Genomic DNA, 1,153,433 nt, shown 5'->3' with positions numbered 1-1,153,433 from the left:
TCCATCAGCAAGGGCATTGAAGATGAAACGTGGCTGGGTCTTTCAACATGACAATGATCCAAAGCACACCGCCAGGGCAACGAAGGAGTGGCTTCGTAAGAAGCATTTCAAGGTCCTGGAGTGGCCTAGCCAGTCTCCAGATCTCAACCCTATAGAAAACCTTTGGAGGGAGTTGAAAGTCCGTGTTGCCAAGCGAAAAGCCAAAAACATCACTGCTCTAGAGGAGATCTGCATGGAGGAATGGGCCAACATACCAACAACAGTGTGTGGCAACCTTGTGAAGACTTACAGAAAACGTTTGACCTCTGCCATTGCCAACAAAGGATATATCACAAAGTATTGAGATGAAATTTTGTTTCTGACCAAATACTTATTTTCCACCATAATATGCAAATAAAATGGAAAAAAAACAGACAATGTGATTTTCTGGATTTTTTTTTCTCAGTTTGTCTCCCATAGTTGAGGTCTACCTATGATGTAAATTACAGACGCCTCTCATCTTTTTAAGTGGTGGAACTTGCACTATTGCTGACTGACTAAATACTTTTTTTCCCCACTGTATACACTGCACAGTACCACTTTTCATGTCCTGTATTCTGGGTGTAAGTCTCAGTATCTGTATTATTCTGTATGTACACTGCGCAGTACCACTTCTTCTGTCCTGTATGCTGAGTGTAATTCTCAATATCTGTATAATTCTGTATATACACTGCGCTGTACCACTTCTCCTGTCCTGTATACTGAGTGTAATTCTCATTATCTGTATTATTCAGTATATATACACTGCACATTACCACTTCTCCTGTCCTGTATACTGGGTGTAGTTCTCAGTATCTGTATTATTCTGTATATATACACTGCGCAGTACCACTTCTCCTGTCCTGTATACTGGATGTAATTCTCAGTATCTGTATTATTCTGTATGTATACACTACACAGTACCACTTCTCCTGCCCTGTATAGTGGGTGTAGTTCTCAATATCTGTATTATTCTGTATATACACTGCACATTACCACTTCTCCTGTCCTGTATACTGAGTGTAATTCTCAGTATCTGTATTATTCTGTATATATACACTGCGCAGTACCACTTCTTCTGTCCTGTATACTGAGTGTAATTCTCAGTATCTGTATTATTCTGTATGTATACACTACACAGTACCACTTCTCCTGCCCTGTATACTGGGTGTAGTTCTCAATATCTGTATTATTCTGTATATACACTGCACATTACCACTTCTCCGGTCCTGTATACTGAGTGTAATTCTCAGTATCTGTATTATTCTGTATATACACTGCGCAGTACCACTTCTCCTGTCCTGTATACTGGGTGTAATTCTCAGTATCTGTATTATTCAGTATATATACACTACACAGTACCACTTCTCCTGTCCTGTATACTGGGTGTATTTCTCAATATCTGTATTATTCTGTATATACACTGCACATTACCACTTCTCCTGCCCTGTATACTGGGTGTAACTCTCAGTATCTGTATTATTCTGTATATAAACTGCGCAGTACCACTTCTTCTGTCCTGTATGCTGAGTGTAATTCTCAATATCTGTATTATTCTGTATATACACTGCGCAGTACCACTTCTCCTGTCCTGTATACTGGGTGTAATTCTCAGTATCTGTATTATCCTGTATATATACACTGCACAGTACGACTTCTCCTGTCCTGTATACTGAGTGTAATTCTCAATATCTGTATTATTCTGTATATACACTGCGCAGTACCACTTCTCCTGTCCTGTATACTGAGTGTAATTCTCAGTATCTGTATTATTCAGTATATATACACTACATAGTACCACTTCTCCTGTCCTGTATACTGGGTGTAGTTCTCAACATCTGTATTATTCTGTATATATACACTACACAGTACCACTTCTCCTGTCCTGTATACTGGGTGTAATTCTCAGTATCTGTATTATCCTGTATATATACACTGCACAGTACCACTTCTCCTGCCCTGTATACTGGGTGTAGTTCTCAATATCTGTATTATTATGTATATACACTGCACAGTACCACTTCTCCTGTCCTGTATACTGGGTGTAATTCTCAGTATCTGTATTATTCTGTATATATACACTGCACAGTACCACTTCTCCTGCCCTGTATACTGGGTGTAATTCTCAGTATCTGTATTATTCTGTATATACACTGCGCAGTACCACTTCTCCTGTCCTGTATACTGAGTGTAATTCTCATTATCTGTATTATTCAATATATATACACTGCACATTACCACTTCTCCTGTCCTGTATACTGGGTGTAGTTCTCAGTATCTGTATTATTCTGTATATATACACTGCGCAGTACCACTTCTCCTGTCCTGTATACTGGGTGTAGTTCTCAGTATCTGTATTATTCTGTATATACACTGCACAGTACCACTTCTCCTGTCCTGTATACTGGGTGTAATTCTCAGTATCTGTATTATTCAGTATATATACACTACACAGTACCACTTCTCCTGTCCTGTATACTGGGTGTAGTTCTCAACATCTGTATTATTCTGTATATATACACTGCACAGTACCACTTGTCCTGTATACTGGGTGTAATTCTCAGTATCTACACTATTCTGTATATACACTGCACAGTACCATTTTCCCTATGTTGCATACAGTATATCCGCTGCTCAGTACCACTTCTTCTGTCCTGTATACTGAGTGTAATTCTCAATATCTGTATTATTCTGTATATATACACTCCACAGTACCACTTTTCATGTCCTGTATTCTGGGTGTAAGTCTCAGTATCTGTATTATTCTGTATGTACACTGCGCAGTACCACTTGTCCTGTCCTGTATACTGGGTGTAATTCTCAGTATCTGTATTATTCAGTATATATACACTCCACAGTACCACTTCTCCTGTCCTGTATACTGGGTGTAGTTCTCAACATCTGTATTATTCTGTATATATACACTGCACAGTACCACTTTTCATGTCCTGTATTCTTGGTGTAAGTCTTAGTATCTGTACTATTCTGTATATACACTGCGCAGTACCACTTCTCCTGTCCTGTATACTGGGTGTAATTCTCAGTATCTGTATTATTCTGTATATATACACTGCACAGTACCACTTCTCCTGTCCTGTATTCTTGGTGTAATTCTCAGTATCTGTATTATTCTGTATGTACACTGCACATTACCACTTCTCCTGTCCTGTATACTGGGTGTAATTCTCAGTATCTGTATTATTCTGTATATACACTGCGCAGTACCACTTCTTCTGTCCTGTATACTGAGTGTAATTCTCAGTATCTGTATTATTCTGTATATATACACTGCACAGTACCACTTTTCATGTCCTGTATTCTGGGTGTAAGTCTCAGTATCTGTATTATTCTGTGTATACACTGCACAGTACCACTTCTCCTGTCCTGTATACTGGATGTAATTCTCAGTATCTGTATTATTCTGTATATATACACTGCACAGTACCACTTCTTCTGTCCTGTATACTGGGTGTAACTCTCAGTATCTGTATTATTCTGTATATACACTGCACAGTACCACTTCTCCTGTCCTGTATACTGAGTGTAATTCTCAGTATCTGTATTATTCAGTAGATATACACTACACAGTACCACTTCTCCTGTCCTGTATACTGGGTGTAGTTCTCAACATCTGTATTATTCTGTATACTGTATATACACTACACAGTACCACTTCTCCTGCCCTGTATACTGGGTGTAGTTCTCAATATCTGTATTATTCTGTATATACACTGCGCAGTACCACTTCCTCTGTCCTGTATACTGAGTGTAATTCTCAATATCTGTATTATTCTGTATATACACTGCACAGTACCACTTTTCATGTCCTGTGTGTGTGTGTGTGTATATATATATATATATATATATATATATATATATATACACACACACTCACACTCACACACGCACTGCACAGTCCCACTTCTCCTGTCCTGTATACTGGGTGTAATTCTCAGTATCTGTATTATTCTGTATATATACACTACACAGTACCATTTTTCCTGTCCTGTATACTGAGTGTAATTCTCAATATCTGTATTACTCTGTATATATACACTGCACAGTACCACTTTCCATGTCCTTTGTGTGTGTGTGTGTGTGTGTGTGTATATATATATATATATATATATATTATACGTACACACTGCACAGTATCACTTCTCCTGTCCTGTATACTGGGTGTAATTCTGAGTATCTATACTATTCTGTATAAACACTGCACAGTACCACTTTTCATGTCCTGTATACTGGGTGCAATTCTCAGTATCTGTATTATTCTGCATATTTACACTGTACAGTACCACTTCTCCTGTCCTGTATACTGAGTGTAATTCTCAATATCTGTATTACTCTGTATGTACACTGCACAGTACCATTTTTCCTGTCCTGTATACTGAGTGTAATTCTCAATATCTGTATTACTCTGTATATATACACTGCGCAGTACCACTTCTCCTGTCCTGTATACTGAGTGTAATTCTCAATATCTGTATTATTCTGTATATACACTGCGCAGTACCACTTCTCCTGTCCTGTATACTGGGTGTAATTCTCAGTATCTGTATTATTCAGTATATATACACTCCACAGTACCACTTCTCCTGTCCTGTATACTGGGTGTAGTTCTCAACATCTGTATTATTCTGTATATACAGTGGGGAAAAAAAGTATTTAGTCAGTCAGCAATAGTGCAAGTTCCACCACTTAAAAAGATGAGAGGCGTCTGTAATTTACATCATAGGTAGACCTCAACTATGGGAGACAAACTGAGAAAAAAAAATCCAGAAAATCACATTGTCTGTCTGTTTTTTTTTTCATTTTATTTGCATATTATGGTGGAAAATAAGTATTTGGTCAGAAACAAGCAATTAAGATTTCTGGCTCTCACAGACCTGTAACTTCTTCTTTAAGAGTCTCCTCTTTCCTCCACTCATTACCTGTAGTAATGGCACCTGTTTAAACTTGTTATCAGTATAAAAAGACACCTGTGCACACCCTCAAACAGTCTGACTCCAAACTCCACTATGGTGAAGACCAAAGAGCTGTCAAAGGACACCAGAAACAAAATTGTAGCCCTGCACCAGGCTGGGAAGACTGAATCTGCAATAGCCAACCAGCTTGGAGTGAAGAAATCAACTGTGGGAGCAATAATTAGAAAATGGAAGACATACAAGACCACTGATAATCTCCCTCGATCTGGTGCTCCACGCAAAATCCCACCCCGTGGGGTCAGAATGATCACAAGAACGGTGAGCAAAAATCCCAGAACCACGCGGGGGGACCTAGTGAATGAACTGCAAAGAGCTGGGACCAATGTAACAAGGCCTACCATAAGTAACACACTACGCCACCATGGACTCAGATCCTGCAGTGCCAGACGTGTCCCACTGCTTAAGCCTGTACATGTCCGGGCCCGTCTGAAGTTTGCTAGAGAGCATTTGGATGATCCAGAGGAGTTTTGGGAGAATGTCCTATGGTCTGATGAAACCAAACTGGAACTGTTTGGTAGAAACACAACTTGTCGTGTTTGGAGGAAAAAGAATACTGAGTTGCATCCATCAAACATCATACCTACTGTAAAGCATGGTGGTGGAAACATCATGCTTTGGGGCTGTTTCTCTGCAAAGGGGCCAGGACGACTGATCCGGGTACATGAAAGAATGAATGGGGCCATGTATTGTGAGATTTTGAGTGCAAACCTCCATCCATCAGCAAGGGCATTGAAGATGAAACGTGGCTGGGTCTTTCAACATGACAATGATCCAAAGCACACCGCCAGGGCAACGAAGGAGTGGCTTCGTAAGAAGCATTTCAAGGTCCTGGAGTGGCCTAGCCAGTCTCCAGATCTCAACCCTATAGAAAACCTTTGGAGGGAGTTGAAAGTCCGTGTTGCCAAGCGAAAAGCCAAAAACATCACTGCTCTAGAGGAGATCTGCATGGAGGAATGGGCCAACATACCAACAACAGTGTGTGGCAACCTTGTGAAGACTTACAGAAAACGTTTGACCTCTGTCATTGCCAACAAAGGATATATCACAAAGTATTGAGATGAAATTTTGTTTCTGACCAAATACTTATTTTCCACCACAATATGCAAATAAAATGGAAAAAAACAGACAATGTGATTTTCTGGATTTTTTTTCTCAGTTTGTCTCCCATAGTTGAGGTCTACCTATGATGTAAATTACAGACGCCTCTCATCTTTTTAAGTGGTGGAACTTGCACTATTGCTGACTGACTAAATACTTTTTTTCCCCACTGTATACACTGCACAGTACCACTTTTCATGTCCTGTATTCTGGGTGTAAGTCTCAGTATCTGTATTATTCTGTATGTACACTGCGCAGTACCACTTCTTCTGTCCTGTATGCTGAGTGTAATTCTCAATATCTGTATTATTCTGTATATACTCTGCGCAGTACCACTTCTCCTGTCCTGTATACTGAGTGTAATTCTCAGTATCTGTATTATTCAGTATATATACACTACACAGTACCACTTCTCCTGTCCTGTATACTGGGTGTAGTTCTCAACATCTGTATTATTCTGTATATATACACTACACAGTACCACTTCTCCTGCCCTGTATACTGGGTGTAGTTCTCAATATCTGTATTATTCTGTATATACACTGCACATTACCACTTCTCCTGTCCTGTATACTGGGTGTAATTCTCAGTATCTGTATAATTCTGTATATACACTGTGCAGTACCACTTCTCCTGTCCTGTATACTGAGTGTAATTCTCATTATCTGTATTATTCAGTATATATACACTGCACATTACCACTTCTCCTGTCCTGTATACTGGGTGTAGTTCTCAGTATCTGTATTATTCTGTATATATACACTGCGCAGTACCACTTCTCCTGTCCTGTATACTGAGTGTAATTCTCAGTATCTGTATTATTCTGTATATATACACTGCACAGTACCACTTTTCATGTCCTGTATTCTGGGTGTAAGTCTCAGTATCTGTATTATTCTGTATGTACACTGCGCAGTACCACTTGTCCTGTCCTGTATACTGGGTGTAATTCTCAGTATCTGTATTATTCAGTATATATACACTCCACAGTACCACTTCTCCTGTCCTGTATACTGGGTGTAGTTCTCAACATCTGTATTATTCTGTATATATACACTCCACAGTACCACTTTTCATGTCCTGTATTCTTGGTGTAAGTCTCAGTATCTGTACTATTCTGTATATACACTGCGCAGTACCACTTCTCCTGTCCTGTATACTGGGTGTAATTCTCAGTATCTGTATTATTCTGTATATATACACTGCACAGTACCACTTCTCCTGTCCTGTATTCTTGGTGTAATTCTCAGTATCTGTATTATTCTGTATGTACACTGCGCAGTACCACTTCTTCTGTCCTGTATACTGAGTGTAATTCTCAGTATCTGTATTATTCTGTATATATAAACTGCGCAGTACCACTTCTTCTGTCCTGTATACTGAGTGTAATTCTCAATATCTGTATTATTCTGTATATACACTGCACAATACCACTTCTCCTGTCCTGTATACTGGGTGTAATTCTCAGTATCTGTATTATTCTGTATGTACACTGCGCAGTACCACTTCTTCTGTCCTGTATACTGAGTGTAATTCTCAGTATCTGTATTATTCTGTATATATAAACTGCGCAGTACCACTTCTTCTGTCCTGTATACTGAGTGTAATTCTCAATATCTGTATTATTCTGTATATACACTGCACAATACCACTTCTCCTGTCCTGTATACTGAGTGTAATTCTCAGTATCTGTATATACACTGCGCAGTACCACTTCTCCTGTCCTGTATGCTGGGTGTAAGTCTCAGTATCTGTATTATTCTGTATATACACTGCGCAGTACCACTTCTCCTGTCCTGTATACTGAGTGTAATTCTCAATATCTATATTATTCTGTATATACACCACGCAGAACCACTTCTCATGTCCTGTATACTGGGTGTAATTCTCAGTATCTGTATTATTCTGTATATATACACTGCACAGTACCACTTCTCCTGTCCTGTATACTGGGTGTAACTCTCAGTATCTGTATTATTCTGTATATACACTGCACATTACCACTTCTCCTGTCCTGTATACTGAGTGTAATTCTCAATATCTGTATTATTCTGTATATACACTGCGCAGTACCACTTCTCATGTCCTGTATACTGGGTGTAATTCTCAGTATCTGTATTATTCTGTATATACACTGCGCAGTACTACTTCTTCTGTCCTGTATACTGAGTGTAATTCTCAGTATCTGTATTATTCTGTATATATACACTGCACAGTACCACTTTTCATGTCCTGTATTCTGGGTGTAACTCTCAGTATCTGTATTATTCTGTGTATACACTGCGCAATACCACTTCTTCTGTCCTGTATACTGGGTGTAACTCTCAGTATCTGTATTATTCTGTATATACACTGCACATTACCACTTCTTCTGTCCTGTATACTGGGTGTAACTCTCAGTATCTGTATTATTCTGTATATACACTGCGCAGTACCACTTCTCCTGTCCTGTATACTGGATGTAATTCTCAGTATCTGTATTATTCTGTATATATACACTGCACAGTACCACTTCTCCTGTCCTGTATACTGAGTGTAATTCTCAATATCTGTATTATTCTGTATATACACTGCGCAGAACCACTTCTCATGTCCTGTATACTGGGTGTAATTCTCAGTATCTGTATTATTCTGTATATACACTGCACAGTACCACTTCTCCTGTCCTGTATACTGGGTGTAATTCTCAATATCTGTATTATTCTGTATATACACTGCGCAGTACCACTTCTCATGTCCTGTATACTGGGTGTAATTCTCAGTATCTGTATTATTCTGTATATATACACTGCGCAGTACCACTTTTCCTGTCCTGTATACTTGGTGTAATTCTCAGTCTCTGTATTATTCTGTATATACACTGCACAGTACCACTTCTCCTGTCCTGTATACTGAGTGTAATTCTCAATATCTGTATTATTCTGTATATACACTGCACAGTACCACTTTTCATGTCCTGTATTCTGGGTGTAAGTCTCAGTATCTGTATTATTCTGTATATACACTGCGCAGTACCACTTCTTCTGTCCTGTATACTGAGTGTAATTCTCAACATCTGTATTATTCCGTATATATACACTGCACAGTACCACTTTTCATGTCCTGTATTCTGGGTGTAAGTCTCAGTATCTGTATTATTCTGTGTATACACTGCGCAATACCACTTCTTCTGTCCTGTATACTGGGTGTAACTCTCAGTATCTGTATTATTCTGTATATACACTGCGCAGTACCACTTCTCCTGTCCTGTATACTGAGTGTAATTCTCAATATCTGTATTATTCTGTATATACACTGCGCAGTACCACTTCTCCTGCCCTGTATACTGGGTGTAGTTCTCAATATCTGTATATACACTGCGCAGTACCACTTCTCCTGTCCTGTATACTGAGTGTAATTCTCAATATCTGTATTATTCTGTATATACACTGCACAGTACCACTTTTCATGTCCTGTATTCTGGGTGTAATTCTCAGTATCTGTATTATTCTGTATGTACACTGCACAGTACCATTTTTCCTGTCCTGTATACTGAGTGTAATTCTCAATATCTGTATTACTCTGTATATATACACTGCACAGTACCAGTTTTCATGTCCTTTGTGTGTGTGTATGTGTGTGTGTGTATATATATATATTATACATACACACTGCACAGTATCACTTCTCCTGTCCTGTATACTGGGTGTAATTCTGAGTATCTATACTATTCTGTATAAACACTGCACAGTACCACTTTTCATGTCCTGTGTGTATATATATATATATATATATATATATATATATATATATACACACACACACTGCACAGTACCACTTCTCCTGTCCTGTATGCTGGGTGTAATTCTCAGTATCTGTATTATTCTGCATATTTACACTGTACAGTACCACTTCTCCTGTCCTGTATACTGAGTGTAATTCTCAATATCTGTATTACTCTGTACACTGCACAGTACCACTTCTCCTGTCCTGTATACTGAGTGTAATTCTCAATATCTGTATTATTCTGTATATACACTGCGCAGTACCACTTCTCATGTCCTGTATACTGGGTGTAATTCTCAGTATCTGTATTATTCTGTATATATACACTGCGCAGTACCACTTTTCCTGTCCTGTATACTTGGTGTAATTCTCAGTATCTGTATTATTCTGTATATACACTGCACAGTACCACTTCTCCTGTCCTGTATACTGAGTGTAATTCTCAATATCTGTATTATTCTGTATATACACTGCACAGTACCACTTTTCATGTCCTGTATTCTGGGTGTAACTCTCAGTATCTGTATTATTCTGTATATACACTGCGCAGTACCACTTCTCCTGTCCTGTATACTGAGTGTAATTCTCAATATCTGTATTATTCTGTATATACACTGCACAGTACCACTTTTCATGTCCTGTATTCTGGGTGTAACTCTCAGTATCTGTATTATTCTGTATATATACACTGCACATTACCACTTCTCCTGTCCTGTATACTGAGTGTAATTCTCAACATCTGTATTATTCCGTATATATACACTGCACAGTACCACTTTTCATGTCCTGTATTCTGGGTGTAAGTCTCAGTATCTGTATTATTCTGTGTATACACTGCGCAATACCACTTCTTCTGTCCTGTATACTGGGTGTAACTCTCAGTATCTGTATTATTCTGTATATACACTGCGCAGTACCACTTCTCCTGTCCTGTATACTGAGTGTAATTCTCAGTATCTGTATTATTCTGTATATATACACTGCACATTACCACTTCTCCTGTCCTGTATACTGAGTGTAATTCTCAATATCTGTATTATTCTGTATATACACTGCGCAGTACCACTTCTCATGTCCTGTATACTGGGTGTAGTTCTCAACATCTGTATTATTCTGTATATATACACTACACAGTACCACTTCTCATGTCCTGTATACTGAGTGTAATTCTCAATATCTGTATTATTCTGTATATACACTGCACAGTACCACTTTTCATGTCCTGTATTCTGGGTGTAATTCTCAGTATCTGTATTATTCTGTATGTACACTGCACAGTACCATTTTTCCTGTCCTGTATACTGAGTGTAATTCTCAATATCTGTATTACTCTGTATATTTACACTGCACAGTACCAGTTTTCATGTCCTTTGTGTGTGTGTATGTGTGTGTGTATATATATATATTATACATACACACTGCACAGTATCACTTCTCCTGTCCTGTATACTGGGTGTAATTCTGAGTATCTATACTATTCTGTATAAACACTGCACAGTACCACTTTTCATGTCCTGTGTGTGTGTATATATATATATATATATATATATATATATATATATACACACACACTGCACAGTACCACTTCTCCTGTCCTGTATGCTGGGTGTAATTCTCAGTATCTGTATTATTCTGCATATTTACACTGCACAGTACCACTTCTCCTGTCCTGTATACTGAGTGTAATTCTCAATATCTGTATTACTCTGTATATATACACTGCACAGCAGAGGCGTATCTAGGCTTTCTGTCACCCGGGGCAAGAATTCGGTTCGGCGCCCCCCCCCCCCCCCCCAAGTACATATGCGGCTTGCACACTTAGCCATGTACCCACGAGCTGCTCTTCCTAATGCTCTCAATGTTCAGTAAAAAAACTGAGAGAAGCAGGAAGAGAGGCTCGTTGTGACAGGACCATACCTATGAAAATCGCATATGAGTGAAGTGTCCATGTGATGACTACTGGAACCTGCAGAGCTGAATCCTGACATTGCAGCTTCTGAATTCTCACAACGAATGCACTGCACACTTTTAGGATTCTCCCTTGCCGATGTACAGTCATGTCAGCACAAGTATGTGATTTATATACTTCTGGCCACATTCCAACTAGACGTGCCCGGCCTCGCTCTGTTCATTTTCATTGAGTGAGGCCACACATGTCTAGTCAGCATGTGACCACATGTATGTAAATTACCGGCATGAGAGAATCCTAGCAGCGTTCAGTGAGCACTGTGAGAATTCAGAAGTCTGCAGTCACATAGAATGACTGCAGACTCAGCACAAACCTGGACAAACCCTTTAATGTTCCTAACAAATAAAAACATGAGAATTAGTCAGTGTCACAAATAATATTTACATCCAGGTACCTTATAGATGACGTCGTCTCTGCAGTCGTTCTCCTTTTCTTCTTCTTGTCCAGACCCCATGATGAGTTTTCTCATCCACATCTAGTCTCTGTAGACTTCCATCTTCTCCGGTCTTCTGCAGCAAATCTCCACACGATGCCCTTAAAGATAGAAGTGTCATTATAATGCTCCTGAATAAAAATGTCTGCAATATACTGTCTCCTCACACTATTCCCCTCTAGCATCCCACCTGTTCACCATACTGTCTCCTCATATATTTACCCCCTTACTCTCTATACTGTCTGCTCACACATACCCCTGACTCCCCATACTGTGTCCACATACATTAACCCATTCGCTCCCCATACTGTCTGCACCAATCCCCCATACTGTTTCCTCATATATACTCTTTATTTTGTGTCCTCAAATCTCCCCACACATTAAATCCCCCCCATCCTCAATCCCCCACACACATTAAGTACCCCCCATCCCCACTCCAAATCCCCCCACACATTAAATAACCCCCCATCCCCACTCCAAATCCCCCCACACATTAACCCAATCCCCACTCATTAACCCCCATCAGCACTCCAAATCCCCCCACCCCCACTCCAAATACCCCCACATTAACCCCCATCGACATTCATTAACCCCCACACACATTGACCCCATCCCCACTCATTAACCCCATCCCCACATTAACCCCCATCCCCACTCATTAACCCCCCCACACATTAACCCCCATCCCCATTCATTAACCCCCACACACATTAACCCCCATCCCCATTCATTAACCCCCATCCCCACTCATTAACGCCCCCACACATTAACCCTCATCCCCATTCATTAACCCCCACACACATTAACCCCATCCCCATTCATTAACCCCCACATATTTACCCCATCCCCACTCATTAACCCCATCCCCACATTAACCCCCATCCCCACTCATTAACGCCCCCACACATTAACCCCCATCCCCATTCATTAACCCCCGCACACATTAACCCAATCCCCACTCATTAACCCCCATCACATTAAATAACCCCCATACATTAACCCCATGGCATCCCCACTCATTAACCCCCACACACATTAACCCCCATCCCCACTCTAAATACCCCCACACTTTAACCGCCATCCCCTCTACAAATCCCCCCCATCTCCACTCATTAAGTCCCCCTCATCTCCCATCTTCGGTGGTTCTTCAGCTCCAAAGTGGAGCACACTTACCACCAGCGTTTGCTTTGGGCGCCGGGGAGTGACGTCAGCAGCGTGATCACATGACCTGATCACGATGCTGACGTCGCTCTGGCCCGGCGGTCAGAGCTTCATTTGTACTGGCGTCTGCATAGACGCCAGTACAATTGCTCCCTGGGAGCCGGCACGCGCTCCATCTCTGCGCCGGCTGTCAGCTTGACAGCCGACACAGAGAACCGCCGACTCCCAGGCCAGAGGGGAGGCAGAACGCAGCCGCCGGGGGGAGACACTGCGGACCGCTGCATTAGGCGGCCCGACTGCGCCCCCCTGCTGGCTGCGCCCGGGGCAACTGCCCCGGCTGCCCCCCCCCTAGATACGGCCCTGCTGCACAGTACCACTTTTCATGTCCTTTGTGTGTGTATATATATATATATATATATATATATATATATATATACATATATACATACAGTGGGGAAAAAAAGTATTTAGTCAGTCAGCAATAGTGCAAGTTCCACCACTTAAAAAGATGAGAGGCGTCTGTAATTTACATCATAGGTAGACCTCAACTATGGGAGACAAACTGAGAAAAAAAAATCCAGAAAATCACACATACACACTGCACAGTACCACTTCTCCTGTCCTGTATACTGGGTGTAATTCTGAGTATCTATACTATTCTGTATAAACACTGCACAGTACCACTTCCCCTGTCCTGAATATATACAATGCATAGTACCACTTCTCTTGTCCTGTGTACTGAGTTTAATTCTCAATATCTGTATTATTCTGGATAGATACTGTATACTACACAGTAACACTTTTCACATGCTGTTTATCTACACTGCACAGTACCACTTCTCCTGTCCTGTATATATACACATTACACAGTACCACTGTTCCTGTCCTGTATACATGGTGCAATTCTCAGTATCTGAGAAAACAAAAAGCAAAAAACACAAATATCCCGAAGTAAAAAATATACTGCAAATAATGCATAAAGGTAATAATAAGGGTATTTAGTAAACACGATTTTGATCAAAATAATGTGCAAGCCATCCCGCCACGTCACGGCAACCCTTGTGGGACAGTCCCTACTCTAGTATTTAAAACCTTTTCACTTGCCAAGTGACGTGAATGTGAATAAGGGTCGAGCGGCTGAACCACTAGTAACAGCTTAGGCCAGACTGGATGGCTTTCCCAGCTCAGAAAGAGGGCGGTCACACCCCTATATGCACTGAATGCACAATGAAATGAATAAAAAACAAATCTGAACTGAGAAAAGTAAGTTAATGTGTATGCACAATGTAAGTGCATATTAAGACAATGCATTATTTTGATCAAAATTGTGTTTACTAAATACCCTTATTATTATTATTATTACCTTTATGCATTATTTGCAGTATATTTTTTACTTTTTAGTTCGGGATATTTGTGTTTTTTGCTTTTTGTTTTCTCTGGTTAATGGTCATGTGTTAATATGCACTTACATTGTGCATACACATTAACTTACTTTTCTCAGTTCAGATTTGTTTTTTATTCATTTCATTGTGCATTCAGTGCATATATGGGTGTGACCGCCCTCTTTCTGAGCTGGGAAAGCCATCCAGTCTGGCCTAAGCTTTTACTAGTGGTTCAGCCGCTCGACCCTTATTCACATTCACGCCACTTGGCAAGTGAAAAGGTTTTAAATACTAGAGTAGGAACCTGAAGAATAAAAACTGCCTTATCAATTTTACCAACACACAGAACGGTATAAAGTATAAACCCCCCCATCCCCCCCAAAAAAAAAAAAATTGTTTTTGTACATTCTACCTCCCAAAAATTGGAATAGAAGGCAATCAAAAAATGTCATGTGCCCGAAAATAGTACCAATAAAAACGTCAACTCGTCCCGGAAAAAAAGAATGCCTCACATGATATGTGGGCCAAAATATGGAAAACTTATAGCTTTCAGAATATGGTGATGCAAAAACTATTTTTTTGCAATAAAAAGTGCCTTTTGGTGTGTGACAGCTGCCAAACAAAAACCCAATATAAATCTGGTATCGCTGTAAGCACACTGTGTAAATCTCTGAAATACGTAATTCAGACGGAACCTCTGATGGAAGATTCCCTATAATGAGGCAGATGGAGGCACAGTAACAATCATAGCGTAACACTCAGGAACCTCTTGCATTGAGACAATGAGTAAACTGAACAGAAGTACGGTAGCAAGTCTGTATTTGCACAAATAAACGTAGGTGCAACAAGTGAGCAACACAAAACACAGCAAACAAGGGGATAGTGATACTAAAAGGCCTGTCCATACTGGGACTCCATGCTTTTACATTTATTTTCCTGAGCGTCCATTCGAGTACTCAGATCCTGCAGAGTCTGTTCAAACACCTGCTGATTATGTTCCAAGCCTCCAACCTTACTCTGCAGATTGCCCATCTCTTTTTGCAGAGATCTCGTCATAGCAAACAACTGTTCAATCTTGGGTTCAGTAGCCATTGTCTCAGCAGATTCCTTATATGGCTTGTGTATCCTGTAACAATTAGGCTAAATGCCCATGTTGCAGAAATGTGGAAATATCCGCAGCATTTCCGCAACTCCCTGCCACGGGTAAAACGCAAGCGGAATTCACATGCGTTTTCCCACAAAGCACAAGCGTTTTGCAAGCGATTTTGAAAAGTGATTGACAGGTTGGTCACACTTGTCAAGCATAGTGCTGGACAAGTGTGACCAACTTTTTACGATTGATGCTGCCTACGCAGCATCAATAGTAAAAGATAGAATGTTAAAAATCCTAGGCTATGCGTGACTGCTACCGTCTGGTGTCAGCCACTAAGCAGCTTGAAGCCGGCCAGAGACCAATCTCAAGTCCGGGGTCAATTGTTTTTCCAATTTTTCCCATCTTTGCCTTCTGAGTTTTTTTCCACAGAGGTGCTGAGCTTGTGCCACTGACCCCTGTAGGCTGTGCGTGACTACTCCCAACAGGTGTCAACTGCTAAGCAGCTTCAAGCAGGGTGGGGACCAGAATGGGAGACCAGCGGTCAAATTGACAAGTTTGGGGGCATGCATCTTTCCCTTCTGAGTTTTTTCCTCTTGAAAAGATCCACAGAGGTGCTGAGCTTGTGCCACCAGCCTTTGTAGGCTGTGCATGACTGCTTCCGTCAGGTGTCAATTGCAAAGCAGCCTCAAGCAGGGCAGAGACCAGTGGTCAAATCGACAGATCTGGGGTCATGCATTTTTCCATTCTGAGTTTTTTTCCTCTTTGAAAGACCCACAGAGGTGTTGAGCTTGTGCCACAGGCCTTTGTAGGCTGTGCGTGGCTGTTCCCGTCAGGTGTCAATTGCTAAGCAACGTTCAAGCAGGGCTGGGACCAGAATGGAACATCAGCGGTCAAATCGACAGTTCCAGGGTCATAGCTTTATCCCATCTTTCACTTCTCAGTCTTTTCCTCTTCAAAAGACCCACAGAGGTGGTAAGCTTGTGCCACTAGCCTTTGTAGGCTGTGAGTGCTTGCTTCTGTCAGGTGTCACTTGCTAAGCAGCGTCAAGTAGGGCCGGGACCAGAATGGGAGACCAGCGGTCACATCGACAAGTCTGTGGTCATGCTCTTTCCCTTCTGAGTTTTTTTCTTCTTAAAAAGATCCACCGAAGTGCTGCTTGTGCCACCAGCCCTTGTAGGCTGCGTGTGACTGCTCCCATCAGGTGTTACTTGCTAAGCAGCTTTAAGCAGGGCTGAGACCAGTGGTCAAATCAACAGGTCTGGGGGTCATGCATTTTTCCAATTTTTCACATCATTCCCTTCTGAAATTTTATCCTCTTGAAAAGATTCACAGAGGTGCTGAGCCTTTGCCACCGGCCCTTGAAAGCTGTGCATGACTGCTCCCATCAGGTGTCAATTGCTGAGCAGCTTCAAGCAGGGCCGAGACCAGCAGTCAGATTGGGGGTCATGCATTTTTTTCCTCTTGAAAAGATCCGCAGAGGTGCTGAGCTTGTGCCACCGGCCCTTGTAGGCTGTGCGTGACTGCTCCTGTCAGGTGTCAATTGCTAAGCAGCCTCAAGCAGAGCTTGGTCCAGAATGGGGCACCAGCAGTCAAATCAACAGGTCCAGGGTCATGCATCTTTCCCTTCTGAGTTTTTTTTTCCTCTTGAAAAGATCCACAGAGGTGCTCGGCTTGTGCCACCGGCACTTGTAGGCTGTGCATGACTGCTCCCGTCAGGTGTCGATTGCTAAACAGCTTCAAGCAGGACTGAGACCAGTGGTCAAATCGACAGGTCTGGGGTCATGAATTTCTCCCATCTTTCCTTTCTGAGTTTTTTTTCTCTTGAAAATACCCACAGAGGTGTTGCTCTAGTGCCACCAGCCCTTGTAGGCTGTGTGTGATTGCTCCCTTCAGGTGTCAATTGCTAACCAGCGTCAGGCAGGGCAGGGACTAGAATGGGAGGCCAGCAGTCAAATCAACATGTCTGGGGTCATGCACTTTTCCAATCTTTCCCTTCTGAGTTTTTTTCCTCTTGAAAAGATCCACAGAGGTGCTGAGGTTATGCCTCTGGCACTTGTAGGCTGTGCATGACTGCTACTGTCAGGTGTCAATTGCTAAGCAGCTTCAAGCAGGGGTGGGACCAGGATGGGAGACCAGCAGGCAAATCAACAGATCCAGGTCATGCATATTTTCATATCTTTCCCTTATGAGCTTTTTTCCTCTTGAAAAGATCCACAGAGGTGCTGAGATTGTGCCACTGACCCTTGTAGGCTGTGTGTGACTGCTCCCGTCAGGTGTCAATTGCTTATCAGCGTCAAGCAGGGCCGAGACCAGTGGTCAAATCGACAGCTTCTGTGTGATGCATTTTGCCAATTTCTCCCATCTTTCCTGTCTGAGTTTTTTTCCTCTTGAAAAGATCCACAGAGGTGTTGAGCTTGAGCCCCTGGCCCTTGAAGGCTGTGCATGAGTGCTCCCATCAGGTGTCAATTGCTAAGCAGCTTCAAGCTGAGATGAGACCAGCGGTCAAATCAACAGTTCCGGGGTCATGACTTTCTCTAATTTTTTAACATCTTTCCCTTCTGAGTTTTTTTTATCTTGAAAAGACCCAGAGAGGTGCTGAGCTCATGCAACTGTCCATTGTAGGCTGTGCATGACTACTCCCATCAATTGCTAAGCAGCATCAAGCAGGGCCAGGACCAGAATGGGTGACCAGTGGTCAAATTGAGAAGTCTGGGGTTCTTACATCTTTCCCTCCTGAGTTTTTTTTCCTTTTGAAAAGACCCACAGAGGTGCTGAGCTTGTGCCACCAGCTCTTGTAGGCTGTGCGTGGTTGCACCCATCTGGTGTCAATTGCTAATCAGCGTCAAGCAGGGCTGAGACCAGGGGTCAAATCGACAGGTTTGCGGTCACGCATTTTTCCCTTCTGAGTTTTTTCCTCTTGAAAAGATCCACAGAGGTGCTGCTTGTGCTACCAGCCCTTGTAGGCTGTGTGTGAATGCTCCCATCAGGTGTCAATTGCTAATCAGCTTTAAGCATGGCTGGGGACAGAATGAGAGACCAGCAGTCAAATCATCAGGTCTGGGGTCATGCATCTTTCCCTTCTGAGTTTTTTTCCTCTTGTAAAGATCCACAGAGGTGAGCTTGTGCCAACAGCCTTTGAAGGTTGTGCATGACTGCTCCCTTCTGGTGTCAATTGCTTGCTAAGCAACTTCAAACAAGGCCGAGACCAGTGGTCAAATCAACAGTACTGGGGTCATGTATTTTTTCAATTTTTCCCATCTTTCCCTTCTGAGTTTTTTTCCTCTTGAAAAGATCCACAGAGGTGCTGATCTTCCATCATCACCCCTTGTAGGCTGTGTGTGACTGCTTCTGTCACATGTCAATTGCTAAGCAGCTTCAAGCATGGCTGGGACCAGAAAGGGAGACCAGTGGTCAAATCAACATGTCTGGGTTCATGCATTTTTCCTATCTTTCCCTTCTGAGTTTTTTCCTCTTGAAAAGACCCACAGAGGTGCTGAGCTTGTTCCACAGGCCCTTGTAGGCTGTGCTTGACTGCTCCCATCAAGTGTCAATTGCTAAGTAGATTTAAGCAGTGCTGAGACCAGCGGTCAAGTCGACCGCTCCTGGGTCATATGTTTTTCCCTTCTGAGTTTTTTTCTCTTGAAAAGACCCTCAGAGGTGCTGAGCTTGAACCACCAGCCCTTGTAGGCTGTGCATGATTTCTCCCATCAGGTTTCAGTTGCTAAACAGCTTCAAGCATGGCCAGGAACTGAATGAGAGACCAGCAGTCAAATCGACAAATCTGGAGTCATGCATTTTTCCAATCTTTCCCTTCTGAGTTTTTTTCTCTTGAAAAGACCCTCAGAGGTGCTGCACTTGAACCACCAGCCCTTGTAGGCTGTGCATGATTGCTCCCATCAGGTTTCAATTGCTAAACAGCTTCAAGCATGGCCAGGAACAGAATGAGAGACCAGCAGTCAAATCGACAAATCCAGGGTCATGCATTTTTCCAATCTTTCCCTTCTGAGTTTTTTCCTCTTGAAAAGATCCACAGAGGTGCTACTTGTGTCATTGGCTGTTGTAGGCTGTGTGTGACTGCTGCCATCAGGTGTCAATTGCTAAGTAGTATCAAGCAGGGCTGGGACCAGAATGGGAGATCAGCTTGCAAATTGGCAGATCTGTGGTAATGCCTCTTTCACATCTGAGTTTTTTTTCCTCTTGAAAAGACCCACAGAGGTGCTGAGCTTGTGCCACCGGCCCTTGTAGGCTGTGCGTGACTGCTGCCGTCAGGTGTCAATTGCTGAGCAGCTTCAAGCAGGGCCGAGACCAGAGGTCAAATCGACAGGTCCGGGGTAATGCATTTTTCCCATCTTTCCCTTCTGAGTTTTTTTCATCTTGAAAAGATCCACAGAGGTGCTGATTGTGCCACCGGCCCTTGTAGGCTGTGCGTGACTGCCCCCTTCAGGTGTCAAATGCTCAGCAGCATTGAGCAGGGCCGAGACCAGCGGTCAAATCGACAGGTCTTGGGTAGTGAATTTTTCCCATCTTTCCCTTCTGAGTTTTTTCCTCTTGAAATGACCGACAGAGGTGCTGAGCTTGTGCCATCGGCCCTTCTAGGCTGTGCGTGACTGTCAGATGCCAGCAGCTTGAAGCTGGGCCAGGACCAGTATGGGAGACCAGTGGGCAAATCGACATGTCTGGGGTAATGTGTTATTCCAACTTCTCCCATGTTTCCCTTCTTAGATTTTTTTCCTCTTGAAAAGACCCACAGAGGTGTTGAGCTTGTGGCAGTGGCCCTTCTAGGCTGTGTGTGACTGCTCCCGTCAGGTGTCAGCCGCTAACCTGCTTGAAGCCGGGCCAAGACCAGAGGGCAAATTGACTGGTCAAGTATTTTTCCTGTCTTTTCCTTCTGAGTTTTTTACCTCTTGAAAAGACCCACAGAGGTGCTGAGCTTGTGCCAGCGCCCCTTCTAGGCTGTGCGTTACTGCTCCCATGAGGTGTAAGCCACCAAGTAGCTTGAAGCTGGGCTGGGATGAGAATGGGAGACAAGCGGGCCAATTTACAGGTCCAAGGACATGAGTTTCTCCCATCTTTCCTTCTGAGTTTTTTTCCTCTTGAAAAGACCCAGAGAGGTACTGAGCTTGTGCCATCGGCCTTTCTAGGCTTTGCTTGACTGCTCCCGTCAGGTGTCAGCAGCTTGAAGCCGTACCGTGACCAGAATGTGGAATGGCAGACCAGTGGGCAAATCAACTGGTCTGTGGTAATGTTTTATTCACATCTTTCACTTCTCAGTTTTTTTCCTCTTGAAAAGACTCACAGAGGTGCTTAGCTTGTGCCAGTAGCCCTTCTAGGCTGTGCATGACTGCTTTTGTCAGGTGTCAACCGCTAAGCAGCTTGAAGCTGGGCTGAGACCAGTGGGCAAATCGACATGTCTGGGGTCGCATGTTTTTCCCATCTTTCCCTTCTGAGTCTTTTTCCTCTTGAAAAGACCCACAGAGGTGCTGAGCTTGTACCAGCAACCCTTCGAGGCTGTGCGTGACTGCTCCCATCAGGTGTAAGTCACCAAGCAGCTTTGAATGGGTGATCAGCGGGCAAATTGTCATGTCGGGTCCCAACCAAGGCTCAAGCGGGCGCCACCTGAAGAATGCAGTCACGTTCAGCCTAGAATGGCCTGTGGCACTTGCCCAGCACCTCTTTGGGTCTTTTCAAGACAAAAAAAAAGTCTGAAGTGAAATTGGGCAGAATGCATGAGCCTGGACCTGCTAGCACGGGATGGTCTCCCAGTCGGGTCCCAGTCCAGGATCATGCTGCTTAGCGGCTGCCACCTGACAAATGCAGTCACTCTCAGTCTAGAGTAGCTGGTGGCACAAGCCAGGCTTCTCTTTGGGTCTTTTCAATACAAAAAAAATCGGAAGTGAAATTGGGCAAAATGCATGTCCCTGGACCTGCTAGCGTGGGATGGTCTCCCATTCGGGTCCCAGCCCAGGCTCAAGCTGCTTAGCAGCCACCACCTGACAAATGCAGTCATGCTCAGACTAGAATGGCTGGTGACACAAACCCAGCACCTCTTTGGGTCTTTTCAAGACAAAAAAAATCCAAAGTGATATTGGGCAAGATGTATGACCCTGGACCTGTGAGCGCAGGCTGGTCTCCCATTCGGGTCCCAGCCCGGGATCAAGCCGCTTAGCAGCCGCCACCTGATGAATACAGTAACGTTCAGCCTAGAAAGGCTGGTGGCGCTAGCCCAGCACCTCTTTGGGTCTTTTCGAGACACAGAAAATCGGAAGTGAAATTGGACAAAACACATGACGCTGGTCCTGCGAGCACTGGCTGGTCTCCCATTCGGGTCCCAGCCCAGTCTCAATCTGCTTAGCAGCCACTAGCTGACAAATGCAGTCACACTCAGCCTAGAATGGCTGGTGGCACTAGACCAGCACCTCTTTGGGTCTTTTCAAGACAAAAAAATCAGAAGTGAAACTGGACAAAACGCTTGACCCCAGAGCTTCGAGCACGGGCTGGTCTCCTAATCGGGTCCCAGCCCAGGCTCAGTGGTCGCTACCTGACGAATGCAGTCACACTCAGCCTAGAATGGCCAGTGGCACTAGCCCAGCACCTCTTTGGGTCTTTTCAAGACAAAAAAAATCAGAAGTGAAATTGGGCAAAATGCTTAACCCCGGACTTTGCAAGTGTGGGCTGGTCTCCCATTTGGGTCCCAGGCCAGGCTCAAGCTGTTTAGCAGCCACCACCTGATGATTGCAGTCACGCTCGGACTAGAACAGATGGTGGCGCAAAGTCAGCACCTCTTTGAGTGTTTTCAAGAAAAAAAAATCAAAAGGGAAATTTGGCAAAATGCATAACACCAGTCACAAACTGGTCTCCAATTCAGGTTCCGGTCCAGGCTCAGGCTCAGGCTCAGGCTCAGGCTGCTTAGCGGCCACCACCTAACGAATGCTGTCACTCTCGCCCTTGAATGACCAGTGGCACAAATCCAGCACCTCTTTGGGTATTTTCAAGAAAAGAAAATCGGAATGGAAATTGGGCAAAATGCATAACCTCGGACCTGCGAGCGCGGGCTGGTCTCCCCTTTGGGTCCCAGCCCAAGCTCAAGCTGCTGCCATTTGACGAATGCTGTCACGCTTGCCCTAGAATGGCCGGTGGCACTAGCCAGGCTTCTCTTTGGTTCTTTTCAATACAAAAAAAATCGGAAGTGAAATTGGGCAAAATGCATGACCCTGGACCTGCTAGCGTGGGATGGTCTCCCATTCGGGTGCCAGCCCAGGCTCAAGCTGCTTAGTAGCCACCACCTGACAAATGCAGTCATGCTCAGACTAGAATGGCTGGTGACACAAACCCAGCACCTCTTTGGGTCTTTTCAAGACAAAAAAAATCCAAAGTGATATTGGGCAAGATGTATGACCCCGGACCTGTGAGCGCAGGCTGGTCTCCCATTCGGGTCCCAGCCCAGGATCAAGCCGCTTAGCAGCCGCCACCTGATGAATACAGTAACGTTCAGCCTAGAAAGGCTGGTGGCGCTAGCCCAGCACCACTTTGGGTCTTTTCGAGACACAGAAAATCGGAAGTGAAATTGGACAAAACACATGACACTGGTCCTGCGAGCACTGGCTGGTCTCCCATTCAGGTCCCAGCCCAGGCTCAATCTGCTTAGCAGCCACCAGCTGACAAATGCAGTCACACTCAGCCTAGAATGGCTGGTGGCACTAGACCAGCACCTCTTTGGGTCTTTTCAAGACAAAAAAATCAGAAGTGAAACTGGACAAAACACTTGACCCCAGAGCTTCGAGCACGGGCTGGTCTCTTAATCGGGTCCCAGCCCAGGCTCAGTGGTTGCTACCTGACGAATGCAGTCACACTCAGCCTAGAATGGCCAGTGGCACTAGCCCAGCACCTCTTTGGGTCTTTTCAAGACAAAAAAAATCAGAAGTGAAATTGGGCAAATTGCTCAACCCCGGACTTTGCAAGTGTGGGCTGGTCTCCCATTTGGGTCCCAGGCCAGGCTCAAGCTGTTTAGCAGCCACCACCTGATGATTGCAGTCACGCTCGGACTAGAACAGATGGTGGCGCAAAGTCAGCACCTCTTTGAGTGTTTTCAAGAAAAAAAAAATCAAAAGGGAAATTTGGCAAAACGCATAACACCAGTCACAAACTGGTCTCCAATTCAGGTTCCGGTACAGGCTCAGGCTCAGGCTGCTTAGCGGCCACCACCTAACGAATGCTGTCACTCTTGCCCTTGAATGATCAGTGGCACAAATCCAGCACCTCTTTGGGTATTTTCAAGAAAAGAAAATCGGAATGGAAATTGGGCAAAACGCATAACCTCGGACCTGCGAGCGCAGGCTGGTCTCCCATTTGGGTCCCAGCCCAAGCTCAAGCTGCTGCCATTTGACGAATGCTGTCACGCTTGGCCTAGAATGGCCGGTGGCACAAAGCCAACACCTCCTTGGGTGTTTTCAAGAAAAAAAAATCGGAAGTGAAATTGGGCAAAATGCAAGACCCCAGACCTGCGAGCATAGGCTGGTCTCCCATTTGGGTCCCGGCCCAGGCTGCTTAGCGGCTGCCACCTGACGAATGCAGTCACACTCAGCCTAGACTGGCCGGTGGTGCAATGCCAGCACCTCTTTGGGTGTTTTCAAGAAAAAAAAAAACAGAAGTGAAATTGGGCAAGATGCCTCACCCCCAGACCTGCAAGTGCAGGCTGTTCTTCCATTCGGGTCGCAGCCCAGGCACAGGCTGCTTAGCAGCCGCCAAATGAAGATTGCAGTCACGCTCAGCCTAGAATGACCAGTGGTACTAGCACAGCACCTCTTTGGGTCTGTTCAAGACAAAAAAATCGGAAGTGAAATTGGGCAAAACGCAAGACTCCGGACCTGCGAGCGCAGGCTGGTCTCCCATTCGGGTCCCAGCTCAGGCTGCTTAGCTGCCACCACATGATGAATGCAGTCACGCTCACCCTTGAATGCCCAGTGGCACAAGTTCAGCACCTCTTTGGGTGTTTTCAAGAAAAAAAAAAATCAGAAGGGAAATTGGGCAAGGTGCATGGGCAAGGTGCATGGCCGCAGGCATGCGAGCACAGGCTGGTCTCCCATTTGGGTCACGGGCTGGGCTCAGGATGCTTAGCAATTGATACTTGACAGGAGCAGTCATGGACAGCATACAAGGGCCGGTGGCACAAGCTCTGCACCTCTGTGGGTCTTTTCAAGAGGAAAAATACTCAGAAGGGAAAGAATGCATGACCCCAAACCTGTTGATTTGCTCGCTGGTCACCCATTCTGGTCCCAGCCCAGCTTCAAGCTGCTTAGCAATTGACACCTAACGAGAGTAGTCACGTACGGCCTACAAGGGCCGGTGGCAACAGCTCAGCACCTTTCTGGGTCTTTTCAAGAGGAAAAAAACTCAGAAGGGAAAAAATGGAAAAATGCATGACCCTGGACCTGCTTGCTTGTCACACATTCAGGTCGCAACACGGTTTCAAGCTGCTTAGCAATAGACTCCTGACAGGAGCAGTCATGCACAGCCTACAGGGGCCGGTAGCATGAGGGCTGGTGGCACAGGCTCAGCACCTCTGTGGGTCTTTTCAAGAGGAAAAAAAACTCAGAAGGGAAAGATGGCAGATATACATGACCCCAAAGACCTATCGATTTCCCTGCTGGACTCCCATTCTGGTCACTGCCCAGCTTCAAAAGCTGCTTAGCAACTGACACCTAACGACAGCAGTCATGCACGGCCTAGGAGGGCCGGTGGCGCAAGCTCAGCACCTCTGTGGGTCTTTTCAAGAGGAAAAAAACTCAGAGGGGAAAGCTGGGAGAAATGCATTACCCCAGACGTGTCGATTTGCCCACTGGTCTCCCATTCTGTTCCTGACCGAGCTTCAAGCTGTTAAGTGACTGACACCTGATGGGAGCTGTCACACACAGCCTAGAAGGCTGTGGGTCTTTTCAAGAGGGAAAAAAACTCAGAAGGGAAAGATGGTAAAAATTGGATAAATGCACGACCTGGGACCTGTCGATTTGCCCTCTCTTCTCCCAGCCCGACTTCAAGCTGCTTAGCAGCTGACACTTGACAGGAGCAGTCTTGAAAAGACCCACAGAGGTGCTGAGCTTGTGTCACCAACCCTTCTAAGCTGATTGTGACTGCTCCCATCAGGTGTCAGCTGCTAAGCAGCTTGAGGTCAGGCTGTGGCCAGAATGGGAGACCAGCGGGCAAATCGACAGGTCCCGGTCATGCGTTTACCAAATTCTCCCAGTGCTGCTGCTGACACTCAGACTGGAGTGTGTGTCTGCAAAGAAATACATGCCGTCGCACACTTTGGTCCCAGCCCTGGCGGCAATGCCAGTTTTTGATGCAAAAGACTTGCGCGAGTTTCTCATATTGCGCTCGCAAGTGTGCCCCTGGCCTAAGGGAACAAGAGGTAATATATACATGGTAATTGTTCTTACCTATCTTCTCCATTTTAGGACACTGTACATGCAGCCCCAATGAGCGTTTCGCATGGGGTTCCTAGGGGGACTTCTTATCTTCTATGCTTAATATGCTTTTGAATAAACTTTGATTCATTATTATTTGGGACTTTTTGTGCTCTATTTTTCTTGTGTTTTCATAGCTATATCTTATGTGTATTAACTGTCACGGTTCCACCCCACAGTGTGTCTGGGATGCAGTTACTGACAGCTCAGCCATCCAATCTGATCCGCTACTCTGTTGGTATTGTGACCTCGGAACAATACTTGACTACTCCTTTGTCTCCTCCTTCTGTTTATGAAGTACCCTCCTGATTTTTGACCTTGCACTCCTTAACTATACCGTTTCACAGCTTGGCTGTGAGAAGTGACTCAGTGTCACAGTAACGTATTTTCCTCTTATTCCCTAATTATGACATTATTAGTCCTATGGATAGCTGCTGCTAATAATTATTTATTGTATAAAGTGACTTTAGATAATGGGCTTACTATTACTAGGTTAAAAGCATATGTAAGGAGGCCAGGGTGGTAGTCGTGGCGAGGAGCTGCTGCGTCACCACACCCTGGCTCCCCACAAAGGAAACATAGAGTAGAACACTCACTTTAGATTCTAGGGTTCTTTCTGCTTCAGCCATCTCTTCCCCAGACTCCCTGTTCTCACAAACGACTCCAGAATCTATGTCCATGTTTAACAGTTTAACTTGACATTCCTGGAGCTTTCTCTAGCAATATCTGCTTCTCCCTGCAATCTCCATTTCTCCCTACAATCTGTCTCACCTGGCAATCTCTGCCTCACCTGGCAATCTATGCCTCGCTGGACAATCCCTGTCCTGTCTGCGACGTCCATGTCTATAGGTCCACCAGCTTCCTCTCATTCCCCTTGTCTGGTTTCAATAGGAAAAGGTAAAATGCTCACCATCTCAGCTCTGCCTAATCCCTACCGTAGGCCTCGGATCCTCCTTGAATGGTTACTGTTTAAGATGATGACTAGAGATGAGCAAATTTGCCTTTTTTCGGGTCGAGTCGGGTTTCGAACGAAATCGGCCGACTATAGGGAAAAGTCGGATGCCGACTGAAATACGAAACCCAATGCAAGTCAATGGGGAAGCAAAGTCGGCAGGGAGTGGAAGACAGTAAACACACCTACAGTTCCCATTTCAATGCCAAAAACATCAATTCTTATAACTGAAGTTTGTCAACCTTAATTTGCTTCCAAATAATAATTACGCATTGAAAACTGGGGGTTATTTTGCTAAATTTGTGGGGGGTTGGGCTGGCTCCAGGTTTTCGTGTGCCCTGGGCCAAAGAGTGTCAGTGCGCCCCTTTAACACATACCACAACTCATAATGCTCCGATACGCCACAGAAATATAGGTATAGCACAATGACACATACTTCACTGCTTACATGACATGACTGATCTATTTTAAATTGTACAATAGCTCAAAAACAGGACAGCATATTACTCCATACAGTATTATGGCCACCACATTGAGCGCCATACAGAATAATGAGCCCCATATATTTCTCCATACCAAATAATTATATGATGAGCTCCACATAATGCTCCAGTGTATAATGGGCCCCATTTGTAATGCTCCAGTGTATAATGGACCCCTTAGATGCTGCTCCAGTGTCTGATCTGCCCCATTTACAATGCTCCAGTACATGATGGGCCTCATGGATGATGCTCCAGTGTATGATGGGTCCTAATAATGCTCCATATATAATGTGCCCCATTTGTAATGCTCCAGTATATAATGTACCCCTTAGATGCTGCTCCAGTGTTTGATCTGCCCCATTTACAATGCTCCAGTACATGATGGGCCTCATGTATAATGCTCCAGTGTATAATATGCCCCATTTGTAATGCTACAGTGTATAATGTGCCCCTTAGATGCTGCTCCAGTGTCTGATCTGCCCCATTTACAATGCTCCAGTACATGATGGGCCTCATGTATAATTCTCCAGTGTATGATGGGTGCTAATAATGCTCCATATATAATGTGCCCCATTTGTAATGCTCCAGTGTATAATGGTCCCCTTAGATGCTGCTCCAGTGTCTGATCTGCCCCATTTACAATGCTCCAGTACATGATGGGCCTCATGGATGATGCTCCAGTGTATCATGGGCCCTAATAATGCTCCATATGTAATGGGCCCCATTTGTATAATGCTTCAGTGTATAATGGGCCCCTTAGATGCTGCTCCAGTGTCTGATCTGCCCCATTTACATTGCTCCAGCACATGATGGGCCCTATTTTTAATTAACCCAGGCATGGTATGTGAAAAGAGCTCCATGGAGTAATCTGAGGTGTGTGCTTCCACATCCTTCACTTTTGGTGTGGGTGAAGGACACAAGGAAAGGGGTTGCTCCTGACCAGAAGCCTGCAGTTACGACTCAGTGCTTGCATTAATTACAACTTCAGAAGAGGAGGCGCTAGAGCTGGAGGCTGTTTCAGCAATGTAAGTCACAAACAGTTCCTGATACTCTGGCTTTAAAAGCAGTCTACCTATTCCCAGAAAAGGGAGCCTTACAGGCCTTCCAGAGCTACACCATGATGCTGACTCAATGCTTCCTGCCTTAGCTGCTATTGTGTTTTTGGCACTACCAGCAGATGCACCACCACCACCATCAGTACCAGGTGACCCTCCACTCCCACATCCGCATCCTCTTCCACCATACTTCCTCATGTTTTGGAAAATGGACCCAAAATACCAGTAGATTTATGGTACTGTATCAGAAGCGTACAGCTCTATAACAGTAAATCTCATTATATATTTCATGAGGTATACACAGATGCTCACAGGCTCAGTATGGATTACCCAATAAAATAACAAGTTGAAAAAGGGTACAGTATCACCAGATACAAGGTATATATAGTATAGTGTAAACATTCTGATTCTCCGTATACATTTCAGGAGGCAGACACAAACGCTCTCAGGCCCAGTATGCATTACACAAGAATATGAAAAGCTGTAAATGTGTTATGTATCACAAGCATACAGCTGTATACAGTGTTGGGGTAATCTTAATGTTCCAAATATATTGCCGGAGTAACAGACAGACGTTTACAGGCTCATTATGGATTACACCAGAATCTAAATAGCTAAAAAGGTTACTGTATCAGAAGCGTTCTGCTGTATACAGTGTTGTCCAAATTAAAAATATCGGTATATATTTCCGTAGTCACTCTCAGACGCTCACTCAGTTTGGTATTGACCATAATAAAAAATGTTGTAAAAAAGGTCCTGGATAACAAGATAGCAAGTATGTCTTTTTTAGGGTACAATTGAAATCTCCATATAAATAGTCCTGTAGTCACTCTCAGACGCTTACACAGTATGGATTTGACCATAATGCTAGATGTCGAACAAAGGTACTGTATAACAAGATACAAGCTGTATCGAGTAGAGTGTAAAAATTTGTTTCTCCGATTCACCGTATATATAGAAGGCGTAACCCACACACACTCACTCAGTATGGATGATGTAGGGAAGGTGGACTGACAGACAAACCAGCCTGTAGTGAGTAGCAGAGGTGTAGCGTAGTGTAGGTGTGAAACAGCTAAGATAAAGAGAAAGGGTGCAGTGTTTTAGCTTGCCCATTGGAGGGCAGTGGAGAGTGTAGGAGTGGGACTAAATAACTACCATTGGTCAGAGAAACTGTTAGGTGATGGTGGGCGGAGTTACCAGACCTGGAAGTATAAAAGGCTGAGGGAAGGTTCTGGAAGAGTCAGTCAGCGAAGGGAGCACAGTAAAGAGGAAGTTCTGCTGAGGAAATAGAGACATTGGAAAGGCTCCAGAGAGGACTGACAGTTGAGGCGGTCACGCGGGGATGTCCCAGAGGACGGTAGCCACAGATGAAGATGGCCTGGGGCTATCATACGGACGGTGTGCTCAGACTGGTGCAGCGCTGTGGTGGTTGGGCCTAGGTTAGCCACAGTGGAAGAGCCACAGAGGATGCCACGATTATAGTTACAAAGGAAGTGAAGGTCCTGGGGCCTGTGTACAGAGAAATGTGAAACGGTTGTGGTGAATTGCTGTTGTCGACAGAAGGATGGGCACTAAAAACTGACCCGTTTAATACAAACTCTGTCTCAGTCTCGTGTTTATCTGCGGCAAGAAGAGGGTCCCCCCCACAGTTAGTTATCCTATAGATGACACCTTAATACAAATTTTTGAAACAAGGTACTGTATCAGCACATACCAGGTGTGTCCAGTCTAGGGTTAAATTTCCGTCTATACTTCCGGAGTCAGACACAGACACTCACAGGCTCACTATGTATGACACCAGAATTAAAAAAGTAGAAAAAGGAAAAGTATTCATAGCGTACACCAGTATACAGTGTTGTTGTTTTTTTTTAATCTTCGTATATATTTCAATCTCAGTAAGCCAGTCCAGAATCTCCGCTACTGGAAACTACATGGATACAAGTATAGATGCAAAGTCGAGTGTTAGCAGAAATTTTGGAATTACTCATCGCAGGAAAACCTCCCAGTAGATGTTGCAGAGGCGATGCAGACCCTCAATTACTGTGTCTGTGGAGAAAGTGAAAAAGGTTCTTTGTGAAGAAAGGATTGCTTTATCGCAGTAGCATGGATCTGTGACGAGGTCAGCTTACGCTGAGTCGACTTTTCTTTAGAGTGGACCCTCTGGGTCGTGGCACCCACCCACCTAGGGTGAGCTGATCTTGTGAGGAACCACCGCGTATACAGGGATTGTCAGGGGCAAGACCAAGGGGGTGAGCCACCACGACTGCTGGCACCAGACGGCCGGCTCAAGTAGACACTAGGTACGAGTGTCTGACGGCAAGGACGAGCAGGAAGCAAGACAAGACAATACGTAAGTTCAAGGTATCTTCATTAAGACAACTTCAGGATAACATTCAGTGCAAAAACGTGAGAACAAGCTGACTGTTTTAGTGCATGGACAATGCGGTCTTTCACATGCCGGTGGAGGGCAGGGATAGCTTTTCGAGAAAAAAAGTGTCGACTGGGTAGGTCATAGCGTGGGACAGCGTAGGCCATGAGGTTGCAGAAAGCTTCGCTTTCAACCAAACGGTAGGGCATCATCTCTAATGAGCTTAGTTTGGCAATGTAGGTGTTCAAACACAGTGTATGCAGATGAGAGGATGAGTACTTTCTTGTCCTACTCAGAGTGTCTGGTAGTGTGAGCTGGACTGGAGAGCTGCATATGGGGGAAGTAGCGGTGGACCGGATGGAGTGAGAGGGGGTTGGTGATGGTATTGGTGGTGATGGCCTAGATTCAGTGTTGTGTTGCAAAACTATTGCATTGTGATCCCTGAGTGCTTTGGCCTTGCGACGACACCTACACATTTAGTGCTGGTGGTGTGCTTAATGGTGTCAGTGATCTTACAGTGGGGGTAGCGATGGAGCGTTGTTGGCTACCTTCAGTCGGAGCAGGTGCACATGTGCTACCTGAGGTTTTGTAGTCCGTCCACGCTTGCAAGTGCATGTTGATTAAATGTCTAAGCATGCAACTGGTATTCAAATTGTTAGGAGTCAGGTTCCTGCATCTGCTCTGCAGGAATCCAGACCCTTACATTCTGCGGTCTCTTGCTCTTTATCCACCGCAGAGGAGATTGCTTTGCAGCAAATCTCTCCAGGGGCTAAGTCTCTCTGTCCCCCTCATGCTGCTATAAAAAGCACGCATGGCTGTTCCGCCATGTGCTAGTATAGACTATACTGCTCTGTGTGAATGGTGACGGATGTATGATTCTGGTGACTGACTTATTATGAAACCCCTTCCCTCTGATATTACGCATGTGGTTAGGGAATTAGTTCAGTAGTCTGCGCCAGTCTGTGGCAAGCCTTAGGCCACTGTGCACAGCGCACCTCTGCGCTAGCGTTCGACATAGCGCCTGCTTTGTAGCTGTGTCGTTCAGCGGCAGTGTCCTGCGCCGTGCTGCAGTTGCAGCCCTTCTTGGTGTTCGCAGTAGCGACGCCGCACACACGGTAGGTCTAGACGGACGCAGCCCCTCTGTCTTAGTTCCTGCTCCTGTGACCTTATACCGTGTGTGCATTTACCTGAGGCCTGTGACTCTAACAGGCCCAGCCTCTTTGTATGTTTTTGCTGCGGCGCCTCTGTGTGTGAACAGAGCCCGCTCTGCGCACTTCGGGTGAAGTTGAACCCATGCGCGTTATATCGCCATATTGCTCGTCTGCCATTACTCAGCAGCGGTTGTAACATCTACTGCACGGTGGACCCCGAGCGGCGAACGCACTTTATTATTATTATTTTTATTTAGTGCGTTCTGCCATTCCTAACATTATACTAGTGCCAGGATCTGGCTAGTGATGGCAGATCAGCAGCAACTCCTTCAGTGCATTCGCCAGCTAGAGGGCCGGTTGGCTACACTTGAGAGTGTTATCGCAGTGTTATCGGAGGCTGCTGTACAGGCGATCGCAGAGGCGGTTTCTCGTATGTCCACGTCCTCCCATTAGCCGACAGTTACCGGCCTCCCGTTGCCCGATAAATTTTCTGGTGATGGCGCCTCCTGTAGGGGTTTCGTCAGCCAGTGCTCTATCCAGCTGGAGTTACTGGCTGCACGATTCCCTACGGAGCGGGCCAAGGTGGGGTTTATTGTTTCCCTTCTGTCGGGCAAGGCGTTGGAGTGGGCTACGCCACTATGGGAGCGTGGTGACCCAGAGGTTCGGACAGCTGCTCAGTTTTTAACAGCTATTAAGCAGGTCTTCCTGGGACCACGGGTCATGCACAACACCACTCTACAGCTACTGGCTTTGACTCAGGGATCCCTCTCGGTTAGTCAGCATGCCGTTCATTTTCGGACACTGGCTTCCGAGCTGGAGTGGTCTGACAAAGCCCTCATCCCTGTGTTTTGGAGAGGTTTAGCTGAGCATGTTAAGGATGCTTTTTCTACCAGAGAGGTTCCTGCAAGTTTGGAGGAGCTGATTGCCATTGCCACCCGTATTGATCTCCGTTTTTCGGAGCGTGGGCTGGAGCGTGCTCAATCCAGACGGAAGGTCACTCCGGCTCCCAACCTCGTTGAACCTCTGGAATCACCTGAGCCAGAGTGTTCACTCCCAGAGCCCATGAAGGTGTCTCGCGCCAGTCTCGAGACGTATCCGACACAAAGTTCCACTTGCGGCTGCCACTGTCAGCACTCTGTTCACCAGGATAACGGGGCCTCGCAATGGCCAAACTCTGTGCTGCTGGGCAAGACCTTTGTCCCCCCTCGCCTTCGGCCGAAGGTCCTCGCGTGGGCACACGCGTCCAGGGCGGGTGGTCACTGTGGCTACATGCAGACCACAAAACTCCTGGCAGCTTCGTATTGGTGGCCGCACAGGGCTCGGGACATTAAGAAATATATTCAGGCATGCGCCTCGTGTGCTCGGGTAAGCTTCCTTCAACAGAGTGGAGACGTTCGTCGACACACCGTGGCGCCCCACTTCAACTTATGCTCTGGGCGGTTTTGCCGCTCCCGTTGTCTCCCACGTGTCCCTTCTTAAACCTGGCGATCTTGCCGCCACTGATACCTTCCACGTGTCCTGGTTTTCCGTGTCACCTACCGGGACATCAGACTTGCCTTCAGACGAGTCTGAAGCTTATACCTCTGATGGGCACAGGGTGGTGGATTGGAAGGCTCAGAGAGGAGGGGGCCCTAGGGGGGGTAATGTTAGGAGTCAGGTTCCTGCGTCGGCTATGCAGGAATCCAGACCCTTACATTCTGCGGTCTCTTGCTCTTTATCTACCACAGAGAAGATTGCCTTGCAGCAAATCTTTCCAGGGGCTAAGTCTCTCTGTCCTCCTACTGAGCATGCTCATGAGACGGTTTCCCATTGGAGATCGGGAGTCATGTGCTCAGGTCCTGCTCCAGATCTCATTGGTCCATCTCGGAGATCTGGAAGCTTCCGGAAGGTCCTGGCTGCTATAAAGAGTGCGCATGGCCGTTCCGCCATGCGCTAGTATAGACTATACTGCTATGTGTGAATGGTGACGGATGTACGATTCTGGTGACTGACTTATTATGAAACCCCTTCCCTCTGATATTATGCATGTGGTTAGGGAATTAGTTCAGTAGTCTGCGCCAGTCAGTGGCAAGCTTAAGGCCACTGTGCACACTGCACCTCTGCGCTAGCGTCCGACATAGCGCCTGCTTTGTAGCTGTGTCGTCCAGCGGCAGGGTCCTGCGCCGCGCTGCAGTTGCAGCCCTTCTTGGCGTTCGCAGTAGCGACGCCGCACACACGGTAGGTCTAGACGGACGCAGCCCCTCTGTCTTAGTTCCTGCTCCTGTGACCTTATACCGTGTGTGCATGTGTACCTGAGGCCTGTGACTCTAACAGGCCCAGCCTTTTTGTATGTTTTTGTTGCGGTGCCTCTGTGTGTGAACAGAGCCCGCTCTGCGCACTTCGGGTGAAGTTGAACCCGTGCGCATTAAATCGTCTCTGTCATACAGCTCCCGAAGCTGGCATGGGCGTTGTCTCGAGGTGGCCGAGCCCTACTTGAGAACAGTCTAGTCCTGCAAGGACAACTACAGCTCCAGGTCGGAGCTTTGTATACGAAGAAGTTCATCTTCCACTTGCTGTCTGGTATGCCCATGGGTCATTCTGATCAAGAGATTCTAATACCCGTTTATGTCTGGAAACCTAGCAGGGCACCGCAATTGAAACAATCAAGTGACAAGAGGTGTCTGGTTCCCTTGCGTCTGAGTCGGTCAGCAAGGTCACCTTCTTCATCTGGTCTGCTAGTCATCGAGTTAAGGGGTGATGACGTCTCCGAAGAAGGGGAAGCGGTGTCAGTCTCCTCACACGTCTCTAGCGACTATACCAGTGATCTGCTCCCAGGAGCATCCCTGTCTCTTGATTGTCCTCCCCTGGATTACGGGCTGAAGATGGGTCCTAAATATATGCCTTCAACCCCCGTGTGGCCAGTGAGTGAAGATACTGAGACAGAGATTTTCTCACCCTCTAACCTGGTAGAGGAGGCCCAGTTTTTTCAGGGTAACAGGCTGAAGTGGCTCCCTGTATGTATGCCTCCAGCTTCCATTTGGCAGGTGGGTGAAGAGGTTGGAACAGTGACCCACGTATCTCCGTTTCTCACCAACCGGGGGGAGGAGGTCCAATTTTTCTGGCATGTCGGGCTGAAGTCGGACTCAGTGAAGGTGTTTTCTGTTTCTAGCTGGCCAGCGGATGTAGGGGCGAAGTCTGAAGCTGCCTGGTCCCCGCCTTTTGCCACTTTGGAGGAAGAAGTCTTTGTACCCTCTGTGTTGGAAACTGACTCCCTTGGGCACCAAGAAACCGGGAAATCTGGGATTCCTGATGGCACACATACTCCACCCTACCTGAAGGATGTCGTGTCAACCTGGACTGTGTGTGGTCCCATACTCCTTCTTCTGGTCATTCTGGCAGGCTTGAGGAAGAGGGGCCGTAAAGGGGGGGTACTGTAACAACCCTGCTGGCATCACTGCATGGCCTCCCATCCCTCGCACACCAACTTACTTTCTGCTTCAAGCCATGCTGTGAATTCTGTCTGTTGCCAGCCCTGAGCTCCATGTGCAATGCCTCTTGTTTTCCTGCTTGCTCTCCATGTTTCCTAACTGTGTGTATAGGGGGGCGGCGCCTGAACTCTCTGGTTCTTATGCAGTCAGGGTGCACCTGGCTAATGGGTCCCTGACCAATTACCTAGAGCCCTGGACTATTTAACCCTGCCACTCCCACTGAAACATTGCCTGTGCAATGTCTAAACTCAGTTAGCTCCTTGCTGCTGCTGAGCCAGCCAGGCCCTGTCCTATGTCTTGCCTTCTCTGAAGGCTCTTACTGCGTATTCCTGTGTCTTGGTACCTTGCCTAGCATTTCTCTGTCCGCCTGCAAGGATGCAGAATATCCTGGCCCTTGAGTCTTGTTCCCAGTGCCGTCTGTTTTCTGTCCGCCTGCCAGGAGGTAGAATATCCTGGTCCTTGTGTCTTTGTCCCTGTGTCTCTGTCTGAACTCAGTCTTACCTCTGTCAGTCTCCTTGTTTGTGGTTCCTTCTCTGCCATGTCTTTCCTTGTGTTCTCCGTGTCTGTGCATCTGCACCCTAGCCGCTCTGCCTGCACAGCTCCCTAGCCGCTCTGCCTGCACGGCTCTCTAGCCGCTCTGCCTGCACGGCTCTCTAGCCGCACTGCCTGCACGGCTCTCTAGCCGCTCTGCCTGCACGGCTCTCTAGCCGCTCTGCCTGCACCACACTCCAGCCTATATCCGTACCTGCACCTCCTGTGTGAACAGGTCCAAATCCTGTTCCAACATACACCACTCCTTCCTGCCTACACCTGCTGTGTGAACAGGTCCTTACCTGTCACTTCTCATACCACGCCCGCCTGTCCTGTGTCTCCAAGCCGTGCCCACCTGTCCTGTGTCTCCAAGCCGTGCCCGCCTGTCCTGTGTCTCCAAGCCGTGCCCGCCTGTCCTGTGTCTCCAAGCCGTGCCCGCCTGTCCTGTGTCTCCAAGCTGTGCCCGCCTGTCCTGTGTCTCCTAGCCGTGCCTGCTTGCCCTGTGTCCCAGCCGTGTCCGCTTGCCCTGTGTCTCAGCCTGCTTGTGACTCACACCTGTCCAGGTGTCCTGTTCCCGAGTGGGATCAGCAGCCACAGCCAGACCCCACCCTGGAGTGGCACCCGGCAGCTACCTGCCGCGCAAGCCTGACCTCACCATCAGAGGCTCCAGCGAAGACCGAGGTAGCTGCTGTAGTTACGCCCCTTCCAGGGTAGCCTGGTTTGTGGCACAGTGGGGCCACAACCCCCCGGCTCACGCCATTCAGCCACGGCGTGAGCGTGACTGAGCGTACACCGTTAGACGGTGTGTGAAAAAATGAACGCTCAGTAACTCACCAGGACAAAATAATACAATTTGGAGTGCTTTGAAAAAAGCAGTTTGAACAGCAGTGTGCACACAGCAATGCAGCTAGCAGGTAGCCTTAAAAGGCAGCCTAATCACCACCAGCGCTGCTGCACCCAACAAAAATCCTCCCCTTTCACTGCACACTAACTTTACAGTGAAAAGCGCTATCAGCAGAAACAGTTTTTTTTTTTCGTCTTCCCTGCCTAACGCTCTCCCTGTTCAGAATCAGCAGCAGCAGCACCTCTCCCTATTGTAAGATCGGCAGAAGTAAGATGGCGGTCGGCGGTTCACAGCCTTTTATACCCACTGTGACGCCACACAAAGCCAGCCAATCACTTCAATGCCCTTCTCTAAGATGGTGCTGGCCGCTGCGCATGTCATCGCGTTGCCCACAGTGTGCGTCCTCCATCATTAGGTGAGAAAAGGCGCTGAAAGCATCAATTGAATCGCGACTTTGGAGCGCTGATCGGCGACCTGATGGCCGACCTCACGCTAGGGTCGGGTTTCGATCGGCGTATCACAACTGGCAAAAGTCGGCGATTTTTGAATCTGACCGACCTGTTTCGCTCAACTCTAATGATGACCACTTGCACGCACTTTGCCTGGGGTCCCTTCCCGCCTCAGCGACTTCACCCCCATGGCTATCTCACTGTCCTCTTTCACTGCTGCATCACTACTAATTACTAACGAGGAAGTCCCTCACGATATCCCACTGCTCTGCACTACACCCCTTTTTTGCTTCTCCCAGCCTGGAAAACCCCTTATACTAACTATGCTATTCTAACACTCATTATCTCTAGTATGCCCCACTATTCTAGTCCCATTATTATCCTATGCTATCCCTAATCCTATGCACAATATATGTCAAGCACACACACACATTACAGTAACAGTAAATTAATACATTAACAATCATAAACACTATGGAACCGCACACATCAATGTGAATACTGTCTAAAAAGGGGAGGCATTTGACAACCTCTGTAATTTCCTTACACATACATTCATTGCCACATAGGTGATGGGCATGTCCATTTTACTTTACCCACAGGGGCAACTTTTACACATGGTAAAGAAGTTATAATGGAAGGAACGTCCTGCTGAAATTATAGCATCAGCTGCAGCTATGCTGGGGAAATGGCAGATAACGCTTGGTGAACTGTTGGAGTTTGTCTTTACTGTATGACCTTTCATTATTGTTTGTATAGTTCTTTTGTGTTCTCTGCCATTTTGTGGTAGTTTTACTCGAGACATCAAACAAGCAATTGTCCCACAATTTCTGAGTGCTGAATAATTTTGCTGAAAGTAGCAATCTGCAACACAAACTACCAAACATCAACCCCTATAAGTTACAACAGGATTGAATGTAAAGTGAGACCTGAACACTCGAGTGTCGTTACGGAGAACAACTTGCTTGTTTCCTATTCCTGCACATAAACATCTGGCTCCTATTCCCTATCCTTGACTTGATGTCTATGTAGTAAGTGTGCATAATAAATAATAGGGATTCAAGTGCGCTATAGACGCAGCCTCTTGTAAAGATGGATCCATCCGGTCAACTTTCCGCCTGACACGGAATAGTAGCTGCAGCTTCTGATTATTGATTGTGATCCCGCACACATTACAGTGTTTTGCTCCCTGTCATTCCACAGAACAAAATTAAGCTCGGGAACTCTAATTAATTCTGATGAGAGGCTTAGCCGCTAATCAGCACCACAGTTTGAAGACAATGACAGCCTCCCCATAAAGCAGGCGGGAGGCATAACAAGTACAGATCCGCTTAATTAGATTTTAATTATTGCCAGTTAGAAACTGCCGTGTTTTGCCATCTGCATTCTGATTGCAATGGGAAAGTGGACTTTTCATTTGCTTATGCAGTGCTGAATAAGTGGAGCAATAAAGCGTTCGCTGGCTCTCTGTACACTGGTTTATAGCGCTCATTGTCCTAATTGAGTACATCTGTTAGTTAAGATAGTATTGTAAACGGGAATTTCAGATTTTTTCTTCCTTTTTGGTGGAGCAAGAATTTACATGGTTGTGTTCTTCCTATAATCTGTTGTCTGGACAGAGATGGAAGTCATTTACAGCCAGCCAGGTACAGACTGGAGCTGAAATTTAGTCCTGGCATTTGAAATCACACAGGCCCATGTTGTCACTGTCCCCATGAACCAGATGGGATATATTACTAATATTACCCTGGATGGAGGAAAGGAAGATTTTCTACAAGACCAATATTTCTAATGATACCCGTGGCCGGCTGGGGAAAGTGACGGAGTCAGCAACTTTGTGCTCTATCACAAATCTTAACTGTATGGGTATCTTGAGATCACCAATTATGTTACAACATAGCAGACAAGGCAGACCATGACCAGACAAGCCCTTCTGGCATTTGCCAGAATTGCAAGATGGCCAGCCTGCAGCCAACCACTAGTAGTGATGGGAAGCCGCATCAGGGCAAGACAAGTATTTTTAGTAAAATAAGCAATAAGGGATAGTGCAGGAGCAGAAATGATGGGTACTAGTTTCGCAAAATAGTAATAGCCCAGCAGGTTCATCAGAGATAACTTATGTGTAGACAACCTCTTGCACAGCAGGTTTAATGAGGACCTTTCAGAAGTGGCGTAACTAGAGTCAGATGGGCTCCGGTGAAATATTTGGACTCCCCCCCCCCACATGTTGGTTGGTTAGATATATGGGCCTTTGTAGCTTTCTAAATCGTATAAAGTTACACTTGTTGTCCCTCCCCTCAGTTCACAATGTAGTAATGTCTCCCATTCTGGGCCTCTTCCAGGTATATATCTCCCATTCTGGGGCCCTTCCAGGTATATATTTCTCCCATTCTGGGCCCCTTCCAGGTATATATGTCTCCCATTCTGGGCATATATGTCCCCCGTTCTGCCTCCGCATAAAAGCCCCATTTTACTCACCTTCCACTGTTCGCACAATGTGTGGCATCCTCTTGAATACCTCAGTGCATAGGCTAGCAGCTGAGATCGGCATGTCTGCTATGGCGATGCATGACGTCACTGCCATGCAATGCCAGTGCCTGTCACACCAATGTCAGCTGCCAACCTCTGATAGGTCGTTGACGTGTATTGCAGTGCAGGGACTTGACAGGTCTCTGCGCCAGAATATACTTACAGATAAAATATGCGCTGGGGTCGGCAGGCCCCCGTTCCGAACAGGCCTGCCATTGGTGCGACAGCGATCATTATGCCCCTGCCTATCAGATGTCTTGATATACAGTATTATGTGAAATGTACTACAATGATTTTCCCTAGGAGGGGAAAAGAGAAAGCAGTTTTGTGGGCGTAGTAGAAGAGTACTAATATCACCATTAAAAGAAAAGCCACTCACCTGCTAGGGTTGTGCAGGTAGGGCACAACTCCATACACGTCTTATACAAGGATCAAATGGGTACAGCCAATCTGATTGGTGTGTGATAATTCTCTAGGGAGAGTTCCAACAGAGCATGATTGGGGTAAGAAAATCCAAGTGACAGACTCTTTAAGGGAAAAAAGTAAATAAGTCGCTAAAAATAATAAAAACATTTGTGTTATGAATAGGTCACCGAGGCGGATGGCAGGAATAGGCTAGGCCACCAGGAAACCAGAAAGGTTGGTAACTTAGCAGATTGCAGACCCCTAATCCTAACAACACAACTAGCAGTAGCCGTGGGGCGTACCTACGACGCCCTAGATGCCTCGGCACAGCCGGAGAGTTAACTAAGCCTAAAGCAAGAAATGTGAAATCTAAACTGCCCCGGAGTAGAACCCCAAAGGAATAGATAGCCCCAAACATATATTGTCAGTGAGACAAGATGAGGCACAAGCACAGGCAGAAAATAGACTGAGCAAATGATGGGGCCTAAACTGTCTAGATAGGATAGAACAGGAAAGACACTGTCTGCAATCACGCAAAAACCCTAAAAAATCCAACACGTCTGATGTGCAAAAATCACTCACGACCTCTCCCCCACTATATCAGCATTCTGGTATAAACTGGCAGCAAAGCAAAAGAGACTAATATAACAAGGGACAGAACAAACTGACACAAGCTGTAACATATGGAGTGGGGTCCAGCACTGCCCCAGCAGGGAGCATGCTGAACCCTCACAGCAAAGCAGAAAAAGCAAAACCAAATCAGATGCAAAGGATTAGCAAATGAACAACTTAACTGAAAAATGCAGGATCAGGCAGGAGACAGCAATCCTCAAAATGCATAGGAAGAAACCAAATCACCAGCAGCAACTGAGGGAAGCTTGTTCACTTAAATACTCCCAGTCAGTAACCCCTGACTTCCAATCATCGTCTTCGGCTGGCAAACTTCTATCAACTCGGCCAGCTCCACTACCCGCAGTGCCACCAGAGGGAGCCCCGACTCAGAAGTCAGATCAAGAGAGTTCACAACACATTTGATTAAAACCATAGCGCGTTCGGCTCTATCCAGCCTTCCTCAGATGTCTAGGATGATGTAGGATACCTCCTTAAAAAATAACAGTCACTACTGCCTTGCGGTTGGGAGATAACTCACAGATAAAATTCATCAGTAGGAAAAAACACTAAAGATAAGCTTCTGCATCCAGCTTCCCTGTTTGTTTGTTTGCAGGGCGGCACGGTGGCTCAGTGGTTAGCCCTGGGTTCGAATGCCACCAAGGACAACATCTGCAAGGAGTTTGTATGTTCTCACCGTGTTTGCGTGGGTTTCCTCCCACATTCCAAAGACATACTGATAGGGAATTTAGATTGTGAGCCTTATCGGGGACAGTGATGATAATGTGTGCAAAATGTAAAGCGTTGCGGACTATGTTAGCGCTATATAAAAATAAAGATTATTATTATATTTGTTTGTTTTTTTATTTGTAAAAGACACCAGTTCAGCTTTGAAGAGCATTGTTAAATTAAAAAACTGTTCATCCTCGCAGCTTCTCTTTAAAAAGTATTTTATTTCTACTGGTGAATTAACATAGTAAGGCTAGTTTCACACTTGCTTTTTTTTGCAGCGCGTTTTTCCCGCAAAAAAACGCATTAAAAAAACGCATACAAATGCATACAAACGCTGCGTTTTTTTCCAGCATTTTAATGCGCATGCAGGAAAAAAACGCAGCGTTTTTGCGCGTTTGTATGCGTTTTTTGTGCGTTTGCGTTTTTTTACAGATTTTGGAAAAACCCCACAAAAAAGAAAATACAACCATTCAACAACACACAAGACCAATGGGACTTCATTGTGGGTGTGGTATGTTAATATATATAGACCTTGTCTACAGTATTCTTCACATTTGCTTGATTCTTTTCGTGACCATGGATCTGCGCTGGAAGAGTTTTCACTTCAACTTGGATTTGGACATCGCGATGGCTCAGGCGTATGCAGTTGCTTGCCATGAACAAAGGAAGAGAGAGAGGCAGCGAAGACGGCGGCGTATGTGGATACATCCGATTGTTGAACTCCGGGAGAGCCGTGGGGCATACCACACCCTCTACAGCGAGCTACGTGCAAACCCGGAGAAATTTAATGATTATATCCGGATGTCCCACGAAAGTTTCATGGATTTGCTTGCTCGTGTCCAACAATCCATCCGGAGACAGGACACACAGCTCCGTCGTGCGATTCCTCCTGAGGAACGGCTACTGGTGACATTACGGTATGTTTTAAAAACAAAGGGGTGTGGTCTGATGTTTTTTTTTGGAAATTTAGTATTCAAAACCTTGGGTAATTAGTTTTCGTGAATGTACTAATATCTTATTTTATAGTTTTTAAAAATAATATACATAAATATTAATTTTACTTCTTTGTCTGTTCACAGATTCCTGGCGACTGGAGAAACCCTATCCTCACTACACTTCCAGTACCGTATTGGAATCTCTACCTTGTCTGGAATTGTTGCTGACACCTGCCGGGCTCTCTGGAATGTTCTTTGCCCAGAATTTATGCCCCTGCCCACCGCTGAAAAGTGGATGGAAATTGCTGACAAATTCTGGACAGTATGCAATTTTCCCAACTGTTTGGGAGCTGTTGATGGGAAACACATACGGATCATTAAACCCCAAAGAACGGGATCTGAGTACTATAATTACAAAAAGTACTTTTCAATAGTACTCATTGCAATTGCGGATGCCGGATGTATGTTTGTAGCAGTGGACATTGGAGCATTTGGCCGTGGTAATGACTCGCAGGCTTTTAAAAACTCAGACATGGGCCGGAGGTTGTATGGCAACCAATTTAATTTCCCTATGCCACGGCCTCTTCCTCACACCGAAGCTCCGCCACTGCCCTTTGTAATGGTTGGCGATGAGGCTTTTCAAATGTGCGGAAACTTACTGAAACCCTACTCCAGCCGGGACTTGGACCACACCAAAAAAATATTTAATTACAGGCTGACCAGGGCCAGAAGAACTGTCGAGTGTGCTTTTGGGATTCTTGTTTCCAGATGGCGAATTCTGGGCACGGCCATTAATCTTAAACTTGAAACAGTCGATGAGGTGGTGAAGGCCTGTGTGGTTCTACATAACTTTGTGATGGCTAAAGAGCACCCGACCTTTGAACTGGACGATGATGCTCCTAACCCATTGCCTGAATTCACTCAGCACACTCTCAGGTCATCCGTTGAAGTTGGCCAAATGAGGGACAAATTTGCGGCCTACTTTATTTCTGATGTAGGACGGGTGCACTGGCAAGATGAAATGGTGTAATGTTGTTGTTTATGGTAATAAAAATCCTTATTTGATACCATTACTGAGTGCACTATATTTTTTAAACTCCAATTAATTAAAAAACTTCCCATGTATAACTGAATTTTTTTATGTTCACACACCTGGGCAGGTAAATACACATATGAGTTAAAATTCAGCATTGCTAGTCTGCGTGAAATATATTGGAATGAGCAAAGCTGCAGGCCATGAATCATGAAACAATTTTTTTTTCAATCGAAAATTGTGCAACTAGTTTAAAACAAAGTATGTGATTTTCTTAAAACACAACCCTCAAAACCCAACCCCAATGAAAGTCCATGGGGAATACAAGTAAGTTACACTAGGCCTTGGAATGACTATACTAGGCCGTGGTATTTCAAATATGAGTATATTAGGCCTTGTGCCTACTAGTATATTCATATGTGAAATACCACGGCCTAGTATAGTCATAACAAGGCCACAAGGCCTACTCGATTTTGGCAAACTAGTATCTTGTTTCACAAAACTTGACAAGTTTCAACAGTTTGAAAATAGATTCTATTTGGTAAAACTAGAGTTATTACACTAGGCCTTGTAATGACTATACTAGGCCGTGGTATTTCAAATATGAGTATAGTAGGCCTTGGGGCTAGTAGTATAGTAATATGTGAAATACCACGGCCTAGTATAGTCATACCAAGGCCTACTGTAATAACTCGATTTTTAACAACTAGCATCTTGTTTCACAAAAAACAAACTGGTGAAACTAGAAAGAAACTTATTTTTTAGACAAGTTTCAACAGTTTGTTTTTCATGAAACCAGATTCTATTTGGTAAAAATAGAGTTATTACACTAGGCCTTGGAATGACTATACTAGGCCGTGGTATTTCAAATATGAGTATAGTAGGCCTTGGTGCTAGTAGTATAGTAATATGTGAAATACCACGGCCTAGTATAGTCATACCAAGGCCTACTGTAATAACTCGATTTTAAACAACTAGCATCTTGTTTCACAAAAAACAAACTGGTGAAACTAGAAATAAACTTATTTTTTAGACAAGTTTCAACAGTTTGTTTTTCATGAAACCAGATTATATTTGGTAAAACTAGAGTTATTACACTAGGCCTTGTAATGACTATACTAGGCCGTGGTATTTCAAATATGAGTATAGTAGGCCTTGGGGCTAGTAGTATAGTAATATGTGAAATACCACGGCCTAGTATAGTCATACCAAGGCCTACTGTAATAACTCGATTTTTAACAACTAGCATCTTGTTTCACAAAAAACAAACTGGTGAAACTAGAAAGAAACTTATTTTTTAGACAAGTTTCCACAGTTTGTTTTTCATGAAACCAGATTCTATTTGGTAAAAATAGAGTTATTACACTAGGCCTTGGAATGACTATACTAGTCCATGTTATTTCACATATGACTATACTAGCCCTTGGGTTTGTTTTTAACATGTATTTACCCATCAGTGTGTGTGAGCGGCGCAAACAACATTAATGAAACTTATTAATGGTGAACCACAAATGTAAATTTATTTTTTATCACAAAAATAAAACTAATTATTTTTTACGGCGTTTGGGGGCAGATGGTTTCAATTTGGGGGTGTGCAGGGAATATGCAACACTTGCAGTTGAAGACGGTGTTTGAGGGGAAGGGGCAACAAAACTTGTGGGGGAAGGTAGTCCAGTTAAGGGAATTAAAGTAGGAACACTTGTAGGAGAGGAAATCTGTTCAGGTACATTAGTTGTAATGGCATGTCGCCGTAGGCTTGTGTGCCTGGACCGACTTTGGCCCAATGCCCGCCTTGATTGATTTCGCCTTGAACTAGGGGCAAATATGGAATGCAGGTCCCCCGTCTGCTGGTATGGCTGCTGCTGCTGAGGTGGCGGCTGCTGCTGAGGTGGCGGCTGCTGCTGAGGTGGCTGCTGCTGCTGAGGTGGCGGCTGCTGCTGAGGTGGCTGCTGCTGCTGAGGTGGCTGCTGCTGCTGAGGTGGCGGCTGCTGCTGAGGTGGCTGCTGCTGCTGAGGTGGTTGCTGCTGCTGCTGAGGTGGCGGCTGCTGCTGAGGTGGCTGCTGCTGAGGTGGCTGCTGCTGCTGAGGTGGCTGCTGCTGCTCTTCGTTGTCAGTGCTCGTCCTTGCAGGAGGACTGGTGGCGGCAGTGATGGTCCAGGTTTGCAGAGTGGTGGTGGCAGGGCTACTACATGTTGTTGTAGCGGCAGGGCTGTTCCATGTTTGCCTAGTGGTGGCTGAGCTCCACGCATGCATGGGATTGGCGGTGGTGCTCCAGACAGGAGCAGCGCTTGCCATGGTGGTGTCGGTGAAGTGACCAGCTGCACTCAGACTTGTGGTGGTGTAACGGTGGGTGTCCTGGCTTTGAAGAGAGGTGTCCGTGCAGTGGTATGCAGCACAAGTCGGTAGTGAGGTGAAGCGAGTCAATGGTGGCACAGGTGGAAAGGACACCACTGACTGCTGACCGTACCGATTATGCTGCATAGCCTGCAAGAAAGCATTGTTGCAGGCCTGCAGCACATTCAGCTGTTGATCAGGACTAAGGTGTTCCGCCATGCCCTTTTCAATCTTACTAAAAAAATGGTGTGCTGGTCTGTTGAGGTCGGCCTCCAGACGGTCAAGGCGCTGTTCTACAGAATTGAAGCGGTGTTCAAAGTGGTTAAAACCACGTTCCATCAGTGCAAAACCGCTTTCAACTCTGTCAGACAGTGACTTGAGGCTGGAATTAAATGTCTCGCTCAAATGCATAAACTCGGGCAAGACATTCCTGTCCAAGGCCCTCTGCCGCTGGCGGGTAGTGCCCGCATAACCAGTGGCAGAGACCTGGGACAGGGGAACACCTGATGGCCCAGCTTCCTGGTCACCAGCTGTGTGTGTGTGGGACCTGCAAGGTGCTTCCTGGCTGTCGGATGGCTGGGACGGGTCAGAGGACGTCCGAGGAAGGACCGCTCCAGGGCCAGGTTGCAGGGTGCTGCTCCAGGTGCTGTGGAAGAAAGGAAAATCATTACTACCATGCCTTTACAAGAAGCATCAGCTGTGGATTAGAAAAACACAGATTAATAAAAATAAAAACCCAAAATGTATAATACTTACGATCTTGTGGCAAGGACCGGTCTTAGGAACTGCAACGCGTGATAGTGACGGTATCTAGTTCTGGTCCTTGACGCAGATCCACTGCGAACCTGGCCCTCAGCACGAACATCACTGTTGAAGCGGTCCTTGATCGAACGCCAACGTGTTCGGACTTTGTCCACTGTTGATAAAAAAAAACAGTGCCGTCAAGGACAACAGTCACTGCGGCACAATGTAGCAATACAATACTCAAAGCAGTCACTGTAGACCCCGATGACACTGTTGGGTTTCCTGCTAGAATACGCCTAGCACGAAACCCAACAGTGCCGTCAAGGACAACAGTCACTGCGGCACAATGTAGCAATACAATACTCAAAGCAGTCACTGTAGACCCCGATGACACTGTTGGGTTTCCTGCTAGAATACGCCTAGCACGAAACCCAACAGTGCCGTCAAGGACAACAGTCACTGCGGCACAATGTAGCAATACAATACTCAAAGCAGTCACTGTAGACCCCGATGACACTGTTGGGTTTCCTGCTAGAATACGCCTAGCACGAAACCCAACAGTGCCGTCAAGGACAACAGTCACTGCGGCACAATGTAGCAATACAATACTCAAAGCAGTCACTGTAGACCCCAATGACACTGTTGGGTTTCCTGCTAGAATACGCCTAGCACGAAACCCAACAGTGCCGTCAAGGACAACAGTCACTGCGGCACAATGTAGCAATACAATACTCAAAGCAGTCACTGTAGACCCCGATGACACTGTTGGGTTTCCTGCTAGAATACGCCTAGCACGAAACCCAACAGTGCCGTCAAGGACAACAGTCACTGCGGCACAATGTAGCAATACAATACTCAAAGCAGTCACTGTAGACCCCGATGACACTGTTGGGTTTCCTGCTAGAATACACCTAGCACGAAACCCAACAGTGCCGTCAAGGACAACAGTCACTGCGTCACAATGTAGCAATACAATACTCAAAGCAGTCACTGTAGACCACGATGACACTGTTGGGTTTCCTGCTAGAATACGCCTAGCACAAAACCCAACAGTGCCGTCAAGGACAACAGTCACTGCGGCACAATACAGAGCAGGGAAATACTCACTAAACGCCTTTTTGGCGGATGCTGTGGCGCTGTCCCAGCCATCCATCAACGCTGCGGCCACCTCATTCCATAGCCGCCGGGTCACCACATTGTCCTTGTACAGCCGGTCACGGCTGTCCCACAACGGCGAACGCTCCTGGACCAGGCTGATGAGCTGCTCATTATCCAGGTAGACGTCTTCATCCCGTTGTGGAACCTAGACAAAACACATTCATTAGAATAATCAAATTTAAATTGACTAAAAAGTTACAAAAAAAGAAACAAAAAAAAGAGTAAAAATAGAAGATAAAAAAAAAACAAAGAACATTACAAATCATTTGATACTTACATTCCGTATCACCACCGGGACTTGGCTTCGCTGCTCCTGCTCTTCGCCCTCACTATTCCCGTCCACAGATGATGATGACGATGTCTGAAAGTTGAAAAAAACGTAAGAGATTTGGAGAAGCAGCAGATATACTTACCAGATGCACGAAAATAATCACCTCACGGTCTGCTTGCGCCAATTCCTGCCGCGATGGGGAATACTCAGATTCTGAAGACATACTGCATGTAAAAATAATAAAAATCATTAGTACATACATAATTTAAAAGGACAGGCATATAATGTAATATACTCACATTCTTCGCTGATATAATGGGTTCTTGGTTGAATGTCTGCTCTTCAATCTGTCTAGTGTAGTAGTGGCAGAGTTTTGGCAGGCACCTCCTTTATATAGACTTTTTTTTTTTGACTTTAGAAGATTCTAACTAGGATAAAAAGTGGACACCACCCAAAAAACGCAGCGCTAAAAAATCGCATACCTGCGCATGCCAGTGCGCACGTATGCGCATCCATAGGCTATAATGGCCATTTTTAGCGCAAAACGTGCGCATACGTGCGCATGCGATTTTTTCAAGGACCAAAAAATGCAACATGCAGCGTCTGGAAAATACCAACGCACACCCCAAAAAACCGCAGCGCATGAAAATCGCATACATGCGCTTACAAGCGCGCAGGTATGCGCACCCATGTTAAATATAGGGGAAAAATCGCATGCGCATGTATGCGTTTTTTTCCAGCGCTAAAAAACGCAAATGTGAAACCAGCCTAACATAGTAACATAGTTTTGAAAGCTGAAGGAAGACCTTATGTCCATCTAGTTCAGCCCATTTCTAGTGCAGCTGTTCTGCATTGTTGATCCTGGGGAAGGCAAAAAACCCACAGAGTAGAAGCCAATTTTCTCCATAGGGAAAAAAATTCCTTCCCCTATGCTGGGTCAACCATCTACCTATAATATTCTGTTATTGGTAACCTTCTATACTGTTACTCACAAGAAAAGCATCCATTCCTTTCTTAAATTCATTCAGTGAGTTGGCCATCACCACATCCTCAGGAAGAGAATTCCAGAGCCTCACTGCTCTTACCGTGAAGAAACCTCTTCTATGCTGGTGCAGAAATTGTCTTTCCTCCAAACGAAGAGAATGCCTCCTTGTTCTTGTCACAGTCCTTGGTACAAACAGTTCATTGGAGAGATCTCTGTATTGCCCCGGCGTCCAAAATTGCACACAATACTCCAAGTGTGGTCTGACGAGTGATTTGTACAGAGGGAGAATTATGTTTTCATCTCGTATCCCCAGACGTCTTCTAATGCATCCCATGACCCTATTTGCTTTGGTGGCAGCTGCCTGACACTGGGCACTCCAATTTAGCTTCTTATTGACTAAGATGCCTAAGTCTTTTTCCATGTCTGATTTCCCCAGCAGTTTCCCATTTAGTAAGTAATTATAGCATCTGTTTCTCCTTCCCATGTGCATAACCTTACACTTATCTGTGTTAAACCTCATTTGCCATTTTTCAGCCCAATTCTCCAATTTACTCAAATCTGTCTGTAGTTGCAAACTGTCCTCCTTTGTGTTAACTACCTTACATAGTTTTGTATCATCTGCAAATACTGATATTTTACTGTGTAAGCCATCCACTAGATCATTAATAAATATATTAAATAGTAGGGGGCCCAATACAAAACCCTGTGGTACCCCACTAGTAACCCTCGTCCAATCTGAGTATGCACCATTAATAACCACTCTTTGTTTTCTATCACTAAGCCAGCTACCTACCCATCTACACACATTTTCCCCTAGCCCAAGCTTTCTCATCTTACTTCCCAATCTTTTATGTGGGACAGTGTCAAATGCTTTAGAGAAGTCGAGATAAATGACATCCAATGATTCTCCTTGGTCCATTTGAGAGCTTACATCCTCATAGAAGCTGATCAGGTTAGTTTGACAGGAACGATCCTTCATAAATCCATGTTGATATGGAGTTAAACATTTATTAACATTGAGATATTCCATAATGGTATCCCTTAGAAACCCTTCAAACATTTTACCCACAACAGATGTTAAGCTTACCGGTCTATAGTTTCCAGGTTCCCTTTTACACCCCATTTTGAATATTGGTACCACGTTTGCTTGCCGCCAATCAAAAGGAACAGACCCTGTTTCTATAGAGTCTTTAAATATAAGGAATAGAGGCCTGTCTATCACATTACTTAACTCCCTTAATACCCGAGGGTGAATGCCATCAGGGCCTGGTGATTTGTCAATTTTAATCTTACTAAGGCGGTTCTGCACTTCTTCCTGGGTTAGGCAGGTAATACTTAATGGGGAGTTTACATTATCACTCTGCATTTCCCCTGGCAAATCCTTTTCCTGTGTGAACACTGTTGAGAACAAAGTATTTAAAACATTTGCTTTTCCCACATCGCTCTCTATGATTTCACCCTCATTGTTCTTTAAAGGGCCGACACCATCAATTTTAATCTTTTTACTGATATATATATATATATATATGTATATATAATTAAAGAATAGTTTGGGGTTTGTTTTACTTTCCTTAGCAATGAGCCTCTCAGTTTCCACTTTTGCTAAATGTATTTGTTTTTTTACACATTTTATTTTTTTCTCTATAACTTTTTAATGCTTCTTCATTGCCTTCTTGTTTTAGCTTCCTAAATGCCTTGTTCTTGTTTGCCCTTTTTACATCCTTATTTAGCCACATTGGTGTTCTCCTGTTCCTAGCCCTTTTATTTCTGTACGGTATGGCTAGCTCGCAGTGGGTGTGTAAAACTGATTTAAATATTTCCCATTTATTTTCTGTGCTCCTATTTTTGAGGACATTGTCCCAATCAATTCGGCGAAGGTCCTCTCTAAGCTGATCAAACTTTGCTTTCCTGAAATTCAGCGTTTTCGTAACCCCCTTCCAGGGCACCTTACTGAAGGACAAGTGGAATTTTATTATATTGTGGTCACTGTTCCCTAGGTGCCCATCAACTCATACTTCTGTTATTCTATCTGGCCTGTTGCTTAAAATTAAGTCCAGAAGGGCTGTCCCTCTAGTTGGGCCCTGCACAAGTTGTGACAGATAATTATCCTTGGTTACTGACAGAAATTGGTTTCCTTTCTGAGATACGCAGGTTTCAGTTTCCCAGTCTATGTCGGGGTAGTTAAAGTCCCCCATAATAATCACCTCATTGTGATTTGCTGGTTTGTCTATTTGTTTCAATAATACATTTTCAGTGGTTTCTGTTATATTTGGTGGCTTATAACAAACCCCTATGAGGATTTTATTACTTTTCTCTCCTTGTATCTCCACCCATAGAGACTCCACCTTTTCATTTCCCTCTTGTATATCTTCTCTTAGAGTGGGCTTTAAAGTGGACTTTATATAGACAGACTCCACCCCCTTTCCTTTTTTTACGATCCCTCCTAAACAAATCATATCCTTGCAAGTTAGCCGCCCAGTCATAGCTGTCGTCTAACCATGTCTCAGTTATTCCTACTATGTCGTATTTTTCCTCATACATTACCAACTCCAGATATTCAATCTTATTGGTCAGGCTTCTTGCGTTGGTCAGCATGCAGGAAAGAAGTTTTGCTTCATTTTTCTTAGCTTCCTTCTGAGTACCCTGTCTTGGGTCCTCTTTACCGCATCTAATATCCTTGACTAGTTTGTCCTTCTGCTGCATGTTCTTGTCTGCTGTTTTTCCTCCCATCCCCTCTTCTTCTAGTTTAAAGCCCTCCTGATGAGTGTGGGAAGTCTTCTGGCGATTGTGTGTTTCCCAGGTTTTGTGAGGTGTATCCCATCTCTTGCGAGAAGTCCATCATAGAGGTAATTCACGCCATGGTCCAAGAATCCAAATCCTTGCTGCCTGCACCACCGTCGTAGCCAGTTGTTCACCTCTAGTATCCTATTCCATCTTCTGATGCCATGGCCATCGACTGGGAGGATTGATGAGAAAACAACCTGTACGTTCCATTCCGTTATTTTCTTCCCCAGAATTTCAAAGTCTTCGTAGATAGTTGGTAGGTCATTTCTTGCCGTGTCGTTTGTACCTACATGTATCAGCAGGAAAGGGTAGACGTCCTTGGATTTGAGGATAGTTGGTATCCTGTTGGCCACATCCTTGATATTTGCTCCTGGGAGGCAGCATACTTCTCGTGTAGTTATGTCCGGCCTGCAGATAGTTGCCTCCGTGCCTCTTAGTAGTGAGTCGACCACAACTACCACTCTTCTTTTCTTTCCGGATGCACTGCTTGTTGCTCGTGACTGTTTTTGAGTGTCATTTGTTTCCGCTTTTGTTGACAGAGTAACTTTTGTTGATAGTGTGTCTTCTCTTGTAGATACGGTATCATCCTGAGCTGTGCCTTTTTCGTTCTCCAGCATGAGAGCTTCATATTGGTTGCTAAGCTGTGTGGGTGGTGATGACCACTTGATCCGTTTGCTTCTTTTCGTCACATGGCTCCACTTTTCAGCCTCTGTATGTGGTCTTAAGCTTTTCTCACTTTCCAAATCTTGAATGGTTGCTTCTGCTTCATCCAAGAAGTCCTCATGTTCTTTAATTACCTTCAATGTTGCTATTCTTTCTTCCAGTCCCTGCACCTTTTCCTCTAAGAGGGCAACAAGTTTGCACTTCTGACAGGTAAAGTTGAGTTTTTGGGCCGGAAGATCCGTAAACATGTAGCATGTGTTGCAGGTGACCATGTGGATTTTCTTCTCTTCCATATTGCTGATGCAGGCTATGATGGGTGGAAACTCGGCGCGCGGTTTTGCGATGTTCTCAAACAGCGAGACCCGGCAAGTCCCAGCGATCGATCAGCTTAAAGCGACTCTTCTCCTCTTCCCAGAATGCACCGGAAATATGCAGATGAGCTTCCTGCTTCTCCAATCCCAATCTCCAATTGTATCTGGGAGTTAACTCCCAGCCACAAGACAGCAGAGACTGTTTGTAAAGAATTGTCCCATATCCTCAAATACACCTGAGGAAGGCTGGATATAGTCAAAACGCGTTGTGGTTTTAATGACTGTTTTTCTTTAAATTATTTTTACATCTTTATTGGTGATTTATCTACTTATTCCCTTGTGAGAACCTGTCATCTGGATCTTCTCACATATTATGGGGAATGTATGTACTGTTAAGTTAGATATGACAATTGTCTTATAACATTTTAACGTTTCTCTTTTATTCCTCCTAGAAATGCAATAATTTGCAACTAGGTATTACCTTTCTCCTAGTAGAAAGTGAATGTCACTGAAAATTTTTATGTTGTTACCATTGATTGGAATATGACAGTGTCTGAAGGGATACCCCCTCAACTGGTAACATCCTGTTATAAGGGGGTATACTGTACATTAATTTATTATTGTCATGCTTGACTACCAAATAACCAATCTCTGGCTGATACTTCATGCCTTAACATTCTCTGGTTCCTTTGCTATATAATATATGAACAGCGGTCACTAACTGAGACGAAAACGTGTATCAAGTCTACAGTTATTATACTGTTAAATTACCACACTAACACCGTATACAATAATAGCACACAATAATAATATACAATTAAACCCACAGTTACCTAACTATATTTCCCACCCACATTACCTAAAAACTATACACATGATATGAATACAGTCCGACCAAACCCTAACTTTCCCTACAGAGATTAAGGGGTTAATAGCAGTGATAGTTGAGTATGACTTTAGCTAAAGTCGGGTTTCGCTGATCGAAACCTGACCATAGCGTGAGGCTGGCCATGAGGTCACCAATCAGAGCACCAAAGTCGCGTTTCAAATAATGCTTCCAGCGCCTTTTCTCAGCCAATGATGGAGGACGCACACTGTGGGCAACACGATAACATGCGCAGCGGCCACCACCATCTTAGAGAAGGGCATTGAAGTGATTGGCTGGCTTTGTGTGGCATCACAGTGGGTATAAAAGGCCGTGACCGCCGACCGCCATCTTACTTCTGCCAATCTTACAATAGGGAGAGGTGCTGCTGCTGCTGCTGATTCTGAATAGGGAGAGCGTTAGGCAGGGAAGAAGAAAAAAAATTGCTTCTGCTGCTAGCGCTTTTCACTGTACATTTAGTGTACAGTGAAAGGGGAGGATTTTTGTTCTGTGCAGCAGCGCTGGTGGTGATTAGGCTGCCTTTTAAGGCTACTTGCTAGCTGCATTGCTGTGTGCACACTGCTGTTCAAACTGCTTTTTTCAAAGCACTCTAAATTTTATTATTTTGTTCTGGTGAGTTACTGAGCGTTCATTTTTTCACATCGTATAGCGAGGAGTTTTTCCATTTTTCCAGACCTACACCTTATAGAGCTGTCCGCTTTTCAAACAGTTTCGTATATCTGCTGTTTGATGACAGTCAAAACTAGACAGAGACAGCGTGTGTCAGTCCGTATACAAATAGACGGAGATTGACAATTTTCCATGCAGACACCGTATAGCGGTGTATGTTCCTCACACACTACCATGTACCGCCTTGTATCACAGACAAAGAGAAGCTATCTGGGTGTGACTCTGGAAAAACAAGCCGAGGAGTTTTTCCATTTTTCCAGACCTACACCTTATAGAGCTGTCCGCTTTTCAAACTGTTTCGTATATCTGCTGTTTGTTAACGGTCAAAACTAGACAGAGACAGCATGTGTCAGTCCATATAAAAATAGACGGAGATTGACAATTTTCCATACACACACCGTATAGCGGTGTACGCTCCTCACACACTACCGTGTACCGGCTGGTATCACGGACAAATAGAAGCTATCTGGGTGTGACTCTGGAAAAACAAGCCGAGTAGTTTTTCTATTTTTCCAGACCTACACCTTACAGAGCTGTCCGCTTTTCAAACAGTTTCGTATATCTGCTGTTTGTTAACGGTCAAAACTAGACAGAGACAGCGTGTGTCAGTCCGTATAAAAATAGACGGAGATTGACAATTTTCCATACAGACACCGCATAGAGCTGTCCGATTCTCAAACAGTATTGTATATCTGCCATTCGCATTACAGTCACATCTATACAGAGTCAGCGTATGTGTGTGTGACATTCCGTAAATACATATACGGAGACTGCTAGTTACACAAAAAAAGTATGCAGCTGTACACTTCTGATACAGTTCCATATATCTGCTTGTTGGATTACGGTCAAATACATACTATGAGAGCGTCTGTGACTAACAAAATATATACGTAGATTTAATTTTTTTAATACACCTTACACAGGTGGATGCTCCTCATACAGTACCATCTCTCTGCTGGTATTTTTGGTACATTTTCCCAAACATGAGGAAGTATGGTGGAAGAGGCTGTGGACGTGGGTGGGCGCAGCTGGTACTGATGGTGGTGGTGCATCGGCTGGTTCTGGCAAAATCACAATAGCAGCTAAGGCAGGAGGTGTTGAGCCTGCGTCATCCTCTGGCCCAAGAAGGCCTGTAAGGTTGCCTTTTCTTGGAGTAGGCAAACCGCTTTTAAAGCCGGAGCATCAGGAACAGGTTTTGGCGTACATTGCCGAAACAGCCACCAGCTCTATTGCCTCCTCTTCTGAACGTTCGAAATCTGCAAGCACGGAGTCGTCAGTGCAGGGTTCTGGTCAGGAAAAACCCCTTTCCTTGTGTCCTTCACCTCCACCAAATGTTAAGGATGCGGCAGCCCACACTTCAGATTACTCTATGGAGCTTTTTTCACATACCATGCCTAGGTTATCCAGTCATATCCTGAATTCCCCAGTCCAAAATGTATCTGACATGGAGTGCACTGATGCACAGCCACTGCTAGATGATTCTGCTGGTACATTGACCCAGAGCACTACATTGCCCTCGCAGTCTATTGAGCCAGAATCTGACCCTGATGAAACTCAGGTGCCCCTTCCCGCATAATATACCACCTTACACGGTGACACAAAGGAAGGTAAAGAGAAAGGTGCAGATGACTTTGAAGAGGAGGTGATGGATGACCCAGTTCTTGACCCGAATTCGCATCCATTGGGGGAGGAGGGTGGCGCTGGCAATAGTTCAGATAAGGAGAAGGATCCGCAGCAGGCATTGACATCGCAGCAGCGGTTATCTGGCAGGCCCGTAGCTGTCCAAAAACGTGGACCAAAAACTAAAAGAGTTGCAGGACAGCTTGGCCAGATGGTCAACTTAGCATAGCGTGTAAGGCCAAAAAATGTATACCACAGTAGGAAGAGTGCAGTGTGGCACTTCTTTGTCCAAAATCCTACTGATGAGGCAAAGGTTACCTGTAAGAAGTGCGGAAGGACCTTTAGCCGAGGTAAACAACTCAGAAATTTGAATATCAGTTGCATGCTTAGACATTTAATCAACATGCACTTGAAAGCCTGGACGGACTACAAAACCTCAGGTAGCACATGTGCATCTGCTCCGACTGAAGGTAGCCAGCAACGCTCCATCGCTTCCCCCACTGTAAGACCACCGCCACCGTTAAGCACACCACCAGCACTAAATGTGGAGGTGTCGTCGCAAGGACAAAGCACTCAGGGAATCACAATGGTTTTGCAACACAACACTGAATCTAGGCCATCACCACCAATGTTGTTAAAGATGATGTCTTTGGGCGACAACATACACACCGCGGAGGTACTGGCCGACTACTTGCAGCGACAAACTGAGTCATGGCTGGGCAGTCTACATCTTGAGGCAGGCAAGGTAGTCAGTTACATGTATAACGGCCGTAATTTTGTGGCAGCCATAGCCCGTGCAAAGCTCACACCTTGTCTGGCTCACACTTTGAACCTGGTGGTGCAGTGCTTCCTTAATAATTATCCGGAGTTAACATCCCTGCTACATAAGGTGCGAAGACTGTGCTCGCACATCCGTTGCTCAAACATCCACTCCACTCGTATGCAGAAGCTGCAGCGATTGCTCCACCTCCTAATCATAGACGTTGCAACAAGGTGGAACTCCACCCTGCACATGGTTGAGAGGCTGTGCGAACAGAGGCAGGCTGTAATGCATTTGTGGGAGGATACACGGGCAGCAGTTTGAGGGAAGACATGGAATTGTCGGGTGTGTAGTGGTCAAAGCTCAATAAAATGCACTATAGGAAACAGAGAAGCGCAATAGGGTCTTATCTGATGACAATGTTATGAAGATATATAAAATCCACTCACCCACTGAAGGAGAGATCAGGAATATAGAGATCGTCAGCTGCTGCACGTCCAAATGGTCAGACAAGTGACCGCCAGTATAACACTTCTAATGGAACTTAGTTTTTTGGACTTTCATGCGCTGCTTGACATAATAGACAATCCAGTTATATTGAAAGATCAATCTTTTATTCCCATTTAATCCCAACGCGGTTCAAAGTGAAACGCGTTGGGACTAAATGGGAATAAAAGATTGATCTTTCAATATAACTGGATTGTCTATTATGTCAAGCAGCGCATGAAAGTCCAAAAAACGAAGTTCCATTAGAAGTGTTATAGTGGTCAAAGCTGAAAGACCTCTGTAAAGACCTTCAGTGTTTTGAGGAATTTACACAGCTGGTTAGCGCAGACGTTGAATCATAAGCATGAGTATCCCACTTATGCGTCTGCTCATGCAAAGTTTGACGCACATTAAGGATCAGGCGTCTGCAGCGGAGGAGGAGGGAAGCCTTGATAACAGTCAGCCATTGTCTGGTCAGGGAACTGTCCTGGACGAGGTGGTGGAAGAGGAAGAGGAGGAGGAGGAGGATGAGGGGGATGATTATTTTGGGCAGGAGGATGCTTCTCAGGGGGCAAGAGAACATGTGGGCGTGCCAAGGTCAGGTACAGTGTACTGTAGGGATGTGGATTTGCCAGAATGTGCTCCTCCACCCAGCAGTGGCAGTGCATCATTGACACCTGGAACATTGGCCCACATGTGCGATTATGCCTTGCGGATCCTAAAAAGGGACCCCCGCATTGCCAAAATGATGAGAGATGATGACTACTGGCTGGCCAGCATCCTCGATCCACGCTACAAAGGCAAATTATACAACATCATGCCACAGGAGAACCTAGAGATAATATTGGCTAACAAACAAGCAACTCTGGTAAACCATTTGCTTGAGGCTTTCCCAGCACACAGCAGTGGTGCTGGTTCTCCCACGAGCCGTAGTGGGCAGAATGGAAGAGGTGTTCGTGGTGCACACAGCCGAAGTGGCGTTGGAGACAGGGGTTTAATGACCATGTTGTGGAATGATTTCTCAAGTCCCGCCCACACGACTGCTAGTACTGCATCGATTAAAAGTGACAGGAGACAGCAGTTGTCAACTATGGTTACAAACTACTTCTCCTCCCATATCAATATTCTCCCTCACAGGTTATTCCCCTTTGATTATTGGGCCTCTAAACTGGACACCTGGCCTGAATTGGCACAATATGCCTTACAGGAGCTTGCTTGCCCTGCTGCTAGAGGCAAGCCCGGACGCCTGCCCCAAAGGGGCTACAGGGAGGGCGCACATGACTAAGGAGGGATGCTAGGCCTGAGGGTTAGTGAAGGGTAAGGTGTAGTGCTTTTGTGTTTGTGGGGAAGGTGTGGGTTGGAGCTATGGGGCTTATGGTGCAATGTGAGTTGGCAGGGAGTGGTCAGTAGTGCTTTGTGCTTGTGGGGAAGGTGTGGGTTGGAGCTATGGGGCTTATTGTGCAATGTGAGTTGGCAGGGAGTGGTCAGTAGTGGGATGGATATATAGGGAAGAACTGTGGGGGGATGGTCATTCCTTACCTTGCAGACGTCCGGAATCGTCAGCTCCTCACAACTGGGACTTCAGCTTGAATCTTTGGATCCAGAAGATGGAATACCTCGTGGCACAGATGAAGAGGATGATGGAGCAGCGCGGCCAGCAGTGGATGAAGGAACAGCTGCAGCGATGGTCTGGTGATGGCGACGGCGGAGAAGATGGGACCCTTCTGCCTCCGAAGCGGCAGCGACGATCACGGCCTCCTGAGCACCTCAGCCCGGAGTTAAGTTTGCAGCGGAGGATGAGCCCCATTAGCAGACCTCTTGCAGAAGACATCGCGGGGCCGGAGCCAGAAGTCGAGAAGCAGGCAGCAAAGTAACGGGGCGGTGAGTGACGTGGCCGGCCTCCCCTCCATTTCGGATCGCGTCACACAGTGATGACGCACACGTCGCGGCCACGTTACCCAGCGTGGTCACCTGACCCGGCGCGGTCATCGGCATCGGTGGACGGCGGTGACGTGACGCGGCAAGGAGCCCGGTGGCGAGGTGGTGTGTGACTTCACCAGCCTCATTTCCTTTCTCGCGGCGCTGGGGGGAAGCGGGCGGTGGCTCGGTCATGTGGCCACCCTTCAGCTGCCAGGGGCCACAGGTCATGTGGTCCGGCGTCGCGTTCCCCCGGCGTTGGGTGCCAGATTCAGGAGGTGTTGCCTGCGGCTGGAGCGCCAACCTCCCCCCCCTGTTTGAGACTCCGAGCCAGTGACTTTTTGCCATGCGTTCCCGGACGGACAGTCGGTCTGGGCGCTGGCGCTGCGGCGCAGGAGGGCTGCAGTCGGCGTAGATCCATGGAGAAGATCGCAGTTGCGGTGCTCGACGCGGAGGACACGTGACGGCTGTTCCGTGGGGTTCCGCGGAGTCAGCCTAGTAAGTAAGGCTCACTTAAACCTTTATTAATGTCTACATTATATTGGTTGGGAAGGGTGTTGCTACGTATGGTTTCGGGTGTTTGTCTGGGGGGTTCGGAAAGATGCGCGGCTGGTCCATGTGGACAGCGTTCGAATCTGTGAGGGAATGGTTGCTTTGTGGTCCAGGAGGCTGTTTTGTGCACTTCATGAGTGTTGGGAGGTATTTTTTAATTTCATGCTAGTTTGCTTTTATGATAGTGGGTATATCTATAGGTGACGACATCATTTTATTTTGGTTAGTATAATTGTGCTTGCATTCTCTGGGTGGTTGTGTATGACTGGTGGTGATTCCATGGCGGTTTGTGAGTAATTCAGGTGGTGATACGGATATTGGCAGAGCAGTGGTGGATAGCCATATCCATGCCAGTTTTATGGTTTATTGTTATAGGCATGGGGTCTTTGGGCTGGAGGATTATCGCCGCGCCAAGTATTTGATATTGGTTGGATGGCAGTTCACTGACGTGGTGATCTGTTTGGGTAGTGCATCGGGCGGCTTAATCTTTCACGTTACAGTGGGGTGTGTTCTATTGCTGGTCAGAGGTGAGGGGGTAGGTGGTCGAGTTTTCATTAGGGTGTGTTTTATTTATATGCCGGGTTCGGTTCTCCAATAGGGGCTTTGAGTGTACTAAGGGTTTTCATGTTCACTAGGGGCATTTTGTTTTGTTGCGGCAGACGTTCTGGTGAGGTCGAGATGCTTGGGACGGCAGATCTTTCGGGAACCTGCCTTTCTGGCAGCAATGGATGACATTTCCCCCGGGGGGCTTGGAGTTGACCTTTTACCGGATTTGTTTTCCTGGTTAATTTCTGGGGATACGTAGATATGGCGTGGAGCTGGGGTTATGGTTGGTCAATGTCCGGTTGTTGAGGTCCGTGGTTTGGTTTCTGTGTGGTAGTCGGGGATTATCTGGTATTAGGTATGGTGCAGTGCTTATTTTCTGTTCATGGTCCAACCTGGAACTACTATCTGGTATTAGGGAAGGTGGTGTGCTTATTTCTGTTCATGGTCCAACCCTTGACTACTTTGGGTTTCTTCATGCTCAGGGCGTTGTTGCGGTTATCATGTGTTTGGATAAGTCAAAGTGTTTGATTCACCTGGGGCCCTATGTCTAAGTCAGGTTAGGTTAACGAGTACATCGTGTCAGGTCGGGGGTCGTTATTAGGTTCCCGTGTATATCGCGCTGCTGTTTTGGGGGGTTGATTTTGGTTATTGAATACGTGGGGCTACGATCCACTGGGGGTTTTTGCATGATCTGCAGTCATATGGCGTTCTTACGGTAATTTGCTGGTCGTGGCTGCCCTGGGGCAGTTTTAACAACTTTTGTACGTAAGGACTGGTGGGTTCTCACTGCGGTTCTTTAGGGTTGCCGATTGAGCTTTTGGCAGACTGTATCGGGTGGTATTTGTTACAGCCGTTGATTGTAGCTACGTAGGAGTTTATTATACAGAGTGGATAGTTTTTCGTTACAATGGGCTAGGAGGTTTATTGTGGGTGCAGCTGGTCCTGCTTTGCCTTCTGGGTATACAGCTCTCCTTAGAGTCTTTTCTTTTTGGGTGCCCCCGGACGGGGGGGCCAGGGTGAAGTGTTGCGCAAGGATGATGCAACATTTGAGTTGGGTAACCCAGCGTGTGCTTTACTGGTCTCGGGGGTCCTGGTTGGTGAACGGTTTGTTTATCCAGCGGGTGTTGTTCCATTTGTCAGGAATTCTGTATAGAGCATGAGGCAGGACATGTTGTTTCGATGGCCGTGTGAATGGTCTCCCGCGTGGGTGTAGCCCGTCCGGCAATACATGGCTATGTCATTTATTCCGTTATGCGCACTTGTCAGGACCGGCTGGTATTATGGGGACACGGTTGTGGTGCAGCGCTGCTGCGGGGGAGGTGTACTTTAGGTAGTGGGTTAGCAGGTTGCAGCTATAACATTACTTTCATTAATGTTGGGCTGGTGGTACGCTGTGGCAGGGGAAGCTAGTGGGATATGCATTGACTTTTAATGATTCTAAGGACCTGGTAATCATCTGGGGCTGTGCTCCGTTTGGGGGTGCTTTTTGCGGTGCTTTAAGGCTGAGTGGTGGACAAGCATCGGGCACCGGTGAGTGCAATGTTTTGACGGATGGCTCGGGTTTATGGTGTCTGGGGTTTTCGGGAGACGTGATGTGTGTCTGAGTTTTCCTGGACTTCAGGTGGTGTGGAGTCGCTTTTCTTTCTTTTGTGAGTAGTGTCGAATCCGCAGTTCAGCGGGGAATGGGTTCGGAGTACATCTCACTTTTGGTAAGAGGGTGGCAACAATAGTGTTGTGATTCTGGGTTCGAAGTGCACGGGTGATGCACACAATTAATTCGTTCCGGGTCGTGATGATTACGGGGTGGATTGGTTTATGTTTTCTAGTTGGGTGGATATTTTAAGATAGATGCTATCACGCAGGGTTGACGGGACCAACAGCGTTTTGGTACTGCACGTGTGTGGTGGAGACTTGGTCGCTGGGGCGTCAAGGAGTTTGATCTGAGACATCGGGCCTGAATGCTCCTGCCTGGGAGCCATGCTCGTGTTGTTGTTCATGACTATATAGTGGGGCACGTTTTCAAGAATCTGTCGGAGGTTAGGGAACCAGTGTAGGTTCTGTTGTTACGTCTATAATGGTTGGCTTTGATTATTATCAGGTGGAGTGCAATTTTCTGCCTGGGAGCCGTGCTCATGTTGGTGTCCATAGGGGCTCCTGTTTGGAATGACTACATAGTGGGTTTTACTGGGCACATTTTCAAGAATCTATCGGAGGTTTGGGGAACCAATGTAGGTTCTTTTGTTCACGGCAATAATGGTTGGCTTTGATTAATTATTAGGTGAAGTATAATTTTCGGAGGCGCCTGCAATGTTGCGGTCTCAACGAGGCAGAGGCGGCGGCTCAGGTTGGGGACTGGTCGCGCAGGCGGTGCATAGGATTGGACGATGCGGTTGGCTAGTTGCAGGTCTTGGGTGTGGCTGACCTTGTTGTACTGGTATTTTGGTGTAGGTTGGCATTGTGAGGTCTAATGGGGATCAGTTTTGATTGATTGGTCTTGGTACAGAAACATTGGTTACTCGAGCCGCAGAGTCGGCTCGGGTTGGGTTTTTGGTGGTGGTACTCGCACGTACAAGGTGTCATACGTGCTCGCGGTGGCGGAAAGGAGGGGGGTATTTGAAGTCGGTGGATTGCACAAAGAGCGGGGGGGTGAACCCAGTGCAGGAGCGGGTTACCCCTGGTGGTGCAATGGTATACTTGGTTAAGGTGGGTCCCAGCTGTGCTGGGTCACAGCGGGACATGTTAACGTGGGACCCTGCTGTGCTCGGTCACAGCGGGGCATGTTAACGTGGGTCCCTGCTGGGCTGGGTCCCAGCAGGACATTGGTTGGGCAACACTCGGCTGGGTGTCCTCGAGCCGGTGTGGTGCGGCTGAGGGCACGTGGTGGAGCTGGTGTTGCAATCATGTACAATGGGTTTTCCAACACTCGGCTGGGTGTCCTCGAGCCGGTGTGGTGCGGCTGAGGGCACGTGGTGGAGCTGGTGTTGCAATCATGTACAATGGACTCTTCATTTACCCCCCCTCCTTTTGCTGGTGGTTATGTTTATGGAATATTTCTACGTTTATGGATAAAATGTTATTGCTTGTTTGGTGTTAATAAACGGGGCTGCTGTGGCCTTTTACATCCAATGTCACGCCGTCGTGTCTTATTTAAGTTAAGAAGGGGTAAGTGTGGGTTTTGGGAGGGGTCATTACAGTGAAGCCGTCAGTCAGACTTTCCTAAGTCAAGGCAAGCCTGGACGCCTGCCCCAAAGGGGCTACAGGGAGGGCGCACATGACTAAGGAGGGATGCTAGGCCTGAGGGTTAGTGAAGGGTAAGGTGTAGTGCTTTTGTGTTTGTGGGGAAGGTGTGGGTTGGAGCTATGGGGCTTATGGTGCAATGTGAGTTGGCAGGGAGTGGTCAGTAGTGCTTTGTGCTTGTGGGGAAGGTGTGGGTTGGAGCTATGGGGCTTATTGTGCAATGTGAGTTGGCAGGGAGTGGTCAGTAGTGGGATGGATATATAGGGCAGAACTGTGGGGGGATGGTCATTCCTTACCTTGCAGACGTCCGGAATCGTCCCGCCCTAATTTTAGGATCTTCTGGAGATCGACATGGTGAAGAGAAGAAGAGGTTTGACGTTGTCGCAGCAGTCGGCTGAAAGGAGGGGGGTATTTGAAGTCGGTGGATTGCACAAAGAGCGGGGGGGTGAACCCAGTGCAGGAGCGGGTTACCCCTGGTGGTGCAATGGTATACTTGGTTAAGGTGGGTCCCAGCTGTGCTGGGTCACAGCGGGACATGTTAACGTGGGACCCTGCTGTGCTCGGTCACAGCGGGGCATGTTAACGTGGGTCCCTGCTGGGCTGGGTCCCAGCAGGACATTGGTTGGGCAACACTCGGCTGGGTGTCCTCGAGCCGGTGTGGTGCGGCTGAGGGCACGTGGTGGAGCTGGTGTTGCAATCATGTACAATGGACTCTTCATTTACCCCCCCTCCTTTTGCTGGTGGTTATGTTTATGGAATATTTCTACGTTTATGGATAAAATGTTATTGCTTGTTTTGTGTTAATAAACGGGGCTGCTGTGGCCTTTTACATCCAATGTCACGCAGTCGTGTCTTATTTAAGTTAAGAAGGGGTAAGTGTGGGTTTTGGGAGGGGTCATTACAGTGAAGCCGTCAGTCAGACTTTCCTAAGTCATGTGGTATCTGAAAGAGTCTTCAGTACTGCTGGATCAATCCTGACAGAAAAAAGGACCCGTCTGTTGACCCAAAATGTTGATGATCTAACCTTCATTAAAATGAACCATGCATGGGTTTCAAAGGATTTTGTCCCACCTTCCCCTGATGACACATAGGTTGCCAGAAAACTGCCTCGCTTTTGTCCTCTTCCTCGGACTTACCCAATTCCGCCCTTTGCAGCTGCTGAATGTCCAGCCAACACATCAACATATGCCATTTTTTAAACCTCCCTAAATGGGCTGCCCACCCCCCCAAGGGCTGGGGTCAACACCTGGCGCACCCACGCAAGTGCTGTTGCTCTGAACAGGTGGATGGGCCCGCCGACGGCACTGGCACAGGGCCCCTCATAGTACAATACAGTGTCTCTGACGGTGGGGGGGCCTACTCGCCATCAGACACACCAGCGTACTATGAGGGGCCCTGTGCCAGTACCGTCGACCACGAGTGTGCCCCCCCTGCTTGGTCATGGCCACAGCACTTGCAAGTTGCAATACTTACCTATCCCTGCTCCACCGCTGTGTAGTCTGGACAGTTAAATCCTTCACAGGGACGGCCACTAGAAATTTGGAGTATTGATCGAGGATGGTTAAGATGTAGCTATGGCCTGTCCTGCTGGCCTCTACCTTCAGATGATCAATGGCTACCATTTGTAATGGACATCAACTTACAAGCGGATGCATTGGTGCTTTATGATCACCTTTCACAGTTGTGATAGTCACAGACGTGTGACATTCCTGCCACCATTTTTCAATGTCTCCTCTCATGCCAATCCAATAGAATCACCTACGGCCTGTGGCTTCTGTCTTTTGCACTCCAAAATGACCAGACACATCATGATAGGCAGTGAGGACCATGTCTACATCTCTCCCTGTGATCACAATTTGATGGAGAAGAGTAATGGTGATGTGATCCACGCTACTGCGATAAAGCAATCCTTTCCTCACAAAGAACCGTTTTCGCTGTCACCACAGACACAGTAATTGAGGGTCTGCATCGCCTCTGCGACATCTACCGGGAGGTTTTCCCGTGATGAGTAATTCCCAAATTTCTGCTAACACTCGACTTTCCGTCTGTACTTGTATCCATGTAGTTTCCAGTTGCGGAGAGTCTGGACGGGCTTACTGAGATTGAAATATATACGAAGATTTAAAAGTACCACAACACTGTATGCTGTTGTACGCTTCGACTACCTTTCCCTTTTTCTACTTTTTAAATTCTGGTGTAATACATAGTGAGCCTGTGAGTGTCTGTGTCTGACGCCGGAAGTATAGACGGAAATTTACAATTACCCCTAGACTGGATACACCTGCTATGTGCTGATACAGTACCTTTGTTCCAAATTTTGTATTATGGTATCATCCATAGTGAGTGAGCGTGTGTGGTTTACGCCTTCTATATATACGGTGAATCGGAGATACCAATTTTTACCCTATAGTCGATACAGCTCGTATCTTGTTATACTGTACCTTTGTTCGACATTTAGTATTACGGTCAAATCCATACTGAGTAAGCGTCTGAGAGTGACAACGGGACTATGTATATACTTGCTATCTTGTTATCCAGGACCTTTTTTACAACATTTTTTAATATGGTCAAACCCAGACTGAGTGAGCATCTGAGGGTGACTCCGGAAATATATACCGAGATTTCAAATTTGGCCAACACTGTATACAGCTGTACGCTTCTGATACAGTAACCTTTTTAGCTATTTAGATTCTGGTGTAATCCATAATGAGCCTGTGAACGTCTGTCTGTTACTCCGGCAATATATTAGGAGCTTTAAGATTACCCCAACACTGTATACAGCTGTACGCTTGTGTTACATTACCCATTTACAGCTTTTCATATTCTTGTGTAATCCATACTGGGCCTGAGAGCGTTTGTGTCTGCCTCCTGAAATGTATACAGAGATTCAGAATGTTTACACTATACCATATATACCTTGTATCTGGTGATACTGTACTCTTTTTCAACTTTTTATTTTATTGGGTAATCCATACTGAGCCTGTGAGCATCTGTGTATGAATCATGAAATATATACGGAGATTTACTGTTATCCCTAGACTGTATAGAGCTGTACGCTTCTGATACAGTACCATATATCTGCTGGTATTTTAGGTCCATTTTCCAAAACATGAGGAAGTATGGTGGAAGAGGATGCGGACGTGGGCATGGGGGGCCACCAGGTACTGATGGTGGTGGTGATGCATCTGCTGGTAGTGCCAAAAACACAATAGCAGCTAAGGCAGAAGGTGTTGAGTCTGCATCATGGTGTAGCTCTGGAAGGCCTGTAAGGCTCCGTTTTCTGGGAGTAGGTAAACTGCTGCTTTTAAAGCCGGAGCATCAGGAATTGTTTTTGGCTTACATTGCTGAAACAGCCTCCAGCTCTATCGCCTCCTCTTCTGAAGTTTAACAAAATGCAAGCACTGAGTCGTAAGTCAGGAGCAACCCCTTTCCTTGTGTCCTTCACCCACACCAAAAGTGAAGGATGCGGCAGCACACACTTCAGATTACTCCATGGAGCTCTTTTCACATACCATGCCTGGGTTAGTTAAAATGGGGCTCATCATATACTGGAGCATTCCAAATGGGGGACATCAGACACTGGAGCAGCATTTACGGGGCCCATTATACACTGGAGCATTAGAAATGGGGCCCATTATATATGGAGCATTCTTAGGGCCCATCATACACTGGAGCATCATCCATGAGGCCCATCATATACTGGAGCATTCCAGATTGGGGACATCAGACACTGGAGCAGTATTTACGGGGCCCGTTATACACTGGAGCATGAGAAATGGGACCCATTATATATGGAGCATTATTAGGGCCCATCATACAACACTGGAGCATCATCCATGAGGCCCATCATATACTGGAGCATTCTAGATTGGGGACATCAGACGCTGGAGCAGCATTTATGGAGCCCATTATACACTGGAGCATGAGAAATGGGGCCCATTATATATGGAGCATTATTAGGGCCCATCATACACTGGAGCATCATCCATGAGGCCCATCATATACTGGAGCATTATGTGGAGCTCATCATATACTGTATGGAACATTATATGTGACCAATTATTCTGTATGGAGAAATATATGGGGCTCATTATTCTGTATGGTGCACAATGTGGTGGCCATAATGCTGTATGGAGTAATATACTGTCCTTTTTTTGAGCTATTGTACAATTTAAAATAGATCAGTCATGTCATGTAAGCAGTGAAGTATTTGTCATTCTACTATACCTATATTTCTGTGCCGTATCGGAGCATCATGAGTTGTGGTATGTGTTAAAGGGGCGCACTGACACTCTTTGGCCCAGGGCACACGAAAACCTGGAGCCAGCCCTACCCCCCACAACATTAGCCAAATAAGTCTCTGTTTTTAATGCGTAACTATTTCAGTCGGCCTCCAACTTTTCCCTATAGTCGGCCGATTTCGTTCGGCCCGACTTTTGCGAAAGTCTGGTTTCATAAAACCCGACTCGACCCTAAAACAGAGGAGCACAAGGGGGCAGAGGGGACTCTGCAGTCAGAGGGTGGTCAGGGGACAGCAGGACTTAATGATAAGGCTGTGTGGGAGAAGAGGGAGAGACAGGGCAGAAGCAGAACCAGAGGGCGAAGCAGAGACACAGAAGGGAGCAGACAGGGACTGTGCAGAGGGAGATAGCGGAGAGGACAGGGCAGATCAGGTGAGCAGGAGGGGGCAGACAGATGCTCAGAGCTGAGGACATGGGGCTGGATATGGAAGGGACACAGGAGGAGTATGTGGGTCTAAGGCAGGGGGCAGGAGCGGAGAGACCCTGAGTGTTGCTTGAATATTTGAAGCTGTCGAGGCACATGCCAGTGCATTCGCACCCCCTGCAAGTGCATTTACAGGACATGAGTGCCACCGGGGTGGTGATAAGATGTCATCATCTGGCATATGTGTCATTGCTCACACCCAGGCATGGCACTTTAAAGTTGCGCATGCTCACAGCAATGTGATTATGGGTTGCTCTCCAGTCCCCGGGCAGTGGGGTACTCGGTACCGGGCCGGTGTCAGGGGAAAGTATCACGGCAGCTGTGACCCGGTCTGTTGCCCTGGGCGCCCAATGTCAATGGTGGTGTGTGGTTAATGGAACTGAATAGTTCGTGACGCCACCTGTGGGATATGTTAAGCCGACGCTGCAGACAGATCCTCTGGGACAGATGGTGGGATGCAGCAATGGTGGTATAGCCCTCCACAGGCAGGGCTGTTGTCATAGGCCAGTGTAGATGTGGGGAAACCTTGATGGTGTAGTGTCCGGCGCAGGGAATGTAGCAGTGCTGGCGGATGCAAGAAGGAATGGAGGACACCAGGGCTTGCAGTTTCAACGCTTTACTCACAGTTCTTGGTAACCACTGGTGCCTGCTTCCATGCAATGTCCTCCGGGGCAGAGACTCAATCAACCTCCCGGGCAAGTTAGGCTTCTCCTCTCCAACACTCCGCCAACATGTACCTTTCCTGAATGACTCCTCTATTGCGCCTTTAGTGTGAAGAGCTCCAGTACCGTGGTACTCTGAAGTTCCTCCTGTCAGATGTTCCTAACAACTCTACTTGTATGACAGACAGCTGTAGCCTCTATCGGGGACTCCTCTCTGAGTCCTGGCTCTCTAGTCGGTTGCTGTTGTGTCCCAAGTCTTAGATGGGAGTAGTGCATTTGCAGCCAACTACTCCACCGGTGTCTGCTGCAGAACCATAAGTGTCCATACAACCTCGGGGACTGGGCCCCGGCCTTGCACTGAGAACCCATCGGCAGGGTTCCTCTTCCAACCCACAACTCCTCTCTGTTCTCCTACTCCTTCGTTCCGCGCTGTTCCTTCTCTCTCTTATGGAAGCTTAGGTTGCAGTTCTACGTCTTTCGCCTTCTGTTCCTTTCCTAGAGAGCTCGTTCCACTAAGACCAGTCCTCAGCCTCGCCTGACTGACTGTCTTCCTCCGCCTTGAGCTCCCCTCAGGCTGACCTCTTGTCAGCCTGCTCTCTGACTCAGACTCCCCATCTGACTGACCTGTAATTCTAAACTTTCCCACTCTTTTATATCTAACTCCACCCACCTCCCAGCACATTTCGTGTTATGAAGCAAGGACCCACGAAAGGTTCTCTGCTACCCTCTAAGCATGGAGCCGCAATGTGGTCCATTGCTGAACTATCCTGTGTGTGGGTGCAGGTGTTGGGAGTGTGGAAAGGAGTTCCCAACTTACCTAGTTGGTGGCGCACTACACTTTAGGTGAAGGTGCAGTACCTCTGTGGCGACTGAGCCTCAGGAGCGCCACAATTACATCTCTGTGAATGTCCAGACCCCTGCAGGCATCAGCTGCTGCCAGGACAAAGGGTCACTTTCATCCTTTGTCCTAGCAGTTTAATTCATGTCTGTGTGGCGCCCCTGAGGGTTCAGTCGCCACAGAGGTACTGCACCTCACCCAGAGGTGTGGTATCCCACTTCCCAGGTAAGGTGGGGTCACCTAACAGCACTTTTACCCCTGCACCCATCACACACCCTATAGCAGCAGGGCACCCTGGATGGACCCCAAGGGAGGAGAATCTCAACCCTGCTGTGTGGTAAAGGGTGTTGGGAGGTGGGTGGAGCTTGAGGGTTAGAGCGAGAGTTAGGACAGTTTTCCCATAGGGGAAGAGGGTGAAGTACATGTGTAGATAGTCTTCCCATAGGGGAAGAGGGGAAAAGACATGTATGGAGCAGCTCCTGGTCTGGAGGAGCTGCTGGAAAGAAAAGAGACAAAAGGAAGCTCCCTGAAGTGGGAAAGGGTCCTATAGGCACGGAGCAGTGACCATACTGCCCATGGGATTCCTTCCACGCTGACGGACGACAGGTGGAGGGATCAGGTCGCAGAAGGGTATCGGCCCCTAGCCTAGTGGAGTGAACAATGGACTCATCTGGCAAACGGAAGGTTGAGGCACCTTTAGGGACGTTAGCTCCAAGCCACAGTTATCTTCTCCGGAAAGGCAGCCATAAGGGAGTAAGGAAACGCCGAGAGTATGTTATCCGACAAGGTCTGTGGCTGCTGGCCTGGGATACTGACTGTGAGGTGTTCGGAAGGAAGAGGAGTAGAAAAGCCAGCACATTGAGACGGCCAGGAAAAGCCCATACTGAAAGGAGTGCTGGAAAGGTGTTATTCATCTGCCTGGGAGTTGGCTGAACCCTCACCTGGAGGACGCAGTACCAAGCTGGCATCTGTGCGCACCAAAACTGTGAGTAAAGATTTGGAACTACACCCAGCTGTATCCTCTGAATTCTTCCTGCAACACTCACTCAGTACTGCTACATCTATCATCGTCAAATACAACATCTTTATTACCACCACTGCCCTGGGACAACAGCTCTGCCTGTGGAGAGCTATTCCAACTCTGCTGCATCACACCATGAGTCCCAGAGAATCTGCACTGCAGCGCTGGTCACCTCTGACCAGAAACCACAGGTGGCGTCACAAACACTTATTACAAACTCTTTATATTTATCCCTTGTAAATAGTCCCCTTTTATTGGACGCCCAGGGCCATGGACTGGGTCACCGCTGCTATGACACTGCCCTTTTAAGAAGCGGCCTGGTACCAAGTATCCCCGCTGCCCTGTCAGGCAATCCATCTGCATATAGCTACAGACAACAGATGGAAAACTGTTCATCTTCTTTTGAACTGGTCTTATCCTGGGCACATCTTAGGGAAGATTCATAGTTTTGGGAGAACATACATGTGTGTCATAGCGCAATTCATGTGAGTGGAATATTCATATAGGTGTGGTAGCAAGTAACATGGGGGAATATGCGACAGAGGAGAAATACATATATATATATAAATTTATTATATACACATACAGGTGCATCTCACAATATTAGAATATCATCAAAAAGTTAATTTATTTCAGTTCTTCAATACAAAAAGTGAAACTCATATTATATAGAGTTATTACAGTGATCTATTTCAAGTGTTTATTTCTGTTAATGTTGATGATTATGGCTTACAGCAAATGAAATCCGAGAAGTCATTATCTCAGTAAATTAGAATAATTAACGAAAAAATACTGCAAAAACCTAAACGTTTAAAAAGGTCCCTTAGTCTGTTTCAGTAGGCTCCACAATCATGGGGAAGACGGCTGACTTGACAGATGTCCAGAAGGCAGTCAATGACACACTCCACAAGGATGGTAAACCACAAAAGGTCATTGCTAAAGACGCTGGCTGTTCACAGAGTGCGGTATCCAAGCATATTAATAGAGAGTGGAGTGGAAGGAAAAAGTGTGGTAGAAAAAGGTACACAAGCAACTGGGATAACTGCAGCCTTGAAAGGATTGTTAAGAAACAGCCAATCAAAAATTTGGGGGAGATTCACAAGGTGGGGACTGCTTCTGGAGTCATTGCTGCAAGAACCACCACACACAGACATATCCAAGACATGGGCTATAAGTGTTGCATTCCTTGTGTCAAGCCCCTCATGACCAATAGTGTCAGGATTCATTTTGGAAATTTGATTTGATTTGATTTGATTTGATTTGTGGCAGCTCTGGTTCCGCTATGACTTAGATGTAGCTTTTTTCCTTTTGGGCCACAAGGGTTAATGTCAGTTTTCCTTGCTGACAACTGCTGTGTTGCTGGAAAGCTGATGTAGATGGTGACCACTCCCACATTCCTTTTAAATAGTCACCTGACACATCAGTTGACTGTTGGTGATAGAGTTTTTCTCTGCGACCAGCCGATCGGTGTGGAGCTCTCTGGTGTCAGCTGCTTGAGGTCCTGGTTCCAAATCCTCTGGTGGGTGGAGCTTGTAGCAGATGTTTGAAAGCTAAGTTTCTTTATTCCCTGTCTTTGTCTGTCTCATGCTTATCACTACCCCCTGTGTTTACACCATATGCAGTGGTGTTGCTTGTGTCCTTGCTGGCCAGTGCACTAGCCAGAGTATAGTGAGGTTACAGCTAGGGACGAGGCATGTGATGGCGGCAGGGGGAAGGACCTGCATAGGGTGTTAGGAGAGCTTAGGGATTGGCACAGGCTGTGTTAGAAGGTGCTCCATCCCTCGTTCCCTGTTGTTAGGGCCTTCTTCCCCCTTTTTCCATCTCTGTTGTTGGTGTTTGTTGAGCCGGCCGCTGGTCTAACCCTAGAATCTATGGGACGTTGTCAAGAGGAAGATGAGAGACACCAGACCCAACAATGCAGATGAGCTGTAGGCTGCTATCAAAGCAACCTGGGCTTCCATAACACCTCAGCAGTGCCACAGACTGATTGCCTCTATGCCATGCCACATTGCTGCAGTAATTGATGCAAAAGGAGGCCAGGCCGACCAAGTATTGAGTGTATTTACTAAACATACATTTCAGTAGGCCAACATTTTGGATTTTAAAATCATTTTTCAAGCTGGTGTTATTCAGTATTCTAATTTACTGAGATAATGACTTTTTGGTTTTCAATGGTTGTAAGCCATAATGATCAACGTTAACAAAAATAAATACTTAAAATAGATCACTCTGTTTGTAATGACTCTATATAATATATAACTTTTACTTTTTGTATTGACAAGGATACCAGAAAGAGATATAAAAGGGGAGACAAGGGGCGCAGAGTCTAAGTGTAGGTGTATTTTCACCGCAAGAAAATATATATTGTTGCACTCACCCTTTGAATGTCTTGTATGTACAGTACATTCAATTGATCCGTATGATGGATCCACTCCTTATAATCTTCCGGTATGCAGCACAATTGCAGGAACTATGCCAGCCTTGATCCAAGGATTGCATGTGAATACAATGATAAAAAAAAAATATACAGTCATATGTTAAAGTTTGGGCACCCCTATCAATGTTAACCTTTTTTCTTTATAACAATTTTGGTTTTTGCAACAGCTATTTCAGTTTCATATATCTAATAACTGATGGACTCAGTTATATTTCTGGATTCAAATGAGGTTAATTGTACTAATAGAAAATGTGCAATCTGCATCTAAACAAAATTTGACCGGTGCAAAAGTATGGGCACCTCAACATAAAAGTGACATTAATATTTCGTAGATCCTCCTTTAGCAAAAATAACAGCCTCTAGTCGCTTCCTGTAGCTAGTAATGAGTTCCTGGATCCTGGATGAAGGTATTTGTGACCATTCCTGTTTACAAAACAATTCCAGTTCAGTTAAGTTTGATGGTTGCCGAGCATGGACAGCCCGCTTCAAATCATCCCACAGATGTTCAATGATATTCAGGTCTGGGGACTGGGATGGCCATTCCAGAACATTGCAATTGTTCCTCTGCATGAATGCCTGAGTAGATTTGGAGCAGTGTTTTGGATCTTTGTCTTGCTGAAATATCCATCCCCTGCGTAACTTCAACTTCGTCACTGATTCTTGCACATTATTGTCAAGAATCTGCTGATACTGAGTTGAATTCATGCGACCCTCAACTTTAACAAGATTCCCGGTGCCAGCATTGGCCACACAGCCCCAAAGCATGATGGTACCTCCACCAAATTTTACTGTGGGTAGCAAGTGTTTTTCTTGGAATGCTGTGTTTTTTAGCCTCCATGCATAACGCCTTTTTGTATGACCAAACAACTCAATCTTTGCTTCATCAGTCCACAGGACCTTCTTCCAAAATGTAACTGGCTTGTCCAAATGTGCTTTTGCATACCTCAGGCGACTCTGTTTGTGGCGTGCTTGCAGAAACGGCTTCTTTCGCATCACTCTCCCATACAGCTTCTCCTTGTGCAAAGTGCGCTGTATTGTTGACCGATGCACAGTGACACCATCTGCAGCAAGATGATGCTGCAGGTCTTTGGAGGTGGTCTGTGGATTGTCCTTGACTGTTCTCACCATTCTTCTTCTCTGCCTTTCTGATATTTTTCTTGGCCTGCCACTTCTGGGCTTAACAAGAACTGTACCTGTGTTCTTCCATTTCCTTACTATGTTCCTCACAGTGGAAACTGACAGGTTAAATCTCTGAGACAACTTTTTGTATCCTTCCCCTGAAAAGCTATGTTGAATAATCTTTGTTTTCAGATCATTTGAGAGTTGTTTTGAGGAGCCCATGATGCCACTCTTCATAGGAGAATCAAATAGGAGAACTACTTGCAAGTGGCCACCTTAAATACCTTTTGTCATGATTTGATACACCTGGCTATGAAGTTCAAAGCTCAATGAGGTTACATAACCAATTTAGTGCTTCAGGAAGTCAGTAAAAAGTAGTTAGGAGTGTTCAAATCAAGAAAATGATAAGGGTGCCCATACTTTTGCACCGGTCAAATTTTGTTTAAATGCAGATTGCACATTTTCTGTTAGTACAATAAACCTCATTTGAATCCAGAAATATAACTGAGTCCATCAGTTATTAGATATATGAAACTGAAATAGCTGTTGCAAAAACCAAAATTGTTATAAAGAAAAAAGTTAACATTAATAGGGGTGCCCAAACTTTAACATATGACTGTATACCCTTTCTTGGCGCTTCCGGGGGACAAGGATAGTTTAGGGGTTGAGATGATTTTCTCAGTAACAAATTTATTAGGACACTTTAATAGGAACAAAACAATGCGTTTTATCCCACAACAGCCTTCATCATGTATAATATGTGCTTTTTTATTTTTTACAAAAAAAGCACATATTATACCTGATGAAGGCTGTTGTGGGTGGGCTGAAACGTGTTGGAAGTGCCATAAAAGGATTTTTTTTTAATCACTTTTTGTATTGAAGAACTGAAATAAATTAACGTTTTGATTATTCTAATTTTGTGAGAAGTGTGTGTATATATACAGCTCTGGCAAAAAATAAGAGACCTCTGCAAAATTTTCAGTTCGTCTGATTTTTCTCTTTATTGGTATATTTTTGAGTAAAATGTAAATTTCTCTTTTATTCAAATTTCCAAGCACTAAATTTTTTATTTATTTTCAGAAAATGAGAAATGGTCAAAATAACAAAAAAATGTAGTACATGCAGACCTCAAATAATGCTCAGAAAACAAGTTCATAATCGTTTAGAAACAACAATACTAATGTTTTAACTCAGGAAGAGTTCAGAAGTCAATATTTTGTGGAATAACCATGATTTTTAATCACAGCTTTCATGCGTCTTGGCATGCTTTCCACCAATCTTTCACACTGCTTTTGGGTGACCTTATGCCACTCCTGGTACAAAAATTTAAGCAGTTCTTCTTTGTTTTATGGCTTGTGACTATCCATCTTCCTCTTGACTACATTCCAGAGGTTTTCCATGGGGTTCAGGTCTGGAGATTGGGCTGCCCATGACAGGGGTTTGATGTGGAGGTCCTTCATCCACACATTGATTGACCTAGCTGTGTGGCATGGCGCATTGTCCTGCTGGAAAAAAAACAGTCCTCAGAGTTGGGGAACATTGCAGAAGGAATCAACTGTTTTTCCAGGATAACCTTGTATGCGGCTTGAGTCATATGTCCTTTGCAAAGATTAACCTGTCCAATTCCAGCCTTGCTGAAGCATCCCCAGATCATCACCAATCCTCCACCAAATTTCACAGTGGGTGCAAGACACTGTGGAAACTCTCCAGGTGTCCATCTGACTATTAGATAATCAGGTGTTGGGCAAAGCTGAAAATTAGACTCATCAGAGAAGATTACCTTACTCCAGTCCTCTATGGTCCAATCCTTATGGTCCTTGGCAAACTTCAGCCTGGCTCTCCTTTGCTTCTCATTGATGAAAGGCTTTTTTCTAGCTTTACATGAACTCTAGGAGCCTGTTACAAACTGTTCTTGCCGTGTACTTCACCCCAGCTGCCATTTGCCATTCCTTTTGTAAGTCACTTGATGTCATCCTGTGGTTGCAGAGTGACATCCAAATAAGATGACGGTCATCCCGGTCAGTGGAGAGTCATTTTCGCCCTCTGTCGGTCTGTAGCTTTGTTGTCCCCAATGTCTGCTGCTTGACCTTGTTGTAATGGACTGCCATCTTAGAAATTTTAAGGATGGCGGCAACATGATACTCACTGTATCCCTCTACTAGTAAAGCCAGAATTAAGTCCTTCTTTTCCTCACTCAAAACTTTTCTTTTCAACTCCTTTGGCACGGTTAAAAGTTATTTTTTCATTCCTATTACTTTTGGGATATTACTAGCACTTGGTTTGCCATCCAGCTTGTCCTATTGCAAGAGGATTGTGTACTGTTATGTACTTAGGATGTTAACTGGATCATGCAGCATTACAGGAACATCCGATTCGTACACCATGTGTGGTCCTAACAATGAAAGCAATTGTTACAATCTACCATTTGCGTCTCCCCTTTTTCCTTATAGATTGTAAGCTTGCAAGCAGGGTCCTCATTCCTCTTGGTATCTGTTTTTATCTGTGTTTATTGTTATGCTGTAATGTCTATTGTTTGTCCATTCCCCTCTATGATGTAAAGTGCTGCGGAATATGTTGGCGCTATAGAAATAAAATTATTATTATTATTAACACCACAGTAGGGTTTTTAATACTTTCCTTCGTTAAATAAGATTTGGTTCAGGTGATCACCTAATCAGAAGCACGTTAAGTAGAATGAGGTGTACTCTGGTTGGAATTCAACTGACACTAGAATGGAATGGCTGTCAGAAGACATGTAGAGAAGTTGAATTTTTTTAATAAAATTGTGCAGTGGTCTCTTTATTTTTGCCAGAGCTGTATACAGTGTATATATATACTGTATATATATATATATATATATATATATATATATATTCTCAATATAAGAGAAAGCGGGCGGCACCGCTGTTACCGTGCTTATACTGGCGGTGTGTGGCTGGCAGAAGGAATACACCAAAGTTCTCGGGTGCTTGACCTCGTAGTGATCAAATCTTGAATTCCATGAAGAAAAAAAGGGTCGCACTCATCGGGATGAGTTTGTGCTGCTTTATTGACACATAAAATACATGTCAAGTCGGGATCGTGACAAAAAGAGTGCGGATAGACTGACAACGGCCGTTTTGCGCTGTTAGAGCGCTTCTACGGGTCGAAGACCAACAGTCTTGAAGGAGTTCCCAGAGATGCTTAGCACTTGTTGGCCCTTTTGCCTTCACTCCGCGGTCCAGCTCACCCCAAACCATCTCGATTGGGTTCAGGTCTGGTGACTGTGGAGGCCAGGTCATCTGGCTTAGCACCCCATCACTCTCCTTCTTGGTCAAATAGCCCTTACACAGCCTGGAGGTATATTTGGGGTCATAGTCCTGTTGAAAAATAAATGATGGTCCAACTAAACACAAACCGGATGGAATAGCATGCCGCTGCAAGATGCTGTGGTAGACATGTTGGTTCAGTATGCCTTCAATTTTGAATAAATCCCCAACAGTGTCATTAATTAGCCGCAAAATTTAATAAGTTAATAAATCCCTTACTCAGTAGTATACAAATAGAAAGGGTACTCTTTTTATAAAAAACAATTGAATCATTCACATCACTTCATGCAGGGAATGGTGCGTCACATCCTGACTAGGGATTGTGTTACTACGTTACCATAGTAGTGCTCACAACAAGCGCGTCATCTCTTGTGGGTGGAGCATTGAGACGCTCAAATATTATTCAGCGTCAAACCAATTCAGCATTCAGTAGGACCACATCTATTGGGTGGAGCATAAATCGCTCTGCAAGGCTCACCACAGACATATTCAGACACCCGAGATTTATATGCGGTCGGGCTTTACATACTATTCGAAACACAAAAAGGACCTATGCATAATAGATCCATATTTACTAGGAACGCGCTCGGTTACGTCGCGTATCCAATAATAAAGGATCACAGTGTATTGAAATCATACCCCACCGCCTTTTATGGCTAATCCTATCATATAGTATATTCAAGGGTTATGCAAAAGACAATATAACTACTGCAACGCTATATTAGCCAATCATTGTTAAATAGTACAATAAGTCAGGTGAGACCTACCTAAAGAAAGTAATAGGCGGGGATTTTATATCATATTCCTATCTAAGTTATTATAGGTGACATTAAGTGTGGTATTTATTGCTGGATTTTTACAAATAATAAAAAAGGGGGAGAAAAAAGGGGAAAGAAATGGATTATTTATAAAAATAACTAAGCCTAAAGCAAGAAAGGGGAAATCTAAACTGCCCCGGAGCAGACCCCAAAGGAATAGATAGCCCCCAAACATATATTGTCGGTGAGGCAAGATGAAAACACAAACATAGGTAGGAAAATAGACTGAGCAAACGATGGGGCCTACACTGACTAGACAGGACAGGAAAGGAAAGACACTGTCTGCAATCAAGCAAAAAACCCTGCAAAAAAGGCCAACACATCTGATGCAAAAAATACTGAAGTTGCACGACTTCGCCCACTATATCAGCACTCTGGTATATTCTGAAAGCAGAGCAAAAAGAGGCCAATCTAATAAGGGACAAAAACAAACTGGCACAAGCAGTAACATATGGATGGTGATTCAGCACAGCCCCAGTCGGAGCTGACTAACCACACAAAACTGAAATAGAAAAAACAGATCAAATGTGAACAGAATAGCAAAAGAACACTTAGCTGAGCATGCAGGGACTGAGCTGGAAACTAAGACCTCAGGAGGCAGTAAAAAATCACCAGCAGGGATAGAGGGAGTCGGCTGTCTTAAATCCAGATCTCCAATCGTCCTCCTCATTATCAGGTGGCAAGCCTCTGTTAATCAGATCAGCTCTATTACCTCCAGCAACCACCAGAGGGAGCCCAGAAAGTGAACTCGCAACCCCTCTGTCAATATGGCCAGCTCTACTACCTTCAGTAGTAACCAAAGATAGGCCAGAAAGCGAATTCACAACAGTACTCCCCCTTGAGCCACGAGGCCGATCAGGATGGGCCCGGTGAGAAGCACGATCCAATCTATCGGCATGAATGTTAGAAGCAGAGACCCAAGAATTATCCTCCTGGCCATAACCCTTCCATTTGACCAAGTACTGGAATCTCCGTCTAGCCAAACGAGAACCCAATATTTTCTCTACCTCATATTCCACAGTGCCTTTAACCAATACAGGGTCAGGAGGCGCCGCCATAGGAACTACTGGCTCCACAAACCTCTTCAACAGAGATTTATGAAATACGTTATGGATCTTAAACGTAACTGGAAGAGCCAATCGAAAAGAAACAGGATTAAGAATCTCCAAAATCTGATAAGGTCCAATGAATCTTGGCTTGAACTTTGGAGACGCAACATTCATAGGAATATTCTTTGACGACAACCAAACCATATCACCCACTTTAAACCAGGGACCAATGGTCCTATGCTGGTTGGAAAACCGTTGGGCTTTTTCCTGAGAGAGGGATAACTTATCCACCACTTAGTCCCAAATCTGCTGCATTCTCTCTACCACAGTGTCCACATTTGGGCAGGTCGAAGATTACACTTGCCCTGAAGCAAATCGAGGATGAAACCCAAAGTTACAGAAAAAGAGTGACATCAAAGTGGCAGAACTAGCTCTATTGTTTAGCTCGAATTCGGCCAAGGGCAAAAATGAGACCCAGTCATCCTGATCAGCAGATATAAAACATCTCAAATAGGACTCCAAAGTCTGGTTTGTTCTCTCAGTCTGCCCATTGGTCTGAGGATGAAATGCAGAGGAGAAAGATAACTGAATTTCCTGTTTGGAACAAAAAGCTCTCCAAAATCTGGAAACAAACTGGACTCCTCTGTCTGACACAATGTTCTCAGGAATCCCGTGCAACCGAACCTCCTGTTGTAAAAACAAGGGCACCAACTCTGAAGAAGATGGCAACTTTGGGAGTGGTACAAGATGGATCATCTATCACAAATCACCCAAATAACAGTCATTCTCTGAGAGACAGGAAGATCAGAAATAAAATCCATTGAGATGTGGGTCCATGGCCTCTTGGGCACCGGCAGGGGCAAAAACAACCCACTAGAACGAGAACAGGGTTTGGACCGAGAACAAGTCCAGCAAGACTGCACAGAATTCCTGACATCACGAGATAAGGCAGGCCACCAAAAAGACCGACTCACCAACGCGGAGCAATGAATTTCAGACATTACTCTCTTCCTCCACTGGTCAGGGACATACAAATTTCCCATAGGGCAACGTTCAGGTTTGTCCTCCTGGAATTCCTCCAGGGCATGTCTCAAATTGGGTGAGATGGCGAAAAGAACTACACCCTCATTTAGAATGGTAGGTGGCTCGGTCACAATAAGAGAATCCGCAAAGAAACTCCTAGAAAGGGCGTCTGCCTTAACATTCTTAGTGACCGGAAGAAAAGAGACCACAAAATTAAAACACGTGAAAAACAAGGCCCACCTAGCCTGTCTAGGATTCAAGCGTTTGGCTGATTCAAGATGAATCAAATTCTTGTGCTCGGTGAGGACCACAACTTGATGTCTAGCTCCCTCCAACCAATGTCTCCACTCTTCAAATGCCCATTTCATGGCCAACAATTCCCGATTCCCCACGTCATAGTTACGTTCAGATGGGGAGAATTTTTGAGAAAAGAAGGCACAGGGATTAATTTTAGAAGTCACTGGATCTTTTTGGGACAAAACAGCTCCTGCACCAATCTCAGAAGCATCTACCTCCACCTGAAATGGGAGTGAGACATCAGGTTGCACCAGGTTTACCCGTCCAGGCCTCCAGACAAATGTACTATCAGGATGCAGTGGACCCATATAATTAAATACCCACAAATTCTCACGATACAGAGTAGCAAATCAGCAATAGAGAAATAACATAAAACATAACTTTTAATAATAGATGTAAAAGCTACCAAAGATAGTAGTGCAAGTAAATCACTAAATCAAATGCCACAAATCATAATGGAGGTAACTGTATAAGTCTCTGTAACAGATTACTACCAATATATGGGTTTGATATGTGTGCTTTTTATTATTTCCTTTGTATATACTGTAAAATACCCCCTTTTTTATATATGTGTTTGCTACCTTTATATTCTGAGTTTAATTTTTGTTATTTTCCACCTTTTTATTTATTTTGATTCTGGCAATGCTCTCTTGAGGCCTTCTGATTGGGACAATATCCATCCCATGTTTTAGGTTGTTGGGTACTATTTTTCGCAATCATTTTGGTGGTTGAGGCCTTTTAGAGATGCATGATCTGTCTATCCGCTTGTTTAATATAGGCTCACGGACTGATTAAAGCGCGTATGACGATATTGCCTTCTAGCAGTATTTCGACCTTTGTCGCATGCTTTACTTCCGCCCTGCTGGCACTGCTTAAACATGAGTGCGCATGACCGGAAGTGTGGCGGCCATTTTTTTGCTGGCACCGATGAGTGCGCATGACCGGAAGTGCGGCGGCCATTTTGCTTTTGGGCAGTATGACGCAACCGGAAATAGGGCGGCCTTTGCCGCGGGATACGCCGGCGTTTACACACTATTGCTTGGCATAGGAGATGGGCGTTTCTTATTAACACACTCATCATGTGCCTGCGTCCCACAAGGGGTAATGGTGGACGGCGTGCGTTCCAAGTCATCTCAGGTGGATGTGTTCTATTTGATTGGCAGTTTATTTAAGTGCCCTCCTCATCAGTCTGCCTCACTCCATTGTCATCTTAGGAGGCAGCCTGTATACTCTGTGATGATGCCCAATTTGTGCTAATAGGTCCCCTGAAGAGTCATTAAGTGACGAAACGCGTCGGGATGCACAGGGACTTTGTAGGGCTATGGTTTATAGGGATTAGATGTGGACTGCCCTTGTTAGGGCGGGAGTCATGGGTGTCAGTATTTGTAGCTCAAACAGGGCTTGTATAGGGTGAACCCCCTTTTCTTCCTGACCTGATATGACTCTGATGGGACATCTGATCCTGGACATCCTCCATCTTCATGTGGTGAGATCTTTCCTTTTCACATTATGTTGATGGCCTTATTATTATGATGTCTTTGTTATATACATGAATAGGCATATTCCTTGATAACCTTTACAGGGTAGAGGTCTCTTTAGTTCCTCTGATAAGGAAACTGTTCATTTTTTACTTGGCCTTTTTTGCACTGGTTTAGTCCAAGTACCTTTTTGGTCCAATCTCTCAAAATTTTGGACTTGGAATAGCCACATGTATATATTGGTAGTAATCTGTTACAGAGACTTATACAGTTACCTCCATTATGATTTGTGGCATTTGATTTAGTGATTTACTTGCACTACTATCTTTGGTAGCTTTTACATCTATTATTAAAAGTTATGTTTTATGTTATTTCTCTATTGCTGATTTGCTACTCTGTATCGTGAGAATTTGTGGGTATTTAATCCACTTTTGTGCTGTATTTCTAATTATTCCTTGGGTATGGCAGGTTTTTTGTCAACTGGTCTAAATACGGACCAATGGCTAGCTGAAGCAAAGGAGGTATTTTCTGAACACTCGTTCACACAGAAAAAGTATCTCCCCACATATAGCGTTGCCTTTAAAGAACTCACTAAGGTATATCGTGACCAGATTATATCCTGGTGGGAGGTACACAGCCTCGAAAATTATCTAAAGGCTGGTATCGTCCCACGAGGATTAAGAATCAATATTTCTGCAGGAGCACGACATAAGAACCCCAGTTTCATTGCCAAATGGGAAAAAGAGGCTACAAGTAGTTCCCTTCGTCTTATGCAACTTCTTTTAGAGGAAGAAAAGAAAACTTTGAGTCTCTTGAATGACAGTTTGAGAGATCAAATTGAAGTTACCACAAAATTCTCTACGGAGACTGATTTTTCCTTAAAGGAAAGTAAGTTAGAAACTAATCTTGAGCGTTTCCAATATCATCTTAAGGAGCGTAAACATCGCCAATATTTGAGGGACGCACAAGATTTTAAGGATAATAAGGCCTATTTGGTTATTAGTAATCGTATTAACAATATTGATCTTGAAACTGATTTGTCTTCTACGGATACTGACTTCTCTGATACTGAGGGAAGGGGTAGAAGCAATAGGGGGAGAAATAGAGGTAGAGTTAGAGGCCGTGGTCATCGTGGTCCTCTGGATAGATCCGATACTACTGCGGGATCGCATTTTTTAGATCAGAGTTATCCTCTAAGGAACCGTCAACATCCGGTACGGAAATAAGAATCATTCCTGAGGATAACTATTCTAATATTACTTTACCTATCAGTCGTGTCCCTAATTCAGCATCCTCATCGGTCGCTAACGGTATACAAGTGGTTAATCTGTCCTCTAGGGTGCTCAACCGTGAAGAACTACAGGTCTTGCAAAAGGGTCTTACATTTGTCCCCAGTACAGACTTTGATCTGTTTCGGTCTATAAAAGATCTTAATTTGTTTTTACGTAAGGTACGTTGGAGAAAGTTTTTTCTCCAACAGGATAACCGTACTTGTATAGATATGGGGATTCCTGTTGATTTGTTGCCAGACGTACGCCTGTTATCTAGTATTGGTGTAGTGAACCCCAACGATCTTGGAAGGGGTCCCTTTACTGATTTAAAAAACAGGAGCACCAAAATGCCCCCTCCCATTGGAGATGTGTCTGCTATAGATATTTTTGAAAACTTGGTTACAGAAGATTTGAAATCCTTACAAGGAAAGAAGATCTTTTCCAGGTATAATTGTACGAAAACAGAAATGGAAGTTATCAATAAGCTTGAGCAGGATGACCGCATTGTCATTAAACCCTCAGATAAGGGTGGCAATGTGGTCATCCTTGACTCTACACAATATTCCAAAATGTGTGAGACCCTCCTTGAGGACAGAGTGAGCTATGAGATTTTGGATCATAACCCTACCTCTGATTATTTGTTTGAACTTAAAAGCATCTTGGATGAAGGTCTATCCATGAGAGTTATTGACAAATCTGAATTTGATTTTTTAATGCCTAAAGATTCAATAGTTGCTACCTTTTACTGCCTACCGAAATTACACAAGGGTCTTTCCCCTTTAAAGGGGAGACCTATTGTGTCAGGAATGGGCAGTATTAGCCACAACATTGGCATTTATTTAGATCGTGTCCTGAAACCCTTCGTCGCCTCTTTACGATCCTTCGTGCAGGATACCCCTGATCTTCTTCGGAGAATAGAGGGATTATGTGTTGATTCTGAGGTTAATCTGGGTAGTATTGATGTGGAGGCGCTTTACACTTCCATACCTCACGATAAGGGGCTTGAAGCTGTGTTATATTTCCTGAACACCAGAGGATGTCAATACCGGGCCCACAGCGAGTTTGTCATCAAACTACTTCGTTTCTGTCTCACTAAGAATTTCTTCTTGTTTGATCATAAGATCTACCACCAGCTCAGGGGCACCGCTATGGGGAGTCCATGTGCCCCGGCATATGCAAATTTGTTCCTGGGCTGGTGGGAGGAGACCCAGGTCTTCAGGAGTGGCTTGGATGTCATGGGACGAATCGAGCTGTGGGTTCGATATATTGATGACATCCTGATTTTGTGGAAGGGTTCTAAGGATAGTTTTTCTGTATTTGTAGATACACTGAATCACAATGAGTGTGGTCTATTGTTTACTTCTGTGATTGACCCGTTTTCATTGTCCTTTCTTTATATATTGATTGAGAGGAAAAATGATGGCACTATTACCACCTGCACTTACAGGAAACCCACGGCTACTAACTCTTTGTTGAGGTGGGACAGCAGTCACCCTATACATCTTAAACGTGGAGTACCCAAGGGTCAATACCTCAGGATACGTAGAAATTGCTCTACAGATGAATCTTTTGAGAGACAGGCGAGAGAACTCAGAGACAGATTTTTGGATAGGGGTTATCCTCTTGATGTTTTGAAACGTGCCTACAAACATGCTAAGGGTAAAAACAGAATGGAACTCCTTAAACCCAGACCCAGAGTTGAAAATAAAGGTGAAATGAGGTTGATTACCACTTTTGATAATGGAGCAAGTGATGTACGTGCTATCCTGGCCAAACATTGGCCTGTGTTATTAATGGATAAGGATATTGGAGGAGAACTTTCGATACGACCTCTAATAACGTACAAGAAAGGCCGTTCATTGAAGGATCGGCTGGTCAACAGTCATTTCACCAGACCTTCCCGTACAACTTGGTTGCCCACCAATGTGAATGGTTGCTTTAGATGTGGCCACTGCGTTGCTTGTTCCCACATTTCCCCTGGTGCTGGCTTTGTCAGTAATGTTACAGGACAGGCATATCAAATTAGGGAATTTATTAACTGTAGCAGCAAGGGAGTCATTTATAAGGCCACATGTACATGTGGCAAAGAATATGTGGGTAAAACCATTAGGGAATTCAAACGTAGGATTGGGGAACATATTGGAGACATTATCCATAAGAGAGATACCCCTATTTCACACCACATTAATCAGTGTCAAGGAGGGAATGTTAATTCCATCCAATTTCTGGGGATTGAAAAAAAACCACCAAGGGGTGGTAATTGGGATCGCATCATTCTACAAAAAGAGACTAAGTGGATCTTTTGTTTGAACACCATGACCCCAAGAGGGCTTAATGACCAACTCAATTTTGGCTGCTATATCTAGGGTTTGATATGTGTGCTTTTTATTATTTCCTTTGTATATACTGTAAAATACCCCCTTTTTTATACATGTGTTTGCTACCTTTATATTCTGAGTTTAATTTTTGTTATTTTCCACCTTTTTATTTACAGTGGGGAAAAAAAGTATTTAGTCAGTCAGCAATAGTGCAAGTTCCACCACTTAAAAAGATGAGAGGCGTCTGTAATTTACATCATAGGTAGACCTCAACTATGGGAGACAAACTGAGAAAAAAAAATCCAGAAAATCACATTGTCTGTTTTTTTTTCATTTTATTTGCATATTATGGTGGAAAATAAGTATTTGGTCAGAAACAAGCAATCAAGATTTCTGGCTCTCACAGACCTGTAACTTCTTCTTTAAGAGTCTCCTCTTTCCTCCACTCATTACCTGTAGTAATGGCACCTGTTTAAACTTGTTATCAGTATAAAAAGACACCTGTGCACACCCTCAAACAGTCTGACTCCAAACTCCACTATGGTGAAGACCAAAGAGCTGTCAAAGGACACCAGAAACAAAATTGTAGCCCTGCACCAGGCTGGGAAGACTGAATCTGCAATAGCCAACCAGCTTGGAGTGAAGAAATCAACTGTGGGAGCAATAATTAGAAAATGGAATACATGCAAGACCACTGATAATCTCCCTCGATCTGGTGCTCCACGCAAAATCCCACCCCGTGGGGTCAGAATGATCACAAGAACGGTGAGCAAAAATCCCAGAACCACGCGGGGGGACCTAGTGAATGAACTGCAGAGAGCTGGGACCAATGTAACAAGGCCTACCATAAGTAACACACTACGCCACCATGGACTCAGATCCTGCAGTGCCAGACGTGTCCCACTGCTTAAGCCTGTACATGTCCGGGCCCGTCTGAAGTTTGCTAGAGAGCATTTGGATGATCCAGAGGAGTTTTGGGAGAATGTCCTATGGTCTGATGAAACCAAACTGGAACTGTTTGGTAGAAACACAACTTGTCGTGTTTGGAGGAAAAAGAATACTGAGTTGCATCCATCAAACACCATACCTACTGTAAAGCATGGTGGTGGAAACATCATGCTTTGGGGCTGTTTCTCTGCAAAGGGGCCAGGACGACTGATCCGGGTACATGAAAGAATGAATGGGGCCATGTATCGTGAGATTTTGAGTGCAAACGTCCTTCCATCAGCAAGGGCATTGAAGATGAAACGTGGCTGGGTCTTTCAATATGACAATGATCCAAAGCACACCGCCAGGGCAACGAAGGAGTGGCTTCGTAAGAAGCATTTCAAGGTCCTGGAGTGGCCTAGCCAGTCTCCAGATCTCAACCCTATAGAAAACCTTTGGAGGGAGTTGAAAGTCCGTGTTGCCAAGCGAAAAGCCAAAAACATCACTGCTCTAGAGGAGAGCTGCATGGAGGAATGGGCCAACATACCAACAACAGTGTGTGGCAACCTTGTGAAGACTTACAGAAAACGTTTGACCTCTGTCATTGCCAACAAAGGATATATCACAAAGTATTGAGATGAAATTTTGTTTCTGACCAAATACTTATTTTCCACCATAATATGCAAATAAAATGAAAAAAAAACAGACAATGTGATTTTCTGGATTTTTTTTTCTCAGTTTGTCTCCCATAGTTGAGGTCTACCTATGATGTAAATTACAGACGCCTCTCATCTTTTTAAGTGGTGGAACTTGCACTATTGCTGACTGACTAAATACTTTTTTCCCCACTGTATTTTGATTCTGGCAATGCTCTCTTGAGGCCTTCTGATTGGGACAATATCCATCCCATGTTTTAGGTTGTTAGGTACTATTTTTCGCAATCATTTTGGTGGTTGAGGCCTTTTAGAGATGCATGATCTGTCTATCCGCTTGTTTAATATCGGCTCACGGACTGATTAAAGCGCGTATGACGATATTGCCTTCTAGCAGTATTGCGACCTTTGTCGCATGCTTTACTTCCGCCCTGCTGGCACTGCTTAAACATGAGTGCGCATGACCGGAAGTGTGGCGGCCATTTTTTTGCTGGCACCGATGAGTGCGCATGACCGGAAGTGCGGCGGCCATTTTGCTTTTGGGCAGTATGACGCAACCGGAAATAGGGCGGCCTTTGCCGCGGGATACGCCGGCGTTTACACACTATTGCTTGGCATAGGAGATGGGCGTTTCTTATTAACACACTCATCATGTGCCTGCGTCCCACAAGGGGTAATGGTGGACGGCGTGCGTTCCAAGTCATCTCAGGTGGAGGTGTTCTATTTGATTGGCAGTTTATTTAAGTGCCCTCCTCATCAGTCTGCCTCACTCCATTGTCATCTTAGGAGGCAGCCTGTATACTCTGTGATGATGCCCAATTTGTGCTAATAGGTCCCCTGAAGAGTCATTAAGTGACGAAACGCGTCGGGATGCACAGGGACTTTGTAGGGCTATGGTTTATAGGGATTAGATGTGGACTGCCCTTGTTAGGGCGGGAGTCATGGGTGTCAGTATTTGTAGCTCAAACAGGGCTTGTATAGGGTGAACCCCCTTTTCTTCCTGACCTGATATGACTCTGATGGGACATCTGATCCTGGACATCCTCCATCTTCATGTGGTGAGATCTTTCCTTTTCACATTATGTTGATGGCCTTATTATTATGATGTCTTTGTTATATACATGAATAGGCATATTCCTTGATAACCTTTACAGGGTAGAGGTCTCTTTAGTTCCTCTGATAAGGAAACTGTTCATTTTTTACTTGGCCTTTTTTGCACTGGTTTAGTCCAAGTACCTTTTTGGTCCAATCTCTCAAAATTTTGGACTTGGAATAGCCACATGTATATATTGGTAGTAATCTGTTACAGAGACTTATACAGTTACCTCCATTATGATTTGTGGCATTTGATTTAGTGATTTACTTGCACTACTATCTTTGGTAGCTTTTACATCTATTATTAAAAGTTATGTTTTATGTTATTTCTCTATTGCTGATTTGCGACCCTTATAATTAAGATGGCAACACAGGTGCAAGAATACCGATGAAACAACCGCTCACAGCCTACCATGTTAATGCACAACAAAAAACTTGTATGTGGCGCTGTTCACACTATGGCCATGCACAGCAACCAGGCCAGCCTAGTAGTGACACCCTTCTATTAGCTCAGGCGGGCTGCCCAGCGCTATCAAAATGCATGCCATGTGAACAGACGCCGCAGTTTACAAGACCAAATGGGCCCAACTGCACCCTGAATAAAAAGTGCAAAAAACACATTAAAAAAATGTGGAGTATTAACTGATATTTTGGCCAAAATACGTGAGCCCGTAACCTGCGCCTAAGGTCTCCACGTTTACGGGTCCCTAATACTAAATCCTAACACTGAAATAGCACAAAAAGAGGACTTAAAAATCCTTCTATTATTGGAGGATTTTTAAGTCCTCTTTTTGTGCTATTTCAAGCCCAAGCTAAGCCACAGAAAACCAGAGAGGTTGGTAACCAAGCTGATTGCAGACCCCTGATCTTATCCACACAACTAGCAGTAGCCGTGGAGAGTGCCTACGATGATCCTAGACGCCTCGGCACAGCAGGAGAGCTAACTAAGCCTAAAGCAAGAAAGGGGAAATCTAAACTGCCCCAGAGCAGACCCCAAAGGAATAGATAACCCCCAAACATATATTGTCGGTGAGGCAAGATGAAAACACAAACGCAGGTAGGAAAATAGACTGAGCAAACGATGGGGCCCACACTGACTAGACAGGACAGGAAAGGAAAGACACTGTCTGCAATCACGCAAAAAGCCCTGCAAAAAAGGCCAACACGTCTGATGCAAAAAATACTGAAGTCGCACGACTTCGCCCACTGTATCAGCACTCTGGTATATTCTGAAAGCAGAGCAAAAAGAGGCCAATCTAGTAAGGGACAAAAACAAACTGGCACAAGCAGTAACATATGGATGGTGATTTAGCACAGCCCCAGCCGGAGCTGGCTGACCCACACAAAACTGAAATAGAAAAAAACAGATCAAATGTGAACAGAATAGCAAAAGAACACTTAGCTGAGCATGCAGGGACTGAGCTGGAAACTAAGACCTCAGGAGGCAGGAAAAAAATCACCAGCAGGGATAGAGGGAGACAGCTGTCTTAAATCCAGTCTGAAACCCCAGATCTCCAATCGTCCTCCTCATTATCAGGTGGCAAGCCTCTGTTAATCAGATCAGCTCCATTACCTCCAGTAACCACCAGAGGGAGCCCAGAAAGAGAACTCACAACCCCTCTGTCAATATGACCAGCTCCACTACCTTCAGTAGTAACCAGAGGTAGGCCAGAAAGCAAATTCACAACATGACGCACCATTCTCTGGACAGGAAGTGATGCGTCCTTGCAGAGCGCGTCCATGGCAGCATACTGAACTTCCAGACAGGAGGTGATGCAGGTGCTCTGAGCACGCTCACTGATACAGGATGTGGACACAGCGTACACATATGAGATACACCGCGGTGAATGCCTTAATCATTATCAGGTGAGACTTAATATGGGGCTTTCTGTTTACCTATCTTTTCTCCGTTGGTATGGCATAATTAACAGAGAATATGCTAATGAATACAAGCCAGGTGCTGGGACTTTCTCTTTATTTAAGGAGGGTGGCAACTCCAAATAACGCCACTGCCTCCAGTCCTGTGTTGAAGGACATGCTGCCCATTTTTCCCGATAGGTGCCAACTCCCTTGATGAATCTACTTTTGAGGAAACGCGTCGGGAGGCACCCAGGGTCAGTCCAGGGCTGGCTAGTAAATAGGGCTAGCTATGGACTGTCCTTGTAAGGGCAGGCGTCATTGGGGATCAGGGTCAGCCATTTATTAGGGACTGACAGGGAAAAAGAAAGAGACTGTTCTCCAGACTCTATTATACCTATGGGAGAAAAGGACTATGAAAAAATGAACACCAAAAAATGGTGAAATCGTTCCTTTTTTCCATATTGATGTATATCTCTGATTCCCCCCAACTGGTATTATGTGAATGTTTCAATTATTTTTTATAAAAAGAGTACCCTTTCTATTTGTATACTACTGATTAATGGATTTATTAACTTGTTGATAAGTAAAGCTTCCCTGACAGGGAGCTCTAGTGTCTTAGTATTTATTTTTGGTGTTTTGGGAAACTATACAGATTTTTTTAGAGATAATTTTTTATTTTCTCTTTTTATTGATATGAAACAGTAAAAGTTAAGTTTTATATATAACAAAAACCCAACAGTGTCACCAGCAAAGCACCCCCACACCATCACACCTCCTCCTCCATGCTTCACGTTGGGAACCAGGCATGTAGAGTCCATCCATTCACCTTTTCTGTGTCGCACAAAGACACGGTCATTGGAACTGTCATGATCCCAGTTCGGGTTGGACCCGCACGCTTGGGGTTAATGTCTGGGACCAGTGCTGGTGGACCTGCACTTCTGGGGTTAAATGTTATGATCTCAGTGCAGGCTCGAAAATCGAGCTTTTCGGATTTTGGCGCGCACGGCGCACCGACAAAAGTGCGCAGCGCAGGTCAAAGCGCAACTAGCGCACGGCCTGCGCACGATCTGCGCACCCTATGCTAAAGATAGGGTGCGCCGATCGCAGGCGCCGCTGTCCGCTAGGAGGCGGCGCTACAAGCAAGGGGCGGGCACGCCGGGCAGAGAGCCGGCTCGGGGGCGGAGCTACCCCCGGCCGTGCGTGCGCTTAAAAAGCGCTAATGTGAAACCAGCCTTACCTGCACACCTGGGGCTTATTATTGTGGCCTCTCCTTGGTTCTAGGAAAGCTTTTTATAGCCTCAGGAAGCTCCAATCCACATCAGTTATACTTTCGCCCTTGGCAGAGTGTGTTGACCCCGAGTGTGTTTGTGCTGTGTTCTTCTTTGCCTGATACTTTGGTTTCGACTCGGTCTGTTCCCTGGATACTGCTTGTTGGATTCTGCTTGGTACCTTCTATGTCTGTATGGCTTTGACCGCTGCCTGGCCCCGACTATCCGTTCTGTCTCATCCCTGGTACTTTACTGCTTTCTCTGTGCATGACACCTGTTTGTCAGACCTGTGCATTCTTGTAGTTGTGTCCTGCTGATCTCTGGCAGCAGGACGCTAAGCCCTGCCCCTTGCAGTCACATGACTGTAGGTCCTTCACTGCTTGCTAACTTCAGCGTCTCCAGGTCCTGTTTGCCTGAGCTTCCCGGCCGTATCTGACCCCGGGCTGTTGTGAGTTCATTTTCCCCTTCATTACTGAGGCCCGAGGAACTCCCTCTTCTGGTAAAGAAAGGTAGTGAGCCTGATTATCAAACACCTGAGGCTGATGATGATGACTGGCTGAGTGGAGTTACTGACTGGATATAAGGCTGCCGACGCCCTTCTGCCCTGCGGGTGATTTCTCTGTGGGATCCTTGGAGACCAGTCTGAATTCCTGCTCCTCTAAAGCTAAGTTTGCTGCTCGGCCTTTTGCTTTGTGCTTTGACTTTGTTTTGCTTTGTTTTTCTGGATTTCTGCCATTCCCTGCTGGGGTGTGCTGAATTCCTTTAGCTCTGTCTTCTGAAAATACCTGAGTGCAGATTTAGTTTTTGAAGCCTAGCTGCTTCAGGGCCTTTTTCATATCAGCTTGTTGGCTTATGTCTTTGATAGGGTTTTGGCAGATTGCAGACAGCAGCCTTCCTGTCCTTTCCTATCTAGGTAGTTTTGGGGCCCCGACTTTGCTCAGTCTATCTTTCTGTCTGTGTTAGTGTTTTCATCTTGCTTCACCGTCATTATATGTTGGGGGCTGCCTATTGCTTTGGGGTCTGCTCTGGGGCAGTTTAGATTTCCCCTTTCTTTCTTTAGGCCTATTTAATTCTCCGGCTGTGATCTAGGGGTCTAGGGCATCGTAGGAACCCCCCACGGCTACTGCTAGTTGTGTTGATAGGTTCAGGGGTCTGCAATCTGATAGTTGCCAACTTCTCTGGTTTTCTGGACTTAGCTTGTATTTCTGTTTTTGCCTCCTACGGTGACTAATTCATAACACCGGGCCCCCCTGCAGTGTGGGTGAGTCCCTGCTCAGTGGTGGCTGCACTCCGGCGCTCCCAAGAACCAAAGATCTCAAATTTGGACTCATCAGACCAAAGCACAGATTTCCACTGGTCTGATATCCATTCCTTGTGTTCTTTAGCCCAAACAAGTCTCTTCTGCTTGTTGCCTGTCTTTAGCAGTGGTTTCCTAGCAGCTATTTTACCATGAAGGCCTGCTGCACAAAGTCTCCTCTTAACAGTTGTTGTAGAGATGTGTCTGCTGCTAGAACTCTGTGTGGCATTGACCTGGTCTCTAATCTGAGCTGCTGTTAACCTGCGATTTCTGAGGCTGGTGACTCAGACAAACTTATCCTCCGCAGCAGAGGTGACTCTTAGTCTTCCTTTCCTGGGGCGGTCCTCATGTGAGCCAGTTTCTTTGCAGCACTTGATGGTTTTTGCCACAGCACTTGGGGACACTTTCAAAGCTTTCCCAATTTTTCAGACTGACTGACCTTCATTTCTTAAAGTAATGATGGCCACTCGTTTTTCTTTACTTAGCTGCTTTTTTCTTGCCATACTACAAATTCTAACAGTCTGTTCAGTTGGACTATCAGCTGTGTGTTACCACGGATTGTCAGGTGAGGAAAATCTCCAGGAGTGGACCCTCTGGACCGTGGCACCGAGGGGCCCCGGGCGAGCTGCCAGGTGGAGCAGACCCCTATACAGGGATCATTAGGAGCAGGCCCTGGGGTTCGGGTACCACGATAGCCAGTACCGAGAGGGGCGGCTGAGAACGGACTGGAGTAGGAGCACGAGACTATAGGAGCTAGGGTCAGAGTAGGATTGCAGGCCAGACCAGGGATAGCAGGACGAAGCAGGATCACTGGAGACAGGACCGGAGTAGGATTGCAGGACTGGAGCATAGACAACAGGACAGAACCGGATCACTGGAGACAGGACTGGAGTAGGACTGCAGGACTGAAGCATAGACAGCAGGACCAAGCAGGATTACTGGATACAGGACCGGAGAAGGACTGCAGGACTGGAGCTTAGACAGCAGGATGGAGCAGGACCACTGGAGGCAGGCCTGGAGGAGGACTGTAGGACTGGAGCATAGATAGCAGGATGGAGCAGGAACACGGGAGGCAGGACTGGAGTAGGACCGTAGGACTGGAGCATAGATAGCAGGATGGAGCAGGAACACGGGAGGCAGGACTGGAGTAGGACTGTAGGACTGGAGCATTGATAGTAGGACGGAGCAGGAACATGGGAGGCAGGACTGGAGTAGGACTATAGGACTGGAGCATAGATAGTAGGACGGAGCAGGAACACGGGAGTCAGGACTGGAGCATAGATAGCAGGCCCCACGGAGGCTGCTGCAGGAATCACGGAAGACAGGACTGCGAGGCTGCAGAGAGCACACGAGGAAGCAGGCCCAGTGTGCTAGCAAGCACAACGATCAGGGACCTCCCTCAAAGGGGAACGGCCTGATATGCCCCTGTCTGGTCTGCCATTGGTTCGTCGGTGCTTCCAGGTCAGGGCATTGCCGGAGCACAAGTGACAGGAGGGAGGCGCGGCCTCAGCCTATGACGCATGCACATTGCATGCAGAGACCCCGTCGGCCGCGGACCTGACAGAAGGGACCACCGTGGCTGTCGGACGGCGCGGGGCTGCGGCGTGGGAGCGGAGGATGGGTGAGTATGCAGTGACGGTGTCACAGTCCGTATCCACCAGACTTCTGCACAACACAACTGATGGTCCCAACCCAATTTATAAGGCAAGAAATCCCACTTATTAAACCTGACAGGGCACACCTGTGAAGTGAAAACCATTTCCGGTGACTACCTCTTGAAGCTCATCAAGAGAATGCCAAGAGTGTGCAAAGCAGTAATCAAAGCAAAAGGTGACTACTTTGAAGAACCTAGAATATAAGACATATTTTCAGTTGTTTCACACTTTTTTGTTAATTATATAATTCCGCATGTGTTAATTCATAGTTTTGATGCCTTCAGAGTGAATCTACAATTTTCATAGTCATGAAAATAAAGAAAACTCTTTGAATGAGAAAGTGTGTCCAACTTTTGGTCTGTACTCTATATATAGTGCCTAGCGGATGTATTCGACCCCCTGGAACTTTTCAACCTTTTCCCACTTATCATGCTTCAAACATAAAGATACCAATGTAAATTTTTGGTGAAGAATCAACAACAAGTGGGACACAGTTGTGAAGTTGAACGAAATTTATTGGTTATTTTAAATTTTTGTAGAAATTCAAAAACTGAAAAGTGGGGCGTGCAATATTATTCGACCCCTTTAACTTAATACTTTGTTGCGCCATCTTTTGCTGTGATTACAGCTGCTAGTCACTTGTGATATGTCTCTATCAGTTTTGCACATCGAGAGACTGAAATTCTTGCCCATTCTTCCTTGGCAAACAGCTCGAGCTCAGAGAGGTTGGATGGAGATCGTTTGTGAACAGCAGTTTTCAGCTCTTTCCACAGATTCTCGATTGGGTTCAGGTCTGGACTTTGACTTGGCCATTCTAACACCTGGATACGTTTATTTGTGAACCATTCCATTGTAGATTTTGCTTTATGTTTGGGATTATTGTCTTGTTGGAAGACAAATCTTCGTCCCAGTCTCAAGTATTTTGCAGACTGCAACAGGTTTTCTGCAGACCTAATCGCGGGAGTATGGTACTCACTTTTTTGGTCCCATTAATGACTGGATATCAACTATGTGTCCCAAATCAATAAATATATACATATAACAATTCTTTTTGTCATTCACTTTCTTTCTTTTCTTCATCTTATATTATTTATATGTTTCCCTATGTACATGTAACCTCACAGAGATACGCCGCTTAATGGATATTATTGATGGCATTTACCATCATGTTTTATCCTATTATGCCTCCATTTTGATTTCATATATTGCACATATCATTGCACCCAGTATGGACACTTTTTGGTGCTGTAATGCTCTATATTCTCTTTTATGGCTTTTTTCACCATATCGCTCTATTTAACTTCACTTCCGGTTTAATATGCCCCACTTCCGTCCGCATGGTAGGACGGCGCATGCGCAATTTCAATATGACCTTCGGTTTTGAAGTCTTATTAATTATACTGTTTTTAGGGATTTAAATATCCCGGTGATACTTATATACTTCTTGCGCATATGATTGCGCCATGCATGGTTAATTTTGGCGTTATATTCTTTTTCCTTTTTTCCCAATATGCCTCACTTCCGGTTTTATGCCCCACTTCCGTCCTGGTTGACGGTCTGCACAAGCGCCACTCAGCGCTAATCATTCTACTCAGCTGTAATGCATTTTTTCATTAAAATGGCATAAATAGATTCACTTGTCGGTGTCTCATTCACTCCCTCATCTGACTACGGCGCTGTCCTATTCTTCCGCATGCTTCACTTTCAGGTTCGTTACATCTTGGGACTGACCTCCGGTGGTGTTACAGATATGATGCCTTTTTTATGATTGCATTTCTTTTTTACAAAAAATTCCCTTCTGTTTTATTTTCCTTTAGAAATTTGAACTTTCAAAGTATAGCCACACAGGTACAATTGTTCCTTATTATCCTATATACCACATGATCGTGATACCAGAAACTGCCTTAGGTTGTAGTTATTTGTGATATGAAAAATGAAAAAGTTCTTTTTCTTTATGCTACCTGTTTCCAGTGATGTACACCATGTCCGTATATAATTTCATCATTCTAATTGTATGTCATAATATTATTATTATTATATTTTTGCACTTAGTAAATATCAGTCAGCAATTTATTAATTTTTCTTAAACACTTCAGTAATTGTAATTTGATGCCTATATTTTATTTAGATAAGATACCCTTGAAAAAGGCCAGTACGGCCGAAACGTTGGGTCATTGTGTGACTGCTATCTACAAATAAAAAACCATGTATATTGAAAGAATCCTTTCGTAGCCTCAGGTTTTTTCATTATTATAAAACGGTTCTTTTCCTGACGGCTTGGTTGTCTTTTCCCATTCATTGTCAAGTATACCACCTCAGCTGTAGATCTCTGCAGTTCATCTAGAGTGATCATGGGCCTCTTGGCTGCATCTCTGATCAGTCTTCTCCTTGTTTGAGATGAAAGTTTAGAGGGACAGCCGGGTCTTGGTAGATTTGCAGTGGTATGATACTCCTTCCATTTCAATATGATCACTTGCCCAGTGCTCCTTGGGATGGTTAAAGTTTTGGAAATCATTTTGTATCCAAATCCAGCTTTAAACTTCTCCACAACAGTATCACGGACCTGCCTGTTGTGTTCCTTGGTCTTCATGATGCTCTCTGTGCTTCAAACAGAACCCTGAGACTATCACAGAGCAGGTGTATTTATACGGTGACTTGATTACACACAGGTGGATTATATTTATCATCATTAGTCATTTAGGACAACATTGGACCATTCAGAGATCCACAATGAACTTCTGGAGTGAGTTTGCTGCACTGAAAGTAAAGGGGCTGAATAATATTGCACGCCCCACTTTTCAGTATTTTAATTTCAACAAAAATTTAAAATAACCAATACATTTCATTCAGTTTCACAATTGTGTCCCACTTGTTGTTGATTCTTCACCAAAAATTTAAATTTGGTATCTTTATGTTTGAAACATGATATGTGGGAAAAAGTTGAACAGTTCCAGGGGGCCGAATACTTTCACAAGGCACTGTATATATACACTGAAATAAAGGGAACACAAACAGCCTGTTGCAAATGGAATAGTGATCCCTTTATTTTTATAAACACTTCCTTCTCACCCCTCAATGGGGGTGGACTTTTTTTTGTCCTTTCTCATTCTCGGGTCCTCTACCAGAGGCCTGGGAGTTTGAGGGTTCTGCGCAGGATCTTAGTTGTTCCCAGTATTGCGCACTTCTGAACAGAGAGCTCAGATGTTGCTCCTGGGATCGGTTGTAGCCATTCTTCCAATTTGAGGGTCACTGCTCCAAGTGCTCCTATCACCACTGTAATCACTGTTGCCTTCACCTTCCACATCTTTCCAGTTCTCCTTTGAGGCCCTGGTATTTCTCCAGCTTCTCATACTCCTTCTTTCTGATGTTGCTGTCACTTGGCACTGCCACATCTACCCGTGTTTCCCTGAAAGTAAGACAGTGTCTTACTTTCTTTTTATCCCCAAAAGCCCCACTATGTCTTACTTTCGGGGTATGTCTTATATTGGAAAAAAATTGTCGAATTTTTTAGTTTTAACCATAAAATTAACATTTATTAACAACCTGAACAGTATTGTATTCACCACAAAACAGTTTTATAAAAGGAAGTGCCAAGAATGTCTTGTTACAACATTGCATAACATGTAAAACAATGAAAAATGGTAAGAACGAACAGTGGAATACTGGAAGATAAAACAGATTTATTCCATGACAACCATGTCATCATCCTCAGGAATATCATCATACCCCAGTATGCCAGTGTGTATGTTTTACTGATGTATGATTAATACTGTGTGCATTACCGTATTTTAAGCAGGAGGCGGCAGTGACAAGTGCAGGGGACGGCGCGGTGACGTATGGAGGGGGGGCGGTGCGGAAGTGGGCAGGAGGCGGCGCTCATTTGGATCAGACGGAGGCGGCAGACGCGGTGACGTATGGAGGGGGGGCGGCGCGGAAGTGGGCAGGAGGCGGCGCTCATTAAGATCAGAGGGAGGTGGCAGACGCGGCGACGTATGGAGAGGGGGACGGTGCGGACGTGGGCAGGAGGCGGCGCGCAGCTAGATGAGAGGGAGGCGGCATATGTCTTACTTTCGGGGTACGGCTTATATTAGCCGACCCCCTGAAAGCCCCGATACGTCTTACAATCGGGGGTGTCTTACTATCGGGGAAACACGGTATTATCATTGCAGTCTTCTGATCCTTGTCTAAATGGGCTACTGGAACAAACCATACATGGACAAGGTAAGAGAAACTGGATCTGATTATATATACACCCTAGACTGGAAACTATAGTTTAGTCCTCTATGGAAAAAAGAAACGTGTACCCCTAAATGGTATCAATAAAGCGTCACCTCCTACCATAAATAAGCATGCCCTCACATACCCATCTGTGACAAAAAAATAAGAAAGGTTATGACTCAAAAAAAAAAAAAAATTAAAATTGTGGAAAACATAAAACTATTTAGATTTGGCGTCATTGTCAAGTTTTTCAATTTATGTAATGTTAGTGACATTTTATGGAATATACTTTTTCTGCAAAAAAAAAAGCAATAAAACCTAATACAAATACATGGATGGAAAAACTGAAACATTATTGTCTGCAAAGTGGAATCATGGGGGAAAAAAAACAAGTCCTCAAGGTTGTTGCTGAGTGCTTTAGGAGGACACTGATTCTGGAACAGTTTTTCTTTTTCTGCTGAGCCCCTTCATTCCAAAGTTATGAACTCCCAAAATAATTATGCATATCTTAACTTTCAACCAACTGCGCGTATTAGTGATGTGTCGTTCGCGAACGATCCGATTCAAAGAGCCAGCTCCCTGCTGCGAACGAAATGAGCCGGCTCTGCAGTGTTAACGAGCGAGTCTTTTTTTTTTCTCTGGCGCCTGGCAGCTTATCAGATCCAGCTTAGTGAAGCCTGACTGTGACTCATCTGCGAGGAGGAGCAGTCAGGAGAGAGGAAGATGTGTAGTTGTGGACTGTGAATAAATGCACGTGAGTTACCCTCAGTCCCGAATATATACTGCCAGTTCCTCCATGGCAAATATGGCATGTGACTATGTGTAGGATGAAGGACTCAGCAAATTGTCATCACCATCATCTGCAATGACCTGTGCGTTACCTTTAGTCCCAAATAAAGATATACTTTACTGGCCCCTCATCCATGGCATATACATACAGTACATGGTGTGTGTAGGAGGAGAGACTCAGCAAATTGTTTGGTATATCATCTTCTCATAGTGTTAGGCCAGGTTCACATTGAGTTAATGGCCCTGCGATCAACAGGATCCGTTACATAGTGGTACTAACGCAATGTAAAGGATGTGTTAACGCACCCATTGGCCGCAATGATACTAACGCATCCAAATGCATGCCAAAATCGGCATGATGCGTTACTTCATGAAGCACCCCCGAATGCTGTAGACCGCATTCAAGGGTACGTCATGAAGTAACGCATCATGCCGATTTTGGATGCATTAGTATCATTGCAGCCAAAGGGTGCGTTAACACATCTTTTACATTGCGTTAGTACCACTATGTAACGGATCCTGTTGATCGCAGGGCCATTAACTCAATGTGAACCTGGCCTAAGCCAGGACTGAGTAGGATTCAGGACAATACTACAGGGAGGAGGACAGATGACGTCAGTTGTTGCTGCTAAGAGCTCATACTCACTAGCGAGAGAGTCGCATGATTCTCGTGCGAGTCTCTCGCATGAAAACTTGGCACTGCCGCCAGCACTGGGACCGGAGCGTGCGGCTACATGTATTTCTATGCAGCCGCCCCCTCCAGTCCGAGTGCTGACGGCAGTGCCAGGTTTTCATGCGTGAGACTCGCACGAGAATCACACGAGTCTCTCGCAAGTGAGTATGAGCCCTATGGGTAGGCTAAGTAATATAAAGTGATTTTAGGCAAAACCTGTGTAGAGATCTAAGTCCAGTCCCAATCATTCTATAGGGTTCAGCTGGTCTTACACTTGCATATTTTGGATGCACACGGATCCGTTTTCGTCTCCATTGACTTTCAGTGGTGACGGATGGGACTTGTGTGTGCATCCAGTTGTCACCGTTTTCCCACAGATCCGCATGTCTGCATATTTTATCAGATGCACAAAAACGCAACTTGTTGCAGTTTTGTGTAATCTGAAAAACACGCAGGCGCAGGGAGACGCACAGATCAGCGGCTACGCATCTGGAATTAAAATGGAGCTCTATGGAGCACGGATACAGGACAACATGGGTCCGTGTGCTTCCGTGTGCAGGGATCCATTTTGCGGCACTGAGCATGCTCGGAAGTGAGGGATGTGCTGTATAGGGCCAGTAAGCAGACCTAATATAGACTATGTCCGCATGCTGCTCTGTCATACAGTGATCTTTCCCAGCTCACTAGAAGGGCTTATGCCCTATGTTATAGTGTTGTAATGTTAAAATGTATTGGGAGCATGTATATGACATGGGAGCACCTGGTTAGGGGCTGCACGAGTGGGGCTGCGTTCACACTAGCGTTTTGGTACGGTGTGTTGTGATGTGCAGCAATCCCTATGCATCCTGATCCAGATTAGATCTCTATACTTAACATAGGGACGCACGGACCTTCGTTTGCATCAGGATCAGGATGCATCATGTGCACCGACACATATCACAGCACTTACTAATTCACAAAGGACATGAACCAGAAATGCCACAATCCATGTTAAGACTACAACAGAGGAGCAGGGGTCTGATCACAAGAGCTGACAATCTGAGGAAGCAGCAATGCTGAATAACACTCCCTTGATAAAGCGCTTGTGGCGGGCGCGAAACGTACGTTGGGGGTCGTTGCATGGGCCTTCACCTCCTCTGCTCCCCGGTAAGCAGCCTGCCTTTACTTGTTTCCACACTTCGGTCATTTGGACCGCTGGGCGGGTCGTCTCCCGGGTTCTCTCTGGCACAATTGCGCAGTTTTGATATGCTGATACATATGTTATTAACTATTTAAGAATCCTTTCACATGTCATTGATTCATTTATGTTCAGTGTCCATTGGCCTTGCACATTGACCCCTCTGGATGGTTTTTTTTTTTTTTTTTTTTGGCGCTCCAGACATGTACAACTATGTACAATACACATTTAATTGAGTATGCCATATTTGACTATCTTTTACCATTAGACACATGTCTGTTATGTGCAATGCCCATGGGCTGACTGAACGTTGTGCCATGTAGATTTCGAGCACTGGTATTTTATTTACCCTGTCCTTGTCTGTCCTGATTGTTGTATCATTGGGCTTATCCCCCCTATTTTAGTCAACTTGTATACTTGTCAGCACTTGATGTGAGTACTAATAAAATTTATACTTTTGCATATATTTTGGATCCGTTACTCCGTTTTCTCCTTTTTAAGATTAGCATATGGAGTGGTAGTCCATGCACAAGGCGTTTTTGGACCATGGTCACCGCCTTGTCTCGTTCTCTGATACTGGGCATTATCATATATGTAATGCTGAATAACAGTCTACACTGCGTCACTAGATCCTTATACAGGGGTATAATGAGGCCTCACTGTACAGGAGAGACCGGAGCGAGGAGCAGGAGCCTGATCACAAGAGCTGACAATCTGAGGACACAGCAATGCTGAATAACAGTCTACACTGCGTCACTAGATCCTTATACAGGGGTATAATGAGGCCTCACTGTACAGGAGAGACCGGAGCGAGGAGCAGGAGCCTGATCACAAGAGCTGACAATCTGAGGAGACAGCAATGCTGAATAACAGTCTACACTGCGTCACTAGATCCTTATACAGGGGTATAATGAGGCCTCACTGTACAGGAGCGACCGAAGCGAGGAGCAGGAGCCTGATCACAAGAGCTGACAATCTGAGGACACAGCAATGCTGAATAACAGTCTACACTGTATCACTAGATCCTTATACAGGGGTATAATGAGGCCTCGCTGTACAGGAGAGACCGGAGCGAGGAGCAGGAGCCTGATCACAAGAGCTGACAATCTGAGGACACAGCAATGCTGAATAACAGTCTACACTGCGTCACTAGATCCTTATACAGGGGTATAATGAGGCCTCACTGTACAGGAGAGACCGGAGCGAGGAGCAAGGGCCTGATCACAAGAGCTGACAATCTGAGGACACAGCAATGCTGAATAACAGTCTACACTGTATCACTAGATCCTTATACAGGGGTATAATGAGGCCTCACTGTACAGGAGCGACCGAAGCGAGGAGCAGGAGCCTGATCACAAGAGCTGACAATCTGAGGACACAGCAATGCTGAATAACAGTCTACACTGTATCACTAGATCCTTATACAGGGGTATAATGAGGCCTCGCTGTACAGGAGAGACCGGAGCGAGGAGCAGGAGCCTGATCACAAGAGCTGACAATCTGAGGACACAGCAATGCTGAATAACAGTCTACACTGCGTCACTAGATCCTTATACAGGGGTATAATGAGGCCTCACTGTACAGGAGAGACCGGAGCGAGGAGCAGGAGCCTGATCACAAGAGCTGACAATCTGAGGACACAGCAATGCTGAATAACAGTCTACACTGCGTCACTAGATCCTTATACAGGGGTATAATGAGGCCTCACTGTACAGGAGAGACCGGAGCGAGGAGCAGGAGCCTGATCACAAGAGCTGACAATCTGAGGACACAGCAATGCTGAATAACAGTCTACACTGTATCACTAGATCCTTATACAGGGGTATAATGAGGCCTCACTGTACAGGAGAGACCGGAGCGAGGAGCAGGAGCCTGATCACAAGAGCTGACAATCTGAGGACACAGCAATGCTGAATAACAGTCTACACTGCGTCACTAGATCCTTATACAGGGGTATAATGAGGCCTCACTGTACAGGAGAGACCGGAGCGAGGAGCAGGAGCCTGATCACAAGAGCTGACAATCTGAGGACACAGCAATGCTGAATAACAGTCTACACTGTATCACTAGATCCTTATACAGGGGTATAATGAGGCCTCACTGTACAGGAGAGACCGGAGCGAGGAGCAGGAGCCTGATCACAAGAGCTGACAATCTGAGGACACAGCAATGCTGAATAACAGTCTACACTGCGTCACTAGATCCTTATACAGGGGTATAATGAGGCCTCACTGTACAGGAGAGACCGGAGCGAGGAGCAGGAGCCTGATCACAAGAGCTGACAATCTGAGGACACAGCAATGCTGAATAACAGTCTACACTGTATCACTAGATCCTTATACAGGGGTATAATGAGGCCTCACTGTACAGGAGAGACCGGAGCGAGGAGCAGGAGCCTGATCACAAGAGCTGACAATCTGAGGAGACAGCAATGCTGAATAACAGTCTACACTGCGTCACTAGATCCTTATACAGGGGTATAATGAGGCCTCACTGTACAGGAGAGACCGGAGCGAGGAGCAGGAGCCTGATCACAAGAGCTGACAATCTGAGGACACAGCAATGCTGAATAACAGTCTACACTGTATCACTAGATCCTTATACAGGGGTATAATGAGGCCTCGCTGTACAGGAGAGACTGGAGCGAGGAGCAGGAGCCTGATCACAAGAGCTGACAATCTGAGGACACAGCAATGCTGAATAACAGTCTACACTGCGTCACTAGATCCTTATACAGGGGTATAATGAGGCCTCACTGTACAGGAGAGACCGGAGCGAGGAGCAAGGGCCTGATCACAAGAGCTGACAATCTGAGGACACAGCAATGCTGAATAACAGTCTACACTGTATCACTAGATCCTTATACAGGGGTATAATGAGGCCTCACTGTACAGGAGAGACCGGAGCGAGGAGCAGGAGCCTGATCACAAGAGCTGACAATCTGAGGACACAGCAATGCTGAATAACAGTCTACACTGCGTCACTAGATCCTTATACAGGGGTATAATGAGGCCTCACTGTACAGGAGAGACCGGAGCGAGGAGCAGGAGCCTGATCACAAGAGCTGACAATCTGAGGACACAGCAATGCTGAATAACAGTCTACACTGTATCACTAGATCCTTATACAGGGGTATAATGAGGCCTCACTGTACAGGAGAGACCGGAGCGAGGAGCAGGAGCCTGATCACAAGAGCTGACAATCTGAGGACACAGCAATGCGGAATAACAGTCTACACTGCGTCACTAGATCCTTATACAGGGGTATAATGAGGCCTCACTGTACAGGAGAGACCGGAGCGAGGAGCAGGAGCCTGATCACAAGAGCTGACAATCTGAGGACACAGCAATGCTGAATAACAGTCTACACTGTATCACTAGATCCTTATACAGGGGTATAATGAGGCCTCACTGTACAGGAGAGACCGGAGCGAGGAGCAGGGGCCTGATCACAAGAGCTGACAATCTGAGGAAACAGCAATGCTGAATAACAGTCTACACTGCATCACTAGATCCTTATACAGGGGTATAATGAGGCCTCACTGTACAGGAGAGACCGGAGCGAGGAGCAGGAGCCTGATCACAAGAGCTGACAATCTGAGGACACAGCAATGCTGAATAACAGTCTACACTGTATCACTAGATCCTTATACAGGGGTATAATGAGGCCTCACTGTACAGGAGAGACCGGAGCGAGGAGCAGGAGCCTGATCACAAGAGCTGACAATCTGAGGACACAGCAATGCTGAATAACAGTCTACACTGTATCACTAGATCCTTATACAGGGGTATAATGAGGCCTCGCTGTACAGGAGAGACCGGAGCGAGGAGCAGGAGCCTGATTACAAGAGCTGACAATCTGAGGAGACAGCAATGCTGAATAACAATCTACACTGCATAACTAGATCCTTATACAGGTGTAGAATGAGGCCCTCACTTTACAGGCAAAGACCTAGAATGAGGACTGTGGAAAACGGATTTCTATTTTAAAAAAAGAGCAGTTTAAAGAGCCAAATGAGCCGATTCACCAAAAAGAGCCGGACTTCCCATCACTGGCGCGTATACCACAGAATTTCACCATGGGTTTGGCCTTGTTTTGATTGGCCAATGTTGGAGGAGGAAGAAGCACACGCCCACAGAGGAGTTCTGTGGAATGTGCCTGATTGGTTGAATGGAAAATCTGCACCATTATTAACAGAGAGTATAACTTTGGAACAGAGGGGCACAAAAGAAAAAGAGAAACTGTTCCAAAATCAGAGAAGCAGCGACAATAAATAAAATGAAATGTCCCATTTAATACATGGATCACATACATTATCATAGCCTTGTTGCACTTAACCCAGAATCATTGCCCCGTCAGATGCCATCCAGTTATAATATAGCAGTAAAGGGCAGATCAGATCCAGAAGCCACATGCCTCACTAAATGCTTTAGTTTCTTCTGCAGTAGACAGATGGTTCCTATATACTGTAAATATTCTTCCCCTGGTGCTACTATAGGAATCCTGGGAATGGCCTTATCTTGTGTCCTAATAGTAAATGATCCCTCATTAATACTACTGATTGTATCTCTGGCATGGCTTCCCAAGGGCCCAACCTTGGACTGTGGGAAGGATGGAGGCTGAGCTATCTGCTCTGCAGCTGATAACATAGAGAGCCATCTACTATTACCATTGTATTCTCCTAACAATCACACCACATGCTCCACTCGCTCGCTCACAGTAACCCATACAGTTCATTTATTATGCAATTTCTAGTCATTTTGAATGCAGTTGACTAAACTCTATTATAATAACGGTGCAGTACAATACCAATGATGACACCAAACTAAGGGCCCCGTCACACATAGCGACTCACCAGCGATCCCGACAACGATATCAACTTTTCAGGATCGCTGGTGAGTCGCTACATGATCGTTGGTGAGCTGTCAAACAGACAGCTTCACCAACGATCAGCACCAGCGACGCCGAGCGGGCGCGTCTCTGTGTACGTTAGTTACCAGCGCGCTGATGCAGGGAGCTGGTAACTAAGGTACACATCGGGTTTCTATAAGATTCCATAAGAATTGTTATATCAGCGGTCACTTGTTTGACCTTTGGTTGTGCAGCAGCTGACTACTAATCATACATGCCTGATCTCTCCTGCAATAGGTGAGTGAATTTCTTTTATTTTTTAATATTAACCCGGATAAGACCCTATTTGCGCTTTTTTGTTCCTATAGTGTACTATAAAGAATCAGGGCTTAAGCTATGTCCAATACCTGTGGGACAGACTGCAATCCATTGGGCCTTATCCTGTATGCTTGATTGTCAAGACTGCAATGTTGTTTGATTGTTTTTACCAATTCTGCATCCCCTGGATTGCGTGCTGCAGAAGCTCTGGAAGCTGAAAGCCTGGAGCCAGTGGAGGCCTATGGGTTACAAGTAAGTGTGATGCACCCCACACACAGCAGCACACCAGGACTGGGACACGTTTTGTGTTATGAATGGGTCACCGAGGAGGATAGCAGGGCCAGACTAAGCCACCAGAAAACCAGAGAGGTTGGTAACTAAGCGGATTGCAGACCCCTGATCCTATCCACACAACTAGCAGTAGCCGTGGAGCGTACCAACAATGCCCTAGATGCCTCATCACAGCCGGAGAGCTAACTCAGCCTAAAGCAAGAAAGGTGAAAACTAAACTGCCCCGAAGCAGACTCCAAAGGAATAGCTAGCCCCCAAACATATATTGTCGGTGAGACAAGATGAAAACACAAACGCACGCAGAAAAGTAGACTGAGCAAATGATGGGGCCCAAATTGACTAGCCAGGACAGGAAAGGAAAGACACTGTCTGCAATCACGCAAAAAACCCTGAAAAATCCAACACGTCTGATGCACAAAAAAAACACTGAAGTCACACGACTTCGCCCCCACTATATCAGCACTCTGGTATATACTGAAAGCAAAGCAAATAGAGACCAATATAACAGGGGACAGAACAAACTGACACAAGCAGTAACATATGGGCGGTGATCCAGCACAGCCCCAACAGGAGCAAGCTGACCCGCACAAAGCAGAGATAGGCAAAACCAGATCAAATGCAAAAAGATTAGTAAATGAACCAATTAGCTGAAACATGCAGGAACAGAGCAGGAGACATCAGACCTCAGAAGGCACAGGAAGAAAATCTCCAGCAGGGATTGAAGGAAGTCAGCTGTCTTAAATACTCCAGTCAGAAACCCCAGATCTCCAATCGTCATCATCATTATCAGGTGGCAAGCCTCTGTCAATCTGACCAGCTCCACTACCTCCAATAACCACCAGAGGGAGCCCAGAAAGAGAACTCGCAACACCTCTGTCAATCTGACCAGCTCCACTACCTTCAGTAACCACTAGAGGGAGCCCAGAAAGAGAATTCACAACAGTTTTGTCTGTAGAGTGCCAGAGCAAGCAGAAGCAGTAGCTCACCCATGACCACCTCACCCTTGCACCTTACACCTAAAACAGGATTCAAGCATATGCACCAAAAGGGCCATAGACTATAATGGTACCAAGAGAGTGAACATGTGCTCTGTCATGCATTTTTTTCAGGCCTGTATGCCTACTGGAGACTGCCACCCTAGATGTAACTCAGAGGAAGGACAGAAAGTGGGAAGAAAATGTATTTTAGATTCCATACAGAACTGTGCAACATGTAGACACTCAAATACCTGGCTGGCATTTGGTATCCCAAAAATATATTAAAGAATTTACTCATGTTTAGGTCTTTTTTTAGGGGCTGTGATGTGAATCCAGATTGACAACATTGTGATTTATTAAATTGTTATGTAGCATTTTTAAGTTTTGTGGATGCTCATTCACAAATGCCAATACATATACAATACCGCTGAGGTCGTTAAACGGATTGCGGGATCGTTGCTGCGTCGCTGGGTAAATCTGACTGTTTGACAGCTTACTAGCGACCATTTAGTGACGCACCAGCGATCCTTACCAGGTCGTATCGTTGTCAGGATCGCTGGTGCGTCACTAAGTGTAATGGTACCCTAAAACATGCACAACTGCAATCATCCAGCCAGTGTTCTGCACAAGAATAACTAATCTGTAGTGATTCGCATTGGACGAGCAAAAGCGCAGTCCCAGATGCACTAAGCGCAAGCCACCACTGCTAGACAAGTCCTTAAGGGCAGCGATATGTTTTACCCAGACTTGAAGGGGATGGGGGCTTTACAAAGCCCTTCCTAGACAGCTATGGCAGGGTAGCTGAGGTCTGGTTATGCGGACGATGTAGTTACAGATGCTTCTCACAAAATTAGAATATCATCAAAAAGTTAATTTATTTCAGTTCTTCAATACAAAAAGTGCAAAAATTGAAACTCATATATTATATAGAGTCATTACAGAGTGATCTATTTCAAGTGTTTATGTCTGTTAACGTTGATGTTTATGGCTCACAGCAAATGAACACCCAAAAGTCATCATCTCAGTAATTTAGAATACATAACGCCAGCTTGAAAAAATGTTTTAAAATCCGAAATGTTGGCCTACTGAATTATACCGTATGTTCAGTAAATGCACTTAATACTTGGTCGGGGCTCCTTTTGCATCAATGCAGCGTGGCAAGGATCAGGCGATCAGCCTATGGCGCTGCTGAGGTGTTATGGAAGCCCAGGTTGCTTTAATAGCAGCCTTCAGCTTGTCTGCATTATTGGGTCTAGATTTTCTCATCTTCCTCTTGACAATACCACATAGATTCTCTATGGGGTTAATGTCAGACGAGTTTGCTGTCCAATCAAGCACAGTGATTCTGTTTTTATTAAACCAGGTATTGGCACTTTTGGTACTGCGGACAGGTGCAAAGTCCATGTCCTGCTGAAGAATGACGTTTCCATCTCCAAAAAGCTTGTCTGCAGAGGGAAGCATGAAGTGCTCTAAAATTTCATGGTAGATGGTTGCGCTGGCTTTGGTCTTGATAAAACACAGTGGACCTACACCAGCAGATGGCATGGCTCCCCAAACCATCACTGATTGTGGAAACTTCACATTAGACCTCAAGCAGCTTGGATTGTGGCCTCACCACACTTCCTCCAGACTCTGGGACCTTGATTTCCAAATGAAATTCAAAATTTACTTTCACCTGAAAACCACACCTTGGACCACTGAGCAACAGTCCAGTTCTTTTTCTCCTTGGCCCGGTTAAGACGCTGGCATTCTCTATTGGTCATGAGTGGCTTGACACAAGGAATGTGACACTTGCAGCCCATGTCCTGGATACATCTGTGTGTGGTGGCTCTTGAAGCAATGACTCCAGCAGCAGTCCACTCCTTGTGAATCTCCCCCAAATTTTTGAATGGCCTTTTCTTAACAATCCTTTCAAGGCTGCAGTTATCCCGGTTGCTAATGCACATTTTTCTACCACCTTTTTCCTTCCACTCAACTTTCCGTTATGGCTTACCCTCCTTGTGAAGTGTGTTAATGACTGCTGTAATGCAGTGGGGTTGATTCAGTGTGACAGACAGTGACCACAGGAAAAGTTCACAGCAAACGTGTTTATTGTCCACACTCACACAGTGTACAGCACATGGTATCCTCCAGATCGGAGCTTGGAAACAAAACATGGGAGTCTTGTTGCCGATGACGACTGCACCACCGTATCCAGGGCTGGTTTTAGGCAAAGTGGGGCCCTAGGCAAAGTTTAAAATGGGGCCCCAAATGCTAACATATTGCACATCACACAGAAGCATTTCGGTTGTAGCTACATGAGCTGAGTTCAGGACGCTAAATGAGTGTGATCGGCAACATTGAAGTCGTTCAACACTTGTTTCCCGGCCTATTTCCACCATCTGAGAAAGAATGATGGGGACAGAACGATCACTAACAGATCACCATACAGTATACTGTTATCAGCAGCACATCTACAGTTTACACCCTATAGTCCTCCATATAATATAATGTGCCCCATAGTCCTCCATATAGTATAATACACGCCTCATATTCCTCCATATATTAAAATACACTACTCAGTCCTCTATATAGTATATTACACTCCTCATAGTGCTCCATATAGTATAATGCACCACCATAGTCATCTATGTAGTACAATTCACTTCCCATAGTATAATGCACCCCATAGTTCTTCATATAATGTATTCCCCATAGTCCTCGATACAGTATATGCAGCCCACATATAGTATAATGCAGCCACCCCATAGAGCATAATGCTGCCACCCCACAGAGTATAATGCAGCCCCGCCATACAATATAATGTAATAATATAACCACCCCATTGAATATAATGCAGCCCCCCTCTTATAGTATAATGCAGCCACTTCATAGAGCATAATACAGCCCCGCGATACAATATAATGTAACCCCCCAGAGAATATAATGCAGCCCCCCTTATAGTATAGTGCAGCCACCCCTTAGAGCATAATGCAGCTACCCCATATAGTATAATGCAGCCACTCCACAGAATATAATGTAACCCCCATAGAGTATATTGCAGCCCCCCATAGAATATAATACAGCCCCTTATATAGTATAATGTAGCCCCTCCATAGAATACAATGTAGCCCTCCTCATATAGTATAATGCAGCCCCCACAGAATATAATGTAGCCCCCTCATAGAGTACGATGCAATCACCCCCCATAGAATATAATAAATATAATACAGCCCCCTATAGAATATAATGTAGCCCCAAGTAAAATAAATACAGCCCACCTCCCCATTGAATATAACCCCCCATATTATATAACACAGCCTCCCCCATAGAACATAATGTAAAATGTACCCCCCATGGTATATAGCCCAGCCACACATGGTATATAGCCCAGCACCACATGGTATATAGCACAGTCACACATGGTATATAGCCCAGCACCACATGGTATGTAGCACAGCCACACATGGTATATAGCCCAGCACCACATGGTATATAGCCCAGCACCACATGGTATATAGCCCAGCACCACATGGTATATAGCACAGCCACACATGGAATATAGCCCAGCACCACATGGTATACAGCACAGCACCATGGAATACAGCACAGCAACACATGGTATATAGCCCAGCCACACATAGTATATAGCCCAGCCACACATGGTATATAGCCCGGCCACACATGGTATATAGCCCAGCCACACATGGTATATAGCCCAGGCCACACATGGTATATAGTCCAGCACCACATAGTATATAGCACAGCCACACATGGTATATAGCCCAGCACCTACATGGTATACAGCACAGCACCATGGTATACAGCACAGCACCATGGTATACAGCACAGCACCACATGGTATACAGCCCATCACCACATGGTATACAGCACAGCACCACATGGTATACAGCACAAAACCACATGGTATATAGCCCAGGCCATACATGGTTTATAGCCCGGCCACACATGCTATATAGCCCAGCCACACATGGTATATATCCTAGGCCACCAAGAATTGGTCTCTAAGAATCCAGCAGGAAAATCACCAGCCAGGAAGAAGGGTGTCGGCAGCCTTATATCCAGTCCTCAATTCCAGCCACCCAGTCATCATCTAGCTGCCCAGGTGTTTGGTAATCAGCCTCACTACCTTCCTTCACCGGAGGAGGGAGTTCATCAGACCTCAATGGTGAAGGGAAAAATGAACTCACAACAGTACCTCCCCCTTGAGGAGGGGTCACCGAACCCTCATCCATGCCACCAGGGCGATCCGGGTGAGCCCGATGAAAGGCATGAATATCAGAGGCAGAGACCCAGGAATTATCCTCCTGACCATAACCCTTCCACTTAACCAAATACTGGAGTCTCCGTCTAGCCAGACGGGAATCCAGTATCTTCTCTCCCTCATATTCCATGTTACCTTCAACCAATATAGGGGCAGGAAGTGCCACCACAGGAACTACTGGTTCAACAAACCTCTTCAACAAGGACTTATGAAACACATTATGAATTTTAAATGTGACAGGAAGAGCCAACCGAAAAGAGACCGGATTAATAATCTCCAAAATCTTGTAAGGTCCAATAAATCTAGTCTTAAACTTAGGAGAAGCCACCTTCATAGCGATATTTTTTGATGACAACCAAACCATATCACCCACCTTAAACTGAGGACCAACGGTCCTACGCCGGCTGGAAAACCGCTGGGCCTTTTCCTGGGAGAGAGACAACTTATCCACTACTTGGTCCCAGATCTGGTGCATTCTCTCCACCACAGTGTCAACACCTGGACAGGCAGAAGGCTCCACCTGCCCTGAAGAAAATCGAGGGTGAAAACCAAAGTTACAAAAAAAAGGTGACATCAAAGTGGCAGAACTAGCTCTATTATTTAAAGCAAATTCGGCCAAGGGCAAAAATGAAACCCAATCATCCTGATCGGCAGAAATAAAACATCTCAAATACGACTCTAAAGTCTGGTTTGTTCTCTCCGTCTGCCCATTGGTCTGAGGGTGAAACGCAGAGGAGAAGGACAACTGAATTCCCAGCTTGGAACAGAAAGTCCTCCAAAATCTAGACACAAACTGAACTCCTCTGTCAGATACAATGTTCTCAGGAATCCCGTGCAAGCGAACCACCTGTTGCAAAAACAAGGGCACCAACTCAGAGGAAGATGGCAACTTAGGGAGTGGTACAAGATGGACCATCTTAGAGAATCTAACACAAATCACCCAAATAACAGTCATTCTCTGAGAGACAGGCATATCAGAGATAAAATCCATTGAAATATGAGTCCATGGCCTCCTGGGCACCGGCAAAGGCATCAACAAGCCACTAGAGCGAGAACAAGGTTTAGACCGGGAGCAAGTCCCACAGGACTGCACAAAATTCCTGACATCATGAGACAAGGCGGGCCACCAAAAAGACCGACTCACCAGATCTCTAGTACCAAAAATACCTGGATGACCAGCCAATGCAGAGCAATGAATTTCAGACATCACTCTCTTCCTCCACTGGTCAGGAACATACAACTTTCCACTGGGACAACGCTCAGGTTTGTCCTCCTGAAACTCTTCCAGAGCACGTCTCAAATTGGGCGAGATGGCAGAAAGAACTACCCCCTCGCCTAAGATGGTAGCAGGCTTAGTCACAACAGGAGAATCAGCAAGGAAACTCCTAGAGAGGGCGTCTGCCTTGACATTCTTAGTGCCCGGAAGAAAAGAGACCACAAAATCAAAACGTGTGAAAAACAAGGCCCACCTAGCCTGTCTAGGATTCAAGCGCTTGGCCGACTCCAGGTAAATCAAATTCTTGTGGTCAGTAAGGACCACGACTTGGTGTTTGGCTCCCTCCAACCAATGTCTCCACTCCTCAAATGCCCATTTCATGGCCAACAGTTCCCGATTCCCCACATCATAGTTATGTTCGGATGGGGAGAACTTTCGGGAAAAGAAAGCACAAGGATTCATTTTAGATGTCACAGGATCTTTTTGGGAAAACACCACTCCTGCACCAATCTCAGAAGTGTCCACCTCCACCTGAAACGGGAGTGAGACATCAGGTTGCCGCAAAACCGGAGCAGAAGTGAATCTTCGCTTCAGCTCCTGAAAGGAAGAAACAGCCTCCGGAGACCAATTCAGCACATCAGCACCCTTCCTAGTCAAATCCGTCAATGGCTTGGCAATACCAGAAAAATTAGCTATAAATTTCCGATAAAAATTAGCAAAACCCAAAAACTTCTGGAGGGCCTTCAAAGAAGTGGGCTGAACCCAATCATAAATGGCCTGTACCTTGGCCGGGTCCATTTCAATAGTTGACGGAGACAAAATAAATCCCAAAAATGAAATCCTCTGTACCCCAAAAAGGCATTTCGATCCCTTGACATACAGGGAATTCTCCCTCAAAATCCGGAACACAGTCCGAACATGTTCCACATGAGAGTCCCAATTCTTGGAGAAGATCAAAATATCATCCAGATAGATAATCAAAAATTTATCCACAAAGTCTCGGAAAATATCGTTCATGAAGGATTGGAAGACAGAAGGGGCATTAGTGAGCCCAAAAGGCATCACCAGGTACTCAAAATGTCCCTCCGGAGTATTAAACGCCATCTTCCATTCATCCCCATGCTTAATGCGAATAAGATTATACGCCCCCCTGAGGTCAAGCTTGGTAAACCAGCAAGCACCTTTAACTCTGGAGAATAGATCAGAAATCAGGGGTAACGGATACTGATATTTAACAGTAATTTTGTTGAGGGCACGATAGTCAATACAAGGCCTTAATGAACCATCCTTTTAGCCACGAAAAAAAACCCAGCACCTAAGGGTGAAGAGGATGGTCTAATATGACCCTTCTCCAATGCCTCCTTAATATAGGATCGCATAGCCTCGTGCTCGGGTACAGATAAATTGAAAAGCCGACCCTTGGGAAAATTACACCCAGGGCTCAGCTCAATTGCACAGTCATAACTCCTATGAGGAGGCAAAGACGCAGACTCATTCTCACTAAATACATCATAAAAGTCAGCCAAATAGTCAGGAACATCATGCGACTGGGGAGAGGTGGAGAAAACAGGAGCATCACTAAGGGCACACCGACAACCCCAACTCACCACAGACAAAGATTTCCAATCCAGAACTGGATTATGGATTTGCAACCAGGGAAACCCCAGAACAATGGTATCATGCAAATTATGCAACACCAAAAATCTGCAATTTTCTTGATGGTCTGGGGCGACCCGCATTACCACCTGGGTCCAAAACTGAGGTTTATTCTTCGCCAAAGGAGTAGCATCAATACCCCTCAAAGGGATAGGCGTCCGCAGAGGTGTCATAGGAAATCCACAACGTTTAGCAAAATCCAAGTCCATCAGGTTCAGAGCTGCTCCTGAATCCACAAAAGCCTTGGCGGAAAATGTGGACAGGGAGCAGATCAGAGTAATTGCCAGAAGAAACTTAGGTTGAACACCACCCACAGAAAGCGTATGTGCACAACGTTTCTCTCATTTAGGGCAGACAGAAATAATATGCGAGGCATCTCCACAAAAAAAACACAGCTTATTATGCCTTCTGAACTCCTGACGTTGCGCCCTAGACAAAACTCTATCACATTGCATAGGTTCAGACATTTGTTCAACAGGTGGCAACATCTCTCGTGTAGTTTTGCGTTCACGTAAACGCCGATCCACCTGAATGGCTAATGACATAGAATCGTCAAGACCAGAGGGAACAGGAAATCCCACCATAGTATCTTTTACAGTTTCTGACAAACCCTTCCGAAAGAGGGCTGCCAAGGCACCATCATTCCAGGTAGTAAGGACCGCCCACTTTCGGAATTTTTGACAGTTCAACTCTGCCGAATCCCGACCCTGGCTTAATGCTAACAGGGTCTTTTCAGCCTGATCAATAGCATTAGGTTCATCATACAACAACCCCAAGGCTTGAAAAAATGCGTTCACATTATTCAGAATAGGATCATCAGGTTTCAAAGAAAACGCCCAATCCTGGGGATCGCCGCGCAGCAAAGAGATGACAATTTTAACCTGCTGTGTGGAGTTCCCCAACGAGTTAGGCTTCAAGGCAAAAAATAATTTACAATTATTCTTGAAATTCAAGAATTTAGACCGATCCCCCAAAAATACATCAGGAGTAGGAATCTTTGGTTCAGCAGCATGTGAATGAGCAAGATAGGCGGAAATTCCCCACACTTCAGCAGCGAGCTGCTCCACACGATCAGACAATTGCTTCATCTCCATTGAGAGAAAAATTCCCCCTACGGCCTCAGAGATATAGAGGAAAAAATATGCACACAAAAAAAAAAAAAAATTCTGACACTTTTTTTTTTTTTTTCTTTTTTACAATTCTCTCCTGCTATTGAGTACCCTAGGATCTGCGGTATGGCTGGTGATTCTGTTATGATGAGTCACCGAAGGAGGAAAAAACAAAATACCAGCTAAGTCCAGAAAAACCAGAGAGGTTGGCAGCTATCGGATTGCAGACCCCTGAACCTATCCACAACAACTAGCAGTAGCCGTGGGGGGTTCCTACGGTGCCCTAGACCCCTCGATCACAGTCGGAGAACTATATAGCCTAAAGACAGAAAGGGGAAAAACTAAACTGCCCCAGAGCAGACCCCAAAGCAATAGGCAGCCCCCAACATATAATGACGGTGAAGCAAGATGAAAACACTAACACAGATAGAAAGATAGGTTGAGCAAATGATGGGGCCCAAGCTAACTACATAGGACAGGATAGGAAAGCTGCTGTCTGCCATCCGCAAAAACCCTATCAAAATGAGCCAACCGACTGATAGGAAAAACAGGCCCTGAAGTCGCTAGGCTTCAAAAGACTATATCAGCACTCAGGTATATTCTGAAGACAAAGCAAAATATCAACAGATCAGAGACAAAAATGGAGTTCAGCTCACCCCCGGCCAGGGATGGCAGAACTCCCAAAAAACAAGGCAAAACAAAAACATAACTGAAGAGTACAAAGAAGAGCAGAAAAACTTAGCTTTGAGATGCAGGAATCAGACTGGTCTCCAAGAATCCAGCAGGAAAATCACCAGCCAGGAAGAAGGGCGTCGGCAGCCTTATATCCAGTCCTCAATTCCAGCCACCCAGTCATCATCTAGCTGCCCAGGTGTTTGGTAATCAGCCTCACTACCTTCCTTCACCGGAGGAGGGAGTTCATCAGACCTCAATGGTGAAGGGAAAAATGAACTCACAACAATGTGTGGCCTGGGCTATATACCATGCATGGCCTGGGCTATATACCATGTGTGGTCTGGGCTATATACCATGTGTGGTCTGGGCTATATACCATGCGTGGCCTGGTCTATATACCATGCGTGGCCTGGTCTATATACCATGTGTGGTCTGGGCTATATAACATGTGTGGCTGGGCTATATACCATGTGTGGCCGGGCTATATACCATGTGTGGCCGGGATATATACCATGTGTGGCCTGGCTATATACTATGTGGTGATGGCCTATATACTATGTGGTGTTGGGCTATAAACCATCACCACATAGTATATAGCCCAGGCCACATAGCATATTCCCCCCCCCCCCGAGAATGGCCCCACAGTCCAGCACACACAATGATATATTAAAAAAAAAATCCTCACCTTCTCCTATTACCCGCGCTGCTCCCGACTCCTGTCTCCTGCACTGCCTGGCACAACAGTCTTGCCACTTGCAAGACCCGGCCTGGAGGAAACGGACCGCTCTACTACCTTCTTGTCGACCATTTAAAAAATAAAAGCCCATAATGGGTTTCCTGAACAATGCCTTGACCAAATAGCTTGACCAGGTCCATGCTTACTTTTATTTTGCCTTGTGACTCACAAGCGTCCTGCTGTGACCACAAGACACTCAGCGGGTCTAATAGGAATCCGTCCGCATCCTGGGAGATACATATCGCCTTTCGCATATGATCCCCCTCCCTGCCTCACTTTGCCTTTTGGACATCTGTCAAGCCATCAGTCTTCCCCATGATTGTGGAGCCTACTGAAACAGACTTGTTTTTTTAAATTCTTGGGAAGTCTTTTTAAATGCTTGGGAAGCCTTTGCAGAAGTTTTTTATTATTCTAATTTGAGATAATGACTTTTGGATTTTCATTGGCTGTAGGCCATAATCATCAACATTAACAGAAATAGACACGTGAAATAGATCACTCTATTTGTAATGACTCTATATAATATGAGTTTCACTTTTTGTATTGAAGAACTGAAATAAATTAACTTTTTGATGATATTCTAATTTTGTGAGAAGCACCTGTAGTTAAAAAGAATACATCTAAAACTAGCAGCATAAAACCCAAATAAAAACGAAATGGAAGCAACAGGACAACAGCTAATAAAAAAGAACCAATAATGAACTACTGAGAAGCCACCATAACCCAACCAGGAAGCACTTACCATAGCACTACGCAAAGGAACTGAATAAAGAGCACAAGATTGAATTAGTAGCAGGCCTTAAACAGCCAGACCAAATCTAAGGATATCAGTCAGGTGATGCATTCCTCCAAGTTTTGTCCAGGGAGCCACTCCCTGCTCACCTGTACAGCAGGATGAACAAATTCCCAGAATTGACTAACACCAGGTAAGGCAGCGTCCCATGTCTCCTGGTTCCCACATCGCTCACGGCTTCCATACATGAGGCCTCACAGCATGTAGTCGCACCACCCAAATGCATGATAGCCCCACCCCCAGCATGGACAGATCGGCGGAGCAGTCTGGAAACCAGATGAGTACGATTGCACCACGGCAGGTATTCCTAACAGTGAGCATGAATCTAATGGCAGGTTCCCTTTAAATAACTTAGATTATATTAGCTAGGGCCTATACGGTATCTCGCTAATTTGATTTCAACTTAAAATCAGTAAAAAGTCAACAGAATACAATAGTAAAAAGAATAAATGAACACTAGACCTCAGGCATGCAGACTTTGACTGTGTTTTGCAAATATGTAGAAACCACTCAGCGCTCGATTTTTGGTTTGTCACTTACATACGTTAACACACAAATTGTTCATGCGACATACAGATGCAGCCGGTGCCACGGCGCTCCATTTGAATTAGGAATTGGTTATTACTTGAATTAACAACGCCTGATGCATCCTCACGTATTCCAGCATATTTGTCACACAGATTAAAGGAACAGATAGCAAAACATTTGCTAGAAAAACATCAATAAAGCCCCCTGCTGCTTCCTGCGGGATCTCTTTGGCTAGAAAAATAAAATTAAGATAGTTCGTTTCTGTTTTTTTCAGCATAAAATGTTTTATGTTTTTCTATTTTCTTATATTGAAACATGGCAGTTAAGCAGCAGGATGAGCATCATCTATAGCGAAGAGTGTGTTAATTTAAGCTACGGTATATTAAAATAGTAACATTTTAAGATGTTTGCATTTTTTTTGTTTAAAGTGGATTTTGGAGCAGAATCCACTTCAAAATTCTCTTAAAAAAATGATGTTAACATATCCTTAGGGAGGGTTTACACTTCCTGACCTGCGTCGAGTAAGCAACCACCGATCATCTACATTCTAGCCAATTGGAGTTTGCTCTGTTTAGGCATGCCGAGCGTATTCTTATGTGCACAGAATGCTAATTAATGCACAACATGAACAATAATACACATTACACACAAGCAAATATCCTTTTTACCTGATGGACAACTATTTAGACAGGCAATTGATTATTTTTAGACATGTTTGTTCCTGAACCTTGTCCATGATCATGCCTGATGCACCAGAGTCTCAGTCCATATGCTGCACAGAGTTGAGCAGTCCAATGTTGGAACAATGGCGGTTAAGATTTTTTTGTTTGTTTTCTGTTGTGTGCTTTTTCTATCTACTGTCATTCTCCTGCAATAAGAGCGTTTATCTTTCATAGTGTACAGCTGGTTTCCATGGAGCTCGAGAACCAATGTCTGCCCAGATCTTGCCTGAATGTGCGCAGTGGCTACATTCCTGCAGAGGGGTGAACACTTAAGGCCCCGTCACTCTAAGCGACTTACCAGCGATCCCGACACCGATATGAAGGTGTCAGGATCGCTGGTAAATCGCTTAGTGATCGCTGGTGAGCTGTCACACAGACAGCTTCACCAGCGATCAGCACAGCGATGCCGAGCACCCGGCATCGCTGGCCATCCTGTAAAAAATAGAATCAAAATAAAAAATATAGTTATTCTCACCTTCCGATGTCGCGTTCAGCCATCCTGCCTCTCTCCACGCTCCGACCCAGTGATCCTTTGCACGAATGACCGCGAGATGTCACAGTCTCGCGGGATAACAAAGTCTCGCGGTCATTCGTGCAAAGGATCACTGGGACCGGAGCGTGGAGAGAGGCGGGATGGCTGAACGCGACGTCGGAAGGTGAGAATAACTATATTTTTTTAATTATTTTTTACACCTGATCGCTGGTCTCCCGTCTGTCACACGCAGCGATGCGTGCTGGCCAGCGGGAGACCAGCGACCAAAGAAATGTCCAGAGGTTTCTTCCAGCGATCAGCGATACCGGCAGGGGTCCGCTCGCTGATCGCTGTCACACACAGCGATCTCGCTGATGAGATCGCTGTTATGTCACAAAAGTTGTGACTCAGCAGCGATCTCGCTACCGAGATTGCTTAGTGAGACGGGGCCTTTAACATCCCAGACAGCTTCCTCCAGCCCATTGATTGCAGGTCTCCAAATCATGGCTCTCTTCTATGATGTCCAGAGCAGTGTGATTGTTCACATACCTTGTTATCTCAATGTGATAACAGTGATAACAGTGTAGAGACAGAGCAAACCACTGATGGCTGAATGTGCTATAGAAGAACTATTGTACCAAACGATATTTCTGACTGTCACAGTAGTCTGTGGTATATCGAGGTCCATGTGGTAGTAAATACCGTCGTGACCTAGTCACTAAGTCTGTCATTTTAGTTACAATAACAGACCCTAACGGGAGTCAATGCTGCTTCTCCAATAGGCCACGAGTCTATTGTCAATGAGTTACTTCACCAATACAGTATTCTGACTGCTTACATTTATTAAAGCGCAACCCCCAGTCCTCTCTCTTTCCGTACTGTGATTGGTGCCTTCCAATCTCTGGTTGATCGTATTGATGACTGCCCTCTTGGTTAACTGATCACACAATTAATCAAATCTTCCAATAGTCCTCTAGTTACACTTCTGACTGAGACCTTGTCCTCCTCCTCTCTCTTTTCCACCTGGGTGCGGGCTGTGAGCCAGTTCAGGTGTCTGGAAGTCTGACCTGTCACAAGTCCAGATGGTGACTTCCACCTTCTGTCTGGTCCCCGGGGCCTGCTTATCTGTCTTTCACTCTTTGACTTCCTTACAGCTCTACTAATTCTACAGCTCTCTTTAGAGACCTGTCACTCAAGGAGGAGTGCCCACCCTGCCAGAAATCAGGGAGTAAGGAAGCTAAGGAGATTGCATAGGTCTGAGCTGTTCAAGAGACAACTTAAGAATAGTCCTTTAACAATGTATGGAATTAGATGTGTTCTAGTTTCATCCGTACCTCATGTATAACCTGTGAGGGAGTGAGGGCCATTGTATGTGTAGCACCCCAGGAGTCCGATTGCCACAGTGGCATTGCCTACCTCACAGGGGGTGATGACATGCCTGGAAGCAAGGAGGGGTTCCCTGGCCAGATAACACTTACATCCAACACTTTTCCTGACTCCAGACCAGAAGGGGGAGCTTCTCTATTAGTTCTGGCCTGGAGGCAGGGTCAGTCAGTTAGTGTCTGAGACTGAGAGAGACAGAGTCTGAGTGAAGGCAGGAGAAGTGAAAGAGAACCTGTGGAGTGGAGCTGTGATGAAGCTCACCCCAGAGTACAGCGCTAGAAGCCGAACGCCGGAATCCGTGGCTGACAGGTACAACAGTCCCAACAGCTAAATACAGAGGGCAGGGGATTGAAGGTCTCCAGGCCCAGCAAACACCCAAAGGCACAGCAGCAGCCAAGAGTCCTGAGCCGCCATAAAGGAGCAACACCTGCAATAGGCTCAAACTGCCTGCCATGTGGGCAAGTACTTCAGAACAATAAGGAACAGAGGACTGAGCATAGTTTTAGGCAGCAAGGACCTCAGAGGACAGTGCAGTAAGGAGGCATTAAAATCCATTTCGTTTAGTGGATCCTAAGTTGCTTCCAGGCTCCCCAGACCACCATTGTCATCTGTTACTAGTGCCCCGACCTGCAATTCAAACTGTGAGTAAAAGTGTTGAAACGGTGCCCTGCTGTGTCCTCCAAGTTATTTACTGCGTCACCTGCCTTGCACCACAACCACCATCATCATCTTTAACATCTATTACTGCCCTGGGGCCTAGCTCTGTCCGTGGAGAGCTGTAACAACTCTTCTGTATCACCATCCGCCCCAGCGGTCCTTTTAAGCAGCGTCAGCTATCACCTTTATTGCCGAACACCACAGGTGGCGTCACAAATTAATCCCCTGTAAACTTTATTTCCCCCTTTAATCATTATTTTTCATTGGACGCCCAGGGCCACGGACCGGGTCACTGCTGCCATGACACATCCCCTTAAGAACCGGCCCGGTACTGAGTATCCCCATGGCCCTGGCAGGCGCTCCATATGCAAGGGTTGGTATGTATTCTGCAGATTTTGCATAGAAGCATATTGAGATGCTGGAGTAACAGATATAGCTGTGGCTGCAGTGTAGAATAAAAGTAAGTTTTGTTACCGTGGCTGGTCTGGAGCCGGAATCTCCAGGAGTGGACCCTCTCGGCTGTGGCACCGAGGGGCTCCGGGCGAGCTGCCAGGTGGAACCGACCCCTATACAGGGACCGTTAGGAGCAGATCAATAATAAAAAGTTTCCAGCTTCCAAATATACAAAAATTTATTCAAGGCATAAGAACAAGGATAAACGGACATGCCCCATCATAGCGAAAAGACACAGCAACGCGTATTGAACAGTATTTTCTTTTTCAAGCTGCTTTGGGGTGAACATAATGGGAGATATATACTACCACTCACCTATCAAGTTACAACACACATGGTGTATAATCACAATAAAACTGCATACCAAAAAAAGCAAAAAACAAGCAATAGTTAAAAACAATCTAATATAAGATGTATTACCAGGTATGGCACAATATATACATGAACAATTCCAATGTGCAACAAAGAGAGAAAAAAAAAAAAGGTTGTACATATCAATACTGAAACATAATCTCTTTGCATGCATTCAATTCATTTGGGACACAGGTTTTAAGCTGAAACATCCAGAATGCTTATCTCATCATAAGGCATCTTTTAAGATCACCGCCTCTCAACGGAACACATACTTTCTGAATTCCCATCACTTGAAACAAAGATATATTTCTTTGATGTTGGAAAATAAAATGTTTGTAGGCAAAAGATATATTCCGATTGGAGCTGCCAAGAGAAATTATGTCAGCTGTGTGTTCAGAAATTCTTATTTTTAACTTTCTCGTGGTACAACCCACATAATTCAGTTTGCAATCTGTGCACATGATCATATATACCACATTCTTAGTATTGCAGTTGATAAACTGCCGAATTTTAAATTGCTGCACATTTTACTATCTGAAAATTTTTTTTTTTACCTGAGAATGTGTACAGGTCCTGCATCTGGCTTCACCACATCGGTAAAATCCTTCATGTTGTAGCCAGGTGCGTTTATTGCTTTGGACATCTGAAAAACTGGGAGAAATTATATTACCTAATGTGGCTGCTTTTTTAGCCACTACATGGCAACCCTCTGACAAAATAGCTGACAGAGTATCATCCTCATGTAAAATTCCTATATTTTTATGAATAATTCATTTAATGGCATTAAATTGTGGACTAAAATTAATGGAACACACCAAATTTTTTGTATTATCCATACTATTATGACCACATATTTTTTGCGAATTCAATAAATCCTCTCTGTTTTTATTATTCACAATTTTTTTAGCTCGATCCAATGCCCAATGAGGATAACCTCTTTTTTTGAGTCTATTACAACAAGAATGAATTTCTTGTGTCAGCATCAGTGTGTCACTACAGTTTCTGGTAATTTTGGTGAGTTCCCCCACCGGAATTGCTTTTATAGTATGCAGGGGATGACTACTCCTGGCATGTAAGATATTATTCCCCGCAAGTGGCTTACAATGTGTAAAAGTAATGATGGGAGAGCCTGGTATACTTTGTAATTTCAAATCTAAAAAGAAATACAGGTGGAATCCAACTGATAAGTAAAACGCAAGTTGCAATCATTATTGTTTAAATACCCGACAAATTCCGGTATGGCAGACACATCGCCCCCCCAAATAAAGAGGACATCATCAATGTATCTGCCATACCAGAAAATGCTGGGCACAAACACATTCTCTACAGTATATAAAAATCTTCCCAATATGCCATAACCAAATTGGCGATGGAAGGTGAGTGTTTCCCCCCCATTGATACTCCCTTACACTGGAGATAATAATGATGGTTGAACAAAAAATAATTGTGCTTTGAAATAAAACAAATTGCCAAAATGATATAGTCACTTAAATCCTTGGAATAATCACTATATTTATCCAGATGGAATTGAACCGCTTCGATCATGATATGTTGCGGTATGGATGTGTACAAAGAAATAACGTCACATCCTAACCAGTGAAAGTTTTTCTCCCATATGATTTTAGACAATTTATTCAAAACTTCTTTTGAATCCCTCAGAAAACCTGCTGTGCAAATGCACAGGGAGTGTAAAAGGGAGTAAGCCTATGACTTAAATGTTCCATAAGTGAACCAATGCCCGATACTATTGGGCGCATTGGGGGAGGATTCACATTTTTATGCACTTTTGGCAAACCGTACAAAATTGGAACCACTGGGTGTTCAACTTTAATGTATTCAGATTGACTTTTAGTTAATACCCCAAGTGCAAATTCCTCATCAACAAATCTAAATAATTCCTGCTGGAATTTATTTGTAGGATCTGCGGCTAATCGTACATAGGTAGAATCATCTTTTAACAGGCTTTCAATTTGTTGTTGATATACTTCCTTATCCATTACGGGCTGACTGGATAGAAATATGGATTTTTTGTTAATAAATATTGAGCCTGGTTTAACTCCATACCCTCCTTATTCAGCTCCTCAAGATTTTTTATAGCAAGTTGTTCTTTAAACATAAACTCACCAAATACATTTATAGAAACATCATCACAATTGCCAGTTTCACGTGATTCCTCACTAAAAAAAGTTTTCTAACTGTGAGGTTACGAATCAAACGATTAATATCCAAAAGTGTCTGGAAAAGGTCAAAGGTTTTATCTGGTGCAAAATTAAGTCCCAACGAGAGAACCTGAAGCTGTTCTTTAGTTAAATTACAACTGGATAAATTCAGCACATTGGAAAAATCAAAAACATCTTTAAAAGAAGAAAAAAAATTGTTGTCAGCGGTTACTTTTTGTTGCGGGTGGTCATCCTTGTATGCACACCTGTGCTTACGCCCACCCCACTTTTTCCGGTTTTTGAAAAATGTCTTTTTGCTTTTTTTATAGTATGAATTGTTCTTCACGTGAAAACTTTCAGTTGGGATATTATCCTCATAATATACTTCATTCATACTATTATTTAATGATTCCGCATCTGAGGAGCTAAGGCTGGTTTCACATTTGCTTTTTTTGCGCTTGAAAAAAACGCATACGTGCGCATGCGTTTTTTTCCCCTATATTTAACATGGGCGCGCATACGTGCGCGCTGGCATGCGCACGTATGCGTTTTTCATGCGCTGCGTTTTTTTGGGGTGTGCGTTTGTATTTTACAGACGCTACATGTTGCATTTTTTGGTCCGCCCAAGCACTGCAAAAAAGCGCATGCGCACGTATGCGCACGTTTTGCGCTAAAAATGGCCATTATGACCTATGGATGCGCATACGTGCGCACTGGCATGCGCATGTATGCGTTTTTTTAGCGCTGCGTTTTTTTGGAGGTGTCCACTAGTTGTACTAGTTAGAAAATTCTAAAGTAAAAAAAAAAAAGTCTATATAAAGGAGGTGCCTGCCAAAACTCTACCACTACTACACGACAGATTGGAGAGCAGACAGTCACCAAGGAACCCATCTTCTATCAGCGTCAAGAATGTGAGTATTATTACATCATATGCCTGTCCTTTTAAATTATGTATGTACTAATGATTTTTATTATTTTTACATGCAGTATGTCATCAGAATATTCCCCATCGCGGCAGGAATTGGCGCAAGCAGACCGTGAGGTGATTATTTTCGTGCATCTGGTAAGTATATCTGCTGCTACTCCAAATCTCTTACGTTTTTTTCAACTTTTTTAAGACATCATCATCATCTTCTGCGGACGGGACTAGTGAGGGCGAAGAGCAGGAGCAGCGAAGCCAAGTCCCGGTGGTGATACGGAATGTATGTATCAAATGATTTGTAATGTTCTTTATTTTTTATCTTCTATTTTTACTCTTTTTTATGTTTCTTTTTTTTGTAACTTTTTATTCAATTTAAATTTGATTATTCTAATGAATGTGTTTTGTCTAGGTTCCACAACAGGATGAAGATGTCTACCTGGATAATGAGCAGCTCATCAGCCTGGTCCAGGAGCGTGCGCCGTTGTGGGACAGCCGTGACCGGCTGTACAAGGACAATGTGGTGACCCGGCGGCTATGGAATGAGGTGGCCGCAGCGTTGATGGATGGCTGGGACAGCGCCACAGCATCCTCCAAAAAGGCGTTTAGTGAGTATTTCCCTGCTCTGTATTGTGCCGCAGTGACTGTTGTCCTTGACGGCACTGTTGGGTTTCGAGCTAGGTATATTCTAGCAGGAAACCCAACAGTGTAATCGGGCTCTACAGTGACTGCTTTGAGTATTGTATTGCTGTATTGTGCCGCAGTGACTGTTGTCCTTGATGGCACTGTTGGGTTTCGTGCTAGGTATATTCTAGCAGGAAACCCAACAGTGTCATCGGGCTCTACAGTGACTGCTTTGAGTATTGTATTGCTGTATTGTGCCGCAGTGACTGTTGTCCTTGATGGCACTGTTTTTTTTTTCCCAACAGTGGACAAAGTCCGAACACGTTGGCGTTCGATCAAGGACCGCTTCAACAGTGATGTTCGTGCTGAGGGCCAGGTTCGCAGTGGATCTGCGTCAAGGACCAGAACTAGATACCGTCACTATCACGCGTTGCAGTTCTTAAGTCCGGTCCTTGCCACGAGATCGTAAGTATTATAAATTTTGGGTTTTTAGTTTTATTTATCTGTGTTTTTCTAATCCACAGCTGATGCTTCTTGTAAAGGCATAGTAGTAATGATTTTCCTTTCTTTCACAGCACCTGTAGCAGCACCCTGCAACCTGGCCCTAGAGCGGTCCTTCCTCGTACGTCCTCTGACCCGTCCCAGCCATCCGACAGCCATGAAGCACCTTGCAGGTCAGCCACACACACAGCTGGTGACCAGGAAGCTGGGCCATCAGGTGTTCCCCTGTCCCAGGTCTCTGCCACTGGTTATGCGGGCACTACCCGCCAGCGGCAGAGGGCCTTGGACAGGAATGTCTTGCCCGAGTTTATGCATTTGAGCGAGGCCTTTAATTCCAGCCTCAAGTCGCTGTCCGACAGAGTTGAAAGCGGTTTTGCACTCATGGAACGTGGTTTTAACCACTTTGAACACCGCTTCAATTCTGTAGAACAGCGCCTTGACCGTCTGGAGGCCGACCTCAACAGACCAGCACACCATTTTTTTAGTAAGATTGAAAAGGGCATGGCGGAACACCTTAGTCCTGAGCAACAGCTGAATGTGCTGCAGGCCTGCAACAGTGCTTTCTTGCAGGCTATGCAGCATAATCGGTACGGTCAGCAGTCAGTGGTGTCATTTCCACCTGTGCCACCATTGACTCGCTTCACCTCACTACCGACTTGTGCTGCATACCACTGCACGGACACCTCTATTCAAAGCCAGGACACCCACCGTTACACCACCACAAGTCTGAGTGCAGCTGGTCACTTCACCGACACCACCATGGCAAGCGCTGCTCCTGTCTGGAGCACCACCGCCACTCTCATGCATGCGTGGAGCTCAGCCACCACTAGGCAAACATGGAACAGCCCTGCCGCTACAACAACATGTAGTAGCCCTGCCACCACCACTCCGCAAACCTGGACCATCACTGCCGCCACCAGTCCTCCTGCAAGGACGAGCACTGCCAACCAAGAGCAGCAGCAGCAGCCACCTCAGCAGCAGCAGCAGCCACCTCAGCAGCAGCAGCAGCCACCTCAGCAGCAGCAGCAGCCACCTCAGCAGCAGCCACCTCAGCAGCAGCAGCAGCCACCTCAGCAGCAGCAGCCACCCCAGCAGCAGCAGCAGCCACCCCAGCAGACGGGGGACCTACACTCAATATTTGCCCCAAGTTCAAGGCGAAATCAATCAAGGCGGGCATTGGGCCAAAGTCGGTCCAGGCACACAAGCCTACGGCGACATGCCATTACAACAAATGTACCTGAACAGATTTCCTCTCCTCCAAGCGTTCCTAGTTTAATTCCCTTAACTGGACTACCTTCCCCCACAAGTTTTGTTGCCCCTTCCCCTCAAACACCGTCTTCAACTGCAAGTGTTGCATATTCCCTGCACACCCCCAAATTGAAACCATCTGCCCCCAAACGCCGAAAAAAATAATTTTTTTGTTTATTTTTGTGGTTAAAAATAAATTTACATTTGTGGTTCACCATTACAAAGTTTGATTAATGTTGTTTGCGCCGCTCACACACACTGATGGGTAAATACATGTTAAAAACCAACCCAAGGCCTAGTATAGTCATATGTGAAATACCACGGCCTAGTATAGTCATACCAAGGCCTAGTGTAATAACTCGAGTTTTACCAACTAGGATCTGGTTTCATGAAAAACAAACTGTTGAAACTTGTTTAAAAAAATAAGTTTCTTTCTTAAAAAATGTTTCAATTTTTTTAGTCAAGTTTCACCAGTTTGTTTTTCGTGAAACAAGATCCTAGTTTGTAAAAATCGAGTTATTACAGCAGGCCTTGGTATGACTATACTAGGCTGTGGTATTTCACATATGACTATACTAGTAGGCCCAAGGCCTAGTATACTCATATGTGAAATACCACGGCCTAGTATAGTCATACCAAGGCCTAGTGTAATAACTCGAGTTTTACCAAAATAAAAGTTGGAATTGAGCTGATTACATTCATCCACTCAATGCTGACTTGTATTCCCCATTGACTTTCATTGGAGTTGGGTTTTGAAAAAAATCACACACTTTTTTTTCAACTAGTTGGACAATTTTCTCTTGAAAAAAATTGGTTTCCTGATTCATGGACTGGTTAATACGCATCAGATTTAACATGCAGCTTTGCTTACGTTCCAATATATTTCACGCAGACTAGCAATGCTGCATTTTAACTCATATGTGTATTTACCTGCCCAGGTGTGTGAACATCAAAAACTTCACAGTTTATACATGGGAAGTTTTTTATTTAATTGGAATTTAAAAAATATAGTGCACTCAGTAATGGTATCAAATAAGGATTTTTATTAACATAAACAAACAAAAACATTACACCATTTCATCTTGCCAGTGCACCCGTCCTACATCAGAAATAAAGTAGGCCGCAAATTGGTCCCTCATTTGGCCAACTTCATCGGATGACCTGAGAGAGTGCGGAGTGAATTCAGGCAATGGGTTAGGAGCATCATCGTCCAGTTCAAAGGTCGGGTGCTCTTTAGCCATCACAAAGTTATGTAGAACCACACAGGCCTTCACCACCTCATCGACTGTTTCAAGTTTAAGATTAATGGCCGTGCCGAGAATTCGCCATCTGGAGACAAGAATCCCAAAAGCACACTCGACAGTTCTTCTGGCCCTGGTCAGCCTGTAATTAAATATTTTTTTGGTGTGGTCCAAGTCCCGGCTGGAGTAGGATTTCAGTAAGTTTCCGCACATTTGAAAAGCCTCATCGCCAACCATTACAAAGGGCAGTGGCGGAGCTTCGGTGTGAGGAAGAGGCCGTGGCATAGGGAAATTAAATTGGTTGCCATACAACCTCCGGCCCATGTCTGAGTTTTTAAAAGCCTGTGAGTCATTACCACGGCCAAATGCTCCAATGTCCACTGCTACAAACATACATCCGGCATCCGCAATGGCCATGAGTACTATTGAAAAGTACTTTTTGTAATTATAGTACTCAGATCCCGTTCTTTTGGGTTTGATGATCCGTATGTGTTTACCATCAACAGCTCCCAAACAGAAATTGCATACTGTCCAGAATTTGTCAGCAATTTCCATCCACTTTTCAGCGGTGGGCAGGGGCATAAATTCTGGACAAAGAACATTCCAGAGAGCCCGGCAGGTGTCCGCAACAATTCCAGACAAGGTAGAGATTCCAATACGGTACTGGAAGTGTAGTGAAGATAGGGTTTCTCCAGTTGCCAGGAATCTGTGAACAGAGAAAGAAGTTAAATTAATATTTATGTATATTATTTTAAAAAACTATAAAATAAAATATTAATACATTCACGAAAACTAATTACCCAAGGTTTTGAATACTAAATTTTAAAAAAAAAGCAATCAGACCGCACCCCTTGGTTTTTAAATATTACGTTCCGTAATGTCACCAGTAGCCGTTCCTCAGGAGGAATCGCACGACGGAGCTGTGTGTCCTGTCTCCGTATGGATTGTTGGACACGAGCAAGCAAATCCCTGAAACTTTCTTGGGACATCCGGATATAATCTGTAAATTTCTCCGGGTTTGCCTGGAGCTCGCTGTAGAGGGTGTGGTATGCCCCACGGCTCTCCCGGAGTTCAACAATTGGATGTATCCACATACGCCGCCGCTGCCGTCTTCGCTGCCTCTCTCTTTTCCTTTGTTCATGGCAAGCAACTGCATACGCCTGAGCCATCGCGATGTCCAAATCCAAGTTGAAGTGAAAACTCTTCCAGCGCAGATCCATGGTCACGAGAAGAATCAAGCAAATGTGAAGAATACTGTAGACAGGGTCTATATATTAACATACCACACCCACAATGAAGTCCCATTGGTCTTGTGTGTTGTTGAATGTTTTTTTTTTCTTTTTTGGGGGGGTTGTCCAAAAATCTGTAAAAAAACGCAAACGCACAAAAAACGCATACAAACGCACAAAAACGCTGCGTTTTTTTCCTGCATGCGCATAAAAATGCTTGAAAAAAACGCAGCGTTTGTATGCGTTTTTTCTATGCGTTTTTTTGCGCTAAAAACGCACTGGAAAAAAAAGCAAGTGTGAAATTAGCCTAAATGACACATGCCGCTCCAGTGATTCTGTCGATCTGCCATGCTGTTTCAAAATAGAGCGAGGTGTGGATGTGGATTTAATCCACCTTCCCCATTTGTACACCTGATTATTCTGATAGTCATTAACGTCACGTTGGAATTTGCTCTTTTTACGAGATATAATGGTATTTTCAAGTTTAGTTATATTTTGCTCAATATTCAACACCAAATCTTTGCATTTCTCAGGCTCATCTTCAAGCTTCACCTTTATTGAAGCGATTTCAGCCTGAATTTTTTTCAGATTTTCTTCCTCATGTTTCATAATGAGTTTAATTGAGCAACTGCTTAAAATTTTATTCCAGTCAATTCCAGTCAATTCCTGTGAATCTTATTGAGACGTAACCCTCTCGGGATCATGTTTTTTTGAACATAATTGTCCAATGTGGTAACATCCCACCATACATTCGTCTCTTGAATCATAAGTTTCTCCAGCTTTTTACCATTATCAGAAAAATCATCAGGGGATACATCCCCATCTTCAGCAGATACAGAGGCAGAAAACAGCCTAGCGGCTTTAAAAACTCTGTCCGGACTCATGTCCAAAAAATACTCTATGATTTAATTATAAACGCAACCACCAAAACCAAACATGTTATAGCCAGAAAAAAGCGGGCAAAAAAATGTCCATCAATGATCCAAATGCTCTAAACATTGATAAAATTAGCCCCAGGTTGAGCACGGTAAAAAAGTCAGACAATATGTGCAAAAAATAAAGGTAACCAGCTCACCTGCTTTCTTGGCTAGTAGTGGTGCGTGGAAGCTCGGATATTTCATGAAGCCACACGTGGACTAAATCAATAATAAAAAAGTTTACAGCTTCCAAATATACAAAAATTTATTCAAGGCATAAGAACAAGGATGAACAGACATGCCCCATCATAGCGGAAAGAAACAGCAATGCATTCAGTGAATATGAGGGTGTGACCGCCCTCTTTCTGAGCTGGGAAAACCATCCTGTCTGGCCTAAGCTGTTACTAGTGGTTCAGCCGCTCGATCCTTGTTCACATTCACGTCACTTGGCAAGTGAAAAGGTTTTAAATACTAGAGTAGGGACTGTCCCACAAGGGTTGCCGTGATGTGGCGGGATGACTTGTACATTATTTTGATCAAAATTATGTTTACTAAATTCCCTTATTATTACCTTTATGCATTATTTGTGTTTTTTGCTTTTTGTTTTCTTAGGATGGTAGCGGGGTGGTTTGCTCCCTCCAGCAGGGTCTTACAAGTGGCCCATGGCCTCAGATCTCATTTAAAATACTCTGCAACAATGGTTGGGTGTGTTAGTGTTGGCTTTCAAGCTGCAGAGCAGGTGGCTCTGCAACATTCGGCTTGTGTGAAGTGAATACAGAGCCAAGGGAAGCAAGACACCTGGCACCCCTCAGCATGACACGGTGGTGCAGTCACCCACGGCAACAAGTATCGGATAAGGACTGTCTTGACGCCCCGGCTGCAATTTGGAGGATACTGTTTGCTTTTCATATCTGAGTTGTTTTGGACTTTAAAGACATTTGCTTTGAACTGGGTCACTGCCGCATTAACGCATGGTGTGAATACCACCGCACTACACATCATGGACATTAATGGCCGAGTCTGATATGCAAAATCTGATGAGAATTGAACGTGCTCTAAGTCTCACAGACTGGAATTATGGTTTCACAAAACTACTATATTTTTGTCACAATTTGGGGCAAAATCAACCCTAAAAATATTTTCAGCGAGAACTGTATTTTCTTCACCATAGATCTGCAGCATTCAATATCTGTAGTAAAGAATGTCCTAAATTCTCTGCATTAAATGGAAATCCATGGTAAAAAATCTATAGCGTGCCTCAATTTCTGTGCAGCAAAAGAATGAAAAATAGTTAAAAGTTGTTTAGTTGTTGAGAAAAATAAAAAATGCTCTTCATTTGTCCTTAACCATTTTTGTGACTTTTACAACAAAAAAATTACATGCTCTGCAAAATTTTTCACAAAAATAACAGGTGTACATAAAATTACTGCTGGAGCGTGTTTTGCAACTTTTCAAAAATGTGACACTGATGAATCAGTTGAAAACATCTGGAAATCCTAAACTTCTCCTATAAAGACAGACATAAAAAAATAAACAAAATTAGCAAACACATAAAAAATAGACTTATAAAAGGCACAAATGAAAAACAGATGGGGAAAAAAATGCCAAAATGATGTAAATACAGTAATGAATGGCCCTCTACGTGCGGTGATCCTCCTTTTCTATGTCCAATGTTTTGTAGCTCCATCTATAATTCTGTGGCTGTCGTTATTGCTGATGAGGGTCAATTGGTGAAGGTCATAACAATTAGCTAGCAAATATGTCTCAGTATTTAGCTGATTAAAATTAGACTTGGATACAGGATAATTAATTGAAGAGATACAAATGACAAATATTTATGTTAATTGTATTCGGGATGTGACACGCACAGTAGTTTGCAGCACAGGCGACATTTACAGCAAAGTGATCTTGTAGCAGAGAGGGATAACTTGAATACCACTTACTATGTGGACTAAGCAGTTCTACACTGTGGGCACAATTAATAGGACAGTGATTATTTTGACCACATCATCATAATGCTGCAGATTTTCCAACTCCAACAGATCAGCTGATACATTTGTGGAGTGAGTGAATGTGTGACCTAAGGATGCAACACCCTTTTATAAGGGCAGTCTCACACGTCCAGATAATTCTGGTACCGGAAAAACCGGTACCGGAGCTATCCGTGTCCGTGTGTATACGTGGTATATCTGTGTGTGCCGCACGTGTGCTGCATCAGGACCACACAGATGGCCGCCGGGGAAGAAGCGCCACTGTAAGCTGCTGTTCCCCTGTGGCTGGTGCTGAACGCGAATGTCATTCTTCTCTCCTAATAAATTTGGTAAACACTGACATATATAAATTGTTTTGATATGACATGGTTTACTATATGTAAACCATGTGTCATATCATGTCGGGTTCTGTAATGATTTTACAGAAGCTGGCAATTGATTTAGCAGCTATTATGCTATGTAGAACTCTATGAAATATAAATATATATATATGTGTGTGTGTTTCAATGACGTGTGTATGTATATATATATATATATATATGTATTCTATGTTTAAATATCTATTCTTTCTATTATTTATTAAACATGTCAGTGTGATTTTACTGTATTGCGCACTGAATTGCCGGCTTTTGTTAAAGGACACCTGGTGCGTATTTCTCGCAAGTCACACATCTGGTCCGTGTGTAATCTGTATTTTTCTCACCCCCATTGACTTGCATTGGCATTTTACGGGCGTAATACAGTGCAAATCGCAGCATGCCGCGATTTTCTCAGCACATATAATACAGGCGAGAACAAATCGGCTGATGGGAGCTGCCCCATAGATTAACATTGCGATGAGGGCAATGAGATTTTTTTGCGCATAGCACTTGTCTGTATTTCTGGCTAGTGTGATTCCGGCCTAAAGGTACCGTCACACATAACGACTCACCAGCGATCCCGACAACGATATCAACGTGCCAGGATCGCTGGTGAGTTGCTACATGATCGCTGGTGAGCTGTCACACAGACAGCTTTACCAGCGATCAGCACAGCGACGCCGAGCGTGCGTCCCTTAGATACCCGAAGTGTACATTAGTTACCAGCTCCCTGCATCAGCGCGCTGGTAACTAACGTACACATTGGGTTTCTAAGGGACGCACGTCCCTTGGATACCTGATGTGTACGTTAGTTACCAGCTGATCGCTGGTCTCCCGCCTGTCACACGCAGCGATGCATGCTGGCCAGCGGGAGACCAGCGAGGGAAGAAATGTCCAGAGGTTTCCAAGAGCGATCAGCGATACCAGCAGGGGGTCCGTTCACTGATCACTGTCACACACAGCAATCTCGCTGTTGAGATCGCTGTTGTGTCACAAAACTTGTGACTCAGCAGTGATCTCGCTAGCGAGATCGCTATGTGTGACGGGGCCCTTAGTCTTAGGTTCAGATGGGCACACGGACCCCAGGCACTGGTGCAGCAAGCAGGAAGCCACATGTGCAGCAAGGGCTTGGCATACCCAGGAATCTCAGGAGCTGCAGGATTCAATGGAACCCAGCAGCGATGAAAGCGAGTTGAAGTACGGTATGCACAGAAGTTAAAGTACACTAAACAGATGTCTAGAATCTCAGTCCTAAACCACAGGTGTTTCCTAATGGGTCTTAACTCCTTTCTGTCATATGAGGTACTATCCCGTCCATGTGCCCTGGGACTTAATTCCCAAGGGTGGGATAGTACGTCATATGTGATCAGTGGCTCTCACGGGGGAGCACCGCTGATTATCAGAGCTGACACCCGGCGCTATGTGCCAGGGGTGGTCACGGACCGCCCCCAGCACATTAACCCCTGGCACACTGCGATCAAACAAGCTCTGCTATGCACCCAAAGTGGTTTACCCCCACATATGGGGTATCAGCCTACTCAGGACAAATTGCACAACAACTTTTGGGGTCCAATTTCTCCTGTTACCCTTGGGAAAATAAAAAATTGAGGGCAAAAATATAATTTAAAAAAAAAAAGATTTTTTTATTTTATGGCTCTACGTTATATACTTTTGTGAAGCACTTGGGGGTTCAAAGTGCTCACCACACATCTAGATAAGTTCCTTGGGGGGTCTAGTTTCCAAAATGGGGTCATTTGTGGGGGGTTTCCAAAGTTTAGGCACATCCGGGGCTCTCCAAACGCGACACGATACCCGCAGACCATTCCATAAAAGTCTGCATTCCAAAATGTCACTACTCTCCCGAGCCCCGACGTGTGCCCATACAGTAGTTTTATCCCACATATGGGGTATCAGCGTACTCAGGACAAATTGGACAACTTTTGGGGTCCAATTTATCCTGTTACCCTTGAGAAAATAAAAAAATTGGAGATTAAAAGATCATGTTTGTGAAAAAATATGATTTTTTTTTATTTTCACTCCCATGGTTTTATAAACTTCTGTGAAGCACTTGGGGGGGTCAAAGTGCTCACCACACATCTAGATAAGTTCCATGGGGGTCTAGTTTCCAAAATGGGGTCACTTGTGGGGGTTTCCACTGTTTACGCACATCAGGGGCTCCCCAAACGCGCCATGACACCTGCAGACCATTCCATCTAAGTCTGCATTTCAAAACATCACTACTTTCCTTCCGTGGCCCAACGTGTGCCTATACAGTAGTTTTCTCCCACATATGGGGTATCAGCATACGCATACTCAGGACAAATTGGACAACAACTTTTGGGGTCCAATTTTTCCTGTTACTCTTGGGAAAGCAAAAAAATGGGGACTAAAGGATCATGTTTGTGGAAAAATATGATTTTTTTTATTTTCACAGCTGTGGGTTATAAACTTCTGTGAAGCACTTGGGGGTTCAAAGTGCTCACCACACATCTAGATAAGTTCCTTGGGGGGTCTAGTTTCCAAAATGGGGTTACTTGTGGGGGGTTTCCACTGTTCAGGCACATCAAGGACTCTCCAAATGCGACATGGCACCCAACCGCAATTCTAGCCTATTTTGCGTTGAAAAAGTCAAGCGTCGCTCCTTCCCTTCCGAGCTCTGCCATGCGTCCAAACAGTGGTTACCCACGACATATGGGGTAACAGAGTACTCAGGAAAAATTGCACACTAACTTTTGGGGTCCTGTTTCCTTTGGGAACTTAAAAATTGGGGGTGAAAAGATCATTTTTGTGGAAAAAATATGATTTTTTAATTTTACGGCTGTATGCTATAAACTTCTGTGAAGCCCTTGGGGGTTCAAAGTTCTCACCACACATCTAGATAAGTTCCTTAGGGTGTATAGTATTCAAAATGGGGTCATTTGTGGGGGTTCCCACTGTTTAGACACATCAGGGGCTCTCCAAATGCGATATGGCGTCAAGCCAATTCTGTGTTGAAAACGGCGCTCACTCCCTTCCAAGCTCTGCCATGCCCCCGAGCAGTGGTTTAACCCCACATATGGGGTATCAGAGTGCTCAGGACAAATTGCACAATAACTTTTGCTGTCCAATTTCTCCAGTTACCCTTGGTAAAATAAAAAAAATTAGACCTGAAGTAATGTTTTTGTGAAAAAAAGTTAAATGTTCTTTTTTTTTTTAAACATTAAAAAAAATTCCTGTGAAGCACCTGAAGGGTTAATAAACTTCTTGAATGTGGTTTTGAGCACCTTGAGGGGTGCAGTTTTTAGAATGGTGTCACTTTTGGATATTTTCTGTCATATAGACCCCTCAAAGTGACTTCAAATGTGATGTGGTCCCTTAAAAAAAATGGCTTTGTAAAAATGAGAAATCGCTGGTCAACTTTTGACCCTTATAACGTCCTAACTAGTGTTGAGCATTCCGATACCGCAAGTATCGGGTATCGGCCGATATTCGCTGTATTGGAATTCTGATACCGAGTACCGAAATGTTTTCAATATCGGATACCAGAATCGGAAGTCCCCATAATGCAATGAGCCACTGTTGTGGCTGTGATTGGCTGCTGAAATGATGTCATCATGATGCGCGGTCTGTGCACATCATGATGCGCGGTCTGTGCCAACTGCGGGGGGTCTGTGCCGACTGTCAGGGGTCTGTACGGGCCTCTCGGGGGTCTGTACAGGCCTGTCGGGGGGCCTGTGCCGGCTGCCGGTGGTCTGTACGGGCCTCTCGGGGGCCTGTGCCGGCTGCCGGTAGTCTGTACAGGCCTGTCGGGGGCCTGTGCCAGCTGCCGGTGGTCTGTAAGGGCCTCTCGGGGTCCTGTGCCGGCTGCCGGGGGCCTGTACGGGCCTCTCGGGGGCCTGTGCCGGCTGCCGGGGGCCTGTGCCGGCTGCCAGTGGTCTGTGCGGGCCTGCCGGGGGTCTTGTGTGTGTGCAGGCATCGTCAGATGGGACTACAAGTCCCATCGGGCGATGCCTGCTACAATGACAGTGATTGACACATTAGCCAATGATGGGACAGTAGTAGTCCCATCATCCGGCTAATGTGTTGAATGTAAAAAAAACAAAAAAAAAAAAAACATGCTACATACATACTACATACATACTACATTCATACAACATACATACATACTACATACATACTTCATATATACTACATTCATACACCATACATATATACTACATACATGCTACATATATACTACATTCATACAACATACATACATACTACATACATACTTCATATATACTACATTCATACACCATACATACATACTACATATATACTACATTCATACAACATACATACATACTTCATATATACTACATTCATACACCATACATATATACTACATACATGCTACATATATACTATATTCATACAACATACATACATACTACATACTACATACATGCTACATATATACTACATTCATACAACATACATACATTCTACATACATACTTCATATATACTACATTCATACAACATACATACATGCTACATACATACTACATATATACTACATACATGCTACATTTATACTACATTCATACAACATACATACTACATACATGCTACATATATACTACATTCACACAACATACATACATTCTACATACATACTTCATATATACTACATTCATACAACATACATACATGCTACATACATACTACATATATACTACATACATGCTACATATATACTACATTCATACAACATACATACATACTACATACATGCTACATATATACTACATACATACTACATACTACATACATAGTACATATATACTACATTCATACAACATACATACTACATACATACAACATGCTACAGACATACAACACACATATATACTACATACTGCATACATACTACATACATACTGCATATAATACATTCATACATTCATACAATACATACATATAGACATACAGTACATATAGCATAGAGTACATACTCACCATCACTTGTCACTTTGATCCCCGAAGCCAGTGTCATCTAGGAAAAAATATGAAAATAACAAACAAGCAATATACTCCTTGATCCGCAGAAATCCAAGAGGGTCCCACGCCGATCTCTCGTGGAGAACAGCAGCATCAGCTGATGCGACCGCTCTCTACGGGGCTCCAGGAATCCAGTGACGGGAGTAGGTATCCTTCCGCACTGTATTTCTCCGCCACTGTAAAAAAATAGTCCCTAGTCTCACTTTTGGCATTGCTGTGTGAGAAAGTTCCGCAGCAGAATCTGCAGCATGTACACACACCCTTACACCTGTTCCATTATAGAAATCCGCACAAAAACTGCAGTAAATCTACACTAAGGCTATGTGCACGCGCTACGGATTCACCAGCGGATTTTTCCGTGCGGATCCGCAGGTAAAACCGCAGGTAAATTGACCTGCGGTTTTACCTGCGGATTGGCCAGCGGTATTCCCCTGCGATTTGACACCTGGACAATGGAATAGGTGGCAAACCGCAGCGGAATCCGCAGAAAGAATTGACATGTCAATTCTTTCTGCGGATTTAAAACTGCAGCTTTTGCGCAGTGAAAAAAACGCAGCATGCGCACTGCGGATTGTAAATCCCATAGACTTACATGGTACTGTACACTGTCTGTGGAACTGCTGCGGATCCGCAGAGGCCATGTCCGCTGCGGATCCGCAGCAGAATCCACAGCGTGTGCAATACCCTAAATCTGCACTAAATCCGCAGGTAAAACGCAGGTCATTTTACCTGCGGATTTAGCAAAATCTGCGTGGAAAATTCCACAGCAGAATCTGCAACGTGTGCACATATCCTAATGGTATGTATGCGGATTCCATTTCAGACTTTTCCGCGCGGATTCTGCAGAATCTGTTGGTAAAGTGAACTGCGTTTTACCTGCGGATTCCCTGCGGGTTTTTTGTGTATTTTGTGCAGATTTTGTGCGGATTTCACCTACGTTTTTACACCTGCGGATTCCTATAATGGAATAGGTGTAAAAATGCTGCGGATTCCGCACAAAGTATTGACATGCTGCGGAAAATAAACCGCTGCGTTTCTGCGTGGAATTTTCCGCAGCATGTGCACAGCGGGTTTTTGTTTTCCATAGGTTTACATGGTACTGTACACCGCATGGAAAACTGCTGCTGATCCGCAGGGACAAATCTGCTGGGGATCCGCAGCGGATTTGGCCCTGCGGATCTGCAGCAGAATCTGCTGCATTGTACAGTTCTATTATAACCTATGGAAACCGCAGCGCACATGGTGCGGAATTTTCCACGCGGTTTTTGCTGCGGTTTCAAATCCTTAGAAAGAATTGACGTCATTCTTTTCTGCGGATTCCGCTGTGGTTTGCTATCTCCTCCATTGTAGAGGTGATAAACCGCAGGGCAAACCTGCAGATTTTGCAAAATCCACGCAGAAAAATCCGCAGAGTGTGCACATAGCCTTAAACTCCACAGTATGTCTATACATTTAAGGAAAGACCCATCAGACAAGCGGAGCAGGGAGAAGCTGGCGAGAACCCACCCCTATGACTGGCCGTCTCAGTCATATCTACAATGGGCTTCTTCTGCCAGGATTGTGGTTCTGTGATCCTAAACTTGAGGAAGAAAGGCAATAAATAATAAACTTTGCAGGCTCTGCTGATTGAGTTTTCTTTGTAAACAGCAATAGCGAGAAGTTTGGTTCCATCGCTCTATGAAGACTGATTCAAGGAAATCAAAGTATCGGGAGGCTGATCGGAGAAGCGTCATTAATGAAAATGAAGACAGTCTTGGTTTAGTCATGAAGGCCTGTTAACAGTTTATTGCTTCTTTTTCCTCCCCTGCTGTTCGGCACATCGAAATTCTTGTAGAACTGAAAGGACATCTGGAAGAATTTCGCCAATAATTGGAATTCACGCTGAAGCTGCTCTGAAAGGCAGATTACACCGAATCAAACCTGCCGCACGGATGATGCGCCCTAATCACACATGTAACATTCATTAGGTGCCGCTGCGGGAGAGTTTAGATGCCGCTAATGAAAGATCAGGGAGAGAGCATCCAGCAGGTATGTGTTTAGCCGCGTGTGATTATCCCGAATACCAACATAAACACCGACAAACACTTACTGAAAACCTATGATCTACCAGCGGTTTAACCCTTCATATGCTTCGGGACAAGTTGTGTCCTACTTTCTGCAGCTTCTCCATTCCTTTTTTTGTTTTCCAATGACTTGGCTTCTTTCTTTATAACTGAAAAGAAATAATGGTTCATCTGAAAGCCATTCTTAATATTCATACAAAGTGTAGATTTGACTTTTATCAATGCATGTGAAAAAGTAATCATTTAAAGAGATTATTAGGAACTAAAATATTACCTATTGGTAAAAATGTTGATAAAATCCCCCCCTCCCCCCCATTACTAACCAGTTTAATTCATCTGCAGCTACTATAGTGACATTCTGGAGGGTCTAAACTTTTTATTTATGGAACAGTTGAATATTATGGTTTTTCTCTGTGTGTTTTTTTTTAAATACTTTCTGCTGTTTAGCCTTTTTTATTTTCTTGGACAACCCCAGTCAGGATTTGGCCCAGAAGTTGATATTTACCCTCTAGAGCAAATCACAGAAGTCCTGAGAAATAAGAGATGAATTGACAATGTAAAAATTCAGACTTTCCATAAACTTTGTGAGTAAAAGTTTAAAAAGTTACGAAATGCTGATAATTGTACTCCAGTAACCGTAGAAACATCTGACTAAAAGATCTAAGAACGGTGAAGCAGCAAAGTTTGTGAAAACCAAAGTTTGTCAGTCTCAAAACCTTTGGCAATGATGGTAGACGGAGCCGGGACAAGGTATTTCGTTGCCCTTGGCAGACAAAGCTGATGGTGCACCCATCCCCCCATGAACCCTCAGGAATAGGTCACAGACTAAGGTAACAGGACCTACAAAGTATCCTCTTCTTTTTTGCCAAAAAAATTCCAGAAAAAAAAGGTGTTGTACTTTAGGGGAGAGGCGCAATAGGGAGTATTCGGATATAGAATTATTCATAATTTGCCAACCATTTACACATTACCAAGGATAAATTAATCCCTGACAGCTTACATTTTAAGGCTACGTGCACACGTCCAGAATTCCCACGTATTTTATGAGTTTTTGCTGCATTTCTAAACGCGGCGAAAACGTATAAAATAAGCAAGCCATTGTATTCAATGGCATTCCGCACATGCTGTGCATTTTTCCGCGACAAAAATCGCATCGTGGAAAAATATGCAGCATGCTCACTATTTGTGCGGAATCACAGGAATTCCACACACATAGGAATGCATTGCTCCGCTTACTTTCCGCATGTGGCTGTGCCCACCATGCGCAAAGTAAGCGGAAAATGTGCGGATGGTACCCAGGGGGTGGAAGAGAGGAGATTCTCCTCCAGGCCCTGGGTATCATATCCCTGTGGAAAAAAAGAATTAAAATAAAATCACTACGGTATTGCGAGACCGCTGCATCATCAAAGGTCATTGTCGCAAGGCATCGCTGGGAACGGGACTTGCCGGGAGCATCGCGAGGATCGGGAAAGCTGATGGGGACGCCGGAAGGTGAGAATAACATGATTTTTTATTTTTTTAATTATTTTAAAATTTATATCTTTTTACTACTGATGCTGCATAGGCGGCCTCAATAGTAAAAAGTTGGTCACACTTGTCAAACACTATGTTTAACGAGTGTGACCAACCTGTCAATCAGTTTTCTCAGCGATGCTACAGATCGCTTGGAAAACGCTAGCATTCTGCAAGCTAATTACGCTTGCAAAATGCTAGTTTAGAGCGGGAAATACGCATGCGGAATTCTAGCGTATTTCCCGCAGCAGGGAGTTGCAGAATTCCGTGGAAATTTACGCGGCAATTCCGCAACGTGTGCACACACATAGCCTAACTGTCAGATGCAAGTACAGTCATGGAAATTGCATATGCATAAGCGATCATAAGATCGCAGCTTCAAGCGGGGGCTAACAAAATCAGTAAAAAGTTAAAACAAAAAATGTTAAAAAATCTGAATTTTTATTGCCAGTGAAAATAAAGATGCACATAATTTGTATCATAAACCGTAAGCAAAAAAAATTCAAGAACACAAAAAAATTACGTTTTATTTTTTGGTCACCACCATTCCACAAAGAAATGCTGTAACAAGCGATCAAAAAAATCACATCTATCCCAAAATGGTACTAATAAAAACATCATCTCACCCTGCAAAATATAAGATATAATACAGCTCCATCAGACAAAAAATAAAAATGTTATGGGTCTCAAGTAAATGGCGAGACAATTCCAAAAATTTTCTTTTGCAAGCTTCAGATTTTTTTTTCACCACCAAAATAATAAAAAAAAACTGGACATGTTTGGTATCGCCATAATCGCATCGATGAGGAGAATCATATTGCATGGTCATTTTTACCATAAAATGTAAACTGTAAAAACAATTCCCCCCAAAAAATGTCAGAATCGTGTTTTTTTTTTTCTACACAATTTCACCTCACTTCAAGTTTTCTTCCTGTTTTTAAGTACACTATGTGGTAAAATAAACGGTGTCATTCAAAAGTACAACTCGTCCCTCAAAAAACAAGCGCTATGGCTCGGGGAAAAAGGGGAGAAAAAAACAGAAACAAAAAAAATGAAAATAGGCTGCAGCGTGAAGGGGTTAAAGAATCCCTCCTTCTCTCATCAAAATGTTTATGCTCTTAATATATTGCAGCCATCATATTATATAGCACTGTGCACTTAAAATTGCTCATTTTTCCCTTCTACCCAGCCAATTCTTCCTTTTCCATTAGGTCTATGACATCATGTGATTAATAACTGATGAGCTGAATCCTTCTAAGTCACGCCCATATACATTTGTATCTCATGAACCTACAACTCTCAGTATTCCTTAACATTGGGCGGCACGGTGGCTCAGTGGTTAGTACTACAGCCTTGCAGCGCTGGTGTTCTGGGTTCAAATCCCACTAAGGAGAACATCTGCAAGAAGTTTGTATGTTCTCCCTGGGTTTCCTCCCACACTGCAAAGACATACTGATAGAGAATTTAGATTGTGAGTGCAAATAATGTCTGTGAAATTAATGGTCCCATATAAATGAGTAAAAGAAATGCTGGGAGTTGTTATCAGACTGTGGACCATACAGGAACCACAGTACTGATGAGACGTAGTCAGTATCAACAAGTGAACATTTATATCCAGGGAGCTTATGGGTGACCTCTTCTCTGAATGAGTCTATTGTTTTTTTTTCATCTCCATCTTCTTCACACGCCATGGTGACTTCTCATATCTACAGCTTGTCTCTCCAGATTCCCTCTTCTCTGGTCTTCTGCAGCACATCCCGACATCGTGCCCTTTAAAAAAAACACTGTTATTAAAATGCCCTCTGCATAAAAATATCTATGTTATGACCTAAATTAACCTCTTAAAAGTATATGACCTCCGCATTGTCTGCCTTAATGATGTATAACCACCACATTTGCTGCCATTATCAGATGTAACTGCTACACCATCCACCCTTATGAATCACGGCTTATACCATGGCTGTCCCGGTTCTAGTTTTCCCTTACAATCTCTGTATCTCCACACTGTACCTGCGCCATGCTAACCTTTCTCCATACTGTGCCCCCTTTCATGCTAGCCCCTCTCCATATCCATTCTGTGTCCTCATACTACCCACCACGTTGCCTTCTCCAAACTGGATCCCCCCTCACACTGTTCCCCTACACGATATGATGTAGACCACAGTCCCCCAATATACAGTATGATGTCCCCCATCAACCACCCGTACAATGATGCCCCCCACATATCCTATATAACAGGGGTGGGCAATTAATTTTCCTGAGGGGCCACATGAGAGACCGTAACCATAGTGGAGGGCCAAAACAATAGGCTGAAGTTAATTCTGCTCAATATTAATATCAATATATTATTATTGTATTATTGACAATTATATTAATTGTATCATTTAATATTGAGCAAAATTAAGTACATACACTGCATGAGCCCCACACAGCCTCGCCATAAACTACAGGAGCACCACACAGCCTCCCCATATACAGCAGGAGCTCCACACAGCCTCCCCCATATGCGGCATGAGCCCCACACAGCCTCCCCCATATGCGGCATGAGCCCCACACAGCCTCCCCCATATGCGGCATGAGCCCCACACAACCTCCCCATATACAGCAGGAGCCCTACACAGCCTTCCCATATACAGCAGGAGCCTCACACAGCCTCCCCTATACAGCAGGAACCCCAAACAGCCTCCCCATATACAGCAGGATCCCCACACAGCCTCCCCCATATACAGCAGGAGCCCCACACAGCCTCCTCCATATGTGGATTGAGCCCCACACAGCCTCCCCCATATGCGGCATGAGCCCCACACAGCCTCCCCATATACAGCAGGAGCCCCACACAGCCTCCCCTATACAGCAGGAACCCCATACAGCCTCCCCATATACAGCAGGAGCCCCACACAGCCTCCTCCATATGTGGAATGAGCCCCACACAGCCTCCCCATACGTGATGATCAGATTGACTGTGTGTAGCAGAAATGCTCATTTGCTATGTGCGCCGACCGCTGTGCGGCAATCATAGCAGTGACAACCACAGGGGTCTCCTGCAGACCCCGGGTTGTCATGCCAACCCATCGGCAACCCGCTGTCATGTGACACGGGCACCGATGAGCGGGATTAGTGATGCACTTCTGGCGCAATCACATTAAATGTTGCTGTCAGAGATCGTCAGCGACATTTAACATGTTAACAGCCGTGGGTGGATTACTATTCCACCTGCAGCTGTTAGGGGCACATGTCAACTGTTCAAGACAGCTGACATGTGACGGGAAAGATGTGGGCTCAGCGCCGGAGCCCACATCAAAGGGAGTGACACGACATGTATGGCGCATGTCGTGATGGGGTTAATAACGAGCCAAGGGAAAGCATACAGCTGTGGGCTGGAATTATTATGCTGGGGAGGGCCATATAGCCATGGAGCTTCGTAGGCTATTAATATCAGCCCCCAGCTGTCTGTTTTTCCTTTGCTGGTTGTTAAAAATGGGGGGAACCATCCAAAAATGACATGGGGTCCCCCTATTTTCAATACCCAGCTAAGGCAAAGCAGAAACCTGGGGCTGATATTTATAAGCAGGGAAAGGCCATGGATATTGGAACCCATCCAGAGTAATTAACCATCCCTCAGCCTCTCCAGAAATGGCATATTCATTAGATTCCGGTGCTTAGCCCCGGTTCTTCCTGATTGCCTTGGTGTGGCGGTCATCAGGATAACAGTTTTCAGGGATAATATGTGCTATGTAATGTCAGCTAGGCCGGGAAGCTCCATGGATATTGACTCTTTCCCATCATAATAAGACTTGCTCTCAGCTATCTGCTTTCCTTTAGCTGGTTATTAAAAATAGGGTGGACCTCACATCATTTTTTAAATGTATTTGTTAACAAGTACAGTAAAATACACTCAAGGCACTGCTCCACTCCTCCACTTAGACCAATTGCCTCCTGGTTCAAGAATATTTTTTATATATATTATTTTCAGTCATTTTCCTAACCACAATTGTTTGCATGGCAATTGTATATATCTTATCCCCATTTTGCTTCCCTTTTTCAGCCCCCCAGCCCTTACTATGACCATTTGATAGTCATTGTACGGCAACAACGTTTGGGTCCCATTGATGTACATGGGGTTTGGGTCTGGGGTCAAGTTCTGGCACCCGAACTTAACTGTGGACCTCTAACCACGGGTAAGCTTCCATTTTTGAAAAAGCTGCTACATTTATCTTGGAAAGCTGTGTGTGTGTGTATATAAATATATATATATATATATATATTATATGTGTACATATACAGTGAAGGAAATAATTAAATAATTATTTGATCCCTTGCTGATTTTGTAAGTTTGCCCCCTGACAAAGACATGAACAGTCTAGAATTTTAAGGGTAGGTTAGTCTTAAGAGATAGAATATCAAAAGTAAAATCCAGAAAATCACATTGTATAAATTATATAAATTTATTTGCATTTTGCAGCGAGAAAGAAAGCCAGAATAGGGGAAATCAAAGCTGATCACCACTGCACCTGCATGTTGAAAGTGGTTGTATTGCACAAGGCAGCCTCTGTATGGATGGTGCCAATACACAGCGGTCAGGTCCTTTGGGCACGTACCTTCAGTGGCGTAGCGTGGGGGGGGCGGTCCGCCCCAGGCGGCACGTGTGTGGGGGCGGCGCGGCAGCAGAAGCAATTCCTCTCCTCTGTGGGAGAAGCGCGGAGCCTGGACTCACTGACTGTACATTTCGGCCTGCGGGGCTGTGCAGTGAGGGGGTAATGTAATGCAGCCTCTTCCCACCCTTCCTCCATCCTTCTCCTCCGCCTATCGAGAGTCTCTGTACCCCTGCTACCTAGCAGCTTCTCCCTCCTCTCCGCCTGGACCCTCAGTGAGCAGCGCTGCGCTGGGCAGAGGCAGTGCTGACGTCAGCCCCGCTGCACTGGAGGACTGTCATGGTGGGATGGTCGCGACTGCCAGGAATGTGATGCACACAAGGAGCCATGTTAGGAAGAGCCAAGCAGTGAGCTGGTGAGTGCGGGGCTGGGGTAAGGTGGTCTGCGGCTGCCCCCGGCGGCCCTGTGTGCAGGCAGCTGTCATCCTCATCACAGGCTGCGCTGGGTGTGTGTCTGCCTCCATTGTGTGCAGTTATGTGCCACCAACACCGCTGCCTGTGTCTCACCATGTGCAGCAGCGAAAGGATCTGTGCATGCAGCCACACTGTGTGTGTGTGTATGTACACTTATGTGTGTGTGTGTATGTACACCTGTGTGTGTGTGTGTGTGTATGTACACCTGTGTGTGTGTGTATGTACACCTGTGTGTGTGTGTATGTACACCTGTGTGTGTGTGTATGTCTGTGTGTGTATGCATACACCTGTGTGTGTGTACACCTGTGTGTGTGTGTACACCTGTGTGTGTATCCACCTATGTGTGTGTACACCTGTGTGTGTGTGTGTACACCTGTGTGTGTGTATCCACCTATGTGTGTGTACACCTGTATTTGTGTATGCCTGTGTGTGTGTGTGTCTGTGTGTGTGTGTGTGTACGCCTGTGTGTGTGTCTGTGTATATACACCTATGTGTGTGTATGCCTGTGTTTGTGTATGCCTGTGTGTGTGTGTGTATACACCTGTGTGTGTGTGTGTACGCCCGTGTGTGTGTATCCACCTATGTGTGTGTATGTACACCTATGTGTGTGTGTGTACACCTGTTTGTGTGTATCCACCTATGTGTGTGTATGTACACCTATGTGTGTGTGTGTACACCTGTTTGTGTGTATCCACCTATGTGTGTGTATGTACACCTATGTGTGTGTGTACACCTGTTTGTGTGTATCCACCTATGTGTGTGTATGTACACCTATGTGTGTGTATGTACACCTATGTGTGTGTGTGTACACCTGTGTGTGTGTATCCACCTATGTGTGTGTATGTATACACCTGTGTGTGTGTACGCCTGTGTGTGTATCCACCTATGTGTGTGTACACCTGTGTTTGTGTATGCCTGTGTGTGTGTGTCTGTGTGTGTGTATACACCTGTGTGTGTGTGTGTGTATATACACCTATGTGTGTGTGTACGCCTGTGTGTGTGTGTGTCTGTGTATATACACCTATGTGTGTGTGTATGTATACACCTGTGTGTGTGTACGCCTGTGTGTGTGTGTCTGTGTATATACACATATGTGTGTGTGTATGCCTGTGTTTGTGTATGCCTGTGTGTGTGTATACACCTGTGTGTGTATATACACCTATGAGTGTGTGTATGCCTGTGTTTGTGTATGCTTGTGTGTGTGTGTCTGTGTGTGTGTGTGTATACACGTGTGTGTGTGTATACACCTGTGTGTGTGTGTGTATATACACCTATGTGTGTGTGTATGCCTGTGTGTGTGTGTCTGTGTGTGTGTATACACCTGTGTGTGTACACTCTGCGCATGTGTCAGCACAGCAGCAGCTCTGCTTTCCTAGGTTTTCTGTCCCGTCCTGGCACCGTAGCAGCTGCAGAGGCTCCGCCCTATTGATGCTCCCGGGAGGAGGAAAGAATATGGCGGTGCTGCTGCCCCGGCTGGGAGCGAGAGGAAAAGGGTAGGACAGTATTGCACGGGGTGAGGTGGGATACTGGGGAGCATGGTATGGGGGCGATTTGTGGGAGAGGCTGCTGGGTGCACCGCGGCCATTACCGGAGAATGCACCACCAACATCTGTACGGGAGAAGCCACAGACAGCTGTCACATGCCACATAGACATCACACCACAGGTGTCCTAATACAATAATCATCCCCCATATAAGTGTTCTCGTACATCCCCCCATATATACGTGTCCTCGTACATCCCCCTATACGTGTCCTCGTACATCCCCCCATATATACGTGTCCTCGTACATCCCCCCCATATATACGTGTCCTCGTACATCCCCCCATATATACGTGTCCTCGTACATCCCCCTATACGTGTCCTCGTACATCCCCCCCATATATACGTGTCCTCGTACATCCCCCATATCCATATATACGTGTCCTCGTACATCTCCCCCTATACGTGTCCTCGTACATCCCCCCATATACGTGTCCTCGTACATCTCCTCCCCATATATTTTCTGTTTTTTTCTGTCACATTATTAAAAATTATTATTAAAAAAAGCCATTAGGTCTTCATCCAGCATCATCAAGCTAATACATACATATATATATAGAGAGAGAACTGCAAGAAGATGAAAGTCTAGAAATGTAGAAATAATAACAGCAGAGTTAGTAGCAGACTAAAAATTAGATCTTTGAGTGTAGTGTGGGCTCTCCTGATGCTTCCGGATTATCATCGACCAAAGGGGCGGCAAATTTTTCGACCGCCCCGGGCGCCACAAACAGTTGCTACGCCACTGTTGCCGCCCCTTTGGTCGATGATAATCCGGAAGCATCAGGAGAGCCCACACTACACTCAAAGATCTAATTTTTAGTCTGCTACTAACTCTGCTGTTATTATTTCTACATTTCTAGACTTTCATCTTCTTGCAGTTCTCTCTCTATATATATATGTATGTATTAGCTTGATGATGCTGGATGAAGACCTAATGGCTTTTTTTAATAATAATTTTTAATAATGTGACAGAAAAAAACAGAAAATATATGGGGAGGAGATGTACGAGGACACGTATATGGGGGGATGTACGAGGACACGTATAGGGGGAGATGTACGAGGACACGTATATATGGATATGGGGGATGTACGAGGACACGTATATATGGGGGGGATGTACGAGGACACGTATAGGGGGATGTACGAGGACACGTATATATGGGGGGATGTACGAGGACACGTATATATGGGGGGGATGTACGAGGACACGTATATATGGGGGGATGTACGAGGACACGTATAGGGGGATGTACGAGGACACGTATATATGGGGGGATGTACGAGGACACGTATAGGGGGATGTACGAGGACACGTATATATGGGGGGATGTACGAGAACACTTATATGGGGGATGATTATTGTATTAGGACACCTGTGGTGTGATGTCTATGTGGCATGTGACAGCTGTCTGTGGCTTCTCCCGTACAGATGTTGGTGGTGCATTCTCCGGTAATGGCCGCAGTGCACCCAGCAGCCTCTCCCACAAATCGCCCCCATACCATGCTCCCCAGTATCCCACCTCACCCCGTGCAATACTGTCCTACCCTTTTCCTCTCGCTCCCAGCCGGGGCAGCAGCACCGCCATATTCTTTCCTCCTCCCGGGAGCATCAATAGGGCAGAGCCTCTGCAGCTGCTACGGTGCCAGGACGGGACAGAAAACCTAGGAAAGCAGAGCTGCTGCTGTGCTGACACATGCGCAGAGTGTACACACACAGGTGTATACACACACACAGACACACACACACAGGCATACACACACACATAGGTGTATATACACACACACACACACAGGTGTATACACACACACACGTGTATACACACACACACACACACAGACACACACACACAGGCATACACACACACATAGGTGTATATACACACACACACACACAGGTGTATACACACACACACGTGTATACACACACACACACACACAGACACACACACAGGCATACACAAACACAGGCATACACACACTCATAGGTGTATATACACACACAGGTGTATACACACACAGGCATACACAAACACAGGCATACACACACACATATGTGTATATACACAGACACACACACACAGGCGTACACACACACAGGTGTATACATACACACACACATAGGTGTATATACACAGACACACACACACAGGCGTACACACACACATAGGTGTATATACACACACACACACAGGTGTATACACACACACAGACACACACACACAGGCATACACAAACACAGGTGTACACACACATAGGTGGATACACACACAGGCGTACACACACACAGGTGTATACATACACACACATAGGTGGATACACACACACAGGTGTACACACACACACATAGGTGTACATACACACACATAGGTGGATACACACAAACAGGTGTACACACACACACATAGGTGTACATACACACACATAGGTGGATACACACAAACAGGTGTACACACACACACATAGGTGTACATACACACACATAGGTGGATACACACAAACAGGTGTACACACACACACATAGGTGTACATACACACACATAGGTGGATACACACACACGGGCGTACACACACACACACACAGGTGTATACACACACACACACAGGCATACACAAACACAGGCATACACACACACATAGGTGTATATACACAGACACACACACAGGCGTACACACACACACACACAGACACACACACACACAGGCATACACAAATACAGGTGTACACACATAGGTGGATACACACACACAGGTGTACACACACACACACACACACACACAGGTGTACACATAGGTGGATACACACACAGGTGTACACACACACAGGTGTACACACACACAGGTGTATACATACACACACAGACATACACACACACACAGGTGTACATACACACACACACACAGGTGTACATACACACACACACAGGTGTACATACACACACACACACACAGGTGTACATACACACACATAAGTGTACATACACACACACACAGTGTGGCTGCATGCACAGATCCTTTCGCTGCTGCACATGGTGAGACACAGGCAGCGGTGTTGGTGGCACATAACTGCACACAATGGAGGCAGACACACACCCAGCGCAGCCTGTGATGAGGATGACAGCTGCCTGCACACAGGGCCGCCGGGGGCAGCCGCAGACCACCTTACCCCAGCCCCGCACTCACCAGCTCACTGCTTGGCTCTTCCTAACATGGCTCCTTGTGTGCATCACATTCCTGGCAGTCGCGACCATCCCACCATGACAGTCCTCCAGTGCAGCGGGGCTGACGTCAGCACTGCCTCTGCCCAGCGCAGCGCTGCTCACTGAGGGTCCAGGCGGAGAGGAGGGAGAAGCTGCTAGGTAGCAGGGGTACAGAGACTCTCGATAGGCGGAGGAGAAGGATGGAGGAAGGGTGGGAAGAGGCTGCATTACATTACCCCCTCACTGCACAGCCCCGCAGGCCGAAATGTACAGTCAGTGAGTCCAGGCTCCGCGCTTCTCCCACAGAGGAGAGGAATTGCTTCTGCTGCCGCGCCGCCCCCACACACGTGCCGCCTGGGGCGGACCGCCCCCCCCCGCCCCCCCCACGCTACGCCACTGGGGTGATGTAACTGATGACTATTGGCAAGGGAGGAAGTGACTGCTTGGATCTTCTAATGAGCCATAATAGAATTCACAAGATAAAGCATAAAGTATTACAACTCGGACAAGGTATAACAAAGAATAAAAACTGTAAGCAAAGTTATGATAGATCCTTTCTAGGTGACATATACCTGGAAATCTGTAAAAAACAAACAAAAAAACATAGTTTCCATTATGAGAAATGCATAGTAATACAAGCAAATAAATAAGCAGTAATAATCTAAAAAATATTTGTTTATATAGAGAAAAATATTAATGACCATAGACTGATCATGAGAGAAAATACACTCGAATAGATTCCACTATTTACAGGTTATAAAAGGTTTACTATTTCCTTTTCCTGTTTGACATGCAGGAGTGAACTGTAAAGTGCTGCGGAATAGGCTGTCGCAATAGAAATAAAATTACTATTATTTTCTACCCCATTCTAATTTACAATAAAGCAAGAAGTATATTCACTGTATAAAGTGTTCTATTAATTTGCACAATTATTCTCTGGTCTACAATGTGTCTGTGTGTATGTATTATATGACTATATATATATGTAATATATATATATGGCTGTGTATATGTATTGTGTATGTTTGTATATAAAGTGTGCATGTATGTCTACGTATATAATTAAGTATATATACTGTATGTGTATATATATTGTATGTGTATATATATACATATATAATATATACACACATAAGCATACTCAGTATATTCATTATACACACTATTCACACACACTATACACATACAATACACACACTATACATACACGCACTATTCACACTATATATACACACACTATAAATATACACTATACACACATTATCACAAATATTCCCAAAAAATTATGGATATAACAATATCACCACTTTAACTCCAGATACAATGCTATAGTACACAATTCTTTCTAGCTAATTATAACAGAAAAAACAACGAGTATTTAGGAAAAAATATAAACAATTTTATTGAAATATATTAAAAATATATATAATAAACAGAGTTTCCCACTATGCAGGCTAACAAGGGGTTAATCCAAAAATAGACAGTACAGATAATGTAAAATAGCTGAAACCATATACTATCAGCATACAAGCATCCTGAAGTATTTCAATATTAACATATGTAATGCAAATTTTAAAATTTAATATATTTCAATAAAATTGTTTATATTTTTCCTAAACACTCGTTGTTTTTTCTGCTATAATTAGCTAGAAAAAATTGTGTACTATACACACATACACACTATACACACACACTATACACGCTATACACACACACACACACTATACACATACACACACTATACATATACACTATAGACACACACACTATTCACACTATACACACACATGGACACACACATACACTATACACACACACTATTCACACTATATACACACACTATACACACTGTACACACACTATAAATATACACTATACACATACTATACATATACACTAGACACACACACTATACACACACAATATACACACTGTACACACACTATTCACACTATGTACACACTATACACATACACACACACTATACACACACTATTCACACTATACACACACATGGACACACACATACACTATACACACACACTATTCACACTGTACACACACTATAAATATACACTATACACACTATACACATACTATACATATACACTATAGACACACACACTATACACATACACACACTATACACACACTATTCACACTATACACACACATGGACACACACATACACTATACACACACACTATTCACACTATATACACACACTATACACACTGTACACACACTATAAATATACACTATACACACTATACACATACTATACATATACACTATAGACACACACACTATACACATACACACACACTATACACACACTATTCACACTATACACACACATGGACACACACATACACTATACACACACACACTATTCACACTATATACACACACTAAACACACTGTACACACACTATAAATATACACTATACACACTATACACATACTATACATATACACTATAGACACACACACTATACACACACAATATGCACACTGTACACACACTATTCACACTATATACACACTATACACATACACACACACTATACACACACTATTCACACTATACACACACATGGACACACACATACACTATACACACACACTATTCACACTATATACACACACTATACACACTGTACACACACTATAAATATACACTATACACACTATACACATACTATACATATACACTATAGACACACACACTATACACACACAATATACACACTGTACACACACTATTCACACTATATACACACTATACACATACACACACTATACATATACACTATAGACACACACACTATTCACACACATGGACACACACATACACTATACACACACACTATTCACACTATATACACACACTATACACACTGTACACACACTATAAATATACACTATACACACTATACACATACTATACATATACACTATAGACACACACACTATACACATACACACACACTATACACACACTATTCACACTATACACACACATGGACACACATACACTATACACACACACGATTCACACTATATACACACACTATACACACTGTACACACACTATAAATATACACTATACACACTATACACATACTATACATATACACTATAGACACACACACTATACACATACACACACACTATACACACACTATTCACACTATACACACACATGGACACACACACACTATACACACACACACTATTCACACTATACACACACACTATTCACACTATATACACACACTATACACACTGTACACACACTATAAATATACACTATACACATACTATACATATACACTAAAGACACACACACTATACACATACACTATACACACACTATTCACACTATACACACACATGGACACACATACACTATACACACACACTATTCACACTATATACACACACTATACACACTGTATGCACACTATAAATATACACTATACACACTATACACATACTATACATATACACTATAGACACACACACTATACACACACAATATACACACTGTACACACACTATTCACACTATATACACACTATACACATACACACACTATACATATACACTATAGACACACACACTATTCACACTATACACACACATGGACACACACATACACTATACACACACACTATTCACACTATATACACACACTATACACACTGTACACACACTATAAATATACACTATACACACTATACACATACTATACATATACACTATAGACACACACACTATACACATACACACACACTATACACACACTATTCACACTATACACACACATGGACACACACATACACTATACACACACACTATTCACACTATATACACACACTATACACACTGTACACACACTATAAATATACACTATACACACTATACACATACTATACATATACACTATAGACACACACACTATACACATACACTATACACACACTATTCACACTATACACACACATGGACACACACATACACTATACACACACACACTATTCACACTATATACACACACTATACACACTGTACACACACTATAAATATACACTATACACACTATACACATACTATACATATACACTATAGACACACACACTATACACATACACACACACTATACACACACTATTCACACTATACACACACATGGACACACATACACTATACACACACACACTATTCACACTATACACACACACTATTCACACTATATACACACACTATACACACTGTACACACACTATAAATATACACTATACACACTATACACATACTATACATATACACTATAGACACACACACTATACACATACACACACACACTATACACACACATGGACACACACATACACTATACACACACACACTATTCACACTATACACACACACTATTCACACTATATACACACACTATAAATATACACTATACACACTATACACATACTATACATATACACTATAGACACACACACTATACACATACACACTATACACACACTATTCACACTATACACACACATGGACACACACATACACTATACACACACACTATTCACACTATATACACACTATACACACTGTACACACACTATAAATATACACTATACACACTATACACATACTATACATATACACTATAGGCACACACACTATACACACACACACTATACACACACTATTCACACTATACACACACATGGACACACACATACACTATACACACACACTATTCACACTATATACACACACTATACACACTGTACACACACTATAAATATACACTATACACATACTATACATATACACTATAGACACACACACTATACACATACACACACACTATACACACACTATTCACACTATACACACACATGGACACACACATACACTATACACACACACTATTCACACTATATACACACACTATACACACTGTACACACACTATAAATATACACTATACACACTATACACATACTATACATATACACTATAGACACACACACTATACACATACACACACACTATACACACACTATTCACACTATACACACACATGGACACAAACATACACTATACACACACACTATTCACACTATATACACACACTATACACACTGTACACACACTATAAATATACACTATACACACTATACACATACTATACATATACACTATAGACACACACACTATACACATACACACACACTATACACACACTATTCACACTATACACACACATACACAATACACACACACACTATTCACACTATATACACACACTATACACACTGTACACACACTATAAATATACACTATACACACTATACATATACACTATAGACACACACACTATACACATACACACACACTATACACACACTATTCACACTATACACACACATGGACACACACATACACTATACACACACACACTATTCACACTATACACACACACTATTCACACTATATACACACACTATACACACTGTACACACACTATAAATATACACTATACACACTATACACATACTATACATATACACTATAGACACACACACTATACACATACACACACACTATACACACACTATTCACACTATACACACACATGGACACACACATACACTATACACACACACACTATTCACACACACTATTCACACTATATACACACACTATACACACTGTACACACACTATAAATATACAATATACACACTATACACATACTATACATATACACTATAGACACACACACTATACACATACACACACACTATACACACACATGGACACACACATACACTATACACACACTATTCACACTATATACATACACTATACACACTGTACACACACTATAAATATACACTATACACACTATACACATACTATACATATACACTATAGACACACACACTATACACACACACACTATACACACACTATTCACACTATACACACACATGGACACACACATACACTATACACACACACTATTCACACTATATACACACACTATACACACTGTACACACACTATAAATATACACTATACACACTATACACATACTATACATATACACTATAGACACACACACTATACACATACACACACACTATACACACACTATTCACACTATACACACACATGGACACACACATACACTATACACACACACTATTCACACTATATACACACACTATACACACTGTACACACACTATAAATATACACTATACACACTATACACATACTATACATATACACTATAGACACACACACTATACACATACACACACACTATACACACACTATTCACACTATACACACACATGGACACACATACACTATACACACACACACTATTCACACTATACACACACACTATTCACACTATATACACACACTATACACACTGTACACACACTATAAATATACACTATACACACTATACACATACTATACATATACACTATAGACACACACACTATACACATACACACACACTATTCACACTATACACACACATGGACACACACATACACTATACACACACACTATACACACTGTACACACACTATAAATATACACTATACACACTATACACATACTATACATATACACTATAGACACACACACTATACACACACAATATACACACTGTACACACACTATTCACACTATATACACACTATACACATACACACACTATACATATACACTATAGACACACACTATTCACACTATACACACACATGGACACACACATACACTATACACACACTATTCACACTATATACACACACTATACACACTGTACACACACTATAAATATACACTATACACACTATACACATACTATACATATACACTATAGACACACACACTATACACATACACACACACTATACACACACTATTCACACTATACACACACATGGACACACACATACACTATACACACACACTATTCACACTATATACACACACTATACACACTGTACACACACTATAAATATACACTATACACACTATACACATACTATACATATACACTATAGACACACACACTATACACATACACACACACTATACACACACTATTCACACTATACACACACACATGGACACACACATACACTATACACACACACACTATTCACACTATATACACACACTATACACACTGTACACACACTATAAATATACACTATACACACTATACACATACTATACATATATGTGACGGGAGTATTCTCCAGAGCAAGGAGGGACAACAGGCCTGGGAATAATCCAACAGATTTATTGACCAAAAAACAGGAACAACACGAAGGTAATCTGCAGAGTCCCAAAATAAGTCCACAGGAAACTGATTCGGGGGCACCTCCCGACAATCCTTGTGCCAGATCACAAAACCATAGTCCTTTAAGAGTCCCAGAAATCCACCACGATCACACAGAGGCCGAAGCTTCCTCAGACAGCCTCGTCCTTCTCTTTTAGCATCCAACTCACATCTGATCTTAAAGCAAGAATGTATTGTCAGGGCTCCTGGGATCAGTCCATCTGAAGGGGGGTAGGGGTCACACCTACTATTCAATGGTTTGGTCCATCAGAAGATTCTAGAAATGTAAGGGCTCCACTTAGTCTACAGGATGTGTATTGTAGGTTATCTTCTGCTTAGGAAAACAATAGCCAAAGTTCCACTAGCTGTTGACACAAGCCTAAATTAGATTATGGTTCAGGTACATCACAAGACATTGCAAAGTATTGGGGGAAGGAGACATGGTTAATTTACAGCAAATGAACCAGAGGAAAGTTAAATGACATATTATACAAAATACAGGACAGGGCAAGACTACAAATCATGACAATCCCTTCCCCTCCCAATTTGTGTACGTACTAGGGACCTCTACAGGTCACTGGTTAAGTACACACAGGCATGGCTGACAGGACTCAGGGCTCCTCTTGCCTGGACAGTCCATCTGCATTTTGGTGTTGGCTGCCTCTTCTATACTGTATGGTAAAGTTATAGGGCTGCAGTGCCAGGCTCCATCGTAGTAAGCGTCCATTGTCCCCAGAGACTCTGTTCAGCCAGGTGAGGGGATTGTGATCAGTAATGACAGTGAATTCTCGTCCATACAGATACGGCCTTAGTTTCCTAAGGGCCCACACTACAGCCAGACATTCTTTTTCAACAGTTGCATAGGCCACTTCTCGGTCCAGCAGTTTCCGGCTGAGGTAGGCAATGGGGTGCTCGTCCCCAGCTGCATTCACCTGGCTGAGGACAGCTCCCAGTCCATAAGCAGAGGCGTCCGTCTGCACAATGAATCTCCTCTTGTAGTCTGGAGCAGCCAGAACAGGGTCACAGACCAGAGCGTCCTTCAGCTGGTTAAAAGCCTCATCACAGGCTGGAGTCCAGATCACCAGCCGGGGCATCGTTTTCTTGGTCAGGTCGGTAAGAGGCTTGGCCACAGTGCTGAAATGAGAAACAAATTTTCGGTAATAACTGGCAGTGCCCAAAAAAGCCATAACTTGTTTCTTAGTTTGGGGTACAGGCCAGTCTCTAATAGCCTGGATTTTGGCAGGTTCGGGACGGAGCTTCCCTCCTCCTACTCTATGCCCTAGGTACTGGACTTCACCCATCCCCAATTGGCATTTATCTGGTCGAATGGTTAGGCCTGCTGCAAGAAGCAGGTCAAGAATAACGGCTACTTGGTTCAGATGTTCCTCCCACGTCTGGCTGAAGATGGCGATATCATCCAAGTAGGCACAAGCAAAGTCACCACATCCCCGGAGGATCTGGTCCACCATTCTCTGGAAGGTGGCCGGGGCATTCTTCATTCCAAAGGGCATATTTAGGAATTCATACAGACCAAAGGGGGTTATAAAAGCGGACCGTTCTCTCCCCTCCTCCGTCAGAGGGATTTGCCAGTATCCCTTACTGAGATCAAAGATAGTTACATATCGGGATCCAGCCAGTCGGTCTAGAAGTTCGTCAATACGAGGCATTGGGTAAGGATCACTGACGGTATGGTCGTTTAGTCGTCGATAGTCCACACAAAATCGAGTACTCCCATCCTTCTTGGGTACTAACACCACAGGAGAGGCCCAAGGGCTATGGGAGGCCTGGATTACCCCAAACTGTAGCATCTCCTCCAGTTCGTGCTGCATGGTGTTTCGAACTGATTCAGGTACCCGGTAAGGAGCCTGTTGTATGGGACGGATGCCCTGAGTGTCCACATGATGTTGGGTGACGGTGGTTCGGCCTGGTTGGGATGAGAAAGCAGCACGTCTCTGTTGAAGCACTCCCAGCATCTGGTTTTTCTGTAAGGAATCCAGGTGATCTCCCAGAGGAACCTGTTCCACAGTGGATGGGGCTCTCGCTGCTTCCACGAGATCAGGTAGGGAGTCCTCATCCTCTTGACCGTCCTCTGAAGCTAGCCGACAGCTTGCTATCATTGGAAGGGTCCGGTCATGGTACTCCTTAATCATATTCACATGGACAGTCTTTTGTCTTAGCCCCTGATCATCTAAAGCAAGAAGGTAATTGGTGTCATTCAGTTTTCTGAGAACCCGGAAGGGACCCTCCCATGTTGTCTGCAGTTTATTCTGCCGATGGGGAACAATCATTAAGACCTGTTGTCCTTCTACAAACTCCCGGTAGCGTGCTTTACGGTCATACCATGTCTTCTGTCTGGTTTGAGCCATCCGCACATGACTCTGGGCAAAACTAGCAAGTTGGGCCAGGGTTTCTCGCAGCTTTAGGACATAAGGGACAACAGGGGCCCCTGTATCTTCAACTTGCCCCTCCCAGTATTCCTTGAGCAGGGTTAAGGGTCCTCGGACCTTTCTTCCATAGAGTAGTTCAAAGGGGGAGAACCCAGTGGACTCCTGGGGAACTTCCCGATAGGCAAACAAGAGATGGGGTAGGTACTTCTCCCAATTTGAATCTCTGTCAGTGAAGGCCCTCAGCATATTCTTCAGAGTGCCATTAAATCGTTCACAAAGTCCATTTGTTTGGGGATGATACGGGGTCGTGCGGATCGCTCGTACTCCACAGGTGCGCCACAGACACTGGACCAGCTCTGACATGAACTGGGAGCCTTGGTCCGACAAGATCTCACTGGGAAATCCTACTCTGGTGAAAATGGTAACCAGGGCCTCGGCCACCTTGGCTGCAGAAATACTTGACAAGGCCACCGCTTCTGGATATCGGGTGGCATAGTCCACAACAGTGAGAATGTACTGCTTTCCAGATTTACTTGGTTTAGCCAGAGGTCCAATGATATCAACAGCTACTCTTTGAAAGGGTTCTTCTATTATAGGGAGCGGTTGCAGGGGTGCCTTTGGGTGATCTCCGGGTCGCCCTCTACGCTGACATATGTCGCAAGTTCGGCAGAAATGCGCCACTGCTTGGGAAATCCCAGGCCAATAGAAAGATTGAGTCAATCGCCTCTCGGTGCGGGTTTTGCCTTGATGGCCAGCAGTAGGAATATCATGAGCAAGGTGTAATAGGGGAATTCTGTATTTCTGAGGAACAATCAGCTGTTTGCTATAAGTCCAGGGCTTATCTAGGGAGTCGGCATTGGTAACCCGATACAGAAGTCCATTTTCTCTGATAATTCTTTCTCCATTCTCCCCTAGCTGCCCTATTTCAGCTCGAGCTCTAAAACTAGCTAGGGTGGGGTCAGTCTCCACTTCTTGTCTAAACTGAACTTTATCCCAGGTAACATTCATATTATCCCCACAAGAAGAATCACTCACCGGCTGTGACGGCGGTTCTGGTGGCCTCATTTCCATGGAAGGGTTGTACACGTCCACATTTGCTGCTCTCTTGGCTTGACTTCGGGTTACCGCACCGACAAAGTGGCAATGAAGATTCCCCACATCATTTCCTAGAAGAACGTCTGCAGGGAGGCCGCTCATCACACCGACCATGCATTGTTTGGCCCCAAAGCCATAATCCAGGGTCACACTCGCTCTTGGAATATATCTCTGGGTACCTCCAGCCAATTCAATGGCAATTCCTGGTCCCTTTTGAATTGCTTCTGGTTGAATTACTCGGGGATCGGCTATGGTGAGAAAAGCCCCAGTGTCACGGAAGCCAACAACTTTTTGACCATCCAGCACGACCTCCTGTAGATGTTTGTGCTGAAGATCAGAAGAACAGGTGGCTGGGGCTCGCACCCCATAGACTCCTGGTAGGGAAGCCAGGATATCAGAGTCACTTGGCAAGTCATCAGGCACTGAATCCATCTCTTCTCCAGGTGAGGGGGTCTGTAGATAATGAACAGGCAAAGGCGGTCTGTAGGTGTTCTGCCTCCGTACACCTGGACATTGGAATTGCATATGCCCGGGCTGCCCACATCCATAGCATCTGCGCTCTGGGATTCTTCCTCCACGTCGTAGTCCCAAAGGTGGAGCAGGAGTAATGCGAGGCACAGTCACACGAAGGTCACCATGAGTTGATGGTCTAGTGGGATGGTGAATATTGGAGGCAGAAGGACCAGGGGCCGCCAGCGTTGGGGGGCTGGTAGTGTTTTTCTCCCTGAGTAGTAATTTTTTCCACTGAGGCTTGATGGTGAGAGCCTCATCAGCTAGAGCTGCAGCTTCCTCCACTGTTGCTGGTCTCCTTTCACGCACCCATTCCCGGATCTCAGCGGGGCACTTAAAATAAAACTGCTCTTTTAGGATGACCTGCAGGAACGTTTCCCAGGTTATGGCCTCCTCTGCCTCCAGCCAGCGATGACATATATGTTTGAGTTTGTGAGCATACATCTTGAAGGACACTTCCTCATCACAGGCTAAAGTACGGAACTGAGTCCTGTAAGTGTCTGGGGTCACAGCATAATGTTCTAGAATAGTCTGTTTAATCTCCGCATACTCACAGTTCAACCGAGGGTCCATAGCTCTATAGGCTGCGGCAGCTCCACCCTCTAAGAGCCCCACAAGATGTCGGACGCGCTCCCTTTCCGGGACTTCCATTAATCGACACTGATGCTCAAAGTCCAGGAAGAAGCCCTCAATGTCACCGGAAGCCTCATTAAACGGCTTGAAGTCTTTGCGGGACACTCTGGGGAGTTCCCTCATGGGGGATGCTGTGGGTACAGTCTGTCTGGAGCTTCTCGCTGCCTCCAAAGTGATCTCCCTCTCCAGCATTGCCCTCTCCTCCATCCTGCGCTGCCTCTCCTTGGCTGTGCGCATGACCTCCCTCTTATCTTCTATGGTAGCCTCTTCTCCCAGCAAGGCCATCTCCTCCTCGTACCACACAACCCACTGACTTTTTTGGGTATTTACCTCCGACTGCCGCCTTTCCTCTCTTTGCTGTGAGGATCCTTCCTCAGCATCATCTTGGAGGTGAACTGCTTCCAAAGCCTCAATCAGCTGCTCCTTGGAGAGTCCCTTGTAGCCGACTCCCAGTTCACGGGCCTTTGTTTGTAGGTTCACCGCAGTCCAGTTCTTGTACTCTGCGGTGCTGGTTCCAGATGTTGATGGGCCGTTGTCCTCCATTCCTTCTGCTCTGATCCCAGCGCTGCCAACCAGTTTGTGACGGGAGTATTCTCCAGAGCAAGGAGGGACAACAGGCCTGGGAATAATCCAATAGATTTATTGACCAAAAAACAGGAACAACACGAAGGTAATCTGCAGAGTCCCAAAATAAGTCCACAGGAAACTGATTCGGGGGCACCTCCCGACAATCCTTGTGCCAGATCACAAAACCATAGTCCTTTAAGAGTCCCAGAAATCCACCACGATCACACAGAGGCCGAAGCTTCCTCAGACAGCCTCGTCCTTCTCTTTTAGCATCCAACTCACATCTGATCTTAAAGCAAGAATGTATTGTCAGGGCTCCTGGGATCAGTCCATCTGAAGGGGGGTAGGGGTCACACCTACTATTCAATGGTTTGGTCCATCAGAAGATTCTAGAAATGTAAGGGCTCCACTTAGTCTACAGGATGTGTATTGTAGGTTATCTTCTGCTTAGGAAAACAATAGCCAAAGTTCCACTAGCTGTTGACACAAGCCTAAATTAGATTATGGTTCAGGTACATCACAAGACATTGCAAAGTATTGGGGGAAGGAGACATGGTTAATTTACAGCAAATGAACCAGAGGAAAGTTAAATGACATATTATACAAAATACAGGACAGGGCAAGACTACAAATCATGACAATATACACTATAGACACACACACAATACACATACACACACACTATACACACACTATTCACACTATACACACACATGGACACACATACACTATACACACACACACTATTCACACTATACACACACACTATTCACACTATATACACACACTATACACACTGTACACACACTATAAATATACACTATACACATACTATACATATACACTATAGCCACACACACTATACACATACACACACACTATACACACACTATTCACACTATACACACACATGGACACACACATACACTATACACACACACACTATTCACACTATACACACACACTATTCACACTATATACACACACTATACACACTGTACACACACTATAAATATACACTATACACATACTATACATATACACTATAGACACACACACTATACACATACACACACACTATACACACACTATTCACACTATACACACACATGGACACACACATACACTATACACACACACACTATTCACACTATATGCACACACTATACACACTGTACACACACTATAAATATACACTATACACATACTATACATATACACTATAGACACACACACTATACACACACAATATACACACTGTACACACACTATTCACACTATATACACACTATACACATACACACACTATACATATACACTATAGACACACACACTATTCACACTATACACACACATGGACACACACATACACTATACACACACACTATTCACACTATATACACACACTATACACACTGTACACACACTATAAATATACACTATACACACTATACACATACTATACATATACACTATAGACACACACTATACACATACACACACACTATACACACACTATTCACACTATACACACACATGGACACACACATACACTATACACACACACTATTCACACTATATACACACACTATACACACTGTACACACACTATAAATATACACTATACACACTATACACATACTATACATATACACTATAGACACACACACTATACACATACACACACACTATACACACTATTCACACTATACACACACATGGACACACACATACACTATACACACACACACTATTCACACTATACACACACACTATTCACACTATATACACACACTATACACCCACTATAAATATACACTATACACACTATACATATACACTATAGACACACACACTATACACATACACACACACTATACACACACTATTCACACTATACACACATATGGACACACACATACACTATACACACACACTATTCACACTATATACACACACTATACACACTGTACACACACTATAAATATACACTATACACACTATACACATACTATACATATACACTATAGACACACACTATACACATACACACACTATACACACACTATTCACACTATACACACACATGGACACACACATACACTATACACACACACTATTCACACTATATACACACACTATACACACTGTACACACACTATAAATATACACTATACACACTATACACATACTATACATATACACTATAGACACACACACTATACACATACACACACACTATACACACACTATACACACACATGGACACACACATACACTATACACACACACACTATTCACACTATACACACACACTATTCACACTATATACACACACTATACACACTGTACACACACTATAAATATACACTATACACACTATACACATACTATACATATACACTATAGACACACACACTATACACATACACACACACTATACACACACATGGACACACACATACACTATACACACACACTATTCACACTATATGCACACACTATACACACTGTACACACACTATAAATATACACTATACACATACTATACATATACACTATAGACACACACACTATACACATACACACACACTATACACACACTATTCACACTATACACACACATGGACACACACATACACTATACACACACACTATATACACACACTATACACACTGTACACACACTATAAATATACACTATACACACTATACACATACTATACATATACACTATAGACACACACACTATACACATACACACACACTATGCACACACTATTCACACTATACACACACATGGACACACACATACACTATACACACACTATATACACACACTATACACACTGTACACACACTATAAATATACACTATACACACTATACACATACTATACATATACACTATAGACACAAACACTATACACATACACACACACTATACACACACTATTCACACTATACACACACATACACTATACACACACACACTATTCACACTATACACACACACTATTCACACTATATACACACACTATACACACTGTACACACACTATAAATATACACTATACACACTATACACATACTATACATATACACTATAGACACACACACTATACACATACACACACACTATACACACACATGGACACACACATACACTATACACACACACACTATTCACACTATACACACACACTATTCACACTATATACACACACTATACACACTGTACACACACTATAAATATACACTATACACATACTATACATATACACTATAGACACACACACTATACACATACACACACACTATACACACACTATTCACACTATACACACACATGGACACACACATACACTATACACACACACACTATTCACACTATATGCACACACTATACACACTGTACACACACTATAAATATACACTATACACATACTATACATATACACTATAGACACACACACTATACACACACAATATACACACTGTACACACACTATTCACACTATATACACACTATACACATACACACACTATACATATACACTATAGACACACACACTATTCACACTATACACACACATGGACACACACATACACTATACACACACACTATTCACACTATATACACACACTATACACACTGTACACACACTATAAATATACACTATACACACTATACACATACTATACATATACACTATAGACACACACACTATACACATACACACACACTATACACACTATTCACACTATACACACACATGGACACACACATACACTATACACACACACACTATTCACACTATACACACACACTATTCACACTATATACACACACTATACACCCACTATAAATATACACTATACACACTATACATATACACTATAGACACACACACTATACACATACACACACACTATACACACACTATTCACACTATACACACATATGGACACACACATACACTATACACACACACTATTCACACTATATACACACACTATACACACTGTACACACACTATAAATATACACTATACACACTATACACATACTATACATATACACTATAGACACACACTATACACATACACACACTATACACACACTATTCACACTATACACACACATGGACACACACATACACTATACACACACACTATTCACACTATATACACACACTATACACACTGTACACACACTATAAATATACACTATACACACTATACACATACTATACATATACACTATAGACACACACACTATACACATACACACACACTATACACACACTATACACACACATGGACACACACATACACTATACACACACACACTATTCACACTATACACACACACTATTCACACTATATACACACACTATACACACTGTACACACACTATAAATATACACTATACACACTATACACATACTATACATATACACTATAGACACACACACTATACACATACACACACACTATACACACACATGGACACACACATACACTATACACACACACTATTCACACTATATGCACACACTATACACACTGTACACACACTATAAATATACACTATACACACTATACACATACTATACATATACACTATAGACACACACACTATACACATACACACACACTATACACACACTATTCACACTATACACACACATGGACACACACATACACTATACACACACACTATATACACACACTATACACACTGTACACACACTATAAATATACACTATACACACTATACACATACTATACATATACACTATAGACACACACACTATACACATACACACACACTATGCACACACTATTCACACTATACACACACATGGACACACACATACCCTATACACACACACTATATACACACACTATACACACTGTACACACACTATAAATATACACTATACACACTATACACATACTATACATATACACTATAGACACAAACACTATACACATACACACACACTATACACACACTATTCACACTATACACACACATACACTATACACACACACACACTATTCACACTATACACACACACTATTCACACTATATACACACACTATACACACTGTACACACACTATAAATATACACTATACACACTATACACATACTATACATATACACTATAGACACACACACTATACACATACACACACACTATACACACACATGGACACACACATACACTATACACACACACACTATTCACACTATACACACACACTATTCACACTATATACACACACTATACACACTGTACACACACTATAAATATACACTATACACATACTATACATATACACTATAGACACACACACTATACACATACACACACACTATACACACACTATTCACACTATACACACACATGGACACACACATACACTATACACACACACACTATTCACACTATATGCACACACTATACACACTGTACACACACTATAAATATACACTATACACATACTATACATATACACTATAGACACACACACTATACACACACAATATACACACTGTACACACACTATTCACACTATATACACACTATACACATACACACACTATACATATACACTATAGACACACACACTATTCACACTATACACACACATGGACACACACATACACTATACACACACACTATTCACACTATATACACACACTATACACACTGTACACACACTATAAATATACACTATACACACTATACACATACTATACATATACACTATAGACACACACTATACACATACACACACACTATACACACACTATTCACACTATACACACACATGGACACACACATACACTATACACACACACTATTCACACTATATACACACACTATACACACTGTACACACACTATAAATATACACTATACACACTATACACATACTATACATATACACTATAGACACACACACTATACACATACACACACACTATACACACTATTCACACTATACACACACATGGACACACACATACACTATACACACACACACTATTCACACTATACACACACACTATTCACACTATATACACACACTATACACCCACTATAAATATACACTATACACACTATACATATACACTATAGACACACACACTATACACATACACACACACTATACACACACTATTCACACTATACACACATATGGACACACACATACACTATACACACACACTATTCACACTATATACACACACTATACACACTGTACACACACTATAAATATACACTATACACACTATACACATACTATACATATACACTATAGACACACACTATACACATACACACACTATACACACACTATTCACACTATACACACACATGGACACACACATACACTATACACACACACTATTCACACTATATACACACACTATACACACTGTACACACACTATAAATATACACTATACACACTATACACATACTATACATATACACTATAGACACACACACTATACACATACACACACACTATACACACACTATACACACACATGGACACACACATACACTATACACACACACACTATTCACACTATACACACACACTATTCACACTATATACACACACTATACACACTGTACACACACTATAAATATACACTATACACACTATACACATACTATACATATACACTATAGACACACACACTATACACATACACACACACTATACACACACATGGACACACACATACACTATACACACACACTATTCACACTATATGCACACACTATACACACTGTACACACACTATAAATATACACTATACACACTATACACATACTATACATATACACTATAGACACACACACTATACACATACACACACACTATACACACACTATTCACACTATACACACACATGGACACACACATACACTATACACACACACTATATACACACACTATACACACTGTACACACACTATAAATATACACTATACACACTATACACATACTATACATATACACTATAGACACACACACTATACACATACACACACACTATGCACACACTATTCACACTATACACACACATGGACACACACATACACTATACACACACACTATATACACACACTATACACACTGTACACACACTATAAATATACACTATACACACTATACACATACTATACATATACACTATAGACACAAACACTATACACATACACACACACTATTCACACTATACACACACATACACTATACACACACACACTATTCACACTATACACACACACTATTCACACTATATACACACACTATACACACTGTACACACACTATAAATATACACTATACACACTATACACATACTATACATATACACTATAGACACACACACTATACACATACACACACACTATACACACACATGGACACACACATACACTATACACACACACTATTCACACTATATGCACACACTATACACACTGTACACACACTATAAATATACACTATACACACTATACACATACTATACATATACACTATAGACACACACACTATACACATACACACACACTATACACACACTATTCACACTATACACACACATGGACACACACATACACTATACACACACACTATATACACACACTATACACACTGTACACACACTATAAATATACACTATACACATACTATACATATACACTATAGACACACACACTATACACATACACACACACTATACACACACATGGACACACACATACACTATACACACACACACTATTCACACTATACACACACACTATTCACACTATATACACACACTATACACACTGTACACACACTATAAATATACACTATACACACTATACACATACTATACATATACACTATAGACACACACACTATACACATACACACACACTATACACACACATACACTATACACACACACTATTCACACTATATGCACACACTATACACACTGTAAATATACACTATACACACTATACACATACTATACATATACACTATAGACACACACACTATACACACACAATATACACACTGTACACACACTATTCACACTATATACACACTATACACATACACACACACTATACACACACTATTCACACTATACACACACATGGACACACACATACACTATACACACACACTATATACACACACTATACACACTGTACACACACTATAAATATACACTATACACATACTATACATATACACTATAGACACACACACTATACACATACACACACACTATACACACCTGTGTGTTCTTGCTTCTGTAACCACTTGCATTCCTCTTCTGACAGCAGACAGCCCCCAGGTCCCTTCTCGCAGGCAGCAGTGACTGTAAAGCCCCAAGTGAATGATAAAGAGTTTGCTAATTGGATAATGAGGCCATTAGTCAGTGAGCCCCTCTGCCTTTGTCCGCCTCCCTGTGACTGGCAGCCTGCTGTGCCCCTTCCATGGCCCACTCCGGATTGCCTGCCTCCTGATTACATGACTGACCTGCTCGCAGGGTGGCGCTATAAATGCCGGCATCGCTGCTCCGCAGACACTTCTCTCCTCTTGCTGCCGTGGCTGATGCCTCGGTCTTCTCTCCTGTCCGGGTCCTGATCTTCTCTCTGCAGAATGCCAAGGGGATTTCTGGTGAAGAGGAACCGAAGACCTTGTGGATCTTACCGGATTCCTTGTGAGGGCGATGCAGCCCCCCAGTCCCCCCTCACCCCATCAGCTCTGGACTCCATGGTGCCTTCGAACTCATTTATGGTCCCAAATGCAGAGACTGGTGCTGAGAAGGACAAACAGCCCCCAACACCTCCAGGTGATCCTCCAAAATCCTTTTGTGACCTCCCCCTGAAGTTGAGTGGTGGGCTGGAGCACCTGGGGCACTGGAACCAGATTTCTTACAGCCCAGTCCAGCCTGTGGGGTTGGAGATGAAAAAAACTTTCTTCAAGCGTTTTCTCAGTTCTCCAGCCACTGCTGAGTCCTTCCCTGTGGCCGCTTCATTGACTTCCATGGAGAAGCTTCTGTCTCATCATCACCAGAATCCTTTCTTGACCCCAGAATCCAAGCTTCTTCCAAACTTGTGTGCCAGGGACTCTGCCAGGGCAGCAAAACCCCCAACCAAGAAGCCTAAAGCCAGTAGAAAGCTGCACTTTACAGATGAGGTGACCACATCTCCAGTGCTGGGGCTAAAAATCAAAGCTGAAGAACCAGATGGCAAAGCTTGCAGCCCCCTGGTGAAGAGACCACCTCTTGGAGAGTTCATCTGCCAGCTCTGTAAGGAGCAGTATGCTGACCCTTTCGCATTAGCTCAACACAAATGTTCCAGGATTGTCCGAGTAGAATACAGATGTCCAGAGTGTGACAAGATCTTCAGCTGTCCTGCTAACCTGGCATCACACAGACGGTGGCATAAACCCAGGACAATGGGCATTGAAGGGCAAGGGGGGAAAAAACTGCCCATTCTGCAGGAGGAGAAGGAGAATAGCAGTGGTCGCAGCTCTGCAGTGAGTCTGATGGAGCAGAGCTCTCACAGTCAGCACCAGCATAGTGTGGACAGCTCCCTGCGCCCAGGGAATAGCTCCTGCCAGGGTAGGGAGGATGCCCAGAACCCAGGCTCTCAGGCTGCCACAGAAGATGGTGAGGAGGAGGCATTTCACTGCCCATACTGCCACAAGAGGTTCAGAAGGCATGCCTACCTGCGCAAACACCTGCTCACCCACCAGCCTTATGGTCCTATGGAGAGAGGAGGGCAGCTGACTTACCCCTGCACCCTCTGTGGAGTTCACTTTCCATCCCGAGACATTAGAGACAAGCACAGACTATGGCATGCAGTGAGAGAAGAACTTCTCCTACCTCTAGAAGAAGCTCTGGTAGCGGAAGGAGGGCAGCAAATCTTCCCTTGTGAATTCTGTCATACTGCCTTCTTCAGCTCCCCTGGTCTCAGCTTACACATGAACAAGTGTCATTCATCAGATGGTAGACCAGACCTGCCACTGCCAACACCACCACTGCCCCTGAGACCTGGCTGCTGAACACTTTGTCAGGGGCCCCTGAGACCTGGCTGCTAAACATTTTGTCAGGGGCCCCAGAGACCTGTCTGCTGAACACTTTGCCAGGGGTTCCTGACACGTGGCTGCTGAACACTTTGTCAGGTGTCCGTGAGACCTGTCTACTAAACACTTTGTCAAGGGCTCCTGAGACCTGGCTGCTGAACACTTTGTCAGGGACCCTTGAGACCTGTCTGCTGAACACTTTGTCAGGGGCTCCCGAGACCTGTCTGCTAAACACTTTGTCAGGGACCCTTGAGACCTGTCTGCTGAACACTTTGTCAGGGGCTCCTGAGACCTGTCTGCTGAATACTTTGTCAGGGGCTCCCGAGACCTGGCTGCTGAACACTTTGTCAGGGGCTCCCGAGACCTGTCTGCTAAACACTTTGTCAGGGACCCTTGAGACCTGTCTTCTGAACACTTTGTCAGGGGCTCCTGAGACCTGTCTTCTGAACACTTTGTCAGGGGCTCCTGAGACCTGTCTTCTGAACACTTTGTCAGGGGCTCCTGAGACCTGTCTGCTGAATACTTTGTCAGGGGCTCCCGAGACCTGGCTGCTGAACACTTTTTCAGGGGCTCCGGCTCATCAGAAGTCACATTTGAACTTCTCTTTATGCCACACACCGTTTTAGTATTGTACATGTATTAAAAAGCTTGAAATATTTTATTTTTTTTTCGCCCAAAGCAGCCTAGTCTTGGAGTGAGGTTTTAACTATTGCATCAGCTTTACAACGTGCAGATTGAATGAAAATAGTATGTTGGCGCAGACATTGATTCCTAGGAGATATGTTTGGGGTTAAACATGTCATGTACATTTTTATTTTGCGCTTTAAATGAAAATAAACCAAAGGTGTTATGTACAGGTGTGAACTGGTGTCTAATAAAAGTGTTCTATCCAACTGGTCACTATGCAGTTTTTGCTTATACAATGGAGTAGTTATAGGATGTTATCATTACAACTGCTGGGGTCTAAGATCTGGTTATATGGATAATATCAGGGGAGATTTGGTAACACAAGAAGTTAATAGTGCGATTTGTAAGGATTGATGTTAATGATGGCGCACCCCCAAGTAATCTGGAAAATTCTTAGCTATACACCATTTTAATCTATAAATAGATGTAGCAGAGTGGAGTTTGTACTTTGGCACAACTAATTCATATCACCACGTGTTATCTGTGTTTTTTTTTACCATTCACAAAAAACGTGCGAGTGAATTTGAAAATTAATTTCTGCCTTTACATTTATATTTATTTTTTTTTTCTATTTTTTATTTATCCTTTTTGCATTTTTGTTTTAAAGAATCTGAATTCCTTCTATTTGACTGAAAACCTTATTTAGAAAAAGTAATCCTATGTATTAGGAAACTACTACTAAAGGGAGAATAGAGAAGAGAAAGGAACTGCTCAAATTTGATGGATTTTGGCTGATAAGATCTGAAACTCCTCCCAGTATAAATATTGATTGATTGTATCTTATGTTGTTTTCCATGTGGAAGGTTGTTCACACTGTTGCACATAGTATTTGTTGCTTATTAGGTATGTTTTCCATGTGGAAGGTTGTTCACACTGTTGAACATAGTATTTGTTGCTTATTAGGTATGTTTTCCATGTGGAAGGTTGTTCACACTGTTGCACATAGTATTTGTTGCTTATTAGGTATGTTTTCCATGTGGAAGGTTGTTCACACTGTTGAACATAGTATTTGTTGCTTATTAGGTATGTTTTCCATGTGGAAGGTTGTTCACACTGTTGAACATAGTATTTGTTGCTTATTAGGTATGTTTTCCATGTGGAAGGTTGTTCACACTGTTGAACATAGTATTTGTTGCTTATTAGGTATGTTTTCCATGTGGAAGGTTGTTCACACTGTTGCACATAGTATTTGTTGCTTATTAGGTATGTTTTCCATGTGGAAGGTTGTTCACACTGTTGCACATAGTATTTGTTGCTTATTAGGTAAAGTAACAGTAGGATTGGAGACTTTCTTATGAACTGGGGGAACCTTGTCCTCTGCTTCTTCTGTATATCCTCTCTTGCTGAGGCATGGATTCTGCAGCGTGTCAATTCTATCAGCGTCTTTCCACGCATTGCGAAGGTGCAAAAATGCAAGAAATTAGGTTTTGATGCATTTCGCAGTGTTTTTTTGCTACATTTTTGGTGAATAAAACTAATCTAATCGTAATCCGTGCCACAAAAAAACAAAACCACTGCAAAAATAAATAAAAAAAACACAGCAAAACCTGCATTTTTTTTTTTTTTACTTCCGAGACAGCAGTTTTTTGCTGCAGAAAAAAAAAACGCTGCAAAAACCTGTGTGAACATAAACGGAGTCATAAACTCCCACCCATTACCAGAAATAAATTAAGGCAATTTCCCAGGGCATGGTAATATGATGCATGCAATTTTAGCACAAATTGCTGAGGTTTTGCTTTGTGAATACTGGACATGTGATTATTTATTTATTTTTTAATCCATAAAACACAATTTTTTATTAACACGTCAACTATAAATATATATATATATTTTAAAAAAACAGAAAAAAACCTCAGATATCTGCAGTAGAAAATGTGGTTTTGCAAATTCACACACCAATGTGTGAGCCGGGCCTGATAATGGTGTGAGTGCTCTCTGTTATCAGCCATTGTGTCTTTCCGTTTTCACATACAGTGGGGCAAAAAAGTATTTAGTCAGTCAGCAATAGTGCAAGCTCCACCACTTAAAAAGATGAGAGGCGACTGTAATTTACATCATAGGTAGACCTCAACTATGGGAGACAAACTGAGAAAAAAAAATCCAGAAAATCACATTGTCTGTTTTTTTTTCATTTTATTTGCATATTATGGTGGAAAATAAGTATTTGGTCAGAAACAAGCAATCAAGATTTCTGGCTCTCACAGACCTGTAACTTCTTCTTTAAGAGTCTCCTCTTTCCTCCACTCATTACCTGTAGTAATGGCACCTGTTTAAACTTGTTATCAGTATAAAAAGACACCTGTGCACACCCTCAAACAGTCTGACTCCAAACTCCACTATGGTGAAGACCAAAGAGCTGTCAAAGGACACCAGAAACAAAATTGTAGCCCTGCACCAGGCTGGGAAGACTGAATCTGCAATAGCCAACCAGCTTGGAGTGAAGAAATCAACTGTGGGAGCAATAATTAGAAAATGGAAGACATACAAGACCACTGATAATCTCCCTCGATCTGGTGCTCCACGCAAAATCCCACCCCGTGGGGTCAGAATGATCACAAGAACGGTGAGCAAAAATCCCAGAACCACGCGGGGGGACCTAGTGAATGAACTGCAGAGAGCTGGGACCAATGTAACAAGGCCTACCATAAGTAACACACTACGCCACCATGGACTCAGATCCTGCAGTGCCAGACGTGTCCCACTGCTTAAGCCTGTACATGTCCGGGCCCGTCTGAAGTTTGCTAGAGAGCATTTGGATAATCCAGAGTTTTGGGAGAATGTCCTATGGTCTGATGAAACCAAACTGGAACTGTTTGGTAGAAACACAACTTGTTGTGTTTGGAGGAAAAAGAATACTGAGTTGCATCCATCAAACACCATACCTACTGTAAAGCATGGTGGTGGAAACATCATGCTTTGGGGCTGTTTCTCTGCAAAGGGGCCAGGACGACTGATCCGGGTACATGAAAGAATGAATGGGGCCATGTATCGTGAGATTTTGAGTGCAAACCTCCTTCCATCAGCAAGGGCATTGAAGATGAAACGTGGCTGGGTCTTTCAACATGACAATGATCCAAAGCACACCGCCAGGGCAACGAAGGAGTGGCTTCGTAAGAAGCATTTCAAGGTCCTGGAGTGGCCTAGCCAGTCTCCAGATCTCAACCCTATAGAAAACCTTTGGAGGGAGTTGAAAGTCCGTGTTGCCAAGCGAAAAGCCAAAAACATCACTGCTCTAGAGGAGATCTGCATGGAGGAATGGGCCAACATACCAACAACAGTGTGTGGCAACCTTGTGAAGACTTACAGAAAATGTTTGACCTCTGTCATTGCCAACAAAGGATATATCACAAAGTATTGAGATGAAATTTTGTTTCTGACCAAATACTTATTTTCCACCATAATATGCAAATAAAATGAAAAAAAAACAGACAATGTGATTTTCTGGATTTTTTTTTCTCAGTTTGTCTCCCATAGTTGAGGTCTACCTATGATGTAAATTACAGACGCCTCTCATCTTTTTAAGTGGTGGAACTTGCACTATTGCTGACTGACTAAATACTTTTTTGCCCCACTGTATTTTCAATGATGACCTAAGTGCAGTGTAAGGAAACGTCTTGTGATGGAAGGAGCTAAAAAAATAAATGAAAACCGTAAACGATCATCTCCTTCAAAAAGCGCTATTCTCTTAAGGTACTGTCACACTAAGCGATATTGCTAGCAATATCGCTATAACTAGTGATGTTATAGCGATATTGCTAGCGACATCGCTGTGTCTGATACTTACCTCCGACCGCTCCCCCGCTGGTTATCGCTGATCGCGCGAGAACGTCCAGGACCGTTTCTCGTCGTCAGCTTCCTGCAGCGCTTCCTGTGGAGAGACGAGCGACGAGCGTGGAGCCGGGCGGGAGGACGCAGGATCGCCGCGTCTGACAGGTAAGTAGCGACCCCCGTCCCCAGCGATGTCGCTGGTGAGATCTGCCTGTGTGGCAGCTCACTAGCGACCACTTAGCGATGTACCAGCGATCCTGACCGCGTCATATCGCTGGTCGGGATCGCTGGTACATCGCTAAATGTGACAGTACCTTTAGGGTGAATTTACAAGCAGCAGATTTTGTTGCAGAAAGTTCTACAATTGTTCCATGTTGCAGAATTTCCATTATTCTAAATGGGTTGTGGCGCTTCGGACACGTTCATACGTGGTTGATTCTTGCAGCAATTTCACAGCGGTCCGAGTCCATTCACAAACACAACAATAATCAGGGAACAGTTTTCCAGTGGCGTGGACATTTTTGCAATAAATCTACGGGGTGAGTACGGATTGGAACAATTGTGCTGACAATCCTGTGCCCATTTTTGTAGTCAATATTCTGCTAAAACCTTTAAGACCCCAAACGTGTTAGATGAACTTCTTCCGAACCCATGGATGTGGGGGCTTCGTACAGATGATTAATGGAATTAAGGATCTGACATGTCCGATTTTGGCCTGACGATACTTCGAGATGCATCATTCCCAAGAAGACTCATGGCTGTACTAGCTCAAAAGGGTGCTTCTACTCAATACTGTGCAAAGGGTCTTATGACCATGTGATATTTCAGTTTTTCTTTAATAAATTTGCAAAAATTTCTACATTTCTGTTTTTTTCAGTCAAGATGGGGTGCAGAGTGTACATTAATGAGAAAAAAATGAACTTTTTTGAATTTACCAAATGGCTGCAATGAAACAAAGAGTGAAAAATTTAAAGGGGTCTGAATACTTTCCGTACCCACTGTATACTAGGGTGACCGCAAAAAATCGATGTCGGAATTTTGTCCATCTGGACCCCACAAAACGATTCCCCTTTCCAGATATTGAGATAGCCAAAATTTCAGCTCGATCAAACGACGTTAACCCGTGCCGCTCGTCGCTCAAAGTTTGAAAAAATCCAAATTGAGGTATTTTAAGATTTAGGTATTTTGCATAGTCTGTTAGACTATAAAGAATGTGACAACAACATTGCAGAAATAGCCCTGACCAAATTTTCGAACCATTTGTGGTATTTGAATGCAGAGTTGGTGGGATTATCGTTTTTTGATCCCACCATTACAGACAATGAAAAGTTGTTAATGGCTAATAAATTGCTCAGTAGCACAGATGAACCATCAGAGCACGCTAGGGTTGTAAATCCAAAAGTTAGGAAAGAAAAATTAAAAGAGGTAGGAAGTAACCGACTTTAACGACCTTCTGACAAAAGATGAAGAACAAAAGCAATATGTCCTGCAAGTTGTAAGCAAATGCCGAGCATTATATTCTGACGTTTCAAAAACTACTTTAACAAAAGCTCTAGAATAGATTAGATAACTATGTAAAATTATCAACTCATGTAGGTTAGCGTGCTCTGATGGTTCATCTGTGCTACTGAGCAATTTATTAGCCATTAACAAGTTTTCATTATCTGTAATAGTGGGATCAAAAAACGATAATCCCACCGACTCTGCATTCAAATACCACAAATGGTTCGAAAATTTGGTCAGGGCTATTTCTGCAATGTTGTTGTCACATTCTTTATAGTCTAACAGACTATGCAAAATACCTAAATCTTAAAATACCTCAATTTGGATTTTTTCAAACTTTGAGCGACGAGCGGCACGGGTTAACATCGTTTGATCGAACTCAAATTTTGGCTCTCTCAATATCTGGAAAGGGGAATCGTTTTGTGTGGTCCAGACGAACATGATTCTGACATTTTTTCCCCCCCATATGAGATCCGGTCACCCTACTGTATACATATGGCTATACACGCCGCTATATGACATAATACCCCATACATATCACTATATACTCTGCTATATGGACATAATACCCCATACATATGGCTATACACTCCACTATATGGACATAATACCCCATACATATGGCAATATACTCCACTATATGGACATAATACCCCATACATATGGCTATACACTCCACTATATGGACATAATACCCCATACATATGGCTATATACTCCACTATATGGACATAATATTTATACATATGGCTATACACTCCACTATATGGACATAATACCTGTACATATGACTATACACTCCGCTATATGGACAGAATACCCCATATCAGAATCATAGCTAGGGTTTCAGCTCAGGGGGTGTGAAACATCTAAGTGGGCCCCTAACAGGTGGACATATCATTAGTGCAACCTGGGCAGCAGCACATGGGCCAAAGGGATAAGGGGGCCCATTTCTACCTCTAAAGAAGGTGCAGGTTTGCATTTTTAGGAGCTGTTGGGCTGCAAAAGGCTCATATTTTGTTCTTGCCCATGCGCTCTTTTCTGTCTGTGTCCACCTGTGGCCCCTATCCAGGTAACAATGATTATAACTACAGTGGGTATGGGGGAACTTCAAAAGAAGACTACACTGTTATTTAAAATAAATCTCTGTCCAAAAACCAGCATTGATATTACCGCCATACGGTGACATAGTGGTAGATACCGGTCCAGTAGGACATATAGAGATTTCAGTACAGTTATCGATGGTGACTTACAGGTGACGTTCTGTCTGAGTCGTTCACTTTTCCCATCTTTTCCATCTGGCCCAGATTGACATGACAACTTCTCCAGCCAGGACTCGTCTGCAGAGATTACAGCACAGACACATTTCACTTCACGCATTTCCGGCGCCGTCTCCATCTATACCCAATCTGCACAAACTCCTCATCCTGCTGATACCCCAATACTGAGCCGCTGCTGCCGTATGTGTCCCTATTACTGAACCTGCTGTGTGGTACAATAACAGATCCTCAGTGCCCCACATAGTAATGCCACCACTGTGCCCCTTACATTGTAATAATGTCTCCTTTGTGCCCTCAAGATGGTAAAATTGCCCCCTAGAAAATATTAATTTCCTGTGCATGTGCCCTCCACATTTTGTCCCTAGAAAGTAATACTCCTTGTGCAACTTTGATGGTCACAATACTGAGTGCCCCTCTTTATAATAATGTTTAAGTGCCCACTTAACATTTAATAATGTCCCCTGAGTTTCCCATGTACAACTCCACAGATCCCCTATACACCATAGGATGATCCCACAGATCCCCTATACACAGTATAATGCTGACAGAGCTCCACTATACTCAGTATAATGAACCAACTGCTCCCCTATACACAGTATGGTGGGCCCACAGATCCCCTATACACCATAGGATGATCCCACAGATCCCCTATACACAGTATAATGCTGACAGAGCTCCACTATACTCAGTATAATGAGCCAACTGCTCCCCTATACACAGTATGGTGGGCCCACAGATCCCCTATACACCATAGGATGATCCCACAGATCCCCTATACACAGTATAATGCTGACAGAGCTCCACTATACTCAGTATAATGAGCCAACTGCTCCCCTATACACAGTATGGTGGGCCCACAGATCCCCTATACACCATAGGATGATCCCACAGATCCCCTATATACAGTATAATGCTGACAGAGCTCCACTATACTCAGTATAATGAGCCAACTGCTCCCCTATACACAGTATGGTGGGCCCACAGATCCCCTATACACGTAGGATGATCCTACAGCTCCCCTATACACAGTATAATGCTGACAGAGCTCCACTATACTCAGTATAATGAGCCAACTGCTCCCCTATACACAGTATGGACACACAGAAAAAATGGAGCATGCAACCCATAAAGACATCAATATAAACCTTGCTTTTAATAGAACAAAAATTTTAAGAACATACATATAATGTTAATCAATTACAGAGCCATTTGACACAGGTCAGAGTACACCACCATTAAAATGAAACGTGCTGCATGATGAGCCCCAAAGCACAGGGTGAGGTCACTACAATACCCTTGAGACCTATGTCAAAAAGTATATAAGCCCAAACAATTGGGAGAGATACAGTGGGAATCACGTCCTATTCCTCAAAAAAATGCCATGATCTGTCGGTATCAGTGTCCATAATTGTATCCTGCCAGAATATGGCTATAGCAAAGGAAGAGAGCTCTGGAGGGACACTTATGACATCAGGACCCCCCGAGGAAGCTATCGTGAAACGCGCGTAGGGGTAAGCGCTTACTGATGGACACCAGCACGGGTAATGACTAACTTCCCTCATTAACTCTTACCTTTCTCCTTGTCCTCTCTTACTTTGCTATAGCCATATTCTGGCAAGATACAATTATGGACACTGATACCGACAGATCATGGCATTTTTTTGAGGAATAGGACGTGATTTCCACTGTATCTCTCCCAATTGTTTGGGCTTATATACTTTTAGACATATGTGTGGGGTCACGAGGGTATTGTATTGACCTCACCCTGTGCTTTGGGGCTCATCAGGCAGTAGGTTTCATTTTAATGGTGGTGTACTCTGACCTGTGTCAAATGGCTCTGTAATTGATTGAATAACACTATATGTATGTTCTTAAAATTTTTCTACTATTAAAAGCAAGGTTTATATTGATATATTGTGTTATCTTTATGGGTTGCATGCTCCATTTTTTCTGTGTGTCCATGTTGTAAGGAAGCTCCATAGGGTATATACCCAATGTCATCCTAGTTTGATACTAGGATTGTGCAATATAATATGTATTCTGTACTTGGGATCACGTTATTCACAGTATGCACAGAATGCCCCCACAGCTTCCTCATACACAGTATGGTGGGCCCACAGCTCTCCCATACACCGTATGATGATCCCACAGCTCCCCTATGCATAGCATGATAGGTCCACAGCTTCCCTGATGGGCCCACAGCTCCCCTACACACAGTATAATGCTGACAGAGCTCCACCATACACAGTAGAATGCCTCCACAGCTTCCTCATACACAGTATAGTGGACCCACAGCTCCTCCATACACCGTATGATGATCTCACAGCTCTCCTATACACAGTATAATGCTGACAGAGCTTCACTATACACAGTATAATGCCCCCACAGCTTCCATATACACAGTATGATGGGCCCACAGCTCCCCAACATATAGTATGATGTCCCCCAGAGTTCCTCTATACATAGAATTATGTCCTCACTGCTGTCCCAAAACACAGTAGAATGACTCCTACAGTAGTCCTCACACTTTATGATGGCCCCCACACTGTATATTGGCCCCCACAGTAACCTCCACAATGCTTAATGGTCCTCACAGTAGCTCCCATACTCTATAATGTCCTCCACACATTATGAGGGACATGGACAGTAGTCCACCCTCTGACGAAGGCGCAAGCCGAAATGCGCATCGGGGTGGATGGCACTTGGACTCAGAAGCCCGCCTTGTCATGCAAGTTTACTGCCCCTAATATAATCTAGAACTGCCATAACGTTACCACTTTATTATTTAATTTTTGGCATGAGCACTACTGATGTCACTGTATGAATATTGCTTTTTATGGTTTACTCATGATACCAGTCAGTGCACATATAACGTGGATCTTGCTTTTTTCAGCCACTGCACTTTAATTATAAATCACACTACTATGATAATATGGCAACATCTATAATTATGTATAGTTGATCTTTAATATTTGAGCACTGCTCTTTATATTACTGCTTATAATAGTATGGTAGCACGGCAGTATTATATCTCTGCAATATTCTATTTTAATCTTCTTATGTCTTCTTTATTATGATTCTATATCCAGGTGTGCATCCTTGTCTGTGTTTTTATTACTATACATTATTTTTTTTACCCAGCTGTTACCATTTGCTATTATTTATGTATAATAAAGATTACTTGTTATTATTTCTGTGATGTTATTGGTTGTTTTGTTCCTCTCTCCCCCTCTTTATTATAATTTTGCACCGACTATCCTACACTTTTAATTTAGTCCGGTCTGCTTGGTCAAATAATTATAATAAGTTATTATATAAATATAAATTAATTGCTGACCTAGTTAGAGACCTACTGGTTCCCTAGCTACTTACTATTACAGTATCCAAACAACAAGATAGGCCTTAGATTGATGGCACTTCCCACCTAATATCCAACTCATAAAAGACGTCATGGAAGCTTGTAGCCATATAAAAATATCATAGCTTTATTTAATCCAATACAAAAATACACATAGACAAATTTAAAAAAGAGAGGTATACCCAATATAACACCACAGGTGACATATGCGATATGATGCTAAACAAAGATTAGTGTATTATTACTTAAAAAAGTTGCTGAGAGTGTGTAAAAAAAAAAAATATATATATATACACACCTGCATCATATACATACAGTGGGGAAAAAAAGTATTTAGTCAGTCAGCAATAGTGCAAGTTCCACCACTTAAAAAGATGAGAGGCGTCTGTAATTTACATCATAGGTAGACCTCAACTATGGGAGACAAACTGAGAAAAAAAAATCCAGAAAATCACATTGTCTGTTTTTTTTTCATTTTATTTGCATATTATGGTGGAAAATAAGTATTTGGTCAGAAACAAGCAATCAAGATTTCTGGCTCTCACAGACCTGTAACTTCTTCTTTAAGAGTCTCCTCTTTCCTCCACTCATTACCTGTAGTAATGGCACTTGTTTAAACTTGTTATCAGTATAAAAAGACACCTGTGCACACCCTCAAACAGTCTGACTCCAAACTCCACTATGGTGAAGACCAAAGAGCTGTCAAAGGACACCAGAAACAAAATTGTAGCCCTGCACCAGGCTGGGAAGACTGAATCTGCAATAGCCAACCAGCTTGGAGTGAAGAAATCAACTGTGGGAGCAATAATTAGAAAATGGAAGACATACAAGACCACTGATAATCTCCCTCGATCTGGTGCTCCACGCAAAATCCCACCCCGTGGGGTCAGAATGATCACAAGAACGGTGAGCAAAAATCCCAGAACCACGCGGGGGGACCTAGTGAATGAACTGCAGAGAGCTGGGACCAATGTAACAAGGCCTACCATAAGTAACACACTACGCCACCATGGACTCAGATCCTGCAGTGCCAGACGTGTCCCACTGCTTAAGCCTGTACATGTCCGGGCCCATCTGAAGTTTGCTAGAGAGCATTTGGATGATCCAGAGGAGTTTTGGGAGAATGTCCTATGGTCTGATGAAACCAAACTGGAACTGTTTGGTAGAAACACAACTTGTTGTGTTTGGAGGAAAAAGAATACTGAGTTGCATCCATCAAACACCATACCTACTGTAAAGCATGGTTGTGGAAACATCATGCTTTGGGGCTGTTTCTCTGCAAAGGGGCCAGGACGACTGATCCGGGTACATGAAAGAATGAATGGGGCCATGTATCGTGAGATTTTGAGTGCAAACCTCCTTCCATCAGCAAGGGCATTGAAGATGAAACGTGGCTGGGTCTTTCAACATGACAATGATCCAAAGCACACCGCCAGGGCAACGAAGGAGTGGCTTCGTAAGAAGCATTTCAAGGTCCTGGAGTGGCCTAGCCTGTCTCCAGATCTCAACCCTATAGAAAACCTTTGGAGGGAGTTGAAAGTCCGTGTTGCCAAGCGAAAAGCCAAAAACATCACTGCTCTAGAGGAGATCTGCATGGAGGAATGGGCCAACATACCAACAACAGTGTGTGGCAACCTTGTGAAGACTTACAGAAAACGTTTGACCTCTGTCATTGCCAACAAAGGATATATCACAAAGTATTGAGATGAAATTTTGTTTCTTACCAAATACTTAGTTTCCTCCATAATATGCAAGTAAAATGAAAAAAAAATAGACAATGTGATTTTCTGGATTTTTTTTTCTCAGTTTGTCTCCCATAGTTGAGGTCTACCTATGATGTAAATTACAGACGCCTCTCATCTTTTTAAGTGGTGGAACTTGCACTATTGCTGACTGACTAAATACTTTTTTTCCCCACTGTAAGTCAATGGATATGGATATCATAGTCCAGGCTGGACCAGAGCCATGAGAAATAGATGAAGCATATGACCTGAGTGGCGTTGTAGATCTCTGGTTGGGTGTATAGGGAATGGGAGCAGCGCTATGCAAACACTTTATGGTTTTACTTCTAATCACTGAGCATTCAATTAGTTAACCTATGCATGGTGCGCTCTCTGTCTATACTTATTTGCATATCATCTTTGTGATTATATCTGCAGCCCTGTTAGCCTCTTTATTTTACTCCTGCAATTTTGATGAATTTAATAGCCAGTTGGACATCAGACTGGCCCTGCAAACCAGTGCATTACTTACTTCTGTGACGAGGGTTCATGTTCTGCAGACCAATCTTTTTTCTCTCCAGCCTGGACTATGATATCCATTGACTTATGTATATGATGCAAGTGTGTATATATATATATATATATATTTTTTGACACACTCTCAGCAACTTTTTTAAGTACTAATACACTAATCTTTGTTTTTTTTTTTTTAATCAGATAAATTTTTATTAAATGATAACAATTATAACATATATGACATCAAGCAGTTGTTCACATATAATCATATATTTTTATGAACAAACCCCCCCCCTTTCCCCCCCCTCCGAGACCCCTTCAGTGTCTTCCTCATTTCTGTTCCGATACTCTTTCCCACATCCATATATAATTGTTTATTATGAACATCATCTATATCATAATACATCCTCCCCACAAATCTAACTCCATTCTACCCATGGCTGCCATATCTTATGAAATACATCGAGTTTATTTCTCTTAGTATAAATACTTTTTTCCAATGAAATTATATGCTCCACCTGCGTAAGAAAGTCTCGTCTAGTCGGAGGCTCTTCTCTGATCCAGAACCGAGCGATCAACTTCCTTGCTATGAACAACAGTCTAGCAATCGCCAGTTTGACCATGGATACCGCTACTAATTCTTCCACATAACCTAATATACAGACCAAAGGGTCTCTGGGGATTGCACACCTATATATCAATTCAATCCGACTCAATACAACTGTCCAGTACGTAGACAATCTAGGGCAATGCCACAGCATGTGCAGCATGTCTGCCCGTTCCTGCGAACATCGTGGACACTCGGAATCGGACCTCAAACCCATCTTGAACAGTCTATCTGGAGTTCTGTAAGCTCTATGAATTACGTATAGCTGAGACATCCTCCCAGGTTCGCTCATAGAGATCTTAGGTACATATTCTAAAATAGATTCCCATCTATCGTCATTTATCTCTCCCAATTTAGCTTCCCATTTCACTCTAGACTTGATGGGATGTTTGACTAGAAAAGTGAATAATAAATCTCTATACAATTCTGAGATTGCCCCCCTTGTCACGCTGTTCTCCAAAATGGAGGCCAGCGTGATATCAAATTGGATCTCAATGAGTTTTCTCCGACATTGCGACCGATACGCATGCTGAATTCTTTTATAATGAAACAAATTTGAATGCGGTAACTGGAATTCTGTTTGCAGCTCCACAAATGACTTAAGTCTTCCCTGACCCATTAGCTGTCCCATCCTTCTGATTAAAGCCTCTCTCCAGGGCCCAAATCCTTCCATTTGCTCAAATTCTTGCAAATTTATATTATCCCATACAGGAGAGTATTTGGTAAAGCCCGTGACACCCCTTATCTGTTTAATTTTTTCCCAAACCTTATGAATTAGGAGAACAGTAGGAAACCGAGAGCCTAATTTTAAAAACTGCCCCCCTTCCAAACTCTCTCCCAGAGGCCATTTTCCAAACAAATATCTCAAACTACTAGGCGATTGTCCCTGTCCCGTCTCCACCCCCCATCCTCCAATATGCTGGCATTGTGCTGATAAAAAATAGACCCAGGGGTTGGGAAGCGCCAAACCTCCTTCCTCCTTTGGCCTCTGCAAAGTTTCTTGTTTAAACCGTGGGCTTTCCCCCCCCATATTAGTTCGCCAAACAGCGATTTAATTTTGTGGAACCTACTCTGCGAGATCCAAATTGGAGAATTATGCAGTACATATAAAAGCTGTGGCATCACAATCATTTTTAGAAGGTTCACCCTTCCAATTACCGAAAGATGTAATTTATTCCATGCTGATATTTTGGAACAAATTTTTTGTAGCAAAGGGCTTAGATTAAGTTCTTCAAACCTAGTCAACGGAAGGGCGATTTGTATCCCCAAATATTTAAATCCCGAAACCACCTTCAATTTTGCTGACCTTTCCACCTCCCCCATATCCCTATCTACCTCATCAATGGGCATTATGCACGATTTGTCCCAATTGATTTTGAGTCCGAAAAATTCCCCGAATTCCTCAATTAATGCCACCGCGTTATCCAAATTCTCCCCTGAGTCCTCCAAAAATAACAAAATATTGTTGGCATACAAAGACACCCTCTTCTCCTTCACTCCATAAAAAAATCCTTTTATCTCTTGTGCATCCCTTATTTTAGTGGCCAGAGGCTCCACGGCGAGGGCAAACAGCAACGGAGACAACGGGCATCCCTGCCTCGTACGCCTATGTAATGAGAAACTATCAGATAATTCATTATTCACTCTAATTTTTGCCGTTGGAGAGGAGTATAGCAACCCCACCCACGATATAAACTTGGGCCCGAACCCAAGGCCCATCAAAACCGACCACAAGTACTTCCATTCTACACAATCAAATGCCTTATGGGCATCCAAAGACACTACTACTCTCTTTCCAGCATTTTCGGCTGGAATTTGCATATTTAAATATAGCCTCCTTAAATTGATTGCTGTAGATTTATTGGGCATAAATCCCGATTGATCTGGGTGGATTACTTTATCAATCACGTGGGTCAGTCTGTTGGCCAAGGCCTTCGCCAGAATCTTTACATCTGTCGTAAGGAGTGAAATTGGTCTGTAGGACTCCGGATTCAGTGGGTCCTTATCAGCTTTAGGAATGACCACCACAATGGCCTCTCTCATAGATGTAGGTAACATTCCCCTCTCCAACGACTCATTAAATACCTTCTCCAATTTAGTTATTACTTCTTTATTAAAAATGTTATACACCTCTGCCGGAATGCCATCCGCCCCCGGGGCCTTATTTCCCGCCATGTCCGCCAGTGCCATCCTCAACTCCTCTGCTGCAAGCGGCCTATCCATCCATTCTCTGTCTTCCTCCCCTAATCTAGGAAGCTTAAATCACCCTCAGATACCTGTCCATCTCCTCTTGACCTTTATGTATCTTTGAGGAGTATAGCTCGCTATAAAATTGTTTAAATACATCCAAAATTTGATCCCCCTGTGTAACCACATTACCTTCCTTAGTTTTAATTGCATATACATGTGAGGATTCCCGTTGTGCCGAAGCTATCACTAAGAGCAGGTGACCCACTTTTTCACCCTCCGCATAGAATGCCTCGTTCTGAAATGCCCGCCGTCTCTCTGCCTTACAGATGTGAAGTTTATTAACTTCCGACTGGGCCACTCTCATGCGGGTCTGCGTAGCTTCAGTACACTGCGCACCCAATGCTTCCTCAGCCGCCCTTAATTCCTCCATCACTGCTTTGTCTAGATTTTGAGACCTAGTCTTATATCGAGACACTTCTCTGAATAAAATCCCTCTCAAAAACGCCTTCATAGTATCCCAGACTACATGACCCTCTGCACTACCTTCGTTTATCCGTTTATCCTAAAGAATTCTCCCAGTTCCTCTCCTATCTTTCCCATATCCAGCAACTGTAACCAAAATGGATGAATTTTCCATCCCATACCTGTCAACCTCCCCCGTTCTCCCAATTGTAGAGATATCACCAGTGGACAATGATCCGATAGGACTCTACACTAATCTTTGTTTAGCATGATATCGCATATGTCACCTGTGGTGTTATATTGGGTATACCTCTCTTTTTTAAATTTGTCTATGTGTATTTTTGTATTGGATTTAATAAAGCTATGATATTTTTATATGGCTACAAGCTTCTATGACGTCTTTTATGAGTTACTCTTACAGTAGTCCACACACTATATAATGGCCCTCTCATTAGCTCCCACAGTAGTCCCCACACTGTATATGTATATGGGCTCCCACATTGTATGATGGCCCCCAAACTGTATAGTGACCATCAGATTAGCTCGTACTCTGACATTATGTGCATGCGCTGGCAACTTAGCCAGTGCATCACCCTGCCGTTCTGTAGATCGCAGGCTTAAAGTGACCCTTGGTCTACAAAACGGAGAGCAGTAGTGTAGGGACATTGGGTCGTACTTCTCTACTACTGCAGAGCTTAAAGGGAACCTGTCATGAAAAGTAATGCTATTAACCTGCAGATATATAGTTAATCTGCAGGTTAATAGCATTCTGACACCGTGCGGCGCCCGCACTGAGAGCCCAGCTGCCAGGAGGAATTTACCTTTTTTCCTTTCGCAAAAGTCGGGTCGAACACAATCGGCCAATTATCGTGAAAAGTCGAAGGCCAAATGAAACACGAAACCCAATGCAAGTCAATTGGGAAGAAAAGTCGGCAGTGAGTGGAGGACAGGAAACACACCTACAGTGGCCATTTTAATGCCAAAAACATCAATTCTTATTACTTAAGTTTGTCAACCTTAATTTACTTTATAATAATAGTTAGGCATTGAAAACTGGGGGTTACTTGGCTAAAGTTGTGGGGGGGGGGTAGGGCTGGCTCAAGATTTTCGTGGGCCCAGGGCCAAAGAGTGTCACTGGGCTCCTTTAACACATGCCACAATTCATGATTCTTTGATACGGCAGAGAAATAGCGGTATAGTACAATGAAAAATACTTAACTTCTTACATCACATGACTGATATCCATTTTAAATTCTCCAATAGCTCCAAAAACGGACAGTATATTACTCCATACAGTATTATGGCCACCGCATAGTGCGCCATACAGAGTAATGAGGCCCATATATTTCTCCATACTGAATCATTGGTCCCATATAATGTTCGATGCAGTATATGATGAGCTCCACATAATGCTACAGTATATGTTGGTCCCCATGGATGAAGCTCCACTGTCTTATGGGCCCAAATAATGCTCCATATATAATGGGCCCCATTTCTAATGCTCCAGTGTATAATGGGCCCTGTAAATGCTGCTCCAGTGTCTGATGTCCACCTTTGGCATGCTCCAGTGTATGGTGGGCCCCATCTATCATTCTCCAGAGTATAGAGCTCCCCAAAAATTGCTGCCAACCTTTAAAACAATTAGTCTCCTCGCTAGGGAATCCCTGTACTAGTCTGGACTCCTCGTCTTCCCCATCTTCCATCTATCTGCACTCGGACTGTTTAGGCAGAGGGTGTACAAACGTGATGAAATCGCACTCTCTGACCAGAATGTCACTGTCAGGAAACACGGAAGACGTCACAATGGTGGAGCAGGGAGAGGTAAGTATTTCAACTTTGCAAGTGCTGTGATCCTGAGCAAGCAGGGGGGGCCCACTCGCTGGCGACGGCACTGGCACAGGGCCTCTCATAGTACGGCGGTGTGCCTGACGGCCCTCCCACCGGCAGAGACACTTTTGCGTACTGTGAAGGGCCCTGTGCCAGTGCCATCTCCCATGAGTATGCCCCCCCTACCTGCTCAAGGAACCTGCACTTTCATCTGCACCTTCCTCTTTGTCACCGTGTAAGGTGGTATAGTATGCGGGAAGGGGAACCTGAGTTTCATCAGGGTCAGATTCTGGCTGTGTAGAGTGCGAGGGGAATGTAGTGGTCTGGGTCAATGTAGCAGCAGAATCATCTAGCAGTGGCTGGGCATCAGTGCACTTGTGGCACCCCCAGGAGTACGGTCACCACAGTGGCATTACCTTCCTCCTAGGGAGTGTGATGTCATGCTTGGGAGCAACGAAGTATCTCTCTAGCAGTTACATAGTAACATAGTTTTGAAGGCTGAAGGAAGACCTTATGTCCACCTAGTTCAGTCTATTTTTAGTGCAGCTGTTCTGCATTGTTGATCCTGGGGAAGGCAAAAAACCCACAGAGTAGAAGCCAATTTTCTCCATAGGGAAAAAAAATTCCTTCCCCTAAGCTGGGTCAACCGTCTACCTATAATATTCTGTTATTCGTAACCTTCTATACTGTTACTCACAAGAAAAGCATCCATTCCTTTCTTAAATTCATTCAGTGAGTTGGCCATCACCATTTCCTCAGGAAGAGAATTCCAGAGCCTCACTGCTCTTACCATGAAGAACCCTCTTCTATGCTGGTGCAGAAAATGTCTTTCCTCCAAACGAAGAGAATGCCCCCTTGTTCTTGTCACAGTCCTTGGTACAAATCAGGGGCGGGCTGGGCCGGGTGGCAGGGAGGCATATGCCCCCCGGGCCGCTCCCCCAGGCGCACACGTGGGCCGGCAACTTTCTCTGAGCTGTGCATAGCTATCTTACCTTGACAGCTGCACAGCTCTGACTCTCTCCCTCTGCCCTCCCTGGACTTCTGGTCATGTGACATGGCTGTAGCTAGACTGTATGGGCTCCTTGCAGGTCCTAACTACAGCCCATACAGTCTAGCTGATTCACTGCTGAAAGTGATACAATGTATGGCGGGCTCCTTCCAGGTACAGCTCTGCCATGACAAGAGGAGCTGCAGCTGTGCCTGCTGGGGATCACTGGTGAGGTAAGTATGAAAAACGTTTTCTTTTTCTTTATCAAATGAATTAAATGGGTGAGGGGGCTGGAAATGATGGAGGGGGGCTGCCAATGGTGGAGGGGGCTGCAAATGAAGAAAGGGGAGCTGCAAATGATGGAGGGGGCTGCAAATAATGGAGGGGGTGCTGGAAATGATGGAGGGGGTGCTAGAAATGATGGAGGGGGTGCTGGAAATGATGGAGGGGGTGCTGTAAATGATGGAAGGGGGGCTGGAAATGATGGAGGGGCCTGCAAAAGATGGAGGGGTGCTGGAAATGATGGAGCAGGCCTGCAAATGATGGAAGGGGGGCTGTAAATGATGGAAGGGGGGCTGGAAATGATGGAGGGGGTGCTGGAAATAATGGAGGGGGCTGTAAATGATGGAAGGGGGGCTGGAAATGATGGAGGGGGTGCTGCAAATGATGGAGGGGGTGCTGGAAATGATGGAGGGGGCTGTAAATGATGGAGCAGGCCTGCAAATGATGGAAGGGGGGCTGTAAATGATGGAAGGGGGGCTGTAAATGATGGAAGGGGGGCTGGAAATGATGGAGGGGGTGCTGGAAATGATGGAAGGGGGGCTGGAAATGATGGAGGGGTGCTGGAAATGAGGGAGGGGGCTGCAAATGATGGAGGGGGTGCTGGAAATGATGGAGCAGGCCTGCAAATGATGGAGTGGGTGCTGGAAATGATGGAAGGGGGGCTGGAAATGATGGAGCGGGTGCTGGAAATCATGGAGGGGGCTGCAAATGATGCAGGGGGCTGCAAATGATGGAGGGGGTGCTGGAAATGATGGAGGGGGTGCTGAAAATGATGGAGCAGGCCTGCAAATGATGGAGCAGGGCTGCAAATGATGGAGGGGGTGCTGGAAATGATGGAGCAGGCCTGCAAATGATGGAGCAGGCCTGCAAATGATGGAGGGGGTGCTGGAAATGATGGAGCAGGCCTGCAAATGATGGAGCAGGCCTGCAAATGATGGAGGGGGTGCTGGAAATAATGGAGGGGGCTGCAAATGATGGAGCGGGTGCTGGAAATGATGGAGGGGGCTGCAAATGATGGAGGGGGTGCTGGAAATGATGGAAGGGGGGCTGGAAATGATGGAGCAGGCCTGCAAATGATGGAGGGGGTGCTGGAAATAATGGAGGGGGCTGCAAATGATGGAGCGGGTGCTGGAAATGATGGAGGGGGCTGCAAATGATGGAGGGGGTGCTGGAAATGATGGAAGAGGGGCTGGAAATGATTGAGGGGGTGCTGGAAATGATGGAGCAGGCCAGCAAATGATGGATGGGGTGCTGGAAATGATGGAGGGGAGCTGGAAATGATAGTGGGGCTGCAAATGATAGAGGGGGCTGCCAATGATGGAGGGGGGTGCTGCCAATAATGGAGGGGGGTGCTGCAGTGCAAATGATGGAGGGGGTGCTGGAAATGATGGAAGGGGGGCTGGAAATGATGGAGGGGGTGCTGGAAATGATGGAAGGGGGGCTGGAAATGATGGAGGGGGTGCTGGAAATGATGGAGGGGGTGCTGGAAATGATGGAGGGGGGCTGGAAATGATGGAGCAGGCCTGCAAATGATGGAGTGGGTGCTGAAAATGATGGAGCGGGTGCTGGAAATGATGGAGGGGGCTGCAAATGATGCAGGGGGCTGCAAATGATGGAGCGGGTGCTGGAAATGATGGAGCAGGCCTGCAAATGATGGAGCAGGCCTGCAAATGATGGAGGGGGTGCTGGAAATAATGGAGGGGGCTGCAAATGATGGAGCGGGTGCTGGAAATGATGGAGGGGGCTGCAAATGATGGAGGGGGTGCTGGAAATGATGGAAGGGGGGCTGGAAATGATGGAGCAGGCCAGCAAATGATGGATGGGGTGCTGGAAATGATGGAGGAGGCTGCAAATGATGGAGGGGGCTGCAAATGATGGAGGGGGTGCTGGAAATGATGGAAGAGGGGCTGGAAATGATGGAGGGGGCTGCAAATGATGGAGGGGGTGCTGGAAATGATGGAAGGGGGGCTGGAAATGATGGAGCAGGCCTGCAAATGATGGAGGGGGTGCTGGAAATAATGGAGGGGGCTGCAAATGATGGAGCGGGTGCTGGAAATGATGGAGGGGGCTGCAAATGATGGAGGGGGTGCTGGAAATGATGGAAGAGGGGCTGGAAATGATTGAGGGGGTGCTGGAAATGATGGAGCAGGCCAGCAAATGATGGATGGGGTGCTGGAAATGATGGAGGGGAGCTGGAAATGATAGTGGGGCTGCAAATGATAGAGGGGGCTGCCAATGATGGAGGGGGGTGCTGCCAATAATGGAGGGGGGTGCTGCAGTGCAAATGATGGAGGGGGTGCTGGAAATGATGGAAGGGGGGCTGGAAATGATGGAGGGGGTGCTGGAAATGATGGAAGGGGGGCTGGAAATGATGGAGGGGGTGCTGGAAATGATGGAGGGGGTGCTGGAAATGATGGAGGGGGGCTGGAAATGATGGAGCAGGCCTGCAAATGATGGAGTGGGTGCTGAAAATGATGGAGCGGGTGCTGGAAATGATGGAGGGGGCTGCAAATGATGCAGGGGGCTGCAAATGATGGAGCGGGTGCTGGAAATGATGGAGCAGGACTGCAAATGATGGAGCAGGCCTGCAAATGATGGAGGGGGTGCTGGAAATAATGGAGGGGGCTGCAAATGATGGAGCGGGTGCTGCAAATGATGGAGGGGGCTGCAAATGATGGAGGGGGTGCTGGAAATGATGGAAGGGGGGCTGGAAATGATGGAGCAGGCCAGCAAATGATGGATGGGGTGCTGGAAATGATGGAGGAGGCTGCAAATGATGGAGGGGGCTGCAAATGATGGAGGGGGTGCTGGAAATGATGGAAGAGGGGCTGGAAATGATGGAGGGGGTGCTGGAAATGATGGAGCAGGCCAGCAAATGATGGATGGGGTGCTGGAAATGATGGAGGGGAGCTGGAAATGATAGTGGGGCTGCAAATGATAGAGGGGGCTGCCAATGATGGAGGGGGGTGCTGCCAATAATGGAGGGGGGTGCTGCAGTGCAAATGATGGAGGGGGTGCTGGAAATGATGGAAGGGGGGCTGGAAATGATGGAGGGGTGCTGGAAATGATGGAAGGGGGGCTGGAAATGATGGAGGGGGTGCTGGAAATGATGGAGGGGGTGCTGGAAATGATGGAGGGGGGCTGGAAATGATGGAGGGGGGCTGGAAATGATGGAGTGGGTGCTGGAAATGATGGAGCGGGTGCTGGAAATGATGGAGGGGGCTGCAAATGATGCAGGGGGCTGCAAATGATGGAGCGGGTGCTGGAAATGATGGAGCAGGCCTACAAATGATGGAACAGGCCTGCAAATGATGGAGGGGGTGCTGGAAATGATGGAGGGGGGCTGGAAATGATGGAGGGGGGCTGGAAATGATGGAGCAGGCCTGCAAATGATGGAGTGGGTGCTGAAAATGATGGAGCGGGTGCTGGAAATGATGGAGGGGGCTGCAAATGATGCAGGGGGCTGCAAATGATGGAGCGGGTGCTGGAAATGATGGAGCAGGCCTGCAAATGATGGAGCAGGCCTGCAAATGATGGAGGGGGTGCTGGAAATAATGGAGGGGGCTGCAAATGATGGAGCGGGTGCTGGAAATGATGGAGGGGGCTGCAAATGATGGAGGGGGTGCTGGAAATGATGGAAGGGGGGCTGGAAATGATGGAGCAGGCCAGCAAATGATGGATGGGGTGCTGGAAATGATGGAGGAGGCTGCAAATGATGGAGGGGGCTGCAAATGATGGAGGGGGTGCTGGAAATGATGGAAGAGGGGCTGGAAATGATGGAGGGGGTGCTGGAAATGATGGAGCAGGCCAGCAAATGATGGATGGGGTGCTGGAAATGATGGAGGGGAGCTGGAAATGATAGTGGGGCTGCAAATGATAGAGGGGGCTGCCAATGATGGAGGGGGGTGCTGCAGTGCAAATGATGGAGGGGGTGCTGGAAATGATGGAAGGGGGGCTGGAAATGATGGAGGGGTGCTGGAAATGATGGAAGGGGGGCTGGAAATGATGGAGGGGGGCTGGAAATGATGGAGGGGGGCTGGAAATGATGGAGTGGGTGCTGGAAATGATGGAGCGGGTGCTGGAAATGATGGAGGGGGCTGCAAATGATGCAGGGGGCTGCAAATGATGCAGGGGGCTGCAAATGATGGAGCAGGCCTACAAATGATGGAACAGGCCTGCAAATGATGGAGGGGGTGCTGGAAATGATGGAGGGGGGCTGGAAATAATGGAGCAGGCCTGCAAATGATGGAGGGGGTGCTGGAAATGATGGAAGGGGGGCTGGAAATGATGGAGCGGGTGCTGGAAATGATGGAGGGGGCTGCAAATGATGCAGGGGGCTGCAAATGATGGAGCGGGTGCTGGAAATGATGGAGGGGGTGCTGGAAATGATGAAGCAGGCCTGCAAATGATGGAGCAGGCCTGCAAATGATGGAGGGGGTGCTGGAAATGATGGAGCAGGCCTGCAAATGATGGAGCAGGCCTGCAAATGATGGAGGGGGTGCTGGAAATGAGGGAGGGGGGCTGGAAATGATGGAGCAGGCCTGCAAATGATGGAGTGGGTGCTGGAAATGATGGAGCGGGTGCTGGAAATGATGGAGGGGGCTGCAAATGATGCAGGGGGCTGCAAATGATGGAGCGGGTGCTGGAAATGATGGAGCAGGCCTACAAATGATGGAACAGGCCTGCAAATGATGGAGGGGGTGCTGGAAATGATGGAGGGGGGCTGGAAATAATGGAGCAGGCCTGCAAATGATGGAGTGGGTGCTGGAAATGATGGAAGGAGGGCTGGAAATGATGGAGCGGGTGCTGGAAATGATGGAGGGGGCTGCAAATGATGCAGGGGCTGCAAATGATGGAGCGGGTGCTGGAAATGATGGAGGGGGTGCTGGAAATGATGAAGCAGGCCTGCAAATGATGGAGAAGGCCTGCAAATGATGGAGGGGGTGCTGGAAATGATGGAGCAGGCCTGCAAATGATGGAGCAGGCCTGCAAATGATGGAGGGGGTGCTGGAAATGATGGAAGGGGGGCTGCAAATAAAGGAGGGGGTGCTGGAAATAATGGAGGGGGCTGCAAATGATGGAGCGGGTCCTGGAAATGATGGAGGGGGCTGCAAATGATGGAGGGGGTGCTGGAAATGATGGAGCAGGCCAGCAAATGATGGATGGGGTGCTGGAAATGATGGAGGGGGTGCTGGAAATGATGGAGCAGGCCAGCAAATGATGGATGGGGTGCTGGAAATGATGGAGGAGGCTGCAAATGATGGAGGGGGCTGCAAATGATGGAGGGGGTGCTGGAAATGATAGAAGGGGGGCTGGAAACGATGGAGGGGGTGCTGGAAATGATGGAGCAGGCCAGCAAATGATGGATGGGGTGCTGGAAATGATAGTGGGGCTGCAAATGATAGAGGGGGCTGCCAATGATGGAGGGGGGTGCTGCCAATAATGGAGGGGGTGCTGCAGTGCAAATGATGGAGGGGGTGCTGGAAATGACGGAAGGGGGGCTGGAAATGATGGAAGGGGGGCTGGAAATGATGGAAGGGGGGCTGGAAATGATGGAGGGGGTGCTGGAAATGATGGAGGGGGGCTGGAAATGATGGAGCAGGCCTGCAAATGATGGAGTGGGTGCTGGAAATGATGGAGCGGGTGCTGGAAATGATGGAGGGGGCTGCAAATGATGCAGGGGGCTGCAAATGATGGAGCGGGTGCTGGAAATGATGGAGAAGGCCTGCAAATGATGGAACAGGCCTGCAAATGATGGCGGGGGTGCTGGAAATGATGGAGGGGGGCTGGAAATGATGGAGCAGGCCTGCAAATGATGGAGTGGGTGCTGGAAATGATGGAGCGGGTGCTGGAAATGATGGAGGGGGCTGCAAATGATGCAGGGGGATGCAAATGATGGAGCGGGTGCTGGAAATGATGGAGGGGGTGCTGGAAATGATGTAGCAGGCCTGCAAATGATGGAGCAGGCCTGCAAATGATGGAGGGGGTGCTGGAAATGATGGAAGGGGGGCTGCAAATAAAGGAGGGGGTGCTGGAAATAATGGAGGGGGCTGCAAATGATGGAGCGGGTGCTGGAAATGATGGAGGGGGCTGCAAATGATGGAGGGGGTGCTGGAAATGATGGAGCAGGCCAGCAAATGATGGATGGGGTGCTGGAAATGATGGAGGGGGCTGCAAATGATGGAGAGGGTGCTGGAAATGATGGAGGGGGTGCTGGAAATGATGGAAGGGGGGCTGGAAATGATGGAGGGGGTGCTGGAAATGATGGAGCAGGCCAGAAAATGATGGATGGGGTGCTGGAAATGATGGAGGGGAGCTGGAAATGATAGTGGGGCTGCAAATGATAGAGGGGGCTGCCAATGATGGAGGGGGGTGCTGCCAATAATGGAGGGGGGTGCTGCAGTGCAAATGATGGAGGGGGTGCTGCCAATGAGGACAGCGAGGCTGCCAATGATGAAGGGGGCTACAAATGATGGAGGGGGTGCTGAAAATGATGAAAGGAGGGATGCAAATGATGGAGGGGGGTGCTGCAATTTGCGGAATGGGGCCAGCAAATGTTGGAAGGGGCTGCAAATGACGGAGGGGGGCTGCATATGATGATGTGAGGGAGGGGATAGGGGACTGCACATGATCGAAAGGTGACTTCACATGAAATGGGGGGAGAATGGGGGACTGCAAATGATGAAGTGAGGGGGTAAGGGGGACAGCGAATGATGAAGTGAGGGGGACTGCAAATGATGAAATGAGGGACGGGGACAGCAATTAAATTGAAGGTTGGGGATGGGGAGAACAAATGAGGACCTGGGGGGGAGCAAATAATGAATTTTCAGGGTGATGGGAGTAAATGATGTATTGAATGTGGGGTAGAGCTGTTGATAATGAATAGAGGGTGGGAGAGAAAGACATGACAATGAATTGGGGAGGAAGGGGCATATAAATATAATGAATTGGGGGAGCGGGAGGCACATATTGAGGGACATTGAGGATGCAGTGACTGGTAATGAATTGGAGGAAGAGTACGGGGCTAATTAATGTATATATTAGTTGGGGAAATTGCTATTTATTGTTGGTGGGGGCGCAGTGGTGAATTATAATTTATATTTGGAATGGTGGATTATTATATATTAATGGTGGGTGCACGTCTGTATTTAGATGTGTAGTGTAGAAGAAAGGGGAAAAATGGGGAATGTGCTCTGGAAGCCATGCTCAAGGTAACTTTGTGTTATTTTATGCAGAGATGAGTCCTGGCTGAAAGAAATGATGGCGGTCTGCCCTGCATAAAAAAGAAAAGCAAAGATGAGGGACTTCAGCTGGAGACGTCACTGGTGAGTCAGTGTGCTACCTGTACACTGACACTATACACTATAACCTGTTCACTGTGCACTATATACAGAGCTTCTGTGTATAATGTCACAGGTAATCACTGTATTACCTGAACACTGACACTGTATACAGAGCTCCTGTGTATAATGTCACTGGTGATTACTGTATTACCTGGACACTGACACTATATACAGAGTTTCTGTGTATAATGTCACTGGTGAGCTCTGTATTACCTGTACACTGACACTATAACCTGTTCACTGTGCACTATATACAGAGCTTCTGTGTATAATGTCACAGGTAATCACTGTATTACCTGGACACTGACACTGTATACAGAGCTCCTGTGTATAATGTCACTGATGAGCTCTGTATTACCTGTACACTATATACAAAGCTCCTGTGTATAATGGCATTAGTGTTGTGTATTTTTTTATTAATGATCTGCATTGTAGTCTTCGATCACTATATGGTGGTAGTATGTGATCTGGTTATGGTGTGGCAGCATTTCTCCCTGTATGTGGTATTATTTGGCACTGTGTGATGGTAATATGTGGTCTGGTCATGGTATGGAGGTATTTGTTCCTCATATATGGTATTATTCGGTTGCTATGTGGTGGTAATATATGGTCTGGTCATGGTGTGACAGTTTTTGTTCCTTGTATGCGGTATTAATGGTCATTCTAAAAAATATATGCGACTCATTCCCTTAATGAAAAATAAATAAAAATAAACCTAAAAAGAGTATTGGATATTTTAGGAAATGTTTAATAAGTAAGAGTAGAATATGGCCCGGCGAAAAGAGTCTGCCTTGTTGTGGTGGCTTAAAAATTCTTTTGGCCAAAACAAAAGCTGCTGGTTATGTATGTGATCTGGTGTTTGCTGGGAACTGTTAATAGATTGGTGAGGACGTGGTGTAGAAGATGAGTTTTTCCAAGAGCGGGCGGTGGGACTGTGGCAGGCTTGAGGTGTGGAGGCAGAACTGGGGTGGAGCCTGGGTGGAGTCTCAAGGGGTCCCTAAAATTTTGCCAGTATGGGGCCCTGAAATTCCTACTGGAAGCCCTGATTGTAATCGTGTGTGTTCTGCAGGACTGGCATCTACCAATATAAGGTTCTTGGAAGGTGGGACTAGTGCTCTTTTAGTAGCTTTTGTTTTTTTTTATTTATTTAGTAACAGCTTAATGTGTTTCGGTCATTATGTAGTAGAAGGTGTATGGTGGTGTCATTGGTCTGATTAGAGTGTTTTGTTATGTAGAGGTAATGGTCATGTTATATTATGTATTCGCGGTGTGGTGGTGATGGTGGTGGGCATTGTGCAGACGTATTGATTTGGCCTTTTATAGTAGTAATACTGATCATATTGGTCTTTGCATTGTGTGTTTTTGGGTAGCAACAGTGGTATACTGTAATTATATATACATGCTATTTTAAATGGCTAAAGGTTGGTCTTATGGGGAGACATGCTTTTTGGGGTTTGGGCCATTGAGCTTTAAGGACCCTGGCAATGCCCCTGCCATATTGTATGTTTAAATGTCCGTGTTTCTGGAGTTGTATGTTTGTAAGTAAGCTCAGTTATGGTACCATATCTAAGCAGTAACTTTGGTTCTGATACTGTATTGATGTAGTAATCTAGATTCTGGTACAATATGTATGCCATAAGCTTGGTTCTGTTTCTGTATCTTGTAGTAGACAGAGTAAGCTCTGTTCTGCTTCCTTATCTCTGTAGTAAGCTCTGTTCTGCTTCCTTATCTCTGTAGTAAGCTCGGTTCTGCTCCCATATCTCTGGAGTAAGCTCGGTTCTGCTCCCATATCTCTGGAGTAAGCTCGGTTCTGCTCCCATATCTCTGGAGTAAGCTCGGTTCTGCTCCCATATCTCTGGAGTAAGCTCGGTTCTGCTCCCATATCTCTGGAGTAAGCTCGGTTCTGCTTCCATATCTCTGTAGTAAGCTCGGTTCTGCTCCCTTATCTCTGTTGTAAACTCGGTTCTGCTCCCTTATCTCTGTAGTAAGCTCGGTTCTACTCCTTTATTTCTGTAGTAAGCTTAGTTCTGCTTCCATAACTCTGTAGTAAGCTTGGTTCTGCTCCCATATCTCTTGTAGTAAGCTCGGTTCTGCTTCCATATCTCTGTAGTCAGCTTGCTTCTGTTACAGTATCTATGTAGGCAGCAAGCTTGGCTCTGCTCTCATATCTCTGTAGTAAGCTCTGTTCTGCTCCCATATCTCTGTAGTAAGCTCCGCCCTTTTCCCATTTCTCTGTAGTTAGCTCGGTTCTGCTCCCAAATCTCTGTAGTAAGCTCCAGTCAGTTTCCTTGTCTACATAGCAATCTTGGTTCCGGTCTCATGTCTATGTAGTCAGCTTGCTTCTGTTACAGTATCTATGTAGGCAGCAAACTTGGTTCTGCTCCCATATATATGCAGCTAGCTCCATTCTGTTCCCATATCTATGTACCAGCCTGTTATTAAAGCGTGTTATCTCTGCTGCTTTAATGCAGCGGCCAGAGATAAGCAGGGCGAAAGCACCGCAACCGGAGGGCCACTGGCTTGTGATTGCCCCCTAGGCTGAAAAGTGCCAGCCAGCCCCTGGTACAAATAGTTCATTGGAGAGATCTCAGTATTGCCCTCTGATATACTTGTACGTATAAATTAAGTCTCCCCTAAGTCTTCTCTTTTCTAGAGTAAATAGACCTAATTTTGATAACCTTTCTGGGTATTGTAGTGAACCAACTCCATTTATCATTTTAGTAGTCCGTCTTTGAACCCTTTCAAGTTCAGTAAAGTCTTTCTTGAGCACCGGCGTCTAAAATTGCACACAATACACCAAGTGTGGTCTGACGAGTGATTTGTACAGAGGGAGAATTATGTTTTCATCTCGTGTCCCTAGACCTCTTCTAATGCATCCCATGACCCAATTTGCTTTGGTGGCAGCTGCCTGACACTGGGCACTCCAATTTAGCTTCTTATTGACTAAGATGCCTAAGTCTTTTTCCATGTCTGATTTCCCCAGCAGTTTCCCATTTAGTAAGTAATTATATCATCTGTTTCTCCTTCCCATGTGCATAACCTTACACTTATCTGTCTTAAACCTCATTTGCCATTTTTCAGCCCAATTCTCCAATTTACTCAAATCTGTCTGTAGTTGCAAACTGTCCTCCTTTGTGTTAACTACCTTACATAGTTTTGTATCATCTGCAAATATTGATATTTTACTGTGTAAGCCATCCACTAGATCATTAATAGATTAAATAGTAGGGGGCCCAATACAGAACCCTGTGGTACCCCACTAGTAACCCTGGCCCAATCTGAGTATGCACCATTAATAACCACTCTTTGTTTTCTATCACTAAGCCAGCTACCTACCCATCTACACACATTTTCCCCTAGCCCAAGCTTTCTCATCTTACTTACCAATCTTTTATGTGGGACAGTGTCAAATGCTTAAGAGAAGTCGAGATAAATGACATCAAATGATTCTCCTTGGTCCATTTGAGAGCTTACATCCTCATAGAAGCTGATCAGGTTAGTTTGACAGGAGCGATCCTTCATAAATCCATGTTGATATGGAGTTAAACATTTATTAAGATTGAGATATTCCATAATGGTATCCCTTAGAAACCCTTCAAAAATTTTACCCACAACAGATGTTAAGCTTACCGGCCTATAGTTTCCAGGTTCCCTTTTACACCCCTTTTTGAATATTGGTACCACATTTGCTTGCCGCCAATCAAAAGGAACAGACCCTGTTTCTATAGAGTCTTTAAATATAAGGAATAGAGGCCTGTCTATCACATTACTTAACTCCCTTAATACCCGAGGGTGAATGCCATCAGGGCCTGGTGATTTGTCAATTTTAATCTTACTAAGGTGGTTCTGCACTTCTTCCTGGGTTAGGCAGGTAATACTTAATGGGGAGTTTACATTATCACTCTGCATTTCCCCTGGCAAATCCTTTTCCTGTGTGAACACTGTTGAGAAAAAAGTATTTAAAACATTTGCTTTTCCCACATCGCTCTCTATGATTTCACCCTCATTGTTCTTTAAAGGGTCGACGCCATCATTTTTAATCTTTTTACTGTTTATATAATTAAAGAATAGTTTGGGGTTTGTTTTACTTTCCTTAGCAATGAGTCTCTCAGTTTCCACTTTTGCTAAATGTATTTGTTTTTTACACATTTTATTTTTTTCTCTATAACTTTTTAATGCTTCTTCATTGCCTTCTTGTTTTAGCTTCCTAAATGCCTTGTTCTTGTTATTTATTGCCCTTTTTACATCCTTATTTAGCCACATTGGTGTTCTCCTGTTCCTAGCCCTTTTATTTCTGTACGGTATGGCTAGCTCGCAGTGGGTGTGTAAAACTGATTTAAATATTTCCCATTTATTTTCTGTGCTCCTATTTTGAGGACATTGTCCCAATCAATTGGCGAAAGTCCTCTCTAAGCTGATCAAACTTTGCTTTCCTGAAATTCAGCGTTTTCGTAACCCCCTTCCAGGGCACCTTACTGAAGGACATGTGGAATTGTATTATATTGTTGTAGTCACTGTTCCCTAGGTGCCCATCGACTCGGACTTCTGTTATTCTATCTGGCCTGTTGCTTAAAATTAAGTCCAGAAGGGCTGTCCCTCTAGTTGGGCCCTGCACACAAAACCAACACACAACACAGTTCCCACTCCAGGCCAGCAGGGAGAGCTCTGAATTTGACTGCTGAGGAGCTGCTCTCTGTGGTTGGGAGGAGGGAAGTTAGGGCAGTCTGTGAAGGGAAGGGGAAGTGTGTGGACGTGAGAAGGGGAGCTGGACGATGAGCAGAGTTAAGGCTCACTCCTAGCTGGAGCGCATGGTCCAGATTCCGGTCTCCGAGTTTGTAGGGACACTGACGGTCCTGCAGCAGAAACCGGAGGAAGTAGCAGCTGTAAATGCTCTGTTCCCAACTAAGGCTCGGAGGCCCCATCAGCGACTTGTGTGAGCCAGAAGGAAAAGGCTACGGCTGCCTGCCATACGAGAATGTTTCAAAAGAGAGTCAACAGGGGGAACTTCAGTGAACTCTATAATGCGAGTACCTCAGATAAGCGCTAGAACGGAGGCCACACTACCTATCTGCAGAGAGAGAATTCCTAATTTGCTTCCAGACTGACCAACTCCTTCTCCATCTGTACTCTGGGTCCTGGATGGCACTTACCAAGTACAGGTAAAGGAACTGCACGACTGTGTCTGTCATCTTTCTCCTGCACCTGGCGCACGGCTCTGCTACATCCTGCACTGCACACCATCTAACAACTCTTTCATCTGCCCTGCGACTACGGCCCTACCTGTGCAGGACTTCTACATCTTATCTGCACCACAACATCTGTCCCAGAGAAGCGACACTGCAGCGCTGGTCAATCTGATCAGAAACCACAGGTGGCGTCACGTATCATTCACCTATAAACGTTATTCACCCCTTTGCATGGACGCACAGGCCCACGGACCGGGTCACCACCACCGTGACACATCCCTCTGAGACACCGGCCCGGTACCGATTAACCCCACTGCCCTGGCTGGCCACCCACACTCCATGTCAGTTTCATCTCGGACTGGGGAATTCACGATTTGACTTGATAACCCAGGCATGGTATGTGAGAAAGAGCTACATGGACTAATGTGTAGTGTGGCCTGCTGCATCATTCACTTTTGTTGGGGGTGAAGGACACAAGGAAAGGGGTTCTTCCTGACCAGGAGCCAGCACTTGACGACTCAGTGCTTGCATTTTTTGAAACTTCAGAAGAGGAGGGCATGTTAGCTGGAGTCTGTTTCGGCAATGTAAGCCAACACCAATTCCTGATGCTCCGGCTTTAAAAGTGGTTAACCTACTCCCAGAAAAGGTAGCCTTCCAGGTGTTCCGTAGCCAGACCATGACACAGGCTCAACACCTCCTGCCTTAGCTGCTATTGTGCTTTTGCCACTACCAGCAGATGCACCACCACCATCAGTACCAGCTGGCACCCCCACGCCCACGTCCGCGGCCTCTTCCACCATACTTCCAAATTTAGGAGAAAATGTACCCAAAATAACATCAGATGCATGGTACTGTATCAGAAGCATACAGCTCTATACAGTCAAAGGATAATTGTCAATCTCCCTATATATTTCATGAGTCACACAGACGCTCGCAGGCTCAGTATGGATTAGACAAGAATATAAAAAGTAGAAAAAGGGTACAGTATCATCAGATACCAGGTATATATGTATAGTTTAAACATTCTAAATCTCCGTATATATTTCAGGAGGCAGACACAGACGCTCTCAGGCTCAGTATGGATTACAACACAATATTAAAAGCCGTAAAACGGTAATGGATCTGAAGCGTACAGCTGTACACAGTGTAGGGGTCATTTTCAATCTCAGTATTTATTTCCACAGTCAGAAACAGACTCTCACTTGGTCAGTTTGGATTAGACCAGAATATAAAAAGCAGTAATTGGGTAATGTATCACAAGCGTAGAGCTGTATACAGTGTTGGGGTAATTTTTAAATCTACATATAAATTGCAGGAGTAACCCACAGACTCTCACACGCTCAGGATGGATCACACCATAATATAAAAAGAAGATCCGCAAGAAATAATCACTCATGTGGGCCAATGTTCCAGGTGTCAATGATACACTTAGAGTGGTGGGTGGAGGAGGACTTCCTGGCAGAAAGGGTACAGTATCACCAGATACCAGGTATATATAGCATAGCTTAAACATTAAAAATGTACGTCTATATATCAGGAGTAGTGTTAAGTAGTGTTGAGCATTCCGATACCGCAAATATCGGGTATCGGCCGATACTTGCTGTGTCGGAATTCCGATACCGACTTCCGATATTTTTTCAATATCGGAAGTCGGCATCGGAATCGGAAGTTCAAAGTTGATTGACAGCCTGACGTCATCATGATGCGCGGTGTGTGCGCATCATGATGCGCCGTCATTTCGGGCCTTCCGGGGGTCTCTGCCGGCCTGCCGGGGGGCTGTGTGGACTGCCCGGGGTCTGTACCGGCCTGCCGGGGGTCTGTGCCGGCCTGCCGGTGGTCTGTGCACCCTGTGGGGGTCTGTACCGGCCTGCTGGGGGGCTGTGCCGGCCTGCCGGTGGTCTGTGCACCCTGTGGGGGTCTGTACCGGCCTGCCGGGGGGCTGTGCTGATGTCCGGGGGTCTGTGCAAGCATCGTCCGATGGGACTACAAGTCCCATCTGGCGATGCCTGCTACCATGACAGTGATTGACAGATTAGCCAATGATGGGACAGTAGTAGTCCCATCATCCGGCTAATGTGTTAAATGTTAAAAAAAAAAAAAAAAAAAAAATACTACATACATACTACATGCATGCTACATACATACTACATGCTACATACATACTACATACATACTACATACATACCACATACATACCACATACATACCACATACATACTACATACATACTACATACATAACACATATATACTACATGCATGCTACATACATACTACATGCTACATATATACTACATACATACTACATACATACTACATACATACTACATGCTACATACATACTACATATATACTACATGCATACTACATACATACTACATGCATGCTACATACATACTACATGCTACATACATACCACATACATACTACATACATACTACATACATACTACATACATACTACATACATACTACATGCATGCTACATACATACTACATGCTACATACATACTACATATATACTACATGCATGCTACATACATACTACATGCTACATACATACTACATATATACTACATGCATGCTACATACATACTACATGCTACATACATACTACATATATACTACATGCATGCTACATACATACTACATGCTACATACATACTACATATATACTACATGCATGCTACATACATACTACATGCTACATACATACTACATGCATGCTACATACATACTACATGCTACATACATACTACATATATACTACATGCATGCTACATACATACTACATGCTACATACATACTACATATATACTACATGCATGCTACATACATACTACATGCTACATACATACTACATATATACTACATACATACTACATACATACTACATGCATGCTACATACATACTACATGCTACATACATACCACATATATACTACATACATACTACATACAATACATTCATACAATACATACATAGACATACAGTACATATAACATAGAGTAACATACTTACCAATACTTGTCACATTGTTCCCCGAAGCCATTGTCTTTTACGGAATAAATATTAACATAACAAACCACAAAAATACTCACCCACGATCCGAAGCAGTCCACGAGTGTGTCCCACGACGATCTTGGGTAGAGAACTGCAGCATCAGCTGTTGCTGCCGTTCTCTACGGGCTGCAGGAATCCAATGACGGAAGGTAGGTATCCTTCCGCACTGTATTCCTCCACCACTTAAAAAAAAAAAAGTCCCTAGTCTCACTTTATGCCATTGCTGCGTGGGAATTTCCCACACAGCAATGGCATAAAGTGAGACTAGGGACTTTTTTTTTTAAGTGGCGGAGGAATACAGTGCGGAAGGATACCTACCTTCCGTCATTGGATTCCTGCAGCCCGTAGAGAACGGCAGCAACAGCTGATGCTGCAGTTCTCTACCCAAGATCGTCGTGGGACACACTCGTGGACTGCTTCGGATCGTGGGTGAGTATTTTTGTGGTTTGTTATGTTAATATTTATTCCGTAAAAGACAATGGCTTCGGGGAACAATGTGACAAGTATTGGTAAGTATGTTACTCTATGTTATATGTACTGTATGTCTATGTATGTATTGTATGAATGTATTGTATGTAGTATGTATGTAGTATATATGTGGTATGTATGTAGCATGTAGTATGTATGTAGCATGCATGTAGTATGTATGTAGAATGTATGTAGTATATATGTAGTATGTATGTAGCATGTAGTATGTATGTAGCATGCATGTAGTATATATGTAGTATGTATGTAGCATGTAGTATGTATGTAGCATGCATGTAGTATATATGTAGTATGTATGTAGCATGTAGTATGTATGTAGCATGCATGTAGTATATATGTAGTATGTATGTAGCATGTAGTATGTATGTAGCATGCATGTAGTATATATGTAGTATGTATGTAGCATGTAGTATATATGTAGCATGCATGTAGTATGTATGTAGTATGTATGTAGTATATATGTAGTATGTATGTAGCATGTAGTATGTATGTAGTATGTATGTAGCATATATGTAGTATGTATGTAGCATGTAGTATATATGTAGTATATATGTAGCATGTAGTATGTATGTAGTATGTATGTGGTATGTATGTAGCATGTAGTATGTATGTAGCATGCAGTATGTATGTAGTATATATGTAGTATGTATGTAGCATGTAGTATATATGTAGTATGCATGCTGCATGCATGTAGTATATATGTAGTATGTATGTTGCATGTAGTATATATGTAGTATGTATGTTGCATGTAGTATATATGTAGTATGCATGTTGCATGCATGTAGTATATATGTAGTATGTATGTAGTATGTATGTAGTATGTAGTATGAATGTAGCATGTATGTAGTATGCATGTTGTATGTATGTAGCATGTAATTTTTTTTTTTTTTTTTTTACATTCAACACATTAGCCGGATGATGGGACTACTACTGTCCCATCATTGGCTAATGTGTCAATCACTGTCATGGTAGCAGGCATCGCCCGATGAGACTTGTAGTCCCATCGGACGATGCCTGCACAGACCCCCGAAGCCTGCACAGCCCCCCGGCAGGCCGGCACAGCCCCCCGGCAGGCCGGCACAGCCCCCCGGAGCCTGCACAGCCCCCCGGCAGGCCGGCACAGCCCCCCGGCAGGCCGGCACAGCCCACCGGAGCCTGCACAGCCCCCCGGCAGGCCGGCACAGACCACCGGAGCCTGCACAGACCCCCTGGCAGGCCGGCACAGCCCCCCGAAAGGCCCGTACAGACCCCAGAGAGGCTGTACAAGGGAAAAACAGGATTTTTCTTATTCCGATACCGGAAGTCCCATAGACTTGAATGGGACTTCCGGTATCGGAATCGGCGATACCGATACTTTTTTTTAAGATCGGTCGATCCATTCCGATCCGATACTTTGAAGTATCGGACGGTATCGCTCAACTCTAGTGTTAAGCCACCCCGCTAGTGTTCGAGTTCAGTTCGGTTCATCGAACAGGAGGCAATGTTGTCGAATGTTCGCCGAACACCGTCGAACCCCAATGAAAACAATGGCAGGCAAACACAAACACATACAAACACATAGAAAACAATTACAAAATACCTTAAAAGGTGTCCCAAAGCAGACAAAATGCTCAGAAGACACAAATAACATATAGAAAAGGGCAACTACATATAGAAAAGAGGTGGAGGAGTAAAAGGAGGAGGGGGAGACACAGATATAGGCATGTCATGCCCTTATAAAGTCAAGAAAGGCTGGAATAAAAATCTAAAATAAAAAAAATCTAAAATTCTAAAATCGAAGACGATCATATACCATCGGACTTCCCACCATAAATTATGTCTACTGCCAATCGGGCGGCGTTATTCCCACGACCCTCCGAACAACGTCCATGAAGGCAAAGTGTTTGGTTTCCGGGGGCAGTATGGTTGCAAAGCTGAACCTTAAAGGAATGTCCAGAGGGGCACCACCAGGAGTGGAGCCTGAGGCTTAATTTCACTCCACCCGGGAAACCTCAACCATGCCAGCCAAAGAAAGGATGGACAGATTGCAAGCTTTGTCGATTCTGTGGGTGGTGGTGCATGGCCGTTTTTAGCTGTGCTAGCGATTTGTCAGCTTAATTCCGTTAACGAACGAGACTCTGGCATGCCCCTGCGGTCCGCGTCCAGCTTACTAGAGGGACACGCGAGGCTCTGGCACGCGAGATCGAGCAATAACAGGTCTGTCATGCCCTTACATGTCCGGGGCTGCATGCGTGCTACACTGAAAGGACCAGCGTGTGTCGCTTACAGTTGCGGATAACCCACTGAATCCCGTTAGTGATGGGAATCTGGGATTCCAATTCTTTCCCGCGAACGAGGATTTCCCAGTAAGTGCAGGTCAACCGGAATTAGGCCTAACCGGCATTCCAGAAAGAATGGAAAAATTAAGTGCCCAAACCACAGGTGCTGTAGCTTGCGTAACAGCTGGGCTCCTCTGCTGAGTAGAACGCATATCTTACATAAACAGGTGGCATAGCTTGGTTCATGGGTGGGCAACTCTGCTGAGTAGCAGACAGTGCTTACATAAACAGGCGGCATAGCTAGGTTCACGGGTGGGCTCCTCTGCTGAGCAGTAGACACAGGTACTAGGCCCAAAGTATTCAGAGGGCTAAATGGAGTTAAAAAATGGTTCTTACATAAACAGGCGGCACAGCTTGGTTCACGGGTGGGCTCCTCTGCTGAGTAGCAGACAGTGCTACAAGGCCCAAAAGGATTTTCTGGGCAAGATGCGGTAAAAAACTATTAGAAACACACACGGTGTAGCTCCTTGACAGGTGTATTACACCGCTGGCTACCAGACACTGCTACTATGCCATGAAACTGTCTATTAACATTGAAAACCAATATTAATGTGACAATAAAGTTACGCTTTTGGTGAATGAACCGTTCTCGAACGGAACCTCGAATAGCCGAATTTTAAGCAAAGCGTTCGAGTTCGACGAACTGCTCGAACACCGCCCAAAACAGCTCGAATTTGAACTTGGCGAACAGGTCGACTCGAACACCGCTCATCTCTAATCAGGAGGCAGACTCAGACGGTCTCAGGCCCAGTATGGATTCGACAAGATTGTAGAAAGTTGAGAAAGGGTACAATATCACCGGATAACAGGTATATATGTAGCACAGTTTACACATTAAAAATCTATGTCTATATATCAGGAGGCAGACTCAGACGGTCTCAGACCCAGTATGGATTCGACAAGAGTGTAGAAAGTTGAGAAAGGGTACAGTATCACCGGATAATAGGTATATATGTAGCATAGTTTACACATTAAAAATCTCCGTGTATATTTCCGGAGTCCGACAAAGACACTCACTGCCTCAGTATGGATTAGACAAGAATCTAAAAAGTAGAAAAAGGGTAATGTATTTGAAGCGTACACCAGTATACACTGTTGGGTATTTTTCAATCTTCATATATATTTCAGTCTCCATAAGACAGTCCAGACTCTCCGCAAGAGGAAACGAGATGGATACAACTACAGACGGAAAGTCAATTGATTGCAGAAATTTTGGAATTACTAATCACGGGAAAAACTCCCAGGAGAATTCTCAGAGGCGATGCTGCCCCTCAATTACTTTGTCTGTGGAAACAGCAAAAACAGTTCTTTGTGAAGAAAGGTTTGCTGTTTCGCAGTACCGTGGATCCCATCACCGTTACTCATCTCCATCAAATTGTGATCCCAGGGAGAGATATAGACATTGTCCTCACTGCCTATCATGATCTGTCAGGTAACTTTGGAGTGCAAAAGACAGAAGCCACAGGCCATAGGCGATTCTATTGGATTTGCATGAGAGGACACATTTAAAAATGTGGGCAGGAATGTCACACGTCTGTGTAGGAAAGCTGTGAAAGCTGATGATAAACCACCACTGCATCTCATTGTGAGTCGATGTCCATAACAAATGGAAGCCATTGATCATCTGAAGATAGAGCCCAGCAGGACAGGGCATAGCTACGTCTTAACCATCATCTATCAGTTCACCAAATTTGTATTGGCAGTCCCAGTGAAGGATTTAGCAGCCCAGACTACACAGCGGTGGAGCAGGGAGAGGTAAGTATTGCAAGTGCTGGGGTCCTGAGCAAGCAGGGGGGGACCCACTCGTGGGCGGCGGTACTGGCACAGGGCCCCTCATAGTACGCCGATGTGTCTGACGGCTGGTGTGCACCCCCGCCATCAGAGACACTTGATTGTACTATGAGGGACCCTGTGCCAGTGCCGTCGCCCAAGAGTGGGCCCACCCACCTGTCCAGCGCAACGGCACTCACACGGGTGCGTGCGCCAGGTGGTGACCCCAGCCCGGGGGGGGGGAGGCAGCCCAGTTAGGGAGGTTAAAAAAATGGCATATGTTGATGTTGGACATTCAGCAGCTGCAAATGGAGGAATTGGAGAAGTCCGAGGAAGAGGACAAAAGCAAGCCATTTTTCTTGCAACCTACGTGTCAGCAGGGGAAGGTGGGACAAAATCCTTTGAAACCCATGCATGGTTCATTTTAATGAAGGTTAGATCATCAACATTTTGGGTCGACAGACGAGTCCTTTTTTCTGTCAGGATTAATCCAGCAGCACTGAAGACTCTTTCGGATAGCACACTAGCAGCAGGGCAAGCGAGCTCCTGTAAGGCATATTGTGCCAATTCAGGCCAGGTGTACAGTTTACAGGCCCAATAGTCAAAGGGGAATAACCTGTGAAGGAGAACATCGATATGGGAGGAGAAGTATTTTGTAACCATAGTTGACTACTGCTGTCTCCAGTCACTTTCAATCGATGCAGTATTACCAGTCGTGTGAGCGGTACTTGAAGAATCAGTCCACAACATGGTCATGAAACCCGTGTCCAACGCCACTTTGGCTGTGTGCACCACGAACACCTCTTCCATGTTGCCCACTACGGCTCGTGGGAGAACCATCACCGCCGCTGTGTGCTGGGAATGCCTCAAACAAACGGTTTACCAGAGTTGCTTGTTTGTTAGCCAATATTAGCTCTAGGTTCTCCTGTGGCATGATGTTTTGGAATTTGTCTTTATAGCGTGGATCCAGGATGCTGACCAACCAGTAGTCGTCATCGTTCATCATTTTGGCAATGCGGGTGTCCCTTTTTAGGATCTGCAAGGCATAATCACACATGTGGGCCAATGTTCCAGGTGTCAATGATGCACTGCGAGTGCTGGGTGGAGGAGCACTTTCTGGCAAATCAACATCCCTCCAGTCACGCACAAACCCTGTACCTGACCTTGCCACGCCAACATTTTATCTTGCCCCCTGAGAAGCATCCTCCTCCCCTAAATAATCATCCCCATCCTCCTCTTCTTCCTCCACCTCGTCCAGGAGAGTTCCCTGAGCAGACAATGGCTGACTGTCATCAAGGCTTCCCTCCTCCTCGGCTGCACACTGCTCCTTAATGTGCGTCAAAGTTTGCATGAGCAGACGCATAAGTGGGATGCTCATGCTTATTTCTGGCTCAGTACACTGCGAGGACAAGGTAGTGCTCTGAGTGAATGTACCAGCAGAAAAATCTAGCAGTGGCTGTGCATCAGTGCACTCCATGTCAGATTCATCTTGGACTGTGGAATTCACGATTTGACTTGATAACCCAGGCATGGTATGTGAAAAGAGCTCCATGGAGTAATCTGTAGTGTGGCCTGCCGCATCCTTCACTTTTGGTGGAAGTGAAGGACAAAAGGAAAGGTGTTATTCCTGACCAGGAGCCTCCACTGACGACTCAGTGCTTTTATTTTTTGAAACTTCAGAAGAGGAGGCGATAGAGCTGGAGGCTGTGTCAGCAATGTAAGCCAAAACTTGTTCCTGAAGCTCCAGCTTTAAAAGCGGTTTACCTACTCCCAGAAAAGGGAGCCTTCGAGGCCTTGTGGAGCCAGAAGATGACGCAGGCTCAACACCTCCTGCCTTAGGTGCTATTGTGCTTTTGCCACTACCAGCAGATGCACCACCACAATCAGTACCAGCTGGCAACCCCCGCTGTTGTGAGTTCATTTTCCCCTTCACCATTGATGTCTGATGAACTCCCTCTGCTGGTGAAGAGGGGTAGTGAAATTGATTGGGTTGAGAAGAACCTGTTATCTGAACAGGTGGAGCCTGATTGGACACCCGGAATCACTGAGTGGATATAAGGCAGCCGACGCCCTACAGGGGTGCTGGTGATCCTTTCTGCTCTGAGCTCTTGCAACCAGTTAGTCCTGTCTACTGAAAGCTAAGTTTTTGCTCTCTTATTTTTCCATGAGATTTTGTCTGTTTGCTTAGTGTTTTGTGTTCAGCCTGCCTTTGTTGGGATGGGCTGAGCTCCATTTTTGTCTCTGATCAGTTTATCTCTTTGCTCTGTTTTCAGAATATACCTGAGTGCTGATATAGTGATTTTGAAGTCTAGCGACTTCAGGGCCTTTTCCCCTATTAGACGGTTGAGACATTTTTGGTAGGGTTTTTTGCGGATTGCAGCCAGCATCTTTTCTATCCTTTCCTATTTAGTTAGTTGGGCCCCATCGTTTGCTCAACCTGTCTTTCTGTCTGTGTTTGTGTTTTCATCTGCTTTTCACCGACAATACATGTTGGGGGCTGTCTATTGCTTTGGGGTCTGCTCTGGGGCAGTTTAGATTTCCCCTTTCTTTCTTTAGGCTTATTTAGTTCTCCGGCTGTGAACAAGGGGTCTAGGGCACCGTAGGAACACCCCACGGCTACCGTTAGTTGTGGTGAATAGGATCAGGGGTCTGCAATCCGATAGCTACCAACCTCTCCGGTTTTCTGGACTTAGCTTGTATTTTTGTTTTTTCCTCCTTCGGTGACTCATTCATAACAGAATCACCAGCCATACCACAGATTCTAAGGTACTCAATAGCAGGAAAGAATTGTAAAAAAAAAAAAAAAAAAAAAAGGGAAAGAAAAAAAAAGTGTCAGAATTTTTTTTTTCTTTTGTGTGTATATTTTTTCCTCTATATCTTTGAGGACGTAGGGGGAATTTTTTCTTCTCAATGAAGATGAAGCAATTGTCTGATCGTGTGGAGCAGCTCGCTGCTGAAGTGCGGGGAATTTCCGCCTATCTTGCTCATTCACATGTTGCTGAGCCAAAGATCCCTACTCCTGATGTGTTTTTTGGGGATCGGTCTAAATTTTTGAATTTTAAGAATAATTGTAAATTATTTTTTGCCTTGAAGCCTAACTCATCAGGGAGCTCCGCACAGCAGGTTAAAATTGTCATCTCCTTGCTGCGCGGCGATCCTCAGGATTGGGCGTTTTCTTTGAAACCTGATGATCCTATTCTAACTAATGTGAACGCATTTTTTCAAGCCTTGGGGCTGTTGTACGATGAACCTAATGCTATTGATCAGGCTGAAAAGGCCCTGTTGGCATTGAGCCAGGGTCAGGATTCTGCAGAGTTGTTGTCATGGTCACGTGTGTCAGGACGCAGATGATGCCGCAAGGCGAACCCATAACACACGTGACCCTGGATACACCGCCTCCAGTGGGGCGCATTTAAATAATAAAAACGTGCAGGTGGATACGCCGGCTCCACCTGGCGAATTTGGGTATTACACGTTATACATACAATAATCAAATAATAAAGGGGGAACCTGGGAAACTATAACAATGGTGGGCCCTGCAATAGGGAAAAGGGAATTGGAGACCTCCTGAGCTCCCCTGAGCCAGTGTCCCTGCACTCCTAACGTTCCCTATGCCGGTTTCGCACCGGGCGCCGCACGCGTACCTCAACGCCCTTGCTCACCCTGAACCTAAACTCTCACTAGGGAATGGGTCGGTGCGGAGACTAATCCCACCACTGCACTAATAACACACATGAGGAAAGAGACAATACAGGGGAAACACCACTTAGCTTTGCTCTGTTGCGTGCGCTCCTAGCAACAGAGCCCACCACCTGCGTGCGTCTTCTCCTCCACCCGGATCCATCACCATAACAGGACCCTTCACCTTCACCAAGAAGGATGGTTCATTAAGGCCTTGTATTGACTACCATTCCCTCAACAAAATTACTGTTAAATATCAGTATCCGTTACCCCTGATTTCTGATCTATTCTCTAGAGTTAAAGGTGCTTGCTGGTTTACCAAGCTTGACCTCAGGGGGGCGTATAATCTTATTCGCATTAAGCATGGGGATGAATGGAAGACGACGTTTAATACTCCAGAGGGACATTTTGAGTACCTGGTGATGCCTTTTGGGCTCACTAATGCCCCTTCTGTCTTCCAGTGCTTCATGAATGATATTTTCCGAGACTTTGTGGATACATTTTTGATCATCTATCTGGATGATATTTTGATCTTTTCCAAGGATTGGGACTGTCATGTGGAACATGTTCGGACTGTGTTCCGGATTTTTGAGGGAGGATTCCCTGTATGTCAAGGGATCGAAATGCCTTTTTGGGGTACAGAGGATTTCATTTTTGGGATTTATTTTGTCTCCGTCAACTATTGAAATGGACCCCGCCAAGGTACAGGCCATTTATGATTGGGTTCAGCCCACTTCTTTGAAGGCCCTCCAGAAGTTTTTGGGTTTTGCTAATTTTTATCGGAAATTTATAGCTAATTTTTCTGGTATTGCCAAACCATTGACTGATTTGACTAAGAAAGGTGCTGATGTGCTGAATTGGTCTCCGGAGGCTGTTTCTTCCTTTCAGGAGCTGAAGCGAAGGTTCACTTCTGCTCCGGTTTTGCGGCAACCTGATGTCTCACTCCCGTTTCAGGTAGAGGTGGACACTTCTGAGATTGGTGCAGGAGCTGTTTTGTCCCAAAAAGATCCGGTAACATCTAAAATGAATCCCTGTGCTTTCTTTTCCTGAAAGTTCTCCCCATCTGAACTTAACTATGATGTGGGGAATCGGGAACTGTTAGCCATGAAATGGGCATTTGAGGAGTGGAGACATTGGTTGGAGGGAGCTAGACATCAAGTCGTGGTCCTTACTGACCACAAGAATTTGATTTACCTGGAGTCGGCCAAACGCTTGAATCCTAGACAGGCTAGGTGGGCCTTGTTTTTCACACGTTTTGATTTTGTGGTCTCTTTTCTTCCAGGCACTAAGAATGTCAAGGCAGACGCCCTCTCTAGGAGTTTCTTTGCTGATTCTCCTGTTGTGACCAAGCCTGCTACCATCTTAGGTGAGGGGGTAGTTCTTTCTGCCATCTCGCCTGATTTGAGACGTGCTCTGGAAGAGTTTCAGGAGGACAAACCTGAGCGTTGTCCCATTGGAAAATTGTATGTTCCTGACCAGTGGAGGAAGAGAGTGATGTCATCCCCTGATGGAAGAAGTGGTTCACACTTTGAAACGCGTTGGGAATTAAATGGTTAAATTTCTCATGTTGTGGTGATTTTATCCTGGTCAAGCAGCGCACAGTAAGCCCGAGAATAACATTTTATCCATAAAGATTTCTGCTGATCAGGATGATTGGGTTTCATTTTTGCCCTTGGCCGAATTTGCTTTAAATAATAGAGCTAGTTCTGCCACTTTGATGTCACTTTTTTTTTGTAACTTTGGGTTTCATCCTCGATTCTCTTCAAGGCAGGTGGAGTCTTCTGCCTGCCCAGGTGTTGACACTGTGGTGGAGAGAATGCACCAGATCTGGGACCAAGTGGTGGATAAGCTGTCTCTCTCCCAGGAAAAGGCCCAGCGGTTTTCCAACCGTCATAGGACCATTGGTCCCCAGTTTAAGGTGGGTGATATGGTTTGGTTGTCATCAAAGAATATCTCTATGAAGGTGGCTTCTCCAAAGTTTAAACCTAGATTTATTGGACCTTACAAGATTTTGGAGATTCTTAATCCTGTCTCTTTTCGATTGGCTCTTCTTGTTACATTTAAGATCCATAACGTGCTTCATAAGTCTCTGTTAAAGAGGTTTGTTGAGCCAGTAGTTCCTGTGGTGGCACCTCCTGACCCTGTATTGGTGGAAGGTAATGTGGAATATGAGGTTGAGAAGATACTGGATTCTCACCTGGCTAGACGGAGACTCCAGTATTTGGTTAAATGGAAGGGTTATGGCCAGGAGGATAATTCTTGTGTCCCTGCATCCGATATTCATGCCGAAAGATTGGTTCGTGCTTTTCATCGGGCCCATCCTGATCGTCCTGGTGGCGTGGATGAGGGTTCGGTGACCCCTCCTCAAGGGGGAGGTACTGTTATGAGTTCATTTTCCCCTTCACCGTTGATGTCTGATGAACTCCCTCTGCTGGTGAAGAGAGGTAGTGAAATTGATTGGGTTGAGAAGAACCTGTTATCTGAACAGGTGGAGCCTGATTGGACACCCGGAATCACTGAGTGGATATAAGGCAGCCGACGCCCTACAGGGGTGCTGGTGATCCTTTCTGCTCTGAGCTCTTGCAACCAGTTAGTCCTGTCTACTGAAAGCTAAGTTTTTGCTCTCTTATTTTTCCATGAGATTTTGTCTGTTTGCTTAGTGTTTTGTGTTCAGCCTGCCTTTGTTGGGACGGGCTGAGCTCCATTTCTGTCTCTGATCAGTTTATCTCTTTGCTCTGTTTTCAGAATATACCTGAGTGCTGATATAGTGATTTTGAAGTCTAGCGACTTCAGGGCCTTTTCCCCTATCAGACGGTTGGGACATTTTTGGTAGGGTTTTTTGCGGATTGCAGCCAGCATCTTTTCTGTCCTTTCCTATTTAGTTAGTTGGGCCCCATCGTTTGCTCAACCTGTCTTTCTGTCTGTTTTCATCTGCTTTTCACCGACAATACATGTTGGGGGCTGTCTATTGCTTTGGGGTCTGCTCTGGGGCAGTTTAGATTTCCCCTTTCTTTCTTTAGGCTTATTTAGTTCTCCGGCTGTGAACGAGGGGTCTAGGGCACCGTAGGAACCCCCCACGGCTACTGTTAGTTGTGGTGAATAGGATCAGGGGTCTGCAATCCGATAGCTACCAACCTCTCCGGTTTTCTGGACTTAGCTTGTATTTTTGTTTTTTCCTCCTTCGGTGACTCATTCATAACACCCCGCCCACTTCCACGGCCTCTTCCACCATACTTCCTCATTTTTGGAAAAATGTACCCAAAATACCACCAGCTATATGGTACTGTAAAACAAGGTACAAGGTATATATAGTATTGGGGAGAATTGGAAGCTCCCTAGAGATTTTAGGAGGCTGAACTATTATCTCAGGCCCACTATAGATTACACCTAAATTTAACAGACTGAAATAGCCAGGTGTATGACCAGGCACAAGGTGTGTATATAGTATTGGGGAGAATTGGAAGCTCCCTAGAGATTTTAGGAGGCTGAACTATTATCTCAGGCCCACTATAGATTACACCTAAATTTAACAGGCTGAAATAGGCAGGTGTATGACCAGGCACAAGGTGTGTATATAGTATTGGGGAGAATTGGAAGCTCCCTAGAGATTTTAGGAGGCTGACAATGATGCTCTCAGTCCAAGTATGGCAGCAGGCAGCCTAATAAGCAGGACTGCTGCACACAAAAGTGTGGAAAAATGAACACTTGGTAACTGCAGAAAAGAGGAAGAAAAGTTTTTTTGCTTTTAAAAAAGCAGTTTGCACAGCAGTGTGCAAACATCAATGCAGCTATCAGGGAGCCTTATAAGGCAGCCTAATAACCCACAGAGCTGTTGCACAAAAATATAGCCTCCCCTGTCACTGCACACAAACTGTTGTGTTGTACAGTGGAAATCGCTACCAGCAGAAGCAGTTTTTTGTATATCTTCTTCCATGCCTAACGCTGTCCCTTATTCAGAATCAGCAGCTGCAACCTCTCCCTAATGCTAAGATCGGCAGAAGTTAGATGGCGGTCGGTGTGCACGCCCTTTTATAGCCCCTGTGACGCCACACAAAGCAAGCCAGTAACTTGCATGCCCTTCTCAAAGATGGTGGTGACCGATGCCCATGTCATCGCGTTGCCCACAGTGTGCGTCCTCCATCATTGGCTGAAAAAGAGCGCTGGAAGCATCATTTGAAACGCGACTTTGGCGCTCTGGTCGCCGATCTCGTGGCCGACCTCATGGTATGGTCGGGTTTCGTTTCATGAAACCCGACTTCAGCGAAAGTCGGCGACTTATGAATTTGACCGACCCGTTTCGCTCAACTCTAGTATGCACTACTAGAAAGGGTGTTCAAGTAGGTCCCACACCATATAGATAAGAAATAGAACCTGGCACTCAAGTTTTGTAGAATTTTTTGGTATCTTAATGCAGTCAAAAATCAAATAAAACGCTGACGAGCGGGGGATTCCGCGTCGCTGCAGGACACACACGCGCACTGTCTCCCACCACAGGCCGGTTCGGCGGTACTTATAACTTTGGACAATGGCTGTCCTTAAAGACTACGCCCACTTAAAGTGCAACTGATGAAGGCCAAATCAGGCCGAAACGTTTTATTTGATTTCTAACTGCATTAAAATACCAAAAAAATCTTGAAAAGTTGAGTGCCAAGTTCTCTGTCTTATCTATAGGGGTTGCTCAGGCATGGTTTCATTCACCACACCCCGCCACTCAGCACCGTCTGCCACCCAGTAGCTACAAATAATGCTTCTTAAGTGCCTACTTAATATTTTACAATGAGTCACCTTATGTACAGTAATAATAGCCCCAGCATCGCTGATGTGAGCAGAGGGTCATGTCACAATTATCTTCTATTGAGAGAAGTCAAACTTATCTAGTCGACATGAGCAAATAGAAAACGTGGTCACATGACTGCCTGATCGCACCAGTAGTATTGGGGTCTCATTTCGGCAGGCACACCCCATTATGATTTGGCAGCCTGTAGTCTCATAGTGAGTGCAGACATTTATCCTAAGCCTTTAATAACTTAATAATTTCATAATAAGCAGTTTATTATGACAACATAGAATGCAGCTCGTGGTTACTGTACTGTTATACTTGTTAGGGGGCAGACAGACAGACATATTTCTTGTGCGAGGATCACATCGCAATCCTCGGACTGACCTTCAGCTCTCCTGACATAAGCATGACAGCTGCATAGTAATACATCATGTTGTCATGCTCAGGTCAGGAGAGGCATCGGGCCAGTCCATTGATTTGCGATGGGATCCTCGCATGAGTTATATGGCCGTTTGTCTGCACCCTTATGCTAATAATTATCCTTGTTATACTAATAATGAAATATGAACCTATTATCATATTAACGCTATAAACCTGTATTGTTATGCTTGTAATGTAAGAGTACGAGCAGGAACACGGGATGCAGTGACGGGACGCAGGCAGAGCAAGGGTTAACAGGTTTATTTACAGGGGAATAGTCCACAGGGAGGTAAAAGGTTAAACAATATAAATGACAATTTTGCAAGGTAAGGTAGAACGGTACAGTTAATGGCAGTTCAGTCACAAGCATATTAGGAAGTCCTAGATCTGCAGCTCCGGCTGCGTACTCAATTGCGCCGACAGCGGCTGGCCCGATGTCCTTTTCAGTGGGGTCAAGTTAATGACAATACTCCGTCTTCTGGGGACGGTGGTCGGTCTCTAGTACCTTCCACTGTCCCTAGTCCATTTACTGTAGTGGCTAAACAATGGTAAGGGCCACAGTCCTGTACACGCCCAGAGTGGCTCTGCAAGTATACGAAAGCCAAGTCAAGTCACAAGTGTCTGAGGCCGAGATTTACTAGCACAGTCAGGGTGTAGGTTACGGTCATGCTACGGGTCTCTTTCAGGCGGCACACACACACAGTACTCACAATCCTGAAGTGTCTGGCTCCTGGCTTTGTCACCCACCGGGCACACACTGCCCCGTCTCGCTCTCTCTGGTCCTCGCGGTTGGCGGTGGGCGACAGCGGTCGCTGGTCTGTGTGGGGCTGGTGCTCCCCGGATGAAGCACTTCTTTCTCTCGCTGCTGCAACACCTGGCTTAGCTCTGCTCTGTGTGCAAGGCTCTGCATGGCTCTGCTCTGCTGACACGGCTCTGCTCTGCTGGCACGACTCTGCTCTGCACAGCTTCCTCTGCAGGCAATGGGGGGTCCTTCTATATGGCCTATCGCCACACCGGTACTCTCTGGTGGGGGAAGCAGAGCGCATTCCTCACCGCTCTGCACTGCTCCCCGCCGGAGCCAGACTGCCCCACTTTGCGCATTTTCCTTTTATGTGTCTGCTGCTGTGCACCCTTCTCTGGCTCTCTCCGCCCTTGTCTGTCCCCAGGAAGGTGCTCCTTGCTCAGGCTTCCCCCAGACAGCAGGGGAAGGTCCACCCCCACTCAGGCTTCCCCCCCGGGAACAAAGGATGCAGCCTTTCTAGTTCCGGACCCGGAATGCAGGTACCCGCGGTCCAGTCTATCTCCTTACAGATATACGAATACTTATAAAAGACCCAGCTTACAAGTATAAAATACTCCGAGCCTCACCATCTCCAGCCCCTCAAGACAGCAACTATTACATGTGATGAAGGGCATATAATCTCCTCACAAAACAGTATAATAATCATTCACACAGTGCTATATCGCCCCTCACACACCTCAGCCCTCACAATAACTCTCAAACTCTCACATTCACCCTCCAGCGCCCTGTCCCCTTCCCCACTTCAGCCCCCACATTAACCCCATCCTCTCACATTCATCCCACAGTGATCATGACATGCCTAAATTGAATCAGTCTGATAAATTCCATCCCCACATACCGATTAAGTTTGCAGGCAGTGAAGCAGAACCAGGAAATGTCATTGAAATGCAGGGTGGGCACTTGGACCCAGCGTGCCTGAGTCAATCAGAGCCTGCACAGCAGAAACTAACTGCAGCTGCTGTCAGCCCAGCCAGGAAGTAGCTCCTCAGGTGAGAGACAGCATGGCACACTCCAGGGACTGATGCCCTGCCACTGTGTGAGTTTGTCATACAGGGGAGCAGGCATTGTTCTGCTCTCTCCCTGACACCTCAGACATAGCCACAAGACAAAAGCAGCTGTGGCTCCCGGTGGGCTCCTTTATGTGACGGGGCCCTATATATATATATATATATATATATATATATATTAGCTGAGGAGCCCGGCGCTGCCCGGGCATAGTAACTAACTGTGGTTAGTTATAACAAATTATAATTATCCTCCATCCCATAGTCCCGTGCCCATATACCCATCATACATATCCTCCATCCCATAGTCCCATGCCCATATACCCATCATACATATTCTCCATCCCATAGTCCCATGCCCATATACCCATCATACATATCCACCATCCCATAGGCCCGTGCCCATATACCCATCATACATATCCTCCATCCCATAGTCCCATGCCCATATACCCATCATACATATTCTCCATCCCATAGTCCCATGCCCATATACCCATCATACATATTCTCCATCCCATAGTCCCATGCCCATATACCCATCATACATATTCGCCATCCCATAGTCGAGTGCCCATATACCCATCATACATCCTTCATCTCATAGTCCCATGCCCATATACCCATTATACATATCCTCCATCCCATAGTCCCATGCCCATATACCCATCATACATATCTGCCATCCCATAGTTCCGTGCCCATATACCCGTCATACATATCCTCCATCCCATAGTCCAGTGCCCATATACCCATCACACATCCTCCATCCCATAGTCCCGTGCCCATATACCCGTCATACATATTCTCCATCCCATAGTCCCGTGCCCATATACCCGTCATACATATCCTCCATCCCATAGTCCAGTGCCCATATACCCATCACATAGCCTCCATCCCATAGTCCCGTGCCCATATACCCGTCATACATATCCACCATCCCATAGGCCCGTGCCCATATACCCATCATACATATCCTCCATCCCACAGTTCAGTGCCCATATACCCATCACACATCCTCCATCCCATAGTCAACCATTATGACATCATAATGAGCGGCGGGGCTTGATGACATCAGCGTCGTCATGGCAACCATTGTGACATCATAATGAGGGGCGGGGCTTGATACGCACACACTGTTTCCCCATTATGTAGCTAGGGGCATTATGACATCATAATGAGGGGAGGGGCTTGACGCGCACACCCTTTTTCCCCATTATGTAGACAGGGGCAAAATTGTTTGGTGAATTGGAACGCGCGGGGTTAAAATTTCACCTCACAACATAGCTTAGGACGCTCTCGGGGTCCAGACGTGTGACTGTGCCAAATTTTGTGGCTGTAGCTGCGACGGTGCGGATGCCTATCCCGGACATACATATACACACACACACACACACACACACACACACACACACATACATACATACACACACACACATACATACACACTTTGAGCTTTATATATTAGATAAATGACTATACACTCCGCTATATGGACATAATACCCTATATGTACGACTATACACTTCGCTATTTGGACATAATACCCTATACCTACAACTATACACTCTGCTATATGGACATAATACCCTATACGTATGACTATACACTCCACTATATGGACATAATACCCTATACGTATGACTACAAATTCAGCTATATGGACATAATACCTTATACGTATGACTATATACTCCGCTATGTGGACATAATAGCCTATACATATGACTATACACGCTGCTATATGGACATAATACTTTATACGTATGACTATGCACGCCACTATATGTACATAATACCCTATACGTACGACTATACGCTCAGCTATATGGGCATAATACCCTATACGTATGACTATACACTCAGCTATATGGACATAATACCCTATACGTATGACTCTGCATGCCGCTATATGGACATAATACCCTATACGTATGACGATACACGCCGTTATATGGACATAATACTCTATACGTATGACTATACACTTAGCTATATGGACATAATACCCTACACGTATGACTATACACTCAGCTATGTGGACATAATACCCTATACATATGACTACACACTCCGCTATATGGATATAATATCTATACGTATGCCTATACATGCCACTATATGGACATAATACCCTATACATATGACTGTACACTCCGCTATATGGACATAATACCCCATACTAATGACTATACACTCCGCTATATGGACATAGCAGAAAAGGATTTCCAGTTTGTCAAGGAGTGCTTCCGGCTGATTCATTAATTACTCCGAATATTTAAAGGAATATCCAGTTTATTATTAGACATAAAAACACAACGCGTTTCGGCTATACATAAGACTACATGAAGGCTAATTTTATGTATAGCTGAAACTCGTTGTTTTTTTATGTCTAATAATAAACTGGATATTCCTTTAAATATTCGGAGTAATTAATGAATGAGCTGGAAGCGCTCCTTGACAAACTGGAAATCCTTTTCTGCATTCTCTGACGAATCTCCTACAAGGTAGTTCGTTCCACCTGTTTTGAGCTGCAGGCCAGCAGATCCAGACGATTACTCCAGTACCCAAACACAGGGTTATACGCTGAGCAACAAGACACCAAAAAGGTGAGAAGAATTTTTTATTTCTATCTGACATAATTAAAACTCTGCACTTAGATCTGCACCCCCCTTCTTTTTCTGGATACTCCTTGAAATGCTCGGAGTAATTAATGAATCAGCCGGAAGCGCTCCTTGACAAACTGGAAATCTCTCTCTGCTATATGGACATAATACCCTATACATATGACTATACACCCCGCTATATGGACATAATACCTATATATATGAATTTACACTTCTCTATATGGACAGAATACTTATACATATGACTATACACTCCGCTATATGGACATAATACCCCATACACATGACTATACACGCCGCTATATGGACATAATGTTTTTTTTTCTTCTATCTGGAGTGTCGGTCATATAAAGTTTTTAATTGATGTAATTTCGCCTTCTGTTTATTTTAATGGCCTCATCACCCAAGTAAGTCCATAAAAAGGAGGCTAATCCCCAAATTACCTTGTATAATGAAAAGTCCATCAAATCAGCTGTTAAAAAGGATTAGGCTGCAAAGAAAGTGGCGAGAGTTGTTTATTGTGTTAATAAATAGGAGTTTTTTTCTTTTCCAGCCACAAGACAGAATAGACATTCACGTGGAGATCTTCACAAGTGGGTTAGGTGCACAGGCAGGTACAGAATAGTCAGTATGATACTAGATATATTGCTTTTCTATGACAAGGCAGAGATGTGCCATCTGGACAAGTGCCAGGGCTACGGGCTGCAGGGCGTGCATGGATGATACAATCTTTGCAAATAAAAGCCTCTAGGCAAGTGGAGAGAAAACGTGAACCACTGGAAGCCGATTGGAGACAGAACATGAACATTTATTGCACCCAGAGGCATAGCTAGAGTTTTGTTTGGGGGGGGGGGGGGGGGAGCAAAACTTCTGAGTGGCCCCTAACCAGGTAACCATGATTACAACAGGGTGACGCACCCTGATAGCGAATGTAGGAGAACCTCAGCAGATGACTGTGCCATTACTGAAAATAATCTTTATACAAACACCAACACTGCTATTACCGTCAGTGGTAGGTACCAGTCCTACGGAACATATGAGAGATTACAGTACAGTTATAGATGGTGACTTACCACTGACGTTCTTTCTGATGGAATTGTTCACTTTTCCCATCTTTTCCATCTGGCCCAGACCGACATGACAACTCCTCCAGCCAGGACTCAGCTGCAGAGATTACAACAAAGACACATTTCACTTCTCATATTTTCAGCACTCTCCCCAATTGGACTATTCCCAACCTGCACAAACTCCTCATCCTGCTGATACCCCAATACTGAGCCGCTGCTGCCATATATGTCCCTATTACTGAACCTGCTGTGGTGTATTGTGTGCCCTCTAGATGGTAAAACAAACTGCTAGAATATAGTCATGCCGGGTGCAAGTGCCCCAGAAAACAGAGCCCACATTTGCCGCCTAGAAAGTAACAATGCCCAGTGTGCCCCTGTGACAGTCACAGTAACCCGAGTTCCCCTATAACAGTGTGTGTCCACTTTACATTTAATAATGTCCCGAGTCACACCCCTGTACAGCTCCCCTATACACAGTATGATCCCTCACTACATAGTACAACCCACACAGTATACTTACTCCTTAGTAGCCCCTAAACTGATAGCTCCAACACTGTATGATGTCACCCTCACTGTAATCTCCACACTGAATGATGGCCCCCTAAATAGCCTAATATAGTACAATGCACCAGATAGTCCTCAATATAGTATGATGCACTCCCCATAGGCCTCCATAAAGTATAATGTACTCCCCATTGGCAGACTCTATATTGTATAATGCACCCACCATAGGCAGATTATATATTGTATAATGCACCCCATAAGGAGACTATATTTTATAATGCACCCCCCATAGGCATACTCTATATAGTATAATGCACCCCCCCATAGGCAGGCTCTATAATATAATACACCCCCCATAGGCAGACTATATAGTATAATGTACTCCCCATAAGAAGACTCTATAGTATAATGCACCCCATAGGCAGATTCTATAGTATAATTCACCATCCATAGGCAGATTCTATATAATATAAAGCACCCCCCCAAAAAAGAAAAAATTACAATACTTACTTCTCCTCTTCTCCTCCTGGTTCCTCCGCTGCTACAAGTTTCTGCACATCTCCGTAGTGACGTCATCGCGCCCGCTGTCAGTGACGTCAGATGATGAGAAGGGGATGATGGGGGAGAGAGCATAGCGATCCCACTCTCATCAATGTTCTAGCCGATACAGTTGCACTTGCGATGATGGACAGGGGGCCCACTGTTGGCACTGGGCCCCCCTCCTGCTCAGGGGCCCCATAGAGGCCGGGCGCCAGTGCAAGAAGATCGATTCTCCCTGCTCTGACGCAGAGTGTAACTGTATGGGTTTGTTGTGCACGCCGATACAGTTACAGTAGCGTAGCTCCACGTGGGCCCGTCTGAGAGCACAGGGCCCGGGCTGACCACCCCCTATGCCTCACTTACCCAGTAGCTATGCTACTGACTGCAAATGCTGTCATCCATGCTACCTGCTATCTTGTGTATGGCCAGGGCTTTCCTGAGGATGCCACAATCTTCAGCTTATCTTACAGCAAAGTTCATGCCATACAAATATATAAGCACAATCATTAAGTCTGGCTTCCACATGTCCCGCTCTTTTTTCCTCCAGTTTGGCAGTGAAAAGCCAGATGGAAACTGATGCAAGAATGGATTCATAAGTCTGCCTTGGATCATTCACATTCATCCAGCCCTTCTGTTCCTGGGCCGCACCCTACCATTGCTGGGCTGCACCTGATCCTGCGCCCAACCATTGCTGGGCCACACCCAACTAATAGCTTTCATCAGGGGAGCAAAAAACCCTGATACAGATAGTCCCAATATATGGAAAACAGCCTAAGTTCTGACATTAATGTCTTTAATAAACATTTGCATTGCCCATAAATTTGCAAATTTAAAAAAAATGATGCAGTTCCTCTGTTCTTCCTGTTGGAAATGTAAGAAAAGCCTGACAGCTGGGCTAGGCCAACTCTCCTTGTTATTTGGGGGCGTCTCAGTGCACTGTTAGTACTGATATGACAGTGTCCGGTCTCGTGCAGACAGCCATATTTTTGGTCCGAGAGTGATCCAACAAAACATCATATCACTCTCGGACCAATGTTATTCTGTGGGGTCGTGCACTCCCATCGGTGCTGCCGACAATCTACTCGTAACGGGTATTGATGACCACAGATCTAGAAATACAGTGACAGGATCCACGTTTTAGACATTTCTGGTAGAACGTGTGGACATAGATCTCACATGAGACTGCGGTAAATGACCTCCGTTCCTCATGCCCCATGTGGTTATGGGCACCCTGTGAAATGATTGGTGGATGATCTACGTTTACCAAACCAAAAAAATAGATAAAACCGTGTAAAAGTCCAGAAAAGTGCAGGTAGTGGGTCTTATTCCAGCAGAACTGCGTTTATGCAGCAAAGTTCATGAAGTGTTAAGGTACAGTTCCACCTGCCGACCAGGGCCACCGAATGCCACTGATTGGCTATCGACAAGTTTAGGTAGACGAAGGATTTTATATGTTACGGACAAATTATTAATCTGATGGTGCTGTGTGCATAGAATATCATCGGCAGCCCATGTCCTGCTTACACGGGACGATGAGCTGACGATGACTGTAATGCATGAATCACAGGATGAACCAGCACTTCCTTGCATGTTCCCATGAGCCGATAATTAGAACGAGCATCGGGCTAAATGAGCTGTTATTTTAGGTTTTATAAAAGACTGTAGATTCACAGTTCTGGTCTGGTTGCATAATTGAGCTCTACTCTATCAGCATGATGGGGCGCTAACCTACAACCCTAGACCTCAACTTTACATATGTTTACCATTCTTCGAAAAGTGATAATGAACAGTGAGTAAATGCCAGACACTAGTAACGCCCTAGAGTAAGTAGCTGTAAGGACGGTGCCATCTGTTCAATCAATCGGACCTCCATCTGTAGTCTGACCCCGCGCCGCCCAGCAATAGATTATTCTTACACAATCCTGTCTGTCACAAGGTAAATGGCTGTGTGACCGTAATAATTAAATGTAGTATGTGTTATTATAGAGAATGCTAAATATACGCTCTTCTCCAATATTCATCTATCTACATAAAGAAAAGTGTTCAGGGTCCATCTGGTGGACCTCACCCTGACTGCATTGCCGAATATTAAATATCTGGGCACAGTGTGTAGCCTCTAGTAATGAGCGAATATGTTCGGATAAGGTGTTCTCTGAGTGTGTTCGGGTTCTAACCGAGCGTCTTCGAGTCTCTGCAGCTGATCAACACCCTCAACACATGCAGGGAACAGCCACGAGACATGCAGCCACAGAGACTCGAACATATTATTCCAGCACGCCAAAGACACTCCGTTAGCACATAAGCGCACTCCGATAACACCTTATTCCAGCACATTCGCTCATCAATGGTATATATGCCCCAATTCAAAGAGGCTGCATACAAGGTGTCCATTGTAGAGGCTGTCCACTTTATCTTTATTCTAGCAGATATGATTTGTGGAACTTACTAACAGTATTACAGGTTCTTCTCCTATAGTTGTTAGTGCCATCTTCCTAAAAGACTGCACAGCTCTCCGGTCCATAAAATTGCAGCCTGCGGAGGAGCAGTGACACGACCGGTCCAGCTTCTTAAGAGCAGTGTTTTACAAGTGGATGATGTGGGTGATGGACAGGTCTGGTCTCATGCCGTGAGGAAGACGGCACTAAGAAGTGCCGGAGAAGAATCTAAGATGCATCTATATTAGTAAGTTCTTATTCCCCCACAGAAAGAAAAGAAAAAAAGACTTGTAGTTTTGAATGACACCATTATTTTACCATACAATGTACTGGAAATCGGGTAAAAAAAAAAAAAAAGACCCCAAACCCACAAAATTAAGTCTTAGTTATTTTTGTTTATATTAATATCATTCAATAAAAATTACCTCCTGTCTCTTACATCAGTTCTACGCCCCCGGAAGAAGCGAGCAGCGAAACGGCACCCGTCGGGCAGTGAGGGAGAGCACAGTCCCACACTAGCATTCGTGGCCAACACTATCAGCCGCGCAACCTATTCACCAGTCTTACCCAGGTAATGAATGTTTCTATTGGAAGTTTATTCCAGTTGTATTTCTGGTGATGATATCGTATTTCATTGGTGGAAATTTCATATACTGTGGCATGTTACTTTTTGTGCAGCTACTACTAAGGGAATGGTCCGGTATATTAGTACATTTTTGCATTGTTGTCCTGATCTACTGTATTCACTATGAATAATAATCTTTTGACACTAATATTCTTTGGATGCACTATAGTGTCTGGGCTGCTACAGTATTTTTACATTGACTCCCCTTTGCACTATAGCGGGTTGCTTTGATATTCCTCCATATCATTATATGATGAATTTGTATTGTGCCTCTCCCTCTGCATGGAGGTTTCAGTCCTGTATATTTTAATATCCTTCTATTTTAATCTGTTATTTAATAAAAATTGATCTATTTATTTCATTTTGTTGGAATCTCTTCGGATCTGGTGGTAATGGTACCACAAAAGACACCTTTTGATATATATTGTTGGAAGTGTCTAACAGCTATTTACTTTCTGCACACATTGGTAATATCATGTTTAGTAAATGCTTATATTCCCTATGTACCGTATTTTTCCGACTGTAAGACGCACCTAGGTTTTAGAGGAGAAAATTAGAAAAAAAAATTTGAAGCAAAAAATGTGGTCAATTCTGTACTAATCTTTCCAATCCAGGTATACATGTCTTGCTAATACCTAGCCTGGTAGGCATGGCCCCCTCATCCGTAGCCTGGTAGGCATGGTCCCCCTCATCCCCATTCTGATAGGCATGGTCCGCTACTTCATCCCCATCCTGGTGGGCATGGTCCCCCTCATCCCTAGCCTTGTATGCATGGCCCCCCACTTGCCAAGCCTGGTAGGGATGAACCCCCTCTTCCAAGCCTGGTAGGCAAGACGGTCCTATTCCCTATCCTGGTATGCATGGCCCCCCACTTACCAAGCCTGGTAGGGATTAACCCCCTCTTCAAAGCCTGGTAGGCAAGACGGTCCTATTCCCTATCCTGGTATGCATGGCCCCCCACTTACCAAGCCTGGTAGGCATGACCCCCCCCTCTTTCAAGCCTGGTAGGCATGGTGCTCCTTTTCCCTATCCTGGTATGCATGGCCCCATCATCCCCATCCTGGTAGGCATGGTGCCCCTCATCACTTTCCTGTTATGCATGGCCCCCATCATGAAAACATTAAAAAAAAAACCAAACCATTAAACCTACCTTCCCTGTGCTTTGTCGCAGCATCTTGTTCCGATGCTGCCAGAAGCTGATTTAAGCTTGTAAGCAGCGCATGGCAGTGACGTTGTGCGCTGCCTACAAGAAGAGGACAGCTGTGGGAATACTCACTGCTCTCCACGCCGGGACTATGTGCGTGTGGAGCAGTGAATATTCATTGTTCTTTAATAGCAGCACAGTTGACGTAGCCGCCGGGCGTTTACGAGTGCCTGCAACAAAAGTGAGTGAATGTTCACTGCTCTCCACTCTTTAAAAGCGGGCACACGTGATTGCCCGGTAGCTGTGACAGCAGTAACCACTATTAAAGATCAATTAATATTCACTGCTTCCCATGCCAATTATATTATAATTAATAGGGAAGCCTCTTCAAGAAGTGGTCCAGAGAATAAAATTTTTTTTTGTTGTAATAGCTCAGCCTGCTTAAAAATAACTTGCTCCCCAGTTATACCCCACAGCTCCTGGTCTGAGGCTTAAAGAGAACCTGTCACCATGAAAAAGCAGTCTGGTCTGCACTCACCATGTTATAGAGGAGGAACTAAGCAGATTGATATATAGTTTTTAAGAAAAGGTTCAGTATAACCTGTGTTTTAATCATTTAAACCTCTACTCTTTCCTGGATTATTGTTCCAGTGGGCAGTCCCATCAGTGGTCTGGTGGGCGGTCCTCTCAGTGATTGTAGGCACACTTATACCAAAAAAAAAAAGCTGCCAGAGACAGCTATCAGTTACTGATAGGAGCTCCCACCGGATCAAAAATCCCAGAAAGAGCAGAGGTTTAAATGATTAAAACTAGATATATTAATCTACTCTGTTCTATAACATGGTGCCTGGAGAATGGACTTCATTTTCATGGAGAAACAGTTTTCCTTAACCTGATCTAGTCTCATCCATCACAGACTCTGAAAATGCCAGCCTATCACTAGCCACAGCATTGATCTGGCTAAGGCAGTGAATGTACATATAACTAAAAAAGCGAGGACCACCTCAGGACATGAGCTGCGGGGGGATTGTTGGGGATGAATCATTTCATTTAAGCTATTGGAGGCATACGAGCGATAGTTTCATATTCTCTAGAAAACGCCTTTAAATAGTTTTCCCACATCCATTTCAGCACAGCCCTTCAGTGTCCTGCTACATGATGGGATCGGTCCCAGTCTCCCATGAGCTTCAAAGCACTACCGACATCGCAGCCAAGATATTGAGTATGTTTTTGGCCATTTGTGACTTTTTTTAATAAAATCTACAAAAGAGACAAAATAAACCATTAATGCAAAAATGGTTTTAGATTTATTATTTGTGACACAAACGAAAACAACGCATTCATTAATATATTCATGGCCTAACTGCAGAGTGACGTAGAAATCAGTGCTTAACAAAGTGGAGTCATTAAAAGGAAAACGTAAGCCGAGGCGGAGAATGGAAGCGGCACAATCTACTCAGCCGGCAGGTGAAATGTTATCAAACCAGTCTCTGTTCAGTCCTTTGGCATCTCTAGTGAAGGTGCTAGAAGCATTTCTTTCAAGGGCTCGTCCTCACAAGTGGCAATCATGTACGGCCACAGGAGGGCGCCATTGTAGATGAGCGCATTTCAGCATTGTGGTTATAGGCAGCCATAGCATTTGACATTCTCATTGCATACACTAGGCCATATGTAATAAAACGAATGGAACCCGAACATGTTTAACCAAAACTCGAAAGGACACTTCCGCATCATGGAAAGACCCCTCTAATACAAGGCAAATAGAAAATAAAAAGACCCAAACCAACAACATCTTTTTTTTTACTTTCTTGCATTTCTATATGAGGACATCTTGCATTTCTATATGACAGGCCCAATGCAAAAAAAAGGCTATATTCTTTTAAAAATGAAACTTTCACGGGCCTGTGAAAGGAATATAGATATGCATATATATATATATAACAAAATAATACATGTATAAAAATATTACGTGACTAGTTGTGTTACATTTTATTTATCTGGTTTCCTTGGATCAAATAAAAATAAAAAAAGAAACCTTATAATAGCTATTGCTGCATAACTTGCAGATTAACTAATATCTATAGGATTTGTGAAGGTGGTCCAAAGAAAAAAGGCAAAGCCAGATGGAACAGACCTCCATTAATAAAAAGAGGCAATAAATATAAGAGAGCGCAGAGTGTGGATGGGACATAGATATAAGTATGTGAACCCGGGAAAGCAGCAGATATACATATGGCACCCGGCATTGTATACAACCATTTAAAACCACAGAGATGTAAAATCTTAAATTATGTCTAAAAGTCCAGTGTTCTTAACTCAAATAAAACAGACGTGTAAAACCGAACTGAGGATTACAAAAAAAACAAAAAAACCGAGCGGGACCCGGATGCAAAGGCAAACCTGGAGGAGCGACGCCCAACTTTCCCTCTCCCGGTACGGGCAAATCCTATTCAGGAAGAAGAGATAAAAACTAGGACTTGTTGGCAGAGCCGGAGGACCGCCGGAGCTTAATGGACATGCGACTTTTGCTGGTCCGGGGTGACACAGAAGATGCCAATTCTGAACCATCACCCTGAGACAGTAACAGTTCATTCTGTTCATCACTTGGGGGAGAGTCTAGAAAAAAAACACCAAAAAAACAAAATTAATAATCAATAAATACTGATATACATTAACAGAGGACCACAATCCACTTTTATTTCATAGACTGAGAGGCGTGGCTCCTCGGCACTAGTGTATGGATTCTGGACCACCTTCTAACTCCAATGTCGGTTTGTACGTGTGCTCTGAAGTGATAGAATAAGTTGGTGCCATATTTAATAAAATTATTTTACCTGTGTCACAAATTGGGAAAAGTCCATTATATATTATAATAAATATTTGCCTTTTAAAATATCTAATGGGACAAACACCAGACTATTAGGCCATATTCAGACCACATTTTGCTGCCAGTTTATGACTCCTGATGAGTCTGGAGTGCCCCAACAGAGATAAAGCCTTCAATGAGGCAAACTGGGTCCAAAATATGAAGCTCTACTACAACATTATGTGCAGCTACAAAGATGGACAGGAGGCCAAAGCTTCATATTTTAGACTCCATTGAGGTGGGCGCATCAGAATCCTTGTTGTGGGCAATTCTGATGGAACCTTTCGATGAAAACATAAATGGCCAGAAAAACGTGGTCTGAACATTATCTAAGACTTGTAATTCTACCTACAGATTACATGCAGGGGACAGAGCCGATACATGACAGATGCAAACACCATGAGAAGGACTCCGCTGACTAATGGGGTTGACTCTTCTCCAGTAAAATAGAAGAACCTTTCATAGTCAATAGAGTCCTTCACTTGTTTCCATCCGTTGTGTAACAGATCCGTCCTCTGCATGAATTGGTGTTTCTCGGTTCCTGGAACGATACAGAGCAACAAAACTACAAAATTAAATTGTGAACAGTGCCCAAGTTATATTCTTAAATCATGGCACCTATATGATAGTCATACACTCACTGGCCACTTTATTAGGTACACCATGCTAGTAAGGGGTTGGACCCCCTTTTGCCTTCAGAACTGCCTCAATTCTTCGTGGCAGAGATTCAACAAGGTGCTGGAAGCCTTCCTCAGAGATTTTGGACCATATTGACATGATGGCATCACACAGTTGGCGCAGATTTGTCGGCTGCACATCCCTGATGCGAATCTCCCGTTCCACCACATCCCAAAGATGCTCTATTGGATTGAGATCTGGTGACTGAGGAGGCCATTTGAGTACAGTAAACTCATTATCATGTTCAAGAAACCAATCTGAGATGATTCGAGCTTTATGACATGGCGCATTATCCTGCTGAAAGTAGCCATCAGATGTTGGGTACATTGTGGTCATAAAGGGATGGACATGGTCAGCAACAATACTCAGGTAGGCTGTGGCGTTGCAACGATGCTCAATTGGTACCAAGGGGCCCAAAGAGTGCCCAGAAAAAATTCCCCACACCATGACACCACCACCACCAGCCTGAACCGTTGATACAAGGCAGGATGGATCCATGCTTTCATGTTGTTTACGCCAAATTCTGACCCTACCATCCGAATGTCGCAGCAGAAATCGAGACTCATCAGACCAGGCAACGTTTTTCCAATCTTCTACTGTCCAATTTCGATGAGCTTGTGCAAATTGTAGCCTCAGTTTCCTGTTCTTAGCTGAGAGGAGTGGTACCCAGTGTGGTCTTCTGCTGCTGTAGCCCATCTGCCTCAAAGTTCGACGCACTGTGCGTTCAGAGATGCTCTTCTGCCTACCTTGGTTGTAACGGGTGGCAATTTGAGTCACTGTTGCCTTTCTATCAGCTCGAACCAGTCTGCCCATTCTCCTCTGACCTCTGGCATCAACATGGCATTTCCGGCCACAGAACTGCCGCTCACTGGATTTTTTTTCTTTTTCGGACCATTCTCTGTAAACCCTAGAGATGGTTGTGCGTGAAAATCCCAGTAGATCAGCAGTTTCTGAAATTCTCAGACCAGCCCTTCTGGCACCAACAATCATGCCACGTTCAAAGGCACTCAAATCACCTTTCTTCCCCATACTGATGCTCGGTTTGAACTGCAGGAGATTGTCTTGACCATGTCTACATGCCTAAATGCACTGAGTTGCCGCCATGTGATTGGCTGATTAGAAATTAAGTCTTAACACACAGTTGGACAGGTGTACCTAATAAAGTGGCCAGTGAGTGTATATTATACACAGCCTGTAGTTAAGGTTTATAATACACATTCTATTGCGTTACATCTTCTGTATGAAACATTACACAGTGGTACATATCGTATGGTAACTATTGGTCCTACCAGAGTATAAGAACATATGTGCCATGTATAATACTATAGTTTTATTCTACACTATGATGTGTTATATTGTACATAATATGTATGTAATGTATCACAGCAGTTAGTATTGTACTCATGGATCTCATAAGTAAATCTGATAAGGTTGGAGCTACATGTAGATCTCCAAGAATTCGGTTATGTGAGCATCTCTCTGTGGTGGAGGCTATGGATCTCTTTGTACAAGATGTCTCCTCATAAATCACCAGCAATATATCAGCTGATGAATAAGTAATATACAATACGTGAAATGGAGGATGAATAACGTGTGGTTAAAAATGGTCACATTCATGATCCCCATTAACAAAGAAAGTTCACCACCACTTAAGGCCCCCATGCAAATTAGACTAAAGTCGTCCAAAGTCAACGACGTCAGTGGGACCGGGCAACAGTCTAACATGTATGGGGGGGCCTCCCGACTCTTCCGTGACAACTGATGTTAGGGGAATGAAAGATTCAGCATATTGGATTTCCAATGGCCAATCCTTTGTTTTCCAGGAGATAAGCTGTTGCTGGATGATTCTTCTCTCTACCTAGAGAGCAACGCAGAGTGCAGCAGAGCGTACTCCTAGATAATACGGGAGAGTGTGGCTACGCGTTCTTCTAGAGAACACCAGAGTGCGGCTGAGAGTTCTGGACAACACCGGAGAGTGCAGCAGAGCATTCTCCTAGAGAACACGGGAGAGTGCGGCAGAGAGTTCTTTTAGAGAAGAAGGGAGAGTGCAGCTGCACATTCTCCTGTATAACATCAGAGAAAGCGGCAGAGGGTTCTCCTGGAGAACACTGGAGAGTGCGGCTGATCCTTCTCCCGGAGAACAAAAGAGAATGTTGCTGAGCATTATTTTAGAGAAAATGGGAGAGTGTGGCTGAGTGATCTTCTAGAGAACACGGGAGATGGCAGCAGAGCGTTCTTTTAGAGAACAAGGGAGAGTGCAGCTGAGTGTTCTCCTCGAGAACATCAGAGAGTGCAGCAGAGCGTTCTCCTGGAGAATACCAGAGAGTGCAGCTCAGAATTCTTTTAGAGAAAATGGGAGAGTGTGGCTGAGTGTTCTCCTGGAGAACATCAGAGAGTGCGGCTAAGCATTCTTCTAGAGAACACGGGAGTGCGGCCGAGCATTCTTCTAGAGAACACGGGAGTGCGACTGAGCGTTCTACTACAGAACACAGGAGAGTGCGGCCGAGCGTTCTTCTAGAGAACACGGGAGAGTGCGACCGAGCATTTTTCTAGAGAACACGGGAGAATGTGGCTGAGCGTTCTCCTGGAGAATACCGGTGAGTGCGGCTGAGAATTCCTCTAGAGAACAAGGGAGAGTGCGGCAGACTATTCTTCTAGAGAACACCGGAGAGTGCGGCTGAGCATTCTCCTGGAGAACACTGGAGAATGTAGCTGAGTGATCTTCTGGAGAACACCGGAAAGTGCGGCTGAGCATTCTTTTAGAGAAAACAAGAGAGTGCGGCTGAGCGTTCTTCTAGAGAACATGGGAGAGTGCGGCAGAGCGTTCTTTTAGAGAACATGGGAGAATGCTGCAGAGCGTTCTTTAAGAGAACAAGGGAGAGTATGGCTGAGCATTCTCCTAGAGATCGGAGAGTGCGGCTGAGCATTCTTTTACAGAAAATGGGAGAGTGTGGCTGAGTATTCTCCTGGAGAACATCAGAGAGTGCGGCTAAGCGTTCTCCTGGAGAACACCGGAGAATGTGGCTGAGCATTCACCTGGAGAACACCAGAGAGTGCGACAGAGGGTTCTTCTAGAGAACACGGGAGAGTGCGGCAGAGGGGTCTCCTGGAGAACACGGGAGAGTGCGGCTCAGAGTTCTTCTAGAGAACATGGGAGAGTGTGTCTGAGCATTCTCCTGGAGAACACGGGAGAGTGCAGCTGAGTATTCTTATAGAGAACACGGGAGAGTGCAACTGAGCTTTCTCCTGGAGAACACTGGAGAGTGCAGTTGAGCGTTCTTTTACAGAACACCGGAAAGTGCGACTGAATGTTCTGGAGAACACCGGAGAGTGCGGCAGAGGGGTTCATCTAGAGAATATGGGAGAGTGCGGCTGAGTGTTCTCCTGGAGAAAACCGTAAAGTGCGGCTGAGCGTTCTCCTGGAGAACACCGGAAAGTGTTACTCAGCGTTCTCCTGGAGATCACCTGAGTGTGGCTCAGCGTTCTCCTGGAGAACACCGGAGAGTATGGCTGAGCGTTCCATTTGTAGCTGGCAGTAAAGAAAGAACAGTGCAGACAGCAGCTATCTGCTGTATATGGGGGGGAGTCTTCAATAAATTATCACCTGTCCGCTGGATAGGCAATAACTTATCGGTGGGACCCGCACTGATTGGCAGCATAGGGTAATGTTAGCAGTGCATGTTCGACTGCTGCTCTGTTTTTATCACCTATGGGGCTGCCACTTGTATTTTTAGGGCAGCACCATAGACAATGAATGGAGCACTGGTTAGTCATCTGACAGCCTCACCATTTTGTAACTGGTATAAAAATTCCTCAATTTGCTGATCGGTGCGGGTTTCTTTAGTGAGCAAATAATCACCTGTCCTACACACAGGGTAGTCGGTAATAACTTGTTTTAAGTAGACAACCCCTTTAAAGAGTATCGGTCATTTAGATTAACAATAAAACCGAGGATCTTGCTATTTTAAACTGCTTTGTAATAAAATGTATTACCTGATTCTGCCTTTTTAATGCCTCATGTGTACCCACGTAAGCGTTTTTTTTGTGTTTTTACCAGCAAAAACGCTTAAAATCGCTTACAAGAAGCATCCCATTCTTTTTAATGGATTCCACACTTTTTGTGCCCATTGATGCGTTTTTTTCCGCAAAAAAAAGCATTGCGGTAAAATACGCAGCATTCTCATTAATTTTGCGGAAAAATCTGCATTTCTAACTATATTCTATGAGCAGGAGGCTGCTCCTGTAAAAAATGCATAAAGAAGAGCAAAAATCGCGCAAAAAAACCGCTCGTTTTTCCTGGGAAGGAGTCCGTTTTTTTCTGCATACATGGGTACATAGCCTCATTCTGCTCCATAATTGCTGCCCATTCCTTTCCTTTACTCCTGTAATGGAAATCGGTAACGGAAATTAATATACTGCTAATCTTAAAATCTGCACCGCAGGTCAACATCAACGTGGGATACTAATCAATATCACATGGGCGGCAGATTTTCCATGAACAGAGGTTTTCTCCACACTGTAAATAATTGAAATTGCAAAGTACTTGTGCAACTTATCTTTTATTAATAATCTATTAATAATCTTCATTCACAAGAACGTACATATTTACATTTACAGTTCATTGCCTAGGTGACCGGCCACCGCTGCAGTCTACCAGAGGTGGCTTGTTTCATACAGCGATAACAAACTCTTTGCTGTAGAGCTTGTAACCCTGCTTGTAGCTCCCCTTTGCTCTTCCAATGCTATAAAAGAACAGGAGAAAATAGGAGTACCGTAATTGGATGCAAACAATGTATATAAAAAATTATTACAATCTTTCTTATTATATCATGCACAGACAATATATAAATAGCAAAATTGCAGCGACAAATCGACGCCAAAAAAAGACAGGACTGGGAAGGGGATATAAAATGAACCAAAGGCACCGATAATCACAGCCAAAATAGTGTGTAACATGCACAAACGTCAACAGCGGCCAATAAACATGCCCATATTAATTCAGAATAAGGCCTTAATTGGATTGAAAATATTCCCTAAAGGCAAATAGGCCAGTATGAAGTGAGGCAATAGTGGCTGGAGTGGTCAGCTGTATCCATAAAAAGTGCAAACAGCATCATATAAGACGCCAAATTGTAAAGGGGATATAACCCAGAACCATGGAGAGACCCCCGACGTGCGATGATTTGAAAACTGTGCCCATGATTTGCGGACGCGTTTTCAGGACCGGGGGTTCAGTAACAGGTGTATAGGGAGGGGCTATGACAGGGCGAGGAAAACGGCATGCAAGGACTTGCTCTATCCTCGGGCCAATGCCGTTGGCAGAGGTGGGGGTGTGGATTCTTTTGGTCCTATTCGATTCATCTCGACTTTTAACCATGAGTGGGACCATATGAGGGAGATTCTTTCTAAACATTGGGCTGTTTTGGGTTCCGAACCAGCTTTAAGCTCTGCCATTGGAGATCGCCCCATGATGATCTCTAGGAGGTCCAGGAGGTCCAAGAATTTAAAAGATCTCCTTGTCAGGAGCCATTATGTTCCAGCACCCTCCAACCCTTTTGGTTCTAGGGGCCCAATAGTGGGATGGTTTCCTTGCGGCCACTGTCTTGCCTGGTCGAATGTCCGCGGTGCTCTACGTTCCACACCTCGGATGGATCCAAAGAGTTCCAGATTGTCCAACGTATATCATATGGTAATACAAATGTCATATATTATGCTACATGTGGATGCCCCATGATATACGTTGGTTCAACTTCAAGAGAATTACGGGTCAGGGTGCTTGAGCATGTGCGGGACATTCTACCCTCAAAACTATCCCTCGCCATTTTAAAATGTTTAATAATTGTGACCCACAGACCTTTATGGTGAGGGGAATCGACTGTATTCATTTGGGGATTAGAGCAGGGAATTATAAGAAAATCCTAGCCCAAAGAGAAACTAAATGGATTGTCACTCTGGACATGGTGACTCCTAAGGGTCTAAATGAGTCCCTGAGCTTTGCCTCCTTTTTATAAGTTGTTGTGCCTCCCTTGCATCCACTGCTGTATATGTTTTCCCCCACTTCCGTGGTTATTTTATTTGTTTTTAACCCTTGTTTTTCATTATTTGTAGTTTACCTTCTTGTTTATTTGTTGGCTGTCCTGGATAAAAGGGACCCATCGGGACCTATGCTGCTACAATTTGTTCCAGTGATCTACCTGTGCCTCTATGTGACATCTCTAATGCATCATCTGGAATTGAGAATAACCATCAGGTCTCTCGTTCGAGTCATGGATATTTTCTATATATGTGTTATTTATTGAATGGGAATATGATATATATACATATTTTCTACATGTGATTATTATCTCTTTTGACTCTATATATCTATTGCCGCATCCAATGGTTTCAGCTCTGTGCCCGATATGTTTCTGATGCACTTATTATTTTGCTCCTTAACATTACGTCCCCGTATGTATGTGATGTATTTTGTCATCTGTAGACCATTGTTTTAAGCTAAATTGATTAATGACTTTATACCTCGGCTGTGCACATGCGGTCTGCGTCCCCCAGTTTCCCTCTCCATGGAGCTGGTGTCTCGGATGCCTTTGATGCAGGCGAGGGGCTCTTTCCCCGTGCGTGCACTCTGATGCCTGTCTTCATGTTTGAGGATCTGGCGGTGACGCGGCGCATGTGCCGCTACGGCTGCTGTGATTGGCTTACACACGTCACATGACGTTGCATGTGACCGTTACCACGGATACAAAAGGTCCTTTAGTCCAATTCAGCCTTCATCCCCAAGAGAAAGCGCCCGGTTTTGAGCACGAAATGCGCGTCAGGGGTCTCTCCACGGTCCTGGGTACCTGTGCACCACTTTGGTAAGCGTCTCCCCTTTACAATTTGAGAAGAGAAGAAAAAGAACCACTGCAAATAGCGCACACTGAACCAGTACAAAAACAATGTTTTATTGATGCAGCAATACAATTAAAAACATAATAAAAACATATGAAGCATCCCACAATATATAACAGTGAAGTATGGCATATCACAATTATAGATTATGCTGTAATAACCTGTATATCAACCATGTGGTCCAACCTCACTGCAATTAATCACAACAACCACCCCATAAACCTGCTCATGGAGACCAAGGGCCCTAATATTGCACAATCACTGCATGAAATAATTCCATGCATGTGTCCCTAAATATTCACTGGTTAGGGCACACAGGCCATAATAAGCGAACAGCAATATGGCCAATGCCCACAATCCAATATTCAATTGTACCACACAAAAATTACTCCAGAGCAACCAATAATAAGGTCGCAGTGAAAATACAGCTATAACCAAGTGGGTGCTACACCCAGGATCATACCCCACGCGTATCGCCGCAACCCATGCGGCTTCATCAGGGGAGGTACACTGATCATGATCCAACAGCCTTATATACCTTACTAAGACTCAAATGACTCGCACATGCACCACAGGTGAACTCTCCCCATCCAAAAGTTCCAATCACTACAAAAAGACCGGCGTCCCGGTCACTGAAGGAACATGGCCGCCGCGCATGCGCAATGAGCTGTGTGAGGAGTGTTGATAAAACAGGGGAGAAAAAAAAAAAAAAATCCCTCAAAAAATTTTTCTTTGAAAAAAATTTTCTTTCTCTTTTTCGCACCTGCGTCCAGTGAGACGCATGGAGTTCTCCCCTGAAACGCAAGCCTCACGCCCCCACATGCTGGCCAAAGAAGTCAATCAAGGTCAGCACCAAGCGGTAACCCACACCCGGGCGCGAGGCTGCAGCTCCAACGACACACAGTTCTCACAAGAGCATGCAACATGAAGAACAGACACAACAATGAGACAGACAGAAACACATAGGGAGGGGGTCACAACATGAAAAGGAGCCATAAGCTAATTAGGGTTAATGTGAAGCATGAACACCGGTACATGTCATAAAAGACATTAAAAATATAACAATGGCTACCTATCCTCGGGGTAGCATTTCACGAGCTTATCAGCGAGCGAATGGTACAACGCAGGACTCTCTCCTGGTTACTCGTGACAAGATTCGGAGTGTGATGCCCCGGTTCATTACACAATATAATAGTCAGTGGTCACAGGTGAGAGAAGTGATTGGGAGACATTGGGGTATACTTACAACGGACTTGCAGACGTCTGCTCTGGTGCCGGAACGGCCCTGTATAACAGCAAGAAGGGCCCCAAACTTTAAGGATATTTTAACAAAAAGTCACTATATGAGACCAGTAATTGGGTTGGAAAGGGGAATAATGCTTAGGGGCTCATTTGCATGTGGCAATTGTAGCATATGCCCCCATATGCATTCCATCAGGGATTATTTTGTGAACCCAAGAGACGGCACTAGACATAGGTTAAGGTCATATATGAACTGCAAAACTACTTGTGTGGTTTATGCTTTAATCTGTCCATGTCATCAGGTTTACGTTGGTCAAACTTCTCAGGAATTACGCCGGAGGATCCAGAAGCATTTCTCAACAATCAACCTGGCACGTATTGATCAAACCAAGGGCAAGGTGTTGACATCTGTGGCAGCCCATTTCTTGAACCACCATGCTGGTAAGATTGCTGGTACTATGGTGGTCACATTGGAGAAAATATCATTATCCAATAGGGGGGGGTTCACCCAGAAAGCTATTATTACAAACAGAGTCCAGATGGATTTTTAATTTGGACTCACTGAGCCCAAGGGGTCTAAATGAGGAGCTCTTATTTACTGGATTTCTGGGATGAATATTTATGATGTTCTCTTCTCTCCCCTCATGCAGTTATCCTATTGGACATCACTTCTCATGGGGAAGATGGTTACCCCTTACCTCATTGGAATCTCAGTCTGGATATATTGTGTTAGGTCTTCGTTCTCTTATATGTAACTAAAATCTGAATAAAGTTGTACTGTATTGATTTATATGGTTCTAATTGATAGGTTTACACGATGTCTCTGTAGTCTCTTTGAGATATTCCTTATCATTATCTTCTGTTTTCTGTATAGTAGGAGTCTGATGTGAGGGGGGTTTTATCATCATATTATCATTTTTGGCTGTGAGGTTTTACCTTATATATTGCTTGGGACATTAATCCCTTTATGGATTTTCTATCTAGTTCTATTGTATATTGTGACCTTGGAATAATATGGTGGATCCCTAGGTTTGAGCTCATGGGGACCATTGGGTTGGACCTGGGGATAGGTAGCCATTGTTATATTTTTAATGTCTTTTATGACATGTACCGGTGTTCATGCTTCACATTAACCCTAATTAGCTTATGGCTCCTTTTCATGTTGTGACACCCTCCCTATGTGTTTCTGTCTGTCTCATTGTTGTGTCTGTTCTTCATGTTGCATGCTCTTGTGAGCACTGTGTGTCGTTGGAGCTGCAGCCTCGCGCCCGGGTGTGGGTTACCGCTTGGTGCTGACCTTGATTGACTTCTTTGGCCAGCATGTGGGGGCGTGAGGCTTGCGTTTCAGGGGAGAACTCCATGCGTCTCACTGGACGCAGGTGCGAAAAAGAAAAAGAAAATTTTTTTCAAAGAAAAATTTTTTGAGGGATTTTTTTTTTTTTCTCCCCTGTTTTATCAACACTCCTCACACAGCTCATCGCGCATGCGCGGCGGCCATGTTCCTTCAGTGACCGGGATGCCGGTCTTTTTGTAGTGATTGGAACTTTTGGATGGGGGCAGTTCACCTGTGGTGCATGTGCGAGTCATCTGAGTCTTAGTAAGGTATATAAAGCTGTTGGATCATGATCAGTGTACCTCCCCTGATGAAGCCGCATGGGTTGCGGCGATACGCGTGGGGTATGATCCTGGGTGTAGCACCCACTTGGTTATAGCTGTATTTTCACTGCGACCTTATTATTGGTTGCTCTGGAGTAATTTTTGTGTGGTACAATTGAATATTGGATTGTGGGCATTGGCCATATTGCTGTTCGCTTATTATGGCCTGTGTGCCCTAACCAGTGAATATTTAGGGACACATGCATGGAATTATTTCATGCAGTGATTGTGCAATATTAGGGCCCTTGGTCTCCATGAGCAGGTTTATGGGGTGGTTGTTGTGATTAATTGCAGTGAGGCTGGACCAGATGGTTGATATACAGGTTATTACAGCATAATCTATAATTGTGATATGCCATACTTCACTGTTATATATTGTGGGATGCTTCATATGTTTTTATTATGTTTTTAATTGTATTGCTGCATCAATAAAACATTGTTTTTGTACTGGTTCAGTGTGCGCTATTTGCAGTGGTTCTTTTTCTTCTCTTCTCATGTTTATTATTCCACTGTTGCTGCACCTAAACCTTCATTTATATATTTGTGATTGGTACAGTTGGTGTGCCCCATTTTTGTTATATCCCCTTTACAATTTGGCATCTTATATGATGCTGTTTGCACTTTTTATGGATACAGCTTACCGCTCCAGCCACTATTGCCTCACTTCTTACTGGCCTAATTGCCCTTAGGGAATATTTTCAAGCCAATTAAGGCCTTATTCTGAATTAATATGGGCATGTTTATTGGCCGCTGTTGACGTTTGTGCATGTTACACACTATTTTGGCTGTGATTATCGGTGCCTTTGGTTCATTTTATATCCCCTTCCCAGTCCTGTCATTTTTGGCGTCGATTTGTCACTGCAATTTTGCTATTTGTATATTGTCTGTGCATGATATAATAATAAAGATTGCAATAATTTTTTATATACATTATTTGGATCCAATTATTCCTTTTTTCTCCTGTTCTTATATGCTTATGGAGTGGAACCATCTACTATTATGGCGCTTTATTTCTTTGGGTTGCCGCCTCTGTTTCTGTAAGAGGTATTGGGCTTCTGTTTGTATTTGTTCTTCCAATGTTGCAGAGTCAAAGGCACCTCTGCTTGCAGCAATGAAGGGTGCACAGTTTGGACCAACGGTACGACCATGCTATAGGCCCATAATCATCAGGACGCACTGCCCCCTGGCAAGCAAGAGCTCCACTAATGTGTTTGGCTATGTGCACACATTGAGGATTTGCAGAAGACATTTATTCTGCAAAAACCAGAGTATTGGCAAAATTAAAAACAGTTGTGAAAAATATCCGCATTTTTTTCATAATTTTGAATGGGTGAAAAAACGCTGAAAAGACATGCTACAGATGTGAAATAACGTTTTGATTGTTTAAATCTGCAGGAAAAGAAAATAAGCATCGTGTGCACGAGATTTAAGAAATTTCATTCACTTAGCGGGTAATATAATATTCTGCATTTTTTTGCCCATAGCAAAAAGGTAACGTGTGAACAAGCCCTTAAGTACTGCTGGTCTTCCAGAAACATGAAAGCGGCGCTCTGGATCCAGGTTGTAGCTCAGCACCAGTGCAAAAGAAGGAATGTAATATGTGGACAATGTTACTCAACCATGTACATAGAAGAGATCTATATAGAAACGACATTCATCTGTGAACAGATCCTCTAAATAGAGGAAAGAGCCCACACAGAAGAGACGTACAACGTAAAGATGGCACACTGACATACTGGCTAAACCAGACCCAAGACTCTGTTGGAACATTGTTGCATCCACAGAGACATGAGATTGCTTGGTTATTCCAACCACCGAGCTTATGGCTGAACACTAGACCCATGCATTGTGAGGAGGCATGCAGGTTAGTAAGGTCAATGACTATATGGCCAGTGATTTAGTGAACATGGAAGTGACTGTGAAAAGCAATGTTAGAAAAAAAATGGAGAATCAGGGCTTACCTCTCATAAAGAGAACAGAGATTTAATGATCTAAGAGAGGAAATAATAAAGCAAATATAAAAACACCAATCAAACATTTATACTGATTTAGGTAAATCAACGGGACACGGCAATAAATACTCAGGGTGCACAACTATGATGGAGACATATCCTCCGTCACGCCGGAGACTGATACAGCAATTATTCACATATCTAGGTAATAAAATCATCTTTGATCTGCTTAATCGGGATTGATTAATACTAATTGTACAAAAGGAGAGAAATCATTGGTTATTTATTGCGGCAATTTACAACCCTCGTAACAATCGTTTCCAGTGAGGATTCTGGCGTCATTATTGATTGCGAACAGTCATTAGAGGAAGCAAGAAAGCTAGAATTACTCTTCGCCTCTCTAATATAGATTTACATCTTAGTGTCTTACGTGTCAATAGAAATGATCATCACAATAATTTGTTAGCCAATAGTCTAAATAAGCTGAAGACGGCCGGTTAGGTAATGACAAAGGTGAAAATCTTGCCACGCGGCCACACAAAGGGTTTTCAAGAACAGAATGTGGAGAAATGTGAGGGTAACAGGCTGAAATGAAATCACCATAGGATAAGGTCCTGAGAAGATCCTGGGTCCAAAAGGAAATTAAAACCTTGATGAAGCCATCTCGGAGTTCTGGGTCTGCGACTAATATGTATGGGGGATTATAGTCACTATTTTAAGTCAGCCGAACCTGCCAATATTAGTCAATTGTCTGTGTATGGTGGTCTTCTGACTCTTTCCGACAGGTGATGTTGGGGAGAGAAGGATCCTGTCTGTTGGCTCCTCTTCCCGAAAACAAATCGGACAGTTCCTGTTTATGGGGAATTCTGAAAAGACTAGTTCGTGTCATGGTTTGAACAGGGTTCTTGCCCTGCACTCACAGGGTTAAGTGTTTGTGGCCTCTTTCTGGATCTGGGAGGGGTATTTATACTCACTCTTTACCAGGGTTCTCTGTCAGCTATACTGTTGTTCTGGTGTGTCTGACCCCTGGTGTGCGTGTATGACCCGGCCTGCTCCCTCACTCTGTACTCCGTCTCTCGCTTTGGTACTATTGTCTTCTCCGGTTCTGACCTCCTGGCTTGACTATTGTTACTCCGTTACAGTTTGTCCCTATTGTACCGTCTATTGCCCGTTCTGGTTTTCTGACCTATTGCTACATCCTGACTATCCATTCTGTCTAACCCTTTGGTACTGTATTGCTATCTTGTGCTTTGACCCTGGCTTCATCTGGTTTCTGTCTCTGTCTATGCCCCTTGGTAACATTGTCCTGTAGTTACCTTTCTAGGAGTTTCCCTGCAGCTCCTAGATCTGTGGAGCTTAGGCCACGCCCCAGAAGTCATGTGCTTTAGGTCCTGATACTCTGAAGCACGCATCGTCACCGCTGCTGCCCTGCTCCACAGGTATCTCTGAGCACTGTCTTTGTACTCAGGACACCCGCACTGGCTCAGTGAGCAAGTGCAGTGCGGGGCTCCTGACATTCCGCCAACATATATCTAAGGTAGATGGGGGCCTTCAAGGTTTCCCTGACAGATTATGTCAGGGGGGAGGGAGAATGATTCTGTCTGTTGGATTTGTTCTTGGAGAGATGAGCCAAGAGTTCTTGTGTATGGGGGGAGTCAAAAAAGAATTATATGGGGGGTCTCTACTTCCCAGCTCCCATATGGTAATCATTTAGATAATCCCCTTAACACCATGATGTAAATGTCCATTTATTCCAGCACCATGCCATCTATGCACATCATGGTGATCGAGAGGACACAGCTGATCATCAATAGGAAGATAGCTGGGAGTGACAACCCAATGGGATTTGAGAGCTCCAATCCCTTTGCTATGCAGCCATAGACTCAATTGTTTTAAAAAATTCTGCAATTATTAGAAATTCCTAAAAAGTAAGAACTACCATACCATGTATCTGGAGATTATGGGAAGAAAAGTTCTTTGCCCTGCACCATGCAAGGTCTCAGATTGCCAAGTACCAATTATAATAAATAAATAAATATATATATACACACACACACACATACACACATACATATATTTATTATAATTGGTACTTGGAAATCTGAGACCTTGCATGGTGCAGGGCAAAGCACTTTTCTTCCCATAAAATATATATATATATATATATATATATATATATATATACACACACACACACACACACTATATATATATATATATATATATACAGTGCCTACAAGTAGTATTCAACCCCCTGCAGATTTAGCAGGTTTGATAAGATGCAAATAAGTTAGAGCCTTCAAACTTCAAACAAGAGCAGGATTTATTAACAGATGCATAAATCTTACAAACCAAAAAGTTATGTTGCTCAGTTAAATTTTAATCAATTTTAAACATAAAAGTGTGGGTCAATTATTATTCAACCCCTAGGTTTAATATTTTGTGGAATAACCCTTGTTTGCAATTACAGCTAATAATCGTCTTTTATAAGACCTGATTAGGCCGGCACAGGTCTCTGGAGTTATCTTGGCCCACTCCTCCATGCAGATCTTCTCCAAGTTATCTAGGTTCTTTGGGTGTCTCATGTGGACTTTAATCTTGAGCTCCTTCCACAAGTTTTCAATTGGGTTAAGGTCAGGAGACTGACTAGGCCACTCCAACACCTTGATTTTTTGCCTCTTGAACCAGGCCTTGGTTTTCTTGGCTGTGTGCTTTGGGTCGTTGTCTTGTTGGAAGATGAAATGACGACCCATCTTAAGATCCTTGATGGAGGAGCGGAGGTTCTTGGCCAAAATCTCCAGGTAGGCCGTGCTATCCATCTTCCCATGGATGCGGACCAGATGGCCAGGCCCCTTGGCTGAGAAACAGCCCCACAGTATGATGCTGCCACCACCATGCTTGACTGTAGGGATGGTATTCTTGGGGTCGTATGCAGTGCCATCCAGTCTCCAAACGTCACGTGTGTGGTTGGCACCAAAGATCTCGATCTTGGTCTCATCAGACCAGAGAACCTTGAACCAGTCTGTCTCAGAGTCCTCCAAGTGATCATGAGCAAACTGTAGACGAGCCTTGACATGACGCTTTGAAAGTAAAGGTACCTTACGGGCTCGTCTGGAACGGAGAACATTGCGGTGGAGTACGTTACTTATGGTATTGACTGAAACCAATGTCCCCACTGCCATGAGATCTTCCCGGAGCTCCTTCCTTGTTGTCCTTGGGTTAGCCTTGACTCTTCGGACAAGCCTGGCCTCGGCACGGGAGGAAACTTTCAAAGGCTGTCCAGGCCGTGGAAGGCTAACAGTAGTTCCATAAGCCTTCCACTTCCGGATGATGCTCCCAACAGTGGAGACAGGTAGGCCCAACTCCTTGGAAAGGGTTTTGTACCCCTTGCCAGCCTTGTGACCCTCCACGATCTTGTCTCTGATGGCCTTGGAATGCTCCTTTGTCTTTCCCATGTTGACCATGTATGAGTGCTGTTCACAAGTTTGGGGAGGGTCTTAAATAGTCAGAAAAGGCTGGAAAAAGAGATAATTAATCCAAACATGTGAAGCTCATTGTTCTTTGTGCCTGAAATACTTCTTAATACTTTAGGGGAACCAAACAGAATTCTGGTGGTTTGAGGGGTTGAATAATAAATGACCCTCTGAATAAACTTTTCACAATTTACAAAAAAATTAAACAAAGAAATAACATTCTTTTTTGCTGCAGTGCATTTCACACTTCCAGGCTGATCTACAGTCCAAATGTCACAATGCCAAGTTAATTCCGAATGTGTAAACCTGCTAAATCTGCAGGGGGTTGAATACTACTTGTAGGCACTGTATATATATATATATACACACACACGAAGCAACAAACCTATAAATCAACAAGTCCATAAGAGCTTACAATCTATGGGGGGGGCCAGAGAGGAGGATAAGGGGGATCAGGGGAAAATTGCTACATAGTGTACAGAAAGCCAATTCTGGCTAGAGGATCAACCACTTGTATTGTGTAGTCGTTCAGTAAGGATGGAAATGCGACATTTTCAGGCAATGAAAGAAAGAAGGAAAGGAGAAATCAAGGTTTACATGTAATGGAATGACATGCCAAGATGAAGATGATCTGTGGAAGAATTCCTCAATCATAGACCATGTCCACGGGTGACTAGATGACTGATACACACAATGTCCAGCAGCACGTGGTAGACTAAGAAGGTGACACACAAAATACAATTCGTACTGGCGGCTTTACCGGCATCCTCCCAGACGCAGGACAGAGCTTTGTCTGACACCCTGGACTATGCAAGAATTGTAATGTCGGGTGGAGTCAATCATATGCTGTGAATAATAAACTGGGCATTATCTGCATTTAATTATCGGACAGCCATAGATATTTTCAGTAGAGAATTATGAGGGCTTTTAGGTTTTCTTTAAAAGTGCTTTTGCAAGGAATTTTGCAAGATTTGCATTTTTCACACCAGTTTTGGCCAGCTCTGCCCTAAGTGGATGGGATGGGAAGTGTCAAAGCCCACCCAATGAATTCATCAGAAGTTGTAGTGTCCAGGACTGGAGTAACATTTCTTGGGAGAAGTATGCCAGTGATAAGATGTGCCTAGTCTATCAACTGCTATGTGCTTCCTAATAAATGACTCCTGAGCGGCCCCCATTAAGATTCTGCAATGCCGGTTCTAATAAATTGTGGCCAAAGAAATCAGATATAGGGTCTTGGAAGATGCAAAAAAATCAGGCTTAGGAGAGGAAAAGAAAAGCCACCTACTCAAAGTATAGGTGATAACTTCTACAATGGTGGGATTCTGAATGCTGAGACCCCCACAACTCTTAGATCAAATGTCTTCTGCCCTCTGTTTAAATGGACCAGCATTGCACATGCTCAACCGTTTTGTTGCTACATTCATTCTCTATGGGATTGATAGAAAAAGTATTCGCTGGGTGGAAGGAATGCAAAGTACAAAAGCGAGATGGTAAGCGCAGAAGATATCGACAAGACAAGAAAATACAAGATACTCTAGTGATTTGAAAGCAAAGGTAAGATTGGAAATCTGAAGAAAAGCGGGAGAAGAGGGACCAGGTCAAGCTGAAAATATGAAAGAAAATTCCAGATGTTGAAGACACATTGTTAAAAGAAGGCAATTATGGATTACTTTAAAATAGGAACCAAGATGGTGGCCACCAAGATCAGTAACTGATGATACAACTCAGGAGCCAAGGAGGTAAGTGAAACAGAAAGCCAACTGTAATGGAAAAAGATGAGATCCAAGGGTACCGAACAGAGTTGGTACAAATGTATTTGGCAAGCCCTATTGCATCAGCCATAGCAGTAATCTGTGACAGTTGAAATGGGAGAGGAGAACCTCCTCTTACCTGATGGTGGCCGTTGCTCTTCTTTTGATTAGCTGGCTAGGAGCATTTTTACGGTGTGATGTGCATGTGATGGCATGCCAATCAAAAGAAGAGACGCAGACGCCGTCAGGTAGGAAGAGTTCTTCTCACATTGAAGTGGCCACAAACCACCTTCATGGGACGTGCGAATCGATTCGCACCCACTCTAGTACCTACAGCTCTTCCTAAAGTGCTGTTGATCGGTGGGGAGCGTGGTCCTGTCACTCTCCAGTGTGCTCCTCAATCGGCAGAAACTATTGCAAGAGCGGGCGCAGACCAGAGTACCAGATTGGTAGGAACTCTATGATACTGACCGATATGAAGAACATTTTAGGAAGGGGCTAGATATTAAACAATAAAATAAGTACCCTTTAAAAAAAAATAAATAAAAGTCTTGTTTAGCGTGGATGAGGACATCATTCTAGAATTGGGAAATGAATTTGTACTGACTGGCATCAGCCCATTAGTGGGACATTTCACCGTGTCTGTAAGGAATGGGTGGATGCCACAGGATCCAAAGTAATGGTTGTAAAGTACAGCAGCCAGGTTAGGACAAGAGATGTGGTGTCGGGACACTTGGTAGGTGGTCCGAAATAATGTAACGTATATTTCTATGAATGGAGCTGTTAGGGGTTATGGTGAAAGACCTAAAAACGTAGATGGTATGTGAATAATTATTATATAGCATGTTTAGTTTTTTATATAAATGGGGTTGGCCCAGATAGGGGATGTGCAGAGAAGCCATTGTGCTCCATTATCTACACTTTGTGGAATATTTCCTGGGCATTGAGCCACCGATAACAACAAAATGAGACGTGTAGCAGCCGAAATACACAAAAGGCCAATAAATGCTGGGTTAATAAAGTGTTTACAGCATCGTGTGGTGCAGACAACGGCATCCAAAACAATATGGTTGAAGACAGCCTTGGATGTCATTTTTGTGTATTATCATTTACCAATAGGAAGAATGTCAGATAGGGGCAGGGTTTTTTATTCACACATAAAAGATAAAACACAATTGAACTTTTATTTTCTTTGCAGTCAGATGGCAGAACATGTTGTGAACTTTCAGAAAATAGATCAATGTAGCGACTCAATCTGCTCAATAAGATTTACCTGTTAGAAGTTGGCAAAGTCAAAAGCTCCCTAAACATTTAGGATTCTGTGAGCGGGGAGTGTGCCGAAATATGTGCACCGGGTACGCCACAGGTAAAATGCATGTCCTGCTAAAAAATGGACAATCCACATGGAGGGATGGCGGACAGCGGTGAAGCATCACACCCAGACCAATCCCATGTTATCCAAGCATGAATTGTAAGAAATTGCTTAGTCCTCACTCAGACAGTTGGAATTTTTCAAACAGAAAAACATAGACCATTATTCATCAGTGTTTGATTAGTGATTCATCAGCAATTTTGCCCATACGGATAGAAGATGTATGTGAATCCTTAACGTCTGAACTAGGCATAAATGTATAAACCAAATCCTAAATTTCATTGGAGTTAATATAAGAAAAAGAAATAACGAATATAGAAATAAAGCAAAATCATTGTGCATAAGGAAACACTACTTACGTAGATGATGTTGGTTATGGTGTGGAGCTGGACAGAAGACCTGCGCAGCATAATCCTCAAAGGTGGTTGGCTCCAAATGTTGCTGGATAATGAGATCCAAGTACCGCATTCTCTCCTCAAAGCTTCAGTTTTGGGGGCAGGTTAAGAGAAAAAAGTGAAAAATCCAGATTGCAGCACTTACATTGACCGCCTAGACGCTAAAGGGGACATTTAGTTGCGAAAATGTTTGTGAAAATTGGGACATTTCATTAGTCTCGGCCAAATCATCAATGTTTTATGCAATTTATTGCATCATTTTTTAGTACCTATGACAAAAAACTAAAAATAAGAAGAGGAATTCCTAATGAGAAAATGCCTAGGACACAGCTTCAAATATACATTATCCAAAAAAGGGAAAATGGAAGTCAAGTCTTAAAAAATCTCAAATTTTATTATGGTATCATTTAAAAAAATTTTTTTTTCCATTAAATAAGAAAATCAATAAGTACATAAAACATGAGGACACTGCAACAAGAAAAAGTACCGCTACACCATGACGGTAAATAGCATAAATGACTGAAGAAAATAAACATCCCAATTGATATGAATTGATATTTACATATACAGATAAATTATGCCCAAAAATACTGCGCAAAAAGCAAAGGTTTATTGCCACATGTATATCAAAAAATCCTGTGATTTAAATAAAGATACCTTGACAGTATTCAACAGTATTCATTGTGTGAGTTTTAAAATATCAAGGCAAAAAAGTGCAGAGTGCAAAGATACGTAAACAGTAAGTAAATAGAATCAGTAATGCTTGCTAGTGCAATGTATAGGGATAATTACCCCCAGGATGCATGCTGAGACATCAGAGTAAAGAAAGAAGGTAAGGGTACCGTTACACCTAGCGATGCACCAGCGATCCCGACCAGCGATATGACGCAGTCAGGATCGCTGGTGCATCGCTAAGTGGTCGCTAGTGAGCTGCCAAACAGGCAGATCTCACTAGCGACATCGCTGGTGCCGGGTCTCGCTACTTACCTGTCACACCAGGCGATCCTGCGTCCTCCCGCCCGCGTCCACGTGTCGCTCGTCGGCGCCACAGGAAGCCCAGCAGGAAGTGACCGACGAGAAATGGTCCAGCAGCTTCTCGCACAATCAGCAATAACCAGCGGGGGAGCGGGTCGGAGGTAAGTATCAGACACAGCGATATCGCTAGCAATATCGCTGCTACGTCACAAAATCGGTGACTTTACAGCGATATTGCTAGCGATATCGCAGTGTGTAACGGGGGCTTAAGAGGCTAAAGTGCCATAGGTAAACAGTGTAATGAATGCATATTACCTCAGTGGTGCAGACAGGAGAACCCCTGAAAATAAAAAAAATATGCTCTAAAGCAAATTTCAGCAATGTCAATAGGAAGTCAATGAAGTCGGGGCTGTGTTCAGACATGTGCAAAAAAGTTTTTGCAGCCAAAATTCCAAAAAATTCTTTAATATTTTTTCTTAAAAAAAAGAACTAGGACTTGGTGGAATAAGGCCTCCTTGGAGACCTATTTAGCAAAAAATTAGATACCAAGGGGACTTTGTATCTGCATAATGCCATCATTCCTCATTGACGACCCTTTATTTAGAACTCGGTGGGAAGAAGCCTGTACCACCTGCTCTAAATAATTAATAGCGCTCCTAATTGGTAACAACAGAAACACTTGAAAAACTGGATACAGACATAGATTCCATACGCTAGAAATTATTGGAAAATCTGTCCTCTGCTGAAGTGGAAGCTCTTAATAAAGACTTAGATAATCAATTTCTTATTTGGGAAAAGGAGGTTAAAGAAATAAAGACAAAAAAATTTCAAAGAGATTTGAAGGATTTTAATAATGGCACCATCTTCAAATGGCCTTCTAATGGGACGTGAGAACGATCTTTATCTCGCTCATCTTCTATTTCATCAATATCTTCAAGGGGTAGTAGTGGAACGCAACAGCGCACTTACAATCTGAGAAAAAAATGACATGGCCAAAAAAGGATATACCGTATTTTTCTGACCATAAGACGCACTTTTTTCCCCCAAAATTTTTTGGGAAAGTGGGGGGTGCGTCTTATGGTCGCAATATACTAACCTCCAATCATGGCTGGAGGCTGGTGCGGGTGCCGCGGGGCTCTGCGGTGCGGTGGTGGCAGCGGGCTGTGCTCCGGTGCAGGGGCGGCGGCTCCGCCGGCATTTCCTCGCAGCCCGGAGGCCCCCGCACATCCGTTGCTAGCTGCCACCATGTTGCGGTGGCCTCCGGGAACATGGACGCCGGTCTCGTCCCGAGATCTCGGGGGACGAGATCTCGTTGCCGAGATTTGAATCTCATCTCCCGAGATCTCGGGACGGGATCTGAATCCGCGCATGCGCCGTCCCCGGACCGGCGGCCATCTTCCCGGCGTCCATGTTCCCGGAGGCCACCGCAACATGGTGGCAGCTAGCAACGGATGTGCGGGGGCCTCCGGGCTGCGAAGAAATGCTGGCGGAGCTGCCGCCCCTGCACCGGAGCACAGCCCGCCGCCACCCTCACCCCGCAGAGCCCAGCTGCCCCAGCCCACTTGCCCCAGCCAAGTACAGCCCACTTGCCCCAGCTGCCCCAGCCCAGCACAGCTGCCCCAGCCCACTTGCCTCAGCACAGCCCACTTGCCCCAGGACAGCTGCCCCAGCCCAGCACAGCCCACCTACCCCAGCACAGCCCACCTGCCCCAGCACAGCCCACCTGCCCCTGGACAGTTGCCCCAGCCCAGCACAGCCCACCTACCCCAGCACAGCCCACCTGCCCCAGCCCAACTGCCCCAGCACAGCCCACCTGCCCCAGGACAGCTGCCCCAGCCCAGCACAGCCCAGCTGCCCCAGCACAGCCCACCTGCCCCAGCACAGCCCACCTGCCCCAGCACAGAGCCGCCACCACCGCACCAGCCTGGAGCACTGAATGAACTCTGTGACCACTCCTCTACCTGTGCCGGATCCCTTCCCAGGTAAGCTGAATTCGAACTGTAAGACAGACCCCCATTTGACACATTATTATTTTTTTCCCTATTTTCCTTCTTAAAATTGGGGTGTGTCTTATGGTCCGGTGCGTCTTATAGTCCGAAAAATACGGTACTCCAAAAAAATCAAATGAACGTCCTGCGAATTCCTCTTCTAAAATGCAGGTAATTAATTTGCCTGCCATTAATTTACCACCCTCCCAGTTAGAAGTTCTCAGCTTAGGCTTCTCTTTCTCACCCTCCTCTCAGTTTGACCCCTTTTTAGCCACCAAAGACCTCCAGCTCTTTGCCCGCAAATTAGTCCTGAAAAAATTGCATGACAAACCCAGGACAGGGGAAGCTTGGACTGAAGACGAACTGCGCACCATTTCCATCCTTGAAGAGATGGGGGAAAATCAACAGACTTTAGCACCTACAGGTAATACTAAATTTCACCCTCCCATTCCAAAAAAATTTCTTCCCCTTAATCTGTATCCTCACATTGAACTTTTTGTCAAGCTCGTAACCAAAGAGTTTGAGAAATTCAAACAGTCAGGCTCCAGAGACAACCTAACATTTTCACAAAGAAAAGCCTTACGTGAATTAAAGAATCTTAGAGAAATTGTTAAAAAACAAGCAGATAAGGGGGGTAATGTTGTGGTATGGTCTATCCACATGTATGAAAAGGAGGCCTTTAACCCCTTCACCCCCAAGGGTGGTTTGCACGTTCATGACCGGGCCAATTTTTACAATTCTGACCACTGTACCTTTATGAGGTCATAACTCTGGAACGCTTCCATTGATCCCGGTGATTCTGACATTGTTTTCTCGTGACATATTGTACTTCATGTTAGTGGTAAAATTTCATTCAAATAACTTGCGTTTATTTGTGAAAAAAATGGAAATTTGGCAAAAATTTTGAAAATTTCGCAATTTTCCAACTTTGAATTTTTATGCCCTTAAATCACAGAGATACGGCACACAAAAAACTTGATAACTAACATTTCCCACATGTTTACTTTACATCAGCACAATTTTGGAACCAAAATTTTTTTTTGTTAGGAAGTTATAAGGGTTAAAAGTTGACCAGCGATTTCTCATTTTTACAACACCATTTTATTTTTAGGACCACATCACATTTGAAGCCACTTTGAGGGGTCTATATGATAGAAAATACCCAAAAGTGACACCATTCTAAAAACTGAACCCCTTAAGGTGCTCAAAACCACATTCAAGAAGTTTATTAACCCATTAGGTGCGTCACAGGAATTTTTTTGAATATTTAAAAAGAAATGAACATCTAACTTTTTTTCACAAAAAAAATACTTCAGGTTCAATTTTTTTTTATTTTACCAAGGGTAACAGGAGAAATTGGACTGCAAAAGTTATTGTGAAATTTGTCCTGAGTAGGCTGATACCTGATTTGTCGGGGGGAACGACTGTTTCGGCGCATGGCAGAGCTCAGAATGGAAGGAGCGCCGTTTGACTTTTTCAATGCAAAATTGGCTGGAATTCAGATCGGACGTCATGTCACGTTTGGAGAGTCCCTGATGTACCTAAACAGTGGAAACCCCCTACAAGTGACCCCATTTTGGAAACTAGACCCCCCAAGGAACTTATCTAGATATGTGGTGAGAACTTTGAACCCACAAGGGCTTTACAGAAGTTTATAACGTACAGCGGTACAATTAAAAAATCATATTTTTTCCACAAAAATGATCTTTTCACCCCAATTTTTATTTTCCCAAGGGTAACAGGACCTTAAAAGTTATTGTGCAATTTGTCCTGAGTACGCTGATAGCCCACATGTGGGGGTAAACTACTATTTGGGCGCATGGCAGAGCTCGGAAGGGAAGCAATGCCATTTGACGTTTTTGGCTGGAATTGAGATCGGACACCATGTCGCGTTTGGAAAACCCCTGATGTACCAAAACAGTGGAAACCCCCCACAAATGACACCATTTTGGAAACTAGACCCCCTAAGGAACTTATCTAGATGTGTGGTGAGAACTTTGAACCCCCATGGGCTTCACAGAAGTTTATAACATACAGCCATACAATTAAAAAATCATATTTCTTCCACAAAAATGATCTTTTCACCCTCAATTCTTATTTTTTCAAGGGTAACAGGACCCTAAAAGTTATTGTGCAATTTGTCCTGAGTACGCTGATACCCCACATGTGGGGGTAAACCACTATTTGGGCGCATGGCAGAGCTCGGAAGGGAAGCAGCGCCATTTGACGTTTTTGGCTGGAATTGAGATCGGACACCATGTCGCGTTTGGAAAACCCCTGATGTACCAAAACAGTGGAAATCCCCCACAAATGACACCATTTTGGAAACTAGACCCCCTAAGGAACTTATCTAGATGTGTGGTGAGAACTTTGAACCCCCATGGGCTTCACAGAAGTTTATAACATAAAGCCATACAATTAAAAAATCATATTTTTTCCACAAAAATGATCTTTTCACCCTCAATTCTTATTTTTCCAAGGGTAACAGGACCGTAAAAGTTATTGTGCAATTTGTTCTGAGTACGCTGATACCCCACATGTGGGGGTAAACCACTATTTGGGCGCATGGCAGAGCTCGGAAGGGAAGCAGCGCCATTTGACGTTTTTGGCTGGAATTGAGATCGGACACCATGTCGCGTTTTGGTACATCAGGAGTTTTCCAAACAGTGGAAACCCCCCACAAATGACACCATTTTGGAAACTAGACCCCCTAAGGAACTTATCTAGATGTGTGGTGAGCACTTTGACCCCCCCAGTGCTTCACAGAAGTTTATAACGCCCGGGCGTGAAAATAAATAATTTTTATTTTTTCCACAAACATGATCTTTTAGTCACCATTTTTTTATTTTCCCAAGGGTACCAGGAGAAATTGGACCCCAAAAGTTGTTGTCCAATTTGTCCTGAGTATGCTGATACCCCATATGTGGGTGAAAACTACTGTATGGGCACACGTCGGGGCTCGGAAGAGAAGTAGTGACGTTTTGGTATGCAGACTTTGATGGAATGGTCTGCGAGTGTCATGTTGCCTTTGGAGAGCCCCTAATGTACCTAAACAGTGGAAACCCCCCACAAATGACCCCATTTTGAAAACTAGACCCACTAAGGAACTTATCTAGATGTGAGGTGAGCACTTTGAACCCCCAAGGGCTTCACAGAAGTTTATAATGCCAGGGCATGAAAATAAAAAAATCGTATTTTTTCCAGAAACATGATCAATTAGTCCCCAATTTTTTCATTTTCCCAAGGGTAACAGGAGAAATTGGACCCCATAAGTTGTTGTCCAATTTGGCCTGAGTACGCTGACACCCCATATGTGGGAGAAAACTACTGTATGGACACACGTCGGGGCTCGGAAGGGAAGCAGTGACGTTTTGGAATGCAGACTTTGATGGAATGGTCTACGGGTGTCATGTGCGTTTGGAGAGCCCCTGATGTACCTAAACTATTGAAACTCCCCACAAGTGACCCCATTTTGGAAACTAGACCCCCCACGGAACTTATCTAGATGTGTGGTGAGCACTTTGAACCCCCAAGTGCTTCACAGAAGTTTATAACACTCGGACGTGAAAATAAAAAAATCATTTTTTTCCACAAAAATGATATTTTTGCCCCCAATTTTTTATTTTCCTAAGGGTAACAGGAGAAATTGGACCCCAAAAATTGTTTTGCAATTTGTCCTGAGTAGGCTGATACCCTACATGTGGGGGTAAAACACTGTTTGGGCGCATGGCAGAGCTTGGAAGGGAAGGAGCACCATTTGACTTTTTCAACTCAGAATTGGCTGGAATTGAGATCAGACGCCATGTTGCATTTGGAGAGCCCCTGATGTGCCCAAACAGTGGAAACCCCCAATTATAACTCCAACCCTAACCCCAACACACCCCTAACCCTAATCTGAGCCCTAACCCTAGCCCTAACCCTAGCCCTAACCCTAGCCCTAAGGCTGTGTGCACACGCTGCGGATTTTGCTGCGGTTCCGCAGTGGTTTTGGCTGCTGCGGACCCCAGTACCATGATTCCCTATGGGAATCAAAAACCGCAGTGCAGACGGTGCGGAATTTTCCGCACGGATTATCTGCGGTTTTCAACCCGCAGAAAGAATTGACATGTCAATTCTTTCTGCGGATTCTCCTGCGGTTTGCCATCTCCTCTAATGAGGAGATGAAAAACCGCAGGACAAAACCGCAGAGCAATCTGCAGGTAAAACCGCAGGTCTTTTGACCTGCGGTTTCACCTGCGGATTTTACAAAATCCGCGCGGATGAATCCGCACCTAATCCGCAGCGTGTGCACACAGCCTTACCCTAACGGGAAAATGGAGATAAATACTTTTTTTTTAGTTTTATTATTTTTCCCTAACTAAGGGGGTGATAACGGGGGGTTTGATTTACTATTTATGGCGGTTTTTATGTTTGGCGGCTGTCACACGCTAAAAGACGCTTTTTATTGTAAAATAGTTTTTGCATCACCACATATTGAGAGCTATAATTTTTCCGTATTTTGACACACCGAGTCATGTGAGGTCTTATTTTTTGCGGGACGAGTTGACGTTTTTATTGGTACCATTTTCGGGCACGTGACATTTTTTGATCGCTTTTTATTCCTATTTTTGGGACGCAGAATGAACAAAAACCAGCGTTTCATGAATTTCTTTTGGGGGGGTGCGTTTACACCGTTCCGCGTGCGGTAAAATTGATAAAGCGGTTTTATTCTTCGGGTCAGTATGGTTACAGCGATACCTCATTTAGGTCTTTTTTTATGTTTTTGTCGGTTTTATGCAATGAAAACTATTTTATATAAAAAATAATTATTTTTGCATCGCTTTATTCTGTGAGCTATAACTTTTTTATTTTTTCGCTGATGATGCTGTGTGGTGGCTCGTTTTTTGCGGGACAAGATGACGTTTTCAGCGGTACCATGGATATTTATATGCGTCTTTTTGATCGCGCGTTATTACACTTTTTGTTTGGCGGTATGATAATAAATCATTATTTTTTGCTTCGTTTTTTATTTTTATTTTTTAAGGGTTCGCTAAAAGGGTTAACTAATGGGACAGTTTTATAGTGCGGGTCATTACGGACGCGGCGATACCTAATATGTGTACTTTTATTGTTTTTTTTTTATTATTTTCAAAAAATGAATTTATTGGGGAATATTTTTTTTTTTTTTTACTAATTTATTTGGCGATTTTTTTAAATTTATTTTTACATTTTTTTTTATTTTTTTTTTACTTTATTACATAGTCCCAGGTGGGACATCACTGTCCTGTGACAGATCGCTGATCTGTCACATCACAGATCACTGTGACAGATCAGCAATCTGTCACAGGCATTGAAGCAGACTTCCTCTTGCCTGCGCTTTGCAGGCACTGAGGAAGCCAGCTTCCTCAGGTCCCCGAAGGCCCCCGTCGCCATCTTGGATTCGGGGGCCTGGAGGATAGGAGCCCCCCGCAGCAGCGCTGCACATTGCGCTGCCGTGGGGGGCTCAGGGAAGCACGGAGGGAGCCCCCTCCCTGCCGATGCTTCCCTTTAACTCCCGGTACACCGCGATCATGTTTGATCGCGGTGTGCAAGGGGTTAACGTGTCGGGGGCGGTCCGTGACCGCCCCTGACACATAGTGCCGGGTGTCAGCTGTGATAATCAGCTGACACCCGGCCGCGATCAGCGGCGCTCACCACGTGGGCGCCGCTGATCGCGGTAGACGTACTATCCCGTCCACGGTCATACGGGCCCGGGTACCGTGGACGGGATAGTACGTCGGATGTCAGGAAGGGGTTAAACAGCTCAGGAATGAGGTCTGTTATAAAAAATTGACATTTAACCCTACCTTTAAATTCAAAGGGGAGCTACAGAATATTCTTGATCGGGCATTTGACAATGGTCTCATCATGAAAGCTTTCAGAGATCACCTGGTACCACTCTATCCAAAAATGGCATGTACAGTGCCTACAAGTAGTATTCAACCCCCTGCAGATTTAGCAGGTTTACACATTCGGAATTAACTTGGCATTGTGACATTTGGACTGTAGATCAGCCTGGAAATGTGAAATGCACTGCAGCCAAAAAGAATGTTATTTCTTTGTTTAATTTTTTTTTAAATTGTGAAAAGTTTATTCAGAGGGTCATTTATTATTCAACCCCTCAAACCACCAGAATTCTGTTTGGTTCCCCTAAAGTATTAAGAAATATTTCAGGCACAAAGAACAATGAGCTTCACATGTTTGGATTAATTATCTCTTTTTCCAGCCTTTTCTGGCTATTTAAGACCCTCCCCAAACTTGTGAACAGCACTCATACATGGTCAACATGGGAAAGACAAAGGAGCATTCCAAGGCCATCAGAGACAAGATCGTGGAGGGTCACAAGGCTGGCAAGGGGTACAAAACCCTTTCCAAGGTGTTGGGCCTACCTGTCTCCACTGTTGGGAGCATCATCCGGAAGTGGAAGGCTTATGGAACTACTGTTAGCCTTCCACGGCCTGGACAGCCTTTGAAAGTTTCCTCCCATGCCGAGGCCAGGCTTGTCTGAAGAGTCAAGGCTAACCCAAGGACAACAAGGAAGGAGCTCCGGGAAGATCTCATGGCAGTGAGGACATTGGTTTCAGTCAATACCATAAGTAACGTACTCCACCGCAATGGTCTCCGTTCCAGACAAGCCCGTAAGGTACCTTTACTTTCAAAGCGTCATGTCAAGGCTTGTCTACAGTTTGCTCATGATCACTTGGAGGACTCTGAGACAGACTGGTTCAAGGTTCTCTGGTCTGATGAGACCAAAATCGAGATCTTTGGTGCCAACCACACACGTGACGTTTGGAGACTGGATGGCACTGCATATGACCCCAAGAATACCATCCCTACAGTCAAGCATGGTGGTGGCAGCATCATGCTGTGGGGCTGTTTCTCAGCCAAGGGGCCTGGCCATCTGGTCCGCATCCATGGGAAGATGGATAGCACGGCCTACCTGGAGATTTTGGCCAAGAACCTCCGCTCCTCCATCAAGGATCTTAAGATGGGTCGTCATTTCATCTTTCAACAAGACAATGACCCAAAGCACACAGCCAAGAAAACCAAGGCCTGGTTCAAGAGGCAAAAAATCAAGGTGTTGGAGTGGCCTAGTCAGTCTCCTGACCTTAACCCAATTGAAAACTTGTGGAAGGATCTCAAGATTAAAGTCCACATGAGACACCCAAAGAACCTAGATAACTTGGAGAAGATCTGCATGGAGGAGTGGGCCAAGATAACTCCAGAGACCTGTGCCGGCCTGATCTGGTCTTATAAAAGACGATTATTAGCTGTAATTGCAAACAAGGGTTATTCCACAAAATATTAAACCTAGGGGTTGAATAATAATTGACCCACACTTGTATGTTTAAAATTTATTAAAATTTAACTGAGCAACATAACTTTTTGGTTTGTAAGATTTATGCATCTGTTAATAAATCCTGCTCTTGTGTGAGGTTTGAAGGCTCTAACTTATTTGCATCTTATCAAACCTGCTAAATCTGCAGGGGGTTGAATACTACTTGTAGGCACTGTATATATTTTATACCTAAGATACACAAAAATGCACTAGTACCACCTGGACGTCCCATTGTTTCAGGCAATGGGAATTTGTGTGAAACCATCTCCAAATTCTTAGATTTTCACTTAAAACCACTGGTATCTGATCTCCCTTCTTATGTCAAGGATTCTGGAGACCTATTGAGAAAAATCGATGGTATACCCCTTGAAAAGGATATGTGGTTGGTTACCATGGATGTGGAAGCACATCAATTCAACATCAGGATGGAATTTTGGCTGCAAAAACTTTTTGCACATGTCTGAACACAGCCCCGACTTCATTGACTTCCTATTGACATTGCTGAAATTCGCTTTAGAGCATAATTTTTTTATTTTCAGGGGTTCTCCTGTCTGCACCACTGAGGTAATATGTATTCATTACACTGTTTACCTATGGCACTTTAGCCTCTTACCTTCTTTGTCTACTCTTTGCACCAGCGATCCTGACCGCGTCTCTTCGCTGGTCGGGATCGCTGGTGCATCGCTAGGTGTAACGGTACCCTTACCTTCTTTCTTTACTCGGATGTCTCAGCATGCATCCTGGGGGTAATTATCCCTATATATTGCACTAGCAAGCATTAAGGGCCCGTTACACACTGCGATATCGCTAGAAATATCGCTGTAAAGTCACCGATTTTGTGACGCAGCAGCGATATTGCTAGCGATATCGCTACATGTGATACTTACCTCCGACTGGCTCCTCCGCTGGCTATCGCTGATCGCGTGAGAACGTCCTGGACGCGGGCGGGAGGACGTCAGGATCGCCGCGTCTGACAGGTAAGTAGCGACCCCCGACCCCAGCGATGTCACTGGTGAGATCTGCCTGTGTGGCAGCTCACTAGCGACTACTTAGCGATGCACCAGCGATCCATATCGTTGTCGGGATCGCTGGTGCATCGCTAAGTGTAACGGTACCCTTACTGATTCTATTTACTTACTGTTTACATATCTTTGCACTCTGCACTTTTTTTGCCTTGATATTTTAAAACTCACACAATGAATACTGTTGAATACTGTCATGGTATCTTTATTTAAAACACAGGATTTTTTTATATACATGTGGAAATAAACCTTTGCTTTTTGCGCAGTATTTTTGGGCATAATTTATCTGTATATGTAAATGTCAATTCATATCAATTTGGATGTTTATTTTCTTCAGTCATTTATGCTATTTACCATCATGGTGTAGCGGTACTTTTTCTTGTTGCAGTGTCCTCATGTTTTATACAAATTCCAAAATTTTTAATAAATGTCAGGCAAAGTCTCTCCCTCTATCTCATGCTAAGTGCAATTTATTGTGGCCCCACGTACACTTTAGAGTTGGGTTCCCCATACAAATTAGACTGTTGTCCGAACCTGTTGATATTGGTGGATTCGGCTGACATTAGTCAGAAGTTTAGGCCACCATTGGCAGAATCCACCAATATAGACAGGTTGGAACAACAGTCTAACTAGTAAGACGGAAATCAGCCGAATTCATCAATATCGACAGGTTTGGACAACAGTCTAATTTGTATTTCGGACATCAACTGAAACCACCATCAGCTGATATTCAGCAGTTTTACAGCTTTACAGTTTGCACACATTATTATCGCTGTCCCCGATGGGGCTCACAATCTAAATTCCCTATCAGTATGTCTTTGGAGTGTGGGAGGAAATCGGAGAACCCGGAGGAAACCCACGCAAACACGGGGGGAACACACAAACTCCTTGCAGATGTTGTCCTTGGTAGGATTTGAATCCAGGACTCCAGTGCTGCAAGGCTGCAGTGCTAACCACTGAGCCACCATGCTGCCCAGGGTTGGCACAACAGTCTAATTTGTATGACGGACATCAGCCGAATCCACCAATATCAACAGGTTTAGACAACAGTCTAATTTGTATGGCGGACATCAGCTGAATCCACCAATGTCAAAAGGTTGACAACAGTCTTATTTGTAAGAGAGAGGATTCCGGCAGCTGCTCTCTTCTAGAGAGCTCCGGCAGCTGCTCTCTTCTAGAGAACTCAGGAGCGTTTGTGTCATGATCCATGCTGGATCATGACAGATAAAAGCACTAGTAACCTTTTTTTTCCTTAAGCTGTGTGCTTGGAGTTGGTTTTGCCCCCGGTGGCCATTAGGGTCATTGCACTGTGGTGATTTCAGTTTTAGTTTTGCCCCTGGTGGCCGTTAGGGTCATTGCACTCTGGTTACATTAGTTTAATGCACGTGATTATGAAGCAGGTGTGATTGCTCTGGTTTAACTATATAGGTGTGTCTTGTTCTCTCACTCACATTTGGTGATATTGCTCATTTCCAACCAAGTCTGGTGGAGGAAGGAACTACAGAGAGAAGTTCCTTGCAGCTCACGCAGAGCTCTGCTGTAGTAGCTTCAGGTGGAAGCTAAATTCTGGTGGTGGACTCTGTTGCTGGGAGCAAGAGCAACAGAGCAAAGCTAAGTGGTGTTACCCCTGTTTTGTAACTTTCCTTTTGTGTGTTTCAGTGCAGTGGTGGGATTAGTTTCTGCACCGTCCATTTCACTACAATGGGCTAGGTGCAGGGCGAGCTAGGGTTTTTAGGTTCCTGATCGGTGCCCGGTGCGGAACCGGCCTAGGGATCGTTAGGAGTGTAGAGACACTGACTCAGGGGAGTGCAGGAGGTCTCCACGTCCCCGTTTCCTATCGCAGGGCCCTCCATTATCAGTTTCCCTTTATTACTTAAATTCGCCCTGCTGAAGGAGGTGTATCCAGTTATATGTGTAATACTGAAATTTGCCTGCTGGAGGCGGTGTATCCGTCTGCACGTTATATTATTTAAATTCTCCCTGCTGGAGGCGGTGTATCCAGGGTCACGTGTGACATTTTTATTATTATTATTTATTTATATAGCACCATTGATTCCATGGTGCTTTACATGAGAAGGGGTTACATACAAAATACAGATATCACTTATAGTAAACAAACTAACAATGACAGACTGATACAGAGGGGAGAGAGGACCCTGCCCTTTTGGGCTTACATGCTACAGGATGGTGGGGAAGGAGACAGTAGGTTGGTGGTTTGCAGCAGTTCCGGTGTTGGTTGAGGTGATATCACCGGTAGTGGTGAGAGAGAAGGAGGTAGCGGGGTCATTGCAGGCTGTAGGCTTTCTTGAAGAGGTGGGTTTTCAGGTTCCCTCTAAAGGATCCAAATGTGGTTGATAGTCGGACTTGTTGGGGCAAAGAATTCCAGAGAATAGGGGCTATTCGGGAGAAGTCTTGGAGGCGGTTGGGTGAGGAGCGAATAAGTGTGGAGGAGAGAAGGAGGTCTTGGGACGATCGGCGATTACGTGAGGGAAGGTATCGGGAGATTAGTTCAGAGACATATGGGGGAGACAGGTTATAGATGGCCTTGTAGGTCAGTATTAGTAATTTGAACTGGATACGCTGAGGGAATGCGAGCCAGTGACGAGATTTGCAGAGGGGAAAAGCGGAGGAGTAGCGAGGAGAGAGCTGAATTAGTCGGGCGGCAGAGGTAAGGATGGACTGGAGAGGTGCAAGGGTGTTAGCAGGGAGACCACAGAAAAGGATGTTGCAGTAGTCGAGGCGGGAGATGATGAGGGCATGCACAAGCATTTTAGTAGACTGAGGGTTGAGGAAAGGCCGGATTCTGGAAATATTTTTGAGCTGGAGGCGACAGGAGGTAGAAAGAGCTTGGATGTGCGGTTTGAAGGACAGAGCAGAGTCAAAGGTTACTCTGAGGCAGCGGACTTCTGGTACTGGGGAAAGTGTGATGTCATTAATTTTTATAGCTAGGTCGGGTAAGGAAGATCTGAGAGATGGAGGAAAGATGATGAGTTCAGATTTGTCTACATTGAGCTTGAGGAAGCGAGAGGAGAAGGAGGATATGGCTGATAGACACTCTGGGATTCTGGACAGCAGAGAGGTGAAGTCTGGGCCAGAGAGGTAGATCTGGGTGTCATCAGCATAAAGGTGGTAGTGGAATCCGTGGGACTTCATGAGTTGCCCCAGACCAAGTATATAGATTGAGAAGAGTAGGGGTCCTAAAACAGAGCCCTGGGGGACTCCAACAGAGATAGGATGGGATGAGGAGGTGGTGTGGGAGTGGAAGACGCTGAATGTGCGATTGGAAAGGTAAGAGGAGATCCAGGATAGGGAAAGGCCTTTGATGCCGAAGGAGGAGAGGATCTGTAGTAGGAGGCAGTGGTCAACTGTGTCGAATGCAGAGGACAGGTCTAGAAGCAGGAGTATAGAGTATTGTCCATTTGATTTGGCTGTAAGTAGGTCGTTAGTAATTTTGGTCAGGGCTGTCTCAAACAGTGCCATAGAAATTCGCCCTGCTGGAGGCGGTGTGTCCAGTCACACGTTGACCATCACAGTTTGGCAGAGTGAGGGCTCCTGTGTTTGGGAGAGATGGCCAAGTTTGCCCCCGCCTGAATGATTGACAGCACCATCATTCGGCCAACAAATATCTAAAGTGTATGGGGGCTTTAACCACAGATATAACAATTCAACACCTAAATGCCATTACTGATTAGTATGCCATAAAAGTAGGACTGTGCACACAGCGCTCAAATCTTCTGTAAAAAGTGTACTATCCTGAAGGCACAGGTGTATTATTATTATTATTATTTATTGTTATAGCGCCATTTATTCCATGGCGCTTTACATGTGAGGGGGGTATACATAAAAACAAGTACAATAATCTTAAACAATACAAGTCATAACTGGTACAGGAGGAGAGAGGACCCTGCCCGCGAAGGCTCACAATCTACAGCGGGATGGGTGATAATACAGTAGGCGAGGGTAGAGCTGGTCGTGCAGCGGTTTGGTCGATCAGTGGTTACTGCAGGTTATAGGCTTGTCGGAAGAGGTGGGTCTTCAGGCTCTTTTTGAAGGTTTCGATGGTAGGCGAGAGTCTGATATGTTGTGGTAGAGAGTTCCAGAGTAGGGGTGATGCGCGAGAGAAATCTTGTATGCGATTGTGGGAAGAGGAGATAAGAGGGGAGTAGAGAAGGAGATCTTGTGAGGATCGGAGGTTGCGTGCAGGAAAGTACCGGGAGACGAGGTCACAGATGTATGGAGGAGACAAGTTGTGGATGGCTTTGTATGTCATGGTTAGGGTTTTGTAATGGAGTCTCTGGGCAATTGGGAGCCAGTGAAGGGATTGACAGAGGGGAGAAGCTGGGGAATAGCGGGGGGACAGGTGGATTAGTCGGGCAGCAGAGTTTAGAATAGATTGGAGGGGTGCGAGAGTGTTTGAGGGGAGGCCACAGAGCATGAGGTTGCAGTAGTCAAGGCGAGAGATGATGAGGGCATGGACTAGGGTTTTTGCAGATTCTTGGGTGAGGAATGAACGGATGCGTGAAATATATGGTGTATGGCATTGTACTGCACTGTACTTGTGTAAAGGAAGAACAGACCATACACAACTGAAAAAAAAGCCTCAATGCAAACATGTAACCCACCGAGTGACAGCAAAAAGAAGCACTTTTAATGTCCTTCAGGTTAACGGAGCCCTATAGATATATTTAAATAAGCCAAATACAAACACCCTGCGACTGACATTGAAGTCTATGGTAAGTGTGCTGCGTGCAACTTGCAACAGAAAATCCTACGCATTTGGACAGATTTGTGACTTTGTGTCGTACGTAGTATATCCCAAGTCATGACCATATGCCATTGGAGACTGTTACATCCAATACTGCAATACAATGTGGGGTAGACAAGGCCTAATAGCTGTCTGTTTTACAACCAATCATAAGTTCTAACAACCACTCCTTTTGTATATATGTAGATCACTCTACTTTACAAAGTGAACCATGCATGATCAGCTCGGCGGACCCCACTCATCAGGTGGAGATATGCGCTATATAAGATACCTTATGTAATTGTGGCCACAAGCAGCATTTCCATTTATTGAATATGGGGTGTAGAATATTTTGAGGAAAGTAATTCTTCATTTCCTCTGTGGTCCTTGTAAATGTAATGTGAGCAGGAGACGGAGAGGACTAGGGACGATGTATAAGGAAGAATAGGAATAAATGGGAGTGATACAAAGGCCAGGACATCTACGCCTATTCCCGTGTATTGGGACATTTTGTAGGGAACATATATAAAAAATAAATAAAAAATTGGAATGTATAGGAGCTAAAACAACTCAAGTACACAGCTCTATCCACCAAGGACTATGCTGGCTACAGAAGCAGCAAGGCTAGGAATCATGAATGGCCGGCTATCAACTTCTCTGTTAACGGCCGCTTCAAGTATCACAAAGCAAGTGCGATCGGGGGCATGACGACATGTGCACAGACTTCATTGTTTGTATATTATAATGGGAATCAATGGCAGATATAGGCATATAGTTGCCAACACCTGGGCCATATGTGCAACATGCACACTAAACGTAGCCATAGTTGTGAACCTACAGTGACTTTTCACCAAACTGATATAATACAAAAAAATTCCAAATGTGGACTCGTCTCCTATGGCTGGATCTGAGGTGTGTATCCATGCGGAGGAAAGGCGACCGTAGCGTCTCCCAGCTGCTGATTTCTGTGCAGTTAATAGAATCCTCAGATTCGCAGCAAGTCTTCCTTGCACATGAAATACTGCCCTTTGTCTATTACCAAAACTAATTTTCTATTTGGCTGAAAAAGAAGAAGAAAAAAAAACAGTTCTCTTCTGCCTCCCGTGGAGCTTTTCATTAGGTTTAGTTCACTGAACTTCTAAGCTATTCCTCTGAGGCAGAAAGGTAAAAAACACGGAGACGAGATGAGCTTGTTAGCACATTACAGACACGGCATCTAGGAGGGTCCTAGAAAATCCCACTGGTGTGTTAACTACTCCCTGTAGGCGTGCTGGGGATGAGGCGCCTCCGATTGATCACTCGTATTCACACTACAAGTTGTACAACGCTGTATAACCAATACTCTACATTAACGCAAACACCCTGCAAATATTCCGATATTGCCTACTCAACACCCGTTATGGCTCCAGAATAACGAGTATGCCCAAACAGATCACGATCAACGGGAGTAATGACAAGTTCTTCAAAGGGTCAACCATTTGGAAATCTGATAGCAATTTTAAGGGTGATCTCCCATGGGTGCGGAAAATCCGGTGCGAATTACTGTAGGACCTAGGCTTTATCCATTAGGTGTCGTCCACATTGTAGCTTCTATGTGAGGAGGATCTCTCATATTTGGAGGGTGGAGAAAATCACAGTCTGCAGTAATATTGTTGCTGTCAGAAGGCAAAACCTGATAGACTCCTATATAAGTCAAACAGGTGCATCAAAAGTCGTTCGGACCCATTTGAAAACTGATGTGCATTGCTCGATTACCAGTAGAAGCCTGAGCCTTCATAATAAGGCTGAAAATTATATATAAATATATACTAATAATATTTACTACTAGCTGACTACACTGCTTAAGTACAGACTATGGGAATCCATGCACCCGACATGGCTCCTTGGCATTTCAATACACACTATATGGACAACAGTACGGGACACCTCTCTAAGTCAGGGAGTGAATTCAAGTTTCTCATTCAGTCCAACGGTGTATAACATCCAACCCTTCCCCGTTATACAACATCCGTCCCCTCGCCCCAATGTATAACATCTGTTCCCTCGCCCCCCCGATGTATAACATCCATCCTCTCACCCCGACGTGTATAACATCCATCCCCTAGCCCCCAGGTGGATAACATCCGTTCCCTCGTCCCCAGGTGGATAACATCAGGTTCCCTCACCCTCAGGTGGATAACATCCGTACCACTTTCCCCCGATGTATAACATACGTCCCTTCGCCCCCAGGTGTATAACATCCGTCCCCTTGCCCCCACGTATATCACATCCGTCCCCTCGCCCTAAATCATTCATCCTCTCTCCTCAGGTGTATAACATTCATCCCCTCGCTCCCAGGTGTATAACATTTTTCCACTCGCCCCCGATGTAGGACATCCATCCCTTCTCTCACAGGTCTCTCACATCCGCCTCCTCGCTCCCTTGTGTATAACATCCGTTCCCTGCCCCCTCGGTCTATAACATCCGTCCCCTCACCCCCCATCTAGAACATCCGTCCCTTCGCTCCCAGGTCTAACACATTCATCCACTCGACCTCCGGGGTATAACATGTCTATTCGCTCCCCGTGTATAATATCAGTCCCTTCGTCTCCTGGTGTATAACATCCGTCCCCTCACACCCCGGAATAAAACATCCATCCATAGGTTTATAGCATGTGTCGCCTCGCCACCCAATGTTTAACATTTGTCCCCTCGCTCCCAGGTGTATAACATTCTTCCCCCTCGCTTCCAGGTGTATAACATATACCACCTGGCCCCCCCAGGTGTATACCATTCATCCCCTCGCTCCCAGGTGTATACCATTCGTAAGGTGTAAACCTTCGTCGGCTTAAACTAAGCTTCTATACAAGGTGGACCAGTTACACTGTGTTACCAAGGTTTTGTCCCTCGGACAATTTTGAGTGTTCCTGATAGGTTTTTTTCATGCTGATTTCAGAAATGACTTCAGATTTTTCCTATCAAGTAAGGTTTTTGAGAAATGATACGAAACATTATAATATTCTGTTATAATTCTAAAAACTCATATGAACTTTTGAAACCGTATATTCTGAATTTTCCACTGAAATAACAAATCGCTGATCTACACATATGAAAGCACTTATGCGCATTCTGCGCAGGCGCATTGACTGTTTCGGCTGACCGTGTACGGAGCATACCACATCTCCTGGGCAGGGGAGGAATCAAAAGACAATACTGCCATACAGTTAGGTCCATATATATTTGGACAGAGACAACATTTTTCCAATTTTGGCTCTAGACATTACCACAATGAATTAAAATTCAAATTAAAATTTGTTTAAAAACAAAACAATTCAGATGCAGTTGAAGTTCAGACTTTCAGCTTTCATTTGAGGGTATCCACATTAAAATTGGAAGGGTTTAGGCGTTTCAGCTCCTTAACATGTGCCACTCTGTTTTTAAAGGGACCAAAAGTAATTGGACAGATTAAATAATTGTAAATAAAATGTTCATTTTTAGTACTTGGTTGAAAACCCTTTGCTGGCAATGGTAGATGTCACGTGTAATTGTCCTATGTGACTCGGCCCGCAGGCCGGTAACTAATACAATAAGACAAGGGGAATAGGGAAAACCTGGGTAACAATAACAATGGTGGCCCTGCAATAGGGAAACGGGGAAGTGGAGACCTCCTGCACTCCCCTGAGTCAGAGTCTCTACACTCCTAACGTTCCCTAGGCTGGTTCCGCACCGGGCGCCGATTAGGAACCTCAAAACCCTGACTCGCCCTACACCTAAACCCTCACTAGGGAATTGGTCGGTGTGGAAACTAATCCCACCACTGCACTAAACACACATAAGGAAAAATGACAAAACAGGGGAACACCACTTAGCTTTGCTCTGTTGCTTACGCTCCCAGCAACAGAACCCAACCTGCGTGCATCTTTTCCTCCACCGTGTCCGACATCTAGGTGCACTGTCCAGAAATGGACCTTCTCAGCATCATAGGGCAGCCTTGGAGCAAACAAAGTCCCGCAAATGAGTCCAGCTTTTCTGCCATAAAGTCCAGCATGCTTGAGTCCAGCTCTCAGCAACAGCATCCAGCATTGAGTGCAGCTCTACACCATAGCTGCCACTCCACCAATCCATGCACGAACTCCTTGCTGACACCATAGCCACGACTCCACCACGCCATGCCAGCACTCCTTGCAGACACCATAGCTGACACTCCAGGAATCTCACTGAGCTGCCCGTGACTCTCCTTTAGCTCCCTCCTTCACCCAGGCTTGCTTGCAAATGAATACTTTATCACCAACAGTGATTAACACACCTGATACTCTCTTATAGAGCTATCACACCTGTTACTTGATTACATGCACAAACTAAGGTAACCAAAGTGCAATGACCCTAATGGCCACTGGGGGGAAAACTACAACTGAAATCACCACAGTGCAATGACCCTAACGGCCACCGGGGGCCAAACCGCCTTTTGCACATAGCCAAAGGAAAAAAAAAGGTTACTTTGTGCATTTAAACTATCAGATCCAACCTGGATCATGACAGTAGATTTGGATATTGATACGCCTACCTCCTGGAGTGTGTTGTTCACTTGGATGGCTGTTGTGAAGGGGTTTCTCTTCACCATGGAGACTATTCTGCAAACATCCACCACTGTTGTCTTCCGTGGGCGCCCAGGTCTTTTTGCATTGATGAGTTCACCAGTGCTTTCTTTCTTTCTCAGGATGTACCAAACTGTAGATTTTGCCATTTCTAATGTTGTAGCAATTTCTCAGATGGGTTTTTTCTGTTTTTGCAGCTTAAGGATGGCTTGTTTCACCTGCATGGAGAGCTCCTTTGACTGCATGTTTCCTTCACAGCAAAACCTTGCAAATGCAAGCACCAGACCTCAAATCAACTCCAGGCCTTTTATCTGCTTAATTGAGAATGATATAACGAAGGGATTGCCCACACCTGTCCATGAAATAGCCTTGGAGTCAATTGTCCAATTACTTTTGGTCCCTTTAAAAACAGGGTGGCACATATTAAGGAGCTGAAACTCCTAAACCCTTCATCCAATTTTAATGTGGATACCCTCAAATGAAAGCTGAAAGTCTGAACTTCAACTACATCTGAATTGTTTTGTTTCAAATTCATTGTGGTAATGTCTAGAACCAAAATTAGAAAAATATAAACACCTCATGAAATACATCAGACCAAAATTGTATAAGAGTATAAATGGTGTGGTTCTATAATGAAAAGGACATTACCACGGAAAAATCGCATACAAACACAACAGAAACGAGAAAAATTGCGATAAAAAAATTCCAATAATACATAGGTATATAGGTACTAGGAGGGGAAGAGGTCCACCAAACAGCACATGTTACAGAAGGGCGCTCACAGGAACACCATAGCAATCAAAGTATGTCTTGCTCATTATAAGCACATATGGGAATACATATGAAAAAACTATCAATCAAATGATATTATTGCACATTCCCCACACGGCCTAGAAAGACATAAAGAACATGGCAAAACTTGTGCTACCCACATTATTAATGATTAATCATAAAATTGTGACATTGCCAGATCAATAGATGAGAGCAGGTCCTGGAGCGTCCACCCACAACGCGCGTTTCGGCGGTCTGTGCCTTTCTCAAGGGGTCTGTAACATGTGCTGTTTGGTGGACCTCTTCCCCTCCTAGTACCTATTTATTTAATAAAGATTTTTGATTTTTTGCATATACCTATGTATTATTGGAATTTTTTTATTCACAATTTTTCTCGTTTCTGATGTGTTTGTATGCGATTTTTCCGTGGTAATATCCTTTTTAAAATTAGAAAAATGTTGTCTCTGTTCAAATATATGTGGGGAGGAGGACCCCCATATAGTGATTGGGCCGGAACCAAGGGGACCGCCATCAGAGTTATTGAAGGAATCACATCAGGAGGATTACAAAGGGAGACATGCGACTGAGGTTGTCAGGGCAACAGGGGGCGGGGCTAGGGTAAAAGGAGCAGGGGACGCGCTGAAGTGGCAGTTGGATAGGAGTCAGAGTGAAGGCAGGGAGGAGAGTGACTTGCAGGGGCACCGACAAGAGCCTGTGAGGAGAAAGCTGCGCATTTATCGACGAGAGAGACTGTTACCGGAGACTGCTACCCACCCCCGTTCTCAGAGAATCGTCCCCGCTGTCCCCCGCCTTGGCGAGAGAGGAACTTTACCTCAGGTTGTGGCCGTGAGTACCCGTAACCAGGCCACAGAGGCCTGGGCACTTCCCCCCAGCCTTCCCCCATCACGCCGACCCGGCCATCACTGGCCTGAAGGTACGCCACCTCGTCACAGGCGAGATAAAAGGCTCGCTACCCTGGCTTTGGGAGAGACTCCATGATAAAGGACGGTTACAGGTAATCTGGGAACTGCGTCATCACCGCGCGCCACCTCCATAATTTTCTTCAGGGCCTGTTGCGCCCCACCGGCAGCGCTTTCTTCAGGGTCTGTTGCGCCCCAACGGCCTCGTTTTCTTCAGGGCCTGTTGCGCCCCAACGGTATTGCTTTCTTCAGGGCCTGTTGCGCCCCACCGTCATCACTTTCTTCAGGGCCTGTTGAGCCCCATTCCTCCCAGGAGTAACGAGGCGTCAGGACAGCTGCCTCAGCGACCTCTACGCGGCCACGTTCACGAACCTGTCAGCCCCTGGAAGGCTAAGTACCGCAATAGTGTTGTTAAGATTGTTGAATCCCTGCGTGGGCTGTTTGTCCCAGTATATCTTGGTTGTTCAGTTAAGCCCCTGAGGCTAGTTTGATAAAAAGTTATTTCACCAACCACCATCCGTCTAGTGTCTCGTCACTGCATCCTGCGAACCTGCAGAATCCTACATATATATGGACCTATCTGTACTTAGAGCATGGCTGAATGGATCACGACCTTCAATACCGCTCGCTGTCCCAATGATATGGAGTGAGCATGTAATAGATTGCTACTTCTGCCTTAGGCTAGGTTCACATAGCATTATGGCAGTCCGTTTAACGGCTTGCATTACAAAGCAGCATTAATGCAATGTAACGCATCCGTTAACGCTGCCTAACGCATGTCATAATCGGCATGCATTAGCGATGTGCCGTCATGCTGTGACGGACCCTCGGACGCGGCCTGCAGTGTTCGAGGGTCCGTCACTGCTAGCGCAGATGGAGCATCTGCGCTAGCGCGATCGCATAACGTGATCAAAAAAGGAGTAGCATTAGCGCAGTCCATTTAACGCATGCGTTGAACGGACTGCCATAATGCCATGTGAACCTAGCCTTACAAATGTAACAGGATATTCAGCAAAGAAAAAGAAATCAATAGAACATCCTAATCTTCCTTCAGCCATAAGACCAGTGTCACACGATGAAAGTCTTTGTGTTCCAAAGCCGCCCAAAGTATGGACAATGGAGGATGACGAAGATGAATTAACATTGTCAGTGGAAAATGAAACTTCTGCAGACCCAGACTTTGACAGCTCCAAAGAAGGGTAAATCCGCACAGCGGGGAAGCCCACTCCATGCACAGGTTGTGCTTGAACTAAGCTGCACGCATATATACAGCAATGAATGCTCCGTAAGATGGGGTGCCTCTCCAAAAAAAAAACAAAATAAATGCCAAAATCAAAAGAAACGGATGGCACTCACTGATAAAAAAAACTTCTTTATTCCAATACCTTAAAACATTGGTGTCGGGAGGATGGGAGCAGGAGTGGAAGGGACGACAGTCGTTTTGCGCTGCAGTGGCGCATCTACTGGTGACACCAACCAGACTTTGAGCCTTCTACATCTAATCCACATCTGTTCAGTCAAGCTGATCTGAGTGACTTGGTCAGAGATTTGAAATTGTCAAAGAGGCAGGCATAATTATTGGGATCAAGGCTACAAGAACGGAATCTCTTATTACCTGTAACAAGAGTTTCTGTTTTTCGCAGTCTTTAAGAAGACCTTTATCAATTTTTCAACCATGTTGACAGTTTAGCCTTTTGCAACAACGTCTTGGGGTTGTTTGGTGCTCTTGGATGCGAACATGACCCGAAGGAATTTCATTGACTCGTCAGTTTTAAGTCTGAAGGCAGTTTTACTACACTATGGAAATATCTATCGTTCTATACCTATTGGACATGCTGTACGCATGAAAGAAACGTATGAAAATATGGAGTTACTGTTGACCCACATTAATTATAGAATTATAACTGGATCATATGTGGTGATCTAAAAGTTGTTGCACTTCTTATTGGACTGTAGCTTGGATATACCAAGTATTGTTTTATTTGTGAGTGGGACAGTCGTGCATGAGAAATGCACTATTTCAGAAAGGACTGGCCACTTCGCAAAAACCTGGTTGCTGGACAGAAGAATGTTAAACATAATCCTCTCATTGATCCAGCAAAGATATTTCTCCCTCCTTTGCATATTAAACTTGGGGTTATGAAGAATTTTGTCAAAGCAATGAACAAAGAATCGGAAGCCTTTTCTTACTTGCGACAGAAATTTCCAAGAATAAGTGATGCAAAGATCAAAGAAGGTGTTTTTATTGGCCCACAGATCAGAAATATAATGAATGACAGTAGCTTTGATGGTCTTTTGCAAGGTGCTGAACAAGTGGCATGGAGAGCCTTTAAAGATGTGACCTTCAACTTCCTTGGCAACAGCAGGGTACCGAACTTTAAACAACTCGTGGACAACATGCTCACAGCATATCATTTGATGAAATGCAATATGTCACTAAAAATGCATTTTCTGCATTCTCACTTGGACTTTTTTCCAGCCAATCTTGGAGCCGTTAGCGATGAACACAGTGAAAGATTTCACCAAGACATTGCGCTGATGGAGAAAAGGTACCAGAGAAAGTGGATTACGTCAATGCTGGCTGACTGTTGCTGGAATCTTATTCGAGAAGTATCTGACATGGATTAAAAATGAAAGTCGTCTGCAAAACACTTTTGAACAATTGCTTTTGCTACTGACATCGATGCACATGTATGTAGGTGTCTCGGATGTCATAATGTAGACTATAAACTGTTGTTTCTTAAAAACCTTAGATGATACAGACTTTTGGAGCACATATTCCTGTTCAGCATATCAAAATCTATAAGATACAATAAAATTTTCTCAGGGGACAAGAACTTCCCTGAAATTTGTTGCGCAGTGATTTAATTTGCTTATCTATGCAAGCCGACCCCGTATGTTGACAATGCTCCCCAATATGTCAGCTCAGTCTGACATATTGATGCTCGTGTCGTTCATATCATCGTTCTGATATACAACTGATCGGCCATATGTGTAAGGCGGCTCTAAGGCTATGTGCACACGTAGTTGGAAGTGCTGCAGATTTTTCCGCGCGGTTTTTGAAAAATCCGCAGGTAAATCCACAGGTCAAAATACCTGCGGTTTACCTGCGGATTAGCCTGCGGTTTCACACCTCACAATGGTGAAGGTGTGAAACCGCAGCGAAATCCGCACAAAGAATTGACATGCTGCGGATTGTAACCCGCAGCAAATCCGTGCGGAAAAATCCTTAGCATGTGCACTGCGTTTTTGGTTTTACCATTGAAAACAATGGTACTGTACAACGCAGCAGAAACTGCTGCGGAGCCGCTGGGCCAGAAATGCTGCAGATTCGCAGCAGAATCCGCACCGTGTGCACATAGCCAAAATGACTCCAATCAAATACAGGGGTACAATTCTAGCTATATAGATCTTTTTTTTTTTTTTTTTAACTCAAATAGATTTTTATTACAGATAAATAAAGTATAATACACTGTAACAAAATGCAATCAGTTTTCAGAAACAACAACCCTCTTAAGGTACTGTCACACTTAGCGATGTACCACCAATCCCGACCAGCGATATGACGCGGTCAGGATCGCTGGCACATTGCTAAGCGGTCGCTAGTGAGCTGCCACACAGGCAGATCTCACCAGCGACATCGCTGGGGACGGGGGTCGCTACTTACCTGTCACACTTGACGATCCTGATGTCCTCCCGCCCGAGTCCACGCTCGTCGCTCGTCTCTCCATAGGAAGCGCCGCAGGAAGCTGACGACGAGAAGTGGTCCAGGACGTTCTCGCGCGATCAGCGATAACCAGCGGGGGAGCGGGTCGTAGGTAAGTATCAGACATATCCAGCAGTTATACAGATCTTTATGGATGTACCCCGAGTTCTCTTTGCACAAATAGCCTCAGCGTTCAGGGACCAAACTGGACCAGCACAACATGATGGCTCAGTGGTGATAACTGGGCACTTGGCTTCTAAGTTCATACTCGGGAACCATCTGTACGTGGTGTTATCCCGGTATTAGAGAGGGTTTCTCCTTCAATTCTCCACCTTCCACCCAAGTGACAGGGGCCCTACTCTAAATATAACAAGCACATTAGCTTATTTGCCCTGCTGGAGACAGGGACTGATGTAAGCCATATCGCTTCAGAATATGTTGACGAGGAAAAGAAAAAAAGAAAAGGAAAAAAAAAATTATTTATGTCTAACATGACCACTCTTTAAATGTCAAATGCAACGAGATGCATCAATGGCTAAAAAGACATGTGCTATCATATAGGCAAATGGGATCAATAATTGACTAAGCAAAAAAAAAATACTTCTACACAAAGCAGTGCCACACGTAATCTGAGTGCCTCGTTATGAGACACAAATTAGGTGTAAAGTAGATATGCAAGAGGTAATGATCAGTGCTCGCATTGATGGAATGGATCTTCAATTTACAATTACCAAATGTAATTTCTCATCTCCTATAATCACCTGAATGTACCCAAGAAAACAGATCACAATGGTGGATGAAGACAACATAGGAACTAGTTTGTACATGCAATGGAGTAACATAAAGTACATGGGCCCCAATGCAAAATATCCAACAGGGCCCCCAACTATCAATGGACCATTTGTGCCCTCTAAGCTCCAAGGCCTGGATGCAGCTGCGACCCCGTGTAAATGGATTCCAGACCATGACCTACTGCTAGTACTTCTAATTACTATGGCTGTGGGGGCTTCATTATTAGACCATTTAATAGTTCATTATAGGTGATCAGTTTTGAAAACAATTCCCAGCATGGACCATCAGATTTGGTGCCACACAACCCCATGGACGGCTGCCACGTTCACTCCTCTGTATGTGACTGGTCCAATCAGTCTTAGGAGTTATCTCTTGGACAGCGCCATACACTGGGTCTCTGGGGGCATATTTTCGTGACAAAAAATTGCCCAACCTTGCCACGACAAAGCCCCTTCTGACAGATGTGATAGGGTTGTCCAAACCTCTGCTTACTGCCATACCAATAAGCATGACGTCATAATCAGGGAAGGTGGCTGACCAGTCCAGTGCTCCCCAACTGCAGTCCTCACTGCCCCCCGACAGAATCATCAAGGCATCAGAAATTGCCGTGGGTTCTCTCACAAGTCTGGACCACAGCCGGATCAAACAACAAGGCATATAAAGTTTTCCGATCCAGTTCTAAGATCAATGTGGTGCGCCGAATGACTGGGAATGATTCTATAGAAGGCTATGGGATGTGATGGGGCAACAACTGAGAGTGCTGTCCACTTTTTGTGGCATTTATATACACTTCTGCACAGAACACACAAAAATTCAAGTTCAGGGAAAAAAGAACCTGTAAAGCCAAACGCTGGAACGCTTTAAAGACAACCAAGTTGCTCCCTCTGCCGGGGACTTTTTCAGTAACTTACGAGTCATGTAGGGAAAATTGACCTCCTGTTTCTACAAAGAGCTTAGAAGGATTCAGCTAGTCAGTTGTTAATCACAATCATTATAGACCTAGTGGAAAAGAGAATAATTAACTGGGTAGAAAGGTAAAATGAGCAATTGTAAGCACACAGTGCTATATAATACGATGACTGCAATATAATAAAGGGATAACCATTATGGTGGGAGGAGGAGGGATTCTTTAAGTAAAAATAAATATATCACTTGTCCAAAAAGTAGGACAACTCCTTTAGCATCTTGTTAGAATATATGTCTAACAGTAAGCTCTGATCACCATTTAAATGCTCCTATCAATCGGACTGCCACATTTAAATGGAACACATACCGGATGCTCGCGTATGTCGCCTCTCATTGTTCTCATTGTGAAGTGATCATGGGGCACCGATGGCTTACCATGGCTGTCGGGGCCTGCTGAAGGCTCCAGTAACTGCCACATTTATAGCCATTAGTGCTCTGCAAGCTGAGCTAGAATATACTAAATTCCCCCCTCCTCCATTAACATTATTTTATATTTAGCCAAAGGCATATGCTTATGGCATATGTGGGGGCCTTTACCATAGCAAAGCATTGCCCACCTTCCTTCCCACATCACGTCACCATCAGATTGCGTATTGTGACTGCATCGCACGTAGTGACAAAAACTTTCTGAAGTGAAAATGTGAAAAGACGCTGCCATAGAAAAAGTCCCTTAAAAGGCCGCCATAAAACACTAAATGGCAGTCATTAATAAATAAGGAAAAAAACAAACTATCATTATATTTTTAATTGCTCTCCCAAAACTCAATGAACTATGGCTCCCTTTTACCCAAAAAGATGTGGGTATGAGGCAGGGCTGTGGAGTCGGGTGTCCATTTTGGTGAAGTCGGTATAAAATGGACAAACTCCTAAAAATTGGTGGAGTCGGCATAAAATGGACCAATTCCTAAAATATTGGTGGAGTCAGTATAAAATGGACCAACTCCTAAAATATTGGTGGAATCGGTAGAAAATGGACCAAATCCTAAAATATTGGCGGAGTAGGTATAAAATGGACCAACTCCTAAAATATTGGCGGAGTCGGTATAAAATGGACCAACTCCTAAAATATTGGTGGAGTCGGGAGTCAAGAAAATTGAGGAGTCAGAGGTTTGGCTGGTATGAGCATCCCCCATCTTTCTACAGTATGGCACCTGATGTGGCAGACCACTTTATTTTCCGTCATAATTGTATATAATCTAGAAAAAGAAAAAAACACTTGTATATATATATGTATGAATGAGAGATATACAGAGCAACAGTCACTTATGATATTTTATGGGACCTTATTACTCACTGGCATAAACTGAGAGCCCACTGGCGACTGTGACCTAGTTATCTGATCACCCAACACCGTAGGCATGAGCAATACAAGCGAAGTATGGCAGATAGGCAATCTGTTCAGAAAAGCTTGCACTTTTGTTAATCCACAGCTAAGCTTCCACTCGAGCATCGGAGTCACAAACATGTCTAAGCTGTCTACATCATCAGAAAGGTGAATTACTTAAGGGCTTATCTGCATGGATGCGTCAGGCAATCCCATTCGGGTTCAATTGAATCTGGTAATTATTATGAATGTGCACAAAGTTTGATTTTATTACTTAAAGTGAGCTGTGACAAATGACAGCGAGGACCACCGCCTCCATCCTGCTGATAAGCAGCATATTAGTTTAGACTAATGGACAATGTGCCTCTAGGGGTCAGCTGGCCCGGCTTCTGGAACAATAAATATAATATATACTGCAATAAGAGGTTCAAATGGCCTGCAGTATACTACCGGCTCAGAGTAATGAAGAGATGTTTGTGTTTGTGCTGTGCTTGTACATATCAACCACAAAACTATGGAAACATTCAGAGATTAAATGACAGATTATTTAGATATTATTACCAGTGGGTCCGACCCCTTTATATCCACCAGCATTATTTTTTTTGGGAAAAAAAAATAATATAAAAGAATTGCACTCTTCCAAAATAAATAAATGAAACATTCACATAGTCATGTAGAGCTGTTGCTAACAGAAGTATGATCCAGGATTGGTTTGAGCAAAAAATGGTTTTGATATGGTATTAACATGGGGTGCTTTTTAGGGTAGGGTTCCGAGGTGTGGCGGCAGCTCTTGTCCAAAAATCAAGCCCACCTGTTGGAACCAATGTGAGTTGGAGTTTGCAGTAGACTTAGGTGCTCATTGGCGCCTGCTTGTGGTCTTCAGCCACACCTTGGCGGTATCTGGAAACTCTAGAAGACTATTTAGATACCTTCATTTCTTTATTTAAAATGAATAAAAGTGGTTGTTCACGATTAGAAAAAAAGGGTCTGCTTTTATCAGCTAAAATCTAAGTATATTTTTTAATTTTGGACATTGTATATATAAAGCAGAGTCTCAATTTCAGCAGAAAGTCATCAGTGTTTCAGCAGAGCGTCAGAGTATCAGCAGTTTCTTAGATGAGGAAAAAAAAAAAAAAGAGAAAAAAGTTTCTCCTGCTTTTCCTATCAAAAAGTCATCTGAGTCCTGTCGAATTTTTTCACAGACCCATAGACTTGCACTGAAGATTTTGATCCGACACTGGAATCAATATCGTACAATTTTGTGCAGACCATTTGGTTTGACAAAAAAAAAAATCTGGATATGTTAGCGCGATCATAACCTGTCATAGGTACAGATTCTATTTGTGAAGAACACAGATAGTAATCGTACATGACAAAATGGGCTTCTGAATAAGTCCTTACTATAATAGGTAGGAACATTAGTAAATTTGTGACCTTTCCAAAATAAGCCTCTTATGCATCCTACCTACTGCAAATGAAAGGCTACCGTGCAACGCAGCATGAGAACAGATTTCAGTGCCAATCCAAGCCTTCAGAATTATCCCAAATCTGATTTTTCCCTGCTCTCTGCCAGCATGTGTAGCGTCCCAGGTTATAACCTGCAGATGGTGCAGGGAGACCGATTCCTCCCATTCTCTGACCCCCTTCTTCTAGGATCTGTCAAGCTGTTTTGAGAAATTTGCAACAGCACAAAGCCACCATTGTGAACCTTGGCGGTCATCTCTTCCCACTGAGAAGCTCCTGCTGCCCCTGATTGGTGTCTACAAGAACAAAGACGCAGATTTAGGCTCTCATCAAGAGAACCAAGCCAAGCGCTGCTATCTGGCTGTAACATATGCCATTGCGGATAGCTGGCCTCTTGGGTTTGTGAAAGGGAAGCGTCCCTGCAAATTGTGCATGCCTTTGTCATGGGCATGGCAATGTGAAAATGGCATTGGACGTCTAAAATGAGGAATACCTTGTTTTCCTATTGTGAGCAGCAGATGTGAGGGCACCACAAAGCTTCAACAGAATATTGTGTCGTCCCAACAGGAAACCTTTTTTTTTTTCCTAATATCATGTAAGGATTTGGTATCAGAGTGCACGCAAGCCAAGATGCAAAGCATAACCACTGCCAAAGGTAACCCTAAAATAATTACATTATAGCTCAGTCTACAGAAATGGGCAAGGGAAAAAAAGCACTCAAGGACACTGCAAAGCAAATGTTTATTTTTTAATCTATTTATTTTTTGAAAGTTGGAAATGGGGGAGATTTAAAATTGTAATATTTTACATTTTTCTTTATTTTTTAGTCCCCTTAGGGGACATTAACCTACACTGATCGATTGCATAGACAATACCCTGCAGTACCACAGTATTGTAGCATGTGGTGAAATTGTGGTTCTCCTAAGAAACTCAGTCTGTGATTGAGCATCACCAGAAAACCAATATGACGGAAATAGAGGTCCTTCAGGAGACACTCGCCTGTTATAGTAACACACTGGCGTCATTTAAACGCTGCTTTTAAATATTGACAGTGGCAGTTAAATGGTTAAACTTCAGCGACTGTCGCAAGCTCCGGTTACGGCAGTTACAGCCCGATGTCGGCTGCTTAATACAGCCAGCGAATGCCTGGTAACGGGCAGGATCAGCGCCTAAGTCTGCTTCACACTTTACGGTCATCTATGATTAAAACGTACGTCATAGATCGTTGATGAGAGCCATGAATAAACAAGCCTTTGAAGTCATGAAGAAGAACTAGCAGTTCGAAACGCGTTGGTGTTTTAAGTTGCTGCGGTGTATAAACATACTGTAGTTATATAATAAAATTGGAAAATGTAATCGCCGGATTGGTTGCTGGATTATAGATCATATGTTTTTGGACTGCAACCGTCTCGTTTGGCTAGGTCCGTCACCGACACAAGGCAGACACAACCTGCAGATGTAGGGAGCTGGTTTGTCCTATATGTTGTGTTTCATCAGTTTTGCATCCATTTTTTTCCTCCTCTATCAAAACTAGTTTTGCATTGACACTTGAACAAAACACAATCAATGGTGAAAAATGGATGTCTTTCTTTTTTCACCTGTTTTTGGCAGAACCCCATAGACTTGAATGGAAAACTCTGATTTGCAAAAATAGATAAGGAGAGGACACGCTCTGCGTTTAAGCAACGGGAACAGGATCCGTAAAGAAAAAAGCCAGTGACAAGATGAGGAAAACGGATGTGTGAATGTGTGAATGAAGTCTTATGGTCATGCAAAATAAAAAAATAAAAAATCATCAGTAAAGGGGTTCCTGGCGATCTTATTTTTTTTTCCAGTCTACATAGTTAGAAAACATACTGTTGGCTTCTAGATCAGATTTATTAGTGATTTATACATGCATACATCTAAAAGGTTAAAATAGTGGGAGAGAAGCTAAACAAATCCTAAAAAATAAATAAATCACCTTTTTACATAATATTAAAATCAAAAAAATCCATAAAACAGCAAAAGCGAAAAAGCAGACGCGCATCATTGCCTTAAGGTGATGAATAAAGACTGTCTGAAATGCGTCTGCTTTTTCCTTATGATGTTGGAAGGATATTATTAATATTTTGTAATAAAACATTATTTTTTCAGGACTCCGCTTGTTGGATTTTTTGTGCTTTTCCTGGATCCTGCGGTACTAGGAGTTTCTGTACAATCGGTAACCTTCCCTTTTATCGTGGTAACATTTCATAAGTATATATTTTTGTATCACTGTCCAACAAATCAGAAACATTTAATAATCCGCATCCAATTTCGTTGAGCAAAAGTTTTTTTTTCTATATCTTATCTATAATTTTAGCAGCAAAAAGCCACAAAAACAAAATTAGGATTGTAATTGACCCTCCGGTTGGATAAAATTGTAATGCAAATCAAGGGGTCTGTGAAGAAAAAAAAACGTGTCTGAGTGTGGTTTGATTTTCATGGACTGACAAAAAGGAGAAGGTGGAGAAACTTATTTTTTTTCTTGAAGTACGGGAAAAAGTGATGACCCTCGGACTAAACTATGATCAAAATAATTGGTCAGTTTTTCTCGTATGGGAGAAAATTGGACGCCTGAACGAGGCCTTACATAAATGACACGGATGAAAATGATTTTGGCCAATATTCACTTTGTAATAGCCGCAAACAAAAATCAGCTGAAACTAAAATGCCTGCAAGAGAGGGTCCGCCTGGAAAAGAAACAGTTAATAGCATATTATGGCGACAGTAGTGGCACTGACCGGACTACTAACCGGTAGAGTAAAAGATTGGTGTATGAACCCTTTAGTACCAGAAATAATGTCAAAGAAAGGTGAGGGACGACAGCTTTTTGTCAGCTCTTTGCTGAACTCCGAGGCTTTTAAAGAAATTATCGCAGAGGAGAAATAACCCATCTATCAACAGGTAAGTAACACACAACGGGCTGACACCAAAGTATCTCCGGCTCCTTCAGAAAGGAGCAATTGTTCCTCAGATCGCTGCCTGTTGTACCTTCTTGCTGTAATTGCAGGAGGCAGCTGTTAAAAGTGGGCACTGGAGACTAAATGTAGCGGCTTAGAGGTTGGGGAAAAAGCTGGCACGCTCGCTGGAAGAGAAGGACACGCTCGGGGAGGGCGAGAGACCTCAGAGCCAGAGCCACGGGCAGTGATAGAGACAGATTGCTGTAATTCTGCCTGATTGATCCAAGAAGCAACTTGCGATCAATAAACGGCCTATTTCGCTCAGGAGCACAAATACACATTTGTTAAAACTCTTACACCACTAGACACAAGGCCATAAAGGGGGCCGGCAATTTGAATTTTTTTTTCCTAACACTGGATAGCTGAATATCTGCCTAAAAACTCTGCAATCTGTGTCCTTTAGAAGAAAGGGAGGGAAGATCTCCGACGAGCACAATTATCTTTTTATTCTTAAAGACTTATTATTTGACTCTCAATTTATTAAGAAGTCTCTGGGAGAAAAAAAAGCTAATTTTTTCCTTCCACTATTCATTTCTTGCCAACACAGTATGCTTACAACCAATAATCCAAAATCACCATCGCCCTTCTGCCAACATCGCCCTGCTCTCACCTTACATCGCCCTTCTGCCCCCTTAGATCATCCTACTACCCCTTACATTGCTCTGCTCCCACCTTACATCACCCTTCTGCCCCCTTATATCGTCCTGCTTCCCCTTACTTTACATCATCCTTCTGCCTCCTTAGATCGTCCTGCTACCCCTTACTTTGCTCTGTTCCCACCTTACATCCTCCTTCTGCCTCCTTAGATCGTCCTGCTACCCCTTACTTTGCTCTGTTCCCACCTTACATCCTCCTTCTGCCTCCTTAGATCGTCCTGCTACCCCTTACTTTGCTCTGCTCCCACCTTACATCGTCCTGCTCCCACCTTACATCGCCCTACTCCCACCTTAAAAGACATAGCTCACTCTAAAAGAGAAGTCTTTTGTGTGGGATGGTATACTGCAGCCATCACTGTAAAGGGGGCATTTACTTTACTTGTGTAGATAAACAAAATCCAGTAAAATTGTGAAAACAGAAAACTCACTTTGGATCCAACCCCAAATTACTGAACAACGCGCAAAGACTAGACAATGTCATTAAAAAAAGGACACGTCCGCTCTCCTGCAGAAATTTTTGAATATCTATATTTCTCCTACAATAAAAGTGTAACCCTATGTTGTGCTACTCCTCTGTTATTCCTCCTGGAAATGGATCCGTAAGTATGTAACCGAGGTAATGGCGGTGTCCATACATGTTCTGATGCTGTCCCATCAGTGGTGGCAGGGATGTCACCCACCCTTTGCTATCTACAGGGCCAACATTTTAGCTGTTCCGCAGAAAGTTAAAGGAATTGTCCACTATTTTGATATTGGTGACCTTTCCTTAGGATATTACCTGGCACTCCACCAATCAGCAAGATGTAAAAGTATATGGAGCGGTGCAGTCAGCTGGGGGTCTCGCTGTCAGACTGCCACCGATTTGCAGGTCTTGCGGCTGTAAGACAGCCTGTTCGTTAGACAGCGGCAACACATGCAGGGATTGCCTAACATCATTATATGGCTCTAATAAACCTCCATTTCTATAAACCTTGGCATTAGACCCGTCACCCAAGGTGGTGCGTGAAGGACCCTCTGCCTGGGGACTCTGAGGGACTTTAGCACTGCATGCGTTATTTTTCCCCTTCCAATCATCAATCAGAAGATAAGTTATAGTGCCTCCGACAGCAATGGAATATATTGCAGTTATGCAATTTTGGTCCCCCCGGCTCTATTCCTTCATTGCTAGAATGAATGGAGGACTAGCGGACCATACTTTTTAAAACTGGGACAGATCTCTTTTCCTGTCCCTGTACTCGAGGAAGTTAAACACATAAAATCCGAGCAATGACGGCACAGATAGCACAATCCCTGTATTAGAGGAGACGACAAACCCCAGCACCTGAGACTTCACCGTTACAAGATCTTTACCGTATGCAGAAAGGATACAAGTTCTGGTAGAGCGGGATCAGAGATTTAAGTGCTCTGCTAGCGTTAATGGCGGTGGCCCGAACCAAGCCTGGAAGTATTTTACCATTCACAATGGCGCCATCAAAAAGTGGTCCAAAAAACGGGATCTGCAGGGGAAAAAAAGCGTTATAAGAAAAGGCTACCCTGCAGAATAAGTAATAATTATCAGCCCCTAGTCAGGCTGAATTCCTAGGGTAACATTGCACTTTGGGAAAATCTTGGTCAGAAATCTGAAAAAAATTATAAGATGTATTAATATGTCAGGATCGGGCCCTCCATTCCCCCAATGAACCCCTCTGGATTTGGAGCGTCAATTTTGAAAGAGAGTCAGGACAGCTCCAGTCATATCATCTCCACATATTCATGATGGGTGCTAACAGGATGTCCTTCTGGCATCCATCGGCCAAATACACCAGTATGCACAATAACATAGTAACATAGTTTTGAAGGCTGAAGGAAGACCTTTTGTCCATCTAGTTCAGCCTATTTTTAGTGCAGCTGTTCTGCATTGTTGATCCTGGGGAAGGCAAAAAACCCACTGAGTAGAAGCCAATTTTCTCCATAGGGAAAAAATGTCCTTCCCCTAAGCTGGGTCAACCATCTACCTATAATATTCTGTTATTCGTAACCTTCTATACTGTTACTCACAAGAATAGCATCCATTCGTTTCTTAAATTCATTCAGTGAGTTGGCCATCACCACTTCCTCAGGAAGAGAATTCCAGAGCCTTAATGCTCTTACCGTGAAGAACCCTCTTCTATGCTGGTGCAGAAATTGTCTTTCCTCCAAACGAAGAGAATGTCCCCTTGTTCTTGTCACAGTCCTTGGTACAAACAGTTCATTGGAGAGATCTCTGTATTGCCCTCTGATATACTTGTACATATATATTAAGTCTCCCCTAAGTCTTCTCTTTTCTAGAGTAAATAGACCTAATTTTGATAACCTTTCTGGGTACTGTAGTGAACCAACTCCATTTATCATTTTAGTAGCCCGCCTTTGAACCCTTTCAAGTTCAGTAATGTCTTTCTTGAGCACCGGCGTCCAAAATTGCACACAATACTCCAAGTGTGGTCTGACGAGTGATTTGTACAGAGGGAGAATTATGTTTTCATCTCGTGTCCCCAGACCTCTTCTAATGCATCCCATGACCCTATTTGCTTTGGTGGCAGCTGCCTGACACTGGGCCCTCCAATTTAGCTTTTTATTGACTAAGATGCCTAAGTCTTTTTCCATGTCTGATTTCCCCAGCAGTTTCCCATTTAGTAAGTAATTATAGCATCTGTTTCTCCTTCCCATGTGCATAACCTTACACTTATCTGTGTTAAACCTCATTTGCCATTTTTCAGCCCAATTCTCCAATTTACTCAAATCTGTCTGTAGTTGCAAACTGTCCTCCTTTGTGTTAACTACCTTACATAGTTTTGTATCATCTGCAAATACTGATATTTTACTGTGTAAGCCATCCACTAGATCATTAATAAATATATTAAATAGTAGGGGACCCAATACAGAACCCTGTGGTACCCCACTAGTAACCCTGGCCCAATCTTAGTATGCACCATTAATAACCACTCTTTGTTTTCTATCACTAAGCCAGCTACCTACCCATCTACACACATATTCCCCTAGCCCAAGCTTTCTCATCTTACTTACCAATCTTTTATGTGGGATAGTGTCAAATGCTTTAGAGAAGTCGAGATAAATGACATCCAATGATTCTCCTTGGTCCATTTGAGAGCTTACATCCTCATAGAAGCTGATCAGATTAGTTTGGCAGGAGTGATCCTTCATAAATCCATGTTGATATGGAGTTAAACATTTATTAACATTGAGATATTCCATAATGGTATCCCTTAGAAACCCTTCAAACATTTTACCCACAACAGATGTTAAGCTTACCGGCCTATAGTTTCCAGGTTCCCTTTTACACCCCTTTTTGAATATTGGTACCACATTTGCTTGCCGCCAATCAAAAGGAACAGACCCTGTTTCTATAGAGTCTTTAAATATAAGGAATAGAGGCCTGTCTATCACATTACTTAACTCCCTTAATACCCGAGGGTGAATGCCATCAGGGCCTGGTGATTTGTCAATTTTAATCTTACTAAGGCGGTTCTGCACTTCTTCCTGGGTTAGGCAGGTAATACTTAATGGGGAGTTTACATTATCACTCTGCATTTTCCCTGCAAATGCAAGACCCTACATTTAAATTCTCAAAGAAAAGCAATTTCTCTGAAAAAGAAAGAAATAAAAAATCCAGTCTGATGCTGGTGCTCCCAAAAAAAGTGAGTATTTGGTCTGAGAATAGCCAAAAGCTCCTGTGCAATTGTGGCCAGTTTTGTCTTACCATTGCAAGTAGTTCCTGGACACAAGGAGGATTTTATATATACATAAAATAAATATATTTAAAATAATCGGGGTGCTCACTGCTAATATCTGGTGCTCAGAGGTAAAAATTGCAATATAACATAGAAAACCTCGGCACACAAAATTTCAATGATCAAATGTTTATTTATACATCCACAATTGAAGAAATCGGACCATAAAATTGATACAAGTAATCAAGAATCCACAGATAAAAAAATCAACGTTTCGGCTATTAAGCCTTTATCAAGAATTTATTTGTGTAAATAAGGGTCCTAAAGCGTCAGAGCAGGATTCATCATATGCTTACTGCACATTGAAAAGTGTGGGTTACCACTTATGTGAAAATATCAGGATGACGTGCCGATATGTACCATTCGGCGGTGAGAGGAGCATAAATAAACATTTGATCATTGAAATTTTGTATGCCGAGGTTTTCTATGTTATATCATAAAATAAATATATACATGCATACATACATATACGCAGACATACTGTATATTCTCGAGTATAAGTCGACCCCCCTAATTTTGCCACAAAAAAACTGGGAAAACGTATTGACTCGAGTATAAGCCTATTGTGGAAAATGCAGCAGCTACTGGTAAATTTCAAAAATAAATACCAATAAAAGTAAAATTAATTGAGACATCAGTAGGTTAAATGTTTTTGAACAGCCATATTGGATCAGGAGCCCCATATAATGCTCCATACAGTTCATGATGGCCCCATAAGATGCTCCATACAAAATACACCCCATGCAATGCTGCACGAAGGTTAATAATGGCCCCCATAAAATGCTTCATAGAATATGCCCCATATGTTGCTCCAGAAAGGTTATGGCCCCATAAGATGCTCCATAGATTATGCCCCATATGCTGCCCCATAAAATGCTCCATAGATTATGCCCCATATGCTGCCCCATAAAATGCTCCATAGATTATGCCCCGTATGCTGCCCCATAGATTATGCCCCATATGATGTCTATAGATTATGCCCCATATGCTGCCCAATAAGATGCTCCATAGATTATGCTATGCCCCTAATGCTGCTCCATAGATTATGTCCCATATATTATGCCCCATATGCTGCCCCATAAGATGCTCCATATACAATGCCCCATATGCTGCCCCATAAGATGCTCCATATATTATGTTCCATAAAATACTCCATAGATTACGGTATGCCCCATATGCTGCTCCGAATGGTTATGGCCCCATATGCTGCTGCGAATAAAAAAAAGACATACTCACCTCTCGACGCTGGGGGCCAGGTGCCAGTGTCCTGAGCAGGTGGGAGCAACGTCGCGCTATGGGGGACAGGTGCCAGTGTCACCACTGGCTCAGGGCCCTTGCACCGGAGATATTCACCTGTCCTCGCTCCACCACCGCTCGGTCTTCCAGGTCCTCTGTCAGTGACCTTTCACTAACCACATCATCGTGCCCTCTGACCTGAACATCACAGACAGAGGATGCGGAGGACAGAGGGGCACGCGGCGGAGGAACGGGGACAGGTGAATATCGCATATACTTACCCCCTCCTGGCGTGGTCTCCGGCAGCTCTTCCTTCAGTGGTCACGTGGTACTTTTCATTAAAGTCATGAATATGCACATATTCATGACTTTAATGAGCGGTACCACGAGACTGCTGAAGGAAGGTGCTGGAGACCTTGGGAGAAGAGGTTCACAGTTTCTCTTGCAACTCTGCTAAAAATTCAAACTTTATTTAAAGATCACAATTACTAAATAACAAAAGATTATTTAAAACAATGCATCATATCAAAAGGAATGATCACCACTGGGAGGTGCCTGTCCCTGCACTGGCTGATTATCCCTACCTGACAGTGGAGGTTGGAGCCCTAGGACCTGCGCAATTGGCCCCCCCACTCCACGATGGCTCACCCTGCTATCCCTATAGTGGCAGGGGAGTGATAAAGATTAGAAACAGGTAGGTGTGAAAGAAAGAGAATGTGTTATCTTTTTCTTCTTCTTGGCTTAAATTCTAGATCAGATCTCTTCTTTCTTCTTGGAAATACACTAGAGTGTCTATCATTTACAAAAGGAGAGCTATTCAATGATCTCTAATCACTGTGTTAGTCTAATTATCTCCTTAGTATATAAAGGGTATTTAATTGATGTGTTAATCTAGTTATCTCCTAATAGAATAGCATATGAATGTTTTATTTTCTCTTTAGTGAGACCCAAGAAGAGGTTATAGAGAGAATTTACTGTACCCAATTGTCAAACAATCAGTTAACTATTAAGAAAATTTTCAATATATCTATGTATAGATTTATCTAAGCCAGAGCAAAAAATAGGCATCCAATCAAAATGCAACAAACCCATGTGTGATTATGAGCATGAAAAAAGCCCAATGTATATACAAAACATACAACACAGCAAACCAGACAATCTATATATACAAAAAGCCACATCCAATCATGCAACTTACAGTGCAAAGGATTAAATACCTTTACAAATCACAGCTTATACCGGCCATAGTAGATGCAAACAAAGCCACCTATGTATAGGGTGGCACTCCATGAAGCGACTAATGTAACAGCAAATAGAATGTCCATATGTAAAATGATTTAGGACAGTCACAATTAACGGCAAGTAACACTCCAGTATAAAACACAGCTCAACGCGTTTCCCCTCTTCCGAGGTTCATCAGGAGCAAGATGGATTGGAGTACTTAGCTTAGTATGATGTACAAGATGTCATTTGATGGTCAGGTCCAATCCCCCATTGGTAATATACTTTCCCACCCCCTTCTTTTCTTCTTCCCATGAGTAATCTATGCGCACACTTCTCTTTTGATGATTGATTTATTTGTTTTGGACATTTTGTGATGAGTGTCTTAGTGACTGCTGCTGGAATACTCTTTCTGCACAGAAGCACCACTGAACTCTACTTTGTACATTTATAAGTCGTCACTATTTTTCAGAAGGCAGCTAGTGCACTTATCTATAATGGGGGATTTATGGTCTGACAGACAGGACCGTATCTTAAATATCCAGCGCTTTTTTAATCGAGGGCAGCAACAAGCCCCCTCAATTCCCAGACAGGATAGTATCGATAAAATGAAAGAATCTCTAAGTTTAGAAAATTTACTCCTTAAAGAAATGTGGGATTTGTGGGAGGTGGCAACATTAGAGCGCTATCTTGCTTACAACTGCATCCCCAGGGGCTTGGTTGTGTCTAAAACATTATCAGGTGACACTGGAGATGCTAATACTTTATCTGAATGGAATAACATGTTTAACAATTTTTCAAGACAAGCAGTGGGATTTATTGACAACAAACGGAAAAAACAACTATTGGAGAGTAAGCAAAAAATTATTTGATACCATTAAACCCTTTGAGAATCATCCAAAGATTATTTATCTATCCAAAGGCATATGCAACAGGATTGCTAATAAAGAGAGGGAGATAGTGGAGAAAAAACGAAAAAAAATTAGGAAGGATGCTATTCCAGAATGTGTGGGATGGAACCACTCAAGCTCTAAACAAGCATTTGAGACTACTGACGAAGTGAATGAGAGCTATTCAGACATTAGCTCACTGGAGGACAGGTGGACAACCCACCCTACCCCAACCAGATCAACATCCCCAAATCCGTCTCAAATAATTGAAGAAATCAATGGTATCCCCAGTCCTGAATCTACAAATTCAGGTAGACAAGGTACTACATCCACTACTACCAACACTCCCACTACCAACATCCTTCCCTCAAACGCAAGATTACCTTTAGCATTAATGGACACTCAAAATCGTTTTTCGGTACTGGGATCTATGGAAAGTACACTCTGTACTTCTACAAATACACAAAGGAATACTACTAACAGCAGGAATAAAAGGAGTAGTAAAACAAATGCACCCAATCTTGGTCTACAAATAAGGAAGAAACAAATTAATAAAAAAAATTTTCAGGTGGCCCCCAAAAAACACGCAGGAGGGGCTGCCGGGGGGGAAACTCTCCAAAAAGAAAAAGGAATTGGTTCCAGAGAGTCATAACACACAATCAATTTTTAATTTAAGCACCCATGTTTTAAGTCAGAATGAAATTTCATTACTGAACAAAGGCTTGAAATACGCCCCCGCGTGCAAATTTAACAAATTTCAAGCCTTTGTAGGAATAAAATTGTTTATGTGTAAACTGGCATTAAAAAAACATTTTTCTAAAAATCCCATTATCAACGGACCTGTTACAACAGCCAGTTTTGTACATACGGAACTAAAGAATAAATATCATTTTCATCCTCTAAATGAGTATTCGGAGTCGATGGAAACATTTCAGAAAAATGTTATATCTGACATACGTAAAGTAAGTGAGAAGAGGTGTTCGAATTTTAAGTATAACCTCTCACTGACAGAAAGAAAGGCCTTAAAATCCCTACAAAATAACAGTAAAATTGTAATACGACCAGCTGACAAGGGAGGGGGTATCGTTCTATTTGATCAAGAGAACTATCATAAAGAGGCTACACGATTATTGAGCGATGCACAGACGTATAAGAAACTAGACAGAGACCCCACAGATAAATTTATAGGTGAATTAAAATCACTCACAATTGGAGCATTTAATATGGGGATCTTAAGTAAAAAAAAATTTGATTTTATTAATACCCCTTTTCCAAGGATCGCCATGTTTTACTAGTTACCAAAAGTTCACAAAAACATTGCAGATTCCCCTGGCCGCCCAATAATTTCAGGCATACAATGTCTAACGGCCAATTTGTCAAAGTATGTTGACTGCCACCTTCAGAAACTATGCAAAACAGAAGCCGCGGAGACACCATCACGTGTTTCTCAACGCAAGCAATGACCAGCCAGGTCTTTGCCCGGGAAGGAACAACCACGGGAAGGGCAGTCTCCAATGAAGGAAACCACCTATGCCAAAACATGGTATCCATCCACATACAGCTGTTTCGGGGTATTGCCCCTCATCAGTGTGGAGTAGGAAACTGGCTGGTAGGAGCAATGCCTAGTAAAAAGACTATGAAGAGGAGGATGAATGAACTCATGGAGATCAACATCCGACACTGCGGAGACACCATCACGTGTTTCTCAACGCAGTGATTCTAGAGCACTGCTCCCATCCCTTATGGGAAATATGTAAAACATGCAAAACAGAAGCCGCGGAGACACCATCACGTGTTTCTCAACGCAAGCAATGACCAGCTAGGTCTTTGCCCGGGAAGGAACAACCACGGGAAGGGCAGTCTCCAATGAAGGAAACCACCTATGCCAAAACATGGTATCCATCCACATACAGCTGTTTCGGGATATTGCCCCTCATCAGTGTGGAGTAGGAAACTGGCTGGTAGGAGCAATGCCTAGTAAAAAGACTATGAAGAGGAGGATGAATGAACTCATGGAGATCAACATCCGACACTGCGGAGACACCATCACGTGTTTCTCAACGCAGTGATTCTAGAGCACTGCTCCCATCCCTTATGGGAAATATGTAAAACATGCAAAACAGAAGCCGCGGAGACACATCACGTGTTTCTCAACGCAAGCAATGACCAGCCAGGTCTTTGCCCGGGAAGGAACAACCACGGGAAGGGCAGTCTCCAATGAAGGAAACCACCTATGCCAAAACATGGTATCCATCCACATACAGCTGTTTCGGGGTATTGCCCCTCATCAGTGTGGAGTAGGAAACTGGCTGGTAGGAGCAATGCCTAGTAAAAAGACTATGAAGAGGAGGATGAATGAACTCATGGAGATCAACATCCGACACTGCGGAGACACCATCACGTGTTTCTCAACGCAGTGATTCTAGAGCACTGCTCCCATCCCTTATGGGAAATATGTAAAACATGCAAAACAGAAGCCGCGGAGACACCATCACGTGTTTCTCAACGCAAGCAATGACCAGCCAGGTCTTTGCCCGGAAAGGAACAACCACGGGAAGGGCAGTCTCCAATGAAGGAAACCACCAATGCCAAAACATGGCTGGTCATTGCTTGCGTTGAGAAACACGTGATGGTGTCTCCGCGGCTTCTGTTTTGCATGTTTTACATATTTCCCATAAGGGATGGGAGCAGTGCTCTAGAATCACTGCGTTGAGAAACACGTGATGGTGTCTCCGCAGTGTCGGATGTTGACCTTCAGAAACTAGTTCCACTACTGCCAGCCTACCTTAGAGACAGTATCCACATATTACAATTGTTGGGAGATATAGAGTAGCAGTATCACTACATTTTATGGTCTTTGGATATCACTTCCTTGTATACGGTAAGCAAACATGAAAAAGACTGCTATGCTGCCACATATTTCCTAAAGAAATATGAAATAGTTCCAGACAGACAAGTGGAATTTTTAGAGGAATGTATGTTATTTATTTTAACTCACAATTATTTTAAATACCTGGCGGACTACTATACCCAGCAATGGGGGACCGCGATGGGTACCAGGTTCACGCCTAGTTACGCCAATCTTTATGTAGGAAAATGGGAGGAGGATATGATCTACCCATCTGGCGAACTACGCGCGGGCCTGGTACTTTGGAAACATTTAATTGATGACGTTGTTTTTATCTGGTCTGGTGGTCAAGATTCCTTAGATTTGTTTTTAGCGGATATCAATAAAAATGAATATTTTTTAAATTTTACCTCTACCACCAGTACTAGCAGTATCAATTTTTTAGATCTAAATATTTTTATTGAGGATAATTCTATCCAAACTCGTGTTTTCCATAAGCCAACAGATTTAAACAGCTATATCCCAACAGATAGTTGCCATTTGCCAAATTGGTTATTGAATGTACCCAAGAGCCAATGTACAAGAATCCATAGAAATTGCTCTAAAATGCAGGATTATGATTCTGAAGCTTCCCTGCTAACACATCAGTTCCTGGAAAAAGGATATACCGTATATACTCGTTGTGTATAAGCCGTGATTTTCAGCCCATTTCTTTTGGGATAAAAGTCCCCCTCTCGGCTTATACACGGGTCATATACCTGGGGGTCGGCGGGGGAGGGGGAGCGGGGGGTGTCAGAGATCATACTTACCTGTCCTGCTGCGGTCTCTGCAGCCTTGCTCGCTTCTCCACTGTCTCCCTTCCTGTCTTCAACGGTCACGTGGTGCCGCTCATTACCACTCATGAATATGGGCATATTCATGAGTGGTAATGAGCAGTACCAAGTGACCACTGAAGACAGGAAGGGAAGGGAGACAATGGAGAAGCTAGCAAGGTTGCAGAGACCGCGGCAGGATGGGTGAGTATAGCAATATTCACCTGTCCCCCGGTCCATCGCTGCTCACCGCTGTCTTTGCTGCATTCTGTGTCAGTGACATTTAGGCAGCAGGGGGCACGGTGACGTGATTAGTGCACGCCGCCCCTCTGTTGGCTGAACAGTCACTGACACAAGAAGTGGCAGACAGCAGCGATGGACGCAGGAGAGGTGAGTATGGCTTTTTTTGCAGCATATGGGGGCATATTCTATGGAGCAGCAAATGGGGACATAGTATATGGAGCAGCGTATGGGGCATATTCTATGGGGCAGCATATGGGGGCATATTCTATGGGGCAGCATATGGGGACATAGTCTATGGAGCAGTATATGGGGGCATAGTCTATGGGGCAGCATATGGGGGGCATATTCTATGGGGTAGCATATGGGTGCATAGTCTATGGAGCAGTATATGGGGGCATAGTCTATGGAGCAGTATATGGGGGCATAGTCTATGGAGCAGTATATGGGGGCATATTCTATTTAGCAGCATATGGGGCATATTCTATGGGGCAGCATATGGGGCATAGTCTATGGAGCAGTATATGAGGGCATAGTCTATGGAGCAGTATATGGGGCAAAGTCTATGGGGCAGCATATGGGGGGCATAAACTATGGAGAAGCATATGGGGGCATAATCTATGGAGCAGCATATGGGGGCATATTCTATGGGGCAGCATATGGGGAATAGTCTATGGAGCAGTATATGGGGGCATAGTCTATGGGGCAGCATATGGGGGGCATATTCTATGGGGTAGCATATGGGGGCATAGTCTATGGAGCAGTATATGGGGGCATAGTCTATGGAGCAGTATATGGGGGCATATTCTATGGAGCAGCATATGGGGCATATTCTATGGGGCAGCATATGGGGGCATAGTCTATGGAGCAGTATATAAGGGCATAGTCTATGGAGCAGTATATGGGGCAAAGTCTATGGGGCAGCATATGGGGGGCATAAACTATGGAGAAGCATATGGAAGCATAATCTATGGAGCAGCATATGGGGGCATAATCCATGGAGCAGCATAAGGGGGCATATGAGGTCATAGTCTATGGAGCAGTATATGGGGGCATAGTCTATGGGGCAGCATATTGGGGGCATATTCTATGGAGCAGCATATGGGGGCATAGTCTATGGAGCAGTATATGGGGGCATAGTCTATGGAGCAGTATATGGGGGCATATTCTATGGAGCAGCATATGGGGCATATTCTATGGGGCAGCATATGGGGGCATAGTCTATGGAGCAGTATGTGAGGGGATAGTCAATGGAGCAGTATATGGGGGCATAGTCTATGGGGCAGCATAAACTATGGAGAAGCATATGGGGGCATAATCTATGGAGCAGCATATGGGGGCATAATCCATGGAGCAGCATATGGGGGCATAAACTATGCAGCAGCATATGGGGGCATAGACTTTGGATTCCACCCTCGGCTTATACACGAGTCATTAAGTTTTCCCAGTTTTTTGTGGCAAAATTAGGGGGGTCGGCTTATACAAGAGTATATACGGTAATAATTCACTTCTAGAGGAAGCTAAGACAGTAGCGAGAAAAAAACCTATTACCACTCTGAGAAGGATCAATGATGATAAAAAGAAAAATAATCTCCCTAATGATTATATCCCCATCATAACTGAGCATAACTCAAATCACCACATTTTGACCAAAATAGTAAAAAAACACTGGGATATATTGAAAGAAGATAAAGTTATAGGATCATTAATTCCATCAGGTCCAAAATTCATTTACAGGAAGGCCCGGAACATTGGTAACATTATTGCCCCCACTGTATCAAAAAATCATACTAAGGAACCCAAGTCATTTTTTGTCAGTAATGTAAAAGGTTTTTTTCCCTGCAGAAAATGCAGGGCGTGTCAACAAACTAGGAGCCCCAAACAGCAATGGGCTATGGGGGGTAATAATACAAATAAAATTGAAATATCAAATTATATTACATGCACAACAGAGAGTGTTATCTATATTATGAGGTGTACATGTGACAAGGTATATGTAGGGCGCACAAAGAGATCTTTGCAGACTAGGATTAACGAACATATAAGAAATATAAAGAAAAAATTCTTGGGTCATCCTCTTTCCAAACATTTTGCAGAATGCCATGGAGGATCTATAAGCAACTTGACATTTGCTGGGGTTGAACAGGTTAAGCCACAAATGCACAAAGGCAACCATATAAAATTAATGTCGTGTGCTGAAAGCCAGTGGATGTTTGCACTGGACACTTTAATACCAAAAGGGTTAAACAGCGAAATCGAACTGTTTGGTTTTTATTAAGCGGGTGAGGTGGAAACCAGCTTAAACGGCGGGACTGTATAAATAATCCTCTTATGGTGAGGGGGACCATCCCTGAGGAAGAAGACAGTTGGTCTTTGAAACGCGTTGGAAGTATTCTGGTCCCTGCTGCAACCATTAGCTAGCGAGGCGGCGGTGTCACGTGCTGACCTACGTCACGAAGGTCCTGGACAGCCAAAGCAGCAACAGATGCCGGGAGCACGAGAGGCCGCTCACGGCCGCATCTAAGCTGGAGGTACACTGACAAGAGGCTGTCACCGGCCGGGACAGCCCTTACAACTGCAATAATTTTTAGCCTATACGCTGAAATTTACAGTGGCATTTTTTTATTTCCACGTCGCCCATTGGAAGGATTATCGCACCACTTCTACAGGTACTGCTTTTTAATTATTAAGCTTATTTTTGGTGCTTGATTTTCTAATGTATGGTTACCGGACCATTTGACTGTGAACAGCGTCCTTTGCATTAACAAAACCGCACTATTCCTACAGGTATTGCTCTCTAATTATAGAGCTTATGCTTTTCATGCCTTATTTTCCAACTTGTAGTCACTGGACTATTTGACTGTGAACAGCATCCTTTGCAGACAAAACCGTCTTTACAAGCAATGCTTTTTGGTGTTTTGGCTTGTGTTTTTGTTGCTTGAGATTTTACCTTTGGAGCATTTGACCTTTTGAGTGTGAAGAGTGCCCTTTAGATTTATAAGATTTTAATGAAACATTATTTATGTAAAAAAGAGGAACACTCTTATAGATTTTGATTTTATGATTTATGCATAAACACATTTTGTACCCCTTTCCCACCCCCTTTTCTTCTTCTCATGAGTATTCTATGCGCACACTTCTCTTTTGATGATTGATTTTTTTCTTAATAGTTAACTGATTCTTTGACAATTGGGTACAGTAGTAATATATATTCTCTCTATAACCTCTTCTTGGGTCTCACTAAAGGTACTGTCACACTTAGCGATGTACCAGCGATCCCGACCAGCGATATGACGCGATCAGGATCGCTGGTACATCGCTAAGTGGTCGCTAGTGAGCTGCCACACAGGCAGACCTCACCAGTGACATCGCTGGGGACGGGGGTCGCTACTTACCTGTCACACTAGGCGATCCTGTGTCCTCCTGCCCGGCTCCACGCTCGTCTCTCCACAGGAAGCGCCGCAGGAAGCTGATGACGAGAAACAGTCCAGGACGTTCTCGCGCGATCAGCGATAACCAGCGGGGGAGCGGGTCGTAGGTAAGTATCAGACACAGCGATGTCGCTAGCAATATCGCTATAACGTCACAAGTTATAGCGATATTGCTAGCGATATCGCTTAGTGTGACAGTACCTTAACAAAGAGAAATTTTTTTTTTCATATACTATTCTATTAGGAGATAACTAGATTAACACAGCAATTAAATACCCTTTATAAACTAAGGAGATAATTAGACTAACACAGTGATTAGAGATCATTAAATAGCTCTCCTTTCGTAAATATTAGACACTCTAGTGTATTTCCAAGAAGAAAGAAGAGATCTGATCTAGAATTTAAGCCAAGAAGAAGAAAAAGATTACACATTCTCTTTTTTTCTCACCTACCTGTTTCTAATATTTATCACTCCCCTGCCACTATAGGGCCCTATAGGGATAGCAGGGTGAGCAGTCGTGGAGTGGGGGGGCCAACTGCGCAGGTCCTAGGGCTCCAACCTCCGCTGTCAGGTAGGGATAATCAGCCAGTGCAGGGACAGGCACCTCCCAGTGGTGATCATTCCTTTTGGTATGATGCATGGTTTTAAATAATCTTTTGTTATTTAGTAATTGTGATCTTTAAATAAAGTTTGAATTTTTAGCAGAGTTGCAAGAGAAACTGTGATCCTCTTTTGAATTTGTCTCTTGTTATATAATTTTTTCTTGAGACTGAGACCTTGGGAGAAGCAGGGGCTGCAGAGACCGAGCCAGGAGGGAGTTATTATGATTTGACACACCCACTCCCCCGCCGACCCCCTGGCGGATATGACCCGAGTACAAGCCGAGAGGGGGCACTTTCAGCCTCAAATAATGGGCTGAAAATCTCGGCTTATACTTGAGCATATAAGGTATATAAATAAAATAAAGCATTAATAATAAAACATAAAAGATATACTGATAAAAAAAAAAGCCTAAAAAAATCATAAAAATAACCCCAAAATATTATATTATATTTATAAAAATAAAACACACAAATAACTAAATTATAATATAATATTATATTATTACAATAATAGTATAATATATAATAAATATATTGATACACCTACAAAATTAAAAACAGTAAAATTAAGATTTACAGAAGACTCCTGGATCAGTTTACTAGGCATTGTAGGAAAGTCAGGTAGGACTGGGTTAAATCCTAGCACTGCAAGTCTTAATTAGATGCGCCAGGCTAGCTTTGACTAAGAACCAGCTAACCTGAGATCACTCAGTCTGCTGGGGATGTTGAACAGAGTGGGGTTTGCTGCTGGTGAATGATGAGCCAAAATGTGAGTAATAGCTGGGAGGGAGACAAGCCAGAGTTTCTCTCTGAAAGGAGCCTGCACAGGTCACCTAGGAAAACTGCGCTGTCTGTGTGTTGGACCGCACCTCTTTGTCGTGTTAAAAAGTTTGCTTCAGGAGTATGGACTGTATATACTGCCTTAGTGGACTGTATATACAGTGGGGAAAAAAGTATTTAGTCAGCCACCAATTGTGCAAGTTCTCCCACTTAAAAAGATGAGCGAGGCGTGTAATTGACATCATAGGTAGACCACAACGATGTCAAAATGACAAAATAAATCCAGAAAATCTTGTCTGATTTTTCAAGGTTTATTTTGCAAACTAGATGGAGGCCCAATGCATCAGGAGGGCGGTAATGTCACAATGGGGGCAGGCTTTGCAGCATTGAGAATCTCTCCTCCCCATGCGCTCACCCAACTATCCACTCTCTTTCCCCATGTGCTGACTTCTCCCGTCTGTGCTCTCTTCTTTGACCTGTCTACCCCATGTGCTATTCCTCTTGTCTGCAGTCTCTCCTTTCTGTGCTGTGTTCTCCCCTCATGTGCTGTCCTGTTTGAGCTGTCTCCCCTCTGTGCTGATCCTCTCACCACTGTGTGCTTTCTCTCTCCCCCATCTGCTGTCTTCTCCTCTCATTGTATGTGTCTGACCATGTACAGAAACATAACACAGCTCCTGGGTAGGGGAGGAAGCAAAAGACAATACTGACATTACAGCATGAGATCGCAGAGGATACATTTTCTCAGGTAAAATATTGTTTAAAAAGAGTCAGTGAAATATCTTACCTCATAAAATGAATCCCTCCTCATTTAAGCATGCCATCATACATCCACTACTTAAAAAACCATCCCTCGACCAAAACTGTGCCGCTAACTATAGACCTGTCTCTAATCTTCCCTTCATCTCTAAACTCCTGGAACGCCTGGTCCACTCCCGTCTTATCCGCTATCTCTCAGAAAACACTGTTCTCGACGCTCTCCAATCCGGTTTCCGCTCTTTACACTCCACTGAAACTGCCCTCACTAAAGTCTCTAATGATCTGCTAACAGCTAAATCAAATGGTCATTACTCCATGCTAATTCTCTTGGATCTCTCTGCAGCATTCGACACTGTGGATCATCAGCTCCTCCTCACTATGCTCCATTCCATTGGCCTCAAGGACACCGTTCTCTCCTGGTTCTCCTCCTATCTCTCCGACCGCTCCTTTACTGTTTCTTTTGCCGGTTCCTCCTCCTCTCACCTTCCCCATACTGTTGGGGTTCCTCAAGGATCGGTTCTAGGCCCCCTCCTCTTCTCCTTGTACACTGCCCCTATTGGTCAAACAATCAGTAGATTTGGTTTCCAGTACCATCTCTATGCTGATGACACCCAATTATACGCTTCTTCTCCTGACATCACGCCAGCCTTTCTAGAAAACACTGGCGATTGTCTAAACGCTGTGTCTAATATCATGTCCTCACTATATCTGAAACTGAACCTGTCAAAGACTGAACTCCTGGTGTTTCCTCCCGCTACTAATGTACCTACACCCGACATTGCCATTTCCGTGTGTGGTTCCACTATTACTCCCCAGCAACATGCCCGCTGTCTTGGGGTCATACTTGATTCCGAGCTTTCCTTTGCCCCCCACATTCGATCACTGGCTCGCTCTTGTCATCTGCACCTCAAAAACATTTCTAGAATTCGACCTTTTCTTACTTTTGACTCTGCAAAAACTCTTACTGTTTCTCTTATTCATTCTCGTCTCGACTATTGTAACTCTCTTCTAATCGGTCTCCCTCTTACCAAACTCTCCCCTCTCCAATCTGTCTTGAATGCTGCTGCCAGGATCATATTCCTCACCAATCGTTACACCGATGCCTCTACCTTGTGCCAGTCATTACACTGGCTACCCATCCACTCCAGAATTCAGTATAAACTTATTACCCTCACCCACAAAGCCCTCCATGGCTCAGCACCACCCTACATCTCCTCCCTTGTTTCAGTATACCACCCTACCCGTGCCCTCCATTCTGCTGATGACCTGAGGTTAGTATCCTCAATAGTCAGAACCTCCCACTCCCGTCTCCAAGACTTTACATGTGCCGCGCCAATTCTTTGGAATGCACTTCCCAGGTCAATACGATTAGTCCCCAATCCCCACAATTTTAAGCGTGTCCTGAAAACGCATTTATTCAGACTGGCCTATCGCCTCAACACATTAACCTAACCTATCCCTGTGTGGCAGAGCCAAAAGTTTTACCATAACCAGGTTCCCAGCATCATGTTCCCACATGCTTTATGCATCCATTAGCCCTCTGTGTCTGTACTGTTACACACTTAACATTATGGCTGGTCCATACAATCAGGTCAACTGTTACCACCCACCTTTCGTGTCTACCTCTTTCCTCATAGACTGTAAGCTTGCGAGCAGGGCCCTCACTCCTCTTGGTATTTGTTATAATCTACTGTATGCGATTATTGTTATGCTGTAATGTCTATTGTCTGTACAAATCCCCTCTGAAATGTAAAGTGCTGCGGAATATGTCGGCGCTATAAAAATAAAATGTATTATTATTATTATTAATCCTCTGTGATTCCCTGATGTAATGTCAGTATTGTCTTTTGCTTCCTCCCCTGCCCAGGAGATGTGGTATGCTCCGTGCATGGTCAGACAGACAATTTTTAAAATGACCGGCTTCCTCTGCCTGTAGACACGTCGTGCATCTGCCACCGGGATCAGCCAAATGATTCACTGCGCCTGTGCGGAATTCGCGCAGGGGCAGTAAATCAAACCGCCGTACAGCGTATACAGTCTGTGGTGGGACTCTGTTCCGCTGGTGGTACTGCGCGAGAGGCTGGTAACACCAGCAGTTTCCATATTGAGACACCCATCACTTGGGTGTCCCAATATGGTGGTCTGTGAACTTCCGCCACTTGGAATTCTGGGATCCGGACACATCTGGACGGAACAGGATGTGAAGACATTACAAGGTAATTATATATACAGATTATAGTGGAAAATAATTATTTGGTCATTAACAAAAGTTCATCTCAAAATTTTGTTATATATCCTTTGTTACATAGTAACATAGTTATTAAGGTTGAAGGAAGACTTTACGTCCATCTAGTTCAACCCATATCCTATCCTAACTTGCCCTAACATGTTGATACAGAGGAAGGCGCAAAAAACCCATGTGGCAAACATTAAGCTTCACATTGGGGAAAAAATTCCTTCCCGACTCCACATATGGCAATCAGACTGGCTCCATGGATCAACGCAATAACAAGGAGACTAGTGTATATAACCTGTAATATTATACTTTTCAAGAAAGGCATCCAGTCCCTTCTTAAATTTTAGTAGGGAATCACTCATTACAACATCATATGGCAGAGTTCCATAGTCTCACTGCTCTTACAGTAAAGAATCCGCATCTGTGAGTATGCTTAAACCCTCTTTCCTCCAGACGTAGAGGATGCCCCCTTGTCCCAGGTCTAAGAGTAAAAAGATTATTAGAAAGGTTTTTGTACTGTCCCAGTATATATTTATACATTGTAATAAGATCACCCCTAAGCCTTCGATTTTCCAAACTAAATAACCCCAAGTGTAATAGCCTGTCTTGGTATTGCAGACCCCCCAGTTCCCTAATAACCTTGGTCGCTCTTCTCTGCACCCGCTCCAGTTCAGCTATGTCTTTCTTATACACTGGAGAACAGAACTGTACACAGTATTCTAAGTGTGGGCGCACTAGTGACTTATATAGAGGTAAAATTATGTTCTCCTCATGAGCATCTATGCCTCTTTTAATGCATCCTATTATTTTATTTACCTTTGCAGCAGCTGCCTGACACTGGCCACTAAATGTGAGTTTGTCATCCATCCATACACCCAGGTCTTTTTCAGTGAAAGTTTTGCCCAGTGTTTTACAATTAAGCACATAATTATACATTTTGTTTGCTCTACCCAAGTGCATGACCTTACATTTATTCCCATTAAAGCTCATTTACAATTTATCAGCCCAAGCTTCTAGTTTACATAAATCCTCCTGTAATATAAAATTGTCCTCCTCAGTATTGATTATCCTGCAGAGTTTAGTGTCATCTGAAAATATTTAAATACTACTCTCTTTGCCCCCTACAAGGTCATTAATAAATATGTTAAAAAGAAGCGGGCCCAATACTGACCCCTGTGGTACCCCACTGCTAACCGTGACCCAGTCCGAGTGTGCTCCATTAATAGCCACCCTTTGTTTCCTATCCCTGAGCCAGCTCTTAACCAACTTACACATTTTCCCCTATCCCCATTGCTATCATTTTATGTATCAACCTTTTGTGTGGCACCGTACCAAAAGCTTTTGAAAAGTCCATGTATACCACGTCCACTGCATTTCCTTGGTCCAGTCCGGAACTTACCTCTTCATAAAAGCTTATCAGATTAGTCTGACAGGAACGGTCCCTCGTAAACCCATGTTGATATTGGGTCATGAGGTTATTCTTCTTCAGATACTCCAGTATAGTATCTCTTAGAATACCCTCCAGGATTTTACCCACTGTAGAGATCAATTGTTGGCAATGACAGAGGTCAAACATTTTCTTTTCTGTAAGTCTTCACAAGGTTGGCACACACTTTTGGTGGTATGTTGGGCCATTACTCCATGCAGATCTCCTCTAGAGCAGTGATGTTTAGGGCCTGTCACTGGGCAACATGGACTTTAAAATCCCTCCAAAGGTTTTCTATGGGGTTGAGATATGGAGACTTGCTAGGCCACTTTCATATGCTTCTTACGAAACCACTCCTTCGTTGCCCTGGTGGTGTAATCATGCTGAAAGACCCATCCACGTTTCATCTTCAATGCCCTTGCTGATGGAAGGAGGTTTGCACTCAATCTCACGATACATGGCCCCATTTATTCTTTCATGTACACGGATCAGTCATCCTCGTCCCTTAGCAGAGAAAGAGCCCCAAAGCATGATGTTGCCACCCCCATGTTTCATAGTAGATATGGTGTTCTTTGGATGCAACTCAGCATTCTGTCTCCTCCAAACACTTGACAATTTTTTTTTTCTACACAACAGTTCTACTTTGTTTTCATCAGACCATATGGCATTCTCCCAATGCTCTTCTAGATAATCCAAATGCTCTCTAGCAAACTTCAAACGGGCCCGGACATGTACTGGCATAAGCAGGGGGGCACATCTGGCACTGCAGGATCTGAGTCTCTGGCGGCGTAGGGTGTTACTGATGGTAGCCTTTGTTATGGTGGTCCCAGCTTTATGCAGGTCATTCACTAGGTCCCCCCGTGTGATTTTGGGATTTTTGCTCACCACTCTTGTGATCATTTTGACCCATGGGGTGAAATCTTGCGTGGAGCCCCAGATCGAGGGAGAGCATCAGTGGTCTTGTATGTCTTCCATTTTCTTATTATTGCTCCCAGAGTTGATTTCATCGCATCAACCTGCTTGCCTATTGCAGATTCAGTCTTCACAGCCTGATGCAGGGCTACAATTTTGTTTCTGGTGTTCTTCGACAGCTATTTGGTCTTCACCATACTGGAGTTTGGAGTGTGACTATTTGTGGTTGTGGACAGGTGTCTTTTATACTGATGACAAGTTCAAACAGGTACATTACTACAGGTAATGAGTGGAGGACAGAGGAGCCTCTTAAAGAAGTTTCAGGTCTGAGAGAGCCAGAAATCTTGCATGTTTTTAAGTGATCAAACACTTAATTTCCACCATAATTTGTAAAATAAATCTTGCCAGATCAGACAAGGTGATTTTCTGGATTTGTTTTCTCATTTTGACTCTCACAGTTGTGGTCTACCTATGATATCAATTACAGACCTCTTTCATCTTTTTAAGTGGGAGAACTTGCACAATTGTTGGATGACTAAATACTTTTCCCCCACTTTATCACCTTAATTGTGCCCAGAAGAGGCTGTTTTGAATACATTGGTGTTTTATAAAGGCAATAAAGAACTTGTTTGGACAAAACTGCATTGCCTGTGTGAACACAGCCTAATGCCTACCTGAGAGAGTGAATCCCTTATAGCATATGATAGATAGATATGAGATAGATATCGGATAGAGAGATAGATTGATAGATACAAGGGTGCATTTGTCTATTATGCTCTGCTGCCAGCCATTCCGGAGCAGGAGACTGACAGTAATGTTCTATATTTCCTGAACTGTCCCTATGTCATGTTCGGATTCTCCAATGATGAAAATCTTTACTATTTCCAATGGAAGGATTAACAAGCTTTTAATGATGGTGGAATAAAAAGAAACATAAAGAAGCGGACGTGAATCTTACTTCCGGTTTCTTCATAATCTGAATGCTGAACATGTGATTCTTCATGGGGTAGATGACTAGTAGCACGTCTCCGAAATCTGTGGGTATTATGCCGCTACGATACTCTCTGCTGTGCTCCGACCATACGATGTGGACTTCATCATTGCCGAGGTGACGAAGCTGCAGATGGAAAGGAAATTGAAAGAGACTTTAAAAAGTGAATGAGAATAATTGGAAATAAAACTGAAGGCTAGCTGTTATGAAATTTAATTTGCCAGGGAAAATGTAATCTACTTTGCAGGCGGACAATAACGTGTGAATGTGAGAAATGGAGAGTGTTAAACTCAATGAGGAAACTTTTATAACTGGATTGTACACACTTGTCTATGAGGACGTGCTGAGAACAACAGGATGGCATTCTTTCTCTAGAGATTGGAGGCACAGGCTTCATCCCATTAACACAAATGGGCTAGGTAATTAAAGGGTATCTATTGGCAGTTTTTTGCTATGTAATCTGAGAGCATAATGTAGGGGCTTAGACACAGATTCCAGTGATGTGTCAGTTACTAGGCTGTGCGTTACTCTTTCAATAAAATCTGTGTTTTATCAACAGGAGATTACTACAGGACTAGTTGTTTCGTGCCTCCTAGTCAACTGCTGTATGAAACCCCCACCCGCAGCACTGATTGTTTTCTGCGTATGCACATTGTACACAGAATGCTGCTAATCAGTGGTGCGGGCAGGATTAGATCTAATGCATGCAAAAAAATGATGTTACTAAATAATAGTTTCTTATTGTGAACTTTTTAAAAAAATAACTTTTTATATAATTTTTTTCCGTTGCAGTGGACTTAGTGTACAGACAGCTGTGGGACCCTTTTGCAGGTCGCCACAGCTGACAGTACACAGGGGTTCCTTAATCTTCAAGACAGCACCGAGTAAGTCCTGCCCAAAGGGCTCCCTTTGATCATGTTGGGATCAATCTTGATGGCAGAGCCCTAGGCATTATATGGCTGTAAAATAGGGCCCTTTAAAACTTTAATGACCTCCTATCTCTTTTTTTTTTATTTAGATTTTTTTCATATTTCTTTGCCATGGCGACTGTATTTATTTCTTACATTTTTATTCTTTGCAGATATTTTATATATGTACACATTTTTTACATAATTTGTATCCTAAAAAATAATACACGATCTCTAGGGAACACATATATGATGGCAATACGGAAGCATTTATTTTTGCAAAGAAAAAATCCAAGTCTGGCTTGGTTTTGCCAAAACCTATATCAGGTATACCAAAAGAATTTGGGACGTGTTGTGTCTGATGAATCCAAGTTTGAACATTTTGGCCATAATTCCAAACGGTATTTTTGATGCAAAGCCAACACTGTCCATCACCAAAAGGACACCACACCCACAGTGAAACATGGTGAAGACAGTATTATTCTTTAGGGATGTTTTTCAGCAGATGGAACTGCAACTTTAGTCAAGATGGAGGGAATTGTGAACAGTTCCAAATATCAGTCAATTTTGCATCAAAACCTTCAAGCCTCTGCTGAAACGCTGAAGAGAAATTTGACCTTTCAACACAACAATGACCCTAAGCACAAGATAAAAAAAAATGGCTTAACCAAAAGATCAAAGATTTGGTATGGCCAAGCCAGAGCCCAGATCTGAATCCAACTGAAAATCTGTGGGTGACGTGAAGAGGACGCTGTACACAGGAAATGCCCTAGCAACCTCAGAGATTTGGAGCTAATGTAAGGAGGACTGGGCAAAGATATCCAGTTCTACATGTGCTCTTCTGATAAGACTCCTACCTAAAAATACAGAATGCCTTCATACATTCAAAGGGTACTTCAACAAAGTGTTAGTTGCATATTTATGCAAACACATTATTTGAGTTCATTTTTCTTTTTCCACCAAAAAAGATTTCAGTTTGTTTTTCAGATGAATTGTACAGATTATAATGAAGGTGGAAAATGCTCTGAAATTATTCTTCTTGGTATGATTATTTTTACAAGACAAAACCTGGCATTTTAACAGGGGTGTGTAGACTTAATATCCACTGCATATATTCATTGACCATTTCCCATGTCTGATGAACCAATGCCTTTCTCCAACCTCATGAACCATCTATTCTATCCATTGTGCATTGCGAGCTGTAGGGTGCAGTGACCTCACCAATCTTCTGTAGAATTAACCTGGGTGACTGATACTCGCCTCCATCCGTGGTCACACACCACAATGCTGTAAACACAATTTCAATCAGCTTTCTCTTAAAATGTTTCTGAGAAAGACTTTATCTCCCGCATGTGTCCTGCTGTGTAATATCATCGTCTCGTTTGGGTTCCTGTGATGTGTCGTGTGCTGTCAGACCTTGTACTAACTGAACCTAAGAGAAATGTGAAGTAAATGGAACCTGGAGGCAAAACTAAATGCAATTTTGATCCAATAATGTCCTAATCTAAGGCAGAACTTTGGCTGCTAGCTCCACTGTATTGTGCACGGATGTTTGCTCTCTAGACGCCATCACAAGCATAGCGAGCCATGAAAGAACTGTGGAGAATGCGCCGCAACTGGAAATATTCATTTTCTGGCATAGGAGTAATAACACATATATGTTCTGTATCTGACGTTCCTAAATCACAAAAAAGTGCATTAATAAAGGTTTTTACTAAGCAGGTGAATGTCACAGGACAGAGGAGGTTGTATGCAACGTCAAGGGAGTATCTAGGGGCATACGGGGAATTTGCCCTGGACGTAGCCAACAGGGGGCATCCGTCGGGCAACCTGATGTGGTGGTTGGTTCGAAGGCAAAAACCCAAAGGCTGAATATTGCTGCCCCCTGTAGTGGGAGTCGGCTGTCCTATGAGCCGGCTGTCAAGCGGTTCAGCTCCCAGTGATCAACTGTACTTGTGTCTTTCAAGTCCGAGTACTATTGAAACCCTGACCGCCAAAACTTACGGGTCAGGACAACGTCAGCAGTGTAATCAAGTTATGTGATCACACTGCTGACATCACTCCTCAGCCCCACATGCGAGGTAGAAGTTTGGTGTGGTAACGGGTTTACGGCGACAGAAAGGAGCCAAAAGACAGTGTCTGAATTCTTCTACTCCTGCACTGGTTAGAAGCACTTCACCTTCATATTAAACTGTGCAAGTTTCTTTTGGCAGTGCAGGGGTTAATTTGCTCAGATGATAGCTCCTGGAGAGTTAAGGCTCAGCTGTGCACTGTTAACCACTCCCATCTCCTATAAAATCTGGGTCCTGGCTAGCACTCATTGCCAGAGTAGCTTTTGCTGCATGGCTGGAGGTTGTTGCTGGTGGTTATTGGAGAAAGGCGTTTGGTGGATTTATCTGTGACTGTTGCTAGGTTTTGAGTGTGTGATAATTCCCTGTATTCTCCTTCTTTGGTTTAACCCCATCCTCCACTTTCTGGTGCATTTCTCAGTTGTATGTCTAAGTATATTTGTTTGAATGGTATTTTTCTTTATCCCTGCTTGTATTACCGTGTTAGTCTCGTTGGTGTATTATGATACACTACTACTCCCCTCTTCCCTGGGTGGGGGAAGGGTACAGACTGAGGGCGCACTCAGGAGCTAAGGCAAGGTACGTGGTATGTGGTACTTCACCATCAGAAGTAATCTGGGGAACAGGGCGAGCTAGGGTGCCTCTAATGTTAGGGACAGGCAAGGAGCCCCTAGTCCCAGGACACCCCACAACAGAGTCGTGACAGTGCTCCAATGGAGTTTAAGACACAGGAGATTTATTGCAATTAGGAGAAGGGGGAAGAAATCTGAATACACAGAATGGGGAGAGAAGGTGAGGGAATGTATATGGACAGTATGGGGAGCGAGGGGGGATGGATGCTGACACAGTATGGAGAAAGGAGAGTGTAGGTGAACACAGTGTGAAGGGAGAAGGGAGAGTGTATGTGGACACAGAATGGGGAGCAAATGAGGGGGGAAGAAATTTGACCTAGATACACCTCTGCGCTACATCTAAGTACTCGGTTTTCTAGTGAAACAGTTCCCTTTTAAAGAAACAAGTGTTATGTACATTAGATTTTATTATTTTTTAAATGTCTAGAAACATAGAAAATGTTATCATAAAAGTTCTAGCTTTTACTCTGTCCACTGTAGCATACAGAGTAAACTAATATGTCTGGTTTTCCACAGCTCACTTTTCAGTTTTACTGTGTAGACTGAGGCATTGTCATCAGAGTAAATAATGATATATGAGAACTCTGTTCTACATCAGGATGGCTAAAACTATACACAAAAAAGGTTCTGTGTTTTTCTCCTGCTACTCTATGGCCTTCATGAAAGAGCTGGACATTTTCCTTCCTTTAATGGGAATCTGTCAGCAGGATTGCACACACTAAACTATTTATATGTGCAAGTAGTTCTTTCACAGACAAGTCCAGCTGTCACAATCCATTTTTGGATCTGTGGCAGATCTGCATTCTCACATATAAACTTTTTTCCTTTCAGGCCATCGGGGGTTAATATCAGTTTTCCCCCCCGGTGGCCGCTGGTGTAACTACATGGCTGATGAGTTTGCTGAGGCAGGTGGTAACCACTCCCACACTCCTTTAAAAGGTCACCTGGAGCATCAGCTGTTGGTTATACAGGTCCTTTTGGAAACCAACCGTGGTGAAGACAGGAGCTTTCTGGGGCAGTGGTGCTTCAGCTGAATGCTGTGATTAGGTGCCTTACTCTGCTGTGCGGTGCATTGCAGCAGAGAAAGCTAAGCGTTGTTTGTCTTACCTTGTCTCTTATATTTTCCCTTGGTGTTGTATTAGTGCAGCGGTGGGACCAGTGTCTGCATTTGCCAATTCCCTACTGAGGGATAGGTGCAGGGCAAGTGAGGTCTACGTTATCCTGCTTGGCGACGTTGTTTTAAAATTATTATTTATTACTATTTATTTATATAGCACCATTGATTCCATAGTGCTGTACATGAGAAGGGGTTACATACAAATTACAGATATCATTCACAGTAAACAAACTAACAATCACAGACTGATACAGAGGGGAGAGAGGACCCTGCCCTTGCGGGCTTACATTCTACAGGATGGTGGGGAAGGAGACAGTAGGTTGGGGGGTTGCAGCAGCTCCAGTGATGGTGAGGCGGTAGCTCCAGTGTGAGGCTGTAGCTCGAAAGAAGCCGTTTAAGGATGTCAGGATAGACCAGAGCACAGCCTCAGGAGAGTGCAGGAGGTGTCCAACTCCCCGTTACTTATCACAGGGCCCACCGTTGTAATTGTGCCCCAGGTGGTCCCTTGTTTGTTTGCTGTTTTGTGACCGACCGATTACTGGGTCATGTCACACAGGGCCAGTCACTTTGTGACACCAGCAATACCTTTACATGGACAGTCTGTTCCTCTGTTACTGAGAAATTTTGTTTGTATTCACATGCAAATGAGGCTGAAGAGCTATGGTAGATCTGAAGTCTCTGTCACTCCACCTCTATTCCCTGCTCACTGCCGTCTCCTCCTGCTTTACTGAAAGCCTCTATGCTGTGACGTCAGCCAAAGAAACCATCAGTAAAGAAAGGAGGAGGTGGTGCTGGCGGGAAATAGAGTTGGAGTGACAGAAGCTTCAGATCTACAAATACAGGGATTTTTGGGTGCACTCACCGTAAAATCTTTTTCTCCGAGCCAATCATTAGGGACACAGTACCGTGGGTGTTATGCTGCTGCCACTAGGAGGACACTAAGCAAATACACAAAAAAAGATAACTCCTCCTCCTCAGTATACACCCTCTGCAGTAGGAGTTCACAAACAGAAATGCAATATGTCAAAACCAACAATAACTACAAGCCAACGGGCTTACAGGGTGGGTGCTGTGTCCCTCAATGATTGGCTCAGAGAAAAGGATTTTACGGTGAATACACACAAAAATCCCTTTCTCCTTTGCCTCATTGGGGGACACAGGACCGTGGGACGTCCTAAAGCAGTCCATGGGTGGGAAAACATCACAACAGGTGAAACCTCGCACACCAAATGCTTAAAAGATTAAACGATTAAATGAAGCCTACAGATGTGAAACTGCCGATTACAGAATCTGTCTGCCGAGGGCCGCATCTGAAGAGGTTTGAGAATGAATGTTGTAATGCTTAGCACACGTGTGAAGACTGGACCAAGTCACAGCCTTGCACACTTGCTGTGCTGATGCCTGGTGTCGAATGGTCCAGGAAGCCCACACTGTCCGAGTGTGCCTTAATCCCTGCGGGGATAGGCTGACCTTTGAAACGGTAAGCTTCTTGGATCGCTGAACGGATCTATCTAGCTATTGTGGCCTTAGAAGCAGGTAGGTCTTTTCTGTATCCCTCCAGAAGCACAAAAAGTCATCCGATTTGCGAAAAGATGCTGTTCTGGAAATGTACTTCCTGAAAGCCCTCACCAAGTCCAACGTGTGAAGAGCTCTTTCAGTATGATAGACCGGATTCGGACAGAACGAGGGCAGAACTATGTCCTCGTTCAGATGAAAAGCCGAGATGACTTTAAGCAAAAAGGACGGAGACGTCCTTAGCACCACCTTGTCCTGGTGGAAAATCAGAAATGGAGGTTTGCAAGACAAATCCGCCAGTTCCGAGACAAGCCTGATGGATGTTACTGCCACAAGAAAGGCAATTTTCCATGAAAGAAGGGAGAGAGAAGCATCCTGTATTGGCTTGAAGGGGGTCTCTTGTAAGGCACTGAGGACCAAGTTAAGGTCCCAAGGTTACAAAGGCATCTTGTATGGAGGGACAAGATGCGAGACTCCCTGCATGAAGGACTTAACCTGTGGCTTGGAAGCTATCCGTTGCTGGAAAAGGATGGTTAGAGCTGAGATTTGGCCCTTGAGACAGGCCAGCGATAGGACTGAACCCAATCCCACTTGAAGAAACTCCAAAATGGAGGGGGTGGAAAACACGAAATGGAAATAACCTTTATTTTTTACACCATGAGAAAAATGTTTTCGCGATCGTAAATGCGCAAGGAAACAGGCTTCCTAGCGCTGATCATGGCAGATGCCACTCAGCGCGAGAACCCGGCCTGGGCTAGGATCCAGGATTCAGTGACCAGACCGTTAAATTCATCACTCTCGAATTCTGGTGGCAAATGGGTCCCTGGGAGAGGCGATTCGGATGATTCGGTAACCGCCAGGGGACATCGGCGACTAGATGTACTAGCTCCGCATACCAAGCTCGGCGTGGCCAGTCTGGAGAGACAAGGATCACCGGAATGCCTTCCGATTTGATCTTCCGGATGACCCTTGGGATCAGCGGAAGTGGTGAAAAGATGTAAGGGAGGCGAAATTGGCTCCATGGAAGTCTGGGCCAGGGTTACTAGTGGGGTACCACAGGGTTCTGTATTGGGCCCCCTACTATCTAATATATAAAGCTCAAAGTGTGTATGTATGTATGTATGTGTGTATGTCCGGGATAGGCATCCGCACCGTCGCAGCTACAGCCACAAAATTTGGCACAGTCACACGTCTGGACCCCGAGAGCATCTTAAGCTATGTTGTGTGGCGAAATTTTAACCCTGCGCATTCCAATTCACCAAACAATTTTGCCCCTGTCTACATAATGGGGAAAAAAGTGTGTGCGCGTCAAGCCCCGCCCCTCATTATGATGTCATCATGCCCCTATCTACATAACGGGGAAACAGTGTGTGCGTATCTAGCCCCGCCCCTCATTATGATGTCACAATGGTTGCCATGGCGACGCTGATGTCATCAAGCCCCGCCGCTCATTATGATGTCATAATGGTTGACTATGGGATGGAGGATTTGTGATGGGTATATGGGCACTGGAATGTGGGATGGAGGATATGCATGACGGGTATATGAGCACGGGCCTATGGGATGGTGGATATGTATGACGGGTATATGGGCACGGGACTATGGGATGGAGGATGTGTGATGGGTATATGGGCACTGGACTATGGGATGGAGAATATGTATGACGGGTATATGGGCACGGGACTATGGGATGGAGGATGTTTGATGGGTATATGGGCACTGGACTATGGGATGGAGGATATGTATGACGGGTATATGGGCACGGAACTATGGGATGGCGGATATGTATGATGGGTATATGGGCAACGGGACTATGGGATGGAGGATATGTATGATGGGTATATGGGCATGGGACTATGAGATGAAGGATGTGTGATGGGTATATGGGCACTCGTCTATGGGATGGCGAATATGTATGATAGGTATATGGGAATGGGACTATGGGATGGAGAATATGTATGATGGGTATATGGGCATGGGACTATGGGATGGAGGATATGTATGATGGGTATATGGGCATGGGCCATTGGGATGGTGGATATGTATGATGGGTATATGGGCACGGGACTATGGGATGGAGGATAATTATAATTTGTTATAACTAACCACAGTTAGTTACTATGCCCGGGCAGCGCCGGACTCTTCAGCTAGTTTAACATATTTATTAATGATCTAGTGGATGGCTTACACAGTAAAATATCAGTATTTGCAGATGATACAAAACTATGTAAGGTAGTTAACACAAAGGAGGACAGTTTGCAACTACAGACAGATTTGAGTAAATTGGAGAATTGGACTGAAAAATGGCAAATGAGGTTTAACACAGACAAGTGTAAGGTTATGCAAATGGGAAGGAGAAACAGATGCTACAATTACTTACTAAATGGGAAACTGCTGGGGAAATCAGACATGGAAAAAGACTTAGGCATCTTAGTCAATAAGAAGCTAAATTGGAGGGCCCAGTGTCAGGCAGCTGCCACCAAAGCAAATAGGGTCATGGGATGCATTAGAAGAGGTCTGGGGACACGAGATGAAAACATAATTCTCCCTCTATACAAGTCACTTGTCAGACCACACTTGGAGTATTGTGTGCAATTTTGGACACCGGTGCTCAAGAAAGACATTACTGAACTTGAAAGGGTTCAAAGGCGGGCTACTAAAATGATAAATGGAGTTGGTTCACTACAATACCCAGAAAGGTTATCAAAATTAGGTCTATTTACTCTAGAAACGAGAAGACTTAGGGGAGACCTAATATATATGTACAAGTATATCAGAGGGCAATACAGAGATCTCTCCAATGAACTGTTTGTACCAAGGATTGTGACAAGAACAAGGGGGCATTCTCTTCGTTTGGAGGAAAGACAATTTCTGCACCAGCATAGAAGAGGGTTCTTGACGGTAAGAGCAGTGAGGCTCTGGAATTCTCTTCCTGAGGAAGTGGTGATGGCCAACTCACTGAATAATTTTAAGAAAGGAATGGATGCTTTTCTTGTGAGTAATAGTATAGAAGGTTACGAATAACATAATATTATAGGTAGATGATTGACCCAGCTTAGGGGAAGGAATTTTTTTCCCTATGGAGAAAATTGGCTTCTACTCTGTGGGTATTTTGCCTTCCCCAGGATCAACAATGCAGAACAGCTGCACTAAAAATAGGCTGAACTAGATGGACATAAGGTTTTCCTTCAGCCTTCAAAACTATGTTACTATGTTACTACGAAGTACTAGAGCATCCGAGCCGATGGCTAAAGGATCAAGGGACCGGCCTACGAATGCTGGAACCTTGGTGTTTAGCCTGGAGGCCATGAGGTCCACATCTGGAGTGCCCCAACACTGGCAAATCTGATGAAATACTTCTGGGTGAAGAGACCACTCTCCCGAGGCTATGCCCTGGCAGCTGAGAAAATCTGCCACCCAATTCTCTACTCCCGGAATATAAACTGTAGAGATGAGCGAATGATTTGTCTCGGCCTATTGCAGAATGTGCGTCACTTTGAACATCGATCTTCTGCTTCCTGTGCCTCCCTGGCGATTGATGTACGCCACAGCCGTGGCTTTGTCTGATTGATGAAGAGGTAGCCTTATCGCTCAGATCTCGAGGATATTGATAGGAAGGTTGGCTTCTTGAGTAGACCAATATCCCTGAGCCGTTTGGTGACGAAAGATCGCACCCCATCCGAGGAGGCTGGCGTTGGTGGTCACTACTAGCCAGTGTACTGGAAGAAAGGACCTTCCCTGATCCAATGATAACTTTGCAGTCCACCACTTGAGGGACCGCCTGATCCTGGGTGCCAGGCAAAAACGGCGACCCAAGGATGCTGGATTCTTATCCCAGGCTGAGATCAATGCCTGTTGCAGGGGACGGAGGTGAAATTGGGCAAGCGATGCCACCATTTTCCCCAGGACCTGCATGGCGAACTGCAGGGAGTGAGAGCGGGCAAGAAATAGCAATTGGGCTCCCCGGGTTAGAGAGGAAATCTTTTCCGGAGGGAAAATTACCAACCCTTGGGAAATGTCCAAGATCATCCCCAAAAAGGGAATTTGCTGGGATGGAACTGGGGAGGATTTTTCCAGGTTCACTAGCCAACCTAGGCGAGACAAAATGTCGATGGCGACACTGACACTCTCTGCACAAGCCCTATAGAAAGGACCTTTGATGAGAAGATCGTCCAGGTAGGGTAGAATCACCAAGCCCCGAAAGTGTAGAATGGACATGACGGCTGCCATGACCTTTGTGAACACTCTGGGGGTGGTGGTGAGCCCGAGGGGCAGAGGAGTGAATTGAAAATGTTAGTCTCCGACCGCAAAGCGTAGAAATCTGATGACTTTCGAAGATTGGAATGTGGAGATATGCGTCTTTGATGTCGACGGATGCAAGGTATTCCCCTTTCTCCAGAGAAGCGATGACGGAACAAAGGGATTCCATTCTGAAGTGGCGCACTCTGACAAATTTGTTCAACAACTTTAAGTCTAGGATGGGGCGCATGGTTCCGTCCTTCTTTGGGACCACAAACAGGTTTGAGTAAAAGGCCTTGAACCTTTCCGTAGGAGGAACCGGAACGATGACTGCGCTGTTGCGGAGGGCGTATATGGCCTGGTAAAAGGGGGCTGCGTGCGCCTTGGACTTTGGAAGACGAGACTGGAAGAAACGCATTGGAGGGGACGTGAATTCGATCTTGTATCCAGAAGACGTGAGATCTCTGACCCATTGGTCGTGAACGACCATTAACCAGAATTGGCGAAACAAAATCAGACGGCCGCCTACACTGCCTTTGTCCTCCGGACACGGCAAGAAGTCATTGAGTAGAGAGCTTGTGGGAATGGGCACTTTTGGGTCTGGATCGGGGAGATCTGTTTCTCCAAGAGTTAGCTTTGAAGGAAGGGTGCGAACCCGTCACTGCGTGGGGGACGAGACGAGCTGGCAGAAGCGGCTGTGGATTACCAACCTGTGGTACTGCGAAAAGGTCGGAAGTGATCCTGGGATTGGTTCCGAAAAGGACAACTAGGTCTATGCTGAGGGAGGAATTTGCTTTTCCCACTAGTAGCATCTGAGATAATCTGATCGAGTTTTTCTCCGAACAAACGCCCGCACTGGTATGGCAGGGAAGTCAAAGATTTCTTTAAAGCGGAGTCTGCCCATCATTCTCGGAGCCACAGTGCTCTCCTGATGGTAACAGTGTTTGCGGCTGCAAGTGTGGCGCAATTAGCTGCATTTAGTGAGGCATGAACTACGTAATCCCCAGTCTGATGATCTGGTAGGCGAGACTGGTCACCTTGGATGGCAGGCTATTGTCCCTAATGGTTCTAGCTATGGCCTCTGCCCATGTTACTATAGCTCTAGCCACCCAAGTGGAGGCGAAAAAAGGGAATAGTACTGCTCCGACAGCCTCAAAGACCAACCTGGCAATATTGTCAATCTGACGATCAGTGGGATTTTTAATGTAAGATCCATCAGCCAGAGATAGAAGAGTTTTTGAAGCAAGTCTGGATATGGGTGGATCCACTGTAGGGGACTAAGTCCACTCCTTTCTTAGAGTAGATGCAAAAGGGTACCGTGCTTCCAGCGGCTTTTGGCCCGTGAATCGCTTATCTGGGCAAATTCTATGTTTCTGAACAAAGTCCGTAAACTCGGGGTGGTTAGCAAAAACCCTGTGATGACATTTTATTCTTTTAAAAGACACTGGGGGATCCGGATTAGTACTGGGTTCTTCGTCTATTTTCAGAGCGTGATTAGCCGCCTCGATGAGAGAATCTATAGACTCCTGGAACTCAGGGGAGTCCGGGTCTGCGGCCACACCTCACTCGTATTCTGAGTTGTGTTCGCTGCGAACAGCTGGTGAGGGGGAACGAGACACAGAGCTAGCGGATGCAGAGGCATCGGAGTTCCGTGGGGACGGGTCACGGGTACGTTTCCAAGAAGAATGTGTACCTTCTGTCGCCGTCCGACCCCTGTCTGAGGAAGGCTCTCGTGTGGCTGAGGAGCCCTCTACAGAAGGTAAGGAGATGCCATGGCTTGAAGAGTAGTCACGAAAGGACTTTAAAGCCTTAGCGAGAGAAGCCATGGACTGAGCCAAGGAAGAGGCCCGTCAGGGGCGCTGGCACCGCTGTGTTCTACAGTAGTGGTGGGCGCCTGAGAGCATGAGGCATTGCAGGCCGTACAAAGAGGGATAGGGTGCCTCCAAGGCAAAAAGAGCTTTTTAGTAGCTTTTGATTGAGACATATTGTCAATTGAAAAGGCTACAACAGGTTGAGAGGCTGCCATGAAGGGTTAAGCGGTGTGCCTGCAGTGGAGGGGTTAAAATACAGTGCCTTGCGAAAGTATTCGGCCTCCGGGAACTTTTCAACCTTTTCCCACATATCATGCTTCAAACATAAAGATACCAAATGTAAATTTTTGGTGAAGAATCAATAACAAGTGGAACACAATTGTGAAGTTGAACGAAATTTATTAGCTATTTTACATTTTTGTGGAAAGTCAAAAACTGAAAAGTGGGGCGTGCAATATTATTCGGCCCTTTTACTTTCAGTGCAGCAAACTCAGTCCAGAAGTTCATTGTGGATCTCTGAATGATACAATGTTGTCCTAAATGACTAATGATGATAACAATAATCCACCTGTGTGTAATCAAGTCTCCGTATAAATGCACCTGCTCTGTGATAGTCTCAGGGTTCTGTTTGAAGCACAGAGAGCATCATGAAGACCAAGGAACACAACAGGCAGGTCCGTGATACTGTTGTGGAGAAGTTTAAAGCCGGATTTGGATATAAATTGATTTCCAAAACTTTAAACATCCCAAGGAGCACTGTGCAAGCGATCATATTGAAATGGAAGGAGCATCATACCACTGCAAATCTACCAAGACCCGACCGTCCCTCTAAACTTTCATCTCAAACAAGGAGAAGACTAATCAGAGATGCAGCCAAGAGACCCATCATCACTCTGGATGAACTACAGAGATCTACAGCTGAGGTGGGATAGTCTGTCCACAAGACAACAATCAGTCGTAGCCATTTCTCAAAGATATCCATAAAAAGTGTTGTTTAAAGTTTGCAACAAGACACCTGGGAGACACACTAAACATGTGGAAAAAGGTGCTCTGGTCAGATGAAACCAAAATCGAACATTTTGGCAACAATGCCAAACGATATGTTTGGAGTAAAGGCAACACAGCTCATCACCCTGAACACACCATCGCCACTGTCAAACATGGTGGTGGTAGCATCATGGTTTGGGCCTGCTTTTCTTCAACAGGGACAGGGAAGATGGTTTAAGTTGATGGGAAATACAGGACCATTCTTGAAGAAAACCTGTTGGAGTCTGCAAAAGACCTGAGACTGGGACGGAGATTCGTCTTCCAAAAAGACAATGATCCCAAATATAAAGCAAAATCTACAATGGAATGGTTCACAAATAAATGTATCCAGGTGTTAGAATGGCCAAGTCAAATTCCAGACATGAATCCAATCGAGAATCTGTGGAAAGAGCTGAAAACTGCTTTTCACAAATGGTCTCCATCAAACCTCACTGAGCTCAAGCTGTTTGCCAAGGAAGAATGGGCAAGAATTTCAGTCTCTTGATGTACAAAACTGATAGAGACATACCCCAAACGACTTGCAGCTGTAATCGCAGCAAAAGGTGGCGCAACAAAGTATTAAGTTAAAGGGGCCGAAAAATATTGCACGCCCCACTTTCCAGTTTTTGAATTTCCACAAAAATTTAAAATAACCAATAAATTTCGCTCAAATTCACAATTGTGTTCCACTTGTTGATTCTTCACCAAACATTTACATTTGGTATCTTTATGTTTGAAGCATGATATGTTGGAAAAGGTTGAAAAGTTCCAGGGGGCCGAATACTTTCGCAATGCACTGTATGTGCGTCTGCAGTGGAAGGGTTAAGTGGCTAGCTTACCCGGGTCTTGTGTCCTGTGTCCGTGCTCCCAGAGAAATCGCTGTGCTGCGGGGCCCGGCGTCTTAAACATGGAAAATGGCATCCCCGTCTTCCTGTGCTTCCAGGAAGAAAACCACGAGAGTATATTCGGCGTGATCAACGACAAGCGCCAGAGAGAGTGGGCGGAGTAAAGGCCAGGGGGTTGTGGCTGTATAATGCAGCGTCCCGGGAAGGCCGGGCGGAGAGCGCTATGAAAAGGGAGCAGAGCCGGATGGGGGGGTGGGATCACGGCCAGAAGCCAGGGACTAAATTAGAGGCCATGGCGATGGTGACTGCCACGGCAGCGGCGGGGGTGAAGGCCACAGCGGCGTAACGGCCACAGCGGTGAAGGCCGCGGTGATGAGGGAGAGTGGACCAGGCGCCTATCCCCCGGGGGCCCGGACATCAACACAGGACCCCTGGAATACTCATGATGTAGCAGTCGGGAGTGCTGGGCCACATGAGAAGATTCTGTGCCGCGTCATTCCTCCTCAATCCACCATCCCATTGATAGGGAGGTGGAGAGGGCTCGTTAGATTCCTGGCACTAGCCCTTTTCTGACAGTGCTGGTGCAGTGGGGCCACACAAATGCCACAAGGGAGCCTCTGCAGGAGTAACGTCAGCGAGAGTAAATTTGGCGCTTCTGGTGTCTGGCTGAAGGCCTGGCTCCGGAAGGGGGTACATGAGGGCGACACCCCATGTTCCCGTCTGTTGTCAGTGTGGGGAGAGCGGACCCATTAAAGGAATCCGTCACCCCTAATGAGAGCCCAGGCAGACACGGAGGTTGCAGGAGGGGGTACGGGGAGGCGACACTCCGCGTTCCCGCCTGTTGATGTTTTTGGGAGATCGGGACTTTGAAAGGCCCCGTTGCCTCTTCAATCCGTGGAAAAAAAAGAGAAAAAGGTAAAAAATAAAATAAAGTCGGGGTCTGAAACCAGACCCTAGTGCCTCGTAAAGACACTAAGGTGTATACTGCGGATGAGGAGTTAACTTTTTTGTGTATTTGCTTAGTGTCCTCCTAGTGGCAGCAGCATAACATCCACGGTCCTGTGTCCCCCAATGAGGCGAAGGAGAAAGATATTCAGCCTCTTTTGTGTATCAATTCAAACACTGATTTCTCAGTAATGGAGGAACGGGCTGGCAATGTAAAAGTGTTGCTGGACTTGTCTTTCAAAGAGCCACATGTACATATAAATAGTTTGGGCAGTGAAATCCTGTTAACTTTTACTTATTGCAGCTGCCATAAGACACACAATCACAAAAACTGACGCAAACACACATCTATAGGAAGTGTGCATGTCTCCAGTATTGCATTTTCCAGGGAATACAACAGAGTCACATCCAACATGCATTTACGTCGGTTTTCCCACAATGAACAATGATCTCCATTCTCACCTGCTCTAAAGATTGATAAATGCTTGATCACTGGGGGCCCCACGATCACCAGAATGCAGGTCCTGAGCCCCATACCCTGTTCTGCACAATTGCAGTGACAAGGACTTAGACGGGAGCGTTGGTTGGTCATGTGTGATAATGCTCCATACTACCGTATATACTCGTGTATAAGCCGACCCCCCTAATTTTGCCACAAAAACCCTGGGAAATCTCATTGACTCATGCATAAGCCTAGGGTGGAAAATGCAGCAGCTACTGGTAAATTTCAAAAAGTAAAATTAATTGACATCAATAGGTTAAATGTTTTGAATATCCATATTGAATTAGGAGCCCCATATAATGATCCATACAGTTCATGATAGGCCCCATAAGATGCTCCGTACAAAATACACCCCATATAATGCTGCACAAAGGTTAATGGCCCCATAAGATGCTCCATACAAAATACACCCCATATAATGCTGCAAAAAGGTTAATAATGGCCCAATAAGATGCTCCATAGAATATGCCCCATATGTTGCTCCATTAAGGTTATGGCCCCATATGATGTTCCATAGATTATGCCCCATTGCTGCCCCATAAGATGCCCCATAGATTATGCCCCCGTAAGAAGCTCCATAGATTATGCCCCCATAAAATTCTCCATAGATTATGCCCCATAAGATGGTCAATAGATTATGCCCCCATAAAATGCTCCATAGATTATGCCCCCATAAAATGATCCATAGAATATGCCCCCATAAGATGCTCCATAGATTATGCCCCCATAAAATGCTCCATAGATTATGTCCCCATAAAATGCTCCATAGATTATGCCCCCATAAGATGCCCCATAAGATACTCCATAGATTATGCCCCATAGATTATGCCCCATAGATTATGCCCACATAAGATGCTCCATAGATTATGCCCCCATATGCTGCTGCCGCTTCTGCTGCAAATAAAAAAAAATGACATACTCACCTCTTGTCCCTGGGGGCCAGGTGTCGGGTCCTGAGCAGGCAGAGACATGGGCGCGCTATGGGGGCCAGGTGCCGGTGTCGCCGTTGGTTCAGGACCCGGCACCGGAATTATTCACCTATCCCCGGTCCATTGCTACTCACCGCTGTCTGCCGCGTCCTGTCAGTGCCTGTTCAGGCAGCAGAGGGCGCGGTGCTTTCTGACCTGAACATCACTAACAGAGGACGCGGCAGACAGCGGCGAGCAGCATTGGACCGGGGACAGGTGAATATTGGATATACTTACCCCCTCCTGGAGCGGTCTCTGCAGCCCCCTCCCAGCTTCTCCCACTTCCTTCCTTCAGCGGTCACGTGGTACCGCTCATTAAAGTTATGAATATGCGCATATTCATGCCTTTAATGAGCGGCACCACATGACCGCTGAAGGAAGGAAGGGAGAAGCGGGGGGCAGAGACATGCCAGGGGGGTAAATATGATCTCACCCCCCCGCTCCCCCTCCCTCGCCAACCCCCTGGCATATATGACTCGCGTATAAGCTGAGAGGGGGACTTTCAGCCCCAAAAAATGGGCTGAAAATCTCAGCTTATACACGAGTATAAACGGTAAGCCTACGGGGCTGCTGAAGACAGCAGAGTACAGCACTTGACTCTTCCTTTGTTGGTCAGAGGAACAAAAAACAAGAGTGATCTAAGAGTTTTCTCCAGGAAAGAGCCATATGGGGAGAGCTAAAGAAGCTCCACGGTGCTAGTAACCGCCAAATCGGACTGCTGGACTGTTCTATTACATGTTTCCATGGGAAATTACATAGATCTCTCAGATCTGAGGAGATGGGTGCAGAAGGCCTGTATATTCCTGATATTTGGATGAGCATTGTAGGAGTCCATTTATAGAATGAAATGGCTCATGACTCCAAGTGTATTTAGTCTCTGCACTCCAAGCCGGACAGACAGTTGCAGTTTGTACTGAGCTCTGTGAGATTTCAGCAGCAGCAGGGAGGAAGGACACTGAGGATTTTCCATTTGGGTTAGGCAGGCTGGAGATCGAGTTAGGCGGGCTGGAGATCGAGTTAAACGTTCATAAAGGATTATACAGCTGTCCTGACATGGATTTTCAAAGTAAATAAAACAGCCACATTAGGTCTCGGAGATCAATTTAGCCATTTATGCAGTTTGTATTGTGAAATCTGGTGACAGTTTTGAAATACTAACTACACATACAAATGGTATAAAGTACTAACAGGATTATAATATGTCCAATGCACAGACAAGTGGTCTGGACATACAGCTTTATTTCTGGTCATTTTCCCTTTCTGTAAGGATGATGAAATGGAGTTGTCTTGTATATGACAGTAGGATCTATAGCACACAGCAAGAGCCTGAGGCACGGCCAGATCTCAGTACTCCAGTGTTTTAATTTAATTAGAAGCATTAAACTACATGCTGAGGTCCAGCGGTTCCCACTTCCTGCATCCCCAGCTATCCAGCGTGCACTCATTAAAGTTCCTACTGACTGGATTAACACCTTAGACGATGCGTGTGTGGAGGAGTTGGGGGGAGGATGAGCACCCCTAACAAGGGCCAAGATCACAGACTTGTTAAAACTAATGTGGATTTTTCTGCTCGCAGCAAAAGCAAATACTTATGCAGAAAAACCGCTGGGCGCTTGATGCTTCCTATATCTCAGCGAGAACTCTGCTCACCCAGTGGATCTGCCCTAATCTGCTGCAGTTATCACATCAAAAGAACACAACGCTACGAGATTCTAAGCGAAAAGCTAAAATAAAAAAAAAATAAGTAATTACATATACATACACATATATACATACATACACTATATATATATATATATATATATATATATATATATATATATATATATATATATATATATACACACACACACACATACACAGTAGCTGAAGAGCCCGGCGTTGCCCGGGTATAGTAACTAACTACGGCTAGATATACCAAATTATAATGATTATTTCTATATATATAAAGCTGAGTGTAGAGCCCCACCCACTCCCCGTAGCTACATTCACTAAAATATCCCACATCATCCCATCAGCCAGAGCTACCGGACTACTACCCCTAATATCCCACATCGTCCCATCACCTAGAGCCACCGGACTACTACCCCTAATATCCCACATCATCCCGTCAGCCATAGCCACCGGACAACTACCTCTAATATCCTATACCATCCCGTCACAGCCGCCGGACTACTACCACTAATATCCCACATCATCCCGGACTACTAGCCCTAATTTCCCACATCATCCCATCAGCCAGAGCCACCAGACTACTCCCCCCAATATCCCACATCATTCCATCAGAGCCACCGGACTACTACCCCTAATATCCTACATTATCTCGTCACAGCCGCCGGACTACAACTAATATCCCACATCATTCCGTCAGATCTGCCAGACTACTACCAATAATATCCCACATCATCTTGTCAGCCAGAGCCACCAGACTACTACCCCTAATATCTTACATCATCCTGTCAGCCAGAGCTACTGGACTACTACCCCTAATATCCCACATCATCCCGTCAACCAGAGCCACTGGACTACTACCCCTAATATCTCACATCATCCCATCAGCCAGAGCCACCGGACTACTAGACCTAATATCCCACATCATCCCATCAGCCTGGGGTCAGAAACAGAGCACTGAGTGGAACGGTCCTAACTTCCATACCGGGGATCCCTTTCAGAGAGGCCTGGCGTCAGAACCAGAGCGCTGGGTGAATTTGCCCTGACTTCCATACCAATGATCCCTTTAATAGAAGCCAAGGGTGAGAATCAGAGCGCTGAGGGATTTGCCCTAACTTCCATACCGGAGATCCCTTTAAGAGAGGCCTGGGGTCAGTACCAAAGCGCAGAGTGGATTTTCCCCTCACTTCCATACCAGGGATCCCTTTAAGAGGGGCCTGGGGTCAGAACCAGAGCGCTGAGTGGAATTGCCCTAACTTCCATATCAATGATCCCTTTAATAGAATCCTGGGGTCAGAACCACAGCGCTGAGTGGAACGGTCCTAACTTCCATACCGGGGATCCCTTTAAGAGAGGCCTGGGGTCAGTACCAAAGCGCTGGATGGATTTGCCCTGACTTCCATACCAATGATTCCTTTAATAGAAGCCTGGGGTCAGAATCAGAGCACTGAGGGATTTGCCCTAACTTCCATACCGGAGATCCCTTTAAGAGGGAAGATGTGCCTATGTGATGGAGGATGTGTGATGGGTATATGGGCATGGGAGGGGGTGATTCATTTCTGTCCTGTGCTCTCTACTCCTTTCTGGGGGGCAGACAATGGCTGGGAGCTTATGTTCCCGGGGATGCTAGATTTCTCCCACCCGGTCAGTACCTGCTGAGGTGTTGTTGCTGAGTGGGAAAACTGTTGTTCATAGCAACCAATCACAGCTCATCTTCTTTTGAACAGCTCTGGTGAAATGAAAGATGCTTAGTGATTGGTTGCAAGGAAAACTTTTGCTCACAGCAACCAATCACAGCTCAGCTTCTTTTAAACAGCTCTGATGAAATGAAAGATGCTTCGTAATTGGTTGGTGATACACACATACATTCAATTTTATATATATATATATATATATATATATATATATATATATATATATATATATATATATATACAGTATATATATATATATATATATATATATATATATATATATATATATATATACATACACACACCGTATTTTTCGCTTTATAAGACGCTCCGGAATATAAGACGCACCACAGATTTTGAGGAGAAAAATAGGAAAAAACTTTTTTTTAATAAAATGGTGGTGCCTCTTATAATCCAGGTGTCTTATTGTTTACCGGGGATGGTGGCTGCGGTGAAGCGGGGTCCCAGGGTCGCTGCTGGAGGAGTCAGGAGTGGAGTGATACTGCAGGCCGCAGGAAGGGATGAGAGGGTGCTCCAATGTGCAGCGCGCTGCCTGGGGGGCTCGTGATGCTACCAGGGGGCTCATGCTGCTACCAGGGGGGCTCATGCTGCTACCAGGGGGGGCTCATGCTGCTACCAGGGGCTTGTGCTGCTACCAGGGGTCTGTGCTGCTACCAGGGGGGCTCGTGCTGCTACCAGGGGTCTGTGCTGCTATCAGGGGGGCTTGTGCTGCTACCAGGGGGGCTCATGCTGCTGCCAGGGGGGTCTGTGCAGCAGCCCAGGGCTCTGCCGACATTTACCGGGTGTAGGCCGCAGGGGTGTCCGGGTGTCTCCGGGTGTCCGTCGGCACTGTGGGTGTCCCCGGGTGCCCAGCCGTGTCTCCACGTGCCCAGCGGTGTCTCCGGTTCCCATCCCGGGGCTCTGCCGACATTTTGCGACAGGCCAGAGCCCCGGGCTCCCTCTCGGTTCCCTCTGTATTGGCTGGCTCCGGCAATATGGCGACAGCCGCCGGCGACGGAGCATGCGCTGATGGTGATATCGGGACTGAGCCAGCCACCAGTTTCTCACCATGGAAACAACAAAAACCCTCACTGTCACATTGATCCACTCCCGCCCTGATTACTGCAACGCTCTATTAATTGGCCTCCCCGTTAGTCGACTATCCCCTCTCCAGTCCATACTTATTGCAGCTGCCAGGATCGTCCATCTGGCTAATTGGTACTCGGACACGTCCGCTCTTCGCCAGTCCTTACATTGGCTGCCGATTCATTATAGGATCCAATTCAAAGTACTTGTTCTCACCCACAAAGCTCTCCACAGTGCAGCACCCCCCTACATCTCCTCCCTCATTTCTGTCTATCAGCGTAACCGACCGCTGCGCTCTGCAAATGACTTTCAACTAACCTCTGCACTAATCCGTACCCCCCACTCCTGACTCCAAGACTTCTTCCGTGCTGCGCCAATCCTCTAGAATGCTCTACCCCAAGAAATTAGGACTATCCATAATTTGCATAGTTTCAGGCGCTCCCTCAAAACACATTTGTTCAGAGCGGCCTATCACGTTCACTAGGAGTCCATGGATGGATGACCTATGGAGTTTGGAGATCAGTTGACAGCTGGGCTAGTACCCCTGCTACGGTTGAAGGATCTGTCATCTGGATATAAGGAACTTTCTTAAGGACTGTTGATGATGAATACATGGGCTTTGGTTGTTTTATCTGTCATCTGGATGAGCGTGGACTGTTGACTACAGACTATTCTGACGGGAGATATACAAAATCTGTGGGCCAACCAAAATTTGGGAGATGGTAACCAGCTCTTTCAATCTCTGCTCTGAATCAACTCCTGTGTTTCTCCACTCCATTCAATGTCAGCAAGCAGATAATCCTGAATACTATATATGTGTTTTCAACTATGCAAGCTTATATCTGGTAACCAGCTCTTTCAATCTCTGCTCTGAATCAACTCCTGTGTTTCTCCACTCCATTCAATGTCAGCAAGCAGTTAATCCTGAATGCTATATACAGTGGGGCAAAAAAGTATTTAGTCAGTCAGCAATAGTGCAAGTTCCACCACTTAAAAAGATGAGAGGCGTCTGTAATTTACATCATAGGTAGACCTCAACTATAGGAGACAAACTGAGAAAAAAAAATCTAGAAAATCACATTGTCTGTTTTTTTTTCATTTTATTTGCATATTATGGTGGAAAATAAGTATTTGGTCAGAAACAAAATTTCATCTCAATACTTTGTGATATATCCTTTGTTGGCAATGACAGAGGTCAAACGTTTTCTGTAAGTCTTCACAAGGTTGCCACACACTGTTGTTGGTATGTTGGCCCATTCCTCCATGCAGATCTCCTCTAGAGCAGTGATGTTTTTGGCTTTTCGCTTGGCAACACGGACTTTCAACTCCCTCCAAAGGTTTTCTATAGGGTTGATATCTGGAGACTGGCTTGGCCACTCCAGGACCTTGAAATGCTTCTTACGAAGCCACTCCTTCGTTGCCCTGGCGGTGTGCTTTGGATCATTGTCATGTTGAAAGACCCAGCCACGTTTCATCTTCAATGCCCTTGCTGATGGAAGGAGGTTTGCACTCAAAATCTCACGATACATGACCCCATTCATTCTTTCATGTACCCGGATCAGTCGTCCTGGCCCCTTTGCAGAGAAACAGCCCCAAAGCATGATGTTTCCACCACCATGCTTTACAGTAGGTATGGTGTTTGATGGATGCAACTCAGTATTCTTTTTTCTCCAAACACGACAAGTTGTGTTTCTACCAAACAGTTCCAGTTTGGTTTCATCAGACCATAGGACATTCTCCCAAAACTTCTCTGGATCATCCAAATGCTCTCTAGCAAACTTCAGACGGGCCCGGACCTGTACAGGCTTAAGCAGTGGGACACGTCTGGCACTGCAGGATCTGGGTCCATGGTGGCGTAGTGTGTTACTTATGGTAGGCCTTGTTACATTGGTCCCAGCTCTCTGCAGTTCATTCACTAGGTCCCCCCGTGTGGTTCTGGGATTTTTGCTCACCGTTCTTGTGATCATTCTGACCCCACGGGGTGGGATTTTGCGCGGAGCACCAGATCGAGGGAGATTATCAGTGGTCTTGTATGTCTTCCATTTTCTAATTATTGCTCCCACAGTTGATTTCTTCACTCCAAGCTGGTTGGCTATTGCAGATTCAGTCTTCCCAGCCTGGTGCAGGGCTACAATTTTGTTTCTGGTGTCCTTTGACAGCTCTTTGGTCTTCACCATAGTGGAGTTTGGAGTCAGACTGTTTGAGGGTGTGCACAGGTGTCTTTTTATACTGATAACAAGTTTAAACAGGTGCCATTACTACAGGTAATGAGTGGAGGAAAGAGGAGACTCTTAAAGAAGAAGTTACAGGTCTGTGAGAGACAGAAATCTTGATTGCTTGTTTCTGACCAAATACTTATTTTCCACCATAATATGCAAATAAAATGAAAAAAAAACAGACAATGTGATTTTCTGGATTTTTTTTTCTCAGTTTGTCTCCCATAGTTGAGGTCTACCTATGATGTAAATTACATACGCCTCTCATCTTTTCAAGTGGTGGAACTTGCACTATTGCTGACTGACTAAATACTTTTTTTCCCCACTGTATGTGTTTTCAACTATGCAAGCTTATATCTGGTAACCAGCTCTTTCAATCTCTGCTTTGAATCAACTCCTGTGTTTCTCCACTCCATTCAATGTCAGCAAGCAGTTAATCCTGAATGCTATATATGTGTTTTCAACTATGCAAGCTTATATCTGGTAACCAGCTCTTTCAATCTCTGCTCTGAATCAACTCCTGTGTTTCTCCACTCCATTCAATGTCAGCAAGCAATTAATCCTGAACACTATATATGTGTTTTCAACTATGCAAGCTTATATCTGGTATATGGTTATTTCAACTTACTCTGCTTGTCCCCTTATGTTGTGAGGTCAAGAAACTTTTCAAAGTGCTTTATGATCCATGTAGTGCTGGACATCTGTTTATCTGACCACAACATTTTATTGGGTCCTTCTGTCTCAATTTAGTTTGATTGATTAACGAGAAGAGAGAGAGAGCACAAAGAAAAAAAAATCTAAGCCTTAGCCTACTATATATTCAGACATAGCTTGGGGGAGCACTTATGCTCATGTAATCGAAGTACATGTATCAAAGTACTGGCAGTTACAACATGGCAGTTAGACAGGGCAGGAGACAGCTAAGACATTTATATACATCTACTCCCTGTACATTTGGAGTACAACAAATATATACCATATGCATTTGTGTAGTTTATATCCTGGCTGCTGCATTCACACACATCCACCGCCCTGGCATTAACTCTCTACACTCCATCCATTTCGGCACCTCGCTCCTTTCCTCTCCTATGTATAGCACTCACGCTCTTTTCACATTGTTAAATTGCACAGATCCAGTCAGTTCCACCATTCAACATAAGAGACGCTCTCACAAATCACTTAACCATCTGCTCACTCTTTCTATCCTCCTTGTAGTCGCAGGAGACATTGCTCCCAACCCTGGTCCCCCATGTTATAGAAAGTCAAACCCCCCAACTGCTACACTCAGAAACCCCTCTAGTCTTATTAATATTGCTTGCATGCCATCTGTCTCTCTTAATTGTGCACTTTGGAATTCTCGCTCAGTGTGTAACAAACTCTCCTTCGTTCATGACTTTTTCCTTTCTAATTCTCTTAACCTCCTGGCTCTTACTGAAACCTGGATCCAGCAGTCAGACACTACCGCTGCTGCTGCTCTTTCATACGGGGGACTACACTTCTCTCATACCCCAAGATCAGACAATAGAGCAGGTGGAGGCGTTGGTCTGCTCCTATCACCAAAATGTACCGTACCTTTCAGGTTATCCCTCAACTACCCTCACTAGACTTCCCTTCTTTTGAGGTCCATGCAGTCAGACTCTACACCCCCTTCTCCATGCGAGTGGCAGTGGCGTATCGTCCTCCTGGCCCCTCCCATCAGTTCCTTGATCATTTTGCCACTTGGTTTCCACATTTTCTCTCCTGTGACATCCCTACCCTCATCATGGGAGATTTCAACATCCCCATTGCTCTTCCCCTCTCCCCATCTGCTACTCACCTTTTATCTCTAACCTCCTCGTTTGGCCTTTCGCCTTTTACTAATTCTCCAATGCATGAAGACGGAAACTCCCTCGACTTGGTCTTCCCTCGGCTTTGTGCAGTGGATGATTTTGTAAACTCCCCTCTCCCGCTCTCTGACCACAACCTTCATTCTCTATCAAAAACTGCCAGGCCGCTCAGGTTACCCCCACTGTCCATACTTATAGAAACATACAGGCCATTAACACCCAGAAACGTATGAAGAACTTGCAGTCATTATTGGCCCCTATCTCCTCCCTCTCATGTCCTGATTCTGCATTGAAGCATTACAATGAAACACTTCAAAGTGCCCTGGATGAATTTGCACCCCCTATAAATAGAACACCACAACACAGACGGCGACAACCCTGGCAGCCCTGCAAACACGTTTCCTGCAGCGGTGCTCCAGGTGCGCCGAACGTCTGTGGAGAAAATCCAATCTACACCAAGATTTCATCCATTATAAGTTTATGCTTATAACATACAACACTGACCTTCACCTCTCCAAACAAACCTATTTCAACAACCTCATCACCTCACTGTCCAATAACCCGAAACGTCTCTTTGACACTTTTCATTCTCTACTCAACCCAAGAGTACAGGCTCCAACCACGAAGCTCCGAGCTGACAATCTGGCCAATTACTTAAAAGAAAAAATTGACCAGATTCGACAGGATATTATCTCCCAATCACCTCATACCATGCACTGTCCTCCCTCCCCCACTGCATCTAGCTCACTCTCTGATTTTGAACCAGTCACACAAGAAGCAGGCTCCTTGCATCTTCTTGCCCAACCACTTGCACCAGTGACCCATTTCCGTCACACGTCCTCCAGTCCCTTTCCCCTGTTGTCACCCCTCACCTAACTAAAATATTTAACCTCTCTCTCTTCTGGTATCTTTCCCTCCTCATTTAAGCATGCCGTCATACATCCACTACTTAAAAAACCATCCCTCGACCAAAACTGTGCCGCTAACTATAGACCTGTCTCTAATCTTCCCTTCATCTCTAAACTCCTGGAACGCCTGGTCCACTCCCGTCTTGTCCGCTATCTCTTTGATAACTCTCTCCTCGACCCTCTCCAATCCGGTTTCTGCTCTTTACACTCTATTGAAACTGCCCTCACTAAAGTCTCTAATGATCTACTAACAGCTAAATCAAATGGTCATTACTCTACGCTAATTCTCTTGGGTCTTGAATGCTGCAGCCAGGATCATATTCCTCACCAATCGTTACACCGATGCCTCTACCTTGTGCCAGTCATTACACTGGCTACCCATCCACTCCAGAATTCAGTATAAACTTATTACCCTCACCCACAAAGCCCTCCATGGCTCAGCACCACCCTACATCTCCTCCCTTGTTTCAGTATACCACCCTACCCGCGCCCTCCGTTCTGCTGACCTGAGGTTAGCATCCTCAATAATCAGAACCTCCCACTCCCGTCTCCAAGACTTTACACGTGCTGCGCCAAATCTTTGGAATGCACTTCCTAGGTCAATTTGATTAGTCCCCAATCCGCACAATTTTAAGCATGCCCTGAAAACGCATTTATTCAGACTGGCCTATCGCCTCAACACATTAACCTAATCTATCCCTGTGTAGCACAGCCAAAAGTTTTACCAAAACCAGGTTCCCCGCATCATGTTCCCACATCCTTTATGCATCCATTAGCCCTCTGTGTCTGTACTGTTACACACTTAACATTATGGCTGGTGCATACAATCAGGGCAACTGTTACCACCCACCTTTCGTGTCTACCTCTTTCCTCATAGACTGTAAGCTTGCGAGCAGGGCCCTCATTCCTCTTGGTATTTGTTATAATCTATGTGATTATTGTTATGCTGTAATGTCTATTGTCTGTACAAATCCCCTCTGAAATGTAAAGTGCTGCGGAATATGTCGGCGCTATAGAAATAAAATTTATTGTTATTATTATTCTATGTGTAAGTGTGCATCTGTAGCCCATTCACTATCTCCATCCATCCCTCACTCCCTCAAGATCGCTGGATCATCATTGTAAATACATCATTGTAAATACACACCTGTACTTTGTATCTCCCCCACCTCATTGTAGATTGTAAGCTCTCACGAGCAGGGTCGTCTTATTTTGCTTTAATTATTGTATTGTTAACCTTGTTACTTATGACTTATGTTTGGAACTGTTAAACTGTAAAGCGCTGCGCTATATAAATAAAGATTATTATAGTGCTTTGAAGAAAGCACTATCATGTAATCCGAACGCTGCTAACTTATTATAGTGCTTTGAAAAAAGCACCATCATGTAATCCGAACGCTGCTAACTTATTCTTCTTCTTATTATAGTGCTTTGAAAAAAGCACTATATTATAATCCGAACGTTACTAACTTATTCTTCTTATTATTCAGTTGATTTCCGCATTTAATGCGGCCTGAACTACACACACAGACTCCGTTGAGGCATCGTTTCGAAGCCAGTGTCCACGAGTGGTGTGCTAAGTATTTTTTGTGTCGATCGGATTTGTAGTTTTTGCGCAATTTGCGTTTGAAAATGTTTTTTCCCGTAATTGGAATGCATTGTCTCAATGCATTTCAATGGGAAAATTTTGCCATAGGAATACATTGGGCAGTCGCTATTCAAATGGCAGTTAAGCTCATTGATATGCGCAGGCAGACTCAGTTACTATGCCAACGCCTACGAACTTTACATGACCCCAGCAGGACACAGTTTCTGCCAGATAATATCAGCTCTTAAAGTGAAAACCCAAAGCACAAATGCAAATCTGATCGACCCTGGCCTACAAATCGGAGGCTGAGCCACCCAGGCCTCCAAATCGGACCCAGAGTGGCCCTGCCCACCAAATCGGACCCTATGAGCCCCCGTCCACCAATCGGACCCAGAGTGGCCCTGCCCACGAAATCAGACGCAGAGTGGCCTCGCCCACCAAATCGGACTCTGTGGGGCCCCGCCCACCAAATAGGACCCAGAGTGGCCCCACCCACCAAATCGGACCCAGAGTGGCCCCGCCCACCAAATTGGACTCTGAGGGGCCCTGCCCACCAAACCGGACCCTGAGGGGCACCACCCACCAAATTGGACCCAGAGGGCACCACCCACAAAATCAGACCCTAAGGGGCCCCGGCCACAAAATCAGACCGAGGGATCCCGTCCACCAATTCAAGCCCTGAGGAGCCCAGGCCACCGAATCGGATCCTGAGGGGCCCTACCCACCAAATCAGACCCTGAGGGGCCCCACAGGCCAAAGTGGCCCCTGAGAGGCACCCACAGTTAAAACGGATCCTGAGTTGAAAGTCTTGCAGGGGCAGCCCAGGCTCCATTTCAAAGCACTATCTGTACTTTCTTCAGGAAATACACATCTAGTTATTATTATTAACTCAACAATAAAAGCTGGACTCAAGTCACGTATCGTCACGCTTACCTTTTTCGTTAAACAGTCATCTGACTCACAAAGCATCCTAGTGGAGACATGAAACATGACTTCTACAACGGAAGTGGTAAAATACGGGGTGCTCAGCCCAGTGCTCTTGTTCCTCTGGAGCCCCCCCATGAAGCCGCAGTGGTTAGCCAGATTCACCTGCAGACACATCATATATTACTTGGCGAACCGTCTACCATAGAGCTTTCTTGCAATGATAACATAAAAAAAATGATTTCTAATACTCTGCTCGGGTTCATCGTGCACATTTGGCAACATCATATATTGTCAGATTCTCTGCATTATAAAAATATAGCGAGAAGAAAAATTATGTCACACTATGGGTATACATATCAGGGCCAGGACTATATAGGTAGAAAACTCTATAAGATGATACACTAAGGTGTAAAGTGGAGACCTACCTCCCATCCAAGCCCAGCCACAAAGTCCTCATAATCCTGACTGCCATTAGTGTTAGAGAGTATTGAGCGCTTGTCTTCCTGCCCTTCGGCAATGTAGAAAACCGCTATTTTGTGGGTTTCACGGCTGAGAAAGAAAAAAGGAAAAATTATAAAAGGGGAAAAAAGTCAAAATAGAGCACTCTTTAAAGGGAATTTTCAGAAGGTATTTACTACATAATTTGAAAGCAGCACAATGTAGGGGGAAAGAGCCTGATTCTGGGGATGGGTTATTTATTAGGCTGTGTGCTGTAGCTTCAGTACAATCAGTGTTTTATCAGCATGAGATTATTAATGCATGACTAGGTGTCACATGCCAGGCAGTCCAGTTAATTGTGTAACCCCCGCCCTCACCTTTGATTGGCAGCTTTCTTTGTAGACTGCCAATCAGTGGTGCGGGCAAGGTTATACCCAGCTCAGCATTCTGACTACTGTTACATTTACAGCAGAAGAAACAGGGATGCGATCAAAACTACAGCAAGCAGCTGAGTGACACATCACTGGAATCAGGCTCTCTGGACTCTGCCTCTACAACATGCTGCTTTCAGATTACATAGCAAAAAACTGCTGACAGGTTCCCTTTAAAACCTAAGGGAAAAAAAGGCAACATACATTTGAGTTGCAAAGAAAATCATCACATGCGCTACAGATTTTTTTTCTTGTAAATTCACTGATAGTTTATAGAATGTTTTCCTTCATCTTGTATGAGCATGACCTAATAGATTTCCTATGGTCATAGGTAGAGACAAGCTGATCACTTTGCGCATCTTCGGTCCAGGTCAGAAATCTGTGGCCGTGGATAGGAGCTGCCCAAATTTCCTGAGCTTCCAGTGTTTGATTCACTGGCCTAGCGTGACGTCATCTGTGTGGCACAGACCCCAATTGTCATTACTTGGCCTCAGATTGCCATGGCAACCATTGTGACCATATGATCGCGATTGCAGAGTGTTGATGGGAATAAAATGAGCGACCCCTCACTCTGTTAACCACGTAGATGCTGCTGTCACTATTGAGAGCTGCTTCTAGGAGTCAGAACTAACACTGATCATGGACGATGCAGCAGGGTGTCGGCTATAGTGTACCGCTGCTGTTTTTTCACTCATGGGAGGACACGGTTCTCTTGTTCTTCAGGTTAAAAAATGGCGCATTAATGTTCATAAAGGGGTTAAGATTGTCATCCAGTTCTCTTTACGAAAAAAGTAGTAAATGATAAGAATTTTTGGGCTGTGAGTCGGAGTCTGTGTCCATTTTGGTGAAGTTGGTATAAAATGGACCGACTCCTAAAATATATAATAAAGTAGGTACAGCAGTACAATGCAGGATGTGCTGTAAATGTTTTCATAAGAACTTGGGAAAGTTATGAAATGTCCTATAAATGTCTGTTCTGTTCCTGATCTAAGGGTCTGGGCTTTTAGTTGAGAAGACTCTTTGCTGCACTTTATGTACATGCTCAGTAGTGACCAGTGCTGTGGAGTCGTAGATGAGATGAATCTGTGCTGCACTTTATGTACACGCTCAGTAGTGACCAGTGCTGTGGCGATGTAGATGAGATGATTCTGTACTGCACTTTACGTACATGCTCAGTAGTGACTAGTGCTGTGGAGTTGTAGATGAGATGAATCTGTGCTGCACTTTATGTACATGCTCAGTAGTGATCAGTGCTGTGGAGTCGTAGATGAGATGAATCTGTGCTGCCCTTTATGTACATGCTCAGTAGTGATCAGTGCTGTGGAGTCGTAGTTTAGATGAATCTGTGCTGCACTTTATGTACATGCTCAGTAGTGACCAGTGCTGTGGAGTCGTAGATGAGATGAATCTGTGCTGCACTTTATGTACATGCTCAGTAGAGACCAGTGCAGTGGAGTCGTAGATGAGATGATTCTGTACTGCACTTTATGTACATGCTCAGTAGTGACTAGTGCTGTGGAGTTGTAGATGAGATGAATCTGTGCAGCACTTTATGTACATGCTCAGTAGTGACCAGTGCTGTGGAGTCGTAGATGAGATGAATCTGTGCTGCCCTTTATGTACTTGCTCAGTAGTGACCAGTGCTGTGGAGTCGTAGATGAGATGAATCTGTGCTGCCCTTTATGTACATGCTCAGTAGTGATCAGTGCTGTGGAGTCGTAGTTTAGATGAATCTGTGCTGTACTTTATGTACAGTTGTGGCCAAAAGTATTGACACCCCTGCAATTCTGTCAGATAATACTCAGTTTCTTCCTGAAAATGATTGCAAACACAAATGCTTTGGTATTTTCATTTAATTTGTCTTAAATGAAAAAACACAAAAAGAATTGTCCTAAAGCCAAATTGGATATAATTCCACACCAAACATAAAAAAGAGGGTGGACAAAAGTATTGGCACTGTTCGAAAAATCATGTGATGCTTCTCTAATTTGTGTAATTAACAGCACCTGTAACTTACCTGTGGCACCTAACAGGTGTTTGCAATAACTAAATCACACTTGCAGCCAGTTGACATGGATTAAAGTTGACTCAACCTCTGTCCTGTGTCCTTGTGTGTACCACATTGAGCATGGAGAAAAGAAAGAAGACCAAAGAACTGTCTGAGGACTTGAGAAACCAAATTGTGAGGAAGCATGAGCAATCTCAAGGCTACAAGTCCATCTCCAAAGACCTGAATGTTCCTGTGTCTACCGTGCGCAGTGTCATCAAGAAGTTGAAAGCCCATTGAACTGTGGCTAACCTTCCTAGATGTGGACAGAAAAGAAAAATTGACAAGAGATTTCAACGCAAGATTGTGCGGATGTTGGATAAAGAACCTCGACTAACATCCAAACAAGTTCAAGCTGCCCTGCAGTCCAAGGGTACAACAGTGTCAACCCGTACTATCCGTCGGTGTCTGAATGAAAAGGGACTGTATGGTAGGAGACCTGGGAAGACACCACTTCTTATCCCGAGACATAATAAAGCCAGGCTGGAGTTTGCCAAAACTTACATGAAAAAGCCTAAAACGTTTTGGAAGAATGTTCTCTGGTCAGATGAGACAAAAGTAGAGCTTTCTGGGCAAAGGCATCAACATAGAGTTTACAGGAGAAAAAAAGAGGCATTCAAAGAACACGGTCCCTACAGTCAAACATGGCGGAGGTTCCCTGATGTTTTGGGGTTGCTTTGCTGCCTCTGGCACTGGACTGCTTGACCGTGTGCATGGCATTATGAAGTCAGAAGACTCCCAACAAATTTTGCAGCATAGTGTAGGGCCCAGTGTGAGAAAGCTGGGTCTCCCTCAGAGGTCATGGGTCTTCCAGCAGGACAATGACCCAAAACACACTTCAAAAAGCACTAGAAAATGGTTTGAGAGAAAGCACTGGAGACTTCTAAGGTGGCCAGCAATGAGTCCAGACCTGAATCCCATAGAACACCTGTGGAGAGATCTAAAAATGGCAGTTTGGAGAAGGCATCCTTCAAATATCAGGGACCTGGAGCAGTTTGCCAAAGAAGAATGGTCTAAAATTCCAGCAGAGCATTGTAAGAAACTCATTGATGGTTACCGGAAGCGGTTGGTCGCAGTTATTTTGGCTAAAGGTTGTGCAACCAAGTATTAGGCTGAGGGTGCCAATACTTTTGTCTGGCCCATTTTTGGAGTTTTGTGTGAAATGATCAATGTTTTGCTTTTTGCTTCATTCTCTTTTGTGTTTTTTCATTTAAGACAAATTAAATAAAGATAATAATACCAAAGAATTTGTGTTTGCAATGATTTTCAGGAAGAAACTGAGTATTATCTGACAGAATTGCAGGGGTGTCAATGCTTTTAGCCACAACTGTACATGCTCAGTAGTGACCAGTGCTGTGGAGTCATAGATGAGATGAATCTGTGCTGCACTTCATGTACATGCTCAGTAGTGACCAGTGCTGTGTAGTCGTAGTTGAGATGAATCTGTGCTGCACTTCAGGTACATGCTCAGTAGTGAAGCAGTGCTGTGGAGTCATAGATGAGATGAATCTGTGCTGCACTTTATGTACATAATAATAATAATAATAAATCTTTATTTATATAGCACCAACATATTCCACAGCGCTTTACAGTTTAACAGTTTCAAAACACAAGTCATAAGTAACAACATTAACAATACAATAAATAAAGCAAAATGAGACGACCCTGCTCGTGAGAGCTTACAATCTACAATGAGGTGGGGGAGATACAGGGTACAGGTGTGTATTTACAATGATGTATTTACATTGATGGTCCAGCCATCTTGAGGGATAGATTGAGATAGTGAATGGGCTACACATGCACAATTACACATAAAATGACTGATTAGTGAACATGATAGGCCGCTCTAAACAAATGAGTTATGAGGGAGTGCCTAAAGCTGTGTAAATTGTGGATAGTCCTAATTTCATGGGGTAGAGCATTCCAGAGGATTGGCGCAGCACGGGAGAAATCTTGCAGTCAGGAGTGGAAGGTATGGATTAGTGCAGAGGTTAGTCGAAAGTCGTTTGCAGAGCGCAGCGGTCGGTTAGGTCGATAGACAGAAATGAGGAGATGTAGGGGGGTGCCGCACTGTGGAGAGCTTTGTGGGTGAGAACAAGTAGTTTTAGTTGTATCCTATAATGAATGGGCAGCCAGTGTAATGATTGGCGAAGAGCGGACGCATCCAAGTACCGATTAGCCAGATGGATAACCCTGGCAGCTGCATTAAGTATGGAATGGAGAGGGGAAAGTCGAGTAACGGGGAGGCCAATTAATAGAGCATTGCAGTCCAGGCGGGAGTAGATCAATGCGACAGTGAGGGTTTTTTTTGTTTGCATGGTGAGAAAAGGGCAGATTCTAGAGATGTTCTTTAGGTGTAAGCGGCAAGAGCGGGCAAGAGACTGTATATGGGATGTAAAGGAGAGATTGGTGTCAAACATAAAACCCTGCTGCCGAGGTATTATTATGGTGCCACCCATGGAGAGGGAAATCTCAGATTTAGGGAGGATAGTAGAGGGTGGGAGCAGAAGTTCAGTTTTTGAGAGGTTGAGCTTCAGATAGAGAGCGGAAATGATGTTGGAGACTGCGGACAGACAGTCACTAGCATTCTGTAGTACCGCAGGGGTAAGGTCGGGGATGACGTGTATAGTTGTGTGTCATCAGCATAAAGATGGTACTGAAAGCCAAATCTGCTAATAGTCTGTCCAATTGGGGCCGTGTAGAGAGAGAAGAGAAGGGGGCCAAGGACTGAGCCCTGAGGTACCCCGACAGCTAGAGGAACAGGAGATGAAGTGGAGCCAGTGAACAAGACACTGAAGGAGCGGTCAGAAAGGTAGAAAGAGAACCAGGAGAGAGCAGTGTCCTTAATGTCTAGTGACTGGAGCCTAGAGAGGAGGAGACAGTGGTCAACAGTGTTGAAAGCTGCAGAAAGGTCGAGAAGAATGAGCAGAGAGTGGTCACCGTTACATTTTGCTGTCAGCAGGTCGTTGGTCACTTTGATGAGTGCAGTTTCTGTCGAATGTAGTGGGCGGAAGCCGGACTATGAAGGGTCTAGCAGGGAGTGAGTGGAGAAGTAATGGGTAAGGTGGGAGTAGACTAGGCGCTCCAAAAGTTTAGCGATGAAGGGGAGATTGGAGACTGGTATGCAGTTTTTTGTGCAGGATGGGTCGAGAGCGGGTTTCTTTAGCAATGGAGTAAGGATAGAGTGTTTGAAGGAGGATGGGAAAATGCCCAAGGAGAGGGAGAGATTAAAGATAGTAGTTAGGTGAGTTGTGATGACTGGAGAGAGACTGGAGATGTGAGCGAATGGGGTCAGTAGTGCATGTAGTCGGATGAGAAGAGGAGAGGAGTCTGGAGACTTCTTCTGTGATGGGATCAAATGTGGAAAGTGAGCCAGGGGAAATGCAGGGAGGGATGGGAGTCACAGCAATTGGTGGTTGAGAGTGGATTTCCTGATGGATATTATCGATTTTCTCTATAAAGTGGGAGGCCATGTCATCCGCACAAATGTCTGTGACAGGGGCTTGTGCTTTTGGCCTGAGGAGGGAGTGAAAGGTGTCAAAAAGTTTCTTGGGGTTGTTGGCTAATGAGATGAGGGTGGTGAAGTAGGACTGTTTGGCGAGGTGAAGGGCAGAGTTATAGGTTCTTAACATAAACTTGAAGTGGATGAAGTCTTCTGGTGTGCGAGTTTTTCTCCATCGGCGTTCAGCACTTCTAGAGCAACGCTGAAGAAGTCAAGTTTGCGATGTGAGCCAGGGCTGTTTTACTCTGTGTTTGGAGGTTCTGAGGGTGAGGGGCGCTACTTGGTCAAGGTTGCATCTAAGAGTTTCGCTGTAGTGATGTACAGCCAGATCAGGACAGAAAAGAGATGGGGGACAGTGATGAGTGTAGGGAGTGTGAAAGTGTCTGAGGGTTAATGGCTTTTAGATTTCTGAATGTGTGGTAGGTAGGAGTGTGCAGGGGTGGGCGAGGATGTTGTGGTCCAAGAGGGGAAGCAGTGAATTATTTAGGTAGGAGATTGGGCAGAGCCAGACAAAGACCAGGTCAAGGGTGTTACCGTCATTGTGTGTCGCAGAGGTTGAGAGCTGTGAGAGGCCAAGAGAAGTGGTTAGTGTTAGAAGCTGGGATGCAGCTGTGGAAGTGGGGCTGTTAATGGGGATGTTGAAGTCTCCCAGGATAAGGGTTGGTAGTTCTGAGGACATGAAGTGCGGCAGCAAGACTGAGAAGTTGTCAAGGAAGTGGGTGGGTGAGCCTGGGGGCCGGTATATGACTGCTACTCTGAGGGGGAGGGGACGGAAGAGTCTGATGGTGTTGACCTCAAAAGGGAAGAAGAGTGATGGAACTGGGGGGATGACCTGGAAAGTGCATTGTGGGGACAGGAGTGTGCTGACACCACCACCAGGTCAGTTTGTGGGTCTCGGGGAATAGGTGAATTGTAAGCCACCATGGGAAATGGCAGCAGGTGAGACAGTGTCAGAGTCCTGAATCCAGGTTTCAGTGAGGGCCAACAGATTCAGAGAGTTGTTCAGAAAGTAATTGTGCAGGAAAGGAAGCTTGTTACATACAGACCGTGGATTCCAGAGGGCACAATTATATGAAGGAGATGAGGGAGTGCAAGTTACAGTTAGGTCCATATATATTTGGACAGAGACAACATTTTTCTAATTTTGGTTCTAGACATTGCCACAATGAATTTTAAACAAAACAATTCAGATGCAGTTGAAGTTCAGACTTTCAGCTTTCATTTGAGGGTATCTACATTAAAATTGGATGAAGGGTTTAGGAGTTTCAGCTCCTTAACACGTGCCACCCTGTTTTTAAAGGGACCAAAAGTAATTGGACAATTCACTCCAAGGCTATTTCATGGACAACTGTGGGCAATCCCTTCGTTATGTCATTCTCAATTAAGCAGATAAAAGGCCTGGAGTTGATTTGAGGTGTGGTGCTTGCATTTGGAAGAGTTTGCTGTGAAGGAAACATGCAGTCCAAGGAGCTCTCCATGCAGGTGAAACAAGCCATCCTTAAGCTGCAAAAACAGAAAAAACCCATCCGAGAAATTGCTACATTAGGAGTGGCAAAATCTACAGTTTGGTATATCCTGAGAAAAAAAGAAAGCACTGGTGAAATCATCAATGCAAAAAGACCTGGGGGCCCACGGAGTACAACAGTGGTGGATGATCACAGAATAGTCTCCATGGTGAAGAGAAACCCCTTCACAACAGCTAACCTACAACACTCTCCAGGAGGTAGGCGTATCAATATCCAAATCTACCATAAAGAGAAGACTGCATGAAAGTAAATACAGAGGGTTCACTGCATGGTCAAAGCCACTCATAAGCATCATGAATAAATAGGCTAGACTGGACTTTGCTAAAAACATCTAAAAAAGCCAGCACAGTTCTGGAAGAACATTCTTTGGACAGATGAAACCAAGATCAACCTCTACCAGAATGATGGAAAGAAAAAAGTATGGCGAAGGCGTGGAACAGCTCATGATCCAAAGCATACCACATGATCTGTAAAACATGGCAGAGGCAGTGTGATGGCTTCGGCATGCATGGCTGCCAGTGGCACTGGGTCACTAGTGTTTATTGATGATGTGACACAGGACAGAAGCAGCCGAATGAATTCTGAGGTATTCAGAGCCATACTGTATGCTCAGATCCAGCCAAATGCAGCTAAACTGATTGGTCGTCGTTTCATACTACAGATGGACAATGACCCAAAACATAAAGCCAAAGCAACCCAGGAGTTTATTAAAGCAAAGAAGTGGAATATTCTTGAATGGCCAAGTCAGTCACCTGATCTCAACCCAATTGAGCATGCATTTCACTTGTTAAAGACTAAACTTCACACAGAAAGGCCCACAAACAAACAGCAACTGAAAACCACCGCAGTGAAGGCCTGGCAGAGCAACAAAAAGGAGGAAAACACAGCGTCTGGTGATGTCCATGAGTTCAAGACTTCAGGCAGTCATTGCCAACAAAGGGTTTTCAACCAAATACTAGAAATTAACATTTTATTTACAATTTTTTAATCTGTCCAATTACTTTTGGTCCCTTTAATAACAGGGTGGGACATGTTAAGGAGCTGAAACTCCTAAACCCTTCATCCAATTTTAATGAGGATACCCTCAAATGAAAGCTGAAAGTCTGAACTTCAACTGCATCTGAATTGTTTTGTTAAAAAAAAATTGTGGAGCTGTACATGGGAGAGGGAAGTATAGAGGGGCTGATGCGCATCAGTTGTGATGGAGGGGGGATGGGGTGGTGAATGTGGATGGCAAGGGAGCACAGGAGGATAGAAATAAAGTACATGTTTAAAAGGGAGAGCAAAGTGTGAGTTACCTGACTGCTGTCCTGACTAACTGTCATGGATTAACTGTCTTTTGCTGGATGCTTAGCTAATGCGATGCTTTGCTTAATGCGTGCTGACCCCTCACTTGCGTGATCCCCTTAGAATTAGTCTAATTTTATACACCCCAATACAGGGCCAGGAAAGAGGGATTGTGGGAGCTGCTTAGTTATAAATTAGCAACAGTAGTGACCAGTGCTGTGGAGTTGTAGATGAGATGAATATGTGCTGCACTTTATGTACATGCTCACTAGTGACCAGTGCTGTGGAGTCCTAGATAAGATGAATCTGTGCTGCACTTTATATATATGCTCAGTAGTGAGGCAGGGCTGTGGAGTCGTAGATGAGGTGGATTTATGCTGCACTTTATATACATGCTCAGTAGTGAGGAAGGGCTGTGGAGTCGTAGATGAGATGAATCTGTGCTGCACTTTATATATATGCTCAGTAGTGAGGCAGGGTTGTGGAGTCGTAGATGAGATGAATATATGCTGCACTTTATGTACATGCTCAGTAGTGAGGTAGGGCTTTGGAGTCGTAGATGAGATGAAACTGTGCTGCACTTTATGTACATGCTCGGTAGTGACCAGTGCTATGGAGTCGTAGTTGAGTTGAATCTGTGCTGCACTTTATGTACATGCTCAGTAGTGACCAGTACTGTGGAGTAGTAGATGAGATGAATCTGTGCTGCTCTTTATGTACACGCTCAGTATTGACCAGGGCTGTGGAGTCATAGTTGAGATGAATCTGTGCTGCACTTTATGTTGACGCTCAGTAGTGACCAGTGCTGTGGAGTCGTAGATGAGATGTCTCTGTGCTGCACTTTATGTACATGCTCAGTAGTGACCAGGGCTGTGGAGTCGTAGTTGAGATAAATCTGTGCTGCACATGCTCAGTAGAGAGGCAGGGCTGTGAAGCCATAGATGAGATGAATCTGTGCTGCACTTTATGCTGTGGAGTCGGAGTCATTGAGTGCGGGAAATTGAGGAGTCAGAGGTTTGGCTTACTGACTCCACAACCCTAGTTCCTATATTATCAGTTGCCAGACTGAAGAAAATCTCCAAACACCAAAGACACTCTCACCATTGCCTGGAGTCCAGATTTCTCAGTTCCCGGAGTAATTTTTCATTTTTCTTGAGAAGGTGAAAGTCTCTCCTGCAAGATAAAACAAAACAAAAAATATATATATAAACTAGGGGTTATGAACTTGGTATTTATTGTAGACTTATGCTATATGAACTACATATAGCGGATTATTTAAAGTGTAAGGCTGAGTTCACACGTGGCGTTTTTTTCACGTTTCCGAAAACACGAAAAATAAGCATCCCATGCATTCCTATGGGATTCCGCAATGCTGTGCTAATGCTGCGGTTTTTACCGCGGCGGAATCGCTTCGCGGTAAAAACCGCAGCATGCTCATTAATTTGCGGAATCGCGGCGATCCCGCACCCATAGGAATGCATTGTTCCGCTTACTTCCCGCATGTGGCTGTGCACACCATGCGGAAAGTAAGCAGAACATTTGCGGATGGTACCCACGGTCCGGAGGAGAGGAGACTGTCCTCCGGGCTTTGGGTACCATATCCCTGTAAAAAATAGAATTTAAAATAAAAAATATTGTTATTCTTACCTTCCGGCGTCCCGCGCAGTATTCCCGCCTGTCTCCACGCTCCCGTTCCCAGTAATCCTTTGCAAAAATGCCCGCGATGGTGTCCGTTCTCGCGGGATCGCGAAGTCTCGCGGTCATTCGCGCGACGTCATCGCGTATTACCGCGAGACATCGCGATCCCGCGAGAACGGACGTCATCGCGGGCATTTTTGCAAAGGATTAATGGGAACGGCTGCGTGGGACGCCGGAAGGTGAGAATAACACTATTTGTTATTTTTTTTTACATTCTATCTTTTACTACTGAGGCCGCATAGGCGGCCTCAGTAGTAAAAAGTTGGTCACACTCGTCAAACACTATGTTTGACGAGTGTGACCAACCTGTCAATCAGTTCTCCAAGCGATGCTACAGATCGCTTGGAGAACGCTAGCATTTTGCAAGCTAATTACGCTTGCAAAATGCTAGTTTTTCCGTGGGAAAATCGCGGGAATTTAAAATGCGATTTTCCCGCGGAATGGAATTCCGGAATTCTCGCGGTAATTTCCGCGAGACTTCCGGTACGTGTGCACTTAGCCTCACCGCAGCTTTTATTTTTTTCCCACATCAATAGTATACATGGAAAGAAAAAACTTTGTAATATATCTTAATGAAAGAAACCTCCTTATTTCTCTGCCAGAACTGATCATTGATTAACAAAATTGAAATATCATTGGTTAAAATCAGTTTTCAGTGAAGACTGCTTTTCCCATTACCGATATAGATGACAGTTGGTGCTCAAAGTTTATGGATAACTGTAACGGTCATTTCAGGAGAACTTGCAGCAGAATGTATGTGTTTGATTCTAACTCCTCCCTTCTCCACAGAGCTTTAAAAGCACCAACTGTCATCTCCTCTCTAAGTCATGGGAAAGTCTGTTTTCACCAAATACAGATTTTACTCATGAATGGAGAGTGAACAATTACTCTAAGGCTGGTTTCACATTTGCGTCTGTGCACACAGCGTTTGATCCACATAGATCCGCATGCATCATGCGTACATACTGTATATTTAACTTAGTGTACGCAGGGACATGCGTTTGCATGCATTTGCTTGTGGATGCATACGCATGCGTCGTTCCACGGTCTGCGGCGGGGTCCGGCGAACGCAACCTGTTGCATATTTTGAGGCATCAAATATGTGCTGCCATATGCATGCGGATTAGTGCGGATGAAATGCGTCAAAACAACGCATTATTGTCTATTGTACATGCATACGCTTGCTTTCGATACGCATGCATACTTCAGAATGAGCAGGTCCAGGAACTGGTTTTTAGCCACCCCCAAAACAAAGCTGTATAAAAAGAGGGTGTGGGCACTGGATGTCCAGTACTCTCAAGCCTCTGAAAGCGATTGTTACTGCTTTGCTGCTCCGAAGACTCTGGATTTCACTCACGATGTAAGTATAGAAGCTATTAAAATGTATGTCTGTTTCTCTCACTGCAGTCTGTACTGACTTCTGTCTCTCTTGCAGCATTCCTCTTTAAAGATGTCCTCCAGTGAAGAGTATACCTCCCAGAGCGGACAGGAGACTGACAAAGTGAGTACATTTGCTACTGATTGGTAAGTATTGACTGTCAATATGACACATGTGGTAAAATCATGCATTTTCTTTACAGGAGAGTTCCAGTGCGGCAGAGCAGGAGCAGACTCAGGCCCAAGTTCAGGTGGAAAGACAGCGGGTAAGTATTCTTGACTGTTTTTGTTTTATCTTTACAACTATATTAATGTGTTTCTTTGATTTCTAGGTTCCACATCGTGAAGCCACCATTGACAACGACTTTCAAATAACATTGGTGCAGGAGCGAGTTCCGTTGTGGGACACCCGGGATCGGCAGCACTCGGACACTGTCGTCATTCGGCAGCTTTGGGATGAAATGGCCGGATCACTGTTGGATGATGGGGACCATGCCACCCCACAAGTCAGAAAGGATTTTTGTAAGTATTGCAATGTGGTCTGACGTGGCAGTGAACCTGTGGAGCATTGTTTTACAATTTCTTTTTTCCCTCTTCACAGTGATGAGCATCAAAGTCCGATGGCGTTTGATAAAGGATCGCTTCAATAAGGACTTGAGAGAGGAGATCCAAGTTTGAAGTGGTGCTGCTCAAAAGATTTCCAAATACAAGTACCATCTTATGCTCTCTTCCTGAGGCCTGCGGTTGGTCATCGAACGTAAGTATTTTTGTGTTGTATTCCATGGTATAACATCTGAATTTTTATTTTTCAAAGGTTATGTTGGAGCTTTTAAAATGTTTATTTTATTTTAGTAATGTTTTTCATTTCTTTTTCAAACAGAAGCTGAAGCAGCACCGCTGAACCTGGATTGTCCTCTGTTGGAGCGGCCACTCATCGAACAGCCACCTAACAGTCCCAGTCATCCACCAGCAATGCAGCAAGTGGGCAGGCTTCACATGCTGTAGAACAGGCTGCTGGTCCTTCAGGTTTTCCCCTGTCCCAGTCTTCTGCCAGTTTTTTTTGGTTCTTCTAGCCAGCAGCAGAGGGCCTGGAACAGGCCACTCATGCCCGAGATTGTTCACATAGGCTCGGTCTTCCAGAATGGTCTGAAGGCGGTTGGAGATAGACTGGAAAGTGGGTTCCTGCATGTGAACTCACTTTTCCAGGAAGTCAACCGACACTTTGACCGCCTGGAAAATGACCTTCAGAGACCAACACAACATTTCACTAATGCTAAAGAGCGGGGCATGTCGGAAAACTTTATGCCTGATCTCCAGCTCAATGTGATGCAGGCCTGCCATGCTGCTCACAGCCAGGCTATGCAGCAGACTCGGTACTTCCAGCAGCCACACATGGCATTTCCGGCTGTTCCACCACTAACCAGGTTCACTACTATGCCGAGTCCTGCTACACACCTGTCTACCTTCACCACCATGCCGAGTCCTTCTGAACGCCTGTCTACCTCCACCACTATGCCAAGTCCTGCTGCACGCCCGTCTACCTCCACCACCATGATGAGTCTTGCTGCACACCTGTCTACCTCCATCACCATGCTGAGTCCTGCTGCACACCAGCTGCAAGCCACCAGTCCCACCCTCCCAAAGAAAAAAAGAAGCAAACAGAAGGCCAGTACCAGTTCAGCACAGCAAAGCAAGTAGACCAGCAAACGTACCCACAAAACTGTCCGACCACGTCCATCCTCACCTTCCAATGCATCTAATTTTTCTAGTTTGTCTCTCCCTTCCCACGCTTCCACTCCTAATGGCAGGTGCGGTACTGCATAAGGAGCACACCTCTGACTGTGGAGCCACATGTAACAAACAATAAAATACTGCCAGTGCCCAGTCCCCCCCTCGCACCAATCCCCTTGGTGATGCACTAATTGGGATGCCCCTGCCGGCCAATGGTTCTTAAAGGGGAAGGGTCCTACGTCCACACCTACAGGGGTTAAATCCAGGTGTCTGTGCCAGTTCCTTCCTCTTTCCCCCGGCGGACACCTGGAAGCTTTTGTCCTCAGCATGTCCGACGCTTGGATCGAGGCCCTGCGGCAGACAGCAGCACAGGAAGGTGAGCACTGGATCAGAGCTTTGATTAGCAGCCTTAGCGCTCACCTCCCTGTGCCCTCTGCCGTCCCCTTCCCCACGCCGGGTCCTGACACTGCGGCTCCGCCTGCCTCCCTGATGGCACTCGCCGCAGAAACCCCCCTGGCCTCATCAGCAGCCCAACTTATAGCAACAGCAGCCCCAGCCCGACGTTTAGCAGCCCCAACCGGGCGCCGGTCCCAGTCTCCCCTGCTCGGGTCCCTGTCCCTCGCACCCCCACCCCCTTCGTGTCCACTCACTCAGGCTTGCCAATTCAGGCATCCACTCCCAAGCCGCCTTTTCTTCCTCCACATGGCGCCGACCCTCCGGCGCAGAACGTGGTGCGAGGAGGTTCTGCTCCAGTGTCGGGAAGCCGCCGGTCCTGGCGGCACCCCCGGCATCCAAAGTGTCTGCAGGTCGGGGATGCGGCCTCCTCCACGCCGTGAGCTCCCCAAAAGCAGGCTGGAAAACTTCAGTCCCGGGTTCCTGCTGGCTCCGTCAGGTGCACAGCGTCACACAGCCAAGCCCCGCCCACTCCATTGCATCACTTCCGGTCCACAGAGAGGCAGCATCGGCGAAGTCCTGGCCAGGTCTCCACACTACCCCCGGCAGGCGCAGCCCCTACGCATGCACAGAAGTACCAAGGGACCTGCAGGACACACAATACTGCAGCTGGTGAGCGCGCTGTTCGGTCCAACCAGACCGATCAGAGCGCTCCACAGCTGCATAATGCAGAGTCCTGTAACATATCACTAATGGCACCATACACACTTACATTTACACCTCCCCCCACAGCCCAAGAACCTAATAAAGATGTCCCATTAACCCCTGCCCTGCCATATCCCAGCAATGGGACTGAGTACATTAACCTCATAACCACCCCCCTACTAAGCAACAGGGCTGGACCCACTATGGCCAGTAACCCCCACCGGCAACCGATATAGGGGCAACACTCCGAAACAGCGGTCTGTGGATAGATACCTGGCCTTGGTATTTCCCTTGTCATATCTGTAAACTCGTAAAGAGCTGGATATTGACTTAAAGGGCCACTTAATATGGTGGTAATGGTGGTTTCCGAAAGGAGCCACTCCTTGGCTGGGTCCTTCCCTGGAGGAAGATCTGGCTAGTCCTGTGTTTGAGACTCTTAAATGAGGCTCCACGGACTTTATTTGCATATTCGGCCATAGAAGTAGGCTCACTCATGCGTTAAAAGCAGATTTACGAGTATGGCAGACATTCCTGCAATCGTATAATGATCACACATGTGTCATGGCTAGAGAGTCTGCAAGAAAGGACTTAGGGCTGGCAATAGGGTGGAGCAAAAAAGAGGGTTTCGCAGGAATCTACAAAAACCAATGGTGCAAAAACAATTGGCCGGAGCTGTGGACCACATCAAACTGGGGGCGCGACCCAGCCCTATGGGAGATATTTGCAATGGTGGCGGCTAGAGTTGAGCGATTTTGGTCGGATCGGGTTTCGTGAAACCCGACTGAAACAAAATTTGAGTCGGATGAAACTGGTGTGACTAGGGCAAAAAAAGTCAGAGTTTCGTCCAAAACCTGACCCCAATGCAAGTCAATGGGGAATAAAAGGCGGCATTGAGCGGATGACATTCATCCACTCAATGCCGACTTTTATTCCCCATTGACTTAAATTGGGGTCGGGTTTCGGACGAAACTCCGACTTTTTTTGCCCTAGTCAGACCAGTTTCATCCGACTCAAATATTATTTCAGTCGGGTTTCACGAAACCCGATCCGACCAAAGTCGCTCAACTCTAGTGGCGGCTGTTGAGATATGGGATAATCAGTTGAAAAATAACATTTGTTTCCAAACAAAAAATACGAAAACAGCAAGGTGTCTAAACCACATGTCATCTTCATCCCTGCCCATACTTGCTCTATTATGTTGGCTAGCGCTGCTATGCCTGGAAACCAACATTTGGTGTAGAGCCATCATTGTGGCGAAGTAGACGACAGTATTAACTCATTGTAATTTTCTGATTGGCAGGCTTTCAGAATCCAGCATCCCAACGCGCAACCACGGGGTATTCAGTGTCCACTATCCCTGTGGGACACAGTGGCCAATCACTGATGCCCCTAATCCGTGCCTCAGTGTCACCAGCTACCTGGCAGGTCTATGGTAAGGCTTGGGAGGAGTGGTGCTCAGTAATTCAGGGTAGGCCAGTCGATAAATGTGACCGAACACGAGGCGCGGTGACGGCGGAATTTCTAGTACGGCTGAAGGAAAGCAGGTCGTCGGGAACGTCGGCGCAATGGAAATTATCGGTGTTAGCCTTTTTTCTTTCAACTAAAAGGGTGGGAAGATTTAACAAAGTTCTTTTTCATTAAGCAAGCCATTAAAGGATGGAAAAGGCTTCAACCAAGCCAAGAATGCCGCCGCCCCATTTCACTGAGATTCTTGCATGACATTATTTTGATATCCCCATCAGTCTGCACATCGCAATAAGAGGCGGTCCTCATATCTGCAGCTTTTGCGAACACCTTTTTCGGAGCACTGCGCATTAGCGAGTTACTACCACGGTCAAAAAACGTGTCGGAAGGTGGCCTAATTAACGAGTACATAGTCATATGCAGCGACGCTCTGCGCATTCGGGTGAGGAAATCCAAGTGCAATCCCACTGGTAGGGCGCATGGGTCCTGGTTAACGCTACAAATGGCCCAGTTTGCCAGCAAAAAATCATCAAAAGATACACCATAATAAAACACGCAAGTAGATTTTTCTTCACTCATACAGATGGGTCCCCTCTGACTAAGTACCAATTCCAGGCAATTTTCAAGCAATGCTTGGGAAAAAAACAGCGCTAATCCAAGAGCATGGTGTTGTGAATTCTCTTTCTGGGCTTCCTCTGGTGGTTACTGAAGGTAGTGGAGCTGGTCAGATTGACAGAGGTGTTGCGAGTTCTCTTTCTGGGCTCCCTCTGGAGGTTACTGGAGGTAGTGGAGCTGGTCAGACTGACAGAGGCTTGCCACCTGATAATGATAATGACGATTGGAGATCTGAGGTTTCTGACTGGAGTATTTAAGACAGCTGACTTCCTTCAATCCCTGCTGATTTTCTTCCTGTGCCCTCTGAAGTCTGATGTCTCCTGCTCTGTTCCTGCATGGTTCAGCTAAGTGGTTCATTTGCTAATCTTTTTGCATTTGATCTGGTTTTGTCTATCTCTGCTTTGTGTGGGTCATCTTGCTCCTGCTGGGGCTGTGCTGGATCACCGCCCATATGTTACTTCTTGTGCCAGTTTGTTTTGTCCCCTGTTATATTAGTCTCTTTTTGCTTTGCTTTCAGTATATACCAGAGTGCTGACATAGTGGGGACGAAGTCGAGTGACTTCAGTGTTTTTTTGAGCATCAGACTTGTTGGATTTTTTAGAGTTTTTTGCGTGATTGCAGACAGTGTCTTTTCTTTGCTGTCCTGTCTAGTCAGTCTGGGCCCCATCATTTGCTCAGTTTATTTTTCTGCCTGCGTTTGTGTTTTCATCTTGTCTCACCGACAATATATGTTTGGGGGCTATCTATTCCTTTGGGGTCTGCTCTGGGGCAGTTTATATTTCACCTTTCTTGCTTTAGGCTGAGTTAGCTCTCCGGCTGTGTCGAGGCATCTAGGGCATTGTAGGTACGCTCCACGGCTACTGCTGGTTGTGTGGATAGGATCAGGGGTCTGCAATCCGCTTAGTTACCAACCTCTCTGGTTTTTTGGTGGCTTAGCCTGGTCCTGCTATCCTCCTTGGTGACCGTTCATAACAGTACGGGACACATTAGTTCCGAATCAGGGCAGCCACAGAAGCAGCTAGGGCAAGAGTGCTAGGGCAAGAGTGCCAGAGGTCGAGGTGCAGAGAATGGGTCGTTTGAAATCCGCATGCTTCGCCAGATACATAAGACCTGATTTGCTGAATTAACATATGTTATCTCTTACAGGAGTTGAAGTTTGGGTTGTAGGACATTCCTATGTCTATTGGGCAGAAAAAAGGGCCAAACTGCTTACGGGAGGAAGAAATCTTGGCCTCCCGGGCATAGAGGTTAACTGGAGGGGTATCAGAGGCCTCCAATGGAAAAAGCTGTTCAAAGAGATGGTTGACACTTCAAGGAGGGCAAAGCGCCCGATGATAATGGTGTTACACGCAGGTGGCAATCATCTAGGCAAGCAAAAGGTAGCAAATCTGTATAAATGGATGACAACGGATATGGAACGGTTCACCTGTTTATTCACAAACATGATACTGGTGTGGTCAGAGATGATACCACAGGCCGACTGGGGTGGTGTAAAAGATAAAAAAGCCATAGAGTGCACAAGGAGGAAATTCAATGCCCGGATGGGAAAATTTGTGAGAGGAAAAGGCGGTATCGTGATCCATCACCACCAGCTGCAAGGGGATAACACGGGACTATTAAGACCGGACGGAGTTCACCTGACGGACATGGATCTCGAAACTTTTCTGTCTGATTTACAGGATCGGGTTGAACAGGCCCTAACGCTGATGTGTAGGTTATACACAGGATCCTCCATGGCAGAAGAAGCGGAGGAGGGCAAAGGTTCGCAACCACTCGTTGGGCCAACTCGCCTGTCGATCGTGGACAGGAGCTCGGAGCGAGCTGCCCGTTACGAAGTGTAATTGTCTTTCTCTGCTTATGTAATTAATAAACTGTGACCGACCTGTTCAACCCACCTAGGATTGTCTGTGTTTCATTACGGGACTGGAGGGAGGGGGAAGGCACTGGTTACGACACACAGGTCTCCAGTCTGGCAGGCGCGGTACTGCATAAGGAGCATGCCACTGACTGTGGAGCCCCATGTAACAAACAATAAAATACTGCCAGTGCCCAGTCCCCCCTCGCACCAATCCCTTTGGTGATGCATAATTGGGATGCACCTGCCGGCCAATGGTTCTTGAAGGGGAAGGGTCCTACAGCCAAACCTACAGGCGTTAAATCCAGGTGTCCGTGTCAGTAACTTCCTCTTTCCCCCGGCGGACACTTGGAAGCTTTTGTCTCACTCTCCCTCCCTTATAGTGGTTAATGGGGGTGAATGGCCATACTAACTGGCGGATAGATGTAAATTTGTAAATTATTTGAAAAAAATGTATATTTGTTTATATATAACTAACCATTGTTAACTTTACTGTCACAGCGGAAGTGGAGGAGGGCAAAGGTTTGTTGCCGCTCATTGGGCCAACTCACCTGTCGATCGTAGACAGGAGCTTGGCGCAAGCCACCCGTTATGAAGTGTAATTGCCTTTCTCTGCTTATGTAATTAATAAACTGTGGCCGACCTGTTCAACCCACCTTGGATTGCCTGTGTTGAATTATGGGATTGGAGAGAGGGGGGAAGGCACTGGCTACGACACACAGGTCTCCACAGTCTGTTTACTGACTTCCCAGACCCCATGCATTTTGCAAGCCCTTCCCCTGGAACCCCTTCATCATCCACACATGGTAGCCAATCATCCCAGATCCACACCCCCATGTCCATATTTCACCATCCGACATTCCCAAAAGCTACCGTATTTTTCGGACTATAAGACGCACCGGACCATAAGACGCACCCCTATTTTCAGAAGGAAAATAGGGAAAAAAATAATAATGTGTCAAATGGGGGTCAGTCTTACAGTCCGAATTCAGCTTACCTGGGAAGGGATCCGGCACAGGTGGAGAAGTAGTCACAGGGGTCATTCAGTGGTCCAGGCTCATGCGGTGGCGGCGGCTCTGTGCTGGGGCAGCTGCACTGGGGCTGGGGCGGGTGGGCTGTGCAGGGGCAGCTGTGACAGGGGCAGCTGTGCTGGGGCAGCTGTGGCAGGGGCAGCTGTGGCAGGGGCAGGTGGGCAGGGGCAGCTGTGGCAGGGGCAGGTGGGCAGGAGCAGCTGTGCTGGGGCAGCTGTGGCAGGGGCAGGTGGGCAGGGGCAGCTGAGGCAGGGGCAGCTGAGGCAGGGACAGGTGGGCTCTGCGGTGGTGGCAGCGGGCGGCGCTCTGCGGTGCGGTGGTGGCAGCGGGCTGTGCTCCGGTGCAGGGGCGGCGGCTCCGCCGGCGTTTCTTCGCAGCCCGGAGGCCCCCGCACACCCCTTGCTGGGCGCCGCCATGTTGCGGTGGCCTCGGGAGCATGGATGCCGGCAAGATGGCCGCCGGTCCGGGGACGGCGCATGCGCAGCTTCAGATCTCGTGCCGAGATCTCGGGGGGCGAGATTCAAATCTCGGCAACGAGATCTCGTCCCCCGAGATCTCGGCAAGAGATCTGAAGCTGCGCATGCGCCGTCCCCGGACCGGCGGCCATCTTGCCGGCGTCCATGCTCCCGGAGGCCACCGCAACATGGCGGCGCCCAGCAAGGGGTGTGCGGGGGCCTCCGGGCTGCGAAGAAACGCCGGCGGAGCCGCCGCCCCTGCACCGGAGCACAGCCCGCTGCCACCACCGCACCGCGCCGCCCGCTGCCACAACCGCACCGCAGAGCCTCGCCCGCTGCCACCAGCGCACCAGGTACCGTGCATTGCGACCATAAGACGCACCCCCCACTTTCCCCCAAAATTTTGGGGGAAAAAAGTGCGTCTTATGGTCCGAAAAATACGGTAATTTTTTATTGTTAAATAAAATTTTGCTTTTGTTCGAAAATTCAGTGTGCTCTTTATTTCGCCGTCACCGCAAATACACACTTATGCTCTGTCGCCACAAACACACACTTATGTGTATTGTATTGTTGAGGGAACTTGGAACAGATGTTAACTAGAGTTTTTTTATTATTTCAGTAAGGAAACATTACAGTTAAATTTTACCATCACAGTTAAATTTTACCATTACAGGTACATTTTAACATTACAGGTAAATTTTAGCCACTTAAACCATTTCGTCTTACCATGACAGACGTCCATTAGCAGAAACAAAGTTGGCAGAAAATGTATCCCTCATTTGTGCAACTTCCACTATAGTTCTCAGAGGGTGATCTTGCTAATCACGCAATGTTGTATTAACAGGTTCCTCAGTTTGTAAGTTTGACCGCTCTTTAGCAAGTATGTAATTGTACAGAACAACACACGCTTTCACAACCTCATCAATAGTATCAATTTTTAGATTAAAGGCTGTTCCCAAAATCCGCCATTGAGAGACCAGCAATCCAAACGCACACCACAGTTTTTTGTGCCCTTGTCAGTCGACAGTTAAAAATCTTTTTTGTGTGATTTAAGTCCCGACTTGAGTACGGTTTTATGAGGTTGGCACACATCTGGAACGCTTCATCCCCAACCACAACAAACAGCATTGGCGGTCCTTCACTGTTGGGAAGAGGTCATGGCTGTGGAAAATTGAAATCATTACCATACAATCGTTGGCCCATGTCAGAGTTTTTAAAAGCCTGTGAGTCATTTCCTCGACCAAATGAGTCAATGTCCATGGCGACAAATCTACAGTTAGCATCTGCAATCACCATTAGAACTATGGAAAAGTATTTTTTTTATAACTGAAAAACTGATCCATTTCCAACTGGTTTCCTAATGCGAATGTGTTTGCCGTCCATCCACAGCCCCAGTTAGGAAAATTACAAATGTCTATTAATTGGGCAGCATTTTCCAGCCACAGTTCTGTTGTGGGTTAGGGGAGGAATTCTGCATGCAGAATGTCACATAAAGCCCTGCAGGTGTCTGCAACAATCCCAGAAAGGGAGGACATTCCAATCCGGAACTGGAAATGAAGAGATGTTAAGGTCTTTCCGATAGCCAGAAATCGCCCAGACAGAAAATGGAAAAAAAAAATCAGTACATGACTTTTAGAATAATCATATTAATGACAGGTGTTTCTTTTTCAAAACTACCTTAGGGTCACCAACAGACATTCCTCAGCAGGGATTGCTCACCGTGCCTGTGTCTCCTGCCTGTTGATGGATTCTCACACATGTTGCAGCAAGTCATCAAAGCTCTGTTGCGACATCCTCGTGTAGTTGAAAAACTGAGGGTTTGCACGCAGCTCTGTGTACGAGTGGTAGGCTACACAGCTCTCGGACTTCAACAATGGGGTTTTGCCAATAGCGATGACATCTCCGTCTTTCTCCTTTTCTGTCTTCATAACAAACAGCAGCAAAGGCATAAGCCAAGTTCAAATCCAGATTACGATATAAGCTCTCCATGCGAAGATCCATCTTGCAGCAGGATACAGCAGCAAAAGATGAGGATTTCATCTGTACAAGGGTCTATATAGAGTATTTCCATGAGACATGCCCATTGGACATGGCTTGTGTCAAGGAAATTCTCCTGGAAAAAACATTGTCCTATCAAATGCATGCACATAAATAACACAAACACATGCAAACGTAGCTTTTTTTGGCGTCATGCGTAAGATGATACGGATAAAAAACGCTGCGTTAGCATGCGTTTTGACATGCATTTGCGCATGTAGATGATACGCTGCACAAATATATGCAAATTTCAACTTAGCCTAAGGCTATGTGTGCACGTTAAGCATTTGCTTGCAAAAATTTCTGCAAGGTTTCTGCATCTCTTGACAGCAAAAATGCCTGTTTTGCCATGATTTTTGTATGCGTTTTTGTACAGCAATGAAGGCTTTTTTGAGCTAAATAAATATTTATAAAAAAAATCGTGATGTAATTTCTTGGTTCAACACCACCTTTTTCATTATGATGCAGTAGCATCAGAATAATGGGATTAGGGTTTGGTGTCAGTAGCTGTCATTGACATCCAAGCACTAGGTTTAGTAATGAAAAGGTGTCAGCCCCACCCCCTCATTACTAAGCTGGTAAGTAAACACAAACACACACACACACACACACACACACACACACACAGAGTCAACAGTCTATGTAGCAGCATTAACAGAGGGAACCTATATACAGTTGTGGTCAAAAGTATTGACACCCCTGCAATTCTGTCAGATAATACTCAGTTTCTTCCTGAAAATTATTGCAAACACAAATTCTTTGGTATTATTATCTTCATTTAATTTGTCTTAAATGAAAAAATACAAAAGAGAATGAAGCAAAAAGCAAAACATTGATCATTTCACACAAAACTCCAAAAATGGGCCAGACAAAAGTATTGGCACCCTCAGCCTAATACTTGGTTGCACAACCTTTAGCCAAAATAACTGTGACCAACCTCTTCCGGTAACCATAAATGAGTTTCTTACAATGCTCTGCTGGAATTTAAGACCATTCTTCTTTGGCAAACTGTTCCAGGTCCCTGATATTTGAAGGGTGCCTTCTCCAAACTGCCATTTTTAGATCTCTCCACAGGTGTTCTATGGGATTCAGGTCTGGACTCATTGCTGGCCACCTTAGAAGTCTCCAGTGCTTTCTCTCAAACCATTTTCTAGTGCTTTTTGAAGTGTGTTTTGGGTCATTGTCCTGCTGGAAGACCCATGACCTCTGAGGGAGACCCAGCTTTCTCACACTGGGCCCTACAAAATGCTGCAAAATTTGTTGGTAGTCTTCAGACTTCATAATGCCATGCACACGGTCAAGCAGTTCAGTGCCAGAGGCAGCAAAGCAACCCCAAAACATCAGGGAACCTCCGCCATGTTGACTGTAGGGACCGTGTTTTTTTCATTGAATGCCTCTTTTTTTCTCCTGTAAACGCTATGTTGATGCCTTTGCCCAAAAAGCTCTACTTTTGCCTCATCTGACCAAAGAACATTCTTCCAAAACGTTTTAGGCTTTTTCAGTTAAGTTTTGGCAAACTCCAGCCTGGCTTTTTTATGTCTTGGGGTAAGAAGTGGGGTCTTCCTGGGTCTCCTACCATACCATACCATACCATACCATACCATACCAGTCCCTTTTCACTCAGACGCCGACGGATAGTACGGCTTGACCCTGTTGTACCCTCGGACTGCAGGGCAGCTTGAACTTGTTTGGATGTTAGTTGAGGTTCTTTATCCAACATCCGCACAATCTTGCGTTGAAATCTCAATTTTTCTTTTCCGCCCACATCTAGGGAGGTTAGCCACAGTGCCATGGGCTTTCAATTTCTTGATGACACTGCGCACGGTAGACACAGGAACATTCAGGTCTTTGGAGATGGACTTGTAGCCTTGAGATTGCTCATGCTTCCTCACAATTTGGTTTCTCAAGTCCTCAGACAGTTCTTTGGTCTTCTTTCTTTTCTCCATGCTCAATGTGGTACACACAAGGACACAGGTTGAGTCAACTGGCTGCAAGTGTGATTTAGTTATTGCCAACATCTGTTAGGTGCCACAGGTAAAGGGCCTCACACTAAGCGATATCGCTAGCAATATCGCTATAACGTCACTGGTTTTTGTGACGTTATAGCGATATCGCTAGCGATATCGCTATGTCTGGTACTTACCTCCGACTGCTCTCCCGCTGGTCATAGCTGATCGCGCGAGAACGTCCTGGACCGTTTCTCGTCATCAGCGTGGACGCGGGCGGGAGGACGTCAGGATCGCCTCATCTGACAGGTAAGAAGTGACCCCCGAACCCTGCGATGTCGCTGGTGAGATCTGCCTGTGTGGCAGCTCACTAGCGACCACTTAGTGATGTACCAGCGATCCTGACCGCGTCATATCGCTGGTCGGGATCGCTGGTGCATCGTTAAGTGTGACAGTACCTTAAGTTACAGGTGCTGCTAATTAAACAAATTAGAGAAGCATCACATGATTTTTCGAACAGTGCCAATACTTTTGTCCACCCTCTTTTTTATGTTTGGTGTGGAATTATATCCAATTTGGCTTTAGGACAATTCTTTTTGTTTTTTCATTTAAGACAAATTAAATGAAGATAATAATAACAAAGAATTTGTGTTTGCAATCATTTTCAGGAAGAAACTGAGTATTATCTGACAGAATTGCAGGGGTGTCAATACTTTTGGCCACAACTGTAGGCTGTAACCAGAAAAACAACTTTTAACCCCTTTACCCTTGAGGGTGGTTTGCATGTTAATGCCTGGGCCAATTTTTGCAATCTTGACCACTGTCACTTTATAAGGTAATAACTATGGAATGCTTCAATAGATCCTGGTGGTTCTGAGACTGTTTTTGTGATATATTGTCCTTCATGTTAGTGGTAAAATTTCTTTGATATGACTTGCGATTATTTGTGAAAAAATAGAAATTTGGGGAAAATGTTGAAAATTTCACAGTATTCCAAATTTGAATTTTCACGCCCTTAAATCACAGAGATATGTCACACAAAATACTTAATAAATAACATTTCCCACATGTCTACTTTACATCAGCACAATTTTGGAACCAATTTTTTTTTTAGAGACCACATCACATTTGAAATCACTTTGAGGGGATCTATATGATAGAAAATACCCAAAAGTGACACCATTCTAAAAACTGCCTCCCTCAAGGTGCTCAAAACCACATTCAAGATGTTTATTAATCCTTCAGGTGCTTCACAGGAATTTTTTGAATGTTTAACAAAAATTAACATTTGACTTTTTTTCACAAAAAAATCACTTCAGATCCAAATTTTTTTATTTTACCAAGGTTAACAGGAGAAATTGGACCCAAAGGTTGTTGTGCAATTTGTTCTGAGTACGCTGATACCCCATATGTGCAGGAAATGTGGAAACTAGACCTCCCAAGGAACTTATCTAGATGTGTGGTGAGCACTTTGAACACCCAAAGTGCTTCACAGAAGCTTATAATGTAGAGCCGTGAAAATAAAAAAATCATCTTTTACACAAAAATGATCTTTTTTTCCCCCAATTTTTTATTTTACTAAGGGTAACAAGAGAAATTGGACCCCAAAAGTTGTTGTGCAATTTGTCCTGAGTACGCTGATACCCAATATGTGGGAGTAAACCACTGGGCGCATGACAGAGTTTGGAAGGGAAGGAGCGCCATTTGACTTTTCCAATGCAAAATTGGCTGGAATTAAGATCGGACAGAATATCGCGTTTGGAGAGCCCCTGATGTGCCTAAACAGTGGAAACCTCCCACAAGTGACACCATTTTAGAAACTAGACCCCCAAAGGAACTTATCTGAACTTATTTGAACCCCCAAGTGTTTCACTGAAGTTTATAAAGTAGTGCCATGAAAATAAAAAAAACATTTTTTTTCCACAAAAATAATCTTTTTGCTCCCAATTTTTTATTTTATCAAAGGTATTAGGAGAAATTGGACCCCAAAGTGGTTGTGCAATTTCTCTTGAGTACGCTGATACCCCATGTTGGGGAATACTACTTTTGAGGCATAGTGCAAAGCTCAGAAGGGAAGAGGTGACATATTGGAGTTTAGATTTTGATGGAATGGTTTGAGGGTGCCATGTCACATTGGCAGGGCCCCTGAGCTGCCAGAACAGAAACCTCCTATATGTGAACTCATTTTACAAGCCACTCCCCAATGAATTCATCTAGGGGTGCAGCAATCATTAACACCACATGTGCCTCACAGAATTTTATACCATTGGACAGTGAAGAAAAAATAACTACATTTTTTCCACCAAAATTTTGTTCTTGCCAAATATTTTACATTTTCACACAAGAAAAGTAGCAATACCCCATATGTGGCTGTACAGTACTACTTAGCCATACAGAGACTCGGGAGGAACGGAGCGCTATTTGACTATTCAAGTGAATGGGTCTGTGCACGTCAGTGTTTCCATGGACCATGTGTCCGTGGGCAAAACACGCTGACATGTCCGTTTTTTTAATGTCAGCATGGGCCACAAAACGTCCAGCACACATGCATACACATAACACACATGGATTTCATCCGTATGACACGCATTGGCACCAGGGTAGAAGCATTACAGTAAGCGCTGTTCCCCGGCGACAGGTGCTGAACACGGCTCTTATTAGCAGCAGTGGTAGGCTAATGAAAGTAATTTGCCCATCAGCTGCCGCCTGCTGTCTCTTATCACTTAAATGTAACTCATCATTCTCCCCTGCTCTGCCGGCCATCTTGCGCGAGCAGGGGAGAATGATGAGTTACATTTAAGTGATAAAAGAGACAGCAGGCGGCAGCTGATGGACAAATTACTTTCATTAGCCTACCACTGCTGCTAATAACAGTGACAGCAGGAGCGGCTGATGGGGGTATTCATCAGCTGCCGCCTGCACTATAAATAAATCGGCGTGAGTTTACCTGTATTTTCTATAACCAGCCAGGCAAAACTCACAGCTGGGGGCTGCAATCCTCAGCTGTCAGCTTCAGCAACGCTGGTTATCAAGAATAGAACGGTGAAAAAGCTGCTTTTTTAAACTATCTAAATAACTTTAAAAAACGTGGGGTCTCCACATCTTTGACAACCAGCCTTGCTAAAGCTCACAGCTGGGGGCTGGTATTCTCAGGCTGGTAAGGGGCCATGGACATTGACCCTCCAGACTAAAAATAGCAGCCCTCATCTGGTCAGAATAGGCACATCTGTTAGATGCGCCAATTCTGGTGCTTTGCTGGGCTCTTCCTACTTGCCCTTTAGTGGTGGCAAGTGGGGTTCATATTTGTGGGGTTGATGTCACCTTTGTATTGTCAGATGACATCAAGCCCACGGCTTAGTAATGGAGAAGCGTCTATAAGACACCTATCCATTACTAATCCCATAGTCACAATGTATAAAAACACACACATCAATAAAGTTCTTTAATTGAAAAAATGACAGACTCCTTTAATAATCTTAATTAAACCATACTTACGACCTCACCTTATTCTACCAAAGCCCTTGATCTCCTGTAATAAAAGTAAAATAAAAAAACAATATAACGTACCTGTCCGTCATTCTGTCCCACACTGCAATCCATGTCTGGGGGACAATTAGTTTTAAACCTGGACGGTACCAAGATGCGAGGCTGAGAACCACTGGTGAATGAGCTGCTGGGATTGCAGCATCAGTGACCGGGGGTGATGCCATAGAGGTTACCTTTGGTCACTGGGCTCCGTTACCAGCCGGGCTGAGCTGCGGTGAGAGATCCCTGCTAGCACCGTGAGCGCTCAGTGACTGGGGGTGATGTCATAAAGGTTACCTTCGGTCACTGGGCTCTGTTCCCAGCTGGGCTGAGCTGCGGTGAGATCCCTGCTAGCACCATGAGCACTCACGGCTCACGGTGCTAGTGGGGATATCACCGCAGCTCAGCAAAGCTGGGAACGGAGCCCAGAATTTCTTTGGGGTGGAGAGGAGTTTTATACTGTTCCGTGTGTGTTAAGATTGATAAAGTAGTTTTATTCTTCAGGTCAGTACGATTACAGCAATACCTCATTTATTTTTTTTATGTTTTGGCGCTCTTATACAATAAAAACTTGTATAGAAAAAATAATTATCTTTGCATCACTTTATTCTGAGAGCTATAGCTTTTTTATTTTTCCGCTGATGGAGCTGTTTGATGGCTTGTTTCTTGCGGGATTCAGTGGTACCATGTTTATATCCGTCCTTTTGATCGCGTTATTCCACTTTTTGTTCGGCGGTATGGTGATAAAGCAATGTTTATTGCCTTGTTTTTCATTTATTTTTTATGGTTCACTAAAGGGGTTAACTAGTGGGACAGTTTTATAGGTCGGGTCGTTGCGGTAGCGGCAATACCAAATATGTGTACTTTTATTGTTTAGATTTTTTTGCATTCAAATGTTTATTTAGTGATAGAATATATTGATTTTTTCATAATTATTTTTGATTTAAAAAAAAAAAAAATATTTTGACAATTATTGATATATTTATTTTTTTTTACTTTTTTCTAACTTTTTTACTTAGTCCCATTATGGGACAATCATTTTTTCCAGGCTGATCGCTTATATAGCATGCAGATGAAGCAGCAGCTGCATGCCATAGAAGCTGTCAGCTCTGCACTGACAGTGAGACTTGCTGATCATGCACTACGCATCTTTCCTCGCTCTGGTGACCCGGATGTATTGTCAGGTGACATCAAGCCCACAGGTAGGTAATGGAGAGCCGTCTATAAGACACCCCCATTACTAACCCCATAGTGATATTTTATAAAAACACACACCCAGAATAAAGTCCTTTATTTGAAATAATGTCACCGACTTATTTATTGAATCTAAATTAAACCATACTCTCCGAACGCCTAATTCACTGAAGACAATGTCTCCTGCAATAAAAAAACAAACCACAAAATTCCTCACCTATCCGCAGAGAAGATAATACATAAAGACCAACAATGATCTTGATGACTTTGAGAGCAGTCACTAATGTAAAGGCACCGTCACACACAGCGAGATCGCCAGTGAGATAGCTGATTTTGACGCCACAGTGATCTCGCCAGCGAGATCGCTGTGACATATATCAGCGACCGGCCCCCCTGCCGGGTATCGCTGATTGCGCTCGAACGTCCTGGGCCATTTTTTGATCGTTGGTCTCCCGCTGGCCAGCACGTATCGCTGCGTGTGGCAGAGGGAGACCATCAATCAGTGACACTGGGAGCTGGTTTCCAATGTAAACAGCGGGTATCTAAGAGCCGCGTGGCTCTTAGATACCCACTGTTTACCTTGGAAACCAGCTTGCTCGCTGGTCCCGATCGCTGGTGGGTCTATGTGACAGCTCACCAGTGATCAGCTATGTCCCAGCGATCCCATCCACGTCAGATCGTGGGTGGGATCGCTGGGACATTGAAGAGTGTGACTGGGCCTTAAGTGAGAGCATCTGAGCTGATCAGCTGATAAACTCCGGTGAACTCTCTCACAGCAGCTCAGTGATACACTGCGGGAGCAATTACCTCCTGACAGTGTATTGCTGACTGCTGGGAAGAGCAGTCACATCTCCCGATGTGACTGTTCTACAAGTGAGATCGTTGTGGGACACGTGGAGTATGGCGGACAGGCGAGTAGTTGGTGGTTTATTATTTTTGACATGGCATCGGGGATTGTGTTAAGGTGAGTATATGGTGGTTTATTTTACATTTTTTCTAGGAGATGAGGGCATCAGGGATTTGGTGTTAGGTGAGTATAATGGGTTTTTTATTTTTATTTGAATATGTATGTAAGTATGTATATAAGTGTGAGCACAGGCGCTGGCCGAAGAGAGACTACGTTTCCCATCAGGGGCTCCTGCCATCACTGTTATCAGTAACAGCAGACGTAGGCTGATGGGAGTAGTAGCCTCATCAGCCCACGCCTGCTGACCTGCAGTAAGCGTTTTACCATGGGTCACAATCACAACTTGACCCCAAAGCGCTCTAACAGACGGTCTTACTTGCGGTAGTGCTACCACCAATAAGAACCACCGGACCGGTGTTTCCCATGCTGTCACAGAGATGACAGCATGGGAAACACCACAGGAAGCTGGTAAAAATGTAAACGAAAACTCCGCAAATCCACAGCAAATCTGCAAACATTTTTATACCTGCATTTTTGCTGCGGATTTGATTGACTCAATTGAAGTCATTATGTGGAAAACGCTTATGAGTCCACAAATCAGGAGGACCCTGAACAATGGTGAGTATAGCAGTATTGCATGCAGAAAGCCACAGATCGTCAAAAACAACATTGCATCAGTTTGTGAAAGATTATATGAACATGACAGAAGGTTATTGGAACTATGTTTTGTGGACTGAGAAGACCAAAATTGAGCTTTTATGTTGAGAACCATTGTTTGTCAAAAGAGTAACACTGCATGACAACATAAAAACCTCATACCATCTGTGAAACACGGTGGTGGGCAGTATCATGGTTTGTAATGGTTTTACTGCATTTGGGCCAGGACGGTTTGTCACCATTGATAGAACAATAAATTCTAAATTATACCATCAAATTCTAAATAAAAATGTCAGGAGGTCTGTCTATGAGCTGAATCTCAAGAGAACGGGCTTTATGTAGCAAGACAACGACCTGGGTCCTCTTGTGTATAAATATGGGACTCTTCAGATTTTGTATTAGTCTATGCCTGATGAAGAAACCTGAGTAGTCTTGAACGCTTGCGATTTGTTACCATCTCAAATCTTAATATTTTTCTAACTACTCGCTAACACAGTACAAAGATATATATTTTTCCTGTATCAAATGCAGACAAGTCATTCTACAAAAGAATGGTTAAAAAAGAATAAAGTTAGAGGGACCATGTCACCTCGCGATGTTATTTACCTGCAGATATGGAGTTATTCTGCATAAACTGCAGGGAGGGCTGTCAAAGTGCTGGGGGAGGGATTACAGTACTCACTATGTAACTGCTCCCTGCACCGCCCTGACTGCAAGAAGCCAGACACGGTAGGAAGAAAAAAAAAAATTTCTCCCTGACGCTGTTTCAGTAAGGCGACTAAGCAGCCATTACCGTAATTTTTTTTATCGGGTTTTTAGTCCAAGCATGAGTATGCAAAAAGTTGTCGAAATTGAAAAAAAGGAAAAGATTTTACCTTTTTTCCCAGGAGTTCATGCCTAAAATGCTGAGGAGCAGTCGGGAGTAGTAGAAGGCGGACTCTGGCTTTTGGTTGGTGGGTTCTTCTTGAGGCATAGATCTCATGTGAAGGTTACTATAATGCTTCTCTACAAACTCCTTCTCTTCCGCACTTTGCTTTAAAATAGCGTTACTGACCTCATTCTCAAGTTTTTCAGAAAAGCAAGCGGGTGGTGGAGAGGGAACATTCAGAGGAACTCCTGCTCTTTGAAGGCACTCAGGACTTGTGACTCCCAGATACTGTAAAAGGCAGTCAAGAGCATCCTCCTCATCGGACAAGCTGTCCCATAATGGCAGAGCTTCTCTGCCTCTCCTCCTTGACAGAATGGAGGAAAACTCCTCTGCCTCCCGTTGCGCAGGTGTCTGTTCTTCTTCTACAGTAACAGAAGTTGTATTAAAAGCAGGAAGGGAAGACCACTGGGACTTCTGTCCTGAATGTTCAAGTGCAGGTCCATAAAGGATGGAAGATTCCCAACTGTACTTGCCAGAAAGGTCCCTCATGATAACACGAACCATGGAGCCGGCAGCAGACAACTCCTCGCCAGGAGGAAGCTTCTCTGCCGGAATTTGCAAGCAGGACACTAGTGTGGTATTATTCAGTACAAAGAACTGGAGATTGGGGCTGTGGAAGAGCTGTGGGGAGAGGTCGGAGCATTCATTGTAGGGATTGTCGTGATTCTCACAGATCTGACTAGTCAGCATGGCAGGGTCTCCACTCATGGGATAATGTCCGAGGTGGTTCACCAGATGTGAAATAACCATTCTTGCTGCAACTGGGATCAAGCCTTGCTGCTTGTGCGTTTTCACTGCAAATAAAAACAACAAAAGCTGCATTTTAATGAAGCAAAAAATGTAAATGTACAACCTGATTCCTCATATTTATTCATGTTACCTTTAATAATGAAAATAAAGGAGACAATTTTTGTTAAAATTTTCTCTCTCTGCTTTTCAGCAGCCGTAACTTAAAAATGTTCAAATGTGAATACGTGAGCCATTGTGTTACACTACTTTAAATCGAGTTTTGAGGTTACGTATAAATCAGAGTAAACATTTTTTATTTTTTTAGAAAATACAAATATAGGAAAAAGCAATTTATTTATATTTTTTACTGTTCACTAGTGATAAGTGAACGTGCTCGGATAACGTCTTATCTGAGCATCTTGGGTGCGCTCGTATATTGTCTCTGCAACTGCAGGATTTGTGGATTTTAGACAGCCTCAACACATGTGGGAATTGCTTACCAAACAGGCAATCCCCGCATGTGTTGAGGCTAACAGCCTCAGGGACTGGAACATAATATATGAGCATGTCCAAGATATTCGGATAACGCCCGAGCGTGCTCAGATAAGACGTTATCTGAGCACGTTCGCTCATCACTACTGTTCACTTTTCCCAACAAATAACCTGTTGAATGAATTACGGTTGTGTAGATACCTGATGTATGCAGTTTTCATTTTTCATGCTATGTATGTAGTAAAATGTATTTCATATGTAAAAAAAAGTTTACTTATTTTAATTTTTCCTTTTCTTTTTGCAATGGAAACCTTTAAAGGTAGCAGTAACTTGGGCATCAATAGGAGCCCCAGTTACAGGGGAAAACAGTCACTGTAGCATTGCCACACAACACTGGCAGAGCTCATCTTGGTCTGCTAGGACCCAGCAGCTGTACTAAGCCAAGCTGACACCCAGTGGTCAAGTGATCGCTAGGTCTTTAAGAAGTACTGGCAGTGCTGATGAGTCTATTCCCTAGATGCTCTCCCTGTGCGCTAGTTAATTGTAAAATAAAACGAAAACAAAAAGTAGTAATAAATCACTTCTGCCTTATTCCCTGGATGTGTCTGGCAACCTGAGACCCCTAGTTTGCAGGAGCTTTAATCCTGAACCATAAATTCATCCAGGTGTCTCAGTATGTTTTTTAGAATAAAAAGTGCCCATATACCTTCAATAGCTGTACGTTGATAGCCATTTCACCATCTTCCTCCATATAATGGGGAAAGAAACGTCTCTGCACTTGTGTAATCAATTATATTTACAAGTTGCAACAATAAGGATGTTTTCGCATCAATGCAAAACCCTTTGCAACCATTTTTGGGTAGCACATCTCTTATTCCGGTTCACACAGATAGAGGCGCTGCTGACTACTGATTTTATTCAGTTCAGTATAAAAGGTGCTGGCTAGTTGCTTGCTGAATTTGTTCACACTGGGCAATGATCAGAATGATGCTTAGTACAAATGATCACTTAAAGGGAATCTGTCACCAGGTTTATGCTACCTCATCTAAGAGCAGCATAATGTAGGGAAAGAGACTGATTCCAGTGATGTGTCACGTACTGAGCTGCTTGATGCAGATAAGATAAAATCCCTATTTTCTCTGCTGTAGATCTACCAGTGGTCAGAATCTTGAGCACTGTATAACCCCGCCTACATCTCCGATTGACAACTGTCTCTGTACATTGTGGCAGGCTGCCAATCAGTGATGGGGCATGGTTACACAAAACAAGAGGACTACATGGCACGAAAAAACTAGTCCTCTAGTGATAATCTCCTGCTGATAAAACACAGATTATTACTGAAACAACACACAGTCTAGTAAGTGACACAATGCTGAAATCAGGCTCTCAACCCCTACACCAAGCTGCTCTCAGATTACACAGCAAAAACCTGCTGACAGTTTCCTTTTAAGCAATCATTACACTGGTATAAAAGAGGAGTCAGCTGATCTCCTGAGAGAACAAAATGATATGGTCTTAAAATTCAATGCATCTGATTCCTCTTTCACCACAACCTCATCAATCAGGTGGTAGACTCTTCTGAAAATCAGTCCTGCCGACATTATGTGTATGTATTGACTCCTTTAGGGAATAAAACCGAAAAATCCGAGCAATGATCAGGAGAACAAGCAGACTCAGAAGGTCAAATTCCTTAATTGATGTAAAAGGACATAAATCCATGGGACACATTCATTCCTGCACTGAGTGTGTCAAAAGTTTTTATAAATTTGTACTCAGAGACTCTTCTGTCTCTCTGAGACTTGAAGTTACCTTTTAATACAAGTAATTTAATGTCCATCATGCTATGACCCGGGATACAAAAATGTTTTGCCACAGGTAGATCCATTATTTTTTCTCTTTTTGTGTGACGATGAGAATTCATCCTTGTTCTGTTTTTGCCCTGTCTCCCCCACAAACAGACCCCCAGTTGGACATTTGTTACAAATAATTAAGTACACCACATTAGATGTGAGGCAGCTGAAAGTACCTGGGATCTTGTAGCCCTGATGTGAGTTGGGGATCTTTATCTTGTCCATGGTCATTATATATGGACAGGTTTTACATTTTTTCTGGTTGCAAGGAAAGGTTCCTGCAGCTGTTGGGGAGGACAGGGAGCTTCTGACAATGATGCTTCTTAATTCTGGAGGCTGCCTAAAACACAGCAGTGGGGGGTCTGGAAATATGGATTGTAATCGGGCATCTGTTGTGAGTTCATTTTCCCCTTCACCATTGGGGTCTGATGAACTCCCTCTTCTGGTGAAGGAAGGTAGTGAGGCTGATTACCAAGCACCTGGGCAGGATGATGATGACTGGGTGACGGGAATTACTGACTGGATATAAGGCAGCCGACGCCCTTCTGCCTCGCTGGTGATCTCTCTGAGGGATTCTAGGAGACCAGTCTGATTCCTGCTCCTCAAAAGCTAAGTTTTCTGCTCTACTTTTTGCATTTGTGTTTTGGTTTTGCATTGTTTTCCTTGATTTCTGCCATTCCCTGCTGGGGTGAAGTGAATTCCTTTTTGCTCTGTCTTCAGAAAATACCTGAGTACTGATATAGTCTTTTTGAAGCCTAGCGTCTTCAGGGCTTTTTTTCCTATCAGCTGTTGGCTCTTGTTTTGATAGGGTTTTGGCGGATTACAGACAGCAGCTTTTCTATCCTGTCCTATCTAGTTAGCTTGGGCCCCATCATTTGCTCAGCCTATCTTTCTATCTGTGTGAGTGTTTTTTCATCTTGCTTCACCGTCATTATATGTTGGGGGCTGCCTATTGCTTTGGGGTCTGCTCTGGGGCAGTTTAGATTTCCCTTTCTGTCTTTAGGCTATGTAGTTCTCCGGCTGTGATTGAGGGGTCTAGGGCACCGTAGGAACCCCCCATGGCTACTGCTAGTTGTTTTTGATAGGTTCAGGGGTCTGCAATCCGATAGCTGCCAACTTCTCTGGTTTTCTGGACTTAGCTTGTATTTCTGTTTTTGCCTCCTACGGTGACTCATTCATAACAGAATCACCAGCCATACCGCAGATCCTATTGTACTCAATAGCAGGAAAGAATTGTAAAAAAAAAAAAAAGTGTGTATATTTTTTCCTCTATATCTCTGAGGCCGTAGGGGGAATTTTTTTTCTCTCAATGGAGATAAAGCAATTGTCTGATCGTGTGGAGCAGCTCGCTGCGGAAGTGCGGAGAATTTACGCCTACCTTGCTCATTCACATGCTGCTGAACCAAAGATCCCTACTCCTGATGTGTTTTTTGGGGATCGGTCTAAATTTTTGAATTTCAAAAATAATTGTAAATTATTTTTTGCCTTGAAGCCTAAGGCTGTATGCACACGCTGCGGATTTTGCTGCGGTTCCGCAGCGGTTTTGGCCGCTGCGGACCCGCAGCAGTTTTTGCTGCTGTGTACAGTACCATAATTCCCTATGGGAATCAAAAACCGCAATGCAGATGGTGCGGAATTTTCGGCGCGGATTATCTGCGGTTTTCAATCCGCAGAAAGAATTGACATGTCAATTCTTTCTGCGGATTCCCCTGCGGTTTGCCATCTCCTCCATTGAGGAGATGAAAAACCGCAGAGCAATCTGCAGGTAAAACCGCAGGTATTTTGACCTGCGGTTTCACCTGCAGATTTTACAAAATCCGCGCGGATGAATCCGCACCTAATCCGCAGCGTGTGCACACAGCCTAACTCGTCAGGGAGCTCAGCGCAGCAGGTTAAAATTGTCATCTCTTTGCTGCGTGGCGATCCCCAGGATTGGGCGTTTTCTTTGAAACCAGATGATCCTATTCTGACTAATGTGAACGCATTTTTTCAAGCCTTGGGGTTGTTGTATGACGAACCTAATGCTATTGATCAGGCTGAAAAGACCCTGTTGGCATTGAGCCAGGGTCGAGATTCTGCAGAATTGTACTATCAAAAATTCCAAAAGTGGGCGGTCTTTACTACCTGGAATGATAGTGCCTTGGCTGCTCTCTTTCGGAAGGATTTGTCAGAAGCCGTAAAAGATACTATGGTGGGATTTCCTGTTCCCGCTGGTCTTGACGATTCTATGTCATTAGCCATTCAGGTTGATCGGCGTTTACGTGAACGCAGGACTGCACGAGAGGTGTTGCCACCTGTTGAACAAATGTCTGAACCTATTCAATGTGATAGAGTTTTGTCCAGGGAGCAACGTCAGGAGTTCAGAAGGCGTAATAAGCTGTGTTTTTTTTGTGGAGATGCCTCGCATATTATTTCTGTCTGTCCTAAATGAGAGAAACGTTTTGCACACACGTTTTCTGTGGGTGGTGTTCAACCTAAGTTTCTTCTGGCAATTACTCTGATCTGCTCCCTGTCCACATTTTCCGCCAAGGCTTTTGTGGATTCGGGAGCAGCCCTGAACCTAATGGACTTGGATTTTGCTAAACGTTGTGGATTTCCTATGACACCTCTGCGGACGCCTATCCCTTTGAGGAGGATTGATGCTACTCCTTTGGCGAAAAATAAACCTCAGTTTTGGACCCAGGTGGTAATGCAGGTCGCCCCAGACCATCAAGAAATTTGCAGATTTTTGGTGTTGCATAATTTGCATGATACCATTGTTCTGGGGTTTCCCTGGTTGCAAATTCATAATCCAGTTTTGGATTGGAAATCTGTGTCTGTGGTGAGTTGGGGTTGTCGGTGTGCCCTTAGTGAGGCTCCGGTTTTTTCCACCTCTCCTCAGTCGCATGATGTTCCTGACTATTTGGCGGATTTTTATGATGTATTTAGTGAGAATGAGTCTGCGTCTTTGCCTCCTCATAGGAGTTATGACTGTGCAATTGAACTGAGCCCGGGGTGTAAATTTCCCAAGGGTCGGCTCTTCAACTTATCTGTACCCGAGCACGAGGCTATGCGATCCTATATTAAGGAGGCATTGGAGAAGGGTCATATTAGACCATCCTCTTCACCCTTAGGTGCTGGGTTTTTTTTCGTGGCCAAAAAGGATGGTTCATTAAGGCCTTGTATTGATTATCGTGCCCTCAACAAAATTACTATTAAATATCAGTATCCGTTACCCCTGATTTCGGATCAATTCTCCAGAGTTAAAGGTGCTTGCTGGTTTACCAAGCTTGACCTCAGGAGGGCGTATAATCTTATCCGCATTAAGCATGGGGATGAATGGAAGACGGCGTTTAATACTCCGGAGGGACATTTTGAGTACCTGGTGATGCATTTGGGGCCCACTAATACCCCTTCTGTCTTCCAGTGCTTCATGAACGATATTTTCCGAGACTTTGTGGATAAATTTTTGATTATCTATCTGGATGATATTTTGATCTTCTCCAAGGATTGGGATTCTCATGTGGAACATGTTCGGACTGTGTTCCGGATCTTGAGGGAGAATTCCCTGTATGTCAAGGGATCGAAATGCCTTTTTGAGGTACAGAGGATTTCTTTTTTGGGATTTATTTTGTCTCCGTCAACTATTGAAATGGACCCGGCCAAGGTACAGGCCATTTATGATTGGGTTCAGCCCACTTCTTTGAAGGCTCTCCAGAAGTTTTTGGGTTCTGCTAATTTTTATCGGAAATTTATAGCAAAATTTTCTAGTATTGCCAAGCCATTGACTGATCTGACTAAGAAGGGTGCTGATGTGTTGAATTGGTCTCCGGAGGCTGTTTCTTCCTTTCAGGAGCTGAAGCGAAGATTCACTTCTGCCCCGGTTTTGCGGCAACCTGATGTCTCACTCCCGTTCCAGGTAGAGGTGGACGCTTCTGAGATTGGTGCAGGAGCTGTTTTGTCTCAAAAGGATCCTGTAACATCTAAAATGAATCCCTGTGCTTTCTTTTCCCGAAAGTTCTCTCCATCTGAACGTAACTATGATGTGGGGAATCGGGAACTGTTAGCCATGAAATGGGCATTTGAGGAGTGGAGACATTGGTTGGAGGGAGCTAAACATCAAGTCGTGGTCCTCACTGACCACAAGAATTTGATTTACCTGGAGTCGGCCAAACGCTTGAACCCTAGACAGGCTAGGTGGGCCTTGTTTTTTACACGTTTTGATTTTGTGGTCTCTTTTCTTCCTGGCACTAAGAATGTCAAGGCTGACGCGCTCTCTAGGAGCTTCTTTGCTGATTCTCCTGTGGTGACCAAGCCTGCTACCATCTTAGGTGAAGGGGTAGTTCTTTCTGCCATCTCGCCCGATTTGAGACGTGCTCTGGAAGAGTTCCAGGAGGACAAACCTGAGCATTGTCCCAGTGGAAAGTTGTATGTTCCTGACCAGTGGAAGAAGAGAGTGATGTCTGAAGTTCATTGCTCTGCATTGGCTGGTCATCCAGGTATTTTTGGTACTAGAGATCTGGTGAGTCGGTCTTTTTGGTGGCCCGCCTTGTCTCGTGATGTCAGGAATTTTGTGCAGTCCTGTGGGACTTGCTCCCGGTCTAAACCTTGTTCTCGCTCTAGTGGGTTGTTGATGCCTTTGCCGGTTCCCAGGAGGCCATGACCCCATATTTCAATGGATTTCATCTCTGATATGCCTGTCTCTCAGAGAATGACTGTTATTTGGGTGATTTGTGATAGGTTCTCTAAGATGGTTCATCTTGTACCACTCCCTAAGTTGCCATCTTCCTCTGAGTTGGTGCCCCTGTTTTTGCAACAGGTGGTTCGCTTGCACGGGATTCCTGAGAACATTGTATCTGACAGAGGAGTTCAGTTTGTGTCTAGATTTTGGAGGACTTTCTGCTCCAAGCTGGGAATTCAGTTGTCCTTCTCCTCTGCTTTTCACCAACAGACAAATGGGCAGACGGAGAGAACAAACCAGACCTTGGAGTCGTATTTGAGATGTTTTATTTCCGCTGATCAGGATGATTGGGTTTCATTTTTGCCCTTGGCCGAATTTGCTTTAAATAATAGAGCTAGTTCTGCCACTTTGATGTCACCTTTTTTTTGTAACTTTGGGTTTCATCCTCGATTTTCTTCAGGGCAGGTGGAGCCTTCTGCCTGCCCAGGTGTTGACACTGTGGTGGAGAGAATGCACCAGATCTGGGACCAAGTGGTGGATAAGTTATCTCTCTCCCAGGAAAAGGCCCAGCGGTTTTCCAACCGACATAGGACCATTGGTCCCCAGTTTAAGGTTGGTGATATGGTTTGGTTATCATCAAAAAATATCGCTATGAATGTGGCTTCTCCTAAGTTTAAATCTAGATTTATTGGATATTACAAGATTTTGGAAATTATTAATCCGGTCTCTTTTCGTTTGGCTCTTCCTGTTACATTTAAAATCCATAATGTGTTTCATAAGTCCTTGTTGAAGAGGTTTGCTGAACCAGTAGTTCCTTAGTTCCTGGGGTGGCACCTCCGGACCCTGTATTGGTTGAAGGTAACATGGAATATGAGGTAGAGAAGATACTGGATTCTCGTCTGGCTAGACGGAGACTCCAGTATTTGGTTAAGTGGAAGGGTTATGGTCAGGAGGATAATTCCTGGGTCTCTGCCTCTGATATTCATGCCAAAAGATTGGTGCGTGCCTTTCATCAGGCTCACCCTGATCGCCCTGGTGGCGTGAATGAGGGTTCGGTGACCCCTCAAGGGGGAGGTACTGTTGTGAGTTCATTTTCCCCTTCACCGTTGGGGTCTGATGAAGGAAGGTAGTGAGGCTGATTACCAAGCACCTGGGCAGGATGATGATGACTGGGTGACGGGAATTACTGACTGGATATAAGGCAGCCGACGCCCTTCTGCCTTGCTGGTGATCTCTCTGAGGAGACCAGTCTGATTCCTGCTCCTCAAAAACTAAGTTTTCTGCTCTACTTTTTGCATTTGTGTTTTGGTTTTGTTTTGCATTGTTTTCCTTGATTTCTGCCATTCCCTGCTGGGGTGAGCTGAATTCCTTTTTGCTGTGTCTTCAGGAAATACCTGAGTACTGATATAGTCTTTTTGAAGCCTAGCGTCTTCAGGGCTTTTTTCCCTATCAGCTGTTGGCTCTTGTTTTGATAGGGTTTTGGCGGACTACAGACAGCAGCTTTTCTATCCTGTCCTATCTAGTTAGCTTGGGCCCCATCATTTGCTCAGCCTTTCTTTCTATCTGTGTGAGTGTTTTTTCATCTTGCTTCACCGTCATTATATGTTGGGGACTGCCTATTGCTTTGGGGTCTGCTCTGGGGCAGTTTAGATTTCCCTTTCTGTCTTTAGGCTATGTAGTTCTCCGGCTGTGATCGAGGGGTCTAGGGCACCGTAGGAACCCCCCACGGCTACTGCTAGTTGTTGTTGATAGGTTCAGGGGTATGCAATCCGATAGCTGCCAACTTCTCTGGTTTTCTGGACTTAGATAGTATTTCTGTTTTTGCCTCCTACGGTGACTCATTCATAACAGGCATCTTTTTGTAGTAAAAGTTGTAATTTCCATGCAGCTCTCCTCTTAGCACCTCCAGATTTGGATTGTAGGTGACCACTAGAGGCACCCGGTTATTTTCATCTTTAGCTTTGTAATGTAGCAGGTGAATCCTTGATATTCTGGTGGCTCTTGTAATTTGGTTTTCAATTGTTCTTGGATGGTAGCCCTGATTCAAAAAGGTCTTTCTGAGGCAACCAAGGTGTTCATCTCTATCCATGGGGTTGGAACATATACGATTGTATCTGATGGCTTGGCTGTAGACAATAGTTTTTTGTGTTTTGGATTGAAACTGTCCCATTTAAGGTATGTTGGTCAGTCAATTGGCTTCTGATAGAGGGATGTCTCTATTTCATTGTTCTTTAGCTTAATGATGGTGACTAAAAAGTTAATTTCAGTGCTGGAGTAGTTGAGTGTTAAGATGATGGTGGAATGAAATTGATTCAACTGTTCGTGGAACGACTTTAGCTGTTGCTCAGACTCCATCCAGATGATTAAAATATCATCAATGTAGCGGTAGTAGGACAAATTTTGTGAGTTTCATCACAGAATTCGCATAATTCCCGGTGTTTTCCATGAAGACTTTGCTGGCATTTAATCCATCCTGGTGTGGGATATTAGAGTAGAAAGATTCCACATCCATGGTGGCCTGTCCATATATAATGACCATGGACAAGATAAAGATCCCCAACTCACATCAAGACTACAAGATCCCAGGTACTTTCAGTTACATCACATCTAATGTGGTGTACTTAATTATTTGTAACAAATGTCCAACTGGGGGTCTGTATGTGGGGAAGACAGGGCAAAAACAGAGCAAGGATGAATTCTCATTGTCACACAATAAGAGAAAAAATAATGGATCTACCTGTGGCAAAACATTTTTGTATCCCTTGTCATAGCATGATGGACATTAAATTACTTGTATTAAAAGGTAACTTCAAATCTCAGAGAGACAGAAGAGTCTCTGAGTACAAATTTATGAAAACTTTTGACACACTCAGTGCAGGAATGAATGTGTGGCATGGATTTATGCCCTTTTACATCAATAAAGGAATTTGCTCTTCAGCCCTTCTGGGGTTATCACAACACAGAACCAGACCACAATCAGAGGGCAATAAAACTTTCACTCTCCTTATCTATGAACTGTTCCAATATTTATGTATATTCCTCTCCCTTAATGACAATTCTGCTTCACATCACTTGTCTTATATATTGCGATATTTCTGTGCTGTCTTGTGTATAAATATGTGATTCTTCAGATGTTGTATTAGAGCAGCCTGATGAAGAGACCTGAGTAGTCTGGAAACCTTGCAATTTGTTACCATCTTTTCAGTTAGCCATTAAAAGGTATCAACCACTGAGGACTCTCAATTCTAAATATTTTTCTATCTACTGGCTAACACGGTACGAAGATATATATCTTTCCTGTATATATAGTTAGGCAAAGTACTAGTACATCTATATACCCTAAGTGATGTACGATAATGATAAGGCGACCAGGTCTGTTGGTTCATCATATTGAATAATAGTGGAGTGATACGAACCCCAATCCCAATTATGCGCAGCGGAGATCGCCATCTGCTTTGGTAATTACATTTGTCATTCAATATTTAGGCAGTTCCTCTTAAAAAATAGCAGTAGTGTTGATCTGTTCATTATATGATTAGAGGGAAAAAGAAAATGACCCGCCAGAGAAGAATACAGTTCCAGCTGGGCCTCCGCTAAATAAGTAGTGTTTATTTCAAAAGTATCTCCTGACAACAGAGAGTAATAGTCCCTTGGGGCTGGAGGGTTTAACTACAGGTCAACAAGGGAAAGACAAATCTGATCATCTTCTAATTAAAGACAGAATATCAAAGTCATCCTTCCCACTAATACACCACTCTAACGTGGCATCTGATAATTAAACAATACACTTGGTGGGAGCTGACGATCCATCTCTATTTAGGAGATCGGGCCCCGGGCAGGGCAGATATTAGGAAGGCTTGGGACATATGCATGCAATTACTTTTCTTCTGCTTTAATTAAGGCTGGCTTATATGTGACTTTTATGCAAACTAATGAAAATCCGATTAAGTGAATGTAAAAAGATCCATCAGCGAAAAGCAATACGTGACCAATTAAAGGCAAAGTGTTACTGAAATCATAATGTCAGACATGCTAGATCAGTGTCAGCAGGGCTCCTATGAAAGCTACTGCTATAAGTGGCTGCCTGCCAGTCGGTAACCTAGGGTCTGTAAAGCACTGCAGAATATGTTGGCCCTACAAAAGCGAGCATAATAACTGTAGAATTGAGCATAATAAATATATCAATAAGCATAATATATAAGCAGTACAATATATCAATTATCATAGCCATATATGCAAGCATAACTGTATAAGCAAGCATAACTATATAAGCGAGCATGGTAACTATATAAGCATGCCCAATAAACGTATAAGCGAGCTTAATGAATAAGCAAGCATAATAAATATATAACTGAGCATAATCAATATATAAGCGACCATAATAAATATATCAACGAGCATAATATATAAGCGATCATAATCTATAAGCATGCATAATATAAGTGAGCATAATGAATATATCAACAAGCATAATGTATAAGCGTGCATAATAAATAAATATATAAGCAATGTAAGGCAGTGACCCCTGTTACAGCTAGGGGGCGCTATATGGGCTCCCCAGTACATGCATGCAGGCGTTTCCTTTATTGTGATGGGGAAACAGTGACCGGCATGGTTGTAAATGGCCGATATATATCACAGGGGTGGGTGGCCCTGTGATGAAGCCTGGGTTTGTTTTGCTCAGCAGATCTACTGCTGAGGGTTTCATGTTATGAATGGGTCACCGAGGAGGAAAACTAAACAAGCTAAGTCACAGAAAACCAGAGAGGTTGGTAACTATGCAGATTGCAGACCCCTGATCCTAACCACACAACTAGCAGCAGCCGTGGAGCGTTCCTACGATGAATCTAGACGCCTCGTCACAGCCGGAGGACTAAATAAGCCTAAAGCAAGAAAAGGGGAAAACTAACTGCCCCAGAGCAGACCCCAAAGGAATAGAAAGCCCCCACACATGTATTGACGGTGAAACAAGATGAAAACACAAACACAGGCAGGAAAATAGGCTGAGCAAACAATGGGGCCCAAACTAACTAGAAAGGACAGGAAAGGAAAGATACTGCCTGCAATCTGCCCAAAAAACCCTACAAAAATAATGTCCAACACTTCTGATAACAAAATTAACCAAGAGTGGAAATTCAGCACAGCCCCAGCCGGGGCTGGCTGACCACACAAAAAACTGAATAGAAAGTGTAAACATTAGCAGAAACACTTAGCTTGAGATGACTGGACCAGAGCTGAAAACCAAGACCTGAAAAGCCAGAAGGAATCACCAGCACTAGAATAGGGTGTCGGCTGTCTTAAATCCAGTCTGAGATTCCAGAGATCCAGTCATCAGGTGGCAGAGCTCTACTAATTAATCAACCTCCCTACATCCTGTTACCACCAGAGGGAGCTCGGAAGGAGAACTCACAACTGGTAGACCAGAAAATAAGTTCAAAACAGTACCCGCCCCTTGAGGAGGGGTCACCGAACCCTCATCCACGCCACCAGGCCGAACAGGATGAGCCTGGTGAAAAGCACGAACCAATCTATTGGCATGAATATCAGAGGCAGAGACCCAAGAATTATCCTCCTGGCCATAACCCTTCCATTTGACCAAATACTGGAGTCTCCGTCTAACCAAACGAGAATCCAATATTTTCTCTACCTCATATTCCACATTGCCTTTAACCAATACAGGGTCAGGAGGTGCTGCCATAGGAACTACTGGCTCAACAAATCTCTTCAACAGTGATTTGTGAAATACGTTATGGATCTTGAACGTAACTGGAAAAGCCAATCGAAAAGAAACAGGATTAAGAATCTCCAAAATCTTATAAGGTCCAATAAATCTTGGCTTACATTTTGGAGATGCAACCTTCATAGGAATATTCTTAGATGACAACCAAACCATATCACCCACTTTAAACCGGGGACCAATGGTCCTATGCCGGTTGGAAAATCGCTGGGCCTTTTCCTGAGAAAGTGACAACTTATCCACCACTTGGTCCCATATCTGCTGCATTCTCTCAACCACAGTGTCCACACTTGGGCAGGACGAAGATTCCACTTGCCCTGAAGAGTATCGAGGATGAAACCCAAAATTACAGAAAAAGGGTGACATCAAAGTGGCAGAACTAGCTCTATTGTTCAGCGCGAATTCGGCCAAGGGCAAAAATGAGACCCAATCATCCTGATCAGCAGATTTAAAACATCTTAAATAAGACTCCAAGGTCTGGTTTGTTCTCTCAGTCTGCCCATTGGTCTGGGGATGAAACGCGGAGGAGAAGGATAACTGAATTCCCAGATTGGAACAAAAGGCTTTCCAGAATCTGGAAACAAACTGGACTCCTCTGTCCGACACAATGTTCTCAGGAATCCCATGTAACCGAACCACCTGTTGTAAAAACAAGGGCACCAACTCAGCGGAAGATGGCAACTTTGGGAGTGGTACAAGATGGACCATCTTAGAAAATCTATCACAAATCACCCAGATTACAGTCATTCTCTGAGAGACAGGAAGATCAGAAATAAAATCCATTGAGATATGGGTCCATGGCCTCTTGGGCACCGGCAGGGGCATCAGCAACCCACTAGAATGAGAACAGGGTTTAGACTGAGAACAAGTCCCACAGGACTGTACAAAATTCCTGACATCACGAGATAAGGCAGGCCACCAAAAAGACCGACTCACCAAATCTCTGGTACCAAAAATACCTGGATGACCAGCCAATGCGGAGCAATGAACTTCAGAGATCACTCTCTTTCTCCACTGGTCAGGAACATACAATTTTCCCAAAGGGCAACGCTCAGGTCTTAACGTGTCTCAAATCGGGCAAAATGGCAGAAAGAACTACCCCCTCACCTAGGATGGTAGTAGGCTCGGTCACATTAAGAGAATCAGCAAACTCCTAGATAGGGCGTCTGCCTTAACATTCTTAGTGCCTGGAAGAAAAGAGACCACAAAATTAAAACGCATGAAAAACAAGGCCCATCTAGCCTGTCTAGGATTCAAGCGTTTGGCCTACTCCAGATAAATCAAATTCTTGTGATCGGTGAGGACCACAACTTGATGTCTAGCTCACTCCAACCAATGTCTCCACTCCTCAAATGCCCATTTCATGGCCAACAATTCCCGATTACCCACGTCATAGTTGCGTTCAGATGGGGAGAACTTTCGAGAAAAGAAGGCACAGATTCATCTTAGAAGTCACAGGGTCTTTTTGGGACAAAACAGCTCCTGCACCAATCTCAGAAGCATCTACCTCCACCTGAAATGGAAGTGAGACATCAGTTTGCCGTAGAACCGGAGCAGAAGTGAATCTCTGCTTAAGCTCCTGAAATGCCGAGACAGCCTCAGGAGACCAATTCAGCACATCAGGGCCCTTCTTGGTCAGATCAGTCAGTGGTTTGACAATACCAGAAAAATTACCTATAAATTTACGATAGAAATTAGCAAAACCCAAAAACTTCTGGAGCGCCTTCAAAGAAGTAGGCTGAACCCAATCATAAATGGTCTGTACCTTGGTCGGGTCCATTTCAACGGAGACAAGATAAATCCCAAAAATGAAATCCTCTGTACACCATAGAGGCATTTCGATCCCTTAACAAACAAGGAATTCTCCCTCAAAATCCGGAACACAGTCCGGACATGTTTCACATGAGAATCCCAATCACTAGAAAAGATCAAAATATCATCCAGATAGATGATCAAAAGCTTATCCACAAAGTGCCGGAAAATATCATTCTGTCACGCCGCCTGCTGCCGTGCTCCCCGCTCCCACTGCTCCTGTCATGTCGCCTGCTGCTGCGCCCTCCGCTCCACTGCTCCTCCTGAATCCCGGCGCAATCACCTCTACCGGCTCGCTCCCGAGGTGGGCGTGCGTCACCCAGCTCCTTCACTTCCGCCCCTGCAGCCGGCCATGCTCGTCGGGTGCGCATGTGCGCCAGTGACCCTGCCACTCATCTTCCCTGCTTTTGCTGCAGCCGCTCCACCCCCTGGCTGACCCTGACCCGGAAGTCCTGCCAGCTGCCCTATATCAGGTAGCCTCACCTCCTGCCCAGTGCCTGACTATCTTTTGTGTCTAGCACCTCTGATTCAGGTCCACGCATCCCTGCGTCCTCCCAGCCTTGCACTCTGTCCGGCGCTGTGCTCCTGTACCTCCTTGTAACCTCCCTGTGTTCCTTCCTGGTACCTGCCTCGTCCGTTCCAGCCCTCAAGTCTTCTCCTGCAGTATCTACCGCCACCAGTCTTGTCCGTTCCTGCTGGACCTGCCGCTGCCACTGTGGTCTCCGCTTGTCTTGCTCCTGCTATCTGTCCCCGGGTATCAGCTTCCGCGGCGATAGTCTCCCCTGGGCTTGCCCCAGACGCTCCTTGTATAGGGGGTGGTCCACTTGGCCAGCTCGCCCTGAGGAAGTTGGTCGTCGCGGTTCTGCGGGTTCACTTCTGGCTCTCCTCAGAACTACAGTATAGTCAGGCCATGGACCCTGCTGGTACCCCGACCCCAACCCAAAAGGAGCTCCTATTCCTATGGGAGAATCAAGCAATGATAATGTCCTTCCTCAAGTCCATGGAGTCCCGCTTGTCGACCCTACAGGCCTCTGACCATGGGACTGCCTCCCTGCTGGGCAGCCTCCAACAGGAGCTGGCTCAGCAGCGAGACACTCAGGCCCATATATTGAACTACATGGCATCCATAGATAACCGTCTCCTTGCCCTGCAATCCGCGGCCTCGACCCCGGCCCAGGCTGCGGTCTCTCACCCGCCGCCCCGTTTGGCAAAACCCCCGCATTATGGTGGCGATCCTAAGTCGTGCAGGGTTTTTTTAAATCAATGCCAGCTCCATTTTGAGCTGCTGCCACAACAGTACCCCACCGACCGAGCCAAGGTGGCCTTTGTCGTTTCCCATTTGGAAGGTGAGACTTTGGCCTGGGTAAACCCTCTCTGGGAGCGTCATGACCCCTTGGTCTCCCAACTCTCCATCTTTCTTGACTCTTTCCGTAAAGTGTTTGATGAGCCGGGGCGCCTAGCCTCTGCCACCGAATCACTTTTTAACCTGAATCAGGGCACGCTCTCCGTAGGCCAGTACGCCATTCGCTTCCGTACCCTGGCCTCCGAGCTAGGATGGAACAATGAGGCCTTGGTAGGAGCTTTTTGGCGGGGATTCTCGGGCCGAATTAAGGACGAACTGGCGGGACGGGATACTCCAACCTCATTGGAGGATCTAATTTTCCTGGCTACCTGCATCGACTTGCGCTTCCAAGAGCGTTCTCGAGAGGCCACCAGGTATAGATTTCCTCACTTCAAACCAGCTACCCGCAGCCCGCCTCACCCGCGCCCTGCCCTGGCTTCGGCACCTTCCGCACCTGAGCCCATGCAAGTAGACCGTCTCAAGCCGGTGGATCAACACCGAAGAGAGGCTCACTCAGGGTCTTTGTCTCTATTGTGGGAGTGCATCACACTTCCTGTGTTCCTGCCCTGAGTGTCCGGGAAACACCTCCGCCTAGGACAGGTAAGAGAGGCCTCCCTAGGTACCTATGACTACTCTCTACCCTTGACTCTTTCTGTTCTTTTGCATCTGAGTTGCAAGCGTTCCTCCGAGTGGGCATACATAGATTCTGGTGCGGCTGGAAACTTCATTCAGCTTGAGGCAGTCAGGAGGCTTCGTATTCCTGTCAGGTCCCTGGAGACTCCTCGGCAGATTGCGTCGGTTGATGGCCAACCCCTGCGGGTGTCCGTTACTCAGGTCACCAAAGAGCTGGAACTTCAGATTGGAGCCTTGCATCGGGAGAGGATAGCCTTCTATGTGCTGCCATCATTATCACACATTATCCTGTTGGGCCTTCCTTGGTTAAGAAAACACGAACCTACCTTAAGACTGGCGGTCCGGTGACATCTTGCGGTGGGGACAGTTCTGGCAGAGTAAGTGTTTGCTTTCCGTCCAACCAAGAAACTTTCCCCGACCAACGTCGGTATCTCCAGATTTACCTTCGGCCTATTGGGCCTATGCGGATGTCTTCAGCGAGAAAGAAGCAGAGAGTCTGCCTCCGCACCGCCCATACGACTGCCCAATCGATCTCGCTCCTGGCTCCACTCCACCCCGAGGCCAGATTTATCCACTGTCCCCATCCGAAACCCAAGCCATGACCGAATATATTCAAGAAAACTTGGCCAAAGGCTTATTCCGCAAATCTTCATCACCCGCAGGTGCGGGTTTCTTTTTCGTCAAGAAGAAGTACAGGTCCCTTCGTCCCTGCATTGACTATCGAGGCCTCAACGATATTACAATTAAAAACAAATATCCGCTTCCTCTCATCCCGGAGTTATTCGACCGTCTCCGAGGGGCGCGAATCTTTACCAAATTGGATCTGCGTGGAGCCTACAATCTGATCCGCATTCGCCCCGGAGATGAGTGGAAGACTGCTTTCAACACCCACGATGGCCACTATGAATATCTTGTCATGCCCTTCGGCTTGTGCAACGCACCCGCTGTGTTCCAGGAATTTGTCAATGATGTATTCCGAGATCTTCTCTATTCTTGCGTGGTGGTGTACCTGGACAATATTCTGGTGTTTTCCCCGGACCGGTCTACCCACAGAAAAGACGTCCGTCAAGTGTTGCACCTGAGAGAGCATCGTCTCTATGCCAAACTCGAGAAATGCGCCATTGAACAGTCTTCTCTACCGTTTTTGGGCTACATCATTTCTGACACTAGTCTACATATGGACCCGGGAAAGCTGTCCGCTGTACTCAACTGGCCGCGCCCCCAGGGAGTGAAAGCTATCCAACGATTCCTGGGGTTTGCCAATTACTACCGGCAGTTTATACCACACTTTTCCACCCTGACCGGCCCTATTTCCGCTCTGATCCGTAAGGGGGCCAATCCTCACCTCTGGTCCCCTGAGGCCGAAAACGCATTCCGCTCCCTGAGACAAGCCTTTGCTGCGGCTCCCGTACTCCATCGCCCTGAGACCAATAAACCCTTCATTCTGGAGGTAGACGCCTCTGCCTCCGGAGCCGGTGCGGTACTTTCTCAGAGGTCTCCCTCTGGACGACTGGTCACCTGTGGCTTCTTCTCGAAGACGTTCTCCACCTCGGAGAGGAACTATGCCATTGGTGACAGAAAGCTGCTCGCTATCAAGTTGGCTTTGGAGGAATGGCGGTAAATCCTAGAGGGAGCGGTGCATCCCGTCAGGATCTACACGGACCACAAGAACCTGGCTTACATCCGGACAGCGCAAAGACTTGATCCTCGACAAGCCAGGTGGTCACTGTTCTTTGCCCGGTTTGATTTCGAACTCCATTTCCATCCCGGCGAAAAGAACCTCAAAGCAGATGCTCTATCCAGATCCTTTTTGGTCACTGACTGTGAGGAGGAGCCTTCACACATCGTGGATCGTAACAAGGTCATTGTGGTTGCTCCTGTAAACTTGACTTCCTTGCCACCGGGTAAGACATTTGTTCGAGGGAACAATAGGAAACGAGTCTTACATTGGAGCCATGCCTCCAAGCTAGCAGGTCATGTCGGTCTCAAGAAAACCCTCTCCTTCATCTCTCGTTACTATTGGTGGCCCTGTCTTGCTCAAGATGTTCAAAGTTTTGTCGCCTCTTGTCCATCTTGTGCCAAGAATAAAGTTCCCCGACACCTACCCGCTGGCCTTCTTCACCCGCTTCCAGTTCCTTCAGCCCCTTGGCAACATATTGCTATGGACTTTATAACCGATTTGCCTTGGTCTTCAGGTCACACAGTCATCCTCATGGTCGTAGATCGATTTTCCAAGATGGCCCATTTCATCTCCCTGCCTGGACTACCCTCTGCCCCCGATTTGGCAAGAATTTTCATTACCCATGTTTTCCAGATTCACGGCTTTCCTCAGCATATCGTTTCGGATAGAGGAGTCCAGTTTACTACACGGTTTTAGCGGGCTCTGTGCAAACTGATGGATGTGACTTTGGACTTCTCCTCGGCCTACCACCCCCAAACTAATGGTCAGGCTGAACGCACGAACCAAATTTTGGTAACCTGTCTTCGTCACTTCTCCAACGTTCACCACAACGATTGGTCCCACCTGCTCCCATGTGCCGAATTTGCCTACAACAACCACACCAACAAGTCCTCGTCTAAATCACCTTCTTTCATTGTCTATGGACAACATCCTAGTGTACCTCTGCCGGTACCCCCTGTCTTGGGGGTGCCGGCGGCCGATCTTCTGACTGAGGAGTTCTCCAGGGTCTGGTAGGAGACCAAGTCCGCGCTTGTACGAGCACGGGACAGAATGAAGAAACACGTTGACAAAAGGCGCCTGGATTCCCCGTTGTACCATACTGGGGATAAAGTGTGGCTGTCCTCCAAGTTTGTTCATCTTAAAGTTCCCTCGTATAAGCTAGGTCCTTGGTATATCGGTCCTTTTGAGGTCTTAGCTCGCATTAATGATGTTGCCTATAAGTTAAAACTCCCCGCCTCGCTACGAATTCCCAATTCTTTTCACGTTTCCCTCCTGAAACCTGTCATACTCAACCAGTTCCACGCGTCTGTGGGTCGCTCTCCTCAGCCAGTTTCCGCGCGGGATGTTTTTGAGGTTAAAGACATTCTTGCCATGAAAAAATCTAGAGGAAAGACCCTCTTCTTAATTGATTGGAAGGGTTTTAGTCCCGAAGAAAGATCTTGGGAACCCCGGCAGAACATCCAGGCTCCTCTAATTCTAGCTAGGTTCCTTGCCAGTCTCAAGAAGAGGGGGCGTAAGGAGGGGGGTACTGTCACGCCGCTTGCTGCCGCGCTCCCCACTCCCACTGCTCCTGTCACGCCGCCTGCTGCTGCGCCCTCCGCTTCCACTGCTCCTCCTCCTGAATCCCGGCGCACTCACCTCTCCCGGCGCGCTCCCGAGGTTGGCGCGCGTCGCCCAGCTCCTTCACTTCCGCCCCTGCAGCCGGCCTTCCGTGCTCGTCGGGTGCGCATGCGTGCCAGTGACCCTGCCACTCATCTTCCCTGCTTGTGCTGCAGCCGTTCCACCCCCTGGCTGACCCTGACCCGGAAGTCCTGCCAGCTGCCCTATATCAGGTAGCCTCGCCTCCTGCCCAGTGCCTGACTATCATTTGTGTCTAGCACCTCTGATTCAGGTCCACGCATCCCTGCATCCTCCCAGCCTTGCACTCTGTCCGGCGCTCTGTGCTCCTTTACCTCCTTGTAACCTCCCTGTGTTCCTTCCTAGTACCTGCCTCGTCCGTTCCTGCCCTCAAGTCTTCTCCTGCAGTATCTACCACCACCAGTCTTGTCCGTTCCTGCTGGACCTGCCGCTGCCCCTGTGGTCTCCGCTTGTCTTGCTTCTGCTATCTGTCCCCGGGTATCAGCTTCCGCAGCGATAGTCTCCCCTGGGCTTGCCCCAGACGCTCCCTGTATAGGGGGTGGTCCACTTGGCCAGCTCGCTCCGAGGAGGTTCGTCGTCGCAGTTCTGCGGGTTCACTTCTGGTTCTCCTCAGCCCTACACATTCAAAAAGGATTGGAAGACAGAAGGGGCATTAGGGAGCCCAAAAGGCATCACCAGGTACTCAAAATGTCCCTCCGGAGTATTAAACGCCATCTTCCATTCATCCCCGTGCTTGATGCGAATAAGATTATTCGCCCCCGAGGTCAAGCTTGGTAAACGAGCAGGCACTTTTAACTCTGGAAAATAAATCAGAAATCAGGGGTAACGGGTACTGATATTTAACCCATTAACCCCCAAGGGTGGTTTGCACGTTCATGACGTGCCAATTTTTACAATTCTGACCACTATCCCTTTATGAGGTAATAACTCTGAAACGCTTCCATGGATCCTGGTGATCTGACACTGTTTTCTCGTGACATATTGTACTTCATGTTAGTAGTAAAATTTCATTCAAATAACTTGCGTTTATTTGTGGAAAAAAATGGAAATTTGGCGAAATTTTTGAAAATTTCGCAATTTTCCAACTTTGAATTTTTATGCCCTTAAATCACAGCGATATGGCACTTCCCACATGTTTACTTTACATCAGCACAATTTTGGAAGCAAAATTTTTTTTTGTTAGGAAGTTATAAGGGTTAAAAGTTGACCAGCAATTTCTCATTTTTGCAACACCATTTTATTTTTACGGACCACATCACATTTGAAGCCACTTTGAGGGCTCTATATGATAGAAAATACCCAAAAGTAACACCATTCTAAAAACTGCACCCCTTAAGGTGCTCAAAACCACATTCAAGAAGTTCATTAACCCTTCAGGTGCTTCACAGGAATTTTTTGAATATTTAAAAAAATGAACATTTAACTTTTTTTCACAAAAAAAATAATTCAGGTTCAATTTTTTTTATTTAACAAAGGGTAAAAGGAGAAATTGGACTGCAAAAGTTATTGTGCAATTTGTCCTGAGTACGCTGATACCTGATATGTAGGGGGAACCACTGTTTTGGCGCATGGCAGAGCTCAGAAGGGAAGGAGCGCCGTTTGACTTTTTCAATGCAAAATTGGCTGGAATTCAGATCGGACGCCATGTCAGTTTGGAGAGCCCCTGATGTACCTAAACAGTGGAAACCCCCCACAAGTGACCCCATTTTGGAAACTAGACCCCCCCAAGGAACTTATCTAGATATGTGGTGAAAACTTTGAACCCCCAAGGGCTTCACAGAAGTTTATAACATACAGCCGTACAATTAAAAAATCATATTTTTTCCACAAAAATGATCTTTTCTCCCTCAATTATTATTTTTCCAAGGGTAACAGGACCCTAAAAGTTATTGTGAAATTTGTCCTGATTACGCTGACGACTATTTGGGCGCATGGCAGAGCTTGGAAGGGAGGCAGCGCCATTTGACTTTTTTGGCTGGAATTGAGATCGGACACCATGTCGTGTTTGGAAAGCGCCTGATGTACCAAAACAGTGGAAACCCCCCCACAAATGACACCATTTTGGAAACTAGACCTAGACTAATCTAGATGTGTGGTGAGTACTTTGAACCCCCCAGTGCTTCACAGTTTATAATGTCGGGCATGAAAATAAAAAAATCATATTTTTTCCACAAACATGATCTTTTAGTCCCCATTTTTTTTATTTTCCCAAGGGTACCAGGAGAAATTGGACCCCAATAGTTGTTGTCCAACGTGTCCTCAGTACGCTGATACCCCATATGTGGGAGAAAACTACTGTATGGGCACACGTCGGGGCTCGGAGGGGAAGTAGTGACGTTTTGGAATGCAGACTTTGATGGAATGGTCTGCGGGTGTCATGTTGCCTTTGGAGAGCCCCTGATGTACCTAAACAGTGGAATCGCCCCACAAATGACACCATTTTGGAAACTAGACCCCCTAAGGAACTTGTCTAGATGTGTGGTGAGCACTTTGAACCCCCAAGTGCGTCGCAAAAGTTTATAACGCCCGGGCGTGAAAATAAAAAAATCATTTTTTTCCGCAAAAATGATATTTTTGCCCCCAATTTTTTATTTTCTTAAGGGTAACAGGAGAAATTGGACCCCAAAAGTTGTTTTGCAATTTGTTTTGAGTAGGGTGATACCCCATATGTGGGGGTAAAACACTGGGCACATGGCAGAGCTTGGAAGGGAAGGAGCACCATTTGACTTTTTCACCGCAGAATTGGCTGGAATTGAGATCAGACGCCATGTTGCGTTTGGAGAGCACCTGATATGCCCAAACAGTGGAAACCCCCCCAATTCTAACTCCAACCCTAACCCCAACACACCCCTAACCCTAGCACTAATGGGAAAATGGAAATAAATACATTTTTTTATTATTATTTTTCCCTAACTAAAGGGGTGATAATGGGGGGTTTGATTTACTATTTATGGTGGGTTTTTATGTTTGGTAGCTGTCACATGCTAAAAGACGCTTTTTATTGTAAAAATAGTTTTTGCATCACCACATTTTGAGAGCTATAATTTTTCCATATTTTGACCCACAGAGTCATGTGAGGTCTTATTTTTTACGAGGACGAGTTGACGTTTTTATTGGTATCATTTTCAGGCACGTGACGTCTTTTGATCGCTTTTATTCCGATTTTTGGGACGCAGAATGAACAAAACCAGCGTTTCATGAATTTCTTTTGGGGGGTGCGCTTACACCGTTCCGCGTGCGGTAAAATTGATAAGGCGGTTTTATTCTTCGGGTCAGTACGGTTACAACGATACCTCATTTATGTCTTTTTTATGTTTTGGCGCTTTTATGCAATGAAACCTATTTTATATAAAAAATAATTATTTTTGCATCGCTTTATTCTGCGAGCTATAACTTTTTTAACTTTTTCGCTGATGACGGCTCGTTTTTTGCGGGACAAGATGACGTTATCAGAGGTACCATGGATATTTATATGTGTCTTTTTGATCGCGCGTTATTGCACTTTTTGTTCGGCGGTATGATAATAAATCATTATTTTTTGCTTCGTTTTTTATTTTTATTTTTTAAGGGGTTTGCTAAAGGGGTTAACTAATGGGACAGTTTTATAGGGCGGGTTGTTACGGACGCGGCGATACCAAATGTGTGTACTTTTATTGCTTTTTTTTTATTTCCAAGAAATGAATTTATTAGGAAATTTTTTTTTTTTAATTTATTTGGCGATTTTTAAAAAATTATTTTTTACACTTTTTTTTTTTTTTTAACTTTATTACATTGTCCCAGGGGGGACATAACTGTCATGTGACAGATCGCTGATCTGTCACATCACAGTTCGCTGTGACAGATCAGCGATCTGTCACAGGCATTGAAGCAGACTTCATCGTGCCTGCGCTGAGGAAGCCAGCTCCCTGCAGGCCCCCGAAGGTCCCCGTCGCCATCTTGGATCCGGGGACCTGCAGGGAAGGAGCCCCCAGCAGCAGCGCTGCACATTGCACTGCTGTGGGGGGCTCAGGGAAGCACGGAGGGAGCCCCCTCCCTGCCGATGCTTCCCTTTAACCCCCGGTACACCGCGATCGTGTTTGATCGCGGTGTGCAAGGGGTTAACGTGTCGGAGGCGGTCCATGATGCCCCTGACACATGGTACCGGGTGTCAGCTGTGATAATCAGCTGACACCCGGCCGTGATCAGCGGCGCTCACTCCGTGAGCGCCGCTGATCGCTGTGATGTACTATGCTGTCCCTGAGAAGTAAGTCACAGGGCACATGGATGGGATAGTACATCACATGACAGAAAGGGGTTGACCGTGATTTTGTTAAGGGAACGATAGTCAATACAAGGCCTTAATGAACCATCTTTCTTGGTCACAAAAAAACCCCAGCACCTAAGGGTGAAGAGGATGGTCTAATATGACCATTCTCCAATGACTCCTTGATATAAGATCGCATAGCATCATGTTCGGGTACCGATAAGTTGAAAAGCTGACCCTTGGGAAATTTACACCCGGGCGATAACTCAATCGCACAATCATAACTCCTATGAGGAGGCAAAGACGCAGACTTACTCTCACTAAATACATCATAAAAATCAGACAAATAATCAGGAATATCATGAGACTGGGGAGAGGTGGAGAAAACAGGAGTGTCACTAACACTGACAACCCCAACAACCCCACGGTTCCTTTATGCCGACTCCAGAACGCTATTGAGGGTTAAAATGGTTGGCAGAGCAAATCTTCTGGGCATGCGCACTTGCAAATAGCGGTCCGTTGCTACAAAAAATGTTTCAGAGTCCGTCTACTCCGCCCGGGAGATGCTACAATTCCAACGGATCCATCCAAAAACGGATGCAACGGATGACTGTCAGTCATAATCCGCAGCTAATGCAAGTCTATGGGGGAAAAAACGGATCCGCCAAAAAAGGGGCGGATCCGTTTTTTTCTAAATCTGGCGGATTTTAACTGAACTAAAAAAACTGAAGTGTGAAACAGGCCTAAGGGAAGATGTGGAAGTGCACAGAGAAGCAGTAAGAAGTTTTCTGCAAGAGAAGTTGGTGGTCGAAGACTTACAGCGGCCGTACCCGAGTGATAACAAGGCGGAGTTGCAAATGCCCATCTTAGCGAGGGGTCTTGAAGAGTGTAAAACTCAGGAAGATTTTGAGCTAAAAGCTGATCAAGACAGTCACCCGGTCATGGCAGATGTCTTGAAGGGAGTGTCCAAGGTAAACCGGGAGCCATCTGTCCATGAAGAGATTGAGGCTTCGCTCTTTAAGTGCGTGATTGAGGTACCTGAAGACATGCGAGAAGCATGTGCCAGTGAGGGTGTGCATGAGGCCTTTAAAAAGGCAGTAAAAACATGTTGTGTGAACTGGGAACCAGAGACAAACCAGTTGGTGATACTGGCAACAAGGGAAGTCACAGAGAAGTGGCTGGCTGTCCTGAGGGACATGCACCTAAAATGCCTTCACACTAAACAGATGATCCTGTGGAGGAATTAGGAAGCTGCTCAATGTCTGGAGCAGGCGAGGAAAGCACTGGGCCTTGTAGAGGCTATAATTCAAGTGCCCCGAAGTCTGATGAGGAAGGTCACCGGGAGACATGGGAGAGTGATGCAGGAGATGGTGAATAGATCCGGTGTGAAGAGACTGATGATTCCGGCTGATGACGAGGCCCAGGTCGTGGGTGAAAATGGGATAGTTCCATTCATTGTTGCCGGATCCAGGGAGAGCCTTGGGAATATCCGGATGCTCCAGGAGTATCGCATGGCGTACCTGAAAGAGGTAGAGCAGCTAAGACTTGACAGGGAGCAAATTGACAGAGAGCTGCAGGAAATGGGAAGATATCTGACACCTTCAACTCGTGGTATAGAAAGGCAAAGAGGTTCGCTTAAGACTGAAAGTCCTCAAGCTGGAGCTAATAGAGGAGATAGAGACAAATGGAAGGACTGCTCTCCGGGCATTAAAGGTCATGGGAGAAGTAGCCAGCAGAGAGATAACAGAAGGTGGCCTGATGGAAGAGGTAGAAGCAGTGATGCCTCAGTTAGCTCAGGGCTGAGTGACCTAAGTGGGAGACCCTGTAGTGGATGAAATGACAAAGGGTCCGACTCAGATCAGCCAGTAGGGTCGACTTGATGGTGGACTTGTGACCTCAACAAAAGTGGGAGGTGGACTTGGAAAGGTCGCGTGAACGGGCACACTGGGAAAGTGGGTTGACTGAAAAGGGTCTGGGGACACAGATGATGACTCAAGTGAAGATGCCCAAAACCAACCGAGACGGTCCTCTCGACTTGTAGGGCAAGGTGACATGGGTGCCTGGTCTCGAGGCCTCGGGTGTGTGACAAATGTTCAACCCCACAAGTTTGAACAGAGAGGCGGTATGTAAGGCAGTGGCCCCTGTTACAGCTAGGGGGTGCTGTATGGTCTCCCCAGGACATGCAGGCGTTTCCTTTATTGCGATGGGGAAACAGTGACCGACGTGGTTGTAAATGACCGATTTGTATCACAGGGGTGGGTGGCCCTGTGATGGAAGCTTGGGCGTGTTTTGCTGAGGCTTTTGCTATACATTGGGAGGCTTCTAGGAGACTTGGAGAGATTGGTGGGTCCAGTTACCTACATACCCACCAAAGGGGGGGTGTCTGAGCACCCAAGATGAAGCCTGTGTGTGTGGCTGTGTGTTTGAGGACCTGCAGTGAGGTCATGACCATGTGATCCATACCTCACCTGTGGGTGTGGATACAAGCTTTGTAATGAGGGTGTGGTTGCCACATGGGGAGAGTGCTGGCTAGCCTGAGCCAGAGAGAGGAGGTCTGTGAGTTACCTCCGGAGTGTATGGACCTGAGTAGTCTGAATGTTAAGGTCCTGAAAGGTCTACGTGTTGGAAGGTCCCAGGAGGGGGCATACTTCATGAAGAGCATGGGGTGATACCGTGGACTGGCAGAGTCAGTGATGGCTCTGCGTAGGGGAAGCTACCACCCGGCTGAGGATCTGGAACTGTTAGGCGGCCTGGTGAGCAAGGCGTTGTCCGGGACGGTGATCCCAGTTTGGCAGCCTCTCTGATAATCATGAGTAATGCTGACCGGGGTCAGTGAGAGACAGTGTTTAGGCTATAGAGTCTGCGTGCTGGACATGGCACAGCCTGTGTGATCACAGGCCTGAGAGAGCGAAGCTCTACTATGGACATTGGGGATTTGTATGTCTGATGTAAGACTGTTTGCCTTTTGTTCATGCTTCAATGGTTTATGGAGAAAATAAACTGCATAGACTAAGTGGAAAGTGTTCATGTGTGCCTTAAATCTCACAGCCAAGTGAGTGTTCCCCAAACACGTGCAGTTAGCGCTGCACTACAGCAAGCATAGTTACTATATACGTGAGCATAAAATATAAGTAAGCATAATAAATATACCAATGAGCATAATATATAAGTGAGCAAAATATATATATTGTGAGGCAGTGACCGGTGTCACATGCGAGGGTCGGTATGTGTCCCCCAGGATGTGCACAGAAGCACACTGAGGCGGCGGGAGTGCATTGCAGTCACAGGCATAGCCGTGATTGCAATGCAAAATGAAAGTGTTAGTCTTGGGCAAGCTATTTGACCAAGGCAGAGTTAGAAAAACCTGCCATGGGCCTTTATTTTTGAAATGGACTACAAGATGGTAGTGGGGCGGTCAGTTTCCTCCCCAGCTGGGTTTTCCATGTGGCCTACGGCCACAGCTTCCTTATGAAAAAAACCCTGCAGCAGAGGTTTTGGTGTGTCTGTTTGGTTTAGCAAGCGTGCAGAGCAGAAGGCTCTGCAGAGCTCAACCTGTGTGAAGCAACAGATACAAGCAGAGCCAAAATGCCTGGCACCCCTCAGCATACACAGAGGTGCAGTCGCCTACGGCAACCGGTTATGGACTATTTTTTTCCTGGCTGCGATCCGGAGGATACCTTTTGAGTTACAGTGTAAGTTTTATTAGGACATTAAAAGACTTGGTTTTGAACTTTCCTGGGTCACTGCCCTTTGTCACACTTCATGAACCCTGCTGCACTACATATGGTTGGAGAATGCGGGCAGTGTGAACTGAGTCATACCTTATGAGTGCTGCATATCAGTAATCAAGCCTGCAATGCTACAGCTCAAGCCTGCTGAATAGATGGAGAAAATAATTAAGCAGTTGGCCCTCACGCAGCAGCAGCTGTAGTATCAGTGGCAACAACAAGAGCAACGGCAGCAGAAGCAGCTCTAATTGCAGCAGCACAATCACCAGCAGCAGTTGTTGTATCAGCAGCGGTAGAAAACAAATGAGCTGATCCTGCAACAGATTGCGGCTCTGCAATTGACGCCCACATTCTGTTCGGAGGCCCGGTATAAAGTACGGTCAGCTTTGAGGAAGATGAGTCCTGAGGACGATATGGAGGCGTTCCTTACCATGTTCGAGCACAGCGCCGAGTGGGAGAGCTTGCCTTTGACTCAGTGGGCTGAATGAAGTGGTGGCCCCCTTCCTGAAGGGAGATGCCCACAAGGCCTACTTGGACCTCAGATGGGAGAATGCTCTGGACTATGAGAACTAAGAGGTGAGATCCTTGCCTGACTAGGGGTTAACACTTATGTACGTGCACAATGGATGGTCCTTTGTGGAGTCTCTGCCTGCTAGGTCTCAGGCATATGACTTGTTGTAGATGGTCAATAAATGGCTTCAGCCTGAGACCTTAACCCCGTTCCAGATGGTAGAGAGGGTGGTGGTCGACTCTGCCAGCAGTCATACAGTGTTGGGTGGGGCAAGGGGATCCAGGCACTCTGGTCCAGGTGGTTGGACTGGTTGAGCGGTATACGGCCACTTAGGACTTTATACGAGACACTGCTCCACTTTTCCTGTCACGTTGAGCACCACCAGCCCAGGAGCCAGGGAAAAGTCCACGACCCTCTGCTGGGGCCAATCAGGACCGAGCTCGTACTGAAGGGGTATCCCAAAGTGGCAGTGACAACAGACCCATTCCCCTAAATCGGCCCCAAGGTCGTCATTCCACAGCTACCAAGTGTTGGCGGTGCCGGGGGTCTGGACATATGGATGCCAACTGCCACCTGACAGTTGAACCCATGGACTGCGGGTATCCTCATCGAGTGTCTATGCATGCCCAGCCGGTCTGCACCGCCACTACAGGCACTGTTGGCAGTGAACTCCAACTGTGCAAGGTACTTGTTAACGTGTACCAGACGGAGGCTCTCTTGGACTTGGGGAGCTTAGTGACTATGGTCCATGGGACCCATGTTTCCGGGGACAACCCCAATGGACGGAAAATGGGGGTGGTGTGTATCCGTGGGGAAATCCGAGAGTACCCGACCACGGAGGTTATGTTTTCCACCCTGTGTGGAGAAATAACACATATGGTGGGAGTGGTAAAGATTCTTCCATATGGGCATATGGGACTGTATTGGGAAGATTCTTGCCCCTGTTCTGGTCCCTGTGGGAGACAAGGGTCAACCCTCCAAAAGTAAATAATATTCCGGGCATGGAACCCAAAGATTCCGAGTCAGGGATACATGCCTTAAGGGTCGCCAAAATAGGGAGAGTCACCCCGATAGATTTCCCCTAGAGGTATTGGCAGGAGAGGTCGAGGAGACCCCACCGATCCCAAAGCTGGAAATGTCCCCTGGTAAGTTTGGGGTAATCCAACTCCAGGATCCCACCCTGGTCCGGGCATGGGAAAGAGTGATTAAGACTAATGGTGTGGCTCAGCAACTGGGTTTTTCCCTGCATGAATATACACCAGTTGTTATACAGGGAGGATAACATTCAGGATGAGGTGGTGGAACAGCTGGTGGTGCCCCAATCCTACCGTCGGGTGGTGCTAGACATGGCTCACACCCACATGCTGGGAGGGCACTTGGGGGCGAAAAAGACGCAGGAGCCCATACTGCGCTTTTTTTTGGCCTGAGGTCTACGCGGAGGTCGAAAGGTACTGTGACTCGCGTCCGGAGTGCCAACTTAACTCACCCACCGCAAACTATCGGAGTCCATTGTTACCTCTGCCCATCATAGAGGTACCATTTGAGCAGATAGCAATGGATTTGGTAAGGCCCATAGTGAAATCCGCCAGTGGCCATCGACATATTTTGGTCATAGTAGACTATGCCACACAGTACCCAGAGGCGATACCTCTCTGCCACACCTCGGCAAAACTAATAGCCTGCAAGCTATTTGACCTCTTTTGTCACCTTGGGCTACCCAAAGGAGATCCTTACAGATCAAGGAACTCCTTTTATGTCCAAGGTGACCAAGGAGCTATGCAAGCTGCTTCGGATCAAAGAGCTACGCACGTCAGTGTACCACCCACAAACCAACGGGTTAGTGGAGAGGTTTAACAAGACCCTCATGCTCAAAAAGGTGGTCTCCAACGACGTGAGGGATTGGGACATGTTATTGCCCTATCTGATGTTCGTTATCCGGGAGGTACCCCAGGCGTCCACAGGTTTTTCCGTTTGAGCTATTGTATGACAGGCATCCGAGGACACTTCTCGACATAGTTAAGGAGATGTGGGAACAGGAACCAACTCCGCATAGGAGCGTGATCGAGCAGGTGGCGAGCATGCAGGACCGGATTGCAGCCATCAGGCCCATAGTCAAGGTGCATCTGTTGGATGCTCAGGTCATGCGTATAAGAGAGCCGCGGTCAAGACCTTTAAAGAAGGGGACCGGGTGTTGGTACTAGTGCCCACCCCAGAGAGTAAGGTCATGGCCAAGTGGCAAGGGCCATATGGAAATATGGGATACGGGGGAAGGTGGGAGAAGTGAATTATAGGGTGTACCAACCTGGGAAAAGGAAACCCTAGCAACTCTATCATATTAATCTGCTAAAAACATGGAAGGATCGGGAATGTTTGGTCACGGAGGTGACTCCGGTCATACCACCGGGGATCTCTCTGGCACCAGCCAAAGACACATCTGGGGGACAGGTTAAAATTAATTATGCTCTAATGAAATAGCAGTGATGGGAGGCTCGGATTCTGGTGCAACAGAATATGGGTGTATTCTTTGAGCTGCCCAGGTGGACCACGGTGATCCAGCATGACAGTCACCGAGCCCCGGGTAAGGGTATGGATGAAACAATACGGAGTGCCAGAAGCCTGGAGGCAAGCCATCTCAGCCGAAGTGAAGCAAATGCTTCAGTTGGGAGTCATCGAGAAATCCCAGAGTGAGCTAGCCCCATTGTACTGATACCCAAGCCAGACGAGTCGGTACACTTTTGTAACGACTTCAGAAAGTTAAATGAGGTCTGTATCATATGCCCCTGGTGGACGAGCTAATTGAGAGACTGGGGTAGGCCCAGTACTTCACCAAGCTCAATCTCACAAAAGGCTACTGGCAGGTCCCATTTTAAGAGTCAGCGAAAGAAATGACAGCTTTTATAACGCCAGACCGTATCTATCACTATGTTGTCCTGCCTTTCAGATTACGAATAATAATCTAATTCACCGCACACTCAGAGGGGTTTTATGCAAACAAGTGTTCATTTTATTATGTACAAAACATGTGGGAGCCAAACAAGAATATATAGCACCAAGTAGAAGCGATATAATTAATACGACGTTTCGGCTCAGTCCGATCCTTTATCACTTTTATCGCTGAATCGAAATTCGGATCTTTGAATAAAGAAGAATAGAACTCCCAAGAGAATAGCCCAAGAAAGATGGCTGTTGTTGTGGTGCTATAGAGCGGCGCTCCCGCGCCTGGCTGCAATGGCGTCAAACGTCGTATTAATTATATCGCTTCTACTTGGTGCTATATATTCTTGTTTGGCTCCCACATGTTTTGTACATAATAAAATGAACACTTGTTTGCATAAAACCCCTCTGAGTGTGCGGTGAATTAGATTATTATTCGTAATAGGACCTACTGGTCCATTACACCTGCACCTCGCTACTGGACTTGAGTGCACGCTAACCTCCTGGTTTCAGATTACGAGGCTCTGGCCACATTCCAAAGGCTGATGACAGTGTTAGAGCTGCATCGGAAAAATGCGTCGGTGTATTTAGATGACAGTCATCATCAGTGAGATTGGAATACCCACCTGTCCTAGGTATAAGAAGTGCTGGGAGTCCCTTATAATTGTGGGGTTAACTGCAAACCCAAAGAAATGCATGATAGGACTCACGGAAGCCCGGTACTTAGGTTACATGATCGTTCGAGGGGGGATCATACCCCAAGTAAACAAGATAGAGGCCATTCAGAACTGGCCCATGCCGTTAAGTACCAAACAGGTCAGGGCGTTCCTCATCATCATTGGGTACTACCGCAGGTTTATACCCAATTTTGCTGAAAGGTCGGCACCCCTAACTGACCTGTTAAAAGGTAAGAAGTCGGTTATGGTCCGGTGGAATCCTCAAGCGGAGAAGGCACTCCAGTCCCTTAAGTTGGCGTTATGTGGACAGCCGGTTCTCATCAGCCCCAACTTCAAAGACACATTTATCATGCAGATAGATGCCTCAGAGTTAAGGCCTAGGAGCGGTACTGTCGCAAGAGGTGAAGGAGGATAAGCATCCAGTCACCTTCTTGAGCAGGAAACTGACCAAGCCAGAGAAAAATTATAGCATAGTGGAGGAGTTCTTGGCGATTAACTGGGCCTTCGAGTCGCTACGTTACCATTTGCTCAGGCGTCAGTGTCGGTTGAAAACAGAACAATATCACGTCTGGATGAGTAATGCAAAGGAGAGGTATGCTTGGGTCACCAGATGGTTCCTGTCCCTTCAAAACTTTTAGTTTCTCAGTGGAACATTGGGCTGGGAAGTCACAGGGAAATGCGGATGCCCTATCACGGGCCCCCTATATGGTGACAAATGTTCAACCCCACAAGCTTGAAAAGTATGAGAAGGGGGGAACTCACGTGCAGCGAGGCAGTGACTGGTGTCATATGCGAGAGTCGGTATGTGTCTCCCAGGATGCGCACAGAAGCGTACAGAGGCCACGGAAGTGCATTGCAGTCACAGACATAGCTGTGATTGCAATGCAAAATGAAATTGTTATTCTTGGGCAAGCTATTTGTCCAAGGCAGATTTAGCAAAACCTGCCATGGGCATTTATTTTTTAAATAGACTACAGGATGGTAGTGCAACAGTCAGTTTCCTCCCCGGCCAGGTATTCCATGTGGCCACATGTTCCTTATATGTTCCTTGGTTTTGCAAGCGTGCAGAGCAGAAGGCTCTGCAAAGCCCAACCTATGTGAAGCAACATAGGTACAAGCAGAGCCAAAAAGCCTGGCACCCCTCAGTGTACATGGTAGTACAGTTGCCAAAAGTACGGTACGGTGTGCACCTGAGCAGGGTCCCTTCCTCAGGTAAGGTGATGCTGCGGCCCGGTGTCCACGGAGAGCAGAGCCGAGTTCACAGATTGAGATCTCGGCTTCAGGAAAATGGCTGCCACGATCTCTATCTGCGCATGCGCTGCCTCCCGCTGCCATTTTCCTGAAGCCCCGGGAAGCAGAGTACTCAATCTGTGCACACGCGGCCTCAGAAAGATGGCCGCTGCCACCGAGAAACCCGTGATTAACGTGGCTCTGCTGCTCGACTTGGACAACGGGCCACGGCGTCACCACACCTGAAGAAGGGACCCTGCTCAGGTGCACGCCGTACCGCCCACCAAGCCTCAGCATCACCGCACCTCTGCTGCCACCACATCACTGCCTCAACTCCCCATGGACACCAGGCCGTAGCGCCGCCCACCTTAGCAGGGAGGGACCCTGCTATGGTGCATTCCCCACAGCCCACATCGAACATCAGCACCGCCGACCCTGGGCCGGATATATCCTGAGGAAGGGAACGTGCCTCCTGTGACCCTGCTGTACCACTGCCAGCCCTCAGGTAAGATACCTTAAATTCTGACAATAAGGCGGACCCACATCTTATAAAAATCTTTTTTTCTATTTTCACCCCAAAATTTGGGGTGCTTCTTATGGTCCAGTGCGACTTATAGTCCGAAAAATACGTTAATTTCATGTCTATGGTGTATCAGGCATACAAAAATGTTTTGCCACAGATTTTGCCATTTGTTCTTCTCTTATTGTGTGGCGGTGAGAATTCATCTTTGTTCTCAGCTTTTGACCGGTCTTCCCCACATACACACCCCCAGTTGGACATTTAGTAGTAATAATTAAATACACCACATCTAATGTGGTGTATTTAATTATTTATAATAAATGTATCAACCACTGAGGGACTCTACATTTTGAATATTTTTCGTTGGTGGACAGCCATTTTCAGGTCTCTCCAGAGATGCTCAATTGGGTTTAGGTCAGGGCTCTGGCTGAATCAGAGTTGTTCTGAAGCCACTCCTTTGTTATTTTAGCTGTGTACTTAGGGTCATTGTCTTGTTGGAAGGTGAACTTTCAGCCAAGTCTGAGGTCCAGAGCACTCTGGAAGCTTTCATCCAGAATATCTCTGTACTTTGCCACATTCATGTTTCCTTCAATCGTAACCAGTCATCCTGACCCTGCAGCTGAAAAACACCCCCATAGCATAATGCTGCCACCACGTATCATTGGGAATGTATTGAGCAGGTGATGAGCAGTGCCTGGTTTTCTCCACACCACTTAGATTTATCACCAAAAAAGTCTATCTTCATTTCATCAGACCAGAGAATCTTATTTCTCATAGTCTGTGAGTCCTTTATGTGTTTTTTTAGCAAACTCTATGTGGGCTTTCATATGTCTGTCACTGAGGGAGAGGCTTCCGTTGGGCCACTCTGCCATAAAGCCCCAACAGGTGGAGAGCTGCAGTGAAAGTTGACTTTGTGGAAGTTTCTCCCATCTCCCTACTGCATCTGTGGAGCTCAGCCACAGTGATCTTGGGGTTCTTCGTGACCTCTCTCACCCAGTCTCTTTCCCCACGATTGCTCCGTTTGGCTGGACGGCCAGGTCTAGGAAGACTTCTGGTGGTCCCAAACTTCTTCCATTTAAAGATTATGGAGGCCACTGTGCTCTTAGGAACCTTGAGTACTGCATAAGTTGTTTTGTAACCTTGGCCAGATGTGTGCCTTGGAACAATTCTGTCTCTGAGCTCCTTGGCCAGTTCCTTTGACCTCATGATTCTAAATTTGGTCTGACATGCGCTGTGAGGTCTTATATAGACAGGTGTGTACCTTTACAAATCAAGTCCTATCAGTTTAATTAAACACAGCTGGACTCCAATGAAGGAGTAGAACCATCTCAAGGAGGATCACAAGGAAATGAACAGCATGTGACTTACATATGAGTGTCTGAGCAAAGGGTCTGAATACTTATGACCATGTGATATTTTAGTTTTTCTTTTTTAATAAATTTGCAAACATTTCTACATTTCTGTTTTCTTTCAGTCAAGATGGGGTGCAGAGTGTACATTAATGAGAAAAAATGAACTTTTTTGAGTTTACCAAATGGCTGCAATGAAGCAAAGAGTAAAAAATGTAAAGGGGTCTGAACACTTTCTGTCCCCACTGTATTTTCAAAGTGAGGGTACCAGCCTCCTCAGGTCTAAGATGTATTTAATAGTCATCTTCACAAAGTTGATTTTCCATTAATTTCTATATTTTCCTTAGTAAAATTAATCCATGTCCTCATGGAAAAGGAGTGACTTGTAGAAAATGACACCTCTATGGTTAAGTCTGGATACACAAATCTTTCACAAAGCCACACGTGTGGGGAATGCCATCCCTGGGATATCTTTGATAATACGGCATTGTATTTTCTTAATAGAAAACCCCATTCAGAGCAGGCTATTCAGCTTTAAACAAATATCCTTGCATTGTGCGACAAACTCTGTAATTACAGCCCATTATGGCACACAGAGCGGCTGCACAGACACAGGATGCTTGCTGTCCTTACTGCCGGGGAAAAAAAGGAAAACATGAAACCAATTGTGACAAGGGGCTCAAATGGTAATAGCAATAGGTGAAAATGTAATTACTGGAGAAAAGATCTGTCCTGGCCCATAGAGCACTAATAAGACGATCATCATTTAAGGGGAACATTTCCACATTGCCGATAATTATGGCATCTTCTGCATCCGCCTTTATGTGTATGAATAGAAAATTAAAATGATTTTGTAGGGACAACGTGTAAGAACATCTTTACACGAGGGGCCCCACACAGGCAAAAACTGAGTCAAATAAATTATTAATTTTTTATTAATTAATATGACCTTAAAACAGAGCACGTGTGATGCCACATAATCACAGGTACCGCCGCTGTCCTACCAATATCCCTGATCAGGAGACGGAGATGGGTTATTTCTGTAATATTGACATCATATATGACCTAAAACATCTTGGTTAATGCACCTAATATTAGAAGAACAGGCTGCAGCCTGAGTATTAATACAGACTGTACCAAGGCTACAAGCCTAAATGAGAACCAGGTTTTTGCTACCCCCATCTAACAGCAGCTTGATGTAGAGGCAGAGACCCTGATTCCAGTGATGTGTCACTTACTGGGCTGCTTACTGCAGTTTTGATAAAATCACTATTTTGTCTGCTGTAGATCTAGCAGTGCTCTGAATGCTGAGCTCTGTGTAACCCCGCCCACACCGATTGGCAGCCTTCTGTGTACACTGTGCATAGGCAGAAGCTGCCAATCAGTGGTGGGGGCAAGACTATATACAGCTCATGAATATGGAGGAATATATATATATCTACTATATAATCGTCTAATTCTGTCTGTTTGTAACGGAAATCCCGCGTCGCTGATTGGTCGCGCCCGGCCGACCGCGACCAATCAGCGACAGGCGCAGTCCGGTCACGAATTGGCGCCGAATTCGAACGACGCACGCCACCCCTACCGTTGGGAGATCTGCAGCGCTAGCCGCTGATCTCCCAACGATTGCCGCAGGTCATCTCCTGCCGCACGGAGGTCAGCGGCGACGCAGCTGTGAGATGACCGGCGCTAGCCTGATTGGTCACGGCTGGCTGGGCGCGACCAATCAGCGACAGGTGCAGTCCGCCCATGAACTGCCGCAGGATTTGAACCACGCTTTTCTGATTGGTCGTGCCCAGCGACTTTACCTGGAAAATCCTATGTATTCAATGCATTATTCTTAAATCTTTGTAAATAAACTACATACATATTCTAGAATACTCAATGCATTAGAATCAGGCCACCATCTAGAGTGTGTATATATATATATATATAAAAATATATATATCATAAAAAAGGGGCAGCACTACCAAAATTATACAATTGGTGCAAAACCTATTCAGCAGTGTCCAAACAGCCGGGTTAATAAATAAAAAAAAGAGGCAGCACTCCAAATTAAATGTGAAAAAAGTGGATACTTTACTGATCCTCTGGTGGCGACGTTTCAACGGTGACCCGTTTTTATCATGCCACGCTGTCATGCACATGACAGCGCTACAAACACCGGGTATTTGGGCAGCTGAACCCGAACAGTAACATAGATTTCCTGGTGAAGTCCGTGTTCAGTGTCTGTGCTGGAATATTAGGTGTTCGGTACAGACGCCGAACTTTACTGTTCGGGTTCACCCATCTCTACGGAGAGTCCAGTATTTCAGCTGATGTTATTTGTGGGTTTTCATTTGCATCCCGAACAATTTTTCTGACATTTGTCACAGGTGAGGATGTTACCGTTAGTAGCCATTCAAACCCATTTGTGTCAACTTCTGTGCATGTTATCAGGCCAGAATCACCAGGGTAGGTGAACTTTTGATCAAGGTCATTTGGATGTTTTGGATTGTCATTATGATTTAAAAAGAGAAAACACAATAATTTGACAATAAATGGCTTCACCCAACCACTAATCATGAGTGGAGAAAAAGGTTTGGTGCTATCATTCATATTCTGTGAATAAAGGCCAAGAAAGCAGAAATTTTGCTGGGGTATCTAAACTTTTGAGCACAACTGTATATAAATACAGTATATATATATATACACACACACACACACACACACACACACACACACAATTCTATATATAATTATATACCCATTGTACTTGGCACGAGCAGTAAATTTTGTCATTTCTTTTTTTTTTCCAAGGCACTTTTAAAAATCCAGGAAATGAGGCTGCAGTCGAAACAAGTCTAAATCCCATGGATGAACTGAGACCCATATGGAGGATTCAATTTATTTACTGATCCATGAAATGAAATTTGTGGATGACGTCCTGCTGACAAACCTTCAACTAGTGCCATGATTTTTAATAGAATTGCTGTTTTTTACCATTAGGGGACCTGGCTTCAAGCCCTCCTCTATTTTTTGGTGTGAAAAATCCTAAATTATGGATGGAAAAGTTTATTTTGACACTCAATATTTTTGCTGGCATCACAGCGAGGGGGAAAACACTGCATACAGAAGGGGTCCGAAACTACCTATACTTTTTGTTCCTAGCCTAAAATTAGGATATCGTTCGGACTATTACTAATTAACCCCTTTCTGTCATGTGACATACTATCCCGTCCATGTGCCCTGGGACTTAATTCCCAGGGACGGGATAGTACGTCACAGCGATCAGCGGCGCCCACGTGGTGAGCGCCGCTGATCGCGGCCGGGTGTCAGCTGATTACCACAGCTGACACCCGGCACAATGTGTCAGGGGCGGCCACGGACCGCCCCGACACGTTAACCCCTTGCACACCGCGATCAAACACGATCGCGGTGTACCGGGGGTTAAAGGGAAGCATCGGCAGGGAGGGGGCTCCCTCCGTGCTTCCGTGAGCCCCCCACAGCAGCGCAATGTGCACAGCTGCAGCGGGGGGCTCCATCCCTGCAGGTCCCTGAATCCAAGATTGCGACGGGGACCTTCGGGGGTCTGCAGGGAGCTGGCTTCCTCATGCCTGCAAAGCGCAGGCAAGGAGGAAGCTTTGTGCAGTGCCTGTGACAGATCGCTGATCTGTCACAGTGATCTGTGATGTGACAGATCAGCGATCTGTCACAGGACAGTGATGTCCCACCTGGGACAATGTAATAAAGTTAAAAAAAAAAAAAAAGTGTAAAAATAATTTTAAAAAAATCGCTAAATAAATTAAAAAAGAAATATTCCCTAATAAATTCATTTTTTGGAAATAAAAAAACAAAACAATAAAAGTACACATATTTGGTATCGCCGTGTCCGTAACGACCCGCCCTATAAAACTGTCCCATTAGTTAACCCCTTTAGTGAACCCCTTAAAAAATAAAAATAAAAAAACGAAGCAAAAAATAATGATTTATTATCATACCACCGAACAAAAAGTGCAATAACGCACGATCAAAAAGACACATATAAATATCCATGGTACTGCTGAAAACGTCATCTTGCCCCGCAAAAAACGAGCTGCCATACAGCGTCATCAGTGAAAAAATAAAAAAGTTATAGCTCGCAGAATAAAGCAATGCAAAAATAATTATTTTTATATAAAATTGTTTTCATTGCATAAAAGCGCCAAAACATAAAAAAAGACCTAAATGAGGTATCGCTGTAATGCACTGACCTGAAGAATAAAATCGCTTTATCAATTTTACCACACGCGGAACGGTGTAAACGCACTCCCCCAAAAGAAATTCATGAAACGCTGGTTTTTGTTCATTCTGCGTCCCAAAAATCGGAATAAAAAGCGATCAAAAGATGTCACGTGCCCGAACATGATACCAATAAAAGCGTCAACTCGTCCCGCAAAAAATAAGACCTCACATGACTCAGTGGGTCAAAATATGGAAAAAGTATAGCTCTCAATATGTGGTGATGCAAAAACTATTTTTACAATAAAAAGCGTCTTTTAGCGTCTGACAGCCGCCAAACATAAAAACCGCCATAAATAGTAAATCAAACCCCCTGTTATCACCCCCTTAGTTAGGGAAAAATAATAAAAATAAAAAAAATGTATTTATTTCTATTTTCCCATTAGGGTTAGGGCTAGGGCTGAGATTAGGGTTAGGGGTGTGTTGGGGTTAGGGTTGGAGTTAGAATTGGGGGGGTTTCCACTATTTGGGCACATCAGGTGCTCTCCAAATGCAACATGGCGTCTGATCTCAATTCCAGCCAATTCTGCGTTGAAAAAGTCAAATGGTGCTCCTTCCCTTCCAAGCTCTGCCATGCGCCCAAACAGTGTTTTATCCCCACATATAGGGTATCATGGTACTCAGGAAAAATTGCAAAACAACTTTTGGGGTCCAATTTCTCCTGTTACCCTTAGGAAAATAAAAAATTGGGGGGAAAAAATATCATTTTTGTGGAAAAAAATGTTTTTTTTATTTTCACGCCCGGGCGTTATAAACTTCTGTGAAGCACTTGGGGGTTCAAAGTGCTCACCACACATCTAGATAAGTTCCGTGGGGGGTCTAGATTCCAAAATGGGGTCACTTGTGGGGAGTTTCAATAGTTTAGGTACATCAGGGGCTCTCCAAACGCACATGACACCCGCAGACCATTCCATCAAAGTCTGAATTCCAAAACGTCACTACTTCCCTTCTGAGCCCCGACGTGTGCCCATACAGTAGTTTTCTCCCACGTATGAGGTATCAGCGTACTCAGGACAAATTGGACAACAACTTTTGAGGTCCAATTTCTCCTGTTACCCTTGGGAAAATAAAAAAATTGGGGACTAAATGATCATGTTTGTGGAAAGATACGATTTTTTTATTTTCATGCCCGGGCATTATAAACTTCTGTGAAACCCTTGGGGGTTCAAAGTGCTTACCACACATCTAGATAAGTTCCTTAGGGGGTCTAGTTTCCAAAATGGTATCACTTATGGGGGGTTTCCACTGTTTAGGTACATTCGGGGCTCTCCAAAGGCAACATGACACCCGCAGAGCATTCCATCAAAGTCTGCATTCCAAAACGTCACTACTTCCCTTCCGAGCCCCGACGTGTGCCCATACAGTTTTCTCCCACATATGGGGTATCAGCGTACTCAGGACAAATTGGACAAAAACTTTTGGGGTCCAATTTCTCCTGGTACCCTTGGGAAAATAAAAAATTGTTGATTAAAAGATCATGCTTGTGGAAAAAATACGATTTTTTTATTTTCACGCCCGGGCGTTATAAACTTCAGTGAAGCACTGGGGAGTTCAAAATGCTCACCACACATCTAGATAAGTTCCTTGGGGGGTCTAGTTTCCAAAATGGTGTAATTTGTGGGGGGTTTTCACTGTTTTGGTACATCAGGGGTTTTCCAAAAGCGACATGGTGTCCGATCTCAATTCCAGCTAAAAACGTCATATGGCACTGCTTCCCTTCCGAGCTCTGCCATGCGCCCAAATAGTGGATTACCCCCACATGTGGGGTATCAGCGTACTCAGGACAAATTGCACAATAACTTTTAGGGTCCTGTTACCATTGGAAAAATAAGAATTGAGGGAGAAAAGATCATTTTTTGGAAAAAATATGATTTTTTAATTGTACCGCTGTACGTTATAAACTTCTGTGAAGCCCTTGTTGGATCAAAGTTCTCACCACATATCTAGATAAGTTCCTTGGGGGGTCTAAATTCCAAAATGGGGTCACTTGTGGGGGGTTTCCACTGTTTAGGTACATCAGGGGCTCTCCAAACCTGACATGGCGTACGATTTGAATTCTAGCCAATTTGCATTGAAAAAGGTCATATGGCACTGCTTCCCTTCCGAGCTCTGCCATGCGCCGAAACAGTGGTTCCCCCCATATATCAGGTATCAGCGTACTCAGGACAAACTGCACAATAACTTTTGCAGTCCAACTTCTCCTGTTACACTTGATAAAATAAAAAAAATTGAACCTGAAATATTTTTTTGTGAAAAAAAGTTAAATGTTCATTTTTTTAAATATTCAAAAAATTCCTGTGAAGCACCTGAAGGGTTAATAAACTTCTTGAATGTGGTTTTCAGCACCTTAAGGGGTGCAGTTTTTAGAATGGTGTCACTTTTGGGTATTTTCTATCATATAGACCCCTCAAAGTGGCTTCAAATGTGATGTGGTCTGTAAAAATAAAATGGTGTTGCAAAAATGAGAAATCGCTGGTCAACTTTTAACCCTTATAACTTCCTAAGAAAAAAAATTTGGGTTCCAAAATTGTGCTGATGTAAAGTAAACATGTGGGAAATGTTACTTATTAAGTTTTTTGTGTGCCGCATCTCTGATTTAAGGGCATAAAAATTCAAAGTTGGAAAATTGCGAAATTTTCAACATTTCTGCCAAATTTCTGTTTTTTTCACAAATAAATGCAAGTTATATGAATGAAATTTTACCACTAACATGAAGTACAATATGTCATGAGAAAACAATGTCAGAATCACCAGGATCCATGGAAGCGTTCCAGAGTTATTATCTCATAAAGGGACAGTGGTCAGAATTGTAAAAATTGGCCCGGTCATGAACGTGCAAACCACCCTCGGGAGTTAAGGGGTTAAGAAATAAAAACGTGTCAAGATGCAAAATTCTTCAAATGACACATATTAGCATTATTCTGCACTAATAGAGGAATATATAACGGCAATTTTTAGAAGTGTCATCATTAAACTTAGGGTGCAGAAACTTCAGCAGCCGAATGGGATCACTTGTAAAAGATTTGCTGCAAATTTTTCAGTTTCTTATCAACAGTAAAATCCTATACAGCAAATTATTCACAGATTTCATCCACTATCGAATAGGGGATAGCTTATTGATTACTGGGGGGGCGACTGCTGGGATCCCAAGAACGGTGGCTGCGGAGCAGATGTCGAACACTTACTGCGCTTGGCTATGTCCGCAAGTTTCCTAGAGCCTGAATGCAATGGAGGTGTACATGCTCAATCCCCGCTCCATTCACATGATGCCCTTTCATAAGACCAGTAGAAATCAGAAACCCAACGATCAGTTATCTTCAATCTATGGCTAGCGGATAACATTACCTTGGTCCACGTATGGGAGAGGAAGCTCGCAAACCAGAGGGGCACCCTGTTGTTACTGCGGTGTGCACCTCCAGTAAAGATTCTGTGTAAAGGGGGTTTAAAGGGATATTTCTACATCGGAGTTCTTTCTGTGTTTTCTGCAGTCATTCGCTCAGCCACCTATTATGCATAAAAAAGCAACAAAATCTTCTACAGAAATCCCTACTTTTTGCATGCATCCTCATGGTGCCACATTATGGTTTCCAGATATCCATCTTTAGGCTGGAGTCACACACAACGAATAAAAAATCGGTCCCATTTTAACGGTCCGAAATCACACAAAAGTATCTTCACCAGTGATCCGTTTTTTATGCGATTTTTCTTAATTGATGCAATTTTAATCGCATGTAAGGATCTGTTTGACATCCGTCTGGCGAGATTTTCTTGCAGGGTAGCTAAATGGACATATAATGGAGCCCAATGACAGGTTTCCGCACACAAACGAATTAATAGATCCAATATATATATATATGTGAACAACGACAAAGCAAAGTCCAGCAATAACGTGAGCAATCCAGGATTCCAATAAATCCATTAAAATGCAATGGTCCAAGCAGTTCAAAACAGCAATAACACAGGAAAGTCGTGCAGATACGACTACGCGTTTCAGCGGTAGAACCCGCCTTCTTCACGGTCCAGAATTTGTGGATGCAATTTTGGACTTGTAGGGGTTAATTTAAGGGGTTAATTCGTTGTATGAAATTGCAGGGACTCCTGCTGACGTCACTGAGGCTGCAGGGAGTCCCCGTAATTAACAAATTAACCCCTTAAATTAACCCCTACAAGTCCAAAACTGTATCCACAAACCCTCATCTAATTAATAGTGATAGACCTAACAAAAAAAACATGAAATGAAATGGTTAACTATGTGTAAACCATGTGTCATTTCATGTCGGGCAGGAGACTAATTATACAAAAGCCGGCAAATGTTTCTGCGGCTATTCTGCAATGAAGAACTGTATGAATTTGTAATATATATATTAATGTGTCTCTATGACATGTATAATATATATATATATATATATATATATATATATGTGTGTCTAGATCTATTCATTCTTTATTTAACCGGTCTCTGTGATTTTTTTTTTTTAAATTCGTTTATTAAATACCAGGGTACAAAGAATGCACATCATACACAATGTGTTGTGATAACAGAATACAAAGAAATTGCACACTCTCACAAATAAACCAGTATACTGTATTATCATTACACAAAAAGTGTAATAACGCGCGATCAAAAAGACGCATATAAATATCCATGGTACTGCTGAAAACGTCATCTTGTCCCGCAAAAAACGAGCCACCACACAGCATCATCAGCGGAAAAATAAAAAAGTTATAGCTCGCAGAATAAAGCGATGCAAAAATAATTATTTTTTATATAAAATAGTTTTCATTGCATAAAACTGACAAAAACATAAAAAAACGACCTAAATGAGGTATCGCTGTAACCGTACTTACCCGAAGAATAAAACTGCTTTATCAATTTTACCGCACGCGGAACGGTGTAAACGCACCCCCCCAAAAGAAATTCATGAAACGCTGGTTTTTCTTCATTCTGCGTCCCAAAAATCGGAATAAAAAGCGATCAAAAAATTTCACGTGCCCGAAAATGGTACCAATAAAAACGTCAACTCGTCCCGCAAAAAATAAGACCTCACATGACCCGGTGGGTCAAAATACAGAAAAATTATAGCTCTCAATATGTGGTGATGCAAAAACTATTTTTACAATAAAAAGCGTCTTTTAGCGTGCGACAGCTGCCAAAAATAAAAACCGCCATAAATAGTAAATCAAACCCCCCGTTATCACCCCCTTAGTTAGGGAAAAATAATAAAATAAAAAAAATGTATTTATTTCCATTTTTCCATTAGGGTTAGGGCTAGGGTTAGGGCTAGGGGTGTGTTGGGGTAGGGTTAGGGCTAGGGTTAGGGCTAGGGTTAGGGCTAGGGGCATGTTGGGGTTCGGGTTGGAGTTAGAATTGGGGGTTTCCACTGTTTGGGCACATCAGGGGCTCTCCAAATGCAACATGGCGTCTGATCTCAATTCCAGCCAATTTGAGTTGAAAAAGTCAAATGGTGCTCCTTCCCTTCCAAGCTCTGCCATGCGCCCAAACAGTCTTTTACCCCCACATGTAGGGTATCAGCCTACTCAGGACAAATTGCAAAACAATTTTTGGGGTCCAATTTCTCCTGTTACCCTTAGGAAAATAAAAAATTGGGGGCAAAAATATCATTTTTGTGGAAAAAAATGATTTTTTTATCTTCACGTCCGAGTGTTATAAACTTCTGTGAAGCACTTGGGGGTTCAAAGTGCTCACCACACATCTAGATAAGTTCCGTGGGGGGTCTAGTGTCCAAAATGGGGTCACTTGTGGGGAGTTTCAATAGTTTAGGTACATCAGGGGCTCTCCAAACGCACATGACACCCGCAGACCATTCCATCAAAGTCTGCATTCCAAAACGTCACTACTTCCCTTCCGAGCCCCGACGTGTGCCCATACAGTAGTTTTCTCCCACATATGGGGTATCAGCATACTCAGGACAAATTGGACAACAACTTTTGGGGTCCAATTTCTCCTGGTACCCTTGGGAAAATAAAAAAATGGTGACTAAAAGATCATGTTTGTGGAAAAAATACGAATTTTTTATTTTCACGCCCGGGCATTATAAACTTCTGTGAAGCACTGGGGGGGTCAAAGTGCTCACCACACATCTAGATAAGTTCCTTAGGGGGTCTAGTTTCCAAAATGGTGTCATTTGTGGGGGTTTCCACTGTTTTGGTACATCAGGAGTTTTCCAAACGCGACATGGTGTCCGATCTCAATTCCAGCCAAAAACGTCAAATGGCGCTGCTTCCCTTCCGAGCTCTGCCATGCGCCCAAATAGTGGTTTACCCCCACATGTGGGGTATCAGCGTACTCAGGACAAATTGCACAATAACTTTTAGGGTCCTGTTAGCCTTGGGAAAATAAAAATTGGGGTGAAAAGATCATTTTTGTGGAAAAAATATGATTTTTTAATTGTACCGCTGTACGTTATAAACTTTTGTAAAGCCCTTGTGGGTTCAAAGTTCTCACCACATATCTAGATAAGTTCCTTGGGGGGTCTAGTTTCCAAAATGGGGTCACTTGTAGGGGGTTTCCACTGTTTAGGTACATCAGGGACTCTCCAAACGTGACATGGCGTCCAATCTGAATTCCAGCCAATTTTGCATTGAAAAAGTCAAACGGCGCTCCTTCCATTCTGAGCTCTGCCATGCGCCGAAACAGTCGTTCCCCCCTACATATCAGGTATCTGCGTACTCAGGACAAATTGCACAATAACTTTTGCAGTCCAATTTCTCCTGTTACCCTTGGTAAAATAAAAAAAATTGAACCTGAATTATTTTTTTTATGAAAAAAAGTTAGATGTTCATTTTTTTTTAAATATTCAAAAAAATTCCTGTGACGCACCTAAAGGGTTAATAAACTTCTTGAATGTGGTTTTGAGCACCTTAAGGGGTGCAGTTTTTAGAATGGTGTCACTTTTGGGTATTTTCTATCATATAGACCCCTCAAAGTGGCTTCAAATGTGATGTGGTCCTAAAAATAAAATGGTGTTGTAAAAATGAGAAATCGCTGGTCAACTTTTAACCCTTATAACTTCCTAACAAAAAAAAATTTTGGTTCCAAAATTGTGCTGATGTAAAGTAAACATGTGGGAAATGTTACTTATCAAGTTTTTTGTGTGCCGTATCTCTGTGATTTAAGGGCATAAAAATTCAAAGTTGGAAAATTGCGAAATTTTCAAAATTTTCGCCAAATTTCCGTTTTTCGCACAAATAAACGCAAGTTATTTGAATGAAATTTTACCACTAACATGAAGTACAATATGTCACGAGAAAACAATGTCAGAGTCACCGGGATCCATGGAAGCGTTCCAGAGTTATGACCTCATAAAGGTACAATGGTCAGAATTGTAAAAATTGGCCCGGTCATGAACGTGCAAACCACCCTTGGGGGTGAAGGGGTTAAAGGATAACTGTTTGTGTTTCCCCATACATATATCACTTTAATTTAAATTTCACAAACCTTGTCATGTAACAGTAAGAGCTAACTAGAACTCCTAAACTACATGTACCACTATCTCAACTAACATCTACTATTTCCGCAGCCTAGATCACGTTGTGTCGTGCGTGATGTCTCAGTTTTGTAGAGTAAGGTGAGAGGAATTCCACCTCTCCCAGATCTTCTCAAACTTCCCCGGGCATCCCCTATTGTGATATAACGTGCGCTCATATGGAACAACCGAATTCACCAACTTGATCCAAAATCTAAAGGAAGGATCTGAGCCCCCCATCCACCTCAGTGCCAGCACTTTCCCCGCCATAAACAGCGTCTCGCGCAAGAAGACCCCAGCATGTCGATCCCAGATCTCCTCCTCCCATACCCCAAACAAGCAAATCAATGGCTCTAGAGGGACAGGGGCCTGCATCAAGGACGTCAGTAGTGTGGTGACCTCTTTCCAATAGTGTAGGATAATGGGACATTGCCACACCATATGGATAAAATCAGCATCTGGCGTGTGACATCGCAAACATTCTGATGATTGAAGCTGACCCATCCTAAAAAGTCGCAACGGAGTCAAATATGATTGATTTATTATATACATTTGTATCATTCTGTTATTGATAGATGGTGATACTCCAATCGGAGACTCCAGAATCTCCTCCCAATCCTCTCTTTGCGCATCAGGGATGAGACGTTCCCACTTCATCCATGTAGAGCTTATGGCCGATTCTGCCCCTACTGACAGCATATATGTGTACAAGGAGGATATGAGACCCTGGGGACCCTGCGAGTTAAGAATTCCTATCAGAGGTAAAGACGAAATAGTACGGTCCACACCCCCATCCCTCATATGTGACTGAAGAGCCGACCTCAGCTGCAGATAGCGAAAAAATTGAGATCTTGGAATATCATGCGCGGCTTGTAACTGTTCAAAAGACTTTAAGGTCCCCTGGTCATACAAGTCTCCCACTGAAGAAACGCCATGCTGAGCCCAAAAAACAGCGGATGGGTGATTCAGTAGCTCCGAAAAATAGTTATTACTCCACAGGGGCATTTCAACCACAACACCCCTAAACCCTATTACATTCTTGATTTGCCTCCATATTGATCGTGCCAGCCAGAGCAGGGGCAGCAGACGTGGAGCATTAGTTTTTTCCAACTCAAGGAAACCCAATGGGCAATCCGCTTGTGCAGCGTGAAGCAGGTGGCTTTCAGAATTAGGGAGGCAGTTACCCGACATCTATTTATTTAAAGCTTTAGCCTGCCCAGCTAAGTAGTACAGGAAAAAATCTGGCAGCGCCGCCCCACCTCCCTTCTTTGGTCTTTGTAAAGTGGACAATTTAAGTTTAGGCCTAGTTTTCCCCCAAATAAAGGACGTGACCAGAGAATTAAGATTAACAAAAAAGGACTTGGGCACCGCTACCGCACTGTGCTGGAGCGAGTAGCCAAATTTAGGGAGTAATACCATTTTAATCAGGTTAATGCGTCCAGCCACAGATAATGGGAGCCTACTCCAAGATGCAAATTTCGCTTTAACCAGGTCCAGCAACGGGTGGACATTAAGTTGTAAATCAAGTGTACTATTATTAGAGATGTAGATGCCCAAATATTTAAAACTAGATACAATAGGCAGCGGGGAGAGATCCTCTAGCTGGGGAATCGGAGCATGGGAAAGGGGTAACAGGGCAGATTTTTCCCAATTTATATGTAAACCTGAATATTTACTAGATTTATCTATAAGGGATATCACCTGCGGCAAAGTTTCTTCCACATTATTCAAGAATATCACCATGTCATCAGCATATAGGCCAATGGTGTCTACCCAACCTGCTATATCTATACCTCGGATATTGGGGAAGGACCTTACACGTATTGCTAGTGCCTCAATCGCAAGAGCGAAGAGAGCCGGGGAAAAAGGGCAACCCTGGCAGGTTCCCCTATGCAACATGAAAGATTCAGATATAGAATTATTTATTAAAATACGGGCCTTAGGTTTCATGTATAACATTTTGATCCATGTAATAAATTGATTGCCAAAGCCATACCTCTGCAAACATGCAGAAAGGAAAGGCCATTCAAGAGAGTCAAAAGCCTTGGCAGCATCTAACGATGCCAGTGCCCATCTGTTGTCTGGTACCAAGGAGCTATATTGGACTATTGACTGGACTCTTCTGATGTTAATGGAAGTGCTTTTGCCCGGCATAAAGCCCGTTTGATCTGGATGTATGAGATTCAATATAATGGAATTCAGCCTAGTAGCTAGAATCTTGGTAAAAATTTTATAGTCCACATTCACTAATAAAATGGGACGATAGGATCCACATTCTAAAGGGTCCTTCCCCTCCTTCCAAAGCACTATGATATTAGCCCCGTAAAAGGACTCAGGCATAGAATTCCCCTCCCATATTCCCCGATAGACCTTTACTAGGAGTGGCGTCAATATATCCCGGTACTTCCTATATAATTCAATAGGTAACCCATCAGGTCCAGGGGCCTTCCCAGAAGCCATATCTGTCATAGCGTTATCTATCTCCACTGGAGTAAACTCAGCGTCCATAAGGGCCCACTGCTCAGGATCTAATGTGGGAAATGATATATCTGACAAACAGTCTAAGCACCCTAAAGTATCAAAGTCACTTTTAGATTTATATAGTGACCTGTAGTAATCCTGAAAACAGCCGAGAATATCCTCGGTCGAAGACACCAGTGTACCGTCTACCTTGCGAATTTGCAAAATCATATTAGAGGTGTTATGTTGGCGCACCAGGTAGGCCAAAAATGTGCCCGTTTGGTTCCCCAATTCAAAATAGGATTGACGAGTAAAAAACAATTTATGCTTAGATTTAGTGTCCATGTGCTGAGTATATAACCTCTGGGCAGCCAGCCACTCACTCCTGTTCCCGCTGGTCTGGCTAGATATATATGCTGCCTCCGCGTCTTTCAGTTGTTGCTCCACCTCGTCATCTTTCCCCGCGGTAACCCGCTTAATATAAGAGATCGTGGAGGACAAACAGCCCCTCAGGTATGCCTTAAGGGCATCCCAGAAAAAATTAATATCCTGGGGCTCCAGGTGGGACGCGATGAAGCAATTCAACTGATCAATCGTTCTGTCCGGAGATCCCATCAGTTTTAACCAGAATGGATTTAACTTCCAAGCTATCCCATTGTTTACTTGTCCATATTTGAGTTTAAGGACGACCGGGCCATGGTCTGAGATCCCTCTACTGCCTTGTTCTATATCAGCCACCCACATTGCTAGACCGCCAGAACCGAATATATAGTCTAGGCGTGATAGAGAGCGTTTGGTGGATGAGTGACAAGTGTACTCCCTTAACTCAGGGTGACGCATCCTCCACAAATCCAGCCACCTGCCACCCTCTATAAATGATGACAACGGGGTTGTAGACGTTGGGGAGGACCCCCCGGTCGCTACATCATCCAGCCTCAATTTATCCAGGCGGTTGTTCATAACCATATTAAATTCGCCCATACAAATAACATCTGCGTCTGGGTAGTTAAGGGCAAAGCTCATTGCTTTCTGCAAGATGGATATACGAGCCGGAGGAGGGTTATAAATACATAGGACTACATATTTCCTGGTGTTCACCACTGCGTGGACAAAAACAAAATGACCCTCAGGGTCCCTTCGAGTTTCCCCCACCTCCCATCTGACGTCTTTATGTACCAACAGAGAGACCCCTCTGGAATAGCTGGTGTGGAATGTATGGGCAGACCATTGTACCCAGGGCTTTTGCACGCACCGTACCGTATCCCTAGTCAGGTGCGTCTCCACCAAGGCCACAATGTGAGGGCGATAATGTCTGACCTGTGAAAAGACCTTGATCTTTTTTCGAGGTGTTTTTATTCCCCTCACGTTCCATGTCATACATATTAACTCCGACCCCATACTTTGCTACTCTGAACATGGTGCATGGTATTACCCGGGCAAAATTTAGAGACATCACCTATAGACTGAAATTGTTGTCGACTGCGGTTACAACCTAAGAAAAAATACCAAAAACCTCTACGGAAAAAAAACAAAGTAAATAAACAACGAACAACATGGGAGTAGAGTCCTGTACTCCCATCACGGAACAAACAAGGGGATACCATCACTGAGTCCAGTGTCCGGTATTGTTGGTATCTTGGACGCTTCCAAGTGTAGCTCCAATCAGTCGGTTAATAGAAAAATACCAACTGACTAAAGATGCATTAGGATTCCTTTTCGGCAGACTCTCCATGGGATCGCAGCCACTCCGCCGCCTCCGCCGGATCTGTAAAAAACGAAGTAGAACCCCCGTGGACCACCCGGAGCCGGGCCAGGTAAATCATCGAGTACACAATGTTCCTCTCCCGCAGATGTCTTTTGACCTCCATAAACTGCGCCTGTTGTTTCTGGAGTTCCGCAGAGAAATCCGGGAAGATCGAGATCGTGGCATTGTTGAAGTTGATAGGGCTCTTTTGCCGTGCCAGTCGTAAAACCACGTCTCTATCCCTGCAGTTGAGAATGCGCGCCAGAAAGGGTCTAGGCGGGGCTCCTGGAAGGAGAGGCCTAGTAGGGACTCTGTGGGCCCTCTCCACCGCAAAAATCGAGGAGAATTCGTCGCCCAAAGTGGTTTTAAGCCAGTCTTCTAGGAATTGCTCCGGATGTTGTCCCTCCGATCGCTCTGGCAGGTCAATAATTCGGATGTTATTTCGACGCATCCTATTTTCCAGGTCATCTGCTTTTTGCCTCCACGCATTCATGGAACCCGCCACTTTCGTTAGTTTAGCCTCCATGGGTGTGATGGTGTCCTCCACCTGGGATACCCGCGTCTCCACCTCCGTAATGCGGCCCTTCATGGCTTGCATATCTTGCCGGAGGCGTCCCACTTCATTATATACGTCCTCTATCTTCCCAGTCAGAGACGTCCTGGTCAAGGAGATGGCCTGCATGAGTTGTTCAGACGCCTGCTTAAGGGTTAATTCCCCCTGCTCACACTCCTCTCCACCTTCAGGGGGGTGGCTCTTACGCTGAACTTGTGGGGGGTTATTTTTTGTAGATCTAGAACCTTCAGCATGGTCTATCCTGGCATATTCATTTAGCTTTTCTGCAGCCGTTCCGGACCCTTTGGAACGACTCATTTTAAAGGCAATAGGGCACAGCCGGATGGCAGAGACCGTGCACTTTGGGGTCTCCAAATTAATGTGGCAGACAGTGTATTATGCACAGAGGGTGATTGCAGGGACCCAGGCACAGCACAGACCCGCAGCCTCTCACAAGGAGGCAGTGTTCAGCCCCAGGCGGCAAGCAAGGGCCCCCACAGCCCAGGGAGTGACTCTCACAGGGGCCACAGCCAGGGAGGGTTCCAGGCCCCAATAGTTATGGCGCAGGGCAGGCAATATGGTAAGGACGGGGACACGGGGCCCAATTTTCCAGGGCTCACACCGCTTGTCCCTCACAAATAGTTAAATTTTTAGCTCACCGTCCTGCTCCCTCAGCGCTGCAGTGATGAAACTCGGCGCCACGTCTCTCTTCAGCAGAGCGCACGCCTCCAAGATGGCCGCCGCTCCCTGCAGGCCCCGCCAGCCGCCCAGGCTTCCAGAGCCGCTGGCTCCCAAGAGTCCAGCCCCGCTCTCCCGCGGGGGTCCAGGAGCAACCCCGAGTCCAGAGGGGTTAAAAAATGGGTGAGTGTGCCGCGAGGTTAAGAGTCTGCCGACCGGATTTTGTCAGGATGGCAGGAGCTTCCACCGCGTGCGTCCTACTCCGTCGCTGCCATAGCCACGCCCCCGGTCTCTGTGATTTTACTGTATTTGAAGAATTGCCGGCTTTTGCTAAAGGACACCGGGTGCGATTTTTTCTCAAGTCACACATCTGGTCCGTTTTTAGTCCCATTTTTTCTCGCCCCCATAGACTTGTATTGTCGAATCCGATCCGAAAATCGGTGACAATCGCAGCATGCTGCGATTGTTTCGGTCCGAGGATCGGATCCGATCAAAAATCGCATGATGGGAGCTGCCCCATAGAATAACATTGGGATGAATGCAATGAGATTTTTTATCGCTTTGCATTCGTCCGATTTAATCGCCAGTGTGACCCCGGCCTTAACAAAGAAACGGTAGCAGTCAAAAATATAAAAACCGCTCAGGAAAGGCAACTGAAAGGAAATGTGTCAGCATGTTTTTCTGTGTAATCTGAGAGCAGGACGATGTAGGGGCAGAGACCCTGATTCCAGCGGTGTGTCACTTACTGCAAAGTGGGTTATTTCAATAAAATCAGTGTTTTAGAGATTATGACAACAGGACTAGGCGTCTCGTGCCTCCTGGTCCGACCACGGATTGGCAGCTTTCTGCCAGTGTACACACAGAAAGCTGTCAATCAGGGATGTAGGAGTGGCTATACAGGGCTCAGCATTCTGAGATCTGCCGCAAGCGGCCCAGTAAGTGACATCATTGGAATCACAGTCTCGGCCACTACATCATGATCCTTTTGGATTACATGGCCAAAATCTGCTGACAGATTCCCATTAAAATGAATGAACTTGTGTGGAAGTGTGTTGGTGTGACACAAGGCATTTTTCAGGGGTACCTACCCTCAGTGACAGGCTGTAGTTTGGTGGAACGCTCTGAATCTGGGGAATGGAGCGGTTCTGGTTCCTTCAGGCATTCCAGCTGCAAAAAGGGATCATAGTCTTCAGATGCCAGATCTGAGAGGTTTAAGGGAAAGTAGCGCGGATTGCTGAAGTGCTGCGACCCATAGATACAGTCATGCAGGATCTGCAAGTAGATCACAGAAAACAATTAAAAGATCATGCGATCTGAGAGCCCCCACAAAAAGGGGTAACTTCAGTGATTAACCGTGCAAAAATCAATATGCATCCAACTAGTATGAATGACACTGTGGAGCAAAGGGGCTTAGTACAGAAGCAAGCTCACAGTAATCAGCCATAGAGACTGGAAGTGATGGCTCTACACTGCTATATTGGAAACACCCATAAATGCAGTTTAAAAAGAACTGTAATTTTCTTTTTCCCGTTCACATACCCAAATAATTTTTGCACCTTTTTTGTGACACATGGGACCTATTTATTAGGTTGCTTTCATACTTTCCATTTTATTTTATTTTTTTACCCCCAATATCAGTGGGAAAATATAGGAAATACACGTCTGTTTTTCCCATGTCTGTTTTATGACTAATGAAATACAGTTGTATGTTGTTCCCCATTCCCTAACAATTATTGTTGTGGCAGCAGTTTTTTTTTACTTATTTTTTTCCTTCTTTTTTATTTGTGTATTTATTTTTCATTTATTTCACATATTGTACTGTCCATATGGTCATAAAAGACCTTTCATGGCATTTCAACATTTAACAATTTTCTATTTGCCTGCCTTCAGCTGCACTGATAACAGAGCGTACTCATTTGGAGTACAAATAATGGCAGTGATGGGTCAGAACCTGTGTCTCATGAAAGGCTCGTAAAGATGAGCTTATAGTTTTTTTGGATAAAAAGCAGATGATTTCTCTTAATGTCGTTTGACCTTGATCTAACTCTGGGGAGACAAGCCTAACCCTCAGAGGAGGAGACCGCTGCTGACCGGTCACTGCCATCATCTGTACTCCAAATCAGACGATTCTGATATCAATGCAGCTGAAGTATGACGGCCTCTCGATCCCTTACGTTAACGTCAGGGGTCATTGATGCATTTGGGCAAGGGCAATAGTGCTATTTACATGCCGCTGAAAGCCCTGGAATTCAGGTAAGGGAGTAATGAGCATTTTTACCCCATCGGTGTTTCGCCACTTTCTCTACCATTGGGATGTGTAAAAATGAAAAACTACATTGTAAATTTAGGCAAAAATGTTTCACCTTTAAGATGGTTAATATCAAAATAGCAGATTTATGTTCTTTCTCCCAAGTCCGGCAATACCCTATATGTGTCATACACTCCTTTTAGGGTACACGGCAGTGCTCAGACCAGGAGCAACATTTAACTTCTAAAACCTCTATTTTTCCATTATTAGATGAGTGAGGGCTTGTTGTTTTTGCAGGATAAGTTGAAGTATGAGTACAGTGAAGCCAGATTTATACAGAGCTTGAGCTTTCAGAGGTCTGATTGTTGGTCTAATGCAATGCGATACTCATGTATTGTAGTGGACCTGACCTTTGGTTGACTTCACGCTTTCATGGCAAGCTGCGATTGGATCATGGGTTGTCGAAGTAGTGACACAACCATTTTTGGGAAAATTGGCCATAATCAGAGCTATGAGCCATCATATGCATTGCAGACTGTCAGCTATAATATACACCACTCTAAAGCCAATTTCATGTGTTTTTGCCGCAGCTTATTTCCTGCCAAGAAATCAGGTTTTGCTGCAGACAAAAAGCAGCAAAAACGCCCAGTGTGAACTTACCCTTAAACATGTAAGTGGCAAAACTCTGCAGCAATTAGAGGCAAGTGTCGGCTGTATACCACATGCATGGGTCCACGCACACCCTAAATCCAATGTACATGTACTAGGGATTTAGAGAATAGGTTAGAAAACGTTTCTCATTTTCCAAAGTTTTGATCACTGGGATTCCAGGTGCCAAGAACCCCACTGATTGCTAAAACGAAAAAGCAGAACGGCTGAATGCAAAGTCTAGAAGGTTTGTCCTACGTCTCGGAGGGGTGCAGTTGCTAAGACAAGACCTTTTCTGTTTTAAGCTTACAAACTTTATATTAGTGGGATTAGTGAAAGCAAAGCTCATCAGAATAAAGAAATATCTTAAAAATTTTAGGTCTAAGGTTTCTCCTTGTGGTGACATGCCAGCTCTGGCTTGTCAAGGTAAGGAGGCTTATACGCCGTGCAATGCTCCTCTGGGAAAATAATATGCATATTGCCTCTTCAGAAAGAAAGAGGACTTTTACTCTACAGCACCACCTATTGGTAGTAGCGATCCTACAAGTTGCAACCAACCCTTTAACGAGTCTTGTAATATGACTTAGGATAACAGCCAAATCAGAATCTCAATTTGCAGACACGGTGTTTCGAGCTTGACAAGCCAGAGCTGGCATGTCACTCTCCACAAGGAGAAACCTTACCCCTTAGACCTCCGTCCAGAGCCTCACCTAGCCAAATCAGATCTCATACTTTGCACTGACGAGAGCCAATAGCTTGAAACACCATGTCTGCAAATTGAGATTCTGATTTGGCTGTTATCCTAAGTCATATTACAAGACTCATTAAAGGGTTGATTGTGACTTGTAGGATCGCTGCTGCCAATAGGTGGTGCTGTAGAGTAAAAGTCCTCTTTCTGAAGAGGCAATATTAAGTTTTAATCAACAAATATTAAAAATCCAAACAAACTAGAATTACGAATTACATATAATGCCAACCAGACAAAAACAGAATTTTTGGTTACTCACCGTAAAATCTGTTTCTCAGAGCCTTCATTGGAGGATACAGCAACCATAGGTAACACAGATGAAGAAATGAATAGATTTCTCTGCTGACCAACATCCCTGTACGGTCAGGTGGCAAAAGACCACAACCCAGCTGAGAAGGCTGGCATCTCTCATCACCACCTGCCAGTGAACGGGAAGGAAGGACCGACCCTGGAAGATGAGACGGGATGATAACCACCAATTGAGAGATCGTTTGACTAGGGAAGAGAGCCGAACTGGACGATCCAGAGAGAGAACAGACTTGTTCCACTGAGATAGGATGGCCTGTTGAAGTGGTCTTGAATGAAATTGCGCAAAAGGAATCACTTCAGATTCTGCCACCATCCTTCCCAGGACCACCATGGCCGAGTGGAAAGATGGAAACCAAGGGCCCTGTAGAGAGCGAATCACCTGCTGAAGGCTTGCTCTCTTCTATTTGGGAAGAAAAACCCTTGTCTGGCAGATGTTGAACAGTATGCCTAGAAAATTTAGATGCTGAGTCAGGACAAGGCAAGACTTTGCCCTGTTGATTAGCCATCCAAATGGAGACAGGGTGTCTGGAACGATGGACAGACTTTCCTGGGCCTGATAAAAGGATGGAGCCTTGATGAGAAGGTTGTCGAGGAACGGGATGAGCACTAGACATTTGATTTGCAAAATAGCCATTATCGGTGACATGATTTTTGTGAAAACCCTAGGAGCTGTTGCAAGCCCGAATGGCAGGACGACGAACTGAAATTAGTCCTGCCGCATCGCAAAACACAGTAATCTCTCATTCCATGGGAAGATAGGGACATGGAGATTGGCGTCCTGGATTGTCTATGGAGCACAGGAACTACTGCGACTCCATGGACGCAATTACCGAACGAAGGGACTCCATTCTGTAATGTCTTAGGCGGACCCTTTTGTTCAGTAACTTTAGATCTAGGATGGGTCAAACCAGAGAAGCATTTTTTGAAGAATTGATCTTGGGGCCGCAAAATTGAATCTATTTTGTATCCTGAGGATACAACCTCCCAGACCCATGCGTCCTCCACCGAGGCGAGCCAGAAATCTCTGAAAAACCGGAGACGGTCGACCAGCCTGGGAGATTCCCTGGAATCTCGAGATGAGTCAGGCAGAGGAAGATAAGCCAGGTCTAGGCCTGGTGGATCTACACTGCATGCTACGGGGACGCCAGGAGGGGTGGCCTCTCTTGGCGGAAAAAATCCTGTCACAGAGAAACAGCAAAAAGGCCGAAACTTATGCCTCAGAGGAGGCTGGCGAGGTTTGGACTGAGGAAGGAGGGAGCTCAGTTTGGACTGAGGAAGGAGGAGCTCGTCCATCCGGTGGCCTCCTTAATAATTTGGTCGAACTTGGAGCCAAATAGACGGGAACCCTGGAAACTCAAGCTGGTAAGGGACTTTTCTGAAGATAAGTCTGCTTGCCATAACTTAAGCCAAATAGTCCACCAGATGGCCACAATATTGCTGGATGCCTGAGCCGCGCATGAAGTGGCGTCCAGGGAGGTGGATACCATGTACTTCCCTGCATGAGAAATCTGGTCCGCGAGGTCGGCCAATTCCTCCAGTCGGGCTCCAGAAAGAACGCCCTTTCGGAGTTGTTTAGCCCATGCAGCTATGGACTTTGACGCCCAGGTGGTGGCAAAAGCCGGACACAATGTACAAGCGGCCGCTTCAAAGGCAGACTTAGCAAAAGACTCTATGATCCTGTCATTGGAGTCTTTGAGGATGATCCATTCGGGAGGACCGTGTTTGTTGGACAGTCCGGAAACTGAAGGGTCCACAGTTGGAGAAGATGTCCAATTCGCCGTGGGCGAAGGGCTATAGGATGCCGAGGCGCTTCCCTCTTTGGAAGAATCAGGTCGGTTTTTCCTGTTCCCTGGAAAGTACCTCCTCAAATTTTCTGTGTGTGGCAAAGACTTGGGAGCTCGTCTCGACAGACTAAACAAAACCCTGTTCTGCAGGTTCCGTAGCAGTAGCCGTAATGTTAAAGGTCTGATTGACCACCACAATGATGCTCTGGACCATGTCTCTCATATCAGAGGCCAGGTCAGAATCATCCTCTGACAGTGTGTCCGGAAACTCATTGCCTGACTCAGGGGAGGACCGGAAAGTAGTCTCCTGGGAAAGACCAGGAGGAGAGCTAGAGCGGGAGGAGGACCTAGAAAGACGCTCCTGCCTAGACCTCTTACAGCCGGTGGTAAGCACAGCTGGTGAGTTGTCATCCGCTAGCAAAGGCAGGAAGTGGCAACCTATCAAGAGTGGACACTAGGGTCTGCTGAAAGGAACTGCTGGCTGTAGTCTGGGAGGCAAGCAGGGCGATTGCAGGAGAAGATGCCGGTCCTGCAGAGATAAGCAACCTTCCGGGTCCTGATGCCAGAAAATGGCAACTGCAGAGAGGAAGAGGAGGGCCGGCAGTGTCAAAACGCGGACAGCTGCTGTAATGCAGAGAAAAAAAAGGAGGGGACGTAACTGAAAAAGCCCACTCACTGACCCCGGAAAGAGGGGTGGAGCTAACCGCCGGAGCAAAGAGGCAGAAAACCCCGTGCGGTGAAGCCAAGAGGAGGGGGCAGAGCTAGCCCCTGAAGTCAGGAAGAGGAGGAGGGAAATAGATACACCGCTATAAATGTGATGAATTAGAGGACCTTGATGCTGCGCCGTCTCTGAGCCTGTCTAATCCTTTCTTCATCTGTGTTACCTATTTTTTCCTGTGTCCCCCAATGAAGCGATAGAGAAAGTCAAAATTCTGGCCGAACTATGATGAGGTACAGTAACCAATTATTGTGTTGATAACCAAAGTGAACAAACACAGGTACAGACCATCACTCGCCCTATAACCATCCTACAGTCGCACCGGTGTTATGAATGAGTCACCAGAGGCAAAAACAGAAATACTAGCTAAGTCCAGAAAACCAGAGAAGTTGGCAGCTATCGGATTGCAGACCCCTGAACCTATCAACAACAACTAGCAGTAGCCGTTGGGGGTTCCTACGGTGCCCTAGACCCTTCGATCACAGCCGAAGAACTAAATAGCCTAAAGACAGAAAGGGAAATCTAAACTGCCCCAGAGCAGACCCCAAAGCAATAGGCAGCCCCCAACATATAATGACGGTGAAGCAAGATGAAAAAACACTCAAACAGATAGAAAGATAGGCTGAGCAAATGATGGGGCCAAAGCTAACTAAATAGGACAGGATAGAAAAGCTGCTGTCTGCAATCCACCAAAACCCTATCAAAACAAGAGCCAACGGACTGATAGGGAAAAAAGCCCTGAAGACGCTAGGCTTCAAAAAGACTATATCAGTACACAGGTATTTTCTGAAGACAGAGCAAAAAGGAATTCAGCTCACCCCAGCAGGGAATGGCAGAAATCCAGAAAAACAAGGCAAAACAAAACCAAAACACAAATGCAAAAAGCAGAGCAGAAAACTTAGCTTTTGAGGAGCAGGAATCAGACTGGTCTCCTAGAATCCCTCAGGGAAATCACCAGCAAGGCAGAAGGGCGTCGGCTGCCTTATATCCAGTCAGCAATTCCAGTCACCATCATCCTGCTCAGGTGCTTGGTAATCAGCCTACCTTCCTTCACCAGAAGAGGGAGTTCATCAGACCTCAATGGTGAAGGGGAAAATGAACTCACAACACACCTGCCTTACTGCGGAGGTTGGCACCCTAGCTTGAACGCAAATTGGCGTCCCTGCTCACCCTATAAGTCCTATAGAAAACCCTAATCTCTACCGATACCACAATACCATTGGGGCATCACATTTGACAGGAGTGAACAAGTTCAAAAAGCCAAACTATTTGTCAAAGGGGATAATTTCTATGTACAGGTAGACTAAGGAAAAGATGTCAGAGACAAAGTCGGGGTGGCGTTGTAGAGTGAGATCCTCAAAAGTAACCAATTGTAATACAACTTACATTAGTCTATTCAAGAACAAGGATCATATTCAATAACAAGGCCTATACTCAACTCACAATAACCAATCAAAACGGCCAGATAAACAGATAAAAAAATCTATAGATAACCTTCATATGTGCAGGGGAATAGTAGAGGATGGACCTGATAAGATGCTCACCCTCAAATATCCCTATTAAGCGTACCTACCTTGCCACGGAGGTTGTCACCCTATAATATGGCGCCCCCCCTCACCGACGGCTGACCCTAACTAAACCTTATAGCTCTCCCTGCCAATCTGTTTTAAGTGTCCCACCCCTCTCTTTTGAGCATAACCACAAAGGTATTTCTTAAAACATTACCCCCCCATAAGCTCCTATATGTAATAATCAAGACATCTATAGAAGAGACAGCTATAAGGGTTAGAGTCAATTATCAGTGAGCGGGAACGCCATATTATAGGGTGCCATGGTTAGATTAATTTGTATGTTTTATACAACACTTTCTAAAACCCTTTATGGTGACTGAGCACCTAAATATGAATCCAAAGACAGCCCTGACAAAGCAGAGATTCCCTTCCCTTAACCACCCTCGCCGCCCCCATCCCACCGCAAACACCCTGAGCAATAGTAATACTCAAGGCTTGGACATATAGCCACCGCCCAAGGAGCAGTCACTGAAAGATAAGTAGGTACAGATTTACATCAAATGAAAACCATGCGTAGGGGAAGAAAAAAGGGGTTATTTCTCACTTCCCGGGGACACAGGGAGCATTTATAACAGCAGCAACCCTCTCATGAACATTTTGGGGTACACATTCATCAAGTCAGTAATACAGGGAGGTATATAGTATCCATGGAACAAAAATAGGATGAAAAAAGGGGGGATTATGATCAGGACACTCAAGTGTTTCAGCGGTTCCTCAATTTGTGTACATGGAGGTCTAACCACCGCAAGGCCTCTTTTGGATTGTCAAAGAGATGAGTTTTATAAAAGGCAGAGATGCTCGGTATAGCATGGCATATTGGAGTTGGAGGAGTCTTCTCTTGATGTCTTGAAAGTGGGCCCATCATTTTTGGATCTCAGCTGAGAAATCTGGAAAGATGGACACCTTTGAACCCGCTATATGAAGGACCTGAGACATCCAGCTGTTAGGATTTTGACTGTCTTTGAAATGAAATGTTTGATTAATACTGATCTTGGTGGGGGCTCCTGGAGGTAAGGGCCTGGAGGGAACCCTATGAGCCATTTTCATTGGTGGTGCTCATGAGGGTAAAGGGCCTGGAGGAAACCATATGTGCCATTTCCATTGGTGGAACGCCTAGAGTTAATTGCCTGGATGGAACCCCATGAGCCATTTCAATCCTGGGGGTAAGAGCCTGGAGAGAACCCTATGAGCAGTTTCCATTGGTGGGGCTCCTGGGGGTAATGGGCTGGAGGAAACCCTACGAGCAATTTCCACTGGTGGTGCTCCTGGGGGTAAGGACCTGGAGGGTACCTTATGATCAATTTCCATTGGTGAGGCTCCTGGGGCTAAGGGCCTGGAGGGAACCCTATGGGCAGTTTCTATTAGTGGTGTTCTTGCGGCTAAGGGCCTGGAGGGAATTCTACGAGCAGTTTCCATTGGTGGGCCTCCTGGGGATAAGGACCTGGAGAGAACCCTATGAGCAGTTTTCATTGGTGGGACTCCTGGGGTTAATGGCTTAGAGGGAACCCTACGAGCAGTTTCCATTAGTGGTTCTCCTGGGGGTAAGGGCCTGGAGGGAACCCTTTGAGCAGTTTCCATTAATGGGGCTCCTGCGGATAAGGACCTGGAGGGTACTCTATGAGCAATTTTCATTGGTGGGACTCCTGGGGGTAATGGCCTAGAGGGAACCCTATGAGCAGTTTACATTAGTGGTCCTCCTGTGGTAAGGGCCTGGAGGGAACCCTATGAGCAGTTTTCAGTGGTGGAACTCCTGGGGTAATGGCCTAGATGGAATTCTATGAACAGTTTCTATTAGAGGTGCTCCCGGGGGTAAGGGCCTGGAGGGAACCCTATGAGTAGTTTCTATTGGTGGGGCTCCTGGGGTTAAGGACCTGGAGGGAACCCTATGAGCCGTTACTATTGGTGGGGCTCATGGGGGTAAGGGCCTGGAGGGAACCCTATGAGCAGTTTTCATTGGTGGGGTTCCTGGGGGTAATAGCCTGGAGGGAACCTTATGAGCAGTTTCTACTGGTGGGGCTCATGGAAGGAATGGCCTGGAGGGAACCCTATGAGCTGTTTCCATTGGTGGGGCTCCTGAGGGTAAGGGCCTGGTAGGAACCCTATGAGCCCTTTCCATTTTTGGGGCTCGTGGGGTTAAGGGCCTGGAGGGAACCCTAAGAGGCATTTCCATTGGTGGGACTCATGGGTTAAGGGCCTGGAAGAAACCCTATGAGCCATTTGCATTGGTGGAGCTCATGGGGTTAAGGGCTTGGAGGGAACCTTTGAGCTGCTTCCATTACAGATTGGAGAGCTCCCCTTTGTCAAATGTAGAGATCAGAAATTCTTCAAAAGAAGTCAACCAGGGCATTACCCTCTGCTTTCTCCGGGACCCCAAGAAGACAGCTATTATTGCAACGGAGCCTGTTCTCGAGGTCACTGGTTTTATTCAGTAAAAAACACAATATTAGCAGCAGCTTTCTTGCCTTCCGTAGATAATGACGGGAGCTTATCCTCTAATTCTCACACAAGGCCTTCTGTTGCTGTAAGGCATGCTATCATTTTCTGAATGTCTTGTCTAATAATAAACATCCATCTTTAGAGAGCCCATGTGTCCATTCAGCATAGTTAAAGCTTCGCTCCACTGCAATAAATACATCCTTTAATGTTGGCTCTTCGTCTTCCTCCGCATGCTCAGCAGGCGTAATATCCCTGCCAGCATCAGGGTGAATAATGGTGGTAGTAGTGGTTGCGGGATCGCTTGCTATGGGCCCACTTCTCTGCTCCAGCATTATCTCACTCGCTCTCATTAACGCAGGGCTAATGGACGGTGAAGGGACCAGTGGTAGCAGAGGTCCCTTGGTTTTGGGAGTTCTGGCATATTGTTCCAGATGAGTAGCGATGTCTGGGTTGCTACCCTGCTCATTGTCAGCAGCTGTCTTAACAGCGTCTGACATCTTTCTGTGCACTCTCTGTCCAAGCCTTCCATTCTGATGCGTCACATTGAAGACCGGTGAATTCAGGCTCTACTTCCACTCCGTCAGTCAAGGAGCAAAATGTGTCTTTGCTCCCCGGGTAAGCAGGATTATAGAACGGATATCGGAGGAACTGTAACTGCGCAAGTCTGTTACATATCCACCCCTGATTTTATATATTTAGTGTTTGCATACAACTTAGTGCTTATAGAGCGCTGCTGTATGCTTTTTAAATATATTAGCCAAATATCATACTTTGTAGCCAGACAAATAATTAACTGCATTTGTCCCGGAACTTAAAAGCCGTAGCTTCCTCCATCAGACAGGATTCCAGTAGTGGGATTTAATATTTGCAGAGTCGTCTGAGGTCCCACCAGTCTGCCGGCATGCAATCTAATGGGTTCTGGTTTCATTACTGAACCCGGCTTTTGTGATTCTGACGAGAATCATTTCTAAACATGAAAACGTGAAGGTCATACCGCTATGGTGGAATATACTGAACAAAGCATTTTGTAACTCTGACCATATGACAGGCTGAACAAAAACAATACAGCAAAATCTAGAAAACTGCAGCCGCTACTGTGGTCACGCAGCAGAATTTGGGGTAAAATCATCAGTGACAGCCACAACATCATTGGACAAGCAGTGTCAGTCCACACATTTTTCTCTGTTTGGATTAGATTTTGGTAAAAGTCACCAGCAATGCTGCTCCCACAGCAGATATTAGTCACCCAGTACAGTGGAGGAAAATCCTCTGTGTGCATGGACCCATTAGATATAACGAAGCAGAATCGCAGTGTCTGTGATTGTACACTACCTTATAGGCACAGTGCAACACCGAATTTTCCCTCCCTTGGTTATTACTTCCCGCATGTCGCACCGGCTTCAATAATACTGAGAGTGGCAGCGCCATCATCCATTCTAGAAGTGAGAGCAGCAGAGACACGATCAGCTGGAAGACAATGATTACAGCATTACATGACTATATATACAGCCCGTAATATACACCTACACCTGTGATTCTAGTGACACCCTGCAACTGTGCCCCCCATGATAGTCAACAGCACACAAGGAGGTGTAGGAATAAGGGGTCATATGTTGGTATGGACCATTATGCTTCCTGCAAAGGTCCATTTGTATTGAAACCCAAACTTATTAGAAAAGATAGGGAATGCAATCATTTACTACTCTAGAGATGTGCTCTCCAATGAAGACCTATCACTAAATTTAAATGGAGTATTTCCTCCAGTTGGCGCTCCTCAGCTGATTCCGGAACAGTTTTTCATTTTCTTCTGTGACACTCTATTCCAAAGTTATATCCTCTGGTAATAATGGCACTGTGTCTCCCAATGATTGGCTCGGAGAAAAGGATTTTATGGTGAGTACACACAAAAATCCCTGTTTCTCCTTTGCCTCATTGGGGGACACAGGACCATGGGATGTCCTAAAGCAGTCCCTGGGTGGGAAAACATCACAACAGGTGAAACCGTGCATACCAAATGCTTAAATGATGCAATGAAGCCTACAGATCCGAAACTGCCGATGGCAGAATTTGTCTGCCGAGGGCCGCATCTGAAGAGGCTTGAGAATGAATGTTGTAATGCTTAGCAAACGTGTGAAGACTGGACCAAGTCGCATCCTTGCACACTTGCTGTGCCGATGCCTGGTGCCGAATTGCCAATGAAGCCCCCACTGACCGAGTGGAGTGTGCCTTAACCCCTGCGGGGATAGGCTGACCTTTGAAACGGTAAGCTTCTTGGATCGCTGAACGGATCTATCTGGCTATTGTGGCATTAGAAGCAGGTAGGCCTTTTCTGTGTCCCTCTGGAAGCACAAAAAGGGCATCCGATTTGCGGAAAGACGCTGTTCTGGAAATGTACTTTCTGAGAGCCCTCACCAAGCCCAAAGTGTGAAGAGCTTTTTCAGTACGATGAACCGGTGCCGGACAGAAAGAGAACAGTACTATGTCTTCATTCAGATGAAAAGCCGAGACGACTTTAGGCAAGAAGGACGAAGACGTCCTTAGCACCACCTTGTCCTCGTAGAAAATCAGAAATGGAGGTTTGCACGACAAAGCCGCTACTTCCGAGACCCGTCTGATGGATGTTATTGCCACAAGAAAGGCAACTTTCCACGAAAGAAGCGAGAGAGATGCATGCAGTATTGCTTCGAAGGGGGTCTCTTGTAAGGCACTTAGGACCAACTTAAGGTCCCAAGGCTCCAAAGGCATCTTGTAGGGAGGGACAAGAGCGACACTCCCTGCATGAAGGTCTTAACCTGTGGCTTGGAAGCTATCCGAAACTGGAAAAGGATGCATAGAGCTGAGATTTGGCCTTTCTTAGAGAAGTCGGCGCTAGGCCTGAATCCAATCCAGCTTGAAGAAACTCCAAAATGGAGGGGTGGAAAACACTAAAGGGGAATGACCTTTATCTTTACACCAGGAGAAAAATTAATTCCAAACATGATGGTAAATGAGCATGGAGAAGGCTTCCTAGGGTTGATGATGGTAGATGCCACTCGACGCGAAAAACCAGCCTGGGCTAGGATCCAGGATTCAATGGCCAGGCCATCAAGCTTAGCACTCTCGAGTTCTGGCGGAAAATGGGTCCCTGGGAGAGAAGTTTCGGACGATTGGTTACCGCCAGGGGATGTCTGCGACTAGATGTAGTAGCTCCACATACCAAGCTCGGCGTGGCCAGTCTGGAGAGACGAGAATCACAGGAATGCCTTTCGCTTTAATCACCCGGATGACCCTTAGGAACAGCAGAAGTGGTGGAAAGATGTAAGGGAGGCAAAATTGGCTCCATGGAAGTACTAAAGCATCTGAGCCAATGGCTAATGGATCGCGGGACCGAGCTACGAAAGCTGGAACTTTGGTATTCAGCCTGGAGGCCATGAGGTCCACATCCGGAGTGCCCAATGCTGGCAAATCTGATGAAAGCCTTCCGGGTGAAGAGACCACTCTCCCGAGCCTATGCCCTGGCGGCTGAGAAAATCTGCTGCCCAACTCTCTACTCCCGGAATATGAATTGCAGAGATGAGCAAGTGGTTTGTCTCAGCCCATTGCAGAATGTGCGTCACTTCGAGCATCGATCTCCTGCTTTGTGTGCATCCCTGGCGATTGATGTACGCCAGAGCCATGGCATTGTATGATTGGATCCGGAAGGGACGTCCGGCCAAAAGATGATGGAATTGATGAAGAGCTAGTCTTATCGCTCGGATCTCGAGGATATTGATCAGAAGGTTGGCTTCCTGAGTAGACCAACGTCCCTGAGCTGTGTGGTAACGAAAGATTGCACCCCATCCGAGGAGGCTGGTGTTGGTGGTCACTACCAGCCGGTGTACAGGGAGAAAGAACCTTCACTGATCCAATGGCGATGTTGCAGTCTGCCACTTGAGAGACCGCCTGATCCTGGGTGCCAGGCGAAAGCGGCAACCCAAGGAGGCTGGATTCTTGTCCCAGGCTGAGAGCAATGCCTGTGGCAGGGCGAGGAGGTGAAATTGGGCAAACAGCACTGCCTCGATGGATGCCACCATTTTCCCCAGGACCTGCATGGCAAACCGCAGGGAGTGGGAGCGGGCAAGAAATAGAAATTGGGCTTCCCGGGTTAGAGAAGCAATTTTTTCCGGAGGGAAAATTACCAACCCTTGGGAAGTGCCCAAGATCATCCCCCAAAAGGGAATTTGCTGGGATGGAACTGGGGAGGATTTTTCCATGTTCAATAGCCAACCCAGGCATGACAGAGTGTCGATGGTGAAAGTGACACTCTGCACAAGTCCGAGAAGATGGACCTTTGATGAGATCGTCCAGGTAGGGTAGAATCACCACACCTCGAGAGTGTATAATGGACATGATGGCTGCCATGACCTTTGTGAACACTCTGGGGGCAGTGGCGAGACCGAAGGGCAGAGCAGTGAATTGAAAATGTTTGTGTCTGATCGCAAAGTGTAGAAATCTTTGATGATCTTCGAAGATTGGAATGTGGAGACATGCGTCTTTGATGTCGACGGACGCAAGGTTATTCCCCTTTCTCCAGAGAACTGATGACGGAATGGAGGGATTCCATTCTGAAGTGGCGCACTCTGATGAATTTGTTCAATAACTTTAGGTCTAGGATGGGACGCATGGTTCTGTCCTTCTTTGGGATCATGAACAGGTTCGAGTAAAAGCCATTGAACCTTTCCCTGGGAGGAACCGGAACGATGACTGGGCTGTTGCGGAGGGCGTATATGACCTGGTAAAAGGGAGCTGTGTGCGCCTTGAAATTTGGAAGACGAGACTGGAAAAAACACGTTGGCGGAGGGGACGTGAATTCGATTTTGTATCCGGAAGACACGAGATCTCTGACCCATTGGTCGTGAACGACCATTAACCAGACTTGAAACAAAAGCAGATGGCCGCCTACCCTGTCTGTGTCTTCCAGACACAGGGAGGAGTCATTGAGTAGAGAACTTGCGGGAAGGGGTACTTTTGGGTCTGGACTGGGGAGATCTGTTTCTCCAGGAGTTAGGTTTGAAGGAAGGATGCAAACCCCTGTCCCTGCATGGGGGACGAGACAAGCCAGCGGAAGCGGCTGTGGATGATCAGCCTGTCGTACTGCGAAAAGGTCGGAAGTGAACCTGGGCTTGGTTCCGAAAGGGGCGAACAGGTCTACGCTGAGAGAGGAATTTGCTTTTCCCACCAGTAGCATCTGAGATAATTTGATCAAGTTTAACTCCGAACAAACGCCCACACTGGTACGGTAAGGAAGTTAAAGATTTCTTTGAAGCAGTGTCTGCCCGCCATTCTCAGAGCCACAGTGCTCTACTGATGGTAACAGCGTTTGCGGCTGCAAGTGCGGCACAATTAGCCGCATCTAGGGAGGCATGAACTACGTAATCCCCAGCCCGGGTGATCTGGTAGGCAAGGCTGATCACCTCGGACGGTAGGCTGTCTCTACTGGTTCTAGCTATAGCTTCTGCCTAGGCTACCATAGCTCTAGCTACCCAAGTGGTGGCGTATGAAGGGAATAGTGTTGCTCCAGCAGCTTCAAAAACCGACCTGGCAAGATTGTCAATCTGACGATCAGTGGGATTTTTGATGGAAGATCTGTCAGCCAGAGACAGAAGAGTTTTTGAAGCGAGTCTCGATATGGGTGGGTCTACTGCAGGTGACTCAGTCCACTCCTTTCTTAGAGTAGATGCAAAAGGGTACCGTGCTTCTATGGCTTTTGGCCTGTGAATCGCTTATCTGGGTGACTTATATGCCTCTGAACAATGTCTGTAAACTCGGGGTGGTTAGCAAAAACCCTGCGTTCTTTTGAAAGACACTGGGTTCTTTGTGTACTTTCAAAGCGTGAATAACCACCTCAATGAGAGAATCTGTAGACTCCTGAACTCAGGGGAGTCAGGGTCTGGGGCCAGATCTGACTCGTATTCTGAGTCATGTTCGCTGAAAAAACCCTGGTGAGGGGGAACGAGATACAGAGCTAGCGGATTCAGAGGCATCGGAGTTCTGTGGGGACAGGTCACGTGTACGTTTCCTAGAAGAATATGTACCTTTTGTCACCATCCGGCCCTTGTCTGAGGAAGGCTCTCGTGTTGCTGAGGAGCCCTCTACGGAAGATAAGGAGATGCCCTGGCTTGAAGAAGAATCACAAAAGGACTCTAAAGCCTTAGCGTGAGAAGCCATGGACTGTGCAAAGGAAGTGGCCCACTCAGGAGGCTGGCACCGCTGTGCTCTACAGTAGCGGGGGGCTCCTGAGGGCATGAGGCATTGCAGGCCGTACAAAGATGGTTAGGGTGTCTCCCTGGCAGAGAGACATTGCATGAGGTACATAAGGCATACACCACTGTGTGTGCTTTATCTGCTTTCTTAGTAGCTTCTGATTGAGACATATTGTCAATTGAGAGGCTACAACTGTTGAGAGGCTGCCGTGTAGGGTTAAGTGGTGTGCCTGCGGCAGAGGGGTTAAATGATGTGCATCTGCAGTGGAAGGGTTAAGCGGCGTGTGCTAGCTTACCCAGGTCCTGTGTCCGTGCCCCCAGAGAAAAAGGCTGTGCTGTGGTGCCCGACGTCTCAAGTGCAGCAAACGGCGTCCCCCAGTGTTCCTGTGCTTCCAGGAAGAACTCGAGAAGAAATTCAGCGCTTCTCATTTGCAACGAGAAGCGCCAGAGAGAGTGGGCGGAGTAAAGGCCAGGGGGGCCAGGCTGAACAATGCAGCGTCTCGGGAAAGCTGGGCGGAGCCGGCTGGGTGGGCGGACTCGGGTCTACTCCGGCCAGAAGCCGGGGACTAAATTAGAGACCGGCCGCGGCAGCGGAGACGACCGCAGCAGCGGCGGTGGTGACGGCCATGGCAATGACAAGCAGGCACCGGGCGCCTATCCACACAGGGACCCGGACATCAAGACAGGACCCTGGGGAGGGAGGGAAAGAGCCCTCCTCCCCCTGCAGACTAGAGATGAAGTGGCCGGTACTTAAGATGTAGCAGAGTTGGGTGCGCTGGGCCACAGGAAAGGATTCTCGGCCACACCATTCATCCTCAATCCACCATCCCTTTGATAGGTAGGTGGAGAGGGCTCATTTGCCTCCTGGCACCAGCCGCTTTCTGACAGTGGTGGTGTAGTGGGGCCACAGATGCCGCAAGGGAGACTCTGCCGAAGTAACCTCAATGGGAAGCATGGGCAGGTGTCCAGCTGAAGGCCTGGCTCCGAAAGGGGTACTTGAGGGCGACACCCCATGTTCCAATCTGTTGTCAGTGTGGGGAGAGCGGACCCATTAAAGGATCTGTCACCTGTAATGAGAGCCCAGGCAGACACAGAGATTGCAAGAGGGGGTACAGGGAGGCAACACTCCACGTTCCCGCCTGTTGATGATTTGGGGAGATCGGGACCTTGAAAGGTCCAGTTGCCCCTTCAATCAGTGTAAAAAAAAAAAGGAAAATGGTAAAAAAAAAAAAAATAAAATAACAAAGTGTCTCCTAAAGACACTAAGCAAGAACTGGTTCAGGATAGAGCCAGCAGAGGCTGTATACTGCTGAGGAGCTTTTTTGTGTATTTGCTTTGTGTCCTCCTAGTGGCAGCAGCATAACACCCATGGTCCTGTGTCTCCCAATGAGGCGAAGGAGAAATCTACATCTTTATTGCCAATGGTAATAACTTTGGAATGGAAGGGTACAGAAGAAAAAGAAAAACTGTTCCAGAAATGGGAGACCCGTCAACTGAAGAAAATTAGAAAATTACAACTTTAAAAATGTAAAACATCTGGTGTATGGTCATCTTTAAATGACACACACACATATATATGTGCATATGTATGTATGTATATATAGCTGGCAAAAATTAAGAGACCACTGTACAGTTTTATAAAAATTAGCTTCTCTACATGTAGTTGAATTCCTACCAGAGTACACCTCATTCTACTTAATGTGCTTCTGATTAGGTGATCACCTGAACCAAATCTTATTTAATGAAGGAAAGTATAAAAAACAATGCTATGGTGTTCACAATTCACTTTTGCAATAGGACAAGCTGGATGGTAAAACAAGTGCTGGTAATATCCCAAAAGTAATAGGATTGAGAAAAAATTAGTTTTAACCATGCCAAAGGAGTTGAAAAGAGAAGTCTTGAGTGAGGAAAAGAAGGGTTTATTTCTGGCTTTACTAGCAGAGGGATACAGTGAGCGTCATGTTGCCTCCATCCTTAAAATTTCTTAGACGGCAATCCATTACAACAAGGTCAAGCCTCGGACATTGGGGACAACAAAGCTACAGACCAGCAGAGGGCGAAAATGACTCCACTGACCGGGATGACCGTCATCTTATTCGAATGTCACTCAGCAACCGCAGGATGACATCAAGTGACCTACAAAAGGAATGGCAAATAGCAGCTGGGGTGAAGTGCATGGCAGGAACAGTTCGCAACAGGCTCCTTAGAGGCAGGGCTCAAGTTATGTAAAGCTAGAAAAAAAGCATTTAATCAGTGAGAAGCAAAGGAAAGCCAGGCTGAAGTTTGCCAAAGACCATAAGGATTGGACCATAGAGGACTGGGATAAGGTTATCTTCTCTGATGAGTCTAATTTTCAGCTTTGCCCAATACCTGGTTGTCTAATGGTTAGACGGAGACCTGAAGAGGCGTACCAGACACAGTGTCTTAAACCCACTGTGAAATTTGAGGGAGGATCGGTGATGATCTGGGGATGCTTCAGCAAGGCTGGAAGTGGGCAGGTTAATCTTTGCGAAGGATGTATGAATCAAGCCACATACAAGGTCTTCCTGAAAAAACAGTTGATTCCTTCTGCTCAGGCAATGGTCTCCAATCTCTGAAGACTGTTTTTTCCAGCAGGCCAATGCACCATGCCACACAGCTAGGTCAATCACTGTGTGGCTGAAGGACCACTACATCAAATCCCTGCCATGGCCAGCCCAATCTCGACCTGAACCCCACTGAAAACCTCTGGAATGTAATCAAGAGGAAGATGGATAGTCACAAGCCATCAAACAAAGAACTGCTTAAATTTTTCTACCAGGAGTGGCAAAGGTCACCCAAAAGCAGTGTGAAAGACTGGTGGAAAGCATGCCAAGACGCATGAAAGCTGTGATTAAAAATCATGGTTATTCCACAAAATTTTGATTTCTGAACTCTTCCTGAGTTAAATCATTAGTATTATTGTTTCTAAATGATTATAAACTTGTTTTCTTAGCATTATTTGAGGTCTGCAAGCAGAGCTTTTTTGACCATTTCTCATTTTCTGAAAATAAATACAAAATTTAGCGCTTGGAAATTTGAAGATGTTGTCAGTAGTTTATAGAATAAAAGAGCAATTTACATTTTACTCAAAAATATACCTATAAAGACAAAAATCAGACAAACTGAAAATTTTGCAGTGGTCTCTTAATTTTTGCCAGAGCTGTATTGTTAGAATTGGTTCTGCTTAGTTTTCTGCATCAGGCTTAATAAGTTTCTAGACCAATGTGAGTTTGTCTGCAGTGAGGGTGCACCGTTGGAGGAGTGTATAGCCTTACTCGTTTATCTTGCTCATAAGATGAGGTCTCAGCAGTTGGTAACAGATGTGTCACAGTAGCGAGAAGGATCTGCAGCAGACATAAGAGAAAACAAAGCTTTAAACAGGTACAACACTTTTAGCACCATTTCACATCTAAAAAAATGTAAGGGTATTGCTAGGATATGCCAACATTTTATGATTGGTGGGAGTCCAAATTCTAGCACAGAGTCTTTCTACTGTCATAACTACATCAGGGCTGCAGCCCCTTTAAAGGGAACCTGTCCAGTCCCCCCGTGCCCTCCAACCATGCAGCATTCACCTACGTATGAGCAAATTCCCTGCCTAACCAGCCCTGTGTAACGTTTTTCTGTCAAAAGGAGGTTTAAAAAAGCATTTATAATGACCCACGTTTCCTATGTTAATTAGGGATTCGACTAGTCGATAGGGTGTTCGTTGCCTCTGACTAGTCAGCCCTCTTTCCATGTTAGCACGCCCCAGTGGGCATGATAACATAATTGCAGGTGGTGTCATCATTGCTAGCTTCTGCAAATCTTCATTTCAACAGCATCAAAGTATCTCTGAAGCTGGATGTACGCTTCACAGTTTCAGAGGTGTGCACTGCGCATGACTGGAAGCCATCTTCTGAACTTACGGACATGTGCAGTGAACCTCAGAAGCAGAGTGTACGCTTCCCGGCTTCAGAGGAGCAGTGCGCATGATGGAAGCCATCTTCTGAACATGCACAGTGCGCCTCAGAAGCTGGATGTATGCTTCCCAGCTTCAGAGGCACGCACTGCACATGACCAGAAGCCATCTTCTGGACATGCACAGGGCGCCTCAGAAGCAGGATGTACGCTTCCCGACTTCAGAGGCGCACACTGCGCATGAACGGAAGCCATCTTATGAACTTCAGGGCATGTGCAGTGCACCTCAGAAGCTGGGTGTATGGTTCTCTGTCTTCAAAGGCTCAGTGAGCATGACTGGAAGTTAAGATGGCTTCCGGACATGCGCAGTGCGTGCCTCTGAAGCCGGGAAGCGTACACCCAGCTGCAGAGCTGCTGTGATGCTGCCGAAATATGCTATACGAGTGCGCAAGATGTGCATGAGGTGGCGATGATGCCACTCCTGCAAATTATGTTGTCATGCCCACAGGGGTGCGCTAACATGGAGAGTGCAGACTAGTCTGGGGCAATTAATGCTCCGTCAACTAGTCAAAGCCCTAATTAGTATAGGAAAATGGGGCAATATAAATGCTTTTTTTTTTTAGACCTTTTTACAGAAAAACATTATACAGGGCTGGCTAGGCAGGGAATTTACTCATAAATAAGTGAATGCTGCTGGGTTGGAGGGCATGGGGGACCTGACCAGTTCCCTTTAATATTAGATATTGCAGAATTTTGAGAAGTCAGAAAGAATCCTGCTGTTGTATCTCAGGTCAAACTTATCATTGTTACTTCTTACTGTCACTGCTATATCCCCAGTTAAGAATCAGATTATTCTGGATCTAAAATCACCTAAATCTGACATCGGTATCATTCACCATTGGTCCTGGACATACTCAAGTGAGCACCAAGGAAAAAGAAAAAAGGTCCAGCTTTGCAAATTCAAGTCCAATTTATTGTTAAAAACAAGTCCAAAACAGAGCAAAAGAGGGTGTGTTCACATGAGTAACAAGTAGTAGATTACGCGTTTCGAACAATAGCTTGTTACTCTCTTCTTTGGAGAAAGAACAAGCTATTGTTCGAAAAGCGTAATCCACTATTTGTTACTCATGTGAACACACCATCTTTTGCTCTGTTTTGGACTTGTTTTTAACAATAAATTGGACTTGAATTTGCAATTGAATTTTTTCTTTTCCTTGGTTACTGCGTGAAGACTGCACGTGGTCCGGGCTATCCACTACACATGCCTTCAGGTGAGCTGGCTTCTTTTTCTCTTTTCAAGTGAGCACCATCTGTCCAGGTATCAGCTTGCTACCTTTTCTATTGGTCAGTACAATCCTAAAAATTCTTACTACTTTATCCAGCAGTTTTTCCTATATTTGGATCACCAGAGAGAAGCATCCCTGACATCAAGAATCACCTCTGACCTTGGGTTCCTTCTCACACCATTGAGTATCCGTGTAATCAGATTTTTTTTTCTGTTAGCGCGGTGAATCCTTTTCAATTTCTGATTCTGCTGTTGTATCTTAATATAATGGATAACTAGGGATGAGCGAGTAGTGAAGTATGCGGACTAGCTGTACTCGTTATGAGTACCTCCTAATACTCGGGTACTCGTAACGAGTCCAATGTAAGTCTATGGGAAATGCGAGTAATGGGCTGTGTGTTTGCGAAGACTGTGCCGGGCTGTGCTTTGCAGGTACTGCGTGGGGACTATGCCAGGCTGTGTGGGACTGTGCAGGTACTGTGCTGGGCTTTGCAGGTAGTGTGGGGACTATGCCGAGCTGTGTGGGACTATGCCAGGCTGTGCGGGGACGGTGCTGGGCTGTGCCGAATATTGCGAGGCGAGTAGTGAAATACTCGCCAGGATTCTTGTACCGCGAGTACCTCATTACTCGCCGAGTACCGAATCCTAACGAGTATACTCGCTCATCCCTATGGATAACACCTTTAAAGAGAATCTTTCACTATTTAAACTGAGTACTTACTCCAATTGTCGCTGTTCCACTGATTCTGGTACAGTTTTTCCTTTTCTTCTGTGCCCCTCCGTTCTAAAGTGATGCCCCTTGGAAATAAAGTAACAAATTTTTCTGTCAAGTAACTGGGTGTGTACCAGAGAACTTGATTGTGGGCGTTTTTGCCCACAGTTTTGATTTGCGCCTAAGTTGCTTGAAAGTAGAATTTCAGCATTATTACTGGGGGCCTAACTATGGAACGGAGGGACATAGAAGAAAAAGGTAAACTGTTCTGGAATCAGTGGAGCAGTGACAACTGGAGGAGATACTGTTTAAATAAAAAAATCCAGTGACAGAACCTCTATAAAGGGTTATTTCCATCTCTTTTTGTGTGACTTCTATAGGTGTTACGCCAAACATGTAGCACAACGAGATAAGCAGTTTCAGCAACTTGAGAGCTGCACCAACAATGTGGCTCATTTTGTTACTCTTTACTCATTATTTTATGTGGAAATTACACTAACAAAGCTTTGCAACTGTACTCTGCTGTTTTCGTAGCCACAGTAGTTCCGATGTCCAGGAAGCATATAACCCTTTAAGTGAACCGTCTCTTTAGAATATGACTAAAAACAAGGTTACATCATCTTACGGATCCCATATAATAGCATTTGATCTTGCTGCAAAAGGAAGAGGAAAAAGCAAATACTCCCGGGACCTAGGATTACCGCTTCCTATTAAAGTCCTTGGAAACTGCAGATCGTATTTTTTTTAGAACAATGGTAAAAAAAAAAAAAAAAAAAAGGATTTTTGGTTGCTTACTGTAAAATCTCGGAGCCTTCATTTGGGGACACAGGAACCATGGGTGTATGCTGCTGCCACTAGGAGGCTGACACTATACACATAAAAGTTAGCTCCTCCTCTGCAGTATACACCCCACCGACTGACACAAAGTTAATCAGTTAGTGAGTAAGCAGTAGAAGCAACAGGATAGAAAGAACAGACAGACAACTCAACTATAACTATAGCACACAGAAGATCAAGAGTTGTAAAACATGGGAGGGTGCTGTGTCCCCCCAATGAAGGCTCCGAGAAAAAGATTTTACAGTAAGAAACCAAAAATCCTGCTTTTTCTATCACTTCATTGGGGTCACAGGAACCATGGGATGTCCCAAAGCAGTCCCTTGGGAGGGAAACAGCAGAAAACTCCATTGAGGTTGGAGAACTCATCACTGCCGCATGCAAGATCCTTCTGCCTAAACTGGCTGGCGTCCGCCGAAGCATAGGTATGGACCTTGTAAAATTTGGCAAATGTGTGGATGGAAGACCAGGATGCCGCTTTGCAAAGTTCTAGGGCGGATGCCCCATGGTGTACCGCCCAGGAAGCGCCCACTGCCCAGGTAGAGTGAGTCTTACTCCCAGGGGGAGGCACTCTGTTCTTAACCCGGTAAGTATCCGAAATTGCAGTTCTGATTCAGCGAGCAATCGTAGCCTTGGAGGCCGGCAGGCCTCTTCGCGTACCATCTGGAATAACGAATAGATCAGTCTTCCTAATGGAAGTATCTTTCCTGTCCTGTTCTATCTAGACAGTTTGGGCCCCATCATTTGCTTACTCTATTTTCTGCCTGTGTTTTGTGCCTCATCTTGTCTCACCAGCAATATATGTTCGGGGGCTATCTATTCCTTTGGGGTTCTACTCCGGGGCAGTTTAGCTTTCCCTTTTCTCTCTTTAGGCTTAGTTAATTCTTTGGCTGTGCCAAGGCGTCTAGGGCATCGTAGGTACGTCCCACGGCTAATTCTAGTTGTGTTGTTAGTTTTAGGGGTCTGCAATCCGCTTAGTAACCAACCTTTCTGGTTTTCTGGTTGCCTAGCTTATTCCCCTGGCTATCCTCCTCGGTGACCTAATCATAACAGAGAACCCCTCATGACCTCCAGAACAAGATTGAAGATTGTCCACAGGATTCCTGTACGAGGGAGCCGCATGCACCACTCCTTGAAGGAAAGTTTTGACTTGAGAACGGGAAGCTAAGGACTTCTGAAAGAGGCTGGAGAGGGCTGATACCTGACCCTTTAGAGAACTAAGGGCAAGGCCAGCATCAAGTCCCGCTTGGAGAAAAGCCAAAATGGAAGGAAGCGACAAAGTCATCGGCCTCACACCAATGTAAATAGCTTTCCAGATCCGATAATAGACCCTGGAAGATGATGGCTTCCTAGCCTGAATCATGGTACGTATCACCCGATCGGAGAAACCGAACGCTCTCAGAACCGCGGTTTCAACAGCCACGCTGTCAAATTGAGCGACCGAGAACTCTGGTGGCAAATCGTCCCTTGTGACAGATCTGGCCTGTCTGGGAGACTCCAAGGGGAGTCCGCCAGAAGTTTGACTATCTCTGTGAACCAAGACCTTCTGGGCCAATCCGGAGCGATCAGAATGACTGGCACCACCTTCACTTTGATCTTCTTCAACAGCCTGGGAAGGGGAGGAAACAGGTAGGGAAGCGCGAATTGCGACCATGGAATGGCCAGAGCATCGGCGCCCACCGTGAGGGGGTTGCGGGACCTGGAGACGAACCGTGGAACCTTCCTGTTCAGCCGGGACGTTATGAGGTCCACATCCGGAGTACCCCTTTGAAGGCAAATCTGACGGGAAACCTCATGATGCAAGGACCACTCGCCTGCCGCGAGACGCTCGCGGCTGAGAAAATCTGCGGCCCAGTTGTCCACGCCAGGAATATGCACTGCAGATGTTGCCGGAACCATCTCCTCCGCCCAGAGGATCCTGATACCTCGACCATCGCCAGGGGACTCCAGGTCCCTCCCTAGTGATTGACGTATGTTACTGCTGTGGCACTGACTAGCATACCCCTGAGAAGCCTTTCCCAGGGACGGAGGGAGAGAATAGCCCTTATCTCAAGGATGTTGATCGGTAGAGAGGACTCCTGCGCCGACCAACGTCCTTGAATTGTCAGATACTGAGATGAGAGGGGATGACAACCACCAGTCAAGAGACCATTTGACTCGGGAAGAGAGAAGAAGAGAACGATTCAGTGTCAGGACAGACCTGTCCCACTGCAAAAGGATGGCCTGATGAAGTGGTCTCGAGTGGAATTGCGCAAAGGGGATTGCTTCCGAGGCTGCTACCATTCTGCCCAGGACCTTCATTGCTGAACGGAAGGAAGCTGAAGGCCTTGCAGAGCGCGAACTCCCTGCTGGAGGATTGCTTTCTCTTCGGGGAGAAAAATCGTCACCTGTCAAACAGCATGCTTAGGAAGACAAGGCGCTGAGTTACGACAAGGCAAGACTTTTTCCTGGTGACTAGTCACCCAAACCGGGCCAGGGAGTCGAGGATGATGGACAGACTTTCCTGGGCCTGAGAGACTGAGCCTTGATGAGGATGTCGACGAGGTACTGGATAAGTCCCTGATCCTCAAAATGTCCATCAAAGCCGCCAAGATCTTTGTGAAGACATAGGGAGCGGTCATGAGTTCGAATGGCAGGGCAACAAACTGGAAATGGTTCTGCTGTACCTCAAAACGCAGGAACCTCCGATGAGCTAGAAAAATCGGAACGTGGAGGTGGGGGTCTTGGATTTCTATGGAGCACAGGAATTCCTGCGCCTCCATGGAAGCAATTACTGAGTGAACTCTTCTGTTCAGTAACTTCATATCCAGAATGGGCTGAACCACACCACCCTTCTTTGGCACTACAAACAGGTTTGAATAGAAACCTATGAAGCGGCCATGTTCTGGGATGGGGATTGTTACGTGTTACAGAACCACTCAGCACCCAGAATATGTTGTGCAGTTATATGCATTGTGATAAAACACTCCGGGATCTCCTTTGCTGGGGTCAAAGGTCACGTGCGTTCAGTATGAAACTCAGGCGCAGAGCTGGATTCGGGTATAACTGACACTGGGTCAGGTTTATTCAAGGTGAAAGCAATGCAAAAGGAAATAAAACATAAAACAAATCCTTGCCTGTCCGGCACTAACTAAACAAAGTACAACCTAACTACCAACTGGCGGGCTTCTCCCGTCCAGCCAAAACCACAGTTGCAGTGGGCACTGCTTCCACTCACGTGTGTATCTCTCACACAGACAGGCTCTCTGTGTTCCCAGGCTGAGACACTCACACAACCACCTTGCATCCTTTTATATCCACCTCCCATTATCCATTAGTAAGCAGGTGCGATACTGACCAGACTAGGCCACATAGGAAAGGAATCTGGGCGAGATATACCTGCCCTCATCCACTATTCCCACATGATTCTCACATATCCCCCCCCTCTGCTCAGACCACTCCGGTCGAGCAATGACACCCGCCAAACAGTGCACTCGGGACAGGGCATCTGCGTTTCCCATCTGTACTCCTGGGCGGTGCTCCACCGTAAAAGTGTAGGCCTGCAGGGCAAGGAACCACCGGGTCACCCGGCTATTCCGTTCCTTGTTCAAGTGCATCCACTTGAGAGGGGCATGGTCAGTGATCAGCCTGAACTTTCGGCCCACCAGGTAATATTTGAGGGCCTCTAGAGCCCACTTAATGGCTAGGCACTCTTTTTCCACGACTGCATACCTTTGCTCGTGTTTATTCAGCTTCCTGCTGAGATAGAGGACTGGGTGTTCCACTCCGTCCCTCACTTGTGAGAGTACGGCCCCGATACCGGTATCAGAGGCATCCGTTTGTACCACAAACTCGCTGCGGAAGTCTGGAGTCACCAGTACGGGCTGAGAGCAAAGTGCCCGTTTTAGGCTATGGAAGGCTTCTTCAGCCGCTAAACTCCATTTAATCATGACGGAGTCTTTCCCTTTTGTAAGATCCGTCAGGGGGGTAGCGATGGCTGCAAAATTGGGTATGAACCGGTGATAATAACCGGCGATCCCCAGGAAGGCTTGCACCTGCTTCTTGTTGACAGGTTGTGGCCAGTCCTGAACCGCCTGAATCTTATCAACCTGGGGTTTAACAACACCCCTCCCAATTACATACCCCAAATACCGGGCTTCTTCTAGCCCGATGTGACATTTCTTGGGGTTCGCGGTTAGACCTGCCTCCCACAGGTCGTCAATCACAGCTTGTACTTTCTGGAGATGAGTCTCCCAGTCCAAGCTGTAAATGACAATGTCATCCAAATAGGCCGAAGCATACCGCCTATGTGGCCTCAAGACTCGATCCATCAGTCTCTGGAAGGTCACCGGTGCCCCGTGCAGTCCAAACGGCATATACACATACTGAAATAAACCTTCCGGCGTAGCAAATGCTGTCTTTTCTCTGGCAGCCTCCACCAGAGGGATCTGCCAATACCCCTTTGTTAGGTCTAGGGTCGTAATATACCGGGCTTTTCCTAACCGATCTATTAACTCGTCGACCCGGGGCATGGGGTAGGCATCAAATTTTGAGACCGCATTCAGTTTCCTGAAGTCATTGCAGAACCGGATGGTGCCGTCCGGTTTAGGAATTAGCACAATCGGGCTGGACCACGCACTGTGCGATTCCTCAATGACTCCTAACTCTAACATTGCCTTCACCTCTCGGGAAACGGCTTCACGGCGCGCTTCCGGGATTCGGTAGGGCTTTACGTGAACTGTGACACCAGGTTCCGTTACGATGTCATGTTTCATTAGCATAGTCTGCCCGGGTTTTTCTGAGAAAAACTTTTGGTTGTGAAGTAGAAACTGCCTGACTTCCGTCTTTTGCCGCTCCGAGAGAGTCTCTGCAACCCGTACCTCCGGTACGGTATGCGAGCAGACAGGACGGGCCAGCTCCGCTGACAAGGCAGACCGATCCTTCCAGGGCTTTATCAGATTTACATGATAAATCTGTTCAGGTTTCCATTTACCTGCCTGGTATACTTTGTAGTTTACTTCACCAACTCTTTCCTTGATCTCAAAGGGGCCCTGCCACTTTGCCAGGAACTTACTGTCCACCGTGGGGACCAGGATCAACACCCTATCTCCGGGTGCAAACGTACGGATCTTGGCGCCCCTATCATAGATTCTTTTTTGGGCTCCTTGAGCCTGTATCATGTGTTCTTTGACGATAGGCATAACAGCCGCAATACGGTCCTGCATTTGTGTGACGTGATCTATCACTGTTTTAAACGGAGTGACCTGACCCTCCCAGGTTTCTTTTGCAACGTCTAACAGTCCGCGAGGACGTCGGGCGTACAATAACTCGAAAGGCGAGAATCCCGTGGAAGACTGGGGTACTTCCCTGATGGCAAAAAGCAAATACGGAAGTAAATAGTCCCAGTTCTTCCCATCCTTGTCTATCACCTTTCTCAGCATCTGCTTCAGAGTTTTATTGAACCGTTCGACCAACCCGTCTGTTTGAGGGTGATACACGGATGTGCGTAACGGTTCGATTTGTAACAATCGGCAGAGCTCCTTCATTACCCTGGACATAAAGGGGGTCCCCTGGTCGGTGAGTATCTGTTTTGGGATACCGACCCGACTAAACACATGCACCAGTTCCTTGGCAATCGTCTTGGTGGCCGTGTTACGCAAAGGGATGGCCTCCGGGTAACGAGTGGCATAATCCAAGATGACCAGGATATGTTGGTGTCCACGTGCAGACCGTGGAAGGGGCCCAACTAAATCCATCCCAATCCTCTCAAACGGGACTTCAATAATAGGTAGGGGTACCAAAGGGCTACAGAACCGGGGCTTAGGTGCAGAGGCTTGGCAGTCAGGACAAGACTCACAATATACTCGAATATCGTGATGCATGCCTGGCCAAACAAAACAGTGTAATATCCTTTCGGTGGTTTTCTGGACTCCCAGGTGACCTCCCATCACATGTCCGTGGGCCAGGTCCAGCACCTGTCGCCGGTAGGGTTTTGGCACGACTAATAGTTGCACCGTATCTTCCCCCTTTTGCTCTATCTGATAGAGTAAATCATTCTCCAGAACCATGTAAGGATATGCCAGCCTAGAGCCAGGTTCTACGGGTACCCCATTTATCACTTTTACATTTGTCCTAGCCTGAGAAAGGGTAGGATCCTTTATTTGCTCGCTTTGGAAGTCATCTTTCTGAACTTCTAAATCCGGCAAACGGGGAGGTGGACGGCTGTCGGCCTCCTCCTTTTCCCCGGTCTCCTCCGTATCACCCGCCATGACTGAAAACGGGAACGGCAGGTCATTTCCCGCAGACTCTTCTCCTGAGTCTTCCGGGGAGACCTCTTCCAGGGGTTCGGGACTCACACGCGCCCTGGGAGAAGAATCATGTACACTATTACCCGAGGGCATCAACTGATTCTCCCACAATTGCCAGAAGTGGGGAAAATCCCGGCCCAGGATAACATCATGCAATAACGCCGGGACGAGTCCCACTTTATGTTGCACAGACCCATAGGAAGTAGTAATGCATACGACAGCGGTGAGGTACGAACAGGTGTCTCCATGCACACACGTTACAGAAAATTTGTCTGATGGTCCAGGCGGGGCTGACACCAGACTGGCCTTCACCAGAGTCACCACACTTCCCGAGTCTAACAATGCCACCACATTTTTGCCATCAACAGTTAAATCACACAAATGTTTTTCCACATCTTTTTGACCGGCATTCACACTCACTACCCGTGCCACCATAGACATGCGGTTTTTAGAGTCTGTGACGTCGCACTGCATGGGTTCAGTAGTGACCGGACAGTTCGCAGCAATATGTCCCATCTCTTGGCAGCGGAAACACCTAACGGGCCCCTTGCTTAGACCATAGTTCGTTACCTCGGCCTCGCAGTGCGGGCAGTCCCGTTTTCCTCCCCCACTGTCTTAGGGATTTTTCCATCTCCCCTACTCCCTGGAACAGTCTTACCGGTTCCACGTGGAGATGATGAAGAACGAGGTGGGGTAACGTCGTCTCTGAGTCCTTCCGCCACGGAGTAACGTTCAACCAGATCCACCAGTTGATCTGCCGTCGTAGGATTTCCATGGCTTACCCACTTCCTCAGGGCTGGCGGTAGAGCTCTCAGGTACTTGTCCATGACGACTCTCTGGATTATCTCTGGCGCTGTCAGCACCTCGGGTTGTAGCCACTTCTTCGTCACGTGGATCAGGTCGAACATCTGTGACCGTGGTGGTTTATCCGGCTGATAAGTCCATTGATGCACTCTCTGTGCACGGACAGCGGTCGTCACTCCCAGCCGGGCCAAGATCTCGGCTTTCAGTTTGTCAAAGTCCTGCGCAGCTTCAGGCTCTAAGTCATAATAAGCCTTTTGGGCCTCACCGGAAAGAAACGGGGCAATCAGGCCGGCCCATCGTGCCTTTGGCCATTTTTCTCGCACCGCCGTCCGTTCAAACGTGGTCAGGTATGCCTCGACGTCATCTTCGGTCGTCATCTTCTGCCAGTACCGACTCACGTGAATCACCCTCGACTCGGCTTCCGGGTTAACCTCCTGTAGGCTTGCCAGGCGCTGCGCCACCTGCTGGAGAAGCGAACGATCGGTAGCTGTCATGTCCACCAACTCCTTCAGCTGAGCCATCATCACCCGATTAGCTTCTTGCTGGACGGCGGTGGACTGTACCAGCGCTTTCACCACGTCCTCCATGCTCATGCTTGCAACGTGATGCCCGCGTTCTCCACCACAATGCGATAAAACACTCCGGGATTTCCTTTGCTGGGGTCAAAGGTCACGTGCGTTCAGTATGAAACTCAGGCGCAGAGCTGGATTCGGGTATAACTGACACTGGGTCAGGTTTATTCAAGGTGAAAGCAATGCAAAAGGAAATAAAACATAAAACAAATCCTTGCCTGTCCGGCACTAACTAAACAAAGTACAACCTAACTACCAACTGGCGGGCTTCTCCCGTCCAGCCAAAACCACAGTTGCAGTGGGCACTGCTTCCACTCACGTGTGTGTCTCTCACACAGACAGGCTCTCTGTGTTCCCAGGCTGAGACACTCACACAACCACCTTGCATCCTTTTATATCCACCTCCCATTATCCATTAGTAAGCAGGTGCGATACTGACCAGACTAGGCCACATAGGAAAGGAATCTGGGCGAGATATACCTGCCCTCATCCACTATTCCCACATGATTCTCACAGTATGTATAATAGGTTCCATGTGAGATGCATGTCCTTGATGCATCAGTTCACAGGCTGCGCCCCTGGGCAGAGGGGACACGATATTCTCCTTTTGTCCGCCCTCCCCCCACCTTTGTAATCCCCACAGTAAACATCGGCAGGCTCCGGCCACCTGCGGCTTTTGTAATGTATGCCTGGCCTGCCGCTTTTCTATTGGCCGGCCCTCTGTATCTGTGTGATATATTCTGTGTCATGTGAGTAAAGTGTTGTCAGACTGGAAATACGTGGAGAAGCAGTGATCTTTTATATGCGCCCATGTAACCAAGGAATTCCAGCCAGCGTCATTCATTCATTCAGACTCCAGCCAACGCAGAACGGACCTCCGAAAACACGGGGTGGTACTGAAAGAGGTACCCCAGCTTGGTAGACCCCGTTACACTGGTGGCAGACAGCGGGATTTGATACCACTTCTACAGGAGGAAAGGAATGAATGGAAAATAACTACCAGAAGTTAAAGAGGACTACATTAAAAGATCTGGTGGAAGCCCGAGGGTTGATCGCCAGCAACAAAACAAAAGCGGATTTGATAGCAGCCATCATGGAACACGACAGTGCAGCGCCCACCAATGTGAATGTGGAGGAGACCGAATTCCAGAGGGAGGTAAAGAACAGACTGGCGTTCTATGGCCTAAACCCTGCAGTAGAGATCATACGAGAGGTGATGGCTGATGTGCGTACTGATCTGAAGGAAAAGATGGCCGAGCAAGCCAAGATGGAGATGGCAGAGCGGACCAAAGTGGAGCTGGCCAAGATGGAGATGGCAGAGCGGAGAGAGGAGAGCCAGCGAGCAGGGGGAGCTCTGGCCTTCGACCAGGTACCTTCAACAGTAAGCCACAAAAAGATCCAGTATAATGCCTTCCGACAGTTGGGGGAGGCAGAGGAAGACATTGATGGCTTTCTGCAAGACTTTGAGCGGTAGTGTGCCCTTCATCAAGTGAAGCCGGAGGAATGGGTTCAGATTCTGGCCAGCAAGCTGACAGGCCGTGCAGCGGACGTCTATTGCACGGTACCTGATGAGGACTGTATGGACTATGAGCGGATCAACTAAGAGATTCTGGAGCAACTTTGACCCTTGTGAAGCCTCATCTCGTCCGGGACCAAGAGAAGACGGACCAGACAGTGGCAGTCCGTGTAGCAGGGGGAGCCATACATCGACTGCCCACTGCCAGGATTCACCTGAACCGGGGATGGCCTTGTTGAGGTTGGCTTGATGGAGGATTTGCCTGCAGATGTCTTGCTGGGAAATGACTTGGGGCCCATATTGTCTGCATTCTCGGAGGCCCCTCTGGCTGAGACATCCTGTGACCACCCGGAGACAAGCTCGAGCTGCGGAGGTGGAATCACACTAAGCGGAGGCCCAGGTAAGACATCCCAGCCCTACACGTATTCCCATAGCCAGACACATTTCTTGGGCCACCCCAGATGAATTTAAGAGGGAGTTACTTGAGGATCCTTCATTAGAGGGATATCGTGGGAAGGCACAGAAGGGGAGAGGGGTACTGGAAGGAGAACAGTTTGTATGGAAGGGACTCCTCTACCGGATCACAGAGCAGCACCACACAGGGACGAGCCCCACTATAAAACGACAGCTGGTAGTTCCCAAGAAGTATAGGCAGGAGCTACTGCGAATCTCTCATGACATACCCTTAGCCGGGCACTTCGGCATCAGTCGCACCAGGCATCGTCTGACACAAAACTTCTTTTGGCCGGGGATAACCTATGATGCTCGTCAGTACTGCCAGACCTGTGACAGTTGCCAGCGCATTGGCAAGAGGGGGGATCGATGCAAGGCCAAATTACGCCCCCTCCCCATTGTGGAGGAACCATTTAGCCGAGTAGCGGTCGATCTGATAGGGCCGTTAGCCAAACCCAGTCCGTCCGTGAAAAAGTATTTATTGACAGTGGTAGATTATGCCACACGGTATTCAGAGGCGGTTGCGTTACCTAACATACTGGCAGAGACGGTGGCGGCCGCCCTGCTCCAGGTGTTCTCACGGGTTAGATTTCCCAGGGAGATTATCTCGGACCAGGGTACCCAGTTTACAGCAGAGGTGACCAACCAACTGTGGAAGCTGTGCGGTGTAAAGTCCATTAGAAGTGCCCCGTACCACCCGCAAACCAATGGGTTGTGTGAACGCTTTAACGGGACATTACAACAGCTCATTGGGACTTTTACCAGGACATACAGGGACTGGGAGAAATTCTTGCCACACCTCCTGTTTGCCTATCGGGAGGTGCTCCAAGAATCCATGGGGTTCTCCCCGTTTGACCAGGTATACGGCAGACGGGTAAGAGGACCCCTAGACTTAGTGCTGGAACACTGGGAAGGGGAGGGCCTCATAGAAGGGGTACCTATTGTACCCTATGTGCTGGAATTCCGGGACCGCCTACAGGAGCTGACTCAGGCTGTATGTGAGAACATGCAGGCGACCCAGCGGCACCAGCGCATATGGTACGATCGGAGGGCCAGAAAGCGCACTTTGGAAATAGGACAGAAGGTCCTGGTGTTAGAGCTCACTAAGCAGAATAAGTTTCAAGCTGCATGGCAGGGGCCCTACCAGGTAGTGGGGAAAATAGCTGACACAACCTATAATGTCGCCGATTGTGACAACCCCAGGGTTATCCGCATGTTCCATGTGAATATGCTGAAGCCCTACCGGGAGCGCCCTGAAGAGGTAGTGGCCATCTGTGCACCTGAAGCAGAGGATTTAGCCGGACTTCCCTTGCCGGATGTCTTAGGGGAAAGGACTCAGTCTAAAACATGGGACCAGGTACACTTGGGTGAAGACCTAGGCCCCCGGGAGAGACAGCAGGCGGAGAAGTTGTTGAGGCAGCGACAGAGGATGTTTTCGGGGAGACCAGGGTACACTCGCCTGGCACAACACAAGGTTGAGACCCAGGATCAGACCCCCCTGCGACAAAACCCCTTCCGCATCCCTGAGTCTGTACGAGAGGGGATGCGACAAGAGATCCAAGAGATGCTGCGTTTAGGGGTCATTGAAGAGTCAGATAGTCCATGGGCATCCCCCGTAGTGTTAGTGCCCAAGAAGGATGGGACTACACAGTTTTGTGTAGACTATCGTAGGCTCAATGAGAAAACAGTGACGGATGCATACCCCATGCCGTGTGTGGATGAGTTGTTAGACCGGCTGGCGGGGGCAAAGTATTTGACCACCATCGATCTATGCAAAGGCTACTGGCAGATTCCCCTTAGTCCTGACGCTATTCCCAAGTCGGCATTTGTCACCCCGTTCGGCTTATTCCAGTTTCGAGTTATGCCAATCGGGATGAAGAATGCCCCGGCGACCTTCCAAAGGCTGGCTGACCGGCTTCTGGATGGTCTCCAGGACTATGCTTGTGCCTACCTGGACGACATCGCCATCTACAGTGCGACATGGGAAGAGCATCTAAATCACCTAGAGACAGTATTGGACAGGATCCACCAGGCCGGAATCAGGGATGATAACCCCCGAACTGAGAAGAGGCGATGGAAGCAAAAAAACCCAGAACCAGAGCAGGATCTTTTGGAGGACGGGATTTGAAGAATCGATCTCAGGGACGCAAACTCTATTTTGTATCCTAAGGATACTACCTCCCTGACCCATGTGTCTTTCACCGAGGCGAGCCAAACATCCCTCAAAAACAGGAGACGACCGCCTAGCCTGGGAGATACGCTGGGATCTGAACACGAGTTATGCTGAGGAAGATCTGCCAGGTCTGGGCCTGGTGGACCTACCACGGGAGCTTTGAGGATGCCATGGAGTGGGCTTGAAGGAAGCCTTTATTCTGACCGGGCGGGTCTGCAGCTTGCGCTGACTGGAAGAATCCTCCGTCGCCGCGAAACCTCGAGGACCGAAAGGGCAGAATTGCCGCTTACGTGAAGGCCGGTGAGCTTTGGACTGGGAAGAAAACTCGTGCCGCCCGTGGCCTCTTTAATAATCTGGTCCAACATGGGGCCAAACAGGCGGTCCCCCTGGAAGGGGAGGCTGGTAAGCAACTTCTTTGACAATAGGTCTGCTAGCCATTCTTTGAGCCAAATATTCCTCTGGATGGCCACCATATTGCTGGACACCTGAGCAGCGAAGGACGCGATGTCCAGGGAGGAAGACCAAATACTTCCCTTCAATCTGGTCTGCAAAGTCGGCTAGCTCGCTCAGAGGAGCTCCCGCAAGGATGCCATTTCGAAGCTGTTTGGCCCATCTGGCTATGGCCTTTGAGACCCAGGTAGAGGCAAAGGCCGGGCATAATGATGAAGCAGTTTCTTCAAAGCCTGACTTTGCCAGCGATTCTATAATCCTATTGTTGGAATCCTTGAGGGATGCTGCATTAGAAAGCGGGAGGACTGTGCTGGTGGAATCTGCAAACTGGCGGGTCCACAGCTGGGGAGAGTCGTCCAGTTAGTGGTGAGCTCAGGGGAGAAGGGATATAGGATGCTGAGGCGCTATCCTCTTTGAAAGCGTCTGGTAGGGTTCTCCCATTCCCTATTGAGTACCTCCACAAATTCACTGTGTGGGGCATGACCTTGGAAGGTGGTTTTGACCGTATAAACGAAACTGCTTTATCTGCGGGTTCTGTAGAGGTATCCTTGATGCCTAAGATCTGGTTGACTGCAACAATCAGGCTCTGGACCATATCTCTCTTGCTAGAGGCCTGTTCTGAATCTAGGTCCAAATCATCCTCTGAAAGCGCATCCGAAGATGCTTCGCTTGACTCGGGAGAGAAGCATCTGGAAGAGGGATCTCGCCATGAAGGACCGGATGGTGAGATGGAGCAGGAAGAGGACCAAGAACGGTGCCCCTGTCTGGGTCTTTTGCGGCCTCTGTGTTGGAAGGGCCAGACGGAGAATCCTGTGACCCACTGGCAACTGCGGGAGTAGGAAAGGGCGATTTGTCAAGCACAGACACCAGGATCTGTGACACCCTGGTGAGGTCCGCCACAGACTGCGACAGAGAGGAAGCCCACCCTGGGAAAGGGGTCTCGGATTCACCTGGGGTAGAGAGGGACTCCTGGGCGGTGGTTACAGATAGATTGCTGCAGTTCTGACAGAGAAGAGGACTGACCTGAGGGGAGTTTGGTTTTGCACGAAGAGCACGTGAAGTGTCTGACCAGAGAAAGAGGAAGCAGAGGAACGAGCAGGCTCTCCTTTATGCTTAGGCATGATGAGCAGGCCCACTAACTGATGACAGAAGGTTGAGGAACAGAAAAGATGCAGTGTCAGGCTGCAGAGCAGCTACTCACAGTACGTGCAGTACTCGTGTCCCCCCCCGTGAGGTATTCGGTCCACTCTTTAGCGAAAGGCACCAACAGGACCCAAACCGGGAGAAAACTTGCGACCGCAGGAGGATGGCAAAGTCCACAGGGCAAAAAGCGCACGCTACAGGTGTATGCTGCTAAGCCCGCGCTAAAATCAAGAGAAGGGGCGGGGCTAAGTGCCGATCCAGGAGTAGTAAGATGGCGCTGGCACCGGCAGAGATGAGGCAGAGAGAGGCGGAACTAGCCGCAGGTCAGAAGAAAACAGCCCAAGCAACGGGCGGGAGAAAAGCCAGCCCGAAGAACAAGAAGAGGGCAGAGCCAACGCTGCAGCTAGGCCCGGCCGAAGCCAGGACCTAGATTAGCGCTGGTGATCGCCGGAGCATGAGGGAGCAGCGTGGAGGCCCGAAAAACATTGCCAAAGTTACTGCGGGTAGAACACTGAGCAAGGTAAGTGACGGAAGACCTTCTGAGCAATCAAATGGCTGCTGCTCCACTTGCTGGATCTCGCCCAGAGATCCAGAATTGTGATCGGAAAAGGGGGATTAAAGGGGAAATACACCTTTTGAAATAAAGGCAAGGGTTTCTTCCTTTTTTTTCTGATACTCTTCCCTGATCTTCTAACTTCTTCTTTACTCGGGTCCTGGAGGGGAGGTGTGAAAGAGAATACCTCCACTCCGTGAAGATAGGACGTCTGAAAATCCAGCGGTGCGAGGCCTTGTCTCCTCAAACCGACAGGCTCTGGTGTGCGAGTGGGAAGACAGGCAGGATCACCTGAACACGCTTCTGTGTTAGGGGCTGTGGTCCTGCCGGCCAGACATATAAGGCTATGAGGTGGCAGTAAATACCATACTCAGTCTCTGCGTGGAAGTACAGTTGTGACTGTTCACACTGTATCCCTCCGGGTACCTGAAAAAGAATGCACACTGAGGTAGATATGGATCTAATGAAAGACCCGTGTCCACCTCCTACTGACACTAAGCTAAAACTTATTAAAGGCCCCGTCACACACAGTGAGATCGCTGATTTTGTGACATTACAGCGATCTTGCCAGCAAAATCCCTGTGTGTGACACACATCAGCGACCGGCCCCCCTGCCGGGTATCGCTGATCGTGCAGGATCGTCCTGGGCAATTTCTGATCGTTGGTCTCCCGCTGGCCAGCACGCATTGCTGCATGTGGCAGCGGGAGACGAACGATCAGTGACGCTGCACGCTGGTATCTAAGGTAAACAGCAGGTATCCAAGAGCCACGCGGCTCTTAAAACCCGCTGTTTACCTTAGATACCAGCGTGCACGCTGGTTTCCAGGGTAAACAGCAGGTATCCAAGAGCCGTGCGGCTTAGAAACCCGCTGTTTACCTTAGATACCAGCTTGCTTGCTGGTCCTGATCGCTGGAGGGGCTGTCTATGTGACAGGTCACCAGTGATCAGCCAAACATGTCCCAGTGATCCCATCCATGTTGGATCGCTGGGACATCGTTGTGTAATGGGGCTTTAACTTCGTGCCAGTCAGTGGGGTGTACACTGCAGAGGAGCGTTTTATTGTGCATAGTGTCAGCCTCCTAGTGGCAGCAGTATACAGTCATGGTTCCTGTGTCCCCCAAAGAAGCGATAGAGAAAATATTTGACTGTCCAATGGTTGAATTACAGACCGGAAAATGTTCTTCTGCATCATGTGTTAGGCAAATGTGACCTACCTCTATAATTTTCAGTGGGTAGTCTGGGTGGTAAATTTGCAGCTCTGGGACGTAGTTAAGGAGAATATTCAGAACGCTGCATGCTACTTGTGCCACCACTTTGTTGGGAAACTGAAACAAACAGCAGAACAATCTCATTAGACATGGATGTTATATCTACCAGACCTGCAGATGGCATTGTATATAGACAAATACATTAATGCACATGTGGGACTGTAGTGGAAACAGTAGTACATCTTCAGGCCTATCATGTCCATGGATTCACAGGAGACCTACACAGGAAATATAGAAAATATATCCTTCATAGTGGGAAAAAAAGGACCTTTTGTTTACTTTCTCTCTTTGCTGATATAAACATGTAATTGGAATCCGTCAGAAGTTCTTTGCTATGTAATCTGAGAGCATGGAGACCGCGAGTCCAGTGGTGTGTTTCTTACTTGTCTGTGTGCTGCTGTTTAAAAAAAAACCCAAAGTGTTTTATCAGATTATCATTACAGGACTACCTGCCCCGTGCCTCCTAGTTCAATCAAGCCCACAACACTGATTAGCTGAATTCTGTCAATGCACAGTAAGCTGCCAATCAGAGATGTAGGCGGGGTTATATACGGCTCAGCATTCTGAGCACTGCTAGTTCTGCAGCTGTAAAAAGTATCACAACTGCTGCACCCAGTAAACTAAGTGACACATTGCTGGAATCAGGATCTCTGCCCATTCATCATGCTGTTAGAATACATAGCAAGCCAAGGCTCTCGTGTGAATGGAGCTTGATCAGTTGCTTTCATTCATTATGGGTCTGCTGAAAATAGCTTAGCGCAGCGCTCATCTGGTCTTCGGTACTACCATCAGAATGAATGGAGCGGAAAGGTGCATGATTGATCGCCCCTCTTCAGTCGCAGTTCTCAGGACCAGCAATCGGATTGTTAGGATAGGGGATGGCTATCAATATTGAGGATACCCCTTTAACTATTTCAATTTATAAGCCATCCTTACTTTTAAGGAAACACAGATGACATTAAGCACTTCTTTGATCTGAGGATGATGCGTTTGATTGACCAGCTCCTCGCATATCCAGATTCCTAAGCTGCACAGAGCAACACATCTGCCACAGAGAGAACTAGATTAATACAAAGTGTGTAGAACAGTAGGACGGCCACAAAGCATGGCGGGCTGCTCACTGGTAATAAAACATCTGCTGCTCACAGAATGGACACCACAACCATGGACTTATGGTGCCAAGCATCCACCCCTGAGGCTGTCCCAAGGGAACGACTCCAGCGGACCTACCTGGCTGGTCCAGATGGCTCTTCTCTGGCAGAGCTTAACACCGTTTTGATGATGAGCTCCTGCGAGAAGACAAAAATACATTGTGAGGCTGATCCCGTGTATCCTCATGGCGGCCCGATGAAGAAAATGCTCAAGGATGTGTCCTTGGAGTATTAACATATTGTGATTATCAGCAGCCCCAAGCCTATTAATTAGACGCCATAATATCTGATTTGGCATGCTCCTGTCGTTCACATTTCCTAATTATTGTCATCCCCACTGGTTACTAATCTGCAGCTTCTATATAATACCCCCATGTAACATGAAGGGATATGACCCGCAGGTGACAATGCCAGATAGTCACTCGCATGTGGAGGTCTTGTCCCTTACCTTACACCTAAATCTTCATAGATTAGGTACTTTTTACTATGATTTTTGGTGCAAAACGAGCCTGAAATAGACTGTACATTTTGTGAATCGTCAGTTACAGAGTTTAGGAGATAACCGCTGGATTGTTGGGGATCAGACTGCCGAGACCCCCACACAGATTGCTCCATTCCATCTGCACGACCTGTTGCAGATGGCGGCACTGGCAGTCCCTTGGACTTTGGAGCGGCAGCATGCATGTCGTTCCGTCAAACTGTTGCGGAAGCACAACCTCTGTTCTGGAGATCTAGTGGGTCTCATCAGTTGGCCCCCCACCAATCTGGCAGATAACTATCTGATGAATAGGTGATAACGTCTTCATAATATAGAAATCTGAAAGTCTACTACACTACTTGGATATAAGGCTGATACTCTAGCTGTGAGGCGTCACCCGGTCAAGGACGGTACTGTGCCAGAACATGAAGGTCAATGGGCAAGTAGTCCAGATATGCTGGACTTATGTGTCCTGGTCACAATAACGTTTTATTCTTGCACCTTTACATCCGTGAACTGGGAAATGACAATCTCCGAGCTACTGGGGTGCAGGGCTGGGAGCTCCTGATAGAGATTAGGAAAGCAGACCAGAGATCCGAGAAGCACCTGAGCTTCCACACGGGGGGCCTGGCAGAAAGAAAGATGGAGATCAGCACCCAAAGAAAATAATCATACATCTCAAAAACACAAAGATCTGTCGCCTCCAGCACTGCTGGTGCGAACACAATTCTTCATACTTACGTTTAGAGAAGGTGAGGCAGCAACTCTTCCGGCTGCTACAATAAAGTCCATAATTAAGAGGGTGGCCCCCGGGAGCCCCAAGGAAAAAAACTGAGGAGAGCAGTGCTTTATAATGGTGTTCACTATGTCCTAAAGGAGGAAGGAGCAGAAAATAGTAACCGTTGGGGGTTTCTTCATCAATATAAATATAGGACAGGTCCACTGGTTTCCACTGAAATTAATTCTACATTATACAAGGGTGGCCCAATGGTAAGGAATAATATCAACACCAAAATAAAAATAATTACTGTAAATAATAAAATAAATTATATATCATATATACACACAATAATGCATTATGTATAACAATGTATATAAAAACAAAAAGCAGCACCAAAAAGGATATGTAGGGTGCAAAAAATCCTTCCAGGTATATACCAAACCTCATAAGATAAAAAAAATGAAGGCAGCACTCCAATGGAAAATATCAAATATAATTTAATGGCCCATGTGCGACATTTCGGTCCAAGTGTGGTTTACACTTGGACCGAAACGTTGCACATAGGCCATTAAATTATATTTGATATTTTCCATTGGAGTGATGCCTTTTTTTTATTTTAAAACCTATATCTATAATATAATGCTAGGAGTGTCATTCTGTCCGAAGCCTTTATAGACTGCGCCTGTGCAGTCTGGACCCCACAGTTATGCATACGGGGATGAGTGTGGCCCAGGAGATTGCGGTATGGGTAAGCACTGAACGCATAAAGCGATCTCTGGAACAACTTACCGATTCGGTATTGCCACGGTTTCTCGCCGTGATGTCAGGAGAGGGTGGGTCCCAGCGCCTTTGTAGTCTGCGCTTTCTGGTGCCATTTTGTTGAAGACACACTGCAGTGTGTCTTCAAGAAAACGGTGCTGGAAAGCGCCGACTGCGCAGGCGCCAATTTTGGCAGCACAATCCCGCCCTCTCACGGCATTTCCGTCCATCAACAAAATGGCGCCAGACAGCACAGATGCGGATTCTGGCGCCATAGTGTCCCCCTGCTGACATCACTGATTTATTTAGATATGTAACGGACGCCCACACTTCACCACCATTTTAAAAACACAAGATTTCTGCGCCACACAGTGCCTTCGGTCTCTTAAAAAAAATCATTTTGTACTATATATAGTACACATATATATATATATACAGTATATATAAACATATCGCTATAGAGGATACTATACATAGATATGTCAGCAGAGTAGTCCAGCAGTTTTAACCTATATAGAACGTCAGCAGAGCACAGAATGGGGGTTCAGGATGGGAGCAGCACATGACAGAACGGGGGCGCAGAATGGGTGCAGCACATGACAGAATGGGGGCGCAGGATGGGAGCAGCACATGACAGGATGGGGATACAGGATGATGGGAGCAGCACATGACAGGATGGGGGCGCAGGATGGGAGCAGCACATGACAGGATGTGAACACCACATGACAGGATGGGGACGCAGGATGAGCGCACCATATGACAGGATGGGGATGCAGAATTGGGAGTAGCACATACCAGGATGGGAGCAGCACATGACAGCATGGGGGTGCAGGATGGTAGCACCACATGACAGGATGGGAACACCACATGACAGGATTAGGGCGCAAGATAGGAGCACATTACAGGATTGGGGTGCAGGATGGGAGCACAACAGGAAGAGAGTAGCACATGACAAGATGGAGGCATACAAAACAGGATGAGGGTGCAGGATGGTGGCTGCAAATGATAGGAAGGGGGCACAGGATGGGAGCAGCATATGATAGGATGGGGGCGAAGATGGTAGCAGCACATGACAAGATTAGGGCGCAAGATGGAAGCAGCACATACCAGGATGGAGACCATATACCAATAATAAATGCTTGCTACGAGGGCGTAGAACGGGTTCAATAGCTAGTATAAATAAATATATATATATATATATATATACATATACACAGTATATACACTCACACACACCCACTCACACACACTGGTGTATATATATACATTCTTATTTTTGATGAGACTGCACAGAAGACCTACCTGATCATCATGGAGCAAACCACAGTGCATAATATTGTAGAAGTGCGTTAGGAAGTCTCTGTTTGGAGACACATCCTGTCTCCTCTTCATGATTTTGCAGATTAGTTTGTAGGCATGAAGTTTACCTTGTTTGTACTTGTCAGGTAACATTGTGGCCTGAAATAAAAAAAAAAAAGGTACATCCATTCTTAAAGGGATTAGCCGCTTTTAAAATTTTTTTGTCCCAGAAGCTTAACTAGTAAAAAAAAACAAAAACCTAACAAACTGCTCATTACTCAACCTCCCCAGGTCCAGATCTGAGTCTCCCTGTGTCTTTTACAATCTGCAGTGCTGATGTCATATCACTGAGCTCAATAAAACTGTCCAAGTTGACAATACGAGCCGCCATCCAGTTATTGGCGCTGCAGACAATAAGACATCGGAGTTAGTGGCAGAAACTCAGTGCTGGACCCGGGGAGGGTAAATAACTGATTTATTTATTTACTTTTCAACTTTTTCTGAAAACTGGTCACCCCTTTCATTTTACTGAACAGTTGCGTGTGCCTGTTCATCTCACTGGGATCATGGAAGAGGAAGCGAGATGTGACGGATACAATCCTGACACTGGAGAGTTCATGGTGATTGGCTTCATTTCTTGAAGAGCAACCTATTGATTCTGCAGGTGTCAAACATTTCAATCTGGACAGGCAGCAGTCTGGAAGGTGAGGTTATAAGGATCCATTACCGTAACATCTCTTTCTCGTAGTCTTCAATGGGGGACACGGTGTCCGAGGAGAGTCTGCTGCCACCTGGAGGCTGATGCTATTAATTCAACTAATTGAACACTGGCTCCTTCCCAGCAGACTATACCTTGCCTGCTAGCACCATGCTCCTCAGTTTACTCAAAAAGCAGTGAGAAAGCCAAAGAAATTAAAGCATGAGAAAAATAATGCATGACCGACTGGGCAATGAAGGGTGGAAGCAGTGTCTCTCAAAGAAAACTACAAGAAAGAGATAAAAATCCTTATTGCTTGTTCGTCTTATTGGGGGACACAGTAATTGTGGGATGTCTCAAAGCTGTCCCAGGGGTGGGAGTAACTTAAACATTATAAAGTTAGCAGAAAACATTTTCCACCATTTCTCAAGTAAATGCTGCTTGCAGTATCTTCCTTTCCAGATTTGAATCCGCCAAAGCAAAGGTAGCTTGGAAAAAGGCATACATTGATGAGCAAGTGGCTGCTTTACAGGGCTGCAAGGTCGATACCTGGACAACTGCCTGGAAAGCTCTTGGAAGTCCACAGAGTGCGGCCTAACCCTGAATGAGGGAGCACTGGCTCCTGCCCTAGAAGCCTCGCTAATGTCTGAACTAGTCAGTAAAGATCACCCTAGAGATGGTTGGACCTCTGCCAGAGCATACCCGGATGACCATAAAGCATTCAAGAGGAGCTGTGAGAGACAGGCTGAGCTGCACAGCTTCTGGCTATATCCACCTATGTGAGAACCTCTCAGAGACTGGAGGCGAGGTACCTAAAGAAGAGAGCAGTCTCATCATTATGAGTCCAATGGTGTGATCCCTCAAGGGAAGAGATCAGAGTACTGTCTAATCTCCCTTTACGATACCTCAGGCAAGGGATCTGGCTTACTTGGACAGTCTAAGGAAAACACCAAGGTTACTTACCGGTAGCCGGTTTTTCCGGAGCCCATGACGGCACACATGAGAGAGGGGATCCGCCCAGTCAGGACAGGAACCCTACTGAAGATAAAAGGGCGGTACCTCTCCCTCGCTTCAGTTGGTTTACAGAGCATGAGAGGCCCCCCGGGTTAGTACACATGGTAAAACTATCACCACATTATATCTAACTAAAAAACACCCAAACTATAGTGCACACCAAAGGAGTGAAAAGGGGGGGAATATACAGGTGCCGTCATGGGCTCCGGAAAAACCGGCTACCGGTAAGTAACCTTGGTGTTTTCCCGTCTCCCATGACGGCACACATGAGAGACTTTTGTAGAATAAGACACCTTAGGGAGGGACCACCGCTTGCAGCACCCTTCAACCAAAGGTTAGGTCAGTAGAGGAAGACAGATCAAGTCGGTAGTGTTTAAAAAAGGTGGAAGGTGAGGACCAAGTAGCGGCTTTACAAATTTGCTCAACTGATACCTCAGCCTTCTCTGCCCAGGAGGTAGCCACGGCTCTGGTGGAGTGAGCCTTGATGCCTTCTGGAACCGGAGCGCCACTTGCGGAGTAGGATAACATAATGGCCTCCCTGATCCATCTGGCAATGGTACTTTTAGCTACCCCGTGCCCCTTTCTACTACCCTGAAAGGCTACAAAAAGGGACTGATCTTTCCTCCACTGACTAGTTATTGACATATATTGTATTATGGCTCTTCTTACAACTAATGTATGGACCTTTGGCTCCCCCGGGTTTCTGGGATTGTTACAGAACGATGGCAAGGAGATCTCCTGAGTCCTATGAAACTTTTGGACTACCTTGGGGAGATAGGCCGGGTCTGGTCTTAGAACCACTCGGTCATCCAAGATCTGTGTATAAGGAGGACATATAGACAGAGCTTGTAGGTCGCTGACTCTTCGGGCTGACGTTAAGGCTACCAGTAAGACCGTTTTAAGTGTAAGTAGCTTTGGTGACAGCTCTAGTAGTGGTTCGAAGGGATCTTTGGTTAAAGCCTCCAAAACTAGGTTCAGGTCCCAGGGTGGTATCTTTGGGATAATGACTGGCCTTGACCTGCCACAGGACTTAATGAACCGGGACACCCACCTATTGGCTGCTAAATTGCAGTTATATAGGGCCCCCAAAGCTGAGACTTGAACTTTGAGTGTGTTAGTGGCTAACCCCAGTTGCAACCCCGACTGTAAGAACTCTAGGATAGGTCCCACTGGAGCTACATCCCCTAAAGGTTCCCCCAGGAAGTCTAGGAACTTTTTCCACGTTCTACCGTAGATTTGGGATGTTATTGGTTTCCTACTTTTCAACAGGGTGGAGACTAACCCTGGAGAGAATCCCTGGCGACTCAGTAGCGCCCTCTCAAATTCCAGGCTGCTAGATGGAAGCCCTTCACCTGAGAGTGGACCACTGGTCCCTGGGAAAGCAGGTCTGGAATCTCTGGTAGTATCCATGGATCTGTCACTGACATGAGCCTCAGAAGGGAGAACCAAGGCCTTCTCGGCCAAAAAGGAGCTATAAGAATTATTCTTGCCCGATCCTCCCTGATTTTCCTGACTACTACTGGGATCATTGTTATCGGGGGAAATGCATAGGCCAGGATGAACTTCCAGGGTATTTGTAGGGCATCTACTGCGAAGGGGTTTTCCTTTGGATTTAGCGAGCAGAACTTCCTGACCTTCCGGTTGTGTGCGGTAGCGAACAGGTCTATTTCTGGTCTGCCCCAGGCCTGAACTATTTGTTGGAAGACTCGGGAGTTTAGGGACCATTCCCCTTGTCTTAGATGCCTGCGACTCAGGAAGTCTGCTTGTATATTTTCTGCCCCCTATATGTGCAATGCTGTGATGGATAACAGATGTTGTTCTGCTAGCTGGAAGAGTAGATCTGATATTTGCATGAGGCCCCGAGATCTCGTTCCCTCCTGATGATTGATGTAGGCTACTACTGCCTGATTGTCCGTCATGACCCGGGTGTGGCGGCCCTGAAGTAAGGGAAGGAAATGTTTCACGGCTTTTTCCACTGCCCATAGTTCTTTTACATTTGAATTCTGATCGCTTTCTAGTGAGGACCAGGTCCCCTGTATTGTATGGGATCTCAGGTGTGCTCCCCACCCTGTGGCACTCGCGTCTGTCGTAATGATGTCCTCGACTGGTTTTTGCCACGGGACACCAGCTGTTAGATTCTTTTCTACAGTCCACCAGAGCAGGGAATCTCTTACAGCCACTGAGAGACATAGTTTGCCTTCTAAATGCCCTTTTAATTGTTTCTGCGCTGACAGGACTTCCCACTGTAGTTGCCTTAAGTGGTACTGCGCCCATGTTACTGCGGGTATACATGATGTCAGTGAGCCTAAAAGGGACATTACGTTCCTCAGTGTCATATCTGGCCTTTGTATTGCTGTGCGAGCTAGGCCTCTTATCTTAGTCACTTTCCTCTCTGGTAGGAGGCAGCGTTGTTGCTCGGAGTCCAATATCAACCCTAGGAAGGATTGCTCTTTTACTGGGGTTATCCTTGACTTGGGGATGTTTACTATCCATCCTAGTCCTACTAGAGTTGCTATTACTTCCTTCACTTGAAGTGTGCAGTGGGATTCCGACCTCCCTATTACCAGAAAGTCGTCTAAGTATGGGACGATCACTATGTCCCTGGATCGCAGAAAAGACATTACTTCGGCCATCACTTTGGTGAATACCCTGGGGGCTGTAGACAGGCCAAACGGAAGGGCTGCGTATTGGTAGTGTCTCACCTGCCCCTGGATATAGAGCGCTACTCTCAAATATCTCTGATACTCCCGATGGATTGGGATGTGATAGTAGGCATCTTTTAAGTCTATCACTGCCATGAGGCAATGCTGGAACAGGATCTTTGTGGCCGTGTTGATTGACTCCATTTTGAAGGAGCAATTGTCTATCCACTGATTGAGTCTCCTCAGGTTGACAATGGTTCTCCAAGAGCCGTCTGGTTTTTGTATTAAGAAGAGGGGAGAGTAGAACCCCCTTCCTTCTTCTTGCGCTGGGACTTCCTGTAGGACTTGTTTTTTCACTAGTCCCAAGACTTCCGTCTCCAGGGCCAGCTGTTGCTCTTGGGCTTTCCTTCTGGGTGTTATTATGAAGGTATGCCTGGGCGGACGGATGAATTTTATTTTTAAGCCGTCCTTGATTATATTTAGGACCCATGTACTGGGGGAGATATTTGCCCAGGCGGAAAGGAAGAGAGAAAGCCTTCCCCCTACCTCCGGCCCAATGTCATTGGGGAGATTTTTTGGAGGAAGTGGAGGGCCCTTTAAACATATAGCCCGATCCTCTTTTTTCTTTAAAGTCCCAGCTTTTTCTATCTCCCGGGGGACGACCCCTGTTAAATCTCCTCCTCCGAAAGGGCTGCTTCTTAGGTTCTCCCGGAAATCGGGGAAAGCTTTTCTTCCTATCCCCCGCATGCTCCAAAATCTCTTCTAGTTTTTTCCCGAAGAGGAATTGGCCATCGCATGGAATGGAACATAACTTGTGCTTAGAGGGTAAATCTCCGGGACACCCTTTAAGCCACAGGGCTCGTCTTGCCGCATTTGACAGGCTTGCTGCTCTAGCTGTCAATCTTGCGGAGTCTGCAGAGGAATCGGCCAGGAAAGCTGCTGCTCCGTGCACCAATGTTAGATTAGCTAGAATTTCGTCTCTAGGAACTCTATCCTTGATCTGGTCCTCTATTTGTTGCAGCCAGACCATGAGGGCACGAGCGGTACAGGTACCGGCTATTGCTGGCTTCAATCCCCCTGCTGAAGCTTCCCAGATGTGCTTCAGAAACCCATCTGCTTTCTTATCAAGCGGGTCTTTCAACACGCCAGAATCTTCTAATGGTAGGGATACCTTTTTTGAGGATCTGGCTACAGCCCCATCAATTTTTGGGACTTTTTCCCAGGTTTCTGAGTCCTTCTGGTCAAAGGGGTACTTCCTCTTTGATGTGGAAGGTAAGCCCCCTGACCGCTCTGTCTTTTTCCATTCCCTGTCAATTAGCGCTTTTATTTTATCATTTACAGGGAAGGTACGCTTTCGCTTTTCCTCCAGTCCTCCAAACATTACATCCTCTAATGATTTGGGAGTTTTTTTTTCTTTAAGGCCCATTGTAGCTCTAATGGCCTTGACCAGTTTTTCTACGTCCTCCGTTGGGAAACATGGACGGCCGCCTATATCGCTGTCCGAGGAGGATTCTGAGGACTGCGTAGAGGAAGAGGAGGTGGAGGGGGACAAAGATCTATCCCGCCCCTTCTGCTTTGGCGAGGCCTCTGAATCGGAGCTCCTTCTACGGTTTCTTTTCTTTTTAAGGGCTGCCTTTAGGGAACCTTTCACCTGATGTATTAACTCCTTCAGACTAGTCACCAAATCAGGGGTCTCCTCCTGTATAGTCCTGTTAATACAGTCAGCGCAGAGATCTTTCTGCCACTGATCTGCCAGCGGGTTTTTACATAGGGCGCATTCTCTATTTTTGGTTTTGCTGCTGGCCTTCCTCGCCCCCTAGTGATCAAACAGAGAAAATGGAACCCCATTACCATAAGGGTGACATTCACGTAGATCACTCACCACCGCTGTCAATCAGGGGTACCGATCTCGGAGGCTCCTCGGATGCACTCGTGACGTTTCTCCTGGACGTCCCAGAGTCATGCCGATTGCGCTTATGACTGCCGCTCCCACCACTTGAGCGACTGCTCCTGGTATGTTGGTGGCTCGGCCTGGCATCTGGCGAGAGGTCTTGCTGCTGACGCTGCTGCTGTCGCTGCTGTTGACGCTGCTGACGCTGCTCGTCTTGCCCCACTTCCATTCTGAAGCCTTGGGCATGAGTGCGTCTTCTGTGGTCATCCCCCTTATGTAAGGGGGATCCACTGCACTCTCCGCCTCCTCCGGTTACCCCCACAGCCCCTCCCCCCCCTGCCATACCGCCGGGATCTCTCTCCACCGATCGGCGTTCTTCACCATGGGCGCCGCCATCTTGAATTGTCGGCGCCGCCTCCCGACGTCACGCGGGCACGCCCCCTCCCCAGCGTGCCCTGCGCGTGACGTCAGAGGAGCGCGACCCGGAAGCGGCCGCTCCCTCAACGCTCCTGAGCTGCTCCAGAGTAGGGAATCACCGGCAGAGGGGGAGAGGGCGGCGCGGCAGCCACGGCAGAGCCCCAGGACCCCCGCCGTGCTGTTCCTGCGCCTGCACGGACGCTGAGCCCCGGAGGACCCGCGGACGGCGCTTCCTCCATCCCGACGCCCAGCGATCAGGAGCCCAGCCTGATCTTCTACGCCGGCACGGGAGAGGGGCAGGTAAGTGTGACCTGCTGTCTTCAGCACGGGTCCCTGTCAGGACAGGAAACCCAACTGAAGCGAGGGAGAGGTACCGCCCTTTTATCTTCAGTAGGGTTCCTGTCCTGACTGGGCGGATCCCCTCTCTCATGTGTGCCGTCATGGGAGACGGGAAAAAGCATCTCCTAGTTTGCTTCCATGCCATGTAGCTCATTTATGATATGACCTGAAAATGAGAGAAGACACTGATCAAAGGTCAGACTCACTCTTAGTCTGGTTCACTTGCTGAGCTCTGCCTGATAATCCGAAACCTCAGGGAGAGAACGAATAGAGTGCCCAGACTGATCTGACAGGACCAAATCGGAAGCAACGGTCCAATGCTAGTGACGTGTTCAGACTATCACCTGGCATGGAACCCGAAACTGCCAAGGAAGAGTACAGCATAGCTGCCCTCACATAGAGGACTAGACAGGATACTGTGACTCACCTGAACAGTACTCACCCCTAAGCACCAACTGATTGTAGGTCTGACCAACTGTGGAAAGTAGTCAGAGCATAGTAAGGTACCACTTGCACTGTCTGGGTTGTCTGCACGACCTTATTGAAGAAGTTACTGCTCGAGGTTGACAGCCACTGAGGAAGGAGGTTGGAGCACCTGTAGATAGCTAAATATTTGGTGCACTCTACAGAGAGAACCTTCAGTGGGGTTGTCTCACCCAGGAAAGAGGTAGAGTGCTATCTAAATAACCTTTGCGACACCCCCCCTTACGTGCTGTAGAAGGTGGTCTACCCATTGTCAGAGTTGTAGGTTCACCTGTAGAATCTGCACAGCTGTGATGTCTCATCTAGAGAGTTGGACTCCCTCAGAAAGGCAGTCTGAATAACCTATGGGTTTGCAGGGTCCTCTGTGGTATCCACCCAGCTGTAAGGCTTCAGTTAGTAGGTCTGATTCACTCTATAAGGTGGTCAGAACAACCTCTGGGTTTGCAGAGTCCTCTGCGGGATTTGCATGGCTTAAGTCTTCAGTTAGTAGGTCTCACTCACTCTATAAGGAGGGTCAGAATAACCTCTAAAGGCCCCGTCTCACATAGCGAGATCACTGAAGCATCACCGATTTTGTAACGCAACAGCGACCTCGTTAGATGTGACACTTAGCAGCGACCAGGCCCCCGCTGCGATGTCGCTGATCGTGTTCTAATGTCCTGGGCCATTTTTTGATCGCTGGTGTCCCGCTGGCCAGCGCGCATCGCTGTTTGACACCGACGAGCGACCTTGTTAGCGACTCAGAAATCATGGACGCAGGCGGGAGTCGTCAGAATCGCTGCTGTGTGACAAGGTCCTAACGACCGCCGAGGTATATGGATCACCGGATCGTTGCTGCGTCGTTGGGTAAATCTGGCTGTTTGACAGCTTACTAGCGTCCATTTAGCGACGCACCAGCAATCCTTACCAGGTCGTATCGTTGTCGGGATCGCTGGTGCGTTGCTAAGTGTAACGGTACACTAAGTTTGCAGGGTCCTCTGTGGGAACCACCCAGCTGTAAGGCTTCAGCTGGAAGGCGTGATTCACTCTATAAGCTGCTGAGAATAAACTCTGGATTTCAGGGTCACCTGCAAAATTCACCCAATTACTCAACTGGGAGGTCTCAGCTGGAGCTGCATTTCTGTTGCAGGGTTCTCTGCTAGGCTCACCTGACCGTACGACTGCAGTTGGTAGGTGTAACTCAGTGAGATGGTCAGCGTACCAAAAACCGGGAGGAAATTGCTGCTTAACAACCGCAAACCAGGACATTGACCCCCTGGCAAACTCGGCCCCGGAGTCAAGACTACAGCCTATTTAGATGTTTAGTGCAAAAGTGAAGACATGGTACAGGCGGTGCCCCAAGTGTGAAGCACTACGGATTAAACCTCTGAAAAACCTGTGCTTACTGAAGGGTAACCAGGGCAGTTGACCAACTCAATCTATGTCTGTTTGGATAGCCTCCAAATTAGGCTGTGCTGGTGCGGTCCCACAGTTGGATGCGACACTGGCCTGTGGCCATAGCACTTAGGGTGGTGACAACCGCTACCAGGGTGTAGAATACAGAAGAGCTAAAGGCAGGACACATGCAGGGAGAGAGGTACCTCTGCATACCAAAGGCTGCTAGTGTACCAATGGGGCTGTGGAGTCGATAAGCCAAACCTCCGACTCAGACTCCTCAATTTCTGACTAATGATTCCGACTCCACAGCACTGGTCACTACTTAGCGTGTACATAAAGTGCAGCAAAGATTCATCTTATCTACACCACAGCACTGGTCACAATTTATTATATATTTTAGGAGTCGGTACATTTTATACCGACTCCACCAAAATGGACACTGACTCCACAACTCCAACTCCACAGCCCTAGGTCCCCTGAGCAGCAATAGGCAGAGGAGGAAGGAGGTAGCAGCAGTGCGATATGCTAATACATGGTCTGCGGGAAACTTGGCCTTGCAAGAGATATAAGCATACTAGGGCAGGCTGGACAGCAGAGTGTGCGCTCCTCCTTGGACTACGACCTTATGAGGGTGAGAGAAAACATAGTGACTACCAAGAAAACCAACTAGTGATAGAAGGGAGTCACTGGGACTCTGCAGGCATCAAGTCCCTCAATGACAAACAGCCTACCCGGTCCGCGAGTCGCGAAGATTTGAAAACACTGTGAGGCCCCAACAGGATTGTGACCGAGGGCTTCATGCAGGTGCATGAAGCAAGCCAAGGAGAGATGGAGGAAGAACAATCCTGGGTAAACACCCAAGGAAAAAGGTGCTGCCCCATCGCAGGAAGTTAGGGATGGAGCACCGCTGGCATATGGATCACCTACATGTCCTGATTGAACAAAGGGCAGGCGCATGAACCCATTGATAGGTCAAGCAGGAAAGACTCATCAGCTGCTCTGATTGGCCAGGGATGTGTACACACTGATTGAATTGATTGGCCGGCAGATGAACGCCTACTGGCAACACATACTAGCCAGCTGGTGGTGCATTTCATTTACACTAATTGGCTAGTGGTGTGAGAACACTTAACAAACTGATCGCACATAGTAACAGAGTGCGAACAGCGCAGGGCTTCACCGAGCTTTATATCGTCCACACTGCACGTGATTTTAGCATACACAGGCTACAAGATTGAACACATAATGTGACAAACACACACCACAATACATGTGCTCTATTTCTATCCCAATAGACCTACGCATCCTCAAAACTACAGAAAGGAGCACATCCCCCCGACCCAAGGGCAAACACAGGAAGATATTAGGGAGAGGAGGAGGAGGGGACGGACACCGAAAAACCATTGGTAGGTGCGCAGGGTGGGACTCCGAGAAGCCACAAAAAGAGCTGCTACCAAGCCGGACAATGAACACTGGGAAGCCAATGCAACACAGGGCTGCAACAAGAAACCTACTTAACTAATCTGTCTTGAAGAGGCTTGATCCTGTGGCTAGAAGTTGGGTTTCCATATTCCATCTTCTGCTCCATGCAAACACGCTCGCTAGGGTGGGTGGCCAGTTATCAGACCACAAGGCTAAAAGACCACCATCCAGCTACCTGATAGGCGACTGCGTCAAGGGACATGGTCTAGACGTACAGGCCTGAGGATACCAACTGAACAATACAGCCTGTACTCTCCACCGCTACTTGGGTGCAACAGAGGACAAAACTACACCTTGTTACCCTAAAGGCAACCTAAAAGTTTACTGCCTAACCTTGTCTCTAAAAGCCTAAAATAGGCTGGAGGAACAGACATCATGAAAAATTGAGGAGCCTGGTGCTAGCAGGTGTGGTATAATTTGCCGGAGAGGAGCCAATTTTCAATTAGTTGCCTTAATAGCGTCAGTAAGATTATCCCACGGTTACGGAGTCCAGCAATAAAGCAAACTAGAAAGGGTGTTTTTATTTTACAGGGAGGCAGTGTTGCATTAAAGATATTGTCTAAGTAGTGAACGTTTCCTTTAAATCAAGAAAAAAAAAGACCCAGCCAAAGAACCCAAATCTCATGTTGAAGTGGCTTAAATCATCAACACTAGTTATATCACAAATGTATGTGTTCTGCATTATAGTTAATACCTTAAAAAGCCATGGGGTGAGGATCCTCAGGGGCGGGATGAGTACAGGTGGGGGAGGAGATGACATATTATCCAAAGAAATTCCCAAATTGTCTCGAATCTGGAAAAGAAAATGAATGGCTAAGTTATTACATAATAAAAAGAAAAAAGACTTGGGGTACTCACCATAAAATCTCTTTCTCAAAGCCTTCATTGGTGGACACAGGAAACCATGAGTGTATGCTGCTGCCACTAGGCGACTGATACTATGCAAAAAAGTTAGCTTATCCCCAGCAATATACACCCACCTACCAGCATGAAGCTAATCAGTTAGTGAGAAAGCAGTAGAAGCAACATGAATACAAATCAGAAACCAACACAACCGTATACAAGGGCATGTGCTATGCTCCCCAATGAAGGCTCTGAGAAAGAAAATACGGTGAGTACCCAAAATATTCATTTCTTTATATGGAACACAGGAAACCATGGGACATCAAAAAGCAGACCCAAGGGTCTGAGTTCGGGCCACTGTGGTCTGCAAGACCTTTCTATTGAGGTTCACATCCAACGAGGTGTAGGTGTGAACTCTGTAGAACTTAAGGAAGGTATGAATGGAAGACCATGTAGTTGGTTTGCAAAGCAACTATCACAGGGTTACCGTGATAGAGAGGAGCCAGAAGACCTCAGCGTCTAATTGCTCCTACTCCTGAGCTGAATAGAAGCACTTCACCTTCTTTTTAAACTGCGTAAATTTCTTTTGGCAGTTAAGGGGTTAATCTGCCATGTTGAGCGCTCTGGGAGCTTAGGCTCTCAGCTAAGCTCAGCTAGTCACTCCTATCCCCTATATAATCTGTGACTATTGCTTAAATTGTGAGTGTGATAATTCCCTTCCTTCTCCTACTTTGGTTTTATGCCATCCTTCATTCCCCACTGCATTCTTCTGTTTTATGTGTTTATTTTTATGCCTTGTATTTTCTGTGTCCCCTGTTCGTGTTACCTTGTTCATCTGGTTGGTGCACTATGGTGCACTGCTATTTTCTTCTTCCCTGGGTGGGGGATGGGTACAGAGGGAGGGCAGACTCAGGAGAAAAGGTAAGGTACGTGGCCCCAGCATCTTCACCTTCAGAAGTAACCCAGGAAACAGGGTGAGCTAGGTCGTTCCCCTAGCACTATGGACAGGGAAGAAGCAACAGGTCCCGGGTCACCCGACAACAGAGTTGTGACAGCCACGCCTGGTGACGGCCGACCAATGAGGCCCCCGCTGTGTGAGCGGAGTGAGACATGACCCGGGGTGGACATGCTCTGCCCCTTAGCCAAAATGCTTCCAGAATGGCAGAACAGATCCAACGGGCAATATTAGGCATGAAAACAGGGAGACCTCTTCGGGGACCTTCGGGAATTATCATCAGAGTGTCCGCTCATCTGAAGTGTGCTATTATCGAAAAGTAGAGACGAAGTGCTCTCACGAGGTCCAGATCGTTTAGTGACTCCCGAGGATGAAAGAGTGATGGACAAAAGGAAGGAAATATGATGTCCTCATTGAGGTGAAAAGAGGAAACCACCTTGGATAGAAAAGACGGGATTGGATGCAGGACAGTCTGTCAGCGATTTGTGATGGAGGCTCACCTTCTAACAAGACAATGACCCAAAGCATACTGTTAAAGCAGCACTCAAGTGATTTAAGGGTAAATGTGTTAATGTTTTGGATTGGCAGAGTCAAAGCCCAGACCTTAATCCAACTGAGAATCTGTGATCAGACTTGAAGATTGCTTTTAACAAGAGGAAACCACCTAAATCGAAGGAGCTGGAGCAGTTTTACATAGAGGAATGGGCTAAAATCCTAGGGGACACATGTGGAAAGCTTGTAGACTTATCCGTAGTAAATGAATTGCAGCTGCATTTTCCGCAAAAGGAGGTTCTACAAAGTACTGACTTTAGGGAGGTGAATTGTTATGCACACTGAAGTTTTCAGTAATTTTGTCCTATTTGCTGTTTGCTTCACAGAAAGAAAAAAACAAAATTACATGAACTCATGCATATCCTGAAAAAAAAAAAGGCAAAATTTCAGGTTGGGAACTAGTAAAATATGAGAAAAATGCTAAAGGGGTTGGGCGGGGGGAATACCTTTGAAAACCACTATATAAACCATTGCCCGACACCTATGGCGGCTGCCTATCTCTACCGAAAACAAAAGGATCTGGATTGCTAAAATCTGACATGCCCAACCATTCTTACCAGTGAGTTAGTATTGGGACAGCCCCATACACATTACATTTTTTGTGTGCCCGAAATGGACTGATTCGGCCAATATTCATGACTCAAACACTTCATGATATCATCACTCGTTTTCATCGCTCACTCATACAACGTTGACAAATGGATTACCTTGGCCAGATTCTGCCACAGCTCACATAAGTAATCAAACACTTGTGCATGGATCTCAGGATTGCTTATACTAATGACATCTCCAAGGATGCCTAGCATTCTCCGCCACATAACGGCTGCTACGTCGGCATGCCAGCCGGTTAGTGTCCCGCCTGCCATCACACTGCAGCTCTCCAGGGGAAATTCACAGGGTTCTGTACAAGGCAGAAAATATCAAAACATCAAAAAATCAAGTGTCAAAACAACATGCAAAAGTGTATAGCACAATGCGGATACTATAGAATTACCCAACATATAGCCTAACAGGGTTTTTCAGACTCGTAAAAATAGGCTCGGCTCACAGAACCCAACCAGACCGCCAGGTCTCCTGACGTGCGCTAACTGGTCCATGGATATAACATATGTGCAAGGATACGATAAAACTCAATAATTACTGGAAGCGTGACTGTTCCTATCTTCACAATTGGCCACTAATCCAACTATACTCAAACTGTAACAAGCGGCTGACTGTTTTGTCTTCTACAATAAAAATCTGTGCAGTCGAATTACTTGACATCAGTGCACAACAGCCAGGGGCATACACAGATGGCTCCCACACACAGTATGAGGTTCTTACAACTAACCACACACATTTTAAAGCCCTTAAAACCCCCCACAGCAGTATAATGCACCCCCCACACACACATACTGGCCCCCTTAACCAACCACACACAGCGTGATGGGCTTCACAGCCCCCCACACCTCAATAAAGAAGCCCCACATGGGTTGATGGCCTTCACATCCCTCCCCTCACACACAATATTATGACCACCACACACACAGTAATATGGCCCCCACCTCACACATTATGGTGGCCCCCACACACGGTATGATGGCCCCAGCAGCTCCACAAACACAGTATGATGGCCACAACAGCCCTGCTCACTGTATAATGGCCACAACAGCCCCCCCAAATACAGTATGATGGCCCACACTGCTACCCACACCCAGTATGCTGACCTCACTGCCTCCCCCTTCCACAGTATGACAGATCTACAGCTCCTTCCCATATACACAGTACGATGGCCCAACAGTCCCCCCACACACATAGCATAATGATTCACATAGCCCCCTACACACAGTATGATGACTCCTGCAGCCCCCCCACACACAGTATGATGGTTCCACAGCTCCCTACACAAAATCATGCCCCAAAGTACCCTCAAATGTAATGACTGACAAAATAGAATTAACCAAAAAATGTATTTCCTCTGGCATGCTGCCGTGCTCTATGCATTGTGTGGAGCGAGTTTTCACACAGTTTTAAGTGCTATGTAGTGATGCCATGGCTCTTGCTGCGCTGAGAATCAGACGCCCAGCAGAATAGTGGCACAGGGAGCTGAAGGCTCCCGACTCGATCAATGGGTTTTAATAATAATCATTTATTTCTATAGCTCCAATAAATTCTGCAGCACCTTACAATTAAGATGGCACATGTACAGACAATAAAGACATTACCAAGTAACACAGTTCAGCAGTTACAGGAGGAGTGAGGGTCCTGCTCGCAAGCTACAATCTATAAGGAAATCATGGGGCTTAATGAATAAAACAGGGATTTTTGTGTGTACTCACTGTAAAATCCTTTTCTCCGAGCCAATCATTGGACACAGGACCATGGGTGTTATGCTGCTGCCACTAGGAGGACACTAAGCAAATACACAAAGAAATTAACTCCTCCTCCGCAGTATACACCCTCTGTTGGCTCTATCTTGAACCAGTTCGGTGCCAAAGCAGTAGGAGCTCACAGATAGCAAACAAAAAATGCATCATGTCAAAAAACAAAGAACAACCACAAGCCAACAGGCTAACAGGATGGGTGCTGTGCCCCCCAATGATTGGCTCGGAGAAAAGGATTTTACGGTGAGTACACACAAAAATCTGTTTCTCCTTCGCCTCATTAGGGGACACAGGACCATGGGATGTCCTAAAGCAGTCCCTGGGTGAGAAACAGCACAACAGCTGAAACCTTATGTACCAAACGATTAATCTGGCCTACAGATGCAATACTGCCGATTGCAGAATTTGTCTGCCAAGGGCTGTATCTGAAGAGGCTTGAGAATGAATGTTGTAATGCTTAGCGAACGTGTGAAGACTGGACTAAGGGCCCCATCACACATAGCGATCTTGCTAGCGAGATCGCTGCTGAGTCACAAGTTTTGTGACACAACAACGATCTCACCAGCGATATCGCTGTGTGTGACAGCGATCAGCCCCCCTGCAGGTATCGCTGATCACTAGGAAAGCCCTGGACATTTTTTCGGTTGCTGGTCTCCCGCTGGCCAGCACGTATTGCTGCGTGTGACAGGCAGGAGACCAGCGATCAGCTGGTAACTAAGGTACACATCGGGTATCTAAGGGACGTGCGTCCCTTAGATACCTGATGTGTACCTTAGTTACTAGCTCCCTGCATCAGCGCGCTGGTATCTAATGTACACAGCGACGCCGCGTGCTTGGCGTCGCTGTGCTGATCGCTGGTGAAGCTGTCTGTTTGACAGCTCACCAGCGATCACATAGCGACTTACCAGCGATCCTGACACATTGATATTGTTGTCGGGATCGCTGGTGAGTCGCTATGTGTGACTCCAGCTTAAGTCGCAGCCTTGCAAACTTGCTGTGCCGACACCTGGTGCCAAATGGCCCAGGAGGCCCCCACTGACCGAGTGGAGTGTGCCTTGATCCCTGCCGGGATAGGCTGACCTCTGACACGGTAAGCCTCTTGGATTGCAGAGCGGATACATCTGGCTATTGTAGCTTTAGAAGAAGGTAGGCTTTTCCTGTGTCCCTCCGAAAGCACAAAGAGGGAATCCGATTTGCGGAAAGGCGCTGTTCTGGAAATGTATTTCCTGAGTGCTCTCACTAAATTCAAAGTGTGGAGAGCCTTCACAGTACGATGAACCGGAGATGGGCAGAACGAGGGCAATACTATGTCCTCATTCAGATGAAAAGAAGAAACGACCTCAGGCAAGAAGGCCGGAGACGTCCTTAACACCACCTTGTCCTGATGAAAGACCAGAAATGGAGGTTTGCAAGATAAAGCCGCCAATTCAGAGACCTGCCTGATGGATCTTACTGCCACAAGAAAGGCATCTTTCCAAGAAAGAAGAGTGAGTGATGCGTCCTGCAAGGGTTTGAAGGAGGCCTCTTGCAAGGCACCTAAGACCAGATTAAGATCCCAAGGCTCCAAAGGCATCTTGTAGGGAGGAGCAAGGTGCGACACTCTCTGTATGAAAGTCTTAACCTGAGATTTGGAAGCTATTTTTTTGCTGGAACAGGGCGGATAGGGCTGAAATTTGGCATTTGAGAGAAGACAGTGCCAGGCCTGAATCCAATCCTGCTTGGAGAAATTCCAAAATGGACGGAATAGAAAACACAAGTGAGGAACATCCATGGTTTTTTCACCAAGAGAAAAAGGCTTTCCAAATACAATGGTAAATACGCATGGAGGTAGGTTTCCGAGCGTTGATCATGGTGGACGCTACTTGTTGCAAGAAACTGGCCTGGGCTAGGATCCAGGATTCAATGGCCAGGCACTTAAACTCAGCACTCTCGAGTTCTGGCTGTAAATGGGCCCCTGAGAGAGGAGGTCTGGGCGGTCCCGTAACCTCCAGGGAACGTTGGCGACTAGTTGCACTTGGCGTTGCCAGTCTGGTGTGACGAGAATCACAGGGATACCCTCCACCTTGATCTTTCAGATGACCCTTGGGATTAGCAGAAGCGACGGAAAAATGTAAGGGAGGCGAAACTGATGCCACGGAAGCACCAGATCATCCGACCCGATGACTAATGGGTCTCGGGACCGAGCAACGAATGCCAGAACTTTGGCATTTAGCCTGGAGGCCATCAGATCCACATCCAGAGTACCCCAGCGCTGACAAATCTATTGAAAAACTACCGGATGAAGGGATCACTCTACCGAGGCCAGACCCTGACGGCTGAGAAAATCTGCTGCCCAATTCTCTACTCCCGGTATATGAATTGCTCAGATGGCTGAATGGTTTGTCTTGTCCCACCGCAGAATGTGTGCTACTTAGAGCATCGCTCTTCTGCTCCATGTGCCCCCCTGCCGATTGATGTACGTAACCACCGAGGCGTTGTCCGACTGGATTCGAATGGGACGGCAGCGCCAAGAGACAATGGAATTGATGAAGAGCTAGCCTGATTGCCCGAATCTTGAGGATATTAATCAGGAGACGCGATTCCTGAATGGATCAGCGTCCCTGAGCCGTGTTGGTGACGGAAAATCGCACCCCAACCTAGGAGACTGGCGTCGGTGGTCACCAACAGCCAGTGAACCGGACGAAAAGACTTTACTTGACCCAATGAGGACATTGACGTCTACCACCTGAGAGACCGACTTATCCGGGGGGGGCGGGACAGACGAAATAGGCGGTCCAGAGAGGCTGGATTTTTGTCCCAAGCCGACAGCAATGCCTGCTGTAGAGGACGGAGGTGAAATTGGACAAACGGTACAGCCTCAATCGACGTCACCAATTTCCCCAGGATCCGCATCCTGAACCGCAGGGATTGGGGGCGGGCAAGAGAAAGCTTTCGGGCTCCCCGGATCAGCATCGGGATCTTTTCTGGAGGGAGAATTACCAACCCTCGGGAAGTGTCCATGATCATCCCCAAAAAGATTTGCTGGGATGGGGCTGGAGAGAACTTGTTTAGGTTCAATAGCCAACCGAAATGAGAGAGAGTGTCCATCGTGACATTTACACTCTCCGCACAGGGCTGCAGGGACGATCCCTTGATGAGGAGGTCATCATCTAGGTAGAGCAGAATCACCACTCCCCGAAAGTGCAGAATGGACATGACAGCAGCCATGACCTTGGTGAACACTCTGGGAGCAGTGGCGAGACCAAAGGGCAAAGCTGTGAACTGAAAATGTTCGTCTCCGATGGCGAAGCGCAGAAATCTTTGGTTACCTGAGAAGATTGGAATGTGAAGATATGCGTCCTTGATGTCGACAGACGCAAAGTATTCCCGTTTCCAACGAGGTGATAACAGAACTGAGAGATTCCATTCTGAAATGACGCACTTTGACAAACTTGTTTAACAGCTTTAGATCTAGGATGGGGCGCATGGTTCCGTCCTTCTTTGGAACTATGAACAGGTTTGAGTAAAACCCTTTGAACCTTTCCGTGTGAGGGACAGTGATGATGATTCCATTGTTGCGGAGAGCGTATATGGCCTGATAGAAAGGAACGGAATGCGCCTCTGTACTTGGAAGACGCGACTGGAAGAAGCGTTTTTCGGGGGAGACACAAATTCTACTTTGTATCCGGAGGACACCAGATCTCTGACCCCTTGGTCTTGAACGACCGCCAGCCAGACCTGACGAAAGAGCAGACGGCCGCCTACCCTGTCTGTGTCCTCCGGATACCAGAATGAGTCATTGAGCAGAAAACTTGCGGGAAGAGGTACCCTTGGGTCCGGACAGGGAGAGTCTGTTTCTCCAGGAACGATCAGGCTTGTATGAAGTTTGTGAATACCTGTCCCTGCGTGGGGGAAGGGCCGATCTAGAGGAAGCGGTTGCGGATGACCAGCTTGAGGTGCTGCGAAAAGGCCTGAAGTGAACATTGCATAGGGCCCTTGCTGAGGGAGGAATTTGCTTTTCCCTCCAGTAGCATCCGAGATAATTTGGTCGAGACTATCCCCAAACTAGTGCCCACTCTGGTAAGGCAGGGAGGTTAGAGATTTCTTGGAAGCGGAGTCTGCTCGCCACAGGGTTCTTCTGATAGTAACGACGTTTGCAGCTGCAAGTGTGGCACAGTTAGCCACATCTAGGGGGCATGCACAACGTAATCCCCGGCCCAGGCAATCTGGTAAGCGAGACTGACTGCCTCGGGAGGTAGGTTAATGTCTCGACCGGACTTAGCTAGAGCCTCTGCCCAGGCTACCATAGCTCTGGCCACCCAGGTGGCAGCGAAGGAAGGGAAGAGTGCTGCTCCGGCAGCCTCAAAGACTGACCAAGCAAGATTGTCTGTCGATCAGTGAGGTTTCTATTGGACGAGCCAACAGACAGAGACAGGAGAGTTTTGGAAGTGAGTCGTGATATGCGTGGATCCACTGCGGGCTACTCAGTCCACTCCTTTCTTAGAGTAGGAGCAAAAGGGTACCTGGCTTCCAGCAGTCCAGAGAATCGCTTGTCTGGGCGACTTCTATGCTTCTGAACAATGTCCGTAAACTCAGGGTGGTTGGCAAAAACCTTGCGAGGATGTTTGGTCATTTTTAAAGACACGGTGTGATCCAGACTAGTACCGGGTTCTTTATCTACTCTCAGGGCTTTATTAACCGCATCAATGAGATAATCTAGAGACTGCTGGTTGTCTAGAGAGTCCGGATCTACGGCCACATCAGACTCGTATTGAGTCGTGTTCGCTGCAAACCCCTGGTGAGGGGGAGCGGGGGGGCAGTCTGCGGACGCCGAGGCACCAGAGTGTCTGAGGGACGAGTTGTGAGGACGTTTTCTAGAAGATTGCCTATCTTCTGCTGCAATCTGGCCCCTGTCTGAGGAAGACTCTCGTGAGGCGGAAGGATCTTCTATGGGGGGTAAACTGATGCTCTGGCTTGAGGAGGAATCACAAAAGGATTCTATAGCCTTGGCCAAAGAGACCATGGACTGTGCCAGAGACGTGGCCCACTCAGACAGACTAAGCCCACTAGGGTCGGCATTAGAAGGGGGCTCCTGTGCCCATGAGGGGTTGCAGGCTGCACATATTGCATTACGGTGTCTGCATGGTACATGCAGCATACACCACCGTGTGTGTTTTATTAGCCTTCTTAGATGTCTTTGAATGAGACATATTGCATGTATTTTGATGCTGCTTAGAGGCTGCTGAAGGGAAGGAGTTAAGTGCTGTGTACCAGCTTACCCAGGTCCTGTGTCCGTGCCCCAGAGAAGGTAGTCTGCGCTGTGGATGTGAAATCCTGTAGTCACACTGCGCATGAGGGGTTGTGCAATGAAGTATGATGGCGTCCCCAAGCCTGTATGACAAGGTGCGGAAGAGGAGGGTCTGAGAACTAGACGGCGCTTCTCGTGAGGAATGAGATTCGCCACAGAAGGGGGCGGACTCAGTGCCAGAGGGCAGGATGTGGCCACAGCGCAGGATGTGGCTACAGCGCAGCTCACTCGGAACGAGAGGCGCCTAAAAGGTGGGCGGAGCCTGGCCTATCCCGGTCAGAAGCAGGGGGCTAAATTTGCTGTTGCAGCAGCGGCAGTGGTGACTGCAGCGATGGCGGCGCTGGAACGCAGTAGCCCGAGTGCACATAACCCCCTGGGGACCCGGACATCTGACAGGCCTGTCGGAGGAGCCCTTTTCTCCCCCTGCCGACCGCAGGTCCTGCGCTGCTGAGAGGGGATGCAGCAGAGCAGGGTGCATGAAGAAGAGAAGGGTGGTCAGTATGGTAGGCCCAGCTGGGGATTGCGGGCTGCGCAGATCCTTCTCAATCCACCTTCCCTTTGATAGGGAGGTGGAGAGGTCTTGTTTACCTCCTGTCATCATCCAATTTCGGGCAGTGGTGTTGCGGTGGGGCTGCACGGACGCCGCATGGTACCTCTGCATGTTACCTTGGTGTGACATGGCATGTCCGGCTGAAGAACCTGGCTCCAGAAGGGGGTACTTGGGGGCGACACCCCACGTTCCTGTCTGTTGCTGATGTGGGGAGAGTGGACCCATTGAAGGGATCCGTCGCCCCTAAGGAGAGCCCAGGCCGGTGTTGAGGTTGCAGAAGGGGATACGGGGAGATGACACTCCGCGTGCCCGCCTGTTGAGGATTTTGGGAGATCAGGACCTCGAAAGGCCCTGTCGCCCCTTCAATCAGTAGAAAAAAAAGTATAAAAGTAAAAAGTTAAAATAATAAAGTCGGGGTCTGAAGCCAGACCCTAGTGCCTCCTACAGAAACTAAGCAAGAACTGGTTCAGGATAGAGCCAGCAGAGGGTGTTTACTGTGGAGGAGTTAGTTTCTTCGTGTATTTGTTTAGTGTCCTAGTGGCATCAGCATAACACCCATGGTCCTGTGCCCCATGGTCCTGTGCACCCCAATGAGGCGAAGGAGAAAAGTGCTTGTCATGTATGGTCCAGCCATCATTACAATAAATAGAGCAACACAGATAACAATGAAATCGGAATGCCTGCACTCCCCAGCTTATGGGACCCATGGTCTGCTGCTATGGGAGGTACAAGGAGAGAAACAGATCATAGGATAAACATGTCACTTCTTGGCGATCACAGCTGTCATCTGCCAGCAAATATCGTCACTGCAGTAGCAACACTGACACCTACAGGAACAAAATCTGAATAACACGGCACAGCCGATCCTAATTTTTAATATAGTGATTATTTATAGTACTATATATTATTTCGCTCTCCACTGTACGTTATTCTGAAAAATAAATCATGATTCTTAATATAATTTAAAGAGAATCTGCCATCAGATTTTTGCTACCTCATTTGAGAGCATCATGATGTAGAAACAAAGAGACCCTGATTCCAGCGATGTTTCACTTACTGGGCTGCTTGTTGCAGTTTTGATAAAATCAGTTTTATCTGCTGCTGAATTCACAGTTCTGTGAATGGTGAGCCCTGTATAACCCCGCCCACACCAATGATTGGCAGATTTCTGTCTACACTGTGTATGGGCAGAAAGCTTCCAATCAGCAGTGGGGGAGGGGTTGTACAGGGCTTATGAATACGGAGGACTATATGGCAGCAAGACTACTAATCCTCCAATGATAATCTCCTGCTGATAAAACTGTGATTGTATAAAAACTACAGCAGTCAGCCCAATAAGGGACACATGATTGGAAACAGAATCTCTGTCCCTATATTATGTTGCTCTCAAAAACCTGGAGATAGATTCCCTTTAAGACATAATAAAGTTACAAAACAATCCTAAATCACGAAAGTAAATTAAGTGGAAATTTACCAATATCGTCCGATGTCTGTAAAACTGAATGCTGAAGCTTTTCATGCAGTTCTGTCTGTTCAGATGTAAAAGCAGCAGGCGATGGCGTCTGGGAGCGCGAACCATGAGCGGACACGGCAGGGGACACATTTTCAGAGCCTAAGACAGCATTACAAAAAAAGATATGTGTTTTGGTGTAAATGATATTATTGCCAACAATAGCGGCTTTCTATCTGCTTCCCGCTCTGGGACCCATGGAAAAGGGTTGTGTTCAGTAGATGGGACGTCAACGCAAGCCACCGAATAGCCGGCAGGAGCGGCCTGTGACCGTTCTGTACCAGCAGAGATCGGCACCAGGCAGGTAGGTAGCAACTACCTGCATGTTAGTTCTTAAGCCCATAGTAATAAAAAAAAAAAAAAATTGTCTTAGGTAACCCCTTTAATGATGCGACAGATATTCCATCTCCGCTTTTTTTGGCAAATAGAAAAGTTCAAATTGGAGGGGTGAGACTCCCATGATAGGCGTCATCTCCGATCCTGACTGGTCAGCCCCCCATACACTTTAGATAGATGTCAGACGAACGATGGTTTGGTCAATCGTTTGGCCAGCAGCTATCTGACCTGATTCTCCCATACATAGGAACACTTGTTCTGCCGAGCGCTCCTGTGTACCCTATGATACAGCGGGCAGATATGTGTGGTGGCAGCCTACTTCTTAGAAAAAAGGACTGACCGTCATAAAATCGGACATTCAGGATCGCATCTGACATCTGTGGGGGGACAGTCAGGAGCTCCCACCATTAGACTGTTGTCCAAGCACACTGCAATCTGTGAGCTTGGTCAATGTTAGCCTAAAGTGTATGGGGGGACTTTAGACTGGCGTATCTCTTGTATAATCAAGCCATCATCTGCAAGTAACGGTGCAGACACAGCCCAGACCAAGCTATTACTGTGCCATCAAAAGAAGACAACCCTGGCTATGTGCCTCGTAGGGGACCTCTCCTTATGGGTTAGATAGGACAGAGGTTGTCTTCTTATTGGAGCACCTATACCTCCGGTAAATCTGAAATATCCATGTATTACCTGGAGGGGTCATACATTTGCATTGCTCCTGTATAATGTTATATTTCACCCACTACGGCTGCTATCATATATGCAATGCTCCAATTCATCACCATACATTTATTATCATTCATGAACACCATTTGTGGAAGTTGCTGAAACATCATCCTACTTTGCTTCATGCATTGTCATGAAGGTACCATATTTTTCGGACTAGAACACGGACTTTTTAGCAGAAGTGTGTGCCTCTTATAGTCCGGCAGCAGCTTCCTGTGATGGAGAACGCTGACACCACAACCTTCCCAATCACTGAGAGAACTGCTCTCCTCCTGCCCACACTGATCTATGCGGGAATGAACGGAGGCTGCAGGAGCTGAGCAACTGAATGATCTTCCACATGACTAGCTTCAGGACCTTTCTAGGACATGCCTGGAAGGAACGGCAAGAAATGATAATATACTGCTCAAAAAAATAAAGGGAACACTCAAATAACACATCCTAAATCTGAATGAATGAAATATTCTCATTGAATACTTTGTTCTGTACAAAGTTGAATGTGCTGCCAACAAAACCACACAAAAATCATCAATGAAATCAAAATTATTAACCAATGGAGGCCTGGATTTGGAGTCCCACACAAAATTAAAGTGGAATGTAATGTCTTTAAAATGATACTCAGTATTGTGTGTGTGGCCTCCATGTGCCACTCAGTATAGTGTGTGGCCTCCACGTGACTGTATGACCTCCCTACAACGCCTGAGGAATTTTCCTTATGAGGCGGCAGATGGTCTCCTGAGGGATCTCCTCCCAGACCTGGACTAAAGCATTCGCCATCTTCTGGACAGTCTGTAGTGCAACGTGACGTTGGTGGATGGAGAGAGACATGGTGCCCCAGATGTGCTCAATCGGATTCAGGTCTGGGGAACAGTCAGGCCAGTCCATAGCTTCAATGCCTTCATCTTGCAGGAACTGCTGACACACTCCAGCCACATGAGGTTTGGCATTGTCCTGCATTAGAAGGAACCCAAGGACAACCACACCAGCAAATGGTCTCACAAGGGGTCTGAGGATCTCATCTCGGTACCTAATGGCAGTCAGGCTACCTCTGGCGAGCACATGGGCTGTGTGGCCCTCCAAAGAAATGCCACCCCACACCATTACTGACCCACTGCCAAACCGGTCATGCTGAAGGATGTTACAGGCAGATCGCTCTCCACAGCGTCTCCAGACTCGGTCACATGTGCTCAGTGTGAACCTGCTTTCATCTGTGAAGAGCACAGGGCGCCAGTGGCAAATTTGCCAATCCTGGTTTACTGTGGCAAATGCCAAGCGTTCTGCACGGTGTTGGGCTGTGAACACAACCCCTATCTGTGGACGTCGGGCACTCAGACCATCCTCATGGAGTCGGATTCTAACCGTTTGTGCAGACACATGCACATTTGTGGCCTGCTGGAGGTCATTTTGCAGGGCTCTGGCAGTGCTCCTCCTGTTACTCCTTGCACAAAGGCGGAGGTAGCGGTCCTGCTGCTGGGTTGAGCCCTCCTACAGCCCCCTCTATGTCTCCTGGTAGCGTCTCCAGCCTCTGGACACTACGCTGAAAGACAAAGCAAACCTTCCTGCCACAGCTCGCATTGATGTGCCATGCTGGATGAGCTGCACTACCTGAGCCACTTGTGTGGGTTGTAGAGTCCGTCTCATGCTAACACGAGTGTGAAAGCACAACCAACATTCAAAAGTGACCAAAACATCAGCCAGAAAGCATTGGTACTGAGATGTGGTCTGTTGTCCCAATCTGCAGAACCACTCCTTTATTGAGTGTGTCTTGATAATTGCCAATAATTTCCATCTGTTATCTATTCCATTTGCACAACAGCATGTGAAATTGATTGTCAATCAGTGCTGCTCCCTAACTGGACAGTTTGATTTCACAGAAGTTTGAGTTACTTGGAGTTATTTTCTGCTGTTTAAGTGTTCCCTTTATTTTTTTTGAGCAGTGTACAACCCCTGGCAAAAATTATGGAATCACCAGCTTTGGAGGATGTTCATTCAGTTTAATTTTGCAGAAAAAAAGCAGATCACAGACATGGCACAAAACTAAAGTAATTTCAAATGGCAACTTTCTGGCTTTAAGAAACACTAAAATAAATCAAGAACAAAAAAATGTGGTAGTCAGTAATGGTTACTTTTTTAAACCAAGCATAGGAAAAAAATTCTGGAATCACTCAATTCTGAGGAAAAAATTCTGGAATCACTGTAAATTTTCATTCCCAAAACTAACACCTGCATCAAATTAGATCTGCTTGTTAGTCTGCATCTAAAAAGGAGTGCTTACACCTTGGAGAGATGTTGCACCAAGTAGACTGACATGAATCATGGCTCCAACACGAGAGATGTCAATTGAAACAATGGAGATTATAAAACTCTTAAAAGAGGGTACATCATCACGCAATGTTGCAAAAGATGTTGTGAACAACCAACATCTTTTGCAACATTGCGGGATGACATACCCTCTTTTAAGAGTTTTATAATCTTCTCCATTGTTTCAATTGACATCTGTCGTGTTGGAGCCATGATTCATGTCAGTCTACTTGGTGCAACATCTCTCCAAGGTGTAAGCACTCCTTTTTAGATGCAGACTAACAAGCAGATCTAATTTGATGTAGGTGTTAGTTTTGGGAATGAAAATTTACAGTGATTCCATAATTTTTTCCCTATGCTTGGTTTAAAAAAGTAACCATTACTGACTACCATATTTTTTGTTCTTGATTTATTTTGGTGTTTCTTAAAGCCAGAAAGTTGCCATTTGAATTGACTTTAGTTTTGTGCCATGTCTGTGGTCTGCTTTTTTTCTACAAAATTAAAACAACTGAATGAACATCCTCCAAGGCCGGTGATTCCATAATTTTTGCCTGGGGTTGTATATTCTCTGTGTATGTAGCAGAGCTGTGTGTATATAAATGTGCATTCAGCAGAGCTGTGTCTCTCAATGTGCATATGTAGCAGAACTGTGTGTGCCTATATGTGCATATGTAGCAGGGCTGTGTGTGTGTCTCTATATGCATATGTAGTTGAGCTGTATGTGCAAATGGAGTAGAGCTTGATGTGTCATTATGTGTATATGTAGCAGAGCTGTGTGTCTATATGTGCATATTTAGCAGAGCTGTCTGTCTATATGTGCATGTAGCAAAGCTGTGTCTTTATGTTCATGTAGCAGAATTGTGTGTCCATATGTTCATGTAGCAGAGCTGTGTCTATATGTGCATGTAGCAGAGCTGTGTGTTACACCCGGTCCCTGTCCTGGCGCTGCGTCCAGGCCTGCCGCTGCTCTCTGTTCTGGGCACTCACCTCGAGCCTCACATAGGCAGTAGCCAGTCCCCTCTGGATCTCATGCTGCTGCTCAGCGTTCTGTCCTCCCTCCTGCCTCCGACTCCTGGCGCCCTGTGAGGAGATCTGTAGCTAAGACTATTATGGCACGCCCGCCGGCTCTCTTGCTTTCTTAAAGGGGTGGCGCGCATTATTCAAAAAATACAATTAACCAATGGCAGCTCACTGGCTGCTATTTCTGGCCTCTCCTCCATAGGGAGAGAGCCGGAGCAACGAGTATCTATCATTGCTACATCCTGTTCTCATGCTAACCTGTCTGCGCTGCATCTGCAGTCTCTGTGCATTGTCTAATGCTCTGTTTCCACAGCATATCAGTATCCTGTGTTACCTGGTTATATCAGCAACCATCTGGGCCTAAGCCATCCCGTTCTGCCTAAAGCCATCCGAGTCCAAGGACTGAGTTAAGGTCACTGGAACCGACTCCTTACCAACTAACCAGATCCAGGACCCAGCGCTTTACGGACTCTGCTGTAACTTTTGTTATCCCTTTTGGTCCCTCTGGGACAGCTGCCACGTGTTTGGGGTCTAACTGGAGGCAGCACCTGTGTCCTCCGGGTATTCCATTCTGGCCCTGCCTGAGGGGCTTTACTACGGGTGCCCGGGGCTCACTAGTCACGCCCCCTTCGGAGCCCCCCGGACCGTGGTCCCGAGGTTCCACTTAAAAAATAAAAACGAATGTGAACTTCACCATCTCTGCCTCCGCTTCCATTCGTTACAGATTGCTCCGGCCATGGAATCTGCCGGACCCCAGAGGCCTCCGACGTTGGAGTTGTACCAAGAGGTGACCCGTTTAAGAGATCAACAGGATAAGATCACGACGTATCTACGTAACCTGTCCACCCGCATGGATTCCCTGCAGAACCCGGCTGCTCCTGATTCATCTAGCAACACCCAGGTACCTGCTGTCATGACAAGCAAGGGCCCCCACCTGGCGGCTCCTACCCGCTTTCAAGGTGATCCCACTCAGTGTCGGGGTTTTCTCAATCAGTGTACCCTGCACTTCGAAATCTTGGGGCATATGTTTACTTCTGACCGTGCCAAAGTGGGCTTCATTATGTCACATCTAGCAGGAGAGGCTCTCGCCTGGTTAAATCCGTTATGGGAAAGAGGAGACCCGCTGGTTAATGATCTTCAATCTTTCCTAGAGACTTTTCGGAGGACGTTTGATGAACCCGGCCGGGTCACGTCGACCGCTTCTGCCCTGCTTCGCTTACGCCAAGGAACCCTCACGGTGGCTCAGTATGCTGTTCAGTTCCGCACCCTCTCGTCTGAGCTATCCTGGAACGATGAGACCTTGCTGGCTACCTTCTGGGAGGGCCTATGTGGAAAAATTAAGGATGAGCTGGTGGGACGGGACAGGCCTACCATCTTGGATGACCTGATTTCCTTGGCGACCCGGATTGACCTGCGTTTTCAGGAGCGTTCTATGGAGATTAAGCGTGACAGGAGGTCCTACCACCAGGACTCTAATTCTTCCAAAACGTCTACCTCATCCTCTTCTCCTGAAGTTATGGAGGTAGATCGAGTAAGTCTGGCCAGCCGCCGCCAGGAGGCGCGTCGCAAAGACTGAAGCTGTCTGTACTGTGGTAGTTCCGAACACCTGATCTGCTCCTGTCCAAAGAAGTCGGAAAACTCCTGTGCCTAGGCTCGGTAGGAGAGGCCATCCTAGGTAGAGAACGTTCCTCTCCTTTGTTGCAGATCTCAGTCTCCGTGACCTGCTGAGCAATTAAATTTTCTGGACTCTGTCTGTTGGACTCCGGAGCCGCCGGATGCTTTATCCTGCAGACGCTTGTGGATCGCTACCACTTACCAGTTCAGGCTCTTCCCAACCCGTTGTGAGTAACCACGGTCGATGGCCAGCCTCTGACCGAACCCGTCCAGTTCCAGACTGAGCCAGTGGAACTCCGGGTAGGTCTTATGCATTCTGAAAGAATCCGTTTTTATGTGTACCCTGGTTTGTCTCACCCCTTGCTTCTAGGTTTGCCTTGGTTTCAGAAACATGAACCAGTCCTTAATTGGAGAACAGGCGAAATTCTACGTTGGGGAGATTCCTGCTCGGACCGTTGTTTAACCCGGATTGAACCAACTTCACCCCCGGTCCAACCTGCTACCCTGCCTGGATTACCATCCGCTTACTGGTCCTTCTCGGATGTCTTCGGGAAAAAGGAGGCTGAAAAACTTCCTCCCCACAGGTCGTATGACTGTCCAACAGACCTTCTTCCTGGAACATCTCCTCCCCGTGGGAGTTTACCCTCTTTCCCAGGCAGAGACTCAGGCTATGTTGAACTACATCCAGGAGAACTTGGCCAGAGGGTTTATTCGAAAATCATCGTCACCGGCAGGAGCTGGCTTCTTCTTCATGAAGAAAATGGACGGATCCCTGCGGCCCTGTATCGACTACCGAGGGCTGAACCAGATCACGGTAAAAAACAGGTACCCTTTGCCTCTAATTTCAGAACTGTTTGACCATCTCCGAGGGGCCAGGATCTTCACCAAACTGGATCTCAGAGGTGCTTACAATTTGCTCCGAAACAGAGATGGAGACAAATGGAAAACAGTCTTCAACACCCGTGATGGCCACTACGAGTACCTGATAATGCCGTTTGGGCTAAGCAATGCACCCGCTGTTTTCCAAGAGTTCGTCAATGACATTTTCAGGGATCTGCTTTACACCTGTGTTGTTGTCTACCTAGATGACATTCTGATTTTTTCTACTGACTTGGTCTCGCATCGCAGACAAGTGCGCCTGGTCTAACAGAGGCTCAGGGAGAACAGACTGTACGCCAAGTTTGAAAAGTGCCTCTTTGAACAATCTTCTTTGCCTTTCCTCGGTTACACTGTTTCCTCCACAAGATTAAAAATGGATCAGGAGAAGTTATCGGCTGTACTCAAGTGGCCTCATCCATCTGGGTTGAAGGCCATACAGCGATTCCTGGGCTTCGCCAACTACTACAGGCAATTCATTCCTAACTTCTCCACCCGAGTGGCGCCCATCTCAGCTCTAACCCGGAAAGGTACAAATCCGAAGGATTGGCCTCCTGAGGCTGAGGAGGACTTTGTTTCTCTCAAAAAGGCCTTTGCAGTTGCACCTGTTCTTCATCGTCCTAACTCCAATGAACAATTTTTTCTTGAGGTCGATGCCTCTTCAGTAGGTGCGGGAGCCGTACTAACCCAGAAATCGTCCTCCGGGTGAATGCATTCCTGTGGTTTTTTTCCCAAGGTTTTTTCTTCCGCAGAGAGGAATTATTCTGTTGGGGATCGGGAATTGTTGGCTATCAAATTGGCTCTGCAGGAGTGGAGGCATCTTCTAGAAGGAGCTCTTCATCAGGTAGTCGTATACGCCAGTCACAAGAACCTTGCTTACCTCCAAACTGCACAAAGGCTGAATCCTCGTCAAGCCCGCTGGGCTTTGTTTTTTGCTCATTTTAACTTTGTTCTTAATTTTCGCCCAGCTGACAAAAATGTCAAAGCAGACGCACTTTCCAGAGCCTTTCTACCTCCCGATCAAGAAGAACCGCAGCACATCATTGAACCCTCAAGGTTAGTCACGGTCGCTTCTACTGATCTTGCCCGGCTGCCTCCCGGGAAGACTTTCGTGTCAGCTTCTGAGCGTACTCGTGTTCTTCGGTGGGGTAACTCGTCCAAGTTGGCTGGGCACACCGGCCAGAGAAAGACTCTTCCACTCATCTCCCGGTACTACTGGTGGCCTGCCATGGCTAAGGACATTCTGAAGTACGTCACAGCCTGCCCTTCCTGTGCTCGTAACAAGATGGCCAAGCATCTACCCGCAGGTAGGCTTCAGCCTCTTCCAATTCCGTCTGCTCCCTGGCAACATATCACGATGGACTTCATCACAGATCTCCCGGTCTCATCTGGCTGTTCTGTGGTGTGGGTAGTGGTGGATCGCTTCTCTAAAATGGCTCACTTCGTTCCACTACCTGGTCTTCCAACTGCTCCTGAGTTGGCGGACCTGTTCATTCGACACATCTTCCTTCTCCATGGTTTCCCTCTCCAAATCGTGTCCGACAGAGGAGTCCAGTTCACCTCAAGATTCTGGAGAGCAGTTTGTAAACTGGTAAGAATTGAACTGGATTTTTCCTCAGCGTACCATCCCCAGTCCAATGTACAAATCAAATCCTGGCTGGATTCCTGCGTCACTTTGTTAACGCCCATCATGACGACTGGGTAGACTTACTGTCCTGGGCCGAATTTTCTTACAACAATCAAGTAAGTGAATCTTCTGGAAAGTCTCCCTTTCAGATTGTCTTCGGATTGCAACCCGGAGTACCTCTTCCCATCTCCGGATCATCTGGCGTTCCAGCTGCCGATACCTTCTCCGAAGATTTCTCTAAGGTCTGGAGGGATACCAAAACTGCTCTGGAGAAAGCCTCCCAGCGTATGAAAAGGTATGCGGACAAGAGACGTTTGGATGCACCTATCTTTCGCACTGGAGACAAGGTATGGCTCTCTTCGAAGTACATCCGGTTAAAGATGCCATCCTACAAATTGGGTCCCTGGTTCATCGGACCATTTGAGATCTTGAGACAGATCAATCCAGTCTCGTACAAACTGAAGTTGCCCGCTTCTCTACGTGTGCCTAACTCCTTTCATGTTTCTCTCCTCAAACCAGTAGTTTTGAGTCCCTTCTTTAAGGATCCAGGTACCACTCCTGACCGTCTCGGAGGATGATGTTTTTGAGGTAAAACATATCCTGGCCGTAAAAAAAGTAAGGGGTAAGACCTACTACCTGGTGGACTGGAAGGGTTTTGGTCATGAGGGGAGATCTTGGGAGCCTAGGGAGAACATCCAGGCTCCTCTCCTCCTTAAACGGTTCTACGCAGTCATCAAGAAGAGAGGGTGTAAAGAGGGGGATACTGTTACACCCGGTCCCCGTCCTGGCGCTGTGTCCAGGTCTGCCGCTGTTACACCTGGCCCCCGGCCTGGCGCTGCGTTCAGGCCTGCCGCTGCTCTCCGTTCTGGGCACTCACCTCGAGCCTCACATAGGCAGCAGCCGGTCCCCTCTGGATCTCATGCTGCTGCTCAGCGTTCTTTCCTCCCTCCTGCCTCCTGGCGCCCTGTGAGGAGATCTGTAGCTAAGACTATTAGGGCATGCCCGCCGGCTCTCTTGCCTTCTTAAAGGGGTGGCACGCATTAATAAAAAAATACAATTAACCAATGGCAGCTCACTGGCTGCTATTTCTGGCCTCTCCTCCATAGGGAGAGCGCCGGAGCAACGAGTATCTATCATTGCTACATCCGGTTCTCATGCTAAAATGTCTGCGCTGCATCTGCAGTCTCTGTGCATTGTCTAATGCTCTGTTTCCACAGCATATCAGTATCCTGTGTTACCTGGTTATATCAGCAACCATCTGGGCCTAAGCCATCCCGTTCCGCCTACAGCCATCCGAGTCCAAGGACTGTGTGAAGTTCACTGGAACAGACTCCTTACCAACTAACCGGATCCAGGACCCAGCGCATTACGGACTCTGCTGTAACCTTTGTTATCCCTTTTGGTCCCTCTGGGACAGCTGCCACGTGTTCGGGGTCTAACTGGAGGTAGCACCTGTGTCCTCCGGGTATTCCATTTTGGCCCTGCCTGAGGAGCTTTACTACGGGTGCCCGGGGCTTACTTGTCACGCCCCCTTCGGAGCCCCCCAGACCGTGGTCCCGAGGTTCCACTTAAAAAATAAAAATGAATGTGAACTTCACCATCTCTGCCTCCGCTTCCATTCATTACACTGTGTCTATATGTACATGTAGAAGAGCTGTGTGTCTATATCTGAATATTTAGCAGAGCTGCCTGTCTATATGTGCATGTAGCAGAGCTGTCTATATGTTCATGTAGCAGAGTTGTGTTTATATGTTCATGTAGCAGAGCTGTGTCTATACATGCATGTAGCAGAGCTGTTTGTCGATATGTGCATGTAGCAGAGCTGTGTGTCTATATGTGCATGTGGCTATATGGGCAGCATGATGGCTCAGTGGTTAGCACTGCAGCCTTGCAGCGCTGGAGTCCTGGGTTCAATTCCAACAAAGGAAAACATCTGCAAGAAGTTCTCTCTGTGTTTATGTGGGTTTCCTCTGGGTATTCCGGTTTCCTCCGACATTCCAAAAACATACTGATAGGGAATTTAGATTATGAGCCCCATCGGGGACAGTGATGATAATGTGTGCAAACAGTAAAGCGCTGTGGTAAATGTTATCGCTATATAAAGATTATTATTTATGTAGCAGAGCTGTGTGTCTATATGTGCATGTAGCGAGCTGTATGTCTATATGTACATGTAGCAGAGCTGTGTTGTGTGCATAACACTGCAGAGAGACACTAACAATAGATGTATTACCTCCCTATTCTACCCTAGTACATTACAATTAGTGATAATGACCCCTCCAATTTACATTGTCAGGGAAGTTTCAATTAATATGAAAAATGTTCTTCCTATTTTCGGCTGTCTAAACCTGGGGTGCGCCTAATGGTAAGGTGCGTCCTATAGTCCGAAAAATACAGTAATACGGAAAGTCCACAAAAAGGAGATTTTTGTGTACTCACCGTAAAATCTCTTTCTCTTAGCCTCTAATTGGGGGACACAGAACTATGGGTGTTATGCTGCTGTCCACTAGGAGGCGACACTATGCATAATCTGAAAAAGATTAACTATGGCTCCTCCTCTGCAGTATACACCCCTGGACGGCGTCAGCCTTCTCCAGTTTTGTGCAAAAGCATTAGGAGGAACATAACAGAAACAAAATAACCATGCCTGTAAGAAGGCCACTATGTACGAGCTCAAAGAACAATATGAGAACTCAACCATAACAACGGCCCGTAAGGGCAACAGGGTGGGAGCTGTGTCCCCCAATTAGAGGCTAAGAGAAAGATTTTACGGTGAGTACACAAAAATCTCCTTTACTCTGTTGCCTCATTGGGGGACACAGAACCATGGGGGCGTCCCAAAGCAGTCCCTGGGTGGGAAGCAATGGACGAATATTGTGCTGACAGGTCCGTAAACTTGGGGCACCGCCGCCTGCAGAACCCGTCTACCCAGGCTCGCGTCTGCTGAGGACTGGGTATGAACTATGTAGTGTTTAGTAAACGTGTGTAGGCTAGTCCAAGTGGCCGCCTTACACACCTGTTGTGCCGAAGCCTGGTGCCGAATGGCCCAGGAGGCCCCCACCGCCCGTGTAGAGTGTGCCGTGATACCGGCCGGAAGAGGAGAATTGTTAAGGCGGTAAGTCTCTTGTATGGTGGACTTGATCCACCTGGCAAGGGTAGCTTTGGAAGCCGGCAGACCCTTGCGAACGCCTTCCGGAAGAAGGAAAAGGGAATCAGACTTCCGGAAGGGCGCAGTCCTAGCCACGTATATACGCAATGCCTTGACGAGGTCAAGCGTATGCAGAGCCTTCTCCACTCTATGAACCGGAACAGGGCAAAGGGATGGCAGTGAAATTTCCTCATTGAGGTGGAAGTTGGACACAACCTTCGGAAGGATGGGACTGTACGGGAAACCACCTTGTCCTGGTGAAAGGCTAGGAAGGGCCGTCTGCAGGAGAGTGCTGACAATTCCGACACCCTGCAAAGCGAGGTGATTGCCACCAGAAAAACCACCTTCTTTGATAGAATGCGGAGTGGGACTTCCTTAAGGGGTTCGAAAGGTGGTGCCTGCAATAATCGGGAAACTCCTTGGAGTAAATTCCTTACTTGTGGCTTGTTAGCAATGCGCCTCTGGAAAAGCACTGAGAGCGCTGACACCTGGCTCTTAAGTGAGCCTAGGGATAGCCTGGCGTCCAGGCCCGATTGAAGAAAACCAAGTACCTTTGGGAGGGAATAAGGGAGTGGAATCTGGCCGTGAGATTCGCACCAGGTAAAGAAAGCTCTGCAGGTACGATAATAAATCTTGGCGGAGGCTGGCTTCCGTGCCGATCATGGTCTTAATGACGTCCGATGAGAGCCCTGCCTGGGTTAGAACCCAGGTCTCAAGGGCCACGCCGTCAAATTGAGAGCCCCTGAGTTCTGGAGGTAGAACGGGCCTTGTGACAGAAGATCGGGACGGTCGGGGAGACGCCAGGGGGCGTCTGCTGTAAGTTGTACAATGTTGGCGTACCATGTATGTCTGGGCCAGTCTGGCGCGATCAGGATGGTTGGAACTCCCTCTTGTTTCATCTTCCTCACGACTCTGGAGATCAGAGGGAGAGGTGGAAAAATGTACAGAAGCTGGAACTGAGTCCAGTCCTGAACCAGGGCATCTGCTCCGAGCGACCGCGGATCGCGTGTCCTGGCCATGAAGTTGGAGACCTTGGCATTGAGATGGGATGCCATTAGGTCCACATCCGGGGTAACCCAGCGACGGCAGATCTGGTGAAAAATTTCGGGATGGAGAGACCACTTCCCCGAGTCCATTCCTTGTCTGCTGAGGAAGTCGGCTTCCCAATTGTCCACACCCGGAATGTGGGCAGCAGAGAGTACCAACCTCGTGTCTTCCGCCCAGTGGAGGATATGTGCCACTTCCCTCATCGCCTGGGTACTGCGGGTTCCGCCTTGGTGATTCACATAAGCCACCGCCGTGGCATTGTCCGACTGTATTCTGATATGAGGCTGCCAGCAAGTGATGAAAGGCTCTCAGTGCCAGGAAGATGGCCCGAATCTCCAGGACGTTGATGGGCATGGTCGGTTCCAGTGTTGACCACTTGCCTTGTGCCATGTGATGTAGGTGCACCGCACCCCATCCTGTCAGGCTTGCGTCAGTGGTCAGAACCTTCCATTGACCTGAGAGAAAGGATTTTCCCCTTGCAAGCGAGGTTGGCTTGAGCCACCAGTGCAGGGACCTTCTGGTTTTCGATGTTAGCCGGAACTCCCTGTCGAGGGAGAAAGGATTCCTGTCCCAGGACTTGAGGGTGGCTAGTTGAAGGGGTCTGAGGTGAAACTGGGCAAATGGTACCGCCTCCATTGCTGCTGCCATCCTGCCAAGGACTCTCATGGCAAACCGGAGAGATCGGGGGGGATTGCGGAGGAGTATACTAACTCCCAGACGGAGAGCCAGTGCCTTGTCCCTGGGAAGGAGCACCAGACCTCTGGAGGTGTCGAATAGCATCCCCAGGAATGTCAGAGACTGACTCGGGGTAGTCGATGACTTTTGCAAGTTGACTAACCAGCCCAGGCAACTCAGAGTGTTGATTGTGATTGAAACGCTGACCTCGCAGTGCTTGAAGGTGGGAGCCTTGATAAGAAGGTCGTCCATGTATGGAACGATTACTATGACTCTGGAGTGTAGAACGTCCATGGTAGCTGCCATGATTTTTGTAAACGTCCTGGGAGCCGTGGCGAGTCCGAACGGGAGAGCCACGAACTGTTAGTGATCCTGGTCGATAGCGAACCTGAGAAATCTCTGATGGGCGGGAGCAGTCGGTATGTGCAGGTATGCGTCCTGTATGTATATGGAGGCGAGAAATTCTCCCTGCTCCATGGACGCAATGATGGACCGAAGGGACTCCAAGCGGAAATGACGAACATATTTGTTGAGTTGTTTCAGGGCCAGTAAGGGCCGTATGCTGCCTCCTTTTTTGGGGACTACAAATAGATTGGAGTAGAACCCTCGGAAGCGCCCGGTTGCGGGAACCGGTACTATGACTCCTGCTTGAAGGAGGGAGGAAACCGTGTGGCGGAAGGCACGAGCCTTGTCTGGCGGTTTTGGGGGAACAGAGAGGAAGAACCGGTTCGGTAGGCTGGAAGTGAACTCTATCTTGTATCTGGAAGACACTATTTCCCTGACCCACCTGTCTTCTGTATTAGGCAGCCAGACTTGCAGAAAGAGTAAAAGTCGTCCGCCTATGGGTCTTTCAGAGTTCGTGAGTCATGATGAGGAGAAAGTCTGAGGTTTTCCTCCTTTGGGCTTTGCCTGGCCTGCTTTCGGCTGCCAGGTCCTTTCTGGCCTCTGCGCCGCCCGTAGGCTGTCCCTGCATGGAGAGCGGTTACGATTTTGTGCTGGATGCGAGATGGACCAGCCTGAAGAATTCCGAAAGGATCGGAATCGTGTTTGGTTACGCCTTTTGAATGTGCGTTTAGGTTTTAGTTGAGGGAGAGAGGTACTCTTCCCCCCAGTGGCATTGGATATCATTGTGTCCAACTTTTCACCGAAAAGTCACCCACTGAGGTACGGGAGGTGTGTGAGGGACTTTTTCGAGGCCGCATCCGCTTTCCATTCCCGTAGCCAAAGGATACGCTGGATTATGATGGCGTTTGATGCTATTCCAGCTACACCTCTTGCGGAATCCAGAGCTGCATGAAGCATGTAATCTGCTACCACTGCTATTTGAACCGCTTGGTCCGACAGCTCAGGATTGTAAGCTTGGAGGCCATCCTGCAAATTTTTGGCCCAAGCCAGAATGGCTTTGGCCGCCCAGACTGAAGTGAACGCGGGAGCCATGGAGGCCCCTGCCGCTTCGAAAATTGAACGAGCCATGCGTTCCACCTGCCGGTCTGCTGCGTCTCTAAGGGTTGAGCTATCTGGCAGTGACAGGAGGGTCTGTGCTGCTAGCTTAGAGACTAGAGGGTCCACTACGGGAGGATCTGTCCACCCCTTGGTGTCCTTCTGTGGGAAAGGGTACCTTGCCTCCAAATATTTGCGATTGGTGAATTTCTTCTCGGGCTGCGAAAACTGCTTAGTATTGCCTGAAATTGCGGGTGATTAGAGAAGACCTTAGGCGGTTTCAGAACACCTTCAAAGCAAATCTTGTGTTCTGGGGCTTCCGGGGATGGATCCGAAATGTCCAGCACCCGATGGATGGAAGAGATAATGTCCTCAACTAGCGCTGCATTGCTAGGGGTACCGGGGACCAGAGACCTCTCCGTTTCGTTGTCTGAGTCGGAGTCACAGTGCCTTCCAAATCCAGCGTATCGCTGAGGCGTTCCCTGGTGGGCAAACTGGGGCGGAGGTCTCCTGTGGTCGGGGATCGCTGTGGAGATCTGTGTTGTCTGTCCCTAGTAGGGGACGGTCTAGGTGACCTGGAACTACAGTGTCTCTCCCTAGAGGGGGATGACCGTGTGCTATGGGATGACGCAGATGAACGCGACCTGTGGGTCCGCTTACGTCTGGGAGAGCCAGAAACGGCCTGTCCCTGAGTGGAGCTGTCCCTTTGCTGGGTAACGCTCATAGCCGAGACATGACCCTGCAGAGCCTGCAGTAATGTGGAGGTCAGGTTATCTATGGACTGCATCACAGACTGCGACATTTGAGTAGCCCATTTCGGCGTGGTAGCAGATGCTGAAGCATTGGTAGGAGCCTCTTGGGGTTCTGACCCAGTATTTTGGATACAATCCCGGCAGTGCGGGTACATGCTGCCACTGGGGAGAGTGGTTTTACAGGCTGTGCAGAATGCATAAAAGCAGTCCTGCCTGGTTCTCTTGTACCTTGAGCCCGGCATAGTGCACCGAGTGCAGAAGGGCTGGCTATGCAGAGGGCCCTACAGGGGTGGCTATGCAGAGGAAACCTATAGGGGAGCCTTATAGGGAATATGGATTCACAGCCGAGTAAGAAAACCCAGCTGTGATCTTACCCCACCAGTGTGCCCCTAGGTCCAGCGCCGTAGAGTCACAGTCCTGTGCCCCCCGGAGACTGGCTGACGTGCTGCTGATGTCACAATGCCTTCTCCTGCAGCAATTCTGACCCAGAAATGGCCGCTGAGAGGACGAGGAGGAAGGGGAGCGGAGAGCTGAAAAGGGCACGCAGAGCTATGTAAAAACGCGCCCTTTCTGTCTCGATCCGCCCCTTCTATGTCACTGTAAGGTGTCATATTTGTCATCCGGGGGGCGGGGAGGAGGCGGCGGCTTCAGCTAGGCTGAAGCCGCGGTCTACATTTGAAGTCTGATGCCCAGAAGGGCTCCAGGCCGGCGCGGATGTCCGGGAGGGGGTCGGGTCTGAACCAGACCCCCCGGATCTAAAGGCAGGATAGCAGTGGGGCTAGTAACAGGAGCGGCGCCCTGTGAGGGGTCCCCCTGAAGCGCTATGGAGCTGGTGCTGCCGCAGAGACAGGGGCACAGGAGCCCTGTGTCTGTGTGTGCTATGCCTGCGTGCACTCTCCCCCGGCCCCTACAGGAGCCCGCAGCTGGGCTGGAGGTCCCTGGCTTTGGAGCCGCAGAATGCTGCCTTGTTCAGGCCCTACCTGAGGGGGTCTCAACCTAATGCCCCCAGAGGGGGATTAGGGAGGGTGCTGCTGTCACCATCAGGGGGCTTCATCCTTGCCTCGATCTCATCCCAGAACCCAAGGGAATTGGGGAAGGAGGGGGATCTCGACTTCGAACCAGTACCCGAGGGACTGGGGAAGGAGCGACATGGGGAATAGCCACCTCAACTTCAACCGAGCACCCTATAATAGGGGCCGAGGAAGGAGCCATGCCGGGGGTCTCGCAGGAGACCCACTTTTCTTCATTTGTAGTCCGTCAGGAAAAAAAACGGAAAAAAAGGGAAAAAATCTTTAGGTGTGCCTCCTATGCGACACTAAGCAAAAACTGGAGAAGGCTGACGCCGTCCAGGGGTGTATACTGCAGAGGAGGAGCCATAGTTAATCTTTTTCAGATTATGCATAGTGTGGCCTCCTAGTGGACAGCAGCATAACACCCATGGTTCTGTGTCCCCCAATGAGGCGACAGAGTAATGTGTAATGAGAGCTAAAAAGCGGAGAATGACTTCTCACGGCACTGTGGGATTACCTGCGGTGACCAGCACGTCTGCACACAGGGTCTGCTGATTAAGACTGCTGGTTTCGGAGTCAATATGGAGAGTAGTCAGGCTTACAACCTCTGGTTCTTCTGTACTCAGCTGTACAGACACGGCATCGGCCTCTGTGGTGTGAACTGCAGAATCGCTGCCAAATGGGAATCCAGCTAAAAGACATGGAAAAGCTATGATCTGGAGCTGGTCCTTGTCATCGCCTTTATTACACAGCTTTTCTTGTTTATCTACCTTCTCCTTCAAATTTCCTCCCATCATACTGAAAAGCATTGAAAGAGTCGGAGTGACTGTCTGAGCTTTGAAGGTCGCTGCTGGCGGCACTCGCCGGAGAGGTCCACTCGGATGGGACCCCTGGATCATCGGCAGGAAGCATTTGGCCATGTTTATTTAGTGGGTCAGGCAAGTCTTTAGGAACCTCGAGGCTGCCGGGACTACTACCTCTTCTCGTCATATTCTTGAAAACAATAAAAAGAAAAAAGAGTAACTAGATAATTGCTGAAATCAGACACTTTATACTGATGAGAAACCAAATTTGATTCTTACGGGAACTGCGCCAGACCTCAGCCTTTCGGCTATGAACTCATCCATTAGATCTGGGATGTTGGAGCTGGAGTTGATCTCACTGTTCAGGGAACTTATCTGTGGAGCTAAGTCTTCTTTGGTGGCTACAAGGCAAACAATAAAAAAATGAAATCATGGCTTTTGTGCATTACGCTCAGCCCTAGGGCGAAAACAAGCAAGGATGTATTGGGGTAGGTAAAGGGAATAGGCGGATTAGAAGGTGCAGCATGCGAGTACAGAGGGGGTTTCACTAGGGGGCAGAGCCGATAGTGTGCTTGGGATTAGTCGTTTCTGAAACACTTTGCAGGTTTCAGCAGGAAGCAGTTAGTGGAATCTGGGTGGAATTCTAAAAGCAAGGTCATTTTTTGAAGCAGAGCTGGCAGGTTACAGGAGGAGGAAAGGACCACTTCATATAAAAGAAACATCTGCCCAATGGGCTCATCTTCTCCTGTTTTTCCAAACAGATCCTCTATAGGAAATGAGAATAACCAAAAATTATATTGTTACATACCAGTTCTACCAAGAAAACCATATAGCTGGTCAGCCATTTCTGGAGGTCATTCTTGTTGGGACAAGATACTGTATTGGTTAAGTCAACTTCTTAAGTCCAGAGGTCAAGAGACACGGTGCACGGATAGCCAAACCGATAAGGACAACTGGACCATTCAGTGCAGTAGGGTTATTCGGTCAGAGAAGGATCTTAGCCTCACTCAAACAAGGGTTGTGGGAACGCAATCACATGGACCATGTCCTCTATGTGTCAGGAAGCTCACCTCATGCCTATATACATTACATACAAAACTACTTAAGTCACAGGATATCAACCATAATATGGAGAGAGAGACAGAGAGAGAGACAAAGAGAGAGACAGAGAGTGAGAGAAAGAGACAAAGACAGAGAGGTAAAGAGTTAGCAAAAGAGAAAAAAAATAACAAGGAAAATAAGGAAGTATAGTGAAAAATAGAAAAAAAAAAAAGAAAAAAGATGAAAGGAAAGAAATAAGAAAGAAAAGGAAGGAATGTAACAATAGAAAAGAGAACTATAGAGAAAGAAGGATTGGAAAGAAAGATATCAAAAGAGAAAAAATAACAAGGAAAGATAGTGAGGAAAAGAAAAGAATAAAGAGAAAGAAAAAGGGAAAAAATAAGGAGGGAAGGAAAGAAAGGAAGGAAGGAAAGAAAAAAGGAAGGAAAGAAATGAGCATATAATAGAAAAAAGAAATATAGAGAAAGAATGGAAGAAAATTGGAAAAAAAGAGAAAAAGGGAGAATGAGGGGGATGAGAGAGAAAAAGAAAGCAATTAAGAGGAAAACAGTAAGAGTAAGAAAGTGTAAGAAAAAATAAAGAGAAAGGAAAGAGTAAAAAAAAAGAGTATAAATAGAGAAAAAAGTGGAAGAATGAAAGTGAAAATGGAAAAATAGAAAGGAAGGGAGAGAGAGATGGTAAAATAGCCAGAGTAAAAAAAAAACAAGGAAGAGAGTGCTAGAAACAGAAAAAAGGTGATAAAAGAGAGAAGGGTGAGCGAGAAATAAAAAAATAAAGAAAAACCCCCACAACTGTGAACTTGCATCTTTCCCATTGTTTCAAGTTCTCTACATGCAGCAGCAATGCAAACAAAATGGTGACACTGCACTGCTCCCATAAAGACAGAGGAGCAAAGTGTAGGTCAGGGTGTTCCCCGATGCTGGCCGTTGTGTAGTGGACACAGGAGCCTCAGGTGCTACAAAGTACTTCCTATTAATTATTTATAAGTTATCCTTTTTTTGCTGTTTATAATTAACATGAAATAAATTATGGCCTTTTCCCACTGATCTACACGTGATATTCTGATTGTACCACCAGTGATATATGCGCTCATCCCTAGCACAGGATAAGGACCTCCATGCAGGGGGCTGTGATTAGCGAGGGGAGGAGGTGAGGACATGGTGGATGGGTCAGCAGATCTTCCTGACAATATAGGATCACTGCATTATATACTACTCAAAAAACAAAACAAATAACACCTGATATTTTTAGGTGACAGATCTCCTTAGGGCTCGTGCAGTGAGCAGATAATCGATGTATTTTATCCCAGATACCAGCATTCCCAGAGACACACAAAGCATATGCTCGGAAGACACTGGTGCCAGCCATGTTACATGACACGCCGCTTCAATACTAGCAACACGTGGTAGTAACAAGGGTAAGGATGGCAACGTGATATCAGTTGAAAAGTTCATGGCAACTTGTCATATCTAATGCTGCGACGTCTGCCCGCAACCGTTTCATAAGTCCTGGATACGACGGCAGAAGCCACAGGTGAGCGTCATATGTGCCTATGAGGCTACTGAGGTCATGTCAGGAGGCTCTTGGGCAGTCCACGTATTGGAATATGGATCCTTTTTCTTGTGGTGGTCCCAATGGTCAGGATATTTATCACTTGCCCTATGGATAGGTGATATATATCCCTTTAAAATCATAAGGGGGCGGGTTTCTAGGGTCAAGTTCGGAAACAAATTGTGGCCATGTTAGGAGAACGGACCAGAGATGCAGACCAATCATGGAGGTTTCCAATCACAGCAAGCACAGATCATGAATGATACAATGATTAGGCTGTATTACCAGGAGAGGACAACCCGTAGTATTAGGAACTGGATTAAAAGTGAAACGGCCAAGTCAAAGTAAACGGCACTGCTGTATGGTAATGTGGTTTACGGCACGTGAGGTAGGAGCATGGCCACTTCTGGAGAAGTTATGCAATGACGGGGTTCATGCACATTATTTTTAGCCTGTATATATAGTACATAATCACCCACATAATTGAGTAGCAACATTGGTAAACAATAGAGAGGACTGATATTCTGTCACTTGCCATAGGCTTTGATGCATGTTGCAAATGTCATGCGATTTGTCATAACTTGGCTGTTTATTCTTACAGCAATCAAATAGTTAAGCAACAGCAAGGCACACAGGTGTTTATGACTTTTCTGAGAATTGCTGTCGAGCGACAAATGTCGCCGTGTGGCCCAAGCCTAAATGTTAAGGCCCATTTAGATGGGCTGGTGATCAGAGAATTAGTGTTCCTAGGCTGCTTAGGAAGGACCAAAACGCTCATTTGACAGGTGCGATGATTTTTTAAATCATTGTTTTCGGCAGCACATGTGATGTGATAAGATGCTTGGCATACAGAACAATCATACAGAAGGGCTATTATTCAGTCTGAATAGGCCATTAAAAACAACTGATGATCGTCATGCACATAGCCGATTGACTGTCGTGTACTGCCTTACTTTGGCCCTAACACTTGCTGGCACCGTTGATTAATAAACTATCTTATTAGCCTGACACAGAAAAAAGCTTGACTGCTCCCTATGTGAAAGCACGAATTACAAACACTACAAAAGCACAAACACATTGCAACAATGTAGTCATTGGCACAGTTACTTTGGAGCCATTTTACAGGTATACGTAGATGTGATCTATAGAAAATATAAAAACATTACTTATGATTGCTGCTCCGGAGTATAACCTGTATTACCGCTCACAGCCACATTCCCAATATGCTGATCAGCACTGGAAACAGACCAAGCCTTTGGTCAATGGAAGATTACCGATAGATTGGGACGCCTACCAAGACGCCAATGACATAGGCAGAGAGTCAGCGAGAATGCTAGCTAGACGATATCAGCTCTGCAGCCTGCAGAATTGTGAAATGCAGCTCTAGCCTCTAATACAGGTTATAGCTGGAGATCAGCACAAGACAATTAATGTAATGAATCACAAACTTCCATGTAATGTAACTGTACACATTCTACAACTGTAAAATTGTGCTCAGAGGTCACACATGTTAAAGGGATGGTCTCATCTTAGTAAGGGTTTAACATCACTTAATGAATGACTACTAAGGGTCAGACCTGTGGAACCCCCAAATGAGAGAAAAGAGGTGCTGCTTCAACATGGCTTCTCCATCATTTTTCCTTTCCTTCTGTGTCCAATCAAATGGTGCCAGATGCAGCTACCTGAACAGTCAGGGAGCTGGGGACACAGAAAAGACCCCTCTGTTCTCAGGAACGGTGGAGATCCCAAAGGTTGGACCCACCCACAATCATTAAAGGGGTTTTCCACTTACAGAAAACTTTTGGGTATAAGCTTTCGTAATTTAAAAAAAAAAGTATTACTTACCCTCCCTGGGTTCAGCACAGGCGCTCGGGTGCCACCTTTGTTGTTTATCTGTAGCACTGACGTCATGTAGACAGTGCTGCAGTCAACCAGTAAGCTCAGCTGCTCGTGCCATCTACATGGGCAGAGCCTACCATACCTGTCATTAGCTGCAGTGCTGTCAACATGAAGTCAGACATGTAGGCAAACTTCTGGGGAAGTGGCGGAGGCTGTGCTGGATCTGGGAAAGGGAAGTTGTACTAAGAGGATTTTTCTTAAAACTAACAAAGTTTATACCCCAAAGTTTTCTGAAATGGGACAATCCTTTAAGTGATGACTAGTGATGAGCAAGTATACTCGTTGCTCGGGTTTTCCCGAGCATGCTTGTGTCCTCTGTGTATTTTGGCGTGCTCGGAGATTTAGTGTTTGTTGACTGCAGCTGCATGATTTATGGCTACTAGCCAGCTTGAAAACACGTGGGGGTTGCCTGTTTGTTAGGAATTCCACACATGCATTCAGACTGGCTAGCAGCTGTAAATCATGCAGCTACATCGACAAACACTAAATCTCCGAGAACTCCAAAATACTCGGAGATCACCCGAGCATGCTCGTGACGACATATCCTGGTATTATGCAGTTGCCTACTGAGATGGGAGCAGGCCTCCTCGTGTGACTGTGATACCTGTTCACATATCACCATTCAAGTTCAGTATGAATTAAAAAGAGAATTTTTTACTTTCATTCACCACTGACTGGTGCTAAAAAAAATGGACTAATTTAGGGATATAATGACTCCAGAAAATATATATTTTTTAACATTTTTACAATGATTTTTTTTTTTTAAAGAGAATTTGTCAGCAGGTCTACAGCCCCAAACTGTTTATCTGGTCATATTACTCACTGATGGATGTCATGCATCCTTTATTTATGCTCCCTGGCCGAAAAAAAATAGCCGTTTTAATTCATATGCAAATTAAGCAGAAGTGCTCTGGGGGTGATCAAATCACCCAAGCCGCTGACTCTATTCCCTTTCTAGAGCCACCTACTTCAGCTTGACTGACACACCACTGCCTGCATAGTCAAACTAATAGTCAAACTGGTGAGCTGTCAGTAAAGCAGAGGAAAGTGGGACTTTAAATACAGCCAGGCTTGGGAAGTGCTCTGATCACGCCCAGAGCACGCAAGCCTCATTTGCATATGGATTAAAACAGTGATTTTTCAATCAGGGAGTGACAGATTGCATAATTAAAAGGTGTGGATGGCATTACATTTCAGAGAGCAACATGACCATATACACAATTTGGGACGAAGGCGAGTGCTGACAGATTCCCTTAAAACACTTTTGCAAAATAAAAATCATTTTCTACTGTGTAGAATACAAAGAGCTCAAAAGTATAGTAAAAAAAAGGTTTATAATAAAAAAACAATGAAACTTTTTGCTGAAGCCAGAATACCCCTTTTACGACCCTGCAGTCAGTGGGATATCGCTGCATCGTACCATTACTGGTGATACCTGGACAGGTGGAGATTGGTAAGTACCCGAATAAACAGATTTCCCAGTGATCCATGTCTCCAGTGGTAGTTACACATAAAACGAGACGTCTGCAGGACAAGACACTTATTAGAAGTGATCCTCGACTACCAAGTAGCCGGGAAGGGAGTGAGTACAGAAAGCAGAGTTGCTGAAAAATGTAGAGGGGTACAACACTTTATAGGTTATATCAGCCACAGGGGGAGTCACATGCAAAGATCCCACAGAGGGTGTCAACAAGGCATGGGTGAGGTATAAGCGGCAAGTCATCCCCAAAAAGAAGCTCCTGATTGCTGGCAGCTGGGTTTTTCGTCTGCAATACAAAGCCAAACAGGTGTCGCATCTTTGGGAACACGTCCCGGGGCTGGAGGATCTCACCTGCTGCCTTCCTTCCAAAATAGCCCATTACATGACCGTACAGGTCCCGCAGTGGAGCCTCGGCTGCCGTCCTTTGCTGCTTCTGCAGGGACACGCTGGCCTTAGGTTTTGAGAGAGCATGAACAACAGATTTATAGACGCCTCCTAAAGACGCATGAGAAGAGGCTCTCTCTTGACTGTTAGACCGTGGCCGGGTGCGGCTAGGTTCCTTATGTGAGGGAGGGTAGGGGACATAATTTTGGTCGATACCCGTTGGGCTAACTCCTGACACTACTCTTTCCGCACCCATGGCAGCATATGCCGTAGGCTTCCCGGTGTCTACACAGGGCGAGTTTGGACTCAGGCCGCTTAACTTCCGCAGCCTGGCTTTCCAATGGGCATCCTTGTTCTCCATAGAATTGTAGAAAAGCACAGCCTCGGTGGAAGGACGGAAAGAGACCTGCACGTTGTTCCGTTTCCGTCGAATCGCTTTGGCCTTGTGCGTGACAGACTCACACAAGTTCTTTATGTTGGTCCCATGTTCGCCTCCTAATGACTGAGTAGGCTGAGAAGTTTGCAGTTCTGGAACCTCATCGTCCTCCGCTGCAGCTTGCCTAAACAGACCTTTCCTCCGGTCACCTTGATCCAAGACAGTCCTACTTTCAGTTACCTCTCCGTCGGCCTGTATCCTCACATGAACATCCCTTGACCTACCAGGTACCTTGAGCCCCCCCGATCTCCTAGCCATATGCCCTTCTACCCCTACACTACTGTCCACCTGGAGCCCATCGGATAACATGGTATGACCGTCTCCTTTACCGCACAGCTCGGGCTCATCAAGGTGTTCAGTTTTATGGTCCACACTAGTAGACCTGACCTTACTTTTTACCATCCCATCCCCTTGTGTGATTTGCTCTTTTAAAAGACCCCGTAAACAAGGCAAAATGTCTCCTCCCTCTAAGTCCTCGTACCAGCCCTGCTCAATCTCTGCATCTGTCAGTTCAGCTGAGCCAGTCAGCTGGCAAAGGTGATCGTATATACTGCCATCCGCCTGCGTTAGGGGTGCCTCCTGACAGTGTGTGTTAGCACAAGGGGGGTCCAGAGTCGGAGGGGACGATTGCTCTGCACCTGACACTGCACCTTTCACTCTCTCGGCTGCAATGGGCCCCAAGATGTCAGATGTGCTGCTGCTGCGAGGCAACGTTGGCATCTCTTCTTTGGCACCTCCAAATGTCTCCGTAGGCATCTCTTCACTCTGAGAATAATGCCTTACTCGAGGGACGCGTGGATGGACGGGTGCATCTTCCATTTCTATCAGACGAAAGAAAAATTAAACACTGTAAGTAGCTTTTACATGTACAGCCAAGTTTAACTATTTAATGGGGTTGTTGATCACTTTTTTGTTTTTACTTAAATGCATGCAATTGGGGCTAAAAATCATTTCTGCAAAAAGGCTTTGTTATAAATTTTGCACTGCTTACCTTTCATAGCCTCTGAATTGCACTATTGCTGATTGCAAAAACGAGTTAACGGACAATCCATCAGTGAGGCGATATAATGGACTGATGGTGAGTCTGTAATTGCTTTGTCTTTTTTTTCAGCTCCTCAGAGTCAATTTATGAAATTATATTCAATGTGCAAGTAAACAAAGAGCCAATAAAAGCTAAACGGTGCTACATTTTTAATGAACACAATTTCAAAAAATGATTTTTAACCCCAAATACGTGCATTTAAGTAAAAAAAACAACCCCTTTAATAAAAACCCCTTTCTTGAACCTGTGTAGAAAGAAGTCAAAAAGGTGTTGTGATAAAAGAATTAGGCTAAGTGCCCACGTTGCAGAAATGCTGCGGAAATGTCCGCAGCCTTTCTGCAACTCCCTGCCGCAGGTAAAACGCACGCGGAATTCGCATCCGCTTTCCCGCAAAACACAAGCGTTTTGCAGCAAAAGATAGGATGTTAAAAATAATAACAAAAAATAAAAAGTATGGTTATTCTCACCTTCCGACGGCCCCCTATCTCCTCAGTGGCGCTCCTGACACGTTCTGTTCCCAGGGATGCTTTGCGTGAAGGACCTTTGTGACGTTACGTTCGCGAGACCGCAACGTAATGTCAGGTGATATGCGCAATGCATCCCTGGGAACGGAAATTGTTGGCAGCGTGTCTGAGAGGCGGGAGAGCTCCGGGGGCCATTAGAAGGCGAGTATATCACTATTTTTTATTTTAATTCTATTTTTCACAGGTATATGCTACCCAGGGCATGGAGTCTCCTCTCCTCCAGACCCTGGGTACCATCCTCACATGAAGCGCTCACTTTACGCATGGTGGGCATAGCCGCATGCGTAAAGTGAGCGTTTCAATGTAATCCTATGGCGGTGAAATCGCCGCGATTCCGCAGAAATAATGGACATGCTGCAGATTTTACCGCTATGCGATTCCGCAGTGGTAAAATCCGCAGCATGGGCACAGCAACTGCGGAATCCCATAGGATTCCACGGGGATGTGTTTTATTAGCGTTTTTTAAGCGTTTCCGCTGTGGCAAAAACGCGGCGGAAACGCATAGAAAGTTCAACGTGGGCACACAGCCTTAGGATTAGGAAGAAAAAAATATGGAAAACAAACAAGTTCAAAAAGTTTGGCTTCTTTATACACAGGCCATCAGTACAATACAGGGCCGACACTGCAGGTCATCTAGAAGATGGGGGTCAATAATCAGGACTGGGGAAGCAGAACGTTAGTTTGCAGGTTGTTATACAAGATGTCAGCATGCAAAGGGAGAGAACTTGACACTGCTGGTATTTACATTGGTGTTAATCGTTTTCAGACCATTTAGGATCAGATGCACAGTGTGTTCTCTATGTAAGGGATCCATAATGGGCTCTATATAGAAATATACCCCAAGCAGAAAAGTCTGTTCAACCCACCCTGCAGGCAGCTCACATAATAAAAGATGTAAAACCATATTCTTTTTATATATATTGATACCCTTTGTTGTGCTAGCAACTGCAGTTTTGAGATGAGCTTTAGAGAAGCCACATAAACATCAGGTTATTACTGACTGACTTCTATGGGAGAGTGTTGTGGGCATGCTTTATGTCCTGTGTAGACGTCACTAAGCAGAGGGGAGGAGTATGGCTGTCTCAATCAATTATTAGCCTACAACTTGACAATAGACACCTACCCTTAGTAATGCTGTGACTGTTGAGAAATTATCTCTATGGGAAGTGTCAACTTATTATTAGGTTCAGTGGACAGCGGCAGAGACCCTGATTCCAGCACTATGTCACTTACTGGGCTTTGTGTTGCTATTTAAAAATAAATAAATAAAATCAGTGTTTTATCTGCAGGAGATTATCACTACAGGACCAGGTATCTCATGCCTTGTAGTCAACTGCTCTGTATAACTCCACCCACACCACTGATTGGCAGCTTTCTGCCTATGCCCAGTGTATACAAAAAGCAGCCAATCAGTGGTGATGGCGGGGTTATACAGAGCTCAGCATTTTATCACTGCTAGATCTGCAGCCGAAAACAGGGATTTTTGTGTACTCACCGTAAAATCCTTTTCTCAGAGTCACTCACGGTCCTGTGTTCCCCAATGAGGCAAAGGAGAAACAGGGATTTTTGTGTACTCACCATAAAATCCTTTTCTCCGAGCCACTCATGGTCCTGTGTACCCCAATGAGGCGAAGGAGAAACAAGGATTTTATCAAGATGATAGTAAGCAGTCCAGCAAGCGACACATCGCTGGAATCAGGGTGTCAGCCCCTGTAGCATGCTGCTCTTATGTTACATATCAAATACCTGTTGACAGATTCCCTTTAACTTAAATAATACAAGCAAATTTGCATTGTAGGCCTTTTATTGATACCTAATGGGAAATGTTTGGTGACTCCTACTAATGAAGAAAAACAGCAGTAGATTCACTAGATTTGGAGAAAAACTAAACAATGATTTTTTACTTGTTCCAAAGCATAAAAAGTTATTTTCTGTGAGTATGAAAGTTAATCTTAATGTGCCCAAGGTAGTGCAAAAAACACAGACATCCCCGGAATTGGAGCCGAACCTCCACACTCCATACTGTGCTCTCTCTGCTTGACCACAGGCATCAAACTTCCATGGGGGTTGTTCGATCGACTGCAGCCAATCTGTCCATGCACAAATAAACTGGCTGCAGTGGTCACATGATGCCCCACCTTAGGATATTGATGTCTGTGAACTTGCAAGAGACACAGTACGAATTGCAGTGGAGTGGCAAGAACAGATCCAAGAGGATAGTAAATTTTCTTTTTAATAGGCCCATTAAGTTTAGCCTTTACAGTAGCGGAGTTCCCCTTTAAATAACCGGTTTTAACTTCCACTGCCCTCAGACAATGTAGCCAATGGCACAGCAGGTGTACAGTCTTCTCAGCCAGAAACCAAGCAGTGCCCAGCTTACCAATTCTGTGTTTTAGCAGAAGCATCAATCACCACCCTTGATCTTAAGAGGGTTGAAGGGGTTTAAGAGGGTTGAAGGGGTTGCCCAGCCTTAAACTACACGTCTGCAGTCATTCTATGTGAGTCATGTGACCGTAAGTATGCAATATGCATAATCTGGGCCACATTCCGACTAGACTATTTCCAGCATCACTCAATACACTTGCATTGAGAGAGGCTGTGCATGTCTAGTCGAAATGTGGCCAAAAGCATGTGATGTGAGGATTCACAAGTGTTCAGTCACGTAAACTTTAATGAACGGTGCTCTGAGTTCTCACTGTGTCAACTCTTTAGGCTCATTGTGTTAGGATGACACATGCACTTTAAGGAAAATCTTTCTGAAGTTATGCAAACTAGTACAGCATAAAAATAAATCACAGTGAAGTTGCCAGAAGTGAAATGAAGCCATTCTGTAACATGAAGGGAGACAGACCTTGTGCTCACAACGCAACAGCTTGAAGAAAAAAAAGTTAGCAAGACCAGGTCATAAATACAGAGTCAACATGGCAAGTTAGTGCAGAACCAGCATTGTCAATAGTGCGGATCAGACATTCTCAAAAGACGCTGCGTATGACACAAGTCACCATTTATCATCGCCTGTAGGCAAAATATTAACCCCTGCAAGCCTTCATTATGGGAATTGGTGACTCGGGTGTGTGCGGTTTTATGGATTTTCTTTATAAACACTGTGGTTTGCTATTTCTCAGGTATTCATCTTGGAAATATTTCCGCTATTTAGCTAGAAATGAACTTGTTCACAGTCTGTTAAGCCCCTATACACATTAGATAGAGTAACTATTAGATGAACTCTTATTCGGCTGACAGTCCGTGACTTTGAGAATGTCTGATATCCACGAGCATGCACAGAGGGAAGGAGCGCGTCGAGGTCACACTTCTCTTTAACACACAGTGCAGTGCCTTGTTCTTTCTGTGTGACTACGGGGGGGCTGCAGACAGTGGGAAGGGGGGGCAGACAGAGGGGCCACTACCTGACAGCTCATCGGAAAGCAGAGTGAGCACAATATCAGGCAGAAGGGGTTTGGAAGGATGGATCAGGACAGGTGCACTTTTAGCGCTGCGGATAGAGGCTGATGGCAGGGCACTGTCCCCAATGGATCGGCTCCTCATGGCTTTAAAAAAGAAGACAGAAAAGACAGGAGAGTTGGGGGAAGAAGAGGGGACCGGAGGAGAGGAAAGAGAAGTGACTGATGAGAGTGCAGCAAAACCACAAGAAGCAGGCAAAAAGTGAAATTATGCACAAGGAAAAACTCTTATTACATTGTGCGCTGATATGGAGAAGCTCGGACTAGTGGAGGCAGCGTTACAGAGCAGAAACGAGAACATGGCAGACAGAGAGAAGGGCAGACACAAAGACATATACCATACACAGTAACATCACATTGAAGCATGGAAACATGGAAAGCAGGTGAGGTCCTAGTGGAAATAGATATTTTCTGAAAGTTCCCAAGTGCTCACACCCCGACCAATTCATCCTTCCAAGCCATACCCACAGAAGTCCAGCAAAATTTATTTCCAGGAAAAACAGAAGCAGATCCCCAATATGAGGACCCCACACAGAGGCAACCCAAAACTGGGGTCTCTTGACTCCTGTGCGTACGGCTTGGGGTGGGGGAGTAGATCCCTGGTCAGAATCTCCTGGCAAGTATCAGCATCTCCTGCTCTGGATGACCAGACCCATCACTGTATGACATAGACAAGGATTTTATCTGCACCTCGTTATACATGTAGGACTACATTGTCCATGCTGCAGACAGATGAGTCCTTCCCACTGAAACCGGCTGAAATATAAAAGGCTTCACAAACCAAACCCTAAGATGTCTGCTTATTATCAGGCTGATGAAGGACTTCACATTCTCTAATATTAGAGAAGTACTACAAGAATATGAAAAAAATCAATATATTCAGCAATATATCTCAGAGGAAGCAGTTATACCTGTGCAGTTTATTTTATCCGTTAATTAAAAAAATTAAAAAGTTTAATGTGTATTATTACATATGAGACTTCTCCTGCACCAACTCCTAAAAGCAGTACAATGCTCAGTCCATGATCTTGTCTGCGTATCTCCAGGACCTGGTCTCACCTGCTGGCAGCTATTCATGAGTCACAATGATATTGGCCTGAGCATGGCGTGTGGGTGAGCGCTAGACGAGCGGGGAGTGGCGGGCTGATACCGTCATCAAAGAACCCAACTAAGCCCAAGTATAGAAGAAAGAGGTGTTGCAGGGGCACAGAGGCTAATCCTACATGTGTGAGTGAAGTATGAAAAGGAGGATGCAGGGGTTATAAATGAATGGGAGTAGAGACAGACTAATATGGAGGACACCGACAAAAGGGTAAGGAAATACTATACAGGAGAAAACAAGTGGTGGGAGGGATAATATACAGGAGAATACAGGTGGTGGGAGGGATAATATACAGGAGAATACAGGTGGTGGGAGGGATAATATACAGGAGAATACAGGTGGTGGGAGGGATAATATACAGGAGAATACAGGTGGTGGGAGGGATAATATACAGGAGAATACAGGTGGTGGGAGGGATAATATACAGGAGAATACAGGTGGTGGGAGGGATAATATATAGGAGAATACAGGTGGTGGGAGGGATAATATACAGGAGAATACAGGTGGTGGGAGGTATAATATACAGGAGAATGCAGGTGGTGGGAGGGATAATATACAGGAGAATACAGGTGGTGGGAGGGATAATATACAAGAGAATACAGGTGGTGGGAGGGATAATATACAGGAGAATACAGGTGGTGGGAGGGATAATATACAGGAGAATACAGGTGGTGGGAGGGATAATATACAGGAGAATGCAGGTGGTGGGAGGGATAATATACAGGAGAATACAGGTGGTGGGAGGGATAATATACAGGAGAATACAGGTGGTGGGAGGGATAATATACAGGAGAATACAGGTGGTGGGAGGGATAATATACATGAGAATACAGGTGGTGGGAGGGATAATATACAGGAGAATACAGGTGGTGGGAGGGATAATATACAGGAGAATACAGGTGGTGGGAGGGATAATATACATGAGAATACAGGTGGTGGGAGGGATAATATACAGGAGAATACAGGTGGTGGGAGGGATAATATACATGAGAATACAGGTGGTGGGAGGGATAATATACAGGAGAATAAAGGTGGTGGGAGGGATAATATACAGGAGAATACAGGTGGTGGGAGGGATAATATACATGAGAATACAGGTGGTGGGAGGGATAATATACAGGAGAATACAGGTGGTGGGAGGGATAATATACATGAGAATACAGGTGGTGGGAGGGATAATATACAGGAGAATACAGGTGGTGGGAGGGATAATATACAGGAGAATACAGGTGGTGGGAGGGATAATATACAGGAGAATACAGGTGGTGGGAGGGATAATATACAGGAGAATACAGGTGGTGGGAGGGATAATATACATGAGAATACAGGTGGTGGGAGGGATAATATACAGGAGAATACAGGTGGTGGGAGGGATAATATACAGGAGAATACAGGTGGTGGGAGGGATAATATACAGGAGAATACAGGTGGTGGGAGGGATAATATACAGGAGAATGCAGGTGGTGGGAGGGATAATATACAGGAAAATACAGGTGGTGGGAGGGATAATATACAGGAGAATACAGGTGGTGGGAGGGGTAATATACAGGAGAATACAGGTGGTGGGAGGGATAATATACAGGAGAATACAGGTGGTGGGAGGGATAATATATAGGAGAATACAGGTGGTGGGAGGGATAATACACAGGAGAATGCAGGTGGTGGGAGGGATAATATACAGGAAAATACAGGTGGTGGGAGGGATAATATACAGGAGAATACAGGTGGTGGGAGGGATAATATACAGGAGAATACAGATGGTGGGAGGGATAATATACAGGAGAATACAGGTGGTGGGAGGGATAATATACAGGAGAATACAGGTGGTGGGAGGGATAATATACAGGAGAATACAGATGGTGGGAGGGATAATATACAGGATAATACAGGTGGTGGGAGGGATAATATACAGGAGAATACAGGTGGTGGGAGGGATAATATACAGGAGAATACAGATGGTGGGAGGGATAATATACAGGAGAATACAGGTGGTGGGAGGGATAATATACAGGAGAATAAAGGTGGTGGGAGGGATAATATACAGGAGAATACAGGTGGTGGGAGGGATAATATACATGAGAATACAGGTGGTGGGAGGGATAATATACAGGAGAATACAGGTGGTGGGAGGGATAATATACATGGGAATACAGGTGGTGGGAGGGATAATATACAGGAGAATACAGGTGGTGGGAGGGATAATATACAGGAGAATACAGGTGGTGGGAGGGATAATTTACAGGAGAATACAGGTGGTGGGAGGGATAATATACATGAGAATACAGGTGGTGGGAGGGATAATATACAGGAGAATACAGGTGGTGGGAGGGATAATATACATGAGAATACAGGTGGTGGGAGGGATAATATACAGGAGAATACAGATGGTGGGAGGGATAATATACAGGAGAATGCAGGTGGTGGGAGGGATAATATACAGGAGAATAAAGGTGGTGGGAGGGATAATATACAGGAGAATACAGGTGGTGGGAGGGATAATATACATGAGAATACAGGTGGTGGGAGGGATAATATACAGGAGAATACAGGTGGTGGGAGGGATAATATACATGAGAATACAGGTGGTGGGAGGGATAATATACAGGAGAATACAGGTGGTGGGAGGGATAATATACAGGAGAATACAGGTGGTGGGAGGGATAATATACAGGAGAATACAGGTGGTGGGAGGGATAATATACAGGAGAATACAGATGGTGGGAGGGATAATATACAGGAGAATACAGGTGGTGGGAGGGATAATATACATGAGAATACAGGTGGTGGGAGGGATAATATACAGGAGAATACAGGTGGTGGGAGGGATAATATACAGGAGAATACAGGTGGTGGGAGGGATAATATACAGGAGAATACAGGTGGTGGGAGGGATAATATACATGAGAATACAGGTGGTGGGAGGAATAATATACAGGAGAATACAGGTGGTGGGAGGGATAATATACAGGAGAATACAGGTGGTGGGAGGTATAATATACAGGAGAATGCAGGTGGTGGGAGGGATAATATACAGGAGAATACAGGTGGTGGGAGGGATAATATACAAGAGAATACAGGTGGTGGGAGGGATAATATACAGGAGAATACAGGTGGTGGGAGGGATAATATACAGGAGAATACAGGTGGTGGGAGGGATAATATACAGGAGAATGCAGGTGGTGGGAGGGATAATATACAGGAGAATACAGGTGGTGGGAGGGATAATATACAGGAGAATACAGGTGGTGGGAGGGATAATATACAGGAGAATACAGGTGGTGGGAGGGATAATATACAGGAGAATACAGGTGGTGGGAGGGATAATATACATGAGAATACAGGTGGTGGGAGGGATAATATACAGGAGAATACAGGTGGTGGGAGGGATAATATACAGGAGAATACAGGTGGTGGGAGGGATAATATACAGGAGAATACAGGTGGTGGGAGGGATAATATACAGGAGAATACAGGTGGTGGGAGGGATAATATACAGGAGAATACAGGTGGTGGGAGGGATAATATACAGGAGAATACAGGTGGTGGGAGGGATAATATACAGGAGAATACAGGTGGTGGGAGGGATAATATACATGAGAATACAGGTGGTGGGAGGGATAATATACAGGAGAATACAGGTGGTGGGAGGGATAATATACATGAGAATACAGGTGGTGGGAGGGATAATATACATGAGAATACAGGTGGTGGGAGGGATAATGTACAGGAGAATACAGGTGGTGGGAGGGATAATATACAGGAGAATACAGGTGGTGGGAGGGATAATATACAGGAGAATACAGGTGGTGGGAGGGATAATATACAGGAGAATACAGGTGGTGGGAGGGATAATATACTGTATATGAGAATACAGGTGGTGGGAGGGATAATATACATGAGAATACAGGTGGTAGGAGGGATAATATACAGGAGAATACAGGTGGTGGGAGGGATAATATACAGGAGAATACAGGTGGTGGGAGGGATAATATACAGGAGAATACAGGTGGTGGGAGGGATAATATACATGAAAATACAGGTGGTAGGAGGGATAATATACAGGAGAATACAGGTGGTGGGAGGGATAATATACAGGAGAATACAGGTGGTGGGAGGGATAATATACATGAAAATACAGGTGGTGGGAGGGATAATATACAGGAGAATACAGGTGGTGGGAGGGATAATATACAGAATACAGGTGGTGGGAGGGATAATATACAGGAGAATACAGGTGGTGGGAGGGATAATATACATGAAAATACAGGTGGTGGGAGGGATAATATACAGTAGAATGCAGGTGGTGGGAGGGATAATATACAGGAGAAAACAGGTGGTGGGAGGGATAATATACAGGTGGTGGGAGGGATAATATACAGTAGAATACAGGTGGTGGGAGGGATAATATACAGGAGAAAACAGGTGGTGGGAGGGATAATATACAGGTGGTGGGAGGGATAATATACAGGAGAATACAGGTGGTGGGAGGGATAATATACAGGAGAAAACAGGTGGTGGGAGGGATAATATACAGGTGGTGGGAGGGATAATATACAGGTGGTGGGAGGGATAATATACAGGAGAATACAGGTGGTGGGAGGGATAATATACAGAAAAATATAGGTGGTGGAAGGATAATATACAGGAGAATACTGGTGGTGGGAGGGATAATATTCAGGAGAATACAGGTGGTGGGAGGGATAATATACAGGAGAATACAGGTGGTGGGAGGGATAATATACAGGAGAATACAGGTGGTGGGAGGGATAATATACAGGAGAATACAGGTGGTGGGAGGATAATATACATGAGAATACAGGTGGTGGGAGGAATAATATACAGGAGAATACAGTTGGTGGGAGGGATAATATACAAAATACAGGTGGTGGGAGGGATAATATACAGGAGAATACAGTTGGTGGAAGGGATAATATAGAGGAGAATACAGGTGGTGGGAGGGATAATATACTGGAAAATACAGGCGGTGGGAGGGATAATATTCAGGAGAATACAGGTGGTGGGAGGGATAATATACAGGAGAATACAGGTGGTGGGAGAGATAATATACAGGAGAATACAGATGGTGGGAGGGATAATATACAGAATATAGATGGTGGAAGGGATAATATACAGGAGAATACAGGTGGTGGGAGGGATAATATACAGAATACAGGTGGTGGGGGGATAATATACAGGAGAATACAGGTGGTGGGAGGGATAATATACAGGAGAATACAGGTGATGGAAGGGATAATATAGAGGAGCATACAGGTGGTGGGAGGGATAATATACAGGAGAATACAGGTGGTGGGAGGGATAATATAGAGAATACAGGTGGTGGGAGGGATAATATACAGGAGAATACAGGTGGTGGAAGGGATAATATAGAGGAGAATACAGGTGGTGGGAGGGATAATATACAGGTTTATACAGGAGGTGGAAGGGATAATATAGAGGAGAATACAGGTGGTGGGAGGGATAATATACAGGAGGATACAGGTGGTGGCAAGGATAATATACAGAAGAATACAGGTGGTGGGAAGGATAATATACAGGAGAATACAGGTGGTGGGAGGGATAATATACAGGGGAATACAGGTTGTGGGAGGGATAATATACAGGAGAATACAGATGGTGGGAGGGATAATATACAGGAGAATACAAGTGAGCAATTTAAAGGGCTGCTGAAAAAACAGGGCTTTTGACAGATTACCTTTAAATAAAGTACTAAAAACTTTCTAGAATAAGATTGCCATTGAGAAAGATAAATGTAGTTTTGCGAACTGAATGGTAATATCTATAAAAGGAATTTCCATTTTGAGGCAAATAAAGTTTCCTGACTGCGTCCTACTCATCGCTGTCGTTCATTATTTACATCCTGTGACAGAGAACCTGATACTGCTTTAATACTTTGATATAATCAGGGCAGGTTCTCTCCATCTGGATGTAAAAGAAGTATATTTGGTACTCACCATAACAAATCTATTTCTTGGAGCCTTCACTGGGGGATACAGGTAACCATGGGTGTATGCTGCTGTCGCTAGAAAGCTGACAGTAGGAAAAAAAGTTATCTCCTGCTCAGCAGGGTACACCTCACTGACTGGCACAAGGCTCATCAGTTTGTGGAAAAGCAGTAGGATAAGCAACAATAAAATAACTATTCACAGCCCCAACAGAGCCACGAACAAGGGAAGGTGCTCTGTTCTCCAATGAAAGCTCCAAGAAAGATTTTACGGTGAGTACAAAAATTCCTAATTTTTTCTATCGCTTCATTGGGAGACACTGGTAACCATGGGACTTCATAAAGATATCCCAAGCAAGGGAACAGAAGAACATGCCCTATTCAGGTCACACGACGGACAACCGACGCCTGAAACAACTTTCTACCTAGGTTAGCATGAGCGGAGGCATAGGTATGCACAATATAAAAACTTGAAAATGTATGACGGGAAAACCAGGTAGCAGCCTTGCTGATTTTGGTCACAGAGGCCTGGTGGCCAAAGGCCAAGGAGGCCCCCACCGCATGAGTGGAGAGAGCCCTCACTCCTTAAAGGGAGCGATAGTACACCTGGAAGCTGGGAGTCCCTTATGACGACCCTTGGGAATCACAAACAACACATTCGAAATTCTTAAAGAAGCTGTCATTGAGAAGAAGAGATGTAAGGCTCTGACGAAGTCCAGCTTGTGGAGGGACCTTTCCAGGGGATTGGAAGGGGACAGGCAAAAGGAAGGACAATATCCTTATTGAGATGGAACGGAGAGACTACCTTGGAAAGGAATGAAATAATTGGTTGCAAGATGACCTTCATCTTTAGAGAATGAGGAAGGGAGAGCGACAAGAGGGATGTGTCAACCCGTACTATCCGTCGGCGTCTGAATGAAAAGGGACTGTATGGTAGGAGAGCCAGGAAGACCCCACTTCTTACCCCGAGACATAAAAAAGCCAGGCTGGAGTTTGCCAAAACTTACCTGAAAAAGCATAAAACGTTTTGGAAGAATGTTCTCTGGTCAGATGAGACAAAAGTAGAGTTTACAGGAGAAAAAAAGAGGCATTCAAAGAAAAGAACACGGTCCCTACAGTCAAACATGGCGGAGGTTCCCTGATGTTTTGGGGTTGCTTTGCTGCCTCTGGCACTGGACTGCTTGACCGTGTGCATGGCATTATGAAGTCTGAAGACTACCAACAAATTTTGCAGCATAATGTAGGGCCCAGTGTGAGAAAGCTGGGTCTCCCTCAGAGGTCATGGGTCTTCCAGCAGGACAATGACCAAAAACACACTTCAAAAAGCACTAGAAAATGGTTTGAGAGAAAGCACTGGAGACTTCTAAGGTGGCCAGCAATGAGTCCAGACCTGAATCCCATAGAACACCTGTGGAGAGATCTAAAAATGGCAGTTTGGAGAAGGCACCCTTCAAATATCAGGGACCTGGAGCAGTTTGCCAAAGAAGAATGGTCTAAAATTCCAGCAGAGCATTGTAAGAAACTCATTGATGGTTACCGGAAGCGGTTGGTCGCAGTTATTTTGGCTAAAGGTTGTGCAACCAAGTATTAGGCTGAGGGTGCCAATACTTTTGTCTGAAATGATCAATGTTTTGCTTTCTGCTTCATTCTCTTTGGGGTTTTTTCACTTAAGACAAATTAAATGAAGATAATAATACCAAAGAATTTGTGTTTGCAATGATTTTCAGGAAGAAACTGAGTATTATCTGACAGAATTGCAGGGGTGTCAATACTTTTGGCCACAACTGTAACTTTAGGTGGTCCGATCTGATTGGCATCCTCACTGTCGTGTCTGTCCCTCCTCACTGCTCCTAATTGCATCCTCCTGCTTTGATTGATATCATGCATCACCCACAATATGAACCGAGAGCTTGCGCTTCAGCAGTAGCCTCACAAGACTGCGCAGGCGCACTCTGCTCTGCCCTACTGTGAAGAAAGGAGAAAACAGCACTGCACAAGAGCATAGTGACATCATCGAAATGAGTCTCCTGCTCAGGCGAGACATCTTGGTTCCCCACTCACAGTAATCAAAGCTAGATACTTGAAAAGTGCTGGTTTATGCTCTACTCACAGTAGTGCAGAGCAGACTGCGCCTGAGCAGTCCTGGGAGGCTACTGCGAAGGCGTGAGATCTCAGTTCGCTATGTAGATGACGCGTCACATCAATCAAAGAAGGCGGATGTGATTAGGAGCAGAGAGGAGGGACAGATGCCGCAGCAAGGACGTCCACTGGACTCATCCTCCCTCAGTTACATACAGTGTGGGAGCATACCAAAATGTTATTTTTTGAGGTATACAAGGGGAGTCATGAGTTGCTTGACACATTTGTGGAATGCAGGACAGGAGCAGTTAAAAGGTGACAGGTTACCTTTAAGGTTTTGCGGATCCACAGGTGGACGATATGGTGGAGCTAGGCGAGCAACTCCCTGAAGGAAAATCTTGACCTGGGGAGGGGCCAAGTTCCATTGGAACAGAATTGAGAGCATGGAGATCTTACCCTTGGGGGTTCTAAGAGTCAACCCAGACTCCAGGCCTGATTGTAAGAGGCCCGAATTGATGGGAGGGAAAAGAACATGGGGATTGCGTGACTGTCTTCACAGCAGCAAAAGAAGGCATTCTAGGTGCAATGATAAATTTGGTAGGACAAGGGTTTCCTCGCCTAATCATGGTCAGTATGACCTGGAACGAGAAACCTGCTTTCCTCAGTACTGTCACTACAACAGTCATGCTGTTAAATTGAGAAACCAAGAACTCTGGTGGAAGAGGGGACCCTGCGTGAGTAGGTCTGGGCGATCTGGAAGTTTCCAGGGAACATCTGCGAGTAGAGTGACTTTGAAAACCAGGCTCTTTTGGGCAAGTCTGGAATCACGCGAATGACTGGAACTCCTTCCACTTTGATCTTCTTGATAAGTCACGGAATCGAAGAGCTGGAAAAATGTATGGAAGGTGGGACTGAGACCATGGAACGAACAGGGTGTTGGATCCGATTGCCAGGGAACCGCGAGACCTGGCTACGAAACAAGGAACCTTGTGATTTATTCGAGACACCATGAGATCGACGTCGGGAGTGCCCCACCTTTGACAGATTTGCTTGAACATGGATGAGTTGAGGGACCACTCGCCCGAGGAGAGACCCTGACAACTTGGGAAGTCGGCAGTCAATTGTACACGTCTGGAATGTGCACCCTCGATATTGCCGGAATGTACTGTTCAGGCCAGGCGAGAATAAATGAGATCTCTAAAATGACGGTCTTGCTGTGTTCCGCCTAAAGGTTGATGTATGCCATGGTTGTGGCATTGTTAGACTGAATGCGAATTGGGCAGCCAACTAGCAGGTCCTGCCAGTGGAGTAGGGAGAGGAAAATGGCTTTGAGCTCCAGGATGTGGATGGGAAGAAAGGTTTCCTGAGATTTCTAGCCCTCCATCTGAGAAGGCTTGCGTCTGTTGTGATTATCTGCCAGTGGAGCAGGAGGAATCAATTCCCATGCTGAACGGAAGGGGAGAGACTTCACCACACCGGAGACTGCCTTACTCGACGAGGCAGAATAGAATAATGGGATGATCCAGGGAAGAGATCCTATTACCCCAAGCTGGCAGAAGAGCCATCTGGAGAATGGTACCGTGCAAAAGGGATGGTTTCCTTTGCAGCAATCATCTTGCCCAGTACTCTCATACATAGTCGAAGAGAGCAGAGGGATGGGCTTCTTCTTAGGGAATACCCAGGTGAAGCGCCGAGAACTTCTCTTTTGGGATTAAGACTCTGGCACGGGCGTTATCAAAAAGTATGCCTAGGAAAACTAAACACTGGGCTGGGATCCGAGAGGACTTAGTCGTGTTGACTAACCTGCCTAAGAGGGTGTGTCGAGTGTGACTGAAGACTTTAGCAACAGTCTCGGAAGGACGGGGCTTTGATCAGGAGGTTGTCGGGACAGGGGATGATTACTATTCCCTTGGAATGAAGAAGGCCACGACGGCCGCCATTACTTTCGTAAACACTGTGGGTGCTGAGGCCAGACCGAAAGGGAGAGCTCTGAACTGGATGCGGGACCCCTGGACCATGAAGCGGAGAAACCTCTGATGCGTAACGCAAATTGGAATGTGGAGGTAAGCATCCTGGATATCCACTGAGCAGAGGAATTCCTTGGGTTCCATGGAGGCAATCACTGAATAGAGAAACTACATTCTGAAGTGACGATGGCATATTCGCCAGTTTCTGAGCTTGAGGTCCAGGACGCAGTGAGCAGTCTTTCTTTGGGACTACACAAAAGTTTGAATGAAAACCTAAGAAGCGCTCCTGAGAGAGGAAGGGTGCAATGACAGCTGCCTTGAGAAGAGAGGAGCTGGTCTGAAAGAATCCGGGAACTTGGGGTGGGAGCCTTGAAGGGGGGGGCATGAAGAAGCTTTGGCAGAGGAGAGAAGAAAATTCTATTTTGTAACCAGTGTAATGATCTCCCTGCCCAGGCATCATCGATTACAGAGAGCCATAAGTTCTGGATGAGAAGATGCCACCCACCCTGAGAGAATTCCCATGTCGAGGCGACTCGTCTTGCAGAAGAAATCGGGATCGTGACGTGACGACCCATTGGTCGCCATGCAGGGGTGGGTTTGACGGACAGCTTCCTTTTCTCTTGATGGGTGGGAGACCAGTCTCACTGAGAGGAGGCCGCATTCCAGGCTTTTTGGCCAGAGTACTCTGCGGATGGCTACAATATTACTGATGACGACAGCGGAACAACTGGCAGCATCAAGAGACGTGGTGAGCAAGTATTTTCCAGCGTGAGCAATCTGGTCCGCAAGATAAGCCAGTTTGTCCGTCCGAGGTCCCGGATAGGATGGCCTGTCAGAGGAGTTTAGCACAGGCGGAGACAGACTTGGCTACCCATGTGGAGGCGAAAGTGGGACAGAGAAGCCCCAGCAGCCTCAAAGTTGGACTTGGCTAGAGTTTCGATGTGTGTGTTGGGTGAGATCCTTGAGAGAGAAACCATCTGGAAGTGAGAGAACCGTGTTGGCAGACAGACTTGAGACGGACGGGTCTATGGCCGAGAATTCTGCCCATTTGCTGAGGAGGTCAGACCTGAAAGGATGCAAGATAACCAAATGTTTCCTACCCGGGAAGTGATTTCTGGGTGCTCCCACTGTTTGGCAAAAATTCTATCAAACTTATTGTTATTGGAAAACACCTGGGGTGGGCGTTTTGCCTTTTTCAATGAGGCTGAGTCATCTGGGGGAGGATACTAACCCTCCTTGACGTTGAGGGTCTGATTGACTCCAGAAGGGAAACTGTTGATCATGCCCAGAAGTTTGTAGGATTGATCCGTGTCAAAAACAGAGTCTGACTCAAAACCTGGGTTGGACCCTGGGGCCACCTCAGGAGAGGAGTGGGATACTGAGGCCATTCTGGATGAAGTGGAAGAAGAGGATTAACCAGACGAGGAGCTGGAATGTGACCGCTTTTTTGACCTTATTGGTGATCTGCCATTCTGAGCGGGGGGGGGGGCGGCGGCGATGGATGCATGCGATTTGTCCCGACGAACGATAGGAGCACTGGTTGCAGCTGAACGGTTAGGCAGATGCAATAGGACCTGTCCCAGGGACTGGGATACCTTGGTTAGGTCAGCTACCGGATGTGATAAAGCAACAAACACTACCATTGGGGAGGGTGTATGCGCTTATCCTGGGAGGCGAGGGTCCTGTGGGGCCTGCATGGTGGGGAGGGGCTGCAATCTGGGCAGAAGGCCGAGGCCTGACCTGTGGGCCACTTCATTTTGCATAGGTCACAGGTGTAATGAATCTTAGTGGGGGAGAGGCAAAGGCAAGAATCCCTGTGTGCAAATGGAGTAGCCTAGGGAAGAGGGCAAGCTGCTGAGAAGGGCTAAGCCTAGGGAAAAAAAGCCTGGACAGAGTCTACCAGGTCCTGGAGGAAGATTTCCCATCTGTGCAGGCACTGTGAAGCAACGTCTCAGTAGAGCTGCTGCTGAATCTGCAAGATCACCAAAGCCGAGAGCAAAGTGAGGGAGGAGAGGAGCGGGGCCAGAAGAGGTGTGCTGAAAGCCAGTGCTGTAGAAGAGAAACAAGTGCTCTCATAGGAGGGAAAGCATGCGTGGAAGCCCCGGTGTGCTGATTAGATAGCGAACACAAGGGGGGCATGTCCAGCAGTGTTAAGGCCTCGGGAAGTCGAGGACTAAATTTTTAAGCATAGATACCGGCGCATCAGAAAGCGCGCCGGGGGCCTGATAAAGGGAGTCCTGTATTTAAGGGTTTTTCTTGTTTCTTCTATTGCTGCTGCCCTATGATCTTGGGACCCCCCACTGCCTTGAAGAGGGACTGTGGAAGGAAGAAGTACCTGCTCCAACAGAGGTCCCAACTCCTTCTTCACAGACATGAGGACGGCATCACGAGTCCCCAGGTGAGGGGTTACTGGGATCAAAGTCCTCCTTCCCACACCGTCATGATCCCAGACGGTGCAGAAGATAGTGTGAACACTGGATGAGGTGGGAGGAGTCACTGGGGAGTTACGACCGTATTCTTCACAGCACCGCTTGCAGAGGAGTGGGCTAGGGAAAGGGGGAGCTTCCAAGCGACAGCAGCACACACCCATGGTCTCCTGTGTCCCCCAAAGAAGCAATAGAGAAAGGGATTTTCAAATCTCTGGCAGCAAAAACGGATTTTGAAAAATGTAAAAAAAAAAAAATCAAGAAAGTTTATTAAAAAGTTATGTCTTATTTCTTTCATAGTATATAGGCTTTGTTCATGAAAAATGGAAAAACCCTTTAGTCAAAAGGTTAGGCCCACATATTGTAAACATGGAAATGAGGAAATGACAGGCAGCTGAAGAAAATGACTGATGCGGATTCTACACCATGAGGATGGGATCTGCACTGAACGATTGTGGCAGACGCCTTCTGCTGATATAATTTCTATCCACACTCTTCATATATTGTAACGCAGTGAAACCTGCAACCAACAAGGTCATGGACTGATGTGAGCAATGGAATCATGACCAATGTTTTAATAATCACATACCTATAGTTTTCTGCCGCACGATACTTCTGGCTTTCTCAGTGCCAGGGGAGCCAGTGGTTGTAGCACTGCGCTGGCGCATTGGAGCTTGGCCAGGCTGCTCTCTGCTCCATCCTCGTGAGAACGACTTGTCCACTGCACCTTTCTGAAATTCATGACCTCCTACATATAGGAAAAGGCAAGAGGAGGATAACCGCACTGTATGGCACCATGTACTACCAGTATGTTTATTTTCAAGTCATCACTTACAAAACCATGGAAGCTCTATTCAAGGTTGCAAAACGTAGTTAAATGTTACAGCCAAAACAACACTGGTGCCCAATGGATCTATTATAAGTCAATGAGGTCCATTGGGTACTGGTGGCATGTATGATAGGACAGATCAAATGGGAATGCAATGAAATGCAAGGGGTCACACAAGTTTAGCTCATGGTCCAAAGACACATCGCAATGACTCAACTGACCGACGATCTGTCAACCTGAACTTGCAGTCCCAGATATATGTATGAGACTACTAGTCCTGGTTGGGAGGACCACCACCAAACTGGGGGTTGCAGTCCCTAAGTGAACAGTGAAATATGCTTGTACAAACCCGGCTTAACCCAAAGAAACCACGGAGCAAGGTCTGGTTTAAAGAAGACTCATTTAAACAGCACATGGATGGATATAGGACATAGGCGAGGGTAGGGAATAGCTTGCTACTCGCAAGGGGAACCATCACTTGAGCTCTCTAGTGTGCCCTGTTGCAATGGGATGATGATCCCACCACTACAGTGCCTTGCGAAAGTATTCGGCCCCCTGGAACTTTTCAACCTTTTTCCCCATATGATGCTTCAAACATAAAGATACCAAATGTAAATTTTTGGTGAAGAATCAACAAGTGGGACACTATTGTGAAGTTGAACGAAATTTATTGGTTATTTAAAATTTTTGTGGAAATTCAAAAACTGAAAAGTGGGGCGTGCAATATTATTCGGCCCCTTTACTTTCAGTGCAACAAACTCACTCCAGAAGTTCATTGTGGATCTCTGAATGATCCAATGTTGTCCTAAATAACTAATGATAAATATAATCCACCTGTGTGTAATCAAGTCTCCGTATAAATGCACCTGCTCTGTAATAGTCTCAGGGCTCTGTTTGATGCACAGAGAGCATCATGAAGACCAAGGAACACAACAGGCAGGTCCGTGATATTGTTGTGGAGAAGTTTAAAGCCGGATTTGGATACAAAATGATTTCCAAAACTTTAAACATCCCAAGGAGCACTGTGAAAGCGATCATATTGAAATGGAAAGAGTGTCATAGCACTGAAAATCTACCAAGACCCGGCCGTCCCTCTAAACTTTCATCTCAAACATGGAGAAGACTGATCAGAGATGCAGCCAAGAGGCCCATGATCACTCTAGATGAACTGCAGAGATCTACAGCTGAGGTGGGAAAGTCTGTCCACAGGACAACAATCAGTCGTACACTGCACAAATATGGCCTTTATGGAAGCGTGGCAAGAAGAAAGCCATTTCTCAAAGATATCCATAAAAAGTGTTGTTTAAAGTTTGCAACAAGACACCTGGGAGACACACCAAACATGTGGAAGAAGGTGCTCTGGTCAGATGAAACCAAAATCGAACAATGCAAAACGATATGTTTGTCGTAAAGGCAACACAGCTCATCACCCTGAACACACCATCCCCACTGTCAAACATGGTGGTGGTAGCATCAAGGTTTGGGCCTGCTTTTCTTCAGCAGGGACAGGGAAGATGGTTAAAATTAATGGGAAGATGGATGGAGCCAAATACAGGACCATTCTTGAAGAAAACCTGTTGGCGTTTGCAAAAGACCTGAGGCTGGGATGGAGATTTGTCTTCCAACAAGACAATGATCCCAAACACAAAGCAAAATCTACAATGGAATGGTTCACAAATAGAAGTATCCAGGTGTCAAAGTCCAGACCTGAATCCAATCGAGAATCTGTGGAAAGAGCTGAAAATTGCTGTTGCTGAAAACATCAAACCTCACTGAGCTTGAGCTGTTTGTCAGGGAAGAATGGGAAAGAATTTCAGTCTCTCAATGTACGAAACTGATAGAGACATACTCCAAGCAACTTGCAGCTGTAATCGCAGCAAAAGGTTGTGCAACAAAGAATTAAGTTAAAGGGGCCGAATAATATTGCATGCCCCACTTTTCAGTTCTTGAATTTCCACAAAAATTTAAAATAACCAATAAATTTTATTCAACTTCACAATTGTGTCCCACTTGTTGTTGATTCTTCACCAAAAATTTCCATTTTGTATCTTTATGTTTGAAGCATGATATGTGGGAAAAGTTTGAAAGGTTCCAGGGGGCCGAATACTTTCGCAAGGCACTGTATCTTATGCATTGTTTTTGGGAATCCTGGAGGTTGTGCGGCTGGATCCCCAGAGATGAGAAATGTATCACCTATTCTGTGGATAAGAGGTAGTTTGCAAGTATATTACCACTGTGGCTTCTACATGTCGCTTGCAAAAAAAAAAACACAACAAAAACAGAAAACAACCCTATCCGCATCCACCTCTCACTTGCTTACAGAGAAGGATACTATTTGCACTACAGTAATGTATATTAATCATTCTGAGCTACTTTGGAGCTTTTTTTCTGTTATTTAACCTTTGCCCTTGTGCTTCTTCTGCTTTTGCTCGCTTAGCATGTCCAACGGTAACTCGTTTAGGTCCAGATGGTAGACGTTCTTGGCCAGTACTTTGGTTAATGTTTCCATGGTGTGGGCCCATTCGGTGGCTAGCTCCTCCCAGTAAGTCAGTGATGACAAAACCGCCAATAAATAGTCCCACAGTTCTCGAGAAACACTAACGTGAAGGCTGGACTTAATCCAGGCCACAATCAGGGTCTAAAAGGTAAGAGATACACAGCGTTAGTATACAGAACGCTTACATAACACCAGAACTAAGAAGAGTCCATAAAGATACAAATCAATAGCGTTTCTTTAAACTTCACTGCTTGACTTCTCGTAGAACAAGAAAAAAAGAAAAAAAATAGACGATTTAGAGGAATAAAGTTAAAAGTTAGAGAGCTTAGAGGTGAACTGCATTCTGCAGCATGATGGCTGACTTCAATATATGAGAGACAAGAGAAAGTTAATCTAGCAAATGAAAATCCTACGGCACAGAACCAGAGATGGACTATCCTCCCTAGTAACTAAAGTTAACATCTGAAATTAGACCACAAACTCCTTTTTATATGCCTGTCCATCTTTCCAACACAAGTGGCAAACAGTGGAGAAGTCAAGGAACACTTCTGTCTAACAAATGAGCCTGACACCATCCTTAGGTCTGGTAAAAACTCGAACTTCTTTAGTTATCATATTCTTCGAACTATAAGAAACATCGGACCATAAGATGCAGTTTTGGAGGAGGAAATTAGAAAAAAAATTTATGCAAAAAATGTGGTCAGTTCTGTACTAATATCCCCTATCCTGGTATATATGGTCCCCTCATCCCCATCCTGGTATGCATGGCACCCTCATCCCTATCCTTGTAGGCATGTCCACCTCATCCATAGCCTTGCAGGCATGGCTCTCTCATCCCTATCCTGGTAGGCATGGCCCCCATCAGAAAAACGTTAAAAAAAAACCCAAACCAATCAACATACCTTCCCTGCTCTAATTCGCAGTGATTGTTCCGATGCTAGTAGCTGATTTATGCTTGTAAGCAGAGCATGGCAAGGACGTCATGCGCTGCTTACAAGGCGAAGACAGCTACCAGAATGCTCACTGCTCCCCACGCCTGGACTATGTGCGTGGAGTGCGTTGAGATTCATTGCTCTTTAATAGCGGACATGCTGTTAGCAGCCAGCTTCCTGCAGCTGCCGGGTGTTCACATGTCCCTGCTACTAAAGAGAATGAATATTCACTGCAGTCCACGCTTATGGGAGTGGAGAGCATTATGAATATTCATTACCTTAAGTAGCAGGTAAACGCGAACGCTCGGCAGCTACAGGAAACCGGCTGCTGCGGCTAACACCGTGTCTGCTATGAGCGTGGAAAGCAGTGAATATTAATTTCTTCTTAGCAGTGGGCACAGGTGTTAGCCGCAGCTGTCGGCTCCTGCCTCTTGTGACCCGCTACTCCGCCGCTGCCATTCCCCCACCTCCCCATTCACATCCAGAAATGTGAGCCAGAGTACATCTGGACTGTAAGAAGAACCCCCCATTTTTGGAGGAAAAAAGTGCGTCTTATAGTCCGAAAAATGGGGATTTTTGTGTACTCACCGTAAAATTCTTTTCTCCGTGCCAATCACTGGGGGACACAGGACCTGGGTGGTATTGCTGCTGCCACTAGAAGGACACTAACTGAACATGGAAAGCTAAACTCCTCCTCTGCAGTATACACCCTCCTGATGGCTCAGATTGAACCAGTTCAGTAGCAAAACAGTAGCAGCTTTCAACAATTAACAAGAATAAATTATGTCAAAACGAAGAATGAAAAACAAGCCAATATGTTAACAGGGTGGGTGTTGTGTCCCCAATGATTGGCTCGGAGAAAAGGATTTTACGGTGAATACACAAAAATCCCTATTTCTCCTACGCCTCATTGGTGGAAACAGGACCATGGGACGTCCTAAAGCAGTCCCTGGGTGGGGAGCAACACAACTGCCAATACCCCATGTACCACCGAATTACAGATGTGGTACTGCCGATTGCAGAATTCGTCTGCCAAGTGCTGCATCTGCAGAGGCCTGGGAATGTATGTTGCAGTGTTTCATAAAAGTATGCAAGCTGGACCAAGTCGCAGCTTTGCAGACCTGTTCTGCTGATGCCTGGTGCCGAATGGCCCAAGAGGCGCCCACTGACCGAGTGGAGTGCTCCTTAATCCCTGCTGGGAGAGGTGTGCCCCTGACATGGTAGGACTCCTGAATAGCCAAGCGAATCCACTTGACTATTGTGGCCTTTGAAACGGCTAGGCCTTTCCTATGCCCCTCTGGAAGCACGAAGAGGGTATCTGACCTGCGGAAGGATGCTGTCCGCAAGACGTACCTTCTAAGAGCTCTAACCAAATCCAGAGTGTGAACAGCTTTCCGATACGATGGAGTGGTGCCGGACAGAATGAAGGCAATACAATATCCTCGTTGAGATGAAAAGAGGAAACAACTTTGGGCAAAAAGGACGGGGACATCCTTAAGACTACCTTGTCCTGATGGAAAATCATGAACGGAGGTTGGCAGGACACGCCTCATTGATGTGAGCGTGACTAGGAAAATCACCTTCCAAGAAAGAAAGGTTGGCGGTACTTGCTGCAGTGGTTTGAAGGGGCCTCCTGTAAGACTCCGAGATCCAAATTAAGGTCTTATCGTTTCAATGGCATTTTATAGGGAGACACCACATGGGAAACACCCTGAATAAAAGTCTTCACCTGTAATCTGGTGGCAATCCTGCGTTGGAACAGAACTGATAAGGCTGAAATTTGTCCCCTGAGTGAGCTGAGCGCGAGACCTGACTCCAATCCAGTTTGCAGAAATTCCAAAATTGAAGGAATGGAGAACACAAGAAGAGATCGTCCACGGTCCTTGCACCATGAGAAGAAAGTTCTCCAAGTGCGATGATAAATGCGCATAGACGCGGGCTTCCTAGCACTGATCATGGTGGAGATCACTTGATGAGAAAATCCTGCTTGAGCTAGTACCCAGGATTCAACGGCCACGCCGTTAAACACAGGGCCCCAGAGTTTTGGTGGTAAATCGGGCCCTGCGAAAGTAGATCTGTGCGATTTGGCAGTCGACTAGTTGTACTGGTTCCGCGCACCATGCCCGGCACGGCCAGTCCGGCGCGACTAGAATCATTGGTAGCCCCTCTGCTCTGATCTTTTTGATGACCCTCGGAAGTAAGGGGAGCGGGGGAAATACATACGGAAGCCGTAACTGATGCCACGGAAGAACCAGGGCATCCATTCCGATGGAGACTGGGTCGTGTGACCAAGCTATGAACTGGGGAATTTTGTTGTTTAGCCTTGAGGCCATCAGATCCACAATGAATGGTTCTTCTTGGCCCATCGGAGGATGTGGCTCACTTCGAGCATGGCCGTCCTGTGAGGGTGCCCACCTGACGGTTGATGTACGCCACAGACGTGGCATTGTCGGATTGGATCCTGATAGGGCGTCCTGCCAGGAGATGATGAAAGCGCAGAAGGGCTAAACTGATTGCTCGTATCTCCAAGATGTTTATGGGGAGACGCGACTCTCGAATGGCCCAACGACCCTGTGCCGCGTGATGACGGAAAACCGCACCCCAGCCATGAAGACTGGCGTCGGTGGTCAACACTAGCCAACGCACTGGAAAGGAATTCCCTTGGTCCGAGAAATACTTCAGTGTCCACCACCTAACGGTCTGCCTGACCCGCTGAGACAGACGGAACTGACGGTCGAGGGAGAACGTGTTCCTGTACAAAGCTGACAGAAGCGCATGTTGCAAAGGGCGGAGATGTAGCTTCTATCGCTGCCACCATCTTGTCGAGAATCCCCATGCTGAAACATATGGAGTGAGGAAAAGAGCGGGAAAGAATACGTGCTCCCTGTTGTAAGGCTGAGACCGTTTCTGGAGGGAGAATTACCAACCCGCAGGAAGTGTCCAGGATCATTCCCAAGAAGGAAATTTGCTAAGCTGGTACTGGAGAAGACTTTTCAAAGTTTATCTTCCAGTCCAGGCAAGAAAGTGTATCCACCGTGATGGTCACGCATTCCTCGCAGGCCCGAAGAGACGGCCCATTAATCAGTAGATCGTCTAAATACGGTAGTTCCACCACTTCCCGAGCGTGAAGAATGGCAATGACAGCCGCCATGACCTTGGTGAAGACCCTGGGTGCGGTGGCGAGCCCAAAGGGCAAGGCAACGAACTGGACGTGTTCCCCGCAAACTCCTTTGTGAGGAGGAAAAATCGGAATGTGAAGGTAAGCATCCTGGATGTCTATGGATGCTAGAACTCCCCTTTCTCCATCGAGGTGATGACTGAGCGGAGAGACTCCATTCAGAAACGTCGCACTTTGACAAAGGTGTTTAACAGCTTCAGGTCCAGAAAGGGCCGCACTGTTCCATCCTTCTTCGGACTAACAAATAGGTTAGAGTAAAACCCCTTGAATCTTTCTTCCTGAGGGACCAGAATAATGACCCTTTCGGAGCGTATGTATGGCTTATAAAAGAGCTGTTGAATTTGTTTTAGGAGAAGACAGGAAAAAAAGTGTTTTTGGAAGAAAACTCTATTTTGTATCCGGAGGACACCAGCTCTCTGACCCAGAGACGACCGAGAGCCATGCCTGGCGGAACGAAAGTAAGCGGCCGCCTACTTTGTCGGTGCCGATGCCGCAACGAGTCATTGCGAAGATCATCTAAGGGATCTGGCACCCTTGGATCCAGACTGTTTTGGCCTGCCTCTCCATAGCCTTGGCCACCCAGGTCGCGGCAAAGGATGGAAAAAGCACGGCTCCAGAGGCCTCTAAGATTGACCGAGCAAGGTAGTCAATTTGACGGTCAGTGGGATTTTTGAATGAGGAACCATCAGACAAGGATAGGAGGGTTTTGGATGCAAGATGTGATATAGGAAGATCCACTGAAGGAGACTGTAGCCAATCCTTCATTAACATAGTAACATAGTTAGTAAGGCCGAAAAAAGACATTAGTCCATCCAGTTCAGCCTATAAAATTCTGTCAGAATAAATCCCCAGATCTACGTCCTTCTAAAGAACCTAACAATAACTGTAAGATACAATATTGTTACGCTCCAGGAAGACATCCAGGCCTCTCTTGAACCCTTCGACTGAGTTCACCATCACCACCTCCTCAGGCAGGGAATTCCAGATACTCACTGCCCTAACAGTAAAGAATCCTCTTCTATGTTGGTGGAAAAACCTTCTCTCCTCCAGACGCAGAAAATGCCCCCTTGTGACCGTCACCTTCCTTGGTATAAACAGATCCTCGGAGAGATATTTGTATTGTCCCCTTATATACTTATACATGGTTATTAGATCGCCCCTCAGTCGTCTTTTTTCTAGACTAAATAATCTTAATTTTGCTAATCTCTCTGGGTATTGTAGTTCCCCCATCCACTTTATTAATTTTGTTGCCCTCCTTTGTACCCGCTCTAGTTCCATTAAATCCTTCCTGAGCACCGGTGCCCAAAACTGTACACAATACTCCATGTGCGGCCTAACCAGAGATTTGTACAGAGGCAGTATAATGCTCTCATCATGTGTATCCAGACCTCTTTTAATGCACTCCATGATCCTGTTTGCCTTGGCAGCCGCTGCCTGGCACTGGCTGCTCCAGGTAAGTTTATCATTAACTAGGATCCCCAAGTCCTTCTCCATGTCAGATTTACCCAGTGGTTTACCGTTCAGTGTGTAATGGTGATATTGATTCCTTCTTCCCATGTGTATAACCTTACATTTATCATTGCTAAACTGCATCTGCTACCTTTCGGCCCAAGTTCCCAACTTATCCAGATCCATTTGTAGCAGAATACTATCTTCTCTTGTATTGACTGCTTTACATAGTTTTGTATCATCTGCAAATATCGATATTTTACTGTGCAAACCTTGTACCAGATCGTTAATAAATATGTTGAAGAGAATAGGTCCCAACACCGACCCCTGTGGCACCCCACTGGTCACAGCGACCCAGTTAGAGAATATACCATTTATAACCACCCTCTGCTTTCTAACACTAAGCCAGTTGCTTACCCATTTACACACATTTTCCCCCAGGCCCAGCATTCTCATTTTGTGTACCAACCTCTTGTGTGGCACGGTATCAAACGCTTTGGGAAAATCAAGATATACCACATCCAATGACTTACCTTGGTCCAGTCTATAGCTTACCTCTTCATAAAAACTAATTAGATTGGTTTGACAAGAGCGATTCCTCATAAACCCATGCTGATATGGCGTTAAACGGTTATTCTCATTGAGATAATCCAGAATAACATCCTTCAGAAACCCTTCAAATATTTTACCAACAATAGAGGTTAGACTTACTGGCCTATAATTTCCAGGTTCACTTTTAGAGCCCTTTTTGAATATTGGTACATTTGCTATGCGCCAGTCCTGTGGAACAGACCCCGTCGCTATAGAGTCTCTAAATATAAGAAATAATGGTTTATCTACTACATTACTTAGTTCTCTTAGTACTCGTGGGTGTATGCCATCTGGACCCGGAGATTTATCTATTTTAATCTTATTTAGCCGGTTTTGCATCTCTTCTTGGGTTAGATTGGTGACCCTTAATATAGGGTTTTCTTTGTCTCTCGGCATTTCACCTAGCATTTCATTTTCCACCGTGAATACCGTGGAGAAGAAGGTGTTTAATATATTAGCTTTTTCCTCATCATCTACAACCATACTTTCCTCACAATTTTTTAATGGGCCTACACTTTCACTTTTGATTCTTTTACTATTGATATAGTTGAAGAACAGATTGGGATTAGTTTTACTCTCCTTAGCAATGTGCTTCTCTGTTTCCTTTTTGGCAGCTTTAATTATTTTTTTAGATAAAGAATTTTTCTCCTTATAGTTTTTAGACCTTCAACGGTGCCATCCTGCTTTAGTAGTTTAAATGCTTTCTTTTTACTGTTAATTGCCCCTCTTACTTTGTGGTTTAGCCACATTGGGTTTTTCCTATTTCTTGTCCTTTTATTCCCACAAGGTATAAACCGCTTACAGTGCCTATTAAGGATATTCTTAAACATTTCCCATTTATTTTCTGTATTCTTATTTCTGAGGACATTGTCCCAGTCAACCAGATTAAAGGGAATCTGTCACCCCTTTTTTGAGATATCATATAATGATATCATTCAATTGTGTGTCACATAAGGATTCTCTTAGTACTTTTTCTTCCCCCTGACCCCGCACCTTTCATGCATAAATACCTTTTTTATATCGGTTCAGATGTATGTAAACTGCCAAGGTCCGGTGGGCGGGGCTTATTCAACTGCTCCCCCTCCCTGTCTTGCTCTACACAAGAAGAAATGCGTAGAGCAAGACAGGGAGGGGAGGAGCAGTTGAATAAGCCCCGCCCAGCGGACCGGACAGCAGCAGTTTACATACATCTGAACCAATATAAAAAAGGTATTTATGCATGAAAGGTGCGGGGTCAGGGGGAAGCAAAAGTACTTAGAGAATCCTTATGTGACACACAATTGAATGATATCATTATATGATATCTCAAAAAAGGGGTGACAGATTCCCTTTAAGGGCATCTCTAAGCTGGTCAAACTTTGCCTTCCTAAAGTTCATTGTTTTTGTGACGCCCTGATATGTCCCCCTAGCGAATGACAAGTGAAACTGTACAATATTGTGGTCGCTATTTCCTAGATGCCCAACAACCTGCAGATTTGTTATTCTGTCAGGTCTGTTAGATAGTATTAGGTCTAAAAGTGCTGCTCCTCTGGTTGGATTCTGCACCAATTGTGAAAGATAATTATTCTTGGCTATTAGCAGAAACCTGTTGCCTTTATGGGTTTCGCAGGTCTCTGTTTCCCAGTTAATATCCGGGTAGTTAAAGTCCCCCATAACAAGGACCTCGTTATGGGTTGCTGCTTCATCTATCTGCCTTAGTAGTAAACTTTCCATGATTTCTGTTATATTTGGTGGTTTGTAACAGACCCCAAAGAGAATTTTGTTACTATTTTTCCCTCCATGTATTTCAACCCATATGGACTTGACATCCTCATTCACCTCGCTACTATCTTCCCTTAAAGTGGACTTTACATTAAGACAAAGCCCTCATCCTCTCCGATTTTTACGATCCTTTCTAAACAGACTGTAACCCTGTAAGTTAACTGCCCAGTCATAGCTTTCATCTAACCATGTCTCGGTTATTCCCACTATGTCATTAAATCCGGAGCAAAGGGGTATCTCGACTCAATAGGCTTCTGTCCTGTGAATCGTTTATCTGGTCTGTCCCTATGTCTCTGGACAATGTCCTGAAACTCAGGGTGATTGCCAAATACTCTGTGAGAGCGTTCAGCCTTCTTAAAAGACACTATGTGCCCCGGAGTGGATATAGATTCCTCGTCCACCCTCAGAGTCTTGTTAACCGACTCAATAAGGGAATCAAGCATCTCCTGATAATTATGGGAGACCTGGAGCAAGGACGTATCAGACTCGTATTCGGAGTCATGTTCGCTGCGAACCTCAGGAGAGGGGGAGCGAGAAAGTGAACTCACCGACGCTGAAGTACGAGCATGTTCGGGGGACGTGTCATGGGTCCTTTTTCTAGCAACCTGAGCACCCTTTCACAGAGTACGACCCCTGCTGGTGGACGGTTCCCGGCCATCGCAAGGGTCCTCTGCGGGCGGCAGACTGGTGTTATGACTTAAGGAGGGGCCCCGGAGAGAGTCTATTGCCTTGGCCAGGGAAGCCATAGACCGTGACAGGGACCCAGCCCACTCAGGGGTCTAGGTTCACTGGGGTCGGTGGCGGGTGGCCTCTGGGCGCATTCTGGGTCACAAGCCGTGCAGAATAGAGTATTGCGAGCACGGGGGCAAGGCAATATGGCGTGTGTCACATGAGTTAAAAAATACTGTGTGCATTTTGTTAGCCTTTTTGGACTCCTTAGATTGAGACATAGTGTACCTTTGAAAAATAGAAGAGGAAAAAAAAATTCTCCAGCGTGTAATCCAATAAAATCAATTCTTTTATTCAAGACAATAAAATGTATATATCAAAAATACAAATGAACAAAGGAAAGGAAGGATGGGGTCCCCATAACAATCAACGCGTTTCAACCTCTTGCGGTCTTAGTCATGGTATTCCTTTGTTCATTTGTATTTTTGATACATACATTTTAATATGTCTTGAATAAAAGAATTGATTTTATTGGATTACACGCTGGAGAATTTTTTTTCCTCTTCCATTTTTCATTGTGAACCACGCTCCGTGCGTGCTCAATAAGAGAAGCCTGCAGAAGACTGGTGAGCTGACTATTTTTCTTTTCCCCTTTACCTATGCTATTGATAGTGTACCTTTAGAAGTTCTAGAGAGAGTATGGGCTGCAGATGAAGAGAACAGAGTGTACAGCACGTGCAGAGAAGGGGTTAAGCTCTCCTCCAGAGGCTCAATACAGCATACCTAGGTCCTGCTCTTGTGATCTCAGTACTCGCAGCGCTACTGTCAGCGCTGTGAATCATTGTGCCCCCGCAGCTGTCAGCACGCAGGCCAATTTTGATCTGAGTCGTCCCCCCTCAGTGAATAAACATTGCCCCCGAGACCAGAAGGACGCCTCTTGTTCAGGATGAGAAATGCCTGGAGTCTGGGCAGCGTCACTCGCGGTGTGCGGAGCTATGGAAATCGTGGCCTAATCCCGTTAGAAGCCAGGGACTAAATTTCTTTTGCCTGCCGGAGATGTGCACCGGCTGAAAAGGGCAAAGAAACGGAACCTAACAACCGCCGTTGGACATCAGGACAGCGCTTCCCCCAGGGACCAGGACCCACTCTCTCTGTCTTCGGAGGATCATGCAGGGAACTCAAGGCCATATCATACTCACAGAATTTGGTGTAGTAGAGCTTGAGCTGCGGTCCTCTTAAAGGTACCCCTCATTTCATACTCCTCATAGCCAGGGGGGTGGAGAGGAAAACTACGGGCCCCTTAATCATCCGCCTCTTTATAAGTAGTTATGCAGCGCCAATAGATGGGGGCCTCTGTATAACGCCAGCTATAGGCCTGATTCCAGGAGAGGAAACATGGAGGCGTCACTCCACGTGCTCGCCTGTTGCTGGTGTGGGGAGATCGGGACAGTACAGGTACCGTCACCCCTAAAGTGAGCTCAGGTATGGCCCAGTCGTCGCAGGAGAGGGGACAGGGAGGCAACACTCCGCCTTCTCACCTGTTGATGATTTGGGGGAGATTGGACCCTTGAAAAGGATCAATCTCCCCTTCACTCCCTTAATTAAAAAATAAAAATTTACAGAAAAAACAAAAAGGGAAAATAAAAAAGTTGGGGTCAGACCCAAGTGCCTCCTACAGACATTAAGCAAGAACTGGTTCAATCTGAGCCAGCAGGAGGCTGTATACTGCAGAGGGGTTAATCTTTCTATGTTCACTTAGTGTCCTCCCAGTGGCAGCAGCATAACACCCATGGACCTGTGTCCCCCCCAATGAGGTTTAGGAGAAATATGGTAATCGCTAAGGTTTTTTCAAGAACATAAATAATGATGCCCTATCCTTAGAATAGATTCTCAATATCAGATCATTGTCGGTCCTGCTCCTGGTACCACATTGATCAGATAATTGAAGGTGCTGAAGATCACCAGACTCCGCAAAGTTGTCATTAAATGGTACTGCATTCTCTCCCCCATACAAGTGAACCTTTAATGAGCTGATCGGTGGTAGTGTTGGGAGTCAGGCCCCCACCGATCTGATATTGATAACTTATTCAAAAGGTTGGTTTATAATGTTAAAGTCCCAGAAAACCCATTTAACATTGTATCCCACCATTCATTACCTGAAACAAGGGTCCTGCTAATCGGCCAGCCAAAATTTGATTTTTCCTGCCTTGATATTGCTGTAGGACCTGTGGAGGGATCTTCAGCACCGACTCAGTCACCCTGAGCATAACCAGCAGCAGCTGCATCCTGAACATGGCACAATGGTAAGAGACATAAATACATGTAATGAACATCTCATTCCCCTAATTTAAATTTCTTAAGACATTTCTTTAGGCTTTTAACCCCTTTACTCCCAAGGGTGGTTTGCACGTTAATGACCGGGCCAATTTTTATGCCCTTAAAGCACAGAGATACGGCACACAAAAAACTTAATAAATAACATTTCCCACATGTTTACTTTACATCAGCACAATTTGGGAACCAAAATTTTTTTTTGTTAGGAAGTTATAAGGGTTAAAAGTTGACCAGCGAGTTCTCATTTTTACACCATTATATTTTTAGGGACCACATCACATTTGAAGTCACTTTGAGGGGTCTATATGATAGAAAATACCCAAAAGTGACACCATTCTAAAAACTGCACCCCTCAAGGTGCTCAAAACCACATTCAAGAAGTTTATTAACCCTTCAGGTGCTTCACAGGAATGTTTTGAATGTTTAAAAAAAAAAAAAATGAACGTTTAACTTTTTTTCACAAAAAAATTACTTCAGGTCCAATTTTTTTTATTTTACCAAGGGTAACAGGAGAAATTGGACTGCAAAAGTTATTGTGCAATTTGTCCTGAGTACGCTGATACCTGATATGAGGGTGAAACCACTGTTTCGGCGCATGGCAGAGCTCAGAAGGGAAGGAGTGCCATTTGACTTTTCCAACGCAAAATTGGCTGGAATTCAGATCGGACGCCATGTCACGTTTGGAGAGCCCCTGATGTGCCTAAACAGTGGAAACCCCCCACATGTGACCCCATTTTGGAAACTAGACCCTCCCAAGGAACTTATCTAGATATGTGGTGAGAACTTTGAACCCCCAAGGGCTTCACAGAAGTTTATAACATACAGCCGTACAATTAAAAAATCATATTTTTTCCACAAAAAATGATCTTTTCACCCCCAATTTTTATTTTCCCAAGGGTAACAGGACACCAAGAGTTATTGTGCAATTTGTCCTGAGTACTCTAATAACCAATATGTGGGGGTAAACCACTATTTGGGCGCATGGCAGAGCTCGGAAGAGAAGCAGCACCAATTGACTTTTGGCTGGAATTGAGATCGGATGCCATGTCGCATTTGGAAAGCCCCTGATGTGCCAAAACAGTGAAAACCCCACACAAATGACCCCATTTTGGAAACTAGACCCCCCAAGGAACTTATCTAGATGTGTGTTGAGCACTTTGAACTCCCAAGTGCTTCACAGAAGTTTATAACGCCCGGGCGTGAAAATAAAAAAAATCATATTTTTTTCCACAAACATGATCTTTTAGTCCCCAATTTTTTATTTTCCCAAGGGTAACAGGAGAAATTGGACTCCAAAACTTGTTGTCCAATTTGTCCTGAGTACGCTGATATCCAATATGTGGGAGAAAACTACTGTATGGGCACATATCGGGGCTCAGAAGGGAAGTAGTGACGTTTTGGAATGCAGACTTTGATGGAATGGTCTGCGGGTGTCATGTTGCCTTTAGAGAGCCCCTGATGTGCCTAAACTGTGGAAACCCCCCACAAGTGACCCCATTTTGGAAACTAGACAACCCAAGGAACTTATCTAGATGTGTGGTGAGCACTTTGAACAGAAGTTTATAACGTAGACCCATAAAAATAAAAAATCATTTTTTTTCCACAAAAATGATAATTTTTGCCCCCAATTTTTTTATTTTCCCAAGGGTAACAGGATAAATTGGACCCTAAAATTTGTTGTGCAATTTGTCTTGAGTAGGCTGATACACCATATGTGGGGGTAGACCACTGTTTGGGCGCATGGCACAGTTTGGAAGGGAAGGAGCACAGTTTGACTTTTTGAACGCAGAATTGGCTGGAATTGAGATCAGAGGCCATGTTGCATTTGGAGAGTCCCTAATGTGCCGAAACAGTGAAAACCTCCCAATTCTAACTTCAACCCTAACCCCAACACACCCCTAACCCTAATCTCAGCCTTAACCCTAGCCCTAACCCTAAGGATGTGTGCACACGTTGCGGATTCTGCTGCGGACCCACAGCGGATGTGGTCCTGAGGATCTGCAGCAGTTTCTGCTGCCCTGTACAGTATCTTTATATTCAATGGCAAATGAAAAACGCAGTGCACATGCTGTGGATTTTTCCACGCGGATTTGCTGCGGTTTTAGATCCGCAGGATGTCACTTCTTTGTGCAGAATCCGCAGCGGTTTGACACCTGCTCCATTACCAGGTGTCAAAGCACAGGGTAAAACTGCAGGCTAATCCGCACTAAATCCGCTTGTAAAACGCAGGTCATTTGACCTGCGGATTTATCTGTGGAGTTAGCCAAATCTGCGTGGAAAAATCTGCAGCAGAATCTGCATCGTGTGCACACAACCTTACCCTAGCCCTAACCCTAAACCTAAGTCTAGTGGGAAAATAGAAATAAATAAAAAAAAAATTAATTTTATTATTTTTCCCAAACTAAGGGGGTGCTAAAGGGGGGTTTGATTTACTATTTTTAGCGGGTTTTTGTTTGGCAGCTGTCGCACGCTAAAAGACGCTTTTTATTGTAAAAAAAAGTTTTTGCATCACCACATTGTGAGAGCTACTGTATAATATTTCCATATTTTGACCCACCGAATCATCTGAGGTCTTATTTTTTGCGGGCCGAGTTGACATTTTTATTGGTACCATTTTCGGGCATGTGACTTTTTTTGATCGCTTTTTATTCTGATTATTGGGACACAGAATAAACAAAAACCAGCATTTCATGAATTTCTTTTGGGGGGTGCGTTTACACTGTTCCGCATGTGGTAAAATTGCTAGAGCGGTATTATTCTTCAGGTCAGTACGATTACAGCAATACCTCATTTATGTCGTTTTTTTATGTTTTGGCGCTTTTATGCAATGAAAACAATTTTAAACTGTGTTCCAAATTATTATGCAAAAAGAGTTTAGGAGTGATAAGGTTAGAATTTTTTTGTTTGTCGTTTAAACTCATTGATGGTGATGTGTGTCAGGGCTCTTTATATCACTGAAAGCAATTGCAGATACCTGTGCAAATTAGTTTGGCAGGTGTGTCCAAATAAAGGCAAGACTACTTAAGAAGGCTGTTCCACATTATTAAGCAGCCTACATTTTTTGCCAAAATGGGAAAGAAAAAGGATGTGTCGGCTGCTGAGAAGCAACAAATTGTGGAGTATTTAGGTCAAGGCATGCCTACAATCAACATTGCCAAGACACTTCATCGTGATCATCGCACAATCAAGAATTATGTAGCTGATTCCCAGCACACACGTGTGCGTGCTGAAAAGGAAAAATTGAGGACTCTTTCCAACAGGCAATTGCATCAGGTTAAAAGAGCAGCTGCAAAAATGCCTTGTCATAGCAGCAGACAAGTTTTTGAAGCTGCTGGTGCCTCCAACGTCCCCCGAACAACAAGATGCAGGGTCCTTCAGAGGTTTGCAGCTGTGCGTAAGCCATCCTGTCGACCACCTCTATCCACTGCACACAAGTAGAAACGGCTCCAGTAGGCCAAACGATACATGAAGACTGACTTCCAAACTGTTTTGTTCACCGATGAGTGCCGTGCAACGCTCGATGGTCCAGATGGATGGAGTGGAGGATGGATGGTTGATGTACACCCCATGAAAACACGGCTAAGGCTCCAACAAGGAGGAGGTGGAGTAATGTTTTGGGCTGGAATCATGGGGAGAGAGATTGTCAGCCCCTTTAGGATCCCTGAAGGGGTAAAGATGAACTCCATAATCTATGTGGAGTTTCTAAAACAGCACTTCCTGCCATGGTTCAAGACGAAGAACCGTGCCTTCCGCAGCAAGATCAATTTCATGCATGATAATGCACCATCTCATGCTGCAAATAACACATCTGCATCTCTGGCTGCTATGGGCATAAAAGAGGACAAACTTATGGTGTGGCCACCATCTTTCCCTGACCTCAACCCCATTGAGAACCTCTGGAGCATCATGAAAAGGAGTGTCTATGATGGCGGGAGGCAGTTCACATCTAAGCAACAGCTCTGGGAGGGTATTCTGTCCACATGCAAAACAATTGAAGCACAAACCATCCAAAAACTGACAAATTCAATGGACGATGGAGTTCAGAAGCTTCTTTCAAACAAGGGGTCCTATGTGCAAATGTAACATCACCTAGAATAAAGTTTTGACTTGAAAACTGTTTGATTTCATTTTGTAATAAGCTGATAATGCTTATAATTTCACAACTGACCATTTTTTTTGTTCAAAATAAAAATAAAAAGGTTGAAAACTCTGCTGTGCATAATAATTTGGAACATGCATTTTGAGTGTTTCTTATTTTTAAAAATATACTGTTTTCATAGGCAGTATGTTCAAAAACATTGCAATTATACTAGAATATTAGATGACTGGAAAATAACAATGACTGCAATTCATATAGGTAATTTAGAGAAAATATGAGGAAATATTTTTTGCATAATTTGGAACACAGTGTATATAAAAAATAATTATATTTGCATCGCTTTATTCTGTGAGATATAACTTTTATTTTTTCGCTGATGACGCTGTGTGGCGGCTCATTTTTTGCGGGACAAGATGATGTTTTCAGCGGTACCATGTTTATTTATATTTTTCTTTTTGAATGCGTGTTATTGCACTTTTTGTTCGGCGGTATGATGATAAAGCATTGCTTTTTGCTTTGTTTTTTTAAGGGGTTAACTAAAGGGGTTAACTAGTGGGACAGTTTTATAGGGCGAGTCGTTACGGACGCGGCGATACTAAATATGTGCATTTTTATCTATTTTTATTTACAAATAAAAGAATTTATTGGGGAATTTTTTTTAAATTATTTGGGGATTTTTTTATAAATTATTTTTACACTTGTTTTTTTTCCTTTATAATATTGTCCCGGGGGAACATTACTATAAGGTGTCAGATCGCTAATCTGACACTTCAAACAGCGCTGTGTCAGATCAGCGATCTGACAGGCGCTGCTGCAGGCTTCATCGTGCACTATGGAAGCCACCTCTCTGCAGGCCCCCACGGCAATATTGGATCCGGGGGCCTGCAGAGAGGAGACCCTCGGAGCGACGCAGCACATCGCGCTGCTCCGCGGGTCGCAGGGAAGAGGGAGGGAGTCCCCTTCCTGCGCGCTTCTCTCCTATATGCCCCCGGTACACAAACATTATCGCAGTGTGCCAGGGGTTAATGTGCCGGGGGAGGTCCATGATCGCCCCTGACACATAGTGCCGGGTGTCAGCTGTGATAATCAACTGACACCAAGCCGCGATCAGCGGTGCTCCCCCCGGGGGGGGGGGGCGCTGATCGCTATGACGTACTATTCCGTCCTTGGGACTTAGGTCCCAGGTCACATGGACGGAATAGTACGTCTAATGTAGGAAAGGGGTTAATGAACCAGGACGGTGCTCCCTGTGATCAACCACAAGCCCCAAACTCACCTTTATATGTGCTACAAATATATCATTTTTTTCTTTTTAATTTGTTTATTAACCAAAAACAACATATACACATGGATACAACCAAGTCAGTATACAGTTGTGGCCAAAAGTATTGACACCCCTGCAATTCTGTCAGATAATACTCAGTTTCTTCCTGAAAATGATTGCAAACACATTCTTTGGTATTATTATCTTCATTTAATTTGTCTTAAATGAAAAAACACAAAAAGAATTGTCCTAAAGCCAAATTGGATATAATTCCACACCAAACATAAAAAAGAGGGTGGACAAAAGTATTGGCACTGTTCGAAAAATCATGTGATGCTTCTCTAATTTGTGTAATTAACAGCACCTGTAACTTACCTGTGGCACCTAACAGGTGTTGGTAATAACTAAATCACACTTGCAGCCAGTTGACATGGATTAAAGTTGACTCAACCTCTGTCCTGTGTCCTTGTGTGTACCACATTGAGCATGGAGAAAAGAAAGAAGACCAAAGAACAGTCTGAGGACTTGACAAACCAAATTGTGAGGAAGCATGAGCAATCTCAAGGCTACAAGTCCATCTCCAAAGACCTGAATGTTCCTGTGTCTACCGTGCGCAGTGTCATCAAGAAGTTTAAAGCCCATGGCACTGTGGCTAACCTCCCTAGATGTGGACGGAAAAGAAAAATTGACAAGAGATTTCAATGCAAGATTGTGCAGATGTTGGATAAAGAACCTCGACTAACATCCAAACGAGTTAAAGCTGCCCTGCAGTCCGAGGGTACAACAGTGTCAACCCGTACTATCCGTTGGCGTCTGAATGAAAAGGGACTGTATGGTAGGAGACCCAGGAAGACCCCACTTCTTACCCCGAGACATAAAAAAGCCAGGCTGGAGTTTGCCAAAACTTACCTGAAAAAGCATAAAACGTTTTGGAAGAATGTTCTCTGGTCAGATGAGACAAAAGTAGAGCTTTTTGGGCAAAGGCATCAACATAGAGTTTACAGGAGAAAAAAAAGAGGCATTCAAAGAAAAGAACATGGTCCCTACAGTCAAACATGGCGGAGGTTCCCTGATGTTTTGGGGTTGCTTTGCTGCCACTGGACTGCTTGACCGTGTGCATGGCATTATGAAGTCAGAAGACTACCAACAAATTTTGCAGTATAATGTAGGGCCCAGTGTGAGAAAGCTGGGTCAACCTCAGAGGTCATGGGTCTTCCAGCATGACAATGACCCAAAACACACTTCAAAAAGCACTAGAAAATGGTTTGAGAGAAAGCACTGGAGACTTCTAAGGTGGCCAGCAATGAGTCCAGACCTGAATCCCATAGAACACCTGTGGAGAGATCTAAAAATGGCAGTTTGGAGAAGGCACCCTTCAAATATCAGGGACCTGGAGCAGTTTGCAAAATAAGAATGGTCTAAAATTCCAGCAGAGCATTGTAAGAAACTCATTGATGGTTACCAGAAGCGGTTGGTCGCAGTTATTTTGGCTAAAGGTTGTGCAACCAAGTATTAGGCTGAGGGTGCCAATACTTTTGTCTGGCCCATTTTTGGAGTTTTGTGTGAAATGATCAATGTTTTACTTTTTGCTTCATTCTCTTTTGTGTTTTTTCATTTAAGACAAATTAAATGAAGATAATAATACCAAAGAATTTGTGTTTGCAATCATTGTCAGGAAGAAACTGAGTATTATCTGACAGAATTGCAGGGGTGTCAATACTTTTGGCCACAACTGTATATACACCTGTCAAGGTAATTACAAAAGGACAACATACCGTATATACTCAAGTATAAGCCGACCAGAGTATAAGCCGACCCCCCTAATTTTGCCACAAAAAACTGGGAAAACTTATATACTCGAGTATAAGCCTAAGGTGGAAAATGCAGCAGCTACTGGTAAATTTAAAAAATAAAAATGGATACCAATAAAAGTAAAATTAATCTATACATCAGTAGGCTAAATGTTTTTGAATATCCATATTGAATCAGTAGCTCCATATAATGCTCCATACAGTTCATGATGGCTTCATAAGATGCTCCATACAAAATACACCCCATATAATGCTGCACAAAGGTTAATAATGGCCCCATAAGATGCTCCCTAGAATATGCCCCATATGCTGCTCCATAAAGGTTATGGCCCCATATGCTGCCCCCATAAGATGCTCCATAGATTATGCCCCCATATGCTGCCCCCTTAAGATGCTCCACAGATTATGCCCCCATAAGATGCTCCATATATTATGCCCCAATATGCTGCCCCCATAAGATGCTCCATAGATTATGCCCCTATATGCTGCCCCTATAAGATGCTCCATAGATTGTTCCCCCATATGCTGCCCACATAAGATGCTCCATAGATTATTCCCCCATATGCTACCCCTATAAGATGCTCCATAGATTATTCCCACATATGCTGCCCCTATAAGATGCTCCATAGATTATACCCATATATGCTGCCCCCATAAGAAGCTCCATAGATTATGCCCCCGTATGCTGCCCCTATAAGATGCTCGATAGATTATGCCCCAATATGCTGCCCCATAAGACGCTCCATAGATTATACCCCCATATAATGCTGCCCCCATAAGATGTTCCATAGATTATGCCCCAATATGCTGCCCCTAAAGATGCTCCATAGATTATGCCCCTATATGCTGCCCCTATAAGATGCTCCATAGATTATGCCCCCACATGCTGCCCCCATAAGATGTTCCATACATTATGCCCCCATATGCTGCTGCCGCTGCTGCATTTAAAAATAAAAAAATTACATACTCACCTCTCCGTTGCTGGGGCCAGGTGCCGGTGTCACTGCTGGCACCTGGGATATTCACCTGTCCCCCGGTCCATCGCTCCTTGCTGCTGCCTGGCATGTCATCTGTCAGTGACGTTCATACTGCAGGTGGTACGGCGCGCACTAACCACGTCACTGTGCCCTCTGCTGCCTGAACATCACTGACAGATGACGTGCCAGACAGCAAGCAGCGATGGACCCGGACAGGTGAGTATCGCTATACGTACTTACCGGTCCTGGCATGGTCTCTGCAGCCCCCAGTTTCTCCGCGATCTCCCTTCCTGCCTTCAGTGGTCACGTGGTACCACTCATTACACCTCATGAATATGCGCATATTCATGAGTGTAATGAGCGGTACCATGTGACCGCTGAAGGAAGGACGGGAGATCGCGGAGACGCTGGGGGCTGCAGAGACCGTGCCAGGACGGGTAAGTATGACCTTACACCCCCGCCCCCCCTCCGACCCCATGGTGTATATGACTCGAATACAAGCCGAGAGGGGGACTTTCAGCCCCAAAAAATGGGCTGAAAATCTCGGCTTATATTCAAGTATATACTGTATTTGTCCAATAATAAATTGTTCGTACAGTTTCAGTGTCATGAGTCCATATATTGCTGTACGCATAATAAACCACTGACCAGGAGCGATTCCTCATAAACCCATGCTGATATGGCGTTAAACAGTTATTCTCATTGAGATAATCCAGAATAATATCCCTCAGAAACCCTTCAAATATTTTACTAACAATAGAGGTTAGAATTACTGGCCTATAATTTCCAGGTTCACTTTTAGAGCCCTTTTTGAATATTGGTACCACATTTGCTATGCGCCAGTCCTGTGGAACAGACACCATCGATATAGAGTCTCTAAATATAAGAAATAATGGTTTGTCTATTACATTACTTAGTTCTCTTAGTACTCGTGGGTGTATGGTTTCATGTTCGTGTCTAACGTTTTTCTTCCCATCCCCTCTTCTAGTTTAACGCTCTCCTGATGAGTGCAGTCTGGCCAGGGTGTATAAGATTCAATATAACCGTGTTCAGTATAGTGTCCAGAACCTTGGTGAAAATCCTATATTGCACATACGATATGGGGCGATAAGATCCACACTCAAGGGGGTCTTTCCCTCTTTCTTAAGTAGAATAATATTAGCTTCATAGAAGGAGTCCGGTAAACATTCCTCCTCCCAGATCCCCCGAAACACTTTTAAAAGTGTCCCTGTATTTTCTGTACAATTCAATGGGGAACCCGTCTCGCCCAGGAGCCTTCCCAGAGGCCATATCCATCATGGCACCTTCTATGGTAAAGTCAGCGTACAAGAAAGCTTGTTTAGTAGAACTCAGCGTGGGGAATTTTATGTCTGACAGGTAGTCTAGGTATTCTAGGATACCGAAACTGGTATAATGCTCTATAATAATCATAGAAACAATGAAGTATATACTCCGTTAAGGTCGCCACCGAACTATCCGCTCTCCGGATTTGGAGTATGGTGTTAGAGGTGTTGTGCTGACGCACCAAAAAAGCCAAAAATTAATTTGAGTGGTTCCCCAGTTCAAAATAAGACTGACAAGTAAAAAATAATTTACGTTTAGATTTAGTGTCCATGTATTGGTTATATAACCTCTGGGAGGTCAGCTATGCAACTCTATTCTCATTAGTCTGGCTAGATATATATGCTGCTTGAGTCTTTTAGTTGCTGTTCCATCTTATCGTCCTCCCCCGAGGTTACTCGTTTAATATAAGAAATTGTAGAAGATAAACATCCTCTCAAGTACGCCTTAAGGGCATCCCAAAGCAAGCTAATATTCTGGGGTTCAAGGTGGGACGCGATAAAACAGTTTATTTGATCTATAATTCTATCAGTAGGACCTATTAATTTCAGCCAGAATGGATTTAGCTTCCAGAATTTACTATGTTTCGATTGGCCAAAATTAAGTCTAAGTATAACCGGACTATGATCTGAGACCCCGCTTGGACCATGCTCTTTTTTATCTACCCACATCGCTAAATCGCTGGAACCAAAAATATAATCTATACGGGACAAGGTACGTCAAGTGGACGAGTGACAAGTATACCCCCTTGCCTGAGGGTGACGCATCCTCCATAAATCCAGCCAACCACTGCCCACCATGAATAACGCTAGTGGAGACAAAGATGTGGATGGAGTTTCCCCAGAAATCCCACCATCCAACCTGATTCTATCAAGGGAATTATCCATGACCAAATTAAGGTGCACCATACAGTTGTGGCCAAAAGTATTGACACCCCTGCAATTCTGTCAGATAATACTCAGTTTCTTCCTGAAAATGATTGCAAACACAAATTCTTTGGTATTATTATCTTCATTTAATTTGTCTTAAATGCAAAAAACACAAAAAGAATTGTCCTAAAGCCAAATTGGATATAATTCCACACCAAACATAAAAAAGAGGGTGGACAAAAGTATTGGCACTGTTCGAAAAATCATGTGATGCTTCTCTAATTCATGTGATTAACAGCACCTGTAACTTACCTGTGGCACCTAACAGGTGTTGGCAATAACTAAATCACACTTGCAGCCAGTTGACATGGATTAAAGTTGACTCAACCTCTGTCCTGTGTCCTTGTGTGTACCACATAGAGCATGGAGAAAAGAAAGACCAAAGAACTGTCTGAGGACTTGAGAAACCAAATTGTGAGGAAGCATGAGCAATCTCAAGGCTACAAGTCCATCTCCAAAGACCTAAATGTTCCTGTGTCTACCGTGCGCAGTGTCATCAAGAAGTTTAAAGCTCATGGCACTGTGGCTAACCTCCCTAGATGTGGACGGAAAAGAAAAATTGACAAGAGATTTCAACGCAAGATTGTGCGGATGTTGGATAAAGAACCTCGACTAACAGCCAAACAAGTTCAAGCTGCCCTGCAGTCCGAGGGTACAACAGTGTCAACCCATACTATCCGTCGGTGTCTGAATGAAAAGGGACTGTATGGTAGGAGACCCAGGAAGACCCCACTTCTTACCCCGAGACATAAAAAAGCCAGGCTGGAGTTTGCCAAAACTTACCTGAAAAAGCATAAAACGTTTTGGAAAAATGTTCTCTGGTCAGATGAGACAAAAGTAGAGCTTTTTGTGAAAAGGCATGAACATAGAGTTTACAGGAGAAAAAAAGAGGCATTCAAAGAAAAGAACACGGTCCCTACAGTCAAACATGGCGGAGGTTCCCTGATGTTTTGGGGTTGCTTTGCTGCCTCTGGCACTAGACTGCTTGACCGTGTGCATGGCATTATGAAGTCTGAAGACTACCAACAAATTTTGCAGCATAATGTAGGGCCCAGTGTGAGAAAGCGGGGTCTCCCTCAGAGGTCATGGGTCTTCCAGCAGGACAATGACCCAAAACACACTTCAAAAAGCACTAGAAAATGGTTTGAGAGAAAGCACTGGAGACTTCTAAGGTGGCCAGCAATGAGTCCAGACCTGAATCCCATAGAACACCTGTGGAGAGATCTAAAAATGGCAGTTTGGAGAAGGCACCCTTCAAATATCAGGGACCTGGAGCAGTTTGCCAAAGAAGAATGGTCTAAAATTCCAGCAGAGCATTGTAAGAAACTCATTGATGGTTACGTGGTTACCGGAAGCGGTTGGACGCAGTTATTTTGGCCAGAGGTTGTGTAACCAAGTATTAGGCTGAGCGTGCCAATACTTTTGTCTGGCCCATTTTTGGAGTTTTGTGTGAAATGATCAATGTTTTACTTTTTGCTTCATTCTCTTTTGTGTTTTTTTCATTTAAGACAAATTAAATGAAGATAATAATACCATAGAATTTGTGTTTGCAATCATTTTCAGGAAGAAACTGAGTATTATCTGACAGAATTGCAGGGGTGTCAATACTTTTGGCCACAACTGTACATATAACGCAAGCATCTGGGTAATTTAAAGCAAAGCTCATCACCATTTGAAGAACTGACACATTGGCCGGGGGAGGCGATATTATAAATACACAATAGAACAGATCCTTTTGAGTTTATCAATGCATATACAAAGACAAAACTTCCCTCAGGGACTCTTCGGGCCTCTTTAACCTCCCACCTAACGTCCCTATGTATTAATAATGAAACCCTTCTTGAGTAGCTGGTATGAAATGCGTGAATGAACCACTGCACCCAAGGCTTCTGTACGAACCTAGCCGAATCTCTAGTCAAGTGCGTCTCGGCCAGAGCCACAATGTGAGGATGATAGCGCATGATCTGGTAAAAAACCTTAATTCTTTTCAGAGGAGATTTGAGACCCTTCACATTCCAGGTCATACATATAATTTCAGAACCCATATCTCCTCATCCAAACATGGCATACATTATCACACAAATAGAAGTTATAGGCATCATGTAAAGACTCTCGGCGGCAGTACCTGCATAACAAAAACAAAACTATTGGAAAGAAGAACAAAAGAAAATTCAGACATAAAGGAGCAAAGTCCTGTGCTCCTATCTTGGATTAAGTTAGGGGATTCCCTCACTGAACACAGTGTCCGGTATTGCTGTTAAATCTGACGCCAGTGTGAGAGCTCCAATCATGTAAATAGGAGGAGAGTTCCAATTAACTGCCAGTAGATCAGGACTTCTTTCTACAGGAACCCTTATGGGACCGCACCCATTCCATTGCCTCCGCTGGATTCATAAAAAATATGGAAAAACCCTCATGAACAATTCGGAGTCGAGCTGGATATATCATTGAATAGAGAACATTTTTTCCCTGAGCTTCTTCTTGACTTCCATGAATTGTGCCCTCTGCTTCTGGAGTTCAATAGAGAAATCAGGGAATATCGAGATCGTGGCACCATTGAACTTGATAGGGCTTTTTTGCCTTGCCATCCGTAATATAGCATCTCGGTCATTGCAACTGAGGAGACTGCCAGAAAATTTCTAGTCGGACTACCTGGTGGGAGCGGCTTTGTAGGGACCCTATGAGCCCTGTCTACAGAGAATGTGGAGGAGAATTCATCCCCTAAAGGATCTTGAAGCCAGCCTTCTAAAAACTGCTCAGGTTGTTGGCCTTCTGAGCGTTCCGGTAATCCTATGATCCGGATGTTATTCCGGTGCAGTCTGTTTTCGAGATCGTCTGCCTTTTGCTTCCAGGAATTTATGGAGCCAGCCACTTTTGTTAGTTTGGTCTCTATGGGTGTAAAGTTATCTTCCAGATGGGATACTCTAGGTTCAACTACTGTAATGCGCCCACTTATAGCCTGCATATCCTGCCGGAGACACCCCACCTCAGAATGCACATCCTCCATTTTCCCAGTCAGGGATGTTCTAGTTAAAGATATGGCCTGCATTAACTGTTCGGATGTCTGTCTAAGAATTAGATCCTCTTGCTCACCACCATCGGAAGCATGGTTTTTATGCTGATCCGCAGCTTTAGTATGTGATAAAGTATTCCTAAGGGATCGTGCATCAGATGGATCGATCCTTGCAAAGTCTTTTAGTTTGTCAGCCACCCCTGACCCCCTTGGACGATTCATGATTAATAATAATGCAATATGGCAAGCTGAGTAGACGTATGATTATAGAGTCCCCTCTTCCCCTGAATCCAGCCGCAGCGGTGTTATGATAAAAGGTGTATATCAGGCAGCCCTGGGCAGAGTTATATAGCCAGGTGTTGGGTCCTGTGACAGATCTGATGGTATTGTGCAAGTCCTGGGCAGCAGGGTGAAAGACAACGCCTGCAGGTACAGCGGTGGGAGTACAGAAACATTTAAGATGTAAGGAGCCCACGTCAGTGATTTAGCATGGAGGGAGTGTGGCGCTCACATCTCAGAGAACACACCGCGCCTCCCTCACTGGTACATCAAGAATACAGCCGCGCAGCTCCGTCTGCCCCCTCAGGAGCAGGATCCACAGCGCTATGCCCCCTCCTGTTAGAGCGCACAGCATAAGATTGCCGCCGTCCACAGGCCCCGTCTTCCTATCAGCTCCTCCACAGAGCCCGACGCATCGGGACTGCGCACCACACCTCCCTAGGAAGCGGAGGCCTCCAGGAGCCTGGGGGACTTCGCCACTGGCAGGTATATGCCAATAAGAGCTGTTACAATCAGGATTTCGGCCATGATTGTGGGAGCTCCGTCAGGCTGCGTCCTCTCAGCTCCTCTGCATCGCTCCGCCCCCATACAAATATATCTAGTATTACCTAATTAAGGTTGCCTAGAATGGTACATCTGGATCGGATACATTTATAGGGATGGGAAAAAAGATTTATTATTAATGTACCTCAACTTTAGGCCATAAGAGATAACTATGCAATCAGTGTGGAGTCTGGATAGGTCTTATCTCACTTTCACATTAAAGGGGTTCTCCCATGGAGAAAGAGCATAACTTCTTGGGGGAGTTCAAATATTAGGACCTCATAACCACAATAGAGGAATTTTTAGTACTCACCGTAAAATCTTTCTTGGAGCCTTCATTGGGGGACACAAGTAACCATGGTGGTGCATGCTGCTGTCTCTAGGAGGCGGACACTATACAAAAAAAGGAAAATAGCTCCTCCTCAGCAGTATACACCCACCGACAGGCACAAAGTAGGAGAAGCAACCAAATACTCATCATATGTACCAACCTCAATGACCATGCCGTTAAACTCAGAGACTGTGAACTCTGGTGGCAGAGGGGGCCTTGTGAGAGAAGATCTGGATGGTCTGGAAGCCTCCAGGGAACATCCATGAGCATGTTCATTAGTTCCACGTACCAGGCCCATCTTGGCCAGTCTGGAGCTATCAGAATTACGGGAATCCCTTCTGCCTTTATCTTTTTCATGACTCTCGGAATCAAGGGGAGACCCAGAAAAAGATAAGGCAGCTGGAATTGGGACCACTGGATTACAAGGGCATCACAACCGATGGCCAGTGGATCCCGGGACTTAGCTACGAACTGGAGAACCTTGTGGTTCACCCGAGAAGCCATCAGGTCAAAGTCTGGAGTGCCCTATCTCTGGCATATTTGGTTGAAAACGGCGGGATTAAGAGACCACTCACCTTATGCGAGACCCTGATGACTCAGAAAAATTGTGTTACCACGGCTGGTCAGGTGAGGAAAATCTCCAGGAGTGGACCCTCTGGATCGTGGCATCGAGGGGCCCCGGGTGAGCTACCAGGTGGAGCCGACCCCTATACAGGGATTGTTAGGAGCAGGCCCAGGGGTTCGGGTACCACGATAACCGGTACCGAGAGGAGCGGCTCTGAACGGACTGGAGTATAGATAGCAGTACAATGCAGGATCACTGGAGACAGGAACAGAGTAGGACTGCGGGACTGGAGCATAGATAGCAGGACTGAGCAGGACTGAGCAGGATTACTGGAGACAGGACCGGAGTAGGACTGCAGGACTGGAGCATAGACAGCAGGACGGAGCAGGAACACGGGAGGCAGGACTGGAGTAGGACTGCAGGACTGAAGCATAGACAGCAGGACAGAGCAGGATCACTGGAGACAGGAGCTGAGTAGGACTGCGGGACTGGAGCATAGCCAGCAGGACAGAGCAGGATCACTGGAGACAGGACCGGAGTAGGACTGCGGGACTGGAGCATAGACAGCAGGACGGAGCAGGAACACGGGAGGCAGGACTGGAGTAGGACTGTGGGACTGGAGCATAGTCAGCAGGATGGAGCAGGAACACGGGAGGCAGGACTGGAGTAGGACTGCGGGACTGGAGCATAGACAGCAGGACGGAGCAGGAACACGGGAGGCAGGACTGGAGTAGGACTGCGGGGCTGGAGCAAAGACAGCAGGAACCACGGAATACAGGACTGCGGGAGACAAGAGAGTACACAAGGAAGTAGGGTCCAGTGTGCAAGCAAACATGACGATCAGGCGCCTCCTTCAAAGGAGGACGGCCTGATATGCCCATCTGGTCTGCCATTGGTCTGACGGTGCTTCCGGATCAGGGCATTGCCGAAGCACAAGTGACAGGAGGGAGGCGCAGCCTCGGCCTACGGCGCATGCGCATTGCATGCAGAGACGCCGTCGGCCGCAGACCTGTCAGAAGGGACCGCCGTGGCTGTCGGGCGGCTGCGGCGCGGGAGCGGAGGCCGGGTGAGTATACAGTGGTGGCACGACAAATCGGCTGTCCAATTTTCCACCCCCGGAACGTGTACGGCTGATATGGTGGGAATGTGAAGCTCCGCCCATCGCAGAATCCTTGTTATATTTGCCATCACCTGTTTGCTGCGAGTCCCTCCTTGATGGTTTATGTAAGTCACGGTCGGCTGGCCTGCGAGAAGGGACTGCCAGTTGCGAAGGGCAAGAAAAATTGCCCTGATTGATGGGGAGAGCGATTTCTTGGGCATTCCAGTGACTCTGCGCTTAGTGATAAAGAAAGACCGCTCCCCAACCGAGGAGACTGGCGTCGGTGGTAATGACCTGCCACCGAGACGAAGGAAGGACTTCCCTCGTAGTACTGACGCTGATAGCGTCCACCAGGTCAGGGACTGTCTCACCATGGGAGGCAGTAGGATGGGCCGGTCCAGTGAAGTGGTCCTCTTGTCCCAAACAGACAAGAGGGCCAGCTGAAGGGAACCGTAATGGAACTGGGCAAAGGGCACTGCCTCCATGGCGACAACCATCTTCTCCAGAAATCTCATGCAGGACCGTAGGGGGAGAGGAGCTGGCCACTTTAGAGTGTGACTCCCCTGGCAGAAAGATAAAAACGTCTCCTTTGGAAGGAAGACACAGACTTTGGTCGTGTCGAATCTCACACCCAGAAACACCAGGTTCTGAGCTGGGGTCAGGGAGGACTTCTCTCTGTTGACAATCCATCCGAGACGGGCCACAGTGTCCAAGGTGATCTGAAGACTCTGGTCGCAGTGTCGGCGGGAAGGCACCTTGATCAAAAGATCAGACAAGGGATTATGAGAATCCCCTTGGGGCGAAGGACGGCCATGAATGCTGCCATAACCTTCGTGAATACTCTGGGGGCCGAGACCAGACCGAAGAAAGAGCCGTGAACTGATAGTAATTCTCCTGTATCGCAAACTGTAGGAATCTCTGATGCTGAACACAAACAGGAATGTGAAGATAGGCATCCTGAATGTCTACAGAGCCAAGAAATTCTCCCGGCTCCACGGAGGCAATTACCGAACATAGGAACTCCATGCTAAAATGATGGATCCGAACGCAACGGTTCAGCCACTTGAGGTACAAAATCGGACGGCGTGATCCATCCTTTTTCAGAACCCTGAAAAACATTTGTACCGGGGAATGGGTACGATTACTCCTGTGTGTAGAAGGGAAGAGACGGCCTGAAGGATCCCTGGGGCCTGAGACGGGAGTTTTTGCGGGTGAGACAGAAAGAAATGTCTTCCTGGGGGGGGAGAAAAGGCGATTTTGTAACCGGACGTGACTATCTCTCTGACCCAGGCATCGTCGACCACCGACAACCATGCCTTCCGGAAGGAAAGAAGCCGGCTTCCCACCCTCGAGATATTCCCGGGTGCGGTGACCCGTCACTTTGAGAATCTGTTGGTGCAGTACCCAGAGGACTTGGAGAAGTGACCCTTTGGCCACCAGTGAGGTGCAGGTTTGAAGTACGGTTTCTTCCTTTCTCCTTGGGTGGAAGATCGGTCCTGCTGAGAGAAAGTCCCTTACGAAGAGAAGGGCCGAAAGGAACGAAATTGAAGAGACCTCTTTCTATTGAAAGGACGTTTAGGTCTGGACTGGGGAAGAGAAGTGATTTTCCCACCGGTAGCAACCGAAATTATCTGATCCAGTTAGGAACCAAAAAGCCTAGAGACTTGAAAGGCAAGGTTAGTTAGAGACTTTATTGAGGGTGGATCTGCGTTCCACACTTTCAACCAGAAAATGCGGCGTATAACAATGATGTTGCTGTTTGCCCTGGCAGAACTGACCGCATTCAAAGAAGCGGTCAGAAGATATTTACCGGCATGGGCAATCTGGTCTGCCAAATATGCCATCTCATCCGAAGGAGCTGCCTCAAGGACGACCTGGCGAAGCATTCTGGCTCAGGCAGATATGGACTTTGCCACTCAGGTGGCGGCAAAAATGGGGCAGAGGGAGGCGCCAGCCGCTTCAAAGGATGATTTAGCCAAAGACTCAATCTGCCTACCAGTAGCGTCCTTAAAGAGATGCACCGTCCGGCAGAGACAAGACAGTCTTGGAAGATAGGTGAGAAACCAGAGGATCCACCTTAGGGGATACTGCCCATTTACCAACGAGGTCTGGGTTAAAGGGATAAAGAATGTCTTGCTGCTTCCTTCCCGGGAAGCACTTTTCAGGGTGTTCCAAATGTTTAGCCATAATCGCTTCAAATTCCCTGTGATTGGGAAAGATTCGTGAAGGACGCTTTACTCGTTTGAAAGAAACGGAGTGCTCCTGAATAGGAGCCTCGTCCTTCTTTAGGTTGAGTTTGGGTAATTGCCAGGATGAGGCTACTGCCCATAACCTGCATTCTTGGTCCGTACCAGACTCACACTCAGACTGGGAATCCTCATCTGACCCAAAATCCACCTCCGAGGGGGCATGGGGAGAAGAGGCCATCTTAGATGATGCAGAGGGACCCAGGGAACTGGACGAGGAGCTGGAAAGAGTCCGACTCCTTTGCTTTGTACCCGATCTGTCCCTGCGAAAGTCGTGATCAGGTGCGTGCGAATCACGGTGAGAGGCGTTCGTAGTGCTGGTGGCAGCAGAAAAATGTGGAAGACGTTCAAGGCCTGGACCAGGCTTTAGTCAGGTCAGAGACCGACTGTAGGGATGGAATCATACATACCTGCAAGGTGCCCACGGTCCTCTTCATCGATGAGGATGTCATGAGGAGCCCCCGGGTGGATGGGGGTCACTGGTAAATCCTCCTTCCCACACCGTATCCAGACGATGCAGAAGATGGCGTCAACCACGTGCAAGAAGGGGGAAGGCCACCGCTGGTGACCACCGTCTTCCTCTCAGCCCTCTCTGAGGAAAGGGGTGAAGTGAGGAAAAGGCAAAGGACCGGCCACCGAGAATCACCCTGAAACACCCGTAAAGGTGACAGTGGTTTAGGTCCTACCGTGCAGGGCCAAGAGTGAGTGATGTGGGTGACACCACACTGCTCTCTCAGTCGCATAAGTGTGGGAAAACAAGTTGAGAAATTACACCGTTACCCTGAAGATGAACCTGAAAAACAAAGGGAAATAGTTAATAAAAGACAGCAGGTGACCTGAAAAGGAAATAAACTGAGGATCTGAGATCAGAACCTGGTCCGCCTTCTACAGACACTAAGCTTAAACTGGGGTACTTGGTACCTGTCAGTGGGTGTATACTACTGAGGAGCCATTTTCCTTTTTTTTTGCATAGTGTCAGCCTCTTAGCAACAGCAGCATACACCCCAATGGTTACCTGTGTTCCCCAATGAAGCGATAAAGAAAATGATCTTTATTTATATAGCACCATCATATTCCGCAGCGATTTGACCTCATTAATCCAAACAACAAAAGGGCCAGGGTCAAGTCTAAGCGTACTCTCATTCTTCTTTGAGTTATACTGTTAGAGAGCCGTGGATTACACCCAGAGCAGCACCCTCGTTATAGAGAAGTAGGGACCAGTAAGTACGGCCTACCTAATATCAAGCTTTCATGTGAAAACTCCTTAAATGGATCTCTGGCCTTAGGCTGGTGAATCCTCACAGTGCATGCACTGTGATTACAATTATGCGATATGCATACTCATGGCCACATTCCGACTACACATGTCCAGCCTCACTTAATACACTTGCAACTGCCATCTAGTCGGCATGTGATCACATGTGTGCAAGTTACATGCCCACCCCTGCTCTTGGCGCCTACAGTACGGGTAATGTGAGGATTCAAAAGTCTGCAGTCACATAGCGTCACTGCAGACTTGTAGCCTAAGGCTGGACAACCCCTTTAAAGCTCCATGCCAATATGCACCGTGAGTAAATGTACTAGATCTTCACATATGTTCCTAGCAGCGTTCATTTCCATGTGCCCTTATTACCAGGTCTTTTTGTCCATGGAGACTTGCACCACCATGTAACGGTAGATGTTCAGGACTCTCTTACACATGTCCGTATGTTCATTTAACATCGTCTTGTTGTCATTTGCCGGCTCAAGCAAAATGATGTTTGCAGCATTTACAATAAAAACCTATTGATAAAGACAGAACCAATATCTTATAAGAATGGAGAACTGTGTCATCCAAAAACTACAATAAATCAGGTGTCGAATGTGCGGTAAATACCTGATACACGGCCTGAGCACCGGCCTTCACATTCCTGTCCTTGAGATCAGCTTCTGAGAGCTTGTTACTGGAGTCCTGGTGACACTTGGACCAACTTGATGTGTGAACATGGCCTTGAGGGACTGTCAGTGTATCCTATAAAGAGAAAAAAAAACAGCATTGACTGCTGCTCTATAATCCTATGAGCCGCGAACAGCAAGCATGATGTTCACAGTGACATGTGACAACCTGGATGGTCATCAACGGTGTGTGTCCACCTCATGTTTGAAGGCACTTAGCTCATAACAACAGACTACATTCATAACCGAATACATCCATCACAGCGGGCACCTACTTGGGCAGAAAAATCTAATACCCCTAGACCCAATCATTATAAAAAAAAGTGCAATCAATTTGCCAGAGAAAACCAAAAGCTGCAAATTGAATCTGCACAGGAACCTCGGAGATCTGAGGTTCTCCTCCTGTCCTTGGCCGATTTAATTGCTATGAATTCCTAATTACAAAGATCATTATTATCTGTATCTGGTCACTTCAGGGATCACCTGGCTTTAGGTGCTCACAGATCCATTGTCAGCTGTCGATGAAAGCTGTAGTGGTGACATCTGGATGGGAGAGTCACAAGATTAATGAAGGAGGAGGCACATCATTTATAGGAGTGTGGCTTGATAAATGTCTGAAAGAAGTCTGACGCACCCTCGTTTCTCCCCACTGCACCCCCAGAAATGAGGAAGGGCTTAGTTGTGTGATTGATATATAACAAATTGAGGATCAGCAGAAGGAGGAAGCCAACTGCACAGTGATATAGTAGGTTAGAGGCCTATCACATCTGGGCCTTCTTACTTTAGTCAGCGGGTTTTTTGTTGTGGGTGAGAGGCAAGGGCAAGGAGCCTTCCAGCTACATCTTGGCAGGCTCGCTCTGACTTGCTACGTGTGGCCTGTAAGACAAGGTCCAGGCACACTAAGAGGGCATTTCAGAATAAAGGTGAGCTGTCTAAGTTGAAGCAGCCTTCCCACGTTCCATGAAGATGGACTAGTAGGTAAAAGGCCTATTCCTATTCTAGTCAGCTGATCTAACGGGTGTGAGATGTAAAGAGCCTTCCCGCTACATCCTGTAGGTCTACTGGGTGAGAGGCAAGGAGCCTTCCCGCTACACCTTGAGAGGCTTGCTCTGACTTGTTACATGTGGCCTGTAAGACAAGGTCCAGGCACACTAAAAGGGCATTTCAGAATAAAGGTGAGCTGTCTGACGAATAAGTTGAAGCCATGGCAACTTATTCTGTGTGTGCAGTCTGGGCCCCACAAAGGGATTCCGAACCGCTATGCAGATTGTAAAAGACAGAGAAGAAAGGAAGCAGTAAAAGATGTGGGACCAATATTGAAAAAGGCAAAAATGCTAGAGTGTGAATGTTTGGATGTACAAAAAAGGCACAGAAAAGGGAAGAAAATAGCAAATGAATAAATGATGTTTGAGAATGTGCAGCAGTACGGAAGTAAGGTATATTATGAATGTTTTCATTGACAAAGTTTAACCAGAGACCCAGACAAAACAGATGGACTTGTAAACACTGTGGTCAGACTCAGAAAAAACCCAGACTGAATAGCTACTTGTGTGACCTGCTACCGACGTAAGCGAGTTGCACTAAATCCTGTTCGGACAAGTTCATGTGTAGTCACATAAGAAGCTGACATAATAGTGTGGTTAGTGGGTAGTGGGGATATTGACCATTGAGGAGTAAGCTGACAGTAGACATCAGATGACCAACCACATCAGGACCTAGAAGGGTGACTAGAGTAAGAAAGATGCAGGAGTGTTGTCCCTGGAGCTCCTCTGACCAGCTAGTTATGTTGAAGCAGCTGCCTGACCCTGAGTACCAACCTTTCCCGTTTTATAGACAAATAAAGGAAATACAGTGGACATATAAGTGTACCTGTGCAGACGTAGAGAAGTTGGTGAGTTTAAAGGCAGGTGACGTACTAGGACACATAATTAAGACACATATAGATGTGGCAAAGAATCAGGCTTGGGACATGGATGGTAAACCTGCATGGTCTGGGGAGACATACTGTGAATCACTAAAACAATGGGCTGCAGTGAAACAATCAGAGCAGTTTGTACTCCTGTCTAAGGCCTCTTTCACACTTCCGTTTTTTACAATCAGTCACAATCCGCCAGGTTTTGAAAAAAAAACGGATCCTCAAATTTTTTTTGAGGATACGTTTTTTTCCCATTGACTTGCATTAATGGCGGATTGTGACGGATTGCTGTCCGTTGCATCCGTTTTTTGTGAGGATCCGCCAAAAGTTGCTGTCCGTCACCATCCTCAAAAATTTCATCTCTCTCTCTCACCATCCTCAAAAATTTCATCTCTCTCTCTCTCTCTCTCTCTCTCTCTCTCTCTCTCTCTCTCTCTCCCCCCCTTCCCGGCCAGCGATTCCTTTAAATTTCTTCATTTTCAGGATCCGTCTGAAAACGGATCCTGTGCCATCCGTTCACATCAGTTGAGAACGGATCCGCTTGTCCGCCTTTTTGGCGGATTATAACTGATGCAAAAAACTGAAGTTTGAAAGAGGCCTAACGTGACACAGCAAAAAGGAGAGAGTGTAGAGATGTACTTTGGACGGTTACAGCTGAAATGGGCAGACATTGGGCACAGTTGCATAAACCCACTTGATGTTAAAATACTGGTGAATGCATTCATTGACGGTATGAACAAAGACTTACGAGACTCAGTAAAAACAGCCAGACCTGAATGGAAACATGTAGATCCGAAAGACCTCCTTAAGGTAGCTAAAGGAGTTGAACAAACAAGGACGATAAGACAACTTGTCACGTATGCTGGAACACAAGGAAAACAGTGGAGACGTAGTAGGGGACCTAGAAACAGTGAGGTGCTGGAATTGTGGAGGAAATGGACATTACGCCTGCCACTACAAAAACCCTACTAAGGAGACTAAGGGCCCCGTTAAACGCTTCAATGTCCCAGCTATCCCACATCCCACAAACGGATCTCCGACGTGGATGGGATCGCTAGGACATAGTTAGCTGATCGCTGGTGAGCTGTCACATAGGCAGACTCAGGACCAGCGAGCACGCTGGTATCCAGGGTAAACAGCGGGTATCTAAGCGCCGCGCGGCTCTTAGTTACTTGCTGTTTACCCTGGATACCAACTACCAGCATCTGCTGTATGGCGCTGGGAGCTCGTTGATCGTTGGTATCTCACTGTCACACGCAGCGATGTGTGCCGCCCAGCGGGAGACCAACGATAGATTTATGGCCAAGACCATTATGCTACGATAACAACCAGCCAACTGATCGCTGCTACGTGTCACATGCAACGATGTCGTTTCGACATCGCTGCAACGTCACCAAACTGGTGACATTGCAACAATATCGTTCACAATATTGTTGCGTGTAATGGGGCCTTAAGAAGACAGATGTTACGCCTCCTTCACCTTCAGAATAGGAAACTGGCAACCCAGTGACAAATGTGTACTCTTTTCTTGTCCCTCCAAACCTCGTCCTGACTTGATGACCACCATAACAATGCCAGGGGGGGGGGAGGCAGAATTTTTGATTGACACTGTAGTACACAAAGACTTGATAACGCCCAGACATGATTACTAGCGAGATTGTGGAATGTGAGTGTGTGTGTGTGTGTGTGTGGGGGGGGGGGGGTAGAGGGACAAGTGACTGAAGCCCCAAAATTATGAGATAGCCAAGAGGTGCTTACAAAACTTATTGTTAGTGACAATACCCCTATGAATTTACTGTCATGATTAAATTGAAAGAAGGAACCACTCCTAGCAATGCCCATTGAGCCTACCCAAAACAATGGCCCTGAGCAGGGATATTAAAGAGTATGTTAAGGCAGGGGTTCTGGTGCAAAGATTTCCCCCTGCAACACCCTTTTGTATCACATTAAGAAAAAAGGACCCAAGGGTTCCCCTTACACTCACAGAAAGGTTCATGACTTAAGGGCCATTAATGATGTTACAGAGAGTGTGATTTGGCAAATGCATTTTTTCTCTGTACCCCTGCACCCTGACTGTCAGTATCTTTTTCTTTTACTCATGAAAGTAAACAATACTGTTGGACGGTCCTCCCACAAGGGGGAAAGAAATCTCCTACCATCTATTCAGCAGCGATGGCAGGGATCCTTGAGTAGTGGCAACCACCTCATCCACAGATTGTACTATTACAGTATGTGGATAACCTCTTGCTCTTCTGCCTGGACCAGAAGTCCTGCAGGGAAGCTACAGGTTCCTTGCTATTCTTTTCAGCAGGAAAGGGTTGCAAAGTCTCACGTGACAATCTACAGTATTGCAAACAAAAGGTGACATTTCTAGGCCACTGTATTGCTAAAGTATAAGACACCTGACTGAAAACAGGCAGTGCTGACAACAGCATGGAGGAAAACAGAGACCAATAGCTTACTACTCAGCACAATTAGACCAAGTGATCAGAGGGTCTTCTACATGTGTTCGTGCGGTAGGAGCTGATGCACTACTGCTAGGCATGTGAGACCACGCTGACTTTTCCTTTGACAATTTGTTCCCCACATGACATCCATTCCATACTCGTACAAGTTCAACCAAAACATCTGTCTATGGTCAGACAGCTCCGACTTGAATGTGCTCTACTAATTCCTGAGTATGTCACCCTCAAAAGATGTAACTTTCTGAATCCAACCACCCTCCTGTCTGTGGATTCAGAAAAGGGGGAATTGGTGACCTTATTAGCAAGTGAGGAAGAATACTTTGACATGACGCATGAACATGACGGCATAGAACTGATGAGTCAGGAGACAGTGGGTTTTGCACACGTTCATGAAAAAGAAAAAAAAAGAAACCCTGTTCCTAATGCAGATTTTGAGTTTTTTTGTAGATGGCTCCAGATACCACCAGGATGGACGATTCTACAATGGATATGCAGTAGTATCTTCACATGAGGTAATCCGAGCTGAACCACTCCCTCCTCACATGTCGGAAGAGTTGAAGGCACTCACTGAGGCGTGGAGAGCTGCTGCAGGTAGAGTTGCTAATATTTACACAGATTCGAATTATGCATGGGGAATAGCCCATGATTATGGCCCTATCTGGAGAAGCAGAGCGTTTTTTACATCAGCCGGTAAGCCCATTAAAAATGCAGAGCTGGTGAAACATTTAATGGAGGCATTGATGTTACCAGTCCAGGTTGGCATTGTCAAGGTAAAAGCACACACGAACACTGACTCCATGGAGGTAGAGGGCAACAGAAGGGCGGACGAGGCTGCTAAAGTAGCAGCAAGGCGGCCTAGGGAGCAGTGGACAGTGGCGGGGAGTCAGCGTATTCCAGCCACACTGAGTCAAGATGTCGAGAAATTCCTTCAGCAACAGGCTGCCCAAAGAGAGAAGGAACACTGGGGGAGACTGGGAGCGGAGCTGTACTCAAATGGAGTATGGAAGAATAAGGATAAATTGTGTTTACCAAAATCCCTGTTCCCATTCATGGCACAAGCAACAAATGGCCCCACTCACACCTCAAAAAGTCACGTGTGCCATGGTAAATGCCTTCTGGATCGCTCCTGGTTTCAGTTACGCAGCCGTGAAACTCATACAATCATGCCTCATCTGTGCACGGCACAACCCAGGTAGAACAGTAAAAGTCCCTAACGACATCTAGGCCTCTCTACCCATTTCAGAGACTGCAGATTGACTACATACAGCTACACAAGGTAGGAGTGTATGCAAATGTCCTAGTATGTGTTGATCTCTTCTCTGGTTGGTTAGAAGTCTGTCCGGTAAAATGTGCAAATGCTTAAACGACTGCAGACAAACTGATGAAAGAAATGATCTGCAGGTATGGTGTCCTAGAAACCAAAGAAAGCAATAGGGGTACGCACTTCACAGGAGAAATAATGACGGAAGTCATGCAGGCCCTGGGTGTACAGCAAGCATTTAATACACCATATAGGCCACAAAGTAGTGGGAAAGTGGAAAGACTAAACAGGACACAAAGTGAAAATTCAGAAGGCCATGGCAGACACAGAAAAGAGCTGGGTAGAGTGCTTGCCTCTTGCACTCTTTTCAAACACACTCAGACACTCCAAATAGAAAGAAAGGCTTGTCTCCTTTTGAAGTCCTGTTTGGTAGTGCACCAAAGACTGGTCTGTACTACCCACAGGTGCTACAAATGCAACACGTTTCTATGACAGCCTATGTCCAGGCCTTGCAGGAAAGACTCATAACACAAATGTGGGATAAATTAGTGGAAGCTACCGACTTCCTGGATGATCATATTTTCCAGATTCTTGAAGTTCTTAATGAAACTAAAGTTTTGTGACGCAACAGCGATCTCACCAGCGAGATCGCTGTGTGTGACACTGACCAGCGACCGGCCCCCCGCCAGTTATCGCTGATCGTCCTGGAATGGCCAGGACATTTTTTTGATCGCTGGTCTCCAGCTGGCCAGCACGCATCACTGCTTAGAAACCCGATGTGTACCTTGGTTACCAGCTCCCTGCACCAGCACGCTGGTAACTAAGGTACACAGTGGGTAACTAAGTGACGTGCGTCGCTTGTTACCCTCCTGTCGCTGGTGCTGATCGCTGGTGAAGCTGTCTGTTTGGCAGCTCACCAGCGATCATGTAGCGACTCACCAGTGATCCTGACAAGGTAATATCGTTGTCGGGATCGTTGGTGAGTCGCTAAGTGTGACGGGGCCCTAATACAATACAGAGACAATTAGGCCGGGGTCACACTAGAGAGGAAAATTGACGAGTGAGAGGCGTTAAAAGCACGCATTACACACGGACAAATTATTCTCTATGGGGCAGCTCCCAACAGCCGCATATTTCTCGGGCGTATTCTACGGTCCGTGCCAATTGTCAGCGTAATACGCCCGTAGTACGCCAATTCAAGTCTATGGGTGCGATAAAAATACGCATTACACACGGACCAGATGTGTGACTTGCGAGAAATACGCATCCGGTGTCTCTTACAAAAGCCGGCAATTCAGTGCGCTATACAGTAAACTCACACTGACAGGTTTAACCCCTTCACTACCAAGGGTGGTTTGCACGTTAACTCCCGGGCCAATTTTTACAATTCTGACCACTGTACCTTTATGAGGTCATAACTCTGGAACGCTTTCATGGATCCCGGTGATTCTGACATTGTTTTCTCGTGACATATTGTACTTCATGTTAGTGGTAAAATTGCATTCAAATAACTTGCGTTTATTTGTGAAAAAAACGGAAATTTGGCGAAAATTTTGAAAATTTCGCAATTTTCCAACTTTGAATTTTTATTCCCTTAAATCACAGCGATACGGCACACAAAAAACTTAATACATAACATTTCCCACATGTTTACTTTACATCAGCACAATTTTGGAACCAAAATTTTTTTTTGTTAGGAAGTTATAAGGGTTAAAAATTGACCAACGATTTCTCATTTTTGCAACACCATTTTATTTTTAGGGACCACTTCACATTTGAAGCCACTTTGAGGGGTCTATATGATAGAAAATACCCAAAAGTGACACCATTCTAAAAACTGCACCCCTTAAGGTGCTTAAAACCACATTCAAGAAGTTTATTAACCCTTTAGGTGCGTCACAGGAATTTTTTGATTAAAAAAAAATGAACATTTAACTTTTTTTCACAAAAAAAATACTTCAGGTTCAATTTTCTTTATTTTACCAAGGGTAACAGGAGAAATTGGACTGCAAAAGTTATTGTGCAATTTGTCCTGAGTACGCTGATACCTAATATGTGGGGGGGGAACCACTGTTTCGGCGCATGGCAGACCTCAGTAGGGAAGGAGCGCCGTTTGACTTTTTCAATGCAAAATTGGCTGGAATTCAGATCGGACGCCATGTCACGTTTGGAGAGCCCCTGATGTACCTAAACAGTGGAAACCCCCCAAGTGACCCCATTTTGGAAACTAGACCCCCCAAGGAACTTATCTAGATATGTGGTGAGAACTTTGAACCCACAAGGGCTTCACAGAAGTTTATAACGTACAGCGGTACAATTAAAAAATCATATTTTTTCCACAAAAATGATCTTTCACCCCCAATTTTTATTTTTCCAAGGGTATCAGGACCCTAAAAGTTATTGTGCAATTTGTCCTGAGTACGCTGATACCCCATATGTGGGTGTAAATGACTATTTGGGCGCATAGCAGAGCTCGGAAGGGAAGCAGCGCCATTTGACGTTTTTGGCTAGAATTGAGATCGGACACCATGTCGCGATTGGAAAACCCCTGATGTACCAAAACAGTGGAAACCCCCACAAATGACACCATTTTGGAATCTAGACCCCCCATGGAACTTATCTAGATGTGTGGTGAGAACTTTGAACCCCCAAGGGCTTCACAGAAGTTTATAACGTACAGCAGTACAATTTAAAAATCATATTTTTTCCACAAAAATGATCTTTTCACCCTCAATTCTTATTTTTCCAAAAGTAACAGGACCCTAAAAGATATTGTGCAATTTATCCTGAGTACGCTGATACCCCACATGTGGGTGTAAACCACTATTTGGGCGCATGGCAGAGCTCGGAAGGGAAGCAGCGCCATTTGACGTTTTTGGCTGGAATTGAGATCGGACACCATGTCGCATTAGGAAAGCCCCTGATGTACCAAAACAGTAGAAACCCCCCACAAATGACACCATTTTGGAAACTAGACCCCCCAAGGAACTTATCTAGATGTGTGGTGAGCACTTTGAACCCCCCAGTGCTTCACTGAAGTTTATAACGTCCGGGCGTGAAAATAAAAAAATCATATTTTTTCCACAAACATGATCTTTTAGTCCCCATTTTTTTATTTTCCCAAGGGTAACAGGAAAAATTGGACCCCAAAAGTTGTTGTCCAATTTGTCCTGAGTACCGTGATACCTCATATGTGGGAGAAAACTACTGTATGGGCACACGTCGGGGCTCGGAAGGGAAGTAGTGACGTTTTGGAATGCAGACTTTGATGGATTGGTCTGCGGGTGTCATGTGCGTTTGGAGAGCCCCTGATGTACCTAAACAGTGGAAACCCCTCACAAGTGACCCCATTTTGGAAACTAGACCCCCTAATGAACTTATCTAGATGTGTGGTGAGCACTTTGAACCCCCCAGTGCTTCACAGAAGTTTATAACGACCGGGCGTGAAAATAAAAATATCGTATTTTTTCAACAAACATCATCTTTTAGTCCCCATTTTTTTTATTTTCCCAAGGGTAACAGGAGAAATTGGACCCCAAAAGTTGTCCAATTTTTCCTGAGTACGCTGATACCTCATATGTGGGAGAAAACTACTGTATGGGCACACGTCGGGGCTCGGAAGGGAAGTAGTGACGTTTTGGAATGCAGACTTTGATGGATTGGTATGCGGGTGTCATGTGCGTTTGGAGAGCCCCTGATGTACCTAAACTATTGAAACTCCCCACAAGTGACCCCATTTTGGAAACTAGACCCCCCACGGAGCTTATCTAGATGTGTGGAGAGCACTTTGAACCCCCAAGTGCTTCACAGAAGTTTATAACGCCTGGGCGTGAAAATAAAAAAAACATTTTTTTCCGCAAAATTATATTTTTGCCCCCAATTTTTTATTTTCCTAAGGGTAACAGGAGAAATTGGACCCCAAAAGTTGTTTTGTAATTTGTCCTGAGTAGGCTGATACCCTACATGTGGGGGTAAAACACTGTTTGGGCACATGGCAGAGCTTGGAAGGGAAGGAGCACCATTTGACTTTTTCAACGCAGAATTGGCTGGAATTGAGATCAGACGCCATGTTGCCTTTGGAGAGCACCTGATGTGCCCAAACAGTGGAAACCCCCAATTATAACTCCAACCCTAACCTCAACACACCCCTAACCCTAATCTGAGCCCTAGCCCTAACCCTAGCCCTAACCCTAGCCCTAACCCTAGCCCTAACCCTAGCGGGAAAATGGAAATAAATACATTTTCTTTTAGTTTTATTATTTTTCCCTAACTAAGGGGGAATAACGGGCGGTTTGATTTACTATTTATGGCGGTTTTTATGTTTGGCGGCTGTCGCATGCTAAAAGACGCTTTTTATTGTAAAAATAGTTTTTGCATCACCACATATTGTGAGCTATAATTTTTCCGTATTTTGACCCACCGAGTCATGTGAGGTCTTATTTTTTGCGGGACGAGATGACGTTTTTATTGGTACCATTTTCGGGCACGTGACATTTTTTGATCGCTTTTTATTCCGATTTTTGGGACGCAGAATGAACAAAAACCAGCGTTTCATGAATTTCTTTTGGGGGGTGCGTTTACACCGTTCCGCGTGCGGTAAAATTGATAACGCGTTTTTATTCTTCGGGTCAGTACGGTTACAGCAATACCTCATTTAGGTCTTTTTTTATGTTTTGTCGGTATTTGCAATGAAAACAATTTTATATAAAAAATAATTATTTTTGTATCGCTTTATTCTGCGAGCTATAACTTTTTTATTTTTTTGCGGATGATGCTGTATGGCGGCTCGTTTTTTGCGGGACAAGATGACGTTTTCAGCGGTACCATGGATATTTATATGCGTCTTTTTGATTGCGCGTTATTGCACTTTTTGTTCGGTGGTATGATAATAAATCATTATTTTTTGCTTCGTTTTTTATTTTTATTTTTTAAGGGGTTCGCTAAAGGGGTTAACCAATGGGACAGTTTTATAGGGCAGGTCATTACGGACGCGGCGATACCAAATATGTGTACTTTTATTGTTTTTGTTTTTTTTTATTTTGAAAAAATGGATTTATTGGGGAATATTTTTTTTTTTTTTACTAATTTATTTAGCGATTTTTTTTAAATTATTTTTAACACTTTTTTTTTTTTTTTTTTTTACTTTATTACCTTGTCCCAGGTGGGACATCACTGTCCTGTGACAGATCGCTGATCTGTCACATCACAGATCACTGTGACAGATCAGCGATCTGTCACAGGCACTGCTGCAGACTTCCTCATGCCTGCGCTTTGCAGGCAGTGAGGAAGTCAGCTCCCTGCAGGCCCCCATCGCCATCTTGGATCCGGGGGCCTGTAGGGAAAGAGCCCCCCGCAGCAGCGCTGCACATTGCGCTGCCGTGGGGGGCTCAGGGAAGCACGGAGGGAGCCCCCTCCCTGCCGATGCTTCCCTTTAACCCCCGGTACACCACGATCGCGTTTGATCGTGGTGTGCAAGGGGTTAACGTGTCGGGGGCGGTCCGTGACCGCCCCTGACACATTGTGCCGGGTGTCAGCTATGATAATTAGCTGACACTCGGCCGCGATCAGCGGCGCTCACCACGTGGGCGCAGCTGATCGCGATGACGTAATATTCCGTCCATGGTAATTAGGTCCATGGTCACATGGACGGAATATTACGTCAATTGTAGGTAAGGGGTTAATAAAGAAAGAATAGATATATACACATAGAATACATATATATATATATATATATATATATATATATATATATATACATACATACATGTCATTGTGACTTTCATATATATATTTATATTTCACAGAGTTCTTCATAGCAGAATAGCCGCTAATTAAATTGCCGGCTTCTATCAAATCATTCCCCAACCCGACATGAAATGACACATGGTTTACATTCAGTAAGCATTTCATTTCATGTTTTTTTTATATGTCCTTGACTAATAATTAGATGAGGGATTGTGTGCAAAATTTGGGAGTTGTAGTTGTTATTTTAAGGGGTTAATTCTTTGTTAAAAAATGCGTGGGCTTCCCATTGCCCTATATTGGTGGCGAGTGGGTTAATCTAACCAAGGGTTAATGTCACCATTCGGTTGTAAGGTGACATTAACCCTTTGTTAGATTAACCCATTCGCCACCGCTACAGGGCAATGGGAAGCCCACGCATATTTTAAAAACAAATTAACCCCTTAATATAACAACTACAACTCCCAAATTTTGCACACAAACCCGCATCTAATTATTCAAGGACATATAAAAAAACATGAAATGAAATGCTTTACTGAATGCAAAGCATGTGTCATTTCATGTCGGGTTGGGGAATTATTTGATAGAAACTGGCAATTTAATTAGCGGCAATTCTGCTATGAAGAACTCTGTGAAATATAAATATATATATGTTTATCTCAATGACTTGTGTGTATATATATATATATATATATATATACACATATATACATACACACACATTCTATGTGTCTATATCTTTTATTTCGTTTCTGTTAGAAACCCTGTTATAGGGCTCCATTATATGTCCATTTTGCAAGGCGGCGAGAAAATCTCGCCATACGGATTACATACGGATGCTGACATGCGCAAAATACGCAACCACACCTTGCTTACGGATGACATACGGAGCACTATTTAGGGGTCATTCATCCGTATTACGCCTGTAAACTATGGACCGTATTTTGCGTCGGTTAGTGTGACCCCGGCCTTAATCATAGTTACTAGCCAACATACTATAGTACTAGATTACCTGACAGCAAAAGAAGGAGGAATGTGTCAAATAATTGGTCCCACCTGTTGTAATTATATCAATCCTGCTGGCAATCTTCAGATCAGGGCCAGTATAGACAAAATAGGTGAACTTAGAGACCAATGGCTAAAACAACACAGTGCAAACAGAGACTCCTGGTGGAGTAACACATTCTCCTTTTTAAATCCAGCAAATAGGTTTAACCCCTTCATGACCAAGCCTATTTTGACCTTAATGACCAGGCCATTTTTTGCAATTCTGACCAGTGTCCCTTTGTGAGGTAATAACTCAGGAACGCTTCAACGGATCCTAGCAATTCTGAGATTGTTTTTTCATGACATATTGGGCTTCATGTTAGTGGTAAATTTAGGTCGATAAATTTTGCGTTTATTTGTGAAAAAAATGGAAATTTGGCGAAAATTTTGAAAATTTCGCAATTTTCAAATTTTGAATTTTTATTCTGTTAAACCAGAGAGGTATGTGACACAAAATAGTTTCTAAATAACATTTCCCACATGTCTACTTTACATCAGCACAATTTTGGAAACAACATTTTTTTTGTTAGGGAGTTATAAGGGTTAAGAGTTGACCAGCGATTTCTCATTTTTACAACAAAATTTACAAAACCATTTTTTTTAGGGACCACCTCACATTTGAAGTCACTTTGAGGGGTCTATATGGCAGAAAATACCCAAAAGTGACACCATTCTAAAAACTGCACCCCTCAATCTACTCAAAACTACATTCAAGAAGATTATTAACCCTTCAGGTGCTTCACAGGAACTAAAGCAACGTGGAAGGAAAAAATGGACGTTTTAATTTTTCCAACAAAAATTTTCTTTTAGCATCAATTTTTTCATTTTCATGTGGGTAACAGGATAAAATGGATCATAAAATTTGTTGGGCAATTTCTCCTGAGTGCACTGATACCTCATATGTGGTCATAAACCACTGTTTGTGCACGCAGCCGGGCTCAGAAGGGAAGGAGCGCCATTTGACTTTTTGAATGGAAAATATGCTGGAATATTTAGCGGTTGCCATGTCGCGTTTGGAGAGCCCCTGTGTGCCTAAACATTGGAGCTCCCCCACAAATTACCCCATTTTAGAAACTAGACCCTCCAAGGAACTTATCTAGATTCATAAGGAGCAATTTGATCCCCCAGGTGCTTCACAAATTGATCCGTAAAAAAAAGTACTTTTTTTCACAAAAATGTTCTTTTAGCCTCAGTTTTTTCATTTTCACATGGGCAACAGGATAAAATGGATCCTAAAATTTGTTGGTCAATTTCTCCTGAGTACACCGATACCTCATATGTAGTCATAAACCACTGTTTGGGTGCACGGCAGGGCCCGGAAGGGAAGGAGCGCCATTTGACTTTTTGAATGGAAAATTAGCTCCAATCGTTAGCGGACACCATGTCGTGTTTGGAGAGCTCCTGTGTGCCTAAACATTGGAGCTCCCCCACAAGTGACCCCATTTTGGAAACTAGACCCCCTAAGGAGCTTATCTAGATGTGTGGTGAGCACTCTGAACCCCCAAGTGCTTCACAGAAGTTTATAAAAAATATTTTTTTCCCTCAAAAAATGATTTTTAGCCCACTATTTTTTATTTTCACAAGGGTAAATAAGATAAATTGGACCCCAAAAGTTGTTGTCCAGTTTGTCTTGAGTACACTGGTACCCCATAAGTGGGGGGGACCACTGTTTGGGCACACGTTGGGGCTCGGAAGGGAAGTAGTGACGTTTTGAAATGTCGACTTGATGGAATGGTCTGCGGGCGTCATGTTACGTTTGCAGAGCCCCTGATGTACCTAAATAGTGGAAACCCCCACAAGTGACCCCATTTTGGAAACTATACCACCCAAGGAACTAATCTAGATGTGTGGTGAGCACGTGGAACCCCCAAGTGCTTCACAGAAGTGTATAACGCAGAACCGTGAAAATAAAAAAAAAATTTTTTTCCCCTCAAGAAATGATTTTTAGCCCACTATTTTTTATTTTCACAAGGGTAATAAGATAAATTGGACCCCAAAAGTTGTTGTCCAGTTTGTTCTGAGTATGCTGGTATCCCATATGTGGGGGGTGACCATTGTTTGGGCACACGTTGGGGCTCGGAAGGGAAGTAGTGACGTTTTGAAATGTCGACTTGATGGAATGGTCTGCGGGCTTCATGTTACGTTTGCAGAGCCCCTGATGTACCTAAACAGTGGACCCCCCACCAAGTGACCCCATTTTGGAAACTAGACCACCCAAGGAGGAACTAATCTAGATGCGTGGTGAGCACGTTGAACCCCCAAGTGCTTAACAGAAGTTTATAACGCAGAGCCGTGAAAATAAAAAATAATTTTTTCTCCACAAAAATTATTTTTTTAGCCCCCAATTTTTAATTTTCCCAAGGGTAACAGGAGAAATTAGATCCCCAAAGCTCTTGTGCAATTTTTCCTGAGTACACTGATACCCCATATGTGGAGGTAAACCAGTTTGGGCACACGTCGGGGCTCAGAATGGAGGCAGCACTGTTCGACTTTTTGAACGCAAAATTGGCTGGAATAAATGGTGGCGCCATGTCATGTTTGGAGACCCCCTGATGTGCCTAAACAGTGGAAACCCCTCAATTCTATCTCCAACCCAAACCCCAACACACCCCTAACCCTAATCCCAACCCTAATCATAACCCCAACACACCCCTAACCCTAATCACAAACCTAACCCTAATCCCAACCCCAACCCACCCCTAACCCTAGCCCTAACCCTAGCCCTAACCATAGCCCTTGCCCTAACCCTATTTCTAACCCTAACCCTATTTCTAACCCTAATTGAAAAATAAAAATATTTTATTATTTGTCCCTATGGGGGGTGATAAGGGGGGCGGTGATTTACTTTTTTTTTTTATTTTGACCACTGTGAGAGTTTATCAGTGATCAAAATAAAAAAAAAAAATGAATCTGCCGCCGGGAGATGCCGACGGGCGCACTGCGCATGCGCCCGCCATTTTCCAAGATGGCGGCGCCCATGGACCGGGACGGCCGGACACTGGGACGGCCAGGGGGGGGTTACTGTGTATCGTGGGGGGGATCGGAAGGTGGGGGGAGCGGAGGGAAGGGGGAGGGGGGCAGATTGTGACAGCGGCGGCCGATCGCTGCCGTCAGTCGGTGGTGGCGCCCGATCGCCGCTGTCAGTCAGCGGGGGGGGGGGGGGGTTAACTTAGTGTCTCCAGCCATGTCCGATGCTATTTCAGCATCGGCCATGGCTGGATTGTAATATTTCATCAATTTTCATTGGTGAAATATTACTATCGCTCTGATTGGCTGTTCAACTTTTAACAGCCAATCAGAGCGATCGTAGCCACGTGGGGGTGAAGCCACGCCCCCTGTGGTGAACAACAAAGCCCCCTGTATCTGCGGGTCGAGTGACCTTTCAGTGACCCCGGTCACCTGACCCGCAGGGGGGCTTTAAAGTCATGACGCCACATAGGCGTCACTGGTCAGATTGGCACCAGTTTTCATGACGCCTATGTGGCGTCATTGGTCGGGAAGGGGTTAATGCCCTAGCAGGATGGATTTTTGGCATTGTACAGACTTGTATGCAAATTTTGTTGCTTGCCTATTGTTTTATGTAGCCATACAAGCGCTAATATATGTATTACCTAAGCTATTGAATAATGTATGTATTGAAAAAGAATCTAAGGCTGAACCTTCTGTAGTGTATCATAGACGAAGATAGCCATTGCTGATGGGGAAAGTGAGTGTCCACACTGAGGGTGGATGGACGAAGCAGGTAAGAAGCCCCTTTATGGGTACTAGACCCATGAGACAGAAGCTCTTTTGTGGACATCAGCTGACCCCGTGGCAAAGGTAATACCATTTACAAAAGAGGGAAATTGATATAGAAGGGTTAATGGTTTGCCTTTAATTGCCTTTCACCTCTGTGGTGTAATGACCACTGTGTCTGCTAGGGGGCGCTGTGTGGATGTCCCAAGAGAGGATGAATGGCAGAACCATGAATGACCGGTAAATATCTCAAGGTGGGTGGCCTTAAGATGGAGACTGATGCGTGTGTTGAGCAGCAGTGACACTGCTGAGATGCTGTGTCAATGTGTCAGGGAGAAGTCTCCAGGTAACTAGGGAGACGGGCTGGCCTAGTTACCTACAAACCCACCCAGGGGGTGTGTTTAGTACACTATAGTAAAAGACTCTGAGTGTGTGAAGGACCTGTGATGAGGTCATAGCCATGTGACCCGGTGGGCATGGCTACGAACCATATATGGTGGCCAGGGTAGGTCACAGGGGATGAATGCTGGGACCTGGTTGGTCCAGTGTGGAAGGTCCCGCTGAGATGGACCTTCCTGGCTAACAGTCTGTGAAGTGGCTGTGGTGAAAGGCTGCACGTGTCTGAGAGTTCCCAGGGGAGGGAATGAACGTCTGCAGTAAGCTGAAGCAGCCATGAGGAAACCCGGACGTGGGTGAGATAAGTGAGGCTAAGAGAGCCTGTATACTGGACATGGTACAACCTGTGCGAACACATGGTTTACGGAGTGAAGCTCTGTCATGGATGCTGTGCTGTTTATATGAAGTTTTGTTGCTGCTGTGGGTTTATGATGTTGAATAAACCGCATGGACTATGCTTGTTTTATGGAAAACGCGTTCCGGACCTGGTTTTGTGGCTGTAAGCAAGTGATCCCCTATCTGAATGACAGCGCTACCTCACAAATGGTGGAGAAAGCTATGGGCAATGTTGTAGCCTTGTTGCTAGGAGCAACGGAAGAGGACTGCAAAGTTTCGGTTGCTAAGGGCAACAGTTTCCAAAGGCACATGTTGCAGTGCTGGCAACGCTGAGCCAGGAGGGCTGACGGTTGGGGAAGCCACTGCCCGGCTGTGGTTCTAGAACCGTGGGGCGGCCTAGTGAGTAAGGCACTGTCCGGATCGGTGAGCCCATTGTGGCCGCTTCCCCAGGAGAAAGAGACTGATTGCTAGGGTGCCTCTGCGGATAAGAGGTACCCGAGGACCTGTGTGGCCGACACAGGTAATGGACAGGTGTTTGTTGTTGTACTGACCTGGGTCAGTGAGCAAGGTCCTGGAGGGTCAGTGTGGGGAGGCTCTGGGAGAAGAATCGGATCCTTGGAACACGTGGTATGACCTTGGACCTGGTAAGGCGTGAGTGTTGGGCAGTCTCAGGCGGAGACGGATGTCCTGAATAGCACCTGCTGAGCCCTGGACCTGGTGAGGCTGGTGTGTTGGGAAACCCTGGGAGGAGGGTCGGCTCCCTGAATAGCACCCGGTGCGCCCTGTGTGTTGGACGGTCTCAGGCGGAGACGAAACGTCCTGAATAGCACACAGCCAGGACACGTGAGTTTCTTTGTGTTTTTTTTTTTCTCAACTCAGCCTGCGGTGGCTCAGTGGGAGTCAAGAAGGTTACAAGCGGATTGCTGTAACTCGGTGGGGTTACGAAGGGGACAAGCGGCTTCCGGTAACTCGGCGGGGTTACGAAGGGGACAAGCGGCTTCCTGTAACTCGGCGGAGTTATGAAGAGGACACCAGCAGCTGTGTGTGAACAGCAGCCGGTGGTGTCGGTGATCGGTCACAGCAGGAGCTGTGGTGGTGCCAGCAAGGACTTGTGTGGTATCGTAAGAGACACAAACTGTGTGGTGTGAACTGTGGTCTGAGAAGACCGGTGTAACGGACATGGGGAGATCCCGAAAGGAGATGGAGTCCCAGAAGGGGGGGTGACCCAAATTGGGGTGGTAGCCCAAAAGGGGGTGGAGTCCCAAATTGGGGTGGTAACCCAAAAAGGGGTGGAGTCCCAGAGGGGGGCGGTGACCCAAATCGGGGTGGTGGTCCAAAAAGGGGCCGAGTTTGGAAAAGTGGCAGCACTGGTTGGCTCAGTGGGTATGTCTGGGAAACCGCAGTGTTCGTGTATGTCGTTTCCAGAATGTGGGTTGTACTTTCCGGAAGCATGACGGACCGCAAGTGTGTCCCGTGATGCTGCACCGGGAAGGAATCTCGGGACGGTTAGACTCAAAGAGTCAGGTGACTCTGGTAGGAACGCCTCTCACTTTCTGTCTGACCGAGAAAATGGCCCAGGTTCGCTATAAACATAGGGTCACTGTGAACTATGTGCTAGACAGAGTGGTGTTTGAGAGTCCCGGAGGCAGTGAGTTCCAAGGTGGCGGGATACCACCAGACTTAGTGTATACCTTGGAGAGGGGCCGGGACTTTGTCATGTTTGAGGATGTGTGGCAGGAGGATGGAGATGTTTCTACTGTGGGGCTATTAGACACTGAGATCCTGACGCCTCCTTAAGTGGACAGGTCAGATGTAGAAGTGACCGGAGGAAGGGGTACATCTGCCCAACTTATGGAACTGACGTCTCGTGACATGACGGATGGTGGGCTGGGACATGAGACGACTGGACTAGACACACGGGTGGACGGTAACTGGAGGGTTCACTCGACTGACCCAGTGGTAACCTTTGACAATATAATTAAAGAGGTAGTGGTGCAACACGTGCTGGCCAAAGGAGAACAACATCATGAGATACAGTAAATAAAAGAGACAGTGGAAGAACATGTCAAATGAGAAAGAATCTTGAGACAGCTGGCCGAGCGCAAGGTGGAGGGGCTCGAGAAAGAAATCTTGGAGCTCAGGGGTCACCTGTCCACCTGGCAAAATGTGAACAAGGGCCTTAAGGAAGAGATGGAAGAACTTAGAGGAGTAGTAAAAGGTCTTCTGCGGGAGAAGTTGGACGAGGACTTACTGCGGGTGAGCGCAAGTGACAACAAGACGGAACTGCCAGTATCCATCGTGGCCAAGGGTCATGAAGAGATCAAATCGTGTGAAGTTTGTGAGTTAAGAACTGAAGAAGGCAGTCACCCGGTCGGGTCAACTGTAGTGAGGGAAGTGTCCGTGGTAAAGCCAGAGCCTTCGGTCCAGGAAGAGAGCAAGACCACGACCTTCCAGTCTGTGATTGATGTACCAGAAGACATGCAAGAATCCTGTGCTGAGGAAGGTGTGCATGAGGCTTTCAAAGAGGTAGTCAAAGTGTGTAAGGTGCACTGGGCACCTGAGACTCGGCAGTTGGTGATAGTATCAGCCAGAGAAGATACATCAAACCAAGTAGCTGTCCTGAAAGAGATGCATCTACAATGTCTCCACGCCAAACAGCTGGTCAGGCGGAGTAATGTGAAGGCTGCTCGGCGCCTAGAGTTAGCAAGGGAGGCTATGGATCGGCTGGGTTTGCAGAAAGATGTGGTTCTGATACCCAAAGGTCTGATTGGGAAAATCATTGAGAGATCCGGGAAGGTAATGCAAGACCTTGTAAATATCTCCGGTGTGGTGAGGGTTAGGATCCCTCCTGATGATGAAGACCAAGTATCCAGTGAATTGGATAGGATTCTCATCATGGTGGTTGGCTCCGTGGAAAGCCTGAGAGACTTTCGGATGCTCTTGGAGTATCGAGTGGGGTACCTATAAGAGATTGAGCTATTGAGGCTGGACCGTCGCCGAATCAATAAAGAGATACGGAACACCAGGTGGCGGCCGCCTTCAACCCAAGATGTAAGGACCCGAAGGGTTCCTCCAAGTAGTGACATGGCAGGTGGCCGAAGAATGTGAGCGAGTGGCAGTTCGACAGGCCGTGCGAGGCTGAGAGACATTAGTTCCTGTGAGACGCTGAATGGGTCAAACTCAGGCCAGACAGTAGGCCCGATTAAGACTGATGACGGTACCAACCGGGAGAGCCGGTCAGTGGGAGAAAGGTCAAGTGACGAAACGCACTATAGGAGGGTGGTGACTAAACAGTGCCTGATGACGCAGACAGACTGTGACTGGAGGGCCAAGGAGCAAGGCCAATATGCTGACCGCTGGGGGCGGGGGAGGCCTAACATAGAGATGAGGCCTAGGGAGCAAGGTGTAATGAGTGCCCGGTCTCGAGAGCCTGGGGTTATGCTGTGTGTTCAACCCCACAGGATTGAACAAAGGGGGGAGGTATGTGGTGTAATGACCATTGTGTCCGCTAGGGGTCGCTGTGTGGATGTCCCGAGAGAGGATGAATGGCAGAACCATGAATGACCGGTATGTATCTCAAGGTGGGTGGCCTTGAGATGGAGACTGATGCGTATGTTGAGCAGCAGTGACACTGCTGAGATGCTGTGTCAATGTGTCAGGGAGAAGTCTCCAGGTAACTAGGGAGACGGGCTGGCCTAGTTACCTACAAACCCACCCAGGGGGGGTGTTTAGTACACGATAGTAAAAGACTGAGTGTGTGAAGGACCTGTGATGAGGTCATAGCCATGTGACCCGGTGGGCGTGGCTACGAACCATATATGGTGGCCAGGGTAGGTCACAGGGGGTGAATGCTGGGACCCGGTTGGTCCAGTGTGGAAGGTCCCGCTGAGATGGAGCTTCCTGGCTAACAGCCTGTGAAGTGGTTGTGGTGAATGGCTGCACGTGTCTGAGAGTTCCCAGGGGAGGGAATGAACGTCTGCAGTAAGCTGAAGCAGCCATGAGGAAACCCGGACTTGGGTAAGATAAGTGAGGCTAAGAGAGCCTGTAAACTGGACATGGTACAACCTGTATGAACACAGGGTTTACGGAGTGAAGCTCTGTCATGGACGCTCTGCGGTTTATATGAAGTTTTGTTGCTGCTGTGGGTTTATGATGTTGAATAAACCGCATGGGCTATGCTTGTTTTATGGAAAACCCGTGTCGGACCTGGTTTTGTGGCTGCAAGCGAGTGATCCGCTATCTGAATGACAGCGCTACCTTACACCTCTTATTGCTAGAATTTATTCTTATGACACAGCAGTCTGTCAGTCTCCTGCTCAAGGATACTATACTTCTTATCATATATGTTCTCAATAGTTAGCCACAACATGTTCTGGGTACATGGTAAATAAATTATGACCCTGGGTAGCGGTGGGGGCTACATGAGCTACATAGAGTTACATTTGTTGTAAATGGTATAAAATATTGCCTTGTGTTTCATTATGTCAGATAAGGTGATTTACCCACGACCTGTGTGCAGTCTCCTTTGTCTCCAAGCGTGCTTGTAACTGAAGGGCGTACATTCCTAATTTGGCCTCATTGGTGATCTGGCATGCCTGACTTAGGGTCAGAACGAAAACAGCTATAACAAGGGAAAGGTGGTTGCGCATGAGCCCTGCCTCTCCACTCACCTTCTAAGGAGCAGATGGAAACTGAACCAACCCACATCAGAATGTCTCCTATCCTGTGGACACCTAATAAATGTCTAGTGTAGGGAGACATGTCTCCAAAAGGTCAAGATTTATATTTTTTTCTAACAATGTCAGAAGCTGAAGGTATAGGATTTTCCCAGTGCAGGATCTACACTGAGTGCAGGACCTATAAACAGTGCAGGTACTTAAAGGGAACCCGTCAGGTGGTTCATGCTGTCCAAACTGGGGGCAACATGAGTCGGAGCAGATTGCAGCCTTGGATATCATACTTGAAAAAGCTCCCTCATTTCAGAGAAAACATACGGTACTTTGAAGATCTAGATCAGTGGTCCCCAAGCTTTCTAACCTTGAGAGCCACATCCAGCTCTGAGAGAGGGTCGCAAGCCACATTCAGCTTTGAGAGATGGTCGTGAGCTACATCCAGCTCCCACACTCCCTCACATTACTGGCAACCAAAGCCCCTATTATGGGTATACCAAGATCGAAGGGTTCCCACAATCCCCCCTTCAAGCACTCCCACCACAATGTCGTATCCAGCTTCTAGCACCTCCTCTGACAGGTAGTATCATCCTGTCTCCAGCACACCATCGTTACATGATCTCTAAACCCCTAAGACCAGTATATGTGCATCCAGATCTGCTCTTCTGTGCCAGACTACTTACAAAATTCACCATTTTGAGATGTGCTCTTCATAGCTCTTTGCTAGACCTGGAGCTAAAGTACCAAGCTAGCAGACAGCCGCGAGCCACAATTCATGAGATCGCGAGCCACATGTCGCGCCCGAGATACAGGTTGGGGATCCCTGATCTAGATCATACAGGAGACAAGAGAAGTCTGGCTCTGCCCCCACCTGACTCTTCCTAGCATTGCTTAAGTACTCACATGAGAGAGACCTGCCAATCATCTGTAGAAGCGCTGGGAAGATTAAGTTGAGGGCAGTGCAGACTAGTCTGACTCTGACCCCAGACGGCTCTTCCCAGCGCTGCTATAGGTGACAGACAGGTCTCTCCTTATGTACTCACATAAGAGAGACCTGTCAATCATCTGCAGCAGTGCTGGGAAAATTAAGCTTGGGGCAGCGCAGACTAGTCTGGTCCCCCGCTGAATCTTCAATGTGTATTTTCTCTAAAACAAGGGAGCTATTTAATGCAACTAAAAACGGTTGGTTTCTTATTCTCCTACCTCTTCTCGCTCTTTTCCCTTTTCACAAGTCCCATCAGAACTTTCTTTGGGCTCAATTCCTTCGTCTAATGCAGACAGCTTTTCAGGCTCTTGCATGAACAGAGGCTTTTCCTTCTGTTTAATCCATTGCTCATACACCTTTAGCACCTTGCGCATGGCTGCAGCTTCACACACCGGCAACAGGAAGGACTGGTGGAAAGACAGAAAACGGAAAAGCTCAATGAAAGGTGAAGACATGGGCACGGAGGGAAACTTCCTCCAACTTGTAAATTCCACAGAAGACATTACATATTATCATAGCTAGCGTCCAAGATGGAAAGCACACAAACCTAGCTGGGTCCAGGAGACATTGCCGGATTCTGATAGTCAGAGGTACTAACCCACTTAAGAGACACTTTCCCTCTCAGACAGGAAGAAACACTTAAAGGAACCGTTTCATTTAGCGATGCACCAGCGATCCCGACAACGATACGACACGGTCAGGATCGCTGGTGCATCGCTAAATGGTCGCTAGTGAGCTGCCAAACAGGCAGATCTCACCAGCGACGTAGCAGCGGTCGTTCTTACCTGTCAGACGGCAGCTCTGATGGCGACTTCCTCTCGCGTCCATGAGTCACACGTCGGCGCCAGCAGGAAGCCGACGACTAGAAATGGACCAAGATGATCTCGCACGATCAGCGATATCCAGCGGGGGGCCAGGTCGCAGGTACGTGTCACATGTAGCGAAATCGGTGACGCTTTAGCGATATCGCAAGTGATCTCACTATGTGTGAAGGGGGCTTTAGTCGTCTGTAGATTGCTCTATACAGAATTACTTTATTTCCCACCAATATCTGCATATACTTTCCATATACGTGAATGTAGCAACTTTCCCCAAGCTCACATCTAAGGCCACATTCATACATTTATTTCCATGTGTTGAAAATGGACCATGCTTCTGCTGAGTGTCATATTTTTTTCCCAACCTGTAGGAGATAGACTGTCCAAGCTGTTTTCCCCATTGTCAATGAGCAATAGCTCTGTTAAAAAAAAGGAAAAAATACACAAAGTGTAATAGAAAGGTCCCACAGATCAATACAAAAATGAATATTTGAATAGTTCCATGAAAGGGGCTGTCCAGGACTAAAGGGTCCCATATACATTAGACTGATTTCGGCTGAATCTGCAGATATTGACAAGTTCGGCCGATAGTCTAACGTGTATGGAGGCGCCATCCGACTGATGGTCGGGAAAGATGTCAGTCAGGCATGTCTGCATTCGGATAGCAAGCACTCAGCTGAGAGAGCACACCCGTGTATGGGAGAGATGACTAAGGTGGTTGTCGGCTGAATGATCGGCAGACGGATGGTTCGGCTCATAGCCATCTAATATGTATGTCCGCCATAATATACTGATGACCTATCCATAACTTATAGCTAATCAATGTTAGATCAGTTCATTTGCTGATCTGCGTACCCGGGAGCGGCCATTGAACAATGCATGGAGCTGTGCTGTTTCGGCTCCATACAATGGCGGAGCAGATAGCTGCTGAACAGTGGTGCCCATGGGTGTCTCATTGCACCCCACCTCCCCAAACTGGACCTTCTCTACGTCTCTGTGTGCTGTCAATTAAAAAAATGGACAGCAAAGGGATCAGAAACCTGGATGTGAGAATGTGCCCTTAATACAGCAACTTCATGACAAGTACTATTCACCTGTCGGAAGATGTCAATGAGGAAGTCAACGTTACAGCGTCTGCTGGAGAAGAACCTGCGGATGATCTCATAGTCTGTGACGTGTTCTTCAGCAATGCTGCATAGACTAGACACGCTCGGCTCGCGCTCTGTAAGGGTGCTGGTGTTGGAGTGGGATTGCTCCGGTTCCATCGTCCTTTCTCCATTTTCATTTCTACTTTCCTCCTGGGCAGCCAGGTTGGCAGCAGCTCTCTGCAGATTAACATGTATAGAAATGTAGAAAACAAGCAATCTACAAAAAGGATATCCCCAAAATCAAAAGCCTTATATGCAACTCATAAAAGGGCATTAGGCTAGGTTCACACAAGCATGTAAAAAAATCGTTCAGAGCCTTCTAAGGTGGGCATTTGCTTTCAACCCTTCTTCCCAGATGCCACCAATCACAAGGACTGCTAGATCATCTGCCAGGCTGTGATTGGCAGCATATTCGAGGTCTCGGTGAAAGGGAACGTCCTCTTGAGAAGTCTCTGAAGAAACGTCCAGTTGCACTACAAGCAGAGATTTCATATTCTGCGCTCCACTGTGATTATCTCTGCAATGCAGCGACGCAGCAAAAGACGGAAAAGAGTGGCAGAATCAGGAGAGCTCAGGGATTCTAACAATGTATGTCAGCCAATTTATTTTCGCAAATGAAGGTACAGGTGATAAGGGAATATCATGCATCTCATTACCTGGATATTCTTTGGCACATTCTCCCCTTCAGTCCCAGGAATGTGAGTCCCTGTGTGCGGTTTGGGTTCCAGCCAGAAGGACACCAGCCATCTAATGACAATCACCCGGGTGTTAAGAAAGGGCTCTTTGGTGCAGTATTGCGCCTCGTTGCTGTCTGCGTCCCTCCGAACCAGCATGTAGTGAGGTTTTGGTCTTATTTGTGGTATCTCTGCAAACATTATGCAATTATATTGCTTATATGTTTAATTATATTGTTCAGCTGTATCACCTACCAATATCTGGATGAAACGGGTCATGTTTAGTAATAACATCAAACCCTTTATTCCAGGTTCATCAATTACTATAAATAACACCCCATTCTAGCACAGTATAAATGTACATAGGACTTGATAACAAACCATGAAGTCATACCACTACAACTGCTTTAAAAACCCCTCAACTGTTAGGGTGGCTACACATATTAATGTCAGGCATGATGTGCATGGGGGTATCTAGATGACAGATGTCAGGTGAAGGAAGAAATAGTATGCTGGATTTTAACATGTCCAATTATTTTGTTCTTTAAAGGGAATCTGTCAGCAGTTTAATCTGAGCAGCATAAAGTATGGGATGAGAGTCTGATTCCAAAGATGTGTCACTTAATAGGTTGTGTGCTGTAGTTTCAATACAATCAATCAGTGTTTTATCAGCAGAAGATTATCAGTACGGGACTAGGTCTCATGTGCAGACCAGTCCACATAATCTGTGTAACCACACCCCTTCCACTGATTGGCAGCAGCTTTCTGCCTGTGTACAAAGGAAGCTGCCAATCAGGGGTATGGGCGGGGTTATACACTGCCCAGCACTCTGACCACTGGTAGATCTACGATAGAGAAAACAGGGATTCTATTCAAACTGCAGCAAATGAAGAGTAACCGCACACCCCTACAGCTAGCCCTGCTCCACCATCGGCAGTGGTACAGAGGAGTCCACACAGTGCAGTGCACCATGTGTATATTTACTATCATAAATGCAGGAGTAGCACAATGACGGGAACAAAACAAATAAGTGCACGGAAATTAAATTACCAAGAACAGGGCTGTATAGGCTGCTTTCTCTGCTCATGGCAGGGAAAATGTAAGGCATGTAGTATTTCTTGAAGTTAGAGAACAGGAAGGCAAAGCCATCTTCCTCCTTATCTTTATTTTGCCATTCTAGACTCCGGACCTACAAAGGGAGGAAAAATAAACATCATTATAATATATGTTAACTACAGAATTACATCAGGGCTCGTTCACACGACTGCATTTTCTCATCCATGAAAAACCGAACCGCACTCAGACCAATGTTATTCACTGAGGCAGTGCAGATGAGCAATTTTTTTCACTAACCAAGAAAACAACAAAAAAAATGCAGCGGGCGCTAGTTTCTTACGTAAATTGGATGAGACTCATCCACTCAAGTCTATGGGTGCGCACTCCCCTCCCCCAACGAGGTAATATGATGGTTAACCCAACCGCAAGTGTACAGCACAAAATGGGTTAATACCTGCCTTGCTTAAAGGGATTGTTCACTACTAGACCATCGTCTGCCTAATCACATCAGGGCCCCACAGAAAACTAAAAAATAAATAAACAGATACTCACCTCCATCAGCGGCGCCGATCCAACGATATTGACGCTATTCCTGGCGGGTCACGTGACATTGTTGTGTCACATTACTGCTTGTAGATAATAAGGAATAAATTCTTGGACTTTAAGTGCGCTGCCAGACAAATTCCATAACCACACAAGGTTAAAAAAGTTAACCCTTTAATCCCTACGCGTTTCGAAGCATAACGCTTCTTCTTCAGGGGTTGACACATCAAATGTGTCAACCCCTGAAGAAGAAGCGTTATGCTTCGAAACGCGTAGGGATTAAAGGGTTAACTTTTTTAACCTTGTGTGGTTATGGAATTTGTCTGGCAGCGCACTTAAAGTCCAAGAATTTATTCCTTATTATCTGTGGTGCGGTTCCGCTGTGGACCGTTGGACGTGCAGCAGGCTGACATACTATACAGGCTTTACTTTCTCTTTGAGAAGGTGAGTATAATACTTTTAGTATTTGTACATTTTACCCGGATAAGACCCTATTGCGCTCTTGTTTCAACCTTTTAGTGAATACATTACTGCTTGTGGAAGTCTGCGCTGAGGAAGTAGAACAGGCTGCCGCTGATAAGCAATAGCTGATAGGCTGCAGCGGTCACACCACCAAGACCACGCGACCCATCAAGAATAACAGAGCCAACATCGCTGATTCTGCACTGCTGTAGAAGGGGAGTATACCTGGCGGCCCTTCTCTATGGGGCTCTGAAGTGAATAAGCCGTGTGTTGTCAACCCCTTTAAGTTTGGTATGAGATGACTTCTTGTAGCCGGTTCCATTACTAGATATAAACTGGATCAGACTCATGTTTTTGCTTTTAATAGTGACTCAAATAGTTAAAATGTCAATTGAGAAGACTCAAATGCAAATTGTTAACTGATACTACTGCTGGACCACTGGTTGGGCCATGTAGGTCGTGAGGTCTAGTAGTTTAAAGAAGCACTCCTCCTTCGCCCATCAATGTTTTTATCCTCTTATTATATTGCAGCCATCCTATTATATAGCGCAGTCTACTTGCAATTGCTCATTTTGCCTTTCTACCCAGCTAATTCTTCTATTTTCCATTAGGTCTATGACATCACATGATTAAAACAGGGATTTTTGTGTGTACTCACTGTAAAATCCTTTTCTCCGAGCCACTCATTGGGGGACACAGGACCATGGGTGTTTGCTGCTGCCACTAGGAGGACACTAAGCAAATATACAAATATACTATACAAATATACTAAGGAAATACCAAGGCCAGGTATCCATCCACAGACAGCTGTTTCGGGGTCTACTAGGTATTGCTCCCACCTAGCCAGAACCCTACTCCACACTGATGAGGGGCAACACCCCGAAACAGCTGTCTGTGGATGGATACCTGGCCTTGGTATTTCCCTTGTCATATCTGTAAACTCGTAAAGAGCTGGATATTGACTTAAAGGGCCACTTAATATGGTGGTAATGGTGGTTTCCGAAAGGAACCACTCCTTGGCTGGGTCCTTCCCTGGAGGAAGATCTGGCTAGTCCCGTGTTTGAGACTCTTAAATGAGGCTCCACGGACTTTATTTGCATATTCGTATTTCCCAGGGAGCAATGCACCTAGGATTTCACTGATTGAGCGCCTTTGCCGGCTGCCGCAGTGTTTTTTTTGACTGGTCTCCCTGAGGTCAGTGATTATTTCGTGATACTGCCACAAGAAAGGCAACTTTGCAAGAAAGAAGTGAAGCGTCCTGCAAGGGTTCGAAGGGTGCTCTTGCAAGGCACCTAGGACTAAATTAAGGTCCCAAATCTCCAGTGGCAGGGACAAGATACAACGCTCCCTGTATGAATGTCTTAACCTGCGATTTGGAAGCTATCCTTCGCTGGAACATGATGGATAGGGCTGAAATCTGGCATTTGATTGAAGCCAGTGCCAGGCTTGAGTGTAATCCTGCTTGGAGAAACTCGAAAATGGAAGGGATAGAAAACACAAGTGGGGAACATCCGCAGGTTTTGCACCAAGAAAAAAGGCCTTCCAGATGCGATGGTAAATGTGCATGGATGTAGGTTTCCGAGCGTCAATCATGGTGGAAGCTACTTGTTGCAAGAAACCAACCTGGGCTAGGATCCAGGATTCAATGGCCAGGCCGTTAAACTCAGAACTCTCGAGTTCTAGAGGTATGTCGGCCCCTGAGAGAGAATGTCTCGGCGGTCGGGTAACCGTCAGGGAACGTCGGCGACTAGTTGCACTAGTTCCGCGTACCACACTTGGCATGGCCAGTCTGGAGCGACGAGAATCACTGGCATTCCTTCTGCCTTAATCTTTAGGATGACCCTTGGAATTAGTGGAAGCGGTGGAAAATGTAAGGGAGGCGAAACTGATGTCACGGAAGCACCAGGGCATCCAACCCGATGGCTAATGGGTCGCGGAACCGAGCTACGAATGCCGGGACTTTGGTGTTTAACCTGAAGGCCATGAGATCCACATCCAGAGTTCCCCAGCGCTGACAAATCTGCTGAAAAACTTCCGGATGAAGTGACCACTCCCCCGAGGTCAGATCCTGATGGCTGAGAAAATCTGCCGCCCATTTCTCTAGTCCCGGAATATGAACTGCAGAGATGACTGAATGGTTGTCCCGGTGCATTGCAGAATGTGTGCTACCTTGAGCATCGCTCTTCTACTTCGTGTGCCCCCCTGACGATTGATGTACACCACCGCGTTGTCCGACTGAATCCGACTGAATTCTGAATGGGACGACTGGCCAGAACATGATGGAATCGCTGAAGGGCTAGCCTAATTGCCCGAATCTTGAGAATATTGATTGGGAGGCGTGATTCCTGAATAGACCAGGGTCCCTGAGCCGTGTGGTGACGGAAGATCGCTCCCCAACCTAGAAGACTGGCGTCGGTGGTCACCACCATCCAGTGGACTGAAAGAAAGGACCTTCCCTGACCCAATGAGGACGGCGACGTCCACCATCTGAGAGACCTCCTGATCCGGGGGGACAGGCAAAACCGGCGGTCAAAAGAGGCCGGATTTCTGTCCCAAGCTGACAGCAATGCCTGCTGATGGGGACGGAGATTTAGTTGCGCAAACGGTACTGCCTCGATTGGCGCTACCATTTTCCCCAGGACCTGCATGCCAAACCGCAGGGAGTGGAGGCGGGCAAGAGAAAGCTTCCAGGCTCCCCGGATCAGTGCCGAGATTTTCTCTGGAGGGAGAATGACCAACCCTCGGAAAGTGTCCGGGATCATCCCCAAAAAGGAGATTCGCTGAGATGGTGTTGGTGAGGACTTGCTTAGGTTCACCAGCCAACCTAAACGAATGAGAATGTCCACAGTGATGCTGACACACACTGCACAGGCCCGAAGGGACGATCCCTTGATAAGGAGGTTGTCTAGTTAGAGCAGAATCACCCCGCCCCGAGAGTGCAGAACAAACATGATGGCTGCCATGACCTTGGCGAACACTCTTAGCGTGGTGGCGAGACCGAAGGGCGGGGCGGTGAACTAGATATGTTCGTCTCCGATCGCAAAGCGTAGAAATCTTTGGTGACCTGAGAAGATTGGAATGTGAAGATATGCGTCCTTGATGTCGACAGACCTCTTTCTCCAGCGAAGTGATGACTGAACAAAGAAAATCCACTCTGAAATGACAAATTTTGACAAACTTGTTCAACAGTTTTAGATCCAGAATGGGACGCATGGTTCCGTCCTTTTTTGGGACCACAAACAGGTGTGAGTAAAACCCGTTGAACCTTTCTGTGTCTTGGATCGGGACAATGACTCCGTCCTTGCGAAGTGCATATATGGCCTGATGAAAAGGGACTGCATACGACTCCGTCCTTGGAAGACGCGACTTTAAGAAGCGAATTGGAGGGGGGACGCTGTTGTGAATTCGCTTTCTGGCCTACCTCTGGTTACTAGTGAAGGTAGTGGAGCTTGTTATATTGATAGATGGGTCGCGAGTTCTCTTCCCGGGCTCCCTCTGGTGGTTACTGGAGGTAATGGAGCTGATCTAACTAACAGAGGCCTGCCACCTGATAATGAGGATGACTGGAGATCTGGAGTTTCTGACTGGATTTAAGACAGCCGACTACCTCTATCCCTGCTGGTGATTTTTCCTGCCTCGTGAGGTCTTAGCTTGAGCATGGAGGGACTGAGCTGGAAACTAAGTGTTCTTTTGCTATTGCTCACTTTTGATTTGGTTTTGTCTATTTCAGTTTAGTGTGGCCAGCCAGCCCCGGCTGGGGCTGTGCTGAATTTCCATCCTTATGTTACTGTTTGTGCCAGTTTGTTTTTGTCCCTTATTAGATTGGCCTCTTTTTGCTCTGCTTTCAGAATATACCAGAGTGCTGATATAGTGGGCTAAGTCTAGTGACTTCAGTATTTTTTCTATTAGACGTGTTGGGCATTTTTTCCAGGGTTTTTTGTGTGTTTGCAGACAGAGCCTTTCCTTTCCTGTCCTGTCTAGTTAGTGTGGGCCCCATCGTTTGCTCAGTCTGTTTTCCTTCCTGCGTTTGTGTTTTCATCTTGTCTCACTGACAATATATGTTTGAGGACTGTCTATTCCTTTGGGGTCTGCTCTGGGGCAGTTTAGATTTCCCCTTTCTTGCTTTAGGCTTATTTAGTTCTCCGGCTGTGTCGAGGCGTCTAGAATCATCGTAGGTACGCTCCACAGCTACTGCTAGTTGTGTGGATAGGATCAGGGGTCTGCAATCCGCTTATTTACCAACCACTCTGGTTTTCTGTGGCTTAGCTTGGTCTTGCTTTCCTCCTCGGTGACCCAATCATAACAGGATGCGAATTCTATTATGTACCCGGAGGACACCAGATCTCTGACCCATTGGTCGTGAAAGACCGCAAGCCACACTTGACGAAACAGAAGTAGACGGCCGCTTACCCTGTCTGTGTCCTCCAGATACTGCAATGAGTCATTGAGCAGAGAACTTGCGGGATGAGGTACCCTTGGGGGTCAGACCGTCTGTCTTTCCAGGAATGAGAGGCCTTGTATGAGGGTTGTGACCCCTGTCTCTGCTTGGGGGATGGGCCGAGCTAGAAGAGGCGGTTGCGGATGACCAGCTTGTGGTGCCACGAAAAGGCCAGAAGCGAACCTGGTGTTGACTCCAAAAAAGTTGATTGGGTCTTTGTTGAGGGAGGAATTTACTTTTCCCTCCAGTAGCATCAGATATAATTTGTTCAAGCTTGTCTCCGAACAATGGGCCGCTCTGGTAAGGCTAAAGATTTTTTGGAGGCGGAATCTGCTCGCCACTCTCGGAGCCATGAGGCTCTCCTGACAGTGACGGCATTTGTGGCTGCGAGCGTGGCAGTTAGCCGCATCTAGGGAGGCATGTATGACATAATCCCCGGCCAATCTGGTGAGGCTGACCGCCTCGGGAGGTAGGTTATTGTCTCGACTAGTCTTGCCTAAAGCCTCTGCCCAGGCCACCATAGCGCTGGCCACCCAGGTTGTGGCGAAGGAAGGGAAGAGCGCTGCGCCGGCAGCTTCAAAGACTGACCGAGCAAGATTATCAATCTGTCGATAAGTGGGGTTTTTGATAGACGAGCCGTCAGACAAGGACAAGAGAATCCTGGAAGCGAGACATGATATGGGTGGGTTCACTGTGGGGGACTCAGTCTACTTCTTTCTTAGAGCAGGGGCAAAGGGGTACGGTGCTTCTAGCGGCTTCTGCCCTGTGAATCGCTTGTCCGGACAACTTCTGTGCCTCTGAACGTTGTCCGTAAACTCAGGGTGGTTAAAAAAAACCCTGTGAGGTCGTTTGGTCCTTTTGAAGGACACTGTGTGATCCGGACTAGTCCCAGGCTCTTCGTCTACGCTCAGAGCCTTATTGACAGCTTCAACGAGTCTGGGTCTACAGCCACATCTGACGCATATTCTGTGCTGTGTTCGCTGCAAACCCCTGGTGAGAGGGAGCGGGAAGCAGATCTTTCGGACGTCGAGGCACCAGAGTGCCTGGGGGACAAGCTATGGGGACGTTTCCTAGAAGACTGCTGTCCGGCCCCTGTCTGAGGAAGACTCTCGCATTCCTGAAGGGTTTTCTACGTAAGGCAAACTGATGCCCTGACTTGAGGAGAAATCACGGAAAGATTCTATAGCTATAGCCAGGGAAGCCATGGACTGTGCCAAAGATGTAGCCCACTTGGGTGGGCTAGGTCCACTAGGGTCGGCATTAGCGGGGGGCTCCTGTGTGCATGAGAGTTCGCAGGCTGCACGGATAGCAGAACGGTGCCTCCGCGGTAGAGGGGCATTACATGAAGTACATGAGGCGTACACCACTGTGTGTTTTATCAGCCGTTTTAGATGTCTTTGACTGAGACATATTGGCCATATTGGTGCTGCTTATAGGCTACTGCAGGGAAGGGTTTAACCCCTTTCTGCCATATGACGTACTATCCCATCCATGTGCCCTGGGACTTAATTCCCAAGGACAGGATAGTACGTCATAGCGATCAGCGGCGCACACGGGGGGGGAGCGCTGCTGATCGCGGCCGGGTGTCAGCTGATTATCACAGCTGACACCGGGCACTATGTGTCAGGGGTGGTCACGGACTGCTCCCGGCACATTAACCCCTGGCACACTGCGATCAAACATGATCGCAGTGTTCCGGGGGCATAGGAGAGAGGGGCGCAGGGAAGGGGCTCTCTCCGTGCATCCCTGCGACCCTCGGTGCTGTGTTGCTCCGAGGGTCTCCTCTCTGCAGGCCCCCGGATCCAGTATGGCCGCGGGGGCCTGAAGAGAGGCGGCTTCTTCAATGCCTGCTGAGAACAGACACGTGGAAGCCTGCAGCAGCGCCTGTCAGATCGCCGATCTGTATAAAAATAATTTATAAAAAATTCCCCAAATGTAAAAAAACAAAAAAAAACCCCAATAAATTCTTTTTTTTGTAAATAAAAAAAACTATAAAAATGCACATATTTAGTATCGCCACATCCGTAACGACCCGCCCTATAAAACTGTCCCACTAGTTAACCCCTTCAAAAAAACAAAGCAAAAAACAATGCTTTATGATCATACCGCCGAACAAAGTGCATAACGATCAAAAAGACCAATGTAAATAAACATGGTACCGCTGAAAACGTCATCTTGTCCCGCAAAAAACAAGCCGTCATACAGCGTCATTAGCGAAAAAATAAAAAAGTTCTAGCTTGCAGAATAAAGCAATGCAAAAAGAATTTTTCATATAAATTTGTTTTCATTGCATAAAAGCGCCAAAACATAAAAAAACGACATAAATGAGGTATCGCTGTAATCGTACTGAACCGAAGAATAAAACCGCTTTAAAGAAATTTATGAAATGCTGGTTTGTTCATTCTGCATCCCAAAAATCGGAATAAAAAGCAATCAAAAAATGTCACGTGCCCGAAAATGGTACTAATAAAACATCAACTCGTCCCGCAAAAAATAAGACCTCACATGACTCTGTGGGTCAAAATATGGAAAAAGTATAGCTCTCAAAATGTGGTGATGCAAAAACTTTTTTTACAATAAAAAGCGTCTTTTAGCGTGTGACAGCTGCCAAACATAAAAACCCGCCATAAATAGCAAATCAAATCACCCTTTATCACCCCCTTAGTTAGGGAAAAATAATTAAATTTTTTTAAAAATGTACGGTATTTATTTCCATTTTCCCATTAGGCTTAGGGCTAGGGTTAGGCTGTGTGCACATGATGCGGATTCTGCTGCAGATTTTTCCAAATGACCTGCGTTTTTACCTTCGGATGTAGTGTGGACTAGCCTGCGTTTTGACACCTGGTGGTAATGGAGCAGGTGTTAAACCGCTGCGGATTCCGCACAAAGAAATGACATGCTGCGGATTTAAAACCATGGAAATATCCGCAGCATGTGCACTGCGTTTTTCATTTGCCATTGAATATAAAGATACTGTACAACACAGCAGAAACTGCTGCGGATCCGCAGGGCCGGATCCGCAGCAAAATCCGCAACGTGTGCACACACCCTTAGGGTTAGGGCTAGGGTTAGGGCTGAGATTAGGGTTAGGGGTGTGTTGGGGTTACGGTTGAAGTTAGAATTGGGGGGTTTCCACTGTTTGGGCACATCAGGGGCTCTCCAAACGCAACATGGCCTCTGATCTCAATTCCAGCCAATTCTGCGTTCAAAAAGTCAAACTGTGCTCCTTCCCTTCCAAGCTCTGCCATGCGCCCAAACAGTGGGTTTACCCCCACATATGGGGTATCAGCCTACGCAGGACAAATTGCAAAACAAATTTTGGGGTCCAATTTCTCCTGTTACCCTTGGGAAAATAAAAATTTTGGGGCAAAAATATCATTTTTGTGAAAAAAAAATGATTTTTTATTTTTATAGCTCTACGTTATAAACTTCTGTGAAGCACTTGGGGGTTCAAATTGCTCACCACACGTCTAGATAAGTTCCTTGGGGGAATCTAGTTTCCAAAATGGGGTCACTTGTGGGGGGTTTCCACAGTTTAGGCACATAAGGGGCTCTCCAAACGCAAAATGACACCCGCAGACCATTCCATCAAAGTCTGCATTCCAAAACGTCACTACTTCCCTTCCGAGCCCCAACGTGTGCCCATACAGTAGTTTTCTCACACATATGGGATATCGGCGTACTCAGGACAAATTGGACAACAAATTTTGGGGTACAATTTCTCCGCTTACCCTTGGGAAAATAAAAAATTGGGGACTAAAAGATCAAGTTTGTGGAAAAAATATGATTTTTTTTATTTTCACGCCCGGGCGCTATAAACTTCTGTGAAGCACTTGGGGGTTCAAAGTGCTCACCACACATCTGGATAAGTTACTTGGGGGGTCTAGTTTCCAAAATGGTGTCATTTGTGGGGGTTTCCACTGTTTAAGCACATTAGGGGCTCTCCAAACGTGGCATGGCGTCCGATCTCAATCCCAGCCAAAAAAGTCAAAGGGCGCTGCTCCCTTCTGAGCTCTGCCATGCGCCCAAATAGTCGTTTACCCCCACATATGGGGTATCAGCGTACTTAGGACAAATTGCACAATAACTTTTGGTGTCCTGTTACCCTTGGGAAAATAAAAATTGGGGGTGAAAAGATCATTTTTGTGGAAAAAATATGATTTTTTTAATTGTACGCTGTACGTTATAAACTTCTGTGAAGCCCTTGTGGGTTCCAAGTTCTCACCACATATCTAGATAAGTTCCTTGAGGGGTCTAGTTTCCAAAATGGGGTCACTTGGGGGGGGGTTTCCACTGTTTAGGCACATCAGGGGCTCTCCAAACGTGACATGGCGTCCGATCTGAATTCCAGCCAATTTTGCGTTGAAAAAGTCAAACGGCGTTCCTTCCCTTCTGAGCTCTGCCATGCGCCGAAACAGTGGTTCTCCCCACATATCAGGTATCAGCGTACTCAGGACAAATTGCACAATAACTTTTGCAGTCCGATTTCTACTGTTACCCTGGGTAAAATAAAAAAAAAATTGGACCTGAAGTAAATTTTTTGTGAAAAAAAGTTAAATAAACATTCAAAAAAATTCCTGTGAAGCACCTGAAGGGTTAATAAACTTCTTGAATGTGATTTTGAGCACCTTGAGGGGTTCAGTTTTTAGAATGGTGTCACTTTTGGGAATTTTCTATCATACAGACCCCTCAAATTGACTTCAAATGTGATGTAGTCCCTAAAAATAAAATGGTGTTGTAAAAATGAGAAATCGCTGGTCAACTTTTAACTCTTAGAACATCCAACAAAAAAAAAAAATGTTGGTTCCCAAATTGTGCTGATGTAAAGTAAACATGTGGGAAATGTTATTTATTAAGTTTTTTTGTGTGCCATATCTCTGTGATTTAAGGACATAAAAATTCAAATTTGGAAAATTGTGAAATTTTCAAAATTTTCGCCAAATTTCCATTTTTTTCACAAATAAACGCAAGTCATATGAATGAAATTTTACCACTAACATGAAGTACAATATGTCATGAGAAAACAATGTCAGAATCACCGGGATTCATGGAAGCGTTCCAAAGTTATTATCTTATAAAGGGACAGTGGTCAGAATTGTAAAAATTGGCCCGGTCATTAATGTGCAAACCACCCTGGGGGGTTAAGCAATGTGTCCAGCTGCAGGCTGCGTTCAGCTTACCCAGGTCCTGTGCGTGCCCCCAGAGAAGGTAGTCCGCGCTGCGGTGGTAAATGGTTCGTCCCCAGCCTGTAGCTGATGGCGTCCCCAGCTGCAGTGACAGAAAGTAATGGCCCGAGAAAAAGTTGGCACGTCTCGTGAGGAAAGAGAAGCGCCAGAAATGTGGGCGGAGTCAGAGCCGGGGAGCAGGGATGCGGCCGGAGCGCTTCTCATTGAGAGCGAGAAGCGTTGAGGACATGGGCGGAGCTGGCCTGGTGGGCGGAGTTAGGCCTAGCCTAGCCAGAAGTCGGGAACTAGATTTTAGGCAGCAGCGACTGCGATGAAAACGCGATGGATGCGCGGCAAAGGGAGCGCAGCCAACATGACACCCATCCCTCTGAGGGCCAGGACCATCCCTGATGAAGGATTCCTCCTGCCAACCCGGACGCTTAGCTTACAGATGCAGCAAAGCAGAGTGTGCGTGTGAAGAACCATGGCTAGAGGAATGTGGTAGCGCAGATCACCCTCAATCCACCATCCCTTTGATAGGGAGGTGGAGAGGGCTCATTTGCCACCTGACATCATCTACCTTCTGGCGGTTGTGTTGTAGTGGGGCTGCACGGACGCCGTTGAGAGCCTCCGCGTGATCCCTGAAATAATCCTTTGGGAGGAGGGCAGGGCATTTTGTCCGGCTGAAGGTTTGGCTCCAGAAGGGGGTACGTGGGGGTGACACCTCATGTTCCCATCTGTAGTCGGTTTGGGGAGAGGGGACCCATGAAAGGGACCCGTCGCCCGTAAGGTGAGCCCAGGCATGGCATTGAGGTTGCAGGAGGGGGTACGGGGAGACAACAATCCGCGTTCCGGCCTGTTGATGATTTTGGGATATCGGGAACTTCAAAAGGCCCTGTCGCCCCTTCAGTCCATAGGAAAAAAGGTAAAAAATGAAAAATAAAATAATAAAGTTGGGGTCTGAAGGCTAGTGCCTCCTACAGACACTAAGCAAGAACTGGTTCGTCACAGAGCCAGCAGAGGGTGTATAATGCGGAGGAGGAGTTAATTTTTCTGTATATTTGCTTAGTGTCCTCATAGTGGCAGCAGCATAACACCCATGGTCCATGATCCTGTGTCCCCCAATGAGGCGAAGGAGAAAACCAACTATATGAATCCTTCTAAGCTCTACATAGAAACAGGAGGTCAATTTTCCCTGTATGAGTCATAAGTAACTGCAAAAGTCAATAGCAGGGGGGGGAAGAGGAGCAGCTGGGTCAAGAGTTGAAGAGGGGGATTATAAAAGCAAGGACAAGAGACTTCCTGTTTCTACATAGAGCAGAGAAAAGAGAAGAAGAATTAGCTGGGTAGAAAGGTAAAATGAGCAATTGTAACTACATAGTGCTATATATTATGATGACTGCAATACATTAACAGGATAAAAACATTGATAGGAGGAGGGGGAGGAGGAGAAGAAGGGCTTCTTTAATAATCATCCAAGAGCTTGAAAATCTTCTATGCAATGGAAATGGCTAAGTTGAAATATTCAATTAAAATATTAACAAGGAGTCTCTGTACCCCCTGCCGTGTAATGTAGAGAGGAAGACAGGATCCCTTTAATTGTTGTATATATTGTTAAAAAAAAACAAACAAACCTGTATCACCATATATCTCAACAAGGCCTCCAGAAAATAACTTGTCAGGTCCTCATGTGCTTTGTTCCCTGCCTGGAGAGGGACGAGTGGTGTAATTTCCTCAATTGTAACTTGATCTGGAGAAAATACAATCAAATTGTAGTATTTTGACCAAGAATAAAAGAATAGCATTTATGATCCACAATGTGTATGGCTTTTTTCAACAAGAGCCTTCAGAATTGTTGTATAGTCCTCTATGAACGTTTAAGCCCCATCTCTGCTCCTCAGTGTCCCTCCTCCCTGCCGAGATCTCACACTGCTCAGTACAAGCTGAAGCTGTCAGTAAGGCTGGATGGGCCGATACTGAATACACTTGGATTCATGAGCTATTTCACTCTATAGCTGGACTCGCGAAATACCCACTGTAACATCAAGATTATACAGCTATTCAGACATGGCTTTAACTAGTATGTACAACACCCTCATCAGGTCTCACAGATCTATACTATAAATGCATGCAGTTTGTAGTGTGAAATCTGGTGACAGATCCTATTTCATGTCACAATAAGGAGATGAAGAGTATTTTACACCTACAATAAATTTTTAATTAGCAGAAAATGAGTGTTTGCAAACATCAGATTGGGGGAAAAATGTTTATACAATATATAAAAGGTGCTGCGGCGTTTCAGAGAAAAACAGTTTATTAGCCACCAGGGACCGAGCTGTGCTAGAGACTAGTCGGATAGGTGGGTCCCTGGTGCCTTCTCCCCAGCCGCTACCTTTGAGTGACATCTCTCCTGCACAGGCGCACTTCAAGGGCACAGGAAAGTGCTGTAATGCACATGCGCGGGAAAGGTCAAAGAGTGTCGATGCATATGCACTACAATACTTTGTTGTGCCCTTGGCAGGACATAGAGAAGTGCGCCTTCGCAGGAGAGTGATGGAGGACACTGTGTGGATGACATAGGATAAGTCATCCCCATGAAGCAAGAAGGAGGACGGCGCTGGATCAAGACCAGAAATGACAATTGGACCGGACCATGCTGTTGGAGAGTATAATTAAAGCTATTTTTTGTGTTATGCGGAGGGAACTTATATACAGCGTTCTGGAATGCTGTATATGAGGAGGTACCGATGCTGACCGCATTTTATATGGGAAAAACCTGATGACAGTTTCCCTTTAAATGACAAAGTATTGAATAAAAAAAATACATTAAAATCTGCAGAAAATTCATAACTTTTGCCCATGGACTACTTCCACATGGGACTTATCTGGTGCTATCTTTTTGCAGCTGAATAACTACAGTGGTTGCAGAGTTTGGGTCAGGAGGGCAGCGGATAGTCCAGACATCGAGGTCTGTACTTGGACAGCGTAAGTATGGACACCCAGGTGGGACTGTGGATACACATCAGAATACTGACAGATCCTGCTAAAATCAAAGAGCATCTTCTGCCAAATCTGTAATATGTAAGAAAGCTGTAGACACCCCAATACATGTACGAAATTCAGGTTGGTGCATTATAAGACTGAAGGGGTGACCCCAATAAGTGCCTTACTTTCTTGCAGGTTCAAGGGCTGATTGATCAGATTATCCAGAGTATATATGCCATGGTCGGATGGTGGCGCAGGGAAGCCAGGTATGAGGCATGCGAACATGCACAGCTGCTCCCAACTGCAGTTGCTCTGAAGTGCTTGAAGCCACAGGAGAAACAAGCGCATCCCTTCAAGGCGGATCTGAAATCATTCACAGTAATCAAGGAAATGTCAAGTGTCAGTCTACAGTGGTCATTAATAGAACAAATAAATGCCTCCGTATTTACTAGCATGAAGTAGGACGACGATCGCAGCCTCTTACTGTACTATTAGCGCAGCTGGGCTCATAACCTTCACTGATGTGCAAGGATACCAGGTCGGGAGCAATCTGCTCCCATAATTCCATTATAATGGTGGAAGAGCAAATGGTCATAAAGTAGTATTAGTACACTCCTCAACAAGAAAAGTCCTGGAATTATGGAAATCAGAGGGTCTATAGATATATTTATGATATTTTCGAAATATCTCCATTTACTAAGTAAGCGCCACATAGAAATTCCGGCACTTACAACCTCGGCTACCATCAAAGAGGTTATTAACATTGCCTGAGGAAGGTTCTGCCGCACTGAATGCACTTTGGCAAATCATCAAGATCCACTTCTGGCAGCTTCCTTTGCAAATGTAGACAAATAATGTCCCAGATGTGCTTGATGGAAGACAAGTCTGGTGATGCTGCAGGCCATGGTAGCACATTTAGGCCAAGCAGGCTTTTCACAGTAGCACTGACAACAAGTGACCTGGAGTTGTCACAAGGCAACGTCATACCGGTCCTACTTCTAGGATTATGGTGTGGGGTGGTATAAAGTACAGTGGCCAGACCAGGTACACAAACATCTTGGCGTTACATTGACTTAGTCATGGATCCAGCGGTACGACCATTTCTTCAGTGTCCCAGGAGCTGTTTTTCAACACGACAACGCCAGACCGCATGTTGCTTGTGTTATCGTGAGCAGCCTGGGTGGCCTAAACTGGGGCATCATTGGTCGACAATTGCAAAGGAAGCTGCCGGCAGCGGATCTTGATGATTTGCCCAAGTGCATTCAGAGTGGCAGAACATCCCTCAGACAACAATTAATAAACTCATTGATAGCAGCCAAGGCTGTAAGTGTGGGAATTTCTGTACATGGTGCTCAAACTCATTACTGAATAAATCTAAATGTTTCAAAAATTTTGTTTCCATTTTTTCATCATTTGTATAGTATTAACATGTCTATTTGTCCTGTGATTTCCAGTATTCCACAACTCTTCCTTCTTGGTGCTGCAATTTAAATGCTGAAAAGTGCATGTTCAACTAAATATCTAAAAAAAAACAAACAAAAAAAAACAGCTGTAGTGTGAAGAATGAGGGAGATTAGGAGTCTGTGTAATCTGTGTTGCTTTCCTCTAAATCCCAGCTCTTTCTGTTCTTCAGTTTAGTGATTGAAAGCCTTCCTAGTGTCAGCGTGAGTAAAGAAATAGCTGGAGGACCAAGAACGAGGGTGGTTGGAGGATCAAGAACGAGGGTGGTTGGAGGACCAAGAACAAGGGTGGTTGGAGGACCAAGAACGAGGGTGGTTGGAGGACCAAGAACGAGGGTGGTTGGAGGACCAAGAACGACGGTGGTTGGAGGACCATGAACGAGGTTGGTTATAGGACCAAGAACGAGGGTGGTTGGAGGACCAAGAACAAGGGTGGTTGGAGGACCAAGAACGAGGGTGGTTGGAGGACCAAGAACGAGGGTGGTTGGAGGACCAAGAACGAGGGTAGTTGGGGGGCGACCAAGAATAAGGGTGGTTGGAGGAGTATAAGTAATTATGATAGGATTTTATACTTCAAGTCTAACCAGATATAGGAAACAGGACCTTTTACATCATACCCTTCTGTAATGATAATTACCTTTAAAGAGTTTCCAGTGTGAAGCAGTTTCTTCAGAATCAGACCTAAAACAGAAAAAAAATGTGTGTTCCGTTTCTACAATTTCCTACATTTGTCAAAAAATGTTACCCATCATTCAGATCCCACAACCAGACTATTTGGTAAATGATGACGGTCCTGCCCCATCACAGGCAAATAAGACCTGATCTTGTCTGCAAGATGTCACAGTTCTATAGGGGAAATCGTTGTGGGACACTCGTTATTAATTGGACTGCATTGGACAGGGAGTATACTGTTGGTTTATTATATTACTTTTCATTACAGGAGAATGAGGGTGTCGCATGGATTTTAGGAGTACAATAAAGATGGCAAACCGTGCTGTGTTTTATTTCATTAAAATAGTTTATTCTTATGTGTGGTTATTTTTTTAATCCTTTGATACTATAAGATTAATAATGGACAGGCGTCTTATTGACACCTCTCCATTATTAACCGGGCTTAATGTCACCTTACAATACAAAGGTGACATTAACCCCTTATTACCCCATGTGCCACCACTACACGGCAGTGGGAAGAGAGAGGCTTAGTGTCGGACATTGCGCCATTTCTGGGGCGGTTGCAGGCTGGTGTTTGTAGCCGGAGGGGGCAATATCCAAGGCCCCTTCCTAGGCTATAATTATCAGCCTGCAGCTGTCTGCGTAGCCTTTCTGGCTATTAATTATAGGGGGACCCCACATCATTTTTTTGAGAGGCCCCCCTATTTTAATAGCCAGTAAAGGCTACGCAGACAGCTGCGGGCTGATATTCAAAGCCTGGGAAGATCCATGGGTATTATCAGCTTCCCAGGCTATAAACACCAACCCCCAGTCACCAGCTTTCCCACTCGGGACTTGAAAATTGCGCGGGTGCTCACACAATTTTTTTCCCCATTTTTTAAAAAAATTAAACAGATAATGCGTTTAAGGCCGGGGTCACACTTGCGAGAAACTTGCACGAGTCTCGCACTTCAATAACCGGCACTGCCGCTAGCACTCGGGACCGGAGTGTGCGGCTGCATGTATTTCTATGCAGCTGAACGCTCCGGTCCGAGTGCCAGCAGCAGTGCCGGCTATTGAGGTGCGAGACTCGTGTGGGTTTCTCGTAAAGTGTGACCCCGGCCTAACACATTTTTTTCTATGTATAGATAGATATAGCTAAAGATAGATATATCTAAAGACAGATATATCTATCTAGCTATCTATCTATAGATATATCTATGTATATAAATATATATATGTATCTATAGATATATCTATCTAGCTATCTATCTCATTCTTTCTATCTATCCCATATCTATCTATTTATCTATAGATAGATAGATGTGGGATAGATAGCAGGAATGAGATAGAAAGATAGATAGATAAATAGATAGATAGATATGGGATAGATAGAAGGAATGGGAGAGATAGATGGAATGAGATAGACAGATAGATAGATCTATAGATAGATAGACCGGTAAACAGACCTATAGATAACATAGTAACATAGTTATTAAGGCTGAAGGAAGACTAAGGGTACCGTTACACCTAGCGATGCACCAGCGATCCCGACCAGCGATATGACGCGGTCAGGATCGCTGGTGCATCGCTAAGTGGTCGCTAGTGAGCGGCCAAACAGGCAGATCTCACCAGCGACATAGCTGGGGACGGGGATCGCTACTTACCTGTCAGACGCGGCGATCCTGCGTCCTCCCGCCCGCGTCCACGGAATGGTCCAGGAGCTTCTCGCGCGATCAGCGATAACCAGCGGGGGAGCGGGTCGGAGGTAAGTATCACATGCAGCGATATCGCTAGCAATATCGCTGCAACGTCACAAAATCGGTAACTTTACAGCGATATTGCTAGCGATATCGCAGTGTGTAACGGGGGCATAAGTCCATCTAGTTCAACCCATATCCTATCCTAAATACCACAAAAACGGCTGTCAATACTAGAGCTCATCCATTAAAGTTATAACCGAACCAAAGAAAAAATGGAATCAAGAGCAATCAATAAAATATAAGATTTTTTATTTATACTCAGTAGAATAAAATACAATATGTAGATAGAAAAGTATCAATAAATACAAATAAGGGAATCAGCGACATCCAATTACCACATATGAATAAGGGTCATGGCACAAATATTAATCCATAAGTACAGGCAGATAACAGTGACATAATCGGCTTTCTCTCAATTATCTTTTAAATGAAATGGTAAGTAACATCTCCCATAAAGTGCATAGTGCATATGCTTTCTCTCAATTATCTTTTAAAGGGAATCTGTCACCCCTTTTTTGAGATATCATATAATGATATCATTCAATTGTGTGTCACATAAGGATTCTCTTAGTACCTTTGCTTCCCCCTGACCCCGCACCTTTCATGCATAAATACCTTTTTTATATCGGTTCAGATGTATGTAAACTGCCACGGTCCGGTCCGCTGGGCGGGGCTTATTCAACTGCTGTCAACGGCTTGTTCAATAATAAGAAGTACCAACCTATATAATGTGGACAGCGGGACCCCTACGCGCGTTTCGCTTCTTGCTTCATCGGGGGTACTTCTTATTTTGAACTTTAGGCATTTGTTTATAAATCTCGCTATCTCTCCCCCTCACTTATTTATCCTACTCTTATACCAGCTGACAGTCCCTCACACTGCTGGTAATTAGATCCCTATTTGATGATTATAATATATTTTGTATCATATGCATTGTGCACTTTATGGGAGATGTTATTTATTATTGCATTTAAAAGATAATTGAGAGAAAGCATATGCACTATGCACTTTATGGGAGATGTTACTTACTATTTCATTTAAAAGATAATTGAGAGAAAGCCGATTATGTCACTGTTATCTGCCTGTACTTATGGATTAATATTTGTGCCATGACCCTTATTCATATGTGGTAATTGGATGTCGCTGATTCCCTTATTTGTATATATTGATACTTTTCTATCTACATATTGTACCATATCCTATCCTAACCTGCCCTAACATGTTGATCCAGAGGAAGGAAAAAAAAACCCATGTGGCAAACAGTAAGCTTCACATTGGGGAAAAAAATTCATTCCCGACTCCACATACGGCAATCAGACTAGCTCCCAGGATCAATGCAATATTAAGGAAACTAGTGTATATACCCTGTAATATTATACTTTTCAAGAAAGGCATCCAGTCCCTTCTTAAATTTTAGTAGGGAATCACTCATTACAACATCATATGGCAGAGAGTTCCATAGTCTCACTGCTCTTACAGTAAAGAATCTGCGTCTGTGAGTATGCTTAAACCCTTTTCCTCCAGATGTAGAGGATGCCCCCTTGTCCCCGTCACAGGTCTAAGAGTAAAAAGATAATTAGAAAGGTCCTCGCATATATTTATATATTGTAATAAGATCACCCCTAAGCCTTCGATTTTACAAACTAAATAACCCCAAGAGTAATAACCTGTCTTGGTATTGCAGACCCCCCAGTTCCCTAATAACCTTGGTCGCTCTTCTCTGCACCCGCTCTAGTTCAGCTAAGTGTTTCTTATACACCGGAGACCAGAACTGTACGCAGTATTCTAAGTGTGGTCGCACTAGTGACTTATATAGAGGTAATATTATGTTCTCCTCATGAGCATCTATGCCTCTTTTAATGCATCCCCTTTATTTTATTTGCCTTTGCAGCAGCTGCCTGACACTGGCCACCAAATGCGAGTTTGTCGTCCACCCATACACCCAGGTCTTTTTCAGTAACAGTTTTGCCCAGTGTTTTACAATTAAGCACATAATAATACATCTTGTTTGTTCTACCCGAGTGCATGACCTTACCTTAATCCCCATTAAAGCTCATTTGCCATTTATCAGCCCAAGCTTCTAGTTTACATAAATCCTCCTGTAATGTAAAATTGTCCTCCTCTGTATTGATTACCCTGCAGAGTTTAGTGTCATCTGCAAATATTGAAATTCTACTCTCTATGCTCCCTACAAGGTCATTAATAAATATGTTAAAATGGAGCGGGCCCAATACTGACCCCTGTGGTACCCCACAGCTAACCGCGACCCAGTCCGAGTGTGCTCCATTAATAACCACCCTTTGTTTCCTATCCCTGAGCCAGCTCTTAACCCACCTACACATATTTTCCCCTATCCCCATTGTGCTCATTTCATGTATCAACCTTTTGTGTGGCACCGTATCTAAAGGTTTTAAAAAGTCCATGTACACCACGTCCACTGTAATCCCTTGGTCCAGTCCGGAATTTACCTCTTCATAAAAGCTTATCAGATTAGTCTGACAGGAACCGTCCCTCATAAACCCATGTTGATATTGGGTCATGAGGTTATTCTTCTCCAGATACTCCAGTATAGTATCTCTTAGAAAACCCTCCAGGATTTTACCCACAGTTGAGGTTAAGCTCACTGGCCTATAATTTCCAAGTTCAGTTTTTGACCCCTTTTTGAATATTGGCACCACATTTGCCATACGCCAGTCCTGTGGTACAGACCCTGTTATTATAGAATCGTTAAAGATTAAAAATAATGGTCTATCTATGACTGTACTTAATTCCTGCAGTACTCGGGGGTGTATCCATCCGGGCCTGGAGATCTGTCAATTTTAGTGATTTTTAGACGACGCCGTATTTCCTGCTGGGTTAAGCAGGTGACATTTAATGGAAAATTTTTAGCACTGATCATGTTATCCGTCATGGGATTTTCTTGTGTAAATACTGTAGAAAAAAAGTCATTTAGCATATTTGCTTTTTCCTCATCTACCAATTCACCCAGACTACTTTTAACCCCTTCACGACCTTTGACGCCACGTAGGCGTCATGAAAAGTCGTGCCAGAATGACCCATGACGCCTATGTGGCGTCATGACTTTAAAGCCCCCCTGCGGGTCGGGTGACCTAGGTCACTGAAAGGTCACCCGACCCGCAGATACAGGGGGCTTTGTTCTTCGCCACAGGGGGCGTGGCTTCACCCCCACGTGGCTACGATCGCTCGGATTGGCTGTTTCACTTTTAACAGCCAATCAGAGCGATAGTAATATTTCATCAATGAAAATTGATGAAATATTACAATCCAGCCATGGCCGATGCTGCTGTAGCATCGAACATGGCTGGAGACACCGATTCCACCCCCCCACCGGCGATCGCCCCCCCGCAACTGAATGACAGCGGCGATCTGCCGCCGCTGTCATCATCTGCCCCCCTCCCATTCCCTCTGCTCCCCGCCAGATTCCGATAACCCTCTCACCCCCTCTCACCTCCCCCGGCACCTTCTAAGTCCCCCTGTCGCTCCCGGTGTCCGGCGGGTCCGGTTCATGGGCGCCGCCATCTTAGAAAATGGCGGGCGCATGCGCAGTGCAGATTCCATTCTTTCATTTTGATCACTCTCACAGTGATCAAAATGAAAGAAAAAGTAAATAAACCCCCCGATTATCACCCCCATAGGTAGGCACAACTAATAAAATAAAGAAAATATTTTTATTTTTATTTTTCCATTAGGGTTAGGGTTGAAAAGAGGGTTAGGGTTAGGGTTGAAAAGAGGGTTAGGGTTGAAAAGAGGGTTAGGGTTGGAAAGAGGGTTAGGGTTGGAAAGAGGGTTAGGGTTGGAAAGAGGGTTAGGGTTGGAAAGAGGGTTAGGGTTAGGATTGGAAAGAGGGTTAGGGTTGGAAAGAGGGTTAGGGTTAGGGTTGGAATTAGGGTTAGGGTTGGAATTAGGGTTAGAATTAGGGTTAGGGTTGGAATTAGGGTTAGCGTTGGAATTAGGGTTAGGCTTGTGGTTAGGGATGTGTTAGGGTTAGGGCTGTGGTTAAGGGTGTGTTGGGGTTAGGGTTGGAGTTAGAATTTAGGGGTTTCCACTGTTTAGGCACATCAGGGGGTCGCCAAACGCGACATGGTGCAACCATTGATTCCAGCCAATTTTGCGTTCAAAAAGTCAAACGGTGCTCCCTCCCTTCCAAGCTCTGACGTGTGCCCAAACAGTGGTTTACCCCAACATATGAGGTATCAGCGTACTCAGGGAAAATTGCACAACAACTTTTGGGGACTAATTTCTCGTGTTACCCTTGGGAAAATAAAAAATTGGGGGCTAAAAAATTATTTTTGTGGAAAAAAATGATTTTTTCATTTTCACGTCTCTGCATTATAAACTTCTGTGAAGCACTTGGGGGTTCAAAGTGCTCACAACACATCTTACATACGTTCCTTGGAAGGTCTAGTTTCCAAAATGGGGTCACTTGTGGGGGGTTTCCACTGTTTAGGCACATCAGGGGCTCTGCAAACGTAATGACGACCGCAGACTATTCCATCAAAGTCTGCATTTCAAAACGTCACTACTTCCATTCCGAGCCTTGACGTGTGCCCAAACAATGGTCCCTCCCCACATATGGGGTATCAGCGTACTCAGGACAAACTGGACAACAACTTTTGGGGGTCCAATTTCTCCTGTTACCCTTGTGAAAATAAAAAATTGCGAGCTAAAAATTCATTTTTTGAGGAAAAAAAAGATTTTTTATTTTCATGGCTCTGCGTTACAATCTTCTGTGAAGCACTTCGGGGTTCAAGGTGCTCACTACACATCTAGATAAGTTCCTTGGGGGGTCTAGTTTCCAAAATGGGGTCACTTGTGGGGGGTTTCCACAGTTTAGGTACATCAAGGGCTCTGCAAATGTAACATGATGCCCGCAGACCATTCCATCAAAGTCTGCATACCAAAACGTCACTACTTCCCTTCCGAGCCCTGACGTGTGCCCATACAGTGGTCATCCCCCACATATGGGGTATCAGCGTACTCAGGACAAACTGGACAACAACTTTTGGGGTCCAATTTCTCCAGTTACCCTTGTGAAAAAAAAATTGCGTGCTAAAATTCATTTTTTTTTGAGGGAAAAAAAATGATTTTTTATTTTCACGGCACTGCATTATAAACTTCTGTGAAGCACTTGGGGGTTCAAGGTGCTCACCACACATCAAGATAAGTTCCTTGGGGGGTCTAGTTTCCAAAATGGGGTCACTTGTGGGGGGTTTCTACTGTTTAGGCACACAGGGGCTCAGCAAATGTAACATGACGCCCGCAGACCATTCCATCAAAGTCAGCATTTCAAAATGTCACTACTTCCCTGCTGAGCCCCAACGTGTGCCCAAACAGTGGTTCCCCCCCACATATGGGGTACCAGCGTACTCAGGACAAACTGGACAACAACTTTTGGGGTCCAATTTATCCTAGTACCCTTGTGAAAATAAAAAATTGCCAACTAAAAAAAATTTTTTTAGGAAAAAAAAAGATTTTTTATTTTCACTGCTCTGCATTATAAACTTCTGTGAATCACCTGGGGGTTCAAAGTGCTCACTATGCATCTAGATAAGTTCCTTAGGGGGTCTAGTTTCCAAAATGGGGTCATTTGTGGGGGAGCTCCAAAGTTTAGGCACACAGGGGCTCTCCAAACACGACATGGTGTCCGCTAACTATTGGAGCTAATTTTCATTTCAAAAAGTCAAATGGCACTCATTCCCTTCTGCGCCCTGCCGTGCACCCAAACAGTGCCCCCCCCCCACATATGGGGTACCAGCATACTCAGGACAATCTGGACAACAACTTTTTTGGTTCAATTTCTCCTGTTACCCTTGTGAAAATAAAAAATAGCGTGCTAAAAAATCATTTTTGAGGAAAAAAAATGATTTTTTATTTTCACTGCTCTATGTTATAAACTTTTGTGAAGCACTTGGGGGTTCAAAGTGCTCACTACACATCTAGATAAGTTCCTTAAGGGGTCTAGTTTCCAAAATGGTGTCACTTGTGGGGGAGCTCCAATGTTTAGGCACACAGGGGATCTCCAAACGCGACATGGTGTCCGATAACGATTGGAGCTAATTTTCCATTCAAAAAGTCAAATGGCGCTCCTTCCCTTCCGGGCCCTGCCGTGCACCCAAACAGTGGTTTATGACCACATATGAGGTATCGGTGTACTCAGGAGAAATTGCCCAACAAATTTTAGGATCCATTTTATCCTGTTGCCCATGTGAAAATGAAAAAACTGAGGCTAAAAGATAATTTTTGTGAAAAAAAGTACTTTTTTTTTTTTTTACGGATCAATTTGAGAAGCACCTGGGGGTTCAAAGTGATCACTATGCATCTAGTTAAGTTCCTTGGGGGTCTAGTTTCCAAAATGGGGTCACTTGTGGGGGAGCTCCAGTGTTTAGGCACACAGCGACTCTCCAAACGCGACATGGCAAGCGTTAAATATTCCAGCATATTTTCCATTCAGAAAGTCAAATGGAACTCCTTCCCTTCTGAGCCCTGCCGTGCGCCCAAACAGTGGTTTTTGACCACATATGAGGTATCGGTGTACTCAGGGGAAATTGCCCAACAAATTTTAGGATCCATTTTATCCTGTTGCCCATGTGAAAATGAAAAAATTGATGCTGAAAGAAAATTTTTGTTGGAAAAATTAAAATGTCCATTTTTTCCTTCCATGTTGCTTTAGTTCCTGTGAAACACCTAAAGGGTTAATAATCTTCTTGAATGTAGTTTTGAGTAGCTTGAGGGGTGCAGTTTTTAGAATGGTGTCACTTTTGGGTATTTTCTGCCATATAGACCCCTCAAAGTGACTTCAAATGTGAGGTGGTCCCTAAAAAAAATGGTTTTGTAAATTTTGTTGTAAAAATGAGAAATCACTGGTCAACTTTTAACCCTTATAACTTCCTAACAAAAAAATTTTTTGCTTCCAAAATTGTGCTGATGTAAAGTAGACATGTGGGAAATGTTATTTAGTAACTATTTTGTGTCACATAACTCTCTAGTTTAACAGAATAAAAATTCAAAATTTGAAAATTGCGAAATTTTCAAAATTTTCACCAAATTTCTGATTTTTTCACAAATAAACGCAAAAATTATCGATCTAAATTTACCACTAACATGAAGCCCAATATGTCACGAAAAAACAATCTCAGAATCGCTAGGATGCGTTGAAGCGTTCCAGAGTTATTACCTCATAAAGGGACACTGGTCAGAATTGCAAAAAATGGCCAGGTCATTAAGGTCAAAATAGGCTGGGTCATGAAGGGGTTAAGGGGGCCAACACTATGATTTTTTAGTTTCTTACTATTTATGTAGTTAAAGAATATTTTGGGATTATTTTTATTTTCTCTGGCAATGAGTCTCTTTGTCTCAATCTTTGCTGTCTTGATTTGCTTTTTACAGAATTTATTTAATTTTCTGTATTTATTTAATGCCTCATCACTACCTACTTGCTTTAATTCTCTAAATGCTTTATTTTTATCTCTTATTGCGCCCCTTACAGCTCTATTTAGCCATAGTGGTTTCCTCCTATTTCTAGCATGTTTATTCCCATACGGTATATATTGTGCACAGGTCCTATTCAGGATTCTAATAAACGTCTCCCATTTTCTTTGTGTATTTTTATGTCTCAGGATATCGTCCCAGTTAATTGCAATAGATAAATATTATCTACAGATCTATCTGTCTGTCTATCTGTGTGTGCAATGGAGTGTGGGTTGGACAAATGTAAAAGATGAGGTTGGACAAGAAATTACATCACAGATGTTTTTCTTTTGTTAAATAACATCTTTATTTAGTTTACAAAAACACAAAAATCCGCATGAAAAAAACGCGTGAAAATCTGCATAAAAAACGCATGAAAATGAGCAGATATTTACCTGCTTTTTCTGCCAAAAGGTGCAGATTCTGTGCAGAAAATTCTGAAGGCAAATCTGCAACGTGTGTACATACCCTAAAGGGTTATTTAACAAAGGGTGACATAGCTACATCTAAAGGATTTATCATAAACTGTTACATACATACAGAGGCCACAACAGATATACTGAAGAGCTGTGAAAAGTCTCACCTCTGTTTCTTCTAGAGTTCCCTTCCTGCTGCTTATGATACACAGGAATCCATCTAATATTGCTACATAGATCACTACCTTGAGCACAGACAGCAGCAACAATCTACACTGTGCTTTCTTGCTGCACACATCTACCCCCAAACCGTGTTCTCTCCCAGCTCAGAAGTGTAAATTTTCACACAAGGGTCACAGTGGTGTGACAGTGGAGCGCCCAACTTCAATCTCCCTCTATTGAAGGGCCAAGTCTACAAGCACTAAATTAGAGATTATTTTGTTTTTAACTTTAACTGCATTTATCTACGCCTGGTATTTTGATCACTTCAAGAAGTTTCACTTGAGGTGCTAGATCCTCTTTATTAAAAAGATGTCAAGGATTAGAAAAAACAGGATTTTGGTTGCTTACCGTAAAATCTGTTTCTCAGAGTCTTCACTGGGGGACACAGGAACCATGGTGTGTGCTGCTGTCACTAGGAGGTTGACACTATGCATGAAAAAAATGTTAACTCCGCCTCTGCAGTGTACACCCCTCCAACCGGCTGAAGGACAATCAGTTAGTGAAAAAGCAGTAGGAGGAGACATTATCATGTAAGTCATCATATATTCATTACACGTAAAAAAATCATGGGAGGGTGCTGTGTCCCCCAATGAAGACCGAGAAACAGATTTTACGGTAAGCAACCAAAATCCTGTTTTCTCTTTCGTCTCATTGGGGGACACAGGAACCGTGGGATGTCCAAAAGCAGTCCCTGGGGTGGGAAAAGACAGAAACTTCCTTCAGGTCGGAGAACTCACCACTGCCGCCTGCAAGATTCTGCTGCCTAGGCTGGCGTCCGCTGAAGCATAGGTATGGACCTTACAGAACCTTGAAAAGGTGTGCACGGACGACCATGAGGCAGCCTTGCACAACTGCATGGCTGATGCCCTGTTGTGTACCGCCCAGGAGGCGCCCACTGCCCGGGTTGAATGGGCCTTGCCCCTGCAGGGGACACCCTGTACTTTACCTGGCAGGCTTCCAGAATTGCCATTCTGATCCAGCGGGCAATTTTTGCCTTAGAGGCCGGAGGCCTCTTCTCACCCCATTGGGGATAACAAAGAGCGAGTCCGCCTTCCTGAAGGGAGCGGTCCTGGCCAGATAGATCCTTATCGCCCTGACCAGGTCTAGCTTATTCAAAGAACGCTCCAGAGCATGGGTTGGAGTGGGACAAAATGACGGAAGGATTATATCCATTCAGGTGGAAGGCTGATACCACCTTGGAAAGAAAGTTAGGAGGAGGCCGCAAAACAACCTTGTCCTGGTGCATAATTAGGAATGGAGGGCGACAGGACAATGCCGCTAATTCTGAAACCCACCTAATAGAGGTGATGGCTACGAGAAATAACACCTTCCAGGACAACAAAGACGGGAGCTTCCTGTAGGGGTTCCAAGACCAAGTTAAGATCCCATGGAGCCACAGGGGATCTGTAAGGAGGGGCCGCATGTGCCACTCCTTGCAGAAAGGTCTTAACCTGTAAGCGGGAGGCCAAATTTTTTTGAAAAAGACTAGAGATAGCAGATACCTGGCCTTTCAAGGAACTTAGGGCCAGACCGCCATCTAACCCTGCCTGGAGAAAATCTAGGACAGATGGCAGGGAACAGGGCATAGGTGTGACGTGATTAGACTCACATCAGCCAAAATAGGCCTTCCAGGCTCGATAATAGACCCTGGAAGAGGAAGGCTTCCTAGCCTGGACCATTGTATTAATGACTCAGTCCGAAAAACCCGCTGCTCTGAGTATTGTGGTTTCAAAGGCCATGCCGTCAAATTGAGCAACCGAGAATTCGGGTGGTAAAACGGCCCTTGAGCCAGATCTGGTCTCTCGGGGAGTCTACAGGGGGTGCCTGTGAGAAGATTGATAATTTCTGCGAACCAGGCCCTCCTGGGCCAGTACGGGGCGATCAATATGACCGGCACCCCTTCCGCCTTGATCTTCTTTAGCAGTCTGGGCAGGAGAGGAAGGGGAGGGAACAGGTAAGGGAGTCTGAACTGTGTCCAGGGAATGACCAGTGCATCGACCCCTATTTCTAGAGGATCGTGTTATCTTGAGACAAACTGTTGGACCCTTCTGTTCTGCCGTGATGCCAGGAGGTCCACATCTGGAGTCCCCCATAGCTGGCATATATGACGGACCACTTCCTGGTGTAAGGACCATTCCCCTGCCGCGAGCCCCTCCCGACTGAGGAAGTCGGCGGCCGTGTTGTCTGTGCCGGGAATGTAAACTGCCGGAATTGCAGTTTCTGCCCAGTTCAAGATTCTGGATACCTCGGCCAGTGCCCGGGGACTTCTGGTTCCCCCTTGGGGATTGATGTATGCCACCACAGTGGCGTTGTCCGTTTGAATCTGGGCTGGCTGGTTGTTGAGGTATCTTTCCTAATGTAGAAGTGCTAGAAAGACCGCCCTCAGTTCTAGAATGTTGATTGATAGTGAGGATTCTTGCCTCGACCATCGTCCCTGGACAGTCAGGTAGCAGAATACCGCACCCCAGCCCAGGAGACTGGCATGTGAAGTTACTACCTGCCAGTGAACAGGGGGAAAAGGCTGTTCCAAATGAACAGGGGGGGAGGTCAGCCACCACTTGAGGGACTCCCTGGTCTGAATGGAAGGGAGGAAGGGGCGATCCAGCGAAGAGATGGACCTGTCCCACTGAAGGAGGATGTTCCTCTGCAGTATCCTGGAACGGAACAGGGCAAAGGGTATTGCCCCTGAAGCTGCCACCATTCTTCCCAGGACTCTCATGGCAGTGCGAAAGGATAGAAGCTGGAATTTCAACAGAGAGCGAATTCCCTGCTGGAGGGTAATCCACTTTCTTTCTGGGAGAAAGACCCTTGAGCAGCGGGTGTCGATTACCATTCCTAAAAATTCTAGGTGTTGTGTTGGCGTTAGGTGGGATTTCTCCCTGTTTATGATCCAAACAAACCGGGACAGCGTGTTTAAAACTACCGCTAGATTTTCCTCGGCCTGACGGAAGGAGGGCGACTTGACGAGAATATCGTCGAAATATGGTACCAATATTATGCCTCTGACCCTTAATATAGCTATCATCGCTGCCATAATCTTTGTAAAAATTCTGGGGGCTGTTGCCAGCCCAAATGGCATGGCCACAAACTGGAAATGCTGCTTTTGGACAGCAAAACGCAGGAACCTCTGATGTCCCTAAAAAATGGGGACGTGTAGGTAGGCGTCCCGGATATCTATGGAACATAGGAATTGCTGATCCTCCATAGATGTAATTACCGACCGAATCGATTCCATCCTGAAATGGCGTAAGCTGACCCTTCTGCTTAGCCTTTTGAGGTCTAGTATGGGACGAACTGAGACATGCTTTTTTGGTATCACAAACAGGTTTGAGTAAAAGCTGGTAAAACGTTCCTGCTCTGGAACGGGGACGATTACTCCTGCGTTGAGGAGAGAGTCGATTGCCGCGAAAAAACCTAGAGCAATGCGTCTTTTGGTGGCTGCGATAGAAAGAAGCGATCTCACAGAAGAGCGTTGAAGTCTATCTTGCATCCTGTTGATACTGCCTCTTTTACCCAGATATCCTCTACTGAATTCTGCCAGACATCTCTGAAGAGGAGAAGGCGGCCTCCAAGTCTGGGAGAGGTACTGGGAAGGGAGTTGGACTCCCTGCTGGCGTCAGGCTGAAGTGGCTCTGCCCGGCCCTGACCTGGTAGCTCTGCTGTTGGAACTGCGGGAATGCTATGAGGGGGTGGCCCGAAATGATACCTTCCTCCTATATCTCGGTGCTTGCGACCTCTGCGGGCCCTGAGCATAAGTGCCTGTCACTGGGGTACGGCGAAAGGGCTGAGCCCTACGTTTGAAAACATATTGACGAGGTTTTGCCTGAGGGAGAAGGGAGCTTGTACCCCCCCGTTGCATCCTTAATGATTTGATCTAACATTGACCCTAAGAGCCGGGTGCCCTGAAACGGCAGATTGGTTAGTGATTTCTTTGAGGACAAATCAGCCTGCCAAACCTTTAGCCAGACCATCCACCGGACGGCTACCATGTCACTGGATGCTTGAGCTGCGCAAGACGCAGCATCCAGGGCTGCTGATACCATATACCTCCCGGCATGAGAGACTTGATCTGCGAACTCCGCCAGTTCCGCTGGTGGTGCCCTGGCCAATATGCCCTGTCTAAGCTGTTTGGCCCATTCTGTAACAGACTTAGCTACCCAGGCTGAGGCGAAAGCTGGACACAATGTAGCGGCTGCTGCCTCAAAAGCGGATTTTGCCAGGGATTCCATACTCCTATCATTGGGACCTTTTAGGGCTGCCCCACTGGTGAGTGGGAGGACTGTATCATTAATATACCAAAAATGGATGGCACCACTGCACGGAATCACCCATTACATGCTACAAGACCATGAAGCTAATTACAGAGAAAGAGGCATGTAAATCTCAGGGATCACCGAAAAAGTTGCATATCCAATAATCTTTTATTAGAACACCAAAACACACAATGAAAGCATTAAAAACAATTAAAACTGCAAAAGTGCAATCATGTTAGTACCATAACCCATAAGGGTTAAGCCCCTGCACAGACCCCACATACAGAATGCTTAGTACAAGTGAGTAATGACAAAATTAAAGTGGTACACAATATTCCACCATATAGATGTACTTGAAATGCATAGCCAATTTACAAAAACCCCAACCTGCAGAGACTATACAGAAAATATAGCAAGTATTGCTCAATTGCTAGAATAGAAGGAAGAATCACCCCAAGGTTAGGGGTGGCAGAACGCCACATACAACCGGAGTCAAAGAGGCAAGTGCCAGCGTAGATAAAATTGGAGCAAAACGCAAAACCGCTCATGCAGTGGGAATTGAGAGGCATGGGGCAGAGGCAGGGGCGCAGAGAAATTGCCCGACGCATTATGCCAGTAAAACTGGCTTCATCAGGAGCAGTAAGTGAAGTGTGAGCGGGTGGTGTATAAGTAAATTGCTCGAATTGCAGCAGACAGGGAACAGCTGAGAGCCATCAGCGTGTGGGATCAGACGCCTTGGCCGGCGCACGCCAGCACCGGAAAGAGGAAGTAATGCTGTCGCAGTATAACAAGGTGGAGTATCAGAATCGGTGTGCCAAGATGGCTGCACAGATGACAAACAGCGCATGCACCGGTCAGCGCGCGCCCAGTTAAGCAACACAATCTATTCCAATGTGTTAGAAGCAATACACCAAGGATACCTGCGGCATGACACACTGCGCAAGTGTCGATCAGCATACGACCAGAAGGGCAGCAATATGTATAAGGAGTATACAGCCAAATTTTTATAGATAAAAAGACCAATCCAAACAAAACACACCTTGATGGTGTAATAAAAAAAAATATGTTTTTTTATGCACAGATAGAACGAAGTTCATCTGCATGTTTTTAGGAAAAATTAATTTGTTGAATTTAACCCAGTCTTAATGCTTTAAGTGGAGATACCCTGAGGCTGAAGCAGCCACTACTATAACCAACTAACTAAGTCCCCTGGATCAAAAAAAAGGTTCCAAGAGTAAAAATAAAGACTAAGAGCAAAAAGGACCGTAAGTCAAGAGAAAAATTCTAGATGCCTGTAAGGGATGAATAATTAGTTTTATAGCACAGTGAAAATTACAAATCCACAATAGAATGAAGGTGAATAGTCACAGTAAGAGAAACAATTAACAGTGTCTCCAAACATGGTGGAAGTCCAAATGGTCCGGACAACCAAGTCAATGATTTCAATATATGAGATCCTTACAGGAGAGGGTTAAAAGGAGTTCAATATCCAGGGTGTTAGATATCCCGGCTAATTTAGTCAGATATGAAAGCTCCCGACGTAACATGGGTGAATATTGTCTAATAGACAGCAGTCGGTCAGAAGGTTACCGAGTATGGTGAAAATCCATATGGTCCAAGAAACCAAATGGATGGTTTCAATGTAACGGTCATCCAGGCGGAATGGCCATGAGGTGTTCCATGTCCAGTGATGTTGTGGCTTATTTGGCCAGATGTAAAAGCTTTTCCTTTATAGCATGGGTTGATAATGTCCAAACAACCTCATTGCTCCTGCAGGAGCCCAGGGCCATAACGCTGCCATGGGAGGAGGCTGGAACCGCGCTGCACCGCGTGCTTGAAAGTAAGTGTTGGCTCTTAAACTAAGTATAGAGCCATGGACTGCAAGCCCGAGTGCTGATTAGATCGGTCACATTCAGCCAGAGCGGCTGGTGAGCACATCATACAACGCTGCAGCCTCTTACCTCCAGTTCACCCTGTAACAGGGGTCGGTTTACCTGCATGAAAAGATTGCTGTCCCAAACCTTTTCTGCAGGGCGTCTCTTTCGATCATCAGGCTCTGATGGGCGAGTGATGGAAGACGCAGGTCAGGACCAGGAGCTGCCACCTGAACACGAGTCCTGTGTTAGGGGATAGGGTCCTGCCCACGAGATTCATGAGGATACGGGGTGGCAGTACACGCCGTACTCATAATCCCGGTGAGGGACTACAGATGTAGCATATCTACTCTGTATCCCTCCATGGTTACCTGAAAAGGAACGACGCACATTGAGGTAGGCATGGGTCTGCGAGAGACCTCTGTCCACCTCCTGCTGACACCAAGCAAAAACTGATTGTCCTACAGCTAGTCGGAGGGGTGTATAATGCGGAGGCGGAGTTAACATTTTTTTCATGCATAGTGTCAACCTCCTAGTGACGGCAGCACACACAACGGTTCCTGTGTCCCCCAATGAGACGAAAGAGAAATGGTCCTTTTTCCCCACAGAAACAGCATCACTGTTGTCTGTGGTCTATGTTTGGTATTATAGCTCAGCCCCATTTACATGAGCTCATGTCACAGCAGTGTTGCAGGATATCCCAGAGATAGAGGCTCCTTCCCTATCCCTAAAGCTATGGGCGCCCTGTTATCCCTACTCCCCAAATTACTTCTGATGGTGAAGACACCGGGGCCACATGCCTTGCTGAGCTCCTAAATCAAAACCTATCTGTCCCTCCCTCACCCAGGCAAGTGGGGAGTAGTAGTGTATATGAATTCACAAAACAGACTAACAAGGGAATACGTATAGGGATAAATGAAAATACCAATTATACAAATATGCCCTCATAAACAACAGAGTGAAACACCACGGAAGTAAAAAGAGCGAAAAACCAAATAGGAGAGGATGAGGATATGCACATACAAATCACCAATGAACAGTCTTCAGAACAACACTCCAAAATGCCTCGCCAAGCAACCAACACCTCCTGCTCCAGGACCAGGAAGTCTGAAACTAACACTTGCAATCCCTGATTGTCAGAGGCGAGTATACGTAGCAGAGTGGAGTAGCCAAAACTGAACCGCTGAGACCATCAAAGCAGGAAAGCTACACAAGCTTCAACTGAACAGATTAACACCTGCACTGCTAGCAGAAACATGCACAGTATAGTATGATGATGAAGTGCTTCTAATTAGTGCAGGAGTATGTGTAAATTAGACACTGGGATCTTCTGGCCCCTCTCTGTTGTGGTAAACCCGTGACAGCTCAGATACCAAATACATGCCGTAGACAAAAGTTGTACTCTTTCTTGTAAAATATGTATGATCTTTTGTCAGATTCACTTACAAAATGTATAAAAAAAAAAATATATATTTTCTTGGATACACACATATATCCTTTTATGGTGTGAGATTCAAGTGTTGGAGGTCTCGGTCAGAGCCGTGCACATCTCCTACATCGGCCTTTGGCATCCTCCTGTATTATGTTGGTGATCAGTAAATCCTTCAGGCAATTTCTTAATACCTGAACGAAGACGAAACAGACCACCTATTAGTACAATTTCACTGTATTCCTCCCTCCCTGCATTTTGGAGGATTTGAACCTGGGTCACTGTGTTGGAAGACAGTAGCTCTACATACGTACTATACATACAGGCAACGGACTACTATTACCTCTGTTCAGAACCCAACACACATCAAATCTCTCGCTCATAGTGCCCAGCAGGTTCAGCCAAGGTACGTATCCATTTCAGCCAAGGTACGTATCCATCGTGTAGCTTAAAGATCCGTTCACATTAGACAATTTTGCAGTGTTTAATGACCGATCAGTAAATATTTACAGATTGGTGGTAAATGCTTGTTCACAATAATCTTTAAGCTCTGTTCACACCTGTCTGCAGCTTTGCTAGGCGCTTCTAACAACTGTCTGCAGCTTTATTGCTCCAGACTAAACAGATGGTGGAAGCCAATTTATTCCATTATAAAACAAGGGGGCTGTTGTTAGGACGGATTTGGCCTGGCAGTATAGTGCCTGTTTTTATACTAGTATTGTCCAGACACAATGTTATACTGGCACTTCAAAGACATATGAAATCGACAAAAAACATACCGGGCTAGCATAATACCAATTGCCGGAATAATGAAGAGATCCAGAGAAAAATGTATAAAAATAATCCTTTATTAATAATACACAAAAAAAACATAACAAATAAAAAAATGTCCAAAAGACGGTGCAACTAGCACTAAACAATTCAGATGTAAACAGGCATAATAATGACATATAAAGATAGAAAATGAGCACTAAAGAGGTAAAAAGTGCAAAAAAAGCCTTCAAAATACACTGCTGTATATAAATAGTTGAATATCTAAATGTATCATCAATATCCTGAACAGCATAATGAATCTGAAGGACAAATCTACCGGCAACATGACATAATTGTCTAAGTCCGCAAATAAATCAGCCTAGGAAAAACCGCTAAAAAATAGATAGACCTTCTTCCGGAAGAAGCTTGCTGTGAAACACGCGTTGGGGTGGAGGAGGCTGCGGTGCCCATGTTTTATTGAGTCCACTGTAATCAGGTACATTCATGTAGTTTTGTTCGGGCCTTATCACATACTGTTAAGTGGTCAGCTTAGATAGATCTGTATGATGACTTAGATGTTAGCGTCCTGCTGTTCCTCATTTTACTGCCACATGTATTATGCCATTTAATTAGACATCTATAGTAGATCATTTTGGGTCTATCTATTTTTTAGCGGTTTTTCCTAGGCTGATTTATTTGCGGACTTAGACAATTATGTCATGTTGCCGGTAGATTTGTCCTTCAGATTCATTATGCTGTTCAGGATATTGATGATACATTTAGATATTCATCTATTTATATACAGCAGTGTATTTTGAAGGCTTTTTTTGCACTTTTTACCTCTTTAGTGCTCATTTTCTATCTTTATATGTCATTATTATGCCTGTTTACATCTGAATTGTTTAGGGCTAGTTGCGCCTTCTTTTGGGCATTTTTTTATTTGTTATGTTTTTTTTGTGTATTATTAATAAAGGATTATTTTTATACATTTTTCTCTGGATCTCTTCATTATTCCGGCAATTGGTATTATGCTAGCCCGGTACGTTTTTTGTCGATTTAGTATAGTGCCTGTTGTAAAGTGATATCCAGAGGCATATGTGAACAGAGACAAATGCATATGATCAACCTCTGATATTCGCATTCGTGCCTTAAAGGGCTGAGCACCACTAAACAACCCCTTGTCATACCGATGCTGTTCCAGCAATGTTGACGTCAGGTCTCCCAGTGATCACGTGACATTATTATGCCAGGTGAGCCCTGCAGGCAATCAGCGGCCGCTATGGAGATGCTGACAAACCTCTGGCATCTAGGGGAGGTGTGAGAACAGCAGCCCGTTGGCAGCCACCGATTGGATGTAGGGCTCACGTGACATAACAATGTTACGCACCAATGACAATGCTGGAACTGCGCTGGCACAGGAGGCGAGTATCTGTTCAATTCATTTAACAAGGCAAACAATAGTATTTAAGAAAGGGTTATCCGAATTGTGGACAACCCCTTTAAAGATGGAGGAGTAGTAAGTCTAGTGCAAACATTAAATTAAAGGAGCGTTAAATAGTAGCAGAAACTCTAGAAAACACTCACTGATGCTGTGATACTGCCATCGTTGGTGAATTCTCTCAGGAAGAAGTTGCAGAATTTTCTAGGAGAAATAGAGAATTGTCAGTACTCAAAGCGCGATAGCCGCACAGGATCTATCTGCAGAAGATATTCCTCCGTTGATGCGGCAGCAGCAAAATAAACCCCAAATTGTGTGGCTTTTGTAATGGATTTATCACAGCTTTCCCTCTTTTTATTACAAAGGGTGAAATCTGCAGTGATTATCTGCAGTAAAAATTACATTAACAGTGTAGGTCAATTTAAATGGAGACCTCCACAGGTCCGCTCCTCACTGCTGGAGGTCCTAGATCAGAGCCACACAACATGTCTCTCTCTTCTCTGTTACAGCCACAAGCACACAGTGTGGGACGGTGCATTGATGCTGCGTGGCTACGTCAAATGGCATCCTAATGAGCACATAATAAAAAATCTCCAGTTCAAAAGGAGCATTTAAAAATATGGGGACGACTTTCAGGTCCCCCAGCGATGCCAAAAAATGGGTTACTTGTATAGAGAAGAAACTGTTCCACTATGGCAATGACAGACTGCTATCTCAATCAGCTCCATAGAAGTGGAGGGAGCACCGAGAAAGCATGCTCACCACTGCTGTATTCACACCAGAGAATCTGGGCTCCTCATTCTCAGGACCACCAGGGTCCCAATAGTCAGACCTCCAGCATCATCCATCATGAGTACAAGTGATGAATGTATTTTGTGGGTAAATCAGTTTTAGTTCGCCACTAAGCAACTATGGCCCAAACTAGGGAACCGAGAACGTTTATGTTAGAACACGTATTATTACCTCGAAGATGAAGAGGATGGCATCGAGCTCTTCACGCTGAGCCTTGTGGCCTAAAGGCAAAAGCAAAACTTCAAGAAATGCTCTAATACATAAAATATGACCTATTGGCTCTGCTGACATGCAAGACAGCTGGAGCAACTGGTCTTAAAGCTCCGAGTTATTACGTTCCTCTGGAAAAACTTTGAATAACTTGACAATTGGGCGTTACTACTTAATTTCTCATCATTACGTGTTCTTACATTTTGTGGTGCTGTCAGCACTGATTGGACTGTGTCAGATGGGAACGTTAGCACCTGTATGCCAAATTTGTGCATGTTATACATGACGGAAGAAGGGAACGATGAAAAGAACAAAAAAAAAGTGCTCTATAGTTGTTAATGGTGAATGCAATTAATTACCAAGAGATAGCCCAATAGAACCACCAACAGATCAGCTCACCAGATGGTGGGCGCGCACTAGACCGCTGTCCCGACCTCCCCCATCTCTCCCAGAGATAGCCCATAAGAATCACCAACAGATCCAGCTTACCTGATGTTGGGCAAGCACTAGACCGCTGTCCCGACCTTCTCCATATTGCCCAGAGATAGCCCGTAAAAGTCACCAACAGATCCAGCTCGCCTGATGGTGGGCGCCCACTAGACTGCTGTCCCAACCTCCTCCTTATTGCTCAGAGATAGCCAGTATGAATCACCAACAGACCCAGCTCGCCTGAGGGTGGGCACGCACTAGACCGCTCTCCCAACCCTCCTCCATATTGCCCAGAGATAGTCTGTAAGAATCACCAACAGATCCAGCTCGCCTGATGGTGGGCGCACACTAGAATGCTGTCCCACATCCCCCATATTGTCCAGTGATAATCCGTAAGAATCACCAACAGATCCAGCTCGCATAATGGTGGTCACGCAATAGACTGCTGTCCCGACTTCCCCCATATTGCCTGGAGATAGCCCATACGAATCACCAACAGATCCAGCTCACCTTATGGTGGGCGCGTACTAGACCACTGTCCCGACCTCCCCCATATTGCCCAGAGATAGCTTGTAAGAATCAACAACAGATCCAGCTCACCTGATGGTAAACATGCACTAGACCGCAATTCCGACCTCCCTCATATTTCCCAGAGATAGCTTGTAAGAATCAACAACAGATCCAGCTCACCTGATGGAAGGCGCGCACTAGACTGCTGTCCTCCCGACGTCCCCCATGTCCAGCCACTCTTGGCTCAATGGAGGACACCTACTAAGTGCAGCTTTCCACATTGAAGGGAACAGATCTGGGAAGTCGGGAAGGCTCCTCCATACCCACAAATCACATAAGATGTAAATGAAGGACTGTGCTAGATGGACAGAGGACCATATGCGGCGTAATGTTAAAAGGCCCAACAAGAAGAGAAAGCAAGGCACGTTACTACAAGGAGTAAAACTGAACATTTCAAGTCTTACCTTTCTGTTTCAAAGACGTCTCGATGATCACAAAATTTTCAAAGAAAACATAGTAGATGTGCGAGAAGTTCTGTTCAAAAAACTGCTTGAGGTCAATAGATTCGGCATTTTCTGCAAGGAAAGAGAGGACATGAATAAGTCTGTCCACAAATTGAGAAAATAGATATCCGGTTGTGTGGAAAAATACCCTGGATGTCCGCACATATATCTTTCACATTAATAAAAAAAACACCTTAATCCCACTTGGAACGGGTGCTCAATCCCATGTTGAAAAAACAGAACATTTCATTGTGAAGAGAAAGAAAAAATAGGATGGCACTCACCGTTCATGTGAATCAAATCACTTTATTTCACATACACAAGGCATTGGCATAGGCACGGGAAGACGGACAGGTCCTCAACCTGTTGAAGCGTATTGAACGCGAAATGGCTGTTGTCCGTCTTCCAGCACATTGCTTCTGTGCCTATGCCAATGCCTTGTGTATGTGAAATAAAGTGATTTGATTCACATGAACGGTGAGTGCCATCCTATTTTTTTCTTTCTCTTCACAATGACATGAATAAGTCTACAGACCAGTCACCGTGCCCCGTGATGTCAACTTAATGCTCGTGGGCCCAAAAGCAACACAGGTCTCTCAAAGAAGTGTGTCGCGCTAACTGAACCACAGGTATAAAGGAGACTTACCCCTTATAAATCATGCCTGTACTATAGATTTTAGTGGTTTAGTTGCCAGAAAAAAAATCTCTCTTTTGATGGCAATGGAGGGGGTTTCTGTGTACCATTACGTTCCACCAATGTGCACACTGACCACTTTGTCATGTCTAATGATACTCTAGTTCTCATCCTGTTACAAAATTCAGAGGAATTTTATTTTAGGCTCGACATGATATATACACCAGGGCAGCACTTCTCTATAATATTACTATGAAGGTACCCCAAAAAAGGTTTACACTCCCAGCAATCACCTGATCACACATCCTAACTCCATTAAAGTTAAATTGTCATGTTATTAAATTGCTTTAATTTGTTAGATAGTATAAAAACAAGCAAGTTTGCAGTTGATTTTCTTCGTCTATCTACTGTCATTCTACTGCTTTGAGAGCTTTTATCTTACATACAGTAGAGTACATTTGGTTTCCATGGACCTCAGCCACTAGTGTCTGGCAGAATGTGCGCAGTAGTTACATTCCAGGAGGAGTTAACTCCTAACATCCCAGTCAGCTTTCTCCACCCTATTGATTTCTACACAGCAATTTGTTACTCCCGTCCATGACAGCTCCTGATCAAGCTGATCTTTTCAATCCGGTAGAATGATAGTCCTCCTACCTCTAGCATTGGCATTTTTCAGAGCAGTTCTCCTAATCACAGCTCCAACTTTCCCGAGCTACGTATTTTTCAAAGTCAATGACAGATAAGTAATATGTTATAGCAGAATGAAACTACTCACCAGATCTGTCACTCAGAGAGGAGCAACAGCCAACTCCCCCTCAAGCTACCAAGAAGTAAGGAGACTGCAGTGCTCTGAGCTGCTGAAGAGACAAACTGAGCATTTCTTGGCTGGCAGAGCTTGTGATCCCTGCCATAAGAAAGGCAGAATTTCCTTCCTTATAACCAGGGCTGTGGAGTCGGAGTCGGAGTCGTGGAGTCGGAGTCGGAGCTCATTTTGGTGGAGTCGGAGTCGGAGTTGGAGTCGGTATAAAATGGACCGACTCCGACTCCTAAAATATATAATAAATTGGGCACAGTAGTTCAATGCAGGATGTGCTGAATATTTTTTCATAGGAGTTTGGGAAAGTTATGAAATGTCCTATAAATGGCTGTTCTATTCCTGATCTAAGGCTACATTCACACACAGCGTTTTTCCTGTGTTTTTTGAGGATACGTTTTTCAGCTGCAAAAGTTGATCATCTTTTTAAAAAACTGCATCACCTGAAAGGTTTTTGAGCTCATAGATAATGTTTTCAATAGCAAAAACAGATTAGAAATCTGCTCTATCTATCCATTTATCCAGATCTGTCTATCCATATCGTATCTGTACCAAAAAGAATGAAAACCGGGTAGTACACTAATATATATTCTGTTCTATCTAAATATCTTGATTATTGGATCATAAAAATGATTAAATGTCTGAGGTTCACATTGTACTACAAAAAATTTTTCACTTAAATATAAGCAATATGTGTGGGAGACGGAGTCGGAGTCGTGGAGTCGGAGTTGGAGTCGGTGTAAGGGAAATTGAGGAGTCGGAGTCGGAGTCGCAGGTTTGGCTTACCGACTCCACAGCCCTGCTTATAACTAAGGCCTCTTTCACACTTCCGTTTTTGACCATCAGTCAAAATCCGCCAGTTTTTGAAAAAAAACGGATCTGCCATTTTTCTTGGCGGATCCGTTTTTTTCCCCATTGAGTTGCATTACCGGCGGATCTTGAAGGATGGCCATCGGTTTTTTTGCGGATCCACCAAAATGTTTGCGTCCGCCGACATGCCTGGACGGACCCTGCAACGTTTTTTTGGCTCTAGGATCCGCATTTTACAGTGCGCATGCCCGGAGAAAGCCGGGAATCAATCTCTCTCTCTCGATCCGTCAAAAAAACGGTCCGGTGACATCCGTTTGCATCAGTTACAAACAGATCTGCTTTCCGCCATGTTTGCGGATTTTAACTGACAACTAAAAACGGAAGTGTGAAAGAGGCCTAAGCAGACACAATGGGTAACATGAATCAATATATTCCAAATGGAAAAGGGCAACTCCCTACATAATCCAACCTACAATTAAACAGTAAATACCAGTAAAATTATTTCCTGCCTGGGCTGCAATCTTGTCATTATAAATAAGCGCTAAAATTATACCACTTTTTCAGTGGACCTGCACCAAACACGCAAAAAGGCCAAACTAAGCCTTGTAATCTGGGTAACCAGTGTTAATATCACCAGAGGCCAAATTCAAGCATATACAAATTATGCAGCAAATAAACACTACTGGTTTATAGAGCACAATTATAAAGCCCTATTCACCAGTGAGTATAAACTAGGCATTATACTCAGACTTCCTTTTCCTTAATTTTACATTAAATCATTCATAATTTTCGTAATGTACCCAGTATAGCCACATGGACTTCAATTAGAGCAGCACATCGCGCATGAATTCTTGGAGCATCACAAACCAGTAAGTACGCTTATCCATAAAGCCTACTTTTTTGCTCTCCTTCATAATTATATATAACTAGCTGAAGAGCCCGCCGCTGCCTGGGCATAGTAACTATCTACGGTTAGTTATAACAAATTATAATGACTATATCTATATATATATATATATAAAGCTGAGTGTATAGTCACGCCCACTCCGCATAGCCACATTCACTATAATATCCCACATCATCCCGTCAGCCAGAGCTACCGGACTACTACCCCTAATATCCCACATCATCCCGTCAGCCAGAGCCACCGGACTACTACCCCTAATATCCCACATCATCCCGTCAGCCAGAGCCACCGGACTACTACCCCTAATATCCCACATCATCCCGTCAGCCAGAGCCACCGGACTACTACCCCTAATATCCCACATCATCCCGTCAGCCAGAGCCACCGGACTACTACTCCTAATATCCCACATCATCCCGTCAGCCAGAGCCACCGGACTACTACTCCTAATATCCCACATCATCCCGTCAGCCAGAGCCACCGGACTACTACCCCTAATATCCCACATCATCCCGTCAGCCAGAGCCACCGGACTACTACCCCTAATATCCCACATCATCCTGTCAGCCTGGGGTGAGAATCAGAGTGCTGAGGGATTTACTCTAACTTCCATACCAGAGATCCCTTTAAGAGAGGCCTGGGGTCAGAATCAGAGAGCAGAGTGGATTTGCCCTGACTTGCATACCAATGATCCTTTTAATAGAATCCTGGGGTCAGAATCAGAGCGCTGAGGGATTTGCCCTAACTCCCATACCGGAGATCCCTTTAAGAGAGGCCTGGGATCAGTACCAGTGCTGGATGGATTTGCTCTGACTTCCATACCAATGATCCCTTTAAGAGGGAAGATGTGCCTATTGGATGGAGGATGTGTGATGTGTATATGGGCACGGGAGGAGGGGATTCATTTCTGTCATGTGCTCTCTGCTCCTTTCTGGGGGGCAGACAATGGCTGGGAGCTTATGTTTCCAGGGATGCTAGATTTCTCTCACCATGTCAGTGTCTGCTGAGGTGTTTTCTGGAGTGGGAAAACTGTTGCTCATAGCAACCAATCACAGCTCAGCTTCTTTTAAACAGCTCTGGTGAAATGAAAGATGCTTCGTGATTGGTTGATGATACACACACACACATTCATTTTATATTTAGAGATATATATATCGCATTCCGTTATAACCGCTGAGTATAGCTTACTACATATATTATATTACATGTGCTGATGGTAAGTTGTGACCTTAAAGGGGTTGTTCCATGAAAATCATTGCAGGGACCTCCACCAATCACCAGAACAGGTCACTGTGTCCTCGGTGGTCACACTATACCCACCATCTCCGCCAGTCCCATATACATGTGATAGGCTATGGGCCCACGTTGCAGAAATGCTGCGGAATTGTCCGCAGCATTTCCGCAACTCCCTGCCGCTGGTAAAACGCATGCGGAATTCGCATGCGCTTTCCCGCAAAACACAAGCGTTTTTAGCTTTCAGAATGCTAGCGCTTTTCCAAGCGATTTGAAGCACTTATAATGCCTATGCAGCATCAATAGTAAAAGATAGAATGTAAAAATAATACAAAAATAAATAAAAAATAGGGATATATTTACCCTCTGTCGGTCACCGGAGTCTTCCCGGCTCTCAGCGGCACTGCCAGCAAGTTCCGTTCCCAGGGATGCATTGCGCGAATGACCACAGATAACGGAGCGGTCACGCGACTGCAACGTCATCTGGGGTATTCTCGCAATGCATCCCTGGGACCGGAAGTTGCTGGCAGCGCTGCATGCATCGCTGAGGACTCCGGGGGACGACAGAGAGTAAGTATATCCCTATTTTTTATTTGAATTCTATTTTTTACAGGAATATGGTACCCAGGGCATGGAGAAGAGTCTCCTCTCCTTCAGACCCTGGGTACTATCCGCACATGAAGTGCTCACTTTACACATGGTGGGCATAGACACATGCGAAAAGTGAGCGTTTCAATTCAATCCTATGGCGGCGGAATCGCCATGATTCCGCAAAATTAATGAACATGCTGCAGATTTTTCTGCTATGCGATTCCGCAGCGGAAAAATCTGCAGCATTGGCACAGCAACTGCGGAATCCCATAGGAATGTGTTTTACCTAGCATTTTTTAAGCGCTTCCGCAGCGGCAAAAACGCAGCGGAAACGCTTAAAAAACGCAACATGGGCACACAGCCACAGAGTAGCCGCGCACTACTCCCCTATGATTGGTGAGGGGCCCTAAAGTACAGACGTTACAGAAATGTGATGGGAATAAGGTTTTGAATGCCCTGAAAAAGTGTAAAATCTGATTCCAAAACTAAAATAAAAAATAAGCAAATGTTAGAAGGGTTTTCATACTGAATCCAAAAGAAAAAGGAAAAAAAAACAAAGACGAAAAGGTCATGGAAACGAATGAAATACATGTAATCATTTTACAACACTTAGCTGTGAAATATTAAAATGTAATCATTATGCAATAAGTTTCCAAAACCAAAAGCCTCGGGCTAAAAAACTAACAAGCCGATTATCCATGACCCGGGCAGTCACGTCTATTCCGCCTCCCTGGAAACCAATATATTCAGATGTAATTACTTCACATCCTATTTGTGCCTTGACGGAGGAATGTAAGAGAAGCGCCCACTCACAATACAGTTAGACCAAAAGTACAAGATGATTTATTTATAAAAATAAATCTCAGGATGTTTTGGGGCCTTTTTCAGATCTTAGAAAATATTCACAGAGAGGTTTTTTTCCACATGGATTTTGAAGCCGTCAGCACCAAAACTCTAAAAAAAAAAAAAAAAAAAAAAAAAAATTAAAAAAAAATTAAAAATCTTCCTGAATAATATTCGTTTACATGGGAAATCCAGATTGATAAATTGATGATCATACAATGAGTTGTTCTTTATTTTTACTGATGAGACTTTGAAAACTGCTGTGGTGCAGGAATAAAAAGTTACAAACTTGATACTGAATGTGCCAGATGTCAAACACACAGATACAACCAGGGTCGTATTTTTGTCCAGCCGCTTCACTGATGCCTTCACCTTGTGCCAGTCATTGCACTGGTTACCCATCTGCTACAGAGTACAATACAAACTCATTTCTCTCAGTTACAAAGCTCTCCATGGTTCTGCACCACACTACATCTCCTCCCTCATCTTTCTATCACCCTACCTGTGCTCTCTGTTCTGCAACTGGTCTAAGACTAATAATATAAGTCATAATCCGAGCCTCCAACATCCTTATCCAAGACTTTTCTAGAATGCACTACCCAAGATGATACGACTAATAACTATTTCCCACATTTCTAGACTTGCTTTAAGAACACATCTTTAGACTGCAGACGTCCTTACAACATGGTTTGAGCATGGACTGAAATGCACAGACTGGCCAGACACTATAAGAAAGCTGTCCCTGGGTACTAGGGCTAAAAGCGCTTTCCCTGGGTGCTAGGGCTAAGAGTGCTGTCCCTGGGTACGAAGGCTAAGAGCGCCGTCCCTAGGTAGTAGGGCTAAGAGCACCGTCCCTAGGTAGCAGGGTTAAGAGCGCTGTCCCTAGGTAGTAGGGCTAAGAGCGCCGTCCCTAGGTAGCATGGTTAAGAGCGCAAATCCTAGGTAGTAGGGCTAAGAGCGCCGTCCCTAGGTAGCAGGGTTAAGAGCGCCGTCCCTAGGTAGCAGGGTTAAGAGCGCCGTCCCTAGGTAGTAGGGCTAAAAGCGCCGTCCCTAGGTAGTAAAGCAAAGAGCGCCGTCCCTGGGTACTAGGGCTGTAAGAGCGCCGTCCCTGGGTAATAGGGCTAAAAGAGTGCCGTTCCTGGGTAGTGGGGCTAAGAGAGCTGTCCATGGGTATTAGGGCTAATGTTAGGAATCTGTATCCTGCCATACATATGCAGAGATACAGACCCTCACATTTGTCTCCAGAGGCTAAGTCCTTTCAGCCAGCTTCTGAGCATGCTCATGGAATGAGCTCCCATTGGAGTTCAGGAGTCAGGTGCTCAGGTCCTGCTCCTGATTCCATTGGTTCAGCTCAGGGCTCTGGAGATTTCCGGCAGGTCCCGTACGCTATAAAAAGTGTGCATGGCCGCTATGCCATGCGCTAGTATTTTTCATACTGCTGCTGTATGTATGGTGATGGATGCTTGGACTGGTGGCTGACTTATTATGAAACCCCTTCCCTCTGATATTACGACTGTGTGTGATTGGGCAGCCGCCAGTAGCAGCGCTAACGCCAGCGCGCTCCATCTAGTTCTCTCTCAGCAGCTAGTGTCCTGCATCGCGCCAGCGATATTGCGGTGTCTCCGCTGAGGCTCCGTTCTCACCTTGCTGCGTTTGCAGTTCCTCGAGCGTTCGCAGTTGCGACGTCTCGCACCTCTCTCTCACGGTAGGTCTAGATGGAGTTGTCCTGACGTCTAAGGCTACTCCTGTGACTATTTATACCGTGTTTGCTCCGCTGGAGTCTGTGACCTAGAACAGACTTAGTGGTTTTGTATGCTTTAAGCATGCAGCTCTGTGACCTTAACAGAACTTGCTGTAGTGCACTGGGTGCAGTTAACCCCGTGCACATAACCGCTACAGTGCTCTGCCTCTGTTAGCAGCGGTTTTTCCATCTGCCGCACGGTGGACCCCGGGCGGCGAACACGCTTATTTATATTTTTTTAAGCGTGTTCCGCCGCCGTAACATAATACTAGCGCCAGGGTCTGGCTTACGATGGCAGATCAGCAGCAACTGTTACAGCTTGTGCATCAGCTCGAGGCTTGTCTTGCTACCCTTGAGAAAGCTCTCACAGCTTCGCAGGCCACAGATGCTGCTGTCCAAGCACTTACGGACGCGGTTGGGCGTATGTCCATGTCCGCCCTTGCACCGACAGTTACCCGCCCCCCTTTACCTGAAAAATATTCTGGGGATGGCGCCTCCTGTAGAGGTTTTATCAGCCAGTGCTCGATACACCTGGAGCTGCTGGCTGCTCAATTCCCTACGGAGCGGGCTAAGGTGGCCTTTATTGTCTCCCTACTGTCTAGCAAGGCGCTGGAATGGGCTACGCCTCTATGGGAACGTGGTGATCCTGAGATTCAGACCGCTGCCAACTTGCTTACAGCCATCAGGCAAGTTTTTCTCGTTCCTCGGGTCACTCGCGACACGTCTCTGCAATTACTCGCCCTTACCCAGGGGTCACTACCGGTCAGCCAGTATGCTGTTCGTTTTCGGACACTGGCGTCCGCGTTGGAATTGTCTGACAGCGCCTTAATCCCTGTCTTTTGGCGAGGTCTAGCAGAGCACGTGAAGGATGCTCTCTCTACTAGAGAGATCCCCACCAGCTTGGAGGAGTTAATCTCCGTCTCCTCACGGATCGACCTCTGTTTTTCGGAGCGCGGTATGGAGCGGGCGCACTCCAAGCGCAAATCCGTTTCAGCTCCCAAATTTTTTGAACCTCTTGAGCTAGGGGAGCCAGAGGTTCTACTTCCTGAGCCCATGGAGATATCTCGTACCAACCTTAATTCAGACTCCGACCAGGAGTCCATTTGCGGTTGTCACCATGTTTGTGCGGTTTCTTCGGAAGCCGTCTCGCCGCAAAAGGTGGAGTCTGAACCGGTTATCGAGACTTTTGTGCCTCCTCATCTCAGGGCTCAGGTGCTCGCCTGGGCACATGCGCCCAACACGCACCATCATCGGGGCTATATGCAGGTTTCAAAGCTGCTGGCTGGTGCGTATTGGTGGCCCCATAGAGCTCGGGACATTAAAAAATTTATTCAGGCTTGCACCTTTTGTGCTCAGCCTAACCATCCCAGGCGGAGTGTGGCGACATCTGCCGACACGCGGCGGCGTGCCTCGGTCATTCCCGCTCCTGCCATCTCCCAGGTGTCCCTCTTGAAACCTAGTGACCTCGATTCCACTGATGCCTTCCAGGTGTCTCGGGTGACTATAACACCTACCTGGACACCAAGCTCGCCCTCAGACGAGTTTGAGCCCTGTGCCATCGTAGGGCACGGGTCAGTCGCCCGGAAGGTTCAGGGAGGAGGGGGCCTTAGGAGGGGGGGTAATGTTAGGAATCTGTATCCTGCCATACATATGCAGAGATACAGACCCTCACATTTGTCTCCAGAGGCTAAGTCCTTTCAGCCAGCTTCTGAGCATGCTCATGGAATGAGCTCCCATTGGAATTCAGGAGTCAGGTGCTCAGGTCCTGCTCCTGATTCCATTGGTTCAGCTCAGGGCTCTGGAGATTTCCGGCAGGTCCCGTACGCTATAAAAAGTGTGCATGGCCGCTATGCCATGCGCTAGTATTTCATACTGCTGCTGTATGTATGGTGATGGATGCTTGGACTGGTGGCTGACTTATTATGAAACCCCTTTCCTCTGATATTACGACTGTGTGAGTGATTGGGCAGCCGCCAGTAGCAGCGCTAGCGCGCTCCATCTAGTTCTCTCTCAGCAGCTAGCGTCCTGCATCGCGCCAGCGATATTGCGGTGTCTCCGCTGAGGCTCCGTTCTCACCTCGCAGCATTTGCAGTTCCTCGAGCGTTCGCAGTTGCGACGTCTCGCACCTCTCTCTCACGGTAGGTCTAGACGGAGTTGTCCTGACGTCTAAGGCTACTCCTGTGACTATTTATACCGTGTTTGCTCCGCTGGAGTCTGTGACCTAGAACAGACTCAGTGGTTTTGTATGCTTTAAGCGTGCAGCTCTGTGACCTTAACAGAGCTTGCTGTAGTGCACTGGGTGCAGTTAACCCTGTGCACATAACCGCTACAGTGCTCTGCCTCTGTTAGCAGCGGTTTTTCCATCTGCCGCACGGTGGACCCCGGGCGCTTATTTATATTTTTTTAAGCGTGTTCCGCCGCCGTAACAGCTACGAGAGCAGCCCTTGGGTAGTAGGGCTAAAAGAGAGCTATCCCTGGGGAGGAGGGCTAAGGCCTCTTTCACACTTCAGTTTTTTGCAATCAGTCAAAATCCGCCAAAATTTGAAAATGGCGGATCCGCTTTTCTTGTTGCGGATCCGCCATTTTTTCCCATTGGGATACATTAGTGGCGGATTTTGACGGATGGTCGTCCGTTGCGTCCGCTATTCGGCGGATCCGCAAAATTCCTTGCGGATTCTGTCTGAGGGGGTCCGGAGCTTGCAACGTTTTTTTTCGCCGTCAAAATGGTGGGTGACGGCGGATCTGCAGTCATCCGCCATGCGGTAGAATGGCCGCCTATGGGCGGCAGATCCGCCGGGATCCGCGATTTTGCGGAATCCGCCGGCGGAATCCGCAAAATCGCACTGCGCATGCCCAGAAAAAATGATACTTTTCCAGACAGTCCCAAAACTATAAAAGGTGGGCTAATTGGGCCTCAGACATGCAGTAGCAGCCAGCCAGCCAGACAGCAAGCAAGCAACTGCCAGCCAACATCAAGAGGCCTGCCAGTTACAGCACCAGCACGCCGGAAAGTGTGAGTATACCTAGTTGTTTATGACATTTCTGTGTGTGTGTATGGCCTGCTAGTGTGTAGCCTGCGTGTGTGTGTGTGTGGTCTGCGAGTGTTGCATGTCTGTGTGTATATTTATATTTTTTTCATTTTTTTTCTGTTGCATGTGTACTGCATTTTATTTTCATACAACTGTAATATTATTGTATTTATGCTGTGATTATGTGGTGTAATTGGGCCCAGACAATCTGACACCAAGCTAGACATCCGACCGCAGCCTGACTGATAGAAGACTGAACTAGAGCTATAAAACCTGCCTGCCCAGCTGCAAGTCTACCACCTGCAAGACCCCTGGAGAGTGTGTGTGTGTGTGGCCTGCCTGTGTGTGTGTGTGGCCTGCCTGTGTGTGTGTGTGTGGCCTGCCTGTGTGTGTGTGTGTGGCCTGCCTGTGTGTGTGTGTGTGGCCTGCCTGTGTGTGTGTGTGTGGCCTGCCTGTGTGTGTGTGTGTGGCCTGCCTGTGTGTGTGTGTGTGGCCTGCCTGTGTGTGTGTGTGTGTGGCCTGCCTGTGTGTGTGTGTGTGGCCTGCCTGTGTGTGTGTGTGTGGCCTGCCTGTGTGTGTGTGTGTGGCCTGCCTGTGTGTGTGTGTGTGGCCTGCCTGTGTGTGTGTGTGTGGCCTGCCTGTGTGTGTGTGTGTGTGGCCTGCCTGTGTGTGTGTGTGTGTGGCCTGCCTGTGTGTGTGTGTGTGGCCTGCCTGTGTGTGTGTGTGTGGCCTGCCTGTGTGTGTGTGTGTGTGGCCTGCCTGTGTGTGTGTGTGTGTGGCCTGCCTGTGTGTGTGTGTGTGTGGCCTGCCTGTGTGTGTGTGTGTGGCCTGCCTGTGTGTGTGTGTGTGGCCTGCCTGTGTGTGTGTGTGTGGCCTGCCTGTGTGTGTGTGTGTGGCCTGCCTGTGTGTGTGTGTGTGGCCTGCCTGTGTGTGTGTGTGTGGCCTGCCTGTGTGTGTGTGTGTGGCCTGCCTGTGTGTGTGTGTGTGGCCTGCCTGTGTGTGTGTGTGGCCTGCCTGTGTGGTTTTTTTTTTTTCATATTTTAATTGTTTTTTCTTTTGCATGTTTATTGTATTTTATTTTCATATTTGCAATTGTGGTGTGATTAATGTATCTGTTGTATATCGGTGTTTTTTTACTTTTCATTTATTGTGGTATTTAAAATAAAGAGCAGAGTAGCTCCTATTTGTGGGAAAAAAAATTATAAAAAAAAAAAAACTTTTGAAAAAATCTCCGTAGTTTCATTTTAAAACAAGGTAAAATTAAGTTACCATAAAGGTACATTAATTTTTTGGTATACAAGTGTGGTTATACTCAAGTGAGAGATTGCAACATGCCATCAAAAAATTCTGGGTATACACAGCAATTACACACCTTAAATCACAGGTTAAACTCTCGGTGAGTTTTTCAGGGAATTCATAAACATGCAAACACAGTGTGGGTATACACAGAAATTAGACACCTTCAATCACTGTGGTTACACTCTCGGTGAGTTTTTGAGGGAATGCAAACACAAAGTGGGTATACACAGAAATTACACACCTTCAATCACTGTGGTTACACTCGGTTACACTTTTTCAGGGAATTCAAACACATTCAAAGATAAAGTGTGGGCTTACACAAAAAATTACACACCTTCAATCACTGTGGTTAAACTCAGTGAGAGATAAGGGAATTTACACATGCAAACACTTAAAACTGCGTATACTTAGTTTCAGGGAATTACACTAATTATATACAAATGATTTTTTTTATGGGTTTTTTTTTTTTAAACTTTCATATCATTTTCTTTATACTTGCAGATCACTTCATGAAGCACCGCCAGCCAGGCCGCAGCAGAGACCGCCAGCCAGGCCGCAGCAGAGGACAGGCAACCATTTCTAGTTTCCCTGTAAGTATAAAGGCCTGAAAGCTTATTATGATCCTTTGTATAGTAGCTTAACAAGTGTCTTTATACTTGCAGATCACTTCAGGAAGCACCGCAGCAGCCACCGCAGCTGACCCAGACCGTAATGTCTTCTCCTGAAAGCTCCTCCTCACATCAGCGAGCTGAGGTAAATAATTTAGTTTTTTTTTTAACTCTTATTTTTTTTTTGTTTTGTTTAAACACTATATCCATGTATTATGTTTTGACAGGAAGCTGATTCAGAGGAGCTTCCAGGAGGAGATGTGCAGGGTGGAGAGACATATAGAGGTGGAGAGGGGGTGCGCAGAGAGTAAGTTTAGCACATACACATATACATAATGCTACACCCAACACAAACATTCATCACAGTGCACACACAATAACTACGCATCCATCCAAACAAAAAATTTTTTTTGTTCTATAGTCTTCAGAATCCGGTGCCCGCACTAGAGTGACTCCCAGGGTCGTCGAGGTGATGCCTCTGGTGGTCGGCAAACGGTAAGTAACCCTATTTGGATAACTGATTAAATGAACATCATGTGTTTGAATAGAATGTAATTTTTTTTTTTTTTTGTATTTTATCTTCACAGGTTTCACAGCGCGCTCCCCGGAGACATCTGGAGGAGGGTCTAACTATAGATACAGATGAGCTCATCCGTGAGGTGGAAAACCGGGAGCCGCTGTGGAACATGGCAAACCGTTTACACGCCAACCAACCACCCGACGGCTCTGGGATGAGGTCTGTTCTTCAGTTATAGACAACTGGGAGGAGCTCAATGCGAGGGCCAGGGATTTTGTGCGTAAGTATTACAACTTCAGTAACTTATATTCCAGCATGTGAAGTGTTGAATACTAAACCACCTTTTTTTTTTTTGCTTCACAGGTGACAGGGTTATCACACGGTGGCGGTCGCTCCAGGATCGCTTCAAGAGGGACTACAACAAGGAGATGCAGACCCCGAGTGGATCGGGAGGACGACGGGGACCCCAGTGCAAGAACTACAGAGCCCTGGGGTTCCTCCGATCAACAATGGTGTGCAGAAGGTAAATATTCCACAAACCATTTCTGTAGTAGAAATGTTTAACCAAATTTTTTTCAGCAGAGTTAAATTAAATATCAATATTTTTAATATATTTTTTCTCTTTTTTTTTTTTTTTTTTTTTTTTTTTTTTTTTGCACCATCTGCATCAGAGTTGCGTCCCCCTGGGGTGATCCCTAGTGAGACCGCCCCCGGTGACCACATCGAGGTATCCGACCCCTCTGTACCTACCCTCTTGTCTCATCCCTCTATCCCCTCCACCAGCACTGGAGCAGCAGGGCAGACTTCATCACATGAAGCTGCTGGTGACGATTTGTTCCCTGTTCCCCACCCCTCAGACACTGCCGCAACATCTCGACCAACTTTTGGTTCTGGCCGGCAGCGTCTGAGGAGTCAGGAAAGGATGACCTTGTCTGACTGTGTCTAAACTCATCTGTCCAGCATGGTTTACACACTTATGGACAACAGTTATCTTCTGGGTTGACCATGATCAAAGTATCATGGAACTCAGAAGATACATGGAACAGATGAATTTAGAATCAAACCAGACACCGAGACATACCTTTTTTCAATCCGTTGTCCAGCAAATGGAAGGTTTAAGTACTCACCAGCAGATGCGTGTGATGCAAGCCTGTCAGAATGCTCTAGTGGAAGTACTTGCAGAAGCATCCCATCCTCCCCCTGTCCATCCTTCCCCCATCCATCCTTCCACCACCATCCATCATACAACCGTCCCTCCTCCTACCACTCCCTCTCCTTTCTCTAGTTCCCCATTCCATTCTTCCCAGTACCTTCCTTCCCCATTGCATTATACCGCAATGCCCTCACCATACCCACCCCCACATACACCTTCAATGTACCCACAAACCTCGTCTGTCCATCCACTCCCGTCCCAACCACGTGTTAAACCCCCCTTTCCACTTCTGATCCTCACCAACTCCCTCCCCAGTCCTCTCCCTCCCCCCCCCCTCGATGTGGTCAACCCTGTTAACCCCTCCAATACTATCTCCACCCAACATTACAAATTGTGACAAAGTGATTTGTTTTTTCCAAAAAAAAAGGTAATATATACCAAAAAAAAAATTTAAAAGATTTTACAAAAAAGGTTTAAGATACCAAAAAAAAACTGTTAAAAAAAAAATTATTAAAAATTCACAAAAAAATAAAGTTATTACAAATTCACAAATTAACAATTTTTTTTTTTTTTTTTTTAAAAAGAACTTTATTGTGTTCTTGGGAAATATTCAAAGTACACCAGTGGTGTAAAAGGTAAACAAAACACAACACTTGGTAACACAACACTGGGTAATATTTCACAGTACACCGGTGGTGTACAAGGTACAAAAAACCAACACTTGGTAACACAACATTTGGTACCCAACACTTGGTAACATTTCAAAGTGTAAAACAACGCTTGTTACAAAATACTTGGTAAAATTTCAAAGTGTAAAACTTTACGCTTGGTACACAACACTTGGTAACATTTCAAAGCGTAAAACAATGCTTGGTACCCAACAATTGGTAACATTGCAAAGTGTAAAACTTAAAAAAAAAAAAAAACACTTGGTAAAACAAATCACATGGTAACACAATGCTTGGGAAAACCAAACACTTGGTAACATTTCAGTGTAAAAGTAAAAAAAAAAAATTGGTACTCACAATTGGTATATTAAGAAGAAAATTATATCATGTCATCTTGCTAGTCCACTTGTCCCTCTGGTGTCAGAAAATAGTCTGCAAAGGTGTCCCTCATTCTTGACACTGAGCCAGTACTCCGAAAAGTTTGCTGCTCATAATCCCACAAGGTGGTTTCAGACAGATTTTCATCGATGGAAACAGGTTCCTTTGAAAGGACAAAGTTGGGCAGGATAACACAGGCCTTCACCACCTCATCCACATTCTCTGTTTTCATTTTAATGGCCGTTAACAGGACTCTCTATTTGGCAGTTAAAATTCCAAACGCGCACTCCACCACTCTGCGCGCTCTGGTTAACCGATAGTTATAGATTTTTTTTTTTCCGGTGTGTTAATCCACGACTACCATATGGTTTGAGTAGGTGTTTAGAAAGCTGAAAAGCATCGTCACCAACGCACACAAAAGGCATTGGTGGGCCTGTTGTTCCAGGGAGTGGTCTTGGAGGTGGGAAGTCAAAATTGTCTCCATACAAGCGACGGCCCATGGTGGACATCTTGAATACCTGAGAGTCATTAGAACGACCGTATGCACCGATGTCCACAGCAATGAATTTGCAGTTTGCATCCGAAATGGCCATAAGCACAATAGAAAAGTATTTCTTATAGTTGTAAAACTGTGAACCAGATCCCATGGGTTTCACAATCCTGATATGCTTGCCATCCACGGCACCGATGCAGTTTGGAAACTGGCAGATTTCTTGAAACTAGTCGGCAATCTCCAGCCACCTCTCCTTTGTTGGCTCTGGGATGTATTCCTCCTGTAGAGAATCCCACAATGCCCGGCAGGTCTGTTGTACAATTCCAGCAATAGTGGAAATCCCAATCCGGAACTGGAAATGGAGGGAGGTGAAGGATTCTCCAGTTGCCAGGAATCTGGGAAAAAAAGTAAAATTAATCCAAACTACAAGCCATAACAATAAAAGCCTGCAGAATCTGAAACATTTTAGAAAGTAGATAACTTACCGAAGGGTCACCATCAAACGCTCCGCCGGTGATATAGAAAACCGCATGTAGGTGTCCCTTCTCCGGATTTGTTCTCCAACACGATTCACCAATATCTCGAACAATTCCAGCCTCATGCGCACGTAGTTGAAGAACTTGTCCGGATTATCCCTCAATTCCAGGTACAGTGTGGAAAAAACGCCACGGGTAAACCTCTGTGCATTAATGGGATGAATCCACTGGCGCCGTCTTCTCATACGCAGGATTCGCAGTCTTCTTTTCTCCCTCTGGAGAGCAATAATTGCCAACCGATTCAAGTGAAGATCCAATTCCACACAGAAGCTGTCAATACTCGCACTAACTCCTTCCATCGCTGCCACTAGCTCTAAAATCTTTCAAAGAAATTGTATCACAACACCCTAGATATATTTCTCCCTAGTTTCCAGTATCCAATCACATTTGGGAGCATTCTCCAAGAGCGAATCATATTTTGGAGGAGTGGAAAAACGGATGCCAACGGATGGTACGGATCCGTTTTGTTAAGGATCCGCACTAAAATCAGTATAGCGGATCCTTAAAAAAACGGATCCGTTCCATCAGCTGGCATCCGTTTTTATACATTTTTAGCGGATCCGCCATTTTCAAATTTTGGCAGATTTTGACTGATTGCAAAAAACTGAAGTGTGAAAGAGGCCTAAGAGAGCTGTCTCTGGGTAGGAGGGCAAAGAGAGCTGTCCCTGGGTAGGAGGGCAAAGAGAGCTGTCCCTGGGTAGGAGGGCAAAGAGAGCTGTCCCTGGGTAGGAGGGCTAAGAGAGCTGTCCCTGGGTAGGAGGGCAAAGAGAGCTGTCCATGGATAGGAGGGCAAAGAGAGCTGTCCCTGGGTAGGAGGGCTAAGAGAGCTGTCCCTGGGTAGGAGGGCAAAGAGAGCTGTCCCTGGGTAGGAGGGCAAAGAGAGCTGTCCCTGGGTAGGAGGGCAAAGAGAGCTGTCCCTGGGTAGGAGGGCAAAGAGAGCTGTCCCTGGGTAGGAGGGCTAAGAGAGCTGTCCCTGGGTGGGAGGGCAAAGAGAGCTGTCCCTGGGTAGGAGGGCAAAGAGAGCTGTCCCTGGGTAGGAGGGCAAAGAGAGCTGTCCCTGGGTAGGAGGGCAAAGAGAGCTGTCCCTGGGTAGGAGGGCTAAGAGAGCTGTCCCTGGGTAGGAGGGCTAAGAGACGTCTGCCATACCTCAGAAACCAAGATTAAATGCTCCCTATGCCAAGTAATGGTTGCGTCTGATGTGATAAAAAAAATGGAACCACACAAAAGTGCTGGCTGACTGTGTACTTAGTGTTCACTTTTTATGCTGCCTGACTGCGTCCACTGCGATCACCGTTTGTGCTGGCCGACTGCGTCCACTGCACTAACCATTTGTGATAACGATGTGCACAGTTCACTGAGACAAAGATGGCATCTGCTCCTTATGCTAGCGCCGCCCCCTCTTATTACCACTCATTGCATCTGCTCAGATTCAAAAATCACATCTCCCTGTGACGGCTCGGCCCCCTCTGCTAGGCACTGGCTGTGTTGATGTCTAGAACGCAGCCTACCTAGTAGAGGGGATGGCTGCTATCATAGATTTTGAGCCCCAGGACACACCAACACTGCTCCAACCAGCTCTCCACTTTCCCTGTACAGGGTGCTAGTTGGAGCAGTGTTTTGAAGCGTGTCCTGACCTCACAGGTCGCATAGAATGACATAGCAGGCCGGATTCGGCCTGTGGGCCTTGAGTGTAACTTCTATGGCTAGGGGAACTTCTGCCCGTAACACCAAGCAAAGAATTTGTGAAGTCCGACGCTGATGCTGGATGAGACGGCCGGGGTCACAATTAGTGTACCAATTCATCCCAGAGGTATTCAATGGGATTGGGGTCAGGTATGTGCATAGAAATCAGGATCCCGAACATCAGACATAGCATAAATGGTGGGATAACTTTCCAACCGCTGGGGCCTCCACTTATCCTCAGCATTGAGTCTCTTAAAGCTTCCGATGCGAATGGAGCGGAGGTCAAGCATGTGCATGGCCACTCCATTCATTCTAATGGGAGGGCTGAAGACCAGCCAAGCGCAGCACCCAAAATCCCGCCAATAATGGTGAACATAAAACATCAACCAAAAAGCAGTCAAAAACAAGTAAAATAGACATTAAGAAATGCACCAATTAAAAGATTAGGGGAAATGAAAAACAGGCGAAAACCAAAAAGTAGTCAAAAAAGGCGCAAATGCAATAATGAATAGGGCCAAATTCTCCAGATACACATACAGTGAATGCTGCTGTGTTTTAGAGCAAAAGCTGGCTAGGGCCAAAGGATCCAATTCATCAAGACCGATATTGTGCATGCCGGTATCGATGAGGGAGCATGATGAGATGTATGCCTCTTCATGAGCCTGGAGTTGCTGGATAGTGGCATGTGCCTATGTGGGTTTCACCAGAAATCTTACTCAAATCAGGTACTGGAGTAGGTCTGGTGTAGGAAATGTCACAGCTCATCATTAATACGCCCATTTTGTTGGACGTGGGAGAAACTGGCATGAAAACGCCAAAACCCACTAAATTCTGGTACAACACAAAGTTGTGCCAAATTTTTTCAACTTTTCAAAGTTTTTACACCAGAATTCTGGTTTGAAGGCCCCAAAAAGAGACTTAGAGCATTTTAGGAAACGTTCAACAAAAAAATATCCCGACAAATCTAAGATTCTCCTCCTTTCTTGCTATTTTGTCATTTATCACAATTCAAGACGTTTTCTTTTTATAGTTCTCAATTTTGTGAATCCTCCCTCTCGCTGTAAGTAAAATTCTGCAGCAGGAGCCTCCCCCCACTGCCCATCATTACAGAAGGACAAGGATTGATAATACCAACGTGAATAAACCTGCCCACTAAGTCTTTCCCAAACAAAAAAAATCCTGTAAAAAACAGCGTGGGAAAGTATATCCAGTCTTCTTTTATCATTAACTGCTATATTTAGTGCTCATTTGCCGGCTCTGCCGTGTTTGAGCGCCCACAATCCTCCGATCCTTGGCAACAGGAGACCTGCAGAATATTACATTTACAATGTTAGTCTGCAGCGAGAAGAAAGCATGAAATATTTAAGAAGGCGTACAAGATAAGTAATGCTCGGCATTTCCAGGCCATTCACTGCTTCTGTAGTCCTAAGCTGTGTGATGATGAGAATGTGTTATGCAAGCAGAGCTGTAAGGTCCGTCCGCACTTGTCACGGTGGCTACAAGGCTTGGTATGTGCAGTACACGAGAATATTCTTCACTGTTGTTTGACAAGAAGCAGAGGAGAAATGTGGAGCCAAAACAAGTATCAAGCAGCGCCGGACAATGGAAGGGAAGTCCCTGCCCGACTCTTTGTATCCAGCATTTTCTTTATGTTACTAATAATACAATACTAAGTCTGCAGGTCTGCAGAAAATGGTCATCAAGCGGCGTGGAATTACAAGTACGTTCCCACCAAGTCGCTTCCTCTACTTTTAGATGATCCCACCGGGAGCGGGAATGGTAATAAGTAAGGAAAACGACCAACCTCAGCACACAGTCCCTACACCGCAGACATAAGGCTCCAAGCATTAAAGGGAATCTGTCAGCAGGTTTCTATATGTAATCTGAGGTAGGGGCTAAGACACACATTTCAGGGATGTGTCACTTATTCGGTTGCATGCTGCTGTTTCAATACAATGAATATTTTATAACCAGGAGATCACTGCCTGGACTACAGCTCATGTGAGCGCTGGTCCGGCCATGCCCCCACCACTGATAGGCAGCTCCCCTTCAACAATGTACAGAGAGAGCTGTTGTGGGGGCAGGGTTAGCTTTCAGAGATCTTGTGCATCTAACAACTTTTATTGAGTCACAACTGCTGCACCCAGTAAACTAAATGATACATCGCTGGAACAAGGGTCTCTTTCCCTACATTTTGCTGATGAGATAGCAAAAACCCGCTGACAGATCCCCTTTAAAAGGGGCTGTCCATATCTGTTTTTTATTTTTTTTAATAGTTTTCCTAATATACTAGAATAACCCCTATCTATATGATAGGGAATACCTAACTGATCGCTAGCGGTCTCACTTCTGGAATCCCAGAGATCCTGATAACAGGGCTGGGCAAAACAGAGTCTGAATGGTTGAGCATGCTTAATCAATTCAGCACTCCGTATAAAAAACCCATAACAATGCATACTCCACTCCCGCAGCAACAACAGCGGTGCTGCTATTCCCAGTGGGTCACGTCACATTGTTGTGTTACAGGTCTGCTGCATGCACCAGCTGTCAGGTTCTCTTTAAAGCCGCGACTGCGTTTTAAAGGGAATCACCAGGTTCTTGCCACCTAATTAGAAAGGAGCATAATGTAGGGAAAGAGACCCTAATTCCAGCAATGTGCCAAATACTGGACTGCTTGTGGACATTTAGATGACATCAGTTTTATCAGCAGGAGATTATCACTAGAGGACTAGTAAACCTACTGCCATGTAGTCCTCTATATTCTTAAGTTATGTGTAACCCCAGCCACACCGCTGATTGGTAATACAGAGCTCAACATAAAGGTCTGCTAGATCTACAGCAGATAAAATAGGGATTTTATCAAAACTACAGTAAGAAGACCAGTAAGTGATACATTGCTGGAATCAGGATCTTTGTCCCTACATAATGCTGCTTTCAGATGGGGTAGCAAAAACCTGATTCCCTTGAAATGCACAGTGGACAGGATTTTACATCCACTTTGTTTGAACAGTTATACACAGCAGATTTTCTGCACAAAAAAATCAGTATTTATGCTATGTGTGAACATGGCCTTATACAGGTGGGAGGCCAACTCTCGGCACTGCCGGTCAGCTGCTTGCTGGGAGGCGGAGGGGCACCAGGCCCAGTTATGGTTTACTAGGCACAGATTAGTACTTATTACTGACCCGTAATATAACACTAGGCACAAGCCAGAAGCCTCGCAGACTTTTCTCGCCAGTAAAGGTCTCCGGATTTGTGAAAAACAACAACAAAGTAGTGAATTCCTTTATGTAAGTGTGACTTGTCGCTTAACTTGCACTCCAAACAACTGACGATGAAAAGGACGCAGACACGCGGCCCCTCACCCTGCACGTCGCCCCCATTAGGGATCATGATGTATACAGAACTGGCGTGAGTCCGCGGGCCAGAGGGGGCGCCAGAGGCCTCCTGGCAATATAAACAGTCTGTGCTTCCTGCAGAACACAGAAGGTCATGCCTTCCTGCTACTGGAATAACTCACATTCTTTGGCACAGCGATCCTCTCGAGTATTCCTCCATGCAGGTCAGAGACCCAGGCGTTGTCCCTATAAGGCATGACGCTATGCGTCCCCACCACCTACCACCTGGACAGCGCTTACTATGGAAGAGAACACCAAGCGAGCTACTGGATGAGCGCGATCAAAGACACAGCAGACCGTAGCACCATGCAAAATACGTCAGACATAGCGTCACTTGTATAAGGACTATGTAAGGACTGCGGCACAAGGCGGTATAAATAATGCACATCCCGCCACCGCGGACTGACGAAACGCTGGGAAAAGCTCGGGACTCCTAACCCTGACCTCCAGAAATGTCTCCCACTGTGCGGATGGTGACCATAGGGTCTCAAATAAAATGTAAAAGGACCAGTATCGTGCATGCGTGACCACCAACCCATTCACGGTGTATACAGGCTTCAGCAGGGATCCATTCAGGATTTTGACCCAGGGGAAATCAATATTTGTACGTTCTTATATACCTATGAGGTCCTGTACAAGTGGTCAAATGACCCCTGAGGTCACAGATTGGATTTCGAGTCGGATGACTGGTGGGCGAGACGTCAACTCTTCGGGTCCAGGCTTGGGCAAGGATCGTGACACTTCTTTATTTTACCGAGATCACTTCTCTCTGGTCACTGTTGAAGAGTGGCTGAAAAATCACTAACAGAAGGGAAGAAGCGTCTGATCTTAGAGTTCTTCTCATCTTGCAAGGGGGTAGCCCGTTATCATGGCCGGGGGCACCTCTCTCCGTCCGGGCTGGAGTACCTACATTATGGGCAAATATGAGTGTGGGGAATAGAGGTTATCATCTGCTGTGCCCGTAGGAGGGCCGCCACAAACAAGCCAAGGGGTAGAAGACACCCATGCCGGACATTCTGTGTTATGTGAGGATAGGTTCACTCTTGCCCCATTTTTACCAGGAAAAAATAACAGAAATATTTTTTTTTCCTGTTAAAAGAGGTCTCCGGTTAGGCAAACCCCTGTCCATCCAGCACCAGTTTGATTTATTAAAAAAAAAAAAAAAAAAAAAAAAAAAATCCGTTACTCACCCTCCCCAGGTCCAGCGCTGAGTTTACCTGACGGTACCCCAATTGGCTGCAGATTTTACTATGTGATGTCAGCGCTGCAGACAATACCGGACACTGGAGCAGCAGAAACTCAGCGCTGGACCTGGGAAGGCGAATAAAGCAGGGTTTGTTTTTAAAACCAAATTGCACTAGGGGAAAAAAAAGAGTTATCCAAAACTGGAAAACCCCTTTAACATGATGGACACCCAAATAAAAACCCATTATAGCCAATAATTGGTCTGGTTTGGGCCCATCAGACGGATATGCTTCCATTTTTCTGTTTTTATAATGGAGCAGGAAAACTAAATGCCAAAAGCGAGTGTGAACAGAGCCGAAGCAGAGAATTTTTTTTTTTTTTCTGTTCATTTTAGAGCTGGTCTTAAATATGGCTTTTTTTTCCATATAAAAGACCCTGATTGCATTGCAGATTATAGCGCCCCCTACGTGATCCATGTATATAGTACCAGTCTCACTGCACTGACCAGAACGCCCTGGAGGCATCTACTTGAGGTTGGACACAACATCTCAGCATGTTCCTCTGGATTTAGCGGCCGTCTGTTCCTCCGAGCTCGGCTACAGCTGACATTGAGGTACAAGGTGATACCTGCATACCACACTCTGGCAAATCCCAGCAGCAAGTTTCAGCCTGTACCCCGGGTGGTTGTCTGCTGTTACTACTTGGCGCACGCCGTCCCTCCAGTGCGCTGAGCTGGCGAGCGGAGCCAGGAAAGCACTAACGATACAGTACAGATCTGTCTAATCGCTTGTCAACATTACCGGGGCATCCAAAGCAGTGAATGCAAAAAGTCTACACACCCCTAACATTGTTTTTGTCATGTAAAAAAAAAAAAATCATTTCAGACCTTTTTGAACCTTTAGGGTGTGTACCCACGTAAGCGTTTAAGCGTTTTACCGGCAAAAAAGCTTAAAAATAGCTCAAAAGCATCCCATTCATTTTAATGCATTTTGTAGTTTGTGCATATTGATGCGTTTTTTTCCACGAAAAAAACGCTTCGTGGTAGAAAAAAAAACGCAGCATGCTCATTAATTTTGCAGAAAAGTCCACGTTTTTAGCTATTTTCAATGTGTCTGGGGACGCGTGGAAAAATCGTTCAAAAACGTGCGTTTTCTGGGAAGGAGTCCGGTTTTCATGCAGAAGTTTTCTGCATACGTGGGTACATAGCCTTAATGTCGCCCGTATTCTGTACAAATCTGTTGATAAACAAACTAAAATATTTTTGGGTGAAAAGGTAAAATAAAGAAGTTGCATAAATCTGAACACCCTTAGATTTATGAAATTTTCTCATATCGAGCACTGTCCTACCTATGATATTCTACGGTGCACATGTCCGACTTGTTCCTCCATGATGAGAAACTGGGTCTGAGCAGAAAAAGTAAATTAATGTGCATATCCTGGAATAAAAAAGTAAAAAAATATATTGCAAAAATTGCATGAAGGTAGTAATAATAGTACCTGATTGATCAGCAGAAAATACAGGAGACCTGTCCCGATATTGATATGAGGGTCCGATTAAAATCGACCATGTAAGTCTATGGGTACATAAAGAAAATCTGACCACACTCAGATGACATCAGAGTTCACTACAGTTTTCATGGCCTGACACAAAGGAGGTGGAGAAATAAAGGCCACCGTCTTGCCAACCTATCCGACAGATCAGACATGTGAAGAATGCGGGAGGTTGTTGTCACACGCAGTCCACAACCAGTATTTGCCAGGAATTCCTGCAGCTCCTTTAATGTTGTCATATATAGAAGTGACGCAAAGGTGTTACATTTATGACTATGCTTGCTGGAGCTTTTTTTTACTCCTTGTACAGAGCTCTAAATCCTACGTGGAAAGAGATATTAAGACAACAACCAGCAAAGGACCTAAAAAAAAAGCAAGATCATAAAAAGTGGGAAATGACTTCCAAGCATCTGGCCTATTAGTACATGGCTCCCAGTGCTGGTATTTTTAGAGCACATACATGCAGATATCCAGGGCTTTATATACTTTGGAGCAGTGCCACATAGCACACAGTATTCTTCCTAAACCGCCAGCTACAGTTCTGCCTCCTGCTAAAAAGAGGTCAAACATTAAATCCTGGGGATTTCTTCACCAATATCATAGAAAATCCACTTTCTGGAAACCACTCCAATGACACAATTACAAAAATTAAAACACATGGCAAATGTAGGGAACACACAGGGTCATCCAAACCCAATACTACACCCTGATGTAAAGTCTGTCACAGCGTCAGGACAGCCTAGGTACACCAGTCCTTGCAATCCTGATGTTCCAGGTATTATCAGAATTCCCATACTGGAAAGCAGAAAACTCCGGGCTGATGAGCATTTAATGGGGCATTTCATCCAAAAGTATAAAAAGTGGGATCAGTGATGGTCCAGTGATTGGACCACAAGATACCACAAGAATGGAGCAGTGAGTGGGCATGCCATTCTAATCAGTCTACAGCACTGCCGACGACCTAACCTATAGAGTGCCACATCACGCTCTGGGTCTCCAAGACGTAAAATCTCCTTCTACTGTAGGTGGTCCCAGAGGTTGGATGCCACTGATCTAGCATTGATCACCTATCCCAACAATAAGGTCAGCAACTGCTGAGTTCACATTTTCCTGCACGGCACCGTGACGCTGTCAGGAGACCCAAAGGCCATTTTTACCGTCAGTAACTTGATCGGCACTACATGACTCCCGTAAACTGCAGCCACTATATATCCGCCACACAATTACATGGAAAGTGACATTTATTCATGAGCGACCATCAGCTCAGGCACAATGGTAAAACTCAAGAAACTGCACCAGGTTGTCAGACGATACACCGCCATATGAGCACTGCACCAGATCCATAGCTTGCCGTCCACAGACAAGAAAGGGTTGTCTTGTATCACGAGTACGGGACACCTGTTATCATCTATTTTTTGGTGCCAGAAATTTGCACTAAAATTATCGTGTATTTGTTGGCGCACAGTATGACACATTAGGTCATGCCCTTAGCTTTTACAGCAAGGTCACGCACACTTGTCTGAGAAGGCGCAAAAGAGTCAAAAACATATAGTAAATATAGTGCAAATCATGAAAAACAGGTTTATACCCAAGGGTTCATTTCCAGAAAGTTTCTGCATAAAGCTAGTAGAAACCTTGCATCAGAGAGATTTAATGCTTGCGTTGCCGCTTTCATTACTGTGTATAGGGTGTAATATACTCTACTTCTGTGTAACGGAACGAGACACCGCCTGAGCTCCTCAGGGCGACTGACCCAAGACCCCGCCAGAGCTCCTCAATGCGGCTGACCCAAGATGCCGCCTGAGCTCCTCAGGGCGACTGACCCAAGACGCCGCCTGAGCTCCTCAGGGCGACTGACCCAAGACGCCGCCTGAGCTCTTCAGGGCGACTGACCCAAGACGCCGCCTGACCCCCTCAGGGCGACTGACCCAAGACGCCGCCTGACCCAAGACGCCACCTGAGCTCCTCAGGGCGACTGACCCAAGACGCCGCCAGAGGTCCTCAGGGCGACAGACCCAAGATGCCGCCAGAAGTCCTCAGGGCGACTGACCCAAGGTGCCAACAGAGGTCCTCAGGGCGACTGACCCAAGGTGCCGCCAGAGCTCCTCAGGGCGACTGACCCAAGGTGCCGCCAGAGCTCCTCAGGGCGACTGACCCAAGACGCCGCCAGAGCTCCTCAGGGCGGCTGACCCAAGACGCTGCCAGAGCTCCTCAATGCGGCTGACCCAAAATGCCGCCTGAGCTCCTCAGGGCAACTGACTCAAGAAGCCACCTGAGCTCCTCAGGGCGACTGACCCAAGACGCCGCCTGAGCTCCTCAGGGCGACTGACCCAAGACGCCGCCTGAGCTCCTCAGGGCGACTGACCCAAGAAGCCGCCTGAGCTCCTTAGGGCGACTCACCCAAGACGCCGCCTGTGCTCCTCAGGGCGACTGACCCAAGACGCTGTTTGGGTTCATCATAGACCCCGGTCGCACCCCATCCTCCATGCATCCCCTCACTACCCGGCCCCCCGACCATCCATCCTTCCCTGCCTCTCACCAATCGCGATCCTCAGATGCTTCAGCCGGGTCAGGACATCCTTTTTGGGTTCCAGCATTGTTTGGGTTGATTTCTTCACATCCCTGTGAGTTTTTTTTAGAGAACATCCCGGATGAGAGGAGGACCCCCCAGCTCACCCCTCCAGGTAACGGTATATACGGGCTTCTCGAGCAGAGGATGCGGACAGCAACAATCCCAGGGCGAGGATGAGAGGGGTGCGGGTGTCCCCGCTCTGACAGTTACACAGATACATCCAACATTGCCATCCCCGTCTCACTCCAGCATAAGAAAGCAATCGATCGCCGAGCAATGCACCGCCCGCTGCTGCCATCTTGCGTCCAAAATGTATTTATACGAGGTGAAGTCAGGAGGATGGCAGCTCGTGTAACTGCACAGTGTGCACAGGTCGGCCCCATCCTGTTATCTGCTTCACCCATGACAATCCAGAACTCGGGAGATCATCATGAGTCACACAGCTTCATATCAGTGGGATCCTGTGACAAAATAGAACAGGCCTCATTCAGACATGCGACTGTGTGTGAAATGAACTGGTGCATTTCTCCACTTGTGACATTAGCTCCAGTTGTCAGTAACGCTGTATAATAGTTCCTCGGGGGCGGGCTTATCATCAGGGCCAGAGAGGTATGGGGGGGTGACCACTGCCACCTCCAAAGATGCATAAAAAAGGGCATTACAACCAGTTATTGGTTGTCTCTGGTCACAAAGAGGTTAAAAGACCGGGAGCAGCTCCGCACTGTGGCCCCCAGTACATTGGGACACAATTTGTGTAGAAGGAGGCAAATAAATCTTCACGCACTGGGATTGAGGGGCCGATTTATTATCGAATTTGTGCTTTTTTTCGTCTAGTTTTTGGTGTTTTATTATTTAAATTTACACTTTTATTTTAGTCTATTTTATACATTCGCCCTTTTTTTATTTCCTCCATTGTGGGAGAGGTTTGGGTTTTTTTTAAGATATTTCTGGATGAGTCTTCACTTTTAACTCTGAAAACCTGCATTATTTTTGGTCGCTGTCCTCCTGTCCCCTACGAAAGCTTGGCTCAGCACTTCTGCTAATTCATTTTAGCAATGTCCTTGTCTTTCCACTCATTACAATCTACGGCCATGTCCATACACCACGTCAGTTTTTTTGGTGGAATGTCCACAGAAAAATAAAAATTAATATGGAGACTTGTCCGACATGGATCAAAAGGCCAGATTAATTTATCAATTTTAATCAATGGGTACATGAAAATATAAAGGATAGCACTCGGACGCTATCGGAGCGTCAACTGAGTGATACTGGATTTTTAGTGCCTTGTAGGCAGGAGAAAAGTGGATTCTTTTCTTGCATTTGAAAAAAGATGGAGCAAACATGGACGGTAAGCAGACACACAAATGAATGAAAAACGGATCTAAGACCACTTTTCATCAGTGGATGTATTTAATTTCTTGCACGTAAAAAAATCCAAAACCCACGTGTGTGAATGAAGATATATTTAAAGAGGATGTCCAGAAATATTTTTTATTTTTCTAAGGGCCTAAAATCTAATAGACAGGCAGTTGCTAACTGGTTGTACCCAGCGCCGGATCAGAACGATCATTGATTGCTTTTGCCGGAGATTCAGCTGCTCCACATCAACAGAACTGCTCTTCCACTCTGCTCTGCCGACATACATCATGCTGATTGACAGCCGGCTCTCCGCAGTTAGGCAGCAGGGAGCCAGCTGTCAATCAGCATGACGTCAGTCACATCCCATAAACAGAACAGAGCATAAAAGAAGCTGCTGCTCTCTCACCGTGAAGTCAGCAGAAGCCGCAGAATCGCTGTCAGGAGCGGTCAGTGACTTTTCTGTGCCACCATAGTCGTTAAGACCTAGACTTGGTCGTTTACTTAATAAAGCCACAAAACCTGCAGAAAAAACATCCTATAAGTAAAAAAAAAAAGCAGTCGATATAAAAAGAAAAGAACCAGGACTAACATATTGGCCCAATATGTCGGGTAAGGTAAAAAATGGTTAAAGTGCCTGGAGGACACGATAACATTCGTCGTCAGGTGTTACATACGGCACAAACATCAGCGCCGGCTGGAAACACAATGTAACATCATTGTAAAGAGGAAACTGAGCTTCCAATTAATATCTGATAAGATTCTGCAGCGATGTGGCCCCGGGGCCAGCACCTGGTACTGGGGGATCTGCAGGTATCCGGTGCCGGGGAGGCTGCGTCATTGTGGATGATAAATATTTACTGCCGTGTATCGCAGATGAGGATGTAGCAGATCACGGCAGCACATTTTCCTTTGTGCGCTAATTATATATAAGAGAGAACTGGGACTGAAGCCAAGCTGGTAGCGAGGAAGATGAGGACGCGGCGGTGCTGCACACACGGGGAGCGTGCGGAGGATCAGAGGAGCTCGCCGTATCTGCAGTGCTCCGGGCAGCGCAGAGCTGCTCATTTATTACTTTCTTACTGCCCAGCACTAGTATGAGCAGGCTGATTTTAATGCTTAACATCATTTTTGCATGGCGTGTAGACATTTGCAACCAAATTTTTTTTCTTTGCTAAACGGAGGCGCGAACACACATCTGAATAGATGCAGGAAAAACTATTTTTGCATTTAGAGCAATAAAAAAAATATCCCAAAAGTTACCTATATACGCAGCCCTCCATCACATGAGGCGGAGGACACAAGTTCAGAAAACGTTTTCCCCTGTCCCTCACTTTATAACTGGCCTGATCCTGTGGCTGATGTGTCTGCTAATAACATGACACAGATGAATTACTATTTAGCCACTTCACCGAAAATAGCCATCAAAGCAGCTTCAAGGTCACACTCAAATGAATCATTAGATTTAATAAAAAACAAAAAAAATATATATATACCGTATTTTCCAGCGTATAAGACTACCAGGTGTATAAGACGACCACCAACTTTTCCAGTTAAAATATAGCGTTTGGGATATACTCACCGTATAAGACTACCCCTCTTCCAATGGAAAAATTTTTTAAAAAAATCAGATTTGATTTCAATATGGTAATTTTAATTCAAATGCTTATGACATGCAGGTACTCAGGTACCGTACTTAGCAGGAAAAATGTCACTTATAAACATAAGGCTGTCACTTATACACATGTGTAATATAACAGTGCAAGTGGATTAAACTTTTCCTAATTCACTCTAAAGCTGAAAGGAAGGATAAGACAATAAACCCATGGGAGCTGCCATGCTGCTTGTTTTTTAAGCTGTCAACCAAACTGGAACTGATATTGATAGGAGGAAGATAACAAACAATAGAGACCGGGCAAGTCGAGTTAGCAACGGCCATCCTAACTACAAGCTACGGTACCGGTCTTTTACAGGTTTTGCTGGCGTGACAGTTTCCATTTAAAAGCCTTCAAAATCCTCCTGTTCGTCATCTGATATCATAAGTACATCAATGACATCTTGTGATACATCTGTAAGGCAGTCATCGTATGGACTGAATTCCGTATCAGATGGTGTGGGCTCAGCTTCGGCTTCCTCTTCATCTTGCCACAAGTAGTCGTCCTCCATACCATCTAATGAATTTGATATGCCACACTTCTTGAAAGACTTGATTACTGTTTCTGCATCAATATCATTCCAGGCTTCTATGGCAAACTTGCACAAAGCATCCAACTGTGGAGCATGCACGTTTCCTCCTTTTGTGAATGACTTTTCGCCGCTAACCATCCATTCATTCCACTGTTCTCGAATGCAATCTTTAAATGGCTTGTTTAGGCACACATCCAGTGGCTGTACCAACGATGTCAATCCTGCCGGAATCACTGCCGCATGTGTATTTAGTTTTGCTAGCCTTTGTTAGGTGCTGGGAGTTAAATGAGCCCTGAGCATATCCCACACCAGTAGACTACAGTTTTGAATAAGTCCACCTGGTCGCCTGCTCCATACATCATCAAGCCATAGCTTTACCCCTTCTTCATCCATCCAGCCTTTTTCATTCACATGTACAAAACAACCAACAGGGAACTTGCGTTTCGGCATTGTTTTTCTTTTAAAAATAATCATTGGTCTCAGTTTGGCGCCATCAGCTGTGCATCCTAACACCACTGTAAGGCTAAGTTCACACGTACCAGAACTCTCGCGGAAATTACCGCGAGAATTCCGGAATTCCATTCCGCGGGAAAAAAATCGCATTTTAAATTCCCGCGATTTTCCCACGGAAAAACTAGCATTTTGCAAGTGTATTTAGCTTGCAAAATGCTAGCGTTTTCCAAGCGATCTGTAGCATCGCTTGGAGAACTGATTGACAGGTTGGTCACACTCGTCAAACATAGTGTTTGACAAGTGTGACCAACTTTTTACTACTGAGGCTGCCTATGCAGCATCAATAGTAAAAGATAAAATGCAAAAAAAAAATAAAAAATGGTGTTATTCTTACCTTCCGACATCCCACGCAGCCGTTCCCAGTAATCCTTTGCGAAAATGCCTGCGATGGCGTCCGTTCTCGCAGGATCACAACGTCTCGCGGTAATTCGCGATGACGTCGCGCGAATGACCGCGAGACTTCGCAATCCCGCGAGAACGGACGCCATCGCGGGCATTTTCGCAAAGGATTACTGGGAACGGGAGCGTTGAGAGAAGCGGGAAGGCTGCGCGGGACGTCGGAAGGTGAGAATAACAATATTTTTTATTTTAAATTCTATTTTTTACAGGGATATGGTACCCAGAGCCCGGAGGACAGTCTCCTCTCCTCCGGACCGTGGGTACCATCTGCAAATGTTCTGCTTACTTTCCGCATGTTGTGCACAGCCACATGCGGGAAGTAAGCGGAACAATGCATTCCTATGGGTGCGGGATCGCCGCGATTCCGCAAATTAATGAGCATGCTGCGGTTTTTACTGCGAAGCGATTCCGCTGAGGTAAAAACCGCAGCATTAGCACAGCATTGCGGAATCCCATAGGAATGCATGGGATGCTTATTTTTCGCGGCAAAATCGCACGGTTAAAACCGCCGCGGAAACGCGAAAAAAACGCCACGTGTGAACTCAGCCTAGAACTGGACTTCTCATGCCCCATTGTTTTAATTAAAATTGTTTTTTTTACCTTTTTGATGGACAGTTCTATTTCCAATCATATCAAAATTCATTGGAGTCTCATCCATATTTCCAATATTACTTAACGGATAGCCATGTTTAGTGCGCTGCTTTATTACGTATTGATGGAAACTATTTAGCTTGCTAACAAGATCTGCAGGTAATTTTTGGGCAATTTTTGTCTTTTGCCTCAGTACCATATTATGCCTTGCCATGAACCTAGTACACCAGGATACAGTGGCCTTAAAGCTGTTGCTGTGATCTGGGTAAGATTTGGCCCACTGAAGTGCAAACAAACGGATTTGATTTCGTATCACTACATAACCCTTTTGGCGATGCTCATTCACCATGTCTGCTACATGTTTTTCAAGTTCTGGCCAATGTGGGGTGCCTCTTAATGCACACTTACCCCTCCTCGGCATACTCTTTAATGCTTTTTCATTTGCTTTCCAGTCCCGAACCATCTTTTCTGTTACTCCATATTGTCTTGCAGCAGCACAATTATTATGTTCCATGGCAAAGTTTACAACTTTAAGTTTAAGGCTATGTGCCCACGATGCGATTTTTAAGCGTTTTTTCTGCGATTTTCGGCGCAAAAACGTTTAAAAATCGTGTACAGAACGCCCCCCGTGCATTCTTATGGCATTCCGCACATGATGAGCTAATGCTGCGCTTTTTTCCGCGGCGGAAACGCATCGCGGAAAAAATCAAAGCATGCTCATTCTTTCGTGCGGAATCGCAAAGAATTGCCGCGATTCCGCACCCATAGGAATGCATGAGAATTGCTTACTTCCCGCATGTGGCTATGCTCACCATGCGGGAAGTTAAGCGTCTCATGTGCGGTTGGTACCCACGGTGTGGAGGAGAGGAGACTGTCCTCCAGGCACTGGATACCATACCCCTGTAAAAAAAAGAATAAAAAAATCGGGGTATATTTACCTTCCGACGTCCCTCGCTGCATTCCTGGCCTAAGCGTTCCCAGTAATGCTTTGCGGCAAGGTCCTGTGATGACGTGGTCTCGCGAGATCGCTATAGTAAGGCGAGACCAACGTCATCACAGGTCTCGCAAGGCATTACTGGGAACGCTGAGGCCGGGATGGCAGCGCGGGACGTCGGAAGGTAAATATACCCCGATTTTTTATTTTTTTATCATTTTATCTTTTACTATTGATGCCGCATAGGCAGCCTCAATAGTAAAAAGCTGCTCACACTTGTCAAACACTATGTTTGATGAGTGTGACCAACCTGTCAATCACTTTCCAAGCGATGCTTCAAATTACTTGGAAAGTGCTTGAGAAAATCGCGGCAAAATCGTGAACAGAATCGCGGTGAAATCGCTTGGAAAAAAACGCGCGATTTCTGGGAAGGAGTCCGGTTTTTAGTGTGCGTTTTAAAACGCTACGTGGGCACATAGCCTGAAACTGGCTTCATATTTCTTTCTTCTTGCTGGTGGAGCCATGATGGGGTTTAGCCTGCTGGTCATTTGTATTGTACTGTATGTACTGGTGAACAGGTACAGATACTGGTGAAGTACTGGTATCCAGAATACAACAGCCAGCCAATGTACCTTACCAGTGATTGGCCAGTTGTTGTATAAATCCTGCTTGGATTGGTCAGCTCTCCCTGCCTGCCCAGCCCCTCAGTGCCCAAGACAGAGTGCATCCCCTGTACCTATTACTGGTACCTCCAGAGAGCGCTGTGTCCAGAAAAACACCCGCCTGTGCTCCATCCTGCCCAGCCCCCTCCCCGTTCCCAAGACAGATTGCATCCCTTGTACTTCCAGCGCTGTGCCCAGAAAACCACACCTCTTTCATCCATCTGGCCTGTCATTGTTTCTCTGCCTCACACTCCTGAGGACTGAAGCAGTGCAGGCGCGCATGTGCACGATCCAAGTGAGAGAAGATACAAGGGCGGGACAGACAGATGAAAGAGGCGTGTCTTCGGGGCACAGCGCCGCCCTCCATATCCGGGACGCCAGCAGCTCGCTTCCCCGGTAAGGTGCCCCCTCGCCGCTCCCCCCACCATATGCGCCAACCGCCGACCCCTCCACAACCGCCATATAAAGCGACCGCCAACCGCAGCTGCTCCACAACTGCTGTATAAGGCGATACCGGCGTATAAGACGACCCCCGACTTTTTGACGGATTTTACGGGGTTAAAAAGTCATCTTATACACCGGAAAATACGGTATATACACACACACACTACCGTTCAAAAGTTTGGGGTCACCCAGACAATTTTGTGTTTTCCATGAAAACTCATACTTTTAATAATCAAATGAGTTGCCAAATGAATTTAAAATCTAGTCCAGACATTGACAAGGTTCGAAAAAAAGATTTTTATTTGAAATAATAATTTTCTCCTTCAAACTTTGCTTTCGTCAAAGAATGCTCCCTTTGCAGCAATTACAGCATTGCAGACCTTTGGCATTCTAGCAGTTAATTTGCTGAGGTAATCTGGAGAAATTTCACCCCATGCTTCCAGAAGCCCCTCCAACAAGTTGGTTTGGCTTGATGGGCACTTTTTGCGTACCATACGGTCAAGCTGCTCCCACAACAGCTCAATGGGGTTGAGATCTGGTGACTGTGCTGGCCACTCCATTACAGATAGGATACCAGCTGCCTGCTTCTTCCCTAAACAGTTCTTGCATAATTTGGAGGTGTGCTTTGGGTCATTATCCTGTTGTAGGATGAAATTGGTTCCAATCAAGCGCTTTCCACAGGGTATGGCATGGCGTTGCAAAATGGAGTAATAGCCTTCCTTATTCAAAATCCCTTTTACCTTGTACAAATCTCCCACTTTATCAGCACCAAAGCAACCCCAGGCCATCACATTACCTCCACCATGCTTGACAGATGGCGTCAGGCACTCTTCCAGCATCTTGTCAGTTGTTCTGCATCTCAGTATTGTTCTTCTGTGTGATCCAAACACCACAAACTTGGATTCGTCTGTCCATAACACTTTTTTCCAATCTTCCTCTGTCCAATGTCTGTGTTCTTTTGCCCATATTAATCTTTTCCTTTTATTAGTCAGTCTCAGATATGGCTTTTTCTTTGCCACTCTGCCCTGAAGGCCAGCATCCCAGAGTCGCCTCTTTGCTGTAGACGCTCACACTGGCGTTTTGCGTGTACTATTTAATGAAGCTGCCAGTTGAGGACCTGTGAGGCGTCGATTTCTCAAACTACAGACTCTAATGTACTTGTCTTGTTGCTCAGTTGTGCAGCTTGGCCTCCCTCTTCTCTTTCTACTCTGGTTAGAGCCTGTTTGTGCTCTCCTCTGAAGGGAGTAGTACACACCGTTGTAGGAAATCTTCAGTGAAAAAAATTGTGCTTTTCTTTCAAAAATAAGGAAATTTCTAAGTGACTCTAAACTTTTACACGGTAGTGTATATTTTTTTTCTTTAAAAGGGGTTTTCTGGGTTCAAAGATTATTGCTCCAAAGGCTGAAGCCCAGTTTTGGTTGATTAGCCATAGTGCTGTCACTGCTGCAGCCAATCAAATGAGCTCAGCAGCTCATGCCGTCTACATCATCTGTTTGTTTGTTTCTTTTGCCTCTCCGAGCCTCAGTGGTGTTATCTTTGAAAAGAAGAAACCCCTTTAAGGGGAATATCTGGGACTTACGTAAAGGCCAATCTGCAAGATGTGCAGTATGCCCTAATGAGCCTATTCACACATCGCCGCTGACCCGTATAAGGAAAAACACAGACATGTTCTACTTTGGTCCAAGATTCCCCCATTCAAGAAACCTCAATCAGTTTATTGAAAATATGGATGAAACAGGTTAAAAAAAGGCTTTATAGAGTGGTGGTGCCCTCAGGACCCTCTGGCGCTGTGCCCTTGGGATCCTTTAGGGCGTGTCTGGGGATTTATTTTTTGCTTCATACTTACTGTCATTTCAGCAGTTTCCTTACCATCAGAGACAGGTTCACAGTGACAAGTAACACGTCTATACACCACTGATAACACAGGATCTAACAATATCAATAAATGATTGGGCAGCTGACCTTGCTCCCACAATGACCTCTGCACACGCTCATTAGACACATCAATACAAGAGGTAAGGTCAGGATCTGTTCATTGTGTCTTTGTACATGTGTTGCTTCCTGAAACAACAGGAAGCTAGAGTCTAAAAAATACATAGTAGCTGGTGTGAACATTGTAAGTCCCTATTTTTAATTTGTAATACGAATTGTAAAATATATATATATATATATATATATATATATATATATACACACACACACACACAAAAATGGGAATTAGACCTACTGGTAATTCTGTTTCCAGGTAGTCCCTCAGGACAGCACCATGGAGGTAGTCCTTCCTTGACCTATAGCGGGACAGGATCACTGAGAGGTTAAAAGGCCCCTCCCACCTTCAGTGTTTTTTGAAAGTACCACAGAAGGATGGATGGAAATGGTCTAAACGTGTCCTTACAAACACGTATGTAAGACCCCTTAATGGCTCAATCTCGAGCTATGTCGACCTGATGGATGAACAATCTGCCAGAAGATCGATCCCGTGCAAGCCTAGGGACAAACATAAGAGAGGGAACTAAGGCTGCTATCCTGAGGGACTACCTGGAAACAGAATTACCAGCAGGTCTAATTCCCTTTTTCCGTTACGTCCCTACGGACAGCACCATGGAGGATACCAAAGTAAAGGTCCCTGGGTGGGTACAGAAGCTCAAGGACCAAAGTCCCAGGCAAAAAACAGGTTAGATATAGAAATGATCTGAAAGATCAAAAGATATATAGATATCTAAAGAGAGCCACAAAAGATAACCACTGCAGTGAGTGTCTGATATACTGTATGTCTATAATGGCCAATTTCAGTATGAATGTGGTAAACAAGATATGGCGCAGAAAGCGAGAGTGAAACACACCCGTTGTACCCCAATACCAATAACGAACCGCAGTGAATTACAGTTATTGTGATAGATACATATAAACACCGCAGTCACAGAATAGGTTTAAAAAACTTTATTGCCCAGAAAAGAATGGTGATAGCCACAGCCACAATACCATGAGGACTGTACAGACCAGTAATCGCATTGGGACGTATGTACCCTACTCATCCAGGAGATCGTGTCTATTCCGAATCCTTGGATGTCTAAACCTCAAGTAAGGGTTGGATATTATTGAAACTAAGGAAATGCTCCATCTGGCAGGTAACATCTCCTGCCACTACCAACATCGGGCTTCTCCTTAGACGCGTTGAAAGGGAAATGTGGATCATCACTCCTGTGTTACTGATGTTAGACACAGGGGGTCTGGACTCTGGAATTGATGAGAGTAAGTCATGTGTGTGTGTGTGTGGGGGGAGGGGGGGGTTGTTGGTAAAAATCCTATATATTATATCCTAAAAGGCAATCTTCTTCGAGATATTTATACACCCCGACTGCCATGGTGAGAGGAACCACACTCTATAACTAGAGGGAAGTAGGTTTCCTCCCATCACAGAGGGGACTGTCTACTGCTATGGGTTCTCAACTGTAAGAGTCCTGGGATACAGCTTCTTTTACCTTAGGAGCCCTGACTGCTGTAAGAGCAGGGGGTAAGGAATCCTCTGCCACATGACGCAGAGCTGCTGATTCGCCACAAGGTACAGAAGGCAGAGATGCCGTCCGAGGTAAATGTAACATAACAGATTTATCGGACAAGAATCTGTATACCGGGTGTTGATCAAGGAATCTAGTCCGACTGCCCTATGTGGAGTCGGGAAGGATTCTTTTCTTCCACATCGTGGGACTTCCTGAACCCGGAACAGTAGTATGTCCATTTATAGGATGAACTCCAAAGATGTATGTCTCCCTATATAAGCTAACTATGAGAGAGACCTGCCTTTAGCACGCAAGGCAGTAACTCACTTGGGAGTTCTGTTCCAAACAGATGAAATGCTAAGTTACTAGGCCAATTCGAGCATAGCTAAGCTCAGTTGCAAAGAATGAAGCAACAGAAGCTTGATCTGGGTCCCAAAACACAAGGACTCTATAGCAGAGTTGGGGCCTGAGACAAAATGTGAAGTGGTAGGCCGACCATACAAGGTGCGGCCACGCAACAAGGCACAAGTCAGAAAGTGTAAATAAGAGGCCCACAGCCAGAGGCACAAAGCCACAACGGCCGAGGTACTATGAAGCACAGAGGTACTATGACACACAAATGACAGACCTTGAGGCACAGAGGCACCAAAGCATTATGATGCAATATGATGCACAGAAACCAGCTGCACAGAAGCACTATGATGCAATATGATGCACAAAGACACTATAGAGCACCATGATGCAATGTGATGCATAGAGGCACTATGAAGCACTATGATGTAATATAATGCACAAAGACACTATGAAGCGCTATGATGCAATATTATGCAATATGATGCATAGAGGCACTATGATTAGTGATGAGCGAGTAGCATCGTTGCTCGGGTCTCCCCGAGCATGCTCGGGTGTCCTCCGAATATTTTGGCTTGCTCAGAGATTTAGTTTTCGTTATCTCAGCTGCATGATTTGCGACTTGTAGACAGGCTGAATACATGTGGGAATTCCCTAACAAACAGGCATTCCACACATGTATTCAAGCTGTCTAGCAGTCGCAAATCATGCAGCTGAGACGAGGAAAACTAAGTCTCCGAGCATATCCAAATACTCGGAGACCACACGAGCATGCTTGGAAAAACATGAGCAACGAGTATACTCGCTCATCACTAACTATGATGCAATATGATGCACAAAGGCACCCTAATGCCATATGATGCAATATGATGTAGAGGCACTATGAAGCCATATGATGCACAGAGGCACAATGATGCCCTATAATGCAATATGATGCGCAGAGGCACAATGATGCCCTATCTAATATATAAAGCTCAATGTGGGTGTGTATGTATGTATGTATGTCCGGGATTGGCAACCGCACCGTCGCAGCTACAGCAACAAAATTTGGCACAGTCACACGTCTGGACCCTGAGAGTGTCCTAAGCTATGCTGTGAGGTGAAATTTTAACCCCGCGGGTTCCAATTCACCAAACAATTTTGCCCCTATCTACATAATGGGGAAAAAGTGTGAGTGTGTATCGAGACCCGCCCCTCATTATGATGTCATAATGGTTGCCATGGCGACGCTGATGTCATCATAGGTTGGGAGCCCCGCCGCTCATTATGATGTCATATGATGCCTGCACACACACACACAACCCCCGGCAGGCCCGCACAGACCCCCGGCAGGCCCGTACAGACCCCCGGCAGGCCCGTACAGACCCCCGGCAGGCCCGTACAGACCCCCGGCAGGCCCGCACAGACCCCCGGCAGGCCCGCACAGACCGCGCATCATGATGACATCATTTCAGCAGCCAATCACAGCCACAACACTGGCTCATTGCATTATGGGAACTTCCGATTCCGGTATCCGATATTGTAAAAATATCGGTACTCGGTATCGGAATTCCGATACAGCGAATATCGGCCGATACCCGATATTTGCAGTATCGGAATGCTCAACACTAGTGATGGGTATATGGGCACTGGACTATGGGATGGAGGATATGTATGACGGGTATATGGGCACGGGACTATGGGATGGAGGATATGTATGATGAGTATATGGGCATGGGACTATGAGATGAAGGATGTGTGATGGGTATATGGGCACTCGACTATGGGATGGCGAATATGTATGATGGGTATATGGGCATGGGACTATGGGATGGAGGATGTGTGATGGGTATACGGGCACTCGACTATGGGATGGAGGATATGTACGATGGGTATATGGGCACGGGCCTATGGGATGGTGGATATGTATAATGGGTATATGGGCACGGGACTATGGGATGGAGGATAATTACAATTTGTTATAACTAACCACAGTTAGTTACTATGCCTGGGCAGCGCCGGGCTCTTCAGCTAGTAATGCAATATGATGCATAGAGGCACTATGATGCAATATGACGCACAGAGGCAATATGATGCATAGAGGCAATAAGATGCAATATGATGCATAAAGTCACTATGATGCACGGAGTCAATATGATGCACAGAGGCACTAAGATGCAATATGATGCACAGAGGCACTATGATGCAATATCATGCACAGAGGCAATATGATGCATAGAGGCACTAAGATACACAGATGCACTATGATGCAGTATGATGCAATAAGCTGCCCAGAGGCACTATGATAATAATAATCTTTATTTATACAGCGCCAACATATTCCGCAGCGCTTTACAGTTTAACAGTTTCAAAACACAAGTTATAAGTAACAACGTTAACAATACAATTAAAGCAAAATAAGACAAAATAAGACGACCCTGCTCGTGAGAGCTTACAATCTACAATGAGGTGAGGGAGATACAAAGTACAGGTGTGTATTTACAATTGCATATTTACAATGAAGGTCCAGCCATCTTGAGGGAGTGAAGGATGGATGGAGAAAGTGAATGGGCTATACACGCACACTTACACATAGAATTACTTTGATTAGTGAAAGTGATAAGCCACTCTGAACAAATGTGTTTTGAGGGAGCGCCTAAAACTATGCAAATTGTGGTTAGTCCTATTTTCTTGGGGTAGAGCATTCCAGATGATAGGAGCAGCACGGGAGAAGTCTTGGAGTCGGGAGTGGGAGGTACGGATTAGTGCAGAGATTAGTCGAAAGTCATTTGCAGAGCGCAGCGATCGGCTAGCCCGATAGACAGAAATGAGGGAGGAGATGTAGGGGGTGCCGTACCGTGGAGAGCTTTGTGGGTGAGAACAAGTACTTTGAATTGGATCCTATAATGAATGGGCAGCCAGTGTAATGACTGACGAAGAGCGGACACGTCCGAGTACCGATTAGCCAGATGGACGACCCTGGCTGCTGCATTAAGTATGAACTGGAGAGGGGATAGTCGAGTGACGAGGAGGCCAATTAAAGGGAATCTGTCACCCGTTTTTACGGCTTGCAGCTGCTGGCATAGACATCGGGGGCTTATCTACAGCATTCTGTAATGCTGTAGATAAGCCTCCGATGTAACCTGAAAGAGCAGAGTCCTGCAGTGCGCAGGCGTCGGGAGAGGTCCGGCGCCTGCGCACTGCAGAATTCTACTCTGCCCTCAACAGGGCAGAGCAGTTCGCTTGCGCCGCAGCCATTACAGGACGAGAGAAGAGGATGTCATCGCATGAAGAAGGGAGGCGTCGGACCGGACCGCAACACCCACCGGACCGGACCGCCCATCCCGGTGAGTATAATATAACGTGTTTTTCTTATCTTTCAGGTTACATCGGAGGCTTATCTACAGCATTACAGAATGCTGTAGATAAGCCCCCGATGTCTATGCCAGCAGCTGCAAGCCGAAAAAAAGGGAGACAGATTCCCTTTAATAGAGCGTTGCAGTAATCCAGGCGGGAGTGGATCAATGCTACAGTGAGGGCTTTTGATGTTTCCATGGTGAGAAAAGGGCGGATTCTAGAGATGTTCTTTAGGTGTAAGCGGCAAGAACGGGCAAGAGATTGTATATGGGATGTGAAGGAGAGATTGGTGTCAAACATAACACCCAGACAGCGCGCCTGCTGCCGGGGTGTTATTGTGGTACCAACCACAGAGAGGGAAATGTCAGATTTAGGGAGGTTAGTAGATGGCGGGAGCAGAAGAAGTTCAGTTTTGGAGAGGTTGAGTTTCAGATAGAGAGTGGACATGATATTGGAGACTGCAGACAATCACTGGCGTTCTGTAGTGCAGAGGGGGTAAGGTCAGGGAAAGACGTATATAGTTGTGTGTCATCAGCATAAAGATGGTACCGAAAGACAAATCTGCTTGATGTAATATGATGCACAGACTACAGACATGCTTGAAGGTGCCAAACGAGAGACCAGGCCCAGTTACATCCAAGAGAGCAATCAGATATCCGGATAAACCTCCATTCTGAATACTACATCTCAATTGTCACACCAGCTCCACCTGAAGGAGCAAATTAATGAGCCGCAGCTGGAGGGCAGTCTTCATGGAGACCATGTGCTGCATTACCACCATGTGTCCAGCCGTAAGGGTCTGTGAAGACATGGCCTGCAACTAACTCAGGTCACATCATGAGATGTAGCCTGGACATATGGCCTTACTATAGTCTAGAGGCCTAGCTGCTTATATGTGAAAACACATCTCAGCACTTGAGGCTCTAGGCCCGGCTTTGGCACAAAGGCATGAGACTTGCATCAGCCCAGAGGCCTAGGCCATCAACACAACATTCCGATGTGCACTCACCTGTGCTGGTTCCATACCTGCTAGAAAAACAGGGGGAGCTCGTAACGCCAAGAGCCCACCATGGAGGGAAGCGGCGTCCCGTCAGGAATGTTGCATTACTGCCAATGATTTCCTCTCCTGTGCCCCACGAGATCCAGGAAACTAACCTGTTGCCTGTCTCGTTCCGCACTTTCACGTTCCGCCGTGGAATGCACACCGACCTTATAACCCGGCGCCCTGCTCTGACGTCACCGGAGGCGCGACGGCCTTCTCCACCGTGTGACTTCCGGAAGTAGCGGTGTTTTGCCGATCGGCATGCGAGCCGAGAGCCCCCATTGGGAGGAAGCGGCTCTACCCAGGAGCCTATCCACTCAACTGGTCTCTGTGGCTGAGGGACTCCCCACCGGGAAGTTTCAGCCCCGGGCTGCTTGACAGGGGGAAGGATTGGAAGCGCCACACGATTCCCCTGAGCCCATTGTGCAGGCTGGCTGTTGGCTGAGGAGCAGAGAGGTGTCAGCCACTGTCCGCTTGACAGGGGGAAGGGAAGGCCAAGACCCCCGATCCCTGAGACCGTCTGGTACAGCGACTGATGGCTGAGGGACCTCTACCCAGAGAGGAATCAGCCATGGACCGCCTGCCAGGGGGAAGGGAAAGCCGTAAAACGTCCACAAGCTATCTTCACTCTAGGAGCAACCTCTCATACAACCGTCCCCTGTTGGGACAGGAAAAACACTGGAGGGTAGAGATGGGAGGGGCCTTTTATCCTCTCTGTGATCCTGTCCCGCTATAGGTCAAGGAAGAACTACCTCCATGGTGCTGTCCGGAGGGACGTAATGGAAAACCTGATTTAAACAGCAGGACATTTTCTGACTACTGCTTCCATTTAATGCTTCCAAATTTGTAATTCCAGTGAACATCAATGTTACACAAATGATTGAAATTCCTTTGGCAGGGGTACGATATTTAATTCTTTTTTTGGTAACAAACAACTAAAATATAATCCATCATCTAATTGTTCACAGACATTGACCTTTCCCTCCAGCAAAACACCAGATCTTTACAATGAATGGTCTGGGGAACATATTCCCATTTATCCCAGCGGGAGGTTCCCTAGGAGGGGCTGACAGCGCTGCCATCAGGCGGGGGGTATATGTATCATGTGCGCCAGCTGACATGTCATACAGGGACGACTCATGGAAAATTAAGGGGATTAATAATGTATCAGTCTCCCTTTTCCATAAGCCTCTGCTATACAGGTTTTCTCACTGGCTATTCAGGAAGACACGTTCTCCATTATCACACATAATGGTGCGTTGTTCTAGCACTTGTCATAATGATTGTGTGGTTTGTGTGGGAGATGACGACGTTTCATTCCCACATTCCCCATTACATTTGGTGCCATCTTTAAGAAAGAGTCATGACAAAATAATGACCTATTGTTTAAAGCAGGTTTTTTTGCTACTTTTTTTTTATTTTTGCCAATGTTATTTTTTTTCATATAACATTATTTAAAAAAATAAATAAATCTTGTGATTTTCACATTAGACTCATACATCCTGTCCTTTTACCAAGAGTTTTCAGCAGTCTCTTTATCAGCAGAGGTAGGCAACACCTCTATATAGATCATTCACAATAGGCGATGTCACAGCTGACCTGCTCCCCCTCCATTCATAGTTACGGTACCTTTGCACACGCTCATTAGATACATGAATAGAAAACACAGAGCCGGTATCTGTCTGACCTTTGTGGCTATGTACATGTGTTGTTTCCTGAGACAACAGGAAGTTACAAGTCTACATAATCCCCAGTGATCAGTGTCAAAATTGTAAGATTTGTACTTTTTATTTTAAATACAGATTGAAATATGTGGGACAAAGTTGGCAAAAATTTTAAATATTTTACATAAAAATCTGATTTATACAATAAGTCATTTTTTGATGTCCTGAAGTTCAGATACACACAACCCAACACAAAGGGTGATCATAGAAACCCTCAAGACTAACCACACACGACCTCAACACATCGGGTGATCATAGATGTCCTAAAGTGCAGCCACACATGATCAAACACATAGTGATCATAGATGTCCTGTGCTCCGGCTACATATGACCAGGGCTGTGGAGTCGGTAAGCCAAACCTGCGACTCCGACTCCTCAATTTCCCTTACACCGACTCCGACTCCAACTCCGACTCCACGACTCCGACTCCCACACATATTGCTTATATTTAAGTGAAAAATTTATTGTAGTACAATGTGAACCTCAGACATTTAATCATTTTTATGATCCAATAATCAAGATATTTAGATAGAACAGAATATATATTGGTGTACTACCCGGTTTTCATTCTTTTTGGTACAGATACGATATGGATAGACAGATATGGATAAATGGATAGATAGAGCAGATTTCTAATCTGCTTTTGCTATTGAGTAACATTATCTATGAGCTCAAAAACCTTTCAGGTGATGCAGTTTTTTAAAAAGATGATCAGCTTTTGCAGCTGAAAAACGCATCCTCAAAAAACACAGGAAAAACGCTGTGCGTGAATGTAGCCTTAGATCAGGAATAGAACAGCCATTTATAGAACATTTCATAACTTTCCCAAACTCCTATGAAAAAATATTTAGCACATTCTGCATTGAACTACTGTACCCAATTTATTATATATTTTAGGAGTCGGAGTCGGTCCATTTTATACCGACTCCAACTCCGACTCCGACTCCACCAAAATGAGCACCGACTCCGACTCCACGACTCCGACTCCACAGCCCTGCATATGATCCCAACAAATGGGGTCAACATAGAAATTCTGAACTTCGGCCAAGCAAGACCCTAATGCAAAGCGGAGTCACGTCTCACGGATGGTGATCACAGATATTCTCAAGTGCGGCCATACATGACCCTTAACACAAAGGGTAATCAGAGATGGCCTGAACTCTGGTCACACTTGACCCTAATGTGACGCTGAGTCACTTTGCACGGATAACAGTGAGTCGGGGGAAGTCAAGGCATCCGAGGTCAACAGCGGTAGTAGAGTACATCATAAACAAAGAGAGACAAAGGTGTAGTCATGACAGAGTCCAGGGTCAGAATTCCAAGAGGGTAGCGGATCAAGACAAAGGAGGCAGGCAAATGAATGGTGAAAGGCAAATCTAAGGTTGGGCAACAAAGATGAGACTATAAGAACTCAGAGCACAAAGCACGCACACACCACTTGAGCTAAGCTACAACTGGCAATGTTCTAATCATTACATGGCTATTTAGCTGACTGGCAATCACCCAGAACGGGAGACACCCAGAGGAAACCCTACAGGCCTGACCAAAGAGGACATTCACAATACTGAAAGCTCAGCATGCTCCTGATCCTATAAGACATCTGGGCTGTCACTCACAGCGTTCTTATGAATCGTGACACCCAACACACAGGGCTATCATAAATGTCCTGAAGTGTGGCAATACACAACCCCAACACAATGGGATGATCATACATGACCTGAAGGGTGGTCATGCATGACCCCAACACATCGTGATCAGAGAAGTCATGAAGTTCAACCATACACAACTCCAACACACAAGGTGATCAAAGGTCAAGTATGAACTCCCCAACACGTGGGTGATCAAAGATGTCCTGAAGTTCAGCCATACACAACCCCAATACAGAGGGTGATCATATATGACCTTAAGTGCGGTCATGCATTACCCTAACACACGGGTGATCAAAGATGTCCTGAAGTGCAACCATGCCCAAACCCAACATAGAGGGTGATCATACCCAACTCCAACACAAGGGTGATCATTCATGTGAGTGCAGCCATACACAACTGCAACACAGGGGGTGATCACAGATGTCCTGAAGTCCAGGTATGTGCAACCCCTACACAGAGGATGATCATATATGTCCTGAAGTCTGGCCATACCCAACTCCAACACACGGGTGATCATACATTCAAGTGCGGTCATGCATGACCCTAACACACGGGTGATCAAAGCTGTCCTGAAGCGCAGCCATACACAACCCCAACACACGAGGTGATCAAAGGTCAAGTATGAACACCCCAACACAAGGGTGATCAAAGATGTCCTGAAGTGCAGCCATACACAACCCCAACACAGGGGGAGATCATACATGTGATGAAGTGCAGCCATACACAACCCCAACACACAGGGTGATCAGAGATGTCCATGAAGTGCGGTCATGCACAACCCCAAAACAGAGGGTGATCATACACGTCCTGAAGTCTGGCCAGACACAACCCCAACACATGGGGTAATCAGAGATGTCCTGAAGTTTGACAATACACAACACTAACACATGGGGTAATCAGAGATGTTGTGAAGTCCGACCATACAGAACCACAACACATAGGTGATCAAAGATATCTGTGCAGCCATACACAACCCCAACACATGGGTGATCAGAGATGCCCTGAAGGGCAGCCATACACAACCCCAACACACGGGGTCATCAGAGATGCCCTGAAGAGCAGCCATACACAACCCCAACACACGAGGTGATCATAGATGTCCTGAAGTGCAGCCATACACAACCACAACACACGGGTGATCATATGTGTCCTGAAGTCCGACCATACATATCCCAACATATAGGTGATCATACATGTTCTGAAGTGTAGCCATACACAACCTCAACATACGGGGTGATCATAGATGTCCTGAAGTGCAGCCATACACTCTTCATAACTTCCTTATCTACTAAATACTGCAAAGAGTCATCATCAAAATATTTCCAGAAAAGGACAAAATTACAAAAACTATACAAAACAGACCTAAATGTCCCTCACAATATGAGAACCTCCATAGACCTCAACAGGAAGAAAACTATAAAGCTGGACCCCCGCAGTGCACTGACAATTCACCAACTATCTGTTAGGGACGGCGGAACGCACCAAATATAAATAATAGTAGGTGCGTTCGCCGCCCGGGGTCCACCGTGCGGTAGGTGACAAGACCGCTGCTGAACAATGGCAGATGCACCTAGTAGGTGCGGTACTGCGCTCGGGTTAACGTCACCCGAACGCTAAGGGCGGCTCCGTACAAACACAGAGTCGCTTGGCGAACACTAAAGCAAAGGCGCGGGCCCTGTTAGCGTCACAGAGGCCTGCGTGTGGCGTCGCAGCCGCGAACACCAATAGCTGCTGTTACTACAGCGCAGCGGCAGAGAAAGCCGCAAGCGTCGGCGCCGAGGACCGGGAGCCGATGGACACTAGTGTAGGCGTGGAGCAAGTGGCTTGTAGCTTGCCACAACCCTGGAGCTGACTATACACACTCAGCCACCACTTGTAATATCAGAGGGTAGGGGTTTCATAATGAGTCAGACACCAGTCCATGCATCCATCACCATACACACACAGAATAATATGCTACACTAGCGCATGGCCGAGCCGCCATGCGGGGCTTTTATAGCCATGCGCTTCCGGGACCTTCCAATACTTTGGGAAGGACCAATCAGATCCGACACAGGACCTGCACATGTGACCCCTGCTCTCCACTGAGAGGGCACGTTGCGGGCATGCCCAGTAGCACGGCACGAGGACTTAGCCTCTGGAGCAGTTCCCTGCAAAGCAGGTTGCACTGCCATTGCTGCACCGGAGGTGGCAGCAACATCCAGGCTCACAGAACGAATCTGAGGAGAATGCCTGGGCTCGCCGTGATTGCTGAGCAGGAGTCCGAGCGGTCAGAGGAGAATGGGAGACCGCAGGATGTCTGGCTCTGGATTCCTGCTGCGCAGTGCCAGGAATCCGACGCCTAACACTATCCTGCAGGACTCCTGGACTGGGAAACGCCAATCATCCATAATGACTCCCGTGACCATGGCGGCCGATTGCTGCCATCACATGTTGTATTGCTATGGATGACGGTCAGGTGGAGAAACATCTTTTCCAATCAGAAAAATTCTAAATCCAAGTCTCCAGAATGACTGAAGCTGGAAACTACAAGAAATCACCGGGAGAGACGCAACATCACTGATTTCCCGTGTACGCAAGATTTTGAGGGGATGAGGATTGACCCTAAGCAGACCCAAGGATTTGTCTCCAAAAGTAAGAAGACTGAGTTCACACTGAGGTTTTCGGAGGCAGAAAAACCTTATGAAATGTTTGACGGGAATTTACTTCTGGAAACATTTATTTTATTTTTAGGAGGCATTTTTTTCCTGCATCTTTTTCACTTTAGTGTCAAGTTTTATGTCAGTGTGAACCTAGCCTTTTACTTTACTCCATGATGGTGTTGTACAACTTTAAGAGGGTTGTCCACCTTTGGGGAGAATCTTTAAAAAAAATTTTGCTACGTGAATGCATGTAATTGGGGCTAAAAATTACTTTTATAATTGAGTTTCATTAAAAATGTTGCACCATTGTCTCCTACAGTCTCTGTGTTACACTGTCTAATGTTGGCTGCAGAATGAGTGAACTGAGAATATGTTAGTGAGCGCTGACTGACGGGAAAGAGTAAAAGCCAAACCGTGATACATTTTTAATTAAATCCATTAGTGAAACTGATTTTCATCCCCTAAATATTCATGTAAATAAAAAAGGTCCACAAAAGTGGAGAAAGCTCTCTGGTCTGTAAAGACAGTTTTACCCTGGGCAGAAATTGGAGAAACTGCAACTTTCCCGTACCAACACATGCACGATGTGGATTGTGAATAAAAAGAGAGAGAAGCCGGCGCTGCCTGTGGTCAGATCGCAATACATAAAGTGCATATGCACATAGTCCTTTCTAACTGTATTTCAAAATCAGACATTTAGCAAACAATTGATCAGTTCTTTGAGCCACCCCACCATGCCAAGGCATTCTCATATGGGGCAGTCCTATTCTATGTTTTTTATACTCGCTGTGCCATTATGGCCTCCTAAATGTAAACGTGGAGGGGTGACTCCAAGAATTGATCAATTGTTTGCTAAATGTCTCATTTTGAAATACAGTTAGAAATGAATATGTGCATATGCACTTTATGTATTGTGTTCTGACCTTAGGCAGCGCTGGCTTCTCTCTCTTTTTTATTTGATGTTGGTTTGTGGCTGACCACCACTGTTGCCGTGAGCGCTGGGTTATGCACGCCATTCTTTCTGTGTTCATTGTGATTGATCTAGGCTGCTGCACACACACACACAGCAGCCCTGCCCTGCCCCAGGCTCTGTTTGATTGTGCACCTGTGTCTGGGCCTGTTTCACCCTTCATCTGTGGTGGCTGGTCAGTGTGGAGGTTGGACCTGAAATGTCTATGTCCGGACCTGGTCAGCCTTTATCTGCGCTTGCCCTTTCTGGCGCCATGGGAGTGATTCAGAAACGCTTCAGGTACAGTTTGCATTTAATGTGGTCTTGCTTTTAATACATTTAGGAGGCCGTAATGGAACAGCGAATATAAAAAACATAGAGTACGACTGCCCCATATGAGATTGAGCCACCCTGCCATGTCAAGGCAAAGAACTGATCAATTATTTGCTAAATGTCTCATTTTTGAAGTACAGTTAGAAAGGACTATGTGCATATGCACTTTATGTATTGCGTGCTGACCATAGGCAGCGCTGGCTTCTCTCTCTTTTTTATTTGATGTGGATTGTGGAATCAGTCCAGAAAGGATGAAAACTATGGGATCATCAGATGGAGAAACATCATCAGTAATTCTCTCCCCAGGTGTCAGCGATCACTGGGGGACTCGGCACCATCACCATCCACGTTATACTGCAGGAACCCGAACTCATCCCAAGTCCTAAACAATGCGCCTCCTGGTGGCGACAGACTGCTCCCTCCAACATCAAGGGTCCACAACATGATCGGCTCCTGGCCACAGAGCCACTACAGGACGATCTGACTGCAGTGTGGCTCCTCACCTCCGGGGGGCAATATTTCTAGGCTACAGTAAGAGTTAAAGGGATTGTCCAGGATTTCAAAATATTGTCTATGATAAATAGATCCCCAATATATACCCATCCCCCTCCCGGCCCCACTGCGCTCTGATTACCTCCCAGCAGTGATGACATCACAAACACCCATGTGATCTCTGCAGCCAATCGTTGGCCTCGCTCCCACCACTCAGGACAGTGATTGACCACAGTGGTCATGTGGGTGGAAGTCATCACTGAGGGATGTAAATAAAAATCAACGGGGGCGACCGAAGGCTCCAGGGGAGTAACAAGCAGGCGAGTGCTGGAGATCGCTTTAGTTTACTGCATTTTCTGCCGTCAGACACATTTTTGTTATTCCATGAAAAATCCCTTTAAGTCGATGACAGACACTAATGCAACCAAGTCTGTGCAGGGACAGAGCCTGAGGGTCCTCCTGCTAAAGGGGGGTAAGAAGTTGGTGTCAGAGATGGTAAAACCTCTGCCCTGACACCTATGAAAGCCCCCCAAGTGTGTAGAGACCCAGATAGGGCGGTGTCGCTTTGTTTCACATCGTCGGTGTGTGGCTCCTGATTGATTACTGATGTCTGTCGCACGATCGGCAGCGATCAGATGATTTAAGGAGTTTGGGCTCATCACAGACCCCGGTCGCCCGCCATCCTCCATGTATCCCCCCCAGTACCCGACCCCCCCGACCATCCATCCTTCCCTGCCTCTCACCAATCACGATCCTCAGATGCTTCAGCCGGGTCAGGACATCCTTTTTGGGCTCCAGCACTTTTTGGGTTGATTTCTTCACATCCCCGTGAGTCTTTTTAGAGAACATCCCGGATGAGAGGAGGAAGACTCCCCCGGGTGTCTCCCCTCCAGGTAACGATATGTACGGGCTTCCTGAGGAGAGGACGCGGACAGCCCCGGTCCCAGGGAGAGGATGGGAGGGGTGCGGGTGTCCCCGCTCTGACAGCAGCAGGTTACACAGCTATATCCAACATGGCCGCCCCCGTCTGACTCCAGCATAACAAAGCAATCGAGCGCCGAGCAATGCACCGTCCGCTGCTGCCATCTTGCGTCCAAAATGTATTTATACGAGGTGAAGTCAGGAGGATGGCAGCTCGTGTAACTGCACAGTGTGCACAGGTCAGCCCCATCCTGTTATCTGCTTCACCCAGGACAATCCAGGACTCGGGAGATCATCATGGGTCACACAGCTTCATATCAGTGGGATCCTGTGACAAAATAGAACAGGCCTCATTCAGACAAGCGACTGTGTGTGAAACGAACTGGTGCATTTCTTGACAATTAGCTCCAGTTGTCAGTAACGCTGTATAATAGTTCCTCGGGGGTGGGCTTATCATCAGGACCTGAGAGGTAAGGGGGGGCGACCACCGCCACCTCCAAAAATGCATAAAAAAGGGCATTACGACCAGTTATTGGTTCTCTCTGGTCACAAAGAGGTTAAAAGACCAGGAGCAGCTCCTCACTGTGGCCCCCAGTACATAGGGACACGGTCTGTGTAGAAGGAGGCAAATAAATCTTCACGCACTGGGATTGAGGGGCCGGGTTATTATCAGATTTGTGCTTTATTTCGTCTAGTTTTTGGTATTTTATTATTTAAATTTACGCTTTTATTTTAGTCTATTTTATACATTCGCCCTTTCTTTATTTGTGCTCCTGTCCCCTCCCCCACCATGTGCACCTGTCCCTTCCCCCACCATACGCACCTTTCCCCTCCCCCACCATGTGCTCCTGTCCCGTCCCCCATGTGCTCCTGTCCCCTCCCCCACCATACACTCCTGCCCCCTACCCCACCATACGCTCCTGTCCCCTTCCCACCATACGCTCCTGTCCCCTTCCCACCATACGCTCCTGTCCCCTCCTCCACCATATTCTTCTCCTCCTCCCTCACCATACACTCCTGCCCCCTCCCTCACCATACACTCCTGCCCCCTCCCCCACCATACACTCCTGCCCCCTCCCCCACCATACGCTCCTGTCCCCTCCTCCACCATACGCTTCTCCTCTCCCACCATACTCTCCTCCCCCTCCCTCAACATATGCTCCTGTCCCCTCCCCCACCATGTGCTCCTGTCCCCCACTATGTGCTCCTATCCCCTCCCCCACCATACGCTCCTGTACTCTCCCCACCATATGCTGCTCCTCCCCTCACCACCGCCGGCACCTGGATCGCCTGCACCGGAGCAGAGGCCGCACCGCCAGGAGGCCCCAGGTACGTCAGATGTCCCTCCACCTGGGAAGGCCCTGGGGTGCACCACAGCTGCAGCGGCTGGCCAGGTTGTGCTAGACTTGGCCTGGGACCGGGATGACTGTCTCCAGGGGGAAACATCTGGACCCCTGGCGGTGGTGCCACGGGCCCCAGTGGGCGAGGGCCGGTCCCGGGAAGAGCGGGAGGGTGAAGAGAACTGGGCAGGGTGCTGGGTCACCATCCGACAGCTGGCAGCGGAATACCGGGAGAGAGAGCAGAGAAAGAAGGCTGTGTTGGGCCCGGATCTGGCCCGGAAGGAGAGGGCCCGTGCAGGTCATCATGGCCCCCGGGATGCAGCCGGATGGGGGCAAGTGCTGAACGTAAACAAAGAAAGGGGTTTTGGATTTATTGCGGACCCCAAACGAATTAGTGACTTATTCTTTAACAGGAGGGATGTTGAGCCACATCTGAGGAAGGGACATCCTGACAGAGACCTGCAGCCTGGGGAGTATGTGACATTCACCCGGCATGAGGGGCTCAGAGGGTGGTATGCCCTGAATGTACGTCGCATTCCAGGAGAATTTATTGAGAGGTACAAGCCAAAGCGACCTGTTGCTGCCCCTCCACCCACAGTTGCCACCCCGACTGCACAGGTACCTGCTTCCAGGAACCAGGCAGCTCTTGCATCAGCTCCAGCCCGGCAGCCCAGACCAAAGATCCCTGGCTTGGCACCGTGGCAAGAGGAGTACTTAAAGATTGCCAACGACTACTTTGAATCTGGTAGCAGTTCCAGTTCAGCTTCCAGAACCCCAGGAGGGGATCAGCACTAGAAAACTTTCCAAATCTTGTTACCCAGGAGGGTTTGTTCGCACCAGTTATGCCTTTTTGTTGTCATGTTTTTCTGGTAGCACTTTTGTTGCCTAGTTTTTGCAATGGCAGCGTTTTCCCAATTTGAACTAGCGATCATGAACTTGGAGTGATCCAAAAACTTTTATTGTAAATAGTTGCACCTCTTTAGGTGCCCTCTCTTGGTTTTACATATAGAGACACTTTGCGAAGATAATGTTTTTGCATGGACACTTTTCGAAGATGATGTCTACCTCAAGGGACACTGCAAGAAATCCCGGCTGGGAGCGGTGTCCAGCACTTACAAGAATAATTGTTGAATGTTTTACTGTGAAGTGTTTGATAATGTGTTTTACAAGAGTATTAGTAACTGAGAAATGGCTTTTATAGAAAAATTAGGAATGTCTGATCTAGAGATGAGTGATGTGAATAAAGAATTTAAAGTGACAGGTGACAGACCAGGTATTTGTGGTCAGCGTCTTGCGTGTAGAGAAAGAAAGGAAAATGTGTTACAGAGAATAGCACTTTGAATTGAGAATTGCGCGTGGAATTAAAAATTTTAGATAGAATTTAAGATGAGTACCTCCTATACTAGGAAGATTAGTATAAGAAAAGCTTGTTATGCATTGCAAAATTTTTGTATGTTTCTTTGCTGTCTACTTTGTTATCTTGCAGCCCGCGGACGTGCTGTGTTTAACGGGGGGGTATATGGCGCCCTTGAGGCTCGGTCGCCACAGAGGTACTGCACCTTCTCCTAAGGTGTAGTGCCCCACCGCCTGGGTAAGTTGGGAACTCTTCCACGCTCCAACATCTGCATCCCACACACAGGATAGTTCAGTAGGTCCGCCTAGCAGCTTCAGGCTGGGGGTAGCAGAGCACCCTTCGTGGAACCCTGTTTCGTAACACGAGATGTGCTGGGAGGTGGGTGGAGTTAGTATAAAAGAGGGGGAAAGTTGAGGATCGTAGGTCAGTCTGGGGAGAGTCCCAGACAAGTTCAGTTCGGAAGTTAGTTTTCAGTTCAGTTTGAGTTCAGTTTAGAAAAAGTGCTGCAGCTGCCTCAGTGATCTGAGCCAGCTGGCACGGGAAAGAGAAGAGAAAGACATAGACCTGCAACCTAAGCTTCCATAAGAGAAAGAAGGAACAGCGCGGAACGAAGGAGTAGGAGAACAGAGAGGAGTTGTGGGTTGGAAGAGGAACACTGCCTATAGGTTCTCAGCGCAAGGCCAGGGCCCGGTCCCCGAGGTTGTATGGACACTTATGGTTCTGCAGCAGACACCGGTGGAGTAGTTGGCTGTAAATGCACTACTCCCATCAAAGACTTGGGACACAACAGCAACTGGATAGATAGCCAGGACTTCTGAGAAGGGAGTCCCCGATAGAGGCTATAGCTGTCTGTCATACAAGTGAGGTTCTAGGAACATCTGACAGGAGGAATTCCAGAGAACTACGGTACTGGAGTTCTTCACACTAAAAGGCGCAATAGAGGAGTCGTTCAGGAAAGGCACATGTTGGCGGAGTGTTGGAGAGGAGAACCCTGACTTGCCCGGGAGGTTGATTGAGTCTCTACCCCGGAGGACACGGCTCGGAGGCAGGCACCAGTGTGTACCACGAACTGTGAGTAAAGCGTTGAAACTGCAAGCCCTGGTGTCCTCCATTCATTCGTCGCTAACACCTCCAGCACCGCTACATCTGGGTAACAGCATCTATACCATTCTGCGCCTCTCCTCGTCTATTGCACCTACACTGCCCTGGGACTACAGCTCCACCTGTGGGGAGCTACGCCATCTTTGCTGCACCACACCATCAGTCCCAGCGGATCTGCATGCAGCGTTGGCTTACCATCTCCCTTGCCAAACACCACGGGTGGCGTCACAAATTATTCAAATAAACTTTATCACCATTAACATCACCGCCATTGATATTGGGCGCCCAGGGCCACGGACCGGGTCACTGCTGCTGTGACACATTCCCCCTGACACCGGCCCAGTACCGGGTACCCCGCTGCCCTGGGTGTGAGGGCGACCCACATGCTTTTGGTTCAGTCAAGTATTGTCTTCAAATAAGTCTCCATATACCAGATGGTCACCTTAAAGGGGATGTTCACTACTTTAATACTGATGGTCTATCCTTTGGATAAAAATTGGAGAGGGTGCAGCAGCCGGCACCCTGCCGATCCGTTGTGTCCTGTGGCGGCAGGATATGATTAGGCCTGTTTCACACTTCCGTTTTTTGACGTCAGTCAAAATCCATCACTTTTCGAAAAAAACGGATCCGCCGCTTTTTTGGCGGCTCCGTTTTTTCCCCCATAGACTTATATTAGCGGCGGATTTTGACTGACGGTCGTCCGTCGCATCCGTTTTTTGACGGATCCATGAGAATTGTAGCGGCTCCCGGGCAGAGGAGACCGACTCTGAAACGTTTTTTCAGAGCGACGGTCTGCTATTTTGTATTGCGCATGCCCTCCAGATTTGCTCTGCTAGGGTTTTTAACCCTGAATAGTGTTCCGGAAAGGCCGTGAAGCAGGAAAAAAATCTCTCTCGGACGCGGTTCCTTTAAATTTCCTACTTCAGCGGATCTGTCAAAAAAACCGGTCTGGTGGCATACGTTCATGTCACAACAGAAACGGATCCGTTTTTACCGTCTTTGGTGGATTGCAACTGATCAAAAAAAATGGAAATGTGAAACAGGCCTTAGTCGCAGAGCTGAACATCATGGCTACCTCCTCTGTGTGGTGACCACAGTGAGGTCAGATCCTTGCAGGTCAGGTTCTGTTCTTTAGAATAGGGAAAAATGTGCAGTTCCCCAGCCGCGACCTCTATGCTGTTGTCGGACCTGTATCGCTCCATAGCCGATAACATCCGGCCACCGCCGCCACGAGCTGATTGGCTGGGTAGTACTGTCTGTTGCACCCCCACTGATCTGGTATTGATTAGCCAACCTAAGGATAGCTCATCAATATGAAATTAGTGAACGACCCCTTTAGTGGGGTTGTAAAACTTTTGTTTTACTAAAAAGTAACAATTAATTATCCCTTAGTGATAACGTGACATCCATGCACGTGACCAGACCATTCGTCGTAGAAATGAAATAATTCCAAATTTACTGAAATGGTGATGGAATTCGAGTCCACCACTGTTTTTTATTTTTGCAAAATTTATTAATGCAGCTAAATGGAAAGGGTTAATTCCGTGCTGCTGGGATGGAAGGATAAAGGGGGGGAATGTGCAGGAATGCGCGTCGAAGTTCCAACGTCATTGTCAGGATAAAACCACCGTGTATGAAACAATGCCGGTATGAATACTTTCCATATAGTTGTGTTCTTAGCTGTCGGGTCTGCAGCAGCCCTGGGCCTGTTAGTGGTGGTGGTCACACTACCATACCAGCTGTTGCTCTCCCCTTTGTACTCAGGTAAAACTCTATTGTTATTCCAGTTTATTAAAAAAAATGATGCAGCCAAAAAGTTACAATGACACCAAAACACTATTTTTTTTATAGTTTATTTTCAGAGAATATAACTGCAAGAGGTACAGGGATTGGACTGCACAGGATGGGGGAGTTATTACTCTAATAAAGCCCCCTTTAGACTGGGACATCTGGAAGAACGATTATCAGGAGACGAAAAGGTGGGCGCCACCATGTCATCCAAGAGTAAGGCTATGTTCACACGTGCGGAATTGCCATGGAAATTTCGGCTGCAATTCCGCAACTCCCTGCCGCGGGAAATTCGCATGCGGAATTCCCGTGAAAAACTAGCATTTTGCAAGCGTTTTTAGCTTGCAGAATGCTAGCATTTTCCAAGTGATCTGTAGCATCGCTTGGAAAACTGATTGACAGATTGGTCACACTCGTCAAACAGTGTTTGACAAGTGTGACCAACTTTTTACTATTGACGCTGCCTATGCGGCATCAATAGTAAAAGATAGAATGTTAAAAATAATAATAAAAAAAATAATGTTATTCTCACCTTCCGACGGCCCCCGATCTGCTCTGCGGCGCTCCCGGCATCTTCCGATCCCAGTAATGCTTTGCGCGAAGGACCTGCGACGACATCGCGAGAGCGTGACGTCATTGCTGTCATTCGCGCAAAGCATTACTTGGACCGGAAGATGCCGGGAGCGTGGTGAGAGGCAGGAAAGACTTCGGGGGCTGTCGGAAGGTGAGAATAACAATATATTTTTTTTTTATTCTATTTTTTACAGGGATATGGTACCCAGGGCCTGGCGGACAGTCTCCCCTCCTCCAGACCCTGGCTACCATCCGCACATGAAGCGCTCACTTCACGCATGGTGGGCATCGCACAGCCACGTGCGAAAAATGAGCGTTTCATTGCAATTCTATGGAGGCGGAATCCCTGCGATGCTGCAAAAAAAATGCTACGTGTGAACACAGCCTAAATCATCCAGAGACCACTCATGTGGGGGCTTTTCGTCCATGGAGGGGGCTCATCACAATAATAAATAAAGCATGGGAACTCTTCGTCCTCCAAGAGCAACTTCTCCCGACCATCCAGGAGCAATTTAGTGATGATCAAAGCATGACGGAGACCATGTCACAAAGCAAAGTGATACCTGAGTCCAGGAAACTCCCCAGATCTCAATCCCATTGACTGATGGTCGCAACGTTGATACAATGTAAAGGCCTCTTTCGCACGTCCATGTCTCCAGTATGTGTGGTGACAGGTTTCACACGTATCAGAGACACGTACTCGCGTAGGCCTATACAAATGAATGGGTCTGTGCACATGTCAGCGTGTTTCCTACAGTGCATGCAGAACGTGCTGCATTTCTGTGCAGGAATGACGCAGCACATTTCAGGCCTAGACAAGTGGATGAGATTTATTCAAATGGCCAAGGTGGGATATTTAGTTGTGGGTCGAAATTTCGAAATCCGAAATCTCAATTTCTATAACACACCATATATAATTTCTATATAACATACATATATAACAACTTAAATTTGTAGCATCAAAAATACAGGAGGCAGTAACGTGACCGCTGCCGCCAATCATTGAGATCAGCTGCAATGCCACTGCAGATAGCAGGAGTCGCCAAATACAGTGATTGACTGCAGCGGTCAGCCAGTGCTGGAGCACAAAACCCAAACATCTTACATTTGGATTTTGATGCATATTTTAACTTTTTCATTAAAACATGTAGAGACTATAAATCATCCAAAGAAAGAAAGGAATAAAGTGCAGCAAAGCCACTCCCGAGACCGCTCCTTTAAGACAGGCCCTACTAATGCCAATACGGGTACATAACTGCAATGCTGCATCGCTAAGGCATCAGTATTTGATTGCTTCAGTCTGCCGCCTCGTCTGTTTATAAGCCGCCCGGCAGCCACGCTGTTTCGCTTTGCCACCCGGAACTTGTAGTTTTATTGTTTAGAAATATTTGGAACTCACAACCGAAGATGAGAGTGAATAGAACTACAAATTCCCAGAGTGCAGTGCGACTGCCTTCTCAACCAAACCGAAGGCTGTGCTGCGAAGAAAGAAAAGCAGCGGCGAATCAGAAAGAGGAGGGCGAGTCAGCGGCCAATCATTTTTTCTAAAAAAAAAATGTTTAATGTGGGCGGTGTCATAAAAGTAGTAAGGTAGGGTGAGCACTGGGTGGTCCTTAGAGAGAGGCTAAGCTGAGGCGCTGGTGGGGGTGGAAATGCCGGTCCATTCACGGGAGAAGAAGGAAAGTAACCACAATGACATGGAAGTGGATTACCCGGAGAATGAGGGCAGCAGCTCGGAGGACGAGGACACGGACAGCTCTAGCGGCAGCGAGGAGGGCGACAGCTCGGGTAATGTGCAGCCCGGAGTCCTGTGCTTGGTGACTGATGAGCGCACAGTGATGGCGGCACCGCTAATCCCTCCCTGTGGTCTGCTATATTACCCCCTTACATTAGCCGGTGTGCCAGACATTGTACCTGGTGACAGCAGCAGCAGCACAGGGGTCAGAGGTGACAGCAGCAGCAGCACAGGGGTCAGAGGTGACAGCAGCAGCAGCACAGGGGTCAGAAGTGACAGCAGCAGCAGCAGCAGCACAGGGGTCAGAAGTGACAGCAGCAGCAGCAGCAGCACAGGGGTCAGAAGTGACAGCAGCAGCAGCAGCAGCACAGGGGTCAGAAGTGACAGCAGCAGCAGCAGCAGCACAGGGGTCAGAAGTGACAGCAGCAGCAGCACAGGGGTCAGAGGTGGCAGCAGCAGCAGCACAGGGGTCAGAGATGACAGCAGCACAGGGGTCAGAGATGACAGCAGCACAGGGGTCAGAGATGACAGCAGCACAGGGGTCAGAGATGACAGCAGCACAGGGGTCAGAGATGACAGCAGCACAGGGGTCAGAGATGACAGCAGCACAGGGGTCAGAGATGACAGCAGCACAGGGGTCAGAGATGACAGCAGCACAGGGGTCAGAGATGACAGCAGCACAGGGGTCAGAGATGACAGCAGCACAGGGGTCAGAGATGACAGCAGCACAGGGGTCAGAGATGACAGCAGCACAGGGGTCAGAGATGACAGCAGCAGCAGCAGCACAGGGGTCAGAGATGACAGCAGCAGCAGCAGCACAGGGGTCAGAGATGACAGCAGCAGCAGCAGCACAGGGGTCAGAGATGGCAGCAGCAGCAGCACAGGGGTCAGAGATGACAGCAGCAGCACAGGGGTCAGAGATGACAGCAGCAGCACAGGGGTCAGAGATGACAGCAGCAGCACAGGGGTCAGAGATGACAGCAGCAGCACAGGGGTCAGAGATGACAGCAGCAGCACAGGGGTCAGAGATGACAGCAGCAGCACAGGGGTCAGAGATGACAGCAGCAGCACAGGGGTCAGAGATGACAGCAGCAGCACAGGGGTCAGAGATGACAGCAGCAGCACAGGGGTCAGAGATGACAGCAGCAGCAGCAGCACAGGGGTCAGAGATGACAGCAGCAGCAGCACAGGGGTCAGAGATGACAGCAGCAGCAGCAGCACAGGGGTCAGAGATGACAGCAGCAGCAGCACAGGGGTCAGAGATGACAGCAGCAGCAGCACAGGGGTCAGAGATGACAGCAGCAGCAGCAGCACAGGGGTCAGAGATGACAGCAGCAGCAGCAGCACAGGGGTCAGAGATGACAGCAGCAGCAGCAGCACAGGGGTCAGAGATGACAGCAGCACAGGGGTGGCAGCAGCAGCACAGGGGTCAGAGGTGACCGCAGCACAGGGGTGGCAGCAGCACAGGGGTCAGAGGTGACAGCAGCACAGGGGTAGCAGCAGCACAGGTGGAAGATGACAGCATCGGGGGGTGGCAGTAGCACGGGTGGCAGGTGACGGCATCGGGAGTGGCAGCAGCATTGGTGGCAGGTGACAGCATCGGGGGTCAGAGGTGGCACAAGTGACAGCAGGACAAGGGTCAGAGGTGGCAGCAGCGGGGAAGATGACTGCATCAGAGGTGACACTATACAAAATAAGGTTGCATTCTGTCATGTTAAGGCATGTCAATGTGGAATTTGTTTTTTGTATATTTTATATGGGGGTAGTTCCTCCTGGTATGCACCTATTCACACTAGTCTGGATGTTCCAGTCAGTTTTTTGTCAGTAGCATCAGAGGTGACTGCAGCACAGGCGGAAGATTACGGCATCAGAGATGGCAGCTGGATGGGTGGAAGATGACCGCATCAGGGGTGGCGGCAGCACTGGTGGAAGATGACCGCATCAGTGGTGGCGGCAGCACGGGTGGAAGATGACCGCATCAGGGGTGGCGGCAGCACGGGTGGAAGATGACCGCATCAGGGGTGGCGGCAGCACGGGTGGAAGATGACCGCATCAGGGGTGGCGGCAGCACGGGTGGAAGATGACCGCATCAGGGGTGGCGGCAGCACGGGTGGAAGATGACCGCATCAGGGGTGGCGGCAGCACGGGTGGAAGATGACCGCATCAGGGGTGGCGGCAGCACGGGTGGAAGATGACCGCATCAGGGGTGGCGGCCGCACGGGTGGAAGATGACCGCATCAGGGGTGGCGGCCGCACGGGTGGAAGATGACCGCATCAGGGGTGGCGGCAGCACGGGTGGAAGATGACCGCATCAGAGCTGACAGGTGTTAGTTGCTGTGCAGTAGAACCAGTGCAGATGTGGCTGCTCCTTACAGCCCATGGTTTCCTGCCTCTGACAGGACGGCAGGGGAGAGTATACAGTGGGTATGGAAAGTATTCAGACCCCTTTAAATTTTTCACTGTTTCATTGCAGCCATTTGGTAAATTCAAAAAAGTTTATATTTTTCTCATTAATGTACACTCTGCACCCCATCTTCACTGTGCAAGAAAATCTCTGTTAATCCTATTTGGCTGATTTATTGGCGAGGGTGGGGGAGTTCACATGAGTTGTTCTCATGATGCCTTTATCTCTTTAGTAACATGATAGGGCTCTGTTCACATCTGAAATGGCAAGTCGTTGATTCCTTCACTTATGGATGGCAGAAGAATATTGCATGTCAGCAAGGCAATGTATTTATTATTATATTGTAACCCCTCAAGCGCAACTCGATAAAACCCATCAGAATTTAGGGTCCGTCTTGCGACAGATCCCCCACAGCCTTTAGACTAACCCAAGTCACAGTGCTGATGTGTGCAGAGACAAGTTGTATGTTTTTTGTGGCTCAGGTTTTATCCTGGTAACATACAAAAACAAATAAAATCTGTGTTACTTCATGTTTTTCCATAATTCAGAGAAATAAACTTTTTTTTTGATGTTCTTGCAGAAATGGATGATGAGGACTGTGAGCGGCGGCGGATGGAGTGCCTCGACGAAATGTCAAACCTTGAAAAGCAGTTTACAGATCTAAAAGATCAGTAAGTGTCTTAATAAGAGTGGTACAGAATTTGCAGCTGCTGGTTAATCACTCAAGGCCGTCCTCCATGTCTGATACATCAACTCCTGAATTTCCCTCTACCAGGATAGTGTAGCATGGTTTACTAAAGGGGTTTCCCACTCTCTGCTAAACTTTCTGTCAGGTAAAATAACAGACAGTACATTAATTTCGCTGCTGCTGCGGTCTCTGTGTTTTAGCTAAAATGGTGATGTCACGTCAGCAGTATGCATCACCGCTGCAGCCAATCACTAGGGTCAGTAACTCATGCCAGAGAGACCGGATCAGCCATGGAGTGCTGACGCCAGAGGAAGGCAAGTACTTTTTGCCTGTATTTTACATGCCTGCAAGAGTTTGGGGTCTACTTTTCTGAGAGTGAAAAACCCCTTTTATGGCAGTTTTCACATAGAAATAAATGGGATGTTTTCATCTCATCCATAGGATTTGCCACAAATGTACAGTTGATCTGGGTCCCACTAACTGTACCTGAATTTGTCTTGAGAAGAGGCCCAAATTATGCTCTGATTTTGCTAGCTAGGTGGTGGGAATGTCTCGCTACTCCACCTGCCTCTCCGGCTGCCTGGGATCCGCAACTACTGTATGTTAGTCTTGTAGATATCACACAGATGTGCAAGCTGGGAATGACCTTTTAAAAATAGAAACATGGAGGCCAGCTTTCTAACAAGTCTTTTACGTCAACCCAGGGTTGATTTACATCCAGACAGTGCAGCTCTGCTGTATAATATCCTATAGGTTGCTATGTCTCTGTGTGCTAAAAAATGAATGTAGAGCCGGGGTTGTGCTGTGCCTGACTGTGCCATGCAAGGGATAGATCACAGCAGCCAGTGTCCTTCCATTGTCTCACAGGGGATTGCAAATTAGAGCTGGAGGTTGTAGAGGGCAAAATTGGTAAAAAAAGCAGATTACAAGTCATGTAATTTAGTCTTAGGCCGGGATCACGCATGCAAGGAATACAGCTGTGTCTCGCATGTTAATACCCGGCACTGCCGCCAGCACTCAGAAGCGCAGCGTGCGGCTCCATGTATTGCTATACGTCCGCACGCTCCAATCCAAGTGCTGGGTATTAACATGCGAGACTTGGCCGTATTCCTCGCATGTGTGATTCCGGCCTTATTCCTCCTGTACACACATGACAGCTTATGAAAAGTTTCTTGAAAGTAAAGTTACCCATTAAGTAATATTAACTAAATTCAATAAATATGTGGATTATAAAAGGATATAAACTGTGTGAAGGTTTGGTCCTGATGCATAAATTATAAGAATGAATGTGGCAGCAACAATATGTGCAATACACATGTTCAAAAAATGAAATAAAAAAAGAAAATATGAAAAGACTCCATCCTAGAATGTTAAGAGTTGGAAGGGATGTCTGGGATTATCGTGTCCAACCCCCTGCTCAAAGTAGGATTCACTAAATCATCCCAGACAGATGTCTGTCCAGCCTCTATTTGAGGACTTCCATTGAAGGAGAACTCACCACCTCTTGTGGCTGCCTGGCCCACTCATTGATCACCCTCACTGAAGGAGGTGGTGCTGGGTGCGGAACAGAGCTGGAGTGACAGAGGCTTCAGAGCTACCATTGCTCTTCAGCCTTATTTGCATATCAATTCAAACACGATTTCTCCGGAATGGTGAAACGGGCTGGCTGTGTAAAGGTTTTGCTTCACTTGTCTTTGAATGAGTTACATATACACACATGAATGTTTGTGGGAGGGTGAAATCCTGCTGGCAGATTCCCATTTAAAGGAAAGCTAATGTCTTTTTTACTTTCTTGCTTGATGAGCGACAGGTTGCATCACAACTACACCTCTCTGTACTGCAGATCTGCCCTATGTAAATGGATAGGTCAAAGCTGAAATAGACACATGGAATAGAGTGGCAGTGTAGTACAGTGACGGGGCTTGGTTACTCCACTGACCTGTGAATGCTCTTTATTCTGTTGAAAAATTAGAAGTACCAGAGGTCCAACCCCCCCACGTCCGACTTTAATGGCCAAGCCTGAGATCATCCTACTTCGGAAGTCCAGAGCCTGTTTCTGGGACCTTATACTGTGAGATTCTCAGTATACTTAGGTCTCATTGTGACATTGTTTTTTTTCAGCCTGTGTCCTCTCTTTTACACTGATGGCCCTCATACAGTCATGGCCAAAAGTTTTGAGAATGACACAAATATTAATTTTTACAAACTCTACTGCTTCATTTCTTCTAATGGCAATTTACATATACTCCAGAATGTTATAAAGAGTGATCAGCTTAACAGCAATTACTTGCAAAGTCAATATTTGCCTAGAAAATGAACTTTATCCCCCAAAACACATTTCAACATCATTGCAGCCCTGCCTTAAAAGGACCAGCTAACATCGTTTCAGTGATTGCTCCATTAACACAGGTGTGGGTGTTGATGAGGACAGGGCTGGAGATCAATCTGTCATGATTAAGTAAGAATGACACCACTGGACACTTTAAAAGGAGGCTGGTGCTTGGCATCATTGTTTCTCTTCTGTTAACCAGGGCTGTGGAGTCGGAGTCAGAGTTAGTTTTGGTTGGAGTCGGTAGAAATGTACCGACTCCGACTCCAGCTTTAAAAAAAAAAATGTATTAATATTTCATAATTGAACTTTCATATGAATTTTATAAATGTTACTCAAATATATATGTTCTATCAAACTATGAACAACAGTGATAAGCAGTTCTGCTGGAGATAGAGACATTTCTTACTTCCTGTGTGTCACTGTTCTCCACTGCCCTTATCTAATCTTATACTTGGTTAACCTCATGCTGCCCCAACCCCCCTACTTACAATGTATGAAACTGAAAGTGAAAATGTGTTGCAAATTCTTAGTAGTAAAGCTCCTCCTCTAGACTAGATCATACTAGGTGTGCATCTTCCAAGCATCTCACAGCTGCCTGCTACTCAGAAGAGGAAGACTGTAAGAAGTATTATCCTTTCAACAAACTTTGCATCAGTTAACTGTGAGTACATGAGGAATAATAACAGTATTACTGACCACTATATCAGTTGTACGACCTGGCAATAATTTTGTACAATTGTTTTTAGGAAAAACAATTGTCATTTGGATTGTGAATGCAGAATTAAAAACCTGAGAATGTCAAAGAAGCATCACTTTAAATCAGCTGTATTTGAACATTTCACCATCACTCAAGATAGAAAACATTGTCTGTCAGTGTATGACAAATGATCCAGACGAAAACAAATGCTGTGAAGCCAAGATCAGTGCATATTCAGGCAAAGATAAAAATGCTCCTACCAGAGCTTCTAATCTAAAGAGACATTTACAGCGCTTTCATCCAGAAGTACTGAAAGCAGTGGATGAGAAAGACTGCATCCAAACCAATGAACCAGTGCCCAGCTCTTCCAGCCAAAGGAGCAGAGAACTTTGCAGCTATCAGTTGCAAGATATTTTGTCAGTGACAAAGTTACTGTGACAATGACAGTAGATACATTTAAAAAACAGATCATAGAGCTTGTTGTAAAGGATAGTGTGCCTATTTCATTATTTTCACGACCAGCTTTTATGTGTCTGAATGGGGAATTGGCCCGCAAGCTTGGTGTTTCTCTGGAGAGAGTATTAGAAAATTAGTAATCGAAGAAGCTTTTAAACAAAAGGAAGAACTTAAAAAAACTCTCAAGGGACACTTTCTGTTTCTTAAAATGGATGCCTGCACACGTCACAGAGTGAACTATTTTGCCATCAATGTCCGATTTGTTTGTGACAAAAATGAAATAGTTACCAAGACATTGGCAGTAAAAGACACCAAAGCTCATCACACCAGTGAGTTTCTCCAGGTCTTGGTGGAAAAGGTTCTGCAAGACTATGAACTTAAAAAAGAGCAAGTTCTTTCTGTCGTAACTGACAATGCTTCAAACATGATAAGTACTATTAAGCTAATGAATGAGAGTAATGATGGTGACCAGCAGCTAGAAGAACATTCTGGGTCCACAGACACAGAAATGTTTGAAATAGAGGAACACAGTATTGTAATTGAGGAGCAAACTGAAGTTGCTTCAGATGAACAGCAACATGATAGTTTAGATGATCTTGTTGCAACTGTGTCAATATGTTCTTTCATTCATCACATGCGCTGTGTTGTGCATAGCTGGCTATAAGAGACAGTCTGCAAGAAGGACATGCTGCTGCACTGATTGGCAAGGTGAGAAAATTGGCTACTGTTGCCAGAACCCCTAAAGTTGACTCAATTTTGAAGAGACGTGCTGGAAAAGGGGCAATTATTGATCAAGCCACACGATGGGGCAGTACTTACTTAATGATTCAGCACTTGGTTGAACTGAAAACCTTTCTTGTAGACATCGCTAACCCTCAACTGACGCTAAATGAAAGTCAGTGGAATCAGGTGACTGAGCTGGAAAAATTGCTAGAGCACCCATTTACAGTGACTAAAAAATTACAAGCAGAGGACTTAACTCCAGGTATTTTCTTAAAGGAGTGGAAGAACCTGATGTTTCGCCTGTCCCAAAGAGGAGGGTTAATTGCAAGTGGCATTGCTACATCAATGAAACGGAGAGAGGAGCTACTATTACAAAATAACATTCTTTTGGCAGCTGTTTATGTAGACCCAATGCATCGGATTCTTCTAGATGATCAACAGCTAAGTAAAGGAAAAGAAGCTCTGTTTGAAATAGCAGTAAGGATGAAAGGGTTGCAGAACAGCCAGGAGGAACAAGAAGAATTTGGTCGTCCTGCAACATCTTCACCCTCATCATCAACTGATGAAGAATTTAATTTCAAAAAATATTTGGATCACAAGGACCGTGCAAAGCGTTCCCGCATAGAAGAAGAGTCATCCCCATCAAGGAACACAGCCAGTACATTTCAGCAGAATTTTTTCATGTGCACTAAAAGAAATTGAGAAATTTGACCGTTCATCAAAAATAACAGTGCAACAAGCGATTCCTCTGTATCCTGACATTGTCAGAGATGTTGCCCGAGTGGATACTGCTTTGCCACCAACACAAGTTAGTGTAGAGAGGTTGTTCTCTGCTCTCAAAATAATTAGATCAGATTTGAGGGCATCCATGAAGGAGGATCTGACAGAGACTTTTTCTGAGGACAAATTTATAGATTTCTTCTTATTAACTGCATTAAAGTGTTTATTGCATATTTACTTACAGTTTAGAAAAGTTTATAAAAGTTATTTGCTATATTCTAATTGTATTCTAATAAATGTAGTTTTTGCTCTAAGTGGTCTGATTACTTATATGATGGTGAGAAACTGCATAAGCACGATGTTTAATATTTTACAACAGTAAATTTGTTATGAATTGGCCATTTATGAAGGAGTCTGAGCCGGAGCATGATAAAATCCAGGAGTCTGAGTCGCAACTGTGGCTTACCGACTCCACAGCCCTGCTGTTAACCATGGTTATCTCTAAAGAAACACGTGCAGTCATCATTGCACTGCACAAAAATGGCCTAACAAGGAAGAGTATCGCAGCTAGAAAGATTGCACCTCAGTCAACAATCTATTGCATCATCAAGAACTTCAAGGAGAGAGGTTCCCTTGTTGCCAAAAAGGCTCCAGGACGCCCAAGAAAGAACAGCAAGCGCCAGGACCGTCTCTTAAAAGTGTTTCAGCTGCGGGATCGGGCTACCAGCAGTGCAGAGCTTGCTCAGGAATGGCAGCAGGCAGGTGTGAGTGCATCTGCATGCACTGTGAGGCAGAGACTCTTGGCGCAAGGCCTGGTCTCAAGGAGGGCAGCAGAGAAGCCACTTCTCTCCAGAAAAAACATCATGGACAGACTGATATTCTGCAAGAGGTACAGGGAGTGGACTGCTGAGGACTGGGATAAAGTCATTTTCTCTGATGAATCCCCTTTTCGATTGTTTGGGACATCTGGAAAACTGCTTATTCGGAGAAGACCTGGTGAGCGCTACCACCAGTCTTGTCTCATGCCAACTGTCAAGCATCCTGAAACCATTCATGTGTGGGGTTGCTTCTAAGCCAAGGGAATGGGCTCTCTCTGTCTTGCCTAAAAACACAGCCATGAATAAAGAATGGTACCAGAATGTCCTCCGAGAGCAACTTCTCCCAACCGTCCAAGAGCAGTTTGGCGATCAACAATGCCTTTTTCAGCATGATGGAGCACCTTGCCATAAAGCAAAGGTGATAACTAAATGGCTCAGGGAACAAAACATAGAGATTTTGGGACCATGGCCTGGAAACTCACCAGATCTTAATCCCAGAACTTGTGGTCAATCATCAAGAGACGGGTGGACAAACAAAAACCTTCAAATTCAGACAAAATAAAAGCATTGATTTTGCAAGAATGGACTGCTATCAGTCAGGATTTGATCCAGAAGTTGATTGAGAGCATGCCAGGGAGAATTGCTGAGGTCCTGAAGAAGGGTCAACACTGCAAATATTGACTTGCTGCATTAACTCATTCTAACTGTCAATATAACCTTTTGTTACTCATAATATTGTTGCAATTATATTTCTGTATGTGATAAAAACATCTGAAAAACACACATAAAAACCAGAGGCCAGCAGATCATGTGAAAATATAATATTTGTGTCATTCTCAAAACTTTTGGCCATGACTGTACATGTGACAGTCTGTGGTGCCACTCAAACGTTCATGGTCTCCCTGTGGACAGAGGGGTCCGTGCAAAATTGCGGAGACGTGTCCGATTAGAATCGGCAATGCGAGTTTATGGATCCTTGAAAAAAATAGGACAGCACTTGGATGACGTGACTGCGGTCCAACTGTTACATGGGAAAGAATGGAGATTTTTGTACGAGCAAAAGACTCAGATGAAACCCACCAAAAATGACTTTGTTTTACTCCTATGTGAAAGAACACCGATATCTGGATGAGGCCTCAGTTGTGCTCTACACTTGCAGCATAGTATAGGGATCTATCTTCTTTCTGTACTACGTTCACAATCTTTTTATTTGTAGACTTTACAAAGAACGTTTGAGTCAAGTAGATGCCAAATTACAGGAGGTGATTGCTGCAAAAGCTCCCGAGTACCTGGAACCCCTGGCAGCATTACAGGAGAACATGCAAATACGGACAAAAGTCGCAGGTACAAAGCATTAAATGCCATACAACTAGTAATGTCGACTTATTTCACTTTTATCTTTACTGTCGTCCATGTGCAAATTTTTTTTTTTTTTCTTTTTTTCTTTTACCAGTTGAAACCAAATGAAAATTAAAAAATTGCATGCAAATATAAGTCATTCTCTTCTGTTGTATTTTTCTGGAATGCGCTGACTGCAGTGCAAAACCCAATGTACACCCGAGGGCAAATCTTAAAGCCCCCATACGTATTATACCAATGAAGGGTGACCCCCGTCCACAGCGATGGGTTTGGTCAGCGGCTTAATGTGTGTGGGGGAGGGGGGGTTGGCTGACTATTGGTCAGGAGAGAGGTCAATCAACGCATGTCTGATTACAGACTGATGATCGCATTGTTCTCATGGAGATAAGCCACCTGCGGACATGGGAGAGACTGATGCGAAGATATCTGGGCAGTCTTCAGGATGAACTCTTTCACTCCTGATATAAATGTACCGTATATACTGGTGTATAAGCTGACCCCCCCCCCCCCCCATTTTGCCACAAAAAAAAGGGAAAACTTATTGACTCGCGTATAAGCCTAGGGTGGAAAATGCAGCAGCTACTGGTAAATTTCAAAAATAAAAATGGATACCAATAAAAGTAAAATTAATTGAGACATCTGTAGGATAAATGTTTTTGAATATCCATATTGAATCAGGAGCCCCATATAATGCTCCATACAGTTCATGATGGCGCCATAAGGGGCTCCATACAAAATACACCCCATATAATGCTGCACAAAGGCTGATAATGACCCCATAGATATATATATGCACCATAAGATGCTCCATAGATTATGCCCCCAGAAGATGCTCCATAGATTATGCCCCCATATGCTGCCCCATAAGATGTTCCATAGATTATGCTGCTCCATAGATTATGCCCCCATTTGCTGCTGCTCCATAGATTATGCCCCCATATGCTGCTGCTCCATAGATTATGCCCCCATTTGCTGCTGCTCCATAGATTATGCCCCCATATGCTGCTGCTCCATAGATTATGCCCCCATATGCTGCTGCTCCATAGATTATGCCCCCATATGCTGCTGCTCCATAGATTATGCCCCCATATGCTGCTGCTCCGTAGATTATGCCCCCATATGCTGCTGCTCCGTAGATTATGCCCCCATATGCTGCTGCTCCGTAGATTATGCCCCCATATGCTGCTGCAAGTAAAAAATAAAAAAATTAAAATACTCACCTCTCCGTCGCTGGGGGCCAGGTGCCGGTGTCACCGTTGGCTCAGGGTCCCAGCACCTGAGATATTCATCTTTCCCGGTCCATCGCTGTCTGCCGGGTTCTCTGTTAGTGACCAGGCAGCAAAGGGATCGAGCACACTAAACAAGTCACCACGCCCTCTGCTGTCTGAACGTCACTGACAGGACGTGGCAGACAGCGGCGAGCAGCGTTGGAGCGGGAACAGGTGAATATTGCATATACTTGACCCCTCCTGGCACGGTCTCTGCAGCTCCACGTCTCCCTTCCTTCAGCCAAAAAATGGGCTGAAAACCTCGGCTTATGTTGAAAGGCATAGTGTCTCATCTTTCTTCCCGATGCCTGGGTAGGCGACTTGAGGGTTGCCTCCATACGTATTCCACTGATCCTCCTGTAATCTGGACTTGTTTAATGTGTACGGCCTTGTCAAGAAACCAATTGCTCTACAGTAAATGATACAATGAATCTTCTTTTTTTTTTTTTTTTTTTTTTTTTTTCCTCTTACCACACACGACTAAACTCCTATATCATCAATTTTTGGATAAAGCTGAATGCTAGGGGAATCCTGCCGAACAGTTAAAAAAAAAAAAAAAAAAAAAAAAAAAAAGAGCAGTACCTGCACTCCATTCACTTAAATGGGGGGGCCCCGACATCCAGTGCATGACAGCGCGGCAAACACCACTTCTGGTCGGCTGTAAAATTACCGCCTGTCAGACAGCCGCAGTTCCCACCCTGTCAAATGTCAGCGTGAGCCCGCAGCTGTGATCTGAGGTATAAATCATCATAACAGGTGTGGGGGGGGTCACCCCACCCCTTGCACCAATTTTTGACAACCAGCCTTGCTAAAAGACAGTTGGGGGCTGGAATGCAATTCCCCCCCCCCCCCCCCCAAACTAAAAATGGCAGCCTTCAGCCGCCCAAAAAAGGCTCATCTATTAGGTGCGCCAGGTCTGGCGCTTTGCCCGTCTCTTCCCAATTGCCCTCTAGCGGTGGCGAGTGGGATTCATATTTGTGGGGTTGATGTCACCTGTGTATTATCTGGTGACATCGAGAGTTACTAATGTAGAGGAGTCTATAAGACACCTATCCATTATTAATCCTATAGTTATATGGGAAATAAAGACACAGCCAGAATAAGGTCTTTTATTGGAAATAAAACAAAGTTTTCTTTTTTTTTAATTTGAAAATGGCAAACAGTTATACTCACCTAATGCCCATTCCATTGAATTCCTCGTCTCCTGTAATAAGACAAAAATTAAAAATAATATCCCTCACCTGTCCGTCGTTCTGTCCCACACCGTAATCCATGTCTGGGCTTTAATGGTTTTCAACCTGGACGATGCCACCGTCCAGGCTGAGAATCGCTGATGAATGAGCTGCTGGGAGCGCAGCCTCAGTGACTAGCGGTGATGTCATCGAGGTTACATCTTGTCACTGAGGCTGCGTCCCAGCTGGGCCCCTGAACTGCAGTGACCTCAGCACTGTGAGAAAGTCTAAAGTTTTTACCTCCGATCACAGCTGCCTGGCGGTAATGATTTTACTGCTGATCAGGAGCAGTGTTTGCCATTCTGTCATGCACATGACAGCGCTACAAACACCCGGTGTTCGGGGGGGACGATCCTGAACATTAACAAGTACTTCCTGGTGTTTGGTACAGATGCCGAACTTTATTGTTCGGATTCATCCATCTCTAATATTCAGTAAGCACCCCCCCCGGTGGCGGCTGCCACCAGACAGAATTGTATTATTTGTCTTAATGTTTCAGAAATGAGAAGTTGTGGCCCTAGAAAAGTAAGTGTACTCCAACTTTTGTCGATTTGAACTGTGAAATTAATCACAATATTTTTTTTTTCTCTTCACTGCTATAGAGAGCGATTAGTGCCCCTCATCTTCTCATTCTATACAGTGTTTTCCCTGAGCCTTCCCCCTGCATGTACAAGTAGCATTTTAGACTGAGTAATATTTTTTTTGATTGTATTGAACAGTAATTGTCATCACATGAAAAGCACAGTTTTTTTTTTTTAATTTAAGGCATTTACCGGGAGTTATGTTTAGAGTCCGTAAAGAACAAGCATGACTGTGAGATCCAAGCTGCACGCCAACACTGCGAGGTAGGAGTCTCTAACGCTGTTCTGATGTGTAAGATGTATATTCTGTATACACTATAAAGGAAATGCGTTCGGAATTGATTATTCTTAAAGGGATTGTTACAATCAGTATTTTATCTGCAGGAGATAATCATTGCAGGACTAGATGTCATGTGCCATACAAAAGAGAATATGCTAGCACAGCCAGTGATGGAGGTGCCTCCGGTAGGTTCCCAAACCGTTGAATGTGGTATAGAAGACTGGGCACACTCTTAAATGCAGTGAAGAATTTTAATGTGCAATACATACAGTAGTCACATCACAAACGTTTCGGTCTGTCAAGACCTTTATCAGTGTGCTAACAGATTAGCCTTGATATGTGCAGTAGGCACAAATATAATGGTAGGGTATGGTGGCAATAGAACGGGTATGGTGGTGGCACGACTGTTTTCTCATATGGAGGATCAGAAAGGGTGTGAGGGGGCGTATATGCCTTGGGACGCGGTATCCACCACCTGTCACGGAGTCATGTGCCAGGCAGTCCAGCTAATCTGTGTAACCCCACCCCACCACTGATTGGCAGATGACAATGTGCCCAGGAAGCTTCCAATCAGAGGTGGGGGTGGAGTTACACAGGGCTCAGCATTTGGGCACTGATACATCTACAGCAGAGAAAATAGGAATTCTATCAAAATCATTCAAAGCAGTCCAGTAAGTGACACATCACTGGAATCAGTGTTTCTCATTGAGTGACACAGGACCATGGGTGTTATGCTGCTGTCACTAGGAAGACGCTAAGCAAACATAAAAAGAAATTAACTCCTCCGCAGTATACACCCACTGCTGGCTCTATCCTGAACCTGTTCTTGCTTAGAGTCTGTAGGAGGCACTTGGGGCTGGCTTCAGACCCCGACTTCATTATTTTATTTTTAGCTTTATTTTTTACTTTTTCCTACGGATTGAGGGGTCGACGGGGCCCTTAAAGATCCCGATCTCCCAAAATCATCAACAGGCGGGACCGCGGAGTGTCGTCCCCCCCCCCCCCCTTACCCCCTCCTGCAACCTCAATGCCATGCCTGAGATCTCCTCATGGGCGACTGGTCCCTTTAATGGGTCCGCTCTCCCCACACCGACAACAGATGGGTGTCGCCCCCATGTACCCCCTTCTGGAGCCAGGCCTTCAGCCGGGCAAAATGCCCTGCCCCCCCCCCCCCCCCCCCCCCCTTCAAGGGATTATCTCAGGACATAAAAACAGAGTGACGGACAAGTCGCATCAGTGCTATATGGCTAGCACTAATGTAATGCATGTAATGCCCCACTACCACGGAAACACCATACTGCAATCTGTGCGACCTGCGACTCCTCATGCGCACAGGAGCCCCCCGCTAATGCTGACCCTAGTGGACCTAACCCACTCGAGTGGGCCACGTCCCTGGCACAGTCCAGGGCATCGGTTTACCCTGCGTAGAAGCCCCTTCTGCCATGCGAGAGTCTTGCTCAGACAGGAATCGGACAGCAGCAAAAGACGTACACTCTTCTAGAAAAGTCCCCATAACTCATTACCCAGGCATTCTTGTGCCTCGGCGTCCCCAAGCTCTGCTTCCTGTTCCCCCTATCAGAATATGAGATGTTGCCGTAGACCCGGACTCGCTAGAGCAGGGTTCCCCAACTCCAGTCCTCAAGGCCCACCAACAGATCATGTTTTCAGGATTTCCTTTGTATTGCACAGGTGATGCAATTATCACATGAGCAATACTAAGGAAATCCTGAAAACATGACCTGTTGGTGGGCCTTGAGGACTGGAGTTGGGGAACCCTGCGCTAGAGTATCAGTAGTCTCTAGATTCTCTCCTTGAAGCGGTCAATAAGGCTCTGAGAGTAGACGAAGACCCGTTGAACTAGTCCGGATCACACTGTGTCCTTCAAAAGGATCAAAGGTCCTCACAGGGTTTATGCTAACCACCCTGAGTTTACGGACATAGTTCAGAGGCATAGAAGTCACCGGGACAAGTGATTTCACAGGGCAAAAGCTGCTGGAAGCGCTGTAGCCCTTTGCACCTGCTCTAAGAAAGGAGTGGACTGAGTCCCCTGCAGTGGATCCACTAATATCACTGCTCGCTTCCAAAACTTTCCTGTCTTTGTCTGACGGTGCGTCCATTAAAAACCTCACTGATCGACAGCTTGACAATCTTGCTTGGTGAGTCTTTGAGGCTGCGGAGCAGCACCCTTCCCTTCTTTCGCTGACAGATCAATGGTGGCATGGGCAGAGGCTCTAGCTAAGACCAGTCGAGACAATAACCTACCTCCCGAGGCGGTCAGTCTTTCTTTACCAGATTACCCGGGCCTGGGATTATGTAGTACATGCCTCCCTAGACGCGGCTAACTCTTCCACGCTTGCAGCTGCAAACGCCATTACCATTAGGAGAGCCCTATGACTCCAAGAGTGTCAATCAGACTCCACTTCCAAAAAATCATTGACTTCTCTGCCTTACCAGTGCAGGCGTTTGTTTGGAGACAAACTTGACCAAATTATCTTGGATGCTACTGGAGGAAAAAGCAAATTTCTCCCTCAGCAAACACCCAGTCGGCCTTTTCAGAACCAACACCAGGTTCACTTCCGGCCCTTTGGTAGTACCGCAAGCTGGTCATCCGCAACCGCTTCCTCTAGCTCGGCCTGTCTCCCGTGCAGGAACCGGGATCCACAACCTTCATTCAAGCCCTCTCATTCCTGGAAAAGCAGATCCTCCCGGTCCAAGGGTACCTCTTCCCGCAAGTTCTCTGCTCAATGACTCATTGCAGTACCCGGAGGACGGGGTAGGCGGCTGTCTACTCTTGTTTCGTCAGGTCTGGCTGGCAGTTGTTCACGACCAATGGGTCAGAGATCTAGTGTCCTCCGGATACAAAATAGAATTTGCGCCCCCCCCCCCCCCAACACGCTTCTTCCAATCGCATCTTCCAAAGACTGAGGTGCATGCAGCCCCATTTTATCAGGCCATATACGCACTCCGCAACAACGGAGTCATCGTCTCGGCCCCACACTCGGGTTCGAAGGGTTTATCTCAAACCTGTTCGTGGTCCCAAAGAAGGACGGAACCTTGTGTCTCATCCTGGACCTAAAATTGTTGAACAAGTTTGTCAAACTGTGTCATTTCAGAATGGAGTCTCTCTCCTTTCTGTTATCACCTCGCTGGAGAATGGGAATACCTCGCATCTGTCGACATCAAGAACGCATATCTTCACATTCCAGGTCACCAAAGATTTCTGCTGTTCGCGATCGGAGACGAGCACTTTCAGTTCAGTGCCTTGCTCTTCGGTCTCGCCACTGCCCCCAGAGTATTCACCAAGTTCATGGCAGCCGTCATGTCTATTCTGCACTCTTGGGGCATAGTGATTCTGCTCTACCTAGACTACCTCCTAATCAAGGGATCGTCCCTTCAGGCCTGTGCTGTGTGTGTCAGCATCACTGTAGACACTCTCAGGCTAAGTGCACACGTACCGGAACTCTCGCGGAAATTACCGCGAGAATTCCGGAATTCCAGTCCGCGGGAAAATCGCATTTTAAATTCCCGCGATTTTCCCGCGGAAAAACTAGCATTTTGCAAGCGTAGCTTGCAGAATGCTAGCGTTTTCCAAGCGATCTGTAGCATCGCTTGGAGAACTGACAGGTTGTCACACTCATCAAACATAGTGTTTGACGAGTGTGACCACCTTTTTATTACTGAGGCCGCCTATGCAGCATCAGTAGTAAAAGATAGAATGTAAAAAAAAAAAAATAAAAAATACTGTTATGCTTACCCTCCGAAGTCCCGCGCATCCGTTCCCAGTAATCCTTTGCGAAAATGCCCGCGATGACGTCAGTTCTCGCGGGATCGCGACGTCTCGCGGTCATTCGCGATGATGTCGCGCGAATGACCGCGAGACTTCGCGATCCCGCGAGATCGGACGCCATCGCGGGCATTTTCGCAAAGGCTTACTTGGACCGGGAGCGTGGAGAGAGGCGGGAAGGCTGCGCGGGATGTCGGAAGGTGAGAATAACAATATTTTTTTATTTTTAATTCTATTTTTTACAGGGATATGGTACCCAAAGCCCGGAGGACAGTCTCCTCTCCTCCGGACCGTGGGTACCATCCGCAAATGTTCTGCTTACTTTCCGCATGTTGTGCACAGCCACATGCGGGAAGTAAGCGGAACAATGCATTCCTATGGGTGCGGGATCACCGCGATTCCGCAAAATAATGAGAATGCTGCGTTTTTTACCGCGAAGCGATTCCGCCGCGGTAAAAACCGCAGCATTAGCACAGCATTGCGGAATCCCATAGGAATGCATGGGATGCTTATTTTTCGCGTTTTCGTGGCAAAATCGCGCGGTTAAAACCGCCGCGGAAACGCGAAGAAAACGCCACGTGTGAACTCAGCCTCACTCGTTTGGGTTGGCTGGTGAACCTAAGCAAGTCCTCCCCAGCCCCATCCCAGCAAATCTCCTTTTTGGAGATGATCCCGGACACTTCCCAAGTGTTGGTAATTCTCCCTCCAGAGAAAATTTCTGCACTGATCCGGGGAGCCCGGAAGCTTTCTCTTGCCCACCCCCAGTCCCTGCGGTTCGGTATGCAGGTCCTGGGGAAAATGTTAGTGACAATCGAGGCAGTACAGTTTGCTTAATTACATCTCCGTCCTCTGCAGCAGGCAGTACTGTCAGCTTGGGACAGAAATCTGGCCTCTCTGGACCGCCGGTATTGCGACGTTGACTTCCTCATTAGGTCAAGGAAGGACCTTTCTTCCGGTCCACTGGCTGGTGGTGACCACCGACGCCAGTGTTCTAGGTCAGGGATCGATCTTCCTTCACCACGCGGCTCAGGGACATTGGTCCATTCAGGAATTGCATCTCTTGATCAATATTCTCGAGATTTGGGCAATCAGGCCAGCCCTTCAGCGATTCCATCAGCTTCTGGCTGGTCGTCCCATTTGGATTGTCTGACAATGCCACGGCGGTGGTGTACATCAATTGTCAGGGGGGCACATGAAGCAGAAGAGCGATGCTTGAGGTAGCACACGTTCTGCAATGGACCGATACAAACCATTCAGTCATCTCTGCAGTTCATATTCCGGGACTAGAGAATTTGGCGGCAGATTTTCTAAGCTGTTAGTCTGGCCTCAGAGAGTGGTCCCTTCGTCCGGAAGTCTTTCAGCAGATTTGCCAGCCCTGGGGAACACCTGATGTAGACCTCATGGCCTCCATGCTAAATGCCAAAGTTCCGGCATTCGAAGCTCTGTCTCGTGATCCGTTAGCTATCGGGTCGGATGCCCTGGTGCTTCCGTGGCATCAGTTTCGCCTCCCTTACATTTTTCCGCCGCTTCAGCTAATTCCAAGGGTCATCCGGAAGATCAAAGCAAAAGGAATCCCGGTGATTCTCAACGCACCAGACTGGCCACACCGAGCGTGGTACGCGGAACTAGTGCGATTAGTCGCCGATGTTCCCTGGCGGTTACCGGACCACCCAGACCTTCTCTCTCAGGTGCCTATTTACCGCCAGAACTCAAGAGTTCTGAGTTTAACGTCCTGGCCATTGAATCCTGGATCCTAACCCAGGCCGGTTTCTCGCAACAAGTAGCGTCCACCATGATTAACGCTTGGAAACCTACATCCATGCGCATTTACCATCGCGCCTGGAAGACCTTTTTTTCTTGGTGCAAAACCTGCGGATGTTCTCCACTTGTGATTACTATCCCTTCTATTTTGGAGTTTCTCCAAGCAGGATTAGACGCAGGCCTGGCACTGGCTTCTCTCAAATTCCAAACTTCAGCCCTATCTGTCCTGTTCCAGCGAAGGATAGCTTGCAAATCGCAGGTTTAAAACTTTCATACAGGGAGTGTTGCATCTTGTCCCTCCCTACAAAATGCCACTGGGGCCTTGGGACCTTAATTTGGTCCTAGGTGCCTTGCATGTTACACTTAGTTCTTGTCCGATAGTTATTTTGATAAAGCCAACAACTGAAAGTAATAATTCACCGACCACTCCGCTTACTACCAGAATTCTCACAATGAATTGGTTGCCTATTGCACCCACTTTTAATAAGAGCCGAGATTAACGTGCAGAACTGAACATGGAGGACTGGTCAACTTGAAATGTGATGGAAACTTGTGTGCGTTTCTCTTCCATTTTTAACTAATAAAGGGGGGTGGGTTGGACCTTACCAAGTGTTGGGGATTACCATCATTGTGTCCTGCTGCAGGGACACAATGTGGTTTTTAAATAGTTAAATATTTCTCTGTTATAATTGAAACATGAGACAAAATAGGATTAATTGGTGACTGATGAGAAGCTGCGTCGTGACTGGTAAGTGTCCCCCATTATTTTAGGAGATTGTATCACGGAACCTGCTCTTGTGTTTCAGAGTGAGAAGCTGTTACTTTATGATACGGTCCAAAGTGAATTAGAAGAGAAAATTAGAAGACTGGAGGAAGATCGTCACAGTATTGATATTACCTCAGGTAATGGACACTGCTGGAGTCTTTTCTTAGTATTCTTGCACCTACTTCTAATTGTCAGCACAAATCACATCTGGTCCGTGCTGTGGGCTGCTCATATCAGTCCGGCGCCGTCTGTTATTCCTGTGTTCAGTAGTGGAGCCAGCACTGTAGCATCTAATACTCAACATGAGAGCCCGGTGTGCTTTGGGGGAGGGAGGGGGGAGCCCAGGGTGCTACAGGGGGAGCTTGGGGTGCTGCAGGGGGGAGCCAAGTGCAAGCACTGCAGATGGTAGTGCAGCTGTTTAGGAGTATAATGTGCAATGCAAGTCTCCCCTCTTGCATTGATGCAAGTAAATTTTGTGGATTTAAAGTTGTTTTATGGGCTTAAAGGTACTGTCAACACAGAATGACTGTTCAAACATAGTACAAGGTCTTGGTGCATTTAAGTGCACCTTCCCACTTGCTTGTTTTCCCTCTATCTCTATTTCCCTCTTTCTCTTTGATGGCTATGGCTTCATGGAGCCAGAAAAAGATTGAGATAGGTGGAAAACAAGTAGGAAGGTGTGCTGAGTCCCTACACCATGCCAAGAGTGTGCTGAGCGCCTATACTTGGGATTGTGCAGTCATTTCTGTGCTGACAGTCCCTTTAAGTCTGCCCAATTGTAAATGAGTGTAATGTGTAAACTGTCACCATTTTCCTGTACCCCAAAAGATACAGGATACATATCACATATGACCGCATGTCTGCAACTAGTAGGATCCCAGAAGGTTAAGATATTTGAACCTGTCATCCAGTGGAAAGAGCTACTGATCCGGCTGAAGGACCTAAATGCCGCCCATCTCTATAAAGTGTGGTTCATTCTCCAACCCTATAGCATAGACAATGAAAACTGTAAATGAGTCGTCAGAAAATGAACTATTTTCAAATTGTTTTTCTGTTAAATGAAGACAAAAAATTTCCTATATCCTTATCTATATTAAGAAAAAAAAAACACTCTCAGAAGTTGACTTTTTTGCAGCCTCATCATCATTAGACGCATGATACCAATAACAGGTAACGCCTCTATATAGGGTAATTAACACAGGATCCAGCAATCACGCCGGGTGATGTCACAGCTCACCTCCTTCCACCCCTTGCACAATAACCTATTCCCAGATCATGATCAGAGCAAACTTGTATGCAAACAAATACGGCCTGAGTCAGTCTATTGTCTCCTCCATTGATGTAGCTGCCTGTATATCTGTACTTTTTAATATAGATTAAATCAAGTTTCTTGGTTAAAGGTTTTTTTAAACAATAGGGTAGTTTTGAATGATGTATTCACTCGAGAGAACCTCAGTCACCACGTATCACTGAGGTATCCTCAATGGGTATTGCCCATTCCATAGTGCAAGGAAACCATGTCCTAATAGGAGAAGGAGCCACTAATCTGCCATTTATTTTTTTTGCAGAGCTGTGGAATGATGAATTGCAGTCTCGGCGGAAACGGAAGGACCCGTTCAGCCCTGATAAAAAGAAAAAACCTGTAGTGGTGTCTGATATCCTTTCTGTGTATACCTCCTGCTTATGTGTCACCGGACTCAATGCTTTGTATTTAGAAGCTTTCTATAGTAGTCTGTGACCTATTATGATCTTATAAAGGAGACCATACATATTAGACATATGTTTTCTAAAGCCACAGATTGTGGTGAAACCAGCTGACCGCTGATGTATATACTTGTGTGCGCTTATTCTCTTGACAGCAAACTTTGGTCAGCGTAAGGATTAGTGATGAGCGAACGTGCCCGAATAAGGTATTGGAGCATACTCCTGTGCTAACCTAATGTTTTCAGCGTTCTCGTAGATCTGGTTTGGCTGTGTAAGAGGTGTCTGATAGATATCCAAGAAGTATCGTTTCTACATGCGGAGCATGCTGAGATGAGGAGACTTCTGGTCCTCTTCCTCTCTGGAGACAATTTGGATTTTAAAGGCACGTAATGTTGCGTTGTGTGAGCAGGTACAGGGGATATAGAATGGTAACTCGCTAATGGCACAGGAGTGTCAAGTACCATCAGACCGCATGGAAATGAATGAGCTCGTTCCACAGGAGCCACACCATTCTATATAATGCTATATGATGATGAGACTGTTTAGAAATAATAATTATTTTATTTCTATAGCGCCAACATATTTCACAGCACTTCACATTTCAGAGGGGACTTGTATGGACGATAGACATTACAGAATAACAATAATCATATAGATCATAACAGATACCAAGAGGAAAGAGGGCCCGCAAGCTTACAATCTATGAGAGAAAGAGAAATCTACTTTTGTAAGGAATGTTATATAAAACAAACCTTACATAGGTGTATATTTATATATCTTTTTAGCAGTTCATTATCATCAGAGGCAGGTTCCAATAGGGATAGCAGCACTATGTACAGTGCTCAAAAAATAAAGGGAACATTAAAATACCACATCCCAGATATCACTGGATGAAATATTCCAGTTGCATATCTCAATGCATTCCACCATGAAATAAAGAACAATAAAACATAAAAAATGATCAATGTAAATCAAAATTAATATCCAAAATCAAAGTGGAAAATCAAATTACAGGCTGATCCAACTTCAATAGAAATGCCTCAAGACAAAGGAATGATGCTTAGTAGTGTGTGGCCTCCACGTGCCTGTATGACCTCCCTACAACACTTGGGCATGGTCCTGTTGAGGTGGCGAATGTTCTTGTGAGGGATCTCTTCCCAGACCTGTATTAAAGCATCAGTCAACAACTGGATAATCTGTAGTGCAGCATGGCGTTGATGTATGGAACGAGACGTTTTGTCACAGATCTGCTCGATTGTATTCAGTTCTGGGAAGGCCAGTACACAACATCAATGCCTTCATCATGCAGGAACTACTGACACACTTCATCCACATGAGGCCTAGCATTGTCATGCATCAGAGGGAACACAGGGCACCTGCATATGGTCTCACAATGGGTCTGAGGATCTCTTCCGCTTCCCAATGGCAGTCGGGGTTCCTCTGGCTAGCACATGGAACTAGCATTTCCAAAGAAACGCCTTCCCACACCATTACTGACCCAATGCCAAATCGATCATGCTGGCGTATGTTGCAGGCAGCAGAACATTCTCCAGACTCGTGTGACCAGAGTTAACCTGCTCTCATCTGTGAAGCACACAGGCGCTGATGTCTAATCTGCAAATCTTGGTGTTCGTTGGCAAACGCCAGTCGCCCTCCATGGTGTTTAACTCGAAGCACAACAACCACTTGTGGACATCGAGCCCTCATCGAGTCTGTTTCAGCAGACACATGGATGTTGGTGGCCTGCCGGAGGTCATTTTGCAGAGCTCTGGCACTGTTCCTCCTTGCACAAAGGAGGAGGTAGCCATTAGCCATGCCAAGAGTGTGCAAAGCAGTAATCAAAGCAAAAGGTGGCTACTTTGAAGAACCTAGAATATGACATATTTTCAGTTGTTTCACACTTTTTTGTTAATTATATAATTCCACATGTGTTAATTCATAGAATGAGAAGGTGTGTCCAAACTTTTGGTGTGTGTGTGATACAAGTTTTGGAAGTTTAGCTGCTTACCAGAACATTTTAAAAATACAGTGTTATATAATCAATGTGGACTGAGTGCTTTAATTTGTGCGTATTTACATCCTAATTAGAGTTGGGGTTTAGGAATTCCTGCTCTTTAATATGTAGCTGCTTTCCCCCCCCCCCCCAAGGGACCAAAAGTAATTGGACAGTTATTAAAAAGCTGTTTAATAGGCTCCATTGCCTATTCCCCCTTTAAATTATATACGTCATTCCCTGACCTTTCCCCCGCTGTACTAAAGAACGCCAGTGACTGTCTGTCCGCAGTCTCCAACATCATGTCCGCTCTCTATCTGAAACTCAACCTCTCCAAAACTGAACTGCTCCTGCCTTCTACTAACCTCCCTAAATCGGACATTTCCCTCTCCGTGGGTGGCACCACAATAACACCCCGGCAGCAGGCGCACTGTCTGGGTGTTATGTTTGACACCAATCTCTCCTTCACATCCCATATACAATCTCTTGCCGCTTACACCTAAAGAATATCTCTAGAATCCACCCGTTTCTCACCATGGAAACAACAAAAACCCTCACTCTAGCATTGATCCACTCCCGCCTGGATTACTGCAACGTTCTATTAATTGGCCTCCCTGTTACTCGACTATCCCCTCTACAGTTCATACTTAATGCAGCGGCCAGGATCGTCCATCTGGCTAACCGGTACTCGGACGCGTCCGCTCTTCGCCAATCATTACACTGGCTGCCCATTCATTATAGGATCCAATTCAAAGTTCTTGTTCTCACCCACAAAGCACTCCACAGTGCAGCACCCCCCTACATCTCCTCCCTCATTTCTGTCTATCGGCCTAACCGACCGCTGCGCTCTGCAAACGACTTTCGACTAACCTCTGCACTAATCCGTACCTCCCGACTCCAAGACTTCTCCCGCGCCAATCCTCTGGAATGCTCTACCCCAAGAAATTCGGACTATCCACAATTTACATAGTTTCAGGCGCTCCCTCAAAGCACATTTGTTCAGAACGACCTATCACGTTCACTAATCACAGTCATTCTATGTGTAAGTGTGCATCTGTAGCCCATTCACTATGTCCATCCATCCCTCACTCCCTCAAGATGGCTGGACCATCATTGTAAATACACGATTGTAAATACACACCTGTACTTTGTATCTCCCCCACCTCATTGTAGATTGTAAGCTCTCACCAGCAGGGTTGTCTCATTTTGCTTTAATTATTGTATTGTTAACCTTGTTACTTATGACTTATGTTTGGAACTGTTAAACTGTAAAGCGCTGCGGAATATGTTGGCGCTATATAAATAAAGATTATTATTAATCCTTCATCAATTAAGGAAGTAAAAAATTTGGAACTGATTCCAGATGTGGCATTTGCATTTGGAAGCGGTTGCAGTGAAGCCACAACATGCTGTCAGAGTATCTCTCAATGGAAGAGAAGCAGACCATTATTAGGTTGAAGGAAAAGCTCCATTAGAGATAGCAGTAATGTTAGAAGTGGCCAAAGCAGCAGGAAAGCACAGTGGTGAACTTGGAAAGTCAAAAAAACCTGGACGTCAATGGAACGCAACAGTGGTGAATGATCGCAGAATCCTTTCCATGGTGAAGAAAAACCCCTTCACAACATCCACCCAAGAGAAGATTCTCCAGGGAGTAAGTGTTTCAGTATCTGTCTACCATAAAGAGAAGACTTCATGAGAGTAAATACAGAGGGTTCACCACAAGGTGCAAACCATTAATCAGCCATAAAAATAGGCAAATTAGACATTGCAAGAAAAAAAAAAAAACAAAGAAGCCCGCCCAGTTCTGGAAAAACAGTCTTTGCACAGATGAAACTGTGCCAGAATGATGGGAAGAAGAAAGCATAGAGATGGCTTGCAACTTCTCATGATCCAAAGCACAGCACATCCTCTGTAACACATGGTGGAGGCAGTGTGATGGCGTGGCATGCATGGCTTCCAGTGGCGCTGGGTCACTAGTGTTTATTGATGATATGACTGAAGACAGAAGCAGCCGGATAAATTCTGAAGTCTGCCGGGCGATACTTTCTGCTCAGATTCAACCAATTGTAGAAAGGTTCATTGGACGGCGCTTCACAGTACACATGGACAATGACCTAAAGCATAATGTGAAAGCAACCCAGGAGGTTTTTAAGACAAAGAAGTGGAAAATTCTGCAATCGCCGAGTCAGTCACCAGATCTCAACCCCATCGGACAGCGTTTCACATGCTTAAGACAAAACTGAAGGCAGAAAGCCCCATAAACAAGCAACAACTGAAGTCAGCTGCAGTAAAGGCCGACAAATCATCACAAACGAGGAAACCCAGCGATTTGTGACGTCCATTGCTTCCAGTAGGTTTTGATGTAATGTTAACAACTAGAGTTGCCTCAGGAGTCCATGACTTAAGCCTCCTTTATGTTTAGCGATGCACCAGCAATCCCGACCACGATACGACCCGGTCAGGATCGCTGGTGCATCGCTAAATGGTCGCTAGTGAGCTGCCACACAGAAAGATCTCACCAGCGATGTAGCGACGCAGCAGCGGTCATTACTTACCTTTCAGACGAAGCGATCCTGACGTCCTCCCGCCCGCGTCCACGTGTCGCTCGTCGGCGCCAGCAGGAAGCGCCCGACGAGAAATGGAGCTGCATGATCTCGCGCGATCAGCGACAGACAGTGGGGGAGCCGGTCGGAGGTAAGTATCACACATAGCGATATTGCTGCTGCGTCACAAAATTGGTGACACTTTAGCGATATCGCTATGTGTAAAGGCCCCTTTAGTCTGCTGCAGGTGTTGGACTAATGTGCTACAAGCCTAGGAAGCAGCCCGTAGAGCTAATGTGCCACTTCCCTGTCTATGTGCTGTAGAACCCGATACAAATTAGACTAATGTGATAGAATAAAATTATTTAAAAAAAAAAAAATGAAATGTGTGTATATATGTGTATGTGTGTGTGTGTGTGTGTGTATATGTGTGTGTATATATATATATATATATATATACACTCACTGGCCACTTTATTAGGTACACCTGTCCAACTGTGTGTTAAGACTTAATTTCTAATCAGCCAATCACATGGCGGCAACTCAGTGCATTTAGGCATGTAGACATGGTCAAGACAATCTCCTGCAGTTCAAACCGAGCATCAGTATGGGGAAGAAAGGTGATTTGAGTGCCTTTGAACGTGGCATGATTGTTGGTGCCAGAAGGGCTGGTCTGAGTATTTCAGAAACTGCTGATCTACTGGGATTTTCACGCACAACCATCTCTAGGGTTTACAGAGAATGGTCCGAAAAAGAAAAAAAATCCAGTGAGCGGCAGTTCTGTGGCCGGAAATGCCTTGTTGATGCCAGAGGTCTGAGGAGAATGGGCAGACTGGTTCGAGCTGATAGAAAGGCAACAGTGACTCAAATTGCCACCCGTTACAACCAAGGTAGGCAGAAGAGCATCTCTGAACGCACAGTGCGTCGAACTTTGAGGCAGATGGGCTACAGCAGCAGAAGACCACACTGGGTACCACTCCTCTCAGCTAAGAACAGGAAACTGAGGCTACAATTTGCACAAGCTCATCGAAATTGGACAGTAGAAGATTGGAAAAACTTTGCCTGGTCTGATGAGTCTCGATTTCTGCTGCGACATTCGGATGGTAGGGTCAGAATTTGGCGTAAACAACATGAAAGCATGGATCCATCCTGCCTTGTATCAACGGTTCAGGCTGGTGGTGGTGGTGTCATGGTGTGGGGAATTTTTTCTTGGCACTCTTTGGGCCCCTTGGTACCAATTGAGCATCGTTGCAACGCCACAGCCTACCTGAGTATTGTTGCTGACCATGTCCATCCCTTTATGACCACAATGTACCCAACATCTGATGGCTACTTTCAGCAGGATAATGCGCCATGTCATAAAGCTCGAATCATCTCAGATTGGTTTCTTGAACATGACAATGAGTTCACTGTACTCAAATGGCCTCCTCAGTCACCAGATCTCAATCCAATAGAGCATCTTTGGGATGTGGTGGAACGGGAGATTCGCATCAGGGATGTGCAGCCGACAAATCTGCGCCAACTGTGTGATGCCATCATGTCAATATGGTCCAAAATCTCTGAGGAATGCTTCCAGCACCTTGTTGAATCTCTGCCACGAAGAATTGAGGCAGTTCTGAAGGCAAAAGGGGGTCCAACCCGTTACTAGCATGGTGTACCTAATAAAGTGGCCAGTGAGCGTATATATATATATATATATATATATATATATATATATATATATATATATATATATATATATATAAATTAAATATAATTTTTTTTTTTTTTTTTTCCAGAAGATTTATTTTTTTTCTTTTTCCAGATATCTCAGCCTATTTCCATTGCTTAGTAATCACTTAATGATCCAAAATGTATGGCTGTCGGTGGTCAGACCTCCGCTGAAAATAGCCTCCCGGGGAACGTAACACAGTGTCCATTCACTGCCATAATAAGTAATTATCTTATTCTAGTAAATCCTTTAAAATGGAGCATTTCCACGCTCTTCCCCTACTGTGACTTCAGTCTGCCCACACGAGCAGATTAAGTCTTTTTGTCAATGGTTATTTTTCAGCGTAGAGAGCATTTAAGAGTATAAAGCGCTGCGTTTTTATGATCCTGACTCATACGGCAGCTTTATGGGTAATGAATGTAAAAACTACCAAATATAATGCATTGATTGTAGAAGGGGCGATTGAGTCAGATCATTTATAATCCAGCTCAGGATTTAGCCTAAATGCAAAAAAGGAGTAGTTTTTTTGTTTTGTTTTTACATATATAACTTGCCAAATTTTTTTTTTCTTTGTTCTCCTGTATAATATGAAAAATATCACATCTGGGTATGAACAAATAGAGGATGTTACTGTATATGTGTTGCAGTTTACATGCCCTAGGGCTCTTTTAGACTACCAGAGTTTTGGTCCAAGTGCGACCTGTCGAAACATCGCACGCAGACAATATTTTTTACTGGGCAGTGCAGTGGTCTGTGTAGAGAGAAGAAAACTCCTTTTCTTTTAACAATCTTGTTGAAGGGCTCTTAGTGAATTGGTCACCAAGATTTTTCTATATCTGAGTGAAGCATGATGTAAGGATAGAGACCCTGTGCTGTCTCTTATGGGTCGTCTTGCTGTCAGTTTTATCTGCTGCACATCTAGCAGTTCTCTAATGATGAGCTCTGCATAACTCCGCCCATGCCACTGATTAACAGCTTTCTGTTTACACTGTGCATAGGCAGAAAGCTGTTAATCAGTGATGGGGGGGGGGGGTTATACAGAGCAGATGACAAGGAGGCACAAGTTAGCTAGTCCTGTAGTGATAATCTCTTGCTGATTTAAAACGCTGATTTATATTAAAAAAGCAAAATTCGGAGTCTGGGTCTCTGCCCCTACATCATGCTCCTCTCAGACTACAAAGCAAAAACCTGCTGAATTGTGTAACAAGCACCTGCCAAATACCATTATTTTTCCACATTGTGCAAGGATGAAATCGACAATTTTTACGTGTTTATCAGTGAAATAACTTTTGCACCTTAACATATATGTCAGTGTCCTTAACATGCCCACGTCCATATATTGTTTACATGCTACAAGACCTGGATATACTTGAAGACTGGACAACTATTAGAAAAGTGAGAGGTTCTCTAAACACGAGAATAGATTTCTCACTGTTAAGTGTGAGGATAAGATTTATAAAGCAAAATGCTTTTAAGTATTGTTAAATCTCCACCCCTGACTGTGATGACCAGTGAGTAAAATGCCAGTGCTGAAGTGAAGAGCACCTCACACTTACAAACTCCCCCTGAGTAGGAGCTCACTGACTGATTTTTTTTTTTTTTTTTTTTTTTTTGTCAACTCATGTGGCTGTATGGTGCAGGGAAAGAAAGTGCCTGTGCAAGCCAGACGGTTTTTTTAAAAACTCAAATGCAAGAAAAACATTTTTAGCCGAAAAAACAGATGGGTAGTCAGTTGTAAGACACAGCCAGGCTACCCAAAGGGAAGATAAATGTGGTTTCATGCCTTGTTTTCCTTCTCCATTCCTGTATACCCAGTGCTGAACCAGCGCTTGTGAATACAGATAAGAAATCACTGACAGTGCTTCCTCCTCTGGACCCAGTGGTAATGCTATCGCTGTAGTTAAGAAGGGAACAGGAACTGCTGGGTCATAGGAGACTCATTCACTTTCAATACGCAGCCAGGAGGTTGCATTTCTTCTGTATTTGGGGCTAATATACCAGTGCTAGTTACAGGGGAAAGGGGAAATACAATTTTTTTATTACTATATTAGAATGCTGAAAAAGATGCTGTTGGTCTTAAACGCTGTCACGTGTGATATTTCTTTAGGAAACGTCACTGTGTGAACACGTACATGAGTCTGGATGCGTTCAAGGTTTATAAGATAGCTGGAAAATGCTGCACAATAAATTTACGTTTTCTACATGTTTCCCCTGGTCTTGCGATGTTTTGTTTTCGCATTGTGAGTGGCAAAATGAATTAGTCTTTTTTTTTCATAGGCCATGGCAACGCTAGGTCCTCATCGGGTAAAAGCAGAAGGTAAGTAGTAAACACACAACTAGTTCTTTATAGTCTTTTTGAGACAGACAAGCATATTTTTTTGCTAAATGCAAAGGAAAGCACTAATTTATCCAATACTATGGTGATTATGTAATAAAATGATGTAACGTTCATCACAGGAGACGTATTGCCTCACGGTGCGTCCAGACACGCAGCACCTGATATGCAGAGGACAGACTGCCAGACTAGTAAGTCACTGGAGATTGCTACAAAACATAGATGTGTGGACAATGTTTGTGGATGGATTTAGAGTTAAGAGACCACTTTTTGTGGTTTTACTGCTACTAGATAGAAAATATCTTTGAAAAACTGCTGCAATATTTCCCCTATTATAGGAAATGTCGAAAAAGTCCCCCCCTTAATCTACTTTATTTCCAATATACATCTCAGCATAAATCAGAGGGCTCCAGGGTGACCGCTTTTTATGCTCCGTTGTTGCATGGTTATAGAGTTAGACTTCATTCTTGAAAGAAATCTGAGACCTCTTTGCTAAGAGTAATATATACAGTAAGTGCGAATAGTTGTCATCCAGGAACCCCCAAACCCTTGAAACGATGTCCTGTTTTAGTGTCACTTTTCCATATTGCTTTACGTGGCCTTTTGATAATGTGGATACGTTTGTTGGGCTATATTCACATGTCTATGTGAGCAATTCTTGGTTTAGAGCATTCTGATGATTATTATTGGTTGTTTTATATTATATATATAATTGTGAAGCACACTGTACTATCAAGCTATGTTATGTGATTTTTACTTTTTCCCCCTTTCAGTTACAGTAAAGATGGAAAAGCATCAGCACAGTGCCAGGTCAGAGGATGGTCGCTTGCATTACGATGGAGAGTGGTATGGTCGAGGGCAGACTATCTGCATTGACAAGAAAGACGAATACCCAACCAGGTAGTAATCTAGAGTAATGACTTAGCTTTGTTTTACCGGACAAGCCTTTTATCACCCATCCATAGGATGGTCTGACCATTGGGTCTTGCAATGATCAGCAGAATGGGGGAGCTTTTATTCTCGCTAGAATGGAGCTGCAGCGCACATATTCCTTATGGAGCTGTCGAGTGCTGCGCTCAGCTTTTTCTAACGGCTACATAGAGAATGAATGGAGCGGAAATCGAGCTTCTGACCTGCTATAACATTTCCCATTCTGCCGATCTCTGTGGGTCCCAGCAGTCGGACACCCAACGATCAGCAAGTTATCACCTATTCCACAGATGGGTGATAACTTGTTCTGACTCGACAATGCCTTTAAAATGAAGCTCCATTTTTGATTAATATTAACTATGTAGACGTCAATGATCAATCCCAACACACTGTTTCCTTCTACTATCCAAAGTGTAGAATTAAATATCTGTCATCTCACTTCGCAAACCAAGCACTGTGAAATATTCTGAACGTCCCACCTCCGTGAATAAATAATAAATCTTTATTTTTATATAGCGCTAACATATTCCGCAGCGCTTTACAGTTTGCACACATTATCGGCACTGCTCCCAATGGGGCTCACAATCTAAATTCCCTATCAGTATGTGTTTGGAATGTGGGAGGAAACCCACGCAAACACAGGGAGAACATAAAAACTCCTTGCAGATGTTGTCTTTGGTGGGATTTGAACTCAGGACCCCAGCTCTGCAAGGCTGCAGTGCTAACCACTGAGTCACCGTGATGGTCGAGGTTACTGATTGCAGATCTTGCACATTTTGGTTTGTTGGTGTTGCCATCATGCTGAAAGTGGTTGGCAATGCTATATATATAGTTAGTCGTATGTTAAAGTTTGGGCACCCCTATTAATGTTAACCTTTTTTCTTTATAACAATTTTGGTTTTTGCAACAGCTATTTCAGTTTCATATATCTAATAACTGATGGACTCAGTTATATTTCTGGATTCAAATGAGGTTTATAGTACTAACAGAAAATGTGCAATCTGCATTTAAACAAAATTTGACAGGTGCAAAAGTATGGGCACCCTTATTTTCTTGATTTGAACACTCCTAACTACTTTTTACTGACTTCCTGAAGCACTAAATTGGTTTTGTAACCTCATTGAGCTTTGAACTTCATAGCCAGGTGTATCAAATCATGAGAAAAGGTATTTAAGGTGGCCACTTGCAAGTAGTTCTCCTATGAAGAGTGGCATCATGGGCTCCTCAAAACAACTCTCAAATGATCTGATAACAAAGATTATTCAACATAGCTTTTCAGGGGAAGGATAAAAAAAGTTGTCTCAGAGATTTAACCTGTCAGTTTCCACTGTGAGGAACATAGTAAGGAAATGGAAGAACACAGGTACAGTTCTTGTTAAGCCCAGAAGTGGCAGGCCAAGAAAAATATCAGAAAGGCAGAGAAGAATGGTGAGAACAGTCAAGGACAATCCACAGACCACCTCCAAAGACCTGCAGCATCATCTTGCTGCAGATGGTGTCACTGTGCATCGGTCAACAATACAGCGCACTTTGCACAAGGAGAAGCTGTATGGGAGAGTGATACGAAAGAAGCCGTTTCTGCAAGCACGCCACAAACAGAGTCGCCTGAGGTATGCAAAAGCACATTTGGACAAGCCAGTTACATTTTGGAAGAAGGTCCTGTGGACTGATGAAACAATGATTGAGTTGTTTGGTCATACAAAAAGGCGTTATGCATGGAGGCTAAAAAACACAGCATTCCAAGAAAAACACTTGCTACCCACAGTAAAATTTGGTGGAGGTTCCATCATGCTTTGGGGCTGTGTGGCCAATGCCGGCAGCGGGAATCTTGTTAAAGTTGAGGGTCACATGGATTCAACTCAGTATCAGCAGATTCTTGACAATAATGTGCAAGAATCAGTGACGAAGTTGAAGTTACGCAGGGGATGGATATTTCAGCAAGACAATGATCCAAAACACCGCTCCAAATCTACTCAGGCATTCATGCAGAGGAACAATTACAATGTTCTGGAATGGCCATCCCAGTCCCCAGACCTGAATATCATTGAACATCTGTGGGATGATTTGAAGCGGGCTGTCCATGCTCGGCCACCATCAAACTTAACTGAACTGGAATAGTTTTGTAAACAGGAATGGTCACAAATACCTTCATCCAGGAACTCATAAATAGCTACAGGAAGCGACTAGAGGCTGTTATTTTTGCAAAAGGAGGATCTACGAAATATTAGTCACTTTTATTTTGAGGTGCCTATACTTTTGCACCGGTCAAATTTTGTTTAAATGCAGATTGCACATTTTCTATTAGTACAATAAACCTCATTTGAATCCAGAAATATAACTGAGTCCATCAGTCATTAGATATATGAAACTGAAATAGCTGTTGCAAAAACCAAAATTGTTATAAAGAAAAAAGGTTAACATTAATTGGGGTGCCCAAACTTTAACATATGACTGTATATATAATATATTCTCCTATAGACAGAGAACGGCAACTTGTAGCCCACCGGTTTCTGGTGAGTTATGCCTCGGACAACAGGTGTTACTGTATGAAGTGGAGCCAGGAACTGCCAAAGGGTATATGCACATGTTATGTGTTTGCAGCAAAAACGGTTGCATTGCATCTGCATATCTTAGAAGGATACATGCTGCTGCATATATTGCGTACATATTTGGCTCTTTTTTTTTGTTACGTTTTTGCTGCGTTTTGTTTACATGTGGTTTTGTTGCGGTGTTTTCCCCCACTCATTAGCCTGAGTGAAATCTGGAGCAAAAATTCGGAAAGAAATGGACATACTGCATATTTACATCTGTGCCAAATCTGCAAGGAGAAAATAAGCAACATGTGCATGAGACTTCAGGAATCTCACTCAGTTTGCTGGTAGATTGAAATCTTTTAACATTTGTGACAAAACTGCGCAGAAAAAAAATGACAAAATCACAACGTGTGCACATACTCAATAGATATCTGCAAAGCACGCATGTAAAGCTGGTCAGCAAGCGTTGCATACATACTGTATACTGTACATGGGCATTAATGGCTACTAAGTGAGCTACCTAGCATATAGGCAGGCTGCTCAATGCGCCAGTAATGAAGGATAAGACAATATAAAGCAGGTTGCCGATGATCCACGGGAAGCTGAACATCGGTACAACCTGTGATCAGCTTATTTTTGTGTGCTCTTGTAACAAAGAAAAAGCAATTGTAAAAAGCACATAACCGCTATACATTGGGGTATCGGATTGGTGCTCCAATGGCTGTAAGGTGTTGCACCAACAAAAAATGCCCATTTCTGTTGAACAATCTGCATGAAGTAGCATGGCGCGTGCACTTTTTAATCCTGGTCAGGAGTCATCTCCTTGTCATTCCCGATCTCATATAACCCATGTGTCCTTTTCTCCTGTAGCGCGGTCATCACCACAATAAACAGTGATGAGGTTTGGTTTAAGAGGCCAGATGGCAGCAAGTCTAAACTGTACATCTCACAGCTGCAAAAAGGGAAATACAGTATCAAGCACATCTGATCGGAGCCATGTCCCACTCCAGAATTTCCAGGACTGTTATTGGGCCAAGTTGTAGGACGGCTACCGCCCCCCACCCCCCACTATCCTCTTATTGTGGCGTGTATCTGAGCATGTGATGTAAACCCTGAGCGTGTAGCTGTGTTTTGTATACAATGTCGGGATAACCATTAATGGGGGAGCAATGCATAAAAGAAACCTTGTGACCTCACGGAGCGACATACACCCCGCAGACGAGCCCTCTCCTCCTGGGGTTGTCTAAAGGGAATGGTATTAAGGAGAAGACAAAGTATCGTCTCTTGGTGCTTGCCAAGGCAAGGAGAGATGTGCGGCAGTATTAAAACCAGATTTATCTTTATTATATATGCATTTATATACTTTGAACATGAGATGAACTCTGGCCGTTTAATTTAAGAATCTTTGAGGAACGACGAGAACTGTACAACGATGACCCAGAACGGCGCAGGGTCGCGGCACACATCATAATGTGTTCTGTTTAAAGAACTCACAAGTCCTTCATACTTTGCTTTGAAGTTTTCTCCCTTCGTAGGTGTGCCGCTACAGTTCAGAAGAAGCCATGAATTATCGAAGCTCCTCTTATTAACATAATCAAAATGTTTCGCAAGGTAAATCCACTCTGGTCACCGTGAAAGTGTTTGCCGCACTTCTATTCAATGTGGAAGTGTTGTGACGGTAAATAAGCGAAGCCGTCGAGAGGTTACATGGGAAATGAAACTTCCAAGGTAACCAGATTCTTTCATGTAGTGAACAATAACACTGTTTTGCGTTTAGCAGATGAATATGGAATCCATGTGATGTATAGAGATCACGAAACTTGGATGTAGTCATGTATACCACTTTTATAATTTTTTTGGTTTTATGTATCGGGACATAAAATCTGGTCAAAAAAGCTGAAAGGTAGCTGCAACAACACAAGATAAATTACACCATGACATTATTTACCAAAGACAAGGCCAAAATGCTGAAGCATTGTGTGAAAAATTAAGTACACCCCATGATTCAGTCGCTTGTAGAACATCCTTATCAGCAGTAACGTGAAAGATTGCTTTTCTGTAATACTTAGTCTCTCACCTCGTTCTGGAGGTAGTTTGCCCGACTCTTTACAACATTGCTTAGTTTTATTGTGGTTGGTCGGCTTTAGTTTATGCAAAGCTCTTGGATTGGGGTCCGCTCCACAGCATTTCAATTGGTTTTAGAATAGACGTGGGCCATTGAACACTGTTACACTTTTTTTTTTTTTTTTATACCATACTGATATAGATTTGTTGGATTGAATGGGCAACCCAGTTTCAGCCAAGATTTAGCGTTTGGATAAAGAGCAGTTCACGGTCAACTCAATGACTCTAAGTTACCCAGGTCATGTGGCTGCAAATTATCACATCACCACCACCACCATGCTGGACCGTTCGAATGAGATGTTTGTGCTGATATGCTGTGTTTGGTATTTGTCAAACATGGTACTGGGCATTATGGCCAAACCTCTCCCCTTTAGTCTCATCTGTGCAAACGATATTCTTCCATAAGTCTTATTGTTTGCTCAGATGCAACTTTGCACACTTAGCCGTGCTGCAATGTTATTTTTTTTTTTAGAAAGAATAGTCTTTCTCCTGGCAACACTTCCAAGCAAGCCCTACTTGTTCAGTATTTTTTAACTGTACTGTCATGAACTTGAATATTTAACATGCTAACTGAGACCTTTAGAGTCTGAGCTGTAGCTCTTGAGGTTTTTTTTTTTTTGGCAAGGTCTGAGGTTTGCTGGGGTGTCCACTCCTGGAAAAGATTGTCAAATATCTCAGATGTTTTCAACTTGTGAATAATCTTTTCCCAGTGTAGAGTGATCATCTCTAAATTGTTTGACAATGGCCTTTTAACCCTTCTCATATTGTCAACAACAATTGTTTCTCTAAGATAATTGCTGATGTCTTTCCTCCTTCGCATTCTGTTAACGCACGCCGTTATGCTTAAGAACGGTCAACAGCCCAAACTTTTGCTTTTACAGAGGCGGTCACGCTTGATGTACAATTAAGGGCATTTGACTAGGAGAATCTGACTCCTACTTGCTGGTTCCATTTGAATTAAGTTAAGATAAGGGGGTTCTTAATTTTTCACAGACTGCATCTGCATTGTGGTCTACTTTTTGTCAAATAATGAAATGGTGTAATTGGTAAGGCGATGGTGTTCTAATGTAATACCTAGGGACCATTTTTTTTTTTTTAATTTTTGTTTTGAATACCAAAATGAATAGAATTCAGAGGTGGTGTGCTTAGTTTTTCTCATGACTATAAATTGTTACTTGAAATTTCAGCCCTTTGGACGCTAATGAGCAGAGGTCTCTCTGTTTTGGATCAAGAGATGTAATGTATCATTTACAGAGACAGGGGGTCTTCAAAATCAATTGAAAGCCTTCTATCCTCGCCGTGTGAACTGTGACCTTGTATCTAGTGTCTTCATTATCCTGATCAATGTAAAGGTTTTCTATATAATAGAATTATATACTGTTTATTGTGTTATTCATGTACTGTTTGTGCCAAACATGACTGCGGTATTATATTTTATATATTTTTTTTTCTCTCTACATATGTATGAAAGTATTTTACAAATACTTTTTTGTTTTGTTTGTTTTATGTTCTGTGTGTTTTTATCTATCCACTTTCAGAATTTCGCTAGTTTCCCTTACAGAGATTGAGTAAAGGCCCCATCACACACAGCGAGATCGCTAGCAAGATCGCTGATTTTGTGACGCATCAGCAATCTCGCCAGCGATATCGCTGTGTGTGGCATGTATCAGCGACCGTCCCCCCCCCCCCCCCCCCCCACCACCGGGCATCGCTGGTAGTGCAGGAGTGTCCTGGGCCATTTTTTGATCGTTGGTCTCCTGTTGGCTAGTGTGCATCGCTGCGTGTGGCAGTGGGAGACCAACGATCAGCAAGCTCCCAGCGCTGTAAGCAGATGCTGGGAGCTGATATCCAAGGTAAATATCTGGTAACTAAGCGTGCGCGTCACTTAGTTACCTGCTGTGTACCTTTGTTACCTGCGTGCTCGCGCTGAGAGCTGGTATCCAAGGTACACAGTGGGTAACTAAGTGACGCGCGTGCTTAGTTACCCGATATTTACCTTGGATACCAGCGTCATCGCTGGTCCTGATCGCTGGTGAGTCTGCCTGTTTGACAGCTCACCAGCGTTCATGTAGCGTGGCACCAGCGATCCTGACAAGGTCGTATCGTTGTCGGGATCGCTGGTGCATCGTTTAGTGTGACGGGACCCTAAGGCTCAGATCACATTACCATTTTGTCAACCTTTTCCTGCAGTAGCCTCGTTAACTTTACAGACGTAAACTTAAGTAAAACAAAACAGATTATCTTGCTAATGTGGGCACCATGCTGCCTGACACGTGACCTAATGGCTCTTCGTGTTTTTACGCCGGGTTCAAAGATTGGTTCTTTCAACGTCATTGGAAATTGATTCTAGTACAAAGAAGACCTTCTCAAATGTTGTTGTTTCTCTTCTGCTTTCTTCTGCTCATTCCCATTTCTGGTGAATAAAGATATATGTGAAAGTATTTTTCCTGAATGCCAGCCTTAGATCATGCAGTTATCAAAGCTCCTTTAGTGCAGATCATTCCAGTAACTGGAAACCTGCAAAATTCTGACTTTAGCTTCGGCTGAAAATGGAGAACACAACAAAGGATCCTAAATTAAAGGCGTTTTCTGTGACTTTGCTTATTTTGTGCATTGGGGCTAAGAATTTATAGGCTGGTAGTTAACTACCTGAATATTCTACCCATCGCTGGATCAGATCAGTCATGAACCGCTCTGGCAGGCATTTCCGCTGCTTCATTCAACCTCATGTCAACAGAGCAGCTTTTCCTCTTCTGCTCTGTCTGGGGCATCACCACTGACATCATGCTGATTGACCGTTGGCTTCCTGCAGTTAGGCAGCGGGGAGCCAGCTATGAATCAGCATGACGTTGACAGTCGCCCCGTCAACATAGCGGAGCAGAAAAAAAGCTGCACGTGTCATCACCGTAAGCGTCAGAGTCGTCAGAGATTGGCACCTGGCAGAAAAGGAATGTAGTTAGCAACTGCTTGCCTGTAAGTCCTCATAGACAAAAATAACTAACGTCCTGGATAATCCTTTAAGTGTATTTAAAGCGTACGGCATTTTAGTTTACATTTTGGGGCATGTCCTCACAGCACTTGGGAAAAATCCTCACCAAAGCATGCAGATTTTTATTGTGGATTCCTTTTAGTGACTGCAGACTCAGAATATATTTGTTCTGGGTGTACATTCCCTCAATCATGACTTGTAAGAATAGAGAGGTGTGTTCCTAGAAATCGTCTGATCTGTGTATGTGATATCCCTTTTTTATTCTGAATACATACAAAAAGGACTTGTTACCATAAAGTGTTAGATATTCTACAGATGTTTAGTAGCTTCCCCCCCTAAATGTGGCATGTGCAACTGACTTTCCCAAAGGAGCAGTGGTAAAGGACTGGCATATGAATAGTCGTAAAGCTCGACAGCGCATGTCTGCTTGGGTACCCATGTCTCAGCTTTCAGCAGCCCAGAGTAAAAGGAAACCAACTAACATGGTATAGTTTGTAAATAATTTCTTTATTACAGGGAATCTGTCACCAGGTTTTTGCCACCTAATCTTAGAGCAGTATAAGGTAGAGACTGAGACCTTGATTCCAGTGATGTCACTTACTGGGCTGCGTAGTGTAGTTTTGACCTCCTGCTTATAAAATCACTACTTTATCACTAGATGAGTAGTAAACCTGCTGTCATGTAATCCAACCACACCCCCACTACTGATTGGCAGCTTTCTGTGTACACTGTGCATAGGCAGAAAGCAGTCAATCAATGGTTTGGGTGGGGTTATACAGAGCTCAGCATTCAGAGAACTGCTAGATATACAGCAGACAAAAACTCTATTTAATCAAAACAGCATCTGCCAGTAAATTAAATGATACAATCAGCGTCTCTGGCCCAAATCATGCTGCTGTTAAATGGGGTAGCAAAAACCTGATGACAGATTCCCTTTGAAATTTAGATAAAAACATTAAAGAGGTTGACATGCTTAAAAAAAAAAAAAAAAAACCTTAAAAGCGACTAAATCACTTGCTGACTCGTTTCTGACATATGAGAATCACCTGTGCTTGAGTCAGGCTGTGTGCACACGCTGCGGATTAGGTGCGGAATCATCCGCGCAGATTTTGTAAAATCCGCAGGTGAAACCGCAGGTCAAAATACCTGCGGTTTTACCTGCGGATTGCTCTGCGGTTTTGCCCTGCGGTTTTTCATCTCCTCAATGGAGGAGATGGCAAACCGCAGGGGAATCCGCAGAAAGAATTGACATGTCAATTCTTTCTGCGGATTGAAAACCGCAGATAATCCGCGCGGAAAATTCCGCACCGTCTGCACTGCGGTTTTTGATTCCCATAGGGAATCATTGTACTGTACACCGCAGCAAAAACTGCTGCGGGTCCGCAGCGGCCAAAACCGCTGCGGAACCGCAGCAAAATCCGCAGCGTGTGCACACAGCCTCAGGCCTGTATCACTATACGGTGCCACTTTGCTCCCTTTTATTTAGAAGACTGGAGAAGTAGACTGTTTTGGATACTTGGCTTTGATTTTCCTCATGTATAGGAGCTTTGGTGTTTGCTGCCAATGAAACCTATCAAAATAATAGCAGTGTTTTAAAAAACAAGAGTTAATCACAAATCTGTATACTAGTTCTTATTTTCAGCATTGGGAACATTGCACACTGTGTTCTAATTCAAAACATAAAGAGAAATGTATATAATTAATTTCTTTACAGAAAATAACAAAACAATGAATATTGGGCTGTTCTAATAAACAGTGTCTGCATTTATCTTTACAAACTGACAGTATGTACTATTTTTTGTGGAGTTAGCATTCCTGTGAATCACTAACCTATTATTTAGTTGTATACCCACGGTTTTTAGAACAGCTTCACAGCCATGTTGCAGAGTCAACCATCTTCTCGCACCTGTCAGCTGTTGTTCCAGCCCGGGATGCTTGGAATACATCCCACAATTTTTTGGCATTTGTTGTCTGTGCCTCAGAAATGGCATTTTTTGTGTCGCTCCACAAGAGTTCTATCGGATTAAGGTCCGGGCATTGGGCTGGCCACTCCATAACCTCAATTTTGTTGGACTGAAACCAAGATTTTCTTGTTTACTAGCATATCCTCTTCAGCAAAAGGCAACATGACCTCTTTGAGTATTTTAACCCCTTAACGACCGCCGATACGCCTTTTAACGGCGGTCATTAAGGGTACATAAACCACAGCGCCCTTGATTAACGGCGCTGTGATTTAAGTGAATAGCGCCCCCCAGTGTTGGATTTTCTCCGGGGTCTCGGCTGCCGGGGGTAGCCGAGACCCCAGAGAACATGAATCGGGTCGGATTTTACCGACCCCGTTTTTGCGATCGCCGTTATTAACCTTAACGGCGACCGCAAAAAAAAAAGCCGCGATTTTCAATTAAATTTCTCCTCTGGTGTGATCACACATCAGAGGATAGAGAAATAGGGTCCCCAATCCCCCCCCTTTTATTCACCGATGGTCCTGGGTCCCCTCCGGTGGTCCCGGGCTCCGGTGGGCGCCGCCATCTTGGAAAATGGCAAGCGGCTCATGCGCAGTGCGCCCGCCTGGAATCTGCCAAACGGCAGATTCCATACATTTATTTTGATCACTGTGATCAAGTATCACAGTGATCAAAATAAAAAAAAGTAAAACACACACACACTAATACATAATAATTTTTTTTTTTTTTTTCCATTAGGGTTAAAGTTAGGGTTGGGGTTAGGGTTAGAATTAGGGTGTGTGCACACGCTGCGGATTCTGCTGCAGATCTGCAGCAGTTTCTGCTGCGGTGTACATTACTATTCTAATCTATCTAAAATGAAATCCGCAGTGCACATGCTGTGCATTTTTCTGCGTGGATTTGCTGCGGTTTCAAATTCGCAGCATGTGGATTCTGCTGGAGTTTGGCACCTGCTCAATGCCAGGGTGTCAAACCGCAGGGGAAAACCGCAGAAAAACTGCGGTTTTTCTCAAATCCGCGGGGAAAAATCTGCAGAGCATTACGCAGCGTGTGCACACACCCTTAGGGTTAGGGTGTGTGCACACACTGCAGATTCTGCTGCGGATTTTTCCGCGTAGATTTGGCTAAATCCGCAGGTAAATCCGCAGGTCAAATAACCTGCATTTTACCTGCGGATTGCAGATTAGCCTGCATTTTTCCCCTGCGGTTTGACACCTGTAATGGAGCAAGTGTCAAACCGCTGCGAATTCTGCATAAAGAAGTGACATGTGGCGGATTTCAAACCACAGCAAATCTGCACAGAAAAATCTGCAGCGTGTGCATTGCATTTTTCATTTTCCATAGAAAATGAAGGTACTGTACAACGCAGCAGAAACTGCTGCGGATCCGCAGGGACAAATCCGCTGCGGATCCGCAGCAGAATCTGCAATGTGTGCACAGACCCTTAGGGTTAGGGTAAGGCTAGTTTCACACTAGCGTATGCCCGTGGTGCTGAGGGCTGCTGACTTCCTCTGTGCAGCTCTCGTCGGCGCAGCTCCGCCTACCTCGGCATGCGTGCCCTATCTTTTGTATTGGGTATGCAGGCCGTGCCGATGTATGCGGTGCCTCCGCATGTGGTGTTTTGATGGTGCAGCGACCTCACCAAAATGCAACATGTTGCGTTCGACGCGGGTCGCCGCACCGTCAAAATGTCGCATGCGGAGGCATCCGCATACATCGGCACAGCCTGCATACCTAATGCAAAAGATAGGGTACGCATGCTGATGTAGGCGGAGCTTACGGGAGGAGGTGTGGCTGTGGGCGGAGCTGCATAGAGAGTCTGCAGCCCTCCGCACCTCGCCCTTACGCTAGTGTGAAACTAGCCTTAGAATAATTTTTTATTTTCATGGCTCTGCGTTTATAAACTTCTGTGAAGCACTTGGGCATTCAAAATGCTCACCACATATCTAGATAAGCTCCTTAGGGGGTCTAGTTTCCAAAATGGGGTCACTTGTGGGGGGTTTCTACTGTTTAGGCACATCAGTGGCTCTGCAAACGCCACATGACGCCCCCAGAACATTCCATCAAAGTCTGCATTCAAAATGGCGCTCCTTCCCTTCCAGGCTCTCCCATGCGCCCAAACAGTGGTTCCCCCCCACATATGGGGTATCAGCGTACTCGGGACAAATTGCACAACAACTTTTGTGGTCCAATTTCTCCTGGTACCCTAAGGAAAATAAAAAATAGTGGGCTAAGAGATCATTTTTGAGAAAAAGAAAATTATTTTTTATTTTCACTGCTCTGCGTTATAAACTTCTGTGAAGCACTTGGGGGTTCAAAGTGCTCACCACACATCTAGATAAGTTCAGGCACATCAGGGCATCTCCAAACGCGACATGGCGTCCAATCTTAATTCCAGCCAATTCTACATTGAAAAAGTCAAACTGTTCTCCTTCCCTTCTGAGCTCTGTCGTGCGCCCAAAGAGTGGTTTACTCCTACATATGGGGTATAGGCGTACTCAGGACAAATTGCACAACAACTTTGGGGGTCTAATTTCTCCTGTTATCCTTGTAAAAATAAAAATTTGGGGGCGAAAAAATCATTTTTGTGGGGAAAAAAGGATTTTTTATTTTCACGGCTCTACGTTATAAACTTCTGTGAAGCACTTGGAGGTTCAACGTGCTCATCACACATCTAGGTAAGTTCCTTAAGGGGTCTAGTTTCCAAAATGGGGTTACTTGTGGGGTGTTTCCACTGTTTAGGCACATCAGAGGCTCTCTAAACGCAACATGGCGTCAGAGCTCAAATCCAGCCAATTCTGCGTTGAAAAAGTAAAACGGCGCTCCTTCCGTTCCAATCCCTGCCGTGCGCCCAAAAAGTGGTTTACCCCCACATATGTGGTATCGGCGTATTCAGGAGAAATTGCACAACAAATTTTTGGTTCATTTTCTTTTCTAACACTTGTGAAAATAAAAAAAATGTGTTCTTAATTAATTTTTTTGCAAAAAAAAAAAAGTTAAATGTTAATTTTTTCCTTCCACATTGCTTCAGTTCCTGTGAAGAACGAAAAGGGTTAATAAACTTCTTGAATGTAGTTTTGAGCACCTTGAGGGGTCCAGTTTTTACTTTTGGGTATTTTCTGCCATGTACACCCCTCAAAATGACTTTAAATATGATGTGGTCCCTAAAAAAAATGGTTTTGTAAATTTTGTTGTAAAAATGAGAAATCACTGCCCGAATTTTAACCCTTACAACTTCCTAACAAAAAAAAAATTTGTTTCCAAAATTGTGCTGATGTAAAGTAGACATGTGGGAAATGTTACTTATTAAGAAATTTGCGTGACATATCTCTCTGATTTAAGGGCATAAAAATTTAAAGTTTGAAAATTGCAACATTTTAAAAATTTTCGCCATATTTCGTTTTCATAAATAAACACAAGACATATCGAAGAAATTTTACCACTAACATGAAGTACAATATGTGACGAAAAAACAATCTCAGAATCACAGGGATCCGTTAAAGCGTTCCAGAGTTATAGCCTCATAAAGAGACAGTGGTCAGAATTGTAAAAATTGGCCCGGTCATTAAGCTGTGTCTGTGACAGCTCTATCTGTTCATATATGTCATCCCCTGAGGAAGAAGTGGTATACACTTTGAAACGCGTTGGGAAACAAACAGTTAATCTTTCTCATAACCTGGATTCGTGAATTTGTCAAGCAGCGCACTGAAGTCCATGAATTTATTCCATAAAAATCTGAATCATAGTAAGGGAAACATGCTCATATCATGATTGCACCACCATGCTTCACTGTCTTCAGCATGTACTGTGACTTCAGTGCAGAGTTTGGAGGTCGTCTGATGAACTGTCTGCGGGCCTTGGACCCAAAAAACAATTTTACTTTCACTAGTCCACAAAATGTTTCTACATTTCTCTTTAGGCCAGTTGATGTGTTCTTTGGCAAATTGTATCTGCTTCAGTACATGTCTTTAAGGTCGGGATCACACTAACGTAAATGCAACCACAGCTCCGGTCCTGAGTGCCGGCGGCAGCGCCGGGTGTTGATGAGAGAGACTCGTGCGAGTTTCTCTCATCACACACGGTAGTTTGATCCCGGCCTAACAGTGAGACTTTACGGGGACTTCTGGCTAAGAGAATAGCTTCACACAGATGTCTTCTACCTGTCCCAGTACTCACAGGTAACTTGAGACTGTCTTTGATCATCCTGGAGCTGATCATTGGCTGTGCCTTGGCCATTCTGGCTATTCTTCCATCCATTTGAATGGTAGTCTTCTGTTTTCTTCCACGTCTCTCTGGTTTGGTTTTCCATTTTAAAGCATTGGAGATAATTTTAGCTGAACAGCCTACCATTGTCTGCACTTCTTTATAAGTTTTACCCTCTCCAATCAACTTTTTATTCAAAGCACGCTATTCTTCTGAACAATGTCTCAAGCAAACCATGTTTCTCTGGCTTTCGAGGAGAAGTGCATAGGCAACATGTCCTGGCTTCACCCTTAAATAAGGGCCACCACCTGATTCACACCTGTTTCTTCACAGAATAATTGACCTCACTAATTGAACCCCACACTGCTATTATTTTGAATATCCCCCTATCAATTAATTATTCTAATACACAGATTCAAAAGATTGAAGATCATGAATGCGGAGTCTGGTGGTTTTCCTAGAATCTACGGCACCAACTGGTAAATTGTTTGACGTGTGGTAATATAATTTTGTACCAAAAACAATGATTAATCTGGTTAGTCATATTGGACTGCTAGTATTATTTTGAACAATACTATATAAAGGGATAAGTTGGTTAAGGTTTGGCTCACTTCTAGGTTCTGCATTTGTCGAATAATAAATTGGCATTGATACTGGACCGTTCGCACAGCCATAAGTCTGTTATATCTTTTCCCACATTTTATTTCTGATGCAGATGTGAGCTTAGCCTACATAGCACACATAGGTTGCTTCAAGATTAAAGGGTTATATCTAGTGATCAGCGAACATGCTGGGATGAGGTGTTATCGGAGCATGGTCGGGTGCTAACTTAGTATCTTCAGCGTTCTAGAATATGTTCGAGTCGCTGCGTCTAGATATCTCGCGGGTGTTCGACAGCCGAAACACATGCAGGTATTGCTTAACAAACAGGCAATCCCTGCATGTGTTGCAGCTGTCACACAGCCGTGGGAACTCAAACATATAATTTGAGCACGTGGAGACACTCGGTTAGCACTCGAGCATGCTCAGATAACACCTTATTCCAGCACGTTCACTCATCACTAGTAATTTTCAATAAATTGAGTTACCCCCTAATCATTGGATAGATGTACAAGCAGCCAGGCCTCCTGTAAATTAACAGCAATTTTGAGAATCTGCAGAGCACCATCATGAATGGAGCAGAGGTGCACATACTCCATTCATTATCTATGGGACTTCCAAAAATTAGTGAGTGTTATTCTACCCCTCCTACGCAGTTCCCATAGGTAATGAATACAGAGGTTGCACGTGCACATATGTTGATTCCTGTTTTTGGCACCAGTGGAGGACCCAACACTTAGATCCCCCCCCCCCCCCCCCCAAGTGCACAGGAACTACTTACTATCTTGGGAATAAATAGTTTTTTGGAATCCTTGCTGCAATTATACTATGCTATGGTTTCATCTGATGTCGACATTGTTATTGTATCCTGAATAGTGTTGAGCGATACCGTTCGATACCCAAAAATATCGTATCGGATGGTATCGCCCGATACGAAAAAAATATCGGGTATCGCCGATTCCGATACCGGAAGTCCCATTCAAGTCAATGGGACTTCCGGTATCGGAATTAAAAAAAGGCCTTTATTTCCTTGTTGGCTAATTCTACATAATTGAAAACAAATAAGAATCATGTAGAATGTATTGTGGGAGGTGAAGGAGACATTAAAAGCATAGTGGTTTATTCAAATCACATGGCATAGCATTAATTCCAATTTGTTTTTTCAAGACGTTCGGAGTTAAAAAGATATTGACTATGTTAACTTTTTTATATTTAGTCAGATATGTATGTTTCGCAACTTCCATGCTCTTCACCTTCTTTTGTATTTCTCCCACACTTTCTCCTTCATGATCCGCAGCAGTAGCATTTTTTTCATCAACTTTTTCTTCACCTTATTCATCTTCTTCTTCTTCACCTTCTTCCCATTAATTTTTTTTTTCCATTCTTCTTATTCAGCTATTATTAATTTTCATATGCTATTTCTTCATCTTCTTCCTATTCTTCTTTTTCTTCATTTTCTTATGGTGACAGGCATTCCTGTAGTACTTATCTATAAAAGTTATAAGATTACACCTTACGTTCTGCCTGTCACAAAAGATTTACAACAGGATTTGTCCGCGTTCAGTTTGGCCTGCAGCAGCAGGCATTTTCCAGGGGCACCACGAGGAGGAACGGACTCACCCCCATTTACTGCTTAGTCTTCTTCTGCTTATAATTTTGATTTCTTCTATGCTGATTTTTTGTCTTATGCTTAATGTTCTTCTGCTTTCTGTTCTTCTGCTTTTGCTTCTTCTGCTTCTTGTTCTTCTGTCTTTTGTTCTGTATCTTGGTGGTTGTCTACATGTTCTTTGTCCTCTTGGTCTTATTATTTATGGTCATATTTCTGGTCTTCTTTGGTGTGGTCTTCAGGGTCGTCATCATCAGGGTCATCGTCATGGAGATCAATAAGGATTACCAAAGACAATTTCAAAAAGCTTGATCTTGGAAATGTAGCAGAAGGTACAAGAAGGCTGAGAAACTGGCGAGAACCAGCAGACAGTGCTGGCACCCGGATGGGTAGCAGAAGGAACAAGAGCCAATGGCACTACCGAGGACCAACTGACGGTGCTGGACCACGGTTACTAAGCAGAAGGTACCTGTGCTAAAAAGCACTACCAAGGACCAGCTGATGGTGCTGGACCTCAGATACCGAGATGGAGGCACCTAGGCCAAAGGCTGTGGCGAGAACCAGCAGACAGTGCTGGCACCCGGATGGGTAGCAGAAGGAACAAGAGCCAATGGCACTACCGAGGACCAACTGACGGTGCTGGACCACGGTTACTAAGCAGAAGGTACCTGTGCTAAAAAGCACTACCGAGGACCAGCTGACGGTGCTGGACTTCGGATACCGAGATGGAGGCACCTAGGCCAAAGGCTCTGGTGAGAACCAGCAGACAGTGCTGGAACCCGGGTGGATAGCAGAAGGTACCCATTGAAAGCAAAGTAGCCAGGCCGCAAGCCGGCCGCAGTTACCGAAATCCACAGTCCTACAGGGGGTCCATGTCCCATTGGCACTACGGATCCAGCCTTCAGTGCCAGTTCCCGCAGCCCACATAGGAGTCACCTAAACTGCAGGCACCGTAGAGTCGGCTAACCCGGCCGCAAGACGACAGGACAACGGATTGGTGGCATAGTGACCTTGACACTACCCGGAAACAGCAGGCGTGCTGGAACCAGGCTGGGCAACGGAGTCCCCGTGCCAAAGACACTGCCGAGAACCAGGTGACGGTGCTGGAACCCAGATGGGTAGCAAAAGCTACAAGAGCCAAAGGCACTACCGAGGAACAGCTGACGGTGCTGGACCACGGTTACTAGGCAGGAGGTACCTGTGCTAGAAAGCACTACCAAGGACCAGCTGACGGTGCTGGACCTCGGATACCGAGATGGAGGCACCTAGGCCAAAGGCTCTGGCGAAAACCAGCAGACAGTGCTGGAACCCGGGTGGGTAGCAGAAGGTACCCATTGAAAGCAAAGTAGCCAGGCCGCAAGCCGGCCGCAGTTACTGAAACCCACAGTCCTACAGGGGGTCCATGTCCCATTGGCACTACGGATCCAGCCTTCAGTGCCAGTTCCCGCAGCCCACATAGGAGTCACCTAAACTGCAGGCACCGTAGAGTCGGCTAACCCGGCCGCAAGACGACAGGACAACGGATTGGTGGCATAGTGACCTTGACACTACCCGGAAACAGCAGGCGTGCTGGAACCAGGCTGGGCAACAGGGAGTCCCCGTGCCAAAGACACTGCCGAGCACCAACTGGCATTGTTGGAGCCCAGGGACAATCATGGTGTAGGCCGAGGCCTACTTGGTGGTAGTTTTAGATTGTTTGTAGGCTACAACAGACTGTCAACGTGCTCCAATTAGGCATCTGTCTCCACTCTGTTTCCAGGATTTCACGTGACCACCAACACCGCCAGTTTATCCGTACAGCAGCCGTCTGCCCAATCCACACGTGTTGCTGTGTTACTGGGATTCTGTAATGTCAGCAGATCCCCTGATGTGTGTCTGCCACTGTCTCCTGCTCTGTCCACATTCCCACCGCTTGCAGTGGGAAGGTGGACAGCGCAGGAGAAAGTGGCGGACACATATTGGGGGATCTGCTGACGTTACAGAACCCCAGTAACACAGGAACACGTGTGGAATGCGTGGACGGCAACTGTGAGCAGGAACTGGTGGTGTTGGAGGTCAGGGGAAATACTAGAGACAGAGTGGAGACAGAGGCCAAATCAGAGAATGTTTAAATCTGAAGTAGTTACAATTTGGAGGCAGCAGCAGTTTGCCCTCCACACAGCAGGGCATCAGCTGACGTTACCGAACCCCACTTACACATGAGCGAGTGTTTTGTCTGTGCGGACAGCACTTCCGAGCACCAACTGGCGTTGTCGGAGCCCAGGGAAAATGAGGTAGTAGGCCGAGGCCTACTTGGAGCCAGGTGTAAATCTGAGGTTGTTTAACTGTGGAGGGAGCAGGACCCTTTGCCATACACACAGCAGGGGATCAGCTGACGTTACCGAACCCCACTTACACATGAGCGAATGTTTTGTCTGCGGACAGCACTTCTGAGCACCAACTGACGGTGTCGGAGCCCAGGGAAAATCAGGTAGTAGGCCGAGGCCTACTTGGTGGCAGTTTGCGATTGTTTCTAGACTACTACTAACTGTCAACGTAATCCAATTAGGCCTCTGTCTTCACTCTGTTTCGAGTATTTCCGCTGGCTTCCAACCACGCCAGTTGCTGCTCTGAAATGCCGTCTGCACAACCCACACTTGTTCCTGTGTTACTGGGGTTCTGTAACAGCAGCTTCTCCCTAGAGGTGAGTCAGGCAATGTCTCCTGCTCTGTCCACATATCCACTACAAGTAGTGGGAATGTAGACAAAGCAGGAGACATTGCCGTGCTCAACTCTGGAGATGAGCAGATGTTACAGGACCCAGGTACCACAGGAACAAGTGTGGATTGTGCAGACGGCACTTGAGAGCAGAAACAGGCGGTGTTGTAGGCCGGAGGAAATACTCAAAACAGTGGAGACAGAGGGCAAATCAGAGAACATATTAAATCAGAAGTAGTCAGAAGTTGTAGGCAGCAGGAGAGTTTGCCATACACACAGCAGGGGATCAGCTGACGTTACCGAACCCCACTTACACATGAGCGAGTGTTTTGTCTGTGCGGACAGCACTTCTGAGCAACAACGGGCGTTGCTGTAACCCAGGAAATAAAGTTCAGGTCATAGAAACATGAACACAACAGGAGACCTGGATCCTGTTGCCAGTCAATTATTTATTCTGGAAGAGGACTGGCAAATTCAGGTGAGATCCAGGCCTTGTTCATTTTCACAAAAGTAAGCCGGTCAACATTATCGGCGGATAGTCGCGTGCGACGGTCTGTTACCACACCACCTGCAGCACTAAAGACACGTTCCGATAATACACTGGCAGCAGGGCAAGCCAGCACCTCCAATGCATACTGGCTAAGCTCTGGCCATGTATCCAGCTTAGAGACCCAATACTTGAACGGGGAAGAGCCGTCTGGGAGAACACTAACAGGGCACGACAAGTAGTCTGTCACCATCTGACGGAAACTTTGCCTCCTGCTGACTGGAGCCGTCTGTGATGGTGTAGCCGTTTGTGGCGGTCCCACAAAACTTTTCCACATTTGGGCCATACTGGCCTTGCCTTGTCCTGCGGCACTGCCTCTGCTACCTCTTTGTGCAGAGCTTCCTCCACTGCCTCTACCCACATGGCTGCTTTGAAAAGCACTACCAGCAACACTTGTGGGGGGAATGGAGAACATGATGGCCTGCACAAGTGTTTCTTGGTACTCCCGCATTTTTCGCTCCGGGTTCAACTGTGGTATGAGGCTTTGTAAGTTGTCCCGGTAGCGAGGATCTAGGAGGGTGTACACCCAATAATCAGCCGTGTGGAGAATGTTGGCGATGCGGCGGTCATTTAACAAGCACTGCAGCATGAAATCAACCATGTGCTGCAGACTGCCAACTGGACCAGAAACGCTGTCCCCAGCTTGAGGCAGCATCTCTGCCTGCTCAGCATCACCCCACCCCCGCTGTACACACTGACTACTAGAGCCTTGTGTACCTCCCTCCTCTGGAGAGATGTGTTCCTCCTCCTCCATTGACTCCTCCTCACTAAGTGTCCCCTGCCTGGGCCTTTGTGTGGAAGCACGTTGCGCAGACTTGCCAGAAGCAGATGGCATTTCTGACTGCTCATCCTCGACCTCTTCAAAAACCTCCTCACTTAGTGCTTGTAAGGTTTTTTGAAGCAGACAGATGAGGGAGACAGTCATGCTGATTAGTGCATCATCTGCACTGGCCATCCGCGTGGAGTCATCGAAGGCACGCAAAACTTGGCAGATGTCACTCATAGTGGCCCACTCAGTGGTGGTGAAGTGTGTCCGGCGCACAGTGCGACTTGTTTGCGCCTGATGCAGCTGGTACTCCATTACTGCTGCCTGCTGCTCACACAACCGCTCCAACATATGTAACGTTGAATTCCACCTGGTGGGGAGGTCACATATGATGCGATGTTCTGGCAGGCGGAATCGGCGTTGCAGAGATGCAATGCGCGATCTTGCCATGCTGGAATGCCGCAAGTGAGCACACTCTAGGCGAACCTTGTGCAGCAGTGCATCAAGATCCGGATAGTCCCTCAGAAAGCTCTGCACGACCAAATTGAGCACGTGTGCCAGACATGGTATGTGAGTGAGGTTGCCTAGGCCCAGAGCTGCCACTAGATTTCGGCCATTGTCACTCACTACCAAACCTGGCTGGAGATTTGCTGGCACAAACCACACATCGCTCTCCTGCTTGATGGCATTCCAGAGCTCCTGTGCTGTGTGGCTCCGATTCCCCAAAGAAATTAATTTAAGGACGGCCTGTTGACGTTTGGCCACACCTGTGCTCATATCTGGCCTAACAGGCTCACGCAGTGCTGATTCCGAGGAACTAGAGTAGGAGGAGGACTCAATATGTACAGACTGCATTCCTGCAATCCTTGGAGTTGGCAGAATACGTACAGAGCCACTCTCCAGATCTGTACCCGGCTCCACAACATTGACCCAATGGGCAGTGAGGGAAAGGTATCGTCCCTGTCCATGGCTACTGGTCCACGCATCGGTGGTCAGGTGGACCTTGCTATTGACGGCATTTAGTAGTGCATTTTTAATTTTTCCCTCCACATGCTTTTGCAGGGCAGGGACAGCTTGCCTGCTGAAATAAAAGCGGCTGGGCACATTGTATTGTGGAACTGCCAATGACATAAAGTTCCGGAATGTGTCAGTCTCCACCAGCCTGAATGACAGCATCTCAAGGGCCAGTAGTTTGGCAATGCCGGCATTCAGAGCCAGTGCTCGGGGATGGTTTGCCGAGTATGGCCGCTTTTTCTCCCATGCCTGTGCTAACGATTGCTGGTGAGTGGCCTGGGAGGGTGCTGATGACTGCGAACGTGGTTCAGTGGGTGGAATTTCATTGGGTCTCTGGACAACAGTGGCAGTGGTTCTTCCATGGCGTTCCAGTGAGGAAGCCGAACCAGCTGTGTGTGAGCTGGAGGAAGAGGCCCCAACACGAGCTGAAGAGGTGGTAGGTGCTGCTGAAGGTTGGCCTACATCTTCAGTGTGTCTGTGTAACTCCACCTCGTGCTTGGTACGCACATGTTTCCACATATTTGTGGTATTGAGGTTGGTCACATTTTTGCCTCGTTTCACTTTCTGATGACACAGCTTGCATTTGACAAAGCAAATGTCATCTGCAACTGTGTCAAAAAAAGACCACGCACTGCAAGTCCTGGGAGTGCCCGTTTTGTTTTGGAAGAGGATTGCTCCTCACGGGTGCCAAAGTGGAGGCTACAGGCAACCAAGTCTGCCCCCGCCCTCTCCCTCCTCTTTTGGCCGTTCGGGGAATCTCTTCCTCAGAGCTGCTCCCACCACCTTCCTGTGGCTGACGCCATGATGGGTCAAGGACCTCATCATCTCCACTCCCCTCTTCAAGCACCGGCTGGTCCTGGGATGTCTCGCCAGCACCGTACGCACCAGAAATTGGCAACTGAGTCTTATCATCATCTGATGCATACTGAGGTGTGCTGACCATAGGCACTGGCCCACCCGCCTCTTCAGATTCAGAGGGACAAAGCAGTTGCGCATCACTGCATACTCCCTCTTCACGCTCTAGAATGCTGCTTGGCTGGCCACCTCTTTCCAAGCCAACAGATTCTGAGAACAGAAGTAAAGATTGAGATGGCTCCTGTCCAGGACTCTCAGACTGCCTGGGCAATTTGGCAGGTGGTGAAGAGACAGATGGTTGCTCTTCAGTGCTCTGGCCTTGGGAGGATGCGGAAGTCATTGAAGTGGAAGCGTTAGCTGCCATCCATCCGACAACGGCTTCAATTTGTTCGTCACGCAGCAGTGGGGTACGGCGAGGTCCTACAAAGCTGCGCATGAAGGACTGTTGCCTGGTAAAAGTGGGGGATGCCGGGTCACTGGTGGCCGCAGCAGATACCGAATCCCCACTTCCTCTCCCTGCTGAATCCCCCCGTCCTCTCCCTGCTGAAACTCCACGGCCACGACCACGTGCCTTACTCCCTGCCTTCTTCATCTTGGTAGACTGATAAAGATAGGCAGAAAAGTAAAAAAGGGGTGGCTTAGTGTTCTTATTCCTGAACACCTGCTAACCAGTATAAGAAACACTAATTTGGCTAAGAGTGTGTGTACTACACTTTAATATGATCTAATGTGGCCTAGACAACTGTAAAGTGGAGTGTTTGGTGAACTTTATTTCCTTTTTTTTTTTTGGGTGGGGGGAAAGGAAAGGATGTGACCAAAGTTTGAAAGCTATAATATCACAAACTTTTTGGAGCGATTACAATGCAGGAAGCTAACCTACAATGCAATTGATGAGGCTCCAAAAAATAGGGTGATACTAGCCTGGCTGGCCCTGAAGGGCACAAGCCAGCAAAAAGGCTCCTCTATCTAATCCTATATAGTGTTTGCAACCAACCAATGACAATGGATGCGGTTGGAAGCACACTAATATAGGAGCAAAAATCTGGCTAAATTAGCTGCAAAAAAAGGGCTATGTATGAGGCAGTGACGCACGCTGAGCGGACTACAGCTAGCGGTGGCTGTAGAACACACTGCAACGTGAGCTGCACTCACACACAGAGAGACCACTCAGACAGCCAAAAACAGTGCAGAGAAATGGGCTATAGCACTGAAAGGCTGCTGAAAGGCTCCGCTGTCCACTCCTTTAGTGTTTGCAACCAACGTATATGGATACGTATGGAAGCACACTATACAGGAGAAAAAAAAAGCAGCAATAAAAGAAAAATGTGTATGAGGCAGAGACACACGCTGGCCGGCCTACAAGCAGACGTGCCTGCAGGACACACTACACAGCGTGGGTCTGCACTCACACAGCCCTTGCAGACAGCTGAGAAAACAGCGCTGCTAGGGAAAAGCAAGCTACAGTGGTGGTTTATGTAGCCTGGATAAAGCACAATATTGTTTTTAGAATCGCTATTTCTAACTGTCCCTCACAGTCTTCAACAGCAGCCTGTCCCTAACTGAATTCACAGCAGAGTGACCAGAAATGGCGGCTGCAGCGCTTTTTATAGTGCATCATGACATCATTTCAGCAGCCAATCACAGCCATGCCAGTAGTTAACATGCCTACATGCCTAACAGGATATGCCCACACTTCTGAGGATCCCCATTGGCTGAATCAAATCGAGCGGGCTCCTAGCATTATGGGAACTTCCGATTCCGGTATTCGATATGAAAAAAGTATCGGAACTAAGTATCGGAATTCCGATACAGCTAATATCGGCCGATACCCGATACTTGCGGTATCAGAATGCTCAACACTAATCCTGAATCATTAACATTTAACATGTATTTCTTCCAGAGATATAAACAGGCAATATTTTATGGTTTTGTCTAACTTTGCACATTGCTTGGGCTTTACTAAAGTGCTGTCGTTTAGTTAATCTGCAGTTTATACCAATAGACCCAACACTGCTAAAGAGGATCTTTTTTTTTTTTTTTTTTAATTTTTTATTAAATGGGCTCACAATTTAGTGCAGATTTGAGAATATAGCCAGACAGGTTTCTTATTCAGCTTAATGGCAGCTGCCTGAGTCTGTCTTTGGTAAACTCCCCCTAGTGGTGGCTGCAGGCTGTCAGGATTTTATCAGTATAGGTATGTGATAGAAAACAGCGCTGACCCCTTATAAAGATATTTTCATGTATTAATTGTGAAAAAGTGATGGATCTGTTTATAATAATTGCTGTTGTATAATATCCAGGGTATACAGCTATAAGCCCGTGTAGGCACTCCCTTGCTTTCTAGTACATAAGCCACTCTTAAACTGAATCCTTAAACTTCATATGTGATTTACCATAAATGCGATGGCTTCTTACCCTAGTTGTAGCGGCCAGCAATATGCTTCTGACTTTGGGATCACGTTGTATTAATGCTGTGATGTCCGACCAGTGCACAATAGCCGCCATTCACTGAGGATTCACATCTGTTGGGCTTAGGAGCCACTGGTGTTCGGGGACAGTTTCATTACAACTTGTTTGGCTTCTATATTCTTTGTATCACATGGCAGATTGGTAAATAGGTTGTCCATTACTTTGACAACTTCTTCTCAATTACGGTATTCCCCAATTACGGTATTGCACAATAAAACGCCTTATACTCCCCTCCCCATTTGTTGCTGCTGATTGGGCTTACATGATAAAGCAACGTCCTCGGAAGACCTGACAGTACCGGAGGGCAATCTAAGGTGTCTGCTATACTGGGGAATATTGTAATTGAGAAAGGATAGTCTGAGTAGTGGACAACCTCATTAAAAGGGTTGTAGAGGCTTGAAGTTAAAATCTGCCGTCCAGCCTATTGAATACTCGCCCTCCGCTTAGCACTATTGATTCCTCACACCGGCGCCATTTGCATAGTTCCGGCCACATCCTGACTAAACGTCCACTCATTTTTGTTGAGTGAGGCCGTGCACGGCTGGTTGGCATGTGACACATGTATCCAAGCCACAAACTTGTTGGTTATATGATTGCCTGCTCCTGTTGTCTGCACCAGAGAATCCTTACAGCGTGTGGTGTGTATACTTTGAGGATGCAAAAGTCTACAGTCTCATAGAGTTATCTTCAAATCTGGACAACCCCTTTTAAGTGTCTAATTGTGAGCTCATCTGAAAAAAAGTGGTAACGCTTAGCTCGCTTCCCTTAGTAACCAGGCAAATCTGACTCCTGTCACTTTCTGGTAATAACATATGGAATATACATATACATATCTCAGTGACTGTGAAGTTTTTATTTTTTTTGTACCTTATGTTATCAGTAAATTTAGGTTGACGTGTTTTGTGCATATTTATGGAAATATCGGAAATTTGACAAGTTTCTAAAATTTAGAAATGTTCAGACCTTAAATGTTTATACACTTAAACCAGTTAGTTATACTTAACATCAACAGTATTTTTCCAACTTCCCAACAAAAGATTTACAAATTTTGCTGCAATTTTTCCTTTTCTGTAACTTTTGTTAAGTGTTGTTTTTTTTTCTTTTTTAGAGCTACTCAGTTTGAAGTGACTTTGATTGGCTGATATATTGGACAACTCCCCAAAACTAATAGCTTTAAAAACTGCAAAGCATTTCTTTTTTCTTATTCAAAATTTTTATTGTTTTATAATACACAACAAAAACAAACATATCAACAGGTTCAAACGAACACACCGTATGGAATAGTAACTACTGAAGAAGAGAATTGTGTAGTAACATAACAACACAAAAACAAACAACTCTATACGGAAACAACAGTAGTTTGCAAAAGACAATTGGCAATTGGCAACCTGTTAAACTAAATAACAAGAAGGAGAAGAAGAAAAGGAATGTTGATAGGGACCATGAGGACAAATCACTAAGGCAGACGGAGATTGAGCTATGATTCCGGCATATTAAATATCGTAAAAGGATAAGATGGCAATTATATTAGCATATTTTGGTTCATCGATGAGGATGAGAGGGATTCCCAATAAAACCATTTTGCAGCCACTTTTGTGTATGGGCTATCAGGGATTCTTTCCGGTGAACTCTAGCCACCTCCCCAAACCATTCCTCTAGTGAAGGCGGGTTTAAGGACTTCCTGTGTCGTGGAATTACCACCTTAGCAGCCTGAAGAACATGCCACAATAACGATTTCTTAAAGGCATTCTTAGGCATGGGAAACATAAATAGTAGAATTGCTTCTGGGCTTTTAGGGATTGAAACCCCTGTCATTTCTTTAATCACTTTAAGAACACCCTCCGAGAAGGCCGCACACGCCCACTATATATGCAACATTGAACCCACATGGGCCCCACATCACCAGCACAAGATGGATACTCCTGGGAACCATTTAAGCAAGACCAAAGGAGCATGATACCATCTAGGTACTATTTTAGGCCTTTTTCACATGTCCATGTCTCCGGTACATGGGGTGACAGTTTTCACACGTACTGGAAACACATTCTCATGTAGACCCATTCAAATGAATTGATCTGTGCACGTCAGTCTTTCTGCGGACCGTGTGTCCATAGGCAAAACACAATGACGTCCGTTTTTTTGCCGCCACCACGGACGTCAAAATGTCCCGCACACGGAGAGCACACATTGATGTCCTCCGTGTGCACAGACAGCCTCCGGGGAAGAAGCGCTACTGTAAGTACTGTTCCCCGACAGCAGGTGCTGAACGCGGCTCTCATTCTCCCCTGGTCTGCCAGCAATTTGCGCGAGCAGAGGAGAATGAATGAATGAAATACCCGACGTGGGTTCCCTCTGTTTTTGAACCAACCCGGCAAAACACAGGTGTGGGCTGCTATTCTCAGGCTGGCAAGGGGCCATGGATATGGGTCCTCCAGCCTAAAAACAGCAGCCCGCAGCTGTCCAGAAAAGACGCATCTATTAGATACGCCAATTCTGGAGCTTTGGCTTTTCCCACTTGCTCTGTAGCAGTGGCAAGTGGGGTTAATGTTTGTGGGGTTAGTCACCTTTCTATTGTAAGGTGACATCAAGCCCACGGCTTAGTAATGAGGTGTCAATAAGACACCTATCCATCACTAATCCTAAAGTTGTTATGGGGTTAAATAAACAGCCAGAATAACAGTCACTGAGCCTGTGCCCATAGCATCTCATTCATTCACCAGTAGTTTGCAGCCGGGGCAGACGCTTTGGCACCGCTCTGGTTGTAAACTATTTATCCCCCAGATATAGATTACGCCGTGGGTCAGAACTACGGACAGGTATGGTATATCGTTGGTTAATTATTTACCATACCAATTTCAGGTGTGGTATGAACCAATTTATCTTGAGTATTATTAATACAGGGAACACTTGTTTGGGTCTTTTTTAGCATTAATGGCTTTAGTTAACATTGTTCCCGGTTTGTTACCAAACTCGTAGAACCTACTCTGACCTAACTGAAATAAACGTTTGCATGAAGAATCGAGTAATTTATTAGCTTCTAATCTTGCTTTGAGAAAATCTCTTAGGGTTGCAGTGCAGAGCGCCTTTTTATGAATTAACTCCAGATTAGTGACTCTTTGTACAGCTAGATTGATTGCCTTACCTCTGTCTTTTTTTATTCGGCATAGAAACTTTGCACACACTGTGATGGTGTGATATGTTATGTGGATACCATTTTGTTTATATTTATATTTTACGGATTTCCATAGTGTTCTCTTGTTGCCCTGTATCATTCTGTGTATTCCCATATTGTATAGAGTCTCAATTACCTTCCAAAAGTCTGATAATTGAATTAGCTCACGTACTGGCTGCAGCCTGACTGTATCTATGCCTCTTGATGAACACCCTGTAGTGCCTTAATCCCCAAGGCACCTTTGTCAGGTCTGGGAAGCCTGAAAACTGCCCCAACCTGTCTGACTACCCCTGGACATAAGGAGTGGGCTTGGGAATACAGGAGCTGTTTAAGTCAGGCCCTGTGTGGTGATGATCGTGTGAGGACAGCATGTCAGAGAGAAGGGGAAGCATACGGACCCATTTTATCCTCTGCTGGATTATTGGACTCTCATCTCCTTGGACATTCATCCTGTTACTGAACTGCATCCGTGTTCTGGACTATTGTATCCTCAGTGTGGTGGATTGTTTATAGACCTTTTAGCTTTGCCTATAATAAAGGTCTTGGGATTGTTCACACTTCCCTCGCTCTGTTGATTGTGTGGTATCGGAGAAGGACCCCGTGACACACACAATCTATGATTCCAATGATAAGTAATTTAATAATGTACAGTTCAAACAATAGACGTTTTGGTCTCATTGACCTTCATCATAGTACTAGGTAATGTACTGTTACTTCTTAGATAATATGAAAAGACAGGGCCAAAAAAATCGAGAGTCCCCTGGGTGGAAGTGCAGCGTTATAGTGCGGTATATCAGACAGGTTGGTGTGCGACATTTAGGACATAGACGTGGTGTCCACCGCTAGTCACGAGCACCCACTCTACTACAATAGGGCTCCTTTTGCCCACAGGTGGATATTTATAACTTTTTATTTAGTAATGGCGGCCATTGTGTTCACCCTGCAGATATACCGCACTATAACGCTGCAATTCCACCCATGGGTATGTATACATATCTTTCCAGCTTTACCCCACAGCCCTTATAGGTCATCTCACCTAGCGCTCAATTTGAGTCATTCACTCCTTTCTCTACAGGACTCCGTATTTTTTTGGCCCTGTCTTTTCATATTATCTAAGAAGTAATAGTACATTACCTAGGTATGTAAACCGATATGAATTGCATTCTGGTTCCGATTTGATCTACTTCTGGTTGCTTTTACCTCTGGAATAACATTACATTTATGCTACACTCAGCTTTCCACAAAGACTTCTTACCTGTGCACATAGCATTCACTTGGTACGTCACTCAGCTTTCCACTATAACTTCTTGCCTCTGCACATAGCATTCACTTGGTATGTCCCTCAACTAACCCCCTGCTTTACCCCAGTATTATTTATGACCTTGTTTACTTTGGCTTGATCATATGCATCTGGTCCACTCTTAATTATCTGACCAAGAGGAGCACAGACCACTCCTCTCAGCTTCACACCTGAATGCACTTTGTAGCACATATATTGCATAGCACAAGTCTGCCAAGACTTTAGTCTGCAGTGTGTATCCTAGAAGTGTGTATCTTAAAAGTGTGAGATGATATGAAAATATGAATTAATCCAGAATGGAACCGGAAGGGAACAGAAGGTAACTGGAAATAGTCATTTTAAACAATGTTTCTGTTTTTTTCCACTCTAACCCCTATAATCCTTCACTTTCTGATAACCCCACTAATCCCTACACCTAGTAAGGAACTGTTCATCTCTTCTTCAATCCTTCCAATCCATCTCGTCTGTTCCTCAACATACAATCCTCTGTCTCCAAACACAGACAGCCCCCTCATGCCCTCTCCTGCTCCCACCTGCTAACACTCTGCTCCTCACTGCTGGCGATATCTCTCCAAATCCTGGTCCTCCTTACCACATTCCCACAGTCATTTCTACCTCCCATCCACACCCAATCACAACTTTCGGTAACCACTCCAACCTTATACACATTCGCCCAGCCCCAGCTTCCCCAGTCCCACTAACAGGAGCTCTGGAACGCTCGCTCTGTGCAACAAACTTTCATCCATGATCTTTTTATTACTAACAAACTTTCCTTCCTCGCCATCACCGAAACCTGGCTCACCTCCTCTGACACAGCCTCTCCTGTTGCACTCTCGCAGGTGGAGTCCACCTTTCCCACACCCCACGCCCCAGCTGCAAGCATGGTGGAGGAGTTGGTTTTCTCCTGTCAGATAACTGCTCCTTCACCCCAATCCCACTGCCGCCCTCTGTTACCCTCCCTTCGAGGTGCACTCTGTGCATCTACTCCCCCTCCAACTAGCTGTCATATACCGCCCTCCAGGATCAGCCACCACCTTCTTTGACCACTTCACCACCTGGCTTCTCCATTTTCTTTCCACTGATATCCTCACTATCATCTTGGGCGACTTCAACATCCCCATTGACACTTCCCTCTCAGATGCCACTAAACCTCTCTCACTTCCTCATTTGGCCTCACTCAATGGTCTTCTGCAGCCACTCACAAAAATGGCCACACACGACCTCATCTTCACCCGCCTCTGCTCCCTATCTAGCCTCTCTAACTCACCTCTTCCTCTCTCTGACCACAACCTACTTACATTCTCTTCCCTCTCCTCAGGTCCACAATCCCCACCTCAAAAACTTGCACACCCTCGCAGAAATCTTTAACACCTCAATCTACACTCACTGTCTGAATCCTTCCTCCCTCTTACAGACATAAGTTCCCTACACAATGCGGATGCCGCTGCCGCTCTGTATAACACCACAATAGCTGTAGCTTTGGAATCAGTTGCCCCTCTTAAACAAACCAAAACTCGCAAAATCAACAGACAGCCCTGGCACACCAGTCTGACCAAAGAACTGAGGTGGGCTTCCAGGGCTGCTGAGCGGAGATGGAAAAAATCCCACTCCAATGAGGACTTCATCACATTCAAACAGTCCCTCACTACTTTCAAGGCCACACTAGCTGCAGCAAAACAAACCTACTTCTCAGCTCTCATATCCTCCCTGTCTCACAACCCTAAACCGTTATTCAACACCTTCAATTCTCTCCTCCGCCCCCCAGCACCTCCTCCCTCTCCACTTATCTCAGCAGAAGACTTTGCCTCATTTTTCAAGGAGAAGATTGATAACATCAGATACAGTTTTGATCAACAACCCCCAGTGCCCTTCCTCCTACCTGCCCTGCCCTCCCCCAAAACCAACTCCACCATTACAGAAAATCGACTCTCCACTCTACTCTCAAGATCACATCTCGCTACCTGTGCACTTGACACGATCCCATCCCACTTCATCCTAACCCTAAGCCATCTCTTCAACTTATCACTAACAACTGATGTTTTCCCCTCAAGCTTTAAACATGCCTCAATCACACCTATCCTCAAAAAGCCCTCTCTTGACCCATCCTCTGTATCTAGCTATTGCCCTATATCACTTCTCCCCTATGCCTCAAAACTACTGGAACAACACGTCCATCTTGAACTGTCCTCCCACCTCTCTTCTTGCTCCCTCCTTGACCACTTGCAATCCGGCTTCCGGCCATCCCACTCCACTGAATCTGCCCTAACTAAGGTCACCAATGACCTACTAGCCGCCAAGGTCAAGCGACACTACTCTGTCCTCCTCCTCCTGGACTTGTCCTCTGCCTTTGACACAGTGGTCCATTCCCTATTACTACAGACCCTCTCATCTCTTGGTATCACAGACTTGGCCCTATCTTGGATTGCGTCATACCTAGCAGACCGGACATTCAGCGTCTCCCATTCACACACCACCTCACCGCGCCCCCTATCCGTCGGAGTCCCACAAGGTTCAGTCCTAGGGCCCCTGCTCTTCTCCGTTTACACCTTCGGCCTCGGACAGCTCATAGAATCTCATGGCTTTCAGTATCATCTCTATGCTGATGACACAGATCTACATCTCTGGACCAGATATCACCTCCCTGCTAAACAGAATCCCTCAATGTCTGTCTGCTATTTCATCCTTCTCTGCTAGATTTCTAAAACTTAATATGGACAAAACAGAATTAATCATCTTTCGCCCATCTCACAGACCTATCCATTAAAGTAAACGGCTGCCCACTCTCTCCAGTCCCACAAGCTCGCTGCCTCAGAGTTATCCTTGACACTGATCTCTCCTTCAAACCACATATCCAAGCCCTTTCCGCTTCCTGCCGACTTCAACTCAAAAATATTTCATGGATCCGTACATTCCTCAACCAAGAATCTGCAAAAATCCTAGTCCATGCCCTCATCATCTCACGCCTTGACTACTGCAACCTCCTGCTCTGTGGCCTCCCCTCTAACACTCTCGCACCCCTCCATTCTATTCTTAACTCTGCTGCCTGACTAATCCACCTGTCCCCCCGCTATTCCCCGGCCTCTCCCCTCTGTCTATCCCTGCACTGGCTCCCTATTACCCAAAGACTCCAGTTCAAAACCCTAACCATGACATACAAAACCATGCACAACCTGAGTCCTCTGTACATCTGTGACCTAGTCTCCCGGTACTTACCTGCACGAAACCTCCGATCCTCACAAGATCTCCTTCTGTACTCCCCTCTTATCTCCTCTTCCCACAATCGCATACAAGATTTCTCCCACGCATCCCCTCTACTCTGAAACTCTCTACCACAACATATCAGACTCTCGCCTACCATGGAAACTTTCAAAAAGAACTTGAAGACCTACCTCTTCCGATAAGCCTACAACTTGCAGTAACCACCGATCCACCAAACCACTGCACGACCAGCTCTACCCTCGCCTACTGTATCCTCACCCATCCCGTTGTAGACTGTGAGCCCTCGCGGGCAGGGTCCTCTCTCATCCTGTACCAGTCGTGACTTGTATTGTTTAAGATTACTGTACTTGTATGCATTATGTATACCCCTCCTCACATGTAAATCGCCATGGAATAAATGGCGCTATAATAATAAATAATAATAATGCTATAATGGCTATGGTGTTGCAAGCATTGAATATCAATTTTTCATATAACTCCCAGTTATTTGGATTATGTATATACCTTTGTTGTTTATTTAGGCGCTCGTGACTAGCGGTGGACATGGCGTCTATGCCCTAAACGCCCCACACCTACAGGTCTGATATACCACACTATAACGCTGAACTTCCAGCCAGGGGGACTCTATTTTTTTGTCCCTGTCTTTTCATATTATTATCTAAGAAGTAACAGTAGTACATTACCTAGTACTTTGAAGGTCAATGAGACCGAAACGTCTATTGTATGTACTGTACATTATTAAATTACTTATCACTGGAATCACAGATTGTATGTGCCAAGTTTCTATGTAGATGGTTACGGATTGGGATCCTAGTTGTAGCACCACTATCCACAGCTGTGCTAACAGTTTTGCTTACAATTTTTTTTTTATTCGGGACCCATGTTTGATAAATATCCCTCTAAGGACACACTTGAGGGCTTCCCATTTAATTGTGGGGGCTGTATCATCATTCCCGTGATCAACAATAAAGTTAAATATTCAAAAATGAAGGCAGCACTCCATACTATCAGAGTGAAAAAAGCGGTTGATTTTATTCAGACCCACATGTCTGGGCGATGTTTCAGCTCACACTGAGCCTTTCTCAAGCAGTGGGTGTTAGAAACTGCTGTGTTTTTATAGGTACAACCAACAATCATTAATTATCTCCAATCATGTTACGTTACATCATAATAAAGACTTAGTAAAGTTCATATTTTCATTTATATCAATATGATCATAAGATTTTAGTGTTACATATACAATACATTTTACAAAATACTATTTCATGTGCTAAAGTGCCTTGTGCCAAATTAATAAACTCATACTGCTTCTTAGTTACACTCTTAGGCTGAGTTCACACGTGGCTTTTTTCTGCGTTTCCGCGGCGGTTTTAACCATGCGATTTTGCCATGAAAACACGAAAAATAGCATCCCATGCATTCCTATGGGATTCCGCAATGCTGTGCTAATGCTGCGTTTTTTACCATGGCGGAATCGCTTTGCGGTAAAAAATGCAGCATGCTCATTAATTTCGCTCCTGGTCCCAGTAAGCCTTTGCGAGCGATGATGTCCGTTCTCGCGGGATCGCGAAGTCTTGTGGTCATTCGCGTGACGTCATCGTGAATGACCGCTAGACGACGCGATCCAGCGAGAACAGACGTCATTACGGTAATTGTCGCAAAGGATTACTGGGACCGGGAGTGTGGAGAGAGGCGGGAAGACTGCGCGGGACGTCGGAAGGTAAGAATAACTATTTTTTTTTTATTATTATTTTTTACATTCTATCTTTTACTATTGAGGCCGCATAGGCAGCCTCAATAGTAAAAAGTTGGTCACACTCGTCAAACACTATGTTTGACGAGTGTGACCAACCTGTCAATCAGTTCTCCAAGCGATGCTCCAGATCGCTTGGAAAACGCTAGCAATTCTGAAAGCTAATTACGCTTGCAAAATGCTAGTTTTTCCACGGGAATATCGCGGGAATTTAAAATGCGATTTCCAGCGGAATGGAATTCTGGAATTCTCGCGGTAATTTCCGCGAGAGTTCCGCTACGTGTGAACCCAGCCTTAATGTCACATATGCATTGTTTTTATCACTATAGGGTCCAATACACCTGTGCGTTATATACAGTAATTTACGTCTTACCCCCTCAGGATAGTATACCATCACATGGAGGATGCCATTATCGCTGCTCTCAACGCTCTACCTTGTACACTGCGCATGTCTCAGCGCGTCACTGCTTAGTCATAAGTTGCAGGCCAACCAAAAGGAGTGTGTGGCATATCAGGCTCGCGCATGCGCATTACCGCCTATCTGACATAGCGGCGCCATCTTAGATGAGGCAACATGCAAAAATCTAAGCTGCTTTATTTTCAAGCCTCAAAAGCTGCACTCTTCAACATATTGCACGTCCCTGGCATATGCATACCAGTCTTTGCCTTATTCTCCCACATAAAGTGAATATTCATATCATTACCACTTCTAAGGTCAGCATTTTTTTCTGTTAGATATCCATCATAAATTCGTGACCTCACTGCATTGAAGTGGATTGAAGCCTATAGGTTTTATTTTGGTATTTTAACCACCCTGACGTTCCAGACGGCACCCTGTACAGGTTACCTCCGGACATCAAATAATGCCCAAGGAAAAAAACAGAATCCTTACGGATCACAAAGACCCACCTCTAGCAGCTATATGAGTAGGTATTCCCAACCCCAGGCAAACATATTTTCCTCAATAAAAAAATAAAGATATGCACTTCGACTCCATATATTATTCTTGGCCAACAATCGCACTCCTGCAGTGACCATTTTATAGAAAAATTAAAAAAAAACAAAACAAATTTTTTAATAGAATTTTAACAATTAAATAAAAGATGAAATGTTATCCATCCTCCATATGATTAAGTTCTTTCCTAGATGGGTATAAAGTGTCGAGTGACTTGTGACAATGAGTGATGCATCTGTAAATAAAAAATAAAAAACTATTGAAATTAGGATATATTTAGAATCATAAAAAAATATAATCCTAAAAAATACAGAGTCCCCAATCAGTTGCTTACGGGAGAACAAATATCAGAGGGATCAGTTATATAACAGTATGAATTTTGAAATCTACATTTAGTCCTATTGGTTTGAGAGTAACTCACTTAGGCTAATTTCACATTTGCGCCTTTTTGCGCAGTGCTTCATATGCAATTGAAATGCATGCAAGCGCATGTAAACGCAGTGATTTTTAGATGCATCAGCATGCGCATGACGACAAAAAACGCAGCGTTTGCATACGTTTTCATGCGTTTTTGCATTTTTTATGCGCATGCATTCTCTAGGTGTCACATTTCACAGGAGGAAAATCCTTGAAACATACTCCACCAATGGGACACCAGTGGGCGTGTGTCATGGGAGTTCTTTATATAGAACCTGTTACAGCTGAATTCTTCAGATTTTGTTGCTTTTACCTTGGATCTGCGGTGGAAGAGTTTTCGCTTCAACTTGGATCTTGACATCGCGGTGTGTCAGGCTTTTGCATTTGCTTGCCAGCAAGAAAGGCGGAGAGACAGTGAAGACAGCAGCGGCGGCGTTTGTGGATACATCTGATTATTGAACTCCGGGAGAGCCGTGGAGTGTACCACACCCTCTATAGCGAGCTCCAGGCAAACCCGGTGAAATTTCATGACTATACCCGGATGTCCCAAGAAAGCTTCATGGATTTGCTTGCTCGTGTTCAAGGAGCCATCCGGAGACAGGACACAGCTCCGTCGTGCGATTCCTCCTGAGGAACGGCTCCTGGTCACATTACGGTATGTAATATTTAAAAAACAATGCCTACATAATTGCTTTTATTCTGCCATGTACTATTCCAAAGCCTGCAGCATTATTGTTATGCCATGTACAAATATTTTTCTTTTCCATCTTTTGCAAAACCCTAGACATAAATATTTTTTTTCTTTCTCTGGTTGGCAGATTCCTGGTTACTGGAGAGACCCTATCTTCACTCCACTTCCAGTACCGGCTTGGAATCTCAACCTTGTCGGGAATAGTTGCGGACACCTGCTGGGCTTTGTGGGAAGTTCTCTGTCCAGAATTTATGCCCCTGCCCACCGTGGAAAAGTGGATTGAAATAGCTGAAAAATTCTGGACAGTCTGCCATTTCCCTAACTGTTTGGGAGCGGCTGAAGGGAAACTGTTATAAATGGGTCACCGAGGAGGATGGCAGGAACAGGCTAAGCCACCAGGAGACCAGAGAAGTTGGTAACTAAGCGGATTGCAGACCCCTGATCCTATCCACACAGCTAGCAGTAGTTGTAGAGCGTTCCTATGATGCCCTAGACGCTTCGTCACAGCCAGACGACTAAATAAGCCTAAAGACAGAAAGATGAAATCTAAACTGCCCCGGAGCAGATCCCCAAAGGAATAGACAGCCCCCAAACATATTGTCGGTGAGACAAGATGAGGCACAAACACAGGCAGAGAACAGACTGAGCAAATGGAGGGGCCCAAGCTGTCTAGACAGGACAGTACAGAAAAGATACTGTCTGCAATCATGCACAAAACCCTGAAAAAGTCCAACACTTCTGATATACAAAAAACTTGAGGTCACACAACCTCACCCCCACTAGATCAGCACTCTGGTATAAACTGGCAGCAAAGCAAAAAGATATTAACAGGGGACTGAACAAGCTGCAACATATGAAGCAGGGCCCAGCGCTGCCCCCAGCAGGGAGCACGCTGAACCCTAGCAGCAAAACAGAAAGCAAAAAAAGACACAACCAGATTAGATGCAAAGGATTAGCAAAAGAATCACTTATCTGAACCATGCAGATCAGGCAGGGGACAAAAGAACTCCAAATGCACACAGAGGAAATCACCAGCAACCTCCAAGAGCAGCCAGCTCAATTATATGCTCACAGCCAGTAATCCCAGGTTCCCAATTGTCGTCAGGTAGAGAACTTCCATCCACCTGGCCAGCTCCATTACTCTCAGTAACTACCAGAGGGAGCAGAGGGAGCTTTGGCTCAGAACTTCGAGCAAGGGAATTCACAACAGGAAACACATCAGGATCACCAAACCCGCAAGAAGTGGATCGGAGTACTATAACTACAAAAAGTACTTTTCTACAGTGCTCATGGCCATTGCAGATGCAGACTGTCTGTTTGTTGCGGTGGACATAGGGGCATTTGGGCGGGGCAATGACTCACAGGCTTTTAAGAACTTGGACATGGGCCATAGTTTGCATGGCAACCATTTTAATTTCCCCCTGCCACGGACTCTTCCCCACACCGAAGGTCCGCCACTGCCACTTTTAATGGTTGGGTATGAGGCCTTTCAAATGTGCCAAAACCTGCTGAAACCCTACTCCAGCCGGGACTTGAACCACACGAAAAAAATATTCAATTGCAGACTCACAAGGGCACGACGAACTGTAGAGTGTGCCTTTGGGATTCTTGTCTCCAGATAGCGCATTCTCGGCACAGCCATTAATCTTAAACTGGAAACAGTGGATGAGGTGGTGAAAGTGTGTGTGGTTCTTCACAATTTTGTTATGGCTAAAGAGCACCCTACCTTTGAACTAAATGAACCAGCTGCCAACCCATTGCCTGATTTCACTCAGCATCCTCTCAGGTCATCAGTTGAAGTTGGCCAAATGAGGAACCAATTTGCGGCCTACTTTATCTCTGATGTAGGACATGTGGCATGGCAAGGTCAAATGGTGTAAAATTGTTTTCTTGTGTGTATGTAAATAAAATACCTGTTTTGATACCTGTACTGAGTGCACTCTGTTTTTATACACTCCAATACAATAATCACCTGCCCAGGTGTCCCAGTGAAATCAGGATGCTATGTTTTGTGCATCCTGACTTTACTAGAACTTTTGACCAGGTAAGTGTAGATACAAAAGTTGTATGACCTTCATCATCACTCTAGTCTGTGTTCAATCAGCGATGGTGGAGATAATACAACTATATTTATATCACCTGGCCTGATGTTACAAATAGTGATTTTGGGATGCACTAGCATCCTTCACTCTTTATGACATCTGACCAAGTGAGTATAAATATTAGTTGTAGTGTCTTCACTGTGGCTTCAGTATGCACGCTGACTGGAGAGATGATAAAGTTTATACAACTTCTACAATCCACTGGCCTGGTGTCATGCTGAAATGAGGATGCTCAAAAAAACACATCCTGACTTAAGGTTCGTATCACACCTGGGCAGGTGAATACACATATGAGTTAATCTCCAGCTTCTCTCCAGTCTGCATGCAATAGATAATGCAGACTGAAGCGACGCTGCAGATGACAACTCATAGGCATACAAATGACAGAAAAAACTGACGGCACATCCTAGTCTGAATAGGTGCATACCAAAAAACAACTTGCATATCAAAATAAGGAAATGGTTGCACTCAATTGCATTAACTCATAGGCATACTCAACAGGCCAGGTGTGCTAAATAGTTATGAGACAAGGCCAGGTTATTGTATATATGACATGTATTTTCTCCATCATCTCTTCAGTTTATTCACCACAGACTGAATAGATGAGGTGGTTAATTACAAGGTATACAGTATCTAGAATCCCCTGGCCTTGTGTCTCAAAGAGTGAAATGATGATGGCGAAAACACACCATCCTCAATTCACTCTTGATGATACCTGGCAAGGTAAGACTAGATATGCCTTGCACTCAACACCATCCTCTATTCAGTCTGTGCAATATTAGCAGACTGAAGAGACTGGTGGTGAAAATACAAGTCATATATTTGTGTTTTTGACAACACATATCGCCAGGACTGACTCAAGAAACGTGTCAGTAATGGAGCTATGTGATGGCAAAAACACAGTGTACGGCGCAGTGTGTGTATGGCACAGTGTGTGTAGGCGGCGAAAGACACAATAACCAAACAGTATTAGCGGAAACCACAATTTTACATTTATTGTAACAAAAAAACAACAGTTTTTACTGGGAGCGACGTTTGGGGGAAGATGGTGGCAAGTTGGGGGTGTGGAGAGACAAGGAATGGCTGGAAGGTGAGGAAGGGGTTCTAGGGGAAGGGGGGACAAAAGTTGAGGGGGAAAGGTCCCCCATCTGCTGCTGATGCTGATGCTCAGTGGTGGCAATGCCAGTGCTGGTCCAGGCAGGAGGAGTGATGGTGGCAGTGCTGGTCCTGGCATGAGGAGTGGTGGCAGCAGTGCTGGTCCAGGCAGGAGGAGTGGCAGTGGTGGTGGTCCAAGCAGGAGTGGTGATGGTGGTGGTCCAGGCTTGACTGGTGGTGGCGGTGGTGGTCCAGACAGGAGCAGCGCTTGCCATGGTGGTAGTAGGGGAGTGTCCAGCTGCACTCGGCCTTGGGGTGGTGTAGTGGCGTCTGGCATGGCTTGGAATGCTGGTGGCCGTGCAATGATATGCAGCAGAAGTCGGTAGTAAGGTGAAGCGAGTCAATGGTGGCACAGTTGGAAATGCCACCACTGACTGCTGCACATACTGACTCTGCTGCATAGCCTGCATGTAAGCATTGTTGCAGGCCTGCATCACATTCAGCTGGAGATCTGGACTAAGGTGTTCCGCCATGCCCCATTCAATTTGGTTGAAAAAATGGTGCGCTGGTCTGTTGAGGTCGTCTTCCAGACGGTCAAAGCGATGGTTGACAGCCTGGAAGCAGTTTTCCATTAGGGCAAAACCACTCTCCAGTCTGTCTGACAGCGCCTTGAGGCCAATCTGAAAGACCGAGCTTAAGTGAAGGAACTCGGGCATGACAGACCTGTCCAAGGCCCTCTGCCACTGGCGGGAAGTGCCCGCAAAACCAGTGGCAGGAATAGGGGAACACCTGCTTGACCAGCTTCCTGGTCTCCAGCTGTCTGTGGTGCCGACCTGCAAGATCCTTCTTGGCTGTCGGATGGCTGGGACGGGTCCGAGGTTATTCGATGAAGGACCGCTCCAGGGACAGGTTGCAGGGTGCTGCGCCAGGTGCTGTGAAAAGAAAAAGAAAACATTACTATCATGCATTTACAATAGTTAAAGCGCCAGCTCCTGTGGAATAGAAAAACAGAGTAAAACACAATCCAATAGAACAACAAAATACTTACGCTCTGGTGGCAAGGACCGGTCTTAAGAAGGCCAACGCCCGATCGTAGCGGTATTTTTGGGAGGTCCTTGCCACAGCACCACTGGGAACCCTGCTCTCCTGATGTGTATCCTTGTTGAAGCAGTCCTTCATCGAGCGCCAAAGGGTTCTGACTTTGTTCACTGTTGAAAAAAAAAAAATATTAGACAATGCACTGTAGGCCGGGATAACACAGCCCCATCATCAGTATACAGCACCCATCATCATCAGTACACAGCCTCATCATCAGAATACAGCACCCCCATCAACAGTATACAACCCCTTCAACAGTATACAGCACCCACCATCAACAGTATACAGCCTCATCATCAGTATACAGCACCCTCATCAACAGTATACAGCCCCATCATCACTATATAGCACCCTCCATCAACAGTATACAGCCTCATCAACAGTATACAGCACCCCCCATCAACAGTATACAGCCTCATCCGTATACAGCACCCCCCATCAACAGTATACAGCCCCATCATCAGTATATAGCACCCTCCATCAACAGTATACAGCCCCATCATCAGTATACAGAACCCCCATCAACAGTATACAGCCTCATCATCAGTATACAGCACCCCCATCAACAGTATACAGCCCTATCATCAGTATACAGCACCCCCATCAACAGTATACAGCCTCATCATCAGTATACAGAACCCCCATCAACAGTCTACAGCCCCATCATCAGTATACAGCACCCCATCAACAGTATACAGCCTCATCATCAGTATACAGCACCCCATCAACAGTTTACAGCCTCATCATCAGTATACAGCACCTCCATCAACAGTATACAGCCCCATCATCAGTATACAGCACCCCATCAACAGTACACAGCCCCATCATCAGTATGCAGCACCCCCTTCAACAGTATACAGCCCCATCATCAGTGTACAGCAACATCATCAGGTCAGTGCCACATCACATAGCATTTAAATCCTTGTGGACCTGTGGAGAGGCGTTGTCCCAGTCATCCATCAGTGCTGCGGCCACCTCATTCCAGAGCTGGGTCACCACCTTGTCTGCGAGCAGTGGATCAAGGCTGTCCCACAACAAAACTCGCTCCTGGACCGACTGGATGAGGGCATCATTGTCCAGGGCAAGCTCTTCATCCCGTTGTGGAGCCTAGAAAAGAAAGAAAAACATTAATGTTGGAAAGATTTGGAAAAGAAAAAGATAGAAAAAAATACAGAAAAGAAGCAAGATTGAAGATGAAAAACAGGCCAGAAAAAAGTCAGACAAAGAAAAAAGAGAGTACAATCACAGCCTACACTTACAGGCCGTCTCCCTGCCTGCACTTGTACTGGCTGCTCCTGCTGTTCCTCCTCACTTGCAGTGGATGATGAGGTCTGAAAAAGAACAAATTAAATTGCCACATGTGTAGAATACTTACCCAAACTGTAGGGAAGGAAGATACTCACTTCATGCTCTGCTTGGGCCAATTCACCACGGGCCGGTCTGTATTCCTCTCCAGAAGACATGCTGCAATAAAAAAAGAGACATTAGTACATAATAAATTGAGAAAAAAGGACAGGCAGACATTAGGTTTAATACTCACATTATTAAAGTTGCTGCTATTCTCCAAGCTCTCCAACGTCCTTCTCTCTTCAGTCTGTAGAGTAGTGGACTGCCAGTGACAACACCCTCTTTTATCTACACTACCCCCCAAACAGTTTCTTTGTTTAGGGGGTGGATTAAGCAGTGTCTAGACAAGTTTATTAAAAAATGCATTAAAAAGCGCAGGCGTGCGCGTACATGCACACGCCATGCTTTCCCATAGACTACAATGCTTTCTTTTGGCGCATTCCGTGCGCACAACGAACGCATGCATTTTTTGACACCTTTGGGCGGAACAAAAAATGCAGCATGTTGCATCGAGTGCGTCTAAGCGCACACCTGGAAAAAGCGCATGCACACGATAACGCAGATGAACGTGTGCAAGCTCTAGACCAAGCGCCCACCATGCTAAACATAGGGGCACATGGCACATGCAACTGATAGCGCATGATGCGCTGCGCGAAAAAGAAACGCTAAAGTGAAACCAGCCTTAGAGAGCACCGCTTAACCCTTTTTACCCCCAAGGGTGGTTTGCACGTTAATGACCGAGCCAATATTTACAATTCTGACCACTGTCCCTTTATGAGGTAATAACTTTGTAACGCATCCATGGATCCCAGTAATTCTGACATTTTTTTCTAGGGACATATTGTACTTCATGTTAGTGGTAAAATTTCATTGATATAACTTGCGTTTATTTGTGGAAAAAAATGGAAATTTGGCGAGAATTTTGCGATTTTCCAAATTTGAATTTTTATGCCCTTAACCCCTTCCTGACATCAGACGTACTATCCCGTCCATGGGACCCGGGCCCCTATGCCCATGGACGGGATAGTACGTCTAGCACGATCAGCAGCGCCCACGTGGTGGATGCCGCTGATCGCGGCCGGGTGTCAGCTAATTATCACAGCTGACACCCGGCACAATGTGTCAGGGGCGGTCACGGACCACCCCCGACACGTTAACCCCTTGCACACCGCGATCAAACATGATCGCGGTGTACCGGGGGTTAAAGGGAAGCATCGGCAGGGAGGGGGCTCCCTCCATGCTTCCCTGAGCCCCCCACAGCAGCGCAATGTGCAGCGCTGCTGCGGGGGACTCCTTCCATACAAGCCCCTGGATCCAAGATGGCGACTGGGGCCTGTATGGAGCTGACTTCCTCACTGCCTGCAAAGCGCAGGCATGAGGAAGTCTGCAGTAGTGCCTTTGACAGATCGCTGATCTGTCACAGTGATCTGTGATGTGACAGATCAGCGATCTGTCACAGGACAGTGATGTTCCACCTGGGACTATGTAATAAAGTTAAAAAAAAAGTGTAAAAATACTTTTTAAAAAATCGCCAAATAAATTAGAGAAAAAAAAAAAAAATTCCCCCAATAAATCCATTTTTTGGAAATAAAAAAAACAAACAATAAAAGTACACATATTAGGTATCGCCGCATCCGTAACGACCTGCCCTATAAAACTGTCCCATTAGTTAACCCCTTTAGCGAACCCCTTAAAAATTAAAAATAAAAAACGAAGCAAAAAATAATGATTTATTATCATACCGCCAAACAAAAAGTGCAATAACGCGCGATCAAAAAGACGCATATAAATATCCATGGTACCGCTGAAAACGTCATCTTGTCCCGCAAAAAACACAGCATCATCAGAGAAAAAATAAAAAAGTTATAGCTCGCAGAATAAAGCGATGCAAAAATAATTATTTTTTATATAAAATAGTTTTATTGCATAAAACCGACAAAACATAAAAAAAGACCTAAATGAGGTATCGCTGTAACCGTACTGACCCGAAGAATAAAACCGCTTTATCAATTTTACTGCACGCGGAACGGTGTAAATGCACCCCCCCAAAAGAAATTCATGAAACTCTGGTTTTTGTTCATTCTGCGTCCCAAAAATCGGAATAAAAAGCGATCAAAAAATGTCACGGGCCCGAAAATGGTACCAATAAAAGCGTCAACTCGTCCCGCAAAAAATAAGACCTCACATGACTCGGTGGGTCAAAATACGGAAAAATTATAGCTCTCAAAATGTGGTGATGCAAAAACAATTTTTACAATAAAAAGCGTCTTTTAGCGTGTGACAGCTGCCAAACATAAAAACCGCCATAAATAGTAAATCAAACCCCCCGTTATCACCCCCTTAGTTAGGGAAAAATAATAAAATTAAAAGAAAATGTATTTATTTCCAATTTCCCATTAGGGTTAGGGTTAGGGTTAGGGCCAGGGTTAGGATTAGGGCTAGGGTTAGGGCCAGGGCTAGGGTTAGGGCTGAGATTAGGGTTAGGGGTGTGTTGGCGTTAGGGTTGGAGTTAGAATTGGGGGTTTCCACTGTTTGGGCACATCAGGTGCTCTCCAAACGCAACATGGCGTCTGATCTCAATTCCAGCCAATTCTGAGTTGAAAAAGTCAAATGTGCTCCTTCCCTTCCAAGCTCTGCCATGCGCCCAAACAGTGTTTTACCCCCACATATAGGGTATCAGCCTACTCAGGACAAATTGCAAAACAACTTTTGGAGTCCAATTTCTCCTGTTACCCTTAGGAAAATAAAAAATTGGGGGCAAAAATATCATTTTTGTGGAAAAAAAATGATTGTTTTATTTTCACGCCCGGGCGTTATAAACTTCTGTGAAGCACTTGGGGGTTCAAAGTGCTCACCACACATCTAGATAAGTTCCGTGGGGGGTCTAGTTTCCAAAATGGGGTCACTTGTGGGGAGTTTCAATAGTTTAGGTAGATCAGGGGCTCTCCAAACGCACATGACACCCGCAGACCATTCTATCAAAGTCTGCATTCCAAAACGTCACTACTTCCCTTCCGAGCCCCGACGTGTGCCCATACAATAGTTTTCTCCCACATATGGGGTATCAGTGTACTCAGGACAAATTGGACAACAACTTTTGGGGTCTAATTTCTCCTGTTACCCTTGGGAAAATAAAAAAAATTGGGGACTAATTGATCATGTTTGTGGAAAAAATACGATTTTTTTATTTTCATGCCCGGGCATTATAAACTTCTGTGAAGCCCATGGGGGTTCAAAGTGCTCACCACACATCTAGATAAGTTCCTTAGGGGGTCTAGTTTCCAAAATGGGGTCATTTGTGGGGGATTTCCACTGTTTAGGTACATTAGGGGCTCTCCAAAGGCAACATGACACCCGCAGACCATTCCATCAAAGTCTGCTTTCCAAAACGTCACTACTTCCCTTCCGAGCCCCGACGTGTGCCCATACAATAGTTTTCTCCCACATATGGGGTATCAGTGTACTCAGGACAAATTGGACAACAACTTTTGGGGTCTAATTTCTCCTGTTACCCTTGGGAAAATAAAAAAAATTGGGGACTAATTGATCATGTTTGTGGAAAAAATACGATTTTTTTATTTTCATGCCCGGGCATTATAAACTTCTGTGAAGCCCATGGGGGTTCAAAGTGCTCACCACACATCTAGATATGTTCCTTAGGGGGTCTAGTTTCCAAAATGGGGTCATTTGTGGGGGGTTTCCACTGTTTAGGTACATTAGGGGCTCTCCAAAGGCAACATGACACCCACAGACCATTCCATCAAAGTCTGCATTCCAAAACGTCACTACTTCCCTTCTGAGCCCCGACATGTGCCCATACAGTAGTTTTCTCCCACATATGGGGTGTCAGCGTACTCAGGACAAATTGGACAACAACTTTTGGGGTTCAATTTTTCCTGTTACCCTTGGGAAAATAAAAAAATTGGGGACAAATTGATCATGTTTGTGGAAAAAATAAGTTTCTTTTATTTTCACGCCCGGGCATTATAAACTTCTGTGAAGCCCTTGGGGGTTCAAAGTGCTCACTACACATCTAGATAAGTTCCTTAGGGGGTCTAGTTTCCAAAATGGGGTCATTTGTGGGGGGTTTCCACTGTTTAGGTACATTAGGGACTCTCCAAAGGCAACATGACACCCACAGACCATTCCATCAAAGTCTGCATTCCAAAACGTCACTACTTCCCTTCTGAGCCCCGACATGTGCCCATACAGTAGTTTTCTCCCACATATGGGGTATCAGCGTACTCAGAACAAATTGGAAAACAACTTTTGGGGTCTAATTTCTCATGGTACCCTTGGGACAATTAAAAAATTGGTGACTAAAAGATCATGTTTGTGGAAAAAATATGATTTTTTTATTTTCACGCCCGGGCGTTATAAACTTCTGTGGAGCACTGGAGGGGTCAAAGTGCTCACCACACATCTAGGTAAGTTCCCTGGGGGGTCTAGTTTCCAAAATGGTGTCATTTGTGGGGGGTTTCCACTGTTTTGGTACATCAGGGGCTTTCCAAACGCGACATGGTGTCAGATCTCAATTCTAGCCAAAAACGTCAAATGGCGCTGCTTCCCTTCCAAGCTCTGCCATGCGCCCAAATAGTGGTTTACCCCCACATGTGGGATATCAGCGTACTCAGGACAAATTGCACAATAACTTTTAGGGTCCTGTTACCCTTGGGAAAATAAGAATTGAGGGTGAAAAGATCATTTTTGTGGAAATAATATGATTTTTTAATTGTACGGCTGTATGTTATAAACTTCTGTGAAGCCCTTGGGGGTTCAAAGTTCTCACCACACATCTAGATAAGTTCCTTGGGGGGTCTAGTTTCCAAAATGGGGTCATTTGTGGGGTGTTTCCACTGTTTTTGAGCATCAGGGGTTTTCCAATCGCGACATGGTGTCCGATCTCAATTCCAGCCAAAAACGTCAAATGGCGCTGCTTCCCTTCCGAGCTCTGCCATGCGCCCAAATAGTGGTTTACCCCCACATGTGGGGTATCAGCGTACTCAGGACAAATAGCACAATAACTTTTAGGTCCTGTTACCCTTGGGAAAATAAAAATTGGGGGTGAAAAGATCATTTTTGTGGAAAAAATATGATTTTTTAATTGTACCGCTGTACGTTATAAACTTCTGTGAAGCCCTTGTGGGTTCAAAGTTCTCACCACATATCTAGATAAGTTCCTTGGGGGGTCTAGTTTCCAAAATGGGGTCACTTGTGGGGGGTTCCCACTGTTTAGGTACATCAGGGGCTCTCCAAACGTGACATGGCGTCCGATCTGAATTCCAGCCAATTTTGCATTGAAATAGTCAAACGGCGCTCCTTCACTTCTGAGCTCTGCCATGCGCCGAAACAGTGGTCCCCCCCCACATATCAGGTATCATCGTACTCAGGACATATTGTGCAATAACTTTTGCCGTCCAATTTCTCCTGTTACCCTTGGTAAAATAAAAAAAATTGAACCTGAAGTATTTTTTTTGTTCATTTTTTTTTTAAATATTCAAAAAATTCACATCACATTTGAAGTCACTTTGAGGGGTCTATATGATAGAAAATACCCAAAGGTGACACCATTCTAAAAACTGTACCCCACAAGGTGCTCAAAACCACATTCAAGAAGTTTATTAACCCTTCAGGTGCTTCACAGGAATTTTTTGAATGTTTAAAAAAAAAGATGAACATTTAACTTTTTCCACAAAAAAATTACTTCTGGTCCAATGTTTTTTATTTTACCAAGGGTAACAGGAAAAATTGTACTGCAAAAGTTATTGTGCAATTTGTCCTGAGTACGCAGATACCTGATATGTGGGGGGAACCACTGTTTCGGCACATGGCAGAGCTCGAAAGGGAAGGAGCGCCGTTTGGCTTTTTCAACGCAAAATTGGCAGGAATTCAGATCGGACGCCATGTCGCGTTTGGAGAGCCCCTAATGTGCTTAAACAGTGGAAACCCCCCACACATGACATCATTTTGGTAACAAGACCCACCAAGGAACTTATCTAGATGTATGGTGAGCACTTTGAACCTCCAAGTGCTTCACAGAAGATTATAACACCCAGGCGTGAAAAAAAAATATTTTTCCACAAACATGGCCTTTTAGTCCCCAATTTTTTTATTTTCCCAAGGGTAACAGGAGAAATTGGACCCCAAAAGTTGTCCAATTTGTCCTGAGTATGCTGATATCCCATATGTGGGAGAAAACTACTGTATGGACACACGTCGGGACTCGGAAGGGAAGTAGTGACATTTTGGAATGCAGACTTTGATGGAATGGTCTGCGGTTGTCATATCGCATTTGGAGAGCCCCTGATGTGCCTAAACTGTTGAATCCCCCCCACAAGTAACCCCATTTTGGAAACTAGACCCTCAAGGAACTTATCTAGATGTTTGGTGAGCACTTTCAACCCCCAAGTGCTTCACAGAAGTTTATAACGTAGAGCCATAAAAATAAAAAAATATTTTTTTTCCACAAAAATCATTTTTTTTGCCCTAATTTTTTATTTTCCCAAGGCTAACAAGAGAAATTGGACCCCAAAAAGTAGTTGTGCAATTTGTCCTGAGTAGGCTGATACCCCATATGTGGGGGTAAACCACTGTTTGGGCGCATGGCAGAGCTTGGAAGGGAAGGAGCACCGTTTGACTTTTTCAACACAGAATTGGCTGGAATTGAGATCAGACGCCTGTTGCATTTGAAGAGCACCTGATGTGCCTAAACAGTGGAAACCCCCAATTCTAACTCCAACCTTAACCCGAACACACCCCTAACCCTAATCTTAGCCCTAACTCTAACCCTAGCCCTAACCCTAATTGGAAAATGGAAATACATTTTTTTTAAAATAATCCTTTAATCGTCCCACCATGGGGAAATTCAGAGCATTACAGCAGCAAGGCAGGAGCAAGTACAGATACAGATGCATAAAGGCATTACATTGACAGTAATTACATATACAGAAAAAAAAAAAATGTAACCAGACTGTCACAACTTTGGATCTATCAGTTCTCTGTTTGGGTCATTCTCCGTTTTGGACAGTGCTGGTTATACAGCCTAACTGCAGCAGGAAGGAAGGACTTTCGATAGCGTTCCCTCTCACATTTAGGATGAAGTAGCTGGTCACTGACAGTACTGCACATCTTTGTCACGGTCTCATGCATGGGATGGGAATCATTCCGCACCATGTAGCTCACCTTGGCCAGTATCCTCCTGTCGCCTACTTCCTGAACTGGGTCAAGGGGGCATCCCAGGACAGAGCTGGCCCTTCTAATCAGTTTGTCCAGCCTATTCCTGTCCCTGGTTGATATGCCACTACCCCAGCACGCCACACCAAAGAAGATGACTGATGCCACAACAGAGTTGAAGAAGGATGCAAGGAGTGCCCCTCTAACTCCGAAGGCTCTCAGCCTTTTGAGCAGATAAAGCCTGCTTTGGCCCTTCCTGTACACTGCATCCAAGTGATGGGCCCAGTCAAGCTTATTATTGAGGATCACACCAAGGTACTTATAGGTGTCGACTATCTCAATGTCATTTCCCTGAATATTCACCACTACTGGTGGATTTTTGCCCTTGCGAAAGTCTACCACCAATTCCTTGGTCTTCCCGGAATTAATCCTAAGGTGGTTCCTCTGACACCACTCCACAAAAGCTTGGTTAGTGTCTCTGTACTCTCTTTCATCTCCTGTGATGAGTCCTACTATTGCAGAGTCATCAGAATACTTCTGCAAGTAGCAGCTAGATGAGTTGCACCTAAAATCTGCAGTGTACAGTGTGAAGAGAAAAGGGGCAAGAACTGTACCTTGAGGTGCCCCTGTATTGCAGATCACCATGTCTGACACACTGTCCCGAACCTTTACAAACTGAGGTCGGTTTGTGAGGTAGTTAAGGATCCAGGTGGAGAGTTGGAGGTCCACACCAACAAGGCCCAGCTTGTCTCTCAGTAGACCTGGCTGTATGGTGTTAAAAGCACTAGAGAAATCGAAGAACATTATTCTCACAGTGTTCCCAGGTTTCTCCAGGTGAGAGAGAGTCCTATCTAGAAGGTGGATAATGGCATCATCCACACCAATGCCCGGCCTGTAGGCAAACTGGAGAGGGTCCATATCCAAGCTTAATTTTCTTAATTTTATTATTTTTTCCCTAACTAAGGGGGTGATAACGGGGGTTTGATTTACTATTTGTGGCGGGTTTTTATGTTTGGCAGCTGTCACACGCTAAAAGACACTTTTTATTGTAAAAATGAACAAAAACCAGCATTTCTTTTGGGGGAGGGGGGCGTTTACACCGTTCCGCGTGTGGTAAAATTGATAAAGCAGTTTTATTCTTCGGGTCAGTACGATTACAGCGAAACCTCATTTATGTTTTTTTTATGTTTTGGCGCTTTTATACAATAAAAATAATTTTATACAAAAAATAATTATTTTTGCATCGCTTTATTCTGCGAGCTATAACTTTGTTTTTTGCTCACGATGCTGTATAGCGGCTCGTTTTTTGTGGGACAAGATGATGTTTTCAGCGGTACCATGTTTATATCCTTTTTTTTGACCACCTGTTATTACACTTTTTGTTTGGTGGTATGATGATGAATCATTGTTTTTTGCCTTGTTTTTTTTTTTTTTGAAGGGCTTCACTAAAGGGGTTAAGTAGTGGGACAGTGTTATAGAGCGGGTCGTTACGGACGCGGCGATACTAAATATGTGTATTTTTATTGTTTTGTTGTTTTTTTATTTACAAAAAAAGAATTTATTAGGGAATTTTTTTTAATTTAGTTTTTATAAATTACTTTTATACATAATTTTTTTTTTTTCACTTTATTATATTGTCCCGGGGGGACAACACTGTAAAGTGTCTGATCGCTGATCTGATACTTTGCAGTGCACTGTATCAGATCAGCAATCTGACAGGCACTGAGAAAGCTGCCTCCCTGCAGTACCCCGAAGGCCCCCGGGGCCATCTTAGAATGAGCAAGTCAAAGTCCAGACCTGAACCCAATCGAGAATCTGTGGAAAGAGCTGAAAACTGCTGTTCACAAACGATCTCCATCCAACCTCACTGAGCTCGAGCTGTTTACCAAAGAAGAATGGGCAAGAATTTCAGTCTCTTGATGTACAAAACTGATATAGACATATCTCAAGTGTCTTGCAGCTGTAATCGCAGCAAAAGGTGGCGCAGCAAAGTATTAAGCTAAAGGGGCCGAATAATATTGCACGCCCCACTTTTCAGTTTTTGAATTTCCACAAAAATTTAAGATAACCAACAAATTTCGTTCAACTTCACAATTGTGTCCCACTTGTTGATTCTTCACCAAAAATTTACATTTGGTATCTTTATGTTTGAAGCATGATAAGTGGGAAAAGGTTTGAAAAGTTCCAGGGGGCCGAATAATTTCGCAAGACACTATAAGAATCATGCAGATGGAAGTAAAAACTATAATCCCTGTCTGATGGGTGCTGGAGCCTCCAGATGTCATAAACCTGCATTCGCAGAAAGCATCTCCTGATACGCTTGATAACCGCGTAAGTGGGATGTAATCTACCTTTAGAATTATCTAACACCGGGTCAAGAGTAACATATAGATCCCCACAAAATATTTAGGCACCCTGGATTAAGGGAAGGGCAGTGTCTACTATCCTATCAATGAAATTGGCTTGATTCTGATTAGGGGTGTATACATTTATGATTGTAAATAACTGGCCACTGATAACTAACACTAAGATAATATACCTGACTTCCTTATCTACCACACAGTTGATGACCTGATGTGTTAAAAATTTGTGAATCGCTATAGCAACTCCTTTTGAGCGAGATTCAGGATTATGAGCAAAATGCCAAAATGTGTAATATTTGTGTCTAACTGTAGGAGCATGGTTCGTCTTAAAGTGTGTCTCCTGGAAACATACAATATGTACCTTTTTTCTTGTGAAAATGGTGAAGGATTTGCACATGTTTTTCGAACATGTTAAATCCTTTCACATTCATAGAAGCGATACAGTATTTAGGTCCGCCATTGATAACCAATATGAGATTCTTCATCTGTAGATATCGTGTAAGATGGATGAGTTGCCTGGTCCTCATGGTCAAAGAGATAAAGTGCGGGAAAGATTAGGGAAGAAAAAATCTTAACCAAAGAAATAAACATGAGCAGAGGAAAAGCCTCTTCAAAAATGACTATATAGGAAACAGTCCAAATCGGGAGTGTGCAAGCTCGTATTGGGCACGTCAGAGGCTCCCACCCTATATGGGGGTTACAGAAGCTAAACCTCATATATAGCTACTCCTTAAGTCAGTTGATAGAAAAAAAAGTGATAATGATAGCAATCGGCGATTAAAACCTAATGGTTATAAACATGGTATGGGCACCATATGTCTAATTAAAACCTTCAGAGTCCAAAGGTTCCTTGGAAATTAAAATAAAAGGGGGTCTTGTATGTTATTTTATTGTGGACGATTCAGTCAAGTAGCATTTCTTGAACCTGATACCCAAAAGGAGGACGGCCACCAGCTCCCCGATGCCCTGTTCCAGGAGGTAGGCCTGGACGAAATGAAGAATCGGATGACTGTGTGGAAAGACCACTACGTGTTCCTTCCTTGCCTCCAGGGCCAGCTGAGTTAAATCCTAAAGTAGGCCAGTGAGGTATAACAACCTTAGGCAAGTCCAAGCTGGATAGAAATGTTGGTAGATCTTCAGGTGAGTGCAAAAAAATACTTTGACCCTCTTTGCACATACAGAAACCCCAAAGAAAGGGACTCTCCTTTTTCTGCAGGACATCCAGCAAGGGTTTAAGCGCTGAGCGTTGTGTCAGGGTATGGCGTGAGAGATCAGCATAATTCTGATAGATTTTTTTTGGTATGTAAGATTGGCCTTTCTCCTTGCCACTTGAAGAATGGATTCTTTAATGGCATAGAAGTGAACATGACAAATTATGTCCCTGGGGCGAGATTCATCCGGGTTGGGGGGCGCAGGGCTCTGTGTGCTCTATCAATTTCTATTTGGGTCCCTGGGGACGTCATGAGGAGGTTGTTAAATATAGATAAAAGTACAAATGGAATATCTTTGGTACCGATTGACTCAGGTAATCCTCTGATTCAGAGATTATTTCTTTTGCTTCTGTTTTCTAAATGATCGAGGTTTTGTTGAAGTGAGTATAATTGCAGGGAATGTTTGTGCACAGTGTCCTGTAAGACCTGTACAGCTGACACTTTGTTCTCCTGAGTTTGGGTTATTACATCAACTCTAGAATTAAGAGATGAGAGAACTGACCTGAATTGTGCAAACTACTGTTTACGCTCTGCCACCACTTGAGAAGTCAGGGTTGCAATGTCACTTTTAGTTGGGATTGTGTGGAGAAGAGCCCTGAGATCTACTAAGGATGCATGTCTGTCATCATTCCCATAGGTGTATTTGAGGGGTAGTGGCCTTTCTGTATGAGATTCATTTTGTGCTGTGAAGTTGCAGAGACCAGGCTTGCACAAGGTGATGTCCCGCCCATTGTAGCCATGCTCACCAAGGTCTGAGAATCTTGTTGAATTGGTAAAATGTCCACACACAGCATTTAAATGAATAGTGTCCACATTGTTTAAAGTATGCAGGACCACCTCCGGTCTTTCTGCTGAACGTGGTGATGTGTCCCTCCCCATGACGAGCCCGTGGATTATCTTGATGGGGAAGCACGACAAGTCTCATCTGGGATCTGCATCCACTGCTGCACTCCCTTTTCTCCTGAGGTGAGCAAGCCTGATCCCTCAGTGGATCTATAAGGGGAAGATCTGGGGATGGCAGTATGATGTGTAAGGTGTTTTGGGTATAGCTAGATGTTTCACCCAGCATAGAAGTGGGGGTCCCCAATAACTGTGTGTTCCCCTGATATTGCTGTCCCAGAGTTATATGATTAAGGGAATCAATTCTCTGCTTAGCCCACATCCCAGTTTGTTCCATGTCCTTCCGTGATCCACTTCCCTCATACAATTGTCAGCATTGAAATGGATAAACTACAGTAATCGGAGAACGCTCTGATCGCTGACGTTATAGACAGGTGGCAGCTATGTAATACAGCAGGCATTGGTACGATGCATGCTCAGCTCCTGAGCCCGCTCCATACATTTACTGCACAACCTGACAAACATTTCCACCATGTGTTCGCTAAGGGGCTAATATTGTATCATCTCTTGCAGATGGAATGGATAAGATGTCCATCGATGGAGTGGAAATGATGTCCATCGACACACCATACATGCCGGCACGACGCCTTGGTGATGCCAGTGTACAGATTTCTCCACACAGAGGACTGGTCCACACAGACCAACCTATGGACCTTTACAGTCTTGAGTTCCTGAAAGATCTTGGAAAAGGAGGCTATGGAAAAGTAAGTGTCAATTTATATTTGTCCGTGACCCTCAATGTATCCTGCACAGATACACAGGAGGGATGGACTTATTCATTACAGGATGTTCATATGTAATGATACTTGGAATAAACCAGTGACATGTTACAGAGTAATAGATGGGAGTTTGGTCTGATCTGTTGTGATTTTTCTCCAGGTCAGCTTGGCATCAGATCCGGTCAATGAAGGACTGCTGGCCATTAAGATCATGGACAAGAGATCTTGTGAGCATATAATCTCTACAGAGGTAGAAGTCCTGAGACTGGCTGCCGGGTGCCCCTACCTAATGTCTATGAGGGCATTTATGGAGACACCTACGGAATATGCAATAGCCATGGACTATATGGCCGGAGGAGACCTGTTTCACCACATGAAAGATTCAATGATGTTTAACACAAAGACAACAAGGTAAATGTCTTATACTTAATCTTAATAATTCGCTGCCCGCACAATGTAGTCCTGGAGCAATGGAGAATGACAACAAGAGCAAATAATGAGGTGAAAAGGACACGTGTGTGATCTCCTCATGTTCTCTGTATGATTGTGTATGTACCACTGATCCATCTTTTACTTTCATCTCCACAGACTCTTTGCGGCAGAGATGGTGTGCGGACTACAATTCCTGCATGAACACGGCATCATACATAGGTAATCATTTCACCTCCATAAATCTGTCACCTGTGACTCTCTGTTATCTCCTTACATATCTATTGTAGAAAGTTATTTTCATGAATAATCCTCACAATCAGTGTCTGCTCCTTCTCCCTGCAGTGACCTGAAGCCAGAGAACATCCTCATCCAAGACACCGGACACATCAAAATCTCCGACTTTGGCTTATCAGTCATGAATGTGTCTGAGGATGCCATAGTGAGGTGGAATGCTGGCACTAAGGGTTACGTAGCGCCTGAGGTAAGGAACATCAGTGTGTGATTGGTGCCGATAGCAGGATTGAGGGATAATCTGATCCCAATGTATCCTGCTCACATCTAATCACAGACCGGTACTCATATTCTCTGTGTGTCATTCTTCCCATTATATTCAGCTTCTCTCCAATCTCATGTTCCCACAGATAATGAATGAGGAAGGATACAACCATCTGGCAGACTCCTTTTCCTTCGGAGTCATCCTATATATGATGAGTGTAGGTGACTGGCCATTTTACAGCAAAGGCTCACTGGACGAATACCACCAGTCTCTGCGTGAGCACATCCCTTATTTTCCACCAGGGATATGCCCTAATACCATTGACATCATAAAAGGGGTGAGTAGTATCAGATAATAATAAATCTTTATTTTTATATAGCGCTAACATATTCCGCAGCGCTTTACACACATTATCATCACTGTCCCTGATGGGGCTCTTAATCTAAATCCCCTATCAGTATGTTTTTGGAATGTGGGAGGAAACCGGAGTACCCGGAAGAAACCCATGCAAACACAGGGAGAACATACAGATTCCTTGCAGATGTTGTCCTTGGTGGGATTTGAACCCAGGACTAATCACTGAGCCACCGTGCTGCCCAGATGGATAAAGATGACGGTAGACTACAAGAATAGATAGAAATAAGATGTGGACAGTCCATAGACATTGTGTAATAACTTATCAGTAATAATACATAATCTAATGACTAATGGTCTCATTCATTTTCTAGCTTCTCTGCAAAACTCCATCTACCCAATTTGCCATAACAACATCCATCAGGTCCCACCCGTTCTTCCACTCCATAGACTGGAGCGATGTGGAGTGCGGCAGATCCGACCCACCATTCCCATATTACTATGTAAGTATAACACATACGGACATCCATAATGTTACCCAGTAACACACTTACCCACTATACCCCTTATTCTTATATCCCCCAGTAAACTGTATATACTGAATGTGAGGAGCTGATTCTCAGACGTGTATATTTCTCTTCTTACAGCAAGACTATTAAGCTGATAACAATCAGCCCCATTCCAGTAACATCGAGGATTGAAGATTTACATTAATCGGATGAGACGACAAAACTGGACTTTCGCGTTAACCGGACTGTGACAAACCTACCGAGCTTCCACCACATAACACCCACGTAGATTTGAGCACGAAACATCCAGGGATTTATTACGATCGCCATATTTGGGATCAGGAAGGAATTTTTTTCCCTTGATATGAGGACAATCCATCAACGAGTCCTCAGGGTTATTTTTCGCCTTCCTCTGGAGCAACATAGCAAGTAATTAAAGGCTGAAATTGAAGGACTTCTTTCAGCAATACTTGCTATGTCACCATCTGGACGACTCATCTACAGACAGAAGGCAGCGGCTGCTCCTTCACCTACCGGATATTACAGAAAGAAGGAAGCGGCTGCTCCTTCACCTACTTGGTCATGTACAGACAGAAGGAAGCGACTGCTCCTTCTTCTACTTGGTCATGTACAGACAGAAGGAAGCGGCTGCTCCTTCTTCTTCTTGGCCATGTACATACAGAAGGAAGTGGCTGCTCCTTCACCTAAAAGGCCATGGACAGATGGAAGGAAGCGGCTGCTCCTTCACCTTACTGCCCATGGTCAGACAGAAGGCCATATGGTTGATCGCAATGCTGTAGGCATCCAGGAAAACTTCAACTACACAGATCTCGTCTCTGTTATGTGTGATCCAGACCTGGATGTCCAAAATCAGCATAAGTGGAAACCAAGGCCCAAGAAGTGGAATCGTCATCATCTGCTCCTTTATACAGAAAGTCACTGTATCTACACACTTTCTTTTTCATATTTGCATAATATTTTTATGCACAAATATATATATATATATATATATATATATATAAAACATCTATGTTGCTTTTGGTTAGATTCTTCTCATATACAGACCTGCTTTTTGGTATCTTTAGCAATATGATCAGGGTCAGGACAAGGTATTTTGAAGCCTTAGGCAGATGAAGCCAATGGCATCCTTCCAAGCAAAGTAATGGGTCAGAAACTATGCTAACAGGACCCCTAACGCAGCACCTCCACCCTCCAAACAGTCAGGAAATACGCTTTGATGACCACTTCCACTAAAATTGTTTCCTTTTTCACCAAAAATACCAGCAAAAGTGAAAAAAAGTGGCGTACTTTTAGTTGTGAGGCTTAACGGAGCACATTTTCAAAGTTTTATGTAGAACCAATCATTGTAGATCATTTACGCAATACAAAGGTCAAATAATAATATTCATCCCTGACATCTCATATTTTAGATGTCAAACCCAATAATGGTCATGGGAACTATCATAGCTTAACTATAATGGGGGCTGTTTGGTTTCAATTAATGTCATGCTGTAAGAGTGTGGACTGTATTGCATGTATTGTGTCATGCATTATACTTATAATGTAAACGGAGATGTGTCCTTGTGACTGAAGACTTGACGGCTGCCCAGTGTGGAATTGGGAGCAGCGCATGCGCATACTGCGCTGCAGCACCATTTTATTGAAGAGTGCCTTCGATAAAATGACGCCGTAGTGCGGACGCCGCCGACGCCAGTCTCTACTTCAGCTGAACGTGGGTAATCGGATGCACATCCAGCTGAAGTGTATGGCAGCTCAGGAACGTGCCGGTCCGTACTCCGCAATATAAGTTGCCGGACAATCAGAGGTCAGCAGCTGATGTCGGTGTGCACGTGACTGGGAGCATGGCAGCGATGTCATGAGACTCCTTGACTTGGACGCTGAAGCCAGGAACTGGCTTCAGAAGACAACACTTTGCAAGAGAAAAATTAGTAGGAGTGCAGGCAGTGTGAGGGAACATATGTAGAAATCACAGGTACGCGGTGTGGGGAATATATATATAAATCTCTGCTGGGAATGTCAGGAACACCGCACTGAACTTGCTCACTGAGCCAGTGCGCGTGTCCTGAGTAAAGCGAACTGTGCTCAAAGATACCTGTGAAGCGGGCAGCAGTCGAGTAGATGCGTACTTTAGAGCTGCAGGACCTGAAGCACGTGACAGCTGGGGTCGTGGCCGAAACTCCAGAGAGCAAGGAGCTGCAAGAGAACTCCTAGCAGGGTAACTGCGAGACAAAGTTACCAAGGGGCATAGACAGGGAGAATAGTCAGACGTAGCCAATGAGTCAACACACAGAGATAGCTATAAGGTACAAGAGGGGCGAGCAGAGAGTAGTCAGGTCACAGGCAATGAGTCATACACAGAGACAATACGCAGTACAGAATCAGCAGGCAAACTCACAATGGGAAACAGAACCGGGTCAGAACCATATAAACAAGCTATAACAACAAACAGGCACACAGGGGTCAGCACACTAGGCCAAAGGCAAAAGTATAACTGGCAGGGATTGAAGCTTCCCAGGGGTTTAAGAAGCTCTCCCAGAACCAGAAAGAGGCCACAATCATTAACCCCAGGTGTGCAGGTCAAAACCTGCACCGAGCTCCAGACATTAACCCCTGACATGCAGCTCAAAAACCTGCACTGGGATCATGACAGGGATCTTTGCTTTGGCACAAGGGGGTGGCTATGGAGTCACAACAGCAGTCTAGCGAGTTCCACATGGATAAGGGCACGGCGTATTTTATTGTGAATATTGGTCATTTAGTGTTACACATGCCAAACATGAAATAAAATATCTATGGCCGTCTGGCCTCTAACTAACAATAGAAGGCTAACTACAAAATAAACCTATACAATAACAAAGAAGTCCATGTAGTCTTACTGTGTCAGCTCACAGCCCAGCAGACGAGAGAGAGAGCCCAGCTCCTCCTGATTATATCAGCTGGACCTGTCAGGAATCAAAACCTGGATTGAACGTATGGACGGGGAACCACCAGTCTTTTCCACGCTGATCACTAAAGAAACCAGGACCAGATTACAGTGAAATAAATTGGCTTCACTATCAGTACAGGGAGACATATGAAATGAAACGGGGGGAAATATATCAGTTTTCTAGTACCTTTCCCCTTGGCACCTCACACACCCCCTCCTCTGTTCGAACCCGTGGGGTCGGACACAACGAGTCACCAAGCAGTGCGTTCTAGACAACGCAACTGCATTTCTGTGCGCTGTGCCCAACAGAAAATTTAAACCCTTGTAATGCTAAGAACCAGCGTGTCACCCGCGCATTGCCCTCTTTTGCCCGGGACATTCACGTTAGGGGCGAATGGTCCGTCACTAGCCTAAATTGGCGACCTAGTAAATAATAACGCAAGGTGTACAGGGCCCATTTCACAGCCAGGGCTTCCCGCTCAACCTCATTGTAGTTATTTTCTGCCCTCATAAGCTTTCTGCTTAGATAGGCCACTGGGTGTTCCTCGCCATTCACTTCTTGAGACAAAACTGCGCCGAGGCCCACACCAGAGGCGTCCGTTTGGACAATAAACTCCCTTTTAAAGTCTGGCGCAACCAACACTGGTTGGTCACAGAGGACCGTTTTCAATCGTTGAACGGCCTCCTCTGCTTCTGCGTTCCACTTTATTGTGACAGATTTCGACCCCTTAGTAAGATCTGTGAGAGGGGCTGCGATGGTCGCAAAATGTTTGATGAACCGCCTGTAATAACCAACGATCCCTAAAACAGCTCCAACCTGTTTTTTTGTTACCGGTTGTGGCCAATTCTGAATAGCATCCACTTTATTGGCCTGAGGCTTTACAACCCCTCTCCCTGTGCTATATCCCAGATAGCGAGCCTCTTTCAATCCCAACGTACATTTTTTGGAATTGGCAGTCAACCCAGCTGTTTTTAGAGAGTCCAAGACGGCTTGTACTTTTGAAAAATGCGTGTCTCAGTCATCACTAAAGATAATGATATCGTCCAAGTATGCGGACCCATACTGGACCTGGGGTTTTAGAACAATATCCATTAGACGTTGAAAGGTGGCTGCGGCACCATGCAACCCAAAGGGCATATCTAGGTACTGGAACAATCCCTGGGGCGTAACAAAGGCAGTTTTCTCTTTGGCTGATTCTGTGAGGGGAATTTGCCAATAACCTTTTGTTAAGTCAATAGTGGATATGTACCTAGCCGAACCCAGTCTATCAGTTCATTGACTCTTGGCATCGGGCAGGCATCGAATTTCGATACTTAATTTAATATCCGAAAATCATTACAAAACCGGATAGTCCCATCGGCTTTGGGTACCAGTACGATAGGGCTAGCCCAATCACTCCGGGACTCCTCAATGACTCCAAGCTCTAACATTTTTTTAACTTCCTGGGAAATGGCTTGTCTCCGAGCCTCCGGAATTTGATATGGTTTCAGCTGTACCCGCGCCTTTGGATCAGTAACAATGTCATGTTTAATTAGGTGAGTACGGCCAGCAAGTTCTGAGAAAACATCTGTGTTCCTCTGTATGAACTCCCTGGTCTCTTGTTTTTGGCTTTCGGATAGCGTGTCTGCAATACCCACTTCTGGCGGAGCTAGCTGGGGGTCATTTACCTTAGATGGTGGTGGCCCTCGGGGCCCATCCTCAAGGGCAGCTCCTGCCACCAGACTCTCCCTGTCCCGCCAGGCCATAGATAAGATTATGTAGTATATTTGTTCGGGTTTTCTCTTGTCTGGTTGGTATATCTTATAATTTACTTCACCTATTCTTTCCAGTACTTCGTATGGGCACTGCCATTTCGCAAGAAATTTATTTTCCACGGTAGGTACCAACACTAACACCCTGTCTTCGCGTTGAAAGACTCATGTTTTAGCTGCTTGGTTGTATACCATGTTTTGGGCATGTTGTGCGCGCTCTAAACATTCTTTAACTATTGGCATAACTGCCTCAATTCTGTCCTGCATAAGTGTTATGTGTTCAATTACACTGCGATAAGGAGTCACCTCTTGTTCCCAAGTCTTCTTGGCAATATCTAACAGGCCTCTGGGACACCGCCCATAAACCAACTCAAATGGCAAAAAGCCTGTGGAGGAATGGGGTACTTCACGTATAGCGAACAGGAGATATGGTAGGAGGTGTCATGATCTCAGTGCGGGTTTTACTCGCACATGTGGGGTTAATGCCTGGAACCAGTGCTGATGACAGGCATTTCTGGGTTTAAAGGTTGTGATCCCAGTGCAGGCTTACCTGCACACCTGGGGCTTATGATTGTGGCCTCTCCCTGGTTCTGGGAAAGCTTCTTATAGCCTCAGGACGCTCCCATCCCCGTCAGTTATACTTTCACCCTTGGCATTGTGTGGTGACCCCTGAGTGTGTTGGTGCTGTGTTTTTGTTTATCTGATACTCTGTGTACGACTTGGTCTGTTCTCTGGACACTGCTTGTTGGATTCTGCTTGGTACCTTCTATGTCTGTTTGGCTTTGACCACTGCCTGTCCCCGACTATGCGTTCTGTCTCATCCCTGGTACTTTATTGTTATCTCTGTGTATGACCCGATTTGTCTGACTTTGAGTATTCCTGTATAGTATTTTGCCTTTCTCTGACAGCAGGGCGCTAAGCCCCGCCCCCTTGCAGTCACATGACCGTAGGTCCTTCACTGCTCACTGACTTAAGCTTCTCCAGGTCCTGTTTGCTTGAACTATCCGGCCGTGTCTTACCTCGGGCCCCTCTGCAGTGTGGGTGAGCCCATGCTCCGCGGTGACTGCACGCCGGCGCTGACAGGACCGTGACATTATAACTGACCGTTAAGTTTTGTTTTTTTTCTCTGCTGAGAAATAACGATCCCATGCAATCTCTGCCTGAGCAAATGAGAAATCTGAGTCAGATGTTTCAGGGTTTATCTCTGGAGCAGCAAGCTCTGGCTCGTTCTCAGCAACAGGTTTCTGAGACAGTGCGGGGGGCTTTAGTTGCTGGGTCTCTGGGGGCTGGGGCGAGTCATGTTGTTTTGGTGTCCCCAGAACTACCTGTTAAACTGCCCGATTTATTTTCTGGGAACAAAAAGGAGTTCAGGGTCTTCATGGAGGGGTGCAAACTCTTCTTTAGTTTGAGGCCACGTTGCTCTGGGGACGAAAGTCAGAAGGTTGGGGTCATTATGTCTCTATTAAGAGGGTCCCCACAAGCTTGGACTTTCTCCCTTCCCCCCACTGCCCCAGAGAGAGTGTCTGTGAATGAGTTTTTTGAGGCCCTCGGGCACATATATGATGAGCCGGACCGAGTGCGATTGGCAGAGGACATGGTGATGAGTGTGTGTCAGGGGAAACATTCGGCTGAGTGGTTTTGTACAGAATTCCGCCGCTGGGCCGCAGAGGTCTCTTGGGATGACGACGCACTCTGAGGACTCTTTCGCAGAGGCTTGTCCGAGCGGTTACACAGATACATTGTAAGACCCACCCCTATTTTCCCCCCAAATTTTGGGGAAAAAAATACGTCTTACAAAGCGGAAAATACGGTGTATGTAATTAGTTAGAATCACTACTTTGCACCTTGCACATTGTTTAATGATCATGTGGTATTTTTGACCTGTGAGTTATTATTTATTGAGCAATTGTCTTATTTTTGCAATTGCACATAGTCACTTTACATTCTTATTTATATTAATATGCATATGTGGAGTCCCTGATCCTTCATCACGTCCCTCGGCTGACGTCCGGTCTGTGTCTACGTCATGTAGGGCTTGGCGTCGGCCCGCTCGCGTGACTAGGATCGTGATGTTTATCTCGAGGCGTGGGACGCAAGGGTGACGGGATTCGCGGCATGCGCACAATTAGTTCATAACACGGTCATTTGACCGGAATCACTTTCTGTTTAAACCGTATGTATCTATACACTTTATCACCTTGTCATTCTAACACGTACATCAACATATGCTTATATCACCCTACATGGGTCAATATAATAGCATTGCTACATGCACAACCATTTACCAATGGCCATTTTTTATACAAGTAAACTGGCCATCATTAAGCGCTGCCTCGATTATTTTTCCATTTAGTTCATTACCAGTATACTCTCACATGTGCACATGTATTGTTGCTATCATATTTGCACTGTGCCAAGTGTATCAGTGGATTTATGTATTCAGCTGCTTCTTTGGACACACAATTTTTTATAGTTTTTAGATTATTCACATTATTATTTGGATATGCACCCCCTGTCATCTTGTTGTCTTGTTGTGAACTGCATTGTATTTTTATATGGTATGCATTGCTTAACCATCTTCTTGTATCCATAATTGTACTCCATTCTTGTTATCTCTGCAACACATCTAAGTGGTCTGTATAACCCCTTCTCCCTTTTATGACATTTGCTTAACTCTGTGCATTTGGCCTGGGCAGTCACACCCCACTTTCACTCACAGCTGCTTGTGTTTATCTGCACATATATTCAGCACCATGGGTCTGCTCCAGACGTAGTCGGCTCCATCTACTTCAAAATCGAAGTACTTATTTCTAATTAGACTGGAATTGACTGTAAGGTAACGGACTATAACACCACAACAATGTTTCGCCTTCTTTTTACTATCACCCCCATACTACTCTATTTCTCCCTAACTCCTGCAATCCCTCCACCCAGTAAGGAACTAGTCATTTCTCCCTCCATCCTTCCCAGGCATCTCACCTCTTCGTCACAACTGTTCCTCCACATACAATCCTTTTTTTCCAGACACACATGGCCACATCATGTCCTATCCTGCTCCCACATTCTAATGCTCTGTCTACTACTCCTCATTGCTGGCGATGTATCCCCAAATCCTGGCCCTCCTCAACACATCCCCAAACTGATTTCTAACATCCTGCCACGATCCTCTATATGTCTTCACAACCATGATAACCTCATACCCATTCATCCAGCCCCCATTCCCCCTGTCCCTCTACCTGCAGCACTATGGAACGCACGCTCTGTCTGCAACAAGCTATCGTTTATCCATGACCTCTTTATCACCAACAAACTCTCCTTCCTTGCCATCACTGAAACCTGGCTCACTCCTTCTGACACAGCCTCTCCAGCTGCGCTTTCCTATGGTGGATTCCATCTCTCTCACACCCCTCGCCCCAGCAACAAACATGGTGGAGGAGTTGGCTTGCTTCTCTCCGATACCTGCTCCTTTACCCCAATTCCTTTGCCACCCTATGCTACTCTTCCCTCGTTCGAGGTGCACTCCGTCCGCATCTATTCCCCCTCCAACCTCCAACTGGCTGTCATCTACCGCCCCCAGAACTAGCAATCTCCACCTTTCTTGACCACTTCACCACCTGACTACTCCATTTCCTTTCTGCTGACTTCCCCATCATGACTTCAACATCCCCATTGACACCTCCACCCCAGCTGCCTCTAAACTTCTATCGCTCACAGCTTCCCTTGACCTCACTCAATGGTCCTCTGCGGCCATTCACAAAGATGGTCACACGCTGGACCTTATCTTCACTCGTCTCTGTTCCCTCACTAATCTCAATAATTCACCCCTCCCCCTGTCTGACCACAACCTACTGACATTCTGTTCCCTCTCCTCTCCTACTGCGCAACCCCTGCTCCATAAACTCGCTCACCCTCGCAGGAATCTCAAACACCTCAATTTACATTCACTCTCTGAGTTCCTTCTCCCTCTTACAGACATAGCTTCCCTTCATGACACAGATGCTGCTGCCACTTTTTATAACACCACAATAACAACAATACTTGATTCGGCTGCCCCCCCATGCAGAGCAAAACTCGTACAATCAACAGGCAGCCCTGGCTGACCAGCCTGACCAAAGAACTGAGACGGGTTTCCAGGGCCGCTGAGCGGAGATGGAAGAGAACCCATTCTACTGAGCACTTCAGTGCATACAAGTAGTCTCTTGCCAGCTTTAAGTCCACGCTCTCTGCCGCTAAACAAACTTACTTCGCATCTCTCATATCCTCCCTGTCTCACAACCCTAAGCAACTCTTCAACACTTTCAATTCTCTAGTCCATCCCACCGCACCTCCTCCCCCTCCTCTCATTTCTGCTGAAGACTTTTCCTCCTTCTTTAAGCAGAAGATCGACAAGATCAGACAAAACTTTGGCCCGCAGCCCCCAATGCCCCTCTTAGTCGCTCAGCCCTGTTCTGCAAAAGCCAGCTTCTCCACCATGACAGAAGATCAGCTCTCCACCCTTCTGCAAGATCACACCTCACCACTTGTGCCCTCGACCCTCTCCCATCTCACCTTATCCCTAACTTGGCCACAGTCTTCATCCAATCTCTAACACACCTCTTCAACCTTTCACTTACAAATGGTGTCTTTCCCTCATCCTTCAATCATGCCTCAATCACAGCCATCCTCAAAAAGCCCTCCCTTGATCCATCCTCTGTGTCTAACTATCGCCCGATATCTCTTCTCCCTTATGACTCAAAACTACTGGAACAGCATGTATATCTTGAACTGTCCTCTCTCATCTCCTCCTGTTCCCTCTTTGATCGGTTGCAATCTGGCTTCCGACCGTATCACTCAACTGAAACTGCCCTAAATAAAGTCACTAATGACTTACTAACCACCAAGAGCAAGCGACACTACTCTGTCCTCCTTCTCCTGGACCTGTCCTCTGCCTTCGACACCGTAGACCATTCCCTCCTGCTACAGACTCTCTCATCTCTTGGCATCACAGACTGTGCCTTATCCTGGATCTCATCATACCTGTCATGATCCAGGTTGGATCTGACAGATAAATGCACAAGTAACCTTTTTTTTCCATGAGCTGTGTGCTCGGAGTTTGTTTTGCCCCCGGTGGCCATTAGGGTCATTGCACTGTGGTGGTTTCAAAATAGAAACAACAAGGCACTCTTCAAATAGATGGTACTTGGTGCACAAGTAGGGTCTCCAGCCCACGTAAATACTATGAAAAAACTCGGCACTCAGATGGCAAAAATGACTTGGATCCTTCGTTTTATTTGAATCCAAATTGTGTTAAACGTTTTCGATCCAACAACGGATCTTCATCAGAACTTGTCTATAAAGGCATATTTACAAAAATAGAAAACAAATCTATGTTATTGGGTATCACATTTAGAGGAGATAACATACATTACAATGCATACTACGAGAAGCAAGATTAAGCTACTCATCAAAATTTACATAAATCCCGTCAAATAAAGTCTTGAAGGTGATTTTTCAGATGTGAAGTGATCCGTGAGGTAAGGTATATAGATCTGTATTAAGGAAAACTCCGCCAACATCACTTAAAGAGTCTGTAGAATCTTTATCATAAGTGAGATCATGGTTAAGGATATGATGTTCTGGTAACAAGTGCCAACCAAAGGTGAACTGTGACAGAAATACACGTGTTGTGTGGACTATATCTTTTCCTGAAAAAAGGAGAGAGCAAAGAGTAAATAACATACAGAGTGAGAACTTATGTAACATATAAAGAACAATAGTGGTGGCGCACGTGAGTGAGCGTGAGGGCATTACAAAGGCAAATATAAATTGTAGATTGTACCTGAGTTAATTATAGGGAGAGCGCTGGTGTGACAAACCCTGTCACCTGTTTCATTATGGCGCTGCAGATGATAAAATAAGGGAGATTTGCTATGATGTACACCGCTCTTGGAGCGATGAGGAAAATGTTGTTTAGTTGTTACCTGACCCCTCTGGTTATCGCTGGTGTGACAAACCCTGTCACCTATTTCATTGTGGCGTTGCAGATGATAAAATAGGAGAGATTTGCTATGATGTACACCGCTCATGGAGCGATGAGGAAAATGTTGTTTAGTTGTTACCTGACCCCTCTGGTTGTCAGAGTCCTGCGGTGTGACCGCTGAAGAGAAGGACGCCCTGGTATTGGGCTCCACTTCCGGGTTTATATGTCCCGGCGGGGAAACTCCCCTGAGCGTCATCATATTACGTGCAGCTGGGTGAGGACAAAGCTGTCCACGTCATCGCGCCTGCGCATTGTAAGCACGGCGGTTACATCAGAGAAAAAAGGGAGCGCGCCTGCGCTCTTCCCCTGTTTTTGATTCTCCATATCATCGCGCCTGCGCACAGTGAATACTTATGTCGATGGAGGAGCAAGCTTGTGTTCTTGGTCCCTGTTTGTGGCTATCAGGGCAAGAAAGGATAATGGATGAAAGACACTAATGTCAATCATCAGATATGTTTTTATTGCGCTCACTATATACAAAACAAAATAGGGCTCATTCTGGCTGAGCAGTGAAATGAAAAATGAAAAAAAAAAGTTGAAGATATTATTATTGTAAAACCAAATGGACATATAGTGTCTATGTTTAACCTATGTTTAAAGGCCCTTAAAGGGTAAGTGGGGGTTTATGATAGGAATAAACTATATGAACTTTAGTTTTGTTATATATCTATGTAAACGTGGCAGAGAGCAAAATACTATACCAGGTGAAACAGTAGTGCTCGGTGAGGAAGTGGAGAGTCAATTCTAACGATTCTATATGAGAGAAGAAAAAATAATGGTCAAAACAGGTACTTTAAAATATAAAGGATTCAAGTTATATACAGTATTCAGTCCAACCACACTTCATATCATAGAAAACTCTGTGTGTCGTAGTCTCTATTTAGTCCTTTGGGTTCCAAGGTTTGTAAAGTGAAAATCCAATAGGCTTCTCTTTTTTTGAGCCTCTTTGTTCTATCATACCCTCTTCTGTCAGCTTCATTTTGCTCCAATACTTGAAACTTTAATTGGGAAATATTGTGTCCCTTCTCAAGAAAGTGATATGGGAGTGGGAGATGGGATTTTTTACATCTTATATTTGACTTATGTTGTGAAATTCTGTCTTTCACCATCTGTGTGGTCTCCCCCACATAAGCCAGGCCACATGGACATTTAATCAAATACACAACGTATGTCGATTCACATGTAAAGAACCCTTTGATAGGAACAGCCCTTCCCGTCTGTGGGTGAAAGATATGATCACCTTTTTGTATGTTATTGCACTGTAGGCAGGATAGGCATGGAAATGTGCCACATTTCTGTGTCTGGAGAAAAGTTTGTCTTGGTACCCTTGTATTGGAGCCTATATCCGCTCTAACAAGCTTATTCTTTAAATTTCTCGGTCTCCGGTAACAAGGGAGAAATGGTTTCTGAAATTCCTCTATTTCTGGATAACTTTTTGATAATAGACCCCAGTGTCTGTTAATAGAAGATTGTACTTTTCTCGAGTAGGGGTGATATGTGTTAACAAAGGGAATACGTTTATCTGCTTTATTGGTTTTATCAAATTGGCCTATCATGGATCTCGACTCAGTCAGAAGTTTTGCTGGGTAACCCCTTTCCGTAAATTTCTTTGTCATGTCATTCAATCTCTGGGTCTTAGTGGCCCCCTCTGAGACTATTCTATCTATCCTGCAGTACTGTGATCTGGGGATAGATTTTTTAACTGTGGATGGGTGAAAACTTTCAAAATGTAAGATGCTATTCCTATCTGTCGGTTTGATATAGAGGTCTATCTTCAGAGTCCCTAATGAGTCTTTGTTGATCAGTGTATCTAGGAAATTCATCCTGTCTTTATCAAATTGTAAGGAAAATTTAAGTTCGGGCCATATATTACACTGGTCAACAGCATTTTTGGTGCCAAAGATATTTCATCGAATTTAGGGTATTTTTGGGGTGCTGATTCTGAATATGTCATCAGTTTTGCCAGATTGGCTCAAGTTTTTGAGATTTTTGGTATCTTATTTATAGCACTTGTTGGTAAATGCGACGCATCATCTCATTAATTTCTTTGGATTAGTACTTGAACTGAGCAGTTCTCAATATAGTTTTGTGTTAATTAGTGTTCTAAAAGTTTGTTCATAGCTTGATTTTTGCACTAACTTTATGTTGTTGTCTGTTTTCCAGTGAAAAGCATGAACTCATCATGAAGAAGTTGTCTTAACGATCCAGACTCATTCTGTTACATTTGTGGTGAATATACACTGCCAAAACATAGAAGAAACATAACAGACTTCGTAAAAAAAGTGTATTTTGCCTATTTTGGGGTTATGCTTGGGGACCAAGACAAGTTTTGGGCACCACACATAGTGTGCAAAGCATGTATCGAATTATTACGAAAATGGAGCAAAGGACAAAGAAAAAGCTTCAAATTTGGTGTTCCAATGGTGTGGAGAGAGCCAAAAAATCATCATGATGACTGTTATTTCTGTGCAGTGCAAGTGCAAGGATTCAATAAGCATAAGAAACGAAAATGGGAGTAACATGGAATCTGCAAGAAGGCCTGTCCCTCATTGTGAAGATGTGCCTGTACCTGTGTTTACCATAAATAACAGTCATCATGATGATTTTTTGGCTCTCTCCACACCATTGGAACACCAAATTTGAAGCTTTTTCTTTGTCCTTTGCTCCATTTTCGTAATAATTCGATACATGCTTTGCACACTATGTGTGGTGCCCAAAACTTGTCTTGGTCCCCAAGCATAACCCCAAAATAGGCAAAATACACTTTTTTTACGAAGTCTGTTATGTTTCTTCTATGTTTTGGCAGTGTATATTCACCACAAATGTAACAGAATGAGTCTGGATCGTTAAGACAACTTCTTCATGATGAGTTCATGCTTTTCACTGGAAAACAGACAACAACATAAAGTTAGTGCAAAAATCAAGCTATGAACAAACTTTTAGAACACTAATTAACACAAAACTATATTGAGAACTGCTCAGTTCAAGTACTAATCCAAAGAAATTAATGAGATGATGCGTCGCATTTACCAACAAGTGCTATAAATAAGATACCAAAAATCTCAAAAACTTGAGCCAATCTGGCAAAACTGATGACATATTCAGAATCAGCACCCCAAAAATACCCCAAATTCATTAAAATATTTTGGACACCAGAAAAAAAAATTTTTTTCGTTGACCTGTGTTATTAATGTGATGGTCAAATTGTATAAGGGTGTCCAGGGGGCCATTCCATATGCAAAAGATGTCATCTATAAATCTAAGCCATATCAAAGAGTGTTGCTTGTACAGGGGGTGGGTATAGACATGGTCCTCCTCAAATGAAGCCATATAGGCAATAGCGTAGGGGGGCGTTACGTGTGACCCCATTGCGGTACCCTGTTTCTGTATATAGAACGTGTCCTGAAAGAGAAAATAGTTATCTTTCAACACTAGTTTCAAGAGGTCCAAGCAAAGGTTGCGGATTCTACTATCTATGTCTGCCTTTACCATTAAAATCTCAATGGCTCTTAAACCCTTCTCATGTGTAATGGACGTATATAGGCTGTTAACATCCCACGTGACCAAAAAGGAAGAAGATGGAAGAGAACCCAAATATTTGATGAGTGATATAAACTCATTGGTGTCTTTCAGATATGACTTTGTAGTTTTAACTAGTGGTGTAAGTATTTTCTCCAGAAACATGGCCGGAGGGGAAAGGATGGAGTTCGTTGAGGATACAATTGGGCGACCTGGTGGTTTCTCCAATCTCTTGTGGATCTTCGGTAATACGTAGAAGACCGGTGTGATGGGATCTGAATTCAAAAGAAAGTCACCTATCTTTTTATCAATTGTGCCTACCCCTATTTGATGTTGTATAATCGGCTTGATTTTATTGATAATGGAATCCAGAGGGTTATGGGCAATAGGCCTATATACCTCCCTGTCACTTAATTGTCTGTGAATTTTGCTTAGATAGTCTGATCTGTCCATGATGACTAAAGCCCCACCCTTATCGGCAGGTTTGATGACCAATGATTTATCGGAAGAAAGGTCGTCAAGCGCCATTCTTTCTTCTCTAGATAAATCGGTATGGTGATGGAATTTGCCCTGATTAACTTCCCTATGAAAGATCTCTATGTCTCTTTCAACTAGAGCGATAAAAGTCTCAATTGGTGAGTTGCCCTTTGGGGGCATAAAGGTGCTACGTATACAAAGCCCCAGATTTGTAAGTTGAAGCAGGCTTGTGGAAACCTGTTCAATTGGTCTATGTGGTTGTCTTGCAAAGTGTGTCTTAAGCCTAAGGTTTCTAAAGAATCTTTGTAGATCCATGTCGAGTTCAATACCAGAGCGTCCTTCTCTACAGCGGGTATACCGCGATTCCATTGACGTGTCTCCACTTCAGCGGTCACACCGCAGGACTCTGACAACCAGAGGGGTCAGGTAACAACTAAACAACATTTTCCTCATCGCTCCATGAGCGGTGTACATCATAGCAAATCTCCCTTATTTTATCATCTGCAGTGCCATAATGAAACAGGTGACAGGGTTTGTCACACCAGCGCTCTCCCTATAATTAACTCAGGTACAATCTACAATTTATATTTGCCTTTGTAATGCCCTCACGCTCACTCACGTGCGCCACTACTATTGTTGTTTATATGTTACATAAGTTCTCACTCTGCATGTTATTTACTCTTTGCTCTCTCCTTTTTTCAGGAAAAGATATAGTCCACACAACACGTGTATTTCTGTCACAGTTCACCTTTGGTTGGCACTTGTTACCAGAACATCATATCCTTAACCATGATCTCACTTATGATATAGGTTCTACAGACTCTTTAAGTGATGTTGGCGGAGTTTTCCTTAATACAGATCTATATACCTTACCTCACGGATCACTTCACATCTGAAAAATCACCTTCAAGACTTTATTTGACAGGATTTATGTAAATTTTGATGAGTAGCTTAATCTTGCTTCTCGTAGTATGCATTGTAATGTATGTTATCTCCTCTAAATGTGATACCCAATAACATAGATTTGTTTTCTATTTTTGTAAATATGCCTTTATAGAGAAGTTCTGATGAAGATCCGTTGTTGGAATGAAAACGTTTAACACAATTTGGATTCAAATAAAACGAAGGATCTAAGTCATTTTTGCCATTTGAGTGCCGAGTTTTTTCATAGTATTTACTGTGGTGGTTTCAGTTCAAGTTTTCCCCCGGTGGCCAATAGGGTCATTGCACACTGGTTACTTTGGTTTAGTGCACGTTATTATGAAACAGGTGTGAGTGCTCAATAAAGGTGTGTCAGTTGTGCTCACTCACTGTTGGTGATTTTGCTCAGTCGCAACCAAGCCTTGGGGAAGAAAGGAGCTGGATGAGAGTCCTGGGCAGCTCAGTCGGATTCCTGGAGTGGTAGCTATGGTGTCAGTGAGGAGTGGCAGCTATGGTGTCAGTGAAGAGTGCTGGCAAAGCTTAGTGGAGTGGCAGCTATGGTGTAAAGCTGCACTCAGTTGCTGGACTCTGTCGCTGGAGGGCTGCACTCAGTTGCTGGACTCTGTCGCTGGAGAGCTGCACTCAGTTGCTGGACTCTGTCGCTGGAGAGCTGCACTCAGTTGCTGGACTCTGTCGCTGGAGAGCTGCACTTAGGTGCAGGACTCTGTTGCTCCAAGGTGGCACTTGAGTGCTGGACGTTGTTGCTGTAAAGCTGCACCCCGGTGTTGGACCCGGCCAGAGGAAAAGATGCACAGGTGATGGTCTCTGTTGCTAGGAGCAAAAGCAACAGAGCAAAGCTAAGTGGTGTTTCCCTGTTTTGTCACTTTTCCTTGTGTGTGTTTTAGTACAGTGGTGGGATTAGTTTCCGCACCGTCCACTGTTCTAGAAAGGGCTAGGTGCAGGGCGAGCTAGGGTTATTAGGTATCCTTATCGGCGCCCGGTGCGGAACTGGCCTAGGAAACGTTGGGAGTGTAGACACTGACTCACGGGAGTGCAGGAGGTCTCCACATCCCCGTTCCCTAGTGCAGGGCCACCATTCTAATTGTTTCCCTGGTATTCCCCTTTATCCTGAAATTCGCCTGCTGGAGGCGGTGTATCCAGCTGCACGTTCTATTATTTAAATTTGCCCTGCTGGAGGCGGTGTATCCAGGGTCACGTGTGTCATATAAATTCGCCCTGCTGGAGGCGGTGTGTCCAGTCGCACGTGACCATGACAATACCTAACTGACCGAACATTTAGTGTCTCCCTCTCACACACCACCTCCTCACCTCGTCCCCTGTCTGTTGGTGTTCCTCAAGGCTCTGTCCTAGGACCCCTACTATTCTCCATCTACACCTTTGGCTTGGGACAGCTCATAGAATCCTACGGTTTGCAGTATCACCTCTATGCCGATGACACGCAGATCTACCTATCTGGACCCAACCTCGCCTCCTTACTGACTGAAATCCCACAATGTCTGTCTGCTATCTCAGCCTTCTTCTCTGCTCGCTTTCTCAAACTGAAAATGGACAAAACAGAATTCATCATCTTCCCCCTCTCACTCTACCCCTCTACCAGACCTATCCATCAATGTCAATGGCTGCTTTCTTTCCCCAGTCCCGCACGCTCGGTGCCTTGGGGTGATCCTTGACTCTGCGCTCTCTTTCAAACCACATATCCAAGCCCTCGCCTCCTCCTGCCGCCTCAAACTCAAAAATATTTCCTGGATCTGCTCATTCCTCAACCACGAAACCACAAAAACACTAGTGCATGCTCTTATCTCCCGCCTCGACTACTGCAACCTCCTACTCTCTGGCCTCCCCTCTAGCACTCTGGCTCCGCTCCAGTCCATCTTACACTCTGCTGCCCGACTAATCCACCTGTCTCCCCATTATTCCCCAGCCTCCCCCCTATGCCAGGCCCTTAACTGGCTTCCTATTGCTCAGAGGCTCCAAATCAAAACCCTAACCATGACATACAAAGCCATCCACAACCTCCATACATCTGTGACATGGTCTCTTGGTACCTACCCGCACGCAACCTTCGATCATCTCAAGATCTCCTTCTCTACTCCCCCCTTATCTCTTCTTCCCACAACTGCATACAATACTTCTCCCGTGCTTCCCCCATACTCTGGAACTCTCTGCCGCAACACGTCAGACTCTCACCATCAACGGAAACCTTCAAGAAGAACCTGAAGACCCACCTGTTCCGACAAACCTACAGCCTGCAATGATCCTCGGTCTACTGAACCACCGCATGACCTGCTCTACCCTCTCCTACTGTATCCTCACCCATCCCTGTAGACTGTGAGCCCTCACAGGCAGGGTCCCCTCTCCTTATGTACTTGTGTGTCCCTTGTCTTCCACATGTTTATTATACTTGTCTATATTTCCCCTTTTCACATGTAAAGCGCCATGGAATAAATGGCGCTATATAAATGCATAATAATAATAATAACAATAATATTACTCTTGCACATCTATTGTTTGGTTAATAAGGTTTTGATATTCAATAACACGATCTATATTTGTCCTTTACTTTGTTTTTTTTTTCTTGTAGTCTCTGCAGAATGAAAAGCACAATAAACAGACTGGTTAAAAAATAAAAAACTATACACTTATATCTCCAATCTCCTGTCTCTGCCCGGTCCTCCACTGGCTCGCTTACTCCCTTTCTCCCACCTGAATTACCTATTCGCATCCTCCTTACTAACAGCCCAGCACCTTGTAATTCAAGTGGCCCAAACATGAGAACACCAGAATTGGCCGTTCCTACGTTCTCTGCACAGATGAGAGCATGTTCACACTGAACATGGGAATGTGGACAGAGCAGGCGACATTGCCGGACACACATCAGGGGATTAACTGACCGGACTGAACACCTGTAACACAGGAACAAGTGTGGATTGTGCAGATGCCACTTCGGAGCTGTAACTGGCGGGGTTGGAGGACAGGGGAAATACGAGAGACAGTGGAGCCACAGGCCTAATTGGAGCACGGTTAAAAATCAGTAGTAGTAGGACTGTGTAGGCAGCAGGAGACTTTGCCATCCACACAGCAGGGGATCAGCTAGCGTTACTGAACCCCACTGAGACACGGGAGCAAGTGTCTCTTTCCGTGTGGACGGCACTTCCGAGCTACAACTGGCTGTGTTGAATCCCAGGAAATAGGAGGGTGTAGGCAGAGGCCTACTGTCTTTGGAATGCGGAGACAGCAGGAGAGGCTGCCATCCACACAGCAGGGGAACAGCTGACGTTACTGAACCCCACTGAGACACGGGAGCAAGTGTCTCTTTCCGTGTGGACGGCACTTCCGAGCTACAACTGGCTGTGTTGAATCCCAGGAAATAGGAGGGTGTAGGCAGAGGCCTACTGTCTTTGGAATGCGGAGACAGCAGGAGAGACTGCCATCCACACAGCAGGGGAACAGCTGACGTTACTGAACCCCACTGAGACACGGGAGCAAGTGTCTCTTTCCGTGTGGATGGCACTTCCGAGCTACAACTGGCTGTGTTGAAGCCCAGGAAATAGGAGGGTGTAGGCAGAGGCCTACTGTCTTTGGAATGCGGAGACAGCAGGAGAGGCTGCCATCCACACAGCAGGGGAACAGCTGACGTTACTGAACCCCACTGAGATACGGGAGCAAGTGTCTCTTTCCGTGTGGACGGCACTTCCGAGCTACAACTGGCTGTGTTGAAGCCCAGGAAATAGGAGGGTGTAGGCAGAGGCCTACTGTCTTTGGAATGCAGAGACAGCAGGAGAGACTGCCATCCACACAGCAGGGGAACAGCTGACGTTACTGAACCCCACTGAGACACGGGAGCAAGTGTCTCTTTCCGTGTGGACGGCACTTCCGAGCTACAACTGGCTGTGTTGAAGCCCAGGCAAAATCTGGGTGTAGGCTGAGGCCTACTGTCTTTGGAATGCAGAGACAGCAGGAGAGACTGCCATCCACACAGCAGGGGAACAGCTGACGTTACTGAACCCCACTGAGACACGGCAGCAAGTGTCTCTTTCCGTGTGGACGGCACTTCCGAGCTACAACTGGCTGTGTTGAAGCCCAGGCAAAATCTGGGTGTAGGCAGAGGCCTACTGTCTTTGGAATGCAGAGACAGCAGGAGAGACTGCCATCCACACAGCAGGGGAACAGCTGACGTTACTGAACCCCACTGAGACACGGGAGCAAGTGTCTCTTTCCGTGTGGACGGCACTTCCGAGCTACAACTGGCTGTGTTGAAGCCCAGGCAAAATCTGGGTGTAGGCTGAGGCCTACTGTCTTTGGAATGCAGAGACAGCAGGAGAGACTGCCATCCACACAGCAGGGGAACAGCTGGCGTTACTGAACCCCACTGAGACACGGGAGCAAGTGTCTCTTTCCGTGTGGACGGCACTTCCGAGCTACAACTGGCTGTGTTGAAGCCCAGGAAATAGGAGGGTGTAGGCAGAGGCCTACTGTCTTTGGAATGCGGAGACAGCAGGAGAGACTGCCATCTCCACAGCAGGGGAACAGCTGGCAGTGCTGAACCCCACTAACACTTGAACGAATGTGTTTGGCTCTGTGGAGACGACACTTCTGCACACCAACTGACGCTGTTGGAGCCCAGGATCAGGCGAGGAGCAGGCTGGGGCCTACTGGATTTTGGCAGGTGTAGGCAGCAGGAGACTTGCCATCTCCACAGCAGGGGAACAGCTGGCAGTGCTGAACCCCACTAACACTTGAACGAATGTGTTTGGCTCTGTGGAGACTACACTTCTGAACACCAACTGACGCTGTTAGAGCCCAGGATTACGCATGCCGCATGCAGAGGCCAATGGGCAGCGGTTTTTATGGAGGTTGTTGACTACTACTGATTCTAACCATGCTCCACTTAGGCCTCTGGCTCCACTGTCTCTACTATTTACCCTGGCCTCCAACCCCGCCAGCTACATCTCTGAAGTGGCGTCAGCACAATCTACACTTGTTCCTGTGTTACTGGTGCTCAGTCCCGTCAGTTCATCCCCTGATGTTTGTCCGGCAAGCTCGCCAGCTCTGTCCTCATTCCCACTACTGGTTATGGGAATGTGGACAGAGCAGGAGACCTTGCCGGACACACATCAGGGGATAAACTGATGGGACTGAGCCACAGGAACACAGGAACAAGTGTAGATTGTGCTGACGCCACTTCAGAGATGTAGATGGCGGGGTTGGAGGCCAGGGGAAATAGTAGAGACAGTGGAGCCAGAGACCTAACTTGGGCACGGTTAAAAATCAGTAGTGGTTTGAATGTTGATGGAGCTGGTGACTTTGCCATCCACACAGCAGGGGATCAGCTGGCGTTACTGAACCACACTAACACAGGAGCTAGTGTGTTTCTCTGTGCAGACGACACATCTGAGCGACAACTGGCTGTGTTGAAGCACAGGGATTATAGTTCAGGTGGTAGAAAAATGAACACACCAGCTGAACTGGATACAGTTGCCAACCACTAATTTAGTCTGTAAGAGGAATGGCAAAGTCTTTGGAGATCCAGGCCTTGTTCATTTTCAGAAAAGTCAGCCGGTCAACATTATCGGAAGATAGTCGCGTGCGACAGTCTGTTAGTACACCACCTGCGGCACTAAAGACGCGTTCCGATAATACACTGGCAGCAGGGCAAGCCAGCACCTCCAATGCATACTGGCTAAGCTCTGGCCATGTATCCAGCTTAGAGACCCAAAACTTGAAGGGGGAAGAGCCATCTGGGAGTACAGTGACAGGGCAAGACATGTAGTCTGACACCATCTGACGGAAGCGTTGCCTCCTGCTGACTCGAGGCGTCGCTGATGGTGTAGACAATTGTGGTGGACACACAAAACTTTGCCACATTTGGGCCATAGTGGTCTTGCCTTGTGCTGCGGCGCTGCCTCTGCTCCCTCTTTGTGCAGAGTTTCCTCCACTGCCTCGACGCACAGAGCTGCTTTGTAAAGCACTAGCAACAATGCTGTCGGGTGGAATGGAAAACATTATGGACTGCACCAGTGACTCTTCGTACTCCCGCAGTTTACGCTCCCGGTTCAACGTTGGTATGAGCCTTTGTACGCTGTCCCGGTAGCGAGGATCTAGGAGGGTGTACACCCAATAATCAGCCGAGACGAGAATGTGGGCGATGCGGCGGTCGTTTCTCAGGCACTGCAGCATGAAATCAACCATGTGCTGCAGACTCCCAACTGCCAAAGAACCGCTGTCCCCTGTTTGAGGCGTGACCTCGGCCTGCTCTGCATCACCCCACCCTCGCTGTACATACTGAGTAGAGGTTTGTGTACCTCCCTCCTCTGGAGAGATGTCTTCCTCCTCCATCGACTCCTCCTCATCCTCCTCACAAAGTGTCCCCTGCCTAGGCCTTTGTGAGGAAACACGTAGCGCAGACTGTCCAGAAGCAGATGGCATTTGGGACTCCTCATCCTCCACCTCTTCCGAAACCTCATCCCTTAGTGCTTGCAGTGTTTGTTGAAGCAGGCAGATAAGGGGGACAGTCATGCTGACTAGTGCATCATCTGCACTCGCCATCCGCGTGGATTCATCGAAGGCACGCAAAACGAGGCAGATGTCCTTCATAGAGGCCCACTCAATGGTGCTGAAGTGTGAACGGCGCACAGTGCGACTTGTTTGCGCCTGATGCAGCTGGTACTCCATGACTGCTGCCTGCTGCTCACACAACCGCTCCAACATATGTAACGTTGAATTCCACCGGGTGGGTAGGTCACATATGATGCGATGTTCCAGAAGGCCAAATCGTCGCTGCAGAGCAGCGAGGCGCGATCTTGCCGTGCTGGAACGCCGCAAGTGAGCGCACTCTATTCGGACCTTGTGCAACAGTGCATCAAGATCCGGATAGTCCCTCAGAAGGCTCTGCACGACCAAATTAAGCACATGTGACAGACATGGGATGTGTGTGAGGTTGCCTAGGCCAAGAGCTGCCACCAGATTTCGGCCATTGTCACACACTACCAAGCCCGGCTGGAGATTCGCTGGCCCAAACCACACATCGCTCTCCTGCTTGATAGCATTCCAGAGCTCCTGCGCTGTGTGGCTTCGATTCCCCAAAGAAATTAATTTGAGTACAGCCTGTTGACGTTTGGCCACGGCTGTGCTCATATCAGTCGTAACAGGCTCCTGCTCTGCTGTTTCTGAGGAACTTGAGTAGGAGGAGGAGTCTATGTGTACAGACTGGAGTCCTGCAATCCGTGGCGTTGGAAGAACACGTACAGCGCCACTCTCCAGATCTGTACCCGGCTCCACAACATTGACCCAGTGGGCAGTGAGGGAAAGGTATCGTCCCTGTCCATGGTTACTGGTCCACGCATCGGTGGTCAGGTGGACCTTGCTACTAACGGCGTTTAGTAGCGCATGTTTTATTTTGCCCTCAACATGTTTCTGCAGGCAGGGACGGCTCGCCTGCTGAAATAAAAGCGGCTGGGCACGTTGTATTGGGGGACTGCCAATGCCATTAAGTCCCGGAAGGTGTCAGTGTCCACCAGCCTGAATGACAGCATTTCAACTGCCAGAAGTTTGGCAATGCCAGCATTCAGAGACTGTCCTCGGGGATGGTTTGCCGAGTAAGGGCGCCTTTTATCCCATGCCTGTGCTACCGATGGCTGTGATGGATGGGAACGTGCTGCTATGGGTGGAATCTGACAGGGTCTCCGGACAACAGTGGCAGAGGTTCTTCCTTGGCGATCCTGTGAGGAAGCCGAACCCGCAGTGTGTGAGCTGGAGGAAGAGGCCCCAACACGAACTGAAGAGGTGGTAGGTGGTGCTGTACGTTGGCCTACGTCTTCAGGGTGTCTCTGCAACTCCAACTCGTGCTTGGTGCGCACATGTTTCCACATATTTGTGGTATTGAGGTTGCTGACATTTCTCCCTCTTTTGACTTTCTGATGACACAGCTTGCATTTGACAAAGCAATTGTCATCTGCAACTGTGTCAAAAAAGGACCACGCACTGCAAGTCTTGGGAGCGCCCGTTTTGCCTTTGGAATGAGGAATGCTCCTAACGGGTGCCGAAGTGGAGGGTACAGGCAACCAAGTCTTCCCCCTCCCTCTGCCTCCTGTTTTGGCCGGTAGGGGAATCTCTTCCTCCGAGCTGCTCCCACCACCTTCCTGTTCCTCACGCCATGATAGGTCAAGGACCTCATCATCTTCCCTCCCCTCTTCAAACAGCTGCTTCTCCGGGGTTGTCTTGCCAGCACCGTACGCACCAGAAAGTGGCAACTGAGTCTCGTCATCATCTGATGCGTACTGAGGTGTGCTGACCATAGGCACTGGCCCACTCGCCTCTTCAGATTCAGAGGGACAAAGAAGTTGCGCATCACTGCATACTCCCTCTTCTTCACATTCAGGAATGCTGCTTGGCTGGCCCCCTCTTTCCAAGCCAACAGATTCCGAGAACAGAAGTAGAGACTGTGATGGCTCCTGTCCATGTCTCTCTGACTGCCTGGGCACTTTGGCAGGTGGTGAAGAGACAGATGGTTGCTCTTCGGTGCTCTGGTCCTGAGAGGCTGTGGAAGTAATTGAAGTCGATGCGTTAGCTGCCATCCATCCGACAACGGCTTCAATTTGTTCCTCCCGCAGCAGTGGGGTACGTTGAGGTCCTACAAAGCTGCGCATAAAGGACTGTTGCCTGCTAAAACTGGGGGATGCTGATCCACTGGTGCCCGCAGCAGGCCCAGAATCCCCACGTCCTCTACCTGCAGAATCCCCACGTCTTCTCCCTGCTGAAACTCCACGCCCACGCCCACGCGCCTTACTCCCTGCCTTCATCATCTTGCCAGACTGCTTAAGATAGGCAGAAAAGTACAAAGGGGGCCTTAGTGTGCTTATTCCTGAACAGCTGGTTACAGGTACAAGAAACACTAATTTTATGAAGTGTGTGTGTGTGGACTACACTTTAATAGGAGCTGATGTGGCCTATACAAGTTCCAAATGTAGTGTTTGGTGAACTTTTTTTGTGGTTTCTTTGTTGGAAACAAACTCAAAGTATGTGAACAAAGAATTGAAACTGATAGTATCACCAACTTTTTGGAGCTATTACAATGCAGGCAGGTAACCTACAATGCAAAAGATGAGGCTCCAAAAAAATTGGGTAATACTAATCTGGCTGCGCCGGCAGGGCACAAGCCAGAAAAAAAAGGCTCCTCTATCTACTCCTATATAGTGTTTGCAACCAACCAATGTTGATGGATACGGATGGATGCACACTAATAGGAGAAGAAAAAATGAGCTGCACTCAAAGACAAATATGTGTGAGGCAGTGACGCACGTTGAGCGTCCTACAACCAGACGTAGCTGCAGGACACTCTACTCAGCGTGAGCTGCACTCACACACAGTCAGAGACCTCTCAAGACAGCCGTGAACAGTGCAGCTAAGTGGGCACTGGCACTGACAGGCTGCAGAAAGGCTCCGCTGTGTACTCCTATATAGTGTTTGCAACCACCGTAGATGGAGATGGATGGATGCACACTAATAGAAGAAAAAATGAGCTGCACTCAAATAAAAATATGTGTGAGGCACTGACGCACGCTGAGCGTCCTACAACCAGACGTAGCTGCAGGACACACTACTCAGCGTGAGCTGCACTCACACACAGTCAGAGACCTCTCAGACAGCCGTGAACAGTGCAGCAAAGTGGACACTAGCACTGAAAGGCTGCAGAAAGGCTCCGCTGTCTACTACTAGTGTTTGCAACCAACGTATATGGATACGGATGGAAGCACACTAGATTGAAATTATGTAAAAAATGCAGCTAAAAAATTAAAAGATGTATGAGACAGCAGTGAGGCACGCTGGGCAGCCTACAACCTGACGTGGCTGCAGGACCCACTCCACAGCGTGAGCTGCACTCACACAGCCCTTGCAGAAAGCTGTGAACACTGCTGCTAGGGCAAAGAAGGCTACAGTGGTGGTTTATGTAGCCTGGGTAAAGCACTAGATGTTTGGTGGAATCGCTATTTCTAACTGTCCCTCACAGTCTTCTACAGCAGCCTGTCCCTAACTGAATTCACAGCAGAGTGAACCAGAAATGGCGGCTGCGGTGGCTTTTATAGTGCATCATGACATCATTTCGGCAGCCAATCACAGCCATGCCAATAGTTAACATGCCTACATTCCTAACAGGATGTGCCCACACTTCGGAGGATTCCCATTGGCTTAATCAAAGCAAGCAGGCTCATAGCATGATGGGAACTTCCGATTCCGGTATCCGATATGACAAAAGTATCGGAAGTCAGTATCGGAATTCCGATACCACTAATATCGGCCGATACCCGATACTTGCGGTATCGGAATGCTCAACACTACCCCTGACTGCTATTAGGTACCAGAATGAAATTCTCAGAGCCATTGTCAGACCTTACCGTGGTGCAGTTTACCCTGGGCTCCTCCTAGTGCAGGACATTACTTGACCTCATGTGACCAGACTGGGTACGCAGGTACTAGATGTATTGATGAGTCCACAGGGCTGGTTTTAGGCAAAGTGGGGCCCTAGGGAAAGTTTAAAATGGGGCCCCAAATGCTAACATATTGCACATCACAGAAGCATTTCGATTGTATTTACATGCGCTGAGTTCAGGCCGCTAAATGAGTGAGAGGGACAAAATTAAAGAAGTCGTTCAACACTTGTTTCCCGGCCTCTTTCCACCATCTGAGAAAGAATGATGGGGACAGAACAATCACTAATGGATCACTAAGGGTGCGTGCACACGTTGCGGTTTTTGCTGCGGATCCGCAGCAGTTTCCATGTGGTTTACAATACCATGTAAACCTATGGAAAACCAAATCCGCCGTGTATGCTGCAGAAAATTCCGCGCAGATTTGCTGCGGTTTATTTTCCGCAGCATGTTACTTCTTTTTTGCGGAACCGCAGCTGCAGTGTATGTTCTGGGACATACAAATCAATCAATCTCTCTCTCATCTGCACTGCCAAACCGCACTAGAACCTGCATCAAATCCGCTGCACACATGCTAGGAATCCGCATGAAAAATGCATGTGTTTTACCCTGCGGTTTCTGCCAAGAGATACGGATTCTCTGCAGAAAAAGCTGCAGATTAATCCGCAATGCGTGCACACACCCTAACAGATCACCATACAGTATCATGTTATCAGCAGCACATCTACAGTTTATACCCCATAGTCCTCCATATAAACTGTGTTCCAAATTATTATGCAAAAAGAGTTTAGGAGTGATAAGGTTAGAATTTTTTTGTTTGTCATTTAAACTCATTGATGGTGATGTGTGTCAGGGCTCTTTATATCACTGAAAGGAATTGCAGATACCTGTGCAAATTAGTTTGGTAGGTGTGTCTAAATAAAGGCTGTTGCGTGTTCAACCCCACAAGTTTGAACAGAGGGGGAGGTATGTGGTGTAGTAACCACTGAGTCCACTAGGGGGCGCTGTGTGGATGTCCCAGGAGAAAGGATGAATGGCAGAATACTGAATGGCCGTTATGTATCTCAAAGTGGGTGGCTTTGGGATGGAGACTTATGTGTTGATCAGCAGTGATACTGCTGAGGTGTTGTTTCAATGTGTAAGGGAGAAGTCTCCAAGTAACTAGAGAGATGGGCAGGCCTGGTTACCTACAAACCCACCCAGGGGGTGTGTTTAAAGCACTATTTTAAAGTGTTTATGTGTGTTTGAAGGACCTGTGATGAGGTCATAGTCATGTGACCCAGTGGGCGTGGCTATGGACCATATAATGTGGCCAGGGTAGGTCACATGGGGGTGAATGCTGGGACCTGGTTGGTCCAATGTGGAAGGTCCCGCTGAGATGGGGCTTCCTGCCTGACAGCACATGTGGACGCTGTGTTTAATGGCTGCAAGTGCCTGAAAGTTCCCTGGAGGGAATGAATGTCTGCAGTATGGAGAAGCAGCCATGAGAGAGCCCTGACAGGGTGAGATATAACTGTGAGGCTGAAAAGCCTGTGTATTGGACATTGCTAACAGAGTGAAGCTCTGTCATGGACGCTATGCCGTTTATATATTGCTGGTCATGGTTTATGATGTTTAATAAACCTCATGGACCGTTCTGAGTTTATGGAAAACCTGTGCCGGATCTGATTTTGTGGCTGCCAAGCGAGTGATCCCCTACTTAAATGACAGTGCTACCTCACAATATATACATATAAATCCCATGAGACACGCTTACTGGGTGTCTGATGTCAAGGAAAAGCTACTGCAAAACATTGGAAATTTCAAATGCATGCGCATAAACAACGCAAACACATGCAAAAACGCATGCAAGCGCAGCTTTTTTTGGCATCATGCGTAAGATGATGCGGATAAAAAACGCTGCATAAACATGCATTTGCATGTGTTTTTGCATGCGTTTGAGCATGCAGATGATACGCTGCGCACAGAAACGCTAATGTGAACCTAGCCTTACCTGGTGGTCTGAAGACTAGTCCCTGGGCTCTGGTGAAGAAACTGCACCCTGCGTGTGGACACCTCCTGACTGCCTCTGTTCCAGGGGGGATGATGGAGATGGTGCCTGGTCCAATCTCTGTGCCCTGGTGAGAAACGGCTCAATATCGCCCTGGGGAGATGCAGATGAGGTGGAGGACCAGCTCCTTGTCTTTCTAGCCCCTGATTTGCCCATGCTGAGGTACTGGAACCTTTTGCTAGGTGGATGGTGGTTAGGAGCAGCAGAGAGCACGTCTTCACTCGGTCATGTCCAGCCACGCCTCCCAACTGCAAAGCATTTAAAAGTTGTTTAACCCCTTCACGACATTTCACGTATGGACTGTATAGTATGTCATACGCGATCAGCCGGATGGGTGTCTGCTGATTCTCACAGCTGACATTGGCACTAAGTGCCAGGGTCGGTCACGGACGCTTTAATCCCTGGAACACTGCAATCAAACATGATTACAGCTTTCCGGGAGCAGGCAGATGGGCTGTCAGTGTGCAGAAAGTGCAGCGCTGACAGCTTCTATAGCATGCAGATCTGCATGCTATAGAAGCGATCAGTCTGCACAAAATGAGTGTCCCATAGTGGGACACAGTGTAAAAGTAATAATTAAATTAAAAAGAAATTAAATAATTGTAAAAATATTTAAAAAAATAGTAAAAAATAATATAAAATAGTAAAAAATAATAGGAAAAATTCAATATTTATTCCATCAATAAATAAATATTTAAATAAAAAAATCTAAACAATAAAAGTACACATATTTAGTATCGCTGTGTCCGTGACGACCTGATCTATAAAACTGTCCCATTAGTTAACCCCTTTAGTGAACACCATTAAAAAGGCAAATAAACAATGCTTTATCATCATACCGCCGAAGAAAAAGTGGAATAACACAAGATCAATAAGATGGATATAAATAAACGTGGTACCGCTGAAAACGTCATCTTGTCCCACAAAAAATAAGCGACCATATAGCTCCATCACCGGAAAAAATAAAAACATTATAGCTCTTAGAATAAAGGGATGCAAAAATAATTTTTTATATAAAATAGTTTTTATTGTATAAATGCGCCAAAACATAAAAAAAGATATAAATGAAGTATCGCTGTCATTGTACTGACCCGAAGAATAAAACACGAGGAACGGTATAAATGCCCCCCAAAAGAAATTCATGAATTGCTGGTTTTTGTTCATTCTACCTTTCAAAAATTGGAAGAAAAAGCGATCAAAAAATGTCATGTGCCCGAAAATGGTACCAATAAACATGTCAACTTGTCCCACAAAAAACAAGACCTCACATGACTCTGTGGGCCAAAATATGGAAAAATTATAGCTCTCAAAATGTGATGCAAAAACTATTTTTTCAATAAAAAGCGTCTTTTAGTGTGTGACAGCTGCTAAATATAAAAACTAGCTATAAAAACCCGCTTTAAATAGTAAATCAAACCCCCCTTAATCACCTGCTTAGTTAGGGAAAAAAATATAAAAAAGTATTTATTTCCATTTTCCCATTAGGGTTAGGGTTGGGGCTATAGTTAGGGTTAGGGTTGGGTCTAAAGTTAGGGTTTGGGGATTAGGGGTCTGTTGGGAGGTAGGGTTGGAGCTAGAATGGGGGGGTTCCACTGTTTTGGCACATCAGGGGCTCTCCAAATGCAACATGGCACCTGATGTCAATTCCAGCCAATTTTGCATTGAAAAGTCAAACTGCGCTCCTTCCCTTCCGAGCTCTGCCATGCGCCCAAATAGTGGTTTACCCCCACATATAGGGTATCAGCATACTCATGACAATTCGCACAACAGCTTTTGGAGTCAAATTTCTCCTATTAGATAAGTTCCATAGGGGGTCTACTTTCCAAAATTGTGTCACTTGTGGGGGGTTTCCACTGTTTAGGCACATCAGGGGCTCTCCAAACATGACATGGCATCTCAATTCCAGCCAATTTTGCATTAAAAAGTCAAACGGCTCTCCTTCCCTTCCGAGCTCTGCCTTGAGCACAAACAGTGGTTTATCTGCATGTATGGGGTATCAGCGTACTGAGGACAAATTGTACAACTTTTGGGGTCCAAACTCCTGTTACCCTTGGTAAAATAAAACAAATTGGATCTGAAGTAAATTTTTTGTGAAAAAAAGTTAAATGTTCATTTTTTTTAAAACATTCCAAAAATTCCTGTGAAGCACCTGAAAGGTTAATAAACTTCTTGAATGTGGTTTTGAGCACCTTGAGGGGTGCAGTTTTTAGAATGGTGTAACTTTTGAGTATTTTCTATCATATAGACCCCTGTTATTAATGAGTCACCGTAGGAGGCAAAGGCAGAAATACAAGCTAAGTCCAGAAAACCAGAGAAGTTGGCAACTATCAGATTGCAGACCCCTGAACCTATCAACACAACTAGCAGTAGCCGTAGGGGGCTCCTACGATGCCCTAGACCCCTCGATCACAGCCGGAGAATTACATAGGCCTAAAGAAAGAAAGGGGAAATCTAAACTGCCCCAGAGCAGACCCCAAAGCAATAGGCATCCCCCAACATATAATGACGGTGAAGCAAGATGAAAATACTAACACAGACAGAAAGATAGACTGAGCAAAGACGGGGCCCAAAACTACCTAGATAGGAAAGGACAGGAAGGCTGCTGTCTGCAATCTGCCAAAACCCTATCAAAGACATAAGCCAACAAGCTGATATGAAAAAGGCCCTGAAGCAGCTAGGATTCAAAAACTAAAATAGGCAGTCAGGTTTTTTCAGAAGACAGAGCTAAAGGAATTCAGCACACCCCAGCAGGGAATGGCAGAAATCCAGAAAAACAAAGCAAAACAAAGTCAAAGCACCAAAGCAAAAGGCCGAGCTGCAAACTTAGCTTTAGAGGAGCAGGAATTCAGACTGGTCTCCAAGGATCCCACAGAGAAATCACCCGCAGGGCAGAAGGGCGTCGGCAGCCTTATATCCAGTCAGTAACTCCACTCAGCCAGTCATCATCATCAGCCTCAGGTGTTTGATAATCAGGCTCACTACCTTTCTTTACCAGAAGAGGGAGTTCCTCGGGCCTCAGTAATGAAGGGGAAAATGAACTCACAACAGTACCTCCCCCTTGAGGAGGAGTCACCGAACCCTCAACTACTCCACCAGGGCGATCAGGGTGAGCCCGATGAAAGGCACGCACCAATCTTTTGGCATGAATATCAGAGGCAGAGACCCAGGAATTATCCTCCTGACCATAACCCTTCCACTTAACCAAATACTGGAGTCTCCGTCTAGCCAGACGGGAATCCAGTACTTTCTCTACCTCATATTCCATGTTACCTTCAACCAATACAGGGTCTGGAGGTGCCACCCCCGGAACAACAGGTTCAACAAACCTCTTCAACAAAGATTTATGGAACACATTATGGATTTTAAATGTGACAGGAAGAGCCAAACGAAAAGAGACCGGATTAATAATCTCCACAATCTTGTAAGGTCCAATAAATCTAGGCTTAAACTTAGGAGAAGCCACCTTCATAGCAATATTTTTTGATGATAACCACACCATATCACCAACCTTAAACTGGGGACCAATGGTCCTATGTCGGTTGGAAAACCGCTGGGCCTTTTCCTGGGAGAGAGATAACTTATCCACCACTTGGTCCCAGATCTGGTGCATTCTCTCCACCACAGTGTCAACACCTGGGCAGGCAGAGGGCTCCACCTGCCCTGAAGAAAATCGAGGATGAAACCCAAAGTTACAAAAAAAAGGTGACATCAAAGTGGCAGAACTAGCTCTATTATTTAAAGCAAATTCGGCCAAGGGCAAAAATGAAACCCAATCATCCTGATCAGCAGAAATAAAACATCTCAAATATGACTCCAAGGTCTGGTTTGTTCTCTCTGTCTGCCCATTGGTCTGAGGGTGAAAAGCAGAGGAGAAGGACAACTGAATTCCCAGCCTGGAACAGAAAGTTCTCCAAAATCTAGACACAAACTGGACTCCTCTGTCAGATACAATGTTCTCAGGAATCCCATGCAAACAAACCACCTGTTGTAAAAACAGGGGCACCAACTCAGAGGAAGATGGCAACTTAGGGAGTGGTACAAGATGAACCATCTTAGAGAACCTATCACAAATCACCCAAATAACAGTCATCCTCTGAGAGACAGGCATATCAGAGATGAAATCCATTGAAATATGGGTCCATGGCCTCTTGGGGACAGGCAAAGGCATCAACAACCCCCTAGAGCGAGAACACGATTTAGACCGGGAGCACGTCCCACAGGACTGCACAAAATTCCTGACATCACGAGACAAGGAGGGCCACCAAAAAAACCGACTCACCAGATCTCTAGTACCAAAAATACCTGGATGACCAGCCAAAGCAGAGCAATGAACTTCAGACATCACTCTCTTCTTCCACTGGTCAGGAACATACAACTTTCCACTGGGACAACGCTCAGGTTTGTCCTCCTGGAACTCTTCCAGAGCACGTCTCAAATCGGGCGAGATGGCAGAAAGAATTACCCCTTCACCTAAGATGGTAGCAGGCTTGGTCACCACAGGAGAATCAGCAAAGAAGCTCCTAGAGAGGGCGTCTGCCTTGACATTCTTTGTTCCAGGAAGAAAAGAAACCACAAAATCAAAACGTGTAAAAAACATGGCCCACCTAGCCTGTCTAGGGTTCAAGCGCTTAGCCGACTCTAGGTAAATCAAATTCTTGTGGTCAGTGAGGACCACGACTTGATGCTTAGCTCCCTCCAACCAATGTCTCCACTCCTCAAATGCCCATTTCATGGCCAACAGTTCCCTATTCCCCTCATCATAGTTACGTTCAGATGGAGAGAACTTTCGGGAAAAGAAAGCACAGGGATTCATTTTAGATGTTACAGGATCCTTTTGGGACAAAACAGCTCCTGCACCAATCTCAGAAGCATCCACCTCTACCTGGAATGGAAGTGAGACATCAGGTTGCCGCAAAATCGGGGCGGAGGTGAATCTTCGCTTCAGCTCCTGAAAGGAAGAAACAGCCTCCGGAGACCAATTTAACACATCAGCACCCTTCTTAGTCAAATCAGTCAATGGCTTGGCAATACTAGAAAATTTTGCTATAAATTTCCGATAAAAATTAGCAAAACCCAAAAACTTCTGGAGGGCCTTCAAAGAAGTGGGATGAACCCAATCGTGAATGGCCTGTACCTTGGCCGGGTCCATTTCAATAGTTGACGGGGACAAAATAAATCCCAAAAAAGAAATCCTCTGTACTCCAAAAAGGCATTTAGATCCTTTGACATACAGGGAATTCTCCCTCAAGATCCGGAACACAGTCCAAATATGTTCCACATGAGAATCCCAATCCTTGGAGAAGATCAAAACATCATCCAGATAGATAATCAAAAATTTATCGACAAAATCTCGGAAAATATCGTTCATGAAGCACTGGAAGACAGAAGGGGCATTAGTGAGCCCAAAAGGCATCACCAGGTACTCAAAATGTCCCTCCGGAGTATTAAACGCCGTCTTCCATTCATCCCCATGCTTAATGCGAATAAGATTATACGCCCCCCTGAGGTCAAGCTTGGTAAACCAGCAAGCACCTTTAACTCTGGAGAATAGATCAGAAATCAGGGGTAACGGATACTGATATTTAACAGTAATTTTGTTGAGGGCACGATAATCAATACAAGGTCTTAATGATCCATCCTTTTTGGCTACAAAAAAAAAAAACGGCACCTAAGGGTGACGAGGATGGTCTAATATGACCCTTCTCCAACGCCTCCTTAATATAGGATCGCATAGCCTCGTGCTCGGGTACAGATAAATTGAAGAGCCGACCCTTGGGAAATTTACACCCCGGGCTCAGTTCAATTGCACAGTCATAACTCCTATGAGGAGGCAGAGACGCAGACTCATTCTCACTAAATACATCATAAAAGTTCGCCAAATAATCAGGAACATCATGCGACTGAGGAGAGGTGGAAAACACCGGGGCCTCACTAAAGGCACACCGACAACCCCAACTCACCACAGATTTCCAATCCAAAACTGGATTATGAATCTGTAACCAGGGAAACCCCAGAACAAAAGTATCATGCAGATTATGCAACACCAAAAATCTGCAATTTTCTTGATGGTCTGGGGCGACCCGCATTACCACCTGGGTCCAAAACTGGGGATTATTTTTAGCCAAAGGAGTAGCATCAATCCCCCTCAAAGGGATAGGCGTCTGCAGAGGTGTCATTGGAAATCCACAACGTTTAGCAAAATCCAAGTCCATTAGGTTTAGGGCTGCTCCCGAATCCACAAAAGCCTTGGCGGAAAATGTGGACAGGGAGCAGATCAGAGTAATAGCCAGAAGAAACTTAGGTTGAACACCCCCAACAGAAAACGTGTGTGCAAAGCGTTTCTCTCATTTAGGACAGACAGAAATAATATGCGAGGCATCTCCACAGAAAAAATACAACTTATTACGCCTTCTGAACTCCTGACGCTGCTCTCTGGAAAAAACTCTATCACATTGCATAGGTTCAGACATTTGTTCAACAGGTGGCAACACCTCTCGTGCAACTTTGCGTTCGCGCAAACGCCGATCAACCTGAATGGCTAATGACATAGAATCGTCAAGACCAGAGGGAACAGGAAATCCCACCATAGTATCTTTTACGGCTCCTGACAACCCCTTCCGAAAGAGAGCAGCCAAGGCATTATCATTCCAGGTAGTAAGTACTGCCCACTTTTGGAATTTTTGACAGTACAATTCTGCAGAATCACGACCCTGGCTCAATGCCAGCAGAGTCTTTTCAGCCTGATCAATGGCATTAGGTTCGTCATACAACAACCCCAAAGCTTGAAAGAATGCGTTCACATTAGTAAGAATAGGATCATCTAGTTTCAAAGAAAACGCCCAATCATGGGGATCGCCACGCAGCAAAGAGATGACAATTTTAACCTGCTGCGCGGAGCTCCCTGACGAGTTAGGCTTCAAGGCAAAAAAAATTTACAATTATTTTTGAAATTCAAAAATTTAGACCGATCCCCAAAAAATACATCAGGTGTAGGAATCTTTGGTTCAGCAGCATGTGAATGAGCAAGGTAGGCGGAAATTCCCCGCACTTCCGCAGCGAGCTGCTCTACACGATCAGACAATTGCTTTATCTCCATTGAGAGAAAAAAATATTCCCCCTACGGCCTCAGAGATATAGAGGAAAAAATATACACACTTTTTTTTTTTTTTTTTTTACAATTCTTTCCTGCTATTGAGTACCCTAGGATCTGCGGTATGGCGAGTGATTCTGTTATGAATGAGTCACCGTAGGAGGCAAAAGCAGAAATACAAGCTAATTCCAGAAAACCAGAGACGTTGGCAACTATCAGATTGCAGACCCCTGAACCTATCAACACAACTAGCAGTAGCCGTGGGGGGTTCCTACGATGCCCTAGACCCCTCGATCACAGCCGGAGAATTACATAGGCCTAAAGAAAGAAAGGGGAAATCTAAACTGCCCCAGAGCAGACCCCAAAGCAATAGGCAGCCCCCAACATATAATGACGGTGAAGCAAGATGAAAATACTAACACAGACAGAAAGATAGACTGAGCAAAGACGGGGCCCAAAACTACCTAGGTAGGAAAGAACAGGAAGGCTGCTGTCTGCAATCTGCCAAAACCCTATCAAAGACATAAGCCAACAAGCTGATATGAAAAAGGCCCTGAAGCAGCTAGGCTTCAAAAACTAAATCAGCACTCAGGTATTTTCAGAAGACAGAGCTAAATGAATTCAGCACACCCCAGCAGGGAATGGCAGAAATCCAGAAAAACAAAGCAAAACAAAGTCAAAGCACCAAAGCAAAAGGCCGAGCTTCAAACTTAGCTTTAGAGGAGCAGGAATTCAGACTGGTCTCCAAGGATCCCACAGAGAAATCACCCGCAGGGCAGAAGGGCGTCAGCAGCCTTATATCCAGTCAGTAACTCCACTCAGCCAGTCATCATCATCAGCCTCAGGTGTTTGATAATCAGGCTCACTACCTTTCTTTACCAGAAGAGGGAGTTCCTCGGGCCTCAGTAATGAAGGGGAAAATGAACTCACAACAGACCCCTCAAAGTGACTTCAAATATGATGTGGTCCCTAAACAAAAATGGTTTTGTAAATTTTGTTGTAAAAATGAGAAATATGAGAAATCACTGGTCAACTTTTAACCCTTATAACTTCCTAACAAAAAAAAATTTGGTGCCAAAATTGTGCTGATGTAAAGTAAACATGTGGGAAATGTTACTTAAGTTTTTTGTGTGACATATCTCTGTGATTTAAGGGCATGAAAATTCAAAGTTGGAAAATTGCAACATTTTCGCCAAATTTCCATTTTTTTCACAGAAAAACGCAAGTCATATCAAAGACATTTTACCACAATCATGAAGTACAATATGTCACGAGAAATAAAGGCAAAATCACCAGCATCCATGGAAGAGTTCCAGAGTTATTACGTCATAAAGCAACAGTGGTCAGAATTGTAAAAATTGGCCTGGTCATTAACATGCAAACCACCCTTGGTGGTAAAGGGGTTAAAAACTATTCAGAGGTTTCCCAAAAATTAACACAAAATGGAACAATGGAATGAAAAACTCTATTTTGTTCCGCTAAAATGTAGCCAACATCCTTACAGGTCACCGAAGCTGGCAGACCTTTAGGCCATTTGATGACCATGGTTGGTAGTCCATAGCTACCGGACCAGACTCCTATGAACATCCTCCTACCTGCCGGGAATCCTGCATTACATCAGATTAGCATACCTGGCACAATCTTATTATTGTGGTGTGCGTTCGCATGACGTCTTGCTGCTACTTCGAGGAGGCTTTGGGGATTGCCGCAGTTAGGAGGAGGCTCGCAGGGCTCTGGTTTGGTGGTGTCTGATGTGGGCACCGGGTTAGGGTCTGGTAAACCTTTTTGCTCAACTCTACCAAAAATAAAATTAAGAAATAGAAGGGAAAAAAAGCTTATCTCTAACTATCTAGGTCCACATGAATGTGTTGTATGTGATCCTCTGACTACATATCTTCTTCTGTAATATAGAACATGTAAAGACTTTTTGAAATATTCCCAATATTAGAAATTTCAATATGTGCATTAAATTGGTACAACACAAAGGCAAGCCTGCCTGCCTGCTGTTGACAAAGCAATTGCAAAATAACGAAATATGAAAAAGAACCCAGTCTATATCACCGTGAACTGCCTTCGGCCGGTCATTGTGAACTAGACTATTCAGATATTCCCCATAGTCACGTTAAAGGGTTATTCCTATGCAAGTTACAAAAAAAAAAAAAAAAAAAAGCATGGCTCGCTGTGTTAATCTGTTTCTGTAACTCCCATCTGTGTTTGTAACTTGCGTTAATTTCAATAGGCATTACATAAATGGCATAGTGCTGCCTTGGAAAGCTGAGTTTGGAATAGCTCTTTAAGGAGACCAATCTTTTCCAGACATGGGATCCTGTGGTGGAAGAACTAATAGGACCATATAGAATGTTCTTTATTGGTGGGTACCTATAAAACCTATTGTAGAGCTTAAGTTTCATATAGCACTGATATTAGTGATGAGCGAGCGTGCTCGGATAAGGTGTTATCAGAACGCACTCTGGTGTTAATAGAGTATCTTCTTTGTGCTTGAAAACTATGATCAAGACACCGTGGCTGCATGCCTTGCAGCTGTCTAACAGCCATGAGACATGCAGCCAAGGTGACTCGAGCATAGTTTTCAATCACAGCAAAGATTCTCTATTAGCACCAGAGCGTGCTCGCTCAGCACTATTATGTTGGGTATCTGGCTGCTAATTTTTTGTTTCTAACATTGCTTATGCCCTAGCAGTTTACATTGTGAGAATGTAATTAAAAACATGCCAAAATTGTGAATCGTGTTTTGTACACCACGAGAGGGTGCGATCAGACCAAGTGTTCATTGGATAGTTTTCCAAAGTTCCTGACTACCGAAAATGGTTCACATCATTCCCTTTTTACCAAGCGACCATTTGTCGTAGTTTGAGTCCAAAACTAACTATATGTGTCTCAATTTTTTGGGGATGATGTAATTTGCAGAGGTTTTCTGATATGTTGAGAAATCTATGTACTGACCCAATTATTTCACTGACCAATGATATCGGGAAGAAGTATTCAAATGTGTGGTGTGGTCTCTCTTGTCGGCACCACAGACAACTCTAGAGGAGGCCTTTGGTAAGTGTATCCTAAACTCTGCTTTGGGGGGATGTTTTTATTGCTGATTACACATGGGTGCTATTTGGCTTATGACAATATACTGGATATTATCCACTTAGGATGGATTCCTGAAGAGCTACAGATGTCCCTTTGTCATCAGATTTACTTCATTTGGACATCTTGTTAGATCTTTTCCTCTTCTCTTGACTGATAATAATAATCTTTATTTATATAGCGCCAGCATATTCTGCAGCGCTTTACAGTTGAACAGTTTCAAACACAACAGTCATAAGTAACAACGTTAACAATACAATAATTAAAGCGAAATAAGACGACCCTGCTCGTGGGAGCTTACAATCTACAATGAGGTGGGGGAGATACAAAGCACAGGTTTGTATTTACAATGATGTATTTACAATGATAGTCCAGCCATCTTCAGGGGGTGGGGGTTAGATGGAGATAGTGAATGGGCTACACACACACAAACATAAAATGACTTTGATTACTGAATGTGATAGGCCGCTCTGAACAAATGTGTTTTGAGCGAGCGCCTAAAACTATGCAAATTGTGGATGGTCCTAATATCTTGGGGTAGAGCATTCCAGAGGATTGGCGCAGCACGGGAGAAGTCTTGGAGTTTGGAGTGGGAGGTACGGATTAGGGCAGAGGTTAGTCGAAAGTCATTTGCAGAGCGCAGCGGTTGGTTAGGCCGATAGACAGAAATGAGGGAGGAGATGTAAGGGGGTGCCGCACTGTGGAGAGCTTTGTGGGTGAGAACAAGTACTTTGAATTGTACCCTGTAATGAATTGGCAGCCAGTGTAACGACTGGCGAAGAGCGGACGCGTCTGAGTAACGATTAGCCAGATGGACAACCCTGGCTGCTGCATTAAGGATAGACTGGAGAGGGGAGAGTCGAGTGAGAGGGAGGCCAATTAATAGAGCATTACAGTAGTCCAGGCGGGAGTGGATCAGGGCGACAGTGAGAGTTTTTGTTGTTTCCATGGTGAGAAAAGGGCGGATTCTAGAGATGTTCTTTAGGTGTAAGCGGCACGAGCGGGCAAGAGATTGTATATGGGAGGTGAAGGAGAGATCGGAGTCAAACATAACACCCAGACAGCGCGCCTGCTGTCGGGGTATTATTATGGTGCCACCCACAGAGAGGGAAATGTCAGATTTAGGAAGGTTAGTAGATGGCGGGAGCAGAAGAAGTTCAGTTTTGGAGAGGTTGAGTTTCAGATAGAGAGCTGACATGATGTTGGAGACTGCAGACAAACAGTCAGTGGCGTTCTGTAGTACAGCGGAGGTAAGGTCAGGGGATGATGTGTACAGTTGTGTGTCATCAGCATAAAGATGGTACTGAAAGCCAAATCTGCTGATGGTCTGTCTAATTGGGGCCGTGTAGAGAGAGAAGAAAAGGGGGCCAAGGACTGAGCCCTGAGGTACCCCAACAGTGAGAGGAAGAGGAGATGAAGTGGAGCCAGAAAACAGAACACTGAAGGAGCGGTCGGAAAGATAGGCGGAGAACCAGGAAAGAGCAGTGTCCTTAATGCCTAGTGACTGGAGCCTAGAGAGTAGGAGAGGATGGTCAACAGTGTCGAAAGCTGCAGAAAGGTCGAGAAGAATGAGCAGAGAGTGGTCACCATTACGTTTTGCTGTCAGAAGGTCATTGGTCACTTTGATGAGTGCGGTTTCTGTCGAATGTAGGGGGCGGAAACCGGACTGTGAAGGGTCTAGGAGGGAGTGAGTGGAGAGGTAACGGGTAAGGCAAGAGTATATCAGGCGCTCCAAGAGTTTAGAGATGAAGGGGAGATTGGAGACTGGTCTGTAGTGGTTTGTGCAGGATGGGTCGAGGGTGGGTTTCTTTAGTAATGGAGTAATGATAGAGTGTTTGAAGGAGGAGGGGAAAATGCCAGAGGAGAGGGAGAGATTAAAGATTGTAGTTAGGTGAGTTGTGACGACTGGAGAGAGAGACTGGAGGAGATGTGAGAGAATGGGGTCGGTTGTGCATGTAGTCGGACGAGAAGAGGAGAGGAGCCTGGAGACTTCTTCTGTGATGTACTGGCATATCTTCTGCATGTTTTGTTTTCAATACTACATGAATATTATCAGTGCCACTTTACCATGTATTCTTTTTCTGTTCATTGTGTGTATGACGTCTTGTGTAATGTACTTTTTTGTAAAATATATTTTTAACATTCTCTTGTGTAAGTATCTTTCATTTTTTTGTGAGAAACTACAGACCTATTGTATGCAACATAAATTATAATTTAGTTAATGGCGTTAGACTGGAATCTGTAAAAGCCTATTTACTGTTATTTATAGCTCCATTTATTCCATGGCGGTTTACATGTGAAAAGAGATATACATAACAAAAGCAAACATAATAATCTTGAACAAAATGAGTCACCGACTGTTAAAGAGGAGAGCAGACTCTGCTCATGAGGGCAATCTACAAGGTATGGGTGAGGGGTACAGAAGATGAAGAGCTTGTGCAGGTATGGTGAATTGGGGGTTACCGTAGGTTGTAGGCTTGTCGGAAGAGGTAGGTCTTCAGGTTCCTTTTGAAAATTTCCATGGTAGGTAAGAGTCTATGTTGGGGTAGAGAGTTCCAGAGTAAGAAGGATACACGGGTGAAAACTTGTAAGTGATTGTGGGAAGAGGAAATAAGAGTGGCATACAGAAGGAGATCTTGTGAGGATCTGAGGTTGCGTGCAGGTAAGTACCGGGGAACTACGTCACAGATGTATGGAGGACATAGGTTGTGGATGGCTTTGTATGCCAAGGTTAGGGTTTTGAGCTGGAGTCTCTGGGCAAAGGGAGCCAGTGAAGTGATTGACAGAGAGAAGAGGCCAGAGAATAGCATGAGGATAGGTGGATTAGTCGGGCAGCAGAGTTAAGGATAGGTTGGAGGGGTGTGAGAGTGTTGGCATTAAGGCCACAAAGCAGGAAGTTGCAGTAGTTGAGGCAGGAGATGATGAGGGCATGCACTAGTGTTTAAGATTAGTCTTGGTTGAGGAATGTGTGAATATGGGAGATGTCTGTTTTGAAGGAGAGATCAGAGTCAAGAATTACCCTGAGGCAGCAAGTTTGTGGGACTAGGGAGAGTGGAAAACCATTGATTTTGATGGATAGGTCTGTGGGGGGGGCTTAAGTGAGATGGTGGAAAGATCATGAATTCTGTTTTATCCATGTTAATTTCTAGAAATCTAGCACAGATGAAAAATGAACTGGCAGACAGACATTATGGCATTCTGGTTAGTAAGGAGGTGATATTGGGTTCAGAGAGGTAGATATGTGTGTCATTAGTGTAGAAGTGATACTGAAAACTGTGGGATTCTGAGCTGTCCCGGGCCAAAAGTGTAGATCAGTGTTTCTCAACTCCAGTCCTCAAAACAAACCAACAGGTCATGTTTTTTTCAGGATATCCTTAGCATTGCATACGTGATGGAATTAGTGCTTCAGCAGGTGATGAAACTACCATATGTGCAATACAAGAATATCCTGAAAACTTGACCATTTGGTGGGTCTTGAGGACTGGAGTTGAGAAACAATTGTGTAGATGGAAAAGAGTAGAGTACCTAAGGCTGAACCTTTGGGGACACCAACAGGGGGCGAGGTGATGTGTGAGTGGGAGACACTGAATGTCCGGTCTGTTAGGTACGAGGACATCCAAGATAGGGTCAAGTATATCATGCCAAGTGATGAGAGAATCTGTAGTAAGAGGGATTGGTCCACAGTGTCAAAGGCCGATGACAGGTCCTGGAGGAGGACAGAGTAGTTGAAGGCTGATGACAGGTCCAGGAGGAGGACAGAGTAGTGTTGCTTGGATTTGACAGTAGATCATTGGTGACTTTAGTCAAAGCAGTTTCAGTGGATTGGTGTGGACGTTGGGTGTTTCAGCAGTTTTGAGGCATAGGGGAAAAGTGATATGAGTCGATAGCTAGACAGAGAGAATGGGTCAAGGGAGGGTTTTTTTGAGGATGGGTGTGATTGAGGCTTTTTTGAAGCATGAGAGGAAGACACCTGTTTTTAGTGATTAGGTTGAAGAGATGGGTAAGGGTTTGGATGAGGTGGGACAGGATCGGGTCAATTCACACATGGTGAGATGTGACTTGGAGAGAAAAGTTGATCTTCTGTAATGGTGGAAAGCTGGTTTTGGAAGAGAAGGGCTGAGCCATTATGAGGAGAGGCTGTAGGCCAAACTTTCTCTGATGTTATCGATCTTCTGCTTAAAGAATAAGACAAAATCTTCAGCTGAGAGGACAGGAAGGAGGCACTGGGGGACGAAGGAGAGAATTGAGAGTTGAATACCTGTTTAGGGTTGCGATTAGTGTTGAGCAAATTTGTTCGGGTTCCCTCTTATTCGGCAAGCTATAGCGCTTACCGAATAAAATGCAGGGGGAACCTGGCTTCCTGGATCACTCCGGCCGATTAACTGATCGGCACTGCAGCTGCATATGTCGTGGCTGTGTCACAGTCACAGCACTTGCATGGAGAGCCCAACAAACAGGCCCAACTGCAGCTTATTCGGTAAGTGCTATAGCTTGCCGAATAAGAGGGAACCCGAACAATTTCGCTCAACTCTAGTTGTGAGACAGGGAGGTGAAAAGTATGTTTAGCTGCAGTGAGCTTGGACTTGAAAGTGATGAGGGACTGTTTGAATGCAATGAAGTGCTCATTGGAGTGAGATCTTTCCATCTCTGTTCAGCAACCCTGGACGCCCACCTCCGTTTTTTAGTCATGCTTTTTTTGCCAGGGTTGCTTGTTGATTGATCAAGTTTTGGTATGTATGAGGGGGCTACTACCGATTCTAGAGCTGAAGCTGTTGTGGTATTAAATGAAGCGGCATCAGCATCTGCATTGCTTAAGGATTTCTGTGAGGGTGTGCAAGCTTGTGGAGTGGGGATTGTGCACCTGGAAAGGAGAGGGAAAAGAAAGTAAATAGGTTGTGGTCAGAAAGAGGGAGAAGAGAATTAGAGAGATTAGATCAGGGACAGAGGCAGATGAAAATGAGGTCCAATGTTTGGCCATCTTTGTGAGTGGCTGCAGAAGACCATTGAGCGAGGCCGAATGAGGAAGTGAGAGAAGCTTAGAGACAGCTAAATTCGATGTGTCAATGGGGATGCTGAAGTCACCCATAATGATAGTGGTGATATCAGCGGAAAGGAAATGAAGTAGCCAGGTAGTGAAGTGGTCAAAAAAGGTGGTGGCTGACACTGAGAGGTGGTAAATGACAGCTAGTTGGAGGGGGAGTAGATGCGCACACAGTGCACCTCGAAATAAGGGAGAGTAACGGAGGGTGGCAGTAGTCTTTGGGTGAAAGAGCAGTTATCTGACAGGTGAAAACAAACTCCTCTACCATACTTGCCACTGGGGTGGAGGGTGTGGGAAAGGTGGAATCCACCATACAAAAGTGCAGCTGGAGAAGCTGTGTCAGAGGGGGTGAGCCAGGTTTCGTGGCAAGAAAAGAAAGTTTGTTCATAATAAAAAGATAATGGATGCAGAAAAGTTTCTTGCAGACATAGCAAGCTTTCTATAAAGCTCCTGTTAGAGGGACTGGAGAAGCGGGGGCTGGGTATGGGGTTAGAAAGGTTGTGGAAATTTGTGATAGTGTGGATGACAGGTAGAAGTGACTGAGGTTGCTGTGAGGATGACCAGGATTTGCAGAGAGATCACTGGCAGTGAGGAGGAGCATAGAAAGTGTTATTAGGTGGGAGCAGGAGAGGGTATGAGGTGTCTGTCTGTGTTTGGTGACCGTGTATTGTATGTTGAGGAACTGTTATAAGGAGGTGCTGAGATGAATGGGAAGTATAGAAGGAAAGATGACCAGTTCCTTACTAGGTGTAGCGATTAGGGGGGTTAGTAGGAAGTGGAGGACTATCGTCGTGAAGAGTGAAGACACACAAACATTGTTTACTGTGACTAAGTATTCAGTTCCCTTCAGTTCCCTTCTGGTTCAATTCTTGGCTAATTCAGGGCATCACATTTATATGATACACTTATGTGATGCACTGGTCAGACTACATCAAGCAGACTCTTTATGTACAATATATTTGCTAAGAAATGCATTCAGGTGTGAAACATTGGGTGGAGGCCTGAACTCCTCTACAGGATCAGTTAATCAATCTAAATGCAAACTATGAATGCATAGTGTTGTCTCTACAGTAAGTTGCATTTTAGCCACTCTTTGATGTGCAAGTGTACACATGGGTTTCTCTGATGGGGTGATGTTGGAGCACTCTTAAAGAATTTTAGTGGCATAGCGGTTCCCCAATTGAGAATTGTGGAAGCAATGAAGGTGTATGCCTACAGGAGCCCATTCAATACCTGCATTATTCACGCAGAGACAAGGAGCTTGCTGGTTTCAATAATCTCACAAAAGGCAACAGCTTGGTTTCAATAGATGAAGATAGTCTGTTTTTACAACAAGGCTGGGCTCATGGTGACACCTTTTGCAGGGGTGAACATACCATTGGTGCAACCTGTGTGGTCACACATGGGCCCAAGAGATAAGGGAGCCACATCTATCTCCAAAGCACCAAGTCGAAAACGTATATGGACTGCAAAGTACCCATATATTGTTCCTTCAGAGGGGCCCTCTTCTGTGTCCTCCCCTGACAAGTGCTGCTTATCTTTTTTCTCTGGTAGTCTGTCACCCTCCATGCAGCAAATAATACGACCATAGTGTTAGTCATAGTCCCACTTTGTCACTTCTCTCTTTGCAGCAATGCAGAACCTTGGCTAAATCTTGCACACTCCTGTGGTTTACTATGACTCCTTCTGTTGTCGTTACTGCCTCTCCTCTTGTGGCAAGCTGAATGTCACTTTTTTAGGTAGATACACTCTCTGCTCACAGAAATGAGCCTATCTGCTCCCCCCTTTGGTAACAATCCTCTCTCAGTAATGGAAACACTTCTACACCCATGAAAAACTGTCAATGGCATTGATGCTTTTCTTGTCCTGATGAAGTCTGTAGTACATTGAAACATGTAGACTAAATAAAGGATAACCGCATGTACTTTCTGTGTGGTTTTGTATTTATTTTTTGGGATACCAGCAGCGCAGATTATCCACAAACCCTCCTTACCTTCTAACTATGGTACAGACAATTCTCCGCTGTAGCTCTGCTCCTTCTGCTTCTGAGTCTGACCTCAACTGATGGGAAACAGATTTTTTTTGCTCTTGAAGGGATGTATGCATTGGCAGCTGTGACCGGCGGTAAGAAGTTTACCGATGGTCACAGCAGAGACTTCTGCTGATGTGAGTACTACTCCAATCAGGCTACGTCTGCTGTCAGCTGGCGCCTGCGTTATAAATAAAAAAAATGGGGTCTGTTCTATTTTTGATAACCAACATGGCAAAATTGACAGCTGTGGGCTGCAACCCTCAGCTATCAGCATCATCATGGCTGATTATCAAGAATAGAGGGATCTCCATGTTGGCTTTTTAACTTAAATAAATCATTTCAAAATAACGGCATTGGTCCCCACTATTTTTGACAACCAGTCAAGCTAAAGCAGACAGCTGGGGGGCTTTTACTCTCAGGCTGGTAAGGGGCCATGTATATTGGGGCACTAGTCTAAAAATAGCAACCTGCATCTATAAGATGTGCCTATTCTGGAGCATTGCCAGGCTCTTCCCACTTGCCCTGTGGTGATGGCAAATGGAGTTAATATTTGTGGAGTTTGTCACCTTTGTATTGTCTGGTGACATAAAGTCCATGGATAGTAATGCTGAAGCATCTATAAGACACCTCTCCATTACTAACCCCATAGTCATTGTAAATAAACACCTAGAGTAAAGTTCTTTATTTGAAATGAAAATCCACACCCGGTTTCACAATTTGTTTAAAAAAATAAGTTATACTCACCTTACGCCCATTCTATTGAAGCGCTTGTCCCCTGTTAAAAAAAAATAAACCAGAAAATAACAAAAATACTCACCTTATGCCTAATCCACTGATGCCAATGTCCCCTGTAAAATAAAATAAATAATAAACAACCCTCTCCCTCACCGGTCTGAAGTGAAGATGCCCCACGCTGTAAACCATGTCTGCGATGTGTGGTTTATAACCTGGATGATGCCATGATGTGACCATCCAGGATGAAAACCACGAGCGAACGAGTGCAGCTTCCATGACTAACGGTGAGGTCATTGAGGTTACCGCAGGTCACTGAGGCTGCATTCCCACACTTCACTGTGAGCCGGGACAATGAAATGCGGTGACCTCAAGGAAAACATTGCAAAATTTAAAAATAAACCTGAATGGGGTTCAGGTACTATTCTAGTACCTGAACTGAACTTTCTTTTAAATGTTCGTCCGAACCTGACGGACGCAGACATCCAGGGGGTCGCCCATCACTAGATATGATTTATCCTTATTGATGTCTGTACTTTAGCACTCATTATGGATTCGCTGATTCTTAAGGTTCTTGTAATATTAGGAGAGCAGGACAAAAGGGAGTGCTGCATCACACAGTACAAATCAATTGAGATGTACAAGTACTTGGATCCAGAAAAATTATCACAAATAAATTTAGGATATGTCTGGATGGTGTGGGTTCTGCCTCTGATCCTTCTTATGTGTCCAATTATTTATGGTAAAGTTAATCTGGTTTTATACGTTCTTCTTTTAACATATATTGGCCTTTTATGATATCGCATATAAATAACTACTGCATACATTGTAATACTCATTAAGCTGCCTACCGATGGTACTTGCCCATGTTATGACTCCATGTTTTGTTTTATACGTGGACTATAATAATAATTTTAATAATAATTTATTTCTATAGCGCCGACATATTCCGCAGCACTTTACAGACTATGCCTTGCTTTGTGCCATTGTAAGTGGTAAATACAAATGTGTGAATTGTCAATCCGAGGATTTATTTTCTTAGCCATGATTGGAAACGACAAAGATTTTTTTTTTCCTCTCGGGAACAGCGCTGTAGAATTTATAGTTTGCACTAGATAATACAAGTAACTTTTTTCAACTATGTAACTATGCCATTGAAGATTTGGATGGCCCTATTCCTCATTTGTTTGTTAGGTGGCAGTGTTGCTTCACAAATACATTGCCTTCATTCAGATACTACTCTACACTGCAGATTACTATATAGATGCCGAACATTTACTGTAATAATAATTTTTATTTTTATAGCGCCACCATATTCCACAGCACTTTACAATTTTAGAGGGGATTTTTACAGACAATGAAGACCAGAATAAGCATAACTCAGATATCAAAAGGAGGGATGGCCCTGCTGCGTGCATGCTTACAATCTATCAGGAAATAGGGGAGACGTGAAAGGTAAATGATAAAATGTGCTTATATTGCATGGTACATCCATAATATACTAAATAAGGTCTGCACATAACACTGCATCTGGCCACTATGTGAACAGTACTGGGGCTATTATGTGCATGGAGAGTGTGAACAGATGATACGCGGGTTATCATTTTGAACAAAATTTTGTATGGGCCAAACGGAAATAGTTAGATAAGTGAGGTGGGGTGATAGGCCAGTCTAAACAAATGTATTTTTGGACCACGCTTAAAACTGTGAGTATTAGAAATTAATCTAATTGTCTTTGGTAATGCATTCCAAAGAATTGGCGCAGCACGTGAGTAGTCTTGGAGACTTGAGTGAGAGGTTCGGATTATTGAGGATTTTAGCTTTTAAGTCATTAGCAGAAGAAGTGATGGGTAGAGTTCTATGGTTTAGTTCTATGGTTTAAGCATAAAGTTATAATGGATAAAATATTCAGCCAGATTGGATGCTCTCTACAGACATTTGGCACTCCTGGAGCACTGCTGGTGAAAACGTGTTTTCAGTGTGTGCCAGGGATGACGCCACCTGTGCCCAGTTGTTTTGTGTGTAGGAGGTGCAGCTCTATCCAGGGCACATTGCAGTGTCTCATTATAACTTTTCAGTGCAGTGTTGGGACATGAGGGCAGAGATTGGGGCCAATGATGACTGCAAAATCTTCATAAGTTTCTGGGTGTTAATGGCTCATATATTTCTATATGGGTGGAAAGTGGGGGTGTCCTTAGCCAGGTGACAATTCTTGATAGAAAATAAAAGAAGGTTGTGGTCGGAAAGTGGAAGAGGGGAGTTAGAGAAGTCATACACTGAGCAGAGCCGAAAGAAGACCATTTCCAGCACATTACCATCTTCATGTGTAGGTGAATTAGTAAGCTGTGACAGGCCAATGGAGGAAGTTAGCAATAAAAAGTGGAAGGCAGATGAGGTGAGGGGATCACCAATGGGAATGTTATAGTCCTCCATGATGCGAGTGGGGATGTTATAGGATAGAAAATTTAGAAGCCAGGTGGCAAAGTGATCCAGGAACTGATGGGAGAGGCCTGGAAGACAATACACAACCGCCACTTGCAGAAAGAAGGACCAGTAGAGTTTGACAGTGTGGGCCTTAAAAGGAGGGAAGATTAGGGAGGGTACTGGGGGGAAGACTTGAAAAGAAAATTTGTTGAAAGGAGCAGGCCAACATCTCCACCTGGTCTGTTGTCAGGTCTTGGCGTATGAGAAAAGTGTAGTCCACCATATGAGAGAGCAGCAGCATATGAGAGAGCAGCAGCAGTGGTGTTTGACTGCAGGATAGAACCTTGTTATATCATCCAAGTAGATCTTTTCGATTCCACATTCTTATGCTTTTTGTAGTAAATATGTAGTTCTAAACTGGATAAATAAGGTTGAATTCAAAGGTGCCGTAATTTTATGCTATGGATAAATCCTGCACAAAGCTGCATGATTTGTGACACTATTGCAAAGAGTGAAATCTGCAAATACCTGCATCAAAATCTGATCTGCATGTAAGACATGAATTTCACAGAAAGGTGTCCAGAAGAAAGGAACACAAACCATCCACCTGTAGATAATGTAGCATTACAGAGGATTTCTTCCTGACCTTACACAGAAGGTGAATAATTTCCCTGTCTCAGTTAAAGTATAAACATTGTGTTTAGGTGACATCAAAATAGGCACATGAGAAATATCACGCTTGCCTGCTAATTTACTTTCCAAATCGCATCTCACCACTTGTGCCTCTGACTCTACCCCATCCCACCTCCTCAATCTTACCACCGTGCTTATTTCAGTCCTAATCCATCTCTTCAGCTTATCATTAACTTCTGCCGTTTTCCTTTCCTCTTTTAAACATGCAGTCATCTCAACCAACCTGAAGGAGCCATGCCTTCATTCGAACTCTACGTCCAGCTATTGCCCCATATCACTGTTGTTCGCTTCCAAACTTCTCAAATGGCAAGTCCATAGTGAGCTTTTCTCCCAGCTTTCATCCAACTTGCTCTTTGACAACTTACAAACTGTGCATTTGGCGTCTTCCATTCCCATAATACTTCCTTATCCTGCACTCTCTCTGTCTGTGTCCTTCAAGGCTCTCTCCTGGGACCCCCTATTCTTCTCCATTTAAACCTTTGGCCAGGGACAGCTACGAAAGTCCCATGGCTTCAATTACCACCTATATGCTGATGACAATCTCAGATCTACCTTTCTCCCCCAGATGTCACCTCTCTGCAGTACAGAATCCCAGATTCTTTATCCCCCATATCCTCCGTCGCATTATGCTTCCTAAAGCTCAATGTTATTAAAACTAAACTAATATTTTCTCCATCTCCCTCAACCCCCTATTGGGTTTATCACAATAAATAGCATGTCCGCTGTCTCATAGTAACCCTCGACTGTTCTGTCCTTCAAACCACACATCCAAGCCCTTACCACCCCTGCTGCCTCCAATTCAAAAATATTTCCAGAATTCATCCTTTCCTTAACCACAGATCAACTAAAACGTTAGTGCTTGACCACTATCTCCTACTCTCTATGCTCCAATCAATAGGCATAAAGGATAATGCTCTCTCCTGGTTCTCTTCCTATCTTTCTGATTGCTCCTTCACAGGCTGCACTTAATTTCCTCTTCCTCTCACTATTGGAGTCCCTCATGGGTCAGTGCTTGGCCCTCTTCTCTTCTCTCTCTACACAACCCCAATCGGACAGACCATCAGCAAATTTGGCTTTCAGTATCATCTTTATGCTGTTGACACAGAACTATACACGTCATCCCTTGACCTTACTCCGGCTGTACTACAAAACACCAGTGACTGTCTGTCTGCCGTTTGCAACATCATGTCCGCTCTCTATGTGAAACTCAACCTTTCCAAAACTGAACTTCTTCCGCTCCCACTATCTGCTCAGCTCTCTAAAGCTAACATCTCCCACTCTGTGGGTGGCACCACAATAGCACATAAGCAGCAGGCACACTGTCTGGGTGTTATGTTTGACACCAATCTTTCCTTCATCTCCTATATACGATCTCTTGCCCACTCTTACCGCTTACACCTAAACAACATCTCTAGAATCCAACTGAACAAAAACTCTCACTGTTGCCCTGATCAACCCCCACCTTGACTACTGTAATTCTCTTTCAATTGGCCTCCTCCTCATTTGACTTTCCGCTCTCCAGTCCATCCTTAATGCAGCAGCCAGGGTTGTCTATCTGGCTAATCGGTACTCGGACGCCTCCGCTCTTCGGCAGTCATTGCACTGGCTGCACAAACATTTTAGGATCCAATTTAAACTGCTTGTTCTCACCCACAAAGCTCTCCACAGTGCGGCACCCACTACATCTCATCCCTCATTTCTGTTTATCAGCTTACCCACTCGTTATGCTCAGCAATTGATCTAACATCCGTACTAATCCGTACCACCCATTCCCGGCTCCAAAACTTCTTCCGAGTTGCACCAATCCTCTGGAATGCTCTACCCCAAGTAGTTAGAACTGACCACAACTTATACAGTTGTAGGCGCTCTCTAAAAATACATCTGTTTAGGGCGGCCTATCACGTTCCCTTATTGAAGTCCTTTTATATATAGTTCATTCTCTACTTCTCTGATCATAACCCTCCATGACTCCCAATAGCACCACAAATACTGGCTGGTGACTAGTTCATGTAGCCTTTATCTACCCCCAATTCCTCAAGATGGCTGGACCATCATTGTAAATACGCACCTGTACTTTGTCACCCTCACCTCATTGTAGATTGTAAGCTGTTACGGGCAGGGTCGTTAATATCTTTGCATTAATTATTGTATTAACATTAACTTTGCTATGACTGTTGTATATGACCTGTTGAATTGTAAAGCGCTGTGGAATATGTTGGCACTATATAAATAAAAATTATAATCATCTCCCACCTGAGCTATTGCATCATCCTCCTGACTCTTGCACCACTCCAGTCCATCCTTAACTCTGCTGTCTGAATAATTCATCTCTCCCCTCGCTCCTCCTCTACCTTTCCCTTCTGTCAATCCCTTCACTGACTCCCAATTCCACAGCGAAGCCAATTTAAACTACTAACACTGACGTAGAAGCCCCTCCATAATCTGTCTCCTCCTAAGGCTGAGTGCAGACGGGGTTTTGAGCCCTGCGGATTTTTCCGTGCAGAATGGAAGAAAACCGCTGGTCAAATGACCTGCATTTTTCCTGCGGATTTCTTCCATTTTTCAAGCGGTTTTCATGCGGTTTTCCATTGCGGTCTTCCCCCTGCAGATTTGGTGACAGGGGAGATAGAAAACCGCACAAAAGAAGTAACATGCTGCGGATTTGTACCGCAGGAAAACCGCGCGGAAAAATCCGCAGCGTCTGCACAGCATTTTTTTTTTTTCATTCATTTTAAAGGTACTGTACATCACAATGCGGATATGCAACGTTTCTGCGCGGTAAAATCCGCTGCAGAAACGCTGCAAATCTGCATCGTGTGCACATGGCCTTATATCTCCAGTCTAATGTCCTGATACAATTTTCAAAAAACTGATAGTCACATCCAAGAATAAACTAAGTGTGAACAGGTGCTTAACCTAGAGTCACCAACTCATATACACTCAAACAAAAAAGGAAGCACACTGTAGCGCAATAGCATGCAAACATGAAATATGAAAAATGAATTGAATTACCTCATTAGAAATATGAAAAATTGAGAAAGCTTAGCACATAAAATGGCCAATTTATGTGTACCTGGAAGCCACGTTACGGTGTTTCTCGCTTTCCAGGACCCTAACCTAATGCCAGTCCTCACTTAGACTAAAGTCTTCATCTGTATGGGAACCTATGTAAATCCTCTCCTTAGACTGAAATCTATATCTCTGTGGAGGGGTGGTGGCTCTGATGTGATTAAAAACGCCTGCGGTTAACAGGTGGAGTGTTCAGTCAGAAGGTTAGTGAATACAAATTTCAAAAAAGTGACCGTCATATCAAAGCATAAACTAAGTATGAACAGGTGCTACAGTGTGCTTCCTTTTTTGTTTGAGTGTATATGAGTTGGTGACTCTAGGTTAAGCACCTGTTCGCACTTAGTTTATGCTTGAATGTGATGGTCAGTTTTTTTGAAAAAAAAAAAAAAGTGCCATCAGCCACAGTTTTGTGCACTTCTGAAAAGAAGGACACCGCTGAACAGAGACCAGACGGAGTCCAGAGTAACTCTGTTGTCTCATTATAGTGAATGGATCCCTCTGGGGTTTCATCTGAATTACATCACTTTTATATTTAACTGGAAACCCCAAAGTACAAAGTTACATAGTTAGCATGGCCAAAAAAAGACATTTGTCCATCAAGTTCATTTTATATTCCATCAGAATAAATCCCCAGAGCTACGTCCTTCTAAAGAACATCTAGGCCTCTCTTGAACCCCTCGACTGAGTTCGAGTAAGTAAGTAAGTGGTCAGAGTAGAGTGCCGCATAAATGTGATCCCAAACGTGTAAAATGTTCCCAGTAAAATCCTCAACTCAGTCCACAAAAATGCCAAGTCCCCACACAGGTCCATCACCTGTCAATGAAAATATAGGGGGCTTCCACGTTACTGGTAGTACAAAGGGTCTGGAAAAGTGCTATAGCTCCTCATCCCCCCAAAAGAAATCCAGCGAGTTCTGCACTCCCAAATCCAAATGCCCTCCTCCCTTCTGAGCCCCAATGTGCTTAAACCACGTTTAGTGCCAACATGTTTGGCTTTTCTGTAGTGATGAGAGCCTAATTAACAGGTGCATGTTTCCAGAAGCACAAGCTGGGCATAACGTACTACTATGACAGCTTGCAATTTACTCAGTAACATCCACTGCTGTTTGTTTCTGGAAACCGCCCATAGAGTCAAAATCATCACTACACCTGTAGATAATTTCCCAGAGGGGTATAATTTCCAAAATGGGGTCACTTGAGCGGGATAGCTGTTCTTCTATCACTTAGGGTGGTTTCACATTAGCGCTTTTTAAGCGCACGCAAGGCCGGGGGTAGCTCCGCCCCCGAGCCGGCTCTCTGCCCGGCGTGCCCGCCCCTTGCTTGTAGCGCCGCCTCCTAGCGCACAGCGGCGCCTGCGATCGGCGCACCCTATCTTTAGCATAGGGTGCGCAGATCGTGCGCAGGCCGTGCGCTAGTTGCGCTTTGACCTGCGCTGCGCACTTTTGACGGTGCGCCGTGCGCGCCAAAATCCGAAAAGCTGTGCGCTAGGAGGCGGCGCTACAAGCAAGGGGTGGGCACGCCGGGCAGAGAGCCGGCTCGGGGGCAGAGCTACCCCCGGCCGTGCGTGCGCTTAAAAAGCGCTAATGTGAAACCACCCTTAGCGGCTCTGCATAAGGAGTCCACAAATTATTCCAGGACAATCTGCGGTCCAGTAGTCAAGTAATGCTCCGTCTCTCCCGAGTCTCACCGTAAAGACTAATCAGTACTATACAGCCACATATATGGTATTTCTACATTAAGCAGAATTTGTGGGACAAATTTTGGTGCCATTTGTACTCATTTCTCCTTGTAAAAATGTAAAATCTGGGGCTAAAACTACATTTTTGTAGTAAAAATGCAATTATTTTTTCTTCACAGCACAATGGTTTAAAATTCTGTGACACACCTGTGGTGTTGATATGATAATTGCAACTCTAGATTAATTTATGAAGAGGTGTAGTTTGTAAAATGTGGTCACTCATGTGGGGTTCTGATGTTCTAGCACTTCAGGAGCTCTCCCAGTGGGTCATGGCACTCGCAAACCATAACAGTAAAATCTGCAGTATAATGTGGTGCTCCTTCTCTTCTGAGCTTTTCACTGTACCTGAAAAGTGTTTCCAGTTTACATGTAGGGTATTGATGTACTCAGGAGAAATTTTTACAACAAATTGAGGTCCATTTTTTCCTATTCGCCCTTAGAAAAATGAAAAACTTGGGGCTAAAACAATATTTTAGTGGTAAAAATGTAATTATTCTTTCTTCACTGCCCAATGGTATAAAATTATGTGAGGCACATGTGGTGTCAATATGATGACTGTACCCGTAGACAAATTCATTGGGGAGTGTAGTTTGTAAAATGAGGTCATATTTATTGGATTTCTGCTGCTCTGGCACCTAAGGGGCTCTGCCAATGTGACATGGCACCCTCAAACCATTCCTACAAAATCTGAACTCTAATATGGCACTTCTTCCCTTCTGAGCTTTGCACTGTGCCTGAAAAGTAGTTTTTGACCACATATAAGGAGGTGACAGGAACCTCTCTCTCCTATGTGCACTTCCCTGTTTACGTCATGTGTATTTACTTTATTTGGCAACATATGTTTATATTGTTTATGTCTAGTATATTAATGTAATGTATAATGACATGAGAACTGTTTCTGTATATTGTTGTGTTATATCTACATTTCTTTATGGTGTAGGTCTTCTTTAAATTGTCTCTGTATGCCTGACTGTTTGTAGTTATGTTAGGGACAGTGAATAGTTAAAGGGAATCTGTCACCTGGTGTCACCGGGGCTTATTTAACCAGTAAGGCTTTTCGGCTTTGCCCGCAGTTGGGCAAAGCATACTGCGCATGCATGAGCCAAGAATGCTTAGAGTACACGCGAAAGATGGCAGACACCTACTCATATTAATGAAAAAACTGCGGACGGCGGCCAAGGATGGGGAGGTGGCAAAGATCCGAAACACCGCCCATCGGACCGGACAGACCTCATTTAAATAGCCCGCCAAAACTAGGTGACAGATTCCCTTTAAAGGTGGGCTGGGCTAGAAGCTCAGAAAAAGGCAGCAGGAAAGAGAGGATCTGCTGCCCCGGGCCAAAGGACACAACGGAGCATTGCCAGACTCCCAGGAAGGAGGAAATCTGCTGCCCCGGACTAAGGACTAAAGGACCACAACATGGGCCCCAGGACTTCGGATGGGCCCCTGCTGAAGGGACTGTGAGAGTCCAGATTCCAGCGAGTGGACTGATCGCCTGATCTCGGCCATTGTGGGTACGGCCGTGGATAGTGTCAGGGAGAGAGCAGGAAGCCAGTGTTGTATCTTCTTTTCTACTATTATTTCCTACTTCATTACTATTGCAAAACATAAAATAACGTTATCCCTGTTGGATAACAGGGGTGACCCTGGATTTTGAATGCCAGACTACAGTGGCTGGAAAGAAAAGGTAACCCATGGGATGAAGCTGTGTCAGTCCTGTCTATTTATGTGCAAGGGGACGGGATGCTCGCTGACCGTTTGCTCAGTTGTCTCTGTCTGTGGACTTTGCCTTTAAGTAACTCGGCCATAACTACACCCCCATGCCACCTTGTTTCACACATATGGGGTATTGGGGTATTAGTTTGCTCAGGAGAAATTGCATAACAAATTTTGTGTTCCATTTTCACCTGTTAAACTTGTGAAAATAAAATATTGTGGGCTAAAAGAACATTTTTGTGGGAAAAAAATTGATTTTTTGTTTTCGCAACTCAACGTTATAAATTTCTGAGAAACACCTGGGGATTCAAGGTGCTCCCCACACATCTAGATAAGTTTCTGGAGGGGTCTAGTTTCCAAAATGGGATCACTTGTGGAGGGTTTCCACTGTTTAGGCACATCAGGAGCTCTCCAAATGGAACATGGTGTCCCCTTTCGATTCCAGTCAATTTTGCATTTGAAATGTCAAAGGGTGCTCCTTCCCTTCTGAGCTCTGCTGTGCACCTGAACAGTACTTTTTCCCCACATATGGGGTATCTGCTTTCTCGGAAAATATTGTATAACAAATTTTGGGATCAATTTTTTCCTGTTTCTCTTGTGAAAATAAAGAAATTTGGATCCAATATTACATTTTTGTGAAAAAAAGTTAAACTGTTAATTTTTTCCTTCCACATTTCAAAAATTCCCATGAAGCACCTGAAGGGTTAATAAACTTCTTGAATGTGGTTTTGAGCACCTTGAGGGTGCAGTTTTTAGAATGGTGTCAATTTTGGGTACTTTCTATCATATAGGACCCTCAAAGTCACTTCAAATTTAGCGTGGTCCCTAAAAAAATGGTTTTGTAAATGTTGTTGGAAATATGAGAAATCCCTTCTAATTTCCTAACAAAATAAAATTATGTTTTTTGAAAAATTGTGCTGATGTAAAGTAAACATGTGGGAAATGTTGTTTATGAACTACTTTGTGTGACATAACGCTCTGGTTTAAGGGCATAAAAACTAAAAGATTAAAAATGGCAATATTTCTGATTTTTTTCACAAATAAACGCAAGTCATGTTGAAGAAATTTTACCACTAACATGAAGTACAATATGTCATGAACAAACAGTCTCAGAATCACCGGGATCTGTTGAAGTGTTTCAGAGTTATAACCTCATAAAGTGACACTGGTCAGAATTGTAAAATTTGGCCTGGTCCATAAGGTGAAATCAGGCTTGGAGGTACCCGCCTTTCTGACAAGCCTGTGTGACTAAGTCGCCTGTGGCTGTTAAACTAGGTTTTCTGTGAAATGCTGCAGAGTTTCAGAGTCAAACATTCCTGACAGATCATACAGCCAGTGTCTAGTACATGTTTCCTCAACCACGGGCAGCATGTTTCAGCTGTCAGGTTTCTTTGGATAGGGGTTAAATACAGCCATAAGAGTCTTCTTAGTGTAAAGGCGCATTCCGATGTCAGTTTTACTTGTACAAGTGTCATGTGTGTTTTTCACCAATAGCACTCATACCTTCGATAGTCTTTTGGAGTAGATCACATGTCCAAACTTCATTTTTTAATTGCCCTCAGATCATGTGGTCCACACAAAAGTATGGATGTCGATCCAAGTGTCAGATTAAAATCACCAATGCAAGTCTATAGATCTGTAAAAAAGAAAATCGGATGGTATTTTGAATATTATCCGTGTGCTGCCATCTTTCATGGAGTGTTTGATAGAAGCTAGAGAAACCTCTCCACTTTTTTTATATGGCAAAAAGGTGATAACTCTGATGTTAAAAACCCAAATTCACCTCCCTCTGGCCATTTTTCTCATTGCTTGGAGTCTGAGATTGTGGCCGGTGATAGCGGCGCTGAGATAGGACTGAGATGATTTTGTGGCGTTTCCCCTCCGTGCGGCGATCACCTGCAATGGATCAGTGCTCAAAGTGATCCACCACGGACTTTGAGACGGCCAATCTCCGCCGACCAAGATGGGAGATTACAGCGAAAGCTACTAGTGGTGAAACACAGTAGATGGTATCCTACGATGCGTCTTTGGTGGATCACATACAGCAGGCCACTATACACTACATAATACTTTGGTCACAAAACACTCTAAAAATATCAAAAATATGTACTGGGAGAAATTTGGGATTTATATATATATACATTGGCCAAGATTGTGAGTATGGTACCTATATACAATTTTTTTTATGATGTAGTTTTACCAAATGTTTTATTTTTATGTGTACTAGTTCAATGAATTAAGCAGGTTCTGTTTAGCAGGTTTTCGTTAAATCTCTATTCTATGAGAGCCTCAGTAGAATGAGTAAGAATGATTGAATCTTTGCAGTGCGAAACCACACCCAGAAATAATGAAGACCAATATAAATAGTGTCTATGAGATACATATCTCTAGGCACCTGTTGAAGGCTGAGGCTGGTTTCACATTAGCGCTTTTCCGAAAAGTTCGATTTTGGCGCGCACGGCGCACCGTCAAAAGTGCGCAGCGCAGGTCAAAGCGCAACTAGCGCACGGCCTGCGCACGATCTGCGCACCCTATGCTAAAGATAGGGTGCGCCGATCGCAGGCGCCGCTATCCGCTAGGAGGCGGCGCTACAAGCAAGGGGCGGGCACGCCGGGCAGAGAGCCGGCTCGGGGGCGGAGCTACCCCCGGCCGTGCGTGCGCTTAAAAAGCGCTAATGTGAAACCACCCTTATATGGTTGAAGCGCGTTACGCAATGTTTTAATATGATCCACTTGCATGCTTTTTCATCCTGAGTGCTGAATAATAAATATAGCAAAAAACCCTTTTATGGTTGCTCTTGTCTATACCAGAAATCTCTGTTGGGATCCCTCTCCTACATGGAAATGCCTCCACATCTTTTTTTCTCTGCAATGCAAGTCTATAGATCTGTCTGAAAAAATCGGAGCGGACTTGGATGTTATCTGTGTGCTCTCCGTCTTTCATGGGCTATTTGATGGAAGAAGCTGGAGAAACCTCTCCCTTTTATTCATATGGGAAAAGGTCATGAAACTCTGATGATAAGAATTGACAAGATTTGAATTTCAAAAATTTTAGTGCTTGTCCCCGTGTTATTTTATTTATTTCCCTGGAAAATGCCGGAGCAAGATAAAAAACACAGCATGCACGATTTGCCTCCAAAATTCAAATGGCTCTCATCCATTCAAGTCTATAGGTCAGTGAAAAAATGGGATTGCACTCTGAAGACATCCAAGTGCGGTCTGATATTCACGGACTGATGTAATGGAGAAGATTTTTTTTTCTCCTCCTCTGAGAAAATTGTATCCCACTCTGACCAGAGTGTTTTAAGCAAAATTGACCCATTGTTCTCGGCTGTGAAGTAAACGGTTGTCTGTACCTCACCATCTTTAGTGGAAGTGTGCACTAAAAACATTTCTCAATTTTCCTTTTCTTGTCTCCTGAACCAATTATAGCTCTACTAAGTACGAAAATGGCTCATCTACATTTTTAAAGGAAGTCTGTGAGCACACAATGACTGTTCAACCCAAGCATACTTGCTTGGTGCGCCCTTGGCATGTCCAACTCCGGCACCTTCCCATCTGATTGCTTTTCCTCTCACTGCCTTTGTCTGTATCTTGCTTCATACGGCTGGAGAAGGATGGAGGTAGATGCAAAACAAGCAGGTGGGAAGGTGCGCCTAAATGTTTGGCCGCCACTAAGGTGCACCGATCCGAACAGTCATTTTGAGCTGATAAACGTCATGTAATCTAGCTACGGCTACAGACATAGAAAGGATTGGACAACATTTTGTCCCTTCATCTGCATCTCACCAATAATTAGCAGGGAAATTGGAAAGATTAATTTGAAAAAATGCTTTTAGGGCGCAGTCAGACGGCGGTATAATCGCATAGTAATGCTCGGACTGGCCAGCGGCTTTCCTGAACCCAGCGTGACATTGCGTAATTCTATGCAGCTGTGAGTGAGGAGAGCCGATGGCCAGTCCGAGCACTGTGAGGCGATCATCGTCGCATTATATGGCCATCTGACTCCTTACAGGTGTAGGTTTTGGAGAAATATCTTAGAATTCCAGCACCTGGGACAGCTCAAAAACTTGATTTTTTCCCATTTAATCCATATATTGCTGTTGAAGCCCAAAGAGATGAAGATACTGAAAATCTGATTTTTTTTCTTCCTTCAACTGAACATAATGTTTTTTTGTTTGTTTTTATTTAATTTATCAGAGTAAGTTTTTGTGCTGCTTGTCATTTTCCTCCAACTTTAAGATAATATCATTTATAAACCTATTTCTCACATTTATAAGAAATTGTTTTTATCTGTATACCACTTCTATTCATTTCTGCATGCAAATCACAATGGTGAAATTATTCTGTTATCTTTATTGTAAAAAAAACTCCATAAACTATCTTGTGCCTGAATATACTGTCTATCGGAGGCTTTTTTCCTGCTCTTAACACAATGCTAGAAGCAGCATGTTAGTAAGTGGTTGGCAGAATATGTCACCGGTGACCTCAATAGTAAGGGATCTAAATGTCCCGCCGTGTGCCTACGGTGACACCGTGACTTCTGGTAATCAACGCTAAAGAAAGAAATTCTTTTGTAAAACAAGAAAGACATTCAGACTATGCTTGGGGAGCCGCGTATTTGTATTCAGTCTAGGGCAACCTTGAAATCTTCAATACCTGCAGTCTGCATCCTGAAATAATGGCTGGCTGTTTTCTCATTCGTCCCTTAATGGTATCACTCAACAAAAGTTGTGGATTATTATTATTATTTTTTTTTTTTTTTTTAGCTTTTGCAATAATGTCGCTGCGAGGATGAACAGAACTTTCTGATTTGGTGACATTTGTTCTGCGGTGATGGAAAGGCTTTTGTCAATTAGCTGAAACCTTGTTAGTTTTCTCCTGGAATCTGGTTCGGAAAGGGCAATAAAACCTACTACCAGAAATCCCTTATTGTAAGGAATGATCCAGGTCAGATTGCATCTGTCAACTTTGATGTCAATCTTATTTGCTTTTTTTTTTTAAAGCATTTAACCTGAAAATTAGGTCTGTAGAAATCATCTGAAACTCCGAAGAATAGATTGTTTGATGTATTATCCACGCAAATGACGGGTATGACAGGTATGTACGTGAACTACGAACTCGTGGCTGTGAAATGGATTTTCATCCCAATGTCGATCTGACAGGGCACAAAATTCACTGTCTAGTATAACCTTATACATTCTGGGGGCATCATTTATATCTTTTAGCTGATTGTTGCACAAAATATTTAATGTTGTTTACCCCCTATTAGGAGCTGGGAGGTATGAGCATGTGAGCAGGTCCTACATGTGTGCCTGGGGGTTCCTAATGTGAATAAGACCGTAGGCATATTAATTATTTGTAAATACAGCTATCTCTGAGAATTAGTCTGACAATTGCTTGTTTCTAGCATCTATATATTGGGTTCTGTTACCATATTAAAGCTTTAAAGGGAATCTGTCACCCCTTTTTTCGCATATGAGCTGCCAGCATCGACATCAGGGGCTTATCTACAACATTCTGTAATGCTGTAGATTAGCCCCCGATGGAACCTGAAAGATAAGAAAAAAGAGTTATATTATACTCACCGGGGGGGCAGTCCAGTCTGATGGGTGTGGCAGTCCGGTCTGGCACCTCCCATCTTCATACAATGCCGTCCTCTTCTTTCCTTCCTCTCGTGGCTCCTGCGCAGGCACACTGCTCTGCCCTGTTGAGGGCAGAGAAGAGTCCTGCAGGGCGCAGGCGCCGGACCTCTCTGACCTTTCCTGGTGCCTGCGCACTTTAGTACTTTGCTCTGCCCTCAATAGGGCAGAGCACTGCGCCTGCACCGGAGCCGCGTCGGGAAGCAAAGAAGAGGACGTCATCGCTAGAAGATGGGAGGTGCCCGACCGGACCGCGACACCCATCGGACCCAGACCAGACTGCCCATGGGTGAGTATAATATAATTCGCTTTTCTTCTCTTTCAGGTTACAATGGGGGCTTATCTACAGTATTACAGAATGCTGTAGATAAGCCCCTGATGGTGGTGGCCGCATCTTATATATGAAAAAATAGGTGACAGATTCCCTTTAAATTAAAGGATTAATTCATGGAAAAAACTAGCATGGGCTCACGCGCAATCTTCTCCACCAGATAGGGCAAGCCAATGACTGAGGGCAGAAAATAATAGCCTAGAGAGGGACCATTGTTTTTGGGCCCCCCTGGCTAAAAAAATCTGCCCCCAGCCACCCCAGAAAAGGGGCATCTGTAAGATGCGCCAATTCCGGCACTTACCCGTTCTCTTCCATTTGCCCTGTACCAGGTGGCATATGGGGTAATAAGGGGTTAATGTCACCTTGCTATTGTAAGGTGACATTAAGCTTGGTTAATAATGGAGATGTGTCAATAAGACACCTATCCATTATTAATCCACTAGACTGAAAGGGGTTAAAAAACACACACACATTAAGAAAAAAGACTTTTAATGAAATAAATAATCACACACTTTTTCCATCTTTATACTCCCAATCCAATCCAATCCATCGTTCTCCTGTAAAAAATGAAAAATAAAAAAGCAACAATATCCCATACCTGTCCGCCGTACAGTCAAGTCCAATGCTGCAATCCATCTCAAGGGGTTAAAAAGTTTACAACCGGGACCGGTACTAATGTGACCGGCCCGGCTGTAAACCACGGAGGAATGACTGAGAAGCTGCTGTGCAGCCTCCCCGCCTGACCGGAGATGAACGGATTAGCGTGGGAAAGTTTCTGAACACTTTCCCAGGCTGTCAGTTCACCGCGGGTCAGGCGGGGAGTCAGCGCAGCCTAAGTGACGTTCTGTAATGATTTTAGAGATGCCGACAACTGAATTTTCACCTTTTTTGCTATCTATATCTCTATGAAATATAAATATATATATATATGCGTCAAAGACATACAGTATATACAGTACATATACCTATACTATGTGTATACATATATTCTATCTATTCTATTTTAACATGTCAGTGTGATTTTACAGTATAGCGCACTGAATTGCCAGCTTTTCTAAAAGACACCGGTGCGTATTTCTCGAAAGTCACACGTATGGTCCTTGTGTAATCCGTTTTTTTCTGGCACCCATAGACTTGCATTGGCAAGTCTCGGGCGTAATACAATGCAAATTGCAGCATGCTGTGATTTCACCCACACATATAATACGGGCGAGAAAAAAACGGATGATGGGAGCTGCCCCATAAGTTAACATTGGTCCAAGTGCTATGCGATTTTTTTCTCGCATAGCACTCGTCCGTATTTCTCTCTAGTGTGACTCCGGCCTCATGGCCATAATTTAGCTCTCCTATTCTCATGAGGCACACCATGCAAATGGGAGACTTTTTGAGAATTGTGGGGGGCTCAGCAGTTTGACCAGTGCCCTAAAGACATTAAAGAGAACCTATACATTGTACAGTAATGTTAAGTAAAGACATGGCTGTAATGGTGCAGTAATACAGATCACATTGATACCTTTCATAAAAAAATCCGCTTTGTTCTCTATTAATCACCATTAAAATTAGATTTCGGTGCACAGGGGCCAGACTGTGCACTGGGTCTTCTTCTTCCTGTCTGTGATTCCCCGGCCTTCGGTCTTTGAATTACTAGTCTCCTCTCTTAAAAATCTCAGCAGTGACCTGTCATTCAAAAACCGGAGGCAGCAGAAGTGTCAGGGAATCACAGACAGGGAGGAGTAGACCCAGTGTACAGGCCAACCCCTGTTGTGCACCGAAATCTAACTTTAATGGTGTTTAAAGAAGAACCACAAAGCCGACTTCTTAACCAAAGGCATCAATGTAATCTGTATTTCAGCACCATTACAGTCATGTATTTAAGGAGAACTTGTCAGCACGTTTTTGTAATGTAAAAGACATGGCTGTAATGGTGCTGTAATACAGATTACACTGATACCTTTTGTGAAGATATCTACTTTGATGTTCGATGGACTACTTGCTAGAGATGGGGTGCACCTTACGAAGACTGGAAAGCATGTATTTGGAAGTCGCCTTGCTACACTTGTAAGGAGAGCTTTAAACTAGAACAACATGGGAAGGGAAGCAAAAGACCAGAAAAAGCCATACACCTGACAAATGCTATTGAGAACTCTGCTATTAGAAGTGGAAAGGAAGAACAAAGACGAAAGAATCTAATTAATAAAAATATTGGAGAAAGAGAAACCAATCACAAACTAAAATGTTTCTATACTAATGCACAAAGCATGGGCAACAAACAAGGAGAATTGGAACTACTAACACAGGAAAAGAAATATGATGTCATTGGAATCACTGAAACTTGGTGGGACAATACACATGATTGGAATACAAGACTAGAAGGATACAACTTATTTGCAAGAAACAGACTTGATAAACGAGGAGGGGGTGTCGCATTGTATGTTCGAAACGCGTATATCTGCACAGAGATTGAAGCTTCAGAGACTGGGAGTTCTGTGGAAACTGTTTGGGTAAGAATACAAGGACAGAACAATGGAAAGGACACCATTGTAGGCATTTACTACAGGCCGCCTGTGCAAGCCGAAGATATAGATGAACTCTTTATGCATCAGATGGCCAAGTTCTCCAAAAAATATGACATGGTTGTCATGGGAGATTTCAACTATCCAGACATTTGTTGGGAATCTCTCTCAGGCAAAACTAACAGGTCAAGGAAATTCTTATCCTCTGTTGCTGACAACTTTATCTTCCAAAAGGTAAGGGAGAAAACAAGGGGAACTGCTACCTTGGATCTAATCCTTATAAACAGGGAGGAAATGGTTGAGGAGGTAAAAGTGGCTGGGACCCTAGGAGGTAGCGACCATGCTATTTTAGAATTTTGGATAACTAGAGGTGGAAGACCTGTGAAGACTCAGACGTCAAGGTTAGATTTCAGAAAGGCAGATTTTAAGGGATTCAGAAAGAGAATTGGAGGGATCCAATGGCTGGATATCCTTAAAGACAAAAATGTCCAGGAAGGATGGGAAATCTTGAAAAATGAAATTCTCAATGCACAGTTGTTAACAATTCCGAAAAGAGGGAAGAATAGGAAGCATTTAAGGAAACCAGGATGGATGAACACAGAACTTAAGCACATGCTAAAAAGGAAGAAAAAAATGTTTATAAAATGGAAAGAGGGAGGCATATCTAAAGAAGAATATTATGCTGTCTGCAGAACCTGCAGGGCACAAATCAGATTAGCTAAAGCTGAAAATGAACTGAGGCTTGCAAGAGATGTCAAAAGCAATAATAAAGGATTTTGGGGATATGTCAAAAGTAAAAGAAAAGTCAAAGATGCTATAGTATTTTTACAGGATGAAAATGATGAAATGGTAAGACAGGATGTTGAGAAGGCTGAACTTTTAAATTCCTATTTTGCATCTGTTTTCTCTCAGAAAGGAAATGCAACATCAACTGTTATTCACTGTCCTATTAAGGGAATAGAAGAATCCAGGATATCTATAAACAGAAATATAGTGAGGAAACACTTAGCTAACCTAAATGAATTCAAGTCTCCAGGTCCAGATGAATTACACCCCAGAGTACTGAAGGAGATAGCAGAAGAAATTTTTGAACCCCTCTCCATAATCTTTGAAAATTCTTGGAGAACAGGAGAAGTGCCAGAAGACTGGAGAAGAGCAAATGTTGTTCCTATCTTCAAAAAGGGGAAGAAGGTGGACCCAGGCAACTATAGGCCGGTGAGTCTGACTTCTATACCAGGAAAGATCTTTGAACAAATTATTAAACAACATGTATGTCAATACCTGGATAAGAATGAAGTGATTAAACAGAGTCAGCATGGGTTTGTAACTGATAAGTCATGTCAGACTAACTTAATTTCCTTCTATGACGGTATCACTGATTGGGTGGATCAAGGAAATGCTGTAGATATAGTATATCTTGACTTCAGCAAAGCATTTGACAAAGTCTCTCATACAATCCTTATTGAAAAAATGACTAAGTATGGAATGGACAAGGCAACTGTTAGGTGGATTCATAACTGGCTTAGTGATCGGACCCAAAGAGTGGTCGTAAATGACTGCACATCCAGTTGGAAGAATGTCTCAAGTGGGGTACCACAGGGCTCTGTCCTGGGCCCTGTATTGTTCAACATCTTTATCAACGTTTTAGATGAAGGAATTGAGGGTAAACTGATTAAATTTGCTGATGACACAAAGCTAGGAGGGATAGCTAATACTAGAGAGGAGAGAGAGAGGATTCAAAAAGATTTAAATAAACTGGAGAAGTGGGCAGCAACTAACAGAATGGTTTTTAACAGGGAGAAATGCAAAGTACTACATCTGGGCAATAAAAATGAAAAAAGCATATATAGAATGGGAGGAATAGGGCTAAGTGACAGCACATGTGAAAAAGACTTGGGAATACTAATAGATCACAGACTGAATATGAGTCAACAGTGTGATGCAGCAGCAAAAAAGGCAAATGCAATTCTAGGATGTATTAACAGAAGCATACAGTCTAGATCACGTGAAGTCATTATTTCCCTCTACTCCTCTTTGGTCAGACCTCATCTGGAATATTGTGTCCAGTTTTGGGCACCACATTTTAAAAAAGACATCAACAAACTGGAGCAAGTTCAGAAAAGAGCGACCAGAATGGTGACCGGTCTGCAAACCCTGTCTTATGAGGAAAGGTTGCAGGATTTGGGAATGTTTAGTTTGCAAAAGAGAAGACTGAGAGGAGACTTAATAGCTGTCTACAAATATCTAATGGGCTGTCACATTGTAGAAGGATCAACTTTATTCTCATTTGCACAAGGAAAGACTAGAAGCAATGGGATGAAACTGAATGGGAAGAGACACAGATTAGATATTAGAAAAAACTTTTTGACAGTTAGAGTGATCAATGAGTGGAACAGGCTGCCACGAGAAGTGGTGAGTTCTCCTTCAATGGAAGTCTTCAAACAGAGGCTGGACAGACATCTGACTGGGATGATTTAGCGAATCCTGCTTTGAGCAGGGGGTTGGACCAGATGGCCCAGGAGGTCCCTTCCAACTCTATGATTCTATGATTCTATGATTCTTCTTTAATCACCACATGAAGTTTTCTGCTGATTAGATTTTGGTGCACAGGGGCCGAACTGTGCACTGAGTCTTCTCCTCCATGTCCATGATTCCCTGGCCCCTCTGTCTGCTGTAATATAACTAAGTACAGTATATCATCTTTTAATTCTATGGCTTACATATCGGGGCATAAAAAAACAAAAATGGTATTTGGAAGGTCTTAAGAAAATACACAAAGCAAGAAAATTTAATCAGTTACCCCCAACCTTACACCTCCCCTTAATAATCTTCTCTTAGATCACATAGACCTTCACCACAGTCCCTGTCAGCTCAAAAATGCAAAAATAGTAGGAGGAAAATAGTTATTTTCTATGCAAGAATTACAATATGAAGTCTGAGTTATAGACCCTGTAGCCCAGGTTCTCTTCTAATTTTGGTATTTCTGTCTAGTTTTATTTCCCGATCAGTACAGATTCCTGACCCTGACCTTCCCATGACTGATCTGATCAGTTGATCAATCTGTAATGATTGACGGAGAGAGATCTGATCCACTCTGATGACCCGCAGGGTAAAGTTTATCTGTTCCTTATAATGAAATCAGAAAATGTGTATACGACGTACTGTGCAAAACTTTTAGGGTATGTTTCCACGTTCAGGATTGCCAGCACTTTGGATTCTGTGGAAACCCTGCTCCTCCCAAAGCGCCGCCCTCCTTTCTACGCACGGTGATACTGCACATATCACCGCATCGTATCCATAGACTTCTGTAATTTATCTTGCGTAGACGGAGCATCTACACAAGATAAATAGACATGCTGCGGTCTAAAAAGACGCGCCACTTGTCCGTAATTTTGGGTGTGTCACCCGCATTCTTGCACGCATAGTGGAGATGGGATTTCATAAAATCCCATCCACTATGCTGTAAGAACTGGACGCTGCGGATGGGATGCTGTGGCTGTACACAGTGTCCAATCCGCAGCAAATCCTGATGTAATGCTGAAGTGGAATCATACCATTAGGCAGGTGTGGCAAAAATTAAAAAAAATTCTATATAGTAAGAATGTTTTCCAATTTAGAAGTGTTTGAATTCACGTATTCGCACGATTTTACTTGGAAAATTCGATTTGCAGAGAAGTTATTCTCCATAAATGTAATATCCCTGAATATGTCCTTAGACCCCAAAACATAATAAATGTAATATGTGAAAAACTGAAAAAAAATCCTTATACTCACCTCACCACTTACCTCTCAGGTCCCTCCTCTCCTCACAGTCAACGACCCTGTTCTCGTTGCATCTACTGATCATCCCCCTGCTCCCTCCTTTCACACTGACCCGGTACTTCCGGCTCTGCAGAGATCCAGAAGTGCTCTGCAAAAGTTCTTGAAAAGTCACAACATCAAGACCTTGTGCACGGATGCACAGAACCATCCTGGGCTGCATCAGAGATGAAAGTTCTGGCTCAGCAAGAGAGGGGAATTTGGTGGGGACTGGACAGATGGCGATGAGGAGCCAGAGAGGTGAGTTTAAGGCATGTGTGTGGTTGTTTTAACCTTTTAATAGCTCTTTTAGGGTATGTGCACATGTTGCGGATTCTGCTGCAGATTTTTCCGCGAGGATTTTGCTAAATCCACAGGTAAAATGACCTGCATTTTACCTGCGGATTTAGTGCAGATTTACTGCAGATCTTCTGCAGTTGTTGTGCGGATTCCGCCTGCGTTTTTACACCTGCGGATTCCTTTAATGGAAGAGGTGTAAAAACGCTGCAGAATCCGCACAAAGAGTTGACATGCTGCGGATTCAAAACCGCAGCAAATCTGCATGGAAAAAGCAGCAGCATGTGCACAGCGTTTTTTATTTTACATTGAATATAATGGTACTGTACACCACAGGAAAATTTGCTGCGGAGCCGAAGGGCCAAATCCGCTGCGGATCCGCAGCAGAATCTGCAACGTGTGCACATTCCCTTATTGTTCAGAAGCCATCTTGTTGAATCTGCATGAAATAGAATTACCAAAAAAATCACACCTTTTCTAATTTTTGTAAAATTCAAATTGAAATCAATCCTTTTAGGATTCATTAGCTCATCCCTATAAATCACATCAATATTTGGTGTGACCATCCATTCAGCAGGGACATTGTTCCAAACATCTTGTAGGACTAACCACAGATCAGTGGATGTCCCTTGAGCAAATCCTTCTGTCTCTTTATGTAATCCCAGACAGACTGGATGATGTTGAGATCAGGGCTCTGTGAGGGCTGTATCACCACCAGGACTCCTTGGTCTTCTTTATGCTGAAGATAGTTGTTAATGACATTGGCTGTAAGTTTGGGGTCGTTGTCCTGTGGATACTGTGTAATATATTGTATCTATAGTATAACATAACAGAAGCCATCAGTGTAATGAATGTAACGATACAGGTTAAGGTGATGGTTTGTGTAATCGGCTATTCAGAAAATGCAGCAACATTTCCTCTTTGCAGTCCTACTGTGTATGCTTTATTCATGCAAATGTTTCCCACACATGGCATTGTAATGACACTAACTGCCACAGAAACCACGTATAATTACCTCTGCATTTGTAGCATCTACAAGTTTCCTCTTTCTGGCAATTTAACAATGTTTTTAAAGTCTGCAGTCTCTTAATGAGGGTTTTTAGTCTCCGTCATCATATAGCTCTTATGTATGTAGAAGTCTCCTATGTATTGGTGCTGCTCAACCTGCTAACCCTTTTAGGGGAAACACTACTGACCATATAGTAGTCTCTGCTAAAATGTAGGTACAAATACCAAGGACAGATGATAGAGGCAAGATGGATTACAAGTACTTTGTCTATAGCATTGCTCTGCAATAATATGCAAATTGTCTCTTCAGAGAGAAGAGGACTAGAACTCTAGTGCCACCAATTGGAAGTAGCAATCCTAAAAGTCAATGTCGACCCTTAAACGAGCCTTTTCACATGACTTGAATAAAAGCCAAACCAGAATCTCAATTTGCAGACACTGTGTTTCAGGGTACTGCCCCTTGTCAGTGCAAAGTGTGATTTCTGGTTTTTGGCTGTGAGAGGTGTCTGACGGATATACAGAAGTATCATTTCTCTTTGCGGAGACTGACATGCTAAGCATGCCGAGATGAGGAGGCTTAAAGCCGCAATGCTCCTCTGGGATATATGCAAATTGTCGCTTCAGAGAGGAAGAGGACTAGAACTCTTGTACCAATAGATGCGCCTTTTCTGGGCAGCTGCGGGCTGCTGCGTTTAGGCTGGGGGGCAAGATCAATGGCCCCTTACCAGCCTGAGAATAGCAGCCCCCAGCTGTGAGTTTTGCTGGGTTGGTTCACAAACTGAGGGGGATCCCACGTCGGGTTTTCATTCATTCTTTCTCTCCTGATCTCTGTTGTCAGAAGAGCAGAAGAGAAGAATGACAGCCGCATTCAGCACCAGCCGCCAGTGAACAGCGCTTACTGCAGCGCTTCTTCCCCGGTGGCCGTCCGTGAACACTCAGGACAGTGTGATCTGTTCTCCGTGTGCACGTGTTCAACACATTTTGCAGACCGTGCGCTCCCATAAACACTGACATGGCAGCATGTTTTGCACACGGACTGTGTGTCTGTGAAAACACGCTGACTTGTGCAGAGAACCATTCATGTTAATGGGTGTACGTGCGTCAGTGTCTCCAGTACGTGACAAAAATCACTACACGTACCGAAGCCACTGACGTGTGAAACCGGCCTAAGCGATGTTGTGTGGAGGAAAATCAGGGTCTGCAATGCTGGCAGTGAGGATCATTCAAGTACAGAGAGATGATGGAATTGACCAAATACCAGAACCAATGAAACTGCAGAGCAGGGCAATGCTACTGCTACTTCACCTACTTTTCCTGCAATGCTATTCTTCATAATGGCAAAGTACCTCAAGAATATCAGGTGACTGTAAATGGTGTGTAAGTGATGGGACTTTAGTTCTCAGGGAGTTTGGTGACCCTGGTTAGAGCTACACGTATGCATGTGCTAGTCAATGGGAAGGGGGTGTGGTTAAGGTGTATCTATGAGACGACAAGAACTATCTTATGGACATACGCACAAGCTGTGGTTCCTTGTCACATGCGATTGTAAGGAGGTGGTGGAGACCCTCATCTGTCCCCCCTGGCGTTGCCTGGGCATAGTAACCAACTGTGGTTAGTTATAACAAATTTTAATGATTATATTGCACATAAAAACATTTCACATCATATATTCAACACTACAGATTTGCAACACAAATTAACTAAACGATTACCCAAGTATTGATAGTATTTTATTTTCAACTCATTCAAGAGCCTTTTGATAAACAACATGTTTGGTTTTTCCTTTCGATGCAAAGATGAACAGATTTTTGGCAGTTCCAACTCTTGAACAGATCACGTAAAGTTGACCATGAGAAAAGCATGGAGATTACAAATCAATCCCTATTACTTAAATCGATCCCTACTACTTTCAAGGACTGTCCCTGAGCATTGTTAATGGACATTGCAAATAGCAGTTGAACTAAAATCAAAAAACAAATCAGATGGAATGAGTGGAATTCTTGGAATGAAAATGTCCTCTCCTTTGGCACATCCTGTTTCTGAGCTGTGTATCTAACCCTATCCTGTGTGATAATGTCTGCTGAGCTGTGTACCTAATCCTCTCCTGTGTGATACTTTCTGCTGAGCCGTGTATCTAATCTTATCTTGTGTTACTGACTGCTCAGCCATGTATCTAATCCTATCCTGTGTGATACTGACTGCTGAGCTGTGTATCTAATCCTATCCTTTGTGATACTGACTGCTGAGCCGTGTATCTAATCCTATTCAGTGTGATATTGTCTGATGAGCCATGTATCTAATACTATTCTGTGTGATACTGTGTGCTGAGCTGTGTATCTAATCCTATCCTGTGTGATACTGTCTGCTGAGCCATGTATCTATTCCTATCCTGTGTGATACTGACTGCTGAGCCATGTGTCTAATCCTCTCCTGTGTGATACTGACTGCTGAGCTGTATAACTAATCCTATCATGTGTGATACTGACTGCTGATCTGTGTATCTAATCCTATCCTGTGTGATACTGGGCTCCCCCTGCAGTCTGTGTCAGAGGGTGGTCTTTGTTGGCACGGTAATAAATTGTGTTTTACAGAAGGACGATAACACCATAGAAATGATAAGAATAATAGACCTCAGTTACCACAACTGTCTACAAAGAAAACTGTTGCTGATAGCAACCAATCACAGCTCATTTTTCATCTTTTAAACAGCTCTGGGACAGCGTGGTGAGTTTTGAGTGGCGACTTTTGTGTTTCGACTTTTATGTGGCGAGGTTGGTGTATGTGTGGTGAAATGTGTGCTGAGGGTGGTATATGTGTTGAAACACGTGGTAGTGTGTGGCGCATTTTGTGTGTGTGTTCATTAGGGTGACCGCAAAAAATCGATGTCGGAATTTTGGCCGTCTGGACCCCACAAAACGATTCCCCTTTCCAGATATTGAGATAGCCAAAATTTGAGCTCGATCAAACGACGTTAACCTGTGCCGCTCGTCGCTCAAAGTTTGAAAAAATCCAAATTGAGGTATTTTAAGATTTAGGTATTTTGCATAGTCTGTTAGACTATAAAGAATGTGACAACAACATTGCAGAAATAGCCCTGACCAAATTTTCGAACCATTTGTGGTATTTGAATGCAGAGTTGGTGCGATTATCGTTTTTTGATCCCACCATTACAGACAATGAAAAGTTGTTAATGGCTAATAAATTGCTCAGTAGCACAGATGAACCATCAGAGCACGCTAGGGTTGTAAATCCAAAAGTTAGGAAAGAAAAATTAAAAGAGGTAGGAAGTAACCGACTTTAGCGACCTTCTGACAAAAGACGAAGAACAAAAGCAATATGTCCTGCAAGTTGTAAGCAAATGCCGAGCATTATATTCTGACGTTTCAAAAACTACTTTAACAAAAGCTCTAGAATAGATTAGATAACTATGTAAAATTATCAACTCATGTAGGTTAGCATGCTCTGATGGTTCATCTGTGCTACTGAGCAATTTATTAGCCATTAACAACTTTTCATTGTCTGTAATAGTGGGATCAAAAAACGATAATCCCACCAACTCTGCATTCAAATACCACAAATGGTTCGAAAATTTGGTCAGGGCTATTTCTGCAATGTTGTTGTCACATTCTTTATAGTCTAACAGACTATGCAAAATACCTAAATCTTAAAATACCTCAATTTGGATTTTTTCAAACTTTGAGCGACGAGCGGCACAGGTTAACGTCGTTTGATCGAGCTCAAATTTTGGCTATCTCAATATCTGGAAAGGGGAATCGTTTTGTGGGGTCCAGACGAACAAGATTCTGACATTTTTTCCCCCCCATATCACCCTATCATGTCACCCTAGTGTTCATATCCCCGTGTGTGGTGAGTTTCCCATGTCAGGGCCCCACCTTAGCAACTGTACGGTATATACTCTTAGGCGCCATCGCTCTCAGTCTTTAAGTCCCCCTTGTTCACATCTGGCAGCTGTCAATTTGCCTCCAACACTTTTCCTTTCACTTTTTCCCCATTATGTAGATAGGGGCAAAATTGTTTGGTGAATTGGAACGCGTGGGGTTAAAATTTCACCTCACAACATAGCCTATGACGCTCTCGTGTGACAGTGCAAAATTTGTGGCTGTAGCTGCAATGGTGCAGATGCCAATCCCGGACATACACACATACAAACATACAAACATACACACTCGCACACATTGAGCTTTATATATTATATATATATATTAATGTGCTGTGTTTGCAATGTTTCATATGTGTGTTGATGCAGCTTTAGAGTTGAGCGAAACGGGTCGGCCAAATTCAGAAGTCGCCAACTTTGGCTAAAGTCGGGTTTCGCCGATTGAAACCCGACCATAGCGTGAGGTCGGCCTTGAGGTTGCCGACTTGAGCGCCAAAGTCGCGCTTCCCACAATGCTTCCAGCGCCTTTTCTCAGCCAATCATCAAGGACGAACACTGTGGGCAAAACGATTACATAGGCAGCGGCCCCCACCATCTTAGAGAAGGGTATTCAAGTGATTGGCTGGCTTTGTGTGGCATCACAGTGGCTATAAAAGGCTGTGACTGCCGATGTTAGCATAGGGAGAGGTTGCTGCTGCTCGTTCTCAATAGGGAGAGTGTTTAGGCAGGAAAAAAAGTGCTTCTGCTGATAGCGATTTTCACTGTACAACACAACAGTATAGTGTGCAGTGACAGGGGAGGCTATATTTGTGTGAGCAGCAGCGCTAGTGGTTATTAGGCTGCCTTATAAGGCTGCATTGCTGTTGGCACACTGCTGTGCAGAGTGCTTTTTTAAAAGTAAAAATACTTTTATTCCTTTTCTCTGCACAGTTACCAAGCGTTCATTTTTTCACACTTTTGTGTGCAGCAGCGCTGATGGTTATTAGGCTGCCTTATAAGGCTACCTGATAGCTGCATTGCTGTGTGCAGACTGCTTTTTTCAAAGCAAAAATACTTTTATTCCTTTTTTCTGCACAGTAGTTACTGTTATAGAGGTGTACGCTCCTCACACACTACCATGTACCGGCTGGTATCACGGACAAATACATGCTATATGTGTGTGACTCCATAAAAAAAAAAAATACATGGAGATTAACATTTTTCCATACATACACCATATAGAGGTGTCGGATTCTCAAACAGTATCGGATGTCTGCTGTTCTTATTGCTGTCGCATCTACACAGAGTCAGCGTGTGTGTTTGACACTCCATAAATTCATATGTGGACATTTCCATTTCTCCATACACCGTATTGAGCTGTCCGATTCTCAAACAGTATCGTATATCTGGTGTTCTTATTACGGTCACATCTACACAGAATCAGTGTGTGTGTGTGTGACACTCCATAAATACATATACGGACATTTCCATTTCTCCATACACCATATTGAGCTGCCCGATTCTCAAACAGTATCGGATATCTGGTATTCTTATTACGGTCACATCTACACAGAGTCAGCGTGTGTGTGTGAAACTCCATAAATACATATACGGACATTTCCATTTCTCCATACACCGTATTGAGCTGTCCGATTCTCAAACAGTATCGGATATCTGGTGTTCTTATTGCGGTCACATCTACACAGAATCAGCGTGTGTGTGAGACTCTGTAAATACATATACAGACATTTCCATTTCTCCATACATCGTATTGAGGTGTCCGATTCTCAAACAGTATTGTATATCTGCTGTTCTTATTACGGTCACATTTACACAGAGTCAGCGTGTGTGTGAGACTCCGTAAATACATATATGGACATTTCCATTTGGACATTTCCATTTCTCCATACACTGTATTGAGCTGTCCGATTCTCAAACAGTATTGTATATCTGCTGTTCTTATTACGGTCACATCTACACAGAGTCAGCGTGTGTGTGAGACTCCGTAAATACATATACAGACATTTCCATTTCTCCATACACCGTATTGACCTGTCCGATTCTCAAACAGTATCTGATATCTGGTGTTCTTATTACGGTCACATCTACACAGAGTCAGCGTGTGTGTGTGATATTCCGTAAATACAAATGACAGAAAAACTGACGGCATATCTAGAACTAATCTGAATAGGTGCATACCAAAAAACAGCTTACATATCAAATGGTTGCACTCAATTGCATTAAGGCATATCAATATGAAATATATGAAGTGTGAATAGCATAATGGTGTTCGTATTGACCAGCGTGTGTGTGAGACTCCGTAAATACATATACAGACATTTCCATTTCTCCATACACCGTATTGAGCTGTCCGATTCTCAAACAGTATTGGATATCTGGTGTTCTTATTACTGTCACATCTACACAGAGTCAGCGCGTGTGTGTGAGACTCTGTAAATACATATACAGACATTTCCATTTCTCCATACACCGTATTGAGCTGTCCGATTCTCAAACAGTATTGGATATCTGGTGTTCTTATTACTGTCACATCTACACAGAGTCAGCGCGTGTGTGTGACACTACATAAATACATATATGGACATTTCCATTTCTCCATACACCATATTGAGCTGTCCGATTCTCAAACAGTATCGGATATCTGGTGTTCTTATTACAGTCACATCTACACAGAATCAGCGTGTGTGTGTGAGACTCTGTAAATACATATACAGACATTTCCATTTCTCCATACATCGTATTGAGCTGTCCGATTCTCAAACAGTATTGTATATCTGCTGTTCTTATTACGGTCACATCTACACAGAGTCAGCGTGTGTGTGAGACTCCGTAAATACATATATGGACATTTCCATTTGGACATTTCCATTTCTCCATACACTGTATTGAGCTGTCCGATTCTCAAACAGTATTGTATATCTGCTGTTCTTATTACAGTCACATCTACACAGAGTCAGCGTGTGTGTGAGACTCCGTAAATACATATATGGACATTTCCATTTGGACATTTCCATTTCTCCATACACTGTATTGAGCTGTCCGATTCTCAAACAGTATTGTATATCTGCTGTTCTTATTACGGTCACATCTACACAGAGTCAGCGTGTGTGTGTGATATTCCGTAAATACAAATCTACATATCTAGAACTAATCTGAATAGGTGCATACCAAAAAACAGCTTACATATCAAATGGTTGCATTCAATTGCATTAAGGCATATCAATATGAAATATATGAAGTGTGAATAGCATAATGGCTTTTGAAATTTCGAAAAAACATATGAGATAGCACAAAATTCGGCCAAAAGATGTGAGCCCATTAACCAACGTCAAGGTAATCTCATAATCGAATAGGTCCCTCTATATATGTCATATTGATATGCCTTAATGCAATTGAGTGCAACCATTTCCTCATTTTGATTCCGTAAATATATATACGGACATTTCCATTTCTCCATACACCGTATTGAGCTGTCCGATTCTCAACAGTATTGGATATCTGGTGTTCTTATTACGGTCACATCTACACAGAGTAAGCGTGTGTGTTTGACACTCCATAAATACATATACGGACATTTCCATTTCTCCATACACCGTATTGAGCTGTCCGATTCTCAAACAGTATTCTATATCTGCTGTTCTTATTACGGTCACATCTACACAGAGTCAGTGTGTGTGTGTGTAAGACTCCGTAAATTCATATACGGACATTTCCATTTCTCCATACACCGTATTGAGCTGTCCGATTCTCAAACAGTATCAGATATCTGGTGTTCTTATTACGGTCACATCTACACAGAGTCATCGTGTCTGTGTGACACTCCGCAAATACATATACGGACATTTCCATTTCTCCATACACCATATTGAGCTGGCCGATTCTCCAACAGGGTGTGCTAGGGTGACAGGTATCCTGATCGGCGCCCGGTGCGGAACCGGCCTAGGGAACATTAGGAGTGTGAGGTACACTGACTCAGGGGAGTGCAGGAGGTCTCCACGTCCCCGTGTCTTGTTGTTTTAGTTACCCTCCTGCAGGACGTGTCACACAGGACAGTTTCACGTGCCGTGTCTTGTTTCAGTTACCGGCATATCAGGTCGCGTCACACAGGACGGGTCCACGTGACACATATACGGAGATTGACAGTTTCACCAATAATGTATACCGCTGTACACTTCTGATACAGTACCTTATATCTGCTTGTTGGATTATGGTGAAATACATACTAGGTGAGCATCTGTAACTCTGTATACAGAGATTTCACTTTTTACATACACCTTACATAGCTGTACGCTCCTCATACAGTACCATTTCTCTGCTGGTATTTTTGGTACATTTTCCCAAACATGAGGAAGTATGGTGGAAGAGGCCGTGGACGTGGGCAGGGGGGCACAGCTGGTACTGATGGTGGTGGTGCATTGGCTGGTTCTGGCAAAAGCACAATAGCAGCTAAGGCAGGAGGTGTTGAGCCTGCGTCATTGTCTGGCACAAGAAGGCCTTTAAGGTTCCCTTTTCTGGGAGTAGGTAAACCGCTTTTAAAGCCGGAGCATCAGGAACAGGTTTTGGCTTACATTGCCGAAACAGCCTCCAGCTCTATTGCCTCCTCTTCTGAAGTTACACAAACTGCAAGCACAGAGTCTTCAGTGCAGGCTTCTGGTCATGAACAACACCTTTCCTTGTGTCCTTCACCCACACCAAAAGTGAAGGAATACCAGTTGCATGCTTAGACATTTAACCACTGCAAGTGTGGACGGACTACAAAAGCTCAAGTAGCACATGTGCAACTGCTCTGACTGAAGTTAGCTGGCAACGCTCCATAGCTTCCCCCACTGTAAGGCCACAGCTAAGCACACCACCATCAAGAAATGTTGAGGTGTCGTCGCTAGGCCAAAGCAGTCAGGGAATCACAATATTTCCGCGAGGAAACACTGAATCTAGGCCATCAACACCCTCACCATCACCAACCCCTTCTCAGTCCATCAGGTCCAATGCTAGTTCCCCCATATGCAGCTCTCAAGTCCAGCTCACCCTACCAGACACTCTCAGTTGGACAAGAAACTACTCATCCTCTCATCCGTGTACACTGGCTTTGAACGCCTACATTGCCAAACTGATCTCATTAGAGATGATGCCCTTCCGTTTGGTTAAAAGCAAAGCTTTCCGAGAGCTCATGGCCTACGCTGTCCCACGCTATGACCTACCCAGTCGGCACTTCTTTTCTCGAAAAGCCATCCCTGCCCTCCACCGGCATGTGAAAGACTGCATTGTCCATGCACTAAAATAATCAGTGAGTGGAAAGGTGCACCTCGCAACAGATGCAAGGACCAGTAGACAAGGCCAGGGCTGTTACGTGTCCATCATTGCGCACTGGTTTAATGTGGTGGATGCAGGATCCACAGGGGACAGCGGCAGTGGAACAGTGCTACCTAGCCCACTGTATAGGAAACAGTTGGCTGTAGGCGTTCGACCCTCGTCTCTTCCAGAAGCGAAAGCTTGTCGACAGAGTGCAGTCGCACGAGCACTCTATCTACATCTGTCAGTGTTGCACACAAGGTGTGACACTAACGAACAGCTAGTGGTAAGCGGCAGCAGGCTGTTTTAAAAATGATGTCTTTGGGCGACAGCAGACACACACCGGAGGTACTGGCCGACTACTTGCATCGACAAACTGAGTCATGGCTGGGCAGTCTACAACTTGAGCCAGGCAAGGTAGTCAGTGATAATGGGCAGAATTTTGTGGCAGCCATAGCCCTTGCAAAACTCCCACACATACCTTGCCTGGCTCACACCTTGAACCTGGTGGTGCAGTGCTTCCTAAATAATTATCCGGAGTTAACAGCCCTGCTCCATAAGGTGCGAAGACTGTCCTCGCACATCCGTCGCTCGCCCATACTCTTCAGTCATATGCAGAAGCTGCAGCGATCACTCCACCTCCCCAAGCACCACTTAATCATAGACTTTGCTACAAGATGGAACTCCACCATGCACATGGTTGAGAGGCTGTGGAACAGAGGCAGGCTGTAATGCATCTGTGGGAGGATACACGGGCAGGCAGTTTGAGGGCAGACATGAAGTTGTTGGGTGTGCAGTGGTCAAAGCTGAAAGCCCTCTGTAAAGTCCTTCAGTGTTTTGAGGAATGCACACGGCTGGTAAGCGCAGACGACGCCATCATAAGCATGAGCATACCACTTATCCATCTGCTCATGCAAACTTTGACGCACATTAAGGATCAGGTGTCTGCAGCTGAGGAGCAACAGGAGGAGGAGGAGATGGGAAGCCTTGATGACAGTCAGCCACTGTCTGGTCAGGGAACTGTCGTGGACGAGGTGGAAGAAGAAGAGGAAGATGAGGATGATTATTTTGGGGAGGAGGATGCTTCTCAGGGGGCAAGAGAAAATGTGGGCGTGCCAAGGTCAGGTACAGGGTTTGTGCGTAACTAGAGGGATGTGGATTTGCCAGAAAGTGCTCCTCCACCCACCACTGGCAGTGCAGCATTGACACCTGGAACATTGGCCCACATCCTAAAAAGGGACCCCCGCATTGCCAAAATGATGAGAGATGATGACTACTGGTTGGCCAGCATCCTCGATCCATGCTATAAAGGCAAATTACACAACATCATGCCACAGGAGAACCTAGAGCTAATATTGGCTAACAAACAAGCTTCTCTGGTAAACCATTTGTTTGAGGCATTCCTAGCACACAGCAGTGGCGCTGGTTCTCCCACAAGCCGTAGTGGGCAAAATGGAAGAGGTGTTCGTGGTGCACACAGCTGGTGTTAGAGACAGGGGTTTCCTGTCCATGTTGTGGTCTGATTTCTCAAGTACCGCGCACACGACAGCTAATACAGAATCAATTGCAAGTGACAGGAGACAGCAGTTGTCAACTGGTTACAAACTACTTCTCCTCTCATATCGATATTCTCCCTCACAGGTCATTCCCCTTTGATTATTGGGCCTCTAAACTGGACACATGGCCTAAACTTGCACAATATGCCTTACAGGAGCTCGCTTGCCCTGCTGGTAGTGTGCTATCTGAAAGAGTCTTCAGTGCTGCTGGATCAATTCTGACAGAAAAAAGGACCCGTCTGTCGACCCAAAATGTTGATGATCTAACCTTCATTAAAATGAACCATGCATGGGTTTTAAAGGATTTTGTCCCACCTTCCCCTGAGAACACATAGGTTGCCAGAAAAATGGCTCGCTTTTGTCCTCCTCTTCCTCGGACTTCTCCAATTCCTCCTTTTGCAGCTGCTGAAAGTCCAGCCTACACATCAACATATGCCATTTTTTAAACCTCTCTAACTGGGCTGCCCTCCCCCCCAGGACCGGGGTCACCACCTGGCACACCCAGGCAAGTGCTGTTGCCCTGAACAGGTGTGTGTGACCCCACCCTTGGGCGACGGCACTGGCACAGGGTCTCTCATATGTAGGGTTGAGCAGGTTCGCAGGATGCAGTGACGAGACACTAGACGAATGGTGGTTTACGAAATTACTTTTATATAACTTTAGCCGCTGGGCTTGGCTGAACAAAACAAGTATTAAGAACAACACAAACAGTCCACGCAGGGACTCAACAATCTTAACCACATATAATGCCACTTAGCCTTCCAGGGACTGCTGGTTTCGGTAGCGTGGCCGCGTTGAGGTCGCTGAGGCGGCTGTCCTGAAAGAAAGCGATGCCGTTGGGGGGCAACAAGCCCTGAAGAAAGCGAGGCCGTTGGGGCGCAACAGGCCCTGAAGGAAACACTGCCGCTGGGGCGCAACAGGCCCTGAAGAAAACGCTGCCGCTGGGGCGCAACAGGCCCTGAAGAAAGCGATGCCGTTGGGGCGCAACAGGCCCTGAAGAAAGCACTGCCGCTGGGGCGCAACAGGCCCTGAAGAAAATGCTGCCACTGGGGCGCAACAGGCCCTGAAGAAAGCGATGCCATTGGGGTGCAACAGGCCCTGAAGAAAGTGATGCCGTTGGGGCGCAACAGGCCCTGAAGAAAATGATGGAGGTGGCGCGCGTTGATGACGCAGTTCCCCAGATGACCTGTAGCCGTCCTTTATCAAGGAGTCTCTCCCAAAGCCAGGGTACTCACGGCCACAACCTGAGGTAAAGTTCCTCTCTCACCAATGCGGGGGGTAGCGGGGATGATTCTCTCAGAACGGGAGCGGGGAGCAGTCTCTGGGAACAGTCTCTCACGTCTCTCTTGTTGGCAAATGTCCAGCTTTCTCCTCGCAGGCTACTCTCGGTGCCCCTGCAAGTCACCCTGCGTCCTGCCTTCACTCTCTCTTCCCCCAACTGCCACTTCAGCGCGTCCCCTGCTCCTTTTACCCTAGCCCTGCCCCCTGTCGCCCTGACAACTTCAGTCGCATGTCTCCCTTTGTAATCCTCCTGATGTGATTCCTTCAATAACTCTGATGGCGGTCCCCTTGGTTCCGGCCCAATCACTATGTGGGGGTCCTCCTCCCCACATTCCCCCACCCTGTAAGCTCGCCAGTCCTCGGGCGAGGGAGTTAGTCTATTGAGATTGGCCTGTAAAGGTGTCAATATTCGTTGCCATACGAACTGGTCTTGTTCGTACCGTTCGGGGGGGGTTGCCGGCTGTTGACCGCTCGGAGCGTCTAAGTTCGACTGGGGTGGAATCTTCTGGGGTGGTGGACGTCGGTGGGCTGCATGATGCCGGTGGGTTAATTGTGTCAACTGGCTCATTATTGGGTGGAGGGCCCTTGGGAACTGGAGGGAAATCCTCGTCGTCCGAGTCCCAGCATATGGACTCCGGTTCGGATGTCTTCGGGACAGGTTCCAGTTGCTTCGGGTCAGTGGAAATACACGGGCGTAACATATTACGATGCACAATGCGGGTGGGCAGTGTTTCATCCTGCTCGGGCCGTATTTCGTACACAGGTCCTTCTGGATGGATACGGCGTAGTACCCAATAAGGACTCTCTTCCCAACGTGACTCCATTTTATTCTGGGGGCGTTGATCTAGTACAAGCACACGGTCCCCGCTTTGGAGATGGGGAGGGGAGGTTGTATTCTTCCCTGGGTGTTCCCAGTCTTGAAGTTTGGTATGTACAATTCGGTGAAGAGTTTGCAGCCTGTGGCGATGATTTCGGACCCAAGACGACACTCCGGTCCAGGGCCGAGGCTCTTCGGGGTCCAACTCTACCTCCGTGATCCCTTTACCCTCTCGTCCGAACAGCAGGAAATAAGGAGTATAGCCCGTAACTCGATGTACCCGATTATTATAAACCCATACTAATTCAGAAACATATTCAGGCCAACGAGCTTTCTTGTCACTTTCCAGAGTGCGTAGCATTTGAATCAATGTCCGATTAAATCGCTCACAAGCCCCATTCCCTTGCGGGTGATATGGTGTGGTCCGGGATTTATCAATCCCATAAAGATGATGTAGTTCCTCCATAACTTCCCCAAAAAACATGTTCCCTGGTCGGAATGTATACGTTGAGGACAGCCGTGCACTTGTATAAAGTTTCTGCAAATTGCGGAGGCGGCTGACTCCGCGGTCTGGTCTCGAGTAGGGGTGACCACAGCGAACTTGGTGAAATGATCCACCATGTCGAGGCAGTGTTCGTATCCCTGGAATGCGGGACCAATGTGCAGATAATCCACGGTCAGGAGCTCAAAGGGTGCTGAAGTCACAATCGTATGTGTTGCGGCCCTCTGAGCAGGCGGTTTGGCCAATTCACATAAGCGGCAGGTACGGCAAACTTCGTCCACAACAGCCAACAAGCGTGGGTGATAAACTTTCTGTTGTAACCATTGCAAAGTCTTTTTGACTCCAAAGTGGGCCCCCTTCTCGTGAGCCTCTCGAGCCAGTTCGTATAGTTGAGCTCCGGGCGTAACCACCTGCCAAACAGTCGTTGAGGTTGTTTGCGAAGTGATTTTACGGTACAGTAGTCCCTTTTGGATAATCAGTCTCTCCCATTGTCGCAGCATCAGCGACAGGTCTTGGGTCAAAGTTTGTCGTTGAGTATCAGTGGGTAATTGACCAGCGGCGACCCATGTCCGGAGAAGTCCAACTTCTTCATCTTCTTGTTGCTGTTGTATGCACTTATCCCGAGATTGTTCCAGGATGCCCCTGTGGGTCTCTGGGGAAGATACTTTTGCATCAACATTGGTGAGCACGGCAGCGGTAAGAGCGAACGGTATTTCCTCTCCTTCTAATTCTTCGTCTCGATTCTGTCCGGGAGTTGTATGTCGAATCCTGGAGAGAGCATCTGCATGGACATTCTCGGCCCCTCTTTTGTAAATAATCTTGTAATTGCACTTCGCCATTCGGGCCACCCATCGCTGCTCCAAAGCCCCCAACTTGGCGTTTTCCAAATGATCCAGTGGGTTGTTGTCAGTTCGCACTACCACCTCGGAGCCCGCTAGGTACTCTGCGAATCTCTCCGTCATAGCCCACACCACTGCGAGGAGCTCGAGCTTAAAAGAGCTGTAATTGTCAGGGTTACGCTCGGAGTCATGGAGTGAACGGCTTCCATATGCGATCACCCTCTCCCGGCCATCCTGAACCTGTGACAACACAGCCCCTAGCCCGTGAAGACTCCCGTCAGTGTGCAGGATGAACGGCTGAGAGAAATCCGCATAAGCCAACACTGGGGCATCCGAGAGTGCAGCCTGGAGAGATCTCGGAAGGCCTCTTCCTGAGGGTGTTGCCACTGGATTTTTTGCCCATTGGCCCCAGCGGGAGCCCCCTTCAGCAGGTCATGCAGGGCTCGAGCTCGACATGCAAAATTCTTTACGAAACGACGGTAATAACCAGCTAATCCCAGAAAAGCCCGCACGTCTTTCACCGTCTCGGGGGTAGGCCATTCCTGGATAGCAGCAATCTTCTCCCGGGATGGCGTCACACCCTCTGCCGAAACGACATGACCAAGATACTCAATCTGAGAGCGAAATAGGTGGCATTTCTGAGGCTTCACCTTCAACCCGTACTTTTGCAGCCGGCTGAGTACCTGTCCCAACTGCTTCAGGTGGTCCTCGAAGGAGGCGGCATAGACAATGATGTCGTCCAGGTAGATCAACGTGGCCTCAAAATTGAGATCCCCTAGACATCGCTCCATCAATCGCTGAAAGGTCCCGGGGGCGTTGGCCAGCCCGAATGGCATTCGATTAAACTCAAACAGTCCCATGGGCATTATGAACGCCGTCTTAGGGCTGTCATCTTCTGACATGGGCACCTGCCAGTACCCACTGGCCAAGTCCAGGGTCAAAAAATATGTTGCTTTGCCCAATGCAGACAGAGATTCTTCTATGCGGGGCAGTGGGTATGAGTCTTTAATAGTGCAAGCATTCAATTTACGATAATCCACACAGAATCGTAGTGTACCATCTTTCTTCCGGACCAACACGATGGGGGCCGCCCAAGGGCTTTGACTTTCCCGTATCACCCCTTTTTGCAGCATCTGAGCCAGCAAAGTTTTCACCTCTTGATAGAGTTGTAGCGGGATCTGTCAATATCGTTCTCGGATAGGGGCCGCTCCTGCTGTGGGGATCTCATGAGTGATGGCGGTGGTACACCCAAAGTCGTCCTCATGGCTAACAAATACTTCATGGTACTGTCCCAGCAATGCCTTTACGTGTGAAAGTTGGGCCGCAGTTAGTCCAGAAAGCTCGGCCCGCATCTGTTCCAAAATATTTCGGCCCTTCTCTTGTGTCGAGACTTCATGGGCCTGTAAGGTTCGTATTGTTACCTCCCAAGGATCCTCGGGGTGTACTCGTAATTGAACCGCAGGAACAGGCAGCACTTCTTCTAAAGGCTTTACTAGTTTGGCCAGTACAGTCCGTGCTTTCAGAATGGTATCTCGGTCTTCAAGGTTAACGCAGCGGACCAGGACGGTTCCTTTTCGCACCATAGCGAGGGAACAGGCCACCAGTATGCCAGGAGGTAAGTGCTCTGAGTGACACAGCTCCACCTGCACCTCTACGCCCTCCAAAGGTATCGGGGCCCGAATTGGCAGGGCCACCACTGTCTGTCCCGGAGACAGCACAAGCAGGGGTGCCGCTGGCGCGATGACCTTGCCCAGAGCCTCACCCTCCTGGCAGTCCCGATGCACCCGCGCACCTAGCACCAGCTGCTGGATTACCTGCCCCTGAGCTGTGCGAGAACCCCACTGCTTCAGTGTCCTTTGTGTGGGATCATTAAACAACAGGTTACCAAACTCTTTTAAAATATTCATGCCTAGGGTGACGGGGTGTCGTTGATCAGCTTCTCCTTGAGTCAGCAACAACCCTCTGCGGCCAAGGGGTTTACCGCACAACGTCACCTGCACCCACACTACCCCGGCAACCGGGCCCGGCAGTTGGTTGGCGGCTACTAGTCTAATCATGGGCCCCCACTGAGGCCTAGCTGCCTACGGAAAGTTTCGTTGAAAGTACGCTGCGGGCATAGTGGTTACTTGTGACCCCGTGTCCACCAGACACCGGATGGCCCGGACCTCTACTTCTTCCCAAACTACCGGACACTTTGCTACCAAATCTTTGGGACTTCCACCACCCCTAGTTGTGGTTTTCGGCTCCGAGCGGCGTCCCCCCAGCCCGGAGCCCTTTAGTTTAATGGCCGCCAGGGTGGGTATCTCCCACGCCGCGGACACTCTCGGGCGAAGTGGCCTGGTTCTCCACACTCATAACACCGGGCCGGTATAGACTGACCATCCCGCGGAGAGCATGACCCCCAGGGACCGGGATTAACACTGGGTCATCCAGTCTCCGGTTCGGTTCTTCTCTTTACTTCAGCCAACTCGCTCTTAATATTTTTCAATTCTCGCTTCATCTCCTCCACCAACTGAGGTTCCTCAACTGTGTTCGAGGAGGCCTCCACACCTCGGACCTTCCCCACGGGGACCGCCATCCCCTGCTCTTGCTCCCGAACCCGTGCCTGACTTCCCACTTCTGAAAAGTCTATTTGGGGATTCATTCTGATCTGTTCCCGTAATGCCTGCTTTATCAGTGGATCTCGCAGTCCAGTCACCAGTAGGTCACGTAGGGTAATGTCAACAGGTCCTACCCCTACCCCGTCTTTTCTTTCAATAGCCGTATGCAATTCTTGGAGTACATTCATATACTGAGTAATCGTCTCCCCCTCTGCCTGCATCCGGCTAAACAGACGGGTCCTTAACTCTCCCACATTAGTGGGATCCCCGTGGGTCTGTTACACTATCTGCAACACCTTTTCAAAAGTGTTGCGGTGCCCCGGAGGTTTCAACATCACTGACCTCCGCACCTCCCCGTCTAGGGCCATGAGTGCCACTTCAGCTTCCAGGTCAGGGGTCATTGGGTGCATTCGAAAGAGCCCCCGCATTTGCTCTGTCCAGCTCCATAGCATAGTATTGGAGCCGGAGAATCTAGGCAGGTTGTTCAGCATGGCCCCCAATGAAATGCTAGTACGGGGGCCCTCATTATCTATGGAGTTTACAGCTTCCCCCTGACCTGGGCCACCACCGTCTACGCTCGGAGACTGCATCCTGCCGACTACGCCAAGTGTAGGGTTGAGCAGGTTCGCAGGATGCAGTGACGAGACACTAGACGAATGGTGGTTTACGAAATTACTTTTATATAACTTTAGCCGCTGGGCTTGGCTGAACAAAACAAGTATTAAGAACAACACAAACAGTCCACGCAGGGACTCAACAATCTTAACCACATATAATGCCACTTAGCCTTCCAGGGACTGCTGGTTTCGGTAACGTGGCCGCGTTGAGGTCGCTGAGGCGGCTGTCCTGAAGTCTCGCTTCCCCGGGAAGGAATGGGGCTCAACAGGTCCTGAAGAAAGTGATGACGGTGGGGCGCAACAGGCCCTGAAGAAAGCAATACCGTTGGGGCGCAACAGGCCCTGAAGAAAGCGATGCTGTTGGGGCGCAACAAGCCCTGAAGAAAGCGAGGCCGTTGGGGCGCAACAGGCCCTGAAGGAAACGCTGCCACTGGGGCGCAACAGGCCCTGAAGAAAACGCTGCCGCTGGGGCGCAACAGGCCCTGAAGAAAGCGATGTCGTTGGGGTGCAACAGGCCCTGAAGAAAGCGATGCCGTTGGGGCGCAACAGGCGCTGAAGAAAGCGCTGCCGCTGGGGCGCAACAGGCCCTGAAGAAAACACTGCCGCTGGGGCGCAACAGGCCCTGAAGAAAGCGATGCCGTTGGGGCACAACAGGCCCTGAAGAAAGTGATGCCGTTGGGGTGCAACAGGCCCTGAAGAAAATGATGGAGGTGGCGCGCGGTGATGAAGCAGTTCCCCAGATGACCTGTAGCCGTCCTTTATCAAGGAGTCTCTCCCAAAGCCAGGGTAGCGAGCCTTTTATCTCGCCTGTGACAAGGTGGCGTATCTTCAGGCCGGTGACGGCCGGGTCGGCGTGATGGGGGAAGGCTGGGGGGAAGGGCCCAGGTCTCTGTGGCCTGGTTACCGGTACTCACGGCCACAACCTGAGGTAAAGTTCCTCTCTCACCAAGGCGGGGGGTAGCGGGGATGATTCTCAGAACGGGAGCGGGGAGCAGTCTCTGGGAACAGTCTCTCACGTCTCTCTTGTTGGTAAATGTCCAGCTTTCTCCTCGCAGGCTCCTCTTGGTGCCCCTGCAAGTCACCCTGCCTCCTGCCTTCACTCCCTCTCTTCCCCAACTGCCACTTCAGCGCGTCCCCTGCTCCTTTTACCCTAGCCCCGCCCCCTGTCGCCCTGACAACTTCATTTGCATGTCTCTCTTTGTAATCCTCCTGATGTGATTCCTTCAATAACTCTGATGGCGGTCCCCTTGGTTCCGGCCCAATCACTATGTGGGGGTCCTCCTCCCCACACATAGTACAATAAAGTGTCTCTGATGGTGGGGGGGCCCACTCGCCGTCAGACACACTGGCGTACTATGAGGAGCCCTGTGGAAGTACCGGCGCCTACGAGTGGGTCCCCCCTGCTTGCTCATGGACACAGCACTTGCAATACTTATCTCTCCCTGCTCCACCGCCGTGACGTCTTCCGCCTTTCCTGACAGTGACATTCAGGTTAGAGAGCGCGAGACGTATGCCCTTTACCAAAGCAGTACAAGTCCAGAGAGCTTGAAGATAACACAAGAAAAAGTACCACTGTAGAGAATGCACACCACAACACTATGTAAAAAGGCAAAACTTTATTAACAATAACAGTTTAAAACATACTTAAAACCAAAGCAAAGTTCCCCCCATGCGTGACATAATAATCACAGGCAATAAATGCAATGCAATAAACAGATGGCTCCTAGATCCTGGATTGTAACTTGCAATTATCAAAAGAATGGAAAAATAATAAATCCTGATCATAAATGACAAGTTCTGAAAGTGTACAATCACAATCTAATTGAAACTGTCCCCGAAAGTGCCCTGCAACCAAAATGCCAAAAATGTAACCACAATGAAGTCCCTCAAAATATGAGTGCCACTTAAATTGTGGCGATACTCAAGCAGCTCCCATGGCTGAACATGAATGAGTTAATGCTCAAGTTAAGCAGACAGTGCTGTCACTAGAGAAGAACCAGAATAACTCAATGGTAGAAAGAACAGGATCATACCTAGAGATTAAAACAGAACAGCCATAAAGCAATGCCAAAATGAGCGCTGCAAGCTCTGTAAGGAGCTGTGGAGGAACAGCAGGCAATAAAATCATCCTGGGCACTAGTGCAGCTGGACAGAGGATCAAGGAGCCAGGGGGGCAGGGAGAACAAGGCCCCACGCGTATCGACTTGAACAGCACGTCTTCGTCAGGGGAAGTGAAGTGAATTGTTAATGCAAGTGTTAAATACCTGATGAATTAGTGGTCAGTGTGTACTGGTGTGTCACGCAGGACAGGTAAGGAAATGGAAAACAGCTGATGAGGCCATAGATGTAGTACGGGCAGTCTTATTGCTGTATTCCAGCTACTAGCCGGTTAAATTCCTTTCCCCTGCTCTGGAGCTATGGTGCTGATCACCTCCCCCCTCCTGGTCACTGTGTGAGTTCATTCAGCTCACACAGGCGCACTGGGCTAGTATGGGCAGAGACCTCTGCCCTAAGGCTGTGTGGACACGCTGCGGATTCGGCCCTGCAGATCCTACAGTACCATTATTCCCTATGGAAATCAAAAACCGCTGTGCAGATGCTGCGGAATTTTCCGCACGGATTTTGCTGCGGTTTCAAATCCGCAGAAAGAATTGCATGTCAATTCTTTCTGCGGATTCTGCAGCGGTTTACCATCTCCACCATTGTAGAGATGATAAACCGCAGGTCTTTTGACCTGCGGATTTATCTGTGGATTTTGCAAAATCCACAGCAGATTCCGCAGCGTGTGCACATAGCCTTACTACATCTGGGCACTAACCAGGGTTAGCTGAGATGACAGCCAAGGACTAGGTATGCGACGGCGGCGGGTGGACTGATCTCACCACTACCGGTGATATCACCTCAACCAACACCGGAACTGCTGCAACCCACCAACCTACTGTCTCCTTCCCCACCGTCCTGTAGCATGTAAGCCCGAAAGGGCAGGGTCCTCTCTCCCCTCTGTATCAGTCTGTCATTGTTAGTTTGTTTACTGTAAGTGATATCTGTAATTTGTATGTAACCCCTTCTCATGTACAGCACTATGGAATCAATGGTGCTATATAAATAAATAATAGTGCATTAGGGGGAGCTTAGGGACAGACACAAGTTGGTGTCAGGAGGTGCCCCATCCCCCTCTCACTACCATTAGGGCCTTCCTCTCCCTTTATCATCCCGTTGTACCTATATGTTGCACTGTCCGTCGAACATATTAGTGTGTGGATGGGACATTATAACCAACCTGCACCATTTTACTGAGTCCCTATTACTCAAGCTCAAACCTTTACACACCTGATTCCAGCTCTAACTAATGAGGTTTGTTAGGCGTCAGATTCCTGCAGCGGTTCAACAGGAATCCAGAGCTTCACATTCTGTGGTCTCCCATTGTCTTTCGACTGCAGACGACATTACTCAGCAATCCCGGCTTCTCAGACGCTCTACCCAGACCTGTTCTGTAGGGTTGGCTATTGCTGCCACCTTTGGGTCAGCAATGGCAATGCAGGCTGCTAAGCAGCGAATCACTCCAGAGTACTGTAGAGATGAGCGACTTTGCCTTTTTTCGGGTCGAGTCGGGTTTCATGAAACCCGACTTTCTCAAAAGTCGGGTCAAACGAAATCGGCCAATTATCGAGAAAATTCGAAGGCCGACTGAAACACGAAACCCAATGCAAGTCAATGGGGAAGCAAAGTCGGCAGGGAGTGGAGGACATTAAACACACTTACAGTGCCCATTTGAATGGCAAAAACATCAATTTTTATTACTGAAGCTTGTCACCCTTAATTTACTTCATAATAATAGTTACGCACTGAAAACTGGGGGATATTTGGCTAAAGTTGTGGAGGGGTAGGGCTGGCTCCAGGTTTTCATGTGCCCTGGGCCAAAGAGCACGCCTTTAACACATACCACAACTCATGATGCTCTGATACGGTAGAGAAATAGCAGTATAGTACAATGAAAAATACTTCACTTTTTACATTTCATGACTGATATCGATTTTAAATTCTCCAATAGCTCCAAAAACGGACAGTATATTACTCCATACAGTATTATGGCCACTGCATAGTGCGCCATACAGAGTAATGAGGCCCATATATTTCTCCATACAGAATCATTGGTCCCATATAATGTTTGAAACAGTATATGATGAGCTCCACATAATGCTACAGTATATGTTGGTCCCCATGGATGAAGCTCCACTGTCTTATGGGCCCAAATAATGCTCCATATATAATGGGCCCCATTTCTAATGCTCCAGTGTATAATGGGCCCTGTAAATGCTGCTCCAGTGTCTGATGTCCACCTTTGGAATGCTCCAGTGTATGGTGGGCCCCAGATATCATTCTCCAGAGTATACTGCTCCCCAAAAATTGCTGTCCCAACATTGAAAACAATTAAATAAGTCTCCTCACTAGGGAATCCCTGTACTAGTCTGGACTCCTCGTCGTCCCCATCTTCCATCTCACTGCACTTGGCTGTTTAGGCAGAGGGCGTACAGACGTTATGTCATTGCGCTCTCTGATCAGAATATCACTGTCAGGACATGCGGAAGACGTCATGGCGGTGGAGCAGGGAGAGGTAAGTATTTCAACGTTGCAAATGCTGTGATCCGGAGCAAGCAAGGGGGGCCCACTCGTTGGCGACGGCACTGGCACAGGGCCCCTCAAAGTACGGCGGTGTGTGGCGGTGTGTCTGACGGCGGGTGGGGGTGGGCCCTCCCACCGGCAGAGACACTTTTGCGCCCTCCCACCGGCAGAGACACTTTTGCGCCCTCCCACCGGCAGAGACACTTTTGCGTACTATGAGAGGCCCTGTGCCAGTGCCATCGCCCATGAGTATGCCCCCCACCTGCTCAAGGAACCTGCACTTTCATCTGCACCTTCCTCTTTGTCACCTTGTAAGGTGGTATAGTATGCGGGAAGGGGAACCTTAGTTTCCTCAGGGTCACATTCTGGCTGTATAGAGTGTGAGGGGAATGTAGTGGTCTGGGTCAATGTACCAGCAGAATCATCTAGCAGTGGCTGGGCATCAGTGCACTTGTGGCGTCCACTGGAGTACGGTCGCCACAGTGGCATTACCTTCCTCCTATTGAGTGTGATGTCATGCTTGGGAGCAATGAAGGATCTCTCTAGCAGTTCAACCAACACACAACACATTTCCCACTCCAGGCCAGCAGGGAGACCTCTGAACCTGACTGCTGAGGAGCTGCTCTCTGTGGTCGGGAGGAGGTAAGTTAGGGCACTCTGTGCAGGGAAGGGGAAGTGTGTGGATGTGAGAAGGGGAGCTGGAGGATGAGCAGAGTTAAGGCTCACTCCTAGCTGGAGCGCATGGTCCGTATTCCGGTCTCCAAGTTTGTAGGGACGCTGACGTTCCTGCAGCCGAAACCGGAGGAAGTAGCAGTTGTAAATGCTCTGTACCCAACTAAGGCTCGGAGGCCCCAGCATCGACGTGTGGGAGCCAGAAGGAAAAGGCTACGGCTGCCTGCCATACGAGAAAGTTCCAAAAGAGATTCAACAGGGGGAACTTCATTGAACTCAGCACTGCGAATACCTCAGATAAGCGGTAGAACGGAGGCCACACTACCTATCTGCAGAGAGAGAATTCCAAATTGGCTTCAAGGCTGACCAACTCCTTCTCCATCTGTACTCTGGGTCCTGGACGGCACTTACCAAGTATAGGTAAAGGAACTGCATGACTGTGTCTGTCATCTTTCTCCTGCGCCTGGCGCACGGCTCTGCTACATCCTGCACTGCACACCATCTACCAACTCTTTCATCTGCCCTGCGACTACGGCCCTACCTGTGCAGGGCTTCTACATCTTAGCTGCACCACAACATCTGTCCCAGAGAAGCGACACTGCAGCGCTGGTCAATCTAATCAGAAACGACAGGTGGCGTCAAGTATCATTCATCTATAAACGCAATTCACCCCTTTGCAAGGACGCCCAGGGCCACGGAACGGGTCACTACCACCGTGACACATCCCTGTGAGACACCGGCCCGGTACCAATTAACCCCACTGCCCTGGCTGGCCACCCACACTCCATGTCTGATTCATCTTGGACTTGGGAATTCACGATTTGACTTGATAACCCAGGCATGGTATGATAGAAAGAGCTACATGGACTAATGTGAAGTGTGGCCTGCTGCATCATTCACTTTTGGTGGGGGTGAAGGACACAAGGAAAGGGGTTCTTCCTGACCAGGAGCCAGCACTTGACGACTCAGTGCTTGCATTTTTTGAAACTTCAGAAGAGGAGGGCATATTTGCTGGAGTCTGTTTCAGCAATGTCAGCCAAAACCAGTTCCTCATGCTCCGCCTTTAAAAGCGGTTAACCTACTCCCAGAAAAGGTAGCCTTCCAGGCGTTCCGGAGCCAGACCATGATGCAGGCTCAACACCTCCTGCCTTAGCTGCTATTGTGCTTTTGCCACTACCAGCAGATGCACCACCACCATCAGCACCAGCTGGCCCCCCCACGCCCACGTCCGCGGCCTCTTCCACCAAACTTCAAAATTTTGCAGAAAATAGACCCAAAATAACATCAGATATATGGCACTGTATCAGAAGCGTACAGCTCTATTCAGTCAAAGGATAATTGTCAATCTCCCTATATATTTCATCAGTCACACAGAGACGCTCACAGGCTCAGTATGGATTAGACAAGAATATAAAAATTAGACAAAGTGTACAGTATCATCAGATAGCAGGTATATATAGTATAGTTTAAACATTCTAAATCTCCGTAGATATTTGAGGAGGCACACACAGACACTCTCAGGCTCAGTATTGGATTACAACACAATCTAAAAAGCCGTAAAACGGTAATGGATCTCAAGAGTACAGCTGTACACAGTGTAGGTGTCATTGTTGTCAATTTCAGTATTTATTTCCACAGTCAGAAAATAACTCTCACTTGGTCAGTTTGGATTAGACCAGAATATAACAAGCAGTAAATGGGTAATGTATCACAAGCGTAGAGCTGTATACAGAGTTGGGGTAATTTTTAAATGTACATCTAAATTGCAGGAGTAACCCATAGACATTCACATGCTCAGGATGGATCACACCACAATATAACAAGAAGATCCGCAAGAAATAATCACACATGTGGGACAATGTTCCAGGTGTCAATGATACACTTAGAGTGTTAGTTGGAGGAAGACTTCCTGGCAGAAAGGGTACAGTATCACCAGATACCAGGTATATATAGCTTAGTTTAAACATTAACAATGTACTTCGATATATCAGGAGTAGTGTTGAGCCACCCCGCTAGTGTTTTGGTTCGTCGCACAAGAGGCAAGTTCGTCGAATGTTCATCGAACGTTCGAAGAACACCGTCGAACCCCATTCAAAACAATGGCAGGCAAACACAAACACATACAAACACATAAAAAACAATTACAAAACACCTTTAAAGGTGTCCCAAAGCAGACAAAATGCTCAGAAGACAAAAATAGCATATGGAAAAGGGCAACTACATTTAGAAAAGAGGTGGAGGAGTAAAAGGAGGAGGTGGAGGAGACACAGATATAGGCTTGTCATGCCCTTATGAAGTCAAGAAAGGCTGGAATAAAATTGTAAAATACAAACCAAAAAAAAAAAAAAAAATTCTGAAATCGAACACGATCATATACCGTCGGACTGCCCACCAATAAATTATGGCAACTGCCGATGGGGCGGCGTTATTCCCACGAACCTCCAAACTGCGTTCATGAAGGCAAAGTCTTTGGTTTCCGGGGGCTGTATGATTGCAAAGCTGAACCTTAAAGGAATGTCCAAAAGGGCACCACCAGGAGTGGAGCCTGTGGCTTAATTGGACTCCACCCGGGAAACTACAACCATACAAGCTACAGAAAAGATTGACAGATTGCAAGCTTTGTCGTTTCTGTGTGTGGTGTGGTATGTCCGTTTGTAGTTGTGCTAGCGATTTCTCAGCTTTATTCCGTTAACGACCGAGACTCCGGCATGCCCCCGCGGTACTCATCAAGCTTACTAGAGGGATACGCGAGGCTCTGGCACGTGAGATCGAGCAATAACAGGTCTATCATGCCCTTACATGTCCGGGGCTGCATGTGTGCTACACTGAAAAGACCAGCTTTTGTCGCTTACAGGTGCTGATAACCCGCTGAACACCGTTAGTGATGGGGATCTGGGATTCCAATTATTCCAGACGAACGATGATTTCCCAGTAAGTGCAGGTCAACCGCAATTACGGAATTAGGCATTCCTGACAAAATGAAAAAACTATGTGTCCAAACCACAGGTGCTGTAGCTTGCTTAACAGCTCGGCAGCCGTTCTCAGGCCCAGTATGGATTCGACATTGTAGAAAGTTGATAAAGGGTACAGTTTCACCGGATAACATGTATATATGTAGCATAGTTTACACATTAAAAACTTATGTCTATAGATCAGGAGGCAGGCTCAGATGGTTTCAGGCCCAGTATGGATTAGACGTGATTGGACAAAGGTGAGAAATGGTACATTATCGCTGGATAGCAGGTATATGTAGCATAGTTTAAACATTTAAAATCTCTGTGTTCTCAGTATTGATTAGACAACAATCTAAAAAGTAGAAAAAAGGAAATGTTTTTGAAGCGTACACCAGTATACACTTTTGGTGGTATTTTTAAATCTTCATATATATTTCTGTCTCAGTAAGACAGTCCAGCCTCTCCGACATAGGAAATGAGATGCATACAATTACTGACATAAAGTCTAGTGATTGCAGAAATCTAGGAATTAACAATCACGGGAAAAACTGCTGTCACAATTCTCTAAGGCGATGCTGACCCTCAATTAATTTGTGTGTGGAGACAGCAAAAACATAACTTTGTGAAGAAAGTGTTGCTGTATCGCAGTACTGTTGATCCCATCAGCGTTACTCATCTCCATCAAATTTTAATCACAGGGAGAGATGTAAACATGTTGCTCACTGCCTATCATGATCTGTCACGTAACTTTGGAGTGCAAAAGACAGAAGCCACATAGGCGATTCTATGGGATTGGCATGAGAGGGCACATTTAAAAATGTGCGCCGGAATGTCACGCGTCTGTGAGTAGGAAAACTGTGAAAGCTGATGATAAACCACCACTGCATGTCATTGTGAGTCGAGGTCCATAAGAAATGGAAGCCATTGATCATCTGAAGCTAGAGCCCGGCCAGCGGGACAGGGCATAGCTACGTCTTAACCATCATCTATCAGTTCAACAAATTTGTAGTGGCAGTCCCAGTGAAGGATTTGACAGCCCAGACTACACAGCGGAGGAGCAGGGAGAGGTAAACATTGCAAATGCTGGGGCCCTGCCCAAGCAAGGGGGGCCAACTCGTGGGCATCGGTACTGGCACTGGGCCCGTCATAGTACGGCGGTGTGTCTGACGGCGGGTGTGCACCCCCACCGTCAGAGACACTTGATTGCACTATGAGGGACCCTATGCCAGTGCCCGCGCCCAAGAGTCGGCCCACCCACCTGTCCAGGGCAACGGCACTCGCACAGTTGGGTGGGCTATGTGGTGACCCCGGCCATTGGGGGGGAGGCAGCCCAGTTACGGAGGTTTACAAAATGGCATATGTTGATGTTGGACATTCAGCTGCTGCAAAAGGCAAAATTGGGCAAGTGCGAGGAAGAGGAGGACCAAAGCAAGTCATTTTTCTGGCAACCTAGGTGTCATCAGGGGAAGGTGGGACAAAATCCTTGGAAACCCCATGCATGGTTCATTTTAATGAAGGTTAGATCATCCACATTTTGGGTCGACAGATGGGTCCTTTTTTCTGTCAGGATTGATCCAGCAGCACTGAAGACTCTTTCTGATAGCACACTTGCAGCTGGGCAAGCGAGCTCCTGTAAGGCATATTGTGCCAATTCAGGCCAGGTGTCCAGTTTAGCGGCCCAATAGTCAAATGGGAATGACCTGTGCGGGAGAACATCGATATGGGATGAGAAGTAGTTTGTAACCATAGTTGACAACTGCTGTCTCCTGTCACTTTCAATCGATGCAGTATTACCAGTCGTGTGAGCGGGACTTGAAAAATCAGTCCACAACATGGTCATGAAACCCCTGTCTCCAACGCCACTTCTGATGTGTGCACCATAAACACCTCTTCCAAGTTGCCCCCGGCCCCTACGGCACGTGTGAGAACCCTCACCGCTGCTGTGTGCTGGGAATGCCTCAACCAACCGGTTTACCAGAGTTGCTTGTTTGTTAGCCAATATTATGTCAAGGTTCTCCTGTGGCATTATGTTTTGGAATTTGCCTTTATAGCGTGGATCCAGGATGCCGGCCAACCAGTAGTCCTCATCGTTCTTCATTTTGGCAATGCGGGGTCCCTTTTTAGGATCTGCAAGGCATAATCTGACATGTGGGCCAATGTTCCCGGTGTCAATGATGCACTGCGAGTGCTAGGTGGAGGAGCACTTTCTGGCAAATCCACATCCCTCCAGTCACGCACAAACCCTGTACCAGACCTTGCTACAACAACATATTCTCTTGCCCCACGAGAAGCATCCTCCTCCCCTAAATAATCATCCCCATCATCATCCTCCTCCTCTTCCTCTTCTTCCTCCACCTCGTCCAGGAGAGGTCCCGGAGCAGACAATGGCTGACTGTCATCAAGGCTTCCCTCCTCCTCTTCCTCCTCATCTACCTCGGCTGCAGACGCCTGCTCCTTAATGTGCGTCAAAGTTTGCATGAGCAGACGCATAAGTGGGATGCTCATGCTTATGATGGCATCGTCTGCGCTTACCAGCTGTGTGCATACCTCAAAACACTGAAGGACTATACAGAGGTCTTTCAGCTTCGACCACTGCACACCTGTCAACTCCATGTCTGCCCTCAAAGTGCCTGCCCGTGTATCCTCCCACAAATGCATTACGGCCTGCCTCTGTTCGCACAGCCGCTCAACCATGTGCAGGGTGGAGTTACACCTTGTTGCAACGTCGATAATTAGGCGGTGCTTGGGAAGGTGGAGCAATCGCTGCAGCTTCTGCATATGACTGGAGTGTACCGGCGACCGGCGGAAGTGCGAGCACAGTCTTCGAACCTTATGGAGCAGGCCTGTTAACTCCGGGTAATTACTGAGGAAGCACTGCACCACCAGGTTCAAGGTGTGAGCCAAGCAAGGTATGTGTCTGAGTTTTGAAAGGGCTATGGCTGCCACAAAATTCCGGCCGTTATCACTCACTACCTTGCCTGCCTCAAGAGGTAGACTGCCCAGCCATGACTCAGTTTGTCGCTGAAAGTAGTCAGCCAGTACTTCCGCGGTGTGTCTGTCGCCCAAACACATCATCTGCAACACAGCCTGCTGACGCTTTCCACTAGCTGATCGATAGGGGGACACCTCGTGTGCAACACTGGCAGCTGCGGATGGAGTGCTCGTGTGACTGCACTCTGTGGATGAGCTTTCGCTTCTGGAAGAGGAGAAGGAGGGGCGAACGCCTACAGCCAACTGTTTCCTATACCGTGGGCAAGGCAGCACTGTCCCACCACCACTGCTGTCCCCTGTGGACCCTGCTTCCACCACATTAACCCAGTGCGCAGTGATGGACACGTAACGGCCCTGGCCATGCCTACTGGACCATGCACCAGTTGTGAGGTGCACCTTTCCACTCACTGATTGCTTGAGTGCATGGACTTTCAACCAACCGGTAGGGCATCATCTCTAAAGAGATTAGTTTGACAACGTGGGCGTTCAAACCCAGTGTTCGCGGATGAGAGGATGAGTATTTTCTTGTCATACTCATAGTCTCTGTTAAGGTGAGCTGGACTTGAGAGCTGCATATGGTGGAACTAGCGGTGGACATGGCGGACTGAGAGAGGGTTGATGATGGTGATGGAGTTGGTGTTCTTTCTGATGGCCTAGATTCAGTCTTTCGTTGATATAACATTGTGATTCCCTGACTGCTTTGGCCTTGCGACGACACCTCAACATTTGCTGCTGGTGGTGTGCTAAACAGTGGGCTTACAGTGGGGGTAACAATATAGCGTTGCTGACTACCTTCTTTGGGAGCAGTTGCACATGTGGTACGTGAGGTTTGGTAGTCCGTCCACGCTTGCAAGTGCATGGTGGTTAAATGTCTAAGCATGCAACTGGTATTCAAATTTCTCAGATTTTTCCCTCGGCTAAAGGTCTTTGCGCACTTCTTACAGATAACCTTTGCCTGATCATTAGGATTTTGTTCAAAAAAGTGCCACACTGCACTCTTCCTACTATGGAAGATATTTTGAGGCCTTGCACGCTGTGCTATTTTGACCGTCTGGCTAAGCTGTCCTGCAACTCTTTTGCTTTTTGTAACCCGTTTTTGGACTACTCCGGGCCTGCCAGATAACAGCTGTTGCGATGTCGATGTCTGCTGCAGATGCTCCTCCTCCTCTTCTGAGCTATTGGCAGCGGCACCCTCTTCCCCCAATGGATGCCAATCTGGGTCACAACTGGGTCATCCATCACCTCCTCTTCAATGTCATATGCACCTTCCTCTGTGTCACCGTGTATGGTGGTATAGTATGCGGGAAGGGGCACCTGAGTTTTATCAGGGTCAGATTCTGGCTCAGTACACTGCAAGGACAATGTAGTGCTCTGAGTGAATGTACCAGCAGATAAATCTAGCAGTGGCTGTGCATCAGAGCATTCCATGTCAGATTCATCTTGGACTGGGGAATTCACGATTTGACTTGATAACCCAGGCATGGTATGAGAAAAGAGCTCCATGGAGTAATCTGTAGTGTGGCCTGCCACATCCTTCACTTTTGGTAGGGGTGAAGGACACAAGGAAAGGTGTTGTTCCTGACCAGGAGCCTCCACTGATGACGCAGTGCTTTCATTTTTCGAAACTTCAGAAGAGGAGGCGATAGAGCTGGAGGCTGTTTCAGCAATGTAAGCCAAAACTTGTTCCTGACGCTCCGGCTTTAAAAGCGGTTTACCTACTCCCAGAAAAGGGAGCCTACGAGGCCTTGTGGAGCCAGACAATGACACCGGCTCACCACCTCCTGCCTTAGATGCTATTGTGCTTTTGCCACAACCAGCAGAAGCACCACCACCAACACCACCATCAGGACCAGCTGGCAACCCCGCCCACTTCCATGGCCTCTTCCACCATACTTCTTCATTTTTTTGAAAAAGTTACCCAAAATAACAACAGCTATATGGTACTGTAAAACAAGGTAAAGGGTCTATAGAGTATTGGTGAGAATTTGAATCTCACTGTAGATTGGAGGACGCTGAACTATTGTCTCAGGCCCAGTATAGATTACACCGCTATGTGACAGGCAGAAATTGGCTGGTGTATGAGAAGGCAAAAGCTGTATAAAGTATTGGTGAAAATTTGAATCTCAATGTAGATTGGAGGACGCTGAACTATTGTCTCAGGCCCAGTATAGATTACACCTCTATGTGACAGGCAGAAATTGTCTGGTGTATGAGAAGGCAGAAGCTGTATAGAGTATTGGTGAGAATTTGAATCTCACTGTATATTGGAGGATGCTGAACTATTGTCTCAGGCCCAGTATAGATTACACCGCAATGTGACAGGCAGAAATTGGCTGGTGTATGAGAAGGCAAAAGCTGTATAGAGTATTGGTGAGAATTTGAATCTCAATGTAGATTGGAGGACGCTGAACTATTGTCTCAGGCCCAGTATAGCTTACACCGAAATGTGACAGGCAGAAATTGGCTGGTGTATGAGAAGGCAAAAGCTGTATAGAGTATTGGTGAGAATTTGAATCTCAATGTAGATTGGAGGACGCTGAACTATTGTCTCAGGCCCAGTATAGATTACACCGCAATGTGACAGGCAGAAATTGGCTGGTGTATGAGAAGGCAAAAGCTGTATAGAGTATTGGTGAGAATTTGAATCTCAATGTAGATTGGAGGACGCTGAACTATTGTCTCAGGCCTAGTATAGATTAGACCGCAATGTGACAGGCAGAAATTGCCTAGTGTATGACTAACTACAAGGTGTATATAGAATTGGGCAGAATTGGAATCTCCCTAGTGTATAGGTCTGTAAGAATGGACAAACTCCTCGACTTTTCCTTACAGAGTCACACACGTAGATAGCTTCAAATTGGCCGTGATAACAGCCGTTACACGGTACTGAGAGAGGAGCGTGCATGTACACCGCTGTACGGTGTATGTAAAATTGTCAAGCTCCGTGTTTTTGTATATGGACTGACACACGCTGTCTCTCTAGTTTTGAATGTAATCAAACAGAAAATATACTAAACTGTTTGAAAATGGACAAAACTATAAGGGGTAGGTCTGTAAGAATGGACAAACTCCTCGACTTTTCCTTACAGAGTCACACACGTAGATAGCTTCAATTTGGCCGTGATAACAGCCGGTACACGGTACTGTGTGAGGAACGTACACCGCTGTACGGTGTGTGAAAAAATGAACGCTCAGTAACTCACCAGGACAAAACAATAAAATTTTGATTGCTTTGAAAAAAGCAGTTTGCTCAGCAGTGTCTAAACAGCAATGCAGCTATCAGGGAGCCTTAAAAGGCAGCCTAATAACCAACAGAGCTGATGCACCGAAATATAGCCTCCCCTTGCACTGCACAGTAACTGGTGTGTTGTACAGGCAAAATCGCTAGCAGCAGAAGTAGTTTTTGGTATCTTCTTCCCTGCCTAACGCTCTCCCTACAGAATCAGCAGCAGCAGCAGCAGCTCTCCCTATTCTGAGATCAGCATAAGTAACATGGCGGTCGGCGTGCACGCCCTTTTAAACCCCCTGTGACGCCACATAAAGCAAGCCAATCACTTGCATGCCCTTCACAAACATGGTGGTAACCGCTGCCTATGTCATCACGTTGCCCACAGTGTCCGTTCTTCCTGATTGGCTGAAAAAGGGCGCAAAAGCATCTTTTGAAACGCAACTTTGGCGCGATGGTCGCCGACCTCGTGGCCGACCTCACGCTAAGGTCAGGTTTCGTTTCATGAAACCCGACTTTGGCGAAAGTCGGCGACTTTCGATTTTTTTCGACCCGTTTCGCTCAACTCTACTCCAGAGGCTGTCCCACCGTAGCTCTACTGAGCATGCTCGAGAGACGATCTCCCATTGGAGATCGGGAGCCACATGTCCAGGTCCTTCTCCAGATCAGATTGGTCCATCTCAGGGATCTGGAAGCTTCCGGAAGGTCCTGGCTATAAAAGGTTCCCATGGCCGCTCGGCCATGCACTAGTATAGTCTCTAGCTGCTATTGTGTGAATGATGATGGATACATGAACCTGCGAATGACTCATTAAGATCCCCTCCCTCTGATATTACGATTGTGTATAGGGACTTAGCTTTAGAGTCAGCGCCAGCCAGTGGCAAGCTATAGCCACAATAAGCATCTACACAGTACTAGCGTCCGACAGTGCGCCCCCTCTTGGGCATTGTCGACTAGCGGCATTGTCCGACACCACGCTGCATTCTGCAGCTCCTTTTGGCGTCCGCAGTAGCGAAGCCGCACGCACGGTAGGTCTAGACGGACGCTGAACCTCTGCCTAGGGCCCAGCTCCTGTGACCATATACCGTGCGTGCACTTCTCTGAGACCTGTGGCGTTAACAAGCTCAGCCTTTTGTGTTTAACACATAGGCGTCTCTGTGAATTTACAGAGATCGCTCAGCGCACTTGGGTGACGTTTAACCCTCGTGCGTTATACCGCCATATTTTTTGTCCACCATTATCTAACAGCAGTGTTTACACTTCTGCATGGTGGACCTCGGGCGGCGAACGCACTTTACGTTATTTTATATTTAGTACGTTCCGCCATCCCTAACAAGGTTAATGAGTTGTGGTCACAGGTGATGTGGCAGTTTCAGCATATGTCTGTGTTCTAGGTCTCAGCTCATTTCCAGGCTCAACTGTAAGCCAAAATATCTCTCCCCGGCAGGTTCTCTGGAGGGAGAGATACATTTTTGATTTTAAGAGAAGCCTGTAAATTATATTTCAGGGAGTGAGGAACAATGAGTTAGGATTGCAATCTCCCTTCTTAAGGGTGATCCCCAGTCCTGGGCCTTCTCCCTGCTGATCAACTCTCCATCTTTGCTCTCGGTGGATGAGTTTTTTTTGGCTTTGGCCTGGTGTATGGTGATCCTGATGGCATCTTCCTGGCTGAGTCTAAACTCCGTAAGATCAAACAGGGGGGCCAGCCGGCTGAGAAGTACTGCTCGGAGTTCCAGAGATGGGCCACTAACCCAGTGGAATGACCCTGCTATAGGAGTCATTTTTGTCAGGGTCTGTCAGCTAGGCTTCAGGATTGGCTGGTAAAATATGCTACTCCTGTGTCATTGGAGGCCGCCATGGCCATTGCCATCAGGGTGGATAGACGTCTCAGGTAGAGACCTACACCGACTCTACTCCATGTTGTTCTTCCTAGGGAGGTGGTCACACAGGTGTTATCTGACAAACACATGCAGTTGGGGGGTGTCTCCTTTCATACTAGGTTGCCTTCAATCAGGGCCGGTTTTAGGCAAAGTGGGGCCCTAGGCAAAGTTTAAAATGGGGCCCCAAATGCTAACATATTGCACATCACACAAAAGCATTTCGGTTGTATTTACATACGCTGAGTTCAGGCCGCTAAATGAATGTGATCGACAATATTGAAGTCATTCAACATTTGTTTCCTGACCTCTTTCCACCGTCTGAGAAAGCATGATGGGAACAGAACAATCACTAATGGATCACTAACAGATCACCAGACGGTATCATGTTATCAGCAGCACATCTAGTTTACACCCCATAGTTCTCCATATAATATAATGTCCCCCATAGTCCTCCATATTGTATAATACACTCCCTATAGTCCTCCATATAATATAATGTGCCCCATAGTCCTCCATATAGTATAATACACTCCTCAGTCCTCCATATAGTATAATACACTTCTCATAGCCCTCCATATATTAAAATACCTGCTAAGTCCTCCATATAGTATAATACACTCCTCACAGTGCTCCATATAATGTAGTATAATGCACCGCCATAGTCATCCATGTAGTGCAATTCACTTCCCATAGTATAATGCACCCCATAGTTCTTCATATAATGTATTCCCCATAGTCCTCGATACAGTATAACGCAGCCCACATATAGTAAAATGCAGCCATCCCATAGAGCATAATGCAGCCACCCCACAGAGTATAATGCAGCCCCGCCATACTATATAATGTAACCCCCATAGAATGTAATGCAGCCCCCTTCTTATAGTATAATGCAGCCACCCTTTAGAGCATAATGCAGCTACCCCACAGAGTATAATGCAGCCACTCCACAGAATATAATGTAACCCCCATAGAATATAATGCAGCCCCTCAATAGAATATATGGCAACCCCCTTATATAGTATAATGAAGCCCCTCCATAGAATAAAATGTAGCCCTCCTCATATATTATAATGCAGCCCCCATAGAAAATAATAAAGTCCCCATACAATATAATCTAGCACCCCATAGAATATAATGCAGCCCCCATAGAATACAATGTAGCCTCCTCATATAGTTTAATGTAGCCCCCTCATAGAAAATTATACAATCACCCCCCATAGAATATAATAAATATCATACAGCCCCCATAGAATATAATGTAGCCCCAAATAGAATACAATACAGCCCACCTCCCCATAGAATATAATGTAACCCCCCATATTATATAACACAGCCTCCCCCATAGAATATAATGTGAAATGTATCCCCTTGGCATATAACACAGCCGCATAGTATTTAGCCCAGCCCCACATGGTATATAGCACAGCCCCACATGGTACATAGCCCAGCCCCACATGGTATATAGCCCACCATGGCATATAGCACAGCCCACCATGGTATATAGCTCAGTACCACACGGTATATAGCACAGCACCACACGGTATATAGCACAGTACCACATGGTATATAGCCTAGCATGGTATATAGCTCAGCACAACATGATATATAACCCAGCACCACATGGTATATAGCCAAGCATGGTATATAGTCCAGTACCACATGGTATATAGCCCATCATGGTATACAGTCCAGTACCACATGGTATATAGCCCAGCACCACATGGTATATAGTCCAGCATGGTATATAGCCCAGCACACCAAATGGTATGTAGCTCAGCATGGTATATAGCCCAGCACCACATGGTATATAGCCAATCATGGTATATAGTCCAGCACCACATGGTATACAGCCCAGCATGGTATAGAGACCAGCACCACATGGTATATAGCCCAGCATGGTATATAGTCCTGCACCACATGGTATATAGCCCAGCATAGTATATAGTCCAGCACATCGCATGGTATGTAGCCCAGCATGGTATATAGCCCAACACCACATAGTATATAGCCCAGCATGGTATACAGCCCAGCACCACATGGTTTACATCACAGCACCACATGGTATATAGCACAGCCCCACATGGTATATAGCCCAGCATGGTATATAGCCCAGCACCACATGGTGTATAGCCCAGCACCACATGGTATATAGCTCAGCACACCACATGGTATGTAGCCCAGCATGGTATATAGGCCAGCACACCACATGGTATATAGTCCAGTACCACATGGTATACAGCACAGCCCCACAAGGTATATAGCCCAGCACACCACATGGTATATAACCCAGCATGGTATATTGCCCAGCACACCACATGGTATATAGCCCAGCATGGTATATAGCCCAGCACCACATGGTATATAGCCCAGCATGGTACATAGCCCAGCACACCACATGGTATATAGCCCAGCATGGTATATAGCCCAGCATAGTATACAGCCCAGCATTGTATATAGCCCCCTCAAATGGCCCCACAGTCCAGTACTCACTCTGATATATTCTAAAAAGCAAAACAAAACAAAAACACTCCTCATCTCTCCTATGACACCGGTATAGTTCAATGCAGCGGGGGGACTCGTCGCTGGTAGCAGGTGGGCCCCCCTGCCTCACAGGGATCCCATAGCGGCTGCCTATGTGCCACTAGCTGGGGGCCCCTGGGGGAGCAGGGGCCCTAGGCAGCTGCCTGATCAGCCTGCCCCTAACACCGGCCCTGCCTGGGATGGAGGCCTGATTTTACTGTGGTCTTATGGATCATAATATTAAAGTCTGTCCATCTGCCGACAAACATGTTGCTCCATCTCACAAGCTGCATTCTCCTGGTCATGTCGAGGAAATCGAACAGGGTGTGAACATTTCCTCCGTTTTTATGTCCTTGCTTACCATTTCTGCGGAAATAGTGGTTGATGGGAAAACTGTGACTTGTGGATAGTGAGGCTGGAGTCAGTTGGATGGATTCTCACTTTGCTCAGACCCATGGTCTAATAAGTAGGGCACTAGCGAGATCCATTCCTATTCTTGCTTTTGATTCTGTTCCTTTCAGCCAGAAGAGTTTGGCCTAAGTTGTACATAATGTGAAATTGCGCATAGGGACTCTTCATAAATAGTTCCTGTCATGCTACTGTATGTCTTGGAGGGTCTACCTACTTCCATCATCTTAGGCCTTCCCTGGCTGAAAAAACATAATCTGGTCATTGATTTGCGGTCCAGGGAAGCTGCCAATTCTCGTGACTTTTGTAGAGACAAATCTACCATCTTTGTTAAATTTACCCCTTCTTCTCCAATGGAGGTAGCTAAGGTGCTACCGGAGAATAGGGGAAAGACTCTACCCACACTTCAGGTCAACTCTAGACCTCTGTGTCCTCCCGGGAAAATTGGTCAGGGGAGAGTCGTAGTTCCTACTGAGTATCCTGAGGATTAGACCTCTTTCACACATCAGTTTTTTGCCATCAGTCACAATCCGTCGTTTTTAGAAAAAAATGGATCCAGCGACTAATGCTGCTGGATGCGTTTTTTTCTCATAGACTTGTATTAGTGACGGGTTGCGACGGATGGCCGCACGTTTCATCCATCTTTCGACGGATCTGTCGGAAATTCTTTGTCTGTCAGCCGGAGACAACAAAGTAACGTTTTTTTCCTTCGTCGAAAAGTTGGACAGCGACGGATCCAGCGCCGTCCGTCGTTGGCTATAATGGAAGCCTATGGGCGCGGGATCCATCGCTGTTCATCAAAGATGGAATTCGGCAACGGATTCCGTTTTTAAAACTGAGCATGCCCGGAATAATTTCTATTCCTTTAATTTAACCCCTACAGCTGAATCTTCCATTCTGGCTCATAAATTTTTTTCGCTCTCTCTCTCTCTCTCCAAAATTCTATTCCTTTAAAATTCCTACAGCTGCTGCTTCGAGGGATCCGTCAAAAAAACGGATCTGGTCGAATCAGTTTTTTACAATTTGCGCAGGATCCGTTTTTTCACACTTTGAAGGATTGCGACTGATTCTAAAAAACTGATGTGTGAAAAAGACCTAAGAGTTTTATGACATTGTCTGTCCTTCAAGGAGAGAACCATCTTGTTCCAAACGTACTTGTGGTAATAAACGTTCAGGTCCGTACCTGTGTGTGAATGAGTATGTGTGGGTGTCCACTAAAAACAGGAGGTGGAAGTACACATCTGGGACTCTGAGTTCTAGTGTGATCGGACTGTGTAGGCTTACTGCCGTTTTCAGGCCTATGACCTTCCAATTGGAGTTACTCCCCAATGATGCATATCCATAATGTGTCCCACAGGCCGTCACTTAGGAGACATGTAGTGCCTTCAGAGCCTATGTTATTACCATCACCATCAGTTTGCGTTTGCTATGACCTTGAGGACCAGGTGACTGCGGAGGTGAATGCTAGTGTTTTGATGCGTCCCTGCCATAAATCTTATCCGGACAAGTCCAGTTTTAAGGGTCCTGAGTCTCCTCGCAAAAGGTGGGTACTGTCTCGAATCATTAGGGGACTTGTGGCAGCTCTGAGTCTGCTGAAATTTAAATGTAGTTTTTTCCTTTGGTCCAGTAAGAGTTAATGTCAGTCTCTTGCTGGCAGTTTCTTTTAGGCTGGTCAGCTGATGTTGGTTGTCAACCACTCCCACCTCACTTTAAATAGTCAAATTACCCTTCAACTGATCGTCGGTTATAAAGTTTACTTCTATGCAGACCAGCTATGTATGTGGAGGTCTCCTGTGACTGTAGTATTGCCACTGTTGGAGTCCTGTTAACCTGGTGCCGTTTACTCTGCTGCTGTGCAGCGTAGAAGCAGATTCTGGGCTGAGTTGTATTCTTTCTGTTGGTCCCTTGTTTGCCTCTTTTCCTATGTTATATTACTTGCAGTGGTGATGCTAGCGTCCTTGCCGGCCAGGGCACTAGCCAAGGTTAGCTGAGGTGACAGCCAAGAACTAGGTACATGATGGTGGCGGGGGGAAGGACCCACATAGGGCGTTAGGGGGGAGCTTAGGGACACAAAATTGGTTTAGGAGGTGTCCCATCCTTCGCTCCCTACAGTTAGGGCCTTTTCCGTTATCATTCCGTTGTATATGTGCCATCCGTCAGACATATCCGTGTGCTGACATGACAATGACGTATCACTGCAAAAGTCCCTGAATTATTATTTATGTTCTTCTTAATATTATTTGTATCTTTGTCCAATACAAGTCGTTAGTATAAAATACCAATTTTTTTTTCTGTTTATTAAGTCTTGTGTCTGTGACTGTTTATTTACATTTTGATATTAGCCTTTGTCCTTAATTACTCCCCACATGTCACATACATTTCATGATGTTGAATCCATGTGGAGACTCAAAGGACTTTTGCATTTTAAAAATCCACCCTGAATATCAGATGTTGTCTTTATTTGTGGCTTATCTTTTTTTTCTCTTATCCATCTATTTTCAAGTACGGTCTAATTCATTTCCTAGATCACTTGCAGTTTCACATAATGGTCCCCATTGTAGTCTTCTTTATATCCACAATGTAAATGCCGAACAGGCTGAACGTTCCACCGAAGATCATTTGAGACTTTTCTATAGTGAGACCTTTATTGTAAACATTTCATTAAAAATCCTTTACACTTTCTGGACCTTACCATCTAAAATGTGATCTCATACATATTAAATAAAGCGCTAACAAGTGTTGAAGAGTCTTCATTGTTCCCGTGTGTTTCTCAGAAATTGGGGTTAGCATGTGGGAAGTCTTATTTATTTTTATTATTTTTTTTATGCTAGCAATATTTTACTATAGGTTCATTTTTATTTGTATTTATCTTTAAGCACATAAAATACAACATAATATCGGTACAATAGGATAGATGGATGCCTTATGGTTCTGTTCACACGTCTATCATGTCCTCCTTTTTATTTTCATTTTAGATTATTAACGGATAGCAGAAATTCTAATGTATCCCATTATTTTTTTTATAAAGACTCTGTTTTTGTTATCTTTTGGTGCTACAGTTTAACAGTTCAAGGACAGGAGATGTGATGTCATGAAAACTCCTGCCCACTGTGCATTTAAAGGGAGCCTTTAACCAGTGTGGTGTAGTGACCACTTTGTCCGCTAGGGGGCACTGTGTGGGTGTCCCAGGAAGAGTTTACAGGCACATCCAGTGAGGTAATGGGAGTAGGGTGCTAAAGGACCGTTATGTATCCCAAGGTGGGTGGCCTTGGGATGAAGGCTTGATTATGTGCTGATCAGCAGAGCTGATGCTTTGTTCCAATGTGTTAGGGAGAAGCCTTCAGGTGATTGGTGAGACGGGTGGGATCAATCACCTACAAACCCACCTAGGGGCGGGTGTCTAAAACGCCCATAGTAAAGTATATGTGTATGAATGGTTGTAGGACCTGTGATGAGGTCATAGCCATGTGATCCAGTGGGCGTGGCCAGGGTAGGTCACATGAGTGAATGCTTGGACCTGGTTGGTCCGTATGGAAGGTCTCATCAGACCGACTGAAGGAAGACGTGTCTGCCTTCCTGAGTGCACGTGGAGAAGTGTGTCTGATAGTTCCCTGGAGGGAATGAACGTCTGCACTGAGAAGCGGCCATGAGGTAACCCGGACAGGGGATATAACTGTGAGGCTAGAGAGCCTGCGTACTGGACATAGCAAAGCCTGTGTGACCACAGGATTAACAGAGCTGAGCTCTGTCATGGACGTTATGCTGTATTAATATGAACTTTCTGTTGCAATTGATGGTTTATGCTGCATAATAAACCGAATGGACTGAGTTATGTTGAGAAACCTGTGCCGGACCTGATTTATCGGCTGCCTAGCGAGTATCCCCTACCTGAATGACAAGCGCTACCTTACAACAGGTTTATCATCATTTTAGGTCAGGGGTCCCCAACATGTGGCTCGCGGTCCCATGAATTGTGGCTCACAACTGTCTGCCAGTTTGGTGCATTAGCTCCAGGTCTAGCAAACGAGTATGAAGAGTACATCTAAAAATGGTGAATTTTGTGAGTAGCCCTGCACAGAAGAGTCTATCTGGATGCACATTTACTGGTCTTAGGGGTTTAGAGATGTTTTAGGTATGGTACACTGGACGATGGTACTACTGGTTAGAGGAGGTGCTCTAAGCTGGATAAGCTGGATGTGACAGTGTGTTGGGAGTCCTTGATGGGAGAATACTGAATAGGCGTATTTTGGGAACCCCTGGATATCAGTGTACTGCTTTGGAGTGATTTCCGTGTAAAAGCTATGGGTTTCTGTTGTGAGTTCATTTTCCCCTTCGTCACTGGGGTCTGGTGAACTCCCTATTCTGGTGAAGGAAGGTAATAAGCCTGATTATCAGGCACCTGAGTCTAATGAGGATGACTGGCTGAGTGGAGTCACAGACTGGATATAAGGCTGCCGACGCACTTCTGCCCTGCGGGTGATTTCTCTGTGGACTCCTAGGACACCAGTCTGATTCCTGCTCCCTAAAGCTAAGTTTTCTGTATTGGCTGTTAGCCTTTTTGTTTTGTTTTTTGTTTTCCTTGCTTTTCAGTATTCTGCCATCCCCTGCTGGGGTGAGCTGAATCTCCTTTTGCCTGTATCTCTGTCTTCAGTATATTCCTGAGTGCTGACATAGCTTTTTGAAGCCTAGCGTCTTCAGGGCCTTTTTCACTGTCAGTTTGTTGGCTCTTATTTTCATAGGGTTTTTCACGGATTGCAGACAGCAGCCTTCCTGTCCTTTCCTATGTAGTTAGCTTGGGCCCCTCTTTGCTCTGTCTATCTTTCTGTCTGTGTTAGTATTTTCATCTTGCTTCACCGTCATTATATGTTGGGGGCTGCCTATTGCTTTGGGGTCTGCTCTGGGGCAGTTTAGATTTCCCCTTTCTTTCTTTAGGCCTATTTAATTCTCCGGCTGTGATCGAGGGGTCACCCGCCATACCGCAGATCCTAGGGTACTCAATAGCAGGAAAGAATTGTGTTAAAAAAAAAAAAAATGGTGTGTGTGTATATTCTTTCCTCTATATCTCTGAGGCCGTAGGGGGAATTTTTTTTTTTTCTCAATGGAGATAAAGCAATTGTCTGATCATGTGGAGCAGCTCGCTGCGGAAGTGCGGGGAATTTCCGCCTACCTTGCTCGTTCGCATGCTGTTGAACCAAAGATCCCTACACCTGATGTATTTTTTGGGGATCGATCTAAATTTTTGAGTTTCAAAAATAATTGTAAATTATTTTTTGCCTTGAAGCCTAACTCGTCAGGGAGCTCCGCGCAGCAGGTTAAAATTGTCATCTCTTTGCTGCGTGGCGATCCCCAGGATTGGGCGTTTTCTTTGAAACCAGATGATCCTATTCTGACTAATGTGAACGCATTCTTTCAAGCTTTAGGGTTGTTGTATGACGAACCTAATGCTATTGATCAGGCTGAAAAGACCATGTTGGCATTGAACCAGGGTCGAGATTCTGCAGAATTGTACTGTCAAAAGTTCCGAAAGTGGGCGGTCCTTACTACCTGGAATGATAATGCCTTGGCTGCTCTCTTTCGGAAGGGTTTGTCAGAAGCCGTAAAAGATACTATGGTGGGATTTCCTGTTCCCTCTGGTCTGGACGATTCTATGTCATTAGCCATTCAGGTTGATCGGCGTTCACGTGAACGCAGGATTGCACGAGAGGTGTTGCCACAGGTTGAACAGACGTCTGAACCTATGCAATGTGATAGAGTATTGTCTAAGGCGCAAAGTCAGGAGTTCAGAAGGCGTAATAAGCTGTGTTTTTTTCTGTGGAGATGCCTCGCATATTATTTCTGTTTGTCCTAAACGAGAGAAACGCTTTGCACACACGTTTTCTGTGGGTGGTGTTCAACCTAAGTTTCTTCTGGCAATTACTCTGATCTGCTCCCTGTCCATATTTTCCGCCAAGGCTTTTGTGCATTTGGGAGCAGCGCTAAACCTAATGGACTTGGATTTTGCTAAACGTTGTGGATTTCCGATGACACCTCTGCAGACGCCTATCCCTTTGAGGGGGATTGATGCTACTCCTTAAATAAACCTCAGTTTTGGACCCAGGTGGTCATGCGGGTCTCCCCAGACCATCGAGAAAATTGCAGATTTTTGGTATTGCATGGTCTGCATGATGCCGTTGTTCTGGGGTTTCCCTGGTTGCAAATTCATAATCCAGTTTTGGATTGGAAATCTGTGTCTGTGGTGAGTTGGGGTTGTCGGTGTGCCTTTAGTGAGGCTCCGTTTTTTTCCACCTCTCCTCAGTCGCATGATGTTCCTGACTATTTGGCGGACTTTTATGATGTATTTAGTGAGAATGAGTCTGCGTCCTTGCCTCCTCATAGGAGTTATGACTGTGCAATTGAACTAAGCCCGGGGTGTAAATTTCCCAAGGGTCGGCTCTTCAATTTATCTGTACCCGAGCACGAGGCTATGCGGTCCTATATTAAGGAGGCGTTGGAGAAGGGTCATATTAGACCATCCTCTTCACCCTTAGGTGCCGGTTTTTTTTTTGTGGCCAAAAAGGATGGTTCTTTAAGGCCTTGTATTGATTATCGTGCCCTCAATAAAATTACTATTAAATATCAGTATCCGTTACCCCTGATTTCGGATCTATTCTCTAGAGTTAGAGGTGCTTGCTGGTTTACCAAGCTTGACCTCAGGGGGGCGTATAATCTTATCCGCATTAAGCAGGGGAATGAATGGAAGACGGCGTTTAATACTCCGGAGGGACATTTTGAGTACCTGGTGATGCCTTTTGGGCTCACTAATGCCCCTTCTGTCTTCCAGTGCTTCATGAACGATATTTTACGAGACTTTATCGATACATTTTTGATTATTTACCTGGATGATATTTTGATCTTCTCCAAGGATTGGGATTCTCATGTGGAACATATTCGGACTGTGTTCCGGATCTTGAGGGAGAATTCCCTGTATGTCAAAGGATCGAAATGCCTTTTTGGAGTACAGAGGATTTCATTTTTGGGATTTATTTTGTCTCCGTCAACTATTGAAATGGACCCGGCCAAGGTACAGGCCATTTATGATTGGGTTCAGCCCACTTCTTTGAAGGCCCTCCAGAAGTTTTTGGGTTTTGCTAATTTTTATCAGAAATTTATAGCAAAATTTTCTAGTATTGCCAAGCCATTGACTGATCTGACTAAGAAGGGTGCTGATGTGTTGAATTGGTCTCCTGAGGCTGTTGCTTCCTTTCAGGAGCTGAAGCGAAGATTTACCTCCGCCCCGGTTTTGCGGCAACCTGATGTCTCACTCCCGTTCCAGGTAGAGGTGGATGCTTCTGAGATCGGTGCAGGAGCTGTTTTGTCCCAAAAGGATCCTGTAACATCTAAAATGAATCCCTGTACTTTCTTTTCCCGAAAGTTCTCTCCATCTGAACGTAACTATGATGTGGGGAATCTGGAACTGTTGGCCATGAAATGGGCATTTGAGGAGTGGAGACATTGGTTGGAGGGAGCTAAACATCAAGTTGTGGTCCTCACTGACCACAAGAATTTGATTTACCTAGAGTCGGCTAAACGCTTGAACCCTAGAGAGGCTAGGTGGGCCTTGTTTTTTACACGTTTTGATTTTGTGGTCTCTTTTCTTCCTGGAACTAAGAATGTAAAAGCAGACGCCCTCTCTAGGAGTTTCTTTGTTGATTCTCCTGTGGTAACCAAGCCTGCTACCATCTTAGGCGAAGGGGTAGTTCTTTCTGCCATCTCGCCCGATTTGAGACTTGCTCTGCAAGAGTTCCAGGAGGACAAACCTGAGCGTTGTCCCAGTGGAAAGTTATATGTTCCTGACCAGTGGAAGAAGAGAGTGATGTCTGAAGTTCATTGCTCTGCATTGGCTGGTCATCCAGGTATTTTTGGTACTAGAGATCTGGTGAGTCGCTCTTTTTGGTGGCCCACCTTGTCTCATGATGTCAGGAATTTTGTGCAGTCCTGTGGGACTTGCTCCCGGTCTAAATCTTGTTCTCGCTCTAGTGGGTTGTTGATGCCTTTGCCGGTCCCCAGGAGGCCATGGACCCATATTTCAATGGATTTCATCTCTGATATGCCGGTCTCTCAAAGAATGACTGTTATTTGGGTGATTTGTGATAGGTTCTCTAAGATGGTTCATCTTGTACCACTCCCTAAGTTGCCATCTTCCTCTGAGTTGGTGCCCCTGTTTTTGCAACAGGTGGTTCGCTTACACGGGATTCCTGAGAACATTGTATCTGACAGAGGAGTTCAGTTTGTGTCTAGATTTTCGAGGACTTTCTGTTCCAAGCTGGGAATTCAGTTGTCCTTCTCTGCTTTTCACCCTCACACCAATGGGCAGACAGAGAGAACAAACCAGACCTTGGAGTCGTATTTGAGATGTTTTATTTCCGCTGATCAGGATGATTGGGTTTCATTTTTGCCCTTGGCCGAATTTGCTTTAAATAATAGAGCTAGTTCTGCCACTTTGATGTCACCTTTTTTTTGTAACTTTGGGTTTCATCCTCGATTTTCTTCAGGGCAGGTGGAGCCTTCTGCCTGCCCAGGTGTTGACACTAATAAAAAACAATAAAAAAAATAAAAAAAAATAAAAAACAAATCTGAACTGAGAAAAGTAAGTTAATGTGTATGCACAATGTAAGTGCATATTAACACATGACCATTAACCAGAGAAAACAAAAAGCAAAAAACACAAATATCCTGAACTAAAAGTAAAAAATATATACTGCAAATAATGCATAAAGGTAATAATAATAATAATAATAATAATAATAATAATAATAAGGGTATTTAGTAAACATAATTTTGATCAAAATAATGTACAAGCCATCCCGCCACGTCACGGCAACCCTTGTGGGACAGTCCCTACTCTAGTATTTAAAACCTTATCACTTGCCAAGTGGCGTGAATGTGAATAAGGGTCGAGCGGCTGAACCACTTGTAACAGCTTAGGCCAGACTGGATGGCTTTCCCAGCTCAGAAAAAGGGCGGTCACACCCCTATATGCACTGAATGCACAATGAAATGAATAAAAAACAAATCTGAACTGAGACAAGTAAGTTAATGTGTATGCACAATGTAAGTGCATTTTAACACATGACCATTAACCAGAGAAAACAGAAAGCAAAAAACACAAATATCCTGAACTAAAAGTAAAAAATATACTGCAAATAATGCATAAAGGTAATAATAATAATAAGGGTATTTAGTAAACATAATTTTGATCAAAATAATGTACAAGCCATCCCGCCACGTCACGGCAACCCTTGTGGGACAGTCCCTACTCTAGTATTTAAAACCTTATCACTTGCCAAGTGGCGTGAATGTGAATAAGGGTCGAGCGGCTTGTAACAGCTTAGGCCAGACTGGATGGCTTTCCCAGCTCAGAAAGAGGGCGGTCACACCCATATATGCACTGAATGCACAATGAAATGAATAAAAAACATGGGTGTGACCGCCCTCTTTCTGAGCTGGGAAAGCCATCCAGTCTGGCCTAAGCTGTTACAAGTGGTTCAGCCGCTCGACCCTTATTCACATTCACGCCACTTGGCAAGTGATAAGGTTTTAAATACTAGAGTAGGGACTGTCCCACAAGGGTTGCCGTGACGTGGCGGGATGGCTTGTACATTATTTTGATCAAAATTATGTTTACTAAATACCCTTATTATTATTATTACCTTTATGCATTATTTGCAGTATATTTTTTACTTTTAGTTCAGGATATTTGTGTTTTTTGCTTTTTGTTTTCTCAGGTGTTGACACTGTGGTGGAGAGAATGCACCAGATCTGGGACCAAGTGGTGGATAAGTTATCTCTCTCCCAGGAAAAGGCCCAGCGGTTTTCCAATCGACATAGGACCATTGGTCCCCAGTTTAAGATTGGTGATATGGTGTGGTTATCATCAAAAAATATTGCTATGAAGGTGGCTTCTCCTAAGTTTAAGCCTAGATTTATTGGACCTTACAAGATTTTGGAGATTATTAATCCGGTCTCTTTTCGTTTGGCTCTTCCTGTCACATTTAAAATCCATAATGTGTTCCATAAGTCCTTGTTGAAGAGGTTTGTTGAACCAGTTGTTCCTGGGGTGGCACCTCCAGACCCTGTATTGGTTGAAGGTAACATGGAATATGAGGTAGAGAAAATACTGGATTCCCGTCTGGCTAGACGGAGACTCCAGTATTTGGTTAAGTGGAAGGGTTATGGTCAGGAGGATAATTCCTGGGTCTCTGCCTCTGATATTCATGCCAAAAGATTGGTGCATGCATTTCATCGGGCTCACCCTGATCGCCCTGGTGGCATGGTTGAGGGTTCGGAGACCCCTCCTCAAGGGGGAGGTACTGTTGTGAGTTCATTTTCCCCTTCGTCACTGGGGTCTGGTGAACTCCCTATTCTGGTGAAGGAAGGTAATGAGCCTGATTATCAAGCACCTGAGTCTAATGAGGATGACTGGCTGAGTGGAGTCACAGACTGGATATAAGGCTGCCGACGCCCGTCTGCCCTGCGGGTAATTTCTCTGTGGACTCCTAGAACACCAGTCTGATTCCTGCTCCCTAAAGCTAAGTTTTCTGTTTTGGCTGTTAGCCTTTTTGTTTTGTTTTTTGTTTTCCTTGCTTTTCAGTATTCTGCCATCCCCTGCTGTGGTGAGCTGAATCTCCTTTTGCCTGTATCTCTGTCTTCAGTATATTCCTGAGTGCTGACATAGCTTTTTGAAGCCTAGCGTCTTCAGGGCCTTTTTCACTGTCAGTTTGTTGGCTCTTATTTTCATAGGGTTTTTCACGGATTGCAGACAGCAGCCTTCCTGTCCTTTCCTATGTAGTTAGCTTGGGCCCCTCTGTGATCGAGGGGTCTAGGGCATCGTAAGAACCACCCACGGCTATTGCTAGTTGTGTTGATAGGTTCAGGGGTCTGCAATCCGATAGCTGCCAACTTCTCTGGTTTTCTGGACTTAGCTAGCATTTCTGTTTTTGCCTCCTACGGTGACTCAATCATAACAGGTTTCATTATACCTGTAATGGGGGCTTTGACACTACTTTGAAGGGGGTGGGAGCTGGATGTGGCTCGCGACCCTCTCACTAAGCTGAATGTGGCTCTCAAGGTCAGAAAGGATGGGGACCATAGTTTTAGATGATATATCACCTTATGCTGCATGTGTGCTACATTCCATAAATGTTATATAACCGGTCCGGTCCAGTAGGCGTCTTTTCTGTTCTCTCTATCGCTCCTTCCTGCTTTGATTGACGTGGATGATGCCTCCTGCATCATTCACATTGCCGAGCAAAATCCCACACCTGCGCACAGAAATGGCAGTTTGCGCCTGCGCACTATGCTTTGCCCTACAGGAGTGAGATTTTGCCCAGCATTCTGGATGACGCAGGAGGCATCATCCATGCCAATCAAAGCAGGAGGACAGCGAGCGACAGCCGGGAGCAGGTATAGAAAAGCCAGGAGGATGGATGGAGAGTGCAGAAACAATGGCTGTAGGACCGAACCGACAGGATTAACATACAGCGCTAGAGAACTTCAATAGGTTTTTGGGGGATATGCAGAGGGAGTCAGGGGGTTATATTTACAGGCGCTGAATAAGGTGATAGTTTTAGCTGATATGACAAAACTGGAGACTGGTTCCCTTTAAGGCTACTTTCACACATCAGCTTTTCGGCGTCAGGCGCGATCCGGCGTCGTGCCGGAATGCCGGATCCGGCAAATGTTTTGTAAAACCTGATGTGCCGGATCCGGTTTTCTGCCGGATCCGTCTTGTTCTTGACAGACAAAACCGGATCCGTCTCATCCGGTTCATCCGTTTTTCTATCCGTTTTTCGACGGATTACGCCGGATCCGGTTTTTAAAATTGACCCTCAAGGCAGAGTACACTGGCAGGATGACAGAGTGTGAAAGATTTGTGCCCTAACCAAACTTGTGTACCTTCTGGACCAACAGTATATACCTTTGCCAACCAAAGTTGGCTATCTTGTCATGGTCTACTATTTTTAGCTTTAGGCCACAGGTGTGTACCTGGTTGTGTTTTATGCAAAGTATTTCACCTTTTAACAAAAGTTGTGTACATTGTTAGGAAATCACCAACAATAAACACAACTTTTTAGGTGAAATACTTTGCTTCAAACACAACCAGGAACACAACTGTGGCAAAAAGCTAAAATTTACCCACAGTTATATACCTGGTTTTGAATACCTTTTTACCTTTGAAATACCCTGTATTTAACCTTTTTTTTAAACATAGTTCGCCGCAGAAAGAAAAGACAGACAACCATTGTGAAACGATAATTTAACTTTTATTTAAAATTTTTTTTTTTTTGTAAAATGTTTTTAAAGTGCAAAAAACTTTTTTAATAAAGGTTTTAAACCCAATGGGCATTTTTATTAAAAAAAAAAAAATTACAAATCTGTGTAGTGTGGGGTGGAAATACTGCTGGAGGGGCTGCGGGACACTTCGACACTGGGTGTGTGGAGAGAGGACTGGGATCGTGGTGGGGAAGGAACAGTTAGAGGTGAAGGTGTGGAAAAAGCTACAGAATGGGTGGACATGTTGGAGGCAGAAGAGGTGGTGGGCGGTGGAGTGGAGGGTTGGGCAGGGACTGTAGGAGCAGATGATGTTGATGGAAAGTTGTATGGGGAAGGAGTTTGGTACGGGGAAGGAGTTTGGTACGGGGAAGGAGTTTGGTACGGGGCAGGTTGCTGGAAGTGGGGAGATGTCTGGTACTGGGGAGGTTGCTGGTACTGGTGAGGTTGCTGGTATGTAATAGGAGGGGGAGGATGGAAAGTGGCTGGAGGGGGTGCAGATGTAATAGGAGGGGGAGGATGGAAAGTGGCTGGAGGGGGTGCAGATGTAATAGGAGGGGGAGGATGGAAAGTGGCTGGAGGGGGTGCAGGTGGAGGAACTACAGTGGTGGGAGGTGGAGGTTGGGAGGTAACCTGCTGTAGAGCACCGTGGCACGAATGCATTACATGCATCTGCTGGGTAGGAGATAGTGTTGCCATGCGCTCCACAACAGACCTGAAAAAGGTGTGGTTTGGCGAAGATCTTGCTTCTGAATGCATGGTTTGCAGAAGTGTCTTCACCTCCAGAATGCTGGAGTTGATCTGCTGAAAGCCTGCGGAGATTTGCTCTGACAAGACTTTTAGACAGTTCTGGAAAGATGCATTCAGGTGCAAGAACTCTTGCGCATAACTCTTTTCCTGACCCCTCTGCCGCTGCCGCCCAGTACCCGCAGGTGTACTAGAGGTGGCAGGGGCAGAAGGGTGGGGTAAAGGGAAAGCGATCTCCTCACCAGCAGCTTCATGTAATGTAGGCGGCCACGATGCTCCTGTGCTGGTGGATGGGACAGATGGGTCGAATGTGTGGGAAGGCTGGGAAGGTGCAGATGTACCGGGGCGGTCGAAGTGTCCCTCGGTGCCGGTCTCCTCAGGGATCGCCTCAGAAGGGTCCAATCGTGCAGGCTCCCGAGTGCTGCTCACCGTGCTGTGGAATAAAGAGAAAAAAAAACAATTAAAATACTGACATGGTATGGCCCTGGCTGAAAAAAAAAAGTTACATCTAACATTTTTTTTCACATGTGGTGTGTAATATTTACCTTCTGGTGAGCATTGTTTCCCGGAGGAACGACAGGGCTTGTGCGTACTTGTACTTGCTCCTGCGTCCTCCAGATCCACTCGGGGCCCGCATCTCTTTATTGAACTCCTTCTTGAAACGATCCCTCACAGACCGCCACCGATTCACAATTCTGTTCCCTGAAACGAGAAAGGAGTGGTTAGTATACAACATCAGTGTTTCACAAACTCCAGTCCTCATGGTCCCCAGGGGTCATGTTTTCAGGATTTCCATAGTAAATAGAAATCCTGAACACATGATCCGTGGGGACCACGAGGACTGGAGTTCGGGAAACACTGGTTTACATCAAGCAACCGGTACTGTATATACTTACGCTCTTTAATCTGGGCCCGAACATCGAGGTCCTCCCAGCGGCCCACAAGGAGCGAACAGATTTCCTCCCAGAGTCGTCGGGTAACGATCAGGTCAGCGTGGCGGCGGTCAGCCATATTCCAGAGCGGCTCCCTTTCTCTGACGAGATCGATGAGGCGGTCCACATCAATCCCTCCATCCTCACCGTCAGAGTCGGGAGCACGCTGTGAAGGCTGTTAAAGAAAAAGACAAAAATAACATAATTAGCCTCCACAAAAGAAATGAAATAAAAAGTGCAAAAAAAACAAAGCAAAAATATTTATACTTACACGCTGGTGACCGCCGCGTTGCTGTCGCCGACGACCCTGGGAGGCACTGCGAGGACCTCTTGGCCGAGCACCAGATTGGGAAGACTAGAGAAAAAAACAAAAAATGTTATGTCTTTGGATGTAGGCATTTGTTTGCTGTGTGTGGTCTGCAGAACGTTGTTTTCTATGTGTTGTGTGTAGTGTGATGTTGTGTTTCTGCGTTTGATGCAAAAAACTTACCAATTGTGAGCCCACTCCAGGTGTCTGTCCACCCCTTCCTTCTTCTTCTGGGAGCTCCTCTTCATCTTGTGATTCCTGTTTTGAAATAAAAGGCAATGAATAGACATATATTACAGAGATGATGGATTTTGGAAATAAAAACTTACCGTCAAACGCTGACGATGCGAGGGAGGGCTCCCAGAAGAAGATGTGCTGTCCTGTTGATGGCCAGACTCCATGGCTGTGGGTATTGCTGCTGCTGTTGCTGCTGCCAGTGATGCCATTTCTGCTGCTGCTGCATCTCTTTGGCGGCTGTTGAATAAAGAGAAACAAAGGGCCAATGAATATCTTGATATTCCATGGCCCTAGTTTGGAGGAATGGGGGATTTGATAATTACCGTCTCTCATCTGCTGCTGGACTCCCCTCCTCAGCATGTTCCATTTGCTGCTCCATTTGTGGTGGTGCTGATGGTGCTGCTGCTGCAGATGTCTGCTGCCTTCTCCTGCTCCTGGTTCTTGGCTTGGGTGGCATGTTGGGTGTGGCTGAGGGTCCCATTGTCTTGCTTTTATTTATCTCCTGTGGGCAGAGCTACTGAGCATGCTCAGACCAAAAGAACCGGCGTGTCCGGCTTTTTCGCTGGAGACAAAAAACGTTACAGTAGCCGTTTTTTCCAGACGCCGGATCGCGACACATTGCCGGATCCGGCGAAAACCGGATGAAACGCATGGCCATCCGGCGCGATCCGGCGCAAATGCAAGTCAATTGGGGGGAAACCGGATCCGGCATTGCATTTCGCCGGATCCGGTTTCTGTCAAAAGCGCCGGATCGCGCCTGACGGCGAAAACCTGATGTGTGAAAGAGGCCTAAGGATGCTATTGAACTGTGCATTTCTTTTATTGTCTAAGAAAAAAACTGCAATTACTTATTTTCAGCTCAGAATCCCAACATTTCTGCACTTAAAAAAGCATAAAAAAGCAACAAAAAAGGGAAAATGCATACAAATTGTAGCAAAATGTAGTAATTGGAGCAAATTTCTTTTACACAGATTTCTGCACACCCATGTAGAAAGAAAAAAAACAATGCAGCCTTTTTGCATGTAGGAACATAACCTTATATGTTTAGGATTTTACACTGCTTGCAGATGTGGGCAGAAAATACACAGCCCTGTCTAAACATAACAAGGGTATGTTCCCACTAGCTTTTTTGTGGGCGGTCAAAAACATTCACTTTTCAGGTGGAAGACACTTTAGGATTTACTTAGTGTCTGTCATTTTATTGCTATTTTTGTCCTGAAGTTTTTTAGTTAATGTTTTTTATGTTGTTTTCTGTAAATGTTTTTTTCATCATCTTTTTGTCAGTTTTTAAACTTTTTCTTTTAACATCCATGAAGTCATGAATAAAATGCCTGAAAAAGATAATCGGGTTCCTTAAGGGTATTTTTTTTTTAGGCTTCCTAAGTATTGAGCGTCTTCCTAGCAAAAAACGCCGGAAAAAGGTATGTTACTTCTTTTAAGTTTGTTGTTTTAAAAAGCCAGAAGCATTAAAAAAACACTCAAGAGCCCGAACGTATGAGCAGTGTCATTTTTTTCATAGAAATGAATAGAAAGGATTCTTTTGAACCCTTTTTTTGGGGGGGCACTACGAAGTGGACTCGATAAAAAAAATGCCCAAAAAATCATAACGTGGAAGAGTGAGTTCTTGACTCTTTCTTCCATATCATTTTCCTTTTATAGTAGCTAAACTTGGCCTTCTGGAGAATAAAAAAAAAAAGTTGTTTGAGATGATCCAACCGTCAATAGTTATTACAGTTATACCTGCTTTGAAATGTAACAATACCAACAAACCATGTAACTATACAGCTCTGGCAAAAAATAAGAGACCACTGCACAGTTTTATAAAAATCAGGTTCTCTACATGTCTGACAGCCATTGCATTCCAGTGTCAGTTGAATTCCAACCAGACTACACCTCATTCTACTTAATGTGCTTCTGATTAGGCGATCACCTGAACCAAATCTTATTTAACGAAGGAAAGTATAAAAAACCCTGCTGTGGTGTTCACAATCCTCTTGCAATAGGACAAGCTGGATGGCAAGACAAGTGCTAGTAATATCCCAAAAGTAATAGGAATGAAAAAATAACTTTTAACCATGCCAAAGGAGTTGAAAAGAAAAGTCTTGAGTGAGGAAAAGAAGGGCTCAATTCTGGCTTTACTAGAAGAGGGATACTGTGAGCGTCATGTTGCCTCCATCCTTAAAATTTCTAAGACAACAGTCCATTACAACAAGGTCAAGCAGCAGATATTGATGACAATTGTTACGGGCTGTCGGAACGCACCAAATAAATAAAGATGAAATAATACATGAGGTGCGTTCGCAGCCCGAGCCCACCGTGCAGAGGTGACTAACTGCAGCTAAACAATGAGGGAACGGCTTGTAGGAGAAAGCCGGACACTGGTGGATAACCACTGACCTGGTGTTAGCAGGCACGAACCCTGTTGCTTCACGAAGCACGTACCAGCCGGTGAACAACCGCGACCTGTTAATATCACAGGTCACGGTAGTGTGAACCACCGCTTAGTACGGGTGCAATGTCCGCCCTGACGGACGCCACTAACCAGCCTATCAACTGAGCTGGAAAGCACGTCTAAGGTGCACGGCGTTACTTAGGCGGATGTTGCGGTAGCAGTGGTCCAGGAGGCCTGTACAGGCTGACGCCCAAGGTGCTAGACTAAGACGATGAGGAACACTGCGGCGCTATGCAGTGTCAGAGCTACTGTGTTGACTCTAATTCCTAACCCTAACTCATGCGTAATATCCAAGGAGGGGGAATTATAATGCGTCAGTCACCAGGCTCATTCATCCATCATCACACATACACTAAGTACTATAGCCTCAGAGTCTATCATAGCGAATAGCGGGGCGGCCATGCAAACCTTTTATAGCCGTGTCCTTCCAGAACCTTCTTGATCCTCCTGATAGTCCAATCAGAACTGGAGAAGGACCTGAGTATGTGACTCCCGATCCCCAATGGGAGATTGTCCCATGAGCATGCTCAGTGGAGTGACAGAAGAACTTAGACTCTGGAGTCTTTTGCTGCTGGCCAGGCTGCATTGCCATAACTGGATCAGAGGTGTCAGCAGCAACCGAATCCACAATGCTGGTGTGGGAAGAACGCTGGGATCGTGGAGTCAGCTGAGCAGGCTCAACTGTGGCCGGAGGGGAATGGGAGACCGTCGATGGCAAGGCTTGGGATTACTGTTGTGCAGCACCCGGAACCCGACGCCTAACATTACCCCCTGCCTCGCTGTGCTCAAATGCCGCAATAAGGAGCGAGCGGGGTATGGATATTCTCCACTGGCTCCCAGGTCCGTGCTTCAGGACCATGACCAGTCCACCAAATAAAATTTTTTGCCACGCACCTCCCTGCATCCCATGATGGCATTGACCTCGAACTCGTCCGAAGACAGGTCGGATATCCCGGCAGATGACTCGAAAAATTGGGACAAATGAGCAGGCTTAAGGAGGGACACGTGAAAGCTGTCAGAAATGGCCAAGTGGGGAGGAAGAGCCAGGCGATAGACCACAGGGTTGACCTGCTCCAGGACCTTGAAGTGACCAATGTATCGCGGCGCAAACTTGGTGGACTCGGCCCACAGCCTGATATTTAGGGCAGAGAGCCACACCAAGTGGCCAGAGGCAAAAGTTGGAGTGGGACGCCGATGCGTGTTGGCGGTGTAAGAAAAAGTCTTACTGAGAGCTGGAAGAGCCGGAAAAAAGTCATAGACAATCCTCTTATCAAGCTGAGGTCGAAGTTTATTAGGAGATACACGGCAGAACAGGTACAGAGTGTCAGCTGAGATGAAGCATGCAGGCACAAAACAGGGGTCAAGACGGGCGAAGAATCGCTGAGAAGTCTGGCAATGAAAAGGCTCTAGCCCTGGCCATGGTGTGGCACAGTGGCAATTATGGCGGTGGAATGGCCCCGAGCAACAGTAACAGGGGCTTTTTATACATTATGCAAACAAAGAAAGCTGTATACATATTATGGCAAAAGGGCGTATATGGTTACATCATATCTTTTTGGACAAAGGAAGAAGTGGCACAATATTACATCGTTAATTAACTTTTCACCAAACCACATTAACCCCTTCACTACCAAGGGTGATTTGCACGTTAACACCCGGGCCAATTTTTACAATTCTGACCACTGTCCCTTTATGAGGTAATAACTCTGAAACGGTTCCATGGATCTCAGTCATTCTGACATTGCTTTCTCGAGACATATTGTACTTCATGTTAGTGGTAAAATTTCATTCAAATAACTTGTGTTTATTTGTGAAAAAAACAGAAATTTGGCAAAAATTTTGAAAATTTCGCAATTTTCCAACTTTGAATTTAAATCACAGAGATACGGCACACAAAAAACTTAATAACTAACATTTCCCACATATTTACTTTACATCAGCACAATTTTGAAACCAAAATTTTTTTTGTTAGGAAGTTATAAGGGTTAAAAGTTGACCAGCGATTTCTCATTTTTGCAACACCATTTTATTTTTACGGACCACATCACATTTGAAGCCACTTTGAGGGGTCTATATGATAGAAAATACTCAAAAGTGACACCATTCTAAAAACTGCACCCCTCAAGGTGCTCAAAACCACATTCAAGAAGTTTATTAACTCTTCTGGTGCGTCACAGGAATTTTTTGAATATTTAAAATAAAATGAACATTTAACTTTTTTCACAAAAAAAATACTTCAGGTTCAATTTTTTTTATTTTACCAAGGGTAACAGGAGAAATTGGACTGCAAAAGTTATTGTGCAATTTGTCCTGAGTACGTTGATACCTGATATGTGGGGGGAGAACCACTGTTTCAGTGCATGGCAGAGCTCAGAAGGGAATGAGTGCCGTTTGACTTTTTCAATGCAAAATTGGCTGGAATTCAGATCGGACGCCATGTCACGTTTGGAGAGCCCCTGATGTACCTAAACAGTGGAAACCCCCCATAAGTGACCCCATTTTGGAAAGTAGACCCCCCAAGGAAGTTATCTAGATGTGTGGTGAGAACTTTGAACCCCCAAGGGCTTCATAGAAGTTTATAACGTACAGCCGTTAAAAAATCATATTTTTTCCACAAAAATGATCTTTTCACCCTCAATTCTTATTTTTCCAAGGGTAACAGGACCCTAAAAGTTATTGTGCAATTTGTCCTGAGTAGGCTGATACCCCATATGTAGGTGTAAATGACTATTTGGGCGCATGGCAGAGCTCAGAAGGGAAGCAGCGCCATTTGACGTTTTTGGCTGGAATTGAGATCGGACACCATGTCGCGTTTGGAAAGCCCCTGATGTACCAAAACAGTGGAAACCCCCCACAAATGACACCATTTTGGAAACTAGACCCCCCCAAGGAACTTATCTAGATGTGTGGTGAGAACTTTGAACCCCCAAGGGCTTCACAGAAGTTTATAACGTACAGCCGTACAATAAAAAAATCATATTATTTCCACAAAAATGATCTTTTCACCCTCAATTCTTATTATTCCAAGGGTAACAGGACCCTAAAAGTTATTGTGAAATTTGTCCTGAGTACGCTGATATCTCATATGTGGGTGTAAACCACTATTTGGGCACTGTGACGTCCATCTGCGGTCTGGGCTGCAGCCAGCCAACACCCCGAGAAACACTGATACCCTTTACCCCTATACAGGGATCTGGATTTATAGCAGAGCCTAGGAGGCGCTGTCTGAATAGGAGCAGTGGCCAGAGCAGGACGGTCGCCAGAAAGGTGTTGCAAAACAGGACAAAAACGTAGTGGTATCCGGGTCTAAACCAGTCGGGCAGCAAGGTACAAAAACAGTAGACAGTAGCAGAGTCAGATTCAGGCCAAGGTCAGAGTCATAAACCAGGAGGGCAGCTGAGGTACAGAATCGTTAGGCAGAAGCAGAGTCAGAAGTCCAGGCCAAGGTCAGAGTCAGTCAACTATAGCATTTCACACAGTAACACGCAGGGGAACCAAGAATATATCCACCCTCCTGTCAGGGTCCAATATATGGAAGCGTCGATCTCCAGGCACATACTGCTTCCTTTTGGGGTACGTTGGAGGGGGTCCCAGTCCATTCAACACGACTGAAAACACCCGGACCTCTCCTCTGCGCTGAAGCAACATCGCCATACTGCACAGTACCTGGTACCGCCCCGGATCCTCTGCTGGCCACACAGATCCGCCACAGCGCATCCCATTTGTATTCCACAGGTAGGTCATTTGTAATCCACAGGTAATTGTAATCCAAACAGAGTAGTCCAAGTCTTTTTCCAGTCTTTGAGGCAGGCCTGCCACAGAAGATGATGTATTAGCGGCGGCGATCCTGCCGACTACGCCAAATGTAGGGGGGTGGTCCCACTTCTTACCGCGCAGAGATGACACAGAGACACGATGGAGGCAGATTCTGGGTGCAACAGGTCCAAGTTTATTCACGCTTGCCATCCGACTGACGGCCTCACACCTCGCGGCCCTCCGTTTCCAGAGCCGCTTCTCACACCGTACATTAGGGGCGTGTCTGCACACACCGTCCCCTCCTTTACTGTCGACGCTCCTGACAGTTCCGTCACTGTGGCCGCCTTAGGCCCATAAACCAACAGCGCTTCCACTGGTCAGTCGTCGTGTCACATACGGTGTCCTTCACCCAGAGCCTCGTCTCTGCTGCTGTCCTTTCCTGTCAGGACCACCCCCCTGACGTTCTCTTTCCTCAGTCCCCCTGGTCTGGATTCACCTCACAGCGCACAGACCGTCACAGTCCTCCTGTCACTGCGGCTCCCCCTGGGGACTGGAACCTTCTGGAACCCTCCCTCAGTATTTATAACTCTCCCGGTTCCTTGAAACTGTCACTCTAACTGTCACTCCGCCCCCCATGACCAACGGTTTCTAAAGCCCTAAGCTGATGTCACGTCCTTTGCTCACACTCCACCCTGCCATCTAATGGTCATCCCAAGGTACTGCACGTCACCTACACTTTCCTAGCTGTTTCCCACTGTAATAACTGACACCTACCTACACTGTGCAAACCTTTGCTTCTTCACTCTGACTAGTCCGTCCGTCCGTCAGGTCACCTTCCCTACAGGTGCGTTTACACTGTTCTGTGTGCGGTAAAATTAATAAATCGGTTTTACTCTTCGGGTCAGTACGGTTACAGCGATACCTCATTTTTGTCTTTTTTTATGTTTTAGCGCTTTTATGCAATGGAAACAATTTTATGTAAAAAATAATTATTTTGGATCGCTTTATTCTGCGAGCTATAACTTTTTTATTTTTTCACTGATGATGCTGTGTGGCAGCTCGTTTTTTGCGGGACAAGATGACGTTTTCAGCAGTACCATGGATATTTATATGTGTCTTTTTGATCGCGTGTTGTTGCACTTTTTGTTCAGCAGTATGATAATAAATCATTATTTTTTGCTTCGTTTTTTATTTTTATTTTTTAAGGGGTTTGCTAAAGGGATTAACTAATGGGACAGTTTTATAGGGCGGGTCGTTACAGACGCGGCGATACCAAATATGTGCACTTTTATTGTTTTTTTTTTTTAATTTCCAAAAAATGAATTTATTAGGGAATATTTTTTTTTTAATTTATTTAGCGATTTTTTTAAAAATTAATTTTACACTTTTTTTTAACTTTATTATGTTGTCCCAGGGGGGACATCACTGTCCTGTGACAGATCGCTGATCCCTGCCGATGCTTCCCTTTAACCCCCGGTACACCGCGATCGTGTTTGATCGCGGTGTGCAAGGGGTTAACGTGTCGGGGGTGGTCCGACACATTGTGTCGGGTGTCAACTGTGATAATCAGCTGACACCTGGCCGCGATCAGCGGCGCTCACCACGTGAGCGCCGCTGATCGCACTAGACGTACTATTCCGTCCTTGGGAATTAGGTCCCAGGTCACATGGACGGAATAGTACGTCCATTGTAGGAAACGGGTTAAAACTTACAAAATTCAATATTCCTAGCTACTGACATTAATCTTATTACTGCTCTTAGACTAAACCCATAAATTAATACATTTGCCAATTGTAGAAGTCTGTTTTCTACTAACACTATCATAAATACATATATTGACCATATATTCGTTGGTTTTATTTTCTCATTGCCCCGAGGCTGATCCAGTTTACCTGTATGCACGTCTGCTAATTTTGCTAACGGGCATGATCTCATTTTACATCCTACATCTGCTTTTCCAAAGTACATCTTATTAGTTCTATTGTAAAAGTTGAAACTGTTTCCTAACTTTCACAAGATGGCTGCCTGGTTGATCATGGCAGCTCAGTATATTATAGCTGACCAGTCTCTTACAGGCGGACGCCCTCATTCTCTCCTTAGAGGCTTGGATGGCATCCCAAATGTCGCGAGCCTCCACTGCCCAGTCTGCCACCCTGGAATCTGTGGAAGACACTGGCATCAGGACGGGAACTCGCGGATGCTGGCCTTAATGAAGGAGGGAGCGGGGTCTGACCGGTGGAGTCAGCTACCTCGTTGTTCAGAGCAAATTCTGCCCACGGTAGTAAGGATGCCCAGTCATCCTGCCTGACCGAGGCAAAATGTTGCAGGTATGTGACCAGAGTTTGGTTAGCTCTCTCAACCAACCCGTTCGTCTCGGGGTGATAGGCGGAGGAGAAATTTAGCTCAATGCTGAGCAGACTGCAGAGCTCTCTCCAAAACCGAGACGCAAATTGGGGACCCCAGTTACTAACTATCTTGTCTGGCATACTGTGCAAATGAAATACGTGCTTTATGAACAGCGCAGTGAGACCACGGACAGAAGGCAGCCGCGCGAGTGGCACCAGATGCACCATTTTAGAAAATGATCAGTGACCACCCAGATGAACGTGCTGCCACTGGATTTGGGCAGGCCAACCACAAAATCCTTGCCGACCATCTCCCAGGGTCTGTCTGCCACCGGCAAAGGGTACAGTAACCCAGCCAGCCTCTGCCTAGAGGATCTGTTCTGAGCACAGGAGATGCATGCCTGAATGTATTCTCTCATGTCCCAAGCCATTTGCGGCCACCAATAAGTCCTTGCCAAGAGTTCCGCCTAGTACCAAAGTGACCACCCACCCTGGACGCGTGAGCCCACGTGACAACCTCTGGCTGCAGGCGGAGAGGAACAAAGGTCTTGCCCAGCTGCACTGACTCAAGAGCGACCGGAGCCACGGTCCTCAGACTCTTAGAGGGGATGATTAACTGAGGCTCAGCCTCCTCCTCCGCTGACACCACCTTGCGAGAGCATCACCCAGGACATTCTTCTCACCGGACAGATGAGGGAGAAGAAGAGCGACCACCTGGCTTGGCGAGAGTTCAACCGCTGGGCCGTTTGTAAGTACACCAGGTTTTTATGGTCTGTGTACACCTGAAAGGGGAACCGGGCTGCCTCCAGGAGATGTCTCCACTCGGAAAAGGCCAACTTCATTGCCAGCAGCTCCCTGTCCCCGATGGAGTAGTTTCTCTCTGCCAGTGAGCAGGTCTTGGAGAAAAAAGAAGAAGGGATGCTTCCGACCTAGAGCATCCTTCTGGAAAAGTACTGCTCCTGCACTGACGGATGAGGCATCTACCTCTAGGATAAAGGATTTATCCACATCGGACCAAGGAGGATAGGAGCGCCAGCAAAATGGGTCTTAAGAGACGAGAAGGCCATGGAGACCTGGTCCGACCAAACCTTAGGATTAGCTCCTTTTTGGTGAGGGCGACCAAAGGAGCCACCAGTGTGGAGAAGTGGGGAATGAACTGGCGGTAGTAATTAACGAACACCAAAAAAACGCTGCACCGCTTTAAGAGAGTGGGGCTCCTGCCAGTCCATTACCGCCTGCAATTTGGCAGGATCCATAGCCAACCCCAGGGCCAAGATGATATAGCCCAGGAACGGCAAAGACTCCTGCTCAAATTGACACTTCTCAAACTTGGCGAAGAGAGAATTCGCCCGCAAACGGTCGAAGACCTTGCAGATGTCTCTCCAGTGAGAGGCCAAATCTGGAGAGAAGATGAGGATGTCATCCAGATAGACCACCACCGAGGTGGAAAGCATATTGCGAAATACATCATTCACGAAGTCCTGGAAAACAGCTGGTGCGTTAAAGAGGCTGAAGGGCATAACCAGATACTCATAGTGGCCATCCCTGGTATTAAAGGCTGTCTTCCACTAGTCCCCTTCACGTATGCGGATCAAGTTGTAAGCCCCCCGTAGATCTAGTTTAGTGAAGATCCGGGCCCCTCGCAACCTGTCGAACAGCTCAGAGATCAGGGGAAGAGGATATTTGTTTTTGACGGTTATGGCATTGAGACCTCTGTAATCAATGCAAGTGTCTAGTAGGCCTCCTCCGACTACCACTAGACGTGATTGTTTCCCGACCGCTGAGGGCACCTGTTGTCGACACTGGAAACAGGTCGCTGAGATTCACACTGGGATCGACTTGGAGCTGGTGCGAGACACCTCCATGGCCTCCGGGGGCATGACTCCCAGAGCGGGGGGTTCAAGGGGTTTAGAGAAGGCGGGAGCCAACCTAATCCTTGGTCTGGACTGAGAACGCTCCAACCCACGCTCCATAAAACGGAGATAGATGCAGGTGGAAACGGTAATCATCTCCTCCGGACAAAAGGGAACCTCCCTGATGGCTAGAGCATCTTTAACATGCTTCACCAAACCTCTCCAGAACACAGGGACGAGTGCTTTATCAGGCCATTCCAGCTCGGAAGCCAGTGTCTGGAAGTGGACGGCATAATGGCTGACCGAGAGGGATCCCTGTGTTAGTGCCAACAACTGGAGAGAGGTGTTGTGTGTGTCCCACGGCCCCAAGAAGACCTGCTTTATGGAGGTCAGGAACTGAGCAGCACTCAGAACCACGGGGTCACCACGCTCCCACAGTGGAGTGGCCCTTTCCAAAGCCCTGCCCGACAGCAGGGAGATGATGAACCCCACCTTAGCCCGCTCTGAAGGGAATCGCGTGGCCAGTAACTCAAGCTGGATAGAGCACTGGGTCACGAAACCCCTACAGGTGGCGCTGTTGCCCGAGAACTTGTCGGGTAACGGGAGACGGGACAATGTCGGGATGGGAATGGATGTAGAGGCGCGGGAGACCGCCTCTGCTGCTGCTTGGACGGCGACTGCAGTGACGTCCGCAGCTGAGGCTGAGCGCTCGAGAGTGGACAACCTGCCCTCCAGCTGCTGGACATATCGCTGCAGGCGCTGCTCGTCCGTCATTGTTAGCCAGGCCCTGGCACTTTGATAATGTTACGGGCTGGCGGAACTCACCAAATAAATAAAGATGAAATGATATATGAGGCGCGTTCGCAGCCCGGGCCCACTGTGCAGAGGTGACTAACTGCAGCTAAACAATGAGGGATCGGCTTGTAGGAGAAAGCCGGACACCGGTGGATAACCACTGACCCGGTGTTAGCAGGCACAAACCCCATTGCTTCACGAAGCACGTACCAGCCGGCGAACAACCGCGACCTGTTAACGTCACAGGTCACGGTAGTGTGAACCACCGCTTAGTACGGGTGCAATGTCCGCCCTGACGGATGCCACTAACCAGCCTATAAACTAAGCTTGAAAGCACACCTAAGGCGCACGGCGTTACTTAGGCGGATGCTGCGGTAGCAGTGGTCCAGGAGGCCTGTACTGGCTGATGCCCAAGGCGCTAGAGGAAGACGATGAGGAACACTGCAGTGCTATGCAGTGTCAGAGCTACTGTGCTGACTTTAATTCCTAACCCTAACTCATGCGTAAGTTAATTCCCCCCAAGGAGGGGGAATTATAATGCGTCAGTCACCAGGCTCATTCATCCATCATCACACATACACTAAGTACTATAGCCTCAGAATCTATCATAGTGCATGGCGGGGCGGCCATGAGAACCTTTTATAGCCGTGTCCTTCCAGAACCTTCATGATCCCCCTGATGGTCCAATCAGAACTGGAGAAGGACCTGAGCATGTGACTCCCTATCCCCAATGGGAGATCGTCCCATGAGCATGCTCAGTGGAGTGACGGAAGGACTTAGACTCTGGAGTCTTTTGCTGCTGGCCAGGCTGCATTGCCATAACTGGACCAGAGGTGGCAGCAACAGCCGAACCCACAATGCTGGTGTGGGCAGAACGCCGGGATCGTGGAGTCTGCTGAGCAGGCTCCACTGCAGCCGGAGGAGAATGGGAGACCGTCGATGGCAAGGCTCGGGATTCCCACTGTGCTGCGCCGAGAACCCGACACCTAAGAACAACAAAGCTACAGACTGGCAGAGGGCGAAAACGACTCTCCACTCACCGGGATGACCGTCATCTTATTCGAATGTCACTCAGCAACCACAGTATGGCATCAAGTGACTTACAAAAGGAATGGCAAATGGCAGCTGGGGTGAAGTTCACAGCAAGAACAATTCGTAACAGGCTCCTAGAGGCAGAGCTCAAGTCATGTAAAGCTAGGAAAAAAGCCTTTCATCAATGAGAAGCAAAGGAGAGCCAGGCTGAAGTTTGCCAAAGACCATAAGGATTGGACCATAGAGGAATGGAGTAAGGTAAACTTCTCTGATGTGTCTAATTTTCAGCTTTGCCCAACACCTGGTCGTCTAATGGTTAGACGGAGACCTGGAGTGGCGTATAAGCCACAGTATCTTGCACCCACTGTGAAATTTAGTGGACGATCGGTGATGATCTGGGGATGCTTCAGCAAGGCTGGAATTGGGCAGGTTAATCTTTGCGAAGGATGTATAAATCAAGCCGCATACAAGGTTATCCTGGAAAAACAGTTGATTCCTTCTGCTCAGGCAATGTTCCCCAACTCTGAGGATTGTTTTTTCCAGCAGGACAATGCGCCATGCCACACATCTAGGTCAATCAATGTGTGGATGAAGGACCACCACATCAAACCCTTGTCATGTCCAGCCCATTCTCCAGACCTTAACCCCATTTAAAACCTCTGGAATGTAATCAAGAGGAAGATGGATAGTTACAAGCCAACAAACAAAGAAGAACTGCTTAAATTTTTGTACCAGGAGTGGAATAAGGTCATCCAAAAGCAGTGTGAAAGACTGGTGGAAAGCATGCCCAGATGCAGGAAAACTGTGATTAAAAATCATGGTTATTCCACAAAATTCTGATTTCTTCCTGAGTTAAAACATTAGTATTGTTGTTTCTAAATGATTATGAACTTGTTTTCTTAGCATTATTTAAGGTCTGCAAGCGCTGCATTTTTTGTTATTCTACCCATTTCTCATTTTCTTAAGATAAATACAAATTTTAGTGCTTTGAAATTCGAAAACATGTCAGTAGTTTATAGAATAAAAGAACAATTTACTCAAAATATACCTATAAAGAGAGAAATAAGACAAACTGAAAATTTTGCAGTGGTATCTTCATTTTTGCCAGAGCTGTATGTATTATTGATGTTATTTTGACTTCAATGAATAAATAGAATGATATAAAGAAACTACTTTTACGGTATAAACTCTATAAGAAAGTAATATTACAAGCTTCTTTGTATAAGATCCCCCTAAAATGCAGATCAATAATATGCGGAGAGGAGTAAATATGCTTTCAGCACAATGTAAATCTAATGAGTATAATGACCTCATCATTGGTAAACTTATCGTGTAATTATCCTACAAATTCTCCTCTTCTCCTCGCTAGAGCTCCGCTTACATAACAAGGCAATTAAAAAAATCCATAGTGTATCTTGTATATGTGCAAACACAAACCGGATAATGTAATCAAATTAACAAACTTAACCCTTTCTGCCTAAGAGTTCATCCTTTATGTGAAAATATTTTTTTATTTTGTTGCTTTTCCATTGTCACCTTGGACGCCTATTATAATTTATTAGAATATAAACCAGAATATGTTAATATGATATTAACATGTAAAAATGAGTTTCCCAGAATGAGTCTAGTGTTTACCAGACAGGTTTCACCATTCTGGCTTCATCAAATGTTGAAGGTGAGAACATGATACAATCCATGTATAGGAAAGATGCATCTATTACAATTTATCATAATGATATACAGCAAATTAATACAAATCAGCAATATGTTTGGGTAATTATAAAGGTTGTAACTTTATAAACAACCTCTTGAAGGGAAGCTGTCATCAGTAAATTACCTATTTTTTAAATCAAGTGGCTTATGTACGGCAGAGCAGGGACCCATCAGGGGAGGTCACCTTGCCGTGGTTGACGGGCTTACATGAATTGGCCAATTTGTGCACTAAGAACCATCATTTTCATCTTACTGTAAGTTTTAAAAATTTTTTTTGAAAAAAATATTTTTGAGGATTATTATCCAACCTGAATGGTTTTAATGTGTTTCTGTGTTTTCACATGGTCTAGATTCATGCACTTGTGCTGCTGTATTCTTTTTGTCTATATACTGTATATATATATATATATATATATATATATATACATATAATGTATGTGTATGTATGTATATAAACTGCTCAAAAAATAAAGGGAACATTAAAATATCACATCCTAGATATCTCTGTATGAAATATTCCAGCTGCAAAATTGTATTCATTGCATAGTGAAATGTGTTCAGAACAATAAAACATTACAATTATCAGTGTAAATCAAAATGAATATCCCATGGAGGTCTGGATTTGGAATGATACTCAAGATCAAAGTGGAAAATCAAATTACAGGCTGATCCAACATCAGTGGAAATGCCTTGTTCTGTCCTCACTAAATGAAGCAGAATTCATGTAGCTATACAGGCAGCTAAACCACTATACCGGGGTCCAATAAGGAGACTATAGTTGAATCTGTGTTTTATTGAACATGATGGTATATTGATGCGCGGTGAAACTACAAACAACATTTGCATACAATCAATACTGGGTTCATCAGGGATTCATATATACATAATACATCATCTGCACTAATAGCTAACCAGGGGAGAACTAACTAAGCAGGCTAATATGAGACAGGAATTGGATACAGGAAACAGAAATGCATACCAGCGATGCTGTCACAAGGGGAGAAGAGAAATGAGATGCTTCCTGAATGCAGGCAGAAGGAAAATGGTGTACTGGAGGGAAAATAGAGGCTGAACTAACCATAATCCTTTGCAAAGGCTACCAGGATGCATTGCAACCTTACCAGAATGCACTGCAAACATAGGGAAATGGCAAAGTGAAAGTAAAGCACACACTAACACTACGGTTATGACTCTAGTAACTAGATGGAGCCAGAAACATTGAAAATATTAACAAGCAGATAATCAGGATTCTGAATCAGATGTTGGAGCCAGAACATGCCTCATGACAAGCAAAATATGCTCAGTAGTGTATGTGTGGCCTCAACATCCTTTGTATGACCACCCTACAATGCCTGGGCATGCTCCTGATGAGGCGGCAGATGGTCTCATGAGGGATCTCCACCCAGACCAGGACTAAGGCATCTGCTAACTCCTGGACAGTCTGCGGTGCAACGTGACGTTGGTGGATGGAGCGAGACATGATGTTCCATATGTGCTCAAGTGGATTCAGGTCTGGGGAACAGGTGGGCTAGTCCATAGCTTCAATGCCTTCATCTTGCAGGAACTGCTGACAAACTCCAGCCACATGAGGTCTGGCATTGTCCTGCAGTAGGAGGAACCCAGGACCACCTGCTCCAGCATAAGGTCTCACAAGGGTTCTGAGTATCTCATATCAGTACCTCAGGGGTCCTCAAACTTTTTAAACAGGGGGCCAGATCACTGTCCCTCGGACCATTGGAGGGCCGGAATATAGTTTAAAAAAAATTATGAATAAATTCCTGTGCACACTGCACATATCTTATTTAGAAGTAATAAAACAAAAATAGGAACAAATACACTATTAAAAATGAAGTTAAATCATCAAACTTACCGATTTTTTGGGTTCTTCGAATATCCTACACTTCGAGTCAATTTTTTTTTTTCTTTCTTGATATCATTGTTTCCTAGGGATTCAAAATTGCTGTTAGTAAAATACCAACATATATACAGCGCTACAAAAACAATATACCAGCAATAAAATTGCTCACACAGAGACATACAGACTGCACTGCCCATCAATGCAGCCTGATCAGTGCCCATCAATGCGGCCTGATCAGTGCCCATCAGCGCAGTCTGATCAGTGCCCATCAATGCAGCCTGATCAGTGCCCATCAGCGCAGCCTGATCAGTTCCCATCAACGCAGCCTGATCAGTGCCCATCAACGCTGCCTGATCAGTGCCCATCAGCACAGCCTGATCAGTGCCCATCAGTGCAGCCTGATCAGTGCCTATCAATGCAGCCTGATCAGTGCCTATCAATGCAGCCTCACCAGTGCCCATATTGGTGGAACTCCACTTTTACCTCAGGCTCAGACTGGTGTGGTGAAAGAATTTCCAATAGGCAGCATTGGTCCCTAAAAGGCAGGTAAATGTCCCCAATAGATAGCACAGGTCCCCAATAAGCAGCACAGGTCCCCAATAGACAGGTAAATGTCCCCAATAGGCAGCATAGGTCCCCAATAGGCAGGTAAATGTCCCCAATAGGCAGCACAGGTCCCAAATAGGCAGGTAAATGTCCCTAATAGGCAGCAAAGGTCCCCATTAGGCAGCACAGGTCCCCAATAGGCAGGTAAATGTCCCCAATAGGCAGCACAGGTCCCCAATAGGCAGGTAAATGTCCCCAATAGGCAGCACAGGTCCCCATTAGGCAGGTAAATGTCCCCAATATGCAGCACAGGTCCCCATTAGGCAGCACAGGTCCCCAATAGGCAGGTAAATGTCCCCAATAGGCAGCACAGGTCCCCATTAGGCAGCACAGGTCCCCATTAGGCAACACAGGTCCCCATTAGGCAGCACAGGTCCCCAATAGGCAGGTAAATGTCCCCAATAGGCAGCACATGTCCCCAATAGGCAGGTAAATGTCCCCATTAGGCAGGTAAATGTCCCCAATATGCAGCACAGGTCCCCAATAGGCAGGTAAATGTCCCCATTAGGCAGGTAAATGTCCCCAATATGCAGCACAGGTCCCCATTAGGCAGCACAGGTCCCCAATAGGCAGGTAAATCTACCCAATAGGCAGAACAGGTCCCCATTAGGCAGCACAGGTCCCCAATAGGCAGATAAATGTCCCCATTAGGCAGCACAAGTCCCCAATAGGCAGGTAGATGTCCCCATTAGGCAGATAAATGTCCCCAATAGGCAGCACAGGTCCCCAATAGGCAAGTAAATGTCCCCAATAGGCAGCACAGGTCCCCATTAGGCAGCACAAGTCCCCAATAGGCAGGTAGATGTCCCCATTAGGCAGGTAAATGTCCCCAATAGGCAGCACAGGTCCCCAATAGGCAGGTAAATGTCTCCAATAGGCAGCACAGGTCCCCAATAGGCAGCACAGTCCCCATTAGGCAGCACAGGTCCCCATTAGGCAGCACAGGTTCCCATTAGGCAGCACAGGTCCCCAATCGGCAGGTAAATGTCCCCATCAGACAGCACAGGTCCCCATTAGGCAGCACAGGTCCCCAATAGGCAGGTAAATGTCCCCATTAGGCAGCACATGTCCCCATTAGGCAGGTAAATGACCCCAATAGGACCCGGCGTTAAAAAAAAAAAAAAAGTACTCACCTATGTCCCCCGCTGCTCTGAAGAGGCGCCCGCCCATCTCAGTCTTCTTCCTGCAGAGGCACACAGGCGGCGTGACGTCATCAGGCCGCGCAGGCGGCGTGATGACAATCACGCCGTCTGTGTGTACTGTGCTCTGCTGCATATGGAGGGATGCGTATCACCTTTCCTCGGCGCCTCGTCCCGCCCACGATTACAGGGCCCGCCGGCATTGAACTGCAGTGCAGTTCATGAGTTCAATGTCGGCCTGGCGGGGGGCCGGATAAAAGTCCTTGGCGGGCCGCATGTGGACCCCTGCAGTACCTAATGGCAGTCAGGCAACCTCTGGCGAGCACATGGAGGGCTGTGCTGCTTTCCAAAGAAATGTCACCCCACACCATTTATTTTTTGAGCAGTGTATATTATATATATATATAATGTTGCTGGCCAGTGACCAGTGTTACAGTATATGTGAGGGCCACTTTATACTGTATATCCTCCAGGATGTGCTTAGAAGCGTATTGAGGCCATGGGAGTGCATAGCAGTCGCAGGTATAGCTGTGATTGCAATGCAAAATAAAACTAAGTGTTGATCTTGGGCAAGCTATTTGTTCAAGGCAGATTTAAGAAAACCTGCTCTGGGCTTTTATTTTTGAAAGGGACTACAGGTTGGTAGTGGGGCGGTCCATTTCCTTCCTGGATGGGTTTTCTATGTGGCATATGGCCACAGGTTCCTTCTAAAAAAAACCTGCAGTAAAAGGTTGGGTGTCTCAGTTTGGTTTTGCAAGCATGCAGAGCAGAAGGCTCTGCAGAGCCCTACCTATGTGAGGCAACACAGGGCCAAGCAGAGCCAAAAGGCCTGGCGCCCCTCAACGTCCTAGCGGTGCAGTTGCCCATGGCAACTGGTCTCGGACTGTCTTTGTTTCCGGTCTGCGATCCGGAGGATCCGCTATCTTTAAGAGATGTCTGTTTAGCATTGTTAAAGATGAATTAGCCTGCCCTGAGTCACCACAAGAGCTAGAAACGTTTATTCAGCATTGTGTATGTGCATAGACATTCGTCTTACTGAGCGTAGGCAGGAGAAATTGGCTGCCTTTTACCATATGTCTAACTTTTCCCTTCCTCCCAAAGAGCCTGCAGGTAAAACATCTTGGGAGGTAGAGGAGGTACCAATGCAAATTGTTTCTGTGCAGAGATATGAGAGTAATGAGTGCTGGGAGCCTCGCCTTCGGGAAAGTCTATGTTTCTTTTGAGGCCAGTCTGATCACTTTTTAATTAACTGTCCCAAGTGGCCTAACAAGGTGCTAGCAGCGGTAGGGGAGTATGGTAACTGTGATGATGAATCTGACATCTCTGAATGTAGCCTGCCTTTAAATGCTGTATTCCATTCACTTTCTATGACTTTACCTCCCAGGGAGCTGAAGGAAGAGAACTCTCATTGTTCTCTCCCTATTAAGATCCTATGTTCAGGACAGTGGATTTCCAGGGCAGCTATGATTGACTCTGGTGCAGGGAGCAATTTTGTGGATATCACATTTGCCAAGGAACATGGTATTGAGATTCAGTAAAGAGCCTCTCCAATTACCATGGAATCAGTGGATGGGTCACCTTTAATCTCTGGGCCTGGGGATCAGGAGACAGTACCCCTTGAGATTTTGTTGGAGCCTAATCATCAGGAGCAACTCTTTTTCTTGTTCATTTCTTCTAATTTCCCTGTGATTCTAGGCATCCCTTGGTTGCAGTCTCAGAACCTGACTATCAACTGGGAGACCAAGGAGATCATCTTTCCAACAAGGAACAACTCATCGATAACTGAAGCTGTCCGAGTCCACGGCTACTGAACCCCCTGTACAGGTATTACTTTATCTTCAGCGTATAAAGAATTCTCTGACATCTGTGACAAGAAGAAAGCAGATCAGGTTCCTCCACATAGGCAGTATGACTGTCCCATTGAGCTTCTTCCTGGGGCAGCTATTCCTTTTGGTAAAGTATACCCTTTGGCGGCGCCTGAGCTTCAAGCTTTAAAATAGTATATTGATGAAAATCTGCCCAAAGGCTTCATACGTCCTTCTTCCTCACCAGCAGGGGCACCAATATTTTTGTATAGAAGTCTTCTGTAACCCCATGTGACCAGTCAACTTGGAGTCATGGACCAACTTGAAGATCATCTTCAGGATGATGGGCTGGAGTTACTCCCGTTAACGGAATTCTCATATAACAATTCTCAGAGTGCCTCCACTAAGTTCACACCTTTCTATGTCAATCTGAGTTACCATCTGAGTTTCTTACCTAGGTCACCAATTAATGCTCCGATTCTGTCTGTAGAGGAAAGACTGACTACGATGAGGCAAAATCTGGAGGTTCTGAAGGAATCCCTGACCACAGCTCAAGAACATTGCAAGAGATCGGCTGATAGATTCCGTAAACCGGCACTAATGTTCAAGGTAGAAGATTCCGTGTGGTTATTCACTAAAAAGCTGAAGTTGAACTTTCCTTCACAGAAACTTGGACAGAAGTTCATTGGCCATTTCAAGATCAACGGTATTGTGAGCTCTGTGGCCTGCTGTCTGAAGCTGCCTAGGACTATGAAGGTACAACCAGTTTTCCATGTTTCCTTACTAAAGTCTCTATCTCCTAACACCTTCCAGGGATGTGTTGTGCCACCTCCACAGCCTGCGGTGGTTGATGGGCAAGAACAATTTGTGGTGGAAGAAAGTATTGATTCTAGGATTCTCAGCAATCTGCTCCAGTATCTGATAAGATGGCAGGGTTATCCCACTGAGGAAGACTCTTGGGAACCTGTGGAAAACATCAATGCCCAACAGAAAATTTCTCATTTTCATCAGAGATTCCCTGAGAAACTAGGTCCAGGATCGTCCTGAGGCCACTTCTAAGGAGGGAGTAATGTCAGGACTCTGAACATTTTTGATTACCTTTTGGGCATTTCTGCCCTCTTTCAAGATGGCGTCTTTTGTTTCATGTGCCCCGTGTCTTCCTGCTTTATAACTCCACCCCAGCCTGTAGCCATCAGTTCTCCTCAGCAAAGCATTCCAGCAGCTAAATATCTAGAAGAAGCAGTTAATCCATGGCAGTTAGTCAGGGCAGGAGACAGGTAACCCACACTTTGCTCTCCTTTTTAGCCATGTGCTTTATTTCTATCCTCCTGTGTTCCCTCGCCTTCCACATTCACCGCCCCAACCCCCTGCATCACGACTCATACACATCAGCCCCTCTATACTTCCCTCTCTCATGTACAGCTCCCATGCACTTCTCACCTTCCTGAAAAACCTCAGCCCATCTTGCCCAAACACATTGCACAAACAAATCTCTTACAATTCCAATAACTACTCCTACTCCTACTGAGTGTGGGGGGACATCTCCCTCAACCCTGGTCCACCATTCCCCAACCTCAACCCCTACCCTAACTCACATCAAAACCTTACAAACCTTAATATTATTAGTTGCATTCCTTCATCTCCTTCTTTTAATTGGGCCCTCTGGAATTCACGGTCTGTATGTAACAAACTTCCTTTCCTGCTCAAATACTTTCTGAACAGCTCTCTTTATCTTTTGATCCTCACTGAAACCTGGATTCAGGAATCTGACACTGTCTCCCCTGCTCCCATTTTCCATGGTGGCTTATAATTCTCCCATTTCCTGAGACACACAAACAGACTTGGTGGTGGAGTCGGCATACTCCTGTCCCCACATTGCACTTTCCAGGTTATCCCCCCAGTTCCATCACTCTAATTCCCTTCTTTTGAGGTCCATACCATCAGGCATTTCTGTCTCCTCTCCCTCAGAGTAGCGGTTATATACCGGCCCCTCAGGCTCACCCACCCACTTTCTTGACCATTTCTCTGCCTGGCTGCTGCACTTCATGTCCTCAGAACTCCCAACCCTTATCCTGGGATACTTCAACATCCCCACTAACAACCCCACATCCACATCTGCATTCCAGCTTCTAACACTAACCCATTTTCTCAGCCTCTCACAGCTCTCAACCTCTGAAACACACAAAAACAGTAACACCCTTGACCTGGTCTTTGTCTGGCTCTGTTCAATCTCCTATCTAGATAACTCACAGCTTCCCCTCTCTGACCACAACATTCACTCTCACAAATCCTTGCCCACCCCAGCACACTCCTACCTACCACACATTCAGAAATCTACAAGCCATTAACCCTCATACACTGTCAGACTCCTTACACTCATAACTGTCCCCAGTCTCCTCTTTTTCCTGTCCTGATCTGCCTGTACATCACTACAACGACACTCTTAGAATCACCCTTGACCAATTAGCTCCCCTCACCCTCTGATCCTCCAAGCACAGAGTAAAACAGCCCTGGCTCACATCGCAAACTTGATTTCTCCAGCGATGCTCTAGGAGTGCTGAACACTTATGGAGGAAAACTCGCACACCAGAAGACTTCATCAACTTCAAATTTATGTTAAGAACCTTTAACTCTGCCCTTCACCTTGCCAAACAGACCTACTTCACCACCCTGATCTCCTCACTATCCAACAACCCCAAGAAACTTTTTGTCACCTTTCACTCCCTCCTCAGGCCGAAAGCACAAGCCCCTATCACAGACATTTGTGCTGATGACCTGGCCTCCCACTTTATAGAGAAAATAGAAAATAGAGAAAATATCCATCAGGATATCTCCTCCCAGCCACCAGATGCCGTGACTCCCATCCCTCCCTGCATTTCCCCTGGCTCACTCTCCAAATTTAATCCCATCACAGAAGAAGTCTCCAGGCTCCTCTCTTCTTCTCATAGAATCATAGAATCGCAGAGTTGGAAGGGACCTCCTGGTCCATCTGGTCCAACCTCCTGCTCAAAGCAGGATTTGCGAAGTCATCCCAGACAAATGTCTGTCCAGCCTGTTTGAAGACTTCTATTGAAGGAGTACTCACCATCTCTCGTAGCAGCCTGTTCCACTCATTGATCACTCTGTCAAAAAGTTTTTTCTAATACCTAACCTGTCTCCTCTCATTCAGTTTCATCCCATTGCATCTAGTCTTTCCTTGTGCAAATGAGAATAAAGATGATCCTTCTACAATGTGACAGCCCTTGAGATATTTGTAGAAAGCTATTAAGTCTCCTCTCAGTCTTCTCTTTTGCAAGCTAAACATTCCCAAATCCTGCAACCTTTCCTCATAAGACAGGGTTTGCAGACCGGTCACCATTCTGGTCGCTCTTTTCTGAACTTGCTCCAGTTTGTTGATGTCTTTTTTGAAATATGGCACCCAAAACTGGACACAGTATTCCAGATGAGGTCTGACCAAAGAGGAGTAGAGGGCAATAATGACTTCACGTGATCTAGACTGTATGCTTCTGTTAATACATCCTAGAATTGCATTTGCCTTTTTTGCTGCTGCATCACACTGTTGACTCATATTCAGTCTGTGATCTATAAGTATACCCATGTCTTTTTCACATGTGCTGTTGCTTAGCCCTATTCCTCCCATTCTGTATATGCTTTTTTCATTCTTATTGCCCAGATGTAGCACTTTGTGTTTTTCCCTGTTAAAAACCATTCTGTTAGTTGCTGCCCACTGCTCCAGTTTATTTATATCTTTTTGAATCCTCTCTCTCTTCTCTAGTATTAGCTATCCCTCCCAGCTTTGTGTCATCAGCAAATTTAATCAGTTTACCCTCAATTCCTTCATCTAAATTGTTGATAAAGATGTTGAACAATACAGGGCCCAGGACAGAGCCCTGTGGTACCCCACTTGAGACATTCTTCCAATTGGATGTGCAGCCATTTGCGACCACTCTTTGGGTCCGATCACTAAGCCAGTTATGAATCCACCTAACAGTTGCCTTGTCCATTCCATACTTAGTCATTTTTTCAATAAGGATTGTGTGAGATACTTTGTCAAATGCTTTGCTGAAGTCAAGATATACTATATATACAGCATTTCCTTGATCCACCCAATCAGTGATTCTGTCATAGAAAGAAATTAAGTTAGTCTGACATGACTTATTAGTTACAATCCCATGCTGACTCTGTTTAATCACTTCATTCTTATCCAGGTACTTACATACATGTTGTTTAATAATTTGTTCAGAGATTTTTCCTGGTATAGAAGTCAGACTCACCAGCCTATAGTTGCCTGGGTCCACCTTCTTCTCCTTTTTGAAGATAGGAACATTTGCTCTTCTCCAGTCTTCTGGGACTTCTCCTGTTCTCCAAGAATTTTCAAAGATTATGGAGAGGGGTTCAAAAATTTCTTCTGCTATCTTCTTCAGTACTCTGGGGTGTAATTCATCTGGACCTGGAGACTTGAATTCATTTAGGTTAGCTAAGTGTTTCCACACTATCTTTCTGTTTATAGATATCCTGGATTCTTCTATTCCCTTAATAGGAACAGTGAAGAACAGTTGATGATACATTTCCTTTCTGAGAGTAAAGAGATGCAAAATAGGAATTTAAAAGTTTGGCCTTCTCAACATCCTGTCTTACCATTTCATCATTTTCATCCTGTAAAAATCCTATAGCATCTTTGACTTTTCTTCTACTTTTGACATATCCCCAAAATCCTTTATTATTGCTTTTGACGTCTTTTGCAAGCCGCAATTCATTGTCAGCTTTAGTAATCTGATTCATGCCCTGCAGGTTCTGCAGACAGCATTATATTCTTCTTTAGATATGCCTCCCTATTTCCATTTTATAAACATTTCTTTCTTCCTTTTCAGCATGTGCTTAAATTCTGTGTTCATCCATACTGGTTTCCTTAAATGCTTCCTATTCTTCTCTCTTTTCGGAATTGTTAACAATTGTGCTTTGAGAATTTCATTTTTCAAGATTTCCCATCCTTCCTGGACGTTTTTGTCTTTAAGGATATCCAGCCATTGGATCCCTCCAATTCTCTTTCTGAATCCCTTAAAATCTGCCTTTCTGAAATCTAACCTTGACGTCTGAGTCTTCACAGGTCTTCCTCCTCTAGTTATCCAAAATTCTAAAATAGCATGGTCGCTACCTTCTAGGGTCCCAGCCACTTTTACCTCCTCAACCATTTCCTCCCTGTTTATAAGGATTAGATCCAATGTCCGACTACATGCACTACTGACCCCATTCCCTCACATCTCCTCCAGTCTCTCTCTTCAGTCATCACAACTCACCTAACTATGATCTTTAATATATCCGTCTCCTCTGGCATTTTCCCCTCCTCCTTAAAACACTCTATCATTACTCCATTATTAAAAAACCCACACTTTGCCCATACTGCACAAACAACTACAGACCAGTCTCCAATCTCCCCTTCATCTCTAAACTCTTGGAACACCTGATCTATTCCCACCTTACCCGTTATCTCTCCACTCCCTCCCTACTAGACCCTTCACAGTTCAGCTTCCGCCCCCTACATTTGACTTAAACTGTACTCATCAAAGTGACCAATGACATTCTGACAGCAAAATGTAATGGTGACCACTCTTTGCTCATTCTTCTCGACCTTTCTGCAGCTGTTGACCACCATCTCCTACTCTTTAGGCTCCTGTCACTAGGCATTAAGGACACTGCTCTCTCCTGGTTCTCTTCCTATTTTTCTGACCACTCCTTCAGTGTTTTCTTCGCTGGCTCCACTTCATCTCCTCTTCCTCTCACTGTTAGGGTACCTCAGAGCTCAGTCCTTGGCCTTCTCTCTCTACACGGACTCAGTTGGACAGACGATCAGCAGATTTGGGTTTCAGTACTATCTTTGTACTGATGACATGCAACTATACACGTCATCCCCTGACCTTACCCCAGCTGTACTACAGAATGCCAGTGACTGTCCGTAGTCTCCAAACATCATGAAGCATTCTATCTGAAACTCAACCTTTCCAAAACTGTACTTCTGCTCCCGCTGTCTACTAACCTCCTTAAATATGACATTTCCCTCTCCGTGGGTGGCACCATAATTACACCCCGGCAGCAGGTGCACTGTCTGGGTGTTAGGTTCCTGTCGCTGCACAGCAGGAATCCCGAGCTTTGCTACAGCAGTCTCCCATTCCTCTCCGGCCACAGTGGAGCCTGCTCAGCAGACTTGTCTATCCCAGCACTCTGCTCACACCAGCACTGTAGGTTTGGTTGCTGCTGCCACCTCTGGTCCAGATATAGCAACACATGCTGGTCAGCGGTGAATGACTCCAGGGACTAAGTCCTCCTTTTGGTCCACTGAGCATGCCCGTGAGACGATCTCTCATTGGAGATCGGAGGTCACATGTTCATGTCCTTCTCCAGCTCAGTTTGGACCATCAGGGGGGTCCCAGAAGGACGTGGCTATAAAAGATTCGCATGGCCGCCCCGCCATGCGCTATGATAGACTCTGATGCTATAATGCTTAGTGTGAGTGAGATGACGGATGTATGAGACTGGTGACTGACTCATTAAGATTCCCCCTCCTCTGATACGTATGAGTTAGTGTTCAGGGATCAGAGTAGCACCATAGTTCTAGCACTGCTTAGCACCGCAGTCTAGTCTCTCACCGTTCTCTAGCGCCTTGAGGCGTCGGCCAGTACAGGCCTTATGTACCGGTGCTACAGCTGTGTCTGCCAGAGCAGCGCCACGCTCTGTTGCATGCGCATACAAGCACAGTTGTTAGGCTGGTTGGTGGTTATCACCAGGGCAGACATTGCATTCGCACTGAGCGGTGCTTCATATAGCAGTGACCTGTGACGTTAACAGGTCTCGCTTACACGCCGCCTGGTGTGGACTCCGTGGAGTAACAGAGTCTGCCTCTGCAAGCACCAGGTCAGGGGTTACCCGCCGGTGTCCGGCTTTCTCATACTTTATATCGCTCCTCATTTCTTAGCTGCAGGTTATCACCTCTGCACGGTGGACCCCGGGCTGCGAACACACCTCAAATCCTATTACCATCTTTATTATTGGGTGCGTTCTGCCAGCCCTTAACTTTATCATAGCGCCAGGGTCTGGCTAGCAATGACGGCTGAGCAGCGTCTGCAGAGATATGTCCAGCAGCTGGAGGGCAGGTTGTCAGCTCTCGAGTGGTCAGCCTCAGCTGCAGATGTCACTGCGGTCGCTGTTCAGGCAGCTGCAGAAGCTGTCTCCCGCGCCTCCATGTCCATACCTGCCCTAACTTTGTCCCGCCTCCCGCTGCCCGACAAGTTCTCGGGTGACAGCGCCTCCTGCAGGGGTTTCATAAGCCAGTGCTCTATCCAGCTTGAGCTGTTGGCCATACGATTCCCCTCAGAAAGGGCTAAGGAGGGATTCATCATCTCCCTCCTGTCGGGCAGGGCTCTGGAATGGGCCACCCCACTGTGGGAGCGTGGTGACCCCATGGTACAGAGTGCCTCCCAGTTCCTGGTCTCCCTGAAACAGGTTTTTCTGGTGCCACGGGTCACGCATGACACCACGCTGCTGATGTTAGCACTGACACTGGGTTCCTTTTCGGTCAGCCATTACGCTGTCTGGTTCCGGACACTGGCTTCCGAACTGGAATGTCCTGACAAGGTGCTCATACCGGTGTTCTGGAGGGGTTTGGCGGAGCACATCAAGGATGCTCTGGCTACCACGGAGGTCCCCGTTAATCTGGAGGAGCTCATTACCATCTCCACCCGCATAGATCTCCATTTCACGGAGCGCGGCATGGAGCGCTCCCAGTCCAGATCAAGGGTTAAGTTGGCTCCCATCTTTTCTAAACCCCTGGAACCTCCTGATCAGGGGATCATGCCTCCTGAGGCCATGGAGGTGTCTCGCACGGGCTCCAAGTCCCGCTCGGTGCGTACTTCCACCCTCTGTTTCCAGTGTCGACAACCTGGTCACCTGGCCAACAAGTGCCCACAGCGGTCGGGAAAAGCCCGCGTCTAGTGGTAATTGGAGGAGGCCTACTAGACACTGGAGCTTTCTCCTCCAAGCTGTCCTTTAAATGGATGTTAGAGAGTGAAGCGTCCACCCTGGAGGTAGAGGTCTGCGTGCACTCCGGGGCGGAGGGCAATTTTATGTCTTCTGCCTTTGCCCAACGGCACGCAGTTCCTTTGGTGCTACTACCTCGCCCCGTTACCATCAGGGTGGTGAACGGCTCGACTCTGCCCTCCCAAATTACACACCAGACTGCTCCCCTTAGGCTATTGCTGTCGCCGTCCCATCATGAGACCTTGTCTCTCCTCATTATGCAAGAGGGCATCGATCAGGTTCTCCTAGGAGTTCCCTGGTTACGTTGCCACTCTCCTCACATAGAGTGGTCTTCAGGGAGAATACTTGGCTGGAGCAAGTCCTGCAAGGGTAGATGCATGAGGGAGTGCGTTCTTTCCGCGCTCCCAAGGCACTGCCAACAGTACACGGACGTAGTCTCTAAAAAGGCGGCAGAGACCCTTCCGCCCCATCGCCCCTACAACTGTCCTATAGACCTGTTGCCAGGTGCGGAGCCTCCTTGAGGTCGCGTGTATCCCCCGTCTCTCCATGAGAAGGAGGTCATGTCACAATATATCAGAGAGAAACTGGCAAGAGGGTTTATTAGGAAGTTGGTGTCACCAGCGGGGGCGGGATTCTTCTTTGTGCAGAAGAAGAGTGGAGAGCTGCGTCCTTGTATCGATTACAGGGGTCTTAACGCTATAACTGTTAAGAACAAATACCCTCTGCCCCTGATATCTGAGTTGTTCGACAGGTTGCGTGGGACGAGGATCTTCTCCAAGCTAGATCAATGGGGGGCTTACAACCTGATATGTATTCGCGAAGGGGATGAATGGAACACGGCCTTTAACACCAGGGATGGCCACTATGAGTATTTGGTCATGCCCTTCAGCCTCTGTAATGCCCCAGCCATCTTCCAACACTGTATGAATGATGTCTTCCGGGACATGCTCTCCACCTCAGTGGTGGTCTATCTGGATGACATTCTTATCTTTTCTCTAGATTTGGCCTCCCACCGGAGAGAGATTTGCAAGGTCTTAGACCGCCTGCGAGCGAACTCTCTCTACACCAAGTTGAAGTGTCAGTTTGAGCAGGAGTCCTTGCCGTTCCTGGGCTATATCATCTCGGCCCAGGGTTTGGCTATGGATCCTGACAAATTGCAGGCGGTAATGGACTAGCAAGAACCCCACTCCCTTAAGGCGGTGCAGCGCTTTTTGTGGTTCGTTAATTACTACCGCCAGTTCATTCCCCACTTCTCCACCTTGGTGGTTCCCTTGGTCGCCCTCACCAAAAAGGGAACCAATCCCAAGGTATGGTCGGAACAAGTCTCCGAAGCCTTCTTCGCCATCAAGACCCACTTTGCTGGTGCTCCTATCCTCCACCGTCCCGATGTGGATAAACCCTTCATCCTAGAGGTAGATGCCTCGTCCGTCGGTGCGGGAGGAGTCCTTTTTCAAAAGGATGCTGAAGGTCGGAAGCATCCCTGCTTCATCTTCTCCAGGACCTTTTCACCGGCGGAGAGAAACTACTCCATCGGGGACAGGGAGCTGCTGGCAATGAAGTTGGCCTTCTCTGAGTGGAGACATCTCCTGGATGGAGCTCGGCTCCTGTTATGAATGGGTCACCGAGGAGGATAGCAGGCCCAGGCTAAGCCACATAAAACCAGAGAGGTTGGTAACTAAGCAGATTGCAGACCCCTGATCCTGTCCACACAACTAGCAGTAGCCGTGGAGTGTACCTACGATGATCCTAGAATCCTCGGCACAGCCGGAGAGATAACTAAGCTTAAAGCAAGAAAGGGGAAATCTAAACTGCACCGGAGCAGACCCCAAAGGAATAGATAGCCCCAAACATATATTGTCGGTGAGATGAAAACACAAACGCATGCAGAAAAATAGACTGAAGCAAATGATGGAGCCCACACTGACTAGACAGGATAGAAAGGAAAGACACTGTCTGCAATCATGCAATAAACCCTGCAAATAATCCAACACGTCTGATGCCCAAAAAACACTGAAGTCGCACGACTTCGCCCCCACTATATCAGCACTCTGGTATATTCTGAAAGCAAAGCAAAAAGAAACCAATATAACGGGACACAACAAACTGGCACATGCAGTAACATATGGGCGGTGATTCAGCATAGCCCCAGCCGGAGCTGGCTGAGCTGCACAAAGCAGAGATAGACAAAACCAGATCAAATGCAAATAGAATAGTAAATGAACCACTTAGCTGAACCATGCAGGGAAAGAGCAGGAGACATCAGACCTCAGAAGGCACAGGAAGAAAATCACCAACAGGGATAGAGGGAGTCTTAAATCCCAATCAGAAACCCTAGATCTCCAATTGTCTTCCTCATTATCACGTGGCAAGCCTCTGTCAATCAGGTCAGCTCCACTACCTTCAGTAACCACCAGAGGGAGCCCAGAAAGAGAACTCACAACCCCTCTGTCAATCTGACCAGCTCCACTACCTTCAGTAATCACCAGAGGGAAGCCAGAGAGAGAATTCACAACAGGTTCCCCTTTCAGGTGTACACCGACCACAAAAATCTAGCGTACTTGCAAACTGTTAGGCGTCAGGTTGCTGCGTCTGCTCTGCAGGAATGAAGACCCTTACATTCTGCGGTCTCTTGCTCTTTATCTACCGCAGAGGAGATTGCCTTGCAGCAAATTTCTCCAGGGGCTAATGTGGCGCCCCTGAGGCTCAGTTGCCACAGAGGTACTGGACCTCCTCCTGAGGTGTGGTGCCCCACCATCCAGGTAAGTTGGAGGCTCCTGACCAAGCTCCAACACTCGCACCCCACACAACAGAGTAGTTCAGCAAAGCCACATTGTGGCTCCTTGCTTAGAGAGTAGCAGAGCACCTTTGGTGGTTCCCTGCTTGGAACACGAAACGTGCTGGGAGGCGGGTGGAGTTGAGAATACATAAAAGAGTGGGAAGGTTTAGGATTACAAGTCAGTCAAAGAGAGAAAGCCACTCAGAGAGGAGTGAGGAAAGAGGATTCCTGAGAGAGCGATGGAGGAAGGAGGTGCTGCAGCAGACCTGAGTGACCTGGGTCTGCTGGCACGGGAAAGGAAAGAAGGAGAAAGACATTGAACTGAATCCTGATCTTCCATAAGAGAGAGAGATTAGAACGGAACAAAGGAGTAAAAGGGAACAGAGAGGGTTAGAGGAAGAACCCTGCCTAGAAGTTCTAAGCGCAAGGCTGGGGCCAGTTCCCCGAGGTTGTATGGACACTAATGGTTCTGCAGCAGACACCGGTGGAGTAGTGGGCTGTAAATGCACTACTCCCATCTAAGACTTGGGGGCACAACAGCAACTTGGATAGTGAGCCGGGACTCAGGAATAGGGAGTCCCCGAATCAGGCTACAGCTGTCTGCTGTACAAGTAGAGTTCTTGGGAACATCTGTCAGGAGGCACTCCAGTGTAACTTATTTACTGGGAGTACTTCACACTTAAAGGCGCTATAGAGGAGACGTTCAGAAAGGCACATGTTGGCAGAGCGTTGGAAGGGAGCATTCCATCTTGCCTGGAGGTTGACTGAGTCCCTGACCCGGAGGACATGGCACGGAGGCAGGCACCTGTGTGTACTACAGACTGTGAGTAAAGTTTTGGAACTACAAGCCCTGGTGTCCTCCATTCATTCTTGCGCCAACGCATCCAGCCCCGCTACATCTGGGTACCAGCTTCTACACCGCTTGTGCCTCTCCTCTTCCCCCACATCTACACTGCCCTGGGGCTACAGCTCCACCTGTGGGGAGCTTCACCATCTTGGCTGCAACACACCACCAGCCCCAGAGGATCTGCATGCATTGTCGGCCTAACATCTCACTTGCCGAACACCGCTATTCATTCAAATCATTACATTCCCCCCATTACTTGGGCGCCCAGGGCCACGGACCGGGTCCCCACTGCTGTGACACATCTCGCTGATACCGGCCCGGTACCGAGTACCTCACAGCCCTGGGAGGGCGACTCAACTTGGCGTCACAAACAGGATGACGAGACCCGATGCCATCGGGTTCTGTGTGCCTAAGGTTTGTTGAACTTAAAACTTTTGAGACTGTGCAGAAGACCCAGTTTAATAGACTGTAAAATGAACAATAAAATGGCCGCTGGCGCAGAGAAGAAGGGCGTGACGATATAGGACGTCCTAGGAAAAGACCGCGAACAGTCTTGGGCCTCCCCTGCCTGAATTACTATGTGACAGCAACATGGCCCACCCCCGAGGGGTTCGTATACTGGCTTGGTATGGAGGCGCTGGAAGAAGATGCCGCCCCAAGAAGGAGGGGCAGAAGCCAGTGGTGGGAAGGAAGCCGAGACAGGAAGAAGAACGCCATGATGGAAGAAGAGGGAAGGAGGCCTGAGGAGCGCGGGGAGGTGGATCTCCCCGGCGCCATGGCTGAAGGCTCAGACCCTGCTTCTAGGATGACCCGCCAGCAGCTGGAGGACGAAATTGCCCAACTGACGCGCCGCCTGCAACTGAGGCAGGAAGCGCTATGGACATTGAATCTGCAGCGCGCCCAGGAGGGGCCTACACCTGCGGTACCCGTGACACCGGTACCCGCCGCTGCTGCACCGGACCTCTTCCAGGCAGACCCTGTGGAGCCTGCGACCGCTGCCATGCCACCGGCAGCGTACCTTGTTCCCTCCCTGCCATTACTTCCCGAGGAGTTGTACACAGCACAGGGAGCTGAAGAGGAGGAAGAGAAGCCCCCGTCCGGACCTGACGTGGCCGCGCAGGTCCCTACAGAGACCCCTGCAGACCCGGAGCCACCGTTAGCTCCACCGCCGTCCCCGGTGTCCCGCCGGGCAGCGCCCACTGCCACTACGCCTGCACCGGAGCAGAGACCACACCGCCAGGAGGCTCCAGGTACGTCTGATGCCCCTACACCTGGGAAGGCCCTTGGGTGTACCGCGGTCGCAGCTGCTGACCAGGTCGTGCTAGATCTGGTCTGGGACCGGGATGCATGTCGCCGGGGGAAACACCGGAACCCCTGACGGTGGAGCCGCGGTACAAAACCAGCCTGGATCGGTCCCGGGAGGAACGGGAGGATGATGAGAACTGAGCTAGTTGTCAAGCTACCATCTGGCAACTGGCAGCTGAAAACCGGGAGAGGGAGCAGCGCCGGCTAGCGGTACTAGGTCCAGATTTGGACCGGAAGGAACAGGTCAGAGCCGGTCACTACGGTCCCAGAGATGCGGCAGGTTGGGGCCACGTCCTGAATGTGAATCATGAGAGGGGGTTCGGCTTTATCCATGACCCTAGCCGAATCTCCGATCTGTTTTTCAACCGGAGAGACGTAGAACCTCATTTGAGAAAAGGACACCCTGCCGGAAACCTGATCCCGGGAGATCATGTGACCTTCACCAGACATGAAGGTCTGAGAGGCTGGTATGCTATGAACATTAGGCGAGTCCCGGAGGATCTCATCAAGGCCTACAGGCAGAGACCGCCCACTGCCTCCATGCGCCAAGCTGGAGCCGTACCAGTCCCACAGCCAGAGGTACGGAAAGTCGCACGTTTCACCCCACTGGAGGAAGAATGCCTGAGGACTGCCAATGCATTTCTCTCATCTGGTAGCACTTCCCAATCATTAGCTTTCAGTCCAGAAACCCCAGGAGGGAACAACAACCACTAGTCAAGAAGTTTCTAAAAAAAAAAAGAAAATAATAACTCTCGTTACCCAGGAGGGTTTATTTGCACCGTTGTGCCTTTTGTTCTATTTTTGACCATCATGGTTTAGCTTTGTTTGTTTTTCCAGTGTTGCCCAGTTGTGTTGGCAGCCTTTCCATTTGAACTACAGAGATCATGAACGCTGAATGGTCCAGAACTGCTATTGTAAATAGTTGCACCTCTTTAGGTGCCCTCTCTTGGTTTTACATGGACACTTTGTGAAGATAAGGTCTACCTCATCTGGAGTATGACTCCAATCAAAGGACACTGCAAGAGATCCCGGCTGGGAGCGGTGTCCAGCACTTACAAGAATTGTTGAAAGTTTTAATGTGAAGTATTTGATAATGATGTGTCTTATAAGAGTATTGGTAACTAGGAAATAGCTTTTATATAGAATTAGGAATGTTTTGGTAGAGAGATGAGAGATTTGAATAAAGAATAAAGAATTGAAAATGTAGGTGATGAACCAGGCACCACGGTTGTCACTCAGAGTTAAAAGAAAGTAGAAAATGTGCACTAAAGATGGAAAGAAATGTGTTGATGAAGAATACTGAAGTGATAGTGAGTAACAGACAATAGCACATTGAATTACATATTGTATTGAGAATTGCACTTTTGACTTAAGATTTTAGATAGTTAATTAAGAATTGTTTGCAACATTCAAGAATGAGTGCCTCCCACATTGGGAAGTTTAGTATAAGAAATGTTTGTTTAGCATTACACAAATTTTGTATGTTCCTGTGTTGTCTACTTTATTTGCCTTGCAGCCCGCGGACATGCTGTGTTTTACAGGGGGGGGGGGGTATATGGCGCCCCTGAGGCTCAGTCGACACAGAGGTACTGCATCTCCTCCTGAGGTGGGGTGCCTCACCATCCAGGTAAGTTGGAGGCTCCTGAACATGCTCCAACACTTGCACCCCACACAACAGTTCAGCAAAGCCACATTGTGGCTCCTTGCTTAGAGAGTAGCAGAGCACCTTTGGTGGTTCCCTGCTTGGAACACGAAACATGCTGGGAGGCGGGTGGAGTTGAGAATACATAAAAGAGCGGGAAGGTTTAGGATTACAAGTCAGTCTAGGAGAGGAAGTCACTCAGAGAGGAGTGAGGAAAGACGATCCCTGAGAGAGGGATGGAGGAAGGAGGTGTTGCAGCAGACCTGAGTGACCTGGGTCTGCTGGCATGGGAAAGGAAAGAAGGAGAAAGACATTGAACTGAACTGGGTTAGAGGAAGAACCCTGCCTAGAAGTTCTAAGCGCAAGGCCGGGGCCCGGAACCCGAGGTTGTATGGACACTAATGGTTCTGCAGAGACACCGGTGGAGTAATGGGCTGTAAATGCACTGCTCCCATCTAAGACTTGGGGGCACAACAGCAACTTGGATATTGAGCCGGGACTCAGGAGTAGGGAGTCCTCGAAGCAGGCTACTCCAGTGTAACTCAGTACTGGGAGTACTTCACACTTAAAGGCGCTATAGAGGAGACGTTCAGAAAGGCACATGTTGGCAGAGCATTGGAAGGGAGCATTCCATCTTGCCTAGAGGTTGACTGAGTCCCTGACCCGGAGGACACGGCACGGAGGCAGGCACCTGTGTGTACTACAGACTGTGTAAAGCTTTGGAACTACAAGCCCTGGTGTCCTCCATTCATTCTTGAGCCAACGCATCCAGCCCTACTACATCTGGGTACCAGCTTCTACACCGCTTGTGCCTCTCCTCTTCCCCCACATCTACACTGCCCTGGGGCTACAGCTCCACCTGTAGGGAGCTTCACCATTTTGGCTGCAACACACCACCAACCCCAGAGGATCTGCATGCAGCTTCGTCCTAACATCTCACTTGCCGAACACCACAGGTGGCGTCACGAACTATTCATTCAAATCATTACATTCCCCCCATTACTCGGGCGCCCAGGGCCACGGACCGGGTCCCCGCTGCTGTGATACATCCCGCTGATACCGGCCCGGTACTGAGTACCCCACAGCCCTTGGAGGGCGACCCACTAAGTCCCTCTGTCCTCCTACTGAGCATGCTCATGAGACGGTTTCCCATTGGAGATCAGGGAGTCATGTGCTCAGGTCCTGCTCCAGATCTCATTGGTCCATCTCGGTGATCTGGAAGCTTCCGGAAGGTCCCGGCTGCTATAAAAAGCGCGCATGGCAGTTCCGCCATGCGCTAGTATAGACTATACTGCTATGTGTGAATGGTGACGGATGTATGATTCTGGTGACTGACTTATTATGAAACCCCTTCCCTCTGATATTACGCATGTGGTTAGGGAATTAGTTAAGTAGTCTGCGCCAGTCTGTGGCAAGCCTTAGGCCACTGTGCACACCGCACCTCTGTGCTAGCGTCCAACATAGCGCCTGCTTTGTAGCTGTGTCGTCCAGCGGCAGTGTCCTGCGCCGCGCTGCAGTTGCAGCCCTTCTTGGCGTTCGCAGTAGCAACGCCACACACACGGTAGGTCTAGATGGACACAGCCCCTCTGTCTTAGTTCCTGCTCCTGTGACCTTATACCGTGTATGCATTTACCTGAGGCCTGTGACTCTAACCGGCTCAGCCTTTTTGTATGTTATTGTTGCAGTGCCTCTGTGTGTGAACAGAGCCCGCTCTGCGCACTTCGGGTGAAGTTGAACCCGTGCGCATTATACCGCCATATCGCTTATCTGCCATTACTCAGCAGCGGTTGTAACACCTACTGCAGGGTGAACCCTGAGTGGTAAACACACTTTATTATTATTTTTATTTAGTGCGTTCCACCGTTCCTAACACAAATGGCCCAGCGCCTGAACTCTCGCCAGGCCAGATGGTCACTTTTCTTGGATCTAGGCTGCTGTGCACACACACGGCAGCCCCGCCCTGCCCCAAGCTTTATTTAATTGTGCACCTGTGTCCGGGCCAATATCGCCCTTCATCTATGTTTGCTGGTTGGGCAATGTGTGGAGGTCAATCCTGATATGTCTGTGTTCAGACATGGTTGGCCTTCATCTGCACTTGTTTCATCTGGCTTCATGGGAGCGATTCAGCAATGTTCAGGTACAGATTGCACTTGATGTGGTCATGCTCTTAGGAGGCCGTAATGGCACAGTATGTTTTATAAATGTAGAGTAGGACCCCCCACATGAGATTGCCTTGGCGCGGCGGGGTGGCTCAATTGAATTGATCAATTTTTTTGCCAAATATCTCATTTTTGAATACAGCTGGATATCATGTGCATATGCACTTCATTTTATGCGTTCTAACCTTAAGCAGTGCTGGCTTCCCCCCCTATTTTCTCACTTTTCTTCTCCCTGCATTTTCTCTACGGTGAGAATAACGTCTGGGCTGATGCCCTTTCTCGCTCCGTGGTGTCAGCGGAGGAGGAGGAGGCGGCTGAGCCTCGGCTAAATGTCCCCTCTGTGAGTCTGAGGACTGTGGCTCCGGTCGCTCTCGAGTGTCGCCGGGCAAGACTTTTGTCCCTCCCCACCTGCAGCCAGAGGTCCGTACGTGGGCTCTAGGGTGGGCGGTCACTCTCGGACGAAGCGGACCACGGAACTCCTGGCAAGGACATATTGGTGGCCGCATATGGCTCGGGACATGGGAGAGTACATTTGGTCATGCGTCTCCTGCGCCCAGAACAGGTCCTCTAGGCAGAGACCGGCCGGACTACTTTATCCCCTACTGGTGGCGGACAGACCTTGGGAGATGGTTGGCATGGATTTCGTGGTCGGTCTGCCCAAGTCCAGTGGCAGCACGGTCATCTGAGTGGTCACCGATCATTTTTCCAAAATGGTGCACCTGGTGCCACTCTCGCGGCTGCCTTCGGCCCGAGGTCTTGAGGCGCTGTTCATAAAACACATGTTTCACTTGCACAGTATGCCAGACAAGATAGTTAGTTAGTGACTGGGGTCCGCAGTTTTGGAGGGAGCTCTGCAGTCTGCTCAGTATTGAGCTAAATTTGTCTTCTGCCTATCACCCTGAGACGAACGGGTTGGTTGAGAGAGCTAACCAAACCCTGGTGACATACCTGCGACATTTTGTCTCGGCCAGGCAGGATGACTTGGGATCCTTACTACCGTGGGCAGAATTTGCCCTGAAAAACTCTGCAGCCGATTCCACCGGTCAAACCCTGTTCCTCCTTAACTATGGCCAGCATCTGCGCGTCCCTGTCCCGATGCCAGTCTCGTCCACTGATTCCAGGGTGGCAGACTGGGCAGTGGAGGCTCGGGACATTTGGGACCGCACTCAGGATGCCATCCGTGCCTCTAAGGAGAGAATTAGGGCGTCCGCTGACACGCATCGGCGTCCCGCTCCGGCTTTTGCCCCAGGCGACTTAGTGTGGCTCTCTGCCTGTAATATCAGGCTGCGGGTCGAGTCCACTAAGTTTGCACCACGCTACATTGGCCCCTTCAAGGTCCTTGAGCAGATCAATCCAGTGGTCTACTGCCTGGCCCTTCCACCACACTTGGCTATCTCTGACACCTTCCATGTGTCCCTCCTTAAGCCTGCTCACATGTCCCGGTTCTCCGAGTCATCTGCAGGGACATCAGACCTGTCTTCGGATGACTTTGAGGTCAATGCCATTGTGGGATGCAAGGTGAGGCGGGGCAAAAAGTTTTATTTGGTGGATTGGAAGGGTCATGGTCCAGAGGCTCTGACCTGGGAGCCAGTGGAGAACATCCACACTCCGCTCCATATTGCGGCATTTCAGCGTAGCGAGGCTCAGAGAGTAGGGGGCCACTGTTAGGCGTCGGGTTCCTGTCTCTGCACAGCAGGAATCCCGAGCTTTACCTTCAGCAGTCTCCCATTCCTCTCCAGCCGCAGTGGAGCCTGCTCAGCAGACTCATCGATCCCAGCGCTCTGCTCACACCAGCATTGTAGGTTTGGTTGCTGTTGCCACCTCTGGTCCTGCTATAGCAACGCATGCTGGTCAGCAGCGAACAACTCCAGGGACTACGTCCTCCTTTTGGTCCACTGAGCATGCCCGTGGGACTATCTGTCATTGGAGACTGGAGGTCACATGTTCAGGTCCTTCTCCAGCTCGGATTGGACCATCAGGGGGGTCCTGGAAGTACACGACTATAAAAGGTTCTCATGGCCACCCCGCCATGTGCTATGATAGACTCTGATGCTATAACGCTTAGTGTGTGTGAGATGATGGATGTATGAGACTGGTGACTGACTCATTAAGATTCCCCCTCCTCTGATACGTATGAGTTAGGGTTCAGGGATCAGAGTAGCACTATAGAATTAGCACTGCTTAGCACCACAGTCTAGTCTCACAATTCTTTAGCGCCTTGGGGCGTCGGCCAGTACAGGCCTTACATACCGCTGCTACCGCTGTGTCTGCCAGAGCAGCACCGCGCTCTGTTGCGTGCGCCTACCAGCACAGTTGTTAGGCTGGTTGGTGGTTATCACCAGGGCAGACATTGCATTCGCTCTGAGCGGTGCTACATATAGCAGTGACCTGTGACGTTAACAGGTCTCGCTTACACGCCGACTGGTGTGGACTCCGTGGAGTAACAGAGTCTGCCTCTGCAAGCACCGGGTCAGGGGTTACCCACTGGTGTCCGGCTTTCTCATACTTTGTATCTCTCCTCATTGCTTAGCTGCAGGTTATCACCTCTGCACAGTGGACCCTGGGCTGCTAACGCACCTCAAATCCTATTACCATCTTTATTATTGGGTGCGTTCCGCCAGCCCTTAACACTGGGTGTTATGTTTGACACCAATCTCTCCTTCACCTCCCATGTACAATCTCTTGCCCATTCTTGCCGCTTACACCTAAAGAACATCTCTAGAATCTGCCCTTTTCACATCATGGAGGCAACAAAATCCCTCACCGTTGCCCTGATCCACTCCCACCAGGACTACTGTAACACTCTATTAATTGGCCTCCCCCTCACTCAACTTTCCCCTTTCCAGTCCATCCTTAATGCAGCAGCCAGTTTCGTCCATCTGGCTAATCGGTACTCGGAAGCGTCCGCTCTTCAACAGTTGTTACACTGGCTCACCGACAAAGCTCTCCACAGTGTGGCACCCCCTTACATCTCCTCCCTCCTTTCTGTCTATCAGCCTAGCCAATCGCTGCACTCTGCAAACAACTTTTGACTAACCTCCGCACTGATCCATACCTCTCACTCTCGACTCTAAGTCTTCTCCCACGTTGTGCCAATCCTCTGGAATGCTCTACCCCATGAAATTAAGACCAGCCACAGTTTTAAGCACTCCCTCAAAACACATTTGTTCAGACTAGACTATCACGTTCCCTAATCAGTCATTTTATGTGTTAAGGCCCTTTTACATTTAGCGATGCACCAGCGATCCGACCAACGATACGACCCGGTTAGGATCGCTGGTGCATCGCTAAATGATCGCTAGTGAGCTTTCATACAGAAAGACCTCACAGCGATGCAGCAGCGACGCAGCGCACGATACTTACCATTCACACGCAGCGATCCTGCGTCCTCCCGCCCGCCTCCACGCGTCGCTCGTCGTCACAGCAGGAAGTCTCAGCAGGAAGCGCCCGACGAGAAATGGAGCCGGACATTCTCGCGCGATCAGCGATGGACAGCGGGGGAGCCGGTCGTTGGTAAGTATCACACATAGCGATATCACTAGCAATATCGCTATAACGTCACAAAACTAGTGACGTTTTAGCGATATTGCTAGCGATATTGCTTAGTGTAAAACCCCCTTAAGTGTGTGTAGCCCATTCACTATCTCTATTTATCACCCACTCCCTCAAGATGGCTGGACCATCATTGTAAATACACACCTGTACTTTGTATCTCCCCCACCTCATTGTAGATTGTAAGATCTCATGAGCAGGGTCATTTTATTTTGCTTTAATTATTGCATTATTGTTAACGTTGTTACTTATGACTGTTGTGTTTGAAACTGTTAAACTGTAAAGCACTGCAGAATATGTTGCCACTATATAAATAAAGATTATTATTAAAATCCGCCTGTGGCCATCAACGTATTTTGGTCATAGTGGACTACGCCACACGGTACCCAGAAGCGATACCTCTCTACCACACCTTGGCAAAATTAATAACCTGTGAGCGGGTTGCCATGTTTTGTCGCCTTGGGCTGCCAAAGGAGATTCTCATGGATTAAGGTACTCCTTTTTATGTACAAGGTGACCAAGGAACTATGTAAGCTGCTCCAGATCAAACAGCTACACATGTTGGTGTACCACCCACAAACTGGTGGCCTAGTAGAGAGATTTAATAAGACCCTTAAATCTATGCTTAAGAAGATGGTCTCCAAGGACGGGAGGGATTAGGACAGGTTATTGCCCTATCTGATGTTCGCTATCTGTGAGGTACCATCCACAGGTTTTTTCTGGAATCTGGCCGGAGCCCCATGTAACCCAGAAGGCAAGACGACATACTGATAGAGACCCTCTGGCATTATAAAAGCAGTCTTTTCTTTTGCCGACTCTGTTAAAGGGACCTGCTAGTAACCTTTGGTGAGATAAGCGTGGTGAAGTACTGGGCCTCCCCTAGTCTCTCAATTAGCTCGTCTACCTGGGGCATTGGATAGAGGTCAAATTTTGACACCTTATTTAATTTCCTAGTAGTAGAAAATAGTAGAGTAGGAAACCCAAGGCCCACTTAATCGCCAAGCACTTCTTCTCCACTGCGCTATAATTTTTCTCTGTCAGGGTCAGTTTCCCACTCAAGTAAGTAATTGGGTGTTCATCCCTATTCACCTCTTGCGACAGCACCGCTCCTAAGCCTACCTCTGAGGCATTTGTTTGCATGATGAAGGTTTTCCTGAAGTTGGGGCTGATGAGGACCAGCTGTCCAGACAACACTGACTTAAGGGATTGGAATGCTTCCTTCGTTTGAGGATTCCACCAGACCATCACCGACTTCTTACCTTTTAACAGGTCAGTTAGGGGCGTAGATTTCCCAGCAAAATTGAGTATAGACCGGCAGTAGTACCCATTGCCAAGGAATGTCTTGAGCTATTTGGTACTTAACGACTTGGGCTAGTTTTGAATGGCCTCGATCTTGTTTACTTGGGGTTTAATAACCCCGTGGCCGATCACCTAACCTAAGTACCGGGCTTCTGTGAGTCCTATCGCGCATTTCTTTGGGTTTGCTGTTAACCCCATGATTCTGAGAGACTCCAGCACTGCTTGTACCTGGGACAGGTGGGTATTCCAATCTGCACTAAAGATGACTAGGTCATCTAAATACATCGATGCATATTTCCGATAATGCTTGAACACTATGTTCATCAGCCTCTGGAGAGGCTCCAAGTATTAGCCCCTGGAGCACCAGCCCGCAGATTCCAAACAGACCATGACAGTCAGTTTCGTTTAGTAACAGACCATTCACCCCTCGTCTGGATGAGAAACGCAAAAGAGAGGAATACTCGAGTCACCAGATGGTTCCTGTCCCAACAAAACTTCAGTTTCTCAGTGGAACATCCGGCGGGGAAGTCACAGGGAAATTCGGATGCCCTGTCACGTCCCCCTGTATGGTGACAAATGTTCAACCCCACAAGTTTAAACAGAGTGGATTGGGTATGTGAGGCAGTGACCAGTGTTATATGCAAGGGTCGCTATGTGTCCTCCAGGATGTGCCTAGAAGCGTATTGAGGCTACAGGAGTGCATTGCAGTCACAGGTATAGCTGTGATTGCAATGCAAAATAAAAGTAAGTGTTGGTGTTAGGCAAGCTATTTGTCCAAGGCAGATTTAAGAAAACCTGCTCTGGGCTTTTATTTTTGAAACGGACTACAGGTTGGTAGTGGGGTGGTCCGTTTTCTTCCCAGCCGGTTTTTCTATGTGGCATACGGTCACAGGTTCCTTGTAAAAATCCCTGCAGCAAAGGGTTGGGTGTGTCAGTTTGGTTTTGCAAGCATGCAGAGCAGAAGACTCTGGAGAGCCCTACCTGTGTGAGGCAACACAGGGCCAAGCGGATCCAAAAGGCCTGGCGCCCCTCAGCATACACAGTGGTGCAGTTGCCCACAGCACCTGGTCTCGGTCACGGACTGTGTTTGTTTACCGGCTGCGATCCGAAGGATCCTATTTACTTTTTATTTGTGAGTATGCTGATCATTAAAAGAGACTTTGTTTTCAACTATTCTTGGGTCACTGCCTGATCTGTTAATCTGCACCGACCCCGCTGCACTACAATAAATAAATATATATATATATATATGTATATTTATATATAATATCAGGATTGTTATTAAAATCAAAATCAGCAAGTTTCCAATCAGCAGGCTCCTTATTATTAGAGGCAGGATTACAATGATCGATAACTTTATACACAGCTGATAACAGAGGATCCACCAATCACAATAGGTGATATCACAGCTCCCCCTTCCTTCACAATGACCTTGGCACTCGCTCATTAGATGCTTCAATACAAAACATTGGGTTAGGGTCTGACCTTTAGGGTTCATACTCATCTGCGCGGAAAATGAAGGAGTGCAATCTGATAAAAAAAAAAAATCAGATTGCACTCTGACCAATGTTAAGCTGGTTCCCTGCTCATCTGTGATTTTTTTTACTCAGCTGAAAACGGACTGAGAAAAAAATGCAGCATGCTGCGATTGTCCTCGTATATCGCATGAGACTCGCCAATGTAAGTTAATGGGTGTGATAAAAAAATCGCACGGCACTTGGACCATGCGAGTGCCATCACTGATGTTCTTTGAAAAGCCGGCAATTCATTTGCCACGTACAGTAAAATCACAGCGTGATCCGACAGAATAGACTAGATAGAATAGATATATACATATAGAATAGATAGATCTAAAGATCTCAGTAAGCGGAAAGCAGACAGCTGGCGGCAGATGTTTATAGCTTAGGAAGCTCATAATACCCATGGAACTTCCCAGGCTCACAGCTGTATACTTAGCCTTTCCTGGTTATTAAAATGGGGGACTCCCCCCAAAAAATGATGTAGGGTCCCTCTATATTTAATAGCTAGCAATAGCTAGGCAGACATCTGTGGGATGATATTAATAGGTTAGGATTGGGCCATGGATATTGGCCCCCTCTCAGACTAAAAACATCAACTCTCATTCGCTCCAGAAATGGTGCATCTACAAGATGCCTCACATCTGCACTTAGCCTCGCTCTTCCCACTTGCCCTATAGCAGAGGCAAGTGGGGTGATAGTTGGGGGGGTTGATGCCACCTTTGTATTGTCAGTTGAGTTCAAGTATAAAGGTTAGTAATGGAGCGGCATCTATAAGAAGCATCCATTACTAACCCCATAGTGATATTGCATAAAAACACAGACACCCAGAGTAAAGTCCTTTACGTGAAAGAAAGACACAGACTCCTTTAATGAATGTAAATTAAGCCATACTTGTTGTGAGTTCATTTTCCCCTTCATTACTGAGGCCCGAGGAACTCCCTCTTCTGGTAAAGAAAGGTAGTGAGCCTGATTATCAAACACCTGAGGCTGATGATGATGACTGGCTGAGTGGAGTTACTGACTGGATATAAGGCTGCCAACGCCCTTCTGCCCTGCGGGTGATTTCTCTGTGGGATCCTTGGAGACCAGTCTGAATTCCTGCTCCTCTAAAGCTAAGTTTGCTGCTCGGCCTTTTGCTTTGGTGCTTTGACTTTGTTTTGCTTTGTTTTTCTGGATTTCTGCCATTCCCTGCTGGGGTGTGCTGAATTCATTTAGCTCTATCTTCTGAAAATACCTGAGTGCTGATTTAGTTTTTGAAGCCTAGCTGCTTCAGGGCCTTTTTCTTATCAGGTTGTTGGCTTATGTCTTTGATAGGGTTTTGGCAGATTGCAGACAGCAGCCTTCCTGTCCTTTCCTATCTAGGTAGTTTTGGGCCCCGTCTTTGCTCAGTCTATCTTTCTGTCTGTGTTAGTATTTTCATCTTGCTTCACCGTCATTATATGTTGGGGGCTGCCTATTGCTTTGGGGCCTGCTCTGGGGCAGTTTAGATTTCCCCTTTCTTTCTTTAGGCCTATGTAATTCTCCGGCTGTGATCGAGGGGTCTAGAGCATCGTAGGAACCCCCCACGGCTACTGCTAGTTGTGTTGATAGGTTCAGGGGTCTGCAATCTGATAGTTGCCAACTTCTCTGGTTTTCTGGACTTAGCTTGTATTTCTGCTTTTGCCTCCTACGGTGACTCATTCATAACACATACTCATGTCATCACCAAGTTCACTGAAGCCAATGTCTCCTGTAACAGAATTAAAATAGCAAAAAACAACAATATTCCTCCAATCTGACATTTCTATTGATACCATTTTGGTGTAGATAAGATGTTTTGATCTCCCGTTATTACATTTTAATGCAAAGTTGCGGCAACCAAAAAGTAATTCTGGCGTTTTGATTTTTTTTCTTGTTATGCTGTTTACTGATCGGATTAATTCTTTTTATATATTGATACAGTGCTGTGCAAATTAATTGGGACAAAGCATTTTTTAAAGTAAAATCGTAAGTTGGTTACCAGTCACAGTCAGTGATTCAAACCAGTTTAAACTGCTTTGAACAGGTGTGAGTGCCTGACTGGTATCCAACTTAACCAACTTACGATTTTATTTAAAAAAATGCTTTGTCCCAATTAATTTGCACAGCACTATAGATTAGGTGAGTCTGAAATTGGTAGTACCAAATATGTGTATTTTTTTTAATTGTTTTATTTTGAATGGGGGGTTATTTAAACTTTATTTTTTATGTTTTTTTTAAATATTTTTTTAGTTTACACTTCGGCTAGAAGCCGCAATCATCTGATCACTTGTGCTATGCATAGCAAGGATTCAGCCCTGCTCTGTGTAGCAGTAATGCTCACTTGCTATGAGCGCCAACACTCATAGCTATCCGGCAATGACAACCACAGTAGTTTCCTGCAGACCCTGGGTTGTTATGCCAACCCATTGGTGACCCGCCGTCATGTGACATGGGCGCCGATTGGTGGGATTGGCGACGCTTCCGACACGATCATGTTTAATGCAGCGGCATTAAACATGTTAACAGCCACGGGTGGATCGCGATTACACCCGCGGCTGTTAGGGGCACATGTGCCAGAAAAGATGAGAGTTCAGCACCAGAGCTCACATCTGAGTGGGGAGACCCAACAAACCCGTTCCTGACATACGTGTATGGTGCATGTTAGAAAGGGGTTAACATTTATTCTTTGTGGAGTTCTTTGAAGAAAATATATCCAACAGGATCCCGAGTAAGAAGTTTCCTATGGAGGTCACCTCCTCTGCTTGGTCTGCATACTTTTTATATAACTTTAACTCTACACTGTGAGGTATCCCCACTGTGATGAATTAGAAATGTTTAGATGCTGCAGAGCAGTCAAAGATCAGCTTGTTAGCAGCATCACATAGGTATCTCCTGTTTCTTATTTTTAATGGTCTTGTGGTGCAGCCAGCATACTGAACATTGCAAGTTAAACAGTTCAGTAAATACTCTTTGTGTGTAGAATTGCACTTCATAAAATGTTTTATACTGTAACTTATATTAATAGATGTGGATTGAAACTCAAGAGTGTTGACTATATGTTTACAACATGTTTTTTTGTTTGGTGTTTCATGAGGTAAAGAATTGGTGAGAATAGGTTACCTAGGGTGAAAGCTCTGATAGCCAAGGATCATACAGGATACGCAAGAATAGTTTTTAATTTGGTATCTTGGTAGCGCATAGGGATATATATTTATTAATAATACTTTTAATTTGTGTAAATTGAGGACTGTATTGGGATACAAATGTAATAGGTTGCTGTTTAGAACAGAATACTATATTTTTATCTTGAAGCATTTAATGGCTACCTGTATGTTCTACTATGCTCATAGCCCTAAAAAGGGCTAATTTGAGTAGTTGCGACTATGTAATCTGTTCTTGACTTTAGACGCTTTCTCCAAAAACTGGGTCTCTAGTGAAGTATTTCTCTTGGTACGTACAGTATGAGTTCTCCAAGAGGTGCATTCTTGATGGTCTGTTTGAGGTGGCAGGAGGTAGCATATATTGTTGAGTTCGTGGCTATATGGAGTAATCAACACTCCTCCAGGGTAGAAGGTGAGAGAGATATCCAAAAAAATCTATTTTCACTTTTTGTATATTAAATGTGAATATCATTATTAAAGTACTGTACAAATTTCTCATCAGCCTCTACAGTTTCCTCCCATATCGGGAGGAGGTCATTGATATAACGACCATACCACCTGATCTGGGAATGGAAGTCGGAGGTGGCTGAGAAAAAAAACATCTCTTCCAAAATCACCGTATAAATATTGGATACTGAAGGTGAAAATCCCACCCGAATTGATGCCCCTTGTCTTTGCAAAAAGAATATTCCTTTAAATGAGAATATTTGAAGCGCTTTTGGACCCGTTGAAGCGCTTACTGTGCGAAACGGATGTCGTCCACCTGCACACTCCATGCATGCCTCTCTAACCGGCAAATCCTATACAAAGTCTCTTGTTCACTTGGAAGAAATAAAAAAAGGACTTTGGAATATTTAATCCATCTTGTGAGTGCCGCATTATTTTTCTTTATATATAAGAACAGACTTGTATTTTCTGTGCTGAGTACCCCGTATTTTAAATAAATGCTGTTTATACAGTGCAAAAGGACTGTTCATCTGAGTAATGGTGAATGAACAAATCCTCTAGTGCAGCCACTTTGGTCTTGCTTTTGGAGAATAATTGTATTATTTTATATAGTTTTATGGCTTTTAATGTTGAAGGTAGAGATCAATCCATCAAGTTCAACCTATAGTCTAACTGTCAGGAACACTGCACTGCACTTGCTCACTGAGCCAGTGCGCGTGTCCTGAGTACAAAAACAGTGCTCAAAGATACCTGTGGAGCAGGGCAGCAGCGGTGACGATGCGTGCTTCAGACTACCAGGACCTGAAGCACATGACTGCTGGGGGCGTGACCTAAGCGCCACAGAGCTAGGAGCTGCAGGGAAACTCCTAGAAAGGTAACTACAGGACAATAAAAAAATGAAAAAGCAGCACAAGAAGAGAAAAGGGGGTGCACGCTCCCAGGCAAATACAAACCTTAGAAGTATCCATCAAAAGTTGAAAACAGCACGCCTTTCTCTGCTTGAAAAAGGTCCGCACCCTTTCTGGACCGAAACGTTGCACTGTATGGGCACATAGCCTGATGGGCTGAATAAAAACATAATTATATTGAATTTTCTAAGGCGTGCTGTTTTCAACTTTTGATGGATAACTACAGGACAAGTTACCAAGGGGCACAGACAGGGACATAAACCAGATCAAGCCGGGTCAAAGCACGAGATAGCAGGACAGTACCAAAGTCCACAAAGTCCACAAAGTCCACAAAGTGCATGATGGCACAGCAAGCACCGATTATGATCGGCAGTAAAATCATCACCTCCGATCAGACAGCCGCAGTTTCCACGCTGTCAAAAGACAGCGGGAGCTTTCAGCTGTGATAGGAGGTATAAAGTTTACCTCTGGTCACTGGTGTCAGCTGATGGGTCTAATGCTTCCATCAGTCTACTCCTGCTGCCGCTAATAACAGTGAGAGCAGGAGCGGCTGAGGAGAGTATTTTTTTTTTTTTAATAAAAAATGACATGGGTTCCCAAGTATTTTTGATAACCAGCCAGGCAGAACTCACAGCTAGGGGGTGCAACCCTCAGCTGTCAGCTTCTGCTAGGCTGGTTATCAAGAATAGAGGGTTCCCCATGCTGCATTTTTTAATTACTTAAGCAAATAATTTAAGAAATGGTGTGGGGTCCTCCCTATATTTGACAACCAGCTGGTATTATCAGGCTGGTAAGGGGCCATGGATATTGCACCCCCCAGCCTAAAAATAGCAGCCCGCAGCCGACCAGAAAAGGCTCTGTCATGCTCGCCATGTCTGGCATGTCCGCCATGTCTGTTTTGCCTCATGACCCCTGGAGCGGTATGCACGCGCATTTCATGTCTGCTATCCTACATGTTCCCTAGAGCAGTGTGCACACTCACCTCATGACTGTTGAGCTGCGGGATGCCTACGTTTCTGCTCTGCCTTCTGTGATCGTCTCGTCATGTCTAGAACCCCTGATCATGTGTCCTTCCTATGTTCCAGCAGAGGCTGGTTCTGCATTCATCTCTGCATGTCTGGAACTCTGATCATGTGACCTGCCTAGGTTTCAGCACTGGTTCTGCAATCATCCCTGCATGTCTGGAGTCCTGATCATGTGACTGCTCCCTGTGATCCTGGAGGAACTGAACTGGAAGTTATTCCCTGGTCCTGACCCGGAAGTGGAGGTGCTATGCCCTATATCAGACCGCCCCTTCCTATGCTCAGGGCCTAAGTATTGTGTTGCTTCCCTGCATGGCTGCTTGGTCTGCTGGGTTGCTCCCTCTATTCTGTGCCCTTGCACTTTGCTCTGTCATGCGTCTCTGCACACGCTCCATGCTTGTATTCCATCTCTTGTCTCGTGCTTTGTCTTGTGTTGTCCTTCGTGCTTTGTTTGTCTTCGTTATGCTTGTTATGCTATGTTCTGTACCCTGTCCCTGACGTGTCTTTCTACACATGCAGGCCTCTGCTCTGTACCCAGTCCCTGACGAGTCTCTCTACACGTGCAGGCCTCCGCTCTGTACCCTGTTCCTGACGTGTCTCTCTACACGTGCAGGTCACCGTTCTGTACCCTGTCCCTGACGTGTCTCTCTACACGTGCAGGCCTCTGCTCTGTACCCTGTCCCTGACGTGTCTCTCTACACGTGCAGGCCTCCGTTCTGTACCCTGTCCCTGGCGTTCCTCTCTATACGTGCAGGCCTCCGCTCTGTACTCTGTCTAGTCCCAAGGCTCTCCCTTAGCCCGGCTCTGGGCTTCGGCCTACGCTCCGCTGCTAGACTCTGTCCCTGTCGTGTCTCTCCACACGCGCAGGCCTCGTCTTGTACTTTGCCCCTGGCATGCCCTCTGCATGCGCAGGACTCTGCCTCTTACCCTATGCCTTGTCTCTGATGTTTTGTGCGCCCTTGCACTTTTCGTACTAGGCTTTGCTGTGCTGTTTCGCACGCGTCTCTGTCCTGTACCTTTGCCTAGCCCTGCCTTGTGGCTCTGTGCCCTCGTGCACTCGCCTGGTCGCCCTGTGCCTGCCTGTTGTGCCTCAGCCATGCCGCCTTTAGTCGTGCTCGCCTGTGTGCTTCAGCCGTGCCCGCCGTCCAGTGCTATAGTGGTTACTGACTGTGTGAGCCGCAGCTGTGCCACCTCTAAGTCGTGCCCACCTGCTTATGCCACTGTCAGTACCGCCTGCCGTGCCCCAGCCGTGGTTTCCGTGCTCCCTTGCATGCACGCTGGTTTTTGCACTGTGTCTTTTCGTGCTACTCTTGCACAGTCTTTTGCTTACTTTGCTCTGCTCTGAACCCTGTCTTGCCTGCCAGATTCCGTAACCTGCCGACCGCTGCCAGAGTTCCGGACCTAGATGACTGCGGCCTGATGTCCGGAGCTGAATTCCGCAGTCTGATTCCTGGACCCTGTCGGTCGATGCCAGCACCCTCGGATTCCGATGCCACCGTACCCTATCTTGGTCCCTGGTGTGTCCTCTGCACGCACAGGCCTCCGTCTTGTATCTCTCCCTGGCGTGTCTCTTCGCGCGCGCAGGCCACCGTCCCTGTACCTGTCCCTGGCATGCCCCTTGGCATGCACAGGCCTCCGTCCTCTGAGCCTGACCCGGGCATGTTCGTTGACACACATCCTGTTTCTAACTTTGTCTTGTCTCCTTGCATGGAACCCTGGTTTGCTTACTGGATGTCTGGAACCTGCCGATCACCTTCAGAGCTACAGAACCTGATGTCCTGGTTGATCGTTGCCTGCTGTCCGGAGTCCGATATTCTCGTGCCTCTGTCTACCATCTGCACATACCATGCTTTGGACCTCGGTGTGCTCTTGCATGCACCTTGCTCTATGTACTCTCTGTGTTCACGTTTTGCACCTGTTATACCCTGAAGTGTTCCTCATGCCTTGGACCTCGGCGTGCCCTTGCACGCATCTTGCTTTATGTACTTTGTGTGTTCACGTTTTGCACCTGTTGTACCCAGAAGTGTTCCTTAATGAAGTTTCCTTGAACTAACGTCTTGTCTCGCCTTGTCTTGTTTACCTGAGCCGGCCGTCTGGTCCAGCTGCTGTGGTGGCTCACCCCCTTGGTCTTGCCCCTGACACTCCCTGTATAGGGGGTGGATTCTCACTAGGTCAGCTCGCCCTAGGTGGGTGGGTGCCACGGCCCAGAGGGTCCACTCATTCAAAAGGAAAACGACTCAGCGTAAGTTGACGCTCGTCACAGGCTCATCTAATAGATGCGCCAATTCTGGCACTTTGCCCTGCTCTTTCCACTTGCCCTGTAGTGGTGGCAAGTGGTGTTCATAATTGTGGGGTTGATGTCACCTTTGCATTGTCCAGTGACATCAAACCCAAGGCTTAGTAATGGAGAGGTGTCTATAAGACATTACTAATCCTATAGCTATATGTAAATAAAGTTAGAATTAAATAAAGACACAGCCAGAATAAAGTCTTTTATTTGAAATAAAACAAAACAAAACACACTTTTCTTTTTTTTTATTTTAAAATAATAAACACAGTTATACTCACCTAACAGCTAACTCCACTTAATCCCTTGTCTCCTGTAAGAAAACAAAAATAAAAAGCAACAATATCCCTCACCTGTCTTTCTGTCCCATGCCATAATCCATGTCTGGGGATTAAAAGTTTTCAACCTGGACAGTGCCAAGATGCGACAGTCCGGGCTGAGAATCACTGGTGACTGAGCCGCTGGAAGCCCAGCATCAGTAACTAGCAGTGACTTCCTTGAGGTTACTGCCGGTCACTGAGGCTGTGTTCCCAGCTGGGCTGAATTGTGGTGACCTCAGAGAGATCCCCATTAGCACAGTGAGAAAAAATGTTATGGTGGAGAGGCGAGTTCATCAGGAGAATTTCACTGTGCTGAATTTGAACTGTGGTGATCTCGCCTCTGCACGATGAAACTGTATGGCAGCCTGTTTTTTGTGTGACAAGATGAGGTTTTCAACTATACCATTTTTATTTACAGTCGTCTTTTTTATTGCGTTTTATTCCATTTTTTTCGGCGATGTTCACTAAAGAGGATAATTAGTGGGCAGGGCCGGTTTTAGGCAAAGTGGGGCCCTAGGCAAAGTTTAAAATGGGGCCCCAAATGCTGACATATTGAACATCACACAGAAGCATTTACAAGCGCTGAGTTCAGGCCCCTAAATGAGTGTGATCGACAAAATTGAAGAAGTCGTTCAACACTTGTTTCCCGGCCTCTTTCCACCGTCTGAGAAAGAATGATGGGAACAGAACGATCACTAATGGATCACTAAGGGTGTGTGCACACGTTGCGGTTTTTGCTGCAGATCCGCAGCGGATTTGGTCCTGCGGATCCACAGCAGTTTCTATGCGGTTTACAGTACCATGTAAACCTATGGAAAACCAAATCCGCTGTGCACATGCTGCGGAAAATTCAGCGCAGATTTGCTGCGGTTTATTTTCCGCAGCATGTTACTTCTTTTTTTGCGGAACCGCAGCTGCAGTGTACGTTCCGGGACATACAAATCAATCTCTCTCTCTCATCCGCACTGCCAAACCGAGCTAGAACCTGCATCAAATCCGCTGTACACATGCTAGTAATCCGCAGGAAAAATGCATGTGTTTTACCCTGCGGTTTCTGCCAAGAGATATGGATTCTCTGCAGAAAAAGCCGCAGACTAATCCGCAACATGTGCACACACCCTAATAGATCACCATACAGTATCATGTTATCAACAACACAACTACTTTACAGTTTACACCCCATAGTCCTCCATATAATATAATCTGCCCCATAGTCCTCCATATAGTATAATACACTCCTCATAGCCCTCCATAAATTAAAATACACTGCTCAGTCCTCCATATTGTATAATACACTCCTCATAGTTCTCCATATAGTATAATGCACCGCCAAAGTCACCCATGTAGTACAATTCACTTCCCATAGCATAATGCACCCCATAGTTCTTCATATAATGTATTCCTCATAGTCCTCGATACAGTATAACAATGCAGCCCACATATAGTATAATGCAGCCACCCCATAGAGCATAATGCAGCCACCCCACAGAGTATAATGCAGCCCCACCATATAATATAATGTAACCCCCATAGAATATAATGTAGCCCCCTCTTATAGTATAATGTAGCCACCCCTTAGAGAATAACGCAGCTACCCCAGAGTATAATGCAGCCACTCCACAGAATAAAATGTAACCCCCCATAGAATATAATGCAGCCCCACCCCCCATATAGTATAATGCAGCACCTCCATAGAATATATGGCAACCCCCTCATAGGATATAATGCAGCCCCTTATATAGTATAATGTAGCCCCTCCATAGAATACAATGTAGCCCTCCTCATATAGTATAATGCAGCCCCCATCGAATATAATGAATATAATACAGCCCCCATAGAATATAATGTAGCCCCAAATAGAATATAATACAGCCCACCTCCCCATAGAATATAATGTAGCTCCCATATTATACAACACAGCCTCCCCCTATAGAATATAATTTAAAATGTACCCCCATGGTATATAACTCAGCCACGTAGTATATAGCCCAGCACCACATGGTATATAGCCCAGCACCACATGGTATATACCCCAGCACCACATGGTATACAGCCCAGCCCACCATGGTATACAGCCCAGCCCACCATGGTATACAGCACAGCATGGTATATAGCCCACCATGCTATAATACAGCCCACCATGCTATAATACAGCCCACTGTTGTGAGTTCATTTTCCCCTTCATTACTAAGGCCCGAGGAACTCCCTCTTCTGGTAAAGAAAGGTAGTGAGCCTGATTATCAAACACCTGAGGCTGATGATGATGACTGGCTGAGTGGAGTTACTGTCTGGATATAAGGCTGCCGACGCCCTTCTGCCCTGCGGGTGATTTCTCTGTGGGATCCTTGGAGACCAGTCTGAATTCCTGCTCCTCTAAAGCTAAGTTTGCTGTTCGGCCTTTTGCTTTGGTTCTTTGACTTTGTTTTGCTTTGTTTTTCTGGATTTCTGCCATTCCCTGCTGGGGTGTGCTGAATTCATTTAGCTCTGTCTTCTGAAAATACCTGAGTGCTGATTTAGTTTTTGAAGCCTAGCTGCTTCAGGGCCTTTTTCTTATCAGGTTGTTGGCTTATGTCTTTGATAGGGTTTTGGCAGATTGCAGACAGCAGCCTTCCTGTCCTTTCCTATCTAGGTAGTTTTGGGCCCCGTCTTTGCTCAATCTATCTTTCTGTCTGTGTTAGTATTTTCATCTTGCTTCACCGTCATTATATGTTGGGGGCTGCCTATTGCTTTGGGGTCTGCTCTGGGGCAGTTTAGATTTCCCCTTTCTTTCTTTAGGCCTTTGTAATTCTCCGGCTGTGATCGAGGGGTCTAGGGCATCGTAGGAACCCCCCACGGCTACTGCTAGTTGTGTTGATAGGTTCAGGGGTCTGCAATCTGATAGTTGACAACTTCTCTGGTTTTCTGGACTTAGCTTGTATTTCTGCTTTTGCCTCCTACGGTGACTCATTCATAACAGAATCACCCGCCATACCGCAGATCCTAGGGTACTCAATAGCAGGAAAGAATTGTAAGAAAAAAAAAAAAAAAGTGTGTATATTTTTTCCTCTATATCTCTGAGGCCGCAGGGGGAATTTTTTTTTCTCTCAATGGAGATAAAGCAATTGTCTGATTGTGTGGAGCAGCTCGCTGCGGAAGTGCGAGGAATTTCTGCCTACCTTGCTCATTCACATGCTGCTGAACCAAAGATTCCTACACCTGATGTATTTTTTGGGGATCGGTCTAAATTTTTGAATTTCAAAAATAATTGTAAATTATTTTTTGCCTTGAAGCCTAACTCGTCAGGGAGCTCCGCGCAGCAGGTTAAAATTGTCATCTCTTTGCTGCGTGGCGATCCCCAGGATTGGGCGTTTTCTTTGAAACCAGATGATCCTATTCTGACTAATATGAACGCATTCTTTCAAGCTTTGGGGTTGTTGTATGACGAACCTAATGCCATTGATCAGGCTGAAAAGACCCTGCTGGCATTGAGCCAGGGTCGTGATTCTGCAAAATTGTACTGTCAAAAATTCTGAAAGTGGGCAGCACTTACTACCTGGAATGATAATGCCTTGGCTGCTCTCTTTCGGAAGGGGTTGTCAGAAGCTGTAAAAGATACTATGGTGGGATTTCCTGTTCCCTCCGGTCTTGACGATTCTATGTCATTAGCCATTCAGGTTGATCGGCGTTTGCGCGAACGCAGGGCTGCACGAGAGGTGTTGCCACCTGTTGAACAAGTGTCTGAGCCTATGCAATGCGATAGAGTTTTTTCCAGAGAGCAGCGTCAGGAGTTCAGAAGGCGTAATAAGCTGTGTTTTTTCTGTGGAGATGCCTCGCATATTATTTCTGTCTGTCCTAAACGAGAGAAACGCTTTGCACACACGTTTTCTGTTGGGGGTGTTCAACCTAAGTTTCTTCTGGCTATTACTCTGATCTGCTCCCTGTCCACATTTTCCGCCAAGGCTTTTGTGGATTCGGGAGCAGCCCTAAACCTAATGGACTTGGATTTTGCTAAACGTTGTGGATTTCCGATGACACCTCTGCAGATGCCTATCCCTTTGAGGGGGATTGATGCTACTCCTTTGGCTAAAAATAAACCCCAGTTTTGGACCCAGGTGGTAATGCGGGTCGCCCCAGACCATCAAGAAAATTGCAGATTTTTGGTGTTGCATAATCTGCATGATACTATTGTTCTGGGGTTTCCCTGGTTACAGATTCATAATCCAGTTTTGGATTGGAAATCTGTGTCTGTGGTGAGTTGGGGTTGTCGGTGTGCCTTTAGTGAGGCTCCGGTGTTTTCCACCTCTCCTCAGTTACATGATGTTCCTGATTATTTGGCAGACTTTTATGATGTATTTAGTGAGAATGAGTCTGCGTCTTTGCCTCCTCATAGGAGTTATGACTGTGCAATTGAACTGAGCCCGGGGTGTAAATTTCCCAAGGGTCGGCTCTTCAATTTATCTGTACCCGAGCACGAGGCTATGCGATCCTATATTAAGGAGGTGTTGGAGAAGGGTCATATTAGACCATCCTCGTCACCCTTAGGTGCCGGTTTTTTTTTGTAGCCAAAAAGGATGGATCATTAAGACCTTGTATTGATTATCGTGCCCTCAACAAAATTACTGTTAAATATCAGTATCCGTTACCCCTGATTTCTGATCTATTCTCCAGAGTTAAAGGTGCTTGCTGGTTTACCAAGCTTGACCTCAGGGGGGCGTATAATCTTATTCGCATTAAGCATGGGGATGAATGGAAGACGGCGTTTAATACTCCGGAGGGACATTTTGAGTACCTGGTGATGCCTTTTGGGCTCACTAATGCCCCTTCTGTCTTCCAGTGCTTCATGAACGATATTTTCCGAGATTTTGTCGATAAATTTTTGATTATCTATCTGGATGATATTTTGATCTTCTCCAAGGATTGGGATTCTCATGTGGATCATATTCGGACTGTGTTCCGGATCTTGAGGGAGAATTCCCTGTATGTCAAAGGATCTAAATGCCTTTTTGGAGTACAGAGGATTTCTTTTTTGGGATTTATTTTGTCCCCGTCAACTATTGAAATAGACCCGGCCAAGGTACAGGCCATTCACGATTGGGTTCAGCCCACTTCTTTGAAGGCCCTCCAGAAGTTTTTGGGTTTTGCTAATTTTTATCGGAAATTTATAGCAAAATTTTCTAGTATTGCCAAGCCATTGACTGATTTGACTAAAAAGGGTGTTGATGTTTTAAATTGGTCTCCAGAGGCTGTTTCTTCCTTTCAGGAGCTGAAGCGAAGATTCACCTCCGCCCCGGTTTTGCGGCAACCTGATGTCTCACTTCCATTCCAGGTAGAGGTGGATGCTTCTGAGATTGGTGCAGGAGCTGTTTTGTCCCAAAAGGATCCTGTAACATCTAAAATGAATCCCTGTGCTTTCTTTTCCCGAAAGTTCTCTCCATCTGAACGTAACTATGAAGTGGGGAATAGGGAACTGTTGGCCATGAAATGGGCATTTGAGGAGTGGAGACATTGGTTGGAGGGAGCTAAGCATCAAGTCGTGGTCCTCACTGACCACAAGAATTTGATTTACCTAGAGTCGGCTAAGCGCTTGAACCCTAGACAGGCTAGGTGGGCCTTGTTTTTTACACGTTTTGATTTTGTGGTTTCTTTTCTTCCTGGAACAAAGAATGTCAAGGCAGACGCCCTCTCTAGGAGCTTCTTTGCTGATTCTCCTGTGGTGACCAAGCCTGCTACCATCTTAGGCGAAGGGGTAGTTCTTTCTGCCATCTCGCCCGATTTGAGACGTGCTCTGGAAGAGTTCCAGGAGGACAAACCTGAGCGTTGTCCCAGTGGAAAGTTGTATGTTCCTGACCAGTGGAAGAAGAGAGTGATGTCTGAAGTTCATTGCTCTGCTTTGGCTGGTCATCCAGGTATTTTTGGTACTAGAGATCTGGTGAGTCGGTTTTTTTGGTGGCCCTCCTTGTCTCGTGATGTCAGGAATTTTGTGCAGTCCTGTGGGACGTGCTCCCGGTCTAAATCGTGTTCTCGCTCTAGTGGGTTGTTGATGCCTTTGCCTGTCCCCAAGAGGCCATGGACCCATATTTCAATGGATTTCATCTCTGATATGCCTGTCTCTCAGAGGATGACTGTTATTTGGGTGATTTGTGATAGGTTCTCTAAGATGGTTCATCTTGTACCACTCCCTAAGTTGCCATCTTCCTCTGAGTTGGTGCCCCTGTTTTTACAACAGGTGGTTCGTTTGCACGGGATTCCTGAGAACATTGTATCTGACAGAGGAGTCCAGTTTGTGTCTAGATTTTGGAGAACTTTCTGTTCCAGGCTGGGAATTCAGTTGTCCTTCTCCTCTGCTTTTCACCCTCAGACCAATGGGCAGACAGAGAGAACAAACCAGACCTTGGAGTCATATTTGAAATGTTTTATTTCTGCTGATCAGGATGATTGGGTTTCATTTTTGCCCTTGGCCGAATTTGCTTTAAATAATAGAGCTAGTTCTGCCACTTTGATGTCACCTTTTTTTTGTAACTTTGGGTTTCATCCTCGATTTTCTTCAGGGCAGGTGGAGTCCCCTGCCTGCCCAGGTGTTGACACTGTGGTGGAGAGAATGCACCAGATCTGGGACCAAGTGGTGGATAAGTTATCTCTCTCCCAGGAAAAGGCCCAGCGGTTTTCCAACCGACATAGGACCATTGGTCCCCAGTTTACGGTTGGTGATATGGTGTGGTTATCATCAAAAAATATTGCTATGAAGGTGGCTTCTCCTAAGTTTAAGCCTAGATTTATTGGACCTTACAAGATTGTGGAGATTATTAATCCGGTCTCTTTTCGTTTGGCTCTTCCTGTCACATTTAAAATCCATAATGTGTTCCATAAATCTTTGTTGAAGAGGTTTGTTGAACCTGTTGTTCCGGGGGTGGCACCTCCAGACCCTGTATTGGTTGAAGGTAACATGGAATATGAGGTAGAGAAAGTACTGGATTCCCGTCTGGCTAGACGGAGACTCCAGTATTTGGTTAAGTGGAAGGGTTATGGTCAGGAGGATAATTCCTGGGTCTCTGCCTCTGAAATTCATGCCAAAAGATTGGTGCGTGCCTTTCATCGGGCTCACCCTGATCGCCCTGGTGGCGTAGTTGAGGGTTCGGTGACCCCTCCTCAAGGGGGAGGTACTGTTGTGAGTTCATTTTCCCCTTCATTACTGAGGCCCGAGGAACTCCTTCTTCTGGTAAAGAAAGGTAGTGAGCCTGATTATCAAACACCTGAGGCTGATGATGATGACTGGCTGAGTGGAGTTACTGACTGGATATAAGGCTGCCGACACCCTTCTGCCCTGCGGGTGATTTCTCTGTGGGATCCTTGGAGACCAGTCTGAATTCCTGCTCCTCTAAAGCTAAGTTTGCTGCTCGGCCTTTTGCTTTGGTGCTTTGACTTTGTTTTGCTTTGTTTTTCTGGATTTCTGCCATTCCCTGCTGGGGTGTGCTGAATTCATTTAGCTCTGTCTTTTACCTGAGTGCTGATTTAGTTTTTGAAGCCTAGCTGCTTCAGGGCCTTTTTCATATCAGCTTGTTGGCTTATGTCTTTGATAGGGTTTTGGCAGATTGCAGACAGCAGCCTTCCTGTCCTTTCCTATCTAGGTAGTTTTGGGCCCCGTCTTTGCTCAGTCTATCTTTCTGTCTGTGTTAGTATTTTCATCTTGCTTCACCGTCATTATATGTTGGGGGCTGCCTATTGCTTTGGGGTCTGCTCTGGGGCAGTTTAGATTTCTCCTTTCTTTCTTTAGGCCTATGTAATTCTCCGGCTGTGATCGAGGGGTCTAGGGCATCGTAGGAACCCCCCACAGCTACTGCTAGTTGTGTTGATAGGTTCAGGGGTCTGCAATCTGATAGTTGACAACTTCTCTGGTTTTCTGGACTTAGCTTGTATTTCTGCTTTTGCCTCCTACGGTGACTCATTCATAACAGCCCAGCATGGTATACAGGCTGTATACCATGCTGGGCTGTATAATACAGCCCAGCATGGTATACAGCCCACCATGGTATAATACAGCCCAGCATGGTATCTAGCCTTCCAAAATGGCATAATACAGCCCAGCATGGTATATAGCCCCCCAGAATGGAATAATACTGCCCGGCATGGTATATAGCCCCCAAGAATGGAATAATACAGCCCAGTATGGTATAATACAACCCAGCATGGTATATAGCCCCCCCAGCATGGTATAATACCACCCAGCATGACATATAGCCCCCCAGAATGGTATAATACAGCCCATCATGGTATAATACAGCCCAGCATGGTATATAGCCCCCCTAGAATGGTATAATACAGCCCAGCAAGGTATAATACAGCCCAGCATGGTATATAGCCCCCCAGAATGGTGTAATACAGCCCAGCATGGTATAATATGGCCCTGCATGGTATATAGCCCCCCCAGCATGGTATGATACAGCCGAGCATGGTATAATACAGTCCATCATGGTATATAGCCCCCCAGAATGGTTTAATACAGCCCAGCATGGTATATAGCCACCCAAGCATGGTATGATACAGCCGAGCATGGTATATAGCCCCCCAGCATGGTATGATACAGCCGAGCATGGTATATAGCCCCCCAGGATGGTATATAGCTCCCCCAGAATGGTGTAATACAGCCCAGCATGGTATATAGCTCCCCAACATGGTAAATATTCCCCCCAGAATGGTGTAATACAGCCCAGCATGGTATATAGACCCACAGCATGGTATAATACCACTCAGCATGGTATATAGCCCCCCCAGAATGGTATAATACAGCCCAGTATGGTATAATACAGCCCAGCATGGTATATAGCCCCCCAGCATGGTATAATACAGCCCAGCATGGTATATAGCCCCCCCAGCATGGTATAATAAAGCCCAGCATGGTATAATACCGCCCAGCATGGTATATAACCCCCTAGAATGGTAAAATACAGCCCAGCAAGGTATAATACAGCCCAGCATGGTATATAGCCCCCCCAGAATGGTATAATACAGCCCAGCACTTTATAATACAGCCCAGCATGATATAACACAGCCCACCATGGTATACAGGCTGTATACCATGCTGGGCTGTATAATACAGCCCAGCATGGTATACAGCCCACCATGGTATAATACAGCCCAGCATGGTATCTAGCCTTCCAAAATGACATAATACAGCCCAGCATGGTATATAGCCCTCCCAGAATGGAATAATACAGCACAGCATGGTATATAGCCCCCCAGAATGGTAAAATACAGCCCAGCATGGTATAATATGGCCCAGCATGGTATATAGCCCCCCAGAATGGTGTAATACAGCCCAGCATGGTATAATACAGCCCAGCATGGTATATAGCCCCACAGCTTGGTATGATACAGCCCAGCATGGTATATAGCCCCCCAGAATGGTGTAATACAGCCCAGCATGGTATAATACGGCCCTGCATGGTATATAGCCCCCCCAGCATGGTATGATACAGCTGAGCATGGTATAATACAGCCCATCATGGTATGTAGCCCCCCAGAATGGTGTCATACAGCCCAGCATGGTATATAGCCGCCCAAGCATGGTATGATACAGCCGAGCATGGTATATAGCCCCCCAGCATGGTATGATACAGCCGAGCATGGTATATAGCCCCCCAGCATGGTATATAGCTCCCCCAGAATGGTGTAATACAGCCCAGCATGGTATATAGCTCCCCAACATGGTATATATTCCCCCCAGAATGGTGTAATACAGCCAAGCATGGTATATAGACCCACAGCATGGTATAATACCACTCAGCATGGTATATAGCCCCCCCAGAATGGTATAATACAGCCCAGTATGGTATAATACAGCCCAGCATGGTATATAGCCCCCTAGCATGGTATAATACAGCCCAGCATGGTATATATCCCCCCCAGCATGGTATAATAAAGCCCAGCATGGTATAATACAGCCCAGCATGGTATATAACCCCCTAGAATGGTAAAATACAGCCCAGCAAGGTATAATACAGCCCAGCATGGTATATAGCCCCCCCAGAATGGTATAATACAGACCAGCACTTTATAATACAGCCCAGCATGATATAATACAGCCCAGCATGGTATACAGCCCACCATGGTATGATACAGCCCAGCATGGTATCTAGCCTCCCAAAATGGCATAATACACACCAGCATGGTATATAGCCCTCCCAGAATGGAATAATACAGCACAGCATGGTATATAGCCCCCCAGAATGGTAAAATACAACCCAGCATGGTATATAGCCCCCCCAGCATGGTATAATACCACCAGCATGGTATATAGCCCCCCCAGAATGGTATAACACAGCCCAACATGGTATAATATGGCCCAGCATGGTATATAACCCCCCCAGAATGGTGTAATACAGCCCAGCATGGTATATAGCCCCCCAGCATGGTATATATCCTCCCAGAATGGTGTAATACAGCCCAGAATGGTATATAGCCCCCACAGCATGGTATAATACCGCCCAGCATGGTATATAGCCCCCCCAGAATGGTATAATACAGCCCAGCATGGTATATAGCCCCCCAGAATGGAATAATACAGCTCAGTATGGTATAATACAGCCTAGCATGGTATATAGCACCCCCCAGCATGGTATAATACAGCCCAGCATGGTATATAGCCCCCCCAGCATGGTATACTACAGCCCAGCATGGTATAATACAGCCCAGCATGGTATAATACAGCCCAGCATGGTATATAGCCCCCCTAGAATGGTATAATACATCCCAGCATGGTATGATACAGCCAAGCATGGTATATAGCCCCCCAAGCATGGTATGATACAGCTGAGCCTGGTATATAGCCCCCCAGCATGGTATGATACAGCCGAGCATGGTATATAGCCCCCCCAGCATGGTATGATACAGCCCAGCATGGTATAATATGGCCCAGCATGGTATATAGCCCCCCCAGAATGGTGTAATACCGCCCAGCATGGTATATAGCCGCCCCAAGCATGGTATGATACAGCTGAGCATGGTATATAGCCCCCCCAGCATGGTATGTTATAGCCGAGCATGGTATATAGCCCCCCCAGCATGGTATATAGCCCCCAGAATGGTGTAATACAGCCCAGCATGGCATATAGCCCCCCAGCATGGTATATATCCCCCCAGAATGGTGTAATACAGCCCAGCATGGTATATAGCCCCCACAGCATGGTATAATACAGCCCAGCATGGTATATAGCCCCCCCCAGAATGGTATAATACAGCCCAGCATGGTATAATACAGCCCAGCATAGTATCTAGCCCCCCAGAATGGAATAATACAGCTCAGTATGGTATAATACAGCCCAGCATGGTATATAGCCCCCCAGCATGGTATAATAGAGCCCAGCATGGTATATAGCCCCCCCAGCATGGTATACTACAGCCCAGCATGGTATACTACAGCCCAGCATGGTATAATACAAACCAATCAGCATGGTATATAGCCCCCCTAGAATGGTATAATACAGCCCAGCAAGGTATAATACAGCCCAGCATGGTATATAGCCCCCCCCAGAATGGTATAATACAGCCCAGCATGGTATAACACGGCCCAGCATGGTATATAGCCCCCCAGAATGGTGTAATACAGCCCAGCATGGTATAATACGGCCCAGCATGGTATATAGCCCCTCAAGCATGGTATGATACAGCCCAGCATGGTATATAGCCCCCAGAATGGTGTAATACAGCCCAGCATGGTATAATACGGCCCAGCATGGTATATAGCCCCCCCAGCATGGTATAATACCGCCCAGCATGGTATATAACCCCCCCAGAATGGTATAATACAGTCCAGCATGGTATAATACAGCCCAGCAAGGTATATAGCCCCTCAGAATGGAATAATACAGCTCAGTATGGTATAATACATCCCAGCATGGTATATAGCCCCCCCAGCCGGGTATAATACAGCCCAGCATTGTATATAGCCCCCCCAGCATGGTATACTACAGCCCAGCATGGTATAATACAGCCCAGCATGGTATAATATAGCCCAGCATGGTATATAGCCCCCTTAGAATGGTATAATACAGCCCAGCAATGTATAATACAGCCCAGCATGGTATATAGCCCACCAGAATGGTATAATACAGCCCAGCATGGTATAATACGGCCCAGCATGGTATATAGCCCCCCCAGCATGGTATGATACAGCCGAGCATGGTATAATACAGCCCAGCATGGTATAGAGCCCCCCAGAATGGTGTAATACAGCTCAGCATGGTATATAGCCGCCCCAGCATGGTATGATACAGCCGAGCATGGTATATAGCCTTCCCCAGAGTGGCCCCACAGTCCAGTGCTCACACTGATTTAAAAAAAAAAAAAACTCTCCTCCCCTTCTCCTCGTGCCAGCGCTGCTGGCTGCTCCTGTCTCCTCCTACTCTGTCTGGCACACAGTGAGAGCGCGATGACGTCATCGCTCCCCCACTGTGTCAGAGGCAGAGCGGGGAATGATGGGAGAGGGAGCGTCAGCTGATGCTCTCTCCTACATCACTGCCTCCTTCAATGCGGCGGTGGCGGCGGTTGCGGCTGCTGCAGGAGTCGGCCTCCCCTGTCTCACAGGTGCCCCATAGCGGCTCTGTGATGTGCCACTGGCTGGGGGCCCCTGGAGGAGCGGGGGCCCTAGGCAGCTACCTGGTCTGCCTGCCCATAACGCCGGCCCTGCTAGTTGGATAGCTTATAGGTCAAGATGTTCCAGACATGGTAATACCAAATATGAGTATGTTTGTTTTGTTTTTTTTCTTTTCATAAAAATATTTAATTATGGGTACAATAAATGTACTATATACTGTATATGTATATACACCGTATATACTAGAGTATAAGCTGACCCGAGTATAAGCCGAGGCACCTAATTTTGCCATGGAAATCGAGTATAAGCCGGGTATGCTTTGTCCCCTCATCCCTGTCCTAGTATGTGGCTCCCCCGTCCTGTTATGCTATGTGTGCCCCCCCCGTCTTGTCCTGCTATGTGTGGCTCCCCCCGTCTTGTCCTGCTATGTGTGGCTCCCCCGTCTCTCTCCTAGTATGTGGCTCCCCATCCTGTCCTGCTGTGTGTGGCTCCCTGTCTTGTCCTGGTATTTTTGGCTCCCCCTGTTGTATGCATCCCATCGTGCACGGTTCGGCACCCCTGTCCCATCGTGCATAGCTCAGCCTCCCAAGTCCTACTCACGCTCCTGTCGCTGGATCTCCATCCCTGCATTTCAGTTGTCCAGGCGCCCCCAGCTTCTTCCTGTGCAGAGTGGTCACATGGTACTGCTCATTAAGGTAATGAATATGCACTCCACACCTATGGGAGTGGAGACGCGTGCATACTCATTACCTTAATGAAGCAGTACCATGTGACCGCTGAGCACTGGAAGAAGCTGCCGACCCCGAGACAACGGTGATGCAGGGATGGAGATCCAGCAATGGAGGGTGAGTGTCACGATGACCTGTCCTGTGTGATGTGACCAGCAGGCCGGTAACTAAAACAACAAGACACGGCACGTTATACTGTCCTGTGTGACGCGGCCTGCAGGGCGGTAACTAAAACAACAAGACACGAGGAAAGGGGAAACAGTTACAATGGTGGGCCCTGCGATAGGGAGAGGGAACGTGGAGACCTCCTGCACTCCCATGAGTCAGTGTCCCTAACACTCCTAACGTTCCCTATGCCGGTTCCGCACCGGGAGCCGATCAGGAACCTGTCGCCCTAGCACACCCTACACCTATCCCTTGCTAGGGAGCTGGGTGGCGCAGACACTGGCCCCACCGCTGTACTTATACACACTAAGGAAAAACACAAACAGGGAAACACCACTTAGCTTTACTCTGTTGCTCTTGCTCCTGGCAACAGAGTCCTCCACCAGAATGCAGCTCTCCTCCTGAATCGCTGCCACCAAGCTCTGTCAGAGCTACAAGGAAATCCCCTATGACTCCTTCCACACCAGGGCTAAGACAGTGCTGCAAGGAACGCTCTCCAGCTCCTTCCTCCACCAAGGATGGTTGAAATGAACACTATCACCAACACTGATTGCAACACCTGTGACTCTTTTATAGCAGAGCCAAAGCAATCACACCTACATTATAATCATGCACTTAACTAAAGAAACAAGAGTGCAATGACGCTAACCACCACCGGGGGAAAACTTAGAACAAACGACACCACAGTGCAATAATCCTAATGGCCACCAGGGGCAAAAACCAAACTTAAGCACAGCTTAAGAAAAAAAAAGGTTACCTGTGCTTTTTATCAGTCCTGATCCAGCATGGATCATGACAGTGAGTATTGATGTCTGACTCGTGTATAAGCTGAGGGGAATTTTCAGCACTGAAAATCTCATCTTATACACGAGTATATACGGTATATATATTCATTTTTGTATATATATATATATATATATATATATATTTTTTTTTTTGCCATTTTTTTTCACTTTTTTTGTACTTTGTCCCACTATGGGACTTTCACTTTTTGCAGAGAGCAAACTGTCAGCGCTGCACTGACAGACAAATTTGCTATATCATGGTCTGAGCATGGTGTAAGCAAGTTTGCTAGCTCTGGTGACCCAGATTTCGTCATGACAACATCAGGTCACCATGGCAGTGATTGACCCCTTGTGATAACATATCGTGAGCGCCATTCAGAGAACAGAGAGGGTTCCTGCCTTCTGCTTGCCTACTAAATACTGCGATCAATATCGCTGGCAGTATTTAGGGGATTAAAGTGCTGAGAGCGGTGCAGGCACTGCTCCTGCACTGAGTGCCGGGCGTCAGCTGTCAGAATCAGCTGACACCCCACGGCGATCGCACGCACATAGCCTCTGCACACGCATAATCACCAGGACGTATTAATACGTTCAAGTTCGGTAAGTACCATGCGACCTGAACGTATGGATACGTCAAAGGTTGTAAAGGGGTTAAAATAATAGATTTCTTCTTTGACTGTTAACATTTATTTTCTCTTCATCTCTAAAATGAGAAAGGAAGGGTAATTGTTAGAGATGCCATACAGCTCCATCAGCATAAAAATAAAGTTATAGCTCTCAGAATAAAGCGATGCAAACATAGTATTTTCTAAAATAGTTTTTATTGCACAAAAGCGCCAAAACATAAAAAACCCTATATAAATGTGGTATCACTGTAGTCATATTGACCTGAAGAATAAAACTGCCTTATCAATTTTTAATTCTGCCTCTGAAAAATTAGAATAGAAAGTGATGAAAAAATGTTGTGTCCGAAAATGGTTCCAATAAAAATAGCAACAAAAAATAAACTCTCACATGAGTGCGTCGGCCAAAATATATAAAAACTGTAGCTTTCAAAATATGGTAAAGCAAAATAATGCAAAAAAAAACCGTCTTTTAGTGTGTGATAGCAGCCAACCAGAAAAACCTGATATAAATCTGGTAACTGCAATTGCACCGACCCAAAGGATAAAGTCATCTAGTCACTTATACTGTACGAGGAACGGTGTAAAAATTAAATAAAATCAATTCACCTGCAGTTGATTTATTCATTCTGCCTCCCAAAGATTGCAGTAAGGCTCAACTCACATTTATCCTGCGCTCTGTGCTGAGTGCTTATACTGGGGTTTTCATGTAAATCTCGGAAATACGTGATTCAGATGGAACCCCCGGCGGAAGAGTCCCTATAATGAGGCAGATGGAGACACTGTGGACTCTGTCTGGCCTATGATCTAGCAGTGTCCGAATTTTTAGGCATTGTAAGACAGCGCTTAGGCTACTTTCACACTTGCGTTATTTTGCTGCGCGTTTTTTGCGCACAAAAACGCATGAAAAAACGCATTATGCATTTGTGTGCATTTTTTGCGGGTTTTGGTGCATTTTTTAAAAAAACGCATACGTTTTTGGCGCATACGTGTGCATTAAAATGCGCACGTATGCGCACCCATAGACTATAATGGGTGTTTTGCTGTAAAAAACGCATTGCGTGTGCATCCGTTTTTTTGGGGCAAGTTCGACGCACAAAAAATGCAACAGGATGCATTTTGTGCGCACGAGCGCACACTGCAAAAAAACGCATGCGCATACAAATGCGTACTTGTGCGCACATATGGGCACCCATGTTAAAGTATAGGGGAAAAAAAGCATGCGTTTTTTGCGCTAAAAAGCAGCGCAAAAAAAAGCAAGTGTGAAACCAGCCTTACTGCGTGCGTCAGGGGACACTCGCTTGGCAACGGGATGAAGGCACACAGGCACGTTTTCCCCACAAAAACAGTCTATTTGGTTTATTTAGACATCATAAATCACATGAGACCATGTTATATATCACAGGCTTAACACATAGTCCATAACACTTCTTAATACATGACTTTAATACGCAGTCTCTAAATATGCCAGACCTCACTTCGTCCAGTTAGCATGGGTGACCACACAGTTCATTATCATCCATGGAACATAACAAGCTCCCCTAGTAACTAAACAAAAACAAGGCTCATAGGACTACAGGTCCCAGAGCAACATTAATGGCTTACACTGCAGAGGATCTCCTCTGCAACACATACCAGCTATTCACAATGATGCAAGTTACTGTCTCACTATCACAGTTATGCCTCCATGCGTATCCTGAGGAGCACATACAGTGACCCCTAGCTGTAACAGGGGTCACTGCCTCACAGCATGCATAAAAATGTGATCACCACAGTTTTTTGCACTTCTATAAAATAAAATAAAAAAAAAGTAAAGGACATAGCGTAACAAAAATAACTTTTCTGCCTCATTATAGTGAATGGATCCTTCAGGGTTTCATCCAATCACTTCACTTGGAAATTTAGATGGAAATCCCAAAGTAAGTGCTCAGCGTAGAGCGCTGGATAAATGTGATACCAAACGTTAAGTAAAATGTTCCCAATATAAGCTTCAACTCAATGCACAAAAAAAGGTCCCACTCAGGTCAGTAATCTGTTGATGGAAATATAGGGGGCTCTCAAGTTACTGGTACCACAAAGGCTCTGGAAAAGCTAAATAGCTCCTCGCCCACCCTCCGAAAGAAATTCAGCAAATTCTGAGCTCCCAAATCCAAATGCCCCACAGTGTGCCTAAACCACATTTAGTGTCCACATGTTTGGCATTTCTCATTTTCTGTAATGATGGGAGTCCACCTAATTTACCAGTGCGTGTCACCAGAAGCATGAGCTGGGCATAACGTACTGGTCAGTGCAACGTGTACTGGTCACTACAATGACAGTTTGCTTTTTTCACTCAGCAACATCCACTGCTGCTTGTTTCTGGAAAACACCCATGGAGTCAAAATCATCACTACACCTGTAGATAAATTCCTATATCTTAGGGGCTCTGTATATGGAGTCTGCAAACTATTCTAGGAAAATCTGTACAGGAGATACAGTAAATAGTGCAACGTCCCTCTTGAGTCTCGCTATGTGGCTAAGTAGTGCTGTACAGCCATATAGAGGATATTTCTACATTCAGCAGAAATTGGACACATTTTGGTGCCATTTTTACCTATTTCCCAGTGTGAAAATGTAAAATTTGGGGCCAAAACAGATTTTTGGTGGTAAAACTGTAAGGCTAGGTATACATTAGCGTTTGTGTGTGCAGCATTTCGTCTGCATGCGCAAACGCATGTCAAAACGCATCCAAACGCATGTTTATGCCGCGTTTTTTATCTGCATCAGCTTATGCATGACGCCAAAAAAACGCTGCGTTTGCATTTTTTCAGTGCATGTGTTTGGAGTATTTCCCTGACACAAGCCACACCCAATGGGCGTGTCTCATTTCACGGTCATGAATACGTTTCAAACGCATGCCTACGCATGTCCTTGCGTACGCATGCATTCCCATAGACAGTAATGCGTTTATTTGACGCACTCATGTGCAGGCGCATGAATGAGCATATTTGACGGATTCTTGCCGCTTCCAAAAATCCAACATGATGCGTTCTCTGGACCCTGCCGCACACCGAAAAACAACGCGTGCGTACGCTGACACATGTGAACTGAGACAAACGCATGCCCCTGCATACACCATGTTAAAGATAGGGAAACATGACGCATACGGATTGCTGCGGATGAAACGCTGCACAAACAGACGCAAATGTAAAACCAGCCTAATATCTTTTTTTCTCGGATGAATGGTATAAAATTCTGTTACACACCTGTGGTGACAATGTGATCTCTGCACCCCTAGATGAATTCATTGAGAGGTGTAGTTTGTGAAATGGTGTCTCTTATGGGGAGTTCTGCTGTCCTGGCACCTCAGGGGCTCTGTCAATGTGACATGGCACCCTCAAACCATTCCAGCAAAATTTGAACTTCAATTTGGTGCTTCTTTCCTTCTGAGCTTTGTGCATCAAAAGTAGTTTTTTACCTCATATGGGGTATCAGCGTACTCGGGAGAAATCGCACAACAAATTTTGGGTTCCATTTTTTACCATGCTACCCTTGTGAAAATAAAAAAAAGTGTGGCTAAAATAACATTTTTGTGGAAAAAATGTTTTTTTTTCACAGCTTTACGTTATAAAATTTCTGTGAAGCACTTGGGAGTTCAAGGTGCTCACCACACATCTAGATACATTCCTTGAGGTGTCTAGTTTCCAAAATGGGGTCAATTGTGGGGCTTTCCTTTGTTTAGGCACATCAAGGGCTCTCCAAATGCAGCATGATACCTGCAGGCAGTTCCATCAAAATCTGCATTCCAAAATGTTTTTCCTTCCATTCTGAGCCCAGCTGTGCTCCCAAACATTAATTTTCCTCCACATATTGTATCTTGGCGTACCCAGTCAAAATTGTGCAACAAATTGTATGGTGTAATATCTCTTGTTACCATTATGAAAATGGAAAATTTGGGGCTAAAAATTTTTTTTGTGGGACAAATGTGTTTTTTTTTTATTTATTTTTTTTTATTTTCACGGCTCAATGTTTTAAACTTCTGAGAAGCACCTGGGGGTGCATGGTGCTCACCACACATCTAGATAAGTTCCCCGAGGGGTCTATTTTCCAAAATGGTGTCACTTGTGGGGGTTCCCAACTGTTTAGACACATCAGCGACTCTCTAAACGTGAACATGGCATCCATGAATGATTCCAGCAAGTTTTTTAAAAAGTCAAATGGTGCTCCTTCCGAGCCCTGCCTTGCACCCAAACAGTAGTTTTCCCCCACAAATGAGATATCGACATACTCAGAAGAAATTGTGTAACAAAATTCACAGTGCAATTTGTCCTTATACCTTTGTGAAAATGCAAAATTCAGGGCTAAAAAACTTTTGTTGGAAAAAATGTTTATTTTTTTATTTTCACAGCTAATAACATCTAGGTGCTCACCACACATCTAGATAAGTTCCCTGAGGGGTCTAGGTTTCAAAATGATGTCAGTTGTGGGGGGGTTTCCACTAATGATGCACATCAGGGGCTCTCCAAATGCATCATGGCATTCACTAATTATTACAGGAAATTTTACATTCAAAAAGTCAAATGACACTTCTTCCCATCTGAGCCTGTCATGCGCATTGTTTTCCCCCACATATGGGGTATCATAGAGCTCAAGAGAAATTGAACAACAAATTTTGAGGTCCACTTTTTCCTTTTACCCTTGTAAAAATAAAAAAAATTGGGGTCTAAAGTAACATTTTTGTGAAAAAAAGTTAAGTTTATTTTTTCTTTCCATATTTTAAAAATGCTGCAGATTTAATGCTCTGCAGTTTTCTCTATTCTGCCACAGATTTTCTACAGATTTCCACTACTCAGTTTTAGGCCAAATTTTCATGGACAACTTTGACAGCCAATATATGGACCATGAGACTGGCCATGGAGACTGGAATGGAGGTCTGTCCTCTTTTGTCTGGGATACAATGATAGCTGGAGATTGGTTTGGAGACCACATGAGTAACAACCATTTAAAAATTCTAACCAGTGTCAATTTATGAGGTAATAACTCTGGAACGCTTCAGGATGGAATGTCGCTAGTCCTACTCTCAGGATTATGATGTGGGGTCATATAATCTACAGTAGTCGGACCCCTCAAGTCTTCATTTCAGGTACATCAGCATCTCGGCATTACATTGATTTTGTGGTAGAACCCGTGGTAAGGCCATTTCTCCAAATTGTGCCAGGAGCTCTTTTGCAATCTAGCATTGTGGTGATGTATGTTCCCCGTTTTACTGTGCACAACCTTGATGGCCTGAAAGTGCTACCATGATCTGCAGCGTAATCGGTCTCTCTGTGATTTCCATAATTCCCCAACTTTTACTTCTTGCTGCTGCAATTCAATCTTGAGAAGTTTAATTATGAAGTTGCATGGCAAAACTAGCTTTATTAGAGATTTCTGTACTTGATTTTATTTGTAAAAATATTTTCGTGAAAACTGCAATATGGCCACATTTTAGTGTTTTGACTTCAGTTCAGTAGAATCGATCAAGATCAGGGTCTTGGTGTTGCAGTACATATCATGCCTCCCTGTTATGGCCATTTAAAACCATCCAAATACTAGACAATGGTATAATGTCACAGGTGGCAAGTTGCTTTTTTTACTTTCTGCCATCAGTATTGTGCCAGTGACCATGATCAATGAACTTAATGACAAAAACCACTTCAGTCAAAATGCCATATTGTATGAATGCATGAACTGATGTATTGTTATATAATGTAGTGATCGCTCTGCAGTCGTGAACTAAACAGAAAATAGAAAATATTACATCTATGAAGTAGGAAACATCAAAGTCCCATAATAAAGCGACCGGAGACGACATTAGCAGTGTAACACTAAGACAAATATCTCCGAATTTATGATTCTTCCAACATACCAGATCTGAAACAACCCTCTTACTGTGGACACTTAACTCCTGGTTGATCTTATCCTTTCTTATTAAGTCAATGTTGTATTTCATTTTGTACCGAGCTTAACATGGCCCGAATGCAGCAAAGACATACATGCAAGCAGGAATAATGACTCCCAGATGTGTCCTGCTCCTCTGCTCCTAATCTTTCTTTGTGGGATTCTTACACAGGGGACATAGACCTCTTAGGTAGTCCCTATTTATTCTCAGGGTTATGTGCCCTGCCTGCAAAATCCCAGCTTGGGAGGGGAATTAAGGCTTTAGCTACTCTGAAGAACACTGATACGTAGGCGAACACGAGACCTTGGTGCAGCAATTAACCCAGTGAGATGAAAGTCTGAGCTTCCAAATCCAGGCAATTTACTGCAGGGTAGCTGAACGAATGCGCTCCTCATCTACTCATGTATCTATTGCATCTCTTTTCCCTGCCATACTTTTTTTTTTTATTCTGCACTGATGAGCTCTCTGATTTTTTGTTCCCATATATACCGTAAATGGGCTATATATTGAATCCCTTACAATTAAATGTGTACGGGCTTAATTTGGCTGTGGACATATGTATATCATAATATGTGCAGTCGTGGAAAACTGTTATCATATAATATTATCATTGTCATTATGGTATCCTTTTATAACAGCAGCTTGTTGTAATAACTAGTCATTTATATAGATCAAGAAGAATGTGTCCTACAGCATAGATTCAGGGACGGATTAAGGGCAATAAGGCCCTAGGGCAGTTCAGTCTTGGTGTGTGCCCCTCTAAGTGACAGGTCACGTAATGGGTCCAAGGACAGTAATGTCACTAATGCGACATCATGTACTAAACTATAACCTAAAAATCATCTATTTAATAAATTTACCCTTCAGTTAAAAAAGTAAAAAAATACTTTAAGCAATAATACTGAGCAGACCATACATTTGATATGTAAAGAAGTCTATTGCCAATTATCACAATTTTTTCATCTCAATAGTGCAACACAAACACAGAATACTGTAGAAAACATTTACAGCATCACATTTCCATTACTCCAGAAACAACACAGTCATTATATCACTAAAAAAGTGTCAAACGCATAACTTAAAGCATAATATATAAATATACATACACTGCCCAAAAAAATAAAGGGTACACTATAATACCACATCCTAGATATTTCTGAATGAAATATTCCAGTTGCAAATTTGTATTCATTGCATAGTGGAATGTGTTCAGAACAATAAAGCAAAACGATTATCAATGTAAATCAAGATGAATATCCCATAGAGATCTGGATTTGGAATGATACTCAAAATCAAAGTGGAAAATCAAATTACAGGCTGATCCAACTTCAGTGGAAATGCCTCATGACAAGGAAAAGATGCTCAGTATTGTGTGTGGCCTCTATGTGCCTGTATGACATCCCTACAACAAATGGACATGCTCCTGATGAGGCAGCAGATGGTCTCCTGAGGGATCTCCTCCCAGACCTGGACTAAAGCATCTGCCAACTCCTGGACAGTTTGTGGTGCAACGTGACGTTGGTGGATGGAGCGAGACATGATGTCCCAGATGTGCTCAATCAGATTCAGGTCTGGGGAACGGACGGGCCAGTCCATAGCTTCAATGCCTTCATCTTGCAGTAACTGCTGACAAACTCCAGCCACATGAGGTCTGGCATTGTCCTGCATTAGGAGGAACCCAGGGACAACCACACCAGCATATGGTCTCACAAGGGGTCTGAGGATCTCATCTGGGTACCTAATGGCAGTCAGGCTACCTCTGACAAGCACATGGAGGGCTGTGCAGTCCTCCAAAGAAATGACACCCCACACCATTACTGACCTACTGTCAAACCGGTCATGTTGAAGGATGTTGCAGGCAGCAGATTGCTCTCCATGGTGTCTGCAGACTCTGTCACGTCTGTCACATGTGTTCAGTGTGAACCTGCTTTCATCTGTGAAGAGCACAGGGTGCCAGTGCTGAATTTGCCGATCCTGGTGTTCTGTGGCAAATGCCAAGCATCCTGCTCGGTGTTGGGCTGTGAGCACAACCCTCATCTGTGGATGTCGGGCACTCAGACCATCCTCATGGAGTTGGTTACTAACCGTTTGTGCAGATACATGCACATTTGTGGCCTGCTAGAGGTCATTTTGCAGGGCTCTGGCAGTGCTCCTCCTGTTCCTCCTTGCACAAAGGCAGAGCTAGTGGTCCTGCTGCTGGGTTGTTGCCCTCCTATGGTCCCCTCCACGTCTCCTGGTGTACTGACCTGTCTCCTGGTGGCTCCTCCAGCCTCTGGACACTACACTGACATACACAGCAAACCTTTTGCCACAGTTCGCATTGATGTGCCATCTTGGATGAGCTGCACTACCTGAGCCACTTGTGTGGGTTGTAGAGTCTGTCTCATGATACCACGAGTGTGAAAGCACAACCAACATTCAAAAGTGACCAAAACATCACCCAGAAAGCATTGGTACTGAGATGTGGTCTGTGGTCCTCACCTGCTGAACCACTCCTTTTTTGAGTGTGTCTTGATAATTGCCTATAATTTCCATCTGTTGTCAATTCCAGTTGCACAACAGCATGTGAAATTGATTGTCAAACAGTGTTGCTTCCTAAGTGGACAGTTTGATTTCACAGAAGTTTGATTTACTTGGAGTTATATTCTGTTGCTTAAGTGTTCCCTTTAATTTTTTGAGCAGTGTATATATATTATTTCAGTGTGTCTAATGGTCACATAGTCGATAGGAGGTATGTGTCTCAGAGATGGCTGCTCTCTGTGATGCAACCGGAGTATTTTCTCTAGTGCATGAAAGCACTAAGAGGTTCATTTGTTGCACCTGGGACCTGGTTACCGGTAGCTGGGAAAGATGGGTGGGTCTAGCTACCCACATACCTCACTTCTGAGTGTAGTTAACAGAATATATAATGGAGGCTGGTGTTTGGCACATGGTCTGTATGTCAGGTAGGAGAAGGTCTCCCGTGTGTGTTTGGCTCCAGACCGAGCCTGAGTACTGGACGTTAGTTATCCCAGCCTGTGTGCCCACAGGCCTGTCGGAGCAGAGCCCTGCTATGTACATGCGTATTCTGTTTGCCTGATCTGAAGGCTGTTTGTTTTCTGTTCGTTATCTGGGTTTATGAAGAAATAAACCCACATGAACTTTTAATGGAACAAGCCTCCTGTCTTCCTCCTGTTGCACCCAATTGAGTAAAACAATGCAATGCATTGTTTATAGTTCCTTTTATTTTTTTTAGCAGTATATATTATAAAAAATATGTATATATATATATACACTCACTGGCCACTTTATTAGGTACACCATGCTAGTAAGGGGTTGGACCCCCTTTTGCCTTCAGAACTGCCTCAATTCTTCGTGGCAGAGATTCAACAAGGTGCTGGAAGCATTCCTCAGAGATTTTGGACCATATTGACATGATGGCATCACACAGTTGGCGCAGATTTGTCGGCTGCACATCCCTGATGCGAATCTCCCGTTCCACCACATCCCAAAGATGCTCTATTGGATTGAGATCTGGTGACTGAGGAGGCCATTTGAGTACAGTAAACTCATTGTCATGTTCAAGAAACCAATCTGAGATGATTCGAGCTTTATGACATGGCGCATTATCCTGCTGAAAGTAGCCATCAGATGTTGGGTACATTGTGGTCATAAAGGGATGGACATGGTCAGCAACAATACTCAGGTAGGCTGTGGCGTTGCAACGATGCTCAATTGGTACCAAGGGGCCCAAAGAGTGCCCAGAAAAAATTCCCCACACCATGACACCACCACCACCAGCCTGAACCGTTGATACAAGGCAGGATGGATCCATGCTTTCATGTTGTTTACGCCAAATTCTGACCCTACCATCCGAATGTCGCAGCAGAAATCGAGACTCATCAGACCAGGCAACGTTTTTCCAATCTTCTACTGTCCAATTTTGATGAGCTTGTGCAAATTGTAGCCTCAGTTTCCTGTTCTTAGCTGAGAGGAGTGGTACCCAGTGTGGTCTTCTGCTGCTGTAGCCCATCTGCCTCAAAGTTCGACGCACTGTGCGTTCAGAGATGCTCTTCTGCCTACCTTGGTTGTAACGGGTGGCAATTTGAGTCACTGTTGCCTTTCTATCAGCTCGAACCAGTCTTCCCATTCTCCTCTGACCTCTGGCATCAACATGGCATTTCCGGCCACAGAACTGCCGCTCACTGGATTTTTTTTCTTTTTCGGACCATTCTCTGTAAACCCTAGAGATGGTTGTGCGTGAAAATCCCAGTAGATCAGCAGTTTCTGAAATTCTCAGACCAGCCCTTCTGGCACCAACAATCATGCCACGTTCAAAGGCACTCAAATCACCTTTCTTCCCCATACTGATGCTCGGTTTGAACTGCAGGAGATTGTCTTGACCATGTCTACATGCCTAAATGCACTGAGTTGCCGCCATGTGATTGGCTGATTAGAAATTAAGTCTTAACACACAGTTGGACAGGTGTACCTAATAAAGTGGCCAGTGAGTGTATATATACCTCTGAAAAAAATTAAGAGACCACTGCAAAATTTTCAGTTTGTCTGATTTTTCTCTTTATATGTATGTGTTTGAGTAAAATGTAAATTGCGATTTTACACTTTTATTCTGTGAACTACTGACATGTCTTCAAATTTCCAAGCACTAAATTTTTGATTTATTTCCAGAAAATGAAAAGTTGTCAAAATATCAAAAAAATGCAGTGCTTGCAGACCTCAAAAACAAGTTTCTAATCATTTAGAAATAACAATACTAATGTTTTAACTCAGGAAGAGTTCAGAAACCAATATTTTGTGGAATAACCATGATTTTTAATCACAGCTTTCATGCGTCTTGACATGCTTTCCACCAGTCTTTCACACTACTTTTGGGTGACCTTATGTCACTCCTGGTACAAAAGTTTAAGCAGTTCTTTGTTTGATGGCTTGTGACTATCCATCTTCCTCTTGATTACATTCCTGAGGTTTTCAGGTCTGAAGATTGGGCTGGCCATGGCAGGGATTTGATATGTTCGCCCTTCATCAACACATTGATTGACTTAGCTGTGTGGCATGGCGCATTGTCCTGCTGGAAAAGCCAGTCCTCAGAGTTGGGGAACATTGCCTGAGCAGAAGGAATGAACTGTTTTTCCAGGATAACCTTGTATGCGGCTTGATTCATACGTTCTTCACAAAGATTAACCTGCCCAATTCCAGCCTTGCTGAAGCATCCCCAGATCATCACCGATCCTCCACCAAATTTCACCGTGGGTGGAAGACACTGTGGCTTGTTCACCTCTCCAGGTCTCCGTCTAACCATAAGACGACCAGGTGTTGGGCAAAGCTGAAAATTAGACTCATCAGAGAAGATTACCTTACTCCAGTCCTCTATGGTCCAATCCTTATGGTCTTTGGTAAACCTCAGCCTGGCTCTCCTTTGCTTCTCATTGATGAAAGGCTTTTTTCTAGCTTTACAAGACTTGAGCCCTGCCTCTAGGAGCCTGTGACAAACTGTTCTTTCCATGCACTTCACCCCAGCTGCGATTTGTCATTCCTTGACATCACTTGATGTCATCCTGCAGTTACTGAGTGACATTTGAATAAGATGACAATTTTCCAGGTCAGTGGAGAGTCGTTTTTACCCTCTCCTGATCTGTAGCTTTGTTGTCCCCAATGTCTGCTGCTTGACCTTGTTGTAATGGACTGCTGTCTTAGGCTGGTTTCACACTAGCGTTTTATCGCGCAGCGCATCGTGCGCTATCGGGCGCACGCACAATGTTCCCCTATCTTTAACATGGTGGTCACAGGGTCTTGCGATTGTACTCGCTCATCAGCGTTTAGTGTGCGCTGCGCATTTTACAGGTGTGCGCCCAGACGCGCCGTACGCTACATGTTGCATTTTTTGTTCCGCCTACATTGTTAAAAAATTTTGCGTGCACGTGTGCGCCCATTAATAGCATTACAGTCTATGGGATCGCTGACGTGCGCTTGGATGCGCGCACGTCAGCGCTTTGTGCGCGATTTGAGTAAACAATGTCTAGACACTTGTCTAAACTTTCCCATAAACAAGCAACATTGTTTGAGAGGAGTCTAGATAAAAGAAGGTGTCTTCAGGGTCAGACCAATACTCTACAGACAGCCTTGCAGAGACCAGACAAGAACCTACAAGAGCTTTCCTACTGTGGATTCAAGCTTCAGAAGCCAAAATGTGAGTATTCTTCAACATAATGTCTGTGTGTCCTGTACAATTTAATAATGTGCTAATGTATTTTTTGTTTAAATTTCAGCATGTCTTCTTCTGGATCGATCTATTCGCCATCTTGCCAAGAACTGACCCAAGCTGATCGTGAGGTGAGGATGTTGCTGCCTTTGGGTAATCTTAGCTGCCTCTAGAAATATGTTATAATTTTTTTTTTCTTTACAGACATCAGACACGGCCAGTGAAGGTGAAGTGCGGGAGCAGTCTGAGCGGGAGGATTCTGAGCGGGAGCAGCATAGTCAAGTCGTGGCAAGGAGACGCAATGTTAGTATATAATCTGTCCTTTTTTTTTTTTCTGTCTTTATTTTCATCTTTTATCTTGCTTCTTCTCTGTTTCTTTTTCTATCTTTTTCATTCTCCAAAATTACAAACATTCTAATAGTTTTTTTTTCTAGGTTCCACAATGGGCTGACGAAGAAGTGTAAATATACAATGAGCACCTGATCTGCCTTGTTGAGGAGCGTATCCCGTTGTGGGACAGCCGTGACCAGCAGTACAAAGACACAGTGGTGACCCGGCAGCTCTGGAATGAGGTGGCCGCAGCGATGATGGATGGCTGGGACAGCGCCTCTCCAACTTCAAAAAGGGCGTTCAGTAAGTATAAAGATGCTCTGTGATACTGTGTTGATTTTTGGTCCAGATGGTGCTGGTGTGTTTGTGGCAAGATATATTCTTGCATCAAACACACCAATGCCTTGTGGGAAACAGTGATTGCTTTTTGTTTTGAACTGCTGTCTGGAAGCTGCATTGATTTATGGTCCTGATGGTGCTGGTGTGTTTGTGGCAAGATATATTCTTGCATCAAACACACCAATGCCTTGTGGAAAACAATGATTGCTTTTTGTTTTGAACTGCTGTTTGGAAGCTGCATTGATTTATGGTCCTGATGGTGCTGGTGTGATTGTGGCAAGATATATTCTTGCATCAAACACACCAATGCCTTGTGGAAAACATTGATTGCTTTTTGTTTTGAACTGCTGTCTTGAAGCTGCATTGATTTATGGTCCTGATGGTGCTGGTGTGTTTATGGCAAGATATATTCTTGCATCAAACACACCAATGCCTTGTGGAAAACAGTGATTGCTTTTTGTTTTGAACTGCTGTTTTGAAGCTGCATTGATTTATGGTCCTGATGGTGCTGGTGCGTTTGTGGCAAGATATATTCTTGCATCAAACACACCAATGCCTTTTGGAAAACAGTGATTGCTTTTTCAACTGCTGTCTTGATCCTGTTTTCACTCTTGCTCCGGATGATACTGTTGTTTTGGCTGCTACATATATTCTAGCGGGAAACATAAAAGTGTCCTCAGGATCAACAGTGACTGCATTGTGTCTAAAATTTATTTGTGCTGCAGCATTGACTGTTTGCAAAGTTCTATTCTTGCATCAAACACACCAATGCCTTGTGGAAAACAGTGATTGCTTTTTGTACTGAACTGCTGTCTTGAAGCTGCATTGATTTATGGTCCTGATGGTGCTGGTGCGTTTGTGGCAAGATATATTCTTGCATCAAACACACCAATGCCTTTTGGAAAACAGTGATTTCTTTTTCAACTGCTGTCTTGATCCTGTTTTCACTCTTGCTCCGGATGATACTGTTGTTTTGGCTGCTACATATATTCTAGCGGGAAACATAAAAGTGTCCTCAGGATCAACAGTGACTGCATTGTGTCTAAAATTTATTTGTGCTGCAGCATTGACTGTTTGCAAAGTTCTATCAGGTGTGTGTGCTGATAATTATGTTGCCTTCAGTGTATTGTCTAACGTTTTTTATTTTTTTTTCCCAACAGTGAACAAAATCCGCACATGTTGTCGCTCGATGAAGGACCGCTTCAACACTGATGTTCGTGCTGAGGGACAGGTTCGCAGTGGTTCAGCGGCAAGACGCAGAAGAAAGTACTGCTATCATCGCAAGTTGGCTTTCCTGAGACCGGTCCTTGCCAGCTGAGCGTAAGTTTTTTTTTGTTTTTTTATTACTATGTGCTTTTCTATTCCACAGCTGATGCTTCTTGTTAATGCATGATACTAATGTTTCCCTTTCTTTCCACAGCACTTGGAGCAGCACCCTGCAACCTTTCCCGGGAGCGGTTCTTCATCGATCGACCTTGGACCCGTCCCAGCCATCCGACAGCCAGGAAGCATCTTGCAGGTCAGCAACACAGAAAGCTGGTGACCAGGAAGCTGGTCCATCAGGTGTTCCCCTGTCCCAAGTCTCTGTCACTGGTTATGCGGGCACTACCCGCCACGACAGAGGGCCTTGGACAGGCCTGTCATGCCCGAGTTCATGCACTTGAGCGAGGCCTTTCAAGCCAGCCTCAAGGCTCTGTCTGCCAGAATGGAAAGCGGTTTTTCCCTGATGGAACGTGGTTTTAACCACATGGAACACCGCTTCCACTCTGTTGACCAGCGCCTTGACCGACTGGAGGTCAACCTCAACAGACCAACGCATCATTTGTTCAGTAAAATTGAACAGGGCATGGCGGAACACCTTAGTCCTGAGCAACAGCTGAGTGTGTTACAGGCCTGCAACACTGCTTACTTGCAGGCTATGCAGCAGAATCGGTATGTGCAGCAGTCAGTGGTGTCATTTCCAACAGTTCCACCGCTGACTCGCTACACCTCCCTACCGACTTCTGCTGCATACTATAGCTCGGCCACCTGCATTCCCAGTGAAGCCAGACACCACTACACCACTCCAAGTCTGAGTGCTGCTGGACACTCCTCTGCCACCACCACTATGTCAAGCGCTGCTCCTGTATGGAGCACCACCACCGCCACAGTACCACCAGCTTGGAGCCAAACCACCACAGAACCTGTTTGGGCCACCGAAACCACCAGTCAACATCAAAAGAGCACTGCCAGCACTCCTCAGCAAAAGAGCACAGCCAGCACTCCTCAGCAAAAGAGCACCGCCAGCACTCCTCAGCAAAAGAGGACCGCAAGCACTCCTCAGCAAAAGAGCACCACCAGCACTCCTCAGCAAAAGAGCACCGCCAGCACTCCTCAGCAAAAGAGCACCGCCAGCACTCCTCAGCAAAAGAGCACCGCCAGCACTCCTCAGCAAAAGAGCACCGCCAACACTCCTCAGCAAAAGAGCACCACCAGCACTCCTCATCAAAGGAGCACCGCCAGCACTCCTCATCAAAGGAGCACCGCCAGCACTTCTCATCAAAGGAGCACCACCAGCACTCCTCATCCAAAGAGCACCGCCACCAATTCTCCTCCTCGTAGTCCCGCCAGAACTTCTGTTCAGATCCCAGACAGGCAGCCTCCTTCTAAGAGCACGGACACAACAACATCTCCAAGGATCACCGCCACCGCCACTTCTTTGAGCACCGACCTAACTTTGTCCCCTTCTAGGAGCACCACCACTGCCACTTCTAGGAGCACCGCCACCGCCACCACAAAGCAGCAAATTGGTGACCCGCATTCCTTCTTTTACAGGGCAACGCCACGGTCCACCATCACCAAGCGGTCGAGCAAAGTACGGCGGTCATGCAGTGCAAGTCGGTCCAGACAGGATACTCCTGCGCCAAAGAAAAAAACAAAAACTTTGTTTGTCCATCCACCCTCTCCTCCTAGTGTCTCTCATCCTGCCTCCATGTCCATTCCAGAGCTCCCTTCCCCCAGTACTTTCGTCGCCCCTTCTCCTAGAACCCCTTCCTCAACCTCCAGTCGTTCCTCATCTCTCCACACCCCCAAAGTATCCCAATCTTCCCCCAAATGTCATTCCTAATAAAACTTTTTTTATTTTAGTTTTTGTGAAAAAATAAATGTGCAATTGTGCTTTCAAAATATTTGGATTGGTTACTGTGTCAATCGCCGAGTACACACTGCGCCGTACACTTAGCATTTTTGCCACCAGATATCTCCATTACTGAGACATGTTTCTTGTGTCAGTCTTGGAGATATGTGTTGTCAACGAAACCAATCTACATGACTTGTCTTTTCCACAGCAGTCTCTACATTCTTGTAATATTGCACAGAGTGGATCCAGCAGGGTTCCCCAACTCCAGTTCTCAAGGGACACCAACAAGTAATTCCTTTACTCTGGTGATAACAGCTGGAGATGTCGTGGTCTTGGACATATAGCAGCCCGGTGTCCCTTGTCCTCCGATGAGACTGTAGCCTAGGGAGGCACTGCTCCTACTATGCCTACCGAGCCTGCAGTGTGGACTATCAGCCCGGTGAGGGACCACAGGCTTGTCCTGTGTCAATAACTGGGATGCTGGTGACAGAACTCTTAGACTCAGGGAGTTGGACCCTGATAAGGGCTACACTTCCTCATCAGTTGATCCCGGGGAAGCACGTGTGTGTATGTTATATCCAAGGGAACGCCAAAGACTATTCCGTTCCCAGAGTGTCAATTAAAACAAGCCAGGGTACGGAGCCCCATGATGTCTAGGTGGTCGAAACTTTGCTGCACCCCATGGTAATTGGGAGGGACTTCAGCCTTTTCTAGGACTTGTGGGGAAAGACAGAGATATCAAAGGAAGCAGACAGGAGCCAGCTCAACCCTGTTTGAAACCCCATCACAGCTGGAGATGGATGAGTTCCTTTTGTGTATCCTGGCTGGTGATGAGGACGTAATGTGACCAGCGAGACTGAAATTCCTGAACTTGGTGTTTCTAGAGGGAATTTTGGCACTGCCAAAATGCAGGACTTGACCTTGAAAATGTGCGGGAAAATGTGACTGTGATAAATGGGGTTGCCAAAAAGCCAGGGGCTGACACCAGGTTCCTGTACTTTGCGGTCAAGTTGCTATATCGGGTCACTAAACAGAGAGGGGAAGTATAAGAGCAGCTGTTAGTCCCAGGGTCCTATAGACGTAGGGTACTAGATCTGGCCCATGCTCATGTCTTGGGGTGGCACTTAAGTGTATGTAAGACCCATGAATAAGTCCTTCTGTAAGGTTCGCTGTCTCTTTTGACATGTTTTTTGAAATTCAGTTTTTTCCGTCGGCCATTTAACTTTCTGACCTACTGCAGTCATCTTGCCCTCAATTAGTATGGAGTTTCCAACTTTCATGTTCCCACCATGATTCTCTTCCTCTTGCCTCTTAAGGGGGTTTTACACTAAGCGATATCGCTAGCAATATCGCCAAAACGTCACCGGTTTTGTGACGTTATAGCGATATTGCTAGCGATATCGCTATGTGTGATACTTACCTCCGACCGGCTCCCCCGCTGTCAATCGCTGATCGCGCGAGATTGGGCGGCTCCATTTCTCATCGTCTGCTTCCTGCTGGGCTTCCTGCTGTGACAACGAGCGACGCTGGACGCTGGCGGGAGGACGTCAAGATCGCTGTGTGTGAAAGGTGAGTATCGTGCGCTGCGTCGCTACTGCATCGCTGTGAGATCTTTCTGTGTGAAAGCTCACTAGCGATCATTTAGCGATGCACCAGCGAAACTGACCTGGTCGGATCGTTGGTGCATTACTAAATGTAAAAGGGCCTTTAAACCGCTTCAGCTGAGCAATCTTTGCTTCAGAATCAAGTCTGCAGATAGCCTGTGACCTGGCTCCTTGAAGTCTCCTGCTGAGGAACTTTGGAACACTTGTGGACACTGGAAACCTGCTCGCTGCTAAATCCACAGTTGCAAGGGAAGTAACAGAGAGAGAGACCATGAACCTGTTGTGGAAGTTCTGCTGTGCTTAAAGTTTACTCTTGCCTGCTGTGTCTCCTGCCTTTGTATCTGAAAACTGTGTGAACCCTTTTGCTTACTTGTATGAAGTAATACAAGTCCTTCATAATCACACCTGTGTCTCCTATGTTTTTCCTCGCACCCAAGCACAAGACGCTATATGACTCGTACACAGTACACCACAAGATTCTGAAGCCAACATTGGTGTCTGCTGGGTCTGGGATGGCGGTGTCTGCTGTGACCGTGGATGTCAGATATCCGTTTATATCTTCTGTGATGACAGTGGTTGTGACTTCTCACAACCATTCCAGGTGAGCGGATTCCCTTCTTTTTACTCTGGAGTGTTACCACAGGTAAACACTCTTGAATGTTTTTTTTCCTTTCTTCCAGTACTTCTGCCTTAAAGGATCTGGAAGATGGAGGCTCGTATAAAGGAGTTGTGTGGAGTGACTGATACAATACTTGCAGATATACAGACTTTAAAAACCCGCTTTTCAACCTGCAGGACCTTACTAATCACAATTCCAATCCCCAAGTTACCCCCTTTTTGTTTTGGTGGTGAACGTGAAAAATTCAGGGGATTTATTAACCAATGTAACCTGTTTTTCTCTGCACATGCTTCACAATTTCCCACTGAATGATCCAAAGTGCTTACTCTAATCATGTTGCTTACCAACAAGGCTCTGATGTGGGCAAACCCTCTGAATGAGACTGAGGATGAATGTTTGAATCATCTTGATGCTTTCATTTCAGCCATGGAGCAGGTGTTTGATGACCCCAACCGAGGTGCAACAGCTGACGCAGCCATGTTAAGTTTGCACCAAGGTAAGCGCTTAGTAGCCAAATATGCCTTGGATTTCAGGAGATGGGCTCTCGATACCACTTGGGAGAGTTCCGCCAAAAAATCTAATTTTCGGAAAGGGTTGTCTCCTCTGATTGAGGATGAACTTGCTCGTGCAGACCCTCCCACTGCGTTAGGTGACGTTATTAACTACTGCATCCGTATCGATGCTCGTCTTACTGAACGCAGACAGGAGAGATGGTTCGAAAGTAATCGCACTAACCTTTTCCTACCTCCTCCCCAGCTAAAGAACCTTTGAGTAGAATCACATGGGAACCAGAACCTGTACCCATGCAGATGGACTCTGTACAGAGAGGGGTTAGTGATGCATGCAAAGAACATTGCCTAAAGGAATATCTATGTTTCTACTGCAGTAAGTCAGGGCACTACATTATAAACTGCCCCAGCCGTTCTCGTAAGACTACTGCGGCAGTCATTTACTGTGAGTGTTGCGAGAGGAGGTCTGTCATGTCCGAGCCTCAGGCTCCAGAGAGATCTGCAGCCATAGATATTGATTTCTGGGACTTAAACTCTGTTAGTTCTGAGGCCGATGGCTGTGTAAACGCTGCAATTTTTCAAGTTTCCTCAGCGGTGTCCCAGCTGAGCTGTAAGAAAAACAATTCTCATTGCTTCTTTTCCATCAAACTCTGGGTTGACTCTGTCTGGGTGTCTAGCTCTGCTATGATCGACTCAGGGGCAAGCGGCAATTTTATGGATATCTCCTTTGCTCTCAAACATGGGATACGTTCAGTGACGAAGGCTACTCCAGTGCAGATTGAGATTGTGGATGGCTCCCTGCTGACCTCTGGATCAGGAAACAGAGCCTTTGAAAGTCCTTATGGGTAAATATCATCAGGAGAAACTGTCTTTTATGCTTATCTCTTCTCCCCACTTTCCCATTATTCTAGGGCTACCATGGCTGCAGGCTCAGAACCCTACAAATAACTGGGAGACCAAGGAACTATACTTTCTGGAGAAACAGATGAGTTCAGAAGTTCAGCTTGCTCTGTTCCTAAAGGAACCATGTCAGTCCTGGAACTACCAGCTGTATACCAAGATTATGCGGATGTGTGTGACAAGAAGAACGCTGACCAGCTTCCCCTCACCGTCCATATGATTGTCCAATTGAATTATTGCTTGGAGCAGAGATACCCCTGGTGGGGCCCCAGCTGAAGGCTTTGGAGGACTATATAGACAAAAATCTAGCAAAGGGCTTCATACGCCACTCTTCATCTCCTGCAGGTGCACCCATCAGAAGGATGGATCTCTGAGACCCTGCATAGACTATCGGGAACTCAATAAGGTTACTGTTAGAAACGTTATCCATTGCCTTTGATCCCGGAGTTATTGGAGAGAGTGCGGCATGCCAAAATTTTCTCTAAACTGGATCTCCGTGGAGCCTATAACTTTGTCCGTTTTAGACCTGGGGATGAATGGAAGACTGCATTCAGGTCATGCTACGGACACTTTGAATATCTAGTCATGCCATTTGGTCTGTGTAAAACCCAGCCACCTTCCAACACTTGGTGAATTACATCTTCAGGAATCTCTTAGATACATTTGTGGTGATTTATCTGGATGATATTTTAATTTTTTCTAACTCCACAGAGTAACATCATGGACATGTGAGAATGGTCTTAGAACGCCTAAGACAGAACCATCTTTACATCAAACTTGAAAAGTGTTAATTCCATAGGACCGAAATTCAATTTCTTGGCTATGTAATGTCTACACAAGGAATTAGTATTGATGGAAGCAAGACCCAAGCCATCAAGAATTGGCCAGTTCCTAGGAATGTGAAGGAGGTGCAGCACTTCATGGGGTTTGCCAATTTCTATAGATGTTTTATTAGAAATTTCTCTGAGGTAGTGTCGCCTATCACACAACTTACCCGGAAAGAGTCTAGGTTCTCCTGAACCCCTCAAGCCCAAGAAGCATTTTCCAGTCTAAAGGATAAATTTCCCACCGCACCTATCCTAGTGCATCCCAACCCCGAACTTGCCTTCATAATAGAGATGGATGCTTCAGACTGTGCCATAGGAGCTATACTCTCTCAGAGAACAGGTGAGAAGAATGTCTTGCGTCCTTGTGCTTTCGTTTCCCAGCAGTTGTCTTCCGCTGAGAAGAACTATGATGTGGGCAATAGAGAATTGTTGGCCATTATTGCCGCCTTCAATGAATGGAGACACTTTCTTCAGGGAGATACACTGCAAATAGTCGTCCTGACAGACCATCGCAACCTTGAATTTATCAGGTAGGCTAAAGGGGGTTTTACACTAAGCGATATCGCTAGCAATATCGCTAAAACGTCACTGGTTTTGTGACGTTATAGTGATATTGCTAGCGATATCGCTATGTGTGATACTTACCAGCGACCGGCTCCCCCGCTGTCCATCGCTGATCGCGCGAGAATGTCCGGCTCCATTTCTCGTCGGGCGCTTCCTGCGGAGACTTCCTGCTGTGACGACGAGCGACACGTGGAGGCGGGCGGGAGGACCTCAGGATCGCTGTGTGTGAATGGTAAGTATCGTGCGCTGCGTCGCTGCTGAATCGCTGTGAGGTCTTTCTGTATGAAAGCTCACTAGAGATCATTTAGCGATGCACCAGCGATCCTGACCGGGTCGGATCGCTGGTCGGATCGCTGGTGCATCGCTAAATGTAAAAGGGCCTTAAGTGCCTGACTCCTCACCAGGCTCGTTGGAATCTCCTTTCTAGACCAATTTAATTTTATAACTTCTTATATGCCAGGATTGCGCAATGGAAAGGCTGATACACTCTCTAGGATTCATTCAACAGAGACCTGTTGTCATGATCCATGTTGGATCATGACAGATATAGTGCACTAGTAATCTTTTTTTTCTCAAGCTGTGCTTAGAGATGTCTTTGCCCCCGGTGGCCATTTGGATTATTGCACTGTGGTATCGTTTGCTCTAAGTTTGCCCCCGGTGGTGTTGAGCGTCATTGCACTCTGTTTCTTTAGTTAAGTGCACATGTTTACAATGCAGGTGTGATTGCTGGCTCTCCTATAAAAGAGTTACAGGTGTTGCAATCAGCGTTGGTGATAGTGTTCATTTCAACCATCCTTGATGGAGGAAGGAGCTGGAGAGCATTCCTTGCAGCACTGTCTTAGCCCTGGTGTGGAAGGAGTCACAGGGGATTTCCTTGTAGCTCTGACAGAGCTTGATGGCAGTGATTCAGGAGGAGAGCTGCATTCTGGTGGTGGACTCTGTTGCTAGGAGCAAGTGCAGCAGAGTAAAGCTAAGTGGTGTTTCCCTGTTTGTGTTTTTCCTTCGTGTGTATTAGTACAGCGGTAGGGCCGGTGCCTGCGTCACCCAGCTCCCTAGCAAGGGATAGGTGTAGGGTGTGCTAGGGCGACAGGTATCCCGGTGCGGAACCGGCATAGGGAACGTTAGGAGCATTAGGGACACTGACTCTGGGGAGTGCAGGAGGTCTCCACATCCCATTTCCCTATCGTAGGGCCCACCGTTGTAACTGTTTTCCCTTCCCCTTGTCTGGTTGTTTTAGTTACCGGACTGCGGGCCGTGTCACACAGGACTGTATCACGTGCCGCATCTTGTTGTTTACAGTTACCGGCCTGCGGGTCGCGTCACACAGGACGGGTCCACGTGACATCACCAACCAATAACTTTTTTTTCTGCTGAGCCATGGACCCAGTTCAGACCTTTGCCCAAATGCTGCAGACCCTTACTAATGAGATTAGGGGGCTGCGCGGAGGGTTGGTGCGGCAGCTGCGGCTGTTGGTGGGCTCTGGGGGCTTGGTTCAGGATCAAGCTCAGCCAGAACCCAAGATATCCCTCCCTGACAGATTTTCTGGAGGGAGAGATCAATTCTTGGTGTTCCAGCAAGCCTGTAAATTGTATTTCAGGCTGCGCCCTCGTTCATCAGGGAGTGAAGAGCAACGGGTGGGAATCATTATGTCCTTTCTTAAATGGGATCCCCAATCTTGGGCCTTCTCCCTACCGGACGATTCTCCATCATTAGAGTCCATGGATGAGTTTTTGGCGGCTTTGGCGCTTGTGTATGGGGATCCTGATGGCGTCACGCTGGCGGAATCTCGGATCCATAGGTGTAAACAGGGAGCCCAGGTTGCTGAGGAGTACTGCTCAGAGTTTAGGAGATGGGCCACTAACACTTAGTGGAATGACCCTGCACTTAGAAGTCAGTTTGTGCAGGGTTTGCCTCCAAAGTTGCAGGATACTCTGGTGCAGTACGCCGCCCCCAGGTCGCCGGAGGCCGCCATGTCCCTTGTCATCCGGGTGGATAGACACCTTAGGGAAAGACATATACAAAAAGTGCCCCCTGATGTCCTCGCTAGGGAGGAGGACCCACCAGTGCGGACGGAGGAACCCAGACAGCCCGGTGTTGTTGATAAAAAAAGGGGGTGCCTGCGGCTCGTCGTGGTGGGGGGTATGCTTTTCCTGTGGGAAGCCTGGCCATTTTATGAGAGCCTGCCCAGTTCACACCAAGTCTCCAGATGAACCTATGCAAGTAGGAGTAGCTAGGTTGTATTCGTAGCTGCCTACGGTTCGGGGAGTGGTGTCGGCATGTTTGTACTGTGGGCAGACTGGTCATGTCCTGAAGGTTTGCCCATTGCGCGCCAAATTATCTGTGCCATCTGAGAAGCCGCATTCTCCTGGTCGCTTGGGGGGAGGCGACCAGGGAGTATACATTTCCTCCATTTTGCCCTCCCAAGATACCATGTCAGCAGAGGTCTTGGCTGGCGGGGTACTGGAGGTTATACCAGTGCTTGTGGACAGCGGAGCAGGAGTCAGTCTGGTGGATGCTCGCTTTGTCCAGACTCATGGTCTGAGGTGTAGGACGCTAGCCCAACCTATTAGCGTCCAGGCCATAAACTCTGTTTCACTGAGCCAGGGGAGCTTGACCCAAGTTGTAGAGAATATCCATAGGACATCATGAGGAGTCCTTATCGTGCTACGTCTTGGAGGGAATGCCAGTACCTATTGTTTTAGGCCTCCCTTGGCTGAAAAGACACAACCCGGTTATAGATTGGCGGGCAAGGGAAGTGGTCAGCTGTGGGCAGTCGTGTGAGGGCTGCTGCCTAGGAACTACTGTCTCTGCCATCTCTCTTCAGTGGACCCCTTCCTCTCTGGTGAGAGCAGCAGAAGTGCTGCAGGAGAGTAGGGGCAAGTCTCAACCCTCGCCATTGGCCAACTCTGGGAAGCACAGACCTCGTGGTGGAAGGGGTTGGAGGGTGGTGTACCCTTTGGTGAAGTGCGGCGGTGTGAGTGTGGTGACACAGGAGGAAGCCTCTGTTGTCAATCCCAGAAAGAGTTCTCCAAATGGTGATAAATGTACGAGTGGCAATAAACGTTCAGGTCCGGACCTGTGTGTAAATGAGCGCGTATGGGTGACCACCAAAAAACATCCAGTGGAAGTGTGTAGTGGAGTGTTACCAGCTCATACCAAACATACACATACACAACTCGTTCCCCAGGTCAGCGCTTCGGATTTGTGTGGTGCCTCCAGAAACGTTGCCAATACCAGCGGGCTCGTTTGTCAGTACCCTGATGTGCAGGTAGTTGCTGGGGTGAACTCTGGGTCTGGGCGTCCCCGCTGTAGGTGGTTCCCTGATGAGGAGTGGTCTTGAGGGTCCAGAGGCCCCTCGTTAAGGGGAGGGTACTGTTATGGTCGGCGGAACGCACCAGATATAAAATAATAAGAGGTGCGTTCGCCGCCCGGGGTCCACCGTGCGGCAGTTGGTAAGACCGCTGCTGGGCAATGGCAGATGCACCAGAAGGTGAAGTAGTGCGCACGGGTTAACGTCACCCGAACGCTAGGAGCGGCTCTGTTCAGACACAGAGTCGCTTGCCAGAAATATATACAAAGGTGCTGGCCCTGTTATCGTCACAGGAGTCAGCGTGTGGCGTCGCAGCCGCGAACACCAATAGCTGCTGTTAATGCAGCGCAGCGGCAACTATAGCCGCAAGCGTCGGCGCCGAGGACCGGGCACCGACGGACGCTAGTGTAGGCGAAGGAGCACTGTGGCGTAGCTTGCCTCTACCTGGTGCTGACCTAAGAACACACTCTGTCACCAATCGTATTATCCGAGGGAAGGGGTTTCATAATGAGTCAGCCACCAGTCCATGCATCCGTCACCATTCACACACATAGCAAGATAAGTCTACACTAGCGCATCGCCGAGCCGCCCTGCGGGCTTTTTATAGCGATGCGCTTCCGGAACCTTCCATTAGCTTGGGAAGGACCAATCAGATCCGATGCAGGACCTGAGCATGTGACCCCTACTCTCCAGTGAGAGGTCAAGTTGCGGGCATGCCCAGTAGCACGGCATGAGGACTTAGCCTCAGGAGCGGTTCCCTGCAAAGCAGGTTGCGCTGCCATTGCTGCACCAGAGGTGGCAGCAACATCCAGGCTGCCAGAGTGAGTCTGAGCAGCAAGCCTGGCTCGCCGTGTTTGTTGAGCAACACCCGGAGCGGTCGAGGAAGAATGGGAGACCGCAGGATGTCTGACTCTGGATTCCCGCTGTGCAGTGCCAGGAATCCGACGCCTAACATTACCCCCCCTCCCCTCTGAGCCTCACTGCGCTCAAAAGCCACGATCAGGAGCGGTGCATGAATGTTCTCCACTGGCTCCCAGGTCCGAGCCTCGGGACCATGACCCTTCCAGTCCACCAAATAAAACTTTTTGCCACGGACAAACCTGTGCCCCACGATGGCGTTAAGCTCAAACTCGTCAGACGATAAGTCTGATGACCCGGTGGATGGTTCAGAAAACCGGACCATGTGAACTGGTTTGAGGAGGGACACATGAAACACGTCCGATATGGCCAAATGTGGAGGAAGAGCCAGGCGGTAGACCACTGAGCTAAGTCGCTCGAGGACCTTGAATGGTCCAATGTAACGTGGTGCGAATTTGGGAGACTCGACCCGCAGTTTGATATTCCGGGTGGAGAGCCACACCATGTCGCCAGGGGAGAAGCTTGGTGCGGGTCGCCGATGCGTGTCGGCGGACGCCCTCATCCTTTCTTTAGATGCCCGGATAGCATCCTGTGTGCGATCCCAAATGTCCCAGGCCTCCACTGCCCAGTCTGCCACCCTGGAGTCAGCGGAGGACACCGGCATTGGGACAGGGACGCGAGGGTGTTGACCATAATTTAGGAGAAAGGGCGTCTGACCAGTGGAATCGGCCACCGCATTGTTTAGGGCAAACTCAGCCCAAGGCAGCAAGGATGCCCAGTCATCCTGCCTGGCAGAGACAAAATGTCGTAGATAGGTGACCAAGGTCTGATTGGCCCTTTCGACCAAGCCATTCGTCTCGGGATGGTAGGCGGAAGACAGATTTAGCTCGATGCTGAGTAAGCTGCAGAGCTCCCTCCAAAATCGAGATGCAAACTGGGGACCTCAGTCACTTACGATTTTGTCCGGCATACCATATAAACGGAATACATGCTTAATGAACAGGACGGCCAGACCTCGGGCGGAGGGTAGGCGTGCGAGTGGCACCAGATGTACCATTTTGGAAAAATGGTCGGTAACCACCCAGATGACCGTACTGCCACTGGACTTGGGCAGGCCAACTATAAAGTCCATGCCCACCATTTCCCATGGTCTATCCGCTACTGGCAGGGGAAACAAGAGCCCCGCCGGCCTCTGTCTAGAGGGCCTGTTCCGGGCACACGAGACGCATGCTTTCACGTATGCCTTGACGTCTCGAGCCATATGTGGCCACCAATATGACCTTGCCAGGAGTTCGGTGGTCCATTTATTACCAAAATGGCCACCTAGCCTGGAGGCATGTGCCCAGGCAAGAACCTCTGGCCGTAGCCGAGGGGGCACTAAGGTCTTGCCTGGCGGTACCGACTCGAGAGCGATAGGAGCCACGGTCGTAAAACTCTCCGGAGGGAGAATTAACCGAGGCTCCGCTTCTCCCTCCTCCGCTGAGACCACCGAGCGTGAGAGGGCATCTGCTCGGATGTTCTTCTCCCCGGAGAGGTAGTGTAGGGTGAAGCGGAAGCGAGAAAAGAAGAGCGACCACCTGGCCTGACGGGAATTCAGGCGTTGGGCCGTCTGAAGATAGACCAGGTTTTTATGGTCCGTGAAGACCTGAAAGGGGAACCGGGCTTCCTCCAGGAGATGTCTCCACTCGGAAAAAGCCAATTTCATGGCCAGCAGCTCCCTGTCGCCGATGGAGTAATTTTTCTCCGCCGGTGAGAAGGTCTTAGAATAGAAGAAGCAGGGATGCTTCCGACCTTGAGCATCCTTTTGGTAAAGGACTGCTCCTGCACTGACGGAAGAAGCGTCTACCTCAAGGATAAACGGCTTATCCACATCGGGACGGTGTAAAATGGGAGCGCCTGCAAAGTGGGACTTTACGAAGGAAAAGGCCTTAGAAACCTGTTCGGTCCACGCCTTAGGATTAGCTCCTTTTTTCGTGAGAGCAACCAAAGGAGCTACCAGGGTGGAAAAGTGGGGTATAAACTGGCGATAATAGTTAACGAACCCTAAAAAGCACTGCACCGCTTTAAGAGAATGGGGTTCCTGCCAGTCCATAACCGCTTGCAGCTTGGCCGGATCCATAGCCAACCCCTGGGCCGAGATGACGTAGCCCAGAAATGGCAAGGACTCCTGCTCGAACTGACACTTCTCCAGCTTGGCGAACAGGGAATTCGCCTGTAGGCGGTCAAATACCCTGCAGACATCTTTCCGGTGGGTGGGCAAATCTGGCGAAAAGATGAGGATGTCATCCAGATAGACCACCACCGAGGTAGAAAGCATGTCACGGAAGACGTCGTTGACGAAGTCCTGGAAGACAGCGGGCGCATTACAAAGGCCGAAGGGCATGACCAGATATTCATAATGGCCATCCCGAGTATTAAAAGCTGTCTTCCACTCGTCTCCCTCGCGAATACGGATCAGGTTGTATGCCCCTCGTAGATCTAGCTTAGTAAAGAGTCGCGCCCCACGCAACCTGTCGAACAACTCGGAGATCAACGGGAGAGGGTACTTATTCTTTACCGTGATGGCATTGAGACCCCGGTAGTCGATGCAAGGGCGTAACTCTCCGCTCTTCTTCTGAACGAAGAAGAAGCCTGCCCCGGCCGGTGACACGACTTCCTGATAAAGCCCCGTGCCAGGTTCTCCCGGATGTATTGGGACATTGCCTCCATCTCCGGGAGAGATAATGGGTAAACACAACCTCGAGGAGGTTCTGTGCCTGGCAGGAGGTCAATCGGGCAGTCATAGGGACGGTGCGGCGGGAGTGTCTGCACGGACTTCTTAGAGAAGACGTCCGCATATTGATGGTAAGGTTCAGGGAGTGTGGAGAGGTCTGTAGGCAGCTCCGTAGACGCTACCTGAAGACTGTCCCTGAGACACCTACCCTCGCAGTCCTTGCTCCAGCCCAATATTCTCCCCGAAGCCCAATCAATGTGAGGGGAGTGACAACGAAGCCAGGGAACCCCAAGGAGTACCTGATCGATGCCATGAGGCATAATAAGCAAGGACAGGGTCTCCCGATGTGAGGGGGACATGGCGAGACCGAGTGGGACCGTCTGATGGGTCACTCGAGATGGCAATGGTGCCCCATCCACCACCCTGATGGTCAGAGGTTGTGGGAGTAATACCAAAGGGATAGTGTGACTCTGGGCAAAACTCGAGGACATAAAGTTCCCCTCGGCCCCGGAATCCAGAGTGACCTCTGCCTCCCAGGTGGAGGAACCGTTATCTAGGGTACCCCGGAATACCGGCTTAGGCGAAAAGGACTCCATCTGGGACTGGCCACCACCTACAAGCATGGAACGGGGTCATCCCTTCGGCCGCTGAGGACATGTGCCAGCCGTGTGGCCAAAGTGTTGGCAGTGATAACAGCGCACGGAGCCCCGCACCTGACGTGGCTTAGTGCCGGTGCGAGATACCTCCATGGGCTCGGTGGAGGGAGACTCCTGTGCGGAATGGCTCAGCGGTTCGGTAAAGGTGGGAGCCAGGTTAATTTTACGTCTGGATAGAGTCCTCTCCAACCCGCGCTCCGTGAACCGGAGATCAATACGGGTGGAGACGGCGATCAATTCCTCCAGAGTTGTGGGAATATCTCGGGTAGCTAGAGCATCCTTGACGTGCTCAGCTAGGCTTCTCCAGAACACTGGGACTAATACTTTGTCCGGCCACTCCAATTCGGAAGCCAATGTCTGAAACCGGACAGCATAATGGCTAACCGAGAGTGACCCTTGTGTTAACGACAACAGTTGGAGAGCCGTATCGTGTGAGACCCGTGGTCCTAAGAAGACCTGCTTCAGAGCTGCGAGGAACTGAGCAGGCCCCTGAACCACAGGATCATCACGTTCCCACAATGGCGTGGCCCACTGCAATGCCCGGCCAGACAATAAGGAGACAATGAAGCCCACCTTAGCCCGCTCTGTAGGAAACCGTGCAGCCAGCAACTCCAGGTGAATGGAGCACTGACTGACGAATCCCCTACAGGTGGCGCTTTCACCCGAAAACTTATCGGGGAGCGGGAGGGAAGAGATTGTCGGCGAGGGCAAGAGTGTGGGTACACGTGAGACGGCCTCAGCGACCGTCTGGGTGGCAGCTAGCGCAGCATTCGCAGCTGAGTTGGTGCTCTCGATAGCCGCCAACCTGCTCTCCAGCTGCCGAATGTAGCGCTGCAGCTGCTGCACGTCTGCCATTGCCAGCCAGACCCTGGCGCTAGTGTAATGTTATGGTCGGCGGAATGCACCAGATATAAAATAATAAGAGGTGCGTTCGCCGCCCGGGGTCCACCGTGCGGTAGTTGGTAAGACCGCTGCTGGGCAATGGCAGATGCACCAGAAGGTGAAGTAGTGCGCACGGGTTAACGTCACCCGAACGCTAGGAGCGGCTCTGTTCAGACACAGAGTCGCTTGCCAGAAATATATACAAAGGTGCTGGCCCTGTTATCGTCACAGGAGTCAGCGTGTGGCATCGCAGCCGCGAACACCAATAGCTGCTGTTAATGCAGCGCAGCGGCAACTATAGCCGCAAGCGTCGGCGCCGAGGACCGGGCACCGACGGACGCTAGTGTAGGCGAAGGAGCACTGTGGCGTAGCTTGCCTCTACCTGGTGCTGACCTAAGAACACACTCTGTCACCAATCGTATTATCCGAGGGAAGGGGTTTCATAATGAGTCAGCCACCAGTCCATGCATCCGTCACCATTCACACACATAGCAAGATAAGTCTACACTAGCGCATCGCCGAGCCGCCCTGCGGGCTTTTTATAGCGATGCGCTTCCGGAACCTTCCATTAGCTTGGGAAGGACCAATCAGATCCGACGCAGGACCTGAGCATGTGACCCCTGCTCTCCAGTGAGAGGTCAAGTTGCGGGCATGCCCAGTAGCACGGCATGAGGACTTAGCCTCAGGAGCGGTTCCCTGCAAAGCAGTTTGCGCTGCCATTGCTGCACCAGAGGTGGCAGCAACATCCAGGCTCCCAGAGCGAGTCTGAGCAGCAAGCCTGGCTTGCTGTGTTTGCTGAGCAACACCCAGAGCGGTCGAGGAAGCATGGGAGACCGCAGGATGTCTGGCTCTGGATTCCCGCTGTGCAGTGCCAGGAATCCGACGCCTAACAGGTACTGTCATGATCCATGCTGGATCATAACAGATATAGTGCACTAGTAACCTTTTTTTTTCTCAAGCTGTGCTTAGAGATGTTTTTGACCCCGGTGGCCATTTGGATTATTGCACTGTGGTGTCGTTTGTTCTAAGTTAGCCCCCAGTGGTGGTGAGTGTCATTGCACTCTGTTTCTTTAGTTAAGTACACATGTTTATAATGCAGGTGTGATTGCTGGCTCTGCTATAAAAGAGTCACAGGTGTTGCAATCAGCGTTGGTCATAGTGTTCATTTCAACCATCCTTGATGGAGGAAGGAGCTGGAGAGCGATCCTTGCAGCACTGTCATAGCCCTGGTGTGGAAGGAGTCATAGGGGATTTCCTTGCAGCTCTGACTGAGCTTGGTGGCAGCGATTCAGGAGGAGAGCTGCATTCTGGTTGTGGACTCTGTTGCCAGGAGCAAGTGCAACAGAGTAAAGCTAAGTGGTGTTTCCCTGTTTGTGTTTTTCCTTCGTGTGTATTAGTACAGCGGTGGGGCCAGTGCCTGCGCCACCCAGCTCCCTAGCAAGGGATAGGTGTAGGGTGTGCTAGGGCGACAGGTATCCTGAGCAGCGCCCAGTGCGGAACTGGCATAGGGAATGTTAGGAGCGTTAGGGACACTCACTCAGGGGAGTGCAGGAGGTCTCCACGTCACCTTTCCCTATTGCAGGGCTCACCGTTGTAACTGTTTTCCCTTCCCCTTGTCTTGTTGTTATAGTTACCGGCCTGCGGGCCGTGTCACACAGGACTGTATCACGTGCCGCGTCTTGTTGTTTACAGTTACCGGCCTGCAGGTCGCGTCACACAGGACGGGTCCACGTGACACCTGTCCACTTACTCCTCCTAAGACTATTCTTCCTGACTCTAGATTCCTGGGAGTGATTCATAATCAAGACCTACTTAAGGACATCAAGGAAGCATACCATTCGGATTCTTTGTTGGCACAACCTCCAAGGGACGTAAGTTGTCATGATCACAGTGCAGGTTTTGACTTGCACGTCAGGGGTTAATGTCTTGAGCTCAGTGCAGACTTTGACCAGCACGCCTGGGGTAATTATTGTGGCCTCTCTTTGGTTCAGCGAGAGCTCCTTATAGCACTGAGAAACTCCAACCCTCGTCAGTTATACTTTTGCCTTTGGCCGAGTGTGGTGACCCCTGTGTGCCTGTGCCTTGTGATTGTCTTCTAGCTTGCTTATATGGTTCTGATCCGGCTCTGTCCCCCGTTGTGAGTTTGCCTGTTGATTCTGTACTGTATATCTGTTTCTCTGGTTTCTGACTTCTTGGCTACGTCCTGACTATCCGTTCTGTCTAATCCTCTGTTATTGTCGTGCTATCTCGTGCTTTGACCCTGGCCTGATCTGTTTACGTCTCTGTCTATGCCCCTTGGTAACTTTGTCCCGTAGTTACTCTGCTAGGAGTTTTCCTGCAGCTCCTAGCTCTCTGAGGTTTCAGCCACACCCACAGCAGTCACGTGCTTCAGGTTCTGTGGGTCAGAAGCACGCACTTTCTCTGCTGCAGCCTGCTCCACAGGTATCTCTCTGAGCACAGTTTGTCTTACTCAGGACTCTGTGAGCAAGTGCAGTGCGGTGTTCCTGACATAAGTATTGTCTTTAAGAATGGTGGGTGGGTTTAGGGACAACGCTTGTATATACCCAAAACTGTCAGATTGAGAGTATTGCAACTCATCCACGATTCCAAGATAGCTGGGCATAGAGGAGTTCTAAAGACACAAGAATTTCTTTCTCGTTTCTTTTGTTTGGTGGCCCACTTACAGAAAGGACGTTTTAAACTATGTCACTTCATATGAAGTCTGTGCAAGATGCAAAACACCCCGCTCCTCACCAACGGGTCTATTGCAACCCCTTCCCACCCCGTCCCGCCCGTGGGGATCCATTTCTATGGACTTCATTGTGGAGTTACCAGCCTCTCAAGAAAAGAACACCATTCTAGTGGTGGTGGATTGGTTAACAAAGGCAGCTCATTTTATTCCCTGTGTCAACTTACCCACTGCAAAACAGACATCAGAATTTATGATTCAAAATGTGTTTCGCTTGCATCGAGTACCGGATGAGGTCATTTCGGATCGAGGAGTGCAATTCACTTCAAGGTTTTGGCAGAACTTCTGTGCCACATTGGACATTAAAGTAAACCTTTCTTCTGTTTTTCATTTTTCATCCCCAGACTAGTGGACAGACAGAACGGACCAATCAGACCCTGGAGCAGTATCTTCGCTGCTTTATCTGCCACCTACAGGATGATTGGGTGGATCTACGTCCACTGGCTGAGTTCTCATAACAACTCTCAGAGCGCCTCCACTAAGCAGTCTCCATTTTACCCCAATCTAGGTTATCATCCTAACATTCTTCCTCGATTTCCCATAGATACACCCTTGCCGGCAGTGGCTGAAAGAATTAAATCTTTACAAAAGAATATTGATCTTCTAAAGGAAAATCTGGAATTGGTTCAGGAAAGGTATAAGAAAGCAGTAGATAAATTTCATAAACCTGCACCAGCTTTCAAGGTAGGAGACTTAGTCTGGCTGTCAACCAGAAATTGTAAGTTAAAAATTCCATCATCTAAATTGGGACATAAGTACATTGGACCCTATATGATCAGTAAAATTATAAGTGCCATTTCTTGTTGTCTTCAACTGCCCAGAACTATGAGAATCCACCCTTTCTTTCATGTTTCCCTACTAAAGGCTGCAACACCCAATACGTTTCCTGGACGTTCTTCTCCACTCCCTGACCCAGTGCTGTTCGATGGTCAGGAAGAATTTGTGGTGGAAAGGATTCTAGATTCTAGGTTGTACAGAAATCAGTTACAATACTTGATTAAATGGCAGGGCTACCCAGTGGAGGACAACTCATGGGAACCAGTCAATAACATTAAAGGGAATCTGTCACCCTTTTTTTGGCCTATTAAGTGCCGGCATAGACATCGGGGGCTTATCTACAGCATTCTGTAATGCTGTAGAGAAGCCCCCGATGTAACCTGAAAGAGAAGAAAAACACGTTATATTATACTCACCAAGGTGGGCGGTCCGGTCCGATGGGTGTTGTGGTCTGGTCCGGCGCCTCCCTTCTTCATGTGATGACACACTCTTCTCCCCTCCTGAAATGGCTCCGGCGCAGGCGCATTGCTCTGCCCTGTTGAGGGCAGATCAGAGTCCTGCAGTGCGCAGGTGCCGGGAGAGGTCTGGCGCCTGCGCACTGCAGAATTCTGCTCTGCCCTCAACAGGGTAGAGCAATGCGCCTGCACCGGAGCCATTTCAGGACGGAAGAAGAGGGCATCATCGCATGAAGAAGGGAGGCGCCAGACCGCAACACCCATCGGACCCTGGCCCTCCAGTCACAGTCTGTCTGCATCATCAGACACTGTTTAGTCATCACACTCCTCCAGTGCGCTCCGTCACCTCCTTTTCTGTCTATGCGAACTGGTAACAAATGGTACATCACTACGTCTAAGTTCGCTTTTCAGTGCATTAACCTCACGGTTCATTGCATCTGCTGTTTCTGTAGCATCCTCCAGTTCACGCTATAATCTACGGTGCAACGCATTGGCACTTTGAGCCTCTTTCTCCTCTTCTTCCACCTGGCGCTTCAGCTGTTTCAGCCGAACATTATTTTTCTCCACCTGGCCTTTGTACTGCTCAGAATTACACCTTTCATCATTCATTTGCATTAGTACCTCCTTCAGTTTTTTCTCTACACGACATACTTGTTTGCTTGCAGATTGTCGCTCTTTAGTTTCAGCCTCCAGCTGTTCCTCCAGTTGTGCAACCTTTGCTTTTAACTCCTTATTCTGGCAATCTAACTGCTGACGGGCATTCTCGTTCTTCTGAGCATTACTACGTTCCACCTTTAGATCAGCATTCATCTGGTCAACCTGAAGTGTGGCCTTTCTCAGCCTGTCATTGGCTAATTCAACGTTGCCTTGTTCTTCCTCCAATTCTTCTTCAAGCTGTGCAATGCGAAACTCTAGATGCCTCTTTTCCTCCAAAGCCAGAGCATCTTTACCACTGGTGGTGGCAATTACATCAGCCAGTTCATCTCTTTCCTGCTGTGCTTGCCTTTTAGCACGCTCTGCAGCAGCAAGCTCCTCCTGCATATGGATCATCTCTGCTTCCATACTCTCCAGTTTCTTCTTATCTTCACTCTGTTCACCACTTGGGCCTGGCCGCTGTGAGTCTTCGTCTCACTTCTTCTCCCACAGAAGACCTCTTACAGTTTCTGTGAGTACTCCTACCTCTTCTCTGAGGGACTTTTTCAGACCTTGCCACGATGCCAGGTGATCTTTGAACTCGGAGACTTCCTTCTCCAGCTCTTCTAGTCTGTGCTCCCTTTCTCTCTCAGAGCCACAGTCACCCCCAGAGACTGAGTCACCCCGATCATCCGAGTGAACCCTCCAGTTACCCTCTGACCGTGTGTCCGCTCCAGTCGTCTCATCTCTCAGCCCACCACCCGCCATGTTACAAGACGTCAGGTCCGTAAGTTGGGCAGATGTACCCCTTCTTCCAGTCACTCCTACAACTGACTTGTCCACTTTAGCAAGCGTCACCGTGTCACTGTCTGCTAGCCCAACAGTAGAAATGTCTCCAACCCCTTGTTGTAGAGGAACTCCCCTTTCCAGCTACATCCTGTCCCTCGATGTCCCAACCTGTCTCAAAGACTACCCTGGCGACCGTGCAACTCTCAGTGCACCAGTGGTTGCAAGTAACCCCCACCTTTCTGCCGGGTATCTCAGGAGCCACCCGCACTAGAGTCACCGGGCTCCCAGGGTCGACCAGACCAACTATATCTTCATTATCTATCTGGAGGCCACACCCCCTTGGCATCGTGCCGGCTGGGTAGTTCACCAGGCAGATAGGACAGACATAGGACATTTGCTCCTGGCAACAGTTCATCTGTACCAGCCTTTTCACATCAGATGCTCCGCCCCCATTCCCCAGGACTCCACCCCCTTTTTGGTGACTATCCCCTTTTGTGACTCTACCTTTTTGGGTTACCACCCCCATTTGGGTCATTGCCTCCCTCTGAGACTCCACCCCTTCTTAGGCTACCAGCCCGATTTGGGTCACCGCCCCCTTACGAGATTTCCCCATGTTCTTTCTACAGGTCTCCTTAGACCACAGTTCACACCAAAACAGTTTATGTCTTTAATGATACCACACAAGTTCTTGTTGGCACCACCACAGCTCCTGCTGTCACCGATCTCCGACATCTCTGGCTGCCGTTCACACACAGCTGATGGTGTCACCTTCGTAACCCCTCTGAGCTACAGCAAGTCGCTTGTCACCTTCGTAACCCCGCTGAGTTACAGCAAGCCGCTTGTCACCTTCTTAGCCCCACTGAGCCACCGCCAGCTGACTTGAAAGGGAAAAGAAAAAAAAAAGAAAAAAAATACACAACACAAAAAAAAGTGTCCTGTCTGTGTGCTATTCAGGACGTCCGTCTCCTCCTGAGACCGTCCAACACACAGGGGGCACCGGGTGCTATTCAGAGAGCCGACCCGCCTCCCAGGGTTTCCCAACACACCGGCCTCACCAGGTCCAGGAGCTCAGCGTGAGCTATTCAGGACATCCGTCTCCGCCTGAGACTGTCCAACACCCACGCCTCACCAGGTCCAAGGTCACAGCACGTGCTCCAGGGATCCGATTCTTCTCCTAGAATCTCCCAACACTGACCCTCCAGGACCTCCCACACTGAACCCTCCAGGTACACAGTCTTTCTCACTGACCCAGGTCAGTACAACACGGACACCTGTCCGTTACCTGTGTCAGCCACACAGGTTCTCGGGTACCTCTTATCCACAGAAGCACCCTATAGCAATCACCAGTCTCTTTCTCTGACCCCGGTCAGCACATCACACGGTTTTCACGACTGTCACCTGCCGGCCATGCAGGTTCTCGGACCCCTCTAGCGCAGATGTGTCCTATAAGTCTCTTCCACTGACCCCAGTCAGCATATCACACGGCTTTCAAGACTGTCAGCCCTCCTGGCTCAGCGTTGCCAGCACTGCAACGTGTGCTGTTGGAACCGTTGCCCTTAGCAACCGAATTTTGCAGTCTTCATCCGTTGCCCCTAGCAACAAGACTACAACACTGCCTGCATTCTCCACCAATTGTAAGGTAGCTCTTGTCATTAAGGTAGGGGATACTCGCTAGGCAGCTGATAAATCAAGTCCGGCACAGGTTTCTTAATATAACTCAGTCCATTCAGTTTATTATGCAGCATAAACCAAAGCAACAGCAGCAGAAAGCTTATATAAGCAGCATAGCGTCCATGACAGAGCTTCACTCTGTTTATCCTGTGGTCACACAGGTTGTGCAATGTCCAGCACACAGGCTCTCTAGCCTCACAGTTATATCCCCTGTCAGGGTTACCTCATGGCTGTTTCTCCATGAAGACCTTCATTCCCTCTCCCTGGGAACTCTCAGGCATATGCAGCCATTATACACAGCCTCTCCACGTGCTGTCAGGAAGGCAGCCGCGTCAGTCAGACAAGATCTTCCATATGGACCAACCCTGGCCACCTTATATGGTCCATAGCCACGCCCACCGGATCAAATAGCTATGACCTCATCACAGGTCCTTCAAGCATTCATACACATATACTTTACTATGGCGTTCTAGGTTTATAGGTGATTGATCCCACCCATCTCACCAATCACCTGAAGGCTTCTCCCTAATACATTGGCACGAAAGCTCAGCTCTGTTGATCAGCACATAATCAAGCCTTCATTCCAGGGCCACCCACCTTGGGATACATAACAATCCTTTAGCACCCTGCTCCTGTTACCACTCTGGACATGGCTATCAGTCCATCCTGGGACACCCACACAGTGCCCCTTAGCAGACACAGTAGTCACTACACCACAGTATTGAAAGGTTTAAAGGAGAGTTATGTTATGGGCGGGTTATAGTGGACCTCTATAGACCGGGTGGGAGGGGGTCCACAGTATCTCCACCTGCAGTGTCCTGACAGGACCTGTGTGATGTCAAGGTCATGTGATCAATCACATGATGGAGGAGTCACATGGTCTGGGCTTAAATGGCCGACGGCCAGAGCTTCCAATGTTCAGTGGTTCCTGGAGAGATGGGACTCCAGAAAGTTGTGTGCTCAATCTGAATCGTAGACATTTCTGCCTTTGAGCAGGCTGATCCCGCTAGGAAAAGGACTGTTTTTGTGTTTCTTTGTTTTGCCCAGAGGGCTGTCTTTACTTTCCCAGTTTGGTTTATTCTGCTACAATAAACCAAGCCTTTTCTAAAGAGACAGTGCTTCCAGTTATACCTCTGTGCCCAGCCGAGTAAGGGGGTATTAACAGAGGTTGGTCTTTGGGAGATTTGCCTCTTTTGAATGTATGATGTTTACCACTCAAAAGCTGGAGGCAACATGCAAAAAAAAACTGAAAACACCCCCAGATTTGGTCAGAGCCACCATTTACCATTTCCTATGTCATAAAAAACTTGTGTTTTAAGCACCACTACAGCATTTTTTCTTTTTGCAGCACTGGACTGGAGCTACAAATCTCAGTGCCCTATCCCTTGTCTTATACTTACCATCACTGTCTTTATCTGTTATCGGTACTACTCTGGTCGGTCTCCATCAATTTGTGACCTTCCGGGTCTCTCCAGTGTTTACTGGGTTTTCAGGAAGTCACTTCTCGATGTAAGTCTATGAGAGCCATAAAGAGGCCAGAACAAGGCCATCATAGACCTACAGTACATTGAGAGATTGTGACCTTTATTTCTGACTCCCGGTCAGTCAGAAGTCACAGTCAAAAGATGGCAACGGATCGGAGCGGTTTCAGAAAGAGCTGAAGACAAAAAAAGAAGAATAAAATATATGTTTTTCCTAACAACATCTGCATACACCTGATGTATGTGGTATGGAGTGTGTGCATGTACTTGGTATGAGATAAACACGATAAAGTCACCGAGTCTCTATTCCTCTTTAGTTTTGTCTTGCTCCGGCAGCTTTTTGGTCCTGACTCCCAATCCCTTTTCCATTGATTGATCAAGTTGTGACAAAAATCACAAGGCAATAATGTGAGTGGGAGAATGAGAGGCTGAAAATAAAATAAAGAGACAAAACAAAATGAGAGAAAGCGAGTGAGACAGAAACAGAGAGAGAGACAAAGGGACAGGATGAGCCAAAAAGAGAGAGGCACAGAAAAACGTACTGTTCTTTTTTTCTTGACAGAAATGAGCTTTTATATATTTGATAATGCAATAATGACAAAGGAAAAGTTTCTTTTCTTCTTGTGGAGAAATAGAACATGAGCATTATGAGATAGACAGATGCAAAGATAGAAAGAGAAATACGGTATACTTTATAGAAAACTTGCCATTGTCTTTTGTTGACAGATTTTCCATTCGAGTGGTAACAATGGTTAAAATTTCCTGTAGGCAAAAACACCATCATTCACTGTGCATTATGGCACTGTGCACCCCTGCAAAGTAATGCAACCATCTTTATAAATTGTAGCTAAAAAAATCATGATGTTGTCTTAATCTCATGACAACTGGCTCTCCCATAGATTGTGTAATCAGCATTTTTTTCACTCTTTCCACCTTTGGATGTATCACATTCATCTGGATGAAGGGAGTGCTGCTCACTCGTTTCCTTTGGTTGCATGTGATACATCCGAAGGCGGAGAGAATGAAGCAACTGCGGTTGGCCTCAGGGATTGCGTGACATAGCAGTGTTACGCAATCCACAAGAGAGCCGCTGCAGGCAGAGGTGAGTATAATTGTTATTTTACACGGTGAAAATATAAGTATACAGAATAGGATGTCCGAGTAGTGCACTACCCCTTTAAGGCATTAAGAGCAGCTAACGGAGATCATCTCCACCCAGAGCTGCGAGAGGCATAGCCCGGCTGTGGCACACAACCATTATCTGCTGGGTATGGGGCAAGTTCAGCCTAAGAGCCTACTCCATACACCTGCTCTCGAATTGCACTATACCTGAACTATACAGTGAATGTTGGAAGGGGGTTAAAGAGAACTGGTCATGTTAAAAAACCATTATGAACATTCAGATATGGGATTAATCTGCAGGTTAATATTGTTCTAAAGCCGAGTGGCTACTGCATGGAGAGGCGCGCTTCCGAGAGGAAATTAACTTTATTCCTCCCAGCAGCCTCGGCCTCTAGGCTTGATCTCACAAGAATATGACTCGGATTAGTGCAATTCGATAAAAATTAAGGCATTGCACTTGGACCAATCTTATTCACTTAGGCAATACATATCTGTGTGTTTTTTTTTCTCCGCTTTATTCGGTGTTTCACTCTGAAATCAGATTGGTGTGAGAAAAATATTGAATGACATATGAGCCATCAGAGTGGTATCCGACTTTTACAGATATATTGCAGTTCTGTAACATAAGAATGGTCCTGTAAAAGATTAATAGCTGCTGAGTGCAAAAATACAGATAGGGACAGCACATGGAGGACAAGTGAGAAAAAAAATCATACCATTTTTATTGTTGAGAATGGGGCAGATTTTTTTATATGCTTTTGTGACCCTAGCCTTTAAGTCATAGAGGTGTGGCCGGCGTGGCTTCAGTAACCTCTCAGCGCATAGTGTGCAGTGGCTGTAACCACATCCCTGTGCTGAGTGAAAGTCAACTTTAATGCTGAGCCGGCTGTCAGTCAGTGCCAGGGCATGGTTAGAGCCGCTGCTCACTATACACTGAGCGGTTACTGATTCCAGACTGGCCATACCTCTATAACTGAAAGGCCGAAACTGCCGAGTGGAATAAAGTTTATTTACTCTTGGCAGCATGGCTCTCAGTGCATCGGCCATACAGCTTCAGAACGCTATTAAAAATGCAGAGTAACAGCATATCTGCATGTTAATAGCCTTTTTTTCCTCAACAGGCTCCCTTTAAAGGGTTTGTCTGATTTCTTAAGATAAGTCTGTATTCACTATGTGACTGCAGAAAGTGAAATTATTATTATTTATATAGCTCCATTGATTCCATGGTGCTGTACATAAGGGGTTACATCAAAATACAAATATCACTTACAGTAAACTAACTAACAATGACAGACTGGTACAGAGGGGAGAGGACCCTGCTCTTGCAGGCTTACATTCTACATAGTTATGAGGAGGTGGACCAACTGTCATGTCCCACCTGAAGACATCAAGTTTAATGTAAGTGTGTATTTCCCTGTTGGCTGCATTGCTTATCAATGGTCACAATATGTCACTGTCTTCTTTGCTTCTGCACAGAACCAGGTGAAAGGTCAAGTCTGCCCAGCAACAAAGAGCAGGGACAGTTAACTGTAAGGCTGGCTCATAGTGGGGAGGAGGATTGAGGATCGTTGGTTTGTGAGAGATTGAGGGAGTGAGTAAAGTAAGAGTGGAGGAGAGAACAGAATGTGCAGAGAGCTGGATAGGAAGAGAACTAGTGTGGAGCAGCAAGAATCATGAAGACACTTTAGAGGTTACTAAGATCCAGTTCAACAGGCAAGTGAGTGAAACCCATTAGTGGGAGAATTAAAGGAAGAAACAAGTCCAGTATTGGCCAGAAGTGGGAGGTCCTGTAGAGAAGGGTCTTTCTCAGCTGAGGACATGGTAGAGGGAAACTGCTGTAAGAGAAGCCCTCATTAACTGATTACAGACTGCTTTTTGCGTACAGGGTTCACAGCATAACATATTGATGTGTGTCCCTGATCGGGAAGATGGAGGTTTTTCTGATTTACTCAGCTTGTGTACTGTCCACAGGTAAAGTACTGTCGCCAGAAACCAATAAGAACGCACCTCTGTATGAGACGTAAGAAGTTGTAAAGTGTACTACCAACTGCCTTGTGTACTTAAGTGTGTTGCCAAGTAAAGAGTGCCTTGCTTTTTATATATGTGCCTGGAGTCCTTGCCTTGAAGTCAAATGTAATTGGTGAGGAGTGTAAAGAGCTGGCCTGGAGTTGAAAGTACCAATAGCAATACTGCCAGTATATACCGTACACACATCCAGAACCCTTGTTTTTTTCTGTAACGTGCTGGAGTGTAAGACACATGACACTCGCCTACGGCTAATACCCTGGACACCATTACATAGTGACAGTAGTATAAATACACACAGGGCTGCCACTAGGAATTTCAGGGCCCCATACTGGCAAAATTTTGGGGGCCTCCTTGAGACTCCGCCCAGGCTCCACCCCAGCCCCGCCTCCACCCCTCAAACTGTCCACAGTCCCACCGCCCTCTCTTGGAAAAACTCCACTTCTCACCAATCACACATTAACAGTTCCCATCACCAGATCACACATATAGCCGGCAGCTTTTGTTTTGGCCAAAAGATTTTTTAAGCTGCCATCACATTACTGTAGACACCTTTGGCCGAGCTCTACTCTATGCTAAACTATTAAATATTTATTAAAATATGCAATACAATTTAGGTATATTTTTATTTATTTTTCAATTTTTAAAATGACCAATAATATCTCATACAAGGAACAAAACCGCCACACCATGACCAGGCACAATATTACCACCACATAGTGACCTATAATACCACATACTAGGAACAAATACCGCCACACCATGACCAGACCACATGTTACTACCACAGTGACCAAATAATATCACATACAGGAACAAATACCACCGCACCATGACCAGACCACATATTGCCACCACAAAGTGACCAAATAATAGCACATACTAGGGACAAATAATGCAACACCATGTCCAGACCACATATTACCACCACATAGTGACTGAATACTACAATACTGATCAGTAATAAAAAAACAATACTATCACCATGAGTGCCGTTATACACAGGGGATCTGTTGCTATGAATGGGCACCGAGGAGGATAGCAGGTCCAAGCTAAGCCACAGAAAGCCAGAGAGGTTGGTAACTAAGCAGATGCAGACCCCTGATCCTGTCCACACAACTAGCAGTAGCAGTGGAGCGTGCCTACGATGATCTTAGATGCCTCGGCACAGCCGGAGAGCTAACTAAGCCTAAAGCAAGAAAGGGGAAATCTAAACTGCCCCGGAGCAGAACCCAAAGGAATAGATAGCCTCCAAACATATATTGTTGTGAGACAAGATGAAAACACAAACGCAGGCAGAAAAATAGACTGAACAAACGATGGGGCCCTCACTGACTAGACAGGACAGGAAAGGAAAGACACTGTCTGCAATCACGCAAAAAAACCTGCAAAAAATCCAACACGTCTGATGCACAAAAACACTGAGGTCACACGACTTCACCCCCACTATATCAGCACTCTGGTATATTCTGAAAGAAAAAGCAAAAAGAGACCAATATAACAGGGGACAAAACAAACTGGCACCTGCAGTAACATATGGGCAGTGATTCAGCACAGCCCCAGCCGGTGCTGGCTGACCCGCACAAAGCAGAGATAGACAAAACCAGATCAAATGCAAACAGAATAACAAATGAACCACTTAGCTGAACATGCAGGAAAACAGCAGGAGACATCAGACCTCAGAAGGAACAGAAAGAAAATCACCAGCAGGGATAGAGGGAGTCAGCTGTCTTAAATCCCAATCAGAAACCCCAGATCTCCAATCGTCTGCCTCATTATCAGGTGGCAAGTCTCTGTCAATCAGATCAGCTCCACTACCTCCAGTAACCACCAGAGAGAGTCCAGAAAGAGAACTCACAACCCCTCCATCAATCTGACCAGCTCCACCACCTTCAGTAATAACCAGAGGGAAGACAGAGAGAGAATTCACAACAATCTGTACTTAGTATGCAGTATCTGTGTACAGGTAATACATTGATCAATGACATTATACACGGGAGCTCTGTATATAATGTACAGGTAATACAGTGATTACTGGTGACATTATACACAGGACCTCTGAATATAGTATACAGTATATAGTGTCAGTGTATAGATAACACACTATCTCACCAGTGATGTCTCTAGGTGAAGTCCTTCATCCTTGCTTTTCATCTTTCATCCAGCACAGAACGCCATTGCTTTTTCCATCCAGGAGTCATCTCTGCAGGAAATAACACAGTTATCTAGAGCTGCTTGCAGAACACATTACTTATTTTTTTCCCAACTTCTACATTACATCACATGAAGACAAAAAGGCAACATAGTAGCACTCTACACAGTAACAGGACCGCCCCCTCATTTAAAACAGTATACTCAAAAAATAAAATAAATACATCACTGCAGTAATAATATCCCTTAATTAGCCCTTATGATAATAATATTCCCCATCCTGGCCCTCATGTGTCTCATTCTTGGCTTCAGCCATATGTTCTCCCATCCCACCCTCATGAGTATCCATTTTGCCCCATATGATCCTGCCCCATCTGTCTCCAATCCTGTCCCCCGTGTCTTTCATCCTGCCCCCATGTCTTTCATCTTGCCCCCATGACTTTCATTCTGCTCCCATTGTCTCCAATCCTGCCCCCTGTGTCTGCAATCCTGCCCCATGTGTCTGCAATCCTGCCCCCTGTGTCTTTCATTCTGCTCCATTTCCAATCCTGCCCCCTGTGTCTCCAATCCTGCCCCCTGTGTCTGCAATCCTGCCCCCATGTCTTTCATCCTGCCCCTTTGTCTCCAATCATGCCCCCTGTGTCTGCAATCATGTCCCCTGTGTCTGCAATCCTGCCCCCTGTGTCTGCAATCCTGCCCCCATGTCTTTCATCCTGCCCTCTTTGTCTCCAATCATGCCCCCTGTGTCTGCAATCTGGCCCCTGTGTCTTTCATCCTGCCCCCTTTGTCTCCAATCATGCCCCAAGTGTCTGCAATCCTGCCCCGTGTCTCCAATAATGCCCCCAGTGTTTACATTCTGCCCCGTGTCTTCAATCATGCTCCCAGTGTCTCCATTCTGCCCCCCGTATCTCCAATCCTGCCCCCTGTATCTCATCCTGCCCCGTGTCTCCAATCCTGCTCCCAATGTGTCTTATCCTGCCCCGTCTCCATCCTGCCCCCAATGTCTCCAATTCTGCCCCATCTCCATCTTGCCCCCAATGTCTCCAATCCTGTCCTGTCTCCATCCTGCCCTGTCTCCATCCTTCCCCATCTCCATCCTGCCCCCATCTCCATTCTGCACCCAATCCTGCCCCGTCTCCATCCTGCCCCAATGTCTCCATCCTGCCCCATCTCCATCCTGCCCCGTCTCCATCCTGCAGGGCCCGGCTTGCCATTTGCAATACAATGAAGAAAAAACCCTTTCCTTTCACCTTGCAATGCTCCAGCGGTGAGCGATCTGCACCCCAGCCTGCACGCGCGCACTCGCCGGTGATGTGCACACTGACGTCAGCTGCCAGCCTCCGATTGGCTGGCAGCTTTAACTATTGCCGTGCGGGCCCTGGACGCAGGTTCAGTTACTTGACCGGCAGAATCCTGCTGCTGGGGACGGGGCAGTGGGGCCGATGGGAAGAAGTGAAGGGGCCCGATGTGGGCCCCCTCTGCTGATCGGGCCCCATATGCCAGTCAGGGCAGTAATGCCCTGATGGCGGCCCTGAATACACATAATCAGAATTTGCAGCGATTCTCTGTATCTAAAGGCAAGGAGCCATAATTGTTGTGGACAAAATGTGAGGGATGATAGTGTGATTGAAGCTACATGGGGCAAATGCCCCTGCACACTGTACCCTCCACTTTGGAAATTTTGCTTGCATCAGGTATTTGTATAGCACATGAAGAGATCAGTTAAAAAAAATGTAATATTTTACTGTACTGTGTAGCGTCTGTGTCCCTTCAGGCTTGCCATCCTCCTCTCCCCCGGCAGGGATGCCAACTTGCTCACCACCGTGGCCTCGTACCACACTTCCTCCTCCTCCTCCTCCTGCCTGAGGACTGCGTACTGCTTGCCTGCACTTGCCATGCCTGCTTGTTTACCAGCCCTACCTGCCTGAACCTGCTGTGTTAGTTTGTATACCAGCCACTTCTGTCATGCCAGTCTGTATTCCAGCCATACCTGCCAGTACCTGTCTACACCTGCCAAATATCCCAGTAGTCTTGCCGTGCCTGCCTGTACCAACCAAATCTATCCATTCCTGGCAATTCCAACTACCCCTTTGGGGGTCAGCTGACATGAGTCTGAGGTCTGTCCTGGAGTAGCACCTGGTGTCTGTGACGACTCCTGGAGTGGACCCTCTGGGTCGTGGCACCAACCCTCCCAGGGCGAGCTGACCTAGTGAAGACCACCCCCTATACAGGGAGTGTCAGGGGCAAGCCCCAGGGGATGAGGTACCATGACTGCTGGCACCTCATCTCACAGGAGACACGAGTGAGAGTGTCTGCAGGAACGTGTAAAGCGTGGGCACGGGAACACGTGGTATACAGGACGGTGCTGGGTGTACTCGGGAACACAAGGCGTGTACACAAAAGCATGTATGGTGTACAGCGACTTAGTACGTCCGGGTGTGAGCAAAGCAGGAAGCGTGCAAAGGATCACGTCAGAGCACTGTGTCAGGCAGCAGGTGTGCTAGGAGGTGTAACAGAGTACAGGAGCAGGATGTGTGCCAGAGGGCACAACTGAGCATAAGACAGAGCACAGGATCAGAGCATGTGCCAGGAGGCACAACTGAGTATAAGACAAAGCACAGGGTCCGAGTGTGTGCCAGGAGGCACAACTGAGTATAAGACAGAACATAGGATCAGAGTGTGTGCCAGGAGGTACAACTGAGCATAAGACAGAGCACAGGATTAGAGTGTGTGCCAGGAGGCACAAATGAGTATAAGACAGATCACAGGATCAGAGTGTGTGCCAGGAGGCACAACTGAGTACAAGGCAGAGTGCAGGTTCAGAGCGTGTGCCAAGAGGCACAACAGAGTGCAAGGTAGAGGACCCGAATACAGCGCACAGCCAGGCAGGGACACGGAAGACCAAGCCGGGAAGCACAACAATAATCAGGCACTTCCCCTAGAAAGAGGTAGCCTGATATAGCACATGATCGCTAGGGCTTCCGGGTCAAGTCCTCCAGTACCATAGAGAGGACGGACCTGGAGGCCGAACTGAGAGGAGCACGCAAGCGCACACATAACATGGAGGAGACAGGAACCTAGGTACGAGAGGTGCGCGTGCGCACCCGTCGTGACCCCTGAAGCGACCGCGGCTCAGAAAGAGATGACGTCGGGACCAAGGTCCTGCCCCCCAGGTGAGCGCGGCATGACAGCGTCCATCCGGAGGCAAATCTAACCCACCATCAGGGACTCTAGCGAAGAGTCAGGCGAGTCATGGTCCAGTCCGGGGTTTATCTTCTGCTGTCTTCACTCTGGACTGGTCATGCGGGGATTTATCTCCTCAGCCTCGTTCTGGAGCTAGCTGGGCTATTTCAGCCTCTCACAGCCTACTGACCAGTGTTAGTGATAGCTCAAGCTTCCAGTTTAGAGCCTCTGACCCTTGTACCTTGGTGATCCTCCTGCCTTTGACTGATATTCACGTGTAAGACCCGGACTGATCTCTGACCCCGTCTCTTGGTATTCTTCTCTGCTGTTACGTTCCCTCTCTGGCATCTGACTCCCCGGCTTGTACCCCGACCACATATTTTGTCTCACGTTTTGGACCCCGTGCTCATGTTCTGGCTTTCTGACTCTCGGCTTGGTATTTTGACAACGTGTATTGCTGCTCCTTCTGGTACGTCTGCTCCTGCTAGTTTCTGACTCGGTTCATCTGACTATTCTCTCTCGTTACCTGTGGCACCTGTGCTGTTGCTCAGGGTTGCTGCTCTTATGTGTAACCTCTCTTCCCTCACCAGCTCCCCCTGGTGGAGATTTCACTACATTATCACTAACCTATACAATTTAAACGGGATTTTGCACTTTTTTTTTCTTTGGTCATGGATCTGCTGCATAACTTGGCAGATCAAGTGTCCAGTTTGACGCAGATGGCGCAGGACTTTTCTGTGAATCATCAGTCCCTTGTCATGTCTCATACCCACTTACAGAAAACTGACTGAGACTATTAAGACCATGCAGGGAAACACCTCTCATATTGTTTGTCCACCAGGTAACTCTGTAGATGTTATTTTGCGCACTCCTCAACCCTCAGTTAAACTTCCTGACACATTTTCTGGTGAAAAGGATAAATTTCACATATTCAAGGAGAGTTGTAAATTATGGTTTTCTCTTAGACCTTGATCGTCTGGGGATGAGACTCAGCGGGTGGGGATTGTTCTCTCCTTACTTAGGGAGGGTCCCCAATCCTGGGCTTTCTCGTTGCCCCCTACTGCCCCTGAACGGATGTTGGTAGATAGGTTCTTTGAGGCCCTAGGACTTATCTATGACGAACCGGACCGTGTTAGGGTGGCAGAGGACACTATTATGGGTCTGGGGCAAGGGAACCACTCAGCCGAATGGTACAGCTCCGAATTCTGTCGATGGTCCACTGAGGTGTCCTGGGACGACTCCGCACTGAGATGTCTGTTCAGGAAGGGACTGTCGGATTGCTTGAAGGACGCTCTGGCTCTCCATCCACCTCCCAGCTCATTGGAGGAGGCTATGACTCAGGCTATCCGTATGGATCGGAGACTGCGGGAGAGAGGTGTTACTCAGCGAGGGTTTCCGTTTTTCCCTGCTAACCCTGATGTTTGGCTTCCATCTGAACCTATGGAGGTGGGAGCCACCAACCCCCAGGAGAAGGAGAGGAATCGGCGACATGATGGAAAGTTGTGTTTTTACTGCAGAGATCCCGGACATTGGAAAAAAGACTGCCCCTCCTGTCCTCCGACTAACAAACGACTGAGTCTGAGTGATAATCGTGGAGGTCACCCAGACTCTCAGGTATCTTTTTCCTCATTTTCAAAGATACTGCTAAAGGTGGAACTTGGTGTTGAAAACGGCTTTTTCCATACGTCTGCTTTTGTAGACTGTGGGTCATCCCTGAACCTGATTGACTCTAAGCTGGTGGCTCGCTGTAGATTAGGGACAGTTAGGTTGGAGACTCCATTAAAAATTGTGGCTATTGACTCTACACCTCTCACTAAGGATTGTCTCCAATTCATTTCTAAAGAATTCACCCTCAGGGTGGGGGCCCTACACCAGGAGTGCATGTCATGCTTTGTTTTGGATAACCTCCCTGCTGGCCTGGTGTTAGGGTTTCCCTGGTTGCAACGGCATAACCCGGTTATTGACTGGGGGTCCCGGGATATTGTTAAATGGGGACCTGGTTGTTCTGAAAATTGTCTTGCTACTGTGTCTATGTCATCCGTCAGTCTGGAGGGTATTCCGGAGTACCTGAAGGATTTTGACGATGTGTTCTCCGGAACGGAGGCTGAGGTTCTACCACCACACCGCCCATTTGATTGAGCGAATCACAAGAAAAAACCCGAATTTAGTGGTCAAATAATACAATTATAATAAAAAGTTTATTTTTGATGTGAAATAAAAATAATAATAATAAAAATTTTTTTAGACAATAATGATAATTAAAATACCTTTATTATATAATAGTGGTACATATACCGGGTGAGTCATAAAGGACGGACGTTTTTAAACTAATCATAAAATCGTTAAATATTTATTAAATATAAATGTATTCACAGATTTGGTTACGTATACTAATAGCATTTGACAAATTCAAGTGTGGAAAACAACATCTGCCATGTGGTGGCCATTATCAGTGATGCATTTCCAAAGGCGTTCTTGGAAGTTGGCATCAACACGTTCCAACACAACTCTGTCGATTTGGGCAACTTCCACTCGAATAGCTTCCTTCAGTTCTTGTAATGATCGAGGCTTAAGCTTGTATACACGTGATTTGAGGTGACCCCATAAGTAATAATCGCACATGGACAGGTCTGGGGACCTAGGAGGCCAATTAATATCGCCAAACCTGGAAATGATGCGACCAGGGAAGAGAGGGCGAAGAACGTTCATTGTTGCTCCGGCTGTGTGGGCCGTTGCCCCATCTTGTTGAAACCACACACTAGAGATGGGGATATGTTGCCGTCGTAACTCAGGAACAAAGAAGTTATTTATCATGGCGATATATAACGTTGTGAGTTCACGGTAACAGTATTGCCATTATCGCCTTCGAAAAAGTACGGACCGATCACGCCATATTTGCCCATAGCGCACCACACCGTTACCTTAGGGCTGTGCAGCGGTCGTTCATGTAATTCTTTCGGATTTTCATAGGCCCAATAACGGCAGTTCTGCTGATTAACCATGCCATTGACATGGAAATGAGCTTCATCACTCATGAATAAAATAAGGTTGTCGTGTTGCTCAATAATTGCTTCCATCTCATGTGCGAACTTCAGTCGCGCTGCGTAATCCCCGCGCTCCAACTGTTGCACAATGGCCAATTTATAGGGGTGGAAATGCAGGTCTAAATGCAAAATACGCCTTACTGTACGATTACTGAGGGCAAGTTCTAAAGAATGTTTCCGAGCAGATCGACTCGGACTACGCAGCATGGCTTGCCTGACGCGTTCCACATTTTCAGGGGTACGTGCCGTTCGTGGAGCCCCCGGTGGTTGTTTGTTCATTAGTGTACCTCGTGTACGGAGTGCTTCAACCAAACGTAGGATAGTGTTACGAGCGGGAACAGCTTGATTTCTGTGAATATTGAAATGACGCCGAAACTCACGCTGAACGGCTGTGATACACTCATTATTCTTGACAAAACTGTCGTACGCAAAAATGCGATGTTCTATCGTCCACGGCACCATAGCTTAAACTGAAACTAACCCCACAAACATAACCTCGCCTCCCGCACATCTCTACCTCCACCTGGTGGTGAGTTATAGCCACTTCAAATACATCCGTCCTTTATATTTAACGATTTTATGATTAGTTTAAAAACGTCCGTCCTTTATGACTCACCCGGTATAAGAAAGCAATGTGTGCTCAAATTGATTAAAATCTATACCTATATAGGTTTAATAAACAATATACACAACGGTCCATAGATATAAAATATTGTGATTACACCTTTTTGAAAAAATTGTCCAGTGAAAAAGTGACAAAAAATATATAAAGAGCCAAGGAATTATATAGGCTCAAACAATGTGTCAATATATTCAAAGCAAACTGCAAAGGTGCAATATAAAGCAACAATAGTGGAATGTTCATCCAAATGGTGCAGATGAAAGTGCTGAGTGCAAAACTAGAAATAAGAGTGCACAAGGACAAATAGGGGTGTATACCTTTAAGGACCGCCGGTAAGCGAGCAACACAGCCCCGACGCGCGTTTCGGAATAGATCCTTCGTCAGGGGGTGGTGTGTGCTGTAACCGGTCTCCCTAAATACTCCTGTGAATGAAACATGAGGTGCAATGCAGCCTATAGCGGCGCGTGTGCCGCCATGATGTCTCAGACATAGCACCCACCCCCACGTCACGTGACCGGCAACCTAGCAACAGGAATACCAGACACGGACATAGGAGCAGGGGAACCGAGACTACGGCTGCGCACGCGCACAGGCCGTCTGCACTCATGGTACAAACACTGCTCCAAATGTGGAAGGGACACTGGATATGACGGCGCATGCGCAGTGAGCAGGACCGGAGGTCTCTGACAATGTCCGAAATAGGCCCAATAGGGGATTTCAAGCACACATATCGAGAACACCAGCGCACTCACCGCGCACGCGCACCTCCAGCTCCCAGGCACATAACTACATAAAGGGGTATATACTATATATTAGATAGAGCGCAATGAAATTGTTATAAAAAACAAAAAATTAATAAATATGAAATAGAAGTGAATATATAATCTGATGGTCGAACAGAATATATGCTACCAATATTAAAGACAAAAAGAGGGCAATGAAAATTATACACATATCCATACACAAGCATGAAAAAGGAGGGGGAAGAAAAGAGAGGGAGAGGGAGAGGGAAGGAAAAGGGGGGGGGAGAAAGGGGAAAGGAAGGGGGGAGAAAAGGACCCACAACAGAATTTGGACATATAGTTGTAATATTACAACCATATAAAATGGTAACGTAATGCATGTTAAAATACCATATAGGATGTTAAAATATGTCACAAATACATTACAATATAAGGGTACAATATATACAAAGAGTATGTATATATATAGATATATATATGTATATGTGGATCTTCATCCATGGATATGCAGTGGACATCAAAAACGACAGCAGATATTATATATACATACTCTTTGTATATATTGTACCCTTATATTGTAATGTACACTCACTGGCCACTTTATTAGGTACACCATGCTAGTAAGGGGTTGGACCCCCTTTTGCCTTCAGAACTGCCTCAATTCTTCGTGGCAGAGATTCAACAAGGTGCTGGAAGCATTCCTCAGAGATTTTGGACCATATTGACATGATGGCATCACACAGTTGGCGCAGATTTGTCGGCTGCACATCCCTGATGCGAATCTCCCGTTCCACCACATCCCAAAGATGCTCTATTGGATTGAGATCTGGTGACTGAGGAGGCCATTTGAGTACAGTAAACTCATTGTCATGTTCAAGAAACCAATCTGAGATGATTCGAGCTTTATGACATGGCGCATTATCCTGCTGAAAGTAGCCATCAGATGTTGGGTACATTGTGGTCATAAAGGGATGGACATGGTCAGCAACAATACTCAGGTAGGCTGTGGCGTTGCAACGATGCTCAATTGGTACCAAGGGGCCCAAAGAGTGCCCAGAAAAAATTCCCCACACCATGACACCACCACCACCAGCCTGAACCGTTGATACAAGGCAGGATGGATCCATGCTTTCATGTTGTTTACGCCAAATTCTGACCCTACCATCCGAATGTCGCAGCAGAAATCGAGACTCATCAGACCAGGCAACGTTTTTCCAATCTTCTACTGTCCAATTTCGATGAGCTTGTGCAAATTGTAGCCTCAGTTTCCTGTTCTTAGCTGAGAGGAGTGGTACCCAGTGTGGTCTTCTGCTGCTGTAGCCCATCTGCCTCAAAGTTCGACGCACTGTGCGTTCAGAGATGCTCTTCTGCCTACCTTGGTTGTAACGGGTGGCAATTTGAGTCACTGTTGCCTTTCTATCAGCTCGAACCAGTCTGCCCATTCTCCTCTGACCTCTGGCATCAACATGGCATTTCCGGCCACAGAACTGCCGCTCACTGGATTTTTTTTCTTTTTCGGACCATTCTCTGTAAACCCTAGAGATGGTTGTGCGTGAAAATCCCAGTAGATCAGCAGTTTCTGAAATTCTCAGACCAGCCCTTCTGGCACCAACAATCATGCCACGTTCAAAGGCACTCAAATCACCTTTCTTCCCCATACTGATGCTCGGTTTGAACTGCAGGAGATTGTCTTGACCATGTCTACATGCCTAAATGCACTGAGTTGCCGCCATGTGATTGGCTGATTAGAAATTAAGTCTTAACACACAGTTGGACAGGTGTACCTAATAAAGTGGCCAGTGAGTGTATTTGTGACATATTTTAACATCCTATATGGTATTTTAACATGCATTACGTTACCATTTTATATGGTTGTAATATTACAACTATATGCCCAAATTCTGTTGTGGGTCCTTTTCTCCCCCCTTCCTTTCCCCTTTCTCCCCCCCCCCTTTTCCTTCCCTCTCCCTCTCTTTTCTTCCCCCTCCTTTTTCATGCTTGTGTATGGATATGTGTATAATTTTCATTGCCCTCTTTTTGTCTCTAATATTGGTAGCATATATTCTGTTCGACCATCAGATTATATATTCACTTCTATTTCATATTTATTATTTTTTTGTTTTTTATAACAATTTCATTGCGCTCTATCTAATATATAGTATATACCCCTTTATGTAGTTATGTGCCTGGGAGCTGGAGGTGCGCGTGCGCGGTGAGTGCGCTGGTGTTCTCGATATGTGTGCTTGAAATCCCCTATTGGGCCTATTTCGGACATTGTCAGAGACCTCCGGTCCTGCTCACTGCGCATGCGCCGTCATATCCAGTGTCCCTTCCACATTTGGAGCAGTGTTTGTACCATGAGTGCAGACGGCCTGTGCGCGTGCGCAGCCGGAGTCTCGGTTCCCCTGCTCCTATGTCCGTGTCTGGTATTCCTGTTGCTAGGTTGCCGGTCACGTAACGTGGGGGCAGGTGCTATGTCTGAGACATCATGGCGGCACACGCGCCGCTATAGGCTGCATTGCACCTCATGTTTCATTCACAGGAGTATTTAGGGAGACCGGTTACAGCACACACCACCCCCTGACGAAGGATCTATTCCGAAACGCGCGTCGGGGCTGTGCTGCTCGCTTACCGGCGGTCCTTAAAGGTATACACCCCTATTTGTCCTTGTGCACTCTTATTTCTAGTTTTGCACTCAGCACTTTCATCTGCACCATTTGGATGAACATTCCACTATTGTTGCTTTATATTGCACCTTTGCAGTTTGCTTTGAATATATTGACACATTGTTTGAGCCTATATAATTGCCTTGGCTCTTTATATATTTTTTGTCACTTTTTCACTGGACAATTTTTTCAAAAAGGTGCAATCACAATATTTTATATATATGGACCGTTGTGTATATTGTTTATTAAACCTATATAGGTATAGATTTTAATCAATTTGAGCACACATTGCTTTCTTATATATGTACCACTATTATGTAATAAAGGTATTTTAATTATCATTATTGTCTAAAAAATTATTTATTATTATTATTTTTATTTCACATCAAAAATATACTTTTTATTATAATTGTATTATTTGACCACTAAATTCGGGTTTTTTCTTGTGATTCGGTTTGTAGTTTCTCTCGAATGGTCTACCATTCCTCCATGAGCATCCACTTTTAAACATTTTTATTGAGAACCCTATATGATTTTTGTTATATATCTCCTTCGTTTCTTTGTGGTATTGCTAATCAGGTCAATTGGTTCCATTGTCCATTTGATTGAGGCGTGGATCTTGTTCCCGGTGCCAAATTGCCCAAAGCCCGGCTGTACAATCTCTCCGGCCCTGAGCGGTCTGCTATGAAGGAGTATATCTCTGAGAGCCTCCGTAAAGGGCATATACGGCCATCTGACTCTCTCGTGGCAGCGGGGTTCTTTTTTGTAAAAAAAGGGTGGTGGTTTATGCCCATGCCTCGATTTTCGAGAACTGAATAAAATAACCATAAGAAACACTTTTCCTCTCCCACTGATACCTGATTTGTACAATCAAATGTCGGGGGCCAGGTGGTTCTCTAAGTTGGACCTCAGGGGAGCGTACAACATCATCCGTGTGCGGGAGGGGCATGAATGGAAAACTGCGTTTCTCACCTCTGAGGGTCTGTTTGAAAATTTGGTTATGCCCTTCGGTTTGACTAACGCACCAACGGTATTCCAGAATTTCATTAACCATGTTTTTTCTGATTTTATTGGACGCTTTGTAGTTGTTTATCTTGATGACATACTCATATACTCTTCTGATAGACAAAGTCATATGGGTCATCTTCATGCGGTTCTCCAGAGGCTCAGGGAGAACTCACTCTTTGCCAAATTGGAGAAATGTTCATTTTTTACTCAAGATTTGTCCTTTCTAGGGGTCATCCTGTCCACTGAGGGGTTTCGTATGGACTCTAGGAAGGTACAGGCCATTGTGGATTGGGTGCAACTCAGAAATCTCAAGGGTCTTCAGCGATTTCTGGGTTTCGCCAATTATTATAGAAAATTCATCAAGGGGTTCTCTCAAGTGGTCAAACCCCTCACTGATCTCACCCAAAAGGGGGCGGATCTCAAAAACTGGTCAGCTCCAGCTGTGGCAGTGTTTTCTTTGTTAAAAGAACGTTTCATGACTGCTCCAGTACTGGTTCAACCTGACTTGTCTAAACCATTCATCATAGAAGTGGATGCCTCTGAGGTGGGAGTGGGGGCTGTTTTGTCCCAGGGGCCCACCACATTATCTAACTTAAGACCCTGTGCCTTCTTTTCTAAAAAATTTTCCTCTGCTGAAAGAAATTATGATGTGGGTAACTGAGAGTTGTTGGCCATTAAATTGGCTTTTGAAAAATGGAGGCATTTTTTGGAGGGGGCTGTCCATCGTATCACTGTCATTACAGATCACAAGAACCTGTCTTACATCGAATCCGCCAAACGTCTGACTCCGAGACAGGCAAGGTGGTCACTTTTTTTTCCCCGATTTCAGTTTTTCATCACTTTCAGACCAGGTTCCAAGAATGTGAAGGCGGATGCCTTGTCTCACAGCCTAGATCTGTTATCGCCTCCTTCCTCCATTCTTCAGCGCGGGGTGGTTGTGACTGTGGTGTCCCCGAGATTGGAGCAGGAGATTCGTGAGGCCCAATCTTTTGCTCCTCCATCCATATCTAAAAATAAGCTCTTTGTGCCTGTCCAGTATTGGTTAAGGGTGCTTCGGGAGTTCCACGACTCAGCTCTGAGTGGGCATCCTGGAATCTCGGCCACTCATAAAGCCATCACTAGGCTGTTCTGGTGGCCCTCGTTAACTTCTGACGTCACTGGTTTTGTGTCCTGTGAAATTTGTGCCCGCGCGAAAGCCTCCCACATCCGGCCGGCCGGGGAATTGGTGCCACTGCCAATTCCGGATAGACCGTGGACTCACCTGTCCATGGATTTCATCACCGATCTCCCACCCTTTAATGGCAAAACCGTGATCTGGGTAGTTGTGGATAGGTTCAGTAAACAAGCACATTTTGTACCCTTAACGGGCCTTTCTAATGCTGAGACTCTATCTAAGCTATTCATTGAGCATGTGATTCGGTTACATGGAGTGCCTGTCAGTGTGGTGTCTAAAAGAGGGGTGCAAGTCGTTGCAAAATTCTGGAGAGCTTTTTGTAAAAGGCTGGGCATCAGTCTGACCTTTTCATCGGCCTACCATCCCGAGACCAATGGTCAGACTGAAAGGACCAATCGGTCTTTGGAGCAGATCCTGAGGTGTCTTGTCACATCCAGACAGGATGATTGATGCTCTGTGATACCTATAGCGGAATTCGCCTTCAATAATCATGTCAATCAGTCTACTGGTACTTCTCCTTTCTTCTGCAACTATGGGTTTCACCCTCATTTTGGTGAATTTTCCAGACTAGATTCGGAGTGTCCAGGGGCTGATTCGTCCTTTTTGTGGTTGGAGGAGGTTTGTAGGGAGGTTCAGAGAAACACTGGGAAGGCTCAGGGCAAATATACATTTTTTGCGGATAAACAGCGCTCGGTGGGGCCGACTTATCAGGTGGGGGATAAGGTATGGTTATCCACCAAAAACATAAGGCTGAGAATTCCCTCTGCTAAGTTGTGTCCCAAGTTTATTGGTCCGTATGAGATTTTAGAGGTGATTAATCCTGTGGTCTTTCGCCTGCGTTTGCCTCCGTCATTACGGATTCCTAATGTGTTCCATAAGGCGCGTCTGAAGCCGTCGGTGCCTTCCTCTGATGAGTCTCCCTCGCACCCGCCGCCTGTTATGGTAGATGGTCAGACCGAGTATGAGGTGGAACAGGTGGTGGATTCTCACATGCTCCGTCGTTCACTTCAGTACTTGGTCCATTGGAAAGGATACGGTCCTGAGGATCGGTCATGGGTGCCAGCGCGTTTGGTTCATGCAGATCGATTGGTCCGGTCCTTTCACGCTCGTCATCCAGGGAAGCCTGGGGGTCCGGTGGCCTCCCCATTGAGAGGGGGATACTGTCATGGTCCAGTCCGGGGTTTATCTTCTGCTGTCTTCACTCTGGACTGGTCATGCGGGGGTTTATCTCCTCAGCCTCGTTCTGGAGCTAGCTGGGCTATTTCAGTCTCTCACAGCCTGCTGACCAGTGTTAGTGATAGCTCAAGCTTCCAGTTTAGAGCCTCTCTGACCCTTGTACCTTGGTGATCCTCCTGCCTTTGACTGATATTCACGTGTATGACCCGGACTGATCTCTGACCCCGTCTCTTGGTATTCGTCTCTGCTGTTACGTTCCCTCTCTGGCATCTGACCCCCCGGCTTGTACCCCGACCACATATTTCGTCTCACGTTTTGGACCCCGTGCTCATGTTCTGGCTTTCTGACTCTTGGCTTGGTATTTTAACTACGTGTATTGCTGCTCCTTCTGGTACGACTGCTCCTGCTAGTTTCTGACTCGGTTCATCTGACTATTCTCTCTCGTTACCTGTGGCACCTGTGCTGTTGCTCAGGGTTGCTGCTCTTAGTGTACAACCTTTCTTCCCTCACCAGCTCCCCCTGGTGGAGGTTTCACTACATGACGTCATGCCCCTCCAGGCTCTCCTCTGTCCACGGCACATTGGTTTCACCACTATTCCTGTTACAGATGGCCTGAAAAAATTCCTCTATTCCCCGTCTCAAATTAAAGGGGTGATCCAGGCTAAGAAGAGAAACCTGCTGTATTTTTATTACGTTACCTGTGTGAGACATGTAGATCAGGAGAGCAGATTGACAGTCATTAAATGTCTTGCATTGGTAACACCCCCTTTCTTTTAAAATAACCTCTGGAGGCAGATTCTCAGGGAGATCTATGTCTGGCCTAAAGATGTTAACAGCTCATTTACATATTAAAAAACGTGGATTTCTCTGGAATAAGACATCGGATCTTAGATATCAAGGTATCATTTTATTTTGCTTTCTATGCTCTACCTACTCATATAGATGGCTTAGGAGGGTTGATTTTTGTGACACATTCCCTTTAAAAGGAGTTTACAATCCACTGCCACCCCCTTTCTTGATTCAGGAAACCGGAGAATAAGTTAAATGGCAGAGACTGGCCACTGAAACCTGTCAGTCACCTGGTAAAGGCAAAGAAATGTGCTGTCGTCTCCACATTTCAGCAGAAATGGTAGAATTATAGAGTCCCCTTTATGATGAGTAGGTGGTTATACTGCATGTAGTCCTGCACAGTCCACACCAAAGAGGAACTTGTTGTTTGCAGTGAATCTCCAGTTATGGGAATAGAATTGGGGGACCTTCATATATAACATCGATACCTTCTGTATATGGCCAGCAAGAAATTAAGTGTATTTACTACCTACAGTAGTTAAATCTGCTTTACAACTGCATAACTTCAGATTTTGGTGTGAGTTGTAGTGTTAGTGATTAGGGGGTCACTATTTTTGGGCAACAGAGGAAAATCTGGTCAGCCACTTTTGAATGCTTACAATCTGTCTTGTCTGAATTCTGCAATGTCTTGCCTGTCTCTCAGCAATTTTTTGCATGTGTATATACAGAGTTCATCGATCTTTGTAAATAGATTGTAAAGATCCCCAGCTCCCCGCTGACTGTCTGCTGCTGCAATACAATGGAGACACTTACAAGAAGAACACAAGTAATAAGGCACTTTCAGTAGCAACATGAAATGTGCCCTAATGAAGCAATTATCAAAAGGTTTAAAAGGACATGACTGGAGAACAGCGCAAGGTTCATTAGGTGGAGGTTTCATTGAAAGTTGGAATAATGGCTGTGTACACAGGTGCAGGTTCTCTGCCTCTGCTCGGCTGCAGCTGTATCGGCACAAACATCTATTGACCTGTTTGCCTTGGTAACATCACCTCAAATAGTGTCAAAACACAGAATATTTGTAGCTTACATATCTGTCGGATTATGTCCACCTGGAGTTTCATATTCTTGGCTGCATTTCATCATTACCCAACTTTATAAAAATGATGCATTGTGTGAATATACCATTGTCACGAGAAGTAATTAACACTGTTGTAAAGGTAAAAGTAGGTTAATCAAAAGGTAATCCAGTCTAATAATAATAAGCAATTTCTTTGGCAAAGTCAGGAACCATAAAGCGTGGTATCTCCAGTGGCCATGGAGGCAAGGTTGACCAATTTTGACATTTTCTTTAGGTGGAAAAATGTTAGAAACAGAAATAATACCTAAAATGAAACAAACATGAAAACATGGAGGACATAGTGGACCTCTTGCAGGTTTGACAAAATCATGAAGATTTTATCAAGTGCTATGAAGGCTACCAAAAGAGTTCATATTCTTTAATAAGTTCTGTCTGGGCCACTTCCCAAATCTTTTCCCTTTAACTCCCCTGCATTTTCATAAATAAAGATTGTGGGCTCGGTATTATGGGTTAACCTGGTGTGGTACAGTCTTGATGCCACAAGTCAGGGTGGACAATACGGGCCAAAGGAGATAGCGCAGCGAGCAGGACTTTCCAGGATCGCACATGGAACAGCAAGGTCCAGAGAAGCGGAGCAGGAAATACACGCAGACCCTTAGCCAGGAATGTACAGTCGTGGCCAAATGTTTTGAGACTTAAACAAATTTTGTTTTTCTCAAAGTTTTCTGCTTTAGTATTTTTAGATCTTTTACTTGGATGTTTCTATGGTTACTGAAGTACAATTCAGCATTTCTTGGGAGAGGGCTTCCTGACTTAGAAAGTATGCTAGGCCCTGGCAGTTTTTATCCTAGGGGAGCAGATTGAGGATTATAGGGTTTTAGGGCTAATGCGATTGGTGGGTAGGAGGGTCTGTGGTGGGGTTATATATAGGTTGAGTTATTGAGGTGTAAGGAGGTGATGGAGGTTGTCATATGCCTCCCCCTCTTTGGACATTGTTCACATGTATTATGTGCGATTCCATAACGTTTATAAATGTTAATGTGTTCGTTTACTGCAATGAGAATGTACTTGATATGTATTATGTACAGAATTAGGGATAGACTAGAAGGTAGCAGTAGCATAGGAGAATAGTGGGGGCATACAAGAGATAGGGAATGGGAGTGTTAGAATAGCATAGTTAGCATTAGGGGTTTTTCAGCTCGGAGGGGTTACAGATGGTGCAATACAGAGCAGTGGGATGTTGCGAGGGGCTTCCTGGTTTAGAGTTAGTTGAGATGCAGCAGTGAACAAGGACAGCCTGATAGCCGTGGGGATAAGGTTTCTTTGGCAAGAAGGGGCCTCAGGCTGAATGACGTGCAGGCAGTCACCAGCTTAAACGGAACCGTTACAAAGAGGATCCGGGGCCTATTGCCTGGACTAGGCGAAGCTGAGACAGCGAGCCTTTTTTCTTTTCCTATTGAAACCGGACACGGAGAATGGAAGGAAGCTGGTGGGTCTAAAGACACGGACGGGACAGGGATTGTCCAGGTCGAGGAAGAGTTGTGATTGCTAGGATGGGACAGGGATTGTCCAGGAAGAGCTGTGATTGCCAAGAAGACAGGGAAAGCCCAAGGAAAGTCACTATGTGCGCACTGTACCGCATCTGTAATGAAAACCGTGCTGATGAGTAAAGTTGAATTGTTAAGAATGAGCATTGTATCTAGAGTTGTTTGTGAGACCCATGGTTCTGGAGCCGGTATGACAGAAACAGAAGGGACTCCGGCAATTAAAGTGAGTATTCTGTTGCGCACGTTGCACATACAGTACAACAGATGGGTCATTACGCTTCATTTGTGTAGCGCCTGGGTGTGGGAACACTACAGCTCGTTGCAATGACTACCACTCTGGCTTCCTCACCAGACGAAAGATCTTGAGCCCTAGCAGGGATCCTTCATGGCTGTCATCAGTGCCTCTGCCTGCAGTGGCTATGAGTCACTCCAGGAGAAATCCTCAGCACTGGCCTGGTATAGGGGAGGAGGTGAGTAATGTCACTGGCCCCTCCTCCTCCGGGTAAGTGTGTTGACACTCCTCCTTGACCTCACGCGGGTGTTTCCCCTTTCGGAGTGGTTCCCCCCCCAAAAAAAAGAACCTAATAAATTTAGGTTGATACATCATTTATCATATCCGTCTGGCACATCTTTAATGATGGATAAATCCAGAATTGGTGTTAGTTTCTTATGTGCATTTTGATGAGGCAGCTGAGTGGGTGCATAGACATGGAAAGGGGTCTCTGACGGCAAAGATGAATATTGAATTTGCATTTCGGTGGCTGCCGGTGCATCTGGAAAGTTTTGTTAGGTGGTTTCTGGGATAATACCTATTATGTGGATTGTTGTTTACCAATAAGGTGTTCAATTTTTTTATGCTTATGCTGAAAAGTTTTACTAATTTATAGAATAATTAGAGAAAGAGGAGTTCGTTCTCTACACTGCCTTACATTATTTAGACGATTTCCTATGTATTGGGCCAGTGGGGTCCTCTGTATGTTTGTTACTGCTAAGGATGATAGAGCAGTTAGCTCAGTGTTTTGGTATCAGTTTGGCACCTTAACCCCTTAATGACCAGGCCAATTTTTACAATTCTGACCACTGTCACTTTATGAGTTAAAACTCTGGAGCGCTTTAACGGATCCCGCTGATTCTGAGATTTTTTTATGACATATTGTACTTCATGTTAGTGGTAAAATTGGAAATATGGCGAATATTTTGAAAATTTAGCAATTTTAAAACTTTAAATTTTTATGCCCTTAAATCAGAGGGATGTATCACACAAATTTCCTAATAAATAACATTTCCCACATGTCTACTTTACATCAGCACAATTTTGGAAACAAATTTTTTTTTGTTAGGACGTTATAAGGGTTAAAAGTTGACTAGTGATTTCTCATTTTCACAACAAAATTTACAAAACCATTTCTTTTAGGGACCACATCATATTTAAAGTCATTTTGAAGGGTGTACATGACAGAAAATACCCAAAAGTGACACCATTCTAAAAACTAGACCCCTCAAGGTGCTCAAAACCACATTCAAGAAGTTTATTAACCCTTTACATGCTTCACAGGAACTAAAGCAATGTGGAAGGAAAAAATTAACATTTAACTTTTTTTTGCAAAAAATTTATTTCAGAACCAATTTTTTTTATTTTCACAAGTGTTAAAAGAGAAAATGAACCACAAAATTTGTTGTGCAATTTCTCCTGAGTACGCTGATACCCAAAATGTGGGGGTAAACCACTTTTTCAGTGCACGGCAGAGCTCGCAAGGGAGGGAGCGCCGTTTGACTTTTTTCAACACAGAATTGGCTGGAATTGAGATTGGATGCTATATTGCGTTCGGAGAGCCCCTGATGTTCCTAAACAGTGGAAACCCTCAACAAGTGACCCCATTTTGGAAACTACACCCATTAAGGAACTTTTCTAGATGTGTGGTGAGCACTTTGAACCTTCACATAAGTTTATAACTTAGAGCTGTGAAAATAAAAAGTCAATTTTTTTTCCACAAAAATGATCTTTTCGCCCCCAAATTTTTATTTTTACAAGGGTAACAGGAGAAATCATACCCCCTCAGTTGTTGTGCGATTTGTCCTGAGTAAGATGATACCCCATATGTGGGGGTAAACCACTGTTTGGGCGCACGGCAGAGCTCAGAAGGGAAGGAGTACCGTTTGACTTTTTAAATGCAGTATTGGCTGGAATTGAGATTGGACGCCATGTCGCTTTTGGAGAGCCCCTGGTGTGCCTAAACAGTGAAAACCCCCCCACAAGTGACACTATTTTGGAAACTAGACCCCTTAAGGAACTTATCTAGATGTGTGGTGAGCACTTTGAACCCCCAAGTGCGTCACAGAAGTTTATAACGCAAAGCCAGGAAAATAATAAAGTCTTTTTGCTTTCCACAAAAGTGAAATTTTTAGCCCCCAATTTTTTTATTTTCCCAAGGGTAACAGGAGAAATTAGACCCCCAAAGTTGGTAAATAGTGGAAACACACGCCTAACCCTTATCCCAACCCTAATCCTAATTCTAACCCTAATCCTAATTCGCCCGAACCCTAATTCTAACCCTAACCCTAATTCTAACCCTAGCCCTAACCCTAACCCTAATTCCAACCCTAACCCTAGCCCTAACCCTAACCCTAGCCTTAACCCTAATTCCAACCCTAACCCTAATTCCAACCCTAACCCTAATTCTAGCCCTAACACTAACCCTAACCCTAGCCCTAACTCTAGCCCTAGCCCTAACCCTAACCCTAATGGAAAAATGAAAAAAAAAATATTTTCTTTATTTCATTATGTTTGCCTAACTAAGAGGGTGATAAACGGGGGGGGGTATTTATTATTTTTTTTAATTTTGATCACTATGATAGTTTATCATAGTGATCAAAATGGATCTGCCAGCTGGCAGATTTGCGGCGGGCGCACTGCGCATGCGCCCGCCATTTTCTTCCAGATCCAAGATGGCGGCGCCCACAGGGGGGATCGGGGACCCTATTTCTCTCTCTTCTGATGTGCGATCACATCAGAGGAAAGAGAAATTAAATGCAAAATCGCAGCTTTTTTTTCTGATCGCCGTTATAGGGTTAATAACGGCGATCGCAAAAGCAGGGTCTGTAAAAATGGACCCGATTCATGTTCTCTGGGGTCTCAGATACCCCCGGCAGCCGAGACCCCAGAAAAAATCCGACACTGGGGGAGCTATTTACTTTCTCCACAGCGCCGTGAATTAACGGCGCTGTGGTTTAAGTGGGCTTAATTACCGCCGTTAAAAGGCGTATCGGCGGTCGTTAAGGGGTTAAAAAACAATGGCCTATCAACAGTGTTAAAGTTTTTGAGCATTCAGATAGACTGTTGCTATGAAATGCCGTATCCCGATGGATAAAGCAATGGATTTAAAGGTTAGCATGCAGTAGGAAGCTTCATCTCTGTCAGGTATGATATCTTTTAGGTAAGCTTAATATTGCCTGCAGAACTCTGCCTATGGGTAGGGTTGTTTCGTGCAAGATGGCACAGGATTGACTACCCTTTACATTTTTGTTCTGTTGAATTTGGAGCACAAGGCAGGTTTGAAAGCTGGGCCGAATTTTTGCATTCTTATAATGGATGATCAGTTTGGTTGCAGCTGGTAGTGTCCAACTGGGCAGCCTGTTTTGGAGCCTATTTTGGAAGCAGGTGGTGTGTTGGAGAATGACCAGATGCATGGGGGATAAAAATTTAACCAAGAACTTGTAAAAATAACACGTTGGCTGGATCGCCACCCATTGTGAGGTTGTTACGTGTAAGAGGGTGAACTGTGATTACACCAGGAGAGCACAAGGACCCTGTGGTGTTTTCCTGCTGCAGCTAAGAGCAAGTGCTGCCAGTGCCTGGAAATCTGTGTGTGCTGGGGAGTGGGGCTTAGTGTCGGCTGTCTAGAGCTGTAAGGAAACCTTCCAGAAGAGGAAGAGAGACTGCCCGGAGAGACTGTGTGTGGAGCAGCTTGTGAGAAGCAAAGAGATTGAATGCTGTAAGAGACTGTATACTAGAACCCTTCATCTTGAGAGCCTGGGACCTTGCTGTGGAACAAAGACTGAATGATCATGAGAGTTGTGTGACTGTGGAGCTCTGCGGAGTCCCTGTTGTGATGAGCTGAGAAGCAATATTGGACAGACATTTTATACAGAAACAGGCATATTGCTTCTAGGAGAATTCGTGAGGACTACAGGAGGAGAGATGACATCTTGAGGCTACAGAACTATAAGTCTCCGGTGTTTGGGCTTGGCACCGGCCGTCAAGCTGAGGAACCTTGTGTTGCTGCAACTGATTGATGCCGAAGGTTTTGGGACTGGCTGTAGCCTATGCAATCTATATGTCTGAGAGGAGACTCACCTCCGGATAAAGGTACCATAGTCATAGATACCCGGGTATCACTAGTTGAAAGCGCTTATCGACCTTTGTATTATATTTGTATATATGTATTGTTATTGTAGATTTGTGTAGGTTATACTCAGTGTGCCATTCCAAGTGGTCCCTGGATATCACTACATTCGATTTACACCTGTTCTCTGAGTACCAGAATTGACCTTTCTGAAAATTTATTTGAAATCCTAGTATACTGTAGTACACTCCTCAGGGAACCCTGGATTGGCATAGCTCCGGCTGAGTAAGTGTACTGTATACGGGTATTCAATCTGATATTGTTGCACAACTTACAGAGAAAAATGCACTGTTAATAGAAAGGTTTAATAAGGCGTGAATTTGAACATGATCGATAAAGATATTTGGGCTTTGGTCTTAATGGAAGGCTTTAAGAAAGCATTGTGCTTATTATGGGACTCAAATGCATAAAGGGTAATTCGTGCTTGCAGTGGTGGAAAAGGAGGGAGGATTTTGTAGGAGTTGGATTGCACTGAAAGACAGGGAGAACCTTGAGTGGGTGACCACCATATTGTGCGATGTTATTAACCCCTTCCTGACATCCGATGTACTATCCCGTCCACGGTACCCGGGCCCGTATGACCGTGGACGGGATAGTACGTCTACCGCGATCAGCGGCGCCCACGTGGTGAGCGCCGCTGATCGCGGCCGGGTGTCAGCTGATTATCACAGCTGACACCCGGCACTATGTGTCAGGGGCAGTCACGGACCGCCCCCCGACACGTTAACCCCTTGCACACCGCGATCAAACATGATCGCGGTGTACCGGGAGTTAAAGGGAAGCATCGGCAGGGAGGGGGCTCCCTCCGTGCTTCCCTGAGCCCCCCACGGCAGCGCAATGTGCAGCGCTGCTGCGGGGGGCTCCTTTCCTCCAGGCCCCCGAATCCAAGATGGCGACGGGGGCCTTCGGGGACCTGAGGAAGCTGGCTTCCTCAGTGCCTGCAAAGCGCAGGCAAGAGGAAGTCTGCTTCAATGCCTGTGACAGATTGCGATCTGTCACAGGACAGTGATGTCCCACCTGGGACTATGTAATAAAGTAAAAAAAAATTAAAAAAAAATGTAAAAATAAATTAAAAAAAATCGCCAAATAAATTAGAAAAAAAAAATATTCCCTCAATAAATCCATTTTTTGGAAATAATAAAAAAAAAACAATAAAAGTACACATATTAGGTATCGCCGCGTCCGTAATGACCTGCCCTATAAAACTGTCCCATTAGTTAACCCTTTTAGCGAACCCCTTAAAAAATAAAAATAAAAAACGAAGCAAAAAATAATGATTTATTATCATACCGCCAAACAAAAAGTGTAATAACGCGCGATCAAAAAGACGCATATAAATATCCATGGTACCGCTGAAAACATCATCTTGTCCCGCAAAAAACGAGCCACCACACAGCATCATCAGCGAAAAAATAAAAAAGTTATAGCTCACAGAATAAAGCGATGCAAAAATAATTATTTTTTATATAAAATAGTTTTCATTGCATAAAACCGACAAAAACATAAAAAAACGACCTAAATGAGGTATCGCTGTAACCGTACTGACCTGAAGAATAAAACCGCTTTATCAATTTTACCGCACGCGGAACGGTGTAAACGCACCCCCCCCAAAAGAAATTCATGAAACGCTGGTTTTTGTTCATTCTGCGTCCCAAAAATAGGAATAAAAAGCGATCAAAAAATGTCACGTGCCCGAAAATGGTACCAATAAAAACGTCAACTCGTCCCGCAAAAAATAAGACCTCACATGACTCAGTGGGTCAAAATACGGAAAAATTATAGCTCTCAAAATGTGGTGATGCAAAAACTATTTTACAATAAAAAGCGTCTTTTAGCGTGTGACAGCCGCCAAACATAAAAACCGCCATAAATAGTAAGTCAAACCCCCCGTTATCACCCCCTTAGTTAGGGAAAAATAATAAAACTAAAAAAAAAGTATTTATCTCCATTTTCCCGTTAGGGTAAGGCTGTGTGCACACGCTGCGGATTAGGTGCGGATTCATCCGCGCGGATTTTGTAAAATCCGCAGGTGAAACCGCAGGTCAAAAGACCTGCGGTTTTACCTGCGGATTGCTCTGCGGTTTTGTCCAGCGGTCAATAGAGGAGATGGCAAACCGCAGGAGAATCCGCAGAAAGAATTGACATGTCAATTCTTTCTGCGGATTGAAAACCGCAGATAATCCGCGCGGAAAATTCCGCACCGTCTGCACTGCGGTTTTTGATTCCCATAGGGAATCATGGTACTGGGGTCCGCAGCAGCCAAAACCGCTGCGGAACCGCAGCAAAATCTGCAGCGTGTGCACACAGCCTTAGGGTTAGGGCTAGGGTTAGGGCTAGGGTTAGGGTTAGGGCTAGGGTTAGGGCTAGGGTTAGGGCTAGGGCTAGGGTTAGGGCTAGGGTTAGGGCTAGGGTTAGGGCTCAGATTAGGGTTAGGGGTGTGTTGGGGTTAGGGTTGGAGTTATAATTGGGGGTTTCCACTGTTTGGGCACATCAGGGGCTCTCCAAATGCAACATGGCGTCTGATCTCAATTCCAGCCAATTCTGAGTTGAAAAAGTCAAATGGTGCTCCTTCCCTTCCAAGCTCTGCCATGCGCCCAAACAGTGTTTTACCCCCACATGTAGGGTATCAGCCTACTCAGGACAAATTGCAAAACAATTTTTGGGGTCCAATTTCTCCTGTTACCCTTAGGAAAATAAAAAATTGGGGGCAAAAATATCATTTTTGTGGAAAAAAATGATTTTTTTATCTTCACGTCCGAGTGTTATAAACTTCTGTGAAGCACTTGGGGGTTCAAAGTGCTCACCACACATCTAGATAAGTTCCGTGGGGGGTCTAGTGTCCAAAATGGGGTCACTTGTGGGGAGTTTCAATAGTTTAGGTACATCAGGGGCTCTCCAAACGCACATGACACCCGCAGACCATTCCATCAAAGTCTGCATTCCAAAACGTCACTGCTTCCCTTCCGAGCCCCGACGTGTGTCCATACAGTAGTTTTCTCCCACATATGGGGTGTCAGCGTACTCAAGCCAAATTGGACAACAACTTTTGGGGTCCAATTTCTCCTGCTACCCTTGGGAAAATGAAAAAATTGGGGACTAATTGATCATGTTTCTGGAAAAAATACGATTTTTTTATTTTCATGCCCTGGCATTATAAACTTCTGTGAAGCCCTTGGGGGTTCAAAGTGCTCACCTCACATCTAGATAAGTTCCTTAGTGGGTCTAGTTTTCAAAATGGGGTCATTTGTGGGGGGTTTCCACTGTTTAGGTACATTAGGGGCTCTCCAAAGGCAACATGACACCCGCAGACCATTCCATCAAAGTCTGCATTCCAAAACGTCACTACTTCCCTTCCGAGCCCCGACGTGTGCCCATACAGTAGTTTTCACCCACATATGGGGTATCAGCATACTCAGGACAAATTGGACAACAACTTTTGGGGTCCAATTTCTCCTGGTACCCTTGGGAAAATAAAAAAATGGTGACTAAAAGATCATGTTTGTGGAAAAAATACGAATTTTTTATTTTCACGCCCGGGCGTTATAAACTTCTGTGAAGCACTGGGGGGTTCAAAGTGCTCACCACACATCTAGATAAGTTCCTTGGGGGGTCTAGTTTACAAAATGGTGTCTTTTGTGGGGGGTTTCCACTGTTTAGGTACATTAGGGGCTCTCCAAAGGCAACATGACACCCGCAGACCATTCCATCAAAGTCTGCATTCCAAAACGTCACTACTTCCCTTCCGAGCCCCGACGTGTGCCCATACAGTAGTTTTCTCCCACATATGGGGTTTCAGCATACTCAGGACAAATTGTACAACAACTTTTGGGGTCCAATTTCTCCTGGTACCCTTGGGAAAATAAAAAAATGGTGACTAAAAGATCATGTTTGTGGAAAAAATACGAATTATTTATTTTCACGCTCGGGCATTATAAACTTCTGTGAAGCACTGGGGGGTCAAAGTGCTCACCACACATCTAGATAAGTTCCTTAGGGGGTCTAGTTTCCAAAATGGTGTCATTTGTGGGGGGTTTCCACTGTTTTGGTACATCAGGGGTTTTCCAAACGCGACATGGTGTCCGATCTCAATTCCAGCCAAAAACGTCAAATGGCGCTGCTTCCCTTCCGAGCTCTGCCATGCGCCCAAATAGTGGTTTACCCCCACATGTGGGGTATCAGCGTACTCAGGACAAATTGCACAATAACTTTTAGGGTCCTGTTACCCTAGGAAAAATAAGAATTGAGGGTGAAAAGATCATTTTTGTGGAAAAAATATGATTTTTTAATTGTATGGCTTTATGTTATAAACTTCTGTGAAGCCCATGGGGGTTCAAAGTTCTCACCACACATCTAGATAAGTTCCTTAGGGGGTCTAGTTTCCAAAATGGTGTCATTTGTGGGGGGTTTCCACTGTTTTGGTACATCAGGGGTTTTCCAAACGCGACATGCCATGCGCCGAAACAGTCGTTCCCCCCACAAATCAGGTATCAGCGTACTCAGGACAAATTGCACAATAACTTTTGCAGTCCAATTTCTCCTGTTACCCTTGGTAAAATAAAAAAAATTGAACCTGAAGTATTTTTTTTGTGAAAAAAAGTTAGATGTTCATTTCTTTTTAAATATTCAAAAAAATTCCTGTGACGCACCTAATGGGTTAATAAACTTCTTGAATGTGGTTTTGAGCACCTTAAGGGGTGCAGTTTTTAGAATGGTGTCACTTTTGGGTATTTTCTATCATATAGACCCCTCAAAGTGGCTTCAAATGTGATGTGGTCCTAAAAATAAAATGGTGTTGTAAAAATGGGAAATCGCTGGTCAACTTTTAACCCTTATAACTTCCTAACAAAAAAAAATTTTGGTTCCAAAATTGTGCTTATGTAAAGTAAACATGTGGGAAATGTTACTTATCAAGTTTTTTGTGTGCCGTATCTCTGTGATTTAAGGGCATAAAAATTCAAAGTTGGAAAATTGTGAAATTTTCAAAATTTTTGTCAAATTTCCATTTTTTTCACAAATAAACGCAAGTTATTTGAATGAAATTTTACCACTAACATGAAGTACAATATGTCACGAGAAAACAATGTCAGAATCACCGGGATCAATGGAAGCGTTCCAGAGTTATGACCTCATAAAGGTACAGTGGTCAGAATTGTAAAAATTGGCCCGGTCATGAACGTGCAAACCACCCTTTAGGGTGAAGGGGTTAAAGAAGTGGTAAGTGGGTCCCCACGGGGGTCAGGTCTCATCGGGACATTTTGTATGAGCAACACCCAGCCAGATGCCCTTGAACTGCTGTGGTGCGGCTGAGGGTGGTGGGAAGGAGCTCTTTGTTGGAAAAAAGGTAGTTTTGAACCCTCAAAACCCCCCTCTGCTTTTTGAGTGGTTATACTACTCATGCACATAGATTGCATTTATTGTTATATTTATTGTTTTTTTTACTTAATAAAAGAGGTGGCTGTGGCCATTACATCCAGCATCATGCAGAAGAGATGGACCGTTTGTCACACATTCCTGAAATTATGTAAAACTTAATATTTACATAATATTGTCACTGATTTTTCTCGACTCCTGCCCCTCATCCTGACAGCTTCTGGACCAAATCCTGACTGATGACCACATATTTCTTGTCTAATCAGTGCTTGGAGTTTATCACAATTTATGATTTTTGAACACCCTCTTTTGAAGATTGACCTCAGGTTCTCAAAATGTTTGAGATCTGGGGAGTTTCCTGGCAAATGTAAATGTTTTAGTCTTCGAGCCACCTAATTATTGCTTTTGCCTTGTGACATGGTCTCTGTCATACTGGAAACAGCATTGTTCATCACCACATTGCTTTTGGATCCTTTTAAGAAGTTGCTCATGGAGGACATTTAGATCCCATTCTTTTGTAACACACGTGGCTAGTGGACCCACTGTGAGTTGCACAGGGCGGTAGTCATGGGTGAAGGGCTGCTGTTTTCCTACATCCTGGCCCCCTACAGATAAACAGTGTCCCAATTCTCTTGTGCTATGCATGTGGTGCATAACACTCACATTTTGGTCGCAGGGCTCTGCTGTCCACAGGTATTCAACTTCACACACATTAGGGAACATCAAATTTGTTTTATAATAAAGAAGTTTACTTAACTGTCCATTTTCACCATATTGAAACACGCAGTATTGGGCACAAACATTTTCGTTTTCAAAGTCCATAGCACAGCACGTTCTGATGTCTGCTGTTCACCCGCCCTGAGCCATCTTTTTCCTCTCTGGCACCTCTGACCCCAGGGATAATCTGTCTGGCTCTGCAGCTTCCATGAGTCCTGTCCCACCGTCCTTATGCGATTCCTCATCTGACTTCCTCTCCTAATTGAGGCACACTTCTCAGTGCCTCAGTTGGACCGTAGGCCCCAAATGTTTCAGGAATGTCCACTCCAAGTTCATGGCTGACGTTCTCTTGCTGCTGAACAACCTTTGCTTCTCGCGCCTTTAGACCTCCAACTACTGATCTCTCTCTAATACCTGGGGTGGCCCTCTGATTTCTTTTATCCCTGAGATGCTCTCCCACACTTCTATGGAACTCCCTTTTTGTCTTGTCAACAAATTCTAGCCCACATTGACAGTTCATCTTATGGATATGATGTTTGCGTTTCACATACCGGATATTCGCATTTCAAATACCAGAAATGGATGTTCTGACTTACGGTAACGTGGCAGCAAGAGTCTATTTAAGATAGTGGAGCTGGATAGTACAGTAAGCATACCACTGTGCCATTTTGTGGCTAGATGCCGTACAACGGGTGTTCTGCCCATTTATGTGCAACAAGTTAATTCATAGCGTAGTACCAGTTATAACCATTAGAGGTCATTAGGTACCCATTTGTTCTGTCCCTGGATTCAGGAACTTTTCCCTGTTTTAACAAGTAATGTATTCTGATTTGAACTGCCCCCTTAGTTTCCCGGGCAAGAAGGGGGCAGACATTTTATCCCGGACCTTTGAGTTTTACACATGTGTTCCTGACCAGCGGATTCCGGTGAGGGTCAAAAGTACCTGTGTGCTATGTAAGAATCTGTATATGAAGCCACCGTGCAAAGTACTGTGTAGTTAGGTATATTGTGCAATGTTTCCTGCACTGTATCCTGCACTTTATTATAATGCTTTTGCACTGCTTACAGATAGATTGCACTTCTCTATAAAGCAGAACCGTCTTGCAGCATTTCCATATTATGCTATTTCTGTGCAGTTTCTGTAAAGCCCCAGTTACTGATGTTAATTGCACCCTGTATCATGCTGTTTTCTCTGTTATCTGCCAGTACTGATACACTGTTTATTCCCTCGTAGTTTTTTCCACACCGTTACACTATATCGTCCATATTGCCCACCATTATTGTCCACCGTCATCGTTCACTGTTACCAAGTTCACGTTATAAATACTTGGCACACACAAAGAGATTTAATACATACAGTAGTCACAAAAGATAAACGTTTCGGTCATTTAAGACCTTCCTCAGTGTGCTATAGAAAGTAGTGGGGGAATGTGTAATTTGTCACAATCAGTAGAACGGTGATCGGTATTTAGAATATGCCACAAGAACTGGTGGTCAGGGGCCAGTAATTAGCGTATTTAAGAATTTCATGGGGGCATGTTACCTATGACGTGGTATCCACCGCAGGTCAGTGATACTACTTTCTATAGCACACCGATGAAGGTCTTAAATGACCGAAACGTTTATTTTGAGACTACTGTAAGTATTAAATCTTTCATCTCACCCATTTGAGTGTGCCAAGTATTTATAACATATTTCAAGGTTTGGGAACCTACTTTAGGCACCTCCCTCACTGGCTGTGCTAGCATTTTACTATAATACTGTTACCAGGTTTACATCATCACCTCAATAAATATAGACTTAAGCATCCATACAGTCTGTTTACTGGGGAAGTGGATGAGGTTTAGCTGTATGCTGAAATCCACACAGCACCATCCGTGAGGAAGGCAGTAAAAATGCAGGCAGTGATTGCACAGACTGTATGGGACCGCTATCACCCAGACTGCACCGCATACGTGTATTACAGCAGCCGCCATACAGCTGCAGGGAACAAGAGTCCAGGCCCAGTAAGAACGCTGATAGCCGATCGTAGGCTGTAGTTGATCAGACTGCATGGGACAGCTAACACCCACACTGTTCCGCATACGGGTATCACAGCAGCCGCCATACAGCATCAGAACAAGAGTACAGCCCGCCAACAAGCGCTACACCATTCCAGCCATGCGGAAGCTCGCCCGCACACACTGTTTTCCGCCAAAATACTCAACAGTAAATACAACATCTAAGCAGCAACTAAGCACACAATGTCTCTGGGCCGCACATCCTCACTCAAGACAAGTTAAGAGCAAGCTGTAGCAGGTCGTCAATGGCAGAGCTTGCTGCTGTTGCTCTTGCCGAAGCCGAAGCGGCCAAAGCGAGGTTCTACATCGCCGAACAAGAGATGCATCTAAAGCTGAAACAGGCAGAGTGAGAAACCGAAACTGCATGCCTGCAAGTCGAAACCAAATGTTTGCAGGCAGAGCAAACGGCGGAGAGTGCACGCCTGCGAGCGTCTCTAGTAAGACTTGTGGAAGACAAAAAGAAAGCAGCTGCAATAGCAAAGGCAGAGTACTTGGAAGCTATGAAGGATCCTGATTATGAGTGACAGCAACATTCTTGGAACAGATCTAGAGAAGCAAGACCCAGTGCAGTGCGTCACAGAGTACATCCATCAACACTCTGGCATGGATGACAGCCCAGATGCACCACATCGACCAGCCTATGCTGATTACCAGCGATACAAACCCAAACTTTGCTACTACAGACAAGAAAACGCCCAGCACAGAGATGTCGACCACAGCTACCGTTCCACTGAGCAGAAGGAACAGCTTCCGTCCTGCCTTAAAGAGATACCTTTAATACCATAAGGGTATTATGCTGACTATCCGAAACCAGAAGCGTCTCACAGGTATGGTGATACACCACTCATTAGACATAACTATAACACACCGGCTCGTACCAGCACTTACCAAGCCACCACGGACTTTGCAAAAGTTTGATACAAATTTTTTAGAAGCTGGAACACCATTACTTTTTTCTACTCATCTTGTCTCGTCTCCACGAAGTTCCGTGCATCTGTTGGTCTGGTGAGCTGGCTGTGGTCTCGTACCCATTTTTTTTTTCTTTACTTCTACGTATGTTTGATATCCGTGATTTCTAGACCTTACTCCTACAATCACACCAGGTTGGATTATTGCAGGGTGTTTTGAGATTAGGATGCGGGAGCTGAAGCAGGGGGCCAGGCAAGGCGGCCTGGGCGGTGAGTAAGTCAGCATCCCTGCCGGAAGGGAGGAGAGGGGCATGCAGGGATGCCGGTGCTACATCTTTATTCATGGCACTATTCTTAGGCAAAATTGTGAGTGTTCCCCCTCAATTAATGAACATATTTCCTAAAACAACAGGAAGCTATGGTGTAAAACTGCCCCATTGGGCATGATGGTAGCCAAATATATTTTTATCTGAAATGTTCCAACATTTCAGAGAAAGTATAGCTAGAAGATCCAGCAGTGAACCATTGGTAGACAACATCAAAACTACTCCAGATTCCCCCAGACTAACTTTTCCAAGCACAGCTCCAGGTGATTGGCAGATCTATTGCTATGGTAGAAACCAATCATTCACCTGCAGGAGCACTGACAGAAGCAGTCAGGGGGCAGCATTTTAGAGTAAAATATATTTGGCTGCAATTGTGCAGCCTGGATTTGATTAATGCTGTCCGCTATTTGAAGAATTGAAAAACAGAATAGGGACGAAACCCCAATGGAGCCATTCACTATAAGAGCCAGTAGGAGTTGCACCATTTTGTCTCCAATTTTTTAAGCAGACTACCACACCTCCTAAAAGAGAGACTGACGTTGCTGGAGCACAAACTAGCTTTGCCTGACTCCTAATGGTCCATGAATCCAACAGGGATCTCAAAGCCACCGACAGAGACACAAACATGTGACAGAAACGTAACGCGTGTATAGCCTTACAGAAAGTTGTGGAAGATGGGAATAGTCCCTTCTTGCAATTATGGAAACAAAAAATAAAAAAGTGCAAAAGGAACGGTGATCTCTGTAGGCACAGTATATGTGTGGAATAGATAACAGTGCTTAGATACCTAGAAGTTAAAGTAGAACCATAGATTAGAGATGAGCGACTTTGCCTTTTTTCGGGTAGAGTCGGTTTTCGTGAAACCAGACTTTCGCAAAAGTCGGGTCGAACGAAATCGGACGATTATCGTGAAAAGTCGAAGGCCGACTGAAACACGAAACCCAATGCAAGTCAATTGGGAAGCAAAGTCGGCAGAGAGTGGAAGACAGGAAACACACCTACAGTGCCCCTTTGAATGCCAAAAACATCAATTCTTATTACTGAAGCATTTCAACCTTAATTTACTTCATAATACTAGTTACGCACTGAAAAATGGGGGTTATTTGGCTAAATTTGTGGGGGGGTACCGCTGGCTCCAAGTTTTCATGTGCCCTGGGCCAAAGAGCACCCCTTTAACACATAGCACAACTCATGATGCTCCGATACGGCAGAGAAATAGCGGTATAGTACAATCAAAAATACTTCACTTTTTACATCTCATAACTGATATCCATTTTAAGTTCTCCAATAGCTCCAAAAACGGACAGTATATTACTCCATACAGTATTATGGCCACCGCATAGTGCGCTATACAGAGTAATGAGGCCCATATATTTCTCCATACAGAATCATTGGTCCCATATAATGTTTGAAACAGTATATGATGAGCTCCACATAATGCTACAGTATATGTTGGTCCCCATGGATGAAGCTGCACTGTCTTATGGGCCCAAATAATGCTCCATATATAATGGGCCCCATTTCTAATGCTCTAGTGTACAATGGGCCCTGTAAATGCTGCTCCAGTGTCTGATGTCCACCTTTGGATTGCTCCAGTGTATGGTGGGCCCCATATATCATTCTCCAGAGTATAGTGCTCCCCAAATATTGCTGTCCCAACATTGAAAACAATTAAATAAGTCTCCTCGCTAGGGAATCCCTGTACTAGTCTGGGCGATAGACGTGATGTCATTGCGCTCTCTGATCAGAATATCACTGTCAGGAAACGCAGAAGACGTCATGGCAGTGGAGCAGGGAGAAGTAAGTATTTCAACTTTGCAAGTTCTGTGATCCTGAGCAAGCAGGGGGGGCCCACTCATTGGCACTGGCACAGGGCCCCTCATAGTACGGCGGTGTGTCTGACAGCGGGTGGGCCGAATCTGCACTTTCATCTGCACCTTCCTCTTTGTCACCGTGTAAGGTGGTACAGTATATGGGAAGGGTAACCTGAGTTTAATCAGGGTCAGATTCTGGCTGTGTATAGTGCGAGGGGAATGTAGTGGTCTGGGTCAATGTACCAGCAGAATCATCTAGCAGTGGCTGGGCATCAGTGCACTTGTGGAGCCCCCAGGAGTACGGTCGCCACAGTGGCATTACCTTCCTCCTAGGGAGTGTGATGTTATGCTTGGGAGCAACGAAGGATGTCTCTAGCAGTTAAACCAACACACAACACATTTCCCACTCCAGGCCAGCAGGGAGACCTCTGAACCTGACTGCTCAGGAGCTGCTCTCTGTGGTCAGAAGGAGGTAAGTTAGGGCAGTCTGTGAAGGGAAGGGGAAGTGTGTGGACGTGAGAAGGGGAGCTGGAGGATGAGCAGAGTTAAGGCTCACTCCTAGCTGGAGCGCATGGTCCGGATTCCTGTCTCCGAGTTTTACAGTTCGCTATTGCAAAAGAGGAAAGCAAAAGTTTACCCGAGAGTGGACCCTCTGGGTCATGGTTCCAGAGCCCCTGAGGGCGAGCACCCAGGTGAGGACCACCCCCTATACAGGGAGTGTTAGGGACAGATCCCCAGGGGATACAACCGCGACAGCTGGAACCAAAGGGACGACTGGGGCAATAGACTAGAAGGAGGCACCGACGTATCCGAACAGGAGGACACCAGAAAACACAGAGACTTAAGCTGAGCACAGGACCGGAGAGCCAGGGGCGTCCGGGACGGGAGGCTGCAAAAGAGAGGAAGCACAAAGATACACTAGGCAGGAGGGTAGGCAACAACAAGGAAGGTAACAGGGTTGGGAGAGAGGCGGCAGGAGCAGGACAGAGACGGAGGGAGAAGCACGGAGGCATGAACAGGCAGAGACAGCGCAGGCAGAGAGCCCCAGAGACACAGAGTGCAGCGCTGACAGAGACAAGGGTGAGGGGCCTGGCAACGCAGAGAACGCCGCATGAGACAGCGCTACCGCGTTTAATAGACAGGCGTCTTACCTGTCCAGACGCCGGACATATGTAGAGGTGGGCGCCGCCATGTTGGAGGCGGGGCCAGCGCGTCACTCTACCCAGGAGGCTGCGCGCTGGGAGTCACGCAGTGCGCAGGTGCCCGACGAGAAGGGAGCCGGAGGCCAGGCGCAGGGACGCGCCGAGAAGCAGGAGCGCGCCGAGGGGCGCACGCAGCGCGGTAAGTGGGGGCTGGGGCTGGAGCCGTTACAGTACCCCCCTTTTACACCCCCTCCTCCTAACGCTGGTGAGAAACCATCTCATAATGCGAGGAGCATCAATATTCTCCTGGGGTTCCCATGATCTCTCCTCGGGACCGAAACCCTTCCAATCAATCAGAAACAGCGTTTTTCCTTTAACAGTCTTCATGGCCAATATATCTCATACCTCAAAGGTGTTATCCGAGGTACAAGGTTGGGAAGATTGGGAAGGCGCAGAGTGGAAGTGGTTAAATACTACCGGTTTGAGGAGAGATACATGGAAGGCATTGGGAATCTTTAGTGAGGCAGGTAACCTCAACTTGTAGGCCACGTTGTTGATGCGACTTAAAACCTCAAAGGGCCCGATGTAACGTGGACCTAACTTATAGGAGGGGATTTTTAACCTGATATGCCGAGAAGCTAACCAAACCTTATCCCCAGGGCGATACGGAGGAGCGTCTAGCCGCCTTTTGTCGGCATACCGCTTCATTCTGAGGCTGGCACCCTCAAGAGCTACTTTGGTCTCCCTCCAAATCTGGGAGAAGTCTACAGACAAGGAGTCCGCTGCCGGAACACCCGAGGTGGGGGACACGGGAAGAGGAATCCCGGGGTGTTAAACAAAAACCACAAAAAAGGGAGATTTGGAGGAGGCTTCACTGGGATGATTGTTGTAGGTGAATTCTGCCCAAGGAAGAAGAGAGCACCAATCGTCCTGATGAGCGTTGGAAAAATGCCGACGGCAAGATGTTAGCGCCTGGTTGACTCGCTCGACTTGACCATTCGACTGGGGGTGATAAGCTGAGGAGAAATCCAACGTTATCTTCAGCAATCTGCAGAGAGCTCGCCAAAAACGGGAGGTAAACTGGACCCCTCGATCCGAGACAATATGCTGAGGGAAACCATTGAGGCGGAAGATGTGAAGCAGAAAGATCTTCGCCAACTCGGGTGCGGAAGGCAGACCTGGCAGGGCGATGAAGTGGGCCATTTTGGAAAATCGGTCCATGACCACCAATATCACCGTACAACCAGAAGAGGGAGGCAAATTGGTGACGAAATCCATAGCAATATGAGTCCATGGGTTGGCTGGTACTGGTAACGGATGTAGGAGTCCCGAGGGAGGATGTCGAGGGACCTTGTTCCGGGCGCAGGAAGGACAGGAAGCGATGAAATCTTGGATATCCTTGCGGAGCGAAGGCCACCAGTAATGGCGGGAGACAAGCGAGAGAGTTTTTCTAACTCCAGCATGTCCAGAAAATTTTGAAGAGTGACTCCAGCGTAGAACCTTTAGTCTATCTCCACTCCGAACAAAGGTTCTACCGGATGGTGAAGAAACCAGGCTTAGTGGGGCCATGGTAAGGATCTTGGCGGGGTCGATGAGATGGACTGGACCCTCCTCCTTGTCGACAGATAGGAATGATCATGAGAGGGCATCTGCCTTGACGTTCTTTTCCCCGGGTCTGAAGTGGAGTTCGAAGTCAAACCGTTCGAAAAACAGTGACTATCTGGCCTACCGTGGGTTGAGCCTTTGGGCGGACTGAAGGTAGGCCAAATTTTTGTGATCTGTAAAAATGATGAATGGGTGGAGAGCACCCTCGAGAAGATGGCGCCATTCTTCAAGAGCCATTTTTTTGGCCAAGAGTTCTCTATCTCCAAAGGCATAATTACGTTCGGGAGCGGAGAAAGCCTTAGAAAAGAATCCGCAAGTGAGAGTGCGGCCAGAGGAGGATTTCTGCAAAAGAATTGCTCCAGCTCCTACAGAGGATGCGTCGACCTCGAGGATGAAGGGTCTGCTGGCATCTGGGCGATGGAGTACTGGGGACTTAGCGAACTCTTGCTTCAGGATCTCAGTGGGCCAATGATTAGGGTTGGCTCCTTTGCGGACAAGAGCCGAGATGGGTTTCGTCAAGGAAGAAAAATGAGGAATAAATTGCCTGTAATAATTGGCAAAACCCAAAAACCGCTGAATTGCCTTAACGCCATGGGGACGTGGCCAATTGAGAACTGCTGAGACTTTCTCAGGATCCATCTCTAACCTCGAGTTTAATACGATGTAGCCAAGAAAAGGCAATGACGTTTGCTCAAAGAGGCATTTCTCCAACTTGGCAAAAAGGTGGTTCTCCCTGAGACGCTGAAGGACTTAGCGAACGTCTCAGCAATGTGTGGCCAGATCTGGGGAGAAGACTAAGATGTCGTCCAGGTAGACTACAACACAGGAGTGGAGAAGATCTTGAAAGACATCATTAATGAGTTCCTGGAATACTGCAGGTGCATTGCAGAGCCCAAAGGGCATAACCAAATACTTGCAGTGCCCATTTTGCGTGTTAAACGCAGTCTTCCAATCGTCCCCAGAGCGAATGTGAACCAGATTATAGGCCCCTCGTAAGGCAAGCTTAGTAAACACACGTGCTCCCCTCAGGCTAGTTTCACACTTGCTTTTTTTTGCAGCGCGTTTTTCCCGCAAAAAAACGCATTGAAAAAACGCATACATAAGCATACAACTGCTGCGTTTTTTTCAAGCATTTTTATGAGCATGCATGAAAAAAACGCAGCGTTTTTATGCGTTTGTATGTGTTTTTAGCGCGTTTTTACCGCGTTTGCGTTTTTTCCCAACATTTTTAGGTGGCCCCTCACACTACCAAAACCATGACTTTACTAACCCTAACCCTGACCCTAACCCTAACCCTAACCCTGACCCTAACCCTAACCCTAACCCTGACCCTAACCCTTAACCAAATCATACTTAACCCTAACCCAAACCCTAAACCCTAACTAACCCTAACCCTAACCCTAACCCTGACCCTAACCCTAACCCTAACCCTGACCCTAACCCTAACCCTAACCCTAACCCTGACCCTAACCCTTAACAAAACCATACTTAACCCTAACCCTGACCCTAACCCTAACCCTAACCCTGACCCTAACCCTTAACCAAACCATACTTAACCCTAATCCTGACCCTAACCCTGACCCTAACCCTAACCCTAACCCTAACCCTGACCCTAACCCTTAACAAAACCATACTTAACCCTAATCCTGACCCTAACCCTGACCCTAATCCTTAACAAAACCATACTTAACCCTAATCCTGACCCTAACCCTAACCCTAACCCTAACCCTGACCCTAACCCTAACCCTAACCCTAACCCTGACCCTAACCCTTAACAAAACCATACTTAACCCTAATCCTGACCCTAACCCTGACCCTAATCCTTAACAAAACCATACTTAACCCTAATCCTGACCCTAACCCTAACCCTAACCCTAACCCTAACCCTGACCCTAACCCTAACCCTAACCCTAACCCTGACCCTAACCCTTAACAAAACCATACTTAACCCTAATCCTGACCCTAACCATGACCCTAATCCTTAACAAAACCATACTTAACCCTAACCCTGACCCTAACCCTAACCCTAACCCTGACCCTGACCATAACCCTAACCCTAAACCCCCTTAACTAACCCTAACTCTAACCCAAACCCCTAAATTCCATGGTTTAAAAAAAAAAACGCATATGCAAAAAAACGCATACATGAGCATGCCAGTGTGCACATATGCGCATCCATAGGCTATAATGGCCATTTTTAGCGCAAAACGTGCGCATATGTGCGCATGCGCTTTTTTGCAGGGCCAAAAAATGCAACATGCTGCGTCTGGAAAATCCCAACGCACACCCCAAAAAAACGCAGCGCATGAAAATCGCATACATGCGCTGACCAGTGCGCAGGTATGCGCACCCATGTTAAATATAGGGGAAAAAACGCATGCGCAGGTGTGCGTTTTTTTCCAGCGCTAAAAAACGCAAATGTGAAACCAGCCTCAGGCGATCAAAAAGCTTGGAGATGAGTGGTAGTGGATATTTATTTTTCACCGTGATACGATTCAGGCCACGATAATCGATGCACGGGCACAGGGATCCATCTTTCTTTTTTACGAAAAAGAAGCCTGCTCCTGCAGGCGACGAAGACTTCCGAATGAAGCCTCTGCCCAGGTTGTCTTGGATGTATTCAGACATGGCTTGGGTCTCTGCCGAGGAGAGAGGATAAATCCTTCCACGAGGCGAAGTGGTACCAGGAATGAGCTCAATGGGGCAGTCGTAGGGACGGTGCGGCGGAAGAGTCTCAGCCTCTTTCTTGTCAAAAACATCCAAAAAGTCATAGTGCGCCACCGGTAATCCACAGGGAACAAGGGAAGGGCGAGGGGTAATAAATCAGGATACAAATCCAGCTCACCAGACATAGCATTCCAACATCGGAGCACGAGACCGCTGTGTCAAAGCGCACAATCCAAGGCAATGAGAAAAAAAAAGGGCGAGGGGTACCTACGGGACGCACCGACAGCAGACACCGAGCCCAACAAGACTCCCCCCAGCGAAAAACTTTGCCACTATGCCAATCTAAGGTGGGCTCGTGAAGCCGCAGCCAGGGAAGACCAAGCAGGATTGGATGGGAAATACCTGATAAAACATAAAATGTAATTCTCTCCTTGTGCAGGGCCCCTACTTGCAACTCTACCTCATGAGTGACAAGAGTAACTGTCTCTAGCAGGGGTCGACCATCTACGGAGGCAAGAACTTGGGGATTCTGCAAAGCCTTCACGGGAATAGAAAGTTTGTTAACCTCCTCTAGCCTAATAAAATTCCCGGCGGCACCCGAGTCCACATAGGCCACTAGAGAAGCCCGCTTCCCACCAACATGCAAGAGGACAGACAAAGTGAGGGGAAGAGAGGTATCACATACACCTAGGGAGGCCTCTCTTACCTGGCCTAGGCGGAGGAGTTTTCCGGACGATCTGGACAAGTTCGGAGATGGGAACTGCTACCACAGTAGAAACACTGACCGTGGAGACTCCTCTCCCTACGATGCTGATCAGAGAGCTTCAGGCGGTCCACCTGCATGGGTTCGGGTGCCGAAGGTGAAGGGAAGCTCCTAGGTCGGGGACTGGGTGGTCTACGAATAGAAGAAAATGGACGAGAGACCCTTATCTCCCTGGCCCGTTCTTGAAACTGGAGATCAATCCGAGTGGCTAAAGAGATCAAATCCTCCAGAGCAGTTGGAGTGTCATGACCAGCGAGCTCATCCTTTATGCGACTCGAGAGACCTCGCCAGAAGGCGTCCACCAAGGCCTCGTTATTCCAACCTAAGTCGGAAGACAGGGTCCTAAACTGTATGGCGTACTGGCCCACAGTCAGAGAACCTTGGCACAGGTTGAACAAAGCCTCAGTGGTGGAGGCTAAACGACCCGGTTCGTCAAAAACCCGACGAAAAGTGTCAAGAAAAACGGATAGCTGGGTAACTATCGGGTCATCATGCTCCCAGAGGGGATTGACCCAAGCCAACGCGTCCCCCTCCAGATGAGAAATGATGAAGGTCACCTTGGCTCAGTCTGTGGTATACTGCTGGGGCAGCAGTTCAAAATGTAGGTGGCACTGATTTATAAAACCCCGGCACAATTTGGCGTCCCCGCTATAACGGGGTGGTTTGGCCAACCGTGGAGGATGATGGGAAGCCACAGCAGGGGGAGCAGAGGTGGCCAAGTGCAAGGAAAGCAACCGACTGTCCACCGAAGCCATGTAGCTGAGGATATGGGACTGGGTGTCACGCTGCTGAGCCAATTCCTGTTGTAGGCCAGACAACTGGGCGGCGTTACCAGGGTCAGAGGACTGGAGAGCGGAAAGACGCGAGGCGATGGTTTTCATAAAGGACATCATGCGCGTCTGGTTCTCCCGAAGGAAAACTAACTCTTTTTGGGCAGCCGTGGCTCCATTCACTTTGGGTCGGGGTGCAGGACACAAGGAAAGGGGTTCTTCCTGACCAGGAGCCAGCACTTGACGACTCAGTGCTTGCATTTTTTGAAACTTCAGAAGAGGAGGGCATATTTGCTGGAGTCTGCTTCGACAATGTAAGCCAAAACCAGTTCCTCATGCTCCGCCTTTAAAAGCGGCTAACCTACTCCCAGAAAAGGTAGCCTTCCAGTCGTTCCGGAGCCAGACCATGACGCAGGCTCAACACCTCCTGCCTTACCTGCTATTGTGCTTTTGCCACTACCAGCAGATGCACCACCACCATCAGCACCATCTGACCCCCCCCCAAGCCCACGTCCGCGGCCTCTTCCACCAAACTTCAAAATTTAGCACAAAATAGACACAAAATAACATCAGATATATGGCACTGTATCTGAAGCGTACAGCTCTATTCAGTCAAAGGATAATTGTCAATCTCCATATATTTTCCATCAGTCACACAGAGACGCTCACAGGCTCAGTATGGATTAGACAAGAATATAAAAAGTAGACAAAGTGTACAGTATCATCAGATAGCAGGTATATATAGCATAGTTTAAACATTAACAATGTACGTCTATATATCAGGAGTAGTGTTGAGCCACCCCGCTAGTGTTTTGGTTCGTCGCACAGGAGGCAAGTTCGTCGAATGTTTGTCGAACCACATTGAAAACAATGGCAGGCAAACACAAACACATAAAAACACATAGAAAACAATTACAAAACACATTAAAGGTGTCCCAAAGCCGAAAAATGCTCAGAAGACAAAAATTAACATATGGAAAAGGGCAACTACATTTAGAAAAGAGGTGGAGGAGTAAAAGGAGGGGGTGGAGGAGACACAGATATAGGCTTGTCATGCCCTTATGAAGTCAAGAAAGGCTGGAATAAAAATGTAAAATACAAACCAAAAAAAAAAAATACTGAAATCGAACACGATCATATACCGTCGGACTTCCCACCAATAAATTATGCCAACTGGCGATCTGGCGGCGTTATTCCCACGAACCTCCAAACAGCGTCCATGAAGGCAAAGTGTTTGCTTTCCGGGGGCAGTATGATTGCAAAGCTGAACCTTAAAGGAATGTCCAAAAGGGCACCACCAGGAGTGGAGCCTGCGGCTTAATTGGACTCCACCCGGGAAACCACAACCATGCCACCTCAAGAAAAGATGCACACATTGAAAGTTTTGTCGATTCTGTGTGTGGTGTGGTATGCCCGTTTGTAGTTGTGCTAGCGATTTGTCAGCTTTATTGCGTTAATGAACGAGACTCCAGCATGCCCCCGCGGTACGCGTCAAGCTTACTAGAGGGATACGCGAGGCTCTGGCACGCGAGATCGAGCAATAACAGGTCTATCATGGCCTTACATGTCCGGGGCTGCATGCGTGCTACACTGAAAGGACCAGCTTTTGTCGCTTACAGGTGCAGATAACCCGCTGAACACCGTTAGTGATGGGGATCTGTGATTCCAATTATTCCCCGCGAACGATGATTTCCCAGTAAGTGCAGGTCAACCGCAATTCCTGAATTAGGCCTAACCGGCATTCCTGACAAAATGAAAAAATTACGTGTCCAAACCACAGGTGCTGTAGCTTGCTTAACAGCTCGGCAGCCGTTCTCAGGCCCAGTATGGATTCGACAAGATTCTAGAAAGTTGATAAAGGGTACAGTTTCACCGGATAACACGTACTGTATATATGTAGCATAGTTTACACATTAAAAACCTATGTCTATATATCAGGAGGCTGGCTCAGACGGTCTCAGGCCCAGTATAGATTAGACATGATTGGACAAAGGTGAGAAAGGGTACCGTATCACTGGATAACAGGTATGTATACCATAGTTTACACATTAAAAATATATGTCTATAGATCAGGAGGCAGACTCAGACGCTCTCAGGTCCAGTATGGATTTGAACAGATTGTACAAAGTTGAGAAAGGGTACATTATCACTGGATAGCAGGTATATATAGCATAGTTTAAACATTTAAAATCTCCGTGTTCTCAGTATGGATTAGACAACAATCTAAAAAGTCGAAAAAAGGAAATGTATTTGAAGCGTACGCCAGTATACACTTTTTGTGGCATTTTTTAATCTTCATATATATTTCTGTCTCAGTAAGACAGTCCAGACTCTCTGCAATAGGAAATGAGATGCATACAATTACTGACATAAAGTCTAGTGATTGCAGAAATTTAGGAATTACTATTCACGGGAAAAACTTCCGTCACAATTCTCAGAGGCAATGCTGACCCTCAATTAATTATTGTGTGGAGACAGCAAAAACCTTTCTTTGTGAAGAAAGTGTTGCTGTATCGCAGTACCGTTTATCCCATCGCCGTTACTCATATCCATCCAATTTTGATCACAGGGAGAGATGTAAACATGGTGCTCACTGCCTATCATGATCTGTCACGTAACTTTGGAGTGCAAAACACAGAAGCCACAGGCCGTAGGCGATTCAATTGGATTGGCATGAGAGGGCACATTTAAAAATGTGCACTGGAATGTCCCACGTCTGTGGGTAGGAAAACTGTGAAAGCTGATGAGAAACCACCACTGCATCTCATTGTGAGTCGACGTCCATAAGAAATGGAAGCCATTGATCATCTGAAGCTAGAGCCCGGCCAGCGGTACAGGGCATAGCTGCGTCTTAACCATCATCTTCTATCAGTTCACCAAATTTGTAGTGGCAGTCCCAGTGAAGGATTTGACAGCCCAGACTACACAGCGAAGGAGCAGGGAGAGGTAAACATTGCAAATGCTGGGGCCCTGCCCAAGCAAGGGGGGCCCACTTGTGGGCATTGGTGCTGGCACTGGGCCCCTCATAGTACGGCGGTGTGTCTGACGGCGGGTGTGCACCTCCACCGTCAGAGACACTTGATTGCACTATGAGGCACCCTGTGCCAGTGCCCGCACCCAAGAGTAGGCCCACCCACCTGTCCAGGGCAACGGCACTCGCACGGTTGCATGCCCTAGGTGGTGACCCCGACCATGGGGGGAGGAGGCAGCCCAGATAGGGAGATTTACAAAATGGCATATGTTGATGTGGGACATTCACCTGCTGCTAAAGGCGAAATTGGTCAAGTCCCAGGAAGAGGAGGACCAAAGAAAGCCATTTTTCTGGCAACCTATGTGTCATCAGGATAAGGTGTGACAAAATCCTTGGAAACCCATGCATGGTTCATTTTAATGAAGGTTAGATCATCCACATTTTGGGTCGAGAGACGGGTCCTTTTTTCTGTCAGGATTGATCCAGCAGCACTGAAGACTCTTTCCGATAGCACACTTGCAGCTGGGCAAGCGGGCTCCTGTAAGGCATATTGTGCCAATTCAGGCCAGGTGTCCAGTTTAGCGGCCCAAAAGTCAAATGGGAATGACCTGTGAGGGAGAACATCGATATGGGACGAGAAGTAGTTTGTAACCATAGTTGACAAGTGCCGTCTCCTGTCACTTTCAATCGATGCAGTATTACCAGTCATGTGAGCGGGACTTGAAAAATCAGTCCACAACATGGTCATGAAACCCCTGTCTCCAACGCCACTTCTGATGTGTGCACCACTAACACCTTTTCCAAGCTGCCCCCGGCCCCTACGGCTCGTGTGAGAACCATCACCGCTGCTGTGTGCTGGGAATGCCTCAACCAACCGGTTTACCAGAGTTGCTTGTTTGTTAGCCAATATTAGGTCAAGGTTCTCCTGTGGCATGATGTTTTGGAATTTGCCTTTATAGCGTGGATCCAGGATGCTGGCCAACCAGTAGTCGTCATCGTTCATCATTTTGGCAATGCGGGGGTCCCTTTTTAGGATCTGCAAGGCATAATCTGACATCTGGGCCAATGTTCCCGGTGTCAGTGATGCACTGCGAGTGCTGGGTGGAGGAGCACTTTCTGGCAAATCGACATCCCTCCAGTCACGCACAAACCCTGTACCAGACCTTGCCACGCCAACATTTTCTCTTGCCCCACGAGAAGCATCCTCCTCCCCTAAATAATCATCCCCATCATCATCCTCCTCCTCCTCTTCCTCTTCCTCCACCTCGTCCAGGAGAGTTCCCGGAGCAGACAATGGCTGACTGTCATCAAGGCTTCCCTCCTCCTCTTCCTCATCATCCTCGGCTGCAGACGCCTGCTCCTTAATGTGTGTCAAAGTTTGCATGAGCAGACGCATAAGTGGGATGCTCATGCTTATGATGGCGTCGTCTGCGTTTACCAGCCGTGTGCATTCCTCAAAACACTGAAGGACTTTACAGAGGTCTTTCAGCTTCGACCACTGCACACCTGTCAACTCCATGTCTGCCCTCAAAGTGCCTGCCCGTGTATCCTCCCACAAATGCATTACGGCCTGCCTCTGTTCACACAGCCGCTCAACCATGTGCAGGTTGGAGTTCCACCTTGTTGCAACGTCGATAATTAGGCGGTGCTTGGGAAGGTGGAGCAATCGCTGCAGCTTCTGCATACGACTGGAGTGTACCGGCAACCGGCGGATGTGCAAGCACAGTCTTCGAACCTTCTGGAGCAGGCCTGTTAACTCCGGATAATTATTGAAGAAGCACTACACCACCAGGTTCAAGGTGTGAGCCAAACAAGGTATGTGTCTGAGTTTTGAAAGGGCTATGGCTGCCACAAAATTACGGCCGTTATCACTAACTACCTTGCCTGCCTCAAGATGTAGACTGCCCAGCCATGACTCAGTTTGTCGCTGAAAGTAGTCGGCCAGTACCTCCACGGTGTGTCTGTCGCCCAAACACATCATCTTCAACACAGCCTGCTGACGCTTTCCACTAGCTGATCGATAGGGGGACACCTCGTGTGCAACACTGGCAGCTGCGGATGGAGTGCTCGTGCGAATGTGTTCTGTGGACGAGCTTTCGCTTCTGGAGGAGGGTCGAACGCCTACAGCCAACTGTTTCCTATACCGTGGGCTAGGCAGCACTGTCCCACCACCGCTGTCCCCTGTGGACCCTGCATCCACCACATTAACCCAGTGCGCAGTGATGGACACGTAACGGCCCTGACCATGCCTACTGGACCATGCATCAGTTGTGAGGTGCACCTTTCCACTCACTGATTGCTTTAGTGCATGTACAATGCGGTCTTTCACATGAAGGTGGAGGGCTGGGATGGCTTTGTGAGAAAAGAAGTGGCGACTGGGTAGGTCATAGCGTGGTACTGCGTAGGCCATGAGTTTGCGGAAAGCTGCGCTTTCAACCAACCGATAGGGCATCATCTCTAACGAGATTAGTTTGGCAATGTGGGCGTTCAGACCCAGTGTACGCAGATGAGAGGATGAGTACTTTCTTGTCCTACTCATAGTCTCTGGTAGGGTGAGCTGGACTTGAGAGCTGCATATGGTCGAACTAGCAGTGGACATGGCGGACTGAGAGAGGGTTGATGATGGTGATTGAGTTGGTGTTCTTTCTGATGGCCTAGATTCAGTCTTTCGTTGCAATAACAGTGTGATTCCCTGACTGATTTGCCCTTGCGACGACAACTCAACATTTGCTGCTGGTGGTGTGCTAACCGGTGGGCTTACAGTTGGGGAAACAATGTAGTGTTGCTGACTACCTTCTTTGGAAGCAGTTGCACATGTGGTACATGAGTTTTGGTAGTCCGTCCACGCTTTCAAGTTCATGGTGGTTAAATGTCTTAGCATGCAACTGGTATTCAAATTTCTCAGATTTTTCCCTCAGCTAAAGGTCTTTGTGCACTTCTTACATATAACCTTTGCCTGATCATTAGGATTTTGTTCAAAAAAGTGCCACACTGCACTCTTCCTACTATGGAAGACATTTTGAGGCCTTGCATGCTGTGCTATTTTGACCGTCTGGCCAAGCTGTCCTGCAACTCTTTTGGTTTTTGTAACCTGTTTTTGGACTCCTCCGGCCTGTTAGATAACAGCTGTTGTGATGTCGATGCCCGCTGCGGATGCTCCTCCTCCTCTTCTGAGCTATTGGCAGCGGCACCCTCTTCCCCCAATGGATGCCAATCTGGGTCAACAACTGGGTCATCCATCACCTCCTCTTCAATGTCATGTGCACCTTCCTCTGTGTCACCGTGTATGGTGGTATAGTATGCGGGAAGGGGCACCTGAGTTTCGTCAGGGTCAGATTCTGCCTCAGTACACTACGAGGACAATGTAGTGCTCTGAGTGAATGTACCAGCAGAATCATCTATCAGTGGCTGTGCATCAGTGCACTCCATGTCAGATTCATCTTGGCCTGGGTAATTCACGATTTGACTTGATAACCCAGGCATGGTATGTGAAAACAGTTCCATGGAGTAATCTGTAGTGTGGCCTGCCGCATCCTTCAATTTTGGTTGGGGTGAAGGACACAAGGAAAGGTGTGGTTCATGACCATGAGCCTCCAATGACGACTCAGTGCATTTATTTTTTAAAACTTCAGAAGAGGAGGCGATAGAGCTGGAGGCTGAGTCAGCAATGTAAGCCAAAACTTGTTCTTGAAGCTCCGGCTTTAAAAGCGGTTTACCTACTCCCAGAAAAGGGAGCCTTCGAGGCCTTGTGGAGCCAGACGATGATGCAGGCTCAACACCTCCTGCATTAGGTGCTATTTTGCTTTTGCCACTACCAGCAGATCCACCACCAACACCAACACCATCATTACCAGCTGCCAACCCCCGCCCACTTCCACGGACTCTTCCACCACACTTCCTCATTTTTGGGGAAAATGTACCCAAAAAACCACCAACTATATGGTACTGTAAAACAAGGTACAAGGTGTATATAGGAGTGGGGAGAATTTGAATCTCTCTAGACTTCAGGACACAGTAGGATTCTGTCAGGCCCTGTTTATATTACACCGCAATGTGACAGGCAGATTCTGGATGGTGTAAGAAAGGTGTATAGAGGACTGTGGAGAATTGGAATCTCTCTAGACTTCAGGACACAGTTGGATTCTGTCAGGCCCTGTTTATATTACACCACAATGTGATAGGCAGATTCTGGATGGTGTAAGAAAGGTGTATAGAGGACTGTGAAGAATTGGAATCGCTCTAGACTTCAGGACACAGTTGGATTCTGTCAGGCCCTGTTTATATTACACCGCAATGTGACAGGCAGATTCTGGATGGTGTAAGAAAGGTGTATAGAGGACTGGGGAGAATTGGAATCTCTCTAGACTTCAGGACACAGTTGGATTCTGTCAGGCCCTGTTTATATTACACCGCAACGTGACAGGCAGATTCTGGATGGTGTAAGAAAGGTGTATAGAGGACTGTGGAGAATTTGAATCTCTCTAGACTTAAGGACACAGTTGGATTCTGTCTCGCCCTGTTTATATTACACCGCAATGTGACAGGCAGAAATTGCCTAGTGTATGACAAACTACAAGGTGTATATAGAATTGGAATCTCCCTAGAGTGTAGGTCTGTAAGAATGGACAAACTCCTCGACTTTTCCTTACAGAGTCACACACGTAGATAGCTTCAATTTGGCCGTGATAACAGCCGTTACACGGTACTGAGAGAGGAGCGTGCACGTACACCGCTGTACGGTGTATGTAAAATTGTCAAGCTCCGTGTTTTTGTATACGGACTGACACACGCTGTCTCTCTTTAGTTTTGAATGTAATCAAACAGCAAATATACTAAACTGTTTGAAAAACAGACAAAACTATAAGGTGTAGGTCTGAAAGAACGGACAAACTCCTCGACTTTTCCTTACAGAGTCACACACGTAGATAGCTTCAATTTGGCAGTGATAACAGCCGTTACATGGTACTGAGAGAGGAGCGTGCACGTACACCGCTGTACGGTGTATGTAAAATTGTCAAGCTCCTTGTTTTTGTATACGGATTGACACACGCTGTCTCTCTCTAGTTTTGAATGTAATCAAACAGCAAATATACTAAACTGTTTGAAAAACAGACAAAACTATAAGGTGTAGGTCTGAAAGAACGGACAAACTCCTCGACTTTTCCTTACAGAGTCACACACGTAGATAGCTTCAATTTGGCAGTGATAACAGTCGTTACACGGTACTGTGTGAGGAGCGTACACCGCTGTACGGTGTGTGAAAAAATGAACGCTCACTACCTCACCAGGACAAAACAATACAATTTAGATTGCTTTTAAAAAAGCAGTTTGAACACCATTGTGCACACAGCAATGCAGCTAGCCTTAAAAGGCAGGCTAATCACCACCAGCGCTGCTGCACAAAAGCAAAAATCTTCACCTTTCACTGCACAGTAACTACAGTGAAAAGCGCTAGCAGCAGAAGCAGTTTTTTTTTTCTTTTTGCCTTCCTATCGCTCTCCCTACAGAATCAGCAGCTGCAGCAGCTCTCCCTATTCTGAGATCAGCATGAGCAACATGGCGGTCGGCGTCCCCGCCCTTTTATACCCCCTGTGACACCACACAAAGCAAGCCAATCACTTGCATGCCCTTCTCCAAGATGGTGGTGACCGCTGCCTATGTCATCACGTTGCCCACAGTGTCCGTTCTTCCTGATTGGCTGAAAAAGGGCGCTAAAGCATCTTTTGAAACGCGACTTTGGTGCTAAAGTCGCCGACCTCGTGGCCGACCTCACGCTAAGGTCGGGTTTCGTTTCATGAAACCCGACTTTGGCGAAAGTCGGCGACTTTTGAATTTTTTCGACCCGTTTCACTCTACTCTACCATAGATGACTTCTGAGAATTGGTCATCCAAATGGACAAAGTTTGGCTTCATGGCCATACAATCACCCCTGTATTTATTTAATTAAATCTAATTGTGTTGGTATCAGCATTGTTATTAGAGGCTGCCTTGTTTCTACTTCAATTAATGTAATTGATGTTAGGGATGGGTTGTGTCCTTGCTCTTTCATGATACAATTAGCTCTCATTAGTTGCAATTACTTCTATGTCTGTGTGATTGCACTCGCATTCAGTGCAGTAAATGATATTAAGATATATAATGCAATCAGTTGCAGGCAGGCAGATATTACAGTACTTGCGTTTTGGAATAATGCTATTGTAATAATGCTGGAAAGTAATGACTCTTGTTTATTTTAGCTGTTTAAGTAGAAAACTCCTCTCCGCCATTAATACAGTAATAACATGATGATATGAATCATCTCCTACAACTAAAGGAGGCTTTATTATTTCAGGAAAAGAGACAAAAATTGTAAGATCGATTGTGACCTGATGGTACGAAGAGGAGTTGTGCATTTAATGACCGCCAGTTGCCTATATGGACGCCGTCAGTGTCTGTCTTATGACCCGTTTAGAAAAGATCATTCTTTTGTTAATTTTCAGGTAAGCTCCTTCTTCCTAACCCGAAATCAAGACCCAACTCTTGCCTCTAAGAGCTTATACTAACTTGCAAGAAACTTGGACGAGTCTCACAAGCCAATACCCCGGGCACTCGGATCGGAGCATACAGCTGCATGTATTTCTATGCAGCTGAACACTCCGCTACCGAGTGCCAGCGGCAGTGCCAGGTATTGACTTGTGAGACTCGTCCAAGTTTCTCGCAAGTGAGTATGAGCCCTAATTCTAATCGAAAAATAGAAACTGGCAGCTCATACTCTTAGGCTATGTTCACATATTGCTTTTTTTCTGCAGGCAATACCTGCTCTATTAGCAGTAAAGAAGCTGGTTTTGCTGCATTTTTGCTGCTTTTTTAATGCGTTCTTGTTGAATTTTTTCTGCTGTGCTTTTTGGTGCAGATTATATGTTTAATTTATCTAAACATTTATCTAATTTGCATTATCTAATTTGCAGTAAAAAAAAATACAGCAAAATAAGCTGCAAAAACAGTTTTTTTACATGTGTTTTTTGCTGTCTCTTTTTATGCAAGCAAATTAAAATTTGCTTTTTACAGTACCAGCTAAGAATTTCAGAAATGTTATACATTCAATTGTTTTTTTTTCCTGAATGATTTCGAAAACTGCTGTGTTTTTGAAAAATGCAGCATGTCAATTCTTTTAGCATTTTTGCAGCGTTTTTTTTTTACCATAGATGGCAATGAGAAAGTGTCAGGGCTACTGTAATGCAGATAGGTGTAGGCTCCACTAGATGGCAGTAGTGTGGAGGCAGAACTGCACTTAAACAGAGCAGGCTTGCAGCAGCCAGGCTACCACAGGTGGCAGCAGATTTGTCAGACAGGTCGACAGGTCGAGTCAAGTAACACACTTTAGCGCGGTGCCAAGTGGAGTAAACAAACTCAGGGTCAGGAGCAAGCCAAGAAGGTCAGTAGCGGTCAGGAGCAGATAAGCCAAAAGACAAGAGAGAAGCACGATAGGATACAAGCCAAGTCAGAACCGGGAGATCAATCCACTAATGGGGAACAATGAGTCAAAACGGGGAAGGGGGAAACAGAAACAAGGGTTCAGACAGCAAACGCAGTGGGACAAGTCAGAGCAATCAGTGTCAGCTACAGCAGCTCTAGGCAAAACTATAACCAACATAGCCTGCAGGAAGCAGTGGTGGTAAATAGCAAGCCTGAACCCAGACTGAGGCTGAGAAAAGTTAACCCCTTCATGGCGAGACCGGGAAAACTGGATTCCAACCCCGGTCTGGATCATGAGAGTACCCTCCTCTCAAGGGGGGTCACCGGATCCCCAGGTTTCCCAGGATACTGCGCATGAACCATTTGATCAGCATGAACTGATCATGTCGGGACCCAGGATTGATCCTCAGGACCGTAGCCCCTCCAATGGACCTAATACTGCAGGGAATTGCAGACCATGTGCGAATCCACAATCAGTTCCACCTCTTACTCCATCTGCCCATCCACAGAAACTGGAGGCAAAGGGGATGGATACCCAGCAGAGGAAGGTACAAATGACTTCAGGAGAGACTTATGGAACACATTGGGGATCCGCAGCAATGGAGGTAGACATAGGCAAAAGGCAACTGGATTGGCAACCCCAAAAACCTCATAAGCACCTATGTTATGAATGGGTCACCGAGGAGAAAAAAGCAAAACAAGCTAAGTCACAGAAAGCCAGAGAGGTTGGTAACTATGTAGATTGCAGATCCCTGATCCTACCACACAACTGGCAGCAGCCGTGGAGTGTACCTACGATGTTCCTAGACGCTTCGTCACAGCCGGAGGACTAAATAAGCCTGAAGCATGAAAAGGGGAAATCTAACTGCCCCAGAGCAGACCCCAAAGGAATAGATAGCCCCCACACATGTATTGACGGTGAAACAAGATGAAGGCACAAACACAGGCAGGAAAATAGGCTGAGCAAACGATGAGGCCCAAACTAACTAGAGAGGAAAGGAAAGAAAAGACACTAGACTTCTCCCACTATATCAGCACTCTGAAATATTCTGAGACAGAGCAAAAAGAGACCAAACTAGTTAGGGACAAAAAGCAAATTGGCAAAATACTGATAAATAAGAGTGGAAATTCAGCACAGCCCCCAGTCGGGGCTGGCTGACCACACCAAAAAACTGAATAGACCAACAAAATCAAGTGTGAACATTAGCAGAAAAACTTAGCTTTAGATGACTGGAACATAGCTGAAAACCAAGAGCTGACAAGCCAGAAGGAATCACCAGCAACTGAATAGGGCGTCGGCTGTCTTAAATCCAATCTGAGACTCCTGAGGTCCAATCGTCATCCTCATTCTCAGGTGGCAGATCTCCACCGATCAAATCAGCCTCACTACCTCCTGTTACCACCAGAGGGAGTCTGGAAGGAGAACTCACAACTGGTGAACCAGAGAATGAACTCACAACAGTACCCCCCCTTGAGGAGGGGTCACCGAACCCTCATCCACGCCACCAGGCCGATCAGGATGGGCCCGGTGAAAAGCACCAACCAATCTATTGGCATGAATATTGGAGGCAGAGACCCAAGAATTATCCTCCTGACCATAACCCTTCCATTTGACCAAATACTGGAGTCTCCGTCTAACCAAACCAGAATCCAATATTTTCTCTACCTCATATTCCACATTGCCTTCAACCAACACAGGGTCAGGAGGTGCTGCCATAGGAACCACTGGCTCAACAAACTTCTTCAACAGAGATTTGTGAAATACGTTATGGATGTTGAACGTAACTGGAAGAGCCAATCAAGAATTTCCAAAATCTTATAAGGACCAATAAATCTTGGCTTAAATTTAGGAGATGCAACCTTCATAGGAATATTCTCAGATGACAACCAAACCATATCACCCACTTTAAACCGGGGACCAATGGTCCTATGCCGGTTGGAAAATCGCTGGGCCTTTTCCTGAGAGAGTGACAACTTATCCACCACTTGGTCCCATATCTGCTGCATTCTCTTAACCACAGTGTCCACACCTGGGCAGGATGAAGATTCCACTTGCCCTGAAGAGATTCGAGGATGAAACCCAAAATTACAGAAAAAGGGTGACATCAAAGTGGCAGAACTAGCTCTATTGTTCAGTGCGAATTCGGCCAAGGGCAAAAATGAGACCCAATCATCCTGATCAGCAGATATAAAACATCTCAAATAAGACTCCAATGTCTGGTTTGTTCTCTCAGTCTGTCCATTGGTCTGGGGATGAAACGCGGAGGAGAAGGATAACTGAATTCCCAGATTGGAACAAAAGGCTTTCCAGAATCTGGAAACAAACTGGACTCCTCTGTCGGACACAATGTTCTCAGGAATCCCATGTAACCGAACCACCTGTTGTAAAAAAACAAGGGCACCAATTCAGCGGAAGATGGCAACTTTGGGAGTGGTACAAGATGGACCATCTTAGAAAATCTATCACAAATCACCCAGATAACAGTCATTCTCTGAGAGACAGGAAGATCAGAAATAAAATCCATTGAGATATGGGTCCATGGCCTCTTGGGCACCGGCAAGGGCATCAGCAACCCACTAGAACGAGAACAGGGTTTAGACCGAGAACAAGTCCCACAGAACTGTACAAAATTCCTGACGTCACGAGATAAGGCAGGCCACCAAAAGGACCTACTCACCAAATCTCTGGTACCAAAAATACCTGGATTACCAGCCAATGCGGAGCAATGAATTTCAGACATCACTCTCTTTCTCCACTGGTCAGGAACATACAATTTTCCCATAGGGCAACGCTCAGGTTTATCCTCCTGAAATTCCTCCAGGGCGCGTCTCAAATCGGGCGAAATGGCAGAAAGAACTACCCCCTCACCTAGGATGGTAGTAGGCTCGGTCACACTAAGAGAATCGGCAAAGAAACTCCTAGAAAGGGCGTCTGCCTTAACATTCTTAGTGCCCGGAAGAAAAGAGACCACAAAATTAAAACGCGTGAAAAACAAGGCCCATCTGGCCTGTCTAGGATTCAAGCGTTTGGCCGACTCCAGATAAATCAAATTCTTGTGATCGGTGAGGACCACAACTTGATGTCTAGCTCCCTCCAACCAATGTCTCCACTCCTCAAATGCCCACTTCATGGCCAACAATTCCCGATTCCCCACGTCATAGTTGCGTTCAGATGGGGAGAACTTTCAAGTAAAGAAGGCACAGGGATTCATCTTAGAAGTCACAGGGTCTTTTTGGAACAAAACAGCTCCTGCACCAGTCTCAGAAGCATCTACCTCCACCTGAAATGGAAGTGAGACATCAGGCTGCCGTAAAACCGGAGCTGAAGTAAATCTCCGCTTAAGCTCCTGAAATGCTGAGACAGCCTCAGGAGACCAATTCAGCACATCAGCACCCTTCTTGGTCAGATCAGTCAGTGGTTTGACATTACCAGAAAAATTACCTATAAATTTACGATAGAAATTAGTAAAACCCAAAAACTTCTGGAGGGCCTTCAAAGAAGTAGGCCGAACCCAATCATAAATGGCCTGTACCTTGGCCGGGTCCATTTCAATAGTCGATGGAGACAAGAGAAATCCCAAAAATGAAATCCTCTATACACCAAAGAGGCATTTCGATCCCTTAACAAACAGGGATTTCTCCCTCAAAATCCGGAATACAGTCCGGACGTGTTCCACATGAGAATCCCAATCACTAGAAAAGATCAAAATATCATCCAGATAGATGATCAAAAACTTATCCACAAAGTCACAGAAAATATCATTCATAAAGGACTGGAAGACAGAAGGGGCATTAGTGAGCCCAAAAGGCATCACCAGGTACTCAAAATGTCCCTCTGGAGTATTAAACGCCATCTTCCATTCATCCCCGTGCTTGATGCGAATAAGATTATACTCCCCCCTGAGGTCAAGCTTAGTAAACCAACAGGCACTCTTAACTCTGGAGAATAAATCACACATCAGAGGTAACGGGTACTGATATCTACCCGTCATCTTGTTAAGGGAACGATAATCAATACACGGTCTTAATGAACCATCTTTCTTGGCCACAAAAAAACCCAGCACCTAAAGGTGACGAGGATGGTCTAATATGACCCTTCTCCAACGACTCCTTAATATAGGATCGCATAGCATCATGTTCGGGTACTGATAAGTTGAAAAGCCGACCCTTGGGAAATTTACACCCAGGCATCAACTCAATTGCACAGTCATAACTCCTATGAGGAGGCAAAGATGCAGACTTACTCTCACTAAATACATCAGAAAAATCAGCCAGGTAATCAGGAATATCATGAGACTGAGGAGAGGTGGAGAAAACAGGAGCGTCCCTAAGAACACACTGACAACCCCAACTCACCACAGTCCCAGATTTCCAATCCAAAACTGGATTATGAGTTTGCAACCAGGGAAAACCCAGAACAATAGTATCATGCAAATTATGCAGCACCAAAAATTTACAATTTTCTTGGTGGTCTGGGGTAACTCGCATTATCACCTGGGTCCAAAACTGAGGTTTATTCTCCACCAAAGGAGTAGCATCAATACCCCTCAAAGGAATAGGCGTCCGCAGAGGCGTCATGGAAAAACCACAACGTTTAGCAAAGTCCAAATCCATCATATTCAACGCTGCTCCTGAATCCACAAAAGCCTTAGTGGAAAACGTGGATAAGGAGCAGATCAGAATAATTGCCAAAAGGAACTTAGGTTGTACACTGCCCACAGTAAATGTGTGTGCAAAGCCTTTCTCTCATTTAGGGCACACAGAAATAGTATGAAAGGTGTCTCCACAGAAAAAACACAGCTTATTACGCCTTCTAAACTCCTGACGTTGCGCCCTAGACAAAACCCCATCACATTGCATAGGTTCAGACGTTTGGTCAAAAGGTGGCAGCGCCTCCCGTGTAGTTTTACGTTCACGTAAACGCCGATCAACTTGAATGGCTAATTACATAGAATCATCCAGACCAGAGGGAACAGGAAATCCCACCATAAAATCTTTTACGGTCTCTGATAAACCCTTCCAAAAGAGAGCTGCCAAGGCACCATCATTCCATGTAGGAAGTGACAGGTTCCTGACAGCGCCGGCGTACAGCCTCTGCTAAGCAGGGACTCACCCGCACCGTAGGGACCCCTGGGGACAAGAACAGCCAGAAAATAAAGATGCACAGGACCTGAATGTAGAAGTTTAGCAAGCCGGCACAGGACATACGGTCATGTGACTGCAAGAGGGCAGGGCTTAGCACCCTGCTTTCAAAGAAGGTAGAAAACTCAAAGTCGGCCAAAGCGGGGGTCATGCACAGTACAGGCAAGCGAGGTACAGGAGGGATAAACAGACGGGAGGTCAGACAAAGCCAAAGGTCATACACAAGATATCAGTAAAGTACCAGGGATGAGACAGAGCGGATAGTCAGGGCCAAGCAGAGATCAAAACCAAACAGACGTAGAAGGTACCAGGCAGAATCCAAAGCAAAATCCAGAGAACAGACTGAGTCGTACACAGAGAATCAAGCAACCAGAACACAGCACTAACACACTTAGGGGTCACCACACAATGCCAAGGGCGAAAGTATAACTGACGGGGGATGGGAGCTTCCTGAGGCTATAAGAAGCCTCCCCAGAATCAATGAGAGGCCACCATAATAGGTCCCAGGTGTGCAGGTGAGAGTCTGCACTGAGGTCAGAACATTAACCCCAGCAGTGCCGGTCACCCAGCACTGGTATCATGACAGTAAGGACCGCCCACTTTTGGAATTTTTGACAGTATAACTCTGCAGAATCCTGACCCTGGTTTAATGCCAACAGGGTTCTCTCAGCATTAGGTTCATCATACAACAACCCCAAGGTTTGAAAAAATGCATCCACATTAGTCAGAATAGGATTTTCAGGTGTCAGAAAAAGCCCAATCCTGGGGATTGCCGCGCAGCAAGGAGATGACAATTTTAACCTGCTGCGCAGAGTTCCCCGATGAGTTAGTCTTCAAGGCAAGAAATATTTTACAATTATTCTTAAAATTCAGAAATTTAGACCGATCCCCAGAAAACACATCAGGAGTACGGATCTTAGGTTCAGCAGCATTTGACTGAATGAGGTAGGTGGAAATTCCCTGCACTTCAGCAGCAAGTTGCTCCACACGATCAGACAATTGCTTAATCTCCATTAGGGAAAAAAAAATCCTCCTACGGCCCCAAAGAAAAAGAGGAAAAAATACATATATAAAAAAAAAATTCTGACACTTTTTTTTTTTTTTTAACAACTTTTTCCTGCTTTTGAGTACCCTAGAATCTGCGGTATGGCTGGTGATTCTGTTATGAATGGGTCACGGAGGAGGAAAAACCTAAACAAGCTGAGCCCAGAAAAACCAGAGAGATTGGTAACTATGCAGATTGCAGATCCCTGATCCTAACCACACAACTAGCAGCAGCCGTGGAGCATTACAACGATGAACCTAGATGCCTTGTCATGGCTGGAGGACTAAATAAGCCTAAAGCAAGAAAAGGGGAAAACTAACTGCCCCAGAGCAGACCCCAAAGGAATTAGCAGCCCCCACACATGTATTGACGGTGAAACAATATGAAAACACAAACACAGGCAGGAAAATAGGCTGAGCAAACGATGGGGCCCAAACTAACTAGAAAGGAGAGGAAGGAAAGACACTGTCTGCAATCTGCCCAAAACCCTACAAAATAATGTCCAACACTTCTGATAACAAAATTAACCCTGAAGTCACTAGACTTCTCCCACTATATCAGCACTCTGACATATTCTTAGACAGAGCAAAAAGAGGCCAATCTAATAAGGGAAAAAAAACAAATTGGCAAATACAGGTAAATAAGAGTGGAAATTCAGCACAGCCCCAGCCAAGGCTGGCTGACCACACAAAAAACTGAATAGAACAACAAAATCAAGTGTGAACATTAGCAGAAAAACTTAGCTTGAGGTGACTGGAACAGAGCTGAGAACCAAGACCTGACAAGCAGAAGGAATCACCAGCACCAGAGTAGGGCGTCGGCTGTCTTAAATCCAATCTGAGATTCCTGAGGTCCAATCATCATCCTCATTATCAGGTGGCAGATCTCTACTGATTAAATCAGCCTCACTACCTCCTGTTACCACCAGAGGGAGCCTGGATGGAGAACTCACAACTGGTAGACCAGAAAATGAACTCACAACAGTGGAGGGTGTCTCTAGGATTGGGTAGAATTTGAATCTCACTATAGATTTGAGGATGCAGAACTATTGTCTCGGGCCCAGGAGAGATTACACCTCAATGTGACAGCCTGAAATTGCATGGTGTATGACAAGATGGAGGGTGTCTAAAGGATTGGTGAGAATTTGAATCTCACTATAGATTTGAGGACGCAGAACTATTGTCTCAGGCCCAGGAGACATTACACCTCAATGTAACAGGCTGAAATTGGATGGTGTATGACAAGGTGGAGGGTGTCTATAGGATAGGTTTCAATTTGGCTCTCACTAGAGATTTGAGGATGCTGACAATGATGCTCTCAGTTCAAGAATGGATGCAGGCAGCCTAATAAGCAGGACTGCTGCACACACAAAAGGGTGGAAAAATGAGCGCTTGGTAACTGTGCAGAAAAGAGGAAGAAAAGTATTTTTGCTTTTAAAAAAGCAGTTTGCACAGCAGTGTGCAAACAGCAATGCAGCTATCAGGGAGCCTTATCAGACAGCCTAATAACCAACAGAGCTGATGCACAAAAATAGAGCCTCCCCTGTCACTGCACACAAAGTGTTGTGTTGTAAGGAGAAATCGCTAACAGCAGAAGCAGTTTTTTGGTTCTTCTTCCCTGCCTAACGCTCTCCCTTATTCTGAATCAGCAGCAGCAACCTCTCCCTAATGCTACTATCGGCAGAAGTAAGATGGCGGTCGGCGTTCACGCCCTTTTATAGCTCCTGTGACGCCACACAAAGCCAGCCAATCACTTGCATGCCCTTCTCAAAGATGGTGGTGACCGATGCCTATGTCATCGCATTGCCCACAGTGTGCATCCTCCATCATTGGCTGAAAAAGGGCACTGGATGCATCTTTTGAAACGCGACTTTGGCGCTCTGGTCGCCGACCTCGTGGCCGACCTCACGCTATGGTCAGGTTTCGTTTCATGAAACCCGACTTTAGCGAAAGTCACCGACTTTTGAATATGACCGACCCATTTCGCTCAACTCTAGCTGATAACAATCAGCCCCATTCCAGTAACATCCAGGAATGAAGTTTTACATTAATTGGATAAGATGACAAAACTGGACTTTCTCATTAACCGGACTGGGACAAACCTACCGAGCTTCCACCACATAACACCCATGTAGATTTGAGAACCAAACATCCAAGGATTTATTCCAATTGCCATATTTGGGATCAGGAAGGAATTTCTTTCCCTTGATATGAGGACAATCCATCAACGAGTCCTCAGGGTTATTTTTCGCCTTCCTCTGGAGCAACATAGCAATTAAAGGCTGAAATTGAAGGACTTATTTCAGCAATACTTGCGATGTCACCATCTGGACGACTCATCTACAATGTGGTGGTAAGGAGAAGACTACCGAATATGGACAGACAGAAGGCAGCGGCTGCTCCTTCACCTACCGGATATTTATAGAAAGAAGGCAGTGGCTGCTCTTTCACCTACTGGATATTATAGAAAAAAGAAAGCAGCTGCTCCTTCACCTAATTGGTCATGTACAGACAGAATGAAGTGGCTGCTCATTCACCTACAAAGCCATGGACAGATGGAAGGAAGCGGCTGCTCCTTCACCTTCCTGCCCATGGTCAGACAGAAGGCCATATGGTTGATTGCAATGCTGTAGGAATCCAGGAAAACTCCAACTACACAGATCACATGTCACACATTCTTGCTCTTCTCCTCTCTGTCATGTGTGATCCAGACCTGGATGTCCAAAATCAGCACAAGTGCAAACCAAGGCCCGAGAAGTGGAATCATCATCATCTGCTCCTTTGTACAGAAAGTCACTGTATCTACACACTTTCTTTATCATATTTCATAATATTAACAACTTTTATGCACAAATATATATATATCTATAATAATAAATGCCCTAAGCAACTTCCGGTTGTAACAACTTCTGTCCAGTTGTAACCGGTGACGTCACCGCACACCTCTTTCCATGTTAACCCTCAACACACACACTCCACTCACCTTTCACCATCTCCACTCACGTCCACTCACTCTTTCACTCCACATACGACCCTTTCTCTCACTCAGTCTCTCATTCTCACGCCGTCATCGCCGCTGATCCACGATCCCCGACATCATCTTCCGCCGGCGCCATCCTGGATCCAGACGTCCTCCACGCCGGCGACATGTTCTTGCGGCGACGCCATTTTGGATCGGCGAAATCCCGCGATAGTCAAGATGGCGTCGCCGCAAGAACATGTCGCCGGCGAGGATGACGTCAGAATCCAAAATGGCGTCGGCGAAAACTCGCGAGATTTCGCCGACGCCATTTTGGATCCCGACTTCGTCCACGCCGGCGACATGTTCTTGCGGCGACGCCATTTTGGATCAGCGAAATCCCGCGATAGTCAAGATGGCGTCGCCGCAAGAACATGTCGCCGGCGAGGACGACGTCGGGATCCAAAATGGCGTCGGCGAAAACTCGCGAGATTTCGTTGACGCCATTTTGGATCCCGACGTCGTCCACGCCGGCGACACCATCTTCGACTATCGCGGGATTTCACGATACTCAAGATGGCGTCGCCGCAAGAACATGTCGCCGGCGTGGACAACGTCTGGATCCAGGATGGCGCCGGCGGAAGAAGATGTCGGGGATCGTGGAGCAGCGGCGATGACGGCGTGAGTATGAGAGACGGAGTGAGAGAAGGGGTCGTATGTGGAGTGAAAGAGTGAGTGGAGATGGTGAAAGGTGAGAGGAGTGTGTGTTGAGGAGTGTGTGTGTTGAGGGTTAACATGGCAAGAGGTGTGATGCTATCGCATCCTCCCGATGCGATGGCATCGGGCCATAATCTAGTATATATATATATATATATATATATATATATATATATATATATAAAACATCTATGCTGCTTTTGGTTAGATTCTTCTCATATACAGACCTGCTTTTTGGTATCTTTAGTAATATGATCAGGGTCAGGACAAGGTATTTTGAAGCCTTAGGAGGATGAAGCCAATGGCGTCGCTCCAAGCAAATTAATGGGTCAGAAACTTTGCTAACAGGACCCCTAAGGCAGCACCTCCACCCTCTGAACGGTCAGGAAATGCGCTTTGATGACCACTTCCACTAAACTTGTTTCCTTTTTCACCAAAAATACCAGCAACAGTGAAAAAATGTGGCATATTTTTAGGGGTGAAGCTTAACAGGGAGCACATTTTCAAAGTTTTATGTAGAACCAATCATTGTTTGTGGATCATTTACACAATACAAAGGTCAAATAATAATATTCATCCCTGACATCTCATAGTTTAGATGTCAAACTCAATAATGATCATGGGAACTATCATAGCTTAACTATAATGGGGGCTGTTTGGTTTCAATTAATGTCATGCTGTAAGAGTGTGGACTGTATTGTATGTATTGTGTCATGCATTATATTTATAATGTAAACGGAGATGTGTCCTTCTGACTGAAGACTTGACGGCTTTGCAGTGTGGAGTCGGGAGCAGCCCATGTGCATGCTGTACTGCAGCACCATTTTATTGAAGAGTGCCTTAGATAAAATGACACTGTAGTGCGGACGCCACCGGCGCCAGCCCCTACTTCAGCTGAATGTGGGTAATCGGATGCACATCCAGCTGAAGTGTATTGCAGCTCAGGAACGTACCGGTCCGTGCTCCACAATATAAGCTGCTGGCCTATCGGAGGTCAGCAGCTGACGTCGGCGTGCACGTGACTGGGCGCATGGCAGCGATGTCATGCGCCTCCGTGACTTGGACGCTGAAGCCAGAAACAGGCAACGCTTTGCAGTGGAAAAATGAGTAGGAGTGTTTATTGTTTTTTTCTTCTATGTTTTGAACAACAGCAGTGCAGGCAGTGAGAGGGAACATATGTAGAAATCACAGGTAAGCGGGATGCAGTGACGAGCAGGAGGCAGAGCAAGAGTTAAAGGGATTTTTACAGGGGTTACTCCACGCACAGAAAGAGAGAGTTATGAGGGGGAGTAAACTGAGTATATGTATAAAGGTAAGGCTACTTTCACACATCAGTTTTTTGCCGTCAGGCAGGATCCGGCTATTTTTAGAAAAAACGGATCCGGCATAAATTTTGGAGAACTGTAGAAACGGATCCGTTTTTTTGCTGGATCCGTCTAGCAGGTTATATCTGTTCCTGGGGGCTGGCCAATTGGATCTGAGCATGCGCAGACTTAAAAAAACGGATCCGGTGGCTGGATCCGTCTTTTTCTGGATCCGGCGCATTCCGGCGCCCATAGACTTTCATTGTAGCAAAAAGCTGGAAGCGCCGGATCCGGCGCTTCCGGCTTTTTTGCCGGAGACAAAAAACGTTACAGTAGCCGTTTTTTCCAGATGCCGGAATGAGACAAGTTGCCAGATCCGGCAAAAAACGGATGAAACGCAATGCCATCCGGCACGATCCGGCGCTAATGCAAGTCAATGGGGAAAAACTGGATCCGGCATTGCATTTTGCCGGATCCGGTTTTACAAAAAAAAGCCGGATCGCGCCTGAAGGCGAAAAACTGATGTGTGAAAGAGGCCTAAGAACGAATGTTTATGAAATGGGTAAACTTATCAGTCTGATGGCAGGGGAAGCTTGAAATCCCACGGTAGTGCCGCAAGTAATGCATGAAGTCTCTCGCCTGATCCTGAAGAAAGTTGCACTGTCTCCTGACAGAAGCGCATATCCTGGCTCTTCTAGCCAAGGTCCTACATTCCCAGAGCAACGAACGTGGTGTGACATAGTCTGTGGCACTGCCGGAGTGTCACTCAGTTCAGTGGTGGAGGCTGGAGGTGAAGCAACCCGGCTCTATATGATTTGCCTGGTCAGAATTAGGCCACACGTCCGCAGCAGTCAGCGGAGCGGTGAGGGACTGATTCTCAGTCACCGGAGTCAACGAACACACACGAATAAGTTGCTCACAGTCAGTGTGTGTATGGGCTGGGAAGCTACAGCTCGGACCTGAATTATCACGTAGAGGGAATCAACCTTCTCCTGCTGTGCGCTCTGTCTTCCCGCCAAGTGTCCTGCTTTCCCGAGCACCATCTCTTTTATCACTGTCACGCCCCCTAAAGTCGAGTGCAAATGTCTGTCTGGGTCAGAAAGCTTTCCCTCCTGCAACAATGGTGACAGCTCCAATGGTTTTGTAACCGACGCGAGAGATGTACCACTGGCCTGGTCCATCTTCCTACACTTTCCCTCTCCTTTTGCTCGCCATTTTATGCGCGAGTGTTCTTGTAAAACGCATTGGCAGTCTTCTTTTCCCTGGACAGTTTGCTGTCAAATAAATTGGTCCTGATTGTATCGCTTGGTGGTATTCCGGCTGTAGTTCGTTCGGAGCGCCGTAAGTCAGAAGAAGTAGTAGAGTCGCCTTGAGTGGTCGATCAGGTTGCATAGGTGAGGACAGTGACGCGTCCGTTTCCACTGGAGCAAATCCTCGGGAACTTCAGATACTTGTCCCTCCCATATATCTTCGGGTGGCCGTTCAGGACTTTCTTCCTCTTCACAATCTACTACTACTGGTGGAGGTACTTCAGGAGCATCTTGCACTTCTTCCACTTGATCAGGATCCTTTTACAGACAGGGCCGAATTATTTGCAAAAAATCTTGAAAAGATATAAATTCAGGGTCTCAAAAAGTAATATTTTACAAAAACCCTACAGACAAATACTTTATTAATAAAAGAACCCAAAATAAGTTCAGACCACAAAGTGAAGAATTCAAAAAATAAGTGCCAAAAGCAGTTAAAAGGGGGTATAACTACAAGTCCCAAATACACACTATCACTCGTATCTTCCTAGCCGCGGAAGTTGGCACCCTAGGGGGGAACGTTGTGGCTCCCCTGCTCAACGATGACTCTCCCTGGGCACCCTGATGTACCCTGCAGCCGATAGGGAGCCCTCTACCTGATGACTTAAGGGACCCCTATCACTATACATAGGTAATCCTGTGATAAAGAAGACCCTAAACCCCACACCCATACAAAATGTAACACAGAGGCAGTTAGTTGGCGTAAATTGTGAGGATAAGACAAGATGATAAATCAAATCCAATTTCATTCAAGGACTCAGTACATCAATGGTTAACCACCAAACAGGTCAACAGTCTATTGTGAAATGGATTGCTCCTGACCATCATATAATGTTCAATAACTCATGGGCTGACTCCACATAATTCCCATTCAACATCAATAGAGCAAAAAATTAGGTCAGTCTAAGAAATGATGTCCTTAGACCCATACAGGGATCAGTCTCCACATAGATGTAGACATCAATATATTCATGGTTAGCTCATAAAATGAATATATCAAAAATAGATGATCAAATAAGGATTGAATAGATGCTCATCTTTTCACCCCCTTTTAACTGTTTTTGGGCACTTATTTTTTGAATTGTTCACTTTGTGGTGTGAACCTATTTTGGGTTCTTTTATTAATAAAGCATATTCTGGTGAACTATAAGAGTTGCGGAGTTCTCTTCTCCTTCAGGCTGAATTTCGTAAACGGGCCCTTCTGAGTTGATTCGCCATTTTACCCAATATGGATTTCTCTCCCACCGGTTCTCCAGTTTGTCTCAAGGATGTTTTTCTCATACTAGTACACAGTGTTACACCCAGTCCCTGTCCTGGCGCGGTGTCCAGGCCTGCCTCTGTTACACCTGGTCCCCGTCCTGGCGCTGTGTCCAGGTCTGCCACTACCCCCCATTCTGGGCACTCACCTCGTGCCTCGCACGCTGTCCTTAGGCAGCAGCCGGCTTCTTCTGTGTCTCATGCTGCTGCTCAGCATTCAGGTCTCTCCCCTGCCTCCACCTCCTGGCGTCCTGTCAGCAGATCTGTAACTAGAGCTATTAGGGCAGTCCCGCGTGCTCTCCTGCCTTCTTAAAGGGACAACGTGCATTTTTCAAAAAGAGCAATTATCCAATGGCAGTGCACTGGCTACTATTTCTGTCCTCTCCTCCATAGGGAGAGCGCCGGAGCAACAAGTATCAATCAATGCTACATCCGGTTCTCTTGCTAACCTGTCTGCGCTGCGTCTGCAGTCTCTGTACATTCTCTAATGCTATCTGTCTCCACAGAGTATCAGTATACTGATCTTCCTGGTTATATCTGCAACCATCTGGGCGAAAGCCATCCCGTTCCGCCAACAGCCATCCGAGTCCGAGGACTGTGTCAAGGTCACTGGAACCAGCTACTTACCAACTACCAAGATCCAGGACCCGACTCATTATGGACTATTACTTCTGTTATCCCTTTTGGTCCCGCTGGGACAGCTGCCACGTGTCCGGGGTCTAAGTGGAGGTAGCACCTGTGCCCTCCGGGTTTTCCATTCTGGTCCTGTCTGAGGGGCTTTACCACGGGTACCCGGTGCTCACTAGTCACGCCCCCTGGACCGTGGTCCCGAGGTTCCACTTTAAAAATAAAAAACGAATGTGAACTTCACCATCTCTGCCTTCACTTCCATTCGTTACAGATTGCTCCGGCCATGGAAATCGGTGGACCCCAGAGGCCTCCGACTATGGAGCTGTGCCAAGAGGTGACCCGCTTAAAAGATCAACAAGACAAGATCACTTCTTATCTACGTAACCCGCATGGATTCTCGGCTGAACCCGGCTGCTCCTGATTCACCTATCAGCACCCAGGTACCTGTTGTCACGGCAAGCAAGGTTCCTCTCCTGGCGGCTCCTCCCCGCTTCCATGGTGATCCCACTCAGTGTCGGGGTTATCTCAATCAGTGTACCCTACACTTCGAAATCTTGGGGCACATGTATGTTTCTGACCGCGCCAAAGTGGGCTTCATTATGTCACATCTAGCAGGAGAGGCTCTCTAAACCCGTTATGGGAGAGAGGAGACCCGCTGGTTAATGATCTTCAATCTTTCCTAGAGACTTTTCGCAGGACCTTCGATGAGCCTGGCCGGGTCACGTTGACCACTTCTGCCCTGCTTTGCTTACGCCAAGGAACCCTCACGGTGGCTCAGTATGCTGTTCAGTTCCGCACCCTCTCGTCTGAGTTATCCTGGAACAATGAGGCCTTGCTGGCTACCTTCTGGGAGGGCCTATCTGGAAAAATTAAGGATGAGCTGGCGGGACGGGACAGGCCTACCATCTTGGATGACCTGATTTCCTTGGCGACCCGGATTGACCTGCGTTTCCAGGAGCGTTCCATGGAGATCAAGCGAGATAAAAGGTCCTACCACCTGGAATCTAGTTCTTCCAAAATGGCTACCTCATCTTCCGAAGCTATGGAGGTAGATCGAGTAAGTCTGGCTAGCCGCCACCAGGAGGCGCGTCGCAAAGACGGAAGCTGTCTATACTGTGGTAGTTCTGAACACCTGATCCGCTCCTGTCCAAAGAAGAAACTCCTGTGCCTAGGCTCGGTAGGAGAGGCCACCCTAGGTAGAGAATATTCTTCTTCATTGCAGATCTTGGTCTCCGTGACCTGCAGAGCAATAACATTTTCTGGACTCTGTCTGTTGGATTCCGGAGCCGCTGGGAGTTTTATCCAGCAGACGCTTGTGGATCGTTACCACTTACCAGTTCAGGCTCTTCCCAATCCGTTGCGGGTGACTGCTGTCGATGGCCAGCCACTGACCGAACCCATCCAGTACCGTGGTTTGTCTCACCCCTTGCTTTTAGGTTTGCCTTGGTTCCAGAAACACGAACGAGTCCTTAATTGGAGAACAGGCGAAATTCTGCATTGGGAAGATTCCTGCTCGGACCGTTGCTTAATCCAGATTGAACCAGTTTCACCCCCAGTCCAACCTGCTACCCTGCCTGGATTACCATCCACCTACTGGTCCTTCTCAGATGTCTTCGGGAAAAAGGAAGCTGAAAAACTTCCCCCCCTTACAGGTCGCATGACTGTCCAATAGATCTTCTTCCTGGAACATCTCCCTGTGGGAGAGTTTACCCTCTTTCCCAGGCAGAGACTCAGGCTATGTCGGACTACATCCAGGAGAATTTGGCCAGAGGATTTATCCGAAAATCATCATCACCGGCAGGAGCAGGCTTCTTCTTCGTGAAGAAAAAGACGGATCCTTGCGGCCCTGTATTGACTACCAGGGACTGAACCCGATCACGGTAAGAAACAGGTACCCTTTTTCTCTAATTTCAGAACTGTTTGACCGTCTCCGAGGGGCCCAAATCTTCACCAACCTGGATCTCAGAGGTGCCTACAACTTGACCCGAATCAGGGATGGAGACGAATGGAAAACAGCCTTCAACACCTGTGATGGTCACTACAAGTACCTGGTAATGCCATTTGGTCTAAGCAATGCACCTGCTGTTTTCCAAGAGTTCGTCAATGACATTTTCAGGGATCTGCTTTACACCTGTGTTGTTGTCTATTTGGACGACATTCTGATTTTTTCCACTGACTTGGTCTTGCACCAGAGGCGAGTACACCTAGTCTTACAGAGGCTCAGGGAGAACAGACTGTATGCCAAGTTTGAAAAGTGCCTCTTTGAGCAATCATCTTTGCCTTTCCTCGGTTACATTGTTTCCTCCACACGATTGAAAATGGATCCAACTACTACAGACAATTCATTCCTAACTTCTCCACCCGAGTGGCGCCCATCTCAGCTCTGACCCGGAAAGGTACAAATCCCAAGGATTGGCCTCCTGATGTTGAGGAGGCTTTTGTTTCTCTCAAAAAGGCCTTTGCTGTCACACCTGTTCTTCATCGTCCTAACTCCAGTGAACAATTTTTTCTTGAGGTCGATGCTTCCTCCGTTGGTGTGGGTGCCGTACTTACCTAGAAATCGTCCACCGGGCGAATGAACTCCTGTGGTTTTTTCCAAGGTTTTTTCTTCTGCAGAAAGGAATTATTCCGTTGGAGATTGGGAATTGTTGGCTATCAAATTGGCTCTGCTGGAGTGGAGGCATCTTCTAGAAGGAGCTCTTCATCAGGTAGTCATATACACCGATAACAAAAACTTTGCTTACCTCCAAACTGCGCAAAGGCTGAATCCTTCGTCAAGCTCGCTGGGCTTTGTTTTTTGCTCGCTTTAATTTTCTTCATTTTCGCCCAGCTGACAAAAAAGTCAAAGCAGACGCACTCTCCAGAGCCTTTCTACCTCCTGATCAAAAAGAAGAACTGCAGCACAATAGGTGTTCCTTGTTTAGTCCATTAGGTGATAAACTTCATAAGTTAAATATCCAGCGAGATTCCATCTGGAGCAGGAGCTTCTTGAAGTTGCCTCCTCTAGCATTCAGAAAGATCTTCTGTAAATGAAAAAATGAAATATTAGAGCTTTCTTGGCTGAGACTCGTTTGTCCCTACTGCTTCTACTTCTGGACGTCTCATCCCCTTCTTTTTTTATATATATATTTTTTATTTTTTGTTTCCTTATTTTTCTATATATTGTATGTCTTATGTTTTTGCAACAATAAAACGGGTTTATTCTGTATTCCTTTTATATTTTGCCATTGACCTATTTGGGGTACCATTGTTTGCCCGAAATTACTGTACTTTCCTTCGGTAGTACCTCTTCTTACATGGTCCTAAGGTTTTGCTTTTTGGACATATTAGACTATATACCCTGATTTGTGGCCCCCGTTTTCTCTTAATTTGGACTTGTTGGGTCACCTTATTTCATTTTCATTTCATACATGCCTTGTATTGAGTAAATGTATTTGTACATCCTTACTGTACCCGATGTGTGCAATTATGGAGATGTGCTCATATACATCTTGCACTCTCCTGTTCTGTCTCTCTTGGTTCCAGGATTTTGGTGTCCTGACATTTGCCTCTTTTATGCTTTATGCCTACAGGATATTTATGGACCTTTTGTCGCCTGAGCTCTATATTGTTGCTCTTATGTGCTAGCCCTGATCGTGGCGCTATCATGCATTACCCCATGGTCCCAGTATTTTGATATTTGTCTTTTTTATGTTTCACATTTATTTGGTGTCTATGGGCTCCTTTCTCCTGAGCGCTATATTGTTACCTCTATGTGCTAGTCCTGATCGTGATGCTCTCACGCTCACTATACACCTTGCAGACCAGGCTTCATGTTGTCTCCATGCGCTCAGTATACCTCTATTAAGTTCCTGTAGTGCGCGCGCAGACTGGTGTTTTTACGTCATAGCTTTGGCTTTGATATGCGCAGTTCAAGTTTTTCCCACTGCCTTCCTCCTCCTGAATGCCCGCTCACAGCATCGCTGCGAACATGCGCGGGTGTTAGGCGTCGGGTTCCTGTCGCTGCACAGCAGGAATCCCGAACCTTGCATTCGGCAGTCTCCCATTCCTCTCCGGCTGCAGAGGAGGCTGCTCAGCAGACTCATCGATCCCAGCGCTCTGCTCAGTGCTACATTTATGATGTGTTGATAATCTGGAATGGTGACGAGACCAGCCTATCAAAATTCATGCAGGAACTTAACAACAACTCTTTTAATTTAAAATTCACATATTCTTGGCACTATAACAGAATTGAAATTCTTGATATCACTTTATGTGTCGCGGAGGATGGCACTATCGAGACGGATTTATACCGGAAGGAGACATCTGTTAATTCCTTGTTGCACGCCTCCTCGGCAAATAATTATTCTGTTATTAAAGCCTTTCCACTTGGTCAATTCTTGAGGAACAGGCGGGTGTGCTCTACTGAGGCCCGTTTCCAGAGACAGTCCGCGGCTTTTGTTGATCGGTTCAAGGCAATTGGTTACAGTCGTCGGTGCATCAGGGCAGGTTATAAATGGGCTAAATCCACCCGAAGAGAGAACTTGCTGATTAACTCTAAGAAGGATGGATGGGAAGATACCTCTGAGGTGGGGTTTATCTCTACTTCCAGTTGTCATTGGGATCGGATCCGTGACATTTTCAATAAACATTGGCCTGTTTTATGTACCGATAACGTTCTGGCAGCTCATCTGTCTCCTTTTCCACTAATATTAAACAAAGAATCTGGCACTCAACTTGGTAGTAATATATAGGTGAATTTATTCCCAGACAGTGGTAGAGTATAGCACGACATAACGTTTTGTTCAATTTACAAGACCTTCATCAGTTGCGTACTAATAAATGTGGCAGGATATGCAAAAGAGGCTTAATATTCTCACAGTGAGAGCTCGTGAGTAGTGTTGAGTGATACTTTTCGATATTGAAAATATCGGATCGGATTGGATCGGACCGATACCCAAAAAGTATCGGGTATCGCCGATTCCGATACCAGAAACCCCCCCGTTCAAGTCAATGGGACAGAAATATCGGAATTAAAAAAACCCTTTCTTTACTTGCACATCCAGTTTGGGAGGGGGGAAGAGTGTGGGCGGACACTGTGCATGTCTGTGTGTGCAGGCGGGGTCTGTACGGGCCTCTCGGGGGTCTGTGCGGGCCTGCCGGGGGTCTGTGCGGGCCTGCCGGGGGTCTGTGCGGGCTGTTGGGGGTCTGTGCGGGCCTGCTGGGGGTCTGTGCGGGCCTGCCGGGGTCTGTACGGGCTGCCGGGGGTCTGTGCGGGCCTGCCGGGGGTCTGTGCGGGCCTGCCGGGGGTCTGTGCGGGCCTGCGGGGGTCTGTGCGGGCCTGCCGGAGGTCTGTGCGGGCTGCCGGGGGTCTGTGCGGGCCTGCCGGGGGTCTGTACGGGCCTGCCGGGGGTCTGTGCGGGCTGCTGGGGGTCTGTGCCGGCCTGCCGAGGGTTGTGTGTGTGCAGGCATCGTCCGATGGGACTACAAGTCCCATTGGGCTATGCCTGCTACAATGACAGTGATTGACACATTAGCCAATGATGGGACAGTAGTAGTCCCATCATCCGGCTAATGTGTTGAATGTAAAAAAAAACAAACATATATACTACATACTACATACATACTACATATAAACTACATTCATACAACATACATATATACATACTACATACATACTTCATATATACTACATACATACATACTTCATATATACTACAGTCATACAACATGCATACATACTACATACATACTACATATGTACTGCATTCATACAACATACATACATATTACTTACATACTTCATATATACTACATTCATACAACATACATACATACTACATACATACTACATATATACTACAGTCATACAACATACATACATACTACATACATACTTCATATATGCTACATTCATACAACATACATACATACTACATATATACTACATTCATACAACATACATACATACTACATACATACTTCTTATATACTACATTCATACAACATACATACTACATACATACTTCATATATACTACATTCATACAACATACATACATACTACATATATACTACATTCATACAACATACATACATACATACATACTACATACATACTACATATACTGTATACTACATTCATACAACATGCATACAACATATATACTACATTCATACAACATACATACATAGTACATACTACATACATACAACATATATAAAACATGCTACAGACATGCAAAATACATACTACATACATACTACATACAATACATTCATACATTCATACAATACATACATATAGACATACAGTACATATAACATAGAGTGCATACTCACCCTCATTTGTCACTTTGATCCCCGAAGCCAGTGTCATCTTTAAAAAATATTAAAATAACAAACAACCGATAAACTCCCTGATCTGCAGAAATCCACGAGTGTCCCACGACGATCTCCCGTGGAGAACAGCAGCATTAGCTGATGCCACCGCTCTCTAGGGGCCCCAGGAATACAATGACGGGAGGTAGGTATCCTTCCGCACTGTATTCCTCCGCCATTGTAAAAAAATAGTCCCTAGTCTCACTTTTGGCATTGCTGTGTGAGAAAGTTCCCATGCAGCTTTTGCCATAAAGTGAGACCAGTGCACTATAGTAACCTCTCAGTGATGCACTGCAGGAGATCGTCGTGGGACACTTGTGGATTTCTGCGGATCACGGAGTATATTGCTTGTTTGTTGTTTTAATATTTTTTACAGTGGGATGACACTGGCTTCGGGGATCAAAGTGACAAGTGATGGTGAGTATGTACTCTATGTTATATGTACTGTATGTCTATATGTATGTATGTATTGTATGAATGTATGAATGTATTGTTTTTAGTATGAATGTAGTATGCATGTATGTATGTTGTATGAATGTAGTATATATGTAGGATGTATGTATGTTGTATGAATGTAGTATATACTGTATGTAGTATGTATGTAGTATGTATGAATGTAGTATATATGTAGTATGTATGTAGTATGTATGTATGTATGTTGTATGAATGTAGCATATATGTAGTATGTATGTATGTTGTATGAATGTAGTATATGTAGTATGTATGTAGTATGTATGTATGTTGTATGAATGTAGTACATATGTAGTATGTATGTATGTTGTATGAATGTAGTATGTAGTATGTATGTGTGTATGTTGTATATATGTAGTATGTATGTAGTATGTATGTTGTTTGAATGTAGTATATATGTAGTATGTATGTATGTTGTATGAATGTAGTATATATGTAGTATGTATGTAGTATGTATGTATGTTGTATGAATGTAGTATATATGTAGTATGTATGTATGTATGTATGTACAGTATGTTGTATGAATGTAGTATATATGTAGTATGTATGTATGTTGTATGAATGTAGTATATATGTAGTATGTATTATGTATGTATGTTGTATGAATGTTGTATATATGTAGTAGGTATGTAGTATGTATGTTTTTTTTTACATTCAACACATTAGCCGGATGATGGGACTACTATTGTCCCATCATTGGCTAATGTGTCAATCACTGTCATTGTAGCAGGCATAGCCCAATGGGACTTGTAGTCCCATCGGACGATGCCTGCACACACACACACAACCCCTGGCAGGCCCGCACAGACCCCTGGCAGGCCCGTACAGACCCCCGGCAGGCCCGTACAGACCCCCGGCAGGCCCGTACAGACCCCCGGCAGGCCCGCACAGACCCCCGGCAGCCCGTACAGACCCCCGGCAGGCCCGTACAGACCCCCGGCAGGCCCGTACAGACCCCCGACAGGCCCGCACAGACCGCGCATCATGATGTGCACAGACCGTGCATCATGATGACATCATTTCAGCAGCCAATCACAGCCACAACACTGGCTCATTGCACTATGGGAACTTCCGATTCCGGTATCCGATATTGTAAAAATATCGGTACTCGGTAACGGAATTCTGATACAGCGAATATCGGCCGATACCCGATGCTGCAAATATCGGAATGCTCAACACTACTCGTGAGCAGTAATGCTGAATGATTCAGTCCGGGTAGAAGCATTGTTGGATGCAGCCAAGCATTCAGAGATGCAGACACCGCGCCCACCGTTGGTCTCAGCTGCAGCTCTGAACACTTGGCTGCACCCATATATCCATATATATATATACAGTATATATATATATATATCCATTATTATGCACTGTAATATATTTATATATTTTTCACTTTTGCTAGTAACTCTGGTCTCCATCCTCCCCTCCAGTGGGTCTTCCCCACCTTGTTTTTACTAATTATGTTTTTTGTCTTTCTCTTTTTTTACTTGTTGGTGCATTTTCATTATTTGCATCTACCGGTTTTGCTTCCTGGAACTTCCTGGCCTATTATGGATTTATGAGACGTCTCCCGCTGTTCTCTTAAAAGAAATGGATGTCTTCTATGTTTTTTGTATCATCTATATGTCATCACTAGAGTTGAGTGACTTTGGTCGGATCGGGTTTCGTGAAACCCGAATGAAACAAAATTTGAGTCGGATGAAACTGGTCCGAACAGGGCAAAAAAAGTCGGCGTTTCGTCCAAAACCCGACCCCAGTGCAAGTCAATGGGAAATAAAAGTCGGCATTGAGTGGATGACATTCATCCACTCAATGCCGACTTTTATTCCCCATTGACTTGCATTGGGGTCGGGTTTCGGACAAAACTCCGACTTTTTTGCCCTAGTCGGACCAGTTTCATCCGACTCAAATTTTGTTTCATTCGGGTTTCACGAAACCTGATCCGACCAAAGTCGCTCAACTCTAGTCATCACATTTGCACCTCTTTTGCTATTTAAGCTATATGATTATTGTCTTTTTCATATTTCTATATGTATTTGATATATATTATGTATTAGTCTCTGCACTTGTCAGATTTTTATTTGTATTTGATATATAAAATGCATTAGTCTCTGCACTTCGCTCTTTAATCCTTTCTCTTTCTTATTGGGTCAGTTTGTCTGGCTCTCTGACCATCTTTCACTTTGTCACTTTATTTATGCATCCGCCTGTGTGTGGGGGTTTATGGGCGAGTGATATGCGTTCTAGTATTAGCATTTTTTTCCCCTTCAATGGTCGATGTCATGATCTTCTAGAAAATGGCCGACGCTAGTGCGCACACGCGCTTTGATCTCAACATGTCTCTGTCTCTCGGTGGCTATCTATGATTGCGGTGTGCGCATGTCATATGACGTCACTGGAAGGGTTTTCGTCCACATCGCATTGACGGCCATGGGGGAGGTGAGGCCGGGGGCTTCAGGACGCGTGCGCCGTGATTTAGCTGCATTTCCGGCATTAGTCTTAATTAAACACGTGAGACTGGGCGTTTGTTAACCCCTTTTGAGAAAGCTGGACCGCAAAACGCATGTCAAGGGGCGGCTGTTCAAGCAGGGGGAGCCATCCTTTTATATGGGTAAGCTTGAGTGAAAGATCATGCGAGTGGGAGCTATATGGGATACTGCTTCTTTGGCAACTATGTATGTTGTCTGCTCTCCTTGTTTATTTGAGTACTATGGACGATTAATTATCTTTTAAGACTCAGCTATCCTGGGATGGAACTTTGTTTTTCTCCCCCTTTTTGTACCAGCTTACCATCATGTCTCCTCCTTTGTTTTCAACCTGTATGGTCTTATCAGATAGTACTGTAGAAGTTTATAGTTGCTTGAAGAATCTTTGCAAGCAGATTTTACAGCCTCAGGAGGCAGCGTCCAGACATGTCTCGGTGTGCCTAGTCTGTAACAATTGTGGTTTTGCAACTGCACTGAAATGCAAGGAATTCATGCCTTTGCTTACCTCTAAATTACAGTACATAACAGCACATATATTGTGGACATTACATGGACAGCCTGAAAATATGAAAAAAAAATTGCTCAAACAGAAGATTTCAGAAAAACAGTACGTGATAGGAAAATTTCAAGTTGATTTTTGTGATCAGCAGCTTAAATTACATAACATTTATCCAAAAGTGTTCAAGAAGCAAAATCTTCGTTGTCCAGTGAAATCTCCAAGGCATCAGATTATACTATGGAACACTGAAGATGGTCATCATCAAGTGGCTTTAATTTAGCCTAAAGGGGGTTTTACACTAAGCAATATCGCTAGCAATATCGCTAAAACGTCACTGGTTTTGTGACGTTATAGCGATATTGCTAGCGATATCGCTATGTGTGATACTTACCAACGACCGGCTCCCCCGCTGTCCATCGCTGATCGCGCGAGAATGTCCGGCTCCATTTCTCGTCGGGCGCTTCCTGCTGAGACTTCCTGCTGTGACGTCCAGCGACGCTGGAGGCGGGCGGGAGGACGTCAGGATCGCTGTGTGTGAAAGGTAAGTATCGTGCGCTGCGTCGCTGCTGCATCGCTGTGAGATCTTTCTGTATGAAAGCTCACTAGCGATCATTTAGCGATGCACCAGCGATCCTGACCGGGTCGGATCGCTGGTTGGATCGCTGGTGCATCGCTAAATGTAAAAGGGCCTTAACAGTGACATTACCTAAAACAGAACATCTCTCAAAAATTGATGAAAAGACAAAACGAGGCGATGCCCTCGCAATCTGACAGATTTGGATCTACTACAAGAAAGAGTAGGCAAAAATTCCTAATTATAGATGTGCCATGTTGATAGATTACTACTCAGTAAGGGCTCTTTCACACATCAGACACTGTCTACATGTGTAAGTGTCTCCAGTACATGTGAAAACTGTTACCACAGGTACTGGAGACACGTACAAACGTAGACCGTGTCGGCGGCAAAACAAGCTGACATGTCCGATTTTAAGCTGCAGTTACGAGCTGCAGAACGTCTCGCACATGTGCACAGTGACACAGGGATGACATCTGTGTGTCATCAGTGTGACACATATCAGCGCCTGGGAATCAATGGTACTGTTCTCGCTGATCCCCGCTGCATCTCACAACATTGTCCCCTGCTCTGACTGCGATCAGCGGGAGCAGGAGACAATGTTGAGGATTGTATTTTTTTACTTGTAAACAATAAAAAAAACCCAGTATCCCTCACCTGTCCGAAGTTGACAGTTTCCCTCCAGTCACAGACTACTCCCATCAGCCAATAACTGCCGCCGCTAATAGCAGTGAGAGTAGGCGGCAGCTGATTGGAGTATTCCTCAGCCGTTGCCTTCGCTATAAATAAATATTTTAAAAAAATGGTTCCCCTGTGTTTTTGATAACCAGCCAGACAAAACTGAGAGCTGTGGGCTGCAACCCTCAGCTGTCAGCTTTAGTAAGGCTGGTTATCAAATAAATAATTTAAAAAAGTGGCATGTGGTCCCCCCATTTTTGAAAGCCAGCCAAGCTAAAGCAGACAGCTATAGGCTGGTATTTTCATTCTGGGAAGGGGCCATGGATATAGCCCCCCCAGCCTAAAAATAGCAGTCCACAGACACCCCAGAAAAGGTGCATCTAGTATATGCACCAGTTCTGGCGCTTTGCCCGGTTCTTCCCATTTCTCCTATGGTGGCAAGTGGGGTTCATATTTGTGGGGTTGATGTCACCTTTGTATTGTCCGGTGACATCAAGACCACTGCTTAGTAAATGAGAAGTGTCAATAAGATGCGTAACCATTACTAATCCTATAGTTATATTGTAAATAAACACACTTCCAGAATAAAGTCCTTCTGGATGGAGAAAGAAAAATGTTGTGAAGAAGAAACGGAGAGTGGTGGTCATGGGGGATTCCCTGTTGAGAGGAACAGAGGCCGCTATCTGCAGACCGGATATAACTTCAAGAGAAATGTGCTGTGTTCCAGGTGCAAAAATTAAAGATGTGTCTGACAGGATATCAGGACTCTTCAGACCTACAGATGACTACCCATTCCTGCTACTACATGTGGGGACAAATGACACCGCAAGAAATTACCTGGAAACCATCTGCAGAGACTTTGAAGACTTAGGCAAGAAAGTGAAAGAACTGGGAGCGCAGGTGGTCTTCTCTTCCATCCTCCCATTGGATGGCCATGGAACAAGGAGGTGGAATAAGATTCTGCAGGTGAACAACTGGCTACGTCGATGGTGCCGTCAGCAAAGATTTGGATTTCTGGATCACGGAGTGATTTACTTATACGATGGACTACTTGCTAGAGATGGGGTGCACCTTACGAAGACTGGAAAGCATGTATTTGGAAGTCGCCTTGCTACACTTGTAAGGAGAGCTTTAAACTAGAACAACATGGGAAGGGAAGCAAAAGACCAGAAAAAGCCATACACCTGACAAATGCTATTGAGAACTCTGCTATTAGAAGTGGAAAGGAAGAACAAAGACAAAAGAATCTAATTAATAAAAATATTGGAGAAAGAGAAACCTGTCACAAACTAAAATGTTTCTATACTAATGCACAAAGCATGGGCAACAAACTAGGAGAATTGGAACTACTAACACAGGAAAATAAATATGATGTCATTGGAATCGCTGAAACTTGGTGGGACAATACACATGATTGGAATACAAGGCTAGAAGGATACAACTTATTTGCAAGAAACAGACTTGATAAACGAGGAGGAGGTGTCGCATTGTATGCTAGAAACGCTTATATCTGCACAGAGATTGAAGCTTCAGAGACTGGGAGTTCTGTGGAAACTGTTTGGGTAAGAATACAAGGACAGAACAATGGAAAGGACACCATTGTAGGCATTTACTACAGGCCGCCTGTGCAAGCTGAAGACATGGATGAACTCTTTATGCATCAAATGGCCAAGTTCTCCAAAAAATATGACATAGTTGTCATGGGAGATTTCAACTATCCAGACATTTGTTGGGAATCTCTCTCAGGCAAAACTAACAGGTCAAGGAAATTCTTATCCTCTCTTGCTGACAACTTTATCTTCCAAAAGGTAGGGGAGAAAACAAGGGGAACTGCTACCTTGGATCTAATCCTTATAAACAGGGAGGAAATGGTTGAGGAGGTAAAATTGGCTGGGACCCTAGGAGGTAGCGACCATGCTATTTTGGATAACTAGAGGCGGAAGACCTGTGAAGACTCAGACGTCAAGGTTAGATTTCAGAAAGGCAGATTTTAAGGGATTCAGAAAGAGAATTGGAGGGATCCAATGGCTGGATATCCTTAAAGACAAAAATGTCCAGGAAGGATGGGAAATCTTGAAAAATGACATTCTCAAAGCACAGTTGTTAACAATTCCGAAAAGAGGGAAGAATAGGAAGCATTTATGGAAACCAGGATGGATGAACACAGAACTTAAGCACATGCTAAAAAGGAAGAAAAAAATGTTTATAAAATGGAAAGAGGGAGGCATATCTAAAGAAGAATATAATGCTGTCTGCAGAACCTGCAGGGCACAAGTCAGATTACTAAAGCTGACAATGAATTGAGGCTTGCAAGAGATGTCAAAAGCAATAATAAAGGATTTTGGGGATATGTCAAAAGTAAAAGAAAAGTCAAAGATGCTGTAGGATTTTTACAGGATGAAAATGATGAAATGGTAAGACAGGATGTTGAGAAGGCTGAACTTTCAAATTCCTATTTTGCATCTGTTTTCTCTTAGAAAGGAAATGTAACATCAACTGTTCTTCACTGTCCTATTAAGGGAATAGAAGAATCCAGGATATCTATAAACAGAAAGATAGTGAGGAAACACTTAGCTAACCTAAATGAATTCAAGTCTCCAGGTCCAGATGAATTACACCCCAGAGTACTGAAGGAGATAGCAGAAGAAATTTTTGAACCCCTCTCCATAATCTTTGAAAATTCTTGGAGAACAGGAGAAGTGCCAGAAGACTGGAGAAGAGCAAATGTTGTTCCTATCTTCAAAAAGGGGAAGAAGGTGGACCCAGGCAACTATAGGCCGGTGAGTCTGACTTCTATACCAGGAAAGATCATTGATCAAATTATTAAACAACATGTATGTCAGTACTTGGATAAGAATGAAGTGATTAAACAGAGTCAGCATGGGTTTGTAACTAATAAGTCATGTCAGACTAACTTAATTTCCTTCTATGACGGAATCACTGATTGGGTGGATCAAGGAAATACTGTAGATATAGTATATCTTGACTTCAGCAAAGCATTTGACAGTTTCTCATACAATCCTTATTGAAAAAATGACTAAGTATGGAATGGACAAGGCAACTGTTAGGTGGATTCATAACTGGCTTAGTGATCGGATCCAAACAGTGGTCTTAAATGGCTGCACATCCAGTTGGAAGAATGTCTCAAGTGGGGTACCACAGGGCTCTGTCCTGGGCCCTGTATTGTTCAACATCTTTATCAACGATTTAGATGAAGAAATTGAGGGTAAACTGATTAAATTTGCTGATGACACAAAGCTAGGAGGGATAGCTAATACTAGAGAAGAGAGAGAGAGGATTCAAAAAGATATAAATAAACTGGAGAAGTGGGCAGCAACTAACAGAATGGTTTTTAACAGGGAGAAATGCAAAGTACTACATCTGGGCAATAAAAATGAAAAAAGCATATACAGAATGGGAGGAATAGGGCTAAGTGACAGCACATGTGAAAAAGACTTGGGTATACTAATAGATCACAGACTGAATATGAGTCAACAGTGTGATGCAGCAGCAAAAAAGGCAAATGCAATTCTAGGATGTATAAACAGAAGCATACAGTCTAGATCACGTGAAGTCATTATTTCCCTCTACTCCTCTTTGGTCAGACCTCATCTGGAATATTGTGTCCAGTTTTGGGCACCACATTTTAAAAAAGACATCAACAAACTGGAGCAAGTTCAGAAAAGAGCGACCAGAATGGTGACCGTTCTGCAAACCCTGTCTTATGAGGAAAGGTTGCAGGATTTGGGAATGTTTAGTTTGCAAAAGAGAAGACTGAGAGGAGACTTAATAGCTGTCTACAAATATCTAAAGGGCTGTCACATTGTAGAAGGATCAACTTTATTCTCATTTGCACAAGGAAAGACTAGAAGCAATGGGATGAAACTGAATGGGAGGAGACACAGATTAGATATTAGAAAAAACTTTTTGACAGTTAGAGTGATCAATGAGTGGAACAAGCTGCCACGAGAAGTGGTGAGTTCTCCTTCAATGGAAGTCTTCAAACAGAGGCTGGACAGACATCTGACTGGGATGATTTAGCGAATCCTGCTTTGAGCAGGAGGTTGGACCAGATGGCCAAGGAGGTCCCTTCCAACTCTACGATTCTATGATTCTATGATTCTAAGTCCTTGAAATAGAAAGAGACAGTTTTAATTTTTTATTTAAAAATAACATACACAGTTCTACTCACCTAACACCCATTTCATTGAAGCCATGGACTCCTGTAGAAAAAGCAAAAATAAAAAAGCAATCATATCCCTCACCTGTCCGACGTTCTGTCCCATGCCGTAATCCATGTCTGCGGTAACTAGTTGTCAACCTGGCTGGTGCCAAGATGAGTCCGTCCAGGTTGAAAACCACTGGAGATTGAGCAGCAGCAAGCGCACCTTCACTGACCTCACTGAGGTTACCGCAGGTCACTGAGGCTGCGTTCCCACCTGGGCCCCTGAACTGTGATTACCTCAATGAGCTCTGTGCTGCCCCATGAGACTTTATCTCATGGTGCTATCGGTGATCTAATTGAGGTTACCGCAGTTCACCGTGAGGCCCGCTCTCGCTGAAGCGAGTCATTCTCCCCTGCTCCCTGTCCACAGTTTATGCTTATGAGCAAATGTCGCACAGAAGGATTACAGTGTGGGACACTCTGGATTCTTTCAACTTTGGACAGGTGAGGGATACTGTTATTTTTTATTTTATTCTTAATTTTACACTTGAATACAACTCTGAACATTATCTCCTGCTCGCACAGATCACAGGCAGAACAAGGGACAATAATGTGAGTTGTCTTCAGCACCCGGTGTCTGAGTACAGCGTGAACTATGCCAGCTTCGGAATCGCCGGTATGTGTGATACTGATGCAGCACATGGTTGCCATATGTATGCCACAAGTATGAAACACACATACACATGGACACTGTTATCCCCCGTACTGGTTTCTCCAGTACTGGAGATATCAGGATGTGTGAAGGAGCCCTAAGACTGAATTATGTCATAAACTTAAAGGGTACTTCAACAAAGGATTAGTTTAAGGGTATGCACATGTATGTGTGGCGCCCCTGAGGCTTCGGTCGCCACAGAGGTACTGCACCTTCTCCTAAGGTGTGGTACCCCACCATCCAGGTAGGGTGGGAACTCCCTTTCACATTCCAACACCTGCACCCCACACACAGGATAGTTCAGCAGGGACCCATCCATGCTTTATGCTGGAAAGGTCATAGGGTGCCTTTTGTGGTCCCTGGCTTCATAACACGAGAGGTGCTGGGGAGGCGGGTGGAGTTAGATATAAAAGAGAGGGAAGGTGTAGGATTTCAGGTCAGTCTGGGGTGAGTCCCAGAGAAGGAGGTCAGTCTGACAGGAGGTCAGTCGTGAGGAGTTCAGTTCTGAAGTTAGTTTTGAGTTCAGTTTGAGTTCAGTTTAGAAAGAGTGCTGCAGCTGCCTCAGTGATCTGAGCCAGCTGGCATGGGAAGGAAGAGAAGGAGAAAGAGACACAGACGGGAGACTACAGATTCCATAAGAGAGATAGAACAGATCGGAACGAAGGAGAATAGAAGGACGGTGGGAAGCAGGTTGAGAAAGAGAGAGAACCCTTCCAGTCCAGAGAGCAAAGGCCGGGGCCCGGTCCCCGAGGTTGATTGGATCTTTATGTCTGGCAACAGACACCGGAGGAGTAGTGAACCACTAACGCCTTACTCCCATCATAGACTTGGGACACAACAGCATCTGGATAGTGAGCCGGGACGCAGAGAGGAGTCCCCGAAGCAGGCTACAGCTTTCTGTCATACAAGTAGAGACTAGGAACAACTAGAGAGAGGCATTCCAGGGTAACTAAGTATTGGAGTGCTTCACACCTAAAGGCGCATTGGAGGAGTCGTTCAGTGAGGTACATATTGGCGGAGTGTGGAGGGGAGAATCCTATCATGCCTAGAGGTTGACTGGGGCCCTGACCTGAAGAACACAGTGCGGAGGCAGGCCGTTGTGTGAACTGCAAACAGTGAGTAAAGCTTTGGAACCGCATACTCTGGCGTCCTCCAGTTATTCCAGCACCGCTACACCTGGGTACCTGCGCCTACACCAACTGCGCCTCCCCGCCATTACTTCATCTACACTCCCCTGGGACTACAGCTCCGCCTGTGGGGAGCTTTACCATCTAAGCTGCGCATACCATCAGTCCCAGAGGATCTGCCCGCAGCGTTGGCCTGACATCACACTTGCCGAGCACCACAGGTGGCGTCACGAACTATTCCAATAAACTATTCTACCATTAACTACATCTCCCCATTGCTTGGGCGCCCAGGGCCACGGACTGGGTCGCCGCTGCTGTGACACATCTCCTGACACCGGCCCGGTACCGAGTACCCCACAGCCCTGGGAGGGTGACCCATATGCAGCCACATTATTTTAGTCCTTTGTAATCTTTTCGGTTAGGAAAAGAAAAGTAGTTTGTTTTTCAATCGATTTGTACAGATTATAGGTGACACTAAAAGTAAAAAAAAAATCTGAAATTATTTTTCTAGGGTTTGTTTTACACAATAATTACGTTGAAACAAATGAGAAACTGGGTCTGAGCAGAAAAAGTAAATTAATGTGCATGCAAAATGTAATTGCATATGAACACATGACCTTTACACAGAGAAAACCAAAAGCAAAACACAAAACAAATATATTTGTTTTGTGTTTTGCTTTTGGTTTTCTCACAATAATTACGTTTTAACAACGATGTATAAACTTTTTATATGCATTGCAGCTACCATTGCCATAGAACTCCATCTTATGGCTTCCATCTGATAGATATGCATCTGCATGCAGTTCGTCTTACTACAAAACTGCACTTTCCTATACAGAGGGTGACCACAAAAAAAAAAGTATAAACTTCTGCATAGAAGTATATATTTTTTTGCATTGGCTATTAATGGGGAACCGATGTTATGGCATTCATCTGGACTGTGGCCACTGTTGGCCGTATACGTCCTGGGCGCCTACATTAGACAAAGGTACCAATTTCCAATACTGTTAGGGTAAGGGTTTCCAGACAAACACGGGCCAAATGGGCTCTTTCTTTTGGCTTCCATGGGCATGCAATATGATGCTAGCCTAACGGGGTGCAGTCAACATGAATCCATATAATGCCAATAATCTGTGTCTTGTTTGTGTATTTCCCATTCCAATCCAAACACAATATACCGTATCGGCTTCTTCACCTGCAAGATTACATGACCACATGGAAAACTAGAAAAATGTTTAAGTGCCATGAACTACAGGTGAATGAAGGTTAACATCTTAAGAGTGGTTCAGTATTCAATCCGCTGGGGCCAATTTAAAACAGATTTAAGAATTTCCAAAAATGCTCTCACAAAGAGGTAAACAGCAGGCGGTACAGTGGGAGAAATAGAAACGCACCGAAGAAAAAGCTGTCTGTAATGACACAAGCTCTATGCGTAGCCCATTAACTCCTCCATGGGAAACCTTTGCTCAATTTGTGAATACGCCCACACCTCACTGCCGTGCAGCAAGCGCTGAGATTTCTCTGTTCTACCACTGTTATTACTGCTGTATGACAGGTTTAAGTCAAACCTTTGCATAATGCTGTAAGTTATTCTCAGCCGCACCCTGGAAGATAATGATAAGTAACAGCATTATCCATCCTACTTTTCATGTTCATGGAAAACTATGAATGTGTCAGAAAATTATTCTTTTTATTTTTTATCTTCACTGCTGTGCAATTTGGGAGGAGAAAAAAAGTCCTTTCTGGTAGCTTTAAAAATAATGTCAATATGTAGACGTGTGATGGAGTAGTTATTCATATGTAGAGGTGAAGGGGTTTAGAACTATGATAAAACTAAACGTATTTCTTTTCATGTATGAGACAGTATTCACACTATTACGGCTTTGTAAAACTTTCATGCTGTACAGAGCAGTAATACAGGACCTTTGGACGTCTATGGGTCAATACTTAGATTTTTCTGTGCAATTTCATGAAAAATTTCCAATCTGATCAATTCCTAAAAAACACAACCAAATTCCGTGTTTCAGTGGTTGTCCAAGCTTAACCTATTGATGATCTATCCATAGGATAGTTCATCAATATCAGATTGGTTGGTACTCCCACAAGTAGCAGTCAGAAGCTGGATGTAAATTGTGTATGGTGTCAGATTGATGTGGTGTACAGACCCAGAATGGTATGGCTCCATCAGTACTCAGAAGTGCGGATAGCACACAGGAACACCAAAGTTGGGTGTGCAGACTGCACTGCACTTTTGAATAGCTGAGTTGAGAAGGCTGACGGGAACCTTGAAGCATCAGAGTTTGAGAGTGTAGTTTGCACCAGGAATAGCAGAGACAAGTAGGCAAGTAGGTACGTTGATACAACAGCTTATGGTGTGTATATAGCACCAGTAATATTAGCAAAGGTGTAGCTAAGGGTTCAGCTCGGGGGGGGGGGGGCAAACCATCTGAGAGGACCCCTAACCCTTGATTACAACTATGGTGGCAGACTTTAATCATGGATATAGGGGAACCTCAGCAAATGATCCTGCTGTAGCTGAAAATAAATCAGTACATAAAGACTAACACTACCGCAATGTGGTGATCATATAATGGTAGACATGAGTACTACAGAACATGTAAGAGTTAAAATTACAATAACAGACAATGACTTCCAGATGACATTCATTTTTAGGGAGTCAATCGCTTTTCTCATCTTTTCCATCTTGCTCACACCGACATGACAACTTCTCCACCCAGGACTCACCTGCAGAGATTACAACAAAAACACATTTGAATGCTCACATTTCCAGCAACCGTCCCTATCTATCTCAAACCTGCAATATTCCTTATCCTAATGATACCCCAATACTGAGCCGCTGCTGTTGTGCCCCTAATGCTACATCTACTGTGTGGCACAAAGGCATGCTCCTCATATCTCCCTTGGATTCTGGTCTCTGTCCCTTTCTGTGGGCTGCAACTTGCAGAAAATAAAAACAGCCAGTAAGTGTGGACAGAGTCCATCATATGGGTATCGCTCCCTGAATGTATCCTGTTATTCCTAAAAGGAATACTCTTGTCTGGACAAGACCCCAAAGAAGGGAACGGAAAGAAAGAGGGAAGCAGAACAAAGAGGGGGAGGTAAAATATTACACATGTAAAGAAGAAAGTGCGCCAACTTGTAAGTTTTCTCTTCTCTCTTTCCATTATCCCCCTTTGGGGGCCATGATGCCCAGACTGAGTATACATATACATCCATACGTGATTGTCTATACACACCTACTGGCTGTTCCTATTTTCTTCTATTTGACTCTTTATCATATATATTTGTACTCAACTTTGTAGGGATTTTTTCTTTTTCTTTTTAGAAAACGCTTTATAACGGGTTTACATTTTTTTCACCTTGTATTTACTGATATGAGTTGACACAGACACTGGACTGATAGGACCCTGACCGCGGCTACAGGACTACATTACAAGATACATATATATACAGTATGTATGAAGAGGGGAAGAGATATATCCTCATCCGTGGCATCCTGCAGCCGAGGTCACATACTGACCAGTCTTGTCTGTCGCTCTGCAACCAGTGCTGAGTTGGTAATCAGCGCTTCATGCTGTCTAGCACCTTGCTGTGTCAGAACCAAATGAGAAGAGAGACTTGACTCTTGGGAAGCACATGGTAGCAGAGGGCACTAGTACCTGAATACCTTAGAAGGTCTGAGATGATGACATCAGAGGTACATGCTAGATTAGTATCGTAACTTGGCGAGGACTGGCACAGAGGAAGCTGGATGTAGGAGAAGGAGGAAGCAAAATCGGTGCTAGAGACCAGACAGGTGAGTAAAGGGGGTTTTACACATAGGGATATCGCTAGCAATATCGCTAAAACGTCACTGATTTTGTGACGCAGCAGCGATATCACTAGCGATATCGCTATGTGTGATACTTACCTCCGACCGGCTCCCCCGCTGTCCATCGCTGATCGCGCGAGATCGCGCAGCTCCATTTCTCGTCGTCTGCTTCCTGCTGGGCTTCCTGCTGTGTGAGACGAGCGATGCGTGGAGGCGGGCGGGAGGACGCCAGGATCGCTGTGTGTGAAAGGTGAGTATCGTCCGCTGCATCGCTGTGAGATCTTTCTGTGTGAAAGCTCACTAGCGATCATTTAGCGATGCACCAGCGATCCTGACATGGTCGGATCGCTGGTCGGATCGCTGGTGCATCGCTAAATGTAAAAGGGCCTTAACTCGCTGCAGCTTCAATTTAAATATTCGGGCTGTCCTCCACTTCCCTAAATGCTCTTTGGCTAATGGCTAATAACCTATGTAGACCTGTGAGTAGGAGGCTCTGTCTCCTGGGCGGCTGCACCCACATGATGCAAGAATCCTATTCTTAAAGAAGGAGCATTACACCAAGGCTACCAATAGGTGTGGGATCTGCACACTCTGTTTTGTCTACCACTTGTAGTTTCAGACCAGGGTGATAATTGATCTGATTATGGTAATCACACTCTGATCACACTTTGATCAGAGTGGGATCTGATTTTCTCGGATGTGCAGGAGAAAAAAATTTTCTCTACCTTCTCCATTCTGTCAGTCCGATGTTCTTGGATGTGGAGGGAAAAAAAAGTTTCTCCATCTTCTCCATTCTGTCTGTCCAAGAAAATCGGATCACACAGGGATATCATCAGAGAGAGGTACAATGTTTTTGAAGGCCCCTTATACAGCTCTGGCAAAAATTAAGAGACCACTGCAAAATTAGTTTGTCTGATTTTTCTCTTTATAGGTATATTTTTGAGTAAAATGTAAATCGCTCTTTTACTCTATAACCTACTGACAACATGTCTTCAAGTTTCCAAGCACTAAATTTTGTATTTATTTTCAGAAAATGAGAAATGGTCAAAATAACAAAAAAAATGCAGTGCTTGCAGACCTCAAATAATGCTAAGAAACAAGTTCATAATCATTTAGAAACAACAATACTAATGTTTTAACTCAGGAAAAGTTCAGAAATCAATATTTTGTGGAATAACCATGATTTTTAATCGCAGCTTTCATGCGTCTTGGCATGCTTTCCACCAGTCTTTCACACTGCTTTTGGGTGACCTTATGCCACTCCTGGTACAAATATTTAAGCAGTTCTTTGTTTGATGGCTTGTGACTATCCATCTTCATCTTGATTACATTCCAGAGGTTTTCAATGGGGTTCAGGTCTGGATATTGGGCTGGCCATGAGATGGATTTGATGTGTTGGTCCTTCATTCACACATTGATTGACCTTGCTGTGTGGCATGGTGCATTGTCCTGCTGGAAAAAACAGTCTGCAGAGTAGGGGAACATTGCCTGAACAGAAGGAATCAACTGTTTTTCCAGGATAACCTCGTATGTGGCTTAATTCATATGTCCTTCGTAAAAATTGACCTGCCCAATTCCAGCCTTGCTGAAACATCCCCAGATCATCACCGATCCTCCACCAAATTTCACAGTGGGTGCAAGACACTGTGGCTTGTACACCTCTCCAGGTCTCCGTCTAACCATTAGATGACCAGGTGTTGGGTAAAGCTTAAAATTAGACATTAGAGATTACCTTACTCCAGTCCTCTATGGTCCAATCCTTATGGTCTTTGGCAAATTTCAGCCTGGTTCTCCTTTGCTTCTCATTGATGAAAGGCTTTTTTCTAGCTTCACATGACTTGAGCCCTGCCTCTAAGAGCCTGTTACGAACTGTTCTTGACATGCACTTCACCCCAGCTGCCATTTGCCATTCCTTTTGTAGGTCACTTGATGCCATCCTGTGGTTGCTGAGTGACATTCGAATAAGATGACTGTCATCCCAGTCAGTGGAGAGTCGTTTTCACCCTCTGCCGGTCTGTAGCTTTGTTGTCCCCAATGTCTGCTGCTTGACCTTGTTGTAATGGACTACCGTCTTCGAAATTTTAAGGATGGAGGCAACATGATGCTCACTGTATCCCTCTGCTAGTAAAGCCAGAATTGAGCCCTTCTTTTCCGCACTCAAGACTTTTCCTTTCAATGCCTTCGGCATGGTTAAAAGTTATTTTTTCATTCCTATTACTTTTGGGATAATACTAGCACTTCTTTTGCCATGCAGCTTATCCTATTGCAAGAGGATTGTGAACACCACAGCAGGGTTTCTTATATTTTCCTTTGTTAAATAAAATTTGGTTCAGGTGGTCACCTAGTCAGAAGCACATTAAGTATAATGAGGTGTACACTGACTGGAATTCGACTGACACTAGAATAGAATGGCTGTCAGACATGTAGAGAATATGATTTTTATGAAACTGTGCAGTAGTCTCTTAATTTTTGCCAGAGCTGTACATAAATGGCCGAGTGCTGTCTGGTTGTCTGAATCAACTCATGCATGCTGCAATTTTTTATTTATTTATTTTTCTCCTCTGGCCGAATTGGTCTGAGAAAAAAATCGTTCATGTACACGATCCCATAGAGTAATATAGGGATGAGTGCTATCTGTCAAATCGACGGACAGCACTCGTCTGATTATTACGGTCATGTGTACAAGCCCTTGTGCATTCACCAGCAGCAGGGTGGTCCATCTTTTATAAAAGTGAGAGACCTCTAATCAAATGATGTAACATGTAAGAAGGAATTTGTAACAAGAGGTACACGTTATTAACTATATTAACTACGATTGTAGATGATTTATTAAATAAAAGGCGAATAAGGTTTATACTGAATAGAATTATGCAACAGAAAGAAATGTTCATTTGCTACAAGAAGACGTCTTGAAGGTCACTTGTAGGAGTAAGAAGAACATTATAGTCCATACAATGCCCGGAAAAAGATGTAATAGTTCCTTGCAAATCCCAATCCACAATGGTGGTACATTAGCATATCACCGATGTCACTGGTGCTATCATGTCAGTACAAGAAAAAGCCCAGCGACTGAGACCACGGGATCAGTTAAGGTGCTGGGAAATGGGAGGGAAGCGGCATTGTCCACTTTTGACCTCTGTGTATAGATGATCTTTGTCTATGTGAGTTCATGTCTGTGAATAGGCCAGAGCTTACACTCAATTAACAAGACCAATTCCCAGCTAAGCTGTGGGCCACCCACAGTTTTCCGGTGTCTGACAATCACAAAACTCGCTGGTGGCCCATTCACCCAGGCATGTTGGCTTATCTTATGCATCCTTGTATATGATAATCCGAACATTTTGTTTTCTATTCACAAAAATCATTTTGTATTGTTCATGTGTCCTAAAATCGAGTCTTTTATAACTTTTATTCCATCGATTTTCTATTATATTTAATGCTAGCAAATTTTAATGCTAGCAAATTTTCAAGTGCATAAGAGCATAATGCACCAAAGGACAGCATACAGTATTAAATCCTTAAACATTGTGGTGGTGTTGGAAACAAGATGGCAGGGCAACTTTATTTATTGAAGGACGACTTATGGATTCTAAAGGGTCACATTCCTTGAATATATTTTTAGAATGACCTTATGGTTAAATATTGTTATAATACATTGGCATTCATTCGTGGAGCTCAAGCAGTGGGTGGAGAAGATATGTTTCTGGTGACTTTTTAGTGTCGGCATAAAACAAAGATACAATTGTGAATGTTATCATAGGTTTTGAGGATAAAAGACTGAGAATAGGCTGCTATCAATCATGCCTTGAAGCGGAAGCCACTTTACACTAAGTGCACTGGGCACCTGGAGTGCTGGAACATTGTGATGTCCTTCATGTCAAAAGATGGTCACCGACAGATCAAGGAGACCATTGTTTCTGCTGCCACATCCATATATGCAGATCTACAGAGAGAAGGTAAATTACATTTCTGCTGGTGTGCACAATATTACCGCACAAAGCTCGCTCCATGTGTTATTTAATACATATATAAAGTGCTCTCAGTGAGAGAAACAAAATAGGAATCTTGTGGGTATGATACCTTTTAATGGCTAACAAATAATAGTGAATGTTGTTACAAAGCAAGCTTCCGGGACTGCTTATGTCCCTTCATCAGGCTGATATGTTATTTGTTAGCCATTAAAAGTATCATACCCACAAGATTCCTATTTTGTTTCTCTCACTGAGAGCACTTTATATATTTTTTTCTACTGGCTAACACGGTACCAAACCACTTTTTTCGTTTTATTTAATACATTTTCTTATTTCACACTACTGTAAAGGGAAATCCAAATGAGACCAAATTGCTGTCAATTTTACTTGAATTTGCACAGGTAAAATCTGTCGTAGATTATGGTACCAGTCAGATAAAATCTGCAGTGGATTACACTATCCGGTAGGCTAAATCTGCAGCGGATTATACTACCAGGCTTGTAAAATCTGCAGTGGATCACAGTACTTAGCAGGTAAAAGCTGCAGTGGATTACATTACCAAGTAGGTAAAATTTGCAGTGGATTACAGCAGTGGCATAACTAGAGTACAATGGCCCCCTTTGCAAAACTTGGACCTGGGCCCCCACCTGCATGTTCATCAGATATATGGACGCTTGTACCATTCCAGATCCTGTGCACAGATACATGTTCACCATCTCATGTAACAATGTCCCCCATCCTGAAATAATGTCCCCAATCCTGGCCCCTTCCTGTAATAATGTCTTCCATCTTGGACCCTTTCCAGGTATAATGTCCTCCATCCTGGGCATTTTCCTGGTAAAATGTCCTACATCCTGGGCCTCTACCAATAATAATGTCCTCCTTTCTGGAATAATGTCCCCCATCCTGGCTCCCTTTCAGTAATATATTTCCCCCAGCCTGGTATGATGCCCCCCATACTGGGCCCCTTCCAGTAATATATGTTCAACATAATGGCATAATGTGCCCCATCCTGGAATTCTTCCAGTAATAATGTTCTATGGCTCTTCTCCAATAAATAAAAAAAGACATTAACTTTTCTACTCTCCTTCCCGTGCTGCCACAATGTGCGACGTCCACTTCCATTACTGGGGCAGAATCCGGCATCTGACTTCAGCGTCCAAGCGACGGGCAGCATAACATTACTGCCATTCATCACCAGTGATTTGCACACCAACATCAGCTGCCTGCCTCTGATTGGCTGGCAGCAAGTATGGCAGTGCATGGACCCAGTGTGTCTCTGCGCAGCAATACATTTCAGCTGGATGTGCGTTGTCAGCTATATTTTAGAGTATTTGACTACTGACTGTTATTTACAGACTTTGTTTTAGAAACAGATGTATTTTTCCTTTCATGGTGCATTTTTAGACTGATCAAAAATTGACAATGTGTGCTAGAAAGGGAGTGGATAAATATTGGTGCTGGTGCCACTAGGGATATTTTTGGACAGCAAACAGGCATTAGGACTTCTAGAAGCAACTGAAGCTCTTTGTATCAGCTATGTTAAGAAAATCCAAGTACTCCTGGTCTGTGTGGTAATCCTTGGAAGATGTAACAGCACTGTTTTCTTCATTACTTATAATGGCTTTAAGCCTTTGTAGAGGGCCACCATAAGTAATTTTTTTTGTCATTATACAGCCAAAGGGTCTTGGTCCCATTATTAGGGGGCAAAGAGCACTTTTGTTAACTCAAAATGTCAGGCAAACAGAGGTGGGACTCAAATTGCACAATGCCGAGACAGTAGGAAGGCAGTGACTCTTTGAGGGGTGTGAGGTAGCGCTGTCATTCAAGCAGGGGATTCTCACTTGGCAGCCAAATAATCACATCCGGCACGGGTTTTCCATAAAACAATCTCAGCCCATGTGGTTTATTCAGGCATCATAAACCATAACCAGCAACATAAAGTTCATATTCACAGCATAGCATCCTTGACAGAGCTTCACTCTGTCCTCCCTGTGGTCACACAGGTTATACAATGTTCCATACGCAGGCTCTTCAGCCTCATAGTTATCTCACCCGTCAGGGTTCTACCTCATGGCTGTTTCTCCATGCTGCAGACGTCCATTCCCTCCTCTGGGGACTCACAGACATGTGCAGCCACTACACACAGGCACTTCAGGGAGGCAGACACATCTCCCAGTGAGACCTTCCTAACGGACCAACCAGGTCCGTGCATTCACCCCATGTGACCTACCCTGGTCACCTTATATGGTCTGCAGCCACGCCCACTGGGTTACATGGCTATGACCTCATCACAGATTCTTGAACCATTCACACACACTTTGGAATAGCGTTCTTAAACACACCCGCCCGTCTCCCCAGCTACCTGGAGACTTCTCCCTGACAAATTGAAACAACACGTCAGCAGTATCACTGCTGATCAACACACACATAAGTCTCCATTTCAAGGCCACCTACCTTGAGATACATAATGGTCATTCAGGACTCTGCCATTCATCCTCTCTCCTAGCACTTCCACACAGTGCCCCCTAGCGGACACAGTGGTCACTACACCACAGGGGACAATAGTAGTAACTGGTGTCAGGTCCTTGTGGATGGAGAGGGAGGCCCTGGGAACTGTAGTGATGGGGATGGTAGCAGATGGCAAAATGTAACCTGACCAGGGTATTGTTGTGGGGCAGGTGGGGAGACAAGTTTACTGGAGCCCTGGGAGGAAATTGGTGGACAGGGGCTCTGTAGGGAGCCAAGGGGAAGACTGTGGGTAAGTAGATATTCAAAATCTCACCAAACCTCAAAATTAGTTGAGATCCCAGACAAAACCACAAAATTAATTTAGACGTCATGCCAAGTTCTAAATTGATTTGTAGCTTACACCCTCCCTGAAATTAAAACAGACCCCAAAGTAGACTCTCAAATTATTTTAGACCCCAGACCACTTTATCAATTCTGACCCCAGTTCATGCCTGCTGCTTTGAATGACTGTCAGACTTATTAGGTTTTTGTCTGGTCCTCTGGATGCAGGTTAGAAGGACATGTATTCCATTCAGGGATCTAGTTTTTGCAAACGAAAGCATTGAGTCTTATGGCTGTCCTCTCTTGCCAGTTTTTACAGGCCGCACTCTCTGTCATACATGTCACTGTTGCACCATCAACCATCCAGGTTGTCTGTGGTCTACAGCACAGCCTCTCTTCTTGCCCACCTCTCTTTCTTTTTTCTTTCCTATACTCACCTTCTTTACCTCTCCACTACCCCATAGATCCTGGATAGTAAATATTTTTCAGCCTTGACATCCTCCGACACTGGAAGACTTAAGGTACTGTCACACTTAGCGATGTACCAGCGATCCCGACCAGCGATATGAGGCGGTCAGGATCGCTGGTACATTGCTAAGTGGTCGCTAGTGAGCTGCCACACAGGCAGATCTCAACAGCGACATCGCTGGGGATGGGGGTCGCTCCTTACCTGTCACACTAGGCGATCCTGCGTCCTCCCGCCCGGCTCCACGCTCGTCGCTCATCTCTCCACAGGAAGCGCCGCAGGAAGCTGATGACGAGAAATGGTCCAGGACGTTCTCACTCGATCAACGTTAACCAGCGGGGGTGCGGGTCGTAGGTAAGTATCAGACACAGCGATATCGCTAGCAATATCGCTATAACGTCACAAGTTATAGCGATATTGCTAGCGATATCGCTTAGTGTGACAGTACCTTTAGCTGGGAATCTTTTTGCACCTTCTTCACACTTCTGCTGTACACTGCACATTGGGCAAAGGGGAACTTTCCTTCCCAATACTGCCATGTTTCAGCCTTCGCAAGGCCTCTGCGGTGATTAGGTTAGAGAAGGAAATGGGCCCCATTACATTGCATAGCCTATCTCTTTTTTCAAGGCAATCATCTTTACGCCCTGATTATAAATTTTAAGTTCACATAATATAGGCAGTGGAGGAATGGACTTTTTTTGTGTGCCATGGCTCCTGATGGCAGGAATGACTGGCTGTACTTCGATAACGGCAAATAACCGAGTGTAGAATGATCGGCAGTGGTGTTCTGGCGCTGCCAACAATGTCGCAGATATCACAGGAACTGGATGAGTAGGTTTATTAAAAGAAATGTGTTTCAGAGTTTGTTCAACCCCTTCCTCAGGTGTATTGGAACCAAGTGTGAAAAGCATTGCTTTTAACAACCGCAGTACCTGAGATACCAGTGACTTTGGCAATGCCTGACCACCAGGCGGGTGTGAGTGCACCACACATCCAGTGTTTGCTTTGAAACCTAGAACTGAGTTGTGCCACACAGAACTAGCCCAGGAGAACGTTTCTCATACCATTACCCTTACAGTCATTTTGTAGTTTTACATATGAAGCGAATCTTTCCTGCCTTTCTTTTACTGATACCAAATAAAGAAGATAATTAACTCACCAATTTAGTTTGCCATGTTGTACTGGAGTATCGGCCAGTCCGTTGGCTTATCCAGGCAAAATATCCACAAGAAAAAATTGGGGGCAAAATACAAAATCCAACGGAAAATAAAAATGATTTCTTTATTTTAATCCCATTAGAATTCAGTAAACGTAGTATTAATGTTCAACCTACCGTATATTAGCCTCATATTAACCTATATATGATATTTTTTTACGTTGCTCCCCATTGATTACAACGGATGCATTAAATTTATTCTACAGTTTCTACAGTCAAGGCAAATGCAAAATATGTGTATATTATTTCGTGTTTTGGACTTTATGTTTAATAAAACTCATTTATTGAATAAAAAAGGGTGTTTTCACATATTTACAATACTAAACTCCTAAGATCTCAAGTGGAATTGTTTTATTTTGGAAAAAAAAGTTAATATGGGGGGAGCATTAATATACTTCCTCCAAACAATGGCAGCTACTGAAAGTACAATTTACCCCCTGAAAACTGACTCATATAGTTATGTGAAACTAAAACATTAAAATGTTTTGACCTCCGAAATGCAAAGAAGACACAAAAATTGGGCTTATACTCAAGGTTAAAATTGGTTTGGTTAAGGGATTATTATGACACACAGGATTGCCAACTGTCAAGAAATTAAAAAAAAAACATAAAAATAGGCTTCTTTTTTGCTCTGTCTGTTAAAAATTATATATATATATATATATATATATATATATATACCTGTGATTTTTTTTTTTTAAGCTGAAGAAACTTTTGCTAATTTTGACAGTAATTATCATTTTACAGTGAATGCAGCTGATGTCTTCATATCAGAATTATGTGCTTATAATCATAATGATTATGGTTTTCCAATGTGTCCATAAAGAATCTTGTCTGTCTGTGATTTTTTGATTAACTGTATAAAAAACTAAAAAGTCAAGTTTGGAACCCTGGTCACACACCAAAACCCATTTTGTACATATACAGAGAGCGTATGAGCAGCTTCTCTCTGTTGGACCCTTTAAGTTGGTGCATGGCACGGCTCCTCATAAATGCTGGATCATATTGTAAAATTACGGTAAAAGCTTATTCCTCTTGTAAACTAGTAATATAAATTCAGATCTGTAATGTGGAGTCTGAACTTTGCACTGGGAGTCTAATTTGTTTAGCTTGTATCTGCCGGATAATTATAACTTTGATTCACACACAAGAGAACGAATTACAGAGAGCTAAGAATAACTGTGGCAATCACAACATCACACAGACAGAATGATCCTGACTACCTGCTAATTTATGACCTTCACATCTGAATTTCATCCATTTTACAGTATGAATATTAATCCGTATTACACATTGCTAGAAACGTTTTGTCCCTGTTTGGCTGGGCAGGTCAACTACAGGCTGAGTGTGCCAAAAGTGTGACAGATGTAGTCAATGCCCAATGGAAAGGTTGCTCAATATGGCTGGCAACGTTTTTTGGGCAAAGAGAAGAGGAAATGCGTGGGAGAAAAACAAATATGGCAAAGAGCGGCTGTAGCAGTGTGTTTTTGGTGATTATCCATGTACAACACATAAACACTCCTTATTTTTTGTAACTAACTATTTGGTATGCGTAGACTGGGACAGCATGAGCAGAGTCATTTCATTATCGTTAGATTGTGGAGGATGTAATGATGGCTCTATTGTACTCATATCTACTGGCTCCCATTCATTTTAGTTGCTAAAAAGCTCACACAACCTCTGTACTGCCCATACAGAAAATACATCAAAGAAATGTTTGTCTCTAAAGTCATCACCTCAAAGAAATTCATTTTTTTGATTGCAACAACTATAAAAAACATTTTTCTTCAATGGCTATTCACGTAACTAATGAACAAAAGCAAAAAAGGGCTAGGATAAAAAGGAGCATTGGTTTGATACTTACGCCATAAAAGAGATAAGACGTGGCGGAGACTCCATACCAGTTCCTCTGTACTGGTACCTACTATTGTAGCCACATAGGGCTAATTAGCTAGTTCCGCCTTTCGCATTTATTGCTGCTGGGGGACTCATGCAGGCGACCACACTTTTGGCAGTGCAATCTGATATAACATTAGTACATCGTACATCGTATGGGTAACATCGAACTCAGAAAAATTTTATTCTGTGTGTTTGTGTACATGTCCATTTTTTTCCTTGGACATACTCTTGGATGACTTGCATCTGACATTCAGTTTGCGCTTGGCCACGAAACTCATTGGGAAAACATGGAGTGCAGTGCGATTGTCACAGACTGACAGAATGGAGAAGATGTAGAATTTTTTTATTCCATAATTTCCTCATCGGCGAAAATCGGTTCATACTGTGATAAGAGTGTGACTAACATAATCATCCCGATTCTCTCGGGTGCGAGAAAATACAGTGATGTGACCCTAGCCTTACAGTTTTAACATTTCATAGCGCTTGGTTACTTCTAGCAGTCCAACAGACAATAAATGGAGTGGCAAACAATTGCCACTTCATTCAAGACTCCTCTGATGTCTGCTTTACACATTCTTAATATTCTTTCAAGCAGCTTTACTAGATATCACCTGGAATGGCTTCCAACAGCCTTAGAGAAGTTTCCAGAGGTGTTCAGAACATGTTGGTTGCTTTGCCTTCATTTTGCATCCAACTCATCCCAAACCATTTCAGTTGGGTTTAAATTGGGTGATTATGGATGCAATGTCATCTGGCGCAGCCTTCATCTCTCTCCTTCTTGGTCACAGAGCCCTTGCATAGCCTGGAGATCTGTTTTTGGTTCCATTAAAAGCAGAACAGCAAAGAACCCCCACACCATTATATTTCCCTCTCCATGCTTTACGGTGGGCACTACTCATGTAGAAACTCTCACCTTATCTGCATCTCAAGAAGACAGTTATCAATAATCTAAAACTTTATCTTTTTTTAAACTGTTAATTTTTATTAACGTTTTACAAAATTTTAGCAAATGAACATAAATCAGGACGAACAATTATATTCAAAGACATAAGAAATAAAAGAAACTACATTGGCAAGGCAATGTGGAGAACAATAAAGGGAGGAACTCCCTAGGGTAATTGGAGGCTCAGATGTAAGATATAAAATGGGTTAATGAATACCTGTTATATCGAGCTGTGAGGGAGTGCCAGGGCCGTAGTCGTGGCTGAGATTATCAGGTTTTGTGCACCCTAGCTTCCTGTCACATGCAAATAACATCCCATTTTTAGTGTACTTGCCTCTTTACTCAGGGCCTTCTCTCCATTGCCTTAGGTCTCCTTCGGTCGCTTGTGTACAAACAGAGAAACAGTCCAGTTGCAACTTGAAACGTAAAACTTTACTTTCTTCAGTACGCAATACATCCTTATCAGACACAGCATTTACATAGGGTTCCAAACCGCTCACATCCTCCACTTTCCCTGTACTCTTTCCTTAATCCTTCAGTACGTGCCCAGGTCGTACAGCCTCTTGCTATAATGTAGCATCCTCCCTGTTCAGACTCACTATGCTTTGGGGGTTCCCTCGTCCGTTTTGCCCTGGATCTGAAGGCGTCAGCCCATGTGATGATCTACCACATGTTGAGCGACCTGTGTCCCCATACTGCTGTGACCCCGCTGTAAATTCTGCTTCACTACTGATGAACCCTGTACTGGATCAGTTACAGTTTTGCCCACTGGGCTCTAGATATCTGGGTCCCTCGCTTGTAACGTTGTGGAGCTACTGGGTAGCTCGGGCTCTAAGCCTACCCAAGCTGTACAGGCTCCCTAGCCCCTTCTCTCTCTGTTCAGGAACAGTTGCTGACCTCCTCCCCAGCTAACTTCTCCTATGTTAACTATTTTCAAGGCTACTGCTACAAACTACACTGTGTCACCTCTAGTGGCTAAACTGTGGCACTGCACTTATTATACATATATAGAAATATACACAAAGGAAATATTTACATCTAGGAAGGGAGTGGAGTATCACACAGTCCCGGTACACCCCTCACAGAGCTAAGCAAAAAACAACAAATTCTCCAGCCTTCCCAGTTAGAAATATCCAGCAATAATCAAACTATCTATAATAATAAATGCCCTAAGCAGCTTCCGGTTGTAACAACTTCCGTCCAGTTGTAACCGGTGACGTCACCGCACACCTCTTTCCATGTTAACCCTCAACACACCACTCCTCCTCAACACACACACTCCTCTCACCTTTCACCATCTCCACTCACGTCCACTCACTCTTTCACTCCATATACGACCCTTTCTCTCACTCCGTCTCTCATACTCACGCCGTCATCGCCGCTGATCCACGATCCCCGACATCTTCTTCCGCCGGCGCCATCCTGGATCCAGACGTCCTCCACGCCGGCGACATGTTCTTGCGGCAACGCCATTTTGGATCGGCGAAATCCCGCGATAGTCAAGATGGCGTCGCCGCAAGAACATGTCGCCGGCGTGGAGGACGTCGGGATCCAAAATGGCGTCGGCGAAATCTCGCGAGATTTCGCCGACGCCATTTTGGATCCAAACGGCATCCACACCGGCGACATGTTCCTGCGGCGACACTATTTTGGATCGGCGAAATCCCGCGATACTCAAAATGGCGTCGCCGCAAGAACATGTCGCCGGCGAGGACGACGTCGGGGATCGTGGAGCAGCGGCGATGACGGCGTGAGTATGAGAGACGGAGTGCTGGGCGCACATTTCAAAGGTGCAGCGTCTGCGCATTTCACAGGTGCAGCGTCTGCGCATTTCACAGGTGCAGCGTCTGCGCATTTCACAGGTGCAGCGTCTGCGCATTTCACAGGTGCAGCGTCTGCGCATTTCACAGGTGCAGCGTCTGCGCTTTTCACAGGTGCAGCGTCTGCGCATTTCACAGGTGCAGCGTCTGCGCATTTCACCGGTGCAGCGTCTGCGCTTTTCACAGGTGCAGCGTCTGCGCTTTTCACAGGAGCAGCGTCTGCGCTTTTCACAGGTGCAGCGTCTGCGCTTTTCACCGGTGCAGCGTCTGCGCATTTCACCGTTGCAGCGTCTGCGCATTTCACAGGTGCAGCGTCTGCGCATTTCACAGGTGCAGCGTCTGCGCTTTTCACCGGTGCAGCGTCTGCGCATTTCACAGGTGCAGCATCTGCGCATTTCACAGGTGCTGGGCGCGCTTTTCACAGGTGCAGCGTCTGCGCATTTCACCGATGCAGCGTCTGTGCTTTTCACCGGTGCAGCATCTGCGCATTTCACCGGTGCAGCGTCTGCGCATTTCACAGGTGCAGCGTATGCGCAATTCACAGGTGCTGGGCGCGCTTTTCACCGGTGCAGCGTCTGCGCATTTCACCGATGCAGCGTCTGCGCATTTCACCGGTGCAGCGTCTGCGCATTTCACCGGTGCAGCATCTGCGCATTTCACCGGTGCAGCGTCTGCGCATTTTACCTGTGCAGCGTCTGCGCATTTCACCGGTGCAGCATCTGCGCATTTCACAGGTGCTGGGCGCGCTTTTCACAGGTGCAGCGTCTGTGCTTTTCACAGGTGCAGCGTCTGCGCTTTTCACAGGTGCAGCGTCTGCGCATTTCACAGGTACAGCGTCTGCGCATTTCACAGGTGCTGGGCTTGCTTTTCACAGGTGCAGCGTCTGCGCATTTCACAGGTGCAGCGTCTGCGCATTTCACAGGTGCTGGGCTCGCTTTTCACAGGTGCAGCGTCTGCGCTTTTCACAGGTGCAGCGTCTGCGCATTTCACAGGTGCAGCGTCTGCGCATTTCACAGGTGCTGGGCGCGCTTTTCACAGGTGCAGCGTCTGCGCATTTCACAGGTGCTGGGCGCGCTTTTCACAGGTGCAGCGTCTGCGCTTTTCACAGGTGCAGCGTCTGCGCATTTCACAGATGCTGGGCTCGCTTTTCACAGGTGCAGCGTCTCCGCATTTCACAGGTGCAGCGTCTGCGCATTTCACAGGTGCTGGGCGCGCTTTTCACAGGTGCAGCGTCTGCGCTTTTCACAGGTGCAGCGTCTGCGCATTTCACAGGTGCTGGGCTCGCTTTTCACAGGTGCAGCGTCTGCGCATTTCACAGGTGCAGCGTCTGCGCATTTCACAGGTGCAGCGTCTGCGCATTTCACAGGTGCTGGGCGCGCTTTTCACAGGTGCAGCGTCTGCGCATTTCACCGGTGCAGCGACTGCGCATTTCACCAGTGCAGCGTCTGCGCATTTCACCACTGCAGCGTCTGCGCTTTTCACAGGTGCAGCGTCTGCACATTTCACCGATGCAGCGTCTGCGCATTTCACTGGTGCAGCATCTGCGCTTTTCACAGGTGCAGCGTCTGCACATTTCACCGGTGCAGCGTCTGCGCATTTCACAGGTGCTGGGCGTGCTTTTCACAGGTGCAGCGTCTGCGCATTTCACAGGTGCAGCGTCTGCGCATTTCACAGGTGTTCCTGCGGCGACGCTATTTTGGATCGTCGAAATCCCGCGATACTCAAGATGACGTCGGGATCCAAAATGGCGTCGGCGAAATCGCACGAGATTTCGCCGACGCCATTTTGGATCCCGACGTCGTCCACGCCGGCGACATGTTCTTCCGGCGACGCCATCTTGAATATCGCGGGATTTCACGATACTCAAGATGGCGTCGCCGCAAGAACATGTCGCCGGCGTGGACAACGTCTGGATCCAGGATGGCGCCGGCGGAAGAAGATGTCGGGGATCGTGGAGCAGCGGCGATGACGGCGTGAGTATGAGAGACGGAGTGAGAGAAGGGTTCGTATGTGGAGTGAAAGAGTGAGTGGAGATGGTGAAAGGTGAGAGGAGTGTTTGCTGAGGGTTAACATGGCAAGAGGTGTGATGATATCGCATCCTCCCGATGCGATAGCATCGGGCCATAATCTAGTGATAAATAAAAACCAAAAGCAGCAGCAGGTTGTCATGAACATAACTTCATATAGACAGACAAAAAGACAGGACACACATCAAGAAAGGGAAGAAGAGGGGAGAATATAAATTTGAGAAGAGGGGAGACCAAGTGTTTAAAGGATGGCCTAATTGTTTTTCTGAGCACATAAGAAATCCCACGGGGCCCAAACGGAATCAAAACTTTCCTCTCTCGCATTCAAAAGAGCCATCATATGTAGAGGTCAGTGAAAATCTTCGGTTCCCCGCTTATTTGGCAAGCTATAGCGCTTGCTGAATAAGCTACAGCACCGGCTGAACAGCTGATCACCGCCGCTGCTGAATGTGTCACAGTTGTGTTACTGTCTGTTAGCGCCACGCCAGATCCCTGCTCTGACAGGCAGGGTCTCTGGAGTGTTGCTTCACTCACCTGCGCTGCGGTCAGTTCCTCTCTTCCTCATGCTCTGCATGCTCCCAGCAGCACTTCCAGCCGGTCTTCCAACCGTGTCCTTAGGACATGCACTTGCACTCCCGCCCTCTTAGAGGGCCAGCACGTGCACTTTCTATTTCCTCCCCAGCCGATGGTTGAGAGGCATTATATATATATTGCTTCCTCTCCACTGGGGAAGTTCATGAGCAACGTTCCTGTTTTGCAGTCTAAGTTGTGTAAGGTTGCATACCAGTCCCTGCTATACTCTGGTGCAAATCCTGCCTGCTGCACTCTGTTGTAAATCCTGCCTGCTGCACTCTGGTGCAAGGCCTGCCTGCTGCACTCAGACACAAATACTGCCTGCTGCACTCTGATATGAACTCTGCTGCACTCTGATGCGAACTCTGCCAGCTGCTTCCTCCAGTCTGTCCCCTGGGTCCAGCTGCTGCGTGTCCATTGGTCTGTCCTGGAGTATCACCTGGTGTTCACTGGGAGCCAAGTCTAACCTCACCATCAGAGGCATTAGTGAACAGTCAGGTATTCGCTTAGTCTCGCCTCTCGAAGCTCTCCACGGTCCATGGCACAGTGGTTCCACAAACCACGTACATGACACTGTCACAGCACATGCATGGAGAGCCCAACACACAGGCTCTCCAAGGCTCCGCAGTCAGAGGCGTATCCAGGGGGGGGCAGCCGGGGCAGTTGCCCCGGGCGCAGCCAGCAGGGGGTCGCAGTTGGGCTGCCTAATGCAGCGGTCCGCAGTGTCTCCCCCCGGCAGCTGCGTTCTGCCGCCCCCCGTCCTGTGAGTCAGCTGTTCTCTGTGACGGCTGTCAAGCTGACAGCCATCACAGAGAAGGAGGCCGCGCTGGCTCCCAGGCAGCAATTGTACTTGGCGTCTATACAGACAAAGATATATACAGACGCCAGTACAATTGAAGCTCTGACCGCCGGGTCAGAGCAACATCAGCAGCGTGATCAGGTCATGTGATCACGCTGCTGACGTCACTCCCCGGCGCCCAGAGCGAATGCTGGTGGTAAGTGTGCTCCTCTGTGGAGCTGAGGAACCACCGAAGATGGGAGATGTGGGGGGTTAATGAGTGGAGATGTGGGTTAATGAGTGGAGATAGGGACTTAATGTGGGGATTGGGGTTAATGAGTGGGGGGGTTAATGAGTGGGGGGTTAATGAGTGGAGGGTTAATGAGTGGAGATGGGGGTTAATGTGTGGGGGGTTAATGAGTGGAGATGGGGTTAATGTGGGGATGGGGGTTAATGAGTGGTGATGGGGGTTAATGTGGGGATGGGGGTTAATGAGTGGAGATGGGGGTTAATGTGGGGATGGGGGTTAATGAGTGGTGATGGGAGTTAATGTAGGGATTGGGTTAATGAGTGGGGATGGGGATTAATGTGGAGATGGGGGTTAATGTGGGGATGGGGGTTAATGTGTGGGGGGTTAATGGGTGGAGATGGGGGTTAATGTGTGGGGGGTTAATGAGTGGAGATGGGGGTTAATGAGTGGAGATGGGGGTTAATGTAGGGATGGGGGTTAATGAGTGGAGATGGGGGTTAATGTGTGGGGGTTAATGAGTGGAGATGGGGGTTAATGTGTGGGGGGATTTGGGAGTAGGAACAGGGCTTATTGAGTGGGGATGGGGATACTTAATGTGTGGGGGGATTTGGAGTGGGGATGGGGGGTTATTTGTGTGAGAGGGATTTGGAGTGGGGATGAGGGATTTAATGTGTGTGGGGGGATTTGGAGTGGGGATGGGGGCTACTTAATGTGTGTGGGGGATTGGGGATGGGTGGATTTGGAGTGGGGATGGGGGGATTTAATGTGTGTGGGGAGATTTGAGGACACAAAATGAAGAGTATGTATGAGGGCATGTATGAGGAAACAGTTTGTGGGATGGATGCAGACAGTAAGGGGTGTGATCGGGTAAATGTATGTGGACACAGTATGAGTAGCGATGGGAAAAATGTATGTGGACACAGTATGGGGAGTGAGGGTGATGGGATGTGTGCAGACACAGTATGGGGAGTCGGGGGTATGTGTGAGCAGACAGTATAGAGAGTGTGGGGGTAAATATATGATGAGACAGTATGGTGAACAGAGGGATGTTAGAGGAGGGAGGGGAATAGAGTGAGACAACAGTATATTGCAGATATTTTTTATTTTGGAGCATTATAATGACACTTCTATCTTTAAGGGCATCGTGTGGAGATTTGCTGCAGAAGACCGGAGAAGATGGAAATCTGCAGAGATGGCTGTGGATGAGAAAACTCATCATGGGGTCTGGACAAGAAGAACCACTCCAGAAACGACGTCATCTATAAGGTACCTGGATGTAAATGTTATTTGTGATACTGACTTATTATCTTGTTTTTATTTGTTAGGAACATTAAAGGGGTTGTCCAGGTTTGTGCTGAGTCTGCTGTCATTCTATGTGACTGCAGACTTCTGAATTCTCACAGTGCTCACTGAACGCTGTTAGGATTCTCTCATGCCGGTAATTTACATACATGCGGTCACATGCTGACTAGACATACATGGCCTCACTCAATGAAAGTGAACAGAGCGAGGCCGGGCAAGTCTAGTCAGAATGTGGCCAGAAGTATACAAATCACATACCTGTGCTGACTTGACTGTACATCGGCAAAGGAGAATCCTAAAAGTGTGCAGTGGATTAGTTGTGAGAATTCAGAAGCTGCAATGTCAGGATTCAGCTCTGCAGGTTCCAGTAGTCAACACATGGACACTTCACTCATATGCGATTTTCATAGTTATGGTCCTGTGACAACGAGCATCTCATCTTGATTTCAGTTTTTTACTGAACGTTGAGAGCATTAGGGAGAGCAGCTCGTGGGTACATGGCTAAGTGTGCAAGTCGCATATGTGCTGGGGGGGGCGCCGAACCAAATTCTTGCCCCGGGTGCCAGAAAGCCTAGATACGCCTCTGTCCGCAGTGTATGTAACTGTGTACCAATACCGTCGCTGTAAAACAAATCAGATGGTCGCAAGCACTTTCTGAAGGCCGATGGTTCCATAAATGAACTCTTTATGAGACATACCTGTTCACTGGTGATGACCTGATGAAGCTGCTGGAGAGAATGCTAAGGGGGTGTACAGTAGTGATGAGTGAACTTGCTGGGACATGGTGTTATCCGAGCATGCGCGGTTGCTAACAGAGTGACTTCGCGTACTTGAAAAATGTGTTCGAGTCCCCACCGCTGTTAGACAATCCTTGCATGTGTTGGGGCTGTCGAACAGCCGGGAGACGTGATGGCACAGGGGAGTCGAACATATTATTCAAGCATGCCAGAGTCACTCAGCACCTGAGCAGGCTCGGATAGCACCTTATCTGAGCACACTCAATCGTGACTAGTGTACAGCTATTGCTGCCTTCAGTCTAAATCTACTATGTGCACATTCCAATAAGAACAAAGAAATCATTGCAGGAAAGCACATTTTCTAATGATCATGCATTGTAAGCAAGCAGCCAATCACCCAATCAAAGAGTAAAATGCTCATTCGGCCATTGAAATGATTTTTAAGCTTGCTGTAAAACTGTAATTTCCTGGCAGTGAATCATCCTGTGTAAACAGGACAAGTGCTGCCGAGAATAATACCAGTGTATGTGCACGTAATGATCTATTACCAATCAGTCTTTGCACATCTAGAGAGGTTGTATTACTAATATGCAGTCCTATTTTGGGCTCCAGTTCATAAAATAGATATCAGATAGCTGGAGAGACTTCATATTATGGAAAATCTTCTCCATAGGGATGGCAATCTGGTTTGGGGTTCAAGACTGCAATGAAATTGTATGATTGCAGACTTGTGAATCCTAACAGTGCGCAGTGTGCATGCTGTCAAGATCCTCCAGTTCAGGCCCTAGGAACAGGCGGTCACATGATTGCTAGTATGATTTGTATACATGCTGTCACATGACAGACAAATTGACATGTGTGACCTCATCCTACACAAGTGAATTGAGAGAGTCTGGAAACGTTTAGTTAGAATGACCATCCACTCCCAGCGTCGGCACCAGAAAATCCTGACAGCGCGCTGTGACAATTCACAAGTCTGCAGTTACATAAAGTGACTGCAGACTACATCCCCAAACCTGAACAACCCCTTTAAAGGAACACTAAAACTAAACCAGTAATCGGAAGATAATCTTGTAATTATTGTTTGTCAGTCCTCAAGATTTTCTACATGTTCCTGAAAAAATAAATCTTCTAGAAATTCTTTAAAGAACACAAGGTTTTATCTCCTGCTGATCTTTTCCATTTTTCTTCTGTAACTGGCATGGGAAAGTTAATGAAAGGGGTTTTGATATATTTTAGGGAATGTTTGGAGTATTCCCAGGCATCTACACCATCTACAAACATATTTAAAGGGAACCTTTCACCTGTTTTGGCTGCTATGAGATGCGGCCACTGCCTTTCAGCGCTTATCTACAGCATTCTGACCAGAAAGATAAGAAAAATAAGTTTTATTATACTCACCTGCAGAGTGGTCCGGTCCGATGGGTGTCACAGGTCCTGGTCTCGCGCCTCCCATCTTCTTGTGACGCCGCTCTCCTGCTTGCTTAATCACTTCTGGCATCAAGCTTCTGCGCAGGCGTACTTCTCTGAGGGCAGAGTAAAGTACTGCAGTGCGCAGGCGCTGGGCCTCTCTGACCTTTCCCGGCACCTCAACAGGGCAGGGAGGTATGCCTGCGCAGACCGGGGACTTATCTACAGCATTACAGAATGCTGTAGATAAGCCCTGAAAGGCAGTGGCAGCATCTTATAGCGGCCAAAACAGGTGACAGGTTTCCTTTAAAGGGGTTAACAAATGATCACTTATTCAAAGGATAGCAGATAACTAATAGATTGTCAGACCCAAACCAACCATGACCTGCATCGATTGGCACATTGCAGCACTTTTATCCTTATTAGAATGTAGCGGCAGTGTGCATGCCCGACCTCTGCTCCATTCATTCCATAGGGGCTACTGGAATGGAGCGACAGTGTGCATGCCCGACCTCTGCTCCATTCATTCCATAGGGGCTACTGGAATGGAGCGACAGTGTGCATGCCCGACCTCTGCTCCATTCATTCCATAGGGGCTACTGGAATGGAGCGGCAGTGTGCATGCCCGACCTCTGCTCCATTCATTCCATAGGGGCTACTGGAATGTAGCGGCAGTGTGCATGCCCGACCTCTGCTCCATTCATTCCATAGGGGCTACTGGAATGGAGCGACAGTGTGCATGCCCGACCTCTGCTCCATTCATTCCATAGGGGCTACTGGAATGGAGCGACAGTGTGCATGCCCGACCTCTGCTCCATTCATTCCATAGGGGCTACTGGAATGGAGCGGCAGTGTGCATGCCCGACCTCTGCTCCATTCATTCCATAGGGGCTACTGGAATGTAGCGGCAGTGTGCATGCCCGACCTCTGCTCCATTCATTCCATAGGGGCTACTGGAATGGAGCGACAGTGTGCATGCCCGACCTCTGCTCCATTCATTCCATAGGGGCTACTGGAATGGAGCGACAGTGTGCATGCCCGACCTCTGCTCCATTCATTCCATAGGGGCTACTGGAATGGAGCGACAGTGTGCATGCCCGACCTCTGCTCCATTCATTCCATATGGGCTGTTGGAATGGAGCGGAGGTTGAGCATGCACTTCTAATCGATGTACTAAAGGAAAGTGCCCATTCTGCCGATTAATGGAGCTCTCTGTGGTCAAACCACCCCCAATCTATGTTATCTTCTATTTTATGAATAGCTGATAACTTCCCCATTAAACTAGTTATGTTACATTAAAGAGTTATTCCCTTGTGTTACTGTCCCTTCTTTTTGTGGCTTTCATTAACGTATTTCTAATTACAGATAAATATAAATTAAGCACATGGCGTATATACTGCGTAATATAGAGATTTCCTATTTTTTATTAACACAGCTGCCACTAGATGGCAGAACTACACTATCGTACCTGCGAGGGCTGACTATATGAATAGCAGTTGACTTTTTGGGCCACATTCACCAAAGTGTCATTGTCTGCTTTTAACACCCACTCATTTCAATGGTTGTCAAGCCTTGCTAATGACTAATGACTGTCACACTTTCAATGTAGGCGATAGGATACAATAAGCAATTTTTCAGCTTTTTAGCTGCCAAAAGGGTTAATAGACCTATTTCATCTACATATCGAGTAGCTGGCAGTGTAAAAACCCATTTATAATATGATTTGAAGGAAAAACGATTTTTTTTCCCCTTTTTCTGCCGTTGATAACCAATTGTCTTTTCCAGTGGTGGCTGACCATGGAGGGCAGTATAAAGTGGTCCCATTCACCTTCAGTATGGTGACTTTTTGACTTGCCCTAAATGACTGAATATCACAAGGCATGAAAGGCAAATGCAACTCGTGTCCACTTTTACTGTGAAAAATTAGGGAGATTATAAGATGGCTGGGCTGTGAGGAAGGAACGTCTATGGAAAAGCAGTGTACGCCTCCGTCCTTGTACTCGTCAACGCCTGAGAATGAAGCAGCTCTCACAGCTACTTAATGTGGTCACCCAAAGAGCTCAGAGAGTTATTTTAGGTTGTAAAATGCTGTACTCTAAAACTTGTTGTACTACAAATGTATTTTTATGTGAAGGGGAATTAGCGAGTAACTTCACACACAGCCGTTAGATAGCTGTTGGCATAGACTGGAATGTAGCATACCCAACCATGCATGCTGTATATGTCTTTCCATAGTCCTAATGTTGGTGATCTTACCAGATATTCATTTCAATGGAGATGTAAAGACAAAAGCCATAGACTCAAAAATCCAGAAATTCAGCAATTTGGATTGGGCAATAATAGCTGGTTTAGAGAGAGTGTTCCTGCTCACTCCAAAGTAGCTGGGATGCTTGTATATTTATGTATATGGTCTCTTTATGCTGGTATATATTTGTGTGTATGGGTTATTCATTGCCAGATGCTGCTACATGTGTGTAAGTTTATATGTGTATGTATTTACTGTATGTATGTAAGTGTATATAATATTTATTTATATAGCACCATTAATTCCATGGTGCTGTACACGAGAAGGGGTTACATCAAAATACAAATATCACTTACAGTAGACAAACTATCAATGACAGACTGGTAGAGAGGGGAGAGGACCCTGCCCTTGCGGGCTTACATTCTACAGGATTATGGGGAAGGAGACAGTAGGTTGGAGGTTGCAGTAGCTCCGATGGTGTTGAGGTGGCCGTGCGGTCATTACAGGCTGATTTTCAGGTTCCGTCTGAAGGATCCAAATGTGGTGGATAATCGTACATGTTGAGGCACAGAATTCCAGAGGATAGAGGATATTCGGGAGAAGTCTTGGAGGCAATTGGTTGAGGAGCGAATAAGCATGGAGGAGAGATGGAGGGAAGAAATTGAGAGATTAGTTTGGAAATATAGGGAGGAGAAAGGTTATGGATGGCTTTGTAGGTCAGTGTTAGTAGTTTAATCTGGATATGCTGGGAAATTGGGAGCCAGTGAAGGAATTTGCAAAGAGCAGAAGCAGGAGTGTAGTGAGGAGAGAGAATAATTAGTCGGGCAGCAGAGTAGGCCACAGAAGAGGATGTTGCAGTAGTCGAGGCAGGAGATGATTAGGGCATGCACAAGCATTTTGGTAGAGTGAGGGTTGAGGAAAGGAAGAATTCTGGAAATATTTTTGAGCTGGAGGTGACAGGAGGTGGTGAGAACTTGGATGTGTGGTTTGAAGAACAGGGCACAGTCAAGGGTTACTCCAAGGCAGCGGATTACTGGTACAGGGTAGAGTGATTTCATTTATTGTGATACATCAGGTAGGGAAGGTATGCGAGATGGAGGAAAGATAATTAGTTCAGATTTGTCCACATTGAGCTTTAGGAAGCGAGAGGAGAAGAAGGAGGATATGTCTGATAGACACTCTGGGATTCTGGAGAGCAGAGAGGTGACATCTGGGCCCCAGAGGTAGATCAGCATATAGATGGTACTTGAAGCCATAGGTAGGACTTTATTAGTTTTCCCAGGCCAAGGGTATAGATTGAGAAGAGATGGGATCCTAGGACAGAGCCTTGAGGGACACCAACAGAGAGGGGTGAGAAGAGGAGGTAGTGTGGGAGTAGGAAATGCAAAATGTGAAGTTGGTAAGGTATGAGGGGATCCAGGATAGGGCAAGGTCTTAAGGTACTGTCACACTAAGCAATATCGCTAGCAATTTCGCTATAACTTGTGACGTTATAGCGATATTGCTAGCGACATCGCTGTGTCTGATACTTACCTACGATCCGCTCCCCCGCTGCTCATCGCTGATCGCGTGAGAATGTCCTGGACCATTTCTCGTCGTCAGCTTCCTGCGGCGCTTTCTGTGGAGAGATGAGCGACGAGCGTGGAGCCGGGCGGGAGGACGTCAGGATCGCCTAGTGTGACAGGTAAGTAGCGACCCCCGTCCCCAGCGATGTTGCTGGTGAGATCTGCCTGTGTGGCAGCTCACTAGCGACCACTTAGCGATGTACTAGCGATCCTGACCGCGTCATATCGCTGGTCGGGATCGCTGGTACATCGCTAAGTGTGACACTACCTTTAGACACCAAAGGAAGAGAGGATCTGTAATAGGAGGCAGTGGTCAACTGTGTCGAAGGCAGAGGATAGGTCTAAAAGGAGGAGTACAGAGAATTGTCTGTTAGCTTTGGCTGTAAGTGTCATTAGTAAGTTTGGTCAGGGCAGTCTCAATGGAATGGTGGGGACAGAAGCCAGATTGTAGGTTGTCGAAGAGTGAGTTAGATGCAAAGTGAGAGGAAAGTTCAGCGTGGATGTGCTACTCAATGAGTTTGGAAGCAATATGTATACATACAGTTGAAACCAGAAGTTTAAATACACTATATAAAAAGACACACATGCATGTTTTTCTCAATATGTGATGGGAACTCAGAAAAAACCTTTCCCGTTTTAGGTCAATTAAGATTACCATAATTATTATTTGTCAAATGCCAGAATAATGAGAGAGAGATAATGTTTTAAGGCATTTTTATTTCTTACTGCAAAGTTAAAAGTTTACATACACTAAGATTACTATACCTTTAAACAATTTTGGACTGCCCATATTCTGATGTCATGTGTTTGGAAGCTACTTTTTTGGTAACATCTGAGTGAATTAGAGACACACCTATAGTATTAGGCGTCGGATTCCTGCAGCTACACAACAGGAGTCCAGAGCCTCACATACTGCTTTGCAGCAAGTTATTCCTGAGGCTGTCCCGCTGCCACTCCACTGAGCATGCTCATGAGACGATGTCCCATTGGAGGTCGGGAGTCACGTGCTCAGGTCCTTCTCCTGGTCTGATTGGTCCATCTCAGAGATCTGGAAGGTCCCAGCAGCGCACGGCTATAAAAGGACCGCATGGCCGTTTGGCCATGCGCTAGTATAGGCTTTACTTGCTAGATGTGTGAATGGTGATGGATGTATGATTCTGGTGACTGACTCATTAAGATTCCCCTCCCTTTGATATTACGTATGGGGATAGGGAACTAGAGTAGCAGTCAGCGCCAGTCAGTGGCAAGCCATAGGCCACTGTGCAAACCACACCTCTTCACTAGCGTCCGATTGTGTCATGTCTCACGGCACCCTCTGCCTTGGGTCCGTGTCCTGTCACCGTATACCGCGCGTGCAATTTATCTGAGACCTGTGGCATTAACAGGCTCAGCCTTCTGTGTTTAACACATAGGCGTCTCTGTGAATTAACAGAGATCGCTCAGCGCACCCGGGTGGCGTTTAACCCGTGCGCATTTATACTGCTATATAGTGCGTCTGCCATTACTCAGCAGCAGTGATAACACCTTCTGCATGGTGGACCCCGAGCAGCGAACGCACTTTATTATTTATTTATTTAGTGAGTTCCGCCGTTCCTATCATGTAGATGTATTTTAATGCACACCGGAAACACACTGCTTCTTTGTGTAGCATCTTGGGAAAGTCTAAAGAAAGCAGCCAATATATCAGGAAGAGAATTATGGACTTGCACAAATCTGGCTCATCCTTGGGTACAATTTCAAGATACCTAAAGGTGCCTTATTCATCTGTAGAAACAATTATACGCACGTACAAACAAGATGGGAATGTCCAGCCATCATTCCAATCAAGAATGAGACGGGTTTTGTGTCTAAGAGATGAACGTGATTTTGTCCAACATGTGCATATCAACCCAAGGACAAAAGCAAAAGACCTTGTGAAGATGATGGCGGAAGCTGGTAAGATTTTGTCAATATCCACAGTGAAACGAGTACTATATCAACATGGTCTGAAAGGCCAAACTGCCAGGAAGAAGCCATTACTCCGAAATAAAACATAAAAAAGCTAGATTAAGGTTTGGAAATGCACACAGGAACAAAGACCTTAATTTTTGGAGACATGTCCTATGGTGGGATGAAACTAAAATTGAACTTTTTGGACATAATGACCATTGTTATGCTTGGAGAAAAAGGGAAAAGCTTGCAAGCCTAAGAACACCATTACAACTGTGAAACACGGGGGTGGCTACATCATGTTGTGGGGTTGCTTTGCTGCTGAAGGGACTGGCACACTTCACAAAATAGATGGTATCATGAGAAAAGAAGATTATGTGGCAATACTGGAGCAATATCTCAAGACATCAGCCAGTAAGTGAATGCTTGGGTAGAAATGGGTCTTCCAAATGGACAATGACCCAAATCACACTGAAAAAATGGTAACAAAGTGGCTTAAGGATAAAAAAAAGTCAATGTTTTTGAGGGGCCATCACAGAGCCCTGATCTCAATCCTATTGAAAATTTATGGGCAAAGCTGAAAAGGCAGGTGTGAGCAAGGCAACCTACAAACCTGGATCAGTTACACCAGTTTTGTTAGGAGGAATGGGCCTAAATTCCGACCAACTATTTTGAGAAGCTTGTGGAAGGATATCCCAAATGTTTGACCCAAGTCATTCAGTTTAAGGGCAATGGTGCCAAATACTAATGAAATGTATGTAAACTTTTGACTTTGCAGTAAGTAATAAAAATGCCTTAAAACTTTCTTTGTCTCTCATTATTCTGGCATTTGGCATATATTAATAATTATGGTAATCCTAATTATCCTAAAACGGAAAAGGTTTATTCTGATCTCATGTCAGATATTGAGAAAAACATACAGATGTGTTTTTTTTATCTTTTTATATAGTGTATGTAAACTTCCAGTTTCAACTATATATATGTGTGGGTATATATATATATATATATATGTATATATTGTAGGGATTCAACTCACTTAGGTGCGATGGGAGACAACCAGGAGGCACGTTCCTTTTAAAAGTTCACAGAGTTTATTGCTTCATAACCCATAAAGCAGCACATAACACAAGGAATAGCCTTTAGCTCAGGCGAAAGCAAGCATAAGTGTCCATGATTTCAGGCTCAGTCCTGGAGCCTCAGCAAACACAGGAGGCTTATCCCTCCTCGCATACAGCCAATATACATAGGCCTCCCCGGGTCAGCAGCCTCAGCACGTGGTCTTCAGGAAGGTAGCACACCTTCTTCCACCTAGGCCTAAGGGACCTTCCACATAGCTCAATCAAATCCATGCACTCTTTCTCATGTGACCTACTCTGGTTACCTTATATGGTCCGTAGCCACGCCCCCGGGTCACATGGCTATAACCTCATCACATGTCCTTTAAGCATTCATACACATATACTTTATTATGACACTCTTAAACACACCCCTGGGTGGGTTTGTAGGTAACTGGCCTGCCCAGCTCCCTAGTTACCTGGAGACTTCTCCCTGACACATTAAAGCAGCACCTCAGCGGTATCACTGCTGATCAACACATACTGTAAGTCTCCATCTCAAAGCCACCCACTTTGAGATACATAACGGCCTTTCAGTATTCTGCTATTCATCCTTTCTCCTGGGACATCCACACAGCGCCCCCTAGCGGACACAGTGGTTACTACACCACTATATATATATATATATATATATATATATATATACACTCACTGGCCACTTTATTAGGTACACCATGCTAGTAACGGGTTGGACCCCCTTTTGCCTTCAGAACTGCCTCAATTCTTCGTGGCAGAGATTCAACAAGGTGCTGGAAGCATTCCTCAGAGATTTTGGACCATATTGACATGATGGCATCACACAGTTGGCGCAGATTTGTCGGCTGCACATCCCTGATGCGAATCTCCCATTCCACCACATCCCAAAGATGCTCTATTGGATTGAGATCTGGTGACTGAGGAGGCCATTTGAGTACAGTGAACTCATTGTCATGTTCAAGAAACCAATCTGAGATGATTCGAGCTTTATGACATGGCGCATTATCCTGCTGAAAGTAGCCATCAGATGTTGGGTACATTGTGGTCATAAAGGGATGGACATGGTCAGCAACAATACTCAGGTAGGCTGTGGCGTTGCAACGATGCTCAATTGGTACCAAGGGGCCCAAAGAGTGCCAAGAAAAAATTCCCCACACCATGACACCACCACCACCAGCCTGAACCATTGATACAAGGCTGGATGGATCCATGCTTTCATGTTGTTTACGCCAAATTCTGACCCTACCATCCGAATGTCGCAGCAGAAATCGAGACTCATCAGACCAGGCAAGGTTTTTCCAATCTTCTACTGTCCAATTTCGATGAGCTTGTGCAAATTGTAGCCTCAGTTTCCTGTTCTTAGCTGAGAGGAGTGGTACCCAGTGTGGTCTTCTGCTGCTGTAGCCCATCTGCCTCAAAGTTCGACGCACTGTGCGTTCAGAGATGCTCTTCTGCCTACCTTGGTTGTAACGGGTGGCAATTTGAGTCACTGTTGCCTTTCTATCAGCTCGAACCAGTATGCCCATTCTCCTCTGACCTCTGGCATCAACAAGGCATTTCCGGCCACAGAACTGCCGCTCACTGGATTTTTTTTCTTTTTCGGACCATTCTCTGTAAACCCTAGAGATGGTTGTGCGTGAAAATCCCAGTAGATCAGCAGTTTCTGAAATACTCAGACCAGCCCTTCTGGCACCAACAATCATGCCACGTTCAAAGGCACTCAAATCACCTTTCTTCCCCATACTGATGCTCGGTTTGAACTGCAGGAGATTGTCTTGACCATGTCTACATGCCTAAATGCACTGAGTTGCCGCCATGTGATTGGCTGATTAGAAATTAAGTCTTAACACACAGTTGGACAGGTGTACCTAATAAAGTGGCCAGTGAGTGTATATGTATGTATGTATATATATATATATATATATATATATATATATATATACACTGTATGTATATATATATATATATATATATATATATGAACAAAAAAACTTTCTTCTCAACCCCAATGGGAGTGGTCATTTTTGTCCTGTCTCATTATATATACACAGCTCTGGCAAAAATTAAGTGACCACTTTCAAATGTTCAGTTTGTCTGATTTTTCTTTTCATAGGTATATTTTTGAGTAAAATGTAAATTGCTCTTTTAGTCTATAAACTTCCGACAACAAGTCTCCGAATTTCCAAGCAATAAATTTTGTATTTTTTTTCTGACAAAGAAAAATGGTCAAAATTGAAAAAATACAAGTGCTTTCAGACCTCAAATAATGCAAAGAAAACAAGGTCATAATCATTTAGAAACAACAATACTAATGTTTTAACTCAGGAACAGTTCAGAAATCAATATTTTGTGGAATAACCGTGATTTTTAATCACAGCTTTCATGCATCTTGGCATGCTTTCCACCAGTCTTTCACACTGCTTCTGGCACAAAAATTTAAGCAGTTCTTCTTTGATGGCTTGTGACTATCCATCTAGCTCTTGATTACATTCCAGAGGTTTTGAATGGGGTTCAGGTCTGGAGAATGGGCTGCCCATGACAGGGTTTTGATGTGGTGGTCTCTTAATGTTTGCTACAGCTGTATATACTGTATAACAAGCATACATCTTAAAAAGTGCTGTATGCTAATCAATTTTTTTGTAGTATTGTTATAACTGAGCTCAAACACTGACATGGGAATAAGCAAAATCTGGTAGATGTTAAACTTTACCACCACAGGTTCATATACAAACCAGGTAATCCCTAACCTGACCCTGATTTGTCCATGACTGACCACAGAGGTTGGCACCCAAAAATTACACAATGGCATCTCCACTCAACGTTGACTGTTTTTAAGTGTTCCTAACTGTACCATCAATTATACACAGAGTGTAACCCAAAACCACAACAACAGAATGAAATGCACACAGACAGATGGTCAGGGTCGGTTTTAGTGGGGCCCTAGGCAAAGTTTAAAATGGGGCCCCAAATGCTATAATATTGCACATCACACAGAAGCATATCTGTTGTATTTACATGCATTGAGTTCAGGACGGTAAATGAGTGTGATCGACAATATTGAAGTCATTCAACATTGGCTTGCAGACCTCTTTCCATGGTCTGAGAAAGAATGTTGGGGACAGAACGATCACTAATGGATCAATCTGTTCCCATACAGCATCATGTTATCAGAAGCACATCTACAGTTTACACCCCATAGTCCTCCATATAATATAATGTGCCCCATAGTCTTCCATATAGTATAATACACTCCCCATAGTCCTCCATATAATATAATACACTCCTCATAGCCCTCCATATATTAAAACACACTCAGTCCTCCATATAATATAATACACTCCTCCATATATTAAAATACACTGCTCAGTCCTCCATATAGTATAATACACTCCTCATAGCGCTCCAAATAGTATAATACACCACCAGTCATCCATGTAGTACAATTAACTTCCCATATTATAATGCACCCCATAGTTCTTCATATAGTATAATGTATTCCCCATAGTCCTTGATAAAGTATAATGCAGCCCACATATAGTATAATGCAGCCACCCCATAGAGCATAATGCAGCCATCCCAGAGAGTATAATGCAGCCCTGCCATATAATATAATGTAACCCCCTTAGAATATAATGCAGCCCCCCTCTTATTGTACAATGCAGCCACCCCTTAGAGCATAGTGCAGCCACCCCAGAGAATATAATATAACCCTCCTTAGAATATAATGCAGCCACCCTCATATAGTATAATACATCCCCTCCATAGAATATATGTCAGCCCCCTCAGAGTAGAATGCAGTCCTCCATAGAATATAATGCTGCCCCTTATATAGTATAATGTAGCCCCTCCATAGAATACGATGTAGCCCTCCTCATATAGTATAATGAAGCCAAAATAGAATATAATGTAACCCCCTCATAAAGTATAATGAAGCCCCATACAATATAATCTAGGCCCCCATAGAATATAATGCAGCCCCCCATAGAATACAATGTAGCCTCCTCATATAGTATAATGTAGCCCCCTCATAGAGTATGATGCAATCACCCCATAGAATATAATAAATATAATACAGCCCCCATAGAATATAATGTATCCCCCCATAGTATATAACACAGCCTCCCCCATAGATTATAATGTTTAATGTACCCCCCATGGTATATAACACAGCCACATAGTGTATAGTACAGCCACAAAGTATATAACACAGCCCCACATGGTATACAGCACAGCACCACATGATATACAGCACAGCCCCACATGGTATACAGCACAGCCCCACATGGTAAACAGCACAGCCCCACATGGTATACAGCACAGCACCATGGTATACTGAAAAAATAGTAGAAAAAGCTACTGATCATGCAAAGACAGAGATCACCACATCAAATACAAATTTTATTAATTACAGAAAGACAACACCAGATAAAAACATTTAAAAGTCATAAAATGACATATGAAAAGCACACAAGGCCCATAATAGAGCCAACAAGACCCAAAACCATGAGAGCTACTGAGTGGGCTCATAAATAATACACTTTGACCATATATCTACCAAAAAACGGACTTACATCATACAGTTGCCGATAAAGAGATCCAGAAAAATAATTAAAATATTTTTTTTATTCATAAATTATTTAAAATTTAAACAACATTATACTCACTTCTAAAAAAACAAAATAACCCACTAGAAGGGCAGGACACGTTCACAAAAATTATATATAGTGTAAATAATTTAGGACCAAAGATGACACATTACAATTAATATTCTCTTAAAGATAAGACAAATAAATCCCAATTAATGATATAATTCAAAAATATATTGATTCCCGCAAAAAATTATATGATGCAGCTATATAAAAGATGTAATAAATTACCAATATACCGATGTAAACAATGACTGCAACATATTCCATGGTATATACCATATATATTCAAAGGTTAATACCACCAATGTGCAAATTTAACAAAATTAACAAATTACCTAGAGACAATTAAATCTTCTAAAGTGACCATTGTGCACATACAGATTACCAATAATAGGGTTAATACCAACCGCTGTAAGACATAAAGCGATTGAATCTTGTAAAGTGACTGCTGTGCGCATACAAATTACTCCTAACAGGGTTAATGACACCAATGTGCAAATGTAGCAAAATTACTTAGAGACGGTTAAATCTTCTAAAGTGACTGATATGCACATACAGGTTACCCATAACCGGATTATTACCCAAGAGAAAATGATCACATAAGTATATTATTCACCTAAATCAGCGGGGTCCAGATCACAGAAGCAGCGTGTCCACCTTCTCCACCCCAACGCGCGTTTCGCAATGGCTTCTTCCGGGGACGTGACTAAGGTGTGGGTAATGTGAAGTTAAATACCCCAGCGCACCAAATAAATCCGAATGAAGGCGTGAGTTGCCGGTAATCAGAAGACTCATGCGGCGCTTGTGCAAATCCGAGCCGCCGGATAAAATCACTACTGATGACGCGCTCCATTGAACAGAACACAGGTAGGTATACTGCTCAATATTAGAGCACTCATGGAAGTGAACAGAGCCCTGATATCCACGCAAGCGCACAATCTCAAAAGGCATGTTAACCAAAAGAATCCAATCTACTGTGCAGAAGTGCTGAAGAAAAAGTGCGATGAGTGAAAAAGTGCAAATTTACTAGTGAAAATTTATTAATATAATAATAAAAATATACATTCATACATAATTATCATAGAATCATAGAATCGTAGAGTTGGAAGGGACCTTCTGGGCCATCTGGTCCAACCCCCTGCTCAAAGCAGGATTCGCTAAAACATCCCAGTCAGATGTCTGTCCAGCCTCTGTTTGAAGACATCCATTGAAGGAGAACTCATCACTTCTCGTGGCAGCTTGTTCCACTCTTTGATCACTCTAACTGTCAAAAAGTTTTTTTTAATATCTAATCTGTGTCTCCTTCCATTCAGTTTCATCCCATTGCTTCTAGTCTTTCCTTGTGCAAATGAGAATAAAGTTGATCTTTCTACAATGTGACAGCCCTTTAGATATTTGTAGACAGCTATTAAGTCTCCTCTCAGTCTTCTCTTTTGCAAACTAAACAATCCCAAATCCTGCAACCTTTCCTCATAAGACAGGGTTTGCAGACCGGTCACCATTCTGGTTGCTCTTTTCTGAACTTGCTCCAGTTTGTTGATGTCTTTTTTAAAATGTGGTGCCCAAAACTGGACACAATATTCCAGATGAGGTCTGACCAAAGAGGAGTAGAGGGAAATAATGACTTCACGTGATCTAGACTGTATGCTTCTGTTAATACATCCTAGAATTGCATTTGCTTTTTTTGCTGCTGCATCACACTGTTGACTCATATTCAGTCTGTGATCTATTAGTATACCCAAGTCTTTTTCACATGTGCTATTGCTTAGGCCTATTCCTCCCATTCTGTATATGCTTTTTTCATTTTTATTGCCCAGATGTAGTACTTTCCATTTTTCCCTGTTAAAAACCATTCTGTTAGTTGCTGCCCACTTCTCCAGTTTATTTATATCTTTTTGAATCCTCTCTCTCTCTTCTCTAGTATTAGCTATCCCTCCTAGCTTTGTGTCATCAGCAAATTTAATGAGTTTACCCTCAATTCCTTCATCTAAATCGTTGATATAGATGTTGAACAATACAAGGCCCAGGACAGAGCCCTGTGGTACCCCACTTGAGACATTCTTCCAACTGGATGTGCAGCCATTTACGACCACTCTTTGGGTCCGATCACTAAGCCAGTTATGAATCCACCTAACAGTTGCCTTGTCCATTCCATACTTAGTCATTTTTTCAATAAGGATTGTATGAGATACTTTGTCAAATGCTTTGCTGAAGTCAAGATATAGTATATCTACAGCATTTCCTTGATCCACCCAATCAGTGATTCCGTCATAGAAGGAAATTAAGTTAGTCTGACATGACTTACTAGTTGCAAACCCATGCTGACTCTGTTTAATCACTTCATTCTTATCCAGGTACTGACATACATGTTGTTTAATAATTTGTTCAAAGATCTTTCCTGGTATAGAAGTCAGACTCACCAGCCTATAGTTGACTGGGTCCACCTTCTTCCCCTTTTTGAAGATAGGAACAACATTTGCTCTTCTCCAGTCTTCTGGGACTTCTCCTGTTCTCCAAGAATTTTCAAAGATTATGGAGAGGGGTTCAAAAATTTCTTCTGCTATCTCCTTCAGTACTCTGGGGTGTAATTCATCTGGACCTGGAGACTTGAATTCATTTAGGTTAGCTAAGTGTTTCCTCACTATCTTTCTGTTTATAGATATCCTGGATTCTTCTATTCCCTTAATAGGACAGTGAAGAACAGTTGATGTCACATTTCCTTTCTGAGAGAAAACAGATGCAAAATAGGAATTTAAAAGTTCGGCCTTCTCAACATCCTGTCTTACCATTTCATCATTTTCATCCTGTAAAAATCCTATAGCATCTTTGACTTTTCTTTTACTTTTGACATATCCCCAAAATCCTTTATTATTGCTTTTGACATCTCTTGCAAGCCTCAATTCATTGTCAGCTTTAGTAATCTGATTTGTGCCCTGCAGGTTCTACAGACAGCATTATATTCTTCTTTAGATATGCCTCCCTCTTTCCATTTTATAAACATTTTTTTCTTCCTTTTTAGCATGTGCTTAAGTTCTGTGTTCTTCCATCCTGGCTTCCTTAAATGCTTCCTATTCTTCCCTCTTTTCGGAATTGTTAACAATTGTGCTTTGAGAATTTCATTTTTCAAGATTTCCCATCCTTCCTGGACATTTTTGTCTTTAAGGATATCCAGCCATTGGATCCCTCCAATTCTCTTTCTGAATCCCTTAAAATCTGCCTTTCTGAAATCTAACCTTGACATCTGAGTCTTCACAGGTCTTCCTCCTCTAGTTATCCAAAATTCTAAAATAGCATGGTCGCTACCTCCTAGGGTCCCAGCCACTTTTACCTCCTCAACCATTTCCTCCCTGTTTATAAGGATTAGATCCAAGGTAGCAGTTCCCCTTGTTTTCTCCCCTACCTTTTGGAAGATAAAGTTGTCAGCAAGAGAGGATAAGAATTTCCTTGACCTGTTAGTTTTGCCTGAGAGAGATTCCCAACAAATGTCTGGATAGTTGAAATCTCCCATGACAACTATGTCATATTTTTGGGAGAACTTGGCCACTTGATGCATAAAGAGTTCATCCATATCTTCAGGTTGCACAGGCGGTCTGTAGTAAATGCCTACAATGGTGACCTTTCCATTGTTCTGTCCTTGTATTCTTACCCACACAGTTTCCACAGAACTCCCAGTCTCCGAAGCTTCAATCTCTATATAATTATATATTAATGTGAACCCTTATTTATATATAAAAAGAAGAAAATAATAATAAATATATTAATCAATAAGCCTTATTATGAGACACAAAAGGACACAGTGACAAAGTGCATATATAATGTACAATCCAGACTAAATTATTTCAACACAATAATTGTGCTTATTCTTTAATTCTTTTTTTCCTTTTTCTTTTTTTCTTATTTACTTTATTTCTTCTTTTTTCTTCTATTCTTCCCCCAATACATAAATGCCACGGTCCAATATTTTTGAGACATGTAACAACTGATGCATGGAAAATGTAGAAAACATCCGGCAAGCATTCCATATAAAGTGCGCTATCTATAAAAAAAAATATTACATTAAAAAAACCTATATTAAAATCACAAAACAAAAACATTTAACCCCACACCCCATGAAAAGATACTGCTATATAACGGATTATATTGTTAAAATTAGACCCTATAAGAATGATGCAAATCCCAAACTCTCATTTACCCATACGGAAAATCCATTGGCTCTCTTTTTGAGAGAGAATTTTACCCAAATCACCCCCTCTAAAGCCCAAGGAAATCATATCAATGCCTTTTATAATTAAACCCCTGGCGCTACAATCATGATAACGCTTGAAATTACGGGGGAGAGTTTTTAACATGGAGTCATCCACTACAGTTTTTGCCTTCTTGATGTCCCTAACATGTTCTCTACTTCTAATTTTCAGTTCACTTGTGGTAAGGCCTATATGTATCTTACCACAGGGACATTGAGCATGGTAGATGACTCCCTGCGAAGAACAAGTTATATGTTTCCTAATGTCAAAGGTCTTAGACCCATCCTGATTAGAAAAGTTTCTGGTTTTGACCAAAATCAAACATCCCTTGCAGATACCGCACGGGAAAAAAACAGACTTACCTGAATTATTATTAATTCTCCTTTTGTTATCTTCAGATACATAATGACTATAACCTCAAGAGAAATGTGCTGTCTTCCAGGTGCAAAAATTAAAGATGTGTCTGACTGGATATCAGGACTCTTCAGACCTACAGATGACTACCCATTCCTGCTATTACATGTGGGGACAAATGACACCACAAGAAACGACCTGGAAACCATCTGCAGAGACTTTGAAGACTTAGGCAAGAAAGTGAAAGAACTGGGAGCGCAGGTGGTCTTCTCTTCCATCCTCCCAGTGGATGGCCATGGAACAAGGAGGTGGAATAAGATTCTGCAGGTGAACAACTGGCTACGTCGATGGTGCCGTCAGCAACGATTTGGATTTATGGATCACGGAGTGAATTACCTTTACGATGGACTACTTGCTAGAGATGGGGTGCACCTTATGAAGACTGGAAAACATGTATTTGGAAGTCGCCTTGCTAAACTTGTAAGGAGAGCATTAAACTAGAACAACATGGGAAGGGAAGCAAAAGACCAGAAAAAGCCATACACCTGACAAATGCTATTGAGAACTCTGCTATTAGAAGTGGAAAGGAAGAACAAAGACAAAGAATCTAATTAATAAAAATATTGGAGAAAGAGAAACCAATCACAAACTAAAATGTTTCTATACTAATACACAAAGCATGGGCAACAAACAAGGAGAATTGGAACTACTAACACAGGAAAAGAAATATGATGTCATTGGAATCACTGAAACTTGGTGGGACAATACACATGATTGGAATACAAGACTAGAAGGATACAACTTATTTGCAAGAAAGAGACTTGATAAACGAGGAGGAGGTGTCGCATTGTATGTTAGAAACGCGTATATCTGCACAGAGATTGAAGCTTCAGAGACTGGGAGTTCTGTGGAAACTGTTTGGGTAAGAATACAAGGACCGAACAATGGAAAGGACACCATTGTAGGCATTTACTACAGGCCGCCTGTGCAAGCTGAAGATATGGATGAACTCTTTATGCATCAAGTGGCCAAGTTCTCCAAAAAATATGACATAGTTGTCATGGGAGATTTCAACTATCCAGACATTTGTTGGGAATCTCTCTCAGGCAAAACTAACAGGTCAAGGAAATTCTTATTCTCTCTTGCTGACAACTTTATCTTCCAAAAGGTAGGGGAGAAAACAAAAGGAACTGCTACCTTGGATCTAATCCTTATAAACAGGGAGGAAATGGTTGAGGAGGTAAAAGTGGCTGGGACCCTAGGAGGTAGCGACCATGCTATTTTAGAATTTTGGATAACTAGAGGAGGAAGACCTGTGAAGACTCAAACGTCAAGGTTAGATTTCAGAAAGGCAGATTTTAAGGGATTCAGAAAGAGAATTGGAGGGATCCAATGGCTGGATATCCTTAAAGACAAAAATGTCCAGGAAGGATGGGGAATCTTGAAAAATGAAATTCTCAAAGCACAATTGTTAACAATTCTGAAAAGAGGGAAGAATAGGAAGCATTTAAGGAAACCAGGACGGATGAACACAGAACTTAAGCACATGCTAAAAAGGAAGAAAAAAATGTTTATAAAATGGAAAGAGGGAGGCATATCTAAAGAAGAATATAATGATGTCTGCAGAACCTGCAGGGCACAAATCAGATTACTGAAGCTGACAATGAATTGAGGCTTGCAAGAGATGTCAAAAGCAATAATAAAGGATTTTGAGGATATGTCAAAAGTAAAAGAAAAGTCAAAGATGCTGTAGGATTTTTACAGGATGAAAATGATGAAATGGTAAGACAGGATGTTGAAAAGGCTGAACTTTTAAATTCCTATTTTGCATCTGTTTTCTCTCAGAAAGGAAATGTAACATCAACTGTTCTTCACTGTCCTATTAAGGGAATAGAAGAATCCAGGATATCTATAAACAGAAAGATAGTGAGGAAACACTTAGATAACCTAAATGAATTCAAGTCTCCAGGTCCAGATGAATTACACCCCAGAGTACTGAAGGAGATAGCAGAAGAAATTTTTAAACCCCTCACCAAAATCTTTGAAAATTCTTGGAGAATAGGAGAAGTCCCAGAAGACTGGAGAAGAGCAAATGTTGTTCCTATCTTCAAAAAGGGGAAGAAGGTGGACCCAGGCAACTATAGGCCGGTGAGTCTGACTTCTATACCAGGAAAGATCTTTGAACAAATTATTAAACATCATGTATGTCAGTACCTGGATAAGAATGAAGTGATTAAACAGAGTCAGCATGGGTTTGTAACTAATAAGTCATGTCAGACTAACTTAATTTCCTTCTATGACGGAATCACTGATTGGGTGGATCAAGGAAATGCTGTAGATATAGTATATCTTGACTTCAGCAAAGCATTTGACAAAGTATCTCATACAATCCTTATTGAAAAAATGACTAAGTATGGAATGGACAAGGCAACTGTTAGGTGGATTCATAACTGGCTTAGTGATCGGACCCAAAGAGTGGTCGTAAATGGCTGCACATCCAGTTGGAAGAATGTCTCAAGTGGGGTACCACAGGGCTCTGTCCTGGGCCTTGTATTGTTCAACATCTATATCAATGATTTAGATGAAGGAATTGAGGGTAAACTCATTAAATTTGCTGATGACACAAAGCTAGGAGGGATAGCTAATACTAGAGAAGAGAGAGAGGATTCAAAAAGATATAAATAAACTGGAGAAGTGGGCAGCAACTAACAGAATGGTTTTTAACAGGGAAAAATGCAAAGTACTACATCTGGGCAATAAAAATGAAAAAAGCATATACAGAATGGGAGGAATAGGGCTAAGCAACAGCACATGTGAAAAAGACTTGAGTATACTAATAGGTCACAGACTGAATATGAGTCAACAGTGTGATGCAGCAGCAAAAAAAGCAAATGCAATTCTAGGATGTATTAACAGAAGCATACAGTCTAGATCACGTGAAGTCATTATTTCCCTCTACTCCTCTTTGGTCAGACCTCATCTGGAATATTGTGTCCAGTTTTGGGCACCACATTTTAAAAAAGACATCAACAAACTGGAGCAAGTTCAGAAAAGAGCGACCAGAATGGTGACCGGTCTGCAAACCCTGTCTTATGAGGAAAGGTTGCAGGATTTGGGAATGTTTTAGTTTGCAAAAGAGAAGACTGAGAGGAGACTTAATAGCTGTCTACAAATATCTAAAGGGCTGTCACATTGTAGAAGGATCAACTTTATTCTCATTTGCACAAGGAAAGACTAGAAGCAATGGGATGAAACTGAATAAGAGGAGACACAGATTAGATATTAGAAAAAACTTTTTGACAGAGTGATCAATGAGTGGAACAAGCTGCCACGAGAAGTGGTGAGTTCTCCTTCAATTGAAGTCTTCAAACAGAGGCTGGACAGACATCTGACTGGGATGATTTAGCGAATCCTGCTTTGAGCAGGGGGTTGGACCAGATGGCCCAGGAGTTCCCTTCCAACTCAACGATTCTGTGATTCTATGACTATGGACTAATATATCCTTCAAGTTTTTTGATCGCTTGGCCACAAAAGATGGAACCACTGGTAATATTTCTTTCAAAATTGGATCCACTAGGAGGGTTTGCCAATGTTTATGTATGATGTCTGTTAATTCCTGCCATTGACCATTAAATGTCAAAATAAAATGCACATTATTCAAATCAGAAGTCTCTTTTTTAATTCGTTGATTGTCCATAGAGAAGTTGGTCCCTTTTGGTTCTGGAAGCCCTAAAGTATCCTCTTCTAATGGATTTACCACTATATCCTCTGTCCACAAATCTTCTACAGAGGTCCTCAGATTGTTTTTCAAATGCTGGTAAATCAGAGCATATTCTTTTAGCATGAAGAAATTGGCCAATTGGTATACCTCTTATTGTGGATGCTGGGTGTGATGACTGTGCCAACAAAAAAGAATTCGTGGCCGTTGGCTTCTGATAAATATTTGTTGAAGACGGCCATCTAGAGATGCAGTAATCAAAATGTCAAGAAATTGCAGACTTCTTCCAAATTTATAGGTAAGCTTAACATTGATATTGTTGTAATTAATACTACCAAAAAAAGCACATAAATCATCACTGGTGCCTTCTCATATGAAGAGAACATCATCGATGTACCTCATCCAGTTGTGGACCTGGTCCACACCCTGGATGAGGTCGTCTTGAAAGATACTTCTTTCCCATGCCCCTTAAAACAAATTGGTGCAAACCAGGGCACAAGAAGCCCCCATTGCTGTACCCTGTAACTGTATAAAATTTCTCCATTAAAAGTAAAAACATTGTGATTTAATAAAAATTCTAACAAAATCAAAATTAGGTCAGCAATGGGGGGATCAATGTTGCTGGAGCTAAGGAACCATTTTACCGCCGCTACACCATCTGAATGTTTGATAGAAGTATATAGAGACTCCACATCTGCCGTCACCAGCATCATATTGTCTTCAAGTTTTAATTGATCAATGCGTTGTAGTGCAGATGTGGTGTCTCTAACATACGATGGCAACTCAGCAGCCAAAGGTTTCAAGAAATAATCCACAATTCCAGAAATAACCTCACACAAACCAGAATTACCTGCTACAATTGGACGTCCAGGTGGATCAGAGGAGTTCTTATGCAGCTTTGGTGTTAAATAAAAAGTTGCCAATTTCGGATGAAAATTATGAGTATTATCCAGTAATTTCTTAGAAATAATACCTTGTGAAAAGGCATCCTCCAGGATGTTGATTAATTTTGCCTGAAATGAAGACAGGGGATTGAAAGTCATTTTACGATAACATTTGTTATCGTTAAGGAGAGCATATGCCTGCTTTTCATACAAATTAGTTGGCCAGATTACCTCTATTACCTTTATCCGCCACCTTAAAAACGACGTCATCCCAATTCCTAAGTTCTTCCAGGGCCAATCTCTCTTTTTTATTGAGGTTAGGGTTTCCATTCCTGTTTTTAGCTAAAGATTCAATGTCATTAGTTACCAACTTAGTAAATGCTTCAATGGCTGGACAAAGTCCCAATGAGGGAAATTTTTTTGACTTGTCAAATAAATGACTGGGAATTGTACTTACCTGCTTCATTGTATTTTCCTCCTCCAGGGACTCCAAAATCTCTAGGGCATCAATTTCTTCTTTTGTAGTAAAAATATCATTATTTTGAGTTTTAAAATGCATCTTCTTAAGGCTCAATGTAAATGGATCAATATTAGAAGATGGAGAAAAGGTTAACCCTTTTTCTAATACATTTAATTGGGTGACAGATAAAACATATTCTGACAAATTAGCCACCTTAAAATGATCCTTCCCTTTGCGACCTCGTTGTGTCCTATTGAACATTTCGGGAAATTTTCGTCTCTGAGTCCCACTTCTGAGGGAAAAATCTCTATGGTGTTCACTGTCACTCAATGATATATTGCTTTCTGCCCCAGATACCGAAGTTTCGGAGGGGTCCCTAGATCTCTGTCTCTTAGGCACTACCTTTTTCTGTTGCCATTTGTAAATCTTCTCCGTTTCAAAATCTGCCACATCTCGCTGAAATTTCTTCAACTTATTAAGGCTCACCTCTTCATCCCACTTCATAGAGACTGCTTCCAGCTTTTTTAACCATTTATCAAAATGTTCTTTAGAAATATCCTTTTGCAAATTTTTATATATGATTTCCATTTCTTCATCAATTTTCTGTAAATAAGCTGTATTTTTATCCACCAATATTTGCAAAAACTGAAAGGAACATGTGGATGCAGCCACCATCCATCTTTAAATAAAATCTTCATTCCCTAGTTCATAGGTCGGATATAACTGAATCCTTAGACCCCTTGAGATGATTTTAGTGGTTAAATAATTTTCCAGGGAACTTCTGTTCCACCATAGCCTAGTTTTGCGATGTAACATACTCCTATATCGATACATTAATTCTTTCTGATCCTTAGCATTATCTAGCGAAACACTCTGGGTATTCTGTTTGAAAATATCACAAGCTTTAGTTCGCCAAGATGTTTCCTTGGCTTTTAAATCCATATTAGTAGGACTAATCTGTCTGAAACAACAGTAAATATAATCAATATACAAAATTTTAGTCCACAAACTATCATTAAACAACATTATACTCACTTCTAAAAAAACAAAATAACCCACTAGAAGGGCAGGACACGTTCACAAAAATTATATATAGTGTAAATAATTTAGGACCAAAGATGACACATTACAATTAATATTCTCTTAAAGATAAGACAAATAAATCCCAAATAATGATATAATTCAAAAATATATTGATTCCCGCAAAAAATTATATGATGCAGCTATATAAAAGATGTAATAAATTACCAATATACCGATGTAAACAATGACTGCAACATATTCCATGGTATATACCATATATTCAAAGGTTAATACCACCAATGTGCAAATTTAACAAAATTAACAAATTACCTAGAGACAATTAAATCTTCTAAAGTGACCATTGTGCACATACAGATTACCAATAATAGGGTTAATACCAACCGCTGTAAAACATAAAGCGATTAAATCTTGTAAAGTGACTGCTGTGCGCATACAAATTACTCCTAACAGGGTTAATGACACCAATGTGCAAATGTAGCAAAATTACTTAGAGACGGTTAAATCTTCTAAAGTGACTGATATGCACATACAGGTTACCCATAACCGGATTATTACCCAAGAGAAAATGATCACATAAGTATATTATTCACCTAAATGAGCGGGGTCCAGATCACAGAAGCAGCGTGTCCACCTTCTCCACCCCAACGCGCGTTTTGCAATGGCTTCTTCCGGGTGCATGACTAAGGTGTGGGTAACATGAAGTTAAATACCCCAGCGCACCAATTAAATCTGAATGAAGGCGTGAGTTGCCGGTAATCAGAAGACACATGCGGCGCTTGCGTAAATCCGAGCCGCCGGATAAAATCACTACCGATGACGCGCTCCATTGAACAGAACACAGGTAGATATACTGCTCAATATTGCACTATTGGTTGCGCCTCATTTTTTTATCGTGTGTGGCTCTTCTGTGGTATGAGTGTTTATCATATTAGCCATGCCGCTGTAAAATTGGTGCATTCCCTTCCAGGCTCTCCCTGTAGGTATCCAATGTTTGTTCCTTTTTATGTCTCATTTGCCATTCATTGTGCTAATATTGGTCTTCATTCAGACATTTGGATTACTGTGGTTCGCCCACCATCTTGGGCCTTTCATCTTCTACCATCAGGAATAGCTTGGTGACATATTTGGTTGATATTATAGGGATTTGACTACATGGTCAAAGTGTATTATTTATGAGCCCACTCAGTAGCTCTCATGGTTTTGGGTCTTGTTGGCTCTATTATGGGCCTTGTGTGCTTTTCATGTGTCATTTTATGACTTTTAAATGTTTTTATCTGGTGTTGTCTTTCTGTAATTAATAAAATTTGTATTTGATATGGTGATCCCTGTCTTTGCATGATCAGTAGCTTTTTCTACTAATTTTTCAGTCCACTTTTATACTGATTACAGGCATATCCCCAATTTCTATTTAGTGGTGCCCTTCTGGTTTCTATTTAGCACCATGGTATACAGCACAGCCCCACATGGTATACAGCACAGAACCATGGTATACAGCACAGTACCATGGTTCACAGCAAAGCACCACATGGTATACAGCACAGCCCGCATTTGCCCCCTGAGAATGGTCCCACAGTCCAGTACTCACATTAAAAAAAACACACACTCCTCACCTCTCCTCGTGCCCGCGCTGCTCCTGGCTCCTGTCTTCTGCTCTGCCTGGCACACAGTGAGTGCGCGATGACGTCATTGCGCACCCACAGTGTCAGAGGCAGAACAGGGATTGATGAGAGAGGGAGTGTCAGCTGGCACTCTCTCTTCCATCATTGCTTTGAACTGTACCGGCATCTATTCCATTTCATCAAATGGAAAGAACATGGTACCGCAACAAACATGCTAAGAGAGGGCCGCCCACCAAAACTCTCAGCCCAGGCAAGGAGGGCATTAAACAGAGAGGCTGCACAGATACCAAACGTAACCCTGAAGGAGCTGCAGAGTTCCCAAACAGACCATAATAACCGTACACGCCATAGAGGTGGCCTTTATGAAAGAGTAGACAGGAAAAAGCCTTTACTTAAACACAAATGTATGGAGGAAGGTGCTGTGGTCAGATGAGACCAAAATTAAACTTTTTGGTCACCAATGTAAACGCTATTTATGGAGCCAATCCAACACAGCTCATCATCCCAAAGTACACCATCCCCACAAAATTGGTGGTGGCAGCGTTATGCTGTGGGGATGTTTTTCGGCAGCAGGGACAAGAAAAATTGTCCAAGTCGAGGGGAATATGGATGGTATGAAATATAGAGATATTTTTGAGCAAAACCTGCTTCAGTCTATCAGTGATTTGAGATGGGACGGAGGTTCACCCTCCAACAAGACAATGACCCAACGCATATTACTAAAGCAACAATCAAGTTGTTTACCTTTTTCACGACATGCACTGTATATATATACACAGCGCAGTGGGAGCTGTGTTCTCACAAACCTCCATGTATGATGTATACTGCATGATGATCGAAGGGCTCATAAGTGCCACTGTGTGTAAATGCGGGTGTCAGATCTACATGAGAGCTTACACACTGCAGCAATGCCCATGATTAGTGCTAGCACCTATTGCGAGTGTTTAACCCCTCTGATGCCACTTTTCAGTAGCAAGTCAGTACCTTAAAAAAATTATAAAACGAAGCAAAAAACTATGCTTTCTCATCATACCGCCGAAAAAAGTGTAATAAACCGCGATCAAAAAGACAATTGTAAATAAAAATGGTGAGCACTGCGGTTTACCTGCGGTTCCGCAGGAAAAAACCCGCAGGTGAATCTGCAGTGTGTGCACATACCCTAAAACACAACAGTGTCGTGTGCAGTGACAGGGGAGGATATATTTGTGTGCAGCAGCTCTGTTGGTTATTAGACTGCCTTATAAGGCTCCCTGATAGCTGCATTGTTGTTTGCACACTGCTGTGCTGACTGCTTTTTTAAACGCAAAAATCCTTTTATTCCTTTTTTCTGCACAGTAGATACTGAGCGTAGATTTTTTCATACACCGTATCGAGGTGTACGCTCCTCACACACTACCGTGTACTGGCTGGTATCATGGACAAATACATGCTATATGTGTGTGACTCCGTAAAAAAATACATGGAGATTAACATTTTTCCATACATACACCGTATAGAGGTGTCCGATTATACACAGGTCTGCGACTAAAAAGCTGTTTTATTATTTTCATCTAATTTCCATGTATTTTGGTGTGCTGAAAATGAAAAAAATATTTAAAAAAATCCTGGACGTCAGGATTTACCACAAAATGCAAAATTCTCTTCAAATTTAGTAAATTTTTCTTAATTTTTTTTTTTTATCTTAGGGTTTTGAAAGTCAAAATTACTATTAATTAATTCACATCACTGCATTGAAGATATACAATGCAAAAAAAATATATCTTTCAAAGAAAAGAACTTGCTGAGTGAGCTAAGAAACCAGCATCAACATGTTGCAAGCTGAATGAGCGAGCTTTGACATGCCTGGGCTTGTTTCAATTGTTTTATCTTGGTTCTCGCCTGTTCACACTTTTTAATCTCAGTTTGTGTTAGCTCATCATATTCAACCGTGTTTTCCAAAATTAGCATTATGGCTCAGTGGAAGTGTGTTAATTCGCCTGAAAGTTTCTATTACATTTGTGGTGAATATACAGTGTTGAAGCAATAGCTGAATATTACAGAGTCAGCATGTGTGTGTGACATTCCGTATATACATATACCGAGATTGACAGTTTCACCAACAATGTATACAGCTGTACACCTCTGATACAGTACTGTATATCTGCTTGTTGGATTACAGTGAAATACATACTGGGTGAGCGTCTGTGACTCACAAAATATATTCAGAGATTTCACTTCTTATATACACCTTACACAGCTGTACGCTACTCATACAGTACCATTTCTCTGCTGGTATTTTTGGTACATTTTCCCAAACATGAGGAAGTCTGGTGGAAGAGGCCGTGGACATGGGCGGGGGGGCGCAGCTGGTACTGATGGTTGTGGTGGTGGTGGTGCATCGGCTGGTTCTGGCAAAAGCACAATAGCAGCTAAGGCAGGAGGTGTTGAGCCTGCGTCATTGTCTAGCACAAGAAGGCCTTTAAGGTTCCTTTTTCTGGGAGTAGGTAAACCGCTTTTAAAGACGGACCATCAGGAACAGGTTTTGGCTTACATTGCCGAAACAGCCTCCAGCTCTATTGCCTCCTCTTCTGAAGTTACAAAAACTGCAAGCACAGAGTCGTCAGTGCAGGCCTCTGGTCAGGAACAACACCTTTCATTGTGTCCTTCAACCACACCAAAAGTGAAGGATGCTGAAGCACACACTTCAGATTACTCCATGGAGCTCTTTTCACATACCATTCCTGGGTTATCAAGTCAAATCCTGAATTCCCCAGTCCAAGATGAATCTGACATGGAGTGCACTGATGCACAGTCACTGCTAGATGAATCTGCTGGTACATTCACCCACAGCACTACATTGCCTTCGCAGTCTACTGAGCCCGAATCAGACCCTGATGAAACTCAGGTGCCCCTTCCCGCATACTATATCACCTTACACGGTGACACAGAGTAAGGTACAGAGGAAGGTGCAGATGACATTGAAGACGAGGTCATGGATGACCCAGTTGTTGACTCGGATTTGCATCCATTGGGGGAAGAGGGTGCTGGTGACAATAGGTCAGAACAGGAGAAGGATCCGCAGCAGGCATCATCATCGCAGCAGCGGTTTTCCGGCAGGCCCGTAGCTGTCAAAAACTTGGCAAGAAAGCGAAAAGAGTTGCAGGACAGCTTGGCCAGACGGTCAAATTAGCACAGCGTGCAAGCCCTGAAAATTTGTACCATAGTAGGAAGAGTGCAGTGTGGCACTTTTTTGAACAAAATCCTACTGATGGCGCAAAGGTTATCTGTAAGAAGTGCCGAAGGACCTTTAGCAGAGGGAAAAATCTAAGAAATTTGAATACCAGCTGCATGCTTAGACATTTAACCAACATGCACTTGCAAGCATGGACGGACTACAAAAGCTCAGGTAGCACATGTGCACCTGCTCTGACTGAAGTTAGCCGGCAATGCTCCATCGCTTCCCCGACTGTAAGGCCACCGCTAAGCACACCACCATCAAGAAATGTTGGAGAAGAGCAAATGTTGTTCCTATCTTCAAAAAGGGGAAGAAGGTGGACCCAGGCAACTATAGGCCGGTGAGTCTGACTTCTATACCAGGAAAGATCTTTGAACAAATTATTAAACATCATGTATGTCAGTACCTGGATAAGAATGAAGTGATTAAACAGAGTCAGCATGGGTTTGTAACTAATAAGTCATGTCAGACTAACTTAATTTCCTTCTATGACGGAATCACTGATTGGGTGGATCAAGGAAATGCTGTAGATATAGTATATCTTGACTTCAGCAAAGCATTTGACAAAGTATCTCATACAATCCTTATTGAAAAAATGACTAAGTATGGAATGGACAAGGCAACTGTTAGGTGGATTCATAACTGGCTTAGTGATCGGACCCAAAGAGTGGTTGTAAATGGCTGCACATCCAGTTGGAAGAATGTCTCAAGTGGGGTACCACAGGGCTCTGTCCTGGGCCTTGTATTGTTCAACATCTTTATCAACGATTTAGATGAAGGAATTGAGGGTAAACTGATTAAATTTGCTGATGACACAAAGCTAGGAGGGATAGCTAATACTAGAGAAGAGAGAGAGGATTCAAAAAGATATAAATAAACTGGAGAAGTGGGCAGCAACTAACAGAATGGTTTTTAACAGGGAAAAATGCAAAGTACTACATCTGGGCAATAAAAATGAAAAAAGCATATACAGAATGGGAGGAATAGGGCTAAGCAACAGCACATGTGAAAAAGACTTGAGTATACTAATAGGTCACAGACTGAATATGAGTCAACAGTGTGATGCAGCAGCAAAAAAGGCAAATGCAATTCTAGGATGTATTAACAGAAGCATACAGTCTAGATCACGTGAAGTCATTATTTCCCTCTACTCCTCTTTGGTCAGACCTCATCTGGAATATTGTGTCCAGTTTTGGGCACCACATTTTAAAAAAGACATCAACAAACTGGAGCAAGTTCAGAAAAGAGCGACCAGAATGGTGACCGGTCTGCAAACCCTGTCTTATGAGGAAAGGTTGCAGGATTTGGGAATGTTTTAGTTTGCAAAAGAGAAGACTGAGAGGAGACTTAATAGCTGTCTACAAATATCTAAAGGGCTGTCACATTGTAGAAGGATCAACTTTATTCTCATTTGCACAAGGAAAGACTAGAAGCAATGGGATGAAACTGAATAAGAGGAGACACAGATTAGATATTAGAAAAAACTTTTTGACAGAGTGATCAATGAGTGGAACAAGCTGCCACGAGAAGTGGTGAGTTCTCCTTCAATTGAAGTCTTCAAACAGAGGCTGGACAGACATCTGACTGGGATGATTTAGCGAATCCTGCTTTGAGCAGGGGGTTGGACCAGATGGCCCAGGAGTTCCCTTCCAACTCAACGATTCTGTGATTCTATGACTATGGACTAATATATCCTTCAAGTTTTTTGATCGCTTGGCCACAAAAGATGGAACCACTGGTAATATTTCTTTCAAAATTGGATCCACTAGGTGGGTTTGCCAATGTTTATGTATGATGTCTGTTAATTCCTGCCATTGACCATTAAATGTCAAAATAAAATGCACATTATTCAAATCAGAAGTCTCTTTTTTAATTCGTTGATTGTCCATAGAGAAGTTGGTCCCTTTTGGTTCTGGAAGCCCTAAAGTATCCTCTTCTAATGGATTTACCACTATATCCTCTGTCCACAAATCTTCTACAGAGGTCCTCAGATTGTTTTTCAAATGCTGGTAAATCAGAGCATATTCTTTTAGCATGAAGAAATTGGCCAATTGGTATACCTCTTATTGTGGATGCTGGGTGTGATGACTGTGCCAACAAAAAGGAATTCGTGGCCGTTGGCTTCTGATAAATATTTGTTGAAGACGGCCATCTAGAGATGCAGTAATCAAAATGTCAAGAAATTCCAGACTTCTTCCAAATTTATAGGTAAGCTTAACATTGATATTGTTGTAATTAATCTTACCAAAAAAAGCACATAAATCATCACTGGTGCCTTCTCATATGAAGAGAACATCATCGATGTACCTCATCCAGTTGTGGACCTGGTCCACACCCTGGATGAGGTCGTCTTGAAAGATACTTCTTTCCCATGCCCCTTAAAACAAATTGGTGCAAACCGGGGCACAAGAAGCCCCCATTGCTGTACCCTGTAACTGTAAAAAATTTCTCCATTAAAAGTAAAAACATTGTGATTTAATAAAAATTCTAACAAAATCAAAATTAGGTCAGCAATGGGGGGATCAATGTTGCTGGAGCTAAGGAACCATTTTACCACCGCTACACCATCTGAATGTTTGATAGAAGTATATAGAGACTCCACATCTGCCGTCACCAGCATCATATTGTCTTCAAGTTTTAATTGATCAATGCGTTGTAGTGCAGATGTGGTGTCTCTAACATACGATGGCAACTCAGCAGCCAAAGGTTTCAAGAAATAATCCACAATTCCAGAAATAACCTCACACAAACCAGAATTACCTGCTACAATTGGACGTCCAGGTGGATCAGAGGAGTTCTTATGCAGCTTTGGTGTTAAATAAAAAGTTGCCAATTTCGGATGAAAATTATGAGTATTATCCAGTAATTTCTTAGAAATAATACCTTGTGACGCCGGTATAGTTCAATGCGGCGGCGGGGGGAGTCGGCGCTGGGGGCAGACGGGCCCCCCTGCCTCATGGGCCCCATAGCGGCTGCATGATGTGCCACTAGCTGGGAGCCCCTGGGGGAGCTGTCTGGGCTGCCTGCTCCAGACGCCGACCCAGCAGAGGGCGAGGCAAAAGGCTAAAGACATGTTCACACAGTCATATATCAAAGACAGAAGGAAAAGAATGGAACCCAAAAAGACCTTCAATATACGTGAAAATCCCTAGACACTGAAAATAACAAAGTGGGAAAGGAGTTGAGAAGGGGAATAGACAAACAAACCACAGAAGGAGCAAATAGAGAAAACCTCAGCAAAATAGCCCTTCACTGGGAAGCTGGGACTCCTAACATCCATCTGACTTAGAATAAAGCCAGCAAAGACTGCATGTGTCAGGAGAGTGTAAATAGCCTCTTCCAATATGTGCTAGGACAAACCATATTGCGAAAGTGAAAAGACCTGCACAGAAACAAAACAGCAATGCAAAATAAAGATGAGCATTATTAGCAGTTGGACAGAGACAGCACAGACTGTGGTCCAACAGAGAGGACAAAGGATTGAGTCCTGGAGTCGAGCCATGACAAGTATACTATTGGATGTGATGACTGCCTCCATATTTGTCTGAGCTCCTCCCTTCAGCCTAAGGCAGTTTTTAATTAATTCTGAAATCTACCTGACCTTTTAATGTGTAGGCTTTTAGCTCAGGAGAGGTATATTTGATACATTTTAGGTTTAGGGTCCCATCAAAGAAAGGTCACCTTGGCATGGCTGATGGGCTCTCAGTAAATTAGCCAATTCATAAGTACTTTCATTTTAATAAGTATATTCCATATAGCAGTAGTACAGTCCAAATTTCATATATTCAGTGTTTACATACATCTTAGCGCTTACAGAGCACTGCTATATGCTTCTTTATGTGTTCAAAGTATTCACCCCTTGGTTTTTTACCTATTTTGCTATATTACAACCTGTGTTCAAATATTTTTGCAATCCGAATTGGAGTGACGCATCAGCAGCACTAAATAGTTTAAGTTGGTGAAGTGAGAAAAATATAGGCAAAAATTCAATTTATGGGATCAAATAACTAAAAATTGGCATGTGCATATGTATTCACCTCTTTTGTTTTGAAGCCCCTAAACATTTCTGGTGCAAACAATTCACTTCGTAAGTCACATTCTAAGTGTGACATGGTCTGTCAGCATATACAACCTTTTCTTAAAGGACACAGACGCTGCAACACCATTACGCACCACTAACCAAAGTATACCATGAATACCAAGGAGACCTACAAATAAGTCAGGGACAAAGTTGTTGAGAAGTAATAGTCAGGGTTGGGTTATAAAAAAAAGAAATATCCCAAATCTCTGATGATCCCCTGGAGCACCATCAAAACCATTTCATCAAATGGAAAGAACATGGTACCGCAACAAACATGCTAAGAGAGGGCCGCCCACCAAAACTCTCAGCCCAGGCAAGGAGGGCATTAAACAGAGAGGCTGCACAGATACCAAACGTAACCCTGAAGGAGCTGCAGAGTTCCCAAACAGACCATAATAACCGTACACTCCATAGAGGTGGCCTTTATGAAAGAGTAGACAGGAAAAAGCCTTTACTTAAACACAAATGTATGGAGGAAGGTGCTGTGGTCAGATGAGACCAAAATTAAACTTTTTGGTCACCAATGTAAACGCTATTTATGGAGCCAATCCAACACAGCTCATCATCCCAAAGTACACCATCCCCACAAAATTGGTGGTGGCAGCGTTATGCTGTGGGGATGTTTTTCGGCAGCAGGGACAAGAAAAATTGTCCAAGTCGAGGGGAATATGGATGGTATGAAATATAGAGATATTTTTGAGCAAACCCTGCTTCAGTCTATCAGTGATTTGAGATGGGACGGAGGTTCACCCTCCAACAAGACAATGACCCAACGAATATTACTAAAGCAACAATCAAGTTGTTTACCTTTTTCACGACATGCACTGTATATATATGGCGCAGTGGGAGCTGTGTTCTCACTAACCTCCATGTATGATGTATACTGCATGATGATCGAAGGGCTCATAAGTGCCACTGTGTGTAAATGCGGGTGTCAGATCTACATGAGAGCTTACACACTGCAGCGATGCCCATGATTAGTGCTAGCACCTATTGCGAGTGTTTAACCCCTCTGATGCCACTTTTCAGTAGCAAGTCAGTACCTTAAAAAAATTATAAAATGAAGCAAAAAACTATGCTTTCTCATCATACCGCCGAAAAAAGTGTAATAAACCGCGATCAAAAAGACAATTGTAAATAAAAATGGTGAGCACTGCGGTTTACCTGCGGTTCCGCAGGAAAAAACCCGCAGGTGAATCTGCAGTGTGTGCACATACCCTAAAACACAACAGTGTCGTGTGCAGTGACAGGGGAGGATATATTTGTGTGCAGCAGCTCTGTTGGTTATTAGGCTGCCTTATAAGGCTCCCTGATAGCTGCATTGTTGTTTGCACACTGCTGTGCTGACTGCTTTTTTAAAAGCAAAAATCCTTTTATTCCTTTTTTCTGCACAGTAGATACTGAGCGTACATTTTTTCATACACCGTATCGAGGTGTATGCTCCTCACACACTACCGTGTACCGGCTGGTATCATGGACAAATACATGCTATATGTGTGTGACTCCGTAAAAAAATACATGGAGATTAACATTTTTCCATACATACACCGTATAGAGGTGTCCGATTATACACAGGTCTGCGACTAAAAAGCTGTTTTATTATTTTCATCTAATTTCCATGTATTTTGGTGTGCTGAAAATGACAAAAATATTTAAAAAAATCCTGGACGTCAGGATTTGCCACAAAATGCAAAATTCTCTTCAAATTTAGTAAATTTCTCTTAATTTTTTTTTTTTATCTTAGGGTTTTGAAAGTCAAAATTACTATTAATTAATTCACATCACTGCATTGAAGATATACAATGCAAAAAAAATATATCTTTCAAAGAAAAGAACTTGCTGAGTGAGCTAAGAAAACCAGCATCAACATGTTGCAAGCTGAATGTGCGAGCCTTGACATGCCTGGGCTTGTTTCAATTGTTTTATCTTGGTTCTCGCCTGTTCACACTTTTTAATCTCAGTTTGTGTTAGCTCATCATATTCAACCGTGTTTTCCAAAATTAGCATTATGGCTCAGCAGAAGTGTGTTAATTCGCCTGAAAGTTTCTATTACATTTGTGGTGAATATACAGTGTTGAAGCAACAGCTGAATATTACAGACTTTGTGAAAAAAGTATACTTCGCATATTTCGGACTAAAGCTTGGAGATCAAGATAAAGCTTGGGCACCTCATAAAGTGTGCAATCGGTGTGTTGAGGACCTCCGAAATTGGTTCAAGGGTAAGAAAAAAGCTTTCCGTTATTGGATTCCTATGGTATGGCGAGAGCAAAAGAACCATAGTTACTTTTGTTCATGCGATGTGAAAGGGTATAATTCAAAATGGAAGCATTCCATTTCATACCCCAATATTCACTCAGCAATTCGTCCCATCCCCCATGGCACAGATATACCAGTACCTAAGGCCCCTGCTACCTTGGAAGAGATAACTAGCTCCGATGAAGGTGAAGTCATACCTGAACCAGATGATGAATCAAGTTCTGACTTTGAAGATCATACAAGACCAAAATTGTTTTCCCAGGAGGAGAAGAATGATTTGGTAAGAGACTTGAATCTTCCCAAAGATGCCGCTGAGTTACTCGGATCAAGGCTCAAAAGCAAGAATTTATTGTTGCCAGGAGTGTCTTTTTCATGGTTCAGACATCGTGAAGACGAGTTCGCTCCTAACTTTGCCCAGGAAGATAAGTTGGTTTATTGCATCGATGTCGAAGGTTTGATGGGTCAATTCAAAATCCAATATGATTCAGCGCAATGGCGTCTTTTTATAGATTCTTCAAAAAGAAGTCTCAAAGCAGTTTTACTCCACAACGGCGGTTTTTTTGCTTCCATCCCTGTAGGAATTGGTTCTTCGTAAACTTAAATATGAAGACCACGGTTGGCAAGTGTGCGGGGATTTGAAAGTCTCGTGCATGCTGCTCGGGCAGCAAGCTGGGTATACCAAATACCCTTGTTTTCTGTGTCTATGGGACAGTGGAGACCGACAAAATCACTGGACCAAGAAGAATTGGCAGCCGAGGGTGCTCACAATTGGTGAAAAAAATGTCCTCCGAGAAACTTTGGTTCCTCCTCATAAAGTTCTTCTACCACCTCTCCACATCAAATTGGGATTGATGAAGCAATTCGTAAAATCACTTCCAAAAGATGGAGAATGCTTCAAATACTTGGTCACCAAGTTTCCAGGCCTCTCGGAGGCAAAATTGAAGGAAGGTGTGTTCGTCGGACCAGACATTAGAAGGCTTATAGCTGATCAAGAGTTTATCAATACCATGACGCATCCTCAAAAAGAAGGGTGGATTGCATTTAAAGAGGTCGCAGAGAAATTTTTAGGCAATAACAAAGACCCTGACTACAAAAAAAATCGTCGGACGAATGCTGAAAGCATTTCAAGCTTTAGGTTGCCTGATGAGTTTGAAAGTGCATTTCCTCCATTCCCACCTTGACAACTTTCCTGAAAATTTGGGAGCTGTGAGTGAAGAGCAAGGTGAACGATTCCACCAGGACATTAAAGAGATGGAAAGAAGATACCAGGGAAGATGGAGCATTACAATGATGGCAGACTACTGTTGGGCGCTAAAGAGAGACATTACAGATGCTACTCACAAGCGTAAATGTACCAAGAGAAGCCTCACAGGGAAGAAGAATCGATTTTAGTGTGTGTTAGTGAGCTCATTGCAGTTAAAAAAATGATTTTCATGAAACATTTGTAATAAAAAATTAATTTTATGAGTCTATTTTCATTTCTTTTGAGGTATTGTCTTATTTAACATAGTTACTTAAATTGTCAGAAAACGTGATGTCCTATGACAAAACGGAGGTCATTTTTGGATTCAACGCACTCAAAAACATAAAGATTACGTGGAATAACCAAAACAGCTCTTGAAAAAATTTTTTTTGCAGACCTGTGTTATCAAACAGTATCGGATATCTGGTGTTCTTATTATGGTCACATCTACACAGAGTCAGCGTGTGTGTGTGACACTCCATAAATACATATACGGACATTTCCATTTCTCTATACACCTTATTGAGCTGTCCGATTATCAAACAGTATCGGATATCTGGTGTTCTTATTACGGTCACATCTGCACAGAGTCAGCGTGTGTGTGTGAGACACTTCATAAATACATATACGGACATTTCCATTTCTTTATACACCGTATTGAGCAGTCCGATTCTCAAACAGTATCGGATATCTGGTGTTCTTATTACTGTCACATCTACACAGAGTCAGCGTGTGTGTGTGACACTCCATAAATACATATACGGACATTTCCATTTCTTTACACACCGTATTGAGTAGTCCGAATCTCAAACAGTATCTGATCTCTGGTGTTCTTATTACGGTCACATCTACACAGAGTCAGCGTGTGTCTGTTAGGCTCTGTAAATACATATAAGGACTATTCCATTTCTCCATACAGCGTATTGAGCTGTCCAATTATCAAACAGTATCGGATATCTGGTGTTCTTATAATGGTCACATCTACACAGAGTCAGCGTGTCTGTGTGACACTCCATAAATACATATACGGACATTTCCATTTCTTTATACACCATATTGAGCAGTCCGATTCTCAAACAGTATCGGATATCTGGTGTTCTTATTACTGTCACATCTACACAGAGTCAGCGTGTGTGTGTGTGTGACACTCCATAAATACCTATATGGACATTTCCATTTCTTTTACACCATATTGAGCAGTACGATTCTCATACAGTATCGGATATCTGGTGTTCTTATTACGATCACATCTACACAGAGTCAGCATGTGTGTGTGACATTCCGTATATACATATACCGAGATTGACAGTTTCACCAACAATGTATACAGCTGTACACCTCTGATACAGTACTGTATATCTGCTTGTTGGATTACAGTGAAATACATACTGGGTGAGCGTCTGTGACTCACAAAATATATACAGAGATTTCACTTCTTATATACACCTTACACAGCTGTACGCTACTCATACAGTACCATTTCTCTGCTGGTATTTTTGGTACATTTTCCCAAACATGAGGAAGTCTGGTGGAAGAGGCCGTGGACATGGGCGGGGGGGCGCAGCTGGTACTGATGGTTGTGGTGGTGGTGGTGCATCGGCTGGTTCTGGCAAAAGCACAATAGCAGCTAAGGCAGGAGGTGTTGAGCCTGCGTCATTGTCTAGCACAAGAAGGCCTTTAAGGTTCCTTTTTCTGGGAGTAGGTAAACCGCTTTTAAAGACGGACCATCAGGAACAGGTTTTGGCTTACATTGCCGAAACAGCCTCCAGCTCTATTGCCTCCTCTTCTGAAGTTACAAAAACTGCAAGCACAGAGTCGTCAGTGCAGGCCTCTGGTCAGGAACAACACCTTTCATTGTGTCCTTCACCCACACCAAAAGTGAAGGATGCTGAAGCACACACTTCAGATTACTCCATGGAGCTCTTTTCACATATCATTCCTGGGTTATCAAGTCAAATCCTGAATTCCCCAGCCAAGATGAATCTGACATGGAGTGCACTGATGCACAGTCACTGCTAGATGAATCTGCTGGTACATTCACCCACAGCACTACATTGTCTTCGCAGTCTGCTGAGCCCGAATCAGACCCTGATGAAACTCAGGTGCCCCTTCCCGCATACTATATCACCTTACACGGTGACACAGAGTAAGGTACAGAGGAAGGTGCAGATGACATCGAAGACGAGGTCATGGATGACCCAGTTGTTGACTCGGATTTGCATCCATTGGGGGAAGAGGGTGCTGGTGACAATAGGTCAGAACAGGAGAAGGATCCGCAGCAGGCATCGTCATCGCAGCAGCGGTTTTCCGGCAGGCCCGTAGCTGTCAAAAACTTGGCAAGAAAGCGAAAAGAGTTGCAGGACAGCTTGGCCAGACGGTCAAATTAGCACAGCGTGCAAGCCCTGAAAATTTGTACCATAGTAGGAAGAGTGCAGTGTGGCACTTTTTTGAACAAAATCCTACTGATGGCGCAAAGGTTATCTGTAAGAAGTGCCGAAGGACCTTTAGCAGAGGGAAAAATCTAAGAAATTTGAATACCAGCTGCATGCTTAGACATTTAACCAACATGCACTTGCAAGCATGGACGGACTACAAAAGCTCAGGTAGCACATGTGCACCTGCTCTGACTGAAGTTAGCCGGCAATGCTCCATCGCTTCCCCGACTGTAAGGCCACCGCTAAGCACACCACCATCAAGAAATGTTGATGTGTCATCGCTAGGCCAAACCAGTCAGGGAATCACAATATTTTCGCGAGGAAACACTGAATCTAGGCCATCAACACCCTCACCATCACCAACCCCTTCTCAGTCCGTCATGTCCAATGCTAGTTCCCCCATATGCAGCTCTCTAGTCCAGCTCACCATACCAGACACTCTGAGTAGGACAAGAAAGTTCTCATCCTCTCATCCGCGTACACTGGCTTTGAACGCCTACATTGCCAAACTGATCTCATTAGAGATGATGCCCTTCTGTTTGGTAGAAAGCGAAGCTTTCCGAGAGCTCATGACCTACGCTGTCCCACGCTATGACCTACCCAGTCGGCACTTCTTTTCTCGAAAAGCCATCCCTGCCCTCCACCGGCATGGATGCTTTTGGTGGACAGCCATACGTACTCATTCAAACACAGGTCCGGACCTGAAAGTTTATTGCCACGCACACGTTTGCCACAAGATGGTGAACTCTTCACAGCACCGACAACAGAGGCCTCCCCCTGTGTCTTCACACTCACAGCCCCACAATGCTCAGAAGGAGTCACCACCTTCCTCTGATCCCTCCTCCTAAGAGGACTCCGACACCCAAGGTTAGCATGTGGTGAGGGTAGAGACTTACCCCTACTCCCTGGCAACACCTCTGCTGCCCCACTGGAGAAGGGAACGGTTGTAGCATGAGGGCAGAGACAGTAGCCCCCAGGCAGCAGCCCTCACACGACTGATCCCAGAGTCCAGACTCTGACACAGATCCAAAAATGGATCGTAGAATCATAGAATCATAGAATCATAGAATCGTAGAGTTGGAAGGGACCTCCTGGGCCATCTGGTCCAACCCCCTGCTCAAAGCAGGATTCGCTAAATCATCCCAGTCAGATGTCTGTCCAGCCTCTGTTTGAAGACTTCCATTGAAGTGACAAATCCCAGGCATTAATAATGGAGAGGCATAAGACACCCGCATTGCTAACCCATTAATCAAAAATAAACACACACACAGAAAAAAATTGTTTATTTTTAAAAACACTCCCCCACATGTCGTTCACCAATTTATTAAAAAACGAACCAAAAAAAACATGAAGAGCTGAAGTAGTCCCTCTTGGAATATGAAAGCCATAAAAAGAAAGAGGAAAAGAAATAAAAACAAGAAGCACTCCCCCATTCACCAATTTGTGATTAAAAAAATCCCTGAAGCTCTGACATAATCCATCAAGATCCCACGACATCCTGCAATTCTGTACTGCAACCTATGGAGCGTCGTTCTGAGAGTGATGCTTCATAGGTCACTCTCGGTCATGTCTCACTCTCAATGACGTCAATAACTCAGTAGCGTTCTCACACATGAGACATGAATGCGAGCAACCTTTGAAGCATCATTCTCAGAACAATGCTCTGTAGGATTCAGTAGAGATTCAAAGTTTCTGGCTCCCTCCAAACCCAGCGGCTCTGAGCAGCGGTGAAACCAGTAACTACACCGCTCATCAGAGTCACCGCAGCTCTGACGTAATCCAACAAGATCCCACAATGTCCATCAATTCTGCACAGCAATCTATGGAGTGTCGTTATGAAAATGAGACTTCATAGGTTACTCTAGGTCAAGTTTCGTGAGTCACGAGCAATGACGCTGCTGAGTTACTGATGTCATTGAGCGTGAGACTTGACCAACGCTCCATAAATTACTGTACAGAATTGCTGGACGTCGTGGGATCTCAATGGATTACTGCATAAATATTTTAAAAATGATAAATTGGTGAATGAGGGAGTGTTTCTCATTTTTATTTATTTTCCTCTCTCTTTTTATGTCTTTCTGGTTCCCATTTTTGAACTACTTCAAATTCAGGAGACTATGTCAGATCTTCATGTTTTTTGAAGGTGCTTTTAATAAATTGGTGAACAACGTGTTATAGTGCTTTTAAAAATAAACAATTTTTTCTTTATGTGTGTTTATATTTTTGATTACTGTGTTAGTAATGAAGGTGTCTGATAGATGCCTCTCTATTACTAACCCCTGGGTTGGATGCCAGAGGACATTACAAAGGCGACATCCGCTCCATAAACCATTACCCCGATTGCCACTGCATCAGGGCAATTGGGAAGAGCCAAGGCAAAGCACCAGAATTGGCACGTATAATGGATGCGCCAAATCTGGGGTGGCTGTGGGCAGGTATTTTTAGGCTGGGAAGGGCATGATAACCAGGGACCTTTCCAGCCTGATAATATCAGCCCACAGCTGTCTGCATTACCTTGGCTGGTTATCAAAAATTGGGGGGACCCACGTAGTTTTTTTATTTATTTATGGTTAAAACACCCTTTAGTGCCACATGAAAGACACCAAAAGATGAAAGTTTATTATATGTATGGGGCTTGTAAAATGATATGTCTACAGGATATCTATATATTCGATCATTTATTTTATTTAGTTATTCTATCCATCTGTATCTGTATATAAAATTGCTTTATTAATTTGAAAACTACTGTAGCTTTAAATTACCTAGTGTAAGACAGCGTTTACTGCTTGTGTTGGGGGACACTCACTTGGCAACCAATTTGAAGCACACAAGGATGCTTTCTTACTTAAACAGTCCATGCAGTTTATTATTCCATCATAAACTGCTGTGGGATATGTTATACATCACATAGTCCATAGAACTTTACAAGATATGGCTTTAACTTGCTGTCCCTAAACATGCCGGACCTCACTGTTCAGTGACAGTGGGCAACCGCACACCAAACAGTTTATTAGTTCATGGAGCATAATAAGCACCAACAGTCTGTGGAAGTACC

At 45.4% G+C, this 1,153,433-nt stretch overlaps 3 protein-coding genes and 3 long non-coding RNA genes across 15 annotated transcripts; 3 read left to right on the top strand and 3 right to left on the bottom strand.

The window, feature by feature from the left end:
- Positions 1-143,476: 143,476 nt before the first annotated feature.
- On the bottom strand, positions 143,477-148,020 carry LOC141058058 (uncharacterized). The gene is made up of 2 exons (XR_012222083.1): positions 147,651-148,020; positions 143,477-144,822 (listed from the first exon to the last, which is right to left on the bottom strand). It is a non-coding gene; the product is annotated as an uncharacterized lncRNA (long non-coding RNA).
- A 25,921-nt stretch (positions 148,021-173,941) lies between these two features.
- On the top strand, positions 173,942-176,467 carry INSM2 (INSM transcriptional repressor 2). Its single transcript, XM_073554219.1, has one exon. The coding sequence runs from the start codon at positions 174,140-174,142 to the stop codon at positions 175,547-175,549; it is 1,410 nt and encodes a 469-aa protein (XP_073410320.1). The 5' UTR covers positions 173,942-174,139; the 3' UTR covers positions 175,550-176,467.
- A 59,369-nt stretch (positions 176,468-235,836) lies between these two features.
- On the bottom strand, positions 235,837-684,099 carry RALGAPA1 (Ral GTPase activating protein catalytic subunit alpha 1). 5 transcript variants are annotated; one of them, XM_073554214.1, is made up of 41 exons: positions 683,817-684,099; positions 633,288-633,398; positions 631,846-631,895; positions 631,029-631,086; positions 611,233-611,276; positions 609,321-609,498; positions 607,785-607,900; positions 595,537-595,675; positions 594,469-594,677; positions 593,759-593,989; positions 592,065-592,253; positions 569,236-569,370; positions 568,993-569,141; positions 548,685-548,814; positions 537,852-538,089; positions 535,212-535,370; positions 521,033-521,173; positions 515,591-516,880; positions 509,527-509,648; positions 509,215-509,437; positions 508,962-509,135; positions 491,837-491,974; positions 482,870-483,063; positions 480,507-480,605; positions 469,474-469,629; positions 467,433-467,561; positions 467,193-467,318; positions 466,293-466,351; positions 465,999-466,107; positions 465,009-465,119; positions 446,387-446,455; positions 438,202-438,336; positions 427,496-427,679; positions 373,407-374,253; positions 352,043-352,114; positions 342,136-342,259; positions 341,717-341,872; positions 313,185-313,343; positions 292,437-292,564; positions 256,790-256,911; positions 235,837-237,168 (listed from the first exon to the last, which is right to left on the bottom strand). In XM_073554214.1, exons 1-41 carry the CDS (start codon positions 683,920-683,922, stop codon positions 237,023-237,025), a joined length of 7,455 nt encoding a protein of 2,484 aa, XP_073410315.1. In that variant the 5' UTR covers positions 683,923-684,099; the 3' UTR covers positions 235,837-237,022. The 5 variants fall into 5 exon arrangements, with proteins under 5 accessions (XP_073410315.1, XP_073410311.1, XP_073410313.1 ...); XM_073554211.1 differs by lacking the exon at positions 521,033-521,173 and adding an exon at positions 249,844-249,873 and having other exon boundaries at positions 237,060-237,168; XM_073554210.1 differs by lacking the exon at positions 521,033-521,173.
- LOC141058056 (uncharacterized) lies at positions 246,349-247,016 on the top strand. Its single transcript, XR_012222082.1, has 2 exons — positions 246,349-246,667; positions 246,877-247,016. It is a non-coding gene; the product is annotated as an uncharacterized lncRNA (long non-coding RNA).
- Positions 682,481-749,306, top strand: BRMS1L (BRMS1 like transcriptional repressor). 5 transcript variants are annotated; one of them, XR_012222081.1, is made up of 13 exons: positions 691,686-691,938; positions 694,870-694,960; positions 701,940-702,067; positions 705,348-705,427; positions 705,548-705,628; positions 711,795-711,891; positions 713,323-713,409; positions 721,036-721,100; positions 721,983-722,022; positions 722,163-722,231; positions 722,814-722,940; positions 726,375-727,115; positions 748,447-749,306. XR_012222081.1 is itself a non-coding variant. In XM_073554218.1 (12 exons), exons 2-12 carry the CDS (start codon positions 694,872-694,874, stop codon positions 726,490-726,492), a joined length of 981 nt encoding a protein of 326 aa, XP_073410319.1. In that variant the 5' UTR covers positions 682,481-682,548; positions 694,870-694,871; the 3' UTR covers positions 726,493-730,069. The 5 variants fall into 5 exon arrangements, 4 of the variants coding, with proteins under 4 accessions (XP_073410319.1, XP_073410318.1, XP_073410316.1 ...); XM_073554218.1 differs by lacking the exons at positions 691,686-691,938; positions 748,447-749,306 and adding an exon at positions 682,481-682,548 and having other exon boundaries at positions 726,375-730,069; XM_073554217.1 differs by lacking the exon at positions 726,375-727,115 and having other exon boundaries at positions 691,675-691,938.
- A 39,285-nt stretch (positions 749,307-788,591) lies between these two features.
- LOC141058006 (uncharacterized) lies at positions 788,592-831,102 on the bottom strand. 2 transcript variants are annotated; one of them, XR_012222073.1, is made up of 4 exons: positions 830,959-831,102; positions 806,718-807,022; positions 790,064-790,115; positions 788,592-789,027 (listed from the first exon to the last, which is right to left on the bottom strand). It is a non-coding gene; the product is annotated as an uncharacterized lncRNA (long non-coding RNA). The 2 variants fall into 2 exon arrangements; XR_012222074.1 differs by having other exon boundaries at positions 830,898-831,089.
- Positions 831,103-1,153,433: the final 322,331 nt, after the last annotated feature.

This window comes from Dendrobates tinctorius, unplaced genomic scaffold, assembly GCF_039654945.1.
Source record: "Dendrobates tinctorius isolate UK_male_01 unplaced genomic scaffold, ASM3965494v1 ptg000208l, whole genome shotgun sequence".
Lineage (NCBI taxonomy): Eukaryota > Metazoa > Chordata > Amphibia > Anura > Dendrobatidae > Dendrobates > Dendrobates tinctorius.
This window is presented reverse-complemented; position numbering and strand designations above follow the sequence as displayed.

Coding starts and splice junctions, on each gene's coding strand:
- INSM2 (XM_073554219.1), top strand. CDS start 174,140: ATGCCAAGGGGATTTCTGGTGAAGAGGAACCGAAGACCTTGTGGATCT.
- BRMS1L (XM_073554215.1), top strand. CDS start 691,803: ATGCCGGTCCATTCACGGGAGAAGAAGGAAAGTAACCACAATGACATG. Junction 691,939..694,869: donor CGAGGAGGGCGACAGCTCGG/GTAATGTGCAGC, acceptor ATGTTCTTGCAG/AAATGGATGATGAGGACTGT. Junction 722,232..722,813: donor GAGGACAGACTGCCAGACTA/GTAAGTCACTGG, acceptor TCCCCCTTTCAG/TTACAGTAAAGATGGAAAAG.
- RALGAPA1 (XM_073554214.1), bottom strand. CDS start 683,922: ATGTTCTCTAAAAAGACTCACGGGGATGTGAAGAAATCAACCCAAAAA. Junction 569,371..592,064: donor AGGGAAAAGAGCGAGAAGAG/GTAGGAGAATAA, acceptor TTCTCTTTATAG/GATACACTGACAGTCCCTCA. Junction 509,649..515,590: donor TTTTGGAAGGAAGGCAGCAG/GTGAGATCCTCC, acceptor TTTGCCTTGTAG/CCACCAAAGAAGACTTAGCT.